This window comes from Triturus cristatus, chromosome 6, assembly GCF_964204655.1.
Source record: "Triturus cristatus chromosome 6, aTriCri1.1, whole genome shotgun sequence".
NCBI classification, from domain to species: domain Eukaryota; kingdom Metazoa; phylum Chordata; class Amphibia; order Caudata; family Salamandridae; genus Triturus; species Triturus cristatus.
In genome coordinates, this window is record NC_140589.1 from 1,936,155,318 (window position 1) to 1,937,179,252 (window position 1,023,935).

Here is a 1,023,935-nt window from a genome sequence, read left to right on the forward strand (position 1 = left end):
GCTCGACAGGGCCCGAACTCCGGCCCACCTGGCATATCCCCGCGACAAGCACCTGTACTCCGTCTCCCGACGGACCCTCTACCCTCGGACCCCTACTCATCACGGGGTCCAGCCCCACCGGCTTCCCCGGCCGGGTCAAGCCGCCATCTTGGGCCCTGCACCACGCGGCCGCATGGCCTCCCCTCGACCCTAACCCCGGGCCTGGCCGGCCCCGACATCCCGGCACCACCATCCACCCAGGAGGTGAGCGGACCACTTGGCAGGTCAATGGGAGAACGAAGTGTCAAGGGCTCTCCCCCGCCAGGTGCCGATCGCCCCCAGCTCCCCCAGGCACTGGCTCCACCCCCTGCTGGGTGTCTGGACACCTTCATCCCGGACCCCCCGACCTCCAAGTGCGAGGGTCCGGACATCAAAGGGCACCAGCCCTATAACTGAGGCAGCTCCGGAGCAGGAAGACAGTTGTATCCTGGAGTCGAGAGACACCGAGTGAACTCAACCTTGACGGTCTACTGGCGCTGCCGTAGCCGCTCTTGTGAACCATCGTCCTGCCTGCTGGCGCTGCCGCGGCCTTCTGCAACATTCATCTTCCTGGGACCTGCTGGCGCTGCCGCGGCCCGTTGTAACGACCATCCTCACCGGGACCTGCTGGCGCTGCCGCGGCCTTCTGCAACCTTCATCTTCCTGGGACCTGCTGGCGCTGCCGCGGCCCGTTGTAACGACCATCCGCACCGGGACCTGCTGGCGCTGCCGCGGACCGTACACCTTCCGGGGACCTGCTGGCGCTGCCGCGGCCCGTTGTATCGACCACCCGCACCGGGACCTGCTGGCGCTGCCGCGGTCCGTACCACCTAACCACCAAGCTCGAGGATTGTGAGCTCATCATCATCTCATCCGAACTACCTGATTGGTAAATAGACTGTCCCGCTACCCCCTTCCCTACCTTGCGAGACTCTAATTGAGGGGACCCCTGAGTCCAGACCTCCTTGTACCGTTCAACCGTATCTTAAATAAGTGCTTATAAAGAACACTGACCCTTATCCGTGTGTGATATCTGTCTGTGGGGGGGAAGTTACTTGTCTGTACGACCGCTGGAGACGGCTCTCCCCGGAGACCTCTCCCTCTGACCCCGGCCGGCCCTCCCGGTCCGTCTACCTTTTCTAACACTACCCATCCCTAAAAAGACCCTGAGACTCTTCTGGATCCCTCGATCCGCCTGTAAATATTACCACTGAACCCTGCCGTTAATGCTGATAAAGATTTGTGAGAATCGATACTCTTGTTGAGTCCTGTGTGGTGGGGTTGCTTGGCTGTTACGATTATAGGAGAAGGACCTCGCCTAGGAGGCCTCTCAGCGGCGCTCGGCTACTTCCCTACGGAAAGGAGACTCTCGGGGGCCCCCGGGGGTCACCCTTCCAACAGGTCAAGAGGAACCTCTGCTAAGGAAGAAACAACTGAAGGGACTGCTGGGAAGGACCAACGCTTGCTTCGTGTTCTGCGGCTGGTCTGCAGTTTGCTGTTTTAAACAAGGAAGAGGCTTTTGGGACTGTGCTTTGTGCACCTGGGTCCCCTTGCTTGAAGAAGTCTTTGCTTTGTGCTGTGTCTTGTAACCCCAAGGCCCCGAGGTGAGCTGGCTCCCTGCTTGGAAACACAGGAACATAAAAGTTTCCATAGACGTTTCAAGTGACGCGGTGTGTGCGTGTTGTGGCAGTTTGAGACCCTCAGAAGGTGTGCCCTGTGATCTTGGACACACGAAGGTGAAGTGAGACTCAGACGCGCTGGGTGCATGTCGTGGTGCACAGGAGGTGAAAGTGAAGAGCGCCTGGTCAACATGTACATCAAAGGTGAAATGAGTCTCGGACGCGCAGGGTGCATGTTGTGGTGCACAGGAGGCGTTGGTGAAGAGCGCCTGGTCGACATGTGCATCGGAGGTGACATGTGACTTGGATGCGTAGGGTGCGTGTTGGAGTGCACCGCAGGCATTGGTTAAGAGAGCCTGGTCAGCGTGTGCATCGGAGGTGATGGGAGTCTCGGACGCACAGGGTGCATGTTGTGGTGCACAGGAGGTGTTGGTGAGGAGCGCCTGGTCAATGTGTGCATCGGAAGTGGAGTGAGTCTCGGACGCGGAAGGTGCATGTTGGGGTGCACAGGAGTCATTGGTGAGGAGCGCCTGGTTATCGAGTGTACTGGAGGAGAAGTGAGGCTCGGAAACGGTGAGCGTGTCGAGGTGTGGCCAAAGGCGTTGGTGAAGAGCGCCTGGATCTCGGGGCACCCAGAGTTGGAGTGAGTCTCAGTGAAGAAGCGTGCGTGCTTTGGTGCAACCTGTGGCTGTGGAGGGGATTGGCTGATCATCGTGTGCACCGGAAGAAAGTGAGTCTCTGCAGCGCGGTGTGCGTGTGTCGGTGCTAACTGAGACCGCAAGAAGGAGTGCCCGGTGAGCGTGCACTCGGAGTCAACGGGAAGACTCATCAGCTTTGTGTGTGTGGCTTCGTGCCAGAGGAGACCCGGGAGGGGGGGGGGGCTGTGGCGAGCGTGCACCCGGAGTAAAAGCAATCTCGGAGGCTTAGGGTACGTGTGCTCCACGTCCGCCTTAGACCTTCCTAACAGTTGTGGCCTGGACCGGCAGCCCCGGAGGAGCCGAGCTGCAAGGCCGAGCCGCTGAGGTCCATTGAGAAAGTTCTACACGGGAGGCCCAGTTTGCGGAGGGAAGAGAGGAGAGTAGGGTCGTGCCCCCAGGTAACGTGGAGCATTGCCTGGGTGGGGTGCGGGCTCAGAGGGACACTCTCTCGGCCTCTCAGTCCTTCTGACGACGTGAGCCTTTGCTTCGGCTCAGGTTGGGGCCCATACTGACCAAAGGAGTGGCAGTACTGGGGCCCGAGTGAGAAGCGGTGCTGTATGTCATCTTTGATCTGTGTGGGGGGCAACTGTTATCGAAGAGGCTGACTGTTGTATACACATTGCCAAATATTGCTGCTAACGAACTGCCGAACTGTCTCATGATGCCTGAAATTATTTCTGCATAACGAAGTACACAATTGTAGCGGCCCGCATTGCATTATTCCTTCATTGCAAAGTACATGATTGTAGTGGCCCCATTGCATTATTCCTTCATTGCATAGTACGTGATTGGGGTGTGACGCATTGCATTATTCCTTTATTGCGCAGTACATGATTGTAGCGGCACGCATTGCATTATTTCTTCATTGCAAAGTACATGATTGTAGCGGCACGCGTTGCATTGTTCCTTCATTGCGCAGTACATGATTGCAGTGGTACGCGTTGCATTATTTCTCCCCTTGCAAGGTACCGGGGTGTATCATTACGCATGGCATTATTTCTCCTTTGCCCAGCACAGGAGTGTATCGTTATGCAGTGCACTATTGTTTGTCCATTGGAACATGTGTGATTCTAGCATTGCGACCAGCATAGCATTTGGAAAGCGGTGGTAGGAATTTGAACCTACCAGCCAGCCGGAACGAATATTACCCTGTATTCTATGTTGGCTTTTGTATTGTGTGGTCTGATCGTATATCATATATACTATATAAAGTATACTTGTTTTATCAAACTTGTGTGGAGTCCATTTGTGGTGTCACCAGGGGGTTGCTGTGGGCGTGGTTGCACATACTGTACACTCGTGCCTTGGAGATAGGCCTGGTGCTCGTGCCACGCTACTAAGGGGGTGAGCAGGGCTATCTCAAACAGGGTCCTTACTTGGCCTAACGTTGAGTTGGGAGTCCCGGGTCGCGCACCTGGTGACGGTGGGGCGTGACTGGGACTCCAGCTTCCAACATAGCGAAAACATTATTTCTGAGCAGGCAGTGATCCCACAGACAACTGCCTACTCTTAAAAAATGAAAAGAAAACCTTTCATTTTTCTTTTTTAAACACAACCAGTTTTCCTTTAAGGAAAACGGCTGCATTTAAAAAAACATAGAAAACTGTTTTATATATAAAACAATCACTGACATGGTGGTCTGCCGACCCCAGCAGGCCACCATCTCAGTGAGTGCCGGCCATTCCCAGCGGGCCACCGTCCCTGTGAGTGCCGACCCCAGCGGGCCACCATCTCAGTGAGCGCCGACCCCAGCAGGCCGCCATCCCTGTGAGTGCCGACCCCAGCGGGCCACCATCTCAGTGAGCGCCGACCCCAGCGGGCCGCCATCCCTGTGAGTGCCGACCCCAGCAGGCCACCATCTCAGTGAGCGCCGGCCATTCCCAGCGGGCCGCCGTCCCTGTGAGTGCCGACCCCAGCGGGCCGCCATCTCAGTGAGCACCGGCCATTCCCAGCGGGCCGCCATCTCAGTGAGCGCCGGCCATTCCCAGCGGGCCGCCATCCCTGTGAGCGCCGGCCATTCCCAGTGGGTCGCAACTTGTGACCTGACTCATGAATCTTAATGAGGCAGGTAACTTGTGACCCATTTGGGAATCGCTAAAGGTGTCCCAGGCACATTAGTACATATGATTTTGCGAGTCTCTAATTGCGAGTAGCAAAAAATTGCAATTATAGATTTGCAAAATCAAATGGTTTTACATCTGGCCCCAAACCCTAGCTTTCTCCAGGGTTGAACAGGGAAAGAATACAGGCCTGGGTTACAAAAATGTGGCCCTAAAAGCGAATCCGATAGGTCGAAAAGTGGCTCATTTTGCAATTAGGGGCAGCTTTGGGATGTAGAGACGCCCTGGGTACATGATCCAAAGGGGTGGAAGGCTGCATGGATGTGAGCTTTGTGCAGGCGATGCTTGAGTCTGTATCAGGGAACTCAAATTAAAAACCGACCTAGCTGGCCATAAACCCACCCACACACTGAGCACTGCTACCAGCCCATCAGGCACTGGCTGAGTGTCCTATAGGTCATTCCCACCCTGGCCTATTAGTTCTACTAACCCCACAGCCCCCACCTCCCAAGTGCCCCCCATTCCTTCCTCTCTGCCGCAGCCCAAAGGAGATGGGTTCAGCTCTCTCCCCACAGCTTTCCCTCTTCTCCCCCACTCTTATGTCTTCTCCCCCACAAGAGCTGGGTATAGCTCTCACCCCTCAGCTTTCCTTCTTCTCCCCCACTTGTATGTCTCCCCCACCCCCACAGGAGCTGGATTCAGCTCCCTCCTCTCAGCTTGCCTCCTTCTCCCCCAGTTGTATGTCTCCTCCCCCCACAGGAGCTAGATACAGCTCGCTCCTCTCAGCTTTCTCTCTTCTCCCCCAGTTGTATGTCTCCTCCCCCCACAGGAGCTAGATACAGCTCGCTCCTCTCAGCTTTCTCTCTTCTCCCCCAGTTGTATGTCTCCTCCCCCCACAGGAGCTAGATACAGCTCGCTCCTCTGAGCTTTCTCTCTTCTCCCCCAGTTGTATGTCCCCCCCCCCCCCCCCACAGGAGCTAGATACAGCTCTCACCCCTCAGCTTTCTCTCTTCTCCCCCAGTTGTATGTCTCCTCCCCCACAGGAGCTAGATACAGCTCGCTCCTCTCAGCTTTCTCTCTTCTCCCCCAGTTGTATGTCTCCTCCCCCCACAGGAGCTAGATACAGCTCGCTCCTCTCAGCTTTCTCTCTTCTCCCCCAGTTGTATGTCTCCTCCCCCCACAGGAGCTAGATACAGCTCGCTCCTCTGAGCTTTCTCTCTTCTCCCCCAGTTGTATGTCTCCCCCCCCCCCCCCCCACAGGAGCTAGATACAGCTCGCTCCTCTCAGCTTTCTCTCTTCTCCCCCAGTTGTATGTCTTCTCCCCCACAGGACCTGGGTTCATATCCCTCCCCTCAGCTTTCCGTCTTCTCTCCCAGTTGTATGTCTCCCCCCCCCCACAGGAGCTAGATACAGCTCTCACCCCTCAGCTTTCTCTCTTCTCCCCCAGTTGTATGTCTCCTCCCCCACAGGAGCTAGATACAGCTCGCTCCTCTGAGCTTTCTCTCTTCTCCCCCAGTTGTATGTCTCCTCCCCCCACAGGAGCTAGATACAGCTCGCTCCTCTCAGCTTTCTCTCTTCTCCCCCAGTTGTATGTCTCCTCCCCCCACAGGAGCTAGATACAGCTCGCTCCTCTCAGCTTTCTCTCTTCTCCCCCAGTTGTATGTCTCCTCCCCCACAGGAGCTAGATACAGCTCGCTCCTCTCAGCTTTCTCTCTTCTCCCCCAGTTGTATGTCTCCTCCCCCCACAGGAGCTAGATACAGCTCTCACCCCTCAGCTTTCTCTCTTCTCCCCCAGTTGTATGTCTCCCCCCCCCCCCACAGGAGCTAGATACAGCTCGCTCCTCTCAGCTTTCTCTCTTCTCCCCCAGTTGTATGTCTTCTCCCCCACAGGACCTGGGTTCATATCCCTCCCCTCAGCTTTCCGTCTTCTCTCCCAGTTGTATGTCTCCCCCCCCCCACAGGAGCTAGATACAGCTCTCACCCCTCAGCTTTCTCTCTTCTCCCCCAGTTGTATGTCTCCTCCCCCACAGGAGCTAGATACAGCTCGCTCCTCTGAGCTTTCTCTCTTCTCCCCCAGTTGTATGTCTCCTCCCCCCACAGGAGCTAGATACAGCTCGCTCCTCTCAGCTTTCTCTCTTCTCCCCCAGTTGTATGTCTCCTCCCCCCACAGGAGCTAGATACAGCTCGCTCCTCTCAGCTTTCTCTCTTCTCCCCCAGTTGTATGTCTCCTCCCCCCACAGGAGCTAGATACAGCTCGCTCCTCTCAGCTTTCTCTCTTCTCCCCCAGTTGTATGTCTCCCCCCCCCACAGGAGCTAGATACAGCTCGCTCCTCTCAGCTTTCTCTCTTCTCCCCCAGTTGTATGTCTCCTCCCCCACAGGAGCTAGATACAGCTCTCACCCCTCAGCTTTCTCTCTTCTCCCCCAGTTGTATGTCTCCTCCCCCCACAGGAGCTAGATACAGCTCGCTCCTCTCAGCTTTCTCTCTTCTCCCCCAGTTGTATGTCTCCCCCCCCCCCCCCCACAGGAGCTAGATACAGCTCGCTCCTCTCAGCTTTCTCTCTTCTCCCCCAGTTGTATGTCTCCCCCCCCCCCCCCCCCACAGGAGCTAGATACAGCTCGCTCCTCTCAGCTTTCTCTCTTCTCCCCCAGTTGTATGTCTCCCCCCCCCCCCCCCACAGGAGCTAGATACAGCTCGCTCCTCTCAGCTTTCTCTCTTCTCCCCCAGTTGTATGTCTTCTCCCCCACAGGACCTGGGTTCATATCCCTCCCCTCAGCTTTCCGTCTTCTCTCCCAGTTGTATGTCTTTCCTCCTCGGTGTCGCCCTCTGGTCCCCTGCAGGGTTTAGCTTTACCTTGTCTCTCTTCATTGCTTTCCAAGTGCAGACCGCGGTTCCGAGGGTGTCTCATGCCCATGTCTCTCCCCGGGCACAGCTCTCTCTCACCTGGACGCTGCAGCCCCGCCTGCATCCACCGATGCTGGGAGCACCTGTGGGTGTGGTTAGGGAGGAGGGAGAGCTGTGCAGGTATGACTTCATAGGGAGGAGTGAGCGAGGGACAGGAGTGAGGGCTGTGCAGGTGTAAGTCCTCGTGGAGTTCAGTCCCCTGCATCCCAGCCGGAGGCACACCGCACCGCAGCCACAGGTCAGTGAGGGAGAGCTGTGCAAGTGTGAGTACACTGGGAGGAGTGAGTGAGGGGCAGTGGTAGAGCTGTGCAGGTGTGAGTCCACATGGAGGAGTGAGTGAGGGGCAGGAGTGAGGGCTGTGCAGGTGTGAGAACACTCTGAGGAGTGAGTGAGGGGCAGGGGTAGAGCTGTGCTGCTGTGAGTCCACAGGGAGGAGTGAGTGAGGGGCAGGAGTGAGGGCTGTGCAAGTGTGAGTACACTGGGAGGAGTGAGCGAGGGGCAGGAGTGAGGGCTGTGCAGGTGTGAGTCCTCGTGGAGTTCAGTCCCCTGCATCCCAGCCGGAGGCACACCGCACCGCAGCCACAGGTCAGTGAGGGAGAGCTGTGCAAGTGTGAGTACACTGGGAGGAGTGAGCGAGGGGCAGGAGTGAGGGCTGTGCAGGTGTGAGTCCTCGTGGAGTTCAGTCCCCTGCATCCCAGCCGGAGGCACACCGCACCGCAGCCACAGGTCAGTGAGGGAGAGCTGTGCAGGAGGAGTGAGTCCACTGGGAGGAGTGAGCGAGGGGCAGGAGTGAGGGCTGTGCAGGTGTGAGTACACTTGGAGGAGTGAGTGAGGGGCAGTGGTAGAGCTGTGCAGGTGTGAGTCCACATGGAGGAGTGAGTGAGGGGCAGGAGTGAGGGCTGTGCAGGTGTGAGAACACTCTGAGGAGTGAGTGAGGGGCAGGGGTAGAGCTGTGCTGCTGTGAGTCCACAGGGAGGAGTGAGTGAGGGGCAGGAGTGAGGGCTGTGCAGGTGTGAGAACACTCTGAGGAGTGAGTGAGGGGCAGGGGTAGAGCTGTGCTGCTGTGAGTCCACAGGGAGGAGTGAGTGAGGGGCAGGAGTGAGGGCTGTGCAGGTGTGAGTACACTCTGAGGAGTGAGTGAGGGGCAGGGGTAGAGCTGTGCAGGTGTGAGTCCACAGGGAGGAGTGAGTGAGGCGCAGGAGTGAGGGCTGTGCAGGTGTGAGTACACTTGGAGGAGTGAGTGAGGGGCAGGGGGAGAGCTGTGCATGAGTGAGTCCACTGGGAGGAGTGAGCGAGGGGCAGGGGGGAGAGCTTTGCAGCAGTGAGTCCACTGGGAGGAGTGAGCGAGGGGTAGGGGGAGAGCTGTGCATGAGTGAGTCCACAGGGAGGAGTGAGTGAGGGGCAGGAGTGAGGGCTGTGCAGGTGTGAGTACACTTGGAGGAGTGAGTGAGGGGCAGGGGGAGAGCTGTGCATGAGTGAGTCCACAGGGAGGACTGAGCTAGAGGCAGGAGTGAGGGCTGTGCAGGTGTGAGTTCATAGGGAGGAGTGAGTGAGGGGCAGGAGTGAGGGCTGTGCAGGTGTGAGTTCATAGGGAGGAGTGAGTGAGGGGCAGGAGTGAGGGCTGTGCAGGTGTGAGTTCATAGGGAGGAGTGAGTGAGGGGCAGGAGTGAGGGCTGTGCAGGTGTGAGTTCATACGGAGGAGTGAGTGAGGGGCAGGAGTGAGGGCTGTGCAGGTGTGAGTTCATAGGGAGGAGTGAGTGAGGGGCAGGAGTGAGGGCTGTGCAGGTGTGAGTCCTCGTGGAGTTCAGTCCCCTGCATCCCAGCCGGAGGCACACCGCACCGCAGCTTCAGGTCAGTGGGGGAGAGCTGTGCAGGTGGGAGTACACTTGGAGGAGTGAGTGAGGGGCAGGGGTAGAGCTGTGCATGAGTGAGTCCACAGGGAGGAGTGAGTGAGGGGCAGGAGTGAGGGCTGTGCAGGAGTGAGTCCACTGGGAGGAGTGAGCGAGGGGTATGGGGAGAGCTGTGCAGGTGTGAGTACACTGGGAGGAGTGAGCGAGGGGTAGGGGGAGAGCTGTGCAGGTGTGAGTACACTTGGAGGAGTGAGCGAGGGGCAGGAGTGAGGGCTGTGCAGGAGTGAGTCCTCTGGGAGTTCAGTCCCCTGCATCCCAGCCGGAGGGACACCGCACAGCAGCTTCAGGTCAGTGGGGGAGAGCTGTGCAGGTGTGAGTACACTTGGAGGAGTGAGTGAGGGGCAGGGGTAGAGCTGTGCAGGTGTGAGTGCACTGGGAGGAGTGAGTGAGGGGCAGGGGTAGAGCTGTGCAGGTGTGAGTCCACTGGGAGGAGTGAGCGAGGGGTAGGGGGAGAGCTGTGCATGAGTGAGTCCACAGGGAGGAGTGAGTGAGGGGCAGGAGTGAGGGCTGTGCAGGTGTGAGTCCTCTGGGAGTTCAGTCCCCTGCATCCAAAGCCGGAGGCACACCACACCGCAGCTACAGGTCAGTGAGGGAGAGCTGTGCAGGAGTGAGTCCACGGAGAGGAGTGAGCGAGGGGCAGGGGAAGAGCTATGCAGGAGTGAGTCCACTGGGGGGAGTGAGCTAGAGGCAGGAGTGAGGGCTGTGCAGGTGTGAGTCCTCTGGAAGGAGTGAGCGAGGGACAGGAGTGAGTCCACTGGGAGGAGTGAGTGAGGGGCAGGAGTGAGGGCTGTGCAGGAGTGAGTCCACTGGAAGGAGTGAGCGAGGGGCAGGGGGGACAGATGTGCATGAGTGAGTCCACAGGGAGGAGTGAGTGAGGGGCAGGAGTGAGGGCTGTGCAGGAGTGAGTCCACTTGGAGGAGTGAGCGAGGGACAGGAGTGAGGGCTGTGCAGGAGTGAGTCCACTTGGAGGAGTGAGCGAGGGGCAGGAGTGAGGGCTGTGAAGGTGTGAGTCCTCGTGGAGTTCAGTCCCCTGCATCCCAGCCTGAGGCACACCGCAGCGCAGCTTCAGGTCAGTGGGGGAGAGCTTTGCAGGTGTGAGTACACTTGGAGGAGTGAGTGAGGGGCAGGGGTAGAGCTGTGCAGGTGTGAGTCCACTGGGAGGAGTGAGAGAGGGGTAGGGGGAGAGCTGTGCATGAGTGAGTCCACAGAAAGGAGTGAGTGAGGGGCAAGAGTGAGGGCTTTGCAGGTGTGAGTCCACTGGGAGGAGTGAGTGAGGGGCAGGAGTGAGGGCTGTGCAGGTGTGAGTCCTCTGGGAGTTCAGTCCCCTGCATCCCAGCCGGAGGCACACCGCACCGCTGCTTCAGGTCAGTGGGGGAGAGCTGTGCAGGTGTGAGTACACTTGGAGGAGTGAGTGAGGGGCAGGGGGAGAGCTGTGCATGAGTGAGTCCACAGGGAGGAGTGAGCGAGGGGTAGGGGGAGAGCTGTGCATGAGTGAGTCCACAGGGAGGAGTGAGTGAGGGGCAGGAGTGAGGGCTGTGCAGGTGTGAGTCCTCTGGGAGTTCAGTCCCCTGCATCCAAAGCCGGAGGCACACCACACCGCAGCTACAGGTCAGTGAGGGAGAGCTGTGCAGGAGTGAGTCCACGGAGAGGAGTGAGCGAGGGGCAGGAGTGAGAACTGTGCAGGAGTGAGTCCACTTGGAGGAGTGAGCGAGGGACAGGAGTGAGAGCTGTGCAGGAGTGAGTACTCTGAGAATTCAGTCCGCTGCATCCCAGCCGGAGGCACACCGCACCGCAACTACAGGTCAGTGAGGGAGAGCTGTGCAGGAGTGAGTTCACTGGGAGGAGTGAGCGCGGAGCAGGGGGAGAGCTGTGCAGGAGTGAGTCCACGGGTAGGAGTGAGCGAGGGGCAGGGGGGAGAGCTGTGCAAGTGAGTCCACTGGGAGTTCAGTCCCCTGCATCCAAAGCCAGAGGCACACCACACCGCAGCTACAAGTCAGTGAGGGAGAGCTGTGCTGGTGTGAATCCATAGGATGAGTGAGCGAGGGGCAGGAGTGAGGGCTGTGCAGGAGTGAGTCCACTGGGAGGAGTGAGCGAGGGGCAGGGGGGAGAGCTGTGCAGCAGTGAGTCCACTGGGAGGAGTGAGCGAGGGGTAGGGGGAGAGCTGTGCAGGGGTGAGTCCACTGGGAGGAGTGAGCGAGGGGCAGGGGGGAGAGCTGTGCAGCAGTGAGTCCACTGGGAGGAGTGAGCGAGGGGTAGGGGGAGAGCTGTGCATGAGTGAGTCCACAGGGAGGAGTGAGTGAGGGGCAGGGGCGGAGCTGTGCTGGTGTGAGTCCATAGGGAGGAGTGAGCGAGGGGCAGGAGTGAGTCCACTGGAAGGAGTGAGTGAGGGGCAGGGGGGGAGCTGTGCCTGCCACCTTGTACAGCTATTGGCCTGAAACTCTTTTATTTCAGCACGGTGAGCCACTCAAACGAAGCCGAATTCTCTGCATGTTTCCGCTTTTATAAATAAATGCAGACAGAAACACGATGTTTTCTGTCTGTATTTATCTGTAAAAATCAGTAAAAACGGAAACCGGCCCCCTATTCTGCTTCCCGTTTCTTTCCAGGCCCTGCGGCGTGCTATAGTGCCTAGAATACACATATACAAGCCTTAAATAAATCCAGTAGATGAGGGAACTCAGGACCAGGCCAGAACCAGAGAGGAGCTTAAAGCGCCGAGGACAATCAGAAAGCGCTGCGAGTAAAGCGCCTCCCCAATTCAAGCAGCAGATTCATATTTCAATCAAATATTGTTTTTTATAGAAACGTGTTTTGGGGGCCTCTGGAAGTACTGTGGGGGCGCAGCTCCAATGTCACCCGATGTCTTTCAAATAATGCGGCGATGCCTCCGCCCGGGTTCAAGGAGGGCACCTTTCAAATATATATAGGATGCGCCGTTCTTTCCTCTCTCCCAACCGGGGACAAAGCGCCTCGAGTCCCGGTTTCCACCCGCCCGGCGCGCAGCATCTGCCTTGAACCCTCGGCCGCCCAAGACGGTTCACCCCGAGTTCCTGAATGTATACATTAGGAGTAATAGCCGAGGGGGCTTTGCGGCGGGCGCGGACCCCAGATCTCCAAGCCTTCCCTCTTGCTTCCCAGCTCCAGGAACCCTTGTATCGAAGACTCCCTGTACTTCGAGCCCTGACACCAATGAAGCTCTGAAAAACCAGGGTAAACCTTTGATTTGGACGCCACAGACTTCACCTCCTGGGATAACTGTCGGCAGCACCCTCTGTAGCGCTGCGAGCGATAACAGGAGCGCGTCAAGTGTTCAGCGCTTTAAATGAGTGCAAACAACCTATCGATTAGGACTGCGCTTCGGTGCACGAGGTCAAAGGGCACTCAGCAGTGTACTCCTATAATGTTTATTTAGTGCATTTTTATAAAGCGCGGACATTACCCGAAGGTGTCAGAGCGCTGTACAATAGAGCCAGTTACCTTGCAAGAGAAAAGTGCTACAAAATCGAACATTACAAAGACTAACAAGCATTTACAATGCAACGGTCTCGGCATTGTTAAAGTTAGAGCTATTGGCATTGCTCCTGACATTATTTGTGTTTATGTTTTTGTTTTTAAAACATTTAAAGAAGCAACATTGTTATTTACAATGTCAATAGCATAATCTCTCTCAAATGCGAGACCTATTGCATTTGCACCCACACACAGCCACACACACAAAGCCACCCACACACACAGAGCCACCCACACAGAGCCACCTACACACACACAGTTACCCACACACAGACAGAGCCACCCACGCATAGAGCCACCTACAAAAAAAGCCACCCATACAGAGCCACACACACAGAGGCACACACATACACACACACACACATAGAGCCTCCCACACACAAGCACAGGGCCACACACACTTACACAGAGCCACACACACAAAGCTTGTATATTATTGAAAAAGCTTCCACTTGAAGCCCTGGTGAGACCACAACAGTGTTGCTGCTCCTGAGTTTCAAAAAGAGAAGGGAAATCCAGAGAGAAAATTACTCTCTCACCTGGCGTGATGTTATGCCGTCACTTCTCCACCAGTGAGAAGTGAGCAGTGTGAGCACGCGCACATCGACGTGCAATGCTCACCTGGCATCACGTCATGCCGTCACTTGTCCACCAGTGAGAAGTGAGCAGTGTGAGCAGCGCACATCGACGTGCAATGCTCACCTGGCATCACGTCATGCCGTCACTTGTCCACCAGTGAGAAGTGAGCAGTGTGAGCAGCGCACATCGACGTGCAATGCTCACCTGGCATCACGTCATGCCGTCACTTCTCCACCAGTGAGAAGTGAGCAGTGTGAGCAGCGCACATCGACGTGCAATGCTCACCTGGCATCACGTCATGCCGTCACTTCTCCACCAGTGAGAAGTGAGCAGTGTGAGCAGCGCACATCGACGTGCAATGCTCACCTGGCATCACGTCATGCCGTCACTTCTCCACCAGTGAGAAGTGAGCAGTGTGAGCAGCGCACATCGACGTGCAATGCTCACCTGGCATCACGTCATGCCGTCACTTCTCCACCAGTGAGAAGTGAGCAGTGTGAGCAGCGCACATCGACGTGCAATGCTCACCTGGCATCACGTCATGCCGTCACTTCTCCACCAGTGAGAAGTGAGCAGTGTGAGCACGCGCACATCGACGTGCAATGCTCACCTGGCATGACCTCATGCCGTCACTTCTCCACCAGTGAGAAGTGAGCAGTGTGAGCACGCACATCGACGTGCAAGGCTCACCTGGCGTGACGTCATGCCGTAACTTCTCCACCAGTGAGAAGTGAGCAGTGTGAGCACGCGCACATCGACGTGCAATGCTCACCTGGCATGACCTCATGCCGTCACTTCTCCACCAGTGAGAAGTGAGCAGTGTGAGCACGCGCACATCGACGTGCAATGCTCACCTGGCGTGACGTCATGCCGTCACTTCTCCACCAGTGAGAAGTGAGCAGTGTGAGCACGCGCACATCGATGTGCATTGCTCACCTGGCATGACCTCATGCCGTCACTTCTCCACCAGTGAGAAGTGAGCAGTGTGAGCACGCGCACATCGATGTGCAAGGCTCACCTGGCATGACGTCATGCCGTCACTTCTCCACCAGTGAGAAGTGAGCAGTGTGAGCACGCGCACATCGATGTGCATTGCTCACCTGGCATGACCTCATGCCGTCACTTCTCCACCAGTGAGAAGTGAGCAGTGTGAGCAGCGCACATCGACGTGCCTGCTGTCACTACAGTCCGGAAAAAATGGACCGCCTGTGCCAGGGCAGAAAACAAAGACCGATAGAGACCTGTTTAGAGGTCTCCTTTAAACAAGCATTTGCAATGCAATAGGTCTCGCATTTGCAAGAGTTTGAGCTATTAGCATTGTAAATGACAGTGCCTTTTATTTCTGTTTTACAAAAATCAAACTTAAATAAAAGGCATTGTCATTTACAATGCCAATAACTCAAACTCGTATAAATGCGAGACCTATTGCATTGCAAATGCTTGTTGAGGTTGTGGATTCTGTGTTAAGTGGTGCATTAATAGGATTGTAATCGTAGGTAAAATGTTTTTTTACCACTCAGTGGTCACAATAGAGGGGTGACAACCACCATCACAATTAATCTTATGCCATTGATTTATGATAGTAATTCATGGAATTGTTTATGCGTGTGGGAATGTATGTGTGCTTCTATGCGTGAGCAAGAATGCCTGTGCTTCTGTTGTCAGTGCATGCCTGCATATGCTAGAATGCCTGTGCTTCTGTTGTCAGTGCATGCCTGCATATGGTAGAATGCCTGTGCTTCTGTTGTCAGTGCATGCCTGCATATGCTAGAATGCCTGTGCTTCTGTTGTCAGTGCATGCCTGCCTATGCTAGAATGCCTGTGCTTCTGTTGTCAGTGCATGCCTGCATATGCTAGAATGCCTGTGCTTCTGTTGTCAGTGCATGCCTGCATATGCTAGAATGCCTGTGCTTCTGTTGTCAGTGCATGCCTGCATATGCTAGAATGCCTGTGCTTCTGTTGTCAGTGCATGCCTGCATATGCTAGAATGCCTGTGCCTCTGTTGTCTTTGCATGCCTGCCTATGCTAGAATGCCTGTGCTTCTGTTGTCAGTGCATGCCTGCATATGCTAGAATGCCTGTGCTTCTGTTGTCTTTGCATGCCTGCATATGCTAGAATGCCTGTGCTTCTGTTGTCAGTGCATGCCTGCCTATGCTAGAATGCCTGTGCTTCTGTTGTCAGTGCATGCCTGCATATGCTAGAAGGCCTGTGCTTCTGTTGTCAGTGCATGCCTGCATATGCTAGAATGCCTGTGCTTCTGTTGTCTTTGCATGCCTGCCTATGCTAGAATGCCTGTGCTTCTGTTGTCAGTGCATGCCTGCATATGCTAGAATGCCTGTGCTTCTGTTGTCTTTGCATGCCTGCATATGCTAGAATGCCTGTGCTTCTGTTGTCAGTGCATGCCTGCATATGCTAGAATGCCTGTGCTTCTGTTGTCAGTGCATGCCTGCGTATGCTAGAATGCCTGTGCTTCTGTTGTCAGTGCATGCCTGCATATGCTAGAATGCCTGTGCTTCTGTTGTCAGTGCATGCCTGCCTATGCTAGAATGCCTGTGCTTCTGTTGTCAGTGCATGCCTGCCTATGCTAGTATGCTTGTGCTTCTGTTGTCAGTGCATGCCTGCCTATGCTAGAATGCCTGTGCTTCTGTTGTCTTTGCATGCCTGCATATGCTAGAATGCCTGTGCTTCTGTTGTCAGTGCATGCCTGCATATGCTAGAATGCCTGTGCTTCTGTTGTCTTTGCATGCCTGCCTATGCTAGAATGCCTGTGCTTCTGTTGTCTTTGCATGCCTGCATATGCTAGAATGCCTGTGCTTCTGTTGTCAGTGCATGCCTGCATATGCTAGAATGCCTGTGCTTCTGTTGTCAGTGCATGCCTGCCTATGCTAGAATGCCTGTGCTTCTGTTGTCAGTGCATGCCTGCATATGCTAGAATGCCTGTGCTTCTGTTGTCAGTGCATGCCTGCATATGCTAGAATGCCTGTGCTTCTGTTGTCTTTGCATGCCTGCATATGCTAGAATGCCTGTGCTTCTGTTGTCTTTGCATGCCTGCATATGCTAGAATGCCTGTGCTAGGTCTCGTGGCACAATTTCAGGTCCCTTCACTTTATCAGAGTGTCCTTCGAGTGTAATGGGTTAATCCTGAGGCGAGAGTGTCTGGAAGCCTGGCCTGGTTTCTGGCGCAGAATGCCGCGAGTCACGTGGTATGGGTGACGTCATTAGTGTGAGTGTCCTATCCGTGCCGCTTGGAGTCTCCAGCTGGGGGCTGAGCTGCTCCCATCCTCGCGCCTCATGGGGTTCCGGGTTTTCTTGTAACTTGTTCTTGAACATGGCCGTCTCCTGGGAGTCCTTATCACCGCGCGTCTTAGAAACACAACACTATCTCATTCGCCTACATGATTTTCTTTTAATTTTGGTATCGAATTATCTTTAATAGATCTATTTAGTTAACGTGTTGCAGTTAAGCTTTCAGAAAATGAGTGTGAATCACTTAAAATAAATTGAAATTTCATTCGAAAAAGAAAATAACTCCAAGTTCGAAGAGAAGGATGTGTGTGCTCATCACCCCTCCTCCCTCTCATTATCACTGTCTGCAGTCAGGAGCTGTGTGTAGCTGGGATATTGTGAATAATTGGGCCCTGGGGACATTCTGAAGGAAAAAAAAGCCGCATCTCGCGGGAACGCCCTTTCCACTAACCTAGAAAGGCAACGTAAACATGTTAAACACAAGGTGATCTGCAGGGCCGCGTCCATCGTACTCCTGCATTTTTCGAAGTTAGGTTGCTTGTAATTGCTGTGCTGGAGTCCTAGTTAATTGCAGACGATTTACTGGTGATTTGGAAAGTGTCTGTTAGTTATACATATATATAAATTTGAAATCAGACTGTTCCATTCTATGATTTGTTTATTCCTAACCTAACACTACACGCTGCTGCATTGTCTTCTGATCCGGTGCTTGCAGGCCCTCGATTTAACGCGAATCCCCGAGCTCGGGTTGATATGTGAGCATATATCATAACAGTGTTCTGGTACTTGACGTGTGCTTTTATGATGAACACCCCCCACACTAAACTTTACATGGAAGTATTGCCATCATTCGTGTGATGCCTTAGTCTGCTTTTCAAATGCTAGAAAGTGTTAGCATTGTGAGTGAGCATGGAGTCGGCCCTAACTCGTATAAAAAGTAGTCTAGTCCGGTAATATTGAACCGCACCTGAATGTAGAAAGGTCCTTGGCGTAGTCTTAGCACACAGGGGTGTGCAGCGAGCCATTTCCAGCAGTCAGCCTCTTTGTAGTTTGGCCTCTGAGAGGCCCCGTAATGGAGAACCTGCCTGATGTCACTGCCTCTAATCGTAGGCACCTGAACCCATAAAGTCATCTCACTATGTGCTTGGGGGGATTCGATTATTTTGAAGATAGCTTTGAGAAATACCCGTTAACGCTGGACTCTGGGAGAGGTCGCTTGGAGCCAAAAAGGTCCAGATGACCAACCTTAAATGGACTTCTGTGTAAGAGAGGAAACAAGCATTGGCCGCGCGGCCGTGAAAGTAACGGCCGCGCGGCCGTGAAAGCGAAAGTAATAGCGATGGCGATCAAAGCGAAAGTGATCGCGATCGCTAGGACGGGACGGCATGCGAGTGATGCGCGCGCATCAGTGATTGCCGGCTGCGCGCGTGCACGCTCGCGTGCACTCAAGCTTTAGGCCACAGGCAGCACTTGAAAATTCCCAGATACAAAATGTCTCTCCGAGCCAGCGCAAGCGCTGGGGCTCAGCGAGACCTAAAAACTGCCTGTACTCTGACCCGGTGAGACCCGGCCCACTTAAAGCCCCGACCAGGGGGCACTTTTATTTAAAAAGAAAGACACAGAGGTAAAACGAAACATTTACTGCTTGCTGAATTAGCTTGCTATCCACACGTGGTGAAAACGTGCCTCATAAAAGGTCAATGTTTGAGCAAAAGAAAACAGGGAGGTAAGACTTTAATTTTCTCTGAACAAAAGGATGCTGGTAATCTTTCAAGTTCAGTAAGAGCGCTTGTGAAAAGGCAGTTCAACAAGAAAAGTACGTTGTGCAATTTGTACACTTTGGCGTTTTTTAACCTCCAGAGAACGAAAGTTCCTTCCTCGCAGCAGCAGCATCGCCGAGAGGATGAGCGCATATGCATGTCTCAAAACACTAACGCGGAGGGTTCAAGAGTTAACTCTGAGAACTTAATACCAATGTGGTAAAGGCAAATTGCATACTGGGTCTTTCTCTGACGTTTCAGTTAAGGATAAGATATTGCTAATTATTTTGGAAATGTGAGAATGTAATGGATTGGGAACCATTATTGGTACGTTAAAACCATGACGCAGTGAGGGCCAAAGGAAATCTGTTTAAATGCTGGATGGAAAGTGTCGTGGCTGTGTTCCCCTATGTGTCTCTGAACACTGGAAATATCCGAGGAGGAAGGGAACTGAAAGCGCCTGGATTCTGCATAGCTGGTACAGCACATAGACGAGCACCTGCTGGGAGGGGCTGTACGCTAAAGGAGGGACTATGATATCACCTCAATCAGGTTTCTTTTCACAGTCAGGATAACAAAATTAAAGAGCAGTTTAATTGCTCTGTAGTACCTGAAGATTCCATTATTGGTGTGCTGTTCTTATGCACTCTCTGGCCTGCCGCAGGAAGCCACCACGGTGACCCGCTCTGCTTACGCACAACATGGTCACTGACGCTGTGCGTGAAGCGCAAAAAATTGTCATTACATGACAAATAAAGAAACATTTGTGTTTGTTGTGAAAGTTGAGGCGGGTCTCCCTCTCTTCCTCACAGGGCCTGGAAAGTTTACGAAGGGCTGGGACGTCTCTGGGTCGCAGTAAGCGCTGAGGCCAGTGACCGGGTCCTACCTCAGGGTACGAGGCGAGAAAGAAACTAAAAAACTCGCCCCCGAATCCGAAAAAGACGGGGCTTAAATGGACAGACGCTCCTCTCCTCCAATGGATGGCCTCTGTTTAGGAAGCCAGCCAATGGAGAAGAGGGGCGGGTTCAAGCCCCATACTAGAAAACGTTAAATCTCGCCAAGCGAGACTGCGCAAGCGCAGCCTTCGCTGGCTGAGACCTAAAAATGAAGGGTACACAAACACAAAATCCAACACAGCACACAGGGGTGAGGAATGTACAGGAAAAAATACAAATTTACAACGAAGAGCGAACTTCCAAGAGGGGCCTGAGAATGCAAGAATTAGTTCTGAAAGTGTCTTTGGAAGAGAAGAGATTTGAGGTCAGCTTTGAAGATCCGGATGGTGGTGGTGGCACGGAGCAATGGAGGAAGTGAGTTCCAGATTCTCACCGCATTGCCTGAGAAGGATTGCGCCATCAATCTTTCCCTTTTGAAGACGGGGGGCTCAAGCAGAAGCTTTTCCGCATTGCGAGAGGGTCGAGAGCCTCCGGACAATTTCAATTTATTTGCCAGGTAACAAGGGGAGGACGTGTGCAAGGCTTTGTGGGTGATGCAGGCAGTTTTGTAAATAGATCTGGCCTCGATCGGAAACCATCAAATCAATCAATCAATCACATAATTTGTAAAGCACACTACATACCCGTGAGGGTTTCAAGGCGCTGGGGGGGGGGGGGGAGCTGCTGCTATTGGGCGAAGAGCCAGGTCTTGAGTTGTCTCCTGAAGGTCAGCAGGTCTTCGGTTTGTCGCAGGTAGAGGGGGAGGGTGTTCCAGGTCTTGGCGGCGCGATGGGAGAAGGATCTGCCTTCGGAAGTAGTTCTCCGGATGCGTGGGACCGTGGCCAGGGTGTGGTCAGCGGAGTGGAGTTTCCTGTTGGGTACGTAGAAGGTGAGTCGACTGTTGAGATAGGCTGGGCCAGTTTTGTGGAGTGCCTTGTGTGCGTGGATCAGGAGCTTGAAGGAGATTCTTTTGTCGACGGGGAGCCAGTGCAGGTTCCTCAGGTGGGGGGTGATGTGGTCGCGGCGTGGGACATCGAGGATCAAGCGTGCCGAGGCGTTCTGGATTCTCTGTAGTCTGTTGATGAGCTTGGACGAGGCTCCGGCGTAGAGGGCGTTTCCGTAGTCGAGTCTGTTGCTGACTAGGGCCTGGGTGACTGTTTTCCTCGTGTTTGTCGGGATCCATCTGTAGATCTTGCGGAGCATGCGGAGGGTGTTGAAACAGGTGGAGGAGACTGCGTTGACTTGTTTGGTCATGGAGAGTTTCGAGTCGAGGATGACTCCCAGGTTGCGTGCGTAGTCGGTGGGGCCGGGGGGGACCCCAGTGATGTGGGCCACCAAGAGTCGTCCCATGCGGAGGGGTTGGACCCGAGGATGAGGATTTCCATCTTGTCTGTGTTCAGTTTGAGACGGCTGTCCTCCATCCAGTCTGCGATGGCCTTCATTCCCTGGTGGAGGTTGGATTTGGCGGTGAGGGGGTCCTTGGTGAGGGAGAGGATCAGCTGCGTGTCGTAGGCGTAGGAGATTATGTTGAGGTCGTGCTGTCGGGCGATGCGTGCTAGTGGTGCCATGTAGACGTTGAACAGCATCAGGCTGAGGGAAGATCCTTGAGGGACGCCGCAGATGATCTCGGAGGCATCGGATCGGAATGGGGGGAGTAGGACTCTATGAGTTCTGCCGGAGAGGAAGGAGGTAGTCCAGTCCAGGACCTTGTCTCGGATCCCTGTGTCATGGAGGCGCGTGCGTAGTGTGCAGTGGCAGACGGTGTCGAAGGCGGCGGAGAGGTCCAGGAGGATGAGGGCCGCCGTCTCGCCGTTGTCTAGCAGGATCCTGATGTCATCTGTGGCGGCTATGAGGGCGGTCTCGGTGCTGTGGTTGCTACGGAATCCTGATTGGGACGGGTCCAGGATGTTGTTGTCTTCGAGGTGACGGGTGAGCTGGGTGTTTACTATCTTCTCGATGACCTTTGCTGGGAACGGAAGCAGGGAGATGGGTCGGAAGTTCTTGAGGTCGCTCGGATCCGCCTTGGGTTTCTTCAGTAGGGCATTGATCTCTTCGTGCTTCCAGTTCTCAGGGAAGGTGGCGGTCTCGAAGGAGAGGTTGATGATTTTGTGCAGGTGGGGTGCGATGGAATTGCTGGCTTTATTGAAGATGTGGTGCGGGAGAGGGTCGGACGGGGATCCGGAGTGGATTGTTCCCATGGTCTTGATTGTGTCCTCGATGCTCATGTTGGCCCAGGTTGTCAGTGTGTCGTGGGCGGTGGGGTGCGGTGGGTTCGGTGCGGTGTGGTCGGTAGGGGTCGTCCGGGGTCTGAAGCTGTCATGGATGTCAGTGATTTTCCGGCGAAAGAAGATGGCGAGGGCGTCGCACAGGGCTTGTGATGGTGGGATGTCGTTGACGTTGGAGCTGGGGTTGGAGAGTTCCTTCACGATGGTGAAGAGCTCCTTGCTGTTGTGTGCGTTGTTGTCGAGGCGGTCTGTGAAGCAGGTCCTTTTGGCGGTCCTGATGAGGTGGTGGTGGTGTCGGATGGTGTCTTTGTGGGCAGTGCGGCTGTCTGGTGTCTTGTCGCTGTGCCATATGTTTTCCAGTTTCCAGCAGGTGCGTTTTGAGTCGAGGAGTTCCGGGGTGAACCAGCTGACTCTTCTGCTGGTGTCTCTGCTGGTGGGGTTTTTCAGCGGAGCAATGGTGTTGGCGCAGTCGTTCATCCAGCGTTCGAGGGTGAGTGCACCTTCATCGGGGTTGGTGGGGTTTGTCGGAGGGTTGAGTGCAAGGCTTGTCTGTAGTTGTTCTTGGGAGACTTTGCCCCAGCAGTGGCGGGGGGTCTGTAGTGTGCGGTGGTGTGTGAGGGGTTTCTGGAAGGAGAAGTGGATGCAGTGGTGGTCTGTCCAGGTGAGTTTGGAGGCGTGGCTGAAGGTGACGTGGGGGCTTGAGGAGAAGATGGCATCTAGCGTGTGGCCGGCGATGTGGGTCGGCGTCGTGACGAGCTGTTTCAGTCAGTGTTTGGTGAGATTGTCGGTCAGGGTGGAGGAGTTGCTGTCGTTGTTGTTCTCCAGGTGATAGTTAGATAGTTAGTCGAAGAGAGGACAGGATAGGAGTGATGTGGTCGCTTTGTTTAGACCCTGAAATGAAGCGAGCTGCTGAATGGAGGATAGATTTGAGAGGGGAGAGGTGGGATTTGGGTAGGCCCATCAGAAGAGAATTGCAGTAATCCAGTCTTGAGAGAACCAGCGATTGTACCAAGGTATTTAAGTCTTTCTCTGGGAAGAACCGACGGATCCCCCACAGAAGGCGCAACTGGTACCGTGCGTTCTTGGCAATAGAGTTGATGTGGGAGATTAAGTTGAGTCTTTTGTCAAGAATGACACCTAGAGATTTAGCGCTGTCGACAATGATGGGTTTGTTGTTGAGCAGGTGCAGCTGATCCATCCACGATTGAACAGGAGGAGGTGAGAGAGAGGTCGAAAGGAGGAGGAATTCAGTTTTGGTGGGATTTAGAATGAGTTGGTGAGCTAACATCCAGTTGTGGATGGAGTTTAGAGTAGAGTCGAGTAAAGAGAGATCGTGTACGGAAGACACCTTGAGGTAGATTTGGGTGTCATCTGCATAGAGATGGTAGAGGATTCCAGATTTGCTTAAGAGGTTCCCTAATGGTTCCAGATAGAGATTAAACAAAGTGGGTGCCAGGAGAGAACCTTGAGGGACACCTTGACCTACAGCCAATGGAGACGAAAGACTGTTTGCTATCTTGATCATTTGGGAGAAGTCCAAGAGGAATGAGGCAAACCATTTAAGCACTGTGCCTTCCGCGCCCATTCTCTGTCGAAGAGTGTTAAGGAGGGTGTTGTGATTAACAGTGTCAAAGGCTGCAGATAGGTCAAGAAGAATCAGAAGGCATGATTCCCCCGAATCGAGTATCTGCAGCGCATCATCGATCACTTGCAGCAGGGCTGTTTCAGTGCTGCAATTTTGGATGAAGCCAGATTGGAAAACGTCGAGAAGATTATTGTCCATAAGATGTAGGGAAAGTTGTTTCGCAACACATTTTGCAGTGATTATCGAAAGAAAAGGGAGGATGGTGATAGGGTGGAAGTTGTTGAGGTCAGTTGCATCAGTGGAGGTTTTTTTTAGAAGAGGGGTAACCTGTCCTATTTAAGGGCCACAGGGAGGGAGCCTTGACTGAGGAAGAGATTGACTAGCCCGGTCCAGTAAGAGAGAGTATGGGTGTAGAAATCGATGGCGAAGACGCTAGGGATGGGGTCAGAGGAGTGGTTGGAGGGTTTGGTTTCAAGGATGCATTTGAGGAGGTCATTTTCCGAGATGACGTCAAAGTATTGCCAGGTGACTAAGGATTTCCGCTCCTCAAAGGGGGTGGGGTGGCCGACTTGATCCACCAGTGCTTTGACCTTTTCACCAGGCCACACCTGGCTCCTTTGTATGGAAAGGCGTTCATAGCAACCCGTCACTGACCACGTATTTAACAAGCATTGGCATGGCCAACAGCTCTCAGCTGTGGGACCTTATAAGTGTTTAGGGATGCATGCAGCACACTGTCGTGTATATTGGGCTGCTGGGTATGGAATAGCTATGCAATTACTATATATAGGGCTATGCAGTCTGAGGTATGATGAAATGCTTGGCTCTGCAGCCCTTTTTATTGCTGTGGAATATTATGAAATAAACGTGCATGGTATTATATATTACAGAAAGAAAACCCTTGAAGACATTGGCACAAGCTTCCTAATTGGCCAATTGGGTTGGGATTATTTTGCACAAGCGGCACAAATTAAAAAAACATTAAAAGGAACATTTTGAAAAAACTTGTATGTTATACTTTATTAGGAAAAGAAGGCGGTGTAAGACTTGCACAGAAGCTTCACAATAGGTCACTAGACTTGAGATGATTGCGCATAAACTTCACGAAATTAAGATTGCAAAAAAGGAACGAAAACCGTGCACGCTATGCTATATTAATAAAGAAAGCCGTGGAAGTTATCACGCACAAGCTTCAAAAGAGGCCAGTAGGGTTGGGATTATCACGCATAAACTTCATGAAAAAGGAACATTTATTTAAAAAGTGCATGCTATACTATAATATAGAAATTAAGCCGTAGAAGACCACGCACAAGATTCATGATAGGCCTGTAGAGTTGGAAGTATTGTGTAAAATCTTTTCGAAATAAATAGAAAAAAAAATGATCATTTAGAAAAACGTGTACGCTATACCATATTATAGAAAGAGAGCCGCGTGAGCGTCACGAAAACAGTGGCAATAACATAGGGTTGACTTTCTCCTATATGATACTCTGTTGCAAAATATGCAAAGTGAAATATGACGCGTAGAATGTGGCATTTATTTTGTGCACTTTCCACCGTATGGGAACGCAGTCTGCGAACCAGACATGCCTTTGGTTTCTGGTCCTTAACTTAACAGGGCTGTGGCTTTCCTGGAGCGCCCACAAAGCAGCTTTGCAAGTGGTGTGAACACTTTGCAAGAAACTGCACTTGAGACTAACAAAAGTCTGACTTCCACAGAAGGGTTAATGGCGCCCTCCTGCCTCACCCCTTTCTTCCATTTTCGAAAGCTTTGTGTTTTACAAGTGCAATGTGCGCCTGTTTGTAAAAGTTACCTGGGTGACAATTTACTGTGGTTCAGGAAGTGAAAGGAAGGGCTGTGGGATGTCAGCGCTTTCTAACATACAACATTTAAACACCTGAAAATGAACTTTATATATACATTTAAATATATCAGCAATTAGGAAAGCACAAATGAAGCACGTTTTTGTAATCCTGAAGTGTGATGGAAACAAAGGTTTTAATGGGATTAAACCAAACCGAGATTCTGGTTCTATTTCAACATAAAATTGCTGTCTGTAAATGTTGTGTGCTTCCTCACGGAACACCTGCAGCGACATGCACACCCTCCCCACTCTCCTGCTGAGCAGACGCAGCTCACTTGCTGCACTAGCTCTTTGTGTGACCTTGGTCTTTCACAAGCGCGAGACGATTCCAGCTCGTTGCCCGGACCTCACGATTTCACTGTGGAGTGACTTACCCGTCATCCACGCATCCCAACGGATTTACCCGCCCTTTATCTCTGCCGTATTTGAGCAAGAGACTTCTTGGTGTTCTTACTGCGCTTACGTGCCAATTCCGAAGCTTTCCACTTTCCTGCATACCGCGGCCGTTACGGTGATATCCTCACCTCTTTCCACCCATCGAGACTACCACTTGGCTATCTGCCATCCTTATGTTTTTCAGCCCTGAAGAGTCACGGGTTGTTTCCCGTTGACGAAACACGTGTCGGCTGGTTGTTCTCATGTTCCTTTTTTCATTTGATGATACGCACGATTAAATCTACAAAGACATTTCTGGTGTAGACATCCTTCGTACTTTCGACCTTACCCTTCGGTCCCACCACATTGTGTTTACTTTTAAACGTGTGCGCAGAACCTGTTTCCATTCTTTCACAATCACCACGACTTCAGTGATGAAACATTAATGGCAGCGCCTCACTCTGGAGGCTGTTCCAGGTCCCCTGATGTCCTGCAGGTGGTTCAGGACAGATCAGGAGGATAAGCCTGAGAAGTATTACTAACCGCTGGGTGTTTCTAATACCAGTGAGAGGAATCCTTCGACCGTGTTTCGTGGGGGCTTTGGCTTCGAGACTGCTCCAGGACGCCCTTGTCTCCTTTTTAGGTCTCGGCTAGGCAGCGCATGCGCTGTCTCGTTGAGAGATGCTGTATACAGTATTGTGGGGGAAAGCTCCACCCACTTTCTGGCCATATTTTTGATTGGCTTCAATAATAAATGCTGCATTTTGATTACTTTTTGGCTTGTTAGTCCCTCCTCCTCATGGCCATGTTCTCATTTATATCCTTCCCTGGCTATTGGCCCCATTACTCCAAAACTATTTTTGGCCCTGTGTCCCCCTCCCCGCCCCCTCTGCAGTCCGTGACATTTCGGCCCCCCCTTCACCTTCCCACTCCCATTCGTGCAGTCCTGGACCCCCACCCTCCCATTTCCTATGCAATAGGTCTCGCGTAAGTACGAGTCCTATTGCATTAAGAAATGCTTGTTTGTTGTGGGATTGGCTGGGTGATTGCACTCTTTTTTGGTGTCACGGAAATTTTGCCTGACCAAAGCATGGCAATGTGCACAACACATGCTCAATACAGACGGTTTTGTTTTGATGTCTGTATGCTGTGCTTGGTATTGCCGTGAGTGCTCATTTTGTGGGCTCGTCCTGTTTCATCATTTTTGTTCAGATAGTTGGGCTTCTATCATTACTACACTTGCTGCTAGCTCTGCCCCGGAAATGACAGCGGTGTTGTTGCGGAGTGTTTTGGGGCTGCCTTAGTCTTTCTGCCAAAAGGACATCTAAGAGTGGAAGCACGTGAGTTCAGGCCGATTTCTCCTGCGAGTATTGGGAGATTGTGACGCCGTCCATTACCACTTGACACGGGAGGGGCAAAGTAACATCGTCTGCACCGTGCAGGGTTGCGGGTAAGTGTTCTCTAACCCGCCGACTCTCAATATGCATCTCGTTAAGAGTTGCGGTGTTCAAGTGTGGTGTCTCCATCGGATTACTAGTTTGTGTTCTGCCTCCCCCTTACTACGGAGCATATTAACAAGGGCTTTATCTCCGCTTTTTTGGCCTTAAAAGCCAAAGAAGCGGATATAAAAATATCGCCCTATCAACAACAAGGTGCAACACATAATTATATATAGCATGTCAAAGAAACCGGGCTCCGTATTAATAATGAAGGCCTGAAAGAGAGATACAGAAACCAAAGGTACATTCATTTTAACAATTTTACAAAGTCTATACTACCTATCCAAGAAGTAACCATTGGAAACAAGCTCTTGTGGTCAGTTTGAATCTCTGAGAGCAGGGGCGAGTCATTGGCATTGAAAAGGTCTGCTAAATATGGTGTGATTTTTAGCCCTGAGGCGCAGGGCTTGAAGTCCTTGGAGGGGCGGTACACTTGACTCTTTCATTGCACAACGTGTGTCAAATTGAACCTCTGCTTCACTGTCAGTTTAAGGATCGGCCGCACAATGATTTCCAGACATCTCTTGCCTTCCTCCATCGTAAGATCATTTCATTCATTCCCCTGTGGTGGGAAGGGGGCTCAGCAGTAACAACAAGATGTCAAGTCCCATCTCTCTGCCTCATCCCGCCAGTGTAGCATCCCTGCATCACCCCTCTGAGTGGGATCTCTCGAGTCAGCAGCGCAGGGGGCTGAGGGGCTGTGCTGACAGGTGAGACCACCCTGACCAGTCTTGAAAGAGTACTTTTGACTCTGCGGAGGAGATTTGCTGGCAAGCAGTCGCCTCCCCATCTGTTTGTCTGCACTGTCGGCGAGTCTCCGTTTACCATGGCGCCAGTCCCCAGGCAGAGCACACACAGAGCTCACCTGTGCCGCCTCTCTTCATCTTGGTACCATGTCTAGCCACTTCCTTAATCTCCACTTAAATTCCCCTAGGCTTTGAAACCAGTTCAATGCCTGCACACTTTAACTAGTGATGGGCATCCTTTTCGAAAAGACATCACTCAGCCACCTTTCTCTTGGGTGCTTTGTCTATTTCACTTGTCTTCTTTTGATTTGATGACTTACTTCCCCTACTGTAATACTTAAAAGCATGTTGGTCTCCGTGCAATGATTGGTTCACTTGTGTCCTTTATTACTTACATTGCTTGCATTCAGCGAAAAATATATGTTTTTAATGTAATTTATGCAGTTCAAGGGAGTGCTTGTGTTTTCTTGTTAACTCCGCATTGTGCTGCCCCCTTTGCTTAACTCCCATAACACCATTCCCGGTCCTAATTCTTGTGTTGCTTTTGCAGCCCCACCCATCCCTTCCTTGCTCCCGTGACCCTCTACAACTGTTTTCATTTTTTTGCCTGGTGTCCTACATTCAGACAGCCATCTTAACATGTGGTTTTACCCATTTAAAATTGGGTGCCTGTTAATGCGCAACTGGCACCAAGATAAGGATTTGTAATATCTGAACATACCCATTCACCGATGGCCACTGTCAGTGCACACACATCATCCTCGGCCATCTTTGAATGGGGTTCTTGCTCGCTTGGACCTACATTATTTCTATGCCGCCCAGGCCTTGAACCAAACCCGCTCCCAGGGGAAGTCTGTGTTTAAAGGGACGGGGGGTTGGGTGGGATTAAAGGGCCTGGGGCATCTCTTCCATTGGGAGCCGAGTGTATACCTCCCCTTGTACCCGAGCAGTGGCAGCCAGGCTGTGGCCTTAGAGAAAAGGGAGGGAGAATGATGGCTCCTGGCCCCCCCAGGTGCTGCTCCGCATTTTATTTAAAGCTTAATCTGTTAAAACTATAAACGCAGGGTCCCGGAGCCGTTCTCAAGAGCCTGGCGCTGGTTCTGCCAAATGTCCACATTCACTTACACTGAGACAGCCTCGTCTTAATCCCAACTCGGGGCTCTTTCTTCCACCTGCCCTTCCTGTCTCTCTATCTTACTCACTGCTGGTTCTTTTTCATCCCTGCTTTCTCCCTTTCTCCAAAATTTCTCTTCCTCCTTCTTCCCCCCTTTGCTTCCTTTCTCATTCTTGTTCTGGGTCAAAATCTGAGGGTTAAAAATAGTGCGGGTCACCAACCGTCAGTGCATGCACCTAACCACCAGCACAAATTAAGCAGTGTTTTTATGAACAGACAGCCCACTTCATGCAGTTTCTCACAGCACTTTCAAATAAAGGGCATGCAACGTAAGTGATCTGATTGGCTGCTGAAACCCACCATCCATCCCCCGCCCGTTCCAATTATTAGTAGGGATTTTCAGACCTTCGTGACGGTGCTAGCGCCTCGACACCTCCAGCTATTTGGGCACTTTAATTATTAGTACGGCATTTTAGACCTTTCAAATCCTCACAGCCTGAACATTACCCTAACACCACTAACTACCCAATCCTCACAGTCTGAACATTACCCTAGCACCACTAATTAACCAATCTCCACCCCTGAACATTACCCTAACACCACTAACTAACCAATCCCCACCCCCTGAACATTACCCTAACACCATTAAATCACCAATCCCCACCCCAGAACATTACCTTAACAGCACTAACTAACCAATCCCCACCCGCAGAACATTACCCTAACACCACAAACTAACCAATCCTCAGCCCCTGAACATTACCCTAACACCACCAACTAACCAATCCCCACCCCTGAACATTACCCTAACACCACCAACTAACCAATCCCCACCCCCTGAAAATTACCCCAAAACAACTAACTAACCATTCCCCACCCCCTGAACATTACCCCAACATCACTACCTAACCAATCCCCACCCCTGAACATTACCCTAACACCACTAGCTAACCAATCCCCACCCCTGAACATTACACTAACACCACTAGCTAACCAATCCCCGCCCCCTGAACATTACCCTAACACCACTAACTAACCAATCCCCACCTCTGAACATTACTCTAACCCCACTAACTAACCAATCCCCACCCCAGAACTTTACCCTAACACCACTAACTAACCATTCCCCACCCCCTGAACATTACCCCAACACCACTAACTAACTAATCTCCACCCCTGAACATTACCCTAACACCACTAGCTAACCAATCCCCACCCCCTGAACATTACCCTAACACCACTAACTAACCAATCCCCACCCCCTGAACATTACCCTAACACCACTAACTAACCAATCCCCACCCCTGAACATTACCCTAACACCACTAACTAACCAATCCCCACCCCCTGAACATTACCCCAACACTAACTAACCAATCCCCAACACCTAAACATTACACTAACACCACTAACCAATCCCCACCCCTGAATATTACCCTAACACCACTAACTAACCAATCCCCAACCCCTGAGCATTACCCTAACACTACTAACCAATCCTCACCCCTGAACATTACCCTAGCACCACTAACTAACCAATCCCCATCCCTGAATATTACCCTAACACCACTAACTAACCAATCCCCACCCTTGAACATTATCCTAACACCACTAATTAACCAATCCCCACAGCCTGAACATTACCCCAACACCACTAACTACCCAATCTTACACACATGCTCCCTCTTTAGTTTTCCCACCTCAACATGTTTATCTAAGAACACCTATTTCCTACTGTTGGATCTGGCCCTTTTGGCAGGTTCACCCCTAAACTTTTTGCATTTATCCTGGCCTGTTTCCCTATGTAGTGTTAGTGGTTTTAGGCCTCTAGGCACTTTAGCACTGTATCCCAGTGTAAAGTGCGTGCGCTCTGTGTTACATTTAGTGAGACTGGCCTGCCCTCCCATAGGAATGCATGGGGGATAAGTGTGTCCATGGTAGTTCCTGATGTGAGAGGAGTGCAGGGGCAAGTTTGGTATGTGCGAACTCGAGAGAATAAATGCTGCGCAATGGTGTGCGCAGATGTATTGTGACTGGTGGAGAAGTGCCACTTCTAGAAGTTGGCATTTCTGTGTGCTGTGTGATGTGAATTGCATGTCTGACTTGTGATTGACAGGAGCTGAGAGGGCTGGGGAATTCCAGGAGCCAGGGTGAGTCTGCCCGGTGGTGAATGGAGACATCTGCATGTAGATGGGAGGGAGTTGCACCTGGGACCTGAATGGGGCTGGGCCTTCCCTTCACAATGCTGGCTCCACCTCCTGTGGTGCGTCTGATGTCCCTGGCCTGTCCTGTGAATAGAGAGGGGAGCTGAGCAAAACAAAGTGCTCCTGAACCAGCAGGGCCGGACTGGGAACTGAAATCAGCCCTGGCTAAATTTGGCAGACCAGCCCCCGTCAAATTTGGCAGACCAGCCCCCGTCCAGCGCGTAGCGAGCGAGCGCAGCGAGCGAGCCTGACCGCTATTAGGGGGGTTTGGGGGGGTCCTCCCCCCTAAGAAAATTTTCGAAAACAACCGACCAAAATTGTGAATTTTACAGCACATTTTTCATTACATATTCAATTGTATCAACTTTCAAACCACAGTAAATAGTAGATGATGACCTTCAAGAGCATCAGGTTACCCACCCAGTCATATGTACCCATAGACATTCTTTCAGAGAGCACCAAAAATAGGCACAAGTAGTAAATCAGAGAGAAGTAAAAGTGAGACCAGCCCCCACATGGTGTGTATCGAGCAAGCGCAGTGTGCAACCACTACTAGGGGGTACTATGGTGTACATGGACCTGCTCCTAAAGGGCAAAATGGATCCTTTATCAAGCTTATGAGTGAACAGGAAGTCTGTCTCGTTATCTCCTCCAAGTTTCTCCCCCCAAATTTCCATTATTCCCCCCTTTCCTTTCCCTCCTCTCCAGCATTTCCTGGCTTTAATTGCGTCACTGGGGGATTTCAACATATGACACTGGCCTTGTAACCATAACATATAATTATCTCCTTTATCAGTACAATTTAGTGATCTTGTGCCATGGGGGGGGTCACAGGGGTGGACATTTAGTGTGGTATGGTAAATCTGGTCCCATTCTCAACAGATCAGTATTACAATTATTCAGAGATAGCAGCGAGATTGTTGAGCAGGCAATGCAATGCAAACTCTAATGGGAATGTTTTGAAAAGTTAGGTAGAAACTACAATGCGGAAGGCCGGTGTTATTTCTACGAGACTGCGTGTTTTCTGCTACTGTACGGTACCTGTGCCAATCACTGCCTCTTAAGTGATGAATGTGATCTGGCCTCAGGCTCTCCTCCTTACTGCAGCATGATGTTCTATTATCATTTTGTAGTGGCAGGCCAAATGGAGTGAGTCAGTGTAAAATTGCTATAGATTTCGCGTATTTGTGTGATTACATATTTGATTGCCGGCCTCAGCGAGGTAGCAGTACTTGTGAGATAAAGAAAACAGCGCGGAAATAGAAGCCACTGTTTCGGGGGAGGTTGCATATTATCTTGTTGAATCAATGCGCTGCTTCAGAATGTACAACCGCATAAAAAGCTGCACCGTATAGAAGTGCGCGATCCCGGCTACTTGGAGAAGTGTCCAATAGCAATTGGTTTCATCATGACAAAGAAGTATTACTTCTTTCCTCCCCTTCAACACTGAAGCGACCAATTTCGGCTTTAACTTGCTGGTATAGTCACGCCCTGCCCCCCCAAACCTCCCTCACTGCACCCACCAGCATGTCGCCACCTCCCTGAGTGTGTGTCTGTTTATGTGCGCCAGGGTCAGGAAGTAATTGGGGCCGTTTCGGTTTCCTCACACAGCAAAAGAGCAGGCCCTAGCAGCAGGAGGCGACTTTCAAAAGAGGCACTAGCACTGAACACGCAAGTGCGCATTTTACCAGCGCAAACTCCTTTCTTGTGAAATCGGCCTGAAATCCGGAAAATTAAACAAAATATAGGTCATGATTCAAGAACCAACTGAGCCAGCGCTTTGGGAACGCACCGAGGGCGACCTTCAACAGACGGAACTGATCAAGGGTACAAAGGCCCATTAGAGGTCAAAAGTTACATTGAAGAAGATGGTAGCAGCGCTAAGCCCTTTACTCTATAACCTGCACCATAAGATGTTAAATTACAATCCTATATCAGAATCGCGAATGATCCTGAAGCCCATAAGACACTTTTTGTAGGCTACCTTCAAATTCTGTTCGCATTAGTTGGTGAAAACTTTATTAATAAGAACGTGCACGAGGGGCACACTTTGGAGTGCTTTTATAAAATGCTGCTCTCCCGAAAGATGTGATTTGTCTAGTACTGTTTTTATTAAATGTATCCCCATAATGGTAGCGAGAAGAGAATGTTGCTGCGAGGGTGTGGCCCTAAAATAAACACCATCTTTAAAGAAAAGCAGCTGCCACCTTCGACTTGCCTATGTCTGTGTTTCAATGCAATGCCCTCTTCTATGTTGAGGTCACTCGCCGATATGATGCTGAAATAACTGAGATAAGTAAAGGCATGTAAATATTGTCGCTGTGTGCCTTGAATACGAAGAACACTTACTACCGCGAATACAAAATCAGGCACCGTGTTAGCAGCCGGATAAGATGCGCTGTCTCTCAGCACACAACATCGGTTATTTAGCGTGAATACTGACTGCACAATCACAAAGACATCTAGATACAAGAAAACTCCATGTGCACCACTGTTGGAGGGAGGACCACTGGGCAGTGGTTGCGTTACTTGCTTGTACGATTGCGTCTGGCTCGGATCCCATCGCTGGCCACCAAATGTTGGAGGGAGGACCACTGGGGATTCAGGGGGGCTGCTCCGGGCCACTTCCCTACCGCAGAATCGTAGCCGAGCGCCGCTGAGAAGCCTCCTAGGCGAGGTTCTTCTCCTATGGTCGTACCAAGCCCAGTAACACCACCACACAGGACTCCGGATTAGTTTCTTATCTCGGCACTTTATCAAAGAAAATAGCAAGGTTCAACGTATTTACAAGAGGATCGAGAGATCCAGAAAGAGCCTCAATGTCTTTGTAGGGGCAGGGTAGCGGGACAGTCTTAGTACCAGCCTGGTACGGGTAAGCTCTGCGCCAGACCTTGTGTCAGGCCGAAGGTGGCTCCGTGGATTGGAGCGGCAGGTGCCGGTGTTAAGGCAGCTCGGACGTGGAGAGCCGCAAAGGGGTCTGCAGGGCTCGAGTAGTAGTTCCGCTTAGGTCGAGCCGCGACGGCGTCAGCAGGGCTCCGGTGGTAGGTCCGCTTCGGTCGAGCCGCGACGAGGTCAGCAGGGCTCTGATGGCAAGTTCAACAAGGTCGGGCCGCGACAGCGTCAGCAGGGCCCCAAAGGTTTGTGAAGGTCTTCAAGCACGGTGGAGCCGCGACGTAGTCAGCAGGGCTCAGAGCGTAGTTCCAGGATGAGTTCTTCTCCGTAGGGTCAGCCGCGATCCGATCAGCAGGGCTCTTGACTCCAGGATACAACTGCCGTCCGGTTGCGGGGTTGCCCCAGTTATAGGTCTGGAGCCCTTTGATGTCCGGACCCTTGCGCCCGGGGGGGCGGAGAGGCCGGGTTGGGAGCGGCCAGACGCCCAGCAGGAGAGGCGCCAGGCTCAGGAAAGCTGGAGGGTGATCGCACCTAGGTGTGAGGGGACGGTTGGGGGTCCCATCGATACCGCTCTCGGCCGGGAGCGGGGAAGTGTTCACGTGGTACCCCCTGGTCAGTTCTTGGTGCCTCGATGTCGGGGCTTCGCTGGGGCCGAGGCCGGGTTGAGCGGGGTCACGTAGGCTGGTGTGCAGAGTCACGTACAATCCAAAATGGAGGAGCCCCGAGGTGTAGGGGACCTCGTGCGGCTTGGCGAGGAGGGACAGGACCACGCCACGAGGCCGGCTCCAACACGCGTCTCCCCCCAGCTGAAGGCAGGGAGAGTCACCCATCTCCTTGGGGGTTCTCCTCGCCGATGCGGAAGAATCGGGATAGGCCGTCGGCATTGGCGTGGTCGTTGCCGGGCCGGTGCTCTACAGTGAAGTCCATCCCTTGCAGAGAGATGGACCATCGCAACAGTTTGGGGTTCTCGCCTCGCATCTGCATTAGCCACCGCAGGGGTCGGTGGTCAGTCTGGACCCGGAAGTGGGTGCCCAAAAGGTAGGGCTGGAGCTTCTTGAGGGCCCATACCACGTTTGAAGGCCTCCCGCTCAATGGTGCTCCACCTCTGTTCTCGAGGCAGCAGTCGGCGGCTGATGAAGGCCACAGGTCTGTCGAGGCCCTCGGTGTCCACCTGGGAGAGGACCGCCCCGACCCCGTACTCCGAAGCATCGGTCTGGACCACAAATTCCTTGCCGTAGTCAGGGGCCTGCAGTACAGGGGCAGTGCACATGGCAGCCTTGAGGGTCTCAAACGCGGTCTGACAGCGGGGTGTCCAGTGCACCATCTTGGGCTGCTTTTTGAAAGTGAGCTCTGTGAGGGGGCCCACAATACTGCCATAGTCCTTGATAAATCGCCGGTAGTAGCCGGTGAGGCCTAAGAAGGCCCGGACAGCCGTTTGGGTGGCGGGGGGCTCCCACGCCCAGATGGCATCGACCTTCAACTGGAGGGGCGCCACCTGGCCGCTCCCCACTTGGTGGCCCAGGTAGGTCACTGATCCTTGACCGATCTGGCATTTACTGGCCTTGATCGTGAGCCCGGCCCGTTGGAGGGTGGCCAAGACTTCGTTGAGGTGCCCCAGGTGCGCGGTCCAGTGGTTGCTGAAGACGGCAATGTCATCTAAGTAGGCCGCGCTGAAGGCTTCTAGCCCGGCCAAGACCTTGTTCACTAGTCTCTGGAATGTCGCCGGGGCGTTTTTCATACCGAAGGGCATCACCCGAAAGTGGTAGTGCCCATCGGGGGTTGAGAAGGCGGATCGCTCCTGGGCGCCGGGGGTGAGTCTGATCTGCCAATATCCGGCGGTGAGATCGAAAGTGCTTAGGTAGCGGGCGGCCCCTAAGCGGTCAATCAGCTCGTCTGCCCGTGGCAGGGGATGGGCATCTGTCTTGGTGACTGCGTTCAGGCCCCGGTAGTCCACACTAAATCTGAGTTCCAGGGGGGTGCCGGGGGCGGCGGCCTTCGGCACCAAGACCACAGGGCTGGCCCACGGGCTGTCTGACGGTTCGATGACTCCGAGGGCGAGCATCTTGGAGACCTCTGTTTGGATGCAGGCTCGGACTCGGTCGGGCACTCTGTAGGCGTGGTGTCGTACAGGGGGGCTGTCCCCGGTATCCACGTCGTGGACGCACCAGGGGGTCAACCCGGGCGTGAGAGAGAAGAGGGCGGCGAAGGGTGGCAGCAATTGCCGGCAGTCATGGCGCTGTTCCGTGGTCAGGGTGGTGGAGAGCTTGATGCCCTCCACGGAGCCATCTTGGTCCGAGGACCCCAGGGGGTCGGGTAGGGGCTCGGAGTCGCTTTCGGCCCCATCGTCGGTAGCCAGCAGTAGGCTTAGTTCGGTTCGGGCAAAATGGGGCTTGAGCCGGTTGGCGTGCAGGACCCGGAGGGGGTTCCTTGGGGACTCCATGTCGACCAAGTAGGTGACGGGGCTCTTCTTCTCGACCACCTTGAAGGGCCCGGCCCATTTGTCTTGAAGGGCGCAGGGGTCCACGGGCGACATGACCCAGACTTGCTGGCCCGGCTCGAACTCGATGGTCGAGGCGTTTTCGTCATACCAGCGCTTCATGTCTTCCTGGCTGGCTTCGAGGTTGGCTTCTGCTAGGGCCCGGAACTTCCGAGTCTGGTTCCGCAGGGTCAAGAGGTACTGGTAGACGTTGGGGGGGGGGGGCATCATGGACGTTCACCTCCCAGCCTTCTTTGACCAGGCTGAGGGGCCCTCGGACGGGATGCCCATATAACAGTTCGAAGGGGCTAAAGCCCAAGGATTTCTGCGGAACCTCTCGATATGCGAACAGAAGGCACGGCAGCAGGACATCCCATCTCCTCCTCAGGGGCTCTTCCAGGCCCTTGATCATCCCCTTCAAGGTTCTGTTGAACCGCTCGACCAGTCCGTTCCACTGGGGGTGGTACGGGGTAGTGAACTTGTAGGTGACCCCACATTGTTGCCAGAGAGATCTCATGTATTTCGAGATGAAGTTCGTACCCCGGTGACTCACCACTTCTCGGGGGATCCCTACCCTAGAGAAGATGCCCATCAGGGCCTGGCCCACCACTGGGGCTGTCACAGTTCGGAGGGGGATGGCCTCTGGGTATCGGGTGGCGTGGTCGACCAGTACCAGGATGAAGCGGTGGCCCAGGGCGGTTCGGGGGTCGAGGGGCCCCACGATGTCAATCCCCACTCGCTCGAACGGGGTGTGGACGGCGGGGAATGGTTGGAGGGGGGCCTTGACTCGACCCCCAGTTTTCCCGCTGGCTTGGCAGGTCTGGCAGGACCGACAGTGGTGATCCACGTCTCTCCGCATTCGGGGCCAGTAGAAATGGGTCACCAGGCGGCTGTAGGTTTTGTCTCGCCCGAGGTGTCCGGCGAGGGGCACATCATGCGCCAGGTTCAGTAGGAATTCTCGGAATCGGAGGGGGACCACCAACACGCGGCCGGCTCCCAGTTCTGCGATTTTCTGTTCGCTGTATAACAGGTCATTGTCCCAATAGATCCAGTGGGTTCCCGCGGGGTCCCCCGTAGCCTGGGCGGTCGCTTGCTGTCGGGCCCCTTCGAGGGACGGGCAGGTCTTCTGCTCCTGCTGGAATTGTTCGCGGGTGGGGCCCCCGTCGTGGCGCCACTGTGCCAGCTCGGGGATCTCGCTGAGGGAGGCGGCTTCGTCGGGGGAAAGTTCGGACGGCCCGGCCTCATCGTTAGGTTCCTCCGGCCCGTCGGAGGGTGGCAGTTCTGGGCCCGCAGGCTCGACGGGAGCCGTGGCGGCTACTGGGTGGGTGGTCATGGACCGGGTGGTGGCGCAGGCCCATTCGGGCAGCCCTAGCATCCCCAGATGCTCTCGGCGCTCCACCGGAGCCCAGGGGGAACTCTCCAAGTCGTTCCCCAGAAGGCAGTCCACGGGAGCGTCGTCGCGGACAGTCTATTTCAGGGTGCCCGACACTCCTCCCCATTCGAAGGGTATCTTGGCCATCCGGCACATGCTTTCGGTGTTGTCCGCAGTCCGGACAGGGCATAGGACATGCGGCAGGATCTGTTCGGGAGTCACCAGGTGGCAGCGGACAGCGGTCACACTGGCCCCAGTGTCACGGAGGGCTTCGGCCCGTTGCCCATTGATGGTGACCCACTGTTGGTACTTCTGGGTATTGCTCGGAATGGGAGCTCGGGGCACCATTTCTCGGGTGCCCAGGCATACCAGTGACATGGCAGCTGGCTCCCACTGGGGGGACCCGACGTCGGGGTTTTCCTCCTCTTCTTCTCCTTCCCCCAGGGCTGCAGCGGCTATCTGTCGGGGAGGGGGCCCAGTGGTCCCGTTTCGCCGGTTCACGGGGCAGGCCGGGTCGCTCGCATAGTGGCCGGTCTGCTGGCAGCCGAAGCAGGTCACGGGTGGTCGGGGTCCAGGCCTGGTGATGGGGGTCCCCCTACGGGCCAAGGTCGGGGACATGGGGTTGGTGGCTTTGCCTCGTGGAGGGCTTCGGGGCGGCCCGGCCGGAAGTTCTCGACTGCGGTTGGGCCCTCCCCCTCCGCCCCGCTGGCGAGGAGGTCCGGTGGTACTTCGTTGGTATTCCCCCACGGGATTCCGGGGTACCCGGGTGTTGACCCATCAGTCGGCTTCGGCAGCGAGCTTCCGGGGCTCAGTCAGTTTGCTGTCGAGGAGGTGTTGCCTTAGTTCGACAAAGCAGTTGTTGGCGAGGTGCTCCCAGACAATGAGGTCGAACAGTTCGTTGTAGGAGGTGACCTTGCTCCCTTTTATCCACCCTTCCAAGGCTCTACTGAAGAAGTCCACGTACTCGACCCAGGTGGTACCGGGGAGCTTCTTGCAGTCCCGGAAGCGCTGTCGGTACATCTCGGCGGATAGTCCGTAGCGGGTGAGTCGGGCCTCCTTCATGTGGTCGTACGAGGTCATCACTGCGTCCGGAAGTTGTAGCAGGGTATCCCGGCCCTCGCTGAGGAACCGTCCCCATAGGCCGGCACCCCAATCTTTCCGGGGTACCCGATGGGAGGCCATGGCTACCTCGTATGCTCGGAACCATTGCTGGATGTCATCGTTTTTGTAGTACTCCTTGACGACATCCTTGGGGATATGAACCTTCGGCTCGGTCAGTGGAGGAGCGTCTCTGGGTCCGGGGGTGCCGGTCTCCCCCGTTTTGGCTTTTAGTTCAAGTTCTTTGAGGCCCCTTTCGTGCTCAAGGTTTAGCCGTTTCTCCTCTAGCTCTCGCTGGTGTTTCTTCTCTTCGATCTCCTCCTGCAGCCGTAGTTGCTCCAAGGCCAACTTCTTCTCTGCCAGTAGGAGTTCACCGTCCAGCCGGAGTCGTGCGAGTTCCAATTCGTGCGTTCGGACCCTCTCCCGTTCTCGTACTTCTTCGTGGGATAGGCCGGCTTCCGGAATACTTCATCCCCCATCTGCCGGGGTAATGGTCGGCGGCGGGTTTTCGTCCCGGGCCGAGGTCCCTTCGCCTGAGAGTGGAGTGGCCTCGGATTCCGCCCAGGTTTTCAGGGCTTTCTGCATGTCTTCCTTGGTGCCCAATCCTGTGGTTGGGATCCCTTTGTCTTTGCAGAATTGTTTCAGTTCCTTGTGGGTGTACTCTTCTAGCCTTTCCTGCTGGAAGGTTGTGGCCATGGTTGTTTCTTGGCTGCTCATGGTTCCTTTTCTTTTTCCGTCTGGTTAGGCAGTGGTTGCGTTACTTGCTTGTACGATTGCGTCTGGCTCGGATCCCGTCGCTGGCCACCAAATGTTGGAGGGAGGACCACTGGGGATTCAGGGGGGCTGCTCCGGGCCACTTCCCTACCGCAGAATCGTAGCCGAGCGCCGCTGAGAAGCCTCCTAGGCGAGGTTCTTCTCCTATGGTCGTACCAAGCCCAGTAACACCACCACACAGGACTCCGGATTAGTTTCTTATCTCGGCACTTTATCAAAGAAAATAGCAAGGTTCAACGTATTTACAAGAGGATCGAGAGATCCAGAAAGAGTCTCAATGTCTTTGTAGGGACAGGGTAGCGGGACAGTCTTAGTACCAGCCTGGTACGGGTAAGCTCTGCGCCAGACCTTGTGTCAGGCCGAAGGTGGCTCCGTGGATTGGAGCGGCAGGTGCCGGTGTTAAGGCAGCTCGGACGTGGAGAGCCGCGACGGGGTCTGCAGGGCTCGAGTAGTAGTTCCGCTTAGGTCGAGCCGCGACGGCGTCAGCAGGGCTCCGGTGGTAGGTCCGCTTCGGTCGAGCCGCGACGAGGTCAGCAGGGCTCTGATGGCAAGTTCAACAAGGTCGGGCCACGACAGCGTCAGCAGGGCCCCAAAGGTTCGTGAAGGTCTTCAAGCACGGTGGAGCCGCGACGTAGTCAGCAGGGCTCAGAGCGTAGTTCCAGGATGAGTTCTTCTCTGTAGTGTCAGCTGCGATCCGATCAGCAGGGCTCTTGACTCCAGGATACAACTGCCGTCCGGTTGCGGGGTTGCCCCAGTTATAGGTCTGGAGCCCTTTGATGTCCGGACCCTTGCGCCCGGGAGGGGGCGGAGAGGCCGGGTTGGGAGCGGCCAGACGCCCAGCAGGAGAGGCGCCAGGCTCAGGAAAGCTGGAGGGTGATCGCACCTAGGTGTGAGAGGACGGTTGGGGGTCCCATCGATACCGCTCTCGGCCGGGAGCGGGGAAGTGTTCACGTGGTACCCCCTGGTCAGTTCTTGGTGCCTCGATGTCGGGGCTTCGCTGGGGCCGAGGCCGGGTTGAGCGGGGTCACGTAGGCTGGTGTGCAGAGTCACGTACAATCCAAAATGGAGGAGCCCCGAGGTGTAGGGGACCTCGTGCGGCTTGGCGAGGGGGGACAGGACCACGCCACGAGGCCGGCTCCAACAACCACACAATAATTTGACACCGAATTGAAACATCTAACCTAATTGAGGAAACCATGCGGACTACACTACAACAACCACAACCACCCTGATGTAAGGATTGAACGCGGCCCGACCAGGCTGACTGCCACGTGTTGGCAGTATGTTCTGTTAAACTCGGTAATCCGCATGGCTCGGACTCCGTCCCAAAATCAGACTTCATGTTCAGGACAAAGCCTTTGTCCTGAACATGAGCTAAAAAAGGCCCCTCACGTTAGCCTAAGCGGGGCAAGTGCCAGAGCCCAGTGGCAACACCAGGCAGTGGCCAGTGGAAAACAAAACAAAAAGGACTCAGTCGTGTTAAAGAAATAAAAAAAAAAAAAACACTAGAAAGCCCCGTTGTCTGCTTAAAATATATTTTTCCGCACAAGCCCCAAGTTGGGGCTTGTGCTGAAAAATATATTTTAAGCAGACTTGCTGACCCCAACCTTCGCCCCAGTTACAGCCCCCCAAGAGTCAAGCAGCACAACAGTGCCACCAAAGGGAGCACAGTCACACGTATCCACAGTGCTGCACTAGCATAGCCAGACTCTCGCTGGCAGGGCAGGCAGCCACCCACCCACCACCACCTCGCTCCGGCAGCAGTGGACTCTGCCGGTGGAAGGAGAAACCAAAGGGTTGCCTGCAAAAGAAAGGTGTAGGTAGCAGGCCCGGCTCCAGGAATTTTTGTTTGGGTGGGCCAAGGTACATTCGGGTGGGCCACTGCTGGCCTGATTTATCGCTTATATATCTAGCCAGGCCTGCTTCAGGGCCCTCCTTTTATCTCTCCTTGGTCTTACAAGGTACAGTAAAACACACTCTTTTCCAAGTCTCTTTCTAAATGTTATCAGTCTCAAAAAGTGCTTTTCTTCCATGTAATGTCCCTTTGATGGGAAGAGGAGGTTTCTACGGTGGGAGTATCTAGCAAGTGACTCTACTCGGGCTCCCTCTGTGCGAGCCTTCAGGGAGAAACCCTCTTCATTACTACCTCCACCTGACCCATGACTGTGCAGCGCACTCCCTTACAGACTTGATTATCGACTTTTCTACCACCCCTCTCCATTGCACCTTATCTCACAGCTGACCTTGGGACCCAGCCCCATATCAGGCACCATCGGGCTGCACTTTCATTATTCCCAGTAAAAAACAAAAGTAAAATCACCTTCAAACTTGAAACATTGAATATAGCAGTAAATGTAATCAGCATGCATGTTAAAGTATGCTCAACAGTTGTACTAATCACCTGACTTAATTAAATGAACACAAACAGAAAGGCCATGACAGGGCCGGCTTTAGTGCTGGTACAAAAGCCTTTTTAACCTCTTTTTTGACATCTTTCTCTGTAGATAACTTACCAACCACCCTCCAACAGTGCTCTTCATCTCTCCGTAGCCACTCCCCCTCATGGCCTCTTCCTCACACCCTAACTACCACCCTCCACCAGTACCTCTCATCTCTCTGTAGCTCCCACACCCCATGACCTCCTCCTCAGATTCCCTCACTGCTCCCTCCACCAGCGCCCCTCATCTGTCTGTAGTTCCCCCCAAGCCCCACCCCATGACCAGATGACCTCCTCCTCGGATTACCTCACTGACACCCTCCACCAGTGCCCCTCATCTCTCTGTAGTTTCCCCTCCACCCCGTGACCTCCTCCTCGGATTCCCTCACTGCTCCCTCTACCAGCGCCCCTCATCTCTCTGTATTTTCCTCCCCCACCCCGTGACCACCTCCTCGGATTCCCTCACTGCCACCCTCCACCAGTGCCCCTCATCTCTCTGTAGTTCCCCTCCAGCCTGTGACCCACCTCCTCCTCAGATTCCCTCACTGGCACCCTCCACTAGTGCCCCTCATCTCTCTGTAGTTCCCCCTGCCCCATGACATCCTCCTCGGCTTCCCTCACTGCCACCCTCCATTAGTGCCCCTCATCTCTCTGTAGTTCCCCCACCTCATGACCTCCTCCTCGGCTTCCCTCGCTGCCACTCTCCACTAGTGCCCCTCAGCTGTCTGTAGTTCCCCCCACCCCGTGACCTCCTCCTCTGACTCCCTCACTGCCACCCGCACCCTTCATCTCCCCGTAGCTCCTCCCCACCCCATGACCTCTTCCTGGTATTCCCTCACTGCCACCCTCCACTAGTGCCCCTCATGTCTCCGTTGCCCCTCTCTCATATCCATTCCATTCGTTGTATTGCGCTACTCATATGAGTGTAGGGTAGGGTGTCACAGTACTTTACATAGCACACATTATATAGAGACAATAAATCGGTTTACACGAAATGTCACATAAACTAATGAGGATTACAAGGTGTAGAAATCAATTCATCCATTCTGGTGGGTAATATATTTTATGGGGGTTTGGTCGGGAGAAGCACAAAATCAGGATTTAAAGAGTACTCCAGTGGTCAGGGTCGGCTTTACTAATAAAAATGTATAACTGCCCAAACTCTTTTTAGTAACATTAGAATAATGAAAGAATGGAGAAGTTCTAACTACATCACAACACAAAAAAGCGAAATTTGCATGCAGTTCTTTGATGACCGTTCATAGGTCACTGTCTTATGTTAAGAAAGCAACTTCTGAACTGCAAGTAACACAAGGATCGCTGTGACAAAGGCGTAACCTACTGAGCTATTCCCATACAATTCAGTTTATCTGCATTTAAAAACTACCAACAACAGACAAATGGTTGCTCTGCAGCAGCCAGCAGGATCGTCAAGACAAGAACCGTCCTGGTAGGTAGTCAGGGGCCGGCCCAGGGCGCTAGTGCGCTGCCGCTGCGCAGAACCGGCCGGGCCGGGGGAAAGCCCTACTATACCCTTTGTTAATCCCGGTGGGATTAACAAAGGGTATAGGCCTTTCCCCCGGCCCGGCCGGTTCTGCGCAGCGATTCCCGGCCCCTCGGCCCAGCCCCTCGGCCCGGCCCACAGAAGTGCCAATTTTGCACGTTTGCTGTCTGATAATAAATAACTCAATTGCCTAATAGTAAAGAGTGACACACTGACTCACCTCTGCGTGCGGCGGGCGACGATTCGATGACGGATGGACAGCCTCGCTGTCGCTCTGTACTAGAAATAAATTATGGGGTGCGGCGCCCGTGCGTTCCCTGTCTTCTGGCTGTTTTGGAATGCTCCGTCTCCTCGGTCGGGGTCACGAGTCACGCGCACCTAAACCCCAATGCGCATGTCACCACAAGGTGGGTGAACTGAGACCGCGCACACGCGGGGGCTGGCGCCGGCGGAGATTTCTGCGACTGCACAAAGCGCGCGAGCGCGACCCGACGACCCACCCCCCAATGCAGGTGATTATAATAATAAATGAATTTGCAGGCGAATGCGGCGGCGCTGCCCAGGCAGTGTAGAGAGCCTGAGACTAAGTGTGAACAGTGATGTGTGCGAACAGTGCGATATGATTGTACTTTTTCTGTCTCGCACGGAGAGAGTAGTGAGTGTCAGTGAGTGTCTTATGTTATCCAAATAATTTTCTTACAAACGCTGTCGTCGCGTCCGCGCGTCGGACCAAAAAATCGGCCCCAGGAATGAAACTGGCCCCCTACCAAAAAACCGGCCCCCACCCCTGGCAGCCAACCGGGGGATTGCCCGGTGCCCGACATTGCCAGTCCGGGCCTGTGAACCAGGTGTATCTGGTTCTCCCCTTGCCCTACAGTTGCAGAACAAAGGAAAATGCTGTATAAAATAAGGGGCTGTGACACCATGAAAATGTTCTTGTTTGTGGACTTGAATCTACCAGGGGCGTGCTGCTACTGGGGCCCAGGGGAAGGCTTGCCTCCCTTGGCCCTGCCCTGGCCCTGGATGCCTGGAGGACTTCTTGGGACCCTTCTGCCTTGCTGGGACTCCAGGACTTCTTGGACCTTGTGCTTTGGCCTCTAGCACCCTGTGAGCGCTTTGCTTTTATTTCCCTGAAAGCGCTTTCCCTCGCGCTGTGCTCGCTACAGCTGGGGAGGAGCGCTACGATCACCCTGGAGGGAATCCCCGGTCTTGGGGTTCCCCCCGCATCGCGGCATTTTTATTGCTCCCTAGCGGGTGCCTACCCCGCATTCCTTTCATGCCTCACAGGTGCCCACCCTGAAACTTCGATGCCTTCTATTTCATGCGCCGGTGCCCACCCCGCAACTTTGCTATACCTGATGGATCTGGCGGGGGCCCACCCCGCATTGCCTTTAAAAATACAGCGGGTGCCCCCCCCGCATGACGCCTTGCTCTTCGTATTTCTTTTTTTAAACTTACGAGGGAGCCCACCCCTCAATGCCGCTGAAGAGGAAGCGGCCCAGAAGCCAGGCAGGAGCCGTCCGGACAGGGGCGGGGCCTCGCCGGTAGCAGGAAGTTGCCTCAGGTCCCAGCGGGGCTCCCTTGAGCGGCTGGGAGCCTCGGGAGCCCTGGGGGAAGAGCGAAACTTGCGGCGCTGGCAAAAGCCCCGCTCCCAGAAGAGGGACCGGGTGAAGCGGAGACCGGAGTCCTGCCGCAGAGTCCCGGTGAGTGGGGGCTCCATGTTTTGTGCCCTTCAAGGCACAGGGCCAGTTATATATCTCGAGCGGCCCCGTCTTGCAAGCGGGCCGCTCCAACAGTGGGGCCATGGGTATTTTAAGAGCCCAGTGTGGCTCCAACAGGCTACAGGCTTATTTGTAGAGCCCCAGAGGGGCCCGTGCTGGTCCCCGTGTCTGGGGCCATATCGAGGTGCAGTGTCGGCACATGGGCGGCCCCGGTTGCGAGGGGGCTGCCACAACGACAGGGAACATGCTTCTTTCCAGAGCCAGATGGCTCCAACGTTGGGGACAGTGATTTCAAGGGCCAGTGAGAGCCCATTCCGCATTTTAACTTTTACAGCTGCCCAGCAAGTAGTGGGCAGCTGCATCGTATAGGTCTTTTCATTTTAGGGGACATGTTGAATCCAGGAGTAAGACGCACTCCTTCGCCCCCATCTCTTCCTACACAGCTGAGCAGCACTTAGTGCCAGCTGCTACGTTTAGGCCTGCGCAAAGTGCGCACCCTTGACTGTCGCTGCATTGGCAGCAGCCCTGACTTTTGGACAGAGGGCAGGAGAGCCCCCTTGGGGATGGCCAGTTGGCCAGGGGGATTGTTAGGTTTATAGGGCACCAGGCCCTACTGTGAGTTTGGGTGCTAGGAAATGTGATTCCTATAGAATGATTTACGCACCTGTGTTGATACCTCTAAAATGTGTTTTATGATTATGAGGTTGGTTCGCATATTATGGTTTATGCTAGTGAGAGTTATTCCCCAATGTAGTTATACTTAGGAGGTTAGGGTCCAATGCGTTTAGACTGGTGAGATGATTGCCTCATGTGTTTATGATGGTGAGGTTGGCGCGGAAGGTAATTCGCGCCTGGTGTGATGCTGTGCAGAATGTAGTTTATGTTACAGGCCGATGCTAAGTACAGTGATTACCAGTAGTCACTGGTGGTGTTCTATGTTTATGATAAGTTCTACATTTACTAAGTTCATTTGTGATGGTACTGATAGTGGTCCAGTGGGCCCTGCCAAGTGTAAATAATCCCTTGTAAATATGACCTAGTGCCAGGTGGCACCCTGTATAATATGTGCTTACTATTCTAATGTGTTATGATAATGCAAAGGCTATTTTTATATATAACCTTGTGTGGAGTTCCTTTTGTGGTGGGCCTGGGATGTTGTTGCTGTGTGCGTGCGCAAATGCCTTACACATTGCCATCGGGATAAGCGTGACTGCTCGTGCCAAGCTACCAAGGGGGTGAGCAGGGGTTATCTTTGGCATGTAACTTCCTTGCTCTGACTAGAGTGTGGTTTCTGCCTGGCTTTGGCGCACGCCTTAGCCAGCCAGAAATCCCATTTCTAACACCTTCTGTTTGCTGTGGAATCACCCCCACTTTCGTTCTCTGCATGCCTATAGTAGGGTCAGGATGCCTCCTATACCTTCTACAATCAGATCTTTCCCTGTACATCTCTTCCTCTACCATTTACATATTTCCCCTACCCTTCACCTCTCTTTCACATCTCTTCCTCTACCCTTCACATCTCTTTCACATCTCTTCCCTGACCCTTCACATCTCTTTCGCATCTCTTCCCTGACTTCTCACATCTCTTCCCCTACCCTTCATGTCTTTCCCCTACCCGTCACATCTCTTTCACGTCTCTTCCCCTACACTTTTAATATTTCCCCTACCATTGACATCTTCCCCCTACCCTCTCACATCTCTTCCTGTCACACTTCTCTTCCTCTACCCTTCACATCTCTTCCTCTACCATTCACGTCTTTCCCCTAACCTTCACATTTCTTTCACATCTCTTCCCTGACCCTTCATATCTCTTTCACATCTCTTCCTTGACCCTTCACATCTCTTCCCCTACCGTTCACTGTTTTCCCCTACCCCTCACATCTCTTTCACAGCTCTTCCCCTACTCTTTACATCTTTCCCCTACCCTTGACATCTTCCCCCTACCATCTCACATCTCTTCTCCTCGCATTTCCCTTCCCTTACTTTTCACATCTCTTTCACATCTCTTCCCCTACCCTTCACATCGCTTCCCCTACCCTTCACATCTTCTCCTACCCTTCACCTATCTTCCCCTACTCTTCACATCTCTTTCACATCTCCTACCCTTCACATCACTTCCCCTACCCTTCACATTGTCTCCTACCCTTCACTTCTCCTCCCCTACCCTTCATATCTCTTCCTCTACCCTTCACATCTCTTTCACAACGCTTCCCTGACCCTTCACATCTCTTTTGCATCTCTTCCCTGACTTCTCACATCTCTCCATGTCTTCCCCCTACCCTCTCACATCTCTTCCTGTCACACTTCTCTTCCTCTACCCTTCACATCTCTTTCACATCTCTTCCTCTACCATTCATGTCTTTCCCCTACCCTTCACATTTCTTTCACATCTTTTCCCTAACCCTTCATATCTCTTTCACATCTCTTCCTTGACCCTTCACATCTCTTCCCCTACCGTTCACTGTTTTCCCCTACCCCTCACACCTCTTTCACAGCTCTTCCCCTACTCTTTACATCTTCCCCTACCCTTGACATCTTCCCCATACCATCTCACATCTGTTCTCCTCGCACTTCTCTTCCCCTACTTATCACATCTCTTTCACATCTTTTCCCCTACCCTTCACGTCTTTCCCATACCCTTCACATCTCTTTCATATCTCTTCCCCAACCCTGCACATCTCTTCCCCTACCCTTCACATTGCTTCCCCTACCCTTCACATCTTCTCCTACCCTTCACCGATCTTACCCTACTCTTCACATCTCTTTCACATCTCCTACCCTTCACATCACTTCCCCTCCCTTCACATCACTTCCCCTACCTTTCACATTGTCTCCTACCCTTCACCTCTCTTCCCCTACCCTTCATATCTCTTCCCCTACCCTTCACATCTTTCCCTACCCTTCACATCTTTTCCACCATCCTTCACATCTCCTTCACATCTCTTTCCCTACCCTTCTTAGTTCTTCCCCTACCCTACCCTTCACATCACTTCTCCTCCCCTTCACATATCTTCCCCTACCCTTCACATCTTCTCCTACCCTTCATTTCTCTTCCCCTACCCTTCATATCTCTTCCCCTAACTTGACATCTTCCCCCTACCCTTGACATCTTCCCCTAACCTCCCATATTTCTTCCCCTCGCACATCTCTTTCCCTACCCTTCACATCTATTTCCCTACCCTCTCACATCCCTTTCCCTACCCTCTCACATCTCTTTCCCTACCCTCTCACATCTCTTCCAATACCCTTCACATCTTTCCCCTATCCTTCACATCTCTTTCCCTACCTTCTCACATCTCTTTCCCTACCCTCTCACATCTCTTCCAATACCCTCCACATCTTTCCCCTATCCTTCACATCTCTTTCCCTACCCTTCACATCTCTTTCTCTATTTTATTTTATTTATTTATTTATTTATTTTTAGAGTTTTATATAGCTCTACTGAGACCGGAGGGTATCAGAGCACTTTACATGTTAAGAGATTACGTTATACATTGATTATATGTGGGATTCGTGAGGGAGAAAAAGTCATACAAAGTGTTGAAAACATCCTATTAAAACATAAAAACACCAAATGTCAATACTTTTTACAGCAATAAGGTAACAGCGATGAGAACAGATGAAACATTGGATGGGTCAGACGACTGTCTTGCTGGATCTAGTCAAAGAGAGTTGGAACTTTAAGGATCCTTTATCAGTATGTGTACCTGTTGATGCAGTTGTTGAGCAGAAGAGTTTTGAGGTCCTGCTTGAAACCGGGGAAGGAGGGGTTGCAGCAGAGATGTTTGGGGAGCGAGTTCCAAATCTTTGAGGCATTACCTGAAAAAGAGTGTGTCTGAGATGATTTCTCCATCAGCTTTAGAGGTATAAGAAGAAGAGATTTGGAGCTTCGTAAAGTCTGGCTTCTTCCTGCTCTCAAAAGTTGGGTTTCTAGGTATTCAGGGTTTTTTGTATGAATGGATTTGTGTGCGATACAGGCGGTCTTGAAAACACAGCTTCTTTCAATGGAATGGGAAGCCAATTGAGACTCTTGGAGAGCAGGTGAGATGTCATCAAAGCGTTTAATTCCTGTTTGGAGCGTGGCAGTCGTATTGAGGACTGCTCTTAGGGGGCAAGGTTATTTTTGGATTTCCAGTGATGATGGCGTTGCTGTGGTCAAGTTTTGAGAGGACTGGTAATTGCATTACCATCTTAAGATCGTCAGGGGGAATGAACGGTTTGATTTTCTTGAGGTGTTTTTGTGTGTACAGTGCTCCTTTGGATGAGTTGTTGATGTGCTCCTTCATTGACATGTTTTTGTTCTGGGTCATACCAAAGGACTTTATGGAGTTAGAAAGTGAGAGAGAACAGTTTAGGGCATCCAGATTCTTGAGCTATTTTTGTATTGGTAAAGGTTTGTGTTTTGGGTAGAGGAGTAGCAATTCAGTTTTGCTGGGGTTGGTGGTTGTTGTTGTTTAGCCATGATTGTATTTTGATTAATGCGGTATTCAGATGCCCGATGTCAAAGGGTGCTTTAATTTTGTAGTAGAGTTGAGCGTCTTCAGCGTATGGGTGATACTTGACCCCTGCTTGGTTCAGAATAATTGTGAGGGGTTCCGGGAAGAGATTAAAGATGGCAGGGGAGAGGATTGAGCCTTGGGGTACCCCTTCTTAGCCCTGGGATACCCCTTGTGGAACCGGTGCAGGCTTCAAGACACAGCTGTTGATTTAAATTTGTTGTGTGCAGTGCTGTAAATAGGATGTGAACCCTTTCAGGACTGCGCCATTGATGCCAGTGTGGTTCTTGGGTGTCTCGACTAAAGTAGGGTGGTTTACTGTATCAAATGCCACAGATAAGTTGAGTAGGATTAGAAGGCAGGAGTCGCCTTCATCAAAGGATCTGTGAATGTCATCTATTATGTTGAACATAGCAGTTTCTGTGCTGCAGCCTTTTCTTAAACCTGACTGAAATCTGTTGTGAAGGTTGAATTTGTCAGTGTGTTGGGTGAGTTGCAGCAGAACACACTTTCCATAGCTTTGGCTGCGAAAGGAAGGTTGGGGATAGGTCTGAGGTTACAGAGGCCATTGGGGTCCTCCCCTGGATTTTTGAGAATGGGTGTGGCTTGTCCTAGTTGGAGAGAGTCGGGTACACAGCCACACGAAAGAGAGGCGTTGATGATTTTGGTCCAAAATGGTGAGAGGATGTGGTTGAGGTTCTGTACTAGGTTGGAGGAGAGGGGATCAGCAGTGTGGGACATAGTCTTAATGTGTGTGATTATGTTGAGGACTTCTCCTTCTGTCATTAGTCTAAAGTCTGTCCAGTTCGCATTGTTTTTCAGAGGTAGATGATCATTATTGACGTTGTCTTTTTTTTCGGGGCATTCCAGACCTTACATTGGTTTTGAAGGGGAGTTCAGTGGTGACCTGAGTGACAATGGGGCAGATGGGCTGGGCTGGCCAACTTGTGTCTTGGATAAGAGATTGTTCAATTTTTGCAACTTTTTCGGTTAATAAGTTGGCTATTTCTTCACAGCGTTTGTTGGTGGTGTTATTTTCTGTTTAGGGGCAAGGGTAGTTTGTTGTTTGATTATATTGAAGAGCTCTCGAGGTCTAATCTTTGAGCAGTCAAGTTGGTTGGAAAGAAAGTGGCTTTTCACTAAATGTGTGTTTCTTGTAGGAGAGCCATTCGGATCTTAAAAGTGAGAGGAGTGCTGGAGAGGGGTTCTGTCTCCATAATCTTTTGGTCTTTCCCAGTTGTCTCCTCTCTTAGATCAATATTGTATCAGGATCTAGCTTCGATTTTTCTAGATCGCTTTAGTTTAAGCGGTTCCATTTGATCAAGAACATGTGTCATCCCAGAGCTATAGTGGGCAGTGAGGTCATCTACTGTGAGAGGGAGAGTTTGCGCATGTAAATGGGCATTGATCTTGGATTCCAGCTCTGTTAGTGGGATTTGTTTGCTGTCCATAGTCCAGTGCTTAGGCTTGTTGGATGGGGTTGAGTCAGATATAGGGTGGACCATGAGATTAAACAGTATTAGATGGTGGTCTGACCAGTCGACGGGCATGCTGGATCGAAGGGAGGCCAGTTCGCTTTTGGTAATAATTGCTTCTAAAGTAGAGCCTTTGTTGTGGTTCTGTTTGTTGCAGAGTTGCTTGAAGTTGTTTATTTCCAGAAGGTTTATTAGGTGACGGACTGTGGCGTTTTCATTGTCATTTCAGGGCAGGTAGAAATCACCTAGGAGCAAATCATTGGTGTCACTAATGGAGAACCATGTTATTAGGTTGGTTAATTTTCTTTTGAAGAGCATACGATCGCCAGGTGGGTGATAGATGACGTGGAGTTTGGTAGGCGTGGTTCCTATCATTGTGTGTTCAACTCCGAGGTATTCGAAGGTCGATTAGCTGATGGTCTCAAAGGTGTGTAGCTGAATTTCTTCTCTGTAGATGATAGCTCGCCCACCACCAATTCGACCTGGTCTGTCATGTCCGAAGATGGAGTAGCTTGGTGGAGTGATCAAGTCTAGTGTAGGGGTTGAGTGATCATTAAGCCAGGTTTCCATAAGGAATGCAATGTTGATTCCTCCAGCAAGCAAAGTTCCAGCTAAGTCAGTGCGTGTCTGACTGGTGATCGCCAGCTAAGGGCCTGCAGGTTAAGGAGCTATGGATATTATTTGTGGAGTGTGGAGTCTGTATGGAGGTATACTGAGTGGGTGGTCTGGGTGATGTTTTCTGTCGGGTAGTCTAAGGTCTTGGCCGGCACGCCAGTGGTGGAAATCGGCTTCTTCTCCTCCCCACTGGCCACTTTCCTCGCAGCACCTTTCTTTGGGGCCATCTTGAAGCTGTCGGTTGGCAGTGGCACTTGGCTTCACAAGCTGCAGAGATGCCCATGTTGTGTGGTCAAGCGTCACGCCATGCACAGGCCTTCGGTCTGGCAGTGCTGTCGGTGATGTTGTCTCTTGTGCACCTAAAAGCAAATGAGCAAGAAGAGCATCAGTGGAACTTACCATTGCTGAAGTTGAATTAGTAATATAATTAAGTGTGGTTATTTAAGTTATAAATAATTAACAATACAACATATCCATTCATAAAACACAGCAACATTAACTTCTTTCATGCACACTCAGGAAGGATAAGAAAGAGCAACAACATTCAAATGTAACTGTTTGCTTTATGTGCATTAGGTTGGGATGTGGCACTCAGGGAGGTGTAGGTGACAAAAGAAAACGGACAATGGAATAATCCTTATCAAATGAATGCTGGTGTTGCGGCTGTGCGGCGCTTATAGCACATGGAGTTGATGTCGGATGTTAGGAAAAAAGGGAAAATAAAATTAAAATAGAATAAAAACAAGTAAAAAAAATGTAAACTTTTTTCAAATTGAAAAAATATTTAACAAGAAATTTACAAAATTACAAAATTTGAACAAAAACATTCTAAAAAATGAAAACATTTTAAATAAATTTGAAAAAATTAACAATTAGAAATAAAAACAAAATTCTAAAACAAATAAAATTTACATTTAAAAAACTTTGTGTAAAAATCAGAAAATAAAAAATTAAAAAATATAATTTTACTGATGTACTAGGGGAAGGGGACTACTACTTGCTACCATGACAATTTAATTTGGAACCTACTGGGATTTGGGAGGCAAGGAGTGGTGCAGATGAAAAATATTTTAAAAAGCATGTAATAAGATATATATAAACACTGTTCATACAGTACATTAGTATGAGCATTGAGCTACTAGCCCTCAAGCATAACACGCAAAATGGCTGCCAGCCACATGGTCAAACAGCAAGCAAGGAGGCATGGTCACAAACAAAACACATGCAGGCCAATGGCAAAAGTGCTTTGGCTGGGCTACACAAAATGGACACCGACCACATGGTCAAACAGCAAGCAAGGAGTCATGGCCACAAAAAAAGAACACATGCAGGCCTATGGCAAAAGCACACTAGCTCCCTACGCAAAATGGCCAACAGCCACATGGTCACACTAACAACTTCAAGCAGGAGGCCTGGAAAACAAAGAACACATGCAGGCCTATGGCAAAAGCACACTGGCTGGCTATACAAAATGGCCGCCAGCCACATGGTCACAACAACAACAACTAGCAAAAAAGGCATTGCCACAACAAAAAATACATGCAGCCCGATGGCAAAAGCACACTGGCTGACTACATAAAATGGCCGCCAGCCACATTGTATTGTGTTGTAATTGCATTGATATAGCACTTACTACCCCAGACAAGGCGTCAAAGCGCTTTTTCGGCGAGTAGCATGCTACTCCGGAACCCATAAAGGATTAGTGGTGAATTTCTTTAGTGAAAATATGAAAGTAATTTGAGAGGTGGATATGTTAGTCAGTTATTTGGATCGGGAAGGATTGTGGAGGGATAGAAGAGGGAAGGGTTTTTTGATTTTTGTTTGGAGCTCATAGCAGTAGGAGGAGGTTTGGGATGAGTAAAAGGGAGGTGGAGGGGGTTGAGTAAAAGGGAGGTGGATGGTGAAGAGTCAGATGGAGGGTTTAGAAAGGCTTGTTTTGGGGATCGGAATAGTAAAAAGAGGTATGAGATGATGCAAGGAGGGGTGGAGTAGGGAAGAGTCACGAAAGGTTTTTTCTAGGGATCATGGTGGTGGTATGGGGTTTGGGATGAATAAGAGAGTGGAGGAAATGGATATATTGATAGAGTTATATGGTAAGAAATAGGCTAGTGCATTGGAAAGAGTAGTAGAAAGAGTTTGAGATGAGTCAGAGTTGAGCTAGAGGATATATTGAGAGAGGTATAGGGTGAAAAATAGGGAAGTGCATTGGATATGCTGAATTAGAAGAAAAGTAATAGATAACTAAAAGTTATAAATATATAGATCCAAATGTAATAACAATATAGATCCATAAGTACATGGAAGGTATAGAGATGCATAAAGGAAGGTAGTATATGTAGATTAAAGATGCATTAAAAATACTCTGGCTTTCAAGTGTTGGTGTGCTTTAAATTAATTTTATTTATTTTTATAAATATATATATATATTTTTGCAGCTCATTAGTGAAGTAATTGCAGATAAATAGTTTTGATAAAAAAGATTTTCTTATTTATGCAGTCATATATACATGTTAAACACATAGAATAATGTAACTATCAGTAATATGTACATTTGTTAAGGAGAACTAATGAATATCTATATATATATATTTGTTTTTAAACATAAGTATTCTATACATTTATACCACCCAATACATGTATTAGGTACATATCTATAGTACAAATAAATACTTATATACAGAGAGATATGCTGTATATTTCTATGTTTACGTATGGTGGTTATGTAGGAAAGACCCAATTCTTGAGTAGTTTTCTGAAGATAAGGTGGTTATCCATGAAACTTATGTTGGGGGATAAAGAGTTCCATAGTTTGGCTGATTGAACAGAGAAGGATGTGCCACCCATGTTTTTTTCTTTTAGCTTGGGATTTTTAGGCGAGGTGCCACTCTAGAGCAGCGGTTCCTTTGTTGAATGTGTTTGGTGATTTTATTCCTGATGAAGAGCTGTCCTGTTCAATGTGTTAATTTGTGGTTGATACAAAGCAGCTTGAACATAGATCTTCTGGCAACTAGTAACCAAAGAAGGACTTACAAGGCAGGGGAAATGTGATCTCACAGTTTTTGTTTGTAAGAGTAGTCTGTCAGCCGAGTTCTAAATCCTTTGTAGTCTTTTCACGGTCATTAAAGGTGATCCGTAGTAGAAGCTATTTGGGTAATCGAGTCTGGAAAAACAAGGGGGATGGTAGCCTGGACCTTGTCTGGAAATCCTAAATGGGGGAAGATTTGTTGCCGAGTTTTTATAGTAGCAAAGCTTGATCTTGCTAGTTTGTCCACTTGGGCATTCATTGATAGCTTGGAGTCCATGGTCCTTCTGAGGTTTCTTACTTCCTTCGCTATTTTAGGCAGTGTCCCCAGATCGTCAGGCCAAATGGCGAGTGGGTCATAATGTTCCCAATTGCCACACATGATTATTTCCATTTTGGAAGCATTCAATTTGAGATGGCTCCACGTCATCCATTGATCCACAGCTCTGAGACAACGGAAAATTGGCGAGATTCCAATGTCTTTGGGGCATTGCAGTTGAATGAGTATTTGCGTGTCATCTGCATAGTTATAGCACATGAGGTGAAACTGATTGATCAATGCCAGTAATTACTTCATGTAAATGTTGAAAAACATGGGCGAGATAATAGAGCCTTGAGGGACCCCTGCTTTTGTGAAGTATGGTTTGGACGTGAAAGCTGGGGTATGGATGACATTAGTTCTGTTACAAAGGTAGGACGCAATCCAGTCTAGAGCAGACCCCTCTATGCCGGCTTCGTGGAGTCTTTGTATCAGAGTATCATGGTCAACTGCGGGAAGCAAGTTAAGAGCAACGTTAGACATGGTAATTAGCACATCAGGGTTAATTAGGTACCAGCAGGGATGATTCATGGGACTAGTAGTTTGTTAAATGGTTGCGTTATAAGATTGGCCCGTTTTTGTAGATAGGTGGAGTTACGGTATATAAGGTGAAGAACAACCGGAAGCTAAGTATTTACTTTGACATTAGTGAACATGGAGAGAAGGAGATTATGCCGAGATTTATTGAAGGTACGGGGGATGTTTTCTGATTACGTAGTGGCTGAAATGGTTGTATGATAAGGACGTTCGAACTAAGAGATGGAAAATCAAAGTTGGGTTGTGAATGAGGAATGAGGGTGTATACAGGAAAGGACTGAGGGGCGGGAAAGGTTGCTTCAGGCACATAATTTTTGGCGCGATTTTGCGCATTTAGAGGGAAAACGTCGATTATAAACATGAGTTAGGAACAACATGATGTATTATAACTATGGATGCATAGTGGTCTGAATATAAAAATTAATGTCAATATTTTAAATTTTTAGGGAACCCCTGAAGAAGGGCTATAAATAGCCCGAAATGCATTGGGTGAAATAACGAACTTCTGGATGCCTTATGTATTCATCATGCGCTAGATAAAGGCCCGGATCGGCATATCTGCGCACGAGAAGTTATTGAACACATAAGCGTCGCACATGTAACAGGATGAAAAGCGAAAAAATGTGAACAAAGATGAATTGGAGTACTTGGAATAAAAACGCATTGTTTAAACGTGGAGAAAGTTGAATTGGTGGTTATTAATCACATTCATGGCTGTGCATCCGGCGGTGGAGTGTAAATTTCGCTTCAGCTCTCATTGTGTTTACGTATTCGTGGCACTTGGGCAGGCCGCGCTCCGGTTTGCACGCTCAAACATAAAACTATGATAAATATTGGACAACGAACAAAACTGATGAAAAGTGGTGTGCACTTGGATAATTCGTTTTTTTCAACTGTGTCAAAGGCAGCTGAGAGGTCCAAGAGAAGTAACGCAGCAACCCCGTTGCAGTCAATTGTGTTCTTCTGATCATCCCAGATGACAGGAAGGGCAGATTCTATGCCTCTTACTGGACGGAATCCTGTTTGGAAGTCTGAAAATGTGGCATTCTCTTCAATTAATTGTGACATCGGGGCGAACGCTGCTCTATCAGTTTGCCCAGGAAGGGTCCATCTGAAATCGGTCTGTAGTTATCAGGAAGGCCAGACGGAATCTTCACGGAGGCAGAATGAAGCTGAATTCCCAATGCTCACCTCCCGGAGCTAGCTGCGTTGACTCAACTGCTCCAGGCAGGGGGAAAGGGGAAGTGGACAGAAAAGAGACACTCGTGCAAAACTGGCTCCCTCTTCGTCTTTCAGTAGTTGCCCAGGAAGACCTAATGCACAGAAGGGAACAAAATTCCATTCAACATTCTAACTGGTATTATTAGACAATGTGCTTTCCCCTGGACCTTTACCCTACCAGTTCCTCTGCAGGAGCTATGCCTCTCTTTATTTTTTCCCAGTTCGATGATCACTGGTTTTGTTCTACAGGAAGACCTAATACACACATAAAAGAACTGGTTAGGTCTTATTCATTTCTTCAATTCTTATACTCTTCTTACCCTTGTGCCCTCTTACCAATTCTCCCAGCCTTCCTAGCCACTCTGGTTGACAAACAGACTGGAACAGAAGTTTAGTCTAAGCTGCTTCCTAGATGAAGAATGCTGTTCACTGTGTCCTTCTTGCGTTACTTGGATTACGCGCAAAAAGGGACAGGGTAGGGTAGACAGAGGAAGGTAAGAGTAGGTAAGTCGCAAGGAGGGTTAGGGTAGAGGCAACAGATGAAGAACGGTTTTCATTGACTGAAGTTCAGGTTCGCTCAAGTCTCTCTGCTATCTGCTTACTTGTGTGGTAGTTCTGGTGCTCTCAAATCTCTCCGGTATCGGCTTACTTGTGTGGAGTTATCTTCAAATACTGCAGCCGGTCTCCTTCACTCGACGGTAAGCCTACCGGAGTAAGGAGACCCTGGAATTACCTCAAATATCTTCGGAGACGGCGGTGTCAAGTTACTCTCCCACTCTGGGCTCAATCTCTACTTGACCAAGGATTATATTGGCTCAGACTCATTCAGAATTACACTCTCTCTAATGTCTCTACTACGCCTAGAGACCTGCTATGACCAAAATACATGAAATTGCTGAGGGAAACTTCGAGTCGAGGAGCGAGAACTAAAGCTACCTCACTCGACTGTGACTAAATTGAAGTGCGCGGCAAAACGCGCTCCGTGAGCAAACGAAGTCTCCTCTCTCGCGAGACTTCGTAACTTCATTAGTTAGTAAGGAAAATTGAGCGGCCATCTTAGAACGGAGTCCATAGCCTTTAGACACTAGTCCAGTAATTGCAGAGGGAAGGTTTCACCAACACCCGATGCTGTCCCACTGTCTTAAGCCTTGTGATAATGACATTCAGATCCTTCCTGACAGTACCCCCTCTCAAAGACCGATCTCTCGGTCTTGGTTTCAAAGGATGCTGTGCATGAAATCGTTTTACCAGTCTAGGGGCATGTACATCATCTGCTGGTTCCCATGATCTCTCCTCAGGTCCAAACCCCTTCCAATCGACTAGATAGAATAAGTTTCCTTTTGTCTCCTTTGAATCTAAAACTCCTTTTACTTCGTACTCTAAATGTTTGTCTATCAACAAAGGAGGGGGTGGTTTCTCTAATCTAAGATTAGGAGCTGTCTTCTTTAGGAGTGACACGTGAAACACAGGATGGATGCCTAACTGGGTAGGTAATTTTAACTTAACTGTTACCGGACCCAGCACTTGCTCAATAATAAAGGGGCCTACGTAACGAGGCTGAAACTTCCTATTTCCCTTTAACCTAAGATGCCGTGAAGACAACCAAACCGACTCCCCCACCTGATACTGCTGGGCCTTCCTCCGGTGTTTGTCTGCCTGTTTCTTGTAACCTGCCTTAGCCTTGTGGAGATTGGACTCTGCAGATTTGCGGGCCTGATTTAAGTTAGTTAACAAATTGTTGACTGTTGGAACCCTAAAATCTCCCTGATTACTGAAAGGGTTAGGGTGCTGTCCAAAATTTAAGAAGAATGGAGAATAGCCAGTAGAGACACTCTTGGCGTTATTATGTGCGAATTCCGCCATCCAAAGCAAATCTGACCAGTCACCCCCTTGATCTAAAAGAAACAGATGTAAATACTGTTCTAGCTCTTGATTTACCCTCTCTGTCTGACCATCTGTCTCTGGGTGATAACTGGTGGAAAGCCTGACCTCCGCTCCCATTCCCTTCATGAATGACTTCCAAAAGTGTGACACAAATTGGGGGCCACGGTCTGAAATCACAATCTTGGGAACCCCATGAATCTTTACAATGTTCTCTCTGAATAGCCTGGCCAACTCTGGAGCTGAAGGGACCCCTTTGACAGGAATAAAATGGCTCATCTTGGTGAAGGTGTCTACAATTACCAATATTGTGTTATAACCCTTACTCAGTGGAAGATCTACAATCAAATCTAACGTGACTGTATGCCAAGGATGTGGTGGGGTGGGTAAGGGCCGTAACAATCCCTGTGGAGCTTGCCTACTAGCTTTTCCTCGGGCACAAACCTCACAAGTCTCCACAAATTTCTTAATCTGAGAAATCATATTGGGCCACCAAAAGTACCGTTGAACAAGATCTATAGTTTTCAAGGCACCCTTGTGGCCTGCTAACGGCTGATCATGACAGTCTTTCAGCACTTGTTCTTGCATTTCCTTGGTAGGTAAGTACAGAGCTCCATCTTGGTACGGCAAGGAATCCACTACCTCTCGACCTTCCTGTTGACTAGCCCACTCAGCCATTTCCGTCAAAGACATAATCTTCCTGATTCCTTCTTTGTAGTTGCTTCCAGACATTGCGCACACGATCTTTAATTCAGGAATAATTGGTTGCGGAGCCACAGAATGTTCAGTAACTTCAGTTTGGATCCGGGACAAGGCATCTGCCTTACCATTCTTAATTCCAGGGCGGTATGTAATCACAAAATCAAAATCAGCGAAATAAAGAGACCATCGCAATTGACGTGGAGTTAAGGTTCTTGTTGATTTAAGGAATTGAAGATTTTTATGATCGGTGAACACCGTAACTGTGTGCCGTGCCCCAAGCAAATGGTGTCTCCATTCCACAAAGGCGTCCTTAACCGCCAGCAGTTCCTTTTCGGCGATGGTGTAATTCAATTCCGCTGCATTCAACTTCCGTGAATGGTAAGCCACAGGATGTAACTGCCCGGTGGACTTGTGCCGCTGGGACAAGATTCCCCCAATCGCTTGATCCGAAGCATCTGCTTCTACAAAGAAAGGCTCTGTAGGGTCTGCATGAAGCAAGATGGGTGCCGAAGTGAAACTCTTCTTTAGAAACTCAAATGCTTGTTCTGCTTCTGCCGACCAATGAAACTTAACTCCCTTCTTGAGCAGTCTGGTAATTGGGATGATCTTCTGCGAGAATCCCTGGATGAATCGCCGATAAAAATTGGCGAATCCTAAGAATCTCTGAATCTCCTTAACATCCTTAGGTGATGGCCAATCTACCACTGCTTGTACCTTCTTTGCCTCCATTGTGATCCCTCCTGGAGATAACACAAATCCCAGAAATTCCACTGTATGCACACTGAAGGCACATTTCTCCAATTTTACGTAGAGTTGGTGTTTTCGTAATCTTTCCAAAACTAACTTGACATGATCAGGGTGATCTCTGGGATCTGTGGAATATATCAAGATGTCATCCAAATAAATCACGGCTATCCGATCCACCAAATCTCCCATGATGTCATTGATGAAGTGCTGGAAGGCTGCCGGAGCATTACACAGGCCAAAGGGCATGACCTGATATTCAAATAGCCCGTATTTAGTTCTAAAAGCAGTCTTCCACTCGTGGCCTTCCTTCATTCGAATGAGATGGTACGCCCCTCGGAAGTCCAGTTTAGTAAATACTTGGGCGTCCTTAATCTGATCTAGAAGGACCGAAATCAGAGGCAGGGGGTAACGGTTCTTTACTGTCACCCGGTTGATGGCACGATAATCGATACAAGTCCTCAGTGATCCTTCCTTCTTAGGAATGAAAAAAAGCGGCGACGACACTGGGGACTGTGACGGCCGGATAAATCCGTTCGCCAAGTAACGATCTAGGTATTCCTTCAAATAACTGTTCTCCGCTTCTGTTAGAGCGTAGACCCTACTGCAAGGTAGCGCTGCCCCAGGTTCGAGATCGATGGTACAATCGTAAGAACGATGTGGAGGGAGTTTCTCAGCCTCTTGTTCACTGAAGACATCTTCAAATTCTTTATACTCTGTGGGAATTTCTAAGGTGTTTATGACCCCAATGGATTCTCCACTGAATGACAACAAGGTGGCCACGGATGGTTCATGGGTGTCACAAACCAAAGAGAAGCAGTGTTCCGCACAAAAGGAGGAGTCCATTTTGATGGTTCGATCCTCCCAATTGATGGTTGGATTATGCAGGGTTAGCCAGGGGAGTCCCAAAATTAACTGAAACTGAGGGGCGTCGATCAAGTTGAACTGAAGGACCTCATGATGACCATTAGACTGAATTGATTCCAAAATTTCAGTGTGATGGGTGATCGGACCCGAAGAGAGGTTGGTACCATCTACCGCCCGGACTGATTCCTTCTGCTCCTTGCGCACCGCCTGGATTCCCATCTTCTTGGCAAAATTTATGTCGCAAAAATTGCCAGTGGCACCTGAATCGATCATTATCGCCACTCCTTCAATCTCTTGGCTTCGAAATTTCACTTTCATCTGTAGGGTTACATGTGGTGTCCGAGTCTGAAGGGTATTCGATATTTGATGCAACTTTGGAGTCTGATCTTCCAACTTCGCCATCTGAGCGACTCCGCCTACAGATGGTTTTGAGAGTTTCCCGAACTCGAAAACTTCGGCCTCTTCGGACACTCTCTTACGAAGTGTCCCGATCCCCCACAGTACATACATAACTTCTTCAGCCTCCTTTGCTCCTTCTCCTCCTTGCTTAGTGGTCCCCGGACAGATCCAATCTGCATAGGTTCATTTTCAACAGTTCCACCTGAAGACTTGCCTGCTTCTGTCTTTATCCGATCAAAGCGTGGAAAATTCCAGCGAAGATCCTTTGTCTTCTTTTCACCTCTTCTCTCGGAGCTTCGGAAATCGATCTTCAAAACCAAATCCACCAACTCAGAGAATTCCATAGGTCGTTTTGGAATCTGCGCCAGGGTATCTTTGATGTCATCACGTAATCCTCAATAAAATAAGGCAGATCTCTTCTCTTCCGGCCAATTTGTTTCTACCAACAGTTTATTGAACTGAGTAAGGTAAGAGATTAGATCCCGGTTACCTTGGCGCAATTCTAAGAGCTCATTGTCTGTAGCCTGAGAAACTCTGCGTCTGTCGAAAATCCTAAGGAATTCTGCCTTGAACTGTTCCAAATTATACAAAAAGGGATCATTACGGGTAACTAAAGGCATGGCCCAATTAGCAGCATCCCCACCCAAGTAAGACAAGATGAAGGCCACCCGTGATTGAGCATCTGGGAACAAATTTGCTCGACACATAAAATGCAAAGAACATTGGGTGAGAAAGAGCTGAGCTTTTTGTGGATCACCACAATATCTTTCGGGAGGGGCAAGTGGAATGATGGGGGAAACAGAGTGAACAACCTGAGCTACTGTGTGCGGGTCTTGCTTGGACTGGGTTTCCCTAGGAAAGGTTTGAGCGGGTGTAGCCCCCGAGGATATCTCACTAACCTTCTGAGCTAATAATATTGCCTCCTGTCTGGAGGCCATTACTTCTTGCCTTAAATTCTTATTTTCTTCACTTAAGGTCCCTATTTCTCTTTGAATACCCTCCAACATCTCTCCTAAAGCCTTTAAACTGAAACCCTCTGCCATTCTGCCCAGGTGAAGGAACTACGTGGGCACTTCAATCTATCAGGAAGGCCAGACGGAATCTTCACGGAGGCAGAATGAAGCTGAATTCCCAATGCCCACCTCCCGGAGCTAGCTGTGTTGACTCAACTGCTCCAGGCAGGGGGAAAGGGGAAGTGGACAGAAAAGAGGCACTCGTGCAAAACTGGCTCCCTCTTCGTCTTTCAGTAGTTGCCCAGGAAGACCTAATGCACAGAAGGGAACAAAATTCCATTCAACATTCTAACTGGTATTATTAGACAATGTGCTTTCCCCTGGACCTTTACCCTACCAGTTCCTCTGCAGGAGCTATGCCTCTCTTTATTTTTTCCCAGTTCGATGATCACTGGTTTTGTTCTACAGGAAGACCTAATACACACATAAAAGAACTGGTTAGGTCTTATTCATTTCTTCAATTCTTATACTCTTCTTACCCTTGTGCCCTCTTACCAATTCTCCCAGCCTTCCTAGCCACTCTGGTTGACAAACAGACTGGAACAGAAGTTTAGTCTAAGCTGCTTCCTAGGTGAAGAATGCTGTTCACTGTGTCCTTCTTGCGTTACTTGGATTACGCGCAAAAAGGGACAGGGTAGGGTAGACAGAGGAAGGTAAGAGTAGGTAAGTCGCAAGGAGGGTTAGGGTAGAGGCAACAGATGAAGAACGGTTTTCATTGACTGAAGTTCAGGTTCGCTCAAGTCTCTCTGCTATCTGCTTACTTGTGTGGTAGTTCTGGTGCTCTCAAATCTCTCCGGTATCGGCTTACTTGTGTGGAGTTATCTTCAAATACTGCAGCCGGTCTCCTTCACTCGACGGTAAGCCTACCGGAGTAAGGAGACCCTGGAATTACCTCAAATATCTTCGGAGACGGCGGTGTCAAGTTACTCTCCCACTCTGGGCTCAATCTCTACTTGACCAAGGATTATATTGGCTCAGACTCATTCAGAATTACACTCTCTCTAATGTCTCTACTACGCCTAGAGACCTGCTATGACCAAAATACATGAAATTGCTGAGGGAAACTTCGAGTCGAGGAGCGAGAACTAAAGCTACCTCACTCGACTGTGACTAAATTGAAGTGCGCGGCAAAACGCGCTCCGTGAGCAAGCGAAGTCTCCTCTCTCGCGAGACTTCGTAACTTCATTAGTTAGTAAGGAAAATTGAGCGGCCATCTTAGAACGGAGTCCATAGCCTTTAGACACTAGTCCAGTAATTGCAGAGGGAAGGTTTCACCAACACCCGATGCTGTCCCACTGTCTTAAGCCTTGTGATAATGACATTCAGATCCTTCCTGACAGTAGTTGTCAGGGTTCAGCTGGTCCAAGTTTGTTTTCTTCCGTAATGGGTGGATGCATGACCTTTTTAGTTCTTCTGGAAATATTGAAGTATGTAAGGAGGTGTTGATGATTCTCCTTACTGGAGTGGCAGCAGAGGCTGTTAGAAGAATTGTCTTGAAGGTTTGTGGTGGACACAGGTCAGAAGGGCTGCTGGCAGGCCTGCTTGCTTTGACCAGGTCCATAAATTAATTGTCTGAAATGTGTTGGAAGGAACGGAAAGGCTGGGTTAGAGTATTCTTGGATTGTAGCTTTGTAAAAGCGTTAGTGCTGATGCTTTGTCTCTGTTATAATAATGAGTCCAACATATCTGCTTTGTCCGTGTAATGATTTTCCAGTTAGTCTGTAAACTCTTGACTAATGGAATGAGCTGCTTCTAGGCAATTTGGTTTATGAAATTCATTGAGAATTGTATATGATTCTTTATTTGCACATGCTCACAAAAACAACAACCAGCAAGAAGGCATGGCCATAACAAAGAATAAATGCAGGCCTATGACAAAAGCACACTGGCTGCCTACGCAAAATGGTCACCAGCCACATGGTCACACCAACAAGCAGGAGGCCTTGAGAGCAAAGAAACACATGCAGGCCTATGGCAAAAGCACACTGACTGCCTAAACAAAATGGCCATGACCACATGGTCAAACAGCAAGGAAGAAGGCATGGCCACTACAAAGAACACATGCACTATGGCAAAAGCACACTGGCTGGTTACACTAAATGGCCGCCAGCCAAATGGTCACAACAACATGCAAGAGGCCTGGAGAACAAATAACACATGCAGGCCTATAGACACTGACTATACAAAATGGCCCCTGGTTACATGGCATGGGGAACAAAGACAACGGTGACCTATTGCAAATACACTCAAAAACTGGCCAAACAAATGAGGCATGGTGCCAGAGAGAACACAACATTAATTCACCAATGCCAAAAAAGAAAATTAACAGGGCTATAATGTTTTACAACAACACACACCCTCCAAAGGCATTACCCCACCTATACACTGTTTGCAGGAAGAAAACAAATGTGAAATACCACAAAAAAACACATTTTGTATTTTTATCCAAAGCCATTCATGGCCTAAATGGTGTTTCAATTCAACAGACACCACAGAAACAGTTGTTTCATGCAACCATGATTAGTATTGGGCCTACTGGCTGGAAGGCCCATTGGCAGACTAGGCAACACACAAATTAAAAGACTATTGCAAATTTATTAAAAGACATGGAGAAAATGCACTAAATTGTGCAACATGTTTCCTTCAAAAACAAGAAAAAATACATGCAAAAAACAAATTGGTCCCTATTGAAACTGCAGGCCACCCCCACCACAATACATTTTAAAAATTGGATAAAAATAGAAATAAATCTCATCTCAGTTTATGAAAAAACAGTTTGCTGATATTTAGGAAGCAACAACTTAAGTCTTAGTTGTTCTCGGTACTCCACCAATCAGTGTGAGGACACCTTTATGTAATACTTAAAAAGTACAGTAAATAAATAAATATCCCCCCCATCGCCTCATTCTGTGTGCTGCTTTCAGCAACCGGCAACATGCTAGATTCAGTCAGTGAAAGGAGTCTGCCGTCGCTGCCAAGTGCTTGTTTCCCAATGCCACACCAGAGCCATTTACAGAACACTTTAAGTCCCTCAAGTTACTATTTTATGAGCGCTTGCTCTTTAGTTAGTCATACGTTGAGCTTTTTCACACTGCCCAACAGGGGATTTATGTTCTAATTGCTTATTCAGGATCTACAGAGTCGACTATTTTTGAATTATGACATTTATTCCTGAGGATGGTTTCACGTTTGTTGCCATTTGAGACCAAAACGTCAATAATGTCTTCACGGTGGTCTTCTCAATAGATCTCCACAGTGCCCCTTTCATGAGAAACAAATAGATGTTTTATGGACACTGGGTGGATAAGTGGATGCTTCACTAACTTATGACACCCGCACATTGAGGCTGATTTCAGTGCGTGTGATTGTAATGATCCTTGGTACTTGTACATCACCAATATTGTAAACTTAGTTTTGAAAAGAAACTCATTTAAATAAGTTCTACACATTGTATGCCTTTTTAGGTCAAAAGCCACCAAGTAACACGTCTTTCTGGTTTGCTAACAACATCTTGGGAACATTCAAAAAGCTTCCCTGGGAATGCATTGCGCCCATAGTGTTCCATTGGCTTTATGCTTTGCAAATCATATATTGCTTTCTATTTGCTAACTTTATTTGTTTCAGATTGTACAGCTTGAGTTTTGACCCTTCCGTTGCCCAAATTCTATTTACTGTATTCTTCCACCTGTACTGAATTTCTGTAAACAGACCTTTAAATTATTTTCTTATCTTGTCACATTTGCTCTGCATTCGAAGACAGAGGTCAGATGTCAGGCTTTGTCTTCCAGGGAGCTTGGTGTTTACTTTTCTTTCTCTCACTTCAAAGTAAGAGGATTTCTGTGACAACCATGCTAGCTACTCCGGTTGTGCTGTATGTGGTTATTTTTTTTCTAGGACAAAACAAATCATAAATGTCTGTAAATGGACTGTGCAGATATTTCAGAATATGGAAAGCCCAAATGAAACACATTTTTGGTAATTCTAAAGTGTGGTAGGAACAAATATTTCAAAACAATCAAAACAAATCAATACACATGGTGATGACATTTCCACACATTATCGTTTGTGCGTTGAATAAGTTTATCAGTAAAACTGTACGTCTGTGCAAATGTAATGGTCATTTCAATTGAAGATGTGTTGTCCATTTGGGCAGTGCACCACCACACTACGTATACTCCACTTTACCCCACTCTACTCTACTCTGAACCACTCCACTCCACGCCACTTCACTCGACGCCTCTCTGCTCTACATCACTCTACTCTATGCCAGTGCACTCTTACCCACACTACTCTACTATGCACCACTGATCTCTTCGCCACTGCACTTTATGGCCCCATCAGAAGCGACACAACTCAATGGAGCTCGATGCAGGACCTCGCATCTCAGCCCAAGTACAATCAGGTGCATTGTCCAGTGGACTCAACTTGGTCCTGTACTCAGCCTGCTCTCCATCAATGTTGGCGTGAAATTATGACTTTTTCAGAGACCAGTGCAGCCAGATAACCCCACTTGGGGCTTTGTGCTTTTAGGTGCTATACTTGCCTAAATCTTTGAAATTGGATATCTCCATTTCTATGGATTTGATTTTTGTCACTGGTATAATTTTAGCTATTAAACAAACTTTGCTCTATCTTTCTAAATAGGTGTGGGATTTTTCTTGTATCATGTTTCCACTTTATTGCTTTTTAACTGCTGCATAAATCTTTTACACATTGTCTCTAAATTAAGCTGACTGCTTTTCAGTCAAGCTATCAGAGAGTTAAGCACAGATTAATTTAGTGACTTTTGTGGTTCACCCAGACAAGAATTGTGGTTGTTGCTTGAGAAGGGTTAACACCCCCCCCCCAATGAATAACCTAATTTCTCACAGCATATAAACTGTATTTGATACTGTAGTGTCAAAGGGGATACCACAACCCTCATTCTGCATATTCTTTGGGATTCAGAGGAGTCATTGCTGCCTCTTTAGGCAAGACTGTTTGCTTCTGGGAAGCATTTCACACCTATTAAAGATTAATTACAGGTTCGGAAAAGTTGGAGAGATAATGCAAATTAGCCTTCAGTAACTCCTGCCAAGGAAAGCGTAACTTTCTAAACGTTACTTTTCCTTAATATTTGTTAAAAATCTGACTTTACCATTGGTTTTAATGACTATTAAAATAGTGGTATATTATTGTTTTATCTGGTTCCATTCCAGAGATACAGCATTAATATTTAATCTGTACCCTGGTTTTCCACATAGGACAGCTACGTCTGCCACATTGAAAATAGCTTTTGGGTGCTAGTCACTGTAAGGACAAGTTAACATTAAATGTTTACATGTCCTGCTTATAAATGCTATGTTCCCTGCCTTGCAGGCTGCAAGACTTACATAGGGATGACTTATTAATATTTAAAAGGGAGGTTTGACCTGCCAAAAGGGTTTATTTTGATCAGTCGCATTACAGTTTTTACATTGCTACAGTCAGGATACAATGGGGAGTGTGACGCCATGTTTTCACTGCCACTGTAGTAGATGGCACAATATGTGCTGTAGTTCACTAATGACATGCAACGCACAGTCCCTGGGTTCACCTTGTACTAAATGCTAGAGACCTATAGGTAAGTTAAATATGCCAATTACGGTTACTCCAAGTTAAGCAAGTTCAAAGGTGGAAGCCCAGGAACTTTACTACTTGTTAGCAGGGGTAAAGTGTGCAGATTTCTACAGATAGCAGCAGCAGGACAAAAATCTGGGGGCACACAGCGCAAATGATTGTCACTGCCTACAGATGGCCATTGTGTTCTCTCATTATTTGAAGATCTACCTGGTAGTAAGTGGCTGGTTAAATCTGCTCCGTTCTACCTGGTAGTAAGTGGCTGGTTAAATCTGCTCTGTTCTACTTGGTAGTAAGTGTCTGGTTAAATCCGCTCCGTTCTACCTGGTAGTAAGTGTCTGGTTAAATCTGCTCCGTTCTACCTGGTAGTAAGTGTCTGGTTGAATCCGCTCCGTTCTACCTGGTAGTAAGTGTCTGGTTAAATCTGCTCCGTTCTCCCTGGTAATAAGTGTCTGTTTAAATCTGCTCTGTTCTACCTGGTAGTAAGTGGCTGGTTAAATCTGCTCCGTTCTACCTGGTAGTAAGTGTCTGGTTAAATCTGCTCCGTTCTACCTGGTAATAAGTGTCTGTTTAAATCTGCTTTGTTCTACCTGGTAGTAAGTGTCTGTTTACATCTGCTCCGTTCTACCTGATAGTAAGTGTCTGTTTAAATCTGCTCCATTCTACCTGGTAGTAAGTGTCTGGTTAAATCTGCTCCGTTCTACCTGGTAGTAAGTGTCTGTTTACATCTGCTCCGTTCTACCTGGTAGTAAGTGTCTGTTTACATCTGCTCCGTTGTAGTAAGTGTCTGGTTAAATCTGCTCCGTTCTACCTGGTAGTAAGTGTCTGGTTAAATCTGGTCCGTTCTACCTGGTAGTAAGTGTCTGTTTACATCTGCTCCGTTCTACCTGGTAGTAAGTGTCTGTTTACATCTGCTCCGTTGGAGTAAGTGTCTGGTTAAATCTGCTCCGTTCTACCTGGTAGTAAGTGTCTGTTTCCATCTGCTCTGTTGTAGTAAGTGTCTGGTTAAATCTGCTCCGTTCTACCTGGTAGTAAGTGTCTGTTGACATCTGCTCCGTTCTACCTGGTAGTAAGTGTCTGTTTACATCTGCTCCGTTGTAGTAAGTGTCTGGTTAAATCTGCTCCGTTCTACCTGGTAGTAAGTGTCTGGTTAAATCTGGTCCGTTCTACCTGGTAGTAAGTGTCTGTTTACATCTGCTCCGTTCTACCTGGTAGTAAGTGTCTGTTTACATCTGCTCCGTTGTAGTAAGTGTCTGGTTAAATCTGCTCCGTTCTACCTGGTAGTAAGTGTCTTTTTACATCTGCTCTGTTGTAGTAAGTGTCTGGTTAAATCTGCTCCGTTCTACCTGGTAGTAAGTGTCTGTTTACATCTGCTCCATTCTACCTGGTAGTAAGTGTCTGTTTACATCTGCTCCGTTGTAGTAAGTGTCTGGTTAAATCTGCTCCATTCTACCTGGTAGTAAGTGTCTGTTTACATCTGCTCCGTTGTAGTAAGTGTCTGGTTAAATCTGCTCCGTTCTACCTGCTAGTAAGTGTCTGTTTACATCTGCTCCGTTCTACCTGGTAGTAAGTGTCTGTTTACATCTGCTCCGTTGTAGTAAGTGTCTGGTTAAATCTGCTCCGTTCTACCTGGTAGTAAGTGTCTGTTTACATCTGCTCCGTTGTAGTAAGTGTCTGGTTAAATCTGCTCCGTTCTACCTGCTAGTAAGTGTCTGTTTACATCTGCTCCGTTCTACCTGGTAGTAAGTGTCTGTTTACATCTGCTCCGTTGTAGTAAGTGTCTGGTTAAATCTGCTCCGTTCTACCTGGTAGTAATTGTCTGGTTAAATCTGCTCTGTTCTACCTGGTCGTAAGTGTCTGTTTACATCTGCTCCGTTCTACCTGGTAGTAAGTGTCTGTTTACATCTGCTCCGTTGTAGTAAGTGTCTGGTTAAATCTGCTCCGTTCTACCTGGTAGTAAGTGTCTGTTTACATCTGCTCCGTTGTAGTAAGTGTCTGGTGAAATCTGCTCCGTTCTACCTGGTAGTAAGTGTCTGTTTACATCTGCTCCGTTGTAGTAAGCGTCTGGTTAAATCTGCTCCGTTCTACCTGGTAGTAAGTGTCTGGTTAAATCTGCTCCGTTCTACCTGGTAGTAAGTGTCTGGTTAAATCTGCTCCGTTCTACCTGGTAGTAAGTGTCTGTTTACATCTGCTCCGTTGTAGTAAGTGTCTGGTTAAATCTGCTCCGTTCTACCTGGTAGTAAGTGTCTGTTTACATCTGCTCCGTTGTAGTAAGCGTCTGGTTAAATCTGCTCCGTTCTACCTGGTAGTAAGTGTCTGGTTAAATCTGCTCCATTCTACCTGGTAGTAAGTGTCTGGTTAAATCTGCTCCGTTCTACCTGGTAGTAAGTGTCTGGTTAAATCTGCTCCGTTCTACCTGGTAGTAAGTGTCTGTTTACATCTGCTCCGTTCTACCTGGTAGTAAGTGTCTGGTTAAATCTGCTCCGTTCTACCTGGTAGTAAGTGTCTGGTTAAATCTGCTCCGTTCTACCTGGTAGTAAGTGTCTGGTTAAATCTGCTCCATTCTACCTGGTAGTAATTGTCTGTTTACATCTGCTCTGTTCTACCTGGTAGTAAGTGTCTGGTTAAATCTGCTCCGTTCTACCTGGTAGTAAGTGTCTGGTTAAATCTGCTCCGTTCTACCTGGTAGTAAGTGTCTGGTTAAATCTGCTCCGTTCTACCTGGTAGTAAGTGTCTGTTTACATCTGCTCCGTTGTAGTAAGCGTCTGGTTAAATCTGCTCCGTTCTACCTGGTAGTAAGTGTCTGGTTAAATCTGCTCCGTTCTACCTGGTAGTAAGTGTCTGTTTACATCTGCTCCGTTCTACCTGGTAGTAAGTGTCTGGTTAAATCTGCTCCGTTCTACCTGGTAGTAAGTGTCTGGTTAAATCTGCTCCATTCTACCTGGTAGTAATTGTCTGTTTACATCTGCTCTGTTCTACCTGGTAGTAAGTGTCTGGTTAAATCTGTTCTCTGCAGAATAAGCCATCATGTCAGCTGTTTAGTCATCAGCCGGGTAAATAGTTATATCCACCCTTCTGCTGAGCAGATTGTGCTGCCAGGTGAACAGTGACGTTTCTTAGCTCTTCGCGTGGCTGCTGGTGAAACCGTACATGAGGGCATATTTACAAGCTGGTGATAAAATATTATCGTCGCTTTTGCAGCCGTTTTCGGCTGAAAAGTGGTGATAATTTTATCGCCTAATTAGCAAGGCCACGCTAACGTGTGAAACCTTGCTTTAGTGTCAGGATTCCTAACGCCCAGCTTTGCATCTCTAATGAGATGCAAAGTGGGCGTTCCTGACCTAACATGACAGGAGAAATGTCGCTAAGCGACATCTCTCCTATCATCAAGCCTCACGCTATGAAGCATAGCGTCAGAAAAAGTAGCGATAACCCCTGCTATCGCTACTTTCCTTACGCCTGTACAGTAGGTGACACTTTTATTTATCTGGCAGCAGGGTAAATAGGGAAGCTTCCTGCTATTTGCACAGCTGCAGGCCAAACAGTGATAACTCTCGTCTATTTACTTAGCCAGCGGCCTGGAAAAAAGTGTCGGGCATATCAACAACAACCGGCGATGATTATCTCTAAGCGCACTTAGCGCTAGGATAATTATCGCCGGCTAGCATGAATTTTTATCGCTGAGATAGCGTGCTATTAGCAACGCTTATCTCAATAGCGATAAAAATCCTCACGCTAACAGGCTAACATGAGATTATCACTGGAAACCCATCGATAATCTCACGTTACCTTGTTGATAGGGACAGGCAAACTTAGCCATGATATCCTCCTTCCATAGGATATCATGGCTAAGTCAGAAAAATACCAGACGTAAAAAAGCAGCGTTAACCGCGGTTAGCGCCGCTTTTTTTGTCTCTAACAGGGTTAGCGATATTCTTGATAATAGGAGAAATGTCGCTTAGCGACATTTCTCCTATTATTTTACTCTGGAACGCCCCCTTTGCATCTCATTAGAGATGCAAGGGGAAGCGTAGAGCAAAAGGGTGCTAACATGCGAATTTGCGCGTTAGCACCCTGTTGTTGATAGGGCGCTAGTTTTATCTCTGCTTTTTTGGCTTTTAAGCAGAGATAAAGCCCTTGTTGATATGCCCCGTCGTTTCTCTGCTGTTTCTGCTGTTTGTACAATTTGCCTGGTAAATAGGAGAGAACATTCACTATGCACCTTTCGTCGGCTAAGCAGCCTCTACATTTCAGGATAGCAACATTTTTGATAATTTCACATTTTGCAAATATTGTAGGAACTGTCCCGAAGCAATCCAGAGAATGTTCAGCTGTGGAGTCACTATTATACAGTGATGGGGTAATGTGTATCTGTGGAGTATAGAGATGAGGCCAATATCTGAGTTTCCAAAAAAGTAATACAGCATAGACGGCTGCATGAAGGCTGGTTCCCGGAAGCCCTGGAGACCCCGCGTAGGAGCCATTAGTAATTCGATAGTAATTGCGCTGTTATCCAATCAATAAGAGGCAGATGAGGAGCTGTTCAGGCCACTGCAGCACATTAGTGAAAACTCTCCTTCAACAACCAAAAGGACACATTTTCATCGGTTGTGCTTTTATTACACGTGGCAAATTGTAGGCGCTATCCCTCTCCTGTCCCGGACACCCTTCAAGCTCAGCGGCTCGCACTCTGTAACAGCGCTAGCGCTCGGACCCGTGGGCACAATCTGGTGTCTCATGTTTAACCCCTCGCCCCCTGCACGCGCACTGTCTGCTACTTGAAGGCAGTGAGCCCCAACAGACGCTTGACCCCCGGACCAGGGACACTGGTGAGGGGTGACCCCCTGGCATTGAGGACAATTCCGGACAGGGCTGAGAACCATTCAGGACCAAGGGTCAACATACACGTCCAAAGGTCCGTTTTATGGGCACACGCAAGGAGCGGCCGCCCTGCTCCGCCAGGGCATGAGTTTACTGTTTATTCACTGTGGTCTTCATGTGATTGCCTCTGGGCATGCTACATTCAGGTGGCACGTTACGTCCTTGCTCAATAGTCAATGAATGCCCTTGAGCCCGGTGTGAAGGCCACCACCCCATCTCAAATGGACCCAATCTTTCTTGGAGAGAAAGCGACAGCGCCATGTTGATGAGGCTTCTAAACATTTTACAAACAATTGCAAACAGTTTGGGAAACAGTAAAAAAGTGATCTTCTGCTCGTATAAATGAGTTACACAAAACCATCTGGCTCAGCTCAACCTCCAGTGGACTCTAATCCTAAATGAGGCAGAGCAGATGATGCGGACAACAGTCTCACACCTAATGTCAGGGTGTGAGGTACTCACAACCTGTTTGTAGTCTCACAGCAGTAAAGTGTGTTTACGAGACTCAATGGAAGAACAAGGTGGGTCAATCCCTAATATCAAACACGTGTGTCCGCCATGAGTATCGGCAGCAGTGGCCGGCACAGGTGGGGGGGGGGGGGAGGGAGGTGGGGGGTCAGGGCCCAGCAGGGGGGGAAGCAGACAAGACAGAATAGGTATTATTTATTTATTTTGTGATACCTATTGCGTCGTCTGTCAACTCCCCGATCCTCCTGCCCCGCCCACCCCATGTAACTCTGCCGCCGCTGCAGACTGTTGGAAACTGTTGTGTCCCTGGGACCTTTTCTCAGCAGAGAGGACAGAGGCATAGGGGGCGCTGTGAAGGGGTTGAACAAGCAGCGCCCGCCCACCTCGCCACCCTCTGCTGGTGCAACGGCCGCTAGACCGGCACCTTGGAAGGCTGTAATAGGCAATTTCCCGCTCTCTCCATGTCTTAAAATGGTTTTGCAGTCGAGCTAAGGCCGAACCAGCGATGCGCTCATACATAGGTGCCCAAGTACACGCAGAAGCTTCAACATATTTGGGATGTAAATTACACAAACAAAATGTAGGAACATGATGACGATCTTAAAATGTAAGAACTGTCCTCTTTATATACAATTAGACCCTAGATTGAATTGAGGATCAGTTACCTTTTGATAGACAGGTATTCATACCTAGCAATCCCCCACTGATTTACAAGATGAAATCTGGGAACAGCAGCACAGTCCCTCTGAGCCCAGTTTGGTTTGTGGTTTTCTATTCCGCTTTCAATAATGGGCTGTGGCGCAAGCGAGGAGGGTGGGTCTGCCCTGGTTATTGTATTATTTTGCAAACCCTCTCCTGCTCGTCCCTTGTCCCTTCTTCAGGCTCGTCCCATGTCTGATTTGGTGGCTGGGGTATCTTTCTACTCTAAAGATGCCCGTGACTGCAGATGGATTAGCCCTTCTGGACTTGGAACACTATTATTTAGCTGCACAGTCCGAGTGGGTGGCTCACTGGCTGCCTGGCCGCCCCTGCACGAGACGGGGTTAACACATAAAGACTTCAAGGAGACTTACTGCTCTACTCATTGTTTCCTACTGAATATTTTAACGAACACCACCAGGGACTGTTCCACACAGCTTTCTCTTGCCTTACATGAACCCGTAAACTCACTAACGCAAAAAACCTACACTCCTGCACTACCTTTGCTAGACTCAGAGCATGCTTCGTCAGAGGCATGCTGCAGGCCTCTCACAACGGGGGTATTTATTCGTTGATGGCAAGCTACTCGATTTCCAAACCCTTATGCAGACTGCAATCCTCACCCGGGCAACTCCTTACTTACGAACACCTTAAACAATCATTAAATGCCCTATTGTTGCCCGCCTCCGATCACCAACCCCGCATAAGGTGTGCCAGAAACTCTACACCGTAATGACTAGCGGCAAATGGGTGTACAGAGCTTTCCTGCAACATGGAGACCCCTCCAGGGCTTCTCTCTGTGCTACCAAGGAGACTGACATGGCCAAACGTCAGCGTGATATGGACTGGACTACAATATTGGACTATCCCCACAAAGTATCCCACAGCTGCCATTTTAAGTATGTCCAATTTCATTTTCTGAACTAAGCATACATTAAACCTGCCTGAATTCACAAACTGTACCCAGGAGCCGCACCTTCCAGCCTTCCACCTTCTACCCCCTCCCTTTTGCCATCAATATGGCTCTTGGCTCCACCACAGACCATACTTTTTGGCCCCAGGGAAAATGTTTGTGAGTATCCACGCAATCCAATGAGTTGAATTTGAGATATTGAATTTTAAAGAAATAAATGCAGTAAAATGCATAAAAGCAAGTTGCGCAAAGAAAATAACTTTAGGTCACGCTCAAACATGGCATAGTAACATTTTGGGCCAAGCACGATGGAGCACTGGCCAGCTGCAGGACCCAAGCAGACCCTGGTGAATAATGTACATTTTCTGGTCGCAAGCAGCGAGATGCCTCAATCTTTTTCACACAGTGAAGGCAATGTGTCAATTCTGAAGACGAGTCCCGGAGTCAAGAGGCGTCATGCAATGTCCTATTACTTACCGGTAATCTTCATTACTCCGGGTCCCGTAGTCCTCGACACCGTCATGGACAAGTGAGATCTACTATCTCACTGACAGAAAAAAGAACGAAGGAATGCTGGACCTACCCTCCCCCTCCCACTGGGAGTACTTAAGGAGTACCGTCCCAGCATTCCTCCTGAAATACCAAGCCACAATGAAGGCCGGCAGACAGGGAGGGAGGGAGGGAAGTCATGACGGTGTCGAGGACTACGGGACCCGGAGTAATGAAGATTACCGGTAAGTAATAGGACATTACCCCCAGGTCCCTCCGTCCTCGACACCGTCATGGACAAGTGAGAAATACCAAAGCAAACACCGGCATTCATACCAAAAAATACAACAAACCACCAGGACAGCAAACAAACCCAGAGATTTATTGGAAATAAGCAGAAAAAAACATTTAGGAGCGAACAGAGCTCAACACCCCCAATGCAAAACCTCCATCATCCCCCAAAAGATTGAGGAGACGATAATGCCTGATGAAGGTATTAGAAGAGGCCCACGTGGCAGCCCTGCAAATCTCAGAGAGAGGAACACCCCGAACCTCCGCCCAAGAAGCAGCCACCCCTCTCGTAGAACGACCCTGAACCCCCAAAGGAGGAGGAGAACCAGACAGAGAGTAGGCCAAGGAAATGGCTTGCTTCAGCCAACGGCCGATGGACACAGAAGAAGCCTTACACCCCAGAGAAGCCGCACCAAAGGAGACAAAAAGGGAGTCCGACTTGCAAAATTCCGCAGTCCGGTCAAGATACACGCGCAGAGCCCTGCACACATCCAACAAAGACCACCGGGGACCACCGGGAGAATCCAAGACAGAGCCCAGGGAGGGCAACACCAACTCCTGGCACCTGTGAAATTGCGAAGAAACCTTCGGCACAAAGGAAGAATCCAGGCGGAGAACAACCCCACCCTCCGTGAAAGACAGAAAGGGAGCACGAGCCATCAAGGCCCCCAACTCCCCAAGACGTCGAGCAGAGGTGACAGCCACCAGGAAAACCACCTTGAGGGTGAGAAACTTTAAATCCACCGTCTCCAAGGGCTCAAAAGGAGGACCGACCAAAACCCGCAGGACCAAAGGCAAGTCCCACAGGGGAAAGGAAGGGCGAGGCACAGGCCGGGAAACAGTAAAACTGCGAAGAAGACGAGAAACCAAGTCTTCAACATCCGAAAGATTCCCCCACGGGGAACGAAAAGCCCGAACAGCGGCCCACTGGGCACGCAGCGTAGAAACAGCCAAACCCTTCTCGAAACCTTCCCACAAGAATTGAAGGACAACCGGCACGGAACAGAACAAAGGGGAGACACCCAACGCAGAACACCAGCGATTAAAATTACCCCAATGACGATCATAAGCCTTAAGGGTAGAAGGTCGTCGGGAACGCTGAAGAGCCATCGCTAAATGTTCCGGAAAACCGCGCCGTCGCCAACCCTGCCTTTCAACCTCCACACCGACAACCGCAACCGGAGAAGAGACAGGCACGGGGAAGACCGCAGAGGAGACGGAGACAGGGGAAGAAACCAAGGACCCTGCACCGCCAAAAGCCGCACCGTCGGAAACCAAGACCTCCGAGGCCAAAACGGTAGCACCGCCACCACCTCCCGATCCTCCTGACACAACCGGGCCAGAAACCTGGGAACCAGCGCCAGGGGGGGGAAGGCATAGAGGAGACGCGACGGCCACGGGAGAGACAGAGCGTCCACCCCCCAGCAACCCTCCTGCAGAAACCGGGAGCAAAAACGAGGGAGCTGAGCATTGTGCCGGGAGGCAAAGAGGTCCAGAAAGGGACGCCCAAACTTCCCGCACACAAGCCGAAACGCAACCGGGGTGAGAGACAACTCCAGAGAATCCGGAAAGCACCGACTCAGGGAATCCGCCACAAAGTTGTCCACTCCCCGAAGATGAACCGCCATCAGAGACAGCATATGGCCCTCCGCCCAACAAAATAGGGGCACCACCACCGCATTCAAAGACGCCGAACGAATCCCCCCTTGATGATTCAGATAGGCCACCGTCACCATATTGTCGGACCGCACCAACACGTTCCGATCGAGCAACAGAGCGCGGAAACCCATCACAGCCCGGGACACCGCCGTGAGCTCTCTCCAGTTGGATGACCGGCGGCTCTCCAGGAGGGACCAACGACCTTGAAGGGAGCGAGACCCCAAGGTCGCCCCCCAACCCAAGGCGCTGGCATCCGAAGTCAAGACCAGAGAAGGAGAAGACTGCAGAGGCAGACCTAAAGACAGATGATCCCTCACAGACCACCAAAGAAGAACCGGGAGGACCACTGGAGACACAGGAATGAGAACCTCCAAAGCGAGGGACCGGGGATCCCAAAGAGACAGAAGGTACACCCAAAGGGGGCGCAGATGAAACCGTGCCCAAGCCACTGTAAAAACAGTCGCCGCCATCAGACCCATAAGACGCAACCAAAGGCGCACCGGAAAGGCTCCCCCCAACCAGAAACGATGAGCAAGGGACACCAACGTCGTCACCCGAGGTTCGGGGAGGAACACACGGTTCAGATCCGAACGGAATCGGGCCCCAATAAAAACCATGTCCTGAGACGGAGTCAGTTGACACTTGGGCAAGTTGATCAGGAAACCATGGGCCCGCAACGCCGAGCACACCACCTCCCTGGCCTCCAGTAACAGGACCCGAGATGGAGCATGGATCAACCAGTCGTCTAAATAGGGGTATACCATCACCCCTTGGAGATGAAGCCATGCGACCAAAGGCGCCACCACCTTCGTAAACACCCGTGGCGCCGACCGGAGACCGAACGGCAAGACCATGAACTGGAAATGACGTCCCTGAACACAAAACCTCAGAAACCTGCGGGACCGAGGATGGATCGGTACATGGTAGTACGCATCCTGAAGGTCGAGGGTACACATGAAGTGCCCCGGCAGTACCAACGGAATTATCCTTTGTAAAGTCTCCATGCGGAAAGGAATTCTGGCCACCCATTTGTTCATAACCCGCAGATCCAAAATTAAGCGGAAACCCCCCGTGTTCTTTGGAACCAGAAAGACCAGGGAATAGAAACCCAACCCCGTCTCCAGCGGGGGGACCTCCTGAATGGCACCTTTTCGAAGAAGGTCCAGAAGCCCGAGAGAAAGATGAGACCGCTTTACGCGACTCGAAGGCCAAGGAGTCGGCCGAACACCCGAGTCCGGAGGCGGAGTCGTAAACTCCAGAACATAACCCTGGCGAATGATGTCCAACACCCAGACGTCGGAACAAGACTGAACCCAGGCAGCCAGGAAGAAGCGCAGCCGCCCTCCAACCAACAACCCGGGAAACACCGCCAAAGAGTCAGGAACGTGGCTTGGCAGGAGGAGGGGATTTAGCCTTACGGTCCCGACCACGGCCAGAAGCAAACCTACCCTGGCCTCTCACAAACTGTCTACGAGAAGCAGGGCGAAAGAAAGATTTGGGTTTAGAAGGGACAGGAGCAGTAGTAGAGATTTTAAAGGAAGAGGAATGTTTCTTTTCCTTAAACAATTTGTGTAACTTTGCCTCCAACTCCCCCCCAAACAACATAGTACCCTGAAAGGGCAACCTCAAAGCGCATGCTTTCTGCGCAGAGTCAGTCTTCCAGTCCTTAAGGACAAGACTGCGCCGTGCAGCCACACAAGCTCCCCCGGAAAGAGCCGAAGCCCGCACAACGTCAAAGGAGACATCAGAAAGGAGTTCCACCTGACGCTCAATCTGCTCCAGCAAACCAGAACAGTCCGTGGCATTATCCATAGACTGATAGAGGGACTTCAGGTCAGACAACAGTGACTGCGACACATAAGTCCCGTAGATGCCTGCTCGTAAGGCCAGGTGGGAACCAGAATACACTTTACGGAGCGCCACATCCGCCTTCTTGTCAACCGGATCCTTCAGTACAGCATCCTCAGCAAGGGAAGTACGCCCCACCAAACTAGCCACAAACGAGTCAATAGGAATCGAATCAGGTAGTTCAGTAGCCATATCCTGCAGAGGATAGAGTTTAGTCATGAAGCGCGGAATCAGGATGCGATCCGGATCAGCCCACTCGCGCTTCAAAACATCTCGGATGAAGGGATGGACAGGGACATCGACAGTGGCAGCACTCTGAAATTGTCGCAACAAAGGGCCCCTAGAGGTACTAGGCGCGTCTCCGTCAGGGAAACCCATGTTCTCTTTAACATGCTGCACAATTGCGGACATAGTCTCCTTGTCCACATATTTGCCTTTCAACTCCTCCTCTCCCAAACCCGCAGACTCATCGCCACTAGAGTCCGAAGACACAGGAGCAGGACACCTGCGACGGGATCCAGCATCACCCATCTCAGACAAAGTCTCCCTGATCAGGCGCTTAATATGCGCATCAGCACCAGAATCACGGCGCCTGGATCTGGCAGGAGAGGGAGACCTGGAAGCACTAGAGGAAGAGGACGACCTCTCCCGGTGATGACGTTTCCTGGAATGTTTTCCCATCACAAAAACACACCAACAACAGCAATAGTACCAGAGATAACAACCGCTATGCGGTACTCACCCCAAACGCTCGTTTTTAAACGAGTTTCCCCAAAGCCGGCAATCACGAGGCGCCTGACTTCCGTCCCCACGCTCAAAAACCGGAAGTCAGGCATGACCACATCCGGCCGGGTATTCAGCGCCATCCAATCAGAGGAGCAGCGCGGCCGCGCCCCCCAGCAAGCCCAGCAGGCCGGGAGAGGCGGCCATCGGGCCAGGAGAGAACCAACACGGTATTACACCGCCGCGAGGTCCGGAATGAAGAGGCCCGCGCCACTCCCCCCAAGCCCAGCAGGGAGGGAGAGGCAAACAGCGAAGGGCCGCCGGCATCCAGGTAAGACCCAGCAGCCACAACGCCACATCCAGAAAGAAGGCAGGAGCGCCCACGCTCCTGCCGCGTCCTCACACTGTCAGGATGACAGAAAAAAGAACAGGAGGAATGCTGGGACGGTACTCCTTAAGTACTCCCAGTGGGAGGGGGAGGGTAGGTCCAGCATTCCTTCGTTCTTTTTTCTGTCAGTGAGATAGTAGATCTCACTTGTCCATGACGGTGTCGAGGACGGAGGGACCTGGGGGTAATGCACCACTTTCTACCATGCAGTCGAGGGGAAGCATCGGTCTCACCAAGCTGCAGTGGCACCGATACTCCGCACGATGCATCAGTCTCTGGAGGCAAAGTGCTAGTTGTGAGGCAATGCGTTGATTTTACTCCCACAACAGGGTCGACGCACTGGTTCTGTGGTGCAGGTATTTGGGTCAGTTAACACTGAGGCAGGCACAGGAGCAGGGGTCGCAAGAAACAGGGAGCAGGCCAACAAGCCCTTGAAGATCACCTCGAAGAAAGCCGAGTCCGGCTCTCTTTCATCAGAGTCAGAGCGCGGCCGGCAGAAGGGCAACAAACAAAACATAAATCAGACCTTCCAGGTCAGCAGTCCAGCGGAGCTCTTTGCGCAGCACCGCAGTTCTTCTGACAGAGGTTCAGGTATAGGTTCAAAAGTGTCTGATTTGCTGAGGTCTCAGGCCTATTACTTGTACCTAAATGTGCATTTGAAGTCAGGGAGACTTCAAAAAATGCCTTTGAAGTGCACCAGTATCCCTTTCAACCCAGAGCTTTCTGCCCAGGACATCTGGGGTGTGGGGTTGGGAACGGGGTTAACAGACCTTTCACAACCCTTTGAAGTGTAAGTGTGAGCCCCTTCCTACCTTCCTTCCCAGGAAGGGCAATCAGAATGCAGATGTACGTTGATAGTCACTCAGCCACACCTAGCCATCCTGTGCTGTCTTGAGGGAAAGCACAAAGTATAGCTGTCACCCAACCCAAATGTGTATTGGAGACAGGCTGTAAGGCACAAAAGAGCGAAGAGCAGAGAAATGTCCACTTTCTAAAAGTGACATTTCTACAACAGTAATGCTAAATGCAACTTCACCAGTAAAGAGGATTTAACAAAACCATTCCAAACATATGAAACATGAAAAAGCTAATCATCTCTGAGCAGGAATTACAGCTTGAAAGTGTATTTAGGAATTTCCAGTGCTAGCCTATGAGAGGAGTAGGCCTCGCAGCAGTGAAAAACTAATTTAGCTGTTTGTCACTACCAGGACATATAAAAATTAAAATCACAGGTCCTACCTTTTACTTACATAGCACCCAACCCTTTAGAGTTACCAAGGGCCTTCCTTAGGGGTGACTTATATGTAATAAAAGGGGAGTTTGAGGCTTGGCAAGTGGTTTTAAATGCCAAGTTGAAGTGGCACTAAACTGCACACACGGGCCCTGCTGTGGCAGACCTGAGACATGGTTAGAGGTTTACTTGTGTTGTGCACTTTACTAGGGACTTAGAAGTAAATTAAATATGCCAATTGGGTATGAGTCAATGTTACCATGTTTAGGGACAGATCACATGCACTTTAGGACTGTTGTGGCAAAATGCTCAGAGTCCTGAAGCCATCAAAACAAGGTCAGGAACAGAGGAGGCTGAAGGAAAAAGGTTTGGGGTGACCCTTCTGGGAGGTCCATTTTCCATCATGCCTATCACTGGCACACTCACATGATTTGCCCGCTAGAACGCTTTCCTGTAAGCACCACAGTGTTCATTGCTTTGCTTCCCTATGCTGATAGGAAAGGCAGAGGCAACTGGGCAGGGGTGTGTGGAGGCCCAGTTTATAATAAGTCAGTTTGTTACGCAGAAACCGTTTCATGTTTTGTGCTAACTCTTTATAAATGCATGCAGCCCAGCACTGTTCTTCTGTAAATGTAGTATGGAATCTGTTGCTACACACCTGGCTGCTATCCTGCCATGCAACTGCTTTTGACATGCAAAAATCAAATCTTAAAAAATATATGGTAGTGTTTCAATATAGTACATTAGATCACAACATTGCATTTACATTTATATAGATGTCAAAGTTTCTAAATATGAACTTTGAATCATTCATTAACCCGCCTTCTTGACAACACCAGGGGCCACATTACATACAAAGCACATTTCTATTGTTTGCACATTTCAAAAGGTGTGCCCGGGCCAAACAATGAAAATGCACCCTATTATGGTGAATGCGCTACCCCCAGGACAGCAACGAACTTGCGCTGCCCTGGGGCACCGCATTTGGTGAAAAACGGAGCGGCTGCTTTACAGCCAGTTCGTGTTTTCAAAGTGCAGGCGGCAACTCGCCTGCACTTTTAAAGGTGATTGGAGAACCCTTTGCAGGTGGGTGCAGTCAGTGACTGCACCTGCCTGCAAGGAGATGTCTGGGGGGTCCATGGGCCCCCCTTTTCCCCTGCCAGAGGGCTGCTCTCAGGGGGTGCACTAACAGTGTGCCCCATGAGAGCTTCTTTGCCTCTGTGCCCATGTCTGTAATAAGGAGCGGGCACTGAGGCATAGAGATTCCCTCATTTGCATGGGGCGCACCCCCATGTAAATGAGGGAACACCCCCTGAAGATAGTGCTGGTGCTTTATGTGCACCAGCACTATCTGTAATACTGAAGGGGCTGCACAAGCGTCTGCGGCCCTTCTCTTATACCAAAGTGCCGCCGAGGCCCGCAAGGTGGGAGCAAACACCCGTTGGTCCCTCGGGGCACTTTCTGTAATACGGCCCCAGGAGTGAACACATTATCTTGTGTCCCTTACATCATGTCCAATATTATTGTTATGGATGGTGGAACATTCCAGGCTAATAAAACATGAGTTTTTTGTGCAAAGTCCATCATAAACTGAACTACTTGATAGTGCTCCCAAAGGCCACTATAAAATAAATTAGACACATGAAGTAAATTGATTTGACCAAGATCACACAATTTAGACATACAGGAAATCTGGGATTTGAACTCAGGCTTTCCGGTCACACATACTGCACTTAAGCAACTGACTTTAAAAAAAACCATAAGGCAGTGCTTTCTGTGCAATACTGTAGGATGAACAGTGCACTGTGTTAAATAAATGTAGATTACAGGTTAATCTGACACAGAAACTGAAAAAGAAAAAGTTACCTAATGAAGGTGAGGGAAGGCTGGACACTATATACTAATATTGCTAACTTTTTCAGACATGACATAGCCATTCAATGCAGTGGCTGAAGTGTATTAACAAGCATTTGCAATGCAATAGGTCTCGCATTTATAAGACTTTGAGCTATTGGCATTGCAAATGACAATGCTTTTGATTTAAGTTTGTTTTTTTAAAAACAGAAATAAAAGGCACTGTCATTTACAATGCTAATAGCTCAAACTCTCGCAAATGCGAGACCTATGGCTTGTAGTAATGTGCTGTTGATGTGCACCATTGCCAGTTCCATAATTTCTGCAGTGTAAACAATGCTAAATACAAGATTTAAGGTACACGTATTACAGACAAGTGCAAGCAACACCATAAATAACACTGCATGTAGAATAAAAACAAACCATATCAGCAAGTACCTAATGACAATCTATTCAAACTGTAGTTGGTAAAGCAAAAGAAAAAGTGCAAATACTTTCAAAGTGCAAAATAAAGCAATCACCAGTCCAGCAATATACAAAAATCAAGCATGTTTTGTAAAACAATCTAACTTTCTTCTTGCATCAAGGTGCAAATACTTTCAAAGTGCAAAATAAAGCAATCACCAGTCCAGCAATATACAAAAATCAAGCATGTTTTGTAAAACAATCTAACTTTCTTCTTGCATCAAGGTGCAAATACTTTCAAAGTGCAAAATAAAGCAATCACCAGTCCAGCAATATACAAAAATCAAGCATGTTTTGTAAAACAATCTAACTTTCTTCTTGCATCAAGGTGAAAATACTTTCAAAGTGCATGGTAAAAATAAGTCCAGCAGCTTCCCTCACAAGGACTGACCTGAACCACCAGACTGGGCTTTAGTTCATAACAAACAGAGGCCTCAGACCTCAGTGTGTCAACACTGGCGGTATTTACAATTTACTAAGAGTATAGACACGCCTGCTAAATTACAGATTCACCATTGCCTCCAAATGGCTCTATCGTCACGTGTGACACCGCCAGACAGGCCTGGATTTTAAGCCAACAGCGCCTTGCATTCTGGGAGTTGTGCTGTGACCATCTAAGTAAGGGCTTAGACATTCTGTAGTGAGGAGGTCTACGCAGGAAGGTTGTAATTCAGGATGTTTTGCTGAGCAGGAGGTTGACATACATTGCATTATAAATGCAGGCTACTACACATTCCAGCATGCAAAGTGTTGTTGGATAAAAGCTACGAATGGACACGACATGGTGCCAATGACACTTGGCAGCTATGTTTTATACAAGCACAAGGGGATGTTTAATTTCCTCAACACAAGCTGCAGAAGTCTGGCGTCAAATAGCAAACACGTTGTGCGGAGAACCCAGAAACGTGCTGTGTTTAGCCCCCGTGTATGGACCTGAGGTGTCATTCTCTAGGAGACCCAGTGGTAAAAGCCCACAGTTGTCTCTAATGCATGTTAGTGTCAGGCAGTGGTCGAAGTGGGAGAAAAAAAGTAGAGGAACTGTGGGAGGAGAATCAGAGGGCGGGAATAACCAATGGATTAGGTCAGTGGGCGGAGTCAGAGGTGTGGCAGAAAAAGGAAAATATCCCAATTTTTAGTATTCGCTTCCCATTTCACCAACCAGTTACAACTCATTACATTATTTAATTTAACCAATAGATACACATGTTTATTTAAGGTTAAATATGTGCTATTGACATTAAAATACATTCACAAAGTGGGATACGTTTCCAATCACAGAATGTCCCAAATATCCTTAAAAGTGGAATCGCAAGCCATTTGTCTCCCAGCCGTGGAGTTTCTGTCATCAGCACTTCTCCCTTTTTCCACAAGAGCAGTTCAAACATGAATGGCAACATATCCTAGTTCCCAAATGTTTTCCACATAACTATGGCTTTGCCATATTTGCCACATAATACATCATCTGCTGCATATTCTGACGATTTTAACTAATAAATTGTTTGTAGCTCAAACACATCAAAAGTTACTAAAAAATGTGACTTGTGCTGCTGTGAAGTGGAGGGCACTTTGCAAAGGTTGCCTGGTCACCTTTCTCATTGCTGCAGTTGTATGTTCCACTCGCACTAATAAGGAAAAATCTTTGCAGAGACTGTTAGCATGTGTCAAATTTTCAAAATAATAAATGATCAGAAAATTTACAGCACCACTAATACCAGTGAGGGTGTCAGAGCACTTTACATCACCCATATTACACAGAGACAATCATTCATATGTGTGTAAATCACTGTGTAGGAAATGTTACATAAGACAAAGGACTACAAGGTGTAGGAGTCACATGACAACCATACTAGTAGGCAGCATAGTTTAATAGTGATTGTTCTGCAGAAACACAAACTCAGAATTAAAAACATAATATCATGGTTGGGGGTTCTCTTTAATAATCAGAATTGATTTCTACCCAAATGAACCCTTTTTTGCAACATTAGGATAATCAAAGACTGGGGGGAAAAACCATAACGCTCTAATTTATACCTTGGAGTTTGCATGCAGCTCTTACATGACAGTTAATAGCTCACTGTTCTATGTTAGGATTTTAACTTATTAACTGCAAGTAACAATAGGGTGTCTCTGATAAAAGCAGTAACCCACTGACCTATTCACATTATGTGCACTTTGTGATCTGCATGGCACATGTTCTTAGCTGCAGGCACATTAAACCTCTGTCATTCCTTTTCATGAGTCAAACCTTCCACTAGACAAAACACCATCTCTCTCTACTAAGAAAATTAATCACTGGAGTTATCAAGACATTTTTATTGTTGCCCAAAAATGTTGGAGGCCAGGAAGGAGGCAGCAAGTGCTTTTAAAACCATATTAAACTTACAAACACGACGCCCCCACCTGAAATTAGCGCCCGGTGCGGTCGCACTACCCTAGAGCCACCCTGCTCAAGGGTCCTGTCACCTCAGTGACAGAGTCACTGCCACTCTATGGTGTGCTGCTTCATAGGTCTGTCCCCAAGACTGGAGGTGAACTTAATGGATAGTGGTGGAGAGGCCTTCAAGGTTAATCCACACTTGCCACCGCTAGGGTCCACCTGCTAGTGCTAAGACACCAGGGCTTTTAAGATCTTGCGGCGCCTTCTAAGGTGTAGCACAGGAATGTGCTCCCTCAGGAGAGTAGCCTGGGAGCCTGGTCATTAAGGCTGAACCTGGTTCACCAGTTCCACTTCAGCAGCTCTGACCATAGTGCCACATCCTCTCCCCCACTGAACACCATACTGCCCCACTTAGAGAAATACTGCACTGACCCGCTATAAACACCTGGATGTGACTCAATTCTAATTACGCACTAGACAAGAGCAATATGCTGCCTAAAAAAATTAACAGCATCCTAGAAAAAGCAAACACTCATAGGGAATGCAAGATTAAGTAAAGCATGTGAAATGTAAGCAACCTGTCATCATGCCTCGAGAATATCTTTCAATGGATGTGCGAATCGCGCCTGAAACTAAACGGAGAGAAATCCGAGATCTTTCTTCTGGGAAACCCACGCAAACTCCCCCCATCCCTCTCCTGGCCACTCTGTATGGGATCAACCCCTACCCCCAAGTCCGAAGTCAAAAGCCTAGGTATCTGGTTGGACCAAGACCTCAACTTTAAAGCCCATGCCAGAAAAACCGCCGGCACATGCTTCGGCCTTATTCGGACAGCGCGAAAAATCCTCCACTTAATCCCCTTTCAGTCCCGGAAACTACTCATGCAGGGGCTAGTTAACTCCAGACTGGACTACGGAAATGCCCTCTATTTAGGGGCTCCCGCATCGGTCATCAACAGACTGCAATGCGCCCAAAACGCCGCCGCCAGACTCCTGACCGGGACCAAATCTAGATGCTCTGCCAAACCAGCCCTCAGATCCCTACACTGGCTCCCGATTAAGGAAAGGATCCCCTTTAAGACCCTCTGCATCTCACACAAAATACTACAAGGCAGAGGCCCGCCGATTCTGAGATCTCTCGTCAAATCGCATCATTCGAACAGACAACTCAGATCAGACTCCCTATCCCTGGCCAGCGTCCCCAGAACAAGGAAGACCCGTTCCCGGGGGACAACTGTTTTCTTACAATGCTCCAAAGCTGTGGCACTCCCTCCCACTCTCCATTCGAAGAGAACACAACCTACTTGCCTTTCGTAGGCAACTAAAAACGTGGCTCTTCCCATAACCCATCACTACTACTCCCCGCCCCCCCTGAAAGCTACTGGTTGACTGTCAGCGCTGGGACGCCCTAGGGTAGCTTTGCGCTTTACAAATCTTCATTCAAATTCAAATTCAAATTCAAATAACATGGTTACCTTTTTCCTTTTACACTCATTATTCTGAAATTAGTGAGTGCTTTTGCATGAAAAGGTAAGGCCATGACTATAGGCCCCGGAAGGGACCCATTTCAGTGCCCATTGCTTATATCCTTTGAAAACATAGGCAGTATGGTTTAAAAAGACCATGGGGCCCCATGTATCAAACAAAGAACCGGTCGCAAACGGGCAGATTCTCAGAATCTGCCCCTTTGCGGCCGGTGTTTTTGCATTTGGGATGCATCATCCCAAATGCTAAAATCGCAATTTAAGTAATCTCAAAATTGCGATTACTTAAATTGCGATTATATTTAAGGAATCCCAAATTGAGATTCCTTAAATGCAATGCATTAAAGTAAAAACATTAGCGATTTCGCTAATAGGGTGCGCAAATTACCATGAAGGTGATCTCTATGGTAATTTGCAAAACTTTTGAAAGAAGCACTTTTGTGCATTTTTCAAAGTTTCATGTTGCGCACACACATGCCCTTAGGGCATGTGTGCGCGCAAAATATGTGCACAGGACAATTCCAGGGGTCCAACAGGGTGTCCTTTTGACACCCGTGCACCCTGAAATTGCATGCGCAATTTGCGTGTACCTATTGGTACTCGCAAATTGCGCTTGCAATTTCCTATGGGATGAATGGGAAGTTATTCCTTATTTACGACTCGCAAACACTGGCAAACTCTGTAAAGTGGCGCCAATGTGTTTAGGTGTAAATAAATCAATCTGGTCACCTTGCAACCACTCTGTCTTGCTTTAATTAGTTATTTATTTTTCACATTTGGAATGTTTTATTTCTCTCCACCCCGAGTCTGCACTTGTGTCAGAAAAAGACAACGTTTCCAGCAAAAATGTTTTTCTTTTTTGGATCCATTTCAAAGGGGAGCAAATAAACGAAAGGAGGAAAGAGAGGGTAATACCCGTTTCTTGAAGTCTCGGTTTTCACTAACTGAGGAGCGAGACAGAAAGGAGGCTTAGAGGCCGTCACCGTGGCGTGCGCGCCCAGTTTAATTTATGGGGACTTGGGGGGGGCGTGCGCACAGGAGCACCATTTTATTTGCGAAGACTGAAGAGACTTGCTTGCAGGCGCAGCCATCTCCCTCTGCTGAGAGTGACGGGGCCCCTGAAGCGTGGGGGCCCCCCCACACCGCGGGGGCTGCGGGGGCCTGTGTTACGCCCCTGAGTCAAGACCAAACCCTTTTGGACTCAAGAAGTTCTAGGGCCAGCATCCACGGGAGCACCAGAGTACTCGAGTTATCCACCCAGGGAAGCCGGGTGTATAGGAGTCTTTTGGCGTCGGGTCGCGTCGTCGATTGCAATGGAAGCTGGCAACGAACTGCTGCTGCCGTGAAGAGGAGAAGTGTCCGAAGAGATCCAAGCCTGGATCTAGGATGGAAGGAACCTGAAAGCTGAGAGGACAGAGTCTGGGTCACTAGCCAGTGACCGAGTGTGAGAAAGTGGCTCTGTATATACTGTTCCCAAATAGGTACAGGGTGTACAGAGTTCACAGTCCCCAGAGGTTTGGCAGAGGCTAAAGGTAGATATAACCTTACTCTCTAAAGTGGCAGCTTGGTCGAGCAGTAAGGCAGTATCAGAGGACAGTGTAAAGCATTTGTTGTACACACTCAGTCAGCAAATGGTCTCACACACTCAATAACTGAACTCTAGGCCAATGGTTTATATATAACAAATGTATGCTTGTTTTATTTTAGAACCAACAATAGGTATTAAAATATACTTTCTCAGAATGAGATGCTTTATATAGATACTTTTGCAATATGCAATTGACTTTTGTAGAAAGTTACAAGTGGTTGCAATAGGCAACATAATTTTAAACACAACAATGCATTGAGCTCAATGGAAGTTTCAAGTTATTTGCAACAGATTACTTTTAGGATTACTTTTGGAATTCCATGACTGGATCCTAGATTCAGTCCTGGGTCAGTACTTGGAATCAAGTGATACAAGTTGACTTAATTACTGTGATGATTTTTAGACAGTATTTTGCTATTTTAAAAGTTGACAGAAAATATTTCATAGAAAACAGTCAATGATTCCCTATGGCAGAAAATTCAAGTTGCAGGTATAGTATGTTCTCGTTACTTTTGTAATCCAGTACTGGGTACCTAGACTAAGTACTGGGACCTTTATCCAAAACAGGTAAGTAATTACGTTTTCAGAAATTATACGATTTTTAAAAAATATTTAAAGTTTGCAGAAATTGACACTTAGAAGAAATTTCACAGAGAAACAGTCAATGATTTCCTATGGGAGAAAATTGGGTTACTGGTAAGTACAGTTGTAAGTATTTTTCAGAGTCAGTGCTGGGCACCAAGATCCAGCACTGGGAGCTCACCTAAGAACAGGTGAGTATTTTCGTTTTTGTTACTCGGCTGATTTTTGGGGAATATTTTGAGTTTTGAAAAGTCCACACTTAGAAGAAATTTCAGGAAAAACCAGTCAATGTTACCCTATGGAGAAAATTGAGTTATCGGTTTAAAGGTAAGTACTTGACTGGCAGAGTTAAGCTTCTGGGCATAGACTCTGGGGTCTCCCATGGTCAGGTAGGTACAGTTGTTACACCCTCAGCGGCACAGGGGCAGCCGGGTGCAGAGAGAGTTAGGCCCAATGTTATCCTACGAGAGGTAGGGGGGCCTTGGTTGGTGGCTGCTGACTAGCAGGCCACGCGGCTGTGGAAGCTGGGCTCCTGGTCACTTACTCAGGGCAAGTGGGGAAGTAGATAGGTGTAGAGGTTGCACTGCCAGGGCCACTCGGGCGGCTGGGTGTAGGGTGCTTTTGAGCCTTCGGGCGCTCAATTGATTTCAATGGGAAAGGTCCGGTTTAGAAAAAGACTGCAAGCTCGGGGACGAAGATTCTTCAGGTGCCACCACCACTTCGAGAGGTAAGTTGGGTAGTTGGAGGATAGGTAGGTACCCCGGGATTGGGCACAGGGGGCCGCGGGACGCTGGATGCAGGGGTGCCTTTTTGTGTCGGGAAATCTTACCCTCTGTTGATCGCGGTTGGGGGGGCACCTGATTCTGAGGCTGCAGGTTTCTTCAGGAGTGTCGAGGGAAGTCCTTGGGTGCCGGACTCGGGGTCACAGTAGCCGTGGGGTCGTCCTTGTGGTCTTTGTTCACTCCGGCACAGGCCAGGCTTGGCGGGTGCAGAGTGTGCTGGGTTCGCGGTTCCGGGTTGCTGCCAGGGATCAGAAGTAGATTTTGAGTAGAGCCTCTAGTCATGGGAGTCCCAGGGGCTTAGAGTCAAAAGGTATCCAGGCACTCCGGGGTTTGTGAGATGCCGGGTTGGAGCAGGAGCAGGTTCGAGGGTCAACAGGCCGGTAGGGCTGGGGCCAAAGCAGTTGGTGTCTTCCACTTCTTAGCAGCTGCAGGGCAGGTCTTCTTTCTTCTAGCTCTTCTTCGGATTTCGGAATCTAGAATCTGGGGAAGGAAGGTTCAGGGTGTCCCTAAATACTAGATTAAGGGGTGTTACAGGTAGGTGAAGGGCAGGACCGAGGGTCCCTATCCTGGGGTGGGTACACCCCCTATCCTGCCTCTCTCCTGTGGGAGGGGGGAAGTAGCCTAGTCCTGATTGGGCAGGGCTTCCCATCTTCAAGATGGCGAGAACCCGGAGATGTGCTTCACCTCGCCTCCCCCACCTGAGGGGTGGGGTTGGCAGGCTGGCACATCCCCTGCCCTTATTTGGGGTTTCCGGCCAAGCTTCCCGCAAGAGTGGGGGGTTGCAGTGGCTTGGGGAAGCTCACAGGGGCGGCATGCCTTTGAAGCTTCTCCCTGCCCATCCTGGGGGAGGAGATTCAGCACCTCGCCCAGGATGTGCATTGTTGCAGGCCCAGGAGAGCAGGGGCTCTCCTACCCAGGGGTCCAGCAACATGTCTGCTGTGTGGCAGCCTAGGCAGCCTCAGAACAGACGTGGATTGTAGGTTAGGTTTTAGGGGGCATCTCTAAGATGCCCTCTGGGGTGTTGGTACATTAAATCCCACACTGGCATCAGTGTGGGTTTAATGTGCTGAGAAGTTTGATACCAAACTTCTCAGTCTTCGGTGTTGCCATTATGGTGCTGTGGAGTTCCTGTTTGACAAGCTCTCAGTACCATGTACTCTTAAATGGCAGCACTGCACTTACAGGGATGGACTGACTGCTGGACTGACTGCTGTCGCCAAATGGATGACAGCAAACTGCCTCCAACTTAACGGTGGCAAAACCGAGGTGCTGATAATGGGGAAAAACAGCAACAACTGGAACGATCTCTGGTGGCCCCAATCGCTGGGCCCAGCACCCCCTCCAAAAAATTTAGTAAAAAATCTAGGAGTATGGCTGGACTTGACCCTTAGCTTCCAGTCGCACACCAAAAAAGTTGCCGCAACTTGCATTGGCCTACTGAGAAGTCTCTACCCCATCTTAGGCTACTTCGACTCCAAGACACGACAACTCATCGTACAGTCTACCATCTTGTCCAGACTGGACTACGCGAGTGTCCTGCTGCTAGGAGCAAACAAAGCTGAGATAAAAAGATTCCAACGAATCCAGAATTCGGCGGCAAGAGCTATAGTAGGTCTTCCAAGAAGGTGCTCAGTGAGAGCGACCATTTACAGATTACATTGGCTGCCCATGGAAGCCCGCATCCAGTTCAAGGCCCTCATATTTGCCTTTAAAATCTTGAAGAACGAAGGTCCAGAGCTCCTCCGTTCATTGCTGACCCCCTATAATCCCAAACGGAATCTCCGGTCGATGGGGCAACATCTAGCCTTGATACCCCATACGAAGTTCTGTCGCATCGGAGGGCGCTCTTTCAAACTACTGGGGGCCAAGTTGTGGAACTCCCTCCCTCTCCACATCCGTTGCATGGATAATCTGCTAGCTTTCCGCAGATCGATCAAAACCCATCTCTTTCCCTCCCCGTAGGTCCCTCTTTCGTTGCCAGCTGATTGTGTTACGGTTCTAGCGCCGGGACGCCCCGTCGCTGGGGCAGCTGTTTGCGCTCTACAAAACAGGTAACATAACATAACATAACATAACAGTGCCCAGGAATGGACCTGGGTACTGTAGGGGCGCAGGGCTCCTGCTCCTGTGCCCACACCACTGGCATAGGGCACCCAGCTAGAGGGGTGGCTGATGTATGCCATGGCAGTGGAGGTGGTGGGCATGGCACACAGGAATGTGTGCCATGTCGACTCTTTGTTTTGTCTTGTACCCAGACACCCAGCCTGAAAGGGCAGTGTGTGTGTGTAAGGGTACAGGGCCTCTAAGGGTGGCACAATGAGTGATGCAGCCCTTAGAGGCCTTCCCTGGTCACAAGGCCCTGGGTACCTAGGGTACCATTTACCAGGGGCTGAAATGTGGCCAGGGTTTGCCAATTTGTGTTTTGTGTTTTAGGGAAGGAACATAGGCCCTGGGCACCTGATTGGCAGGAGTCCAGGGCACACTCAGTGAAAGTACATTCAGCAATTCAGCAAAAAGTGGGGGGATAGCATGCAAGAAAGATGGTACTTTCTCACACCGAGGGCAGGATGGACCAATGCCCGCAGATGTCGGGTGCTTCAGGTGAGTTGATGGGTGTCTTGACTCTTCAGCCACGAGGTCCAGGAGGTGTCGACAAAGTCCCTGAGCCGGATTCAAGCTGTCCCACAAAGTCTGTTGAGTGCTGCGGTGTCGGCGACCAGAATGGACCCAACAAGCCTTGGCAACGGCAAGTCACTGGAATTCAGAGAAAGGATTGCAGTGCAGACCAGCAAGGTCTGAGGGACTCACCCAGCAAGGGTACGTCAGGGCACATCTGGAGCAACCAGGAAAGCCCAAGTAGAAGAGGAGTTGCCTTCGTGGGGACCCACTAGCCAATGGGCTAGCGATTGCGAAGGAGCCTTGAGCGGTCGCACTTGAAACTGGCCCACGGGTCACTCATGGAGTGGAGACCAGCATTCTTCGGTGCAGGAGGTGCTCAAGGCTGAGGCTATTTGGAGCCCAAAGCACAACTTCGAGGAAGTCCCAGAAGATAGTGTTGCTGCAAAAGTTCACGGTGTCCAGGGGTCACGGTTCCACGTCACCCACAATAGCCACGGGCCTCAGCTTTGCTGTGGACTCAGGGTAGCCTCGGGGAAGTCTGGAAATACATCTCTGGGGTTGCAGAGACTTCGGCATCTGGTGGGAGCTTCAGAATTGCAGACTGGTCAGTTGATTCTTTGGTGCCTGCCAAGCAGGGGAGTCACTCCTTGACCCCAAGGGAGATTTCTTCAGTCTTTTAGTCAGGATAGAAAGTAGAAGGTCCAGGATATATGTTGCAGAGTTTGATCCAGGGTGATCTAAAGTCACAAGGACTGGGTTCCCATGCTTATACTAAGTTTGGGGGTTGGACATACTCTAGGGACCCACAAGGGCCTCCTGAGCCCCTGCTGCCTCTGTGGTTACTGCTTCCTTTGTGTCCTCTGCTTCCTCTGGGACCGCTGCTGCCTCTAGGGCCACCTCTGCCTCTAGGGCCACTGGTGCAGCGGGAGCCCCTGCTGCCTCTGGAGCCCCTGCCGCCTCTGGGGCTCCTGCTGCCACTGGGGCCACTAGGGCCTCCTGATCCCCTTCTGCCTCTGGGGTTACTGCTTCCTCTGGGGCCTCTGCTGCCTCTGGGACTGCTGCTGCCTCTGGGGTCACGGCTGCCTCTGGGGCCACTGCTACCTCTGGGGTTACTGTTGCCTCTGGGGCGACTCCTGCCTCTGGGGTCATTGCTGCCTCTGGGGCCACTGCTGCCTCTGGGGTCACTGCTGCCTCTGGGGCCACTAGGGCCTCTGGAGGCCCTGCTGCCTCTGGGGCCACTGGTGCATCTGTAACCCCTGCTGCCTCTGGGGCCACTGCTGTATCAGGAGCCCCTGCTGCCTCTGGGGCCACTGCTGCCTCGGGGCTGCTGGTGCCTCTGGGCTGCTGCTGCCTCTGGGGCCACAGCTGCCTCGAGGGCCACTTCTGCCTCTGGGGCCACTGGTGCATCTGGAGCCCCTGCTGCCTCTGTAGCCCCTGCTGCCTCTGGGGCTCCTGCTTCCTCCGTGGCCTCTGCTGCCACTGGGGTCACTGCAGCCTCTGGGGCCACTGCAGCCTCTGGGGTCACTAATGCCTCTGGGGCCACTAGGGCCTCTGGAAGCCCTGCTGCCTCTGGGGCCACTGGTGCATCTGGAGCCCCTGCTGCCTCTCGGGCCACTGCTGCCTCGGGGCTGCTGCAGCCTCTGCGGCCACTGCTGTCTCTGGGACCACTGGTGCATCTACAGCCCCTGCTGCCTCTGGGGCCACTCCTGCCTCGGGGCTGCTGTGGCCTCAGGGGCCACTGCTGCCTCTTGGGTCACTGCTGCCTCTGGGGCAACTGGTTCATCTGGAGCCCCTGCTGCCTCTGGGGCTCCTGCTGCCTCTGGGGTCACTGCTGCCACTGGGGCCACTAGGGCCTTCAGAGCCCCTGCCGCCTCTGAGGTTACTGCTTCCTCTGGGCCTCTGCTGCCTCTGGGACCACTGCAGACTCTGGGGCCACTGCTGCCTCTAGGGCCACTGGTGCATCTGAAGCCCCTGCTGCCTCTGGAGCCCCTGATGCCTCTGGGGCTCCGGCTGCCTCTGGGCTGCTGTGGCCTCTGGGGTCACTGCTTCCTCTGGGACCTTTTCTGTGTCTGGGACCGCTGCTACCTCTTTAGCCCCCGCTGCCTCTGGGGCTCCTGCTGACTCTGGGGTCACTGCTGCCACTGGGGCCACTAGGGCCTCCTGAGCTCCTGCCACCTCTGGGGTTACTGCTTCCTCTGGGCCTCTGCTGCCTCTGGGGCCACTGCTGCCTCTAGGGCCATTGGTGCATCTGGAGCCCCTGCTGCCTCTGGAGCCCCTGCTGCCTCTGGGGCTCCTGCTGCCTCTGGGCCTCTGCTGCCTCTGGCATCACTGCTGCCTCTGGGGCCACTGCTGCCTCTGGGGCCACTAGTGCATCTGCAGCCCCTGCTGCCTCTGGAGCCCCTGGTGCCTCTTGGGTCACTGCTGCCACTGGGGCCACAATGGCCTCCTGAGCCCCTGCTGGCTCTGTGGTTACTGCTTCCTATGGGGCCTCTGCTTCCTCTGGGACCGCTGCTGCCTCTCGGGCCACTACTTCCTCTGGGACCACTGGTGAATCTGGAGCCCCTGCTGCCTCTCGGGTCACTGCTGCCAATAGGGCCACTAGGGCCTCCTGAGCCCCTGCTGCCTCTGTGGTTACTGCTTCCTCTGTGGCCTCTGCTTCCTCTGGGACCCCTTCTGCCTCTAGGGCCACCGCTACCTCTAGGGCCTCTGGTGCATCGGGAACCCCTGCTGCCTCTGGAGCCCCTGCCGCCTCTGGGGCTCCTGCTGCCACTGGGGTCACTAGGGCCTCCTGATCCCCTTGTGCCTCTGGGGTTACTGCTTCCTCTGGGGCCTCTGCTGCCTCTTGGACTGCTGCTGCCTCTGGTGTCACGACTGGCTCTGGGGCCACTGCTGCCTCTGGGGTTACTGCTGCCTCTAGGGCCACTGCTGCCTCTGGGGTCATTGCTGCCTTTGGGGCCACTGCTGCCTCTGGGGTCACTGCTGCCTCTGGGGCCACTAGTGCCTCTGGAGGCCCTGCTGCCTCTGGGGCCACTGGTGCATCTGGAACCCCTGCTGCCTCTGGGGCCACTGCTACCTCGGAGCTGCTGGTGCCTCTGGGGCCACTGCTGCCTCTGGGGCCACTGGTGCATCTGGTGCCCCTGCTGTCTCTGGGGCTCCTGCTGCCCACGGGAGCCACTAGGACCTCCTGAGCCCCTGCTGCTTCTGGGGTTACTGCTTCCTCTGGGCCCTCTGCTGCCTCGGGTGCCCTTGCTGCCTCTGGGGCCACTGATGTCTCTGGGGTCACTGGTTCATCTGGAGCCCCTGATGTCTCTAGAGCCCCTGCTGCCTCTTGAGCCCCTACTGCCTCTGGGGTCACTGCTGCCACTGGGGCCACAAGGGCCTCCTGAGCCCCTGCTGCCTCTGTGGTTATTGCTTCCTCTGTGGCCTCTGCTTCCTCTGGGACTGCTGCTGCCTCTAGGGCCACCGCTGCCTCTAGGGCCACTGGTGCATCGGGAGCCCCTGCTGCCTCTGGAGTCCCTGCCGCCTCTGGGGTTACTGCTTCCTCTGGGGCCTCTGCTGCATCTGGGACTGCTGCTGCCTCTGGGGTCACGGCTGCCTCTGGGGCCACTGCTGCCTCTGGGGTTACTGCTGCCTCTGGGGCCACTGCTACCTCTGGGGTCATTGCTGCCTCTGGGGCCACTGCTGCCTCTGGGGCCACTAGGGCCTCTGGAGGCCCTACTGCCTCTGTGACAACTGGTGCATCTGGAACCCCTGCTGCCTCTGGGGCCACTGCTGTATCAGGAGCCCCTGCTGCCTCTGGGGCCACTGCTGCCTCGGGCTGCTGGTGCCTCTGGGGCCACTGCTGCCTCTGGGGCCACTGGTGCATCTGGTGCCCCTGCTGCCTCTGGGGCTCCTGCTGCCTCTTGGGTCACTGCTGCCCACGGGGGCCACTAGGACCTCCTGAGCCCCTGCTGCTTCTGGGGTTACTGCTTCCTCTGGGGCCTCTGCTGCCTCTGGTACTGCTGCTGCCTCTGGGGTCACAGCTGCCTCTGGGGCCACTGCTGCCTCTGGGGCCTCTGCTGCCTCTGGGGTCACTGCTGCCTCTGGGGCCACTGCTGCCTCTGGAGCCCCTGCTGCCTCTAAAGCCCCTGCTGCCTCTGGGGTTACTGCTTCCTCTGGGCCCTCTGCTGCCTCGGGTGCCCTTGCTGCCTCTGGGGCCACTGATGTCTCTGGGATCACTGGTGCATCTGGAGCCCCTGATGTCTCTGGAGCCCCTGCTGCCTCTGGAGCTCCTGCTGCCTCTGGGGTCACTGCTGCCTCTGGGGTCACTGCTGCCTCGGGTGCCCCTGCTCTCTCCGGGCTGCTGCTGCCTCTAAGGCCACTGCTGCCTCTGGGGCCACTGGTGCACCTGGAGCCCCTGCTGCTTCTAGAGCTCCTGCTGCCTCGGTGCTGCTGCAGCCTCTGGGGTCACTGCTTCCCCTGGGGTCTCTGCTGCCTGTGGGGCTTCTGCTGCTTCTGGGACCGCTGCTGCCTCTGGGGCTACTGCTGCCTTTGGGGCCACCGGTGCATCTGGAGCCCCTGCTGCCTCTTGAGCCCCTGCTGCCTCTGAGGTCACTTCTGCCACTGGGGCCACAAGGGCCTCCTGTGCCCCTGCTGGCTCTGTAGTTACTGCTTCCTCTGGGGCCTCTGCTTCCTCTGGGACCGCTGCTGCCTCTCGGGCCACTACTTCCTCTGGGGCCACTAGGGCCTCTGTCCTGAGCCCCTGCTGCCTCTGTGGTTACTGCTTCCTCTGCGGCCTCTGCTTCCTCTGGGACCGCTGCTGCCTCTATGGCCACTGCTGCCTCTAGGGCCACTGGTGCATCGGGAGCCCCTGCTACCTCTGGAGCCCCTGCCGCCTCTGGGGCTCCTGCTGCCACTGGGGCCACTAGGGCCTCCTGAGCCCCTTCTGCCTCTGGGGTTACTGCTTCCTCTGGGGCCTCTGCTGCCTCTGGTACTGCTGCTGCCTCTGGGGTCACAGCTGCCTCTGGGGCCACTGCTGCCTCTGGGGCCTCTGCTGCCTCTGGGGTCACTGCTGCCTCTGGGGCCACTGCTGCCTCTGGAGCCCCTGCTGCCTCTAAAGCCCCTGCTGCCTCTGGGGTTACTGCTTCCTCCTGTGCCCCTGCTGCCTCTGGGGACACTGCTGCCTCTATGGCCACTGCTGCCTCTAGGGCCACTGGTGCATCGGGAGCCCCTGCTGCCTCTGAAGCCCCTGCTGCTTCTGGGGCTCCTGCTGCCACTGGGGCCACTAGGGCCTCCTGAGCCCCTGCTGCCTCTGGGGTTACTGCTTCCTCTGGGGCATCTGCTGCCTCGGGGATCGCTGCTGCCTCTGGGGCCACTTCTGCCTCTGGGGCCACTAGTGCATCTGGAGCCCCTGCTGCCTCTGGGGCCACTGCTGCCTCTGGGGCCACTGCTGCCTCCGGAGCCCCTGCTACCTCTGGGGCTCCTGTTGCCTCTGGGGTCACTGCTACCTCTGGGGCCTCTGCTGCCTCTGGGGCCACTGGTGCATCTGGATCCCCTGCTGTGTTGGGAGCCCCTGCTGCCTCGTTGCGGGCCAGCTACCAAGTCGGGAAGACCCGCAAAGCAGTACCTTTAGAAATTCAGGGCCTCGGGGAACTTGCGGTGAGCTCAGAATAGCTGGCATTGGCAGGCGTTGGTTTCGGAGGTCGATGCAGGAGTCATCGGTCCCTTGAAGTTACATGCATTGCAGTTTGAACTATGTGCGGTTGAAGGCGGGAGTGCTGGCTTCGGCGGGCGTCGGGCTGTAGTGCGAAGTGCAGTGGTGCGGAGTGCGGTGCCCTCAGGTCGCGATGCAGGCAGCATCTCAGTGAGACCAGGGCTGCGGTGCAAAGTGGGGTGATGCTCGTCACGGTGCTGGCAGGTTGTGGTGCAGGTAGGGGTTTCATTGTTGTTGAAGCGCTGTTGTCAGCTGATGAACTGGAGTCGATGGCACCAATGTCGGAGTGCCAAGGCTGCAGTGTGGGAATGGGCTGTGCTTTGTGTAACTTTACAAGCGGTGCACTCAAATCTTGGTGCAGGCAGTGGCATCGAGGTCAGCTTGGAATGCTATCATCAGTGAGACCCGGACTGCGGTGCGAAGCCAGACGGTGGACCGTGTTCTCCATGAGCAGTGTCCACACGTCACGGTGCAGGCAGCGGCTCTGTGGCGGCAGCAGACAACGTTGTCGGTGAGATAAGGGTTGTAGTGCGAGATGAGGTGGTCCCTCTGCGGTGCCTTCAGGTCACAGAGCCGGCAGCGGTGTTGTTGAAGGTGTCAGATTGCTTTTCCTTCTGTTGTAAATGCAAAAAGAACAATTGATGGACAGAATGCAGAACAATGTCATACATTCACCCCAGTACAGAGATCTGGGCCTAAATCCATCGTTTTTTTGCTCACCATGCCATTCCAGTTTGGAGCCAGCCATATGCAAATCAGTCTTGACCCTGCGCCCAATGGGAACAGTCCAGCACGAACTGCCAGGCCAGGTCCTCCCTGGACTGGAAACAAGCATCCTAGGACCGATTTCTGGCTTTCAGTCCTCATCAGCCAGGATAGCTTGACCCCAGTGGCATGGAGAGCATAGGACCCACGTCTGGGCATGCCCGTCCCACTCGGGTGACAAATGCAAAAAGAATAATTGATGGACAGAATGCAGAACAATGTCGTACATTTACCCCAGCACAGAGATCTAGGCCTAAATCCATCATTTTTTTGCTCACCATGCCATTCCAGTTTGGACCCAGCCATATGCAAATAAGTCTTGACCCTGCACCCAATGGGAACAGTCCAGCCCGAACTGCCAAGCCAGGTCCTCCCTGGACTGGAAACAGGCATCCTAGGACCGGTTTTGGGCTTTCAGCCCTCATCAGCCAGGATAGCTTGACTCCAGTTGTGGAAACTAGTGGCAATGGCTGTTAGCATCAGCTGAAGCCATTTTTTTTTGGCAGCCATTTTAGTTAGCCGTGTGCTCACCATATGCTTTCTCCCTCTTCACTGTTGACTGCCCTCGTATTCTGCTTGTGTCATGTGATATAGTTAACTCCTTCAGCACGGAGCCAGAGCCTTGCACATGCTCAGGAAGACCTGTAGCTGCCAATACACCTATCTTAGTAAATAACTGTCAGGCTGTTTTTACTGATGTAAGGAGAAATGTCTCCCCTCCCACTTTGTTGAGCAAGCAATTTTTGTGTACCCATATTAGTCAATAGCTATTCTTGTATGTGCCAGTACCTCCCCTTGGTCTCATGCTGACTATGCAACAAATGTATATATAAGACCCATGTTGTCAGTACTCTTTAGACTGTCTCATTACAGTGGCCTGAGGGTACCGTATTGACGCAGTCTCCCTCATGTGAGGTTAATAAACTTGTGTTTTACTATTTCAGCTTCCGTGCCAATCTCTTTTTTGTTGGTTTAAGGACCGGGTGCATCAGTGAACCCCTGAAAAGGTTTTATATTCTACACAGTGGCACGGAGAGCACAAATGCAAAAAGAACCCTTGATGGACAGAATGCAGAACAATGTCATACATTCACCCCAGTGCAGAGATCTGGGCCTAAATCCATCGTTTTTTTGCTCAACATGCCATGCACACTAGCAGTTCGGGCTGGACTGTTCCCATTGGGCGCAGGGTCAAGACTGATTTGCATATGGTTGGGTCCAAACTGGATAGCTTGACTCCAGTGGAGTAGTGAGTACGGGACCCACGTCTGGGCATACCCTTCCCACATAGGACGAACAGCAAAACACACAAGATGATGGGCGGAATGTTGCACATTGGCAAAACATTCACCCCTAGTCACAGATCTGGGTTTAATCCATCGTTATTTTGCTCACCACGCCACCCCAGTTCAGACATGGCCATATGCAAATCAGTCTTGACACTGTGCCTCAAGGGAACAGCCCAGCCCGAACTGCCAAGCCATGTCTTACCTGGACCGGAATCAAGCATCCTAGGACCGGTTTCGGGGTTTCACCCCTCTTCAGCCAGGATAGCTTGACTCCAGTGGCGTAGTGAGCACGGGACCCACGTCTGGGCATACCCTTCCCACATAGGGCGAACAGCAAAACACACAAGATGATGGACGGAATGTTGTACATTGGCAAAACATTCACCCCTAGTCACAAATCTGGGTTTAATCCATTGTTATTTTGCTCACCACGCCACCCCAGTTCAGACATGGCCATATGCAAATCAGTCTTGAGCCTGTGCCTCAAGGGAACAGCCCAGCCCGAACTGCCAAGCCATGTCTTCCCTGGACCGGAATCAAGCATCCTAGGACCGGTTTCAGGGTTTCACCCCTCTTCAGCCAGGATAGCTTGACTCCAGTGGCGTAGTGAGCGCGGGACCCACGTCTGGGCATACCCTTCCCACATAGGGCGAACAGCAAAACACACAAGATGATGGACGGAATGTTGCACATTGGCAAAACATTCACCCCCAGTCACAGATCTGGGTTTAATCCATCGTTATTTTGCTCACCACGCCACCCCAGTTCAGACATGGCCATATGTAAATCAGTCTTGACCCTGTGCCTCAAGGGAACAGCCCAGCCCGAACTGCCAAGCATATTTCATAACCATCATTTCCTGTGCCACCTGCAGCTTAAAAGGGTGAAGGACTTGTTTTTTGAACTTGTTGTACTGCAACGTTGACACAGAGTTGGTGAAACCCATGGCAAGGGGGCACATGTTATTAACAACTGTACACGGTGTGGAGCCATTTCTGTCTCTTTTACCTAACGAGAGGTTTAATTTGCTGCACCATCTTTTGGCCTCTTCCAGTGGATGGTCTCATCTGAAAATGTTGGGGCCCTGTGGCTGCGACAATATGTCTCCACAGGATCCCCTACATTTTGTGCTGCTTTGTAAATATTTTAGCATGCCCATGAAGCGGCTTCTTCTCCCATTATTGAAAGTACAGAATTTCTCACAAGCCCACCTGGCGCGTATGTATTTGCAGCTCCTGTCGAACAAACAATCATGCCTCATGCTTTTTCCGTGCAGCTTTGAGATCAAGGCGATGTGACCTGATTAACCCAATGTTGTACACAAGGATTTGCAGTGTAATGCATTGCCAATACTTTTTTTATCTTTTTAACTTTTTATGTTATAACAACGCATGCCTCTTTGTTTTTACAGTTTTATGAAGTGCATGTTTTATATTTTATGCTCTTTTATAGTTATATTTACAACCAAATAAAGATTTATATGAGGATGCCACTATACTGTGTAGTTAACATAGCTCCTACAATGCTTGGTTTGTCTTTCATTTAATGAGGAAATCAAAGATCAAGTAAGAAAGTCCTTTGAAGCATACACTTACACAGATACACAGAGCTCTGACACTCTATCTATTGGTCCATCCATTCATCAATACATCTGTCCTATCTCCCTCCGTGAGTTTCTCTCATGCTCTTTTGCTCACTGTGTCTCTTATTCCCTATTTTTGCTTTTCCGTCTCTCGCTCTGTGTCTTCGTCTTTCACTCTCTTCTTTTTTCTCTTTCTCACTGTTTTTCTTTCTCTGTTCCTCCCTTCATCTTCTTCCTCCATGTCTGTCTATCTCTCTTTTCAGTTACTCTGATGAGGCCTTGCACCCCAATCTTCAGGAATAACACATGTATTTGTAAAGCACACTATCGCCCAAAGGCATCATGGTGCTGAATACCAGATGTTTATTGTTACCCAACTCAATGGAACTCATTTTATTGACTTCAGATGGATGAAAGGTTGAGTGGACCCACCAGGACTTGAACCTGTGACCATGAGGTCAAACACAGGCCCTTGCAGTGGACACATTAGTCCACTGAGCCACCAGGCCCAGTGGGAAAAAAATCTCTGGCACAGGCATTGAATGCACAGAAAAAAGACACATGGCCTCTTTGCACTGGGGTATGCCTGCGCTTGCATGGCTTTGCACAGTGATACTCAAAGTGTGGCCCTCCTGACCTGTACATGCTGCCCCCTAGTTGTTGTTTATTGGATGAGTACTAATGTGGTAGGTTTTGTGCCCGCAGCATGAAGCTTAAAACTCTGGTAATATCTTCCTTAATAGAGTTTTCACTCTCGCCTTCTCTAAGTTTCTTTCTCTGTCATAATGTCTCTTTCTCTTACTCTCCCCCCCTCTCTTGCATTTTCTCTCAAAGGCTGTCATTCTTTCTTGCTCTCCAGCTTTTTCTCTCTCTCTCTAGTAAGTCCAATGAGGCCTTGCCATTCACATCTCATGTTCTTTTTTCTGTTTCCCTCAGCATGAAGCTCCCATCTCTGGCACTACCCCTTGTGGTGCTGCTTATAATTGGACTCTTTATGAGCAGGAAAATGTTGCTGTCAGAAAATGAGGACCCAAGCCCCCAGCCTGTAGAGAGGCTGACCCCATCAAGCCTGAGGCTTCTTCCAGAAGAAACGTATCTGAGCAGCTTCTCCTACAGTGGAATCAGGTAAGAGACCTCTCTCTCTAGAAGATGAAGGGAATGTGGACAAGTAGGGTTCACCCGCTGCGAGGTGAAGGTTAACCTGGTGAGGTGTGATGGGTACAATTGTAGAGTGCACCAAACACCCAAGGCTTCCCTGGCATAGACCGTAGATGATCCAGACTACCAGTGCTTGGCCCCACGCCTAGAGTGGCAAGGAACTAAGGTCCTAATTTAGATCTCAGCGAATGTGTTGCCCCACCATAACAGTGACGGATATGCCGTCCGCCAAAATATAAATGCCATAGGATATAATAGGATTTATATTTCAACAGACGAGATATCTGTCAACGTTGTGACGGAGTAACCCGTCTGCCAAGACCTAAATCATTCGAGACGTGTCAGAAAGCACAAACATGGCAGTCCGCATCCAGTGAGAGCGATGAATGCTTCAGCGCCTCTCCTCATCCACAGCAGGAATACGGTGGTTAGTGGTAGCCCCGGGGGAAAGGGGAATGGAATAAGAGAGACAACAGAGCCACTTGATATCACCACGCTGACCTGCAGACCCTGGTGACAGTTATAACGTATATTGACTGACCAGCAAGAATGAATCATGAGGAAACTTACACTGAGTGCTTTGGAAATGGCCGCTGCCATTTCTAGGAACATTAAAGTTCAGTGGCTTGTGGGAAATGTAGTTTTCATTTGAGCACCAATGCATAGCTCGCCCTCTAAGTGCTGTTGATGTCCCAAGAGTATGGCCTAGATTTACTGCCCAGGAAGAAAGTATGTGCGAGTTTGGAGGAATCCCATCTGTACCCACATCTCTACCCCATTTTCCCACATCTCTATCCTCATTTCTACCCACATCTCTACCCAAATCTCTAGCCACATTTCTACCCACATCTCTACCCACATCTCTACCCCATCTCTACCCCATCTCTATCCCATCTTTACCCACATCTCACCCCATTTCTTCCCATACATCTACCCGCATTTCTACATCATTTCTTCCCACATCTCTACCCAAATTCTATCCACATCTTCACCCACATCTCTACCCGAAACTCTATCCACATCTCTACCCCACCCTTCCCCATTTCTACCCACATATCTACCCCATCTCTTCCCACATCTCTACCCACATCTTTACCCATATCTCTACCCATATCTCTACCCCATCTCTATCCCCATCTCTACCCCCATCTCTAACCCCATCTCTAACCCCATCTCTACCCACATTTCTACCCGCATCTCTATCCACATTTCTACCTGCATCTCTACCCTACCTCTACCCAAACCTCTATCCCATCTCTACCCACATCTCTACCCACAGCTCGACCCCCATCTGTACCAACATCTCTAACCTCATCACTACCCACATCTCTACTCCATCCTCTACCTCTACCTTTACCCCCATCTCTACCCCATCCCTGCCCTATCTCTACGCACATCTCCACCCTCATCTCTACCACCATCTCTACCTGCATCTCTACCCACATCACTACCCCCATCTCTACCCCATCTCTACCCCATCTCTATCCAATCTTTACCCATCTCTCACCCCATTTCTTCCCATACATCTACCCGCATTTCTACATCATTTCTTCCCACATCTCTACCCAAATCTCTATCCACATCTTCACGCACATCTCTACCCGAAACTCTATCCACATCTCTACCCCACCTTACCCCATTTCTACCCACATATCTACCCCATTTCTTCCCACATCTCTACCCACATCTTTACCCATATCTCTACCCATATCTCTACCCCCATCTCTATCCCCATCTCTACCCCCATCTCTAACCCCATCTCTAACCTCATCTCTACCCACATTTCTACCCGCATCTCTATCCACATTTCTACCTGCATCTCTACCCTACCTCTACCCAAATCTCTATCCCATCTCTACCCACATCTCTACCCACAGCTCGACCCCCATCTGTACCAACATCTCTAACCTCATCACTACCCACATCTCTACCCCATCCTCTACCTCTACCTTTACCCCCATCTCTACCCCATCCCTTCCCTATCTCTACGCACATCTCCACCCTCATCTCTACCACCATCTCTACCTGCATCTTTACCCACATCACTACCCCCATCTCTACCCACATCTATACCCCATATCTACCTGCATCTCTACCTCATCTCTGCCCAAATCTCTACCCCATATCTACACCATCTCTACCACATCTCTTCCCACATCTCTCCCCGCATCCCTACCCCATCTCTACCCCTATCTCTACCCAAATTTCTACCCTCATCTCTCCAAACATCTCTACCCCATCTCTACCCACATCTCCACCCACACCACACAAGAGATTGTACTTCCTTACTAATTAGACCATGTATTTGGATCTGGAAAATGTCAAAAACAATATTTCACAAGCTCATGCATCCTTACTTGGAACTAGCAAAGGAGTGGGCAAACTATGAACTGACAATAATATTTGGAGTAGCCTTCTGGAAAGTGCCAATGGGGGCTTACAAACCAAGAAAAAGAGAGAAACAGAAGTAGACATAAGAAAGACAGAGAACAGAAGAAGCACTTGGGAGTGATGAAAAGTGGTGAGAGAAAATGTAAAAAATGGAGATGCGAGAAAGGCACAACCAGGAACCATTAAAAACAGACCTAAAGCCATGAAAATCACAAGGTACTGAGAGACAATCGGAGAGGGGAGAAAAAGCAGAAGCAGAGAAAAGAGAATATTAAATGCAGAGAGGTGTGAAAGAGTGAAGGCAAAGAAGAGAAAAGATTAATGCAGAGAGGGGAGAAATAGCGAAGGCAGAGGAGAGAGAAGATTAGATGCAGAGAAGGGAGATAGAGCAAAGGCAGAGAAGAGAGAAGATTTAATGCAGAGAGGGGAGAAAGAGCAAAGGCAGAGAAGAGAAGAGAGAAGATCAAATGCAGAGAGGGGAGAAAGAGCAAGGGCAGAGAAGAGAAAAGATCAAATGCAGAGAGGGACGATGTGCTTCTCCCAGTCTCAGAACCACTGATCTCTCTACTGGCTATTCAAGAAGAGCTTGTGATGTTTGAGTTGGTAGCAGGATTTAAGATTAATCTGGCTAAATCCTTCTTACTGAATTTAACCCTCTCCAAAGAAGAATGGCGGCGGGTAGAAGGCGCTTCACCTTTTTGCTGCACAACTAAGAAGATCACCTATTTAGGTGTTAAGCTCACCCACCGTACACAAGATTTCTACAAGGCTAACTCCCCCCCCTTCTCCGCCAACTGAAAACTGATCTGGGTAAATGGAGCGTAGCATACATCACCTGGCTCGGCAGGATTAATGCCATCAAGATGAATAAACTCCCTCGCATGCTTTACCTCTTTCAAGGGTTGCCTATTTTGGCGTAGGGTGGTCTCTTTAGGGAGCTGCGACACATGCTTACTAAATTTATCTGCCTGGGGAAGAGGGCGTGCCTGCACTACAGCCTGCTCACAAGACCACGCAAAGAAGGTGGTCTGGCGTTACTGGACTTTCAAGCATATTACCGAGCGGCTCAATAGTGGGTAATCACGGAATGGTCGCTGTGTGCCTGCGAGAATCATTGGCTTCATATAGACAGACAGATAATGGGGCGCACCATCTGGTATCTTTTATGGAAGCCAAAACAGGACAGACCACTCAACACTTACATTAGCATGCCCACGTCCACCACCTTAAGGGTTTGGGATGTCCTCACTAGGAGGTTACACCTTACGACCTTCCCCTCCCCCTACACGCCTTTACATTTTAATGCTGCGTTCCCCCCAGCACATCTATTTGACAACGGTGAGTTCCTCACCTTTCAAGAATGCAAGAAACAATTTGCACTGAGTGCCACAGAAGAATACCACTACTTGCAGCTGAAGCATTGGTTACAGCAACCTCTGGTGCGGCTGGCCGCCACCAGGGATCTGCTCCCCGTTGAAAAGTTTGCCCAGTCTGGGTCCACCTCCAAGGGATGCATCTCCTTCATACAAGCTCTGAGCCCCAGATCCGCCCGCGTTTTAAACGCTTCTGGGATTCACTTTTGGATACCCCCTTAGAGGACAGGCAATGGGAACATTATAAGATTATACATGATTGGTATCTATACCCTCAGAAAGTTCACAAGATTTTCCCCAACTCGTCGGATAAGTGCTGGCGGGGTTGTGGTCTGTTAGGCGACTTCCGACACATCTGGTGGGACTGTCCCTCCATACAGCCTTTCTGGGAGGAAATTATGTCCCAAATTAAACTTATCCTAGGCTATCCTATTCCCAGCTCTCTGGAACATACTTTGCTGGGGGTATGTGACCCATCCTTGAAACGCCAGGCACAGGGTGATAGGTCTGTTATGTGGCTGTGTCTGGGGGAAGCCAAAATGTCAGTTGCTGCTGCATGGAAAAAACAAGAGACACCATCTTTAACCTAATGCCATGCGAGGTTGTGGAGGGCGTTGGCGTTGGAGCGCATGGCCGACATAGTTGACGATGCCAGAAAAGGCTTCAAATATATTTGGTTTCCGCTGGTGAGCTACCTATCGGAGGGGCTTCCATTGATGGCCTGCGCCCCACGGCTTAGGGCCCTCAACCTGTTTCATATCTAATCACACCGCAGCTATAGGGGAACTGTGCAGTGCAAAGGACTCATGAGTAGAGGTCCTGGTAACCCAACCCTCATGATCACCCTATTATCATTTGCACCATGAAATCAGTTTTGTTTGTTTTTAGATATGTTTAAGTTTCCTTTTCATGTTACTCTCTTGGGAGGGTAGATTGAAGCCCAGAAGCGGTGGACTGACTGCAATATTTTATGATTGTACTGATTTATAAAGGTTATTTGCCACAGAACTCGTGAAGAAGCTGTAACCTACATGTGAGACCTGTAACTCTGGGCTGTTTTTTTGACGAATGTTGCATATGTGTAATGCTTTTTGTTTCAATCTCAAAGAAAAATTCTAATAAACAGAATTTGAAATAAATGCAGAGAGTGGAGAAAGAGCAGAGGCATAAAAGATAGAAGATTAAAAGCAGATTAAAGATTAGATAGAAGATTAAATGCAGAGAAGGGAGAAAGAGCAGGGAAGAGAAGATTAAATGCAGAGAGAGAGAAAGAGGAAAGACAGAGACAAAATAAATAAATAAATGGAGACAAGATTAAACGCAGATTAGGGAAAAAGCGCAAAGGAAGTGAAGAGAGAAGATTAAATGCAGAGAGGGGAGAAAGAGTAAAAGCAGAGAGGAGACAAGAATAAACAGAGAGAGAGAGGAGAAAAAGCAAAGGCTGAGAAGAGAGAATATTAAATGCAGATTGGGAAGAAAGAGCAAAGGAAGAGAAGAATGAAAACCAAATGCAGAGAGGGGAGAAAGAGCAACTGCAGAGAAGAGAGAACATTAAACTCAGATTGGGGAGAAAGAGCAAAGGCAGAAAAGAAAGAAGATTACACACAGAGAGGGAAGAAAGAGTAAAGGCAGAGAAGGGAGAAGATTAAATGCAGAGAGGGGAGAAAGAGCAACTGCAGAGAAGAGAGAACATTAAACTCAGAATGGGGAGAAAGAGCAAAGGCAGAAAAGAAAGAAGATTACACACAGAGAGGAAAGAAAGAGCAATGGCAGAGAAGATAGAAGATTAAATGCAGAGAGGGGAGAAAGAGCGAATGCAGGGAAGAGAGAAGATTAAATACAGAGAGGGGAGAAAGAGCCAAGGCAGAAAAGAGAGAAGATTACACGCAGAGAGGGGAAAAAGAGCGAAGGCAAAGAAGAAAAAAGATTAAAGGCAGAGAGGGAAGAAAGAGAAAAGAATAATTGGAGAGAGGAGAGAAAGAGCAAAGGCAGAGAAGAGAGAAGATTAAATGCAGATAGGGGAGAAAGAGCGAAGGCAGAGACGAGAGAAGATTGAACTCAGATTGGGGAGAAAGGGCAGAGGCAGAGAAGAGAGAAGATTAAACGCAGAGAAGGGAGAAAGATCCGAGAAAAGAGAAGAATAAATGCAGAGAGGGGAGAAAGAGCAAAGGCAGAGAAGAGAGAACATTAAACGCAGTTTGGGAGAAAGAGCAAAGCAAGAGAAGAAAGATGATTAAACGCAGAGAGGGAAGAAAGAGCGAAGGCAGAGAAGAGAACATATTAAATGCAGATTAGGGAGAAAGAGCAGAGGCAGAAAAGAGAGAAGATTAAATGCAGAGAGGGAGGAAAGAGCGAAGGCAGAGAAGAGAGTAGATTAAATGCAGATTGAGGAGAAGGAGCCGAGGCAGAGAAGAGAGAAGATCTAACCCAGAGAGGGAAGAAAGAGCGAAGGCAGAGAAGATTAAATGTACAGAGGGGAGAAAGAGGAGAGGCATTAAAAATAGAAGATCAAACACATAAAGAGGAGAAAGAGAAAAGGAAGAGAGACTATTAAATGCAGAGAAGTGAGAGAAAGATTAGAGGCAGAGAAAAGAGAAGAATAAATGCAGAGACGGGAGGAAGAGCGAAGGCAGAGAACAGAAAAGATTAAACGCAGAGAGGGAAGAAAGAGCAAAGGCAGAGAAGAGAGAAGATTATATACAGAGAGGGGAGAAAGAGTGAAGGCAGAAAAGAGAGAAGATTACACGCAGAGAGGGGTAAAATAGCGAAGGCAAAGAAGAGAAAAGATTAAAGGCAGAGAGGGGAAAAAGAGCGAAGGTGGAAAAGAGAGAAGATTACACACAGAGAGTGGAAAAAGAGCAAAGACAAAGAAGAGAAAAGATTCAAGGCAGAGAGGGAAGAAAGAGCAATGGCAGAAAAGAGAGAAGATTACACACAGAGAGGGAAGAAAGAGCAAAGACAGAGAAGGGAGAAGATTAAATGCAGAGAGGGGAGAAAGAGCGAAGGCAGAAAATAGAGAAGATTACACACAAAGAGGGAAGAAAGTGCAAAGACAGAGAAGGGAGAAGATTTAATGCAGAGAAGGGAGAAAGAGCAAAGGCAGAAAAGAGAGAAGATTACACACAGAGAGGGGAAAAAGAGCGAAGGCAAAGAAGAGAAAAGTTTAAAGCAAAGAGGGAAGAAAGAGCAAAGGCAGAGTAGAGAGAACATTAAATGCAGAGAGGGGAGAAAGAGCAAAGGCAGAAAAAAGAGAAGATTACACCTAGAGAGGGGAAAAAGAGCGAAGGCCAAGAAGAGAAAATATTAAAAGCAGAGAGGGAAGAAAGAGCAAAGGCAGAGAAGAGAGAAGATTAAATGCAGAGAGGGGAGAAAGAGCAAAGGCAGAGAAGAGAGAAGATTAAATGCAGAGAGGGGAGAAAGAGCGAAGGCAGAAAAGAGAGAAGATAACACACAGAGAGGGAAGATATAGCAAAGACAGAGAATGGAGAAGATTAAATGCAGAGAGGGGAGAAAGAGCGAAGGCAAAGAAGAGAAAAGATTGTTCGCAGAGAGGGGAGAAAGAGCAAAGGCAGAGAAGAGAGAAGATTAAATGCAGAGAAGGGAGAAAGAGCGAAGGCAGAGATGAGAGAACATTTAATGCAGAGAAGGGAGAAAGAGCGAAGGAAGAGAAGAGAGAAGATTAAAGCAGATTGGGGAGAAAGAGCAAAGGCAGAGAAGAGACAAGATTAAACACAGAGAGAGGAGAACAAGTGAAGGCTGAGAAGAGAGAAGATTGAACTCAGATTGGGGAGAAAGAGCAGAGGCAGAGAAGAGAGAAGATTAAACGCAGAGAAGGGAGAAAGATCAGAGAAAAGAGAAGAATAAATGCAGAGACGGGAGAAAGAGTGAAGGCAGAGAGGAGAGAAGATTAAATGCAGAGAGCGGAGAAAGAGCAAAGCCAGAGAGAAGGGATACAACTAAATGCAGAGGGGAAAAAGAGCAAAGGCAGAAAAACAGGACATCAAAGACCAAGAAAGAAGTCATAGGCACCCAGGACGGAGACAGCAGAAAATGTGTGAGAGAGGAAGCATGATAAGAGAGAGAATGGCTCAACGGATTGAGTTATGTTGGGATGCTAATATCCCTTGCATGGTTTTGCAAGCATGCTCTCTGCCTTGAGCTAACCTAATAGAAGTCTTCAGTGTGTTTCTGCCTCTCCTGGCTCATCACGGGCAGCCCTCACGCGTGCACGCTGAGGACCACTTGGCATCAGTGGTAGTTATAATTAAGGCTCCCTGTTTTCCGTCTTTACTGATTTTTACAGATACAGACAGAAAACCATTTATTTTCCTGTCTGTGTTTATTTTTAAATGTGGATAAAAATGGAAATTGGGTTGTTTTTGAGTGATTCTAAGTGCTGTCAATCATGACAGCCAGGCCAATAGCTGTGCAGTTTGACAGGCAAGGGGATTAAAAAAATATAGGGATTTTAGTAAAGAGCCTTAAACAGCAGTATATTTGCACAACCTGAAGAACCTAGACCTTATGGGCCTGGCGGCGCAGGGTACGCCTTAATCTCCTGAGTTCACCTGCTTTGTCGAACAGAGACACGGGACACTCCGTTAGGCATAGAAGGTTTGGTTTATTAGCTGCAACTAAGTACAGTTGTCCCAGAAGTACACTCGGTATGTTCTTAGGAGACTGCCACTTTACTTCATGGCGCACAATCTTTTATAACACATATATTCACAAAGAACACTCCCAATGCATACAGGGTCAACCAATGAGAAGAATGTGAAAACAAGATATTAAGTAACTCAAATAAGCCTCCCTTCCAACTGTGTTTGTTACCCTTCCCCACAAGTTAATCAGTGGTAGTGTTTATAAGTCGGCTTGCAGGTGACCGGACACATTTGTATGCCCCGCAGGACAGTTGTGAAATGAGAGAATACGAGTAAAGAATAGCGAAGGCCAGAGGATAAGATAAAGTCAGGAAAGAATGGTGCGAACCAACAGATAGTCGAGACAGGGATCAGTCAAACCAGACGAGGATTAGTGGAGTCGGCCAGACCCTGACACCAGCTATAAACAGAGGCAGGAGGTTATTTGACACGTTGCAGTAGGATGAGGGAAAACAACACCTCGTTCCCGCACTGTCTGAGTGAGGGCAACACAAAATGGCGGAAAGACACAAAATGGTGGCTAAATACGAAAACTGAATTACCTCAGACCCTCCTTTTGCCATTACTCAGGCAAGACACACAGACTCATTTTAATCTAAGTCGACGTCAATGGCCATGAGGTCATCAAGCTGTTGCTGCAACATCATTTTAATGCTCTCCGTCTTCCGTGGCACAGGCCTTGGGACACACATAGTGGCACAAAGACCACAGATGGCGGGGCCACACTGCATACAGAGACAACAGGAAAGAATGATGGCCAAAATCACTCCAAGGAATGTTAATACCTTCCATCCCCATTTGGACAGTAATCCCCAAAACCATTCCAATAAAGACCAATCTCCTTCGTCCTGATGAATCGACTCGGAGATCACATGTAATTTGGAGATGGCTTGGTATACCGTAGGGGCGTCATCAGGTATATAAATGCAACAGCTAGATCCGATCACTTTACAAACTCCACCAGGATCCGCAAGAATAACATCCAGAGCAATCCGGTTCTGCAATGTCATGAGACGATCCGCCTGAAGTTCAGCTGTGAGATTACTCAAGGCTCCCACAGTGACATCTATGGTAGTCTCAACAACACAAACCAATTGTCTCATGTTTCTACTGTTGGCCATTGGGCCCCAAAAAGGAAGAAATCCTTTAAGGAAATCACCTCCCTCTTGTCTTGCCGTGTCTTCAGAATCAATAATCCCTCTGCCATATCTGTTTCTGTGATGTCCCGAAGGGGCAGTGTATGTAGGGGGGAGAAGAAAGGCTATATAGCATGCTCCTGAAAAATCCGTCGGTAGCCACATGTACGCTCTATCGTGGCAGACAAAATACGTGCCCTGGGATGGCAATAACGGTGGTGAATTCTGAGATGTGTGAATGTATGTATGGGAACAAACATTCTTTCCTTGTCCAGTGTCAGTAGTCTGGCCATTCATTTGTAAACAAAAGTTACCTCGATGAGGCACAGTCCAAATTGGTGGAGATTTTCCCTGTTTAACTCTATCTGTAAGGCTAGTAGCGTAACGAGTCACATTCCAACAATCTTATGCCCGTTTCTCATCAACCGGAACCCTACTATTCTCCACAATTCTAGCCATAGCCACTATTCCTTTTATCAAAGAACTATGACTAAAATCTTGCCCACTACCATATGAACCAACTGGACGTCTAAATCGGTTCTGATATGCATTTGAAAACATCACAAAATAGGCCCAAGCGGAACCTTCATAAGAAAATGGAAGGGCTAAATATGGCATCCCTTTTTCTGTGGTATGAGGCATAAGTCCACACACCCAACAGTCGGTTGTGTTGACTACCAATTGGTGTTGATGCAACAACTGGACAAATGAATTGTTAAAGTATTCTGTTCTCCTGATTAGTTCATGTTGGGGAAGCGTATGTAATTGATGTGGGGAGATAGTAGAATGAAAAGGCAAGGAAATAGAAGTAGGGACAGATTTGTGCTGCATAGCATGAACAATCCAACCTATACAAGCCAATAAGATACTAGAAAACATAAGAACACACAATGTTATGCCACATTGACTGTACACTAATTTACAATATTTCTTTCTCATCTCTTCCTTCTTACTATTCTTTCCCAATTTGACATCCATCCTCTAAAATTGTTGCTCACGGCAATCTTCCTTACTCACTTGGCTGTGATTATTAGCCGTCCTATGACACTGCAAGTCCTGGGGGCCTAGCCACTATACAGGGCACGAACCAACACTCCTACCGTGACCCTGCAACCTGAACAGATGATACATGTCACGAAAGAGATGAGAATTTCAGGTGTCCTTGACCAGTCTAGGCCTTAAATTATATCGAGTTCTGTTCAGTACAGTTTGGTCCTGAAATAGTGTCTGTGGATCTGTAGTGTTCAATCGGAGATGTGGCGGTACTGCTTCTTGCAAAACTTCGTCATCTTCTTTCTCTGACCGAGCTCCATCTAGGTGTGCACTACTGAAAGGTACAAACCGGGGGACCCTTTCGCCTTCAAAATCACCTACACCCTTACGGACCCACTGGTCAAAAGGCAAGGGCACCTTTCTGCAGTGCACGCCATGGATCCAGTTCTTTTTCCCTTCGACTTTCACTGCTGTACGTGTCACCAGAAGAACCTGTTGAGGCGCCTTCCAACGAGGTTCCAAATTCCTTGTCCTCTGAAAATTTTTCACACAGACCCAGTCTCCCGGTTGGATAGAATGACCTGGGTCTGTGGAGGCCTCTGGTAAAGCGTTTTGAACCTGTTGGTGGAGAACACGTAATTTAGTGGTGAGGTCATGTAAGTAGTCAATCAGCATTGGATACTGTATGTCAGAATAATTTTTAGGGCGAGGGACTCCCCAAATATTATCCGGGCGCCCAAAAACAACCTCGTATGGGCTGAGTCCCAAACGAAAATGCACAGCTGTTCTAGTTGATAGGAGAGCCAAAGGTAAAGCATTGGGCCAGGCAAGTCCCGTGCTAGCCTGTACCTTTGCAAGCTTGAGTTTGAGAGTGCCGTTATAGCACTCTACCAAACCCGCTGATTGGGGATGGTTTGCCGCATGGAATTTCTGCCTGATACCAAGACCGGTACACACCTTTTTCATAATTTGGCCCACAAATTCACTTCCATTGTCACTCCAGACAATGCGTGGCAAACCAAACCTAGGGAAGAACTCTTTTAGAAGAACTTTGGCAGTGGACAAAGCAGTGTTGTCTTTCAGGGGGTAGGCCTCTATCCATCTGGAGAAGGCACACACCACCACCAAAACATATTTGAGATTGTTGCATCATTCCATGTGAATATAATCAATTTGCAACACCTCAAAAGGATATGTTGGGGGAGAAAAATGACCTGCTGGAGTTGGGGTTCCCTTTCCTGGATTATGCATCAAGCAAACGATACAATGCTTCACTAAATTATCTACACATTTTGGAATCCCTTCGTTCAGCCACACTGGAGCCAGAAGCTTACATATTCCTTTCGCACTGATGTGGGCTGGACCATGTGCCATAGCAACTACAGGCAGTACATAGGCATCTGGTAACAGCCAACGCTGATGTTCTGACAATTCTATCCAACATCCCATCGCGTCTAACATTCCTGTACTCTCTTTCCACTTACTCAACTCTTTCTCTGTAGCCTCTCCTTGAATCGATCTCACACTTTCTATTGTATCCTCACACATTCCTTTTTCCTTGAGCCAGTTTGCAGGGCCCGCAACATACATGCGACTCATAGCATCTCTGGCTGTTTCTTTCGCTACCTCGTCCGCAAAAGCATTCCCGCGACCAACATCATCAGTAATCCTCTTATGCGCACTACACTTTATGATTGCTATCTGGGTAGGCAAAGCAAGTGACTCAAGAAGATCAGTTACCAACTGACCATGCTGTATTTTAGTATCGTGGGAGGTAAAGAATCCTCTTTCCTTCCACAAACGACCAAAACTATGTGCCACACCAAACGCATACTGGCTGTCGATATATACATTCACTCTCTTCCCCTTAGATAACACACACGCTCTGGTCAAAGCTATCAGTTCAGCCGCCTGAGCTGAATTATGTCTGATGCGTGCTGTCTCCACGATTGTATGCAAGGTGGTAACAGCATAAGCTGAAGTTGTTTCACCATTAGGGAGTTTAAAACAAGAACCATCCACCCATAGGATCCCATCCGGGTCCATTAGTGGTGTATCTTTCAAATCAATCCTACCTTTTGTCTCCTCCTTAGTACGGAGAAAACAATCATGTTGTTCCTGAATACCTTTCTCTTCTGGAAGAGGTAACAATGTGGCTGGATTTAAAGTGTTACATCGTTTTATGTGCACATGACTAGCCAGGAGCGTCAGTTCATACCCAGACAAGCGAGCACTTGTAAGATGCTGCGTTTTTGTCCTATTTAGCAAGGTATCCACTGCATGTGGTACCATAACAACAAGAGTGTTATCTAGCACCACTCCAGCAGATTGACGAATAGAAATTGCTGCTGCTGCTGTAGCTTTAAGACAACTAGGCAATGCCTTGGCTACTGGATCTAATGTAGCCGAAAAGTAGGCACATGGCCGCTGCTTGTCTCCAAATCGTTGTGTTAAGACTGACTGAATGGTAGGATGCCAAGCGATCGTGAGGGTGCCTGCACATTTAACAACGGGCTGAGCAGGAGTCAAATTGATTACATTTTGGCTGATATGAAATTATGGCACTCCCTCGTTGATATGGAAATAGTGTCCCTTCCAGAGAGTGATCATAACCCTCTCTGTTTATCACATAAATGGTGGAAGGTGGACGGTGGTCCTGTTGAGGCAAGGGAATCGCCCCCTCCCACGGTGGTGTCATCTAACGACATGCGCCGTTTGAGATGGTCCGGACTTATGGGGAACCCTACCACCTTATCAAAGATTATAGAGGAGGTGGATGGTTCCATCATTGCTATTGAGTCAGTTTTAGCCTCTGAGGGGAACCTGAGGGATGTAACATCAGCGCACGATAGTTTATTTGCAAATTTGAAATCTTATTTCTTCACAAAAGCGAGACCAGGACCAAGAGGCGTCAACCAACAAGCCTCTTGGTATAATAAAGAATGCAGGGAGGCAAGGCTATCGCTTGGGTCTGCCCTGAAGGGTGGCGATGTAAGCCTGGTACGACACAGGAGAATCATCTACAAGAGCTGTGTCGCTAAAGCTAAACGCCAATGGGATGGCAAAAAGTGGGAGGATCTCCTTGAAGCAAGTCTTCGGAATGATAGTAGATTATTCTGGAGCATTGTAAAGTGGGGTTCTGGTGCGCAGCCTGAGTGTCCCCAAAACAATGTTTCGCATGAGAAGTGGGTGGAGTATTTCAAACCGCAGTATGCTTCCCCTACTGATCTTTTTGATAGCTATGGGTCCCCCCAGTTGTTTAATCCAGAAGATAATTTTTCTATTTCTGAGGTGGATCTAGCACTGGTGGGAGTGGCATCTGGTAAGGCTCCCGGCCCGGACGGTGTTCCTGCGGATGTCTTTCTGTATGTCAAGCTAAAATGGGGGAGGTATATACAGCTGATTGCTAATGCGATGGCACATGGAGCCCCTATTCCAAGTTCTTGGAAAGCCGCGGAAAAAATTCCGGTGTACAAAAAGGGAGACCGTTCGCTTCCTGAGAATTATCGGCCTATCAGTTTGATTGACGCTATCCAGAAGATCACTGGTAGGCTGATTTTAAATCGTGTCCATCTCTGGATTGCGTCAAATAATATTTTATCCCCATTTCAAGCCGGATTCCGCCAGCACATCAGCACTGTTGACCAAGTCTTCCGTTTTATCCTCCTTTATTGGAAGACTGTGGTCTTGGGTAAGGGAAATTTGTATGCAGTGTTCGTGGACCTAAGGGCAGCCTTTGATTTAGTCCCTCGTTCAAAACTGTGGCAGACTCTAAAAGATTTGGGGCTTCATGGCGGATTGTTGTCCCTAATCCAGAGGCTTCACGCAGATAATTTGGCTAGAATCAGATGGGGTGGCCAGGGCATGTTGACTGAGGATTTTCCGGTCCAGAGAGGTGTCAGGCAAGGTTGTGCAATGGCCCCCACTTTATTTTCCCTATATATTAATGACATAGCGGATCGACTTTTGGAAGCTCACGTTGACGCTCCCATTCTTGGCAACACTAAGGTCCCTATTTTAATGTTCGCTGACGACACGCTTTTAATTGCTAAGACACCTGGCGGTCTCCAGCGTTCATTAAATATTTTTGAGTCCTTTTGTGTTGATCGTGGCCTGGAGGTCAATATTAAAAAAACTAAGCTTATGACATTCAGGCCACATAAATCTTTTAGAAATCAATTTGTTTTGTTCAACAATCCACTAGAACAAGTACAGGCTTTTAATTATCTTGGAGTTAATATCCAAAATAATTTTGCATGGAAGCTACAGAGAGATCTGACTACTCTAAAACATAGGCAGCTTGCTGGAGTATTAGCTGCTGAATTTAAAAAGTCTCCTTCGAAGCCCATTAGACCTGTGTTACAGGTCTATAGTGCTAAAGCAGTGAGCTCGGCTCTTTATGGTGCGGAACTGTGGGGGTACGAGAACCTGTCTTCCTTAACCATCTCGGAAAACAAGTTCTTGCGCAGTATCACCTCTCTCCCGCAGAGCACACCTTTAGTTCCCTTAAGGTATGACCTTGGGAAGAACTCTATAGCTGATGTAGCCAGGCTTCGACCTATCCTTTATTGGCGTCGCCTATGGACCACTCCGGCGTTGGCACAGTATGCAGAGGGTTTTCTTGACATATTGTCGATGGTGGGCTCACGGAAGATTGCTTGGCTTAATGAAACTAGAAAATCCCTTGAGGCTTTGGGGTTGAGCGATCTTTGGGAGAACCCTACGGTAGCTATTTTTCCATCTAAAGCTCTCTTGAAGGAGAAATACTGGGAGTTGATAAACACAAAGGTACTTTCTGCCACTAAACCCCTTTCGCTTTCTGACGAATTTATGAACATCAAATTTGTCCCTAGGCTAGAACATTTTTGGGATCTTGTAACCAAAGCTCTTGATAGGAAATTATTTTTCCAGATGCGGGTGGGAGCGTTGCCCTTAAATTCATTTGTAGCCCAGTGGGAACCTCAGAAAAGTAATTTATGTTCCTTTTGCATATCCCAGGTGGAAACATTAGTGCATATGTTTTTTGTATGCCCTGCCTATTTGGCCCCGAGGCGTGTGTGGTTGAAACCCGTTTGCCAACTATTGGGTACTAGACAGAGTGTTGAAGCAGGAAGGCTCCTTCGCACCTGCACTGACCCGGTAATTGTCGCGGCGGTTGCCAAATTTCTGGGGTGGGCATGGATTATAAGAACTAAGAGTAACAGATAGTAAAGTCAGACATCCGGTATGTTATACCCATATGCTCTTTTAAAACTTGTAAATATTTTAAGCAGTATCGTTTTTACATTGTTTCTTGCTAAATTATCTGTGTATTTTGTACCTGTACTTGTTTTGTCTCGCTTTTATGACTTTTGTCGAATAAAGCTGTTTGGATTGGATTGGATTGGATTGGTTAAGACTGACAACGCACAACCCTCTCTTTTATTGACATAGAGCGTGAAGGGCTTACTGTAATCCGGAGTACCCAACACAAGAGCAGAGCACAGAGCAGCACGTAAATCAGAAAAACTCTTCTGACATTTGTCAGTCCAAGAAAGGGGTTGGGGTGTGTCTTTCAAAGTGAGTGCCAACAAAGGTTTAGCCAACAAAGAAAAATTTGGAATCCACTGTCTACAATAAGAGGTAATGCCCAGAAAGGCACGCGCTTCTCTTTGTGTGGATGGCGCAGACATTTGTGCAATTGCTTGAATACGTTCTAGGGTCAGTCGCCTTCCCTCCTTCGACAAGAGATGACCTAAATAGGTAACCTCTTGGCGGGCATATTGTAGTTTAGAAGGTGAAACCTTATGGTGAAGGTCAGACAAGTGACGCAATAGTGCAATAGTCACATTCTTGCAAATATCCTCTGAATCAGCAGCAATCAATAAATCATCCACATACTGAGTAAGGGTAGCACCTGGCGGCAAAGAAAAAGCATCAAGCTGGCACTTCAGAGCTTGGCTATAGATGGAGGGACTTTCACAATACTTAACAACTAACATGAGATACTCAGTCTATTGAAACTAAACAAGTACCTGATGAAAATAGTGAAATAGAATAGTGAAACTAAAAAACTGAAACCTAATAGATCAGATAGTTTGCTCATAAATCGGTGAGATTACAGAGTCCATCAGCCCACCCTTATTGGCGGAGCCTCGTCATCTGGACCTATAGGAGAACAGGATTCCGGCCACAGTTTTGAGCCACCAAGCCCTGCTGGGAACCTGACCCTGATACTCCTAAAGAAACTCTCAGCCAGATGTATGTTCCAACTATGTGAACTCCAAAAAAATTATATATGTGTGCAGTGCTCTAGTGCATGTGCTAATTAAAAATGACTACTGGGGCAAAAAAATCTATGTTTATTGTCAATATGTCCTAGTGTCATATCTAAAATCACCTAATAGTCTTGAGAAATATAGACTAATTCCTAACTAAGTACAATTGTGGTCGACATGTTTCAGCCGGATGGGTCACTCGACCCGGCTTTCTTCAGGACCTCAAAAAATCAAATCGTGCAAGTGTAAATATAAGGTAGTTCTTATAACAAATACTAATCTATATACTGGTCCGACCAGTTTGTGGCATTAGCCACCCTACCAGATAACCGGACCCAGTGTCAGGAAGGTAGGAATCACCTCTTCTTTCCTAAAAAATATTAATAAGAATCAGACTATCACAACCTTAATAGCTGCAAAGATCACTATCTATAAGAACACTATCACAAAAAGTACCTGTTAATTAATGCCAATTGTGCACTAATATTTGGGAAAAAAAAACCAAAGTGGCCACATTTATCCAATCAAAATTAGATTATATTGGACTTACCCAGCTTTGTGTGGGAGGACCGCCTCACCTCACCCGGCAAACTGCTCGGAGAAAGAGGCACCGCTCTGTTAGTGGGTAGAGTAAAAACAGAAGAGTTTGCCAAAGGCTACCAATCTGACTGCATGCTCCACCCATATATCAAAGACTGTAATGGCCCAAAGAAGGCCTAAGATCAACACAACACCCAGCCCCTGATTGGCGCGCCTGCGCAGGGAGAACCAAAGACGAAACCCCAATGATAAAAAGCCTCTGGATAAGCCTGGTGCTACAGAGTTCCGCAAACTGTAGAACTACCAATGCCCAGAGGAGCCATCTGTATATAACCCTCAATCCTTGTTACTGAAGATAAAAGTTAACGACGAGATAGCGTATTAAAGGGAATTGCCTGGAAACAGTTGTAAAACGCCATCACGCTAGGAGTTTGGCGTTACCAATTATGTCTTTCTACGCCAATCATGGCGGGTTTAAAACGAGCTCTCCATCCGCCTACCGTCACCTCCCAGTCTGTTCGCAGCCTGGCCTGAGGTACTGACGGATAGGTGAGTAAGGAGAGTTTTTCAGTTTTTCATTTTTGATTATATTCTTGAGTCCTTCCCCTGTTCTAACGCCAAACTCCTAGCGTGATGGCGTTTTGCAACTGTTTCCAGGCAATTCCCTTTAATACGCTATCTCGTCGTTAACTTTTATCTTCAGTAACAAGGATTGAGGGTTATATACAGATGGCTCCTCTGGGCATTGGTAGTTCTACAGTTTGCGGAACTCTGTAGCACCAGGCTTATCCAGAGGCTTTTTATCATTGGGGTTTCGTCTTTGGTTCTCCCTGCACAGGCACGCCAATCAGGGGCTGGGTGTTGTGTTGATCTTAGGCCTTCTTTGGGCCATTACAGTCTTTGATATATGGGTGGAGCATGTAGTCAGATTGGTAGCCTTTGGCAAACTTTTCTGTTTTTACTCTACCCACTAACAGAGCGGTGCCTCTTTCTCCGAGCAGTTTGCCGGGTGAGGTGAGGCGGTCCTCCCACACAAAGCTGGGTAAGTCCAATATAATCTAATTTTGATTGGATAAATGTGGCCACTTTGGGGGTTTTTTCCCAAATATTAGTGCACAATTGGCATTAATTAACAGGTACTTTTTGTGATAGTGTTCTTATAGATAGTGATCTTTGCAGCTATTAAGGTTGTGATAGTCTGATTCTTATTATTATTTTTTAGGAAAGAAGAGGTGATTCCTACCTTCCTGACACTGGGTCCGGTTATCTGGTAGGGTGGCTAATGCCACAAACTGGTCGGACCAGTATATAGATGATTATTTGTTATAAGAACTGCCTTATATTTACACTTGCACGATTTGATTTTTTGAGGTCCTGAAGAAAGCCGGGTCGAGTGACCCATCCGGCTGAAACATGTCGACCACAATTGTACTTAGTTAGGAATTAGTCTATATTTCTCAAGACTATTAGGTGATTTTAGATATGACACTAGGACATATTGACAATAAACATAGATTTTTTTGCCCCATTAGTCATTTTTAATTAGCACATGCACTAGAGCACTGCACACATATATAATTTTTTTGGAGTTCACATAGTTGGAACATACATCTGGCTGAGAGTTTCTTTAGGAGTATCAGGGTCAGGTTCCCAGCAGGGCTTGGTGGCTCAAAACTGTGGCCGGAATCCTGTTCTCCTATAGGTCCAGATGACGAGGCTCCGCCAATAAGGGTGGGCTGATGGACTCTGTAATCTCACCGATTTATGAGCAAACTATCTGATCTATTAGGTTTCAGTTTTTTAGTTTCACTATTCTATTTCACTATTTTCATCAGGTACTTGTTTAGTTTCAATAGACTGAGTATCTCATGTTAGTTGTTAAGTCTTTGAACGCGGATTGGAGATTGCTCAGTCTTTAATTATTTTCCCTATGACCCTTATGTACATATGTTTATTGGGGACTTTCACAATAGGCTTGGGGTGCGCGCTTGAACCAGAAACTTCGGCCTCCTAAAGAGAAGCCAAAAATATCCCTACTCTCTTCAGCAATGGAGATGCTGAAGAAAGCATTTTTCAGATCAATAACAGAAAACCAAGCTGCCGAGGCAGGTATCATAGTTAACAGGGCAGTGATATCTGGAACAACAGGAAACTGCGGTACAACAATTTTATTAACCTCCCGGAGATCAATAACAAAACGATAAACAGGAGGCTGAGAAGGATCAGTGCGTTTAAGAACCGGGAGAACAGGACTATTGCATACATTTCCCCTCGTCTCCTCAACCACACCCTTCTGAACCAAATCATAAATAATAGCAAAAAGTGCTCTTTCACCATCATTGGGAATTTTGTATTGAGGGATGCGTGGCAATTTAGCATTGGGCTTGAGAGTAACGACATAGGGTGGGATTTCAAGACAACCAACATCATTTGGACCCGTAGCCCAAAGTGTCGCAGGGAGAGAGAGCAATTCAGGTGGAAATTTATCTTTAGACAAATAGATTGGAGTTTTCGCCCCAAAACGAGATGTACACCAGAAGGAGAACAATATCTCGTTGCATGCAATCTTTTCAATAAATCCAAACCCAACAGTTTTTCGCCGCAACAAGTCGTTAAAAGAAGCGGAGCTTCCAAATCACAAGAACCAATTGAAATAGGCAGAGGACAAGGTGTCTTTTGGTGTCGGGTCGCGTCGTCGATTTCAATGGGAGCCTGCAAAGAACTGCTGCTGCCGCGAAGAGAAGTGTTCAAAGAGATCCAAGCCTGGGTCTGGGATGGAAGAAACCTGAAAGCAGAGGGAACAGAGTCTGGGTCACTAGCCAGTGACCAAGGGCAGGATGGACAAATGCCCACAGATGTCGGGTGCTTCAGGTGAGTTGATGGGTGTCTTGACTCTTCAGCCACGAGGTCCAGGAGGCATCGACGAAGCCGGATTCGAGCTGTCCCGTGAAGTCTGTTGAGTGCTGCGGCGTCTGGAGCAACCAGTAAAGCCCAAGTGGAAGAGGAGTTGCCTTCGTGGGGACCTGCTAGCCAACGGGCTAGTGATCGCGAAGGAGCCTCGAGCGGTCGGACTTGAAACTAGCCCACGGGTCACTCATGGAGTGGAGGCCAACAATCTTCGGTGCAGGAGGTGCACAGGGCTGGGGCTACTCAGAGCCCAAAGCACAACTTCGAGGAGGACCAGAAAGATAGTGTTCCTGCAAAAGTTCACGGTGTCCAAGGGCCACGGTTCCACATCACCCACGATAGCCACGGGCCTCGGCTTTGCTGTGGACTCAGGTAGCCTCAGGGAAGCCTGGAAATCCACCTCTAATGATGCAAAGACTTCGGCGTCCGGCGGGAGCTTCAGCGATGTCAGTTGCTTTTTTGGTGCCTGCCAAGCAGGGGAGTCACTCCTTGACCCCAAGGGAGATTTCTTCAGTCTTCTAGTCGGGATAGAACGTCGAACGTCCAGGATATATGTTGCAGAGTTTCATCCAGGGTAATCTAAAGTCATGAGGACTGGGTTCCCATACTTATACAAAGTTTAGGGGATGGACTAACTCTAAGGCCCCACCTATGGGTGGGTTTGGAAAGAGGGATGGTTACACCCATTTCCTTTGTCCAGTTTCACGCCAGAGCAGGGGCAGGTAGCCCCTGCAACCGGTTTGAACTGGACTATGCACAGGGACACCAAGTGTGCCCCCAGTGCAGGACTTCAAAGCACCAGAGAGTGCTTCCGCCCAGCCCCAATACACAACTGCCTGTCTGGGGAGGTGGTTACACCTCCCGTCGACAGGAAACCGATTGTCCAGGCCTCCCCTGCCGGAGTTTCGGTCAGCAGCAGGAGGCCAGACCCGTGTCTGTGGCAGAGGCATCAATTTTGTGATGCAAGGGCTCAGGAAAGTCATACCGGGTTAGACCAGTGTGAACATGTCTCTCCCTCTAGAAAGGTGGAATGCTACCGCCGCCGCCAGAACTGGCGGGGGGAGGTAGTATTCCAAAGCGTTTGACACCAAACACGACATGTTTTGATGCAGCCATTCCAAAGTTAGCATTTACCACGAGGTTATAATGCACTTAAGAGTATATGGTATGGCTGTGGATATAGGTAGCCTATACCACTGTAAGGGGTGCAAGCACACCCTTACCCAGGCTGCAGTAGCAGACCTGTGGTGCCATTTTGGAGTGCTTCCCAGGGGTGGCATAATACATGCTTCAGCCCCTGGTAGGCCTCTGAGGTACCTATGCCCTAGGTACATAGTATACCATATACTAGGGGCTTATAAGGCACTCCAGAATCCAATTAGATATGTACCTAATGTACATGGAAACCATTTTAGAGAGGAAGCAGCTATGCTGTGGTCCTGATTAGCAGGGCCACAGCCATACTATGGTCGAAAAACAGTGACACACCAGCAAAAAGTGGGGGTACCCATGTGAAGCAGATCCTACTCTCCTACAGAGGCATCAACCTGGACTGGTGAGAGCGGGGTGCAGGAGCTATCCCTGCAGGAGTCCACCCGGCCTAGTGAGAGAGGGGTGCAGGAGCTATCCCTGCAGGAGGAACGGTGGCCACAGTTGCAGCATAGATCTGACCTGTACTCAAGCAGGGTGTGGCATCAGATGCATATGAGGAATCACTGCCTGGCTCCTCCCTGGAACCAGATGCTAGCACAGGGATGTGTGTGCTGTACTGCTGTCCCATCCCTCCCTCAGCGAGCGCTGGGGATTCTCGAGTGTGGGTTCCTGGGATCACCTGGTATTTTGCAGCAAGATCCGTGGGTGAACCTGCACCTCCGGGCATCCATTGAACCCTGTCCTGCATCTTCTCACCCTTGTTACTTGGACCCTGGAGAATCCTGTGTGCAGGAGGTGCCCTCTCCCAGAGTTTGAGATGTGACCCCATTCCTGCTAGCAGTAACTGTCTTACTGTAGAACCTAGTTCTGGTTGAGGGAGGTTTTCAAAAGATGAAGAAGCTATCAATGTCAATGTAGGAGTATTATGAAGCGCTCTGTTACCAAACGGTGTCCTGGCACTAACCAATGATTGGACAGGAGTCCGATATCTTACCAAAAGCCAGGTTTTCAACTCACGTCTGAAATCGAGAAGGGAAATGGCAGATCGAATGGATAACGGAAGCTTATTCCAGATTGTTGTAGTTCCAAGATAAAAACTTCTGCCACCCCAGTTCATTCTATTGAATCTTGGTACCACCATAGTCCTCAAATTGGACGATCTAATTGGTTCTATTAGGCGAGTACTATCTGAATTTCTGGCCTAGATATTGCGGTCCTTGTTTATGAAAGGCTTTGTACTCAAAGCGGAAAGCCTTAAATTGAATCCTCTCCTTCACTGGCAGCCAGTGCACTGCTTGATGGTTATCCTGACTGAGACATGTTTAGGAGTACGAGTGAGGACTGTAGCTGCTGAGTTCTGCAGTACCTGAAGTTTCCTAAGATGTTGGGCCCGGAGGTTATGTTATAGGCCAACACAATTGTCTAATCTAGCTAAAACCAACGCCGATATGACCAGTTTTTGAACATTTTCTAGGATAAATGCTCAAATCTTTCAGATTTTTCTTAAGATGAAAAAAAAAAGGAGGATGTCAAAGCATTGATCTGGTTGGCAAAGGAGAGCCTGTTTTCTATAATTATCCCAAGATTTTTGGCTTTTTCGATTGGCTACGGCAGGTCGCCTAGATTCGCTGGCCACCAGCTGGGGTACCAAAAGAGGGATCGTTACCTAAAAGCACAACCTCAGTTTTGTTCGAGTTCAGATTTAAACAGTTAAAACTCACCCATAAACTTACTGCTGACATGCAATCATTGAATTGCTTGCTGATGATGTAAGGTTGTTTCATGTCTGCTACGACAATTTGTGTATCGTCAGCATAAGCGGTTAAGGCAAAACCGAAAAATTTTACAGCTTTGGCAAGGGCAGCGATGTAAACATTAAAAAGGGTAGGCTTAATGGAGGAGCCCGGTGGTACTGCACATGGGAGCTAAGGCTTAAAGGAGGAGCCCGGTGGTACTGCACATGGGAGCTGAGGCTTAAAGGAGGAGCCCGGTGGTACTGCACATGGGAGCTGAGGCTTAATGGAGGAGCCCGGTGGTACTGCACATGGGAGCTGAGGCTTAATGGAGGAGCCCGGTGGTACTGCACATGGGAGCTGAGGCTTAAAGGAGGAGCCCGGTAGTACTGCACATGGGAGCTGAGGCTTAAAGGAGGAGCCCGGTGGTACTGCACATGGGAGCTGAGGCTTAATGGAGGAGCCCGGTGGTACTGCACATGGGAGCTGAGGCTTAAATGAGGAGCCCGTTGGTACTGCACATGGGAGCTGAGGCTTAAAGGAGGAGCCCGGTGGTACTGCACATGGGAGCTGAGGCTTAATGGAGGAGCCTGGTGGTACTGCACTTGGGAGCTGAGGCTTAAAGGAGGAGTCCGGTGGTACTGCACATGGGAGCTGAGGCTTAAAGGAGGAGCCCGGTGGTACTGCACATGGGAGCTGAGGCTTAATGGAGGAGCCCGGTTGGGAGCTGAGGCTTAATGGAGGAGCCCGGTGGTACTGCACATGGGAGCTGAGGCTTAAAGGAGGAGCCCGGTGGTACTGCACATGGGAGCTGAGGCTTAATGGAGGAGCCCGGTGGTACTGCACATGGGAGCTGAGGCTTAATGGAGGAGCCCGGTGGTACTGCACATGGGAGCTGAGGCTTAAAGGAGGAGCCCGGTGGTACTGCACATGGGAGCTGAGGCTTAAAGGAGGAGCCCGGTGGTACTGCACATGGGAGCTGAGGCTTAATGGAGGAGCCCGGTGGTACTGCACATGGGAGCTGAGGCATAAAGGAGGAGCCCGGTGGTACTGCACATGGGAGCGGAGGCTTAAAGGAGGAGCCCGGTGGTACTGCACATGGGAGCTGAGGCTTAATGGAGGAGCCCGGTGGTACTGCACATGGGAGCTGAGGCTTAAAGGAGGAGCCCGGTGGTACTGCACATGGGAGCTGAGGCTTAAAGGAGGAGCCCGGTGGTACTGCACATGGGAGCTGAGGCTTAATGGAGGAGCCCGGTTGGGAGCTGAGGCTTAATGGAGGAGCCCGGTGGTACTGCACATGGGAGCTGAGGCTTAAAGGAGGAGCCCGGTGGTACTGCACATGGGAGCTGAGGCTTAATGGAGGAGCCCGGTGGTACTGCACATGGGAGCTGAGGCTTAATGGAGGAGCCCGGTGGTACTGCACATGGGAGCTGAGGCTTAAAGGAGGAGCCCGGTAGTACTGCACATGGGAGCTGAGGCTTAAAGGAGGAGCCCGGTGGTACTGCACATGGGAGCTGAGGCTTAATGGAGGAGCCCGGTGGTACTGCACATGGGAGCTGAGGCTTAAATGAGGAGCCCGTTGGTACTGCACATGGGAGCTGAGGCTTAAAGGAGGAGCCCGGTGGTACTGCACATGGGAGCTGAGGCTTAATGGAGGAGCCTGGTGGTACTGCACTTGGGAGCTGAGGCTTAAAGGAGGAGTCCGGTGGTACTGCACATGGGAGCTGAGGCTTAAAGGAGGAGCCCGGTGGTACTGCACATGGGAGCTGAGGCTTAATGGAGGAGCCCGGTGGTACTGCACATGGGAGCTGAGGCTTAAAGGAGGAGCCCGGTGGTACTGCACATGGGAGCTGAGGCTTAATGGAGGAGCCCGGTGGTACTGCACATGGGAGCTGAGGCTTAATGGAGGAGCCCGGTGGTACTGCACATGGGAGCTGAGGCTTAAAGGAGGAGCCCGGTGGTACTGCACATGGGAGCTGAGGCTTAAAGGAGGAGCCCGGTGGTACTGCACATGGGAGCTGAGGCTTAATGGAGGAGCCCGGTGGTACTGCACATGGGAGCTGAGGCATAAAGGAGGAGCCCGTGGTACTGCACATGGGAGCTGAGGCTTAAAGGAGGAGCCCGGTGGTACTGCACATGGGAGCTGAGGCTTAATGGAGGAGCCCGGTGGTACTGCACATGGGAGCTGAGGCTTAAAGGAGGAGCCCGGTGGTACTGCACATGGGAGCTGAGGCTTAAAGGAGGAGCCCGGTGGTACTGCACATGGGAGCTGAGGCTTAATGGAGGAGCCCGGTTGGGAGCTGAGGCTTAATGGAGGAGCCCGGTGGTACTGCACATGGGAGCTGAGGCTTAAAGGAGGAGCCCGGTGGTACTGCACATGGGAGCTGAGGCTTAAAGGAGGAACCCGGTGGTACTGCACATGGGAGCTGAGGCTTAATGGAGGAGCCCGGTGGTACTGCACATGGGAGCTGAGGCTTAATGGAGGAGCCCGGTGGTACTGCACATGGGAGCTGAGGCTTAAAGGAGGAGCCCGGTGGTACTGCACATGGGAGCTGAGGCTTAAAGGAGGAGCCCGGTGGTACTGCACATGGGAGCTGAGGCTTAATGGAGGAGCCCGGTGGTACTGCACATGGGAGCTGAGGCTTAAAGGAGGAGCCCGGTGGTACTGCACATGGGAGCTGAGGCTTAAAGGAGGAGCCCGGTGGTACTGCACATGGGAGCTGAGGCTTAATGGAGGAGCCTGGTGGTACTGCACATGGGAGCTGAGGCTTAAAGGAGGAGCCCGGTGGTACTGCACATGGGAGCTGAGGCTTAAAGGAGGAGCCCGGTGGTACTGCACATGGGAGCTGAGGCTTAATGGAGGAGCCCGGTTGGGAGCTGAGGCTTAATGGAGGAGCCCGGTGGTACTGCACATGGGAGCTGAGGCTTAATGGAGGAGCCCGGTGGTACTTCACATGGGAGCTGAGGCTTAATGGAGGAGCCCGGTGGTACTGCACATGGGAGCTGAGGCTTAATGGAGGAGCCCGGTGGTACTGCACATGGGAGCTGAGGCTTAAAGGAGGAGCCCGGTGGTACTGCACATGGGAGCTGAGGCTTAATGGAGGAGCCCGGTGGTACTGCACATGGGAGCTGAGGCTTAAAGGAGGAGCCCGGTGGTACTGCACATGGGAGCTGAGGCTTAAAGGAGGAGCCCGGTGGTACTGCACATGGGAGCTGAGGCTTAATGGAGGAGCCCGGTGGTACTGCACATGGGAGCTGAGGCTTAATGGAGGAGCCCGGTGGTACTGCACATGGGAGCTGAGGCTTAATGGAGGAGCCCGGTGGTACTGCACATGGGAGCTGAGGCTTAAAGGAGGAGCCCGGTGGTACTGCACATGGGAGCTGAGGCTTAAAGGAGGAGCCCGGTGGTACTGCACATGGGAGCTGAGGCTTAATGGAGGAGCCTGGTGGTACTGCACATGGGAGCTGAGGCTTAAAGGAGGAGCCCGGTGGTACTGCACATGGGAGCTGAGGCTTAAAGGAGGAGCCCGGTGGTACTGCACATGGGAGCTGAGGCTTAATGGAGGAGCCCGGTTGGGAGCTGAGGCTTAATGGAGGAGCCCGGTGGTACTGCACATGGGAGCTGAGGCTTAATGGAGGAGCCCGGTGGTACTTCACATGGGAGCTGAGGCTTAATGGAGGAGCCCGGTGGTACTGCACATGGGAGCTGAGGCTTAATGGAGGAGCCCGGTGGTACTGCACATGGGAGCTGAGGCTTAAAGGAGGAGCCCGGTGGTACTGCACATGGGAGCTGAGGCTTAATGGAGGAGCCCGGTGGTACTGCACATGGGAGCTGAGGCTTAAAGGAGGAGCCCGGTGGTACTGCACATGGGAGCTGAGGCTTAAAGGAGGAGCCCGGTGGTACTGCACATGGGAGCTGAGGCTTAATGGAGGAGCCCGGTGGTACTGCACATGGGAGCTGAGGCTTAATGGAGGAGCCCGGTGGTACTGCACATGGGAGCTGAGGCTTAAAGGAGGAGCCCGGTGGTACTGCACATGAGAGCTGAAAAGGGTTCGATGTGAACGGATCCATTGCTACAAATTGCGTCCTATCTTCCAGAAAAGATTTAAGCAAATGAAGTGCTGATCCCCGCACTCCTATCGCTGCGACCCTCTCCACCAGGATGGTGTGGTGGACAGTGGCGAGGGCCGCTGACAGATATGTTAAAAGGAGGGGGGCCCTACCACCGTTTTCCAGAGCTTCCTTAATATCCTCGACTGATTTGATTAGAGGCGATTCAGTGCTGTGTCCGGCTCTAAAGCCGTGTTGTGTTTCATCGAACCAGCTCTGTAAGTCAATATATTCCATAGACTGTTTATTCGTGGCCCTCCCTAGGAGTTTGGCGGGAAAAGGCAGACTTGATATGGGGCGATATTAGTTAATGTCCTCTTGATTTAGGTTAGATTTTTTTAAGATCGACCGAATTGATGTCGTTTTCCACATCTTGAGGAAGACTTCAGTCTTAAAGATAGGATTAAACACTTTTGACAGGTTGTCCACTACTATCTCATGTGCCAATGTTACCACCTCCACTGGGCAGGGGTCAGTCGACGAGCATGATTTAGGTTTTGCAATTAGATCTGCAACTTGCGCCTAGTCCAACTCTGCAAACTTATCAAAGCTAGGCTCTCCAGCAGACTTATCCGCTGTGGCCCAGTGTCGGAAATGAACGATTTCTTCTTTGTTCTAAGTCTGCCTACTTCATTGAAGGTACTTTCCACTTTATGCGCAAAGTGCATGGTGATCTTGTCACACAGAGATTGAGTTGGCACCATCTCGGGAGTGTGTGGTTACAGTACACAGTACTAAAAAGTTCCTTGGAGGAGTTTTTAGCGCTCTCTATTTTTTGTGAAAAATATGTTTTTTTCGCTCCTTATCATTTCTTTCTATTTACTCTGGATATGTATATATTTTTGCCTCTCTACAGGGTCATAGGCTGACCTCAGATACGTTCCTGTTTTTTGCAACCTAGTTTGCACTCATAAAGCCTATCTGAGTACCAGAGGGCCCTCGGGCAACTGCGCCACGAGCATAGGGAGGCCAAGGGAGCTAATAATGAGACATTTGTTTCCAACCAATGATGGTAATAACTGGCATGTTTTTCTACTTCTACCCCATACTCTAGTTGATAACTGGCTAGGTTTTCTTGCAGTTTCTGCTTATTAACCCTGTGCGAAGCTCTCACTGATCGGCTCCTATCTACACCACCAGTTGGGGGGCGGTTTCTGATCGTCCGATATTGAGTAGCCCTGGGCGGACAACTACGCTACGCTCGCGATGTTTGCATAGTTTGTGCTACTTCGCGCTACGCAAATTGCACGTAGCACAGTGCAAAATCACGTAGCATAGCGTAGTTGGCATTTTTTGCTCGCTCGAGGTCCTCAACGTCAAGTTGGCGAATGCGAGAGAGCAAAATGACATCCCGGCGAGACTTTTTCCTCGTTCGCGATCAGCAACATCAAGTTGCCGATCGCGAGTGTGGAAAATAAACCTCCCGGCGAGATTCTCAACGCGGGGAGGTCAGGTTTCTCATTGCGAGTGGTCGCGTATGCTCGCGACCGCTCATGATGAGAAACTACCAGTCCACGTTGAGAAAGCTACTCCAGCGGCAGCAAATGACCGCTTGCACTATGCAAGATGCCGTTTGCAATGATTGCACAGTGCGGACAAGCATTCGTCACTGTGCAATCATCGCGAACAGCGAACTATGCAGTTTTCATAGCGATAAGCGTAGCGATACGCATATCTTGCGAAATGCACTTTGTGTAGCTACGCGTAGCGCTACTACTCAAACTATGCCCAGGGTTAATATTGAGCAGGATAGCCGAGTGATCTCACCAAATGAGCGCTAGGGCGTCCTTTACTAAGAGGTGTGGATTGTTGGAAAGGTCCCATCATGCGTGTGACCAGCGCCATGGGTGGGCTTCTTCACCAACTGTGAAAGCCCAAAACTTCCATAAGATCGAGGGGGCCTGCTGTATCCGCTTCTGTAGTGGTTTCCAGATGGAAGTTAAAATCCCCCAACACTGTTAGGTTGGAGGCAGCCAACACATCTTCTAAAAGGTTGTGGAGATTATCGGTAAAGGGACCTCTCGGGTCTGGCGGCCAGTAGACTAAAGTGCCTTTAAAATGTTGTTGGGCGTTTAGTTGAAATCTAAAAGATAGAGCTTCACAGACCGGCCAGGATGAGGAGGAGAAGGTACCAGCAGACGGCTCTGGGTAGAGAATGGCCAGGCCTCCGCCTTTCCTGCTTTCCTATCTAGTGTGGAAATCCCATAACCTGTCGTTGTGACTTCCACAAGGCTGGAAGCAGATGCCACCTCAGTCCATGTCTCTGGAATGAAGATTCGGTTGCATCCTTGACTTTCAGTACATTTGGCGCATTTGCAGCTCTGTTTAACTAGAGTTCTAGCTTTAAATAAGGTGCAGCATAAGGTCTCAGACCAGGGGTACTCATAGTACGGCCCGCGGCGATTCTTTTAAAAGCCAAGTCACTTGTTAATGAGGCTTCGTTGTATTTCACCTCTTCTTAGCGCCCCTGCAGCTCCCCTCTGAATGAGAGGAGATGCAGGGGCGCTGAGAAGAGGTGAAATACACCAAAGCCTCATTAACAAGTGACTTGGACTTTGAAAGACCCGTGAAGTACTTGGGTGCGTCGGCTGTTTGCAGAGGGAGGGGGGGGGGGGGGTTGCGGGCAGCAGCTAGTGAGAGCAGCCGGTGAGTTTAAAGCGGGAGGAAGACAGAGTGCGACAGAGGGAGGGAGAGAGGGAGAGGGGGAAGACAGAGCAGGAGACAGGGAGGGAGAGACAGCGAGAGAGAGACAGACAAGTTGGGAGAGGGAGGGATACAGAGGGAAGGAGGGGGACTGAGGGAGAACAGATGGAGAGGGAGGGAGACAGAGAGGGACGGAGTCAGAGAAAAAGGGAGACAAACAAGGAAGGAGAGAGAGGGAGGGAAGGAGAGAGAGGGAGGGAGACAGAGAGGGAGGGAGAGAGAGGAAGGAGGGAGACAGGGAGAGGGAGGGAGACAGAAAGGGAGACAGAGAGGGAGGGAGACAAACACAGTGAGTGAGGCAGAGGGAGAGAGAGAGAGAGGAAGAGAGAGAGAGAGGGAGACAGGGAGAGGGAGGGAGACAGGGAGAGGGAGGGAGAGAGAGGGAGACAGAGGGAGGGAGACAGAGAGAGAGGGAGACACAGAGGGAGGGAGAGAGAGGGAGGGAGATAGAGGGAGGGAGACAAGAGGGAGGGAGAGGGAGGGATGGAGGGAGGGACTGATACAGAGAGAGGGAGGGAGACAGAGTGAGTGAGGCAGAGGGAGACAGAGACTGAGGGAGGGAGAGAGAGAGAAAGGGAGACAGAGGGAGAGAGAGAGAGAGAAATAGATAGAGATAGAGGGAGACAGAGAGAGGGAGAGTGATAGAGGGAGGGAGGGAGGGAGACAGAGCTAGATAGATAGATAGATAGATAGATAGATAGATAGATAGATCGATAGATAGATAGATAGATAGATAGATAGATAGATAGATAGATAGATAGATAGATAGATAGATAGATAGATAGATAGATAGATAGATAGATAGATAGATAGATAGATAGATAGATAGATAGATAGATAGATAGATAGATAGATAGATAGATAGATAGATAGATAGAGATGTGTGAATGCCGGGTCTGGTGGCTCAGTGGACGAAGGCGTCTGCTGCAGGGGCCTGTGTTCAACCTCATGGTCACAGTTTTTTTTTTTGCTCTAGCCCCGCCCCCTCCCACACTGCCCCCGCCCCCACCGGTGCGGCCCTCGGCCACAAACCACACTGTAAATTTAGCCCCCGAGAGAAAGTTTGTGAGTACCCCTGTCTCAGACTCTATCCTGTCCACGGCTACTTTGGTTTTAAGTTCCCCTGACTGTCTGACGCCTTGTCTAAAGAATGTAGGAAGGGTGAACTTACATGCCGGACATAAGAGGCAATGTTCTCTCCCTTCCCATCCCATTTCTGGGTTTTAGCTCCAGTAATTCCTTTCTTGAATAATGAAACGGCTGCAAGGGGGGTTGCTATGAAACGGGCAGAATGCCTGGCCCTGAGCACGGGCGAGCACGGACGGGAGCAGACGGGCTTGCCTTTGGTGCACCGCCAGTGCGCCCGCTGCGCGGACGGGAGCAGACGGGCTTGCCTTTGGTGCGCCGCCGGTGCGCCCGATGCACGGACGGGAGCAGACGGGCTTGCCTTTGGTGCGCCACCGGCGTGCCCGCGCTTGCCTTTGGTGCGCCACCGGCGCGCCCGCTGCACGGACGGGAGCAGACGGGCTTGCCTTAGGTGCGCCGCCAGCGCGCACACTGCGCGGACGCAATGAGGCCGTGATTATGTAGTCTCCCATGTGGGAGTGGGCGTGTCCCCAGGCCAAGCCCTGTTTGGGAACAGGTAACGCTGGAGATTAGGATGCAGCTACGCGCTCAGCAGACTCCCCTGCTGTCGCGCTGTTTAAAAGTGATATTAAAAGCTAGTAACAAAGAAGAAAAAGAAAAAGTAAAAACACAAACCAGTGAGGGGACCGGTTGAAAATGGCGCCCACGTTGCAGGAGCCAGGCACCTCCTGAGTGCACTATATGTGCATTACGAGGAAATAAACAAGGTAACTAAGAGGCCAGTGCTGAAGTCCCATCCATCTCTGTCACAAGACCCCCCGGACGTAGATGTTTTCTCATCCGGGGTGCTCACACCACATCCCACCACTCATCTGCATCTACTGGTCCACCTAAGTCCAGCTCGTAGAGTAGGAAGTATGGCAAAATATCAGCAAAAGAGCCCTCTGGTCCGGCTTGTGAGGCGGTTTGAGCCTGAAGTGGCCTCCTAGAGGGAGCTCCGCCCTCCTGCCCCAGTCCATGGTTTCAATAAAGTGCTGATCCCCTGGTGGGCAGCTTGAGTTCACCGAGAAGTTTGAAACGTCAGCTGAGTGAGGACGCAAACCAAACCCAGGGCGCTGTGAGTGTCTCAAGCAAACCTAGGATGAGACCAGGAGCTGCAGGAAACCCAAGGTCGCTGCGATCTGCCCAAGAGCTTGTCAGCCATCAGCCACCATGACAGCTGCCCCCTAGGGACTAACAGCCACCTGTCAGCCATCAGCCACCATGACAGCTGCCCTCTAGGGACTAACAGCCCCTTGTCAGCCATCAGCCACCATGACAGCTGCCCCCTAGGGACTAACAGCACCTTGTCAGCCATCAGCCACTATGACAGCTGCCCCCTAGGGACTAACAGCCCATCGGAACTGCCTCTTGGTGGAGGATCGACCCTGCCTTGTGAGCTGCTCACCCACATCTCTCCTTGGAGAAATCCTGCACGACCACCGTACCTGTGAGCGGCAGTGTGCCTGGGGGCGTGACCTCTTGCCTGCGGACGTGAGCTCTGCCAAGCCCCCCCCTGGCACGAGTGACATATAGAAATCATGCTGGGGGCTGGATCTCCCTGGTGACCCCTTCCAGCCTGTGGCCTGCTTCATCCCCCTCAAGAGCTCCCCCTCCTGCCGCACCACCCTCCAGAACCCCCCCCTCCTGCCCCACCACCCTCCACACCTCTCCCTCCTGCCCACCACCCTCCTGAGCTAACCCTCCTGCCTCACCACCCTTTATGTGGTGCGGCCGCCACTGACTCTGTGGCCGGTGGTTGTGTCCCTTAAAGCAGGTGAGCATGTGAGCCCCCTCCCCCACCGCACCAGGACAGCAGGAGCACAGCCAGCCATTCCAGGTGCTGAGTACACACTGGTGCACGCCTCGTGGCACCCCTCAAACGTCCTTAGAGACCTGGGAGTCCGTCGGCAGGACGCAACCCGCTCTGGGAACTGGATGAACCCACCTTGAACCAGTGTCGGCCCTCCTTCAGGGGCCAGCAGGGCCGGCTGTAGCGTTGGGGGTGCCCGGTGCAGCAGTGTTTCTTGGTGCCAACCTCCTACATGGATACCCTCACCACCACCCTTCAACAGCGCCCCTCAAGTCTCCATAGCCACTCTCTCAATCAATCAATCAAGCTTTATTCGACAGTTGAGTCATAAAAGCACATTACAATCATAACATAAAACAGTTAATAAATTATCTAAAAAGAATTAAAATTACAATTAAATCTCTAAGCAACCCTCGAATACACTTTTTAAAACCAATCCAATTACTCTAGATTAGCGTAACACAATTCAATGGACATACTGTTTTTGTTACCAACCTGGGTGTAGGAGAGTAGGGTCTGCTTTCTATGTTCACCCCCACTTTTTGCTTTTGCTTTACTGGTTTACGACTTAGATGTGGCTGTGGGCCTGCTAATCAGACCCACAGCCCTGCTGTTCTCTCTCTAAATTAACACTATGTACTTTAGGTGCATAACCCATTTGGATAGGATCACCTTATTGGCCCCTGTACAGTGTACCCTAGGTACCCAGGGCATAGGTGTACCCTAGGCCTACCAGGGGCTGCAGCATGTATTGTGCCACCCCTGGCCTGGCCTTCCATTTTGACACAACTGGCTGATCACTCAGCTGGGGCGAGGTCGTGTAATCACCCCTTGCTTAGGTGTAGTATTCCTATACCTAACTTACATATAGACACATGTGTACCTATCAGTCACTCCTATGGCAGGCCTTGACAATCCTGGAGGCAGAGTGCTTGGTAACATGTGAGATGGTGCTCTAGCATGAGCTGAGCCTGTCTGCAGCTTTCGGAACCATGTCCTTATAGCTGTTCTATGATATAGCCTACCATATACTCTTAAAGTACCTTATAATCTTAGACGGTTATGGTAACTATGGTTTGGCTTTATCAAAACATGTCGTGTAAGGTGTCTAACACTCGGGAATAATACCCCCATGCCATTTCTGGGCATGAGAATATTATTCCCCCCTTCTAGAGGGAAAGACATGTTAAAATCATACTTCAACTGTTAGCCTCTGACCAAAGCCTCAGCATCACAAAATGGATGCTGCTGCCACGACACAAGTCTGACCTCCTGCAGCTGGGAGTGATCCCAGCCAGGGAGGCCTGGACAATAGGTTTCCTGCTTGGGGAGGTGCTAGCACCTCCCCAGACAGCCTTTAGTGTATTGGGGCAGGGTGGGCTGAAAGGAATGAGACATGCCTGGGGCACACAAGGTGTTCCTTGCATAGTCCAGTTCAAACCGGCGCTGGGGCACTCCAGCCCCAGCTCTGGCGCGAAACTGGACAAAGGGAAGTGGGTGTAACCACCCCCTCCCAGGTCCCACCCATAAGGCGTGACCTAGCAGGTATCCCAGCCCCCCAGATTAGTATAAGAGTGGGAGTTGGGCCTCAAGACTTTAGATTATCCTGAACCTGCAAAACTGAACAGAAACTCTGGACCTTCGACATTCGACGAAAGAAGAAGACTGAAGAATCTCCCTTGTAGCCAAGGAGTGGCTACCCTGTGCAAACAGGCACCATCAAGTGACTACCCTTTGCTTTGTGAAACGTTCGACGAGGAACCGACTGCAGAGCCCGACCAGAGCCTTGATTTCCAGACTTCTCCGACCCTCATCCACATCTGCAGCAGAGCTGAGATCCGTGGAGGCGACGAGCGACGTGGGACCGGCTACCTGGGAAAAGTGGCTAGTAACTTACAGCGCAGCTTCTGAGGTACCCTCGAAGTTGTGCACCGGGGATTGAGAAGCCCCAACCCCAAGCACCATCTGCACCGAAGACCAGCCCCCCACACTCCACGAGTCCTGCGTGGGGCCCTTCAGCATTTTCCTGCTTGCCGCGTCTGTCCGGTTGCTTGCCCGCTGGCTAGTGGCTTTTGTGACGACGCTCCCTGAAATCTTCTGCGCTGGTTTGGCTCCTCCAGACTGGCTCCCGCTTCTCTGCAAAGAAGAAACACCCCAGACCTTCCTGGTCTGCACCAGAAGCAAGTCCCTTGTTCTTCGTGGGTTCCGCTTGCCAAGGCTTGGTGAGTCCTAGTCCAACTTCGACGCCGCCGACAGCAAGAGCCTTCGTGGGACAGCTCGCCTCCTGGTCCTGGTCGTCCTCGACGCTTCCTGGTCCTCCTGGCTGCAGCGACAAGCTTCACCTTCACCTGCAACTCTTCACGACATCGCCTGGTTCCTTCCTGGTTCCACGTGGTCACTGGCTAGTGACCTTGACTCTGTCCCCTCTGCTTGCAGGTTTCTTCTCTTCTTGATCCCAGCCTTGGGATCCACCGGACACTCTCCCCTGACTGCCTGTCAGCATCTTTCTTCAGGCATCCATAGGAGTCGACGACGAAAACGACGCATCTTCACCCCTATGCACCCGCAGCCTGTGGGCTAGGTAACTTGGGTACTCCGGTGCCCATCAGGATAGTGACTATCCTAGTGTCTAGTTTTCAAGTCTCAACTTCCTAGCTACTCCGGAAGTGTCCTAAATCTATCTATTTCTAAACTGTAACATTGCTATTGACTTTTACGCATTACGCGTGAGTGTTTCCACTCTGCACACGAATCCCGTGGGCCTCCCACTTCCTAACTAACGCTAGTGTAGTGTAGCCCCAGCGATTCCCTATGCCTAGGCCTATTCTATTTCGGTGGCAGTGGTTCTTATACCACTTATTTAGTATATGGTTTGCGTGGCCCCTAGGGCCTAACTGTATTACTTACCTGTGTGACTTACTGTATGCATTAATAAGACTGTGTTGTACTTACCTCTAAACTCATAAAGAGTGCTGAGGGTTTGCTTAGAATAAATACACTTTATTTTATATATATATCTGTTGTGGTGTCCTTTCATTTGGTATTCAAGGGATTATATATGGTATCACAGCTGGCTTCACATGCCATTCAGAGTTTAGCCTAAGACTGCTCTTGTCCATGCTACCACTAGGATAGCTGGTCTATAAGGTTGACTTTACAACCAATCACCATAAGGGTATTTGGACTGATATAAGGTGTACACTATAACTAGTGACATCATACATCAGGCCAACTTCTCACATTGGTGGCAGTGGTGGGATCTGAGCTTGCTGTTGTAATACCATTGTAATCTTGAGATACTAAATTGAAAGATCACACAGATATTGTCTAGGTACATATAACATAGATTATTATACTTAAGTCCTACTGGACTTTGTAGTTGTAGGTTGAAGGGAATAACACACCCTGACTACAACTACTAGAAAGGTTTAGTAGATACAACTAGTGTAGGTAGGTGCACACACCACACCCTCACTAGATCATGCCTCTGGGAGGAGATCAAGTAGATGCTCTCTCAGGAGGGGCAGGTCTGCAGAAGACCCCCTCTAGGTATGATACCTTAACCCCTTCCATGCTCATGACGGAACGGTTCCGTCATGAGCCACGGTTGAGCTGTGCTCATGACGGAACCGTTCCGTCATGAGCCCGCCCGCGCTCGAACCCTTCAGCACCGCGGCGGAATTCGCCCAGCGCTGAAGGGGTTAACATTCCAGGAGATGAGACACTTGTGTACCTCCAGAGGAATAAAACAGGGTGCAAACCCTACCCTCCTTCAGTTAAGACAACTCCTAGAGGAGTATGATGCTCAGAGGGCATCTCAGGAAGGTGCCCTAGGCACAGAGGAGGGTCTACCCACCACAGAGGAGTCAGATGGGGCTTCAGATGGGGAGGTAGACAGCCAGAGCCAAGTAAAGAGACTTAGCCAGGCTAACTTAAGTTTACATGGGAGTTTGCATGGGGTCCCCCCATACAGACCCACAAGTAGACATTCACAGAGAAACAGGAGGGACAGATCCCCTTCAAGGGAATCCATCCACTCCCATGTCTCTAACATCTCTAATGCTTCCTCTCACAGGGGAATGACTTCACCTGAGAGAAAGGAGCATGCAGCCAGAATGAGGGAGGCTAATCTGAGGATTCAGAGGGAAGAACTTGCCCTTGCCAAAGAAAAGCTTGCTCTGGCTAGAGAACAAAAGTTAAGTGGGTTAGAACCCACTGGTGACAGCAGGTACCCCAAAGTCAGTGGGCAGCTATCTTGTGGCTCTCCTTCTCTGAGAAAGGAAGAGACAAGCTCCTCACAGTTAGTGATGAGGATGCAGATAATTACACTGTCCTGAAGAGTGCTCTGATTGATGGGTTTGGCCTAACCACTGAACAATACAGGTTGTTGTTCAGGGATACCCAGAAGACACAGACTCAGGACTGGACTGACTTTGTAGATTGTGCCACTAAGGCTCTGGAAGGCTGGCTATTGGGAAGTAAGGTTAAGGACTATACAGGATTGTATAATTTGATCATGAGAGAACAAATACTTAACAACTGTCAAAACCAGCTATTGCATCAACACCTGATTGATTCTGATCTGACTTCTCCCCAAGAATTGGGAAAGAAGGCAGATAGATGGGTCAGGACTAGCGTTAAGCAGAAAAACCAGAACCAGGGCGGTGATCAGAAAAAGGCAGACCAGAAGGGTAATGAGCAGAAACAAAAAGACCAGAAGTCTTCACCAGGCCCCCAAAAGGCTCAGGGGGAGGGTGGTTCCAAAAAGGATAAGAAGAAAGATGGCCAAAAGAAACCATGGTGCAACTATTGTAAGTCTACCTCACATTGGTTTAGTGAGTGCACCAAAAAGGATAAGCCCCCAGCCACCATTGCCCCTAAGGCAACTGTACCCCCTAGTTCAGCTGTAAGTGGTGGTTCCCAGCAAAAGGGTGTAGTAGGGTTAACCCTGGGAACTGAGGAGGATTCTGGCCTAGTCAGAATACCTACTCAGGCTGTCCTGATCTGTGATGGGGACTTAGCTTTGTCCTCTACTGTAGGCCCCAGTAACCTGGGCAAGTACAGACAGACACCTTTTATCAACCAAAGAATGGCTCAGGCCTACAGGGACACTGGGGCTAGTGTCACAATGGTGACACCTGCTTTTGTGGACCCTGGACAGATCATACTAGGTGAGAATTACCTAGTGACCAACGCTAGCAATGCCACTACCTCCCATAGTGTGGCTATTGTTAACTTCTCCTGGGGAGGGGTAACTGGCCTCAAGAAAGTTGTTGTTAGTTCAGACCTTCCTGTAGAGTGTTTACTGGGCAATGATCTTGAAACTTCAGTTTGGTCTGAAGTGGAGTATAGGACCCATGCAGAAATGCTGGGGATAGATGCACATGTCCTTGCTGTGACCAGGTCACAGGCCAAAAAGTGCAACACTGAACAAGTGCTGGATCCTGAAACTATGGACCAGTCACAATCCAAGAGAAAGAGCAGTAGGGTTAAGGCTGTGCCTTCCCCCCTGCCTCAGGTGGTGGATCAGCCCTCCCAGGAGGATGATTCTGCGAGCCCTGAAGGAACTGTCCTAGAAGAACTTGAGCCTGATCAGGTTGAGTTTCTTGGGACAGGGGGACCTTCAAGGGCAGATCTGAGGCAGGCTCAATTAGACTGCCCCTCTCTTGAACCCCTCAGACAGCTGGCTGCTGCTGAGGCTGCAGGGAATGCTCAAGGTACCCATAGAGTGTATTGGGATGAAGGGCTACTGTACTCAGAGGCTAGAGACCCCAAGCCTGGTGCATCCAGGAGGTTGGTCATACCACTGAAGTTCAGAGGCTTCCTTCTAACCTTGGCCCATGATATTCCCCTTGCAGGACATTTAGGCCAGAACAAGACTTGGGACAGGCTTGTCCCTCACTTTCACTGGCCCCATATGTCAGAAGATACTAAGGAGTTTTGTCGCTCCTGTGTCACCTGCCAAGCCAGTGGCAAATCAGGTGGCACCACAAAGGCCCCCCTCATACCACTACCTGTGGTGGGGGTCCCCTTTGAAAGAGTGGGCATAGATATTGTAGGACCAATGGACCCACAAACAGCATCTGGGCACAGATTCATACTGGTGATAGTGGACCATGCCACCAGGTACCCAGAAGCGATTCCCCTGAGGACCACAACAGCCCCTGTTGTGGCAAGGGCCCTGCTTGGAGTATTCTCCAGAGTGGGCTTTCCAAAGGAGGTCATTTCTGACAGAGGTGCCAACTTTATGTCAGGATACTTGACTGCAATGTGGAAGGAGTGTGGTGTTAACTATAAGTTCACCACACCCTATCACCCACAGTGCAATGGGCTTGTTGAGAGATTCAACAAGACCCTAAAGGGAATGATAAAAGGATTACCAGACAAGCTTAGGCGAAGATGGGACATCCTTTTACCCTGCCTTCTGTTTGCTTACAGAGAGGTCCCACAAAAGGGGGTTGGCTACAGCCCTTTTGAGCTTTTGTTTGGGCATCCTGTAAGAGGACCCCTGTGTTTGGTGAAGGAAGGATGGGAGAGACCTCTCAGACAACCCAAACTAGACATAGTGGATTATGTACTTGGTCTCCGCTCCAGGATGGCAGAGTATATGAAGAAGGCTTCTAAAAACCTTGAGGCAAGCCAAGAACTCCAAAAAGCTTGGCATGACCAAAAGGCTGTACTGACTGTTTACCAGCCAGGGCAGAAAGTGTGGGTGTTGGAGCCAGTGGCCCCAGCAGCACTCCAAGACAAATGGTCTGGACCCCACACTATTGTTGAGAAAAAGGGAGAAGTCACCTACTTGGTGGACCTTGGGACTCCCAGAAGCCCCCACAGGGTGCTTCATGTCAACATATTGAAGGCATATGTTGACAGGGCAGACATGGGGCTACTCATGGCTACAGATGAGGGGCAGGAGGAAGAGAGTGACCCTCTCCCAGACCTGTTGACTCAGAACCCTGATGATGGCTCAGTTGATGGTGTGGTCTTTTCTGACAGCCTCACTGTCCATCAGCAACAGGACTGCAGACAAGTTCTGCAGGCCTACAGACATATGTTCTCTCTGACCCCAAGTCAGACAAACTGGTGCACCCATGAGGTGGACACTGGTGACAGTCTGCCTGTGAAGAGTAAAATCTACAGGCAACCTGACCATGTCAGGGACTGCATAAAAGTTGAGGTACAAAAGATGTTGGAGCTGGGAGTCATTGAACCTTCAGAGAGCCCTTGGGCTAGTCCTGTAGTCCTTGTGCCAAAACCTCACACCCAAGATGGTAGGAGAGAGATGAGGTTTTGCGTGGATTACAGAGGTCTCAATGCTGTCACTAGGACAGATGCCCACCCAATACCTAGGGCAGATGAGCTCATTGACAGACTGGCAGCTGCTAAGTTTTTGAGCACATTTGACCTAACAGCAGGCTACTGGCAAATCAGACTAGCTGAGAGTGCAAAGGCCAAAACTGCTTTCTCGACCCCAGGAGGACATTATCAATTTGTGGTAATGCCCTTTGGTTTGAAGAATGCACCTGCCACTTTCCAAAGGCTGGTGAATCAAGTCCTTACTGGGTTGGATGATTATTGTGCAGCTTATCTTGATGATATTGCTGTCTTTAGCTCCACCTGGGAGGATCACCTGGTCCACCTGAGGAATGTTTTAGAGGCCCTGCAAAAGGCAGGCCTCACTATCAAGGCCACTAAGTGCCAGATAGGGCAGAGCAAGGTTGTATACCTGGGCCACCTAGTTGGTGGGGGTCAGGTTCAACCACCGGAGAGCAAGATCCAGACCATAAAGGACTGGGCTCCTCCAACTACCCAGACTCAGGTCAGAGCTTTCTTGGGCCTGTCTGGGTACTACAGAAAGTTTGTTAAGAACTATGGGTCCATAGTGACACCACTTAATGACTTGACCTCCAAGAAGATGCCAAAGAAAGTTCAGTGGACAGCAAGCTGTCAAAAAGCATTTGATGACCTGAAGCAGGCCATGTGCAGTGCACCTATTCTGAAAAGTCCAGACTACTCCAAAGAGTTCATTGTCCAGACAGATGCTTCTGAGTTAGGTGTGGGAGCTGTTCTTTCACAACTGAATGTAGATGGTCAAGACCAGCCCATTGCTTTTATAAGTAGAAGGCTGACCCCTAGAGAGAAACGTTGGTCAGCTATTGAGAGGGAGGCCTTTGCTGTGGTTTGGGCCCTGAAGAAGCTGAGGCCATACTTGTTTGGCACTCACTTCAAGATTCAGACAGACCATAAGCCCCTCTTGTGGCTAAATCAGATGAAGGGTGAAAATCCCAAACTTCTTAGGTGGTCCATTTCCCTACAGGGGATGGACTTCACAGTGGAACATAGACCTGGGACTGACCATGCCAATGCAGATGGACTCTCCAGATATTTCCACTTAGAACATGAAGACTCAACTGGTCAAGGTTAGTTTAATGTCCCTAAGTTTGGGGGGGGGTTGTGTAGGAGAGTAGGGTCTGCTTTCTATGTTCACCCCCACTTTTTGCTTTTGCTTTACTGGTTTACGACTTAGATGTGGCTGTGGGCCTGCTAATCAGACCCACAGCCCTGCTGTTCTCTCTCTAAATTAACACTATGTACTTTAGGTGCATAACCCATTTGGATAGGATCACCTTATTGGCCCCTGTACAGTGTACCCTAGGTACCCAGGGCATAGGTGTACCCTAGGCCTACCAGGGGCTGCAGCATGTATTGTGCCACCCCTGGCCTGGCCTTCCATTTTGACACAACTGGCTGATCACTCAGCTGGGGCGAGGTCGTGTAATCACCCCTTGCTTAGGTGTAGTATTCCTATACCTAACTTACATATAGACACATGTGTACCTATCAGTCACTCCTATGGCAGGCCTTGACAATCCTGGAGGCAGAGTGCTTGGTAACATGTGAGATGGTGCTCTAGCATGAGCTGAGCCTGTCTGCAGCTTTCGGAACCATGTCCTTATAGCTGTTCTATGATATAGCCTACCATATACTCTTAAAGTACCTTATAATCTTAGACGGTTATGGTAACTATGGTTTGGCTTTATCAAAACATGTCGTGTAAGGTGTCTAACACTCGGGAATAATACCCCCATGCCATTTCTGGGCATGAGAATATTATTCCCCCCTTCTAGAGGGAAAGACATGTTAAAATCATACTTCAACTGTTAGCCTCTGACCAAAGCCTCAGCATCACAAAATGGATGCTGCTGCCACGACACAAGTCTGACCTCCTGCAGCTGGGAGTGATCCCAGCCAGGGAGGCCTGGACAATAGGTTTCCTGCTTGGGGAGGTGCTAGCACCTCCCCAGACAGCCTTTAGTGTATTGGGGCAGGGTGGGCTGAAAGGAATGAGACATGCCTGGGGCACACAAGGTGTTCCTTGCATAGTCCAGTTCAAACCGGCGCTGGGGCACTCCAGCCCCAGCTCTGGCGCGAAACTGGACAAAGGGAAGTGGGTGTAACCACCCCCTCCCAGGTCCCACCCATAAGGCGTGACCTAGCAGGTATCCCAGCCCCCCAGATTAGTATAAGAGTGGGAGTTGGGCCTCAAGACTTTAGATTATCCTGAACCTGCAAAACTGAACAGAAACTCTGGACCTTCGACATTCGACGAAAGAAGAAGACTGAAGAATCTCCCTTGTAGCCAAGGAGTGGCTACCCTGTGCAAACAGGCACCATCAAGTGACTACCCTTTGCTTTGTGAAACGTTCGACGAGGAACCGACTGCAGAGCCCGACCAGAGCCTTGATTTCCAGACTTCTCCGACCCTCATCCACATCTGCAGCAGAGCTGAGATCCGTGGAGGCGACGAGCGACGTGGGACCGGCTACCTGGGAAAAGTGGCTAGTAACTTACAGCGCAGCTTCTGAGGTACCCTCGAAGTTGTGCACCGGGGATTGAGAAGCCCCAACCCCAAGCACCATCTGCACCGAAGACCAGCCCCCCACACTCCACGAGTCCTGCGTGGGGCCCTTCAGCATTTTCCTGCTTGCCGCATCTGTCCGGTTGCTTGCCCGCTGGCTAGTGGCCTTTGTGACGACGCTCCCTGAAATCTTCTGCGCTGGTTTGGCTCCTCCAGACTGGCTCCCGCTTCTCTGCAAAGAAGAAACACCCCAGACCTTCCTGGTCTGCACCAGAAGCAAGTCCCTTGTTCTTCGTGGGTTCCGCTTGCCAAGGCTTGGTGAGTCCTAGTCCAACTTCGACACCGCCGACAGCAAGAGCCTTCGTGGGACAGCTCGCCTCCTGGTCCTGGTCGTCCTCGACGCTTCCTGGTCCTCCTGGCTGCAGCGACAAGCTTCACCTTCACCTGCAACTCTTCACGACATCGCCTGGTTCCTTCCTGGTTCCACGTGGTCACTGGCTAGTGACCTTGACTCTGTCCCCTCTGCTTGCAGGTTTCTTCTCTTCTTGATCCCAGCCTTGGGATCCACCGGACACTCTCCCCTGACTGCCTGTCAGCATCTTTCTTCAGGCATCCATAGGAGTCGACGACGAAAACGACGCATCTTCACCCCTATGCACCCGCAGCCTGTGGGCTAGGTAACTTGGGTACTCCGGTGCCCATCAGGATAGTGACTATCCTAGTGTCTAGTTTTCAAGTCTCAACTTCCTAGCTACTCCGGAAGTGTCCTAAATCTATCTATTTCTAAACTGTAACATTGCTATTGACTTTTACGCATTACGCGTGAGTGTTTCCACTCTGCACACGAATCCCGTGGGCCTCCCACTTCCTAACTAACGCTAGTGTAGTGTAGCCCCAGCGATTCCCTAGGCCTAGGCCTATTCTATTTCCGTGGCAGTGGTTCTTATACCACTTATTTAGTATATGGTTTGCGTGGCCCCTAGGGCCTAACTGTATTACTTACCTGTGTGACTTACTGTATGCATTAATAAGACTGTGTTGTACTTACCTCTAAACTCATAAAGAGTGCTGAGGGTTTGCTTAGAATAAATACACTTTATTTTATATATATATCTGTTGTGGTGTCCTTTCATTTGGTATTCAAGGGATTATATATGGTATCACAGCTGGCTTCACATGCCATTCAGAGTTTAGCCTAAGACTGCTCTTGTCCATGCTACCACTAGGATAGCTGGTCTATAAGGTTGACTTTACAACCAATCACCATAAGGGTATTTGGACTGATATAAGGTGTACACTATAACTAGTGACATCATACATCAGGCCAACTTCTCACACTGGGTTTACGAAATACAGATGTTTTAAGAGGAATTAACATCATGCCTCAAGGCTTTTGACCGTATACCCCAGGCCCACCCTAAAAACTTAGCCACAGCTATACAAATTGGGGGAGCAGTGTCTGTGCACAAAATACGTAGGGCAATCTCATATCTCCTAGTGCCCAAAGATCTGCAAATGGGCTTTATCCAAATTTTTCGGGGTGCTGCATACATGGGACAAAAAAACAATAGATGTCCTATAGATTCACATTCCTCAACACATCTATAACACTTGTCATTTTTGTTTTGATGGCCCCCCCATCCAGAGGTAAATTCAGCAACGGGTAGGGTACCCACCCGCAGCTGAAAATACAACATACGATCAAGGGTCTTTTCGATTATGTCCCAATACCTCTCTAGGGATGGGCGAACTTTTAAATCGAGAAAACGACTTGTTAGATGGGTAGAGAGTCCTTGTGTAATTTCTACCTTGAAAGCCCATTCCCAGTACATTGTTTTCAGCTTTTCCTTTGAAGGGAAAACAGCATTTAATGGGTCATTCCAAAGATCAATCAAGCCTATACTACCCAGAAGAGATTTAATCCCACGCAGCCAATGTATTTTGTGAAACGAATCTGATTTTGTTACATCCGTAAAGCCACTCCTATAATGGACAAGTTCTTCTGTGCACCAGAGCCGACGCTAATAAAGTATTGGACGAAGCTTCACAAGATATTCAAGTGGCTTTTTACCAAGGTCCAATAATAAAGGTCGCAGTGGTGTGCTTGAACGGAGACTTGTAATCTTGCGTAAAAACGCATTTTCAAGCACCGTCAGGCTGTTCAGATTGCCAAAACCCCAGAGCTCACCCCCATATAGGCATGAACTCAGAACCGATGTCCCATAAACTTCTAATACTGGTGAAATTGGCTTTGTGAAAGAGGTTTTAAATCTTGAAAGAAGCGCACCTGATTTTTGTTTGTGTATTAATGCGGTACGGTCTAGTTGGGAGCCCCAACGCATATCTTTCTGCAATGTAATGCCCAAGTAGGTAAATGAGGAGACCTCCTCCAAGGGTAAATTATTCATGTAGATCCTTCCATTATGTGATTTATGTACATTAAAGGACATGAACTTGGTTTTTTCAGTATTAACTACCAGGCCCCTCACTTTGCAGAACTCTTCAAAACACCCAAGTGCCTTTTGTAGACCACTTGGGGTCTTGGAGATAATCAACGTATCATCCGCGAACATGAGAATGGGGATACGTGATCCTGCCAATACTGGCGCGTCGGTGGGGGTCAGCGAGAGGAAGTCGGCCACCCCATTGACAAAGAGCGAGAACAGGGTCGGCGCCAAAACGCACCCCTGCCGCACGCCCCTGCCAACCGGGAAGTCCTCCGTCACCTCTCCCACACACCCCCAACGAACCCGAGCAACATTCCCCACATGTAAGCGGATAACTACGGAAAGAAGTTCAGGTGCAAGTCCCAATTCACTCAGGACCTGCCAGAGTTTACTACGTGGGACCAGATCGAAAGCCGCTTTTAGGTCCACAAACACCGCATATAAGGCACCCTTACCTAAGATCACCGTCTTCCAATATAAAATGACAAAACGGAAGACTTTGTCGATTGTGCTTGTCCGGCGTCGGAAGCCAGCCTGCATTGGGCTTAGGATTTCCCGATCTTCTATCCATGTTAGAATCTCATGTAGAAACATTCGGCCAATAATCTTCTGTATCGAGTCTATTAGACTGATTGGCCTGTAATTACCTGCAACAGACTTGTCCCCCTTTTTAAATACCGGGACTATTTCTTCTCCCTTCCACAAGAAGGGGATATCAGCTCCCTGGGCAATTGCATTATCAAGACGCATAATGTATCTACACCATAGGTGTCTATCACTGGTGAACACGTCTGCTGGAATTCCATCCATACCAGGTGCTTTGCCCCCAGTCACTTTATCTAAAGCCCTCTCTACATCTATTATTAAAAATATTTCTTTATCATAATAGACATGGCTAAAAGTGTCACTGGAATTTTCTTCCCGGGATGCAGCATACTGGGGTTTAAAATGATCAACCCATGCATTCTGGGCCACATTATTCTGTGGGCGCTCTGGTATCCCACCCCTATCCCATTTATATATGTCCCAGAACTGCTTACTGTTCTTGCGCCTGCAAGCGTCAAGGAGATCTTTCCACATTTCATTGTCCCACATTTCCTTTGCCTCTTTCAAAATCTTCCTATAGTATAACCTGGCAGATCTTATCAGTATTGGATCTTTCATTTTGAGGGCGCTGCCGAGTTTAGCCCGGGCTTTCCTACATTCAAAATTATACCATCCCTCTTTATTGTGGTGCATAAAAGGTCTTTTTGAGATAGGTTTAACAAAATATTTCCTCAAACCCTCAAAAAGCTTGTTATGAACTTCCACCACAGTCTGGCAGGAGCCCCAGCCCTCTGCAGCTATACCAGGTACTTGTAATGCACCAGTTACTTCTTCATTAATCACTGTCATAATTTTTGGGTCTTCTACAATCCTGTCCCATTTTAAATAGCGCAAGTTATTGGACACAGATTATTCGGGCTCTGGGTTATCTTGCTGGGCTGGTAGATTACCAGAAAAAGACAAATTAAATAATGAGGCAAGAGGGTGATGGTCGCTCTCAGTTCGGTTAATAACCTTCATATCTCTAAAATAGGGCCAGAGCTTCACGTGAACAAGCAGATAGTCTATTCGACTCGCCCTACGGCCATTGTCAAAGGTGTTCATTCCCAGTTTGTCTGACACACTTCTACCATTAGCTGCCCTCAGGTGGCTGCCTATGCACAATCCTTTTAGCTGAATTGCTGCCTCTGTCCACCTTTTTACAGGAGCAATCTCGAGGGCTGGAATTCCCCAACTAGCGTCCTCCTCAGCTGTAAACTGTGATATATCATGGCCCAAGGGCTCGAAGGAGGTATTAAAGTCACCTGCTACTAGGGGTAAAATATTCAAGGGCAAGGAGTCTAATATCTCTTCCAGTTCTTTAACAACTGGAGACTTTTTGCCCCCCGGTAGACCACGTGCGTACACATTAAAGATTTCCAATTTATTCCCGGACTTTGAGGTAATCCTGATTGATAAAATATCGTCACTGATTCTTGGGCCTTGGTTTACTCGACACCCCAAATCCTGCCTTAACCATATGGTTAGTCCGCCAGACGGGCGGCCTCTTATACTTTTTAATGCAGGAACGTAAAAATTGAGGAAGCCATTGCAAAACACAGGATCTACTGACCAAGTCTCTTGGAAAAGAAATACATCGTATTTTGTTATGAAACCCATCCATTCGGGATGGCCAATTTTGGGGGATAGACCTGCGATGTTCCAAGATATTATGGACAGTGGGCCCTTCTCTCTATTTTTCCCCTTGTTGGTGTCGGGACTCCATAATGAAGTACTTAAACTATCCCTCTCTGGGTGAGTCAGGTTGTCCTTACTACTGATTCCCAAATTGGATTTGGTGCAGTACTCATTATCTCTTCCTGCACCACTTGGAGAATATAACAGGCATCTCACCTCTTTCCGCAGAATTATTGGGTTTGCCGCTCCTATCTGAATCAGGTCGGTTGATATTGACCCAACTAGCGGGTTTAACTCATTACCAGATCTATCGGCCTCAATTATATTTGAGTTTAAGTTTGAGTGGTCATCCCCTTTCTTGAAGAGGATTTGACTTGGTGTTATTACTATATTCCTAGCATCTAGATGGGCTGGTCGTCAATCATAATCTTCCAGCCCGGAGGACCTAGCTATCCCATACAGTACTTTGGATCCTCTGTTAATCTCGGCACAGTTGTCAAAACCTTTTTGACCACGATCATCTGGGAAGAGCTGTTGATGTTCACAGTAGAAGAAGGACAGAGGCAAAGAAAGAATGGGGGTGCGCAAGTTTGATTTCTGCCAGTTACAGATATGTTCCACTGCCTTTTTATTCCCTAAAATTAATTATAATGCAGTCTCCCGCTATAGTTTTACTCTTCGGGCCTACCCAATCAACTCGTCTAGCAAAAAGAATTTCAGCTGAAACGTGCTGGGGTAGAGGGCGGTTTGAGTTGAGCCAAAAAACGCACTTATTTTTCAATTCCCCATAAGCCTCCCTTTTATCTAGGCCCAGTGGTCTAACCCCTGCCAGAATCACCACATAAGGTGTGGACTCTGGTGGAAGGTGTATACTTGGGGATTTTCTTACTACTATAGGGCTAGGGACTTCCCTCCCCGATAGCATACCTACTGGGCTTCCATTAGCTGTTACCCTCCCTGCGCTCACTGTGTTACATGCAATATTCTTCTTAATGAGCCGGGATTCCTGCCCTGGTAATGGGGGGTTGGGTTTAGCTACAGCGGGAGTAGAAATTGGAGCAACATTAACAGATGTAGTGCATTTATCAGGCAACATGCCAGGCGATATAACAGGCAACTGACAGTTGCTAACGTTTTTTTGACGAGTCAGTGCTGATGCGTGTGACAACTCCAAACAGACCAATCTATTTTCTATTGCATCCAATCTGTCATAGATTGGAAGACATGTTTTATAAAAGATTGATTCTATCTTTCCCCGAAAATCAACTCCTAGATCTTGCGACAAGTCTTTGGATGGAATCGAGGAGGGAAATGTGGTTCCTCCATCTCCGTCTCCAGGGCCAGGAGTAGATTTTCCAGAAGTGGCCGAAATTATTTCACAAGCATCTTCGGGGATAGTTCGCCTTGCCTTAGCGTTTTGCCCACCGATTGCCAATTCACCGCGTTTTCTTTTAGGTCTCTGGCTCTTCATGTTCCCCCTGTTGTTTAAGGTTGATGTTTTCCCCTTAGCATTCGTGGCGGAACGTGTCTTAACACTCTGGGACGCAATATCCGTTTGAATGGGGTTTGCTTGTCCCACTCTAGGTCTAGTATTAAGATTCGCACCTTCGGATTCAGGAATGCAATGAGGGGACCCTTCGCGAGGAGGGGGGATGTTTTCTACCTCATATACCGCCAAGCTTACGTCATTATCAATTCTCGGTGTGTTACTATGCACTGGGGAATTAACATGGGTCAGGTGACCCAATGAAGAACGTTTCTCTACCAGGGATCCCAAGGAGAGTCGTTTCTCAGTCTGAACAATTTCCTTTTCCAGGATTGATGAAACTCTCACCAAAAATTGGTCTAATGTACCAGCCATGGATTTCCGGCCCCTATCAGAAGCAGACGTCATTATACAGCCAGGTGTTAAGACTGAATTGCGTCCTTTAAAACAACCGTGTACAATACGGCGATAATGTTATTTGGAGCACCAGGGTGCAGATACAATTTGACTAACCTTGTCTGATGGATAAAGAGAGATGTCCCATTCCGTCCTCAATTGGCCTCTAACGGGCTCAACGGGCCCGCCCTTGGCCCGGGCTTCCGCGCCGCGCCGCGGAGATGGGGGAAGAGCTTTAAAGGTCAAGGTGGGATCCGGCTGCCAAGCCCCCTGGGCCACGTGGTCCTGGTCCCGCTACTCTCCAAAACACAAAAGCGATGCAGCTCTTTCACTCTTCCGCTCCTTTGCGGTGTCGTTTGATGATTGCCTGCTGTGCTCACAGCTTTCGCGCCTTTCCGCGGCGTCCAGCGTCTAGCGTCTTGCGCCCTCAGGCTTGCTGCGGTCCCAGTGGAGTCCTTCATGCTCTATTCTGCGCACAGTCTTATGTGCCTCTCTGGCGAAATGGCGTGGCCCCAACCGCCAGCGAAAGTGACAGGGATAATTGCAGCGTCCCCTCTCACCCCTCTTGCTGGCTGGAAAATCGGCTGAGTCCAAGTCGCGACAAAGCGGCAATGAGTACGGCAGTAAGGGCGGCAATGCGGGCAAAAGTGGCGGCAATGCTGTTTGAAAGGGAAATTCTAAACGAGTAGAACCTTGGAGAGTGGCACAGTGTTAAATGGTAGCGGCAGTCGTAGTCGATAACCTTTCAAGTATTGCCCGGCGGTAATCGCCTCTTATACCATTCGATGCTAAACCAATAAAGAGGCAGGCGCCGGAGACTGGAAGGCAGGAAACAAAGTTTTATTCCGTCGGAGTGGAACACATCAGATCAGACAGCGAGGTATCGTCACGAGGTGCTCTAACTGCATCTCTGAGGCCTGGCCTCTTATACACAGGTTTTTGACTTTATTGCAGGTTTATCATACATGGCACATTTTTGAGAACGCTTTGATACATGAAAGAACATCCTCAGAATCCCCACTTCAACCTCGTTCCCACACATATCTACAGTGGAAGTCCCCACCCCACCCACAGTAGGAGATGGCTATCACACAGCTGGACATTCCGCCAATTCCCGGGGGTGTGTGCGACCGGTCGGGTCTCAGGGGGTGGGGGGCCTTGATCTACTGTAATCCCTTTGATGTGGGGTGTTTCCCTTACAGTAGGGGCAATAAACTGCATCCGCAGGGCTAGGTGATGGCCTGGGATCGGTTCGGACAATGGGGCGCAGAGGAAGGGGGGTTATCAAAGAGATGCATGACCATGTATGGGATGTCGGTCAGGCGTGGGATGTGGTTCCATGGCAGGGTCACGCAGAAGGAGAGGGTTTATGGCCCGTGTATGAGAGAGCGGGGGTGGCCGGCGCGCGGGGGAATGCTCGCAGCGCCAGGGGGACGCGCTGGCGATCGGCAATGAGCATGGAGAGACCAGGGTGCCTAAAATGGCTGCCATGCGCTTTCCTGTGTGTCGCACTGGGGAGAGACAAGATGGCGCAGATAATGTTCAGTTCGCAAGCTAAATTTCCACAGTCCTCCCTTTTAACATATCTCGCCAGCTTGTTTAGTTCAGATCTATCCCCATAATACTACGAACTTCCACCTCATACAAAGCTTTCATTCGCTCCGCTTCAAAGTTCAAAGTCTTAGGGCAGATGCAGTTCATAAGAAGCGAACATAAAGGTGGCAGACACTGAATCCCCAAGCAACATCCACATAGTATCACAATTGGTATTAGGATAAATGAAAACAGCCTCCATCCCCAACTTCTAATAGTGTCCCAAAACCAACTTCCCAGTGACCATTCTTCTTGCTCCTGATGAACCTCTGCGGAAAGTCTGTGGAGGTGTTCAATTGCTTTGTAGACTGAGGGAGAGTTATCCGGTACGTAGGTACAACAGCTGGACCCAATGATGCGGCATGCTCCTCCACGATCAGCCAGAACCACATCTAGAACGAGGCGGTTCTGAAGAGCCACCAGGCGGACGGCCTGAAGCTCGGCGGTGTTGTTGGCGAGGATGCCAGCCGTAATGTTCATCGCCGTTTCGACTGCCTGAGTTAAGTGGCGGATGGCGCGGCTGTTTGCCATTGGACCCCAGAGTGGAACAAGTCCTTTTACTGCGTCCATGAACTGTGCTCCGGTGGAGTCGGCTTGCGCAATGTCTTTGGCACGTTTCTGTCGGTGATGGTTTGCTGGAGCCACATATGTCGGAGGAAGGACAAAAGCGATGTAGCAGGTGCCTCCCCAACCTTTCGGAAGCCAGGTGTAGGCCTTAGTACCACAGACGAAGTACATATTCGGGGAGGCAACAAAGGAGGGTGGATCAACTGAGTCCAAAGTTCGGGTGATGAGGCAGGAGCTGTGGCCCACCAGCTGCGCCCCCAGGCCTTCGAGGCACACAAGTCCAGTGATGTTGATGACGGATAGGGCCACTGTTAGGGTGGCGGCCGTTCGTTTCCGGAGGTAAGAGAAGGTGGGTCTGGCTGGGTTGTTAAACACCTGCATTTCAACTCGTTCTTTGGCAGGGATGTCCATGTGAAAGGAAGTGTTTGATCTCAGAGGACAGAAGGGGGCAGAAGTTTTTCCAGTTTTGTTCAGCCAGAACCCATGGTAGAAGTGTGACACAGTTTTGCCGGAAGTGGCATTGTCCTTGTAGCTTTCCTGCAGGGGGATTAGCCAGGCGAGGCAGGAACTGTGGACCGAAAAAGGTGAAGGGATGAAAGGGATAGAGTGTCCGGTGGCATGTGGTAGCAATCCACAGATCCAGCAATTAGTGGCATTGGAGGCAAGATTGTGTTGGTGGAGCAACTGCACAAAAGAGTTATTCCAGAACTCCTTACGCCTTTCTCGGAGTTGGGGTGAAAGTGAGATCAGATGGTGTTCTTTCATGGTGGTAGGTGGAACGGTGGTCAGCAATGTCTTATGGGCGGGTACGCTCTCCTCCATGATCCAGAAGGTGACCATGAGGAGAAGGCAAAAGAGAAGGGTAATGAAAAGTGCAATAGTCTTTGAGCTGTGCATTTTGTCAGTCTTTGGGATTTTGTAGTGGATCTTTGGGCGTCCGGTTGCTTCTATCATCTTCATGTCGGATGCTTCCATCACCTTCAAGGGACTCGGTAGCGGGCAGAACCACAGACTTTGTTTTAGTTTCTCTCCTGGTGGCCTTTGAGGTGGCTAGGCAACCGCTCTTGAGATTTCAACTTAGTTTGTGGTCTGCTTAGCCGAAGTTCCCTCCTTTCGTCGTAGGTTATACCCTTCCTTGGATGGCACAGTGGGATCGGGATATTTCGTTAATTCAAGTGTCTCTGTATCCGGGCAGTGGCTCAGGGATGGTCGGTCTTTGTCCAGTAGTTCCTCTTGGGCGGTGATGTTGTCCGTGGTCGTCAGGGTCGATGATACCTTCTTGCAGTGGTGTGCATGCAGCCAATTGCGCTTCCCCTCCACTCGAAGAGCTGTTCGGGTGGTGATCAGGACTTGCAGAGGGCCCGTCCACCGGGGCTCCAGACTCTTGGTGCGCTGGAAGTTACGCACTAAGACAAAGTCACCCGGTTGGATGTCGTGCCCGGGGCCTCTGGAAACGTCGGGAATGGCTTGCAGCACCTGCTGATGGATAACAGACAACGTTTTAGTTAGGTTGTACAAATAGTCAGACATGAGGATGTCCAGGGCGTCGTGGATGGATGTCGGTTTCGGTGCAGTCCAAAGGTTCATGGGCCGCCCGAAGACGACCTCGTAAGGGGTTAAGTGGTGTTTGGTGGGGGTGGAACGCATTGATAGCAATGCTAGCGGGAGAGCGTCTGGCCATTTCAGTCCTGTGGTGGCAACTATTTTTGCTATCTTAAGCTTCAATGTGGCATTATGTCGCTCAACCAAGCCTGCAGATTGGGGATGGAAGACCGCATGGAACTTCTGTTTTACACCCAGCCCCTTTAAGATGAGTTGGATAACCTCGGCTACAAAGTGGGGGCCGTTGTCGCTCCACAAAATTCGACAAAGGCCGTACCGGGGGAAGAATTCTTTCAGTAGTACCTTTGCGGTAGTCATAGCGGTGTTGTCGCGGGTTGGGTAGGCTTCCACCCACTTGCTGAAGGCGCACACAACGACAAGTACGTACTTCAAACCTTGGCACCTTTCTAACTGGACGTAGTTCATTTGTAGGACTTCAAAGGGGTGATTGGGAACCCCAAACCCTCCCCGGGGTACAGCAGTTCCTTTCCCAGGGTTGTGTTGGAGGCAGACCAGGCATTGTTGGACCAGACGTTTGGCTGAGTCTGAGATTTTGTCGTTGTGCCAGACTTTGGAGATGAGTTCGATCATGGGAGCAGACCCTATGTGTGCGTGGGAGTGTGCCATGGTCAGCATGGGGATCAAGTATGAGTCAGGTAGCAACCATTTGTTCGAGTCTTTAGTTCGCCAGCAACCGTCATCGTCCTTCAATCCCACCTGTGCCCATTCAGTTAATTCGTGTGGTGAGCTGGCTAATTGGATGTCCCTAATCGTTTCCCTAGCATCCTTCCATTTCTCAGTTTGTGACCTGGTTACTTACATACGGGTCGTGGACCTATTCTCGGCTGTGGTTCGGGCAGTAATGTCAGCTAGTGCATTTCCCTGTCCTATAATGTCTGTCACTTTCTTGTGTGCCTGGCATTTGATCACGGCCAGCCGTGTGGGGAGGAGGACTGCTTCGGTCAGGGCAGAGACTAGATCTCCATCCAGGATGGGTGTGCCATGGGAAGTCAAGAATCCCCTCTCCTTCCAAAGGAGCCCAAAGTGGTGAACTACCCCGAAGGCGTATTGGCTGTCTGTGTAAATGTTTGCGGTTGTCCCTGCTGCCAGGATGCATGCTCGTGTGAGAGCAATCAGTTCAGCCGCCTGTGCGGATCGCTGTGTGATGCGGGCTGTCTCAACAACTGTTCGGGCTGTGGTGACTGCATAGGCAGCGGAAGTGGTGCCATCGGGGAGCTTGATGCATGAGCCATCCACCCATAGTTCTCCGTCAGGGTCCGGGAAGGCAGTATCTCGAAGGTCAACCCTACTCTTGGTCTGTTCGTCGGTGAGAGTCACGCAGTCATGTATGGGGGGCGCATTGGGGTCAGTGTCAGGGAGAGGTAGTAGAGTGGCTGGATTCAGAGTGGTGCATCGTTTCAATGTGATGTGGGGTGCAAGCAGAGTCAGTTCATAGCCAGTCAGTCGTGCGCTAGTCAGGTGTTGAGTCTTGGTCTGGTTCAGGAGGGTATCAACCGCATGGGGTACCAATACAGTGAGGGGGTTCGAGAGCACGATCCCCTCACTTTGCCGGATAGAGACAGCAGCGGCGGCTACTGCTCGAAGGCAGGCGGGCAAAGCTCTGGCTACAGGCTCAAGAGTGGCAGAGAAGTAGGCACAAGGGCGTTGTTTAGGACCTATGGACTGGGTTAGGACAGACAACGCGCATCCCTCCCTTTCGTGGGTGTAGAGGGAGAAAGGTTTAGTGTAGTCTGGGGTTCCTAGGACTGGGGCCGAGCAGAGGGCGTCTCGTAATTCTTTGAAGGAGGATTGGCATTCGGGTGTCCAGGGGAGGGGGAAGGGGACATCTTTAGCCAACAGGGAAAGCAGAGGTTTTACAATAAGACTGAAGTTTGGCAACCACTGTCGACAAAAGGAGGTGAGGCCTACTAGAGACCGCACTTGCTTCTGAGTTTTGGGAACAGGGGTTTCTAGGATGGTCTGAATTCGGTCAGGGGTAAGTTTCCTCCCATCCTTGGATAGGAGGTGGCCTAGGTATGTCACTTGGGGTTGGCAGAACTGTAACTGCTTCCTGGAGACCTTGTGACCGTTCTCCGCGAGGAAGTGGAGGAGGTGAAGGGCGGCCGTGACAGCAAGTGGGGTGGTGTCGGCCACCAAAAGAATGTCGTCGACGTACTGTATTAACACCACTCCATCGTGTAATTGGACTGCATCTAGTTGTCTCTTGAGGGCTTGGCTATAAATGCTGGGATTCTCAGTGTAGCCTTGGGGTGCCCTACAGAATCTGTACGACCAGGCTTTTAAAGTGAAGCCAAACAGGTAGCGGCTGTCTGGGTGGATGGGGATGGAGAAGAATGCGTTCTTGAGATCAATAACAGTAAAGGTGGTGGCAGTGGACGGAATTAGGGTGAGGATGGTGGTGATGTCTGAGACCACGGGGTACTGAGGTATGACTACTTTGTTAACTTCTCGTAAGTCAACAATGAAGCGGTATTCTTTCTCATCTCCCTCGCCTTGCTTCTTTACAATGGGTAGGATAGGGCTGTTGCAAACATTACTGACTACTTCTTCTACTACTCCTGCATTGACAAGGGACTGGATGATTTCCACCAATGCCTTCTCACCTTCGGGCGATATTCGATACTGTGGAAGCTTTGGTAGCACTGCGTCCGGTCGGACGGTTATGTGTACTGGGTCGATCACCATGCGCCCTACATCTGAGTCGGTTTTAGCCCATATATGTGAGGGTAACGTGTCGAGTAGGGACAGGTCAGCATCAGTTATAGAGAGCATACGTCGTGTGTGACAAGGTCTGAACAGATCTGGGTTATCGTGCAGGATGACTCGAACTCCGTCTGGGGAACATCTGATGGTAGCTCGGAAATGTTTTAGCAAATCGAGTCCCATAATAGCATCGGGGGTGTTGGAGGAGAGCAGAAAGGTCGTGTCAGTGGCGTTATCTTGTAAGTCAAAGGAGATTGGTGCTGATAAGGGGTTAGTGGAGGGCGTTCCATCGAAGCCTATTGAGGTTACGTGTGAGCCAGACAAGGGTGCCCTAGCAATCAGTCGTTTAGATAACGCACTACGTGTCGCCCCAGTATCTACCAGGAATGGAGACTTTGTGCCCAAGACCTTAGCAGTGACGTAAGGACCTTGCTGGTCAACACGGAGTTCGACTGGATCCCTCCCTTGCCCCTGGCGGTCCTATGCGAAGTCATGGGTGCTTTCGTAGTCGGACTGCTGACACTGGTTTTGTCGGGGGCGATCAAAGGTGTTTGGTCTGCCTGGCCTGTCGTTGATGGCGTCGTTCGTGTACCCTCGTCCCTGTCCTCTATTTCTGGGGTCATATGCTATGTCTCTGGGGTCCCTATTTTTGTTCATTTCCAGAAGGACCGGGCACTGGGATTTCCAGTGTCCGAACCCTCTACAGAACGCACATTGGTTCCCATCTAAGTCTCTCCATCCGTTGTAGGGTGCAGGTGTATGGTCTCTAGGGGGTAGCTTTCTAGGGGCGGTTGGTTGGTAAATCCCTTTTGGGGGTTCCCTTCCTATGGTCACCCCTTGCAACTGTGCTATCATTACCCTCTCCTTCAGTTCCTTTTTCTTCCTCTCTGACGCCCTATCGTTCTCATTCTTTTGGTTTTCGTAGTATTGGGCCATCTGGAGGATTGCTGCGGGTTTGGAGGCTGCCCAACTACTCTCGCTGGTCTGTAGCTTCTGGGAGACTTCTTGTGACAGACCCTTCACATAATTCTGGACAAAGAGGTGATGTCCGGTTGCAGTGGTCATGTCCTGGCCACTATAATCGGAAAACACGGTCTCGAATCGAGAGAAGTATTCTGACACATCCTCCTGGGGTTTCTGGCGACAAGCCGTCACTATCGACCAGTCTACCTTTCTTTCTGGGATTAGAGTCTTCAACTTCTGTACAATCTTGTCTGGGAGCTCCAATATGGCTTTCGGGGGTTTCTGTCCCAGTTCTCGCTGTTTGTCTATGGTATCAAGTTGTACCCAAGTATATCCGAACGGCTCTGCGTGGTCAACTTTCCGGATTTGCTTCCACACATCAGCCGGCAGACATAACCCGAAGAACAAGTCGATATCTGCTAAGGTCATTATTGTTGAACCTAAGGCTGTACCTAGTTCGGTGTAGAAGGCAGTCGGGTTCTTTCTTAAGTCGGGTAGGGTTTTTCTAAAGGTCAAAATGTCTTGTCGGTCCCATGGCTGGTAGACCCAATTATATACAACCCTTCCCTTCACATCTTGGTGGTTGATGTCGTCATGTGTTCCCTGACCTTGTGGGGGGACCCAGTAGGGGGCGGCCTCTTTGATGGGCATCATGGTATCAGCCCTTCCTGCCTGGGGCTTAGTCGCTATGGGGGTTTCTGCTTTGGTTGTCTGTCTGTGCTCTTTAAGGTGCCGGTAGACCTCGAGTGTACGAGTGAAGAGGTCCGTCACATCGCCCTCTCCTTCTTCCCCAATGTCTACCTTCCTATATAGGGCCGCTAAGCCTTCAGGACCTTTATCGTGGTACCTATCCTCATATGTATTCAGGGCGTGATAACAAAGTCGTACGACAAAGTGTCGTCTGCGGTTGTCGGCATACGAGTTATACACGTCTGTTATATACTCCTCACTTTCCTTTCGCTCCACCAGTGTCCTTACTATCTTGTCGATTCCTGCTCGTTCATCCTTTGTTAGTCGATTCATTCTGGTGGAATCTTTCTTTCTCGTCTCAGGGTCATCCAACGTTATCGCCAACGTTGTGTTCAGTACAAGAGGCTCGGCCGGCGCAGAGGCCGTGAGGACCGAGGCTCCTGTACTGCTTTTGCTTGTGTTTGGGGGTTGTGGGTGTTGCACTACCGGTTGGGAGGGTGCGTATTGAGGGGGCATGTAAATGATCGGGGGACCTAATAGCAATTCGTCATTCGTTCGTTGCTTAGAAGACAACTCAGGGTAGAGCATAGAGGGGGTCCTAACAGGGTACTGGCCTGATGTTTCAGGCTCCTGTCTTAGTTTAGCTTCCCTTCTCTCCTTTATTTCTTCTTCTAACTTTCTAGCGGCAAGGTGAGCTGCCTTTCGTAATTCCTTTTCTGCTTTTACTTCTTCCCTCTTTTTCCGTTGTGTTGCTTCTTTGCGCCACATGCCGATACTGTCAAGCATAGTAGGCGTCGTTTTATTACTACGCAGAGCTATTTCTAGCATTTCTATTTTATGGTCGTCGAAGGATCCCATCAGTGGCCACTGACTCTCGGGGTCCTTCTTTGTATATTTATGCCATAGCTTGCTATAAGCTACGGCGACTAGTCCATATTTAGTGAACATGTCCTTATTAGGGGTGCCCTCCAGTGGAGCCGGGTGGTCCACCTCTAATAAGCGGTCCGGGCAGAACCAACTACCAATCAGTGGGGAGAAGATAGGCATGACGGGTTACAACGGGGACAAAAGTCAGCACTACCTATCTTTTCACTGCTTGCAAAGACTAGATAGAATATCTCTATTCCTCGTTATTTGAAAGCAGAGAATACCTCCAAAGAACCAATATCGAACAACTAGTGTTCGGACAATCAATCAATCAATGGTGAGAAAGAGATAGGCACGACGGGTTACAATGGGGACAAAAGTCTGCGTTACCTACCCTTCACTATTTGCAAAGACTAGACAGAATATTTCTATTCTACGTTATTTGCAAACAGAGAATATCTCAAAGAGCACTATCCTTCAAAACAATCAATATTCGGACAATCAATCAGTGGGGAGATAAAAATAGGCACGACGGGTTACAATGGGGACAAAAGTCTGCGTTACCTACCCTTCACTATCTGCAAAGGGAGAGAGAGAGTATTTCTACTCCTCCCCGTTTGTAGACAGCGAATATCTCAAAGAGAACAATCAATAAGCAATACTAGTATTTTCAATCAATCAATCAATCGTTTCTCAATTTGTCGTGTTTCACGACCTTACCCGGACCGCATGGACAGTTTCTCGTCTTCCGCCTCCAGCGCCCGATCGTCCTCTACTCTCCGTATTTGCCGCGGCACTCCTGATGGTTCCTAGTCAGGACCGTAGATCACTCGAGAGAGGTCTGCTCGGAACCGGTGAAGTTCGGATGATCGGCTGCCAGACGAGGGTCTATCGGGCAGGAGCTCTCCCGATCGTTGCAGTCGTTCACTCTATCGTCGGGACCTCTCCCACTGGATCCACGTGTCGCTGATGGACCCCACGTTGGGCGCCAATTGTTAAATGGTAGCGGCAGTCGTAGTCGATAACCTTTCAAGTATTGCCCGGCGGTAATCGCCTCTTATACCATTCGATGCTAAACCAATAAAGAGGCAGGCGCCGGAGACTGGAAGGCAGGAAACAAAGTTTTATTCCGTCGGAGTGGAACACATCAGATCAGACAGCGAGGTATTGTCACGAGGTGCTCTAACTGCATCTCTGAGGCCTGGCCTCTTATACACAGGTTTATGACTTTATTGCAGGTTTATCATACATGGCACATTTTTGAGAACGCTTTGATACATGAAAGAACATCCTCAGAATCCCCACTTGTTAGACGGACCGGGAGGGCCGGCCGAGGACAAGGGGAGAGGTCTCCGGGGAGAGCCGTCTCCAGCGATCGTACAGATGCGTAACTTCCCCCCCACCGATATACACCACACAAGGATAGGATTTAACGTTCTTTATAAGCGATTTCTTAAGGTACGATGGAATGGTACAAGGAGGTCTGGACTCAGGGGTCCCCTCGATTCTAGTCTCTTGGTTTGGGAAAGGGGGTAGCGGGACAGTCTGGTTACCAATCTGGTAGCTGAGATGGTCTGATGGGTAGCTCACAATCCTCGAGCTCGATGTTCTAGCTTTGGACGGGCCGCAGCAGCGCCAGCAGGTCCCGGTGAAGGTGGTCGTTACACGGTCCGCGGCAGCGCCAGCAGGTCCCGGTGAAGGTGGTCGTTACACGGTCCGCGGCAGCGCCAGCAGGTCCCGATGAAGGTGGTCGTTACACGGTCCACGGCAGCGCCAGCAGGTCCCGACGAGGATGGAGGATGCAGAAGGCCGCGGCAGCGCCAGCAGGCAGGACGATAGTTCACAAGGCAGGGCTACGGCAGCGCCGGTAGTCCGTCAAGGCTGAGTTCTTCTCGGTGTCTCTCGACTCCAGGATACAACTGCCTTCCTGCTCTGGAGCTGCCCTAGTTATAGGTCTGGCGCCCTTTGATGTCCGGACCCTCGCGCTTGGAGGTCGGAAGGTCCGGGATGAGGGAGTCCAGACACCCAGCAGGGGGGTGGAGCCAGCGCCCGGGGGAGCTGGGGGGTGATCGGCACCTGGCGGGGGAGAGCCATCGACATCTCTTTCTCCCATTGACCTGCCAAGTGGTCCGTTCACCTCCTGGGTGGATGGTGGTGCCGGGATGTCGGGGCCTGGCCAGGCCCAGGGTTAGGGTCGAGCTGAGGCCACGCGGCCTCGTGGTGCAGTGTCCAAGATGGTGGCTGATCCGGCCGGGGGAGCCGGTAGGGGTTCGGCCCCATGATACATGGATGTCCGGGGGCAGGAGTTCCGTCGGGAGACGGGGTGCGGGTTGCTCTTGTGGGTAACACCTGGGGGTCCGGGGCTTGGGCCCTGTCATGCGGGGAGGGAGCAAGCCCTTCATGTGGCCTGTCCAACATGCGTCCCCCCCAGCTGAAGGCGGGGAGAGTCACCCATCCTCTTGGGGACTCTCCTCGTCGAGGCGGAAAAAGCGTGACAGGCCATCTGCGTTGGCGTGGTCTTGGCCTGGTCGATGTTCCACAGTGAAGTCCATCCCCTGCAGGGAGATGGACCAGCGCAATAGTTTTGGGTTTTCCCCCGCATCTGCATTAGCCACTGCAGGGGTCGATGATCGGTTTGCACCCGGAAGTGGGTACCGAAGAGATAGGGCCGGAGCTTTTTGAGGGCCCACACCACTGCGAAGGCCTCCCTCTCGATTGTGCTCCAGCGCTGTTCTCGGGCCAGGAGGCGTCTGCTGATGAAGGCCACCGGCTGGTCAAGACCCTCGGGGTTCAGCTGGGAGAGAACCGCCCCGATGCCGTGGTCGGAGGCGTCCGTTTGCACAATGAATTCCCGACTGTAATCGGGGGCCTGGAGCACAGGGGCAGTGCACAGGGCGGCTTTCAGCTTCTCGAAGGCCGCTTGACAGTCGGGGGTCCAGTTAATCTTCTTCGGGTGGTTTTTGGACGTGAGACCCGTGAGGGGCCCCACAATGCTGCCATAGTCCCTCACGAACCGCCGGTAGTAGTGGTGAGTCCCAAGAAGGCTCGGACCTCGGTCTGCGTGACTGGGGGTTGCCAGGACTGGATGGCAGCGATTTTGAGTTGCAGAGGGGCCACCAGACCGCTTCCCACCTGGTGTCTGAGGTAGGTCACGGACCCCTGACCAATTTGGCACTTGCCGGCCTTGATTGTGAGGCCGGCCCGCTGGAGGGCCTGCAGGACCTCTCGGAGGTGGTGGAGGTGGTCGGACCAGTGGCGGCTGTACACAGCGATATCGTCCAGGTAGGTGGCGCTGAACTCTTCGAGCCCCGCCAAGACCTGGTTCACTAGTCGCTGAAAAGTAGCTGGGGTATTCTTCATGCCGAAGGGCATGACCTTGAAGTGGTAGTGGCCATCGGGGGTAGAAAAGGCGGACCGTTCTTGGGCTCGGGATGTGAGACCGATCTGCCAGTAGCCCGCTGTCAGGTCGAAGATGCTGAGGTAGCGGGCAGCCCCCATGCGGTCGATCAATTCATCCGCTCGGGGGATGGGATGAGCGTCGGTCCTGGTGACAGCATTCAAGCCCCGATAGTCGACGCAGAATCGGAGTTCAGGAGTGGTGCTGGGGGCAGCAGCTTTGGGGACCACCACGACCGGGCTGGCCCAGGGGCTGTCCGAGGGCTCGATGACCCCGAGCGTGAGCATCTTGGACACTTCCTCTTGGATGTAGGCCCGCAACCGATCTGGTACGCGGTATGCCTGGTGTCTGATAGGGGGACTGTCCCCAGTGTCCATGTCGTGCAAGCACCAGGGGGTGACCCCTGGGGTGAGGGAAAACAAGGTAGCAAACTGCAGCAGGAGGTCCCGGCAGCCTTGGCGCTGCTCTGGGGTGAGGGCCTCGGAGAGCCGGACCCCGTCCACGGAACCATCTTTCTCCTGAGTCTTCAGGAGATCAGGGAGAGGCTCGGAGTCTTCTTCCGCCCCACTGTCTGTAGCCATCAGGAGGCTGAGTTCCGAGCGCACAAAGTGGGGTTTGAGTCTGTTGGTGTGGAGGACCCGGAGGGGGTTCCGGGGAGACTCCATATCGATGAGATAGGTGATGGGGCTCTTGCGTTCGACCACTTTGAAGGGCCCCGTGCACTTGTCCTGCAAGGCACATGGTTCGGTGGGGGACATCACCCACACTTGTTGACCAGGTTCGAATTCGACGGAGGAGGCATTTTGATCGTACCATTTTTTCATGTCCTCCTGACTGGCCTCAAGATTCGCTTTTGCCATTTCCCTGAATCGCCGGGTCTGATTGCGTAGTGCCAGGAGGTACTTGAAGACGTCTGCGGGGTCTTTAGGGGGGCCATCTCCCAACCTTCTTTGACTAGGCTGAGGGGCCCTCGCACAGGGTGCCCGTACAAGAGTTCGAAAGGGCTAAAACCGAGGGACTTCTGGGGAACTTCTCGATAGGCGAAGAGGAGGCACGGAAGTAGTACATCCCACTGGCGACGGAGGGGCTCCTCCAATCCCCCAATCATTCCCTTGAGCGTGTGGTTGAATCGCTCAACTAGTCCGTTTCCTTGAGGATGATAGGGGGTCGTGAATCGGTAGGTGACCCCGCACTGTTGCCAGAGGGACTTCATATATTTCGAAATAAAGTTTGTGCCTCGGTCGCTGACGACTTCTCGGGGGAAGCCCACCCGGGAGAAGATCCCCATTAAGGCCCGGCCGACCACCGGAGCTGTTACAGTTCGCAGGGGCACAGCCTCGGGGTAGCGGGTGGCGTGGTCCACCAGTACCAGGATGAACCGATGTCCTTGTGCTGTGCGGGGGTCCAGGGGCCCCACAATGTCTATTCCCACCCTCTCGAACGGGGTGGTGACAACTGGGAAGGGTTGCAGAGGTGCTTTGAGCTTGCGGCCGCTCTTCCCGCTGGCCTGGCACGTGGGGCAGGACCGGCAGTGGTTGAGGACGTCGTTTCGCATCCTCGGCCAGAAAAAGTGGGTCACCAGGCGACTGTAGGTTTTGTCCTGGCCCAGGTGTCCAGCCAGAGGGACATCGTGGGCCAAATTTAGCAGGAAGTCTCTGAAACGGAGGGGCACCACCAGCACTCGACTGGCCCCTAACTCCGCGATTCTCTGTTCACTGTATAACAGGTCGTTATCCCAATAGACCCAATGGGCTCCGGTGGAGTCCCCTGCGCTCTGGGCGATGGCTTGCTGGCGGAGTCCCTCGAGGGAGGGACAGGTCTTCTGCTCTTGGCGGAACTGTTCCTGGGTGGGCCCCCCTTCTTGACGCCACTGAGCCAGGCCGGGAAGGTCCTGGGGCTGGGCGACCCCTTCGGGGGTTTGCTCTGGGGGGTCGGTATAGTCGGTGTCCTCTACTGGAGCGATCGGGGGAGGAGGTGCTGGCCATTCTGGTTCTTCTGGTCGGGGGATGGCACGGGCGGCCATGGACCGGGTGGTTACGCACGCCCAGTCCGGGAGGCCCAGCATCCCCAGGTGCTCTCTCCTTTCGACGGCGGCCCACGGGGAACTCTCAAGATCATTCCCCAGGAGACAGTCCACGGGGGCATCATCCCGGACCGTCACCTTCAACATGCCGGAGACCCCTCCCCATTCGAAGGGGACGCAGGCCATCCGACATAGACTCTCGGAATTGTCGGCTGAGCGGACGGGGCAGAGAATGTTCGGCAGGATCTGCTCTGGTTTTACCAGGTGACAGCGGACGGCCGTCACACTGGCCCCTGTGTCATGTAGGGCTTCGGCCCGGCGCCCATTAATGTTCACCCACTGGCTATATTTTCTGGTGTTGGCGGGTAGGGGGGCCCGCGGGACCATGTCTTTTCCCCCTAGGCACGCTAGAACCATGGCGGCCGGTTCCCACTCTTGTTGTGCCTGCTCGTATTCTTCTTGTTCTTCGGAGATTTGTTCTCCCCCCAGGGCGGCGGCAGCTACCTGGCGGGGTTTTGGAGTTTGGTTCTGTGGACAGTTCGGGTCATTGGCGTAGTGGCCGACTCGCTGGCATCGGTGACACGTGACGTTGGCTCGGAACCCCGGGCGCATCGGGGGGTTCCCCCGGCTGGCCGGGGGCGGGGTGCTGGCAGTGGGAGCGGCCGGGACGGTGTCTCTCCCTCGCCCCTGGCCTCCTCCTCCTCCTCGGGGACGGTGCTGACCTTGGTTGTTCCGGTTCTGCTCGTGTGGCCCTCTCCGGCCCACTCGGGTGCTTCCCACCGGTCAGCTTCGGCGGCGAGTTGCCGAGGGTCAGTCAATTTACTGTCGAGGAGGTGCTGCCTGAGCTCGACGAAGCAGTTGTTAGATAGGTGCTCCCACACCATGAGATTAAAAAGTTGCTCGTAGGTCGTTACGTGGCTTCCCTTGATCCAACCCTCGAAGGCTCGGCTGAAATAGTTGACATATTCCACCCAAGTTGTACCCGGGATCCGGGTGCAGTCCCGAAACCTCTGGCGGTACATTTCGGGTGTGAGCCCATATCGGGTGAGGAGGGCAGCCTTCATGTGGTCATAGGATGACATCTGGTGGTCTGGGAGCTGTAGCAGGGCATCGCGGCCTTCGTTGACGAACCTCCCCCATAGGCCGGCTCCCCAGTCACTTCAATCGATCCGGTGGGAGGTCATGGCGATCTCGTAGGCCTTGAACCACTGTTGTATGTCGTCCTCTCGGACATACTCTCGGACGACATCCTTGGGGATGTGGACTTTCTTTTCTGTCGCTCCCGGGGTGCGCGGTCGCTCGGGCAGCTCCGGTTCTTTGTTCTGCTTCCGTAGTTCTATTTCTGCCAGTTTGCGCTCGTGTTCGTATGTTAATCTTTTTTCTTCGAGCTCCCTCTGCCTCTGTTTTTCTTCCCGTTCTTCTCGGAGCCGCAGATGTTCTAGGTTCAGTTTTTGCTCGGCTAATTTTAGTTCACCGTCCATTTTGAGTCGTGCCATTTCTAACTCATGTAGTCTGTTTTTTTCTCTTTCTTGGATCTCTTCCTGCGAGAGGCCCGTTCCTCGCTCCTCGGGAGCCATGGCGTTCCTCTCCGATGCTGCACCGTTTCGGTCTGGGGATCTGGCGACCCCGGTTTCTGCCCATGACTTAATGGCGTGCTTAAAATCGTCTTTGGTACTCAGGCCGGTGGCAGCAATGCCTAGTTCCATGCAGAATTGTTTCAATTCACGATGGCTGTACTCTTCCAATTTATCCATCTGGAATTTCTCGGTGGATCCGCTCTCTTTGGTTGACATCGTGGTTTTTGTCGTGGGGTGAGCTACTCTCTGTACGATTACGCGTTGATTCGGATCGCGCCGCTGGCCACCAATGTTAGACGGACCGGGAGGGCTGGCCGAGGACAAGGGGAGAGGTCTCCGGGGAGAGCCGTCTCCAGCGATCGTACAGATGCGTAACTTCCCCCCCACCGATATACACCACACAAGGATAGGATTTAACGTTCTTTATAAGCGATTTCTTAAGGTACGATGGAATGGTACAAGGAGGTCTGGACTCAGGGGTCCCCTCGATTCTAGTCTCTTGGTTTGGGAAAGGGGGTAGCGGGACAGTCTGGTTACCAATCTGGTAGCTGAGATGGTCTGATGGGTAGCTCACAATCCTCGAGCTCAATGTTCTAGCTTTGGACGGGCCGCGGCAGCGCCAGCAGGTCCCGGTGAAGGTGGTCGTTACACGGTCCGCGGCAGCGCCAGCAGGTCCCGGTGAAGGTGGTCGTTACACGGTCCGCGGCAGCGCCAGCAGGTCCCGATGAAGGTGGTCGTTACACGGTCCGCGGCAGCGCCAGCAGGTCCCGACGAGGATGGAGGATGCAGAAGGCCGCGGCAGCGCCAGCAGGCAGGACGATAGTTCACAAGGCAGTGCTACGGCAGCGCCGGTAGTCCGTCAAGGCTGAGTTCTTCTCGGTGTCTCTCGACTCCAGGATACAACTGCCTTCCTGCTCTGGAGCTGCCCTAGTTATAGGTCTGGCGCCCTTTGATGTCCGGACCCTCGCGCTTGGAGGTCGGAAGGTCCGGGATGAGGGAGTCCAGACACCCAGCAGGGGGGTGGAGCCAGCGCCCGGGGGAGCTGGGGGGCGATCGGCACCTGGCGGGGGAGAGCCATCGACATCTCTTTCTCCCATTGACCTGCCAAGTGGTCCGTTCACCTCCTGGGTGGATGGGGGTGCCGGGATGTCGGGGCCTGGCCAGGCCCAGGGTTAGGGTCGAGCTGAGGCCACGCGGCCTCGTGGTGCAGTGTCCAAGATGGTGGCTGATCCGGCCGGGGGAGCCGGTAGGGGTTCGGCCCCATGATACATGGATGTCCGGGGGCAGGAGTTCCGTCGGGAGACGGGGTGCGGGTTGCTCTTGTGGGTAACACCTGGGGGTCCGGGGCTTGGGCCCTGTCATGCGGGGAGGGAGCAAGCCCTTCATGTGGCCTGTCCAACACCACTTCAAGTTCGTTCCCACACATATCTACAGTGGCAGTCCCCACCCCACCCACAGTAGGAGATGGCTATCACACAGCTGGAAATTCCGCCAATTCCCGGGGGTGTGTGCGACCGGTCGGGTCTCAGGGGGTGGGGGGCCTTGATCTACTGTAATCCCTTTGATGTGGGGTGTTTCCCTTACAGTAGTGGCAATAAACTGCATCTGCAGGGCTAGGTGATGGCCTGGGATCGGTTCGGACAATGGGGCGCAGAGGAAGGGGGGTTATCAAAGAGATGCATGACCATGTATGGGATGTCGGTCAGGCGTGGGATGTGGTTCCATGGCAGGGTCGCGCAGAAGGAGAGGGTTTATGGCCCGTGTATGAGAGAGCGGGGGTGGCCGGCGCGCGGGGGAATGCTCGCAGCGCCAGGGGGACGCGCTGGCGATCGGCAATGAGCAGGGAGAGACCAGGGTGCCTAAAATGGCTGCCATGCGCTTTCCTGTGTGTCGCGCTGGGGAGAGACAAGATGGCGCAGATAATGTTCAGTTCGCAAGCTAAATTTCCACACACAGTACACGCCAGACCTAAGTGCATAGAGTGGACCACAGAATCCGGACCCCCGCAGAGCAAGCCACTCTCTCTCAGATGCATTGAATTAGTTATATAGCGCCACTCAAACCAGTATAGGGTGTCGGAGCACTTTGCATCACACACACATTACACAGAGACAATCAATCATAGGTGTGCAAAGCAGCATATAGGGAACGCTACATAAGTCAGAGGACTACAAGGTGTAGTTGTGACGTCATCCACACTGGTAGGCAGGATACTTTAAGAGTGCTCGGTCTGGAGAAGCACAAACTCAGAAAAGAAAATGGAACTCCATACTGTGGGACACTCTAAAATTATAAGAATCGATTTCTACCCAAATAAACCCTTTTTGCAACATTAATCTATGGTCAAATCTAATCTATACTTTGCAGTGCGCACGCAGTTCTTTGATGACATTTAATAATTCAGTGTTCTATAATAGGATTCTAACTTTAAAACTGCAAGAAACAAAAGGATGTCTCTTAGAAAAGGAGTAACCCACTGACCTATTTACATTATACACACTTTGTGATCTGCATGGTACACCTTCTTTGCAGCAGGCACATTAACCCTCTGTGCTATTTTATGATCAGTCAAAACCCCAACTAGACAGAACTCCATCTCTTTCCAGGAAGAACAATAATCACCAGAGTAATCTTCATATTTGTACTGTTGTTGTCTAGAAAATGCTGGAAGCAAAGAACAGGGCTGCAGGTGCTCTTAAAATAAAAATAAACTTGCAGACATATCACGTCCTGACGTCCGCACCCGATGCACCGCCCTAGAGCCGGCACTGCGTGCCAGAACCCCCCCGGGGTAGGGTGGGGTGGCTGCTTTTCCAGTTCTACCTCATATTGTTCATCAAGAAAAAATCTGGACAAATCTGCTACCAGGACGTGGAGCCAGTATGCCGCCCAATGTCTGTGACCATTGGGTCCCTCTCTAGCTGTGGGTCCGCTCTCTCATTGTATCACCCTCTGGGTCCACTCTCAGGCTGGGGGTCCGCTCTCTCATTGTGTCCTCCTGTGGGTCCTTTGCTTCGAAGGCAGGGGGTCCCCTCTCTCATTGTATCATCCTCTGGGTCCTTTGCTTCTCTGGCTGGGGGTCCGCTCCCTCATTGTGTCATCCTCTGGGTCCTTTGCCTCTCTGGCTGGGGGTCCGCTCTCTCATTGTGTCATCCTCTCTGTCCTTTGCTCTTCTGGCTGGGGGTCCGCTCTTTCATTGTGACATACTCTGAGTCCTTTGCTTCTCTGGCTGGGGGTCCGCTCTCTTATTGTGTCATCCTCTGGGTCCTTTGCTTTTCTGGCTGGGGGTCCGCTCTCTCATTGTGTCATCCTCTGGGTCCTTTGCTTCTCTGGCTGGGGGTCCGCTCTCTCATTGTGTCATCCTCTGGTTCCTTTGCCTCTCTAGATGGGGGTCCGCTCTCTCATTGTGTCATCCTCTGGTTCCTTTGCTTTTCTGGCTGGGGGTCCGCTCTCTCATTGTGTCATCCTCTGGGTCTCCTCTCTCTGGCTGGAGGTCCGCTCTCTCATTGTGTCATCCTCTGGGTCCTTTGCTTCTCTGGCTGGGGGTCCGCTCTCTTATTGTGTCATCCTCTGGGTCCTTTGCTTCTCTGGCTGGGGGTCCGCTCTCTTATTGTGTCATCCTCTGGGTCCTTTGCTTTTCTGGCTGGGGGTCCGCTCTCTCATTGTGTCATCCTCTGGGTCTCCTCTCTCTGGCTGGAGGTCCGCTCTCTCATTGTGTCATCCTCTGGGTCCTTTGCTTCTCTGGCTGGGGGTCCGCTCTCTTATTGTGTCATCCTCTGGGTCCTTTGCTTCTCCGGCTGGGGGTCCGCTCTCTTATTGTGTCATCCTCTGGGTCCTTTGCTTTTCTGGCTGGGGGTCCGCTCTCTCATTGTGTCATCCTCTGGGTCCTTTGCTTCTCTGGCTGGGGGTCCGCTCTCTCATTGTGTCATCCTCTGGTTCCTTTGCCTCTCTAGATGGGGGTCCGCTCTCTCATTGTGTCATCCTCTGGTTCCTTTGCTTTTCTGGCTGGGGGTCCGCTCTCTCATTGTGTCATCCTCTGGGTCTCCTCTCTCTGGCTGGAGGTCCGCTCTCTCATTGTGTCATCCTCTGGGTCCTTTGCTTCTCTGGCTGGGGGTCCGCTCTCTTATTGTGTCATCCTCTGGGTCCTTTGCTTCTCTGGCTGGGGGTCCGCTCTCTTATTGTGTCATCCTCTGGGTCCTTTGCTTTTCTGGCTGGGGGTCCGCTCTCTCATTGTGTCATCCTCTGGGTCCTTTGCTTCTCTGGCTGGGGGTCCGCTCTCTCATTGTGTCATCCTCTGGTTCCTTTGCCTCTCTAGATGGGGGTCCGCTCTCTCATTGTGTCATCCTCTGGGTCTCCTCTCTCTGGCTGGAGGTCCGCTCTCTCATTGTGTCATCCTCTGGGTCCTTTGCTTCTCTGGCTCGGCGTCCACTCTCTCATTGTGTCATCCTCTGGGTCCTTTGCTTCTCTGGCTGGGGGTCCGCTCTCTCATTGTGTCATCCTCTGGGTCCTTTGCCTCTCTAGCTGGGGGTCCGCTCTCTCATTGTGTCATCCTCTGGGTCCTTTGCTTCTCTGGCTGGGGGTCCGCTCTCTCATTGTGTCATCCTCTGGGTCCTTTGCTTCTCTGGCTGGGGGTCTGCTCTCTCATTGTGACATCCTCTGGGTCCTTAGCCTCTCTGGCCGGGGGTCCGCTCTCTCATTGTGTCCTCATCTGGGTCCTTTGCTTCTCTGGCTGGGGGTCCGCTCTCTCATTTTGTCCTCCTCTGAGTCCTTTGCCTCTCTGGCTGGGGGTCCGCTCTCTCATTGTGTCATCCTCTGAGTCCTTTGCTTCTCTGGCTGGGGGTCCGCTCTCTCATTGTGTCATCCTCTCTGTCCTTTGCTCTTCTGGCTGGGGGTCCGCTCTTTCATTGTGACATTCTCTGAGTCCTTTGCCTCTCTAGCTGGGGGTCCGCTCTCTCAGTGTGTCATCCTCTGGTTCCTTTGCCTCTCTAGCTGGGGGTCCGCTCTCTCATTGTGTCATCCTCTGGGTCTCCTCTCTCTGGCTGGAGGTCCGCTCTCTCATTGTGTCATCCTCTGGGTCCTTTGCTTCTCTGGCTCGGCGTCCACTCTCTCATTGTGTCATCCTCTGGGTCCTTTGCTTCTCTGGCTGGGGGTCTGCTCTCTCATTGTGTCATCCACTGGGTCCTTTGCCTCTCTAGCTGGGGGTCCGCTCTCTCATTGTGTCATCCTCTGGGTCCTTTGCTTCTCTGGCTGGGGGTCCGCTCTCTCATTGTGTCATCCTCTGGGTCCTTTGCTTCTCTGGCTGGGGGTCCGCTCTCTCATTGTGACATCCTCTGGGTCCTTTGCCTCTCTGGCTGGGGGTCCGCTCTCTCATTGTGTCCTCCTCTGGGTCCTTTGCTTCTCTGGCTGGGGGTCCGCTCTCTCATTGAGTCATCCTCTGAGTCCTTTGCCTCTCTGGCTGGGAGTCCGCTCTCTCATTGTGTCATCCTCTGAGTCCTTTGCTTCTCTGGGCGGGGGTCCGCTCTCTCATTGTGTCCTCCTCTGGGTCCTTTGCTTCTCTGGCTGGGGGTCCGCTCTCTCATTGTGTCATCCTCTGGGTCCTTTGCTTCTCTGGCCGGGGGTCCGCTCTCTCATTGTGTCATTCTCTGGGTCCTTTGCTTCTCTGGCCGGGGGTCCGCTTTCTCATTGTGTCATCCTCCGGGTCCTTTGCTTCTCTGGCTCGGGGTCCGCTCTCTCATTGAGTCACCCTCTGGGTCCACTCTGTCTGGCTGGGGGTCCGCTCTCTCATTGTGTCATCCTCTCTGTCCTTTGCTCTTCTGGCTGGGGGTCCGCTCTCTCATTGAGTCACCCTCTGGGTCCACTCTCTCTGGCTCGGGGTCCGCTCTCTCATTGAGTCACCCTCTGGGTCCACTCTCTCTGGCTGGGGGTCCGCTCTTTCATTGTGTCATCCTATGGGGCCTTTGTTTCTCTGGCTGGGGGTCCGCTCTCTCATTGTGTCATTGTTAGAAATGAGGGGGCTCTGGTTGACGCAGGTGTGAACCCACAACAAGCAGGGACCCTTTACTTCTTGTCAGGGCGAAGGATGACTCCCCAGAATAACCCCTGCTCACCCTCTAGGTGCGTGGCGCGAGCAGTCTAGGCTAAGTCTCAGGCGTACACGGTTAAGCAAATGCAATTACACATACAGTAAACCCCTTGCATGCACCACAAACGGACACCAATCAGGAAGTATATAAAAATAAGCTTTTATGTAGTCTCAGCAGAGTTAAATACAAGGCCCAGTAATGTTGAACTGATGGGGCCACAATTCTTGGAAATACGGTCAAGTTCTCTTGGTTTTACGGAAAGTTCTTTAGGCGGGCACAAGGTAAATGTAGGCCTCAGCGCACTTCGTGCTGAGGCAGCGCCCGGGGAGCACACAGCAGATGACAGGGAAATAAGAACGTTGCGGACCCTGGATCCGATGCGAGCTCGCGGTCGAGTTCGTAAGTACAGTACCTTGCTTCTTGACGCAAAGGCGGGTGCGGGATTTCAGCGGCTCTTCGACAGAAGAGCGAGGCGGCGTCCGGGGCTCCCACACTTCACGAGGGTGTCTGATCTTCAGGCTCACGACAAGAGCGGGGTGTTGCAGGTGGCGGGTGAACAAAGCGGGGCAGCCGGGCACGCCGATGCGTCCGGGCCGTCCGAGGCTTGGAGATGCTCACAAACGCCGATTCCGGCGGGAGGGTGAAGGTGCACAGCGAGCCTCCAACGAGCGAGGTGACGGGGCAGCCCAGCACAGCGTAGGGGGAGCGGCTCCGATCGAGCGAGGCTCTTCCCAAGGCGGGGGCGGCTAAGCAGACCTGGTCACGGCTCAAGGAGGGACTGGGGCACGAGGGTCACAGCTCCGGCGAGGGAAAGGACACCACAGTCCAGCAGCAGGCGAGTGAAGATCAGGTAGAGCCCAATGGTCCTGGGGCTCAGTTCAGGGGGCAAGCTCAGTTCCAAGCCCTTGGAGATCGTTTTGGAAAAGCACAAGTCTTGAATAGTAAAAGTAAAGTGAAAGTCTTCAGCAACGGTTTCTCTTCTCTCCTTTGGCAGCAAGGTCACCACTGCAGGCCAATCCCCCAGGATAGGGACAGTCTTCCTCCTACAGCTTTCCCGGTGCCTCCTCCTCAGGCAGAGAGTCTTCTTGGTCAAAAGCGGATCTAGTTTCTTAGGAGCAGGGCTCCTCCATTTATACCACAAATCTTTTGTTCTCCCAGGCCAGGGGGGCCCTTGCCTAGTTCAGTCCGGTTTCTGAGCACTTTGTTTACGTGATGCAGGCTTCTTCTTTCAGAGTGCAGGGCAGAGTCATCAGACGCTCCACAGGGGGTGGAGCCGGCATCGAGGTAGCGGAGCACTGTCCTATTCAGAACCTAGGAGCACTCCTCCCACCCATCTACCTGTCGATCGTCCTATTCATACCAGGCTACCTGGCCCTGCCCATCTGGGTTCCCCCAGCCCTGTCACTCACACCAGCCAGACATCAGATACACATCACGCAGAGGCGGCTGAAATGTTTAGGCAAGCAAAGGCCGACTTTCTAAAAGCGGCATTTGGAAACCCGGAATATTAAAATAAACCTTGCGAAAAGATGTACCTTATTATTCCGAGTTCAGGCATACTAAACTCGATCTTCTACCATGTTCCCTGGGTCGGTTAGGATCATAGGGTGTAATAATCCAGGCCGCCCATACTGGCCTATGAGAACAGGGTAGCCTTGCAGTAGTGAACAACAAGATGGCGGTAATTCACTACTAGGACATGCCACGCATCCGGGCTTGTCCTACCTTAGGCTTACAACGCACCCTGCCCGTGGGCCTACCAGAGGGGTGACTAACACGCAGCTAAGGGAAGGTTTTAGGGACTGGCAAGTGTGGGCACTTGCCGGTCAGCATGTCAGTACCAGACTGCACGCAGGTTCTGCGGTGGCAGACCTCAGACATATTTTACCGGCCGCTCCTGTGGGTGGCACAACCAGTGCTGCAAGCCCACCAGCGGTGTTCGCATTTACATGCCCTGGCGCCCCTGGCGCACTTTACTGGGGTCTGACAGTAAATCAAACAATCCAATCATGGAATCCAACCAACATATACAATTTACATAGGGAGCACTCGCACCGCGACACTGGTTGGCAGTGGCACAGCGCGCTGAGCGGCCAACACCATAAAAACACATGAGGCACAGCGACAAAAAGAGGAAGGGAGACTCAAGCCAAGGTGCCAGGTCTAACACGTGTCCCCTCCAGCTGAAAAGTGGGGAGAACTACCCTACCCCAGGGAGTTCCTCATCACTAAGGCGGAAAAATCTGGACAGACCGTCAGCATTGGCGTGATCTGTACCAGGGCGATGTTCCACCGTGAAATCCATACCCTGTAGGGAAATGGACCACCTCAACAGCTTTGGATTCTCACCCCTCATATGCATCAACCATCTGAGGGGCCTGTGGTCCGTCTGAACCCGGAAGTGAGACCCAAACAAGTAGGGTCTTAGCTTCTTCAGCGCCCAGACCACAGCAAATGCCTCACGCTCAATAGCACTCCACCTTTGTTCCCGTGGAAGTAACCTCCTGCTAAGAAAGGCTACGGGTTGATCTAGGCCCTCCTCATTAATCTGTGAAAGAACAGCCCCCACACCATGCTCTGAAGCGTCTGTCTGAACGATAAACTCTTTGGAGAAGTTGGGGGCCAAGAGCACGGGCGCCGTGCACATAGCAGTTTTCAAGGCCTCAAAAGCTTTCTGACAGGTGTCAGTCCAGATCACTTTCCTGGGCTGCTTCTTCGAAGTCAGCGCTGTCAAGGGGGCAACCATGTCGCCATACCCCTTGACAAACCTCCTGTAGTACCCGGTGAGACCTAGGAAGGCTCTCACCTCCGTCTGGGTTTTGGGCGCCTCCCAATTCAGGATGGTTTCTATCTTGGGCTGAAGGGGTGCCACCTGGCCACTCCCAACTTGGTGTCCCAAGTACACCACGGAACCCTGCCCGATCTGGCACTTACTCGCCTTGATCGTGAGGCCTGCCTTGCGCAGCGCCATCAACACTTCCCAGAGGTGACGCAAGTGTTCCTCCCAAGTGGAGCTGAACACGGCGATGTCATCCAGGTAGGCTGCACTGAACGAATCCAGCCCAGCCAACACCTGGTTGACCAATCTCTGGAAGGTGGCAGGGGCATTCTTCATCCCAAATGGCATGACCCGGAACTGGTAGTGCCCATCTGGGGTGGAAAATGCTGACCTCTCTTTGGCCCCCTCGGTCAAGGCGATCTGCCAATACCCAGACGTTAAATCAAACGTGCTGAGGTAGTTGGCAGCCCCTAGCCGATCGACGAGCTCATCAGCTCTGGGGATGGGGTGTGCGTCGGTCTTAGTGACCGAATTGAGTCCTCTGTAGTCCACACAGAACCGGAGTTCGGGTGTGGCTCCCGGCGCTGCAGCCTTTGGGACCAAGACCACGGGGCTGGCCCAAGGACTGCTAGAAGACTCAATTACCCCGAGGGCAAACATCTTGGAGACCTCCTCCTTGATGCATGTCCTCACCCTGTCAGTCACCCTGTAGGCCTTGTGCCGCACAGGTGGACTATCCCCAGTGTCCACATCATGGACGCACCAATCAGTGACACCAGGGACCAGGGAAAACAGGTCAGAAAACTGTCCCAGCAACTGGCGACAATCATTCTGTTGCTCAGGGGTCAGGGTGGAAGAGAGGATGACACCATCCACTGACCCATCTTGCTCCTTGGCTGACAGGAGGTCCGGAAGAGGTTCTGTCTCCTCCTCCATTCCAGCATCTGTTGCCAAGAGCATGCCCACTTGGGACCTCTCCAAGTGGGGCTTGAGGCGGTTGACGTGTAGGACCCTTAAGGGGTTCCTAGGAGACTTCAGGTCCACCACGTAGGTAACAGGACTCTTGCGCTCCACCACCTCAAAGGGACCGGTCCACTTATCCTGGAGCGCACACGGCTCCACGGGGGCCAAGACCCACACTTTCTGTCCAGGCTGAAGCTCTACCAGAGTGGCATTCTGGTCGTACCACCGCTTCATCTCCTCCTGGCTGGCTTCCAGATTTGCCTCAGCAAGTTGCCTGAATCGCCTAGTCTGATTCCTGAAGGCCAGCATGTAACTATATACATTCTGGGGAGGTTTCCTGGGAGATTGCTCCCAGCCTTCTTTGACCAAACTTAGAGGTCCTCTGACCGGGTGACCATACAGAAGCTCGAAGGGACTGAACCCCAGAGACTTCTGTGGCACCTCACGGTAAGCGAAGAGAAGGCATGGTAAGAGGACGTCCCACTTACGCCTCATGGCTCCTTCTAGGCCCATTATCATGCCTTTGAGGGTTCGGTTGAATCTCTCAACCAACCCGTTTCCTTGGGGGTGGTAAGGGGTGGTGAACTTGTAGGTTACACCACACTCTTGCCAAAGAGATTTCATGTATTTGGACATGAAATTGGTACCTCGGTCAGACACCACTTCTAGAGGGAATCCCACTCGGGAGAAAATTCCCATCAGTGCCCGTCCCACCACGGGGGCCGTCACTGTCCTTAGAGGAATGGCTTCCGGGTACCGGGTGGCATGGTCCACCAGGACCAGGATGAACCTATTGCCCATCGCTGTCCTGGGGTCCAGTGGCCCTACAATGTCAATCCCCACTCGCTGGAATGGGGTACCGACCACAGGGAATGGCTGGAGTGGAGCCTTCTGCTTCCTTCCACTCTTTCCACTTGCCTGGCAAGTCTGGCATGTCCTGCAGTGAGTATCTGAACTCCTGCGCATTTGAGGCCAATAAAAGTGGGTGACAAGCCTTTCAAAGGTCTTGTCCTGCCCCAAATGCCCTGCCAATGGCACATCGTGAGCCAGCCCCAGTAGGAAGGCTCTGAAGTCCTGGGGTACCACCAGCGCACGGGCTGACCCAGGCTCAGCAACCTTAGGCTCTGTATACAGGAGGTCGTTCTCCCAGTAAACGAAATGCGATCCTGACTGATCACCTGCGGCCTGGTCTGCAGCCTGCTGCCGCATACCCACGAGAGAAGGGCACTCCTTCTGTGCCTTGCAAAAGTCCTCCCTGGTGGGACCCCCTTCCTGCTGCCAATGGGTCAGCTCCGGCAGGTCTCCCAGTTCAGCTATCTGCTCCCCTGTAGGCTCCAGGGCATCCCCCTCAAGGTCTGCTCCCTCCTGGACCGTGGGAACTTCAGGGGCCGGCTTCCCGCGCCCCTTGCTCCTTCTCTCGGAGGCCGGTTCCTGGGCCTCCCTCTCAGGCTCCAGGACCTCTTGAGTACCTCTACTGGCTGCCATGGACCGTGTGGTGACACACGCCCAATCCGGCATACCCAACATCTCCAGGTGAGCACTCCGCTCCACCTTAGCCCAAGGTGAGCTCTCCAAATCGTTCCCTAACAAACAGTCTACAGGCATGGCGGGCCTCACAGCTACCTGAAGAGTACCAGAGACCCCCCCCCCACTCAAAGGGAACCTGAGCCACCTTGCAGTGTCTCTCTGTGTTGTCAGCGGCAACAACGGGATAGAATGCATTGGGGACCACCTGCTCCTGAGACACCAGGTGACACCTGACAGCTGTCACACTGGCTCCTGTATCCCTAAGAGCTTCCACTCTATGGCCATTTATGGTCACCCACTGCCTGTACTTCTTAGTGTTCTCAGGCAGCTGGGTTGGAGGGACCACTTCACGGACTCCTAGCGAGACCAGGGACATCTCTGCGGGACCCCACCCACCTTGGACATCCCTCTCCTCCCCCAAGGCTACACTAGTCACCTGCCGGGATGGAGCACCAGTGGGTGCTGGTTTACCAAACAATGGACACTTTACATCAGAGGCAAAATGCCCCAAATTGTTACACCTGTAACATCTTACGGGCCCCTTTTGAACAGGAGGACCTGTCGGGGCCCCGGTCGGTTTCTGGGGTGGGGGAGGCTGAGAACCCTTCCCTTGGTTCCCTTGGGGACTATTTTGGGGCCCTTTTTGGAACTGCTTCTGTTTACCCCTGTCCCCCCCACTCTTCTGCTGGGGACCCTGCCCACCTTTGGCGGAATCTCCCACGGTACCCTTGTGGACCCTGGTACTGACCCAGCGGTCCGCCTCCTCAGCAAGCTTCCTCGGGTTAGTCAGCTTACTATCTATCAGGTGCTGGCGTAGCTCAGGAAAACAATTACTGGACAAGTGCTCCCATGCCATCAGATCAAGAAGCCCTTGATAATCATTCACCTTACTACCCTTTACCCAACCATCCAGCGCTCTGCAAAAGAAAGTCACATACTCCACATACGTACTATTGGGAATCTTAGTGCAACCCCTGAACCTCTGTCTATATAACTCAGGGGTCAACCCATACCTAGCCATCAATGCTTCCTTCATATGGGCATAAGAATTACGAACATCAACAGGTAAATCTAACAGTGTGTCCCGCCCTTCACTCAGGAACCTTCCCCACAACCCCGCTCCCCAATCTTTCTCAGGGACCCGGTGGGAAGACATGGCTACCTCGTAGGCTCTGAACCACTGCCCGATGTCGTCATTCCTGAAGAACTCCTTCACTACATCCTTGGGAATATAAACTCTCGGTTCCGCCGGTACTGGCGGTGTGCTGCCACCAGAGGGATTAAGCTCCAAACTTTTTGCTTTCAGCTCCAGCTCCCTCAGCTTCATGTCATGCTCTTATTGTAGTTTCTTTTCTTCCATGGCTAATCTTTGTTTTTCCATATCCATCTGCCCATGAAGTTTTGCCATTTCCACCTCGTGTGCCCGGGTTGCGGCCCTGTCTGCCAACTCTTCTGGCGACAGGCACCTGCCAAACTCATGGACACTTTCTGGTGGAACCACTTCCACCTGATTCTCTGGTGCCTTTGACTCATACCAGGCCCTCAGCGCCTTCACAAATTGGGTCTTGTTTTTCAATCCAGTTTGGGCAATCCTGAACTTGGAGCAAAGACCTTTCAAGTCTTCATTGGTACGATTCTGAAGTGCGTCTTCCTCCCAATCTATGTCTTCAAATCCAGAGATTATGGAAGCCGCCCTTCCGGCTGAAAGTGAACCAGGCATGGCTCTAGCAACGGAGACTCTTGGCAAAACAAAAACAAATGCTAGCCTTGTGGCTGTGTTACTGGTCTGCTCTCACTACGTGGTGATCAGTGATTCACTATACGCAAACCACAAATGCAAATCCGTAAATCCCACCGCTGCTACCAATGTTAGAAATGAGGGGGCTCTGGTTGACGCAGGTGTGAACCCACAACAAGCAGGGACCCTTTACTTCTTGTCAGGGCGAAGGATGACTCCCCAGAATAACCCCTGCTCACCCTCTAGGTGCGTGGCGCGAGCAGTCTAGGCTAAGTCTCAGGCGTACACGGTTAAGCAAATGCAATTACACATACAGTAAACCCCTTGCATGCACCACAAACGGACACCAATCAGGAAGTATATAAAAATAAGCTTTTATGTAGTCTCAGCAGAGTTAAATACAAGGCCCAGTAATGTTGAACTGATGGGGCCACAATTCTTGGAAATACGGTCAAGTTCTCTTGGTTTTACGGAAAGTTCTTTAGGCGGGCACAAGGTAAATGTAGGCCTCAGCGCACTTCGTGCTGAGGCAGCGCCCGGGGAGCACACAGCAGATGACAGGGAAATAAGAACGTTGCGGACCCTGGATCCGATGCGAGCTCGCGGTCGAGTTCGTAAGTACAGTACCTTGCTTCTTGACGCAAAGGCGGGTGCGGGATTTCAGCGGCTCTTCGACAGAAGAGCGAGGCGGCGTCCGGGGCTCCCACACTTCACGAGGGTGTCTGATCTTCAGGCTCACGACAAGAGCGGGGTGTTGCAGGTGGCGGGTGAACAAAGCGGGGCAGCCGGGCACGCCGATGCGTCCGGGCCGTCCGAGGCTTGGAGATGCTCACAAACGCCGATTCCGGCGGGAGGGTGAAGGTGCACAGCGAGCCTCCAACGAGCGAGGTGACGGGGCAGCCCAGCACAGCGTAGGGGGAGCGGCTCCGATCGAGCGAGGCTCTTCCCAAGGCGGGGGCGGCTAAGCAGACCTGGTCACGGCTCAAGGAGGGACTGGGGCACGAGGGTCACAGCTCCGGCGAGGGAAAGGACACCACAGTCCAGCAGCAGGCGAGTGAAGATCAGGTAGAGCCCAATGGTCCTGGGGCTCAGTTCAGGGGGCAAGCTCAGTTCCAAGCCCTTGGAGATCGTTTTGGAAAAGCACAAGTCTTGAATAGTAAAAGTAAAGTGAAAGTCTTCAGCAACGGTTTCTCTTCTCTCCTTTGGCAGCAAGGTCACCACTGCAGGCCAATCCCCCAGGATAGGGACAGTCTTCCTCCTACAGCTTTCCCGGTGCCTCCTCCTCAGGCAGAGAGTCTTCTTGGTCAAAAGCGGATCTAGTTTCTTAGGAGCAGGGCTCCTCCATTTATACCACAAATCTTTTGTTCTCCCAGGCCAGGGGGGCCCTTGCCTAGTTCAGTCCGGTTTCTGAGCACTTTGTTTACGTGATGCAGGCTTCTTCTTTCAGAGTGCAGGGCAGAGTCATCAGACGCTCCACAGGGGGTGGAGCCGGCATCGAGGTAGCGGAGCACTGTCCTATTCAGAACCTAGGAGCACTCCTCCCACCCATCTACCTGTCGATCGTCCTATTCATACCAGGCTACCTGGCCCTGCCCATCTGGGTTCCCCCAGCCCTGTCACTCACACCAGCCAGACATCAGATACACATCACGCAGAGGCGGCTGAAATGTTTAGGCAAGCAAAGGCCGACTTTCTAAAAGCGGCATTTGGAAACCCGGAATATTAAAATAAACCTTGCGAAAAGATGTACCTTATTATTCCGAGTTCAGGCATACTAAACTCGATCTTCTACCATGTTCCCTGGGTCGGTTAGGATCATAGGGTGTAATAATCCAGGCCGCCCATACTGGCCTATGAGAACAGGGTAGCCTTGCAGTAGTGAACAACAAGATGGCGGTAATTCACTACTAGGACATGCCACGCATCCGGGCTTGTCCTACCTTAGGCTTACAACGCACCCTGCCCGTGGGCCTACCAGAGGGGTGACTAACACGCAGCTAAGGGAAGGTTTTAGGGACTGGCAAGTGTGGGCACTTGCCGGTCAGCATGTCAGTACCAGACTGCACGCAGGTTCTGCGGTGGCAGACCTCAGACATATTTTACCGGCCGCTCCTGTGGGTGGCACAACCAGTGCTGCAAGCCCACCAGCGGTGTTCGCATTTACATGCCCTGGCGCCCCTGGCGCACTTTACTGGGGTCTGACAGTAAATCAAACAATCCAATCATGGAATCCAACCAACATATACAATTTACATAGGGAGCACTCGCACCGCGACACTGGTTGGCAGTGGCACAGCGCGCTGAGCGGCCAACACCATAAAAACACATGAGGCACAGCGACAAAAAGAGGAAGGGAGACTCACGCCAAGGTGCCAGGTCTAACAGTCATCCTCTGAGTCCTTTGCCTCTCTAGCTGGGGGTCCGCTCTCTCATTGTGTCATCCTCTGGGTCCTTTGCCTCTCTAGCTGGGGGTCCGCTCTCTCATTGTGTCATCCTCTGGGTCCTTTGCCTCTCTAGCTGGGGGTCCGCTCTCTCATTGTGTCATCCTCTGGGTCTCCTCTCTCTGGCTGGGGGTCCACTCTCTCATTGTGACATCCTCTGGGTCCTTTGCTTCTCTGGCTCGGGGTCCGCTCTCTCATTGTGTCATCCTCTGGGTCTCCTCTCTCTGGCTGGGGGTCCACTCTCTCATTGTGACATCCTCTGGGTCCTTTGCTTCCCTGGCTGAGGGTCCACTCTCTCATTGAGTCACTCTCTGGGTCCACTCTCTCTGGCTGGGGGGTCCGCTCTTTCATTGTGTCATCCTATGGGGCCTTTGTTTCTCTGGCTGGGGGTCCGCTCTCTCATTGTGACATCCTCTGGGTCCTTTGCTTCTCTGGCTCGGGGTCCGCTCTCTCATTGTGTCATCCTCTGGGTCCTTTGCTTCTCTGGCTGGGGGTCCGCTCTCTCATTGTGTCATCCTATGGGTCCTTCGCCTCTCTAGCTGGGGGTCCGCTCTCTCATTGTGTCATCCTCTGGGTCTCCTCTCTCTGGCTGGGGGTCCACTCTCTCATTGTGACATCCTCTGGGTCCTTTGCTTCTCTAGCTGGGGGTCCGCTCTCTCATTGTGTCATCCTCTGGGTCCTTTGCTTCGCTGGCTGGGGGTCCACTCTCTCATTGAGTCACCCTCTGGGTCCACTCTCTCTGGCTGGGGGTCCGCTCTCTCATTGTGTCATCCTCTAGGACCACTCTCTCTGGCTGGGGGTCCGCTCTCTCATTGTGTCATCCTGTGGGTCCTTTGTTTCTCTGGCTGGGGGTCCGCTCTCTCATTGTGTCATCCTCTGAGTCCTTTGCTTCTCTGGCTGGGGGTCCGCTCTCTCATTTTCTTATCCTCTGGGTGTCCTCTCTCTGGCTGGGGGTCCGCTCTCTCATTGTATCATCCTCTGGGTCCTTTGCCTCCCTGGCTGGGGTTCCGCTCTCTCATTGTGTCATCCTCTGGATCCTTTGCTCCTCTGGCTTGGGGTCCACTCTTTCATTATGTGATCCTCTGGGTCTCCTCTCTCTGGCTGGGGGTCCACTCTCTCATTGTGACTTCCTCTGGGTCTCCTCTCTCTGGCTGGGGGTCCACTCTCTCATTGTGACATCCTCTGGGTCCTTTGCTTCGCTGGCTGGGGGTCCACTCTCTCATTGAGTCACCCTCTGGGTCCACTCTCTCTGGCTGGGGGTCCGCTCTCTCATTGTGTCATCCTCTAGGACCACTCTCTCTGGCTGGGGGTCCGCTCTCTCATTGTGTCATCCTGTGGGTCCTTTGTTTCTCTGGCTGGGGGTCCGCTCTCTCATTGTGTCATCCTCTGAGTCCTTTGCTTCTCTGGCTGGGGGTCCGCTCTCTCATTTTCTTATCCTCTGGGTGTCCTCTCTCTGGCTGGGGGTCCGCTCTCTCATTGTATCATCCTCTGGGTCCTTTGCCTCCCTGGCTGGGGTTCCGCTCTCTCATTGTGTCATCCTCTGGATCCTTTGCTCCTCTGGCTTGGGGTCCACTCTTTCATTATGTGATCCTCTGGGTCCACTCTCTCAGGCTGGGAGTCCACTCTTTCATTGTGTCATCCTCTGGGTCCACTCACTCAGGCTTAGGGTCCTCTCTCTCATTGTGTCATCCTCTCGGTCCTTTGTTTCTCTGGATGGGGGTCCACTCTCTCATTTTGTCATCTTCCGGGTCCTTTTCTTCTCTGGCTGGGGGCCCGCTTTCTCATGGTGTCATCCTCTGGGTCCTTTGCTTCTCTGGATGGGGGTCCGCTCTCTCCTTCTGTCCTCCTCTGGGTCCTTTGCTTCTCTGGCTGGGGGTCCGCTCTCTCATTGTGTCATCCTCTGGGTTCACTCTCTCTGGCTGGGGGTCCGCTCTCTCATTGTGTCATCCTCTCGGTCCTTTGTTTCTCTGGATGGGGGTCCGCTCTCTCATTTTGTCATCTTCCGGGTCCTTTGCTTCTCCGGCTGGGGGTCCGCTTTTTCGTTGTGCCATCCTCTCCGTCCTTTGCTTCTCCGACTGGGGGTCCGCTCTCTCATTGTGTCATCCTCTGGGTCCTTTGCTTCTCCGACTGGGGGTCCGCTCACTCATTGAATCATCCTCTGGGTCCTTTGTTTCTCTGGGTGGGGCACCGCTCTCTCATTGTGTCATCCTCTGGGTCCTTTGCTTTCTCTGGCTGGGGGTCCGCTCTCTTATTGTGTCATCCTCTTGGTCCTTTGCTTTTCTGGCTGGGGGTCCGCTCTCTCATTGTGTCATCCTCTGAGTCCTTTGCTTCTCTGGCTGGGGGTCCTCTCTCTCATTGTGTCATCCTCTGTGTCATTTGCTCCTCTGGCTGGGGGTCTGCTCTCTCAATGTGTCATCCTCTGGGTCCACTCTCTCAAGCTGGGGGTCCGCTAACTCATTGTGTCATCCTCTGGGTCCGCTCTTTCATTGTGTTATCCTCTGGGTCCTTTGCTTCTCTGGCTAAGGGTCCTCTCTCCCATTGTGTCATCCTCTGGGTCCTTTGCTTCTCCGGCAGGGGGTCCGCTCTCTCATTGTGTCATCCTCTGGGTCCACTCTCTCTGGCTGGGGGTCCGCTCTCTAATTGTGTCATCCTCTGGGTCCTTTGCTTCTCTGGCTGGGAGTCCGCTCTCTCATTGTGTCATCCTCTGGGTCCACTCTCTCTGCCTGGTGGTCCGCTCTCTCATTGTGTCATCCTCTGGGTCCACTCTCTCTGGCTGGGGGTCTGCTCTCTCATTGTGTCACCCTCAGGGTCCGTTGCTTCTCTGACTTGGGGTCCGCTCTCTCATTGTGTCACCCTCAGGGTCCTTTGCTTCTCTGACTTGGGGTCCGCTCTCTCATTGTGTCATTCTCTGGGTCCTTTGCCTCTCTGGCTGGGGGTCCGCTCTCTCATTGTGTCATCCTCTGGATCTCCTCTCTCTGGCTGGGGGTCCACTCTCTCATTGTGACATCCTCTGGGTCCTTTGCTTCGCTGGCTGGGGGTCCACTCTCTCATTGAGTCACCCTCTGGGTCCACTCTCTCTGGCTGGGGGTCCGCTCTCTCATTGTGTCATCCTCTGGGACCACTCTCTCTGGCTGGGGGTCCGCTCTCTCATTGTGTCATCCTGTGGGTCCTTTGTTTCTCTGGCTGGGGGTCCGCTCTCTCATTGTGTCATCCTCTAAGTCCTTTGCTTCTCTGGCTGGGGGTCCACTCTCTCATTTTCTTATCCTTTGGGTGTCCTCTCTCTGGCTGGGGGTCCGCTCTCTCATTGTATCATCCTCTGTGTCCTTTGCTTCTCTGGCTGGGGGTCTGCTCTCTCATTGTGTCATTCTCTGGGTCCTTTGCCTCCCTGGCTGGGGGTCCGCTCTCTCATTTTGTCATCCTCTGGGTCCTTTGCCTCTCTAGCTGGGGGTCCGCTCTCTCATTGTGTCATCCTCTGGGTCCTTTGCTTCTCTGGCTGGGGATCCGCTCTCTCATTGTGTCATCCTCTGGGTCCTTTGCTTCTCTGGCTGGGGGTCCGCTCTCTCATTGTGACATCCTCTGGTTCCTTTGCCTCTCTGGCCGGGGGTCCGCTCTCTCATTGTGTCCTCCTCTGGGTCCTTTGCTTCTCTGGCTGGGGGTCCGCTCTCTCATTGTGTCATCCTCTGAGTCCTTTGCCTCTCTGGCTGGGGGTCCGCTCTCTCATTGTGTCATCCTCTGAGTCCTTTGCTTCTCTGGGCGGGGGTCCGCTCTCTCATTGTGTCCTCCTCTGGGTCCTTTGCTTCTCTGGCTGGGGGTCCGCTCTCTCATTGTGTCATCCTCTGGGTCCTTTGCTTCTCTGGCTGGGGGTCCGCTCTCTCATTGTGTCATCCTCTGAGTCCTTTGCTTCTCTGGCCGGGGGTCCACTCTCTCATTGTGTCATCCTCTGAGTCCTTTGCTTCTCTGGCCGGGGGTCCGCTCTCTCATTGTGTCATTCTCTGGGTCCTTTGCTTCTCTGGCCGGGGGTCCGCTTTCTCATTGTGTCATCCTCCGGGTCCTTTGCTTCTCTGGCTCGGGGTCCGCTCTCTCATTGAGTCACCCTCTGGGTCCACTCTGTCTGGCTGGGAGTCCGCTCTCTCATTGTGTCATCCTCTGGGTCCACTCTCTCTGCCTGGTGGTCCGCTCTCTCATTGTGTCATCCTCTGGGTCCACTCTCTCTGGCTGGGGGTCTGCTCTCTCATTGTGTCACCCTCAGGTTCCTTTGCTTCTCTGACTTGGGGTCCGCTCTCTCATTGTGTCACCCTCAGGGTCTTTTGCTTCTCTGACTTGGGGTCCGCTCTCTCATTGTGTCATTCTCTGGGTCCTTTGCCTCTCTGGCTGGGGGTCCGCTCTCTCATTGTGTCATCCTCTGGATCTCCTCTCTCTGGCTGGGGGTCCACTCTCTCATTGTGACATCCTCTGGGTCCTTTGCTTTGCTGGCTGGGGGTCCACTCTCTCATTGAGTCACCCTCTGGGTCCACTCTCTCTGGCTGGGGGTCCGCTCTCTCATTGTGTCATCCTCTGGGACCACTCTCTCTGGCTGGGGGTCCGCTCTCTCATTGTGTCATCCTCTGAGTCCTTTGCTTCTCTGGCTGGGGGTCCACTCTCTCATTTTCTTATCCTTTGGGTGTCCTCTCTCTGGCTGGGGGTCCGCTCTCTCATTGTATCATCCTCTGTGTCCTTTGCTTCTCTGGCTGGGGGTCTGCTCTCTCATTGTGTCATTCTCTGGGTCCTTTGCCTCCCTGGCTGGGGGTCCGCTCTCTCATTTTGTCATCCTCTGGGTCCTTTGCCTCTCTAGCTGGGGGTCCGCTCTCTCATTGTGTCATCCTCTGGGTCCTTTGCTTCTCTGGCTGGGGGTCCGCTCTCTCATTGTGTCATCCTCTGGGTCCTTTGCTTCTCTGGCTGGGGCTCCGCTCTCTCATTGTGACATCCTCTGGTTCCTTTGCCTCTCTGGCCGGGGGTCCGCTCTCTCATTGTGTCCTCCTCTGGGTCCTTTGCTTCTCTGGCTGGGGGTCCGCTCTCTCATTGTGTCATCCTCTGAGTCCTTTGCCTCTCTGGCTGGGGGTCCGCTCTCTCATTGTGTCCTCCTCTGGGTCCTTTGCTTCTCTGGCTGGGGGTCCGCTCTCTCATTGTGTCATCCTCTGGGTCTCCTCTCTCTGGCTGGGGGTCCACTCTCTCATTGTGACATCCTCTGGGTCCTTTGCTTCTCTGGCTGGGGGTCCGCTCTCTCATTGTGTCATCCTCTGGGTCCTTTACTTCTCTGGCTGGGGGTCCGCTCTCTCATTGTGTCATCCTCTGGGTCCTTTGCCTCTCTAGCTGGGGGTCCGCTCTCTCATTGTGTCATCCTCTGGGTCTCCTCTCTCTGGCTGGGGGTCCGCTCTCTCATTGTGACATCCTCTGGGTCCTTTGCTTCTCTAGCTGGGGGTCCGCTCTCTCATTGTGTCATCCTCTGGGTCTCCTCTCTCTGGCTGGGGGTCCACTCTCTCATTGTGACATCCTCTGGGTCCTTTGCTTCCCTGGCTGGGGGTCCACTCTCTCATTGAGTCACTCTCTGGGTCCACTCTCTCTGGCTGGGGGGTCCGCTCTTTCATTGTGTCATCCTATGGGGCCTTTGTTTCTCTGGCTGGGGGTCCGCTCTCTCATTGTGTCATCCTCTGAGTCCCTTGCCTCTCTAGCTAGGGGTCCACTCTCTCATTGTGTCATCCTCTGGGTCCTTTGCCTCTCTAGCTGGGGGTCTGCTCTCTCATTGTGTCATCCTCTGGGTCCTTTGCCTCTCTAGCTGGGGGTCCGCTCTCTCATTGTGTCATCCTCTGGGTCTCCTCTCTCTGGCTGGGGGTCCACTCTCTCATTGTGACATCCTCTGGGTCCTTTGCTTCTCTGGCTCGGGGTCCGCTCTCTCATTGTGTCATCCTCTGGGTCCTTTGCTTCTCTGGCTGGGGGTCCGCTCTCTCATTGTGTCATCCTCTGGGTCCTTTGCTTCTCTAGCTGGGGGTCCGCTCTCTCATTGTGTCATCCTCTGGGTCTCCTCTCTCTGGCTGGGGGTCCACTCTCTCATTGTGACATCCTCTGGGTCCTTTGCTTCGCTGGCTGGGGGTCCACTCTCTCATTGAGTCACCCTCTGGGTCCACTTTCTCTGGCTGGGGGTCCGCTCTCTCATTGTGTCATCCTCTGGGACCACTCTCTCTGGCTGGGGGCCCGCTCTCTCATTGTGTCATCCTGTGGGTCCTTTGTTTCTCTGGCTGGGGGTCCGCTCATTCATTGTGTCATCCTCTGAGTCCTTTGCTTCTCTGGCTGGGGGTCCGCTCTCTCATTTTCTTATCCTCTGGGTCTCCTCTCTCTGGCTGGGGGTCCGCTCTCTCATTGTATCATCCTCTGGGTCCTTTGCCTCCCTGGCTGGGGTTCCGCTCTCTCATTGTGTCATCCTCTGGATCCTTTGCTCCTCTGGCTTGGGGTCCACTCTTTCATTATGTCATCCTCTGGGTCCACTCTCTCAGGCTGGGAGTCCACTCTTTCATTGTGTCATCCTCTGGGTCCACTCACTCAGGCTTAGGGTCCTCTCTCTCATTGTGTCATCCTCTCGGTCCTTTGTTTCTCTGGATGGGGGTCCACTCTCTCATTTTGTCATCTTCCGGGTCCTTTTCTTCTCTGGCTGGGGGCCCGCTTTCTCATCGTGTCATCCTCTGGGTCCTTTGCTTCTCTGGCTGGGGGTCCGCTCTCTCATTCTGTCCTCCTCTGGGTCCCTTACTTCTCTGGCTGGGGGTCCGCTCTCTCATTGTGTCATCCTCTGGGTTCACTCTCTCTGGCTGGGGGTCCGCTCTCTCATTGTGTCATCCTCTCGGTCCTTTGTTTCTCTGGATGGGGGTCCGCTCTCTCATTTTGTCATCTTCCGGGTCCTTTGCTTCTCCGGCTGGGGGTCCGCTTTTTCGTTGTGTCATCCTCTCGGTCCTTTGCTTCTCCGACTGGGGGTCCGCTCTCTCATTGTGTCATCCTCTGGGTCCTTTGCTTCTCCGACTGGGGGTCCGCTCACTCATTGAATCATCCTCTGGGTCCTTTGTTTCTCTGGGTGGGGCACTGCTCTCTCATTGTTTCATCCTCTGGGTCCTTTGCTTTTCTGGCTGGGGGTCCGCTCTCTCATTGTGTCATCCTCTGAGTCCTTTGCTTCTCTGGCTGGGGGTCCTCTCTCTCATTGTGTCATCCTCTGTGTCATTTGCTCCTCTGGCTGGGGGTCTGCTCTCTCAATGTGTCATCCTCTGGGTCCACTCTCTCAAGCTGGGGGTCCGCTAACTCATTGTGTCATCCTCTGGGTCCGCTCTTTCATTGTGTCATCCTCTGGGTCCTTTGCTTCTCTGGCTAGGGGTCCTCTCTCCCATTGTGTCATCCTCTGGGTCCTTTGCTTCTCCGGCAGGGGGTCCGCTCTCTCATTGTGTCATCCTCTGGGTCCACTCTCTCTGGCTGGGGGTCCGCTCTCTAATTGTGTCATCCTCTGGGTCCTTTGCTTCTCTGGCTGGGAGTCCGCTCTCTCATTGTGTCATCCTCTGGGTCCACTCTCTCTGCCTGGTGGTCCGCTCTCTCATTGTGTCATCCTCTGGGTCCACTCTCTCTGGCTGGGGGTCTGCTCTCTCATTGTGTCACCCTCAGGGTCCTTTGCTTCTCTGACTTGGGGTCCGCTCTCTCATTGTGTCACCCTCAGGGTCCTTTGCTTCTCTGACTTGGGGTCCGCTCTCTCATTGTGTCATTCTCTGGGTCCTTTGCCTCTCTGGCTGGGGGTCCGCTCTCTCATTGTGTCATCCTCTGGATCTCCTCTCTCTGACTGGGGGTCCACTCTCTCATTGTGACATCCTCTGGGTCCTTTGCTTCGCTGGCTGGGGGTCCACTCTCTCATTGAGTCACCCTCTGGGTCCACTCTCTCTGGCTGGGGGTCCGCTCTCTCATTGTGTCATCCTCTGGGACCACTCTCTCTGGCTGGGGGTCCGCTCTCTCATTGTGTCATCCTGTGGGTCCTTTGTTTCTCTGGCTGGGGGTCCGCTCTCTCATTGTGTCATCCTCTGAGTCCTTTGCTTCTCTGGCTGGGGGTCCTCTCTCTCATTGTGTCATCCTCTGTGTCATTTGCTCCTCTGGCTGGGGGTCTGCTCTCTCAATGTGTCATCCTCTGGGTCCACTCTCTCAAGCTGGGGGTCCGCTAACTCATTGTGTCATCCTCTGGGTCCGCTCTTTCATTGTGTCATCCTCTGGGTCCTTTGCTTCTCTGGCTAGGGGTCCTCTCTCCCATTGTGTCATCCTCTGGGTCCTTTGCTTCTCCGGCAGGGGGTCCGCTCTCTCATTGTGTCATCCTCTGGGTCCACTCTCTCTGGCTGGGGGTCCGCTCTCTAATTGTGTCATCCTCTGGGTCCTTTGCTTCTCTGGCTGGGAGTCCGCTCTCTCATTGTGTCATCCTCTGGGTCCACTCTCTCTGCCTGGTGGTCCGCTCTCTCATTGTGTCATCCTCTGGGTCCACTCTCTCTGGCTGGGGGTCTGCTCTCTCATTGTGTCACCCTCAGGGTCCTTTGCTTCTCTGACTTGGGGTCCGCTCTCTCATTGTGTCACCCTCAGGGTCCTTTGCTTCTCTGACTTGGGGTCCGCTCTCTCATTGTGTCATTCTCTGGGTCCTTTGCCTCTCTGGCTGGGGGTCCGCTCTCTCATTGTGTCATCCTCTGGATCTCCTCTCTCTGACTGGGGGTCCACTCTCTCATTGTGACATCCTCTGGGTCCTTTGCTTCGCTGGCTGGGGGTCCACTCTCTCATTGAGTCACCCTCTGGGTCCACTCTCTCTGGCTGGGGGTCCGCTCTCTCATTGTGTCATCCTCTGGGACCACTCTCTCTGGCTGGGGGTCCGCTCTCTCATTGTGTCATCCTGTGGGTCCTTTGTTTCTCTGGCTGGGGGTCCGCTCTCTCATTGTGTCATCCTCTGAGTCCTTTGCTTCTCTGGCTGGGGGTCCTCTCTCTCATTGTGTCATCCTCTGTGTCATTTGCTCCTCTGGCTGGGGGTCTGCTCTCTCAATGTGTCATCCTCTGGGTCCACTCTCTCAAGCTGGGGGTCCGCTAACTCATTGTGTCATCCTCTGGGTCCGCTCTTTCATTGTGTCATCCTCTGGGTCCTTTGCTTCTCTGGCTAGGGGTCCTCTCTCCCATTGTGTCATCCTCTGGGTCCTTTGCTTCTCCGGCAGGGGGTCCGCTCTCTCATTGTGTCATCCTCTGGGTCCACTCTCTCTGGCTGGGGGTCCGCTCTCTAATTGTGTCATCCTCTGGGTCCTTTGCTTCTCTGGCTGGGAGTCCGCTCTCTCATTGTGTCATCCTCTGGGTCCACTCTCTCTGCCTGGTGGTCCGCTCTCTCATTGTGTCATCCTCTGGGTCCACTCTCTCTGGCTGGGGGTCTGCTCTCTCATTGTGTCACCCTCAGGGTCCTTTGCTTCTCTGACTTGGGGTCCGCTCTCTCATTGTGTCACCCTCAGGGTCCTTTGCTTCTCTGACTTGGGGTCCGCTCTCTCATTGTGTCATTCTCTGGGTCCTTTGCCTCTCTGGCTGGGGGTCCGCTCTCTCATTGTGTCATCCTCTGGATCTCCTCTCTCTGACTGGGGGTCCACTCTCTCATTGTGACATCCTCTGGGTCCTTTGCTTCGCTGGCTGGGGGTCCACTCTCTCATTGAGTCACCCTCTGGGTCCACTCTCTCTGGCTGGGGGTCCGCTCTCTCATTGTGTCATCCTCTGGGACCACTCTCTCTGGCTGGGGGTCCGCTCTCTCATTGTGTCATCCTGTGGGTCCTTTGTTTCTCTGGCTGGGGGTCCGCTCTCTCATTGTGTCATCCTCTGAGTCCTTTGCTTCTCTGGCTGGGGGTCCACTCTCTCATTTTCTTATCCTTTGGGTGTCCTCTCTCTGGCTGGGGGTCCGCTCTCTCATTGTATCATCCTCTGTGTCCTTTGCTTCTCTGGCTGGGGGTCTGCTCTCTCATTGTGTCATTCTCTGGGTCCTTTGCCTCCCTGGCTGGGGGTCCGCTCTCTCATTTTGTCATCCTCTGGATCCTTTGCTCCTCTGGCTTGGGGTCCACTCTTTCATTATGTCATCCTCTGGGTCCACTCTCTCAGGCTGGGAGTCCACTCTTTCATTGTGTCATCCTCTGGGTCCACTCACTCAGGCTTAGGGTCCTCTCTCTCATTGTGTCATCCTCTCGGTCCTTTGTTTCTCTGGATGGGGGTCCGCTCTCTCATTTTGTCATCTTCCGGGTCCTTTGCTTCTCTGGCTGGGGGCCCGCTTTCTCATTGTGTCATCCTCTGGGTCCTTTGCTTCTCTGGCTGGGGGTCCGCTCTTTCATTCTGTCCTCCTCTGGGTCCTTTGTGTCAGAGCCCCACACTGCTTACCGTTAGTTACTGTTAGCGGCGTGGGATGATTCCGCAGGGACGACGTAGACAACCCCCTCCAGTACCCCTAGCCCCCCCAGATAGGGTGAGTACTACCTAGGACCACCAGGGAACCGGGGGAGGTAGCCAGAGGCCTTGAGGACGGCTGGGGAAGAGTGCTTGGACTCACACCGGAATATGGTGATGGACGTAACCTGGAAGAGGAAGCACAGGGATATCAGACACGCCTCACACATAGACAATCCAGACAAACAGAACAAATAGCGGGAGATGGATAAACACCTGTGGTATAGTGCTTTTGTAAGTCTCTGGCAACGAGGGGACTGTAAGAAGGTCCAGGCAACACTGCTCTTTTCCCGGACTGACAAAAGTCCTGTCAGCTTCCGAGTGGAGGGCGTGTGGTGCAAAGACGTGAGGAGGTGGAGGAGGTGGGTTTGTTCTGGAACCCAACAAACTAGAGGTAGCGCTCCGGCGCCGAGATACCCTGAGACAGGTCTGCCTCGCGCTTGAGCTGAGGGAGAAAGCGACCCCGTGAGTCACACGGGTCGCGGAAGTCTCAAAATGCGCTCCGGCGCAATGGAGAAGGAAACGGAGGAATGCGCGTGTAGCGGGAAGTCTTACTTGGAGCTTCGACAGATCCAGCGGTTGTTGGCGCCCTTGCGCGGTCCGGACGAGAGTCCGGTTGCAGATCGAGCCACGCTCCTGCGTAGGCTCGGGACGTTAATACGAAGACCAGAGTTCTGTGGCTTCGCGGGTAAAATAGCCGTGCTCCCGGAAGTACTCGCTCATTGGTTCAAAGCGGGTCACGTCGAACCACTAGACCGCTGACCCTCCTTGATGGGTCCTCGGTGGTTTAGGCGCGCGCATGGGCAGTCCATTCAGCACGCCAGACACAACAGCCGGGGGAAGGACGTGACAGTACCCACCCCTAAAACAGACCCCCCCCCTCCTGGCTAGACTGGGGTGGCAGGACGCGGCTTCTGGGGATGCTGTAGGTGAAAAGCGCGGACTAGGCGAGGCGCGTTACGGACATTGGACAAGGGTTCCCAGGATCGCTCTTCGGGGCCATAACTTTTCCAATCGACTAGGTAGAATAGTCTGCCTCGGGTTCTACGGGAATCAAGGATAGCTTGGACCTCATACTCTTCGTGATTGTCTCTGAGAACTGGGGGTGGTGGTGTGGTACTGGAACACTCGGGGTGAGTGGGTCGCAGGAGGGACACATGAAAGACAGGATGCATTCTCATTGATACAGGTAGTGTTAGTTTCATGGCCACTCGGTTGATGACCTGTGCTATGGGGAAGGGACCTACATAACGGGGTAACAGTTTTTTGGGTCCATGGGTGTTGAGATTTTTGATGGACACCCATACCCTGTCTCCCACCTTGTACTCAGGTTCGAGTAACCGGTGCTTGTCCGTATTGTTTTTGTAGGTCTCTTTTGTTTTGGCTAGCTCGAAGCGGGCTTGTTGCCATATAGAACGGAGCAAGGTGTGATAGGCTTGTACGGTGGGTACATCGCTGGTGCGGTTGTCTTCCCATGGTGTTGTTCTAGGGTGATGGCCTTGGAGACAAAAGAACGGTGAGAGCCCCGTTGCTGTGTGTTTGTTATTGTTGTAAGCATATTCCACCAACCATAGCACCTCTGACCATTCCTTGTCAATGATGAGTAGCAGGCAACGTAGGTATTGTTCCATGGATTGGTTGGTCCTCTCCGCCTGTCCATCTGTTTGAGGATGGTAGGCGGAGGACAGGCGTATTTCCAGGTCTAGAAGGTTGCATATTTCCTTCCAGAATCGGGATACAAACTGAGGCCCTCGGTCTGTAATCAGAACCGACGGAATGCCGTGAAGCCGGATCACGTTGTGCACGAAAATCCCTGCTAGTTCCGCAGCGGAGGGGAGTTTTTTGAGAGGCACGAAATGTGCCATCTTGGTGAGGTGATCCACAATGGTGAGGATGGTGGTGTCACCCGACTTGGTTTATGGTAGTTCCACGATGAAGTCCATCGAAACAGTGTGCCACGGGTAGGGGGGAACCGGTATGGGATGTAACAATCCCACTGTAGGTTGGGAGGTACTTTTTCCTTGTGCGCACACGGGACAGCGGGCGATGTGGGCCTGCGTGTCAGAGGCTAGAGTCGGCCACCAGAAATGTCTTTGTATCAGTTCTTTGGTTTTGTGGTATCCGGGATGCCCAGACAAGGGATGATCGTGGCACAGGAACAAGGCCTGTTGTTGATGGCGTATTAACGGAAGGTAATAGTTTTTTCCTTTGTACAGTAACCCGTCATGTTCTGTAATGCCCTGGATGTTGTGAGTCCAGTCTTCTGGTGTCTTCTGTTCCAGGTCTCCTCGTAATTGTGAGAGAAAGGAGGAGGTGATCATTGCTCCTTGGAAACGGGTTTCTGGGATAATGGGTACTGGTTCCGAAGGGAGTTGGTTGTTGTCGGTTTCCTCTAACCTAGACAAGGCGTCGGCCTTGGCGTTCTCTCTTCCTGGCCGGTAGGTGATCCTGAAGTCGTATTCTTTGAAGAAGAGAGTCCACCGTAACTGTCTAGCGGTTAGAGCCCTTGCTGAACGGAGGAACTGTAGGTTTCTATGGTCTGTGAATATGGTCACCGTGTGTTTGGCGTCTTTCAGGTAATGGCGCCATTCCCCGAAGGCTGCTTTAATGGCCAACAGCTCTTTGTCTGAGATCGGATAGTTGCATTCAGCTGGTTGGAGCTTTCTGGAATAGTAGGCTACGGGATGGAGTAGGCCGGTGTCGCGGTCCCGTTGTGACAAGACTCCTCCTAATGCGTTTTGTGAGGCGTCTGCCTCCACTATGAATGGCTGATTGGGATCCGGATGTTTTAGTACAGGTGCTGAGGTAAAACACGCCTTCAAGACTCTAAATGCTTTTTCGGCTTCTTGGTTCCAGCAAAACCGTGTTCCTTTGCGTAACAGGCAAGTGATGGGGCTCACTATTTTGGAGAAACCAGCGATAAAGCGACGATAATAGTTCGCAAAACCCAGGAACCTCTGGACTTGTTTTACGGAGTCTGGGGACGGCCATTGTAAGATAGTGTTCACTTTTCTGGAGTCCATCTCGACGCCGGTTGGGGTTAGGATGTGTCCTAAAAATTCTACTGTGGTGGTATGAAACACACTTTTTTCCAGTTTAACGTACAGGCCGTGTTGTTGTAGCTTCTGGAGAATGGCTCGTACGTGTGGTACATGGTCTGACATAGTAGCCGAATAGATCAGTATGTCGTCTATGTAGACTATACAAAAGCGGTCGATGAACTCCCGTAACACTTCATCAATGAAGAATTGGAAAGCAGCAGGGGCGTTGCAGAGTCCGAAGGGCATTACGCGATATTCGAAGAGACCGTACCGTGTTCTGAAGGCGGTCTTCCACTCGTCACCCTCGCGGACTCTGACCAGGTGGTAAGCCCCGCGCAAATCCAATTTCGTGTACACTGCTGCGTCCTTCACTTGGTCCAACAAGTCCGGGATCAGGGATAGCGGGTACCGGTTCTTTATGGTGATGGCATTGATCGCTCTAAAGTCAATGCACGTGCGCAGATCCCCTTCTTTCTTTGCCACGAAGAAAAGAGGGGAAGAGACGGGAGACCGCGAATGGCAGATGAAGCCGTTCTGTAGATATTCGTTGAGGTAGTTGCGGAGGTGATCGTTCTCCTTCTCTGTGAGGGAATAAACCCGGCTGCAGGGAAGTGTGGAACCAGGAATGATGTCAATTCTACAGTCAAAGGTGCGATGTGGGGGTAACGTGTTTGCGCCTTTCTTATCAAATACTTGGGCCAGGTCCAAATATTCGACGGGGATGCCCCCAGGTGCTATGGTCCCGATTTCATGGAGTGGTAGGGTGCAGGCCTGCACCGTTCGATGGATCTGGTGTTCTGTTGAGGGGTAACACGGTTTACAACGGGTGGATGATAATGTGAGCACCTTGTTCACCCAATCTATGTGGGGATTATGTTGTGTCAACCAGGGGATACCCAGAATCAATTTGAACTGTGGGGCGTCAATCACGTCGAAGGCAATGAGCTCTGTATGGGTGTTCTCCAGTTTCATTTCTAGATCTTCGGTTTGATACCGGATGAGCCCCGAAGTGAGGTCTGTGCCATCCACCGCCTTCACGGTTTCTGGTTTTTTCTTCTCTTTACGGGACATACCCAGGCCGGCCAAGACCTGGGTGTCTATGAAATTGCCTGTTGCTCCTGAGTCAATTAGAGCCGTGACGTGCCAGGATAGCCCCGATGAGGACCGGAGGAGTACTGGTAGACCCAGGTGTCGGGGTATATGGTGGACGATAGGGGCCTGTTTTTTCTCTTCAGACAACCCCAGTAGACAGACCCTGTTAACTACTGGGTTGCCCCGTTTCCCAACCCTTCTCCACGGGCTATGGGAAGAACAAACGGCATCTTTTCCTTAGGTTTGCGGGGTTTAGCCGGGCATTCTTTGACGAAATGCCCGCTCTTGCCGCAATAAAGGCATTGGTTTTGGTTTCTCCTTTTCTCCTTTTCTTCTTTGGTTAAGGGACCCCAAATGCCGCCGATCTGCATGGGTTCCGTGGTGTCTTGGTTTTTTGGTGTTTCCTTATAGACAGGGAATCGGCTTTCCCCCCTCTTAATTCTTTCTGTCCGTCGTTCTTGGAGTCTGTAATTTTGTTTGACGACCATGTCAATGAATGGGCCTATTTCCTCCGGTGGTTTGCTTATCTGAGAGATAAGGTCTTTCAGCTCGTCCCGCAAGCCCCGATAAAAAACTGACACCTGTTTATTTTCTGGCCATCGAGCTTCCACCACTAGGCGATTGAAAGTGGTTATGTAATGGAGTAGGTCAGCGTTACCCTGTTTCAAATTGAGCAGCTCATTATCTGCTGCTTGAACAAACGTATGCCGAGCAAACATACGTCGCATGGTTTCCTTAAACACAGGGAAATTGTAGAGAAGAGGTTCATCATTTTCCACTAAAGGTATCGACCATTGAGCGGCATCGCCTCCCAGATAGGAAAGGACAAAGGCTACCTTCGAGGCGTCGTCTGGGAAAGCAGCGGCACGGGCCATGAAGTGGAGGTGACAGTGATTAAGGAAGATGCTATACTTTGAGCTGTCGCCATAATAGCGTTCTGGTGGGGCTAATTGTGCAAGATGCGGGGCTATGACCTGTATGGGGGGACCAGTCGCAGAGGAAGAAGCCCCAGGACTCCCATAGGTGAACACAGGGGTTCTCAGTATCCCTTCTTGTCTGGGCCTGTCCGTCGGGGCTCTCCCTCATGGCCCGGTACCCACTTGACCCTGTAGAGTAGTGAGATCTTGTCTCAAGCTGCGATTGTCTGCTTGTATGGCAGTCAGCATGGCGGCTATGTCCTGTAACGTAACCATAGGGTTATCCATGTCGCCCAGGCGGAATGTGCAACGTGGGCTTCGTATTCTGTCAGAGCCCCACACTGCTTACCGTTAGTTACTGTTAGCGCCGTGGGATGATTCCGCAGGGACGACGTGGACAACCCCCTCCAGTACCCCTAGCCTCCCCAGATAGGGTGAGTACTACCTAGGACCACCAGGGAACCGGGGGAGGTAGCCAGAGGAGCCAGAGGCCTTGAGGATGGCTGGGGAAGAGAGCTTGGGCTCACACCGGAATATGGTGATGGACGTAACCTGGAAGAGGAAGCACAGGGATATCAGACACTCCTCACACATAGACAATCCAGACTGTTGGACCCGGCCTCGTGGCGTGGTCCTTAACCCCCTGGATTGTGGCCGTTCCCCGCCCCGGCCGTCACAGGCCACCCGTCTGAACTGCACCAAGGCCCTTCACCCGGAGCTGCACGTGGTCGCATACTCCTCGTGGCTCCGCCATCTTGTTGGCATCCACGTCACACCGTGCACCAGCCGGCGCGACCCCGCTCAACCCGGCCTCGACCCCAGCGAAGCCCCGACATCGAGGCACCACGAACTAGCCAGGGGGTGCCGCAGGAACCATTCATCGCCCCCGGCGGAGGACAGTATCGATGGGACCCCCAACTGTCCTCCCCTCTCGAGGTGTGATCGCCCTGCAACTCCCATGGGCCTGGCGCCTCTCCTGCTGGGCGTCTGGCCACCTCCACCCGGCCACTCCGCCCCCTCGGGCGCATAGGTCCGGACATCAAAGGGCTCCAGGCCTATATCTGGGGCGACCCCACCACAGCTCGGCAGTTGTATCCCGGAGTCGAGAGCCCTGCTGATTGAATCGCGGCTGACCCTACGGAGAAGAACTCTTGTCGGAACCATCACGAGCCCTGCTGACTGCGTCGCGGCTCCTTCTTGTGCACCCTTTCTGAACCACCTGGAACATCGGAGCCCTGCTGACGCTGTCGCGGCCCAACCTCGCTGAAACCTTCCTCGGAGCCCTGCTGACGACGTCGCGGCTCGAGCTGAGCAGAAACCATCTTGAGAGCCCTGCTGATTGAATCGCGGCTCTCCCCGAACTGTACGCCAGAGCCCTGCTGACGCCGTCGCGGCTCGACCCATCCGAGATCCGGAGGTCCTCCAGCTTGAGGATAAGAACTGGGCCCCAGGTACCCTCGTACCGCACTCCTGCCAAAGACTGTCCCGCTACCCCTACCCTTCCAAAGAGACACTGAGACTTTTGGTGGATCCCTCGATCCCTTCGTGTAAATATTGACCTCGTAACCTTTTGATTGCTGATAAAGAATTGCTTGTCACCAGACAACCTCCTTGAGTCCTGTGTGGTGGTGTTACTGTGCTAGTACGTGATAGGAGAAGGATCTCACAGGAGACTTCTCGGCAGCGCTCGGCTACTTCGTGCAGTGAGAGGGCCCCCCCTTGGTGGTCTCACCGACTCCTCGGGGTCCGCCTTCCAACATTTGGTGGCCAGCGACGGGATCCGAGCCGAACGCAGTACGTACCAGCCAGTACCCACTAGCTACCCATCCAAATGAATAGCATCATGAGCAGCCAGGAAAACAACGCGACAATGGAGTTCCGGCCCGAACGGCTGGAAGAATATACGCACAAAGAATTAAAACAGTTCTGCAAAGACAAAGGCATTGCAACCACCAGCCTAGGTACCAAAGAAGAGATGCAGAAAGCTCTGAGGGCATGGTTGGAGGACGGGGCAGGCCCCTCCCAGGAAGAAGGGCCCTTGCCCCTGACGGAGACCACAGCAACCGCACTGACTCCGGCAACCGGAGGAAGAAAGAGCCTAGAAACCGGCCTCTCCGAAGAAGAAATACGAGAGCGGGAAAAGGTCCGGAGCCACGAGCTAGAGCTCGCCCGACTGCGGCTGGACGGCGAACTCCAGCTGGCAGAAAAGAAACTGGCCCTCGAGCAGCTACGCCTTCAAGAAGAGATAGAAGAGAAGAGACGACACTGAGAGTTGGAGGAAAAGAAACTAACTCTTGAGCACGAGCGCAGTCTCAAGGAACTCGAGATCAAGGCCAAGAACGGAGGGACCGACACCCCCAGTACTAGAGACAGTCTACCGCCTTCCGAGGCCAAGGTACACATCCCGAAAGAGGTCGTCAAGGAGTATTACAAGAATGACGACATCCAACAATGGTTTAAGGCCTACGAGGTCGCCATGACCTCCCATCGGGTGCCCCGAAAAGACTGGGGCGCAGGCCTGTGGGGGCGACTCCTGAGTGAAGGACGGGACACGCTGCTCCAGCTACCAGAGGAGGTGATGACCTCCTACGATCACATGAAGGAGGCCCTGCTCACCCGCTACGGGCTAGCAGCGGAAATGTACCGCCAGCGGTTCAGAGACTGCAAGAAAATCCCGGGTACCACATGGGTGGAATATGTGGACTTTTTCAGTCGGGCCCTAGAAGGGTGGATCAAAGGAAGCAAAGTAACAACCTACGGGCAGCTGGTCGACCTCATCGTGTGGGAACATCTTTCCAACAATTGCTTCGTGGAATTGAGACAGCACCTCCTCGACAGCAAAATGACCGACCCGCGAAAACTTGCCGTCGAGGCCGATCGATGGGTCAACTCCCGGGTCCCCCGGAGCTCAATGGGGGAGTACCAGAGGAACCCCAGCGGACCCCCACGCCAGCGCGGTGGGGGGGGAGGGCCGAACAGGAACCGAGACCCTCCCGCCGGGGCCCCCAGGAGCCCCCCTCGAGGGCCACCGCAGCCACATCTCTCCCCGAGCCTAGCTCGAAGGGTGGGCCCGGCCCGACCCGGACCACGGCCACCAGTGACCTGCTATGGCTGCCAACAAACCGGACACTTTGCCAGCGATCCGGCCTGCCCTCTGAACCGAAGAAACGGGGCCGGCGGGCCTCCGCCCCGGCAGCTGACAGCCGCCGCCTTGGGGGGAGGAGAAGAGGAAGAGGAGGCCCTCGACCGAGAGAACACTGAGTGGGAGCCGGCAGCCATGTCCCTGGTCTGCCTGGGTAGCCGCGAGATGGTACCCTGCGCCCCCATCCCAACCAACACCCAGAAGTACCGGCAGCAGGTCACGGTCAACGGACAACGGGCCGAAGCCCTTCGCGACACGGGCGCCAGTATCACCGCTGTCCGCTGCCACCTGGTGACCCCTGAACAGATTCTACCGAATGTGCTGTGCCCCGTACGGACGGCCGACAACAGTGAAAGCTTATGCCAGATGGCCCTGGTCCCCTTCGAGTGGGGAGGGGTGACGGGCCTGCTGAAGGTGACAGTGCGCGACGACGCCCCGGTCGACTGTCTCCTGGGGAACGACTTGGAAAGTTCCCCCTGGGCTCAAGTAGAGCGGCGAGAGCACCTCCGAATGTTGGGACTGACTGATTGGGCCTGCGCCATCACCCGGTCCATGACCGCCCAGGCCCCCCGCTCATCCTCGACCTCCGGGACCGCCCAACCCGAGGGGCTCACACCCCCTCCCACCAGCGGCGAGGAGGAGGCGGACACCGACCCTGGGCCCAGCGCATCCTCCCCCGAAGAGAGGGCTTCTCCGAGCGCCCTACCAGAGCTGACGCAATGGCAACACGAGGGGGGCCCCACCCGAGAACAGTTCCAGCAAGAGCAACAGTCCTGTCCCTCTCTCGAAGGGGTCCGACAACAGGCGACCGCGCAAGCCAACGGTGACCAGACCGGCACCCACTGGATCTACTGGGCCGAGGGCCTGTTGTACAGTGAACAGAAAGTAGCAGAACTCGGGGCCAGCCGCGTGTTGGTGGTCCCCCTCCGCTTCCGGGAGTTCCTTCTTAACCTGGCCCATGATGTGCCCCTCGCCGGACACTTGGGGCAAGACAAAACGTACAGTCGTCTGGTGACCCACTTCTACTGGCCCCGGATGCGGAGAGATGTGGACAACCACTGCCGGTCCTGCCAGACCTGCCAAGCCAGCGGAAAGACGGGGGGTCGGGTCAAGGCCCCCCTCCAGCCCTTCCCCGCCGTCAGCACCCCGTTCGAACGGGTCGGAATCGATATTGTGGGACCCCTGGACCCCCAAACCGCCCTGGGCCACCGCTTCATCCTGGTCCTCGTGGACCACGCCACCAGGTACCCGGAGGCGGTCCCGCTAAGAACTATAACGGCCCCTGTGGTAGGCCGGGCCTTGATGGGGATCTTCTCCCGAGTGGGATTCCCCAGCGAAGTGGTGAGCGACCGCGGCACGAACTTTATCTCCAGGTACATGCGGTCCCTGTGGCAACAGTGCGGGGTCACATACAAGTTCACGACCCCCTATCACCCTCAGGGGAACGGACTGGTTGAGCGGTTCAACCCAACATTAAAAGGGATGATCCAGGGCCTGGAAGAGCCCCTCAGGCGGAAATGGGATGTCCTGCTGCCCTGCCTCCTGTTTGCCTATCGAGAGGTCCCGCAGAAGTCCCTGGGGTTCAGCCCGTTTGAACTACTGTATGGACACCCGGTCCGCGGACCGCTCAGCCTGGTCAAGGAGGGCTGGGAGATGAAGCCCCGAGGCACCCCTCCTGACGTCTACCGATACCTCCTGACCCTCCGAAACCAGACCCGCAAGTTCCGAGCCATGGCCGAAGCCAACCTCGAGGCCAGCCAGGAGGACATGAAGCGGTGGTACGATCGCAACACCTCTACTGTAGAATTTGAGCCAGGTCAGAAAGTATGGGTCATGGCCCCGGTCGAGCCCGGCGCCCTCCAGGACAAGTGGACCAGGCCCTTCAAGGTGGTGGAGAAGAAAAGTCCCGTCACCTACCTGGTCGATCTGGAGTCCCCCCGGAACCCCCGCCGGGTCCTACATGCTAACAGGCTAAAACCCCACTTCGCCCGGACCGAACTGAGCCTGCTGCTGGCGACCGACGAGGGGTGCGAGGACGACTCCGAGCCCTTGCCCGACCTCTTGCAATCCGACATTCACGATGGATCGATCGAAGGGGTCCAACTCGCCTCGTCCCTGACCCCGGAACAGCGCAACGACTGCCAGCAATTACTGCGGGACTACGCAGCCCTCTTCTCTCTCACCCCGGGGGTGACCCACTGGTGCGTCCACGACGTCGACACCGGGGAGAGCCCCCCCATACGACACAGAGCCTACCGGGTGCCTGACCGAGTGCGGGCCTGCATCCAGGCCGAAGTAGCGAAGATGCTGGCCCTGGGGGTCATCGAGCCTTCCGACAGCCCGTGGGCCAGCCCTGTCGTCCTGGTGCCCAAGGCCGCAGCTCCCGGTCACCCCCCGGAGTTGCGATTCTGCGTGGACTACCGAGCCCTGAATACAGTAACCAAGACAGACGCACACCCGATACCCCGGGCCGACGAACTCATCGACCGCCTAGGGGCCGCTCGCTACTTGAGCACGCTGGACCTCACCGCCGGGTACTGGCAAATCCAGCTCACCCCCGGCGCCCAAGAAAGATCCGCCTTTTCGACTCCGGATGGGCATTACCACTTTCGGGTGATGCCCTTCGGAATGAAGAACGCCCCGGCCACCTTCCAAAGACTGGTGAACAAGGTTTTGGCCGGGCTTGAGGGCTTCAGCGCGGCCTACTTAGATGACATTGCCGTGTACAGCAACCACTGGGCCGAGCACCTCCTCCACCTGAAGGCCGTCCTGGCCGCCCTCCAGCAGGCCGGGCTCACAATCAAGGCCAGCAAATGTCAAATCGGCCACGGATCCGTGACCTACCTGGGCCATCAAGTGGGGAGCGGGCGGGTGGCCCCCCTCCAAGCGAAGATAGATGCCATCCAGACCTGGGAACCCCCCACTACCCAGACCGCTGTCCGGGCCTTCCTGGGCCTCACCGGATACTACCGGCGGTTTATCCGGGACTATGGGAGCATTGTTGGCCCCCTCACAGAGTTAACGTCCAAAAAGCAGCCCAAGAAGGTACACTGGACACCCCGCTGCCAAACAGCCTTCGACACCCTAAAAACAGCCATGTGTACTGCTCCGGTGCTGCAGGCCCCGGACTACCAGAAGGAGTTTGTGGTACAGACGGACGCCTCCGAGTATGGGATCGGGGCCGTCCTATCCCAAGCCGACAAAAAGGGGCTCGACCGACCAGTGGCCTTCATCAGCCGACGACTACTGCCCCGAGAGCAACGCTGGAGCACGATTGAGCGCGAGGCCTTCGCTGTGGTGTGGGCCCTCAAGAAGCTCCGGCCCTACCTCTTTGGCGCCCACTTCCGGGTCCAGACCGACCACCGGCCCTTGCAATGGTTAATGCGAATGCGGGGCGAGAACCCCAAGCTGCTGCGATGGTCCATCTCGCTACAAGGGATGGACTTTGACGTCGAACACCGGCCCGGCAATGACCACGCCAACGCCGACGGCCTGTCCCGCTTCTTCCGCCTTGACGAGGAGAATCCCCAAGGAGATGGGTGACTCTCCATGCCTTCGGCTGGGGGGGACGCCTGTTGGACCCGGCCTCGTGGCGTGGTCCTTAACCCCCTGGATTGTGGCCGTTCCCCGCCCCGGCCGTCACAGGCCACCCGTCTGAACTGCACCAAGGCCCTTCACCCGGAGCTGCACGTGGTCGCATACTCCTCGTGGCTCCGCCATCTTGTTGGCATCCACGTCACACCGTGCACCAGCCGGCGCGACCCCGCTCAACCCGGCCTCGACCCCAGCGAAGCCCCGACATCGAGGCACCACGAACTGGCCAGGGGGTGCCGCAGGAACCATTCATCGCCCCCGGCGGAGGACAGTATCGATGGGACCCCCAACTGTCCTCCCCTCTCGAGGTGTGATCGCCCTGCAACTCCCATGGGCCTGGCGCCTCTCCTGCTGGGCGTCTGGCCACCTCCACCCGGCCACTCCGCCCCCTCGGGCGCATAGGTCCGGACATCAAAGGGCTCCAGGCCTATATCTGGGGCGACCCCACCACAGCTCGGCAGTTGTATCCCGGAGTCGAGAGCCCTGCTGATTGAATCGCGGCTGACCCTACGGAGAAGAACTCTTGTCGTAACCATCACGAGCCCTGCTGACTGCGTCGCGGCTCCTTCTTGTGCACCCTTTCTGAACCACCTGGAACATCGGAGCCCTGCTGACGCTGTCGCGGCCCAACCTCGCTGAAACCTTCCTCGGAGCCCTGCTGACGACGTCGCGGCTCGAGCTGAGCAGAAACCATCTTGAGAGCCCTGCTGATTGAATCGCGGCTCTCCCCGAACTGTACGCCAGAGCCCTGCTGACGCCGTCGCGGCTCGACCCATCCGAGATCCGGAGGTCCTCCAGCTTGAGGATAAGAACTGGGCCCCAGGTACCCTCGTACCGCACTCCTGCCAAAGACTGTCCCGCTACCCCTACCCTTCCAAAGAGACACTGAGACTTTTGGTGGATCCCTCGATCCCTTCGTGTAAATATTGACCTCGTAACCTTTTGATTGCTGATAAAGAATTGCTTGTCACCAGACAACCTCCTTGAGTCCTGTGTGGTGGTGTTACTGTGCTAGTACGTGATAGGAGAAGGATCTCACAGGAGACTTCTCGGCAGCGCTCGGCTACTTCGTGCAGTGAGAGGGCCCCCCCTTGGTGGTCTCACCGACTCCTCGGGGTCCGCCTTCCAACACAGACAAACAGAACAAATAGCGGGAGATGGATAAACACCTGTGGTATAGTGCTTTTGTAAGTCTCTGGCAACGAGGGGACTGTAAGAAGGTCCAGGCAACACTGCTCTTTTCCCGGACTGACAAAAGTCCTGTCAGCTTCCGAGTGGAGGGCGTGTGGTGCAAAGACGTGAGGAGGTGGAGGAGGTGGGTTTGTTCTGGAACCCAACGAACTAGAGGTAGCGCTCCGGCGCCGAGATACCCTGAGACAGGTCTGCCTCGTGCTTGAGCTGAGGGAGAAAGCGACCCCGTGAGTCACACGGGTCGCGGAAGTCTCAAAATGCGCTCCGGCGCAATGGAGAAGGAAACGGAGGAATGCGCGTGTAGCGGGAAGTCTTACTTGGAGCTTCGACAGATCCAGCGGTTGTTGGCGCCCTTGCGCGGTCCGGACGAGAGTACGGTTGCAGATCGAGCCACGCTCCTGCGTAGGCTCGGGACGTTAATACGAAGCCCAGAGTTCTGTGGCTTCGCGGGTAAAATAGCCGTGCTCCCGGAAGTACTCGCTCATTGGTTCAAAGCGGGTCACGTCGAACCACTAGACCGCTGACCCTCCTTGATGGGTCCTCGGTGGTTTAGGCGCGCGCATGGGCAGTCCATTCAGCACGCCAGACACAACAGCCGGGGGAAGGACGTGACACTTTGCTTCTCTGGCTGGGGGTCCGCTCTCTCATTGTGTCATCCTCTGGGTTCACTCTCTCTGGCTGGGGATCCGCTCTCTCATTGTGTCATTCTCTGGATCCTTTGCCTCTCTAGCTGGGGGTCCGCTCTCTCATTGTGTCATCCTCTGGGTCCTTTGTTTCTCCGGCTGGGGGTCCACTCTCTCATTGTGTCATCCTCTGGGTCCTTTGCTTCTCGGGCTTGGGGTCCGCTTTTTCGTTGTGTCATCCTCTCGGTCCTTTGCTTCTCCGACTGGGGGTCCGCTCTCTCATTGTGTCATCCTCTGGGTCCTTTGCTTCTCCGACTGGGGGTCCGCTCACTCATTGAATCATCCTCTGGGTCCTTTGTTTCTCTGGGTGGGGCACCGCTCTCTTATTGTGTCATCCTCTGGGTCCTTTGCTTCTCTGGCTGGGGGTCCGCTCTCTTATTTTGTCATCCTCTGGGTCCTTTGCTTTTCTGGCTGGGGGTCCGCTCTCTCATTGTGTCATCCTCTGAGTCCTTTGCTTCTCTGGCTGGGGGTCCTCTCTCTCATTGTGTCATCCTCTGTGTCATTTTCTCCTCTGGCTGGGGGTCTGCTCTCTCAATGTGTCATCCTCTGGGTCCACTCTCTCAAGCTGGGGGTCCGCTAACTCATTGTGTCATCCTCTGGGTCCGCTCTTTCATTGTGTTATCCTCTGGGTCCTTTGCTTCTCTGGCTAGGGGTCCTCTCTCCCATTGTGTCATCCTCTGGGTCCTTTGCTTCTCCGGCAGGGGGTCCGCTCTCTCATTGTGTCATCCTCTGGGTCCACTCTCTCTGGCTGGGGGTCCGCTCTCTAATTGTGTCATCCTCTGGGTCCTTTGCTTCTCTGGCTGGGAGTCCACTCTCTCATTGTGTCATCCTCTGGGTCCACTCTCTCTGCCTGGTGGTCCGCTCTCTCATTGTGTCATCCTCTGGGTCCACTCTCTCTGGCTGGGGGTCTGCTCTCTCATTGTGTCACCCTCAGGGTCCTTTGCTTCTCTGACTTGGGGTCCGCTCTCTCATTGTGTCACCCTCAGGGTCCTTTGCTTCTCTGACTTGGGGTCCGCTCTCTCATTGTGTCATTCTCTGGGTCCTTTGCCTCTCTGGCTGGGGGTCCGCTCTCTCATTGTGTCATCCTCTGGGTCTCCTCTCTCTGGCTGGGGGTCCACTCTCTCATTGTGACATCCTCTGGGTCCTTTGCTTCGCTGGCTGGGGGTCCACTCTCTCATTGAGTCACCCTCTAGGTCCACTCTCTCTGGCTGGGGGTCCGCTCTCTCATTGTGTCATCCTCTGGGACCACTCTCTCTGGCTGGGGGTCCGCTCTCTCATTGTGTCATCCTGTGGGTCCTTTGTTTCTCTGGCTGGGGGTCTTCTCTCTCATTGTGTCATCCTCTGAGTCCTTTGCTTCTCTGGCTGGGGGTCCACTCTCTCATTTTCTTATCCTTTGGGTGTCCTCTCTCTGGCTGGGGGTCCGCTCTCTCATTGTATCATCCTCTGTGTCCTTTGCTTCTCTGGCTGGGGGTCTGCTCTCTCATTGTGTCATTCTCTGGGTCCTTTGCCTCCCTGGCTGGGGGTCCGCTCTCTCATTTTGTCATCCTCTGGATCCTTTGCTCCTCTGGCTTGGGGTCCACTCTTTCATTATGTCATCCTCTGGGTCCACTCTCTCAGGCTGGGGGTCCACTCTTTCATTGTGTCATCCTCTGGGTCCACTCACTCAGGCTTAGGGTCCTCTCTCTCATTGTGTCATCCTCTCGGTCCTTTGTTTCTCTGGATGGGGGTCCGCTCTCTCATTTTGTCATCTTCCGGGTCCTTTGCTTCTCTGGCTGGGGGCCCGCTTTCTCATTGTGTCATCCTCTGGGTCCTTTGCTTCTCTGGCTGGGGGTCCGCTCTTTCATTCTGTCCTCCTCTGGGTCCTTTGCTTCTCTGGCTGGGGGTCCGCTCTCTCATTGTGTCATCCTCTGGGTTCACTCTCTCTGGCTGGGGGTCCGCTCTCTCATTGTGTCATTCTCTGGATCCTTTGCCTCTCTAGCTGGGGGTCCGCTCTCTCATTGTGTCATCCTCTGGGTCCTTTGTTTCTCCGGCTGGGGGTCCACTCTCTCATTGTGTCATCCTCTGGGTCCTTTGCTTCTCGGGCTTGGGGTCCGCTTTTTCGTTGTGTCATCCTCTCGGTCCTTTGCTTCTCCGACTGGGGGTCCGCTCTCTCATTGTGTCATCCTCTGGGTCCTTTGCTTCTCCGACTGGGGGTCCGCTCACTCATTGAATCATCCTCTGGGTCCTTTGTTTCTCTGGGTGGGGCACCGCTCTCTTATTGTGTCATCCTCTAGGTCCTTTGCTTCTCTGGCTGGGGGTCCGCTCTCTTATTTTGTCATCCTCTGGGTCCTTTGCTTTTCTGGCTGGGGGTCCGCTCTCTCATTGTGTCATCCTCTGAGTCCTTTGCTTCTCTGGCTGGGGGTCCTCTCTCTCATTGTGTCATCCTCTGTGTCATTTGCTCCTCTGGCTGGGGGTCCGCTCTCTCAATGTGTCATCCTCTGGGTCCACTCTCTCAAACTGGGGGTCCGCTAACTCATTGTGTCATTCTCTGGGTCCGCTCTTTCATTGTGTTATCCTCTGGGTCCTTTGCTTCTCTGGCTAGGGGTCCTCTCTCCCATTGTGTCATCCTCTGGGTCCTTTGCTTCTCCGGCAGGGGGTCCGCTCTCTCATTGTGTCATCCTCTGGGTCCACTCTCTCTGGCTGGGGGTCCGCTCTCTAATTGTGTCATCCTCTGGGTTCTTTGCTTCTCTGGCTGGGAGTCCGCTCTCTCATAGTGTCATCCTCTGGGTCCACTCTCTCTGCCTGGTGGTCCGCTCACTCATTGTGTCATCCTCTGGGTCCACTCTCTCTGGCTGGGGGTCTGCTCTCTCATTGTGTCACCCTCAGGGTCCTTTGCTTCTCTGACTTGGGGTCCGCTCTCTCATTGTGTCATTCTCTGGGTCATTTGCCTCTCTGGCGTGGGGTCCGCTCCCTCATTGTGTCATCCTCTGCATCCTTTGCTTCTCTGACTTGGGGTCCGCTCTCTTATTGTGTCATTCTCTGGGTCCTTTGCTTCTCTGGCTGGGGGTCCGCTCTCTCATTGTGTCATCCTCTGGGTCCTTTGCTTCGAAGGCAGGGGGTCCGCTATCTCATTGTGTCATCCTCTGGGTCCACTCTCTCTGGCTGGGGTTCCCCTCTCTCATTGTGTCACCTCTGAGTACTTTGCTTCTCTGGCTGGGGGTCCGCTCTCTCATTGTGTCATCCTCTGGGTCCTTTGCTTCTCTGGTTGGGGGTCCGCTCTCTCATTGTGTTATCCTCTGAGTCCTTTGCTTCTCAGGCTGGATGTCCGCTCTCTCATTGTGTCATCCTCTGGGTCCTTTGCTTCTCTGGCTGGGAGTCCGCTCTCTCATTGTGTCATCCTCTGGGTCCACTCTCTCTGCATGGTGGTCTGCTCTCTCATTGTGTCATCCTCTGGGTCCACTCTCTCTGCCTGGGGGTCCGCTCTCTCATTGTGTCATCTTCTGGGTCCTTTGCCTCCCTGGCTGGGGGTCCGCTCTCTCATTGTGTCATCCTCTGGGTCCTTTGCCTTTCTGGCTCGGGGTCCGCTCTCTCATTGTGTCATCCTCCGGGTCCTTTGCTTCTCTGGCTGGGGGTCTGCTCTCTCATTGTGTCACCCTCCGGGTCCTTTGCTTCTCTGACTGGGGGTCCGCTCTATCATTGTGTCATCCTCTGGGTCCTTTGCTTCTCTGGCTGGGGGTCTGCTCTCTCATTGTGTCATCCTCTGGGTCCACTCTCTCTGGCTGGGGGTCCCCTCTCTTATTGTGTCACCTCTGAGTCCTTTGCTTCTCTGGCTGGGGGTCCGCTCTCTCATTGTGTCATCCTCTGGGTCCTTTGCTTCTCTGGCTGGGGGTCCGCTCTCTCATTGTGTCATCCTCTGGGTCCACTCTCTCTGCATGTTGGTCTGCTCTCTCATTGTGTCATCCTCTGGGTCCACTCTCTCTGCCTGGGGGTCCGCTCTCTCATTGTGTCATCCTCTGGGTCCTTTGCCTCCCTGGCTGGGGGTCCGCTCTCTCATTGTGTCATCCTCTGGGTCCTTTGCTTCTCTGGCTGGGGGTCCGCTCTCTCATTGTGTCACCCTCCGGGTCCTTTGCTTCTCTGACTGGGGGTCCGCTCTATCATTGTGTCATCCTCTGGGTCCTTTGCTTCTCTGGCTGGGGGTCCGCTCTCTCATTGTGTCATCCTCTGGGTCCACTCTCTCTGGCTGGGGGTCCGCTCTCTCATTGTGTCATCCTCTGGGTCCTTTGCTTCTCTGGCTGGGGGTCAGCTCTCTCATTGTTTCATCGTCTGGGTCCACTCTCTCTGGCTGGGTGTAGGAGAGTAGGATATGCACTTATGTTGCCCCCACTTTTTTTCTGATGTTTACACTGGTTTCTGGCTATAGTCTGGGTGGGTCCCTGCTAATCAGGGCCCCAGCCTCTCTGCTCTCTCTAAACAACTTGGAGTGCATATTAGATGCACTAGTGATTGGATACTGTGGTACCTTATGATCCCCTAGTATATGGTACCTTAGGTACCAAGTGCATAGGTACTTCACAGGCCTTCCAGGGGCTGAAGCATGTATTATGCCACCCCTGGGAAGCAGACTAAATCTGACACCACAGGCCTGCTACTGCAGCCTGGGTGAGGGAGTGTTAGCACTCCTCACTGAGATATAGGTTCCTATATCTCACCTTACACACACATATAAACCTATCAGTCACCCCTAAGGCAGGCCCTATCAATCCATCCTGAGGCAGAGTGCTTGGTTTAGATGTGAGGGGGTGCCTCTGCCTGAGCAGGGCCCCTCTGCAGCCCTCAGAGTCTATTCTCTATAGCTGTTTGTGGATGTGGTTAAACCATATACTCTAAAGTGCATTATAACCTAGCAGTAAAGGCTGACTTTGGGATGGCTGCATCAAAGCATGTCGTCTTGGTGTCAAACGCTTTGGAATCATACCCCACACCAGTAACTGGTGTGGGAGTATGATCCCACCCTTCTAGAGGGATAGACATGTACCTACTGTGGAAACACGGTAGAATCCCGAAAGAGCCCTGGCATCACACAATGGATGCCACCAACACAGACACTGGGCTGCCCTCTTGCTGCTGACTGAAACTCGCAGTGGAGGAGGCCCAACAATAGGCACCCTGTCACAGGGAGGTGTCACCACCTTCCAGACAGGATTTAGTGTGTTGGGGCTGGGTGGGTGCACTCCTAGAGTGCTTTGAAGTCCTGCACTGGGGGAGCAGTAGGCTCCTCTGTGCATATGCCAGCTCAAACCGGTTCAGGGGCTACCAGCCCCTGCTCTGGCTCAAAACTGGACAAAGGGAAGTGGGTGTAGCCACCCACTCCCCTGACCCTCCCATAGGAGTGGTCATAGAGCTAGTCCCTCCCTTTCCTTTAGTATAAGATAGGGAAACCTTGCCATTGCAAACTAGATTTCTCTGGATGACGCTCTACGAGAAGAATCGTGGACCTTCGACGTTCCACTACCTCTGGAAGACTAAAGAATCTCCCTTGGAGTCAAGGAGTGAGTTCCCTGTCTAGGAGGCACCAAAACTTTCAATGGTCGCAAACATTCCCGCTCCCGCCTGAGTCCGAAGTCCAAAGTCCCTGCAGCCCTGGAAGTAGATTTCCTGCTTTCTCGACGGCCATTGTGAGTCCCCAGCAAAACTGAGGCGAGTGGACCCCATGAGTGACGAGGAACAGCAATACCTGGGTACCGTGAACTATTGTGGAGTGCAACCCCTTCACGACGTTCTACGAACTTGTGCATTGGGCCACGTGTGGTCCAAGCCTCCAGCAGGATTTCTACAGAGAATCAGTGGCCTACCTCGCAGCGTCCAGGTAATAAAAGAAGACTCTCACTGTACTTGCAGGCTCACTCTGCCCAGCGTCCATATAATGAAAGAAGAGTCTCACTGTACTTGCAGGCTCACTCTGCCCAGCGTCCATGTAATAAAAGAAGAGTCTCACTGTACTTGCAGGCTCACTCTGCGCAGCCTCCAGGTAATAAAAGAAGAGTCTCACTGTACTTTAAGGCTCACTCTGCCCAGCGTCCATGAAATAAAAGAAGACCCTCACTGTACTTGAAGGCTCACTCTGCCCAGCGTCCATGTAATAAAAGGAGAGCCTCACTGTACTTGAAGGCTCACTCTGCCCAGCGTCCATGTAATAAAAGGAGAGCCTCACTGTACTTGAAGGCTCACTCTGCCCAGCGTCCATGTAATAAAAGAAGAGTCTCACTGTACTTGAATGCTCACTCTGCCCAGCGTCCATGTAATAAAAGAAGTCTCACTGTACTTGCAGGCTCACTCTGCCCAGCATCCAGGTAATAAAAGAAGAGTCTCACTGTACTTGAAGGCTCACTCTGCCCAGCGTCCATGTAATAAAAGAAGAGTCTCACTGTACTTGAATGCTCACTCTGCCCAGCGTCCATGTAATAAAAGGAGAGCCTCACTGTACTTGAAGGCTCACTCTGCCCAGCGTCCATGTAATAAAAGAAGAGTCTCACTGTACTTGAATGCTCACTCTGCCCAGCGTCCATGTAATAAAAGAAGTCTCACTGTACTTGCAGGCTCACTCTGCCCAGCATCCAGGTAATAAAAGAAGAGTCTCACTGTACTTGCAGGCTCACTCTGCGCAGCGTCCATGTAATAAAAGAAGAGTCTCACTGTACTTGAATACTCACTCTGCGCAGCGTCCATGTAATAAAAGAAGAGTCTCACTGTACTTGCAGACTCACTCTGCCCAGCGTCCAGGTAATAAAAGAAGAGTCTCACTGTATTTGCAGGCTCACTCTGCGCAGTGTCCATGTAATAAAAGAAGAGTCTCACTGTACTTGCAGGCTCACTCTGCGCAGCGTCCAGGTAATAAAAGAAGAGTCTCACTGTACTTGCAGGCTCACTCTGCGCAGCGTCCAGGTAATAAAAGAAGCCTCACTGTACTTGCAGGCTCACTCTGCGCAGCGTCCAGGTAATAAAAGAAGAGTCTCACTGTACTTGCAGGCTCACTCTGCCCAGCGTCCATGTAATAAAAGAAGAGTCTCACTGTATTTGCAGGCTCAGTCTGCGCAGCGTCCATGTAATAAAAGAAGAGTCTCACTGTACTTGCAGGCTCACTCTGCGCAGCGTCCAGGTAATAAAAGAAGAGTCTCACTGTACTTGCAGGCTCACTCTGCGCAGCGTCCAGGTAATAAGAGAAGTCTCACTGTACTTGCAGACTCACTCTGCGCAGCGTCCATGTAATAAAAGAAGAGTCTCACTGTACTTGAAGGCTCACACTGCGCAGCGTCCATGTAATAAAAGAAGAGTCTCACTGTACTTGCAGGCTCACTCTGCGCAGCGTCCAGGTAATAAAAGAAGAGTCTCACTGTACTTGCAGGCTCACTCTGCGCAGCGTCCAGGTAATAAAAGAAGAGTCTCACTGTACTTGAAGGCTCACTCTGCGCAGCATCCATGTAATAAAAGAAGAGTCTCACTGTACTTGCAGGCTCACTCTGCACAGCGTCCAGGTAATAAGAGAAGTCTCACTGTACTTGCAGACTCACTCTGCGCAGCGTCCATGTAATAAAAGAAGAGTCTCACTGTACTTGAAGGCTCACACTGCGCAGCGTCCATGTAATAAAAGAAGAGTCTCACTGTACTTGCAGGCTCACTCTGCGCAGCGTCCAGGTAATAAAAGAAGAGTCTCACTGTACTTGAAGGCTCACTCTGCCCAGCGTCCATGTAATAAAAGAAGAGTCTCACTGTACTTGAATGCTCACTCTGCCCAGCGTCCACGTAATAAAAGGAGAGCCTCACTGTACTTGAAGGCTCACTCTGCCCAGCGTCCATGTAATAAAAGAAGAGTCTCACTGTACTTGAATGCTCACTCTGCCCAGCGTCCATGTAATAAAAGAAGTCTCACTGTACTTGCAGGCTCACTCTGCCCAGCATCCAGGTAATAAAAGAAGAGTCTCACTGTACTTGCAGGCTCACTCTGCGCAGCGTCCATGTAATAAAAGAAGAGTCTCACTGTACTGGAATACTCACTCTGCGCAGCGTCCATGTAATAAAAGAAGAGTCTCACTGTACTTGCAGACTCACTCTGCCGAGCGTCCAGGTAATAAAAGAAGAGTCTCACTGTATTTGCAGGCTCACTTTGCGCAGTGTCCATGTAATAAAAGAAGAGTCTCACTGTACTTGCAGGCTCACTCTGCGCAGCGTCCAGGTAATAAAAGAAGCCTCACTGTACTTGCAGGCTCACTCTGCGCAGCGTCCAGGTAATAAAAGAAGAGTCTCACTGTACTTGCAGGCTCACTCTGCCCAGCGTCCATGTAATAAAAGAAGAGACTCACTGTATTTGCAGGCTCAGTCTGCGCAGCGTCCATGTAATAAAAGAGGAGTCTCACTGTACTTGCAGGCTCACTCTGCGCAGCGTCCAGGTAATAAAAGAAGAGTCTCACTGTACTTGAAGGCTCACTCTGCGCAGCGTCCAGGTAATAAGAGAAATCTCACTGTACTTGCAGACTCACTCTGCGCAGCGTCCATGTAATAAAAGAAGAGTCTCACTGTACTTGAAGGCTCACACTGCGCAGCGTCCATGTAATAAAAGAAGAGTCTCACTGTACTTGCAGGCTCACTCTGCGCAGCATCCAGGTAATAAAAGAAGAGTCTCACTGTACTTGCAGGCTCACTCTGCGCAGCGTCCAGGTAATAAGAGAAGTCTCACTGTACTTGCAGACTCACTCTGCGCAGCGTCCATGTAATAAAAGAAGAGTCTCACTGTACTTGAAGGCTCACACTGCGCAGCGTCCATGTAATAAAAGAAGAGTCTCACTGTACTTGCAGGCTCACTCTGCGCAGCGTCCAGGTAATAAAAGAAGAGTCTCACTGTACTTGCAGGCTCACTCTGCGCAGCGTCCAGGTAATAAAAGAAGAGTCTCACTGTACTTGAAGGCTCACTCTGCGCAGCATCCATGTAATAAAAGAAGAGTCTCACTGTACTTGCAGGCTCACTCTGCACAGCGTCCAGGTAATAAGAGAAGTCTCACTGTACTTGCAGACTCACTCTGCGCAGCGTCCATGTAATAAAAGAAGAGTCTCACTGTACTTGAAGGCTCACACTGCGCAGCGTCCATGTAATAAAAGAAGAGTCTCACTGTACTTGCAGGCTCACTCTGCGCAGCGTCCAGGTAATAAAAGAAGAGTCTCACTGTACTTGAAGGCTCACTCTGCCCAGCGTCCATGTAATAAAAGAAGAGTCTCACTGTACTTGAATGCTCACTCTGCCCAGCGTCCACGTAATAAAAGGAGAGCCTCACTGTACTTGAAGGCTCACTCTGCCCAGCGTCCATGTAATAAAAGAAGAGTCTCACTGTACTTGAATGCTCACTCTGCCCAGCGTCCATGTAATAAAAGAAGTCTCACTGTACTTGCAGGCTCACTCTGCCCAGCATCCAGGTAATAAAAGAAGAGTCTCACTGTACTTGCAGGCTCACTCTGCGCAGCGTCCATGTAATAAAAGAAGAGTCTCACTGTACTGGAATACTCACTCTGCGCAGCGTCCATGTAATAAAAGAAGAGTCTCACTGTACTTGCAGACTCACTCTGCCGAGCGTCCAGGTAATAAAAGAAGAGTCTCACTGTATTTGCAGGCTCACTTTGCGCAGTGTCCATGTAATAAAAGAAGAGTCTCACTGTACTTGCAGGCTCACTCTGCGCAGCGTCCAGGTAATAAAAGAAGCCTCACTGTACTTGCAGGCTCACTCTGCGCAGCGTCCAGGTAATAAAAGAAGAGTCTCACTGTACTTGCAGGCTCACTCTGCCCAGCGTCCATGTAATAAAAGAAGAGACTCACTGTATTTGCAGGCTCAGTCTGCGCAGCGTCCATGTAATAAAAGAGGAGTCTCACTGTACTTGCAGGCTCACTCTGCGCAGCGTCCAGGTAATAAAAGAAGAGTCTCACTGTACTTGAAGGCTCACTCTGCGCAGCGTCCAGGTAATAAGAGAAATCTCACTGTACTTGCAGACTCACTCTGCGCAGCGTCCATGTAATAAAAGAAGAGTCTCACTGTACTTGAAGGCTCACACTGCGCAGCGTCCATGTAATAAAAGAAGAGTCTCACTGTACTTGCAGGCTCACTCTGCGCAGCATCCAGGTAATAAAAGAAGAGTCTCACTGTACTTGCAGGCTCACTCTGCGCAGCGTCCATGTAATAAAAGAAGAGTCTCACTGTACTGGAATACTCACTCTGCGCAGCGTCCATGTAATAAAAGAAGAGTCTCACTGTACTTGAATGCTCACTCTGCCCAGCGTCCATGTAATAAAAGAAGTCTCACTGTACTTGCAGGCTCACTCTGCCCAGCATCCAGGTAATAAAAGAAGAGTCTCACTGTACTTGCAGGCTCACTCTGCGCAGTGTCCATGTAATAAAAGAAGAGTCTCACTGTACTTGAATGCTCACTCTGCGCAGCGTCCATGTAATAAAAGAAGAGTCTCACTGTACTTGCAGACTCACTCTGCCCAGGGTCCAGGTAATAAAAGAAGAGTCTCACTGTATTTGCAGGCTTACTCTGCGCAGTGTCCATGTAATAAAAGAAGAGTCTCACTGTACTTGCAGGCTCACTCTGCGCAGCGTCCAGGTAATAAAAGAAGAGTCTCACTGTACTTGCAGGCTCACTCTGCGCAGCGTCCAGGTAATAAAAGAAGTTTCACTGTACTTGCAGGCTCACTCTGCGCAGCGTCCATGTAATAAAAGAAGAGTCTCACTGTACTTGAAGGCTCACACTGCGCAGCGTCCATGTAATAAAAGAAGAGTCTCACTGTACTTGCAGGCTCACTCTGCGCAGAGTCCAGGTAATAAAAGAAGTCTCACTGTACTTGCAGGCTCACTCTGCGCAGCGTCCATGTAATAAAAGAAGAGTCTCACTGTACTTGAAGGCTCACACTGCGCAGCGTCCATGTAATAAAAGAAGAGTCTCACTGTACTTGCCGGCTCACTCTGCCCAGCGTCCATGTAATAAAAGAAGAGTCTCACTGTACTTGAAGGCTCACTCTGCCCAGCGTCCATGTAATAAAAGAAGAGTCTCACTGTACTTGAAGGCTCACTCTGCGCAGCGTCCAGGTAATAAAAGAAGCCTCACTGTACTTGCAGGCTCACTCTGCGCAGCGTCCATGTAATAAAAGAAGAGTCTCACTGTACTTGCAGGCTCACTCTGCGCAGCGTCCAGGTAAAAAAAGAAGAGTCTCACTGTACTTGCAGGCTCACTCTGCGCAGCGTCCAGGTAATAAAAGAAGAGTCTCACTGTACTTGCAGGCTCACTCTGCGCAGCGTCCATGTAATAAAAGAAGAGTCTCACTGTACTTGAAGGCTCACTCTGTGCAGCGTCCATGTAATAAAAGAAGAGTCTCACTGTACTTGAAGGCTCACTCTGCGCAGCGTCCAGGTAATAAAAGAAGAGTCTCACTGTACTTGCAGGCTCACTCTGCGCAGCGTCCAGGTAATAAAAGAAGACGCTCACTGTACTTGAAGGCTCACTCTGCGCAGCATCCATGTAATAAAAGAAGAGTCTCACTGTACTTGCAGGCTCACTCTGCGCAGCGTCTATGTAATAAAAGAAGAGTCTCACTGTACTTGCAGGCTCACTCTGCGCAGCGTCCGTGTAATAAAAGAAGAGTCTCACTGTACTTGCAGGCTCACTCTGCGCAGCGTCCATGTAATAAAAGAAGAGTCTCACTCTACTTGCAGGCTCACTCTGCGCAGCGTCCATGTAATAAAAGAAGAGTCTCACTGTACTTGCAGGCTCACTCTGCGCAGCGTCCAGGTAAGAAAAGAAGTCTCACTGTACTTGAAGGCTCACTCTGCCCAGCGTCCATGTAATAAAAGAAGAGTCTCACTGTACTTGAATGCTCACTCTGCCCAGCGTCCAGGTAATAAAAGAAGTCTCACTGTACTTGCAGGCTCACTCTGCGCAGCGTCCATGTAATAAAAGAAGTCTCACTGTACTTGAAGGCTCACTCTGCCCAGCGTCCATGTAATAAAAGAAGAGTCTCACTGTACTTGAAGGCTCACTCTGCGCAGCGTCCAGGTAATAAAAGAAGAGTCTCACTGTACTTGCAGGCTCACTCTGCGCAGCGTCTATGTAATAACAGAAGAGTCTCACTGTACTTGCAGGCTCACTCTGCGCAGCGTCCAGGTAATAAAAGAAGAGTCTCACTGTACTTGCAGGCTCACTCTGCGCAGCGTCCAGGTAATAAAAGAAGCCTCACTGTACTTGCAGGCTCACTCTGCGCAGCGTCCATGTAATAATAGAAGAGTCTCACTGTACTTGAATGCTCACTCTGCCCAGCGTCCAGGTAATAAAAGAAGTCTCACTGTACTTGCAGGCTCACTCTGCGCAGCGTCCAGGTAATAAAAGAAGAGTCTCACTGTACTTGAAGGCTCACTCTGCGCAGCGTCCAGGTAATAAAAGAAGAGTTTCACTGTACTTGAAGGCTCACTCTGCGCAGCGTCCTGGTAATAAAAGAAGAGTCTCACTGTACTTGCAGGCTCACTCTGCCCAGCGTCCATGTAATAAAAGAAGAGTCTCAGTGTACTTGAAGGCTCACTCTGCGCAGCGTCCAGGTAATAAAAGAAGAGTCTCACTGTACTTGCAGGCTCACTCTGCCCAGCGTCCAGGTAATAAAAGAAGAGTCTCACTGTACTTGAAGGCTCACTCTGCGCAGCGTCCATGTAATAAAAGAAGAGTCTCACTGTACTTGAAGGCTCACTCTGCGCAGCGTCCAGGTAATAAAAGAAGAGTGTCACTGTACTTGCAGGCTCACTCTGCGCAGCGTCCATGTAATAAAAGAAGAGTCTCACTGTACTTGAAGGCTCACACTGCGCAGCGTCCATGTAATAAAAGAAGAGTCTCACTGTACTTGCAGACTCACTCGGCCCAGCGTCCAGGTAATAAAAGAAGAGTCTCACTGTATTTGCAGGCTCACTCTGCGCAGCGTCCATGTAATAAAAGAAGTCTCACTGTACTTGAAGGCTCACTCTGCGCAGCGTCCAGGTAATAAAAGAAGAGTCTCACTGTACTTGCAGGCTCACTCTGCCCAGCGTCCAGGTAATAAAAGAAGAGTCTCACTGTACTTGAAGGCTCACTCTGCGCAGCGTCCATGTAATAAAAGAAGAGTCTCACTGTACTTGAAGGCTCACACTGCGCAGCGTCCATGTAATAAAAGAAGAGTCTCACTGTACTTGCAGGCTCACTCTGCGCAGCGTCCATGTAATAAAAGAAGAGTCTCACTGTACTTGAAGGCTCACACTGCGCAGCGTCCATGTAATAAAAGAAGAATCTCACTGTACTTGCAGGCTCACTCTGCGCAGCGTCCAGGTAATAAAAGAAGAGTCTCACTGTACTTGCAGGCTCACTCTGCGCAGCGTCCAGGTAATAAAAGAAGTCTCACTGTACTTGGAGGCTGACTCTGCGCAGCATCCAGGTAATAAAAGAAGAGTCTCACTGTACTTGCAGACTCACTCTGCCCAGCGTCCATGTAATAAAAGAAGAGTCTCACTGTACTTGCAGGCTCACTCTGCGCAGCGTCCATGTAATAAAAGAAGAGTTTCATTGTACTTGAATGCTCACTCTGCGCAGCGTCCATAGAGTAAATGAAGTGGCTCACTGTACTTGAAGTTTCAAATCTTATTGTTGTGTGCTCTTGAGACGGGGTACAGCACGCTTGAGTAAGGGCCTGCCGATGTGATGGACACTCGTGGGGCTGCAAGGCATGCTGCAGTATTTTCCTTTGTTTCCCCTGTTGCTTCATGTGTTTCAGATTGTCATCTTCTATTGCCTCATGTGACTCTGACTTTTTGGGTCTTTTACGTGTTCTCTGCGCTTGTAGAACTCGTAGTTTCCTCCCAACATTTTGTCTGTTTGTAAAAGTCATCTTGAGCTTTCTTCAGTCCACTTGTACCAACCGTAGAGCGTGGGGACATCTCCATTTCGACGCCAAAATGTATGTAGTAACTTAGTCCACGCTGGTATGATGTAATTCAAGTAGGTTTATTCAGGTAAGTAAACAGGTAGCATAAATCCTCACTAGCAGGTGTATAAGTGCTGTAGGGCAGCCCCACCAGGAGCAGCCTGCTAGCTGCTCAGCCCACATCCACCAACTGTCATCACTCATCCGGTCGACCAAACATTCACTCATGGCCCATTCACCAACATTCCATACAGAACACACACACACAGGCTGAGCAGCTAGGGACAGGATAACACAGGGCATGAATCATAAAGCAGGAATACTTCAAGGTCTGTGCAGGCCACGCAGCGCAGCTTAAACACAGGAAGAAAGCAGGCTTGTGGTATGATCAAACCAGGAAACGGTACTTCGTGAAGCAAGGGGACCCAAAATCGGGGAAAGAAGAGCATTGGCTGGAATGGACCCACGACCAGCCGCTCGCCTACAAGTGCTGCATAGGCGACGGGAGGTTGTGGCACGGGAAGTGTCCTACGAGGTTGTCACGCGGAAAAAGAAGGGGGTGCCTCCCGTGTTGATCGCTGAGATGTACCAGCAATGCTCGATGTAATGCTTGACTTCTGAAGTCATCACGCGCAGTTGTACATTGCATGTGATTCAAGTAGAGGATGTTTTTCTTTTTCAATGGCTGAGTACTGACTTAACAAGAAATGGCATAACGTTGAATTATTCACTTGTATGTTATGTTATGTTAACATTATTTGCTACAGCGCACGTTTCACCGTGGGGCATCTCGGCGCTGTTGCGGATCCTGACAGGAGGTGCAGACCAGGGAAGATTAGTATAGGTAGGCTTTTAGTAATTTCCTAAATTTACTGTATGTGGGAGTCTCTCGGAGGGTTATAGGTAAATTATTCCAGTACCTTGGGGCGAGATAGGAGAAGACTTTTCTCCCCAGTGCGGATTTGATGTATTCAGCACATGCACAGAAGGGCTTGGGTACTGGATCTGAGATTGCGGCTGGGGACGTAAGTCGTCAGTTTATTTTGGAGATAGCGTGGGCCTTTGCCTCTGAGGGTATTGTACGTGAAGCAACAGATTTTGAAACGGGAGCGCTTCTTCACAGGTAACCAATGCAGTACTTTCAGCAGAGGCACAGAAGGCGTGCCTGCAGGACGGTTCAGTATAAGTCTGGCCGTGGTGTTCCAGACCACGTGGAGCTTGGAGAGCAAAGCTTTGCTAACTTCAGCCAGGAGAGCATTCCCATAGTCCAGTCTGCTTATCCCCATTGCCTGAAACAGAATTCTACGGACATTTGTGGGAAGGAGAGGGAAAATTCTGCACAAAAGGCGCATATTGTAGTAGCAGGAGCAAGTAGTGGCTGCAATCTGAATTGTCATTGTTGAGGGTTGATCTAGTTTTATCCCTAGATTTTTTACCGTTTGTTTGGGCACAGGGATAGCACACAGTTGGTGAGGCCACCAGTCATCCGACCAGATGGCTGGGGCTTTTCCAAGCAGCATAATCTTCGTTCTCGGTCATCCAATTGGAGATTGCTAGCATTCCTGACAAAATATTTTTTTCTCCAGATCTAAATCTTGGCCCATAGTAAACATCAGCTGGGTGTCATCGGCGTATGATGTGAGCTCAAAGCTGAAATGCTCAGCGATCTTTGCTAGTCCCCCATATAAATATTGAACAAAGTGAGACTCAGGCATGAGCCCTGCAGTCGGCCCTTGTCCCTGAGGAATATGGCCCTAGGATGATCCTCTGCTGTCTATCTAACAGGAAATGCTGCAGCCATTTTAGTGCTGTCCCCTCGACCCGATTGCCTGCAGTCTTTTCACGAGCCTTGAGCGAGAGATGGTATCAAAGGCTGTAGAGAGTTGCGCATTAACAGGCACATGCATCATCATAGGGTTTTGCGATTCCTTAATAGCGATTATTAAGGAATCGCAATTAAGGAATCGCAAAACCCTATGCATGTAGGAATCGCTAAAGAAATAGCGATTCCCACAAATTCCTAATTGCGACTAGCAAATTGTGAGTCGCAATTAAGGAATGTCTTCCCATTCATTCCCGCAATTTCGATGGTGCAAGGGTGTCAAAATGACACCCTATTGCACCCATGTATGTTCGGTCTGCACAAATGTTGCATACACACATGCTCTAAGGGCATGTGTGTGGGCAACATGAAACTTAGAAAAATGCAAATAAGTTTTCGCAAATTACCATGAGGTCCAGCCTCATGGTAATTTGCTCACGCTAATAGCGAAATCGCTATTTTGGAAACTGTAATGCATTGCATTTAAGGAATCTCAATTAGGGATTCCTTAAATGCGATAGCTATTTAAGGAATCACAATAATTTGCGATTTCTTAAATTGCGAGTGGCAAGTTGTTTCATGCATCGCAAAAGCTATTTTTGCGATCGCAAACGGCCGATTTTTGCGATTCGCGCCGTTTGCGATCGCAAATAGCTTTGATGCATGTGCCTGTTAGTTTTTTCTACTTTTAGTTGTGGCATGAACCATGGCTCTCATGGTCGCCGATATGTGGAGCCAGGATTTTTAAAGGGAATCGTTGCGTCCAGCGCCATCGTGAGGGCAGAGTTGAAGCTTTTCAGCAATTCAGACACCTCAGGGTTTTCGTTTGGTATCTTGGGGTGAAAGGCGTCGCTGAAGGCTTCAGGGGTAAGTTTGTGCCAGGGTCTGCGTGCTTGATGTCGCCGTCCTTTGTTTGTGGTAAAACCCTTGGCGTACGGCAATTGGATGTTCAACGGGATTACAAAATGATCAGTCCAGGTTAGGTGGAAGGGGGGGGGGCTTGCAAACTGGTCTATGTTAGGGTATATTAGGTCCAACGTATTTCTGGCCAAGTGTGTCGGGCTGTTATCTCTTTGAACATGGCCTAATTGTTCTAAATTGGTTAGGAGTTTCCCGACTTCTGGGCTAGTGTGTTCAAACCCCCTAGCAGAAGAAATGTGTTCGATGCTAGGACATGCGTGGCTATTTGTTCTGTCAGTAGTGGTCCTGGGGGCGATAGATCAATGCTCCGTTCCGGCTGTCTGTAACAGATATGCTTTTCTTAAAAATACCTAACTCTATAGAGTTATTGTTTATAGTTGTGACCTATGTCACATTTAAGGTGGTTTTAAAAGCTATAGCAATGCCACCGCCCGGTTTCCCTCCTCTATCGAGGTGGATTCGTTTGTAGCGGTCAGGGATCGCTAACTCGATAGCAGGGTGATTGGCGGGGTTTGGACAAGTTTCTGTAAAAAAGGAGATATCTGGAGACTGGGAGGTAATCATGTCCCATATCTGGATCGAGTGCTTGGCTAATGACCTAACGTTGCAGAGAAGACCGTTTAGGCCTCGAATTGATAAGTTGGGTCTGCTTGCTTTCGCTTGTAATGATGTCATTTCGGGGTCAAATTGAAACTGTCAGTTGTAGCTGGCCACGGGCCTTCTGGGGTATGTGAGTACTGGTTGGGACAGGTAAGCTGTGGTGGGTGGGTGACATGATTCTGTGTTCTGAACTGGGGCAGAGATTCTGCTGAGTAATACAAACGGTGGGGGCTTGGGGTTTTTACCCAAAAGAAAACAAGTTTCCTGGCTCCTGGTGACGGTCGGGCGCAGACAGGCGCAGACGGGCTTGCCTTTGGTGCGCCTTTGGACCGCCAGTGGCATGCCAGCGGCGCACCCGCAGCGTGTCCATCCCGGCATCAGTTAGTTTATAAATTTCTGAGTTTCTATCAGCTCATCTCCTCCCTGAGACAGTCTTGAATGCTTGCGGTCTCTTCTCAGAGGGTCGAGTGGGGCTCAAATTTGTACTCAAGAGTGAGGTGAAGCCCCAGACAGAGTGGTCAAAGGCTCTGCTGCTCACAGTCTGAGCCCAGTAGCCCACCCTCCTAGGAGTCCTGAAGTGGCCCCACACATGTGCAGATGCACAAACACACGCAAAGGATGTTCGCTCTCATGCCTGAGGTGTTCTTCATTGTAGATAATGGGGTAACCCAGTAACCCTCAGAACCTGGGTGATGAAATAGAACTAGAACAGTGGTTCTGTTGGGAATGAAGTAATTTCAGTACACTGCACTAAATGCATATGATCAATATTCAAGTGTTCATTAAATACAGAAGTATATACAAATATGTATACACACACACATATATAACAATTTGAAAGACGCAAAAAACAATTTTCTTTTTGCTATATTTGAATCCAACAAATATTCCTTAGAAAATCATTATGTACAGGACTAACCAACATAAAACCAAAATGACATTAGACAATTAGTGACTGAACGTGCTTAGTGACACAATGTTTGAACATAAATTGACATGTATAGCATACATTTACAATGACGAATACAGTTGAATAAAAATAGTCCAAACTCAGAGGCATAAACCACAACAACACATGTTATTCAGTGTTTCTGATGGTGGAATTGCACGGCCAGATTGAACAGGCAACGTCGACGTTTCGACCCTATGAAGAGGTGCAGCTTTGTACACATCTAAAGCGGGTCTTCATCAGGACAAAGAAGAAAATACGGCAGCCTGTAAGTGTGAAAATAGATCAGAACTATGTGTGTGTGATATAATTTAAGCCAAACTAAAAACTTTTTGTCAGTGGCAAAAATGCTCACCTGGAAAATAGGAAATGTACGATTTACGAGCCTAAGGGCACCTATACGGAGATGTCAGCCGACATCCCTATCAATCAGCTCTATCTGTTCTGCAACAAATAAGGGAGATTAAAATAATATCAAGTCTTTCCTATAAGGCTGCCCAGTATGATATAAAGCAGGGGAAACACGTACCTTGGAGGTTAGCTATTTCAGTCAGACATGTGGTGCCGTCGTAACGATCACCCAATCCTGTAAAAGGAACAACATTTTTATCCTGTTAAACCGTTGAATATGATTATTATACATACTGCGTCTATTGTAGACAGCAATTAAATCATTGAATACACCCAAAATCTTATGTGCGAAATATTAAAACTCGAGACAGACACTAGATGTAATAAAATAAAGAGCCCATGACAAACGAGTTAATAAAGCATCCGTTGTGAAGGCGATTGTTTAAATATTACGCAAGTGGCGGATTTGTATCCGATGATACGGTTATTTAATCATGCGGCGTGACTCGTAAAGCTTTTTTTTTAAAATGAGCACGTACTGGGACATTTCAAGTCCGGGCGGTACAGATCGCAAGTAAAGTAAAACATTAAACTAAACTCGGGAAAAGTTTAGCGCTGCATGGAACACTTATTTGTTCGTATAATTGAAAAATGTCCTCGGAGTCAGTGTACCATTAATGGTTGATATAGTCAGTGCAGCGAAGCATAACGCGGTTGTCTGATGGAGATTAGCAACAACACTTACTAGGTACACTCTCGAGGGACGTCCGAATCCGTCAACCGCTCGGCAAATAATGGCGACGCGCGGGTAGTGAGACCCGCTATTTCACATAATCCCGTGAGGTCTGTGAGTGCGTCAACTAGTCACGCCCTCTATTGGTACAACACACAGTGTGGATTCTCCGTAGTCATGGATACCTGAGGCGGGCTCATGGCAAAGAATCCTTGTGAACACAGTATATAGCGGAAGTGTCTATCGACATTACCTGTTCATATCCATCATTACATCAATTTGTACATAGACAGTGTGCTTTTAAATTAACCCTACTCATATGTTGTTATGTTGTACATTCGCAAGTATTGAACCCTTAATTTCTCATACAAAAATATAAATATAACAAAATAATGCATAAATTACGCAAACCAACGCCACGATGTCGTTTACAAAAACATTTTTGCTCTTCCTTGTCAGCATCGCGATGGTATGACTAAACCCAGCAATATAAGTATATTTATACTGCGATAGTATACAGCTGGCAAGATCATAATGATTGTTATACACATTGTAGGAGCAAAAGGTTGATCAATACAACTCCAGCAAAAAGATACCCTGAAACTAAAAGCCTAGTCGAAAATGTACAGACCTCCCAATCAAATAATTACAATTGACTCATTTGAATGTAGGTCTCTTCATGTTCATTGAGGCCATGACTAACAGCCTCAAGGGTATGGATCCAACGACATTCTCTGTAGTTCAGGGAGGTAGCAACATTACCACCCCTCTGATGTAATATGATGTTTTCTATGACCCACCATTCAAGGTGTTCATGGGTATGTCCTGCCCTTCTGTAGTGTTCTACTAGGGCTGCTCCCTGCGTCTTACATTTTAATCTACTCTGGGGCTGTAGTATCCTGTTCTTCACTTTCTGGGTCGTCTGGCCGACATAAATCAGTTGACATGGACATCTAATAGCATAGACAACATTTTGGCTATTACAATTAGTAAACTGATTCAGGCCATATGTCTTCCCCCGATGTATAAATGTACTACCAGATATGGTATACTGGCATGCTTTACAGTGACTGCACCTATGATGTCCAATTATAGGTGGCAAACTGAGTTGTGATCTAATATCAGGTAAGGGAGATGGTTCTAAATACGAGGACACTACATAATCTTTGATATTCTTTGCACGTTTAAATGAAAACATAGGTGCCTCAGTCATACAAATTTCAGGTCCCACCAAGTTCCAATATTTTTTAATAACCTTTTTGATATCATTGCTTCGGGTATTGAAAGTTGTTACACATACCAATTTTTCCATTTTTTGGTGGTCTCTTGGTTGTACTTCAAGTAAGGTTTCACGAGGTCTATACCAGGCTCTTTTTCTGGCTCTGTTGAGCAATCCCTTAGGGTACCCCCTGTCCCTCAGTTTGATGATAAGTACATCTGTTTCCTTAAAATAATCCTTTCTTCTAGTACAATTGCGGCGTAATTGCAAAAACTGTCCATATGGTAAATTGTCCCTAAGATTCCTAGGGTGATGGGAATTATACTGCAACAAGGTGTTTCTGTCCATAGGTTTTTTTATACAAAAACCTGCGGGAAGACCAATTGTGTCCGGATGTGGATCAGTGTTGGAACCCTTGAATCAATATTTGGACAGCTTTTTACAGCCAATTTTGTCAGGTGGGGCTGCTGCACTGACGCTGAGGTGAAAGGACGCTGAGGACGAGAAGCTGATCCTGGAGATTAAAAAGTTTGGAGTTTGCCAAGGTCTGTTGACACAATATTACTCATTTCAAATCTGCACTTGAGGCTCGTGCACAAAAGATGCAAGATTACTTGAGCTCATGTACAGACCACGTGAGGAGCTTTGGAAAACTGTGCAGGGGGCGTGTAGTAAGATAGTGGGTGGAAGCGGGGGCATGTGGAGAGAGCGCAAGAGAGCATGGGGTGTGTGCAGTGTGAGGAGGCCATGCAAAGGCTGTGCACGTGAGAGGAGCTATGGTCACTCAGACAGACCGTGTCACAAGGGAGCTTATGTACAGTGTTAGGAGCCCGCAATGTCATGACAGCTTTTAGCCTCCGGACCGCAAACACCATCATAGTTTGTTGCTACGAGGGCCCAAGCGCAAAGAAGCATATGTGTTCATAGAGTGTCTACGCTCTGTTACTCTGATTTGTGTTCTCCTAACCTAGATAGATCCGTGACACCACTAATTGCTATTGACGCCGTGTAATGAAATAAACCTCGCTTATATGAAATAAACAGTTTGTCATCACAAAACTACATTTGAGGGCTTTGTTGCAGCATAAATGTGGCAAGGACATAGACGTGTATTAGGGATGTGTACGTGCGGTGGGAGCTACAGGGATGGGGGGATGTGTGCGTACGGTGGGAGCTGCAGGGATGGGGGGATGTGTGCGTGCGGTGGGAGCTACAGGGATGGGGGGATGTGTGCGTACAGTGGGAGCTGCAGGTATGGGGGATGTGTGCGTACGGTGGGAGCTGCAGGGATGTGGGGATGTGTGCGTGCGGTGGGAGCTACAGGGATGGGGGGATGTGTGCGTACGGTGGGAGCTGCAGGGATGGGGAGGTGTGTGCGTACGGTGGGAGCTGCAGGGATGTGGGATGTGTGCGTACAGTGGGAGCTGCAGGGATGGGGGGATGTGTGCGTACGGTGGGAGCTGCAGGGATGTGGGGGGGTGTGCGTACGGTGGGAGCTGCAGGGATGGGGGATGTGTGCGTACGGTGGGAGCTACAGGGATGGGGGGATGTGTGTGTACGGTGGGAGCTGCAGGGATGGGGGGATGTGCGTACGGTGGGAGCTGCAGGGATGGGGGATGTGTGCGTGCAGTGGGAGCTGCAGGGATGGGGGGATGTGTGCGTACGGTGGGAGCTACAGGGATGTGGGGATGTGTGCGTACGGTGGGAGCTGCAGGGATGGGGGGATGTGTGCGTACGGTGGGAGCTGCAGGGATGGGGGATGTGTGCGTGCAGTGGGAGCTGCAGGGATGGGGGGATGTGTGCGTACGGTGGGAGCTGCAGGGATGGGGATGTGTGCGTACGGTGGGAGCTGCAGGGATGGGGGGATGTGTGCGTACGGTGGGAGCTGCAGGGATGGGGGGATGTGTGCGTACGGTGGGAGCTGCAGGGATGGGGGGATGTGTGCGTGCGGTGGGAGCTACAGGGATGGGGTTGTGTGCGTACGGTGGGAGCTGCAGGGATGGGGATGTGTGTGTACGGTGGGAGCTGCAGGGATGGGGGGATGTGTGCGTACGGTGGGAGCTGCAGGGATGGAGGGATGTGTGCGTACGGTGGGAGCTGCAGGTATGGGGATGTGTGCGTGCAGTGGGAGCTGCAGGGATGGGGGGATGTGTGCGTACGGTGGGAGCTACAGGGATGTGGGGATGTGTGCGTACGGTGGGAGCTGCAGGGATGGGGGGATGTGTGCGTACGGTGGGAGCTGCAGGGATGGGGGATGTGTGCGTGCAGTGGGAGCTGCAGGGATGGGGGATGTGTGCGTACGGTGGGAGCTGCAGGGATGGGGATGTGTGCGTATGGTGGGAGCTGCAGGGATGGGGGGATGTGTGCGTACGGTGGGAGCTGCAGGGATGGGGGGATGTGTGCGTACGGTGGGAGCTGCAGGGATGGGGGGATGTGTGCGTGCGGTGGGAGCTACAGGGATGGGGTTGTGTGCGTACGGTGGGAGCTGCAGGGATGGGGATGTGTGTGTACGGTGGGAGCTGCAGAGATGGGGGGATGTGTGCGTACGGTGGGAGCTGCAGGGATGGAGGGATGTGTGCGTACGGTGGGAGCTGCAGGGATGGGGATGTGTGCGTGCAGTGGGAGCTGCAGGGATGGGGGATGTGTGCGTGCAGTGGGAGCTACAGGGATGGGGGGATGTGTGCGTATGGTGGGAGCTGCAGGGATGGGGGGATGTGTGCGTACGGTGGGAGCTGCAGGGATGGGGGATGTGTGCGTACGGTGGGAGCTGCAGGGATGGGGGATGTTAATTTGTGAATGACAGGAAATTCCAGAAGCAAACAAGATGTGGAAGAGCTGTGGGTTTCCACTGTAACCACTGACAATAATCCACTGTACATGTGCACATACAATGTACCACTAAGAAACGATTTTACAGTGTGTGTGTAAGCAGCGAGGGGGTTCTGCTGCCTGTCTCTGTGCATGTACCCTCGTGCCAGATCCCCACATCCGGTGTGCATGCAAACAGGGGTGAGCACGCAGAGGGACGCCGCTGTTGGGAGTCTGTGCATATGTCCACGTGAAAGGTGCCAAGAATTCCTAACTTTGCAGCAAGGGGGAGGGTGCCAGAGGGCTTCGATGCCAGCCTGCGTACATAAACCAAAGGAGGGTGCTACCGAACTTGTATCCCACAAACTTATGTGCATGCAAATGGGAGGGTCAGGGCTTTAAGTGGGATGAAAAAAGTGGAGGTTTCTAAAAAGCGTGTGACAAGCCTGTGTGCTGTATATAAATATCTCTTGTGTTTGTTTTAATAGTCTCTGAAAGAGTTTATTAAATACAAACATGATGTTTGTGGCACACTGCACTGAGTAAACATCGTCCCTGGAGGACACAAATGCACGGACCCAGGTGGCAAAAGGGCGTCCCAGGGGAAGCTTTCCAAGCCATGTATTGCTTTCAACCCTGGCATTTCTTTAACATCATGTGTAAGTACTTAAATGGCACGCAAGCGTTAGTGTGCTGTGTGTTTTGAAGGGAAGCCTACATGTTATTGTTGAGCGTGCGTTGGGGCGCGTGCCACATTACACGCTCACCTGCCCTCCTTTGAGCAGCGGCAGGGGCCATGAAGACGACATGTTACCAACGAATGCCCACGGACGCGTCTGTCCTCCACCATACCACATCAATTGATATACCACATAATTGAAACTTAAAGAACCCTGGCTCGCGCATTTCATAACTTGTTTTCTTTCATGTAAATGTGGCGCAGTTTAAAAGTCGCCTTGGCGCGGCTCTGGCTTCAGCGCGGAGGCTGAACAGCTGCCGTGTTGGGGTTACTTTAGCCCCAGAGGTGAGTGCCCCCAGCACCAACATAGCCAGCTGCAGCCATCTAAGAATCCTGCGCCTGCAGCTCAGAAAGCGACCAGGCCTTGTGGCGCTATAGAGTGACATTACATAGCCATATCTGGACCTGATGAAGGCTTTGGGGTGTTCATATGTGTCTCATTTTTAAAAAAGAAAGCTACAAAGAGTGCTTAACTTGTACCCGGGGTCACACAATGACCACACCTTCAAAGCCCACGGAAGTGTCTAAAAGACAGTCACAATTCCTGATGAATGATCGATATATTGTCGGATGCTTTAGGCTTCCTTTGGGTGCAGGCCCGACGGCCAGAGACCATTTTTACCAAATCCTTGTTAAAAAATAAATTCCCTTATTTGGTGTAAACTGGTGGTCAAATTCTTCTATTTTGTCAGCAATGAGTGTGAATTCAGAGGGGCCCGTGGTGCGAACTGCGGGGGTGGGGGGGGGGGGGTAATGTTAATTCCATAGCTACTCTGGCGACCTTACCTCGTAGGTGACACATAAGCAGAGCCGTAAGGGCACCTGCCTTTGTTTCACTCTATTGTATGCACAGCGCTCTAAAGCGGCGGGAAGGCGACATCCTAAAACAGAAACCCCGGGAAACCAAGGGAACGCAGGGGGGTCTCCGTCATCTGGCCCCGCCCAGCTCCTGCAGAGTGACGCCCTGCCGCCTACGACCAGTGCAGAATGAAAAACATGGCAAGCTGTCGAGATGTGTGCCCAGGCAGCCTTCCTGCTGGACACCAGAGCTGGCACGCTTGCTGTTTAGTCAGTAAACACGAAGCCTGCGCTGCTGTGTTTTCGTTGGGAGCGTAGAGGGGGCCCGGAGAACCCCCACATTCAATGGACTTTCCATCACCAGAGTGCCTCCAGCGACCACCCAGCCTGGTGTATAGAGCGATAGGGTACTGGTGGCACCGAATGTGCCAGCGGCAGTGCCCTTGAACCCTCAGGGTTTTAGCGTGGCTTTGGCAGGGAGGCACAGACAGTTCAAGGTGCAGGCTGCCAGAGCCACCCCCGGCTGCTCCGGGCTGCTTCAGCGCCAGAGGCTGGGGCCGAAGGGTGCCAGGCCTGGCAGGCTGCCCCCTAACCCCACTGGCAGCGCGAAGAAGCGTGGGCTGTCTCCGCATCTGCCGCCTCTGACTCTTGCTGCCTCCACAGTTGAGACACACTGGGCGTCTTGTAGCAGCGTGTAACAAGCCATCGGCGCAGCATGGGTGAACTAGCAGGACAAAAGGAAACAAGCATTGGCATAGCCAATAGGTCTCGCCTTTGGGACCTTATAAGTATTTAGTTATGCAGCACAATATCCTTGGTGCAACAACATCAACTGTTGCATGGCGAAACCCTTATAAGGTCCCAAAGGGGAGACCTATTGGCTGTGCCAATGCTTGCTCCACAGGTTATCACTGTCTCACCTCATTACCAGTTTAACATCCAAATGCAGCCATAAGCATCTGAAAGATGACCAGTCAATCGTAACATAGGGCCTTCCACTGCAGGGCACACAGATCACCGCGATTTTATTAATGTTTGTTCCGTTTGAGTTGGAAACATTTTTGTTGTTGTTAAAATCTGTAGATTGTATAGCAGATGACGAATTATGGCGATAAAGTCCCACAAATCCATAATTATGCAGAAAACACGGCGGCCAAAAATCTGCATAATTGCGGTGGCTCCGACTGTAACAGAAAGAAGTAGATTAAAGTATTGCAGGGGGGGAGGGGCAGGATGGAGGTTAGGGCAATGGAGGGGGCACTCGGAGGGGGGAAGAGGAAAGAGACAGTTTCAGCAATTGGGATGCAGACAGAGCCCTCCAGGGCAGCCCACTGTCACACTCCGAGCGGTCACCGGGCCCAGCGCTTCTACACAATTGTTGTGCTGTAAACTGGCTGCGTGATTGTTTGTGGGAGACTTTGTACTTCAAGCAGACCACGCTGCCAAAGTAAATAAATAAAGAAGCGCGCCGCTATAATTAAAGCAAACCGCAATTACTAGTTAAAGTGTAAAAGAGGGCGGTGTGCTGCCTTGTAGGAAAGCACGTCGTGGGTTGAATAGGGGAAAATCATTAAAGAAAACAGTGCTCATAGACTAGATAAAGCAGACCGTGTAACGCAGGTAAAAAACCTTGTTGAATAATTTGGTAATCTATTGCGGAAAATCCTAGCAGCCCATACAATGCTATACCTCTGGAAGAGTGGTGTGGGCGCTCTCATTAATATGAAATCCGCATTTCACAGGGAACTGTAAACCATGTCCGTTGTTCACTGTGAAATATGTTTTTTTCAATACCACTGCATTTTGCGCTGTAAAAGTATACAAGCACATATACGAGTGTGTGTGGGAGTACATAAAAAAAATATATATATAGACTTAAAATATATGTAGCTGTACATTTTTTATATGTAAAAAAACTTTTATTATAATCAAAAGCTCTTGGCTAATGCCAGATATAAAAGTTAATTTGAAGTTCCATATGTGGGCATGCTCTCCTTTCGTAGTGCGACATCATAGAATTATTAGCTGGATCATGCGAACCAAACCTCTCAAGCTGCTGTCTTAAGATCTCGTTCTTTGATTTTTTTCTCCCCTTCCACTGAAAAGGCCAGTGTCACCTCAGTGCATAAGAGGTGTGCAGCACCAGCGAGCTTTGTTGCAGCGGGAGGAGCACTGCTCCGTAGAGCAAAGGACTCCACAGTAATTCTGTCAGGATGGGCAAATGCTTGCCAGGGCACATGTTTCCCACATCAGGCGACATATAAATTATGATTGGATTCCCGCCCGAAACTAGGCTTGACTTGTGCATTCCGGATAGATACCAAGTATAAAAGGTTTAGCCACTTGACATTTTCACAAACTATCGAAACATTCAAAATCCATTTTATTGTTTTGAGTTTCACCGAGGCAAATGAACAGTGAGCTGTGTTGGAAAGAACAAAAAACACGGGTTACATAATGGGGTAGATGGGATTTCACACACAATCATTAAATTGTAGTACAGTGAGGTGAACGCTAGCTGCGGACATCCGCAAGTCACAAGTCCAAATCCCAGTAAGGACAACTGAGTCCTCTATCAATCTAACACTGGTAACCGTAGGACCGTTCAATTAACGAAGAACTACCCCGGTTAGTTACACACCTCTTAGCAGCAAAAGAGTGAATGAAGAACTATATTAAAGAAAAAAAAAGGATTATATATTGCACTCCCTTGGTTTTTAAATGCTGAGCTGCCTTTCATACAGTTCTCGCCTTAGAGTGATGGTTGGAGGATGGACGTCTAAGCACACGGTGATGGGATTTCTATCCCTGAAGTATGTGGGATGTTAGATTATAGCGGGATTGAAGTTCCCAGAGTGGCAATGAGGCACCTTTAGAGGACAAACCTAAATTAAAAGTAAGATATGTATTCTGCTGGAATTTTGAAATACACCGCCATGAATAGCAGAAACCAATTTCAAGAAATGCAAATATAAGCCAGCATGCAAAACGCGATACAGACTTGTTTTATGCCTTAATTTGAATAGATGCAGTAAGAAATCAGATTAATAAAACACCAAGAACAGCAAGACTGTCAAAACCCAAGAAAAGACGAGACAAATGAACCTATAAGGTTTTATGGGGAGGCCTTGGGGCCGCAAAAGTGATCGCGATCGTGATCAAACATCAAAGCGGCCCTGCGGCCGCGAAAGTGAAAGTAATCTCGGAAAAGTGCGGCGCGCGCGCCCGCGCACATGCACTGTAGCTCTAGGCTGGCCTGGTAGCACTTTTTGGAGCCCTCTCAATAAGTTTCGCCAGACCAGCGCATGCGCTGGGTCAGACGAGACCTAAAAACTACATGGCTTTGTAGACCCCTGATATTCACCTGTAGTGGCCTTTTAGGAACCCCCTCTGGCATCTGTATTGATCCTTCTCTTCTGACGTCCTACACACCCTCTTTTCCCGGTATAAGACACTAAGAGCTCCATACAGATGAGCCATCCCAGACACCAGCCAGATTTGCAGTGAAGAGCGGAGACCTGGCGATGATGATGCCACACCAGTGGGTGAGGATTTAGCATCCCTCTAACAAAAATTGTCAGAAAGAACCGCAGGTCTGCTAAATTAGCTTCCATGCCTCTTTAAAGGGCAGATCTGGGCCACCTTCTTGTTGCTGGCAAATGTTCAGGATAGCCATACAATGCATATGTAACAGATCTAAATTACAATAATTTACCTTGCAGGGACTATTGTACACATTTGCTATGGGACCCGTCCTCCTGGATCAATTTGAGCTAATACGGCTTGAAACATATGGAACATATTTTCTTTTGAATGCAGGGGCGTGGCTGGCATTGGTGCAGAAGGTGAAGTGACACCGGCCACAGAGGCCCGAGGGGCCCACTGATCATTGCTGTAGTTCTCATCTCCCACAGTGGCCAGGAGCACGTTTCAATCCTAGCACCAGAGCCCAGGACACGCTGGCTAGCTACCGCTTGAACGCACCCACCCTCCTGCGTTAAATGCAACTTGACATTGGCGAGTTCACAGGTGTCATCAAATCCAATCACGTGACTATGTTAAAGTGTACATAACGTCGTGGCCTGTCGGATCTCCCTTTCCCCATCAGCAGTATCGCGCACTCATGTGAAGCCAAGGCTCTGGCTATGTATTGCCTCAGCGCTAGGCATCTGTCTGCATCCTCCACGCGGCGTGTGGCAAGGGAGTGCGTGGATGCGGCACGTGCTCCCATCAGCCCCTGTTGGACCCGGCCTCGTGGCGTGGTCCTGACTTCCCGGGGAATGGGCCCGTTCCCCGCCCTAGCCTCCACGAGCTACCCGTGCGGGCCGCACGAGGTCACCTGCGCCTCGAGGTTCCGCCATTTTGTCACCTGCCACGTGACCCTGCACGCCAGCCCTCAGGACTCCGCTCAACCCGGCCTCTGCCCCAGCAAGGCCCAGACATTGAGGCACCAAGAACTGGCCAGGGGGTGTCACGGGAACACCTCATCGCCTTGGCGGAGGGCGGTATCGATGGGACCCCCAACCGCCCCCACACACCGAGGTGCGATCGTACCGAGCTCCTGCCAAAGACTGTCCCGCTACCCCCTACCCTTCTAAAGAGACACTGAGACTTTTTGTGGATCCCTCGATCCCTTTCGTGTAAATATTGATCCCGTAACCTTTAAGTGCTGGTAAAGAATTGCTCGTCTTGAGACAACCTCCTTGAGTCCTGTGTGGTGGTGTTACTGTGCTAGTACTTGATAGGAGAAGGATCTCTCAGGAGGCTTCTCTGCAGCGCTCGGCTACTTCGTGCAGTGTGGGGGCCCCCCCTGAGTGGTCTCGCCGACTCCTCGGGGTCCGCCTTCCAACAGCCCCGCTTCTGTTTGCACTGAAATAACAAAACACTCCAGGAGAGAACTTGTCAACCAGTGCCCCAGGGTCACCGAGGATCAAATCAGGGCTCCCAAAAAGAGGAGAGGATGTGGCCCGTCGGCTAGACTGGCGACTCTGGTGCTGGAAACCAGGGTTCGAGCCTCGGGGCGCGTCCACATCCTGTGATTCTGGGCAAATCACTTCATCTCCCCGTACCTGAATGTGTAATGTAAATACGGTGCTCATGTACAGCGCTCCAATACATTCGGGTTGAGTTCGCGCCATATAAAATACGCCCAAAAAAAAAAATAATGCTCTGGCGCGCGCCTCCTTCATTAAGGTCCGCTGCTTGCTTCATTATGACAAATCAGTCTCAGAATAAATGCTACCAGGAAAAAGAAGCGCCGAAGGGGCGGGGGCGCTCTATTCCCTCGGGGAACGGAAAGTGGGTTATGCATTGCTTGATGTGCAGGCAGACTTCAAGCGCAGAGGCCAATGGCTCTCAGCGCGCTCCAAACACGGAAGGTCAATCTCTGTTATTTACAGCTTCCAGTGCTTGAAATGGAAAAATAGAAGTGGCGGTACTCCGTACCGGACAGTACCGGCCCATTTAAAGCACTGACAGCTTCTACAAACGGTAAAAGAGTTGCAAGAAGCGCTATGTTAAAAAAAACAAGCACGCGCCGGGCAGCAAGGGGGTGCGATTCCCTTGCGGGAGCGATTATTGCTACCATATGGTGGCGCTCGCTCCCACAAGACAATCGCCACACGAGCACGCGTTCCCATTGACGGCAATGGAACGCGTGCAAGTTTTTGGCTGAAAAGCCTAAGCGATTCCAAAAGGTCTTTTTGCCTATACAGCGCATGCGCGCTGCGTAGGTGAGACCTAATGAATGTGTCCCTCTGTAACGCAACTGTTGCTTGTATAAAGTGCTCTGATACCTGATATCCTCAGGTCTAGTTTGTGGTATGTAAAACTCTCTAAGAAAAAAATGCATATGAACATAAAGAAAAAAATGTATCTGAACATATCTGGAGTTCCTGCACCAGGGAGAGCTAAAGGAGTAATGATCCGCCCACCCGCCTTCATGTAGGATGAGTGTCTCCCCCTCTTTAATCCCCCCCACTGGTTGCCTTCTTGTAGGATGAGTGTCAACCTCTCTTTAGAGCCCCCCGGTTGCCTTCTTGTAGGATGAGTGTCAACCTCTCTTTAGAGCCCCCCGGTTGCCTTCTTGTAGGGTGAGTGTCAACCTCTCTTTAGGGCCCCCCCGTTGCCTTCTTGTTGGATGAGTGTCAACCTCTCTTTAGAGCCCCCCTGGTTGCCTTCTTGTACGATGAGTGTCTCCCCCTCTTTAGGGCCACCCGTTGCCTTCTTGTAGGATGAGTATCTCCCCCTCCTTAGCCCCCCCTTCCCTTCTTGTACAATGAGTGTCTCCCCCTCTTTAGGGTCCCCCTTGCCATCTTGTAGGATGAGTATCTCCCCCTCCTTAGCCCCCCCTTCTTGTACGATGAGTGTCTCCCCCTCTTTAGGCCCCCGTTGCCTTCTTGTAGGGTGAGTGTCAACCTCTCTTTAGGGTCCCCCTTGCCATCTTGTAGGATGAGTATCTCCCCCTCCTTAGCCCCCCCTTCCCTTCTTGTACGATGAGTGTCTCCCCCTCCTTAGCCCCCCCTTGCCTTCTTGTAGGATGAGTGTCTCCCCCTCTTTAGGCCCCCCCAGCCTTTTTGTAGGGTGAGTGTCTCCCCCTCTTTAGGGCCACCCGTTGCCTTCTTGTAGGGTGAGTGTCCCCCCCTCTTTAATGTCACCCCTTGCCTTCTTGTAAGATGAGTGTCTCCCACTCTTTAGCCCCCTGCTGCCTTTTTGAAGGATGAGTGTGTCCCCCTCTGTAGGGCCCCCATTGCCTTCGAGTGTCTCCCACCTTTAAGGGCCCCCCGTTGCCTTCTTGTAGGATGAGAGTCTCCTCCTCTTTAGGGCCCCTCAGTGCTTGCTGCCGGTGAGGGAGGAGACGATGCTAACACTGGACGCTAATACAGAGAGTGAAGCTCCTTCACAAGGGAGCTCCTGCGGCTGCAGACCGGCGCTGCTCAGTGCAGGGATTGAAGCTCCTTCACAAGGGAGCTCCTGCAGACGCAGACCTGTGCTGCTCAGTGCAGGGAGTGAAGCTCCTTAATAAGGGAGCTCCTGCGGCTGCAGACCAGCACTGCTCAGTGCTGGGAGTGAAGCTCCTTCACAAGGGAGCTCCTGCAGCTGGGACCGGCGCTGCTCAGTGCTGGGTGTGAAGCTCCTTCACAAGGGAGCTCCTGCGGCTGCAGACCGGCGCTGCTCAGTGCAGGGAGTGAAGCTCCTTAATAAGGGAGCTCCTGCGGCTGCAGACCAGCACTGCTCAGTGCTGGGAGTGAAGCTCCTTCACAAGGGAGCTCCTGCAGCTGGGACCGGCGCTGCTCAGTGCTGGGAGTGAAGCTCCTTCACAAGGGAGCTCCCGCAGACGCAGACCTGTGCTGCTCAGTGCAGGGAGTGAAGCTCCTTCACAAGGGAGCTCCTGCGGCTGCAGACCGGCACTGCTCAGTGCTGGGAGTGAAGCTCCTTCACAAGGGAGCTCCTGCGGCTGCAGACCGGCGCTGCTCAGTTCTGGGAGTGAAGCTCCTTCACAAGGGAGCTCCCACAGTCGCAGACCGGTGCTGCTCAGTGCAGTGACTGAAGCTCCTTCACAAGGGAGCTCCTGCAGCTGCAGACCGGCGCTGCTCAGTGCAGTGAGTGAAGCTCCTTCCCAAGGGAGCTCCTGCGGCTGCAGACCGGCGCTGCTCAGTGCAGGGATTGAAGCTCCTTAATAAGGGAGCTCCTGCGGCTGCAGACCGGTGCTGCTCAGTGCAGGGAGTGAAGCTACTTCACAAGGGAGCTCCTGCGGCTGCAGACCGGCGCTGCTCAGTGCAGGGAGTGAAGCTCCTTAATAAGGGAGCTCCTGCGGCTGCAGACCGGCGCTGCTCAGTGCAGGGAGTGAAGCTCCTTCACAAGGTAGCTCCTGCGGCTGCAGACCGGCGCTGCTCAGTGCAGGGAAGGAAGCTCCTTCACCATAGAGCTCCCACAGTCGCAGACCGGCGCTGCTCAGTGCTGGGAGTGAAGCTCCTTCGCAAGGGAGCTCTCACAGCCGCAGAACGGCACTGCTCAGTGCAGGGAGTGAAGCTCCTTCACAAGGGAGCTCTCACCGCCGCAGAACGGCACTGCTCAGTGCTGGAAGTGAAGCTCCTTCACAAGGGAGCTCCAGCTGAGGTTCTGGACTTTTAAGAGTCCAGAGGTGTCAGGGAAACAACACCCGAAGACCCCTGAGTTCCTCCTGTCTCGGTGCACAAATAAACAGAGACACGGGCTTCTCGATGGCGGCGTCAAAGACCAAGGTTTATTTACTGCAGGGACACAGAAATCATAGGAACCACACAGAGGCAGAATCTACGAGACTGTTCGAATTGCATTAAGTGGGTCACTCTTTAAATACACGCAAATTGTCTTTAGGCAACATTACACGAATATTTCTCATGCCCAACCCGGTATCCCAAACAAACAGTAAATTTGACATCAAACAATAATTAGTCGTAGGTTTTCGGTATTCGATCAGGTCCTCTCGACAGTTTTCCATTCTTTGCCCGATCCTCCCCATCATAAAAATCGTAACCTCCCCATTGTAAAAGCCCAGAAGGAAAGGAACAGAGCCAGGTGCAAAGGATTGAAATGTAGGATAAGAGGTGTTTATGGATCATAAACGGGCATGGCTACCGTCTTCGGCCTTTCAGTCAGGACAACGGACACGAGAACCAGTACAGCAGGACTGGCCTCAGGCAAGGGAGGCAGCTTGATTCTGCCTAGTCATGTAGCGTCAGCCTTTCTCGGGGCTCGAGCTTACGTGTCCTTAACAAGGTGACTCTGCCGGGGTCATCGTCCGTTCATTGACTATGTGAGGGCAAGAAACAAGATGGATGCCGTAACTAAAATGGATACCGTGACTTTTAGAGAGAATGCCCTAGTTTCCAGTGAATTCGTGCTAGTTGCGCAGCGAAAACACTGTCACGTATACAATGGATCGTTTGCGGTTCATTGGTACCAAAATCGTGTCAGTACTACGATACCGAATTCACGGGTTCGGATCGCTACAGAACCTCAGACCGTCCTTTTGCCCTTACATAGGCAATAACTCACTCTATGTCAGAGTCCATTTCTATGTTCATGAGGTCACTGATGTGTTGTTGCAGCATTACTCTATCTCGTGGCGTATCTCCAAAAACAGGTGGTCTTCTTACGCATGTAGAAATGCAGAGATTACATAAGGCAGGACCACACTGAACAATGAGACAGCACGAAAATAAAAATACTAATGCAACACCAGTGACTATCAGAACCTTCCATCCCCACGCGGACAACAGGCTCCAGAACCATCCCATTAATGACCAGTCACCTTCCTCTACATGAATAGAGTCAGAAATCTTATGTAACTTAGAGATGGCCTTGTATACTGTTGGCGCATTATCTGGAATAAAAACGCAGCAACTTGATTGGATCATCTTACATACTCCACCTCGATCTGCAAGTAACACATCAAGAACCATACGGTTCTGTAACGTCATGAGGCGATCCGCTTGAAGCTCAGCTGTCAGGTTACTAAGGGCACCCGCAGTTTCAGTGATGGTGGATTCAACTACCCGTGTTAGTTGACTTAAGTTTCTACTTTTGGCCATAGGCCCCCAGAATGGGAGGAAACCCTTGAAAAAGTCTCCTGCCTCTTGGCCAGCAGTATCTTCTTTACTGAAAACACCTCTCACAACTCTAGTTTTGTGATAGTCCGGTGCAGCAGTATATGTCGGAGGTAACAGTTGAGCGATATAACATGAGCCTGAGAAGTCAGCATGCAGCCATGTGTATGCTCTGTCTTGGCAAACAAAATAGGTACCCTTAGCAGCTAAGAATGCAGGGGAAGACTGTGACGGGAAAACATATGTTTCGATACAGTCACTTTTCCCTAGTCGAGCTTTCGGATTCCTCCCATTTCCTTGCAAACAGACTTGACCTTGGTGGGGTACGACCCAGATCGGAGTTGAGCTCTTACGTTTGTTCTCAAGCAGAAGAATGCCGTATTCCGTAACATTCCAGCCCATGTAAACTCGCAATTCATCCTTGGGAATGTACGGAGTATTATTGACATCTCTCACCATGTCAGTGATTCCTTTTACCAAGACTCTATTAGAAGAGTTATACCGGGTGGAACGCGGAGGTCGTGGGGGATAGGTCTCTAGGGCATAAGCGAACATGGTCTGAAATGCCCAGAATGATCCATTATAACTAAAAGGCAGAACCAAATAAGGGATGCCCTTGTCCATGGTATGTGGTATCAAGCCACACACCCAGCAGTTTGTTGTGTTGACCACTAGTTGATGTTGGTGCAAGAGCTGAATGAAAGTGTTATTTATAAACTCAGAGCGTCGAGCTTGCTCGTGGGCAGGAAAAGGATGGAAAGAATGAAGAGAAACAACAGTCGGAGAAACAGGAGCATGGGGAGATACTGTAGATGCAACAGGTGTAAAGATCACCTGAATACCAAAAATAATTCCGCCTACCAAGGTTATTAAGACAATCAGAAGTGTCAGAGTACATTGCATTAGGAAACATTTACTGTACAATATGTCATATAATTTTGTCTTGTGCACATTTATGACATTAACCCGTTGTAATTCAGGAAGCTCCATCTTCTACAACCGTTCGCAACGGATGGTTTGTACCTGTTAAAAACTTGCCTCTGTTTATCCTGGGAGTTCCCAAGACAAACAGAAGAAACCGACCTAGTGTCTGATTCCCTGCAAATTAAAACAAGGCACACGTTACGACCCTACGGTAACCCAGATGGTAAGGTGAGAGAAACAGAAAAAATAAAAAGATAAAAATTCTAGCAAACTTCCTGACTGAATGGAATGCAATACGGTCAAAACAGTTTTACAGTTTTTCAAACAGAAAGGTAATAATGCAATGTCATTAGTTCATAACATGAGAACGTAGATTATATCTGTACTTTCCGGACTTGTCTGGTCTTGGAATAGTTGGTCTACAGGTGCGGAAATGTTCGATTCCACAGGTGACAAGTGTTCACTTTGTACAATACTCGGTTCAGGATTCAAGGGAGCGGTTCCTGTTGAGGTGTCAAAGTTCTGTGTTTCCGTTCGTGGGTGGTCCGTTAGGTACTCTGCATAACTGAAAGGGATGTGCCTAGGAACAGGTTCTGTCTCGGATACACCAATTCCCTGTCTAACCCAGTTGTCATAGGGGAGTGGAAGAGGGACACGCTTCGTATGGCTGGCGTGCACCCAATTTTTCCTGCCAGCTAGGCGTACTGCAGTTCTGGTTGCAAGGAGGACCTGAAACGGGCCCACGAATCTTGGCTGAAGGTTCCGAGTACGTTCAAAGTTCCGAACTACAACCTGGTCGCCGGGTTTCAACGTGTGGCCTGGACTCTCCGGCAGTTTAGGCAAGGATTCGAATACCTGTTAATGAATAAGGCTCAATTTAGCAGTCAGATCATGAAGGTAATCAATCAACATTGGGTATTCAATCTGTTTGAATTCCTTTGGCCTAGGGACTCCCCAAACATTAGCAGGGCGGCCGAACACAATCTCATATGGGCTAAGCCCTACTCGAGAGTGTACAGTCGCTCTGGTGGACAGTAAAGCTAAAGGCAGTGCGTCTGGCCAAGAGAGACCAGTGGAAGCTTGAATTTTCGCAAGTTTCAGCTTCAGGGTGCCATTGTACCCTTCAACCAAACCCGCTGACTGTGGGTGATTCGCACTGTGGAATTTCTGGGAAATACCCAGACCCGCACACACACTCTTCATAACTTTCCCTACAAACTCACTTCCATTGTCCGACCAAACAATCCGTGGCATACCATACCTAGGGAAGTATTCTTTGAGGAGGATTTTGGCAGTGGACATAGCAGTGTTATCCTTTAACGGATATGCCTCAATCCATCTTGAGAAGGCACAGACTACCACTAGGACGTATTTGAGATTGTTTCACCTGTCCATGTGGATAAAATCCAACTGAATCTCTTCAAAGGGACAAGAAGGGGGAGCAAAATGGCCAGATGGGGTTGGGGTTCCCTTGCCAGGATTATGCATCAGGCATATCATGCAATTTTTCACCACTCTTTCTGCACACTTAGTAATTCCATCGTTCTTCCATACTGGAGCTAACATTTTACAGATCCCTTTCGAACTGATGTGCGCCGCTCCATGCGCCATCGTGACTACTGCAAGTACATACGCATCAGGTAACATCCAACGTTGCTGCTCAGACAAATCGACCCAACATCCACTTGAATCCATTTTACCCGTTTTTTCCTTCCATTCATTCTTCTCATTTTCAGTTGCTTCATTCTGGATTGCTTTCACACTTTCAATCGTATTCTCACACATTCCTGATTCCGCAATCCATCTTGCAGACGTTGCAACGTACATTCGGCTCGTCATGTTCTTGGCCGTTTCTTTAGCGACCTCATCAGCAAACGCATTCCCACGGCCAACATCATCTGTAATCTTCCGATGTGCACTGCACTTCACAATTGCAACTTCATTCGGTAGGGTCAGGGATTCCAATAGATCGCTGACTAATTGTGCATGTTGGATCTTAGTCCCATGGGACGTGAGAAAACCTCTTTCTCTCCAGAGACGCCCAAAATTGTGTGCAACGCCGAAGGCGTACTGGCTATCAGTAAACACATTCACTCTCTTTCCCTCAGCTAAAACACACGCTCTTGTTAATGCAATTAATTCTGCAGCTTGGGCAGAATTCTGACTCACTCTTGCAGTCTCAACAATCGTACTCAAAGTCGTAACTGCATACGCGGCCGTCACATCACCATTCTGTAACTTAAAACAAGACCCATCGACATATAAAGTGCCGTCTGGGTCTAGTAACGGAGTGTCTTTTAAATCAATCCGACCTTTTGTCTCTTCCTCAGTTCTAAAACAACAATTATGAGGCTCTGAATCACTCGACTCTTGAGTAGTCGGCAACAGCGTTGCTGGATTCAATATGTTGCATCGCTTGATCTGAATGTGACTTGCCAAAAGCGTCAGCTCATAGCCTGATAGTCTAGCACTGGTGAGGTGCTGAGTTTTCGTTCGATTCATGAGTGTATCCACAGCATGTGGAACCATGACTACTAACATGTTGTTCATGACTAGTCCAGCAGACTGTCGAATAGACACTGCAGCTGCTGCTGTAGCTCTCAAACAACTTGGCAATGCTCTGGCTACCGGATCTAATGTGGATGAGAAATATGCACAAGGCCGCTGTTTGTCACCAAATTGTTGCGTTAATACACTCAATGCACAACCTTCTCTTTCATGGACATATAGAGTAAACGGCTTACTGTAGTCAGGAGTACCCAACACAGGAGCTGAACACAGCGCATCACGTAAGTCAGAGAAGCTCTGTTGACATTCATCAGACCATGGCAAAGGGCTCGGAACACCTTTTCCAGTCAGGGCTACCAACGGTTTCGCCATGAGAGAAAAATTTGGGATCCATTGCCTACAGTATGACGTAATACCCAAAAACGCACGTACTTCTCTTTGTGTGCTTGGTACAGTCATCTGCGAAATTGCTTTGATTCTCTCTGGGGTCAACCTTCTTCCCTCCTTTGACAAAAGATGACCTAAGTAGGTCACTTCTTGGCAACAATATTGCAGTTTAGAAGGTGACACCTTGTGATGTAAGTCTGACAAATGATGCAACAAAGAAATTGTAGCTGCTTTGCAAGTTTCCTTGTCATCAGCGGCTAGTAAAAGATCGTCTACATATTGGATCAGAGCAACACCATGAGGAAGTACAAGGGCATCTAATTGACTCTTTAATGCTTGACTGTAAATTGAAGGGCTCTCACAATAACCTTGTGGAGCGCGTTTGAATCTGAAACTGCGACCTCCTAAGGAGAAACCAAAAATGTCTCTACTTTCTTCGGCTATGGGAATGCTGAAGAAGGCATTTTTCAAGTCGATCACTGTAAACCATGAAGCTGAGGCAGGAATCAACGTCAGTAATGCAGTGATATCTGGTACCACAGGAAACTGTGGAATCACTATTTTGTTAACTTCTCTGAGGTCAATCACAAATCTGTAAATTGGAGGTTTAGAAGGGTCAGTGCGTTTCAAAATCGGCAGAACAGGACTATTGCAGACGTTTCCTCTAGTTTCCTCAATCACATCTTTCTGTATTAAGTCTTTCACAATCAGCAAGAGTGCTCGTTCACCTTCATTCGAAATCCGATACTGTGGGATTCGTGGAAATTTAACATTAGCTTTCAGACTTACCACATAAGGGGGAATTTCCAAGAGGCCTACATCGTTAGGACCAGTTGCCCAAAGAGTATCAGGGAGAGAACGCAGCTCCGGTGGGAGCTTATCCATCGACATATACATTGGAGAGATGACTCGTTTGCCTAATGTGAGCTGTACTCCCGAAGGAGAACAGTACAGTGTCGCGTGCAGGCGTTTCAACAGATCTAAACCAAGCAGATTCTCATTACAACCGGTTGTTAGGATAAGGGGTGCTTCTAGTTCGCATGGCCCAACAGAAATTGACAAAGGACTAGAAACAGGATTGTGAACAGGGGCGCCTGAAAATCCTACCGAAGTGTTCGTTAAGCCAGACAAAGGTGCGCCAGGGAGTTTCGCATGCATAATTGAACTTTTTGCCGCACCAGTATCCAACAGAAACGGTTCGACCACGCCTGAGGTAACTACTGCGACATAAGGTCCACTCTGATCAACTGGAACTGATACTACTCCCTCTCTCTGCCTGCGGCTGTCCTATTGCTCGCTTCTTTGGATCTCTTCATTATGATCATAGTAATCTTCAACATGATACTGTGGAGATCTACCTGGTTGCGTAGGTTGTACATTTCGCTGATCGAAATAATTCGATTGGCGATCAGTCTGTGGTGTCATCGTACCACGCCCTCTACCTCTAGGAGCTTGCATAAACCCAACATTACCTCTCTGAGCTGGGACACCACTAGTTTGTGGGTGCAGAACTGGACACTCATTCTTATAATGACCCTCCTTTTTACAATAAGCACACTGATTCCATGCTAACTGTTGCCGGGGAAAACCATAATTAAATCTTTGGGCCGTCCCTTGCTGGAATTGTGGCTGCTGCTGATACTGGGGTCGCTGCTGTGAATCTGACTGATTTGAACGAGGCGGATACGCCTGTTGCAAAAGAACTTTGGTCTTTAAATCTTTCGTTTTCTTTTCTGATTTTTCCTTCTCTTCTTTCTCTCTATTCTCGTAATACTGAGCAGTTGCAAGTATCTGTGCTGTCGTCGACACTGCCCATGCACTTTCAGAATCCTTTAACTTGTTACTAAGCTCAGGTAGTAAATTATACACAAACTTGTCGACAAACAATCTCTGGCCTCCCTCAGTACTCATATCTTGCCCACTGTGATCTACGAAGGTCTCTTCAAATCTAGTGAAGAAGTCAGAGACGCTTTCGTCCTTCTTTTGCTTGCATGCCGATAATTTATCCCAATTGACTCGTAACGCTGGCATCAGCGTTTTCATCAGAGTAATTATTCTGCCAGGTAAGGCAGCAATCAGAGGTTCTGGTTTAGCACCGCCAACTTGTTGCGCATCTGCCGCTATAATAGCTGCCCAATCACCTCCTAAGGCGACTGGGTGGTTCTCTTGCCGAATTTTGGCCCATATAGGCTGTGGCACCACATTACCAAACAACATTTCAATGTCTGCCAAATTCATGATACACGCTTGAACTGTCTGCGTTAACTCTTTGTAATAACCAGCAGGATTTTTACGTGGGTCTGGTAATGCTTGTTTTACTGCTAATACTTCAGCCCGTTTCCAAGGGAAGTGTATCCACACTCTCTGGAAATGTGCCGGAGCAGCTAAAATACCCAAGTTCCCATCAGCTTGAACTGCATCACGCCATATCGGTGGAACTTCCCTCATCGGATATTGACCTCGTCTTTTCCTAGTAGTAATCGGTGAACCATCAGGGTCTCTTGTCGCTCGAAGAGGGGACTCATCCCTATAAGCTAAAATCAGTTCTATCGCTCCCCTTACTTCTGGACCTATCACCATTCCTGCCGCAAATTTCTGTTGAATATTTATCAGGTCAGTGGGGACGGAGTCTAAATCATCATCTTCCCATTCTTCACGCACAAGAGAACACATCACGTCAAAAACATAACGTTGAGTCGGTTCATTCCATTGCATAAATGTCTCTAACACTCTTCGTGCATCATACTTCGCAGCTTTCGACATCCACCTAAGAGCTGTCGAATCTAAATTGTCTCGTTCTTGGGAACCAGGAAGCTGGCTACGTCTCTGTATAGAGTCAGAAACGGGGGTCCCAATTAAGGACCTGTAGAGAGGAGTTAAGATATTAGTTACAGAGTCGGTTATTTTCAGACGAACGGAAAGCGGAGTCAGAATGTTCACAGGGTTCGGGGACAAGGCAGCTGGAGCAGATGAAATAGTAAGGGTGGGAGTAGCAGGTAAAGCAGTTTGCGAAACGAAAGGCAAAGGCGGAACGGGCAACCCAGGAAGAGGGGGTGCCGAAGGAACATTAACCACGGGAAGGATAGGAGCTGCAATCAAAGGAAGTGGAGCAACTATTCCAGGCTGACCAGCAGCTGGCTGTACAACAGGTAGTAATTGTGGTACTGTAATACCCTGTGCATACGGTGGAGGTGAATTCAACAGGTAAGACAACAGAGGATCCTTTTCATGATCCTCCATCGGCTTAGCAGGACATGATGGCAATACAGGGTAACATTTATCAATTGCCAAATTATATTTTCTATTCGCCATCTCCATTGCTTTCTCAGTCTCGTTGACATGCAACTGCCTAGCAGACTCCATTAAAGTCAACCCTTTCTCTTTCTGTTCTTTCTTTGTTTTCCTAATTTCTCTCTGTTTGGCTTCTTTGCGCCATACGCGAAAAGAATCAAACATTGCCGGCCGGGCTTTTCTCTTGAACAACTTCATTTCTAGATTATCTAGTATTTCCGTTTCGAAGCTACCATGTGGTGGCCAACTAAGGACACCATCTTTTTTGGTATAACGGACCCATACTTCATTATACGTAATAGGACCCACACCATGTTTACAATAGAGCTCATATGTAGGAGTTCCAATCGGAGGAACCGAACACGAATCCTCCAACCGGGAATCCCCGTTGCAACGTAACCAGGACAAGAAACAATTACTACTGGTAGTCATGACAACAAAAACAAATTCCAACCAAAATGCGCAGAGAACTTAGGCCTACCAAAATGAACCAATACCAAAACAAAGATTATCTAAACAAGAGCAACCAATGATAATCTACGAATCAAACCAGAGCAACAAGGAACAACCAAATCGAGCGTAACTAAATACTTAACTGAATTGTGGAAGACGTCACCAAGGAGAACCCGTCTACGTCTCGCCGTACTAAGGTCTGCACCTCGGGTCCAAGACAGGGCGACAGTCAGGGCAGCGGTCCTCTGTAGCCGTCTGGGAACGGGAACCCTCGTGGAAGAGATCGTCGGGCCACTTTTACGACATGCAGGGATCGATGAAGCGGGGTACCTCCCTCCGGAATCTTCACACGAAACTTCTCGAACTTTTCAGGCTTTGGACCGGTACCGGATGACGTCGCCCCACGTTGGGCGCCAATTTGAGGTTCTGGACTTTTAAGAGTCCAGAGGTGTCAGGGAAACAACACCCGAAGACCCCTGAGTTCCTCCTGTCTCGGTGCACAAATAAACAGAGACACGGGCTTCTCGATGGCGGCGTCAAAGACCAAGGTTTATTTACTGCAGGGACACAGAAATCATAGGAACCACACAGAGGCAGAATCTACGAGACTGTTCGAATTGCATTAAGTGGGTCACTCTTTAAATACACGCAAATTGTCTTTAGGCAACATTACACAAATATTTCTCATGCCCAACCCGGTATCCCAAACAAACAGCAAATTTGACATTAAACAATAATTAGTTGTAGGTTTTCAGTATTCGATCAGGTCCTCTCGACAGTTTTCCATTCTTCGCCCGATCCTCCCCATCATAAAAATCGTAACCTCCCCATTGTAAAAGCCCAGAAGGAAAGGAACAGAGCCAGGTGCAAAGGATTGAAATGTAGGATAAGAGGTGTTTATGGATCATAAACGGGCATGGCTACCGTCTTCGGCCTTTCAGTCAGGACAACGGACACGAGAACCAGTATAGCAGGACTGGCCTCAGGCAAGGGAGGCAGCTTGATTCTGCCTAGTCATGCAGCGTCAGCCTTTCTCGCGCTCGAGCTTACGTGTCCTTAACAAGGTGACTCTGCCGGGGTCATCGTCCGTTCATTGACTATGTGAGGGCAAGAAACAAGATGGATGCCGTAACTAAAATGGATGCCATGACTTTTACGACAGAATGCCCTATTTTCCAGTGAATTCATGCTAGTTGCACAGCGAAAACACTGTCATGTATACAATGGATCATTTGCGGTTCATTGGTACCGAAATCGTGTCAGTACTACGATACCGAATTCACGGGTTCGGATCGCTACAGAACCTCACAGCGACTGCAGACCGGCACTGCTCAGTGCTGGGAGTGAAGCTCCTTCGCAAGGGAGCGCCTGCGGCTGCAGACCGGCGCTGCTCAGTGCTGGGAGTGAAGCTCCTTCGCAAGGGAGCTCTCACAGCCGCAGAACGGCACTGCTCAGTGCTGGGAGTGAAGCTCCTTCACAAGGGAGCTCCAGCGATTGCAGACCGGCGCTGCTCAGTGCTGGGAGTGAAGCTCCTTCACAAGGGAGCTCCTGCGGCTGCAGACCGGCGCTGCTCAGTGCTGGGAGTGAAGCTCCTTCACAAGGGAGCTCCCACAGCCGCAGACCGGCGCTGCTCACTGCTGGGAGTGAAGCTCCTTCACAAGGGAGCTCCTACTGCTGCAGACCGGCGCTGCTCAGTGCAGGGAGTGAAGCTCCTTCACAAGGGAGCTCCTGCAGCTACAGACCGGCGCTGCTCAGTGCAGGGAGTGAAGCTCCTTACGAGACAGCTCCTTGGCAGACCAATGCTGATCAGTGCTGAGAGTGAAGCTCCTTATGAGACAGCTCCTAGGCAGACCGATGCTGATCAGTGTTGAGAGTAAAGCTCCTTACGAGACAGCTCCTAGGCAGACCAATGCTGATCAGTGCTGAGAGTGAAGACCCCTTACGAGTCAGCTCCTAGGCAGACCAATGCTGATCAGTGCTGAGAGTGAAGACCCTTTACGAGACAGCTCCTAGGCAGACCAATGCTGATCAGTGCTGAGAGTGAAGACCCCTTACGAGACAGCTCCTAGGCAGACCAATGCTGATCAGTGCTGAGAATGAAGACTCCTTACAAGACAGCTCCTAGGCAGACCAATGCTGATCAGTGCTGAGAGTGAAGACCCCTTAAGAGACAGCTCCAAGGCAGACCAATGCTGATCAGTGCTGAGAGTGAAGCTCCTTATGAGACAGCTCCTGGCAGACCAATGCTGATCAGTGCTGAGAGTGAAGCTCCTTATGAGACAGCTCCTGGCAGACCAATGCTGATCAGTGCTGAGAGTGAAACTCCTTATGAGACCGCTCCTGGCAGACCAATGCTGATCAGTGCTGAGAGTGAAACTCCTTATGAGACAGCTCGAAGCTCCTTACAGGACAGCTCCTGGCAGACCAATGCTGATCCGTGCTGAGAGTGAAGCTCCTTATGAGACAGCTCGAAGCTCCTTACAGGACAGCTCCTGGCAGACCAATGCTGATCCGTGCTGAGAGTGAAGCTCCTTATGAGACAGCTCGAAGCTCCTTACAGGACAGCTCCTGGCAGACCAATGCTGATCCGTGCTGAGAGTGAAGCTCCTTATGAGACAGCTCGAAGCTCCTTACGAGACAGCTCTTGAGCAGACCAATGCTGATCAGTGCTGAGAGTGAAGACCCTTTGCGAGACAGCTCCTAGGCAGACCAATGCTGATCAGTGCTGAGAGTGAAACTCCTTATGAGACAGCTCCTGGCAGACCAATACTGATCAGTGCTGAGAGTGAAACTCCTTATGAGACAGCTCCTGGCAGACCAATGCTGATCAGTGCTGAGAGTGAAACTCCTTATGAGACAGCTCCTGGCAGACCAATGCTGATCAGTGCTGAGAGTGAAACTCCTTATGAGACAGCTCGAAGCTCCTTACGAGACAGCTCCTGGCAGACCAATGCTGATCAGTGCTGAGAGTGAAGCTCCTTATGAGACAGCTCGAAGCTCCTTACGAGACAGCTCTTGAGCAGACCAATGCTGATCAGTGCTGAGACTGAAGACCCCTTACGAGACAGCTCCTAGGCAGACCAATGCTGATAAGTGCTGAGAGTGAAGACCCCTTACGAGACAGCTCCTGGGCAGACCAATGCTGATCAGTGCTGAGAGTGAAGACCCTTTACGACACAGCTCCTACGCAGACCAATGCTGATCAGTGCTGAGAGTGAAGACACCTTTCGAGACAGCTCCTAGGCAGACCAATGCTGAACAGTGCTGAGAGTGAAGACACCTTATGAGACAGCTCCTAGGCAGACCAATGCTGATCAGTGCTGAGAGTGAAGACCCCTTACGAGACAGCTCCTAGGCAGACCAATGCTGATCAGTGCTGAGAGTGAAGACCCCTTACGAGACAGCTCCTGGGCAGACCAATGCTGATCAGTGCTGAGAGTGAAGACCCCTTACGAGACAGCTCCTAGGCAGACCAATGCTAATCAGTGCTGAGAGTGAAGACCCTTTACGAGACAGCTCCTAGGCAGACCAATGCTGATCAGTGCTGAGAGTGAAGACCCCTTACGAGACAGCTCCTAGGCAGACCAATGCTGATCCGTGCTGAGAGTGAAGACCCTTTACGAGACAGCTCCTAGGCAGACCAATGCTGATCAGTGCTGAGAGTGAAGACCCCTTACGAGACAGCTCCTAGGCAGACCAATGCTGATCAGTGCTGAGAATGAAGACTCCTTACGAGACAGCTCCTGGGCAGACCAATGCTTATCAGTGCTGAGAGTGAAGACACCTCATGAGACAGCTCCTAGGCAGACCGATGCTGATCAGTGTTGAGAGTAAAGCTCCTTACGAGACAGCTCCTAGGCAGACCAATGCTGATCAGTTATGAGAGTGAAGCTCCTTATGAGACAGCTCCTGGCAGACCAATGCTGATCAGTGCTGAGAGTGAAGACCCTTTATGAGACAGCTCCTGAGCAGACCAATGCTGATCCGTGCTGAGAATGAAGACACCTTACGAGACAGCTCCTAGGCAGACCAATGCTGATCAGTTATGAGAGCGAAGCTCCTTACGAGACAGCTCCTAGGCAGACATATTCTGCTCATGTTCACCTGAGCAGTCCTGGGACTATGTCTGCTGTTACTGCTATGAGGTGCTCCCAAGCTTACTTCCGGATCTTTCTTTCCAGGATGTTTCCTAAGAAGCCTTGTGAGTGTGAGGACCCGAAGGTGCAGCATGTCGACCGCTTCCAGGACGCTCTTCAGCCAGATGAACTCGAGTCTGTAAAGCAGAGGCGGAAAAAGGAGTTTGAACACTTCAAAAAGAGGTAAACCCCAGATCTCATTTGTGGCATTATGCTTCTTCCTGATCCATGGAGTGCTATGTTAGCTTCTCTTGGAGCTGCCCTTCTGCCCCTCTGAGCTGCCCTTCTGCCCCTCTGAGCTCCCCTTAGCCCCTCTGAGCTCCCCTTCTGACCCTCTGAGCTCCCCTTCTGACCCTCTGAGCTCCCCTTCTGCCCCTCTGAGCTCCTCTTCTGCCCCTCTGAACTCCCCTTCGATCCCTCTGAACTCCCCTTCTGTCTTTCAATGCTCTCTGAGCTCCCTTTCCCCTCTCATTGCCTTGGGAGCTACCTTTCTACCCTCTGAGCTCTCCCCTCCTCTCACTCCTCTGAGCTCTCCTCCTGCCTCACACTCCTCCGAGCTCCCCTTCTGCCATCTGAGCTCTCCTTCACCCTTTCACTGCTCTCCGAGCTCCCTTTCCCTTCGCACTCCTTTGAGCTCCCATTCAGCCTCTCACTCCTCTGAGCTCCCCTTCGGCCTCTTTCTCCTCTGAGCTCTACTTCCCACCTCACTCCTCTGAGCTCACCTCCTGCCTATCACTCCTCTGAGCTCTTCTTCTGCGTCTTACTCCTCGAGCTCCCCTCCTGCCTATCACTCCTCTGAGCTCTTCTTCTCCGTCTCACTCCTCTGAGCTCCCCTTTTCCTCTCACTCCTCTGAGCTCTCCTTTTGTGTCTCACTGCTCTGAGCCCCCATTCTCCTCTCACTCCTCTGAGCTCTCCTTTTGTGTCTCACTCCTCTGAGCTCCCCTTCTCCTCTCACACCTCAGAGCTCCCCTTCTCCTCTCACTTCTCTGAGCTCCCTTCCCCTCTCTTTCCTCCGAGTTCCCCTTATGTGTCCCACTCCTCTGATCTCTCCTTCTGCCTCTCACTCCTCTGTGCTCTCCTTCTTCATCTCACTCATCTGACCTCCCCCTTCTCCCACTCATCTGAGCTCCCATTCAGCCCCTCCCTCCTCAGAGCTTCATTTCTGCCTCTCACTCCTCTTAGAACCCCTTTGGGCGCTCACTCCTCTGAGCTCCATTTCTGCCTCTCACTCTTCTGAGCCCTCTTCTCCTGTCACTCCTCTGAGCTCTCCTTCTGCCTCTCACTCCTCTGAGCTCCCTTCTCCTCTCACTCCTCTGAGCTCCTACTGCACTTTCACTCCTCCGAGCTCCCTTGCGGCTGCTTACTCCTCTGAGCTCCCCTTCTGCCTCTCACTCCTCTCTGAACTCCACTTCTGCCCCTCACCCATCTGAGCTTCCCTTTTGCTCTCACTCCTCTGAGCTTCATTTCTGCCTTTCACGTATCTGAGCTCGCCTTCTCCTCTCACTCTTCTGAGCTCACCTCTGCCTCTCACTCTTCTGAGCTCTCCTTCTCCTCTCACTCCTCTGAGCTCCCCTTCTGCCTCACACTCCTCTAAGCTCCATATCTGCATCTAACTCCCCTGAGCTCTTCTTCTACCTTACTCCTCTGGGATCTCCTTCTACCTCCCACTCACATGAGCTTCCTTTCTGCCTCTCACTACTCTGAGCTCCCCTTCTTCTTCCTGCTCTTCGGTGAGCTCTCCTTCTCCCTTCACTCCTCTGAGCTCTCCTTTTGCCTTTCACTCCTCTGAGCTACCCTTCTCCACTCATTCCGCTGAGCTCTCCATCTGTCTCTCACTCCTCTGAACTCCCCTTTGGCCGCTCACTCCTCTGAGCTCTGCTTCTGCCTCTCACTCATGTGATCTCCCTTTCTCCTCTCACTCCTCAGAACTCCATTTCTGCCTCACTCTCATTAGAGCTCCATTTCTTCCTCTCGTTCCTCAGAGCTCCTTTCTGCCTCTCACTCCGCTAAGCTCCCCTTCGCCTCTCACTTGTCAGAGCTCCATTTCTGCCTCTCACTTCCCTGAGCTCCATTTCTGCTTCTCACTCCTCAGAGCTCCATTTCTGCCTCTCACTTCCCTGAGCTCCATTTCTGCCTCTCACTCCTCAGAGCTCCATTTCTGCCTCTCACTTCCCTGAGCTCCATTTCTGCCTCTCACTCCTCAGAGCTCCATTTCTGCCTCTCACTTCCCTGAGCTCCATTTCTGCCTCTCACTCCTCAGAGCTCCAATTCTGCCTCAGAGCTCCATTTCTGCCTCTCACTCCTCAGATCTCCATTTCTGCCTCTCAGAGGGGCATATTATCAAGGACCGGCGATACAATTATCGCCGCTTTAGCGGTAGAAAACTGCCGCTAAAGCGGCGATAATGGGCTCGATAATATGCTCTATGGAATTCCAATGGAAGCCCAGGTTAGACGCCCTTCACATCTAACCTGGGTTTTCATTGGAATTCCATAGAGCATTTTATCAAGCCCATTATCGCTGCTTTAACGGCAGTTTTCTGCCGCTAAAGCGGCGATAATTTTAACGCAGTGCTTGACAATATGCCCCTCAGTTCTTAACTGCTGCCTGCTACTGCAGTCATAGACATACAGTCAGACATACAACATTTTATCGCCTGGCTTGATAATATGCCCCAGAGAATTCCCATAGAAGCCCATGTTCTGGTGTCAACATGGGCTTCTATCGGAATTCTCAAGGGCATATTATCGCTCCTTTAGCGGCAGTTTTCTGCCGCTGAAGCGGCGATAATGTTAACGCCGTGCTTGATAATATGCCCCTTAATTCGCTCTCAAAACTCAGCTTTTCGCACATGTCAATTCAAGATAAAGGATGACCATACACTGGCCTTGTCCCATGCCCCCAGAGAATACTGTCCCATGCGCCCAGAGAATACTGTCCCATGCGCCCAGAGAATACTGTCCCATGCCCCCAGAGAATACTGTCCCATGCGCCCAGAGAATACTGTCCCATGCGCCCAGAGAATACTGTCCCATGCCCCCAGAGAATACTGTTCCATGCCCCCATTGACTGTTGCTCCATGCCCCCAGAGAATACTGTCCCATGCCCCCAGAGAATACTGTCCCATGCCCCAAGAGAATACTGTCCCATGCCCCCATTGACTGTTGTTCCATGCCCCCAGAGAGTACTATTCCATGCCCCCAGAAAAAACTGTCCCATGCGCCCAGAGAATACTGTTCCATGCCCCCAGAAAATACTGTTCCATGCCCCCATTGACTGTTGCTCCATGCCCCCAGAGAATACTGTCCCATACCCCCAGAGAATACTGTCCCATGCCCCCATTGACTGTTGTTCCATGCCCCCAGAGAGTACTGACCCATGCCCCCAGAGAATACTGTTCCATGCCCCCATTGACTGTTGTTCCATGCCCCCAGAGAGTACTGTCCCATGCCCCCAGAGAATACTGTCCCATGCCCCCAGAGAATACTGTCCCATGCTCCCAGAAAGTGCTGTCCCATGCCCCCAGAGAATACTGTCCCATGCGCCCAGAGAATACTGTCCCATGCCCCCAGAGAATACTGTTCCATGCCCCCATTGACTGTTGCTCCATGCCCCCAGAGAATACTGTCCCATGCCCCCAGAGAATACTGTCCCATGCCCCAAGAGAATACTGTCCCATGCCCCCATTGACTGTTGTTCCATGCCCCCAGAGAGTACTATTCCATGCCCCCAGAAAAAACTGTCCCATGCGCCCAGAGAATACTGTTCCATGCCCCCAGAAAATACTGTTCCATGCCCCCATTGACTGTTGCTCCATGCCCCCAGAGAATACTGTCCCATACCCCCAGAGAATACTGTCCCATGCCCCCATTGACTGTTGTTCCATGCCCCCAGAGAGTACTGACCCATGCCCCCAGAGAATACTGTTCCATGCCCCCATTGACTGTTGTTCCATGCCCCCAGAGAGTACTGTCCCATGCCCCCAGAGAATACTGTCCCATGCCCCCAGAGAATACTGTCCCATGCTCCCAGAAAGTGCTGTCCCATGCCCTCAGAGAGAACTGTTCTGAGAGTACTGTCCTATGCCCTCAGTAAGTACTGTCCCATGCCCTCAGATAATACTGTCCCTTGCCCTCAGAGAGTGCGGTCCCATGCCCCCAGAGAGTGCTGTCCCATGCCCTCAGAGAATAATATCCAATGCCCCCAGTGAATACTGTCCCATGCTCCCAGAGAATACCGTCCCATGCCTCCTGAGTGTGCTGTCCCATGCCCTCAGACAGTGCTGGCACATGCCCTCAGAGAGAACTGTTCCAGAGAGTAGTGTCCAATGCCCTCAGTGAGTACTGTCCAATGCTCTCAGTGAGTACTGTCCACTGCCCTCAGTGAGTACTGTCCCTTGCCCTCAGTGAGTACTGTTGTTAATCAGTGGTCACTGATTACTGCCCCATGCCCTCAGGGGGTACTGTTGTTAATCAGTGGTCACTGGTTACTGTCCCATGCCCTCAGCGGGTACTGTTGTTAATCTGTGGTCACTGGTTACTGTTCCATGCCATCAGCGATTACTGTTTATCAGTGGTCACTGATTAGCATGCCATGCCCTCAGCGGGCTACTGTTGGTAGTTAGTGGTCACTCATTACCATGCCATGCCCTCAGGAGTTACTATTGTTAATCAACGGTCACTGATTACCGTGCCATGCCTTTAGCCTGTACAGTTGTTAATCAGTGGTCACTGATTTTCATGCCATACTGTTGTTAATCCGTGGTCACCGATTACCAACCATGTCCTCAGTGGGTATGTTCGTTGATGAGTGGTCACTGATTACTGTGCCATGCCTTTAGCCTGTACTGTTGTTAATCAGGGGTCACTGATTTTCATGCCATACTGTTGTTAATCAGTGGTCACTGATTACCGTGCCATGCCCTCAGCGGGTACTGTTGTTAATCAGTGGTCAATGATTACTGTGCCAGACTGTTGTTAATCAGTGGTCAATGTTTACCATGCCACGCCCTCAGCCGGTACTGTTGTTAATCAGTGATCAATGATTACTGTGCCATGCCCTCAGTGGGTACTGTTGTTAATCAGTGGTCAATGATTACTGTGCCATGCCCTCAGCGGGTACTGTTGTTAATCAGTGGTCAATGATTACTGTGCCATGCCCTCAGCGGGTACTGTTGTTAATCAGTGGTCAATGATAACTGTGCCATGCCCTCAGTGGGTACTGTTGTTAATCAGTGGTCAATGATTACTGTGCCATGCCCTCAGCGGGTAATGTTATTAATCAGTGGGCAATGATTACTGTGCCATACTGTTGTTAATCAGTGGTCACTGATTTTCATGCCATACTGTTGTTAATCAGTGGTCACTGATTACCGTGCCACGCCCTCAGCGAGTATTGTTGTTGACAAGTGGTCACTAATTACTGTGCCATGCCCTCAGTGGAGACTGTTGTTAATCAGTGGTCACTGTTTACCGTGCTACACCCTCTGCAGGTACTGTTGTTAATCAGTGGTCACTGTTTACCGTGCCATACTGTTGTTAATCAGTGGTCAATGATTACTGTGGCATACTGTTGTTAATCAGTTGTTATTAATTACTGTGCCATGCCCTCAGTGGAGACTGTTGTTAATCAGTTGTCAATGTTTACTGTGCCACACCCTCAGCGGGTACTGTAGTTAATCAGTGGTCACTAATTACTGTGCCATGCCCTCAGTGGGTACTGTTGTTAATGTCATGTTATGTTAACTGGGATTCATAGTGCGCATAATCCCCAACCGGTCTCTTAGCGCTGCAAGAGAATAGTTAACACCCCTCCAAAGGTCGAATGTACATGCTCCCGGCCAGGGCCTATGATGTACCCAAAGCCTCTATAAATAGTAGAGTCTTGAGTCTTTTCCTAAATGGGAGAAGGGTGGATTCCTTACGTTGGCACTCTGGCAGACTATTCCAAAGTTGGGGGATCAATACAGAAAAGGCTCTGCCACCTTTTGAGGTTGTTTTGAACCGTGGGCAGGCTCGTAGGCCTGCCTCAGACAAACTAAGGGAACGTCCTGGCACATAGTTCTCTAGGCGCTCCTTGATGTATACTGGGGCCTAGCCATGTAGGGCTTTGTGGGCGATGCAGCCGCCTTTGAACCTGGCTCTCTGTTTAAGTGGGAGCCAGTGCAGCTGCTGCAGTAAATGAGTAGCATGCACCCGTCTTGGGAGCCTGAAGATCAGCCTCGCTGCGTCATTCACGGCCACTTATAGTTTAGTAAGCAGTTTATCAGGAAGACCAATGTACAGGGCATTGCCATCGTCCAACCGTGACAAAATCATTGCTGACACAACCATCTGTAGAGTGGTGAATCAGAGGAGGGGAGCAAGTTTCCGCAGTTGTCACAGTAAGCCCACGCAGGTCCTGACCACTGTGGACACTTGGTTCGACATGGTGAGCTTCGCATCTATTTTGATGCCTGGGCTTTTTACAACCAGGACTGGCATAGGGGTGGTACCCAGATCTTGTGGCCAGAAGAGGTCATTCCAGGAGTTGTTTCCAGGAGTGATGGCTAAAACCTCTGTTTTGTCGGAAATGGTTTTAAGCGAGTTGGCTGTCATCAAGTTGACCATGTACCTAAGAATGTTTTGAACGCACGCGCGTGTGGGCGTGGGAGGAGTTGTCAATCTGGAGGATTATTTGTGTATCGTCTACATAGTTGAACACCTGACAGTCCATGCGGGCCAGAGCGGCCACATGTGGCCGGAGATAGATGTTGAAGAGAAGGGGGGACAGCACCGAACCCTGGGGGACTCCGCATGTTAGTGCCCCGATGCTAGACACCTGGTAAACCAGTTGGACCCTTTGTGACTGACCCGTCAGAAAGGACGCAATCCATTGATGTGCCAACCCACAGAAACCAACTCTGAGATCCTGGACAGTAGTTGGTAGGTTGTCAATGTTTACTGTGCTGCACCCTCAGGGGTACTGTTGTTAATCAGTTGTCACTGATTAGCGTGCCATGCCTCAGCGGGAACTGTTGTTAATCAGTGGTCAATGGTTACTGCTCATGCCCTCAGGGGGTACTGTTGTTAATCAGTGGTCACTAATTACCGTACATGGCCAGAGCGCTGAAACTTTTCAGACACTCCCCCCCCCCCCCAGTCACAGATCTGGGTTGAATCCATTATTGTTCTTTAGCTCACTTCGCCACCTCAGTTCAGACACAGCTATATGCAAATCAGTCTTGACCCTGTGCCTCATGGGAACAGTCCAGCCCGAACTGCCAAGCCTGGTCTTCCCTGAACCGGAAACAAGCATCCTGGGACCGGTTTGGGGGTAATACCCCTCATCAGCCAGGCTAGCTTGAATCCAGTGGCAAAGTGAACAAGGGACCAACGTCTGGGCATACCCTGCCAACTTAGGGTGAACAAAGCAAACACAAGGAGAAACTGGTCCCAGGATGCTTGTGATTAACTTTGACTCTTGAGACCTGTTATGGAGATAGGAGGTGAACCCGTTAAGGACTGATCCTGATACGGTATTCCAAAAGGACTATTCGGTTGTCATGCTTAACCATACCAAATGTTGACAATAGGTCAAGGAGAATTTAAGGGCAGGATTAGTGCTGATCCAGAATTTTTAGGGTATCATTCACTATGTGTGTCACAGCCGATTCGGTGCTGTGCTCTGGAAGGAAACCAGATTGAAATTAGTCTAATAATCGGAAGTGATCAATGTGGTAACAGAGTTGGATGTGACCACATTTTTCAAGGAGCTTTGCCAAGGTAGAAATATTGGAGATAGGTTGTTTAAGTCTGTGTGATCTGCTTTTGGTGTTTGGTAGGATGAGGGAAACAGGACTGGACGGCGAACGACCTTTACAATGCGGTCGTTACACCGTGATAGGTTTACAACCCGGTCATTAAAACCCAAGTCGTTACAACGACTTGTGCTGGATGGCGCTCTAATCTAAAGAATAGTATGATTTACTATTGCAACACCTTCCAACAAATCATACTATTCCTAAGTCCAGCGCCCTCCAGCGCAAGTCGTTGACTTGCGTTGTAACGAACGTGATGTAAAATACCTCATTGTGAATGTATGTGATGTAACATCGTACATTCTGACTGGACTTTAGGCAGTCGGGGATAGTGCCTTGAAGGAAGGAGGCATTAGAAATATTGGTCCATAGTAGGAGTAATACTTGTATGATCTGCTTGAGGTAGTTGGGAGGTACAGGGTCATTGAAGTGGTTTAAGGGTTCGATTGTTGTTAGAATATTATGAATGGTACTTTCCTCCACGCTTTGAAAGAGTTGCATAAGGCATTGATTTGGGGGAAGTGCACCGGGGGACACAAAGGAACAGTAGTCCGAGAGGCGGAGAGGATGGTTTTGAGTGCGAGAGGACATCGTTCCTCTGTAGTCTGTCAAGCTTTCTATCTTCTGGAGAAAGAAGAAGGCAAATTTCTCAGAGTTTGGATGCAGAATAAGTCCAGCCTTGGATGGATTCAATGCGCAGTTTGATTGTTATGACTTCAAAAAGTTTTTGGGGTTGGTTGTTGGCTTGATCCAGCTGGTTTATGAAATAATTTGTTTTCAAGGTTCTAATGCTTTTGTAGCAACTGTTCCTCAGTGATCTCAAGTGCTTGAGGGGTTCAAGAGTCGGGGTTGATCTTCACTGATGTTCAGCTAGCCTCAAGTTGCATCCTTCTGTGTTGAGGCTACCACTGTACCATGGTTTGGAATCTTTTGCGCACAATCTTTTTAGTTGTAATGGAGAGACCGTGACAAGGACAGTCACCATGGAGCGAGTGTAATGATTTGTAAGATCAAGGACATCTGACATCCCTCCAGTAGGAGGAAGGATGTTGTGGCTGTGAGAGGTCCGTTCATTACGGTTGATTTTGTTTGGTGTTTAACTGAGAGGTTGATGCTGTGTACGCAAGCGATGCCTCCACTTGGTGTACTGGGTCTTTCCAATCTAGTAATGCCATGGTTAGGAGGGACTAGTATGCCAAGGATAGGAGCAGAGGAGTCATTTAACCAGGTTCAGCAGTTGAAGATCATGTGTGAGGATAAGGTCAGTAATATCTCCTGAATATCTTGAAGCTGATCTGTAGTTAATTGATTAGCATGCTGCATATATTGAAGCTGATCTGTAGATAATTGATTAGCATGCATTTCAATTGGGGTTTGTGGTGTCTTGGGATGGAATGTGTGAGGGTAATTTGCTTGAAGTTGTGCTTGTTGACCGCTCTATGGTTGAGCCTAGGATCACTATATGGGTTTGCTGGGATGGGATGGATTCCACCCTGATTATCAGTGATATTAGGAAGTGAAGAGTTATATGACAAGAGAAGGGTTTGGATATCATTATCAGATAAAGGGACTTTCCGTCTAATCTGTCGTGTGGGTGGATTGGGATAAGGTCTAGTTCTCCAACTCAACTGCATAGCCATCGTGGGAGAAAATATCTGGTTGGAAGGGAGGGGTGCTGAAGATATGGTGGGGCGGTTGAAGTGTTGGTCATGGTTGAGTGTCTTCGCCCTATGGTCCTTAATAGGACACTGAATCCTGGTCATCTCTGTGGTGATGTGAATGAGTCTATGTAAGTCTGCTTTGAGCTCTTGCAGGTTTTTGTAATCTCATCCAGTCTGGAACATAGTAAGGTATGGGGCTGGGTTGTCGTCCTTGAAGCAGTGGACAGGAGGGCAACCGGGTGATAACGTCGCTGAGGATAGGATGCTGATGTATAGAGGGAGAGAGCATGCGTTGTTGGGGCTAGGGTGCTGATGTATAGAGGGTGAGAACATGGGTTGTTGGGGCTAGGATGCTGATGTATAGAGGGAGAGAGCATGCGTTGTTGGGGCTAGGGAGCTGATGTATAGAGGGAGAGAACATGGGTTGTTGGGGCTAGGGTGCTGATGTATAGAGGGTGAGAACATGGGTTGTTGGGGCTAGGGTGCTGATGTATAGAGGGTGAGAACATGGGTTGTTGGGGCTAGGGTGCTGATGTATAGAGGGTGAGAACATGGGTTGTTGGGGCTAGGGTGCTGATGTATAGAGGGAGAGAACATGGGTTGTTGGGGCTAGGGTGCTGATGTATAGAGGAAGAGAACATGCGTTGTTAGGGTTAGGGTGCTGATGTATAGAGGGAGAGAACATGCGTTGTTGGGGCTAGGGTGCTGATGTATAGAGGGAGAGAACATGCGTTGTTAGGGCTAGGGTGCTGATGTATAGAGGAAGAGAACATGGGTTGTTGGGGCTAGGGTGCTGATGTACAGAGGGAGAGAACATGGGTTGTTGGGGCTAGGGTGCTGATGTATAGAGGGAGAGAACATGGGTTGTTGGGGCTAGGGTGCTGATGTATAGAGGAAGAGAACATGGGTTGTTGGGGCTAGGGTGCTGATGTATAGAGGAAGAGAACATGCGTTGTTGGGGCTAGGGTGCTGATGTATAGAGGGTGAGAACATGGGTTGTTGGGGCTAGGGTGCTGATGTATAGAGGGAGAGAACATGCGTTGTTGGGGCTAGGATGCTGATGTATAGAGGGAGAGAGCATGCGTTGTTGGGGCTAGGGAGCTGATGTATAGAGGGAGAGAACATGGGTTGTTGGGGCTAGGGTGCTGATGTATAGAGGGTGAGAACATGGGTTGTTGGGGCTAGGGTGCTGATGTATAGAGGGTGAGAACATGGGTTGTTGGGGCTAGGGTGCTGATGTATAGAGGGTGAGAACATGGGTTGTTGGGTCTAGGGTGCTGATGTATAGAGGGAGAGAACATGGGTTGTTGGGGCTAGGGTGCTGATGTATAGAGGAAGAGAACATGCGTTGTTAGGGTTAGGGTGCTGATGTATAGAGGGAGAGAACATGCGTTGTTGGGGCTAGGGTGCTGATGTATAGAGGGAGAGAACATGCGTTGTTAGGGCTAGGGTGCTGATGTATAGAGGAAGAGAACATGGGTTGTTGGGGCTAGGGTGCTGATGTACAGAGGGAGAGAACATGGGTTGTTGGGGCTAGGGTGCTGATGTATAGAGGGAGAGAACATGGGTTGTTGGGGCTAGGGTGCTGATGTATAGAGGAAGAGAACATGGGTTGTTGGGGCTAGGGTGCTGATGTATAGAGGAAGAGAACATGCGTTGTTGGGGCTAGGGTGCTGATGTATAGAGGGTGAGAACATGGGTTGTTGGGGCTAGGGTGCTGATGTATAGAGGAAGAGAACATGCGTTGTTGGGGCTAGGGTGCTGATGTATAGAGGGAGAGAACATGCGTTGTTGGGGCTAGGGTGCTGATGTATAGAGGGAGAGAACATGCGTTGTTAGGGCTAGGGTGCTGATGTATAGAGGAAGAGAACATGCGTTGTTAGGGTTAGGGTGCTGATGTATAGAGGGAGAGAACATGCTTTGTTGGGGCTAGGGGGCTGATGTATAGAGGAAGAGAACATGCGTTGTTGGGGCTAGGGTGCTGATGTATAGAGGAAGAGAACATGGGTTGTTGGGGCTAGGGTGCTGATGTACAGAGGGTGAGAACATGGGTTGTTGGGGCTAGGGTGCTGATGTATAGAGGGTGAGAACATGGGTTGTTGGGGCTAGGGTGCTGATGTATAGAGGAAGAGAACATGCGTTGTTGGGGCTAGGGTGCTGATGTATAGAGGAAGAGAACATGCGTTGTTGGGGCTAGGGTGCTGATGTATAGAGGGAGAGAACATGCGTTGTTGGGGCTAGGGTGCTGATGTATAGAGGAAGAGAACATGCGTTGTTAGGGTTAGGGTGCTGATGTATAGAGGGAGAGAACATGCGTTGTTAGGGCTAGGGTGCTGATGTATAGAGGAAGAGAACATGCGTTGTTGGGGCTAGGGGGCTGATGTATAGAGGAAGAGAACATGCGTTGTTGGGGCTAGGGTGCTGATGTATAGAGGGAGAGAACATGCATTGCTGGGGCTAGGGTGCTGATGTATAGAGAAAGAGAACATGCGTTGTTGGGGCTAGGGTGCTGATGTATAGAGGAAGAGAACATGGGTTGTTGGGGCTAGGGTGCTGATGTATAGAGGGTGAGAACATGGGTTGTTGGGGCTAGGGTGCTGATGTATAGAGGGAGAGAACATGCGTTGTTGGGGCTAGGGTGCTGATGTATAGAGGAAGAGAACATGCGTTGTTAGGGTTAGGGTGCTGATGTATAGAGGGAGAGAACATGCGTTGTTGGGGCTAGGGGGCTGATGTATAGAGGAAGAGAACATGCGTTGTTGGGGCTAGGGTGCTGATGTATAGAGGGAGAGAACATGCATTGCTGGGGCTAGGGTCCTGATGTATAGAGGGAGAGAGCATAGGGTTGTTGGGGATAGGCTGCTGATGTATTGGGGGAGAGAGCATAAGGGAGGGTGGACTGAGGTAAAGGTAAGATTGATGTTAGGAGGGGGTGAGCACAGTGGATGGGTGAGAGGCAGCGCTAATGGTGTGATATTGGATGAGACTGGGGATCAGCATTCTGGGGCGAAAGTGGTTGAGGCAGGTGGGAGGTAAGATGTGTAATCGAGGCGAGAGTGTTGGTAACTTGGTTATGTATATCTAAATTAATTGCACTGGCTGTGAGGTGAGGCTGCAATCTACTGTGGCGGGCAGTGGTTTCTGTTCCACAGGTTGATGTAAGAGAGTTAGTGATGTTTGCAACGTTAGGTGGAAGTGAGGAGAATCACGGCTAAATACCGTTTTCTTGATGAGAGTGAAAAATTCCTCAAATAATTTAAGGTGCTGATCTGATGAAAGGATGAGGATAATACCAATGTTGTAGATGGTGATGGTGACTGCTGCCCTGCATGACGAAGAAGGTGATACCGACCGCTTGAGACCATGGGGCGTTTTTCTGTTTGTGGAGATCACTAGTAGTGGGAGCCTCGCTTTCCTCCAACATGCCAGTCTTTTAGTATAAAAAGGAGGTCACTAATTATAGCTCCTTTATTCGTACAAAAATAGGGGTCAGAGACCAGAGTTTCTGGATGAGATTTGAGGAGTCTGTGTCTTAAGGACTTAGCTGCTTTTTGTGACAGATTTGAGGGTAGCTAAATGTATAAGTGTAACGTCCAGCTGGCTCCAGAGTGGTGGTGTTTTTTCTTTGTGGATCCATGCCAGAGGCAAGCTCTGCATTGGGTGGTGGAGGAGTAAGGAGGAAGTGTGCAGAGGGCATGGGGGTGCAGGAATTAGGGTAGAAAATGCAACTGAAAGCTAGATATAGACAAAGGTAGGTCGGATGATGATGTAGCCAGCAGAGGGGTAGGCAGCAAGGGCTGGTGAGCAACGAGGGGTGTGCTTCGCCTGAGATTGTGGACGGGTGAGTAGCTTGATTGATCCTTTCTTAAAGAATACGCATCCAGAAGGTAGAGTTATTTGATCGTTGAAAGGATGTAAGTTAAAATAGAGGCAAAATAGAGTCCTTATGGTGGAGTGGGGACAGTTCATTGAAGAACTGGGGATGATAGTCCTTGATGACGTTCAGTTATACATTGTGTGTGTCTATATTTGATCTTTCAGGTTGGGAGGGTAGTTCATTGAAAACAAATCATTTCTCGTTGGGGATAGTAGCGAGTTCAGATTTCCGGCCTCTGAATAATCCATGTTGGTGGTGGGGGAAAGGGAAATAATGGGAAAGTATGTTAGGGCCGATACAGGGGTTATGTCCTTGCATCCACAAGTGGTGGGGGGAGGCATCCCAGGAGGGCAGGTGGGTAAGCAGGACACGTGACAGCTTACAGTTTAGTCAAGAATGGGGCATAACAGAAAACAATAAGTTCCAACATATTATCAATTCCAAAAGCATGTTAGAGATTTGCATTAAGTAATTAAGTAATTCTTGGAATGTATTTTAAAGTGCCTAGTATTGTTGATTGGTCTATATGAACATAGGATAGGTAGTATGCCTGATGCATGAACTGCAGCCAGCACCACTTTGACATTGAGTAGTCTTAGGGAATTAGGATCCATATTGTAGGAGAGTAGGATCTGCTTCACATGGGTACCCCCACCTTTTTGCTGGTGTTTCACTGTTTTTCGATCTTAGTCTGGCTGTGGCCCTGCATATCAGGACAACAGCGGTAAATGCTAACTTTGGAATGGCTGCATCAAAACATGTCGAGTTTGGTGTCAAACGCTTTGGAATACTACCCCCCCCCCCCCGCCAGTTCTGGCGGCGGGGGTAGCATTCCACCCTTCTAGAGGAAGAGACATGTTCAAACTGGCTAAACCCGGAAGGACTTTCCTGAGCCCTGGCGTCACAAAATGGATGCCTCTGCCACAGACACGGGTCTGGCCTCCTGCTGCTGACCGAAACTCCAGCAGGGGACGCCTGGACACTAGGTTTCCTGTCGAAGGGAGGTGAAACCACCTCCCCAGACAGGCAGATGTGTATTGGGGCTGGGCGGGAGCACTCTCTGGTGCTTTGAAGTCCTGCACTGGGGGCACATTTGGTGTCCCTGTGCATAGTCCAGTTCAAACCGGTTGCAGAGGCAACCAGCCCCTGCTCTGGCGCAAAAATGGATAAAGGAAATGGTTGTAACCACCCCTCTTTCCAGACCCACCCGTAGGTGGGGCCTTAGAGTTAATCCATCCCCTAAACTTGGTATAAGTATAGGAATCCAGTCCCTAGGACTTTAGATTACCCTGGACGAAACTCTGCAACATATATCCTGGACCTTCGACGTTCTATCCTGACTAGAAGACTGAAGAAATCTCCCTTGGGGTCAAGGAGTGACTCCCCTGCTTGGCAGGCACCAAAGAAGCAACTGACCAGTCTGCATCGCTGAAGCTCCCTCCGGACGCCGAAGTCTTTGCATCACCAGAGGGCAATTTCCAGACTTCCCCGAGGCTACCCTGAGTCCACAGCAAAGCTGAGGCCCATGGCTAACGTGGGTGACGTGGAACCATGATCCCTGGACACCGTGAACTTTTGCAGCAACACTATCTTCCTGGTCCTCCTCAAAGTTGTGCTTTTTGTTATACATGGCCCCAGCCTTGAGCACCTCCTGCACCAAAGATTGTTGGCCTCCACTCCACGAGTGACCCGTGGGCCAGCTCCAAGTGCGACTGCTTGAGGCTCCTCTGCGATCACTAGCCCGTTGGCAAGCAGGTCTCCACAAATGAAACTCCTTTTCTAATTGGTCTTCTCTGGTTGCTCCAGACATGCCCTGACTTACCCTTGTTGGGTGAGTCTCTCAGAACTTGCTGGTCTGCATTGCAGTCCTTTCTCTGAATTCCAGTGACTTGCCATTGCCAAGGCTTGTTTTGTCCATTCTGGTCGCCGACACTGCAGCACTCGACAGACTTCGTGGTAAAGCTCGAATCTGCTTGTGTACTTCATTGACACCTCCTGGACCTCGTGGTTGAAGAGTCAAGACACCCATCAACTCACCTGAAGCACCCGACATCTGTGGGCATTGGTCCATCCTGCCCTTGGTCACTGGCTAGTGACCCAGACTCTGTCCCCTCTGCTTTCATGTTCCTTCCATCCTATATCCAGGCTTGGATCTCTTCGGACACTTCTCCTCTTCATGGCAGCAGCAGTTCTTTGCAGGCTTCCATTAAAATCGACAACGCGACCCGACCCGACACCAAAATACACCTATGCACCCGACTTCCCTGGGTGAGGTAACTCGAGTACTCCGGTGCTCTTGTTGGTACCAGCCCTAGAACTTCTTAAGTCCAAAAGGTTTTGGTCCTGACTCGATTAGAAGTGTCCCTAATCTTTAAATTTCCAACCGCAACATTGCCCATAGAAGCCAACGGGAACCCGCGGTTGTGTTTACACACTGCATACAGTCCCCGTGGGTCCCCAGTGTCACTACCTTGGGTGGTTCCTTGGGGTCCCAGCGATTCTACAGGCTCTAGGCCTTGTGTCTAGTTCAGTCGTGGTTCTAATACCACTTTTTTGGTATATGGTTTGGTACGCCCCTAGGGCCCAAACGTGTATTTGTGCTATTACGGATTCTTGCTAACTTGTAAACAAAGTACTTCGAACTCCAGTCTCACAAAGAGACTAGAGGGGTGTGTTTTATCCTAAATACATATATTTTGAATATATACCTGGTGTGGTTGTCCTTTCATTTGATCATTCAACAGATTATAGACTGGTAAAACAAGCTGCTTTCCATTCCTTTAAGACTTAGCCTGAAGGCTGCTCTCCATAGCTACCACTAGGATAGATTTCACATAAGGTTGTCTTTAACCTATCACCATAAGGGGTTGTTTTGGACTGATACAAGGTGCCCACTAGAACTAGTGGACAGCATACATCAGGCCACCCTCTCACACATATCTGATAATGTTAAATACTGTAGGGCTTAAACAAGAGCCTTGCGGGACCCTCATGTCAACCAGCATGGTGCATGACCTAAAGGAGCCAAGGGAAATCGTTTGTGTTCAATTTTCCAGGAAGTCTCCGAACCATTTAAGAGCTTTCCCAAAGATGCCTATCTTATAAATCCTGTGAATCAGCCTGGTATGGGAGACAGTGTCAAAGGCTGCTAACAGGTCAAGCAGCACCAGCATTGAATGTGTACCAGCGTGTAGTGAAAGTCTCATGGAGTCTTTGACTGCAACAAATGTGGCCTCCGTGCTGTAGAAGGCTCTGAACCCTATTTCTGAAGGTCCCAGATCTTATTCTCCTCTAGTTAAGCTGTGACGTAACAATGGGTGCCATTGATGGAGCAAGGACTCGTAAGAAAGAGACTTGCTCGGAAGCAATCCACTTGTTTAACTTACTAACAAGTTATTAATCATGTTTTGTGAATAACTAATATGCACCACATGAACACGTGGGTTAGTGAAGCTTGCGTATGTGTGTACTAATGCGGATAACAATGAAGATGGACTAATACCGCTTTAAACGGGGAACTGTTGTGCACATGCGTCAACTGCATCTACGCAGTATGACGAACTAACGCTTGGAGGAAAATTCTGGCGCATGAGCAGAAGACACTGAAATGGAGTCTTGAAGACTCTCGTGCATGGCATCTGCTTAGCTGAAACGAAAACGAGCTATTTTACTAACGCTAAAGCGGGGAAAGTATTAATAAGTAAAGGGGAATAGAGTAGACGTGGGTGGTAAACAGTGCGACCACTTTATTTGTGAAACTAATATTTGTTTTTCTGACTTTATTACTAGTGCGCATTTGGGCCTCTCTCGTATAACTGAAGTAAGCTGAGTAAAAGGAAGACTGCGCATGTCCCCTGAAAGGGAGCCCGGAACGATGACTGATTGATTGAATGCGAGCCAAAGTAAAAGTGTTACACCCTGGGAACGGATGGTGAAGAGTTCAACAATGAGGACTCGCATTCAGAATATTATTAAAATGTTTCAAAGTAAAATGTGAATGCGTGTGAGAACTAATTTTGTGACTAAAATTTATGGGGACGTGTTTGTGAACAATGGTTGAACTGGTTTTAATGACATGTCAGCATGGTGTGATGGAGCTTCCCCCTTGCCTGACCAATTAGATTTCGTATTTTTATTGAAACTTTAGAGGGTGGAACATGAAGAACAGAAGGTACAATTAAGACAGCTTTAGTTAGTTAGTTAGTCGAGATGCTTATGGTGGATGTTGTATTTGATTATCAGCTGTTGTCATTCAAATGTTTTTACAAATCCATTTTCATTGTATCTTCTACGTGTTTTCTTTACAGGTGCCACTTCATTCACAATTCTTCACGTGAGGAAGTCTTTTGATTGATGGGTCTTAACATCTTTGTATACTTAGCACACTCCTTTCTTATTGTTTTCTGGAAACTATGGTTTCTCTGTTTGTCTGCTTGAGTTTTGTTGTGTGTCACTTTGACACTGTGACATGTTAAGGTATATTATTTTTTGTTGTTGTACACTTGTCTGGGATTTGGTCCAAGCTTCACAGCGACTGCCTTTTCATTCTAGGTTCTGTTGTTACGCTCAGGGTAACTATGCAACGGTTTTAGTCCGTTTGCATTTTCTTTTGTGCTTCTCTTTCCCAAGAGATTAGTCATGGGTTCCCACCCTTACAGTCACAGTCCAGTTCACCCCACACAGCGTGTACGTTATGGGCCTTGTCCCATCTGTTTGTTGTACTTTTATACAATTTTCACATGTGCACTATTCTGTTTTCCTCTCACAGAGGCCGCATGCAAAGGTTACAGTCCTATTGCATTAGTGTGGGTTGTTACCCAAACAGTTTCTGTTCTTACCATATGGGTTCCTACCCATATCTGTTTATTTTTTTTGTCATCACTCATTCTCACTTAGTTTTTTTTGTAGATGTCAACTTTACAAGGACTATGTTCCTATGGGTTTTAGCCCCATTTGTTACTGCTTTTTTGCCTTATATTTCTAGGGCGTGTTTTCGGGTTACAGTCCTCCCGAACCTCACATATAGTTAAGAATTATTATTATGCACTGTTGTCTTTACATTATATTTTACATTTTGTATTGATGATGGTGTTTTTTGTAGGTGAGGATTACCCTTATACTTTTCCTCATCTTCCTTGTTTTCTTTCTTCTCTGTTTTTTTTTGTGATGTTCTCCTGTGATGTCTCGTGTGGATTCTAGGCTTTACTCTGCTTTTCTGTCATGTTTTTTTTTTCTTTTCCCATTTTCAGCCTCAATTCATTCCTGTTCTGGCCAGTGTGTGTGCTTTGGGGCAGTCTTTTGTGTTTCTTTTTCTTTTCTCTCTGAAGCTGTTGGTTTTCCTTCTTTTCTGTTGTGTATACAAGGGAGGATGGTTTCTATGTGTGATTTCCTTTCTTCTCGTTGTTCTCTCATTTGCTTTTCTCTTAACGGTTGTTCTCTCATTGTTGTTCTTCTTTTTGCTTTTGTTTAATTTTTTTTGCTTTCATTTTCTCAGGTTTTTCTCTTCTTTTTCTAGCGTTTTGTTTTCCCGTATAAGAAAGGGGGATATGTTATATCCTGCTAATGCTAATGCAATGCCATTCTACCACCAGTGGAATATTAATGTGATGTTGTCAGAATGTTGAGAATCTGCAGTGAGTAATGACAGTTGACTGGGCTGAGCTGCCTGCTGGCTGCTCCTGGTGGGGTCTCCCTATGGTCCTGACCTGATCTTGATCCGGTCTTGTTCTAATCTTACTGTGATCTTGTACCATCTTCTAATAAACCTCCTTAAATCATCTGAACTGAGTGGACTTGATCACTACAGAATTTTGTGGTTTGCAGTGGCATTAAAAATGCTTACTGATAAGTGATTACTCCTAAAATAAAAATAAAAATATTATTTTGAGAAATCGAAAATAACTAAATATTTTTTTTACAGTCAGAACACAATGGTGTGTGAATCACCGTGAATTGAATCACACATTTTGAGAAAAGTAAACTTGTCCGTGGAAAAGGTGTGTGAGTCACCGTTGTCTATGTTTTTTTTAAAATCACCAGTGTTTATTTAATGGAGGTGTGTGAATCACCGTAGGCTAGATCACACACAACGAAGTAATTTGACGTAGGAGTTCAGCTGAGAACAATCACTTCATGAATGATGAAATCCTTCGCATATATATACACTGAGATAGAACCCGGAAAAACACTTGTGCTGATGTGCGCAGCGTTGCTAGGATGCTATTGTTTGACGTAGGAGGTGCGTACATGCAATGTAGGCCGCGTTAGGCTTTAATTTCCGTGCAAATGACGCGGTTGCCAAGCAACAGACGTGGGCCGAGCTGCGCATGCATATCACAGTGGTTTACCATTGCTTGCCATTGTATGCTGTGGAATGATATGTTGCCTAGCTACCATGGATAGAATTGTGGGGTTTGAAATGAGCGAGGAGAGTGGTTGGTATTGGAGGTTGCTGACCCTTGCTCTCGTCTGCTGTGTAGCTTTTATTCAATAAACTTGAATTCAACTTTACTCACCCTACGAGTCGGTCACTACTAATGGTCCATCGACCAGAGGATAGAACTTCTTGATCAGTGAAGGGTTAGTTTGAAATGAACAGAGGTACCAAATAACTAATCCTGATTATTGTGGAAAATATAAAACATTGACAAACCAGCGGTTTATTCAAAAGTGAGTTCATGTGCCCAGGGGAGTATATGGTAGCAGAGTGCCTGTTGTTGGTACACCCCTGGATCAGTTTTCTGGTAGCAGAGTTATGGTTATTATTGACTAGTTTAGTGATAAATATTGATTATTGATTTGTGTTTAACAAAAGAGTTAGCGCCTTGTTTTATGTTGTCTAGAATCCTGGTAAAAATTAATAGCGGGTGGTGACAGAAGCCACACTGCAGTGAGGTTACTCGTCTGTTGGAATAATACTGAGAAGCTTCGTAGGGCTGGCAGTGTTAAACTAGGGACTATTTCGTATAAAAGAGTGTGAGTGAGAGCAGAGGGTTCGCTGGTGAAACTTTGGTCATATTTCCCAATAGGGGTAACACTGAAGGAGTAACAGTTTCTCCCAATCTTGAATGAAGAGTAAACAGGGATTTACTTGTAGTGAAAAGGAGCGAAATTGAAATCAATCCTTTGTTTAGTGGAACAGACAGAGTAGCAATGTTTTTATGTTAATATTAACAAAGAACTTAATGAAAAACATTAAGAAATAAGTTGTTGTATTACCTTGTGAAGAGGGGGTCAGTCTCGGGAGTTGTACGGACGTCATAGAGAGCCGCGCAGGGATTGGTTGAAACAGCGGGCGTGAGACGGAAGCAGATTATAAAGGAGGGGTCAGTAGTAAGGAGCAATATTGAAGTCACAAAAGGCCGCTCTGACATTGGTCAGACCACGAGTGCAAGTCAGAGTCTGATTGATTGATAGATAGAAGCCGCTCTAGGATTGTACGAAAAAAATTGTATGTTGAGTCCTGATTTGACTGCGGGTGTGAGTCATGATGATATAGGACGAGACGTAGGTAATAGAGCTAGAAGATATACAGAAGACTCTATCCTATATCGTCCGTCTGAGATGTTTGGTGAAAGAAAGAAAATGACGTTAATAAAGAAAATCAAGAATTTCTTTAAGAAAGACAAGCCTGTGTTGACTAGAGAGGGAATTCCTATTCCGCCACCTAAATCGCCTGCTTCATTTATGATGATGGAGAAAGGATATCACACGTGTCTATGGTTGGAGAATTGGGTGGAATATACAAAAGGTGATGGTGTTTTGGCTTTACCAGATCATGGTACTTTTAATTTAAAGATACTTCAGAATTTGAGAGATAGAATGAATATGTTGGAAGCAAGTCCTGGAATGACACAGTGTGAAGCTTTGGAAGAATGGGGGATTGAGGCATTTGATCGTGAAATGTTCAGAAGTGGTCGGAGATTCAGAGAATTTTTGCCTAGACATCCGTATGAGTCAAGTAGAGATCAAATGAAGCGTTGGAGAAGAGCTGTAGTGACAGAGGGTTTATATCCAGTGTTAATGACTGAAGAACAGTCGGGAAGCAAGTGTACAGAGATAACGAAACAAATGAATGTGACAAGATATGGTGAATCAGATGACGAATTGTTGGAAGAAATTTTAACTAGAAATCCTCCACTGTACCAAGAAGGACCCAGTAGAGTCACCCCAAGTGCACCGGTAATGGGAACACCCTTAATTCCTCAAATTTTACATGATACATCAGTCAATAGGGTGCTTCAAGATAATGAGAGAGAAGCATTGAACAGAACTAGGGAGGAAGTAGTACAGAAAATAAGTCAATTGAATTTAAATACTGAAGCTTTGACAGTACCAGTGACTATAGGTCCTGTTATCCCATTATATGGAGATAAAGTGAGTTGCCCAAAACCTCAAGCTGTAACAATTCCTTTAAGTAATCCCAGAAAAGAGGTATTAATATCTGATGATCAGGCCAGCGAGTGTGATTCAGTCATTTCATTAATGGAACTTCCAATAAGGGAACCTTTAACTGAAACTCCGAAAAGAGTCACACACGAAAATTTGGAAGAATGAGGGTCTATGGTACCTTTAGGAACTGGAGGCTCAATAGCGGTCACTCCAGAAGATTTAGAAAGATGGGCACAGGGAATAGAAAAACAAAGCTCAACACCAAAGATCTTAGATATTTACTGATTAAAAGTGGAGTTGGAAGAGATGATAGCTGGAAATGTGGGAATCAAAAGGTTGAACCTTTATAATGATGAGGAGTTGTTGTTTATATGTAGGAGTATAACCAGAAATGCAAAATTGTTTCATGAGAAGCAGGTATTCTACGTGCAGAAATCTTTTACTATCTGCCTTATGTCCGAGCGCTTTTTAAATTGTGTTTTTTAATTGTCATGTACTATATACTGTTGGGGAGACTTTAAATTGCTGGAATCTCACCTGAGTAATTCGTTTTAGCCTTTTGAAACTCTCCGGTTCACCGCAATCGGGTCAGTCAATTGATTGATTGGAGAGAGGATGCAGATTACATTCCTGTAAGGGTTCTGGGCGCCATTTGCAGCGGTTAGCGCTCTAATGGTTTGGCCCTTCTGGGGCATAAAATGACCGCGTTTGCGAGCGTGCAGAAGAGAAGCAGGTATTCTACGTGCAGAAATCTCTTAATATCTGCTTATGTACGAGCGCTTTTTAAATTGTGTTTTTTAATTGTCATGTAGTATATACTGTTGGGGAGACTTTAAATTGCTGGAATCTCACCTGAGTCATTCGTTTTAGCCTTTTACAACTCTCCGGTCCACCGCAATCGGGTCAGTCGATTGATTGAGTGGAGAGAGGACGCTGATTACATTCCTTTAAGGGTTCTGGGCGGCATTTGCAGCGGTTAGCTCTCTAGTGGTTTGGCCCTACTGGGGCATAAAATTACTGCATTTGCGGGCGCACAGGGGACGCATTGCTGGCGCGCCAAAGGCGTGCCTAAGGCAAGCCAGTCTGCGCCCATCCACACCTGAATGCTGCCTGCTGCCAGAAGATGCTGCCCGACGTCCCACAGGTATCCCCTTTGACCAGGTTGAGTTACTCTAGAGAGGAGTTGTTAAGGTTGGGGGATCTGGCCCCCTGCACGAGGTGCAGGGACAACCTATGAGAAGAGAACGCCATCTCTCTGGGGAAATGCCCACAGTGTGGCCAGTCCGTGGCGGAACTACAGCAAACATTTTGCCGCGCACACCCCCTTTCCTTGAACAATCAAATATGTAAGGAGCAGTTTGGTGCAGAGAAGCATATTAAGGGTGGGCAAGCAGTTCCCTTTCAGGGGCTGTATCTTAATGCACGATCTATCCCTAAACATGTGGCAGAAATCTGGGACCTGTTAGATGACTTAAAACCAGATATATGTCCCTTTACTGCGACCTGGCTGCACATGGATGCAACCCCATCATTGGCAATTGCATTCCCTGCCGAATATGTGGTTGTACGTCTGGATAGATCAGGTAGGAGGTGTGGAGGTCTAGCCATTGCTGTGCGTTTACCTTATTATATTAAGACATTGGACACTGTGTCCTCCCCCAATTTAGAACTGTTGATCGCAGGCGATTGAATAGACGGGAGCTTTAGTCTATTATCCACCGGGAGGAAATAAGAAAGAGTTTTGTACCTCATTATTAGAAAGGTTGGCTCCTTACACACTGCTAACTGATAAGTTCCCACTGGTAGCGGACTTTAACCATCACTTGGATGTTCCGTCCAATGCAGAGTCTGCCTGTTTAGTTGCAGCTATGGAGTCACTTGATCTCTCTTCTAGAGTCTTTAGCACCACTCATGCTGCTAGTCATGCGTTGGATACTATTTTCACCAACATTCCGGAATTAATAGTAGAACCCACCCAGATATTAGGCTGGACTGGCCATTTGGCACAAAGGTTTTCCTGGGCGCCCACAAAACCAGCCGGCCTCCCGCAAGTGCGCAGGGACCTCTGCAGATCATGGAGAAAGGTGATATCCTCCGCCTTTAGGTGGGTATACACCTCCCCTTTGTTTACGAACTGCGAAGATGGCAATACAGCCGTAGAAAGGTTTGAGGCCTCAGTAACTGAGGCCCTTGATGCCGTTGCTCCGCTGAAGAGTGTAAAAATTCAGCACTGTACAGGGCAGCTCCAGCCCCTTGGTACTCAGATACTCTCAAGAGAGAAAAGACCTTATGTTGGATCAAGGAGAGGAAATGGAGGAAATCAAAATCTGAGCCAGATAAAACATTCTATCAGGTGGCACATAGAGCGTATTTAAAAAGCTGTAACACAGCTAGAAGAGCTTACCTTGGTTCATGGATCACGGAAGCGAAGAACTCCTCGAAGGTGCTTTTTAAGATTTTGAAGGAGTTCACTAACCCGAAGGCCAATAACCCGCTACCTCTGCCTACCCAGGAGTTATGCGAGGATCTAGCCAGTCATTTTACACAAAAGATTGATACAATCTATTGCTCCTTTGGGCCAGAGGAGGTAGATCACGAGGGAGTCTTCCTCAGGGGATACTTTTGCCCCCCTAGCCTAAAATCCTTCCCTGTTATCACTGGTGAGCAAGTGGGCTCCTTATTATTGCACACAAAATCTGGTTCCCCATTAGACCCGGCTCCTCCTGCCATTATGTCAGAACTTACCCCAGTCGTAGCTGATGTGCTTGCTGAAGTTTGTAACATCTCGCTAGCTACAGCCACGTTTCTCCATAAGTGGAAACATGCACACATTAAACCACTGATCTACAAAACTACAGGCCGATTTCTCTCCTCCCTTGCAGCTTGAAGATCATGGAGACAGTAATCTATCGGCATCTCTCTGTTTATTTGGAGCAGAATAACCTACTGGATCCATCCCAGTCGGGTTTTCGGGCTCTTTTATTCCACCGAGGCCGCACCGCTGGAAGTCATTGACACTATAAGGATGTCACTGGACAATGGGACCCCGGCGATGCTTGTTCTTCTGGATCTATCGGCTGCCTTTGACACCATCTCTCTTTGTATCCTTCTGGATAAGCTTCGAGAGATTGGTGTCAGAGGCATGGCCTTTAAATGGATTCAAATTTATCTGACCGACAGATCACAATGTGTCCAGTTGGACTCCTTTATGTCACAGACTACTCTGGTGGATAAGGGGGTCCCACAGGGATCCATCTTAAGTCCCACAGGGATCCATCTTAAGGCCCCCTTAGCCTCAATTATCAGGAGTTGCGGGTTTGAAACCATATCGTACGCAGATGACACGCAGGTGATAGTTCCTATATAGGTGGGCCCGGCAGCGACCAAAGAAAAGTTTAAAAACTGTATGTCTAATATAGCCCTATGGATGAGGAAGAACTTTCTCCAGCTTAACTCTATCAAAACAGAGATACTGTTGTTTGGTAAAGCGGAGGAACTGTGGACCCCAGAATGGTGGCCAGTAAAACTAGGAGAGGCGCCCTCCCCGAAAAGATGCGCCAAGAACTTAGGCATTAGAATTGATAATAAACTTTCCATGGAGGAACAGGTGAAGACGTTGTAGGGCACCTGCTTTGGAATAATGTGGATGCTTAGAAAGATCTTCCCGTGGATACCGCTCACGGCAAGAAAAACCCTTATACAGTCACTCCTGGTTAGTCGACTGGACTATGGCAACTCTCTCCTGGGCGGAATAAGCAAAGATGTATTATCTAAATTGTCGGTGGTTCAAAACACTGCAGCCCGCCGTGCCCATAATAAAACTGCACACACCCCATCTCTACCCCTTCTACGTCAACTACACTGGCTTCCTATTCGAAAACGAGCAATCTTCAAGCTTCTATGTACTGTGTTTAAATTGCTCCACGGGACGGGCCCTACTTACCTTAAGAAGAAACTTGAACTGTATCTACCCGTGCGTCAGCTGAGATCTAGCAATTGCAAGCTGCTCTGCACGCGGAGAATCAGGAAAGCCAAAATGGGCAGTCGGGCTTTTTCTCTTCTAGCGCCCGTTCATTGGAACAGTCTCTCTGATGAGATCCGTGCATGCTCCAATCTGTCTTGATTTAAAACTTTGCATAAGACCTGGCTGTTTTAGGATTCGTCTGCTCATTAGGTGACCTCTTCTCAGGCGCCGAGAGATCCCCCTGGGGATGGTTCGCAGCGCAATAGAAATGAGTAAATAAAATAAATAAATGAGAGATTGACAGAGGTTGCTTCAGAAATTGGAGTAGATATAGGAAGATCAAAATTATTACAGAAACAATACGGAGTGGAAGTTACTGACAAGGATTTGGAGCATATGAATGTGTCTGGTAAAAGACTACAGATAAAAAGAGTTAATGAACATTTTGCAAAAATGGGGAGACATTGACAAGTGGATGACTAGGTGGACAAGAAAGAAGGAGGAAGCACAAGCAAAGGAAGCATCATCTGCATTCTTACTAAGAGAATCAGAAAAGGCAGAGAGACTGTGTCCCATGAGAGAGGTTCCCGGTGCTGGATATGTTCATGTTCCATGGAGCAAACAGGATATTGTGTCATTTACAAACTAGTTGAGAGAGAAACCTGTTGAATGGTACAAACAGGTTGAAAGATTTGTGAAAGTTTTGAAGGTTCTGTTGAAGGATCTGGATGGTATGTTTGATATTGTGGTACCTGCTGATTTATGGACAGAGTGTAAGATCACAGTTGATTGGCCAAGTGAGGAGTATGCTAGAGACCCGAAAACAGGAGCACCCTCAGAGGAGGTGATGAAGAAATATCACCAAGTAATTACTTTTCTGAAAGGGAAAATCCCTCCTAAAGAAACAGATTGAGTAAAGATAGATAGAACAACTCAAGAGCCAAATGAGTCTGTACACTCATACTATGAGCGGTTACTGCAGGTGTTGAAGCAGTATAGTGGGTTTGAGAACATTGGTGATACGGAAATGGGACATTTTGTGTATTGGTTTGTGTATGGTCTGAAACCAGAGATTAGTCAGATGATTCAACAGCACATGTTGTGCTGGCAGAGTAAAATGATCGATGACATTTTTAAGTATGCAAGGTATTGTGGAGAAGACATTGAGGCAAGGCGTGGAAAGCTAAAAGAGAAAATGATGTGGGCACAAGTAAAATTAGTAGAACAGCAGGAAAATAAATTAAATACCCAGACTGATAATCAGGTGAAAGAGCAGAATCAGAATGATCAAGCGGTGAATGGTGATAAAGTAAGACGACAAATGAATAGAGAGGAAGCGAAGAAGAAATTTCCTTGTCATGCGTGCGGAAAGCTTGGACATTGGAAGAACGAGTGTAAGAATGTTCAGAGTAATAATGGGCCAAACCAAAATTGTAATCCACAGATGCAGAATGAAGGGATTATGAATCAACCGCAGCAGGTAGTTACTCCACAGTATCAGGTGCCACCAGCTACTCTGCCAAACTTTGTGAACACTCAAAAATACAGTGCGAACGTCGGATTTCACTGAGAAAGTGGTAAGAAAAATTCTGTGGTTACACAATATTTTTTACAGAACGATAATGACGAAATGGACTTTGCGCAATGACGGTGCCTGAGGGGGAAGGAAGAGGAGTGCGTGCTTGGTGCATCCTTGCCGGTAGATCAGTCAGGTCCATTTATTGATGGGAAAGTGGAAGGAAGTGATATCACTTTTCTATTGGATACTGGTGCTAGCCGGTCTACTGTAAGAACAGCAGACATCCCAAACCTACCCCTCCAGGGAGAATCTATCTAAGTAGCAAGAGGGTTGAATCAACAGATTAGAACCCCAATCAAAAAACCAATGGAGGTACATATTGGAAATTTTAAAGACATGCATCGGTTTGTAGTTTGCAATTCCAGAACACCATATGTTGTTGCTTTCCAAACCCTTGATGAGGATGTTGTGTACAAGATGATGCTAGCTAAGTAAGGTACTGAAGTAGATGAGATGTTTTCATTGATAACTGAAAGTAAATTGCCGGAAGAGTTGAGAACCACAGTGAATCCAGAAGTGTGGGATTTTACCGGAAAAGATATTGGGCTGATGTCAAATGTATATCCAGTGAAAGTGACGGTGAAAGAAGGTGCAGTTTATCCAAACACACAACAGTATAAAATGAGTCCAGGAGAGAAAGCAGGAGTTGCTCCAGAAATTGACCGAATGATAAAACAAGGCATTTTAAAAGAAATAATGGATAGTCCTTGTAATTATCCAATAATGGGACTTAAGAAGCACAGCGGAAAATACAGGATAGTGCAGGATTTGAGAAAGATCAACAAAATTGTAGTGCCTTGTTGCCCAGTAGTGCCAAATCCAGCAGTGATCCTTTATCAGATACCCTGGAATGCAGGCTGGTTTACAGTAATTGATTTATGCCAAGCCTTCTTCTCTATTCCTTTACACCCAGACAGCCAATATTTGTTCGCCTTTAGGTTCGAAGACCGTGTCTTGGCATGGTGCCGAGTCCCTCAAGGGTATAAAGAGAGTCCCTCAATTTTTAATCAAATCCTGAAAATGTCTGGAGACATTGGTCATGCCCGAATGTATGATGTTTCTATGCGTGCTATTACCACGCGGTAGGTTACAACGCAGTCGTTACAACGACCGCGTTGTTACCATGCGTGGCTTTACATCGCAAGTTGTTTCTACGACTTGCGCTAGATGGCGTGCTGGATTTAGGAATAGTATAAATTACTATTCCTACTCCAGTTAGCGCAACAGCAGGGAATGTGTTGGACTTAAAATCCAACACAATCCCTGATGCTGCACGCCACCTAGCGTAAGTCTAGAAACGACTTGCAATGTAAAGCCATGCGTGGTATTAATGCGGTCGTTGTAATGACTGCGTTGTTACCTACCTGTATGGTAACAACAGCATTGTAAACACTGTTTCCCTTCATGCCCAGAAATTCAGTTCTGGTTCAGTACATTGATGACTCACTGGTGGCATCAAAAACATGAGTAGATTGTGTCACTGACACAATTGCATTACTGAACTATTTGGCCGAAGGAGAACTCAAGTTGTCCCCAGAGAAATTGCAGTTTTATCAGCAAGAAGTTAAATATTTAGGCCACAAAATAGAAAGAGGAGATAGAAAAGTGACCCCAGAGAGAATAAAGATAATTAAGCAAATGCAACTATCTCAGGCACAGAAGGAGATGAAAATGTTTCTCGGGCAAGTTGGGTACTGTAGGCAGTGGATAATTGGGTTTTCCCTGCTGGCAAACCCATTGATTCAGTTGACTCGGAAAAGAGCAAAAGATCCGATTGTTTGGAAAGATGAGTGCGTGGAAGCATTTGCGAAATTGCGAAATTGTCTGTGTGAGGCCCCTGCCTTCGGCATGCCTGATTATACGAAAGAATTTGCACTGTTCTGTTGTGAGAAAGAAAGTTGTGCATTTTCAGTTTTGACTGAAAGGCATGGATTAAGCAGACGTCCAGTAGCATATGTCTCTGTTACTCTGGATCCTGTGGCTTCAGCTTTACCGGGCTGCTTAAAAGCAATAGCTTCTACTTGTATGAGTCTGGAACAAAGTGAATCGATTGTGATGGGACATCCAGTTAAAGTTTACATCCCATATTCAGTTGATATTCTTTTAACAAGTACTCCAACACAGCACCTTACCCCTAGTCGAGTGACTATGTATGAAAGAGTGATTCTGGGAGCGGAAAATGTGACAGTAATAAGATGTGCAATAATGAATCCTGCCACACTATTGCCCGACCCACGATGTGAAGAAGTGAAAGATGAAGTGGATCATGATTGTCTGGATGTGACTGAGATGTGTAACAAGCCCCGTCCAGATATAAAAGAAGTGCCCTTGAAAGAGCCAGATCATGAATTATTTGTAGATGGGTCTTGCATGAGAACAGAGGGAGGAGGACTCAATGCAGCCTACGCTGTATGTAAAATATCAGAGGTCATTGAAGCATCCTGTTTACCGGAAGTCAAATCTGCACAAGTAGCCGAATTGGTGGCCTTATCAAAGGCATGCAAAATTGGGAAAAATTGGAAGCTAACCATATTCACGGACAGTCAATATGGTTTCGGGTTGTGCATGATTGTGGCCAGCTCTGGATGCAGAGGGGATTTCTGACTTCTTCAGGATCTCCTATAAGAAATGGCAAAAATGTGAAAGAATTGTTGGAAGCAATGCAATTGCCAATAGAAATAGCAGTGATCAAGTGTGCTGCTCACCAGTTAGGAAATGACTATGTGGCAGCAGGTAACAGATATGCAGACCAAATTGCTCAATACTGTGCAAGAAATAACATGGCACTTAACAGAAAGATTGAAACAAGTGAAATCACCTGCCAACTTATGTTTTTCTCAGCTCTAGAAACATGGGGTGAGGTTAAACAGTTGCAGGATTAAGTAGAGACGAAAGAAAAGGAAACCTGCATAAAGTCAGGTTGTGAAAAAAGGACAGAAGATGATGTATGGACATACACCGATGGCAGACCCGTCATGCCAGATTGTTTGCTTGCTCAAATGGCAAGGGTGTTTCATGGGGACACACATGTTGGTAGGGACGCCATGATTAGACTATTCAGACAAAACTGGTACAATCCAAAGTTCAGGCTAGTTGCAGAAAGCCTCTGCCAAAGATGCTTGACCTGTCAGCAGTTAAATCCAGGCAGAAAGACAGTGGTCAGTTGGGGAAACATTTGAAAGGCAGAAGGACCATTCACGAGACTTCAGCCTGACTTCATAGAGTTGCCTCCAAGCAACGGAATGAATTACGTCCTTGTCTTAGTGTGTTTGTTTTCACGATGGGTGGAGGTATATCCCACTAGGAGAAATAACAGTCTAACAGTTGCTAAATTGCTCTTAAGAGAGTTGATACCTCAGTTCCGTTTCACAGTCACTTCGGAATCAGATAGAGGACCTCATTTTAATAATGAAATAATTCGATTAATCTGTGAAGCATTCAAAATTGAACAATAACAGCACTGTGCATACTGTCCCAAGGCTTCTGGAGTGGTTGAACAACTAAATAGCACAATCAAGTCAAGGTTAGGGAAGGTGTGTGCATCCATATCACTGAAATGGCCAGATGCATTGCATCTTGTGTTGATGGGACTCCGAAGTATTCCTGACAGAAAAACAGGATTGAGATACTCATGGGAAGGGCAATGAGACAATCATTTATTCCTGGACATAAATTGATGAGTATAACTGATGATCTGGTATTGGACTATTGCAAAGGATTGGCTGACCTGGTACGTTCTGTCTCTCACCAGGTTGGAGAAGACGCAGTTGCCAGGCAGCCAACACAGGCGCATGATTTGAATCCTGGAGACTGGGTGGTAGTGAAGAAACACGCCAGAAAGTTGTGCTTAGCACCCAGGTCGGATAAACCACGTCAAGTCATACTGGTCACTACCACAGCAGTGAAGTGTGCAGGTTTACCCAATTGTATTCATGCAAGCCATACCAAGAGAGTTCCAGGCCCCACTGAAGAAGAACAGCAACTGATTGAACCAGTTGAAACAGCTGAAGGTTGTGAAGTCGAAGAATCTAGGGGCATATTATCATGTTTATTATGTGAAGAAGAGAAAGTGTTTTTGAATTTAGTTGAGGGAAGGAGACAGGATTTAAAAACGAAAGTTGCTGAACAGAAAACCCATGTACCACCAAGGGCTGGGAAAAGGGGAATTTATACAACTGGCAAGGCTCATGCTGCAATGTCCCTGGTCTTTGAGAAGAAAGGGAAACCCTGCCTCCATAGGTTAAAGACAGATTATAATAACGTATTTATTGGTTCCATTGAATGTGAACATAACTTCCTAATTTTGGGAGGACGGGGACTAAAAGGGGGAACTGATCCAGTATTTCCTGGGGTTTACTACGTGTGTGGGAATAATGCTTATTATAAGTTGCCTGCACGGTGGTACGGAAGCTGCTACTTTGGGATAGTATTTCGGAAAATTTATCATGTAGAGAGAATCACTGGAAACAATGAAAACACTAATGGAATAACATGGAGAAAGAGGGCTAGTTTTTCAGAAATAGTAGGTGATATATTTGGTACATTGATACCTTTAGTGGGAGTCATTCTGAATTCACATTGAATTTGTAAATTGTCAACAGTAGTTGATCGTCTATCGACTGACACTGCTGGGGGTTTCTTGATGATAAATACAGAAAGGGTTGCAAATAGGTCTATGGTTTTACAAAATCAACTTGCGCTTGATATTTTATTAGCAAAAGAGGGCGGAGTCTGTAGAATGCTGAAAGTTCAACATTGTTGTACTTACATTACTGATAAAAGTAAGGAAATCAGAGGGTATATTAAGAATATTACAAAACTTCATGAAGATTTGAAACCACTGGAGGTTGACAGTGTATGGGAGAGACTAACAAAGAGTATTTCTTCAATAGGGACTTGGTTTTCTGATTTAGGGAAAAGTATTTTAGGTCAAATAATTTTTCCAGTAGATGGTATAATGATAATAGTTTTAGCAATAATGATTTGGTGTAAATGTTGCAGAAATAAAGGAAAAGGAAGAAAATATTAAGTGAATGGGAAAGGAAAGAAAAGAAAGAGGGAATACGAGGAGATACAAATGGAAGAAATGAAAGGGAGGATATGCAAAAAGATGAAAGATTTAGAAAACAAAGATGAAAATAAGAAAGAAAAAGAGGAGAATGAGAAATACTGATGGTTGGCATCTGAGAAGGGATGGGTAATTTTATGATGGCTCAAAATACCATCAGAGATGGAGTTTAACTTACTAACAATTTATTAATCATGTTTTGTGAATAACTAATATGCACCACATGAACACATGGGTTAGTGAAGCTTGCGTATGTGTGTACTAATGCAGATAACAATGAAGACGGACTAACACCGCCTTAAACGGGGAACTGTTGTGCGCATGTGTCAACTGCATCTACGCAGTATGACAAACTAACGCTTGGAGGGAAATTCTGACCCATGAGCAGAAGACACTAAAATGGAGTCTTGAAGACTCGCGTGCATGGCATCTGCTTAGCTGAAACAAAAACGAGCTATTTTACTAACGCTAATGCTGGAAAAGTGTTAATAAGTAAAGGGGAATAGAGTAGAGGTGGGTGGTAAACAGTGCGACCACTTTATTTGTGAAACTAATATTTGTATTTCTGACTTTATTACTAGTGCGCATTTGGGCCTCTCTCGTATAACTGAAGTAATCTGAGTAAAGGGAAGACTGCACATGTCCACTGAAAGGGAGCCCAGAACGATGACTGATTGATTGAATGCGAGCCAAAGTAAAAGTGTTACACCCTGGGAACGGATGGTGAAGAGTTCAACAATGAGGACTCGCATTCAGAATATTATTAAAATGTTTCAAAGTAAAATGTGAATACGTGTGAGAACTAATTTTGTGACTAAAATTTATGGGGACGTGTTTGTGAACAATAATTACAACAGGGTTCAGCACTATTAAGAAAAATTCCACTATATTGAAAGGAATGTCCAAGACGTAGATGTAATTTTCCAAAAGAAATTCTTTTCTTTATTTCATATTTTCACAGGCATGGAGTATCAAAGCCTCATTGACATGAAAAAGCCATAGCCGACGCGTTTTGTCTCTTATAAAGAGACTTCTTCAGGGCTCTAAATCCTCCTGTGCAGTGTGTTTCCCAGTGACCCCTTTCGTTGTAGCGCACCAGGTACCGACATCTTCAGCACCCTGTTCCTGGCCGAATTCGGGACGCTCCCAATTTACTGCTGCTGGAGCTTTGGACCTGGTCCTGTTAGGGATCTGCTGAACTGCAGCCCAACTCCTGAAGTCCCGAGTTCACAGGTCGTACTGTCCTAGTACTCCAGACAGCAACCAGTGCTGTGTTTGTGAACAATGGTTGAACTGATTTTAATGACATGTCAGCATGGTGTGATGGAGCTTCCCCCTTGCCTGACCAATTAGATTTCGTATTTTTCATTGAAACTTTAGAGGGTGGAACATGAAGAACAGAAGGTATAATTAAGACAGCTTTAGTTAGTTAGTTAGTCGAGATGCTGAGAGACTTGGAGAACAAGATGCTGAGAGTCGAGGATTCGGTCTTTGCTGCGGGAGATGCTGTTGCTGAGAGAGATGCTGTGAGATGCTGATGAAGAGCCGAATGCAGAACCTGAAACAGAACTTTCTATCCTAATTCAATCGGGCTAGATCAGAAGATCTCGAGGAGGAAGAGAGTGTCCGAATGGGGTGGGGTGCAATTGTCTGTATTCTAGAGAGGTCATCTATCCTGTCCTGAATCCTGTCCTGAAGTCTTTGTCGCCTGACCTATCACGGGGGACCCTCACCTGCCCTTTGGCCAGGGAGTTGGTTTTTACACCATTCTTTGTAAATATATTTCTCTCGTAATTTAGCTATATTCCCTTTTCTCTTTATCCTCTCTTTTCTTTAGACATTGTTCATTGAGTAAGTCCATGTTATATTTGTTTGATGATTTAAATGATTTTTCTCCACTGAATGATGGTGATTGCACTGTGTATTTGAGATGGTTCACATGCGCTTGAAATTTAGATAAAGATTTAAACCTTCCGGAGTCTGTGATTATTTACTTTAAAGTATAAAAAAGTTAGTTACGTTAATTATCACCATCAACTAGTTCAACTAATGGTCCGTCGACCAGAGGATAGAACTTCTTGATCAGTGAAGGGTTAGTTTGAGATGAACAGAGGTACCAAATAACTAATCCTGATTATTGTGGAAAATATAAAACGTTGACAAACCAGCGGTTTACTCAAAAGTGAGTTTATAGGCCCAGGGGAGTATATGGCAGTAGAGAATCTGTTGTTGGTACACCGCTGGATCACAATAAGGTTGAAAAGCCTGGCTGTTACCCTTGGAGGGTACGGGTCCGAAGGAGAGCCTGATCTGGCTTTCTTTGGTGTCCTCTGGATTTGCTCAAAAGAAAATGGTTTGAACTTTCCATACTGCTGACACTGTTAAGGGGGGAGGAATTGTAGTTTGGTGTATCTCAGACTGGTCAGAGGCATCTAGGAAGTTCTGAAATCTTTATTTGCGTTTTTCTTCAAAGAAGTCTGCAAGGGAGTTGCATAGTTCTTGAGAAGTCAGGATGGCATGGGAGCAGGCCTCAGGCTTAACAAATTTATGGAGGGCTTTAAATAATTATTTGGTTGAATTACCTTATTGATCAATTTTCTTAATAATGTGGTGTTAGAAATTAGGGTCTCTAGTTGGCAATGGTTTGCACCTTTGTCCAAATAGGGACCCATCTTCCTAGTCAGGGTAAGGGGGATACACTTCTAAAATAACCCCTGCTCACCCTCTTGGTAGCTTGGCACGAGCAGTCAGGCTTTTCTCAGAGGCAGTGTGTAAAGTATATGTGCATGCGTAAAGCAACACAGTGAAAACACTATAAATGGACTCCACACCAGTTGGGAAAAATAAACAAATCTTTATCTAAACCAACAAGACCAAAAATAAAAAAAATCCAACATACAATACTGAAAAATAGGTACTTTGCTTGATAACCTTTAAATTGCAGAAATATGTCAAAATCACAGTTCTTCCGAGTCTGTAGCTTCATTGGGGCTAGCGCAATGCTGAAAACGACCGAGTCTAACAGTTCCAGCCGACAGTGTCAGTAATGGTCAGCTGTAGTGTCGACAGACTCGTAGACAGTACCTTTCTCGTTGCAGCCAATACCATAGGTACAAGTCGGTCAGGGCAACCGTTGCAGTGTGAAGTGGAAGCGGTGCAGCATGCGGTGTCCTCACGGCATGGTGCAGGTAGCGGCTCGGTGATGGTCGTCCAACGGCATCGGTGAGGCCAAGGCTTACAATGCAGAGTGAGGCAGTTCTCGATGCGGTGCTGGCAAGTCACAGTGCAGGTGACTGAGCCGGTTGATGTTTGGGCACCCAGCGATGGTGGCGGTGAAGTCCAGGCAGAGTGAAGCGAGGCGGTGCAGAGTGCGGTACCCACAGGACACGGTGCAAGCAACGGCTCGGTGACGGTCCCCCAGCGGTGGCAGAGAAACCAAGGATGCAGTGCGAATTGCAGAGGTGCCTTCTGTGGTGCCTTCAGGACACAGAACCAGCAACGGACTCGGTGATAGAATCAGCTGCTCTTCTCTTCTGCAGCAATTGAAACCAGCGGTTCCAGAGACGGAGCCCAAAAAGATGAACAGGCGGCAAAATAGCCTCAAGCCCTTGGAGATACTTTGTCAAACAGGATACACACAGAGTTACTCTCCTTGATAGAAGCAGCTGCTACAGGCCAATGCCAGACTGCACGCAGCAAAGGGGCAGTATTTCTTCTCCAGCTTCTTCCAGCTCTTCTCCGTGGCAGAGGTCCCTCTTGAATTCCAAAAGTGATCTAAAAGTCTGGGGTCTGGGCCCCACTTTTTATAGTACAAATTCCTTTGTTTTCTGGCAGAGAGTGTTTGTGCTCAGCAAAAGCCAGTTCTGTCCTCTCTGGCCCAGCTTTCTGGCAGGAGGTGGAGACAGCATTGTCCAAGGCAGACCAGGCCCATTCAGGTGTGAAAGAAATCTTCTCCCCCTGCTCTGAATGCAGCCCAGGTCTATTCATCCCTGACTCACCCTGGAAAAGCAGGACCCACCTCACCCCCCCAAGTTGCTGTTTGAACAGAATGCACATCCCCATCCCTGTCACTCCAAAGCCAGACAATCAATGCACCACCCTAGCAGAGGCACACCAGATGGCTGAGCAAGAAAATACCTACTTTCTAAAAGTGGTATTTTCAAACTAAGAAGGTAAAAATGATACTTACTAAAAGATGCATCTTTATATTCTGAGTTCAGGTATACTAAACTCCATTCTCCCATCTTTTTCCCCTGGGCAGTTATACTTATAAGATGTTATAAGTAAACTCCCCATTCCATCCTATGGAACAGATAGCCTTTCAATAGTGAAAAACTAAATTGGCAGTATTTCACTATCAGGAAATGCCACACAGATCAAGACATGTCCTACCTTTCACATACACTGTACCCTGACCACAGGGGTACCTTGGGCCTACCTTAAGGGTGACTCACATGTAAGAAAAGGGAAGGTTAGGGCCTGGAAAGTGGGTGCACTTGCCAGGTCGACATGGCAGTATGAACTGCACACAGGCACTGCACTGGCAGACCTGAGACACTTTTGCAAGGTGACTTGTGTGGGTGGCACAATCAAAAAGGCTCTCTCCTCTGTCTGGGTCTTGGGGGGTGCCCAAGCCAGAATGGTATCAATCTTCAGTTATATGGCTGCCACCTGGCCGCTTCCTACCTGGTGTCCCAAGTACACCACTTTTGGGGAGGCAAGTTTTGGAGAGGCAAGATGGCGTCCGCCCTGTCGGCAGAGTAGCTCGTAGCTGATCGCCCCCCCCTCATCTGAGCACGGTGGTTTCTGTTCAGTTGCCAGCCTCCATGATAGAGTACAATATCTGATTCCCCCATGATGGAGTAAGGAATGCTGTGGGATATACTCACTTCTCGTTGGCCTGCGGTCATGTTTGCCCAGCTGGTGTCAAGCCTCCCTCGAGGTTTCTGTCAATTCCTGGCTGAAAATCAGCATGCAGCAACCGGAACAGCCATGCTACCAAAGAATACCCGAGGGTCCAAGACACGCATGGTCGTAGACTCTTCCGGGTTATGGAAAGCCCCGAAAGAGAAACTGGAGAAGCAATGACATAGAGCAGATGCAGCCAGCGATAATTGGCCGGGTCACGAGAGCGTTTGAAGTGCCGGGCCGGCGAAGAAAATCACTCCAGTGATTTTTTTCCCATCCATGTAAGAGAAGAGCACTAAGCAGGAGGGCTCGACTGAAGGAAGAGGCCGCCCTGGCTTCCCAACTGGATGAGGTGAGCTTTGAGAACCAAGGTGGCTCTGGACTTGTTGTGGGTGTCGGTGCTGATATGAGTATCATAGGTGCATCTCACACTGATATTGGGCTGCAGATGGTGCAGGGGGCAAGAATCCTCCTCAAGTAATCCCTCAGTGCTCACCCCAGGGGAGACTGCCGTGCCGGGGGGGCGAGTACATCGGGCACAGACAGTGCCCAGGAAGAACACCCAGGAGTCAGTTGCTGCCAGTTTAAAGACAGAGGTTACAAAATCAGATGGGAGCAAGCAGCAATCAATGGATGGGAATGATATCAATCCCATGGACCAGACTGAGGCAGATGTTGGCGAGCATTTCTTTTCTCTATCAGACCACTCTAATTCATCGGGAGATGACTTACTCCAGATGTTGGAATTACCCTCCGGGGAGGATCACCAAATGGCCAGTTGAGTGAGACCAGTAGCACACACCACAATGAGGAGGGGCCTGGAAATCCAACCATGGCATCTGGTACGGGCACAATATGGAAAAAGATACCAACATCTGTGCCCGGGGAGCTAGGGGATTTAACTGCGGCACCTGTATGGGGCTATTCTTTTTCCTCCAATCTGGGAATAGAACTAGGGGATACAGTGAGACAAGGTGAGCATAATCCATCAGAGTACCTGGACGATATCTACCTTGCTGTTATTTATGAGACCATTCTGACACACACAGACAAAACCCGTGCTGAGAGCCAAAAAACATAGGGCACTTGCCACAAGCTCCAAAACTCACTTTGTCAAGTAGCTAAATCCTGTTTGGAATTTACCAAAAGGATATCTGAAGTGGAGAGCAGGATTTCCACACTAGAGGATGAGATGGTCACCCAGAAAGCTGCCATAGATACCTTGGCACTCCAGAAGAATGATATTGTGTGGAAGCTCAGGACATGGAAAATTGCCTCTTTCACAATAATCTAAGAGTCCTTGGTTTACCGGAGAATGCGGAAGGCTCTAATCCTCAGAAGTTCATTGTGGAACTCTTCACTGAAGCCTTCCCTGAACTGACGCAATGGACCTGGGATACAGCGGTGCAACAGGCTCACTGGTTCCCTTTTGGCAGAATACTCACTCAGGGCCCAGTCACTCTGCCCCTCAACCCAGGGTGATTTTGTCTGTCCAATTTTCTGTCTAGGCAGGCATTGTATGATCTGGTGGGGACAGACAGGAAGAGAAAGGGAAAAGAGTTTGAGTTTTTTGTTTTGCCAGATTATTGTCATACGACTGTAGAAAAAAGTGGCAGCTTCAACAGTTAATCACTCCATTTCAGATCAAAGGAGCTCAAGCGTTTCTTCTTAATCCGACCAAACTTAAGATAGTATACAAAGATAAAACCCAATTCTTCACCTCCAAAGCCAAGGCTAAAGAATTCTTACAGGGCATTAAGTCCTAGGAAAGGGAACAGCATTAAACAGGATCAGGGTGGGCATTGGTAGTATAAGATGAGGCTGGCTGTATATTCTTATTATACACGCTGGGTTGGGTGAGTCTGGGAGGAAGGGGGGACGATTGGTTGGGGATACGAGGTTTTCTATCACTCAAGGTCTATGGGTCTTTTAGCCTCTATGTTCGGGGTGGTAGGGGGGCCTTCCGCCAGCAGAAGAAGCGTTGGGGTGTGTTTTTAAGGGTGCTTCTGGGAGGGGGGGCTGCTGTGGGTTCACGGAGGGTGAAAATCGAAAATAAGCCAATAAATGATTTGGATCAAACAGGAGTAAAGGGTGTGACATTGTGGGGGAGAGTGTACTGTCAGAGCAACTTAAGATGGGTCAATGAGGAATAGATTGTCTTTCTGCTCGTTTAATGTATGTGGTCTTAACAACAGGGCCAAGCAGCGAAGACTGACACAGGAAATCAGAAAGATATGCCCTGATGTGGTGTGCCTCCAAGAGACACATATACCTTGGGGGAAGCACAAGGTGATAACTTAGCTAGGGTATACGCTCCTGGTATGCGCATTGCAAGAGTCTGCTATGAGAGGTGTGGCTATTCTCGCTAAGTCTAATACTCTTTCTCCTCGCTGACAAATATGGCCGGTGGGCGATAGTTGAATGCCTAGCTGGTAATAGGAAATTCACAATATGCTGCGTGTACGGATCGAATTTTGAAGAAGTTCAGATATTAGATTATTTGAATACAGAGCTGGCTTTCTGGGTATCCCATCTGATACCATGCGGGGATTTTAATTTTCAATTGGAGGAAGTTAATTTATGTACCGGTTGTGATAAATATATTGGTGGGAAACCTAAGTTTTTAAGGCCCTGCAGCAGCTTATATATGATCAAGGTTTAGTTGATGTCTGGCCTAAACTAAAACATCCTGATCCGGCCTACACACACTATTCTTGCCCACATCAAATCTCGCTAGACTAGATTACTTTTTTTGTAAACAAAACATACCTAGCAGAGGCACAGATACTGGTGTTCCCCAGGGTTACCTCAGATCATAATCCATTGCTACTAAAACTTGTAATGCATGGTCTGGTGCGACCCTGTGGGTCTTTTTCATTTGACAGGAAGCTACTGCTTAGCAAACTGTTTATTTGTCATAATCTGCAGTGGCTAACCCAATTCCTTTCCATCAATCGTAACTCCACCACTCATGGTATAGTCTGGGATGCTATAAAGCAGGGCTCCGGGGGGAAATTCTTAGTTTTGGCCTAAACGCTCAAAAACAACAGAGGCAGTTTATACAGAGGTTATATGAGGACCTTCAGAATGCAGAATATAGCCTTATGCAAGCTCTGCAGGGAAATTTAGGTATAATTCAGGCACAAACTGAGGTGGCCCGCTGCAAGGCCAGGATAAATGCGCAGTGGACTAAGGATAATGCTAACAAATGTCAACTTTTTAGGCAGGAATGCTATGGGGAGGCAACTGGCAGGTGCCTGGCAAAGAAGATTAGATGTAAGGAGACAAAATGCGCAATCACTGTGATTGAAGATCCAGCTGGGAGACTATTTGAAACGCCTGCGGAAATCTATGAAGAATTATGTATGGTGGTCCAAAGTAGTCAGGAGAGAAGCGAGCCCTTTTATAAAGATCCATATAGGAAGATGTATAACATCAGAAGAGCTTGTGGAGGCTGTTGTCTCTTTAGCAGCAGGTAGTGCTGCCGGGCCTGATAAACTCCCACTAGAATTTTATAAAACCTTCTTATCGGAGGTAAAATCAGATATGCTTATTACGTTTCAGGAAGCACAGAAGGGGGATGCCCCGGCCTCGTGGGATGTAGCTAACATTATCATCTTCAAAAAGGAAAATAAGCCTCCCACACTACCTGAGTTGTATAGACCAATTTCTCTTTTAAACTGTGATGGGAAAATATACGCAAAATTCCTAGCTACACGACTCTCCCGAGTGATTACCCCCTTGTTTCTGCCCGTCAACATGGCTTTATTCCAGAAAGAGGCACGGTCAACCATATCAGCAGGGTAGTTACCCTGCTGGACTCTGCTAATTTCCAACAAGCCCCATGTGTAGTAGTGCTACTCGATGCTGAGAAGGCATTTGACTCTGTCTCTAGGGAATCTTTATGGGCAATTATGGAGTGGCAAGGTTTTGGGCCTGGCTTTGTTAGGGTAATTAGAACATTGTATAATTCACCCACGGCTCGAATATGTGCGCTTGGGCTTGAATCTGACCTAGTGCCAATATCAAGATGGACCGGACAAGGCTGTCCATGCTCCCCTTTACTTTTTTCTCTTTACATTAATCCATTTCTGAACCTATTGGAGAACAGCTTAAGCATTCAACCAGTGAGGCTTGGACACGAGCAGGTTAAAGTCTTAGCATATGCAGATGACATTGCTGTAGTCTATCCGGATCCAGCCGAGGCCCTGTCAGAGATTGAAAAGTTAGCAACTCTATTCGGGCAAAACTCTGGCTACAAATTAAATATAGCTAAGATGCAAATAATATGCACAAACCAAGCATTTTTCATTGATTCTAGTGTTACAGAAGAGGCAACATATTTGGGGGTCCGTATAAGTGCATGCCTGGATAAAATGGTGCTCGCTAATTGGGATCCAGGGTGTGGAAAATTGAAAGGGAGCTGGACGGAATAGGAGGTCTACGGGCCCGATTCACAGAACTAACTTAAGACAAAATCCTAAACTTACTACCATTTTGGCATTCACAGAATGCACTTACTGCTTTTGGTATTCACAGAATGCACTTACTACTTTTGGTATTCACAGAATGGATTTACGACTACTAACTTTACGTCCGCACTCGGGCCGGAAATTCCGGCCCGGAGGCGGAGCTTCTGGCCCAGAGGCGGGGCTTCCGGGCCGGAGGCGGAGCTTCCGGCCCAGAGGTGGAGATTTTGGCCATGGCCGGAATCCCCACCTCCTGGCCGGAAGCTCCGCCTCCGGCCCGGAAGCCCCACCTCCGGGCCGGAAGCTCCGCCTCCGGGCCGGACGTAAAGTTAGTAGTCGTAAATCCATTCTGTGAATACCAAAAGTAGTAAGTGCATTCTGTGAATATCAAAAGTAGTAAGTGCATTCTGTGAATACCAAAAGTAGTAAGTTTAGGATTTTGTCTTAAGTTAATTCTGTGAATCGGCCCTACATCTCTCACTGGTGGGAAGATGTAATGTCTTAAAGATGAATATTTTGCCCAAGGTCCTGTATTACTTTAGGTCTGTACCCCTGAAACTTACAAGGAAGCAACTCTAGAAATTACAATCCATATGCAGCGGTTTCATGTGGGCTCAAGGTAAACCTCGCCGAACAATTAAATATATGAATTTATCACGATCACAAGGGGGCTGGGCAGTACCTAACTTTGGGCCAGATGTAGATGGCCAAATAGCGATCGGTAACACTGAAATTAGCAGAATTCCAGCGTTACCGATCGCTATTTGGCTGCGAGCAATGTAGGTGAGTTTAAACCTACTAGCAAAATAAGAAATCGCAAAATAGCGATTCCTTATTTTGCTCTTGCATTTAAGGAATCGGTAATTGCGATTCCTTAAATGCAATGTAAGTAGCACAAAAGTAAGTGCACTTTAGCCTTAAGGAATCACTAACTACCACCAACTTCAAGTTGGTGGTAATTAGCAATTTCCTTTAAAAAAGCACTTTTTTGCTTTTTTTAAAGTGCCATGTGGCACACATTCATGGCCTTAGAGCATGTATGTGCGCCACATGTGCACACATGCACATTTCAGGGGTGCAACAGGGTGTCCTTTTGACACCCTGGCACCCTTGAAATAGCGCCCGCCATTTGCCATTCTTTAATACCGAATCGCTAATAGTGAATATCTTCCCATTCATTCCTATGGGCCTTCTAGCCCATAGGAATGAATGGGTAGGTATTCCTTATTAGCTAATCTCAATTTGGGATTCGTTATTAAGGAATTAAGGAATCGCTAATATTTTAGCGATTCCTACCTACATTCAATTTTGTGAGTCCTTAATAGCGAATCAGTAAAATTCGCTATTAAGGACTCGATATTTCAGTTTTACCTACATCGGGCCGTTTATGTTTTATTACTGGGCATGTCTACTCCAGCATATGGGAATCTTACTGATTGGTGAAGGCGAAGTTGGGGTAGCCGAATGTAGGAAGCTGGCTCTGTATATACTATACCAAAGTGAAGTATATTGTGCACAGAGTCCAGTGGAACCCCAGAGGTAGGCAGAGGTAAAGTTAGATAGCACCTCACTCTCTATTTGTGGTAGCTTGGTCGAGCAGTAAGGCAGTATAAGAGGACAGTGTTAAGCATTTGTTGTACACACTCAGTCAGCAAATGAATTCACACACTCAAAGACTGAACTTCAGACCAATTGTATTTGTATACAAATATTCTTTTAGTTATTTTATTTCCTAGAACCAAGCAAGCCTGGGACAGGTAAGTGATAAGTACCTGCAGTAAATATACAGATTGTAACACAGTTTGGTTTGCAATTGTAAATGTACTTTGATTTGATTACAGTAGTGCTACTGATAATGCAATGTTTTTCAGAATATAGTACATATATTCTGAATGGGACTTTCAGTGAGATTACAGGTAAGATACTTTTGGATTACTTTTCTTACTCAGAGTAGAATACCTGGATAATACAATGGGACATTTCCTGTAACCAGGTAAGTAAACTCGTTTTTGTTAAACAGTACAATTTTAAAGAATTTCTTTAGGTTTTCAAACTCAATACTTTAGGAAACTTTTTACAGAAAAACAGTCAATGTTATCCTATGGAGAAAAATAGTGTTATCGGTTTTGTAAGTATTTGGCAGTGGAAGTTGAGTTTCTGGGGGTCGACTCAGGGGTCCCCCAGGGTCAAGGATGCACTCTAGTTACATCCTCAGTGTCACTAGGGCAGCCGGGTGCAGAGTGCTGAGGCCCAATGTTTTCCAATGGGGGATAGGGGGCCTCCGGTTGGTGGCTGCTGACAAGAAGGCCACTTGGTTGTGGGAGCAAAGCTCCTGGACTTTAGCTCAGGGCTAATGGGGAAACAAACTTGCACCCTCAGCGGTACTAGGGCGGCTGGGTGCAGGGTGTTGTTTTGACATCGGGCGCACCTGCTGTTTTCAATGGGGAACCTCCGGTTTGCAAAGGCACTGCAGGCTTATGGAGGAAGGTCTTCTGGGTGAGACTACCACTTCGAGAGGTAAGTTTGGAAGTTAGGGGTTGGTTAAGCACCATCAGTTTGGGCACCCAAGGCCGTGGGGCATTGGGTGCATGGTTGCCTTTTGGGTCGGATCTTCTTACCAGCTCCTGGTTGCGGTTGGGGGGATCTTCCGGATTTAGGCTTCAGGCGTCGGCTGCAGGCTTGAAGCATATCAGGGGTCACGATCTCGGGTCAGGATCGCCGGGGTTACCTCCTTGTGGTGTTTGGCAACTCAAACTCGGCCAGAGGACGGCAGGTGCAGAGTGGGGTGGATTTGCGGTGTCCGGCCGGAGCCAGAGGTTGCTCTTGAACAAATCCGGGGTTCACAGGAGACAAAGGCTTTTTGGTTGAAGGCAAGCAGGTCCTCCGGGGTTTTTGAGGTTGCTGGCTGCAGGACACACCAGGAGAAGGTTCAAGGTGGAGACAGGTCGGTAGGGCTGGGGCCAAGTCAGTGGGCGTCTTCCTCTTGTTAGCTGCTGCACGGCTGTTCAGTCCTTCTTCCTCTTCTCCTTGTAGTTTCTTCTTGTCTGAGGAATCAAGGTTCAGGGGTGCCCCTAAATACTAGATTTAGGGGCATTACAGGAAGGTAAAAGGCAGGGACCAATGGGTTCCTTCCCTGGGGTGGGTACGCCCCCTATTATGCCACCATCTAGTGAGAGGGGGCCATGAGCCTGTCCCTGGTTGGCTGAGTCCCCCCATCCACAAGATGGCGGGGACAGAGTTTTGCTTCACCTTGCATCGCCCACCTGAGGGGTTGAGTTAGCAGAGGTGGGCACACCTCTCTTCCTCACTTGTTTTTTCCACCAGTTCTCCCACCCAAAGTGGGGGTCAGAACCAGTGGAGACCAGTTGATGAAATCAACAAGTGGCCTGGGGAAGCTCATAAAGGAGGCATGCCTTTGAAGCTTCTCCTTCATAAACCCTTCCCTTCCTGGGGGAGGAGGCTTGGCACCTCATCCCAGGATGTGCATTGTTTCAGGTCCCAGAGAGCAGCCAGCTCTCGACCCAGTGGTCCAGAAACATGTCTGGTGGTGGCAACTGAAAGCAGCCACTCAGCCTGGACACTAGAGGTAGGTTAGTTTTCAGAGGGCATCTCTAAGATGCTGTAGGAGAGTAGGATCTGCTTCACATGAGTACCACCACTTTTTGCTGGTGTTTCACTGTTTCGACCTTAGTCTGGCTGTGGCCCTGCTAATCAGGACCCCAGCCTAGCTGCTTCCTCTCTAAAATGGTTTCCATGTACATTAGGTACATATCTAATTGGATTCTGGAGTGCCTTATAAGCCCCTAGTATATGGTATACTATTTACCTAGGGCATAGGTACCTCAGAGGCCCACCAGGGGCTGAAACATGTATTATGCCACCCCTGGGAAGCGCCCCAAAATGATACCACAGGCCTGCTACTGCAACCTGGGTAAGGGTGTACTTGCACCCCTTACTGTGGTATAGGCTACCTATATCACTACCATTGCACACACATATAAAACCTATAAGTCACTCCTATGGCAGCCCTTACTTGTATGTTGATGATATCTATCTCACAGATGATGAATTATGGCCGCATCTGTGTCGCGTTGACCGCATCATTGTCATGTTTGCGGACTTCGGTTACAAATTCAACTTTGCAAAGTCACACATTGCAGAGTATACAGTGTTGTTTTTGGGCTATGAACTCAATAACGAAGGTCAAGGATTAGCACCTCACTTCCTGGAAAGTGCGCATGTTTGCGTGCTCTGACAACACTGAAGAAACTACAATCTTTGCTGGGTTTTTAAAATTTTGGGCGTACTTACATTCCCGATTATGCCCAGCGTATCAAGCCGCTATATGCCTTGGTACAACCTACTTTTCTAAATCGAACTGGCTGCCAGAACATTCAGCTATCTTGCAATCTTTGCAAGCTGATCTTCTTGCTTTGAAATACTTACTGACACGTGATAACCACACTAACCTGGTGATAAGAATTGTGCCTGGCGCAGTGGGTTTCACGTACTTAACGTTCAATGAGGGCGACACAGTCCCCATTGCTTACAATTTGCACACTTCGGCTGAAATGCGCTTTTCCACTGTCGAGAAAGTTTTAACAGCAGTGCAGATGGCGATTCTGTAGGAGGGAGCGCTGTCGCAGGGGAAACGCATGTTGGTTGTCACACTGTATCCTGCTTTAGAGGCAGTAACGAAAGCCAGTGTACCTAATTCTAAAGCTTTGCATCCACGTTGGATACAATGGGCCACTTCCTTGACGTTGCCAAATGTCACTTACATCTTTGATGTCTCATTGCAGACTCAGGAGTATTTACAGTATGAATTCGTTCATCCAGCTCCTCTGTCCTTGCGCCCCCTTGATGATTACCATTGTGTCATTTACACTGACGGTTCGGCGCAACCGGCAACGGAATCGAAGCATGCTTATTCAGCGGCCTGCACAATAGTGGCTGGTACTTTTGTGAACGGTGAATTCAAGTCTGATGTCGTGCACACGCATTCATTGGGTGATTGTACCACCCAGTTGGCAGAGCTACGTGCTCTGGTGCTTGCACTGGAGTTTGCTAATCCTCAAGTTACTACTCTTATAGTGAGTGACTCTTTTTACTGTGTTCAGTCTTTCAATGACAATTTATTCTTTTGGTCTCAAAATGAGTATCGTTATTCCAAAGGTAGCACAATCAAGCATAAGATGCCTTGTGTTCGAGTCGCAGAACTTAAACAGCATCTGCCGCTCGTGAATGTAATTCATACTCTTGGACACCAACGAGTAGGTGTCCACGCTGTCGGAAACAGCTTAGCTGACGATGCAGCTAAAACAGTAGTGGCAACATACCTAGTAGCAGCAGTTACAAGATCCAAAAGTAAGATTGATGATGACATCTTGGCAGCTATTGCTGCAACAGAGAAGGGAAGTAATTACCATAGAGGTTTCCCTTCTAAATTCTCTTATCATTTAAGTCCTGATAAAGTTCCCTATGTGAGAATTAACGACGTTGGTGACAGATTGATTCCCAACGCGGACTGCAGACTTTCCTTGATAACAGCGGCTCATGAAGGTATGGCTTCTGCACATGCCGGCGTTTCAGCAAATGTTACTCTATTACAACAACGTTACTGGTGGCGAGTATTGTATAAACAGACTCGAGCTTATGTTCTTAATTGTGACTTCTGCCAGCAGATTAATCCTTCGACTGCTGCGCGTCCACCACACAGTTGTACATATCTAATAAACCGCATGGTTGTGTTTATTTAGATCACTGCAGTCCTTTCTCCTCTGGTACTGCTTATAAGTACATCTTAGTTGCAGTGGATTCGTGCACACGTTTTCTTTGGGTCTGGCCACAACGGAGCGCTGATGCTCAAACTGTCATCTGTCATCAGGGATTTGCGTGTCTTTGTGGGAATTTTCGCATGCAGTACCCTTCGTTCTGACCAAGGTCCTGCGTTCGCCTCTAAGGCATACAAAGAAGCCAAGAGTTCTTTGGGGGTCCAAGTCAAATTTTCAGCTCCATACCGGCCTGAGGGCAATAGTGTTTTGGAGCGAATGAACCGTGACTTAAAGCAATCCCTGACAGCTAGGGTTTTAGGGACTGGCAGAAACTGGTTGGCCCATCTGTATAGCGTTCAACGTGCACTTAATAATCTCCCTAGAAGGTCTCTGGGTGGGCAGACCCCATACAAAATGCTCTTTGGCATAAAGATGTTTGTCCCGGACCTTGATGGTCTAGACATGGCGGCACCTTTTGATGTAGATGATCACTGTGCTGTATTACAGAATCTACAAGAGACCAGAGACAGTCTTGCAAAGGAACACTTGCCCTCCACAACTGATGCTGCGCTTCAGATTCCGGTAGTTGGCTGGCTACCTCGAGTTGGTGACCTGGTTTGTGAGAAGGTGGAGAACCAGAAGGAGTTCGGCCCCTCTTATCGTGCTCCAGTACCAGTGCTTGGCATGCAGGGTACAAGAACAGTCATTTTACCTCCACTTCCTGGTCGCAGGGATAACCGGTACATCTCCATTGACAATGTCAAGCTACAGCGAGTGGCCGATTCTTCTTAGTATGACTCCAGCGGTCTCTTGTCCAGCAATGCTGAGAAATTCTGTTTTGGCTCTGGCAACTGCCACCAGGCCTGACATTGCCATCGAGATGCATACAGTTACTAATCCTTTATTAAAAGTATAATAGAAAGGAGCGGAGTAATGTTAAATGTTATAAACAAATAAATGTTGTAGTACAAAATGAATTTGAGTTATTTGTTTTTATTCCTTATTCTTTATAATTATTTGTGTATTTCCTTCCTAATTGTTTCAATTATTCAAAAGTATTCCAATAAACCTATACATTGGTTTCCATCTTAACCATCACATGTAGAACTGATGCATTGATTCATTTATACCAGCAATATACAAAATTATACACTTTGTAATAAATTAATTCAAATAAATGATGCTTAGTATATACAGTTGTACAGCTTAATGCTCAATACAATGCTCAATATGTACAATTATACAGCCAACGCGTTTCGTCCTATCTAGGACATCATCAGGGCTGTAAAAAAAGAAAAGAAAAACATCATATCAATATACATTGTTCGATATATAAATCCTATCACGATACCTATACAAGGAAGAAATATATCCACAATATACAGAATATACCTATTTGACAGTACAAACTTGTTGATCATAATCAAAAATATCCATGTATAGAACAGTGTTAACAGCTGCTTGCAATACTGAAAACAATATAATAGTTGCTTCATTCCTTAATTATCGAAATTATGTCCATAATCCCATCCAAGGCCTGTCACCCATTCAGTATATTTTTATTCAGGAGGATAACCCATAGTCCCCTTTATATTTCAAACATGAAAGTATAATCTTTAAATTAAATTAGTATTTCCTAATAGTCCATCCCTACTGCTTGTTTCTCACCTCAATGTTACTTGAAACAATCCTTGCAAATCTATGCTCTCTTTTCCTTCCGTACTCTCTCCAATTCTTCGTTTCCTAGCACTTGCCAATAATTTCAGTATCGCATTCCATACCTCTGTATATCAGTTAGTTAATCTAAAGACAAAAGACAAGTCAATGATACCAATCCTACATTCTTTACCATTAATGGGCTAACGCATCCTACTACCATGACGTACCTTGGAATAATATATCTCCATATATTCCACAACAGATCCGATAATCCAGCTCAATAGCTAGAAACCACCATCTTTTTTCCAGACACTTCCACATCCATTATTATTCCCGTAATTTCAGTTTGTTGATTAACCTCCTCTTAGCTAATAATTAAACTGAAAATAAAACCAAATGGCACCCAATTAGTATCGCTCTCACTGGTCCCCCAAAAATAAAGTAAACGCTCTTATTCTAAACGCATACCTTGCTTCAGCATATCCTCGTTCCACACAGCCGGTCCGATAGCCCTGCTCTGTAGCATAAGCCCGCTGAAGTCCCCTTTTAAAGGATTCAAACACCAATCATAAACTCCGATTTCAAGGCCTCATTGCCATAACACTAAAACTGTTTCCTATCTGGTCCACCTATTCAAGCCTCCAATCAAATACCATTTTACTATCCCGAGTTTTAAACAGAGTCAGGATACCATTTCATGTGATCCTCAACCAATCCGCGTGCCCCACTTCAATGCTTAATTAACATGAAGACTCAAGCAGCTCCCTATCTGGTCCGCCTAAGTTCTCTTAACTACCGTGGAGAACAGACTTGAAGAAACGGGTATTCCTATTCGTTGGTTGCCCCACCAATGTGATTATCTTTTATTCTATGTACTGAATCGGGCGTAATGCAATGATTATTACATCCGTAAAAAACGAACATAAACATGAAGACTCAAGCAGCTCCCTATCTGGTCCGCCTAAGTTCTCTTAACTTCCGTGGAGAACAGACTTAAAGAAACGGTTATTCCTATTCGTTGGTTGCCCCACCAATGTGATTATCTTTTATTCTATGAATTGAATCGGGCGTAATGCAATGATTATTACATCCGTGAAAAACTAACATAAAGAAACGGCTATTCCTATTCACTGGTTACCTAACCAATGTGATTTCCTATAACTCTATGTGCTAAAATCAAACGTAGTGAGATAATATTTACACCCACCGATCGTCATTTACCAACACAAACACTAATCCCTAATCTATTTAATTTGTATTCTAATCAAAGCAAAAAGCTAATATCTCTATCATACCTCTAGCGTAACACTCCGTTCACAATGTCCCAAAGGCAAAATCAATTAATAATTATGTTCCTTACTTATTCTCTTTCCACATATAAAGTATGATTTTCCCGAAACATTCATTCGCACAAAACGTGTACGGAATAGCCCAAACTTAAAATATACAAAGACCATAGTACAGCGGAAGACCAGTCTTGGTACCTTCTATTAACACTGAAGAATCACCGATAACAACCCCCATTAATCACCAACACCACCGTCCATCCATTCCAGTTCCTGTAAAAAATTTCTTGTACTTAGTGTACCGATACCAATCACAGCTCCATTCACAACCCATCAAATAATGTTGCAGAGGATACCAATCATTTGACTTTATTCCAAGAAATAGTGGAGCTCAGAGTCACTATTCAAACCTAGCTCAACTGTTCTACATCTACTTATCCAACGTGCCTCTTCCTGCCTGATCTTTAATTCCCAGTTTCCTCCTCTACGTCCTAATTCTATTTTCTGTATCCCATGAAATCTTACTTCTCTTCTCAGAGGATGTGCTTCCTTGATGTGTTGAAATAGTGGTGATCTAATATCCTCATTATTGATGGAACGTTTGTGCTCTTGTATTCGCAATTTCAAATAACGCTTAGTGCTGACTATATAGACTTTTTGGCATGTACACACTATAACATAAATGACCCCAGTTCTGTTACAATTTATAAATTCCCTAACAGGGTATTTTTTGTTTGTGTTATATGTAAACTCCTTGATCGTATTGATGCCAATATTACAGACACTACAATTACCACACGTATAAAAACCTTTCGGAGGAGGTACCAAGACTGGTCTTCCGCTGTACTATGGTCTTTGTATATTTTAAGTTTGGGCTATTCCGTTCACGTTTTGTGCGAATGAATGTTTCGGGGAAATCATTTAGTTTTATTTTCAGATTAATTATTAGCTAAGGGGAGGTTAATCAACAAACTGAAATTACGGGAATAATAATGGATGTGGAAGTGTCTGGAAAAAAGATGGTGGTTTCTAGCTATTGAGCTGGATTATCGATTAGCTGGTTTCTAGCTATTGAGCTGGATTATCGGATCTGTTGTGGAATATATGGGGATATATTATTCCAAGGTACGTCATGGTAGTAGGATGCGTTAGCCCATTAATGGTAAAGAATGTAGGATTGGTATCATTGACTTGTCTTTTGTCTTTAGATTAACTAACTGATATACAGAGGTATGGAATGAGATACTGAAATTATTGGCAAGTGCTAGGAAACGAAGAATTGGAGAGAGTACGGAAGGAAAAGAGAGCATAGATTTGCAAGGATTGTTTCAAGTAACATTGAGGTGAGAAACAAGCAGTAGGGATGGACTATTAGGACATACTAATTTAATTTAAAGATTATACTTTCATGTTTGAAATATAAAGAGGACTATGGGTTATCCTCCTGAATAAAAATATACTGAATGGGTGACAGGCCTTGGATGGGATTATGGACATAATTTCGATAATTAAGGAATGAAGCAACTATTATATTGTTTTTTCAGTATTGCAAGCAGCTGTTAACACTGTTCTATACATGGATATTTTTGATTATGATCAACAAGTTTGTACTGTCAAATAGGTATATTCTGTATATTGTGGATATATTTCTTCCTTGTATAGGTATCGTGATAGGATTTATATATCGAACAATGTATATTGATATGATGTTTTTCTTTTCTTTTTTTACAGCCTTGATGATGTCCTAGATAGGACAAAACGTGTTGGCTGTATAATTGTACATATTGAGCATTGTATTGAGCATTAAGCTGTACAACTGTATATACTAAGCATCATTTATTTGGATTAATTTATTACAAAGTGTATAATTTTGAATATTGCTGGTATAAATGAATCAATGCATCAGTTCTACATGTGATGGTTAAGATGGAAACCAATGTATAGGTTTATTGGAATACTTTTGAATAATTGAAACAATTAGGAAGGAAATACACAAATAATTATAAAGAATAAGGAATTAAAACAAATAACTCAAATTCATTTTGTACTACAACATTTATTTGTTTATAACATGTAACATTACTCCGCTCCTTTCTATTATACTTTTGATGTTCTTTATTTAAGTGGCTTTAACGGTGGGCCACTAGGAGTGAGCAGGAGACCGTTAATTGCAAGTACGGATATTATTACACTAGATTATACTCTCTGGTGCACACATAGCAGCAACCCTCATCGTTGTTTCTATAAATACTAATCCTTTATTGCCTCTACCGCTGGTGGTCCAACTGAAGATACTGAGTATACTTTTCCCACAGATGTGTCGTTGCCTGGTTTACAATCAACTGCAGTTGACCAGTCTCGTTTTTCATTTGACACTAACTCTATGACTTCCGATGCCCCATCGAAAATTTCTATTCTTGCTGCTTGGTTTAAAAGACATTTTTTAATTCCCCCTTGGACTTACATTTGGCTGGCACTCATAACTATTTTTTTGTATATGTCGACTGGGTTTGTGGTCGTATTTTTTCATCTAGTAAATGGACACTATCTGACCGAGAGGTCTACAATTAGATTAATTGATGAAACTTTGGCACCCCATTCCTCTTCACACATCATGAAAAGGGACCAAACTTTTGTGAATATTACTGCCTGGCCTGTGTTAGATGGGATTGTATGGGATGCTGTTAAATTTCAAATTCATGGTCCCACGGAAGTGATAAATGTCCTCAATGTACTTCGTGTTTCTATGGGGGATGTTGTTAAACAAAAGATCAGTTCTGACGATTGGGATGTCCAAGCCGTAGAGGCTCTTTTTCTGATTTGAAATATTATGCTGCTTTTGATGCTGAAGATTTGTATTTAGACACTGCTAATTATGGGGAGTTGTTTTGCTACCAACACTATGGCAATTATTTCCTGCATAAAGCGAATACATTTAGAAATGTTGTCAATTAGACGCAATGGGAACATTGCCCAGCGCCCATTGTAGGCAGCTCCAAAACTCTAGTGAACAAATTTACTTATTTTACTGGTTTCAGTGTATCTGTACCTGAGGCCTTTTATTTTAAAATGGCTGCTGAGTCAGCTTCCAAAGTTAGGCTGACCCACACTAAATTATTATATTCCAAGTCCTTTATGGATGAATTGGCAATAGGGGGCTATGAGCTGTGGAAAGATACAATTGATCTTAAATCTGTTTGGGGTTCTAAAGCGTGGCAGGTATCCCAAACCACATTTTGTTTTTTAATTCTACCATTTTTCAAACCACCTGCTTTGGATTGGCTACTTCTAAAAAGATGAATTCCCCCTCTGTTCCTGATCTGGGCGCTTATCCAAAATGGAATAATCACACAGATCTGTCCCTTGATGCTTTGCAGTCATTCATTACTAATACATCCTTCAACATTTCCTACCTAGACCCTGAATGGTGGTTAATATGGCAGAAAAGCTCAGACTCCTGTCAACATCGTTTTCTAGGTCTATACCTGGCTATACACAGGTTAGAGTGGACACCCGATTTGAATCTTCCCATTCTGTTACTACCTATTCTGTCGGAAAGTTATGTCGGAACTGGCTGCAGCATTTCACCTTGGCATCTGTTAAACTCAATTTATCCAAATTAAATGACAAAGTAGATTTGAATGATTTTGTTAAGGGCCCTGGGGGAGGCAGGTCCAAAAGATGGGTGTATGCTATCTATAACGAAGTTTGGAAATTATCTCAAATTGAACCTGCTTCCAGGTTAAGAGCTATTGATCAAGCAAATTTGGAAAAAGTGCTAGCTGTCATCGATAATAGCATTAATACCCTTTCTTCCAGAATTTATACATTGGATAATATTGTTTCATCTGTTGTGGATATTGTACAGGACGATATGTCTGTTTTATATCATGGTCAAAATCAATTGCATTGTATTATGCAGTTTGTGGCCGAATCGAACTCAGCTGTGTGGCTTATCCACGGTTTAATCACCTTGACGTTTCCATTGTTTAAGTTTAGTTCATGTATGAAACATTATGCCCTAGGCAGATATAAACCATTGGGTACTGATTTCCTGCATGAAGTTAGGTCACTCCCATTTACATACAGATGCATGAGAGAGGGTAAGGAAGTTTATTTGAAAGGAGAGGAATGCACTTCCACACCTGAATATGCCGTAGTCTGTAGGCACATCTAAGTGCATGGCGCCTGCAATGTTCAGGCGCGGAATTTAGCTTGCATTCTGAAGGGAAATCCTGTGCCAGTAATTACGCCCACTTTTACATTATTAGCTAACGGTACCTATTTGCTTTTAAATAATGAGGCATGCTGCGGGATGCTAGTGGGTATTCCATACATTGTAACTGTCTCACAACGCGTAGTCTGCTGTAAAAATGTCCTTTTCCCTCCCCCGCATGGGAGACTGGATGTATCCATCTTGCCTTCCATCCCAACCTTGCAAGCAGAGTACAACAAGATGAGCAGAATAAGGGCTCTATTGTCTCAAAAAGAAGTCGCATTGACTTCCTCCTGTGATACATTCATCCTTCACGTGGCAAACACCCGCACCAAGGTGCATGCGCTTTTGAATACTGATCTCCCCCTTCATTTCGGGGCTCTGATTCATACTATATTGAATGCCTCGACAACAACTGGCTTAGTGCATTTTTTCAAAGTTGTGGGCTCCGGCCTTGTGCCCTCCTTCCAAACAATATTTGGTGTGATACCGGCATTTTTTCATTCTATTTTTTCCAGCGTCTTCGGCGGGCTTCCGTTGATTCTCGCCCTCACTGCTGGTCTGCTTGCTGCGCAATGGCTGCTCGATATGTATCACACGACAGCCTCCCCGGCTGCTTCAACTGCGTAACCGGATGCTAGAATACTATGGAACATTATCACTGGCCACTTTAAGCGTAGCCTATGGATTATCCTTCCGACGTCAATGCAGTTTTAGGGAAAAAACATAGGCCCTGGGAACCTGATTAGCAGGAGCCCAAGGCACACACAGTCAAAGTACATCAGCAATTCAGCAAAATGGGGGGACAACCATGCCGAAAGAGGGCACTTTCTCACACTGAGTTTCCGCGTATTTTTCAAATGCTGCTGGGCTCTGAAGCGGAGAGGGTTTTTTTTCCAAACTCTAGAATGTGAGAAGTTGGCCTGGCATATGCAGGTCACTAGTTATAGTGGCCACCTTGTACCAGTCCAATTCGACTCTTGGTAGATAGGTCTAAGACAACCTTTTAAAGAAAGCTATCCTAGTGGTAGCTGTGGAGAGCAGCCTTCAGGCTAAGTCTCTGAGGAATGTAAAGCAGCTTGTTTTACCTTATAATCTCTTGAATTACCAAATGAAAAGACACCACACAGGTATATATATCAAATATATATGTATTTATTTCTAAATATACTCTACTAATCTCTTTATGAGATTAGAGCCAGGTAAACATTCAAAAGATCAACAGTTCTCAATAAATTAAGCACAAATATGGCTGTAGCCCTAGGGGCGTACCAGACCATATACTAAAAAAATGGGTTAACAAACTCGACTTGCAAAATGAAAAGGCCTAGGGCCTTGGGAATCGCTGGGGCTTCACTTCTGCAGTGTTAACAGGTAAGTAATCAGCCCACAGGAGATGCATGCAGTGTCTAAATACACACGCGGGTTTCCTATACGTTTCAATGGCAAATGTCGCGGTTTGTAATTTACAGTTTTAGGGCACTTCGCAAAAGTCAACAAGCAACCCACTTACAGGGTAAGTATTTCGAGGGCCAACACACACTTGGGCACCGAGGTGCACGAGTTACCTCACCCAGGGAAGCCGGGTGCATAGGTGTGCTTTGGTGTCGGGTCGCGATGCTGTTTTCAATGGAGATCACTGAAGACGTGCTGCTTGTGACGACTGGAGAGGTGTCCGCTGGAATCCGAAGATGGATTGGAGTTGCAGAAGACCTAGAAATTGAGGGGACAGAGTTCAAAGTCACTTGCCAGTGACCGGTGGCCAGCAAGATGGATGACCACAGCTGTCGCGTCTCTTCAGGTCAATGATGGTGTTTTGTCTCTTCACTCACGAGGTCCAGGAGAGATCGACGATGACCAGCAGCTGGATTCAGAGGTTCCCGCAATGTCTGCAGCTGATGACGGGGTCGGCACCCAGATTGGAGCCAACAAGCCTTGGCAACTGCAAGTCTCCTGTGGAGTAAAGATTGGCAATGGTGCAGACCACCAAGGTCTGATGGACTTACCCAGCAAGGGTAAGTGAGGGCAGGCCCAGAGCAATCAGGCGAGCCCTTGAAGTTGAGGCAGAAGTCTTCAGGTGAGTTACTAGCCAACGGGCAAGCAACCGCGAAGACGCCTTTGCAGGAAAAGTTTCACAGGAGCCCACGGTCACTCGGGACGGGGTAGGCCGCTGATTTTTAGTACTAGACCTGCTAGGGACTTGGACAGTAATTGGACCAAAGCACAAGTTCGTAGAATGAAGATTAGGGCTTGCACTGTTCCTCGTCACTCGTGGGGTCCAGATGCCACAGCTTCACTGGGGACTCAAAATGGCCGTCAAGAGGTCAGGAAATCTGCTTCAGGGGATGCAGGGACTTCGGACTCCGGCGGGAGCGGTGAAGTTTGCAACCGTAGTTGAAGAGTTTTGGTGCCTGCCAAGCAGGGGAGTCACTCCTTGACTCCAAGGGAGATTCTTCAGTCTTCCAGAGATAGTGGAACGTCGAAGGGCCAGGATTCTTCTTTGTAGTGCCTCGTCCAGGTGTAATCTGAATTGCATTGGCAATGCTTGGTATCTTATAGTGAAGATAGGGGAGGGACTAGCTCTATGACCACTCTTCTAGGAGGGTCAGGGTAGTGGGTGGTTACACCCACTTCCCTTTGTCCAGTTTCACGCCAGAGCAGGGGCAGGTAGCCCCTGAACCGGTTTCAGCTGGCATATGCACAGAGGAGCCTACTGCTCCCCCAGTGCAGGACTTCAAAGCACTCTAAGAGTGCACCTACCCAGCTCCAATAAACTAAATCCTGTCTGGGAGGTGGTGACACCTCCCTGTGACAGGAAACCTTTTGTTGGGCTCCCTCCACTGCGAGTTTCGGTCAGCAGCAGGAGGGCAGCCCGGTGTCTGTGCTGGTGGCATCCATTTTGTGATGCCAGGGCTCTAGAAGATTTCTACCGTGTAGTACAGTGGGTACATGTCATCCCCACTAGAAGGGTGGGATCATATTCCCACACCAGTTACTGGTGTGGGGGTAGAATTCCAAGTTGTTTGACACCAAACACGACATGTTTTGATGCAGTCATTCCAAAGTTAGCATTTACCGTGAGGTTATAATGCACTTAAGAGTATATGGTTTAACCGCATCCACAAACAGCAGTAGAGAATAGACTCTGCTAGCTGCAGAGGGGTCCTGCTCAGGCAGAAGCACCCCCTCACATAGTAAACCAAGCACCCTGCCCTCAGGATTGTTAGGGCCTGCTAGAGGGGTGACTGATAGGTTTATATGTGTGTGTATGGTGAGATATAGGAACCTATACCTCAGTGAGGAGTGCTAACACTACCTCACACAGGCTGCAGTAGCAGGCCTGTGGTGTCAGATGGTGAATGCTTCCCAGGGGTGGCGTAATACATGCTGCAGCCCCTGGTAGTCCTGTGAAGTACCAATGCCCTAGGTACCTAAGGTACCATATACTAGGGGCTCACAAGGCACCACAGTATCCAATCCCTAGTGCATCTAATATGCACACCAAGTTGTTTAGAGAGATCAGTGAGACTGGGGTCCTGATTAGCAGGGACCCAGCCAGACTATAGTCAGAAACCAGTGTATACATCAGAAAAAAAGTGGGGGAAACATAAGTGCAGATCCTACTCTCCTACACAACCCCCCCCCCAAACGCAGGGACATTAAACTAACCTTGACCAGTTGAGTCTTCATGTTCTAAGTAGAAATACCTCGAGAGTCCATCTGCATTGGCATGTTGGGTCCCAGGTCTATGTTCCACTGTATAGTCCATCCCCTGTAGGGAAATGGACCACCCGAGCAGTTTAGGATTTTCACCTTTCATCTGTTTGAGCCATAGGAGGGGCTTATGGTCAGTCTGAACTATGAAGTGAGTGCCAAACAAGTATGGCCTCAGGTTCTTCAGGGCCCACACCACAGCAAAGGCCTCCCTCTCTATAGCTGACCAATGCTTCTCTCTAGGGGTCAGCCTTCTGCTTATGAAAGCTACTGGCTGGCCTTGACCTTCATCATTAAGTTGAGACAGTACAGCTCCCACACCCAGCTCTGAAGCATCTGTTTGGACAATGAACTTCTTTTTGTAATCTGGACTCTGTAAGATGGGGGCAGGGCACATTGCCTGCTTGAGGTCATCAAATGCCTTTTGACAGCTAGCTGTCCACTGAACCTTTTTTGGCATTTTCTTGGAGGTCAGATCATTTAAGGGGGTCACTATAGATCCATATCCCTTAACAAACCTCCTGTAATACCCAGTCAGGCCCAAGAAGGCTCCTGTGTCTGGGTGGTTGGGGCTACCCAGTCCATTATGGTCTGGATCTTGCTCTGCAAGGGTTGAACCTGGCCTCCACCTACAAGGTGGCCCAGGTACACAACCTTTCTCTGCCCTATCTGGCACTTAGTGTCCTTGATAGTGAGGCCTGCTTTCTGCAGGGCCTCCAGTACATTCCTGCGGTGGACCAGGTGATCCTGCCAGGTGGAACTAAAGACAGCAATATCATCAAGATATGCTGAGCAATAGGTTTCCATACCAGTCAGAACTTTATTCACCAACGTCTGAAATGTGGCAGGTGCATTCTTCAAACCAAAGGGCATTAACACAAAGTGATAGTGCCCACCAGGGGTCGAAAATGCTGTTTTAGCCTTGGCATCATCAGCTAACTTGATTTGCCAATAGCCTGCTGTACGGTCAAATGTACTGAGATACTTGGCTGAGGCCAATGTGTCTATTAGTTCATCTGCCCTTGGGATTGGGTAGGCATCAGTCCTGGTGGCTGCATTGAGGCCCCTGTAGTCACCGCAAAACCTCATCTCTTTCTTACCGCCCTGGGTGTGAGGTTTTGGGACAAGGACTACTGGGCTAGCCCAAGGGCGACCTGAGGGCTCAATAACACCTAGTTCCAACATTTTCTGGACTTCAGTCCTGATACAGTCCCTGACATGGTCAGGTTGCCTGTAGATTTTACTCTTTACAGGCAGACCGTCTCCAGTGTCCACCTCATGGGTGCACCAGGAAGTCTGACTTGGGGTCAGGCTAAACATATGTCTAAACTGGTGTAGCACTTGTCTACATTCAGTTTGTTGATGCTCAGTGAGGCTGCTTGCCAAAGCAACACCATCCACTGACCCATCAGCAGGGTTCTGTGAGAGCAGGTCAGGGAGAGGGTCACTCTCCTCCTCCTGGTCCTCATCAGTTGCCATGAGCAAGCTCATGTCAGCCCTGTCCACATATGCCTTAAGTCTGTTGACATGGAGCACCCTAAGGGGGCTCCTGGGAGTGCCAAGATCTACCAAGTAGGTGACCTCTCCCTTCTTTTCAACAATTGTATGGAGGCCACTCCATTTGTCCTGGAGAGCTGCTGGGGCAACAGGCTCCAAAACCCACACTTTCTGGCCTGGCTGGTAAACAGTCAAGACAGCCTTTTGGTCATGCCAAGCTTTTTGGAGTTCTTGGCTTGCCTCAAGGTTTTTACTGGCTTTCTTCATGTACTCTGCCATCCTGGAGCGGAGACCAAGTACATAATCCACTACATCTTGTTTGGGAGGTTTGAGAGGTAACTCCCATCCCTCCTTCACCAGACATAATGGTCCTCTAACAGGGTGCCCAAACAGAAGTTCAAAAGGGCTGTAGCCAACCCCCTTCTGAGGAACCTCCCTGTATGCAAACAGAAGGCAGGGAAGTAAAAGGTCCCATTTTCGCCTAAGCTTCTCTGGGAGTCCTTTAATCATTCCTTTTAGGGTTTTGTTGAATCTCCTAACTAACCCATTGCATTGTGGGTGATAGGGAGTAGTGAATTTGTAGTTTACACCACACTCCTTCCACATTGCAGTTAGATATCCTAACATAAAGTTGGAACCTCTGTCAGAGATAACCTCCTTAGGGAAACCCACTCTGGAGAAAACTCCAATGAGGGCTCTTGCTACCACAGGAGCTGTGGTAGTCCTTAGGGGTATAGCTTCTGGATACCTGGTGGCATGATCCACTACCACCAGTATACATCTGTGCCCAGATGCTGTTGGTGGGTCAAGGGGACCAACAATGTCAATCCCTACCCTTTCAAAGGGAACCCCCACCACAGGTAGTGGTATCAGGGGGGGCCTTTGTGGTGCCACCTGTCTTGCCACTGGCTTGACAAGTGACACAGGAGCGACAAAACTCCTTTGTGTCTTCAGACATGTGTGGCCAATGAAAATGTGGTACAAGCCTGTCCCAGGTCTTGTTTTGGCCCAAGTGTCCTGTTAATGGGATATCATGTGCTAGGGTCAAGAGGAACCCCCTAAACTTCTGAGGAATTACCAACCTCCTGGTGGCTCCAGCGGTAGGATCTCTAGCCTCAGAATATAGGAGCCCCTCATCCCAATAAACCTTATGGGACCCACTAGCACTCCCAGCAGCCTCAGCAGCAGCCAGCTGGCTGAGGGGTTCAAGAGTGGGGCAGCACTGTTGCTCTTTGCTCAGATCTTCCCTGGAAGGTCCCCCTGCCCCCAAGAACTCAACCTGACCAGGCTCAAGTTCCTCTGGGGCAGTTCCTTCTTCAGGCTCTGCTTCTCCTCCCTCAGGAGGGGAATCTGAGATCTGAGACAGAGGAGAAGGCCCAGCCTTAACCCTACTGCTCCTCCTCTTGGGTAGCACCTGGTCCATAGTTTCAGGATCCAGAGCTGGTTCAGCTTTATGCATTTTGGCTTGTGACCTGGTCACAGCAAATACCTCTGCAGGTATTCCCAACATCTCAGCATGAGTCCATAATTCTACTTCAGACCAGGCTGAAGTCTCCAGATCATTGCCCAACAAACATTCGACAGGGAGGTCTGCACTGCCTACTACCTTTTTGAGGCCAGTTACCCCTCCCCAGGAGAAATTCACAACTGCCAGGCTATAGTTGGTCCTGGTGTTGCTTGCATTGGTTACCTGGTACATTTCACCCAGGATGATCTGTGTAGGGTCCACTAGGTCCTCTGCCACCATGGTGACACTAGCACCTGTGTCCCTAAATGCCAAAGCCTGTTTGCCATTTATGATAGGCTGCTGTTTGTATTTGCCCAGATTACTGGGGCTCACTAGGAAGGACATATCAAGGTCTCCCTCACAAACTAGCAATGCATGTGTTGGTTCTCTGACTAGGGCAGAGTCCACATCAGAACCCAGGGTCAACCCTACTACACCCTTATTCTGAGTATTACCTCCACCACTGGCTGCACTAGGGGGAACAGTTGCCTTAGGGGCTGGAGTGGTGGTGGTTTGGTCTTTGGACTTTGTACAGTCAGAAGTCCAGTGCCCTTTCTGTTTACAGAATTTGCACCAGGGCTTCTTTTGGCCTTTTCCCTTTGCAGATTGTGACTCCCCACCAGTTGCAGATTTTTGGGGCCCTTGTGAAGACTTCTGATCTTTAGATTTATCCCCACCTTTCTCTGAGCCTTTAGGATCTTGCTTCTTAGTGTCACCACCTTGGTTCTGGTTTTTCTGCCTCACCCTGGTTCTGACCCATTTGTCTGCCTTCTTTCCCAATTCTTGGGGAGATGTCAGATCAGAGTCCACCAGGTACTGATGCAACAACTGGTTCTGGCAATTATTAAGGATCTGTTCTCTCATTATAAGATTGTACAATCCCTTAAAATCAGTTACTCTACTACCCACCAGCCAATCTTCTAGAGCCTTGGTTGCACAATCAACAAAGTCAGTCCAATCCTGAGTCTGTGCTTTCTGGGTGTCTCTGAACTTCAACCTGTACTGTTCAGTGGTTAAGCCAAACCCATCTATCAAAGCACTCTTCAGGGCTTCATAATCATTAGCATCCTCTTCTCTAACAGTGAGGAGCTTGTCTCTACCTTTATCTGAAAAGGAGAGCCACAAGATTGCTGCCCACTGTTTCTGGGGGACCTGTTGAACTTTACAGGCCCTCTCCATAGCAGTTATCCATTTGTGGATATCATCCCCACTCTGGTAGGGAGGAACAACCTTGGACAGGTTCCTATGGTCTGGAATGTAATCCCTGCCTCTAGGGACACTGTTGCTGCCACCAGGGGTATCTAACCCCTCCTTCTTAGAAGCTCTTTGGAGCTTGAAGGCTTCCCTATCTAAGGCCAATTGCTTGGTTCTGAGGGCAAGCCTAGCTTCCTCATACTGGAGCATCTTGAACCTTCTTTCAGAGGAGGACTCCCTGGGAAATTTGGAGTTCCTCTGGTGAACAGATTCTCTTCCAGAGTGGTATGAATGGTCAGAGTCCCCTGAAAGGGACCTAGGCCTTTCCCCACTTTGTCAGTTCTCTTAGGGAGAATTCCTCTGTTCTTTTCAGACCCTTCTGGGTCTGGCCCTTCAACCACAGACTCCAGGTCATCTTGATTTTCATCATCAGACCCAGAGACTATGTTTGACCCACTCCCTGATGCAGACCCACTTGCTCCTAGAGCTTGTCTCAGGTCATCTGCTACTAACAGATCTATCAGGTGTTGTGATGAGGGACTCCTGCCCACCCTCAGTTGTCTTTCAAAGCATAAGGCCTTCAGTTCAGTGTAGGCTATATCTTTGTACTGAGATGGGGTGGACCTGAGGTTCTGGACTTTTAAGAGTCCAGAGGTGTCAGGGAAACAACACCCGAAGACCCCTGAGTTCCTCCTGTCTCGGTGCACAAATAAACAGAGACACGGGCTTCTCGATGGTGGCGTCAAAGACCAAGGTTTATTTACTGCAGGGACACAGAAATCATAGGAACCACACAGAGGCAGAATCTACGAGACTGTTCGAATTGCATTAAGTGGGTTACTCTTTAAATACACGCAAATTGTCTTTAGGCAACATTACACGAATATTTCTCATGCCCAACCCGGCATCCCAAACAAACAGTAAAGTTTGACATCAAACAATAATTAGTTGTAGGCTTTCAGTATTCGATCAGGTCCTCTCGACAGTTTTCCATTCTTCGCCCGATCCTCCCCATCATAAAAATCGTAACCTCCCCATTGTAAAAGCCCAGAAGGAAAGGAACAGAGCCAGGTGCAAAGGATTGAAATGTAGGATAAGAGGTGTTTATGGATCATAAACGGGCATGGCTACCGTCTTCGGCCTTTCAGTCAGGACAACGGACACGAGAACCAGTATAGCAGGACTGGCCTCAGGCAAGGGAGGCAGCTTGATTCTGCCCAGTCATGCAGCGTCAGCCTTTCTCGGGCTCGAGCTTACGTGTCCTTAACAAGGTGACTCTGCGGGGGTCATCGTCCGTTCATTGACTATGTGAGGGCAAGAAACAAGATGGATGCCGTAACTAAAATGGATGCCATGACTTTTACGACAGAATGCCCTATTTTCCAGTGAATTCATGCTAGTTGCGCAGCGAAAACACTGTCATGTATACAATGGATCATTTGCGGCTCATTGGTACCGAAATCGTGTCAGTACTACGATACCGAATTCACGGGTTTGGATCGCTACAGAACCTCAGACCGTCCTTTTGCCCTTACATAGGCAATAACTCACTCTATGTCAGAGTCCATTTCTATGTTCATCAGGCCACTGATGTGTTGTTGCAGCATTACTCTATCTCGTGGCGTATCTCTAAAAACAGGTGGTCTTCTTACGCATGTAGAAATGCAGAGATTACATAAGGCAGGACCACACTGAACAATGAGACAGCACGAAAATAAAAATACTAATGCAACACCAGTGGCTATCAGAACCTTCCATCCCCACGCGGACAACAGGCTCCAGAACCATCCCATTAATGACCAGTCACCTTCCTCTACATGAATAGAGTCAGAAATCTTATGTAACTTAGAGATGGCCTTGTATACTGTTGGCGCATTATCTGGAATAAAAACGCAGCAACTTGATTGGATCATCTTACATACTCCACCTCGATCTGCAAGTAACACATCAAGAACCATACGGTTCTGTAACGTCATGAGGCGATCCGCTTGAAGCTCAGCTGTCAGGTTACTAAGGGCACCCGCAGTTTCAGTGATGGTGGATTCAACTACCCGTGTTAACTTGACGTAAGTTTCTACTGTTGGCCATAGGCCCCCAGAATGGGAGGAAACCCTTGAAAAAGTCTCCTGCCTCTTGGCCAGCAGTATCTTCTTTACTGAAAACACCTCTCACAACTCTAGTTTTGTGATAGTCCGGTGCAGCAGTGTATGTCGGAGCTAACAGTTGAGCGATGTAACATGAGCCTGAGAAGTCAGCAGGCAGCCATGTGTATGCTCTGTCTTGGAATAGGTACCCTTAGCAGCTAAGAATGCAGGGGAAGACTGTGACGGGAAAACATATGTTTCGATACAGTCACTTTTCCCTAGTCGAGCTTTCGGATTCCTCCCATTTCCTTGCAAACAGACTTGACCTTGGTGGGGTACGACCCAGATCGGAGTTGAGCTCTTACGTTTGTTCTCACCCAGAGTAATGCCGTATTCCGTAACATTCCAACCCATGTAAACTCGCAATTCATCCTTGGGAATGTACGGAGTATTATTGACATCTCTCACCATGTCAGTGATTCCTTATACCAAGGCTCTATTAGCAGAGTTATACCGGGTGGAACGCGGAGGTCGTGGGGGATAGGTCTCTAGGGCATAAGCGAACATGGTCTGAAATGCCCAGAATGATCCATTATAACTAAAAGGCAGAACCAAATAAGGGATGCCCTTGTCCATGGTATGTGGTATCAAGCCACACACCCAGCAGTTTGTTGTGTTAACCACTAGTTGATGTTGGTGCAAGAGCTGAATGAAAGTGTTATTTATAAACTCAGAGCGTCGAGCTTGCTCGTGGGCAGGAAAAGGATGGAAAGAATGAAGAGAAACAACAGTCGGAGAAACAGGAGCATGGGGAGATACTGTAGATGCAACAGGTGTAAAGATCAACTGAATACCAAAAATAATTCCGCCTACCAAAGTTATTAAGACAATCAGAAGTGTCAGAGTACATTGCATTAGGAAACATTTACTGTACAATATGTCGTATAATTTTGTCTTGTGCACATTTATGACATTAACCCGTCGTAATTCAGGAAGCTCCATCTTCTACAACCGTTCGCAACGAATGGTTTGTACCTGTTAAAAACTTGCCTCTGTTTATCCTGGGAGTTCCCAAGACAAACAGAAGAACCCGACCTAGTGTCTGATTCCCTGCAAATTAAAACAAGGCACACGTTACGACCCTACGGTAACCCAGATGGTAAGGTGAGAGAAACAGAAAAAAATAAAAAGATAAAAATTCTAGCAAACTTCCTGACTGAATGGAATGCAATACGATCAAAACAGTTTTACAGTTTTCAAACAGAAAGGTAATAATGCAATGTCATTAGTTCATCACATGAGAACGTAGAGAACGTAGGTTATATCTGTACTTCCCGGGTCTTGTCTGGTCTTGGAATAGCTGGTCTACAGGTGCGGAAATGTTCGACTCCACAGGTGACAAGTGTTCACTTTGTACAATACTCGGTTCAGGATTCAAAGGAGCGGTTCCTGCTGAGGTGTCAAAGTTCTGTGTTTCCGTTCGTGGGTGGTCCGTTAGGTACTCTGCATCACTGAAAGGGATGTGCCTAGGAACAGGTTCTGTCTCGGATACACCAATTCCCTGTCTAACCCAGTTGTCATAGGGGAGTGGAAGAGGGACACGCTTCGTATGGCTGGCGTGCACCCAATTTTTCCTTCCAGCTAGGCGTACTGCAGTTCTGGTTGTAAGGAGGACCTGAAACGGGCCCACGAATCTTGGCTGAAGGTTCCGAGTACGTTCAAAGTTCCGAACTACGACTTGGTCGCCTGGTTTCAACGTGTGGCCTGGACTCTCCGGCAGTTTAGGCAAGGATTCGAATACCTGTTGATGAATAAGGCTCAATTTAGCAGTCAGATCATGAAGGTAGTCAATCAACATTGGGTATTCAATCTGTTTGAATTCCTTTGGCCTAGGGACTCCCCAAACATTAGCAGGGCGGCCGAACACAATCTCATATGGGCTAAGCCCTACTCGAGAGTGTACAGTCGCTCTGGTGGACAGTAAAGCTAAAGGCAGTGCGTCTGGCCAAGAGAGACCAGTGGAAGCTTGAATTTTCGCAAGTTTCAGCTTCAGGGTGCCATTGTACCCTTCAACCAAACCCGCTGACTGTGGGTGATTCGCACTGTGAAATTTCTGGGAAATACCCAGACCCGCACACACACTCTTCATAACTTTCCCTACAAACTCACTTCCATTGTCCGACCAAACAATCCGTGGCATACCATACCTAGGGAAGTATTCTTTGAGGAGGATTTTGGCAGTGGACATAGCAGTGTTATCCTTTAACGGATATGCCTCAATCCATCTTGAGAAGGCACAGACTACCACTAGAACGTATTTGAGATTGTTACACCTGTCCATGTGGATAAAATCCAACTGAATCACTTCAAAGGGACAAGAAGGGGGGGCAAAATGGCCAGTTGGGGTTGGGGTTCCCTTGCCAGGATTATGCATCAGGCATATCATGCAATTTTTCACCACTCTTTCTGCACACTTAGTAATTCCATCGTTCTTCCATACTGGAGCTAACATTTTACAGATCCCTTTCGAACTGATGTGCGCCGCTCCATGCGCCATCGTGACTACTGCAAGTACATACGCATCAGGTAACATCCAACGTTGCTGCTCAGACAAATCGACCCAACATCCACTTGAATCCATTTTACCCGTTTTCTCCTTCCATTCATTCTTCTCATTTTCAGTTGCTTCATTCTGGATTGCTTTCACACTTTCAATCGTATTCTCACACATTCCTGATTCCGCAATCCATCTTGCAGACGTTGCAACGTACATTCGGCTCGTCATGTTCTTGGCCGTTTCTTTAGCGACCTCATCAGCAAACGCATTCCCACGGCCAACATCATCCGTAATCTTCCGATGTGCACTGCACTTCACAATTGCAACTTCATTCGGTAGGGTCAGGGATTCCAATAGATCGCTGACTAACTGTCCATGTTGGATCTTAGTCCCATGGGACGTGAGAAAACCTCTTTCTCTCCAGAGACGCCCAAAATTGTGTGCAACGCCGAAGGCGTACTGGCTATCAGTAAACACATTCACTCTCTTTCCCTCAGCTAAAACACATGCTCTTGTTAATGCAATTAATTCTGCAGCTTGGGCAGAATTCTGACTCACTCTTGCAGTCTCAACAATCGTACTCAAAGTCGTAACTGCATACGCGGCCGTCACATCACCATTCTGTAGTTTAAAACAAGACCCATCGACATATAACGTGCCGTCTGGGTCTAATAACGGAGTATCTTTTAAATCAATCCTACCTTTTGTCTCTTCCTCAGTTCTGAAACAACAATCATGGGGCTCTGAATCACTCGACTCCTGAGTAGTCGGCAACAGTGTTGCTGGATTCAATATGTTGCATCGCTTGATCTGAATGTGACTTGCCAAAAGTGTCAGCTCATAGCCTGATAGTCTAGCACTGGTGAGGTGCTGAGTTTTCGTTCGATTCATGAGTGTATCCACAGCATGTGGAACCATGACTACTAACATGTTGTTCATGACTAGTCCGGCAGACTGTCGAATAGACACTGCAGCTGCTGCTGTAGCTCTCAAACAACTTGGCAATGCTCTGGCTACCGGATCTAATGTGGATGAGAAATATGCACAAGGCCGCTGTTTGTCACCAAATTGTTGCGTTAATACACTCAATGCACAACCTTCTCTTTCATGGACATATAGAGTAAATGGCTTACTGTAGTCAGGAGTACCCAACACAGGAGCTGAACACAGCGCATCACGTAAGTCGGAGAAGCTCTGTTGACATTCATCAGACCATGGCAAAGGGCTCGGAACACCTTTTCCAGTCAGGGCTACCAATGGTTTTGCCATGAGAGAAAAATTTGGGATCCATTGCCTACAGTATGAGGTAATACCCAAAAACGCACATGCTTCTCTCTGTGTGCTTGGTACAGTCATCTGCGAAATTGCTTTGATTCTCTCTGGGGTCAACCTTCTTCCCTCCTTTGACAAAAGATGACCTAAGTAGGTCACTTCTTGGCAACAATATTGCAGTTTAGAAGGTGACACCTTGTGATGTAAGTCTGACAAATGACGCAACAAAGAAATTGTAGCTGCTTTGCAAGTTTCTTTGTCATCAGCTGCCAGTAAAAGATCGTCTACGTATTGGATCAGAGCAACACCATGAGGAAGTACAAGGGCATCTAATTGACTCTTTAATGCTTGGCTGTAAATTGAAGGGCTTTCACAATAACCTTGTGGAGCGCGTTTAAATCTGAAACTGCGACCTCCTAAGGAGAAACCGAAAATGTCTCTACTTTCTTCGGCTATGGGAATGCTGAAAAAGGCATTTTTCAAGTCGATCACTGTAAACCATGAAGCTGAGGCAGGAATCAACGTCAGTAATGCAGTGATATCTGGTACCACAGGAAACTGTGGAATCACTATTTTGTTAACCTCTCTGAGGTCAATCACAAATCTGTAAATTGGAGGTTTGGAAGGGTCAGTACGTTTCAAAATCGGCAGAACAGGACTATTGCAGACGTTTCCTCTAGTTTCCTCAATTACATCTTTCTGTATTAAGTCTTTCACAATCAGCAAGAGTGCTCGTTCACCTTCATTCGAAATCCGATACTGTGGGATTCGTGGAAATTTAACATTCGCTTTCAGACTTACCACATAAGGGGGAATTTCCAAGAGGCCTACATCGTTAGGACCAGTCGCCCAAAGAGTATCAGGGAGAGAACGCAGCTCCGGTGGGAGCTTGTCCATCGACATATACATTGGAGAGATGACTCGTTTGCCTAATGTGAGCTGTACTCCCGAAGGAGAACAGTACAGTGTCGCATGCAGGCGTTTCAACAGATCTAAACCAAGCAGATTCTCATTACAACCGAACCGGTTGTTAGGATAAGAGGTGCTTCTAGTTCGCATGGCCCAACAGATATTGACAAAGGACTAGAAACAGGATTGTGAACAGGGGCGCCTGAAAATCCTACCGAAGTGTTCGTTAAGCCAGACAAAGGTGCGCCAGGGAGTTTCGCATGCATAATTGAACTTTTTGCCGCACCAGTATCCAACAGAAACGGTTCGACCATGCCTGAGGTAGCTACTGCGACATAAGGTCCACTCTGATCAACTGGAACTGATACTACTCCCTCTCTCTGCCTGCGGCTGTCCTATTGCTCGCTTCTTTGAATCTCTTCATTATGATCATAGTAATCTTCAACATGATACTGTGGAGATCTACCTGGTTGCGTAGGTTGTATATTTCGCTGATCGAAATAATTCGATTGGCGATCAGTCTGTGGTGTCATCGTACCACGCCCTCTACCTCTAGGAGCTTGCATAAACCCAACATTACCTCTCTGAGCTGGGACACCACTAGTTTGTGGGTGCAGAACTGGACACTCATTCTTATAATGACCCTCCTTTTTACAATAAGCACACAGATTCCATGCTAATTGTTGTCGGGGAAAACTATAATTAAATCTTTGGGCCGTCCCTTGCTGGAATTGTGGCTGCTGCTGAAACTGGGGTCGCTGCTGTGAATCTGACTGATTCGAACGAGGCGGATATGCCTGTTGCAAAAGAACTTTGGTCTTTAAATCTTTCGTTTTCTTTTCTGATTTTTCCTTCTCTTCTTTCTCTCTATTCTCGTAATACTGAGCAGTTGCAAGTATCTGTGCTGTCGTCGATACTGCCCATGCACTTTCAGAATCCTTTAACTTGTTACTAAGCTCAGGTAGTAAATTAAACACAAACTTGTCGACAAACAATCTCTGGCCTCCCTCAGTACTCATATCTTGCCCACTGTGATCTATGAAGGTCTCTTCAAATCTAGTGAAGAAGTCAGAGACGCTTTCGTCCTTATTTTGCTTGCATGCTGATAATTTATCCCAATTGACTCGTAACGCTGGCATCAGCGTTTTCATCAGAGTAATTATTCTGCCAGGTAAGGCAGCAATCAGAGGTTCTGGTTTAGCACCGCCAACTTGTTGCGCATCTGCCGCTATAATAGCTGCCCAATCACCTCCTAAGGCGACTGGGTGGTTCTCTTGCCGAATTTTGGCCCATATAGGCTGTGGCACCACATTACCAAACAACATTTCAATGTCTGCCAAATTCATGACACACGCTTGAACTGTCTGCGTTAACTCTTTGTAATAACCAGCAGGATTTTTACGTGGGTCTGGTAATGCTTGTTTTACTGCTAATACTTCAGCCCGTTTCCAAGGGATGTGTATCCACACTCTCTGGAAATGTGCCGGGGCAGCTAAAATACCCAAGTTCCCATCAGCTTGAACTGCATCACGCCATATCGGTGGAACTTCCCTCATTGGATATTGTCCTCGTCGTTTCCTAGTAGTAATCGGTGAACCATCAGGGTCTCTTGTCGCTCGAAGAGGGGACTCATCCCTATAAGCTAAAATCAGTTCTATCGCTCCCCTTACTTCTGGACCTATCACCATTCCTGCGGCAAATTTCTGTTGAATATTTATCAGGTCAGAGGGGACGGAGTCTAAATCATCATCTTCCCATTCTTCACGCACAAGAGAACACATCACGTCAAAAACATAACGTTGAGTTGGTTCATTCCATTGCATAAATGTATCTAACACTCTTCGTGCATCATACTTCACAGCTTTCGACATCCACCTAAGAGCTGTCGAATCTAAATTGTCTCGTTCTTGGGAACCAGGAAGCTGGCTACGTCTCTGTATAGAGTCAGAAACGGGGGTCCCAATTAAAGACCCGTAGAGAGGAGTTAAGATATTAGTTACAGAGTCGGTTATTTTCCGACGAACGGAAAGCGGAGTCAGAATATTCACAGGGTTCGGGAGCAGGGCAGCTGGAGCAGATGAAATAGTAAGGGTGGGAGTAGCAGGTAAAGCAGTTTGCGAAACGACAGGCAAAGGCAGAACGGGCAACCCAGGAAGAGGGGGTGCCGAAGGAACATTAACCACGGGAAGGATAGGAGCTGTAATCAAAGGAAGTGGAGCAACTATTCCAGGCTGCCAGCAGCTGGCTGTACAACAGGTATTGTAATACCCTGTGCATACGGTGGAGGTGAATTCAACAGGTAAGACAACAGAGGATCCTTTTCATGATCCTCCATCGGCTTAGCAGGACATGATGGCAATACAGGGTAACATTTATCAATTGCCAAATTATATTTTCTATTCGCCATCTCCATTGCTTTCTCAGTCTCGTTGACATGCAACTGCCTAGCAGACTCCATTAAAGTCAACCCTTTCTCTTTCTGTTCTTTCTTCGTTTTCCTAATTTCTCTCTGTTTGGCTTCTTTGCGCCATACGCGAAAAGAATCAAACATTGCCGGCCGGGCTTTTTTCTTGAACAACTTCATTTCTAGATTATCTAGTATTTCCGTTTCGAAGCTACCATGCGGTGGCCAACTAAGGACACCATCTTTTTTGGTATAACGGACCCATACTTCATTATACGTAATAGGACCCACACCATGTTTACAATAGAGCTCATATGTAGGAGTTCCAATCGGAGGAACCGAACACGAATCCTCCAACCGGGAATCCCCGTTGCAACGTAACCAGGACAAGAAACAATTACTACTGGTAGTCATGACAACAAAAACAAATTCCAACAAAAATGCGCAGAGAACTTAGGCCTACCAAAATGAACCAATACCAAAACAAAGATTATCTAAACAAGAGCAACCAATGATAATCTACGAATCAAACCAGAGCAACAAGGAACAACCAAATCGAGCGTAACTAAATACTTAACTGAAATGTGGAAGACGTCACCAAGGAGAACCCGTCTACGTCTCGCCGTACTAAGGTCTGCACCTCGGGTCCAAGACAGGGCGACAGTCAGGGCAGCGGTCCTCTGTAGCCGTCTGGGAACGGGAACCCTCGTGGAAGAGATCGTCGGTCCACTTTTACGACATGCAGGGATCGATGAAGCGGGGTACCTCCCTCCGGAATCTTCACACGAAACCTCTCGAACTTTTCAGGCTTTGGACCGGTACCGGATGACGCCGCCCCACGTTGGGCGCCACTTTGAGGTTCGGGACTTTTAAGAGTCCAGAGGTGTCAGGGAAACAACACCCGAAGACCCCTGAGTTCCTCCTGTCTCGGTGCACAAATAAACAGAGACACGGGCTTCTCGATGGTGGCGTCAAAGACCAAGGTTTATTTACTGCAGGGACACAGAAATCATAGGAACCACACAGAGGCAGAATCTACGAGACTGTTCGAATTGCATTTAGTGGGTTACTCTTTAAATACATGCAAATTGTCTTTAGGCAACATTACACGAATATTTCTCATGCCCAACCCGGCATCCCAAACAAACAGTAAAGTTTGACATCAAACAATAATTAGTTGTAGGTTTTCAGTATTCGATCAGGTCCTCTCGACAGTTTTCCATTCTTCGCCCGATCCTCCCCATCATAAAAATCGTAACCTCCCCATTGTAAAAGCCCAGAAGGAAAGGAACAGAGCCAGGTGCAAAGGATTGAAATGTATGATAAGAGGTGTTTATGGATCATAAACGGGCATGGCTACCGTCTTCGGCCTTTCAGTCAGGACAACGGACACGAGAACCAGTATAGCAGGACTGGCCTCAGGCAAGGGAGGCAGCTTGATTCTGCCTAGTCATGCAGCGTCAGCCTTTCTCGGGCTCGAGCTTACGTGTCCTTAACAAGGTGACTCTGCCGGGGTCATCGTCCGTTCATTGACTATGTGAGGGCAAGAAACAAGATGGATGCCGTAACTAAAATGGATGCCATGACTTTTACGACAGAATGCCCTATTTTCCAGTGAATTCGTGCTAGTTGCGCAGCGAAAACACTGTCATGTATACAATGGATCATTTGCGGCTCATTGGTACCGAAATCGTGTCAGTACTACGATACCGAATTCACGGGTTCGGATCACTACAGAACCTCAGACCCACTGGCTCTACCATGGTGAGACATACTAGTGTTGTGCAGTGTTGTACTACCTACACTAGTTGAGGCCTACTGGACCTAGCTTGAGCTGTAGCAAGGGTGTGCTTATCCCTTCACAAACAGCTCTAAGTTCAGTAGACCTTATTGATACTACCTTGACTTTATATGTACCTTGAGTACCTTTAGTGGTTTTCAGTTAGTAATTCAAATAGAGATTTTCTGGTAAAACAATGGCAAGCTGGAATCCCACACGCTGCCCACCATTGTGAGAAGTTGGCCTGGCATATGCTGGTCACTTGTTATAGTGGCCACCTTGCACCAGTCCAATTCGACTCTTGGTAGATAGGTTTAAGACAACCTTTTAAAGAAAGCTATCCTAGTGGTAGCTGTGGAGAGCAGCCTTCAGGCTAAGTCTCTGAGGAATGTAAAGCAGCTTGTTTTACCTTATAATCTCTTGAATTACCAAATGAAAAGACACCACATAGGTATATATATCAAATATATATGTATTTATTTCTAAATATACTCTACTAATCTCTTTATGTTTAAACTTTATTTCGGCTAATATAGCCTTAAAAGCCAAAGTACAAGAAATAAACGACAAAACACATATATAATACATGACCATAATTATCAATAAAATTAATGCATGCAATTGGCAAGAAATATTTTGGTTGTCTCCATGATTGAGCAATACCGCTAATAAAAATATAAATAACAATTTAAATTAATTAAAAGCCAGAAACTAACAGCAATTAGGACTAAAGGGGACAGTGCATCATGTTTCTATACAGAAGGAGAAAGTAAAGGGCTCCCATCCGTACATTACAGTTTATGACCTGACCGTTTCCTGATGAGGTACACATCAAATAAGAATCTACTTGTGCCAAACACCACAAGTTGTGAGGTATTGGACTTGATTATGCGCTCTGCTTCTCTGTAGGATCTGGCCCCCACGTGTTTGCATAGGGGTTTGATCCAACGAACCCTCGGTTTCTTATATGCCGGGCAAAAGAAGAGTAGATGAGCATCGTCTTCCTTAGCCCCTAGAGAGCAGAGAGTGCACAAATCAGTACCATTTCCCCCCCCACCTACACGTGTATGCACTAATCTGTAAGACCCCATACCTAAATTGCAAATATTATGTTTTTGCTAGTGGTGGACCAATCTCATCCATGAATTGTTCGAAGTTGGGCATGTCTTTTATATTCAGGAATTTCTGGGTCAATATGCCAATCGTAGAACTATGCACTAGCTCACCGTTGACATAGGACCAGAAGGTATCCTTTACAAGTTTTTTAGAAGACAATGTCATGTTCTGGGGAACCTCCCATAAATGGGAAAGCCCTAGTCTCTCATACCACCTAAATATATACTTTAACCATGGGGTTTTCATGTGCCCATCAATCTGGATTATTTCAGTCAATCCACTCTTATAATCACTCAACTCCGGGGTTGTCCATAACCTAACCCAATACAACAATGGTCTTAGTGTGGCTTGATAATCTGTTCTTTTAAGGTTAATATCAAGAAATACTGGGACTAGAGGGGTTCTAGTCGGTATTTTGAGCAGCATACGTACAAAGTGGTTTTCCACCTTTCCAAAATTGCTTTTACAGCAGTAACCCCAAACCTCAGCACCGTAAAGAGCCGCCGATTGAGCCTTCGCTTTAAATACCTCAAGTGCCGGCGAGATTGCTTTAGAATAGCTAGCGCTGTGCACTTTTAAAATAGGCATTGAGTTTTGTTTAAGGGATAAAGTGCTTTTTTCCAGCTGCCCTTTCCAAGTAAGATTGTTATCCAACATTAATCCTAAATAGTTGAAACTCCCTACATGTTCCAGTTTTTGGTTCTCTAAAAACAGGTTTTTCCTAAAGGATTTCTTGGGGTTTATGGACATATATTTGGTTTTGGTTGGATTTAGTTCTAACCCCTTCCCCACACAGTACTTTTGGAAGGAGTCAACCAAGTTTTGTAAACCCCTCGGAGTCTGAGAAATGAGAATGGTATCATCAGCAAATAATAATGCCGTGATCGTCTCACCACCTAACTTCGGGGAATCGTGTGCACAATTCCTTAAATAGCTCGGGATATCGTTAACATATAGCGAGAAGAGTGTGGGTGCTAACACGCAACCTTGGCGCACACCACGGTCCACAGGTATGGCCCTCGAAGTTTCACCACCCTTCCCCCATCTAATTTTAGCATAGTTCCCTGTGTGTAGCTTGATAAGTTCTTTAAGTAGCTCGCCTGGGACCGCCATGTTCCTTAGTGTAATCCACAACGAGTTGCGCGGAACAAAGTCGAAGGCGGCCCTTAAATCCACGCCACATAGAGGCTACCCTTTCTTATGTTAATATACTTCCAACAGATACACATAAACCTAAACACCTGGTCGACCGTACTAATTTTTGATCTAAATCCTGCTTGGTATTTGGTTAGTATCTTAGTCTCCTCAATCCAATCTAAAAGCCTATTTAAAATATGTCTGGCAAAAATCTTTTGTAAAATATCTATTAAACTTATTGGGCGGTAATTACTCGGATCATAGCGATCACCTTTTTTAAAAATTGTTATAATTTCTGCCCCTTTCCATGATTCGGGGATCGGTGTACCTGCCACAATCAAATTACTCAGGAAATGTATATATGGCCCCCACACTTCCACATCATCTTTTGGTAAATCGCCGGGAATTTTGTCAAGGCCTGGGGCTTTACCCATTTTGACAGCTTGTAATGCCTGGATGGTTTCTTCTAGGCTGAAATGTAGAGGAGCAATTCTCATTTCTAAATTAATCTCATTGTCCCCGGGGGTCAAACCCTCCTTGTTATTGGCGTGAAGCTTAGAAAAGTGATCACACCATGTGTTTTCATCTAGGAAGATATCCTTTGGCGATCTACCCTTCTTATTTCCCGTGGCGATTAAATTCCAAAACGTGCTCTGATCACATAACTTGACCGCACTCAGGAGGTCCTCCCATATAGTTACATCCCAAGCTTTTTTTGCTTGGGCCATAGTATTATTATAAGCCTGTCTACCATTTTTTATGTCCAGTTGATTCCTGGATTTTACTGCCTGGATCAACCTGGACTTGGCTATTCGACAATCTTTGTTGTACCATGGGTTCGCTGACTCAAGGTAATTCCCTTTCCGATTTCCATCTTTTTTATGTATTTTACTCAAAAGGGGAGTTAGTGCATCTACCAACTTGTAATGTAGATCCAGAACGCCCTGTGTACCCAATAGGGGCAACTGGGATGCTCCAACAGTTTCAGTAAATGTATTGTAGATGTTTATCAACGCCTTTTCTGTTCCCAAGATATATGGTCATCTTAAAGCACGCCTGTTATTTGTTATCTGTAACTCCCCAACTGAATTATTTAATAGGGCCTCTCCATCTGGTCTAGTAATAAAAGGTTGGGGGTCTAGCCATAGTTGGAGAGGGAAATGGTCACTCTCTGTCCTGGGGTCTATCTTGAAGTCAATTATTAGATCCCATAGGTTCCGGGAGACCATTACAAAATCTATGTGTGACCTACAATTTCCCTTGGAATAAGTTGGAACTGGAGGTCTATCAGATCGAAAGCGGCCATTGCATGCCCTTAAGTCATGCGACACAGTCAACTGTAAAATCTGTGTGGCGGCTATAGTACTTTTAACTGATCCTGTGAAATCTAAGGGCAAGATATCGTTGGCAGCGTCTTGCTCATCAAATAGTGTTTCCAGGCCCTGGACTGGTTCATATTTACAATTAAAATCCCTGCCGACTACCACCTGTACATTTTGTCCTAATGCATCTAAAATGGAATCCAAGAGTTCTACCACCTTTGATTCCTTGTTTGATGGATACGGTCTATTGTATGTATTTATTAAGTATATCACTTCTTTTCCTCTTGCCACAATTGTGAGGCCTAATAGATCAGGAGAGGGAATAGATAACTGGGTGACATCTATTTCCAAAGTGACTTTAACCCAAATGACCAGCCCCCCTGATGCTCTTCCTCTAATTGACGGAGTTGCATCAGAGCTAAATGTTTTATACCCCAGCCTATGGGGAGTTTCTACCAACCAAGTTTCCTGTAAGAGTATAATATCGTAGTTTTCAATATAAGAACACCATACCGCATCCTTTAAGTTCCAAGATAAACCAGCTATATTCCAGGATATCAGTCTGCTGCTTGAGTTTTCCTCTACGCATGGTAAAGATGTTCCTATTAATATATCGTCACTATCTATGTCATCCTCAAGTGTGAATAAAGAATTTATCTCTTCCACTTGGTTGTCATCTTTATTATTTTCCTTTACCTCCAGACTCACTGTATGACACTTAACACCCACGCCCAATCCGGCTACCTCGCTCAACTGAGCACTCGGTGTTAATAAGAGTTTGGAATCAAAATCTTCAATGCTCTGGTTAGGCCCCCACACCTGGGTATCTGCTGGTATCTCTGTAATATTTTTCCCAACCTGTGGAAGTCAATCATTTTGGTCCAGTGAGCTCAATGCCGAATATCTATTTTCAATTGGGATATGAAAAATTGGGCTTCTACTGGTACTCAGGGGCCTGCTTTTTTTGGTGAATTGTGATGTCCTATCTAGATGGCTATAAAAATAACCCAAAGGGTGCACACCCACATCGTTCTCCCCCAAGACCAGTGATGCTGCTCTAAGTAGGACGGTTGCGACATGTTGGGGGTGTCTAAAATGTATAATCACACAGTCCCCCTTACATGTTTTCCTTGTATTGCCAATCCAAGAGACCCGTCTAGTAGACAATATTTGATCAGAAAAATTTGTAGGGAATCCACAATTTTTGTTCAACCAAGCGACTGATTTCCGTTTGAGTGAGTCTTGTGGTTCCTCACGGAAATTAGGTGCTACAGTGTCTAGGAGTGGAACATTTGAAAGGACAATAACATAGGGTTCACAGTCTGGCGGAAGATTAATATGATATGGTTTTCTCGCAAGGGCAGTAGACCTCGCACTACTAGATGGGGCCACTTTGGTCTGGATAGTACTGCCAACTTTTCGCGGTAACTCCCTGAGTTTAGGGGAACTTACTCCCTCTATTACGGCCGACTGTGCAGGGTGACCAGGTTGTACCAGTATCTCTGGCGGTTTTATAATCTGTTCCTTATTAATCTTGGCTAGAAGACCACCCAGCCTAGATACCTCAGTAGATAACAAATCAATTTTTTCCACAAGTGGTTTGATCATGAGTTATAATTTTGACTCAAATAACTTGGCAATATGACCCAAGAAAGCAGAGTTCACAGCATCATTAATAGTCAAGGTCTCGTTGTGAACCACAGCACTTCTCTGACCTTGTTCCAACGTTGGCTTATGGTGTGCAGTCCCCCGCTTGTTCTGAATTTTCCTACATTTCCTAACAGCTCTCTTAGGAGGAGAGTGGAGTAATACAGACTCACTAGGGATCTCCAATGAAGCTTGGCTTAGTACAGGGGAACAACCTTTACAACGCAACTTTTACAACGCACTACACTTACAACGCAATTTTTACAACGCAACATCCACTACAACGCATTCCATTACATCGCATGACACTACAACGCATTTTTAAAAACTACCTTTACAACGCATTACATTACATCGCATACTACCTTTACAACGCATACCATTACAACGCATACTATTATACTACACTATCCAACACTTACCCTACTGTTGCACCCCCTGGAGTTAGAATAGTAATTTTTACCCCTATACTATCCAACACTTACCCTACTGTTGCACCCCCTGGAGTTAGAATAGTAATTTTTACCCCTATACTATCCAACACTTACCCTACTGTTGCACCCCCTGGAGTTAGAATAGTAATTTTTACCCCTATACTATCCAACACTTACCCTACTGTTGCACCCCCTGGAGTTAGAATAGTAATTTTTACCCCTATACTATCCAACACTTACCCCACTGTTGCACCCCCTGGAGTTAGAATAGTAATTTTTACCCCTATACTATCCAACACTTACCCTACTGTTGCACCCCCTGGAGTTAGAATAGTAATTTTTACTCCTATACTATCCAACACTTACCCTACTGTTGCACCCCCTGGAGTTAGAATAGTAATTTTTACCCCTATACTATCCAACACTTACCCTACTGTTGCACCCCCTGGAGTTAGAATAGTAATTTTTACCCCTATACTATCCAACACTTACCCTACTGTTGCACCCCCTGGAGTTAGAATAGTAATGTTTACCCCTATACTATCCAACACTTACCCTACTGTTGCACCCCCTGGAGTTAGAATAGTAATTTTTACCCCTATACTATCCAACACTTACCCTACTGTTGCACCCCCTGGAGTTAGAATAGTAATTTTTACCCCTATACTATTCAATACTTACCTTAAATGCAATGTAATATTATGCGTTGTAATGGTATGCGTTGTAAAGGTAGTATGCGATGTAATGGAATGCGTTGTAAAGGTAGTTTTTAAAAATGCGTTGTAGTGTCATGCGATGTAATGGAATGCGTTGTAGTGGATGTTGCGTTGTAAAAATTGTGTTGTAAGTGCATGCGTTGTAAAAGTATGCGTTGTAACGTCATACATCCCTTAGTACATCATGATCTAAAGGTAAAGTTACTGAGTTCTCCAATAGGGGGGCTTCAATGCTAGGAAGTTCCACCATAATAGGACCACTACCAACATCTGTGGGTGAAGGCAAGATTTCTGAGAAAGACTCCTTTCCTAGTGATTTTCTTCTTTCATTATTGATCTTGCTCACCATTTTAACCAGGTAGTTATCCATGGTTGTATTATTTTTGGCCATATTATGCTAAAAATCACGTATTTATCGATCACAGGAAAATGATAGGGGTAACCGATGATGCTAGCTAGTAATAATGGCCCAACACAGGGCTAGTAGAGCACAAGAGAATATTTAGAATTTACCAGCCTCACATATACTCCCAATAAAATAAACAAACAATATCACAATTTAAACAAGAGTATACAACCTAGATGCGTAGTTAACACAACTAGTATGTAAAACCAAGAATTATCTACCAAAGTCGTTATAAAAGGACTTGCTGCTTGGATTATCTCCTCACGACTTAGGGGGGTGGCCCGACCCGACCTCTACCGACCCCCTAACGGCCACACAACGGCCCGCCCTTTGCCCGGGCTTAGCCCGGCGTCGCCCGCGCGCGTCCCGCGACACGGAGGGAGCCTCTCCTCTTTAAGCGCCTCCGGACGCACTGGTGGGCGAAAGACAGGAAGTGTCGCTATGCACCCTGGGAGCTGTAGTCTCCCCCAACAGCGGCCAACGATGTCAATGGCAGCAGGGGAGACCCACAGCGTCGCCGTCCCAGGGGAGATGTGCAGAGCCAGGTAAGTGGCAGTCCTCCCGTCCGCTGCACTCGGTCGAAGAAAATGCCCCCGCTCCACCGAGGGAGCCTCTCCTCTTTAAGTGCCTCCGGGCGCACTGGTGGGCGGAAGACAGGAAGTGTCGCTATGCACCCTGGGAGCTGTAGTCTCCCCCAACAGCGGGCCAACGATGTCAATGGCAGCAGGGGAGACCCACAGCGTCGCCGTCCCAGGGGAGATGTGCAGAGCCAGGTAAGTGGTAGTCCTCCCGTCCGCTGCACTCGGTCGAAGAAAATGCCCCCCTTTATGAGATTAGAGCCAGGTAAACATTCAAAAGATCAACAGTTCTCAAGAAATTAAGCACAAATATGGCTGTAGCCCTAGGGGCGTACCAGACCATATACTAAAACAAGCATTTGCAATGCAATAGGTCTCGCATTTGCGAGAGCTGGAGCTATTACCATTGTAAATGAAAATGCCTTTTATTTATGTGTTTGGAAAAGCTGCATGCGGTGCATAAACACGCGCTTTGTACTTAAGTCCTTGCTTACGAAAAGGAAGGCTGGCAGTAAAAGAGGCCTAGTTACTGCCAGCGTTGCTTCTCGTAAGCAACGACTGCAAGTACAAAGTGCATGTTTACGCACCTCTTGCAGGTTTTTTAAAATACAGAAATAAAAGGCATTGGTATTTACAATGCCAATAGCTCAAACTCTCACAAATGCGAGACCTATTGCTTTGCAAATGCTCGTTTTCTTACTGCATAGTAGAACCACCCTTTGTGGAAAACAGCAATCATGTCATGCCAGCTAGTCTTACAGGCATTCACAGATGTACAAAACTGCAACGTTTCCTATATTGAGGTTTTATAATGTTCCGTTTTTAAAAGAACAATAAATATGGGGGGGTGTTGGTGGGGGTTGGTAGTTGGTAGTTATACGCTGGTAAAGGAAGCCCGCCAGTCATCTATACCTAAATATTCCCTCCACTGCCTCATATCCCAAACCGTTGGCTCATGCAGCTCACCTCCCCCTACCTGACTGAAGGACTCTGGCAGAGCCTCGTCCTGACCAGACTAAGCATTCTTGAACTTTCTGAAACAGGCCAAGCCAGCAAAAGATGAGGACCCAAGCAGGAGATCCAACAGACAACCATAATCCCATTTCAGACAAAACAAGCATTTACAATGCAATAGGTCTCGCAACTGCGAGTTTTAGAGCTATTGGTATTGTAAAGGGCAATGCCTTTTGAAAAATTAAAAAGGTATTGTAATTTATAACAGTAATTTTCCACCTGTATCATAACTACCACTATTATTATTACTATCACCACAGAGTAGTAATAGCAATAATTGTAGTGGTGGTTATGGTACTTATGGTGGTTGTAGCAGTGGTGGTAGTGGTGGTGGTGGTGGTGGTACTGGTGCTGTTAGTGGTGGTGGTACTGGTGGTATTGTTTGTAGTGGTGGTGGTACTAGTTTTGTTAGTGGTGGTGGTATTGGTGGTTGTAGTGGTGGTTGTAGTGGTGGTGTTATTGGTGGTGGTGTTACTGTTGGTGGTAGTGGTACTGGTGGTAATGGTGGTGGTGGAGATGTTGTTATTGGTGGTGTTGGTACTGCTGGTGGTGGTAGTGGTGGTGGTGATACTGGTGTTTGTTGAACTGGTGGTGGTGGTATTGGTGGTGTTATTGTTAGTGGTGGTGGTGGTAGTTTTTGTTGTTGGTAGTGGTGGTTTTACTGGTGGTGGTTATGGTACTGGTGTTGTTGGTGCTGTTGGTGGTACTGGTGGTGGTGGAAGTGATGCTGGTGGTATTTGCGGTGGTACTGGTGGCAGTGTTGGTGGTGATGGTATTAGTGGTACTGGTGGTGGTGGTATTGGTGGTCGTGGTGGTAGCGGTGGTGGTAGTGGTGGTGGAATTGGTCGTATTGGTGTTGGTATTTGTTGTGATAGTGGTGGTCAGACTGGTGGTTGTAGTGGTAGTGGTACTGGTGGTACTAGTGGGGGTGGTGGTGGTGGTATTGGTGGTGGGTGGTGTTACTGGTGGTGGTGGTACTGGTGGTGGTGGTGGTAGTGGTGGTGGTATTGGTGGTTGTTGTACTGGTGGTGGCGGTACTGGTGGTGGTGGTACTGGTAGTGGTGGTGGTATTGTTGGTGGTACTGTTATTGGTGGTGGTGGTAATGATTGTTGGTGGTACTGATGCTACTGGTTGTGGTGGTGTTATTGACTAAAGAGGGACATAGTCAAACTTTACACAAACCCTAAGAATGTATGGAAGAGGGCAACCGAGATAGATTTATGGAGTGCTAGAAAATGAGCAAATAGGAAGGGATTTGAGAACAATATTGAGGAAGAAAAGTGTAAAGAAAATCGCAAATGAGGGGAGATGTAAAAAGGAAGACGTGAGACGGAAGTCGGAGAGGTGGGAGGCGAGAAAGAAAACAAGAAAAGCACGATGGACCGTAAGTAATGATGAAAAGAGGGTTGATCTGCTGGAGTAAGCAGCGGAGGAGAAGGAACGCAATGCATAGAGGGTGAAAGACAATAAACAGAGGTGGAGAGGAATGAGAGAAGGAAAACAATGGGACACGGGGGATTGTTGAGTAAAGAGAAGTGAAGAGAATTGTGCCCTGGATGGAAGCACGTCTGGCGGGAGATAAGGATCAGTGCAAGCACACACCCAGAAAACAATGTAAATGAGCATAAGGGACTGAGCAAGGAGGGATTCAGGGACTGTGGACACACTCCGAGAACATGGTAGGAAGAGACATGGCTTTACAACACGGAGAAATGCAGCACAGTGCGTGTTAATTACCATTTACACATACAAATCTCACCCCCTGGCCAATCAAACGCCTCTTTGTGCTTAGTAATTCATCGCACTAGCCCCCTCCTTGGAATTCGCGCCCCTCCCTGCTCAGGCACATGTAAATGGTTATTGTCTGTGGAGCTACCGCCCATGAATGAACTCCCCACTGAAGTAAACGTTTCCCTCAGGCTTGAGAGGTCTCCAGGGTCGGTGCACCATCTCCCTGGTGAAGAATTGTGGTCCGAAAACACCTGACGCGAGTACATAATGAAAGTGAGTTTAAACACTGATAACACTGGATATTGTTATAGCATTCACCGCCCCCTTGGGGCTAGAATAATGCGCGTGATTCGCGTCCGCTGGTATGGCCCTTGCAGTGATTCTAGAAGGATGAAAGCCGAGTTCGGTTCTGAGGGAGTCGACCCAACAGCACCTCTGCAGCAGGCACTCCGGACTACCGAAATATCTTCCAGCTTCTCGGGTTGCCAGTATGACTCCCGTAAGACCATGGGCTGTGCTTCTAAAAACCAGGGCCCAGGGCTGCAAGTCACGGCTTCGAGGCGCGTTGCCTTGTATGAAACCGATCCGCAGCTTTGACAATAACAATTTTGGACAACTGTTTTCAGCTGAATCGGTCCCCGTTATTGCCTTTGGTATACACAGAGTGTGCTGCACATTTAACTGTTTTTCGGACATCCTTAACAAATGCAGGCGATCAGAATAGGATTATTTAAAATATGTGGAGCTACGGAACGGATGGTGCTGGACTGGTGTGCTTCTGAAAATGAAAAATATGAAAGGAAGGAATGTATTGAATGCAATAAAATTGACTGAAAGGTATGCATTAGATAATCAAATACCAACTTATGCGACTGAACTGCAATGTCTTCTAAAACACAATATGTTCCCCCTCCACAGTATCCACGAGTAAGCTCCGACCTCAACACCTGAATGTAGAAACATTCTGTGAGACCACAAGCCAGGACAGGTGAGAGATAGAGAAATTCAATTCTCCAGCACTATGGGAAATCCCGCAATCACGCATGCAGTACGAGACGTGCACATATTGGTATAAAGGCCACCCAATATTATTGTAAGCACAGTATAAGAAGCATACATGCAAGAAAACAGGAAGGTCCGCATCAACACCAGAAATGCTGCTGTGGATAATATTTCCTGTGAGCACGTGCCCCCCTCTCTTCAGCCCCCTGTCACCATGCCAGAGTTCTACCCGTCAGCATACTCATCACTCAGCTGCCTCTTTAACCATCCCAAATGCCTTTAACACACAGTGATGCCCACGCCAAAATTTGCTAGACCACAAACGTGTTGAAATCCCAGCATCACACCCCACGCACCTAATGCTCCTTGCTCAAAAATAGCGTACATTACATTTTTACAACACCGAAATCGATCAGCCACAGCAACAGATGCAGGATGGGGACAGGCAAAATATGTGCACGCTTCCCCTTATTGTTTTAACCTCATGTGTGCCAGCGGTCCTCTAGCCCGGGCGGTCGGACCCTGCTCGCTGTGAAGTGGAGGGGATGCATTCTGGCGAGGTACACCCTGGACCGCAGTCAGTGCCTGTCCCGGAGACGTTCGCTGCCCGGGAGATGGGATGCATGTGGGAGATCACTCCCCGCACACAGCCCTGGAGAGAGTTGAGGAAAGAATGGCTGAGGCGGGAGCAGGTATTCAAGCAATAATTAATAAATTAATGAAACTAGAAGTGCTTACGCCGAGGCTGCGCGTGGGGCCACTGCCACCCCCACCGATAGTGGCGCAAAATTAGTAGCCCGCTTCTCTTAGCGGCAGGACAACATCAGCATTGACTGATGCCACCCCAGATGGATTGCTAGGGCCCTGCGGTGTGCTCAGGTGCGGGGAAAGAGGCTTACGCGAAGGATGCACACGAGATCCCTGTACCACCCCTCTCGTCCCATCTATTCTAGTGCTTAAAAACCTGGTGCCACCCTGACCCGGGAGAAGCGGAGCAGCAGTACGGATTGATGCCCTCTGGACAAACGTCTGAGTGGGGAGAGGTGAAGGGGCTGGAGAGGAGGTGAGCACCCCGGGTCAGCGGCTGAAATAAGCTACCGCAACATGATGCACAGCGCCACATGTTGTAAGCGCACAGCCCAGCGCTTACCGTAATGGAGTCCCATTCAAAACACGACGTGAAACAGTGGAAATGAATGTACATAGCAGGATTGCAGACGGGGTTGGAGCAATTTAAAGAAACAAGTGACGCAGCCATGATAAAGCTGTGTTCGCCGCACAGCGCCATTTTATTGAAAACGAGGAAATAGTCCCTAAATAAAAACATAAGAGCCCAGCAGCGGAACGTAACTGTAGTTAGTCGATGCTGCTTCCTCCTAAAACGGAAGAAAACGGAAGTGACGCATCGGACCACCAGCCAATAATGAGCGAGATGAAAAGAGCAATGCCAGATTTAAACCAATGGCAAGGGACAAAACAAAAAAAATGCAATGGGTGGAGTTTCACCTCTAATACTAATTACTTGATGCCTCGTAGAGGCAGCGCATGCGCTGCTCTATACGAGACCTAAAAACGAATTGGCAAACTTGTATTAAGGTGGGAGGATGAAGGAAGAGGGTATGGCCAGATGTTGCCTTAATACGAAGACAAAGAAGGTCCACAATAGTATTCAAAGATGAGTGCAAACATCCTTTTGTGTGAATATTAATCCAAAATGAGGGATGAATGCTATCCACTACAAAATAAAAATATCTGTCCATCCCCTATTTCTCCTTGCTATTTTCCAGATGTGGTCTGGATGAGATGCCCATAGATTCACCCAAGCAGCCTGAAGTGCACATCTGTTTGGTGGTGTGCCCCGAAGTGAATCTCTGTGCATGTTTGAAACATAGAAAACCTAATCTATTTAGCGATACCTACTCCCTATAAGAGTACACCAATCCAGCTATAAGAGAGTGGAGGGGATCTCAAACGATGTGATTATACTAACTCTACAAGGCTCCTATTCAGACTGGCAAAGCTCCACTCAAGCCTGTGAAGAGCAACATTGTGGCGAGACCCGAGTGAACCCTGACTTGCTGCTTCCTGAAGGCCTGCAGGTGCCTAGTGTCTATTTCCTCAATGCCGGCACTAAGCATTGAAGCGGTCCACGTGGCTAGCAGCCGGTGCTGCTGCTGCTGAGACTTTCTGCATGGCTTCTGCAGGTTGGTTCACCAGGAGTGATGTTGTGCATTCATTTTGCCACGAGGTCCCAGCTTGCTGAAAGCACTGTAAATATGCAACTCATTATTTTAATATTCTATTACACACAGTATTAGATAGGTTGCCACAAAATGTGTGAAGAGCTTTTTGGCCGGATGTACAATGCCGTTGAGCACTGTCCACCGAGGCACAAAACACCCTACTTAAAAGGTGGAGCAGCAACAAACAAGAAATGAAGCAAAGTGCCAGCGAGGCTTCCTGGGAGCCTGTGCACGCTGGCCTCTCCAACACGTTTGTTTTCTTTATGTGGACACCCCCAACTAGCCCAATCTTCAGCACCCATCATTCAAGCTTTTTCTGCAGTTTTGCATAGTGCAAACTCGACCCGTAGGTATTGGAGCAATATACATGCGCACCAGTTACGTTACACAAGGACACATTCATTATGGAAGGCGCGGGGACATTAAATGATTTGCCCGGAACCACATGATGTTGAGCCAACCTGGTTCTTCAGCTCCAAAGTCGGCAGCTCTGGCCTTTACGCCACATTGCTGCTGTGATGAGAAAGCAGACCTATCGCCACACACGTGGCTTGCTGCTAGAAGTAGTGTCACTGGGCCACAATTGCTGGTCATGCACACGAACCGTGGTTCCCTCGCTTGTTTTCTGTCCCCGAGGGTTCACTCCTAAAGTTACCAGAGTTTAAAAATGGAAATCGGGGACAACTGTAAGTCTCTTGACATCATTTACTTTTTAGTGTTAAATCGGGCGGTACAGCTTTGTGGCACAATGTCAACTGTGCTGACATTTCATACATGGAAAGTCTGATTTTAAAATGAACACAATTACGTGCACTAATTTCGCAGTCGGTAAAATTACACATGGTAAATGCTGGCTCAGTGTGTGCGGTATTTACCAGATGAGGTGTTACTTCATCAGATTGAATTTGGTGCCTCTGAGTGTTAGATAATACAGTAATATTCTGAGATCTCCTCAAAGGACAAAAGCTTGAATAACGCATTTTTACTATTGCTATAGTATTCTAGATTTACAAATTGCTCCTTCCATCTCACTGAGACACCATATAGCAGACCTTGTATGAACACCCAAGTGCCTTCTGGGAGCTGTAGTCCTGATCCACCTCAATTATTAAAACTGCACCGAAGCTCGACTTTACAATGATTTGCATATTGAAACCCCAAGGGCGGTCCAGGTAGCATGGAGTCGGCTGGTATCCGTCTGTTTATATCAGGTGATCGTGTGAGGGCATGTGTTTAAAGAGGATCCAACTAAGTCAGTTTTTCTTTTAGCGTGGATCAGAAGTACAGAGTGGATTCAGGTAACAGACCTTTGTTTTAATTTAGAGGCTTTCGCCCTGCTTATCTCATGGCAGCGCCTTCGCGTACGGAGTGTCCCAACCCTGCATTCGGATAACATCACAAGGAATCGTCTGAAACTGCGCATCTCACAGATCTAAATACTCTAAAGATCTCTGTGTGCATTGTCATAATGTAAAACCACTAAATAAAAGAAATCAGAGGTAGTAAGCCTATATAAATGCAATGACGTTGAGTGAGGGGGTCACACAATTTGCGGATGCTCGCCGTGGATTATGGCAGAGCCCCGGTTACGCCCCTGAATCACGTGGTTAAAGGGACCACTGCATAGCCTGGATCAGAAGTGTAGATGGGATTCAGGGTGCAGACCGTTGTTTACAAAGTTTAAGACACAATAGCCCTGCTTATTTCATGTGGAGCGTCCCAACTCGTTATTCGGAAAGCATCAGGGGGCAGATCTATATTGGAGATGCGCCACTTTTACGCCGCCGTTGCGTCACTTTTGTGACGCAGCGGCGGTGTAAACCCTGCGCCACGTTGCGCCATATTTACATCGTGACGCATCTATGGAGATGCGTCACGATGTAAAGCCCTGCGCCACGTAAAACCTGCGTCAGGTTTCACGTGGGCGTGTCAACAGAGGGGGGGGCATTCCCTCGCAGGAACGCCCCTGAAAAGTGACTCAGTCAAATCTATAAGATTTGACTGAGTCACTTTCCCAACGCTGATGCGCCAAAACCCTGCGCCTGCTTGAAGCAGGCGTAAGGCTTGACGCACCATGTTAGGGATAGGGTAGGTTGGAACAGTGCTGGAGTTGCGTCGCGCTTGCGACGCAACTGAAGCACTGCGCCAACCTTACGCCATCGGATGCGTCACGCATCTGTTTATTCCTGCGCCATGATGCGCCGCATTGTAAATGCGGCGCATCATGTGTGGCGCAAGGGTAAACTTGCGTGACGCATCATTCCTGGCGCATCCTTGCTGATTTGCAGGGATGCGCCAGGAAACATAAATCTGCCCCCAGGTATTTAGAGTAAAACAAGGAATCGTCTGAAAATGTGCAACTCACATATCTAAATACTATAAAGATCTCTGTGTGCCTTGTTCGTCATAGTATAATACCGCAAAAAGAAAGGAATTATCTTGGATTCGCTGAAAAGCGCTCCTACGCCTCGCCAGAGGTAGTAAGCCTCTGTAAATAAAATACAACTGCCTTGAGTGACGGGGCGGGGAAGGAAGATGAGCTCACAAACATTGTGGGTGCTCGCCTTGGATTGTGGCAGAGCCGAGATTACGCATCTGAATCCCATGTTTAAAGGGCTCGCTGCAGCCCTCAGCCTGCCACGGTAACGCCTATGGCCAATTAACAGCTTTAATGTGAGAGACTGACCAGGAGCGGGGTCTGCCTCCCTGGTGCAGTGCGCAAACAGAAGGCTCCGGGCTGCTGCTGGACCTGGCAGGCACAGCATTTAGACGGCAACAAGTGTTTACCATTATGGGCAGAGTTAATTCAGGCATCTCCCTTAAAGGCAGTCAAAAAAGGATCAGTGAGAGAAGGCGGGAGGCGAAGAGGGCGCACGGGGAACACGTATACATGTGAAAGAAGGCTGCGGACAATGATGAAAGCAGGCGCCGCGCTAAACTATAAAGCGCAGCGCCGGTTCATATTTAAGATATGTGCATGGCGGCCCATTAAGCGGGTGCCATGTTCAGAGATAAAAAAAAAAAAGAAAGCATCAAACCGGGTGCAGGGCTTGGCACCGCTCTGATAAAATATGCCTAGCACAAAGCAGAATAAGTAGTCCCAAACGAAAGAGCTAAACACTTCACTGCGTAACAAAGCCGTAGTTGGTCGGTGCTGCTTCCGATACAACGGAAGTGATGTATCGGAAGAGCCAACCAATACAGAGCCAAGAAAGAAGCACAACGGAGGAGTTAGCCAATGGAAAGCAGCAGGCGGGATTACACTCGTATATGCTGCTTACTCCAGGTCTTGCAGACAGCGCATGCGCTGCATAGGCTCGACCTAAAAATGGGTTAACAAACTCGACTTGCAAAATGAAAAGGCCTAGGGCCTTGGGAATCGCTGGGGCTTCACTTCTGCAGTGTTAATAGGTAAGTAATCAGCCCACAGGAGACGCGTGCAGTGTCTAAACACACACGCGGGTTTCCTTTACGTTTCAATGGCAAATGTCGCGGTTTGTAATTTACAGTTTTAGGGCACTTCGCAAGTCAACAAGCAACCCACTTACAGGGTAAGTATTTCGAGGGCCAACACACACTTGGGCACCGACGTGCACGAGTTACCTCACCCAGGGAAGCAATGGAGATCACTGAAGACGTGCTGCTTGTGACGACTGGAGAGGTGTCCGCTGGAATCAGAAGATGGATTGGAGTTGCAGAAGACCTAGAAATTGAGGGGACAGAGTTCAAAGTCACTTGCCAGTGACCGGTGGCCAGCAAGATGGATGACCACAGCTGTCGCGTCTCTTCAGGTCGATGATGGTGTTTTCTCTTCACTCACGCGGTCCAGGAGAGATCGACGATGACCAGCAGCTGGATTCGGAGGTTCCCACAACGTTTGCAGCTGATGACGGTGTCGGCACCCGGATTGGAGCCAACAAGCCTTGGCAACTGCAAGTCTCGCGTGGAGTAAAGATTGGCAATGGTGCAGACCAGCAAGGTCTGATGGACTTACCCAGCAAGGGTAAGTGAGGGCAGGCCCAGAGCAACCAGGCGAGCCCTTGAAGTCGAGGCGGAAGTCTTCAGGTGAGTTACTAGCCAACGGGCATGCAACTGCGAAGATGCCTTTGCAGGAAAAGTTTCACAAGAGCCCACGGTTACTCGGGACAGGGTAGGCCGCTGATTTTTAGTACTAGACCTGCTAGGGACTTGGACAACAATTGGTCCAAAGCACAAGTTCGTAGAACGAAGATTAGGGCTTGCACTCGAAATCAGTGCACGGTTCCCTAGTATTGCTGTTCCTCTTCACTCGTGGGGTCCAGATGCCACAGCTTCGCTGGGGACTCAAAATGGCCGTCGAGAGGTCAGGAAATCGGCTTCAGGGGACGCAGGGACTTCGGACTCCGGCAGGAACGGTAAAGTTTGCAACTGTAGTTGAAGAGTTTTGGTGCCTGCCAAGCAGGGGAGTCACTCCTTGACTCCAAGGTAAATTCTTCAGTCTTCCAGAGATAGTGGAACGTCGAAGGGCCAGGATTCTTCTTTGTAGAGCATCGTCCAGGTGTAATCTGAATTGCATTGGCAATGCTTGGTATCTTATAGTGAAGATAGGGAAGGGACTAGCTCTATGACCACTCCTCTAGGAGGGTCAGGGTAGTGGGTGGTTACACCCACTTCCCTTTGTCCAGTTTCGCACCAGAGCAGGGGCAGGTAGCAGCTGAACCGGTTTGAGCTGGCATATGCACAGAGGAGCATACTGCTCCCCCAGTGCAGGACTTCAAAGCACTCTAAGAGTGCACCCACCCAGCTCCAATAAACTAAATCCTGTCTGGGAGGTGGTGACACCTCCCTGTGACAGGAAACCTTTTGTTGGGCTCCCTCCACTGCGAGTTTCGGTCAGCAGCAGGAGGGCAGCCCGGTGTCTGTGCTGGTGGCATCCATTTTGTGATGCCAGGGCTCTAGAAGATTTCTACCGTGTAGTACAGTGGGTACATGTCGTCCCCTCTAGAAGGGTGGGATCCTACTCCCACACCAGTTACTGGTGTGGGGGTATGATTCCAAGTTGTTTGACACCAAACACGACATATTTTGATGCAGTCATTCCAAAGTTAGCATTTACCGCGAGGTTATAATGCACATAAGAGTATATGGTTTAACCGCATCCACAAACAGCAGTAGAGAATAGACTCTACTAGCTGCAGAGGGGTCCTGCTCAGGCAGAAGCACCCCCTCACATAGTAAACCAAGCACCCTGCCCTCAGGATTGTTAGGGCCTGCTAGAGGGGTGACTGATAGATTTATATGTGTGTGTATGGTGAGATATAGGAACCTATACCTCAGTGAGGAGTGCTAACACTACCTCACACAGGCTGCAGTAGCAGGCCTGTGGTGTCAGATGGTGAATGCTTCCCAGGGGTGGCATAATACATGCTGCAGCCCCTGGTAGGCCTGTGAAGTACCAATGCCCTAGGTACCTAAGGTACCATATACTAGGGGCTTACAAGGCACCACAGTATCCAATCACTAGTGCATCTAATATGCACACCAAGTTTTTTAGAGAGATCAGTGAGACGGGGGCCCTGATTAGCAGGGACCCAGCCAGACTATAAACCAGAAACCAGTGTATACATCAGAAAAAAAGTGGGGGCAACATAAGTGCAGATCCTACTCTCCTACATAGAACCTAGCTATTACAAGAAAACATGCTTCAAGGTGGTCCATGCTGCTCATAAGGTATACCAAAGGGGATGATGGACGGAGCGTTTGAGCAAATCAAACACTCACCCACAGTCAACTGATCTGGGTTTAATCCATCATCATTCTTTAGCTCACTCCACCATACCATTTCAGACATGGCCATATGCAAATCAGTCTGACCCTGTGCCTCATGGGAACAGTCCAGCCCGAACTGCCAAGCCATGTCTTCCCTGGACCAGAAACAATCATCCTGGGACCGGTTTCGGGTTCGGGTTCATAAGCCTCATCAGCCAGGCTATCTTGAATCCAGTGGCAAAGTGAGCAAGGGACCCACGACTGGGCATACCCTGCCAACTTAGGGAGAACAAAGCGATACCAAAGGGGATGATGGACGGAGCATTTGAGAAAATCAAACACTCACCCCCAGTCAACTGATCTGGGTTTAATCCATCATCATTCTTTAGCTCACTCCACCACCCCAGTTCAGACATGGCCATATGCAAATCAGTCTGACCCTGTGCCTCATGGGAACAGTCCAGCCCGAACTGCCAAGCCATGTCTTCCCTGGACCGGAAACAAGCATCCTGGGACCGGTTTCGGGTTCATAACCCTCATCAGCCAGGCTATCTTGAATTCAGTGGCAAAGTGAGCAAGGGACCCACGTCTGGGCATACCCTGCCAACTTATGGCAAACAAAGCGATACCAAAGGGGATGATGGACGGAGAATTTGAGCAAATCAAACACTCACCCCCAGTCAACTGATCTGGGTTTAATCCATCATCATTCTGGCAGTTCGGGCTGGACTGTTCCCATTGGGCACAGGGTCAAGACTGATTTGCATATGGCTGGGTCCAAACTGGAATAGCATGGTGAGCAAAAAAATGATGAATTTAGGCCCAGATCTCTGTACTGGGGTGAATGTATGACTATGTTCTGCATTCTGTACATCAATAGTTCTTTTTGCTCATAAGCTATGGCTGCAGGTTCGGAGGCGCCTGAAGATTGGCAGGATTAATTATTATACGCCTACCTCTTCTTCAGCACTATTGCCATTCATTTTCTTGGATACCACAATGGCAAGATGGAGAAGAAAGGGTAGTGCGAGACTTAGTTGATAATAGTGGTATCCGGTCTTATTCCTCTCTGATTTCAGAATTTGATTTGCCCAAAAATGATTTTTTTAAATATTTGCAGATCCAGAATTATTTATTAAAGAATGTAGATGTAGAACACTTGGCCCCCCAAAAAATCTGACAGAAGCAGTTAGGGGGCGTGGAAAGATTGGTGCCCTACATCAAACTCTCATCAAAGCACAACTTGATGACCTTGCTGCACAGAATCTTAAATGGAACTCCAGATTATCTCATGGAGGGGACATTTTACAAGATCCCATTTATCTGGGTGAAAAGATCTTGCTATCCTCCAGCCTTAAAACACAGCACTATAAGAGTACTTTTAACCTATACTACACCTCTGCTAAAATCGCACAATGGGGTGGGCCAAATGATGGCAAATGCACACGATGTGGGATGGATCAGGCTGATAGTCTACATAAGCTCTTTGCATGCTTAGAGTTGAGGCATCTGATTAGTTGGGTCTTCTTGACAGAGGTTACAGGGGCCCAGATAACAATTACACCGAGGGTTATGTTACTTGGAGTTCTGGAATATTCAATGATTAATCATGAGTTGTACAAATTCCGGTATTTAACTTCATAGCAGTGGCTGTGGCCCGATTTATGTATAGTGTCATTGTGGCGGCAGCAAAAGTCTCACACTCAATCGCACTCTGTTCCCGGAGAAGTAACCTCCTACTAATAGAGCTTACGGGTTGGTCTAGGACCTCTTCATTTGGATGTGAGAGCACTGCTCCCACACCATGCTCTGAAGCATCTGTCTGTACTACAAATTCCTGCAAGAAATTGGGTGCCTTGTGCACGGGTGCCGTGCACATTGTAGTCTTCAGGGCATGAAAGGCTTTCTGACAGGCGTCAGTCCAGTTCACCTTCTTGGGCTGCTTCCTGGATGTCAGCTCAGTCAAGGGGCAGCAATGGTGCCATACCCCATGACAAGCCTCCTGTCTGGGACTTGGGGGTGCCCAAGCCAGAATGGTATCAATCTTCGGTTATTGGGGCACCACCAGGCCGCTCCCTACTTGGTGTCCCAAATACACCACAGAACCCTGCCCGATCTGGCACTTACTCGCCTTGGTCGTGAGGCCTGCTCTCCGCAGCACCATCAACACTTCCCAGAGGTAACTCAGGTGTTCCTCCCAATTGGCGCTGAACACTGCAATGTCATCCAGGTAGGCGGCACTGGAATCCCTGAGCTAGCCAACACCTGGTTGACCAACCTCTGAAAGGTGGCAGGGGCATTCTTCATCCAAAAGGGCATAACCCGGAAAAGGTAGTGCCCTTCTGGTGTTAGAAATGCAGACCTCTCCTTTGCCCTATCAGTTAAGGCAATCTGCCAGTACCCAGACGTTCAGTCAAACGTACTTAGGTACTGGGCAGCTCCCAACCGATCTATAAAATCATCAGCTCTGGGGATGGGGTGCACGTCAGTCCTGGTGACTGAATTGAGCCCTCGGTAGTCCACACAGAACTGGAGTTCTGGCGTGGCACCAGGTGCAGCAACCTTTGGGACCAAGACCTCTGGGCTGGTCCCAGGGCTGTTGGAGGACTCAATCACCCCTAGAGCCAACATCTTGGAGACGTCCTCCTTGATGCTAGCTTTGACATTGTCGGCCAACCTGTGAATTTGTGCTTTACAGGCTGACTGTCCCCAGTGCCCACATCATGGACACACCACTGATTGATACCAGGTGTCAGGCAGAACAGAGCAGCAAACTGTCCCAACAGTTGGCGGCAGTCACTCTGCTGTTCAGGAGTCAGGGCGGGGGAGAGTGATACACCGTTCACTGACCCATTGAGCTCTTTAGCAGATAGGAGGTCAGGGAGAGGCTCAGTCTCTTCATCCAGTCCATCATCTCTCGCTAGGAGCATGCCCACTTCGGACCTTTCCAAGTAGGGCTTGAGGCGGTTCACATGTAGGACCTGCAAATGGTTCCTGGGAGACCGCAAGTCCACCAAGTAGGTGACTTTACTCTTGCGCTCCGCCACCTCAAAAGGCCCAGTCCAGTTGTTTTGGAGCACCCAAGGCTGCACTAGGGCCATGACCCAAACTTTCTGGTCAGGCAGAAACTCGATCAGAGTGGCATTCTGATCATACTACAGTTTTATCTTCTGTTGACTAGCTTCCAGATTCACCTGGGCAAGTTGTCTGAAGCGCTTAGTCTGGTTCCCGAAGGCCTGCATGTAGCTATATACATCCTGGGGAGGTTTGCTGGGAGCTTTCTTCCAGCCTTCTTTGACCTGGCTTAGAGGTCCTCTTACAGGGTGCCCATACAGAAGTTCAAAGGGACTGAACCCTAAGGACTTCTGCGATACCCCTCTGTAGGCAAACAAAAGGCATGGCAAGAGGACATCCTACTTATGCCTCATGGGCTCACCAAGGCCCATAATCATGCCCTTCAGGGTCCAGTTGAATCTCTCAACCAGCCTATTTCCTAGGGGGGGGTAAGGGGTGGTGAACTTATAGGTGACACCGCACGCCTGCTACAGGGACTTCATATATCTAGATATGAAGTTGGTTCCCTGGTCAGACAACACCTCTCCGGGGAATCCCACACACGAGAAGATCCCCATCAATGCCCGACTCACCACACGGGCCATCACAGTCCAGAGGGGTTGGCCTCGGGGTACTCAGTGGCATGGTCCACCAAGACTAGGATAAACCGGTCGCCCGTGGCTGTCTTGGAATCCTCAGGCCCCACTATGTCAATGCCCACCCTCTCAAAGGGGTTGCTGACGACAGGGACATTTTAGAGAGGAGTCTTGCACTCCCTCCCGCTCTTCCCACTTGCCTGGGAAGTCTGGCACGTCCTATAATGGGTGTCAAAATCCTTGTGCAGCCGGGGCCAGTAAAAGTGGGTGACCAGCCTTTCAAAGGTCTTGTTTTGCCCCAGATGCCCTGCCGAAGGCATATCATGAGCCAGACCCAGTAGAAAGTGCTGGGGTACCACCAGAATACCGGCTGACCCAGGCTCCGCAACCTTAGGCTCTCTACACAGGAGATCATTCTCCCAGTAAATCCAGTGTGGCCCAGACTGATCACCTGCTACATGGCTTGTAGCTTCTGCTGCAATCCAACAAGAGAGGGACATTCCTTGCAGAATTCCTCCATGGAGGAGTCCGCTTCCTACTGCCAATGGGTCAGCTCAGGTCGGTCCCTCAGTTAGGGCACATGCACCCCTGTAGGCTCTAGGGCATCCCCCTCAAGGTCTGCCTCCTCCTGGACTGTTGGAACTTCAGGGGCCAGTTTTCCGCACCCCCTGGGCCATTCCTCCAGGCTCTAGGTTCTCTTGATTGCCCTAACCGGCTGCCATTGACCAAGTGGTCACACACTCCCACATAGGCAGAACCAACATCTCTGATTGAGACCTACGTTCCACCTTCTCTCAAGGGGAATTCTCCAGATCTTTACTTAGCAGACATTCAACAGGCATAGCTGGCCTCACAGCTACTTTCAAGGATCCTGAGACCCCCCCACTCATTGGGAACCTGTGCCACTTTCCAGAAGCACTCTGATTTGCCAGTTGCAACTAATGAATAGAGCATGTTGGGGACCACCTGCTCTTCAGACACTAGCCGACAACTGACAGCTGTCACACTGGCTCCAGTGTCTCTCAGGGCCTGCACGCTATGGCCATTGATGTTATGGTATGTTATAACGACTTATAGAGCGCACGGCTGCCCCAGCAAAGGGGCGTCCCGGTGCTGAAAACAAAAAACTGCACAGCTTGTAGCAAAAAGACAGCTTACAACGGAGGGAAGAGGAATGTTTTAACAGCTTTACGCAAAGGAAGATAGGTCTTTATACTACAGATGGAAGTGGGGAGCGCATTCCAGAGTTTCGAGGCCAGCAAACGCAAGGAGCGCCCTCCAGCACGGACCCTCCTCACCCTAGGGACAGCCACAAGATTCTCTCCCATAGATCGAAGTTGGAGAGAGGGGATGTAAAAAGTATGCAGATTGGCCAGAATACATGGAGATGGAAAATTCAGGATTTTAAAAGTAATGCAGAGGGCCTTGAACTCTATGGGCCCGATTCACAGAACAAACTTAAGACAAAATCCTAAACTTACTACCATTTTGGTATTCACAGAAGGCACTTACTCATTTTGGTATTCACAGAAGGCACTTACTCATTTTGGGATTCCCAGAAGTTAGGAGTCCTAACTTTAGGACTCCTAAATGCCTTCTGTGAATACCGAAAGTCTTAAAGTTAGGATTTTTCTCCGTTTAGGAGTCCTAAAGTTAGGAGTCCTAACTTTACTACTCCTAAACTTTGAAAAATCCTAACTTTAAGACTTTCGGTATTCACAGAAGGCATTTAGGAGTACTAAATTAGGACATGCAATACACAACAGGGCATGTACTACCTCTCACATACACTGCACCCTGCCCACAAAGTTACCTTGGGCCTACCTTAGGGGTGACTAACATGTAAGAACAGGGAAGGTTGGGGCCTGGTAAGTGGGTGCACTTGCCAGGTCAACATGGCAGAACTAGACTGCACACATACACTGCAATGACAAGCCTGAGTCCCTTTTCAAGGCTGCTTGTGTGGATGGCACAATCTGTGCTGCAAGACCACTAGCAGCATTTGGTTTACAGGCACTGGGCACACATGGTGCACTGTACTAGGGACTTAACAATAAACCAAATAAGCCAATTCTGGATACACTTATCCATGACAACAATTTAAAGAGGGAGCACTTGCACTTTGGCACTGAACAGCAGTGGCGAAGTGCCCAAAGCATTTAGACCAGCAAAAACGAAGTCCATCACACAGTAAAGCACAGGAGGCAAAGGCAAAAAATACAGTGGAAACCCACGCACAGGATGCCAGGTCTAACATGTCGGTTTTCTGAACTAGCTTGATTTTCTTATAAAATATGGAAAGTGCAGTTTTGTATGTGTCTTTATCCTCTTGATTTTTAGTCTGACACCATCCTCTTTCAAGCTTTATACAGGACAATTTTTCCTTCCTCAGCTCGGTAGAGAATCATAGTCTGTGTGATCTAAGTTAGGTTTTAAATGCTTGTTTAAGAGAAGAGATACTATCATATGCTGAATTAAAGGAACAATGAAATTTTACTAATGCTTGGTTGTGAAAAGATGGCCTGGTATATGCTGTCCACTAATTAAAGTGGGCACCTACCACCAGTCCAAACAACCCTTATTGATGATTAGGTTAAAGACAACCTTTATTGAAAGCTATCCTAGTGGTAGCTGTGGAGAGCAGCCTTCAGGCTAAGTCTCGAAGGAATGTAAAGCAGCTTGTTTCGCAAGTCTATAATCTCTTGAAAGATCAAATGAAAGGAAAACCACACCAGGTATACTTAAAATATATGTATTTAAGATAAAACACACCCCTCTAGTCTCTTTATGAGACTGGAGTTCGAAGTACTTAATTTACAAGTTAGCAATCAACAGTAATAGCACAAATACACGTTTAGGCCCTAGGGGCGTACCAAACCATATACCAATAAAGTGGTATAAGAACCATGACTGAACAAGACACAAGGCCTAGAGCCTGTAGAATCGCTGGGACCCCAAGGAACCACCCAAGGTTGTGACACAGGGGACCCACGGGGGCCATGTGCAGTGTGTAAACACAACCGCGGGTTCCCGTTAGCTTCTATGGGCAATGTCGCGGTTGGAAAATTAAAGATTAGGGACACTTAGAATAGAGTCAGGACCAAACCCTTTTGGACTTAAGAAGTTCTAGGGCTAGCACCCACGGGAGCACTGGAGTACTCTTGTTACCTCTCCCAGGGAAGCCGGGTGCATAGGTGTCTTTTGGTGTCGGGTCCCGTCGTTGATTACAATGGAAGCTGGCGAAGATCTGCTGCTGCCGTGAAGAGGGGAAGTGTTCGAAGAGATCCAAGCCTGGATCTAGGATAGAAGGAACCTGAAAACAGAGGGGAAAGAGTCTGGGTCACTTGCCAGTGACCGTGGGCAGGATTTACCAATGCCCACAGATGTCGGGTGCTTCAGGTGACTTGACGGGTGTCTTGACTCTTCAGCCATGACGTCCAGGAGGCGTCAACAAACTCCACAAGCCGGATTCGAGCTGTCCCACGAAGCGTGTTGAGTGCTGCAGTGTCGGCGACCAGATTGGACCAAAGAAAGCCTTGGCACCGGCAAGCCTCGTTGAAAGAGAAGAAGGACGTCGGTGCAGACCAGCAAGGTCTGAGGGCCTCACCTAGCAAGGGTAAGTCAGGACACGTCTGGAGCAACCAGGGAAGCCCAAGCAGAAGAGGAGTTGCCTTCGTGGGGACCCACTAGCTAACGGGTACTAGCGATCACGAAGGAGCCTCGAGCGGTCGCACTGGAACCCAGCCCACGAGTCACTCCTGGAGTGGAGGACAGAGATCTTCGGTGCAGTTAGTGCTCAAGGCTGGGGCTACTCGGAGCCCAAAGCAGAACTTCAAGGATAAACAGGATGTCGATGTACCAGCAATAGTACGCGTGTCCAGGGGTCACGGTTCCTCGTCACCCACGATAGCCACGGGCCTCAGCTTTGCTGTGGACTCAGGGTAGCCTGGGGAAGTCAGGAAATCCACCTCTGGTGATACAGAGAATTCAGCGTCCAACGGGAGCTTCGGAATTGCAGACCGAACAGTTGCTTCTTTGGTGCCTGCCAAGCAGGGGAGTCACTCCTTGAATCCAAGGGAGATTTCTTCAGTCTTCTAGTCAGGATAGAACGTCGAGAGTCCAGGATATATATTGCAGAGTTTTGTTCAGGGTAATCTAAAGTCGCAAGGACTGGGTTCCCATATTTATACTAAGTTTGGGGGTTGGACATACTCTAGGGACCCACATATGGGAGGGTTTGGAAAGAGGGGTGGTTACACCCATTTCATTTGTCCAGTTGTGCGCCAGAGCAGGGGCAGGTAGCCCCTGCAACCGGTTTGAACTGGACTATGCACAGGGACACCAAGTGTGCCCCCAGTGCAGGACTTCAAAGCACCAGAGAGTGCTCCCGCCCAGCCCCAATACACATCAGCCTGTCTGGGGAGGTGGTCACACCTCCCTGGGACAGGAAACCTATTGTCCAGGCCTCCCCTGCCTGAGTTTCGGTCAGTAGCAGGAGGCCAGACCCGTGTCTGTGGCAGAGTGTTAGACCTGTCAGCCCTAGCGTGGTCTTTCCCTGTATTTTTGCCCTTGCCTCATTTTTTTCCACCCTCTTTTTCGTTGGCCTTAGGTCTCCGAGCGCCTTTCCACTGCTAATCAGTGTTAAGGTGCAGGTGCTCTCTTCCCCCAATATGGCTGCCTCATGCCCCTGCTACTGCGGAGTGGCCTTTTTAGTAGCACCCTAGTTGCCAGGAGCTGGCTGGGACCCTACAACATTTTTGCGACACCAGCCCGCCTTTTTCTTCTATAGCTAGAGTGGGGAAGCTCCTGGAACTTGCTGAAGAAGGGTGGGGTTTACTTTTGCCGCCTTAGAGGGTGGTCACCTGACCTAAGGATACTTAAGGAAAGGAGGGAACATTTTTAGTCAGTTGGGGCGATGCAGACCTGGGGGAACCTACGCAGGAGTTTTAGGCGGTAGGGCCTAGTCAGGGACCTATGCCACTGAAAGTGACAGGGCTTAGGTGCTGCCTTTTAAGTTAAGTGAGGGATCCTGAACTAGCCCACTGATCTGGCCCAGCGGGAGGGGAACCCAGGGACAACCTACCAAGCCTGACTGAGACCTCCCTCCAGTCACCAACTCAACCTACCCCCCCCCCCAATGTACAAAACTACTAAGGGCGCCAGAACCAGCAGCGCCAAAAGGACAACAGAAACTTACCACAGAAACCTACAACTGAGACTTACCACAGAAACCTATGACAGAACTGCTGGGGGATCGACCAGATATCTGCGCTGTACCACTCCTGCGCTCCCTGACTTCACTTGGGCCCCCTCCCTAGCTGTTCTGCCACTGGTGTGTTGCCTGCCACCTCTCCACCTACCTGCCCCGAGCTGGGGCGTCACTGTGAGGAAAAAGGGGGCGCCGGGTGCCAAATCAATCGCCACCCCCCACACTGCAGGCCAACCCTTAACTTCTACAATCCCCCCCCCCCCCCCCCCCGCTGAGGGGACCTGAAGAGCACTCACCGCCGCTGCTCAGGGCCGGAAAGATTGTCCCCTGACCTCTACGGGGCCCGCGGGGAAGACCGGGGCCCGGTTGCGACCGAAGACGTCCACGCGACGCAGGCCGTGACTGGGAGAAGGCCGCGCTAGGCCTTGAAGCTGTCATCCACCGTCACGTGACGGGGGCGGACTGCGCAATGACGCCCCCGCTGTCTGGGAAAAGGAAGTAGAGGCCGCACTCCCGCAGGCCGCGCTGCCAACTACCTCGCTGGTTCCTCGCTGCTGGGGAGGCCCTCGGCCCTCGACCCGGACATCGCCAGGAGGCCGGAGGGACCCGCCAGGGCCCCTAGGAGAGGCTGAAGTTCAAGGTAACCCCCCAGGGGAAGAGGGCGGGAGGCCCTCGTGGAGCCCGGAGCTCGCCCCTCCCCCAGGGGGAATTCCCCGTCACGTCGGTTGGCCCCACATCCCTCTTGAGGCATTTGAGGGAAGAAGGTGAGACTGCGTACCCCCCACCCGGCCGGCGGCCGTGCCAGACACTGGTCGAACATTGGACTTCCACCCAGGGGGAATGCTCGGAAAGACATACCCCGCTTTAGTGTTTGGAACCCTTGCCCTATTTAGCGCTTCGACTACTGGATTGAATGCCATGATTAATTGCCATGAGTGGCGCGTTGATCAAGTAGATGTGAAGGAGTAGCGCTTTGACTCTTACCAGGGGTAGCGCTTGAGTTCCATGCCAGTGGAGCGCTGTAAAGACTTGTAATGATTAAAGCTCTGATGAGATTACCCGTTGAGCGCCTCAGGGAACTGTGATGTTTAGCGCTCCAGGGATAGAATGATTAGCACTGCAGTGATCTAGTAGGTCTAGCGCCTCAGTGATTTTCAATGTCTAGCGCTTCAATGACCTGCAAGGTTTAGTGCTCTATGCGAAAATGCCATATTTAAAGCGCGATTGATTGGCTATGTGCAGCGCTATGTTAAAATGCCATATTTAAAGCGCTATTGATTTGCTATGTGCAGCGCTATGCTTAATTGCCATGTTTTGAAGCGCTATTGAGTTGCTATGTGCAGCGCTTTGCGTGAATGCTGTGTTTGACGCTCCCCAGGATCACCAGGTGTCGCGCTTTGATTCAATGCCAAGTTTTGATGTTTTAATGAACTGCCAATCTATTCCTAATGAAATGCTTTTGATCCTAATGGTGATCTAGATAAAAATGATTGGTTTTATTCAACCTACTGGTGTGGTGTCAATTATTGCGTGCGTTTCCTGTCTCAGTGGATGTGTGTGCTGTATGGTCACTTTACACGTAAGCCTTTGGATGCCTACCTGCTCGAGTCACGCTACCCCCATAGGGCCTGGTGACCCCCGGTCCTACATTGGTGGCAGCGGTAGGATAAGGACCTGTGACTATACAGCACCCTCCAGTGAGACGGAGGGCGCCGCAATTAGACGCCTATTGTGTATTGTATTGCTGCATTAATTGACCCCCACTGTCTAGACTAAGTGTGTGGAGTCCTGGTTAGCCCAACACTGTTACTCACATCCTAGTGTTTTTGCCTTGATGTCTGGGTCCCCACCTGTCACAATGGAGTTCCGGTTAGCCAACCTTGAGGGGTATACAGTAAGGCAGCTGAGAGAATTCGAGCAGGGGATGGGGGTGCCGGGTGTGCGGAGAGCCAAAGGACCGGAACTCCGTGCAGCCTTGAGGGCATGGGTAGATGCCCACCCAGAGGGTAGAGGGGATGGGGGACAGGAGGGGCCGGGTGCACCTCAGGAGGAGAGCGCGCAGGAGGAGCTAGACCTGCTCAATGTTGATATATCTGAAAACTTGCCACCAGGGAGACGTTCCGGGGCAAGCAGTAGTGCAGGGTCTAGGTGGAGTGCGTCGCCAGAAGAGTATGAGGACAGGAGGGAGGAAAGGCAGTTGAAGTGGGAGCTGGCCAAGCTAGAACACGAAAGGGAAAATAAAAGATTAGCGATGGAAGAGAAGAAGCTGGCGCACGAGCTTCAGCTTAAAGAGTTGGAGCTGCGAGCTCTACAGTTGAATGCGTCAGGTAATGATAATGGTGGCAGCGTACCAAAGGCTCATCAGGAGCCAACATTTTATCTACCCAAGGATGGATGTGATTGCCAGTTACACGGTGGGGGATGACATCGTCAAGTGGCTGGAGGCGTATGAAGTGGCCTTGACAGCCCATGGGGTACCTGAAAGCAACTGGGGGGGGGGGGTGGCCTGTATCGCTACATACCTCCGAATGTCAGGGACACCCTTTTGTACCTAACAAAGGCAGATCAGGTCAGGTATGCCCCCATGAAAGAGGCGTTACTTAAGAAATTTGGCCTCACTCCTGAAAGGTATCGGTAGAAGTTCCGTGGTAGCCATAAGCTGCCCACGCAAAATTGGGTGGATTTTTTTGATTATGCCCGTAAGGCGCTAGATGGTTGGGTGCGTGGCAGCGAGGTGCAGGATTACGAGGGCTTGTATAATCTGTTTTTAAGAGAGCACCTCTTGGATAAGTGTTTTCCGGAGCTGCGCCAACAACTCGTGGACCGCAAGTTGACTGATCCCCGTGAGCTTGCGGAGGAGGCGGACATTTGGGTTAGCACCCGGGTGTCTCACAAGGGCCCCGGGGGAGATGGCCCGAAAGGCGGACAGGGTTTCCCCCAGAAGAAAGAGGGGGAAGATAAAAGGGTGGAGTTCTCACGAGGCCCACAAACTAGACAGTTTGGGAAAGGAATAGGGACCCCACCTCAGTCCAATTCCCCAAAGCCCACCTACCCTGACAAGAGTCAGCAGCCAAGGATTGTGCGGTGTTATGAATGTGGGGAGATTGGACACAACAAGGGCACTCCTAAGTGTCGCAAGTGACCCCCAGCCCCAACGGGCGGGAAGAGCCCCGGGGTGGCTAGTGTAGCGCTTGGGGTGGAGCTGCCCCTAGATAGGGAAGGGGAGTGGACAGGCCTGACCCTGGTTTCACTCGGGGATAGAGAGATGGTCCCAGTGGTGTCCCTACCCCCGAACACTGCTAAATACCAGCAGAGGGTGATAGTTAACGGGGAGGAGGTGGAGGCTCTGAGGGACACAGGTGCCAGCATGACCACCATAGTGAGGCGGCTGGTGTCCCCAGAGCAGGTAGTCCCCGATGAGTTCCATCCGGCAGTGTTGGCTGACGGCAGTGTGAGTCACTATCCAGTGGCTCAAGTTCCCTTTAAGTGGGGAGGAGTCAAAGGCCTATTGAGAGTTGCGGTGAGCTCTGCCTTGCCTGTGGGGTGCTTACTAGGGAACGATCTAGAGCACACCGACTGGAAAGATGTGGAATTTCGAGCCCATACTGAGATGCTGGGGTTACCAGGATGGGCTTGCGTAGTCACGTGGTCCATGGCTGCCCGGCATGGAAGGCAACCCGGGTTGGAGCCTGGGATAATGGCCCAACCCAACGCCGATTTTGGAGAGGAGAATGTGGTGGAGGACACGCCCCGTGTGATGGATGGGGAGCCCGTGGAGGTACCCCTGGAGTCCGCGGAGGTGGATGTCGTTCCCGTGGGGGACTTGCCGACCCTTGCCGACTGGCATGTGGAAGGAGGGCCTACCCGGGAGGAATTTTGTCAGGTGCAGAGGGAGTGCCCCACGCTTGATAGCATGCGGCGGCAGGCCGAAGCCCAAGCGGCCAATCAGGAGACTGGCGGTTATCACGTGTATTGGGAGGATGGCCTCCTTTACAGTGAGCCTAAGGTTCCGGTGCATGGATCTTCGAGGGCCTTAGTGGTCCCCCAATGCTACCAGGCCTTCCTGTTGGAGTTGGCGCATGAGATACCCTTAGCCGGACACCTGGGCCAGGACAAAACCTTTGCGCGGTTGGTCCCACATTTTTATTGGCCCAGGATGAGAGTTGCCTCTGACACCTACTGTAAGACCTGTAAGTCTTGCCAGGCGAGTGGCAAGACTGGGACTAATCTGAAGGTCCCTTTGGAACCGCTCCCGGTGGTCGGGACCCCTTTTGAGCGGGTCGGAATCAACATTGTTGGGCCGTTGGACCCTCCGACCTCAGCGGGACACCGGTTCATTTTGGTATTAGTGGACCACGCCACTCGGTACCCGGAGGCTATTCCTCTGAGGACCATCACTGCACCGGTGGTGGCGCGGGCCCTGTTGGGGATTTTTACCCGAGTGGGATTCCCCAAGGTCGTGGTGTCAGACAGGGGCACGAATTTCATGTCGGCCTACATGCAGGCCATGTGGAAGGAGTGTGGGGTGACCTATCGGTTCTCCACTCCTTACCACCCCCAGACTAACGGGCTCGTAGAGCGCTTTAACAAAACCTTAAAGGGGATGATCCGGAGCCTGCCAGAGGACTTGAGGCGGAAGTGGGACGTCCTCCTCCCTTGCCTACTGTTCTCCTACCGTGAGGTGCCGCAGAAGGGAGTCCGGTTCAGCCCTTTTGAGCTGCTCTATGGCCATCCCGTTAGGGGGCCCCTCAGCCTAGTGAAGGAGGGGTGGGAGAAGACTTCGAAGAAGCTTCCCCGTGATGTTGTCAGCTACATTCCGCAGCCAAATGGCCAAGCTGTGGAAGGCAGCCTCAATCTGGAGGCTAGCCAAGCCATCATGAAGGAGTGGTATGACTGCAACGCTCGGACGGTAGAGTTGGACAGAAGGTGTGGGTCATGGAACCTGGGGAGCTTTGTGCCCTCCAGGACCGGTGGACTGGTCCGTACGAAATTGTGGAGCGACGAGGCCAGACTACCTATGTCGTTGACTTGAAGACCCCCCGTCAGCACCATCGGGTGCTCCACGTCAACCGCCTGAAGCCGCACCATGAGCGATCTGAGCTTGCTCTCCTCATGGTGACGGATGGGAGCGAGGAGGAAGAGAGGGAGACTCTTCCTGACCTTCTGGCGGCCCAGGAGGAGGATGGATTGGTGGAGGGTGTGATCCTCTCCCTATCCTTGACCCCAGAGCAACAGAGGGACTGCCGACAGGTGTTGGGGCAGTACGCCTCGTTGTTCTCCCTCACGCCTGGAATCACTCATTTGTTTACCCATGATGTGGACACAAGAGACAGCCCACCGGTAAAGAACAAGTCTTACCGGCTATCTGACCGAGTGAAGAACAGCATCCAGAGTGAGGTGGCAAAAATGCTGGAGCTGGGGGTGATCGAACCTTCCAGCAGCCCGTGGGCTAGTCCGGTGGTGTTTGTGCCGAAAGCGGCCCCACCGGGCACCACACCAGAACTGCGGTTCTGTGTGGACTACAGGGGATTGAACTCTGTCACGAAGACAGACGCTCACCCAATCCCACGAGCAGAGGAGCTGGAGGACCGGCTGGGAGCAGCCCGGTACCTCAGCACCATCGATTTGACGTCTGGGTACTGGCAAATTGCCATGGCCGATGGAGCGAGGGAGAAAACAGCGTTCTCCACCCCCGAGGGTCACTTACAATTCAGAGTGATGCCCTTCGGGCTCAAGAATGCTCCAGCCACTTTCCAGCGGTTGGTGAACCAGGTGCTATCTGGCCTGGAGTCCTTCTCAGCGGCATATCTGGATGACATAGCTGTCTTCAGTAGCACCTGGGAGGACCATCTGCAGCACCTCCAACGTGCTGGTCTGACTATCAAGGCCAGCAAGTGCCAGATTGGACAGGGATCTGTCGTTTACCTGGGACACCTGGTGGGCGGGGGTAAGGTGCAACCCCTCCAGACCAAAATTGACACCATCTTGGCCTGGGAGCCACCCAAGACCCAAACTGAGGTCCGAGCTTTCCTCTGCCTCACTGGGTATTACCGCCGGTTTGTAAAGGGATATGGCACCATCGTAGCCCCCTTGACAGAATTGACGTCCCAGAAGCAGCCACGAAAAGTAATCTGGACGGCTGCTTGCCAAGAGGCATTCGAAACTCTGAAACACGCGATGTGTACCGCTCCGGTGCTTGCGACACCAGACTTCGTAAAAGAATTCATAGTACAGACGGACGCCTCGGAGCACGGCATAGGTGCGGTGCTCTCGCAACTCAACACCGAAGGCCAAGATCAACTTGTGGCCTTTATCTCCAGAAGACTCCTCCCTCGGGAACAACGATGGAGCACCATCGAGCGAGAAGCCTTCGCGGTGGTCTGGGCTCTGAAGAAGTTGAGGCCATACCTCTTTGGCTCTCACTTCCTGATTCAGACGGACCACCGCCCCCTTTACTGGCTCATGCAGATGAGAGGCAAAAATCCCAAGCTGCTAAGGTGGTCCATTTCCCTACAGGGGTGGAACATCGGCCCGGAGTTGACCACGCCAATGCTGACGGTCTCTCCCGGTTTTTCCGCCTTAGCGATGAGAACTCCCTAGAGGTTGGGTAGCTCTCCCCTCTTTCGGCTGGGGGGGACGCGTGTTAGACCTGTCAGCCCTAGGGTGGTCTTTCCCTGTATTTTTGCCCTTGCCTCATTTTTTTCCACCCTCTTTTTCGTTGGCCTTGGGTCTCCGAGCGCCTTTCCACTGCTAATCAGTGTTAAGGTGCAGGTGCTCTCTTCCCCCAATATGGCTGCCACAGGCCCCTGCTACTGCGGAGTGGCCTTTTTAGTAGCACCCTAGTTGCCAGGAGCTGGCTGGGACCCTACAACATTGTTGCGACACCAGCCTGCCTTTTTCTCCTATAGCTAGAGTGGGGAAGCTCCTGGAACTTGCTGGAACCTTCTAGAAGAAGGGTGGGGTTTACTTTTGCCGCCTTAGAGGGTGGTCACCTGACCTAGGGATACTTAAGGAAAGGAGGGAACATTTTTAGTCAGTTGGGGCGACGCAGACCTGGGGGAACCTATGCAGGAGTTTTAGGCGGTAGGGCCTAGTCAGGGACCTATGCCACTGAAAGTGACAGGGCTTAGGTGCTGCCTTTTATGTTGAGTGAGGGATCCTGAACTAGCCCACTGATCTGGCCCAGCGGGAGGGGAACCCAGGGACAACCTACCAAGCCTGACTGAGACCTCCCTCCAGTCACCAACTCAACCTACCCCCCCCCCCGCCCCCCAAGGTACAAAACTACTAAGGGCGCCAGAACCAGCAGCGCCAAAAGGTCACCAGAAACTTACTACAGAAACCTACAACTGAGACTTACCACAGAAACTTACCACAGAACTGCTGGGGGATCGACCAGGTATCTGCGCTGTACCACTCCTGCGCTCCCTGATTTCACCTGGGCCCCTTCCCTAGCTGTTCTGCCACTGGTGTGTTGCCTGCCACCTCTCCACCTACCTGCCCCGAGCTGGGGCGTCACTGTGAGGAAAAAGGGGGCGCCGGGCGCCAAATTAATCGCCACCCCCCACACTGCAGGCCAACCCTTAATTTCAACCCCCCCCACTGAAGGGACCTGAAGAGCACTCACCGCCGCGGCCCAGGGCCGGAAAGATTGTCCCCTGACCTCTACGGGGACCCGCGGGGAAGACCGGGGCCCCGTCGCGACCAAAGACGTCCGCGCGACGCAGGCCGTGACTTGGAGAAGGCCGCGCTAGGCCTTGAAGCTGTCATCCACGTCACGTGACGGGGGCGGACTGCGCAACGCCGCCCCCGCTGTCTGGGAAAAGGAAGTAGAGGCCGCGCCCCCGCAGGCCGCGCTGCCAACTACCTCGCTGGTTCCTCGCTGCTGGGGAGGCCCTCGACCCGGACATCGCCGGGAGGCCGGAGGACCCCCGCCAGGGTCCCTAGGAGAGGCTGAAGTTCAAGGTAAGCCCCCAGGGGAAGAGGGCGGGAGGCCCTCGTGGAGCCCGGAGCTCGCCCCTCCCCCAGGGGGAATTCCCCGTCACGTTGGTTGGCCCCACATCCCTCTTGAGGCATTTGAGGGAAGAAGGTGAGACTGCGTACCTCCCACCCGCCCGGTGGCCGTGCCAGACACTGGTCGAACATCGGACTTCCACCCATGGGGAATGCTCGGAAAGACATACCCCGCTTAGTGTTTGGAACCCTTGCCCTATTTAGCGCTTCGACTACTGGATTGAATGCCATGATTAATTGCCATGAGTGGCGCGTTGATCAAGTAGATGTGAAGGAGTAGCGCTTTGACTCTTACCAGGGGTAGCGCTTGAGTTCCATGCCAGTGGAGCGCTGTAAAGACTTGTAATGATTAAAGCTCTGATGAGATTACCCGTTGAGCGCCTCAGGGAACTGTGATGTTTAGCGCTCCAGGGATAGAATGATTAGCACTGCAGTGATCTAGTAGGTCTAGCGCCTCAGTGATTTCCAATGTCTAGCGCTTCAATGACCTGCAAGGTTTAGTGCTCTATGCTAAAATGCATATTTAAAGCGCGATTGATTGGCTATGTGCAGCGCTATGTTAAAATGCCATATTTAAAGCGCTATTGATTTGCTATGTGCAGCGCTATGTTAAAATGCCATATTTAAAGCGCTATTGATTTGCTATGTGCAGCGCTCTGCTTAATTGCCATGTTTTGAAGCGCTATTGAGTTGCTATGTGCAGCGCTTTGCGTGAATGCTGTGTTTGACGCTCCCCAGGATCACCAGGTGTCGCACTTTGATTCAATGCCAGGTTTTGATGTTTTAATGAACTGCCAATCTATTCCTAATGAAATGCTTTTGATCCTAATAGTGATCTAGATAAAACTGATTGGTTTTATTCAACCTACTGGGTGGTGTCAATTATTGCATGCGTTTCCTGTCTCAGTGGATGTGTGTGCTGTATGGTCACTTTACACGTAAGCCTTTGGATGCCTACCTGCTCGAGTCACGCTACCCCCATAGGGCCTGGTGACCCCCGGTCCTACACAGAGGCATCCATTTTGTGATGACAGGGCTCTAGAAAGTCCTATCGGGTTAGACCAGTGAGATCATGTCTCTCTCTCTAGAAGGGTGGAATGCTACCCCTGCTGCCAGAACTGGCGAGGGGGTAGTATTCCAAAGCGTTTGACACCAAACACGACATGTTTCCGTGCAGCCATCCCAAAGTTAGCATTTACCGCGAGGTTATAATGCACTTAAGAGTATATGGTCAGGCTGCCCCAAAACAGCATCAGAGGAGGTACTCCGAACGCTGCAGAGTGCTCAAGCAGGGGTGCCCTCTCACATAAAAACCAAGCACTCTGCCTTCAGGATTGTTAAGGCCTGTCATAGGAGTGACTTATAGATTTTATGTGTGTGTGTGCAATGGTAGGGATATAGGTAGCCTGTACCACAGTAAGGGGACCAAGCACACCCGTACCCAAGTTGCAGTAGCAGACCTGTGGTGTCATTTTGGAGTGCTTCCCAGGGGTGGCATAATACATGCTGCAGCCCCTGGTAGGTCTCTGAGGTACCTATGCCTTGGGTACATAGTATACCATATACTAGGGACTTATAAGGCACTCCATAATCCAATTAGAGATGTACCTAATGTACATGGAAACCATTTTAGAGAGGAAGCAGCTAGGCTGTGGTCCTGATTAGCAGGGCCACAGCCAGACTAAGGTGGAAAAACAGTGAAACACCAGCAAAAAGTGGGGGTACCCATGTGAAGCAGATCTTACTCTCCTACACCCTTCTAGACTCTTCCCTCTCTATCCCTCCTTTGACTCATCACAAACCTCATGTAACTGCTGGGATCTCCCATATCAAACTTTCTAAACCCTTCCTCTATCCCTCCTTTATCCTACTCCGTCTAACTAACAGACTCACATGTCCACCGGCCCAATTACCAACTTCTATTTCACTCTAATAATCTACCTCTAATCCACATTGGCTTCCACAGTAGCGTGCATTTTGCCAAAAAGCGCTCCATGCCTTTCTTGGGTAGTAAGTGCTGTATAACTACAATTACAATTTCATTCCTTTGACTACCATAGTTGTTCACTTTCTAAAACTTTCTCCCAAAATTTGCATTAGCAAACGGTCAAAGCTTACTGCAGGAGGTGGTAAAGGTATTCGAACTCAAACACTGGATGAACAGTAATCACGTTCAATAAGATCAATCTCCAGTCAAGTTATCTTTTAAGATGGTCTAATTTAGAGGAGGGTGATTTAGAATGAAACACCACTAATGCACCATTTGGCTTAAAGCCCCCCGCTTCCCAACAAGCATCTTCGATGTCTCTACACACACATGTCCTCTGACGTGATATTGGAAAGTTGTCCACCTTACCTGGGTCTCACAGAGCTAGACCATGGATGTGAAGCCAGGGGCAGTAGAGCCCTTTCCCATGGGCCCCTGGGTATCTCAGCCATGGTCCAGTGCTGCGGCCCCTCAATCCCTGGGTCTCTCAGCTGTGGTCCAGTGCTACAGGGTCCGTCAATCCCTGGGTTCTGTCAGCTTTGGTCCAGTGCTGCGAGGCCCCTCAACCACTGGGTCTCTTAGCTGTGCTCTAGAGCTGTGGGGCCTCTCAACCCCTGGGTCTCTCAGCTGTGGCCCTGTGCTGCTGGTCCATCAACTCCTGGGTCCCTCAGCTGTGGTTCAGTGCTACGGGGTCCATCAACCCCTGGGTCTCTCAGCCGTGGTCCAGTGCTGCGGGCTCCTCAACCCCTGGGTCTATCCGCTGTGGTCCAGTGCTGCGGCCCCTCAATCCCTGGGTCTCTCAGCTGTGGTCCAGTGCTGTGCGGCCACTCAACCCCGTGGCTTGCAGCTGTGGTCCAGTGCTGCGGGGCCCCTCAACCCCTGGGTCTCTCAGCTGTGGTCCAGTGCTGTGGGGCCACTCAACCCCTGGGTCTCTCAGCTGTGGTCCAGTGATGCGGCCCCTCAATCCCTGGGTCTCTCAGCTGTGGTCCAGTGCTGTGGGGCCACTCAACCCCTGGGTCTTGCAGCTGTGGTCCATTGCTGCGGGGCCCCTCAACCCATGGGTCTCTCAGCTGTGCTCCAGTGCTGTGGGGCCCCTCAACCCCTGGGTCTCTCAGCTGTGGTTCAGTGCTGCGAGGTCCATCAACCACTGGGTCTCTCAGCCGTGGTTCAGTGGTGCAGGGCCCCTCAACCCCTGAGTCTCTCAGCTGTGGTCCAATGGTGCGGGCCCCTCAACCCCTGGGTCTCTCAGCCGTGGTTCAGTACTGCGACCCCTCAACCCTTGAGTCTCTCAGCTGTGCTCCAGTGCTGCTGGCTCCTCAACCCCTGAGTCTCTCAGCTGTGGTCCAGTGCTGCGGGTCCCCTCAACCCATGGGTCTCTCCGCTGTGGTCCAGTGCTGCAAGGCCCCTCAACCCCTGGGTCTCTCAGCTGTGGTCCGGTGCTGCGAGTCCCACCAACCCCTGGGTCTCTCAGCTGTGGTCCAGTGCTGCAGGCCCCTCAACCCCTGGGTCTCTCAGCCGTAGTCCAGTGCTGCGGGCCCCTCACCCCTTGGGTCTCTCAGCTGTGCTCCAGTGCTGCTGACTCCTCAACCCCTGGGTCTCTCACCTGTGGTCCAGTGCTGCGGGGCCCCTCAACCCATGGGTCTCTCCGCTGTGGTCCAGTGCTGCAAGGCCCCTCAACCCCTGGGTCTCTCAGCTGTGGTCCGGTGCTGCGAGGCCCACCAACCCCTGGGTCTCTCAGCTGTGGTCCAGTGCTGCGAGGCCCCTCAACCCCTGGGCCTCTCAGACGTAGTCCAGTGCTGCGGGCCCCTCAACGCCTGGGTCTCTCACCTTTGGTTCGGTGCTGCGAGGCCCAAGTGAGGGAACGTTCTTCCCTGGACCTCATAGGACTGGACATTGGCTGTGAAGCCAAGGGGAAGAGCCCCTCTGAGGTTCGTAGCTATCGATAGTGTAGTAGGTGCAGTGGCACCATGGTCCTGATGGTTTATGGGTCCAATGCACCCATATTATGGCTGTGTTACACTTTCCATTCAATGACCGGTGTTCAGATGACCAACAATAAACCTTGCTTGCATCAGTGCCCGTTGCACCATTGATGCACCACTGCCATGTTCTTCTCTGGGCATCACACTGTATATAAATTAGAGGGGCGTTGCACATTCCCTTTCTGCCCAGGGCCTCACAAATCCTAGAACCGTCCCTGGCTAGAGTGATGCTGAAACACATGCGATTGTGGGCCTCTGAGAACCTGATGGAGTGTTACCTCAAAGTCCACTCAGTTCTCATCAGAGTCCATGAAAGAGGCTTTAATGGCATTCAGGGTATGGCAGACAGGAGGCGGGCATATTGCTTTCAGCAACAGTCAGACGGATAGGTGAACCTGCCCTTCCCCATTCCATGCTTCCCTTTCAATCTCACTCCAGTGCCTTGTATCCCACCCTGCCCTTCCCCACTCCGTACTTCCCTTTCACTCTCACCTTCCAGTGCCTTGTATCCCAACCTGCCCTTCCCCCACGCCATGCTGCCCTTTCACTTACACCCTCTAGTGCCTTGTATCCAACCTGCCCTTCCCACTCTCCATGCTTCCCTTTCACTCTCACTCAAGTGCCTTGTATCCCAACCTTTCCTTTCCCCACTCCACCCTTCCCTTTCACTCTCACCCCAGTAGCTTGTATCCGAGCCTACCCTTCCCCCACTCCACACTTCCCTTTCACTCTCACCCTCCAGTGCCTTGTATCTCACCTGCCCTTCCCCCATTCCACGCTTCCCTTTCACTATCACCCTCCAGTGCCTTGTATCTCACCTGCCCATCCCCCACTCCACACTTCCCCTCACTCTCACCCCAGTAGCTTGTATCTGAGCCTGCCCTTCCCCCACTCCACACCTCCTTTTCACTCTCACCCCAGTAGCTTGTATCTGAGCCTGCCCTTCACCCACTCCACACTTCCCTTTCACTCTCACCCTCCAGTGCGTTACATCACAACCTTCCCTTCCCCCACTCCACACTTCCCTTTCACTCTCACCCTCCAGTGCCTTGTATCCCAACATACCATTCCCCCTCTCCATGCTTCCCTTTCACTTTCACCCTCTAGTGCCTTGTATCCAAACTGCCCTTCCCCCTCTCCATGCTTCCCTTTCACTCTCACTCCAGTGCCTTGTATCCCAGCCTGCCCTTCCTCCGCTCCACACTTCCCTTTCACTCTCACTCCAGTGCCTTGTATCTCACCTGCCCTTTACCCACTCCATGCTTCCCTTTCACTCTCACTCCAGTGCCTTGTATCTCACCTGCCCTTTCCCCCTCCACGCTTCCCTTTCACTCTCACCCTCCAGTGCCTTGCATCTCACCTGCCCTTCCCCCACTCCACACTTCCCTTTCACTCTCACCCCAGTATCTTGTATCCGAGCCTGCCCTTCCCCCACTCCACGCTTCCCTTTCACTCTCACTCCAGTGACTTGCATCTCACCTTTCCTTTCCCCACTTCACGCTTCCATTTCACTCTCACCCTCCAGTGCCTTGTATCTCACCTGCCCATCCCCCACTCCACACTTCCCTTTCACTCTCACCCCAATAGCTTGTATCCAAGCCTGCCCTTCCCCCACTCCACGCTTCCCTTTCACTCTTACTCCAGTGCCTTATATCTCTCCTGTCCTTCCCCCACTCCACACTTCCCTTTCACTCTCACCCTCCAGTGCCTTGTATCTCACCTGGCATTCCCCCACTCCAAACTTCCCTTTCACTCTCACCCTCCAGGGCCTTGTATCCCAACCTCTCCTGCCCCACTCCATGCTACCCTTTCACTCTCACACTCTAGTGCATTTTATCTCACCTGCCCTTCCCCCACTCCACACTTCCCTTTCACTCTCACCCTCCAGGGCCTTGTATCCCAACCTCTCCTGCCCCCACTCCATGCTATCCTTTCACTCTCACCCTCCAGTGTCTTGTATCCCAACCTGCCCATCCCCCCTCCATGCTTCCCTTTCACTCACCCTCCAGTGCCTTGTGTCTCACCTGCCCTTCCCCCATGCCATGCTTCCCTTTCACACAACCTCCAGTGCCTTGTATACCAACCTGCCCTTCCCCCACTCCACGCTTCCTTTTCACTCTCACTCCAGTGCCTTGTATCTCACCTTCCCTTCCCCCACTCCACACTTCCCTTTCACTCTCAACCCAGTAGCTTGTAGCCGAGCCTGCCCTTCCCCCACTCCATGCTTCCCTTTCACTCTCAACCTCCAGTGCCTTGTATCTCACCTTCCCTTTCCCCACTCCATGCTTCCCTTTCACTCCAGTGCCTTGTATCTCACCTGCCCTTTCCCCACTCCATGCTCCCCTTTCACTCTCACCCTCCAGCGCCTTGTATCTCACCTGCCCTCCCCCCACTCCACACCTCCCTTTCAATCTCACCCTCCAGTGCCTTGTATCCCAACCTGTCCTTCACCCACTCCATGCTTCCCTTTCACTCTCACCCTCCAGTGCCTTGTATCTCACCTGCCCTTCCCCCACTCCATGCTTCCCTTTCACTCTCACCCTCCAGTGCCTTGTATCCCAACCTGCCCTTCCCCCACTCCATGCTTCCCTTTCACTCTCACCCTACAGTGCCTTGTATCTCACCTGCCCTTCCCCCACTCCACACTTCCCTTTCACTCTCACCCCAGTAGCGTGTATCCAAGCCTGCCCTTCCCCCACTCCACATTACCCTTTCACTCTCACTCCAGTGCCTTGTATCCAACCTACCCTTTCCCCACTCCACACTTCCCTTTCACTCTCACTCTCACCCTCCAGTACCTTGTATCCCAACATCTCCTGCCCCCACTTCATGCTTCCCTTTCACTCACACCCTCCAGTGCCTTGTATCTCACCTTCCCTTTCCCCACTCCATGCTTCCCTTTCACTCTCACCCTCCAGGGCCTTGTATCCCAACCTCTCCTGCCCCCACTCCATGCTACCCTTTCACTCTCACCCTCCAGTGTCTTGTATCCCAACCTGCCCATCCCCCCTCCATGCTTCCCTTTTACTCACCCTCCAGTGCCTTGTGTCTCACCTGCCCTTCCCCATGCCATGCTTCCCTTTCACTCAACCTCCAGTGCCTTTTATCCCAACCTGCCCTTCCCCCACTCCACGCTTCCCTTTCACTCTCACTCCAGTGCCTTGTATCTCACCTTCCCTTTCCCCGCTTCACGCTTCCCTTTCACTCTCACCCTCACGTGCCTTGTATCTCACCTGCCCTTCCCCCACTCCACACTTCCCTTTCACTCTCAACCCAGTAGCTTGTATCCGAGCCTGCCCTTCCCCCACTCCATGCTTCCCTTTCACTCTCACCCTCCAGTGCCTTGTATCTCACCTTCCCTTTCCCCACTCCATGCTTCCCTTTCACTCTCACCCTACAGTGCCTTGTATCTCACCTGTCCTTTCCCCACTCCACACTTCCCTTTCACTCTCACCCCAGTAGCTTGTATCCAAGCCTGCCCTTCCCCCACTCCACATTACCCTTTCACTCTCACTCCAGTGCCTTGTATCCCACCTGCCCTTTCCCCACTCCACACTTCCCTTTCACTCTCACCCTCCAGTACCTTGTCTCTCACCTGCCCTTCCCCCACTCCAAACTTCCCTTTCACTCTCACCCTCCAGGGCCTTGTATCCCAACCTCTCCTGCCCCCACTTCATGCTACCCTTTCACTCTCACACTCCAGTGCCTTTTATCTCACCTGCCCTTTCCACACTCCACACTTCCCTTTCACTCTCACCCTCCAGGGCCTTGTATCCCAACCTCTCCTGCCCCCACTCCATGCTACCCTTTCACTTTCACCCTCCAGTGTCTTGTATCCCAACCTGCCCATCCCCCCTCCATGCTTCCCTTTCACTCACCCTCCAGTGCCTTGTGTCTCACCTGCCCTTCCCCATTCCATGCTTCCCTTTCACTCAACCTCCAGTGCCTTGTATCCCAACCTGCCCTTCCCTCACTCCACGCTTCCCTTTCACTCTCACTCCAGTGCCTTGTATCTCACCTTCCCTCTCCCCGCTTCACGCTTCCCTTTCACTCTCACCCTCACGTGCCTTGTATCTCACCTGCCCTTCCCCCACTCCACACTTCCCTTTCACTCTCAACCCAGTAGCTTGTATCCAAGCCTGCCCTTTTCCCACTCCATGCTTCCCTTTCACTCTCACCCTCCAGTGCCTTGTATCTCACCTTCCCTTTCCCCACTCCATACTTCCCTTCCACTCTCACTCCAGTGCCTTGCATCTCACCTGCCCTTTCCCCACTCCACGCTCCCCTTTCACTCTCACCCTCCAGTGCCTTGTATCTCACCTGACCTACCCCCACTCCACACCTCCCTTTCAATCTCACCCTCCAGTGCCTTGTATCCCAACCTGTCCTTCCCCCACTCCATGCTTCCCTTTCACTCTCATCCCCAGTGCCTTGTATCTCGCCTGCCCTACTCCCACTCCACGCTTCCCTTTCACTCTCACCCTCCAGTGCCTTGTATCCCAACCTGTCCTTCTCCCACTCCATGCTTCCCTTTCAATCTCACCCTACAGTGCCTTGTATCTCACCTGCCCTTCCCCCACTCCACACTTCCCTTTCACTCTCACCCCAGTAGCTTGTATCCAAGCCTGCCCTTCCCCCACTCCACATTACCCTTTCACTCTCACTCCAGTGCCTTGTATCCCACCTGCCCTTTCCCCACTCCACGGTTACCTTTCACTCTCACCCTCCAGTGCCTTGTATCTCACCTGCCCTTCCCCACTCCACACTTCCCTTCCACTGTCACCCCAGTAGCTTGTATCCAAGCCTGCCCTTCCCCCATTCCACGCTTCCCTTTCACTCTCACTCCAGTGCCTTGTATCTTACCTGCCCTTTACCCACTCCACGCTTCCCTTTCACTCTCACCCTCCAGTGCCTTGTATCTCACCTGCCCTTCCCCACTCCACACTTCCCTTTCACTCTCACCCCAGTAGCTTGTAACCGAGCCTGCCCTTCCTCCATTCCACGCTTCCCTTTCACTCTCACTCCAGTGCCTTGTATCTCACCTGCCCTTTACCCACTCCACACTTCCCTTTCACTCTCACCCCAGTAGCTTGTATCCGAGCCTGCCCTTCCCCCACTCCACGCTTCCCTTTCACTCTTACTCCAGTGCCTTGTATCTCACCTTCTCTTTCCCCACTTCATGCTTCCCTTTCACTCTCACCCTCCAGTGCCTTGTATCTCACCTGCCCTTCCCCCACTCCACACTTCCCTTTCACTTTCACCCTCCAGGGCCTTGTATCTAAACCTCTCCTTCCCCCACTCCATGCTACCCTTTCACTCTCACCCTTCAGTGCCTTTTATCTCACCTGCCCTTCCCCCACTCCACACTTCCCTTTCACTCTCACCCTCCAGGGCATTGTATCCCAACCTGCCCATCCCCCACTCCATGCTTCCCATTCACTCACCCTCCAGTGCCTTGTATCTGACCTGCCCTTCCCCCACGCCATGCTTCCCTTTCACTAACCCTACAGTGCCTTGTATCCCAACCTTCCCTTCCCGCTCTCCACGCTTCCCTTTCACTCTCACTCCAGTGCCGTGTATCCCAACCTCCCCTTCTCTCACTCCATGCTTCCTTTTCACTCTCACCCCAGTGCATTGTATCCCAACCTCCCCTTCCGCCACGCCATGCATCCCTTTCACTCTCACCCCAGTGCCTTGTATCTCACCTGTCCTTCCCCCACTCCACACTTCCCAATACTCTCACCTTCCAGAGCCTTGCATCTCACCTGCCCTTCCCCTACTCCATGCTTCCCTTTCACTCTCACCCTCCCGTGCCTTGTATCCCAACCTGCCCTTCCTCCACTCCACGCTTTCCTTTCACTCTCACCCTCCAGTGCCTTGTATCACACCTGCCCTTCCCCCACTCCACACTTCCCTTTCACTCTCACCCTCCAGTGCCTTGCATCCCAACCTGCCCTTCCCCCACTCCACGCTTCCCTTTCACTCTCACCCTCCAGTGCCTTGCATCCCACCCTGCCCTTCCCCCACTCCACGCTTCCCTTTCACTCTCACCCTCCAGTACCCTGTATCTCACCCGCCGTTCCCCCACTCCATGCTGCCCTTTCTCTCTCACCCTCCAGTGCCTTGTATTCCAACATCCCCTTCCCTCACTCCACTCTTCCCTTTCACTCTCACCCCAGTGCCTTGTATCCCAACCTGCCCTTCCCCCACGCCAAGCTTCCCTTTCACTCTCACACCAGTACTTTGTATCCCAACCTGCCCTTAAGCATCTTCAGGTCTGTTTGAGTTTTGGGGCATATTCACTGCAGAATGTCGGAGCGCGGTGTTATGCCACAATTGGTAACGCCGCACTCTGCCATTCAGAAAATGCAGAGATGTGCAGTATTTACAATGATACTCGCACCCCAGCATTAATCTAGCACTGGTCCCAAATTTAGCTGCCTAGCAGCAACGCAGGCACCCTTGCACCACAGTGCAAGGGTGCCTGCCTTGCAGAAAGGATTGTTCATGTGCAGGAAGGTCCCCCTCCCTTCACATGTACAGTCCCTAATAGGAAATTGTAACTTCTATGTGTGCTGCTTTGTGCAGGACACATAAGAAGAAGCAAATCACCATCATTTAATGATCATTTATGTGCAGGAATGGACACCTTCCTGCACATAAACAATTTTTTCAGTCATTTTGCTGTTTCCATTTATGCTGCACAATGCAGCGCACATAAAACAGCAAAAACAAGGAGAAATAAAACATTTCTCCTTGTTGCGCCAGGGTAAGACCAGGTTTTCCCTGGCGGTATTTTTGACTCTACCCATATTTACGTAACCATTGTAAATATGGGGCAGCGTGAAAATCAATGGGTGTTGCGGAGGAACGCCCACAGCAACATCCATGGTCTGGCCCTTCCACGCTAAGTGTAGCATGTAAATAAGGTGAGTGGTTACCACCACCAGACCGTCAAAAAAGTGACTTTCTGGGGCAGATAACCATGTGCAAGTATGCCCCTTACTGCGTCCTTGTGGATGCATTTGCTTCAGGGATTATTTACAAGCCCCTAGTGCTGTCCATTCGTGCGTCACTTTTCCCATATAAAAAGTGACGCACCTGCTGCGCAAGGGGCTTGTAAATAAGCCCTGGAGTATTTTTAAGTGATTCACAGCGCATAGAAACCTGCTAAAACCAAGGACTCATTTACAAGCCCCTTGTGCCGCCGGTGCACCACTTTTACACTGGGAAACAGTGACGCACCGACGGCGCAAGAGGCTTGTAAACGAGCCCCCAAGGTCTACAGATCCCAAAGGAGTCCTGTGGGAGTCTGAGAGCCTGTGGTCAGGTCCTCGGTGGCTGTGCCAGTGAGACACTATTGGGCAGATTTACAAGCCCCCTGCGCAAACATTACGTCACTTTTAGTGACGTACTGGTGGCGTATTTCACTGCTCCATATTTTCCTGTCCTTGTAAATACGGCCCCTTTACACGCAGCACTTTGCATGAAAGGGGCGTTCCATGGGTGTTGCTGTGGGTGTTCCCACGCGACACCCATGGAACCAGACACAGTTCCAGTTTCACGAGGAATTGTAAATGTGGAAATGCATCAGTATTCTACGGCAGCGGCGTAGCGAAGTGCAACGAGGAGAATTGTTTTCATTTCTACTAGTTTTTTCCTCTTTCAATGCGTGCTGCATTCTACAGCACACATTGAGAGAGATAAATGCAGGTAGTGATTGTTTTCATGAAGGAAGGTGTCCCTTCCTGCACAAAAACAATCTCCCCATGACGCAGGCATCCTTGCATTATGGTGCAAGGGTTCCTGCACCGGCCCATGGCAGCTGTTTGTGTTGCAGCGCAGGGGAGAGCAGAGGAATGCGACATATTATTATAAATATGCTGCATTCCTGTGCTTTGGAGGTGCCGCAGCATGGTGCAGTCAAAGGGCTTACGTTGCCGCACTGCGGCAATTCCTCGTACATCTGCCCCGTAGTATCTTGTATCGGAAGGGTCTCCTTTATTTATTTAGTTTTTTTTATTTGAAAAGTTTTAGATAGCACTAGCTAGACCCAGAGGTATCAGAGCGCTTTACATGAGTTACAGCGAGTTGCAGGTTACAGAGTTACATCACTTAAATCAAAGAGTCACGGGGGAGGAGGAGGGGGAAGGAGGGAATACGAGGAAAACAATGTCAGATGTCCAGCTGGGTAGGTGACGGCCGAGGGGGTGAAACCAGGGCCAGACTCCTCTTTAGCTGCATGTGACAGCCCCACCGGGCATCAGCCAAGGTTGCTTGTGCATCGAGGTGAGTACAAACCGTTTTCACGCCCATGGGTCATCATCAAAGGTCCAGCAGAAGTTCAAAGGAATGTTATTTATGAGTTATATATAGTGCTGGCTAGACCCGTAGGTATCAGAGCACTTTACATTAAGCTACACAGTGTTACACAAAATGAAAACAAATACACATTACGTCAAAAATCAAGCAACACATTGGGAGAGGAAAGAAAGGTGAGACAAATAGAGAGGAGGGGGAAGGGGGAGATGTGAAGGGGGATGAGGGAAAAGACGGCAGGAGAGGGGATAAGAGGGCAGGAGAGACGAAAAGACAGCAGGAGAGATGAAAGGAAGTCTGACCAAAGACTGACTGGGTAGGTGATGTCCGAGGAGGGAATCCACAGCCCATCACCCCAAAAGCTAAACAGGTAGCTCCATCGGGCGTCAGGGAAAGTTCACAGAAGAAAGTCCAGTGGATAGACAGGGTGGAAACTATGAGTAAGGTGAGGGCAAAGGTCAATAGCAGGAAAGAGGAGAAGAGTAGAGAGGAGGGGGGTAGGGGGTATGGTGAAGAGGAGAAGGGAGAAAAGTCCAGTAGAGAGACGCAGGAGAGTTTGCCCAAACACCGGCTGGGTAGGTGATGGTCAAGGAGGGAAATCCATAGCTCATCTCCCCTTTAGCTCGTGAGGTAGCTCCACCGGGCATCAGTCAAAATGTCTCCTTCCAGTACAAAACCTATGCTAGCCTCACGCAGACACTCTTACACCATGGCACAAAGGTGTGAGTGTGGTACAGTATGAGGGAAACTATCACAAGGGGCATGAAAGACAAGGAAAAGTTTCTCTAAATAAAACGGGAAAAAGAAATGAGAAGTTCAGGGGATACTCCCCATGAAAAAAATCAGAAAGCAAAATAAATACCGATGTTTCATCAAGAGAGCCTTTCACAATGTTGGATTTGTCAACCCAGTGATACCAAACCATGATGAAAACAATCTTCCCATGACGCAGGCATCCTTGCACCATGGTGCAAGGGTGCCTGCGCCGGCGCAGGGGAGAACACAGGAATGCGACATATTATTGTAACTATGTAGCATTCCTGTGCTCTGAAAGTGACGCAGTGTGACACAGCCACGTGGCTTGCGGAATGCACTGAGTCACTGTTCGACCTGGCACCATTGGCGTGAGTCTCCCTTCCACTTTCTCGCTGTGCCTCCTCTGTTTTTTCTGGTGATAGATGCTCTGGGCGCTGCGCCACTGCCATTCAGTGCCGCAGCGCGGATGCTCCCTGTGTAAAGATGACATATGAATTGGTATATCCATGACTGGCTTATTTGGTTTTCCTGTTAGTCCCTAGTAATGTGGCCTGTGTGTGCCCAGGGCTGGTAAACCAAATGCTGCTGGTGGGACGGCAGCGCTGGTTTGCGCCACCCACAGAAGCAGCTGGTAAAGTGTGTCTCAGACCTGCCACTGCAGTGTCTGTGTGCAGTTCAGAACTGCCATCTTGGCTATGAAGTGCACCCACTTCCCAGCCCCTGAACCTTCCCTTGGCATCATGTAAGTCACCCCTATGGTAGGGTGCATTGTGTGTGTAAGGTAGGACATGCTCTGATGCGTGTAGCATGTCCTGGCAGTGAATTACACCCAATGTCGTTTTTCACTACTGTAAGGCTACCTGTTCTCCATAGGCCAGAATGGGAGGTTTGGCTATTACCTGCTATAGTCCTAACTGACCCATAGAACATGGTAGAAAAACGAATTTAGTATGCCTGAGCTCAGAATATTAAAATACATCTTTTAGTGAAGTTTATTTTTATATTCTGTGTTTGAAAATACCACTTTTAGAAAGTAGCTATTTTCTTGCCTAAGCCTTCCAGTGTGCTCTGCTGTTATGTGTATTAGCTGTCTGGTTTTGGAGGAACAGGGCAGGCTGAGTCAGACCTAGGTTGAATAGAGAGATCTGCCTTGGAGTGAGGGGAGGGGTAGCACCTGCTGTGCCTGGCAAGGTGAATGCTGGCTCCACCTCCCACTGTGCGTCTGATGGCAGACCCCCTCTTTCTGAAAGAAAGGATGCAGCCTGGTAAACAAAGTGCTCCAGGGCTGGGCAGAACTGGTTCTGGCTGGGTTCAGTGACCTGTAGCTTCTGAGAACAAAGACTTTTGGGGTATAAATATCTGTGCTGAAACCCCTACAATTTGTATTGCCCCTGGATCTCAAGACCAACCTCTGTCCGTGGAACTGAAGGAAGCTGCAGGAGAGGACTGTCCTTGTGCTGTGTGCTGTTCCCTGGATTGGCCTGCAGTAGTTGTCATTGGACTGGAAAGAAGAGGGAAAAGGAGCTGTAAGAGAACTTTTTAATCTTGAACCTGCAATCACCCAAGGGCTAGAGAGAGAACTAGCCTCCTGACTGAAGTCTCAGGCCCAGTAGACTTCATTTAGTTGCTATAGCCTGTTAGCGAGCCGCCGCAGCCGAGGAGCGTCAAGAAATCCGTCGCACGGCTGCCGCTGAGTGCTCGCTGACCAAATCATCGCCCCGCACGTTTGCGGGCCTCGAATTCATCGCTATCGCCCATTTGCGAGCCGCCGCAGCCGAGGAGCGTCAAGAAATCCGCTGCACGGCTGCCGCTGAGTGCTCGCTGACCAAATCATCTCCCCGCATGTTTGCGGCCTTGAAATCATCGCTATCGCCCGTTTGCGAGCCGCCGCAGCCAAAGAGCACTCAAAAATCCATCGCGCTGCTGCCGCTGAGTGCTCGCTGACCTGATCATCGCCCCGCGCGTTTGCGGGCCTCAAAATCATCGCTATCGCCCGTTTGCGAGCCGCCACAGCCAAAGAGCGCTCATAAAACCATTGCGCTGCTACAATATGTTTGTAGTTTGCATATAAAGTATGTGAACAAATATTATTTACCAATATTAATCTTATGATATTTAGGTATTGCAACATTTTTGTTCCCGATAGTATGTTGTGCAACTGTAAGAGCTGTGACTTACGGAGTGTAAAAACCATTCTTTGTCCGAGGCCTCACCTCCGAGCATGGCTTCCAGCTCCATCCGTTCAGTGAGACAAGAGACAGGCCCCACCTGCCAGGGGGGCAGAGCACCCTTCTCAACAGTAGAATCAAACCTGCCCTAGGGAGGCCTCTATTGCCACATACGTGTGCTTCATTCGCTTTGTCATACACCACTTATCGCATGCATGCTGTTACGTTACCAAATCTTATATAGCGCATGGCGACCCAGACAAGGGCTTCCCAGCGCATGCCACTTCCACTGAAACCAGTACCGCAACAATATAGAAAAAACCAACAAGGTTTTAATAGTGTGTTCACAAGTATGTCAATTACACATCAATACAGTATATAATACAACAATGTCATCATCATCCTATCACCACCACAATTTTTTTTTTAAACCTTATTTAAAACAAAATGTAGATTGTTGAATAAAAAACCTTTTGATTCGGCACAAAGACACAAATAAAAAAAAAAAGATCACATTTCCTAACAGGGAGAGAAAAGGAAACACAGCTACAAATTGTCTATTTCCATATTACCGATATGTTCAATAATGTATACATAGTACATGATATAGCGCGAAGATCTGCGTCTATTGTACCAAGATCATATCCAGTTTTAAGGTTCTTAATTCCGTTGATTGGATGTCGCTGCCTCTAATTTGTTAACAATAAACGCTAAGAAGATGGGGCTGCTGGGCGCGTGCCCTCACCCCCAGCCTGGGCCTCGGCTGGAAGACCCAAGGTAAGGGGTGAGTGCATTGGCCCATGAAACAGGCTGACACTCAGGCCTTCTGTCTCGTTCAGGCTGAAGGTGCATAGAAAGAGGCTCCCGGCTCTGCACCGCGCAAGCGCAGCTCAGCATGAGGCAGCCCTGATAGTTGGGGGCTTATTTACAAGCCCCCTGCACTGCAGATTACAAAATCATATCTACGAGGCCTCGCAAAGCCACGCTGCAGAGCTTTGAATGGCCTCACAGGTATGGCGTAAGGCGAGGCAGCGGAAAGCCCCTTACCTTGTGCTCGGGAGGCGTTCCATGGGAGGTGCAGTGGGTTTTCCCATGAAACACCCTTGGTTTTTGACTCTGCCCCAGATTTACAAGCTCTTGTAAACCTGGGAAGAGCAAAATCCTCCCAAGGTGAAGAATAACGAGGAGAAACCGTGTTTATCTCTCTTCATTTTTCATTCTGCAGCACACATCGAAAGAGTAAAACAGTCTTAGAATGTGCAGGAAGGTGCCCCTCCTGCACAAAAACAATCCTGCAGACAATACAGGTGCAACGGTGCCTGTGTTGGTGCTAGGCGCCGGCGCAGGTAGAAAGGAGGGACATGCAGTGTATTGCATAACTACGGTGCTTTCCTGCTCTTTCGCTTGGGGCAGCGCAGTAAGGTGCCTTGCTCCCGTTAATGAGTGCCTTGGTGTGTCCAGAATGTCTTCGGCTCGGGCGCTCCTGATATATTGTCTTCTACAGTGGCATTCTTGGCTTCACCCTCTGCCTTTGTGTCTAAAGCAAGCCCTGCCCTCGTTGTAACAAAGGACAAGGGATTTTAAAGCCCTCACTGCTGGAGCGTGAGGCGCTGGGTCAGGGCGCCCTTGGCAGCCGCTCACTCAATACATTGAAACCCATAAATCTCCTTTTCTCAGAGCTGCCTCCGTCTTGCCCCGCCCCCACCCCGGCTCATAAGCAGTAAAGCCCTCCTCCCCCCTCCGAGGGAAGACCTGTGTGTACTGTGGGGGCTCCCGGAAGTTGTCAGCCGAAGGTGAGGGTACAACGGACTGGAGCCGAGCTCAAAGGGACTGAAGTACAGAAGTGCTCCAGAAAACAAACTTAGATGGCAGAAGTGCTTGACTGATCCCAGCGCACCCCCTGCTCCACCGTCTGCCCCTGCGCTGCTCAGGAGCAGCTGTTCGATTCCACTCTGCTAGGATCATGTGTTCACCTCATTTTAAAACAAGCATTGGCATAGCCAATAGGTCTCGCCTTTACCTTATAAGTGTTTCGTTTTCCAGCACAATATCCTGGGTGCAACAACATCAACTGTTGCATGGCTAAACACTTAAAAGGTCCCTAAGGCGAGACCTATTGGCAATGCCAATGCTTGTTATTTCCTTGCCCTAGACCTGCAAAGTTGGGTCAGGGCGTGCGTGCACGTCACGACGTCGTGCATGTTACTGTGCCGTATTACATTCTTCCCAAACCTTCAACACAGAACAAAGAGCCGGAGCCATTGAAAGTAGAGTTCATTGAGGGTGCAAGCTGGGGCGGGTGCCGCCAGGCAATGCTCTCAGTCGCAGTCCTGCAGTCTTTTTGGGCCTTGTGATGGCGGGTCTCAACCAGTAAGGATGACCCCAAGTAGTCAGGGTTTGGCGGGAGGTTCAGGTATCTCTGATGACCTGGCTATTTCAGGGCTGAGGGGCATTGCTGCTTGTGGTGATGGGGTACACCTGGGGGTACCTGTAGTCTGAGCAAGGCCGTCTTCTTCTTCTCCTTGTTGGGGTGTCTGTGTGGTTTGCTCGTTCGGCCCAGTTGCTCATTGGGACTGCTAAATGGATACCTTTGAATATGGCAAACTAGCCCTGTACTCGGCAACAATGGAAGCGATGCAGAATGGAGGCGCCAGGATACCTTTGAGGTGAAAGATAAGCTGAACAAATATAAATAATAATAATAACTGGTGTGTTGGACCTGGCCTCGTAGCATGGCTCTACTTGTCCCCGCACCACCTAACCTGGTACCTGCAGCCCCAAGCACACGGCCTAGCCGATCCTTCCCACCAGAACACACGTACCCGACCCGGACATCCCCGTCCATGGCCTCTCTCCTTTCGGCCACACCGGGCCCGCGTGCCCACTTCATGCACCAAGATGGCCGCCCGGCCCCAGCGCGACCCGGGCCTAGAGGCGCCACTCCGGCTGGAGGACATCACGCTTCCAGGGGATGAGAGAGGGAGGAGCAGTTTCTATCGCACCTCTGAACTCCCCTGGGACGATGGGTTTCGATCGGCCCTCCGGCCTCCCTGAGGGCTGGCTCCACGCCTGCTGGGTGTCTGGGACTCCTCCCGACCCGGCCCTGAAAGGATCAAAAGACAATGGCAGGAAACCCCGACAAGCGACCCCCAGGTGACAAGACCCCTGCCTGCACAGACTCCGGACATCAAAGAGGGGTCGACCTATAACAAGGGGTGCTCTGGGACTGTCCGGCAGATTCGACGCTGGAACAACGAGAGCCCTGCTGACGTGGTCGCGGCTCCTGGACCTTGGAACCACCTGAGCCCTGCTGAGTGACTCGCGGCTCCCTGAAGATCGTAAGACCTCCGAACTTGTACCTGAGCCCTGCTGAGTGACTCGCGGCTCCCTGAAGCTCGTAAGACCTCCGAACTTGTACCTGAGCCCTGCTGAGTGACTCGCGGCTCCCTGAAGATCGCAAGACCTCCGAACTCGTACCAGAGCCCTGCTGAGTGACTCGCGGCTCCTGGAAGATTGCAAGACCTCCGAACTTGTCCCAGAGCCCTGCTGAGTGACTCGCGGCTCCCACAGACTCTCACGGTCCCGCCGGACCCCAACTACAACAAGCGTATCCCCCAGCTCGAGGATTGTGAGCTGTGCGCCGGGTACGTCCCTGCCTTGAACCTTTGTCAGAGACTGTCCCGCTACCCCCTATCCCTTCCGAGACTCATTGAGCCCGCGCTCTCCTTGTACATATTTGCAGTGCTAATCTGATTGATAAAGATTGATTCCTAAGAACGCACGGTGTGGTGTCTCTGTGTCGTGTGGTGCCAGGGGTACGATCCTAGATACGAGATTCCTCCCCCTGAGGAGTCTCCCGCCAGTGCCCGGCTACGATACTTCGAGGGTGGGTCTCAGGGTAGTCAGGACCCCCTTTCCGGGCTCCTCTGAGGTCGCCGTCTAACATTGGTGGCAAGCGACGGGATTCGGGCCCATAACCTAGAGATCGTACCGTGAACGACGGACGCACTACCGACAAAGATGGCAGAAGGAAGCGCCATGAGCCCCGCAGAAACCAACGCCAACAGGGTGTTCCAGGTGGAACAACTAGAAGAATACACGCACAAAGAACTAAAGCAATTCTGCAAAGAACTTAAAATCGCTACCACCGGTCTCAACACCAAAGAAGATTTGCAGAAAGCACTGAAAGCTTGGGTGGATGCCGGGGCCTCCCGCCCAGAAGGCACGGGGGAGCGCCCCGACGAAGCCGAACCCCCCCAAGGCGAAAGCAGCAGCAATCAGGTGCGAGGCATCGTACCAGACGGGGGCCTATCCCCGGAAGAACTCGCGGACAGAGAGAGAAGTCGCAATCACGAACTCGAGTTAGCCAAACTCAAAATCGAAGGCGAATTGAAGTTAGCGGAAAAAAAGCTAGCAGTAGAGCAAATGCGCGTACAAGGCGAACTAGAAGAGAAGAAGCTCCAACGGGAGCACGAAGGAAGGAAGCTCCAACTAGAGCACGAACGCAGCTTGAAGGAAATCGAGCTCAAGGCCAGAAACGAGGAAGGGAGGCCCCCGGGAAACCGAGAGGCGGCCTCCCCAGCGGAGCAGAAGGTCCACATCCCCAAGGACTTGGTCAAAGAATATTATAAAAACGATGACATTCAACAATGGTTCAGGGCCTACGAGGTTGCCATGACCTCCCATCGGGTCCCGCAGAAGGACTGGGGGGCAGGGTTGTGGGGACGGTTTCTGAGCGAAGGAAGAGACACCCTGCTCGACCTACCCATCTCCCTGCAGACCTCCTACAGCCACATGAAAGAGGCTCTACTCACAAGGTACGGCCTCACCCCCGAGATGTACCGTCAGCGATTCCGGGACTGCAGGAAGATCCCGGGCACCACCTGGGTGGAGTATGTAAACGTTTTCAGTCGGGCCTTCGATGGGTGGATCAAGGGCAGCAAAGTCACCACCCTTGAGGAACTCACCGACCTCATGTTGTGGGAACACCTGGCTGCGAACTGCTTTGTGGAACTACGCCAGCATCTGCTCGACAGCAAACTCACCGATCCCAGGAAGCTGGCTGTGGAAGCAGACCGCTGGACCAACACCCGGGTCCCCCGGGGCATGGTAGGAGAATACCCCCGAGCCAGTCAGGGACCAGGGAGGGCAGAGAGAGTCCCAGCCTAGCCCCCCAAAGACCCAACCTCCACCTTTCCCAGCGCCCCCCCCACCAGTATCCGGACCCCCCGGGAGACGGGGACACCGGGTAACCGTCACTTGTTTCCGTTGCCAGAAGCCCCGGCACTACGCCAATGACCCGGAGTGCCCCATGGCCACCCAAGTCCCCCCTGCGGCAACCCCTGCTAGACAGATAGCCAACGTAGCCCTGGGGGAGGAGGTTGAGGAAACCGGGGAGTGGGAACCCGCAGCTATGGCCCTAGTATCCCTGGGAGATAGAGAGATGGTCCCTGGTAGCCTCCTGCCCTCCAACACGAAGAAATACGGGCAGCTCGTCAAGATCAATGGCCACCAAATAGAGGCCCTGCGGGACACCGGGGCCAGCATCACCGGTGTCCTCAGGCACTTAGTCCCCGAGGAGCAGATCCTCCCCAACGTCTTTTGCCCGGTAATTTCCGCAGATAATAGAGAGAGTATGTGTCAGGTAGCCCTGGTGCCGTTTGAGTGGGGAGGGGTGATAGGTAAACTAAGGGTTGCCGTAAGAACCTCCCAGCCGGTCGACTGCCTCTTAGGGAACGACCTGGAGAGTTCTCCCTGGAAGCACGTCGAGCGCAAGGCCCACCTAGGGATGATGGGACTCCCCGAGTGGGTGTGCGCCACCACCCGATCTATGTCAGCCCGACTCACCCCCCTGGGAGAAGTCGAAGACGCCCCGACCGAAGAAGTCAGAACAGTCCCCGCCGAGGGTCCTCCCGTCCCCCCATCGGAAGGGTCAGTCGCCAGCGACAAACCCTCACCGTCCGACACCACCCCGGTCCCCGAGTTAGGCGATCTACCCGAATTGGCCCAATGGCGCCACGAGGGCGGGCCCACCCGGGAGGAATTTTGCCGGGAGCAAGCCACCTGTCCTTCCCTGGTCGGACTGCGGCGCCAGGCCGAGGGCCAAGCCGCAGGCGACCAAACCGGAACGCACCGAGTTTATTGGGAGAATAACATTTTGTACAGTGAGCAGAAGTCGGTGGAGCTGGGAACCGGCCGGGTGCTGGTGGTACCCCTACGCTTCCGAGACTTCCTCCTGGGCTTAGCCCACGACGTCCCCCTCGCCGGCCACCTGGGTCAGGACAAGACCTACAGCCGTCTCGTGACCCACTTTTACTGGCCTAGAATGAGAGCAGCTGTAGAAGCCCACTGCAAGTCCTGTCCCACGTGCCAAGCTAGTGGGAAGAGTGGGGGGAAGCGCAAGGCTCCCCTCCAACCCTTCCCGGTCGTCAGTACCCCATTCGAACGAGTCGGGATCGACATCGTGGGGCCCCTGGATCCCCCCACCTCACAAGGTCACCGTTTCATCCTGGTCCTAGTGGATCACGCCACCCGATACCCTGAGGCTATCCCCCTACGCACCGTCACGGCCCCCGTGGTGGGCCGGGCCCTGATGGGGATCTTTTCCCAGGTGGGTTTTCCGTGCGAGGTCGTGAGCGATCGCGGCACTAATTTTATCTCGAAATACATGACGTCCCTGTGGCAACAATGTGGAGTGTCCTATAAGTTCACCACCCCGTACCATCCCCAAGGGAACGGCCTAGTAGAGAGGTTTAACAGGACTCTGAAAGGGATGATCAGCGGCCTAGAAGAGCCCCTCCGGCGTAAGTGGGACGTCCTGCTCCCCTGCCTCTTGTTCGCTTAGCGGGAAGTCCCCCAGGAGTCCCTAGGGTTCAGCCCGTTTGAGTTACTCTATGGACACCCCGTCCGAGGTCCCCTCAGTTTGGTTAAGGAAGGGTGGGAGGCGGCACCCCAGACCACCCCACGAGATGTGTTCCAATACGTTCTGACCCTCCGGAACCAGACCAGGAAGTTCCGAGAACTGGCCGAGGCCAACCTGGAGACAAGCCAAGAAGAGATGAAGCGCTGGTACGACCAGAATGCCACTCTGGTCGAGTTCCAGCCGGGCCAGCAGGTATGGGTCATGGCCCCCGTGAAGCCTGGCGCCCTCCAGGACAGATGGACCGGGCCCTACAAAGTGATTGAGCGGAAGAGTCAAGTCACATACTTGGTGGACGTCCAGTCGCCTCGGGATCCCCTTTGGGTCCTTCACGTGAACCGCCTCAAGCCTCACTTCGTGCGGACAGAACTGAGCCTCCTGCTGGCCACCGATGACGGGGCCGAAGATGAGTCCGATCCCCTCCCAGGACCTCCTGTGTGTCAAGGAGCAGGATGGCTCCGTGGAAGGAGTGAACCTCTCCCCAGCCCTCACTGCCCAGCAACAAGAGGACTGCCGCCAGCTCCTAGGACAATTTTCCGACCTCTTCTCCCTGATCCCCCGAGTCACCGACTGGTGTGTCCATGACGTGGACACCGGGGACAGCCCGCCGGTGAGACACCGAGCATACCGAGTCCCTGACCGGGTCCGGTCCTGCATTCAAGCTGAAGTCTCGAAGATGTTGACCCTGGGGGTGATCGAGCCATCTGATAGTCCCTGGGCCAGCCCCGTGGTCCTAGTCCCGAAGGCAGCGGCCCCCGGTGTCGCCCCCGAGCTCCGATTCTGCGTGGACTACCGGGGACTCAATAACGTCACCCGAGCCGATGCCCACCCCATTCCACGAGCCGACGAGCTCATTGACCGACTCGGGGCAGCCCGGTTCCTCAGCACATTCGACCTCACCTGCGGATACTGGCACATTGCGCTCACCGAGGGAGCCAAGGAGCGGTCCGCCTTCTCCACCCCGGATGGGCACTACCGCTTCCGCGTAATGCCCTTCGGAATGAAAAATGCCCCGGCCACCTTCCAGCGACTGGTGAATAGAGTCCTGGCCGGGCTGGAACAGTTCAGCACGGCCTATCTAGACGACATCGCCGTTTTCAGTTCCGAATGGAGTGAGCACCTCCAGCACCTCCGGAGGGTGCTAACCGCCCTGCGCCAGGCAGGCCTCACAATAAAAGCCAGCAAGTGCCAGATTGGGCAAGGATCAGTAGTCTACCTGGGGCACCAGGTCGGGAGCGGCCAGGTCGCCCCTCTACAGCCGAAGATCGACGCCATCTTAGCCTGGGAACCACCCACCACCCAAACGGAGGTCCGAGCCTTTCTGGCCCTCACTGGCTACTACCGAAGATTCATCCGGGGGTATGGCAGCCGTGTCGGCCCCCTCACAGAACTCACGTCCAAAAAACAGCCAAAGAAGGTGCAGTGGACGACTGCCTGCCAGGAGGCGTTCGATGCCCTAAAGAAGGCCATGTGTACTGCCCCCGTCCTCCAGGCTCCCGACTACTCCAAGGAGTTTGTAGTCCAAACCGATGCCTCCGAGCATGGCATTGGGGCCGTCCTGTCCCAGATGAATGACCAAGGCCTAGACCAGCCCATTGCCTTCCTCAGCCGGCGGCTGTTGCCCAGAGAACAGAGATGGAGCACCATTGAGCGCGAAGCCTTTGCCGTGGTCTGGGCACTCAAGAAGCTACGCCCCTACCTGTTCGGCACCCATTTCAAAGTCCCAACCGACCATCGGCCCTTGCGATGGCTCATGCAGATGCAAGGAGAAAACCCCAAGCTACTGCGGTGGTCAATCTCCCTCCAGGGGATGGATTTCACCGTAGAACATCGCCCTGGTACGGACCACGCCAACGCTGACGGCCTCTCCCGGTTCTTCCGCCTCAGCGAAGAGAACCCCCCAAGATGATGGGCAGTTCTCTCCGGCTTTCAGCTGGGGGGACGCGTGTTGGACCCGGCCTCGTAGCATGGCTCTACTTGTCCCCGCACCACCTAACCTGGTACCTGCAGCCCCAAGCACACGGCCTAGCCGATCCTTCCCACCAGAACACACGCACCCGACCCGGACATCCCCGTCCATGGCCTCTCTCCTTTCGGCCACACCGGGCCCGCGTGCCCACTTCATGCACCAAGATGGCCGCCTGGCCCCAGCGCGACCCGGGCCTAGAGGCGCCACTCCGGCTGGAGGACATCACGCTTCCAGGGGATGAGAGAGGGAGGAGCAGTTTCTATCGCACCTCTGAACTCCCCTGGGACGATGGGTTTCGATCGGCCCTCCGGCCTCCCTGAGGGCTGGCTCCACGCCTGCTGGGTGTCTGGGACTCCTCCCGACCCGGCCCTGAAAGGATCAAAAGACAATGGCAGGAAACCCCGACAAGCGACCCCCAGGTGACAAGACCCCTGCCTGCACAGACTCCGGACATCAAAGAGGGGTCGACCTATAACAAGGGGTGCTCTGGGACTGTCCGGCAGATTCGACGCTGGAACAACGAGAGCCCTGCTGACGTGGTCGCGGCTCCTGGACCTTGGAACCACCTGAGCCCTGCTGAGTGACTCGCGGCTCCCTGAAGATCGTAAGACCTCCGAACTTGTACCTGAGCCCTGCTGAGTGACTCGCGGCTCCCTGAAGCTCGTAAGACCTCCGAACTTGTACCTGAGCCCTGCTGAGTGACTCGCGGCTCCCTGAAGATCGTAAGACCTCCGAACTCGTACCAGAGCCCTGCTGAGTGACTCGCGGCTCCTGGAAGATTGCAAGACCTCCGAACTTGTCCCAGAGCCCTGCTGAGTGACTCGCGGCTCCCACAGACTCTCACGGTCCCGCCGGACCCCAACTACAACAAGCGTATCCCCCAGCTCGAGGATTGTGAGCTGTGCGCCGGGTACGTCCCTGCCTTGAACCTTTGTCAGAGACTGTCCCGCTACCCCCTATCCCTTCCGAGACTCATTGAGCCCGCGCTCTCCTTGTACATATTTGCAGTGCTAATCTGATTGATAAAGATTGATTCCTAAGAACGCACGGTGTGGTGTCTCTGTGTCGTGTGGTGCCAGGGGTACGATCCTAGATACGAGATTCCTCCCCCTGAGGAGTCTCCCGCCAGTGCCCGGCTACGATACTTCGAGGGTGGGTCTCAGGGTAGTCAGGACCCCCTTTCCGGGCTCCTCTGAGGTCGCCGTCTAACATGGTGAAGGTGGATACGTTTCTCTAAACACATTCGGAGTTGTTCTTGGCTGTAGCCATCCTACCCTCTACTCTTTCTGGCAAAGAATTGGAGGGCTACTGACAGCCATTGTCCTTTACTATACAATAGTTTTCACCCCAAGGCACTTAAAGACAATCTCCCCTATGGGCAGTTCTTACGTATCCGAAGGAACTGTAGCCAGATAGAGGACTACAAAAAACAAGCATCTGAACTTAGCAGTAATCTAGTTCTGAGACAATATCCTGCTCGCATCATTAATAACGCACAAAAACGAGCATGTAACACTAACAGATCGACTCTTCTTGAATCACAGACAAAACCAGAATCAGACCTTATTACATGTGTGACCACTTTCACCTCAGAGTCGAATATGCTAAAAAGGGTCATTAACAAACACTGGCGAATATTAGACTCGGGCGATCTGTCCCTACAAAAACCGAGATTTGCTTTCAAACGCACAGCCAACATCAAGGATCTCCTCATTAACACCAGACCAAAAAAATCAGCCCCTGCAGTCTCGACCACCTTATGGAACTTATCTCCGGTCAGCGGGCATTACCCCTGTGGCCAATGCGTGGTTTGCCCACTGACCCGAGCTACCAAAACAGTCCAACTAACTACCAACTGGATTTGGACCCAGAAAAAACATACGAACTGTAACACACGCAACTGTATCTACCTTATCACGTGTCCTTGTTCTTTACAATACATTGGGATGACCACACGCCCAGCAAAAACCAGATTAACCGAACACAGAAGCAATGTACGTTGTAAAAAAACTAATACCAAAATGTGTTCACACTATGCGGAACACAATCACACGCCAAATGACCTAAATTGGACTATTCTAGAGGCCTTCCCTGCCATCACAAAAGAAGCCCTGTTTAGGAAGGAACAATGCTGGGTGTTCAAGCTGGGGTCACATTCAAGGGGTTTGAACGATGACATACCTTGGGCTGAACTGAATCATTAAATCTAGCCCACCCATGTCAATTCAGTATGTTGTCAACCTTGTCTTCTTAGAGTCTCCTCCTTATAATTCCCTTCACAGCTGATACAGTCTGCCTCCTCTCTAATAATTACATTCGGCCGCTCCCTTGTGGTTTTTTCACTATCCACATCGGAAATACCACGAGGTACCACATACAAAAGAAAAGAAAACATTTTTTCTACTAATGTATCTCTACAATATCATCCTTGGCCAGCTGTTTTAACCTACACGTGTTTTAACCTACACGTGATTAAGATTACACTTCTCCCTCCCCATTTTGATTAACCTCAATATTTCCAAACTCATTTTTAATCGCTTGCCCGTTACAATAAGGCCGCCACGACCAATCCCTTTGGTCACACCCCCTTCCCGGATGTCACCTGACAGTAGCGCCAAGGTAGCCCTATCCAAAATGGCCACCACGTTCAGGGACGTCTTTCAACAACGCTACTAAAGGATCACCCGGGAAGTGTTCCCTACGGGGCCCAGAGTGAGGGTAGGACACCAGAAAGTTGCTCGTCTACCTCCGTGAGTACCTTATCGTAAGACTGGATCTCGACGGTAAGCCTTTTCGCAATTCAGATTTGGCGATCGTGTTGGTGTAATTTTGACCACCCTTCCCCTTTTTCCCTTTCGAATGTGTTCTCATAGATATCGGAGCAACTATTGTGCTCTGTTCTCATCCCCGTCAGCCGGAACTAGGTCATGAGGGGTGAGTCTTTTACCGCGTGACCCGCACAGTACATCTTTGACACTAGCGCGTTGTTTGCATGCCTCTATATCAGTCGCAAATAGTTCACCATTAGTCTCCGCCTTCTTCCTCTTTAAGCTGGCTGGACTTTTACCAATAGTCATTATTTCCGCCCCATGGTTCGTCACGTTACCGGTTTTCAATGATTTCACAAAAAACCCTTTTTTTTAAAACTTTATTGGTCGACACGCATGTGCACAGTGACGGATAATTTTAGAGAACTGCACCACCGACCACGACTGATTAGAACATACAAATTGTCCTTCTACTTAGTCACTCGAGATCGACTGTAGTCCGATCACGCTGCACAGGGTCGTCGGTTATGTAACCACCCCTGACACTCTGTCGTTAAAATTATCAAGACGTACCGACCCCGTCCACCTACTACCCACTGGCCGTAACTTGAGACTATACAGTGAGTACACTTTTTTACTTCACTTATGCGCACCACCCTCCAGTGCATGCATCGTATGCCTATGGCTGGTCTAACCGCTGGTTATGTCTCTCTTCCCCCCCCCCCCCTTTTTTGTTATTTCCCTTCTCCCACAGGTCTATCCACATCCCAGTACCAGTTCCTAATTTAATCACCCCCTACCGTTCCTAGCAACTAGTGCTAAACGGTAGTGCACTTACCTCACACTTTCTATTTGGTCCTGACGAAGTGCCATTGACCCCTTCTGGGGCAGCTGGGGCACGAAACATGTTGACCACATCCACGCTTGACTAGCCCTCACGGAACATTACTCCTAAATAGGGCTTCTACATAATTTTAATAAGGCTGGAGCTACCTCAGTAATAAAAACTTGAATTAAGTAGGACAGCTCTATACCTTTTTTATATACCTCACTCCCTGTGCACTACCCAGCCCTCACACCTACAGGCACCCATACGGCTTCTTCAAAAGATCCCCGATAAAGAGCCCCGGTTTCGGGAGCCCGACAGGCATTGCAGCGCCAGCCTGACGAGGGGCAAATGCCCAAATGATGAAGCATGACATCCCTTGGGGTGTGTGAGGGCATTTTGAAGAAAGACCTGTTCTTCCCTTTTTCCCCCCTCCCTAGTCAGTAACTCCCAGGAACTGCTCATTCCTTATACAGTACTCCATTGGTGCCTTACGAGCAGGACCTCATAAACTTGGCTCCGTGTCCCTCCTTGGTTAAAAAATAATTGGAGGGGCCATGATTCAAAGGGGAGCCGGAACTTCCTTCCGGGGCATCGGTATCCGGACTTGGATCCAGTCCTCCACCTCAATGTCGGGCTCTGGCTCTGCGGGCTTGGTTGGCTTTGTTATTATTCTCCTCCGCGGCATGGCTACAGCGCCCACATGTTTCAAGAGTCCAGACTGCATCATGTTATCCCGTACGGCTCTCCCAAACAGCACATCTGCCTGTACTCTTTGCATTGCGTCTGTACGCTCCCAGAGTCTTGTGGATGGCCTTTTGTACCTCGGTTTGCTGCACGCAATCCAGATTATCCTATTGAACGTGGGCATCAGTTTCTCAACCTCGCCGTTGGCTTGGGGCCAGTGTGGCATGATGTTTCTGTGGGTGATTGTGAGGTACTGTAGGTATTGTTTGAACTCCTGGCCAAGAAAGGGGGCGTCCATTGTCGCTCGAGAGCGTTTGGGATTACAAATGTCGGAAATATCTTGTTGAGGCACCTCTTGGTGTGTTTGAACATTGGCCAGTTCAAGTGTATCTAGTGTGAGAAATTTCGAGAAGGCATCTGAGACAAAGAGCATGTGGCGTCCATTGGGCAAAGCACTAAAATCTATACTGATGGCACACCAAGGGCCATCACTAGGGCGGTCTTTAGCGGCCGGAGGTTGCTGACTTAACACCAGTGGCATGTGGTGAACATGTCGTCAACCTTGGCATTTAGTGCAGGGAACCAGACTTTTCGCTGCAGACAGGCCTTTGTCTTGGTGGCACCTTTGTGACCTGCTTGCAGTAAGCGAGGGGTGACAATTCTGGTGGCGTCATAGGAGGAGGCGGGCCTGAATTGTTCTAAGCTTATGGCGGACATTCCAGCGCGATGAAAGGTCACGCTGGGTGATGTCTTCATATTTTGTGTTGTCTCTGAGAGAGTCCTTCCACTTCCCAGATGCAGCTGCATCCCAGGCTTTGTGGAAACACAGGTATGAGGCGGTGGCATTGGCGATGTCCTGTAAAGAGAGAGTCTTGTGGCACTCTAGCTCTGTGACCCACATCAGACTGGGGGCTGGAGGAGCTGCCGCTGGCAGGTGGGGGTGTTGTGTCGTGAGAGATAGCCACAGACTGGCGTGAATCCCACTGACATCTGATATTTTTGAAGCAGCAGGACCCACTTGTCCCTGTAGATTGGTGGATGGGGTGCGGTGCCTGAAAAGTTGGGTTTCAATGGTGTGTGTTATGTGAGGACTTGGAAGGGACGTCCATAGAGATTAAGATGAAAATGGTGACAGCCCTACTTGATCGCAAGAGCCTTATTTTCAGTTTGGGCATAGCATTCTTCAGTGTGTATGAGGGAACTGCTGGCAAATGCAATGGGTACCCAACAGTCATTTCCTGCAGGATGCATGGGGAAGGCTCAAGACCGATGCGGTTGGCGTTGACAACCAGTTCAGAGTCCTTTGCAGGGTCAAAATAGGCCATCACAGTGGTGCAGTAAAGTGCCTTTTTGATGAATGGCAGCATCTTCTGGGGTCCCCAACACCAAAGGCATCAATGCTTTTGTGAGGGGTCTCAACAGGTCTGACAGCGTAGTTAGGATGGGGATTAACCACCACCAGTATGTTGTGAGGCCGAGGAAGCTCCAGACCTCAGCCACGGAGGAAAGAGTAGCCGCTTTCACAACAAATGACGGACGGAATGCTGAATAAATCAAACATTCACCCCCAGTCTAGAGATCTGGGTTAAATTCATCGTTCTTTTGCTCACAACCCCACCCCAGTTTGGACCCAGGCATATAAAATAAGTCTTGACCCTGCTCCCCGTAAAAACAGTCCAGCCCAAAATGCCAAACCGGGTCCCCCGTGGACCGGAAGCAAGCACCCCCAATGTCAGCGCACTTGGAGGGGTCACCTTTGATGCCGGCATCAGAGAGAATATATCCGAAAAACTATCTTTTGGGGAAAGAATTGGAATTTTGCACGATTGAGAGTGAGAGCGGCCATATCAATTCTCGCAAGGGTGGCATGCAGGTGGCGACGAGGGCTTCCAAGAGTGGGCGAATGGATGATGCCGATGACCCCCTCGAGGCCTGCATCCCCTCACCGACTGCACATTGGACCACAATATTCCAACGTTGAGCCTCTTGTAGGGACGGAGGGTGGCCAGCGCTCTGCTGTATAGACTGTCCTCGGTGACTTCAAGCCAATGGTATCCTGAGATCAGATATAGCTTTGAGAATCACGTGGAGCCACTCATGTCAGCAGTGAGGTCATCAATTGAGGAGGATGTGCGTCACTCTCTGTTTATGGCCTGATTGGGAAGGTGCAGGTCTGTGCAGATTTGAACGCACCTCGGCCGCTTTGGTTTGAAGATGAGCACGGGGTCGGGCCGGATACTTTTTCGATGACACCGGTGAATTTCAGCTTCTGGATTTCCGCTCCCACCGCAGGAAGGAGGAGACATGGCATTCTGTATATAGAAAAGTCAGCAGCCTGAGCTGTGTTGAGGCAAGTTGTAGGCCTGGGTTTGTGTGTCATACACAACATCTTGAAGGTATTTTGTGAGTTCCACGCTTAAGTTAAGAGATGCGGCTGCCTTTCATCTTTAGCCTTGCTATTCGGAAACAGCTGGTGTGATATTTTCTGCAACTCAGTCATAGTGGCAGCTTAGTCTATACAGGAAAGGCTGCAGCCTGAGCTGTTTTGAGACATGCGGAAGGCCTGGGTTTGTCTATCATACTTAACATCTTTGAGGTTATTCTCCCTGTTCCACAGGGAGGCCGGTGAAAGCACAGAGTGACAGGGTTTACCGAGACTTAGCCTGGCTTGCCGCTCCTGCGACCTTGTGAGGTTTGTTTATGTATTGTATGAAGGTGGCAGAGGCTGTCACTGTTGTTTGATAGGCACCAGGACCAGATGGCATTTAAGTGCATTGTGTGCTGGAAGCTTAGGAGCGGGTCCAGTCAGTAAGCACAAGGAGCACGGGGTGCGTTTCTAACTCTAAAAGGAACGTTGAGACAACCCAGTTATGTTTCATATCAAGGCCACATTTGGTGGGGCAATTCCAGGCGTAAAGCATTAAGCCAGACAGCCCTGGGAATTAGGCTGGCGTACGATTAGCTAAGATTTTGTTCAAACTGAGGGAGAGCATATCGACCACAATTAATTGTGGAACCAAAAAAAAGCTTTACAAAGCAATGCTGTAGATTTCCGGTAGAATGCTGTATGGATAGGCTTCAGGGATAAGGCCATGACCTTTCTGGAAGGGGCATTCTTCTTTGACCTGTGTCGAACTGCGAAAGGAAGTAAGGAGGGCTGGATAACTACCTCTTGCCAGGAGTGATTTACCTTCAGCCAGCCTAGGTTAACACCCATCCACTCCAAGCTAATTGTTCATGGTGATATTGGGCCGCATTTACACAGCCCAGTATTTGGCCCCTGGGGTTGTCAGTGTCGTGAATTACTAAATTTCACTGAACTGGAGGTGTGGCCGGGTTTTTACACTAGCAGAAGTTTGGGAGTGCAAGCCTCCACCTAGGGGGTGGCTGGCTGAATTTGATGAACTACTTCAAACGTTTCACAGAACTGCACGTGGGAATTAGTGTCGATTACCTGTGCATACTTCAACCAGACACCCGTGAATGGCATGCCCTCATCTACATGGTAATAATTGAGAGAGCAGAGAGCGACCATACCTCTTGAATTTTGCACTTAAACTTTCTAGTAATGGAAAGGGCTTAACACCTTCTGACATAAGCATGACCAGAGATGTGCTGCTCTCCACTGACATTTGACAGGTTAATGGGCAAGGCTAGCGGAAAAGCCAGATGTATTGTCATCATTTAAGGCGGACGTGACCCGGGTATTGGCAAGATAGAGACACTGCCAACTATGAGGATATGAACGAAATCATAACTGGGGCTCCAGGTTACTTCGGAAGGGCTAGGCCTTCAGATGCTGAAAGGATGTCCGTTGTTATTTACTCGATTGTTAAACGATGGGTTATTTCCTGGGTCATCCAGGGGTGTAGAGCATTAGGCGCTTGTCTTTCCATCGGGTCGGTTTGATGCAGGATGGTGGTTTTTGGGGCAGGTCACAGGCTGCTTCCTCTAGCTGTGTTTGTACTTCTAGGTGTGGTCGGGTCAAGTGACGGAAGAGAGCAATCATCACATGGTATAGCTGGGCATGAAGGAATGCCAGGCAAGATTGTAGCATAGGCAGATAGTGGTACTTATCGGGGACTGGATGTTGCTCTCAATGGCATGCCGCCATGGAAGGGGACCATGTACCTAGGTCACGTACATCAGGCAGTGACAGGTGAACTGGGACCATGTGTACCAGAATATACAGGAGTGGTTCCCACCACGGTCAGTCAGATGGGAAGCTGTCATCTTGATCCTCACTGGATACCCTCACTCCATCACGCCTATGGTAAGCTGAGGATGCCTGGAGACGCTGTTAGACCTGCTATTAGTTAGTACACTCTCTGTTGTGCCTGGTCCGGTTTGTCTCGCATCAGGGCCAGTTTGGGGGTACTGGCAAGTTGTTTGCTCTACGGCTGAAGCGGGCGCTTCTAGAACAGGGCAAGATTGATTAGGCCAGGCAGCATGACAAAGGTCTTTTCGGCACTGGCAGAATGGTGCAGGCTGCAAAGTAGTGCCATTACAGAACATGGATTTGTCAACATTCAGCTAGGAAATGATTAGCAGCAGGAAGGTATTAAACCATGGTGAGCAATTGGTTTTGGGTTCGTGCTCAACAGGAGCAAGGGAATTGCATTCTGTTCCATCAGGGTACGGGGAACGTCTATAGCACCAGATACTGTAAAGCTGCCATCTTCGCCCTGGGCTGGGGGATCAATGTCTTCCAACTTTGCAGCCAGACTCTGAGAAGGCAAAAGGCATACTTGCGATGGTGCAACGGGCACTCAGCAGTAGCGTTAGATGGGTCATCATACCCCGGTATGACGCAGTGATGAAACATAGGTTGTGGCCACACACGACCAGGCACTCGAGGGCAGCTGGGGGCGGGGGTGTGCCAGTGCCAAGAGGGTGCGGGTTGCCTGAGTAGGGCTGCTGGCCTGGAGGGAGCACTACTCGGATCGCCACAAAGGCACGTTTTGTTTCATAGGAGGCTGAATTGTTACTCTTATGGCATGGTGCCAGTTGCTTTAGTTATGCGCATGTTTCTTGCAGTGTCAGAAACATTCAGAACGCAATGCTGGTGGTTAGCCTGTTATCAGGCTGTTCAGAGGTATTTTTAGCTCAGGCATGGCCAAGCATGGGTTATAGGCCGGTGGTCTGCCCTGGGATTCGTGTTAACAGGCAGGTGAAGCACAGTTCAAACTGAGGGAGAGCATATCAACCATAATTAATTGTGGAACCAGAAAAAGCTTTACAAAGCATGCTGTAGATTTCCGGTAGAATGCTGTATGGATAGGCTTCAGGGATAAGGCCATGACCTTTCTGGAAGGGGCATCTTCTGCGACCTGTGTCAGACTGGGAAAGGAAGTAAGGCGGGCTTGATACTCTTTATTCTACCTGCGTTGGCACGTCTTGTCAGGAGTGATTGTCAAAGGTTTTGCCTTCAGCCAGTCTAGGTTAACACCCATCCACGCCTACAGATGGATTGAAGTCAATTCGCTCCTTGTAGAAATCTCCTCGTGAGCCTGCCCTCTGCTTCTGAGTAAGTTGCAAATTATTGCTGTGATTTACGGGTTACAGAACAGAACCCATAACTTAGCCCACTAAAGCAAGCTCGCAGGGGCGGGGCACCTACAACAGTGAAGGGAGGAAGGGGGTGCTCTGGCAGAGCAAAACCTTCGTGCTAGGATATGAAGGGAATCGATGGATTGAGGAATTCAGCTATGGTTCAGTTCTGGCTCCATGTGCAGGTGCTAGATCCTCCCATAATTACGTTAGGATGATCTGCTGCTGCTTCGCTTAGAAGGTTAGGAACACCAGTCACGTCTAAGCTCACGGCAGTGGGGCCAAAAGACATCCTTTGTTCGTCTGCCCTGGGCGTTTGAGTAATGTTGCAAATTAATGCCGTCGTTTACGGGTTACAGAACAGGACCCTAATTTAGCCCATTAAGCTGGCTCGCAGGGGCAGGGCACATATAACAGCGAAGGGAGGAAGGGGGGGCTCTGGCAGCGACGGTTGCCTCCCCAGAGCTGTGGCGGAGTTACAGGGCGATCTGGATGCAGACGGTTACAGTAAGGGTACCTCTGCGACAGGCGGTACAGTAAGGGTACCCCTGTCCGGCACAGTAAGGGTGCCCGAGCCAAGGTCCAGGAGCCGAAGGGGGTTCTGGGAAGACCGCGACGGCGCCCCGTTAGTCCTTCGGGCGGTTGGGGGGCCTGACCAACTGGGGGTGTGCCACAACACGCTCCGCCCCTGTCAGAAGGGGCGGGAGTAGGAGACAGATCACGTGACCCAGTGGATGATCTGAAAATAATTATGTGCCACACTGCCGGGCATCGACCCACCGTGTGTGCTGGCTCACCAGGCGGGCGGAGCAGCTAGGGGCTGCTTGCCCTGGATCGCCCGTAAGATAACCCATTTTTATTGTCATACTTATGTTGTATGAAATAAACCTGCAGCAGTTCTTCACCCACAAAGAAAGTGTCAGTGTAATCCTTGGGTGACGTCTGTGCATGCGTGTTGAATGAAGCGGATGACGGTGTGGTCACTAGGAGGAGACATGGCATTCTGCGTGTCGGAGGGCAACGGGGAGGACCATTAGGTCGACGTGGATGGAGAGTGTAGGCTCTTTAAAGCGGCCCAGGCCAGAGAAGAGGGGAGGGAACTCAGGGGAGGATGCGATCCACATCGCATGAGAAGTCTCCAGTGGCCGCTGCAATAGATGAGGTGCGGGTGTCCCCAGTATTGCAGCGGGGGAGGGTCTCAGAGATTGATGCGGCAACAAAGAACCTCGCGGGCAAGAGAAGCAGCCATCGAACTCTGAGCAGGAGAAGCAGCCATAGAACTCTGAGCAGGAGAAGCAGCCATCGAACTCTGAGCAGGAGAAGCAGCCATAGAACTCTGAGCAGGAGAAGCAGCCATAGAACTCTGAGCAGGAGAAGCAGCCATAGAACTCTGAGCAGGAGAAGCAGCCATAGAACTCTGAGCAGGAGAAGCAGCCATAGAACTCTGAGCAAGAGAAGCAGCCATAGAACTCTGAACAGGAGAAGCAGCCATCGAACTCTTGAGCAGGAGAAGCAGCCATCGAACTCTGAGCAAGAGAAGCAGCCATAGAACTCTGAGCAAGAGAAGCAGCCATAGAACTCTGAGCAAGAGAAGCAGCCATAGAACTCTGAGCAAGAGAAGCAGCCATAGAACTCTGAGCAGGAGAAGCAGCCATAGAACTCTGAGCAAGAGAAGCAGCCATAGAACTCTGAGCAGGAGAAGCAGCCATAGAACTCTGAGCAGGAGAAGCAGCCATAGAACTCTGAGCAAGAGAAGACGCCATAGAACTCTGAGCAAGAGAAGACGCCATAGAACTCTGAGCAAGAGAAGCAGCCATAGAACTCTGAGCAGGAGAAGCAGCCATAGAACTCTGAGCAGGAGAAGCAGCCATCGAACTCTGAGCAGGAGAAGCAGCCATAGAACTCTGAGCAGGAGAAGACGCCATAGAACTCTGAGCAAGAGAAGCAGCCATAGAACTCTGAGCAGGAGAAGCAGCCATAGAACTCTGAGCAGGAGAAGCAGCCATCGAACTCTTGAGCAGGAGAAGCAGCCATCGAACTCTGAGCAAGAGAAGACGCCATAGAACTCTGAGCAAGAGAAGCAGCCATAGAACTCTGAGCAGGAGAAGCAGCCATAGAACTCTGAGCAGGAGAAGCAGCCATCGAACTCTGAGCAGGAGAAGCAGCCATCGAACTCTGAGCAGGAGAAGCAGCCATAGAACTCTGAGCAAGAGAAGCAGCCATAGAACTCTGAGCAGGAGAAGCAGCCATAGAACTCTGAGCAGGAGAAGCAGCCATAGAACTCTGAGCAGGAGAAGCAGCCATAGAACTCTGAGCAGGAGAAGCAGCCATAGAACTCTGAGCAGGAGAAGCAGCCATAGAACTCTGAGCAGGAGAAGCAGCCATAGAACTCTGAGCAAGAGAAGCAGCCATAGAACTCTGAGCAGGAGAAGCAGCCATCGAACTCTGAGCAGGAGAAGCAGCCATCGAACTCTGAGCAAGAGAAGCAGCCATAGAACTCTGAGCAAGAGAAGCAGCCATAGAACTCTGAGCAAGAGAAGCAGCCATAGAACTCTGAGCAAGAGAAGCAGCCATAGAACTCTGAGCAAGAGAAGCAGCCATAGAACTCTGAGCAAGAGAAGCAGCCATAGAACTCTGAGCAGGAGAAGCAGCCAAAGAACTCTGAGCAAGAGAAGCAGCCATAGAACTCTGAGCAAGAGAAGCAGCCATAGAACTCTGAGCAAGAGAAGCAGCCATAGAACTCTGAGCAGGAGAAGCAGCCATAGAACTCTGAGCAGGAGAAGCAGCCATCGAACTCTGAGCAGGAGAAGCAGCCATAGAACTCTGAGCAAGAGAAGCAGCCATAGAACTCTGAGCAAGAGAAGCAGCCATAGAACTCTGAGCAGGAGAAGACGCCAGCGAGCGAGATGGATGAGACCTTTCGTCAGCCACAACAGGGGCTGTGGAGCCAGGGTCAGGTGTGGCATGTGCCAGGCGGGTGACGTTCACCTGTGCTCCTGCGTTGCTGGCAGGTGGGGGGTGCATGCCATGCTGGCTGCTCTGGGTGTGGCGTGCAGGCGATCAAGATTTCCTCATCATCTCCTTCTCCTTTGGCGCCCCCAGAGCTGGGGCTGGCTGCCATGTTTTCCAGGTCTGAAGCTGCGTCGTGATCAGCAGCTTTCGCTCCTTGGCATCTGGGCACACAACGGCCTGGGCACATTTGTGTTCGACGCCCACCGCAACAGACTTTGGCACAGTGGCTGGGCCAAACACAGGCAGGGCAGCTCTTGCCTCAGAGCAGGCTGCTAGAAGGGGGGTGCGGGGAACCCCAATGAAAGACTGCGCGGGATGGAGCTTGCTGCAGGAATTCTTCATTCATTTCAGGGAAATCAGCAGTAAAAGTCTGCCCAGCAGACCATGGAACAGGCCCACAAACAGCCACAAACAAAGCAGCTCACACGCCTGACAGACCAATCCATCGGGCGCCGCCTGGCGGCCCTTTAGGCAAGTCCGACCCTGCACGCAATCCTTAAATACCGTATCAGATCCACATTTGGAAACTTGCCCACGAGCCGTCTGCGCCAACATCTCAAATGTCCCCTTGGAGGCGAATCTTTACTGTTCCCACCCCAGCCCTTCAAGGTTGGCAGGAAACGAAAGCACAGGCTTTTTGAGGCCTAACAATGGACTGCCAAGGGAGCAGGCAGGAGGAAAGCGGGCTCGACGACATATGCAAAGCGCCTCCACCCTGCAGAGTAAACAAGCAAGCTGTGTTGACGCCACAGCCACCGCACAGCAAGCAGGGCCTGCAGGCCGCCAGCTGCAGGCAGCCACTTCCAAACAATAGCGAGGGGCAGGGACGCGTTAGGCAATGCGCGCCCACTTTAGAACTTTCATTTTACTTAGAAATGCCCCCGAGGCAATCAACATGAGGCTCTCATTGCTCCGTGATCTCTTTTGAACTAACTTAGCTTCTGTGCACCGCTCCTGCCGCTGAGAGTCGCACGAGATAGATGGAAAAGGGAGTCACGGGGAAGAGGTCTTTGCCTACAAGAGTCCTCCATCTTGTGGAGTGTTTCTTTTTCTTTGTGGGCCTCAGATGCCACTGGAGCAGAGCGAGGCAGCAGGAAAAGGGACAAAGTATAGGGTTTGCGACCCGTCGGACATGCACGAGGACTGGTGCCCGGCGCAGCTGCCCCAGGCGCACTGAGGAAGCCTCTGGCATCAGTGACTCCGGGTCACTGCCATCACTTCTGCAGCAGGAATAAACCGGTGTCCGGGCCTCTCAAAGCCGCCGAATCGCCGAAGACCTTTGTCAGCTGTATCTCTAGAACATCGGCAGAGTCGATATATGCAAAACCCACATTTCAGCTTCTCATCAGTGCGCCTGGGGCAGCTGCGCCGGGCATTAGTCCTCATGCATGTCCGACGGGTCGCAAACCCTATACTTTGTCCCTTTAACTTCTCATCAGTAGTCTTACGTTTCCTAGGAGCACTGAGATCATGTGGAGTCATGGCCCTCTATAGACTTCAATGTATATATAAAAGAGTCGGGCTCCTCAATGGCACGTGCATGTAGGTACTGGCACGTGAAAGAGCTGCCCCCGTTTCCACCAGCTGCTGCTGGCTGAAGAGACCCCAACACTTGCAAAGACAAGAGCAGGCTTTAAAAAAGAGTAAACACAGACCTCAGCAAGGCGTCAGGACGGTCCTACCACATGGCACGGAATACAATCACCGAAAGTCAGATGTTTTGTCATTTCTCATGCTCCAGGCAAAAAATTCAGTGCACAACACACATGAAACAAGCTTTGGCCACGCAGCCGCGAAAGTGACGTGGCCGGGATAGTGAAAGTGATCGCGATTGCGATCGCGCGCTGCGAGCGCGGCAGTGGAAAGACACATGGCGCTGTGCGCGTGCACGCTCGCATGCATGCAAGCTTTAGGCCACAGGCAGCACTTTGAAAAGCCGTATACAAAATGTCTCGGCCAGACAAGCGCATGCGCTGGATCAGGCGAGAACTAAAGCACCGCGCCTGGTGTGTTACATACAGTACATGTGAGCCTGGTGCTGTTAAATGCCACTCTTCTGGGATCATGTCTTCACTTCATGTTAAAAAGCACCGCGCCTGGTGTGTTACATACAGTACATGTGAGCCTGGTGCTGTTCGATTCCACTGTGCTGGGATCATGTCTTCACTTCATTTTAAAAAGCACCGCGCCTGGTGTGTTACATGTGATGTACATGTGAGCCTGGTGCTGTTCGATTCCACTGTGCTGGGATCATGTCTTCACTTCATTTTAAAAAGCACCGCGCCTGGTGTGTTACATGTGGTGTACATGTGAGCCTGGTGCTGCTCGATTCCACTGTGCTGGGATCATGTCTTCACTTCATGTAAAAAAGCACCGCGCCTGGTGTGTTACATACAGTACATGTGAGCCTGGTGCTGTTAAATGCCACTCTTCTGGGATCATGTCTTCACTTCATGTTAAAAAGCACCGCGCCTGGTGTGTTACATACAGTACATGTGAGCCTGGTGCAGTTCGATTCCACTGTGCTGGGATCATGTCTTCACTTCATTTTAAAAAGCACCGCGCCTGGTGTGTTACATGTGATGTACATGTGAGCCTGGTGCTGTTCGATTCCACTGTGCTGGGATCATGTCTTCACTTCATTTTAAAAAGCACCGCGCCTGGTGTGTTACATGTGGTGTACATGTGAGCCTGGTGCTGCTCGATTCCACTGTGCTGGGATCATGTCTTCACTTCATGTAAAAAAGCACCGCGCCTGGTGTGTTACATACAGTACATGTGAGCCTGGTGCTGTTAAATGCCACTCTTCTGGGATCATGTCTTCACTTCATGTTAAAAAGCACCGCGCCTGGTGTGTTACATACAGTACATGTGAGCCTGGTGCAGTTCGATTCCACTGTGCTGGGATCATGTCTTCACTTCATTTTAAAAAGCACCGCGCCTGGTGTGTTAAATGTGATGTACATGTGAGCCTGGTGCAGTTCGATTCCACTGTGCTGGGTTCATGTCTTCACTTCATGTAAAAAAGCACCGCGCCTGGTGTGTTACATACAGTACATGTGAGCCTGGTGCAGTTCGATTCCACTGTGCTGGGATCATGTCTTCACTTCATTTGAAAAAGCACCGCGCCTGGTGTGTTACATGTGGTGTACATGTGAGCCTGATGCTGTTCGATTCCACTGTGCTGGGATCATGTCTTCACTTCATTTTAAAAAGCACCGCGCCTGGTGTGTTACATGTGGTGTACATGTGAGCCTGGTGCTGTTCGATTCCACTGTGCTGGGACCATGTCTTCAATTCATTTTAAAAAGCACTGCGCCTGGTGTGTTACATACAGTACATGTGAGCCTGGTGCAGTTCGATTCCACTGTGCTGGGATCATGTCTTCACGTCATTTTAAAAAGCACCGCACCTGGTGTGTTACATGTGGTGTACATGTGAGCATGGTGCTGTTCGATTCCACTGTGCTGGGATCATGTCTTCACTTCATTTTAAAAAGCACCGCGCCTGGTGTGTTACATGTGGTGTACATGTGAGCCTGGTGCTGTTCGATTCCACTCTGCTAAGATCATGTCTCCTCTTCATTTTAAAAAGCACCGTTACAAGCCAAAGATAACCCCTGCTCACCCCCTTGGTAGCTTGGCACGAGCAGTCAGGCTTATCTCTGAGGCGATGTGTAAAGCGTTTGCGCGCGCACCCAGCAACAACACCCAAGGCCCACCACAAAAGAAACTCCACACAAGGTATTATATAAAAAAATAACCTTTGTATTATACCAAACACATTAGATAAAAACACACACTTTACAATGTGCCAACAGGCACGGGTAGAATTTACAAGGGATTATATGTACAGGGGACAGGGCCACATGGACCACTGTCAGGAATTAGCACTTTGTAGAAATTAGCACTTAGAACATAGGAATAAAATTACTGTAGCACAAAATAACATATATAGCACACAACCAGTACTTACTGGTATCAGGTAAGTACCACCTACGCAACCCTAACCACCTTAGGAGAATGTCACGCAGGGAACTAGGACCTCACTAGCACCACCTGTACTAGGAGTAAACAAACAACCACCTAAGTATCACAATACCTGTAGGGGTAATAGCACGTTACACATGATGCATCACATTCAGAGGTGTAGAACAAGGGAAACACATGATGCATAAAATACATTCAGCGGTGTAAAACAATGGCACATGACGCATATCAATACATTCAGAGGTACAGGTTAGCAACCATAGCGGGAAACTCACATGAGCCACCACCTGTGGCAGTCCCTAGGCCAACTGGCCTTGAAGGGGCTAGGACGCCCTGTGTCTCAATGTCAGGGCAAGGCTGCGCAGCCCAAGCGTGGAGGGGCACAACCTAAACGGTGCAGCTGCCCACTAAGTGCTGGGCAGCTGGAGAAAACGAGCGTGGGCACCACTGTGCCTTCTTAGGACAAGTAGGGCAGTTGTTGGAGCCTCCCTGGGCTCTAAACAAACGAATATGGCCCCCAATAACGTGGAGCGCACCAGCGCTCGAAGAAAACAATGCGGGATGTTGGAGCCCCCACGAGCGCTCTAAAATAATATGCCCCACGATGGAGTCCCTCTGGACTCTTGAAACAATGCCCCCTTGGACGTTGGAGTCCCGCTCGGGGGACTCAGCAGGATAACGAAGGCCCCCTGAGCCTTGCTGGCTCTGAAACAACTGGGGGGCGGGGGGGCGCGTTGCAGGCTCGTCAGAGTGTGAGCCCCGTTGGAGCGCACCAGCACTCAGTTACACACAGGCTGTCCCGTGCACCCTCGCGCACTCACCGGGCTCTTTGTCGTGCACGATGCTCCTCCTCAACTTCTCGCGGGGGAAACGGCTGCCGGGCTGCACACAGGGCCTCTTCCCTTGCGGCAGGGGCAGGCACCGGCAATGTGCCTCGAGCCCCCCTCTGCTTCACTGGCACCTGCGGGACTCTCCGTACGGAGGGGAGTCCCCTGCTGCAGCACGCCTCACCTCACCCGTGGCCTACGCAGGAGCGCGGGGTAGGCTCCCGCCTGCTTCCTGCTTTCTGCACAGCTTCCGTCGCACGGCCTGCCCCCAGGGGGTGCCTGACTTCCGGTCCGGGCTGCAGCGCTGATTTTCCTCCGGCTTTCACCGAAGCGCGGGGTGGGCTCCCGCCTTCGTCTTAGGGTTAAAATCTGCAGCAGCAAGCGGGGTAGGCACCCGCTATCGGGCACACTAATGCGGGGTGGGCTCCCGCTATGGAGAAATTTAAAATAAGCGGGGTAGGCACCCGCGAGGATCGCAATGCGGGGGAATCCCTAGAATGCAGCTTCGTGCTGCCGGCCACAAATAAAGCGCTCCTCGCGCTATCAATGATAAAAGCGCTCCCAGGCGCTGCAAGTAAAATTCCAGCAACCAAAAAGTCTTCAAAAGCAGGGGGGCACAGACTGGGCCCAGGGGCCAGCTCACAGGGCCCTCCAGCAGGGAGGCAGTCCCCAGTGGCGGTCTCTCCTGGCTCCCAGCAGCAGCAGGCCCCCCTCAAGTTGGATCAGCAAGAGAACAGTTTCTGTGGGGACACAGCCCCATTTTTATACAGTAAAACCCTTTGTTCTTGGTTCAGGGTGAGGGGGAAAACCAGTCGCAGCTGGTTGGGGAGCACCCTTGATGTGCTCAGCCCCTCACTCTATTCACTGGCAGGGCTAGGGTCGTCAGTCGCACCACAGGGGGCGGAGCCAGCATTGTGTGGGGAAAGCCCTGCCCTATTCAGGTCCAAGGTGCACTCCTCCCCAGCCATCAGCATGCTAATCTCACACTCACCACTGGGGCAGACCCAACCAGACTCCTGGAGCCAGGCTCACCAGCCAGCTCCAGCCTATCACACGCCAGACACACTGCACACAGAAGTGCCCACTTCTAGAAGTGGCACTTCCACACTAGGTACATGCACGCCGCACACATCATCGCGCAGCATTCAATCACACGAGTCCGCACATACCAAACTCGAGCCTGCACACCCCACGCATCAGGAACTACCAGGGACACATACATTCCCCATGCATTCCTATGGGAGGGCAGGCCTATCTCACCACATGCACTCAGAATGCGCACGCACTTTACTCTGGGACACAGGGAAAGTGCGCAGAAACCAAAAATCACTACACCAGGTCACCAATAAAGAGCAAAAAGTTTCGGGGGTGAACCTGCCAGAAGGGCCAAGTCCATCAGAGTCGATTTGCCTTCCTTGCCCCTAAGGTGTGGAATTCTTTCCCCTGTCGCTCAGGAATTGCACCAATCTCATGGAGTTTCGGGGAGCCTTGAAGACTTGGTTATTCAAGCAATCTCTGAGATAGGTTACTGCCTCTCACTCTCTCCTCATTTTAGCGCCATGAAACCTCTGGGTGCCCATGCGCTTAATAAATCCTGAATAACATAACATAACATAACATAACATGGTTGTGGAGAGGGTGTAAGGTCCAGCCGTCCTGGGAGGGTCACCTGACCATTGACACCTGTGTTGGATGGGTGAGGAGAGGGTGTAAGGGCCAGCCCTCCTAGTAGGGTCACCTGATTGGTGACCTCTGTGTTGGATGGGTGTGGAGAGGATGTAAGGGCCAGCCCTCCTAGGAGGGTCACCTGACCGTTGACACATGTGTTGGATGGGTGTGGAGAGGGTGTAAGGGCGACACCTGTGTTGGATGGGTGAGGGGTGGGTGTAAGAGCCAGCCCACTTGGGGGAGGCTGGTTAAACCCTAGACTGTGTCCAGCAGGACACAACCCTGATATCACACCTGCCCCTGGGGCCTTAAACTTCCAAGAGGCCTTTCTTTTAGGCCGGGAGTGCTCCTGCACCACCAGAAGCAGAACACAAAAGAACAAATATGGCTTCCCTCCTTTGAGAGGGCTCGGGTGGGCAGGGGATCACCTTACAGATGTGGGAGGGGGTGGTTGGAACCCGGGCCCCACCCTCTCTCATACTGAGCCTGGTGGAGTGTGACATAATACCAAACTGCTTGTCAGTGCTATCATCTTAGAAGCAGCTGGGACCCCCAGAGCAGGACCCCCCACCAGCTGTAACTGGTGTCTCACAAACGCTCTGTCCTTTTCTGCTCTTTCACTTGATGCCGCCTGCTGATAACTTGCAACCTCTTCATCCACTTTGGAAATGAGATCTGTTTCTCGTGCTTGTGGGTCCAAGTACCTTCCCTGCAGCCCTAACGTCTCTTTTCTTGGCAGGTACAGGACCGTTCCCCGAGGGGTGCTCACCGCTCAGCCGAACTCCCCACTGAGTTACCCACTCTATGGCGTGGAGCTGCTTCCTCTCTCCACCACCCTGCTTCCAGGTAACCCTCACTTGTGTATGTTTGGGATCTCCTCATTTCTGAGCTGGACAAGCCAAGGGCCTCCCTGACCCCAGATAATGCAGCTGTACCCTGAGGCTACGCAGGCGCACTACGCACGTGCACGCATCTGCTGTATTGGAGTGCTTGCACTGTTCTTGACAACACTGGTGTTTTTGCTTTGCGTGGTGCTATCTTGATGCAGACTCCATGCTGGATTTGTGTGTTGTGGTGGATGTGAAACACTTGATGCTTCGAATATTATACACACGTGTGCTAATTTAGGCCATTGTTGCATGACACGTACTGTTTATGGTTTCTTATTGTGGTTTATCTGGATGCTTGATTTCGCCTTAACATGCCAGGACCCATTGAAAACAGGCTGCTATCATGCCAACATGCTCCCGCTCCACATGGAGTCTTTGCCGGTAGATACTGACGCCATGTCCGGTTGTGTTTACCTGGAGTCTTTGCCAGTAGATGCTGACGACATGTCAGGTTGTGTTTACCTAGAGTCTTTGTCAGTAGATCCTCACGCCATGTCAGGCTGTCTTTACCTGGAGTCTTTGCCCGTAGATGCTGATGCCATGTCAGGTTGTGTTTACCTGGAGTCTTTGCCAGTAGATGTTGACGCCATGTCAGACTGTCTTTACCTGGAGTCTTTGCCAGTATATGCTGACGTCATGTCAGGCTGCCTTCACCTGGAGTCTTTGCCAGTAGATATTGATGCATGTCAGGCAGTCTTTACCTGGAGTCTTTCCAGTCGATGCTGATGACAAGTCAGGCTGCCTTTACCTGGAGTCTTTGCCAGTAGTTGCTGACGCCATGTCAGGCTGTCTGTACCTGGAGTCTTTGCCAGTAGATGCTGATGCCATATAAAGTTGACTTTACCTGGAGCCTTGGCCAGTAGATGCTGGTGCCATGTCAGGCTGTCTTCACCTGTGGAGTCTTTGCCAGTAAATGCAGATGCCATGTCAGGCTGCCTTTACCTGGAGTCTTTGCCAGTAGATATTGATGCATGTCAGGCAGTCTTTACCCGGAGTCTTTCTAGTCGATGCTGATGCCAAGTCATGTTGTGTTTACCTGGAGTCTTTGCCAGTAGATGCTGACACCATGTCAGGTTGTGTTTACCTGGAGTCTTTGCCAGTAGATGCTGACGCCATGTCAGATTGGGTTTACCTGGAGTCTTTGCCAGTAGATGCTGACACCATGTCAGGTTGTGTTTACCTGGAGTCTTTGCCAGTAGATGTCTGACGCCATGTCAGGCTGTCTTTACCTGGAGTCTTTGCCAGTAGATGCTGATGGCATGTCAGGCTCTCTTTATCTTGGGTCTTTGCCAGTAGATGCTGACGCCGCATCATATCAGGCTGTCTTTACCTTGGGTCTTTGCCAGTTGATGCTTTTGCCACGTCAAGTCAGGCTGTCTTTACCATGGGTCTGTACCAGTAGGTGCTTTCGCCACGTCAGGCTGTCTTTACCTGGAGTCTTTGCCAGTAGATGCTGATGTCATGTCAGGTTGTGTTTACCTGGAGTCTTTGCCAGTAGATGCTGACGCCAAGTCAGGTTGTCTACCTAGGGTTTTTGCCAGCAGATGCTGATGCCATGTCAGTCAGTCTTTAACTTCAGTCTTTGCCAGTAGATAGTAGATGCTGATACCTTGTCAGTCAGTCTTTACCTGGAGTTTTTGCCAGGAGATGCTGAAGTCATGTCAGGCTGTATTTACCTGGAGTCTCTGCCAGTTCACGCTGATGCCATGTCAGTCAGTCTTTACCTTCAGTCTTTGCCAGTAGATAGTAGATGCTGATGCCTTGTTATGCTGTGTTTACCTGAAGCCTTTCCCAGTAGATGCTGACGCCACGTCATGTCAGGCTATCTTTACCTGGAGTCCTTGCCAGTCGATGCTGATGCCATGTCAGGCTATCTTCACCTGGAGTCTTTGCCAGTAGATGCTGATCTTGCGTCCATGGCATTAATTTCTAACTGGAACCTCTGGCAAGTCATGCTTCAGTTATGTCAGGTACTCTGGCTCCCCTGGAGTCCTTGCCTGATGTCAGCCGCACCAGGAGCCTTTGCCAAAACACGTGGTTTCATGCCAGACACTTCACCACCACCTGGAGCGAGTGTCAATCATCTGATCTAGCTGACAATGGTTCAAGCTGGAACTCACCTATGACCTTTGTCTTTTTTGCTCAATAGTAGCCCAGGGATTGGACAGGATAAGTAAACACACTTAAATGTGCAGTTTTTTTGCCTTTTTTGCACATGGTGAACCTGGGCCACAGAGGGTCTAAAAGGAAGGTGTCTGTGAGGGCTGCTGGTGAGTGAGATAACACGACTTTAGAGGCTAACATGCTCTTGTTAATTTTTTTTCCTAGGACTTGGAGTCCACGTGGAGAAGGCAGAGCTCTTTCAGGTACAGTGATATGACATGTCCAGACGTCCTGTGCACTTTGCTTCTAGCTTGCTAGATGCTGCCTCCAAAGGTCAATTTTTCAACTATCAGCCACTGATCTGCTGAAATGTGTGCTACCTGTTTTTTTGCAGGCGTTATGGAATGGTGTTGTTGTATTCCGCTTTAGGTGTCCGTGTATAGGTTTTCCTGAAAGATGTCCTTATATAGGCACAATTTGCATTGCCCTTATATAGGCATAAGATCCCAGTCCTTATTTAGGCATTAGCCATGCTATCCATATACAGGCATGGTCACCTACATCCTTCCACCCCAACGTCACAACGAGTTCTTAGAAACCAGACCCTTAAGCTCTTGGGAGTTTCCCTAGCACATGATTATTGATTTCTCCAAGAACTCATTTATTATGCATGAACCGCTATTCCTTAAGTGTTCTTTCCTGACGTCTTCCTCTGCCCGACTTTACATCAATACTAACATTCCAAGGCACCTACCAGGTATATATATACCTTCCCGTGCCCAAGCAAGTAGGAAGAGACCTCGACTTTAGAGGAGCCCGTTTCCCGGCCTGACGCACTGACAAGAGACGCTGTTGTGCCTGCTCGCAGAGAATCCAGCTTCCAGTGTTCTGACTCCCTTCGCGGGGTGTTAGAGTTCGAGTCCGGAAAGAGATTCCCACCTCTCTGATTCTTAAGGTATGGAGCTGACTAGAACCTAGAGGGACTCTTGGCATACCAGACTTGGCATACCATACTATAGCCTACCATACTACGGAATAGATAACCTACTTCTTACATTTTACTACACTTAGGTTAGGTACACTGGGGTAGAACTAGTTAGAGAAGCATCTCACGAGTACTCGCGTTTTTAGCTTATTTTATTTATGTATATGTATATATGTGTCATAGCTAAAAGATAATGCTAGCGCAGTATTATTTCTTTCTACTGCTCACGCTATACATAATATATCTTGCATACTGTCTTATGATTATAACAGCTCATATCTCTTACACTAGAAAGAAAACTGTTCAATAAATCCTTTTATTGAAACGCCTGTCTATCTATTTCTGTGTAACTCTGAAGAAACTAAGCATGCACGATTGACTGAGTGAAACTGTTATCTGTTTCCACGATTCTGAGACATGTTCCGATTCTAAAGGGAAACAAAGTTGTCATGTTTATGGGGTTGCCAGAAACTACTCCCTTCTTGTTTACAAGGAGTTTCTAGTGGCCTCTGAGTTAGCTGGCACAAAGTAATTACGTTTAATGTACTCAATAGGGGCATACTGACCTCAGTCCTATGCCAAATCTATAGGGTATATTATTCCAATGCGCAGAGCCTATTAGGGAAATAGGAACCACACTACAGTGTGTGGGCTGGAGGGTTCAAGTGTGTCGGTGTGTTGGACTGAGTTCCTACACCACCCTTGTATAGGAGAATATAGGACAAGCAATTGGAAACTCTCTGGGCATGATTCACAAAGGTAAAATTAGACCAAAATTCTAAGTTTAGACTTGAAGTCTAAGTTTAGACCAAAAGTCTGACTTAGACCAAAAGTCTAACTTTACCTTTTTTTGGTATCACAAAAGTAAGTTACTACTAGTAAGTTCACTACTAGTCAAGGTACTAGTAGTAAAGTTACTTACTACTAGTAAACTTGCTAGTAGCAAAGTTACTTGTAGTGACTTACCTTTGTGAATACCGAAAAGTAGTAAAGTTAGACTTTTGGTCTAAACTTGGACTTCAAGTGTAAAGTTAAACTACAGGTTTAAAGTTGTACTTTAGGTGTAAGTTACACCTAAGGTCTAAACTTAGATTTCAGGTCTAAACTTAGACTTTTGGTCTAACTTTGCCTTTCTGAATCGGGCCCTCAGGCTATCTCCAATAGTTGAAAATGTGATGTTTACCTAAGTTAGTGCCTTTCACCCCAACGTACAGGCTCCGGATATTTGACACAGACATAAGCTGTGCATGCTGGGAGCACAAGTTCTAGTTATTTGACTAAATTACAGCTGGTGTACTTCAGTGTTTTTTTTCATTAGTTCTTGTCTCATTTCAACACAGATGCATCACTTTAACCTTTGTTCTTTTCAGTGAAATTGCGGGCTTGTTTGATCATATTCTAAATTGGCCCAGTGCCCGACCCACCTCATATGCCCCACCCCCGCTGCGCAAGGCTTTAGGCCGTGGCAGCAGGGCGTGGCCGCAGGGCCTTCCTATTGGCAAGACCCTATGCCCAACCCTGCACTGGCAACCAGCCCTCACTGCACACACCCTTTGGCCATGAGCTGCGCAGGTTGTCCGTTGGGCCTGCAACCATTCCTCCACAGGTGGCCCTCTGTGGGCACCCAACAACCACTCCGCACAAAGTGCGTTGGCAAGGGTCGCTGGCAGGGCTTTCCCTGACACCCAGGTCCAGAGGGTAAGTATGGGTGGCCAACCCTTATTAAACACAAAGGGGCAGATTTACAAGAACTGACGCATCTCTGCATCAAAGCAGAGATGTGTCAGTTAATTTGCATCAAGCAAAAAAACCTTTGCGCCATAATGGATGCGTCGCATTTACAGTGCGGCACACCGTGTCACAAGGATTGACAGAAGCGTGACGCATCTCTTGGTGTAAAGGCAACGCATTGCTGGAGTCGTGTCAGAACCCCCCCGTCGTGTGTGTCAGCCCGTGGTGAGACAGCTTCCCCGGACACACACACAGCTGCACCCGAGCACTTCACAGATCTTTAAAAGACCATCTACTTGTTAAGGAGGCTTTTTTGTGTTTTCACGCCTTCTTAGAGCCCCTGCATCTCAATTCTGCCGATTGCTTTAAGAATTAGCCCTCCCCCCCCCGAATATTTTTCTTAGCCCCTCACAAAATTTGGCTCTAGTTGCGCCTGGCTGTATATAATCATTGCTTGTCGTGTGTTTCTGTAACGTATTTCTTTTTTTGGCCAGTTTTATACGAACTCGACCCGGAGGCTTGAGAATGCTTTCCATGAGTGCCAGTTACATTACAGACAGGACAGATTCATTTTGTGTAGGCGCAGTGAGATTCAGTGATTTGCCCAGAATCACAGGATGTTGAGCCGCTGCTGAGATTCAAAACCGGTTCCCCAGTCCAGTTTCAATGTCGGCAGCTCTGGCGGTTACAGTTTCTTCATGCTCACAATGAAAACGATGTTGATGTAAACACACAAGGACTTCCTTACAGAGAGGAATGGGGAGACTTCTTGACATGTCTGTGCAACTGGAGTCCCGGTGAGTGTTCTCCGTCCACAGACTGGCTCGTGAATATCTTTGCCTTAGTCCCACAGGGTTTTCAAGTCACCCTCCCGACACACTTAACATGCTGCCTACTCTTTCTTACCTTTATGTCTCTAAGATTAAGGGTATTGCTCAGAAATCTGTCATAAAGGAAGGTCTCGCAAAGGTATGTTAGCAGGGATAACTTGGCCTTTCATGCTTCTGATAAACTGTGTGTTTCTTGAGTTCACTGTCTCCAAGGACCACGTCCTCTACAAACCGCTTAATTTGAAAAGGTGTTGGCCTTTTATATAATTCACAAAAACAACTGTTACCAGGAAATCTTGAAAATCCTCATGAATAAATGGCGCAGGTGTTCCTATGCACGAGTGATATTTTTTCTGGTCTGGGAGGATGTTTTTCTCTTCATTAATTGCTATTTTCTGTGCACAGTTCTCTTTTACTTCCCAGGTACTTTCCTTTTCTTGTGACTGTTTTCTTATACTTCTCAAGCAGGCCCCTTTATTCGTGTATACAGCTGATTTTTTTTAAACTTCCGGGGTATGTCTCCTTATTTCAACGGCGTCACTCTTTTACTGCCATAGGCAGGTCAGTTTATCCTGCATAAAGCTGTTCTATTACTTCAGCTATATCCCCTAGGCAGACCCCATTGCTGCTGTGTAAATCTCTATTTTACTTCACAAGTAGGGCCCCTCATGCCTTTCTGCATGTTTTTTTACTTGGTTTTTTCAGCCTCTATTTATTTTGAAAGTAAAACAACACGTCCCATAATGGTGTTGCCTATGAAGCCAATTCTGACAACAAGTGTCCTTCATGACAAAAGACCACAGAGTGGCAAACCGAGTCACAAAGTAGTTGTGACCTACATCAGGAGGTTTTACACACATTAGCAGCACATATGTAAAGCCCAGCTATAAACATACAACCATCGACTAAAGAACACTTAACTTCTCTAGCATCAAAAATCAGAATTGGCTGAGCTGCCTACACCTTACTTGTAGTGACTTGAGATCTTTGGCAGCAAATCTAAAATGTTCCAATGTTGACATGCAGAACAGCCGTCAATAGAGTAGGGCAGCCTTATTGTGCACACAAAGGGCCTCTCCTTGCCTCTGCTGTAGGTGAACCCCTGCCCTTCCCATGTGCCCTGGTCTGAACTCAGCCACAGTTTGCTTGGGCCCTTGTTTGATGGTCAATGTTGAGAGGGCCTTTTCACAGATAAAAGTTTACATGGGAAGTAAAGAGCGAGCGCGCAAGACCAAATACTCACTGAACAAGTATTGTATGCTGTACTACAATAAGTTTAATTTGTAAAAAATGTATTTGGCCCTCATATACACTGTACGTTCATTGTCTATATACCATGCTCTATCAGTGCAGAAACGGCCCATAAACACCAGAAAAACACTGTTTCTGTTGTTTTTTATGGTGCGAAAATTTGTAACCACTGAAAATCACTGTTTTTTTAAGGTATTGAAATTACTGGAAAACACTGAAAAAACCCCACCAGAATTTGCCAAAAATAGAAACTGAAAACAGGAAAGCCTAGGTATTAGGCATCCCTCTGTCATTAATATATTCATCCTCCAGGAACGGTGCTAGGGTATTAGGCATCTGTCTGTCATTAATGTATTCATCCTCCAGGAACGGTGCTAGGGTATTAGGCATTCCTCTGTCATTAATACATTCAACCTCCAGGAACGGTGCTAGGGTATTAGGCATCCCTCTGTCATTAATACATTCAACCTCCAGGAACGGTGCTAGGGTATTAGGCATCCCTCTGTCATTAATGTATTCATCCTCCAGGAACGGTGCTAGGGTATTAGGCATCCCTCTGTCATTAATGCGCTCATCCTCCAGGAACGGTGCTAGGGTATTAGGCATCCCTCTGTCATTAATGTATTCATCCTCCAGGAACGGTGCAAGGGTATAAGGCATCCCTCTGTCATTAATGCATTCACACTCCAGGAACGGTGCTAGGGTATTAGGCATCCCTCTGTCATTAATACATTCAATCTCCAGGAACGGTGCTAGGGTATTAGGCATCCCTCTGTCATTAATGCGCTCACCCTCCAGGAACGGTGCAAGGGTATTAGACATCCCTCTGTCATTAATGTATTCATCCTCCAGGAATAGTGCTAGGGTGTTAGGCATCCGTCTGTCATTAATGTATTCATCCTCCAGGAACGGTGCTGGGGTATTAGACATCCCTCTGTCATTATTGTATTCATCCTCCAGGAACGGTGCTAGGGTATTAGGCATCCGTCTGTCATTAATGTATTCATCCTCCAGGAACGGTGCTAGGGTTTTAGGCATCCGTCTGTCATTAATGTAATCATCCTCCAGGAACGGTGCAAGGGTATTAGACATCCCTCTGTCATTAATGTGTTCATCCTCCAGGAACGGTGCTAGGGTATTAGGCATCCGTCTGTCATTAATGTATTCATCCTCCAGGAACGGTGCTGGGGTATTAGACATCCCTCTGTCATTATTGTATTCATCCTCCAGGAACGGTGCTAGGGTATTAGGCATCCCTCTGTCATTAATGTATTCATCCTCCAGTAACGATGCTAGGGTATTAGACATCCCTCTGTCATTAATGCATTCACCCTCCAGGAACGGTGCTAGGGTATTAGACATCCCTCTGTCATTAATGCATTCACCCTCCAGGAACGGTGCTAGGGTATTAGGCATCCCTCTGTCATTAATGCGTTCATCCTCCAGGAACGGTGCGAGGGTATTAGGCACCCATCTGTCAATAATGCGTTCATCCTCCAGGAACGGTGCTGGGGTATTAGGCATCCCTCAGTCATTAATGCGTTCGTCCTCCAGGAACGGTGCTGGGGTATTAGGCATCCCTCTGTCATTAATGCATTCATCCTCCAGGAACGGTGCTGGGGTATTAGGCATCCTCCTGTCATTAATATATTCATCCTCCAGGAACGGTGCTAGGGTATTAGACATCCCTCTGTCATTAATGCATTCATCCTCCAGGAACGGTGATAGGGTATTAGGCATCTGTCTGTCATTAATGCATTCATCCTCCAGCAACGGTGCTAGGGTATTAGGCATCCGTCTGTCATTAATGTATTCATCCTCCAGGACCGGTGCTAGGGTATTAGACATCCCTCTGTCATTAATGTATTCATCCTCCAGGAACGGTGCTAGGGTATTAGGCATACCTCTGTCATTAATGCGTTCATCCTCCAGGAACGGTGCTAGGGTATTAGGCATACCTCTGTCATTAATGCGTTCGTCCTCCAGGAACGGTGCTAGGGTATTAGGCATCCCTCTGTCATTAATGCGTTCATCCTCCAGGAACGGTGCTAGGGTATTAGGCACCCATCTGTCAATAATGCGTTCATCCTCCAGGAACGGTGCTGGGGTATTAGGCATCCCTCAGTCATTAATGCGTTCGTCCTCCAGGAACGGTGCTGGGGTATTAGGCATCCCTCTGTCATTAATGCATTCATCCTCCAGGAACGGTGCTGGGGTATTAGGCATCCCTCTGTCATTAATATATTCATCCTCCAGGAACGGTGCTAGGGTATTAGACATCCCTCTGTCATTAATGCATTCATCCTCCAGGAACGGTGATAGGGTATTAGGCATCGGTCTGTCATTAATGTATTCATCCTCCAGGAACGGTGCTCGGGTATTAAACATCCCTCTGTCATTAATGTATTCATCCTCCAGGAACGGTGCTAGGGTATTAGACATCCCTCTGTCATTAATGCGCTCACCCTCCAGGAACGGTGCTAGGGTAATAGACATCCCTCTTTCATTAATGCATTCACCCTCCAGGAATGGTGCTAGGGTATTAGACATCCCTCTGTCATTAATGTATTCATCCTCCAGGAACGGTGCTAGGGTATTAGGCATCCCTCTGTCATTGATGCGCTCACCCTCCAGGAACGGTGCTAGAGTATTAGGCATCCCTCTTTCATTAATGCATTCATCCTCCAGGAATGGTGCTAGGGTATTAGACATCCCTCTGTCATTAATGTATTCATCCTCCAGGAACGGTGCTAGAGTATTAGGCATCCCTCTTTCATTAATGCATTCACCCTCCAGGAATGGTGCTAAGGTATTAGGCATCCGTCTGTCATTAATGCATTCATCCTCCAGGAACGGTGCTAGGGTATTAGGCATCCGTCTGTCATTAATGCATTCATCCTCCAGGAACGGTGCTAGGGTATTAGGCATCCCTCTGTCATTAATGCGCTCATCCTCCAGGAACGGTGCTAGGGTATTAGACATCCCTCTGTCATTAATGTATTCATCCTCCAGGAACGGTGCTAGGGTATTAGGCATACCACTGTCATTAATGCGTTCATCCTCCAGGAACGGTGCTAGGGTATTAGGCATACCTCTGTCATTAATGCGTTCATCCTCCAGGAACGGTGCTAGCGTATTAGGCATACCTCTGTTATTAATACGTTCACCCTTCAGGAACGGTGCTAGGGTATTAGGCATCCCTCTGTCATTAATGCGTTCATCCTCCAGGAACGGTGCTAGGGTATTAGGCATCCCTCTGTCATTAATGCATTCATCCTCCAGGAACGGTGCTAGGGTATTAGGCATCCCTCTGTCATTAATGCGTTCATCCTCCAGGAACGGTGCTAGGGTATTAGGCATCTGTCTGTCATTAATGCATTTATCCTCCAGCAACGGTGCTAGGGTATTAGGCATCCCTCTGTCATTAATGTATTCATCCTCCAGGATTGGTGCTAGGGTATTAGGCATCCATCTGTCATTAATGTATTCATCCTCCAGGAACAGTGCTCGGGTATTAAACATCCCTCTGTCATTAATGTATTTTTCCTCCAGGAACGGTGCTAGGGTATTAGACATCCCTCTGTCATTAATGCGCTCACCCTCCAGGAACGGTGCTAGGGTAATAGACATCCCTCTTTCATTAATGCATTCACCCTCCAGGAATGGTGCTAGGGTATTAGACATCCATCTGTCATTAATGCATTCACACTCCAGGAACGGTGCTAGGGTATTAGGCATCCCTCTGTCATTAATGCGTTCATCCTCCAGGAATGGTGCTAGGGTATTAGGCATCCGTCTGTCAATAATGCGTTCATCCTCCAGGAACGGTGCTAGGGTATTAGACATCCCTCTGTCATTAATGCGTTCGTCCTCCAGGAACGGTGCTGGGGTATTAGGCATCCCTCTGTCATTAATGCATTCATCCTCCAGGAACGGCGCTGGGGTATTAGGCATCCCTCTGTCATTAATATATTCATCCTCCAGGAACGGTGCTAGGGTATTAGACATCCCTCTGTCATTAATGCATTCATCCTCCAGGAACGGTAATAGGGTATTAGGCATCCGTCTGTCATTAATGCATTCATCCTCCAGGAACGGTGCTAGGGTATTAGGCATCCATCTGTCATTAATGTATTCATCCTCCAGGACCGGTGCTAGGGTATTTGACATCCCTCTTTCATTAATGTATTCATCCTCCAGGAACGGTGCTATGGTATTAGGCATCCCTCTGTCATTAATGCATTCACACTCCAGGAAGGGTGCTAGGGTATTAGGCATCCGTCTGTCATTAATGCGCTCATCCTTCAGGAACGGTGCTAGGGTATTAGACATCCCTCTGTCAATAATGTATTCATCCTCCAGGAACGGTGCTAGGGTATTAGGCATCCCTCTGTCATTAATGCGCTCATCCTTCAGGAACGGTGCTAGGGTATTAGACATCCCTCTGTCAATAATGTATTCATCCTCCAGGAACGGTGCTAGGGTATTAGGCATCCGTCTGTCATTAATGTATTCATCCTCCAGGAACGGTGCTGGGGTATTAGACATCCCTCTGTCATTATTGTATTCATCCTCCAGGAACGGTGCTAGGGTATTAGGCATCCGTCTGTCATTAATGTATTCATCCTCCAGGAACGGTGCTAGGGTATTAGGCATCCGTCTGTCATTAATGTATTCATCCTCCAGGAACGGTGCTAGGGTTTTAGGCATCCGTCTGTCATTAATGTATTCATCCTCCAGGAACGGTGCTAGGGTATTAGGCATCCGTCTGTCATTAATGCATTCATCCTCCAGGAACGGTGCTAGGGTATTAGACATCCATCTGTCATTAATGTATTCATCCTCCAGGGACGGGGCTAGGGTATTAGGCATCTGTCTGTCATTAATGCGCTCATCCTCCAGGAAGGGTGCTAGGGTATTAGGCATACCTCTGTCATTAATGCGTTCATCCTCCAGGAACAGTGCTAGGGTATTAGGCATCCCTCTGTCATTAATGCATTCATCCTCCAGGAACTTTGCTAGGGTATTGGGCATCCCTCTGTCATTAATGCGTTCATCCTCAAGGAACAGTGCTAGACTATTTGGCATCCCTCTGTCATTAATGCGTTCACCCTCCAGGAACGGTGCTAGGGTATTAGGCATCCCTCTGTCATTAATGCGTTCACCCTCCAGGAACGGTGCTAGGGTATTAGGCATCCCTCTGTCATTAACGCGTTCACCCTCCAGGAACGGTGCTAGGGTATTAGGCATCCCTCTGTCATTAATGCATTCATCCTCCAGGAACGGTGCTAGGGTATTAGGCATCCCTCTGTCATTAATGCATTCATCCTCCAGGATCGGTGCTAGGGTATTAGGCATCCGTCTGTCATTAATGTATTCATCCTCCAGGAACGGTGCTCGGGTATTAAACATCCCTCTGTCATTAATGTATTCATCCTCCAGGAACGGTGCTAGGGTATTAGAAATCCCTCTGTCATTAATGCATTCACCCTCCAGGAATGGTGCTAAGGTATTAGACATCCCTCTGTCATTAATGCATTCACCCTCCAGGAACGGTGCTAGGGTATTAGACATCCCTCTGTCATTAATGCATTCACCCTCCAGGAATGGTGCTAGGGTATTAGGCATCCCTCTGTTAATAATGCGTTCATCCTCCAGGAACGGTGCGAGGGTATTAGGCATCCATCTGTCAATAATGCGTTCATCCTCCAGGAACGGTGCTGGGGTATTAGGCATCCCTCTATCATTAATGCGTTCGTCCTCCAGGAACGGTGCTGGGGTATGAGGCATCCCTCTGTCATTAATGCATTCATCCTCCAGGAATGGTGCTGGGGTATTAGAAATCCCTCTGTCATTAATATATTCATCCTCCAGGAACGGTGCTAGGGTATTAGACATCCCTCTGTCATTAATGCATTCATCCTCCAGGAACGGTGCTAGGGTATTAGGCATCCGTCTGTCATTAATGTATTCATCCTCCAGGACCGGTGCTAGGGTATAGGGCATCCGTCTGTCATTAATGTATTCATCCTCCAGGAACGGTGCTAGGGTATTAGACATCCCTCTGTCATTAATGTATTCATCCTCCAGGAACGGTGCTAGGGTATTAGGCATCCCTCTGTCATTAATACATTCAACCTCCAGGAACGGTGCTAGGGTATTAGGCATCCCTCTGTCATTAATGCGCTCATCCTCCAGGAAAGGTGCTAGGGTATTAGACATCCCTCTGTCATTAATGTATTCATCCTCCAGGAACGGTGCTAGGGTATTAGACATACCTCTGTCATAAATGCGTTCATCCTCCAGGAACGGTGCTAGGGTATTAGGCATACCTCTGTCATTAATATATTCATCCTCCAGGAACGGTGCTAGGGTATTAGACATCCCTCTGTCATTAATGCATTCATCCTCCAGGAACGGTAATAGGGTATTAGGCATCCGTCTGTCATTAATGCATTCATCCTCCAGGACCGGTGCTAGGGTATTTGACATCCCTCTTTCATTAATGTATTCATCCTCCAGGAACGGTGCTATGGTATTAGGCATCCCTCTGTCATTAATGCATTCACACTCCAGGAAGGGTGCTAGGGTATTAGGCATCCCTCTGTCATTAATACATTCAACCTCCAGGAACGGTGCTAGGGTATTAGGCATCCCTCTGTCATTAATGCGCTCATCCTTTAGGAACGGTGCTAGGGTATTAGACATCCCTCTGTCAATAATGTATTCATCCTCCAGGAACGGTGCTAGGGTATTAGGCATCCGTCTGTCATTAATGTATTCATCCTCCAGGAACGGTGCTGGGGTATTAGACATCCCTCTGTCATTATTGTATTCATCCTCAAGGAACGGTGCGAGGGTATTAGGCATCCGTCTGTCATTAATGTATTCATCCTCCAGGATCGGTGCTAGGGTATTAGGCATCCGTCTGTCATTAATGTATTCATCCTCCAGGAACGGTGCTAGGGTTTTAGGCATCCGTCTATCATTAATGTATTCATCCTCCAGGAACGGTGCTAGGGTATTAGGCATCCGTCTGTCATTAATGCATTCATCCTCCAGGAACGGTGCTACGGTATTAGACATCCATCTGTCATTAATGTATTCATCCTCCAGGGACGGTGCTAGGGTATTAGGCATCTGTCTGTCATTAATGCGCTCATCCTCCAGGAACGGTGCTAGGGTATTAGACATCCCTCTGTCATTAATGCGTTCACCCTCCAGGAACAGTGCTAGGGTATTAGACATCCCTCTGTCATTAATGCGTTCATCCTCCAGGAAGGGTGCTAGGGTATTAGGCATACCTCTGTCATTAATGCGTTCATCCTCCAGGAACAGTGCTAGGGTATTAGGCATACCTTTGTCATTAATGCGTTCATCCTCCAGGAACTGTGCTAGCATATTAGGCATCCCTCTGTCATTAATGCGTTCACCCTCCAGGAACGGTGCTAGGGTATTAGGCATCCCTCTGTCATTAATGCGTTCATCCTCCAGGAACGGTGCTAGGGTATTAGGCATCCCTCTGTCATTAACGCGTTCACCCTCCAGGAACGGTGCTAGGGTATTAGGCATCCCTCTGTCATTAATGCATTCATCCTCCAGGAACGGTGCTAGGGTATTAGGCATCCCTCTGTCATTAATGCATTCATCCTCCAGGATCGGTGCTAGGGTATTAGGAATCCGTCTGTCATTAATGTATTCATCCTCCAGGAACGGTGCTCGGGTATTAAACAAACCTCTGTCATTAATGTATTCATCCTCCAGGAACGGTGCTAGGGTATTAGAAATCCCTCTGTCATTAATGCGCTCACCCTCCAGGAACGGTGCTAGGGTATTAGACATCCCTCTGTCATTAATGCATTCACCCTCCAGGAATGGTGCTAGGGTATTAGACATCCCTCTGTCATTAATGCATTCACCCTCCAGGAACGGTGCTAGGGTATTAGACATCCCTCTGTCATTAATGCATTCACCCTCCAGGAACGGTGCTAGGGTATTAGACATCCCTCTGTCATTAATGCATTCACCCTCCAGGAATGGTGCTAGGCTATTAGGCATCCCTCTGTTAATAATGCGTTCATCCTCCAGGAACGGTGCGAGGGTATTAGGCATCCATCTGTCAATAATGCGTTCATCCTCCAGGAACGGTGCTGGGGTATTAGGCATCCCTCTATCATTAATGCGTTCGTCCTCCAGGAACGGTGCTGGGGTATTAGGCATCCCTCTGTCATTAATGCATTCATCCTCCAGGAATGGTGCTGGGGTATTAGGCATCCCTCTGTCACTAATATATTCATCCTCCAGGAACGGTGCTAGGGTATTAGACATCCCTCTGTCATTAATGCATTCATCCTCCGGGAACGGTGCTAGGGTATTAGGCATCTGTCTGTCATTAATGCATTTATCCTCCAGCAACGGTGCTAGGGTATTAGGCATCCGTCTGTCATTAATGTATTCATCCTCCAGGACCGGTGCTAGGGTATTAGACATCCCTCTGTCATTAATGTATTCATCCTCCAGGAACGGTGCTAGGGTATTAGGCATCCCTCTGTCATTAATGCATTCACACTCCAGGAACGGTGCTAGGGTATTAGGCATCCCTCTGTCATTAATACATTCAACCTCCAGGAACGGTGCTAGGGTATTAGGCATCCCTCTGTCATTAATGCGCTCATCCTCCAGGAAAGGTGCTAGGGTATTAGACATACCTCTGTCATTAATGCGTTCATCCTCCAGGAACGGTGCTAGGGTATTAGGCATACCTCTGTCATTAATGCGTTCATCCTCCAGGAACGGTGCTAGGGTATTAGGCATACCTCTGTCATTAATGTATTCATCCTCCAGGAACGGTGCTAGAGTATTAGGCATCCCGCTGTCATTAATGCGTTCATCCTCCAGGAACGGTGCTAGGGTATTAGGCATTCCTCTGTCATTAATGCATTCATCCTCCAGGAACGGTGCTAGGGTATTAGGCATCCCTCTGTCATTAATGTATTCATCCTCCAGGATCGGTGCTAGGTTATTAGGCATCCATCTGTCATTAATGTATTCATCCTCCAGGAACGGTGCTAGGGTATTAGACATCCCTCTGTCATTAATGCGTTCATCCTCCAGGAACGGTGCTGAGGTATTAGGCATCCCTCTGTCATTAATGCGTTCGTCCTCCAGGAACGGTGCTGGGGTATTAGGCATCCCTCTGTCATTAATGCATTCATCCTCCAGGAACGGTGCTGGGGTATTAGGCATCCCTCTGTCATTAATATATTCATCCTCCAGGAACGGTGCTAGGGTATTAGGCATCCGTCTGTCATTAATGTATTCATCCTCCAGGAACGGTGCTGGGGTATTAGGCATCCGTCTGTCATTAATGTATTCATCCTCCAGGAACGGTGCTAGGGTATTAGACTTCCCTCTGTCATTAATGTATTCATCCTCCAGGAACGGTGCTAGGGTATTAGGCATCCGTCTGTCATTAATGTATTCATCCTCAAGGAACGGTGCTAGGGTATTAGGCATCCCTCTGTCATTAATGCGTTCATCCTCCAGAAACATTGCTAGGGTATTAGCCATCTCTCTGTCATTAATGCGCTCATCCTCCAGGAACGGTGCTGGGGTATTAGACATCCTCCAGGAACGGTGCTAGGGTATTAGGCATCCCTCTGTCATTAATGCATTCACACTCCAGGAACGGTGCTAGGGTATTAGGCATCCGTCTGTCATTAATACATTCAATCTCCAGGAACGGTGCTAGGGTATTAGGTATCCCTCTGTCATTAATGCGCTCATCCTCCAGGAACGGTGCTAGGGTATTAGACATCCCTCTGTCATTAATGTATTCATCCTCCAGGAACGGTGCTAGGGTATTAGGCATCCGTCTGTCATTAATGTATTCATCCTCCAGGAACGGTGCTGGGGTATTAGACATCCCTCTGTCATTAATGCATTCACACTCCAGGAACGGTGCTAGGGTATTAGGCATCCCTCTGTCATTAATACATTCAACCTCCAGGAACGGTGCTAGGGTTTTAGGCATCCGTCTGTCATTAATATATTCATCGTCCAGGAACGGTGCTAGGGTATTAGGCATCCGTCTGTCATTAATGTATTCATCCTCCAGGAACGGTGCTAGGGTTTTAGGCATCCGTCTGTCATTAATGTATTCATCCTCCAGGAACGGTGCTAGGGTATAGGGCATCCGTCTGTCATTAATGTATTCATCCTCCAGGAACGGTGCTAGGGCATTAGACATCCATCTGGCATTAATGTATTCATCCTCCAGGAACGGTGCTAGGGTATTAGGCATCCGTCTGTCATTAATGCGCTCATCCTCCAGGAACGGTGCTAGGGTATTAGACATCCCTCTGTCATTAATGTATTCATCCTCCAGGAACGGTGCTAGGGTATTAGGCATCCGTCTGTCATTAATGTATTCATCCTCCAGGAACGGTGCTAGGGTATTAGGCATCCCTCTGTCATTAATGCGTTCATCCTCCAGGAACGTTGCTAGGGTATTAGGCATCCCTCTGTCATTAATGCGCTCATTCTCCAGGAACAGTGCTGGGGTATTAGACATCCTCCAGAAACGGTGCTAGGGTATTAGGCATCCGTCTGTCATTAATGAATTCATCCTCCAGGAACGGTGCTAGGGCATTAGGCATCCCTCTGTCATTAATGCGTTCATCCTCCAGGAACGGTGCTAGGGCATTAGGCATCCCTCTGTCATTAATCTATTCATCCTCCAGGAACGGTGCTAAGGCATTAGGCATCCCTCTGTCATTAATGCATTCATCCTCCAGGAACGGTGCTAGGGCATTAGGCATCCCTCTGTCATTAATGCATTCATCCTCCAGGAACGGTGCTAGGGTATTAGGCATCCCTCTGTCATTAATGCATTCATCCTCGAGGAACGGTGCTAGGGTATTAGGCATCCCTCTGTCATTAATGCATTCATCCTCCAGGAACGGTGCTAGGGTATTAGGCATCCCTCTGTCATTAATGCATTCATCCTCCAGGAACGATGCTAGGGTATTAGGCATCCCTCTGTCATTAATGCATTCATCCTCCAGGAACGGTGCTGGGGTATTAGGCATCCCTCTGTCATTAATGCATTCATCCTCCAGGAACGGTGCTGGGGTATTAGGCATCCCTCTGTCATTAATATATTCATCCTCCAGGAACGGTGCTAGGGTATTAGACATCCCTCTGTCATTAATGCATTCATCCTCCAGAAACGGTGCTAGGTTTTAGGCATCCCTCTGTCATTAATGCGCTCACCCTCCAGGAACGGTGCTAGGGTAATAGACATCCCTCTTTCATTAATGCATTCACCCTCCAGGAATGGTGCTAGGGTATTAGGCATCCCTCTGTCATTAATGCGTTCATCCTCCAGGAACGGTGCTAGGGTATTAGGCATCCGTCTGTCAATAATGCGTTCATCCTCCAGGAACGGTGCTGAGGTATTAGGCATCCCTCTGTCATTAATGCGTTCGTCCTCCAGGAACGGTGCTGGGGTATTAGGCATCCCTCTGTCATTCATATATTCATCCTCCAGGAACGGTGCTAGGGTATTAGGCATCCCTCTGTCATTAATGCATTAATCCTCCAGGAACGGTGCTGGGGTATTAGGCATCCCTCTGTCATTCATATATTCATCCTCCAGGAACGGTGCTAGGGTATTAGACATCCCTCTGTCATTAATGCATTCATCCTCCAGGAACGGTGCTAGGGTATTAGGCTTCCCTCTGTCATTAATGCGCTCATCCTCCAGGAACGGTGCTAGGGTATTAGACATCCCTCTGTCATTAATGTATTCATCCTCCAGGAACGGTGCTAGGGTATTAGGCATACCTCTGTCATTAATGCGTTCATCCCCCAGGAACGGTGCTAGGGTATTAGGCATACCTCTGTCATTAATGCGTTCATCCTCCAGGAACGGTGCTAGGGTATTAGGCATCCCTCTGTCATTAATGCGCTCATCCTCCAGGAACGGTGCTAGGGTATTAGACATCCCTCTGTCATTAATGTATTCATCCTCCAGGAACGGTGCTAGGGTATTAGGCATACCTCTGTCATTAATGCGTTCATCCTCCAGGAACGGTGCTACGGTATTAGGCATACCTCTGTCATTAATGCGTTCATCCTCCAGGAACGGTGCTAGGGTATTAGGCATCCCTCTGTCATTAATGCGCTCACCCTCCAGGAACGGTGCAAGGGTATTAGACATCCCTCTGTCATTAATGTATTCATCCTCCAGGAACGGTGCTAGGGTATTAGGCATCCGTCTGTCATTAATGTATTCATCCTCCAGTAACGATGCTAGGGTATTAGACATCCGTCTGTCATTAATGCATTCATCCTCCAGGAACGGTGCTAGGGTATTAGGCATCCGTCTGTCATTAATGTATTCATCCTCCAGGAACGGTGCTGGGGTATTAGACATCCCTCTGTCATTATTGTATTCATCCTCCAGGAACGGTGCTAGGGTATTAGGCATCCCTCTGTCATTAATGTATTCATCCTCCAGTAACGATGCTAGGGTATTAGACATCCCTCTGTCATTAATGCATTCACCCTCCAGGAATGGTGCTAGGGTATTAGACATCCCTCTGTCATTAATGTATTCACCCTCCAGGAACGATGCTAGGGTATTAGACATCCCTCTGTCATTAATGCATTCACCCTCCAGGAACGGTGCTAGGGTATTAGACATCCCTCTGTCATAAATGCATTCACCCTCCAGGAACGGTGCTAGGGTATTAGGCATCCCTCTGTCATTAATGCGTTCATCCTCCAGGAATGGTGCGAGGGTATTAGGCATCCATCTGTCAATAATGCGTTCATCCTCCAGGAATGGTGCTGGGGTATTAGGCATCCCTCAGTCATTAATGCGTTCGTCCTCCAGGGACGGTGCTGGGGTATTAGGCATCCCTCTGTTATTAATGCATTCATCCTCCAGGAACGGTGCTGGGGTATTAGGCATCCCTCTGTCATTAATATATTCATCCTCCAGGAACGATGCTAGGGTATTAGACATCCCTCTGTCATTAATGCATTCATCCTCCAGGAATGGTGATAGGGTATTAGGCATCTGTCTGTCATTAATGCATTCATCCTCCAGCAACGGTGCTAGGGTATTAGGCATCCGTCTGTCATTAATGTATTCATCCTCCAGGACCGGTGCTAGGGTATTAGACATCCCTCTGTCATTAATGTATTCATCCTCCAGGAACGGTGCTAGGGTATTAGGCATCCCTCTGTCATTAATACATTCAACCTCCAGGAACGGTGCTAGGGTATTAGGTATCCCTCTGTCATTAATGCATTCACACGCCAGGAACGGTGCTAGGGTATTAGGCATCCCTCTGTCATTAATGTATTCATCCTCCAGGAACGGTGCTAGGGTATTAGGCATACCACTGTCATTAATGCGCTCATCCTCCAGGAACGGTGCTAGGGTATTAGACATCCCTCTGTCATTAATGTATTCATCCTCCAGGAACGGTGCTAGGGTATTAGGCATACCACTGTCATTAATGCGTTCATCCTCCAGGAACGGTGCTCGGGTATTAGGCATACCTCTGTCATTAATGTATTCATCCTCCAGGATCGGTGCTAGGGTATTAGGCATCCGTCTGTCATTAATGTATTCATCCTCCAGGAACGGTGCTCGGGTATTAAACATCCCTCTGTCATTAATGTATTTTTCCTCCAGGAATGGTGCTAGGGTATTAGGCATCCCTCTGTCATTAATGCATTCATCCTCCAGGAACGGTGCTGGGGTATTAGGCATCCCTCTGTCATTAATATATTCATCCTCCAGGAACGGTGCTAGGGTATTAGACATCCCTCTGTCATTAATGCATTCATCCTCCAGGAACGGTGCTAGGGTATTAGGCATCCGTCTGTCATTAATGCATTCATCCTCCAGGAACGGTGCTAGGGTATTAGGCATCCGTCTGTCATTGGGAAAGGTGCCTGCATGCGCTATACTAGTCGCATTTAAGCGCGCTGCGCTTATTATTGATTTTAAAGCTCGTTTCTGACATTTTCACTATTTTTGTTTGGAGCCTCGTTTTATTTGTATAACTGTTTCTGGCCTCATACCTGCATTTTAAATTGTGCCCCCACCGCGTTTTTTCGCGGAATTTCACCGGTTTTGTAGTTTCTTCGTGGCGCTTGGCCGCCATCTTGGGGTGGTCTCTGCCTCCTGTGCCACTTGCTGCAGCGCTCTAGCGCTTCATGTAGCCCAGGTGAGCTGGTATTTAAGGCGAGCTCTCCCACTGTCCTCCCTTGGGAAAGGTGCCTGCATGCGCTATACTAGTCGCATTTAAGCGCGCTGCGCTTATTATTGATTTTAAAGCTCGTTTCTGACATTTTCACTATTTTTGTTTGGAGCCTCGTTTTATTTGTATAACTGTTTCTGGCCTCATACCTGCATTTTAAATTGTGCCCCCACCGCGTTTTTTCGCGGAATTTCACCGGTTTTGTAGTTTCTTCGTGGCGCTTGGCCGCCATCTTGGGGTGGTCTCTGCCTCCTGTGCCACTTGCTGCAGCGCTCTAGCGCTTCATGTAGCCCAGGTGAGCTGGTATTTAAGGCGAGCTCTCCCACTGTCCTCCCTTGGGAAAGGTGCCTGCATGCGCTATACTAGTCGCATTTAAGCGCGCTGCGCTTATTATTGATTTTAAAGCTCGTTTCTGACATTTTCACTATTTTTGTTTGGAGCCTCGTTTTATTTGTATAACTGTTTCTGGCCTCATACCTGCATTTTAAATTGTGCCCCCACCGCGTTTTTTCGCGGAATTTCACCGGTTTTGTAGTTTCTTCGTGGCGCTTGGCCGCCATCTTGGGGTGGTCTCTGCCTCCTGTGCCACTTGCTGCAGCGCTCTAGCGCTTCATGTAGCCCAGGTGAGCTGGTATTTAAGGCGAGCTCTCCCACTGTCCTCCCTTGGGAAAGGTGCCTGCATGCGCTATACTAGTCGCATTTAAGCGCGCTGCGCTTATTATTGATTTTAAAGCTCGTTTCTGACATTTTCACTATTTTTGTTTGGAGCCTCGTTTTATTTGTATAACTGTTTCTGGCCTCATACCTGCATTTTAAATTGTGCCCCCACCGCGTTTTTTCGCGGAATTTCACCGGTTTTGTAGTTCTTCGTGGCGCTTGGCCGCCATCTTGGGGTGGTCTCTGCCTCCTGTGCCACTTGCTGCAGCGCTCTAGCGCTTCATGTAGCCCAGGTGAGCTGGTATTTAAGGCGAGCTCTCCCACTGTCCTCCCTTGGGAAAGGTGCCTGCATGCGCTATACTAGTCGCATTTAAGCGCGCTGCGCTTATTATTGATTTTAAAGCTCGTTTCTGACATTTTCACTATTTTTGTTTGGAGCCTCGTTTTATTTGTATAACTGTTTCTGGCCTCATACCTGCATTTTAAATTGTGCCCCCACCGCGTTTTTTCGCGGAATTTCACCGGTTTTGTAGTTTCTTCGTGGCGCTTGGCCGCCATCTTGGGGTGGTCTCTGCCTCCTGTGCCACTTGCTGCAGCGATCTAGCGCTTCATGTAGCCCAGGTGAGCTGGTATTTAAAGTTCACTCTGCTAGCGCAGCGGTGACGCGCAGCGGTAGCGCCTGACTCGCGCCGGAGTCGAGCTAGAGTCTGCCCGTCTGCGCCCGTCCGCGCTAAGTACGCGCGGTACGCGGGGGACTTTATCTTTTATCTTTACTTTGTGTATATTTGTGTGCCCGTAGCTGTCGCCCTGTCAGGATGATTATGTATTCCGGTGCCTCGCTTCTTGCCATCAGAGATACTCTCCCACGCTGCTCTGCCACACCCCACCATCCGCTGTGTGGCCCGTTTCAGTGTGCTTGCAACAGATGGTCATTGGACCAGCCTGTAGGTATTCGCGAGCTCGCCACTTCTCCCACCCCACGAGCTCCTCCTGGTCTCTCTCCGTTGCCTGGTAGCTTGGGATCTGGTCTACGATTTTTAAATCTGAACACCAGATCTCTAGTGAAACACCATCTGTCTGTGGCTGATCTCATTTTGGATAAGACACCAGATCTGTTGGCTGTAACTGAAACCTGGCTACAAGATACTGATGACGCCATAGTCAATCTTGCCTGTCCTCCGGGCTATTCATGCTTCAGATCTAACCGCCATTCTAGAGGTGGAGGGATCGCCTTATTTATCAGATCCGCCTTTACATGTACCTGGACGGTCTTGCAGATTGCTGGATGTGAGAGTGCGCTGTTTAAGGTTTCTATCAGCCCTCAGTTCTCGCTGTCAGGGATGGTTGTCTATCGCCCTCCAGACAGCGATGTAGCTTTCAGAGGTGCCTTTCCGGAGGCTGTGAGCCTATTGGCTAGCGGCTGTGCAAACTTTTCTATCTTGGGCGACCTAAATCTCCACTTTGATAGGTTAGAGTCTCTGGCCATCAGTGGTTTTTTGGCCGATTTAGAGGCTTTGCAGTTGACCCAGCTTATTTCTCAGCCTACACACGTGGCCGGCCACACCCTTGATCCGTTTTTTACCACTCTCTCTGATGTTCGGATTGTGGCGGTTGATCCTGTGATATGGTCTGACCACTATCTGGTGTCTGCTTGGCTTCCCCTCCCTGCCAATCCCACTATACCGCCTCCTTTGCGGATACCCCGGCGCCACTGGAACAAACTTAGGTTAGAGGACCTTCACCGCATTATGGGTGCTGAGCCATTAGGTCCCCTGCTGAATGCCACCTCGGGCTATGACCGGTTCTGTAACTGGATTACCAGGGCGCTGGACAGCCTGGTACCTATCATCACCAGCAAGTCCAGTCCCCGGCAGGCCAGCCCCTGGTATGACAGCGCGCTGCGTGCACTGAAGTCCTCTTGCAGACGGGCGGAAAGGGTGTGGCGTAAGTCGTACGATGCCGACAAGAAATCCATCTACCTGGCCTTAGTTAAGCTTTACCATCGAGCTATATGCAGGGCCCGGGCGGCGTTTTACGCAGCCGAATTCCGAAATAGCCTTAACCCGACTAAAACCATCTTTAAAACCATAAAAGACTTAATGGCAAAGAGAGTTCCCCCACAGTTGGACAGTTCCACCGCCCACTGTGAAGCCCTAGCCACCTTCTTTTTGGATAAAGTCAGGAAGATCTATCTGGCGTTTCCAAGCACACTGTCTCCTGTGATTCCCTGGAGCGGCTCTAGCAGCTGTCCATCGCTGCACTCCCTTCCTACCATCTCCAATGAGGAGTTCGCAAAGTGGGCCCTGCGAGTTAAGTCTGGATCGCCTGCAGACCCGGTAAGATCTGCTCTTTTCAGGGACGTTGCTTTTCAGGGACGCACAGCAGTGTGCTCCCTGATTAACCTTTCCCTAACCTCTGGCCTGGTCCCTGCCAAATGGAAGCAAGCGGTGGTTTCCCCGATCCTAAAAAAAACATCTTTGGATCCATCGAGACCTGAAAACTACCGCCCTATATCTTTGCTCCCTTGGCCGGCCAAGGTTATGGAGGCCCATGTAAATCGGGCCCTCACGGAGCATATGACCCTTGTGAATGTCCTGGATCCCACGCAGAATGGGTTTCGTGCTGGCCACAGCACTGAGACGGCCCTTCTGGCAATGGTTGAGCATTTGCGAAGTGTGCTCGATGCAGGTCAAACGGCAGCGCTTATTTTATTAGACCTGAGCGCTGCCTTTGACACTGTCTCCCATCGCATCTTGCTACACCGCCTGCAGGATATTGGCATTTGTGGTTCAGCTCTGCAGTGGTTCCGCTCCTTCCTCAGTGATCGCTCCTTCTGCGTTGCCACCCCTCCTTTTCAGTCCAAGTACCATCCTTTGGACCTGGGGGTCCCTCAGGGCTCCTCGCTGAGTCCCACGCTTTTTAATCTGTACGTGCAGCCGCTGGCTGAGGTCGTCAGGCAATGGGGCCTTACCATGGTCTCCTATGCTGACGACACTCAGTTGGCGGTTACGATCAGCGGGGATGCCAAGCAGGAGCCCCAGCTGGATGAATAACAACTGTCTCCAGCTGAACGCGTCAAAAACAGAGGTGATGATCGTTGGAAGGGAAGCGGACCACTGGGGGGACGAATGGTGGCCTCCAGAGCTGGGATCAGTGCCGGCCCCTGTCCTGGAACTCAGGAATCTCGGAGTATGGCTTGACCACACGCTAAGCTTTGTGACTCATACAAAGAGAGTGGCGGCCTGCTGTTTTGGAGTACTACGCGGGCTAAGACCCCTGCTGCGATTCTTCGATGCTCCTACAAGACAGCTGGTCATTCAAGCAATGATCATCTCGCGGTTGGATTACGCCAGTTCTCTCCTACTAGGAGCGAACCAAGCCGAGATTCTTCGTTTACAACGAGTCCAGAATGCGGCGGCTAGGGCGGTGGTTGGTCTGCCTCGAACCTGCCCTACCTCTAACACCCTGCGGTCCTTGCACTGGCTCCCGATATGCAAGCGTATCCAATTCAAGGCTCTCTGCCTGGTTTTTAAAATTCTGAGAGAGTTGGCACCCGGAATACTCAATACACTGATCTCTCCCTATGTTCCTACCCGCTCACTACGATCCCTTGGACAGTCCTTGGTGGTCGTCCCCCGTTTCAGACTTAGCCGGATGGGGGGTCGCTCCTTCCGCGTGAAAGCCGCAACCCTCTGGAATGCGCTCCCCTTGGAAATCCGCCTTTCGAATGACCTAATATCTTTCCGCAGGGCCCTGAAAACCTTCCTGTTTTAATTGTTTCTAGCTTTTATTGTTTGCTTTTTGTTACCGGACCCAGTGTTGTGTTGTGTTTACCTTTCCCTGCGCCAGGACGCTCCTTCGCTGGAGCAGCTGTGCGCATTAAAATGCAACTAACATAACATAACATTAATGTATTCATCCTCCAGGACAGGTGCTAGGGTATTTGACATCCCTCTTTCATTAATGTATTCATCCTCCAGGAACGGTGCTATGGTATTAGGCATCCCTCTGTCATTAATGCATTCACACTCCAGGAAGGGTGCTAGGGTATTAGGCATCCCTCTGTCATTAATGCGCTCATCCTTCAGGAACGGTGCTAGGGTATTAGACATCCCTCTGTCAATAATGTATTCATCCTCCAGGAACGGTAATAGGGTATTGGGCATCCCTCTGTCATTAATGCATTCATCCTCCAGGAACGGTGCTAGGGTATTAGGCATCCGTCTGTCATTAATGTATTCATCCTCCAGGAACGGTGCTGGGGTATTAGACATCCCTCTGTCATTATTGTATTCATCCTCCAGGAACGGTGCTAGGGTATTAGGCATCCGTCTGTCATTAATGTATTCATCCTCCAGGAACGGTGCTAGGGTATTAGGCATCCGTCTGTCATTAATGCGCTCATCCTCCAGGAACGGTGCTAGGTTATTAGGCATCCGTCTGTCATTAATGTATTCATCCTCCAGGAACGGTGCTAGGGTATTAGGCATCCGTCTGTCATTAATGCATTCATCCTCCAGGAACGGTGCTAGGGTATTAGACATCCATCTGTCATTAATGTATTCATCCTCCAGGGACGGTGCTAGGGTATTAGGCATCTGTCTGTCATTAATGCGCTCATCCTCCAGGAACGGTGCTAGGGTATTAGACATCCCTCTGTCATTAATGCGTTCACCCTCCAGGAACAGTGCTAGGGTATTAGGCATACCTCTGTCATTAATGCGTTCATCCTCCAGGAACGGTGCTAGGGTATTAGGCATACCTTTGTCATTAATGCGTTCATCCTCCAGGAACGGTGCTAGCGTATTAGGCATACCTCTGTTATTAATTTGTTCACCCTCCAGGAACGGTGCGAGGGTATTAGGCATCCCTCTGTCATTAACGCGTTCACCCTCCAGGAACGGTGCTAGGGTATTAGGCATCCCTCTGTCATTAATGCATTCATCCTCCAGGATCGGTGCTAGGGTATTAGGCATCCCTCTGTCATTAATGCATTCATCCTCCAGGAACGGTGCTAGGGTATTAGGCATACCTCTGTCATTAATGCATTCATCCTCCAGGATCGGTGCTAGGGTATTAGGCATCCGTCTGTCATTTATGTATTCATCCTCCAGGAACGGTGCTTGGGTATTAAACATCCCTCTGTCATTAATGTATTCATCCTCAAGGAACGGTGCTAGGGTATTAGAAATCCCTCTGTCATTAATGCGCTCACCCTCCAGGAATGGTGCTAGGGTATTAGACATCCCTCTGTCATTAATGCATTCACCCTCCAGGAATGGTGCTAGGGTATTAGACATCCCTCTGTCATTAATGCATTCACCCTCCAGGAACGGTGCTAGGGTATTAGACATCCCTCTGTCATTAATGCATTCACCCTCCAGGAACGGTGCTAGGGTATTAGACATCCCTCTGTCATTAATGCATTCACCCTCCAGGAATGGTGCTAGGGTATTAGACATCCCTCTGTCATTAATGCATTCACCCTCCAGGAACGGTGCTATGGTATTAGGCATCCCTCTGTTAATAATGCGTTCATCCTCCAGGAACGGTGCGAGGGTATTAGGCATCCATCTGTCAATAATGCGTTCATCCTCCAGGAACGGTGCTGGGGTATTAGGCATCCCTCTGTCATTAATGCGTTCGTCCTCCAGGAACGGTGCTGGGGTATTAGGCATCCCTCTGTCATTAATGCATTCATCCTCCAGAAACGGTGCTGGGATATTAGGCATCCCTCTGTCATTAATATATTCATCCTCCAGGAACGGTGCTAGGGTATTAGACATCCCTCTGTCATTAATGCATTCATCCTCCAGGAACGGTGCTAGGGTATTAGGCATCTGTCTGTCATTAATGCATTCATCCTCCAGGAACGGCGCTGAGGTATTAGGCATCCGTCTGTCATTAATGTATTCATCCTCCAGGACCGGTGCTAGGGTATTAGGCATCCCTCTGTCATTAATGCATTCACACTCCAGGAACGGTGCTAGGGTATTAGGCATCCCTCTGTCATTAATACATTCAACCTCCAGGAACGGTGCTAGGGTATTAGGCATCCCTCTGTCATTAATGTATTCATCCTCCAGGAACGGTGCTAGGGTATTAGGCATCCCTCTGTCATTAATGCATTCACACTCCAGGAACGGTGCTAGGGTATTAGGCATCCCTCTGTCATTAATACATTCAACCTCCAGGAACGGTGCTAGGGTATTAGGCATCCCTCTGTCATTAATGCGCTCATCCTCCAGGAAAGGTGCTAGGGTATTAGACATCCCTCTGTCATTAATGTATTCATTCTCCAGGAACGGTGCTAGGGTATTAGACATCCCTCTGTCATTAATGCGCTCACCCTCCAGGAACAGTGCTAGGGTAATAGACATCCCTCTTTCATTAATGCATTCACCCTCCAGGAATGGTGCTAGGGTATTAGACATCCCTCTGTCATTAATGCATTCACACTCCAGGAACGGTGCAAGGGTATTAGGCATCCGTCTGTCATTAATGCATTCATCCTCCATGAACGGTGCTAGGGTATTAGGCATCCCTCTGTCATTAATGCATTCACACTCCAGGAACGGTGCTAGGGTATTAGGCATCCCTCTGTCATTAATACATTCAATCTCCAGGAACGGTGCTAGGGTATTAGGCATCCCTCTGTCATGAATGCGCTCATCCTCCAGGAACGGTGCTAGGGTATTAGACATCCCTTTGTCATTAATGTATTCATCCTCCAGGAACGGTGCTAGGGTATTAGGCATCCGTCTGTCATTAATGTATTCATCCTCCAGGAACGGTGCTGGGGTATTAGACATCCCTCTGTCATTAATGCATTCACTCTCCAGGAACGGTGCTAGGGTATTAGGCATCCCTCTGTCATTAATACATTCAACCTCCAGGAACGGTGCCAGGGTTTTAGGCATCCCTCTGTCATTATTGTATTCATCCTCCAGGAACGGTGCTAGGGTATTAGGCATCCGTCTGTCATTAATGAATTCATCCTCCAGGAACGGTGCTAGGGTATTAGACATCCCTCTGTCATTAATGCATTCACCCTCCAGGAACGGTGCTAGGGTATTAGACATCCCTCTGTCATTAATGCATTCACCCTCCAGGAATGGTGCTAGGCTATTAGGCATCCCTCTGTTAATAATGCGTTCATCCTCCAGGAACGGTGCGAGGGTATTAGGCATCCATCTGTCAATAATGCGTTCATCCTCCAGGAACGGTGCTGGGGTATTAGGCATCCCTCTATCATTAATGCGTTCGTCCTCCAGGAACGGTGCTGGGGTATTAGGCATCCCTCTGTCATTAATGCATTCATCCTCCAGGAATGGTGCTGGGGTATTAGGCATCCCTCTGTCACTAATATATTCATCCTCCAGGAACGGTGCTAGGGTATTAGACATCCCTCTGTCATTAATGCATTCATCCTCCGGGAACGGTGCTAGGGTATTAGGCATCTGTCTGTCATTAATGCATTTATCCTCCAGCAACGGTGCTAGGGTATTAGGCATCCGTCTGTCATTAATGTATTCATCCTCCAGGACCGGTGCTAGGGTATTAGACATCCCTCTGTCATTAATGTATTCATCCTCCAGGAACGGTGCTAGGGTATTAGGCATCCCTCTGTCATTAATGCATTCACACTCCAGGAACGGTGCTAGGGTATTAGGCATCCCTCTGTCATTAATACATTCAACCTCCAGGAACGGTGCTAGGGTATTAGGCATCCCTCTGTCATTAATGCGCTCATCCTCCAGGAAAGGTGCTAGGGTATTAGACATACCTCTGTCATTAATGCGTTCATCCTCCAGGAACGGTGCTAGGGTATTAGGCATACCTCTGTCATTAATGCGTTCATCCTCCAGGAACGGTGCTAGGGTATTAGGCATACCTCTGTCATTAATGTATTCATCCTCCAGGAACGGTGCTAGAGTATTAGGCATCCCGCTGTCATTAATGCGTTCATCCTCCAGGAACGGTGCTAGGGTATTAGGCATTCCTCTGTCATTAATGCATTCATCCTCCAGGAACGGTGCTAGGGTATTAGGCATCCCTCTGTCATTAATGTATTCATCCTCCAGGATCGGTGCTAGGTTATTAGGCATCCATCTGTCATTAATGTATTCATCCTCCAGGAACGGTGCTAGGGTATTAGACATCCCTCTGTCATTAATGCGTTCATCCTCCAGGAACGGTGCTGAGGTATTAGGCATCCCTCTGTCATTAATGCGTTCGTCCTCCAGGAACGGTGCTGGGGTATTAGGCATCCCTCTGTCATTAATGCATTCATCCTCCAGGAACGGTGCTGGGGTATTAGGCATCCCTCTGTCATTAATATATTCATCCTCCAGGAACGGTGCTAGGGTATTAGGCATCCGTCTGTCATTAATGTATTCATCCTCCAGGAACGGTGCTGGGGTATTAGGCATCCGTCTGTCATTAATGTATTCATCCTCCAGGAACGGTGCTAGGGTATTAGACTTCCCTCTGTCATTAATGTATTCATCCTCCAGGAACGGTGCTAGGGTATTAGGCATCCGTCTGTCATTAATGTATTCATCCTCAAGGAACGGTGCTAGGGTATTAGGCATCCCTCTGTCATTAATGCGTTCATCCTCCAGAAACATTGCTAGGGTATTAGCCATCTCTCTGTCATTAATGCGCTCATCCTCCAGGAACGGTGCTGGGGTATTAGACATCCTCCAGGAACGGTGCTAGGGTATTAGGCATCCCTCTGTCATTAATGCATTCACACTCCAGGAACGGTGCTAGGGTATTAGGCATCCGTCTGTCATTAATACATTCAATCTCCAGGAACGGTGCTAGGGTATTAGGTATCCCTCTGTCATTAATGCGCTCATCCTCCAGGAACGGTGCTAGGGTATTAGACATCCCTCTGTCATTAATGTATTCATCCTCCAGGAACGGTGCTAGGGTATTAGGCATCCGTCTGTCATTAATGTATTCATCCTCCAGGAACGGTGCTGGGGTATTAGACATCCCTCTGTCATTAATGCATTCACACTCCAGGAACGGTGCTAGGGTATTAGGCATCCCTCTGTCATTAATACATTCAACCTCCAGGAACGGTGCTAGGGTTTTAGGCATCCGTCTGTCATTAATATATTCATCGTCCAGGAACGGTGCTAGGGTATTAGGCATCCGTCTGTCATTAATGTATTCATCCTCCAGGAACGGTGCTAGGGTTTTAGGCATCCGTCTGTCATTAATGTATTCATCCTCCAGGAACGGTGCTAGGGTATAGGGCATCCGTCTGTCATTAATGTATTCATCCTCCAGGAACGGTGCTAGGGCATTAGACATCCATCTGGCATTAATGTATTCATCCTCCAGGAACGGTGCTAGGGTATTAGGCATCCGTCTGTCATTAATGCGCTCATCCTCCAGGAACGGTGCTAGGGTATTAGACATCCCTCTGTCATTAATGTATTCATCCTCCAGGAACGGTGCTAGGGTATTAGGCATCCGTCTGTCATTAATGTATTCATCCTCCAGGAACGGTGCTAGGGTATTAGGCATCCCTCTGTCATTAATGCGTTCATCCTCCAGGAACGTTGCTAGGGTATTAGGCATCCCTCTGTCATTAATGCGCTCATTCTCCAGGAACAGTGCTGGGGTATTAGACATCCTCCAGAAACGGTGCTAGGGTATTAGGCATCCGTCTGTCATTAATGAATTCATCCTCCAGGAACGGTGCTAGGGCATTAGGCATCCCTCTGTCATTAATGCGTTCATCCTCCAGGAACGGTGCTAGGGCATTAGGCATCCCTCTGTCATTAATCTATTCATCCTCCAGGAACGGTGCTAAGGCATTAGGCATCCCTCTGTCATTAATGCATTCATCCTCCAGGAACGGTGCTAGGGCATTAGGCATCCCTCTGTCATTAATGCATTCATCCTCCAGGAACGGTGCTAGGGTATTAGGCATCCCTCTGTCATTAATGCATTCATCCTCGAGGAACGGTGCTAGGGTATTAGGCATCCCTCTGTCATTAATGCATTCATCCTCCAGGAACGGTGCTAGGGTATTAGGCATCCCTCTGTCATTAATGCATTCATCCTCCAGGAACGATGCTAGGGTATTAGGCATCCCTCTGTCATTAATGCATTCATCCTCCAGGAACGGTGCTGGGGTATTAGGCATCCCTCTGTCATTAATGCATTCATCCTCCAGGAACGGTGCTGGGGTATTAGGCATCCCTCTGTCATTAATATATTCATCCTCCAGGAACGGTGCTAGGGTATTAGACATCCCTCTGTCATTAATGCATTCATCCTCCAGAAACGGTGCTAGGTTTTAGGCATCCCTCTGTCATTAATGCGCTCACCCTCCAGGAACGGTGCTAGGGTAATAGACATCCCTCTTTCATTAATGCATTCACCCTCCAGGAATGGTGCTAGGGTATTAGGCATCCCTCTGTCATTAATGCGTTCATCCTCCAGGAACGGTGCTAGGGTATTAGGCATCCGTCTGTCAATAATGCGTTCATCCTCCAGGAACGGTGCTGAGGTATTAGGCATCCCTCTGTCATTAATGCGTTCGTCCTCCAGGAACGGTGCTGGGGTATTAGGCATCCCTCTGTCATTCATATATTCATCCTCCAGGAACGGTGCTAGGGTATTAGGCATCCCTCTGTCATTAATGCATTAATCCTCCAGGAACGGTGCTGGGGTATTAGGCATCCCTCTGTCATTCATATATTCATCCTCCAGGAACGGTGCTAGGGTATTAGACATCCCTCTGTCATTAATGCATTCATCCTCCAGGAACGGTGCTAGGGTATTAGGCTTCCCTCTGTCATTAATGCGCTCATCCTCCAGGAACGGTGCTAGGGTATTAGACATCCCTCTGTCATTAATGTATTCATCCTCCAGGAACGGTGCTAGGGTATTAGGCATACCTCTGTCATTAATGCGTTCATCCCCCAGGAACGGTGCTAGGGTATTAGGCATACCTCTGTCATTAATGCGTTCATCCTCCAGGAACGGTGCTAGGGTATTAGGCATCCCTCTGTCATTAATGCGCTCATCCTCCAGGAACGGTGCTAGGGTATTAGACATCCCTCTGTCATTAATGTATTCATCCTCCAGGAACGGTGCTAGGGTATTAGGCATACCTCTGTCATTAATGCGTTCATCCTCCAGGAACGGTGCTACGGTATTAGGCATACCTCTGTCATTAATGCGTTCATCCTCCAGGAACGGTGCTAGGGTATTAGGCATCCCTCTGTCATTAATGCGCTCACCCTCCAGGAACGGTGCAAGGGTATTAGACATCCCTCTGTCATTAATGTATTCATCCTCCAGGAACGGTGCTAGGGTATTAGGCATCCGTCTGTCATTAATGTATTCATCCTCCAGTAACGATGCTAGGGTATTAGACATCCGTCTGTCATTAATGCATTCATCCTCCAGGAACGGTGCTAGGGTATTAGGCATCCGTCTGTCATTAATGTATTCATCCTCCAGGAACGGTGCTGGGGTATTAGACATCCCTCTGTCATTATTGTATTCATCCTCCAGGAACGGTGCTAGGGTATTAGGCATCCCTCTGTCATTAATGTATTCATCCTCCAGTAACGATGCTAGGGTATTAGACATCCCTCTGTCATTAATGCATTCACCCTCCAGGAATGGTGCTAGGGTATTAGACATCCCTCTGTCATTAATGTATTCACCCTCCAGGAACGATGCTAGGGTATTAGACATCCCTCTGTCATTAATGCATTCACCCTCCAGGAACGGTGCTAGGGTATTAGACATCCCTCTGTCATAAATGCATTCACCCTCCAGGAACGGTGCTAGGGTATTAGGCATCCCTCTGTCATTAATGCGTTCATCCTCCAGGAATGGTGCGAGGGTATTAGGCATCCATCTGTCAATAATGCGTTCATCCTCCAGGAATGGTGCTGGGGTATTAGGCATCCCTCAGTCATTAATGCGTTCGTCCTCCAGGGACGGTGCTGGGGTATTAGGCATCCCTCTGTTATTAATGCATTCATCCTCCAGGAACGGTGCTGGGGTATTAGGCATCCCTCTGTCATTAATATATTCATCCTCCAGGAACGATGCTAGGGTATTAGACATCCCTCTGTCATTAATGCATTCATCCTCCAGGAATGGTGATAGGGTATTAGGCATCTGTCTGTCATTAATGCATTCATCCTCCAGCAACGGTGCTAGGGTATTAGGCATCCGTCTGTCATTAATGTATTCATCCTCCAGGACCGGTGCTAGGGTATTAGACATCCCTCTGTCATTAATGTATTCATCCTCCAGGAACGGTGCTAGGGTATTAGGCATCCCTCTGTCATTAATACATTCAACCTCCAGGAACGGTGCTAGGGTATTAGGTATCCCTCTGTCATTAATGCATTCACACGCCAGGAACGGTGCTAGGGTATTAGGCATCCCTCTGTCATTAATGTATTCATCCTCCAGGAACGGTGCTAGGGTATTAGGCATACCACTGTCATTAATGCGCTCATCCTCCAGGAACGGTGCTAGGGTATTAGACATCCCTCTGTCATTAATGTATTCATCCTCCAGGAACGGTGCTAGGGTATTAGGCATACCACTGTCATTAATGCGTTCATCCTCCAGGAACGGTGCTCGGGTATTAGGCATACCTCTGTCATTAATGTATTCATCCTCCAGGATCGGTGCTAGGGTATTAGGCATCCGTCTGTCATTAATGTATTCATCCTCCAGGAACGGTGCTCGGGTATTAAACATCCCTCTGTCATTAATGTATTTTTCCTCCAGGAATGGTGCTAGGGTATTAGGCATCCCTCTGTCATTAATGCATTCATCCTCCAGGAACGGTGCTGGGGTATTAGGCATCCCTCTGTCATTAATATATTCATCCTCCAGGAACGGTGCTAGGGTATTAGACATCCCTCTGTCATTAATGCATTCATCCTCCAGGAACGGTGCTAGGGTATTAGGCATCCGTCTGTCATTAATGCATTCATCCTCCAGGAACGGTGCTAGGGTATTAGGCATCCGTCTGTCATTGGGAAAGGTGCCTGCATGCGCTATACTAGTCGCATTTAAGCGCGCTGCGCTTATTATTGATTTTAAAGCTCGTTTCTGACATTTTCACTATTTTTGTTTGGAGCCTCGTTTTATTTGTATAACTGTTTCTGGCCTCATACCTGCATTTTAAATTGTGCCCCCACCGCGTTTTTTCGCGGAATTTCACCGGTTTTGTAGTTTCTTCGTGGCGCTTGGCCGCCATCTTGGGGTGGTCTCTGCCTCCTGTGCCACTTGCTGCAGCGCTCTAGCGCTTCATGTAGCCCAGGTGAGCTGGTATTTAAGGCGAGCTCTCCCACTGTCCTCCCTTGGGAAAGGTGCCTGCATGCGCTATACTAGTCGCATTTAAGCGCGCTGCGCTTATTATTGATTTTAAAGCTCGTTTCTGACATTTTCACTATTTTTGTTTGGAGCCTCGTTTTATTTGTATAACTGTTTCTGGCCTCATACCTGCATTTTAAATTGTGCCCCCACCGCGTTTTTTCGCGGAATTTCACCGGTTTTGTAGTTTCTTCGTGGCGCTTGGCCGCCATCTTGGGGTGGTCTCTGCCTCCTGTGCCACTTGCTGCAGCGCTCTAGCGCTTCATGTAGCCCAGGTGAGCTGGTATTTAAGGCGAGCTCTCCCACTGTCCTCCCTTGGGAAAGGTGCCTGCATGCGCTATACTAGTCGCATTTAAGCGCGCTGCGCTTATTATTGATTTTAAAGCTCGTTTCTGACATTTTCACTATTTTTGTTTGGAGCCTCGTTTTATTTGTATAACTGTTTCTGGCCTCATACCTGCATTTTAAATTGTGCCCCCACCGCGTTTTTTCGCGGAATTTCACCGGTTTTGTAGTTTCTTCGTGGCGCTTGGCCGCCATCTTGGGGTGGTCTCTGCCTCCTGTGCCACTTGCTGCAGCGCTCTAGCGCTTCATGTAGCCCAGGTGAGCTGGTATTTAAGGCGAGCTCTCCCACTGTCCTCCCTTGGGAAAGGTGCCTGCATGCGCTATACTAGTCGCATTTAAGCGCGCTGCGCTTATTATTGATTTTAAAGCTCGTTTCTGACATTTTCACTATTTTTGTTTGGAGCCTCGTTTTATTTGTATAACTGTTTCTGGCCTCATACCTGCATTTTAAATTGTGCCCCCACCGCGTTTTTTCGCGGAATTTCACCGGTTTTGTAGTTCTTCGTGGCGCTTGGCCGCCATCTTGGGGTGGTCTCTGCCTCCTGTGCCACTTGCTGCAGCGCTCTAGCGCTTCATGTAGCCCAGGTGAGCTGGTATTTAAGGCGAGCTCTCCCACTGTCCTCCCTTGGGAAAGGTGCCTGCATGCGCTATACTAGTCGCATTTAAGCGCGCTGCGCTTATTATTGATTTTAAAGCTCGTTTCTGACATTTTCACTATTTTTGTTTGGAGCCTCGTTTTATTTGTATAACTGTTTCTGGCCTCATACCTGCATTTTAAATTGTGCCCCCACCGCGTTTTTTCGCGGAATTTCACCGGTTTTGTAGTTTCTTCGTGGCGCTTGGCCGCCATCTTGGGGTGGTCTCTGCCTCCTGTGCCACTTGCTGCAGCGATCTAGCGCTTCATGTAGCCCAGGTGAGCTGGTATTTAAAGTTCACTCTGCTAGCGCAGCGGTGACGCGCAGCGGTAGCGCCTGACTCGCGCCGGAGTCGAGCTAGAGTCTGCCCGTCTGCGCCCGTCCGCGCTAAGTACGCGCGGTACGCGGGGGACTTTATCTTTTATCTTTACTTTGTGTATATTTGTGTGCCCGTAGCTGTCGCCCTGTCAGGATGATTATGTATTCCGGTGCCTCGCTTCTTGCCATCAGAGATACTCTCCCACGCTGCTCTGCCACACCCCACCATCCGCTGTGTGGCCCGTTTCAGTGTGCTTGCAACAGATGGTCATTGGACCAGCCTGTAGGTATTCGCGAGCTCGCCACTTCTCCCACCCCACGAGCTCCTCCTGGTCTCTCTCCGTTGCCTGGTAGCTTGGGATCTGGTCTACGATTTTTAAATCTGAACACCAGATCTCTAGTGAAACACCATCTGTCTGTGGCTGATCTCATTTTGGATAAGACACCAGATCTGTTGGCTGTAACTGAAACCTGGCTACAAGATACTGATGACGCCATAGTCAATCTTGCCTGTCCTCCGGGCTATTCATGCTTCAGATCTAACCGCCATTCTAGAGGTGGAGGGATCGCCTTATTTATCAGATCCGCCTTTACATGTACCTGGACGGTCTTGCAGATTGCTGGATGTGAGAGTGCGCTGTTTAAGGTTTCTATCAGCCCTCAGTTCTCGCTGTCAGGGATGGTTGTCTATCGCCCTCCAGACAGCGATGTAGCTTTCAGAGGTGCCTTTCCGGAGGCTGTGAGCCTATTGGCTAGCGGCTGTGCAAACTTTTCTATCTTGGGCGACCTAAATCTCCACTTTGATAGGTTAGAGTCTCTGGCCATCAGTGGTTTTTTGGCCGATTTAGAGGCTTTGCAGTTGACCCAGCTTATTTCTCAGCCTACACACGTGGCCGGCCACACCCTTGATCCGTTTTTTACCACTCTCTCTGATGTTCGGATTGTGGCGGTTGATCCTGTGATATGGTCTGACCACTATCTGGTGTCTGCTTGGCTTCCCCTCCCTGCCAATCCCACTATACCGCCTCCTTTGCGGATACCCCGGCGCCACTGGAACAAACTTAGGTTAGAGGACCTTCACCGCATTATGGGTGCTGAGCCATTAGGTCCCCTGCTGAATGCCACCTCGGGCTATGACCGGTTCTGTAACTGGATTACCAGGGCGCTGGACAGCCTGGTACCTATCATCACCAGCAAGTCCAGTCCCCGGCAGGCCAGCCCCTGGTATGACAGCGCGCTGCGTGCACTGAAGTCCTCTTGCAGACGGGCGGAAAGGGTGTGGCGTAAGTCGTACGATGCCGACAAGAAATCCATCTACCTGGCCTTAGTTAAGCTTTACCATCGAGCTATATGCAGGGCCCGGGCGGCGTTTTACGCAGCCGAATTCCGAAATAGCCTTAACCCGACTAAAACCATCTTTAAAACCATAAAAGACTTAATGGCAAAGAGAGTTCCCCCACAGTTGGACAGTTCCACCGCCCACTGTGAAGCCCTAGCCACCTTCTTTTTGGATAAAGTCAGGAAGATCTATCTGGCGTTTCCAAGCACACTGTCTCCTGTGATTCCCTGGAGCGGCTCTAGCAGCTGTCCATCGCTGCACTCCCTTCCTACCATCTCCAATGAGGAGTTCGCAAAGTGGGCCCTGCGAGTTAAGTCTGGATCGCCTGCAGACCCGGTAAGATCTGCTCTTTTCAGGGACGTTGCTTTTCAGGGACGCACAGCAGTGTGCTCCCTGATTAACCTTTCCCTAACCTCTGGCCTGGTCCCTGCCAAATGGAAGCAAGCGGTGGTTTCCCCGATCCTAAAAAAAACATCTTTGGATCCATCGAGACCTGAAAACTACCGCCCTATATCTTTGCTCCCTTGGCCGGCCAAGGTTATGGAGGCCCATGTAAATCGGGCCCTCACGGAGCATATGACCCTTGTGAATGTCCTGGATCCCACGCAGAATGGGTTTCGTGCTGGCCACAGCACTGAGACGGCCCTTCTGGCAATGGTTGAGCATTTGCGAAGTGTGCTCGATGCAGGTCAAACGGCAGCGCTTATTTTATTAGACCTGAGCGCTGCCTTTGACACTGTCTCCCATCGCATCTTGCTACACCGCCTGCAGGATATTGGCATTTGTGGTTCAGCTCTGCAGTGGTTCCGCTCCTTCCTCAGTGATCGCTCCTTCTGCGTTGCCACCCCTCCTTTTCAGTCCAAGTACCATCCTTTGGACCTGGGGGTCCCTCAGGGCTCCTCGCTGAGTCCCACGCTTTTTAATCTGTACGTGCAGCCGCTGGCTGAGGTCGTCAGGCAATGGGGCCTTACCATGGTCTCCTATGCTGACGACACTCAGTTGGCGGTTACGATCAGCGGGGATGCCAAGCAGGATGCCTTCAGGTTCCGAAGTGGACTGAGAGAGGTGGCCAGCTGGATGAATAACAACTGTCTCCAGCTGAACGCGTCAAAAACAGAGGTGATGATCGTTGGAAGGGAAGCGGACCACTGGGGGGACGAATGGTGGCCTCCAGAGCTGGGATCAGTGCCGGCCCCTGTCCTGGAACTCAGGAATCTCGGAGTATGGCTTGACCACACGCTAAGCTTTGTGACTCATACAAAGAGAGTGGCGGCCTGCTGTTTTGGAGTACTACGCGGGCTAAGACCCCTGCTGCGATTCTTCGATGCTCCTACAAGACAGCTGGTCATTCAAGCAATGATCATCTCGCGGTTGGATTACGCCAGTTCTCTCCTACTAGGAGCGAACCAAGCCGAGATTCTTCGTTTACAACGAGTCCAGAATGCGGCGGCTAGGGCGGTGGTTGGTCTGCCTCGAACCTGCCCTACCTCTAACACCCTGCGGTCCTTGCACTGGCTCCCGATATGCAAGCGTATCCAATTCAAGGCTCTCTGCCTGGTTTTTAAAATTCTGAGAGAGTTGGCACCCGGAATACTCAATACACTGATCTCTCCCTATGTTCCTACCCGCTCACTACGATCCCTTGGACAGTCCTTGGTGGTCGTCCCCCGTTTCAGACTTAGCCGGATGGGGGGTCGCTCCTTCCGCGTGAAAGCCGCAACCCTCTGGAATGCGCTCCCCTTGGAAATCCGCCTTTCGAATGACCTAATATCTTTCCGCAGGGCCCTGAAAACCTTCCTGTTTTAATTGTTTCTAGCTTTTATTGTTTGCTTTTTGTTACCGGACCCAGTGTTGTGTTGTGTTTACCTTTCCCTGCGCCAGGACGCTCCTTCGCTGGAGCAGCTGTGCGCATTAAAATGCAACTAACATAACATAACATTAATGTATTCATCCTCCAGGACAGGTGCTAGGGTATTTGACATCCCTCTTTCATTAATGTATTCATCCTCCAGGAACGGTGCTATGGTATTAGGCATCCCTCTGTCATTAATGCATTCACACTCCAGGAAGGGTGCTAGGGTATTAGGCATCCCTCTGTCATTAATGCGCTCATCCTTCAGGAACGGTGCTAGGGTATTAGACATCCCTCTGTCAATAATGTATTCATCCTCCAGGAACGGTAATAGGGTATTGGGCATCCCTCTGTCATTAATGCATTCATCCTCCAGGAACGGTGCTAGGGTATTAGGCATCCGTCTGTCATTAATGTATTCATCCTCCAGGAACGGTGCTGGGGTATTAGACATCCCTCTGTCATTATTGTATTCATCCTCCAGGAACGGTGCTAGGGTATTAGGCATCCGTCTGTCATTATTGTATTCATCCTCCAGGAACGGTGCTAGGGTATTAGGCATCCGTCTGTCATTAATGCGCTCATCCTCCAGGAACGGTGCTAGGTTATTAGGCATCCGTCTGTCATTAATGTATTCATCCTCCAGGAACGGTGCTAGGGTATTAGGCATCCGTCTGTCATTAATGCATTCATCCTCCAGGAACGGTGCTAGGGTATTAGACATCCATCTGTCATTAATGTATTCATCCTCCAGGGACGGTGCTAGGGTATTAGGCATCTGTCTGTCATTAATGCGCTCATCCTCCAGGAACGGTGCTAGGGTATTAGACATCCCTCTGTCATTAATGCGTTCACCCTCCAGGAACAGTGCTAGGGTATTAGGCATACCTCTGTCATTAATGCGTTCATCCTCCAGGAACGGTGCTAGGGTATTAGGCATACCTTTGTCATTAATGCGTTCATCCTCCAGGAACGGTGCTAGCGTATTAGGCATACCTCTGTTATTAATTTGTTCACCCTCCAGGAACGGTGCGAGGGTATTAGGCATCCCTCTGTCATTAACGCGTTCACCCTCCAGGAACGGTGCTAGGGTATTAGGCATCCCTCTGTCATTAATGCATTCATCCTCCAGGATCGGTGCTAGGGTATTAGGCATCCCTCTGTCATTAATGCATTCATCCTCCAGGAACGGTGCTAGGGTATTAGGCATACCTCTGTCATTAATGCATTCATCCTCCAGGATCGGTGCTAGGGTATTAGGCATCCGTCTGTCATTTATGTATTCATCCTCCAGGAACGGTGCTTGGGTATTAAACATCCCTCTGTCATTAATGTATTCATCCTCAAGGAACGGTGCTAGGGTATTAGAAATCCCTCTGTCATTAATGCGCTCACCCTCCAGGAATGGTGCTAGGGTATTAGACATCCCTCTGTCATTAATGCATTCACCCTCCAGGAATGGTGCTAGGGTATTAGACATCCCTCTGTCATTAATGCATTCACCCTCCAGGAACGGTGCTAGGGTATTAGACATCCCTCTGTCATTAATGCATTCACCCTCCAGGAACGGTGCTAGGGTATTAGACATCCCTCTGTCATTAATGCATTCACCCTCCAGGAATGGTGCTAGGGTATTAGACATCCCTCTGTCATTAATGCATTCACCCTCCAGGAACGGTGCTATGGTATTAGGCATCCCTCTGTTAATAATGCGTTCATCCTCCAGGAACGGTGCGAGGGTATTAGGCATCCATCTGTCAATAATGCGTTCATCCTCCAGGAACGGTGCTGGGGTATTAGGCATCCCTCTGTCATTAATGCGTTCGTCCTCCAGGAACGGTGCTGGGGTATTAGGCATCCCTCTGTCATTAATGCATTCATCCTCCAGAAACGGTGCTGGGATATTAGGCATCCCTCTGTCATTAATATATTCATCCTCCAGGAACGGTGCTAGGGTATTAGACATCCCTCTGTCATTAATGCATTCATCCTCCAGGAACGGTGCTAGGGTATTAGGCATCTGTCTGTCATTAATGCATTCATCCTCCAGGAACGGCGCTGAGGTATTAGGCATCCGTCTGTCATTAATGTATTCATCCTCCAGGACCGGTGCTAGGGTATTAGGCATCCCTCTGTCATTAATGCATTCACACTCCAGGAACGGTGCTAGGGTATTAGGCATCCCTCTGTCATTAATACATTCAACCTCCAGGAACGGTGCTAGGGTATTAGGCATCCCTCTGTCATTAATGTATTCATCCTCCAGGAACGGTGCTAGGGTATTAGGCATCCCTCTGTCATTAATGCATTCACACTCCAGGAACGGTGCTAGGGTATTAGGCATCCCTCTGTCATTAATACATTCAACCTCCAGGAACGGTGCTAGGGTATTAGGCATCCCTCTGTCATTAATGCGCTCATCCTCCAGGAAAGGTGCTAGGGTATTAGACATCCCTCTGTCATTAATGTATTCATTCTCCAGGAACGGTGCTAGGGTATTAGACATCCCTCTGTCATTAATGCGCTCACCCTCCAGGAACAGTGCTAGGGTAATAGACATCCCTCTTTCATTAATGCATTCACCCTCCAGGAATGGTGCTAGGGTATTAGACATCCCTCTGTCATTAATGCATTCACACTCCAGGAACGGTGCAAGGGTATTAGGCATCCGTCTGTCATTAATGCATTCATCCTCCATGAACGGTGCTAGGGTATTAGGCATCCCTCTGTCATTAATGCATTCACACTCCAGGAACGGTGCTAGGGTATTAGGCATCCCTCTGTCATTAATACATTCAATCTCCAGGAACGGTGCTAGGGTATTAGGCATCCCTCTGTCATGAATGCGCTCATCCTCCAGGAACGGTGCTAGGGTATTAGACATCCCTTTGTCATTAATGTATTCATCCTCCAGGAACGGTGCTAGGGTATTAGGCATCCGTCTGTCATTAATGTATTCATCCTCCAGGAACGGTGCTGGGGTATTAGACATCCCTCTGTCATTAATGCATTCACTCTCCAGGAACGGTGCTAGGGTATTAGGCATCCCTCTGTCATTAATACATTCAACCTCCAGGAACGGTGCCAGGGTTTTAGGCATCCCTCTGTCATTATTGTATTCATCCTCCAGGAACGGTGCTAGGGTATTAGGCATCCGTCTGTCATTAATGAATTCATCCTCCAGGAACGGTGCTAGGGCATTAGGCATCCCTCTGTCATTAATGTATTCATCCTCCAGGAACGGTGCTAGGGTATTAGGCATCCCTCTGTCATTAATGCATTCACACTCCAGGAACGGTGCTAGGGTATTAGGCATCCCTCTGTCATTAATACATTCAACCTCCAGGAACGGTGCTAGGGTATTAGGCATCCCTCTGTCATTAATGCGCTCATCCTCCAGGAAAGGTGCTAGGGTATTAGACATCCCTCTGTCATTAATGTATTCATTCTCCAGGAACGGTGCTAGGGTATTAGACATCCCTCTGTCATTAATGCGCTCACCCTCCAGGAACAGTGCTAGGGTAATAGACATCCCTCTTTCATTAATGCATTCACCCTCCAGGAATGGTGCTAGGGTATTAGACATCCCTCTGTCATTAATGCATTCACACTCCAGGAACGGTGCAAGGGTATTAGGCATCCGTCTGTCATTAATGCATTCATCCTCCAGGAACGGTGCTAGGGTATTAGGCATCCCTCTGTCATTAATGCATTCATCCTCCAGGAAAGGTGCTAGGGTATTAGGCATCCGTCTGTCATGAATGCGTTCATCCTCCAGGAACATTGCTAGGGTATTAGCCATCCCTCTGTCATTAATGCGCTCATTCTCCAGGAACGGTGCTGGGGTATTAGACATCCTCCATGAACGGTGCTAGGGTATTAGGCATCCCTCTGTCATTAATGCATTCACACTCCAGGAACGGTGCTAGGGTATTAGGCATCCCTCTGTCATTAATACATTCAATCTCCAGGAACGGTGCTAGGGTATTAGGCATCCCTCTGTCATGAATGCGCTCATCCTCCAGGAACGGTGCTAGGGTATTAGACATCCCTTTGTCATTAATGTATTCATCCTCCAGGAACGGTGCTAGGGTATTAGGCATCCGTCTGTCATTAATGTATTCATCCTCCAGGAACGGTGCTGGGGTATTAGACATCCCTCTGTCATTAATGCATTCACTCTCCAGGAACGGTGCTAGGGTATTAGGCATCCCTCTGTCATTAATACATTCAACCTCCAGGAACGGTGCCAGGGTTTTAGGCATCCCTCTGTCATTATTGTATTCATCCTCCAGGAACGGTGCTAGGGTATTAGGCATCCGTCTGTCATTAATATATTCATCCTCCAGGAACGGTGCTAGGGTATTAGGCATCCGTCTGTCATTAATGTATTCATCCTCCAGGAACGGTGCTAGGGTTTTAGGCATCCGTCTGTCATTAATGTATTCATCCTCCAGGAACGGTGCTAGGGTATAGGGCATCCGTCTGTCATTAATGTATTCATCCTACAGGAACGGTGCTAGGGTATTAGACATCCATCTGGCATTAATGTATTCATCCTCCAGGAACGGTGCTAGGGTATTAGGCATCCGTCTGTCATTAATGTATTCATCCTCCAGGAACGGTGCTAGGGTATTAGGCATCCCTCTGTCATTAATGCGTTCATCCTCCAGGAACGTTGCTAGGATATTAGGCATCCCTCTGTCATTAATGCGCTCATTCTCCAGGAACAGTGCTGGGGTATTAGACATCCTCCAGGAACGGTGCTAGGGTATTAGGCATCCGTCTGTCATTAATGAATTCATCCTCCAGGAACGGTGCTAGGGCATTAGGCATCCCTCTTTCATTAATGCATTCATTCTCCAGGAACAGTGCTGGGGTATTAGACATCCTCCAGGAACGGTGCTAGGGTATTAGGCATCCCTCTGTCATTAATGTATTCATCCTCCAGGAACGGTGCTAGGGTATTAGGCATACCTCTGTCATTAATGCGTTCATCCTCCAGGAACGGTGCTAGGGTATTAGGCATCCCTCTGTCATTAATGCATTCATCCTCCAGGAACGGTGCTAGGGTATTAGGCATCCCTCTGTCATTAATGCATTCATCCTCCAGGAACGGTGCTAGGGTATTAGGCATCCCTCTGTCATAAATGCATTCATCCTCCAGGAACGGTGCTAGGTTTTAGGCATCCCTCTGTCATTAATGCGCTCACCTCCAGGAACGGTGCTAGGGTAATAGACATCCCTCTTTCATTAATGCATTCACCCTCCAGGAATGGTGCTAGGGTATTAGACATCCCTCTGTCATTAATGCATTTACACTCCAGGAACGGTGCTAGGGTATTAGGCATCCCTCTGTCATTAATGCGTTCATCCTCCAGGAACGGTGCTAGGGTATTAGGCATCCCTCTGTCATTAATGCGTTCGTCCTCCAGGAACGGTGCTGGGGTATTAGGCATCCCTCTGTCATTAATGCATTAATCCTCCAGGAACGGTGCTGGGGTATTAGGCATCCCTCTGTCATTAATATATTCATCCTCCAGGAACGGTGCTAGGGTATTAGACATCCCTCTGTCATTAATGCATTCATCCTCCAGGAACGGTGCTAGGGTATTAGGCTTCCCTCTGTCATTAATGCGCTCATCCTCCAGGAACGGTGCTAGGGTATTAGACATCCCTCTGTCATTAATGTATTCATCCTCCAGGAACGGTGCTAGGTTTTAGGCATCCCTCTGTCATTGATGCGCTCACCCTCCAGGAACGGTGCTAGGGTAATAGACATCCCTCTTTCATTAATGCATTCACCCTCCAGGTATGGTGCTAGGGTATTAGACATCCCTCTGTCATTAATGCATTCACACTCCAGGAACGGTGCTAGGGTATTAGGCATCCCTCTGTCATTAATGCGTTCATCCTCCAGGAACGGTGCTAGGGTATTCGGCATCCGTCTGTCATTAATGTATTCATCCTCCAGGAACGGTGCTCGGGTATTAAACATCCCTCTGTCATTAATGTATTCAGCCTCCAGGAACGGTGCTAGGGTATTAGAAATCCCTCTGTCATTAATGCGTTCATCCTCCAGGAATGGTGCTAGGGTATTAGGCATCCATCTGTCATTAATGCATTCACCCTCCAGGAATGGTGCTAGGGTATTAGACATCCCTCTGTCATTAATGCATTCACCCTCCAGGAACGATGCTAGGGTATTAGACATCCCTCTGTCATTAATGCATTCACCCTCCAGGAACGGTGCTAGGGTATTAGACATCCCTCTGTCATTAATGCATTCACCCTCCAGGAACGGTGCTAGGGTATTAGGCATCCCTCTGTCATTAATGCGTTCATCCTCCAGGAACGGTGCGAGGGTATTAGGCATCCATCTGTCAATAATGCGTTCATCCTCCAGGAATGGTGCTGGGGTATTATGCATCCCTCAGTCATTAATGCGTTCGTCCTCCAGGAACGGTGCTGGGGTATTAGGCATCCCTCTGTCATTAATGCATTCATCCTCCAGGAATGGTGCTGGGGTATTAGGCATCCCTCTGTCATTAATATATTCATCCTCCAGGAACGGTGCTAGGGTATTAGACATCCCTCTGTCATTAATGCATTCATCCTCCAGGAACGGTGATAGGGTATTAGGCATCTGTCTGTCATTAATGCATTCATCCTCCAGCAACGGTGCTAGGGTATTAGGCATCCGTCTGTCATTAATGTATTCATCCTCCAGGACCGGTGCTCGGGTATTAAACATCCCTCTGTCATTAATGTATTCATCCTCCAGGAACGGTGCTAGGGTATTAGACATCCCTCTGTCATTAATGCGCTCACCCTCCAGGAACGGTGCTAGGGTAATAGACATCCCTCTTTCAATAATGCATTCACCCTCCAGGAATGGTGCTAGGGTATTAGACATCCCTCTGTCATTAATGCATTCACACTCCAGGAACGGTGCTAGGGTATTAGGCATTCCTCTGTCATTAATGGGTTCATCCTCCAGGAACGGTGCTAGGGTATTAGGCATCCGTCTGTCAATAATGCGTTCATCCTCCAGGAACGGTGCTGAGGTATTAGGCATCCCTCTGTCATTAATGCATTCATCCTCCAGGAACGGTGCTGGGGTAATAGACATCCCTCTTTCATTAATGCATTCACCCTCCAGGAATGGTGCTAGGGCATTAGGCATCCCTCTGTCATTAATGCGTTCGCCCTCCTGGAACGGTGCTGGGGTATTAGGCATCCCTCTGTCATTAATGCATTCATCCTCCAGGAACGGTGCTGGGGTATTAGGCATCCCTCTGTCATTAATATATTCATCCTCCAGGAGCGGTGCTAGGGTATTAGACATCCCTCTGTCATTAATGCATTCATCCTCCAGGAACGGTGCTAGGGTATTAGGCATCCCTCTGTCATTAATGCGCTCATCCTCCAGGAACGGTGCTAGGGTATTAGACATCCCTCTGTCATTAATGTATTCATCCTCCAGGAACGGTGCTAGGGTATTAGGCATACCACTGTCATTAATGCGTTCATCCTCCAGGAACGGTGCTAGGGTATTAGGCATACCTCTGTCATTAATGCGTTCATCCTCCAGGAACGGTGCTAGCGTATTAGGCATACCTCTCTTATTAATGCGTTCACCCTCCAGGAACGGTGCTAGAGTATTAGGCATCCCTCTGTCATTAATACGTTCACCCTTCAGGAACGGTGCTAGGGTATTAGGCATCCCTCTGTCATTAATGCGTTCATCCTCCAGGAACGGTACTAGGGTATTAGGCATTCCTCTGTCATTAATGCATTCATCCTCCAGGAACGGTGCTAGGGTATTAGGCATCCCTCTGTCATTAATGTATTCATCCTCCAGGATCGGTGCTAAGGTATTAGGCATCCGTCTGTCATTAATGTATTCATCCTCCAGGAACGGTGCTCGGGTATTAAACATCCCTCTGTCATTAATGTATTCATCCTCCAGGAACGGTGCTATGGTATTAGGCATCCCTCTGTCATTAATGCGCTCACCCTCCAGGAACGGTGCTAGGGTAATAGACATCCCTCTTTCAATAATGCATTCACCCTCCAGGAATGGTGCTAGGGTATTAGACATCCCTCTGTCATTAATGCATTCACACTCCAGGAACGGTGCTAGGGTATTAGGCATCCCTCTGTCATTAATGGGTTAATCCTCCAGGAACGGTGCTAGGGTATTAGGCATCCGTCTGTCAATAATGCGTTCATCCTCCAGGAACGGTGCTGAGGTATTAGGCATCCCTCTGTCATTAATGCGTTCGCCCTCCAGGAACGGTGCTGGGGTAGTAGACATCCCTCTGTCATTAATGCATTCATCCTCCAGGAACGGTGCTGGGATATTAGGCATCCCTCTGTCATTAATATATTCATCCTCCAGGGACGGTGCTAGGGTATTAGGCATCCCTCTGTCATTAATGCGCTCATCCTCCAGGAACGGTGCTAGGGTATTAGACATCCCTCTGTCATTAATGTATTCATCCTCCAGGAACGGTGCTAGGGTATTAGGCATACCACTGTCATTAATGCGTTCATCCTCCAGGAACGGTGCTCGGGTATTAGGCATACCTCTGTCATTAATGTATTCATCCTCCAGGATCGGTGCTAGGGTATTAGGCATCCGTCTGTCATTAATGTATTCATCCTCCAGGAAGGGTGCTCGGGTATTAAACATCCCTCTGTCATTAATGTTTTTTTCCTCCAGGAACGGTGCTAGGGTATTAGACATCCCTCTGTCATTAATGCGTTCATCCTCCAGGAATGGTGCTAGGGTATTAGGCATCCGTCTGTCAATACTGTGTTCATCCTCCAGGAACGGTGCTGAGGTATTAGACATCCCTCTGTCATTAATGCGTTCGTCCTCCAGGAACGGTGCTGGGGTATTAGGCATCCCTCTGTCATTAATGCATTCATCCTCCAGGAACGGCGCTGGGGTATTAGGCATCCCTCTGTCATTAATATATTCATCCTCCAGGAACGGTGCTAGGGTATTAGACATCCCTCTGTCATTAATGCATTCATCCTCCAGGAACGGTGCTAGGGTATTAGGCATCCGTCTGTCATTAATGCATTCATCCTCCCGGAACGGTGCTAGGGTATTAGGCATCCGTCTGTCATTAATGTATTCATCCTCCAGGACCGGTGCTAGGGTATTTGACATCCCTCTTTCATTAATGTATTCATCCTCCAGGAACGGTGCTATGGTATTAGGCATCCCTCTGTCATTAATGCATTCACACTCCAGGAAGGGTGCTAGGGTATTAGACATCCCTCTGTCAATAATGTATTCATCCTCCAGGAACGGTGCTAGGGTATTAGGCATCCGTCTGTCATTAATGTATTCATCCTCCAGGAACGGTGCTAGGGTTTTAGGCATCCGTCTGTAATTAATGTATTCATCCTCCAGGAACGGTGCTAGGGTATTAGGCATCCGTCTGTCATTAATGCATTCATCCTCCAGGAACGGTGCTAGGGTATTAGACATCCATCTGTCATTAATGTATTCATCCTCCAGGGACGGTGCTAGGGTATTAGGCATCTGTCTGTCATTAATGCGCTCATCCTCCAGGAAGGGTGCTTGGGTATTAGGCATACCTCTGTCATTAATGCGTTCATCCTCCAGGAACGGTGCTAGGGTATTAGGCATACCTTTGTCATTAATGCGTTCATCCTCCAGGAACGGTGCTAGCGTATTAGGCATACCTCTGTTATTAATTTGTTCACCCTCCAGGAACGGTGCTAGACTATTAGGCATCCCTCTGTCATTAATGCGTTCACCCTCCAGGAACGGTGCTAGGGTATTAGGCATCCCTCTGTCATTAATGCATTCATCCTCCAGGATCGGTGCTAGGGTATTAGGCATCCGTCTGTCATCAATGTATTCATCCTCCAGGAACGGTGCTTGGGTATTAGGCATCCGTCTGTCATTAATGTATTCATCCTCCAGGACCGGTGCTAGGGTATTAGACATCCCTCTGTCATTAATGTATTCATCCTCCAGGAACGGTGCTAGGGTATTAGGCAACCCTCTGTCATTAATGCATTCACACTCCAGGAACGGTGCTAGGGTATTAGGCATCCCTCTGTCATTAATACATTCAACCTCCAGGAACGGTGCTAGGGTATTAGGCATCCCTCTGTCATTAATGCGCTCATCCTCCAGGAAAGGTGCTAGGGTATTAGACATCCCTCTGTCATTAATGTATTCATCCTCCAGGAACGGTGCTAGGGTATTAGACATACCTCTGTCATTAATACGTTCATCCTCCAGGAACGGTGCTAGGGTATTAGGCATACCTCTGTCATTAATGCGTTCATCCTCCAGGAACTTTGCTAGCGTATTAGGCATACCTCTGTTATTAATGCGTTAACCCTCCAGGAACGGTGCTAGGGTATTAGACATCCCTCTGTCATTAATGCATTCACACTCCAGGAAGGGTGCTAGGGTATTAGGCATCCCGCTGTCATTAATGCGTTCATCCTCCAGGAACGGTGCTAGGGTATTAGGCATCCCACTGTCATTAATGCATTCATCCTCCAGGAACGGTGCTAGGGTATTAGGCATCCCTCTGTCATTAATGTATTCATCCTCCAGGATCGGTGCTAGGGTATTAGGCATCCGTCTGTCATTAATGTATTCATCCTCCAGGAACGGTGCTCGGGTATTAAACATCCCTCTGTCATTAATGTATTCATCCTCCAGGATCGGTGCTAGGGTATTAGGCATCCGTCTGTCATTAATGTATTCATCCTCCAGGAACGGTGCTAGGGTATTAGGCATCCGTCTGTCATTAATGTATTCATCCTCCAGGAACGGTGCTAGGGTATTAGACATCCCTCTGTCATTAATGCGCTCACCCTCCAGGAACGGTGCTAGGGTAATAGACATCCCTCTGTCATTAATGCATTCACCCTCCAGGAATGGTGCTAGGGTATTAGGCATCCCTCTGTCATTAATGCGTTCATCCTCCAGGAACGGTGCTAAGGTATTAGGTATCCGTCTGTCAATAATGCGTTCATCCTCCAGGAACGGTGCTGGGGTATTAGGCATCCCTCTGTCATTAATGCATTCATCCTCCAGGAACGGTGCTGGGGTATTAGGCATCCCTCTGTCATTAATATATTCATCCTCCAGGAACGGTGCTAGGGTATTAGACATCCCTCTGTCATTAATGCATTCATCCTCCAGGAACGGTGCTAAGGTATTAGGCATCCGTCTGTCATTAATGCATTCATCCTCCAGGAACGGTGCTAGGGTATTAGGCATCCGTCTGTCATTAATGTATTCATCCTCCAGGACCGGTGCTAGGGTATTAGACATCCCTCTGTCAATAATGTATTCATCCTCCAGGAACGGTGCTAGGGTATTAGACATCCATCTGGCATTAATGTATTCATCCTCCAGGAACGGTGCTAGGGTATTAGGCATCCGTCTGTCATTAATGCACTCATCCTCCAGGAACGGTGCTAGGGTATTAGACATCCCTCTGTCATTAATGTATTCATCCTCCAGGAACGGTGCTAGGGTATTAGGCATCCGTCTGTCATTAATGTATTCATCCTCCAGGAACGGTGCTAGGGTATTAGGCATCCCTCTGTCATTAATGCGTTCATCCTCCAGGAACGTTGCTAGGGTATTAGGCATCCCTCTGTCATTAATGCGCTCATTCTCCAGGAACAGTGCTGGGGTATTAGACGTCCTCCAGGAACGGTGCTAGGCTATTAGGCATCCCTCTGTCATTAATGCGCTCATCCTCCAGGAACGGTGCTAGGGTATTAGACATCCCTCTGTCAATAATGTATTCATCCTCCAGGAACGGTGCTAGGGTATTAGGCATCCGTCTGTCATTAATGTATTCATCCTCCAGGAACGGTGCTGGGGTATTAGACATCCCTCTGTCATTATTGTATTCATCCTCCAGGAACGGTGCTAGGGTATTAGACATCCGTCTGTCATTAATGTATTCATCCTCCAGGAACGGTGCTAGGGTATTAGACATCCCTCTGTCATTAATAAAGGTGCTAGGGTATTAGGCATCCGTCTGTCATTAATGTATTCATCCTCAAGGAACGGTGCTAGGGTATTAGGCATCCCTCTGTCATTAATGCGTTCATCCTCCAGAAACATTGCTAGGGTATTAGCCATCCCTCTGTCATTAATGCGCTCATTCTCCAGGAACGGTGCTGGGGTATTAGACATCCTCCAGGAACGGTGCTAGGGTATTAGGCATCCCTCTGTCATTAATGCATTCACACTCCAGGAACGGTGCTAGGGTGTTAGGCATCCCTCTGTCATTAATACATTCAATCTCCAGGAACGGTGCTAGGGTATTAGGCATCCCTCTGTCATTAATGCGCTCATTCTCCAGGAACGGTGCTAGGGTATTAGACATCCCTCTGTCATTAATGTATTCATCCTCCAGGAACGGTGCTAGGGTATTAGGCATCCGTCTGTCATTAATGTATTCATCCTCCAGGAACGGTGCTGGGGTATTAGACATCCCTCTGTCATTAATGCATTCACACTCCAGGAACGGTGCTAGGGTATTAGGCATCCCTCTGTCATTAATACATTCAACCTCCAGGAACGCTGCTAGGGTTTTAGGCATCCGTCTGTCATTAATATATTCATCCTCCAGGAACGGTGCTAGGGTATTAGGCATCCGTCTGTCATTAATGTATTCATCCTCCAGGAACGGTGCTAGGGTATTAGGCATCCCTCTGTCATTAATGCGTTCATCCTCCAGGAACGGTGCGAGGGTATTAGGCATCCATCTGTCATTAATGCGCTCATCCTCCAGGAACGGTGCTAGGGTATTAGACATCCCTCTGTCATTAATGTATTCATCCTCCAGGAACGGTGCTAGTGTATTAGGCATCCGTCTGTCATTAATGTATTCATCCTCCAGGAACGGTGCTAGGGTATTAGGCATCCCTCTGTCATTAATGCGTTCATCCTCCAGGAACGTTGCTAGGGTATTAGGCATCCCTCTGTCATTAATGCGCTCATTCTCCAGGAACAGTGCTGGGGTATTAGACATCCTCCAGGAACGGTGCTAGGGTATTAGGCATCCGTCTGTCATTAATGAATTCATCCTCCAGGAACGGTGCTAGGGCATTAGGCATCCCTCTGTCATCAATGCGTTCATCCTCCAGGAACGGTGCTAGGGCATTAGGCATCCCTCTGTCATTAATGCATTCATCCTCCAGGAACGGTGCTAGGGCATTAGGCATCCCTCTGTCATTAATGCATTCATCCTCCAGGAACGGTGCTAGGGTATTAGGCATCCATCTGGCATTAATGTATTCATCCTCCAGGAACGGTGCTAGGGTATTAGGCATCCATCTGTCATTAATGCACTCATCCTCCAGGAACGGTGCTAGGGTATTAGACATCCCTCTGTCATTAATGTATTCATCCTCCAGGAACGGTGCCAGGGTATTAGGCATCCGTCTGTCATTAATGTATTCATCCTCCAGGAACGGTGCTAGGGTATTAGGCATCCCTCTGTCATTAATGCGTTCATCCTCCAGGAACGTTGCTAGGGTATTAGGCATCCCTCTGTCATTAATGCGCTCATTCTCCAGGAACAGTGCTGGGGTATTAGACATCCTCCAGGAACGGTGCTAGGCTATTAGGCATCCCTCTGTCATTAATGCGCTCATCCTCCAGGAACGGTGCTAGGGTATTAGACATCCCTCTGTCAATAATGTATTCATCCTCCAGGAACGGTGCTAGGGTATTAGGCATCCGTCTGTCATTAATGTATTCATCCTCCAGGAACGGTGCTGGGGTATTAGACATCCCTCTGTCATTATTGTATTCATCCTCCAGGAACGGTGCTAGGGTATTAGGCATCCGTCTGTCATTAATGTATTCATCCTCCAGGAACGGTGCTAGGGTATTAGACATCCCTCTGTCATTAATGTATTCATCCTCCAGGAAAGGTGCTAGGGTATTAGGCATCCGTCTGTCATTAATGTATTCATCCTCAAGGAACGGTGCTAGGGTATTAGGCATCCCTCTGTCATTAATGCATTCACACTCCAGGAACGGTGCTAGGGTGTTAGGCATCCCTCTGTCATTAATACATTCAATCTCCAGGAACGGTGCTAGGGTATTAGGCATCCCTCTGTCATTAATGCGCTCATTCTCCAGGAACGGTGCTAGGGTATTAGACATCCCTCTGTCATTAATGTATTCATCCTCCAGGAACGGTGCTAGGGTATTAGGCATCCGTCTGTCATTAATGTATTCATCCTCCAGGAACGGTGCTGGGGTATTAGACATCCCTCTGTCATTAATGCATTCACACTCCAGGAACGGTGCTAGGGTATTAGGCATCCCTCTGTCATTAATACATTCAACCTCCAGGAACGGTGCTAGGGCATTAGGCATCCCTCTGTCATTAATGCGTTCATCCTCCAGGAACGGTGCTAGGGCATTAGGCATCCCTCTGTCATTAATGCATTCATCCTCCAGGAACGGTGCTAGGGCATTAGGCATCCCTCTGTCATTAATGCATTCATCCTCCAGGAACGGTGCTAGGGTATTAGGCATCCATCTGGCATTAATGTATTCATCCTCCAGGAACGGTGCTAGGGTATTAGGCATCCGTCTGTCATTAATGCACTCATCCTCCAGGAACGGTGCTAGGGTATTAGACATCCCTCTGTCATTAATGTATTCATCCTCCAGGAACGGTGCTAGGGTATTAGGCATCCGTCTGTCATTAATGTATTCATCCTCCAGGAACGGTGCTAGGGTATTAGGCATCCCTCTGTCATTAATGCGTTCATCCTCCAGGAACGTTGCTAGGGTATTAGGCATCCCTCTGTCATTAATGCGCTCATTCTCCAGGAACAGTGCTGGGGTATTAGACATCCTCCAGGAACGGTGCTAGGCTATTAGGCATCCCTCTGTCATTAATGCGCTCATCCTCCAGGAACGGTGCTAGGGTATTAGACATCCCTCTGTCAATAATGTATTCATCCTCCAGGAACGGTGCTAGGGTATTAGGCATCCGTCTGTCATTAATGTATTCATCCTCCAGGAACGGTGCTGGGGTATTAGACATCCCTCTGTCATTATTGTATTCATCCTCCAGGAACGGTGCTAGGGTATTAGACATCCCTCTGTCATTAATGTATTCATCCTCCAGGAAAGGTGCTAGGGTATTAGGCATCCGTCTGTCATTAATGTATTCATCCTCAAGGAACGGTGCTAGGGTATTAGGCATCCCTCTGTCATTAATGCGTTCATCCTCCAGAAACATTGCTAGGGTATTAGCCATCCCTCTGTCATTAATGCGCTCATTCTCCAGGAAAGGTGCTAGGGTATTAGGCATCCGTCTGTCATTAATGTATTCATCCTCAAGGAACGGTGCTAGGGTATTAGGCATCCCTCTGTCATTAATGCATTCACACTCCAGGAACGGTGCTAGGGTGTTAGGCATCCCTCTGTCATTAATACATTCAATCTCCAGGAACGGTGCTAGGGTATTAGGCATCCCTCTGTCATTAATGCGCTCATTCTCCAGGAACGGTGCTAGGGTATTAGACATCCCTCTGTCATTAATGTATTCATCCTCCAGGAACGGTGCTAGGGTATTAGGCATCCGTCTGTCATTAATGTATTCATCCTCCAGGAACGGTGCTGGGGTATTAGACATCCCTCTGTCATTAATGCATTCACACTCCAGGAACGGTGCTAGGGTATTAGGCATCCCTCTGTCATTAATACATTCAACCTCCAGGAACGGTGCTAGGGCATTAGGCATCCCTCTGTCATTAATGCGTTCATCCTCCAGGAACGGTGCTAGGGCATTAGGCATCCCTCTGTCATTAATGCATTCATCCTCCAGGAACGGTGCTAGGGCATTAGGCATCCCTCTGTCATTAATGCATTCATCCTCCAGGAACGGTGCTAGGGTATTAGGCATCCATCTGGCATTAATGTATTCATCCTCCAGGAACGGTGCTAGGGTATTAGGCATCCGTCTGTCATTAATGCACTCATCCTCCAGGAACGGTGCTAGGGTATTAGACATCCCTCTGTCATTAATGTATTCATCCTCCAGGAACGGTGCTAGGGTATTAGGCATCCGTCTGTCATTAATGTATTCATCCTCCAGGAACGGTGCTAGGGTATTAGGCATCCCTCTGTCATTAATGCGTTCATCCTCCAGGAACGTTGCTAGGGTATTAGGCATCCCTCTGTCATTAATGCGCTCATTCTCCAGGAACAGTGCTGGGGTATTAGACATCCTCCAGGAACGGTGCTAGGCTATTAGGCATCCCTCTGTCATTAATGCGCTCATCCTCCAGGAACGGTGCTAGGGTATTAGACATCCCTCTGTCAATAATGTATTCATCCTCCAGGAACGGTGCTAGGGTATTAGGCATCCGTCTGTCATTAATGTATTCATCCTCCAGGAACGGTGCTGGGGTATTAGACATCCCTCTGTCATTATTGTATTCATCCTCCAGGAACGGTGCTAGGGTATTAGACATCCCTCTGTCATTAATGTATTCATCCTCCAGGAAAGGTGCTAGGGTATTAGGCATCCGTCTGTCATTAATGTATTCATCCTCAAGGAACGGTGCTAGGGTATTAGGCATCCCTCTGTCATTAATGCGTTCATCCTCCAGAAACATTTCTAGGGTATTAGCCATCCCTCTGTCATTAATGCGCTCATTCTCCAGGAACGGTGCTGGGGTATTAGACATCCTCCAGGAACGGTGCTAGGGTATTAGGCATCCCTCTGTCATTAATGCATTCACACTCCAGGAACGGTGCTAGGGTGTTAGGCATCCCTCTGTCATTAATACATTCAATCTCCAGGAACGGTGCTAGGGTATTAGGCATCCCTCTGTCATTAATGCGCTCATTCTCCAGGAACGGTGCTAGGGTATTAGACATCCCTCTGTCATTAATGTATTCATCCTCCAGGAACGGTGCTAGGGTATTAGGCATCCGTCTGTCATTAATGTATTCATCCTCCAGGAACGGTGCTGGGGTATTAGACATCCCTCTGTCATTAATGCATTCACACTCCAGGAACGGTGCTAGGGTATTAGGCATCCGTCTGTCATTAATATATTCATCCTCCAGGAACGGTGCTAGGGTATTAGGCATCCGTCTGTCATTAATGTATTCATCCTCCAGCAACGGTGCTAGGGTATTAGGCATCCCTCTGTCATTAATGCGTTCATCCTCCAGGAACGGTGCGAGGGTATTAGGCATCCATCTGTCATTAATGCGCTCATCCTCCAGGAACGGTGCTAGGGTATTAGACATCCCTCTGTCATTAATGTATTCATCCTCCAGGAACGGTGCTAGGGTATTAGGCATCCGTCTGTCATTAATGTATTCATCCTCCAGGAACGGTGCTAGGGTATTAGGCATCCCTCTGTCATTAATGCGTTCATCCTCCAGGAACGTTGCTAGGGTATTAGGCATCCCTCTGTCATTAATGCGCTCATTCTCCAGGAACAGTGCTGGGGTATTAGACATCCTCCAGGAACGGTGCTAGGGTATTAGGCATCCGTCTGTCATTAATGAATTCATCCTCCAGGAACGGTGCTAGGGCATTAGGCATCCCTCTGTCATTAATGCGTTCATCCTCCAGGAACGGTGCTAGGGCATTAGGCATCCCTCTGTCATTAATGCATTCATCCTCCAGGAACGGTGCTAGGGCATTAGGCATCCCTCTGTCATTAATGCATTCATCCTCCAGGAACGGTGCTAGGGTATTAGGCATCCCTCTGTCATTAATGCATTCATCCTCCAGGAACGGTGCTAGGGTATTAGGCATCCCTCTGTCATTAATGCATTCATCCTCCAGGAACGGTGCTAGGGTATTAGGCATCCCTCTGTCAATAATGTATTCATCCTCCAGGAACGGTGCTAGGGTATTAGGCATCCCTCTGTCATTAATGCGCTCACCCTCCAGGAACGGTGCTAGGGTAATAGACATCCCTCTTTCATTAATGCATTCACCCTCCAGGAATGGTGCTAGGGAATTAGACATCCCTCTGTCATTAATGCATTCACACTCCAGGAACGGTGCTAGGGTATTAGACATCCCTCTGTCATTAATGCATTCATCCTCTAGGAACGGTGCTAGGGTATAAGACATCCCTCTGTCAATAATGTATTCATCCTCCAGGAACGGTGCTGAGGTATTAGGCATCCCTCTGTCATTAATGCGTTCGTCCTCCAGGAACGGTGCTGGGGTATTAGGCATCCCTCTGTCATTAATGCATTAATCCTCCAGGAACGGTGCTGGGGTATTAGGCATCCCTCTGTCATTAATATATTCATCCTCCAGGAACGGTGCTAGGGTATTAGACATCCCTCTGTCATTAATGCATTCACACTCCAGGAACGGTGCTAGGGTATTAGGCATCCGTCTGTCATTAATGCATTCACCCTCCAGGAATGGTGCTAGGTTATTAGGCATCCATCTGTCATTAATGTATTCATCCTCCAGGAACGGTGCTAGGGTATTAGACATCCCTCTGTCATTAATGCATTCACACTCCAGGAACGGTGCTAGGGTATTAGGCATCCCTCTGTCATTAATACGTTCACCCTCCAGGAACGGTGCTAGAGTATTAGGCATCCCTCTGTCATTAATGCGTTCATCCTCCAGGAACGGTGCTAGGGTATTAGGCATCCCTCTGTCATTAATGCATTCATCCTCCAGGAACGATGCTAGGGTATTAGGCATCCGTCTGTCATTAATGTATTCATCCTCCAGGAACGGTGCTCGGGTATTAAACATCCCTCTGTCATTAATGTATTCATCCTCCAGGAACGATGCTAGGGTATTAGGCATCCCTCTGTCATTAATGTATTCATCCTCCAGGATCGGTGCTAGGGTATTAGGCATCCGTCTGTCATTAATGTATTCATCCTCCAGGAACGGTGCTCGGGTATTAAACATCCCTCTGTCATTAATGTATTCATCCTCCAGGAACGATGCTAGGGTATTAGGCATCCCTCTGTCATTAATGTATTCATCCTCCAGGATCGGTGCTAGGGTATTAGGCATCCCTCTGTCATTAATGCATTCATCCTCCAGGAACGATGCTAGGGTATTAGGCATCCCTCTGTCATTAATGTATTCATCCTCCAGGATCGGTGCTAGGGTATTAGGCATCCGTCTGTCATTAATGTATTCATCCTCCAGGAACGGTGCTCGGGTATTAAACATCCCTCTGTCATTAATGTATTCATTCTCCAGGAACGGTGCTAGGGTATTAGACATCCCTCTGTCATTAATGCGCTCACCCTCCAGGAACAGTGCTAGGGTAATAGACATCCCTCTTTCATTAATGCATTCACCCTCCAGGAATGGTGCTAGGGTATTAGACATCCCTCTGTCATTAATGCATTCACACTCCAGGAACGGTGCTAGGGTATTAGGCATCCCTCTGTCATTAATGCGTTCATCCTCCAGGAATGGTGCTAGGGTATTAGACATCCCTCTGTCATTAATGCATTCACCCTCCAGGAACGGTGCTAGGGTATTAGGCATCCCTCTGTCATTAATGCATTCATCCTCCAGGAACGATGCTGGGGTATTAGGCATCCCTCTGTCATTAATATATTAATCCTCCAGGAACGGTGCTAGGGTATTAGACATCCCTCTGTCATTAATGCATTCATCCTCCAGGAACGGTGCTAGGGTATTAGGCATCCGTCTGTCATTAATGCATTCATCCTCCAGGAACGGTGCTAGGGTATTTGACATCCCTCTGTCATTAATGTATTCATCCTCCAGGAACGGTGCTATGGTATTAGGCATCCCTCTGTCATTAATGCATTCACACTCCAGGAAGGGTGCTAGGGTATTAGGCATCCCTCTGTCATTAATGCGCTCATCCTTCAGGAACGGTGCTAGGGTATTAGACATCCCTCTGTCAATAATGTATTCATCCTCCAGGAACAGTGCTAGGGTATTAGGCATCCGTCTGTCATTAATGTATTCATCCTCCAGGAACGGTGCTGGGGTATTAGACATCCCTCTGTCATTATTGTAGTCATCCTCCAGGAACGGTGCTAGGGTATTAGGCATCCGTCTGTCATTAATGTATTCATCCTCCAGGAACGGTGCTAGGGTATTAGGCATCCGTCTGTCATTAATGTATTCATCCTCCAGGAACGGTGCTAGGGTTTTAGGCATCCGTCTGTCATTAATGTATTCATCCTCCAGGAACGGTGCTAGGGTATTAGGCATCCGTCTGTCATTAATGTATTCATCCTCCAGGAACGGTGCTAGGGTATTAGACATCCATCTGTCATTAATGTATTCATCCTCCAGGGACGGTGCTAGGGTATTAGGCATCCGTCTGTCATTAATACGCTCATCCTCCAGGAACGGTGCTAGGGTATTAGATATCCCTCTGTCATTAATGCGTTCACCCTCCAGGAACAGTGCTAGGGTATGAGACATCCCTCTGTCATTAATGCGTTCATCCTCCAGGAACGGTGCTAGGGTATTAGGCATCCCTCTGTCATTAATGCGTTCACCCTCCAGGAACGGTGCTAGGGTATTAGGCATCCCTCTGTCATTAATGCATTCATCCTCCAGGAAAGGTGCTAGGGTATTAGGCATCCGTCTGTCATGAATGTATTCATCCTCAAGGAACGGGGCTAGGGTATTAGGCATCCCTCTGTCATTAATGCGTTCATCCTCCAGGAACATTGCTAGGGTATTAGCCATCCCTCTGTCATTAATGCGCTCATTCTCCAGGAACGGTGCTGGGGTATTAGACATCCTCCATGAACGGTGCTAGGGTATTAGGCATCCCTCTGTCATTAATGCATTCACACTCCAGGAACGGTGCTAGGGTATTAGGCATCCCTCTGTCATTAATACATTCAATCTCCAGGAACGGTGCTAGGGTATTAGGCATCCCTCTGTCATGAATGCGCTCATCCTCCAGGAACGGTGCTAGGGTATTAGACATCCCTTTGTCATTAATGTATTCATCCTCCAGGAACGGTGCTAGGGTATTAGGCATCCGTCTGTCATTAATGTATTCATCCTCCAGGAACGGTGCTGGGGTATTAGACATCCCTCTGTCATTAATGCATTCACTCTCCAGGAACGGTGCTAGGGTATTAGGCATCCCTCTGTCATTAATACATTCAACCTCCAGGAACGGTGCCAGGGTTTTAGGCATCCCTCTGTCATTATTGTATTCATCCTCCAGGAACGGTGCTAGGGTATTAGGCATCCGTCTGTCATTAATATATTCATCCTCCAGGAACGGTGCTAGGGTATTAGGCATCCGTCTGTCATTAATGTATTCATCCTCCAGGAACGGTGCTAGGGTTTTAGGCATCCGTCTGTCATTAATGTATTCATCCTCCAGGAACGGTGCTAGGGTATAGGGCATCCGTCTGTCATTAATGTATTCATCCTCCAGGAACGGTGCTAGGGTATTAGACATCCATCTGGCATTAATGTATTCATCCTCCAGGAACGGTGCTAGGGTATTAGGCATCCGTCTGTCATTAATGTATTCATCCTCCAGGAACGGTGCTAGGGTATTAGGCATCCCTCTGTCATTAATGCGTTCATCCTCCAGGAACGTTGCTAGGGTATTAGGCATCCCTCTGTCATTAATGCGCTCATTCTCCAGGAACAGTGCTGGGGTATTAGACATCCTCCAGGAACGGTGCTAGGGTATTAGGCATCCGTCTGTCATTAATGAATTCATCCTCCAGGAACGGTGCTAGGGCATTAGGCATCCCTCTGTCATTAATGCGTTCATCCTCCAGGAACGGTGCTAGGGCATTAGGCATCCCTCTTTCATTAATGCATTCATCCTCCAGGAACGGTGCTAGGGTATTAGGCATCCCTCTGTCATTAATGCATTCATCCTCCAGGAACGGTGCTAGGGTATTAGGCATCCCTCTGTCATTAATGCATTCATCCTCCAGGAACGGTGCTAGGGTATTAGGCATCCCTCTGTCATTAATGCATTCATCCTCCAGGAACGGTGCTAGGGTATTAAGCATCCCTCTCTCATTAATGTATTCATCCTCCAGGAACGGTGCTAGGTTTTAGGCATCCCTCTGTCATTAATGCGCTCACCCTCCAGGAACGGTGCTAGGGTAATAGACATCCCTCTTTCATTAATGCATTCACCCTCCAGGAATGGTGCTAGGGTATTAGACATCCCTCTGTCATTAATGCATTTACACTCCAGGAACGGTGCTAGGGTATTAGGCATCCCTCTGTCATTAATGCGTTCATCCTCCAGGAACGGTGCTAGGGTATTAGGCATCCCTCTGTCATTAATGCGTTCGTCCTCCAGGAACGGTGCTGGGGTATTAGGCATCCCTCTGTCATTAATGCATTAATCCTCCAGGAACGGTGCTGGGGTATTAGGCATCCCTCTGTCATTAATATATTCATCCTCCAGGAACGGTGCTAGGGTATTAGACATCCCTCTGTCATTAATGCATTCATCCTCCAGGAACGGTGCTAGGGTATTAGGCTTCCCTCTGTCATTAATGCGCTCATCCTCCAGGAACGGTGCTAGGGTATTAGACATCCCTCTGTCATTAATGTATTCATCCTCCAGGAACGGTGCTAGGTTTTAGGCATCCCTCTGTCATTGATGCGCTCACCCTCCAGGAACGGTGCTAGGGTAATAGACATCCCTCTTTCATTAATGCATTCACCCTCCAGGTATGGTGCTAGGGTATTAGACATCCCTCTGTCATTAATGCATTCACACTCCAGGAACGGTGCTAGGGTATTAGGCATCCCTCTGTCATTAATGCGTTCATCCTCCAGGAACGGTGCTAGGGTATTCGGCATCCGTCTGTCATTAATGTATTCATCCTCCAGGAACGGTGCTCGGGTATTAAACATCCCTCTGTCATTAATGTATTCAGCCTCCAGGAACGGTGCTAGGGTATTAGAAATCCCTCTGTCATTAATGCGTTCATCCTCCAGGAATGGTGCTAGGGTATTAGGCATCCATCTGTCATTAATGCATTCATCCTCCAGGAATGGTGCTGATGTATTAGGCATCCCTCTGTCATTAATGCGTTAGTCCTCCAGGAACGGTGCTGGGGTATTAGACATCCCTCTGTCATTAATGCATTCATCCTCGAGGAACGGTGCTAGGGTATTAGGCATCCGTCTGTCATTAAAGCATTCATCCTCCAGGAACGGTGCTAGGGTATTAGGCATCCGTCTGTCATTAATGTATTCATCCTCCAGGACCGGTGCTAGGGTATTTGACATCCCTCTGTCATTAATGTATTCATCCTCCAGGAACGGTGCTATGGTATTAGGCATCCCTCTGTCATTAATGCATTCACACTCCAGGAAGGGTGCTAGGGTATTAGGCATCCCTCTGTCATTAATGCGCTCATCCTTCAGGAACGGTGCTAGGGTATTAGACATCCCTCTGTCAATAATGTATTCATCCTCCAGGAACAGTGCTAGGGTATTAGGCATCCGTCTGTCATTAATGAATTCATCCTCCAGGAACGGTGCTGGGGTATTAGACATCCATCTGTCATTATTGTATTCATCCTCCAGGAACGGTGCTAGGGTATTAGGCATCCGTCTGTCATTAATGTATTCATCGTCCAGGAACGGTGCTAGGGTATTAGGCATCCGTCTGTCATTAATGTATTCATCCTCCAGGAACGGTGCTAGGGTATTAGACATCCCTCTGTCAATAATGTATTCATCCTCCAGGAACGGTGCTAGGGTATTAGGCATCCGTCTGTCATTAATGTATTCATCCTCCAGGAACGGTGCTGGGGTATTAGACATCCCTCTGTCATTATTGTATTCATCCTCCAGGAACGGTGCTAGGGTATTAGGCATCCGTCTGTCATTAATGTATTCATCCTCCAGGAACGGTGCTAGGGTATTAGGCATCCGTCTGTCATTAATGTATTCATGCTCCAGGAACGGTGCTAGGGTTTTAGGCATCCGTCTGTCATTAATGTATTCATCCTCCAGGAACGGTGCTAGGGTATTAGACATCCATCTGTCATTAATGTATTCATCCTACAGGAACGGTGCTAGGGTATTAGGCATACCTCTGTCATTAATGCGTTCATCCTCCAGGAACGGTGCTAGCGTATTAGGCATACCTCTGTCATTAATGCGTTCACCCTCCAGGAACGGTGCTAGGGTATTAGGCATCCCTCTGTCATTAATGCGTTCACCCTCCAGGAACGGTGCTAGGGTATTAGGCATCCCTCTGTCATTAATGCATTCATCCTCCAGGAACGGTGCTAGGGTATTAGGCATCCGTCTGTCATTAATGTATTCATCCTCCAGGAACGGTGCTCGGGTATTAAACATCCCTCTGTCATTAATGTATTCATCCTCCAGGAACGGTGCTAGGGTATTAGAAATCCCTCTGTCATTAATGCGCTCACCCTCCAGGAACGGTGCTAGGGTATTAGACATCCCTCTGTCATTAATGCATTCACCCTCCAGGAATGGTGCAAGGGTATTAGACATCCCTCTGTCATTAATGCATTCACCCTCCAGGAACGGTGCTAGTGTATTAGACATCCCTCTGTCATTAATGCATTCACCCTCCAGGAACGGTGCTAGGGTATTAGACATCCCTCTGTCATTAATGCATTCACCCTCCAGGAACGGTGCTAGGGTATTAGGCATCCCTCTGTCATTAATGCGTTCATCCTCCAGGAACGGTGCAAGGGTATTAGGCATCCATCTGTCAATAATGCGTTCATCCTCCAGAAACGGTGCTAGGGTATTAGGCATCCCTCTGTCATTAATGCGTTTGTCCTCCAGGAATGGTGCTGGGGTATTAGGCATCCCTCTGTCATTAATATATTCATCCTCCAGGAACGGTGCTAGGGTATTAGACATCCCTCTGTCATTAATGCATTCATCCTCCAGGAACGGTGCTAGGGTATTAGGCATCTGTCTGTCATTAATGCATTCATCCTCCAGCAACGGTGCTAGGGTATTAGACATCCCTCTGTCATTAATGTATTCATCCTCCAGGAACGGTGCTAGGGTATTAGGCATCCCTCTGTCATTAATGCATTCACACTCCAGGAACGGTGCTAGGGTATTAGGCATCCCTCTGTCATTAATACATTCAACCTCCAGGAACGGTGCTAGGGTATTAGGCATCCCTCTGTCATTAATGCGCTCATCCTCCAGGAACGGTGCTAGGGTATTAGACATCCCTCTGTCATTAATGTATTCATCCTCCAGGAACGGTGCTAGGGTATTAGGCATACCTCTGTCATTAATACGTTCACCCTTCAGGAACGGTGCTAGGGTATTAGGCATCCCGCTGTCATTAATGCGTTCATCGTCCAGGAACGGTGCTAGGGTATTAGTCATCCCTCTGTCATTAATGCATTCATCCTCCAGGAACGGTGCTTGGGTATTAGGCATCCCTCTGTCATTAATGTGTTCATCCTCCAGGATCGGTGCTAGGGTATTAGGCATCCGTCTGTCATTAATGTATTCATCCTCCAGGAACGGTGCTCGGGTATTAAACATCCCTCTGTCATTAATGTATTCATCCTCCAGGAACGGTGCTAGGGTATTAGACATCCCTCTGTCATTAATGCGCCCACCCTCCAGGAACGGTGCTAGGGTAATAGACATCCCTCTGTCATTAATGCATTCACCCTCCAGGAATGGTGCTAGGGTATTAGACATCCCTCTGTCATTAATGCATTCACACTCCAGGAACGGTACTAGGGTATTAGGCATCCCTCTGTCATTAATGCGTTCATCCTCCAGGAACGGTGCTAGGGTATTAGGCATCCGTCTGTCAATAATGCGTTCATCCTCCAGGAACGGTGCTGAGGTATTAGGAATCCCTCTGACATTAATGCGTTTGTCCTCCAGGAACGGTGCTGGGGTATTAGGCATCCCTCTGTCATTAATGCATTCATCCTCCAGGAACGGTGCTGGGGTATTAGGCATCCCTCTGTCATTAATATATTCATCCTCCAGGAACGGTGCTAGGGTATTAGACATCCCTCTGTCATTAATGCATTCATCCTCCAGGAACGGTGCTAGGGTATTAGGCATCCGTATGTCATTAATGCATTCATCCTCCAGGAATGGTGCTAGGGTATTAGGCATCCGTCTGTCATTAATGTATTCATCCTCCAGGACCGGTGCTAGGGTATTAGACATCCCTCTGTCATTAATGTATTCATCCTCCAGGAACGGTGCTAGGGTATTAGGCATCCCTCTGTCATTAATGCATTCACACTCCAGGAAGGGTGCTAGGCTATTAGGCATCCCTCTGTCATTAATGCGCTCATCCTTCAGGAACGGTGCTAGGGTATAAGACATCCCTCTGTCAATAATGTATTCATCCTCCAGGAACGGTGCTAGGGTATTAGGCATCCGTCTGTCATTAATGTATTCATCCTCCAGGAACGGTGCTGGGGTATTAGACATCCCTCTGTCATTATTGTATTCATCCTCCAGGAACGGTGCTAGGGTATTAGGCATCCGTCTGTCATTAATGTATTCATCCTCCAGGAACGGTGCTAGGGTATTAGGCATCCGTCTGTCATTAATGTATTCATCCTCCAGGAACGGTGCTAGGGTTTTAGGCATCCGTCTGTCATTAATGTATTCATCCTCCAGGAACGGTGCTAGGGTATTAGGCATCCGTCTGTCATTAATGTATTCATCCTCCAGGAACGGTGCTAGGGTATTAGACATCCATCTGTCATTAATGTATTCATCCTCCAAGAACGGTGCTAGGGTATTAGGCATCCGTCTGTCATTAATGCGCTCATCCTCCAGGAATGGTGCTAGGGTATTAGACATCCCTCTGTCATTAATGTATTCATCCTCCAGGAACGGTGCTAGGGTATTAGGCATCCGTCTGTCATTAATGTAGTCATCCTCAAGGAACGGTGCTAGGGTATTAGGCATCCCTCTGTCATTAATGCGCTCATTCTCCAGGAACGGTGCTTGGGTATTAGACATCCTCCAGGAACGGTGCTAGGGTATTAGGCATCCCTCTGTCATTAATGCGCTCATCCTCCAGGAACGGTGCTAGGGTATTAGACATCCCTCTGTCATTAATGTATTTATCCTCCAGGAACGGTGCTAGGGTATTAGGCATCCGTCTGTCATTAATGTATTCATCCTCCAGGAACGGTGCTGGGGTATTAGACATCCCTCTGTCATTAATGCATTCACACTCCAGGAACGGTGCTAGGGTATTAGGCATCCCTCTGTCATTAATACATTCAACCTCCAGGAACGGTGCTAGGGTTTTAGGCATCCCTCTGTCATAATTGTATTCATCCTCCAGGAACAGTGCTAGGGTATTAGGCATCCGTCTGTCATTAATATATTCATCCTCCAGGAACGGTGCTAGGGTATTAGGCATCCGTCTGTCATTAATGTATTCATCCTCCAGGAACGGTGCTAGGGTTTTAGGCATCCGTCTGTCATTAATGTATTCATCCTCCAGGAACGGTGCTAGGGTATAGGGCATCCGTCTGTCATTAATGTATTCATCCTCCAGGAACGGTGCTAGGGTATTAGGCACTCGTCTGTCATTAATGTATTCATCCTCCAGGAACGGTGCTAGGGTATTAGGCATCCCTCTGTCATTAATGCGTTCATCCTCCAGGAACGTTGCTAGGGTATTAGGCATCCCTCTGTCATTAATGTGCTCATTCTCCAGGAACGGTGCTGGGGTATTAGACATTCTCCAGGAACGGTGCTAGGGTATTAGGCATCCGTCTGTCATTAATGAATTCATCCTCCAGGAACGGTGCTAGGGCATTAGGCATCCCTCTGTCATTAATGCGTTCATCCTCCAGGAACGGTGCTAGGGCATTAGGCATCCCTCTGTCATTAATGCATTCATCCTCCAGGAACGGTGCTAGGGCATTAGGCATCCCTCTGTCATTAATGCATTCATCCTCCAGGAACGGTGCTAGGGCATTAGGCATCCCTCTGTCATTAATGCATTCATTCTCCAGGAACGGTGCTAGGGTATTAGGCATCCCTCTGTCATTAATGCATTCATCCTCCAGGAACGGGCTAGGGTATTAGGCATCCCTCTGTCATTAATGCATTCATCCTCCAGGAACGGTGCTAGGGTATTAGACATCCATCTGTCATTAATGTATTCATCCTCCAGGAACGGTGCTAGGGTATTAGGCATCCGTCTGTCATTAATGTATTCATCCTCCAGGAACGGTGCTAGGTTTTAGGCATCCCTCTGTCATTAATGTATTCATCCTCCAGGAACGGTGCTAGGGTATTAGGCATCCCTCTGTCATTAATGTATTCATCCTCCAGGAACGGTGCTAGGGTATTAGGCACTCGTCTGTCATTAATGTATTCATCCTCCAGGAACGGTGCTAGGGTATTAGGCATCCCTCTGTCATTAATGCGTTCATCCTCCAGGAACGTTGCTAGGGTATTAGGCATCCCTCTGTCATTAATGTGCTCATTCTCCAGGAACGGTGCTGGGGTATTAGACATTCTCCAGGAACGGTGCTAGGGTATTAGGCATCCGTCTGTCATTAATGAATTCATCCTCCAGGAACGGTGCTAGGGCATTAGGCATCCCTCTGTCATTAATGCGTTCATCCTCCAGGAACGGTGCTAGGGCATTAGGCATCCCTCTGTCATTAATGCATTCATCCTCCAGGAACGGTGCTAGGGCATTAGGCATCCCTCTGTCATTAATGCATTCATCCTCCAGGAACGGTGCTAGGGCATTAGGCATCCCTCTGTCATTAATGAATTCATTCTCCAGGAACGGTGCTAGGGTATTAGGCATCCCTCTGTCATTAATGCATTCATCCTCCAGGAACGGGGCTAGGGTATTAGGCATCCCTCTGTCATTAATGCATTCATCCTCCAGGAACGGTGCTAGGGTATTAGACATCCATCTGTCATTAATGTATTCATCCTCCAGGAACGGTGCTAGGGTATTAGGCATCCGTCTGTCATTAATGTATTCATCCTCCAGGAACGGTGCTAGGTTTTAGGCATCCCTCTGTCATTAATGTATTCATCCTCCAGGAACGGTGCTAGGGTATTAGGCATCCCTCTGTCATTAATGTATTCATCCTCCAGGAACGGTGCTAGGGTATTAGGCATCCGTCTGTCATTAATGTATTCATCCTCCAGGAACGGTGCTAGGGTATTAGGCATCCGTCTGTCATTAATGTATTCATCCTCCAGGAACGGTGCTAGGGTATTAGACATCCATCTGTCATTAATGTATTCATCCTCCAGGAACGGTGCCAAGGTATTAGGCATCCGTCTGTCATTAATGCGCTCATCCTCCAGGAATGGTGCTAGGGTATTAGACATCCCTCTGTCATTAATGTATTCATCCTCCAGGAACGGTGCTAGGGTATTAGGCATCCGTCTGTCATTAATGTATTCATCCTCAAGGAACGGTGCTAGGGTATTAGGCATCCCTCTGTCATTAATGCGTTCATCCTCCAGGAACGTTGCTAGGGTATTAGGCATCCCTCTGTCATTAATGTGCTCATTCTCCAGGAACGGTGCTGGGGTATTAGACATTCTCCAGGAACGGTGCTAGGGTATTAGGCATCCGTCTGTCATTAATGAATTCATCCTCCAGGAACGGTGCTAGGGCATTAGGCATCCCTCTGTCATTAATGCGTTCATCCTCCAGGAACGGTGCTAGGGCATTAGGCATCCCTCTGTCATTAATGCATTCATCCTCCAGGAACGGTGCTAGGGCATTAGGCATCCCTCTGTCATTAATGCATTCATCCTCCAGGAACGGTGCTAGGGCATTAGGCATCCCTCTGTCATTAATGCATTCATTCTCCAGGAACGGTGCTAGGGTATTAGGCATCCCTCTGTCATTAATGCATTCATCCTCCAGGAACGGGGCTAGGGTATTAGGCATCCCTCTGTCATTAATGCATTCATCCTCCAGGAACGGTGCTAGGGTATTAGACATCCATCTGTCATTAATGTATTCATCCTCCAGGAACGGTGCTAGGGTATTAGGCATCCGTCTGTCATTAATGTATTCATCCTCCAGGAACGGTGCTAGGTTTTAGGCATCCCTCTGTCATTAATGTATTCATCCTCCAGGAACGGTGCTAGGGTATTAGGCATCCCTCTGTCATTAATGTATTCATCCTCCAGGAACGGTGCTAGGGTATTAGGCATCCGTCTGTCATTAATGTATTCATCCTCCAGGAACGGTGCTAGGGTATTAGGCATCCGTCTGTCATTAATGTATTCATCCTCCAGGAACGGTGCTAGGGTATTAGACATCCATCTGTCATTAATGTATTCATCCTCCAGGAACGGTGCTAGGGTATTAGGCATCCGTCTGTCATTAATGCGCTCATCCTCCAGGAATGGTGCTAGGGTATTAGACATCCCTCTGTCATTAATGTATTCATCCTCCAGGAACGGTGCTAGGGTATTAGGCATCCGTCTGTCATTAATGTATTCATCCTCAAGGAACGGTGCTAGGGTATTAGGCATCCCTCTGTCATTAATGCGTTCATCCTCCAGGAACATTGCTAGGGTATTAGGCATCCCTCTGTCATTAATGCGCTCATTCTCCAGGAACGGTGCTTGGGTATTAGACATCCTCCAGGAACGGTGCTAGGGTATTAGGCATCCCTCTGTCATTAATGCATTCACACTCCAGGAACGGTGCTAGGGTATTAGGCATCCCTCTGTCATTAATACATTCAATCTCCAGGAACGGTGCTAGGGTATTAGGCATCCCTCTGTCATTAATGCGCTCATCCTCCAGGAACGGTGCTAGGGTATTAGACATCCCTCTGTCATTAATGTATATATCCTCCAGGAACGGTGCTAGGGTATTAGGCATCCGTCTGTCATTAATGTATTCATCCTCCAGGAACGGTGCTGGGGTATTAGACATCCCTCTGTCATTAATGCATTCACACTCCAGGAACGGTGCTAGGGTATTAGGCATCCCTCTGTCATTAATACATTCAACCTCCAGGAACGGTGCTAGGGTTTTAGGCATCCCTCTGTCATAATTGTATTCATCCTCCAGGAACAGTGCTAGGGTTTTAGGCATCCGTCTGTCATTAATGTATTCATCCTCCAGGAACGGTGCTAGGGTATAGGGCATCCGTCTGTCATTAATGTATTCATCCTCCAGGAACGGTGCTGGGGTATTATACATCCATCTGGCATTAATGTATTCATCCTCCAGGAACGGTGCTAGGGTATTAGGCATCCGTCTGTCATTAATGCGCTCATCCTCCAGGAACGGTGCTAGGGTATTAGACATCCCTCTGTCATTAATGTATTCATCCTCCAGGAACGGTGCTAGGGTATTAGGCACTCGTCTGTCATTAATGTATTCATCCTCCAGGAACGATGCTAGGGTATTAGACATCCCTCTGTCATTAATGCATTCATCCTCCAGGAATGGTGATAGGGTATTAGGCATCTGTCTGTCATTAATGCATTCATCCTCCAGCAACGGTGCTAGGGTATTAGGCATCCGTCTGTCATTAATGTATTCATCCTCCAGGAACGGTGCTAGGGTATTAGGCATCCCTCTGTCATTAATGCGTTCATCCTCCAGGAACGTTGCTAGGGTATTAGGCATCCCTCTGTCATTAATGTGCTCATTCTCCAGGAACGGTGCTGGGGTATTAGACATTCTCCAGGAACGGTGCTAGGGTATTAGGCATCCGTCTGTCATTAATGAATTCATCATCCAGGAACGGTGCTAGGGCATTAGGCATCCCTCTGTCATTAATGCGTTCATCCTCCAGGAACGGTGCTAGGGCATTAGGCATCCCTCTGTCATTAATGCATTCATCCTCCAGGAACGGTGCTAGGGCATTAGGCATCCCTCTGTCATTAATGCATTCATCCTCCAGGAACGGTGCTAGGGCATTAGGCATCCCTCTGTCATTAATGCATTCATTCTCCAGGAACGGTGCTAGGGTATTAGGCATCCCTCTGTCATTAATGCATTCATCCTCCAGGAACGGGGCTAGGGTATTAGGCATCCCTCTGTCATTATTGCATTCATCCTCCAGGAACGGTGCTAGGGTATTAGACATCCATCTGTCATTAATGTATTCATCCTCCAGGAACGGTGCTAGGGTATTAGGCATCCGTCTGTCATTAATGTATTCATCCTCCAGGAACGGTGCTAGGGTATTAGGCATCCGTCTGTCATTAATGTATTCATCCTCCAGGAACGGTGCTAGGTTTTAGGCATCCCTCTGTCATTAATGTATTCATCCTCCAGGAACGGTGCTAGGGTATTAGGCATCCCTCTGTCATTAATGTATTCATCCTCCAGGAACGGTGCTAGGGTATTAGGCATCCCTCTGTTATTAATGTATTCATCCTCCAGGAACGGTGCTAGGGTATTAGGCATCCCTCTGTCATTAATGTATTCATCCTCCAGGAACGGTGCTAGGGTATTAGGCATCCCTCTGTCATTAATGTATTCATCCTCCAGGAACGGTGCTAGGGTATTAGGCATCCCTCTGTCATTAATGCGTTCATCCTCCAGGATCGTTGCTAGGGTATTAGACATCCTCCAGGAACGGTGCTAGGGTATTAGGCATCCGTCTGTCATTAATGAATTCATCCTCCAGGAACGGTGCTAGGGCATTAGGCATCCCCCTGTCATTAATGCATTCATCCGCCAGGAACGGTGCTAGGGCATTAGGCATCCCCCTGTCATTAATGCATTCATCCTCCAGGAACGGTGCTAGGGTATTAGGCATCTCTCTGTCATTAATGTATTCATCCTCCAGGAACGGTGCTAGGGTATTAGGCATCCCTCTGTCATTAATGTATTCATCCTCCAGGAACGGTGCTAGGGTATTAGGCATCCCTCTGTCATTAATGCATTCATCCTCCAGGAACTTTGCTAGGGTATTGGGCATCCCTCTGTCATTAATGCATTCATCCTCCAGGAACGGTGCTAGGGTATTGGGCATCCCTCTGTCATTAATGCATTCATCCTCCAGGAACGGTGCTCGGGTATTGGGCATCCCTCTGTCATTAATGCATTCATCCTCCAGGAACGGTGCTCGGGTATTGGGCATTCCTCAGTCATTAATGCATTCATCCTCCGGGAACGGTGCTAGGGTATTAGACATCCATCTGTCATTAATGTATTCATCCTCCAGGGACGGTGCTAGGGTATTAGGCATCCGTCTGTCATTAATACGCTCATCCTCCAGGAATGGTGCTAGGGTATTAGACATCCCTCTGTCATTAATGCGTTCACCCTCCAGGAACAGTGCTAGGGTATTAGACATCCCTCTGTCATTAATGCGTTCATCCTCCAGGAACGGTGCTAGGGTATTAGGCATACCTCTGTCATTAATGCGTTCATCCTCCAGGAACGGTGCTAGCGTATTAGGCATACCTCTGTTATTAATTTGTCCACCCTCCAGGAACGGTGCTAGACTATTGACTATTAGGCATCCCTCTGTCATTAATGCGTTCACCCTCCAGGAAGGGTGCTAGGGTTTTAGGCATCCCTCTGTCATTAATACATTCACCCTCCAGGAACGATGCTAGGGAATTAGGCATCCCTTTGTCATTAATGCGTTCACCCTCCAGGAACGGTGCTAGGGTATTAGGCATCCCTCTGTCATTAATGCATTCATCCTCCAGGAACGGTGCTAGGGTATTAGGCATCCCTCTGTCATTAATGCATTCATCCTCCAGGATCGGTGCTAGGGTATTAGGCATCCGTCTGTCATTAATGTATTCATCCTCCAGGAACGGTGCTCGGGTATTAAACATCCCTCTGTCATTAATGTATTCATCCTCCAGGAACGGTGCTAGGGTATTAGAAATCCCTCTGTCATTAATGCGCTCACCCTCCAGGAACGGTGCTAGGGTATTAGACATCCCTCTGTCATTAATGCATTCACCCTCCAGGAATGGTGCTAGGGTATTAGACATCCCTCTGTCATTAATGCATTCACCCTCCAGGACCGGTGCTAGGGTATTAGACATCCCTCTGTCATTAATGCATTCACCCTCCAGGAACGGTGCTAGGGTATTAGGCATCCCTTTGTCATTAATGCGTTCACCCTCCAGGAACGGTGCTAGGGTATTAGGCATCCCTTTGTCATTAATGCGTTCACCCTCCAGGAACGGTGCTAGGGTATTAGGCATCCCTCTGTCATTAATGCATTCATCCTCCAGGAACGGTGCTAGGGTATTAGGCATCCCTCTGTCATTAATGCATTCATCCTCCAGGATCGGTGCTAGGGTATTAGGCATCCGTCTGTCATTAATGTATTCATCCTCCAGGAACGGTGCTCGGGTATTAAACATCCCTCTGTCATTAATGTATTCATCCTCCAGGAACGGCGCTAGGGTATTAGAAATCCCTCTGTCATTAATGCGCTCACCCTCCAGGAACGGTGCTAGGGTATTAGACATCCCTCTGTCATTAATGCATTCACCCTCCAGGACCGGTGCTAGGGTATTAGACATCCCTCTGTCATTAATGTATTCACCCTCCAGGAACGGTGCTAGGGTATTAGACATCCCTCTGTCATTAATGCATTCACCCTCCAGGAACGGTGCTAGGGTATTAGGCATCCCTCTGTCATTAATGCGTTCATCCTCCAGGAACGGTGCTAGGGTATTAGGCATCCATCTGTCAATAATGCGTTCATCCTCCAGGAACGGTGCTGGGGTATTAGGCATCCCTCTGTCATTAATGCGTTCGTCCTCCAGGAACGGTGCTGGGGTATTAGGCATCCCTCTGTCATTAATGCATTCATCCTCCAGGAATGGTGCTGGGGTATTAGGCATCCCACTGTCATTAATATATTCATCCTCCAGGAATGGTGCTAGGGTATTAGACATCCCTCTGTCATTAATGCATTCATCCTCCAGGAACGGTGCTAGGGTATTAGGCATCTGTCTGTCATTAATGCATTCATCCTCCAGCAACGGTGCTAGGGTATTAGGCATCCGTCTTTCATTAATGTATTCATCCTCCAGGACCGGTGCTAGGGTATTAGACATCCCTCTGTCATTAATGTATTCATCCTCCAGGAACGGTGCTAGGGTATTAGGCATCCCTCTGTCATTAATGCATTCACACTCCAGGAACGGGGCTAGGGTATTAGGCATCCCTCTGTCATTAATACATTCAACCTCCAGGAACGGTGCTAGGGTATTAGGCATCCCTCTGTCATTAATGCGCTCATCCTCCAGGAACGGTGCTAGGGTATTAGACATCCCTCTGTCATTAATGTATTCATCCTCCAGGAACGGTGCTAGGGTATTAGGCATACCTCTGTCATTAATGCGTTCATCCTCCAGGAACGGTGCTAGGGTATTAGGCACCCCTCTGTCATTAATACGTTCACCCTTCAGGAACGGTGCTAGGGTATTAGGCATCCCTCTGTCATTAATGCGTTCATCCTCCAGGAACGGTGCGAGGGTATTAGGCATCCATCTGTCAATAATGCGTTCATCCTCCAGGAACGGTGCTGGGGTATTAGGCATCCCTCTGTCATTAATGCGTTCGTCCTCCAGGAACGGTGCTGGGGTATTAGGCATCCCTCTGTCATTAATGCATTCATCCTCCAGGAATGGTGCTGGGTATTAGGCATCCCTCTGTCATTAATATATTCATCCTCCAGGAACGGTGCTAGGGTATTAGACATCCCTCTGTCATTAATGCATTCATCCTCCAGGAACGGTGCTAGGGTATTAGGCATCTGTCTGTCATTAATGCATTCATCCTCCAGCAACGGTGCTAGGGTATTAGGCATCCGTCTGTCATTAATGTATTCATCCTCCAGGACCGGTGCTAGGGTATTTGACATCCCTCTGTCATTAATGTATTCATCCTCCAGGAACGGTGCTATGGTATTAGGCATCCCTCTGTCATTAATGCATTCACACTCCAGGAAGGGTGCTAGGGTGTTAGGCATCCCTCTGTCATTAATGCGCTCATCCTCCAGGAACGGTGCTAGGGTATTAGGCATCCCTCTGTCATTAATGCATTCATCCTCCAGGAACGGTGCTGGGATATTAGGCATCCGTCTGTCATTAATGTATTCATCCTCCAGGACCGGTGCTAGGGTATTAGACAGCCCTCTGTCATTAATGTATTCATCCTCCAGGAACGGTGCTAGGGTATTAGGCATCCCTCTGTCATTAATGCATTCACACTCCAGGAAGGGTGCTAGGCTATTAGGCATCCCTCTGTCATTAATGCGCTCATCCTTCAGGAACGGTGCTAGGGTATAAGACATCCCTCTGTCAATAATGTATTCATCCTCCAGGAACGGTGCTAGGGTATTAGGCATCCGTCTGTCATTAATGTATTCATCCTCCAGGAACGGTGCTGGGGTATTAGACATCCCTCTGTCATTATTGTATTCATCCTCCAGGAACGGTGCTAGGGTATTAGGCATCCGTCTGTCATTAATGTATTCATCCTCCAGGAACGGTGCTAGGGTATTAGGCATCCGTCTGTCATTAATGTATTCATCCTCCAGGAACGGTGCTAGGGTTTTAGGCATCCGTCTGTCATTAATGTATTCATCCTCCAGGAACGGTGCTAGGGTATTAGGCATCCGTCTGTCATTAATGTATTCATCCTCCAGGAACGGTGCTAGGGTATTAGACATCCATCTGTCATTAATGTATTCATCCTCCAGGAACGGTGCTAGGGTATTAGGCATCCGTCTGTCATTAATGCGCTCATCCTCCAGGAATGGTGCTAGGGTATTAGACATCCCTCTGTCATTAATGTATTCATCCTCCAGGAACGGTGCTAGGCTATTAGGCATCCGTCTGTCATTAATGTATTCATCCTCAAGGAACGGTGCTAGGGTATTAGGCATCCCTCTGTCATTAATGCGTTCATCCTCCAGGAACATTGCTAGGGTATTAGGCATCCCTCTGTCATTAATGCGCTCATTCTCCAGGAACGGTGCTGGGGTATTAGACATCCTCCAGGAACGGTGCTAGGGTATTAGGCATCCCTCTGTCATTAATGCATTCACACTCCAGGAACGGTGCTAGGGTATTAGGCATCCCTCTGTCATTAATACATTCAATCTCCAGGAACGGTGCAAGGGTATTAGGCATCCCTCTGTCATTAATGCGCTCATCCTCCAGGAACGGTGCTAGGGTATTAGACATCCCTCTGTCATTAATGTATTCATCCTCCAGGAACGGTGCTAGGGTATTAGACATCCGTCTGTCATTAATGTATTCATCCTCCAGGAACGGTGCTGGGGTATTAGACATCCCTCTGTCATTAATGCATTCACACTCCAGGAACGGTGCTAGGGTATTAGGCATCCCTCTGTCATTAATACATTCAACCTCCAGGAACGGTGCTAGGGTTTTAGGCATCCCTCTGTCATTATTGTATTCATCCTCCAGGAACGGTGCTAGGGTATTAGGCATCCGTCTGTCATTAATATATTCATCCTCCAGGAACGGTGCTAGGGTATTAGGCATCCCTCTGTCATTAATGCATTCATCCTCCAGGAACGGTGCTAGGGTATTAGGCATCCGTCTGTCATTAATGTATTCATCCTCCAGGAACGGTGCTCGGGTATTAAACATCCCTCTGTCATTAATGTATTCATCCTCCAGGAACGGTGCTAGGGTATTAGAAATCCCTCTGTCATTATTGCGCTCACCCTCCAGGAACGGTGCTAGGGTATTAGACATCCCTCTGTCATTAATGCATTCACCCTCCAGTAATGGTGCAAGGGTATTAGACATCCCTCTGTGATTAATGCATTCACCCTCCAGGAACGGTGCTAGTGTATTAGACATCCCTCTGTCATTAATGCATTCACCCTCCAGGAACGGTGCTAGGGTATTAGACATCCCTCTGTCATTAATGCATTCACCCTCCAGGAACGGTGCTAGGGTATTAGGCATCCCTCTGTCATTAATGCGTTCATCCTCCAGGAACGGTGCGAGGGTATTAGGCATCCATCTGTCAATAATGCGTTCATCCTCCAGGAACGGTGCTGGGGTATTAGGCATCCCTCTGTCATTAATGCGTTCGTCCTCCAGGAACGGTGCTGGGGTATTAGGCATCCCTCTGTCATTAATGCATTCATCCTCCAGGAATGGTGCTGGGGTATTAGGCATCCCTCTGTCATTAATATATTCATCCTCCAGGAACGGTGCTAGGGTATTAGACATCCCTCTGTCATTAATGCATTCATCCTCCAGGAACAGTGCTAGGGTATTAGGCATCTGTCTGTCATTAATGCATTCATCCTCCAGCAACGGTGCTAGGGTATTAGGCATCCGTCTGTCATTAATGTATTCATCCTCCAGGACCGGTGCTAGGGTATTAGACATCCCTCTGTCATTAATGTATTCATCCTCCAGGAACGGTGCTAGGGTATTAGGCATCCCTCTGTCATTAATGCATTCACACTCCAGGAACGGTGCTAGGGTATTAGGCATCCCTCTGTCATTAATACATTCAACCTCCAGGAACGGTGCTAGGGTATTAGGCATCCCTCTGTCATTAATGCGCTCATCCTCCAGGAACGGTGCTAGGGTATTAGACATCCCTCTGTCATTAAAGTATTCATCCTCCAGGAACGGTGCTAGGGTATTAGGCATACCTCTTTCATTAATGCGTTCATCCTCCAGGAACGGTGCTAGGGTATTAGGCATACCTCTGTCATTAATGCGTTCATCCTCCAGGAACGGTGCTAGCGTATTAGGCATACCTCTGTTATTAATGCCTTCACCCCCCAGGAACGGTGCTAGAGTATTAGGCATCCCTCTGTCATTAATGCGTTCACCCTTCAGGAACGGTGCTAGGGTATTAGGCATCCCGCTGTCATTAATGCGTTCATCCTCCAGGAACGGTGCTAGGGTATTAGTCATCCCTCTGTCATTAATGCATTCATCCTCCAGGAACGGTGCTTGGGTATTAGGCATCCCTCTGTCATTAATGTGTTCATCCTCCAGGATCGGTGCTGGGGTATTCGGCATCCGTCTGTCATTAATGTATTCATCCTCCAGGAACGGTGCTCGGGTATTAAACATCCCTCTGTCATTAATGTATTCATCCTCCAGGAACGGTGCTAGGGTATTAGACATCCCTCTGTCATTAATGCGCTTACCCTCCAGGAACGGTGCTAGGGTAATAGACATCCCTCTGTCATTAATGCATTCACCCTCCAGGAATGGTGCTAGGGTATTAGACATCCCTCTGTCATTAATGCATTCACACTCCAGGAACGGTACTAGGGTATTAGGCATCCCTCTGTCATTAATGCGTTCATCCTCCAGGAACGGTGCTAGGGTATTAGGCATCCGTCTGTCAATAATGCGTTCATCCTCCAGGAACGGTGCTCGGGTATTAGGCATCCGTATGTCATTAATGCATTCATCCTCCAGGAACGGTGCTAGGGTATTAGGCATCCGTATGTCATTAATGCATTCATCCTCCAGGAACGGTGCTAGGGTATTAGACATCCCTCTGTCATTAATGCATTCATCCTCCAGGAACGGTGCTGGGGTATTAGGCATCCCTCTGTCATTAATATATTCATCCTCCAGGAACGGTGCTAGGGTATTAGACATCCCTCTGTCATTAATGCATTCATCCTCCAGGAACGGTGCTAGGGTATTAGGCATCCGTATGTCATTAATGCATTCATCCTCCAGGAACGGTGCTAGGGTATTAGGCATCCGTATGTCATTAATGCATTCATCCTCCAGGAACGGTGCTAGGGTATTAGACATCCCTCTGTCATTAATGCATTCACCCTCCAGGAACGGTGCTAGGGTATTAGGCATCCCTCTGTCATTAATGCGTTCATCCTCCAGGAACGGTGCGAGGGTATTAGGCATCCATCTGTCAATAATGCGTTCATCCTCCAGGAACGGTGCTGGGATATTAGGCATCCCTCTGTCATTAATGCGTTCGTCCTCCAGGAACGGTGCTGGGGTATTAGGCATCCCTCTGTCATTAATGCATTCATCCTCCAGGAATGGTGCTGGGGTATTAGGCATCCCTCTGTCATTAATATATTCATCCTCCAGGAACGGTGCTAGGGTATTAGACATCCCTCTGTCATTAATGCATTCATCTTCCAGGAACGGTGCTAGGTTATGAAGCATCTGTCTGTCATTATTGCATTCATCCTCCAGCAACGGTGCTAGGGTATTAGGCATCCGTCTGTCATTAATGTATTCATCCTCCAGGACCGGTGCTAGGGTATTAGACATCCCTCTGTCATTAATGTATTCATCCTCCAGGAACGGTGCTAGGGTATTAGGCATCCCTCTGTCATTAATGCATTCACACTCCAGGAACGGTGCTAGGGTATTAGGCATCCCTCTATCATTAATACATTCAACCTCCAGGAACGGTGCTAGGGTATTAGGCATCCCTCTGTCATTAATGCGCTCATCCTCCAGGAACGGTGCTAGGGTATTAGACATCCCTCTGTCATTAATGTATTCATCCTCCAGGAACGGTGCTAGGGTATTAGGCATACCTCTGTCATTAATGCGTTCATCCTCCAGGAACGGTGCTAGGGTATTAGGCATACCTCTGTCATTAATGCATTCATCCTCCAGGAACGGTGCTAGGGTATTAGGCATACCTCTGTTATTAATGCCTTCACCCTCCAGGAACGGTGCTAGAGTATTAGGCATCCCTCTGTCATTAATGCGTTCACCCTTCAGGAACGGTGCTAGGGTATTAGGCATCCCGCTGTCATTAATGCGTTCATCCTCCAGGAACGGTGCTAGGGTATTAGTCATCCCTCTGTCATTAATGCATTCATCCTCCAGGAACGGTGCTTGGGTATTAGGCATCCCTCTGTCATTAATGTGTTCATCCTCCAGGATCGGTGCTAGGGTATTAGGCATCCGTCTGTCATTAATGTATTCATCCTCCAGGAACGGTGCTCGGGTATTAAACATCCCTCTGTCATTAATGTATTCATCCTCCAGGAACGGTGCTAGGGTATTAGACATCCCTCTGTCATTAATGCGCTTACCCTCCAGGAACGGTGCTAGGGTATTAGACATCCCTCTGTCATTAATGCATTCACACTCCAGGAACGGTACTAGGGTATTAGGCATCCGTCTGTCAATAATGCGTTCATCCTCCAGGAACGGTGCTGAGGTATTAGGCATCCCTCTGTCATTAATGCATTCATCCTCCAGGAACGGTGCTGGGGTATTAGGCATCCCTCTGTCATTAATGCATTCATCCTCCAGGAACGGTGCTGGGGTATTAGGCATCCCTCTGTCATTAATATATTCATCCTCCAGGAACGGTGCTAGGGTACTAGACATCCCTCTGTCATTAATGCATTCATCCTCCAGGAACGGTGCTAGGGTATTAGGCATCCGTATGTCATTAATGCATTCATCCTCCAGGAATGGTGCTAGGGTATTAGGCATCCGTCTGTCATTAATGTATTCATCCTCCAGGACCGGTGCTAGGGTATTAGGCATCCCTCTGTCATTAATGCATTCACACTCCAGGAACGGTGCTAGGCTATTAGGCATCCCTCTGTCATTAATGCGCTCATCCTTCAGGAACGGTGCTAGGGTATAAGACATCCCTCTGTCAATAATGTATTCATTCTCCAGGAACGGTGCTAGGGTATTAGGCATCCGTCTGTCATTAATGTATTCATCCTCCAGGAACGGTGCTGGGGTATTAGACATCCCTCTGTCATTATTGTATTCATCCTCCAGGAACGGTGCTAGGGTATTAGGCATCCGTCTGTCATTAATGTATTCATCCTCCAGGAACGGTGCTAGGGTATTAGGCATCCGTCTGTCATTAATGTATTCATCCTCCAGGAACGGTGCTAGGGTTTTAGGCATCCGTCTGTCATTAATGTATTCATCCTCCAGGAACGGTGCTAGGGTATTAGGCATCCGTCTGTCATTAATGTATTCATCCTCCAGGAACGGTGCTAGGGTATTAGACATCCATCTGTCATTAATGTATTCATCCTCCAGGAACGGTGCTAGGGTATTAGGCATCCGTCTGTCATTAATGCGCTCATCCTCCAGGAATGGTGCTAGGGTATTAGACATCCCTCTGTCATTAATGTATTCATCCTCCAGGAACGGTGCTAGGGTATTAGGCATCCGTCTGTCATTAATGTATTCATCCTCTAGGAACGGTGCTAGGGTATTAGGCATCCCTCTGTCATTAATGCGTTCATCCTCCAGGAACATTGCTAGGGTATTAGGCATCCCTCTGTCATTAATGCGCTCATTCTCCAGGAACGGTGCTGGGGTATTAGACATCCTCCAGGAACGGTGCTAGGGTATTAGGCATCCCTCTGTCATTAATGCATTCACACTCCAGGAACGGTGCTAGGGTATTAGGCATCCCTCTGTCATTAATACATTCAATCTCCAGGAACGGTGCTAGGGTATTAGGCATCCCTCTGTCATTAATGCGCTCATCCTCCAGGAACAGTGCTAGGGTATTAGACATCCCTCTGTCATTAATGCGCTCATTCTCCAGGAACGGTGCTAGGGTATTAGGCATCCGTCTGTCATTAATGTATTCATCCTCCAGGAACGGTGCTGGGGTATTAGACATCCCTCTGTCATTAATGCATTCACACTCCAGGAACGGTGCTAGGGTATTAGGCATCCCTCTGTCATTAATACATTCAACCTCCAGGAACGGTGCTAGGGTTTTAGGCATCCCTCTGTCATTATTGTATTCATCCTCCAGGAACAGTGCTAGGGTATCAGGCATCCGTCTGTCATTAATATATTCATCCTCCAGGAACGGTGCTAGGGTATTAGGCATCCGTCTGTCATTAATGTATTCATCCTCCAGGAACGGTGCTAGGGTATTAGACATCCATCTGTCATTAATGTATTCATCCTCCAGGAACGGTGCCAAGGTATTAGGCATCCGTCTGTCATTAATGCGCTCATCCTCCAGGAATGGTGCTAGGGTATTAGACATCCCTCTGTCATTAATGTATTCATCCTCCAGGAACGGTGCTAGGGTATTAGGCATCCGTCTGTCATTAATGTATTCATCCTCCAGGAACGGTGCTAGGGTATTAGGCATCCCTCTGTCATTAATGCGTTCATCCTCCAGGAACGTTGCTAGGGTATTAGGCATCCCTCTGTCATTAATGTGCTCATTCTCCAGGAACGGTGCTAGGGTATTAGGCACTCGTCTGTCATTAATGTATTCATCCTCCAGGAACGGTGCTAGGGTATTAGACATTCTCCAGGAACGGTGCTAGGGTATTAGGCATCCGTCTGTCATTAATGAATTCATCCTCCAGGAACGGTGCTAGGGCATTAGGCATCCCTCTGTCATTAATGCGTTCATCCTCCAGGAACGGTGCTAGGGCATTAGGCATCCCTCTGTCATTAATGCATTCATCCTCCAGGAACGGTGCTAGGGCATTAGGCATCCCTCTGTCATTAATGCATTCATTCTCCAGGAACGGTGCTAGGGTATTAGGCATCCCTCTGTCATTAATGCATTCATCCTCCAGGAACGGGGCTAGGGTATTAGGCATCCCTCTGTCATTAATGCATTCATCCTCCAGGAACGGTGCTAGGGTATTAGACATCCATCTGTCATTAATGTATTCATCCTCCAGGAACGGTGCTAGGGTATTAGGCATCCGTCTGTCATTAATGTATTCATCCTCCAGGAACGGTGCTAGGTTTTAGGCATCCCTCTGTCATTAATGTATTCATCCTCCAGGAACGGTGCTAGGGTATTAGGCATCCCTCTGTCATTAATGTATTCATCCTCCAGGAACGGTGCTAGGGTATTAGGCATCCGTCTGTCATTAATGTATTCATCCTCCAGGAACGGTGCTAGGGTATTAGGCATCCGTCTGTCATTAATGTATTCATCCTCCAGGAACGGTGCTAGGGTATTAGACATCCATCTGTCATTAATGTATTCATCCTCCAGGAACGGTGCTAGGGTATTAGGCATCCGTCTGTCATTAATGCGCTCATCCTCCAGGAATGGTGCTAGGGTATTAGACATCCCTCTGTCATTAATGTATTCATCCTCCAGGAACGGTGCTAGGGTATTAGGCATCCGTCTGTCATTAATGTATTCATCCTCAAGGAACGGTGCTAGGGTATTAGGCATCCCTCTGTCATTAATGCGTTCATCCTCCAGGAACATTGCTAGGGTATTAGGCATCCCTCTGTCATTAATGCGCTCATTCTCCAGGAACGGTGCTTGGGTATTAGACATCCTCCAGGAACGGTGCTAGGGTATTAGGCATCCCTCTGTCATTAATGCATTCACACTCCAGGAACGGTGCTAGGGTATTAGGCATCCCTCTGTCATTAATACATTCAATCTCCAGGAACGGTGCTAGGGTATTAGGCATCCCTCTGTCATTAATGCATTCACACTCCAGGAACGGTGCTAGGGTATTAGGCATCCCTCTGTCATTAATGCGCTCATTCTCCAGGAACGGTGCTTGGGTATTAGACATCCTCCAGGAACGGTGCTAGGGTATTAGGCATCCCTCTGTCATTAATGCATTCACACTCCAGGAACGGTGCTAGGGTATTAGGCATCCCTCTGTCATTAATGCGCTCATCCTCCAGGAACGGTGCTAGGGTATTAGACATCCGTCTGTCATTAATGTATTCATCCTCCAGGAACGGTGCTGGGGTATTAGGCATCCGTCTGTCATTAATGTATTCATCCTCCAGGAACGGTGCTGGGGTATTAGACATCCCTCTGTCATTAATGCATTCACACTCCAGGAACGGTGCTAGGGTATTAGGCATCCCTCTGTCATTAATGTATTCATCCTCCAGGAACGGTGCTGGGGTATTAGACATCCCTCTGTCATTAATGCATTCACACTCCAGGAACGGTGCTAGGGTATTAGGCATCCCTCTGTCATTAATACATTCAACCTCCAGGAACGGTGCTAGGGTTTTAGGCATCCCTCTGTCATAATTGTATTCATCCTCCAGGAACAGTGCTAGGGTATTAGGCATCCGTCTGTCATTAATATATTCATCCTCCAGGAACGGTGCTAGGGTATTAGGCATCCGTCTGTCATTAATGTATTCATCCTCCAGGAACGGTGCTAGGGTATAGGGCATCCGTCTGTCATTAATGTATTCATCCTCCAGGAACGGTGCTGGGGTATTATACATCCATCTGGCATTAATGTATTCATCCTCCAGGAACGGTGCTAGGGTATTAGGCATCCGTCTGTCATTAATGCGCTCATCCTCCAGGAACGGTGCTAGGGTATTAGACATCCCTCTGTCATTAATGTATTCATCCTCCAGGAACGGTGCTAGGGTATTAGGCATCCCTCTGTCATTAATGTATTCATCCTCCAGGAACGGTGCTAGGGTATTAGGCATCCCTCTGTCATTAATGCATTCATCCTCCAGGAACGGGGCTAGGGTATTAGGCATCCCTCTGTCATTATTGCATTCATCCTCCAGGAACGGTGCTAGGGTATTAGACATCCATCTGTCATTAATGTATTCATCCTCCAGGAACGGTGCTAGGGTATTAGGCATCCGTCTGTCATTAATGTATTCATCCTCCAGGAACGGTGCTAGGGTATTAGGCATCCGTCTGTCATTAATGTATTCATCCTCCAGGAACGGTGCTAGGTTTTAGGCATCCCTCTGTCATTAATGTATTCATCCTCCAGGAACGGTGCTAGGGTATTAGGCATCCCTCTGTCATTAATGTATTCATCCTCCAGGAACGGTGCTAGGGTATTAGGCATCCCTCTGTTATTAATGTATTCATCCTCCAGGAACGGTGCTAGGGTATTAGGCATCCCTCTGTCATTAATGTATTCATCCTCCAGGAACGGTGCTAGGGTATTAGGCATCCCTCTGTCATTAATGTATTCATCCTCCAGGAACGGTGCTAGGGTATTAGGCATCCCTCTGTCATTAATGCGTTCATCCTCCAGGATCGTTGCTAGGGTATTAGACATCCTCCAGGAACGGTGCTAGGGTATTAGGCATCCGTCTGTCATTAATGAATTCATCCTCCAGGAACGGTGCTAGGGCATTAGGCATCCCCCTGTCATTAATGCATTCATCCGCCAGGAACGGTGCTAGGGCATTAGGCATCCCCCTGTCATTAATGCATTCATCCTCCAGGAACGGTGCTAGGGTATTAGGCATCTCTCTGTCATTAATGTATTCATCCTCCAGGAACGGTGCTAGGGTATTAGGCATCCCTCTGTCATTAATGTATTCATCCTCCAGGAACGGTGCTAGGGTATTAGGCATCCCTCTGTCATTAATGCATTCATCCTCCAGGAACTTTGCTAGGGTATTGGGCATCCCTCTGTCATTAATGCATTCATCCTCCAGGAACGGTGCTAGGGTATTGGGCATCCCTCTGTCATTAATGCATTCATCCTCCAGGAACGGTGCTCGGGTATTGGGCATCCCTCTGTCATTAATGCATTCATCCTCCAGGAACGGTGCTCGGGTATTGGGCATTCCTCAGTCATTAATGCATTCATCCTCCGGGAACGGTGCTAGGGTATTAGACATCCATCTGTCATTAATGTATTCATCCTCCAGGGACGGTGCTAGGGTATTAGGCATCCGTCTGTCATTAATACGCTCATCCTCCAGGAATGGTGCTAGGGTATTAGACATCCCTCTGTCATTAATGCGTTCACCCTCCAGGAACAGTGCTAGGGTATTAGACATCCCTCTGTCATTAATGCGTTCATCCTCCAGGAACGGTGCTAGGGTATTAGGCATACCTCTGTCATTAATGCGTTCATCCTCCAGGAACGGTGCTAGCGTATTAGGCATACCTCTGTTATTAATTTGTCCACCCTCCAGGAACGGTGCTAGACTATTGACTATTAGGCATCCCTCTGTCATTAATGCGTTCACCCTCCAGGAAGGGTGCTAGGGTATTAGGCATCCCTTTGTCATTAATGCGTTCACCCTCCAGGAACGGTGCTAGGGTATTAGGCATCCCTCTGTCATTAATGCATTCATCCTCCAGGAACGGTGCTAGGGTATTAGGCATCCCTCTGTCATTAATGCATTCATCCTCCAGGATCGGTGCTAGGGTATTAGGCATCCGTCTGTCATTAATGTATTCATCCTCCAGGAACGGTGCTCGGGTATTAAACATCCCTCTGTCATTAATGTATTCATCCTCCAGGAACGGTGCTAGGGTATTAGAAATCCCTCTGTCATTAATGCGCTCACCCTCCAGGAACGGTGCTAGGGTATTAGACATCCCTCTGTCATTAATGCATTCACCCTCCAGGAATGGTGCTAGGGTATTAGACATCCCTCTGTCATTAATGCATTCACCCTCCAGGACCGGTGCTAGGGTATTAGACATCCCTCTGTCATTAATGTATTCACCCTCCAGGAACGGTGCTAGGGTATTAGACATCCCTCTGTCATTAATGCATTCACCCTCCAGGAACGGTGCTAGGGTATTAGGCATCCCTTTGTCATTAATGCGTTCACCCTCCAGGAACGGTGCTAGGGTATTAGGCATCCCTTTGTCATTAATGCGTTCACCCTCCAGGAACGGTGCTAGGGTATTAGGCATCCCTCTGTCATTAATGCATTCATCCTCCAGGAACGGTGCTAGGGTATTAGGCATCCCTCTGTCATTAATGCATTCATCCTCCAGGATCGGTGCTAGGGTATTAGGCATCCGTCTGTCATTAATGTATTCATCCTCCAGGAACGGTGCTCGGGTATTAAACATCCCTCTGTCATTAATGTATTCATCCTCCAGGAACGGCGCTAGGGTATTAGAAATCCCTCTGTCATTAATGCGCTCACCCTCCAGGAACGGTGCTAGGGTATTAGACATCCCTCTGTCATTAATGCATTCACCCTCCAGGAATGGTGCTAGGGTATTAGACATCCCTCTGTCATTAATGCATTCACCCTCCAGGACCGGTGCTAGGGTATTAGACATCCCTCTGTCATTAATGTATTCACCCTCCAGGAACGGTGCTAGGGTATTAGACATCCCTCTGTCATTAATGCATTCACCCTCCAGGAACGGTGCTAGGGTATTAGGCATCCCTCTGTCATTAATGCGTTCATCCTCCAGGAACGGTGCTAGGGTATTAGGCATCCATCTGTCAATAATGCGTTCATCCTCCAGGAACGGTGCTGGGGTATTAGGCATCCCTCTGTCATTAATGCGTTCGTCCTCCAGGAACGGTGCTGGGGTATTAGGCATCCCTCTGTCATTAATGCATTCATCCTCCAGGAATGGTGCTGGGGTATTAGGCATCCCTCTGTCATTAATATATTCATCCTCCAGGAATGGTGCTAGGGTATTAGACATCCCTCTGTCATTAATGCATTCATCCTCCAGGAACGGTGCTAGGGTATTAGGCATCTGTCTGTCATTAATGCATTCATCCTCCAGCAACGGTGCTAGGGTATTAGGCATCCGTCTGTCATTAATGTATTCATCCTCCAGGACCGGTGCTAGGGTATTAGACATCCCTCTGTCATTAATGTATTCATCCTCCAGGAACGGTGCTAGGGTATTAGGCATCCCTCTGTCATTAATGCATTCACACTCCAGGAACGGGGCTAGGGTATTAGGCATCCCTCTGTCATTAATACATTCAACCTCCAGGAACGGTGCTAGGGTATTAGGCATCCCTCTGTCATTAATGCGCTCATCCTCCAGGAACGGTGCTAGGGTATTAGACATCCCTCTGTCATTAATGTATTCATCCTCCAGGAACGGTGCTAGGGTATTAGGCATACCTCTGTCATTAATGCGTTCATCCTCCAGGAACGGTGCTAGGGTATTAGGCACCCGTCTGTCATTAATACGTTCACCCTTCAGGAACGGTGCTAGGGTATTAGGCATCCCTCTGTCATTAATGCGTTCATCCTCCAGGAACGGTGCGAGGGTATTAGGCATCCATCTGTCAATAATGCGTTCATCCTCCAGGAACGGTGCTGGGGTATTAGGCATCCCTCTGTCATTAATGCGTTCGTCCTCCAGGAACGGTGCTGGGGTATTAGGCATCCCTCTGTCATTAATGCATTCATCCTCCAGGAATGGTGCTGGGTATTAGGCATCCCTCTGTCATTAATATATTCATCCTCCAGGAACGGTGCTAGGGTATTAGACATCCCTCTGTCATTAATGCATTCATCCTCCAGGAACGGTGCTAGGGTATTAGGCATCTGTCTGTCATTAATGCATTCATCCTCCAGCAACGGTGCTAGGGTATTAGGCATCCGTCTGTCATTAATGTATTCATCCTCCAGGACCGGTGCTAGGGTATTTGACATCCCTCTGTCATTAATGTATTCATCCTCCAGGAACGGTGCTATGGTATTAGGCATCCCTCTGTCATTAATGCATTCACACTCCAGGAAGGGTGCTAGGGTGTTAGGCATCCCTCTGTCATTAATGCGCTCATCCTCCAGGAACGGTGCTAGGGTATTAGGCATCCCTCTGTCATTAATGCATTCACACTCCAGGAAGGGTGCTAGGGTATTAGGCATCCGTCTGTCATTAATGCATTCATCCTCCAGGAACGGTGCTAGGGTATTAGGCATCCGTCTGTCATTAATGTATTCATCCTCCAGGACCGGTGCTAGGGTATTAGACATCCCTCTGTCATTAATGTATTCATCCTCCAGGAACGGTGCTATGGTATTAGGCATCCCTCTGTCATTAATGCATTCACACTCCAGGAAGGGTGCTAGGGTATTAGACATCCCTCTGTCAATAATGTATTCATCCTCCAGGAACGGTGCTAGGGTATTAGGCATCCGTCTGTCATTAATGTATTCATCCTCCAGGAACGGTGCTGGGGTATTAGACATCCCTCTGTCATTATTGTATTCATCCTCCAGGAACGGTGCTAGGGTATTAGGCATCCGTCTGTCATTAATGTATTCATCCTCCAGGAACGGTGCTAGGGTATTAGACATCCCTCTGTCAATAATGTATTCATCCTCCAGGAACGGTGCTAGGGTATTAGGCATCCGTCTGTCATTAATGTATTCATCCTCCAGGAACGGTGCTGGGGTATTAGACATCCCTCTGTCATTATTGTATTCATCCTCCAGGAACGGTGCTAGGGTATTAGGCATCCGTCTCTCATTAATGTATTCATCATCCAGGAACGGTGCTAGGGTATTAGGCATCCGTCTCTCATTAATGTATTCATGCTCCAGGAACGGTGCTAGGGTTTTAGGCATCCGTCTGTCATTAATGTATTCATCCTCCAGGAACGGTGCTAGGGTATTAGACATCCATCTGTAATTAATGTATTCATCCTCCAGGGATGGTGCTAGGGTATTAGGCATCCATCTGTCATTAATACGCTCATCCTCCAGGAACGGTGCTAGGGTATTAGACATCCCTCTGTCATTAATGCGTTCACCCTCCAGGAACAGTGCTAGGGTATTAGACATCCCTCTGTCATTAATGCGTTCATCCTCCAGGAACGGTGCTAGGGTATTAGGCATACCTCTGTCATTAATGCGTTCATCCTCCAGGAACGGTGCTAGCGTATTAGGCATACCTCTTTTATTAATTTGTTCACCCTCCAGGAACGGTGCTAGACTATTAGGCATCCCTCTGTCATTAATGCGTTCACCCTCCAGGAACGGTGCTAGGGTATTAGGCATCCCTCTGTCATTAATGCATTCATCCTCCAGGAACGGTGCTAGGGTATTAGGCATCCGTCTGTCATTAATGTATTCATCCTCCAGGAACGGTGCTCGGGTATTAAACATCCCTCTGTCATTAATGTATTCATCCTCCAGGAACGGTGCTAGGGTATTAGAAATCCCTCTGTCATTAATGCGCTCACCCTCCAGGAACGGTGCTAGGGTATTAGACATCCCTCTGTCATTAATGCATTCACCCTCCAGGAATGGTGCAAGGGAATTAGACATCCCTCTGTCATTAATGCGCTCACCCTCCAGGAACGGTGCTAGGGTATTAGACATCCCTCTGTCATTAATGCATTCACCCTCCAGGAATGGTGCAAGGGTATTAGACATCCCTCTGTCATTAATGCATTCACCCTCCAGGAACGGTGCTAGTGTATTAGACATCCCTCTGTCATTAATGCATTCACCCTCCAGGAACGGTGCTAGGGTATTAGACATCCCTCTGTCATTAATGCATTCACCCTCCAGGAACGGTGCTAGGGTATTAGGCATCCCTCTGTCATTAATGCGTTCATCCTCCAGGAACGGTGCGAGGGTATTAGGCATCCATCTGTCAATAATGCGTTCATCCTCCAGGAACGGTGCTGGGGTATTAGGCATCCCTCTGTCATTAATGCGTTCGTCCTCCAGGAACGGTGCTGGGGTATTAGGCATCCCTCTGTCATTAATGCATTCATCCTCCAGGAATGGTGCTGGGGTATTAGGCATCCCTCTGTCATTAATATATTCATCCTCCAGGAACGGTGCTAGGGTATTAGACATCCCTCTGTCATTAATGCATTCATCCTCCAGGAACGGTGCTAGGGTATTAGGCATCTGTCTGTCATTAATGCATTCATCCTCCAGCAACGGTGCTAGGGTATTAGGCATCCGTCTGTCATTAATGTATTCATCCTCCAGGACCGGTGCTGGGGTATTAGACATCCCTCTGTCATTAATGTATTCATCCTCCAGGAACGGTGCTAGGGTATTAGGCATCCCTCTGTCATTAATGCATTCACACTCCAGGAACGGTGCTAGGGTATTAGGCATCCCTCTGTCATTAATACATTCAACCTCCAGGAACGGTGCTAGGGTATTAGGCATCCCTCTGTCATTAATGCGCTCATCCTCCAGGAACGGTGCTAGGGTATTAGACATCCCTCTGTCATTAATGTATTCATCCTCCAGGAACGGTGCTAGGGTATTAGGCATACCTCTGTCATTAATGCGTTCATCCTCCAGGAACGGTGCTAGGGTATTAGGCATACCTCTGTCATTAATGCGTTCATCCTCCAGGAACGGTGCTAGCGTATTAGGCATACCTCTGTTATTAATGCCTTCACCCTCCAGGAACGGTGCTAGAGTATTAGGCATCCCTCTGTCATTAATGCGTTCACCCTTCAGGAACGGTGCTAGGGTATTAGGCATCCCGCTGTCATTAATGCGTTCATCCTCCAGGAACGGTGCTAGGGTATTAGTCATCCCTCTGTCATTAATGCATTCATCCTCCAGGAACGGTGCTTGGGTATTAGGCATCCCTCTGTCATTAATGTGTTCATCCTCCAGGATCGGTGCTAGGGTATTAGGCATCCGTCTGTCATTAATGTATTCATCCTCCAGGAACGGTGCTCGGGTATTAAACATCCCTCTGTCATTAATGTATTCATCCTCCAGGAACGGTGCTAGGGTATTAGACATCCCTCTGTCATTAATGCGCTTACCCTCCAGGAACGGTGCTAGGGTAATAGACATCCCTCTGTCATTAATGCATTCACCCTCCAGGAATGGTGCTAGGGTATTAGACATCCCTCTGTCATTAATGCATTCACCCTCCAGGAACGGTGCTAGGGTATTAGGCATCCCTCTGTCATTAATGCGTTCATCCTCCAGGAACGGTGCGAGGGTATTAGGCATCCATCTGTCAATAATGCGTTCATCCTCCAGGAACGGTGCTGGGGTATTAGGCATCCCTCTGTCATTAATGCGTTCGTCCTCCAGGAACGGTGCTGGGGTATTAGTCATCCCTCTGTCATTAATGCATTCATCCTCCAGGAACGGTGCTGAGGTATTAGGCATCCCTCTATCATTAATGCGTTTGTCCTCCAGGAACGGTGCTGGGGTATTAGTCATCCCTCTGTCATTAATGCATTCATCCTCCAGGAACGGTGCTGGGATATTAGGCATCCGTCTGTCATTAATGTATTCATCCTCCAGGACCGGTGCTAGGGTATTAGACAGCCCTCTGTCATTAATGTATTCATCCTCCAGGAACGGTGCTAGGGTATTAGGCATCCCTCTGTCATTAATGCATTCACACTCCAGGAAGGGTGCTAGGCTATTAGGCATCCCTCTGTCATTAATGCGCTCATCCTTCAGGAACGGTGCTAGGGTATAAGACATCCCTCTGTCAATAATGTATTCATCCTCCAGGAACGGTGCTAGGGTATTAGGCATCCGTCTGTCATTAATGTATTCATCCTCCAGGAACGGTGCTGGGGTATTAGACATCCCTCTGTCATTATTGTATTCATCCTCCAGGAACGGTGCTAGGGTATTAGGCATCCGTCTGTCATTAATGTATTCATCCTCCAGGAACGGTGCTAGGGTATTAGGCATCCGTCTGTCATTAATGTATTCATCCTCCAGGAACGGTGCTAGGGTTTTAGGCATCCGTCTGTCATTAATGTATTCATCCTCCAGGAACGGTGCTAGGGTATTAGGCATCCGTCTGTCATTAATGTATTCATCCTCCAGGAACGGTGCTAGGGTATTAGACATCCATCTGTCATTAATGTATTCATCCTCCAGGAACGGTGCTAGGGTATTAGGCATCCGTCTGTCATTAATGCGCTCATCCTCCAGGAATGGTGCTAGGGTATTAGACATCCCTCTGTCATTAATGTATTCATCCTCCAGGAACGGTGCTAGGCTATTAGGCATCCGTCTGTCATTAATGTATTCATCCTCAAGGAACGGTGCTAGGGTATTAGGCATCCCTCTGTCATTAATGCGTTCATCCTCCAGGAACATTGCTAGGGTATTAGGCATCCCTCTGTCATTAATGCGCTCATTCTCCAGGAACGGTGCTGGGGTATTAGACATCCTCCAGGAACGGTGCTAGGGTATTAGGCATCCCTCTGTCATTAATGCATTCACACTCCAGGAACGGTGCTAGGGTATTAGGCATCCCTCTGTCATTAATACATTCAATCTCCAGGAACGGTGCAAGGGTATTAGGCATCCCTCTGTCATTAATGCGCTCATCCTCCAGGAACGGTGCTAGGGTATTAGACATCCCTCTGTCATTAATGTATTCATCCTCCAGGAACGGTGCTAGGGTATTAGACATCCGTCTGTCATTAATGTATTCATCCTCCAGGAACGGTGCTGGGGTATTAGACATCCCTCTGTCATTAATGCATTCACACTCCAGGAACGGTGCTAGGGTATTAGGCATCCCTCTGTCATTAATACATTCAACCTCCAGGAACGGTGCTAGGGTTTTAGGCATCCCTCTGTCATTATTGTATTCATCCTCCAGGAACGGTGCTAGGGTATTAGGCATCCGTCTGTCATTAATATATTCATCCTCCAGGAACGGTGCTAGGGTATTAGGCATCCCTCTGTCATTAATGCATTCATCCTCCAGGAACGGTGCTAGGGTATTAGGCATCCGTCTGTCATTAATGTATTCATCCTCCAGGAACGGTGCTCGGGTATTAAACATCCCTCTGTCATTAATGTATTCATCCTCCAGGAACGGTGCTAGGGTATTAGAAATCCCTCTGTCATTATTGCGCTCACCCTCCAGGAACGGTGCTAGGGTATTAGACATCCCTCTGTCATTAATGCATTCACCCTCCAGTAATGGTGCAAGGGTATTAGACATCCCTCTGTGATTAATGCATTCACCCTCCAGGAACGGTGCTAGTGTATTAGACATCCCTCTGTCATTAATGCATTCACCCTCCAGGAACGGTGCTAGGGTATTAGACATCCCTCTGTCATTAATGCATTCACCCTCCAGGAACGGTGCTAGGGTATTAGGCATCCCTCTGTCATTAATGCGTTCATCCTCCAGGAACGGTGCGAGGGTATTAGGCATCCATCTGTCAATAATGCGTTCATCCTCCAGGAACGGTGCTGGGGTATTAGGCATCCCTCTGTCATTAATGCGTTCGTCCTCCAGGAACGGTGCTGGGGTATTAGGCATCCCTCTGTCATTAATGCATTCATCCTCCAGGAATGGTGCTGGGGTATTAGGCATCCCTCTGTCATTAATATATTCATCCTCCAGGAACGGTGCTAGGGTATTAGACATCCCTCTGTCATTAATGCATTCATCCTCCAGGAACAGTGCTAGGGTATTAGGCATCTGTCTGTCATTAATGCATTCATCCTCCAGCAACGGTGCTAGGGTATTAGGCATCCGTCTGTCATTAATGTATTCATCCTCCAGGACCGGTGCTAGGGTATTAGACATCCCTCTGTCATTAATGTATTCATCCTCCAGGAACGGTGCTAGGGTATTAGGCATCCCTCTGTCATTAATGCATTCACACTCCAGGAACGGTGCTAGGGTATTAGGCATCCCTCTGTCATTAATACATTCAACCTCCAGGAACGGTGCTAGGGTATTAGGCATCCCTCTGTCATTAATGCGCTCATCCTCCAGGAACGGTGCTAGGGTATTAGACATCCCTCTGTCATTAAAGTATTCATCCTCCAGGAACGGTGCTAGGGTATTAGGCATACCTCTTTCATTAATGCGTTCATCCTCCAGGAACGGTGCTAGGGTATTAGGCATACCTCTGTCATTAATGCGTTCATCCTCCAGGAACGGTGCTAGCGTATTAGGCATACCTCTGTTATTAATGCCTTCACCCCCCAGGAACGGTGCTAGAGTATTAGGCATCCCTCTGTCATTAATGCGTTCACCCTTCAGGAACGGTGCTAGGGTATTAGGCATCCCGCTGTCATTAATGCGTTCATCCTCCAGGAACGGTGCTAGGGTATTAGTCATCCCTCTGTCATTAATGCATTCATCCTCCAGGAACGGTGCTTGGGTATTAGGCATCCCTCTGTCATTAATGTGTTCATCCTCCAGGATCGGTGCTGGGGTATTAGGCATCCGTCTGTCATTAATGTATTCATCCTCCAGGAACGGTGCTCGGGTATTAAACATCCCTCTGTCATTAATGTATTCATCCTCCAGGAACGGTGCTAGGGTATTAGACATCCCTCTGTCATTAATGCGCTTACCCTCCAGGAACGGTGCTAGGGTAATAGACATCCCTCTGTCATTAATGCATTCACCCTCCAGGAATGGTGCTAGGGTATTAGACATCCCTCTGTCATTAATGCATTCACACTCCAGGAACGGTACTAGGGTATTAGGCATCCCTCTGTCATTAATGCGTTCATCCTCCAGGAACGGTGCTAGGGTATTAGGCATCCGTCTGTCAATAATGCGTTCATCCTCCAGGAACGGTGCTCGGGTATTAGGCATCCGTATGTCATTAATGCATTCATCCTCCAGGAACAGTGCTAGGGTATTAGGCATCCGTATGTCATTAATGCATTCATCCTCCAGGAACGGTGCTAGGGTATTAGACATCCCTCTGTCATTAATGCATTCATCCTCCAGGAACGGTGCTGGGGTATTAGGCATCCCTCTGTCATTAATATATTCATCCTCCAGGAACGGTGCTAGGGTATTAGACATCCCTCTGTCATTAATGCATTCATCCTCCAGGAACGGTGCTAGGGTATTAGGCATCCGTATGTCATTAATGCATTCATCCTCCAGGAACGGTGCTAGGGTATTAGGCATCCGTATGTCATTAATGCATTCATCCTCCAGGAACGGTGCTAGGGTATTAGACATCCCTCTGTCATTAATGCATTCACCCTCCAGGAACGGTGCTAGGGTATTAGGCATCCCTCTGTCATTAATGCGTTCATCCTCCAGGAACGGTGCGAGGGTATTAGGCATCCATCTGTCAATAATGCGTTCATCCTCCAGGAACGGTGCTGGGATATTAGGCATCCCTCTGTCATTAATGCGTTCGTCCTCCAGGAACGGTGCTGGGGTATTAGGCATCCCTCTGTCATTAATGCATTCATCCTCCAGGAATGGTGCTGGGGTATTAGGCATCCCTCTGTCATTAATATATTCATCCTCCAGGAACGGTGCTAGGGTATTAGACATCCCTCTGTCATTAATGCATTCATCTTCCAGGAACGGTGCTAGGGTATGAGGCATCTGTCTGTCATTAATGCATTCATCCTCCAGCAACGGTGCTAGGGTATTAGGCATCCGTCTGTCATTAATGTATTCATCCTCCAGGACCGGTGCTAGGGTATTAGACATCCCTCTGTCATTAATGTATTCATCCTCCAGGAACGGTGCTAGGGTATTAGGCATCCCTCTGTCATTAATGCATTCACACTCCAGGAACGGTGCTAGGGTATTAGGCATCCCTCTATCATTAATACATTCAACCTCCAGGAACGGTGCTAGGGTATTAGGCATCCCTCTGTCATTAATGCGCTCATCCTCCAGGAACGGTGCTAGGGTATTAGACATCCCTCTGTCATTAATGTATTCATCCTCCAGGAACGGTGCTAGGGTATTAGGCATACCTCTGTCATTAATGCGTTCATCCTCCAGGAACGGTGCTAGGGTATTAGGCATACCTCTGTCATTAATGCGTTCATCCTCCAGGAACGGTGCTAGGGTATTAGGCATACCTCTGTTATTAATGCCTTCACCCTCCAGGAACGGTGCTAGAGTATTAGGCATCCCTCTGTCATTAATGCGTTCACCCTTCAGGAACGGTGCTAGGGTATTAGGCATCCCGCTGTCATTAATGCGTTCATCCTCCAGGAACGGTGCTAGGGTATTAGTCATCCCTCTGTCATTAATGCATTCATCCTCCAGGAACGGTGCTTGGGTATTAGGCATCCCTCTGTCATTAATGTGTTCATCCTCCAGGATCGGTGCTAGGGTATTAGGCATCCGTCTGTCATTAATGTATTCATCCTCCAGGAACGGTGCTCGGGTATTAAACATCCCTCTGTCATTAATGTATTCATCCTCCAGGAACGGTGCTAGGGTATTAGACATCCCTCTGTCATTAATGCGCTTACCCTCCAGGAACGGTGCTAGGGTATTAGACATCCCTCTGTCATTAATGCATTCACACTCCAGGAACGGTACTAGGGTATTAGGCATCCGTCTGTCAATAATGCGTTCATCCTCCAGGAACGGTGCTGAGGTATTAGGCATCCCTCTGTCATTAATGCATTCATCCTCCAGGAACGGTGCTGGGGTATTAGGCATCCCTCTGTCATTAATGCATTCATCCTCCAGGAACGGTGCTGGGGTATTAGGCATCCCTCTGTCATTAATATATTCATCCTCCAGGAACGGTGCTAGGGTATTAGACATCCCTCTGTCATTAATGCATTCATCCTCCAGGAACGGTGCTAGGGTATTAGGCATCCGTATGTCATTAATGCATTCATCCTCCAGGAATGGTGCTAGGGTATTAGGCATCCGTCTGTCATTAATGTATTCATCCTCCAGGACCGGTGCTAGGGTATTAGGCATCCCTCTGTCATTAATGCATTCACACTCCAGGAACGGTGCTAGGCTATTAGGCATCCCTCTGTCATTAATGCGCTCATCCTTCAGGAACGGTGCTAGGGTATAAGACATCCCTCTGTCAATAATGTATTCATCCTCCAGGAACGGTGCTAGGGTATTAGGCATCCGTCTGTCATTAATGTATTCATCCTCCAGGAACGGTGCTGGGGTATTAGACATCCCTCTGTCATTATTGTATTCATCCTCCAGGAACGGTGCTAGGGTATTAGGCATCCGTCTGTCATTAATGTATTCATCCTCCAGGAACGGTGCTAGGGTATTAGGCATCCGTCTGTCATTAATGTATTCATCCTCCAGGAACGGTGCTAGGGTTTTAGGCATCCGTCTGTCATTAATGTATTCATCCTCCAGGAACGGTGCTAGGGTATTAGGCATCCGTCTGTCATTAATGTATTCATCCTCCAGGAACGGTGCTAGGGTATTAGACATCCATCTGTCATTAATGTATTCATCCTCCAGGAACGGTGCTAGGGTATTAGGCATCCGTCTGTCATTAATGCGCTCATCCTCCAGGAATGGTGCTAGGGTATTAGACATCCCTCTGTCATTAATGTATTCATCCTCCAGGAACGGTGCTAGGGTATTAGGCATCCGTCTGTCATTAATGTATTCATCCTCTAGGAACGGTGCTAGGGTATTAGGCATCCCTCTGTCATTAATGCGTTCATCCTCCAGGAACATTGCTAGGGTATTAGGCATCCCTCTGTCATTAATACATTCAACCTCCAGGAACGGTGCTAGGGTATTAGGCATCCCTCTGTCATTAATGCGCTCATCCTCCAGGAACGGTGCTAGGGTATTAGACATCCCTCTGTCATTAAAGTATTCATCCTCCAGGAACGGTGCTAGGGTATTAGGCATACCTCTTTCATTAATGCGTTCATCCTCCAGGAACGGTGCTAGGGTATTAGGCATACCTCTGTCATTAATGCGTTCATCCTCCAGGAACGGTGCTAGCGTATTAGGCATACCTCTGTTATTAATGCCTTCACCCCCCAGGAACGGTGCTAGAGTATTAGGCATCCCTCTGTCATTAATGCGTTCACCCTTCAGGAACGGTGCTAGGGTATTAGGCATCCCGCTGTCATTAATGCGTTCATCCTCCAGGAACGGTGCTAGGGTATTAGTCATCCCTCTGTCATTAATGCATTCATCCTCCAGGAACGGTGCTTGGGTATTAGGCATCCCTCTGTCATTAATGTGTTCATCCTCCAGGATCGGTGCTGGGGTATTAGGCATCCGTCTGTCATTAATGTATTCATCCTCCAGGAACGGTGCTCGGGTATTAAACATCCCTCTGTCATTAATGTATTCATCCTCCAGGAACGGTGCTAGGGTATTAGACATCCCTCTGTCATTAATGCGCTTACCCTCCAGGAACGGTGCTAGGGTAATAGACATCCCTCTGTCATTAATGCATTCACCCTCCAGGAATGGTGCTAGGGTATTAGACATCCCTCTGTCATTAATGCATTCACACTCCAGGAACGGTACTAGGGTATTAGGCATCCCTCTGTCATTAATGCGTTCATCCTCCAGGAACGGTGCTAGGGTATTAGGCATCCGTCTGTCAATAATGCGTTCATCCTCCAGGAACGGTGCTCGGGTATTAGGCATCCGTATGTCATTAATGCATTCATCCTCCAGGAACGGTGCTAGGGTATTAGGCATCCGTATGTCATTAATGCATTCATCCTCCAGGAACGGTGCTAGGGTATTAGACATCCCTCTGTCATTAATGCATTCATCCTCCAGGAACGGTGCTGGGGTATTAGGCATCCCTCTGTCATTAATATATTCATCCTCCAGGAACGGTGCTAGGGTATTAGACATCCCTCTGTCATTAATGCATTCATCCTCCAGGAACGGTGCTAGGGTATTAGGCATCCGTATGTCATTAATGCATTCATCCTCCAGGAACGGTGCTAGGGTATTAGGCATCCGTATGTCATTAATGCATTCATCCTCCAGGAACGGTGCTAGGGTATTAGACATCCCTCTGTCATTAATGCATTCACCCTCCAGGAACGGTGCTAGGGTATTAGGCATCCCTCTGTCATTAATGCGTTCATCCTCCAGGAACGGTGCGAGGGTATTAGGCATCCATCTGTCAATAATGCGTTCATCCTCCAGGAACGGTGCTGGGATATTAGGCATCCCTCTGTCATTAATGCGTTCGTCCTCCAGGAACGGTGCTGGGGTATTAGGCATCCCTCTGTCATTAATGCATTCATCCTCCAGGAATGGTGCTGGGGTATTAGGCATCCCTCTGTCATTAATATATTCATCCTCCAGGAACGGTGCTAGGGTATTAGACATCCCTCTGTCATTAATGCATTCATCTTCCAGGAACGGTGCTAGGGTATGAGGCATCTGTCTGTCATTAATGCATTCATCCTCCAGCAACGGTGCTAGGGTATTAGGCATCCGTCTGTCATTAATGTATTCATCCTCCAGGACCGGTGCTAGGGTATTAGACATCCCTCTGTCATTAATGTATTCATCCTCCAGGAACGGTGCTAGGGTATTAGGCATCCCTCTGTCATTAATGCATTCACACTCCAGGAACGGTGCTAGGGTATTAGGCATCCCTCTATCATTAATACATTCAACCTCCAGGAACGGTGCTAGGGTATTAGGCATCCCTCTGTCATTAATGCGCTCATCCTCCAGGAACGGTGCTAGGGTATTAGACATCCCTCTGTCATTAATGTATTCATCCTCCAGGAACGGTGCTAGGGTATTAGGCATACCTCTGTCATTAATGCGTTCATCCTCCAGGAACGGTGCTAGGGTATTAGGCATACCTCTGTCATTAATGCGTTCATCCTCCAGGAACGGTGCTAGGGTATTAGGCATACCTCTGTTATTAATGCCTTCACCCTCCAGGAACGGTGCTAGAGTATTAGGCATCCCTCTGTCATTAATGCGTTCACCCTTCAGGAACGGTGCTAGGGTATTAGGCATCCCGCTGTCATTAATGCGTTCATCCTCCAGGAACGGTGCTAGGGTATTAGTCATCCCTCTGTCATTAATGCATTCATCCTCCAGGAACGGTGCTTGGGTATTAGGCATCCCTCTGTCATTAATGTGTTCATCCTCCAGGATCGGTGCTAGGGTATTAGGCATCCGTCTGTCATTAATGTATTCATCCTCCAGGAACGGTGCTCGGGTATTAAACATCCCTCTGTCATTAATGTATTCATCCTCCAGGAACGGTGCTAGGGTATTAGACATCCCTCTGTCATTAATGCGCTTACCCTCCAGGAACGGTGCTAGGGTATTAGACATCCCTCTGTCATTAATGCATTCACACTCCAGGAACGGTACTAGGGTATTAGGCATCCGTCTGTCAATAATGCGTTCATCCTCCAGGAACGGTGCTGAGGTATTAGGCATCCCTCTGTCATTAATGCATTCATCCTCCAGGAACGGTGCTGGGGTATTAGGCATCCCTCTGTCATTAATGCATTCATCCTCCAGGAACGGTGCTGGGGTATTAGGCATCCCTCTGTCATTAATATATTCATCCTCCAGGAACGGTGCTAGGGTATTAGACATCCCTCTGTCATTAATGCATTCATCCTCCAGGAACGGTGCTAGGGTATTAGGCATCCGTATGTCATTAATGCATTCATCCTCCAGGAATGGTGCTAGGGTATTAGGCATCCGTCTGTCATTAATGTATTTATCCTCCAGGACCGGTGCTAGGGTATTAGGCATCCCTCTGTCATTAATGCATTCACACTCCAGGAACGGTGCTAGGCTATTAGGCATCCCTCTGTCATTAATGCGCTCATCCTTCAGGAACGGTGCTAGGGTATAAGACATCCCTCTGTCAATAATGTATTCATCCTCCAGGAACGGTGCTAGGGTATTAGGCATCCGTCTGTCATTAATGTATTCATCCTCCAGGAACGGTGCTGGGGTATTAGACATCCCTCTGTCATTATTGTATTCATCCTCCAGGAACGGTGCTAGGGTATTAGGCATCCGTCTGTCATTAATGTATTCATCCTCCAGGAACGGTGCTAGGGTATTAGGCATCCGTCTGTCATTAATGTATTCATCCTCCAGGAACGGTGCTAGGGTTTTAGGCATCCGTCTGTCATTAATGTATTCATCCTCCAGGAACGGTGCTAGGGTATTAGGCATCCGTCTGTCATTAATGTATTCATCCTCCAGGAACGGTGCTAGGGTATTAGACATCCATCTGTCATTAATGTATTCATCCTCCAGGAACGGTGCTAGGGTATTAGGCATCCGTCTGTCATTAATGCGCTCATCCTCCAGGAATGGTGCTAGGGTATTAGACATCCCTCTGTCATTAATGTATTCATCCTCCAGGAACGGTGCTAGGGTATTAGGCATCCGTCTGTCATTAATGTATTCATCCTCTAGGAACGGTGCTAGGGTATTAGGCATCCCTCTGTCATTAATGCGTTCATCCTCCAGGAACATTGCTAGGGTATTAGGCATCCCTCTGTCATTAATGCGCTCATTCTCCAGGAACGGTGCTGGGGTATTAGACATCCTCCAGGAACGGTGCTAGGGTATTAGGCATCCCTCTGTCATTAATGCATTCACACTCCAGGAACGGTGCTAGGGTATTAGGCATCCCTCTGTCATTAATACATTCAATCTCCAGGAACGGTGCTAGGGTATTAGGCATCCCTCTGTCATTAATGCGCTCATCCTCCAGGAACAGTGCTAGGGTATTAGACATCCCTCTGTCATTAATGCGCTCATTCTCCAGGAACGGTGCTAGGGTATTAGGCATCCGTCTGTCATTAATGTATTCATCCTCCAGGAACGGTGCTGGGGTATTAGACATCCCTCTGTCATTAATGCATTCACACTCCAGGAACGGTGCTAGGGTATTAGGCATCCCTCTGTCATTAATACATTCAACCTCCAGGAACGGTGCTAGGGTTTTAGGCATCCCTCTGTCATTATTGTATTCATCCTCCAGGAACAGTGCTAGGGTATCAGGCATCCGTCTGTCATTAATATATTCATCCTCCAGGAACGGTGCTAGGGTATTAGGCATCCGTCTGTCATTAATGTATTCATCCTCCAGGAACGGTGCTAGGGTATAGGGCATCCGTCTGTCATTAATGTATTCATCCTCCAGGAACGGTGCTAGGGTATTAGACATCCATCTGGCATTAATGTATTCATCCTCCAGGAACGGTGCTAGGGTATTAGGCATCCCTCTGTCATTAATGCGTTCATCCTCCAGGAACGTTGCTAGGGTATTAGGCATCCCTCTGTCATTAATGTGCTCATTCTCCAGGAACGGTGCTGGGGTATTAGACATTCTCCAGGAACGGTGCTAGGGTATTAGGCATCCGTCTGTCATTAATGAATTCATCCTCCAGGAACGGTGCTAGGGCATTAGGCATCCCTCTGTCATTAATGCATTCATCCTCCAGGAACGGTGCTAGGGCATTAGGCATCCCTCTGTCATTAATGCATTCATCCTCCAGGAACGGTGCTAGGGTATTAGGCATCCCTCTGTCATTAATGCATTCATCCTCCAGGAACGGGGCTAGGGTATTAGGCATCCCTCTGTCATTAATGCATTCATCCTCCAGGAACGGTGCTAGGGTATTAGGCATCCCTCTGTCATTAATGCATTCATCCTCCAGGAACGGTGCTAGGGTATTAAGCATCCCTCTGTCATTAATGTATTCATCCTCCAGGAACGGTGCTAGGTTTTAGGCATCCCTCTGTCATTAATGTATTCATCCTCCAGGAACAGTGCTAGGGTATTAGGCATCCCTCTGTCATTAATGTATTCATCCTCCAGGAACGGTGCTAGGGTATTAGGCATCCCTCTGTCATTAATGTATTCATCCTCCAGGAACGGTGCTAGGGTATTAGGCATCCCTCTGTCATTAATGCGTTCATCCTCCAGGATCGTTGCTAGGGTATTAGACATCCTCCAGGAACGGTGCTAGGGCATTAGGCATCCCCCTGTCATTAATGCATTCATCCGCCAGGAACGGTGCTAGGGCATTAGGCATCCCCCTGTCATTAATGCATTCATCCTCCAGGAACGGTGCTAGGGTATTAGGCATCCCTCTGTCATTAATGTATTCATCCTCCAGGAACGGTGCTAGGGTATTAGGCATCCCTCTGTCATTAATGCATTCATCCTCCAGGAACTTTGCTAGGGTATTGGGCATCCCTCTGTCATTAATGCATTCATCCTCCAGGAACGGTGCTAGGGTATTGGGCATCCCTCTGTCATTAATGCATTCATCCTCCAGGAACGGTGCTAGGGTATTAGGCATCCGTCTGTCATTAATGTATTCATCCTCCAGGAACGGTGCTAGGGTATTAGGCATCCGTCTGTCATTAATGTATTCATCCTCCAGGAACGGTGCTAGGGTTTTAGGCATCCGTCTGTCATTAATGTATTCATCCTCCAGGAACGGTGCTAGGGTATTAGGCATCCGTCTGTCATTAATGTATTCATCCTCCAGGAACGGTGCTAGGGTATTAGACATCCATCTGTCATTAATGTATTCATCCTCCAGGAACGGTGCTAGGGTATTAGGCATCCGTCTGTCATTAATGCGCTCATCCTCCAGGAATGATGCTAGGGTATTAGACATCCCTCTGACATTAATGTATTCATCCTCCAGGAACGGTGCTAGGGTATTAGGCATCCGTCTGTCATTAATGTATTCATCCTCTAGGAACGGTGCTAGGGTATTAGGCATCCGTCTGTCATTAATGCGCTCATTCTCCAGGAACGGTGCTGGGGTATTAGACATCCTCCAGGAACGGTGCTAGGGTATTAGACATCCCTCTGTCATTAATGCATTCACACTCCAGGAACGGTGCTAGGGTATTAGGCATCCCTCTGTCATTAATACATTCAATCTCCAGGAACGGTGCTAGGGTATTAGGCATCCCTCTGTCATTAATGCGCTCATCCTCCAGGAACGGTGCTAGGGTATTAGGCATCCGTCTGTCATTAATGTATTCATCCTCCAGGAACGGTGCTAGGGTATTAGGCATCCCTCTGTCATTAATGCGTTCATCCTCCAGGAACGTTGCTAGGGTATTAGGCATCCCTCTGTCATTAATGCGCTCATTCTCCAGGAACAGTGCTGGGGTATTAGACATCCCTCTGTCATTAATGCATTCACACTCCAGGAACGGTGCTAGGGTATTAGGCATCCCTCTGTCATTAATACATTCAACCTCCAGGAACGGTGCTAGGGTTTTAGGCATCCCTCTGTCATTAATGTATTCATCCTCCAGGAACAGTGCTAGGTTATTAGGCATCCCTCTGTCATTAATGTATTCATCCGCCAGGAACGGTGCTAGGGTATTAGGCATCCCTCTGTCATTAATGTATTCATCCTCCAGGAACGGTGCTAGGGTATTAGGCATCCCTCTGTCATTAATGCGTTCATCCTCCAGGATCGTTGCTAGGGTATTAGACATCCTCCAGGAACGGTGCTAGGGTATTAGGCATCCGTCTGTCATTAATGAATTCATCCTCCAGGAACGGTGCTAGGGCATTAGGCATCCCCCTGTCATTAATGCATTCATCCTCCAGGAACGGTGCTAGGGTATTAGGCATCCCTCTGTCATTAATGCATTCATCCTCCAGGAACTTTGCTAGGGTATTGGGCATCCCTCTGTCATTAATGCATTCATCCTCCAGAAACGGTGCTAGGGTATTGGGCATCCCTCTGTCATTAATGCATTCATCCTCCAGGAACGGTGCTCGGGTATTGGGCATCCCTCTGTCATTAATGCATTCATCCTCCAGGAACGGTGCTCGGGTATTGGGCATTCCTCAGTCATTAATGCATTCATCCTCCGGGAACGGTGCTAGGGTATTAGGCATCCGTCTGTCATTAATACGCTCATCCTCCAGGAACGGTGCTAGGGTATTAGATATCCCTCTGTCATTAATGTATTCATCCTCCAGGAACGGTACTAGGGCATTAGACATCCCTCTATCATTAATGTATTCATTCTGGAGAGAAGTGCTCCACACCATCACACTCTAGTGAGAAAGAGAGCGCGCAGCCAGAGCCTGCAGGAAAATTTCCAGTACTGCTGAGGTGCACATTGGTGGCTGCTAGAGGCATGCGTGCTAAGCACAATATAGAAAGAAAAGCATTTGCAAAGCCAATAGGTCTCACTTTTTGGACCGTATAAGTATTTAGTTATGCAGCAGAATATCCTTGGTGCAACAACATAAACTGTTGCATGGCTAAACACTTATAAGGTCCCAAAGGCGAGACCTATTAGCCATACCAATGCTTGTTAAAATTGGAATCTGTTAAGCATCTGAGAAAATGGGTAGGGAAGGTAAACGGAGGTAGAAAAGGGATGCTGCACGTGTCTTTCTGTACTGTTTCGAAATGATTTATACCTAAAATGACTGAAAACGCATACCTCCCCTCATATAGTCAATCCTCTGGTTTTATGCCTGTATTAACATCTCAACGCTCATTTAGTACAGCTTTCTTTTCAGGAAAGGCTTTAAATCCAACCCAGTTTTAAAGGTTGCTATAATTGTAATTGAAGTCGAGGATGCCATAAAACAAAGTACAGGGAATAAAGCCCCGGGCTCGGATGGGCTACCAATCGACCTTATAAAATATGAACCATATTTTTGGGCTCCCCTTTTATGCAATGTTTTTACGAACCTGACCAATACGGCTATCCCGAGCACTTGGTCGACCAGTATCATTGTGCCCATTTTTAAAAAAGGTGACAGATCCAATCCCAGCTGTTACCGACCAATTTCCTTGATAGACAATACTTTGAAGATCTTGGGCAGGGTTGTCTTTAATAAGATCAGGAAATGGGCTGAAGAGAACCAAATTTTAAATTGTTGTCAGCTGGGCTTTAGAAGCAATGTCGGAACTGTCGAACAGTGTTTGAACTTAAATCTTATTCTGGGCAAATATACGATCGCTCAAAAAGTTCCACTTTATTTGGGTTTTATGGATTTATCCTCAGCCTTTGATTTTGTTAGTATATCGCGTTTATGGGAGAGCCTTTTAAATTATGGGTTGGATGAGGCTTTGGTCCATTTTTTGGCGTATTTGCACAGGGATTTGAAGGCACGGGTGAGGATAAGCAATGATGCAGAGGTTTCTGGGGATATTGTCATTGGTAGAGGGGTTAGACAAGGTTGTGTTCTAGCCCCTCTACTTTTTATCCTTTATATAAATGAATTACATAACTCCCTGTCTAAATTGACCAATGATGTACCGAAAATTAATGGCAAATTATTCCCCGTGCTTTGATATGCAGACGATGCGGTCCTCATGGGCCGCACCCCCAACGCACTTCGCACTTTAGTTACGGGGTTCGTGTCTTTTATGGCCGAACTGGACCTTTGCACTAATTTAAAAAAATCTTATATAATGACGTGTGGGCCGAAAAAACACTGTATTAATTCTATAACATCGGGCAGCGAATCCCTAACACGCACAAGCACTTTTCCTTATCTGGGCCTAGTTTTCTCAGAATCAGGCTCTTGGCAAGTCCATGTAGCCCACAGCAGAAGCAAACTTTCCAAAGCGGTTAATTCTATAATTAGCCTTCGGCAGCCAAAACAAGCAAAAGTGGTGTTACCTTTAATCCAGATATATAAATCGCAATGTGTATCGACGGCCACCTATGGTGTTGAAGTCTGGGGGTATGTAAATTGTAGCGGGATCCAAATTGAAGAGAATAGATTTTGTAGAAAAATTCTGGGGGCTCAAATTACATCTCCAACTTACATATGCCACAAGGAATTATTATGTGGAGGATTTTATTAGGTCTCGTCCAGCTATATTCTGGCTAAAAATATGGCAGAACCCCGCTGCGATTTTAACACGAGAGATAATTATAGATTGCCTTAAGTGCGATAAGGGTGGTAGTATACTCTGGCTTGCCGCAGTTAAAAACAGTTTAGCCAGTGTGAAGTTGGAGCATATTTTCTTATGTCCATCAGCATTGGAAGGCATAAGCACAAAATCACTCAGGGGGGCGCTGTATGATCTGTATCATAAAGAAAGACAGAACATCGAGCATCATAAATCATCGATTGTTAGGTATATGCAGTGCTTAATTTGTAAAAAATGAAGTACAGGTGCTCAATTGTTTGTCAGAGGTCACACCCACGTTCCTCGGCTCCACCCACTTCCTCTGGGCCACTGGAATTTTGTGTGAAGAGAGGGCCAAATTATGCGGCACAGTTGAGCAAATTATGTGGGAAGAAAAGGCAAATTATGCAGCATAATGAGGGACATTTCATAATACTTCATTATTTTGTCAGTTTGACACTTGTTCACACTTCTTGGGCATTGACACAAAAATATAGCAATAAGCAAAAGAAAGGTGGCCAGTCAAACTTTGCAAAGCGCCTTCAACTGCTCAGCAACGTGTTGCTTGCATGTTTAATAACTTGTGAACCAATTGCGCTATGAATATTGTTTTGTGGAAATAGGCAAATTATGAAGCAGATGACCAATACATTATGTGGCAAAGGCAGCAAATCTATACATATGTGAAAAACGCTGCTTCCTCACAATTTCATAATTCCAGTGGCCCTGCCCGCAGGTAGGTTAATATGTAGTAAACAGTACTGTAATTGGAAGGCTTCCCAAAGTCAACCTGGGAAACTGTTATTATATTTCAATTTAAACCACACCATGACCTTTTGGAAGTTGCCTAGTAGACACTCTTTGTCCGTGATAAATACAGAAACTAAGATAATGAGCAGAATGTCAGCAAGATGTCTAGGTGTATTTTTGCTGACTTTGTGACACTTGTTACACCAACATTAGAACGGTTTTAATCACTCGCTGAGCCTCAGACACCGCTTCAGGATTCTTGAAGGAAATATGCAAATGCACCCGCACCGGGCGGCCCTGGCCGAGTCAGTAGAACCACAGAAAGAATTTGATCATCTGAATTTGCCATACATGCTTGCAATATTCCGGCACATTGGATACGGTGAGGGGATGTCACAGGATCCCCCTATTTAACGCTGCACCATCAGCAAGAGTTCAGACAGGTAAAATAATATGATCACTTTTGCAGTGTCCAGTGGCACCGTTGTGCCAGTTACCAACCATGCTCATTGCACTCTTGTCTGGAACCCCCTGTCAACATGCTGAGAAACAAAGGGGCAGTGAGAGGGTTACAATACTCAGGAGGGCACACAGATCACCTGCTTTATTTTAGGAGAGACGTGCAAGCAGGCCTAGGCTCCACTGTGAAACACGCTCATTTAGGTATGTGTCGGTATGTATGCATTCACAATAACATCCAGCGAAGAATACGAACCGAAAAAACGGGGAGTAACACTGCTCTGCACTCACTGAAAACGTGTTTTAAGTGCAGGAACAAAACAAAAGGGTGACGTGACAGTCACCTTCCGGAGTGCTTTGCCAGGATGAACGTATAAATTAGATGGCTTCCTGGTATATCTGAACTGGGGAACGTGAAGACATCGAGGGCCCGATTCACAGAACTAACTTAAGACAAAATCATAAACTTACTACCATTTTGGTATTTACAGAAGACACTTACTCATTTCGGTATTCACAGAAGTTAGGACTCCTAACTTTAGGACTCCTAAATGCCTTCTGTGAATACTGAAAGCCTTAAAATTAGGATTTTTCTCAGTTTAGTAGTAGTAAAGTTAGGAGTCCTAACTTTAGGACTCCCAAACTGCGAAAAATCCTAATTTTAAGACTTTCGGTATTCACAGAAGGCATTTAGGAGTCCTAAAGTTAGGACTCCTAACTTCTGTGAATACCGAAGTGAGTAAGTGCCTTCTGTGAATACCAAAATGAGTAAGTGCCTTCTGTGAATGCGAAAATGGTAGTAAGTTTAGGATTTTGTTTTAAGTTAGTGAAGTACTTAACAAAAATCCCAAGGGCCACACTTACCGATGGCCCGCAATAGTCTTTCCAAATAACAGTCGGTTGGCAACGGAGAAGGTTCAAACGTTTTATTGGCCAAAGCAAAACTCTACATAGAGGAGCCTCGTCGATCCTCACCCATCAGGTGCGCCGAGGAAGACTGCTGGCTCCTTGACAAAACCACACTTATATACATAACAGATTCAGCATACAAAGCCATACAAGTGGAAAAACACCAGTTGGTCCCTGGGCTCCTGGATGAGCTCATACAGTGTTAAGTTTCAGCCTTACACAAAGGGTTGCTATCTATACAGAGGAGGTCGGCAGGGTGACTCCCTTTTCGTCCCAGGGCCTGAAGGACTTTGCTTGATACTCCCTACAGCAGATGTGACCTTGGACCTCGGCCGTAAATACAACTAACCTGTCTCGGGGCTGGTACGAACTAAATGCATGAAGACGGTAGGCAAAGAAAACCACGTGATCTGAAACGTGGTCTATCACAGACCAAGATGGCTACAGTATGGTTTTTCTGCCCTTTTGTCGTGCAGTGAGAAACGAAAGAAATAGGCTTCTTCTAGAACCTATCAATAGCTGTTTATGCGATCAGAATACTGTCATAGATACATTGTGCTAACTTTACATGGTGTGAATAAACAGAAGAAATGATTTTTATCCTTCATTAGTTCTGTGAATCGGGCCCCGAATCTTCCTTAATAAACTGACATTTTTGGTCACGCAAGGGCCTAGGGGGATTTATTCATCAAGATTTTGAACACTTTTAAGCAGCAGCACTGTAACATTGGACGTCTGATTTTGTTACTGTTGGCCGATTTTGGTTAATAAAAAAAATAGGCCCAGTAACAAAACCAGCCCAGCTCCCGCCCTCCAGGCACCCGGGGTTGGTAACGGGTTACTACTTACTCAGTTTTATAACGTTACTGCAGTTACAGACCGGTCACTGCCTTAGTGGAGGCCTGCTGCTCTGCTGCACACTGCATACTACACAACGACATGTAGTGCATTCGCTCCCAACTGCAGTGTGCTCATGATGATAAGGCGGGCGGGGGCCAGTGTGGATTCTAGAAAGGTTACGGCTTTACGCACGCTATCACGGCAGCCCCAGAGGGCCAAATCCACGCAAATCAGCGTCCCGCCCACCAACAACACTGACTGAAAGCATGGATTTTATTTGTAATTGGCGAAGCACACTTCACCGGGGAGACAGAGTGTGAGTGAACAACAGGTGATTAAATTTGTGTGTCACAGTGACACACGTGCAGTCAGTCAGTCGTTGATGTGAGTTGGCAGTGGCAGGCACTTAGGTCTAGACCCGACCCTGATAAATATGTGCCGGTGCTAAGCACCGGAAAGCACCGGCACAAATTAAGCACTGGGTATATGCCACTTTTGGAGGTACCGAGCACTCAACATCATATGCCACAGAAATATCTCAGGAAGAATATAGGGAGATGGAAAAGGAGCTTACTTTTCCGCCTTAGGGCTGGTAGTATAAAATATTCACTCTGCTTCCCGATAGGATTTAATAGCAGTCTTGAGCAGTTGTGTTGCCCATGCGGTATTGGTAGTAAACAAACATTGTTACATTTTTGACTTTTTTGTAAATTTTATGTCAGATATACAAAACAGTATTTAACTTCCTATTTTAAGGCATGGGCTATCTTTGATTTCAAATTAGCATATTTTGAAATTTTACGGCTAGGAAGTGATGATTTGATTTTCCGAGTAAGCACGTTTTTACAAGCTGCGGTACGCTCACGTGCTTCCATAAACGAACCCTAATGTGCCACAAATTTTTTAACACTGCCTAGTGAAATTCACCTTTTATCTTTGCTCTTATAATAGTCATTAATATTGCCCGTAACTAAATATTCTGATAAAGCTGCTAGTATTGGTAGAATTGAAAATGGGGTTTTAGTTAAATTATATCTGTACCTTGATGCCCATCATTGTCTGATTTATTGCGCGTTGTCGCACTTTATCTGTAACGCACTGCTGACTTTGCACATTGGTCTAAACCTCATACTTTGTTATTAATGCTGCAGATTCTGCAGGTCCGTCCAACCTTTTGACTGTGATTTTACTGCTGTAACCTTGCATTTGTATCGGATGATATTGTATATTTACATGTTTTAAAACGTGTATTGTATTTGCCATTGGTAGTGATGAATTGTGCTTTTATGGATATTTTTATCCGAATAAAGATTATTTGACTTGACTTGACTTTAATCCAACAGCTTCTAGTCCAACTAATTGGCATTCAGGACTGCTCACTTTTGTCTTGAGTCCTGCATGTTAGCGCTCTAGTTGTTCATTAAAGCTCCATGGTGAAGCTGCGTTGATCACTGTGGAGTTAAGTGACAGACTGCTGGTGCAGTGGGAGTTCACTCCGTCTGTCAGAAGGTTTTACTGGCACGGCTGAGGAGAATATTGGAGAACTCTAAGAAAATGTGTCCTGATTTATGCTTTTTTGTGCTCTAAACATAGTTTCAATGACAAAAACGAACTCTCTCATTTCTTCTTTTACAATAGTATATCCTCCATAGGAAATGCCTTCAGTTTTACAGCTATGATTCATTCTCAATGGTGTTCAGGTGTGCCATGCTTTTGTCATAAGTAAGGCTGTTAGCGCTCTAGTCGTTCTCTAGAATCAGCTGACAGATGCCGCTGCTGGAAGTACATGTTTTACTGAGAATGTCAGACTTTATAATAGTTCCCGCTAACATACGTGAGCGCACATGTCCTTTCTGCAGCATGCGCAAACTGTCCCAAAGCGCGCATCACTAGGACAGCCGCAGACTTAAATATAACACGAGCGGCCCAAACTACGGCCCAGTCTGATGGCTCTGGGTGTGGCGCTGGAGTAGCTGCTCCGGTGCTGTGATTGGCTGTTTCTCAGTTCAAGTTTAGAAACACTAGGGGGCATATCAACAAGGAACAGGGAAAATGAATGCTAAGGGCACTTAGCGTTAATTTTTTTAACGCCCGCTATCGCTGGATAATATCGCCTGGTTATCACGTTATTAACAACGCTAACCGCCTAGGCGATAAAAAATCCAGCGATGGCAGCATTTTGGGAGGTTATCGCTGGTAATGCAGCGATAAAACTACAAGGATAGGGATATCCTTGTTGATAGCCCATGGCGGATTTAGCCATGTAATCCACCTCCCATTGTATTACATGGCTAACTCTGAACATTAGCAGACGTAAAAAAGCAGCGTTAACCATGGTTAGCGCTGCTTTTTTTGTCTCTAACAGGGTTAGCGCGAAGCTTGATAGGAGAAATGTCGCTTAGCGACATTTCTCCTTTTATTTTGCTCTGGAACGCCCACTTTGCATCTCATTAGAGATGCAAAGGGAAGCATGGTGAAAAAGGGTGCTAACATGTGATTTTGCATGTTAGCACCCTGTTGTTGATAGGGCGATATTTTTATCTCCGCTTCTTTGAAAGCCAAAGAAGCGGAGATGAAGCCCTTGTTAATATGCCCCTATATTTTCTAAATCATCTGATGTACTGAATACACTTTCTTTTGAAGGCAGGCTTATCCTAGTCTATCTACAGATGTTTGCTGAGAGGTTTCCATCCCAAAGATGCTCAAAGCTCGTCGGGCTCTCAGAGCTGAAGCCCCTCCCTCCCCAGGCGCTCCTCGGCTACACTGCTTGATTCATATCCACATGTATGAAAACTGAAGGCTGGGCAGAAACACACATAGGAGAGGGAACTTTCCAAGTCATGCTGGTTACCGTCGGAGCGAGGGGAACGAAGGGCTCGGTTAGGCTGTCATCCTGCAGGTGCTGATCGTACCCCAGCATGTATTTCTCTGCGAATTCACCATACAACCCCCACAAAAAACTAATTGATGTGTGACATTCAGTGCAGGAATTAGTAAAACACTTAAATTGGTAGCCAAGGCGTGTCAAAAGAAAGGGGGTGCAGTCAACTTATACATTGACTTTGTTTAAACTCTGCTGCAAAGAAGTTAGCAACAAGAACACATGTGACAGTTAATCTGTAGAGCTGAACAGGTCCTCAAAGCTGCATTATAAAGGATCTTATGCGGTTCAGGCGCCTTCTGCAGAGATATTTACCAGCCCAACAAATCTCAGGCATAATAATAATGGTAAGGTTACTCTGGGGGTTAATGCAGTTGCTGGAGAGATCTGAGTTTTGTCTCATTACAGTTTTGACTCAATGTTGCATAGATTGTTAGTGTGTCTCCTGCAAAGCACATTGTGTAACGTTTAGATCACAGATTTTTTATGTTAGGGACATAGCTATATTGTTTTTTCTTTAAACGAAAATGCTTTCATTCTTTGAAGTTCATATATTGCAATCCTTCTAATATAGCACAGTGAGCTATAAACCAGCAGCAATCAAACAGCTTGCAAACTGCAAGTCAAAGGTCTAGATTAGAACCCTATTACTATCTCCATAAATCTTTCATACAAGGCTGCTAAAAGAACAAGTTACTTACCTTCGGTAACGATGTATCTGTAAGAAACATTAGTTAGTTAGATTCCTCACCTTAGAATATCCCCAGGCATCAGGCTGGATCCGGAAAGATTTTTGTAGCAATACCCCTTGCGCGTCGCTAGGCGTCGTGCGCCGGAATGACGTCGTCGGAGTACTTAGACGCCGCCCTCGCGCGCTGACGTCAGTTCTTATACATAGCTTTCCGCGCCAGGGACGCTGAGCCATGCAAAAGACCGACACTGGTGCCAAAAAATCTAGGGACCTGAAAGGGAGAACCTTAACCCTAGATGTCGGTTCGCAGAACGGGGAGGCTGGGTGGGTCGGTGAGGAATCTAACTAACTAATGTTTCTTACAGATACATCATTACCGAAGGTAAGTAACTTGTTCATCTGAAAGAAACACGTTAGTTAGATTCCTCACCTTAGAATAGATACCCCAGCAATACCAACCCCGGAGGTGGGCCTGCGAACCAAGATCACACCAGAAAGTCCTGGAGAACAGAACGGCCAAAGTGGCCATCTCTCCGGACTTGGCTGTCCAGGCAATAGTGCTTGGCGAACGTGTGCAGTGAAGCCCGCCACCTGACAGATGTCCTGCAAGGGGACTCCCCGTCCCAGGGCAGTTGTTGCCGCTGTGGCCCGGGTGGAATGGGCTCGCAGCCCAACAGGAGGGTCCTTTTTCGCCAAAGAATAGCAGAGTTTAATACACAACACGACCCAGCGCGAGATGGTCCGCTTGTGCACAGCTTTACCCTTCTTCGCACCTACATATCCAACAAAAAGTTGGTCGTCCACCCGGAACTGTTTTGTGCGGTCCAAATAAAATGACAGCGCACGTTTTGGGTCCAGACGGTGGAGCCTCTCTTCATCTTTTGAAGGATGCGGAGGCGGAAAGAAGGTGGGCAGCATGACAGATTGCCCGATGTGAAAGGGAGTCACGACTTTAGGAAGGAAAGAAGGACGGGTCCGGAGGACAACCTTATCCGGATGAACCGAAAGGAAGGGAGGCTTAGCTGACAGAGCCAGGAGCTCAGTCACCCGCCTAGCGGAGGTGATAGCCACCAGGAAGGCAGTTTTCAGAGTCAGTAGATGAAGTGGACAGTTGTGAAGGGGCTCAAAGGGAGCGCACATCAGAAAAGTAAGAACAAGGTTCAAGTCCCACTGAGGCATTACGAATGGAACAGGAGGGAACATATGAGTAATGCCCTTGAGAAAACGGGAGACTACAGGGGACTTGAAAAGAGAAGGCTGATCAGGAAGCCTTAAGAAAGCAGAGACTGCAGCAAGATAACCTTTCAAGGTGCCCAGAGCAGAGCCCTGCTGGGCCAGAGAAAGAAGAAAGAGGAGAACCTCAGAAAGAGGGGCAGAAAGGGGATCCACAGCCTTTGCTGTGCACCATGCCACAAATTTGTTCCACCGGCAGGCGTATACCGTCTTTGTGGAGGGACGTCTGGCTGCCAGAATGACATCACAGACTTCAGGAGGCAAGTCAAATGGCATCAACTGCCGCCGCTCAATCTCCACGCATGGAGGTGGAGGCTGGACAGGTTCGGGTGGAGGACCGTCCCCTGCTGCTGCGACAGAAGGTCCTCCTGAAGAGGCAGTCGTATCGGGGGATCGATGGACATACTGAGTAGCTCGGGATACCAGTACCTTCGTGCCCAATCTGGAGCCACCAAGATGACTTGGGCCCGGTCGCGCCTGATCTTCTTCAGCACTCTGGGCAGAAGTGGTATAGGCGGAAAGGCGTACAACAGACCGCAACTCCACTCGCAACGAAAAGCGTCTCCGAGCGAGTGCCGCCTTGGAAATTTCAACGTGCTGAACTGCTGACATTGCGCGTTCTCTTCGGTGGCGAATAGATCTAACCAAGGCTCTCCCCACTGCAGAAAGAGACCTTGCGCCACGTCCGAGTTCAGACGCCATTCGTGATCCATAATGCGCCAGATGTTGAACCACCAGGGTGATGCCCTGATGTTCCAGCCATGTCCAGAGGCGCAGAGCCTCCTGACAAAGGGTCCACGACCCCACCCCACCCTGTTTGTTGCAATACCACATGGCAGTGGTGTTGTCCGTGAACACCTGCACGACATTTCCCCGGACAGAGGGAAGGTAGGCTTGCAGTGCAAGTCGGATCGCCCTCAGCTCCAATAGGTTGATATGGAGCCGAGTCTCCGCCGGAGACCAGAGTCCTCTGATCTCCGCCTCTCCCATATGGCCCCCCATCCCAGGAGGGATGCATCCGTCACTACGACATGCTCTGTTTGGGGTAGGGAGAGGGATCTGCCGCTGACCCAATCGCGATTCGTGAGCCATCACTGCAGCTGGTTCGCAGTGCCCTCCGAGATCAGGACATGGTCGGACAGGTTGCCTCGATGCTGGTTCCACTGAAACTTCAGGTCCCACTGCAGAGCCTGCATCCGCCACCTGGCGTGAGGTACCAACAGGATGCAGGAGGCCATCAGCCCCAGAAGCCGCAGCAACAACCTGACCGAAACCCAGGACAGAGGCCGGAAGATGGGAATCAGGGCCTGAATGTCCCGGACCCGCTGTTCCGGTGGATAGACCCGGAACTGCACCGAATCGAGAACCGCTCCAATGAAAATGAGCTTCTGGGAGGGACTCAGGTGCGACTTCGGCACATTGATGGAGAACCCCAGCGAGTGCAGGAGGTCGGCCGTAGTCTGGAGGTGGGAGACGACTTGCTGGGGCGAGCCCGCCTTCAACAGCCAGTCGTCGAGATAGGGGAAGACTGGAATGCCTGATCTGCGCAGATGAGCTGCGACCACCGCCATCACTTTCGTGAACACCCGAGGGGCACTGGTGAGGCCGAAGGGGAGAACGGTGAACTGAAAGTGCTCCTGACCCACCGTGAACCGCAGGTAACGCCGGTGGGCCGGCAGGACGGGGATGTGGAAATAAGCGTCCTGCAAGTCCAACGCTACCATCCAGTCTCCGGGGTCTAGGGCAGCCCGAACCTGAGCTAAAGTGAGCATCTTGAACCGGTCCTTCCGGAGGAAGGCGTTGACGCTCCTGAAGTCCAAGATCGGGCGTAGGCCCCCTTTGCCCTTCTTGGGAACCAGAAAGTAGTGGGAATAACAACCACGACCTACTTCTGGACCAGGAACGCGCTCGACGGCCTCTTTGGCCAAGAGGGCCGAAACTTCCTCTCGTAGAAGATGCAAATGATCCCCCGACTTACGGTGGTTCAGCAGTGGCATGGCTGGAGGGGCCGTCTCGGAGGGGAGGGAGTAGCCCCTTCGGAGGATTTGCAGCACCCACCTGTCCGGCGTGATGGAGCGCCAGTGGAGCAGGTGATGGCGAACTCTGCCGCCCACTGGCGTTGAATGGGCCTGAAAGCTCAGACTAGGAGGGCTTTGAGGTGGATGCTGCCGGGGTGGATGTGGACTGACCGTCACGTTGACCTCCAGTACCGCCTCGGCGGAATCCACATCCGCAACCGTGTGCAGGTTGGTTCTGCGGCCGGTGGCTGGGCGGACGTGAGGAGGCGCCCCTTCCTTGGCCACGAAAGGGACGAAAGGCGGAACTTTGCGGCCGCAGGGCCGAAAGACCCAAGGACTTGGCCGTGGCCCGGGAGTCCTTGAACCGAGCCAGCGCACTGTCCGCCTTCTCACCAAAAAGGCGAGTGCCATCAAAAGGCATGTCCATGAGGGAACTCTGGACATCCCCCGAAAATGACGTGGACCTCAGCCAGGCGTGACGCCGAAGCGCCACCGTGGTGGAAATCGCCCGACCCAGCGAGTCCGTGGTGTCAAGTCCACACCGTATGGCATGCCGTGCTGCATCTCGACCGTCAGCAAGTGCTTGAGTGAGTCGTGTCCGGGCCTCCACCGGGCACAAGGGCAGCACGTCCTTCACCGTATCCCACAGAGAGTGGGAATAACGGTCCAAAAGGCAAGCGGTATTTAAAGACCGCAGCCCCAAACTCAGGGACGAGAACAGTTTCTTGCCAAACTGTTCCAACCTCTTGGATTCCCGATCCGGAGGAGCGGACGGGAAGGAGGATTGGGAGGTTGAGGCCTGGATAACCAGACTCTCGGGGGTGGGGTGTTGGGAGAGGAAACTGGGGTCACCCGGAGCAGGGCGGTGGCGCCGGGCAACGTTCCGGTCCACAGGAGGGACTGTGGAGGGCTTGGATCAAGTGCCCTGCAGAACGTCAATGAGGGCCTCATTAAACTGCAGCAGAGGCTCAGTGGAGCTTGCTGTCGGTTGAAGGACCTCTGTGAGGAACGGCCACAGCAGGCAACTTGAGCCCTAGGGCTTCGGCCGCCTTGCGCAGCACCACTGAGAAGGCAGCACCCTCCTCCGAGGCCACAGTCGGAGGAGAGATGAAACCAGCGTCCGGGGAGGTATCCAACCGCTGGCATCCCCCAATTCCTCTGCCCAGTCCTGAGAAAGTTGGGCCTGAGCGGCCATAGGGTCTTCAGACCCCTCCCAGTCGCCCTCATCATCCGATTCCCGATAAACAGGAGGAATGATCGGAGCCGGGCGTAGATGAAGCGTTCACCAATCGGCGCCGCGCCGGCGTCGGGCCCGGACCGGGGCTAAACTGGGGAACGACGTCGTCTGGGGACGGCGACGGAGGTGGAACCGGTGTCGGCGGAGGAGGCGTCGTGAGGTCGACCGGCGCCGACCGAGATCCAGGCCTGGATCCCTCGGGGACCTGCGGCGTCGGGGCCGGAGCCGCCGGCACGCGAGGTCGCCCAGTCGAACCTGCGGGGCCCGAAGGCGTGCCTACAGGTGTCGACGGCGGAGCCAGGCCCCTCATGGCCGAGAGGAAAGCACTGACTTCCGCCGGAGTCGCGTCAGTCCCAGGGACCGGCGGGTATGGGGTCGGACGCGGCTCCTGCGGCTCCGAGGGAGCCGCGGTGGTGGGACCACCCTGACCCTCGGCCGAGTCGCGCGACCAGCGAGGGGAGTCCGAAGAGCGATGTCGTCTCTTGGACTTCTTGGAGTGCTTCGACTTACCCGAAGACCCCGACGAGCGATGACGATGGCTGCGGCTCCGCGATCGGTCCTTGGACCTCCTCCTGGACCGGGACCGAGAGCGGCGCGGAGCCGAGTGCCGAAGCTCGAGAAGCTTACTGGACCGCTCCCGCCTAGCTCTCGATGTCAAGGCCTGGCAATCGAGGCACGACTCCGTGTCATGGTCTGCCCCCAGGCAATAACGGCACCGGAGATGGTGATCCGTCACCAACATCAGGCGATGACAGGCGTCACAGGCTTTGAAACCAGGCATCCTACCGGCACCAGAGTCGAGTCGATAGACCAAAAAGAGTCAAAAAAAGTTAATCAAAAAATGACTAGGGGTAAGCTCTTCCCGGATCGGCGCTTACTGGCGCGGAAAAAAGAAGAACTGACGTCAGCGCGCGAGGGTGGCATCTAAGTACTCCGACGACGTCATTCCGGCGCACGACGCCGACGACGGACGCGGAGCCGCAGACGACACCTAGCGACGCACAAGTGGTATTGCTACAAAAATCTTTCCGGATCCAGCCTGACGCCTGGGGAAATTCTAAGGTGAGGAATCTAACTAACGTGTTTCTTTCAGATATGGTTTATTTGTGTAGTAATAAACTCTTATAAATTCAGACAACCCCATGCACTGTGTTACATTTTAAATCCTGAATTTTCGTTTCTCTCAGCTATGTATTCTTAAAGCACAATGTCTACCTTCTTACAGTACATGCATATAGGTTATATAGGGGTAAACAGAGTAAAAAACAGCCTCAAATGTTTCTTTTAAGTACTTGACTTGTAAAGTGATACGCTGTGTGAATTTATTTCTCATCTGTTGAATTGGCATCTTGGTATTAGGCTCTGGGTGGCTCCCATCCAGGATCCTTCTTAAACAAAAGGAGCGCTGATGGCTCTTTAAATGAGGCTTTTAGTATGGCCCTAGCTGGAATTGTACATGAGAAGACCCCTTCACCGCCTGCTGATTCTGGCTCAGAAAGGAGAACAGACAACCTGTGGGCTCTGCTCAATGTGTCCCAGAGTCGGCATATTTCACTGGGTCCAGCCAGGTTCCCGGTTCTGTCCTAATAATGGCTGTCTCATTCTTCTGGGTGCTTAGATTAACCCTGCTGTCTAACAGAAGTTTATAACTGTACATGCTTCTGAGTCCTGCTCTTTTTCGAATCTGGGATTGAGCTGCCACAAGAGTAAACAACTCATGTCGTGATGGCTTTTGTCTACATTGAAAACTGTGCAAGACCCTACCTTCGCTCTGTAGTAAATGCCACAGGGTTGCATAGGTGAGCACAGCGCTTCAAAGCACATTCAGCTCCTTGGCGCACACAGCCCTGACCGCAACGCACAGAGATCTTGCACCGCCGCACACAGAAGACTAAAACTAGAGGGAGCATTGAACTTTACTCCCACATGGATGAGGAAGTCAGTCTGAGAAAATCATGAGAGGAAACATCAACTCCCAGCAGCGGATCAACATTTGACACAGGGTGAAATCACCTCAAAACACACCACAGGCCCTAAAATGTGTATGGTAGCACCAACAAACAGTGTATATTGTGATTCATAGAGGTGAATTTCTTTGACCCTTCAAACCTGGCTTTCACTACCCTCAATCTGCAGGGTCCATGTCCCCGGGTGCTGTCATGGATGCCACAGTCTCTTGTCCAAACTGAGGCCAGCCAATGAAGGGGGTCTTTTTGGGCACCTCCCCCACATGCTCACCCTGCCCTCATGTATTGTTTATAATGAATATTCATAATGCCGAGTCCATGTCCCTGAGTTTTGCATTGGCTGTGACAAAATATTGTTGATGCTGTGGTGAGCCAATCAGGACTGCTCAATCCCTAGGTAGCCAATCATAAAATATCTGGACACCAACTGTCCTGATATAGATAACTGTTTCTGGTGGTTAGCCGCGCCATGCACACCCAAGCTTCTTAAATGATAACTTCACAAAAACTAGTGAACCGATTTACACCAAGCACATATAGCTCTCCAGACAGAAGAATGGAATATTCCTCTTTGCTACTTTCGGTAGTTTTATCAGCGCAACTAATATCGACCTTCTACTAAAATATGGCTCTCCTGGAGACTCTGCGAGCTGTCTTCACCATTCAGAGCCTTGGGGGCATATCAGCAAGGAACGGCGATGAATAACGCAAAGCGCGCTTAGTGCTTTGTTATTCATCGCCGTCTATCTCTGGAATTTATCTATATGGTAGCGCATTATCAACAACGCGTTGCTCCAGGGCGATAAAAATTCCAGAGATAGCGGGGGAAATCACCATTTTGCAGGGAACATCGCTGGCGTTCCAGCGATGTTCCCTGCAAAAGGGCGATTACCATGCTGATACGACCCTGTGGTCGTAGCAGCATAATCCACCCCCTATGTTAGGGATGGGTAAGTCAGGATTTTAGCAGACGTTAGATTTTGGAGAAAACAGCAGTTTTCTCCAAAAACTAACGTCTGCTAAAATGCTGGGGCAGCCTTGTAAATATCGCGATGTGCACATCAGCGATATTTGCAAGGCTGTACTGCCCAGTGACACCCACTTTGCATCTCATTAGAGATGCAAAGGGAGGCGTCGGGAAAAAGGGTGCTAACATGCGATTATGCATTTTAGCTCCCTCTTGTAAATAGGGCGATAGTTTTATCTCCGCTTTTTTGGCTTTTAAAGCAAAAAAAGCGGAGATAAAGCCCTTGTTAATATGCCCCTTGGGGGCATATCAACAACAACCGGCGATAATTATCGCTAAGCGCACTTAGCGCTAGGATAATTATCGCCGGCTAGCGTTGATTTTTATCGCTGAGATAGCGTGCTATTAGCAACGCTTATCTCAATAGCGATAAAAATCCTCACGCTAAGTGGCTAACTTGAGATTATCGCTGGAAACCCAGCGATAATCTCACGTTAGCTTGTTGATAGGGACAGACAAACTTAGCCATGATATCCTCCTTCCATAGGATATCATGGCTAAGTCAGAAAAATACCAGACGTAAAAAAGCAGCGTTAACCGCGGTTAGCGCTGCTTTTTTTGTCTCTAACAGGGTTAGCGATATTCTTGATAATAGGAGAAATGTCGCTTAGCGACATTTCTCCTATTATTTTACTCTGGAACGCCCCCTTTGCATCTCATTAGAGATGCAAGGGGAAGCGTAGAGTAAATGGGTGCTAACATGCAAATTTGCATGTTAGCACCCTGTTGTTGATAGGGTGCTAGTTTTATCTCTGCTTTTTTGGCTTTTAAAGCCAAAAAAGCAGAGATAAAGCCCTTGTTGATATGCCCCTTAGTTCTCTAGTCCTTCACACATACACACACATACACTCCTCCCACACACACACACTCTTAAGAGTTGGTGTGTCTTACGTTTGCCATACAATTAGACCTGATTTTTTTTGTAACATGTATATGATGTCAGGAAAGCCCTGCCACATACGTCAGTCCACTAGGGCAGAAAGGAAAAGGTTCCGTTGTAAATGGTCTACCTATTTTCTTCCACGCAGGTCGCAATGTTCTCTGTATACAGGATCGCCTGCATTCCCCGCCGCCGGAGAGAAGCTAGGCAGGGGTCCTGGATCCGGTTTCTGGACCCAAAGATGCCAGTCTCCAGTCCTATGTCCGTCAGGCAGGAATTTTTCACAGCAAGCGGGACGTCTCCCCTTCTTTATTTGTTTCGGGCATTTCTGTCCTGGGAACGGGTCAACCTGGGCAAATCGAAGGATAAGATCAAGGGTCTGATTACAATCTAGGAGGATGGGATACTCCATCACCAGGGCCGGACTGGCCGTAGTGGGCACCGAGCGTTTCCGCGGTGGGCCACCAGCGTAGGGGCAGGTATTAGACCCCTGGGGGCCATTTTTGTTACCGGGGGCCAGTTTTGCAGCTTAGCTGTAATATCAGTTCCCAGCAACAAAGGCGGGGCAAAGCTTTCCACTAGCCCCCCCCCTTTCCCCTTGGGGCCGGCCGAGCTCTTTGCCAAGGCCAGTTTTGGTTCCCAGTCCAGCTCTGTCCATCACAAACTTGACAAATCCCCCATCCGCCGAATTACAATCCCATTATATCCTAAGGAACTTGTAATATGGCGGGCAGGATATCGGTCACATTTCTGGTGGAGTATCCCATCTGCCAAGATGGTAATCAGCCCCTGAGTAGCATTTGGCGATGGCCCCAGGTTTCACCTACCTATGTTCTGTAGTAGCATGGCTCAGTTCTTGCTATGAAGATACACTTTCAGGTAAAAAGCTATCCTTTATTCCCTTTTAGCACAAAAATGTCATGGTTCTGCTGCGATGAGCGAATCCAGCCTGCAACCCCCGATAGTCGCCGTAATCAAGCATCGAAAAGGGAAGATCCGCCCCCTGGTCCTACCTGCTCCCCTTCCCTCCATCCACTGTTCAGGGTGAGCCCGATACCCTGTCTCAGTTTCAGAAATTCAGCAGAAAAGCTTACAAGTGTCTAAAGAGACAAAGAGGACTGCCATTGATTCAACAGGGTTCAAGGCTTCTCCCTGAAGCAGGCCATAAAGAATCGTTCGAGCAGATTTTGATTCTCTTTCACCAGAAATGAAGGGCCACTACCATTGTATGCGCCATAAACCAAGCATGCAGCTTGAAATGTATTCCGCTTCTGGACTGGATGCCAAGAAAGCTGGTGCATCTAAGCAGTGGCATTTTCATATCCATGGAAGTTAAAAAGCAGGTGTGTTTTGTGTTGGGAGGGGAATGTCCCCTGCTTGGTGAACAGCTTGTTCCCCTGCCAGAGTGTTGGACTGCATGTCTCTAGTATCCTGACTTTTTATTTTGGCCTAGCATCACACTAATGTAAGCATATGTGCAGAGGCCTAGGTCTGCCCTTGACTTTGACAGCCTGTGACCTCCGCAGAGGCTCATGTGTATTTAGTGCGCAGAGCAGTAGCGGCAGCATACTGAGTTTAGTTAATCTATTGTCTGAATCACTAAAGTAGAGGCCGACAGGCCCACTTGTGTAAAGTTATGCTTGTGTGCACTTGCCTGGTCATTTGCAATAATTTTCTGCATGTTTAATAAGTATAGTTGTGTTTAGCTTGCGTGGCACATGCTTGCTGTGCATAAGTAAGCCTGCCAAATGCCTGTTAGCTGGATCTTTTTGGGATGACCCTGCTTGGCTTGACACACCATGAAGGGTGAGGACTGTGTCCCTTGACGGTAGAGCTGTATCGGGCACATTGGCGCTGTCGGAGGGAGGAGCTCTAGACACTGAAAACAAGGCATTAGATTTGGTGCTGGAGCTTGTAGGAGAGTAGGGTCTGCTTTCTATGTTCACCCCCACTTTTTGCTTTTGCTTCACTGGTTTTCGACTTAGATGTGGCGGTGGGCCTGCTAATCAGACCCACAGCCCAGCTTTTCTCTCTCTAAATTCACTATACACTTTAGGTGCATAACCCAATTGGTAAGGATCACCTTTTTGGACCCTGTACAGTGTACCTTAGGTACCCAGGGCATAGGTGTACCCTAGGCCTACCAGGGGCTGCAGCATGTATTATGCCACCCCTGGCTGGCCTTCCATTATGACACAACTGGCTGATCACTCAGCTGGGGCAAGGTTGTGAAATCACCCCTTGCTTAGGTATAGTATTCCTATACCTACCTTATATATAGACACATGGGTAACCTATCAGTCACTCCTATGGCAGGCCTTTACAATCCTGAAGGCAGAGTGCTTGGAAACATGTGAGATGGTGCTCTAGCATGAGCTGAGCCTGTCTGCAGCTTTCGGAACCATGTCCTTATAGCTGTTCTATGATATCGCCTACCATATACTCTTAAAGTGCCTTATAATCCTCGCGGTTATGGTAACTATGGTTTGGCTTTATCAAAACATGTCGTGTAAGGTGTCTAACACTTTGGAATAATACCCCCACACCATTTCTGGCAGTGAGGATAGTATTCCTCCCTTCTAGAGGGAGAAGACATGTTGAGGACCTACTACCCGGTTAAAATTAACCAGAGCCCCAGCGTCGCAAAATGGATGCTGCTGCCACAGACACGAGTCTGACCTCCTGCTGCTGGGAGTGATCCCAGCCAGGGAGGCCTGGACAATAGGTTTCCTGCCTTGGGAGGTGCTAGCACCACCCTAGACAGGCCTTAGTGTATTGGGGTAGGGTGGGCTGAAAGGAATGAGACATGCCTGGGGCACACAAGGTGTCCCATGCATAGTCCAGTTCAAACCAGTGCTGGGGCACTCCAGCCCCAGCTCTGGCGCGAAACTGGACAAAGGGAAGTGGGTGTAACCACCCCCTCCCAGGTCCCACCCATAGGAGGGACCTAGCAGGTAACCCAGGCCCCCAGATTAGTATAAGAGTGGGAGCTGAGTCCCTAGGACTTTAGATTATCCTGAACCTGCATCTTGAACAGAAACTCTGGACCTTCGACATTCGACTACGGAAGAAGACTGAAGAATCTCCCTTGTGGCCAAGGAGTGACCACCCTGGGCAACCAGGCACCATCCAGCGACCGCTGCTTGCTTTGCGACTAATCCTACGAGGGACGACTGCAGAGACCAACCAGCGCCATGACTTCCAGACACCTCTGAACCAGATCCACATCTACAGCCAAGCTGAGACCCGTGGAGGCGACGAGGGACGTGGGACCGGCGACTTGGGAAAAGTGGCTAGTAACTGACTAGCGCAACTTCTGAGGCTTCCTCGAGGCTGTGCTTGGGGAATTGAGAAGCCCCAACCCCGAGCACCATCTGCAAAGAAGATCAGCTCCCCACACTTCACGCGTTCTGCGTGGGGCCCTTCTGCACCTGAGTTGCTCGACGTGTTGTCCGATTGTTGGCCCGTTGGCTAGCGACCTCTGTGACGACGAACATTCAACTTTGCTTTGCTGGTCCGGCTCCTCCAGACTGGCACTCGCTCCCCTGTGAAAGGGAAGCACCCCAGACCTCCCTGGTCTGCGACAGAAGCAAGTCCTCCATCCTGCGTGGGTTACGCTTGCCAAGGCTTGTTGGGTCCTAACTCGACATCGATGCCGCCGACAGCAAGAGCCTTCGTGGGACAGCTCGCCTCCTGGTCCTGGTCGTCCTTGACGCCTCCTGGTACCCGTGGCTGCTGCGACAAGCTTCACCTCTTCACCTGCAACTTCACGACATCTCCTGGTTCCTTCCTGATTCCTTCCCGGCTCCTGGCTGGTGACCTAGACTCTGTCCCCTCTGCTTGCAGGTATCCTCCTTCCTGATTCCATCCTTGGAATCTACCTGACACTCTTCACTGACTGCCTGTCAGCAACTTTCTTCAGGCATCCATAGGAGTCGACGACGAAACCCGACGCAAGTTCACACCTATGCACCCGCAGCCCGTGGGCTAGGTAACTTGAGTACTCCGGTGCTCACAAGGGCATTGACTATCCAAGTGTCTAGTTTCCAAGTCTCTAACTCCTAGTTCCTTCTGAAGTGTCCTAAAACTCTTAATTACTAATTACTACTATTTCTATCGACTTTAACGCATTACGCGTGAGTGTTTCCACTCTGCACCTGAATCCCGTGGGCCTCCCACTGCCTAGCAACTGATAGGATAGTGTAGCCCCAGCGATTCCCTAGGCCTAGGCCTATTCTATTTCCGTGACAGTGGTTCTTATACCACTTACTTAGTATATGGTTTGCGTGGCCCCTAGGGCCTAACTGTATTACTTACCTGTGAGACTTATGTATGCTTGATTAAGACTGTGTTGTACTTACCTCGAATCTCATAAAGAGTGCTGAGGGTGTTTTGACTTAGAATAAATACATTCTATTTTTATAATATCTGTTGTGGTGTCCTTTCATTTGGTATTCAAGGGGTTGCAAATGGTATAACAGCTGGCTTCACATGCCATTCAGAGTTTAGCCTAAGACTGCTCTTGTCCATGCTACCACTAGGATAACTGGTCTATAAGGTTGACTTTACAACCAATCACCATAAGGGTTGTTTGGACTGATACAAGGTGTACACTAGAACTAGTGACATCATACATCAGGCCAACTTCTCACAGAGCTGTTGACTGGTCATCCTGATTACCTCAGTTTGATAGACGGTAGTGGTGAAGACCGTGCCATGCCCACATACACTGCATGAGGTATAGATAAGTCACCCCTACTGCAGGCTTTACAGCCCTAAGGCAGGGTGCCCTATATCCCATGTGTGGACATATCTGCATGAGCAGATATGACCCTAAAATATCAAGTCCGTGCCGGGATATTGTAAGTGCACAGGGAAGCCTTAGAGAGTACACCGGCTGGATACTTGTCATTACGGGTCTCCTAGCTCCATGATGGCTTCACTGTACCCTTCGATGTTTGGTACCAAACATCTTGTCTTAATAAATCCTCCCTGATGCCAGTTTTGAATTTATTAATAAATACACATAGGCGATCCTTTGGAGCGTCCCTTTAAAATCTACCAAGCACTGGTGTGGCCTCTGACTAGCTTCAGCCAGCCTGCCACCACGAGACATGTTTATGACTTCATGGGCTGAGAGCCAGCACTCTCAGAGGCCAGGAACAAAGCCTGCTCTGGGCCGAGGTGCTTTTCAACTCCTCCAGAAAAGGATGGCCTTCTAAGGCAGGGACCTTCAAAGGTGATACCGCCTTTGAAATGCATCCCAGGCAGCTCTAGCTGGTGGAGGTTGCCAACCCCCCTTCCCTGCTCCACCTTTGACAGGAGGACAGGCAAGAAAATTAATTAGATTACTAGGTGGGTCCCCATTCAGCCAGCACCACACCTAAGGTGAGGCAGGTGATGTTGAGCCCACTTTTCATTTCCCTCCATCTTGGCTTGAGGGAAAATTAGCCAATTAGGTTCATGGTAGTGCTCCTTCCCACAGGAAGTGGTCACTTAGATGGTGCAGACACCCTAAAGGTGGGTAGCTCATAAGCTACTACCTGTCACTCCCTTTAATGCCCTTAAATTCAGTATTCAGATTCAATGCACACAGAGAAGAATAGGACCAAGAAGAGCCGCTGACCCAATAACTGAAGCCCTGCTGTAGAAAATTGGTACCAAACCCTGCCTGCTGCCGTAAGGACTCTACCATGGTGGCCTGCTGTCTCGTCCTCCCACTGTGAGGCCTTCAAGAACCCCAGAGTTCCTCCTGCCTTCCGAAAATTGCCAAAGAACTCAGGCACTAAACTCACAAAGTCCAGTTGTTGGCTTGCTGCTCCCTAGCAACTCCGATGCAGCACATGAACCAGAACATGGTACACCATCTACAGGCAATCAAATCAGTCTCCTCACCAAGTTTGGAGTCACCAGGATCTACCAGAGCCATGCCGCAACAATACCTGGGGTACCAAACCCCCAGCTGCATACAGCCAGACCAAGAGTCCAATCTGGACTCCAACTGCCCAGGAAGCAAGCACCCATCGAAGGACATTGAGACCCTGTGACCAACTTCGTGAGTGGCCCAGAATCGCCTCTATAAGCTGCCGGTTCCTGACCGTGAGGACATCTTGATGCGCGCTGCCTGGCTGACGTATCTGCTCTGCACCCGGCACGCCCGGCCTTGATAACGATGATCGAGCTGTGTTCCTACAGTCCTGAGGCCCTTGCTACATGCTCCTTGAGTTGGGACCCCTCGGACTTTCCTTTAAGTCCCTTTGTGCAGTGTGTTTTCAAGTGGCTCCCTTCATCGTAGCGCACCAGCTACCATTGACCTCAGCACCCTGCTCCCGGCGATTCTGCGACTCTCCCAATAATCTGTTGGTGGAAGATTGGTCCTGGCTTTGCTGCTAATTTAAATCCCGAAGGTGAACCTTGAAATCCAACTGTAGGGTTTTATTTGTATTTTATAGTTTCTTCCCATTGACTTCAATGGTGCATAATTGCGCAAAAAAGTAAATATTTTTGCGCACTTTGAATAATCCTCTCTCTTAAAATGCTTACTATAGAATGAAATTCATGGCCTGAAAAATTACATAAAAAATTGATATTATTTTCATAAATTGATCTCAGATGTATTCTTGACTGTGTGTCAGATTTGTTGCCTCTGTGAGTACAACACATTCTTAGCACCACCCTCTGATAATCCTAACTGCTCGCCCACACTAGCTCAAAGACAGAGCCTTAGTATTATCTACTTTTACCTATCCGGGTCTCGCTGGACTCTCTGCGCAGTGTACTCCGTTTTAGTGCACTATCTAGATTGCCAGCAAACTACATTGTAGATGAGCGGTGGGGTCCTACGCATGCAAATGAGAAAACGCACACTTGAGACGCTACATGTGCTTCGCAATCAAAGAAGCCATCGACAGAAGCAGAAGGCTGTTCAAGAGAATCAAGCACTGCATCACCCCCCTGCCAGACCCAGCTATTCCTCACTCCGCAGAAGAGTGCGATGTCATCAACCTCTTTTACAGTGGAAAAAATACAGAAGACCCACAGCACTTCGACGATATCAAACCTGCTTCATCTCTCGCACTTGACCCTTCCCGATGCATCCTGCAATGGTCATCCTTCAAAGCCCTATTTCTCCTTTTTTTAGCTGAAACACTCAACTCACTCAAAGCCACTGAAGATTATGTCTTGCCATCGTCCTTCTTCAAAGCTCCCTCTGGGGGTGCTCTCTCACCCCTATCTACCATTTTTAATGCCTCCCTAATTCAAGGTATCTTCCCCGAAGCTCTCAAAACTGTCCAAATCTTCACACTCCGAAAGAAACCTACACACAGACCCTGATGACATTGCAACTGCAGGCCCATCACTCACGCACCATTCATTGGAAGACCAATGAGAAAGGAGTCTCTGTTCAACTCCCGGACCCTCAAAGCTAACCATCTCCTGCACGGCTGCCAGTCTGGCTCCAGGCCACCATCCTGCATGGAGACCGCCACCTTACGCATCGTAGATGATGTCCCTTTCACCACAGAGGAAGATGGCCCTGCCGCCTGATATTGCTGGATGTCTCAGCTGCCTTCGAAACAGTCATCCTTCCCACTCTTGAGTCGAGAATGGGATTTATGTCCTTCACTGGTTCTCCTCCTTTCTCTCCAGCAACACTAGTTTGTTCATATGGACACCTCCAGGTCCCAAAAGATCCCTATTACCTGTGGAGTCCCCCAGTGTGACATTCTGTCTCCTGTCATTCTCCCCTCTACATACAACCGCTTGCTGTTCTACTTGCAGAAAATAGCATCACGATTCACCCATCTGCCGATGGTATAGACCTCTGCTCGAAGGTCATCGTTTCTTCAGATGTCCAGTGTCTCAGACGCTGCTTGCACATTGCCCAGGCCTGGATGTGCAGCACCTACCTGGAGCGTTCTGCGGCAGGGTAAATTATTCATCATTACACCTTGCATGGAAACGTTGAGGCAAAGCCCTGGAAGGGAGACTAACCCAGACGCGCTTACTGATGTGCAAAGGTGACTTCATTCGGGAGTGATATGAGCTTGCATTGAACAACACTTTGGCTTTGCCCACATGCTAACATAACCCAGCAATGATCTAAAAATGAAGAACTGCTCCTCCCATAAACAATTCCCACCTCCTGAATTACCCTATGCCCTTCTTAATATCTGCAAACTCAAGTTACCTTTTGGCCTGTGAGCCTGTGTGCCCTCCCACCTGCATCTAACACTTCATACACAATGTCCGCATGCCCCACCCCCTCTGTCCCTTATGCATTGCCCAGCACCTACCTCTTGATCACATGTGGCGTCGCAGCGCTTGCCATACCCTTCTGGGCAGGATATGGTCCAGAATAAGAACAGCTTCTCCCACCTGTCTCATTTTGATCAATTCCATCCCTTTCCCTACACAAAGTCATTTTCTGTCAGGTTGCCCGGGCGTGGTCAAATGTCTCACAGTTCCAACAATATTGGTATTAAGTGACTGTGCCCCAGGCCACCTAGATGATACCATTGTAAGGCAACGCTGTCTCAAGCCAGAGCCAGTGGCTCCCCAGTCTAAAACTAGACCCAGTGGCTCCCCAGTCTCAATCCAGATTCAGGGACTCCCGGCAATCAATCCAGAGCCGGTGGCTCCCCAGTCTCAATCCAGATTCAGGGACTCCCGACTCTCAATCCAGAGCCGGTGGCTCCCTAGTTTCAATCAAGAGCCAAGGACTCCCCAGCCGCAATGCAAACCCAGTGGCTGCCCAGTCTCAATCCAGACCCAGGGAATCCCCTGTCTCAACCAGATGCAGGGACTCCCCAGTCTGAAATCAGAGCCAGGGACTCTCAAGTCTCAATCCAGACCCAGTGGCTCCCCAGTCTCAATCCAGATTCAGGGACTCCCGACAATCAATCCAGAGCCGGTGGCTCCCTAGTTTCAATCAAGAGCCAAGGACTCCCCAGCCTCAATGCAAACCCAGTGGCTGCCCAGTCCCAATCCAGACTTAAGGACTCCCCAGTCTCAATTCAGACCAAGGACTCCCCAGTCTCAATCCAGAGCCAGTGACTCCCCAGTCTCAATCCAGACCCAGGGACTCCCCTGTCTCAACCAGATCCAGGGACTCCCCAGTCTCAATCCAGAGTCAGTGACTCCCCAGTCTCAATTCAGAGCCAGTGCCTCTCAAGTCTCAACCCAGCACCAGTGGCTCCCAAGCCTCAATCCAGACCAAGGGACTCCCGTGTCTCACTCCAAACCCAGTGTCTCCCCAGTCTCAATCCAAACCAAGTGGCTCCCCAGTCTTACTCCAGAGCCAGTGGCTCTCCAGTCTCAATCCAGAGCCAGTGCCTCTCAAGTCTCAACCCAGCACCAGTGGCTCCCAAGCCTCAATCCAGACCAAGGGACTCCCGAGTCTCACTCCAAACCCAGTGTCTCCCCAGTCTCAATCCAAACCAAGTGGCTCCCCAGTCTTACTCCAGAGCCAGTGGCTCTCCAGTCTCAATCCAGAGCCAGTGACCCCATTGTCTCAATCCAGAGCCAGTGATTCCCCAGTTTCAATCCAGACCCAGTCCCTCACCAGTCTCAATCCAGAGCCAAGGACAACCAGTCTCAATCCAAACCCAGTGCCTCCCCAGGCTCAATCCAGAGCCAGGGACTCCACAGCTTTTATCCAGAGCCAGTGACTCCTCAGTCTCTATCCAGATCCTGTGGCCCCGCAGTCTCAATCCAGAGCCAGTGGCTCACCAGCCCCAATCCAGAACCAGTGACTCCCCAGTCTCAATCCAGAGTCAGGGGCTCCCCAGTCTCAATCCAGACCCAGGGACTCCCCAGTCTCAATCAAGAGTCAGGGGCTCCCCAGTCTCAATCCAGACCCAGGGAATCCCCAGTCTCAATCTGTGAGAAGTTGGCCTGATGTATGATGTCACTAGTTCTAGTGTACACCTTATATCAGTCCAAATACCCTTATGGTGATTGGCTGTAAAGTCAACCTTATAGACCAGCTATCCTAGTGGTAGCATGGACAAGAGCAGTCTTAGGTTAAACTCTGAATGGCATGTGAAGCCAGCTGTGATACCATATATAATCCCTTGAATACCAAATGAAAGGACACCACAACAGATATATATATAAAATAAAGTGTATTTATTCTAGTCAAACCCTCAGCACTCTTTATGAGATTAGAGGTAAGTACAACACAGTCTTATTTAAGCATACATTAAGTCACACAGGTAAGTGATACAGTTAGGCCCTAGGGGCCACGCAAACCATATACTAAGTAAGTGGTATAAGGACCACTGTCACGGAAATAGAATAGGTCTAGGCCTAGGGAATCGCTGGGGCTACACTACACTAGCGTTAGTTAGGAAGTGGGAGGCCCACGGGATTCGTGTGCAGAGTGGAAACACTCACGCGTAATGCGTAAAAGTCGTTAGCAATAGTACAGTTTAGAAAATGGTAGATTTAGGACACTTCCGGAGTAGCTAGGAAGTTGAGACTTGAAAACTAGACACTAGGATAGTCACTATCCTGATGAGCACCGGAGTACACAAGTTACCTAGCCCACAGGCTGCGGGTGCATAGGGGTGAAGATGCGTCGTTTTCGTCGTCGACTCCTATGGATGCCTGAAGAAAGATGCTGACAGGCAGTCAGTGAAGAGTGTCCGGTGGATCCCAAGGCTGGGATCAAGAAGAGAAGAAACCTGCAAGCAGAAGGGACAGAGTCAAGGTCACTAGCCAGTGACCACGTGGAACCAGGAAGGAACCAGGCGATGTCGTGAAGATTGCAGGTGAAGGTGAAGCTTGTCGCTGCAGCCAGGAGGACCAGGAAGCGTCGAGGATGACCAGGACCAGGAGGCGAGCTGTCCCACGAAGGCTCTTGCTGTCGGCGGCGTCGAAGTTGGACTAGGACTCACCAAGCCTTGGCAAGCGGAACCCACGAAGAACGGAGGACTTGCTTCTGGTGCAGACCAGGAAGGTCTGGGGTGCTTCTTCTTTGCAGAGAAGCGGGAGCCAGTCTGGAGGAGCTAAACCAGCGCAGAAGATTTCAGGAAGCGTCGTCACAAAGGCCACTAGCCAGCGGGCAAGCAACCGGACAGACGCGGCAAGCAGGAAAATGCTGAAGGGCCCCACGCAGGACTCGTGGAGTGTGGGGGGCTGATCTTCGGTGCAGATGGTGCTTGGGGGTGGGGCTTCTCAATCCCCGGTGCACAACTTCGAGGGTACCTCAGAAGCTGCGCTGTAAGTTACTAGCCACTTTTTCCAGGTAGCCGGTCCCACGTCGCTCGTCGCCTCCACGGATCTCAGCTCTGCTGTAGATGTGGATCAGGGTCGGAGAAGTCTGGAAGTCAAGGCTCTGGTCAGGCTCTGCAGTCGGTTCCTCGTAGAACGTGGGCAAAGCAAAGGGTAGTCTCTTGATGGTGCCTGTTTGCACAGGGTAGCCACTCCTTGGCTACAAGGGAGATTCTTCAGTCTTCTTCTTTCGTCGAATGTCGAAGGTCCAGAGTTTCTGTTCAGTTTTGCAGGTTCAGGATAATCTAAAGTCTTGAGGCCCAACTCCCACTCTTATACTAATCTGGGGGGCTGGGATACCTGCTAGGTCACGCCTTATGGGTGGGACCTGGGAGGGGGTGGTTACACCCACTTCCCTTTGTCCAGTTTCGCGCCAGAGCTGGGGCTGGAGTGCCCCAGCGCCGGTTTGAACTGGACTATGCAAGGAACACCTTGTGTGCCCCAGGCATGTCTCATTCCTTTCAGCCCACCCTGCCCCAATACACTAAAGGCTGTCTGGGGAGGTGCTAGCACCTCCCCAAGCAGGAAACCTGTTGTCCAGGCCTCCCTGGCTTGGATCACTCCCAGCAGTAGGAGGTCAGACTTGTGTCTGTGGCAGCAGCATCCATTTTGTGATGCTGAGGCTTTGGTTAGAGTTAAACAGCAAAGTAGGATTTTAACATGTCTCTCCCTCTAGAAGGGAGGAATAATATCCTCATCACCAGAAATGGTATGGGGGTATTATTCCAAAGTGTTAGACACCTTACACGACATGTCTTGATAAAGCCAAACCATAGTTACCATAACCGTTTAAGATTATAAGGCACTTTAAGAGTATATGGTAGGCTATATCATAGAACAGCTATAAGGACATGGTTCCGAAAGCTGCAGACAGGCTCAGCTCATGCTAGAGCACCATCTCACATGTTACCAAGCACTCTGCCTCCAGGATTGTTAAGGCCTGCCATAGGAGTGACTGATAGGTACACATGTGTCTATATATAAGGGTAGATATAGGCATACTATATCTAAGCAAGGGGTGATTACACGACCTTGCCCCAGCTGAGTGATCAGCCAGTTGTGTCTGATTGGAAGGCCAGACCAGGGGTGGCATAATACATGCTGCAGCCCCTGGGAGGCCTAGGGTACACCTATGCCCTGGGTACCTAGGGTACACTGTACAGGGTCCAATAAGGTGATCCTTACCAATTGGTTATGTACCTAGGGTACATGGAGTCCATTTTAAAGAGAGAGCAGACAGCCTGAGACCCTGAATGGCAGGATCTCAGGCCAACTAAGTCGAAAAACCAGCTAGACACTAGGCAAAAAGTTGGGGGTAATCATAGTCAGATATCCACCTTCCTACACAACCCCCCCCCCCAAACGAAAGGAGATAAGGCTGGCCTTGACAAGGTAAGCCTCTATTGCCTAAGTGGCCATATAAGGAAGAACCAGCACTGGCATGGTTACCCCCTGTCTCATGGTCCACTAAGCAATCCCTCATCCTAAAGGTATCATAGGGTCTCCACCATAGGGAATCTCTACCTTGGGTGTGTCTTTGCAAAGTAAAAGGCTGGTGTTGAGATGGAGTACTGAAGTGAGTGTCCTCAAAGTGAGGCCTCAGCTTCCTCCAGTCACCCTCCACCATGGATGCCTTTCTTTCTTTCACTGAGTTGCACTGTGCTCTCAGGGTCAGCCTCTGGCTACCTAAAGCTGGAGGCTGGGTCCCTTTTGTGGGCTTACTGGAGGGACAGGTCAGGTTTGGGGCCCTCAGGTCCCAGGTTTGCCTGTGCCCAACAGAATCCCTCTGGGGGAGGTCCCTAACTACCTGTAAAGGGGATCCCTCAGGAATGTTTTTACCCATCACCTGGCTAGGGCTACTAGCCAGGCAATCCTCATTCTTTTGATTGGGGGGTTCTTGTGGACAGGGGCCCTCTTGGGGTCCACTGGCCTCCCTGACCTCTGCAGCCCTGGGCTGACTGAGGCAGGGTAGAGAGAGGCAGGCTACCTGCACCAGACTGGGTCCCACCTTGGAAGGGGCCACTGACATCAGAGGCTCTGCCAGGCCAGGCCTGGCTACCTCTGGGGCAGTTCCTTCACAAGGGGTGAGGTCAGATCCCTGAGGAGGCTGACCTTTTCCTAATGTCTGGGGAGAGGGAGACTTTTCTTCCTCCCCACTACTCTCTGTTTGTGTGGAGTGATCCATAGTTTCAGGCTTCACTACACCTATGTCAGTCTGAGTATGGGCTGAGACCATTACAGCCTTGCCAACCTTTTCAGGAAGGCACTCAGTTTGTGTTTGAGCTGTGACTGTCACAGCTCTGCCAATCTCTACAGGGAAGTCTGTCTTTGCCTGGGCTGTGGCTACCACTGCCCTTCCAACCTTTTCAGGGAGGAAATCTACTTGGACAGGGGTTGTGACTGGCACAACCCCACTACCCTTTTGTGAAAGGCCTACCATTTTAGAATGGGTGTCTTGTTCAACTCCAGCCCAAGCTGAGAGTTCTAAGTCATTCCCCAGTAAGCAGTCCACAGGCAAGGTTGGAGACACTGCCACCCTTTTGGGGCCAGTGACACCTCCCCAGCTGAGACATACCTCTGCCATGGGATGACTGTTCTGGTTGCCATCAATGTTAGTTACCTGGTATGAGAAACCAGGCAAAAGCTGCTCAGAGGGAACTAGCCTTTGGGCCACCATAGTGATGCTAGCTCCAGTGTCTCTGTAGGCCTCAGTTTTTCTACCATTGATGTAGGGTTCCTGTCTGTACCTACCCAAAGTGTTGGGACAGGCAGTGAAGTTGGCAAACCCCATGCCACCATCACAGACAAGAGTGGCTGCTGTAGGAGAATTGGCTAAGCCAGAGTCCCCCTGTGTTCCCCAAGAAAACCCAACCAAATTTTTGGGGGCACTCCCACCACCTGGGGGATTACTGCTGACAGTAATAGGTGGTGTGACAGGAGTAGTTGGAGGAACAGTTTTGTTTTTAGCCTGTGGGCAACTGCTGTCAGTTTTCCAATGCCCAGGTGTTTTACACACATGGCAGTAAGGCTTTTTAACTGTGGTAGAGGAGGGAGTTTGGGACCCACCACCCTGTGTGGAGTTTTGGGGCCCTGAGGAAGATTTCTCTTTTGTTTTATCCCCACCCTTCTCTTGAGGCTTGGTGGTATCTTTCTTTTGGTCACCACCCTGATTTTTAGGCCTAATCCTGGTCCTGACCCATTTATCTGCCCTCTTTCCCAATTCTTGGGGAGAGGTCAAATCTGAGTCTACCAGGTGTTGATGGAGAAGCTGGTTCTGACAATTACTAAGGATCTGCTCCCTCATAATCAAGTTGTACAATCCTGTATAGTCCTGCACCTTGCTGCCATTTAACCAACCTTCCAAAGCCTTAGTGGCACAATCCACAAAATCAGACCAGTCCTGTGTCTGTGTCTTCTGGGTGTCTCTGAACAACAACCTATATTGCTCAGTGGTTAAGCCAAACCCATCTATCAGAGCACTCTTCAGGACTTTGTAATTGTTTGCATCCTCATCACTGACTGTGAGGAGCTTGTCTCTACCTTTGTCAGAAAAGGAGAGCCACAAGATAGCTGCCCACTGACTCTGGGGAACCTGCTGCACTTTGCAGGCCCTCTCCAAAGCAGTCATCCACTTGTGGATGTCATCCCCATTCTGATATGGGGGGACTATCTTGCTTAGGTTTCTATGGTCATAAGACCTATCCCTATCTCTAGGAATGTTGCTGCCACCAGTGGGTTCTAACCCACTTAACTTTTGTTCTCTAGCCAGAGCAAGCTTCTCTTTGGCAAGGGCAAGTTCTTCCCTCTGAATCCTCAGATTAGCTTCCCTCATTCTGGCTTCATGCTCCTTTCTCTCAGGGGAAGTCATTCCCCTGTGAGAGGAAGCATTAGAGATGTTAGAGACATGGGAGTGGATGGATTCCCTTGAAGGGGATCTGTCCCTCCTGCTTCTCTGGTTAAGCCTACTTGGGGGTCTATATGGGGGGACCCCATGCAAACTCCCATGCAAACTTAGGTTAGCCTGGCTAAGTCTTCCTACTTGGCCCTGGCTGTCTACCTCCCCATCTGAAGCCCCATCTGACTCCTCTGTGGTGGGTAGACCCTCCTCTGTACCTAGGGTACCTGCCTGAGATGCCCTAAGAGTATCATACTCCTCTAGGAGTTGTCTTAACTGAAGGAGGGTAGGGTTTGCACCCTGTTTTATTCCTCTGGAGGTACACAAGTGTCTCATCTCCTGGAATGTTAAGGTATCATATCTAGAGGGGGTCTTCTGCAGACCTGCCCCTCCTGAGAGAGCATCTACTTGATCTCCTCTCAGAGACATGATCTAGTGAGGGTGTGGTGTGTGCACCTACCTACACTAGTTGTTTCTACTAAACCTCTCTAGTAGTTGTAGTCAGGGTGTGTTACTCCCTTCAACCTACAACTACTAAGTCCAGTAGGACTTAAGTATTATAAACTATGTTATATGTACCTAGACAATATCTGTGTGATCTTTCAATTTAGTATCTCAAGATTACAATGGTATTACAACAGCAAGCTCAGATCCCAACCGCTGCTCACCAATGTGAGAAGTTGGCCTGATGTATGATGTCACTAGTTCTAGTGTACACCTTATATCAGTCCAAATACCCTTATGGTGATTGGTTGTAAAGTCAACCTTATAGACCAGCTATCCTAGTGGTAGCATGGACAAGAGCAGTCTTAGGCTAAACTCTGAATGGCATGTGAAGCCAGCTGTGATACCATATATAATCCCTTGAATACCAAATGAAAGGACACCACAACAGATATATATATAAAATAAAGTGTATTTATTCTAGTCAAACCCTCAGCACTCTTTATGAGATTAGAGGTAAGTACAACACAGTCTTATTTAAGCATACATTAAGTCACACAGGTAAGTGATACAGTTAGGCCCTAGGGGCCACGCAAACCATATACTAAGTAAGTGGTATAAGGACCACTGTCACGGAAATAGAATAGGCCTAGGCCTAGGGAATCCCTGGGGCTACGCTACACTAGCGTTAGTTAGGAAGTGGGAAGCCCACGGGATTCGTGTGCAGAGTGGAAACACTCACGCGTAATGCGTAAAAGTCATTAGCAATAGTACAGTTTAGAAAATGGTAGATTTAGGACACTTCCGGAGTAGCTAGGAAGTTGAGACTTGAAAACTAGACACTAGGATAGTCACTATCCTGATGAGCACCGGAGTACCCAAGTTACCTAGCCCACAGGCTGCGGGTGCATAGGGGTGAAGATGCGTCGTTTTCGTCGTCGACTCCTATGGATGCCTGAAGAAAGATGCTGACAGGCAGTCAGTGAAGAGTGTCCGGTGGATCCCAAGGCTGGGATCAAGAAGAGAAGAAACCTGCAAGCAGAAGGGACAGAGTCAAGGTCACTAGCCAGTGACCACGTGGAACCAGGAAGGAACCAGGCGATGTCGTGAAGATTGCAGGTGAAGGTGAAGCTTGTCGCTGCAGCCAGGAGGACCAGGAAGCGTCGAGGACGACCAGGACCAGGAGGCGAGCTGTCCCACGAAGGCTCTTGCTGTGGGCGGCGTCGAAGTTGGACTAGGACTCACCAAGCCTTGGCAAGCGGAACCCACGAAGAACGGAGGACTTGCTTCTGGTGCAGACCAGGAAGGTCTGGGGTGCTTCTTCTTTGCAGAGAAGCGGGAGCCAGTCTGGAGGAGCCAAACCAGTGCAGAAGATTTCAGGAAGCGTCGTCACAAAGGCCACTAGCCAGCGGGCAAGCAACCGGACAGACGCGGCAAGCAGGAAAATGCTGAAGGGCCCCACGCAGGACTCGTGGAGTGTGGGGGGCTGATCTTCGGTGCAGATGGTGCTTGGGGGTGGGGCTTCTCAATCCCCGGTGCACAACTTCGAGGGTACCTCAGAAGCTGCGCTGTAAGTTACTAGCCACTTTTTCCAGGTAGCCGGTCCCACGTCGCTCGTCGCCTCCACGGATCTCAGCTCTGCTGTAGATGTGGATCAGGGTCGGAGAAGTCTGGAAGTCAAGGCTCTGGTCAGGCTCTGCAGTCGGTTCCTCGTAGAACGTGGGCAAAGCAAAGGGTAGTCTCTTGATGGTGCCTGTTTGCACAGGGTAGCCACTCCTTGGCTACAAGGGAGATTCTTCAGTCTTCTTCTTTCGTCGAATGTCGAAGGTCCAGTGTTTCTGTTCAGTTTTGCAGGTTCAGGATAATCTAAAGTCTTGAGGCCCAACTCCCACTCTTATACTAATCTGGGGGGCTGGGATACCTGCTAGGTCACGCCTTATGGGTGGGACCTGGGAGGGGGTGGTTACACCCACTTCCCTTTGTCCAGTTTCGCGCCAGAGCTGGGGCTGGAGTGCCCCAGCGCCGGTTTGAACTGGACTATGCAAGGAACACCTTGTGTGCCCCAGGCATGTCTCATTCCTTTCAGCCCACCCTGCCCCAATAAACTAAAGGCTGTCTGGGGAGGTGCTAGCACCTCCCCAAGCAGGAAACCTATTGTCCAGGCCTCCCTGGCTGGGATCACTCCCAGCAGCAGGAGGTCAGACTTGTGTCTGTGGCAGCAGCATCCATTTTGTGATGCTGAGGCTTTGGTTAGAGTTAAACAGCAAAGTAGGATTTTAACATGTCTCTCCCTCTAGAAGGGAGGAATAATATCCTCATCACCAGAAATGGTATGGGGGTATTATTCCAAAGTGTTAGACACCTTACACGACATGTCTTGATAAAGCCAATCCATAGTTACCATAACCGTTTAAGATTATAAGGCACTTTAAGAGTATATGGTAGGCTATATCATAGAACAGCTATAAGGACATGGTTCCGAAAGCTGCAGACAGGCTCAGCTCATGCTAGAGCACCATCTCACATGTTACCAAGCACTCTGCCTCCAGGATTGTTAAGGCCTGCCATAGGAGTGACTGATAGGTACACATGTGTCTATATATAAGGGTAGATATAGGCATACTATATCTAAGCAAGGGGTGATTACACGACCTTGCCCCAGCTGAGTGATCAGCCAGTTGTGTCATAATACATGCTGCAGCCCCTGGGAGGCCTAGGGTACACCTATGCCCTGGGTACCTAGGGTACACTGTACAGGGTCCAATAAGGTGATCCTTACCAATTGGTTATGTACCTAGGGTACATGGAGTCCATTTTAAAGAGAGAGCAGACAGCCTGAGACCCTGAATGGCAGGATCTCAGGCCAACTAAGTCGAAAAACCAGCTAGACACTAGGCAAAAAGTTGGGGGTAACCATAGTCAGATATCCACCTTCCTACACAATCCAGTGCCAGTGACTCCCCAGTCTCAATCCAGACCCAGGGACTCCCCAGTCTCAATCCAGACACTGGGACTCCATAGTCTCAATCCAGAGCCAGAGGCTCTCCAGTCTCAATCCTGAGCCAGTGGCTGCCCAGTCTCAACTCAGACCCAGGGACTCTCCAGTCTCAATCCAGACCCAGTGACTACCCACTTTGAATCCAGAACCAAGGACTTCCCGGTTACAATCCAGACCCAGTGACTCCCCAGTCTCAATCTAGTGCCAGGGACCCCCCAGTTTCAATCCAGAGCAAGTCACTCTCCAGTACCGACCCAGAGCCAGTGACTCCTCAGTCTCAATCCAGAGCCAGTGGCTCCCCAGTCTCAATCCAGTGCCAGGTACTTCCCAGTCTCAATCCAGTGCCAGGTACTCCCCAGTCTCAATCCAGAGCCAGTGGCTCTCCAGTCTCAATCCAGCACCAGTGACTCCCCAGTCCTAATCCAGAGACAATGGCTCCCCAGACTAAACCAGAGCTGGGGACGTCCCAGTCTCAATCCAGAACCAGTGACTCCCCAGTCTCAGTCCACACCCACAGACTCCCAAACCTCAATCCAGAGCCAGTGACTCACCAGTCTCAATCCAGACCCTGGGGCTCCCTAGTCTCAATCCAGACCCAGGGGCTCCCCAGTCTCAATCCAGACCCAGGGACTCCCCAGTCTTAATCCAGACCCAGCGACCCTCCAGTCATCCAGAGCCAGTGGCTCCCCAGTCTCAATCCAGACCCAGGGACTCCCCAGACTCAATCCAGAGCCAGTGACTCCCCAGACTCAATCCAGAGCCAGTGATTCCCCAGTCTCAGTCCAGACCCAGGGACTCCCCAGTCTCAATCCAGACCCAGGGACTCCCCAGTCTCAATCCAGAGCCAGTGGCTCTCAAGTCTCAATCCAGTGCCAGGGACTCCCCAGTCTCAATCCAGACCCATGGACTCTCCAGTCATCCAGAGCCAGTGGCTCCCCAGTCTCAAACCAGACCCAGGGACTCCCCAGACTCAATCCTGAGCCAGTGACTCCCCAGACTCAATCCAGAGCCAGTGACTCCCCAGTCTCAATCCAGACCCAAGGACTCCCCAGTCTCAATCCAGAGCCAGTTGCTCTCCAGTCTCAATCCAGTGCCAGGGACTCCCCAGTCTCAATCCAGACCCAGGGACTCCCCAGTCTCAATCCAGAGCCAGTGGCTCTCAAGTCTCAATCCAGTGCCAGGGACTCCCCAGTCTCAATCCAGACCCAGGGACTCTCCAGTCATCCAGAGCCAGTGGCTCCCCAGTCTCAAACCAGACCCAGGGACTCCCCTGACTCAATCCAGAACCAGTGACTCCCCAGACTCAATCCAGAGCCAGTGACTCCCCAGTCTCAATCCTGTGCCAGGGACTACCCAGTCTCAATCTAGACCTAGGGACTCTCCAGTCATCCAGAGCCAGTGGCTCCCCAGTCTAAAACTAGACCCAGTGGCTCCCCAGTCTCAATCCAGATTCAGGGACTCCCGACTCTCAATCCAGAGCCGGTGGCTCCCTAGTTTCAATCAAGAGCCAAGGACTCCCCAGCCTCAATGCAAACCCAGTGGCTGCCCAGTCTCAATCCAGACCCAGGGACTCCCCTGTCTCAACCAGATCCAGGGACTCCCCAGTCTCAAATCAGAGCCAGGGACTCTCAAGTCTCAATCCAGACCCAGTGGCTCCCCAGTCTCAATCCAGATTCAGGGACTCCCAACTCTCAATCCAGAGCCAAGGACTCCCCACCCTCAATGCAAACCCAGTGGCTGCCCAGTCCCAATCCAGACTTAAGGACTCCCCAGTCTCAATTCGGACCAAGGACTCCCCAGTCTCAATCCAGAGCCAGTGACTCCCCAGTCTCAATCCAGACCCAGGGACTCCCCTGTCTCAACCAGATCCAGGGACTCCCCAGTCTCAATCCAGAGTCAGTGACTCCCCAGTCTCAATTCAGAGCCAGTGCCTCTCAAGTCTCAATCCAGCACCAGAGGCTCCCAAGCCTCAATCCAGACCAAGGGACTCCCGAGTCTCACTCCAAACCCAGTGTCTCCCCAGTCTCAATCCAAACCAAGTGGCTCCCCAGTCTTACTCCAGAGCCAGGGGCTCTCCAGTCTCAATCCAGAGCCAGTGCCTCTAAAGTCTCAACCCAGCACCAGTGGCTCCAAAGCCTCAATCCAGACCAAGGGACTCCCGAGTCTCACTCCAAACCCAGTGTCTCCCCAGTCTCAATCCAAACCAAGTGGCTCCCCAGTCTTACTCCAGAGCCAGTGGCTCTCCAGTCTCAATCCAGAGCCAGTGACCCCATTGTCTCAATCCAGAGCCAGTGATTCCCCAGTTTCAATCCAGACCCAGTCCCTCACCAGTCTCAATCCAGAGCCAAGGACAACCAGTCTCAATCCAAACCCAGTGCCTCCCCAGGCTCAATCCAGAGCCAGGGACTCCACAGCTTTTATCCAGAGCCAGTGACTCCTCAGTCTCAATCCAGATCCTGTGGCCCCGCAGTCTCAATCCAGAGCCAGTGGCTCACCAGCCTCAATCCAGAACCAGTGACTCCCCAGTCTCAATCCAGAGTCAGGGGCTCCCCAGTCTCAATCCAGACCCAGGGACTCCCCAGTCTCAATCCAGAGTCAGGGGCTCCCCAGTCTCAATCCAGACCCAGGGAATCCCCAGTCTCAATCCAGTGCCAGTGACTCCCCAGTCTCAATCCAGAGTCAGGGGCTCCCCAGTCTCAATCCAGACCCAGGGAATCCCCAGTCTCAATCCAGTGCCAGTGACTCCCCAGTCTCAATCCAGACCCAGGGACTCCCCAGTCTCAATCCAGACACTGGGACTCCATAGTCTCAATCCAGAGCCAGAGGCTCTCCAGTCTCAATCCTGAGCCAGTGGCTGCCCAGTCTCAACTCAGACCCAGGGAATCTCCAGTCTCAATCCAGACCCAGTGACTACCCACTTTGAATCCAGAACCAAGGACTTCCCGGTTACAATCCAGACCCAGTGACTCCCCAGTCTCAATCTAGTGCCAGGGACCCCCCAGTTTCAATCCAGAGCAAGTGACTCTCCAGTACCGACCCAGAGCCAGTGACTCCTCAGTCTCAATCCAGAGCCAGTGGCTCCCCAGTCTCAATCCAGTGCCAGGTACTTCCCAGTCTCAATCCAGTGTCAGGTACTCCCCAGTCTCAATCCAGAGCCAGTGGCTCTCCAGTCTCAATCCAGCACCAGTGACTCCCCAGTCTTAATCCAGAGACAATGGCTCCCCAGACTAAACCAGAGCTGGGGACGTCCCAGTCTCAATCCAGAACCAGTGACTCCCCAGTCTCTTCAACAAAGGGGGGAACCCAAATAACCCTCCGGCATCTGGGTATATAAATGATATATAGAAAAAGATAATGCCTCGGGACTGATACTCTCACATAAGTTTAGGCGAAGAGATAGATAAATTATCTCTCCCCTGGAGTAATATTTATTTTTCCAACAGAACCTGTATTATTGAATTTTGTGACCAAGTCAACGGCGATTCCAATGAAAACCAAAAGTATATAAATTAACTTTTTATAAGTGTAAGGATATTTATTTTATACCACACTTTTTTTGAAATTCTTTTGTAATTCTTTTGTTTTTAGACATATATATACAAACAAATACAATATTTACAATACTTACATATAGCAAAACCACTGAACATATACATATCAACAAACGCCCTTTTTAATATACCAGGATGCTCATGGGCTTTTTTTGAAACAGCATTCCTATATATCGAAGATCACTACTACAGACGCACTACGAGATTTTGTCGTTTACAATCTCCTAATTAATTTGAGTGCTCTTTCACAAATCAGTCAGAACATAAATCATAATCCAGCGAGTGTCTTCAAAATAAATGTCGACGCGTTTCAGCCAAATAACTCTTTTGGCCTCATCAGGAATGCAATTTATTGCATAAAGTGCCCTTGTAATAAATATTACATAGGCCAGACAACACAGCATGTAAAGAAACGTATATTGCAACACAAATCAAGAATTAAATGTAAAGTTCAGGGGGCCCCATTGGTGCAACATTTTCAGAACCATCAGCATTCAGAAAACGACTTAAAATGGTCAGTAATGTGTTTAGTCGGTAACTTTGAAAAAACTGAGTTACAAACAAAATTTAACAGATTAGAGGCCAGACTAATAGCGAAATATCATACCACAACGCTAGGCCTGAATGATAAAGATGAGATCTGGGCTCTGTTACAATAAGGGAGCTATATCCCCAGTCTCAGTCCACACCCACAGACTCCCAAACCTCAATCCAGAGCCAGTGACTCACCAGTCTCAATCCAGACCCTGGGGCTCCCTAGTCTCAATCCAGACCCAGGGGCTCCCCAGTCTCAATCCAGACCCAGGGACTCCCCAGTCTTAATCCAGACCCAGCGACCCTCCAGTCATCCAGAGCCAGTGGCTCCCCAGTCTCAATCCAGACCCAGGGACTCCCCAGACTCAATCCAGAGCCAGTGACTCCCCAGACTCAATCCAGAGCCAGTGATTCCCCAGTCTCAGTCCAGACCCAGGGACTCCCCAGTCTCAATCCAGACCCAGGGACTCCCCAGTCTCAATCCAGAGCCAGTGGCTCTCAAGTCTCAATCCAGTGCCAGGGACTCCCCAGTCTCAATCCAGACCCAGGGACTCTCCAGTCATCCAGAGCCAGTGGCTCCCCAGTCTCAAACCAGACCCAGGGACTCCCCAGACTCAATCCCGAGCCAGTGACTCCCCAGACTCAATCCAGAGCCAGTGACTCCCCAGTCTCAATCCAGACCCAAGGACTCCCCAGTCTCAATCCAGAGCCAGTTGCTCTCCAGTCTCAATCCAGTGCCAGGGACTCCCCAGTCTCAATCCAGACCCAGGGACTCCCCAGTCTCAATCCAGAGCCAGTGGCTCTCAAGTCTCAATCCAGTGCCAGGGACTCCCCAGTCTCAATCCAGACCCAGGGACTCTCCAGTCATCCAGAGCCAGTGGCTCCCCAGTCTCAAACCAGACCCAGGGACTCCCCTGACTCAATCCAGAGCCAGTGACTCCCCAGACTCAATCCAGAGCCAGTGACTCCCCAGTCTCAATCCTGTGCCAGGGACTACCCAGTCTCAATCCAGACCCAGGGACTCTCCAGTCATCCAGAGCCAGTGGCTCCCCAGTCTCAAACCAGATCCAGGGACTCCCCAGACTCAATCCCGAGCCAGTGACTCCCCAGACTCAATCCAGAGCCAGTGACTCCCGAGTCTCAATCCAGACCCAAGGACTCCCCAGTCTCAATCCAGAGCCAGTTGCTCTCCAGTCTCAATCCAGTGCCTGGGACTTCCCAGTCTCAATCCAGAGCCAGTGACACCTCAGGCTCAATCCAGACCCATGGACTCCCCAGTCTCAATGCAGGGCCTGGGGCTCCACAGTCTCAATCCTGAACCAGTGGCTCCCCAGTCTCAATCCAGAGCCAGTGGCTCTCCACTCTCAATCCAAAACCAGGGACTCCCCAGTCTCAATCCAGACCAAGAGGCTCCCCAGTCTCAACCCAGAGCCAGTGACACCCCAGTCTCAATCCAGAGCCAGTAGCTCCCCAGTCTCAATTCAGACCAAGTGGCTTCCCAGTCTCAATCCCGAGCCAGTGACTCCCCAGTCTCAATCCAGACCCAGTGGCTATCCAGTCTCAATCCAGACAAAGGGACTCCCCTGTCACAACCAGATCCAGGGACACCCCAGTCTCAATCCAGAGTCAGTGACTCCCCAGTCTCAAATCAGAGCCAGTGACTCTCAAGTCTCAACCCAGAGCCAGTGGCTCCCCAGCCTCAATCCAGACCAAGGGACTCCCTAGTCTCACTCCAAACCCAGTGTCTCCACAGTCTCAATCCAGACCAAGGGACTCCCCAGTCTGAATTCAGAGCCAGCAACACCCCAGTCTCAATCCAAACCAAGTGGCGCCCCAGTCTTAATCCAGAGCCAGTGGCTCTCCAGTCTCAATCCAGAGCCAGTGACCCCATAGTCTCAATCCAGAGCCAGTTACTCCCCATTCTCAATCCAAACCCAGGGACTCCCCAGTCTCAATCCAGACCCAGGGACTCCCCAGTCTCAATCCAGAGCCTGTGATTCCCCAGTTTCAATCCAGACCCAGGGCCTCCCCAGTCTCAATCCAGAGCCAGGGACAACCAGTCTCAATACAAACCCAGTGCCTCCCCAGTCTCAATCCAGAGCCAGGGACTCCACAGCTTTTATCCAGAGCCAGTGTCTCCTCAGTCTCAATCCAGATCCTGTGGCCCCGCAGTCTCAATCCAGAGCCAGTGGCTCCCCAGTCTCAATCCAGAACCAGTGACTCCCCAGTCTCAATCCAGAGTCAGCGGCTCCCCAGTCTCAATCCAGACCCAGGGACTCCCCAGTCTCAATACAGTGCCAGTGACTCCCAGTCTCAATCCAGACCCAGGGACTCCCTAGTCTCAATCCAGACACTGGGACTCCATAGTCTCAATCCAGACCCAGAGGCTCTCCAGTCTCAATCCTGAGCCAGTGGCTGCCCAGTCTCAACTCAGATGTAGAGACTCCCCAGTCTCAATCCAGATCCAGGGACACCCCAGTCTCAATCCAGACCCAGGGACTACCCACTTTGAATCCAGAACCAAGGACTTCCCGGTTTCAATCCAGACCCAGTGACTCCCCAGTCTCAATCTAGTGCCAGGGACCCCCCAGTCTCAATCCAGAGCAAGTGACTCCCCAGTCTTAATCCAGAGCCAGTGGCTCCCCAGACTAAACCAGAGCTGGGGACGTCCCAGTCTCAATCCAGAACCAGTGACTCCCCAGTCTCAGTCCACACCCACAGACTCCCACACCTCAATCCAGAGCCAGTGACTCACCAGTCTCAATCCAGTGCCAGGTACTTCTCAGTCTCAATCCAGTTCCAGGTACTCCCCAGTCTCAATCCAGATTCCAGAGCCAGTGGCTCTCCAGTCTCAATCCAGCGCCAGTGACTCCCCAGTCTTAATCCAGAGCCAGTGGCTCCCCAGACTAAACCAGAGCTGGGGACGTCCCAGTCTCAATCCAGAACCAGTGACTCCCCAGTCTCAGTCCACACCCACAGACTCCCACACCTCAATCCAGAGCCAGTGACTCACCAGTCTCAATCCAGACCCAGGGACTCCCTAGTCTCAATCCAGACCCAGGGACTCCCCAGTCTCAATCCAGACCCAGGGACTCCCCAGTCTCAATCCAGACACAGGGACTCTCCATCATCCAGAGCCAGTGGCTCCCCAGTCTCAATCCAGAGCCAGTGACTCCCCAGACTCAATCCAGAGCCAGTGACTCCCCAGACTCAATCCAGAGCCAGTGACTCCCCAGTCTCAGTCCAGACCCAGGGACTCCCCAGTCTCAATCCAGACCCAGTGGCTCCCCAGTCTCAAACCAGACCCAGGGACTCCCAGGTCTCAATCCAGAGCCAGTGGCTCTCCAGTCTCAATCCAGTGCCAGGGATTCCCCAGTCTCAATCCAGACCCATGAACTCTCCAGTCATCCAGAGCCAGTTGCTCCCCAGTCTCAAACCAGACCCAGGGACTCCCCAGTCTCAATCCAGAGCCAGTGACTCCCCAGTTTCAATCCAGACCCAGGGACTCCCAAGTCTCAATCCAGACCCAGGGACTCCCCAGTCTCAATCCAGACCCAGGGACTCCCCAGTCTCAATCCAGACCCAGGGACTCACCAGTCTCAATCCAGAGCCTGTGGCTCTCCAGTCTCAATCCAGTGCCAGGGACTTCCCAGTCTCAATCCAGAGTCAGTGACACCCCAGGCTCAATCCAGACCCATGGACTCCCCAGGCTCAATCCAGTGCCACGGGCTCCACAGTCTCAATCCTGAACCAGTGGCTCCCCAGTCTCAATCCAAACCAGTGGCTCCCCACTCTCAATCCAAACCCAGGGACTCCCCAGTCTCAATCCAGACCAAGAGGGTCCCCAGTCTCAACCCAGACCCAGTGACACCCCAGTCTCAATCCAGACCCAGTGGCTCCCCAGTCTCAATCCAGACCCAGGGCCTCCCCAGTTTTCAACCAGACCCAGGGATTCCCCAGTCTCTATCCAGAGCAAGTGGCTGCCCAGTCTCAATCCAGACCCAGTGACTCCCCAGTCTTAATCCAGAGCCAGTCGCTACCCAGTCTCAACTCAGACCCAGTGACTCCTCAGTCTCAACTCAGACCCAGGGACTCCCTAGTCTCAATCCAGACCCAAGGACTCCCCAGTCTCAATCCAGAGCCAGTGGCTCCCCAGTCTCAATCCAGACCCAGGGACTCCCCAGTCTCAATTCATACCCACGGACTCCCCAGTCTCAATGCAGAGCCAGTGGCTTCAAAAGTCTCAGTCCAGAGCCAGTGACTTCCCAGTCTCAATTCAGTGCCAGGGGCTCCCCAGTCTCAATCCTTACTCAGGGACTCCCCAGTCTCAATCCAGACCCTGGGACTCTCCTGTCTCAATCCAGAGCCAGAGGCTCTCCAGTCTCAATCCAATGCCAGGGACTACCTATCCTCTGCCCCTTTGTAAGGGCCCCGGACCATTTCCCACTGAACTAGTTGCAGACCAAGTACTGCTCCTTTCTACTGGATCTGGCAATAAGAGATACCACATTAGTTGTGACGGGCATGTCCCGACTTTGAAGTTGATGCATTTCTCCTCTAGGAGTTCCCAGATAGCATCAATATGGTGTCTTGGTAAACTTCAAGCTAACCTTAGAAGGTGCTCAGAGACCAAGGCCTGTGCTGACTGTGCAAAGTCCTGGACCTGTCCAGTGAGCTTGAGTGTTGCACCACACATGCCCTCACAGTGGCCAGAGGATTACTGTTCCTGTCCTGGGTTAGCATCCTAAGGTGGCTGTGGCAGTACCATGTTTCTGAGATTGACAGTGTGACCAGACGCTTTCACTTCTGCCACTGATAGTGTGGCCTGCAGGTCCCTCTTGTGTAAAGTTCTGCTGTTATGTGTGTGCCCAGAACTTTGCGTTGGCACTGTGTGTCTGTCAGTGTGTGGATGTCTGCAGGGTTTGTAGCCCATGTACAGTGGAGGACCATGTGTGTGAGTGGGCCTGAGTGCTGAGGCCAGTGTGATCCATTGTGGATCCCCCCGGCCTGGCACCGCCCGAGAGATGAGGACAGTCAGGGGCTCGTGCTTCTCGTGAACTGCGCAATGCGCTTCGAGTGTCCTCCTTCAGACGCTTCTGCCTCTGTGGGTTATATTGACTCATAGATGTTGAAAGGCCTGCTGAAGGGATGAGGGAAAGGGGCTGCCAGGAGGGATGTCTGAAAGAAAGCAAAGAACTACTGAACCAGAGGCTGTTAGTGAGTAGAGCCTTGCCTGGCCAATGGCATTAAGGGGTTTTCATCAAGGAACTTTAATGACTCTGGAAATGAGAGGTAAAGGAAGTTACACCAGCAATCTTCAAACGATACTACTTTGGCCATAGCTGTCCTACTCTTGAAGCTTGTGAACACCACTCCTTGGAACACGTGCCGGTGTCTCTGCTCCTGAAAGTTCCTGTCCTCGGTCTAGTGAGTGACTCCTCAAATCTTCATATTCTCTTTCACGATCGTTAGGGGCATATCAACAAGGCGGCGATAACAAATTATCGCCGCTTTTGCGTCCGTTTTCGGACGAAGAGCCGCGATAATTTTATCGCTTTATTAGCAAGGTCATGCTATCGCGTAAATCCTTGCCTTATCACCCTTTCCCGTAACGCCCACCTTTGCATCTCTAATGAGATGCAAAGTGGGCGTTCCGTCCCAAAATAACTGGAGAAATGTCGCTAACCGACATTTCTCCAATTATCAATGGGCACGCTAACAAGCATAGCGATAAGAGAAGTAGCGCTAACCGTGGTTAGCGCTTCTTTCCTTACACCTGCTTTTCCTTTGACTAAACAATGTTAGTCAATGGGTGGTGGATTATAGGGCTGAGACCACCCAGCCCTATCAACAAGGATATCGCCGTTTTCCATGGAACATCCCTGGAAAACCAGCGATGTTCCATGGAAAACATCGCTATCACAGGAATAATTATCGCCATTGCGCTATGCGTTGGTAATACAGCGCTAGCATGGCGATAATAATCTGCGATAGCCGGCGATGAAATTCCTCACGTTAAGGGCGGCCAGCATACAGCTCCCGTGGGTCCCATGTGTCACTACCCTTGGGGTCCCAGCAATTCTAGAGGCAAGAGGCACACTGCCTATTACAATCGTGGTTCTTATATTACTTTTTTAGTATATGGTTTGGTACGCCCCTAGGGCCCAAACGTGTATTTGTGCTTTTACTGATGCTTAAACACTTGTAACTAAAGTGCTTCAAACTCCAGTCTCTTAAAGAGACTAGAGGGGTGTGTATTATCTTAAATACATATATTTTGAATATATACCTGGTGTGGTTGTCTTTTCATTTGGTCATTCAAGAGATTATAGACTGGTAAAACAAGCTGCTTTACATTTCTTCAAGACTTAGCCTGAAGGCTGCTCTCCATAGCTACCACAAGGATAGCGTTCACATAAGGTTGTCTTTAACCTATCACCATAAGGGTTTGTTTGGACTGATACAAGGTGCCCACTAGAACTAGTTGACAGCATATATCAGGCCACCTTCTCACACCATGAGACCTCCTTTTGTTCGACTATGGTGCTGGCTGGAAGCTATCTCCATCTGTAGTGTAACACCAAGGAACCAGAGCAAAGGAGGGGAACAAAGGCACACCACTTGTGATCACTTCACACGCACTTAGGAGAAGCTGTGATTTGGAAGCAGGTTTTTAGGTCTGGTCTTAGCCAAGATCTTTTCTTTTTAAATCTTTATATAATGCATGTGTTGAGAAGGGCTCTGTCAGCTCTCTTCATTCATTGGCCTAGTTCATTGTCATTCACATTTTGCTCCCGCCTACCCCAGCAGACAAGATCTCAGAATGGCTCCACCCACTTCGCTTATTGGCTTCCCTTATTGTTAGTGACGGGCACAGTGTGCACTAGTGCCTTAAAAGACGCCGATGTCAGCATGGCTCACAACGTGTCCTTCGTTAACCTGTCCAGGAAGTCAGCGGACTTCGCTGCAGTGTTTAAAAGCTCCCTGAGATCCGCTGCAGACCCAGGAGGCGAGAGGCGAGTGCAGCACATTGACTCACCGGCCAGCCTCGACCCCGGAAGAGGACAGCAAGATGGACTCACCGAGGAGCCTTGACCCTGGAGAAGGACAGCAAGAATGACTCACCTACCAGCTTTGACCCCGGAGGAGGACAGCAAGATGGACTCACCGAGGAGCCTCGACCCTGGAGGAGGACCGCAAGATGGACTCACCGAGGAGCCTTGTCCCTGGAGGAGGACCGCAAGATGGACTCACCGAAAAGCCTCAACCCTAGAGGAGGACCGCAAGATGGACTCATGAGGAGCCTTAACCCTGGAGGAATACAGCAAGATGGACTCACCGACCAGCCTCGACGCAGGGAAGGACAGCAAGATGGGCTCACTGACCAGCCTCGAACCCGGAGGCGGACCGCAAGATGGACTAACCGACCAACCTCGACCCCGGAGGAGGACAGTGTGAGAAGTTGGCCTGGTATATGCTGTCCACTAGTTATAGTGGGCATCTTGTACCAGTCCAAACAACCCCTGAATAGGTTTAAAGACAACCTTTATTGAAAGCTATCCTAGTGGTAGCTATGGAGAGCAGCCTTCAGGCTAAGTCTTGACAGAGTGTAAAGCAGCTTGGTTTACCAGATTGAATCACTAAATGAAAGGAGAACCACACAAGGTATATATAAAATATATGTATTTATTTCTAAACACTCACTACTAACCTCTTTATGAGATTAGAGTCCAAGATACACAATAATACAGTTCTAAAACAACAATATATAGCACAATATACAATGGGCCCGAGGGGGGGGGGGACCAAACCATATATTAAGAAAGTGGTATAAGAACCGCGACTTGATTAGACACAGTGCCTAGAGCATGTAGAATCGCTGGGACCCCAAGGAACCACCCAAGTTAGTAACACAGGAGACCCACGGGGGACGCTTGCAGTGTGAGAACACAGCCGTGAGCCTGGTATATTCTATGGGAAAAGTCGTGGTTGGAATTTGAAAAGTCAAGGACACTTAGAAGAGGACTTTGATCAAACCCCTCTCGACTTAGGGGGTTCTAGGGTCAACACCCACGGGAGCACCGGAGTACTCGAGTTACCTCACCCAGGGAAGCCGGGTGCATAGGTGTCAAATGGTGTCGGGAATCGTCGTTGATTTCAATGGCGAGCTGCTGCAAAGTGCTGCTGCCGGGAAGAAGAAAAGTGTCCGGTGAGATCCAAGCCTGGATCGAAGAGCAGAAGAACCTGAAAGCAGAGGGAACGGAGTCTGGGTCACTTGCCAGTGACCAGGGACACAATAGACGAATGCCCACCGATATCGGGTGCTTCAGGTGCGAAGAGGTGAAGCTTGACTCTGCAGCCACGAGGACCAGGAGGCATTGATGATGACCAGGAGCTGGATTCGAGCTGTCCCACGAAGGATGTCGAGTGCTCGGATTGAACCCAACAAGCCGTGGCAATAGCAGCCCACGCAGGAAGAATAAAGATGCTTCGGTGCGGACCAGCAAGGTCCTGGGGACTCCCCAAGCGATGGAGAGTCAGGGCACGTCTGGAGCAACCAGGTAAGCCCAATCAGAGTTAGAGTTGCCTTCACAGGGACCCACCAGTCGACGGACCAGGGATCGCGAAGGGACCTCGAGAGGAATCGCACAATACCAGCCCACGGGACACTCGGTGAGTGTAGGCCAGTAATCTTTGGTGGAAACGCTGCTCGGGGTATGGACCACACGTATCCCAAAGCTCAGCCTATATGATCGCTAAGAAGCATATGCACTTGCAAATGTGCATGGTGTCCAGGGATTCCAGTTCCACGGTCCCCACGAGGGCTACGGGTCTCAGCTTTGCTGGGAGCTTGGGCCAGTCTCTGGGAAGTCTGGGAACCCACCTCCTGTGTTGCAAATTTTTCGGAGTCCGGCGGGAGCTTCGGAGATGCAAACCGGTCAGATGCGTCTTACGTGCCTGCCTTGCAGGGGAGTATCTCCTTTACTCCAAGGGAGGTTCTTCAGTCATCTAGCGCCTTGAAGATAGTCGAAGTTCCAGGATTATGTATCAGAGTTTCGTCCAGGTAAATCTAAAGGGCCTGTAGCCAGGGGTTCCTACTTTATACCCAAGGAAGGGGTGGGACAAACTCTGGGGCCCCACCCATGGGAGGGTCAGGAAAGAGGGATGGCTACACCTATTTCCTTTGTCCAGTTTTGTGCCAGAGCAGGGGCTGGTAGCCCCTGCAACTGGTTTGAGCTGGACTATGCACAGGGACACCAAATGTGCCCACAGTACAGACTTCAAAGCACTCTTGAAGTGCACCCATCCAGCCCCAATACACTAAAGCCTGTCTGGGAGGTGGTCACACCTCCCTGTGATAGGAAACCTATTCTCCAGGCCTCCCCTGCCGGAGTTTCATCCAGCAGCAGGAGGGCAGACTCGTGTCTGTGGCTGGCAGCATCCATTTTGTGATGCCAGGGCTCTGTCAAGCTGGTACCCGGTACACCTGTTCTGTCATGGTTCTCCCTCTAGAAGGGTGGGATCATACTCCCACACCAGTTACTGGTGTGGGGGTATGATTCCAAGGTGTTTGACACCAAATACGGCATGTTTCCATGCAGCCATCCCAAAGTTAGCATTTAACGTTTGGTTATAATGCACTTAAGAATATATGGTTTGGCTGCATCACAAACAACCCCGGAGTAAAGGTTCCGAAGGCTACAGAGGGGATCTGCTCATGCATGGGCACCCTCTCACATAAAACCCAGCACCCTGCCTTCAGGATTGATAAGGCCTGCCATACGGGTGATATGGAGAGATAAGGTGAACCTATATCTCAGTAAGGGGTGCATGCATCACCTTACACAGGCTGCTATAGCAGTCCTGTTGTGTCATTTTGGAAGGCTTCCCAGGGGTGGCATAATACATGCTGCAGCCCCTGGTAGGCCTCTGGGGTACCTATTCCCTGGGTACATAGTATACCATATACTAGGGACTTATAAGTGTACCCCAGAATCCAATCTGGAGTGTACCTACAGTACATGGAATCAATTTATGGGGAAAGCAGATAGGCTGGGGTCCTGAATAGTAGGGCGCCAGCCAAACTAAGTCGAAAATCAGCAAAACACCAGGAAAAAAGTGGGGGCAACCATGCAGTCAGATTACACCTTCCTACAGACAGAAAGAAATACTCACCGACCAGCATTGACCCCGGAGGAGGACAGAAAGATGGACTCACCGACCAGCATCGACCCCGGAGGAGGACAGCAAGATGGACTCACTGAGGAGCCTCGACCACAGAGGAGGCCATCAAGATGGACTCACCGACCAGCTTCGACACCAGAGGAGGACAGCAAGATCTCCTGTTCTTTGACAGACATATGTTTTGCCTACATGGACCGGTATTTTTATTTTAATACACAACATGCCAGGTTCACTTTGGAATGAATATCCATAATGCATCTCAAATGTGACCTCTTACAAGGCAGCCAGTGCATAGGCGACAGAGGCTGGACATATATTCTGCTCTTTTGTTATGCAAAATATGGATTCCTTGCAACGAAATAGACATCAATATATATTTGTTTGAAAATGCTTTATTGAAAGAAAAACTGGTACAAATGCACTATAACAACCTGTTGAGGACCATTATCTCTATCCAAGAAGACATGCATATAGTCAAACAATAAACAGAAACAAACTGTGGTAGAAACATGATATATTGGAAATAAAAAGTGGTTAATGCGTCAGTTAGCATTTTTAAAGAGTTTTTGTTTTAGGTAAAAAGATATAGGAAGAAAAAGAGAGCAGGAAGAGAATTAAAGAATAGCCTCTAAACAGGTGAAATACAAATGAATAATTGATGAATTGAAGCCAATAAGGAAACAACCTGCACAGATTTAAAAATCAGTCTTGGTGGTTTAACTGAGGCATTGGAAGCAGAGGGAGTGCTCGGTTCTCTCGATAGGAGGATGTACAAGGAAACGAAGGCAAATCTCTCTCAATAAGAAGCTGAGTCGAATGTATATTGCGCTGCCTGATCTCGGAGTCTGACATAACATATTCCACCATCTGATAAAGGTTATACTTGTAGTGTCCGTCCAGTATCCAGAAAACTGAATGGAGGACAGATTGTTTTCTAAACAAACAAGCATTGGCTTAGCCAATAGGTCTTGCCTTTGGGACCTTATAAGTGTTTGACCATGCAACAGTTAATGTTGTTGCACCAAGGATATTGTGCTGCATAACTAAATACTTATAAGGTCCCAAAAGCGAGACCTATTGGCTATGCCAATGCTTGTTGTGTGTTTGTCATGGGATCCGCAACATGGCCTGGAATGACCACAGAAAGTTGTTTATGCAGCTTGTGCCCTACCACAGTACCTCAAATGAACTGGGGAGTTCTTGATGAATTTATATCGTGTGATTTATGTATTGCACTTGAATATGTATCTTTCATGGATTTGTTAACCAAATAAAGAATGATTGACTGATCGATTGAAGGAAGGAGCGTTATTCTGATCTGTTGTTTACTGAAGAGACATTCATTGGAGATGAGAGCAGGTTTCATCCACCCTAAGAGGCTAAGATAGAGTTTGTGATATGTGACTCTCCTTTCAAAATCTGCAGGCGTAATTGCTGTAGAGAGGTGGAAATGGGGTGCAATCCATCCTCACATAGTAGAAACTAACCTGTCACCTGGCACTCTCTGGACCACATGAGTCGTAAGTACCCCTGGGTCTCACCCTTGTATCCAAGGGAGGTTTGTGCTATACAATACCTTTACTTACTTTGCATCTGTCTACCTAAGGCTTCCGACCTGCATGGCTTTCTACAGCACAGACCCTAGTTTCTAACAAAGAGCCTTAGACATTGAATGGACGCCACATTTCGATAAACTGTGCTCCTACAGATTGCGGGTAAGACTGGATGACAGACCCTTTGAGATACAATCAGTGTGATTGTGGGACTGGCGATCACCGTCATTATGGGTCTTGGCGGATGAAAGGCGGATTTAAGCACAGGTTTTTAAGACAATAAACAGACCGCACTTTGTAAGCCTTTCAGCTTTCTCCGTAGCCACAACGGCGCAGTACAAGACCCGCTTATGGCTACTGGGAAAACTGCTTTAAAGTAACATTGAGGTCCACCGGGAGATGGTGTTCAAATAAGACATGGGAGTGGGCCTTTTCACCTGCTCCCTTCATTTTGTGAAAACCCTCCACCACATGCTTCCTGCCCGGCCCCTCCACAGCCAGAACAAGCGTGCGCGCCTCGCACAAGTAGGGGGTGGGGGGGAGTGCAGCCGAGAGCAGGCAGCGTTTCCCTTGCGAGCGCAATAATTGCTACCATATGGTGCCGCTCGCTCCTGCAAGGGAATCGCCAGACGTGCACGCGTTGCCATTGGAAGCAATGCAACGCGTGCACGTTTTTGCCCGCAAAGCTGTGCCAATGACTAAAGGTCTCATTCCTAGCAGCGCATGTTCGCGGCGTAGGCGAGACCTAAAAATGCTCTAAAGCAAGTATTCAAAGTTAATGGGCATATCTAGAGATAAGGATTTATGCAAAAGTATTATTAGACTATTTTTGTTACGTTGCGTGGGGGAACAAAACACTTTACCAACCCAACTTTTTTGCAATATCCTTTTCTTTGAGGTGGGTATCTGATAATAGGGCATTCTGTCATTTTAGCTTGGGTCAATGAGTGAGAAACAATGCATGAATTACTCTTATTAAATAATCAAGAAAGAGGTAGAACATATGATACTACAAAGAAATAAACAATTTTGAAACATATTGGGGACAATGTAAAGGTATACCATTTTTGCAAGTAATAAGGCTACAGCTATAGTAAAATGAGAGTGTGAAGAGAAAGTCAAAATATAACAAAAGATGAGAAAGTAAATGGAAGACAAGAGAGAAGGAAGAAAAAAGAAAGAAAATGAAAGAAATAAAGAAGAGAAGGGGGAAAAATAAATTCTCCATGACAAAGAAAGAAAAGATGCAAAAAAACCTAAAGATTTTTCGGATTTCTGCCATCTTTTCACTCTTCAGCATGGGAAATTTTGAGAGCGAATGATAAGAAAGAGTAAGTGACTCAGAAATCCCGAAGAAACTAAGTTTACTTGTTATTCATATCGTTTTTCAACGGCATCTCGAATAGATTTTCATCTTATATCAAGATCCTTCTGAATTCTAAAAATTGATTGTGGTTGTAATCCTTTTTCTGATCACGCCAGAATTGAACTTAAGATTGCATTTGATGGCGGGAAAGGGGAGCGGCCGAGGTGGCAGCTAGACCGCACTCTACTCCAAAATCAGGACTGGGTAAAGGATTTTAGGGAATGGATCTCAGAATTTTTAAAGATAAATGAAAACACCGCTGATGTGTTTTCGGTATGGGGTGGGTTTAAAGCGGCAGTCCGTGGCCAGATTATCGCCTATACGGCGGCCCAGGCAAGAGCAAGATCGCTTAAAATAACTCAACTTCATGCTGCAGTCGAAAAAGAATATGTCCTTCGGGACCGGCAATGACCCAATGAATTTGAACAGGCAAAAACTGCCTTGCGGGACTTTTTCGTCTTAGAAGAAATTTGTGGCTCCAAAATGTACCAGCAAAAGGTTTACGAAGAAAATCAGTTAATAGGTAAATTGCTGGCAAATATAACAAGGAAAAAACAGGAGTCAGCTTTTATTTTAAAGATACAAGACCCTCAGTCTGGCCGAAATGAAGTCGATAGGGAAAGGATCTCACAGATTTTTGTCGAACATTATCACTGCATTTATTCAACAGAATACTCAACAAGGGACGATATGATTCTTCACTATTTCTCTAATGTGGTTATGCCCAAACTTTCAGAGAGTCGGACCTCCCAATTAGAATTAGAGATAGAAACAGTAGAAATATCAACTTCTGTAAAAGAAACAGATGGGGGGAAAGCATGCGGGCAAGATGGATTTCCCATCGAATTTTATCAATTATTTTTAAATGAATTGCTGACACCTTTGAAACAACTATGTAATCACATTGAAGAGGGAGGTTTTATACCGGAAACTTTTAAAGAGGCGATAATTGTGTCATTCGTAAAGAAAGATAAAAATCCCGAAGATATTAATTCTTACCGGCCCATAAGTCTTTTAAACTCAGACTACAAGATTTTAATGAAAATATGGGCCAAACGTTTTACATTCGCGGCTCAAGAGGTGATTCATACTGACCAGACTGGATTCATAGCCGGAAGATCTATGGCAGCAAACACCGAGTTTTTAATACAAGCTTTAGATTATTTTAATATAAACTTAACTCCGGCATGTATTGTTATGGTAGATGCCGAAAAAGCTTTTGACTTAGTTAATTGGAATACCCTGTTTTTTACTTTAGGAAAATTTGGATTCCCTGCCCAGATTGTTGATATGTTACGCAACATTTATCAAGGGGCCTCGGCCCAGGTTTTTATTAACACAAAAACAGCTTTGTGAGCGTGGGGGAAGGGCGGGCCGGATACACAGACGCAGAGGCTGGATGTAATGAGCAATCTTTAGAGTTTTTATTCAACTCAACAGATTCATGGGGTGAATTATCTACAGTGGGCTCCGTTCTTCCGCACGTGACTTGTCTCTTCCTTCTGCTTCTTTGGGGTTGTTCTTCGCGATGACACTCTTCTCCGTGGTAGCGGTTCCTGTCAGAAGGGTGGGCTTGCGGAGGTTCGCGCAGTGGGGAGAGATAAGAAGAGGAGCCGTCAGCTATTTCCTTTATGATTTAGTTATACCAGTCACCTCACCCGGTTTGTGCACACAACAGCAGGATACGTGAGGCTGAGCGCAGGACGCAAAGAGGGGCTTTTTGGGGAGGAGGGATGTAAGACCTAGAGGTCGTTGAGGACTTAGGTATATGGGGCTGTGAGTACCCGGACGATATATAAAGAAAACCAAAGGGAGGTGGTGCAAGAGGGTGGGGAGTGTGATTCCGGGTTTGTCGTGATCTGTGCCCTCGTGCTTAGACAACGTCCCCGCTCCCTACCTCACCCCCGGTGCCCTACAACCACCCGCCGCCCCTTTCCCCCTTTTCTCCCTGTAGTGTTGGACTCACCGGCTCTGCCACACCCCTCCAGGGATGCGGCCACTCTCCAGCGTCCTCTGGTGGGCTCCACCAATCCTCACTCCACTCGTCATCGGCTTCAGGTCCGTCCGCGTCCTCCTCTCGGTCGTGGTTTTCTTCCGCTTCTCTCTCGCTTCGTCTTGTCGGCTCCTTTTCCTTCGTCTCTTCTCCAGCAGTGTCGCGCTCTTCCTCAGGTGTCCTCGGCGCTTTTCTCTGGTCTCCGGCTTCCTGTTCCGAGGTCAGTGGTGACGACTTCCGCTGTACTCTGCCTCTGGACTGGCTCCTAGAGAGACACATGATACGGGGGCGGGGTTATCGGGGTCAGAGGTGGTTCGCACTGTTTCGGTAGGGAGTGTGGATAATCCCCCGGCTGGTACCCTTGACATACAGGTATCGTACCGTCGCGCCTATGCGCCGTCTCACATCCCCTTTCCCTAGCTGTCTCTCTTGTAAGGGTGGCGTCCATAGGGTACCGTGACAAGAAGTCCACGTTTGTTTGTTCTGTGCCCTTTCAGTGTTTTGTACTAAATTTGTAGGGTTGTAGGGACAAGAACCAGCGTAGTACCCTTTCATTGTGGCCTTTGTTGCGGGCTAACCACTCCAATGGGGCATGATCGGTAAATAGGGTAAACTCCCGTCCTTCCAAGTAATAACATAGGGACTCGATAGCCCATTTGATTGCGAGCGCCTCTTTTTGAATGACTGCATAGTTTTTCTCGCGCAGGTATAATTTCCTGCTGATATACAGGATGGGTTTCTCTTCACCCTGGGCGGTATGCTGAGACAGGACAGCGCCCAGACCGTGGTCTGACGCATCAGTTTGTAATAAAAAGGGGAGGGAGTAGTCCGGACTGACAAGTACCGTATCCGTCGTTAAAGAGGCTTTCAGGGTTTCGAAGGCTTTGGTCAATTGAGAGGTGGGTTGGCGTAGTTGGGCTTCGGTTTTTACGTTTTTCTGCAATAGGTCTGTGAGAGGAGTAGTGTTGGACTTGGCCCTTTTTCCCTGAATTTTTTCGTTTTTTAATGCATGTTAGATCAAATAACCAGTGTTTAGGTGCAGGTGCTCCCTTCTCCCAAGTTGGCTGCCACAGGCCCCTGCTACTGCAGAGTGGCTTTTCTAGTAGCACCCTAGCTGCCAGGAGCTGGCTGGAACTCCACAACAATGTTGCGACACCAGCCCGCCTTTTTTGTCCCATAGGTAGAATGGGGAAGCTCCTGGAATGTGCTGGAACCTTCTAGAAGGGAGGTGTGGTTTACTTTTGCCGCCTGGGATAGTGGTCACCTGACCTAGGGCTACTTAACAGAGGGAGGGAACTTTTTCTAGTTAGTTGGCCAGTGGGAGTAAAGCAGACCTGGGGAAAATCCACGCAGGAGTGTAGGCGGTAGGGCCTAGCCCGGGACTTATGCCTCTGAAAGTGACAGGACTTAGGTACTGCCTTTTAAGTGAGTGAGGGATCCTGTACAGCCCACTGATCTAGCCCAGCGGTAGGAGAACCCAGGGGCCATCTGCTAAGCTTGACTAGGAAGGAACTAGTCACCAACTCAATCCCTAACCCCAAGGAACAGAACCCCCCAAGGGCGCCAGTGACATCTGCGCCGCAAGAACAGAATGCTGAAACTTCACGCAAGAACTGAATGCTGAAACTTCACGCAAGAACTGAATGCTGAAACTTCATGCCAGAGCTGAATGCTGAAACTTCATGCCAGAACTGAATGCTGAAACTGCATGACCAAACTGAATGCTGAAACTTCACGTTGCGATTGAATGCTGAACTGCTGGGGATCAACCAGGTATTAGCGCTGTGACCCCTGCGCTCCCTGACCTGGCCTGAGATTCCCTGCATCAATCCGCGGTGAGCGCTGAGCGCTCCCGCTTAATTTGACCCACCCCCCTGACGCGGGGACCAGAGCGCGCTCACCGCCGCGGCCCGGAGACCGGAAGCTTGCACCATTACCACGTCGAGGCCCGCGGAGAAGCCCGGGGCCCCATCGCTGCCGTCGCAGCTGCAGGCGGAGGTGTGAGAGGCCGTGACCGGCCCCCGTCGCTGAGGGATCGACTGCGGAGTCCGAAGCGGCGAAGAACGCCTGCCGCCGTGAAGACTCCTCGGACGCCGAGATCAAGGTAACCCCTGGGGGCTGGGAGGTAGCGTGGCCGTGCGGAGGCCTGGGACTCACCCCCCTGCTCCCCGGGAGGCTTAGGAAGGACCCGGTGTGCCCCCTGTCGAGCGGGAGCGGCACCGCACTCTGAGACTCGGGATCCCCTCCGCGGGACTCCCTCTGCGCATCGGAGACTCTGATTCCCCTCCGTGGGATTGCCCCCTCTTGTTGCTAGACTGCCGCGTAAAAAGGGACCAAGTGCCTACGGCCTGGTTATTACGAGTAGCGCTGTATTCCTAAGCTCTGCTCACCAATGCTTAATGTTTGATTATTACGAGTAGCGCTGTATTCCTAAGCTCTGCTCACCAATGCTTAATGTGTGATTATTACGAGTAGCGCTGTATTCCTAAGCTCTGCTCACCAATGCTTAATGTTTGATTATTACGAGTAGCGCTGTATTCCTAAGCTCTGCTCATCAATGCTTGATGCCTGATTATTACGAGTAGTGCTTGTAATGAGGACGACAAAGGAACCCGGAAGTGGGAATGGACGGGACATCCAAATGCCGAGCCGGAAGCAGGCAGCGGTCTAGGCTCAGACTCTGCTGGAGGGGCGGAGCGACGGACGGAAGAGACCGCACCGATTCAAAAGGAAGAAGGATATGAGGTGGCCCCGTTCACAACCGGAGAGGAGAAGGAGAGAAGGCAGGAGGACGACGAAAAGAACCAGGAGAAAGGCGAGCTGCAACGATGAAGAACGACTGGAGGAAGGAGACGATACGAGAGGCGGAGATCCACCGACGGTGAAACAAATATTCAAGGCGACCAAACCCGGCGGGCTGAAAGGAGGAGAAGACGCCCCGGGTCCCAGCGCCGCGGTCCGTGTAACGGGCCGTGGCTTGAGGCAAGTGACCCTTCAGGGGCCTTTCGGGTGGGGGCGGTGGAGGTACTAGGGAGGGGAACGCACTAGAACGGGGTGACACCCTATCGTATTTCCTCACTACCCTACCCACACATAGGTTTTCCGGTGATGGTAGCACGAAATACTGTACGTTGCTTCAAGACCTAATTCAGGCCCATGTTTTTGTTTTGTTTTCCGATCCTTTCACCCCTTACCGAGTGCATCAAGAAGAGGGAACAGAAACCTGACCGACCAGGATCCTTCAGGGACAAGCCGGCTGTTCAACGAAGACTTGGATGACTGTGAAAGGACTTTATGTTTATCAGTACTGGTTTATCGGCCCCATCCGTCCTTCTGGACCTCAACTGGCGTGTTAATGAAATAAAGTAGACCAAAAGCTCAAACTGACCGAAGAGAGTTTCCTTTGGGTAGGCCCCCATTCCCGCTAGGGACTCACACGCTCACAGATTGGTGTCAGAAGTGGGATCTCAAGAGTGTTGACAATGACACAGCCCGTGCCTATGACAGTGGAAAGCATCATCAACCAGCTGGCCGAGGGACAGAGACACCTCCAACTGGCTCTAGAGGAACAAGCACAAGCCGCCCGGACAGACAGGGAAGTCTTACATAGCGCCTTAAGGGATCAGGCAGTAATACTCACCTCCAACCAACAAGTGCAAGACACAGCGATACTGAGACTAACAGACGCTATAGTCAGTACAAGAGTGCGACCAAACGTGCCTGGGTCGGTCTTACAAAAATTTCAAGAAGGAGATGACCCTGATTATTTTTTTGTTAATTTCGAGAGGGTAGCCACTACTGCAGCATGGCCACAGGAACGGTGGAGCCAATATATTGCTCCTCTCCTGGCGGGGGAATTGCAAGCCGCTTATCAGGCAGCCAACCCCGCCGGAACAACAGCGTATGAGGACGTGAAAAAAGCCATTTTGGAACGACTAGGCTGTGATCAGGAATATTATAGAGCCAAATTTAGGAAAGAAAGGTGGAGTGCCGGAGATAATCCACGGGCTCTATATTACAGAGTCAGAGACATGGGAAGCCGATGGTTAACACCCCACTTATCCACGGTAGAAGAAGTGGCAGAAAAAGTGTACCTAGAACAGTTTCTCGATGCCCTTCCCATAACCACCCGCACATGGGTAAAACAACATCCACACCTTACAACAGACATAGCAGTCGACCTAGCCTGTGCTTTTCATCGATCACCGGAGTTTAAAAGCGGGGTAGCTAAACCCGCCTCTTTACCACCAAGACCTAGTCCCAGACCCGAGTTAAAACCTCGTACACAGCTTAGGCCGACACCACCCATTCCAAGCACAAGTAGTCAAGGTCCCCAGTGCTATCATTGCTCTGAATGGGGGCATATAGCACGACAATGCCCCCATAAAACCCCAACTGCGGAGCCCATGGAGGTTGGGTATTCTAGGGGAAGGATATATGTGTGTGGTCAGGGACCTCCTCGATACACGAAAGACATACTACTGAATGGGAAAAAACGACAAGCACTGTTTGATACAGGGTGTCATGTTTCAGTAGTTGATAGATCGCTAGTTCCCCAAACCCAAATACAAGGAACAGAACAGGTACAAGTTACGTGTGTACATGGGGATACGAAAGCATATCCAGTCGCGGAGGTGCTACTAGATGTAACCAATGATCCTCAAATAAGGAGAGTAGGGGTCATTCCAGATTTACCTGAGGCCATTATTATCGGTACAGACCACCCCAAATTTGAACAGTACCTAAATGAGACAAAACAAAGCGCCACAGCTTGGTTAAAAGAGGCGCCGTTTCGAGAAAGCGACCTGGAGAATGGGTCCGGTAAAGAGCGGAAAAGCAAAATGGAAAGAAGGAAAGCAAAACATTTGTACATAGAGACACACAACGCACAACATGTTTTTCCTGTCTCCAGTCCAGACTCCATGGAGGTCAACCCGATTAGCTTCCGCTCAGCACAGAGGGATGACAACACCCTGGTACATGCCTGGAAACAGGTACAAGAGCAAGACACGGATAAGGTAGGACCGTATTTCACTCTTACAAAAGGGTTGCTGTATCGTGTTGTAAAGGAGGGGGACCAGGTTAAAACACAGCTCTTAGTGCCTCTCTCTTTTCGTACACATGTCCTGCAGTTGGCTCACAATCACATAGGGGGTGGTCACTACGGGAAAGAGAACACACTGAAATATCTTTTGAGCAGATTCTACTGGCCAGGGGTGTATAGGGACGTGGCGAAGCATTGTACCTCTTGTGTAAGGTGTCAATATTCCAACCCCGAAGGGGTCAAAAAAGCCCCTCTGTGTCCCTTACCAATAATCGATGTTCCCTTTAAGCGCGTTGGCATGGATTTGGTAGGCCCACTCACCCCCTCAGCTAGAGGACATAGATATATCTTAGTCATCATAGACTATGCCAGCAGATATCCAGAGGCTTTTCCTCTGTCCTCAATGACATCCCCTGCTGTGGCTAGAGCCATGATTTCCTTCTTTTCTCGGGTAGGTTTTCCTTCCGAAATATTGACGGACCAAGGTACTCCTTTTATGTCACGTCTAATGTCTCAAGTATGTAAGGTACTGGGTATTCATCAAATCCGCACATCGGTATACCACCCACAAACGGATGGCCTTGTGGAACGCTATAATAAAACTATCAAAAGTATGCTCCGCAAGGCCATCTCAGAAACGGGGAGGGACTGGGACCAACAATTACCCCTGGTTCTCTTTGCGATTAGAACACATGAGCAAAAATCTACAGGGTTCTCCCCATATGAGGTGTTATTCGGAAGAAAACCTCGAACCCTCTTAGACATGGCTGCAGAACAGTGGGAGGCAGAGGATGAAGAGGGTCAACCCCTACCCAAGTACGCAGCCGATCTAAAATCTGCTGTAACCAAAATCTGGGGTTTGGTACACGAGAACATGGAAAAAGCCCAAGACTCTCAAAAGGCGTATTATGACAGACATAGCCGATTAAGAGAGTTCGCTCCCGGAGACAAAGTTCTTCTATTGCTCCCAACTACCGTGAACAAGTTGCTATCCAAGTGGCAGGGGCCCTACATCATAGAGAGGAAGGTTACCCCAGTTACCTACAGCATTCTACAACCCCTCAGGGTTGGGGGTAAACAGATCTACCATGTTAATTTGCTTAAACAATGGGTAGAACCCACAGAGCCCGATAAGCCAGGACCATCGATACTCACGATAAACACAGAGAGACCCCTAGAAATTTCCACGGCTAATACACAGAAAGATCTAAGAGAGAAAGCTCCTGTGGGTCATATTCTATCCGCTGTCCAGCAGACACACTTAGACTCCCTGCTTGACGATTTCCCTGATCTTTTTTCTTCCACCCCTGGACTGACGTCTTTAACCCACCATGACATAGTATCATTGGATAATAGCGTTGTAAAGTTGAAACCTTATCGAATCCCTGAGGCGAGAAGAGAAGCCGTAGAAAAAGAAGTTAAAGACATGTTACAGGCCAAAATCATAGAACCTTCCACAAGCAACTGGTGTTCACCTATAGTTTTAGTACCAAAGCCAGACGGAAGCCTGCGTTTCTGTATGGACTTCCGTCAAGTAAACAGTGTCACTAAATTCGACTCCTATCCAATGCCCCGCATTGATGAATTAATAGAGAAAGTAGGAAATGCCCGGTTTTTAACAACTCTTGACCTGACGAAGGGTTACTGGCAGATTCCCCTAACACCTCAAGCCAAAGAGAAAACTGCTTTTGCCACCCCTTCTGGGCTCTATCAATTCAGGGTGCTCCCTTTCGGCCTCCATGGGGCCCCAGCGACGTTTCAACGTCTTATGGACCGACTACTGAAACCCCATACCACATATGCAGCTGCATATCTGGACGACATTGTCGTTTTCAGCCATACCTGGGAAGACCATCTTAAACACCTCGCAGCCGTCTTCTTAGCCATTCAAGAAGCTGGTCTCAAAATCAACCCCAAAAAATCCCTTCTAGTCACAGACACCATACAATACCTAGGATACACTCTAAAAGGGGGACATCTAAAACCACAGCTGACGAAAATAGAAGCCATAAAATCCCTACCGACTCCCGAAACCAAACGAGACATTCGATCCTTTCTTGGGTTCATAGGGTACTATAGGAGATTCGTGCCCAATTTCTCTTCCCTAGCAAGCCCGCTCACAGATTTACTTACCAAAACATATTCATCTCGGATACGATCCTGGACTGAAAAGCACGAACACAGCTTTCAAGCACTTAAAGACGCCATCTGCAGAGCTCCGGTGTTACATTGCCCGGACTTCCATAAGCCCTTTGTCCTCCAGACAGATGCTTCCGGTCTGGGGCTGGGTGCTGTATTACAGCAACCTGACTCTGAGGGGGAGCTTAAACCTATCCTCTACATCAGCAGAAAATTGTTTCCTAGAGAAGTACACTATTCCACGATAGAAAAAGAGTGCCTGGCTATAAAATGGGCCATTGAAGCACTCCAATACTATCTGTTGGGACGCCGTTTCACAATACTCACTGATCATGCCCCGTTAACATGGCTCGTAAAACATAAGGACTCAAATCAACGCATACTCAGATGGTTCATGTCCCTACAACCTTTCTCTTTTCAGACATTGCATATTCCGGGGGCCCGACAAGGATGTGCAGACTACTTATCCAGGAATTCCTCAACTGAATGGCCCCATCGTCCATTCCTAGAGGGAGAGATATGTAATGAGGACGACGAAGGAACCCGGAAGTGGGAATGGACGGGACATCCAAATGCCGAGCCGGAAGCAGGCAGCGGTCTAGGCTCAGACTCTGCTGGAGGGGCGGAGCGACGGACGGAAGAGACCGCACCGATTCAAAAGGAAGAAGGATATGAGGTGGCCCCGTTCACAACCGGAGAGGAGAAGGAGAGAAGGCAGGAGGACGACGAAAAGAACCAGGAGAAAGGCGAGCTGCAACGGGAAGAACGACTGGAGGAAGGAGACGATACGAGAGGCGGAGATCCACCGACGGTGAAACAAATATTCAAGGCGACCAAACCCGGCGGGCTGAAAGGAGGAGAAGACGCCCCGGGTCCCAGCGCCGCGGTCCGTGTAACGGGCCGTGGCTTGAGGCAAGTGACCCTTCAGGGGCCTTTCGGGTGGGGGCGGTGGAGGTACTAGGGAGGGGAACGCACTAGAACGGGGTGACACCCTATCGTATTTCCTCACTACCCTACCCACACATAGGTTTTCCGGTGATGGTAGCACGAAATACTGTACGTTGCTTCAAGACCTAATTCAGGCCCATGTTTTTGTTTTGTTTTCCGATCCTTTCACCCCTTACCGAGTGCATCGAGAAGAGGGAACAGAAACCTGACCGACCAGGATCCTTCAGGGACAAGCCGGCTGTTCAACGAAGACTTGGATGACTGTGAAAGGACTTTATGTTTATCAGTACTGGTTTATCGGCCCCATCCGTCCTTCTGGACCTCAACGGGCGTGTTGAAATAAAGTAGACCAAAAGCTCAAACTGACCGAAGAGAGTTTCCTTTGGGTAGGCCCCCATTCCCGCTAGGGACTCACACGCTCACAGTGCTGTATTCTTAAGTTCTGCTCAACAATGGTTAATGTTTGATTATAACGAGTAGCGCTGGATCCTCAAGTTCTGCGCTTAAGCGCTAGTAGTCTTCCATGTGTGGCACTACGTTCTCCAGCCCCATTTCAAACTGCTGATAATCGCTAGATACCGCGCAAGGTACCCACGGCAGATTGAAACGCCAGTGGTGGGAGGGGCGCAGCGCGCTGGTTAACCGCTGTGTTCACCGTTTCCCCAGGCTCGCCAGGTATTGCCCATGGAACTATGATGAGTTGCTGATGAATCTGACGCTAATGTATTCAGGTACTGCATATTGCATCATAATGAACTGCTGGTGAATCTGACGCTAATATATTCAGGTACTGCCTAGGGCACCATAATGAAATGCTGGTGAATCTACTGTTAATTTATTCAAGTAATGCCCATTGCCATCTCATGAACTGCATTTGCATATAACTGCTTGGATAAACTTGTTTGATTTTCACTGAACCTACGGTGGGGCGTCCATTATTGTGTGCGTTTCCTGCTTCAGGGGATGTGTGTGTTGTATGGTCGCTTTACACTTAAGCCTTTGGGTGCCCAGCCGCTCGAGTCACGTTACCCCCTAGGGCTTGGTGACCCCAGGTCTTACAAGTAGCGATTTGGGAAAAGTCAGGGATGAACCTCCGGTAGTAGCCTAGCAGGCCTAGAAATGCACGGAGATCCTTTTTTGTCTGGGGGAATGGTACCTGAGTGATAGCTTCTATTTTCTTGCTCTGGGGCCTTATGAGTCCCTCTCCCAGAAGGAAACCTAGATATTTCACTGTGTGGGCTGCCAGGTGGCTCTTGGCCGGGTTGATCTTAAGGTTATGGCAGCCCAAAGCGTGAATTACGTTACGGAGGTGTAGGAGGTGTTGTTCCCAAGTGTCACTGTAAACGATAATGTCATCCAAATAGGCCCCCGCGTACTGCTCATGTGGTTGTAACACTAAGTTCATGGCTCGCTGAAAAGACGCGGGGGCGCCGTGTAACCCGAAGGGCAATACAGTAAAGTGGTACAACCCGTCAGGAGTGGAAAAAGCAGTTTTTTCCTTGTCTTGTTCCCGTAAAGGGATTTGCCAGTACCCTTTACAAAGGTAAAGGGTGCTGATGTACTTGGCCTTCCCTATGCGCTCTATCATTTCGTCGACCCCAGGGAGGGGATAAGAATCGAAGTCAGAAATCTTGTTGACTTCGCGAAAGTCTATACAAAAACGGACTGAGCCGTCGGGTTTGGGGACTAGGACGATAGGGGAGTTCCAGTCACTCTTGTCATACTGTTTTTTCTGGGCCGTCTGGGCGTCGTCCATATTTTGGCGGACTATCGCACGGACTTGGCCCAGGTGGGTTTTCAGCTTGTCTACGTACTCGAGTAGGGGCTTCGCATGGTGTGACTCGGCCTCTTTGGCCATATCTAGAAAGGAACGGGGTTGATGCCCATATAAAAGTTCAAACGGTGAGTAACCCGTGCTCCGTTGGACTTTACACCTGATGGTGAACAGAGCGAGGGGCAACATGTCTTCCCACCTCCGTGTTAGAGAGGAGTTTCTTAAGCGTCATTTTGAGGGTTGCGTTGTACCGCTCCACTAACCCGTCGGTCTGTGGATGGTACGCCGCGGTGCGTATTTGTTTTATGCCCAACTGGTCACACACCTGTTTCATGAGCTTTGAGACAAAAGGGGTCCCCTGGTCTGTGAGGACCTCCTTGGGGAACCCCACTCAGGAAAACACAGTGATCATAGCTCTGGCTATGTTAGGGGCGTCTGGCTGTCTTAGGGGAATCGCCTCTGGGAAACGGGTGGTGTAGTCCACTAAGACAAGGACATACCGGCACCCGCTTTTGGACGGTAATAATGGCCCTATGATATCCATCCCTATTCGGTGGAAGGGTTCATCAATAATGGGAAGGGGATGTAGGGGAACATGGGAGGGTTTGTATCTGCTGTTCTTCTGACATATGGGGCAACGTCGACAATAAGTACGGACCTGCTGATATATGCCCGGCCAATAGAACTTTTCCAGAATGGCCCGTTCGGTTTTTTTATCACTGAAATGACCCCCCAAGAGGTGACTGTGGGCGAGGTATAGCACCTTCTCGCGAAAGGGCCCGGGAACCAATAATTGTGCAGGCTGAGTTGGACCCCCTTTTCTATACAATAACCCGTTTTTCTTAAAGAAGAAGGGACCTACTTGAAGAGGGTCGTTGTTTTCTAGTGCTTTGCTCCAGGCTTCTTGTAGGACAGGGTCCTCTCTTTTGTGGCATAAAAGTCTCGGGCTGTTTCCCAGGGGTGTTCTTTGATCCGGATCGGGAAGACCCCTTTTTCTTTTCTCCTCTGTTTACGGCTCTTCCTTTCCTTGGAAGGGGGCCATCCAGGATTCTCTTCCTGGGAGAAGGGAGCTTCGGTCCACCAGTCCATTCCTTTAGGGGTTGTTCCATTTATCAAATTACCCAACAGGGAATAATCATTCCCGAGAATGAGCTGTTCGGGTAGGCGGGGGATTAGACCTACTTTCAGGGAGGACCCCGAGTCAGTTGGGTGTTGGATGCGAACCTGGGAGTAGGGTAGTGTTTGGTATCACCATGGACACATTGTATAGCTACGGACCCGTCAATGGTCTCGGGTGTTTGTTTCAGATCTTGTGGTCATAGAACACTCTGCATACACCCTGTATCTGCAAGGGCGGTTACAGTTTCTCCGTTTACCTGTACCTTACAACGATATGGTGGTACCGGCTTCCCTTGTTGCGAGCAGTAGAGGTTCCGGGTGAAGCCAACTTCCATAGGCTCCTCTTTCTGCGGACAGAAACGGGCTATGTGTCCCAGTCCTCCACAGTGGTAACATTGAGGGCCAGGTACAGGGGTTCTGAGGAGAGGAGGTCCAGGTACTATAGTGATAGGGTCCGGTCTCCGGGATACGGACGTTGGGGTTCGGCTGGGTCGGTGGGTTCTGCTGGTTCCAGGTTTCCAGGGGGTGTCGTCACGTCCCTTCTGCAGCTCGTGCGCTCGACTAAAGGCGCTGGCAATCTCCACCGCGGTCTCTAATGTGAGGTGGGCATGTTGACGTACCCACCTCTGTATGGGGGGATGTAAGGAGGCTAGATACTGTTCGAGGTATATTTTAGACATAATCTCCTCCTTAGTGGAGGTGGACGGTTTGAGCCAACGGTCGGTTAAGTCTCGTACTCGAAAGTACAGGGCCCTTGGTGTTTCTTGGGAGCCTTGTTTTGCCTGTCGCAATCTCATGCGGTAGGTTTCTTCGTCTACCCCTAGGCGTTCGAGAATACATCGTTTTATGTCCTCATACGGGGTGAGGCCTTGTATATTGACGGCCTGATAGGCGGCTTGCAAGTCTCCTGAGAGGAGAGGTCCGAGGTACTGTCCCCACTTATCGGCGGGCCAGGCAGCGGCCAGTGCCATTCTTTCAAAGTTATTAAAAAAATAGTCGGGGTCTTCTCCACTCACATATTTCTGTAGTACGAGGAGGGGAGCGTGGTGGTCCCTCTCTGTTGACTGATGGCGTCGGCGAGCTTTCCTAGAGCTGTTTCCTGCATCTGCCCTTGACCGGCTATTGTCTGTTGTAGTCGGTCCCGACTCCCGATCCTCTTCGACCACCGTGAGGAACCTCTCAATGGCCTTTCCTAAACTCTCCTGGCTTTCCGCCATTTGTCTGATCACAGCCTCCATGTCTCCGGCGGATCCCACTTCTGACACCACCTGTGAGCGTGGGGGAAGGGCGGGCCGGATAGACAGACGCGGAGGCTGGATGTAATGAGCAATCTTTAGGGTTTTTATTCAAGTCAACAGATTCATGGGGTGAATTCTCTACGGTGGGCTCCTTTCTTCCTCTCGTGACTTCTCTCTTCCTTCTGCTTCTTTGGGGTTGTTCTTCACGATGACACTCTTCTCCATGGTAGCGGTTCCTGTCAGAAGGGTGGGCTTGCGGAGGTTCGCGCAGTGGGGAGAGATAAGAAGAGGAGCCGTCAGCTATTTCCTTTATGATTTAGTTATACCAGTCACCTCACCCGGTTTGTGCACACAACAGCAGGATACGTGAGGCTGAGCGCAGGACGCAAAGAGGGCCTTTTTGGGGAGGAGGGATGTAAGACCTAGAGGTCGCTAAGGGCTTAGGTATATGGGGCTGTGAGTACCCTGACGATATATAAAGAAAACCAAAGGGAGGTGGTGCAAGAGGGTGGGGAGTGTGATTCCGGGTTTGTCGTGATCTGTGCCCTCGTGCTTAGACAACGTCCCCGCTCCCTACCTCACCCCCGGTGCCCTACAACCACCCGCCGCCCCTTTCCCCCTTTTCTCCCTGTAGTGTTGGACTCACCGGCTCTGCCACACCCCTCCAGGGATGCGGCCACTCTCCAGCGTCCTCCGGTGGGCTCCACCAATCCTCACTCCACTCGTCCTCGGCTTCAGGTCCGTCCGCGTCCTCCTCTCGGTCGTGGTTTTCTTCCGCTTCTCTCTCGCTTCATCTTGTCGGCTACTTTTCCTTCGTCTCTCCTCCGGCAGTGTCGCGCTGTTCCTCAGGTGTCCTCGGCATTTTCTCTGGTCTCCGGCTTCCTGTTCCGAGGTCAGTGGTGACGACTTCCGCTGTACTCTGCCTCGGGACTGGCTCCTGGAGAGACACATGATACAGGGCGGAGTTATCGGGGTTGGAGGTGGTTCGCACTGTTTCGGTAGGGAGTGTGGATAATCCCCCGGCTGGTACCCTCGACATACAGGTATCGTACCGTCGCGCCTATGCACCGTCTCACAAGCTGGTTCAATAAAAATAAATAGAGGGACTAGGCAGGGATGTCCTCTTTCGCCGTTGCTTTTTACCTTCTTTATTGAACCTTTAGTAATTATGATAAGAAACAATGCTGCTATTCGATCCCCTGTCCCCCGAATGTCCAAACTAAAATTGTTTGCAGACGACATTTTTTTATATTTGATGCCTAATAAAGAAAATATAGAGAGTGTGTTGAGAGAATTTAGAGAATTTGAGCAAATCGGTGGCTACAAAATAAATTCTAATAAAACAGAAATACTGGCATTGAATATCGATTTAAATTGTCTTCCATCTGGTTTGAGGACACAAGCAGCCAACAAAGATCCGATTAGGTTTCTAGGAATTTACATCAACTCTCAATACCACCAGTATGAACTAAATTATACCAGAATGAAAGATAAAATTAAGAAACTTTTTGATCTATGGCTCTTATTACCCCTTTCAATAGTGGGCAGGGTATCTTTAATTAAAATGTCAATACTACCGTTGCTCATATTTCTATTTAGCAATATTCCTATAAAAATTAATCTCTCCTTTTTTAAAGAAATGGAGATGATGTTTAGAAGTTTTGTTTGGGGGAGAAAACTGTCTAGGGTTAAACTGCCAATAGTACAATTATGTACTGCACAGGGAGGTTTAGCCCTACCAGATGTGAAAATATATTATGAGGCCGCCTTTTTAGACATAGTGGCGGGTCTGATGGGTTCGACATAAAAGCGAGATAGCTTTTTTTTAGATAAAATGTTACAGGAAAATGGCTCCCAACTACAAGTGTTTTTAAAATCTTCCAAATATCCCAAAAAAAAACGATATAAGACTTTAAGGGAATATTCTTTTAGACTTCAATTTTTTTTTTTAAAACAGACTCCTCCGGCATGCAATATCTGAGCTTGAGGGAATGCTTTGATCTCGGTCTCCAATTGAATAAAAACCATCTAATTAAGTGGGAAAAATGTGGGCTAAAAGAATTAAGACACTTTTTTATTCTGAATAGAATGATCACGTGGCAAGAGGTGATGATCAGGGCAAATAGCCCGAACAGACCTACATTTTTTGAATATATACAAATCGTATATTTCATAAGGAATATGCATGGCCTTTTTAATTCTCCATCTGAACTAGCGTAGCCCTTTATGGGGTCAAAACGAAGGGCATAGGGAATTGGTATAGGTTGCTACACCGACAGAAACAAATGCCACTGGTTGAAAGCCACCTAAGAAAAATAGACCACGTGACACAATGCAGCTTTTCATGCAAAGACTGGGAAACGATTTGTCATCTAGGTAATAAACCATTACGTGCGGCTAACTTCAAAAGGATGGCTTTTTTATCACGCTGGTTAGCCTATTTAACTTTAACTCCGGAGGCCCTGGGGAAAAGATACCCGGAAGTTGAAAATAAGTGTTTTAGATGTCTTGCTAATGGTCATGGTGGTTGGCATCATATTTTCTTTTCTTGCCCGAAACTAGAATCATTCTGGAAAGCAATTTTTGCGGACCTAGGAAGGGCAATGGGCAAGAATATTCAGCCCGAGGCCGAATCGGCTTTGTTCGGCATCTCTAAAAATAGAACAATATTGAGTAGGGTCGAAGAGACCTTTGTATTTATCTCTTGTACGGTTGCCCGCTCCTTAATCCTACAGAATTGGAAGTCTACTGATGCTCCCTCTCATTTGAAGTGGTGGAGGAAAATGAGAAGAACTTGAAATTTTGAAAAAGCATATGCAAGCCGGGTGGGGGCCATTAAGAAATTTGAAAAAAATTGGAAGTATTTTAGAGATTTGGAAAAAGCAAAAGGGAATTGAACAATGCTTTGGTGGTGTTGTTGAAATTGTAGTAGCTTCTACAATTAAGAGCACTATCACTTTTTCTGGGATCATATTTGTGAAATATCAACACTTTTGTTTAGTTTTTTGCGATTTTTGCACATTATTAAAAGATACTATATGTATTACTGTGGCATTTTATGGTAAAGTATAGGAAATTGAATCATATCTCGTTGAAAATTGTAGCAGTTTTTGCAAATAGACGCGCCAGCACTTTTCTCAAGTGATTATACTTGAGAAGCACTAGCACTTTCTTTTTTGCAATTGCTGCACACTATTATAGATATTATATCTTTTGCGATAGCACTTTATTGTAGTTGTTTTGCACATTATGTCCCTTCTTAAATATGGTTGAGATCATTGATTATTATAATATTTAGTAAGATGAAGGAAGGAAAGAAGGAGCATAGAAGGGAAGGTGGGGGAAAAGGCTATTCAATATATATATATATTTTTTATTTTTTGTGTGTAATTTTATGTCAACATAAATTGTATATTGTATATGGATGTTATGTTTATGCTCTGCTCTATTCAATAAAAAGAATTAAAAAGAAAAAGTAAGTGAAAATTAAAACTGCAGATCGCATCAACAAAGACACATCATAAAAGGGATGTAAACACTTACAGACATTGGGCGGGACATTATACACATGCTGAAATTAGGGAAAAGAAACAGAAGGACATGGAAACACGGAACACAGCGATCCAATTGTCTTGGACAAACAAGGTACTGTTGCAGGGATTCTACCCATGCACAGAACTATGCGCAGGAAACCAGGACCTCAGTGAATTGCGTGGTACCAAAAACTCACCTCAGTACCCAAAACCCCTATCCGACTAGCATCAGTGTCTCATTCGCTCTTCGAATCATCTCGAAGCTACGAATGATTAGACAACCCAGAACATGCGACTTAGAGTACTCTGAAAAGAAAGGAGCAAAAAAATGTAAAACTCCAAAACTCTTGGATTGTTCCACATAATCAGAGAGAGTCAATCCATTAACGTGTAAGCGCAATATGTAGCAACAGCCTCCAAAAGGAAATCATTATAATGTTCTGTAAACGATTCCGCCATCCAGTCTAGCAAAGTAAAGTAACAGACATGTTCTTCGATAACAGGAGCCTCTAGCACAATCAGAGGACAACTCGCGTGTTCTTCCAGATAACTTCCAGCCAAGAAGTCATAAGCTGCCCTATAGATATCCCAATTCCCTAGGACTCCATGTGCCGCGCCATAGGCCATAATCCCGATACCAGAACAGTCCAACTCATGAGCCACTAAGGGACCCATCAGTCGATCATAATCCGGGGCAGGAGACTACGAGTTCGACAGGCACAAATCCAGAGCCCATTCGAATGGGCAATCTAGGCAATGAAAAACAGGTTGCACGTAAGTAAAGTAGGAAAATCGAAAGGATAAACCATAGGCTACGCTTAAAGTGGCGAATGGCAATGTTCCATAGTATTCCAGCATCCGGTTACGCAGTTGAAGCAGCCGGGGCAGGCTGTCATGTGATACAAATCATGCAGCCATTGCGCAGCAAGCAGCCCAACAGGAGCATACCAGCCGTGAGGGCGAGAATCAATGGAAGCCCGCCGAAGACGCTGGAAAAAATAGAATGAAAAAATGCCAGTATCACACCAAAGATTGTTTGGAAGGAGGTCACGAGGCCGGAGCCCACAACTTTGAAAAAATGCGCCAAGCCATTTGTTGACGAGGCATTGAATATAGTGTGAATCAGAGCACCGAAATGAAGGGGGAGATCAGTATTTAAAAGCGCATGCACCTCGGTGCGGGTGTTAGCTACGTGAAGGACAAACATTTCATGGGAGGAAGTCAGAGCGACTTCTTTTTGAGACAATAGAGCCCTTAGTCTGCTCATCTTATTGAACTCTGCTTTCAAGGTCAGAATGGAAGGCCAGATGGATATATCCAGCCTCCCATGCGGGGGTGGGAAAAGGACATTTTTACAGCAGACTACTCGTTGTGAGACAGTCACAATGTAGGGAATTCCTACTAGCATTATTTAAAAGCAAATAACTACCGTTAGCTAACAACGTAAAAGAGGGCGTAATAGCTGGCACTGGAATCCCTTTCAGGACGCAAGCTAAATTTGGTGCCTGAATGTTACATGCACCATGCAATTGGATGTTCCTACAGAATACTGAGTGATCAGGTGTGGAAGTGCATTCCTCTCCTTTTAAATAAACCTCTTTACCTTCTCTCATGCATCTGTATGTAAAGGGGAGTGACCAAACTTCATGCAGAAAAGCAGTACCCAATGGTTCATATCTGCCTAGGGCAAAATGCTTCATACAGGAACTGAATTTAAACAAAGGAAATGGCAAGGTGATTAACCCGTGGATAAGCCACACAGAGGAGTTCAATTCGGCCACAGAGAAAGGCAAAGGTTCTAACTTTTCAATATGCAGTAATGAATATGTTGCATCTTTCATGGACATGAACTGTTGTTTTGCAGTCAGATTAAATGGAAGGAATAAAGACGATGTATTCATGTAGTCCCATAGAACTTTCCCAGCCTTCAATGTCTGCAAAGTCCATGCAAACTGTATTATAGAATGCAATTGATTTTGACCATGATATAACACAGACAGATCATCCTGCACAATATCTACAACAGATGAAACAATATTATCTAATGTGTAAATTCTGGAAGAAAGGGTGTTAATGCTATTATCGATAACAGCTAGGACTTTTTCCAAATTGGCTTGATCAATGGCTCTCAATCTGGAAACAGCTTCAATTTGCGATAATTTCCAAACTTCGTTATAGATAGCATACACCCACCTTTTGGACCTGCCCCCCACAGGACCCTTAACAAAATCATTCAAATCTACTTTGTCATTTAATTTGGATAAATTGAAAAATAGTAGAATTCAAAAACAACATGTGGTTTGGGCTAAGACAAGCACAATGCAGAGCTTCAGTCCCTTGCACCTGCCAATTCTTAGAACCCCAACCAGATTTAAGATCAATAGTATCTTTCCACAGCTCATAACCCCCGATAGCCAATTCATCCATAAAGAACTTGCAATACAATAATTTAGTGTGGGTCAGCCTAACCTTCGAAGCTGACAGGATGCCCGTAGGGTTGCAGTGCGCTCTATAAATATTTTATACATACATACATACATACTCCGCCGCCACTTTAAAATAAAAGGCTTCAGGTTTAGAAACATTGAAATCAGTAAAATATGTAAATTTGTTCACTAAAGTTCTGGAGCTGCCTTCCATTGGTGCCGGACAATGTTCCCATCGCGTATAATTAACAACATTTCTAAATGTATTGGCTTTATGTAGGAAATGATTGCCATAGTGTTGGTAGCAAAATAGTTCCCCATAATTTGCTGTGTCTAAATACAAATCTTCAGCATCAAAGGCAGCATAATATTTAAAATCAGAAAACAGTGCCTCTATGGCCTGGACGCCCCAATCATCAGAGCGGATGTTTTGTGTCACAACATCTCCCATAGAAACTAGGCCTGGGCTAAAATTTCGTTCCGTTCGCGGAAATTGCGATAATTTGACATTTTCGCGTTCCGCGGAAAGCGCGAAAATGTCAAAATTTCCGCATTCCGCAGCTTAGCGATAATTTGGTTCTTGCTCGCGCTGTAAAATAATACATTCTCGCGCGCGCGATCGCCGTACCTGAATCCCTGCGTTCGCCGACAAGTTTTCTTGATCCGGTCACGTTCTCCATGAGATGTTGTATTGTTTTTAGCCATTTGCGCTGTCTCGCGACAGTTCGCGCCCGCAGTGTTGTCATGCGTCGCGCAATCACGTCTTTCTTCTCGCGATCATGCACCGCGAGACAACTGAAAACAAGATGGCCGCGCCCGCGAGCAACCACATGGGTAAGTTGGCGAGCCGCAACCATGCAGAAAATCTCGCGAACATGCCGGAAAAAACTTCCGCATCTTCGCGATATTTCCGCGTGTTTGCGATAATTTTTAACATGGAGTGGATTTTGCAAATTCCGCCCACCCCTAATAGAAACTCGAAGTACATTGGGGACATTAATCACCTCTGTGGGACCATGAATTTGAAATTTTACAGCATCCCACACAATCCCATCTAACATGGGCCAGGCAGCAATATTCACAAAAGTCTGGTCCCTTTTCATGATGTGTGATGAGGAGTGGGGGGCCAAAGTTCCATCAATTAGTCTAATTGTAGATTTTTCGGTGAGATAGTGTCCATTTACAAGACGAAAAAATACCACCACAAATCCAATGGACATAAACAAAAAAAGTACTTATGAGCAACAGCCAAATGTAAGTCCAAGGGGCTATTAGAAAATGTCTCTTAAACCAAGTAGCAAAAATAGAAACTTTCGATGGGGGATTGGAAGTCATAGAGTTAGTGTCAAATGAAAAACGTGACCGGTCAACTGCAGCAGATTGTAAACCAGGCAACGACACATCTGTGGGATAAGCATACTCTGTATCTTCAGATTGACCACCAGCCGGTGGAGGCAACAAAGGATTAGTAACTGTATGCATCTCAATGGCAATGTCAGGCCTGGTTGTAGATGCCGGAGCCAAAACAGAATTTCTCAGCATTGCTGGACAAGATACCGCTGGAGTCATACTAAGAAGAATCGGCCACTCGCTGTAGTTTGACATTGTCAATGGAGATGTACCTGTTATCCTTGCGACCAGGAAGTGGAGGTAAAATAACTGTTCTTGTACCCTGAACGCCAAGCACTGGTATTGGTGCACGATAAGAGGGGCCAAACTCCTTCTTGTTCTCCACCTTCTCACGGACCAGGTCACCAACTCGAGGTAGCCAGCCGACTACCGGAATCTGAAGCGCAGCATCAGATGTGGAGGGCAAGTGTTCTTTTGCGAGACTGTCTCTGGTCTCTTGTAGACTCTGTAATACAGCACAGTGATCATCTACGTCAATGGGTGCGGCTGACGCCGCCATGTCTAGACCATCAAGGTCCGGGGCAAAAATGTTTATGCCAAAGAGCATTTCGTATGGGCTCCGCCCACCCAGAGACCTTCTAGGGAGATTATTAAGTGCACGTTGTACGTTATACAGATGGGCTAACCAGTTCCTGCCAGTGCCTAAAACTCTAGCTGTCAGGGATTGCTTTAAGTCACGGTTCATTCGCTCCACAACACTATTGCCCTCAGGCCTGTATGGAGACGAAAATTTGACTTGGACCCCCAAAGATCTCATGGCTTCTTTGTACGCCTTAGAGGCGAATGCCGGGCCTTGGTCAGAATGAAGGGTACCACATGCAAAAATTTCCACAAAGACACGCAAATCCCTGATGACAGTTCGAGCATCAGCACTCCTTTGTGGCCATACTCAAAGAAAACATGTGCACGAATCCACTGCAACTAAGATGTACTTATACGCAGTATCAGAGGAGAAAGGACCGCAGTGATCTAGATAAACACACCCAAGTGGTTTATTAGATATGTACAACTAAGTTTGTGGTGGACGCGCAGCAGTAAAAGGTTTAATCTGCTGGCAAATGTCACAATCAAGAACATAAGCACGAGTCTGTTTATACAACCCGCGCCACCAGTAACGTTGTTGTAAGAGAGTAACAGTCGCTGAAACGCCGGCATGGGCAGAGGCCATACCTTTGTGAGTCGCTGTTATCAAGGAAAGTCTGCAGTTCGTGTTGGGAGTCAATCTGTCACCAACGTCGTTAATTCTCACATAGGGAACTTTATCAGGACTTAAATGATAAGAGTACCGAGAAGGGAAACCTCTAAGGTAATTACCTCCCTTCTCTGTTGCAGCAATAGCTGCCAAGATGTCATCATCAATCTTACTTTTGGATCTTGTAACTGCTACTACTAGATATGTTGCCACTGTTGTTTTCGCTGCTTCGTCAGCTAAGCTGTTACCGACAGCGTGGACACCAACTCGCTGATGCCCAAGAGTGTGAATTACATTCACAAGAGACAGATTCTGTTTAAGTTCTGCCACTCGAACCCAAAGCATTTTATGCTTGAATGTGCTACCTTTGGAATCGCGATATTCATTCTGAGACCAAAAGAATAAATTGTCATTAAAAGACTGAACACAGTAAAACGAGTCACTCACTTTAAGAGTTGTAACTCGTGGATCAGCAAACTCCAGTGCAAGCACAAGAGCACGTAGCTCCGCCAACTGTGCGGTACAATCACCCAATGACTGCGTATGCACAACATCAGACTTGAATTCACCATTCACGAAAGTACCCACTACAACTGCACAGGCGGTTGAATAAGCATGCTTTGATTCCGTCGCCGGTTGCTCCGAACCGTCAGTGTAAATGACACTATGGTAATCTTCAAGCGGGTGCAAAGACAGAGGAGCTGGATGGACAAATTCATACTACAAGTACTCCTGAGTCTGTAATGAGGCATCGAAGATATAGGTGACATCTGGTGATGTCAAGGAAGTGACACATTGTATCGAACACGGATGCAAAGCTTTAGTATAAGGTACACTGGCTTTCGTCACTGCCTCTAGAGCAGGATAAGGTGTAACAAGCAACATGCGTTTCCCTTGCGACAGTGCTCGCTCTTTAAGAATAGCCATCTGCACTGCAGTCAAAACGTTTTCGACCGTGGAAAAGCGCATTTCAACCGAAGTGTACAGGTGTGACTTGTAGGCAATGGGGACTGTGTCACCCTCATTGAACGTTAAGTACGTGAAACCCACTGCGCCAGGCACAATTCTTATCACCAGGTTAGTGTGGTTATGACGTGTCAGGAAGTATTTCGAAGTAAGAAGATCAGCCTGCAAAGATTGTAAGATAGCTGAATGCTGTGGCAGCCAGCTCGATTTGGAAAAATTAGGTTGTACCAAGGCATATAGCGACTTGATACGCTGGGCATAATCGGGAATGTAAGTACGCCCGAAATTCAGAAAACCCAGCAAAGACTGTCATTTTTTCAGCGTTGTCGGAGCACGCAAACATGCGCACTTCTCCAAGAAGTGAGGGGCTAATCCTCGACCTTCATTGTTGAGCTCGTAGCCCAAGAATAACACTGTATACTCTGCAATGTGAGACTTCGCAAAATTGAATTTATAACCGAAGTCGGCAAACATGACAATGATGAGGTCAACGCGACACTGATGCGGCCCTAATTCGTCATCTGTGAGATAAATATCATCAACATACGAGTACGTATCAGGGTCTATGCTTTCTAACAGAGAGACAACACGTGCGGCAAAGACTCCTGGACTGTTTTTGTAGCCCATGGCCAATCTTTTAAACTGTTTCTGTTTGCAGTAAAAGCTGTCCATTGACTACTAATAGAGGACAGATTATGGCTATAAAAGCCATTGGATATGTCAAGTGTGGTCTTAAACCTTTTTCTCACGAGACTATCAACGAGGGCAGAACTGTGGGTATTCTGTACAGCACAAGTCCGACAATGAGAGTTCAAATGCCGGTAATCCAAAACTAGGCGGTACGACCCATCAGGTTTAGTTACAGTAAATAGAGGATTATTCATTGGTGACACACAGGTTTCAATAACACCTTGATATTCCAATTGTTCAAGGATTTCTGCAACGTGAGATCTAGCTTCGAGGCGCATGGGATATTGGGGTTGCGGCTGGGGCATAGACCGTAAAGGAATCTCATGGCTTGGCGACAATTTATCCCACCCAAGCTGAGCACGGTACAGAGCCGGAGCAAGCACCTGGGCCCACTCTTCTGCAAATATTTGAGTGTGATCCTTTGGCACTGTGTGCGCAAAGGACGGGAGGATTACTTCCTCCCCTCTAGGAGCAGCCAAAAGGAAAGCTGGGGGCCAGTCCGCCTCTGCTAATAGAATATCATATGTAGAGGTCAGATTATCCCAAAAAATCCCTTGTATTGTACGTTGTATGTCACCTTCAATTAAAAGGACTATGTCATATAGTCTGTCAGGGGGAGCCACTCTAGTATCGGCAGTTTCTACAGTAATGAATGTGTCAGTTGCTGTCGCCTCCAGAAATAGATGCAGTGCTTGCCGCACTACTGTAACCTCCGCTGCGCTGTCGAGCAGTGTTAGTGCCCATGTCAGGTTCCGAAGCAGCATTCTCACTATCTGTGGCATACCTCGCTGTTAGCGCAGCAACCTTCTTCTTCTGAAACGGGGGACGTTGACGTGCAAACTCATCCTGCTTGCCCTTACCGTCAGGCTGACGGGGTTGCTCACGCCGTTGTTGGGCACCCCAACCTTTGCCACGTTCCCCGCCACCGGACTGTGAGGCCGATGTTTCCTGTGAAGAACGAGGAGAACGTTGTTCAGTAACCTGAAATCTGTCAGGTGATCTAATTCTAGTACGATCGCGCAAATCATATGTGCGTTCACTAGTCGCCTGTACCGGTGACGCCGGACGAGACCCCTGTTTCTGTTGCTGCTTTCCTTGTTTCTTAGTTCTCCAATTTTGTTTAGGAAAATTTGGACGATCGTCTTTGAAAGACGAACTCGCCTTAGTTTGCTGTTGTACATCTGGAATGACAATAGTAGGCTTAATCCCCAAACTACTGCTGCCAATGGTTCTATAAGCCTCCGCAATAATTTTAGGCAACTCCCGGGGCTTATCGAGTTCGTCAACGAGGGCTAAACCATTCGCCACTTGGAAGTGTACCGCATCTCCCTTGAGGTTACCAAGGATGAGAGAGGCCACTACGTCGAACACACCGACAAGCCTCATTCCCAACTCGACCACTGCCTCCGGACCGTGTTGATCTTGAACACGTTTAATGACGGATGGAAGCACGGCCATAGACGGAGTGCCGAAACACTTTGAGTACACCGCTGCAAAAACTTTACCCCAGTTGTCACACTCGGCCACCTCTGGGACTAAGTCCGTCTGCAAACTAATGGTGAGTATTCTGTGTTTCTCCACAGCAGTTGAGTGCGGAAATACTGCTTCCAGCTGGTCAAATTTCTCAGCAAGCCAATAAGGTAAATCGTCCTTATTTTGGGGACGCTTGCCCATTACCGAATTAACCATGACGGGACTAATGACAATCCTGGCCGGGCCAGCTGGCTGCCCCGCAACACCAGGTGCCCCCACCTGCACGTTGCGTGAAACGTATTGCACTAGAGCCCGATGTACCGTAATCAGGGCTGTATGGAGGACACGTAACTCATCCACCGTAGCATTTAAATAACGTGGATGAGGTGTAAATCCGGCCAGTACCGGCCAAGTGGCCCCTGGAATTGACAAAGAGCCCAAACGAACCGGTGTAACCATATGGGGAAGGGCGCCATTGAACCAAATGCGATGCTGCCAAGCCGAAATAGGAATCTCCTGTGTCCTATATGGCGTATAATTCGCTAGGACCTGCGTGGGAGTATAGGAGTGAAACGTACTGTCGTCCGCATTCACCGCCGGCATGGTAACCCAAGAGTAAAAGCACTCGTAGGGATAGGATGCATCGGCACTCACCACAAAAATCACAGCCATCCCATCGTCTGGTACCCCAAACTGCGTCAAATGTCGCCGGAGAGGTGCACGGCTATGCGCCGCAATAGCGACCGTAGCCAAGAGGACACAGAGAAGAAAAACAATCTAATATAACCGTAGCACAATAAAGGGTCTAAAAATATAAAAACCTTTTTAATTGACAAGCTTGATTGAACCTATTGAAACTAATAGGTAGGTTAAAACCGTCACTCCCGCTATCCGGAAACAAGAGTGACGGCGTTGTGGACTAATATAAGCACTCCTAAGGTGGGGACAAGGGTAAAGACCAGAAGTCTTCTCAAGGGCCCCAAAAACCTTCTTCAGGTGGGGATTCACAGTCAGGAAAGGGTAAAGGCCAAATGAAACCTTGGTGCAAAATCTGTAAACAGAAAACTCACTGGACTAGTGACTGCACCAAGGCAAAAGAAAATACTCCAGCCGCCAGCAATGCCCCTATGGCACCTGCTCCCCCTAGTGCAGTTACAATTGGTGGTGGGAATACACAGAATAAGGGTGTAGTAGGGTTGATCCTGGGTTCTTAGATGGACTCTGACCTAGTCAGAGTACCAACTCAGGCTGTGCTTGTCAGTGATGGAGGTATGGATATGTCCCCCTTTGTGAGTCCCAGTAACTTGGGCAAATACAGACAGCAGCCTTTAATTAATGGAGTAGAAGCTTGGGCGTTCAGGGACACTGGAGCAAGTGTCACAATGGTGACAAAAGATCTTGTGGATCCTGGGCAGATTATACTTGGTGAAATATACCAAGTGTCCAATGCTAGCAATGTCAGAACAGACCATTCTCTGGCAGTTCTTAACTTCTCCTGGGGAGGGGTAACTGGCCTTAAGAAGGTTGTGGTAAGTGCGGACCTACCAGTACAGTGCTTGCTTGGCAATGATCTAGAGACTTCAGCTTGGGCTGAAATGGAGCTCAGGACACATGCAGAAATGTTAGGGATCCCTTCACATGTCTTTGCTGTGACCAGGCCACAGGCAAACATGTCAAAAGCTGGACAGGCCCTGGATTCTGGAATAATTGACCAGGTGCCTCACAAGAGGAGGAGCAGTAGGGTTACGGCAGAGCCTTCCCACCTGTCTCAGGATACTGATCAGTCTCCTCAGGGAGATGATCTTGAGCCTGCAGAAGGAACTGTCCCAGAGGAGCTTGAACCGGACCAGGTTGAGTTCTTGGGGACAGGGGGCCCTTCCAGGTCTGATCTGAGCCAGGAGCAGAAAACCTGCCCCTCTCTTGAAACCCTCAGACAGCAAGCTGCTGGTGAGGCTGCTGGGAATGCTAGTGGCACCCATAAAGTTTATTGGGATGATGGAATCCTTTACTCAGAGAGTAGAGACCCCAAGCCTGGTGCTTCCAGGAGGTTGGTTATACCTCTGAAGTTTAGGGGTTTCCCATTGACACTAGCCCATGATATTCCCCTAGCAGGACACTCAGGCCAGAACAAGACTTGGGACAGAATTGTTCCTCACTTTCACTGGCCCCACATGTCTGAAGACACAAAGGAGTTTTGTCGCTCCTGTGTAACCTGCCAAGCCAGTGGCAAAGCAGGTGGCACTACAAAGGCCCCCCTGATACCACTACCTGTGGTGGGGGTGCCCTTTGAAAGGGTAGGGATTGACATTGTTGGTCCCATGGATCCCCAAACAGCATCTGGGCACAGTTTTATACTGGTGGTAGTGGATCATGCCACCAGGTATCCAGAAGCAATTGCCCTAAGGACCACTACAGCATCTGTAGTGGCAAGAGCTCTCTTGAGTGAGTTCTCAAGAGTAGGCTTTCCAAAGGAGGTAGTATCTGACAGGGGTGCAAACTTCATGTCTAGTTACTTGACTGCTATGTGGAAGGGTGTGGAGTGAACTACAAGTTCACCACACCCTTTCACCCACAATGCAATGGTTTAGTTGAGAGATTCATCAAAACCTTAAAGGGCATGATCAAAGGACTCCCAGAGAAGCTTAGGCAAAAATGGGACCTTCTCTTGCCCTGCCTTTTATTTGCATACAGGGAGGTGCCTCAGAAGGGGGTTGGCTACAGCCCATATGAACTTCTGTTTGGTCACCCTGCCAGGGGTCCGTTGTGTTTGGTGAAGGAAGGATGGGAGTTACCTCTCAAGCCCCAAAAGCAAGAAATAGTGGACTGTGTACTTGGTCTCCGCTCCATGATGGCTGAGTATATGAAAAAGGCAAACAAAAACCTTGAGGCTAGCCAGGAACTGCAAAAAGCCTGGCCTGACCAAAAGGCTGTACTGGCCTGTGGCCCCAACAGCTCTCCAGGACAAGTGGAGTGGACCCCACACTATTGTTGAACAGAAGGGAGAGGTTACTTATTTAGTAGACCTAGGAACTCCCAGGAGTCCCCATGGGTTCTCCATGTCAACAGGCTAAAACCATATGTGGACAGGGCTGACATGGGCTTGCTCATGGCAACTGATGAGGGACAGGAGGAAGAGATTCGCCTACTCCCTGACCTCCTCTCACAGAACCCTGATGATGGGTCAGTTGATGGTGTAGCCTTGGCAGGCAGCCTCACTGCCGAGCAGCACACTGATTGCAGACAGGTTCTCAATCAGTTCAGACACATGTTCTCACGGACTCCAAGTCAGACTACCTGGTGCACTCATGAAGTGGACACTGGGGACAGTCTGCCTATTAAAAATAAGATGTATAGGCAACCTGACCATGTCAGGGACTGTATCAAGACAGAAGTCCAGAAAATGTTGGATTTAGGTGTTATTGAACCCTCAGATAGCCCTTGGGCTAGTCCAGTGGTCCTTGTGCCATAACTTCACACCAGTGGTGGAAAAAGAGAGATGAAGTTTTGTGTGGACTACAGGGGTCTCAATGCAGTCACTAGGACTGATGCCCATCCAATACCAAGGGCACATGAGCTTATAGATACTTTGGCCTCAGCCAAGTACCTTAGCACATTTGACTTGACAGCTGGCTACTGGCAGATCAGACTAGCTGATGATGCAAAGCCAAAGACAGCATTTTCTACCCCTAGTGGGCACTATCAATTTGTGGTAATGCCCTTTGGTTTGAAGAATGCACCTGCCACTTTCCAAATGTTGGTGAATACAGTTCTCACAGGTCTGTAAGCCTTTAGTGCAGCATATCTAGATGATATTGCTGTCTTTAGCTCCACCTAGGAGGATCACCTGGTCCACCTAAGGAATGTTTTGGAGGCCCTGCAAAAAGCAGGCCTAACTATCAAGGCTGCTAAGTGCCAGATAGGAGGGAAGAGTCAGGTTGTGTACCTGGGCCACTTTGTAGGTGGAGGCCAGGTTCAACCATTGCAGACCAAATCCAGGCCATAATGGACTGGGTTGCTCCCACTACCCAGACTCAGGTGAGAGCCTTCTTAGGCCTGACTGGGTACTATAGGAGATTTGTCAAAGGGTATGGATCAATAGTGACACCCTTGAATGACTTAACTTCTAGAAAATGCCCCAAAAGGTTCAGTGGACAGCTAGCTGTCAAAAGGCATTTGATGACCTGAAGCAGGCCATGTGTACTGCTCCCATTCTGCAGAGTCCTGACTACTCCAAAAAGATCATTGTTGAAACTGATGCATCTGAAGTGGGGGTTGGGGCTGTACTGTCACAATTGAATGAAGAAGGTCAGGATCAGCCAGTAGCTTTAATAAGCAGAAGGCTGACCCCTTGAGAGAAACGTTGGTCAGCCATTGAGAGGGAGGCCTTTGCTGTGGTTTGGGCTCTGAAGAAGTTGAGGCCATACTTGTTTGGTACTCAGATCCTTGTTCAGACAGACCAAAAGCCCCTCTTATGGCTAAAACAAATGAAGGGTGAAAACCCCAAACGGCTTAGGTGGTCCATTTCCCTAAAGGGGATGGGCTTTACAGTGGAACATAGACCTGGGAGTAACCATGCCAAAGCAGATGGACTCTCTAGGTATTTCCACTTAGAACATGAAGACTCAACTGGTCAAGGTTAGTTTAATGTCACTGCGCTAGGGGGGGGGGGTTGTGTAGGAGAGTAGGATCTGCTTCACATGGGTACCCCCACTTTTTGCTGGTGTTTCACTGTTTTTCGATTTTAGTCTGGCTGTGGCCCTGCTAATCAGGACCACAGCCTAGCTGCTACCTCTCTAAAATGGTTTCCATGTACATTAGGTACATATCTAATTGGATTCTGGAGTGCCTTATAACCCCCTCAGAGGCCTACCAGGGGCTGCAGCATATATTATGCCACCCCTGGGAAGCACTCCAAAATGGCACCACAGGTCTGCTACTGCAGCTTGGGTAAGGGTGTACTTGCACCCCTTACTGTGGTATAGGCTACCTATATCACTACCCTATACAGACACATATAAACCTATAAGCCACTGCTATGGCAGGCCTTGACAATCCTGAAGGCAGAGTGCTTGGTTTTATGTGAGAGGGTGCCCAAGCATGAGCTGAGCCCCTCTGCTGCTTTCGTTAATACTTCCTTATGGCTGTTCTGTGATACAGCCATACCATATACTCTTGTAAGTGCATTATAACCTCGCAGTAAATGCTAACTTTGGAATGGCTGCATCAAAACATGTCGTGTTTGGTGTCAAACGCTTTGGAATACTACCCCCCCTCCCCCCCCGCCAGTTCTGGCGGCGGGGGTAGCATTCCACCCTTCGAGAGGGATAGACATGTTCACACTGGCTAAACCCAGTAGGACATTCCTGAGCCCTGGCATCACAAAATGGATGCCTCTGCCACAGACACAGGTCTGGCCTCCTGCTGCTGACCGAAACTCCAGCAGGGGAGGCCTGGACAATAGGTTTCCTGTCGAAGGGAGGTGTGACCACCTCCCCAGACAGGCTGATGTGTATTGGGGCTGGGCGGGAGCACTCTCTGTTGCTTTGAAGTCCTGCACTGGGGGCATATTTGCTGTCCCTGTGCATAGCCCAGTTCAAACCGGTTGCAGGGGCTACCTGCCCCTCGTCTGGCGTGAAACTGGACTAAGAAAATGGGTGTAACCACCCCTCTTTCCAAGCCCACCCATAGGTGGGGCCTTAGAGTTAGCCCATCCCCTAAACTCACTATAAGTATAGGAATCCAGTCCCTAGGACTTTAGATTACCCTGGACGAAATTCTGCAACATATATCCTGGACCTTCGATGTTCTACTTTAACTAGGAGATTGAAGAAATCTCCCTTGGGGTCAAGGAGTGACTCCCCTGCTTGGCATGCACCAAAGAAGCAACTGACTGGTCCTGGTCTGCATCGCTGAATCTCCCGTCGGAAACTGAAGTCTTTTCATCACCAGAGGTAGATTTCCAGACTTCCCCGAGGGTACCCTGAGTCCACAGTAAACCTGAGGCCCGTGGCTATCCTGGGTGATGTGGAACCGTGACCCCTGGACACCGTGAACTTTTGCAGCAACCCTATCTTCCTGGTCCTCTTCAAAGATGTGCTTTGGGCTCCGAGTAGCCCCAGCCTTGAGCACCTCTTGCACCAAAGATTGTTGGCCTCCACTCCACGAGTGACCCGTGGGCCAGCTTCAAGTGCGACCGCTTGAGGCTCCTTTTCAATCACTAGCCCTTTGGCTAGCAGGTCCCCACGAAGGCAACTCCTTTTCTACTTGGGCTTTCCTGGTTACTCCAGATGTGCCCTGACTTACCCTTGCTGGGTGAGTCCCTCAGACCTTGCGGGTCTGCACCGCAGTCCTTTCTCTGCTTTCCAGTGACTTGCCGTTGCCAAGGTTTGTTGGGTCCAATCTGGTTGCCGACATGGCAGCACTCAACAGACTTTGTGGGACAGCTCGAATCCGGCTCGTGGACTTCATCGACGCCTCCTGGACCTCGTAGCTGAAGAGTCAAGACACACATCAACTCACCTGAAGCACCCGACATCTGTGGGCATTGGTCCATCCTGCCCTCGGACTGGCAAGTGACCCAGACTCTGTCCCCTCTGCTTTCAGGTTCCTTCCATCGTAGATCCAGGCTTGGATCTCTTCGGACACTTCTCCTCTTCACGGCAGCAGCAGTTCTTTGCCAGCTTCCATTGTAATCGACGATGCGACCCGACACCAAAAGACACCTATGCACCTGGCTTCCCTGGGTGAGATAACTCGAGTACTGCGGTGCTCCCGTGGGTGCTAGCCCTAGAACTTCTTAAGTCCAAAAGGGTTTGGTCCTGACTCGATTCTAAGTGTCCCCAATCTTTAAATTTCCAACCGTGACATTGCCCATAGAAGCTAACGGGAACCCCCGGTTGTGTTTACACACTGCATACAGTCCCCGTGGGTCCCCTGTGTCACCACCTTGGGTGGTTCCTTGGGGTTCCAGCGATTCTACAGGCTCTAGGCCTTGTGTCTATTCCAGTCGTGGTTCTTATACCACTTTTTTGGAATATGGTTTGGTACGCCCCAAGGGCCCAAACGTATATTTGTGCTATTACGGTTGATTGCTAACTTGTAAATTTAGTACTTCAAACTCCAGTCTCATAAAGAGACTAGAGGGGTCAGGCTCCCTCGGTGGAGCGGGAGCCCTAATTTCTCGTTGTCACAGCGCCCTGACAAGCTTACCTGGACCCTGGAGGACACCTAGTTGCTGGGCGTGGGCATTGGTGCATCTTCGTTGTGCTTCGTGTGAGGGCGGCAGCTGCGATCTTCCGTGATTGCGGAGACGGAAGACTACAGCCCCCAGAAGCCCCTACTCTGGCCCAACCCCCAACACGCACGCTTCCGCGCCCGGAGGCGCTCTTAAGCGTCAGGCTCCCGTCCCGCGACGCGGGCGGCGCCGGGCTAAGCCCGGGCAAAGGGCGGGCCCTCTGTGGCCCTCAGAGGACCGATTGAGGCCGGGACGGGCCACGTCACTAACTTGTAAGATTATTATAAGTGAGCACCCGGTGTGGGTGACCTGCCTATCCCTTGGTCTATAGATTGTGTTGTACTGGTTTTAACTTGTTCATTTTTGGCTAATTGGTATCATCACATGTGTTGGTGCTACCATATTGTACGATAGTTTGATTTAAGTTTTAGGAACTCCCAGAGGTGTGCATATCATGGCTAAAGCTTTAACGAGCAGTAAATCTTTGACTGCGTCAACATTAGATAACTACTTAGTCAAAGTAGTCACCAAAATCAATAGCGATAGGCGCAAATCCTTAGGCCAGGGGCCCAATTCAACGACTACCAGCCCTCTTTTAGATGACATAGTTACTATATCCTCTCCTCCATCTCATGGTATGAACAGCTCAAATGAGAATAATGATTCGGTAACTCTGGGCGATCAAGTTCTTGTTGAACAAGAACCGACAGAAGTAATTAGGGATTTAGTAATTGACGTAAATGAGGCCTCAGAAGATTCCCCGGACCTGTCTACTCAGAGAGTGCTAAGATCCCGTAAACGCACTCAATTGAAACAGGGGGGCGCACTCAGCACTCACAAAAAGACGGGTTCTGTATCTTCAAACCGGGTCACCAAGGAGTTAGCCACTCCTAATAACCCCACAGCTAAGATAGATTCTTACCAATTAGATTCTTTGGTAGGTCTCTTGGAGGCAAATATTTTGAAAATAGTTGAACCCCTAGTAACTAAGATCGACGAACTATCCGTAGAGATTGAAGGCTTACGCAATCTCTTGGCACTTAACGATAATTCCTCTGGGAAATCGTGTAGTGTAGCTGAGGGTTTATGTGTTTCTGCCGATCCCCCTAAGTCCTCAAAGGTAATTCCAAACTGTGTAGAACCCCTGGCTGTTGAACCCACGACAAATGTGAACAATATTTTACCTCTAGAAAGCTGTTCAGGGAGAAATAATGTAATGGGAAGTATGCATGAAGGAGGAGTGAAACCAGATTTACCCCCTGATTGCGCCCCATTTGTTGTAGTGTTAACAAACGTACCCCCCTTGAAGGATGGTGCCCAAAAAATTAACTCAGAAACCCACGAATCTCTTAAAAATAAAACAGTTTCGTGGTTAAATAAGCACTGTGGATTTCCAGTGCACTTAGCCCATCAGATAATAACAACTAGAAGAGTCTCCTGGGTAGGGCGTTCCCGTAAGACCATAAAGGGGGACTGTGTTGTAATAAATTTTAGAAATCCTTTCATAGTTAATAACATCTTATTAAAAGCTACCTTGCTCCCTTATATTGACGAGGGTATTACCCTCCGCTCACTGGGTTATTTCTACAAAAAACAGACAAATCTACCCATTAGTGTTCCGTTGGAGGGCAGAGTACGTTACCCTGAAGGTCAGTTTCCTCAAGGTCTTGTCACCTCCAACCGCTTTCAAGCTTTGAGTGACTTAGATTCCAATGACTGACTGCACTATGATTGGGTCACTTCCAGATCTACTAGGGAAAGCGTAATTTCTACACGGGAGGAGGACCAGGGTTCTAGTGGAATTGTGCTAGGCACAAGTGTAGAGGGCACCCCAAATGCTGTGACTGTAGTGAGCAATGTCATCGTTGAAAGAGTGGATAATATTGTTGTTGCTCCTCGGCTGCCCTTAGGTACAAGTGTCCTTAGCTGGAACATAGCTGGCCTTAACAGCAAAGTACATGATCCCATATGGAGGGATTGTTTATCAGGCCACGAAATTATTGGTTTACAAGAAACTTGGAACACTGAAAGTACCTTTATGTTGGATGGGTTTTCCGCTTTTTGGTCACCAGTGGTGGTCTCTTGCAGGGGGAGGGCAAAAGGCGGACTTCTAACTCTCATCTCATTGACAGTTGATGGCAAATACAGTAAAGTGGAGTCAGCTTCGCCTTATTGTCTAGCAGTAGAAATCCAATCCAACTCTAATGGGAATTGGCTTATTGTAAACTTTTATAATTCATTTACTAAGAGTACGCCAAATGAACATTTAGTCAGTCTATATGATTTTTTGCAAATGTATAATGAAACTAGCAAATACCCTTAGTCGGTTATAGTGCTTGGTGATTTTAATGTGCACTGTTGTTTTAACAATTGTTTTATATGGGACAGTTTAGGTCCACCAAATCAAGGCTATACCCATTTTGAACATACACCACAGGGGATGTTTTTAGATGAGCTCCTTGCTGGGAATACCTTGGTCCATCCCGTCAATCATATCAATGACATCCCAACCTACAAAGGAAGTGGCTTAGGCTCCACCATTGACTACATTTTTGTTAGCTCTAATTTAGTAGATAATGTAAGTCAATACAAGGTAAATTGGTCTATCTATAGCGACCACAATCCTGTCCAGTTAACTCTGACAGATGATCTTAAGAAAAGAGAATCTGATAATCCCACTGTCAGAACTCTGGACATAAGGCCAACTGACCAAACACGTCGCCTGAAATGGTGTCAGCTGGTCCCAAAGGATTTTAATGAGAACTTGTGGGGAACGGTTGGGGATGAAATACACTTGTGTCTGCAAGATGGGATCCTTGGTGAAGCAGTCCTGACAGCTTATGATAAAATTTGCTGTCAGGTAAATAGTGATCTTAAAAAAGTATGCAAGGCTAAACCCACGAATGGGGAGAAATGGTTTGATCACAGCTGCTCATCAGCCCAACGGAAGTTAATGAGAGCTCTGAAAGCGGTCCCACTAGATAGAGCAGAAATTGCTATATGTAGGAAGGCCTATAAAATGGCTCAGAATAAGCGTAAAAATGAAATTAGGGAAGAGGCATGGAATGAACTCCTGTCCATTGATGTTATCAAAAATAGTGCTAAATTTTGGTCTATCGTAAACAAGCCTTTTTTTAACGGTAAAAGTAATAATGAGCTTGACTGCGGTATCCAAGAAGATAAGTGGTTTACCCATTTTAAACAGGTGTACGATGGAGATGGCCCGAGGGTGACGTCCTCACTTAACCTGGAGAGTTATACCCTGTCCTTCACAGAACTAGAGGTCACAAATGCCATCATGCAAATGACAAGCAACAAGGCGCCGGGACCTGACGGAGTCCCGGCAGATCTTTTTAAATCAGATATAAAAATCTGGTCCAAAATCTTATTTAATGTTTTTACAAACGCATGTCAACTGGGCCTACCGTCGACGTGGGCGAAATCTGTCATCATTCCCATTTTTAAAAAGGGTGATAGAGGCGACCCGAGCTGCTACCGTCCAATCTCCCTTATAGATTCTTCCGTGAAAGTACTGGGGAGGGTGGTCCTTGCCCAACTGAACGGTTGGCTAGAGGAATCAGGTAAACTCTCTAAGGTCCAGTACGGATTTAGAAAAGGGATGGGTACCATAGACCAATGTTTAAATCTACAACTATTAATTGGCAAGTACACCGTGGCCAAGAAGGGAACCTTGTTGGTTGCCTTCATGGATTTGTCATCGGCCTTTGACCGTGTAAATAGGTCAAAACTGTGGTCCCTGCTCCTATCCCTTGGAGTAGACAAAGACATCGTCTACTTCTTAGCGGATCTACATAGAGAGTTATCGGCAACAGTTCGCTATGACCAAAGGGGTAATTGTACAAAAGATATACCCATATCTAATGGGGTCAGACAGGGGTGCATCTTGGCACCTCTTCTTTTTACGCTGTACATAAATGAACTAGACAATACCCTAATCGCCTCATGTAACGATATACCACGTGCAGGGAAATGTTTAATCCCTGCCCTTTTATATGCTGATGATGCCGCCCTAGTCGCAAGAACGGGAGTGGGCCTTCAGCTACTGCTCGATTCATTTGCTGATTTTATGAAGGCTTTGGATTTATCTGTTAATTTTGCTAAATCACATGTCATGGTTATTGGCCCTAAATCCGCCAAATCTAAAGCTTTTAAATGCGGGGGTCACCAATTATCCAGGGTATCTTCTTTTCCTTATTTGGGCGTTCTTTTTGACGACCAAGATTCTTGGGTAACCCAAATAACAGCAAAAAAGATTGTTTTTTCAAGAGCAACTGTGGGTGTTCTGGGTTTTGCCAGAAAGCTAGGTGCCAGACCAATGAGGGCCCTTATCCAGGTTTATAAAGCCAAGTGTCTCTCTATAGCTTTATACGGAGCTGAGATATGGGGCATTAAAAATGCCAAAAGCATTCAGACTGTCGAGGATAGGTTCTTAAAAAACCTCCTTTCAGTCCCGATCTCAACTGCTAACTATAATGTCCACCAGGAACTTGGAATCGGTTTTCTAGAAGATAGTATTGCCCTGGCCCCGCTATTGAAATGGATTAGCATCTGGCTTAACCCGGATTTACACCTGAATCATACAATTTTGAGAGACTGCACATTGCTAGACTATGGGTTGCGTATACCCTGGCTGAAATATATTCGGAACCTGGCTATTAAGCTTGGTAGACCTGAATTATTTCAATCTCCAGAGACCCTGGTGAAAGGTGACATTAAATGGTGTAAAGAAACATTTATGTACATTTCTACCATGGACAGGGAAGGGAATGAGCTGGTTAAGGGCACCGTTAGGGCCCACCAGCTCTGTAAAACAACACCCTCCATGGAACCATATTTAGGATTTTTCACAAATGCAAATCACCGTTTTCTTTTAACTAGATTTAGATTTAATCAATTACATCTCCTGTTTGGAGATAAGAAAGGTTGGAAAAGGGCCCTGGACCTTGGCCCTTGTTCTTGTGATAATTTCTCCCTTCAGGATATGACACACTTTTTCTTCTTTTGTGAGCACTTTATTGATATTAGGAAACGCTTTTTATTTCCTATATTAAGAAACAAAGGCTTTGTTCAAGTGAGACCTGCTTTTTTATTTCTTCAGATGTTAAATGATGTATGGGAAACTTTTAACATTGCGAATTTTTTAACTGTGGTAATTCGCTCCTTGAAGAAATGAACTGTACCCTTTTTAATGCTTTTAACTGGACACGTTGCCCTGTTAAATTTATTTGTGTCAATGTGTTTTTTAGGTGTAGTAATCTTTTATAATGAATTTTTTATTTTTAAGTGTATTTATTGTAGTATGCTTTTATGGTTTGCACTTAAACCGAATAAAGACTTTTTGACTGACTGACTGACTAGAGGGGTGTGTTTTATCCTAAATACATATATTTTGAATATATACCTGGTGTGGTTCTCCTTTCATTTGATCATTCAGGAGATTATAGACTGGTAAAACAAGCTGCTTTACATTCCTTCAAGACTTAGCCTGAAGGCTGCTCTCAATAGCTACCACTAGGATATCTTTCAATAAAGGTTGTCTTTAACCTATCACCATAAGGGGTTGTTTGGACTGATACAAGGTGCCCACTAGAACTAGTGGACAGCATATATCAGGCCAACTTCTCACACACCCCGCCAAACAACGCCCTCTGAAGGCTGCCTGGTTCACCACTGAGCTCCAAGAAGCCAGACACTCCTGCAGACACCTAGAGAAAACCTGGTGAAACCAGAAAAACGCGGAAGCACGAAACAACCACAGGAGTGCCCCGAAGGAATACCACCAGCGCATAAGAGACACCAAACAGATCTTCATAAGAGACAAAGTCCAGACCAACGCGACCAATGCCAAGGAACTGTTCAACGTCATACAGCAGTTCACAAAACCCACCAGTTAAGCCATGGACGTCACACCTTCCCAGGAACTCTGCAACAAGCTCAGCTCCTACTTCCATTTGAAGATCAAGGTCCACTACAACAATTTCAGTGAACCAATGCCGGACACCACCCCCCTCTCCACCTCCGCCGACAAGTCAACCATCATGATCTGGGATTCCCCCACTGTCGAGCACATCACCGCGACCATGAAGAAAACCCACTCAGAAGCCCGAACGGACCCCTGCCTACTGCACATATTCCATAGGGCCGTCGCCCCCATCGCACACGAACTAGGACGGACCATCAACGCCTCCTTCAGATCCGGCATCTGCCCAGACGATTGGAAGCGGGCGGAGGTTAAACCCCTCCTCAAGAAACCAACGGCCGACCCAACGGACCTGAAAAACTACCGCCCCATCTCTCTCCTCCCCTTCGCGACCAAAGTCACTGAGAGAATCGTGAATGCCCAGCTGACCGCCTTCATCGAAGAGAACTCCATCCTAGACACCTCCCAGTCTGGATTCCGCAGCAACCACAGCACCAAGACCACCCTCCTCGCCGCCACTGACAACATCTGCATGCTACTCAACCAGGGACACACAGTGGCCCTCATCCTCCTAGACCTCTCCGCAGCCTTCAACACGGTTTCACATCGCACGCTCGCAGACAGACTTCACGACGCAGGGATACAAGGAGCCGCCCTCGACTGGACCCAATCCTTTTTCTCCGGCCGAACCCACTGATATCAACTGCAGAGTACCCCAAGGATCATCGCTCAGCCCCACGCTCTCCAACATCTACATGGCCCCCCTCGCCGCCATTGTCAGACAGCATGGGCTAAGCATTTTGTCCTACGCCGACATCACCCAGCTCATCCTCTCACTCACGAAGAATCCCGAAGACATCAGACTCTGCTTCCAGAAAGTAATGAAGAACGTGGCAGCCTGGATCAAAGACAGCTGCTTGAAGCTCAACTCTGAAAACACCGAGGTCCTCATCCTCAGACCCTGCACCTCTGCCTGGGACAACACCTGGTGAACCTCCACCCACAGGAATGCACCCACCCCTACAGACCACACACGAAACCTCGACATCATCCTTGACTGCTTCATCTCAATGAACAGCCAGATCAACGCCGTCACATTCAGTAGTTTCAATGGCCTGCGCATCCTCCGTAAGACCTTCAAATGGATCCCCCCCGACTGCAGAAGGACCGTCACCCACACGCTCATAACTAGCAGACTGGACTACGGCAAAGCCCTATATGCCGGAATCAACAAAACTCTTCTACACAAACTCCAAACCATCCAGAATGCCACACCGCGTCTCGAACACATGACCCAACACCTACAAGGACTCCACTGGCTCCCCCTCGAGAAGAGGGTCATCTTCAAACTCCTCACCCACGCCAACAAATCCCTCAACAACATCGGACCCAAATACTTTAACGAGAGAGTATCCTTTCACGTACCCAAGAGGAACCTCTGCTCCACCGACTTCGCCCTGGCAGAGATCCCCTTCATCCGCAGAAACAGAACAGGCGGGAGAGCCTTCTCCTACATCTCAGCCAAGACCTGGAACAAGCTCCCTGTGAACATCAGACGCTCCCCAACCCTGAACATGTTCAGGATGGACCTCAAGACCTGGCTCTTCGACTGATCCGGAACCGCCCCCCCAGCACATTGAGACCCTCACAGGTGAGTAGCACGCTTTATAAACCCCTGACTGATTGATTGATTGACACATGAAAGCCTTCTTGAAGGAATCAAAGCAGTAAAACTGAAATCATTTCCTACAGACGATGTAGTAAATTAAGAAATGAGGGAGCTTTATATTAAACTCGCAGAGTATTGCAACCAGAGAACAAACAAGCCCAAATGTAGTTCAACTATTACCCCTCCCCACAAATATAGCTCAATGACAGAATTGTGCAATGCATTTAAGTAACTCATACAAAAAATAATCAAGTAATCAATTGCATAAAAATAGCAAACAGTTTAAAAGCCCTTTGGTGCTAATGAGGAGCTCAGAACATGAACTCACTTCTAATTTCTAGAGCATGAGACTAAGAACCCCCCCCCTTATTTTGTTCATTGCAAAAGAAAATGCTTTTGCTTTAACAGTTTTGATTCCATCAAGATGAGTTCAGGTGTGCCACATTTTTGTCATAAATACAGCAGACTATTGGGTGACGGGGGACGACAGCACGCTTACTATGTAGAACAGGTCAGAGGGGCAGTCACTGCACATCCTTACATTCCAGCATTTTAAAACTGGAAAGTGGGAGATTTAAAAATATATATATTTTCCCCATTGTTTTATATTGAAGCAGAGGCAACTATAGGTTGGAGAATACTATAATGAGGCATTTTGTCATAAAAAATCTGGTGTCTCCTGCCTGAATCTGGTCTGTTGGCATTAGGGGTGGGCATAACTTGTGTAATTTGCTATTGTGTAATTACAGAATTACGTGAGGGTGTGACCCAGCTTTTAAAACTATTTTCTTAGCACAAAAAGTAGCCTTCATGTCCAATAATGACCTGAGGATGCATTTTGAGCTAAGAAAATAGTACTAAATCCAACAAAACACGAACAGCAGCAGCCAGCAGCTGTTCGCACATGCTAACTTTGTTGTTTTTATTCCCCCAGACAGATTTTGTGTCTATAGTGTCGCTCCAAATGTCAAAACCCTGTAAAGACAGTTGGGAAATAAAGGAAGCAGAGTATATCAGCTTAGTGTTAGTGAGCATATTTTTCTTCGCAGGTGTAGGCACAAGCCTATAGTAATACGAGGCAGGGTCTGCAGTGTTAAACCCAGACAAATAAGCAAATTTCTGTGCAAACGTTGTTGAACTACCTTTCGGTGGTGTTGATGGTAAATGAAAACATTATGTGGGATACTTGCTTTGTGAAAAATATGGTGACCATAGTGTTGGTAACAGAAAATTTCACCAAAATCAGGCGTATCATCATACAATTCATCATTTGAAAATGCTGTGGATTGTTCTAAATCAGAAAGCATAGTATGCCTAGTTTCAATGCCCCAATCATCAGAGAGAGTACTAGAAATTTTGAACATATAAGGTATTCCTAAAAGTTCAGTAGGACCACACACATCATAGGAAACTGTGTCCCAAACTATTCCTTCAGAAACTGGAACTGCTGTAATGTTCACTAAGGACAGGTCCCTCTGTTCATGGTGTGAAGATGCGTGCGGTTTTAGGACCAAGTTCACATGTTGTACTGCAGAGCGTTCTGAGAAGTAATGTCCATTCAGGAGCAAGAAAAAGACCGTAACTATACCAATCCAAAGGACTAGGAACAGTCGACTAATTGCAATACAGATCTTTAGCCAGGGAAGAACAAAGTAAATCTTTTTTAGCCAAAGGTAGAACTCAGGAATCTTTTTTTGTGGGGAACAGGTGGTGGCAGTAACTCGGGTTCACCTGAGTCCAATGAGAAATCGTCAAAATCAAGGAAGTAGCCAGACGCAGTCCGATCTCTCTTTGGTAGCTCAGCCGGTTTTGTGGAACTGGCAGATGTCTCCTTTAGAGACATAGGGCCATATGTAGGTAGCTAAATACCGGTCGGTAACGTCCGAAATTCGGTAAATATGTCGTTACCGACCGGTATTTAGTCAAGTGAGATGTAGGAGGCCAAAAACCAGTTTTCGGTAAATATGAAGCGGTAAATACCGATTCATATTTACCGAATACAGATTTACCGAATCGGTAAATATGAAGTGGTAAATATGAAGTGGTAAATATGAAGTGGTAAAACTGAAAAAGACATGTAGGTAAATTCGGTAATTAAGAAATCCATGAAATTCGGTAATTAAGAGTCGGTAATTAACACGGATTGAAAGCAGGTGGTAAGCATCAACAGTGCATATAAGCAATCCCAAAATGCAACAGCGTGGACAACATGGCCGCTCTGTATGTCATTGCAAGGTGCCTACGTCTACAGGCAGCAGGTCTGAGGATTTGGAGACGGGAGGAACGCATCTACAGACAGCGCATCACACTCTTTCAACAGACTGACGCAGAGATACATGAAAGGTACAGGCTACACCCACAAACCATCATGGACCTGATCAGGGACCTGCCCCCACTCCTGGACCAGCCAACACGAAGGGCGCATGCCATACCACCACATGTGCAGGTGCTCTGCAGCCTACATCCACTCGCATCTGGCAGTTACCAGGGGGTGATAGCTGCGGTGGGCGGTGTATCCCAGAGTTGCCTGTCCCGTTTCTTCAGGAAGTTCCTGGATGCCATGATGCAGAGAATGCACCACTACATCAGCTTCCCAAACACACAGGCTGAACTGCAGAAAACTAAAACTGACTTTTATCACATGGCACAGTTCCCCCATGTCATTGGCTGTATTGATGGCACACACATCCCAATCTGCCCACCAGCTGCCACTGAGCACATCTACAGGAACAGAAAGTCCACCCACTCCATCAATGTGCAGGTAATCTGCGATGCAGGGAACATCATCACTGATATTGTTGCGAAGTTTCCTGGGAGCACCCACGACTCCTACATCTTCCAGAACAGTGGGATCTACACACGACTGCTTGCCGGAGAATTTGGAGAGGGATACCTGCTAGGTAAGTAACAGTGACGCCCCATGAAACTTGCAAATCATAGTGTATTGAGGCATGTGACTGATGGTTCCCTTTTACTCACCTAGGCGACAGTGCATATGCCGTGCGGTCATTCATCCTCACTCCCTACCTACACCCAACAACCCAGAGTGAGAGACGATATAATGTGGCACACAAATCTACACGCAACGTGGTGGAGCGCACGTTTGGACTATTGAAAAGCAGGTTCCGCTGCCTCCACAAGAGCGGAGGCGCACGCCAGTACACACCCATCATCTGTTGCAAGATCATTGCCACTTGTGCAATGCTGCACAACCTTGCCACGAAGAGAGGTACAGAGGTGGAACTAACAGATTTTGAGGACAATGAGGATGATTCAGGTCAGCCAGAGGCCAACGCTGCTGGAGTGCCAACAGCAACAGATGGGAGAGAGAGACGGTCAGAGATCACATGCAACTATTTCTGAGTAAGTAAGGGGACACAGCCAGTTGTTGTATGTCATGACGTAGTTTTAATGCGGCACTACGCCACAACACCAAATATATGCCATTCTGGAAACATTGCGTAAGTACAAGGAGTAAGTCCAGGGTTACGTCACCCAATAGTCTTTGGCTATGCGGTGCTGCATTAATGCTTGCGTCCACGCACTACAGTGTGGGATGGCACGGAGTGAGCCTCCTCACTACTGCCAACCCCAAGCCGCCTGCTGCTCCTGCGGGTATCTGGGACCGGGGGTGTTATGCTGCTCCTGCTGCTGGTGTTGATGCTTTCTGCAGCATCCCCTGCACCAGTTGTGGCCGCCTGACTAGTCAATAGCACCTCAAGTGCACTTGTGACCTGCACCATCCCCCGAGACACGTCGCTGCTGCAGTGTGTCAGGCCCTCCTGCATAGACACAGAGCGCCGGCAGAGTAGTGATGTGGCAGTTGCCAGCCGGTTGAGTGCCCTGGTGTGACTGTCCCTCCTCTGCCGTTCCCGGCGCCGTGCAGCTCTGTCAGCATCATATTTGCTGCACAACAGCTTGATGGACTGGGAGATGTCCTGAATGCCCGCTGCCATGTCACCCATCCCCACCGCCATTGTGCTGATGTTCCTGTCCATGTTGGCAAAAGTGGTTTTCAGTCCACGCATATGTCGCTGCACTGACATAACTGCCTTTGTTTGCAGGCGCTGTTGCTTCAGCATGTTGCCCTCGAGCCCCGAGAAGACCCCATGGCTGTCGACGTCTGCTGGTGGACTCTGCACCCGCGACCTGCGGCGCCGTCTTGCACCCGTGTGTTCTCCCTGTGAGGTGGAGGGCACAGTGGCATGGCTCCCATCCTGGGGCATAGTGTTTGGCTCCGGGCCCCCGCTGTCGTCAGATGTGGTGTCTAACGCTCGCAACCTGGCAGCAGCACGCCTCCTCGACCACACAAAGGCAGGCGGTGATGTGGCCGGTGACTCAAACATGAGTGGCGATGCTGGCTGAGGTAGAGGTGACGCTGGCTGTGGTTGAGGTGATGCTGGCTGTGGTAGTGGTGATGCTGGCTGTGGTAGTGGTGATGCGGGCTGTGGTGGTGGTGATGCTGACTGTGGTAGTGGTGATGGTGGCTGTGGCAATGCTCCCTGGGCGGAACTTGTGCTGGCCAGAGCTGACCTGTCTTGCCGGTGTGCCCTCTCTCCTGTAGCATGTGCAGTCCTGCGCGATGTTACATCTGTGGACAGAAATGCAACATCAGCTCAGTGTACCTGAAGCCCTGCATTGCTAGCATCACAATAAATTTATGTAACACTCTCACATTGTCCCCTGCATCCTTTTGGCTAATGTGTGTACCATGCATTGTTGTTCTGTGCTATTCAGTTCACGGTTGGGGTTTCCCTGACTACATCTCCCATAATGCATTGCCTGTCTGCACTAACACATGGACTGGAGTGGGATACTCATTTCACTATGAGGGATGTGGGATAGGGGTAGGGGGGGCTACATTGCTGTGCCTTCGTCTTACCTTGTTGGGTGGCGGCTCTGGCAGAGCTGTCGGCATCCCCAAGGCCCACGACGCTCTCGTGCTCTATTGTGGCCTCCACCAGCTCCTCCAGTTCGGTGAGGGCAGGTGCCCTGTTACTTCCACCTCCTGTCCGGCTGGCCTCCTTCTGTATTTCCCCCATCTTCCTCTTTGTGACGATCCTCAGGTCGTACCAGCACTTTTTCAGGACATCAATGTCCCTGGGGGTCACTCCAACCGCATTGACCTGCGCCTGTATTCCCAGCCATATATTGCGCTTCTCAGACTCTGGCACTTGCAGGGACTGCCTCCCAAACAGCTTCTGGTGCTGCTTCACCACCTTCTCCACTAGCACCTGGAGTTCCCTGGGGCTGAATTTCTGCTTCCTCCTCCTTTCCCCGCCATCTCTCTGTGTCCTTTGGCTGGACATGGTGGTTTTGAGCTGCACAATCAGGCACTGGCTCCCTGCCTCTCCTCTGCACTCCCAGCCTCTCCAGGGTCTGTTAATTGTGTGCACCTGCCTGGGTGTGGCCACTTCCTGGTTGGGTGGGGTGTGGTTGCACAGGATTGGCTGTTTCATCCAGTCATGTGCTTTCGTTTTTCCGATTCGGTAAATACCGATTCGGTATTTACCGATTCGGTAAATACCACCTCGGTATTTACCGATTCGGTAAATTCCGATTCTTTAATACCGAATGTTACCGAATCGGTAATTATTACCGAATTAATACCTACATATAACTTTCCGATTCATAAATACCGATTCGGTAAAGTTCGGTATTTAAGAATCGGTAAATTATATTTACCTACATGAGGCCCATATTCACATAGATGTCGGTATTAGGCCAAATTGAGATCTGTGTGCCATTTATAGTTTGATGTTAATCAGTTTCAACTAAGCCTGGGCAAAGCACTATGCTCCGCTCGCGTAGTTTGCGAAGTTTGCGCTACTTCGCACTACGCGAATTGCATGTAGCACAGTTCAAACACGTGGAGCGTAGCGCAGCGGTCATTTTTTGCTTGCTCGCGGTCCTCAACGTCAAGTTGGTGACCGCGAGCAAGCAAAATGACATCCTGGCGAGACTTTTTCCTCGTTCGCGGTCAGCAACATCAAGTTGCCGATCGTGAGCGTGGAAAATAAACCTCCCAGCGAGATTCTCAACGCGGGGAGGTCAGGTTTCTCATTGCGAGTGGTCGCGAAGTGCTACGCGTAGTGCGAAGAGCACTTTGTGTAACTACGCATAGCGCTGCTTCGCGAACTACGCCCAGGGTTAGTTTCAACAGGTACAAGTTGCATACCATTGTTAGTAACTTCTTCACTTCACGGAATGGGGTCTTCAAAAGTTATTAATATTTCGATCTGAACTTCCTGTATGGTAGCGAAAGGAGATTGGTGGCTACCCAGGAGCTCACAAGGCCTACTGTAGAGTACTGGCCAAATAGTGTGGTTTGATCAGATCAATTGAGACAAATCTCTTGTCTTTGCAGCCCTCAAGAGGTGGAAGAAGTATACTGTTCTTGTTCCTTCGACCGTCAGGACAGGTATAGATGTTCTGTAAGGTGGCCCAAATTCTTTTTTGTCCACTATCTTTTCTCTGACTGGGTCCCCAATGTTCTGTACAGCTTTCACTTCTCCAGTGGCAGTGCGTTTTATTTGGATGTAGCTTTGCAATGCCCAGAATTCACTGAGTTCCTGTAAAACAGCCAAACGATCATTGATGTCAAATGGTTTTTCATCCGCCACTGTACCGCCACAATCAAGGTCTGGTACCCACATTCTTATCCCGAACAGGATATGGAGTACGGCCCCCACAGGGATTTTCTTGGCATGTTGTTAAGTGCTTTATGGACCCCTTATAGGTGATTGACCCAACTGCCACCCGAGCCTATTACCCTAGCTGTTAAGGATTGCTTTAAGTCCCGGTTTTTACTCTCCATGATCAAATTTCCCTTGGGATGATACGGTGAGGAGTACCGCAACGCTACCCCCAAACTTCCCATGGCTTCTTTTTAAGCCCGTGAGCTATGCAGGGCCATTGTCGAAATGTAATGTGCCAATTGCCTATGTTCCTATGAAGTGTAGCAAATCCTTTATAACAGTTTGGGTGTCAGCCCAGCACTGAGGCCACCTTGCACCGTCTCTGGGTGGTCAGTCATCAGATGTTGCCTCGAGTGTTTCTAGGTAGCTATGCAAGTGTGCAAACCCCGCACCATCTCTGGGTTGTTTTTGGTCGGGTTTTGCCTCGATTGGTTCTAGGTTTTCAGTCCCAGAGTGCAAACCTTGTTCCCATATTCCCCAAAAGTATGAGGTGGGATAACATGTCCAAGTGAGCATGCGCCCACTCAAGCACGTCACGCAAGCGTCCCCTACGCTTTGCGGGAAGGCTGCTTCCCAGAACAGGGCCATGCTCCCTTGTGCGAGTACCAATAGTAAATCAATGAATTTACAAGTGCACTTTGTTGTTTTAATGCTGCATCGAACCCGGCAGGCAGAGGGGGGCCTCTGTGGAGCCGTCTATCACTTACACAAACCAGCACCTTGTGCACTGAAGGACACTGGCGTTTCTGCCTGTGTGCACCCGGGACAGTTAGGCGTTGCTCCAGTGGACATGTGCCCGACCCGTCTCAGGGTGTGTGGTGTAAGTGACTGAATACCTGGACAGGCCCTTCGATGTTCTCAAGCATTGGCCCCAGTCTTTCGCTGTTAGTTCATGGTTCAGTCGAGCCGCCATCACTGCTCCAGGCTTTCCATGTAGTAGGGCAGTCTATAAACCCCTGCTCGCCTGTACATGGCAGCTGTGTGTTAGGAGACCCTCAATGGTGGGGGCACCTTTGTTTCAAACTGTTGGGTAGCACATGTGAGTGCCGGCTGATGAGTGAGCGTAGCGTGCAAGAAACAGTTACCAGAGCCCAAGTCATATGATTTCATAGGAGTGGGAAATGCATCTTGTCATTAAACTGCTTCCCCTATAATGTGAGTCCCCCTACATCCAGGAATCATTGTTATGTGTCCTCTGAAGTTCATTACAGCCAGGCATGGCCACAGGACAGCTCCGGATCAGACGGAATCAGATGGGCCCTGGCCTGTACATACACCCTCCTCTCGCAAACGGTTGTGACTACAGAAATAATATCCATTTTAGATCTGCAGGACCCACCCCCCATCTGCCGGAGAACCACCAATAAGTGCAGTACCCTAGAGTGTCAAATGCCTTTTCTATATCAAGAGAGGCCACTCCACCTGACCCAATCCATAACCCGTAACAGTCTGTGTAGATTCAGGAAGGTGTTCCTACCCCGGATTAACCCGTATTGATCCTGAGCCACAGCCGTTTGCACATCGATAGCAGGCATTTCAGCAGCACCTTCCTCAACCCTTTACAGTCGAGATTCAAGAGTGATAGCAGCCAACACTCAATAGGTCTCTATTACGTTTGCGAAGGACGACCAGTAATCCTCACACATGGATTCTGGAAGGGACACCTGCTCCCTTGTAGCTTTGTACATTTGTAATAGCCGAGGCGATAACTCACTGGGTAGCCCATCTGTTCTGGGAGCTTTACCTCATGGTATTTGCTTAATTGCCCTCTGTATCTCTTCGAGTGGTAAGGGGCTGTAGCTCTTTGCGCTGTATGGTGTTAATGGAGGGCACCTGGACGGCAGATAAACAGGTATCCAGAGCCTCAGGTGGTTCCCCAGTGGGGGCGTTGTACAGACCCTCATAGTATCTTTTAAAAGTTGCATTGGCATCAGATTGGGCATAATGATCACATACTGTTGGGTACGTATGGCCCAAATTGGGGTTATGGGGTCATTTGACCTCAGGAGCCTGGCCACCATTTTACCGGCTTTATGCCCTTGAGTGTGCTGGTGGGTAATGTTCTCATTGTAGTATAATTTCCGCATTGTGTGTGCAAGTGTGTCAATTCTGGAGCAATAGTATGATCTTGTGTGTGTCTGCTTTCCATCCCTTTTATGTCATATTCTTTCAATTGGAGGTCTTTAATTAATATGTGCTTAACCCCAAATGCTATCTTAATAGTATGGCCCTTTATGACTGCCGAGAGGGAATCCCATTCAATCATGGTATCAGATGATGTAACTTCAGTGTTGGTCAACGTGATCACCAATGCCCGAGTAGAACTGACTTTCCCCGAGAGCCTCCACCGGAAGTGCCATGTCGGTATCGCAGCCCGTGAACTCCCCAGTTCAGGATCATTTTAACCCCTTCGATGCTGCGCAGATTCCGCCGCTGTGCTGACGGAATCTTGCGCGGGCGTGGTCATGACGGAATGGTTCCGTCATGAGCACAGCTCAACCGTGGGTCATGACGGAACCATTCCGTCATGAGCACCGAAGGGGTTAAGGAATTGTGATCCGACAGCGTGCACCCAAACTACTCAATGTCTTGAACCTGTGCCCCTATTTCATTAGAGCCGTAATGGAAATTGATTCTTGTATGTAAGGCATGGCCTGCTGTTTATGTTTATGTTTATGGATTTGTAGAGCGCGTAGCTGCCCATAGGCTTCCCAGCACTGAGGGGAAACATGACATTCAGAGAGCTAATGGACTTCCGAGAGCGGGGGGTTTATGGAAAGAGCCATGTTTTGAGTTTTTTTCTGAATGCCCTGGGCAGGGAGTTCCATATTTTGGGGACCAGGTGCGTAAAGGATCTACCTCCCCATGTCGCTTTTTTTATTCTAGTCTGTTGCACGAGTAAATCCGATGAGGATCTTAGGTTTCTTCTTGGGTTATAGTGAGAAACAAGCTTTTTGATTAAGGCAGGACCTTTGTCATGCATGGCTCTGTGGGCAATACATAAAGCCTTAAATTCAATCCTGGCCTGGGAGCCAATGCAACGTCCTCAGTGCTGCCCAGGCCGAATGTTGTCTAGGTATTTGGAGGAAAATCCTGGCTGCGGCATTCTGAACCACTTGCAACCTATTTATGAGGTATTTGGGTGCGCAAGGTACAGAGAGTTGCCGTAGTCCAGCTGCGACATAACTAGAGCCTGGACCACAGTTCTGCTGGAAAGTTCAGGTATGATAGGGAGAATATTCCGGAGCATATGCAATGATCCGAAGCATTTACCTCAGAGACTCCGAGCTTGTGTTTACATATTTAAGCTTTCGTCTAGCCAGATTGCCAAGTTTTTAATAGCGTTCTTAGGAGTTGGGGGTTCTCCTAGTTCGGTCGGACAGCTAATTATATTTTTTGGGACTGCCTTATTGCCCAGGAACATAAGCTCCGTTTGATCTCCATTTAGTTTTAGGAAGCCCTTACACATCCAGTCCACTACCCGTGTCATGCATGGTCCCAGGATGTTGTGTATGGAATGTGGGCCTTCTGTCACTGATAGTATCAGCTGCGTGTCATCAGCATACGATACTATAGTTAGTCGGTTGTACAGATTAAAAAGTGTCAAGCTTAGTGCAGATCCCTGTGGGACTCCGCACGCTATTTGGAGAGTGTCAGATAGATGCTCCCCTTCCATCAGTTGGAAAGACCTGTCTTCCAAAAATGAAGTCAGCCATTTTAGCGCAGAGCCTGTGATACCTGCATCTTTCAGTCTACGGATTATTGTGCTGTGATCCAACGTGTCAAATGCAGCGCTGAGATCTAGGAGCAGGATGGCTGCTGTGTATCCCTGATCTAAAACTCCCTTTAATTCCTCCGTCACCACTAACAGGGCTGACTCCGTGTTGTGTTGGGGTTGGAATCCCATTTGTGTGTTATGTAGCACCTGATTTTCTTCTAGGTATTGGGTCAGGGTTTGATTCACATGTTTTTCAGCAATTTTGCCTAACAGTGGTAGGAGTGAAATAGGTCGATAATTACCAGGCTCTGCCGGATCCAGCTGGGGTTTCTTTAGCAATGGCCGTATTATCGCATGTTTCCAGGATCTGGGAGTCACACTGTTGAGTATCACTGCACGCCTGCCATGCTGTATAACAAGCACCATCACGTGTAACGTGCACCAATACAGTGCATCATATTCACACAGACTATACTGGTGAGTATCACTGCACGACTGCCATGCTGTGTAACAAACACCATCACCTATAACATGCACCAATACGGTGCATCATATTCACACAGACTATACTGGTGAGTATCACTGCACGACTGCCATGCTGCGTAACAAATACCATCACCTATAACGTGCACCAATACGGTGCATCATATTCACACAGACTATACTGGTGAGTACCACTGCACGCCTGCCATGCTATGTAACAAGCACCATCACGTGTAACGTGCACCAATACGGTGCATCATATTCACACAGACTATACTGGTGAGTACCACTGCACGCCTGCCATGCTGTGTTACAAGCACCATCACGTGTAACGTGCACCAATACGGTGCATCATATTCACACAGACTATACTGGTGAGTATCACTGCACGACTGCCATGCTGTGTAACAAACACCATCACCTATAACGTGCACCAATACGGTGCATCAAAGTCCTACAGACTATACTGGTGAGTATCACTGCACAAATATATACACACACACAAAAGGGGAGGGACTATAGAGTGTGCCTCGTTCTCCCAACTAAACTATCAACCTCACTACACGAGAAGGACAAAACCCTACTCTTAAGTACAAGAGCTAGGAAATATAAAAAGCCAAAAAGGGGAAAAGGAGAAGAAATGGAAAGTATATTTAAGATGTCATGAATTGTGTAACATGTGCGGTCATAAGCAGTGCATTCTGGGAGTGCAAGTTATATTTAGTTAGCTTGCTGAACTATAACTGGCTAATATCAATTTGATTTATTTTTTTCCATTTTTAACTCATTTCAACATCTTACTATAATGTTACTTTAACCTTTGTTTTTTTTTTGTGGTATATATGAATTTACTACTTGTGTAACAAACAAATGTACTGTAGGTGTACCGTGATGCGGGTGTGGAGGAGAGGTGTTATCATGAAACCATCTACATGTCATCACAATGACCGCTTCTCCTTCAGGTGACCTTGACTGCTGCCCTGGGGACCTTCAATACTCTAGCCGATGTCTCAGCAGAAGTGGTGCAGGGGAGGGGTGAAAAGGAAATGACCATTTCTACCCCCCACCTGGAGCTGGTGAACTTCATCCTTCAGCACACCACCTACACCAGCATTGTGTATCATATTCATGATGTGGATACTGGTGAGTATTACTGCACGCCTGCCATGCTGTGTAACAAGCACCATCCTGTGTAACCTGCACCACTACGGTGCATCATATTCACACATATTACACTGGTGAGTATCACTGCACGCCTGCCATTCTGTGTAACAAACACCATCCTGTGTAACCTGCACCACTATGGTGCATCATATTCACACCATCGATACTGGTGATAATTACTGCACGCCTGCCGTGCTGTGTAACAAACCTGCATCACTATGGTGCATCATATTCACACCATCGATACTGGTGAGTATCACTGCACGCCTGCCATTCTGTGTAAGAAACACCATCCTGTGTAACCTGCACCACTATGGTGCATCATATTCATGCAGACTATACTGGTGATTATTACTGCACGTCTGCCATGCTGTGTAACAAATACCCTCCTGTGTAACCTGCACCACTGTGGTGCATCATATTCACACCATCAATACTGGTGAGTGTCACTGCACGCCTGCCATGCTGTGTAACAAACACCATCCTGTGTAACGTGCACCAATACGGTGCATCATATTCACACAGACTATACTGGTGAGTATCACTGCACGCCTGCCATGCTGTGTAACAAGCACCATCCTGTGTAACCTGCACCACTACGGTGCATCATATTCACACATATTACACTGGTGAGTATCACTGCACGCCTGTCATTCTGTGTAACAAACACCATCCTGTGTAACCTGCACCACTATGGTGCATCATATTCACACCATCGATACTGGTGATAATTACTGCACGCCTGCCGTGCTGTGTAACAAACCTGCATCACTATGGTGCATCATATTCACACCATCGGTACTGGTGAGTATCACTGCACGCCTGCCATTCTGTGTAAGAAACACCATCCTGTGTAACCTGCACCACTATGGTGCATCATATTCACACAGACTATACTGGTGAGTATTACTGCACGTCAGCCATGCTGTGTAACAAACACCATCCTGTGTAACCTGCACCACTACGGTGCATCATATTCACACCATCGATACTGGTGAGTATCACTGCACCCCTGCCATTCTGTGTAACAAACACCATCCCGTGTAACCTGCACCACTATGGTGCATCATATTCACACCATCGATACTGGTGATAATTACTGCACGCCTGCCGTGCTGTGTAACAAACCTGCATCACTATGGTGCATCATATTCACACCATCGGTACTGGTGAGTATTACTGCACGTCTGCCATTCTGTGTAACAAACACCATCCTGTGTAACGTGCACCAATGCAGTGCCTCAAATTCACAGATATTACACTGGTGAGTATCACTGCACGCCTGCCATGCTGTGTAACAAACACCATCCTGTGTAATGTGCACCACTATGGTGCATCATATTCACACCATCGATACTGGTGAGTATCACTGCACGCCTACCATGCTGTGTAACAAACACCATCACGTGTAATGTGCACCAACACAGGGCATCATATTCACACCATCGATACTGGTAAATATCACTGTACGCCTGCCATTCTGTGTAACAAACACCATCTGTGTAACCTGCACCACTTGGTGCATCATATTCACACCATCGATAATGGTGAGTTTCACTGCACATCTGCCATGCTGTGTAACAAACACCATCTTTGTAACCTGCACCACTGTGGTGCATCATATTCACACCATCGATACTGGTGAGTACCACTGCATGCCTGCCATGCTGTGTAACAAACACCATCACGTATAATGTGCACCAATACGGTGCATCATATTCACACAGACTATACTGGTGAGTATCACTGCACGACTGCCATGCTGTGTAACAAACACCATCACGTATAATGTGCACCAATACGGTGCATCATATTCACACAGACTATACTGGTGAGTATCACTGCACGACTGCCATGCTGTGTAACAAAAACCATCACGTATAACATGCACCAATACGGTGCATCATAGTCCTACAGACTGCCTCGTTCTCCCAACTAAACTATCAACCTCACTACACGAGAAGGACAAAACCCTTCTCTTAAGTACAAGAGCTAGGAAATATAAAAAGCCAAAAAAGGGGAAAAGGAGAAGAAATGGAAAGTATGAAAGAATCTGTTGAGAAAATTTGTTCTGGAAAACACAAGAAATGTTTTTGATTGCCCCACTATACAGTGACATGCTTCATCATAGGGTCGCCGTCACTCCCTGGTGCAGACCAACCCTCAGGGCGGAGCGCATATTTTTTTAATATAAATTCAGAGAAAAAACAAATATTTTTCTTGTGAGGGATCCCTATTGCAGAAAGAATATTATGTAAACCTGTCTAAGCGGGACCCTAAATCTTTATTTATTGTTGACTCTCCTTGACAGGATTAAAAGTTTAAGAATGGGTATATAGATTTTGAAGGAATAATTGTCTTCCATAACTGCCTCTCTACAAAGAGCTATACAAGTGTCCATTCCTTTAACGGAAAAAATAGTTCTATTACATAATGTTACTGATCTCACAAATCTCACAAACCATACAAGACGATTGATAGCTATTGCACTTACTGTAGGGAAAATGTGTATATTAAGACATTGGAGAACAACACAATGCCCTACACATGATGAATGACTGATTGAAATGTATAAAATAGCATCATATGAAAAACTCATTTATAGATTGCATGACAATGTTGGAACTTTCATCCAAATTTTGAACCCCTTTCTAGCTAATAAATGTTCTATTTCTGGTAATATTTCAGATTTTTCTTCTAATTAGGAATTACAATAAGGGAACTACTTCTGTTTTCATTTCCTTATTAATTCATTACCATCATTATTTATATTCATGCTGTTGATGTTATCATTAGGACTGTTGATGCTGTAGCCAGTAACACTGTTATTTGAATTAGGACCTACTGTTCACCTATTGGAAATTGTTGAGTTAGTGGGAATATCTTCACTTGAAATATTATATTTTTATGATATTATCGCTACTATCTTCCAACCATCTATAACATATGGTTTACTACATATCGCATACTATCTGTATCATCTCCTCCCCAGTCCACCTTTCCTATTTCTTCCTTTCCAGGTTTCATGAGTACCTCAACTATTGTATCTTTTGATATCTGTATTATCCTTTTCATATTTAAAAATCTGAGAAGTTAACATTTCATAGTAATTTATTGTGTGGCCATAATTTGATTTGTTTATACTCCTTTTTAAATGTATTGTTTATAAACTGACAAGAGCTTCTCAATAAACATATACCCCCCCCCAAAAAAAGAATGGGTATATAGGAGGAGTTACATTTCTATTACCCCATCTGCCTGTACCGACATGTTTTAGCCATCTATTAATGCCCAAACAGGTCACTGGCCTTCCTCAGGATTTTGATCCCTCATTATAATCCTAGTTCCTCTATGCTTTCCTAACTGGGAACTCAGAACAAATATATGGCTTTATTTGCCTTTACGTAGACACACTTCTGCTGCGTACCTACTGGGGGGGGGGGGGGGGGGGGGGAGGAGGACATAGTCATCTCTTCCCTTGATTTGATTACTTCTCATTCCTTACATAGTCAAATCTTTCTTCCTATCCTTATTGATATACATCGAAATGACAAAAAACTTTTCTTTTGATAAAATCACTCACCCAACACCCAGTGGACAGTAGGACACTCTTAGAAAGTACCATTGTTCTCTGTATGTGCAAAAAGGTAAATAAAATAACGTTTCTAACCGGAGTCTCATTATAGCCTCTCCAACCACAGTTCCGAGTAGGAACACCGCCCTATAGTCACACTCCAAAACCAGAAGCAGAAGTGGTGCACACAGAAAAAAAAAATTCACGCTGTGTCAAATTATCAACATACCTTAATGATTTAATATACTAGTAATGAATTTAAAAACGCGTCAGAATATGAACTTGAAGTGTAATTTATATGCACAGAGGATTCCATGTTGTAGGAAGGTGGATATCTGACTATGGTTACCCCCAACTTTTTGCCTAGTGTCTAGCTGGTTTTTCGACTTAGTTGGCCTGAGATCCTGCCATTCAGGGTCTCAGGCTGTCTGCTCTCTCTTTAAAGTGGACTCCATGTACCCTAGGTACATTCCCAATTGGTAAGGATCACCTTATTGGACCCTGTACAGTGTACCCTAGGTACCCAGGGCATAGGTGTACCCTAGGCCTCCCAGGGGCTGCAGCATGTATTATGCCACCCCTGGTCTGGCCTTCCAATCAGACACAACTGGCTGATCACTCAGCTGGGGCAAGGTCGTGTAATCACCCCTTGCTTAGATATAGTATGCCTATATCTACCCTTATATATAGACACATGTGTACCTATCAGTCACTCCTATGGCAGGCCTTAACAATCCTGGAGGCAGAGTGCTTGGTAACATGTGAGATGGTGCTCTAGCATGAGCTGAGCCTGTCTGCAGCTTTCGGAACCATGTCCTTATAGCTGTTCTATGATATAGCCTACCATATACTCTTAAAGTGCCTTATAATCTTAAACGGTTATGGTAACTATGGTTTGGCTTTATCAAAACATGTCGTGTAAGGTGTCTAACACTTTGGAATAATACCCCCATACCATTTCTGGTGATGAGGATATTATTCCTGCCTTCTAGAGGGAGAGACATGTTAAAATCCTACTTTGCTGTTTAACTCTAACCAAAGCCTCAGCATCACAAAATGGATGCTGCTGCCACAGACACAAGTCTGACCTCCTGCAGCTGGGAGTGATCTCAGCCAGGGAGGCCTGGACAATAGGGTTCCTGCTTGGGGAGGTGCTAGCACCTCCCCAGACAGCCTTTAGTGTATTGGGGCAGGATGGGCTGAAAGGAATGAGACATGCCTGGGGCACACAAGGTGTTCCTTGCATAGTCCAGTTCAAACCGGCGCTGGGGCACTCCAGCACCAGCTCTGGCACGAAACTGGACAAAGGGAAGTGGGTGTAACCACCCCCCTCCCAGGTCCCACCCATAAGGCGTGACCTAGCAGGTATCCCAGCCCCCCAGATTAGTATAAGAGTGGGAGTTGGGCCTCAAGACTTTAGATTATCCTGAATCTGCAAAACTGAACAGAAACTCTGGACCTTCGACATTCGACGAAAGAAGAAGACTGAAGAATCTCCCTTGTAGCCAAGGAGTGGCTACCCTGTGCAAACAGGCACCATCAAGAGACTACCCTTTGCTTTGGCCACGTTCTACGAGGAACCGACTGCAGAGCCTGACCAGAGCCTTGACTCCCAGACTTCTCCGACCCTGATCCACATCTGCAGCAGAGCTGAGATCCGTGGAGGCGACGAGCGACGTGGGACCGGCTACCTGGAAAAAGTGGCTAGTAACTTAAAGCGCAGCTTCTGAGGTACCCTCGAAGTTGTGCACCGGGGATTGAGAAGCCCCAACCCCAAGCACCATCTGCACCGAAGATCAGCCCCCCACACTCCACGAGTCCTGCGTGGGGCCCTTCAGCATTTTCCTGCTTGCCGCGTCTGTCCGGTTGCTTGCCCGCTGGCTAGTGGCCTTTGTGATGACGCACCCTGAAATCTTCTGCGCTGGTTTGGCTCCTCCAGACTGGCTCCCGCTTCTCTGCAAAGAAGAAGCACCCCAGACCTTCCTGGTCTGCACCAGAAGCAAGTCCTTCGTTCTTCGTGGGTTCCGCTTGCCAAGGCTTGGTGAGTCCTAGTCCAGCTTCGACGCCGCCGACAGCAAGAGCCTTCGTGGGACAGCTCGCCTCCTGGTCCTGGTCGTCCTCGACGCTTCCTGGTCCTTCTGGCTGCAGCGACAAGCTTCACCTTCACCTGCAATCTTCACGACATCGCCTGGTTCCTTCCTGGTTCCACGTGGTCACTGGCTAGTGACCTTGACTCTGTCCCTTCTGCTTGCAGGTTTCTTCTCTCCTTAATCCCAGCCTTGGGATCCACCGGACACTCTTCACTGACTGCCTGTCAGCATCTTTCTTCAGGCATCCATAGGAGTCGACGACGAAAACGACGCATCTTCACCCCTATGCACCCGCAGCCTGTGGGTTAGGTAACTTGGGTACTCCGGTGCTCATCAGGATAGTGACTATCCTAGTGTCTAGTTTTCAAGTCTCAACTTCCTAGCTACTCCGGAAGTGTCCTAAATCTACCGGTTTCTAAACTGTACTATTGCTATTGACTTTTACGCATTACGCGTGAGTGTTTCCACTCTGCACACGAATCCCGTGGGCCTCCCACTTCCTAACTAACGCTAGTGTAGTGTAGCCCCAGCGATTCCCTAGGCCTAGGCCTATTCTATTTCCGTGACAGTGGTTCTTATACCACTTACTTAGTATATGGTTTGCGTGGCCCCTAGGGCCTAACTGTATTACTTACCTGTGTGACTTAATGTATGCTTAAATAAGACTGTGTTGTACTTACCTCTAATCTCATAAAGAGTGCTGAGGGTTTGACTAGAATAAATACACTTTATTTTATATATATATCTGTTGTGGTGTCCTTTCATTTGGTATTCAAGGGATTATATATGGTATCACAGCTGGCTTCACATGCCATTCAGAGTTTAGCCTAAGACTGCTCTTGTCCATGCTACCACTAGGATAGCTGGTCTATAAGGTTGACTTTACAACCAATCACCATAAGGGTATTTGGACTGATATAAGGTGTACACTAGAACTAGTGACATCATACATCAGGCCAACTTCTCACATTGGTGAGCAGCGGTTGGGATCTGAGCTTGCTGTTGTAATACCATTGTAATCTTGAGATACTAAATTGAAAGATCACACAGATATTGTCTAGGTACATATAACATAGATTATAATACTTAAGTCCTACTGGACTTAGTAGTTGTAGGTTGAAGGGAGTAACACACCCTGACTACAACTACTAGAGAGGTTTAGTAGATACAACTAGTGTAGGTAGGTGCACACACCACACCCTCACTAGAATCATGTCCCTGAATGGAGATCACACTGATGCTCCCTCAGGAGAGGAGAATCCTAGACAGGTTCCCTCTAGATATGATGCATTCACTTTCCAGGAGATGAGACAACTGTGTATCTCCAGGAGATTAAAACAGGGATCCAACCCTACCCTTAGACAGCTAGTGGAGCTTCTGGAGGCCTATGATGCTGAAAGAGCTACCAAGTATGGTGCCATAGCTGTAGATAAGGGTCTACCCACCACAGAGGAGTCAGATGGGACTTCAGATGAAGAGGTAGACAGCCAGGGCCAAGTAGGAAGACTTAGCCAGGCTAAGCTTACATGGGAGTTTGCATGGGGTCCCCCCATACAGACCCCCAAGTAGGCTTACACAGAGAAGCAGGAGGGACAGATCCCCTTCAAGGGAATCCATCCACTCCCATGTCTCTAGCATCTCTAATGCTTTCTCTCACAGGGGAATGACTTCCCCTGAGAGAAAGGAGCATGAAGCCAGAATGAGGGAAGATAATCTGAGGATTCAGAGGGAAGAACTTGCCCTTGCCAAGGAGAAGCTTGCTCTGGCTAGGGAGCAAAAATTGTGTGGGTCAGAACCCACTGGTGGCAGCAACATTCCTAGAGATAGGGATAGGTCTTATGACCATAGAAACCTAAGCAAGATAGTCCCCCCATATCAGAATGGGGATGACATCCACAAGTGGATGACTGCTTTGGAGAGGGCCTGCAAAGTACAGCAGGTACCCCAGAGTCAGTGGGCAGCTATCTTGTGGCTCTCCTTTTCTGACAAAGGTAGAGACAAGCTCCTCACAGTCAGTGATGAGGATGCTAACAATTACAAAGTCCTGAAGAGTGCTCTGATAGATGGGTTTGGCTTAACCACTGAGCAATATAGGTTGTTGTTCAGAGACACCCAGAAGACACAGACACAGGACTGGTCTGATTTTGTGGATTGTGCCACTAAGGCTTTGGAAGGTTGGTTAACTGGCAGCAAGGTGCAGGACTATACAGGGTTGTACAACTTGATTATGAGGGAGCAGATCCTTAGTAATTGTCAGAACCAGCTTCTCCATCAACACCTGGTAGACTCAGATTTGACCTCTCCCCAAGAATTGGGAAAGAGGGCAGATAAATGGGTCAGGACCAGGATTAGGCCTAAAAATCAGGGCGGTGACCAAAAGAAAGATACCACCAAGCCTCAAGAGAAGGGCGGGGATAAAGCAAAAGAAAAATCTTCCTCAGGGCCCCAAAACTCCACACAGGGTGGTGGGTCCCAAGCTCCCTCCTCTACCACAGTTAAAAAGCCTTACTGCCATGAGTGTAAAACTCCTGGGCATTGGAAAACTGACAGCAGTTGCCCAAGGGCTAAAAACAAAACTGTTCCTCCAACTACTCCTGTCACACCACCTATTACTGTCAGCAGTAATCCCCCAGGTGGTGGGAGTGCCCCCAAAAATTTGGTTGGGTTTTCTTGGGGAACACAGGGGGACTCTGGCTTAGCCAATTCCCCTACAGCAGCTACTCTTGTCTGTGATGGTGGCATGGGGTTTGCCAACTTCACTGCCTGTCCCAACACTTTGGGTAGGTACAGACAGGAACCCTACATCAATGGTAGAAAAGCTGAGGCCTACAGAGACACTGGAGCTAGCATCACTATGGTGGCCCATAGGCTAGTTCCCTCTGAGCAGCTTTTGCCTGGTTTCTCATACCAGGTAACTAACATTGATGGCAAACAGAACAGTCATCCCATGGCAGAGGTATGTCTCAGCTGGGGAGGTGTCACTGGCCCTAAAAGGGTGGCAGTGTCTCCAACCTTGCCTGTGGACTGCTTACTGGGGAATGACTTAGAACTCTCAGCTTGGGCTGGAGTTGAACAAGACACCCATTCCAAAATGGTAGGCCTTTCAAAAAAGGGTAGTGGGGTTGTGCCAGCCACAACCCCTGTCCAAGTAGATTTCCTCCCTGAAAAGGTTGGAAGGGCAGTGGTAGCCACAGCCCAGGCACAGACAGACTTCCCTGTAGAGATTGGCAGAGCTGTGACAGTCACAGCTCAAACCCAAACTGAGTGCCTCCCTGAAAAGGTTGGCAAGGCTGTAATGGTCTCAGCCCATACTCAGGCTGACATAGGTGTAGTGAAGCCTGAAACTATGGGTCACTCCACACAAACCGAGAGTAGTGGGGAGGAAGAAAAGTCTCCCTCTCCCCAGACATTAGGAAAAGGTCAGCCTCCTCAGGGATCTGACCTCACCCCTTGTGAAGGAACTGCCCCAGAGGTAGCCAGGCCTGGCCTGGCAGAGCCTCTGATGTCAGTGGCCCCTTCCAAGGTGGGACCCAGTCTGGTGCAGGTAGCCTGCCTCTCTCTACCCTGCCTCAGTCAGCCCAGGGCTGCAGAGGTCAGGGAGGCCAGTGGACCCCAAGAGGGCCCCTGTCCACAAGAACCCCCCCATCAAAAGAATGAGGATTGCCTGGCTAGTAGCCCTAGCCAGGTGATGGGTAAAAACATTCCTGAGGGATCCCCTTTACAGGTAGTTAGGGACCTCCCCCAGAGGGATTCTGTTGGGCACAGGCAAACCTGGGACCTTAGGGCCCCAAACCTGACCTGTCCCTCCAGTAAGCCCACAAAAGGGACCCAGCCTCCAGCTTTAGGTAGCCAGAGGCTGACCCTGAGAGCACAGTGCAACTCAGTGAAAGAAAGAAAGGCATCCATGGTGGAGGATGATTGGAGGAAGCTGAGGCCTCACTTTGAGGACACTCACTTCAGTACTCCATCTCAACACCAGCCTTTTACTTTGCAAAGACACACCCAAGGTAGAGATTCCCTATGGTGGAGACCCTATGATACCTTTAGGATGAGGGATTGCTTAGTGGACCATGAGACAGGGGGTAACCATGCCAGTGCTGGTTCTTCCTTATATGGCCACTTAGGCAATAGAGGCTTACCTTGTCAAGGCCAGCCTTATCTCCTTTTGTTTGGGGGGGGTTGTGTAGGAAGGTGGATATCTGACTATGGTTACCCCCAACTTTTTGCCTAGTGTCTAGCTGGTTTTTCGACTTAGTTGGCCTGAGATCCTGCCATTCAGGGTCTCAGGCTGTCTGCTCTCTCTTTAAAGTGGACTCCATGTACCCTAGGTACATTCCCAATTGGTAAGGATCACCTTATTGGACCCTGTACAGTGTACCCTAGGTACCCAGGGCATAGGTGTACCCTAGGCCTCCCAGGGGCTGCAGCATGTATTATGCCACCCCTGGTCTGGCCTTCCAATCAGACACAACTGGCTGATCACTCAGCTGGGGCAAGGTCGTGTAATCACCCCTTGCTTAGATATAGTATGCCTATATCTACCCTTATATATAGACACATGTGTACCTATCAGTCACTCCTATGGCAGGCCTTAACAATCCTGGAGGCAGAGTGCTTGGTAACATGTGAGATGGTGCTCTAGCATGAGCTGAGCCTGTCTGGAGCTTTCGGAACCATGTCCTTATAGCTGTTCTATGATATAGCCTACCATATACTCTTAAAGTGCCTTATAATCTTAAACGGTTATGGTAACTATGGTTTGGCTTTATCAAAACATGTCGTGTAAGGTGTCTAACACTTTGGAATAATACCCCCATACCATTTCTGGTGATGAGGATATTATTCCTCCCTTCTAGAGGGAGAGACATGTTAAAATCCTACTTTGCTGTTTAACTCTAACCAAAGCCTCAGCATCACAAAATGGATGCTGCTGCCACAGACACAAGTCTGACCTCCTGCAGCTGGGAGTGATCTCAGCCAGGGAGGCCTGGACAATAGGGTTCCTGCTTGGGGAGGTGCTAGCACCTCCCCAGACAGCATTTAGTGTATTGGGGCAGGGTGGGCTGAAAGGAATGAGACATGCCTGGGGCACACAAGGTGTTCCTTGCATAGTCCAGTTCAAACCGGCGCTGGGGCACTCCAGCCCCAGCTCTGGCGCGAAACTGGACAAAGGGAAGTGGGTGTAACCACCCCCCTCCCAGGTCCCACCCATAAGGCGTGACCTAGCAGGTATCCCAGCCCCCCAGATTGGTATAAGAGTGGGAGTTGGGCCTCAAGACTTTAGATTATCCTGAACCTGCAAAACTGAACAGAAACTCTGGACCTTCGACATTCGACGAAAGAAGGAGACTGAAGAATCTCCCTTGTAGCCAAGGAGTGGCTACCCTGTGCAAACAGGCACCATCAAGAGACTACCCTTTGCTTTGCCCACGTTCTACGAGGAACCGACTGCAGAGCCTGACCAGAGCCTTGACTCCCAGACTTCTCCGACCCTGATCCACATCTGCAGCAGAGCTGAGATCCGCGGAGGCGACGAGCGACGTGGGACCGGCTACCTGGAAAAAGTGGCTAGTAACTTAAAGCGCAGCTTCTGAGGTACCCTCGAAGTTGTGCACCGAGGATTGAGAAGCCCCAACCCCAAGCACCATCTGCACCGAAGATCAGCCCCCCACACTCCACGAGTCCTGCGTGGGGCCCTTCAGCATTTTCCTGCTTGCCGCGTCTGTCCGGTTGCTTGCCCGCTGGCTAGTGGCCTTTGTGACGACGCTCCCTGAAATCTTCTGCGCTGGTTTGGCTCCTCCAGACTGGCTCCCGCTTCTCTGCAAAGAAGAAGCACCCCAGACCTTCCTGGTCTGCACCAGAAGCAAGTCCTTTGTTCTTCGTGGGTTCCGCTTGCCAAGGCTTGGTGAGTCCTAGTCCAACTTCGACGCCGCCGACAGCAAGAGCCTTCGTGGGACAGCTCGCCTCCTGGTCCTGGTCGTCCTCGACGCTTCCTGGTCCTCCTGGCTGCAGCGACAAGCTTCACCTTCACCTGCAACTCTTCACGACATCGCCTGGTTCCTTCCTGGTTCCACGTGGTCACTGGCTAGTGACCTTGACTCTGTCCCTTCTGCTTGCAGGTTTCTTCTCTCCTTGATCCCAGCCTTGGGATCCACCGGACACTCTTCACTGACTGCCTGTCAGCATCTTTCTTCAGGCATCCATAGGAGTCGACGACGAAAACGACGCATCTTCACCCCTATGCACCCGCAGCCTGTGGGCTAGGTAACTTGGGTACTCCGGTGCTCATCAGGATAGTGACTATCCTAGTGTCTAGTTTTCAAGTCTCAACCTCCTAGCTACTCCGGAAGTGTCCTAAATCTATCTATTTCTAAACTGTAACATTGCTATTGACTTTTACGCATTACGCGTGAGTGTTTCCACTCTGCACACGAATCCCGTGGGCCTCCCACTTCCTAACTAACGCTAGTGTAGTGTAGCCCCAGCGATTCCCTAGGCCTAGGCCTATTCTATTTCCCTGACAGTGGTCCTTATACCACTTACTTAGTATATGGTTTGCGTGGCCCCTAGGGCCTAACTGTATTACTTACCTGTGTGACTTAATGTATGCATAAATAAGACTGTGTTGTACTTACCTCTAATCTCATAAAGAGTGCTGAGGGTTTGCTTAGAATAAATACACTTTATTTTATATATATATCTGTTGTGGTGTCCTTTCATTTGGTATTCAAGGGGTTACATATGGTATAACAGCTGGCTTCACATGCCATTCAGAGTTTAGCCTAAGACTGCTCTTGTCCATGCTACCACTAGGATAGCTGGTCTATAAGGTTGACTTTACAACCAATCACCATAAGGGGATTTGGACTGATATAAGGTGTACACTATAACTAGTGACATCATACATCAGGCCAACTTCTCACACATGTCCACTACACTAGTGAGTAGATTCCACCTCCAATCGCTGCTTCACAACAAGTCTCAGGCTCGGACTGTCTACAGTCCTAACTCCCCTTCATATCCTCTCCTCCCCCAGAATCCCTCATCATCTCTCTAACCTTCTCTCTCTTCCTCCTCCATTTTATAACTTGTTCTCTCGATAACTCTGCCATAGCTCCCCTTCAACCCCTCCCACCCTTCTTTCCTCTCTCTAAACCTTTTTCACCCTCTCGCTCTCCTCATCACACCTTAATTTTCCCCTTTCGCAACAGAACCTGGTGTCCAGTGTGGATACCCAGCTTCACCAGTAGTGCCTCCTTCACTCCAGACAGTGGAGGACAGGGCTGCGTCAGTAAACCACACTCGTCCTCTGGGAGCCCTGGCATGGCTCTGCTCCATGGAGTGAGCGGCCCGAAGCTCTGCAGGAGTGTGCCCATCCCAGGGCCTGCGGGGCTGGGCTGTGTCAGTAAACCACACTCCTCTGCAGGAGTGTCCCCATGCTAGGGCCTGTGGGGCTGGGCTGTGTCAGTAAACCACACTCGTCCTCTGGGAGCCCTGGCATGGCTCTGCTCCATGGAGTGAGCGGCCCGAAGCTCTGCAGGAGTGTGCCCATCCCAGGGCCTGCGGGGCTGGGCTGTGTCAGTAAACCACACTCCTTTGCAGGAGTGTCCCCATGTTAGGGCCTGCGGGGCTGGGCTGTGTCAGTAAACCACAATCCTCCTCTGGGAGCCCTGGCGTAGCTCTGAACCCTGGAGTGAGCAGTGCAAAGCTCTGCAGGAGTGTGCCCATCCCAGGGCCTGCGGGGCTGGGCTGTGTCAGTAAACCACACTCGTCCTCTGGGAGCCCTGGCATGGCTCTGAACCCTGGAGTGAGCGGCTCAAAGCTCTGCAGGAGTGTGCCCATCCCAGGGCCTGCGGGGCTGGGCTGTGTCAGTAAACCACACTCCTTTGCAGGAGTGTCCCCATGCTAGGGCCTGTGGGGCTGGGCTGTGTCAGTAAACCACAATCCTCCTCTGGGAGCCCTGGCGTAGCTCTGAACCCTGGAGTGAGCAGTGCAAAGCTCTGCAGGAGTGTGCCCATCCCAGGGCCTGCGGGGCTGGGCTGTGTCAGTAAACCACACTCCTCTGCAGGAGTGTGCCCATGCTAGGGCCTGCGGGGCTGGGCTCTGTGAGTAAACCACACTCCTCTCTGGGGTGGGACTGATCCCTGGAGTGAGCGGCCCAAAGCTCTGCAGGAGTGTGCCCATCCCAGAGCCTGCGGGGCTGGGCTGTGTCAGTAAACCACACTTGTCCTCTGGGAGCCCTGGCGCTAGGACTGATCCCTGGAGTGAGCGGCTCAAAGCTCTGCAGGAGTGTGCCCATGTTAGGGCCTGCGGGTCTGGGCTGTGTCAGTAAACCACACTCCGAAGCTCTGCAGGAGTGTGCCTGTGAGAAGTTGGCCTGATATATGCTGTCCACTAGTTAAAGTGGGCACCTTGCACCAGTCCAAATGACCCTTATTGATGATAGGTTAAAGACAACCTTTATGAAAGCTATCCTAGTGGTAGCTATGGAGAGCAGCCTTCAGGCTAAGTCTTGAAGGAGTGTAAAGCAGCTTGTTTTACCAGTATAAATCTCTTGAATGACCAAATGAAAGGAGAGCCACACCAGGTATATATATAAAATATATGTATTTTTTACAAACACTCCCTACTAATCTCTTTATGAGGCTAGAGGTTAAAGCACATATGTTACAATAAAAATATCAACAGTAAATAGCACAATATACAATGGGCCCCAGGGGGGGACCGAACCATATACTAAGTAAGTGGTATAAGAACCACAACTGGAATAGATACAAGGCCTAGAGCCTGTAGAATCACTGGGACCCCAAGGAACCACCCAAGGTAGTGACACAGGGGACCCATGGGGGCCGCGTGCAGTGTGTGAATACAGCCACGAGCTCCCGTTAACGTCTATGGGGAAAGTCGCGGTTAGATTTTTAAAGATTAGGGACACTTAGAATTGAGTCAGGACCAAACCCCTTGGGACTTTGAAGGTTCTAGGGCCAACACCCACGGGAGCACTGGAGTACTCGTGTTACCTCACCCAGGGAAGCCGGGTGCATAGGTGTCAAATGATGTCGAGAATCTTCGTCATTTTCTATGGTGAGATGCTGCAAAGTGCTGCTGCGGTGAAGACAAGTGTCCGGTGTGATCCAAGCCTGGATCGAAGATCAGAAGAACCTGAAAGCAGAGGGGACAGAGTCTGGGTCACTCGCCAGTGACCAGGGGCACGATAGACGAATGCCCACAGATGTCGGGTGCTTCAGGTGTGAAGAGGTGAAGTTTGACTCCGCTGCCACGGGGACCAGGAGACATCGACGATGACCAGGATCCGCAGGCGAGCTGTCCCACTAAGGATGTTGCACGCTGGGGTGTCAGTTTCCAGATTGGAACTAACAAGCCTTGGCTGCTGCAACCCACGTGGTGAGAGTAAAAAGGCTTCGGTGTGGACCAGCGAGGCCCAGGGGACTCCCCAAGCGATGGAGAGTCAGGGCACCTCTGGAGCAACCAGGAAAGCCTGCTGAAAGTACAAGTACCCTTCTCAGGGACCCACAAGTTGAAAGACAAGGGATCGCGAAGGAACCTCGAGAGGAAACACTTGGAACCAGGCCACGGAACACTCGGGGAGTGTAGGCCGGTTATCTTCTGTGGAATCACTGTTGGGGGTCTGGACTACAAGTAGCCCAAAGCACAGCCTCGGGGGATGCTGGAAAGCATGTGCAGCTGCAAATGGTCACAGTGTCCAGGGGTTCAGGTTGCACGGTCCCTACGAGGGCTACGGGTCTCAGGGTTGTTGAGAACTCGAGTCAGCCTCGGTGATGCTTGGAAACCCACCTCCTGTGTGACAAAAGTCTTCGGAGTCCTCAGGAGCTTCAGAGATGCCAACCGGACAGTTGTGTCTTTGGTGCCTGCCAAGCAGGGGAGTAACTCCTTTATCCAAGGGAGAATCTTCAGTCATCTAGCGCTGTGTAGATTGTCGAAGGTCCAGGATCATGTATCAGAGTTTCGTCCAGGTAAATCTAAAGTCCTGTAGCCATGTGTTCCTACTTTACACCCAAGGAAGGGGTGGGACAAATTTGGGGACCCACCTATGGGAGGGTCAGGAAAGAGGGGTGGCTACACCCATTTCCTTTGTCCAGTTTTGAGCCAGAGCAGGGGCTGGTAGCCCCTGTAGGAGAGTAGGATCTGCTTCACATGGATACCCCCACTTTTTGCTGGTGTTCCACTGTTTTTCGACCTTAGTCTGGCTGTGGCCCTGCTAATCAGGACCACAGCCTAGCTGCTTCCTCTCTAAAATGGTTTGCATGTACATTAGGTACATATCTAATTGGATTCTGGAGTGCCTTATAAGCCCCTAGTATATGGTATACTATGTACCTAGGGCATAGGTACCTCAGACGCCTACCAGGGGCTGAAGCATCTATTATGCAACCCCTGGGAAGCACTCCAAAATGGCACCACAGGCCTGCTACTGCAACCTGGGTAAGGGTGTGCTTGCACCCCTTACAGTGGTATAGGCTACCTATATCCACATATATAAACATACACATATAAACCTATAAGTCACTCCTATGGCAGACCTTGACAATCCTGAAGGCACAGTGCTTGGTTTTGTGTGAGAGGGTGCCCAAGCATGAGCTGAGCCCCTCTGCAGCTTTCGGAAATACTTCCTTATGGCTGTTCTGTGATACAGAAGACACACAATTGATGGACGGAATGCAGAACAAATCAAAACATTCCCCCCAGTCAAGAGATCTGGGTTAAATCCATCATTCTTTTGCTCACCATGCCACGCCAGTTTAGACCTGACCATATGCAAATCAGTCTTCACCCTGTGCCTCATGGGAACAGTCCAGCCCGAACTGCCAAGCCAGGTCCTCCCTGGACCGGAAACAAGCATCCTAGGACCGGTTTCGGGGTTTCACCCCTCTTCAGCCAGGATAGCCTGAATCCAGTGGCACAGTGAGCCCAGAACTCACGTCTGAGCATACCTGGCACACTTAGGGCGAGAAAGCAAAAGACACACAATTGATGGACGGAATGCAGAACAAATCAAAACATTCACCCCAGTCAAGAGATCTGGGTTAAATCCATCATTCTTTTGCTCACCATGCCACCCCAGTTTAGACCTCGCCATATGCAAATCAGTCTTGACTCTGTGCCTCATGGGAACAGTCCAGCCCGAACTGCCAAGCCAGGTCCTCCCTGGACCGGAAACAAGCATCCTAGGACCGGTTTCAGGGTTTCACCCCTCGTCAGCCAGGATAGCTTGATTCCAGTGGCACAGTGAGCCCAGGACATTGTTCTGCATTCTGTCCATCAATAGTTATTTTTGCATTTGTCACCCCGAGTGGGACGGGTATGCTCAGACGTGAGTCTCGTGCTCTCCATGCCATTGGAATCAAGCTATCCTGGCTGAAGAGGGATGAAACCCCGAAACCGGTCCTAGGATGCTTGTTTCCAGTCCAGTGAAGACCTGGCCTGGCAGTTCGGGCTGGACTGATCCCATTGGGCACAGGGTCAAGACTGATTTGCATATGGCTGGGTCTAAACTGGAACGGCATAGTGAGCAAAAAAACCATGGTGAGCAAAAAAACGATGGATTTAGGCCCAGATCTCTGTACTAGGGTGAATGTATGACATTGTTCTGCATTCTGTCCATCAATAGTTCTTTTTGCATTTGTCACCCCGAGTAGGACGGATATGCTTAGACGTGAGTCCTGTGCTCTCCATGCCACTTGAATCAAGCTATCCTGGTTGAAGAGGGGTGAAACCCCGAAACCGGTCCTAGGATGCTTGTTTCCAGTCCAGTGAGGACCTGGCCTGGCAGTTCGGGCGGGTCTGTTCCCATTGGGCACAGGGTCAAGACTGATTTGCATATGGCTGGGTCTAAACTGGAATGGCATGGTGAGCAAAAAAACATGGATTTAGGCCCAGATCTCTGTACTGGGGTGAATGTATGACATTGTTCTGCATTCTGTCCATCAGTAGTTCTTTTTGCATTTGTCACCCCGATTGGGACGGGTATGCTCAGACGTGAGTCCCGTGCTCTCCATGTCACTGGAGTCAAGCTATCCTGGCTGAAGAGGGGTGAAACCCCGAAACCGGTTCTAGGATGCTTTTTTCCAGTCCAGTGAGGACCTGGCCTGGCAGTTCGGGCTGGACTGTTTCCATTGGGCACAGGGTCAAGACTGATTTGCATATATGGCTGGGTCTAAACTGGAACGGCATGGTGAGCAAATAAAACGATGGATTTAGGCCCATATCTCTGTACTGGGGTGACTGTATGACATTGTTCTGCATCCTGTCCATCAATAGTTCTTTTTGCATTTGTTCTGCGATACAGCCATACCATATACTCTTAAGTGCATTATAACCTCGCGGTAAATGCTAACTTTGGGATGGCTCCACAGAAACGTGTTGTGTTTGGTGTCAAACGCTTTGTAAAACTACCCCCCCGCCAGTTCTGGCAGCGGGGATAGCACTCCACCCTTCTGAGGGAGAGACATGTTCACACTGGTCTAATCCGGTAGGTAGGACTTTCCTGAGCCCTGGCATCACAAAATGGATGCCTCTGCCACAGACACGGGTCTGGTCTCCTGCTGCTGACCAAAACTCCGACAGGGGATGCCTGGATAATAGGTTTCCTGTGAAGGGGAGGTGTGTTGGGGCTGGGCGGGAGCACTCTCTGGTGCTTTGAAGTCCTGCACCGGGGACACGTTTGCTGTCCCTGTGCATAGCCCAGTTCAAACCGGTTGCAGGGGCTACCTGCCCCTGCTCTGGCATGAAACTGGACAAAGGAAATGCGTGTAACCACTCCTCTTTCCAGACCCACCCATAGGTGGGGCCTTAGAGTTAGTCCATCCCCTAAACTTGGTATAAGTATAGGAATCCAGTCCCTAGGACTTTAGATTACCCTGGACGAAACTCTGCAACATATATCCTGGCCCTTCAATGTTCTATCCTGAATAGAAGACTGAAGAAATCTCCCTTGGGGTCAAGGAGTGACTCCCCTGCTTGGCAGCCACCAAAGAAGCAAATGACCAGTCTGCATCGCAGATGCTCCTGCCGGACTCCGAAGTCTTTGCATCACCAGAGGTGGATTTCCAGACTTCCCCGAGGCTACCCTGAGTCCACAGCAAAGCTGAGGCCTGTGGCTATCGTGGGTGGCATGGAACCGTGACTACTGGACACCGTGAACTTCTAGTAGCTCCAGCCTTGAGCACCTCTTGCACTGAAGATTGTTGGCCTCCACTCCACGAGAGACCTGTGGGCCAGCTTCACGTGAGACTGCTCAAGGCTCCTTCGCGATCTCTAACCCGTTGGCTAGCAGGTCTCCATGAAGCCAACTCCTCTTCTTTTTGGGTTTTCCTGGTTGCTCCAGACGTGCCTTGACTTACCCTTGCTGGGTGAGTCCCTCAGACCTTGCTGGTCTGCACCGCAGTCCTTTCTCTGAATTCTAGTGACTTGCAGTTGCCAAGGCTTGTTGGGTCCATTCCGGTCGCCGACACCGCAGCACTCGACAGACTTTGAGGGACAGTTCGAATCTGGCTCGTGGCTGAAGAGTCAAGACACCCATCAGCTCACCTGAAGCACCCGACATCTGTGGGCATTGGGACATTCTTCCCTTGGTCACTGGCTAGTGACGCAGACTCTGTCCCCTCTGCTTTCAGGTTCCTTCCATCCTAGATGCAGGCTTGGATCTCTTCGGACACTTCTCCTCTTCATGGCAGCAGCAGTTCTTTGCAGGCTTCCATTGAAATCGACGACGCGACCCGACACCAAAAGACACCTATGCAACCGGCTTCCCTGGGTGAGGTAACTCGAGTACTCCAGTGCTCCCGTGGGTGCTAGCCCTAGAACTTCATAAGTCCAAAAGGGTTTGGTCCTGACTCGATTCTAAGTGTTCCTAATCTTTAAATTTGTTTCACACTGCATACAGTCCCCACGGGTCCCCTGTGTCACTACCTTGGGTGGTTCCTTGGGGTCCCAGCGATTCTACAGGCTCTAGGCCTTGTGTCTATTCCAGTCGTGGTTCTTATACCACTTTTTTGGTATATGGTTTGGTACGCCCCTAGGGCCCAAACATGTATTTGTGCTATTACAGATAATTGCTAACTTGTAAACAAAGTACTTCGAACTCCAGTCTCATAAAGAGACTAGAGGGGTGTGTTTTAACCTAAAAACATATATTTTGAATATATACCTAGTGTGGTTGTCCTTTCATTTGATCATTCAAGAGATTATATACCGGTAAAACAAGCTGCTTTACATTCCTTGAAGACTAAGCCTGAAGGCTGCTCTCCATAGCTACCACTAGGATAGCTTTCAATAAAGGTTGTCTTTAACCTATTCACTATAAGGGGTTGTTTGGACTGATACAAGGTGCCCACTAGAACTAGTGGACAGCATATATCAGGCCACCTTCTCACAGCCCCTGTAACCGGTTTCAACTGGGCTATGCACAGGTACACCAAATGTCCCCCCAGTGCAGACTTCAAATCACTCTTGGAGTGCACCCACACAGCCCCAATACACTTAAGCCTGTCTGGGAGGTGGTCACACCTCCCTGTGACAAGTAACCTATTATCAGGCCTTCCTCAGCCGGAGTTTCGTCCAGCAGCAGAAGGGCAGACTTGTGTCTGTGGCTGGCAGCATCCATTTTGTGGTGCCCAGGTTCTGTTTAAGCTGGTACCGGTGTACCGGTGTTGTCATGTTTCTCCCTCTAGTAGGGTGAAATCATACCTCCCACGCCAGTTACTGGTGGGGAGGTATGATTCCAAAGTGTTTGACACCAAACACCATAGGTTTCTGTGCAGCCGTTTAAAAGTTAGCATTTACCGCGAGGTTATAATGCACTTAAGAGTATATGGTCAGGCTGCACCACAAACAGCATCAAAGGAGGCCCTCCCAACGCTGCAGAGGGGCTCTGCTCATGCAGGGGCACCCTCTCACATAAAAACCAAGCACCCTGCCTTCAGGATTGATAAGGCCTGCCATATGGGTGACTGATAGGTTTATATGTGTAGTGATCAGAAGTGATATAGGTAACCTATACCACTGTAAGGGGTGCAAGCACCACCTTACCCAGGCTGCAGTAGCAGACCTGTCGTGTCATTTTGGAGTGCTGCCCAGGGGTGGCATAGTACATGCTGCAGCCCCTGGTAGGCCTCTGGGGTACCTATGCCCTGGGTACATAATGTACCATCTACTAGGCACTCATAAGGGTACCGCAGTATTCAATATGGAGTGTACCTAAAGTACATGGAATCAATTTAGAGTGAAAGCAGATAAGCTGGGGTCCTGAATAGCAGGATCCCATGCAAACTAAGTCAAAAACCAGGAAAAAAGTGGGGGCAACCATGCAATCAGATTCCACCTTCCTACATAACCCCCCCCCCCCCCCCCCAATGAAAGGAGATAAGGCTATCCTTGGCCAGTTGAGCCTTTATTGACTAAGTGGCCATATAAGGAAGTACCTGCAGCAGCATGGTTACCCCCTGTCTTATGGTCCACTAAACAATCCCTAACCCCAAGGGTATGGTATATTCTCCACCATGGGGAATTACTACCTGTGGTGTGTTTTGGTAAACTAAAATGCTGGTGAGGGAGGAGCCAAGATGGCGGACGGACAGGACGTCTGAGCTCCCGGCTCCGCAGCCCGTCTGCTGTTTATATGACATCCTGATCTTTAATCCTGCCTACGGTGCGAGCAACTGTAACCACGAATGCGCTGATACTTTCCGCGTTCCTCCGATGTCCCCGCCGGCTTTTTTGGTCGAGGATTCATAGAGTTTGCCGACTTCGGACCTTGCCCACGCACCCTGGCCCGACCACCGTCACCGGACACCGCTTATCACGTACGGTGAGACGACCTGGGGCTGGACCGGCGCCTGGGGAAATGTGACCGGAGGTGGAGTGGGCGGCTTGGCGGAGCCTTCTTCGCGACGGAGAGAATTCCTGTAGGATTGGGCCCGGGCTGGCGAGCCTTCCTTTGTCCTGCTACCAGCGGTCAGAGCGGTATCCGTTTTAGAGCGCCCACCACCCGCATTGCAATACAGCCGAGGGCTCTCCCATCGAGTGAGCCCCGTATAGCAGCAGTAACTTTTCTTGCCTTAACTACTATTCCTCCGCCCTATGGAGTCGCCCTCACCCCTCCGCTGTGGGCTAACTGCCAAAATGGTGGCGGTGCCGGTCTACCTCGCCGGAAAGACGGAAGCCCCCATACCCCTGACGCAAGCTTCCCTGCCTACTGTCGAGCTGGAGGGTGTCCTGGTGGCGCCTTTACATACTGCCGACATGCGGAAGCGAGGAGCTGACCTGACCTATGGTGATATCCTTCTAGCCCTGGAAGACTTGAGGGCGACATGGTGCCAACACACTCGAGAACTGGAGCGGAAGATCGATGCTGCTATGCCATCCAGGGAACTACTGCGGTTGTCTGACCCCCCAATGCCTCTCATTCCCTTCGAGGTGGATACAATGTGGCGACAGGGGGATACTGTGGAACGTCCTCTCCCTGGCTACAGTGTCGAGTGTTCTTTTAATGACAAAGTTGCGGATACAAAGCTCCCTTCCACTTTACAAGCTGAGACTCTGCCTCTGCAAGTGTTGCCACGGCTTCCTCAACATCGCCGGAGTGTGTGCCGTTCTGTGGGGAAAACTGTGTTGGTTACTATCGCTGTGGTGATGGTTTATGATTGGGAACTCTCGCTTCCTCTCCCTCTGCGTCTTCTAAGCCGGGAGCGGCCATCTTGCTCCTTTGTTCTGCCTGAGGTACACTCCCAGCGGTGGCCATGCTTGGTGGGGTCTCCGCGTTCTGGCCAGGGTTGATGTTGTCTCCCTTGATGATCCTGCCTGACCGCCTGGCATGACCCGGACTAGAATATTTGTCCATGTATTTGCTGTGCCGCATGTGTGTAACTTGCTATTGTTGATTGCGGGGGTGGATCTGTGGGGCCACTTAGGATCGGGCCAGGGCTGGGCGATTCCCTTTAGTTTGCTGTACGTATTGGCGGGCGGGTACTAGGACGGGACTGTTAATTATCGGATTTATTTGCACATTTGGAATGGAGTCTCCCCACCTGCTGCTTTGCTTGCTACTTCAGTTGTGCTGATGATACTCAGGGTGGGGGATGCTTATGGGGCTGTGGTGACCGGGAGTATGTAAAATTTCCTCCTCCTGCCTTCTCTGGGAGTCGGAGACTGGGATGTTCTTTCCCACTCTCCGGACTCTCTTCCTACTTGGGGTTCATTTGGGGCGACAGGCATGCCTATTGGGGGGGGGTGGGCCGTGGCCTTCCGCTGGTATGCAGGGTGGGGGGATGGGATGTGTTCCATGTCTTTTCTTTGTCTCTATGGCCCTCTTTCTCTTTCTTTCGCTCTTCTTCTTCGGTTTCCTTTTCTTTTATGTTTCTTTGTTTCTTCGGGGTCGGGGTTCAGTGTTAGTTGGGAGTTTATTGTGTTCTATCATTCTGTGGTATAGTGTTTGCTCTTAGTTCCCGGATGGTGGCTACCTGTTTCCTTGCAAATGCTTTCCTATATAACGCCTCCTTCTGGGAGCTTCGTGAATGGTTATGTCTCTCCTGGTCAATGTTAGCTTCGACTCCTCTCGTAGTTCACTACATTGTACTCGACAAAATCATAAAATTAAACCTTTTCTTATCCTGACATTATTGTTCTATGTTCTACAATGTCATAGCGGCCGGCCCCGAGGGGTTGTAGGCAGACGCTGTGTATTGTGCATTTACCGCAATAAAGGTTTAAAAAAAAATAAAAATAAAAAAAAATAAATAAAATGCTGGTGAGGTGTCTGAGTAGGGACGTGAGGCTCTAATAAAGTTGGTCTCAGCTTCCTCAGATCACTGGTTACCATGGGTGCCTTTCATTCCATGACTGAGTTGCCTCTTGTTCTAAGGGTCAACGTTTGGCTGCCTACAGCTGGGGATTGGGTCCCTTTGGTTGGAACCCTGGAGAAACATGGTAGGTTTGGGACCTTTTGGTCCCAGGTTTGCCTTTGCCCAACAGGGTCCTTCTGGGGGAGGTCCCTACACAAGGGTAAGGGGGATCCCTCAGTGTGTTGAGTAATTTTCACCTGGCTAGGGCTACTAGACTGGGTGCCCCTAATCTGCTGATGGGGGGTTCCTCTGGACAGTGGGCCCTGTGGGGTCCACTGACCTCCGTGACCTCTGTAGCCCTGGGCTGACTGAGAAAGGGTAGAGAGGGGCAGGTTACCTGCTCCAGACTGGGTACCACCTTGGAAGGTTCCCCTACCGTCAGGGGTGCTGCCAGGCCAGGCCTGACTACCTCTGGGGCAGTTCCTTCACAAGGGGTAGGATCAATTCCCTGAGGAAGCTGACCCTTACCTAGAGTCTGGGGGGAAGAAGACTTTTCTTCAATCCCTTTGCTCTCTGGTGGTGTGGAGTGGGCCATTCTTTCAGCCTCCACTTCTCCAAAATTTCCCATGGGGTTGGACTGTGGCCCTCACAGCCCCACTAACTCTCTCAGGGCGGCCCAACATTCTCAGACGGGCCTGGTATTCAACCTCAACCCAGGCTGAAGCCTTCAGATCATTGCCCATCAGGCAATCTACAGGCAAGTTTGAGGACACTGCCACTCTCTTTGGGCCAGTGACCCCTCCGCAGCTGAGATTGACTATGGTCATGCCGTGATCTGTTCTGCTTCCATCAATATTGGTCACCTGGTATTTGAACTCAGGTAAAAGCTTTTGAGAGGGACTAGGTCCCTGTCACCATGATGACACTAGCCCCTGTGTCCCTGAATGCCACATCCTTCTGACCATTGATTAAGGGCTCTTGTCTGTACTTGCCCAAAGTATTGGGACTCATAGTAAAAGTGGCAAATCCCATGCCACCATCACAGACTCAGGAGGCCTGTGAGGGGGACCTTTCTAAACCAGGGTCCACCTCAGTTCCCCATGAGAATGTACCTAACTGTTTGGGTGCATTACTACCACCTGGGAGATTACTACTAGTAGTACCAGGAGGAGTGGTAGTATTGCTTGGAGCAACATTTTCTTTATTGCTGACCTTAGGGCAAATGGGGTCATTTTTCCAGTGGCCAGGCTTCTTGCACACATGGCAATAGGGTTTTTTTTCAGGGGAGTCTGGGACCCACCCCCAGAAGAGGACTTTTGGGGCCTTGTAGGGAACTTGTCTTTTGATTTGTCCCTACATTTCTCTTGGAACTTGGTAGAATCTTTCTTCTGGCCACCACCCTGATTCTTTGGCCTTACCCAGGTTCTGACCCATTTGTCTGCCTTCTTTCCCAACTCTTGGGGAGAGGTCAGATCAGAGTCCACCAGGTAATGGTGTAGAAGCTGGTTTTGACAATTATTAAGGATCTGCTCCCTCACAATCAAATTGTACAATCCTAAAAAGTCATGCACCTTGCTGCCATGTATCCAACCTCCCAGAGTCTTAATAGCACCATCTACAAAGTCCACCCAGTCTTGATTCTGTGCCTTTTGGGTATCTCTGAACTTCAGCCTGTATTGTTCAGTGGTTAGGCCAAACCCTTCAATCAGTGCACTCTTCAAGACCTTGTAATTATCAGCATCCTCTTCTCTAACAGTGCGGAGCATGTCTCTACTTTTGTCTGCCACAAGATTGCTGCCCACTGCTCTTGAGGGACCCTCTGTACCTTACAGGCCCTCTCAAGTGCAGTTATCCATTTGTAGATGTCATCCCCATTCTGGTAGGGAGAGACAATCTTATACAGGTTCCTATGGTCATGAATACACTCTCTACCTCTAGGGACACTGTTGCTGCCACCATGGGGCTCTAGCCCCAATAGTGTTGAAGCTTTCTGAAGCTCCAGGGATTCCTTATCCAATGCCAACTGCTATCTCTTTATCCTAAGCTTAGCTTCCTCAAACTTAAGCAGTCTGCATTTTCTCTCATAGGAGGACTCCCTCCTCTGGGAGGTAGGGTTCCTATGAGAGACAGAGTTCTCCACAGAGGTATCAGAATGAACAGATTCCTGAGAAGGAGATCTTGATCTTCTGGGCCCTCTGCTAACTCTTCCAGGTGGGGTAAAGAGAGGACACTGAGGTCTTCTCCCTCACCTTCAGGAACAGTTCCATTCTCCAGGTTGGAATCATTTTGATCTTCCTAGCCAGTATCAGATTCAGGGTCAGTAGTGTTCACTACCTAGTCTTTCCTCATTTGCTGCCCCACCCATCTTGCCTACCTCATCAGACCCTGGGGTCTTTCTAAGGTCATCAGCAAGCAACTTCTATATGAGGTATTATGCTGTTGTGCTTTTTCCAGTCTTCAGTTTCTTTGAGGAACACATGGTCCTCAACTCTTGGTATGTCAAATGATCATACTTAGAGGGGAGAGGCCCACTGGCTTCTGCCCTTGAAGACATGACTAGTGTGATGTGGTGTATGCACCTGTGAGAAGGTAGCCTGATATATGCTGTCCACTAGTTCTAGTGGGCACCTTGTATCAGTCCAAACAACCCCTTATGGTGATAGTTAAAGACAACCTTATGTGAAAGCTATCCTAGTGGTAGCTATGGAGAGCAGCCTTCAGGCTAAGTCTTGAAGGAATGTAAAGCAGCTTGTTTTACCAGTCTATAATCTCTTGAATGCTCAAATGAAAAGACAACCACACCAGGTATATATTCAAAATACATGTATTTAAGGCTAAACACACCCCTCTAGTCTCTTTATGAGACTGGAGTTCGAAGTGATGTACCATAAAAATAAACTAAAGGACTATACCTACCAATAGTCCCAATACCATTACCAAATAATCAGTCAGTTGGCAGTGAAGAAAGTTCAATCGTTTATTCAACAAAATACTCTATAGAGGAGCCTCTCCGAACCTCACCCATCAGGTGCGCCGAGAAGACTGTTGGCTCGTATTCAAACATGAGGTTATATACTTTTCGGTTCAACACATACAATCACTGTAAATGGAAAAACACCAGTTGGCCCTCGAGCTCCAGGAAAGGACCATATATGGCACACATCAGACCAGTACAAAGACTTGACTATCTATTACTGATGAGGTCAGGAGGGGTGACTCCCTTTCGTCTTGGTGCCTGGGAGTGTAGACACGGCACCTCCAGGAATGCGCTTATCACCCCCAAAGCCAGATGCGACCTTGAGTCAAAGAACAGAGGAGTGAAAAGCCTACCTTCAGCTGCTACCAGTAACTCAGATGAGCTGGGGCCTGACAACTGCGCGTAATCAACACGTGATCACGGCCTGTGCTCGAGCAAATGAAAAGAAGATGGCATCTGTATGGTTCTCGGCCTACTCTTTTAGCAATAGATATACAAGGAGGAAATGAACGAGTTTCCTCCAAGCAAAATCATATATATCAAACAGAAAGTGTTTGTATAGATGCATCATGCTGACATAATATAAGTCCGATACTCCTTATAACGGAAAATCTATCTTTTCATCCCTCAGAACGGCCCTTTTAGCATGATGTAGCTAACTAAAACTGTTCAATCTTCAAATATTCCCTCATCAATCTGCATTAGGTCTTTGAGCTCCTGCTGAACTAGCTGAGCTTTTACCGCTGTTGGGGATGGACCAGTCAAAGAGGAAGTGAGTTTTGTCACACAATAAGAGCAACATGCAGGTCCACATTGTACACAAACACAACACGTAAATATGATACCGGCTATACATGCCAGCACCATCAAAATTTTTCATCCCCAAGTAGGCAGCAAACCCCAAAACCAACCAGAGAGAGACTACGTACCAGTTTCGACATGTATCTCGGAAGCTAAACGATGTAGCTTCTGTATAGCCAAATGAATGGAGGGGGCGGAGTCAGGAATATAACACAGCAAGAGCTGCTGATCACACGGCATGCTCCTCCTTGATCTGCCAAGATAACGTCCAAAACCATACGGTTGTGAAGCGAAACGAGTCTGGTCGCCTGTAGCTCTACTGTTATATTGGTCAGTATTTCTGCAGTAGTATTAATTACCCCTTCAACTACTCTAGCCAAACGTCGTACTTCTTGGCTAGTAATTACAGGTCCCCAAAAGGGTAACACTCCCTTCATAATGTCGGTGAAATACTGCAATGGAGTATCGGTCTGATCTATATCGGTGGTATCTATCACCCTTTTATTTCTCCTAATAAGCACGCTACGTTTATCTAGTCTGTGATCCTGGTGATAATTAGAAGGGGAAATATAGACTGGAGGGTACAGGAAGGACAAGTAGCAACGTACAGCCCAACCTCGTGGAAGCCAAGTATAGGCACTTCCTCCACAGACAAAATATACATTAGGAGGGGTTAACAACAGAGGGCTGCTAAAGGTACGCAATCGATAAGTGTAAATACATCGGCTTTCTCCTACTGGTATGTACCCTGCTCCTTGAACACAAAACGTAGAGGTACTGTTTAATACAGGCACTGGAATAGTCCTATCTTCAGTAACATTACGGTCCTGAAAATGTCGCGAATATTGAGTGAAATTGAATTCAACATAGTCCAAAATTTCATTTTTCAACCAAGTGGTATTTTCGTGCGTTATATACATATTCATACAGGCATTCGGATCTAAGGTTCCCTCTCCATTATTCCCATCGGGGTTGAATCCTTGATGAACCTCAATATATGCTAAAATCATTTCATAATCTTTCTCTGAAAACCTTTTAGTGTCCACAGTGTAATGCATATACATCATAGAAAACAATTTGAACCAAGCCTCACAACTTCCCAGATGAGACAAAGGTAGGGATATAAATAAGTCGTGCTTGTGCATAACAGAGGGTAAAAGACCACAAACCCAACAATTTGTAGTATTGGTGGCACTGTGTGATTGATGAAGCATTTCAATGAACGCGTTTTTCACATGGGTCTGACGATGCCTTTCCTTATGAGGGGCTAAAGTATGAAACACATGTTCCGGGGGTGGGGTAGTCGTTCCTAAAACAGTATGCATAGAGTGGCGAAATTCTAAATATATGAATACTCCCATCAATATAATTAGCAATATTGCTATGGTAGCTATATATGCAATTTTAACAAGATTGGTCCAACTAAAAAAACAGGCAAATATGTAGGAAAATGGTGTGGTACAAAAGGACCTTCCTCTTCAGGAACGAAACGAGCAAAGGGATACATGCTAACTAAAAGTCCGACAATAAACTAGGGCAATGCAGTCCAACCTGCCAGAGGGTACTTCTTTCCTGTGTCCTTTAGCGCATCACAGGCAGGCTCCTATCGTTCATCACAGATAATACCAAAACAAACTTCTCACATTGGAGTTATGTTCTCACACAACCCGTGAAGGAAACACAACCTGGGCCCCTTTTAACATGAAATTCAATCTTTCATTCTGAACAGAGCGAACAAATGTTCAAGGCTCTCAGCGCGTTCAGTCTAGTGTATCGTTCAGTACACCAGAAGCGTATCTAACAGACATTCATAGCACAGGTCTGTACCCTATCACTCAAGTCTCTCTCTATCTCCTACCATGTTCACCTGGTGTACCGTGCTGTTTTCTGGGCCGCAGGTTGTATCGAGTATGGCCAGGCACCTTTTGATCAGAGAACTAAACAGAGGATGATGAATCCGGTGAAACAGGGGTACTGCGAGCCTCGGGGTTAGCTGTAGGAACAACAGAATCTGGGGCGATCAATTGTGCTGATGACAGAACCCCTTCCGAGCCTGGTGCATCTTCTCCTTGCCCTTCTCCAATTACCTGGGTGTCAGAAAAAGGAATGAATCGAGGGACTCACTCACTTTCCTGAGTCAGAACTCCATCCTCGATTCGCTGATCATATGGAAGCGGGAGGGGTAGTTTCTTCAAATGTGACACATGAAACCAGTGTCGCTTGCCATTCACTTTTACCGCCGTCCGCGTGGCCAACAAGACTTGAAATGGTTCAGACCAACGAGGATCCAAACTGGATTTCCGCTGATAGTTACGGACCAGAACCCACTGTCCTGGTTCCAAGCGATGTCCGGGACCCTCCGGCAGGGGCTGCAGAACTGCTGAGACCTGTTGATGAATGGAACGAAGATCTTTAGTCAAAGCATACAAATAGTCTGCCAGCATAGGATACTCTATATCACGAAACGTTCTGGGTCTCGGGACGCCCCAAACATTAGCAGGGCACCCAAAAATGACCTCATACGGAGACAAACCAGAACGAGAATGTGGGGTAGCTCGTATTGACATTAATGCCAGTGGCAGAGCATCTGGCCACCTTAATCCAGTACTTTCTTGAATTTTATCTAATTTGAGCTTTAATATCCCATTATACTTCTCGACCAACCCGGCAGACTGGGGGTGTCGAGCCGCATGGAATTTCTATTTAATCTGTAGTCCATTACACACATGTGTGATGAGTTCTGCATTAAAATGTCTTCCGTTATCACTCCAGATCACATGAGGCAATCCGTAGCGAGGGAAATACTCCTTTACCAACGCCTTTGCCGTTGCCAAGGCAGTATTTTCTTTTGTCGGGTAAACTTCCACCTATTTACTGAAAGCGCATACCACGACCAGGACATACTTCAAATTGTTAACATGCTCCAGTTGGATATAATCCATTTGAAGCACCTCAAAAGGCAAAGATGGTGGTGCAAAGTTTCCACTCAGAACAGACTCCCTGCCCCCTGGATTATGTCGTAAGCAAACCATGCAATATTGTACCAAATGAGCAGCGGTCCTAGAAATATTAGGATTGTACCATACAGGATCTAATAATGCACAAATACCTTTCACCCCAATATGAGCTGAACCATGTGCCATTGTCACCACCGCATTCACTAATGCATTGGGCAACAGCCACCGCTGCTTTTCTGTCAGATCAATCCAACAACCATATGCATCTAATCTCCCAATTCGCTCTTTCCAGTGAGCCAATTCAATAGGGGTAGCTTCTTTCTGTATTTCTTGGACACTCTCTATGGTATTATCAAACATCTCTGTTTCAGCCACCCACCTAGCAGAGCTGGTCACAAACATTGAGGTTAATTTGGATTTCGCAGTTTCCTTAGCTACTTGATCGGCAAAAGCATTACCCTCCCCCACTGCATCAACCACTGCCTAGTGTGCACTACATTTGACCACAGCCACTATTTCTGGTAACGGCAATGCTGTCAGTAATCTCAAAATCAAGGGACCATGCTGTATTCGCTGACCATGAGAAGTAAGAAAACCTCTTTCTGCCCAAAGTCGGCCAAAACTATGAGCCACGCCGAAGGCGTACTGGCTGTCGGTGTAAATATTTCCTCTCTGTCTTTCACTTAACTCACAGGCCCGAAACAATGCCACTAATTCAGCCACCTGTGCTGACTGATAGGGTACTCGAGAAGCCTCAACTATAGTGTGAAGAGTAGTTATCGCATATGCAGCAGTTGTCGTGCCATCTGGTAACTTGAAACAAGAGCCATCGACGTACAACTCCCCTTGAGGGTCAGATAGAGGAGTGTCAGTCAGGTCTACTCGTCCCTTCGTTTCTTCCTCAGTCTGAAATATACAATCATGAACATCATTGTTCTTTTCATTCGAAGGGAGGGGTAGTAACGTAGCAGGGTTCAGAGTGGCACATTGTTTAATCGTAATGTGTGGAGCAAACAAAGTCAATTCATATCCATAAGACGCGCACTCGTAAGGTGCTGGGTCCTTGTTTTGTTCAATAATGTATCCACAACGTGCGGTACCATCACTGTGAGGTCAGTGTTCAGAACGAGCCCTTCCGACTGTCGAATAGCCATCGCAACCGCAGCAGTAGCTCTTAAACAGCTAGGGAGTGCTCTGGCGACGTTATCCAACACCGCCGAGAAATAGACACAAGGTCTTTGCTTACCACCAAATCCTTGTGTTAATACAGAAAGCGAGCAACCCTCCACCTCGTGTACGTAAAGCACAAAAGGTTTCCGGTAGTCAGGAGTACCAAGAACAGGTGCAGAACAAAGCGCAGATTTCAAAGAGTCAAATGCATCTTGACAAGCATCAGTCCAGGGTAAAGGTTCATGCACATCTTTAGTGGTTAAGTACAAAAGAGGTTTAGTAAGAAGGGAAAAATTAGGGATCCATTGGCGACAGTAAGAAGTTATGCCAAGAAATGCACAAACATCACGCTGAGTACGAGGTACAGACATATTAAAAATGATAGTCACACGCTCAGGGGTTAGTCTCCTTCCCTCCTTCGACAGTAGATGACCGAGATAGGTCACCTCCAGTCGACAATATTGCAATTTTGAAAGTGATACTTTATTGCCATTAGCAGCCAAATGAGACAATAATTGTACAGTGGCCTTCTTACAACCTTCCTCGGTATCAGAGGCCACTAACAAATCATCTACGTACTGCAAAAGCACATTACCCGGGGGCAAGACCATATCATCCAGCAATGTTTTCAAAGCTTGACTATATATACTAGGACTCTCCGTGTACCCCTGGGGAGCGCGGCAGAACCGGAAGCTGCGACCAGATAATGAGAAGCCAAAAATATGGCGGCTATCAGGATGAATCGGAATGCTAAAGAAAGCATGTTTTAAATCAATCACAGAGAAATATTTAGCAGTAGGAGGAATCATAGTGAGAATAGTAGTGATGTCTGAAACCACAGGGTATTGGGGCACCACTATTTTATTAATTTCGCACAAATCAATCGCAAAACCATAGGTATCAGCATAGTCAGAATCGCTTCTAACAGGGGCTCTCTTTAACATAGGCAAAATGGGGCTGTTGCATACATTAGCAGCTGTCTCTTCCACCACACCCCTTTTTACCAAATCTTGAAGGATGGAGAGCAAAGCCTTCTCGCCAGCCGGAGAGATTTTGTACTGAGGTATACAAGGAAGCCGAGCATTTTGCTTCAAAGTAATGGAAACGGGCAGAATCTTTAATAATCCTACATCTGTGTCACCAGTGGCCCACAATGTTGCTGGAATAGCAGCAAACTCAGGAGGGAGGGGTTCATTTTTAGTGAAACACTGCAAAGTATGCTTCCCAAGGGAATTAATAGTCAAGTAAACACCATCAGGTGAACAATGAATCTTAGCATGTAATTTCTTTAACAAATCCAAGCCCAACAAATGTTCGCCACAATGGGAAGTCAAAAGAAACGGGGAGTCTATCGTAACAGGACCAATTGTAAAAGGAATAGGTTTGGAGATGGGGATCACCACCGGAATTCCCGAGAATCCTACCGAAACATTACTGTGCCCGGACAGAGCAGCCCCTGGCACAGAGAAATAGAACTATTCATTGCACCCGTATCAACCCAAAACTTTTCAGATGTCCCCATCAAATGTGCCTCTACATAAGGTTCTTGCTGATCAACGGGTACTGACACCTGGCCCTCACTCTGTCCATGGCTATCCTCTGTATAAGCATACCCTTCGGTCGCGTCCATTGCACACTCCTCATTATAATACTGCCTACCTCTTGGATTATCAAAATAATTATTTTCTTGTCCAACTTGCGTCGCCTCTTCTTGTTGCATATCACTGCGATCCACACTTCCCCGACCTCCGCCTCTACCTCTCATAGCCCCGTTCTGGGCCAGCAACAACGGACACTGAAATCGCCAATGCCCGTTCTCCTTACAATAAGCACACTGATTGATTCCCAAAACAACAGACGGCCCTCTGCCTCGTCCAGTTCCTGCCCCCCTCGGGACAAACCCTCTACTGCCTCTCTCTCTGCCTCGTCCTCGAACAACTTGTTGCAACAACACCCGTGTTTTGAGATCCTTTGTTTTCTTTTCCATCTTATCCTTACTCTCATTTTCTCTATGTTCGTAATATTGGGCCATACTCAATATTACCGAGGGCGTGGAAGTGGTCCAGGTACTTCAGCGGCTTGTAGCCGTGCAGAGACTTCTGGTAACAAATTAGTCACAAAACGATTAACAAACAATCGTATTCCGCCTTCCAACGATAAATCCTGTCCACTGAAATCAATGAATTCGCCCTCGAATCTGGTGAAAAATCAGAAACACTTTCATCTTTCTTCTGTTTACATGCGGTCAATTTGTCCCAATCCACCTTACGGGGCGGAATTAAGGAATGCATGTAAGTGATAATGCGGCTAGGTAATGCCAACAATTCAGGTTTCGGCTTCTCTCCAGGGTTACGGTCCTTGTCCCAATCTTTTATCTGCTCCCATGTTCCGCCTAATTCTTGAGCATGGTCCTGATCATGCACCTGACGCCATACGTCAACGGGAACTAACAATGCAAAAAATAGCTCTATGACAGCTAAGGTCATGACGGCAGAGGAGGCCACTTCTGTGAGCTCTTTATAATAAGCCGTGGTATTCTTACGAGGGTCGGGTAATTGTGATTTTAGCGAGAGGACTTCACTCCTCTTCCAGGGTGTGTAAACCCATTGCTCCTGCACTTGGGCCTCTACACGAGGTCTAGTCACCACGCCATGGTCATCCTTTAGTTCCAGTATTTCAGGATGAAAGATAGGATGAACTTCTCGCATAGGATGCTGAGTGTCCCACGAGGGACACTTTTGATGCATCCGCCCGCGATAATTTAATAAAATTTCCACATCTTTATACACTTCATCTGGGCTAAGTTCAGACTTATGAGCCCTGTCCCGGATGTCATACATCACTTGGGGGGCCAACCCTCCTGGGAAACACTGTTTCCAAAGGGTAATAATACGTGCAGCCATGTGTTTCAAGGCATGTTGCTGCATAACAGGCTCATAGTCTCGAAGCGTGTTCCATATATCAGTTATAGTGTAAATAGGCTGTCGCATCCACTGGGATGACTGATTCTCAATCATCTGTTTCTCAGTCTGTCCTACAGCTGAACGGGTAAACAACTTCCGTGCATCGAGATCCCCCGGAGCACGAAATGGAGTCGAAACAGCTGGAGATGTGGTCGAGCTCGCAGAAAAAGGGAGGCCCACACAACAGCTGTGGACACAACGGAAGACGGCAGTGTAAAAGGCCCTAAAATAGCCGTCTCAGACACTGAGGGAGACAAAACAGAGGATGTTTCCGGAGAGGCAAGGGAAGAGGAATCGACAGGGGCGGAAGCTGAAGGGACCTGTTCTAGAGTCGGGGGAACAACGGGATATATACGCTGCGGAGCAAAAGGTGAAGGTGGACGAGTATCCAATAAATCCTCCATCTCATCTTCCGCTTCAGTCCTAGCCACATAGGTCTTATCCACTTGCAATCCAAATTGTCTGTCTGCACGATCAATCCCTTGTTCAGTTCGTGCTTTATCATAAGCCATAGCTTTCTGCGTAATCGTCTGATTTCCTTTCATCCTACATACTTTTTCCTCCCGCATACGTCTACGCTTTGCTTCCTTCTGCCACAGGTTTAGGGAGTCAAACATTGACTGTCGACTACGTTTAGAAAGTAATCGATCCTGCAGAAAATACATCTTTTTCTCATCAAAAGACCCGGTTAGGGGCCATTGTGATTCCACATTATCTTTAGTATATTTATGCCATAGTGTATTAAACAAGAGAGGTGTAATACCATGCTTTACATACATATCATAACTTGGGCTGTCTTCAGGTGGGGCAGGTTGACTTTCAGCCAAAGGCGTATCATTAGGGCGGCGACAACATCCAAAACAACTCAATTTAATAAAACACGGCATGGTTATTATCGTCACGCGTTCCTCATTCGATCATAAAAATAAACTTTCAAACATGGCCATGTTCAAACGTTCACAAAACATACAACCTCACACTCATTCAAACATACACAGGACAATAATATATATATATACATACAAAGATATTAAAAAATGACGTCTTTTCAAACAAAGAACAGAACCCGTCGACTCCTGTTCGTGGAGAATCAATCAAATTCAGATTCCAAGACCGACAAATACCAAAACCAAGCAGTCCAAATACTACCAAGAGACCGTCAGACATGTATAACCACAGACCAACCTACAGACCATCCTGCAGCCTTCCTGGTTCACTCTTGGGACTATTCTGACTAAGCCTGCTTCATTAGCACCACTTCAGATGTGTTCCCAAGGTTACCCAGGTACAGCCACAGGCTTTTCCAAGAGCAGTCCGGCCGGGCACGCACCACACGTGCCACACCGGGCGTCCGATCGGCGTCTCTATTATTCACAAAAGGTCCGTGGAGCATCTATACGTGCAGCCACCACGATGCTGCCCCGTCAGACCCCCAAGATTCTCTGTGGTACACTGACCACCAAATACTTACACAGTTAACTGCTTCAAAAGCACTGCTCAACAGTGCATGCCAAGAACATCAAAACAATTCCACTCACCTGGTGCACACAGGTACAATGACGTGTTCTCCACTGCCAACTCCTGAAGACCAACACGGTCAGCTCCTGGGTTACGCCCGTAGGACTCAGGTGAAGGGTCACTAGCAGCTGGGGATACTCTGATTGTGAGAGCGGAGTAAGTTCATACCAAAGATGGCTAATTTTCAAAGGATCCTTTTTCCATCCACCCGCTCGATCAGAATTACCCCTTGCCCTTACCACCCGTTTACGGGGAGGACGACCCAGTCACGGAGTCCCGGCGGAGTCGCCAACTGATGTATCATAAACATAAACTAAGGGAATATACCTACCAATAGTCCCAATACCATTACCAAATAATCAGTCAGTTGGCAGTGAAGAAAGTTCAATCATTTATTCAACAAAATACTCTATAGAGGAGCCTCTCCGAACCTCACCCATCAGGTGCGCCGAGAAGACTGTTGGCTCGTATTCAAACATGAGGTTATATACTTTTCGGTTCAACACATACAATCACTGTAAATGGAAAAATACCAGTTGGCCCTCGAGCTCCAGGAAAGGACCATATATGGCACACATCAGACCAGTACAAAGGCTTGACTATCTATTACTGATGAGGTCATGAGGGGTGTCTCCCTTTCGTCTTGGTGCCTGGGAGTGTAGACACGGCGCCTCCAGGAATGCGCTTATCACCCCCAAAGCCAGATGCGACCTTGAGTCTTAGAACAGAGGAGTGAACAGCCTACCTTCAGCTGCTACCAGTAACTCAGATGAGCTGGGGCCTGACAACTGCGCGTGATCAACGCGTGATCACAGCCTGTGCTCGAGCAAATGAAAAGAAGATGGCGTCTGTATGGTTCTCGGCCTATTCTTTTAGCAATACATATACAAGGAGGAAATGAACGAGTTTCCTCCAAGCAAAAGCATATATATCAAACAGAAAGTGTATGTATAGATGCATCATGTGAACATAATATAAGTCCGATACTCCTTATATACGGGAAATCTACCTTTTTATCCCTCAGAAGAACCAAAGTTACAAGTGATTAAGCATCAGTAAAAGCACAAATACACGTTTGGGCCCTAGGGGCGTACCAAACCATATACCAAAAAACTGGCATAAGAACCACGACTGGAATAGGCACTAGGCCTATTGCCTCTAGAATTGCTGGGACCCCAAGGAACCAAAAAACAAATAGTGAACTGGTGGTCGTGAAAAAATGAGGAAATGAATGCAAAGAACAGATGAAATATAGAAACAACTATTCTAAGTGTGGTTGACAGAAATAGAACAATGTACTCTTGATGCGGATTCCCATCAACTGCCAAGGGAGGCCAGTGTCATCACTTGGTAATCCTTCCTTCCTGTCACTACTCCTCTTAGCAAAGAGGCAGGTGTAGTAGGCAAGATCAGAGCAGAGTACAAGTTCCAAGGAGAAATCGACCAAGAGTGGCCATATGTATTCCTGTTGAAGGGTACTATGTGTAGTGAGTGCAGTGCAAGTGAAAAACTTTTAAAAAGGGAGTTGGACAGGGAAAACTATGTTTATTAAATATCTCTGTTCCAATCCTATTAAAAAGATATGTAGCGGCAACTTTTAGCAAATAGGTTGCATCATATAAGGGTCAACTAGTTTCAGCCAGATGGGACTATTTTCCCGGCTTTCTTCAGGACCAATACATAATTGCTACTGCAAGTGAAAAAAAAGAAGAAAAAGTGGCAAGTTGTTCAGTAATACAACCTGGTACCTATCGACCTCACGGCAAGTAGGGTGTATTTCACTCCTGTTGAAAGAGAATAAAATACAGACGGTAGGTAGTGTTCTATTTCAGTATTCCTCAGTACATGCAAAGTTAGAAATAGGTTATCAAAAATGGTAACAACGGGATTGTCATTTATGAGACAGAGCACAACAACTCACCTGACTTGTGTGAGCGTCAGACCTCACCTCACCCGGTAACAACTCAGGTAATTGAGACCCCGCCCTGTAAGTGTGAATCAAATTAGGGCGGATTATTCAACAGACTAAAAATTAGTGTTGAGAATATAAGAAAAGCGGTTAAAGGACAAGTATCCAAGCTCATGTCCAGTAGGAATAAAACATCAGGAGACTGCTGTGTATGCTACTAAAGTGTAGAGATGCAGTTTCTCAAGTAAATAGAGAGAGGCCGAGCACCGGTGAAAGGTGGCGCCCTCGCATCTTATTCAGCAGAACCCAAAGAAAGTTTACAAACAGTTGATACTACGGCATAGTGTAACGATATGCACAAAATTGTCGCAATATTGCGGTCACAGAGACAGTATCAAACGGATCAAGTTGAAGAACTATCTGGTCATAGTATAGCTAGACAATGGGGATTCGTCAAATACTTAGATGTGTCTCTAAAGGTGGAAAACAGACTATTACAACTAGTCGCGATATCTCTCGCGTTCGTTAGTGGAAACCCGTAGGCGTAGCTGTAAGATAGCTAGGAGTGGATAGTTTGGCCGTAATGATTCAGGAATCACACCTCGATTAGGACAAACTCAGAAACAAGCCAAAGATAGACACGCATGAGGACAAACTCACCTCTCCGTCGGTGCCTCGGTCCTTCCTGTGTTTGTGGGAGGTGCCGAGGCAACGTGTGACGGGAGTTTAAGGGCGTGAGTAGGTCATGTGACACTCCACGCTGAGCACTGCAATTGACTCAGGGGAGTGGCGGTGCAGGACTACAGGATGACATCACTATATCCGGAAGTGGTAGTTCGTTTAGAAAAATGTGAATCTGTCGGTGAATAAACGGAGGGCTGGTCATTTGAGGGACAGACATTGTGTATGCAGCGCTTAGTGGATGTAACGCTGAGTATTCCTGAGGCCAAAACAAGAATCTCCAAGCTATCTGTATTGTATACACATGATAGAGAGTTTAGTCAGTGGATGTAATGAACAACTAAATATGGCTATCAAGGCATAGGTTTCAGAATATGACCTTTTATAGCAGAGTCCATGGAATGGAGTCATTCAGGCCTTTTGTATCACTTTGGAGTTTAAAAACCCAACGTTGCTCTTTAGTGAACAAAAATTTGGCCTTATCACTCTGGTGGGACGGTATGAATGGTTTCTCCAAGACAGTCCAAGAGAAATCATCTGCCTGGTGGTTCAGATCCAAGAAGTGTCTGGTGAGTCTCGTATTGTCCTTCTTGCATCTGAAGGTGCTTTTGTGTTCTAGCATCCTAGTTTTAACCTTACGCGTCGTCATACCAACATATTGCAGATGGCATGGACATTGTATCAGATAGATAAGGTTATCACTATTGCAGTTAGTGTAGTTCTTCTGTATCCAAGACCTGGTTAAACCAAGAGCTAGAGTTTTGGTATGTTTGGTTTGTGGGCATACTGTACAATTTCCGCACGGGAAATGACCCTGGACAGGTGGGAGGTTCCAAAGGGTGCCTACTCTCCTAGGTTCTTGTTCCCTAGTGCGTGTATGTACTAGTCTATCCCTCAGGTTGGATCCCCGTTTGAAGGCAAAGAGTGGAAGTGGAATCTTCGTTTTCGTGGTGTTCAAAAAGCGCCAGTTTCTCCGAATGCACTTCTGAATACCATTGGACAGAGTACTGAAGGTGTTCACAAAGGTGAGGCGACCTGATGGTGGTTTTTCTATCTTGTTCTCTAGCAAAGCCTCTCGGTGGTTGTTGAGAGCCCGTTTGCGGGCATTCTTAACCAGCCTCTTAGGATAGAGTCTAGCTGAAAGTTGATCCGTGAGGGCATTGGCATGAAGATTGTAGAGATCAATCGATGAACAATTACGTCGCAAGCGTAAAAATTGTCCATATGGCAGATTGTCGCGCAATGCCTTTGGATGCTGACTATCGTAGCGAAGCAGCGAATTGCGAGCCATGGGTTTACGATAAAGCTCGCTGCCCAATCCAGTGCATGTTGAAAAAATGGACAGATCGAGAAAGGCTATCGTAGAAGGATGCATCTCTAGAGTGAACTTCAAAAATGCATTCTGTGTGTTGAGCCACTCTTGAAATTGTTTGACCGATTCTTGATTACCCCGCCAAATCACGAGGATATCATCGATATACCTCTTCCAGAGTCTGATAGACTCATGGAAGGGGTTTGCTTCGTTGAGGACGTGGTTCTGCTCAAATTTATGCATGTATAGATTCGCTAGAGATGGTGCAAAAATACTCCCCATGCTCGTACCTGACACTTGTAAGAAGATCTTGTCCTCAAATTTGAAGAAATTCTCCTTCATAGCCAGACGCGCTAGGTCCATGATGAAGTTGACCGGAGTGATAGAGTTGAGTTCTGTTTCTCTAAAGATTGAGGCAATTGTATCCAAAGTTTCATCTTGTGGAATCGAGGTGTAGAGTGATTCTACATCAAATGAAACAAGTAGATCTAGACTGGGATTGAAATCTACAGTGGGAAGCAGACGTAGGACGTCTTTGGTGTCCTGGAGGTAAGTTGGCATCAAACGTACCAGTGGTCTCAGGAAGAAATCTACAAATGTAGACAGGGGTTCAAGCAGGGAGCCAATGCCGGAAATGATGGGTCTTCCGGGAGGTGGTCGCTGCAACTTGTGGATCTTTGGAAGTATATAAAAGTATGGCATGACCGGATGAGCGGTCTGCAGAAATTCCTTTTCATGGGATGTAATCCATCCTTCATTGAAGCCTTCCTCTACCTTGTTAGTTATGATCTTACTGATTCTTTCCGTTGGATCTTCCTTCAGTAATCGGTAGAACCTCTTATCATCAAGTTGTCTCAAGCACTCAGTACGATAAACTGATGTATCTAAAATCACTATGGCACCGCCTTTATCAGCTGGTTTTATAGTGATTTCTCTGTCCTCTGTAAGTGCATGGAGTGCCAGCTGTTCATTTCTGGGTAGGTTGCTATAGCACCCTCTGTTATTTTGACAAAGGGTATTGATTTCTTCGAGAACTGCTCTTTCAAAAGCAAGGACCTGAGGTGGAATGGCATGTGTCGGTGGATTAAAAGTTGAGCGTTTTTTCAGGCCTGTGTTGATGTTGTCTGTGGAGGGCTCAATTGTTTCTTTATTTTTGAAGAAATGATGAAGGCGAACCTTCCGGAAAAATTTAGCTAGTTCGCATTGAACCTGGAAGTTGTCGCCTGTTGACGTTGTCACGAAACCGAGCCCTTTATTCAGAACTGTAATTTCAGCCTGTGTGAGAATCTTGGTACTCAAGTTCTCAATCAAGTCTCCTGTGGGTTCTGTTCGGGTGTTGAAAGGTTCTGTTTGGCCCTGCTCCGGGTGTTCATTTGAGGGGCAGTTGGGGTCTTTTGGTCGTTCCAGTGAACTTGAGCTTGTCGGTTTCTCCTCCTGCCTCTTGATCTGCCTGGGCCTACCCCTAAAAAAGACTGGTTGTTGAAGTCTTGGGGGTACATCTGATAGGGCGCATTGGGTGCTTGAAACTGCTGTGGGGGTTCATCATGGACCTAGCGCGTCTGGCTATGAAGGAGAATTTCTTCAAATTTGAGGACAAGATCTTCTTACAAGTGTCAGGTACGAGCATGGGGAGTATTTTTGCACCATCTCTAGCGAATCTATACATGCATAAATTTGAGCAGAACCACGTCCTCAACGAAGCAAACCCCTTCCATGAGTCTATCAGACTCTGGAAGAGGTATATCGATGATATCCTCGTGATTTGGCGGGGTAATCAAGAATCGGTCAAACAATTTCAAGAGTGGCTCAACACACAGAATGCATTTTTGAAGTTCACTCTAGAGATGCATCCTTCTACGATAGCCTTTCTCGATCTGTCCATTTTTTCAACATGCACTGGATTGGGCAGCGAGCTTTATCGTAAACCCATGGCTCGCAATTCGCTGCTTCGCTACGATAGTCAGCATCCAAAGGCATTGCGCGACAATCTGCCATATGGACAATTTTTACGCTTGCGACGTAATTGTTCATCGATTGATCTCTACAATCTTCATGCCAATGCCCTCACGGATCAACTTTCAGCTAGACTCTATCCTAAGAGGCTGGTTAAGAATGCCCGCAAACGGGCTCTCAACAACCACCGAGAGGCTTTGCTAGAGAACAAGATAGAAAAACCACCATCAGGTCGCCTCACCTTTGTGAACACCTTCAGTACTCTGTCCAATGGTATTCAGAAGTGCATTCGGAGAAACTGGCGCTTTTTGAACACCACGAAAACGAAGATTCCACTTCCACTCTTTGCCTTCAAACGGGGATCCAACCTGAGGGATAGACTAGTACATACACGCACTAGGGAACAAGAACCTAGGAGAGTAGGCACCCTTTGGAACCTCCCACCTGTCCAGGGTCATTTCCCGTGCGGAAATTGTACAGTATGCCCACAAACCAAACATACCAAAACTCTAGATCTTGGTTTAACCAGGTCTTGGATACAGAAGAACTACACTAACTGCAATAGTGATAACCTTATCTATCTGATACAATGTCCATGCCATCTGCAATATGTTGGTATGACGACGCGTAAGGTTAAAACTAGGATGCTAGAACACAAAAGCACCTTCAGATGCAAGAAGGACAATACGAGACTCACCAGACACTTCTTGGATCTGAACCACCAGGCAGATGATTTCTCTTGGACTGTCTTGGAGAAACCATTCATACAGTCCCACCAGAGTGATAAGGCCAAATTTTTGTTCACTAAAGAGCAACGTTGGGTTTTTAAACTCCAAAGTGATACAAAAGGCCTGAATGACTCCATTCCATGGACTCTGCTATAAAAGGTCATATTCTGAAACCTATGCCTTGATAGCCATATTTAGTTGTTCATTACATCCACTGACTAAACTCTCTATCATGTGTATACAATACAGATAGCTTGGCGATTCTTGTTTTGGCCTCAGGAATACTCAGCGTTACATCCACTAAGCGCTGCATACACAATGTCTGTCCCTCAAATGACCAGCCCTCCGTTTATTCACCGACAGATTCACATTTTTCTAAACGAACTACCACTTCCGGATATAGTGATGTCATCCTGTAGTCCTGCACCGCCACTCCCCTGAGTCAATTGCAGTGCTCAGCGTGGAGTGTCACATGACCTACTCACGCCCTTAAACTCCCGTCACACGTTGCCTCGGCACCTCCCACAAACACAGGAAGGACCGAGGCACCGACGGAGAGGTGAGTTTGTCCTCATGCGTGTCTATCTTTGGCTTGTTTCTGAGTTTGTCCTAATCGAGGTGTGATTCCTGAATCATTACGGCCAAACTATCCACTCCTAGCTATCTTACAGCTACGCCTACGGGTTTCCACTAACGAACGCGAGAGATATCGCGACTAGTTGTAATAGTCTGTTTTCCACCTTTAGAGACACATCTAAGTATTTGACGAATCCCCATTGTCTAGCTATACTATGACCAGATAGTTCTTCAACTTGATCCGTTTGATACTGTCTCTGTGACCGCAATATTGCGACAATTTTGTGCATATCGTTACACTATGCCGTAGTATCAACTGTTTGTAAACTTTCTTTGGGTTCTGCTGAATAAGATGCGAGGGCGCCACCTTTCACCGGTGCTCGGCCTCTCTCTATTTACTTGAGAAACTGCATCTCTACACTTTAGTAGCATACACAGCAGTCTCCTGATGTTTTATTCCTACTGGACATGAGCTTGGATACTTGTCCTTTAACCGCTTTTCTTATATTCTCAACACTAATTTTTAGTCTGTTGAATAATCCGCCCTAATTTGATTCACACTTACAGGGCGGGGTCTCAATTACCTGAGTTGTTACCGGGTGAGGTGAGGTCTGACGCTCACACAAGTCAGGTGAGTTGTTGTGCTCTGTCTCATAAATGACAATCCGGTTGTTACCATTTTTGATAACCTATTTCTAACTTTGCATGTACTGAGGAATACTGAAATAGAACACTACCTACCGTCTGTATTTTATTCTCTTTCAACAGGAGTGAAATACACCCTACTTGCCGTGAGGTCGATAGGTACCAGGTTGTATTACTGAACAACTTGCCACTTTTTCTTCTTTTTTTTCACTTGCAGTAGCAATTATGTATTGGTCCTGAAGAAAGCCGGGAAAATAGTCCCATCTGGCTGAAACTAGTTGACCCTTATATGATGCAACCTATTTGCTAAAAGTTGCCGCTACATATCTTTTTAATAGAATTGGAACAGAGATATTTAATAAACATAGTTTTCCCTGTCCAACTCCCTTTTTAAAAGTTTTTCACTTGCACTGCACTCACTACACATAGTACCCTTCAACAGGAATACATATGGCCACTCTTGGTCGATTTCTCCTTGGAACTTGTACTCTGCTCTGATCTTGCCTACTACACCTGCCTCTTGGCTAAGAGGAGTAGTGACAGGAAGGAAGGATTACCAAGTGATGACACTGGCCTCCCTTGGCAGTTGATGGGAATCCGCATCAAGAGTACATTGTTCTATTTCTGTCAACCACACTTAGAATAGTTGTTTCTATATTTCATCTGTTCTTTGCATTCATTTCCTCATTTTTTCACGACCACCAGTTCACTATTTGTTTTTTGTATGTAAGGATAGGGGACTTGAACTGTTGTTTTGGTTATTAAACTTTTCCCTTAGACCCTTTCTTCCCCTTTGGGGATTCATCTTGAAGACCCCAAGGAACCACGCAAGATAGTGACACAGGGGACCCACGGGAACTGTATGCAGTGTGGAAACACAACCGCGTGTTCCTATTATCTTCTATGGGGAAAGTTTCCACACTGCAAACAGTTCCCTTGGGTCCCCTGTATCACTACCTTGGGTGGTTACTTGGGGTCCCAGCGATTCTAGAGGCAATAGGCCTAGTGCCTATTACAGTCGTGGTTCTTATACTACTTTTTTAGTATATCGTTTGGTACGCCCCTAGGGCTTAAACATGTATTTGTGCTTTTACTGATGCTTGATCACTTGTAACTTTAGTACTTCGAACTCCAGTCTCATAAAGAGACTAGAGGGGTGTGTTTAACCTTAAATACATATATTTTGAATATATACCGGGTGTGGTTGTCTTTTCATTTGATCATTCAAGAGATTATAGACTGGTAAAACAAGCTGCTTTACAAGACTTAGCCTGAAGGCTGCTCTCCATAGCTCCCACTAGGATAGCTTTCACATAAGGTTGTCTTTAACCATTCACCATAAGGAGTTGTTTGGACTGATACAAGGTGCCCACTAGAACTAGTGGACAGCATATATCAGGCCACCTTCTCACATTGGTGTGCAGCGTGTGGGATTCCAGCTTGCTATTGTTTTACCAGATAATCTCAATTGAATTGATCAACTGAAAACCACTAAAGGTACCTGAGGTACATACAATATCAAGTTTAGCTACAGTAAGTTCTACTGAACTTAGAGTTGTGAGTTAAGGGATAGCACACCCTTTCTACAACTCAAGAGAGTTTAGTAGACCACACTAGTGTAGGTAGTGCAATACACCACACCACATTAGTAATGTCTAACCAGCCAGGAACCACTGAGTCCCTACCTGGAACCAGTGAGCTCCTTCCCTATAAGTATGAGGATCTCACCATTGTTCAGCTTAGGTCCCTGTGTACACTTAGGAAGCTGAAGACAGGCAAAAGCCCATCCACCCAGCATCTCATAAAGATACTGAAACTGGATGATATCACAAGTCCTAGTGGGCATGTAGATGGAGACAGTGTGGGTGGAGCAGCACCTGAGGGTGGGTCCAGGGATGGAAACTCCCCTGACCCTAACTCTAATGCTGACCAGACTGGTGACAATCACCAGACTCTGGTAGACACAGACCATCAGGATGAGGATGAGGACAATAATGCTCCTTCCTTCATTCCTCCTGGTAGGCCTGAACACAGGGCTGGAAGGGATAGATCTCTGTCAAGGGGATCTATTCAGTCTAACTCCTCTATTGGAACCTCTGTTTCTTCTCACAGAGGGAGGTAAACCTCCCAGAAGAGAGAGACTGCTGAAGTATGAGCAAGACAAGTTCAACCTCAGAAAGCAGCAGATGACCTTAGATAGGTAAGCCCTGGAGCTCTACAGAGCTAGTAAAAAGGAGGGACTAGAGTCCCTTGGTGGCAGCAATTTCCCTAGAGATAGGGAGAGGTCTTATGACCATAGAAACCTAAGTAAGATTGTCCTTCCCTACCAGAGTGGGGATGACATCCACAAATGGATAACTGCCTTGGAGAGGGCCTGTAAAGTACAGAAGGTCCCTCAAGGTCAGTGGGCAGCAATCATATGGCTCTCCTTTGCAGACAAAGGTAGAGACAAGCTCCTCACTGTAAGGGAAGAGGATGCTGATGATTAAAAAGTCTTGAAAAGTGCTCTGATAGATGGGTTTGGCCTAACCACTGAACAATACAGGTTAAAGTTCAGAGACACCCAAAAAGTACAAAATCAAGACTGGGTTGACTTTGTTGACTGTGCTGCTAAGGCTCTGGAAGGTTGGTTACTGGGCAGTAAAGTGTGTGACTTCATAGGATTGTACAATCTGATAATGAGGGAGCCGATTCTTAATAACTGACAAAATCAGCTGTTGCACCAGTACCTGGTAGACTCTGATCTGACCTCTCCCCAAGAATTGGGAAAGAAGGCAGACAAATGGGTCAGAACAAGGGTGAGGCAGAAAGTACAGAACCAAGGTGGTGACCCTAAGAAGCAAGATTCTAAAAACTCTGATAAGGGTGGGGACAAGGGTAAATACCAGAAGTCTTCACAAGGGCCCCACAAATCTTCTTCAGGGGGGGATTCCCAGTCAGGAAAGGGAAAAGGCCAAAAGAAGCCCTGATGCAAAATCTGTAAGCAGAAAACTCACTGGACTAGGGACTGAACCAAGGCTAAAGAAAATACTCCAACCACCACCAATGGCCCTAAGATACCTGTTCCCCCTAGTACAGTTACAATTGGTGGTGGAAATACACAGAATAAGGGTGTTGTAGGGTTGACCCTGGGTTTTGAGGTGGACTCTGGCCTAGTCAGAGTACCAACTCAGGCTGTGCTTGTCAGTGATGGTGGCATGGATATGTCCCCCTTTGTGAGCCCCAGTAACCTGGGCAAATATAGACAGCAGCCGTTAATTAATGGAGTAGAAGCTTGGGCATTCAGGGACACAGGAGCAAGTGTCACAATGGTGACAAAAGATCTTGTGGATCCTGGGAAGATTATACTTGGTGAAATTTACCAAGTGACCAATGCTAGCAAAGTCAGAACAGACCATTCTCTGGCAATTGTTAACTTCTCCTGGGGAGGGGTTACTGGCCGTAAGAAGGTTGTGGTAAGTGCGGACCTACCAGTGCAGTGCTTGCTTGACAAACATCTGGAAACTTCAGCTTGGGCTGAAGGGGAGCTCAGGACACATGCAGAAATGTTAGGGATCCCTGCACATGTCTTTGCTGTGACTAGGTCACAGGCAAAAATGTCAAAAGCTGGACAGGCCCTGGATTCTGGAATAATGGACCAGGTGCCTCACAAGAGGAGGAGCAGTAGGGTTGAGGCAGAGCCTTCCCACCTGTCTCATGAAATTGATCAGCCTCCTCAGGGAGATGATCTTGAGCCTGAAGAAGGAACTGTCCCAGAGGAGCTTGGGAATCCCTGGTAGAAAAGTTCAATAGACACCACACCAATTATGGTAAATATAAACAGCAGCCCATATGTTAGAACATGTACAATATCAAGTTAAACTGAGACAGTATTAAAATGATTAAAAAAGAATTTTATTTTTATTTTGTATAAAATGACAGAAAAAATGTTTTAGTTTTTGTTGGCTCAAAAACAGATATCGTCTCACAGTTACAATTGCAGTATACAGTTCTATAAAGTTAAAAACAATTTTTATGTACAAGACATGCCAATAGAGAGTATAAAAATCTCAATAAAAACAATTTCATCTAATTACTATTCTAAACCCATACACTTAACAGAGAGACAAAGACAGACAGTTAATTTTGTCATTATTGTAACACATCCGTTTTTTGAAATTTCAAGATACTATTCTTGGGAACCATCAGATCATAATATGTCTCAAAGAAAAGCTATTCATGCGGATCTTAAAATGGCACAGTTCTAGTCAAAATAGGCTTCTTTGGGGTATTGTGCGCTTTGTAGCGCCTCAGGTACGCTTCGTACCGCTGTCTGGGCGCGTCGTGCCGTTTCTCACGCTTCTCGCGTGAGTACGCGTATGCCGGACGTGAACCGTACGGACCGTACCCTCGTTGGTACGCGTCGTACACGTTCGGGACGCCTCTTGCCAATCCTCACGCTTCCCGCGTGAGCGCCGGCAATGGTTTGGATGCTGTACGGACCGTACAGAGGCAGGGACGCGCCGTACATGGACGGCAGAGCAGGTACGGCTCGTACAAAGGCAAGTACGGGTCGTACCAAGGCGCACAGATCACAGTACCTTGGTTCTTCGAGGGAAAGGTTCGCTGCGGCCTCAGGAGTCCACAAGGAGGTTTCCCACGTCGCGTTGTCGTCCCTTGCAGTCAGAGGGCGGCGGTGCTTCGTGGGGCACTCGAGGACAGTCCCCCGTGCACAACGAGGTTGGCAGAAGGAGGGGCAGCTCGGGGGTGATTTCTAGCGCGTCGCAGCACTGTCGGCTTCGTCCAGGTGACGAACAGGTGCTTGGGGTCCTTACAGTGATCTCAGCGGCGCAGGGTCGCAGAGGCTTGGTGCTTGGACGTCCAGGGTCTCTTCCTTGCGTTGCGAGCTACGGCTCGGGGGGCAGTTGCTTGCGGTGCTTGGGCCAGGCAGGCAGGCCTTTGCGGTGCTTACGGTAGCCCCGGTGGCAGACGTTGCGGTGCTCGGAGAGAGAGAGGAGCACACAGGTTCACTGGGGGTCAGCGTTACAGGGTCACCTCCAGCAGCTTCTCTTCTTCTTAGGGAAAGGTAGCGCCCACTGTTCCTGGGGCGCAGTTCAGGGGGCAAGTTCACCAGCAAGCCCTTGGAGATTGTTCAGCACAAGTTGAATTTCAAAGTCTTTTCTCAGTCTTTTCCTCCTCTCCTTCAGCAGCAAGGCACCCACCACAGGCCAGTCTCACAGGTCAGAGACAGTAGTCCTCCATGCAGCTTTCCCAGGTCCTTCTCTTCGGGCAGAGTTTCTTCTTGGCGCAAACAGGATCTGATTTCTTAGGAGCAGGGCTCCTTCTTTTATAGCACCATTCTTTTGTTCTTTGTCGCCAGGGGTCCTGGGCCTGGCTCAGTCCAGTTCTGGAGCACTTTGTTGTGGTGACTCTGCTCTTTCCTTTCAGCAGCAGGGCAGAGACATCAGCTGCTCCACAGGGGGCGGAGCCAGCATTGTGGTGGCAGAGCACAGGTCTATTCAGAGTCAAAGGTGTACTCCTCCCACCCATCCTGGTGTAATCTCTCTACCCACCACCTGGCAGCCAGCCTGTCTCCTGGAATTCCCCAGCCCTGCTCCTTTACTGTTGCTAGGCAGAACACACACACACACAGCAGAGGCGGACTGAAATGGCCAGGTCAGTAAATACTAACTTTCTAAAAGTAGTATTTACAAACACAGGATATTAAAATAAACTTTACTAAAAGAAGTATTTTATTATTCTGAGTTCAGGCATACTAAACTTGACTTTCTACCATGCTCTCTGAGTCCACTGGGATTACAGCGTGTAGTAATTCCAGCAGCCCATTCTGGCCTATGGAGAGCAGGTAGCCTTCCATAGTGAAAAACGAAAATGGCTGTAATTCACTATTAGGACATGCCACACACATCAGGGCATGTCCTACCTTATACCTACAATGCACCCTGCCCTTGGGCCTACCAGAGGGTTGACTAATATGTAGTTAAGTGAAGGTTTAGGGACTGGCAAGTGGGTGCACTTGTGCAGTCAGCGCGACAGTACCAGACCGTGCGCATGTTCTGCAGTGGCAGACCCTAGACACATTTTACTAGGCCGCTTCTGTGGGTGGCACAACCAGTGCTGCAAGCCCACCAGCAGCATTTGTATTTGCAAGCCCTGGACTGGGCTGGACTGTACCCATGAGGCACAGGGTCAAGACTGATTTGCATATGGCCATGTCTAAACTGGGGTGGTGTAGTGGGCAAAAGAACGATGGATTTAACCCAGATCTCTTGACTGGGGGAGAATGTATGCATTGTCAGCATTCCGTCCATCATTTGTTTGTTGTAACGCTTTTCGCCCTAAGTGGGATGGGTATTCCCAGACGTGGGACCCGTGCTCACTACGCCACTGGAGTCAAGCTATCCTGGCTGATGACGGCTGATAGTCAGAAACCGGTCCTAGGATGCTTGATTCCAGTCCAGGGAAGACATGGCTTGGCAGTTCGGGCTGGACTGTACCCATGAGGCACAGGGTCAAGACTGATTTGCATATGGCCATGTCTAAACTGGGGTGGTGTAGTGGGCAAAAGAACGATGGATTTAACCCAGATCTCTTGACTGGGGGAGAATGTATGCATTGTCAGCATTCCGTCCATCATTTGTTTGTTGTAACGCTTTTCGCCCTAAGTGGGATGGGTATTCCCAGACGTGGGACCCGTGCTCACTACGCCACTGGAGTCAAGCTATCCTGGCTGATGACGGCTGATAGTCAGAAACCGGTCCTAGGATGCTTGATTCCAGTCCAGGGAAGACATGGCTTGGCAGTTCGGGCTGGACTGTACCCATGAGGCACAGGGTCAAGACTGATTTGCATATGGCCATGTCTAAACTGGGGTGGTGTAGTGGGCAAAAGAACGATGGATTTAACCCAGATCTCTTGACTGGGGGAGAATGTATGCATTGTCAGCATTCCGTCCATCATTTGTTAGTTGTAACGCTTTTCGCCCTAAGTGGGATGGGTATTCCCAGACGTGGGACCCGTGCTCACTACGCCACTGGAGTCAAGCTATCCTGGCTGATGACGGCTGATAGCCAGAAACCGGTCCTAGGATGCTTGATTCCAGTCCAGGGAAGACATGGCTTGGCAGTTCGGGCTGGACTGTACCCAAGAGGCACAGGGTCAAGACTGATTTGCATATGGCCATGTCTAAACTGGGGTGGTGTAGTGGGCAAAAGAACAATGGATTTAACCCAGATCTCTTGACTGGGGGAGAATGTATGCATTGTCAGCATTCCGTCCATCATGTGTTTGTTGTAACGCTTTTCGCCCTAAGTGGGATGGGTATTCCCAGACGTGGGACCCGTGCTCACTACGCCACTGGAGTCAAGCTATCCTGGCTGATGACGGCTGATAGCCAGAAACCGGTCCTAGGATGCTTGATTCCAGTCCAGGGAAGACATGGCTTGGCAGTTCGGGCTGGACTGTACCCAAGAGGCACAGGGTCAAGACTGATTTGCATATGGCCATGTCTAAACTGGGGTGGTGTAGTGGGCAAAAGAACAATGGATTTAACCCAGATCTCTTGACTGGGGGAGAATGTATGCATTGTCAGCATTCCGTCCATCATTTGTTTGTTGTAACGCTTTTCGCCCTAAGTGGGATGGGTATTCCCAGACGTGGGACCCGTGCTCACTACGCCACTGGAGTCAAGCTATCCTGGCTGATGAAGGCTGATAGCCAGAAACCGGTCCTAGGATGCTTGATTCCGGTCCAGGGAAGACATGGCTTGGCAGTTCGGGCTGGACTGTACCCATGAGGCACAGGGTCAAGACTGATTTGCATATGGCCATGTCTAAACTGGGGTGGTGTAGTGGGCAAAAGACCGATGGATTTAACCCAGATCTCTTGACTGGGGGAGAATGTATGCATTGTCAGCATTCCGTCCATCATTTGTTTGTTGTAACGCTTTTCGCCCTAAGTGGGATGGGTATTCCCAGACGTGGGACCCGTGCTCACTACGCCACTGGAGTCAAGCTATCCTGGCTAATGACGGCTGATGGCCAGAAACCGGTCCTAGGATGCTTGATTCCGGTCCAGGGAAGACATGGCTTGGCAGTTCGGGCTGGACTGTACCCATGAGGCACAGGGTCAAGACTGATTTGCATATGGCCATGTCTAAACTGGGGTGGTGTAGTGGGCAAAAGAACGATGGATTTAACCCAGATCTCTTGACTGGGGCAGAATGTATGCATTGTCAGCATTCCGTCCATCATTTGTTTGTTGTAACGCTTTTCACCGTAAGTGGGATGGGTATTCCCAGACGTGGGACCCGTGCTCACTACGCCACTGGAGTCAAGCTATCCTGGCTGATGACGGCTGATAGCCAGAAACCGGTCCTAGGATGCTTGATTCCGCTCCAGGGAAGACATGGCTTGGCAGTTCAGGCTGGACTGTACCCATGAGGCACAGGGTCAAGACTGATTTGCATATGGCCATGTCTAAACTGGGGTGGTGCAGTGGGCAAAAGAACGATGGATTTAACCCAGATCTCTTGACTGGGGGAGAATGTATGCATTGTCAGCATTCCGTCCATCATTTGTTTGTTGTAACGCTTTTCACCCTAAGTGGGGTGGGTATTCCCAGACGTGGGACCCGTGCTCACTACGCCACTGGAGTCAAGCTATCCTGGCTGATGACGGCTGATAGCCAGAAACCGGTCCTAGGATGCTTGATTCCGGTCCAGGGAAGACATGGCTTGGCAGTTCGGGCTGGACTGTACCCATGAGGCACAGGGTCAAGACTGATTTGCATATGGCCATGTCTAAACTGGGGTGGTGTAGTGGGCAAAAGAACGATGGATTTAACCCAGATCTCTTGACTGGGAGAGAATGTATGCATTTTCAGCATTCCGTCCATCATTTGTTTGTTGTAACGCAAACCCACCACCAGCATTTGTATTTGCAATCCCTGGCACTCCTGGTGCAATTTACTAGGGGCTGATAGTACACCAAATAAGCTAAACATGGACACTAATCAATGTATACACTTTTCCAAAGGGAGCACTTGCACTGTGGCACTGATTAGCAGTGGCACAGTGCCCTGAGCAGCTAACACCGACAAAACACAATGAGGCACATCAGCAAAAAGTGGAAGGAAAACTCACGCCAAGGTGCCAGGTCTAACAATATGGCTAAAGCGAGACCCATAGATTGAAAGATTATCCTATGGTCCATACCGTGTAACGATTTCTCGGTGATAAAAGGCTTCGCGCATTCTCCCGATTTCGATGTGACTGAGAACCCCTACTCTACCTGTTTAAATATTGCTCTACACATCACCGGATTGGTCAGTGTTTCAAAACTTAAAATTTAAGTCAGCTGTGCGCTCTGAGAAAAGTGCGCGCTACGTCTGTTCACTCCGGAAGTAATGTGGTCCATGTGTAGAGGACCGGTCCACCAGACAGCACGTATATTGCCTGCGTTACCCGGAACTGAAAACACTAACAGCTCGAGGGGTAACTAGATGCGGCTTCGGGCTCCTTAGTTACGTATACACATGTTTCCCTCATTAACCCGGAGGTTTTTGGACTAACAATCCAGGTTAGCCTCTACTCTATCTTACTTGCCCCGGAAGTAAACGCAAAAGCGCCATGGATCGGCAAAAGCCGATCTTACTAATTTGGACGGGGCAATATCGATCTTATATGAATATTTTAGTTTTTTTTCTTTTCAAATTTAAATCTTTGGATTTACCTTAGATGATTGTTGGATATAGACCTAAAAAGTTCCTTATTATCTCATTGTTGTATAGAGCCCATTGTTGTACTCGGCAGATCACACGAAACCTGTTCATGGTTCTTACTCATATTTATCTCAAACGGTTTTCTACTATATGTCGGCCGCATAAAATAAATAAAAAACACCAAAAATGGCACTTGTTCTAATATTGATGTCCTACCTAATAATGGTTAACCAAATACGGTAGAAGAACCAGGAAGTCTGTTCTTGTTATAGGACAGAGTTCGGAATAACATTTTAATACACATTAGCCTGAATGTTCTGGAGATTACATTGAAGAAACCAATTTATTCTACACAACACCTCTCACTGTAAATAGGTAAGTGTATCTCTATTGATTTGCCACAAGTTTCATCCAGTCTTCTCTAGTGTTTAAACCCTTATCTATAGTGTTAAGGTAACACATTTACCATTGTTCCCTCATTTTTCTAAGTGCGTCCAGGTTGCCACCTCTCCTGTTTATAGTCACTGTTAGAAATGGGATTTCTGGTTGCCTAGGGCTTGCGCCAAAGCCAGGCAGAAACCACCACTCTAGTCAGGGCTGGGGAGTTACACGCCAAAGATAACCCCTGCTCACCCCCTTGGTAGCTTGGCACGAGCAGTCAGGCTTATCCTGGAGGCAATGTGTAAAGCGTTTGCGCGCGCACCCAGCAACAACACCCAAGGCCCACCACAAAAGAAACTCCACACAAGGTTATATATAAAAAATAGCCTTTGTATTATACCAAAACACATTAGATAATATTCACACAATTTACACTGTGCCAACTGGCACTCTGCAGAATTTTACAAGGGACTATTTACACGGGACAGGGCCACATGGGCCACTGTCAGAATTAGCACAAATCACCAAGTGTACATGTAGAACATAACACAAATTAGCACTGTAGAACACAACCAGTAACTACTGGCGCAATAATGACCTCAGCGTCATCACACTAGCATCAGGTATAAAACCTATCCTGTATCCATCACAGGGGCATAACTACATTATGCAATTTCCCATAAGTCTAACGCATTAGACCTTACCTCCTAAGTATACCTACACTAGGGGCGTATATCGCACAGGGAAGTACAATCTCCCTAACACCAACCTAAACAGGTAAAACAACCTCCTGGGCAGAAATGACCACATTTAGAGGTATCAAACACAGGGTGCGCAAAACATGCTATACACAGTACATTTCCTAGCACCCAATCACATTAGCATGAATCGCAATAACACCTCAATCACATTAGGGTCCAGGTCGCACCAGAACCTAAACGTAGCAGCTGCCCACTACTCGCTGGGCAGCTGGGGACAAGAACAGGGCCTAAACGCTGCAGCTGGCACTAAGTGCTGCGCAGCTGGGAAGGCAAATAGTAGGCATGGGCTCTCAATAGCCCCTGAAACAATGTCACAACGTTGGAGCCACCTAGGCTCAAAGACAACATGTCCCCAAGAACTACAGTGGCCCGCTACGGCGGCGCCACTGGCAAGACTGGCCCCCTCGTTGGAGCCTCCCCAGGCTCTGAACAAATGAGGGGGGGCCAACGTTGGAGTCCCTTGCTAGGACTCAGCAAGATAAAATGCCCCCGTTGTTGGAGCCTTTCTCGGGGCTCTAAACAAAGGATGCCCCCTTCGTTGGAGCGCACTAGCGCTCTAAAATAAACATTGCCCCAACCGTTGGAGCCATCTGTGGCTCGAGACAACTGCGCCCCATGTGGGAGCCACGGGGCTCTTAAAATACCCATGCGGTCCCGTTGGAGCGGCCCGCTCTGACCGGGGAACTACCTTTACAACGCAACTTTTACAACGCTATGCTATTACAACGCATTTTTTACAACGCAAAAGCTTTTACAACGCATGCTTTTACAACGCATGCTATTATATGGTAAGTACTTTTACAACGCATATACCATTACAACGCATTCTTTGAAAATGCCTTTACAACGCATGTATTTACAACGCATGCATTTACAACGCATGATGTTATATGGTAAGTACTTTTACAACGCATATACTATTACAACGCATTTTTTAATTTTGGGATTTTAACTTAAATAAATATATATCGTATAATTTAATGTTTTTTAAAAAAAAAAATTTTAAAAATGTGAGTAGTTTAACAAAATATTAATACTTGAGTATTTATCTAATATAAAAGAGTATTTTTTAAGTTAAATTAATACTTGAGTATTTTTCAAAATACAAAGAGTATATTTTAATTTAAATTTAAAAATATAAGTGTGAGTAGTTTAACAAAATATTAATACTTGAGTATTTTTCTAATATAAAAGAGTATTTTTTAAGGTAAATTAATACTTGAGTATTTTTCAAAATACAAAGAGTATATTTTAATTTAAATTTAAAAATATAAGTGTGAGTAGTTTAATAAAATATTAATGCTTGAGTATTTTTCTAATATAAAAGAGTATTTTTTAAGTTAAATTAATACTTGAGTATTTTTCAAAATACAAAGAGTATATTTTAATTTAAATTTAAAAATATAAGATTTAAAAATGAGTATTTTAGTAATATGAAAGAGTATTATTAAAGTTTAATAAAATAAATATAGTTTAAAAAATAAAATGATTTGGCTTATGACAAATAAATAATTGAGTACTTTTATTTTAATTATAATTTGTTAATAATTTAAATAAAGATTTATTAATAATTATTTTTACTAGAGCTTTCTGAAAAATATATTTAAAAATTTATTTAAAAATTAGTCTTAAGAAAGAATTATACTTGAGTTTTTTAAAAAAATTACAGAGTATTTTTTAAGTAAATTTAAAAAAAAAAATATTAATAATAAAAGAATTGTATTATGAGAAATTAATAATTGAGTAATTTTAATTTAAATAAAATATGTAATTAAAAGTTAAATAAGGATTATTATTAAATATTAATACTAGACCAATTATTTAAAATTAATAACAGTAAATAAAAATAAAAATTAGTATTAAGAAAGATTAATACTAGAGTATTTTTAAGTTTCTTATATAAAGTTTAATGTTTGTCAAAAAAAAGGAAGAGTACTTTTGGAGTATTATAATAAAAAATTAGAGAAATGTTAAAAAAAAAGAAAAAAAAAGTAAAAATATTTTTAATATTAAAAGAGTAATAAGAAATGCATTTCAGAAATAATAATACCTAAAGAAAATAGAGCAGGAAAAAAAGAACTTACTTTAAAAAAAAATTCCCACGCTTTTGCATTGAAGTCTATGAGCTTATTTGTCCTTCATTTATTTTGGCAGCTTCAGAATATACAACCCGCGGAACAAGAAAAGAAGGATCAGAAAGAGAAGAAAGAGAAAGTTTTGAAGAAAAAAGACAATAGAGTCGAGGTAAGGAACACATTTAGTAAATTTACATTAAAAAAGTTACATTTTAAAAGAATAAATTACAATTTAAAAAATAATAACAGTAAACAAATAATGTTTTCAAAATATTTATTTATTGAAAAACCTTAAAAAATAAACCATATTTTTATTTATTTTTGCAAAGCAAGTAACATTTTTTAGAAAACATATAAATATTTTAATTACATTTTTAAACATTTATTTACAGATTAGTTAAATAAAGTAGTCCGTTATAAATATTGATGCACGCGATGACGTAATGACGTGAGCGTCGACGTAATGCGCCATTTTGAAGAGCATCGGAGGAGGAAGCAGCAGGAAGCTGATCTGCGTCCAGGTAGGAAATATTTTCACTTTAAATTATAGATTAAACCTTTAATAGTGATACATATATAGTGAGGAAAGAATAAGGAGAGGTTGCGGGAAAACTAATTGATGTTTTAAATGTTTTTAAACATGTCCACAATAATGTCATTAATGTATGCCTATGTCGGGTCGCGAAAAGTTATTTGTTTATTTAAAAAATGTATGTAACTGTTAAAAAATTTAAAGTTACTGTTCACAAAGTTTAATACTTTACTTCGGAACAAAATAAAGTGATTTTGATCTTCATTTCTAAGTGAAAAAAAATAGCGTACTCGTAAATTTTGGGAATTAATGATTGTATACAAATTGGTGTTTATGCAGCAATGTGCATTTTGGATTATGGCTTGACATGTACAATTTAGATTGGTTTGAGTTTTGGTGATTTTTTAGGTCGGAAATAAAAAACGAAGTTTTCTGTAATTAAATTAATGGCGTTCGGATGTTGAAAAATTGGTCCAATACTATGGGACAGTAAATTTGATGACATTGGTAGTTTTGCTAGAAATGAAGATTTGAAAAAAAAAAAAAGGACCCGACTTGTTTGTTTGAAAACTTTTTTAGAAAAAACATTGTATGCCAATTGTAATTTGAAAAATATTTAAATTTGAAGCAAAGCAAGAAAGTAAGTAAAAAACTAATTTTAGAAAGAAAGAATGTTAGAAAGATTTTCCAGGTAGTCTATAGCCACACACAACGAAAATTGTTGTACAATAGCCAATAGTCTCTCAGACATTTCCCTTGTTTTGACTGTTACTCGTGGGTTTAGACTACCTGCGAGTGTTTGGGCTATTCTCATTTCTTGAAAACTTTGCTCCTTCTTCAAAGTTTCCAAAAAAGAGTAGAAGTTTGGATGAGGTTTGCCAATTGTGTGGTTGAAGGAGTTATGCCATCCCTCAATGGCATTGTTTGTTTTTGCTTCTCCCTCTAAACAACTCGTGTAGCAGTTCCACCACTCCACATGGAATCGTGGCTTCCTCCTGCGACCCGATCTGCTTAGGTGTCCAATCCATGTGTCCTCGAAATAATTTAGAATGGGTGCCAATTTTTCTTCGTTACTCGTATAATAAACAGATTCTATAATTGCAGTGTAGTACTCGTCCACACTATCGGGAGCAACAAAACAAAGTGCTGTTAATTTTTTTAGTTCAAATTGTAGTTTGCTATCACGAGAATATTCTGCAACTAGGGATGTTTTTTGTAATTTACGCCAAAATGCCTGGGACAAATGAAAAAAACATCCCTGAATTTGGGTATCCGTGTACGTTTTAGTGATCACATTGATCATGCTCAATTCAAAATTAATAATTATTTTCCTAGGACTTTGAGATGTTTTACTTTTAATCACTGATAAAAGTTCAGTGTATGTTGCAGAAGTCTTATCAGGTAGCAAACTATATACTAAGGGAATTACACTATTGTTAATTTTGGCATGTATAGTGTAAATTTGAGTGAAAGGATGGGGTGTACTTTTAAACGTCCCATCCATCATCCAAATTTCACTACTTTCTAACTTAGCAAGGTTACGTGGGGTACTAAAAATGAGAATTCGTTTCTGAGGGTTTTCGTTGTCATGCAGAAGGAAAGGTTCATCAGAAAAAGAAATAGAAAGATCATGTGGAATTCTAATGTCAGAGAAAGAATGTGGTGTAGATAATTGAATGTTACTTGCCTGCTTTTGTCTTTGAATAATTCTTCTCAAATTAGGAATTATAGGCATGTTACTAGCAACATGACTGGGGACATGCTGTGCAACCTCTCTTAAAATGGATCCTGTAGAATCATTGGAGGTGCTTGCAATAGCTTTCATTTCGTTCACTGTTTCTCTAATTTCTACCTCCATTGCAGAGGCAGAGTGGTTATGTTCTGTGGTTTTCACAACTAAATTATCAACAGTAACCGCTCTGCCACTGCAATGGGTAGTGTAGTATTGCACACACCTCCAATGATTTCTAGTTAAACTTATTCTTTCCTTACTATATATGTATCCTCCATGGTTTAATAAATTTTTGCCCTTCCTGGATTTAATATACTTCGCAGCTTCCAGACTAGACATTATCTGAAAAGAGAAGAGATGAAAAACAAATTAGCCTGAAAAATTAAATGAAATACCTAAAATGTAACAGTTACACCATCCAACAATTTCCCTACTGCTGCACCTTCCTGGAGTTGGAATAGTAAATTGCACCCCTACACCATCCAACACTTTCCCTACTGCTGCACCTTCCTGGAGTTGGAATAGTAAATTGCACCCCTACACCATCCAACACTTTCCCTACTGCTGCACCTTCCTGGAGTTGGAATAGTAAATTGCACCCCTACACCATCCAACACTTTCCCTACTGCTGCACCTTCCTGGAGTTGGAATAGTAAATTACACCCCTACACCATCCAACACTTTCCCTACTGCTGCACCTTCCTGGAGTTGGAATAGTAAATTGCACCCCTACACCATCCAACACTTTCCCTACTGCTGCACCTTCCTGGAGTTGGAATAGTAAATTACACCCCTACACCATCCAACACTTTCCCTACTGCTGCACCTTCCTAGAGTTGGAATAGTAAATTGCACCCCTACACCATCCAACACTTTCCCTACTGCTGCACCTTCCTGGAGTTGGAATAGTAAATTGCACCCCTACACCATCCAACACTTTCCCTACTGCTGCACCTTCCAGGAGTTGGAATAGTAAATTGCACCCCTACACCATCCAACACTTTCCCTACTGCTGCACCTTCCTGCAGTTGGAATAGTAAATTGCACCCCTACACCATCCAACACTTTCCCTACTGCTGCACCTTCCTGGAGTTGGAATAGTAAATTGCACCCCTACACCATCCAACACTTTCCCTACTGCTGCACCTTCCTGGAGTTGGAATAGTAAATTGCACCCCTACACCATCCAACACTTTCCCTACTGCTGCACCTTCCTGGAGTTGGAATAGTAAATTGCACCCCTACACCATCCAACACTTTCCCTACTGCTGCACCTTCCTGGATTTGGAATAGTAAATTACACCCCTACACCATCCAACACTTTCCCTACTGCTGCACCTTCCTGGAGTTGGAATAGTAAATTGCACCCCTACACCATCCAACACTTTCCCTACTGCTGCACCTTCCTGGAGTTGGAATAGTACATTCCACCCCTACACCAACCAACACTTTCACTACTGCTGCACCTTCCTGGAGTTGGAATAGTAAATTGCACCCCTACACCATCCAACACTTTCCATACTGCTGCACCTTATAATGTTGTATTAAAATACCTTGTTTTTTTGGAATTGGTTTTCTTGGTGAGTCTTCTGATGTGGGAATGGCCTGCAGGCTGGAGTAGACACTTATGTGTTGATTGGAATCGTAAAACAAAAACAATTGTCTGCAAAAGTGATAAAAGGATAAAATGAAAAAACTGAACGTTGTAGAGAAATGCGAATTTACAATAACTTTTTGCAAAAATGATATTCATTTTAACTTATAGTACATAACACTTTCCCTACTGTTGCATCTTCCTGGAGTTGGAATAGAAAATTGCACCCCTACACCATCCAACACTTTCCCTACTGTTGCACCTTCCTGGAGTTGGAATAGTAAATTGCACCCCTACACCATCCAACACTTTCCCTACTGTTGCACCTTCCTGGAGTTGGAATAGTAAATTGCACCCCTACACCATCCAACACTTTCCCTACTGCTGCACCTTCCTGGAGTTGGAATAGTAAATTGCACCCCTACACCATCCAACATTTTCCTTACTGCTGCACCTTCCTGGAGTTGGAATAGTAAATTGCACCCCAACACCATCCAACACTTTCCCTACTGCTGCACTTTCCTGGAGTTGGAATAGTAAATTGCACCCCTACACCATCCAACACTTTCCCTACTGCTGCACCTTCCTGGAGTTGGAATAGAAAATTGCACCCCAACACCATCCAACACTTTCCCTACTGCTGCACTTTCCTGGAGTTGGATTAGTAAATTGCACCCCTACACCATCCAACACTTTCCCTACTGCTGCACCAACCTGGAGTTATGAAAAAAAAATCTTCAAACTGCAACTCTTTTTTTAATTATTTTGGGATTATATTTACATTAACAATTAAATGGTTAGTCTAACATATTGAAGGTTTAAAAACAATGCTGTATAACAATACCTTGTTTTTTTGAAATTGCTTTTCTTGGTGAGGCTTCTTAAGTTGAATTGGCCTGTTGGCTGGAGTGGTAACGTATGTGATGTACTGAATTTTTCAGTAACGAAACAAACAATTGTCTTTTGAAAAAAAAGAGGAAATAAAATAACTTAACGTTGTTTAAAAATGTAAATTCTGATTAACTTTTATAAATTATGACATAGAATATAACTAATACTACATAACACTTTCCTAACTACTGCACCTTTCTGGAGTTAAAATAGAGAAATGTACCCCTACACCATCCAACACTTTCCCTACTGCTGCACCTTTCTGGAGTTAGAATACTTAATTGTACCCCTACACTATCCATCAGTTATCCTATTTCTGCACTTTACTGGAGTAACAATAGCAAAAGGAATGACTATTAAATTGTGGAAATTATAACACTGAAAATGTAAAATACCTTTTTCAGTTGTTGTTTGTTCTCGTGCCTTTAAGGTAATGCTGGCTGCAGGATAAAGTTATTTTTTATATTAAATTAATCCTGAAACTTGTAACCGATTTACTCTGGAAATAAAAAAAAGTTTTATAAATTAATGTTACTTAGCCAACGTTGGTTAAAACAAAATAACCAATTTTTGAAAAATATGATATTTGACAAATGAGTATGAGTAACAATTGGTTAAGCAAAACATAATACACATTGAATGCATTTTAAAATAAGAGTAATAATGGATACACCTACACTATCACTCAATTACTCTACTGCTGAACATTCTGGGAGTTAGAATACTAATAGTTACCCCAGTAACATGAAACGCTTTTTCAAATGTAGTACCTAACTGAAGTCTTATTAGTAATTGTTAGCCCTGCACCATGGTATAATTTCGTTTATGATGTAGTGAGAATGAGGAAAAAAAAAAAAAATCACCTTTGCCATACAACACTTTAGCTAATGCTAAAAATATATTTTTACAGTAAAATAATTAAAATTAAATAACATTTACCTTCACAATAGTAAAGGTGAGTCGATTACGTGGAGGTAATGCAAAATTAGGTACACCAATTCTTGATTCTCAATATATTGCAAGTTTCTGTTTTTGGAAAAGAAAGTAGTTGTTTTAACTTGGTATATATTTTTAGTGATAACAAATTAGAAACAGTACATTTTAAAAGTTAATATTAAAAATTTTAAAATATATTTTGTATGGAAAGCAAACATATTTTACGCTAAAGCAAGGTGTAAAAATATTTTACTGACTTACTAGTAGTTGTAAACTAATAATGCTTTTCCGAACGAATTCAGTGCTCTCTCTGAGGAGGTCGCAGTGGAGGTGACAGAGGGTCAGGTTTTGACGTCTGGTCTCTCTGGTAGTTGATAATCAACTGATTGCAAAATGGTGTCTTCCTGGTATTTATAAGTTTTACTCTGTGTCACTATTAATTTTTTTTAAAACTGCGTTCGTTGTGTTTTTTTTTATACTTTATTTTAATGTGGAAAATGAGAATTTAAAAAAGCATTTAAAAATATATTGTTTTCATTCATTTGCTCCGTTTTGGCATCCATTTTGGAACATGTCTTTTGGTATTGTTTTCATAGAAAGTGTTGTAGGACAAGTTTTACAAGTGAGATGGATAAAATGGCGCCTATGTGTATGTGTCTTCTGTTTTACTCTGTTTACTTACTTTCCGATGTAATCATGATAAAAATGTGTATGTACTGTTGTTAAATTTTTCGTTCTTTTTGTAAAACTTTGAAATGTGTGAAAACGGAATTTTAGGGGGGTCTTTGAGTATTAATTTTAATACTCGAGTATTAATTTTAATACTCGAGTATTAATTTGGTAATGCATTTCAGTAGATTTACGCACAGTTTTTCTCCACATTTTAATACACTTCCCCACCCTAAAACCCCTAATTTCCCTGCATCCCGTGCCAGATTTTATTGTACTTTTAAATAAAAAAAAAAAAAAATTTGCGTTGTAATGGTATGCGTTGCTTGTAATAGATTTCGTTGTAACAGCACTTTTCAGTATTTTAATAGGTTTTGCGTTGTAAAAGTATTCGTTGTAAAGTAATGCGTTGTAGTAGTATTTGCGTTGTAAAAAATGCGTTGTAATGGTATGCGTTGTAATAGCATGCGTTGTAACGTCATACATCCGCTCTGACCCTGCTTCTCTCCACCCGGATTTACTAGGCCCACTCACCGGCTGGGAAGGGGGCGGAGGCAGGACTCGGACCGGCGATGTCTTCACCCGGGCCCCCTCCTCGGACCCGGGACTTTACCCCATCGGCTCGCGGAGGTGGGGTGGGCTCCCACCCTCCGTGAAGGAGGCAGGCACATTGCACTACGCGTCACCCGGTCCCCCATCTCGGGACCGGGACTTTGCAGGGGGAGCCTGCGAGGCTCCGGGATCTCTGCCAGCGGGGAAGATGGCCACACTTCCGCTTCCGTCCCGCGGCCCCGCCCACAACCAGGCGGGCCGCGGACTCAGCGGCAATTTTTGACTGCGGCTCGGGCCGCGGCGGTGAAACGCGGGGTGGGCTCCCGCTTAATTAAAGATTAATAGGCGGCATACACAATGGGGTGGGCACCCGCAAAGGAATATAAAGTGGGGTGGGCACCCGCAAATTAAAATATAATGCGGGGTAGGCACCCGCGACAAAAAGCAACAAAATAAGCGGGGTGGGCTCCCGCGATCAAGACACAACAGGCGGCCATGCGGGGTGGGCACCCGCCAAAGGACACGATGCGGGGGAATCCCTATGCTGGGGATTCCTTCCAAGGAGATACAGCCCTGCGCTGCCAAGGCCCACATGTTCCTCCTTCTGGGGAGGAAAGATAGCGCTTCCCAGGTACTAGGGGCAATAGGAAGTCCTGGACAAAAGAAATGGAGCACCAAGCTCCCAGCAAAGGAAAAGGTCCAGTAAGTCCATCAGGCATCCAGGGGCTGGGCAGGGCCCAGGGAGGCAAGCCTTCCCCTGCGCCCCAGCAGCAGCACGCCCCTGGTAGATTCGAGTTAAGCACAAGAACATTTTCATGGGGTCACAGCCCCTCTTTTATACACCAAATCCTTTGTTCTCAAAGGTGCAGGGAAGGGGCGAACCAAATACAACTGGTACCTGAGCACTTTGTTTTGCTCAGCCCCTCTCCCTATTCTCAGAACAGGCCAGGGTCATCAGTCGCACCACAGGGGGCGGAGCCAGCATTGTGTGGGGAAAGCCCAGCCCTATTCAGGTCCCAGGTATACTCCTCCCACCCATCTGGCTGCTGATCTCCCTATTCACCACTGGGCGACTCCTCCTGACTCTGGGTATTCCCTAGCCCATCACCTGACCTCAGCCAGCCAATCATGCGCCAGGCAGTCACTGCACATTTATGCCAGCGTCTAGAAGGGGCACTTCTACACTAGCTACATTGATGCCGCACACATCATCGCGCAGCATTTCGTCACACGAGTCCGCACATACCAAACTCGCACCTGCACTCCCCACGCATCAGGAACTACCAGGGACACATACATTCCCCCATGCATTCCTATGGGAGGGCAGGTCAGTCTCACCAAACCATACACAGAGCGCACGCGCTTTCTACTGGGACACAGTGTGAAAGCGCCTAGAGGCCTAAAACCACTAGTACAACACAGGAAAAAGGCTAGGATAATGCAAAAAGTCCAACAGTCACTTTCTCCAATATGAACCACTTGAACTGATTGTGTTGATGCATTTTCTTTCCTGATCTATGTTCTAGGAGTCTAATGCGCAACTCTCGGCTGGTCTCACCCACGTATCCCAGTCCACACGGGCAGACCAGCAAATAAATCACGCCTTTGCTCCGGCAGTTGTTTAGTGTTTTGGCAACCAAGGTTTTACCATTAAATTTAAACTCTTTGCCCTCAATACAGTTCGGACAAATGGAGCAAGTGCCACATGTGTAGTTACCTATTGCTCTTTGGTTCTGCAAGGTAGTTTGAATATTGTTGTCAGTTTTTTTATAACTTGCCACAAGGGAATTTTTAATAGTTTTGTTTCGCCTAAATGTGAAAAGAGGGGTTTGGATACAGCTTGATAAAAATGTTGAACTCTTTGAAAGAGTTGTGGAGATTTGAGATCCAAAAAAGTCTAGTAACTCCGTATAATCAGAATAATAACCTTTCTCTGAACCAAAGAAAAGCCCTGAAATCACTACAGGAATGTGATCTAATCACCATTAAACCCGCCGACAAGGGCGGAGGGGTGGTTATTTTAGACACTGTAGATTATGAGAATAGGATGCGGTCATTACTCAATGTGACAGATCATTATGTACGTGTCCCCTTCTCTGTGATTGATGCTCTTAAGAAGGAAGTAGCACAACTTTTAAATTTAGGTAGAGAGGAAGATTGGATATGTGAGAATGAATATAAATTTCTCTTTAATAATAAACCTATCATCCCTGCAATCTACGGTCTACCTAAAATACACAAAGATATGGCCAATCCACCAATGAGACCAATAGTGAGTAGTTTGGGTTCACTCTTGGAGCCACTTAGCAAGTATGCTGACTTTTTCTTGAGACCAATTGTCCAAAAACAAAAATCTTATCTAAAAGATACAGCACATACTATTTCAATCTTTGAAGGTCTAAGCTTCGACAGGGAAACCCAGCTGCTGGTTACCCTGGACATCGAAGCATTATATACTTACATCCCCCAAGACGACACCATACGAGTAATGCTGTCCATTCTAGAGCAAGAAAATCTGAATGGCTGGTGCTGCCAGTTCATTTTGAGCTGCATTAGAATGGTGTTGAAGAATAACATCTTTTTATTCAAGGAGGAACTCTACAAACAAATCAAAGGGACCAGCATGGGGGCCACATGTGCACCAAGTCTGGCCTGCCTCTATGTGAAACGAACGTAAACAAAAAGAGAGCGAGGAAAGCAAGGTAACTTGTCCTTTTCCCCAGTGAATTTTCAGAAACAAAATGGACAAGTACTTGGGAAGGTAACTTGGAGCAAAAGTTTTTCGCCGTCACCTGTTGTAAATTGATGAAGGAGAATAAACAACTGTTGTAAGAAACCCCTCACCCACCTACCTAGTAGGTGGCATGCTTCATCATCGGGGCCCAACTGGAGCGCCTAATGCAACCCAGCTGTGCTATGACGCCTGAGTTGCAGCGGAGCAGGTTGTTGAGTGAAAAGAGAGTGACTTAATATGTGAAGCGAAACTATGAGTTAAAAATGTCTCTGAGAAATGCCCTTTTGACAACAGTTATTTATTACAAGGGTCCCAGGACATGAATAAAAAATATAATCGGGATCTCTACAAAGGTTTGTTATTTGCCTTGGTATCCCTTATAAATAAGGTCTACTAGTTTCAGCCTTCAGATGGTTCTTGAGGCTTTCTTCCGGACCAAAAATTAGTGAGTGGCCTAAAAATAGGGGAGGCCACATGTGGTGTAAATATCAGCACACACCCTAAAGTGTGCTGTGAGTGTAGTGGTTAACGGTGATTACTCAGCAAACCCTTTGTTGGGAGTACCTGTAAATGAAAAAGTTAATCAGTACAAATATACAGTTGTTTATTCGTGCATCTATTTCTTTAAATGCATGCTCCTATATCTTTGTAGCAAGTGGTAACATGCTTGTGGCATGGTGAGCATGCATGTCCACTAGAAAAGGCTTGCGTGGCTACAATGTGCCCCAGTGGTGTTGGTATACTCGGGGAATCGTGTAATAGTAAGTGAAAAAAGATTCGCGCAGCAAAATAGGGCCCATGGTGCTCATAAACAGTATCATCTACAGAAAATGTATACGTGTTTTTATGCACTTTGACTCTAAATACGAGACATTTCTGCTTCATTGTGGCGTATGGTGATATTAAGCATACTTGAGACATACAAGTTGACAATCTACAACATGGATTATATTGTGGCGCGTAAAATCGTGCTATGGGAATCACGTGAAGACTGACATGACACCAACAACACTTAAGACTGACAACATGGAAGATTGATAAATCGAGCTCACTGAGGTGGTTATGCCTCTGGTATCCAATCGGTTAGTAACGTCCCCTCTGGACCCTATCAAAAATGGAGAGGTCATGGGGATCGGCAACCTGGTGTGGAACTATCCCGTTTATGCAGCAGGTGTAGGCTTAATGAAATTCAAAACTATGCGAATATTGAGGCAAAAGCCGTATTGGAGCCTTGTACTAGCGATTATTTAGGGCAAACTGGTGTAGAGCTATCCCGTTTATGTAGCAGATGTAGGTTTAATGAAATTCAAAAACTTTGCGAATATTGAGGCAAAAGCCGTATTAGAACCTCGTACTAGCGAATATTAAGGGCTTGCTGAGAGATGAAGCTAAGCGAACATCGCGGCGTTAGTCTCATACTCACGTTTTTCTAGGGTAGCTCAAAAGACTAGAATTTTACGTGTGTAGCGGAGTAAGCCGTATCGCAGCCTCTTACTCACGTTTGTCCGGGGGGGTAGGTCCGCTATACCTATACACAACCGATCGGGTCCGCTTGATTAGCCCTCTACTGATGGATCGGGTGGTGCTAAATAGGAAGCGGAAGGAGGAAGGTCACGTGTAGCAACTCAAAACACTAGAGCGTATTGAATTTTACTGAGGATTGGCTGCGCATGCGTGAGCGCGATGAGGAATACTCCGCGAACACGTAGACAAGGGATAAGAGCTAACACTATTACAAGCTGCATTAAAATTTGAAAATTAAAGATAATACTCGCAGTATATGCATGGTGGTTCATTGACGAGGAGTTCAACCTTGAGAAGTGGAGCAGGCGAACAATGATCTGCCTTGAGGCTAAATATCAGTGTGTGCATTTGGTGTCTCAATAAAGTTAATAAAAATAGCGCCGGGCTATATGGAATTTACTGGGTGCTAGCCTTATCCAGGTAGTCATGTGCAAAATTGTAGTGTCTCGATGTAGCGCTATATAAAGGAGTCAGGACATGAATTGTAACCGTGTCCTGTAAAGCACCATCTAATGTTGTAGTCTGACAATAGTGGGCACAAACCTGTGCTGTAACTCACAGGTAACACAGGGAAAATCAAATATCTGGGAATAGGTATTAGGGAACGTAAAAAAACTAACCAAAGAATTAGTTAGTGAAACGTGTGTGGGATTATATGATTAGAGATCTATTGTCCTAATACGGCTCATAAATACTAAATGGACGAATACCAAAAGTATGAATAGGGGGTATATAGCTGAGTGTCAATCTGGTTCTGAGATGTCATCATGGGCAGTATATGCTGTTCCACGGGACGTTGTCATTCAGCCCTGAAATGTGGGTTGAGAGTCTGTATACCCACCGTTGTTCTTTTTCAAACAACCGTTCCTGGATATTGGTCTGGTTTGACTCAAGTTGTTCAATTATAACCTAGGACATGTCGTTAGTGGTGTGTCCCTTAGTCAGGTAATGTTCTGTGAGTTTCGTGGTAATGCGTTTACATCGGATGTTGCTGTGATGTTCACATATTCTTGTTTTGATTTTTCTACTGGTCATACGGATGTAACGTAATTTGCAAGGACATGTTATCAAATAGATTACGTTTGCAGAGTTACAGTTTGTGTGTTTTTTGATGGTCTAGATTTTGCCTTCTTCTAGATGTAGGGTTTTGGTTGCCTGTGTGAGATGGCAGATGCTGCAGTTACCACATGGGAAATGGTCGGTCACTTCTGGTAGACCCCATGCATGTCGTACAGTGTTAGGGGCGTCCGTTGCTTTTTTTGGTCTGGTAGATACAAGGCTGTCTCTCAGGTTGTGAGATCTTTTGTAGGAGAACAGTGGTTTTTCCCATTGGAGTTTTCCAGAGGTTACCATTTTCCAATTGCTTTGGATTAGTCTGGTCACTTTATTTGAGATGGAGTTGAAAGTGGTCACACAGGTAAGTGGTATGGTTGTAGTCATGTTGAATTTGGGTTCTAATAGACTGTCTCGGTTTTGGTTCCTTGCTCTTTTTCTGGCTTTTTGGATGATTTTGTTGGGGTAGCCTCGGTTCTTCAATTTTTCTGTCAATTCTTCTGATTGGACTTTGAATTCTGTTATTTCACTGCAATTCCGGCGCAATCTTAAGTATTGACCGAACGGTAAATTGTCCCTCAATGGTCTTGGGTGAAAACTCTGGAAATGTAGGAGGGAGTTCTTAGCCGTGGGTTTAAAATGTGTTTTTGTCATCAGTACCCCATTTCGTGCTTCAATCTCCAGGTCCAGGAAAGTGATGTTTGTGCGGCTTGTGGTATGTGTGAATCGTTAGTACAAGGCTCCAATACGGCTTTTGCCTCAATATTCGCATAGTTTTGAATTTCATTAAGCCTACACCTTCTGCATAAACGGGATAGTTCCACACCAGGTTGCCGATCCCCATTACCTCTCCATTTTTGATAGGGTCCAGAGGGGACGTTACTAACCGATTGGATACCAGAGGCATAACCACCTCATTTGAACTTCTGTTTGGTCACCCTGTCAGGGGTCCATTCTGTTTGGTGAAGGAAGGATGGGAGTTACCTCTCAATCCTCCAAAACAAGACATAGTGGACTATGTACTTGGTCTCTGCTCCAGGATGGCTGAGTACATGAAAAAGGCAAACAAAAACCTTGAGGCTACTAAGGAACTGCAAATAGTCTGGCATGACCAAAAGGCTGTACTGACTGTTTATCAGCCAGGACAGAAAGTGTGGGTGTTGGAGCCTGTGGCCCCAGCAGCTCTCCACGACAAATGGAGTGGACCCGACAATATTGTTGAACAGAAAGGGGACTCTCGAGAGCCTTTCACATAAGGTTGTCTTTAACCATTCACCATAAGGGGTTGTTTGGACTGATACAAGGTGCCCACTAGAACTAGTGGACAGCATATATCAGGCCACCTTCAGTTACACCCCTTCCCCTTTGTACAGTTTCGCGCCAAAGCAGGGGCTGAGTGCCCCGGCAACCAGTTTGAACCGGGCTATGCACAGGGACACCTTGTGTGCCCCAGGCAGTGTCTCAAAAGCATTCTCAGAATGCACCCACCCTGCCCCAATACACATCTGCCTGTCTGCGGAGGTGGTTACACCTTCCTGTGACAGGAAACCTATTGGCCAGGCCTCCCCTGCCGGAGATTTCCCCAGCAGCAGGAGGCCAGACCCGTGTCTGTGGCAGTGGCATCCATTTTGTGATGCCAGGGCTTTGAAAGGATTTAACCGAGTTAAGCCACTGTGAACATGTCTCTCCCTCTAGAAGGGTGGAATGCTTCCCCCCCGCCAGGACTGGCGGGGGGGGGGGGGTACTATTCCAAAGCGTTTGACACCAAACACAACATTTTTTGATGCAGCCATTCCAAAGTTAGCATTTACGGCGAGGTTATAATGCACTTAAGAGTATATGGTATGGCTGTATCACAGAACAGCCATAAGGAAGTATTTCCGAAAGCTGCAGAGGGGCTCAGCTCATGCTTGGGCTCCCTCACACATAAAACCAAGCACTCTGCCTTCAGGATTGTCAAGGCCTGCCATAGGAGTGGCTTATAGGTATAAATGTGTCTGTATAAGATAGTGATATAGGTAGCCTATACCACAGTAAGGGTTGCAAGCACACCCTTACCCAGGTTGCAGTAGTAGACCTGTGGTGTCATTTTGGAGTGCTTCCCAGGGGTGGCATAATACATGCTGCAGCCCCTGGTAGGCCTTTGAGGAACCTATGCCCTAGGTACATAGTATACCATATACTAGGGGCTTATAAGGCACTCCAGAATCCAATTAGATATGTACCTAATGTACATGGAAACCATTTTAGAGAGGAAGCAGCTAGGCTGTGGTCCTGATTAGCAGGGCAACAGCCAGACCAGGGTCGAAAAACAGTGAAACACCAGCAAAAAGTGGGGGTACCCATGAGAAGCAGATTCAACTCTCCTACACAATCCCCCCTCCCCCAAACGCAGGGACATTAAACGAACCTTGACCAGTTGAGTCTTCATGTTCTAAGTGGAAATACATAGAGAGTCCATCTGCATTGGCATGGTTACTCCCAGGTCTATGTTCCACTGTAAAGTCCATTCCCTGTAGGGAAATGGACCACCTAAGCAGTTTGGGGTTTTCACCCTTCATTTGTTTTAGCCATAAGAGGGGCTTATGGTCTGTCTGAACAAGGAAGTGAGTACCAAACAAGTATGGCCTCAACTTCTTCAGAGCCCAAACCACAGCAAAGGCCTCCCTCTCAATGGCTGACCAACGTTTCTCTCTGGGGGTCAGCCTTCTGCTTATGAAAGCTACTGGCTGATCCTGACCTTCTTCATTCAATTGTGACAGTACAGACCCAACCCCCAATTCAGATGCATCAGTTTGAACAATGAACTTTTTGGAGTAGTCAGGACTCTGCAGAATGGGAGCAGTCCACATGGCCTGCTTCAGGTCATCAAATGCCTTTTGACAGCTAGCTGTCCACTGAACCTTTTTGGGCATTTTCTTGGAAGTTAAGTCATTCAAGGGTGTCACTATTGATTCATACCCTTTGACCAATCTCCTATAGTGTCCAGTCAGGCCTAAGAAGGCTCTCACCTGAGTCTGGTTAGTTGGAGCAGTTCATTCCATTATGGTCTGGATCTTGCTCTGCAATGGTTGAACCTGGCCTCCTCCTATAAGGTGGCCCAGGTACACAACCTGACTCTGCCCTATCTGGCACTTAGTAGCCTTGATAGTTAGGCCTGCTTTTTGCAGGGCCTCCAAAACATTCCTTAGGTGGACCAGGTGATCCTCCCAGGTGGAGCTAAAGACAGCAATATCATCTATATATGCTGCACTAAAGGCTTCCAGGCCTGTGAGAACTGTATTCACCAACCTTTGGAAAGTGGCAGGTGCATTCTTCAAACCAAACGGCATTACCACAAATTGATAGTGCCCACCAGGGGTAGAAAATGCTGTTTTTGGCTTTGCATCATCAGCTAGTCTGATCTGTCAGTAGCCAGCTGTCAAGTCAAATGTGCTGAGGTACTTGGCTGATGCCAAAGTATCTATAAACTCATCTGCCCTTGGTATTGAATGGGCATCAGTCCTAGTGACTGCATTGAGACCCCTGTAGTCCACACAAAACCTCATCTCTCGTTTTCCACCACTGGTGTGAGGTTTTGGCACAAGGACCACTGGACTAGCCCAAGGGCTATCTGAGGGCTCAATCACACCCAGATCCAACATTTTCTGGACGCCTGTCCTGATACAGTCCCTGACATGGTCAGGTTGCCTATAAATCTTTTTTTTTAATAGGCAGACTGTCCCCAGTGTCCACTTCATGAGTGCACCAGATAGTCTGACTTGGAGTCAGTGAAAACATGTGTCTGAACTGATTGAGAACCTGCCTGCAATCAGTTTGCTGCTGGGCAGTGAGGCTGCCTGCCAAGGCTACACCATCAACAGAACCTTCATCAGGGTTCTGTGAGAAGAGGTCAGGGAGTGGGTCACTCTCTTCCTCCTGTCACTCATCAGTTGCCATGAGCAAGCCCATGTCAGCCCTGTCCACATATGGCTTTAGCCTGTTGACATGGAGAACCCTATGGGGACTCCTAGGGGTTCCAAGGTCTACCAAGTAGGTAACCTCCCCTTTCTGTTCAACAATATTGTGGGGTCCACTCCACTTGTCGTGGAGAGCTGCTGGGGCCACAGGCTCCAACACCCATACTTTCTGTCCTGGCTGATAAACAGTCAGTACAGCCTTTTAGTCATGCCAGGCTTTTTGCAGTTCCTGGCTAGCCTCAAGGTTTTTGTTTGACTTTTTCATGTACTCAGCCATCCGGGAGCAGAGACCAAGTACATAGTCCACTATGTCTTATTTTGGGGGATTGAGAGATAACTCCCGTCCTTCCTTCACCAAACAGAATGGACCCCTGACAGGGTGACCAAACAGAAGTTCAAATGGGCTGTAGCCAACCCCCTTCTGAGGCACCTCCCTGTATGCAAATAAAAGGCAGGGCAAGAGAAGGTCCCATTTTCGCCTAAACTTCTCTGGGAGTCCTTTGATCATGCCCTTTAAGGTTTTGTTGAACCTTTCAAATAAACCATTGCATTGTGGGTGATGGGGTGTGGTGAATTTGTAATTCACTCCACACTCCTTCCACATTGCAGTTAAGTAACTTGACATAAAATTTGCATCTCTGTCAGATACTACCTCCTTTGGAAAACCTACTCTTGAGAGCACACTCAAGCGAGCTCTTGTCTCTACAGGTGCTGTCGTGGTCCTTAGGGGAATAGCTTCTGGATATCTGGTGGCATGATCCACTACCAGCAGTATAAACCTATGCCCAGATGCTGTTTGAGGATCCATGGGACCAACAATGTCAATTCCAACCCTCTCAAAGGGAACCCCCACCACAGGTAGTGGTATCAGGGGGCCGTTGTTGTTACTCCTGCTTTGCCACTGGTTTGGCAGGTCACACAGGAGCGACAAAACTCCTTTGTGTCTTCAGACATGTGTGGCCAGTGAAAGTGATGAACAATTCTGTCCCAAGTCTTGTTCTGGCCTAAGTGCCCTGCTATGGGAATATCATGGTCTCTGCCTTAACCCTACTGCTCCTCCTCTTGTGAGGCACCTGGTCCATTATTCCAGAATCCAGGGCCTGTCCAGCTTTTGACATTTGTGCCTGTGACCTAGTCACAGCAAAGACATGTGCATGGATCCCTAACATTTCTGCATGTGTCCTGAGCTCCACTTCAGCCCAAGCTGAAGTTTCCAGATGATTGCCAAGCAAGCATTGTACTGGTAGGTCCGCACTTACCACAACCTTCTTACGGCCAGTTACCCCTCCCCAGGAGAAGTTAACAATTGCCAGAGAATGGTCTGATCTGACGTTGCTAGCATTGGTCACTTGGTACATTTCACCAAGTATAATCTGCCCAGGATCCACAAGATCTTTTGTCACCATTGTGACACTTGCTCCTGTGTCCCTGAATGCCCAAGCTTCTACTCCATTAATTAAATTCTGCTGTCTATATTTTCCCAGGTACTGGGGCTCACAAAGGGAGACATATCCATGCCCCCATCACTGACAAGCACAGCCTGAGTTGGTACTCTAACTAGGCCAGAGTCCATCTCAGAAACCAGGGTCAATCCTACTACACCCTGGGAATCCGCCCCTGAAGAAGATTTTTGGGGCCCTTGTGAAGACTTCTGGTCTTTACCCTTGTCCCCACCCTTATCAGAGTTCTTAGAATCTTGCTTCTTTGGGTCACCACCTTGGTTCTGTACTTACTGCCTCACCCTGGTTCTGACACATTTGTCTGCCTTCTTTCCTGAGACAGGTGGGAAGGCTCTTGAAGTACTGGGTTTTTCAGAACCCAGCGGTGCCAGGGAACACACCCTAAGACTTCGAGTCCTTCCTGTTTCAGACTACAGAAACACAGAGTCTTCTTGGTGAAGTCAAAGATCGTATTTATTGGCTGCAACCAGTAACAGGTATCCTAGAAGTACAACACGGTGTATATTCTCAGGAGACTGCTCAAATTTACAAAGCCAGCCTTCTCCTTTTATACAAAATATTGTGCTTTAGGCAAACATTCCTTATTTTACAGTTGACCATTCACATATTTTCACTACAAAGAAAAAGCAGAGTCATGATGACAAGCCCATATTTCAGTTTGTCCAGCCCTCAATCAATTACCCGGCAAGGCCCGGTACTTTCATCAGATATCGACGGACCCCCAATAAAAACGGGCACCTCCTCCTCGTAAAGCAAGTCATAAAGTAAGAAACAGGGACAGGTGTGTGTAAGATTAGGCATGGTTTGTGTGTGATGAAAGGTTTTATGATATGTTGTGCCTTGATACTAATCTCATTCGGCCACTGGGAAAGGAACTGGCTGAACAGGTTTGGCTTCAGGCAGTGGAGTCAGCTTGCCCAGGTCACAGAGGAGTCAGCAAAGGTGTATGTGTCCTTCAGACTTGATTTTTGGCCTAGTCATTGGCCTATGTGAGGACAATCACAAAATGGCTGCCGTTCAATGGAAACCGAGGGATCAGAACAGAAACTATGATTTCAGGGTGATTTCTTCACCCGAATATGGCGAAAATGCTTGTGCATAGTATCCTAATCATTTGCGGTCTGCTGATACCAAAATCGTCATGATACAGCGATGTTTATAACACGGGTCCAGAATTTAAAGTACCACACTCTGTCTTAACCCTACTGCTCCTCCTCTTGTGAGGCACCTGGTCCATTATTCCAGAATCCAGGGCCAGTCCAGCTTATGACATTTTAGCCTTTGACCTAGTCACAGCAAAGACATGAGCAGGGATCCCTAACATTTCTGCATGAGTCCTGAGTTCCACTTCAGCCCAAGATGAAGTTTCCAGATCATTGCCAAGCAAGCACTGTACTGGTAGGTCTGCACTTACCACAACCTTCTTAAGGCCAGTTACCCCTCCCCAGGAGAAGTTAACAACTGCCAGAGAATGGTCTGTTCTGACGTTGCTAGCATTGGTCACTTGGTACATTTCACCAAGTATAATCTGCCCAGGATCCACAAGATCTTTTGTCACCATTGTGACACTTGCTCCTGTGTCCCTGAATGCCCAAGCTTCTTCTCCATTAATTAAAGGCTGCTGTCTGCTTTTGCCCAGGTTACTGGGGCTCCCAAAGGGGGACATATCCATGCCCCCATCACTGACAAGCACAGCCTGAGTTGGTACTCTGACTAGGCCAGAGTCCATCCCAGAAACCAGGGTCAACCCTACTACACCCTTATTCTGTGTATTCCCACCACCAATTGTAACTGTACTAGGGGGAACAGGTGCCTTAGGGGCATTGGTGGGGGCTGGAGTATTGTCTTTAGCCTTGGTGCAGTCACTAGTCCAGTGAGTTTTCTGCTTACAGATTTTGCATCAGGGTTTCCTTTGGCCTTTAACCTTTCCTGACTGGGAATAACCCCCTGAAGAAGATTTTTGGGGCCCTTGTGAAGACTTCTGGTCTTTACCCTTGTCCCCACCCTTATCAGAGTTTTTAGAATCTTGCTTCTTAGGGTCACCACCTTGGTTCTGTACTTTCTGCCTCACCCTGGTTCTGACCCATTTGTCTGCCTTCTTTCCCAATTCTTGGGGAGAGGTCAGATCAGAGTCTACCAGGTACCGGTACAACAGCTGATTTTGACAGTTATTAAGAATCTGCTCCCTCATTATCAGATTGTACAATCCTATGAAGTCCCACACTTTACTGCCCAATAACCAACCTTCCAGAGCCTTAGCAGCACAGTCAACAAAGTCAACCCAGTCCTGATTCTGTGCCTTTTGAGTATCTCTGAATTTTAACCTGTATTGTTCAGTTTTTAGGCCAGACCCATCTATCAGAGCACTTTTCAAGACTTTAATCATCAGCATCCTCTTCTCTTACAGTGAGGAGCTTGACTCTACCTTTGTCTGCAAAGGAGAGCCATAAGATTGCTGCCCACTGACCTTGAGGGACCTTATGTACTTTACAGGCCCTCTCCAAGGCAGTTATCCATTTGTGGCTGTCATCCCCACTCTGGTAGGGAGGGAAAATCTAACTTAGGTTTCTATGGTCATAAGACCTCTCCCTAGCTCTAGGGAAATTGCTGCCACCAAGGGACTCTCGTCCCTCCGTTTTACTAGCTCTGTAGAGCTCCAGGGCTTCCCTATCTAAGGCCATCTGCTGCCTTCTGAGGTTGAACTTGTCTTGCTCATACTTCAGCAGTCTCTCTCTCCTCTCCTGGGAGGTTTCCCTCCCTCTGTGAGGAACAGAGGTTCCAATAGAGGAGTTAGACTGAATAGATCCCCTTGACAGAGATCTATCCCTTCCAGCCCTGTGTTCAGGCCTACCAAGAGGAATGAAGGAAGTGGCATTGTTGTCCTCATCCTCATCCTCATCCTGATGGTCTGTGTCCACCAGAGACTGGTCATTGATCACCAGTCTGGTCAGCATCAGAGTTAGGGTCAGGGGAGTTTCCACCCAGGGACCCCCCCTCAGGTGCTGCCCCACCCACACTGTCTCCATCCACAGGCCCACTAGGACTTGTGATATCATCCAGTTTCAGTATCTTTATGAGACGCTGGGTGGATGGGCTTTTGCCTGTCTTCAGCTTCCTAAGTGTACATAGAGACCGAAGCTGAACAAAGGTGAGATCCTCATACTTATAGGGAAGGAGCTCACTGGTTCCAGGTAGGGACTCAGTGTTTCCTGGCTGGTAAGACATTACTAATATGGTGTGGTGTATTGTACTACCTACACTAGTGTGGCCTACTAAACTCTCTTGAGTTGTAGAAAGGGTGTGCTATCCCTTAACACACAACTCTAAGTTCAGTAGAACTTACTGTAGCTAAACTTGATATTATATGTACCTCAGGTACCTTTAGTGGTTTTCAGTTGATCAATTCAATTGAGATTATCTGGTAAAACAATAGCAAGCTGGAATCCCACACGCTGCACACCAATGTGAGAAGATGGCCTGATATATGATGTCCACTAATTCTAGTGGGCACCTTGTATCAGTCCATACAACCCCTTATGGTGAATGGTTAAAGACAACAAACGTCTGGTGGACTGCCACCAGTATACTAGATGCACAGCACTGTATAACGTATTAATGTTTCAACGAGTTGGTCTGAAAATCTGAAACAGTTTCAATTGACAATATTTATCTGAAAATAATTGATATCATGTCCAGCAGATTGTTGTTAATCATAAACTAAAAGCACTATAGAAGTTGTGCATACATGTTACAATGAAAGAATCAATGACATTTGAATGTTGAAATACATCGATAAATCCAAACCATACAATACAGCTAACAGAAAACATAATACACAAGGTATCAAAGTTCTGCCCAATGCATTTCGGGATTGAAATAAATCCCTTCTTCAGGGGCCTCTGAAAAGACAAATGAAACAACATTTTGAAAGATGTCATCAATAATAAACTAAATTGTGGACAAACAGTAACAATACTCAAGGTGCAGGGTCCGTAGCCAGAGAGTGAAATGGTTCCTGTACGCTTTCAGCCCATAGCAATAATCATCGCAAAATGAAAAGAAGTGAGAAAGGAAAACAAAACTGGTGCACAAATTAAAATGGACGGGACGTGGAAATCAAAAGTGTGCTTGACAAATAAAACCAAGTGACTGCATGCCAAATATCGTGGCTAGTGTAGAACGCTCTTGTGGTAAAAATCTGTGATGACTGCTTTAAAGGTGCTTACTGATGGAAAAGAGCTTAAATAGTTCCTGTTAGCTCTAGACTCTCTATGTGAGAGGAAACATGTACGCTGGCTGCGTCTCTGCCATCAAAGATAGAGAAGTTAGATTAACTGGATGCAAGAAGTGAAAAGACTTACAAAGAAAGCTGTGACTAGTGTGGAAAAAAACGTACTGGCGGTGAGTAAACTGCAGGAAAAAACTCGGGAGCAACAAGGCGTGAAACAATCGAAGAAGACGCTGCTCGAAAAGAAAGGGAGTATCAGTAGTGCCCAAAAGTGACCAAGAACTGCTGTGAAAGCCGTATTACTGATGTAAGGTACCTGAAGCGTGTGAGCACACTCGTTAACTCTCCAATGCGAATGAAACTTCCAACACGCGTGGACAGAAAATGAGGAAATGGCCAGATGCTTGTGTGAAACTGGCGTATGTTGTGACACATCAGACTTCTGTGAAAAAAAAGAGAAGAAAAAAGGGGGAAATGGTGTGCGGTAAATATTACCGTTCACCAAAACTCTGATGTGACCTGAAACGCGGTATTGATTATTAAGACTAACCAGTCCCTCGTACATTTCCAAGCTATTAGGGACCATTCCTTCTTAAAGGTGGCGTCCTCTAGAAATAGTCTTGGAAAATTGTTGACAATTAGGCCTGAGGGTGCTATGTTAGCCCGCAGGTATTCTGTCATAAGTGCCCCATGAAGGGTTATCTTGAGCCACTCCCTCTTCAGCTGTGTCAGGGCGGTCCAGTCATCAGACTGTGAGCCTGTAGCCGCGTTCCCATCGGCTCCTAACAAAGAAGGTGTCCTATCTAAAATGTCCATTACTACATCATCGCCAAAACTCAAACCCTGGTGGGAATCCATCGTGGGTGAGTATCGTAATCAAGATAAGAAGGAGAGACAATCTTTCCAGAAATGGGCCAGTGAGAATTATACAATTTATAATCAGCTGGTAACCTGAAAGTCCCACGGGTGTGGCCCGTGCAAATGTGTCAGCAAAAAAGGGGACAAGAGGGTAGGATTAATGAGGTCCAGTGTACATACCCTATCAACTAGTACAACAAAAAAGGTACACAGTTCCTCTGGTCGGAGAGAGAAGGAAGAGTTAGATTATCATGTGTAAGGGGAGACCCTTAGTTGGAACTAGGGCTCTCACACACCCAGCAAGCTAGGTGTCATGCTTCATCATTTGAGCCTGCCCCTCGTCAGGTCGGCGCTGCAATTCCTGACGGGCTCCCACGAATGGGGCTCTTTGGCGGGGATCTTTTGTTCCTGCCGTAGGGTGCTGTGGGGGTAAGGGGCCCTAGAAAATGTAGATGTGAAGAAAATGTGTAAAATAGGTACTGTTGGTCCACAGATAAGGTTTATTTACGTGGTGAACAGCCTAATTAAAACCAAAATAAATTGAGGTGGGTATAAGCACTAGTGATTATGCAACTAGTTATGTATGCCCTACACTCACAAAGATCAACATGTTTCGTACCTTGGTAGCCAAAACAATGGTCATGGCACTTCTTCAGGATCAAGAAATAGAACTATCTACAAAAAAAGTTAGTGTAAATATCACATACCTAACAGGTGCTTGAAAGTAACCTATGAAAAGGGAAGGAAAAAAGAAAAGAAAACACATGACAATATACAATACAATGGAGTGCACTCACAAGATGAAATCGACTCAGATCATGAAGAGGCAGCCAGTATCGTTCACTCGAGTGGGTGGACGAAGATCATGCATAATGGGAGTTAAAATGGCGGTGATGTAGTCAAAGGAACGAAATAAAAAAGTGAAAAAGTGGAAGACTCACCTATCCTGCTAACAAGAGATTCTTGCAGTAGTGACCGGCGGAGAAAAGACTCCAATATGGGTCCTAAGAATAAAAAAATGATTTGAGTGTCAAGGACCGCGTAACTGGAAGCTGGAACGGCATGGTGAGCAAAAAAACGATGGATTTGGGTCCAGATCTCTGTACTGGGGTGAATGTATGACATTGTTCTGCATTCTGTTCATCAATTGTTGTTTTTGCAATTGTCACCCCGAGTGGGAAGGGTATGCCCAGACGTGGGTCCCGTGCTCTCCATGCCACTGGAATCAAGCTATCCTGGCTGAAGAGCGGTGAAACCCTGAACCCGGTCCTAGGATGCTTGTTTCCAGTCCAGGGAGGACCTGGCTTGGCAGTTCGGGCTGGACTGTTCCCATTGGGCACAGGGTCAAGACTGATTTGCATATGGCTGGATTCAAACTGGAAAGGCATGGTGAGCAAAAAAACGATGGATTTTGGCCCAGATCTCTGTACTGGGGTGAATGTATGACATTGTTCTGCATTCTGTCCATCAATTGTTGTTTTTGCATTTGTCACCCCTAGTGGGAAGGGTATGCCCAGACGTGCATCCCGTGCTCTCCATGCCACTGGAATCAAGCTATCCTGGCTGAAGAGGGGTGAAACCCCGAAGCCGGTCCTAGGATGCTTGTTTCCAGTCCAGGGAGGACCTGGCTTGGCAGTTCGGGCTGGACTGTACCCATGAGGCACAGGGTCAAGACTGATTTGCATATGGCTGGGTTCAAAGTGGAACGGCATGGTGAGCAAAAAAACGATGGATTTAGGCCCAGATCTCTGTACTGGGGTGAATGTATGACATTGTTCTGCATTCTGTCCATCAATTGTTGTTTTTGCAATTGTCACCCCGAGTGGGAAGGGTATGCCCAGACGTGGGTCTCGTGCTCTCCATGCCACTGGAATCAAGCTATCCTGGCTGAAGAGCGGTGAAACCCTGAAACCGGTCCTAGGATGCTTGTTTCCAGTCCAGGGAGGACCTGGCTTGGCAGTTCGGGCTGGACTGTTCCCATTGGGCACAGGGTCAAGACTGATTTGCATATGGCTGGGTTCAAACTGGAACGGCATGGTGAGCAAAAAAAAGATGGATTTATGCCCAGATCTCTGTACTGGGGTGAATGTATGACATTGTTCTGCATTCTGTCCATCAATTGTTGTTTTTGCCTGTGTCAGAAAACCACACTCCTCTTCTGGGAGCTCTGGGGTGGGGCTAATCTCTGGAGTGAGCGCCCAGAAGGCCTGCAGGAGTGTCCACATGCTACGGCCTGCGGGGCTGGGCTGTGTCAGTAAACCACACTGTACTCTATGAGAGCTCTGGCGTGGCTCTGCTCCCTGGAGTGAGCGTTGGCAGAGCTAGTTCCTGCAGGGCTGGGCTGGGCTGTGTGAGTAAACCACATGTAGAAAGGTGGAATCTGACTGCATGGTTGCCCCCACTTTTGTTCCTGGTGTTTTGATGGTTTTTGACTTAGTTTGGCTGGGATCCTGCTGTTCAGGACCCCAGCCTATCGGCTTTCTCTTTTAAATTGATTCCATGTACTTTAGGCACACTCCAGTTTGGATACTGGGGAACAATTTTGAGTCCCTAGTGTGAGAAGGTGGCCTGATATATGCTGTCCACTAGTTCTAGTGAGCACCTTGTATCAGTCCAAACAACCCCTTATGGTAAATGGTTAAAGACGACCTTTATTGAAAGCTATCCTAGTGGTAGCTATGGAGAGCAGCCTTCAGGCTAAGTCTTGAAGGAATGTAAAGCAGCTTGTTTTACCAGTCTATAATCTCTTGAATGATCACATGAAAAGACAACCACACCAGGTATATATTCAAAATATGTGTATTTAAGGTTAAACACACCCCTCTAGTCTCTTTATGAGACTGGAGTTCGAAGTACTAAAGTTACAAGTGATTAAGCATCAGTAAAAGCACAAATACACAGGGCGTACCAAACTATATACTAAAAAAGTGGTATAAGAACCATGACTGGAATAGGCACTAGGCCTATTGCCTCTATAATCGTTGGGACCCCAAGGAACCACCCAAGGTAGGAACACAGGGGACCCACAGCAACTGTATGCAGTGTGGAGACACAACCGCGGGTTCCTATTACTTTCTATAGGGAATGTCGTGGTTGGAATTTTAAAGATTAGGGACACTTCAATTCGAACTAGGACCAAACCCTTTTGGACTTAGACAGTTCTAGGGCTAGCACCCTCGAGAGTACCGGAGTACTTGAGTTACCTCACCCAGGAAAGCCGGTTGCACAGGTGTCTTTTGCTGTCGGGTCGCGTCGTCGATTTCAATGGAGGCCTGCAAAGAACTGCTGCTGAGGTGAAGAGGAGAGGTGTCCGGAGAGATCCAAGCCTGGATCTAGGATGTAAGGAACCTGAAAGTAGAGGGGACAGAGTCTGGGTCACTTGCCAGTGACCTAGGGCAGGATGGACCAATGCCCACAGAAGTCGGATGCTTCAGGTGAGTTGATGGGTGTCTTGACTCTTCAGCCACGAGATCCAGGAGGCGTCGACGAAGTCCACGAGCCGGATTCGAGCTGTACCACGAAGTCTGTCGAGTGCTGCAGTGTTGGCAACCAGGAAGGACCTAACAACCCTTGGCAACGGCAAGTCTCAGGAAATCAGAGAAAGGACTGTGGTGCAGACCAGCAAGGTCTGACGGACTCACCCAGCAAGGGTAAGTAAGAGCAAGTCTTGAGCAATCAGAAAAGCACAGGTAGAAGTGGAGTTGCCTTCGTGGGGCCCTGCTAGCCAATGGGCAAGTGATCGCGTTGGAGCCTCAAACGGTCGCACTTGGAGCTGGCCCACGGGTCACTCGTGGAGTGGAGGCCAACAATCTTCGGTGCAGGAGGTGCTCAAGGCTGGGGCTACTCGGAGCCCAAAGCACAACTTCGAGGATGACCAGGAAGGTGTTGTTGCTGCAAAAGTTCAAGGTGTCCAGGGGTCATGGTTCCACGTTACCCACAATAGCCACGGGCCTCATCTTTGCTGTGGACTCGAGGTAGCCTTGGGAAAGTGTGGAAATCCAACTCTGGGGATGCAGAGCCTTCGGCGTCCATCGAGAGCTTCAGTAATGCAGACCGGTCCGTTGCTTCTTTGGTGCCTGCCAAGCAGGGGAGTCACTCCTTGACCCCAAGGGAGATTTCTTCCATCTTCTAGTCGTGATAGAAAGCCAAAGGTCCAGGATATATGTTTCAGAGGTTCGTCCAGGCTAATTTAAAGTCCTAGGGACTGTATTACTATACTTATACTAAGTTTAGGGGATGGACTAACTCTAAGGCTCCACCTATGGGTGGGCCTGGGGTGGGGTGGTTACACCCCTTCCTCTTTGTCCAGTTTCGCACCAGAGCAAGGGCTGAGTGCCCCTGCAACCAGTTTGAACCGGGCTATGCACAGGGACATCTTGTGTGCCCCAGGCAGTGTCTCAAAAGCATTCTCTGAATTCACCCACCCTGACCCAATACACATCTGCTTGTCTGGGGAGGTGGTTAAACCTCCCTGTGATAGGAAACCTATTGTCCAGGCCTCCCCTGCTGGAGTTTCCCACAGCAGCAGGAGGCCGGACCCGTGTCTGTGGCAGTGGCATTCATTTTGTGATGCCAGGGCTGTGAAAGGATTTAACCGGGTTAAGCCAGTGTGAACATGTCTCTCCCTCTAGAAGGGTGGAATGCTACCCCTGCCGCCAGGACTGGCGGGGGGGGGTAGTATTCCAAAGTGTTTGACACCAAACATGTCATGTTTTGATGCAGCCATTCCAAAGTTAGCATTTACCGCAAGGTTATAATGCACTTAAGAGTATATGGTATGGCTGTATCACAGAACAGGCATAAGGAAGTATTTCTAAATGCTGCAGAGGGGCTCAGTTCTTGCTTGGGCACCCTCTCACATAAAACCAAGCACTCTGCCTTCAGGATTGTCAAGGCCTGCCATAGGAATGGCTTATAGGTTTATTTGTGTCTGTATAAGGTAGTGATATAGGTAGCCTATACCACAGTAAGGGGTGCAAGCACACCCTTACCCAGGTTGCAGTAGCAGACCTGTGGTGTCATTTTGGTGTGCTTCCCTGAGGTGGCATAATACATGCTGCAGCCCCTGGTAGGCCTCTGAGGTACCTATGCCCTAGGTACATAGTATACCATATACTAAGGGCTTATAAGGCACTCCAGAATCCGATCAGATATGTACCTAATGTACATGTAAACAATTTTAGAGAGGAAGCAGCTAGGCTGTGGTCCTGATTAGCAGGGCCACAGCCAGACTAAATTCGAAAAACAGTGAAACACCAGCAAAAAGTCGGGGTAGCCATGTGAAGCAGATCCTACTCTCCTACACCTAGTATATGGTACACTATGTACCAAGGGCATAGGTACCAGAGGCCTACCAGGGGCTGTAGTGTGTAGCGTGTATTATGCCACCCCTGGGCAGCCTTCCAAAATGACAACCCAGGACTGCTACTGCAGCCTGGGTAAGGTGGTGCATGCACCCCTTAGTGTGGTATAGGTTACCTATATCACTTTTGATCACTACACATATAAACCTATCAGTCACCCCTATGGCAGGCCCTAACAATCCCGAAGGCAGTGTGCTAGGTTTTCATGTGAGAGGGTGCCCATGCATGAGCAGAGCCCCTCTGCAGCCTTCGGAATCTATTCTCCGGGGTTGTATGTGATGCAGCCATACCATATACTCTTAAGTGCATTATAACCTCGCAGTAAATGCTAACTTTTAAACGGCTGCACAGAAACATGTTGTGTTTGGTGTCAAACACTTTGAAATCATACCTCCCCGCCAGTAACTGGTGCGGGAGGTATGATTCCACCCTACTAGAGGGAGAAACATGACAACAACGGTACACCGGTACCAGCTTAAACAGAACCCGGGCACCACAAAATGGATACTGCCAGCCACAGACACAAGTCTGCGCTCCTACTGCAAGGCCTGACAACAGGTTTCCTGTCACAGGGTGGTGTGACCACCTCCCAGACAGTCTTTAGTCTATTGGGGCTGGGTGGGTGCACTCCAAGAGTGCTTTGAAGTCTGCACTGGGGGCACATTTGGTGTCCCTGTGCATAGTTCAGTTCAATCCGATTACAGGGGCTACCAGCCTCTGCTCTGGCGCAAAACTGGAGAAAGAAAATGGGTATAGCCACCCCTCTTTCCTGACCCTCCCATAGGTGGGTCCCTAGAGTTTGTCCCACCCCTTCCTTGGGTATAAAGTAGGACCCCTGGCTACAGGACTTTATATTTACCTGAACGAAACTCTGATACATTATCCTGGACCTTCGACAATCTACCCAGCGCTAGATGACTGAAGAATCTCCCTTGGAGTAAAGGAGTTACTCCCCTGCTTGGCAGGCACCAAAGACGCAACTGTCTGGCTGGCATCTCCGAAGTTCCTGAGGACTCCGAAGACTTTTGCCCCACAGGAGGTGGGTTTCCAAGTGTCCCCGAGGCTGAACCAAGCTCTCAGCAAACCTGAGACCCATAGCCCTCATGGGGACCGTACAACCCGAAACCCTGGACACCGTGACCATTTGCAGCTGCACACGCTTCCCGGAATCCCCCGAGGCTGGGCTTTGGGCTACTTGTAGTCCAGATCCCGAGCAGTGATTCCACAGAAGATAACCAGCCTACACTCTCCGAGTGTTCCGTGGGCTGGTTCCAAGTGTTTCCTCTCGAGGTCCCTTTGTGATCCCTTGTCCGTCGACTTGTGGGTCCCTGAGAAGGGTACTTGTACTTTCTGCGGGCTTTCCCGGTTGCTCCAGAGGTGCCCTGACTTTCCATCACTTGGGGAGTCCCCTGGACCTCGTTAGTCCACACCGAAGCCTTTTTACTCTCACCGCGTGGGTTGCAGTAGCCAAGGCTTGTTGGTTCCAATCCGGGAACTGACACCCCAGCGCTCGACATCCTTCGTGGGACAGCTCACCTGCGGATCCTGGTTGACGTCTCCTGCTCCCCGTGGCAGCGGAGTTAAGCTTCACCTCTTCACGCCTGAAGCACCCGACATCGGTGGGCATTCATATATCGTGCCTCTGGTCACTGGCTAGTGACCCAGACTCTGTCCCCTCTGCTTTCAGGTTCTTCCTGTAGGAGAGTAGGATATGCTTCTTATGGTTACCCCCACTTTTTGCTGATGTTTCACTGTTTGTCGACTTTAGTCTGGCTGGGGCCCTTCTATCCAAGACCCCAGCCTAGCTGCTTCCTCTCTAAATTGATTACCAGTACTTTAGGTACACTACAGATTGAATTCTGTGGTACCCTTATAAAGTATATTATGTACCCAGGGCATAGGTACCCCAGAGGCCTACCAGGGGCTGCAGCATGTATTACGCCACACCTGGGAAGCCATCCGAAATGACACCACAGGTCTGCTACAGCAGCCTGAGTAATGGTGCTTGCACCCTTTAATGAGATATAGGTTCACTATATCTCACCCTATCACTGCATATCTAAATCTATCAGTCACCCCTATAAAGTGAAAATGAAATGAAAATTGGTTTTTGTAGAGCGCGTGTTTGGCTTGGCGTCTTAGCGCTATGACAGGCCTTATCAATCCTGAAGGCAGGGTGCTTGGTTTTATGTGAGAGGGTGCCCTTGCATGAGCAGAGCCCCTCTACAACCTTCGGAATATATACTCCGGGGTTGTCTGTGATGCAGCCAGACCATATACTCTTAAGTGCATTATAACCTCGCTTTAAATGCTAACTTTGGGATGGCTGCGCGTAAACATGTTGGAATCATACCCCCACACCAGTAAATGGTGTGGGAGTATGATCCCACCCTTCTAGAGGGAGAGACATGACAGCACCGGTATACCCGGTACCAGCTCACAAAATGGATGCTGCCAGCCACATACACGAGTCTGCCCTCCTGCTGCTGGATGAAAATCAGGAAGTGGAGGCCTGGACAATGGGTTTCCTGTCACAGGGAGATGTTATCACCTCCCAGACAAGCTTTAGTAGATTGGGGCTGGGTGGGTGCACTCCAAGAGTGCTTTGAAGTCTGAACTGGGGGCACATTTGTTGTCCCTGTGCATAGTCCTGCTCAAACTGGTTGCAGGGGCTACCACCCCTGCTCTGGTGCGAAACTGGACAAAGGAAATGGGTATAGCCACCCATCTTTCCTGACCCTCCCATAGGTGGGTCCCCAGAGTATGTCCAACCCCTTCCTTGGGTATAAAGAAGGAACCCCTGACTACAGAACTTTAGATATACCTGGACGAAACTCTGATACTGAATCCTGGAACTTAGACGATCTGCACGACGCCAGATGACTGAAGAATCTCCCTTGGAGTAAAAGAGTTACTACTCTGCTTGGCAGGCACCAAAGACGCAACAGTCCGGTTTGCATCTCCAAAGCTCCTGAGGACTCCGAAGAATTTTGCAACACAGGAGGTGGGTTTCCGTGGTCTCTGAGGTCGATCTGTGCCCTCAGCAACTCTGAGGCCTGTATCTCTCGTGGAGACCATGCAACCCGAACCCCTGGACACCATGACGAATTGCAGAAGCACCAGCTTAGAGGCGACCTCTGCAGCTGAGCTTTGGGTGACTTGTATCCCTGACCCTGGGCAGCATTTGCAGTGAAGATTACCCGCCTACACTCCACAAGTTTTCTTTGAGCTGGCCCTCTGTGTTGTCTCTCGAGGTCCCTTCGCGATCCCTAGTCTGTCGACTAGTGGGTCCCTGTGAAGGCAACTTTAACTCAAATTGGGCTTCCCTGGTTGCTCCAGATGTGCCCTGCCTCTCCATCACTTGGGGAGTCCCCAGGACCTTGCTTGTTCGCACCAAAGCATCTTTTCTCTTCCTACATGGGTTGCTGTTGCTAAGGCTTGTTGTGTCCAATCCGGGCACCGATGCTGCAGCACTCAACATCCTCCGTAGGGCAGCCCGAATCCAGCTCCTGGTTATCCTCGATGCCTCCTGGTCCTCGTGGCTGTAGAGTCAAGCTTCACTTCTTCGCACCTGAAGCACCCGACATCGGTGGGCATTCGTCTATCATGCCCCTAGTCAATGGCCAGTGACCCAGAATCTGTCCCCTCTGCTTTCAGGTTCTTCACATCTTCGATACAGGTTTGGATCTCTTCGGACACTTCTCCTCTTCACTGCAGCAGCACTTTGCAGCATCTCGCCATTGTAATCGACGAAGACGCCCGACACCATTTGACACCTGTGCACCTGGCTTCCCTTGGTTAGGTAACACGAGTACTCCGGTACTCCCGTGGGTTTTGGCCCTAGAACCATCTATGTCTAAAAGGGTTTGTTCCTAGTTCACCTCTAAGTGTCCTTAAACTCTAATTTTCCAACCACTACTTTCCCATAGCATTGTACGGGGCTCGCCCCTGTGTTCATACACTGCACGCATTCCCCGTGGGTCTCCTGTGTCACTACCTTGGGTGGTTCTGTGGGGTCCCAGCAATTCTACGTGCCCTAGGCACTGTGTCTAGACAAGTTGTGGTTCTTATACCACTTTCTTAGTATATGGTTCGGTCCCCCCCCCCCCCCCGGGGCCTATCGAATATTGTGCTAATTTACTGTGATATTTTGATTGTAACATATGTGCTTTAACCTCTAGCCTCATAAAGAGACTAATAGGGTGTGTGTAGGAATAAATACATATATTTTGAATATATACCTGATGTGGTTCTCCTTTCATTTGGTCATTCAAGAGATTATAGACTGATAAGACAAGCTGCTTTACATTCCTTCAAGACTTAGCCTGAAGGCTGCTCTCCATAGCTACCACTAGGATAGCTTTCAATAAGGGATGTCTTTAAACCTATCATCAACAAGGTTGTTTGGACTGGTACCAGGTGCCCACTATAACTAGTCGATAGCATATATCAGGCCAACTTCTCACATTGGTGTGCAGTGGTGGGATTCAAGCTTGCTATTGTTTTATCAGATAATCTCAATTGAGTGACCAACTGAAAACCACTAAAAGGTACTTAAGGTACATATAATCAAGATTAGAATACCGTAAGTTCTTCTGAACTTAGAGTTGTGTGACAAGGGCTTAGCACACCCTTTCTACAACTCTAGAGAGTTTAGTAGGCCTCACTATTCAATTTTATTATTATGTTTTGGCACTCCGAAGAGGTCCACATAAAACAAGATACACAAATACAAATACACATTCTCAAAGTAAAAAATGACAACTACAACATTTTCCACTGAACAAGATAATCAGCGACACATACCTCCATATTTCATCAATAAATAGCTAAAAAACCTTTTAAAAAGTTAAAAATATTGAAGCAAAACATTTCATTTGGAGGAGTATATAAAGCCTGCTAAAAAGAATTCACATTAAGGATACCCAATTGCAAGCATATTGATCTTAGCCACTTCAAACGAAGAGGACGCAATGCAGGACATATACACAGTACATGAGAACGATCCTGAGCAGACATATCACAAAAGTTACATGTGGGAGAGGACCCATGCCATTTTGCCAAAAGAGTATTTAGGGGCAGCAAGTCCTGCCTTAGGAGGAACCAAAATCTCCGAACACCATGTGGTAGATTCCAGGTGACATAGGGTTGGGCAAGCTTCATTGAGTATGTATTAGCAAGGAGATCACCTCCCCTCTTTACTAGCATGGACTTCTTGTCCAACGTGAAGCAAAGAGCCCAAGAAGCCTGTTTCAAAAGAGATTTTAGCTGGGAAGGAGAAATAGTAAAAAGGGTACTCTCTTCCAATTCAAGAAGTGACACAGCCTTTCTAAAGTTCTTAACAATTTGGGAGTACTCTCTTAAACTACCCAACAATTCCCCCTTGAGAAGGGATCTCAAAGTCCCCATTTCTCCTCTAGCCAGGCTGGCAACCCATCGTACTAGAGCGGACAGGCCCTGTGCCCAACTACTACGGAGACCGAATTCAAGACTAGAGGCAGCCACAGAACAGGCGGGGTTGAGAGAAGTTATAGACCTTAATCATTTTCCTTCTACCGTCTGTAGAAAACCCCAGTGATTTAAGTCAACCAGTTCCATTCCGTACAGGAGGGTTGATGGAATTTTTGCCCTATAGCCCTCCAGCAAACAAGCAAAGTGTCTTCTCCCTGTGGCGGAATAAAGGGCGCTCAGACTTTTGCCTTGGGACAGGGCTTTACGAGAATTATTATCAATATGAGGCTTCTCACTCAGGTTGGCAGAAATTATTTTTCCTAAGAAGGTATATGTCTTAACCACCTCCAATTTCTGACCACCAACTGACCAACCAAAATTCTCTGATTTAGATTTTTTCTTCCCTGTAATGCACATCATTTTGCTTTTTGTGGCATTTATCCTCATGTAGTGGGTCTCTGCAAAAAGATGTAAAGCCTGCAGACGATTAGCTAATCCCTTAGGTGTTAAATCTAGGATAAGAATGTCGTCTGCATATAGGAGGCAGGAAATAGAAGATCCCCCCACTACCGGGGCTATGCCAACACAAGATGAAAGCAAAGCTGGAAGGTCAGCAATGTACAGGGAGAACAGTTATGGGGCCAGTAGACAACCCTGTTTTAATCCATTAATGGAGGGAATAACCCGCGATAAACCCCTTTCTCCACCTTGTAACACTCGGCACCAAGTGTCCGTGTGTAAAGACCGCACCAGATCTAATAGAAGAGGGGGCATGCCCAAGTCAGATCGCTTTCTCCACAGCAAGGGACGATCAACTTTGTCGAATGCTGTGGAGAAATCAATGAAAGCCGCATACACTCCTCCTCCCCGAACTCTTATATATTTGTCCGAAATAACCCGAAGGGCTGTGAGGTTATCCAATGTACCATGCCCCTTACGGAAGCCGGTTTGTTCAAGGGGTAATATCTGATTCGCATCAACCCAATCAGTAATTAGCGATAGGAGACATTTGGAAAAGACTTTTCCAATGGCATCAAGAAGGGCTATCTGGCGATAATTCATTGGCTTATTCCTATCGCCCTTCTTGAATAATGGAACCAATATGCTCCCCTTCCAAGAAGAGGGCACAGTTTTACTAATGAAGCAAGATCTAAATAATGGAAAAAGAATCTTGCTCCATAAAACAGGGTCCTGCTTCAATACCGATATGGGAAGTTCATCAGGCCCCATTGCTCCAGAGGAACGCATGTCCTTAATGGCCATTTCAATGGTTTTCTCCGAAGGGGCGTCAATAGAAAACTCATCTTCTTTAGTAGTCCCCTTACATTCTACCCTTACGCCGTTTCCAGCATACAGGTTGGAAATGAAAGTGACCCATGACAATTCAGCAATGGGAATAGGGAGGGGGCTAACTCTTACTCCACAACCCTCCACAATGAGTGACCAGAATTGTCTAACTTTGCCATGAACTGCAGCCTCCCGTAGACTTATCCAGAGTGAATCTTCTTTTTCTTTTTTAAGTTTCTTCCTAATTCTGCTTCTCCTTCTTTTTAACAGATACATTTTATTATTTATTTCAATAGATCTACACAAAAATTGCTCCCGCACTAATTTATTTATTTCCTTATTTAGGAGGGTAATCGGTCTAGAAACATAAATCTTTTTTTACAGAAGAGCTAGACCTTTTGGCAACACGAATGACCTCCTTCATAAAATTCTCAAAGTGAATTATTTCAGAACCCTGCCAATCATTCAGTTCTAGAATTGTTTTACCTAGAATACACTCCAGGCCCTTCTTGGCTTTAAAATTCCAAAAACATCTTCCAGAGTCCTTATGAAAGTTAACTACATCACTGTTAAGGGACCATGAATCGGAATTAGGAGGTTGTAATGAGAGGCTTATAGTAATCACATTGTGGTCACTAAATGATGTCGGAGAGACCACCAGATCCTTCACTAAGGAGAAAATACAATAGTCGGTGATTACATAGTCCAGAATTGACTCACTTTGGGAGGATCTATGAGTATATTTCGCGGGGACATCAGAGGGAAGCCTACCGTTCACTATTAGCCCCTCCGCCGCTGAAAGTTCTTCTAGCAACAGCTTCCCTCTCTTATTAGTTTTAATTTTATTAGGGAAGAGAGAATGAGGAATAAGATAGGCTTCTTCTTTAAACTTGTTTCTAAATAGCTCTAAGCTAGAGTTAGAAACTTTACAATTAAAATCACCTACTAACAACACATAGGGGGGAGGTTCTAACTCTTTGATCTGTTTAATGTACAAAAAGACTTGCTTCAATAGAATTTTAAAACATTCATCCGGGGGGATGTATGCGTTTATTATTACCAGAGAATTATTGTTTCCCATACTGGTTAGACTACAAAGGGTCACCGCCTGAAAGAGGTTGGTTGGGTCAACATAATGGGTGAAGTTCCACTTTAATCTATTGGACAAAAGGCACGCAATTCCCCCTTTTGCATGCCCTTTCTTCGAAGGAGAGGCCATTGCCTCAAGGACAAAATAATCTCTCCCTGCACACAGTCTACTAGCACACCAGGTCTCTTGGATGCAAATCACACTAGCGTTCAAAGAGAACAAGTACTGTAATTTCTCGGGACTATTATTTATCCCGGCAGCGTTCCAAGAGAGAACTTTTAAATTACTGCTAAAGATGTTGAAAAAGTTTGGGGTTGTCTATGGATTTACGAGACAAAGCACCGGGCAGCCAATTCCACAGCTGGTTATCTTCCATTGGGAGGGTGTTCTGAATTAACGGGGCAGGCCTTACATGCGTCACCAAACGTGTGCTTTTCGAAACCCAAATCTTTAAAACATCAAATGAGGGAGGGGGACCATCTTGGCCAGTGCCCTGCTGAGAGAGTCTATTATGAGGGAAACTATCTCTTCCAGAAGACAAAACAGGTAATACATCAATTCCCCTACACTGGAAGTTCTCAGCCTGTTGCAATATAAGATTTACTATAAGTTTGGAATAGAACTTTACCCTGACATAGGGCGCGGCAACTGTTCCTGATATAGAGACTAGATCAGTATCGTTAGATTGGATTAACTTTAGACTATCTATGTCTTTGAAATACTTAAGTAACCAAGCTCTATTTAAAGGCAGATCAGAATCAAGTAACAATAGAAAATCCACAGTCAATGTATCTACAAAATCTTCTGGTACTTTGATAGGACGATGATGAGGCCAGACAACGCCGTCACCTGAGGCATGAAAAGTAGGAGCAGAAGGATTAAGAGTCACAGATACAATAGGGACTGACCTGGTCATCTCTGCTACGGGGAGAGGGATCGTCAATCCTCCTACATCTAATAGGGGGCCTCCCCCGGGAGAGATTGAACAATTGGAAGAAATTTTAATGCCTAGTGCAGAGGGATTCAAATTATCGGAAGCATGAGTGGCCGCTTCCTGACTCAAGGACCCATTCACAGATTCTCCAGCGATAGGTTCATTGATATCAGGGACTTGGGAATCCTCAAAATGGATTTGTCTCTGCCTTTTCTTCCTGTATCTGCGGATTGGTTTCCTCTTTTTTCCTTTATTCTTTCTTTGTTTTCCAGTTTTTTCTTTTTCTTCCCCCCCCCTATCCCCTTCATTTCAGGCATAAAAATTGGAAATAGCTCTTTTTCAGATTTTGGAGCGGTAACATCAACACTTTCTTCTTCAATTTCGAGGTCAGAATTCCTTACACAGTTAGATACGGGAAGTGTGGGTACTAAAGATGGCTCATTTTTAGGTCTCGCTGAGACAGCGAAGCTGTCTCTTTGAGACATTTTGTAAGTGAGTTTTAAAAGTGCTTCCCCTGGCATAGAGCTACAGTGCACGAGGCGTGCACACGCGCAAAGCAGCCATATGGCTTTACGTCGCTCTCCCTCAAAGCTCCTCTCCGCCCCCTTCCCTGCTGCTATTTCACACCAGTTTATCAGAACTCCCGCTTCTCTCCCCCACCATCGCGTCTCGCGCGTCCAATGCTTGTGTTTTTTACCATCGCGTCTCGCGCGTCCAATGCTTGTGTTTTTCTTCTTTTTATGTATCGAGCACAATGGCACAGGATACGTTGCCCTTCATCGCTAGTGTGTCCCATTGCACCGTGGGTTCTTCACCATGTGAGGCCGCTCCTGCGTCCTCACCCTCGTCTAGACTGCAGATAAAATGAAACCTACTGCCGTCCTGCCCGTAGGTGCAGTTCAGCCCTGCTGCTACTTCTGTCCTGTACACTTCACAAGGCAAAATGCAATATTGGGTGACATTATTAGAAAAAAATAAGGACACCAAAACACTTTTCAGCTGAAAATACACGTACTTTGAATTCAGCAGAAAATACACATACTTTGAAATACAGCGTTTTATTATGCTCTGCAAAGTAGAGCTTATCGACTCTGCAGGTACAGATCAACGCGGGGTTATTTTAAGAGAGTTTTGAAAATGTGTTTAGTGCACAGCGTCGACTCCGGACGAATCAAGTTTTCCCAGCTGCCTTTTAATAAAACACCTTGGCGTTTGAGCCTTCTGCTGTGTTTCCAGCAGGGATGACTGGCACGTGATAGCAGCTGGGCAGAGCTGGCGGAATCTGGGGCAAATCTAGGTCACATTTGTTGACGGGCTCATCACACGTTTGGATGTCATAACCAAGTTAAGGTGCGCTCATACGGCGTGGCGGTCTGTCAGTAACTTATTATAACTTGCTGGCGCCCGTTCTGCTGCCCAGGGCCGGTGTAATTAAGAAGGGTGTTAGCGGCTGTTGCACATTCTGTCACACACTGTCGGGCTGTGTGGGGGGAGTTTGAGAAAAGATTAACACCGCTGACCTTTAACGCTCACAGACTCCATCTGTCAGCATGTCCCGGGGGTGCACGTTTTTAAATGAAGTAGAGAAAAAAAGACATACCGAGTCAACCTGGTTTCTGCGTGCCTAAAGTGGCGAACAAAACATGAGCCATAAATAATGCTGTGTGTGTTGCCTCGACTATATATTTCATAGGTATTTCTTCCACTTCATTTTGTAGTTCAGGCAAAGGGCTGTATTGTTGTTTTTTTTTGTCTTTGGATTCTTTATATTCTCTGAAGTATAAAACTTTAAACCTCCCTTCCTTTGTCACATTGTACCCAAGCTACCTAACTTTGGCTATTTTAACACGCATAGGCCCGTTTGGCTTTGTATAGAGTACAGCATTAGAGTGTAAGGTGTGGCTGACTGGTGTTTAATGGTAACATTTTGTGGGACAAGATAGCTAGAGTATCAGCAGTGAGCGAGACAATCAAGAGGGTGTTGCTGCTTACCTTTAAATTTATCCTTTCGCATACTCTTTCGCTTAGTGTGTATAGGTGTATGTGGGGCGTCTGTATCCCTAAAGGCTGGGGAGGGGCTCGCGCATCCCCCTCCCCGCTAACAATAATACGGCACCAGAGGATGGGGTACTCGGGACCTGTAACGGCTCGATGAGGGGTCTGCACTCCTCCCTCGCCAATAATTATTAAACAAGCATTTGCAATGCAATAGGTCTCGCATTTACGCAAGTTTAAGCTATTGGCATTGTAAATGGCAACGCCTTTTATTTATGTTTTAAAAACGAAAACAAAAATAAAAGGCATTGTTATTTGCAATGTCAATAGCTCAAACTCGCGTAAATGCGAGACCTATTGCATTGCAAATGCTTGTTTTAAATCCCGGCGTGTCTCAGCGTCAAGGCATCTTTGTACTAATTCGACCCGCCACCAGGCTGCAAAAGGCATGGAATGGGCTCGCCGTACTTTATGTTATGTTATCACCAGCCGACATTTTGGGGACGTTTCACGACTGCAAACCGAGTGTCATTTAATTCCAGCAGACCTTTGTTTTTTAGCAATTGTCGTAAGGCGTGGATCCCTGGTATTTAGATTCAGGTGATAAAGTCTCCTGACATCCTGCAGGACAGTTAACATACACTGGAACCGAGCGGGGGGGGGGGTGTTCTGCCCCGTGGGAGAAGATCTTCGCATGGGTATTTATATAGCGCCTTCTACCACTGATGAGGCGCTGAGGTGTTTAGTGCAGATATTTTCACGGTTATATCTCCGAGGAAAATAGTGGACTGGACAAAAACATTCAAAGCGATCTTGAGAAATATAAGAATATCATAACATCTTATTTGAATGCATTCAATGTGTTAATTTTACGAGAATATACATTTTATTTTACAATTTAATTTAGAACCGCAGTGAAACTATAGAATTGTTGCAAAATGTTTAAGATGCGATTGTGAGATATTCCTTTTTATGACGGGCGCATGCTGATGAGCTTAGCGGGGGTCAATAGGGGGTAAATGACATTGTCATTACAACGCCATTATTTGATTAATGCTTCACGAAGGGGGAAAAAAACCCAATAACATTTTCAATGCCAATAGCTCAAAACATTGTCATTGCGAGACCTATTGCATTGTAAATGCTTGTTAAGAATAGCCACAGGTTTATTTTGAACTGAATTAACATTTCCAGCTAGATGGTCACTACCCGACTCAGGCCCCTGCAATCCTGCCTTAGGAACTAAGTCAGGAACCTTTTCCGGGAGCTTTAACAGTAAGACATTTAGTATCTGAGTGACTGATTCCAAAATACAATTAGAACTTCCCACAAATTTACCCAATAACTGTAAAATAGATGCCAGCAAATGTTCCAATGCAATCAGGGATTCAGAAATCGGTTTTTCCGATTTATCAAAACCTGGAGGACCCATGGGACCAATGCCAGATATATTAAGCAATGGGCTCTTTGAGATGTTATACTGTGAGAAAATATATAGCGATTTTAAGGAGGGGGTACTGCTATAGAGCAGAAGACCAGATGGAGTAGCGCCGATCGGGGACTTAATAGTTTCAGATGATTTCAGAGTACCATCAGCTAGGTATCGACCACAAAGCTCCAGGTCAATACTCGACAACTGTGAGTCCCCCTTACCGTCCACCTTTGGCTGTAAACCTCCCATGGGATCATTAGATAGAAACACTTTATGGTTTGCAGACACATTATTTTGTTGCCCACCCTCAGAATTGGAAGCGGAACACTTAATGTCACCAGTCATTTCAGGGGGCGCTGGGCAAGATTCCTCAGTAGTCAGGGAGCCCGAATATTCTTCATTCACCCAAGGAGGGACCTTCTTGAGCACCATGAGGGCTGTGCCCGATGGGGAAGCTATGTCAAAGGCTTTATTTGCAACATTTAACAATTCCTTATCCTTGGGTTTTTCCCACAATTGCAGCAGCTGGCATTGACCCTTTAATAACAAATTACTGGTAGCCTTGTTTCTAAGGGGGTTGGATCTAGTCTTCATGCAAGACCTTCCACCCAATTGTCTCCCTGAACGTAACTTTTTAGCCGTCATCCTTATACGTGGAGAGCAGGGGAGACCGAAACCCCGATGAATACAATTAATCAATAAAAGATTGAAATATTTGGAGGTAAGTTACGGTGAGTTCCTGGTCAGAGAGACAATGTTTACACCGTCATAATACAACGCGAAATATATAACACTAAGCAAATAAAGAAGTTCAATACAAATAAAATAAAAATATAAATAAGTAGGCCCAGCCCAGCCTACTTCAGCCTCTGAGGGCCACAGAGGGCCCACCCTTTGCCCGGGCTTAACCCCCGCGCGCGATCCCGCGTCGCGGGAGAAGTGCCGCTCCTTTTCTGGACCTCCGGGCGCGGGCGCTGGTGTCAGGGGGGGCGGAGCCACAAAGGATTGTGGGGCCTGTAGTCCCCCCACTCTGCGGCCTCACTAGAAAAGGTAGGTGCATACACCACACCACACTAGCCATATCTTCAAGGGCAGAACCCAGTGGGTCTCTCCCCTCTAAGTATGATCATATGACATACTAATAGTTGAGGACAATGTGTTCCTTGAGGAAATTGAAGACAGGGAAAAGCCCAATAGCCCAACATTTCATACAGATGTTGCTTGCAGATGACCTTAGAAAGACTCCAGGGTCTGATGAGACAGGCAAGGTGGGTGGGGCAGCAGAAGGTAGTGAACACTACTATGACCCTGAATCTGATGCTGGCCAGCAGGATCAAAATGATTCCAACCTGGACAATGCAACTGTTCCTGAAGGTGAGGGAGAAGACCTCAGTGGTCCTCTCTTTACCCCACCTGGAAGAGTTAGCAGAGGGCCCAGAAGAGCAAGATCTCCTTCTCAGGAATCTAATCATTCTGATACCTCTGTAGGGACCTCTGTTTCTCATAGGAGCTCTACCTCCCAGCGGAGGGACTCCTCGTATGAGAGAAAATGCAGACTGCTTAAGTTTGAGGAAGCTAAGCTTAGGATCAAGAGAGGGCGGTTGGCATTGGATAGGGAATCCCTGGAGCTTCAGAAAGCTTCAAAAAGATTGGGGCTAGAGCCCCATGGTGGCAGCAACAGTGTCCCTAGAGGTAGAGAGTGTATTCATGACCATAGGAACCTGAGCAAGATTGTCCCTCCCTGCCAGAGTGGGGATGACATCCACAAATGGATAACTGCATTTGAGAGGGCCTGTACGGTACAGAGGGTCCCTCAGGAGCATTGCGCAGCAGTCTTGTGGCTCTCCTTTGCAGGCAAAGGTAGAGACAAGCTCCTCACTGTTAGAGAAGAGGATGCTGATAATTACAAGGTCTTGAAGAGTGCACTGATTGAAGGGTTTGGCCTAACCACTGAACAATACAGGCTTAAGTTCAGAGATACCCAAAAGGCACAGAATCAAGACTGGGTGGACTTTGTAGATTGTGCTTCCAAGGCTCTGGAGGGCTGGTTCCTGGGCAGTAAGGTGTGTGATTTTAAAGCATTGTACAACCTAATTATGAGGGAGCAGATTCTTAATAATTGTCAAAATCAGCTGTTGCACCAGTACCTGGTGGACTCTGATCTGACCTCTCCCCAAGAATTGGGAAAGAAGGCAGACAAATGGGTCAGAACCAGGGTGAGGCAGAAGGTTCAGAACCAAGGTGGTGACCCCAAGAAGCAAGATTCTAAGAACTCTGATAAGGGTGGGGAGAAGGGTAAAGATCAGAAGTCTTTCCAAGGGCCCCAAAAATATGCAACTGGGGGGGAGTCCCAATCTAACAAAGGAAAGGGCCAAAAGAAACAAATGGTGTAAAATCTGTAAGCAGAAAACCCATTGGACCAGTGGTTGTACAAAGTCCAAAGACTCAACTCCAGCCACCATTGCCCCTAAGGCAACTGTTCCCCCTAGTTCAGCTCCAAGTGGTGGTACTCAGAATAAGGCTGTAGTAGGATTAACCCTGGGTTCTGAGGTGGACTCTGGCCTAGTCAGAATTATAACTCAAGATGTACAGATCTGTGATGGAGGCATGGATATGTCCTCCTTTGTGAGTCCCAGTAACTTGGGCAAATACAGACAGCAGCCTTTGATCAATAGAAAAGAGGCTTTGGCATTCAGGGACACAAGAGCAAGTGTCACAATGGTGACAAAAGATCTTGAGGCTCCTGAGCAGATAATACTTGGTGAAATGTACCAAGTGACCAATGCTACCAATGTCAGGCACAGACCATTCGTTGGCAGTTGTTAATTTCTCCTTGGGAGGGGTAACTGGCCTTAAGAAGGTTGTGGTAAGTGAAGACCTCCCTGTTGAATGCTTGCTTGGCAATTGTAGGAGAGTAGGATCTGCACTTATGTTGCCCCCACTTTTTTTCTGATGTATACACTGGTTTCTGGCTATAGTCTGGCTGGGTCCCTGCTAATCAGGGCCCCAGTCTCTCTGTTCTCTCTAAACAACTTGGTGTGCATATTAGATGCACTAGTGATTGGATACTGTGGTACCTTATGAGCCCCTAGTATATGGTACCTTAGGTACCTAGGGCATAGTTACTTCACAGGCCTACCAGGGGCTGCAGCATGTATTATGCCACCCCTGGGAAGTAGACTCAATCTGGCACCACAGGCCTGCTACTGCAGCCTGGGTGAGGTAGTGTTAGCACTCCTCACTGAGGTATAGGTTCCTATATCTCACCATACACACACATATTGTTAGAAGGGCGACCTCCGGGGAGTTAGATGGTGTCGGACTGACCACCCCGAGAGGCACCGTTCCGCTTAGGAAGTAGCCGAGCGCCGCTGAGAAGCCTCCTGGGCGAGGTCCTTCTCCTAGGATCGTACAGCCAAGTAATCCCCCCCACCACAAAGGGACACAACAAGGGTATCAAATCTTACAAGTCTTTATCGGTTGCAAAAGGCAGGTTTCTGTGGCAATATTTACAGGCGGATCGAGGGATCCCAAAAAGTCTCGGGGTCGTTCAGGGATGGGGTAGCGGGACAGTCTCAGTACAAGCCTGGTGCGGGAACACCCTGCGCTCAGCTCTCAATCCTCGAGCTGGGGGGGTTCCGGGAGCCGGGACGTCGTTCGCAGGGCTCGGAGGGTTGCCTCGATGAGGTCGAGCCGCGACGGGGTCAGCAGGGCTCCGATGCTTACTTCTGCGAAGTCGAGCCGCGACGAGGTCAGCAGGGCTCCGATGGTTACTTCTGCGAGGTCGAGGCAGCTGCTTGCTGTCGGGTCCCTTCGAGGGAGGGGCAGGTTTTCTGTTCTTGGCGGAACTGCTCCCTGGTGGGGCCACCTTCTTGGCGCCATTGGGCGAGTTCGGGTAGGTCGCCGAGCGCGGCAACCTCGTCTGGGGGGACTTCTGGCGGCCCGGACTGAGCGTCGGCTTCTTCTTCAACGGAGGGGGGTGGCGGTTCAGCCCACTCCGGCTCTTAGGGGGGAGCAGGTGTGCCCGGCTGGATGGCCCGGGCGGTCGTGGACCGGGTGGTTGCGCAAACCCACTCGGGCAGTCCCAGCATTCCCAGATGCTCTCGGCGCTCGACTTGGGCCCAGGGGGAGATTTCCAGGTCGTTCCCCAGGAGGCAGTCTACGGGGGCGTCATCGCGGACGGTCACCTTCAGCATGCCCGACACTCCCCCCCACTCGAAGGGAATCCGGGCCATCTGGCACAAGCTCTCGGTGTTGTCTGCCGACCGGACGGGGCACAGTACATTAGGCATGATCTGTTCGGGGGTCACCAAGTGGCAGCGGACGGCTGTCACGCTGGCTCCGGTGTCGCGGAGGGCTTCGGCCCGGCGTCCATTAATGGTGACCCACTGTTGATACTTCTGAGTGCTGCTCGGGATGGGAGCCCGGGGCACCATTTCCCGGCTGCCCAGGCATACCAAAGTCATGGCGGCGGGTTCCCATTCGGTTGGCTCTGCGTCGTCGTTCTCCTCATCCTCTCCCCCTTCTCCCAGGGCCGCGGCCGCCAACTGGCGGGGGGGTGGCCCGGTGGTCCCAGCTCGTCGGTTCACGGGGCAGGTCGGGTCACTGGCGGAGTGCCCTGGCTGTTGGCAGTTGTAGCACGTTACTGTCGGTCGAGGCCCTGGTCGGGCTAGGGGGGCCCCTCTCCGGGCGAGGGACGGGGACGTGCGGTTCGGGGGCGGTCCCCGGGGAGGACTCCGGGGCGGCCCGGCTGGAAAGTCTCTGTTCCGGTTCGCTCCCCCTCCCCCGCCGCGCTGGCGGGGGGGCCCCGTGGGGTTCCGTTGGTACTCCCCCATCGAGTTCCGAGGGACCCGGGTGTTCACCCATCGATCGGCCTCGGCGGCGAGCTTCCGCGGCTCGGTCAGCTTGCTGTCGAGGAGGTGCTGTCTCAGCTCGATAAAGCAGTTGTTGGAGAGGTGCTCCCATACAATGAGGTCGAACAGCTGTTCGTATGAGGTGACTTTGCTGCCCTTGATCCACCCTTCCAGGGCTCTGCTGAAAAAGTCCACGTATTCCACCCAGGTGGTACCGGGGAGCTTCCTGCAGTCCCGGAAGCGCTGGCGGTACATCTCTGAGGTGAGACCATAGCGGGTGAGCAGGTTCTCCTTCATATGGTCATAAGAGGTCATCACTGCGTCTGGGAGCTGTAGCAGGGTGTCTCTGCCTTCGCTGAGGAACCGTCCCCATAGGCCGGCACCCCAATCTTTCCGGGGTACCCGATGGGCGGTCATGGCTACCTCGTAGGCCTTGAACCATTGTTGGATGTCGTCGTTCTTGTAGTACTCTTTGACGACATCCTTGGGGATATGTACTTTCGCCTCGGCCGTCGGAGGGTTGTCCCTGTTTCCGGGGGCGCCGGTCTCTCTATTTTTGGACTTAATTTCAAGTTCTTTAACGACCCGCTCATGCTCGAGGGTTAGCCTCCTCTCTTCCAGTTCTCGGTGCCGCTTTTTCTCCTCTATTTCTTCTTGCAACCGCAGTTGCTCTAGGGCCAATTTCTTTTCTGCTAGTAGGAGTTCGCCGTCCAGGCGGAGTCGGGCGAGCTCTAACTCGTGGGTCTGGACCCTCTCCCGTTCTCGCATCTCTTCCGGGGAGAGGCCGGTCTCCATGCTAGTTCTTCTCCCATCTGCTGGGGCTGCGGCTGGTTGCTGGCGCACGCTTGGCACCGGGTTTTCTTCGGTTTAGGGGGAAGCCGCTTCGGCCTCTACCCAGGCCCTTAGGGCTTTTTGCAGGTCTTCCTTTGTGTTTAATCCGGTGGTCGCGATGCCTTTGTCTTTACAAAACAGTTTTAGTTCCTTATGGGTATATTCCTCCAACCGTTCTTGTTGGAACTCCGCGGTTGGGGTTGTCTCTTGGTTGCTCATAGTTACTCTGTGTCTGGGTAGGTAGTGGGCGAATTACTCGCTGTACGATTTGCGTCGGGCTCGGATCCCACCGCTGCCACCAATGTTAGAAGGGCGACCTCCGGGGAGTTAGATGGTGTCAGGCTGACCACCCCGAGAGGCACCGTTCCCCTTAGGAAGTAGCCGAGCGCCACTGAGAAGCCTCCTGGGCGAGGTCCTTCTCCTAGGATCGTACAGCCAAGTAATCCCCCCCACCACAAAGGGACACAACAAGGGTATCAAATCTTACAAGTCTTTATCGGTTGCAAAAGGCAGATTTCTGTGGCAATATTTACAGGCGGATCGAGGGATCCCAAAGAGTCTCGGGGTCGTTCAGGGACGGGGTAGCGGGACAGTCTCAGTACCAGCCTGGTGCGGGAACACCCTGCGCTCATCTCTCAATCCTCGAGCTGGGGGGGGTTCCGGGAGCCGGGACATCGTCCGCAGGGCTCGGAGGGTTGCCTCGATGAGGTCGAGCCGCGACGGGGTCAGCAGGGCTCCGATGCTTACTTCTGCGAGGTCGAGCCGCGACGAGGTCAGCAGGGCTCCGATGCTTACTTCTTCGGGGTCGAGCCGCGACGAGGTCAGCAGGGCTCGAGTTCCAAGTTCCAGGCAATGAGTCTCTCTCCGTAGGGTCAGCCGCGATCCGATCAGCAGGGCTCTCGACTCCAGGATACAACTACTGTCCTGGTTGTGGGTTGCCCCAGATATATGGCTGGAGCCCTTTGATGTCCGGACCCTCGCGCCGGGGGGACCGGAGGGGCCGGGATGAGAGCGTCCAGACACCCAGCGGGGGGGTGGAGCCATCGCCCAGGGAGGCCGGAGGGCGATCGGACCCAAGCGTCGGGGGCCGGCAGGAGGCCCCATCGAAACTCCCCTCCTCCGGGATCTGTGGAGTGGCCACTCGACCCCCTTGGGTCGGGTCTTGGCGCCTCAATGTTGGGGCTTCGCGGGGACCGAGGCCCGGGCGGGCCGCGTCGCGAAGGCTGATGCGGGTAGCGGGGTACAATCTCGGGGGGCTTCGAAGGGTTGGGGTTGCCCCCGTTTGGTCTGGTAGGAGGGTTCGGGACCACGCCACGAGGCCGGGTCCAACACATATAAACCTATCAGTCACCCCTATTGCAGGCCCTGTGAATCCTGAGGGCAGGGGGCTTAGTTTACAATGTGAAGGGGTGACTCTGCATGAGCAGGACCCCTCTGCAGCGGGCAGAGTCTATTCTCTGTGGCTGTTTGTGAATGCGGTTAAACCATATACTCTTAAGTGCATTATAACCCAACGGTAAATGCTAACTTTGCTTTGGAATGACTGCATCAAAACATGTTGTGTTTGGTGTCAAACAACTTGGAATCATACCCCCACACCAGTAACTGGTGTGGGAGTATGATCCCACCCTTCTATAGGAGACGACATGTACCTACTGTGGTAACACGGTAGAAATATGAAAGAGCCTTGGCATCACAAAATGGATGCCTCCAGCACAGTCACTGCCCTCCAGCTGCTGACCGAAACTCGCAGTGGAGGAGGCCCAACAATAGACATCCTGTCACAGGGAGGTGTCACTACCTTCCAGACAGGATTTAGTGTATTGGGGCTGGGTGGGTGCACTTCTAGAGTGCTTTGAAGTCCTGCACTGGGGGAGCAGTAAGCTCCTCTGTGCATATGCCAGCCCAAACCGGTTCAGGGGATACCTGTCCCTGCTCTGGCATGAAACTGGACAAAGGGAAGTGGGTGTAACCACCCCCTACCCTGACCCTGCCAGAGGAGTGGTCATAGAGCTAGTCCCTCCCCTATCTCCAGTATAAGATAGCCAATCTTGCCATTGCAAAGTAGATAATCCTGGACGACGCTCTACAAAGAAGAATCCTGGCCCTTCGACGTTCCACTACCTTTGGAAGACAGAAGAATCTTCCTTGGAGTCAAGGAGTGACTCCCCTGCTTGGCAGGCACCAGAAACTCTAATCAACGGTCGCAAACTTTCCCGCTCCCGCCAGAGTTCGAAGTGCCTGCAGCCCCAGAAGTGGATTTCATGACTTCTCGATGGCCATTGTGAGTCCCCAGCAGAGCTGAGGCAAGTGGACCCCACGAGTGATGAGGAACAGCAATACCCGGGTACCGTGCACTATTGTCGAGTGCAACCCCTTCACGACGTTCTACGAACTTGTGCATTAGACCATTTGTGGCCCAAGCCTCCAGCAGGTTTTGCAGTGAAAATAAGAGGCCTACCCCGTCCCGAGTGACCTTGGGCTCCTGTGAAGCATTTCCTCAAGAGGCATCTTCGCGATCCCTTGCCCGTTGGCTTCTGGGTCCCCTGAAGGCTTTCTTATCAACTCAAAGGGCTCCCCGATTGCTCCAGGCCTGCCCTCATTCACCCTTGCTGGGTGAGTCCCTCAGACCTTCCTGGTTTGCAACGCTGACCTTCTTCGATTTCCACAAGTCTTGCTGTTGCCAAGGCTTGTTGGCGCCAATCCGGTTGCCGACACCTCAGTAAGCTGCAGACCTCATGAGCGAAGAGTCGAAAAACCCTTGATCACCTGAAATCACCCAACTTCCGTGGGCATCCATTTTCCTGGCCCCCGGTCACTGGCAAGTGACTGTGAACACTGTCCCTTCAATTTTCAGGTCATCTGCATCTTGAATCCACCCTTGGATTCCACTGGGCACTTCTTCAGTCGACGCAAGCAGCAAGTCTTCTTTGGTCTCCATAGAAAACAGCGACGCGACCCGACACCAAAAGACACCTATGCACCCGGCTTCCCTGGGTGAGGTAACTCGTGCACTCCAGTGCCCTAGTGTGTGTTGGCCCTCGAAGTACTTACCTTGTAAGTGGCTTGCTTGTAGTCTTCCTCGAAGTACCCTAGAACTTTAAAAATCAAACCGTGACTTGCACCATTATAATCAATAGGGAACCCGCGGCTGTGTTCACACACTGTACGCGTCTCCAGTGGGTCCTTTACTTACCTGCCTTGGGTGGATTAGTGAAGCCCCAGCGATTCTACAGGCCCTAGGCCTTGTCCCCTTGCAAGTCGACGTTCCTAAACCTCTTTTTTAATATATGGTCTGGTACGCCCCTAGGGCCCCAGCCATATTTGTGCTTAACTTATTGTGAAACGTTGATATTTGAATGTGTTCCTGACTTCTAATCTCATAACGAGATTAGTAGAGTGTGTCTAGTAATAAATACATATACATTTGATATATATACCTGTGTGCTGTCCTTTCATTTGGTAATTCAAGAGATTATAAGGTAAAACAAGCTGCTTTACATTCCTCTGAGGCCCAGGAAATATCAAACAACAGCTAATCCTGGTAAATACTTACTTGCACCCAAAATGGAAAAAAACGGCGCAAAATCCCTGGTGTCAAAACCTTACCAAATTAATCACGGAAGTTGAAACACTGAATTGCATCATATCAGGAGATTTTAACATGTTCCTCTCAAGGAGCCCCGGAAATGATCAGCCTGCAGACGACCAATTGCTTGAAAGGGGGGTCCCACCTCAGGAAGAGAGTATGTGGGGAAAACAAACTAAGCTATCCAAAGATCTACTAATGGGCTCAACAAGTTTGGGCCTGATTTCACTAAATGGGCGATCTCCTGGCGACCGGCCCCAAGCGGCAACCTACCATAACTCCACGTCCAGTACTGCGATACACTACACTTTCTTATCTTACCCACTTTTTGAATTAGTAAGCGATTTTAAGATTGGTATGTCAGATTGTAGCGACCATCTACCACAAGAGCTGACCCTGATGGCACAGGGAACAGCACTAACTTTCCCAATCGAATCGCAAAACTTAATGGTCACTTCAAATTGCAAAAGAATCAAATGTAAAACGAGTGACCCGGACAATCTTGTGAAAGAGGCCAAAATCTGCTGGGAAGAAATTAAATCACAGAATGACAATAGTATAAATGTCTGGGAGGTCTTATTGAAAAACTTCGGACCAGCTAACTCCAAATCAAAATCATCAAAAGCAATTAATGGAACAAACAATCAAAAGGAATTACTTACCAGGCCCATAAACAATCAAAAAATACACTCACTGACAACCCAAACCAGCAAATTAAGGCAAATAAAAAGTGACATTAACAGAGCACTCCGCAGACTCCGCAAAAAGGGTCCCAACAGCAGCTTACAGATGGAGCTGAGGAAGCTAAAAAGCAGCAAGAACAAGATCCTGTGGCGAATAAAACAGGAAAACACAGAAAATACATGGGCTAAATTGCTTTACGACGCAAAAACTAACAGCACAAGATTCTGGCTCACAGTAAATAACATAGAGAATCCTAAGGCCCCTGGAATCAATTCCCACATAACTGAGGAGGCCTTGGTAAAACACTTAGAGTACCACTTCAATAAAGAAGCTGACGGAAAAAAACAAGACACTGTGGTCCGGCAGCTACGCCCGAAGGACCCAAAGCTTCCAGTCGAGGAGACCAACTTCCCAGGCACAATAAAACAGATTAAGACAAGAATCATGAAAGGCAGGAAAGAGGGGGCCCTAGGGCCAAACGGAATTGCCCCAATTCTTTCTAAGCAGGACCCAAACTATTGGGCAGAGCAATTGCACGCCCTCTTCAAGAATACCTGGGTGGCAGAACGCATCCCCAACTCTTGGAAGGGATCAATCATTGCCCTGATTTATAAAAAAGGCAACAGGAGCCAAGCAAAGAACTATAGGCTCATCGCTCTAATAGATATAGACGCCAAATACTTTGCGGGCCTTATATTGGAAGAACTCACCGAATGGGCATCAATGAAAAGTCTAATCCCCATTAACCAGACAGGCTTTCAAAAATGCACAGGGACAACAACACACATTCTCGCTCTCTCTCTTCTAATAGGTGCCACCATAAAACTAAAAAAAGCACCATTTGTCTGTTTTATTGATTACTCATCCGCATTTGACAGTACAGATAGAAGGAAACTCTGGGCTAAACTATTGGGCTGGGATATAGACCCAAAACTTCTGAATCTATTAATTTTACTCCACTCAGAGACATGGATTCAAATAAAGCTGGGGACAGGCAATTGTCTATCGAGGGAAATACCAACTACTAAGGGGCTGAAGCAGGGTTGCGTCCTTGCCCCGTCCCTGTTCAATCTCTTCATGTCAGACCTCTCTGCAGAGCTTGATAATTGCAACCACCACGCCCCAAATCTAGGGGGCCTTACACTGTCTCATCTTCTGTACGCGGACAACTTAATACTAATCAGCCGAACCTCAGTAGGCCTTCAACACCTTATAAACACGACAAGCAACTTTTCCGAAAGGAGCGGGCTAAGCATAAACCTAGAAAAATCAAAGGTGATGATATTAAATCAAAAATGCAAAAAACAACAACTTCAGTGGTCTCTACGGGACCAGAGGATGGAGGTCGTTAAAGAATATAAATACTTGGGTATAATCTTCGACAGGAATGGGACGTTTGTGAAACAAAAACCGGCGATCAGAAATAGAGGGATATCTCTGGCGGTCGCATTAAAGAGTATCAAGCACAAAATAACGGGCCCACATTGAATCCCTTTGCTAGAAGTATTCCAAGCAGGATTATTACCATCGATAACTTCGGCAGTGAATGCATGAGAGGGAGAGACGAGACCCGCTCAGATAAGGTGGTGTCCAAAGGAATGCGAATACTATTCATCCTCCCACAGTACACTTCGCCAGCGCAACTAAGACTTGAGTTCGGCCTCCACAAACAACAAATAGCACGCAAGGGTGCCTACGCCCAATGTTGGCACAAAATAAAGGGAGCTGAGACAGGCACGTTGAACTCACATCTATGGAAAGAGCTGGAAAGGAATAAAGGCTGCCCAGCAATGGTCTATCTCCAGGCAGCAATAAACTCTCTTGCACTATAAGAACTCTGGGTAGCAAATGGGTCTCTCAAATGTTTCAAGCAGCTCGTAAACAAAACAGTGAAGACACTATCCCTGGAAGAAGATAATTCCACACTTACCAGGAGGGCCCATGGGTAGTTTGTCATCCAGAGCCATACCAGGTTTCTACCACAAGCATACCTGGGAACAGGGTTTTCACGGGCTGTGAAGGAATCCTTCTTGCAGTTGAGGATGGGAGTTGTACCAGCAAAAGAACATCTCCCCCCATGGACACGCTCGGAAACTACTACAAACTGCAGACTTTGCGGTGACCAAAAAGAGGATGTTTTGCATTTACTGTGTAGCTGCAAAAGTCTAGAGAAAGAGCGAAGGCTTTTATTAAAACAACTGTGGAACCAAAGACGCCTGCGAACTCGCCGACAAGCATTAATAGCATGCTTTGCAGGAGGAGATATTCAATTAGCTTGCAGACTGGTACGTTTCATGAAAACAACAAACATCGCGCTAACTCCTCCTGCCAGTACATGAATTGACTAAAAACGCCAAAATTAAAAATGTAAACCCTGGAATCGTAATCTTTATCTGTTAAGCAGTCTTCTTGTCAGACTTGTTGTGAACTTTTAGGGTATTGTAAGCAGAAAAAGTACAAACTGACGTCCGTTAAATGGAAACTCCTGACTTTCAATTTTTAATCTAGGTTCGCTTAAAGAGATTTTACAATTTACATTTGTAGTAAATAGTACTAACATAAAAGTAAAAACACATTGTAACTTTTAAATGGTTTTTAAACTAACTTCATTGTAATGAAATGAGTTGTTTTTATGTGCTTTGCAAAGGTGCTTTCTTCTGTATTCTTAGCTCAAATTGCAAAGATTTTTATTAATCGCGCAATACAGAATTTCAATGATTTGTGGGTCACAATATTGGAGGCAAATACAAGGCCTCTATTTATTCACAGTGTCTTATTTCCTATTTCCCTCAGACAGCAAGTTGCTGCTGAGGCTGCTGGGAATGCTAGTGTTACCCATAGAGTCTATTGGGATGATGGACTCCTATACTCAGAGTGTAGAGACCCCAAGCCTGGTGCCACCAGGAGGTTTATTTATTTATTTATTTTTTGAAAAGTTTTATATAGCGCTGGCTAGACCCGGAGGTATCAGAGCGCTTTACATGAGGACGAGCATTGTTTCAGAGCATAGTTACAAGTTACATAGTTACAAGTTACACAGTTTCAGAGCATAGTTACAAGTTGCTGGAGCGTAGTTGCATGCGTTAAAAACATATATGTAAGGGAAAAAGCAGGCATGGGGAGAGATTCAGGGGAGAGGGGATAGACAAAGAATGAAAGAGGGAAAGAGGTGGGGTAGGGTGAAAGAAACACAACCGGGAGACAAGGAATAATAGTGCCCAACATCTGGTGTGCTGTGATCACAGTGGAAATGGTGTAATTCCCACACATCCCCTGTGTGTGGCTCCCTTTACGCTGTGGACTCTCTCAGAGGAGTCTCTGACACTCCAGGGCATACATACTGGATCCCTCCCCAACAAGAGGAGAGGAAGTGCTTTGGCAAGGGGTGCCATTCCCACACCTCCGCTGTGTGTGGCTCCCTTGACGCTGTGGACTCTCTCAGAGGGTCCCTGAGACTCCAGGGTATGAAGGCTGGATCCCTCCCCAACAAGGGAAGAAGGAGTGCTTTGGTAAAGGACACATGGTTACAATAGTTACAGTTGCAAAAGTCCAATACAGAAGAAACAAGTCCCCAGTAAAGGGAAGGGGGGAAGGGGGCTGGGAAGCGGGTCAGATCTGTAAGATCAGCAGTGGGAGAGAAAAACCTCGTGGGGGCCAAGGAAGGTAGAGTAAACGGGCCCAGCGCTTAGATGGGGTCTCAGTCATAAATTGAAGTCTGGGCGCCATTTTAGAGTGAGGCAAGTCCCAGGTAAGGAGTGATGCTTAAGGGGGGGACTGTTGAACCCCGTGACTCAGCAGGTTGTCTTGTCTTTTGTACTGAGATTCTTTATTCCGTAATGCTTTTTGACCAGTTAAAACCTCAGGATCCTCCCTCACCGAAGGTATTTCCCTGGCGGGCGCCATTTTGGAGTCAGGCAAGACTTGGGGTCATTCTTTGGTGAGAGCCATGGCAGTCGTGGGATCACCGTGTGCAGGTGGCTGTCTTTTGTCTGTGGGGGGGGGTAAAAAAAGATTGGTGACCTTAAAGTCGCCTTCTTTGGCGGCATAGGTGTGAGCTCCGCACCGCCCTTTGCGTGGCAGGTGGTGTTGCTGGTCACGGAAGGCAGGAGCCTCATTACTCCTCGAATGTAGCACCGTCAATGGAGGCTAGCGACGACAAAGCTCTTCACTTCTGTCACCCTCCCCTTGGCAGCGCAGCGTTTCAGGCACAGGATGGGAGACCACCGAAAGGAGGGATATGGGTGCTGCTTGGCCGTGTCAGTGGGCTTGCACATACCACGAAGGTGCAGGATTTTACATTCCTCCTTGCTTTGAGGGCGCTAGCTGGTAGTAAGTGTCCCGGATGGAAAGCATGGAATCAGGACAGACCTCAGTTAACTGCTCGACGAGATGCGAGCCGTCATCTTAAGGTCAGGCAGAGTCATCGGGCACTCAAATGCCGCACGAGTGCCCACCGGACCACTCACAGGTAATACCTCTGAAGTTTAGGGGCTTCCTATTGACACTAGCCCATGTTATTTCCCTAGAAGGACACCTAGACCAAACCAAGACCTGGGACAGAATTGTCCCTCACTTTCATTGGCCATATATGTCTGAAGACACCAAGGAGTTTTGTCGCTCCTGTGTCACCTGTCAAGCCAGTGGTAAGGCAGGTGGTACAACAAGGGCCCCCCTGATACCACTACCTGTGGTGGGGGTTCCCTTTGAGAGGGTTAGGATTGATATAGTTGGTCCCATGAACCCGAAGATTGAAGAACCAGAACCTTTTTGGCCTGGCGGCGCAGGGTACGCCTTAATCTCCTGGGTTTCTCCTGCTCAGCTACACAGAGACACGGGACACTCTGTCGGCGTTAGACGATCGGATTTATTAGCTGCAGCTAGTACAGTTATCCCAGAAGTACACAAGGTAGGTTCTCAGGAGACTGCCACTTAACTCCGTGGCGCACAATCTTATATACCACATAGGTGAAATATACATTAACCAAATACACACCCAGAGCATATAGAAAAGAGCCAATAAGGAAAGTTGGAAAACAGGACAGCACCAATAGGAAAGGTTTGAAAACAAAGTATCAGATGACTCGAAGAAGCCTTTCCTTCAACTGTGTTTGTCACCCCTCCCTCAGACTAATTCATTAACAGATCCGCAACTGACTTGCAGGTGGCGAGATATGTTTGTGTGTGTTGGAGGACAGTTGTGAAACGAGAGAATGCTAGCAGAGGACAGTGAAGGCCAGACGATAAGATAGAGTCAGAAAAGAATAGTGTGAACCAACAGATAGTTGAGACGGGGATTAGAAAGACCAGACAGGGATTAGTGTACTCAGCCAGTCCTAACACCAGCTTTGCAAATAGAGGTAGAAGGGTTATTTCGACACGAAGCTGCAGAAAAAGCAGAATAGACTTTGTTCGCCGTGCTGCCTGAGTGAAGGCAACACAAAATGGCGGGTTTATTCGATCACGATCAAAAATCGAAGTTCCTCAGACCCTCCTTTTGCCAGAACTCAGGCAAGATAGACTCATGTTAATCTGAGACAATGTCGATGGCCATGAGGTCATCGAGCTGTTGCTGTAACATCATTCTTATGTTCTCTGCTCTTTGTGATTTGGGTTTAGGGATGCACATAGTAGCACAAAGGTCACAGATGGCGTCCACAGTGCATACAAAGGCAACAAGAGAATATAATGGTCAAAACTATTCCAAGGAATGTCAACGCTTTCCAACCCCATTTGGACAGTAGTCCCCAAAACCACTCCGAAAAGGACCAATCTCCTTCGTCCTGATGAATCGACTCAGAGATTATATGCAATTTAGAGATAGCTTGGTGTCCTGTCGGAGCGTCATTAGGTATGAAAATACAGCAACTTGACTCGATCAATTTGCACACTCCACCACGATCTGCAAGAACAAAATCTAAGGCAACTCGATTTTGTAAGGTCATAAGACGGTCCGCCTGTAGTTCTGCCGTGATATTGAAGTACTGGGTTTTTCAGAACCCAGTGGTGCCAGGGAACACACCCTAAGACTTCGAGTTCTTCCTGTTTCAGACTACAGAAACACAGAGTCTTCTTGGTGAAGTTAAAGATCGTATTTATTGGCTGCAACCAGTAACAGGTATCCTAGAAGTACAACACGGTGTATATTCTCAGGAGACTGCTCCAATTTACAAAGCCAGCCTTCTCCTTTTATACAAAATATTGTGATTTAGGCAAACATTCCTTATTTTACAGTTGACCATTCACATATTTTCACTACAAAGAAAAAGCAGAGTCATGATGACAAGCCCATATTTCAGTTTGTCCAGCCCTCAATCAATTACTCGGCGAGGCTCAGTACTTTCATCAGATATCGACGAACCCCCAATAAAAACGGGCACCTCCTCCTCGTAAAGCAAGCCATAAAGTAAGAAACAGGAGCAGGTGTGTGTATGATTAGGCATGGTTTGAGTGTGATGGAAAGGTTTTACGATATGCCTTCCTTGATACTAATCTCATTCGGCCACTGGGAAAGTAACTGGCCGAACAGGTTTGGCTTCAGGCAGTGGAGTCAGCTTGCCCAGGTCACAGAGGAGTCAGCAAAGGTGTATGTGTCCTTCAGACTCGATTTTTGGCCTAGTCATTGGCCTATGTGAGGGCAACCACAAAATGGCTGCCGTTCAAATGGAAACCGAGGGATCAGAACGGAAACTATGATTTCAGGGTGATTTCTTCACCCGAATATGGCGTAAATGCTCATGCATAGTATCCTAATCATTTGCGGTCTGCTGATACCAAAATCGTCACGATACGATGATGTTTATAACACGGGTCCAGAATTTTCAGTACCACAATATTACTTAAGGCTCCTACAGTGATATCTATTGTAGTTTCTACAACACGAACCAGTTGCCTTATATTTCTGCTGTTGGCCATTGGATTGGACCCCAAAACCAGTTGGCAACCACGTGTAAGCCCTATTGTGGCAGATAAAATACGTGCCCTGAGACGGCACTAGAGGAGGCGAGTTCTGAGAGGAGTAGACGTATGTGTGGGAACAGTTGTTTCTTTGTATGGTGTCAGAAGACCTATCATTTATTTGCAGACAGAAATTTCCCTGATGATGAATAGTCCAAATTGGTGGAGATTTTCTTTGTTTAAGCTTATCACTAAGGCTAGTGACATAATGGGTGACGTTCCAGTTTGTATACGCTTTCTTTTCGTCAATGGAAATCTTACTATTTTCCATGATTTTAGCCATAGCTACCATTCCCTTTATCAATGAGCCATGACTAAAATCTGGACCATCAATATATGAACTAACGGATCGTTTGAATATGCTTTGATAGGCATTGGAAAAGATGACAAAATAAGCCCAAGCAGAACCCTCATAAGAAAACGGGAGAACTAGATATGGCATTCCTTTTTCTGTGGTATGTGGCATAAGTCCACACACCCAACAGTCAGTTGTGTAGACCACTAATTGGTGTTGATGTAATAACTGGACAAATGAATTGTTGTAATATTCGGTTCTTCTAATGAGTTCATATTGAGTAAGTGTATGAAATAGATGTGGAGAGACAGTAGAAGAAGATGAAGAGGAAGAAGGAGAGACAACTTTTTGCTGCAGAGCATAAATAATACAACTTATAAACGCCAAGAGAATACACAATAATATAATAATACATAAGGTTATATTAAAACGATTATACATTAATTTACAGGATTCTTTCTTCATTTCATCCTTTCTCTCTCTTTTGCCTAGTGTAGTTTCCATCTTTCTAATGGATGCTCACGGCAATCTTCCTCAATCACTTAATTATGATTATCTGCCGTCCTATGACACTGCAAGTCCTGCAGGCCTATTGCCACTACTCAGGTCACAATCAAGACTCCTACCGTGACCCTGCAACCGGGATAGAATACTACACAAGAGAGACAAAAATCTTAAGTGTTCTTTGGTCTAGGTCTCAGATTATAATGTTCTTTATCAGGTACGGTTTGTTCTCGGAACAATGTTCGTGGATTGGTCGTATTCAAGCGACGATGTGGTGGTATTGCTTCCTGAAGAATGTCGTCGTCCTCTTTCTCAGACAATGTTCCATTCAGGCGTGCATCACTAAAAGGTACGAATCGTGGAACCTTCTCGCTCTCAGAGTCTCTAATACCCCTACGGACCCACTGATCGAAGGGCAAAGGCAAAGGAACCTTCTTACAATGCACACCGTGAATCCAATTCTTCTTTCCTTCGACTTTGACTGCTGTTCTAGTTGTGAGCAAAACCATTTGGGGCTCTCTCCACCTGGGTTCCAAATTTTTCGTCCTTTGGAAGTTCTTTGTGCAGACCCAGTCACCTGGCCGAATGGAATGACCTGGGTCTGTGGAAACCTCCGGCAAAACACTCTGAACCTGTTGGCGGAGAACACGCAATTTAGTCGTAAGGTCATGCAAGTAGTCAATCAACATTGGATATGGCAAGTCTGAGTATTTCTTAGGGCGAGGGTCTCCCCATACGCTAGCCGGGCGTCCAAAAACCACTTTGTAAGGGCTAAGTCCCAAACGAGAGTGTACTGCAGTTCTGGTGGACAGAAGAGCCAACGGTAAAGTATCGGGCCAATTGAGTCCTGTACTAGCCTGAACTTTCGCTAGTTTTAACTTAGGGTTCCGTTGTAGCATTCTACTAAACCCGCTGACTGTGGATGATTTGCCGCATGGAACTTTTGCTTGATTACAAGACCCGCACAAACTTTTTGCATGACTTGGCCAACAAATTCGCTCCCATTGTCACTCCAGACAATGTGCGGCAAACCAAACCTAGGGAAAAATTCTTTCAGTAAAATTTTGGCTGTGGATAAGGCTGTATTGTCTTTTAGAGGGTATGCTTCTATCCACCTTGAGAAGGCGCATACTACCACCAGAACATATTTGAGATTGTTGTATCGTTCCATGTGAATGTAATCGATCTGCAACACCTCAAAGGGATACGTCGGAGGAGCAAAGTGACCTGCTGGAGTTGGGGTTCCCTTTCCCGGATTGTACATTAAACAAACAATACAATGTTTCACTACATTGTCTGCGCATTTTGGGATTCCTTCATTTTGCCACACTGGAGCCAAACGCTTGCATATACCTTTCGCACTTAAGTGGGCTGGACCATGCGCCATGGTAACCACTGGGAGTACATAGGCATCTGGTAACAGCCAACGTTGGTGTTCAGATAATTCCACCCAACAACCCATCTCATCTAACATTCCCATACTTTCTTTCCACTTACTTAATTCTTTCTCTGTAGCCTCTTTCTGAATCGCTCTTACACTTTCCACTGTATCCTTATACATTCCTCTCTCTCTAACCCAATTCGCAGGACCCGTCACATACATTCGACTTGTAGCGTCTCTCGCTGTCTTTTTCGCTACTTCATCTGCAAATGCATTTCCTCGGCCAACATCATCTGTAATCTTTTTGTGTGCACTACACTTCACAATTGCTATGTGGGCAGGCAAAGAAAGTGACTCAAGAAGATCAATCACTAATTGACCATGTTGTATTTTAGTGCCATGAGAGGTAAAGAAACCCCTTTCTTTCCAAAGACGTCCAAAATTGAACGCTACACCAAAGGAGTATTGACTGTCGGTGTACACGTTCACTTTCTTTCCTTTTGATAACACACATGCTCTCGTCAAAGCAATCAATTCTGCTGCTTGAGCTGAATTGTGTCTGATACGTGCGGTTTCTACAACTGTATGTAAAGTAGTAACAGCATAGCCTGAAACTGTATCTCCATTAGGAAGCTTGAAGCAAGAACCATCCACCCATAAAATTCCATCTGGATTCACTAGTGGCGTATCTTTCAAGTCAATTCTTCCTTTTGTCTCTTTCTCGGTACGGAGGAAACAATCATGTTGTTCTTGGTCATCTTTGTCTACTGGAAGAGGCAACAAAGTAGCTGGATTTAGAGTATTACATTGTTTAATGTGCACGTGACTAGCCAAAAGCGTCTACTCATATCCAGACAAACGAGCACTCGTAAGATGCTGCGTTTTTGTTCGGTTTAGTACGGCATCCACTGAATGTGGCACCATAACAATAAGTGTCTTATCTAGCACTATTCCAGCAGACTGTCGAATAGAAATTGCTGCTGCTGCTGTTGCTTTGAGACAACTAGGCAATGCTTTAGCTATTGGGTCTAACGTAGCCGAAAAATATGCACATGGCCGCTGTTTGTCTCCAAACCGTTGCGTTAAAACTGACAACGCACAACCTTCTTTTTCATAAACGTAGAGCGTGAAGGGCTTACTGTAATCGGGAGTACCCAATACAGGAGCAGAACATAGCGCAGTACGCAAGTCAGTGAAACTCTTCTGACATTCGTCAGTCCATGGAAGGGGCTGAGGTGTATCTTTCAAAGTGAGTGCCAACAGAGGCTTGGCCAACAGAGAGAAGTTAGGAATCCACTGCCTACAATAAGAAGTAATACCCAGAAATGCACGTACCTCCCTTTGTGTGGATGGCACAGACATTTGAGCAATCGCCTTAATTCGTTCTGGGGTTAATCGTCGTCCCTCCTTTGATAGGAGATGACCCAAGTATGTAACCTCTCGACGAACATATTGTAGTTTGGAAGGTGAAACCTTATGATTCAGATCAAACAGATGGAGTAACAATGCAACAGTGACATTTTTGCAAATATCTTCTGAATCAGCAGCAATCAACAAGTCATCCATGTATTGGATAAGAGCAGCACCAGACGGCAAATGAAAAGCATCAAGATGACATTTTAAAGCTTGACTGTAAATCGAGGCTGTAGTGCGCTTGAGATCAAGATTACGGAACCAATGTCACCAACTACAAACGAATTCCAAGATAACAATGTTTTGAATATGTAAAGGTGTTCCATTGGTTTCTGTCTTAGGAATGTTATCTTAACGTCTTGTTCAGAATCACATACCAAACTTTTTTGATGAAATTAAAAATATTTATACTTTCGCATAAAAACCTCTCTGTGTTGAATTAGTACGAGATGAGAATGAAATTCTGTGCATAACACTGTTTTTCTCACTATTTAAGAATATTACATATGAGTGCCGGGGTACGTGTATTGTTCACATTTTTGCAAATATCTTCTGAATCAGCAGCAATCAACAAGTCATCCATGTATTGGATAAGAGCAGCACCAGACGGCAAATGAAAAGCATCAAGATGACATTTTAAAGCTTGACTGTAAATCGAGGGACTTTCACAATAGCCCTGAGGTGCGCGCTTAAATCGGAAGCTTCGGCCCCCAAGAGAAAAGCCAAAAATATCCCTACTCTCTTCTGCATGGGAATACTAAAGAAGGCATTCTTTAGATCGATAACAGAAAACCAAGTCGCTGTGGAAGGTATCATCGTCAACAAAGCAGTGATATCTGGGACTACAGGAAATTGTGGTACAACAATTTTGTTTACCTCCCGGAGATCAATTACGAAACGATATACAGGAGGCTGAGAAGGATCAGTGCGTTTAAGAACAGGAAGAATAGGACTGTTGCATATGTTACCTCTCGTTTCCTCAACCACACCCTTCTGAATCAAATCATAAATGATTTCCAAAAGCGCTTTTTCACCTTCACTAGAAATTCTATACTGCGGAATACGTGGCAATTCAACATTAGGCTTAAGAGTGACAACATAAGGTGGAATTTTAAGACAACCCACATCGTTCGGACCCGTGGCCCAAAGCGTTGCCGGGAGAGAAAGCAATTCAGGTGGAAACTGATCTTTGGATAAATACATTGGAGAGATCAGTTTTTGTCCTAAAGTAAGATATACACCAGAAGGAGAACAATATATCGTAGCATGCATCCTTTTCAACAAGTCCAAACCCAACAGATTCTCACCGCAACCATTCGTCAAGAGAAGTGGAGCTTCCAAATCATGAGGACCAATTGAGATAGGCAAAGGGCGAGAAACCGGGTTACGAACAGGGGCGCCAGAAAATCCTACAGAAACATTCGTTAAGCCAGACAAAGGTGCCCCAGGGAGTTTGGAATGAATGATAGAACTTCTCATCGCCCCAGTATCTAGAAGAAAGGGCTCTAAAACACCCATTGTAGTGACGTTAACATAAGGTCCATTCTGATCTACTGGAACCGACACAACTCCCTTACTTTGTCCCTGGCTGTCCTAGTTAGCATGAAGACTTTCATTCTCGCCTCCTACATAACAATCCTCATTGTAATACTGTGTAGTCTTAACATTTTGCTGATCAAAATAATTCACAGAATTGGGAGGAGGAAGGGAACGTTGTTCTTGAGTTGACATACCTCGACCTCTACCTCTGTTTGCGGACTGGAAGCCAGCACGACCTCGTGGAGCAGACAATGCACCATTGCGCTGCAATAAAATCAGACAACTATTCTTAAAATGACCTTCCTCTCTACAATAGGCACATTGATTAGGTCCAAACAAAGGTCGCGGAATATATGGCTGCTGAGCTGAGCCTTTAACAAGGCGAGGTCGCCCCCACGCACTGCTGCTTCTGCCGTCCAAGCCTCGCTGATTTTGCCGCCTTTTGCTCCACGGACGACCCAGCCACCGCTGAGCCGCTCTCCTCCAGTCTCCTCTTCCCGCCGCTGCCTCCCTGCGGCCCCGCCCCCCTCCTGCCCATTCGCTGCCCGCTCCCGCCACCCAGCTGCTCCTCCCTCCCGGCTCCCTACTTATGACGCCCACGCGTACGCGCAGCGGACTCGCGCAGCAGGCGCGCCGATTGTGCGCCGAAGGCGCGTCAAAGGCAAGCCCGTCTGCGCCCGTCCGCGCCTGGACCGGGCCCAGCACCAGACCCCCTGGCCCCCGCAGATGCCAGCCCACCCGCAGGGCCTACGACGCCGCCTCCCTCTACGAACTCAACACCGGCCGAGTCCCCAGCTGCCACCGAGCCACCCCTGGACGCACCCACGGACCCTTCACCTGCCAATCCTGCAAGTTCTCTTGCATCCGGACCTGCACCGCACCCGCCAAGCCGACCCCCAGCAGCAACCACCTCAAGTGCATCCTGCTCAACACCCGCTCCGTCCACAGACACGCCGTGGAGCTCTGGAACCTCCTCGACTCGACATCTCCAGACGTCGCCTTCCTCACGGAAACATGGATGAACGCCTCCTCAGCGCCCGACATCGCCATCGCCATCCCGGACGGATACAAGATCACCCGGAGGGACAGCGTCAACCAGACGGGAGGAGGCATCGCCATCGTCCACAAGAACACCATCCGCATCACGACTAACTCCGACGACACCCTCACAGCCGCCGAACACCTGCACTTCCAGATCCACACTGACCCCAAGACCACCCTCAGAGGCACCCTCATCTACAGACCCCCGGGACCACGCACACAATTCAGCGAAGACATCGCAGACTTCATCAGCCCGCACGCCCTCCCCTCCGCTGACTACATCCTCCTCGGGGACCTCAACTTCCACCTGGAGAACAACAATGACAGAAACACCACCAACCTGCTGGACAACCTCGCCAACCTCGGACTCAAGCAACTGGTGACCACCCCCACCCACTACGCCGGCCACACGCTTGACCCCGTCTTCTCCTCCAGCAAGGACATCTCCTTCAGCCACGCCACTGGACTCCACTGGACGGACCACAGCTGCGTCCACTTCAGCTTCAGAAAGACCACGCTCCACCACCACCAGCAACAGGTTCCCCGCAGAAGCTGGAACAAGATCACAGCCGACCAGCTCGCCGCATCCCTGAGCCAGAACCCTCCCGCCAGCTCAGCGAACCCCAACCAAGCCGCCAACAACCTCACGAGGTGGATCAGCAACTGCGCAGACGACCTCGCTCCACTGAGGACCCCTCCCAGCAGACCCGGCAGCATGAAAGCATCCTGGTTCACCGACGAACTCAAGAGCTCCAAGAAGAACTGCCGAGCCCTCGAGAAGGCCTGGCGCAGAGACCCGACACCAGACAACATGACCACCCTCAAGCTCGCCACTCGAAAACACCACCAACTGATCCACGCCACCAAGAAGACCGCCTTCAAGGAACGGCTAGACAACAACGCCCACAACAGCAAGGAACTCTTCAACATCGTCAAAGAGCTCTCCAACCCCAGCACCGGAAACAACGACATCACCCCATCGCAAGACCTCTGCAACTCGCTCGCCTTGTTCTTCCACAGCAAGATCGCAGACATACACAACAGCTTCAGCACACAGCCGACGCACCCTACGACCGCACCAATGCCCCCCACCACCACCCTCCGCGCCTGGACCCCGATCAACACCGAAGACACCATCCGCACGATGAACTCCATCCACTCCGGATCACCAACCGACCCCTGCCCTCACCACGTCTTCAACAAGGCCGACTCCATCATCGCACCCCATCTACGGGACATCATCAACTCCTCCTTCAACACCGCCACCTTCCCAGAGAGCTGGAAGCACGCCGAACTCAGCGCCCTACTGAAGAAACCATCAGCAGACCCCACCGACCTCAAAAACTACCGCCCCATCTCGCTCCTCCCGTTTCCTGCCAAAGTCATCGAGAAGACCGTCAACAGACAGCTGGCCGCCTTCCTCGAGACAAATGGATCCCTCGACCACTCGCAGTCCGGCTTCCGGGCCAACCACAGTACCGAGACCGCCCTCATCGCAGCCACCGATGACATCCGCACCCTGCTCGACAACGGGGAAACAACGGCCCTCATCCTCCTGGACCTCTCCACGGCATTCGACACGGTCTGCCACCGCACCCTAGTACAGCGCCTCAACAACATCGGAATCCAGGAGAAGGCACTGGAATGGATCATCTCCTTCCTCGCCGGAAGGACACAGAGAGTCCGCCTCCCCCCGTTCAGATCAGAAGCCACCAAAGTCATCTGCGGCGTACCACAGGGATCATCACTCAGCCACACGCTGTTCAACATCTACATGAGCCCCCTCGCAGCCATCGCACGCCAAACACAACCTCAACATCATCTCCTACGCCGACGACACCCAGCTGATCCTCTCCCTCACCAACGACTCCGCCACCGCCAGAACCAACCTACACGAAGGGATGAAAGACGTAGCCGAGTGGATGATGAACAGCCGCCTGAAACTGAACTCCGATAAGACGGAAGTCCTCATCCTGGGATCGTCGCCCTCCGCCTGGGATGACTCCTGGTGGCCCCCTGCACTGGGCAGCGCACCCAAACCAACAGACCACGCACGCAACCTGGGCTTCATCCTGGACTCCTCCCTCTCCATGACCAGACAAGTCAAAGCCATCTCCTCGTCATGCTTCAACATCCTACGCATGCTACGCAAGATCTTCCGGTGGATCCCCACCGAAACCAGGAAGATGGTCACCCAGGCCCTCGTCACCAGCCGACTGGAGTACGGCAACTCCCTCTACGCCGGAACCACTGCAAAACTCCAGAAAAGGCTCCAGCGCATTCAGAACGCCTCAGCACGACTCATCCTGGACATCCCCCGACACAGCCACATCTCCGCACATCTGAGAAACCTGCACTGGCTCCCCGTCAACAAGAGAATCACGTTCCGACTCCTCACCCACGCACACAAAGCTCTCCATAACCAAGGCCCAAGATACCTCAACGACCGCCTGAACTTCTACACTCCCACCCGCCAGCTTCGATCGACCAGCCATGCCCTCACCGCCGTCCCCCGCATCCGAAGAGCCACAACAGGAGGAAGATCCTTCTCCTACCTGGCCGCCAAGACGTGGAACTCCCTCCCCACCCACCTCCGCCTGACCCAAGACCACCTCGCCTTCAGGAAGCAACTCAAGACCTGGCTGTTCGAGCAGTAGCGGACCCCCCCTCCCCAAGCGCCTTGAGACCCTCCGGGTGAGTAGTGCGCTATACAAATGCCTTGATTGATTGATTGATTGATTATGGCTCAGGTTTTTGATACAACCTCTGAAACTGCGGAGGCTGTTGGAACTGAGGCTGAACATAACGAGGAGGATAAGCTTGTTGCAAGAGAACCTTTGTTTTCAGTTCTTTCGTCTTTTTCTCTTGCTTTTCTTTTTCTTCTTTATCTCTGTTTTCATAATATTGTGCAGTAGCCAATATCTGGGCAGAAGAAGAAACAGCCCATGAGCTTTCAGAATCTTTCAATTTGTGTGACAGCTCGGGAAGCAAATTAAATACGAATTTGTCCACAAATAATCGCTGACCACCCTCTGTAGCCATATCTTGACCACTGTGGTCAATAAATGTCTCCTCAAAATGAGTGAAGAAATCAGAGACACTCTCATCTTTCTTCTGTTTGCATGCTGCTAATTTATCCCAATTAACTCTCAATGCAGGCATCATCGTTTTCATTAATGTAATAATCCTACCAGGGAGTTCTGAAATCAAAGCGTCAGGCTTTGCACCACCCACTTGGTCTCGATCTGTGGCAGTTATAACATCCCAATTAGCACCTAATTCCTGTGCGTGATTCTCTTTACGAATCCTAGCCCATATTGTCTGTGGAACTATATTTCCCATCAACATATCGATATCAGCTAGATTCATGATGCAAGCATCAACTGTCTGTGATAATTCTTTATAATAACCCGCAGGGTTTTTACGAGGATCCGGTAGAGTCTGTTTAAGGGCCAAAACTTCAGATCTCTTCCAGGGTACATGTACCCATATACGTTGAAAATGAGCGGGAATAACTGGATTATTACCTACTGCTGCAACCTCTTTCTTCCATACTGGAGGAACCTCTCTCATGGGGTAATTTTTCAGTGACAGTTTAACTGACGGATCAGAATTAAGGAAAGTCTGAGAGGATAATAAGTTTCTAAAAGAAATAAGTGTCCTTACAGCATTTTCAACTTTGGGACCCACAATAAGTCCTTTATCAAAGTCAGCCTGAACATCTAACCGACCCTGTGGAACTGAATTTAAATTCACATCCTCCCATTCTTTAATGAGAGTATCACACATTACATCGAAAACATATCTTTGCGTGGGTGCATTACATTGTGAGAAGGTAGACATAATATCAGGCACACTATACTGAGGACCCTTCTTGATCCATTTACGAGCGAGAGAGTCCAACCTTTCCAGTTCTTCAGAATCTGGGAACTGACTATGGGATTGTCTTCGAGCAAAAGCCGGAGACACATTTAAAGCTTCAAAGAAAGGAGATAGAATACCAGTGACAGTGTCCGTGAGTCGCTTACGCATGGACGGAGAATTAGACATGAGAATAGGGGACAAGGTATTAGGCGAACTAGTGGAAGGAGAACCGGTAATTGCAGGAGGAGCAGAAGGCAAAGGAGATTGAAGATCAGGAGATGAGGGCAGAGAAGTTGAAGTTAAAGGTAAAACTGGCAGAGGCGGTAATACTGGAGGAGGCAAATGCGGAAGAGCCGGAACAGGCGGAGGTACTGCTGGCAGCTGAACAGGCTGTAACAACTGGGGTGCTTTAGCACCTTGTACATAGGGCGGAGGCAACCTCAATAAATGGGACATTAGAATCCAGCTTCTGGTCATCCTCGACGCCTCCTGGTCCTCGTGGCTGTAGAGTCAAGCTTCACCTCTTCGCACCACTTGTGGGACACCCCCGCGCCGCACGGCCACCAGCTGCTGCGTGTGCCCCTTGCATCCCTGTGCCTCGCTGCTGCCTCGTTCCTGATTGCCGCCGCTGCGGTTGTTTTGCCCTTTGTTTTCACGTGAATTTGTGCCTGCTTGTCATTAACCTGTTTTTTCCCTTGTTTTGACGAATCTTTGTGCCTGTTTTGTCTGAATTTCGTTTTCCCCGTGTTTTGCCTTCCTTCCTTGTTGCCCGCCGCCCTCCGCCCTCCCTTCCCGCCAAACGCCGCTTTTCCCCGCCCTTTTTTGTATTCTGTACCCTCCCCGCTCCCGCCTCCCAGCTGCTCCGCCCACCCGCGCACTTGGCCTTAAATGGCGACCGTGCGACGCAGGTGAGTGTGACCCACTTGTGGGACACCCCCGCGCCGCACGGCCACCAGCTGCTGCGTGTGCCCCTTGCATCCCTGTGCCTCGCTGCTGCCTCGTTCCTGATTGCCGCCGCTGCGGTTGTTTTGCCCTTTGTTTTCACGTGAATTTGTGCCTGCTTGTCATTAACCCGTTTTTTCCCTTGTTTTGACGAATCTTTGTGCCTGTTTTGTCTGAATTTCGTTTTCCCCGTGTTTTGCCTTCCTTCCTTGTTGCCCGCCGCCCTCCGCCCTCCCTTCCCGCCAAACGCCGCTTTTCCCCGCCCTTTTTTGTATTCTGTACCCTCCCCGCTCCCGCCTCCCAGCTGCTCCGCCCACCCGCGCACTTGGCCTTAAATGGCGACCGTGCGACGCAGGTGAGTGTGACCCACTTGTGGGACACCCCCGCGCCGCACGGCCACCAGCTGCTGCGTGTGCCCCTTGCATCCCTGTGCCTCGCTGCTGCCTCGTTCCTGATTGCCGCCGCTGCGGTTGTTTTGCCCTTTGTTTTCACGTGAATTTGTGCCTGCTTGTCATTAACCCGTTTTTTCCCTTGTTTTGACGAATCTTTGTGCCTGTTTTGTCTGAATTTCGTTTTCCCGTGTTTTGCCTTCCTTCCTTGTTGCCCGCCGCCCTCCGCCCTCCCTTCCCGCCAAACGCCGCTTTTCCCCGCCCTTTTTTGTATTCTGTACCCTCCCCGCTCCCGCCTCCCAGCTGCTCCGCCCACCCGCGCACTTGGCCTTAAATGGCGACCGTGCGACGCAGGTGAGTGTGACCCACTTGTGGGACACCCCCGCGCCGCACGGCCACCAGCTGCTGCGTGTGCCCCTTGCATCCCTGTGCCTCGCTGCTGCCTCGTTCCTGATTGCCGCCGCTGCGGTTGTTTTGCCCTTTGTTTTCACGTGAATTTGTGCCTGCTTGTCATTAACCCGTTTTTTCCCTTGTTTTGACGAATCTTTGTGCCTGTTTTGTCTGAATTTCGTTTTCCCCGTGTTTTGCCTTCCTTCCTTGTTGCCCGCCGCCCTCCGCCCTCCCTTCCCGCCAAACGCCGCTTTTCCCCGCCCTTTTTTTGTATTCTGTACCCTCCCCGCTCCCGCCTCCCAGCTGCTCCGCCCACCCGCGCACTTGGCCTTAAATGGCGACCGTGCGACGCAGGTGAGTGTGACCCACTTGTGGGACACCCCCGCGCCGCACGGCCACCAGCTGCTGCGTGTGCCCCTTGCATCCCTGTGCCTCGCTGCTGCCTCGTTCCTGATTGCCGCCGCTGCGGTTGTTTTGCCCTTTGTTTTCACGTGAATTTGTGCCTGCTTGTCATTAACCAGTTTTTTCCCTTGTTTTGACGAATCTTTGTGCCTGTTTTGTCTGAATTTCGTTTTCCCCGTGTTTTGCCTTCCTTCCTTGTTGCCCGCCGCCCTCCGCCCTCCCTTCCCGCCAAACGCCGCTTTTCCCCGCCCTTTTTTGTATTCTGTACCCTCCCCGCTCCCGCCTCCCAGCTGCTCCGCCCACCCGCGCACTTCGCCTTAAATGGCGACCGTGCGAACGCGCAGCGTTGACGCGCAGCGGGCGCGCCGATTGTGCGCCGAAGGCGCGCCAAAGGTAAGCCCGTCTGCGCCCGTCCGCGCCTGGACCGCGCCCAGTGCCAGGAACCCTGAACCTCGACGTTCCCGACCGACCCGCCGGACGTACGCCGCCGCCACCCTCACCGCTCTCAACACCGGCCGACTTCCAGACTGCCACCAAGCCACTCCACGACGTACCCACGGACCTTTCAGCTGCCACGCCTGCAAGTTCACCTGCACCCGGACCTGCCTCGCACCAGCACCCACCAAGTCAAACGCCAGCAGCACCCACCTCAAGTGCATCCTGATCAACACCCGCTCCGTCCACAGACACGCCATCGAACTCTGGAACCTCCTAGACGCCACAGCCCCTGACGTTGCCTTCCTCACGGAGACCTGGATGAACGCATCCTCAGCTCCCGACATCGCCATCGCCATCCCAGAGGGCTACAAGATCGTCCGGAGGGACCGAAACGCCAACCAGATGGGAGGAGGCATCGCCATCATCCACAGGAACACCATCCGTCTCACGACCAGCACCGACGACACCCTGACAACCGCCGAACACCTGCATTTCCAGATCCACACCAACCCGAACACCACCCTCAGAGGCACCCTGATCTACCGACCCCCGGGACCACGCACACAATTCAGCGAGGACATCGCCGACTTCGTCAGCCCGCATGCCCTCCCCTCCGCTGACTACATCCTCCTGGGAGACCTCAACTTCCATCTGGAAAACAACAACGACCGCAACACCACCACCCTGCTCGACAACCTCGCCAACCTTGGACTCAAGCAACTGGTGTCCACCCCCACCCACCTCGCCGGACACACACTCGACGCAGTCTTCTCTTCCAGCACAGACATCGAGTTCAGCCACGCCACAGAGCTTCAATGGACGGACCACAGCTGCGTCCACTTCACTTTCAAGAGAACGACGACCCACCACCACCAGCAACAGGCCGCCCACAGAAGCTGGAACAAGATCACAGCAGACCAGCTCGCCACCTCCCTGAGTCAGCACCCCCCTGCCAGCTCAGCGAACCCCAGCCAGGCCGCCGACAACCTCACGAAGTGGATCAGCAACTGCGCGGACGAACTCGCCCCTCTGAGGACCCCGCCTAGCAGACCCGGCAGCAAGAAGGCCCCATGGTTCACCGACGAACTCAAGAGCTCCAAGAAGAACTGCCGAGCCCTCGAGAAAGTCTGGAGAAGGGAACCGACACCGGACAACAGGACCTCCTACAAACTGGCCACCCGGAAACACCACCAGCTGATCCGCGCCGCCAAGAAAACAGCATTTAAGGACCGGTTGGACAACAACGCACACAACTACAAGGAACTCTTTAACATCGTGAAAGAACTTTCCAACCCCAGCGCAGGAAACAACGACATCACCCCATCGCAAGACCTCTGCAACTCCCTCGCTTCATACTTCCACAACAAGATCACGGACATACACAGCAGCTTCAACAACCAACCAACGCACACCGCGACCGAACAACCACCCCCCACCACCATCCTTCACGCCTGGACCCCGATCAGCACCGAAGACACCATCCGCACAATGAACTCCATCCACTCCGGATCACCGACCGACCCTTGCCCTCACCACGTCTTCAACAAGGCCGACGCTGTCATCGCACCCCACCTGCGAGACATCATCAACACATCCTTCGACACCACCATCTTCCCGGAGAGCTGGAAGCACGCCGAACTCAGCGCTCTACTCAAGAAACCAACAGCGGACCCCACCGACCTCAAGAATTACCGCCCCATCTCGCTTCTCCCGTTTCCAGCCAAAGTCATCGAGAAGACCGTCAACAAGCAGATGGCCGCCTTCCTCGAGACGAACGGATCCCTCGACCCCTCACAGTCCGGCTTCCGAGCCAACCACAGCACCGAGACCGCCCTCATCGCCGCCACCGATGACATCCGAGCCCTGATGGACAATGGAGAAACAGCGGCCCTCATCCTCCTGGACCTCTCCGCGGCATTCGACACTGTCTGCCACCGCACCCTAGTACAGCGCCTCAGCAACGTCGGAATCCAGGACAAGGCGCTGGAATGGATCATCTCCTTCCTCGACGGAAGAACACAGAGAGTCCGCCTACCACCGCACAAGTCAGAGGCCTCCGAAGTCATCTGCGGCGTCCCCCAAGGATCATCTCTGAGTCCCACCCTCTTCAACGTCTACATGAGCCCCCTCGCGGCCATCGTACGCAAACACAACCTCAGCATAATCTCCTACGCCGACGACACCCAGCTGATCCTCTCCCTGACCAACAACCCCGCCGCCGCCAGAGCCAACCTGCACGACGGGATGAAAGAGGTAGCCGAGTGGATGACGATCAGCCGCCTGAAACTGAACTCGGACAAGACGGAGATCCTCATCCTGGGCTCCTCACCCTCCGCCTGGGACGACTCCTGGTGGCCTCCCGCCCTGGGCACCGCACCCAAACCGACAGACCACGCACGCAACCTGGGCTTCGTCCTGGACTCCTCCCTCTCCATGACCAGGCAAGTTAACAAAGTCTCCTCGACATGCTTCAACATCCTACGCATGCTACGGAAGATCTTCTGGTGGATCCCCACCGAGACCAGGAAGACCGTCACCCAGGCCCTCGTCACCAGCCGTCTGGACTACGGCAACGCCCTCTACGCCGGTACCACCGCCAAGCTCCAGAAGAGACTCCAGCGGATCCAGAACGCCTCAGCCAGACTCATCCTCGACATCCCACGAACCAGCCACATCTCCGGACCTCTGAGAGACCTTCACTGGCTCCCCGTCAACAAAAGAATCACCTTCCGCCTCCTCACCCACGCACACAAAGCTCTACACGACCGTGGCCCGAGTTACCTCAACAGCCGAGTCAACTTCTACGCCCCCAAACGCCACCTCCGCTCAGCCAACCACGCCCTCGCCGCCGTCCCCCGCATCCGAAGAGCTACTACAGGAGGAAGGTCCTTCTCCTACCTGGCCGCCAAGACCTGGAACTCCCTCCCCCCCGACCTGCGCCTGACCCAAGACCACCTCTCCTTCAGGAAGAAGCTGAAGACCTGGCTGTTCGAGCAGTAGCGGCACCCCCCCCCCCCCCAGCGCCTTGAGACCCTACGGGTATGTAGCGCGCTCTACAAGTGTCATTGATTGATTGATTGATTGATTGATTGAAGCACCCGACATCGGTGGGCATTCGTCTATCGTGCCCCTGGTCACTGGCCAGTGACCCGGACTCTGTCCCCTCTGCTTTCAGGTTCTTCACATCTTCGATCCAGGCTTGTATCTCTTCAGACACTTCTCCTCTTCATGGCAGCAGCACTTTGCAGCATCTCGCCATTGTAATCGACGAAGACGCCCAACACCATTTAACACCTATGCACCTGGCTTCCCTGGGTTAGGTAATACAAGTACTCCGGTGCTCCCGTGGGTGTTTGCCCTAGCACCATCTAAGTCCAAAAGGGTTTGTTCCTAGTCCAACTCTAAGTGCCCTTAAACTCGAATTTTCCAACCGCGAGTTTCCCATAGCATTGTACGGGGCTTGCGCCTGTGTTCATACACTGCACGCGTCCCCCGTGGGTCTCCTGTGTCACTATTTTGGGTGGTTCAGTGGGGTCCCAGCAATTCTACGTGCCCTAGGCACTGTGTCTAGACAAGTTGTGGTTCTTATACCACTTTCTTAGTATATGGTTTGGTCCCCCCTGGGGCCTATCGTATATTGTGTTAATTTACTGTGATATTTTGATTGTAACATATGTGCTTTAACCTCTAGCCTCATAAAGAGACTAATAGGGTGTGTGTAGGGAATAAATACATATATTTTATATATATACCTGATGTGGTTCTCCTTTCATTTGGCCATTCAAGAAATTATGATAAGACAAGCTGATTTACACTCCTTCAAGACTTAGCCTGAAGGCTGCTCTCCATAGCTACCACTAGGATAGATTTCAATAAAGGTTGTCTTTAACCTATCACCATAGGGGGTTGTTTGGACTGGTACAGGGTGCCCACTTTAATTAGTGGACAGCAAATACCAGGTCAACTTCTCACACTTCACAGATACAGATGCCTAGAGCACTTCATGAGCAGGGGGCTGAGCACAGATTAAGAGGTCTGGAGCACTTCATGAGCGGGGGGCCGAGGACACTTCACAGATACAGAGGTCTGGAGCACTTCATGAGCAGGGGGGCTGAGGACACTATACAGATACACAGGTCTAAAGCACTCCACGAGCGGAGGGGCTGAGGACAATTCACAGATACAGAGGTCTGAAGTACTCCATGAGTGGGGGGCTGAGGACACATCACAGATACAGAGGTCTGGTGCACTCCACGAGCGGGGGGCCAAGGATACTTCACAGATACAGAGGTCTTAAGCACTCCACAAGCGGGGGGGTTGAGGACACTTCACAGATACAGAGGTCTGGAGCACTTCATGAGCAGGGGGGCTGAGGACACTATACAGATACAAAGGTCTAAAGCACTCCACGAGCGGGGGGGGTTGAGGACACTTCAGAGATACAGAGGTCTGGAGCACTTCATGAGCAAGGGGGTCTGAGGATACTTCACAGATTCAGAGGCCTGAAGCACTTCACAAGCGGGGGGCCGAGGACACTTCACAGATACAGAAGTCTGGAGCACTCCACGAGCGGGGGGCTGAGGATACTTCACAGATACAGACGTCTGGAGCACTTCATGAGTTGGGGGGCTGAGGACACTGCACAGATACAGAGGTCTGAAGCACTTCACAAGCGGCAGGCTGAGGACTCTTCACAGATACGGAGGCCTGAAGCACTTCAGAAGCAGGTGGGGTGAAAACACTTCACAGATACAGAGGTCTGGAGCACTCCAGAAGCAGGGGCTGAGGTCACTTCACAGACACAGAGGTCTGAAGCACTTGATGAGCGGGGGCTGAGGACACTTCACAGATACAGAGGACTAGAGCACTTCATGTGCGGGGGCTGAGGATACTTCACAGATACAGAGTTCTGGAGCACTTTATGAGAGGGGCCTGAGAGCACTTCACAGATACAGAAGCCTGGAGCACTTTACAAGTGGGGACCGAGGACACTTCACAGATACAGAGGCCTAGAGCACTTTACAAGCTGAGGACACTTCACAGATACAGAGGTGTGGAGCACTCCAGAAGCAGGGGCTGAGGACACTTCACAGACACAGAGGTCTGAAGCACTTCATGAGCCGGGGGCCGAGGACACTTCACAAATACAGAGGTCTGGAGCACTTCACAAGCGTGGGGCTGAGGATACTTCACAGATACAGAGGTCTGGAGCACTCCACATGCGGGAGGCTGAGGGCACTTCACAGACACAGAGGCCTGGAGCACTCTACAAGCAAATGGGCTGGGGACACTTCACAAATACAGAGCCTAGAGCACACCACGAGCAGGGGGGAGAGAACACTTCACAGACAGAGAGGTCTGCAGCACTCCATGAGTGGGGGCTGAGGACACTTCACAGATACAGAGGTCTGGAGCACTTCATGAGCGAGGGGCGAGGACACTTCAGAGATACAGAGGTCTGGAGCACTTCAGAAGCAGGGGGGGCCGAGGACACTTCACAGATACAGAGGTCTGGAGCACTCCACAAGCAAGGGGACCAAGGACACTTCACAGATACAGAGGTCTTCAGCACTTCATGAGCAGGGATCTGAGGACACTTCACAGATGCAGAGGCCTGGAGCACTTCATGAGCGGGGGGCTGAGGACACTTCACAGATACTGAGGACTGAAGCACTCCATGACTGGGGGCTGAGGACACTTCACAGGTACAGAGGTCTTTAGCACTTCATGAGCAGGGATCTGAGGACACTTCACAGATGCAGAGGCCTGGAGCACTTCATGAGCGGGGGGCTGAGGACACTTCACAGATACAGAGGACTGAAACACTCCATGTGTGGGGGCTGAGGACACTTCACAGATACAGAGGACTGGAGCACTCCACAAGCGTGGGCTGAAGACACTTCACAGATACAGAGGTCTGGAGCACATCCCACATCCGAGTCCACCGACATCCCTCCCTCACAAGACCTCTGCGACAAACTCAGCACCTTTTTCCACCACAAAATCAAGAGCATCTACGACAACTTCAACAAGACAACCAACACACTGAACCCTCAACAACCACCCCCGATCCAGGCTTGTATCTCTTCAGACACTTCTCCTCTTCATGGCAGCAGCACTTTGCAGCATCTCGCCATTGTAATCGACGAAGACGCCCAACATCATTTAACACCTATGCACCTGGCTTCCCTGGGTTAGGTAATACAAGTACTCCGGTGCTCCCGTGGGTGTTTGCCCTAGCACCATCTAAGTCCAAAAGGGTTTGTTCCTAGTCCAACTCTAAGTGCCCTTAAACTCGAATTTTCCAACCGCGAGTTTCCCATAGCATTGTACGGGGCTTGCGCCTGTGTTCATACACTGCACGCGTCCCCCGTGGGTCTCCTGTGTCACTATTTTGGGTGGTTCAGTGGGGTCCCAGCAATTCTACGTGCCCTAGGCACTGTGTCTAGACAAGTTGTGGTTCTTATACCACTTTCTTAGTATATGGTTTGGTCCCCCCTGGGGCCTATCGTATATTGTGCTAATTTACTGTGATATTTTGATTGTAACATATGTGCTTTAACCTCTAGCCTCATAAAGAGACTAATAGGGTGTGTGTAGGGAATAAATACATATATTTTATATATATACCTGATGTGGTTCTCCTTTCATTTGGCCATTCAAGAAATTATGGTAAGACAAGCTGATTTACACTCCTTCAAGACTTAGCCTGAAGGCTGCTCTCCATAGCTACCACTAGGATAGATTTCAAAAAAGGTTGTCTTTAACCTATCACCATAGGGGGTTGTTTGGACTGGTACAGGGTGCCCACTTTAATTAGTGGACAGCAAATACCAGGTCAACTTCTCACACTTCACAGATACAGATGCCTAGAGCACTTCATGAGCAGGGGGCTGAGCACAGATTAAGAGGTCTGGAGCACTTCATGAGCGGGGGGCCGAGGACACTTCACAGATACAGAGGTCTGGAGCACTTCATGAGCAGGGGGGCTGAGGACACTATACAGATACACAGGTCTAAAGCACTCCACGAGCTGAGGGGCTGAGGACAATTCACAGATACAGAGGTCTGAAGTACTCCATGAGTGGGGGGCTGAGGACACATCACAGATACAGAGGTCTGGTGCACTCCACGAGCGTGGGGCCAAGGATACTTCACAGATACAGAGGTCTTAAGCACTCCACAAGCGGGGGGGTTGAGGACACTTCACAGATACAGAGGTCTGGAGCACTTCATGAGCAGGGGGGCTGAGGACACTATACAGATACAAAGGTCTAAAGCACTCCACGAGCGGGGGGGGTTGAGGACACTTCAGAGATACAGAGGTCTGGAGCACTTCATGAGCAAGGGGGTCTGAGGATACTTCACAGATTCAGAGGCCTGAAGCACTTCACAAGCGGGGGGCCGAGGACACTTCACAGATACAGAAGTCTGGAGCACTCCACGAGCGGGGGGCTGAGGATACTTCACAGATACAGACGTCTGGAGCACTTCATGAGTTGGGGGGCTGAGGACACTGCACAGATACAGAGGTCTGAAGCACTTCACAAGCGGGAGGCTGAGGACTCTTCACAGATACGGAGGCCTGAAGCACTTCAGAAGCAGGTGGGGTGAGAACACTTCACAGATACAGAGGTCTGGAGCACTCCAGAAGCAGGGGCTGAGGTCACTTCACAGACACAGAGGTCTGAAGCACTTGATGAGCGGGGGCTGAGGACACTTCACAGATACAGAGGACTAGAGCACTTCATGTGCGGGGGCTGAGGATACTTCACAGATACAGAGTTCTGGAGCACTTTATGAGAGGGGCCTGAGAGCACTTCACAGATACAGAAGCCTGGAGCACTTTACAAGTGGGGACCGAGGACACTTCACAGATACAGAGGCCTAGAGCACTTTACAAGCTGAGGACACTTCACAGATACAGAGGTGTGGAGCACTCCAGAAGCAGGGGCTGAGGACACTTCACAGACACAGAGGTCTGAAGCACTTCATGAGCCGGGGGCCGAGGACACTTCACAAATACAGAGGTCTGGAGCACTTCACAAGCGTGGGGCTGAGGATACTTCACAGATACAGAGGTCTGGAGCACTCCACATGCGGGAGGCTGAGGGCACTTCACAGACACAGAGGCCTGGAGCACTCTACAAGCAAATGGGCTGGGGACACTTCACAAATACAGAGCCTAGAGCACACCACGAGCAGGGGGGAGAGAACACTTCACAGACAGAGAGGTCTGCAGCACTCCATGAGTGGGGGCTGAGGACACTTCACAGATACAGAGGCCTAGAGCACTTTACAAGCTGAGGACACTTCACAGACACAGAGGTCTGAAGCACTTCATGAGCCGGGGGCCGAGGACACTGCACAGATACAGAGGTGTGGAGCACTCCAGAAGCAGGGGCTGAGGACACTTCACAGACACAGAGGTCTGAAGCACTTCATGAGCGAGGGGCGAGGACACTTCAGAGATACAGAGGTCTGGAGCACTTCAGAAGCAGGGGGGGCCGAGGACACTTCACAGATACAGAGGTCTGGAGCACTCCACAAGCAAGGGGACCAAGGACACTTCACAGATACAGAGGTCTTCAGCACTTCATGAGCAGGGATCTGAGGACACTTCACAGATGCAGAGGCCTGGAGCACTTCATGAGCGGGGGGCTGAGGACACTTCACAGATACAGAGGACTGAAGCACTCCATGACTGGGGGCTGAGGACACTTCACAGGTACAGAGGTCTTTAGCACTTCATGAGCAGGGATCTGAGGACACTTCACAGATGCAGAGGCCTGGAGCACTTCATGAGCGGGGGGCTGAGGACACTTCACAGATACAGAGGACTGAAACACTCCATGTGTGGGGGCTGAGGACACTTCACAGATACAGAGGACTGGAGCACTCCACAAGCGTGGGCTGAAGACACTTCACAGATACAGAGGTCTGGAGCACATCCCACATCCGAGTCCACCGACATCCCTCCCTCACAAGACCTCTGCGACAAACTCAGCACCTTTTTCCACCACAAAATCAAGAGCATCTACGACAACTTCAACAAGACAACCAACACACTGAACCCTCAACAACCACCCCGACACCCTGAAGCCAGCGATCGACAACGGGACAGCCCTCAGCACCGAAGACACACTGAAGACTATGAAGTCATTCCACTCTGGGGCCCCCACGGACCCCTGCCCCCACCACATTTTCAACAGAGCCGCCAACACCATCGCACCCATGCTCTGCCACACCATCAACCGTTCCCTGGCAACCGCCTCATTGCCCGATGACTGGAAACACACTGAGATCAACCCCCTCCTGACGAAACCCTTGGCGGACCCGACCTCAAAAACTACAGACCCATCTCCCTGCTCCCGTTCCCAGCTAAAGTCATCGAGAAAGCCATCAACAGCCAACTCGCCACATTCATCGAAGAGCACAACATCCTCGACTCCTCCCAATCCGGCTTCAGAAAAAACCACAGTACGGAAACCGCCCTCCTCTCCGCAACAGATGACATCTGAACATTACTGGACAAAGGAGAAACAGCAGCCCTCATCCTCCCCGACCTCTCAGCAGCGTTCAACATAGTCTCTCACCGCACCCTAATATGCAGACTCCACGATGCAGGGATCCAAGACAAGGCCCTGGACTGGATCCACTCCTTCCTCTCCGGCAGAACGCAGCGGATCAGACTCCCCCCTTTCCTCTCGGACCCTACACTTACCAACTGCGGAGTCCCGCAGGGGTCCTCCCTCAGCCTCTACGCTCTTCAAAGTCTACATGGCTCCGCTCGCCCCCATCGTCAGAACCTACAGACTCAACAATGTGTCATACGCTGATGACACCCAACTCATCCTCTCCCTATTCAACAAACCCAACACCGCCAGACACAACTTTCGAGAAGGCATGGAAGCGTCGCCAAATGGATGAAAAACAGCTGCCTACAACTAAACACCAACAAAACATAAGTACTCTTCATGGGCCCAAACCCCGATGCCTGGAACAACACCTGGTGGCCCCCCGCCCTCAGAAGCCCGCCCACTCCCACGGACCACACACGCAACCTGGGAATCATCCTGGACTCAGAGCTCAAAATGAACCGCCAGATCAACTCCGTCTCGTCCTCCTGCTTCCACACCCTCCGCCTCCTATGTAAGACCATCAAATGGATCCCCCTCGAACACAGAAAGACCATCACTCACGCCCTGGTCACCAGCAGGCTCAACTACGGCAGCGCCCTCTATGCTGGAATAAACAAAAACCTCACCCGCAAGCTACAGAACATCCAAAATGCCGCCGCAAGACTGGTCCTCAACCTGCCAAGACACTGCCACATCTCCCAGCAGCTGCGCATACTCCACTGGCTCCCCATCGAAGTTAGAGTCACCTTCAAGATGCTCACCCACGCTCACAAGGCCCTCCACGACACCGGACCAGCATACCTGAACAGCCGACTCAAATTCCACGCACCCTAAAGGACCCTACGATCAGCCCAGCTCTCCTACGCTGTGGTCCCCCGCACCAGAAAGACCAGATCAGGTGGCCGCTCCTTCTCCTTCGTCGCGGCCAGAGCCTGGAACACCCTCCCTCTCCACCTCACACAGACAACATCTCTCCCCATCTTCACAAGAAACCTCAAAACCTGGCTCATCGACAGACCCCCTCCTTGATGGACTGGAACCTGCGAAACCCCCCTCCCCCAGCACCTTGAGAACCTCAAGGGTGAGTAGTCACGCTTAACAAACACCTGATTGATTGATTCACAAGCGGGGGGCTGAGGGCACTTCACAGACACAGAGGCCTGGAGCATTCTACAAGCGGGGGGCTGGGGACACTTAACTGACACAGAGTCCTGGAGCACTCTACAATCGGGGGGCTGAGGACACTTCACAGATACAGAGGCCTGGAGCACTCCACAAGCAGGGGGCAGAGGACACTTCACAGATACAGAGGTCTGAAGCACTCCAGAAGCGGGGGGCCGAGGACTCTTCACAGATACAGAGACCTGGAGCACTCCAGAAGCAGGGGTCCAAGGACACTTCACAGATACAGAGGCCTGGAGCACTTTACAAGCGGGGGCCAAGGACACTTCATAGATACAGAGGCCTAGAGCACTTCACGGGCTGGAGGGCAGAGGACACTTCACAGATACAGGGGCCTAGAGCACTTCATGAGCAGGGGGCCGAGTACACTTCACAGATACAGAGGTCTTAAGCACTCCATGAGGGGGGCCAAGGACAATTCACAGATACAGAGGTCTGAAGCTCTCCAGAAGCAGGGGGCCGAGGACACTTCACAGATAAAGAGACCTGGAGCACTTTACAAGCGGGGCCGAGGACACTTCACAGATACAGAGGCCTAAAGCACTTCACGAGCGGGGGCCGAGGACACTTCACAGATACAGTCGCCTGGAGTACTTTACAAGCGGGCCGAGGACACTTCACAGATACAGAGGCCTAGAGCCCTTCACGAGCGGAGGCCGAGGACAATTCACAGATACAGAGCTCTGGAGCACTCCAGAAGTGGGGGGCTGAGGACACTTCATAGATACAGATGTCTGAGGCACTCCACAAGTGTGGGGCTGAGGACACTTCACAGATACAGAGGTCTGGAGCACTTTACAAGTGGGGGGCTGAGGACACTTCACAGATACAGAGGCCTGGAGCACTTCATGAGTGGGGGGCCGAGGAGGCTCACAGATACAGAGGCCTGGAGCACTTCACAAGCGGGGGGCCGAGGACACTTCTCAGATACAGAGATCTGAAGCACTTCACAAGCGGGGGGGCGAGGACACTTCACAAATACAGAGCCTAGAGCACTTCACGAGCGGGGGCTGAGGACACTTCACAGATACAGAGGCCTAGAGAACTTCATGAGTGGGGGGCTGAGGACACTTCACAGATACAGAGGCATGGAGCAATCTACAAGCGGGGGGCTGGTGACACTTCACAGATACAGAGCCTAGAGCACTTCATGAGCGGGGGCTGGGAACACTTCACAGATACAGAGGCCTGAAGCATTCCAAACTTTAGAGATACAAAGGTCTAGAGCACTCCAAAAGCCCTAGTTCCCCTCATTCCCTCTATCTCCTGTCTAGCTTCTGTCATTCCCTCTAGCTCCTGTCATTCCCGCTAGCTCCTGGTATTCCCTCTAGCTCCTCTCATTCACTTTAGCTCCTAGCTCCTTTCATTCCATCTAGCTCCTGGTATTCCCTCTAGCTCCTGTCATTCTCTTCAGCTCCTGATATTCCCTCTAGCTCCTGTCACGTCCTCTAGCTCCTCTCATTCCCTCTAGCTCCTCTCATTCCCTCTAGCTCCCTCCTGTCATTCCCTCTAGTTCCTTATAGTTCCTCTAACTCCTGGTATTCTCTCTAGCTCCTGTCATTCCATCTAGCTCTTTTCTTTCCCTCAGGCTCCTGGCATTCCCTCTAGCTCATGTCATTCCCTCTATCTCATGTTATTCCCTCTAGCTCCTGGTATTTCTCTGGCTCCTCGTATTCCGTCTAGCTCCTGGTAGTCTCTCTAGCTCCCGTAGTTCCCGCTAGCTCCCGCTATTCCCTTTAGCTCTGTCATTCCCTCTAGCTCTTGTCATTCCCTCTAGCTCCTGTCATTCCCTCTAGCTCCTGGTATTCGCTCTAGCTCCTGGTAGTCCCTGTAGATCCTGATGGTCCCTGTAGCTCCTGGTATTCCCTCTAGCTCCTCTCCTTTAGCTCCTCTCATTCCCTCTAGCTCTTGGTATTCCCTGTAGCTTCTGTTATTCCCTATATCTCCTGTTATTCCCTCAATCTCCTGTTATTCCCTCTAGCTACTGTCATTCCCTCTAGCTCCTAGTAGTCTCTCTAGCTCCAGTCATTCCCTCTAGTTCCTGTTATTCCCTCTGGCTCCTGTTATTCACTCTAGCTCTGTTGTTCCCTCTAGCTCCTGGTATTCCCTCTAGCTCTGATGTTCCCTCAAGCTCCTGGTAGTCTCTCTAGCTTCTGGTATTCCTTCTAGCTCCTGTCATTCCCTCTAACTCCTGTCATTCCCTCTAGCTCCTGTAATTCCCTCTGGCTCCCGGCATTCCCTCTAGCTCCTGGCATTCCCTTAAGCTCCATGTAGTCCCTCTAGCTCCTGGTATTCCTTATAGCTCCTGTCATTCCCTGTAGCTCCTCTAGCTCCTGTCATTCCCTGTAGCTCCTCTAGCTCCTGTCATTCCCTCTAGCTCCTGATATTGTCTCCAGCTCCTGCTATTCCTTCTACCTCCTGGTAGATCTCTAGCTCCTGGTAGTCCCTCTAGCTCCAGGCGGTCTCTCTAGCTCCTGGTATTCGCTCTAGCTCCTGGTAGCTCCTCTAGCTCTTGGTATTCCCTGTATTTCCTGTCATTCTCTCTAGCTACTGTCATTCCCTCTAGCTCCTACCATTCCCTCTAACTTCTGGTAGTCCCTCTAGCTTGTATTACTCCCTCTAGCGCCACTCATTCCATCTTGCTCCTGCTATTCTCTCTAGCTCCCGTCATTCCTTCTAGCTCCTGTCATTCCCTCTAGCTCCCGTCATTCCCTCTAGCTCTTGTCATTCTCTCTAGCTCTTGTCATTCCCTCTAGCTGCTGGTATTCCCTTGGCTCCTGGTATTCTGCGTAGCTCTTGATATTCTGTCTAGCTCCTGTCATTCCCTCTAGTGTCCGTTATTCCCTCTAGATCCTGGTATTCCCTCAAGCTCCTGGCATTCCCTCAATCTCCTCTCATTCCTTCTAGCTCCCCTCATTCACTCTAGCTCCTGGTAGTCGCTCTAGCTTCTGTCATTGCCTCTAGCTCCTGTCATTTCCTCTATATGCTGGTATTTCCTCTAGCTCTTGGCAGTCCATCTAGCTCCTGTCATTCCCTCTAGCTCCTGGTATTCTCCCTATTTCCTGGTATTCCGTCTTGCTCCTGACTGTCATTCCCTCTAGCTCCTGGTATTCCCTCTAGCTCCTGTTAGTCCCTGTAGCTCCTGATGGTCCCTGTGGCTCCTGGTATTCCCTCTAGCTCCTCTCATCCCCTGTAGCTCCTCTCATTCCCTCTAGCTCTTGGTATTCCCTTTACCTTCTGTTATTCTCTCTACCCCCTGTTATTCCCTCTATCTCCTGTTATTCCCTCTAGCTACTGTTATCCCCTCTAGCCCCTAGAAGTCTCTCTAGCTCCAGTCATTCCCTCTAGTTCTTGTTATTCCCTCTGGCTCCTGGTATTCACTCTAGCTCTGTTGTTCCCTCTAGCTCCTGGTATTCCCTCTGGCTCCTGTCATTCCCTCTAACTCCTGGCATTCCCTCTTGCTCCGGGCATTACCTTAAGCTCCTTGTAGTCCCTCTATCTCCTGGTATTCCTTATAGCTCCTGTCATTCCCTGTAGCTCCTCTAGCTCCTGTCATTCCCTGTAGCTCCTCTAGCTCCTGTCATTCCCTCTAGCTCCTGATATTCTCTCTAGCCCCTGCTATTCCTTCTACCTCCTGGTAGATCTCTAGCTCCTCGTAGTCCCTCTAGCTCCAGGTAGTCTCACTAGCTCCTGGTATTCACTCTAGCTCCTGGTAGCTCCTCTAGCTCTTGGTATTACCTGTAGCTCCTGTCATTCCCTCCAGCTCCTGTCATTCCCTCTAGCGCCTGCCATTCCCTCTAGCTTCTGGTAGTCCCTCTAGCTTGCATTACTCCCTCTAGCGCTTCTCATTCCATCTTGCTCCTGCTATTCTCTCTAGCTCCCGTCATTCCCTCTAGCTCCCGTCATTCCCTCTAGCTCTTGTCATTCTCTCTAGGTCTTGTCATTCCCTCTAGCTTCTAGAATTCCCCTGGTTCCTGGTATTCTGCAAAGCTTCTGATATTCTGTCTAGCTCCTGTCATTCCCTCTAGCTTCTGTTAATAGCTCTAGATCCTGGTATTCCCTCAAGCTCCTGTCATTCCCTCAATCTCCTCTTATTCCTTCTAGCTCCTCTCCTTCACTCTAGCTCCTGGTAGTCGCTCTAGCTTCTGTCATTGCCTCTAACTCCTGTCATTCCCTCTATATCCTGGTATTTCCTCTAGCTCCTGTCATTCCCTCAAGCTCCTGGTATTTTCTCTAGCTCTTGGCAGTCCATCTAGCTCCTGTCATTCCCTCTAGCTCCTGGTATTCTCTCTATCTCCTGGTATTCCGTCTTGCTCCTGACTGTCATTCCCTCTAGCTCCTGGTATTCGCTCTAGCTCCTGTTAGTCCCTGTAGCTCCTGGTGGTCCCTTTAGCTTCTGTTATTCCCTCTATCTCCTGTTATTCCCTCTATCTCCTGTTATTACCTCTAGCTACTGTTATCCCCTCTAGCTCCTAGTAGTCTCTCTAGCTCAAGTCATTCCCTCTCGTTCCTGTTATTCCCTCTGGCTGCTGGTATTCACTCTAGCTCTGTTGTTCCCTCTAGCTCCTGGTATTCCCTCTAGCTCTGTTGTTCCCTCTAGCTCCTGGTAGTCTCTCTAGCTCCTGGTATTCCCTCTAGCTCCTGTCATTCCCTCTAGCTCCTGTCATTCCCTCTAGCTCCTCTCATTCCCTCTAGCTCCTCTCATTCTCTCTAGCTCCTGGCATTTCCTCTAGCTCCTCTCATTCATTCTAGCTCTTGTCATTTCCTCAAGTTCTTGGTATTCCCTCTAGCTCCTGGTATTCTCTCTAGCTCCTCATATTCCCTCTAGCTCCTGGTATTCTCTCTAGCAATCATTCCCTCTAGCTCATGGTATTCCCTCTAGCTCCTGTATTATCTCTAGCTCCTCTCATTCCCTCTAGCTCCTCTCAGTCTTTCTAGCTCCTGGTACCCCTTTTGTTTCTGGTATTCCCTCTAGCTCCTGATGCTTCCTCTACCTCCTGGTATTCCCTCTAGCTCCTTTCATTCCCTCTAGATCATGTCATTTCCTTTTGCACCTGGTTTTCTTTCTAGCTCATGGTATCCCCTCTAGCTCCTGTCATTCCCTCTGGCTCCTGGTATTACCTCTAGCTCCTGTTATTCCTTCTAGCTCCTGGTATTCCCTCAAGCTCCTCTCATTCCCTCTAGCTCCTGTCATTCCTTCTAGGTCCTCTCATTCCCTCTAGCCTAGCTCCTGTCATTCCCTCTAGGTCCTCTCATTCAATCTAGCTCCTGGTATCCCCTATAGCTCCTCATAGTCCCTCTAGCTCTTGGTTTTCTGTCCTAATGGCTTCAAAGTCTGGGATGTATCGAGCACAGTAACTGGTTAGTCCAGAAGAGTGAAGAGCCCAGATATTTCCAGGCCCGGCCTACTGTGGAGCAGAGACCTCATCAAGACCAGGTCACGTGCCAGCTTGTGAGAAGGTGAGGACATGGAATCTTAAAGAGGTGTTTCCAAAATGGGACTTGCCTTACTGACAGTGAGATGGTCTTTGTCAAGATTTTACTAACCTTCAGCAATGTCCTCTTGGAGTCTTCTCTAGACTTCACAGAGACTTGGATGATGTCACAGTACTTTAGGCAGTTAAGTGTTCCTTGAGTAAGGCAATGACTCTCCTGGTACAATACGTTGCTGTGTGAAGATACACTGAAGCTGAGGCACCTGTGTCTGTAAGGTCCACAATGAGTGGCAGACATAGTGGTGCAGTGGCCCTTCCTCTAATCCAAGATCTGAGTTTGAGAAAGGAGCCCCTTCATCTGGTGAGAGCTGTCTTGACCTCTTTGTTGGTTCATGTCAACACATTTGCAGATTCCCCCATGATCTTGACATCTGGAATGTAGGAGAGTAGGATCTGCTTCACATGGGTACCCCCACTTTTTGCTGGTGTTTCACTGTTTTTCGACCTTAGTCTGGCTGTGGCCCTGCTAATTAGGACCACAGTCTAGCTGCTTCCTCTCTAAAATGGTTTCCATGTACATTAGGTACATATCTAATTGAATTCTGGAGTGCCTTATAAGCCCCTTGTATATGGTATACTATGTACCTAGGGCATAGGTACCTCAGAGGCCTACCAGGGGCTGCAGCATATATTATGCCACCCCTGGGAAGCACTCTAAAATGGCACCACTGGTCTGCTACTGTAGCCTGGGTAAGGGTGTGCTTGCACCCCTTACAGTGGTATGGGCTACCTATATCCACACCTATATACAGACACATATAAACCTATAAGCCACTCCTATGGCAGGCCTTGACAATCCTGAAGGCAGAGTGCTTGGTTTTATGTGAGAGGGTGCCCAAGCATGAGCTGAGCCCCTCTGCAGATTTCAGAAATACGTCCTTACGGCTGTTCTGTGATACAGCCATACCATATACTCTTAAGTGCATTATAACCTTGCCGTAAATGCGAACTTTGGAATGGCTGCATCAAAACATGTCGTGTTTGGTGTCAAATGCTTTGGAATACTACCCCCGCCAGTTCTGGGGGCAGGGGTAGCATTCCACCCTTCTAGAGGGAGAGACATGTTCACACTGGCTAAACCCGGTTGGACTTTCCTGAACCCTGGCATCACAAAATGGATGCCTCTGCCACAGACACAGGTCTGGCCTCCTGCTGCTGACTGAAACTCCAGCAGGGGAGGCCTGGACAATAGGTTTCCTGTCGAAGGGAGGTGTCACCACCTCCCCAGACAGGCAGATGTGTATTGGGGCTGGGCGGGAGCACTCTCTGGTGCTTTGAAGTCCTGCACTGGGGCACGTTTGCTGTCCCTGTGCATAGCCCAGTTCAAACCGGTTGCAGGGGCTACCTGCCCCTGCTCTGACGTGAAACTGGACAAAGGAAATGGGTGTAACCACCCCTCTTTCCAGGCCCACCCATCGGTGGGGCCTTAGAGTTAGTCCATCCCCAGAGGTGTCCCAATGATGAAGCATGACACCACTAGGGTGTGTGAGGGAATATAAAACAAAAGGAGTTGCCTCCTTCCCCACACAATAGTGGTGGTCCTTTTTGACTTCGCGTAGGGACCTTCATACCTTTAGAGCTCTAGGATTGTTCAAATGCATTCAGCAACTCTGTTGCGAGTTGACAGTGGGGAGTACTTTTGGTAAAACAGTGTTCTGTGATACAGCCAAACCATATACTCTTAAGTGCATTATAACCTTGCCGTAAATGCTAACTTTGGAATGGCTGCATCAAAACATGTTGTGTTTGGTGTCAAACGCTTTGGAATACTACCCCCACACCAGTTCTGGCGGCGGGGGTAGCATTCCACCCTTCTAGAGGGAGAGACATGTTCACACTGGCTAAACCCGGTAGGACTTTCCTGAGCCCTGGCATCACAAAATGGATGCCTCTGCCACAGACACGGGTCTGGCCTCCTGCTGCTGACCAAAACTCCAGCAGGGGAGGCCTGGACAATAGGTTTCCTGTCGAAGGGAGGTGTCACCACCTCCCCAGACAGGCAGATGTGTATTGGGGCTGGGCGGGAGCACTCTCTGGTGCTTTGAAGTCCTGCACTGGGGCACGTTTGCTGTCCCTGTGCATAGCCCAGTTCAAACCGGTTGCAGGGGCTACCTGCCCCTGCTCTGACGTGAAACTGGACAAAGGAAATGGGTGTAACCACCCCTCTTTCCAGGCCCACCCATAGGTGGGGCCTTAGAGTTAGTCCATCCCCTAAACTTACTATAAGTATAGAAATCCAGTCCCTCAGACTTTAGATTACCCTGGACGAAACTCTGCAACATATATCCTGGACCTTCGACGTTCTATCCTGACTAGAAGACTGAAGAAATCTCCCTTGAGAAGCAACTGACCGGTCTGCATCGCTGATGCTCCTGCCGGACGCCGAAGTCTTTGCATCACCAGAGGTGGATTTCCAGACTTCCCCGAGGCAACCTGAGTCAACAGCAAATCTGGGGCCCGTGGCTATCGTGGGTGACGTGGAACCATGACCCCTGGACACCAAGAACATTTGCAGCAACACTATCTTCCTGGTCCTCCTTGAAGTTGTGCTTTGGGCTTCAACTAGCCCCAGCCTTGAGCGCCTCCTGCAGCGAAGATTGTTGGCCTCCACTCCACAAGTGACCCGTGGGCCAGCTTCAAGTGCGATCGCTTGAGGCTCCTTCGCGATCACTAGCCCGTTAGCTAGCAGGTCCCCATGAAGGCAACTCCTTTTCTGCTGGGGCTTTCCTGGTTGCTCCACATGTGCCCTGACTTAACCTCACTGAGTGAGTCCCTCAGACATTGCTGGTCTGTACCACAGTCCTTTCTCTGAATTCCAGTGACTTGCCGTTGCCAAGGCTTGTTGGGTCCATTCTGGTCAGCAACACCGCAGCAATCAAAAGACTTTGTGGGACAGCTCAAATCCGGCTCGTGGACTTTGTCGATGCCTCCTGGACCTCATGGCTGAAGAGTCAAGACACCCATCAACCCACCTGAAGCACCCGACATCTGTGGGCATTGGTCCATCCTACCCTTGGTCACTGGCTAGTAACCCAGACTCTGTCCCCTCTTCTTTCAGGTTCCTTCCATCCCAGATCCAGGCTTGGATCTCTTCTGACACTTCTCCTCTTCACGGCAGCAGCAGTTCTTTGCAGGCTCCCATTGAAATCGAAGACGCGACCCGACACCAAAAGACACCTATGCACCCGGCTTCCCTGGGTGAGGTAACGCGAGTATTCCAGAGCTCTCGTGGGTGCTAGCCCTAGAACTTCTTAAGTTCAAAAGGGTTTGGTCCTGACTCGATTAGAAGTGTCCCTAATCTTTAAATTTCCAACCGCGACATTGCCCATAGAAGATAACGGGAACCCGCGGTTGTGTTTACACACTGCATACAGTCCCCGTGGGTCCCCTGTGTCACTACCTTGGGTGGTTCCTTGGGGTCCCAGCGATTCTACAGGCTATAGGCCTAGTGTCTATTCCAGTCGTGGTTCTTATACCACTTTTTTGGTATATGGTTTGGTACGCCCCTAGGGCCCAAACGTGTATTTGTGCTATTACTGATAATTGCTGACTTGTAAACTAAGTACTTCGAACTCCAGTCTCATAATGAGACTAGAGGGGTGTGTTTTATCCTAAATACATATATTTTGAATATATACCTGGTGTGGTTGTCTTTTCATTTGATCATTCAAGAGATTATAGACTGGTAAAACAAGCTGCTTTACATTCCTTCAATACTTAGCCTGAAGGCTGCTCTCCATAGCGACCACTAGGATAGCTTTCAATAAAGGTTGTCTTTAACCATTCACCATAAGGGGCTGTTTGGACTGATACAAGGTGCCCACTAGAACTAGTGGACAGCATATATCAGGCCACCTTCTCACATGGAACTCAAGCTCTGGGGGAACCCAGGGACCAGGGCCATCCAGGGCTCAGTGATGTCTTGTGGGATATGAATCCTGATCTCTTCTTCAGGTTGTTTCCGGATGATGGAAGGCATGGCGTGGACGTGTTGAGCGACAGGCCTGTGTTTGCGCTTGCCAATGCCCTGGGACATCTCCAGGAACATATTCTGAGTCTTGATGCTTTCTTCTGCTGTCACGCTGCCTATGAGCCACACAGGCCTTCCAGCAGCCCAGGAGGATGGCTGACCTGAAGCTGTAAAGATGATCACTGTGAGCTTCAACCACATGGATATCCGTGTTCAGAGAATTTGATGCATGTGTGAGCTGACAGGAGAAGCTCTGTGGGGTTTACATGATCCATATGGGTGGTCGGGCACTGTGGTGGTCTGTAAAGTGGGCCCCTCAGGCCGCTTTGCAGAGTCAGTGTCAGTCATAACATTGAGTGACACCAGCGTCTACCAGAGAAGAGGTCTTCACTCTGTCGATGCAAATGGCAAGTACTAGTCCATCAGGCTTATCGTCTTCATGAGCGAGGACCCTTCGCCGTTCTTTTAGATTCTGGGTCTGTCGCTGCAGACCACGAAGGTGCGGATGAGCTGGACTGCGCTTGTCTTCAGTTCTCCTACCAATGGTAGGGGGCATTTAGTGAGAAGGGCCTTCTTGCAGATGGTTTCTGGTGCCGGCGGCTTCTGCATACATTCTGAAAGTGTCCCATCTTGCCTCACCCATGGTACGCGTCTGTGATCCTGGGCAGGCAGCAGAGGGTGGTAGACTGAAACCACAGCCATAACCCATGCCCTTGGAGTCGCTCTTCTAGAGTTGGGTGTCCTCACATGGACAATGGACTCCTCATTCTCAGCCTTTCATTGATGGCAGTAAGGAGTCGCCATCTGGTATCCAGCTGTGCGCGATGCGTGACGTGCAGCCACGGTCAGGACCTCTCACTGCATCCTTGACCTCTGCAGCACCTTCCAGTGACCCTTGTGCATTCACACCTTGTGATGATTTGGGAACGCAGACCCTCTTCAGAGTTGTTTTGTCAGAAGGACCCTCTTGAGAGCATCCCTCTAGACATGTCACACATGGGGCTATTGTCGCACTAGGGTCTAGTCTTTGGAAGGAGACGTGACTCAGTATGGCATGGACCATCTCTCGACATCCTCAAAGTGAAGAAGCATTGGTCTGGCTTTAAAGGCATGTTGTATGGTATTGTAAAGCATTACATGTAGATACCATGGGAATGGGTTTGTATTGGTGTGGAACTAAAGACTCGTAGAATAACATTTGTGAAGGTTCAAAGGTCGAGTGACAGTTTCACTCTCAAGCCAGACCACAATATCCATGTAGGGTATGACTGCCCTCTTATCATCTATGCACCATCAATGATCTAGTTATCCAGGACAATCAATAGCATTACAATGGCAGGTATTTGCCCCAGAAAATTCATGTTTAGGCAGCGCGACAAACTACAAAATGATCACAACTGCGTAGAGGGCAGCGCGACAAACTACAAAATGATCACAACTGCGTAGAGGGCAGCGCGACAAACTACAAAATGATCACAACTGCGTAGAGGGCAGCGCGACAAACTACAAAATGATCACAACTGCGTAGAGGGCAGCGCGACAAACTACAAAATGATCACAACTGCGTAGAGGGCAGCGCGACAAACTACAAAATGATCACAGCTGCGTAGAGGGCAAGCACGTTTTTTGCGGAAGCACACAACTTCTGCCCAATCAAAGCCTGTACTCCTGGCTCCGAAATGTGGGCGGAGCCAAAGGCCCTCTCTAATGATGTTCACATAATTGTCTGGTGACAGCTGCACTATAAAAGCAGACCATAAAAATGATGCCATGTGTGCATGAGGAGCAGCTGTGCAACGGCCATTGGGCAGAACGGGCTTCAGCCCCCCGTCCCCTGGGCTGTCTGGGCTGGGGTTGGTGCCTGCCAGCCTGGCCTTCATGTAGGGTGACCAACCGTCGATACATTTCATGGACCTTCCCTAATGATCCCTTTTACGGACGCCTTTTGTCAGTAATTTTGGGCATTGGGGAAGGACTGTTCCCCTGCAAGAAGCCTCAGCTCCCTGAGGGGCCGCCTCGCCCTCCTCCTCGGAGCGCAAGAGCCGCCCACCCGCCCATTGCGGCCGCTTGCCACATACAGAATGACAATGGGCCAGTCTGGGCTGCAAAGCATGTGGTGGCTCCTCCTGCCTCGGACTAGGGCAGGGCACTCTGTTTGAACAGCACATAAAGTTAAATGTTGCACCTCCCAAAATGAAAGAAATGTACAGAATCCACTTCATGCGAAGAAGCCAGCGAAAGAAGATAAAAAGAAGGGGCTAGAGTTCTTTCACAGTCTCATCATTTTAGAACTGGTGCATTTTCAATATTATATACAACGAAGCCATAGTTGCTGCTTTTTAATCTTATGCAACTAACCATTGACAAAGCCAATAGTCCTGGCTTGTTGTAGGTGTGATGTATTATATATCTGGATGCAATAACTGAAGTAACAGAATACCAGTCAGGCAGCACACTATGTTAAGCACAGATGTTTAGCTACTATGTTTTAAGTCATGCCCTTAATTACATTGGACACGCCCTCTGCAGAGACCCCCAAGTTATTTCAACCCACATAAAGCCCTGGAAACAGCACCATGTCCCAGCCACCTCAGGCCCCGGCACTGGGCATCATGCATGACTTCAACGTTTTCAGATTGCCTGTGTGCAGGGGCGCAGTGAACCTTCCCCTGCAGCAGCCTTGCTTTGGGAACTACTGCAGGGGTGAAGTTCTTGATGGGCCTCTTCTGTCTGCAACTCTTCAAACAAAGGCTCAGCTCAAAATGTCTGTGAAATGGTGGGTGAGTAAGTGAAGGAATGGGTGAATTGTTCTATGAATGGATGTGTGAAAGGGTGAATAGAAGGATCATGAGAGAAAGGATAGCTGGATGAGTGGGTGGAAGGATGCACGAGAGAAAGGGTAAATGAATAGATGTATGGGTGGAATGGTGGATGTATGAGTGGAATGGTGGATGTATGGGTAACAGGGTGGATGGATGGGCAAAAGGGTGGATGATGGGTAAAGGGGTGGATGAATGGGTAAAAGGGTGGATGGATGAGTGAAAGGATGGCTAGATAAGTGAAAGGGTGGATGATGGGCGGGTGAATGGGCAGATGGATGAGTGAAATGATGGATGGATTGATGAATTGATAAGTGAAAGGGTAAATGGATGGATGGATTAGTGAGAGGGTGGATGAAAGGATGGATGAGTGAGTCAAAGGGAGGGTAGCTGGGCAAAAGGATGGATGTATGAGTTAAAGGGTGGATGAATGAGAAAAAGGATGGATGGATGTTGATAGGGTCAATGGATGGATACATGAGTGGAAGCCTGGATTGATTGTTGGGTGGATGGATGGGTGAAAGGATGGCTAAGTGAAAGGGGGATGGAGAGAGAAAGGGACAATGGATGAGTGAACATATGGATGGATGATTGACAGGATGGATGGGGGAATGGGTGTATGGATGAGAGAAAAGAAGGCTGTATGGATCAATGATTGAAAGAATGCATAGATGAGTGAAAGGGAGGGTGAAGAGCTGGAAGAAAGGATGGATGGATGAATGAAATAGTGAATGGATGAACAAATGGACGGATGACTTACTGGGTGAATGGATGGCTAGATGAGTAAGTGAAAGGATGGCCAGATGGGTGAGAGGGTAAATGGTTGGATGTATGAGTGAATGGATGGATGGGTGAAAAGATGGATGGATGATGGATGAATGACTGAAAGGGTGGATAGAGGGATAGATGAGTGAAATGATGGATGGAAGCATAGATGGTGGATGGGTTTGGAAATGGTTGAATAGGTTTGGATATGGATGGGCACACAGATGGAAGGACAACATGAATGGGGAAAGACTGAATAATGGATGAAAGAATGACTGGATGAATGGATGCCACACCCCCGGGTGACTCAACCCACCATCCCAAACCGACACATGACGTCAGGCAGCAAGCGCGGAACTCGGGCTTGAAATGCTCCTTCTGCCTGCCAAAATGCAGAAACAGATTCCTTGTATGGCGCCATGGTACCACAAGAGACGTTCCACTGTTGTGCCAGTGTGCAGTGCTGCTCTCATGCCACTAAGAAACAGCAGAAGGAAATACCACCCGCCCTGAGACCATGAGAGATGCATGAGGGCACAGCTCAGTGCAGCCATTCTGCAGGGAAAGGGGGGCAGCACAACACAACCTGCACTTGCAGACAACACCACCACTGGCGCGACTCGAGTTCCTTTCACCACAAATGTTTTTTTCTTTTAAAATTTTGCAACTCTAAAAATATTGCGCCCGGGAAAACCACTCCTGTGGCCACGACAACGCTATGCCACGACGTACTATTTTGGATGACATCTGACTCTTACACCTTGTAGCCCTCAGTGTCTTAAGTAACATTCCCTATACATTGACTTTCACATTTATGAGTCATTGTCTCTATATAATATGTTTGTGATGTAATGCACTCAGACACCCTGCCATACATACTTCGGATGAATAGCTGTTATTTCGACTTAGATGCCATGCAAAGCCACCTTGCTTGGCTTTGAGAGGCCTCATAAATCATGACTAAGGCGATGCGGCGCTAATCGCTGCATTGCCTTACTCTGCGCCCCGGAGGCGTTCTATGGGCATTGCAGTGGATTTTTACCACGCAACACCAATGAAATATGATGCGGCCTCAGATTTACAAAGTCATGTACACCTGGGGAAGCGCCAAATCCGTAGACTTCACAAGATGAAGTGTAACGAGGAGAAATATATTCATTTCTCCTCATTGTTTTCTCTTTGTGTGTGTGCTGCATTCTGCAGTACGCATAGAGACAGGAAAACCCCTATTAGCATTGTTTTTGTGCAGGAAGTTGCCCCTTCCTGCACAAAAACAATCCTGCATGCAGTGGAGGCACCCTTGCACCGTGGTGTAAGGGTGCCTACTTTGGCGCCAGGCTGCAGAAACGGCACCAGCGCTGGGTGAAAGGACACGAATGCACCATATTGCAAAAGTATGGCGCATCCCTGCCCTTTCACTCTGGCATAGGGCAGCACAGCAAGGTGCCTTGTTGCACTGCCCTGTGCCAAAACCCCATAAAAAGCCACTAAGAGGCAAGAGAGTTGTCATGTGCACCCTAAATGAGGCCTAGATGTTTATTGTACATGTAGGAGCATTATAGACTATTACATCGAATGCAAGACGGTTATGTACAGTGCTCACATATTTCAAGGTGCTGCCATGTGCAATAGCAGAAGGACATAAGGTGAAATTAACTATTGCCGAGGATCACACCATTTAGTGAAGCCAGGAAGCTGGGATTGAACCCTGGTCCCTGGCCGATTCTCTGCTTACGGGTCTGCCGCCTCTAACCAGTGAGCCACACCTCTTCAAGGTGCTGCCAGGTGCAATAGCAGAAGGACATAAGGTGAAATTAACTATTGCCGAGGATCACACCATTTAGTGAAGCCAGGAAGCTGGGATTGAACCCTGGTCCCTGGCCGATTCTCTGCTTACGGGTCTGCCGCCTCTAACCAGTGAGCCACACCTCTTCAAGGTGCTGCCAGGTGCAATAGCAGAAGGACATAAGGTGAAATTAACTATTGCCGAGGATCACACCATTTAGTGAAGCCAGGAAGCTGGGATTGAACTCTGGTTACTCATTCTGAATTTCAGACACCAGATGACTTTTACTGTCCCCTGTTTTACATCACAGGTCAATGCTTTGTTTTTAATTCTTGCTGCATGAGGTTAGAGTGTGAGTGGCAGTGAAAAGCCTCAAGCAAACTTGGCTCCTTGTGTCTTAAGGGTCTAAGAGGACCTCACGGTGAGCCAGAGCCAGGCATCTGTCTCGAGCCCGGCTTGAACCTTCAGTCCCCAACCAACTCTAAAGCCCGACGGATATGGATTTGAATGTAAAGTCCAATGAAGGCAGCTTACTTTTTCATCCTTCTCAGATTGATAAAATAGCTAACCCACTCATGCAAAACTATCAAATATCCTGGAGCCTGTGTAATGTAGAACACAAGTGTATATATTTAACGTGAAGCAATGCTAAGTTTAGTATGTGTTGTGTTCTAGACCCCTATAAATAAAAGTCTCAAAAGGACAGAAGGGCGTCAGGTATGTTGTTTTTTAATCACCGCGCCTGCAGACATCTTTATTATGTGGTGTGCCATGGAGTGATGGTTCGTCTTTCAGAGCGAGGAACAGCTTTAAAAGGACAATGATGCCTCTCAGAAACATTTGAGATATATTTTGTACGTGTTGTAGTTTGTAGTGCGCACCTTTGTACCATGCTTAAAACTTTCTGTTATATGAAGTCAAGTGGTTAAAGCCACCGATTATCTTTGGCCTAGTTCATTTCGAAATGTACGGTAGGTCCTGGTACAGCACATATCCACATCGCAAGCCTCACAACCACAACATTTTTCCCAGGTAAATTTCAACAGCGTTCCCTGCACCTGGGAAAAGCTTTGCTCTGGGATAAGTGCCGTGTAAATAACAGAGCGTGCAGGTTGTGGTGCAGAGAATACTAACATCTGTATCTTGCGTCCCATTTTCAGACAATACTCACAATTGATGCTATTTGTCGCACCGGATAAATTGAGACCCCCTCTTAGTATCTAACTTAACATGTGCCATAGATATCACACCCTCCTCCAAGGCAGTTGTAATCAGGGACTAAGTAGAATTATGTAGTTCACAGTACAGAATTGTTCCGTCCTAATGGGCATAATTTTCAATGAGTTTTTGGGAAAAGAAATATGCATGCAATATTGCTCGGTACACTTACGCTTGGATGGAGCCAAGAGGAGTGAGGGATGCAAACACCTACCACCAGTACATAGGTGATGGACTCACCTTTGTGAGGTTGTTAGAATTTGGGACTGCTTTGCAGTAGGGGAGTCACTGTTTACGTAATAGCCAGGTCTTCACTGCATCCCTGTATCTGAGGTGGTTTGCGATGTTTCTTATCTTTGCAGGGAGTCAGTTTTAAAAAACTTTTGTGGACAGAGAAGGAAGTTCCATCAGTGTGTCGCTTCCTGAAGGAAATGAATGAGGGCTGGGATGCCAGTTTAGAGGCCAGAGTTCTAGTCGGTGTGCATGAGTGAAGCTTTGTTTAGATTCCCCTGTTGGTAATGAAAAGTGATTTAAAACTGCATGTATAACTCTATTGTTTTTATCTATGTGTATGCACTTTTTAGGACATTTTGTCCGAAATAAAGTTTTTTTGACTTGACTTGACTTGATTTAAAAGAGGAACATCTGACCAAGTATTTTGGGAGGGCAGGCCAAGAAGAGCCCCTTGGAAGCAGGAGCTGCCCACCTTCTACATAGGGCCTCGAGGCGGACCTCTCTTGACCAGGAGATACTAGGGCAGGCCAAGAAGAGCCCCTTGGAAGCAGGAGCTGCCCACCTTCTACATAGGGCCTCGAGGCAGACCTCTCTTGACCAGTAGATACTAGGGCAGGCCAAGAAGAGCCCCTTGGAAGCAGGAGCTGCCCACCTTCTACATAGGTCCTCAAGTCAGACGTCTCATGATCCTCGCTGCAATAGTTACATTTAGCTGAGGAGACAGCAGGAGGGACTATGGAAGGGGGAGATGATTTATTTGAGGACAGAGACTGCATGGTTGTCGTGTCTTCTGCAACAGTTTATAGGGCAGGAGGCTATGTCAGCAGGAAGGGCAGTGCCTAAAATGGATAATACTTTGAGAAGGGATTTTCGGTCTCTGCGGTAATTGCTTCCTGCTCAGATGAGCCAATATGTTACCTCAAATGAGGTCGGGATTACGTGTGCCGGGCCTGGCGATTATGCCTAATTTCCTCCCTGCCACAACAAAGCAGAGACAAGTTTGTCTGCATTCCAGTCTTGTTCTCACAGTATGATGACTCCAAAATGTTATGCAACTGTTTTAATTTAGCCCCATCATTCTTATTAGATGACAGACTCCTGCAGCCAAAGTTCTTGCTGGGATTACTTCCTCATACTGCTACCAAGCATCCACCCCAAGAAGTCTTATTTCATACGATATTCGCTTCACACAATAATTCAATCGAAATCTGCAAACATTGTTATCAGTAAATACATTCTCATCCTTCGAGCACTGTTGCAAATTATTTTCACGAATGTTTTTGCTATTTAATAACCTGCTCCCATCTGTGTGCAGGGGTGCGTTGCAGGTTTGAATATCAGCCCTGAGCTGCCGTGGCATTTATTCAATAAACTGCCAGCAATCCCTGTAGTGGCATGAAAGGTTGATCCCTTCACCCATGCTTAGCTCCACAACAGCTACTTATCTGCTGCCAGGGGGCAGGCAGAGGGACTGGAATGTAAAAAAAAAACAGACTTTTAAAGCTCTGTTTTTTTCTGATCCTTTCACTCAGGCAAGGGGTACTGAGTGCAGTGCGATGAGAGCCAAATACAAAACTAGGCCGCCCTCTCTGACCCATGGTGATCCTGGATGGACGCCCATCTGGGATGTGGGGGCATCATCTATAATCAAGCCTGTGTGCTCAGTTTCTATCCTTAATGGATTTTATTAGAGCAAATCTCTTCAAACAGGGGTTGTGTTTCTTGCTAAATGACTACCCAAGCATTTCAAATTAAAACAAATTTGGTGGTAGTTGTCACAAAGTACCAAATAATAGATATTCAGCATTCCTTCTGCTGTAGAGCCTGGACATGTGGCCGCTTCCCCCTAACAGCTACAGAGCTGTTTACCACACTAACATCATCTTCAGAAAATGACATAAAAGGATTGTGTGCAGGTCAACGAACCATGAACGGAGCAGCGATTGAATAAATGTGCTGAAACTGGATTATCAGCTTCCAATTTTCAAAACCTTCCTTCGGCGGGAGGATGGTAAAATATTGTGTGAAATATTTTTTTTAAGAATAGTTAGGTTGACACAACTGGCCCAGGGAGGTTGGAGTGTACAATCTGCAGGAGATTGTGATGCAAAATAGAATCTGGGGTTTCACATCGCACCAGGTGTACCGGCCTAATGTGTCTTAAAATAGAACATTTGTCATTCACTGTGCTGACATTCCTTGAGATCCCCCAAATCATGTAGCGCCAAGAAACGTTTTTCTGACCCTGTGTGCTTGAAAATGTACTATTTGCTACATGTAGTCTCAAAGAATGACTCCATGGAAAAAGCAAAAAGAGCCCCCCACAAGTAATTTTGATTCGGTTCTTACGATGTCTCCGTCTCCGCTAATCCATGTGTTAGCCCCCCTCCCCTCCCCCCCCCCCCCCATGTTTGAGTCTAGTTGCTCCCCTGATGAGGAGACAAACCAGCTACTTTTCATTCTTGATGTCCAAAGCCCCTCCACAAATGTCTACGGGCCTGTGACAGACCTCGGCGGACAGGTTACTCCATCAGAACCCTGACGGATATCCCGTCCGCCAAAATATCAATCCCATTATATCCTATGGGATTGATATTTCGGCGGATGGGATATCCGTCACTGTTGTGAGGGAGTAACCCGTCCGCCGAGATCTAAATCAACCCTAAAGACTTTAGTCCAATTGCACCATCTAGGCCTAGGGCCAACGCTGTCGATAGCAGCAGGGGGCAGAGCAGGCTGGCACCGGAGCCAGGTCTGCATGAACTTGACCCAAAGGTATCAGAGCGCTGCACATTGCACCAGTTGTGTTACACGAGGACGCATTCATTTCTGTTACGGAAGGGGAGATTCAGTGATTTGCCCAGAATCACAGGATGTTCCGCGTCATCGCCGAGACTCGAACCGGTTCCCCAGATTGGAGGTCGACCGCTCTAGCCGTTAGGCCAACTCCTCTCACCGTTCACCAATAAACTGCTCCAAACGCGGATCTATTTACTGACGGATTCTTTGTCTTTCCCAAAGTATTTCTCCGAGAAGCAGCTTGCCTTCTGCACCCCCATATCGGCAGGAGTTTCCAAGAGAGCAGTGCATTGTGGGCGGGACCTGCTGTGTGCGGTCCTGATGCGAACGCTTTGCATCGGAAGGATGCTTTGTGGGGGTCTCAGTGGGACATTAAAGGGCACTTTAGCATAAGAGAGGTCTGTCTGTGGGATACACGTCATCCACGGAGCACTCATCATCACAACAGGCCCTGGCAACAGAGGTGTCTGCAGTGAGTGACACTCTGTAGGAGGGACTGACACACCCACAATACATCTCCGCCCGAGGCCTCCAAGGACAGCGCCCACTCCCTGCAGGTTCACACCACCCCACCTCGAATGAAAATCCAGACAAACTGCTTATTACTAATGCTGGCTCGGGGAGCAAAAACAAGAACGGCATCTCTGACCTTCAAACAAGTCCCAGCCTCGCCCACTCTGCATAACTGAAGCCTGGCTGACAAAACCGGTCAGCGGCCTGCCTGCCCCTGCCCCCAGGCCACCAACCCACAGGAGGTGGCAGGCGAGGAGGCCGCTCTGTTTAAGGACAGCAGTCACATGAAGCAAGGCTGCGAGGCCTCCTTATCAGGCTCCCCTGGCCCAGCCTTTTCCTGCACCCCCCTCCCCCCCCAGGCCACCCCCTGACATGGAACAGTCCACACATCTTTCTATAGACAGCATCAGACCTGTTTACCAGATGTTCAACCCAGAAAGTCTTGGTTATATGAACATCTGCTCGACCAACCAAAGATGTCCTACCCGAGAACAATCCTTACAAGTAATGGCTTGGTTGCCTTCCAGCACAGACGTCACAAATGACGTCAGCTAAGCACAACCTACCCACAGCTACCTTCAGAACCAGGAACACGCGGAACCTGGAAGACCTGGAACCCTAATGCAACCCTAAGAACAACATGGGGACCATAAACCTATAGAGAAATGGAACGGAAACCACGTGATAGGAAAAACCCAAGCTTGAATGAATGCAGAACGAACACAGGTAAAGTGACCAATGACAAGGCTTCATTGGGCGTGGCTTGACTCCAACAGCACAGAAGACCAAGCCCAGCTGCACTGACGTGATAGGGTGCACACGTCAGTAATACAAAAGACAACAATTACTGCAACTCTTGCAGAACCTGCACCTGAGAAGGCCCCAGGATAAAACGTCTAAAAATACTCTCAGGATTTCCCAAGCCAAAAACCATCCAAGCACCCCCTCCTTATCCTCAGGCCTTCCGGAACTACCTGCACCTGGTAACAAGCCAAAGCAGACATGCTGGAGTCATGCCTAATGTTGGACCCGGCCTCGTAGCGTGGCTCTACTTGTCCCCGCACCACCTAACCTGGTACCTGCAGCCCCAAGCACACGGCCTAGCCGATCCTTCCCACCAGAACACACGCACCCGACCCGGACATCCTCGTCCATGGCCTCTCTCCTTTCGGCCACCCCGGGCCCGCGTGCCCACTTCATGCACCAAGATGGCCGCCCGGCCCCAGCGCGACCCGGGCCTAGAGGCGCCACTCCGGCTGGAGGACATCACGCTTCCAGGGGATGAGAGAGGGAGGAGCAGTTTCTATCGCACCTCTGAACTCCCCTGGGACGATGGGTTTCGATCGGCCCTCCGGCCTGCCTGAGGGCTGGCTCCACGCCTGCTGGGTGTCTGGGACTCCTCCCGACCCGGCCCTGAAAGGATCAAAAGACAATGGCAGGAAACCCCGACAAGCGACCCCCAGGTGACAAGACCCCTGCCTGCACAGACACACGACAAAAATTATTTGAAATTAGTTTGATATCTGTGTTGGCCTGGTTTGTACAAAATTCTGTCTTCTGTGTTCATGATACTCACGCACCAAACGGGTAATGAAATGAATTTGCTCCGTTTTAAGTACAAACAAATTCGAGGCTTATTCAATTGGGGAAAAGTGACGTAGCGGCAGCGCAATGGGCTTGTAAATAAGCCCCGAATTGTTTCGGTTTGTTAGCTCCTGTGGGAGTGAGGTACATACATACACCCTGTTCCCATCCAATCAGATTACCCGTATGCGGTAATTTATGGATTTTGGGATGTGCTACTCAACATACTTAGGGGCATATCAGCAACAACCGGCGATAATGATCGATAAGCGCACTTAGCGCTAGGATAATTATCGCCGGCTAGCGTGGATTTTTATCGCTGAGATAGCGTGCTATTAGCAACGCTTATCTCAATAGCGATAAAAATCCTCACGCTAACAGGCTAACGTGAGATTATCGCTGGAAACCCAGTGATAATCACACGTTACCTTGTTGATAGGGGGGTGTTTAATTTTCTGGCTACTCCCTTGCATCACATCTATATGTATGTCTGAGTATGTTAATCTTGTATGATTATGAATGCACATGTGTGTGTACATGGGGATATCTATGTTAAAGAAAACCAATTCTGCTCCAATCACTATATTTACTACTAATGACTCACATCTTATTTGAATTAATTTGCCTCTCTCTAATCTACCTCTACCATCAGTCGGGAGACAATGCATGGGATCTGTGGAGCATGAGCTTAACACTTTACTATACAAAGAACAAGAAGCAAAACATGGATCTACTGCTGACTACCCCTAACCTTGCGTTCAGAAGTAGCATGCTACTCGCTGTGAAGTGCTTCAATGCCTCGACAGGGATAGTAAGCACTATATAAATGAAGTATGTGAACTCTATGCTGAGACGTTTCACAGGAGACTTTGGCATACCTTATATCTGCTCGAAAGGAGGCACCACATAAATTATTGTCACAAGTGAAATCTGCTCTGTGTGAGTCTATGTTGGACTTATTGACGTGAGATCTGTTCTGAGTGAGTCAATACAGGAGATAATGACGTGAGCAAAATCTGTTCTAAGTAAAGTAATGCAGGACTTATTGACATGAGTGAAATCTGTTCTAAGTGAGGCGTTGCAGGAGATAGTGGCGTGAGGGACGTCTCTTCCAAGTGAGGCGTTGCAGGATACATTGATGTGAGTGAAATCTGTTCTAAGTGAGGCGTTGAAGGAGATAGTGGCATGACTGACATCTCTTCTAAGTGAGGCATTGCAGGAGACACTGACTTGAGTGAAATCTGTTCCAAGTGAGACGTTGCAGGAGATAGTGGCGTGAGGGACGTCTCTTCCAAGTGAGGCGTTGCAGGAGACATTGATGTGAGTGAAATCTTTTCTAAGTGAGGTGTTGAAGGAGATAGTGGCATGAGTGACATCTCTTCTAAGTGAGGCATTGCAGGAGACACTGACTTGAGTGAAATCTGTTCCAAGTTAGGCGTTGCAGGAGATAGTGGCATGAGTGACATCTCTTCTAAGTGAGGCATTGCAGGAGACACTGACTTGAGTGACATCTCTTCTATGTGAGGCGTTGCAGGAGATAGTGACGTGGGTGCAATCTCTTCTAAGTGAGGCATAGCAGCAGATAGTGACATGAGTGAAATCTCCTAAGTGAGGCGCAGTGAGTGAAATCTCTTCTAGGTGACATGTTGCATGACATATTGACATACAGCCTCTGCTTCCTTTGCAGTAACGCTGACGATGGGACCCTATATCGCTCGCTTTCCAGTGCTGATCCGCCAGCCCAGGCTGCCCTGGTTACACGACCCTGGAGCAGGTAAATATTCTGCTGTCAACGAACGAGTGACATACAATAGATTTATGAAGTTGCTTTCGACTGATGTGTTTGCACAAACCCCACGCACTTAGTGCATCCCTGCAGGAGCGCGTTCCCTTAGTTCAATGCAGCGCTGCTCTAAATGCATCGGATTCCCTTTATTTTGTTGATTGTGGGCGGAGTCTAGGCTCACAAGGGGTGGTGTCGAAGCATTTAAAGCATCGGTTTTGAAACACAGAATGCATTTTAATAAGTAAAAGCCAGTAAGGTATAAATGCAACGAGAAAGTGTTAATAATGAGGAGAGAGAATCTAGGTGGAGAAGGGCGAGTCATGTCAGAGATAAAGTGTGTTTTGGGATAAAAGTTGAGAAGAGAATTTGAAGTAGGAAAATCTAAAAGGGAGCTCTAGAGACAAAGGGGCATATCAGCAAGGGCCGGCGATAATTATCTCTCAGCGCTCTTTGGGGCATATCAACAGGTGCTTTATCTCTGCTTTTTTGGCTTTAAAAGCTAAAAAAGCAGAGATGAAACTAGCGCCCCATCAGCAACAGGGTGCTAACACGCAAATTCGCATGTTAGCACCCTTTTACTCTACGCTTCCCCTTGCATCTCAAAGGGAGCGTTCCAGAGTAAAATAATAGGAGAAATGCCGCTAATTTGTTTTTACACACTGCTAGGCAGTGTGAGAACCGCACACTGCCTTTAGCCTCAACTCCAGAGCCCTTAATCATGGCCTTTTATAATCACTGTTCATGATGGGCCACGATGAAGAGCTAGATCTGACCGCGATGATGTCACTCTGGGTACTGTTGACAACAGCACACCCACTGTGGACGCAGATCGTCCACATCTCATATGTAGGGCCTCATGTATGTACCTCAATACCGGTCGGTAACGGCCGAAATTCGGTAAATATCCCGTTACCGACCGGTATTGAGGCACTTGAGATGTAGGTGGCTGATTTCTGGATTCGGTATTTACCGAATCAGAATTTTAAGAAATCGTTAAAATACCGTTTCGGTAAATTACCGAATCCAGAAATGCTATGTAGGGGGCACTCAAGTGAGTGCATTATTGGTGTCTGGATTCATTATTTACCACCAACTACAAGTTGATGGTAAATGACGAATACCTTTAAAAAAGCATTTTTGTACTATTTTTAAAGTGCCATGTGGCAGACATACATGCCCTTAGGGCATGTATGTGCGCCACATGTGCACACATGCACGAATCAGGGGTGCAACAGGGTGTCAATGTGACACCCTGCCACCCATGATAATGCCTCCCCTATTACCGATTCGGTATTTACCGAATCGGTAATAGTAACTGGCTTCGCATTCATTCCTATGGGCCTCCAGGCCCATAGGAATGAATGGGAAGGGATGCATTATTACCGATTCGGTAAATACCGAATCAGTAATACCGATATTTACCGAATTGGTAATAATGACCGATTATTTACCTACATACTATTTACAGATTCATAAATACCGAATCGGTAAAATTCGGTATTTATGAATCGGTAAATAGTATGTTACCTACATGAGGCCCATAGTGAGCTTATTCTAGATCTGACCATGATGATGTCACTCTGGGTAATGTTTACAACAGCACACCCCCTGTGGACGCAGGTCTTCCACATAGTGCATGTAGTGAGCGGGTTCTAGCTCTGACCACAATGATGTCACTCTGAGCACTGTTTGCGGCATCACGCCCTCTGTGGTTGCAGGCCTCCCACATCTTGTGACGGGGATTGTGTTCAGAGCTGTGTTCAATGCTTCAGGTTTTTTTTTTACTGTTTGAAAAAGACTTTAATTGCGACTTTGCACAGTTCTCTTTTGACCTGGGATCACTTTATTAGGGGGTCAGCGCTCTAGTTTTGACGCTGCCTCGTCTGCGCAGGTCACGTTTATTTCAGCTTCATAGGCCCCGATGACGCGACCGTGCAGCGGGCGCGCCGCTGGCCCGCCAAAGGCGCGCCTTTGGCAAGCCCATCTGCGCCCATCAGCGCCCGCTCGGGACCAGGGGCCACAACCCTTGTTGGTGCAGCTAGGAACATTTTTAATTATTCCAGCAATGAACTTAAGAGCTTCAGAACAGCTTTCACTAGTAAGTGCTTACACTCTATGCCCCCTGATGGCCTTACTAAAGAATGCCACCTCTGCCAGTTTAAACTATGTCCTGTATTCAAAGCCTATGCTGGCCCCCCTGGCATAAACACCGTCACGATGCTGCTTCTTAATTGTTGTTCATTGGCTAAGCACGCGGAGGAAATGTACCTATTGTTAGAAGAAGAAAGTCCTGACATCCTTTTCTTGACGGAGACATGGTTGAACGTAGATGGGGGCCCGCCATCGTTCAAGCCCTGTCCCCTGGATATGCCATACAGAGGCTCGACAGGGGAACAGGGAGAGAAGGTGGATTAGCCATCATCTATAAAGACAAATTTAGTTGTCGTACTACATGGAACCCCTTACAAGATTGCGAAAGCCTTTTTTTACGATAAGCATATCTCACGTCAGTACGTTCTCTGGCATTTCAGTTTATCGCCCTTCAGCCAGGTTTTGTAAATCACTCCCTGATACTGTTGCCGGTCTGGCTAGCCCCCTCCCCAACTTTACTCTTCTTGGGATTTTAATTTACATTTTGATGAGGTTTTACTCTCATCTGTGGTGGAAGTTACTGATGGCCTTGAAATGCTTGAACTCAGACAATTAATCAATAAGCCATACTCTCGACCCCATCTTTTCTAACGCCCCCAGCCTCTTGGTGAATGATCCCACCCCTCTTCCATGGTGCGATCATTACCTTATTCCTTTTATCTGGACAGTACAAGAGGCTCTCCCACTGGTTGAGAAAAGCATCAGGCTCGTACGCCCCTGGGCAAAATTGTCGTCTGATTTATGGACTATTGTTTTGGAAGATACGGTCCCTACTGTAGACTCTAACCCAGTAACTGCGAATGATGAATTTAATGAATGGCTAAAATCATCACTTGATACGATTTTGCCCAAGAAATGCACGTGTAACAAAATAGGAGCCCACCATAATTTATGGTATACGCCCAAACTACGAGCTCTCCGGCAGGCTACCAAGAAGCTAGAGAAAAGCTGGAGGAAAGATCCTACAGTTGATAATAAAATGAAATATAGAACCGGAATAAGGACTTATAAGGTTGAAATAAAATTGGCTAAATCTGCCTACTTTGAGAATGACTTCAGCAGCAAATCGCCCACGTGAAATTTTTAAAATTGCTAAAGTGCTTTTTACTCCACTTCCCCCCCCCCCCTATTGTTATTACTGACATTCCTCTACGGTGCAATTTAATTGCAATTTTTTTTAATGATAAAATACAATCTATTCATAAATCTTTCCCCGCAGCTTCTGATCCACAGATAGTACCCCCCATATGCTCCGCCACTTATCTGTTGGAATCAATTCCCCCTTTAAATCTCACGTCTCTTCAGGGGATCTTGAACCAACTGAAATCTGGAGCACCTTCCGATGTTGCCCCCCCATGTATTTTAAATCGAGTCTCTGAGACTGTAGCGCCAGTGATTTTAGAAGTAATTAACGCTTCTCTAGAAAAGGGAATAGTACCTCCCCTCTGGAAACAGGCTATGGTCAGAGCTCTTTAAAAAAAAAAACACCATGACCCAGAGATATTAGCCAACTATCGCCCTATTTCGTTGCTCCCAGGAATAGGGAAATTGGCGGAGAAGCATGTAAACACCACTATTTCAACATTTCTGGAAAATAACAATTGCTTTCACCCAACTCAAACAGGATTTAGAGCCCAACAGAGTACTTAGACCGCACTTGTGGTAGTGGTGGAAAATTTAAGGAAAATTCTGGACAGCGGGGGCTGCGCTGCACTTATTCTGCTCGATCTCAGCGCAGTCTTTGACACGGTTAACCACCAGCTACTAATTCAAAGGCTTAGGAAGGCTGAAATCACCGAATCCGCACTGAAATGGCTACACTCCTTTGTAGTCTCTGAAGAAAATTTTATCTCAAAGCCAATGCCTCTTAGATGTGGGGTTCCTCAGGGCTCGTCCCTGAGCCCCACTCTTTTTAACGTGTACATGAGCTCCTTGGCGGAAATAGTAATACCTTTCGGCATCCAGATTGTCACGTATGCGGATGATACCCAGTTAGTGGTATCACTTAGTCAAGAGGATAACTCAGCCCCAAATCTGGCTCTATGAAGGCAAAAAGTCTCCGGATGGATGGACAATTCTTATTTGAAACTCAACGGAGAAAAGACGGAATTAATGCTTTTGGGAAATTATACTTCTCGAACAATAGCCCCTTCTTGGCCCAACTGTCTCGGCCCTCCGCCCTCTCCCAAAGCCGAAATTAAGAGTCTTGGATTGTGGGTGGATCATAACCTGGACTTCAAAAAGCAGGCAGGCAAGGTAGCAGCCTGCTGCTATGGAATACTAAGAATGCTCAGAAAGATCCTCCCCCTGCTCCCACTGATTGTAAGAAGAGCGCTGGTCCAGGCACTCATCCTGTCTCGCCTGGACTATGCTAACGCTCTCTATCTAGGAGTTCCTCTCTCTACTATTAAAAAGTTTCAGGTTGTGCAAAATTGTGTAGCACGTTTACTCACCAACTCTTCTAAGCGTACGTCAGCTAAACCCTCGCTCTCCGCGCTTCACTGGCTGTTTATTTCAAGGCATTGTGCATTACTCACAAAGCCCTTTCTGATAAAGGTCCACCCATCATCAGATCCCTCATTCAGTCCTACCGTCCTTCCGGGTCACTTAGATCTGACAATAAGCAGCTAGCAACAGTTCCAATGATAATGAAAGCACGAAGCGGAGGACGCCGCTTTGTGTACAATGCTGCTAAACTGTGGAACAACTTGCCTTTGTCGATCCGCTGTGAATAGAATTATCTCACCTTCCGTAAGCTCTTAAAGACCTTTTTATTTCCTTAATCTTTTTCCTGCTTAAGGGTTCGCACTAGCCCTGGGATGCCTTCCGGTAGCCATGCGCTTTAGAAATGCCTTTTCAATTCAATTCATCAATTCAATTCAATCTTGCAAATAGTGAGCGTGGTCTAGGTCTGGTTGTGTGTGGAAGAGCACTTCTCTGCCTTTAAAAGCCTGTAGATCAAAAGAGACTCATGTTCACCTGACCTTGACGCATCAGGGTTATGTATGGAGACTTGTCCTCTGTTACAGAAGTCCTCATCCTGCAGGAGTGTCTAGATAGAGTGAGCCTTCTCTCCACACAGCTGTGGTGCTTCAGATTGTTGCAGGTGGAAGCAAGGCAAGGTTCTCCCAGGTGATCTTCATCAACCTTGCGGATCTCCAGCAGGCGCGAGGTGTTGAGTTGTGAGTGTAGTGATTCATGCAGGAGTAGGAGTCCCTTGGCACAGTTGCTGAACTCCCACACACATCCCAGATGCATCATGGTGAATCAGGAAGAGCCTCACTATATCTGGAAGTGGTCTCCCCGTCTCCACAGGCATGAACTTCCAGATATAGTGAGGCTCTTCCTGATTCACCATGATGCATCTGGGATGTGTGTGGGAGTTCAGCAACTGGGCCTAGGGACACCTACTCCTGCATGAATCACCGGACACTGCCGCTGAGCATGAGGCTTTGAAGCATTGTGTGGAAGGAGGCATAGCATCTGTGAACCTTGCTTCACCAACGTTGCTGAACCTCGAGAGAAAGTGATCCTTCCGTTTAGCTGGCCATGATGTGTTTGTGGGTTTGTGTGGAAGAACAATATCTGCTGTCACAGGCCTTCCTTCTTCCCCAACTTTGTGAAGCTCCAAACATGGTGAAGCTGTTCACACCTGGTTTGAAGCACCAGATATGGGTTATGGAAGCTCTGACCAGAGAGTACCACTCTTTGGGGTAAGTTTGCTCTCAGCAAGGCTCCAGCTGGCCTTGACCAGAACATGTTGAGATGCAATCTCTGGATCTTTGGTACCCTGCAGCAAACACGGTGGGCATGTACTTTGATTTTCACCAGTAGTCCTTTTGTGCTGGCTCCAGTGCCAATGGAATCGAGCTTTCCTGGCTGATGAGGAGTGAAACCCCAAAACTGGTCCTAGGATGCTTGTTTCCTGTCCAAGGAGGACCTGGCTTGGCAGTTCGGGCTAGACTGTTTCCACGATGCACAGGGTCCAGACCTATTTGCATATGGCCAGGTCTAAACTGGGGTGGCATGGTGAGCAAAAGAATGATGGATTTGACCCAGATCTCTTGACTGGGGGTGAATGTTTTGATCCGTTCTGTATTCCGTCCATCAATTGTGTGTCTTTTGCTACGGCACGTTTGAGCCTCCGCTGCTTGCCCAGGAAGTTCCTCACATTTGGGATACAGATTCTTGGACCAGTGGTAAAACCTTTCCCTTGAACACTGAGGCCTTTCTGAACTGAACAAGAGACGCCTCAACCTTTCCCTTTCAAGATTGGGTGAGAGCCTTCTTTATCGTGGCTCGTGGGATTCTGGATTACTGTGAGCTTTGGACAGCTCTACAGGGTTCTCAGATCCCCACCACCCCGTGTTGATGGTTCATGAAGGACTCACTAATGCTGCTTTTTGACTATAAAACAGAAAGTGTGGTTACTCTGGAAATTAACAAGGAACATTTCTGAGATTGTCAAGCGCAAGGACAGACGGGCATATTTACAGGCCCGTATCGCCACGGAACGTCACTTCTAGTGACGTTCCTGTGACGATACAGGCTTTGCCTTATTTACAAGGCAGTGTTAAGCCACTTAACGTGGCATAACGCTGCCTTGTAAATAAGGCCCCCTTTCACTCTACACTTAGCGTGAAAGGGGTGGGCAATGGATGTTCTGGTGGGCATTCCACCGCAACACCCATTATTTTGACCCTGCCCCATATTCACAAGTGTTACATAAATATGAGGCAGCGCTAAAATTAGGAGCAGGTAAAACCTGGTCTTAACAGGAAACAAAAAGGAGAAATGCTTTATTTCTCCTCGTTTTAGCAGTTTTTATGTGTGCTGTGTTGTGCAGCACACATATAACCATTAAAACGCCATGCATGATTGTTTATGCGCAGGAAGGTGTCCCTTCCTGCACAAAAACAATCATTTTTTTAAAATGACGATTTGCAGCTCCTATGTGTGCTGCACAAAGCAGCACGCGTAGAAGTTACAAAACGTCATTTCAGATTATTTATGTGCAGGAGGGGACACCTTCCTGCACAGAAACAATCTTTCAACTCAACGCAGACACGCTGCACTCTGGTGCAAGGGTGCCTGCGTTGGTGCTAGGCAGCTAAATTTAGCGCCAGCGCAGGGGGAAACAAAGGGCTGCCCAGTATTGTTGTAAATACGGTGCAGCGATGCGTTTCAGAAGTGGGGGAGCGCAGCGTTAAGCCAAGAAGACTAACGACGTGCTCTGCTACTTCTTTTGTAAATATGCCCCACAGTGTTGAGATATAGAGCAGCTGGGACAAGATTAGGGGGGCTAACAGGGTCTTCACCATCAAAGCAAAGAAATAAAAATAAAAGGCAGATTGACCGAGCTGTCGGTACAGAACGGACTTACACCCTCGCACAAAGGTTCACTAGTGGCATATTTACAAGGATTTAACCCCACCGTAGCGTCAATTTTTTGACAATACAGCGGCTTTTCCTTTATCGCCGTATTTACAAGTTGCTGAAAAGTCCAGTTAGCAGCATTTTTTATGTGTTAATATGATTTTTTCATAGCAGCAGTTCTGTTAGCGTGACTTACCGAAAATGAGATGCAAGGTAGGCGTTCCAGTTTAACCCCTTCAGTGCCCATGACGAGCTGGACTCGTCATGGGCTGCGGTGGCGCTGTGCCCATGACGAGTCCAGCTCGTCATGAACTCCGCCCGCTAATACAAAGCGCGGCACTGGGCGGGGAAAGGGGCGGGCATGCAAGGGGTTAAAAACTTCTTCAAAACACACAACACAATATTTACAAGGGTTTCCTTGTACCTCGGAAAAAACAGAAAAACTGCCAATAAGTCCCATTAAAGGCAGTACTGTAACGTCTGAAAAAGCTGATCTTAAAAATGGTGCAAAGACACTTGGGTCTCATTTAAGAGGTTTTGGTGCAGGACAGCGCTGCAAGGAATCTTGCTGCGCTGCACTGCGACAAAACAAAAGGGCAGAAATGAGCCCTATCTATAAGATAGGGCGCATTCCTGTCTTTTTCCCCTACGTGCTATGGTGCAAGGGTGCCTGCTTTGCGGAGCTGATTGACACCTTCCTGCACAAAATCAATCAATCTAGGTGATTGTCTCTTTCTATGTGTGCCGAAGAATGCTGCACGTTACAGTCACCTGAACAACTGCTCCGTTCCCTTTGGACGACAACTGGACCTGATCCCCTCTGAGTGCTGACCTCAGTAGACCGGAACTTCAGCAACCAGAAGCTGGAGACCGGAAACCGCCAAAAGCCAGAGACTCTCCAGAGCCATCTGGAACTGAGAGACGCCCAACCAGTCAACCTTAAATTAGGTCATCTGCATTTCAAGGAGTTACATCTGGGGGCTGCTCGAACTCTGCACCGGATGGTCACGTTGCAGTGGAGTCATTGTCACTGGGAGAGCGGTCAGGGGAAGTGTCGGGATCCTGTCTCTGAGTGCAATCGCACATCGTCACCACCGCATTCAGCGCCTTTCACCTCTCTTGTATAACCTGCTCTCGATAAGGGGTGCCTTGTAGTTGTGGCGGGGGATGCCTGCTCTGCCTACTCCTCCCACTAAAACTGGCTCAGTCGCATGACAGTTTATTGTGCAAACCCTTCACTCTATGTCCACAGCACCTGGCGACCAGTAGATTCCAGCCAGGTCCACACCTGTTCAGCGGCATCAAAGAATCACGTGTTACCATCTGAGACCACTCGCAGCCTTGCCAGGAAGAGTAGGGAGTATTTGATACCCAAATGGCGACCCCTGACCCTCCTGGTATGTGGCCACCCCCTCCGCACAGCTCTGCCTGTGTGCCCCTGCCCCAGCTGCCGCTGCTAAGGACTCGCCCGTAAGTGTGCTCATCCTCTGTTTCTGTGCCCCGTTTTTTCACTTCTGTGCCACTGTTTTCCCCCTCTTTTGTGCCCCGTTTTTTTACTTCTGTGCCACTGTTTTCCCCCTCTTTGTGCCCCGGTTTTTGCTTCTGTGCCACTGTTTCCCCCTCTTTTGTGCCCCGTTTTTTGCCTTCTGTGCCACTGCATTCCCTCTCTTGTGTGCCCCGTTTTTTGCCTTCTGTGCCACTGCATTCCCTCTCTTTTGTGCCCCGTTTTTTTGCCTTCTGGGCCACTGTTTTCCCCCTCATTTGTGCCCCATTTTGCTTTCTGTGCTCTCGTCTCCCCCGCCGCTGCGCACCCTGCGGCCCGCCCCCCTGACTGTCCACTGCCCATTCGCTCCTCCTGCCTTCCGCCTCCCGGCTGCTCCTCCCTCCCACCTCCCCGTATATGCCAGATGCTGCGTGGTGAGGAGAGCGACCCCTGACCCTCCTGGTAGGTCGCTCCCCCCCTCCCCCCAGCCCCTGCCCCAGCTGCCGCTGCTAAGGACTCGCCCGCAAGTGTGCTCATCCTCCGTTTCTGTGCCCCGTTTTTTCACTTCTGTGCCACTGTTTTCCCCCTCTTTTGTGCCCCGTTTTTTTTACTTCTGTGCCACTGTTTTCCCCCTCTGTGTGCCCCGTTTTTTGCTTCTGTGCCACTATTTCCCCCTCTTTTGTGCCCCGTTTTTTGCCTTCTGTGCCACTGTTTTCCCCCTCTTTGTGCCCCGTTTTTTTGCTTCTGTGCCACTTTCCCCCTCTTTTGTGCCCTGTTTTTTGCCTCCTGTGCCACTGTTTTCCCACTCGTAGTGCCCCGTTTTTTGCCTTCTGTGCCACTGTTTTCCCCCTCTTTTGTGCCCCATTTTGCTTTCTGTGCCCTCGTCTCCCCAGCCGCTGTGCACCCTGTGGCCCCACCCCCCTGAATGCACACTGCCCATTCGCTGCTCCCGCCTCCCAGCTGCTCCTCCCTCCCACCTCCCCATATATGCCTGACGCTGCGCGGCCGCGGCGCTGGCACGCCTAAGGCAAGCCCGTCCGCACCCTTCCGTGCCTGGACTGCACCCAGCGCCAGGAACCCTGGCCCCCGCACGCACCACGATGCCTGTCTCCACTACGGCTCCAGCACCCTCCACGCACTCAACGCCGGACGATCACGCACCTGCTGCCTGGCCGTCCCGAAGCGCAACCACGGACCCTTCTCCTGCCGGAACTGCAGCTTCACCAGCATCCGGCCTGCCAAATCGCCCAACATGGAAACCAACTTCCTCAGATGTATCCTGCTCAACACCCGCTCCGCCCGCAAACACGACGTCGAACTCTGGGACTTATTCGACACCAACGCCCCAGACGTTGCCTTCCTCACAGAGACCTGGCTGACCCCCTCCTTGGCACCTGACATCGCCATAGCCATCCCGGAAAGCTACAAGATCACCCGCAAGGACCGCACCAACAGAATAGGAGGAGGAGTTGCCATCGTCCACAGAAACACTCTCAAAATCTCGACACACGCCGATGACACCCTCAGCACTGCCGAACACCTGCACTTCCAGATACACACCAACCCCAACACCACCCTCAGAGGTACCCTCATCTACAGACCACCTGGACCCCGACCGCCGTTCAGCGACTCCATCACCGACCTCATCAGCACACACGACCATGCCTCCACGGACTACATCCTCCTCGGGGACCTGAACTTCCACCTCGAGAACGACAACGACCCCAACTCCTCCACCCTGATCGACAATCTCGGCAACCTTGGATTTAGACAACTCGTCACAGCACCCACACACTCCGCCGGCCACATGCTTGACCCCATCTTCTCAGCGAGCTCCCACGTCTTCTTCGACCGCACCACCGAACTCCACTGGACCGACCACCGCTGCATCAACTTCACCTTCCGGAAACCCACCACACACCACCGCACCCAGCAGATGCCTCGCCGCAGCTGGGGCAAGATCACCGAGGACCAGCTAACCGCCGCCCTCGCCTAGAACCCACCCACAGACCCAACTGACCCGACGCCACAGCCCGCAACCTCAAACAATGGATCAACGACTACGCCAACACCCTCGCCCCGCTCAAGAAACCCCCCAACACCCACACCAGCAAGAGAGCCAGCTGGTTCACCGAAGACCTCCAGGCCTCCAAGCAAACCTGCAGAAAACTAGAAAAAAACTGGACCCTCGAAAGAAAACCGGAAAGCTACACAGCCCACAGGAACGCCACCCGCCGACATCGCCAACTCATCAGATCCGCCAAAAGGACCACCTTCAGAAACCGCCTCGACAACAACGCACACAACAGCAAAGAGCTCTTCAGCATCGTGAAGGAACTCTCCAACCCAAGCTCCAACCCCAATGACATCCCACCGTCACAAGACCTGTGTGACTCGCTGGCCACCTTCTTCCATTGCAAGATCGCAGACATCCACGACAGCTTCGATGCCGTCACCACCCTAACAACAGCCGACACCCCCGCTCCCAGGACCACCACGCACACCAACCGCCTGCTCGCCTGGACCAACACCAACAATGACGACACCATCAAGATCATGAACACCGTCCACTCCGGATCCCCGGAACACCCCTGCCCACACCACATTTTCAACAAAGTCAGTAGGACCATTGCACCCCACCTTCGGAAAACCAACAACATCTCCTTCGAGACAGCGACCTTCCCGGAGACCTGGAAGCACGCAGAGATCAACGCCTTACATAAAAATCCCAAGGCGGACCCTAAGGACCTCAAGAACTTCCGACCCATCTCCCTGCTCCCGTTCCCGGCGAAGGTCATCGAAAAGGCCGTCAACAAACAACTGACCAGCTTCCTCGAAGAGAACAACATCCTGGACTCATCCCAGTCAGGGTTCCGCAGCAACCACAGCAGCGAAAGTGCTCTCATCGCCGCCACCGACGACATCAGGATCATGCTCGACAACGGAGAAACCGCGGCCCTGATCCTCCTGGACCTGTCAGCCGCCTTCAACACAGTCTGCCACCGCACACTAAGAGCACGCCTCCATGATGCCGGAATCCAAGAGAAGGCCCTGGACTGGACCACCTTCTTCATCTCCGGGAGAACCCAGAGTGTCCGCCTGCCCCCCTTCCACTCCAAAGCCACCGAGATCATCTGCGGCATACCCCAAGGCTCATCTCTCAGCCCAACGTTATTCAACGTCTACATGGCACCACTCGCCCACGTCGCCCGACTGCATGACCTAAACATCATCTCCTACATCGATGACAACCAGCTGATCCTCTCGCTCACTAAGGACCCCCACACAGCCTAAACCAACCTCCACGAAGGAATGAAGGCCGTCGCCAACTGGATGAGGAACAGCCGACTGAAGCTGAACTCGGACAAAACGGAGGTCCTCATCCTCGGCTCCACCCCCTCGGCCTGGGACGACTCCTGGTGGCCTACGGCACTAGGAGCACCCCCTACACCCACCAACCACGCACGAAACCTAGGGGTCATCCTCGACTCCACACTCTCCATGACAAAGCAGGTTAACGCCGTCTCCTCCTCCTGCTTCAACACCCTCCGCATGCTTCGCAGGATCTTCAAGTGGATCCCTACTGAAACTAGGACGGTCACCTAGGCCCTCGTCAGCAGCAGACTGGACTACGGCAACGCACTCTACGCAGGAGCACCGGCCAAACTCCTGAAACGACTACAACGCATCCAGAACACCTCCGCTCGCCTGATCCTGGACAACCCCCAATGCAGCCACATCACATCCCACCTGAAAGACCTGCACTGGCTCCCCATCAACATGAGGATAACCTTCAAGCTCCTCACCCACGCACACAAGGCACTCCACGACACCGGAACAGCATACCTCAACAGACGACTCAGCCTCTACACCCCCGCCCGCCAGCTCCGCACCGCAGACCATGCCCTCGCCACCATTCCCCGCATCCGAAGAGTGACAGCAGATCATTCTCCTACCTCGCCGCCAAGACGTGGAACACCCTCCCCATCAGCAGACCGAAAACCTTCTATCCTTCAGGAGATTCCTCAAGACCTGGCTCTTCGAACAGTAGCAGCATCCCCCCCCCCCCCCCAGTGCCTTGAGACCCTCACGGATATGTAGTGCGCTTTACAAATGCTATGATTGATTGATTGATTGAACTCTCTGAGGCATCGCTTAACCACTAGAAATGACCCCTTCTGTCTCTGAACCCCCGTTGCATAGTCAGGGAAGAAAAGTACTGTGGCGTTATCCTCTTTCACCTCCTCCAGCTTGCGTACCTCTCTAAGACAGCGTCACAATACCTGTGGCAGGCAGAAGAGAAAGGGTCTAGAACCTGTCCCTAGCAGTGGATGGCTCACCGGCGCTTGATGGGCCCGCTCCACAACAAAGAATGGGGAGAGTGCACCTGCTGGCAGTAGATCACGCAACCATGTCTCAATATATGCCACTGCATCAGCTCCTTCTGCTTCCTTGGGCAGACCCGCCACCCGCACGTTGTTCTGCTGGGAGAGGCCCTCCGCATGTCTCTCCAATGGGTAATAGGGTTAAATTCCGTCAGTTCTAGATCATTGTTGTGTACATTGTCAGTCATCTTGCGATGATCTGCGCACTGCAGGGTGAAGTCGACTGATTTTGTCGATGTGCCCATCAAGGGAAGTGCACGTTTGTTTGAAGGAGGTACCTATTTTCTCCACAGCCAAGAGCACAGAGTCTAGTTTGGAGTGGTCAGGTGTCCAGGCTGCCCCAGTTTGCATGCGGCCCATTGTAGCACCAGATGCCCAGGCCCTATGGATGTCTGGGCAGGTGACAGCGGACAACCTGGACTCCAAACACTTGGGGAAGTGGGTTCAATCCCTAACACTGATTGGAGAGATTGCAAGATGGCGAACACTCAAGAGTGGGCTTCACCTTGGCCGTCACCTACCCAGCCGGTCATCTGACATTGTTTTTCTCATTTCCCCGTTGTGTTCCCTTCCCTCCCCTTCCTCCTCCCTCCGTGATTTATTGATTTAATTGATGTAGCTATGTAACATGTAACTCTGGGCGGATACCAAAACTGTTTGTACTTAACTCGGTGCACGAGCAACCTTGGCCGATGCCGGTTGGAGCTGTCAAATGCAGCTATAGAGGAGTGTGGCCTGGTTTCTCCCCTTCGGCCATCACGTACCCAGCTGGTCATCTGACATTGTTTTTCCTTGTTTCCCCTTGGGTTTCCTTCCCTCCCCCTCCTCCTCCCTCCATGATTCTTTGATTTAATTGATGTAACTATGTAACCTGTAACTCGCTGATCCTCATGTAAAGCGCTCTGATACCTCCGGGTCTAGCCAGTGCTATATTAAACTTTTCAAATAAATAAACAAACCTCACCTCCTCCACATGAGGGGTGGGATTGGCAGAGGTGGGCACACCTTCTGGGCTGTTCTAATTTTTCCAGCCTGTCTTCCCGTTGAAAGGGGGGTGAGACAGGAAGGGGGCCTGCTCCTGATAACAGGAGAGGCTGGGGGTCGCATTATAATGGCTGCCAGGCCTTTGAAGCTCCCCTGCCACAGATATGACCTGAGAGAGGTTTGACAACCTCCGACCCAAGAAAGGCTTTGTTTCTGGGCCCAGGGAGTGAAGGCTCCCACCCTAGGGGTCCAGAAACATGTCTTGTGGTGGCAGTCTGGTGTTTACCAGTCAGGGAACCAACCAGAGGCTGTTCGTTTTTCAGGGTGCATCTCTAGGATGCCCTCTGAGTGCAATGCATAATAAATCCCACACTGGCATCGGTGTGGGTTTATTATGCTGAGAAGTTTGCTATCAAACTTCCCAGAATTCAAATCCTTTATGGTGCTGTGGAGTTCGTAATGACAAACTCCCAGCACCATGTAGTCTTTTATGGCTTTGCTATACGTACAATGTCTAAGGATGAACTTAGACACTTTAGGGGTACAGGGGTCATGTCACTGTACCCTCACCACTGGTATAGTGCACCCAGCTAGAGGGGTGACTGATCTATGCCAGGGCAGTGGGTTGTAGGCATGGCACACAAGGATGTGTGCCATGTCGAGTCTTCACTTTGTTCTGCACCAAAACATTCAGCCAGTAATGGCAGTGTATGAGTGTCAGGGTTCAGGGCCTCTAAGGGTGGCACAATACGTGCTGCAGCCCTTCAATGCCTTCCCTGGTCACAGTGCCCTTGGTACCCATGGTACCTTTTCTACAAGACTCACATGTGGCCAGAGAGGTGCCAATTGTGGGTACAAAGGTATCGTTTTGGGAAAGAACACAGACATTGGGAACTTGATTGGCAGGAACCCAGGACACATCAAGTCAAAGAGTCTCAAACATCTGGCAAAAATGTGGGGTATTACTGCAGCAGAAACCCACTTTCCTACACAAGTCCCCCCGACCCCCAAGCCCAAAGGACAGGAGACTCAGCCAAACCTGGGAGAGCCTTCCTAGTCTTTCAGGCAAGGAAGAGTAGAGGAAATGGTTTGAAAGTTGCAGGGCCTACTCTGCCTTAAATCCTTCGGTCCAGGTCAGTCCCTTTGTGTATCTGGTCTACCTAACAGTTTCAGGACTTAATCCAAATGCTCTTTTCCTAGCTCTTTAGTGTATTTACTCCATCTTTTTAGTTTGGTTTCAGAGGTGCCTACCTCTGCACCGGCGGTGACCTGCTCAGGGGTGTCAAAGCTGTCGTAGATCTTGCTAATCTTGTGGTGGAAGAAGGTGCCGAGTTTGTTGTAGAGGTCTTGGGACGGGGGCATATCGGTGGTCTCGCTGTTGGGCCTGGCGAACTCCTTGATGATGGCGAAGAGTTCCTTTTTTATTGTATGCGTTGGTGTTGATTCTGTCTTAGAGGGCATTTTTCTTAGTGGTTTTCAGGAGGAGGTGGTGTGCGTTGACGGCGAATCAAAATGTTGCATGAGTTACCAGGGTTTTGGTGTGCCTCCATCTCATCTCAAGACGTCTGCAGGTGCGTCTGAACTCGTGGAGGGTATGCTTGGTGTGTTGTTTGCCTGGTCTTTTCTTGAGGGGTGCCAGGGTGTCGATGCAGTTGGAAATCCATCGGTGGAGGTTGCGCGCTGTGGTGTTGGCATCCGGTGGCATTGGGGGAGTGGTGGTGCTGAGGGAGTTGATAAGAAGCTCTTCGGTGGTCTTGGTCCAGCTGAAACAGGAGGCAATGATGGCGGTGGTGTACGGTGGTCATGGTGAAGGCGAGATGTATGCAATGATGGTCGGTCCATGAGAGTTCTGTGGTGTGGCTGTAGTTGAAGTTCCAGCTGGCAGAGAAGACGGGGTCAAGCCTGTGTCCGGCTACGTGGGTTGGTGCTGTGTCTAACTGCTTGAGTCCGATGTTGGCGAGGTTTTCCAGGTAGGAGGTGGTGTTCTGGTCACTGAGGTTGTCTAGGTGGAAGTTGATGTCTTGAGTAGGTATAGTTGGTGGATGTGAGAGCCTGTGGTGCGATGAGGTGTATGATTGTGTCGATGAAGGGGGTCAGGGGCCAGGGAGTCCGTAGACAAGGGTGATGCTAGATGGCAGGTGGTGTGGCATTCAGGGTTGAGGGCGAGGAGGGTGCTGGTGTTGTAGCAGTAGAGTGTCTGTGAGGCAGGGTCCCTGGCACTGGGCGATGTCCAGACTCGGACAGACACAGATGGGCTTGCCTTTGGTGTGCCAGCAGCATGCCTGCAGAGCGCAGCGGCCATTCAGTAGTGCTGCAAGGGGGGCTGGACAGCAAGGAGGTGGGTAACGCGAGAGCAGGAAAGGACACTGGAGGGCTGCAGGGCCACGTGGGATTGCAGTGGCAACAAGTTAGAGGACAGAGAAAAAGGAACTGAAAAAAGCACAGAAAAAACAAAGCTAAACAAAGCAAAGAAAAAAATCAAAGCCAAACGCAGAGACAGAAAAGCAACAAAGAAGAGCAGAAAAACAAACAGAAACATCAGAAAAGAGGGACGGGGGTATTCAAGCAGCAGAGCAGTGATGCTCTACCCCTGGACCACCAGAGATGAGGCGCAGGCAAGAGCCTGTGGGTGGAGGAGGGACTCAAACTCCTGACCTCCGGGTCAGAGGAACCAGAGGCAGCAAATGGGGACAGCAGCAGCAGCTACCAGACGGTGCTGCACTGTGGAAGGAGCAAGTGCACTAAGGGATAGTCCCCCATTCATCCAAAAACTCACTAAGAGGGGGTGGAGAAAGGCAGAACCACCCAGTCACCTCCTCCAATCTAACAGGGACAACCAGATTCCATGTTCCCCAGTAAGTAACTGCAGATCAAGCTGCGTGCCCAAGGGCCTGGGCCTGAACCGACCCTGTTCCCCTGGCTCCCGCTGCCCCCTATGGCCGATATCAATGACTTGAGTCAGTTAGTGGAGTCCCCCACCAAGCTTGTGCGGTGTCCTCGGCAAAGTCGATACTCCGCAGTGCAGGGATTGCTCAGGGCACAGTGTGCGCCACTCACAGACACCAGGCCTGGGTATGACATGACCCCCCAGGCTTCCTCCTCTCCCTATCCCACCTTATCCTCACCTGGACATTGACACTGGTGCTCAATCCACCACACTCTCTCAGAATCTGTCACTCAGCCAGCATGAGCCTCAGCCAGGCTGGATTTCACAAGGCTGGATACAGCAGTTGTTGCCGAGTCCGCAGGGGAACCCCCATGCAGGTGATGCAACAGGGCCCCCTTAGATGCGAAGTTATGGCGCTCCCGCACCACCTCTTTCGGCCTTTGATGCACAGAGGCGCAGCCCACAATTGGCAATCTCCTCCGTGCACCCTGGTGTAGTGGTGGCACGTGTTTTGCAATGCAGACCTCACCACATCGGTATACAGGAGTGCCTCTACCCATCATTGCTCCACGGGGGCACCAGGCAGTCTATTCAGGCAGGTGAGCAAAGTGTCTCCATGCGACCTGCCAGACTTCAGAACCTGGTAAGGGTGATCGCCGATGCCTCAATGTATACTGCTGCTGCCCACAGGCTCCAGCCAGATGTGGCCTGCCTCCACCGTCAGGCCACAGTAACTCAACAGCACCGGCACCTCCCACTTCGGGCCTCAGACACAGGCCCAGCAAGGCCTCCAGGCCCAGGGACTGTCCGCCCTTCCAGGCATCAGCCACAATGGTGTCACAAGGAGGGTGACATGAAGAGTGCTGCATCACTGTTTTTCCCCAGCGGTGCGCCACTTTTCATAAATGAGGCGCTGATTCTTCTTTTCCACTTCCCCTGGGACTCTGGCTTGCCATCCTGGGTGTTCGGGGGATTTGGGGGGCTTGTTGACCTGTGCTGAACTTGGTAACTTGGTCCTGGCTGCTCCATTCTACATTCAGTAGCTTTTTTTCCTTAGAGATGTATTTGTCAGCTCTTTTTGACTCTAGAGGCTGAAAAGTGACTGTTGGAAGGGCGTTCTCTGGGGGGCTTCAGAATACGTTCCTGACCACCCTTTGACCCACCTCTCCCAGAGTTAGGCCGAGCAATGGCGGGGAGGCCCTTCCTGGAAGGGTCTCGTTCCTAGGCTCGTACACGCTGAGCTTACACTCTTGGACAGAGGGACACCACACAGTAGTTCTTAGTAAGACAGTATACTTTATCGATAGTTTCAGGGGATCTTTATGATCCGTGATACCGCTGTTGGGTCAATGCCACCAGCGGCGGTGGTTTCGTGATGGGGGTATGGGGGTAGCGGGACAGTCTTTAAGTTCAGTGTCTCTGCGGAGTATCCTGCGCACAGCTCTCAATCCTCGAGCTGGGGGATGTGGGTTCACTCGGCAACCTCCGCCGGTCCTTCTGGGTAGGAGTGCCGCGAGTCTCTCAGCAGGCACAGGTGGTTACAGATTCTCGGGAGCCGCGACGGCGTCAGCTGGGCTCAGATGGTTCAGGGTTCGGGGAGCCACGACAGCGTCAGCAGGGCTCAGATGGTTCAGGGTTCGGGGAGCCGCGACAGCGTCAGCAGGGCTCAGATGGTTCAGGGTTCGGGGAGCCACGACAGCGTCAGCAGGGCTCAGATGGTTCAGGGTTCGGGGAGCCGCGACAGCGTCAGCAGGGCTCTCGTAGGTCCAGGTCTTCTCTGCCGCCTGTCCCTTCAGCACCCCTTGTTATACTCCACCTCCTCTTTGAAGTCGGGAGTCCTCGCAGAGAGGGGTCTTGGTGCCTGGGGGCGGTGTGTTGGGATTTCCTGCCGCTCTGCCCCTTTGATCTGTTCAGGTTGGTCTGGGCGGGACTCCAGACGCCCAGCATGCGAGGCGCCTGCTCACCGGGGGCCTGGTGGCCGATCGAAACACTCCTTGGGGAGGAGATCAGAGGTGTGACAGGGACGGCGTCTCCCTTTCTCGCTTGGGGGTTTCTCTCTCCCTCGGCCGGGCATGCGTGGTAATGTCTTGGGTTTTGCTGGGGCCGCGGCCGGCCATCGGGTTTACTGGGCCATGGTGGCCGGAAGTCTGGGATACCGGGGATCAGGTGTGGTTGCAGGGTTGCTTACTGGTCGGGAGGGTCCACGCCATAAGGCCGGTCTCACAGTGACGTTAGGCTGACTGAAGTGAATTTTTTTGCCATTAATTGCCGCCATTACTTTTTTCATGCTAGCGTCAAGATGTTAACGCCATGATGCTAGAGTTCGCAGCAATTTTCGTAGCAGCTAGCTGATCCCAATGCCATGAAACAAGATATTGGAAATACGCCGCTAACATGGCGATGGATTTCGGCGATAGACAGTGGTAAAAACAATTCTGCTAAGCGGCAATTCTTGTAAATATACCACTAAGCTCCACCTAAGTTGAGTGCTTAGGGCGGGTTCTGGTCTGCTACTGAACCCAGATACCAGTAGATGAATGCCTTCAGGTGTCTGAGCTTCCCGCAGACATTGTGTTCACTAGGGTGCTGCTTCGGGGAAGCAAGGGGCATATCTCTGCTGGCACACCTTTGATCAGAAGCCAAAGAAGCTGGCTCTTGAATGGCCCTCACTACCCACTGACTAACGTTAGGGCCCTAGCATAAGCCACCATAGCTAATCATTGCCTGCCGTCTCTGGGACCTCTTATAATATCCCCCACTCCCACAGAAAGCACCTTACTCCTTGTCTTTCCCCTCCTGTCCTATGTGTGAAACATGAAGTGCCATGCTCACCCTGGATCTACTTTGTGATCATGGCAGAGATGATCCATACTAGTGCCTGGCTCCCAGGATGGCAGAACCTGAGTTATTCCTGCTCCAGCTGGAACATGAAGTACCCTTTTTCTGGATGGATGGACCATGCGGCAGCTCGGCGTTCAAAAGCAGAGGTTCTGTTTGCTCTCACTTGGAGTCCCCACCTTTGAGTTCACCTAGGGACACTGGTCTCACCAAATCAAACTTCTTGGCTATTTCCCATGGATCCATCAATTTGGAATCTACAAAAAATTGGTGAGCAGCAACAAGAATTGAAAGACCTTCAAAAGTTTCAACTTGTTTTCCATTGGCCAACCCACGATAAATCCACCACAATACAGACACGGTGGGTGGCAGTGCAGCCACCTTTTTAATACAATTTTAATTGTTGCCCTGGGGTTGTAGTTCACTCTTTGGGGCTGTCAGAGGGGCAGTCAACACATTAGAACAACACTCAACATTTCTGGACAACTTGTACAAGGTCAAGGTAGCTCAGGCTGCGGTGTCCATTGCCATATTGAATTGCACAATCAACAAGTGCCAAGCTGCTTCATGGGGCATCAGTGCACTGTTTAAATGTGATTCATTCAACTAGAGGATACACTCATGGTCTGAGAACGGTTGGCATTTGTTGGCATCTTTCAAAGATTGCCATGATAATTTGTTAGAGTGGCAATTCCTGCCTCCTGCTTGGCGTCCAGACCCCTTCCTGGGTTATTCATGGGCAATGCTTCAGCAGTTTCCTTCTCCATCCCTGGCGCCTTCATGGCTTTTTCATCAGCCAATATTTCATCATGTGTTCCCAAGATATAAGTAGGCAAGGATAAGCTGCTCCAGCATAGAGGGGCATTGGTCGGGATCTGGAGCCTTCACTTGTCTTCTGCGTGGACATCCTAGACAGGTTCTGCTGCTCCAGCTCAGAGGGGCATTGGTCAGGATCTGGAGCCTCCACTTGTCTTCTGCATGGGTTCCAGGCCAGTATCAGCTGCTCAAGCACAGAGGGGCATTGGTCAGGATCTGGAGCCTCCACTTGTCTTCTGCATGGGCTTCCAGGCCAGGATCAGCTCTTCAAGCACAGAGGGGCATTGGTCAGGATCTGGAGCCTCCACTTGTCTTCTGCGTGGGCTTCCAGGCCAGGATCAGCTGCTCAAGCACAGAGGGGCATTGGTCAGGATCTGGAGCCTCCACTTGTCTTCTGCATGGGCTTCCAGACCAGGATCAGCTGTTTAAGCACAGAGGGGCATTGGTCAGGATCTGGAGCCCCCACTTACCTTCTGCGTGGACATCCAGGACAGGATCTGATGCTCCAGCACAGACTGGCATCGGTCAAGATCTGGAGTCTCCACTTGTCTTCTGCGTGGGCTTCCAGGCCAGGATCAGCTGCTCTAGCACAGAGGGGCATTGGTCAGGATCTGGAGCCTCCACTTGTCTTCTGTTTAGGCTTCCAGGCCAGGATCAGATGCTCAAGCACAGAGGGGTATTGGTCAGGATCTGGAGCCTCCACTTGTCTTCTGCGTGGACATCCAGGACAGGATCGGATGCTCCAACACAGACTGGCATCGGTCAGGATCTGGAGCCTAAACTTGTCTTCTGCATGGGCTTCCAGGCCAGGATCAGCTGCTCAAGCACAGAGGGGCATTGGTCAGGATCTGGAGCCTCCACTTGTCTTCTGCGTGGGCTTCCAGGCCAGGATCAGCTGCTCCAGCACAAAGGGGCATTGGTCAGGATCTGGAGCCTCCACTTGTCTTCTGTGTGGACATCCAGGACAGGGTCTGATGCTCCAGCACAGACTGGCGTCGGTCAGGTTCTGGAGCCTCCACTTGTCTTCTGCGTGGACTTCCAGGCCAGGATCAGCTGCTCAAGCACAGAGGGGCATTGGTCAGGATCTGGAGCCTCCACTTGTCTTCTGCGTGGGCATCCAGGCCAGGATCAGCTACTCCAGCACAAAGGAGCATTGGTCAGGACCTGGAGCCTTCACTTGTCTTCTGTGTGGGCTTCCAGGACAGGATCTGATGCTCCAGCACAGAGGGGCATTGGTCAGGATCTGGAGCCTCCACTTGTCTTCTGCGTGGGCTTCCAGGCCAGGATCAGCTGCTCCAGCACAGAGGGGCATTGGTCAGGATCTGGAGCCTCCACTTGTCTTCTGTGTGGACATCCAGGACAGGATCTGATGCTCCAGCACAGACTGGCATCGGTCAGGATCTGGAGCCTCCACTTGTCTTCTGCGTGGGCTTCCAGACCAGGATCAGCTGCTCAAGCACAGAGGGGCATTGGTCAAGATCTGGAGCCTCCAATTGTCTTCTGCATGGGCTTCCAGGCCAGGATCAGCTGCTCCAGCACAGACTGGCATCGGTCAAGATCTGGAGCCTCCAATTGTCTTCTGCATGGGCTTCCAGGCCAGGATCAGCCGCTCCAGCACAGACTGGCATCGGTCAGGATCTGGAGCCTAAACTTGTCTTCTGCATGGGCTTCCAGGCCAGGATCAGCTGCTCAAGCACAGAGGGGCATTGGTCAGGATCTGGACCCTCCACTTGTCTTTTGCGTGGGCTTCCAGGCCAGGATCAGCTGCTCCAGCACAAAGGGGCATTGGTCAGGATCTGGAGCCTCCACTTGTTTTCTGTGTGGACATCCAGGACAGGATCTGATGCTCCAGCACAGACTGGCATCGCTCAGGATCTGGAGCCTCCACTTGTCTTCTGCGTGGACTTCCAGGCCAGGATCAGCTGCTCAAGCACAGAGGGACATTGGTCAGGATCTGGAGCCTCCACTTGTCTTCTGCGTGGGCTTCCAGGCCAGGATCAGCTGCTCCAGCACAAAGGGGCATTGGTCAGGATCTGGAGCCTCCACTTGTCTTCTGTGTGGGCTTCCAGGACAGGATCTGATGCTCCAGCACAAAGGGGCATTGGTCAGGATCTGGAGCCTCCACTTGTCTTCTGTGTGGGCTTCAAGGCCAGGATCAGCTGCTCCAGCACAGAGGGGCATTGGTCAGGATATGGAGCCTCCACTTGTCTTCTGGGTGGACATCCAGGACAGGATCTGATGCTCCAGCACGGACTGGCATCGGTCAGGATCTGGAGCCTCCACTTGTCTTCTGCGTGGGCTTCCAGACCAGGATCAGCTGCTCAAGCACAGAGGGGCATTGGTCAATATCTGGAGCCTCCAATTGTCTTCTGCATGGGCTTCCAGGCCAGGATCAGCTGCTCCAGCACAGACTGGCATCGGTCAAGATCTGGAGCCCCCAATTGTCTTCTGCATGGGCTTCCAGGCCAGGATCAGCTGATCCAGCACAGACTGGCATCGGTCAGGATCTGGAGCCTAAACTTGTCTTCTGCATGGGCTTCCAGGCCAGGATCAGCTGCTCAAGCACAGAGGGGCATTGGTCAGGATCTGGAGCCTCCACTTGTCTTCTGCGTGGGCTTCCAGGCCAGGATCAGCTGCTCCAGCACAAAGGGGCATTGGTCAGGATCTGGAGCCTCCACTTGTTTTCTGTGTGGACATCCAGGACAGGATCTGATGCTCCAGCACAGACTGGCATCGCTCAGGATCTGGAGCCTCCACTTGTCTTCTGCGTGGACTTCCAGGCCAGGATCAGCTGCTCAAGCACAGAGGGACATTGGTCAGGATCTGGAGCCTCCACTTGTCTTCTGTGTGGGCTTCAAGGCCAGGATCAGCTGCTCCAGCACAGAGGGGCATTGGTCAGGATCTGGAGCCTCCACTTGTCTTCTGTGTGGACATCCAGGACAGGATCTGATGCTCCAGCACAGACTGGCATCGGTCAGGATCTGGAGCCTCCACTTGTCTTCTGCGTGGGCTTCCAGACCAGGATCAGCTGCTCAAGCACAGAGGGGCATTAGTCAAGATCTGGAGCCTCCAATTGTCTTCTGCATGGGCTTCCAGTCCAGGATCAGCTGCTCCAGCACAGACTGGCATCGGTCAGGATGTGGAGCCTCCACTTGTCTTCTTCATAGGCTTCCAGGCCAGGATCTGATGCTCCAGGACAGACGGGCAGTGGTCAGGATCTGGAGCCTGCACATCACTATTTGCTTCAATTTGTCAAATGCAGGGCCACCCATAATGTGAAATGTGTAAGACAAATGCATCAAATACAACGGTTCATCTGTGGTTGTTTCAATCTTCTTTTGAACTCTCACAAAAGGGTTGCCAGAAAATCAGGCTAATGTTTAATTTTAATGTTTATAACTGAATTTATTAGCATAACAAAAAAATTCACAAAAGAATGAGGTGCAAAAATATCAGTGTTAAAATTCCTCATATACTTTGTCCCTGCATAGCGCCGGCTGCCTCTCGGCTAGGTTCATGAGAAAGAAATAATGCATACATACAGACAAATATCGCTTGACAAATGATTGCTGCACTTTTCTCAAATGCTCATGTGTACTGTGAACAGGATAAGTGAAGTGAACAGTAGTTCTCAAAACATGACTGAAATAACGTATCCTTCATAACTTTGCACACTTGACTTCTTTGGTGACATTCGACTGCTCATGTGTACACTTGAATTAAGTCCACGTTTCAACCATTGATGGCAGCGATAGGCCAAGGGTCATGATCATGACATGAATTAAAGAGCATGACTGCAGGATAGAGTGGAATTCTGGGGAAAACTCTAATGTTGCCATTTTAACTCCTGCAGACCGGAACATCAATTCCCTGGTTACCATCGTTACTAAAACCTTTTTGCGCTACCAAAAATTAAATATTTTGATAAAGAGTATCCACAAGTATTACCCGAACATCACCATAATTGTTGCCGATGATAATGACCAACCCGAAAAAATCCTGGAGCCAAACGTCGAGCAGTACTTCATGCCATTCGCCAAGGTATTAAAACGTTGATGTAGCCATGCACCCAGTGCATGCCAGATGTCAATATGCAGGGTTAAGGGTCTCAATTCTCTTGGTGGGGGTTTTGGGGACCAATCAGAAGCTGTTGGGCTTTCTGGGATCCAACTGTGTTTCTGCAATTGCTTTTCTGCTTCTTGTCTCGTACATCTCGGGTGGGTAAGCTAATCCTTTCCAACAGGACATTGATTTTGCTTGCATTTCTGCTCCAGGGTGTGATTTGCACTATTTGAGACTGACATGCTGTCTCTTACTCCTGCAAGAAGTTCTGGTATTCAGGTTGAATCCTAAAGTTGCACATTTAAAGCTTCCATCTTGTCTTTTCAGGGTTGGTTTGCCGGGAGGAATCTTGCAGTGTCTCAAGTTACAACAAAATATTTCCTTTGGGTGGATGACGACTTTATATTTAATGAAAAGACGAAGCTTGAGAAGCTGGTCGATGTTCTGGAGGCGACAAACCTGGATCTGGTAAGAGTTGCAGGGCTATGAATGTAGAGGGAGGGCACCTCCCGGATCCTACAGTAGAGGGTGTGTGAGGGATGGAGAGAAGCATGGGTGGAGGTTTGACACAGTGAACTAGAATCAGCAGTATTCTTGAACATCTATATCCATTTATGTGATTGCACCAAAGAATGAGCAGACGATCTCTCTGAGCACAAGAATCTGACTCAATACGACGATAGGCGCACAGGATCGCCACCTGGATCCTATGGTAGGGGGTCGATGAGGGATGGAGAGAAGTAGGAAAGGAGGTCTGACACAGAGAACTAGAATCAGCAGCACTCTTCAACATCTACATCCCCCTGCACCAAAGAATGAACAGAAGATCTCTCTGAGCATAAGAATCTAACTCAATGTGATGATAGGCACACAGGGTTACCTCCTGGATCCTAGGATAGATGGTGGGTGAGGGATGGAGAGAAGCAGGGATTGAGGTTTGACACAAAGAACTAGAATCAGCAGGACTCCCGAACATCTACATCCCTTTATGTGATTGCACCAAAGAATGAGCAGACAATCTTTATGAGCACAAGAATCTGACTCAATGTGATGATAGGTGCACAGGATCGCCTCTCAGATCCTACAGTAGGGAGTGGGTGAGAGATGGAGAGAAGCAGGGATGGAGGTTTGACACAGAGAGCTAGAATCAGCAAGACTCTTGATCATCTACACCCCTTTATGTGATTGCACCAAAGAATGAGCAGAACATCTCTCTGAGCACCAGAATCTGACTCAATGTGATGATAGGTGCACAGGATCGCCTCCCGGATCCTAGAGTGGGGGGGGGGTGAGGAATGGAGAGAAGCAGGGATGGAGGTTTGACACAGAGAACTAGAATCAGCAGTACTCTTGAACATCTACATCCCTTTATGTGATTGTACCAAAGAATCAGCAGAAGATATGTCTGAGCACAAGAATCTCAATGCGATGAAAGGCACACAGGTTGGCCTCAAAAAGAGCTCCTCGGTTACCGGATGGATCGGGGCTATCAAGTGTGATGCAATATCCCAGAATGCAATGCAAAAGTGTTGCTTTTTGAACTCAGAGGGCTCACACTTGGCTCACTCACTAAGCAGGCACAGCACAGCAAGCACACTCAGCAAGAACACTCAGTAGGCACACACAGCTCAGCTTCCACTACACTGTGACCCTCCATGCAAGTGACCCGGTGTTTTTACGCTGATACTTATCAGGACAGAAAAAAAAAAAAACGATTGAAAATGATTTGTTAATCCCCCCAAAAAGGAATAACGTGGAGATTTTAGTGCTAAAGGCACCACAATCCACATGTCTTATACATTATCAGGTTTTTTCACCCACTAACTTTTGTCAGGTTTGATCTGCTGAAGTTTATCAGGTGAAAACTGTGGAGTGCAGCTTTAGCCCCCAAACCCCTAATTGTGATATGATGATGATGATTGATGATTTAAGTCTTATAGTGCGCAAAACTTAGCCCAATGGGCGTCAAGGCGCCTAAATCAAATAATCCAAATAATCCAGCTCGTCACTCGGAACAGCGAACTTTTATTAATATGCTTTGGTAAAGTACCAGGTTTTAAGGGCCTTTTTAAACAAATCCAAAGAGGGAAGAGTTTTAATCTCAATTGGAAGAGAATTCCAAAGCTTAGGGGCAACCACGGAAAAAGCTCTTGCTCCCCATCTGGCTAATCTCGTGCGTGGGACTACCAATTGAAACAAACCAGCAGACCGAAGAGTTCTGGACGGGCAATAACGAGTAAGCAAGGATCCAAGTGCATAGGTGGAAGAATGCTGTTTCTACACTCCTTCAAGGTTTTTAAGGGTATAGGATCCATAGGAGAAGAGGATTTAATCTTATCTAGTAGGAGGCTCAATCCTTCCAGAGATAATAAAGGAAATTCCCTCAGTAGCTTGAGAGGCTCTTTGCCCAGCGCATCTAACTTGGCTACAGCAGCAGGAGTATCCTTATCCAAGGACTTGCATTGGGCTTCAAGAGCTAGATGAATGTCCAGGATTTTGTTGTGGAAGAAGTCCGAGATGTTATCGCAGAGATCCTGGGAGCTCACTACAGGATCAGGAAGTTGGAGAGAGCATAGGGAATCAGCAATTTTAAAAAGCTCCCTAGATGACGTTAGGGAACCGGTAAGATTGGAAAAATACTCTTGCTTTTCCACTATGACTCTCTGTTTATAGTCCCGCAAAGCGGACTTGTGAGCTGCTCGGTCTTCCGGATCCCAGGACTTCCTCCATCTTCTTTCACTACTTCTGCAGCCCTGCCTTAAGAGTCTAAGATGTTCGGAAAACCAGGGAGCAGTAGGTTTCTGACGAGCTACATATCGCAAGGAGGCGGGGGCAAGTTCTTCCACAGCACTGGAAATGGAATACATAAGTTCATGTGCTGCGTCATTCGCGGTTTTCGAGGAGAAAGATTCAGAGAGTTGGATATAGGGAGCAATAGTATCATCAGTAATGTTTCTGTAATTTCTCCTAAGGGTATGTGAAGTAACAGTCTGATTAATTAGAGGCTGGGCAGGGAGGGCAAATTCAAGAGGTATTGCAAAATGATCAGTCCAAACTAACGGCAAAGGTAAGTCCGTAGATAACCTGGAATCACTGGAGAAAACCCCGTCAAGGATTTGACCAGCCTTATGTGTAGGGCTGCTCACCAGCTGAACAAGGTCACAGGCACCGAGTGACTCAGTTAAAGTTAGGGTATCCTTAGAATTGACATCATTGAGATGAAAATTAAAGTCACCCAAGATGGAAAGAAAGGGTTTTCCGATATAGGGTTCCAGGATTCTAAGAAGGTCAGAAGGAAAACTCGCCCTAGGGCCAGGAGGTCTGTAGATAAGTATTCCAGTAAAAGAAACAGATGGAGCACACAGGATACAAAAATAAAGTGCCTCAAAACTATCTCCAGGCAAAGACAGAGATTTAATAGAGCAAGAGAGGGAGGATTTAACAAGAACAGCAATTCCTCCGCCTCTGCGCAAGAGTCTATCCTGCCTATGAAGAGAATAGCCATCAGGGATGGCCAAAAGAAGATCGTGACCGGAGGTATTCGAAGCCCACGTCTCCGTAATAAAGACCCAATCTGGCTGTCTTTCGTCGACGAAATCATGGAAAGCGACATTATGCTTAATCAGCGATCGCGCATTAATTAAAAAGCCAGTTTTATGTGACGAAGCAGGGAGACATCCCGTGCGTGAGTGAGATCTAATAAAGCTTGGGACAGCGTAACCAAAAGAAGCCTTACATGAGACACATCGCTGAGAATACAGGCACTCATCAGGTGGAAGGCGATGAAAACATTGTAGAACTGGGGGTCTAAGGGCCATGAGTTCCGCCGGAGAGTAACGCCTAGGTAACTCATGGAGTTGTGAGAAGGAGTCAGCCGAGTCCAGCCCGCCCTGCAGCACGTCCTCAGCGCGGACGGGCGCAGACGGGCTGAACTCAGGCGTAACTCCGGCGGAAGTCCGGCGATCACGCTGCGCGATGACGCTGCGCGAAGGCGTGGCTGCCATTTATGCTGGTCGAGCCTCCTGAATGAGGACTAGACCGCAGTGTGGCTCACCCCTCACTCAATATGGCCGCCAACAAGACAGGGGCGAGGGACCCGCGAAATGCGGTGAATTCCAAATTACTGTGCGGGTGAGATGACAGCGTGCAGGTAAGCGGGCCAGCCGTATTTAAAAACAGGGGAAAAATCCAACATAAAATAACTGAGGCGACAAGAACAGGGATTTAAAATATGCAAAAGCGGCAGAATAACAGCGCGCTGCACGCAGGTATGCCAAAGCTGAATGTAAGCTCACCTCTGCTTAGCCTGCCCTTTATGCTGGTCGAGCCTCCTGAATGAGGACTAGACCGCAGTGTGGCTCACCCCTCACTCAATATGGCCGCCAACAAGACAGGGGCGAGGGACCCGCGAAATGCGGTGAATTCCAAATTACTGTGCGGGTGAGATGACAGCGTGCAGGTAAGCGGGCCAGCCGTATTTAAAAACAGGGGAAAAATCCAACATAAAATAACTGAGGCGACAAGAACAGGGATTTAAAATATGCAAATGCGGCAGAATAACAGCGAGCTGCACGCAGGTATGCCAAAGCTGAATATGTGCAATAATAAGGGTTACTGTCCATATCGTAGTAAAACGGATTACCTGTAATAAGTGCCCAAGCAAGCAGTTTCCTCTTTTCTTGCTGCACTATGTACCGAAAATAGATCAGAAAGGAAGTAAGCAAGAAACTGTCAAACTTTATGAACGATAACTCGCTTTTCGATGGTGCACAACTTGGTTCTAGCCACTTTGGGGTCCTAAAATTTCCCCGGTTACTATGCGTCATGAGCTGCACATAACATTAGACCATGGAGGGTCAGCTGCTCTTGTCCTAGTAGACTCCTCTGCAATCTTCATCGCTGTGTCTCATGATATTCCACTCTCCAGGCTGTGGTAGGCGGGTGTCCAAGGCAAAGCCATGGTTAGCTATCTTCATTCGCACATGCAGATCTCAGACTGGGTTCCTTTAGGTCTATCTCTTGCGGGATGCATCCAGGATCCTGGCTGAGCCCCACTCGTTGTAATCTCTATGTTGCCCCTCTACCATAACCACTATAGGTAGGAGGTGGTTAGGATCTGAGCTTGCCATCTTTTCAAAGCACAGCTAGGCCCTGAGCCTTAATCCCAGTCCCTCATTTTCAAGTGGAAATTAGCAGATGTCTAAGTTCAATTGTTCCCTGCTACCCAGTAACAGATGCCTCTATGGTTTGGCGTTTCTCTGAGATCCACTGCAGGGGTTGGTCCCTCTCCAGCACAAGTGACTCGCCATTTGAGCCCTAGATTTGGAGACCAGTAAAAGCCGTTACTTATCTCCCTTTGAAGTATATGTACACCAAGTAACCCATGCCACAGAGCCTCGGTGACTCAGTTAACTGACACCAAACTTTTTACTTGGCACCCTAGAATCATCTTTAGGTCTTGCCACAGACAGCTTTAGCTGTCTGTTGCATGATTACTTGTCAACAATACATCACAAAGAAGTTTAAAGAACTACAAAGAAGTATAAGCAAGAGTGGGCAATGACTCAACCATGGACTTTCATGTTTTACAAGGCTGTGCTGAGCAGTGTGAAGACCATGGCATTTTTATGTTTTCTTTAAAAAATATATTAGACTGCAGATGGAGCTAGACTTGAAACTGAGGCCTAGATTGGGTTTTTCAATATTTACTTTACCGGCAAAATCACTTTTAAGTTCAGCTTTATAGCTTTACTGTTTGCTGCTTCGATGCCTGAGCCAGTCCTAAAATGAAGGATCAGTGTTTTCCAGTAACCACCCCTGACCTTCATTTGTTTCACTTTGTGGACATGAAAACATGTGGTTGGGTGTACAGCATTCTTTGTTCACAAAGTAACAACATACAAGCTTTGAGGCTTTCTTTAAGTAACAATGTGCAAGCTTAAGGCTTTCTTAAAGTAACAATGTGCAAGCTTAGAGGCTTTGTGAAAGTAATGATGGGCGAGTTTTGAAGCTTTCTTAAAGTAATGATATGCAATGCTTAGAGGCTTTCTTAAAGTAACAATGTGCAAGCTTAGAGGCTTTTTTAAAGTAACAATGTGCAAGCTTAGAGGTTTTCTTAAAGTAACGCTGTGCGAGCTTAGAGGCTTTCTTAAAGTAATGATGTGCGAGCTTGGAGGCTTTCTTAAAGTAATAATGTGTGAACTTAAAGGCTTTCTCAAAGTAACAATGTGCAAGCTTAGAGGCTTTCTGAAAGTAATGATGTGCGAGCTTAGAGGCTTCCTTAAGGTAACGATGTGCGAGCTTAGAGGCTTTCTTAAAGTAACAATGTGCGAACTGAGAAGCTTTTTTAAAGTTACAATGTGCATGCTTAGAGGCTTTCTTAAAGTAACAATGTGCGAGCTTAGAGGCTTTTTTAAAGTTACAATGTGCAAGCTTAGAGGCTTTCTTAAAGTAACGCTGTGCGAGCTTAGAGGTTTTCCTAAAGTAACAATGTGCGAGCTAAGAAGCTTTCTCAAAGTAACAATGTGTGAGCTTAGAGGCTTTCTTAAAGTAATGATGTGCGAGCTTGGAGGCTTTCTTAAAGTAATAATGTGTGAACTTAAAGGCTTTCTCAAAGTAACAATGTGCAAGCTTAGAGGCTTTCTGAAAGTAATGATGTGCGAGCTTAGAGGCTTCCTTAAGGTAACGATGTGCGAGCTTAGAGGCTTTCTTAAAGTAACAATGTGCGAACTAAGAAGCTTTTTCAAAGTAACAATGTGCAAGCTTAGAGGCTTTCTGAAAGTAATGATGTGCGAGCTTAGAGGCTTCCTTAAGGTAACGATGTGCGAGCTTAGAGGCTTTCTTAAAGTAACAATGTGTGAGCTAAGAAGCTTTCTCAAAGTAACGATGTGCAAGCTTAGAGGCTTTCTCAAAGTAACGATGTGCGAGCTTAGAGGCTTTCTTACAGTAACAATGTGGCAGCTTAGAGGCTTTCTCAAAGTAACGATGTGCGAGTTTAGAGGCTTTCTTAAAGTAACGATGTGCGAGCTTGGAGGCTTTCTTAAAGTAACGATGTGCGAGCTTAGAGGCATTCTTAAAGTAAGATGTGCAAGCTGGGAGGCTTTCTTAAAGTAACTGTATGCAAGCTTAGAGGCTCTCTTAAAGTAACAATGTGCAAGCTTAGAGGTTTTCTTAAAGTAACGGTGTGCGAGCTTAGAGGTTTTCTGAAAAGTAACGGTGTGCGAGCTTAGAGGTTTTCTTAAAGTAACGATGTGTGAACTAAGAAGCTTTCTCAAAATAAGGATTTGCAAGTTTAGAGGCTTTCTTAAAGTGACGAAGTGCGAGCTTAGAGGCTATCTTAAAGTAACGATGTGCAAGCTTCGAGGCTTTCTTAAAGTAACCATGTGCGAGCTTAGAGGCTCTCTTAAAGTAACGATGTGCAAGCTTAGAGGCTTTCTTAAAGTAACGGTGTGCGAGCTTAGAGGTTTTCTTAAAGTAACGATGTGCGAGCTTAGAGGCTTTCTTAAAGTAACGATGTGCGAGCTTAGAGGCTTTCTTCAAGTAACGATGTGCAAGCTTGGAGGCTTTCTTAAAGTAACAATGTGCAAGCTTAGAGGCTTTCTTAAAGTAACTATGTGCAAGCTTGGAGGCTTTCTTAAAGTAACAATGTGCGAGCTTAGAGGCTTTCTTAAAGTAACAATGTGCAAACTTGGAGGCTTTCTTAAAGTAACGATGTGCGAGCTTGGAGGCTTTGTTAAAGTAATAATGGGCAAGCTTAGAGGCTTTCTTAAAGTAACGATGTGCAAGCTTGGAGGCTTTCTTAAAGTAACAATGTGCGAGCTTGGAGGCTTTGTTAAAGTAATAATGTGCTAGCTTAGAGGCTTTCTTAAAGTAACAACATGCAAGTTTAGAGCCTTTATTAAAGAAACTACGTGTGAGCTTAGAGGCTTTCTTAAAGTAAAGTAACGATGTGCGAGCTTGGAGGCTTTCTTAAAGTAACAATGTGCAAGGTTAGAGGTTTTCTTAAAATAACGGTGTGTGAGCTTAGAGGTTTTCTTAAAGTAACGATGTGTAAGCTAAGAAGCTTTCTCAAAGTAACGATGTGCGAGTTTAGAGGCTTTCTCAAAGTAAGAATGTGCGAGCTTAGAGGCTTTCTTAAAGTAACAATGTGGGAGCTTAGAGGCTTTCTCAAAGTAACGATGTTCGAGTTTAGAGGCTTTCTCAAAGTAAGAATGTGCGAGCTTAGAGGCTTTCTTAAAGTAACAATGTGGGAGCTTAGAGGCTTTCTCAAAGTAACGATGTTCGAGTTTAGAGGCTTTCTTAACGTAATGATGTGCGAGCTTGGAGGCTTTCTTAAAGTAACAATGTGCAAGGTTAGAGGTTTTCTTAAAATAACGGTGTGTGAGCTTAGAGGCTCTCTTAAAGTAACAATGTGCAAGGTTAGAGGTTTTCTTAAAATAACGGTGTGTGAGCTTAGAGGTTTTCTTAAAGTAACGATGTGTGAGCTAAGAAGCTTTCTCAAAGTAACGATGTGCGAGTTTAGAGGCATTCTTAAAGTAAGATGTGCAAGCTTGGAGGCTTTCTTAAAGTAACTGTATGCAAGCTTAGAGGTTTTCTTAAAGTAACGGTGTGCGAGCTTAGAGGTTTTCTTAAAGTAACGGTGTGCGAGCTTAGAGGTTTTCTTAAAGTAACGATGTGTGAACTAAGAAGCTTTCTCAAAGTAAGGATTTGCAAGTTTAGAGGCTTTCTTAAAGTAACGAAGTGCGAGCTTAGAGGCTATCTTAAAGTAACGATGTGCAAGCTTCGAGGCTTTCTTAAAGTAACAATGTGCGAGCTTAGAGGCTCTCTTAAAGTAACGATGTGCAAGCTTAGAGGCTTTCTTAAAGTAACGGTGTGCGAGCTTAGAGGTTTTCTTAAAGTAACGATGTGCGAGCTTAGAGGCTTTCTTAAAGTAACGATGTGCGAGCTTAGAGGCTTTCTTCAAGTAACGATGTGCAAGCTTGGAGGCTTTCTTAAAGTAACAATGTGCAAGCTTAGAGGCTTTCTTAAAGTAACTATGTGCAAGCTTGGAGGCTTTCTTAAAGTAACAATGTGCGAGCTTAGAGGCTTTCTTAAAGCAACAATGTGCAAACTTGGAGGCTTTCTTAAAGTAACGATGTGCGAGCTTGGAGGCTTTGTTAAAGTAATAATGGGCAAGCTTAGAGGCTTTCTTAAAGTAACGATGTGCAAGCTTGGAGGCTTTCTTAAAGTAACAATGTGCGAGCTTGGAGGCTTTGTTAAAGTAATAATGTGCTAGCTTAGAGGCTTTCTTAAAGTAACAACATGCAAGTTTAGAGGCTTTATTAAAGAAACAACGTGTGAGCTTAGAGGCTTTCTTAAAGTAAAGTAACGATGTGCGAGCTTGGAGGCTTTCTTAAAGTAACAATGTGCAAGGTTAGAGGTTTTCTTAAAATAACGGTGTGTGAGCTTAGAGGTTTTCTTAAAGTAACGATATGTAAGCTAAGAAGCTTTCTCAAAGTAACGATGTAAGAGTTTAGAGGCTTTCTCAAAGTAAGAATGTGCGAGCTTAGAGGCTTTCTTAACGTAATGATGTGCGAGCTTGGAGGCTTTCTTAAAGTAACAATGTGCAAGGTTAGAGGTTTTCTTAAAATAACGGTGCCTGAGCTTAGAGGTTTTCTTAAAGTAACGATGTGTGAGCTAAGAAGCTTTCTGAAAGTAACGATGTGCGAGTTTAGAGGCTTTCTTAAAGTAATGAAGTGCGAGCTTAGAGGCTTTCTTAAAGTAACGATGTGCAAGCTTGGAGGCTTTCTTACAGTAACTATATGCGAGCTTAGAGGCTCTCTTAAAGTAACAATGTGCAAGGTTAGAGGTTTTCTTAAAATAACGGTGTGTGAGCTTAGAGGTTTTCTCAAAGTAACGATGTGTAAGCTAAGAAGCTTTCTCAAAGTAACGATGTGCGAGTTTAGAGGCTTTCTCAAAGTAAGAATGTGCGAGCTTAGAGGCTTTCTTAAAGTAACAATGTGGGAGCTTAGAGGCTTTCTCAAAGTAACGATGTTCGAGTTTAGAGGCTTTCTTAACGTAATGATGTGCGAGCTTGGAGGCTTTCTTAAAGTAACGATGTGCAAGCTTGGAGGCTTTCTTACAGTAACTATATGCAAGGTTAGAGGCTCTCTTAAAGTAACAATGTGCAAGGTTAGAGGTTTTCTTAAAATAACGGTGTGTGGGCTAAGAAGCTTTCTCAAAGTAACGATGTGCGAGTTTAGAGGCTTGCTTAAAGTAAGGATTTGCAAGTTTAGAGGCTTTCTTAAAGTAACGAAGTGCGAGCTTAGAGGCTATCTTAAAGTAACGATGTGCAAGCTTCGAGGCTTTCTTAAAGTAACAATGTGCGAGCTTAGAGGCTCTCTTAAAGTAACGATGTGCAAGCTTAGAGGCTTTCTTAAAGTAACGGTGTGCGAGCTTAGAGGTTTTCTTAAAGTAACGATGTGCGAGCTTAGAGGCTTTCTTAAAGTAACGATGTGCGAGCTTAGAGGCTTTCTTCAAGTAACGATGTGCAAGCTTGGAGGCTTTCTTAAAGTAACAATGTGCAAGCTTAGAGGCTTTCTTAAAGTAACTATGTGCAAGCTTGGAGGCTTTCTTAAAGTAACAATGTGCGAGCTTAGAGGCTTTCTTAAAGCAACAATGTGCAAACTTGGAGGCTTTCTTAAAGTAACGATGTGCGAGCTTGGAGGCTTTGTTAAAGTAATAATGGGCAAGCTTAGAGGCTTTCTTAAAGTAACGATGTGCAAGCTTGGAGGCTTTCTTAAAGTAACAATGTGCGAGCTTGGAGGCTTTGTTAAAGTAATAATGTGCTAGCTTAGAGGCTTTCTTAAAGTAACAACATGCAAGTTTAGAGGCTTTATTAAAGAAACAACGTGTGAGCTTAGAGGCTTTCTTAAAGTAAAGTAACGATGTGCGAGCTTGGAGGCTTTCTTAAAGTAACAATGTGCAAGGTTAGAGGTTTTCTTAAAATAACGGTGTGTGAGCTTAGAGGTTTTCTTAAAGTAACGATATGTAAGCTAAGAAGCTTTCTCAAAGTAACGATGTAAGAGTTTAGAGGCTTTCTCAAAGTAAGAATGTGCGAGCTTAGAGGCTTTCTTAACGTAATGATGTGCGAGCTTGGAGGCTTTCTTAAAGTAACAATGTGCAAGGTTAGAGGTTTTCTTAAAATAACGGTGCCTGAGCTTAGAGGTTTTCTTAAAGTAACGATGTGTGAGCTAAGAAGCTTTCTGAAAGTAACGATGTGCGAGTTTAGAGGCTTTCTTAAAGTAATGAAGTGCGAGCTTAGAGGCTTTCTTAAAGTAACGATGTGCAAGCTTGGAGGCTTTCTTACAGTAACTATATGCGAGCTTAGAGGCTCTCTTAAAGTAACAATGTGCAAGGTTAGAGGTTTTCTTAAAATAACGGTGTGTGAGCTTAGAGGTTTTCTCAAAGTAACGATGTGTAAGCTAAGAAGCTTTCTCAAAGTAACGATGTGCGAGTTTAGAGGCTTTCTCAAAGTAAGAATGTGCGAGCTTAGAGGCTTTCTTAAAGTAACAATGTGGGAGCTTAGAGGCTTTCTCAAAGTAACGATGTTCGAGTTTAGAGGCTTTCTTAACGTAATGATGTGCGAGCTTGGAGGCTTTCTTAAAGTAACGATGTGCAAGCTTGGAGGCTTTCTTACAGTAACTATATGCAAGGTTAGAGGCTCTCTTAAAGTAACAATGTGCAAGGTTAGAGGTTTTCTTAAAATAACGGTGTGTGGGCTAAGAAGCTTTCTCAAAGTAACGATGTGCGAGTTTAGAGGCTTGCTTAAAGTAATGAAGTGCGAGTTTAGAGGCTTTCTTAAAGTAACAATGTGCGAGCTTAGAGGCTTTCTTAAAGTAACGATGTGCAAGCTTCGAGGCTTTCTTAAAGTAACAATGTGCGAGCTTAGAGGCTCTCTTAAAGTAACGATGTGCAAGGTTAGAGGTTTTCTTAAAATAACGGTGTGTGAGCTTAGAGGTTTTCTTAAAGTAATGATGTGTGAGCTTAGAATCTTTCTTAAAGTAACACAGAGCACGGTGGACACACAGCAGCTGTGCACACAGCAGGTGTACACACAGCAGGTGTGGATACAGATGTGCACACAGTAGGTGTGCACACAGCACGGTGGACACAGAACAGGAATGCACACAGCAATGTGTTATAAAAGACGATTTTCCACAAATTGAAACTCCCAAACATCTCTGCGCTCAGAAGGAAATGCTTCATGTCTGGCTAGCAGAAACACGGATGGCTATCGCCATGAGCAAACTCCTAGAAAAGAGATCCCCAGTACCTAGTGAAATACAAAGCATGCCCACAACATATTTAAATCCTTATTGCAATCACTTTTTGTGGCACATGGCCCTGTTTGGGCACTGCTGGTCCGGCGTCAGAGGCCTTTATTCACAAGAATGATAAAGGCCCGCTTGAGCCAGGGAATCGGTGCCCGATTTGTTAACTTGATACAGAAGGAAAACGATTGAAAGATGTTTGCCCCCAGACCCAAGGACATGTCACTGCCATTGATGGTTTGATGCGGACCTGGTGTCTGGAAGTAGGACTTTCAAGAGACAATCCCAGATGTATTCTACTCTTTACAGACAGATGAGGTCAGCCGCAGCCTGTCTGGGAGTCATGGCCTCCCTTCCCCATCGGCTCACGTGATCCGGGGGTGTTTGCATTGATGGACAGTTCTGTGGAGATCTGTCATAGCCCAGAGGCTTCTAGTGAGACGAATGGGCTGCAATAGGGACTCTTCGCGTTAAGGTAAGGAACAAGGCAAGGGTTTCTCCTGCCCCTCCTATAGGGCTTATTTACAAGTCCCTTGCACCGCCAGTGCGCCCCTTTAAAAATGCAGACAAAGTGACGCACCGATGGTGCAAGCGGCTTGTAAATAAGCCCCCATGTCTTGTAGTTGTTTTACAGCTTCTTAGAGAAGAATTAAAACACATAGAGGCATGTATTTACAAGGCAAAAATAGCGCCACATGAGCATCACTTTTTGCGATGCTGCGGTAGCGCTATGTCCTGCTCCATATTTACAAGACGGCGCTAAGCCACTTCACGTGGCTTAACGTCACCTTGTAAACATGGCCCTCAACGCAGTTTTCTGTGGTGAAGGGGAGGGCAGTGGGTGTTGCTGTGGGTGTTCCACCGCAACACCCATTGCTTTTTGACACAGCCCCAGATTTACAAGGATCTTTAAAATCTGAAACAGCATCCCCCAGTGGAGGCGTAAGAGTGGTGCAACGAGGAGAAATACTTTTATTTCTCATTGTTTTTTGCTCTTTCAATGTGTGCTGCATTCTGCAGCAAACATATAAGGAGCAACACACCATTAATGAGTGCTTTGGTGCAGGAGGGATTGCCATCCTGCACAAACATAATGATCCATGCAACGCAGGCCCCTTTGCATCACGGTGCAAGGGTGCCTGCGTTTTTAGTGCTGACGCAGGGGAGAGCACAGGGGTGTGCTGTGTTCTTGTAAATATAGCACATCCCTGAGTTTTTAAAATGACGAAGCTCGGTGCAGCAACATTATTTGCCGTGTTGCACTGCGCCATTTCATTATAAACATGCCCCATAAGATTTACGGGGTATTGAGATTGACAACCATTATTATAATCGGCCTTCTTATGCTGATGATACAAATCTCTCTGGTTAATAGATTGAAGCTGGTCCAGTGAGATCAAAGGTCATTGATGACTCTTCACATATCTCTGGTGATTAACTGAAGAAGAATAAATTAGAATGTGTACCTTAAATGTACACTCTACATAAGGTGTAACAAGACTTGGGTATATCCTAAATTAATAATACAAACGATTCACTGGCTCTCAACTTCAGTAAAACAACTGACAAGATCACCAAACTTGATAGAACAGGGTCCCCAAAATACACCGCCTGGTGAGGACACCAGAAGCTACAATGATCCTGGACCAATCAACAATTATTTGGTGTCTTTCTGGCCTCAAGATTCACCTGGTAAATTCTTCAAACCTGTTGATACATTGCCAAATAGGGGCCAACAAACCAAGGGGCATATTATCAAGAAATGGCATTAAATTTATCGCTGCTTTAGTGGCAGAAAACTGCTGCTAAACCGGCGATAATGGGCTTGATGATATGCCCTTGAGAATTCCCATAGAAGCCCATGTTCTGGTGTCAACATGGGCTTCTATTGGAATTCTCTGCGGCATATTATCAAGCCCATTATCGCCGCTATAGCGGCAGCTTTCTGCAGCTAAAGCAGCGATAATTTTAACACTGTGCTTAATAATATGCCCCCAAGATGTGTATTGTGCAAATGAGCCTGTTGCAATGATGGGTTGTAGTCAATGAGGTAAATCAAAGTAGATGTTTATTTGTAGATTATAAGATGGTAGTTACAAATGGATGAGTTAGTTCAAGTTGATATAAGGTCCCACCAGGAACTGCATCTCTGCTGCTCAGCCCACTCTCTCCAACTGTCATACCTCCAGTCAGCCAGGCAGACCAACATTCCATACAGTCATCAGGCATTCCATCATTCCATTCACATACCCATGCATACTGGCTAAGCAGCAAGAAATGTAAATACAACACATCCTCTTTCTTTACGAAATCAAAAGACAAAAATAATAGACACAAGCCTAAATGAGAGTAGCATCAATATGCAGAAGGCTTGTTGAAACATTGCATTCAAAATATACATCTTAGGTAAAGAAATGATGTATAATGACAAAAGATAGTGAGGATGCAAAATGAGTGAAGATATATAGAAAGAAATAAAGTGCAAAAGAGAAGATAAGAATTTTACGCAGCACACATCCCCTTTCCTTGGAAAGAATAACCTAAAGAAGAATACAGAAAATTAGAAAAAGCAAGAATGGAAAAATATGACACAAAGAATTGAACTGCATCTCTGCTGATCAGCCCACTCTCTCCAACTGTCATACCTCCAGTCAGCCAGGCACACCAACATTCCATACAGTCATCAGGCATTCCATCATTCCATTCACATACCCATGCATACTGGCTAAGCAGCAAGAAATGTAAATACAACAGAGCCTCTGAATAAAGAAAACCAAAACAAACAAGGGTGAAGGAGGAATGCTAATTCTTATGATGATGTCAAGACTGGAAGCAACAAAGGTCTCCCAAGTGTCCTTATAGATTGCCCAAGAAAGCGCAACTCCTGGCGATGGTGCCGCTCCACACTTAGTCTACACGCAAACAGTGCAAGAGTCTCCTTCAGATGGCCTCGATTAGGGAAGAAAGGTAAACATGGGCAGAAAATACCTACTTGGCAATATTGCTGATTCTTGATTGTGGTTGTAGATGATGCAAGGGTCGATAGGCAAGCACCAGAACCACCCGGGATCAGGTTGTGAAGGAGTCCGGTGTAAGGTCTTTCAGAAAACAAGAATCTCAAGGGATCATGTGGCCAAAAAAGAGCAAAGATAAGAGACACAATGGCGACTGAGTGGGCAATGAATGCAACAGCAAATATGGGAAAGAATGGATGGTGATGCATCCTTCTGTGACAAAAGCATCCTTGTATGTGCTCTGAGCCGGAAATGACATCACAGAAAAGGGTTGACACCATTTTGGATATAAGGCTAGTCATGTCTGCTCTTCAGGGGAATACCATTTCCAAAAACAGCAGACGGGCCAGGAGGAACCCCTTGTTTGACATCCTTCAGCCCTCAGAGTCTTGCTGTCAACTTGTCCACCCACCGGCGTGGATGCATCCGCTGAGCAGCCATGGCCATGGAAGGACCAGCTCTGCCTTGATGACGCGGAGGAAGGGTCCTTGCTGCACGCGGAGCCTGCGAATCAAAGAGCGCCTTCTTACCATTGGAAGGCGTGCGGGTGAGGGACACGTCATTGCCACAGGTGAGGAGAGGGACAAGCCATTGCCACAGGTGAGGAGATGTAATAAAGTATGGGACAGCATTCGTGCAGCCATAAGGATCCTGGTGATAACTAGAACACTACACGTGTGTCTCGCTTCTGGCTAACACTAAAGCAGCCAGCTCTAGAACTAGTAGAATCCTTATCTGTAATGAAGTACCATGAGACCTTGGTGATGAAAGTATAATACTCTTCTTTATTTCAAGAGTAAAGAGATAAGCGTCCTAGCCACGAGCAATCCAGCAGCAACTGCTCACAGGGAACTCTCGTAGCCAGGCACCCAATACATTCTAATTCTAGATCTACACAGAAGGCTTAAGAAATACAATTTAACTACTTTACGTGGAACAGAGAATTTATTTCCTCCAGTTTTTTGTGGGGAGCGAACTCTCACACAATCGCCTACATTAACAATTGTATGAGCAACAGCATGTCTTGTATCAAAAATGGCTTTCATCTTTTCAGACTTAGTATTCTGATGAAGTTTCCACTGAGGATCCTCAGGAATACTAATCTCAGCTCCATACCCTCTCATCCAGGCTTGAAATAATTGAGTATTAGGTGTATGTCCCCTGAATAACTCAAAGGGAACTTTCTCAGTTGTACAATGAGGGGTCAAACAATAGGCCATAACTCTCTCTAGAATCGCATTCTGTAAATGTAATGTAAATTGATACTTGTATAGCGCACTACTCACCCGCAAGGGTCTCAAGGCGCTTGTACGAATACCGCTGTGGAACCCATCCTGGCTTTCCCTGTGAGACGTCCACTCCTGGGCACCCACCAAGGTGGAGGCCAGGCATCCTTAGCATAGTGGGGGCCGTTGTGGAGATTAAGCAAGCTATTGCCCAGAGTTGCAGAGTGGGACTCCATGATTGGAATAGGCACCGAGGCGAGAATTATCAGGTCTGTGGAATTTTTGAGCCCAAGACCCGCCGAGGCGGGGAATTGAACCCTGGTCCCGGGCTAGACCTCTGCATCATGGTCTGCCACTCTAATCATTGAGCCACACTTCTCCACTTCTTCCAGTCGCGACCTTGTTCCTTGGCTGATTTAACAGATTCTTTCAACACATGGTTGAATCTCTCAACCAACCCATTGCATCCTGGGTGGTAAAGAGAGCATTTTTTGTGAACAATTCCTCTTTTAGACAGAAAGTCTTCCATCTCCTTTGAGACCAATTGCACTCCAGTGTCGGTTAAAATGGTCTCAGGAAGACCTTCTCTGTAAAAAACATTCTCTAAAAATCTTATTACATCTCTGGTTTCAATACCCTGAGTGACCTTGACCTCAGGCCATCTAGAATACATGTCAATGAGTACTAATACATAAAACCGACCAGATTTGGAATAAATTGGTCCTAAGAGAGCAAGTGTAACATTCTGCCAACATCTAGTAGGAGAATCACGAATGATCATTGGCTGAGTCCTAGTCTTACACACTTTATCAGACATCCTGCATTCAGAGCAATCTCTGACCAACCGTTCAACCAAAATATCTACGCCTGCCCACCAGAAGCGTACACAAACTCTTTTGATATGCCCTGATGACCATCATGTGCAAGGCGGACAATCTTCTCCTGGAGTGCAAGTGGTGGAACCAGACGTGAACCTCTCCACAACAAATCCTTGTGCAAAGAGAGTTCATGTCTTACATTCCAAATTTATTTTGCATCATCGGAAAGAGACCTAATACCTGTCCATCCACCAGACACAAACTTGCAGACTTCAAGTAATATCTTATCATTCTTTATGGATTCGCGCCTTTCTACTTCCGACACAACGCCTTCAACAATCTCACAAACCTTGAAGCTGTCTATCTCCCAAGAGTCATCGGAGTCAAGAACATCAGAACTTACAGGTATTAATCGTGACAGGCAATCAGCAACTTTATTATCAACACCTGGGATATATTTGACAAGAAAATCAAAATCTTGTAGTGCGATAATCCACTTACAGATCCTGGAGGAAACGGCATTTAGATCTTTCTTGCCAAACAGATCCTTAAGAGGTTTATGATCAGAATGTAACAGAAAAGAAGAACCCCACAAAAAGTTCTTGAGCTTCGTGAGGGCCCAATAAATGCAAAGAGCTTCTTTTTCTATCACAGAATATTGCAATTCTGGTAGCACAAGAGCTCTAGAAAGGAACAAAATAGTTTCTTCTTTGCCAGCTTTGAATTGTTTTAGGACAGCTCCTAAGCCTTTAGAGCTTGCATCCGTAACCAGAACAGAGTCTACAGAGGTGTCACAGCTCTGCAAGGATGGTGCTGACCTAACCAGAACAGAGTCTACAGAGGTGTCAAAGCTCTGCAAGGATGGTGCTGACCTAAGAGCCTTTTTGACTTCATCAAATTCCAATTGACACTGAGAAGTTCAGAGAAATGTTATCCCTTTTTTAAAAAGAGACCTGAGAAGATGAGTGCGGCTGGCGAAATGAGGCACAAACTTATTAAAGTACTCTGCCATACCTAAGAATGTTACAAATTCATCACGAGATTGAGGAACCAGTAGCTCATCAATGGTTCATTCCGGATCCCCATCCGACCCTCTACCGCACCACATCTTCAACAAAGCCAGCAATTCCATCGCACTCCACCTGCACAAAATCATCAACCTCTCCTTCGAGACTGCCACCTTCCCTGAGAACTGGAAGCACGCAGAGATCAAAGCCCTACTGAAGAAACCCAAGGCGGATCCGAGCGACCTCAAGAACTTCCGACCCATCTCCCTGCTTCCGTTCCCAGCAAAGGTCATCGAAAAGATAGTTAACACCCAGCTCACCTGTCACCTCGAAGACAATAACATCCTGGACCCGTCTCAGGATTCCGCAGCAACCACAGCACCGAGACCGCCCTCATCGCCGCCACAGACAACATCAGGATCCTGCTAGACAACGGCGAGACAGCGGCCCTCATCCTCCTGGACCTCTCCGCTGACTTCGACACCGTCTGCCACCGCACACTACGCACGCGCCTCCACGACGCAGGGATCCGAGACAAGGCCCTAGACTGGACCACCTCCTTCCTCTCTGGCAGAACTCAGAGAGTCTGCCTCCCCCCGTTCCGATCCGATGCCTCCGAGATCATCTGCGGCGTCCCTCAAGGATCTTCCCTCAGCCCGACGCTGTTCAACGTCTACATGGAACCACTAGCACGCATCGCCCGACAGCACGACCTCAACATAATCTCCTACGCTGGCGACACTCCGCTGATCCTCTCCCTCACCAAGGACCCCCTCACCGCCAAATCCAACCTCCATCAGGGAATGAAGGCCGTCGCAGACCGGATGGAGGACAGCCGCCTCAAACTGAACACAGACAAGACGGAAATCCTCATCCTCGGGTCCAACCCCTCCGCATGGGACGACTCTTGGTGGCCCACGTCACTGGGGTCCCCCCCAGACCCCACCGACCATGCACGCAACCTGGGAGTCATCCTCGACCAAACAAGTGAACGCAGTCTCCTCCACCTGTTTCAACACCCTCCGCATGCTCCGCAAGATCTACAGATGGATGCCGAGAAACACGAGGAAAACAGTCACCCAGGCCCTAGTCAGCAGCAGACTCAACTACGGAAACGCCCTCTATGCCAGAGCCTCGTCCAAGCTCATCAGCACACCACAGAGAATCCAGAATGCCTCTGCACGCCTGATCCTTGACGTCCCGTGCCGCGACCACATCACCCCCCACCTGAGGAACCTGCACTGGATCTCCGTCGACAAAAGAATCTCCTTCAAGCTCCTGATCCACGCACACAAGGCACTCCATAATACCGGCCCAGCCTATCTCAACAGTCGACTCTCCTTCTACGTCCCCAACAGGAAACTCAGCTCCGCCGACCACGCCCTGGCCACAGTCCCACGCATCCGGAGAACTACTTCCAGAGGCAGATCCTTCTCCCATCGCGCGGCCAGGACCTGAAACACCCTCCCCCTCTACCTGCGACAGACTGAAGACCTGCTGACCTTCAGGAGACAACTCAAGACCTGGCTCTTCGACCAATAGCAGCAGCTCCCACCCCCCCAGCGCCTTGAAACCCTCATGGGTATGTAGTGCACTTTACAAATTATGTGATTGATTGGTTCTCACTAAACATTCTTTGGGTTTATTTCCATCACACGTTAAATGATGACCAAGATAATCTATTTCTTTGAGATTGAATTTGAGCTTGTTTTCGGGAAGAGTCAAACCTCTGTTGCGAAATTGTTTTAGAACACTCCTCAATCTTGAATCATGTTCGGCTTGCGAAGAGCCATGGATCAATACATCGTCCTGGTAGGATCTTGACTCCCTCTATGCCCTTCAACACATCTTCCATGACTCTCTGAAAAGCAGAGGCAGCGGAGACTAAACCAAAAGGGAGTCGAGTGAATTTGAAAGTCCCAAAAACGGTAATAAAGGCAGTCAGATCCATGGAGTCTGTATCTTTCTTTACCTGATGATAGGCAGAACGTAAGTCGAGTGTTTTCAGAGATGTTGGGAAGCGGATATTTGTCCGCGACAACAGAACGGTTAAGTGCGCGCAAGTCCACACACAAACGCACCTCACCTGAGGCCTTGCGCGCAAGAACAACCGGAGCCAACCACTGGCTTGCCTCAGTCTCATCAATAATACCATCATGTTTTAATTTTTCAAGTTCCAAACGCATGGAATCTTTCATTGCTAGGGGAACATTCCATACTTTGCACGAAACTGGAACTGAATCGGGTTTCAAAATAATGTTATCAACATAGTCGGAAAGACAACCTAACCTTTTATTAAAATCGTCCTTGAATTCAGTTTGTAACTTTGAATCAAAATCATTCTTGCATGTAACTCCTTCCATACACATATCTACACTTCTAATATTTTTAGCGGAGGAGGATTGTGACAAGTCCCTTCGTACAATACAGGGGTCAGTTCCTGGAACTAATGAGACACCTAGGTCAGCCTGGCGAAACCAGCTGATAATGCTGTCACCTCTACATGATATGTAAATTTTCCCGGCAGTTAGTCTTTGTTTATATTCTATACTACCAACGAAATACCCAAAGAGCTTTATGGGTTGACCTCCATATGCTAAAGGTTTGATATCAGGCTTGTATACTTTGACTTTGCCTAGTAATTTTAGATCAAAGAAATCTTTAGGTATAAGAGAAATCTTGGCACCTGAATCAAAGAGCATTCTAATATTACAGTCATTTACAAGAACAGAGTCTACAGGCCCCTTACACTTGTTAAACACACAATAAACTCCCCGCAATGTAGATTCCCTTGATCATCATCAGAGTCATCGGTTTCAAAAAACACGTCTTTGACACGTTTGCTTGATTTAGGCTTCCTAGCTCTACATGCTTTGGAAATATGACCAGTTTTTCCACAGTTGTAACATTTTGATGAAAGAGCAGGACTGGATTTGTCATTAGCAAGATGACCATAGAGATCACAATGAAAACATTTGACCTTAGTATCTTCCTTCCATCTAGAAGTAGAAGAGAAATAATTAGAAGAACGACCCTTCCTAGTTGAATCATGGTCTTTTAAGGAAGATTTGAGAGAGTTTTTGTCGATGGTCTGGACATTTTCTTGATGTTTCAGTGGATTTTAAACAATAAAAGTTTTAGAAAGATTGAAAAAGAAAATTGTTTCAATAGTGCAATAGTGCTGTGTTTGTCAGCGAAGAAATAGTGCTGTGTTTGTCAGCGCTGTGTGACAAACAAGGATTTTGCTGTGTTTGTCAGCGTATTACAAGCAGCAAGCAAATTGAAAGCAGGAACTTTAAATAAATGTAGCAGCGTAGAAGCTGCTCTCGGTGAAAATGACGTCGTAGCATAGCTATGACACTATCCACACAGACGTAAGAACAGTGGAGCCGGAGAAGCGCCTACGCGTTGTCAAGGAGACCAGGATATCGCACGCACAGACGTAGAGGCGCTTGCGTCCGAGAGGAAGCGTCTAAGCATTGTCAAGGAGACCAGTATGATGACGTGTAGACGCGCTGATGCGACGTGACGTAAAGGAACTCCAGGAGAAGCTCAGCGCGTGAGAATTCAAAAGACGCAAGGTGAGCGTGCGTTTAAAGGTCTTTTAAATCACAAGAGTTATGATTTAAATATATCTCTACGAGTGTAGAAAAACGCTGACCAAAGTTCAATTGTTGAGTAAGCGCAGAGTAATGTTAAGCTGCTGGGAGAATTGGCAGGAAATCGTAATAAAAAAAAATATGTCCGTAGTGTAAGTCTTGTTTAAAATGTAAAACTACACAGCATAGTCCCTTATTTCTTCGTAGGGCTTTTCCACAGCTGTAATTGTGTTAGGGCGCTTGAAAAGATAAGTCTCACCAGGTAGAAGTGAAGAGAATATGAAGATTTAAAATGATTCTCCAAGATTTTCCGCAGCTTACGGAGGTGTCTTCAGAGTCTCCACAGCTTACAGAGGTGTCTTCATGAGGACTTTCCACATCCCGGTCATCGTCGCCAGTGTAATGAAGTACCATGAGGCGTTGGTGATGAAAGTATAATACTCTTCTTTATTTCAAGAGTAAAGAGATAAGTGTCCTAGCTACAAGCAATCCAGCAGCAACTGCTCACTGAAGAACTCTGTAGCCAGGCACCCAATACATTCTAATTCTAGATCTACACACAAGGCTTAAGAAATACACAAATGTCATTTAAAGGCATAGTAGACATGACAGTGTAAGAGAATACCACATTATCCCTATGGGAGAAGGGTCCAGGGTGCATGAAAAGCCTTAGAACTATCTCGGCCCAGGGCCGGTGTGGGTGGTCTCTGGCTGCTTCACGGAGGAGCATTTTATAGACTAATTAATACGCCTAACCCTTCATTATTGCAAACGACACAATAAGATAGGCCTACCGATTTGGGTTCACCTCCATCTCAACACGCCTGAAGAGAAGTTATGGGTGAGTATTTTCATCTCTCCAGTCATGTCAAGGATTTCTGCCCCAGAGAGATCTGTCGCTCACAGAACACCAGGGACTCTAGTAACAGCTCTAAGAGGAGGGTTCATGGAGTGATCCCACGGGCACTGGAACAAGAGAGCAGGTCTTTGCATCAGATGTCCTATGACTGCTGGGAGATCAAACCCTTCGGAGAAGCTTTTGTGAGCGAGAGAAATGACATCTTTATGGTGAATAACATCTCAAAGCAAGAGTGGGTTAGAGTAGGTGTTTTTGCACACCCACAGACAAATACAGCGATCATGCGTCCGGACTTTTACTATAGGGCAATCTAAACTGCTCTCTGTCTTTGGTAAAAGGAGAGTGGACTTTCACTCCATGTGGCTTGGTTTGGCAATAATCAAAGGTGGAATCAGAAATGATTGGCAAGTCTCACTAACATAAGAGGACTCATTTAACCTTTATATTCAACATACAAGAACTTCATAAAAAGATGTCAATGTACATACAATCTCACTGATTTCTATTTATTTGAGTAGCCCTGGGCGGTAAACTCCGCTCACTGAGTTTGAAGATTTTTCCCTACTCCGCATAGAGTGCAGAGTTCAGAAAAACTCCACGTAGAGGCACAGAGCAGAGTTTTTCCTCTCTCGCGGGTCGCCAACAATAAGTTGCTGAGAGCGAGCAAGAATAATCCGATGCTAGACCATCTCCGGGCGACATTTCTCAAAGCGGGAGGTTTTGGCAGGTTACTACTGCTCACACTGAGAAATCTGCCGCTCGTGTTGAGGAAGTTGCCAATGTTCTACTCAAACAGCAGAAGGAAGCTGCATCCTCTTGCACTGTGTGTGGTGGCATTCATGCTGATTTTACAACGCGGGACAAACACCCGGCGCTAAACATCAGCGTAAGCCGTGCAACCTACCTCACTCCGCTGCTTATCGAACTCGCGGAGGTCTGCATAGTGCAACTACAAGAACTCCGCCCAGGCCTATATTTAAGATACTCATTGGTAACTATAGACTTTTGTGTTCTGGATGACAACATGTATGTAACAATTATCTGACTCTCTAGGGCTGTGGTCTCGGCCGGTCATCGCTTGCCCTTCACCTGAATCTACCTTACTTTGTTGGTCTTCATCCCTCCCCTTCTTTTGTTCTTCTTCTGTTCTCTCCAATGACCCAGGAATGTGTTGCATAAGGAAGCAAGGGCAGGGCTCCAGCTGAGAGGGTACATACTGAGAAAGTAAAAAAGAAGGGAGGAGAAAATGTTAATTTAAGGCAATGTCAGAGGAGCCTAATATACTCCACAAAAAAATCCCAATGTATCTACACAGTTGAAGAGAAGTAGAGTTGGCTGTTAACTAATGTTTGTGCCCTGCTTCTGGAAGATTGACTGCTAGATGTTCTGTGAAAGTGCATTCGATATACAACCACGTATACCTTTGTGAACCAAGACACCTCCTTGCTGTAGTAACTATTTCACCTATGCAGCAATGTCTAACGCAAGACCACATTCAGGCTTGTTTCTCTTGTGTGTTTCTTTTGATATAAAAAAAGAGCTGCTAATAAAAAAGATACAACCTTAGCATCCTGTCCGGCTTGATAGAAGCTGGTGCTATGGAAGGCGGAGCGTGTTCCTGTATGGTTAGGACAGGTGAGCGAGGGTCGCCAGGCTAGGATAGATTAAGAAATCTCACATAAGAACCTTCTTCCCATTGTGATGTCTTAACCAGTGTCACGGACTGAGACGCTGAAGAACCAAGACCTTAGGGGCCCGGCGGCGCAGGGTACGCCTTAATCTCCTGAGTTCACCTGCTTTGTCGTACAGAGACACGGGACACTCCGTTAGGCATAGAAGATAAGGTTTATTAGCTGCAGCTAAGTACAGTTGTCCCAGAAGTACACTCGGTATGTTCTTAGGAGACTGCCACTTTACTTCGTGGCGCACAATCTTTTATATTCACAAAGAACACTCCCAATGCATACGGGGTCAACCAATAACAAGAATGTGAAAACAAGATATTGAGTAACTCAAATAAGCCCCTCTCCCAACAGTGTTTGTCACCCTTCCCCACAAGTTAATCAGTGGTAGTGTTTGTAAGTCGACTTGCAGGTGGCAGGACACATTTGTATGGCCTAGAGGACAGTTGTGAAATGAGAGAATACGAGTAAAGAATAGCGAAGGCCAGAGGATAAGATAAAGTCAGGAAAGAATGGTGCGAACCAACGGATAGTCGAGACAGGGATCAGTCAAACCAGACGAGGATTGGTGGAGTCAGCCATACCCTGACACCAGCTATAAACAGAGGCAGGAGGTTATTTGACACGTTGCAGTAGGATGAGGGAAAACAACACCTCGTTCCCGCACTGCCTGAGTGAGGGCAACACAAAATGGCGGAAAGACACAAAATGGTGGCTAAATACGAACGAGATCGGAAACTGAATTACCTCAACGTGCATGACCCACAGGGCCGCCCTATAGACGGGGTCATGCAGTTAGTCAGGTAAAAGAAGAGGGGAGTGGTTCAAGCTCTGGGGTTGGGGTTAAGATCCTCCAAGACCCTTTCTGTACATGAACAGAAACAACAATTGTTCTTGTTAGTGCTCTGTAACAGACCAACCCCAAAACATCTGGATCTTTAGTACAGAGCTCTGGTCATATTGTATGTTGTCCTCCTGGTGATTTCTTGTAAGGAGGCACAGGGACATCTTAAGGATTTTGGGGACCAGGGCCAAAGGGATTTTGGGGTCCCTGTTTGGAACAGCTTTGAATTTATGATCCAGTTTCAGCTCTTTCATGCCCTCTTTGGCCACTGCGCAGCCACACTGGTCAAACTTCTAAATCTGTTTGCATTTAATGTTCAGGGATAGTGATGTGTTTTTGTCAATATTATTAATATGCAGCAGCTCACTAATATTATCGCAAATAATCTTTGTGACCCCGTCGTATTTTTCATATGCAAGGACCTGTTTTGATCTGAAACAAGCTTTGTTGATGGATATTGCATGGTCACATCACTCACATTATTATTAGTATTCCAAACAATCTGTTTAAGAACTGTGCAAGGTCATCAGGGCCAGACTCTCTACAGAACAGAGCTGGCTCTATCAGTGGACCTTCTTAACAATACGAAAATCCTTGGGTGCAAAGAAAAACTCAACTAGCATGTAGCGTGATGTGCAAAATCACACAGGAATACCTGTGAGATAATCCCTTTCAGGACGAAAATCCCTCACCCTCCATAGGTGGCATACTTCATCATTTGGGTTCTCGCTCACAGCTCATGTACTGACATGGGGTACCGACACAGGGTACCGACGGAGAGAGCGGTGCATCCTTCCCTAAGCTGTCACCAGGTAGAGATGAGCTATTTATCCGTGCACTGCAGGCACAACCAGTAGTATTCTGGACCCAAGATTGGCAGGATTACTGTTTTGATATTCAAATAGATTAACTTGTATAATCTTACACTATTACACTTTTTTCTAAGCAGCAACACTCTTTATTTTGTTTCTTTTGATATAAAAAAAGAGCTGCTAATAAAAAAGATACAACCTTAGCATCCTGTCCGGCTTGATAGAAGCTGGTGCTATGGAAGGCGGAGCTTGTTCCTGTATGGTTAGGACAGGTGAGCGAGGGTCGCCAGGCTAGGATAGATTAAGAAATCTCATATAAGAACCTTCTTCCCATCGTGATGTCTTAACCAGTGTCACGGACTGAGACGCGCATGACCCAAAGGGCCGCCCTACAGACGGGGTCATGCTGTTAGTCAGATGAAAGAAAAGGGGAGTGGTTCAAGCTCTGGGGTTGAGGTTAAGATCCTCAAAGGCACTTTCTGTGGATGAACAGAAACAACAACTGTTCCCATTAGTGTGCGGTAACTGTCCAACCCCAAAATATGTGTGTGACCCCCAAGGGAGTGCACATCTGGATCAGTAGTACATAGCTCTGGACATATTGTATGTTCTCCTCCTGGTGATATCTTGAAAGGTAGGCACAGGGACATCTTAAGGATTTGGGGGGACCTGGGCCAAAGGTATTTTGGGGTCCCTGTTCTAAACAGCTTTGACTTTATGATCCAGTTTGAGCTCTTTCATGCCCTCTTTGGCCAGTGCGCAGCCACACTGGTCCAACTTCTAAATCTGTTTGCATTTAATGTTCAGGGATAGTGATGTGTTTTTGTCAATATTATTAATATGCAGCAGCTCACTAATATTATCGCAAATAATCTTTGTGACCCGTCCTATTTTTCATATGCAAGGTCCTGTTTTGATCTGAAACAAGCTTTGTTTATGGATATTGCATGGTCACATCACTCACATTAAAAACAAATGAAAGGAAAACAGTATTCCAAACAATGTGTTTAAGAACTGTGCAAGGCCATCAGGGCAAGACTCTCTACAGAACAGAGCTGGCTCTATCAGTAGACCCCTGAAAGGCTAGGGCCCTGAGCCGGGCCGGGCCACTTTGCCCATGCCTTAAAACATCTCTGGGTAGGCAGCTCCCAGTCCAGTGAAGGATAGACTTTGCTAAATTCCATGGGATACTTCCCAAAGAGGGTCCTTAAGAAACCTCCAAGGACAGACTATGTTAAATTCCATGGGATACTGCCCAAAGAGGGTATTTAGGAAACCTCCAAGGACAGACTGCGTTGAATTCCATGGGATGCTGCCCAAAGAGGGTCCTTAAGTAACCTCCATGGACAGACTGCGTTGAATTCCATGGGATACTGCCCAAAGAGGGTCCTTAAGTAACCTCCAAGGACAGCCTGTGCTGAAGTCCATGGGATACTGCCCATAGAGGGTCTTTAAGAAACCTCCAAGGACAGACTGTGTTGAAACCTCCAAGGACAGACTGCGTTGAATTCCATGGGATACTGCCCAAAGAGGCGTTGAATTCCATGAGATACTGCCCAAAGAGGGTCCTTAAGTAACCTCCAAGAACAGAAGGGGGATGGGAGCACACTGCTACCTCCCAGCACAGTTCGCCCCTTTGCATCCTGGTACATGCAGTTCAATTTAAATGCTTACTTGAAATTTTGCAGAGTGTCTCACCAAAGTTGGTGCAGGTTAGTGCTGTTAATCTCTAGACACATGTGTTTCTGGATTTCATCCTTCTTCAGTAGAGATAAAACGAAATTATTCTGGGGTTTGCTGAGAAAGCTGCCACAATCCTTTCAGGTCTCTGTACCTCTCCCTGGCGCACAGGTGCCTCCCATGAGCTCGTCAGCCCAGTGGCTCAAGGGAGCCTTTTTGAAACAGAAGGGGAATGGGAGCACACTGCTACCTCCCAGCACAGTTCGCCCCTTTGCATCCTGGTACATGCAGTTCAATTTAAATGCTTACTTGAAATTTTGCAGAGTGTCTCACCAAAGTTGGTGCAGGTTAGTGCTGTTAATCTCTAGACATATGTGTTTCTGGATTTCATCCTTCTTCCGTAGAGATAAAACAAAATTATTCTGGGGTTTGCTGAGAAAGCTGCCACAATCCTCTCAGGTCTCTGTACCTCTCCCTGGCGCACAGGTGCCTCCCATGAGCTCGTCAGCCCAGTGGCTCAAGGGAGCCTTTTTGAAACAGAAGGGGGATGGGAGCACACTGCTACCTCCCAGCACAGTTCGCCCCTTTGCATCCTGGTACATGCAGTTCAATTTAAATGCTTACTTGAAATTTTGCAGAGTGTCTCACCAAAGTTGGTGCAGGTTAGTGCTGTTAATCTCTAGACACATGTGTTTCTGGAGGAGCTAGCGGTGTGCGCTCCATTGCGGATGTTTATATAAATAGCTCCCTTGAGCTTTGAGCTGACGAGCTCCTGGACGACGCACCTGCGTGCCTGTGCGGGCACTGAGGCCCTTGACGGTTGCTTGGCGGCACTCTCTTCCACCCTTGACTATTTTCTCTACTGAGGAGGGAAGTTATCCCGAAACCCGAGCCATGTCTCGGGTGATATTTTAAAACCCAGGACATGTATCGGGTCTAGAGATTATCTGTCTAAACAAGTACTTACTTGCACCCACTGGGGTGAACCACTCAAGAACTTCATGTACCAGCTTCCCATGGGGCAACCCAGAGGAGGAGCTAGCGGTGTGCACTCCATTGCGGATGTTTATAACCTACAAGAACAGACTGTGTTGATTTCCATGTGATACTGCCCATAGAGGGTCCTTAAGTAACCTCCAAGGACAGACTGCGTTGAATTCCATGGGATACTGCCCAAAGAGGGTCCTTAAGTAACCTCTAAGGACAGACTGCATTGAATTCCATGGGATACTGCCCATAGAGGGTCTTTAAGAAACCTCCAAGGACAGACTGTGTTAAATTCCATGGGATACTGCCCCACCAGGGTGAAAACATGTGGCAGCTGTATGCTGTACGAGCACTGCTGGTAGGAGTTCCAGACGCGATGGCAGTGGATGGAGCAGAGGGGTTTGAACATATATATAAATGAGAAGTGTAAGAGGGGACGACTCACTAGTCAGTGCAAGCTTTCATTGAGGTTCAGAGGAACTACCTGACAATGAGTGCAAGACAGAAAAGCATGAGGGGAGCAGAGGGTGGACCCCAGAGCTCTCCACGTTTGTGTTTATTGTCTTTTTATGGTGTTGACTCTGACATAGACTTTCCTTCCCCTCAGGTTGGTGGGAACGTGGATGGAAACTTTTTCAGCTTCAGGCTTCTGTATGAAGAAGGTGATGAGGACGGGGACTGCGTGCACTGGAGAGGAGGCTCATATGGGCCAGTTGAAGGATTTCCAAATTGTGTCTTCACTGGAGGAGTCGTCAACTTCTTCATGGCGCACACAGTCAGGGTACAGAGTGTTGGCTTTGACCCCAAGCTGGCAAGAGTTGCACACACAGGTAAGATGATGCATGCCTCCTCACTCCCTGTCCCCTGATGCCCTTTCCCTTCTCTGTTGGGACCTCCTCTGTGTACAGTATTTGGGCCCAGCTCCAGTGCCCGACTGACTGCGTCAGATTAACCACACAGAAGCCATCTTGTTTTCAGAAGACCGTCCACTTTTGAAGCTTCTAGGCCGCTCCCTCACTGCATCATGAAAAACATGGCAGGAATGCACTTCCATTAGGTGAACCTTATGCAACAATGTTGTCTCATTTCAAGGCTCCTTGTACTCATCATGCACTGCTTGTGACCTCACACATTACTTTGGTAACTGTGGTACGAAGTAGTAAGTTCAACAATATTGTTCTTTAAATGTAATGGGTGATGTCATTATTTATGTCATTTAACATGTCACGAGAAATGTAATATACAAAGTTATAAGCAGTGCATGATGGGGCCGCAAGTTATAGTTAACTGACTTACCTATAACGTAATTAAACAAAGGTTGGCCCAGAACTCAAATAAGTGAAATATGAGTGATGATTTATAATAAACCTTATTCACAATATAACAAGACGCAGTCCATCAAGATCTTCCCAATCAAAGAAAAGCGCTGGTAGAATTTGATTGTAGATACAACAATTATTTTATTCTTTATTGGAATACAAGTTCATAATATTCACGATCGCCGACGCGTTTCGTCCTCATGCGGACCTCTTCAGGGCTTGCTGTTGTCAACAATTTCTTGAGATGAGATATTTTAAAAATTCAATCAGCTCAGAATTGTACCTATTATGTATTTCAGTGGTTTGGAGTTTTTTTTTAACTTTATCTCATTTTAACACCTAACTATAATGTCACTTTACTCTTTGTGTTTGTTCGGTACATTTTGGGGGTATTTCTGATCATATTCTAAATTGGCCCAGCGCCCAACCCCCTGCGAGCCCCAACCCCTCCTGCTCAAGGCCTTATATTGTGCGCAGGAGGGATGGACCGCTGCGCCTGGCTTCATGGTCAGGCCCGGTGCCCAAGCCTATGCCGGCTCCCAGTCCCGGCTGTGCATAACATGTCCATGAGCACTGGGGGTGGCCACAGGGCCTGTCCCTGCACCCAACCTTCAAGAGGCCGCCAACCCCTGCTGCGCACAATCACTGGCCATGTGCAGCTGGGACGGCCACTGAGCGTGTGCCTAATACTCCCTGGGCGTCCCTCTGCGGGTGCCCAACCAAACTGCACACAAAGTTTGTCTATCAAATTGTTAACCTTTTTAACCCCTTGAATGCTCATGAGGAGCTGGACTCGTCATGGCACACAGTGCTCGTGTGCTCATGAAGAGTCCAGCTCGTCATGAAACATCGCACTGTAAATCCCTCACCAGAGGGATTCCCTTTTTGCCAAAAGAGCCTCAGGAGCTGGGGAAAAGCTTCTCCAGCTCCTGAGGCCCCCCCCCCCCTGGTTTCCCTGAAATGAGGATCGGCGCGCACGTCGCTTTGACGTAATTTCAGTGAAACCGAAACTGAAATGATGGATCCCTGCTTGGGGATCGAAGCAGGGATCCACCCACTAGACACCAGGGAGGGGGGAGCGGCCCCTTGGGTAAGGGCATTTGCTCCCCCCAATTCATTTTGGCATAATTTTGTCTTTTTGCCCCCCCCTGGGGGGCAGGTGGGGTCAGTAGCCCCAAATCTGCCTCCCGGGGAGGGGGGGCAAAAACCCCACTAGACACCAGGGATTTTTTGGGAAATAAAAATAAGGGTGGGGGCTGCCCAAAATAGGCATGTCCATGCCCCCCCGCAATCACTACAGTCTTTCTGCCCCCCCTGGGGGGCAGATGGGGCATTGGCCTCTAATCTGTTTCTTCGGGGGCAGAAAGCCCACTAAACACCAGGGATTTGTTTTTGAAGTTTTTTTTAGGGTGGGGGCTGCCCAAAACGGGCATGCCAATGCCCCCACCCACCTGCCACCTGCCACCATTACAGCCTTTCTGCTGACAGTAGCCCCCAATCTGGCCCCCCCCCCCGGGCGGGCATAAAACACACTAAATGCCAGGGATTTTATTTTGAACAATTTGTTTTAGGGAGGCAATGTTGATGTCGCATCACTACGTTTTGGGCCCTTGTCTGTCGCGGGCACCTGTGCCTCCCACATGTGTGAGGCACCGTTTTTATTGGGAGACCCAGGGGACCGCTGGGTGGTAGGAAATTTGTGTCAGCCCGGTGATGCCACAACTTTCCTACATGAAAATGTGTGAAAAAAGTGATTTCTTTCAGCTAAAATTGAGGTTTGCAGGGGATTCTGGGTAAGGAAACGTAGGGGGATCCATGCAAGCCATACCTCACTGGAATTCCCCGGGTGTCTAGTTTTCAGAAATGTGTGGGTTTGGTAGGTTTCCCTAGGTGGCCGCCGAGCACCAGGCCAAAAACCCAGGGTACCCCCTTTGCAAAACCAGGTTGTTTTGTTATAGACAATTTTGAAGTTGCCTCACTACGTTTTGGGCCCTTGCCTGTCGTGGGTACTTGTGCCACCCACACGTGTGAGGAACATTTTTATCGGGAGACCTGGGGGAATGCTGGGTGGTAGGAAATTTGTGTCAGCCCGGGGATGCCACAACTTTCCCACACAAAAATGTGTGAAAAAAGTGCATTTTTCAGCAAAATTGAGGTTTGCAGGGGATTCTGGGTAAGGAAACGTTGGGGGCTCCACGCAAGTCATACCTCCCTAGAATCCCATGGGTGTCTAGTTTTCAGAAATGTGTGGGTTTGGTAGGTTTCCCAAGGTGCCGGCAGAGCTAGGGTTAAAAAACTACAGCTAGGCACTTTGCCAAAAAAGGGTCATTTTTCACTGCGAAATTGAGGTGTATCCACGTTGCGTTTTGCGCCATTTTCTGTCGTGGGCACTAGGCCGACCCACACAAGTGAGGTACCATTTTTCTTGGAAGACTTTGGGAAACGCGGGTGGAAATTTGTGGATCCACGCAGATTCCAGAACTTTCCATCACAGAAATGTGGGGAAAATTTGGTTTTATTGACAGTTTTTAAGGTTGGCAAGGGATTCTGGGTAACAGAACCTGGTGGGAGGCAGTCAAGTCACCCCATCCTGGATTCCCCTGGGTGCCTAGTTTTCAAAAATATATAGGTTTGCTGGGTTTCCCTAGGTGTCAGCAGAGCTAGGGTTCAAAAACTACAGCTAGGCACTTTGCCAAAAAAGGGTCATTTTTCACTGCAAAATTGAGGTGTGACCACGTTGCGTTTTGCGTCGTTTCCTGTCGCGGGCACTAGGCAGACCCACACAAGTGAAGTACCATTTTTATCGAGAGACTTAGGGTAATTCAGATTTGTAAAGGAACTGTTATTACCTATTGACTTTCGATGCATTTCTGCCTTCCAATTGAAAGACATTGTGTAAAAATGAAGTAATGTTGAAGAATGATCGATAATTCTCATGCTAGTATGAGTATTCCCAATTTCGAAAATGTGCAAATATCCACTGTTTCTAAACTCTATAATTTGCTCCATTTCAGAAATACATAGGTGTCTTTCATACCGATTTTTCCATGTATACATTTTCCCACAATAATTGAATTATACCCGGTACATAATAAAAAGCCATTGCAAATTGCTGCTCAGTTTTTTACTCTGGGTTTGTCGGGTTCTTGGTGAACCTACAAGTCCTATATATCCCCACAACCAGAAAGGTCGAGCAGATGTAACGGTATATTGCTTTTAAACAGCTGTCCTAATTAGAAGAAGTTATAAGTGAAAACGTTGACACAAAAGTCTGTCTTTTTCAACTAATTTTCAATTTTTCCTATATTTAACTGTTAGTTTCTATAAAGAAACCTTGATGGATCTACACAAATGACCCCTTACTGAATTCAGAGTGTTGTCTACCTTTCCAAAATGTATAGCTTTCCAGGATCCATTATTCCTTTCATACCCATTTCTCCCATTAACTGAAAGGAGGTTGAAAGCACAAAAAATAGCAAAAATAGGCTATGTCCCAGAAAATTGCCAAAACTGTGTAAAAAATACTCTTTTTCTGACAAAAGTCTGACATTCCCTGAAAGCTGGGAAAATAGTGATTTCAGCCCCACAAACCCTTTTTTGATACCATTTGCAGGGAAAAACCCAGACGCTTTCATTTGCAGCCCTTTTTTCCCAAAAAAAACAAAATTGTGCTGTATTTTGGCTAATTTCAGGGACCCTTCCAGGGGAATCCACAAACCCTGGGTACCTTTACAATCCCCATGATGTTGGAAGAAAAGGACACAAATTTGGCGTGGATACCTTATGTGGTCAAAAAGTTACAGGGGCCTAAGTGCGCACTAGCCAAATAGCCAAAAAAAGGCTTAGCACAGGGGCCGAGGGGGAAGGCCTAGCAGCGAAGGGGCTAGAATTCAGAAGTAACTGAGATGATGGGGAGGGTGAGTACACAGATGCAGAAAGAGGAGGCTGTACTTATGCAGACGTCTCCCTCCTTAAAAGTTTTGGGCTTCTTTAACAATACATTATGCCTCAAATTACTCAAAACCCATATCTCCTTTCAGATCTGTAACCAGCTGGTTTCAAGCTTGCGTTCAGATCTCAATCCCCATTTACTTCAGCCCGCTCCTCAAGAATGGCTTTAAATTCAACAGCTCCTATTCCAGCAAAATGGCATTGAGGGGTGCCTCACTTTTGTTTTGAATACCAAATATTAGAACTGTAATTGTTCATTAGAACTCTGTAGTTTATTAAAACTTAGTAATGAGTTAACTTACAGACTGCTGCTTGTATCGAAAGTGCATGTTTCAATCGGCATGTCATAATATTTTACTGACATGGATGAGGAAGAAATTGGAGAACTCATAAAAAATATGTCCGGACTTTAGCTTCCAAAACCATTAAGACAAACTAAATCCCTCATTTTGTTCATTTCTAAAGGAAATGCTTTACATTCTACATCTTTGATTCCATAAAGATGTGTTCAGGTGTGCCATACTTTAGTCATAAGCAAGACAGTTAGCGCTCTAGTTGTTCTTTATAACACTCAGGGAGGCTGCAGTAGAATACAGTGGAATCAGCTGACAGACGCTGCTGCTGGAAGTACATGTTTTACTGAGAATGTCAGACTTTATTCTCACATGACTGAAGAACCTATTTTAGCTTCTGGAGTACCTTCCACAGCCTCTATGAAACTAGACATGAATCTGCCAATCATCTAGTTTAGAAGTGTCACTGAATGTACATAGCCCCAGCTGTGAGTGGCCATATGGTAAGCGAAGCCGCCTTGGCTGGGTCATGACTCGGTCCAATACATCAATAAAAAAAGCACAGAATATTTTGTTAAAGGAATGCTATGGTTTCCTTTGATAATATAAACATTTCTTTATGTCAACCTCAGAAATTCCATTAAAAGCCCAATTACAGTCCCATTAGAGTTATACTGGACAAATTGCAAAACCTAAGAAACACTAAAAGTCCCCAGTAAACTTAGCAAACCATAGCTCATGCACCCCCCATGACCAGCTCACAACATGACACTGTATGAACAAGGACAGTGTGTAATGCAAAGTGGATAAATGAGAAGTGAGCACAAGGGAGAGCTGTGCACCACACACCAAGACACAGAGTGCGACCTGACATTATCTGAAAGTGATGCTGTTGAAAAAGAATGAAACCCAGATATAACAGCCCCAAAATGATGAGACCACACATTTCTTTGCACATGACCTTCAACCTAGTGCAGTGGGAACTGGCAGTGTTTGACTGGCCTTTCAGGCCATCTAGCTATGTCAAATGGCCTGGCCTCAAACGGCCAGTGTCACAGAACCAAAACACTAACCATTTAAAGTTGGCCCATCGGGAAGTACCCGACTGGCAGACTGCCTAAGAAGCCAGTCCAAAACTAGGAACTGCAATCTGAAGCTTTCAACCACACTCAGCACCCAAACCCCACCTGAGTCTCTAGCCCAACCCTCATCCCGGAGAGGGCCTTAACTGTTCTTTCTCCCTTGAGATTCAACGCCCTAGCGTGGGGACTCCTATAGATAGTGTGCTCTGTTCCTGTCACGGGCACTAGGATCAACCACACAAGTGGGGCAGGGTTTTTATCAGCACAAGTTGAGTAATATTCGGTGGTACACATTTTTTGTGGAATCCTGCCGATTACTACCTTTCCATCATAGAAATGTAAGGAAAATGCATGATTTCAGGTAAACTTTGAGGTTTGCATGGCATTTGGGGTAAGAAAACCTTGCAGGATTTACACAAGGCAGAAGATGTGACCTAACGGCTAGGGCGGTCGACCTGAAATCTGCGGAACCGGGTTCGAGTCTCGGCAACGATGCTCAACCTCCGGTGATTCTGGGCAATTCACTTAATATCCCCATGCATAACAAAAAAAATGAATGTGTCATCGTGCAACGCAACCTGGTGTTCGTGTAAAGCACTCTTATACCCGATACCTTCGGGTCAAGTTCGCGCTATATAAAACTCTGACAACAACAAAAAGGTCCACCACCTTGGATTCCTTGTTTGTCTACTTTTAAAGAATGTCTGTGGTTGGTAGGTGTCCGAAGGTGGTGGCCGAGCATGGCCCCAAATCCCGCAGCTGCCCTTATTGCTGATCTCTCCACGTAGCGCTTTAGAACCTTTTGTGTCAAGGTCTCTTGGCCCACCCACACAAGTGAGGTATCATTTTTATTAGGAGACTTGGGGGACTGCTGTGTGGTAGGAAATGTGTTTCTCCCAAGAGATTTCAGGAATTTTCCTCACATAAATATGAGAAAAATGTGTGTTTTTAGTCTACATTGGAGGTTTGCAGGGCCTTGTGGGTAAGAAAATGAAATGGTGTGGGAAGCATGCAGAGCACACCACCCTGCCCCCTCCCCCCTAGATGTCTAGTTTTCAGAACTATCTGGGTCTGGTAGGTTCTTCCAGGTGGCAGCCTACCCAAGCCCAAATAGTGCAGTCGTTGACTGACTGACTGACTGAATTATTTATTAAGCACACTTTTGCCGAGGCGTCTTGGCGCTGTATGAGGGTAGAGATTAGCTACAGCCAGTCTAGGATTTAGTGAATAGCCAGGTTTTTAAGGCCTTTCTGAACAGAGTCTTATTTGTTCCTAGTCGTAGCTCTGTAGGTAGAGAATTCCACAATTTTGCTGCTTGAAATGAAAAAGCCTTGCCACCCCGTCGGGCCCTCTTGATCTTTGGTAGGCAAACCAGACCTAGACTACCAGATCTTAATGTACGAGGCGGTACATAACGAGGAAAAAGAGATTTCATGTCCTCTGCACCTCCTCCGTTTACAGCTTTATGTACTAGGCATAAAGCCTTGAACTGCACTATTCTACGTACAGGGAGCCAGTGAAGAAGCCTTATGCTGTTGACGTCGGATGGTGTTTCGGAAGATCTAGCAGCACTCTTACAGCAGCATTCTGCAACGACTGGAGTTTGGAGAGCTGTCTTTCTCCAATTCCAGCGTACAATGCGTTGCAATAATCGATACGAGATAAAACTAAGGCTCCTACTACTGTTTTCCTTAAAGAAAAAGGTATGAACGGCAACGTTCTCCTCCACGCCTCCATTCGCCTTCGCCGCCTCTGCTGTCCTCCGTCTCTTTTTCTCCTCCTCTACGACATTAGCCTCCCGTATGTGGAACTGACTAGACCGTATCCTTCTTTTCCGGGTTGGTTCGGGATTGCCACCATATTGGATTTGTTGCAATGCTCAGGACGGTCACGGACGGACTCCTCACAGAGTCTTCCCTGGGTTGTGATTGCCTGAGCAAGGAAACCTTCAGGTCGGCCAGGAACAGAGAAAACCCATCCTCTGTGAAGCCCAGAACGAGGTCATTGTGAGAATGTGCCTATTTTTGTATGGTCACCCACATTTTTTGTGGACTAATGTTGCGATGTATTCACACTATCCACTGAGGGGCTGCTAACCAGGCCCCACTGCATGTGGCTCTCAGTCTGGCCCTAAAACATTGTGAAATTGTCTTAATCCTAAATGGCATATTTACTTTCATATAAGGCCATAGTAATTGGCATTCCAAAATACACCCATGGTGTCGAAAGTTAAATGCCACGTATAGACTGCAGTGCTACTGTGGCATCCACTAGTGTGACAAGACAAAATATTTCAGGCCTTCCACTGTAGCCTGGCTGCACAGTTTTAAAACTACAACCCAACCTGTCAAAATGACTCTTTTTGACAAGAGAAAACCTCCCTGATGAATATTACTGTCACACCTATGTAGGCCTGGGGGCCCATAGGGCAGGCTGCATGGTATTTTAAAGTAGGACATGTACATCACTTAAGTTAATGTTAGAAATGAGGGGGCTCTGGTTGGCGCAGGTAAGTACCAGTGACAAGCAGGGACCCTGTACTTCTAGTCAGGGCAAAGGATGGCTCTTTAGAATAACCCCTGCTCACCCTCTAGGTGCGTGGCGCGAGCAGTCAAGGCTAAACTTCAGGGCGTACACAGTTAAGCACTTGCAATTATACACACAGCAAATACCTTGTATGCACCACAAACGGACAACAGGCAGGTTGTATACAAAAATAAGGCTTTTATTTATTTTAAGCAGATTTAGTACAAGACCCAGTAACGGTGAAAAGGTGAGGCCACGATCTCTATTATTACGGAAAGTTCTTTTATACGGAAAGTTCTTTTATACGGAAAGTTCTTTTATGCGGGGCAACAAGGTAAACTGTGGGTCTTAGCGCGCTTCGCGCTGAGACGGTGACCTGGTGGAACACGTAACACGGCAGGGAAAACAAACGTTGCGGACCCTGGATCCGATGCGAGCTCGCGGTCGAGTTCGTATGTTACAGTACCTTGTTTCTTTTAGTAAAGGCGGTTGCGGGGCGTCCAGCGACCCTTCAGAAGATCGAGGCGGCATCCGGGGCTCCCACGCTTTACGGGGGAATCTGGGCCTTCAGGTTCACAGGAGGAGTGGTGTGTTCAGGTTGGGCAGGTGAGCGGAGCGGGGCAGCCGGGTACGTATTCCACGTCCGGGCCGTCCAAGGCTTTTGAGATGCTCACAGCGCCGATTCCGGCGGGAGGGGTGTAGGTGCGCAGTGGGCCTGCAGCGAGCGAGGTGACGGAGGCAGCCCAGCACGGCGTAGAGAGAGCGGCTCGGATCGAGCGAGGCTCTTCCCAAGGCAGTCCGGTCACAGCTCAAGGAGGGGCTGATGGGCACAGGAGTCACGGCTCCGGCGATGGAAGGAAAACCACAGTCCAGCGGCGGGCGAGTGAAGGTCAGGATGAGCCCAATGGTCCTGGGGCTCAGTTCAGGGGGCAAGCTCGCTTCCAGGCCCTTGGAGATCGTTTTTGAAAGCACAAGGTTCTTGAAATACAAATGAAGCAAATCTTTAGTAAAGGGTTTCTCTTCTCTCCTTTGGCAGCAAGGTCACCACTGCAGGCCAGTCCCCCAGGATAGGGACAGTCTTCCTCCGTACAGCTTTCCTGGCGCCTCCTCCTCAGGCAGAGATTCTTCTTGGTTCAAAGCGGATCTGATTTCTTAGGAGCAGGGCTCCTTCTTTTATACACCCTTTCTTTTGTTCTTCCGGGCCAGGGAGGGCCTTGCCTAGTTCAGTCCAGTTCTGGTGCACTTTGTTGACGCGATGCAGGCTTCTTCTTTCAGGGTGCAGGGCAGAGTCATCAGACGCTCCACAGGGGGCGGAGCCGGCATTGTGATGGCAGAGCACAGCCCTATTCAGAGTCCAGGGGTACTCCTCCCACCCATCTATCTGTCAATCTCTCCATTCACCACCAGGCTACCTAGCCCTGCCCATCTGGTTTTCCCCAGCCCTGTCACTCACACAAGCCAGACAGCAAGATACACATCACGCAGAGGCGGGCTGAAATGGTTAGGCAAGCAAAGGCCAACTTTCGAAAAGTGGCATTTGCAAACGCAGAATATTAAAATAAACCTTACGAAAAGATGTACCTTATTATTCTGAGTTCAGGCATATTAAACTCGATTTTCTACCATGTTCCCTGGGTCGGTTAGGATCATAGGATGTAACAATCTTAACCGCCCATTCTGGCCTATGAGAACAGGGTAGCCTTACAATCGTGAAAAACGAAAATGGCTGTAATTCACTATTAGGACATGCCACACACATCAGGGCTTGTCCTACCTTAGGCTACAATGCACTCTGCCCTTGGGCCTACCATAGGTGTGACTAACATGAAGTTAAGGGAAGGTTTAGGGACTGGCAAGTGGGTGCACTTGCCAGTCAGCATGTCAGTACCAGACTGCACGCAGGTTCTGCAATGGCAGACCTAGACACATTTTACCAGGCCGCTTCTGTGGGTGGCACAACCAGTGCGGCAAGCCCACCAGCGGCATTCGTATTTACACGCCCTGGCACTCCCGGTGCACTTTACTGGGGTCTGACAAGTAAACCAAATAAGCCAATCATGGAATCCAACCAACATATACATTTTACATTGGGAGCACTTGCACTGTGGCACTGGTTGGCAGTGGCACAGTGCGCTGAGCGGCCAACACAATAAAAACACATGAGGCACAGCGACAAAAAGTGGAAGGGAGACTCACGCCAAGGTGCCAGGTCTAACAGTTAATATGTCCTTATGGTGACTAGCACACTAAATCTATTTCCACTGTAGGAAGGTTGACTGGCCCATAAAGAAAAATTGGGGAGCATTATTGAATATTAATTATGCTATCTCAGGGTAGGGTCCAGCTAGAAAAATGACTAAACAGCTATTTTTAAAATGTATTAAAAGTCAAACTTAATCTTGTAGTCAAATTTTGTATGGCAACTAAGGAAAGGGGACATTTAGAACATTATCTTTTCTATGCCTGAAGCTCCAACTGTCACCCAGCTGATGAATAGCACTGGTTTGGTGTGAAAACTGCTCCCAGAACAGAGGAAAAGGCTTGGGTATGGGGAGGCATTTTTGTTCCAGTGGCAGGAAGATTAGTTGGGCTCTTAATTTACTTCAGGGGGCTTACCCTGTCACATGGGGATGTCAGATGACACCTAAAGAGGACCCTTCCTCCCAGTCAGACAGATACAAAACCCAGTGAGGGAAAACTGCCCCCAGAACTGGTTTGGAGTGGCCACAGAGGAGGGGCTTCTCATTGGCCTGCCAATACATCTGGGTGGGCACACAGGCTCTGCACAATGGGGAGACAGATTTCTCCATCTTGTGTTTAGTGAGTGGGGGCACAGGAGGATTGTTTGCAGTAGGGCACAGGAGCTCATGCAAAGTGAGTAGGGTTACCACTGGGAACATTTACCCAATTGGTTAGGGAGGGGCCAGGGTCACCCCCCAACCATGAGCTAGTGCCAAGCATAAAGGTGGCACCCCACAAGACACCTTCTTTGGAATACTCCGGACCTGTGAAAGAAGAGAAGAAGGACTGAGCCTGTCAATGAGACCTGTGAGAAGACCTGAAGGGATGGACCTTCTGCCATTTGTGCCCATGAGAGGGAGGTGTACTCCAAGGGTCAGTTGGCTGAACTCCTGTACAAGCTACAGGGCCACATCAAGCTCCAAGTGGCCTTTTCCTGAAATGCCCAATTGACCAGTAGCTTACGGGCCTCGACCTTGCTGGTGGCCTCTGCTTGAGTGAGTCTTGACCCCCTCCCCAAAATGCTGTTCTTGAGGTTCTGGGACCCTTGACTCTGTCTATCACCCCTGAAAACCTGGGACTTTGAAATGTTGGACTTCAAGAACTCCAGAGAACCGAGACAAACCTGCCGAGTCAATCCACCCAAGGCTTGACCTTGCTGGGCTGAAGAAACAGGTTTCCCTGCTCAGAACTTCTCCACAGCAGAAAGTTAGTCTCAGATGGAACTCAGTGAAAAGGTAGCCAGGGGTTTGGAGTCCTTTTTGGACACAGCCTGTAGCCTTGCCCCACAGGAGGCTTCTGAGCTCCAAAACAGACTAAGGGTCTGATTTATATCTTTGCCGCCAACCTGTGGTGGCGGCAGTCCCAAGTACTCCGTCGAGCTGACGGCGGTCCACCCTCCCTATTTAAATGCTGTGGCTATAGACAGGAGACCGCCGCCACTGTGGCGTTCTTCTCTGCTGGCAACCAGTACTCTGCCGCCGTCAGTCCGCAGGGATTGCGCTGAGCCAATTTAGATGGCCCTGTTGTGCTGGCGGTGTCCTGGCGGCGGAGCCCTTATGGAGTGAGGTTCATGGAGATGTGGAGACAGGTAAGTACAATGTACTGAAGTGTCAATACACATGTGTCATGCTTGCATGTTAACCATATGTAAGCAATGGGATATGCCCCTTTGTGTTACAGTTTGTATGCCATTAGCACAACACCCCAAGCACCACAACAACAGGTGTGTTCAATTAACCTTGAGTACTAGGAAACTGAACACTACTGCATTACACCTCAGGAAAATATTGCATGTAAGAGCAATGCAGACATACACGAGGCTACAGCAAATGTCAGCACACGATATATAGAACAATACAAGTACCTTACCTTGGCTCTCTGCGACAACTGGGTCATTTGGCATCATGGTGGAGTCGGTGAAGCGAAGGAGGGACCTGGACGATGGGGTAAAAGATAGAAACGGAAGCAGGAAAAAAGGTATGTTTTTGACTCATTTCCTTTGATTCCGCCACGTAGTAGTAGATTGTATTCCCACCACAGTTGCCGCAGAGGAAAGGCATATTGTAATCTGGATGGCAGGAACCTGGGGTGTAATCCCGCTGATGGCTCATTCTGCCTCTACTGCCATTGACGCAGTTGAAAACTCCTGACAGAGTCAGCGGGCCCGTGGCAGTCTTCCCTCAACAGGCCTGCCAACATCTAAATGCGGCGGTTGGACAACCAAGTCTGCGGGTGGGATAATCATCGGAAAATGCGCCGGTGGGACCCGATCAGCCAAGGTCTAAATCAGGCCCTAAGTCTCAAGGTAAACCTCTAACTGGGTCAATCCTAGTTGGTGTATGTGACCCAACCTCCGTTGCATTCGATCCTGAAAACACTCCTAGGTCTTTGTTTACCACAACCAGTTGAGCCGCGTTGGTGCTCAGTGTCGTTTGGCCTATTTTTACGTAAATCTCGTGATAATTCATATCTCCAGTTCCACTTGTTGGATTTTTTGTTGCTTTGGTGTTATTTTGTTTAAAAAAAAGTATCTATTTGTATTAAATGAAGTGTAATTGTTATAGTGTTGATATTTTTTTACTTTTTACCTGTTTTGGTAGTTCTAAATGCTTACACATTTTCTCTAAGTTAAGCCTGTCTGCTCTGTGCTGCAGCTACTCGGGGTTGACTCAGGCTTACATTTAAGAACCCTTAGACTGCACCTAAAACGAAAGACCTTTTTTACTTGTGTTGGACCTCAATCCACCAAAACTAACCGACCACTTTCTCACAGTCATCAGCTCTTCCCGAGGAGTCTAAAAGACACAGCCCACAGGAGTCTGTTGTGTGGCCATGACCCAAATGGAGTGTAACTACCACATTGCGGGCGGCCACCGGGCCTTTCTTACCAGCATGATTAGTATTTTAATATCCCAGCCGGGACAAAAATTAGCAAAATCGCCAAAAGTCAGTATTTTTCTCCTGATCAGTACATACTTAAGCGAACAATATAAGAAGAAAGCACTTTGAAATGTGTCTTCGAGCTGCCTTAATGATCTCTGGATGATAATAAAAGTAAATAAAGACAGAAAAGCCATGGTGAACATGAATACAGCTTGGGGTTGAATCACGCGAGCCCCGGGGATGCGCTGACGGACGGGCGCTGCACTGGGCCTGGTGTGCCGCGACGTCCCCCCCCCCCCCCCCCTACAGTGAGAACAGCCAAGCCCTCGCCACCGGTGCATGCCAAGCCCTCGCCACCGGTGCATGCCAAGCCCTCGCCACCGGTGCATGCCAAGCCCTCGCCACCGGTGCATGCCAAGCCCTCGCCACCGGTGCATACCAAGCCCTCGCCACCGGTGCATGCCAAGCCCTCGCCACCGGCGCATACCAAGCCCTCGCCACCGGTGCATGCCAAGCCCTCGCCACAGGTGCATGCCAAGCCCTCGCCACCGGTGCATGCCAAGCCCTCGCCACCGGTGCATGCCAAGCCCTCGCCACCGGTGCATGCCAAGCCCTCGCCACCGGTGCATGCCAAGCCCTCGCCACCGGTGCATGCCAAGCCCTCGCCACCGGTGCATACCTTTGCTCGCCGGGGCAGGCGGCGCCTGGGACTGCAGAGCGCTAGCACCCAAGGACTGAATATCGTCTGCGCCATTGACTTGGGCCTAACCTAGAGGGCCCGCCTACTGGAATCTCGGACTGGGGCTGGCCCGGACAGGAGTTGCTCTGCCACGGAGGTCTGGTGGAGACAGCACAGGCGGGAGTGTCGTGACCCGGCGACTGTTACCAACGTGGATGCGGCCGGACCGGTAAATAACAGCTGTGCACGGTGGAGAGGCCCTTGGGACAGACTCACGCAAATCCTTGGGTGACAATTGTGGTCTGGGGAAAACGCGCTGGGGGCGGGTGCAGCTCGGTGGGCTGGTGTGCTGCGGCGGTGCCCCCCCACCTAATGCGACGATTGTTCCACTGGCGATACAAGATCCCCCTCCCCCCCAAGGGGGGAGCACACTGTGCAGCGATTCCGGTGCAGATCTAGAGGACGCCACTGAAATGAACTACCCTGGGAACCCCTGCTGGGGCTGAGATGGCGGTGAGTTGAGCCTAATACTTGTGGTGCATATATGCACAAAACAGTAGAGACCCACTGCATGCTTGACTGAGACACGCTAGGCCCCTGATTGCTGTGACTCCTGGAACGCCTGCAAATTACTCCGGGTGGGGCACATACAAATGCTACACGACGAGGGTGTCCAGGGGGCCTGCGGAGCCCGGATCCAAGGACACTTAGGGGCAACCCTGTCGCTGTTACTACACGGGGCCTTACTGGTGGTGTGTGCCCCCCTGAGATCACACGATCCCTCCTGCTGAACTGTAACGGGGTTGGATCTTGGCGTGCCCCTCCCCTGTGCCAGCGAGCTCCTGCAAACTACCCGGAGGTAATGGGCCGCAACAGAGGGAAACAACAAGACACCAGACCCAGCGCGGACCCCACCATGGCGCGAGTAGACCTTAGTGGGGTATCACAATTGCCCAGCTGCATCCCGCCTACTGCCGAGCAGGCACCTGTGGACAAACTGGACCTTATTTTGCAGGAGGTCAGAGACTCGAGGAAGGCCATTGAACAACAAATTGGTGCTCTTGCTACAGGCCTCACACTACTCAAGGCGGACCACGCAAAACTGGCGGACAGGGTGAAAGATAATACCATGGCGCTGGCAGACCTCTCCCGCAACTAACTCAGACCGCGACAAAGGTGCAGCAGTTACAACAAGTCAGCAGTCTATTAGACCGAGTGGAAGATGCGGAAGGGCGAACAAGACAGAACAACGTCCGTGTCATTGACCTGCCATCGAGATGCGAGGGGCGGGATCCGGCGACATACATGGAGCAGTGGTTCCGTGACCACATTACCCTAGAGGGGCTCTCCACCCAATACTGCGTGAAACGTGCGCACAGAATACCCACTGGCCCACCTAACCCGGGCGACCCCCACGGCCACTCATCGGCCGGCTATTAAATTATAGAGACAGAGACGCACTTCTACAAAAAGCGCGCGAACTGGGCCAAATGAACTTGAAAACGCGCGAATATCACTGTACCCGGACTACATGCTCATCATTCATGGCCGTAAAGAAGAAGCTGAGAGCTCTGAACCTCACATATGCCCATCTCTTCCCTGCCCGTTCAAAAGTCATCTCTGCACATAAGACATATTTCTTTGAAAGCCCGGAGGACGTCGAAGAATGGTTGGAGGTAACAGACCCCTCAGAGAATGGTGAAAGCGCTTCCCAGAGTACTCAGGGCAGTTGCAGTCAAGCGGATCGGACTGGCATACGTCGCAGCAGACGGATACGTGAGAACTCCCGACAGCCTCACTTGTCATCGCAACAACAGCGTCAAGACAAGGAGCAGGCACTCATAGCGGCTGCCACCTTTCGACAGTCTGCACCTGAGGAAGACTCGGCCTCTTCTGAAGAAGATCTGAACAAATCGGACTCTGAGGGTAGCGTGGCTCTCTTCCCCTCTGTAACCCCACAAACGGCAGATGGACTGTTTGCCTGAAACTGGTATGGTGGGGTAATTCATTACTTGACTTTGACCACTGGTATGATAACCTTGATGTCTACCGATATAACACATGTAAGGTGCAGCGTTCTGTTCTGTTATGATATGTACTGTGACCACACTTTATTGAGCCCGGGTTCCGTGAGGTTCGGAACTCGTGAATACGATGGAGCGTGACTGTTAGAATCCGGGGTCTCTGGTTGGCGCAGGTATGCACCTGCGACAAGCAGGGACCCTTTCCTCTATGTCAGGGCAAAGGATTACTCGTGAAAAATAACCCCTGCTCACCCTCTAGGTAACGTGGCGCGAGCAGTCCGGCTAGATTACAGAGGGCATGAGGTTTAGCATTTAGGTTATCCCACAATAACCACCAACCCACCACACAGAGACTCAAGACTGTATTTATAAAAATAAAGCTCTTTATATAAAGACTCTTCAAGCAGGCTTCAAAATACAGTTCTTATCTTTCAAAGAGGGTTCCAGTTACTTGTATTCAATGTTCCAGGAGGCCACAGTTCTTAAAAGGCAATTTGAGGTGTATTTTCTCTATTTTGGGGTCCATGCGCACCGTAGCGCTGTTTGTACGCTTCGTACCAGCGTCGGTACGCGTCGTACCCCACACGTACAATTCCTTCTTTGCCTCACGCTTCCCGCGTGAGCAAGCGTACAGAGGCTGAGACCGTACGGGCCGTACAGGCGCAAGTATGCTCCGTACGAGCTTGATACGTGTCCTCAGGACTTCACGGCACACTTCAAAGTGGAAGGAGGGGCGGCTCGGGGGTGATTTCAGCGGCGCAACGCTGTCGGCATCGTCCAGACGTGGCGAACTTGCGTGGCGTCGATCCTCACGGTGATCTCTACTGCTCGGGGCCACAGAGGCTCGGGGCTTGGAATCCGACAGTCTCTTTGCGCTGCGAGCTCCGGCTCGAGGGGGCAGCAGTTCACTTTGTTCAGGCCAGGCGGGGCAGGCCGTCACGGTGCTCACAGCAACACAGTCGGGCAGAGGTCACGTTGCTCGGCGAGATGGGGCACACAGGTTCTCTTGGGTCAGCGTTCGCAAATCACCAGCAGCAGCTTCCTTTCTTCCAGGGAGGGGTAGCGCCCACTGTTCCTGGGGCGCAGTTCAGGGGGCAAGTTCACCAGCAAGCCCTTGGAGATTGTTCACAAAGCACAAGTTGATTTAAAGTCTTTTCTCAGTCTTTTCCTCTCCTTCTTGCAGCAAGGCACCCACCACAGGCCAGTCTCTCAGGCTTAGAGACAGTAGTCTTCCATGCAGCTTTCCCAGGTCCTTCTCTTCGGGCAGAGGTTCTTCTTGGCGTAAACAGGATCTAATTTCTTAGGAGCAGGGCTCCTTCTTTTATACACAGTTTCTTGTGTTCTTTGTGGCCAGGGGGCCTGTGCCTGGCTCAGTCCGGTTTTGGAGCACTTTGTTGTGGTGACTCTGCTCTTTCCTTTCAGTGCACAGGGCAGAGACATCAGCCGCTCCACAGGGGGCGGAGCCAGCATTGTGGTGGCAGAGCACAGGTCTATTCAGAGTCAAGGTGTACTCCACCCATCCTGGTGTAATCTCTCTACCCACCACCTGGCAGCCAGCCTGTCTCCTGGAATTCCCCAGCCCTGCCCCTCACTGAAACTAGGCAGCACACACACACACACAAAGCAGAGGCGGACTGAAATGGCTAAGCAAGTAAATACTAACTTTCTAAAAGTAGTATTTACAAACACAGGATATTAAAATAAACTTTACTAAAAGAAGTATTTTATTATTCTGAGTTCAGGCATACTAAACTTGACTTTCTACCATGCTCTCTGAGTCCGCTGGGATTATAGAGTGTAATAATTCCAGCAGCCCATTCTGGCCTATGGGGAGCAGGTAGCCTTTCAATAGTGAAAAACGAAAATGGCTGTAATTCACTATTAGGACATGCCACACACATCAGGGCATTTCCTACCTTATTCCTACAATGCACCCTGCCCTTGGGCCTACCAGAGGGGTGACTAATATGTAGTTAAGGGAAGGTTTAGGGACTCGCAAGTAAATGTAAATGTAAATGTTGTAGACTTGTAAAGCGCACAGCTGCCCCAGCAACGGGGCGTCCCGGCGCTGTAGACCGCTGGGGAACCCGTCCTGGCTATCCCTGTGAGATGGTCCCTTTCTGGGTATCTCCAAGGTGAAACCAGGCATCCCCGTCGTCTGTGGGGGGCCGTTGTAGAGATGAGGCAAGCTTAATGCCCAGAGTTGCCGAGTGTGTTCCTGGTTAGAGTAGGTACAGAGGCGAGAATTATCGAGTCCGTTTTGACCCTTGTAGGTGCACTTGCGCAGTCAGCATGACAGTACCAGACTGCACGCAGGTTCTGCAATGGCAGACCTTAGACACATTTTTACTAGGCCGCTTCTGTGGGTGGCACAACCAGTGCTGCAAGCCCATCAGCAGCATTTGTATTTACAAGCCCTGGCACTCCTGGTGCACTTTACTAGGGGCTGATAGTAAACCAAATAAGCCAAACATGGAAACCAATGAACATCAACATTTTACCATAGGGAGAGCATATGCACCTTAGCACTGATCAACAGAGGTAAGGTGCCCAGAGTCATAAAACAGCCAACAACAGGTCAGAAAAAATACAGGAGGAAGGCAAAAGGTTTAGGGATGACCCTGGAAAAAGTGCCAAGTCCAACACAACCCCCTTCCAGCCAAAACGCAGGGCAGACCAATCACCACCGTGATGGTCTTCCCTGCTTGGGGCGATAGAACAAGGACCTGGCCCGCAACTGCAGGGGCAGACTCCAGTTCTACGCCAATCTGAACCTATTGGAATCCCTCTGTCCATACTCTCAGGGCCCACCAAGCCAATCCATGGGGAACCCTTCTCCTCACCTGTGGACACCACCTGTGCAGCACCTAACCTTAACTGGCCCACAGGTGTGTCCCAACAGGCAGACAGCAAAATGTTACAGTGGCCACTGACAGTAGTCAGGGATGAGACCCAGGCCGTATGCCTCTCAGGGCTCTCAATCCTCTGTGGCGCCAGGGAGCGGGGGGCAGTAGCCCCAGGTGCTTGGCACCCTTTGTCCATTCTCCCTCCTGTCATGTCAGGTATGACATCCTGGCACTGACCCACCAGCCCCAGGCCTGTATCCTGCGGCTGGACCAAAGACCGGGGTGGCCTCTCCCACACCCGGTCCTCCTCCTTGGGGCTCTGTACCCTCCCACTTGGAGTGGTACCCCCTTCCAGAATTGCCAGGGGCACCTAGGGCAGGTGTCCTGCGCAATTCGCCCACCAGTTCAGGGGTTCTATCATGCAACTGGGCGTCCAGGTCAGGGGGGACACCCTGAACCTGGCCCTCCAACCTAGGGTCTAAACCCTTCAGTTGAGCGGGGGTCAGAGGCGAGGACTCCCTCCCTCTGCACCCCCTTCGAGATGGCTGTACCCTCCCACCTGGGGTGGTACACCAAGAAGACAGACTGGTAGGGACACTGATTACAGATGTCCCTCCCTCCAGGTCAGACAACACCTGAACCTGGCTCTCCAGCCTAGGGTCTAAACCCTCAGGCTGCACCGGGGTCAAAGGCGAGGACTCCCTCCCTCTGCACCCCCTTCCAGAGTACTGCACACTCCCAACTGGAGTGGTACCCCTAGAAGCAACCTGGGTCAGGACACTGATTACAGTTGTCCCACCCTCCAGGTCAGACGACACCGGACCCTGGCTTCCCAACCCTGGGACCAACCCATGCGGTTGAACGGTCGCCTGGCGCACCAGGACTTCCCGGGGAGCATGCATGCCACCCCTGAGGGTGACACATAACTCAGGTGTCGTGTGACAGTCTGCCTGGCGCTGATCTCCCAACCCCTGTCCATCTGACAGTGCCTGAAGATCCCCCAGGACAGAAGTGGTGTCACCATGGTCATTCTCTGGTGACGCAGCCCTTCGGGCTGGCCCCTGACCTACTGGTTTTTCCACTGGGGACTCTTTCCCCCTCTCACCCCTTAATATGGACCTCTGCACCCTCCTAACTGGAGTGGTACTGCCAGACACCAGAACTGAGGGAGGCTTGCCTACAGACACTCCCCGTTCACCAGACACTAGGGGATCCCGCACAACGGGCAGCCCCTCAGGACAGACTAGGCTCCCCACCTGGTGTTCCCTCAAAGAACCATCCAAGCTCTGAGACTGAGGTTGGGCACTACCGGGACATAACCCATTCTCACTCCTTCCTCTTAAAGACAGGACGTGAGGCCCTACACCCCTCTCACTATTACAGGACCTAGCTGGGCTACTCTGAGCCACTTCCACCACACTGGGTTTGAAGATACCTGAACCACTCCTCTTGGGATCACTCCCCAATGCCTTTCCAGACCCTCTGGACTCCACTAAAAGGTCTGCCTCCAATGTGAGCTCCCGGCGTTCAGAGTACTCACTCTCCCACAGGTGTTGGCATAGCTCTGGAAAACAGGGACTTACCATATGCTCTCTCACAATTGGATCACACAGCCCCTTAGCAGGGTTAACCAAACTATCCTTCACCTCACTATCCAGTGCCTCACACACGTACTCCACACCACTCTCCTGTGACAGGCAAGACAGTATCTGACTGTCTCTGTCACACAACCCACACTCTTCTGGGCGGTCTTCACACTCACACACCAGGATCTCAACCATGGGGGAATCCCTCCCACCACTAGGACTATGAGCCCCTGTGCCAGTTTCCCAATTTACCTCAGAAACACTGCGCACCACTGGAGCTACCTCATATCCTTGAACCTCCTGGTGTAACTTAACCCCCTCCTTCAAGTCAGGCGCCACATCTCTGGGTGTGTGTACTACTCTCTCAGCACTAGAAAATTCAATATTGCTGCCACCATCTGAGCTGGATTCCTTCTTCCACTCAGCAAAGCTCAATCTCTGAGCTACACACATTTCTTGTTGCTGGGTTGAGACACTCATGGTCTCAAGCCTCTCGATCTCTAAGTTACGCTTCCTCATTATCAAGTCATGCTCCATTTGCATTTTCTTTTCTTCAAGAGCCAGCTTCTTGGTTTCTAGCTCCAATTGGCCATTGTTGGAAAGGCGTTCGCCGGAGGGGGGTTCGATGCCCGTCTTGCCCACCCCTTTGACCCACCTCTCCCACGTAGGCCGAACCAGGCGCGCACACCCTGAGCTACACTACGAACAGAGTGACACCACACGTATTCTTTGTAGGACGATAGGTTCTTTTATCGATGATTTCAAGGGATCTTTATGATCCAAGGTGCAAGCAGTACAGCAGTGGCACAAAGTACCACAAATCGGTCGTGGGGAATGGGGGTAGCGGGACAGTCTTTCAAGATAGTGTCTCTGCGAAATACCCTGCGGATAGCTCACAATCCTCGAGCTGGAGGGTGTCGTGTCTCTGGGCGATCTCTTACCGAGTCGTCCTCAAGGGGAGCGCCGCGAGTCTCTCAGCAGGCACAGGTGGTCGTAGTTCGGGAGCCGCGATTCCGTCAGCAAGGCTCAGATGGTTCAATAGCTGGGGGCCGCGAGTCACTCAGCAGGCCCAGGTGGTTCAGTGTTCGGGAGCCGCGACCTCGTCAGCAGGGCTCAGATGGTTCAATAGCGAGAGGCCGCGAGTCACGCAGCAGGCCCAGGTGACTTCAGCGTTCAGGAGCCGCGACAGCGTCAGCAGGCTCGGATGGTTCCAGGTCTTCTCTGCATTCGTTTCTCCGGCACCCCTTGTTATACTCCGCTTGCTCTTTGAAGTCCGGAGTCCTCGCAGAGGGGGGACTGGGGTGACGGAGGGGGTTCGGCGGGATTTCCTGCCGCTCACTTCTTTGGTCTTTTCAGGTGGGTCTGGGAGGGACCCCAGACGCTCGGCAGGGGAGGCGCCTGCTCCCCAGGGGCCTAGTGGCCGATCGAGTCTTCCCGGGGAAGGCGACCCAAGGTGTGACTGGGCTGGCGCCTCTGGGTCTGGCTCGAGGGTTCCCGCTCCCTCGGTCGGACATGCGTGGTAGGGTGTCGAGTCTGTCAGGGCTCTGGCCGGCCCTCGGATCTGGGTGGCTGGGGCGGCCGGAGTCGGAGATGTCGTGTCTTGAGGGTGGTTGCAGGTTGGCTGGATGATTGGGAGGGCAACGCCGTGAGGCCGGTCTCACACGCGTCCCCCCCAGCTGAAAGGCGTGGAGAACTACCCATCCACTGGGGGGTTCTCCTCGCCGAAGCGGAAGAACCGGGACAGGCCGTCGGCGTTGGCATGATCCGTCCCGGGGCGATGTTCGACAGTGAAATCCATCCCTTGGAGAGAGATGGACCATCGTAGTAGCTTGGGGTTCTCCCCCCTCATCTGCATTAGCCACCGCAAGGGCCGGTGGTCCATCTGTACTCGGAAATGGGTTCCGAACAAGTAGGGCCGTAGTTTCTTGAGGGCCCAGACTACGGCAAAGGTCTCTCGTTCTATAGTACTCCAACGCTGCTCTCGCGGCAGCAGCCTTCGGCTGATGAAGGCTATGGGCTGATCGATGCCCTTGTCGTCGAACTGCGAGAGGACGGCCCCGATGCCGTGTTCGGATGCGTCGGTCTGGACCACAAACTCTTGGGAGTAGTCGGGGGCCTTGAGTACGGGGGCGGTGCACATGGCGGTTTTCAAGGCGTCGAACGCCTGCTGGCACGGGGTGGTCCACTGCACCTTCTTCGGGAGCTTTTTGGAGGTCAACTCCGTGAGGGGCCCCACGATACTACCATAGTTTTTAATGAACCTCCGGTAGTACCCTGTAAGGCCCAGGAAGGCCCGGACCTCCGTCTGCGTGGTGGGGGGCTCCCAGGACTTGATGGCGTCGATCTTCGGTTGGAGGGGGGCGACCTGGCCGCTGCCCACCTGATGCCCCAGGTAGACCACGGAGCCTTGCCCGAGCTGGCATTTGCTGGCTTTCACTGTTAGGCCGGCTTGGCGCAGGGCCATTAGTACTTGTCGGAGGTGCTGGAGATGCTCGTGCCATTGAGAGCTGAATACAGCGATGTCGTCAAGGTACGCTGCGCTGAACTCCTCGAGCCCGGCCAGGACCTTGTTCACCAACCGCTGGAACGTGGCTGGGGTGTTCTTCATCCCGAACGGCATGACCCTGAAGCGGTAGTGGCCATCTGGTGTGGAGAAGGCAGAGCGTTCTTTCGCTCCCTCCGTGAGAGCAATCTGCCAGTATCCGCAGGTCAGGTCGAAAGTGCTGAGGAACCGGGCGGCCCCCAGGCGGTCGATGAGCTCGTCGGTGCGGGGAATAGGGTGAGCGTCTGCTCGGGTGACCGCATTGAGCCCCCGGTAGTCCACACAGAATCTTAGCTCGGGGGCGACCCCAGGGGAAGCCGCCTTCGGGACCAGGACCACCGGGCTGGCCCAGGGGCTGTCGGAGGGTTCGATTACTCCAAGGGTGAGCATCTTCTGTACCTCGGTCTTGATGCAGGTGCGGACCCGGTCAGGCACCCGGTAGGCTCGGTGTCTCACAGGCGGGCTGTCGCCGGTGTCCATGTCGTGGACACACCAGTCGGTGACCCTTGGAATGAGGGAGAAGAGGTCTGCGAATTGTCTGAGCAGCTGGCGGCAGTCGTCGGACTGTTGGGGAGTGAGGGTGGCTGAAAGTCTCACTCCCTCCACGGAACCATCCAGGTCTTTAGCGCACAGGGGGTCAGGCAGGGGTTCGGTGTCTTCTTCCGCCCCATAATCGGTGGCCAGTAGCAAACTTAATTCCGTTCTCACAAAGTGGGGCTTGAGACGGTTCACGTGGAGGACCCGGAGGGGGTTCCGTGGGGACTGTACATCGACCAGGTACGTGACCTAGCTCTTCCGCTTGATCACCTTGAAGGGACCAGTCCATTTGTCTTGTAGGGCGCAGGGCTTCACCGGGGCCATGACCCAAACCTGCTGGCCCGGCTGGAACTCGACCAGGGTTGCGTTCTGGTCATACCAGCGCTTCATTTCTTCTTGGCTGGCCTCGAGGTTAGCCTCTGCGAGTTCTCTGAACTTCCTCGTCTGGTTGCGGAGCGCCAGGATGTAGCGGAACACATCAGGGGGTGTCCCCCGGGGGCTTGTCTCCCAGCCCTCTTTGACCAGGCTCAGGGGCCGTCGGACGGGATGTCCGTATAGCAGTTCGAAGGGGCTGAACCCCAGAGACTTTTGGGGAACTTCTCGGTATGCGAACAGGAGGCAAGGGAGGAGGACGTCCCATTTCCGGCGCAGGGGCTCTTCGAGGCCCAGGATCATTCCCTTCAGGGTTCGGTTGAAGCGTTCCACTAGGCCGTTGCCCTGGGGGTGGTAGGGGGTCGTGAACTTATACGTGACTCCGCACTGCTGCCACAGGGACTTCATGTAGCGGGATATAAAGTTAGTGCCGCGATCACTCACAACCTCGCGGGTAAATCCGACACGGGAGAAGATCCCCATGAGAGCCCGGCCCACCACGGGAGCCGTCACGGTGCGGAGGGGGATGGCCTCGGGTTAGCGGGTGGCATGGTCCACCAGGACAAGGATGAATCTGTGGCCCTGGGCGGTCTTCGGATCCAGGGGTCCCACGATGTCGATGCCGACCCGCTCGAACGGGGTACTCACAACGGGGAACGGTTGTAAGGGAGCTTTGCGTTTTCCGCCACTCTTCCCACTGCCCTGGCACGTGAGGCAGGATTTGCAGTGTACTTCTACATTCGCTCGCATCTTGGGCCAATAGAAGTGGGTGACCAATCGCTGATATGTTTTGTCTTGGCCTAAGTGTCCTGCCAAGGGTACATCGTGGGCCAGGCCCAGGAGGAGGCTCCGGAAACGCAGGGGTACCACCAGTACCCGGGCTGCGCCTAGCTCGGCGGACTTTTGCTCGCTGTATAGGAGGCCATTGTCCCAATAGATCCAATGGGTTCCGGTTCGGTCACCGGCGGCCTGGGCTTCGGCTTGTTGTCTGAGTCCCACGAGGGAGGGGCAGGTGGCCTGTTCCTGGCAGAACTCTTCACGGGAGGGCCCCCCCTCACAGCGCCACTGGGCCATCTCGGGCAGTTCTCCGAGCTCAGTCAGGGCCTCCGGGGCGGAAGGTTCCGGCCCTTCTCCCGGGTTAGTGTCTTCTTCTCCCTCCGAAGGAGGGTTGTCCGCTTCTGGTAGGGTGTCCCGGTTCTCGGGGATAGTGTTCGGTAGGAGGGCCTCACCGCCCTCGGAGAGAGGCAATCGCGCGGTCATGGAGCGCGTGGTGGCGCAGACCCATTCTGGTAGGCCCATCATCTCGAGATGGGCTCTTCGTTCTACTTGCCCCCACGGGGAACTCTCCAGGTCGTTGCCCAGGAGGCAGTCTACGGGCTGTGATGTCCGGACCACTACCTTCAGTTCTCCTGAGACCCCTCCCCACTCGAAGGGCACCAGCGCCATCTGGCAGAGGCTCTCAGAATTGTCGGAGGATACGACCGGACAGAGGGCACCGGTTAGTATCTGGTCTTCTGAAATTAGGCTGCGGTGGACCGCGGTGACACTCGCCCCGGTGTCGCGGAGGCCCTCGACTCGGTGGCCGTTGATGGTCACCTGCTGTCGGTATTTCTTTGTGTTGGCGGGCAAGGGTGTCCCGGGGACCATTTCTCGATCACCAAGGGAGACCAGGGCCATGGCCGCTGGTTCCCATTCTTCGGAGTCCTCCATCTCTTCCCCCAGAGCCACGGAGGCCATCTGCCGGGCCGGGGGGTTGGTCGTTGTGGTTCGCTGATACTGGGGACACTGGGGGTCATTGGCGTAGTGTCCGGGCTGTTGGCAGCGGAAGCAGGTGATCCTAGCTCGTGGACCTAGCCGTCCTGGGGCTCCGGTGCTTGCTGGGGACGGGGCTGAACCCGCCGCTGGTGGGCTGCTGGGGGGCTGGTTGAGGACCCCCCGGGGAAGTCTCTTGGTCGCCCCTGGTTTCCTCCGCACCTCTGGCGGGGGGGGGGCCTTGACTGTGGGGCCGTAGTCCCCCACGGGGCCCCGGGTGGCTCGGGTATTCACCCAACGATCAGCTTCAGCGGCCAGCTTCCGAGGGTCGGTGAGTTTACTGTCCAGGAGATGCTGGCGCAGTTCTACAAAGCAATTGGCTGCTAAATGTTCCCAGGCAATCAGATCAAACAGTTCTTCGAAGGTGGAGACCTTGCTGCCCTTGATCCACCCGTCCAAGGCTCGGCTGTAAAAGTTCACGTATTCTACCCACGTGGTGCCCGGTATCTTCTTGCAATCTCGGAACCGTTGTCGGTACATTTCGGGGGTGAGTCCATACCGGCCCACGAGGGCTTCCTTCATGTGGCTGTAGGAGTTCATGACCGTGGAGGGCAGATCTAGCAGGGTGTCTCTTCCTTCGCTTAAGAACCGGCCCCATAGGCCAGCCCCCCAATCCTTCTGCGGGACTCGGTGAGAGGTCATGGCGGCTTCGTAGGCCTTAAACCACTGCTGGATATCGTCGTTCTTGTAATACTCCTTTACCACATCCTTGGGGATGTGGACTTTGGTTTCCCCGGTGGGAGCGGACGGTGAATTCCCGGGTGGCTGTGACTTTTCGTTTTTAGCCCGCCACTCGATCTCCTTCAGGCTGCGTTCATGTTCTAGCTGGAGTTTCTTTTCGTCGTGCTCTCTTTGGCGTCTCTTCTCTTCGAGTTCCCCTTGTAGCCGTAACTGCTCGACGGCCAACTTTTTCTCTGCCAGTTTTATTTCTCCCTCGATTTTTAGTTTTGCCAGTTCAAGTTCGTGGTTGCGGCTTCTCTCTCGGTCCGCTAGCTCCTCGGGGGACAGGTTCCCCTCTGGCCCGTTGTTTCTCGCCGGGATGCTTGGTGGTTCATGGGCAGAGTCTCCTTCCGTTTGGGTCGGGGGCGCCCCCGTGTCGACCCAGGTTTTCAGTACTTTCTGGAAGTCTTCCTTTGTGCTTAATCCGGTGGTAGCGATGCCAAGGTCTTTGCAAAACTGTTTAAATTCTCTATGTGTGTAATAGTCCAATTGATCCTCTCGGAACGGTGAGCTTATTTCGGTACCTGCGGCACCCAGGGAGGTTTCTCCTTCCATCTCTGTTTGGTAGTGCGTCAGTCGTTCACTGCACGCTCTCTTTCGGTGTCGGCTCGGATCCCGTCGTCTGCCACCAAATGTTGGAAAGGCGTTCGCCGGAGGGGGGTTCGATGCCCGTCTTGCCCACCCCTTTGACCCACCTCTCCCACGTAGGCCGAACCAGGCGCGCACACCCTGAGCTACACTACGAACAGAGTGACACCACACGTATTCTTTGTAGGACGATAGGTTCTTTTATCGATGATTTCAAGGGATCTTTATGATCCAAGGTGCAAGCAGTACAGCAGTGGCACAAAGTACCACAAATCGGTCGTGGGGAATGGGGGTAGCGGGACAGTCTTTCAAGATAGTGTCTCTGCGAAATACCCTGCGGATAGCTCACAATCCTCGAGCTGGAGGGTGTCGTGTCTCTGGGCGATCTCTTACCGAGTCGTCCTCAAGGGGAGCGCCGCGAGTCTCTCAGCAGGCACAGGTGGTCGGAGTTCGGGAGCCGCGATTCCGTCAGCAAGGCTCAGATGGTTCAATAGCTGGGGGCCGCGAGTCACTCAGCAGGCCCAGGTGGTTCAGTGTTCGGGAGCCGCGACCTCGTCAGCAGGGCTCAGATGGTTCAATAGCGAGAGGCCGCGAGTCACTCAGCAGGCCCAGGTGACTTCAGCGTTCAGGAGCCGCGACAGCGTCAGCAGGCTCGGATGGTTCCAGGTCTTCTCTGCATTCGTTTCTCCGGCACCCCTTGTTATACTCCGCTTGCTCTTTGAAGTCCGGAGTCCTCGCAGAGGGGGGACTGGGGTGACGGAGGGGGTTCGGCGGGATTTCCTGCCGCTCACTTCTTTGGTCTTTTCAGGTGGGTCTGGGAGGGACCCCAGACGCTCGGCAGGGGAGGCGCCTGCTCCCCAGGGGCCTGGTGGCCGATCGAGTCTTCCCGGGGAAGGCGACCCGAGGTGTGACTGGGCTGGCGCCTCTGGGTCTGGCTCGAGGGTTCCCGCTCCCTCGGTCGGACATGCGTGGTAGGGTGTCGAGTCTGTCAGGGCTCTGGCCGGCCCTCGGATCTGGGTGGCTGGGGCGGCCGGAGTCGGAGATGTCGTGTCTTGAGGGTGGTTGCAGGTTGGCTGGATGATTGGGAGGGCAACGCCGTGAGGCCGGTCTCACAGCCATTTAATTTCAGCTCTGCCAACTTCATTTCATGATCCCTGGTGGCCTGTCTGTCTGCCAGCTCCTCTGGCGACAGGCCTCTGCCAAAACTATGGACGCTCTCCGCTGGTTCCACTGGCACAATCTCCTCAGTTGCATTCCTTGATTCAATCCAGGCTTTCAGTGCCTTGTAGAGGTGTGCTTTGACCCTGCATCCCACATGTGGAACCTTGAGCTTCTTGCAAAAGTACTTGAGTTGTTTTTTTGTGTAGCTGTCCAGTTTTGACTCATCCCATTCCATCTCTCCTACCTCAGAGGTTTCAGATGCTGTTTTCTCTATGCTGTTTGGGCCCGGCATGACTCCAAACACAAGGGATATTCGTTCTTGGCAAGCAAAAATTAAAAGTCTGTGGCTCAAGCTACTGGACTGTCCTCACTGTGCAATGGCTAGTAATCACTGCGCAGACACCGAAAATGCAAATCCGTAGATCCTCACCGCTGCCACCAATGTTAGAATCCGGGGTCTCTGGTTGGCGCAGGTATGCACTTGCGACAAGCAGGGACCCTTTCCTTTAAGTCAGGGCAAAGGATTACTCGTGAAAAATAACCCCTGCTCACCCTCTAGGTAACGTGGCGCGAGCAGACAGGCTAGATTCCAGAGGGCATGAGGTTAAGCATTTAGGGTATCCCACAATAACCACCAACCCACCACACAGAGACTCAAGACTGTATTTATAAAAATAAAGCTCTTTATATAAAGACTCTTCAAGCAGGCTTCAAAATACAGTTCTTATCTTTCAAAGAGGGTTCCAGTTACTTGTATTCAATGTTCCAGGAGGCCACAGTTCTTAAAAGGCAATTTGAGGTGTATTTTCTCTATTTTGGGGTCCGTGCGCACCGTAGCGCTGTTTGTACGCTTCGTACCAGCGTCGGTACGTGTCGTACTCCACACATACGATTCCTTCTTCGCCTCACGCTTCCCGCGTGAGCAAGCGTACAGAGGCTGAGACCGTATGGGCCGTACAGGCGCAAGTACGCTCCGTACGAGCTTGATACGGGCCCTGCTCCGCCTCACGCTTCCCGCGTGTGCAGGCGTCCGGAGACCCAGGCAGTACGGGCCGTACAGTCGGATGTACGCGTCGTACAGGGGCGCACAGTACCTTATTCTTTTACGGGGAGCTCGCGGCGGCCTTGGCAGTCTTCAGAAGGGCGTCCCATGTCGCGTTGCAGTCCCGCTTGGTCAGAGGACGGCGATGCTTCGTGGGGCGCCTCAGGACTTCACGGCACACTTCGAAGTGGAAGGAGGGGCGGCTCGGGGGGTTTTCAGCGGCGCAGCACTGTCGGCATCGTCCAGACGTGGCGAACTTGCGTGGCGTCGATCCTCACGGTGATCTCTACTGCTCGGGGCCACAGAGGCTCGGGGCTTGGAATCCGACAGTCTCTTTGCGCTGCGAGCTCCGGCTCGAGGGGGCAGCAGCTCACTTTGTTCAGGCCAGGCGGGGCAGGCCGTCACGGTGCTCACAGCAGCACAGTCGGGCAGAGGTCACATTGCTTTGCGAGATGGGGGCACACAGGTTCTCTGGGGTCAGCGTTCGCAATTCACCAGCTGCAGCTTCCTTTCTTCCAGGGAGGGGTAGCGCCCACTGTTCCTGGGGCGCAGTTCAGGGGGCAAGTTCACCAGCAAGCCCTTGGAGATTGTTCAAGAAGCACAAGTTGATTGCAAAGTCTTTCTCAGTCTTTTCCTCTCCTTCTTGCAGCAAGGCACCCACCACAGGCCAGTCTCTCAGGCTTAGAGACAGTACTCCTCCATGCAGCTTTCCCAGGTCCTTCTCTTCGGGCAGAGGTTCTTCTTGGCGTAAACAGGATCTGATTTCTTAGGAGCAGGGCTCCTTCTTTTATACACAGTTTCTTTTGTTCTTTGTGGCCACGGGGCCTGTGCCTGGCTCAGTCCGGTTTTGGAGCACTTTGTTGTGGTGACTCTGCTCTTTCCTTTCAGTGCACAGGGCAGAGACATCAGCCGCTCCACAGGGGGCGGAGCCAGCATTGTGGTGGCAGAGCACAGGTCTATTCAGAGTCAAGGTGTACTCCTCCCACCCATCCTGGTGTAATCTCTCTACCCACCACCTGGCAGCCAGCCTGTCTCCTGGAATTCCCCAGCCCTGCCCCTCACTGAAACTAGGCAGCACACACACACAGCAGAGGCGGACTGAAATGGCTAAGCAAGTAAATACTGACTTTCTAAAAGTAGTATTTACAAACACAGGATATTAAAATAAACTTTACTAAAATAAGTATTTTATTATTCTGAGTTCAGGCATACTAAACTTGACTTTCTACCATGCTCTCTGAGTCCGCTGGGATCATAGAGTGTAATAATTCCAGCATCCCATTCTGGCCTATGGGGAGCAGGTAGCCTTTTAATAGTGAAAAACGAAAATGGCTGTAATTCACTATTAGGACATGCCACACACATCAGGGCATGTCCTACCTTATTCCTACAATGCACCCTGCCCTTGGGCCTACCAGAGGGGTGACTAATATAGGGACTGGCAAGTAGGTGCACTTGCGCAGTCAGCATAACAGTACCAGACTGCACGCAGGTTCTGCAATGGCAGACCTTAGACACATTTTTAATAGGCCGCTTCTGTGGGTGGCACAACCAGTGCTGCAAGCCCACCAGCAGCATGTGTATTTACAAGCCCTGGCACTCCTGGTGCACTTTACTAGGGGCTGATAGTAAACCAAATAAGCCAAACATGGAAACCAATGAACATCAACATTTTACCATAGGGAGAGCATATGCACCTTAGCACTGGTCAGCAGTGGTAAGGTGCCCAGAGTCATAAAACAGCCAACAACAGGTCAGAAAAAATACAGGAGGAAGGCAAAAAGTTTAGGGATGACCCTGCAAAAAGGGCCAAGTCCAACACAGACCCACGCTCTGTGGACGGCGTTGGCGATGTCCCCCAATCTGCGAATGCTGTTGTAGTACGGAGTGTAGTTTTGTTTACTGAGTTTAGTTTAGTGGTCCGGTATAGTTTCTCGACCGGACCGAGTATTGGGAGTTCTGGGGAGGGATGCGGTCCTATATGTCTGATGGCCCTGAGAGCACTGTACACAGGCACGACTATGACATGGTCTGATCGCAAGACCAATGAGATATCCCAATGCATACACTCAGTCAGTATAACATTGTATCGTGGAACGTTAGGGGACTGGGCTCCTTACAGAAGCGCCATAGAATACACGCCCAGCTATTACGAAGGAAAGCGCAAATAGTATATTTACAAAAATCCCACATGTTGCAGCAAGAGGCAGTGAAACTCCGCAAGAAATAGAGAGGGCAGGTGTTCACCACTGGCTACTCAGGGTATGCCCGTGGGTCACGATTTGGATTCATCATGGGGTACCCTTTACACCACCACAACACCGAATTGAGAAACAGGGGCGCTATATATTTACACGTGGGTCCCTGGATGGCCAGATGGTGGTACTAGGTAGCATATATGCGCCAAACACCGATCAGGAACAATTCCTTACCACCCTGAACCTGGCACTGACTGGTTGGGAAGTACACCCATGGATTGTAGGTGGGGACTGCAACACGATTATGGACATCTCCTTGGATAGATCACATCCCCCTTTAAATGGGGCGGGTGTCACTAAACAAGCAAAGGCACTGTGTGGCTGGGCAGCCAGGTGGGCCCTGTGTGATGTGTGGAGGATGCGGCACCCAACGCACAGAGAATACTCATTTTATTCTCCGGTTCACATGCTGCACACCAGGAGAGATAGGATCTATTGTTCGAATAGTATTGCAATGCAAGTTACACACACTACTTGCCTCACCAAAACTTTTTAGGACCACAACCCGTTGGAGATAATGATTACATGGGGCAGGGTACCTACCCCTGTGCCCACCTGGAGATTATGGCCACAATTATTAGAGGACACAGTGTTCCGTACCGCCATGGCCGACACTATTACAAATTACTTTTTTGAGAACAGCAACACTGCTTCTAATACCTTGATTGAATGGGACGCCTTTAAGGCGGTAATACGCAGAAGGGCCATCAGTACGACTGTGGGTGCTTGACAGGAGGTTAATAACTCCCTCATAGAAACAGAACACAAGATGGATCGCTTAGAACAAGAGGCGGCGCGCGAAAAGGAGAAACAGGTGCCACTCCAGGAACTCCTTATACAACATGCGGAGTTACTTGAATCACTTTGCAACATGGACGATCAGCGGTACACACAGAGAGCCCATACTGACGCAGACAAATCGGGGGCGCTGTTGGCTAAATTAATAAATGGTGACCCCCCGGCCACGGTGATAAGTGAGGTCACCACCTTGGAGGGTGATATGGTGGACACACAACATGACACATTAACACAGCCTTCTATCACTACTATGCCATGCTTTACGACAATCACAGACAGGTGACTTCTTAACTACACTGATGTACCCACGACCGACCCCAGATGCACTCAAAGATTTATCAGGCCCGATTACTGAAGCTGAAATAAAGACGGCGCTCAAAGGGCTTCCCCGAAATAAAACCCCTGGATTAGACGGGTTGCCTGCAGAATTTTATGACACCTTTGGGGATTTGCTCATCCCCCATTTGGAACTCCGGTATAAAACGGCATTAGAGAAAGGTGAATTGCCACTTACCAAGGCTCAAGCACTGACAGCCACACTCCCAAAACCGGGCAGGGATCCCACGGACATGGCGGGCTACCACCCACTGTGGCTTCTGACAACGGAATATAAAATACTTAGCAAAATACTGGCAGATAGGCTCCTACCACTCCTGCATAGGTTAATACATATAGATCAGACAGGATTTTTACCGGCCCGCAGCACGTCTTTAAACACCAGAAGATTGCACTCCCTAATGTCGGCTACCCCACCACACTACACTCACGCTGGATGCGTGTCACTAGACCTCCGCCAAGCATTTGACGCGCTGAATTGGGACTATTTGTTTGCAGGACTGGGTAAATTCGGGCTGCCGGATGGTTATCTAAAATGGCTCCGTCTGCTATACCAAGCCCCTACGGCTCAGGTCCGCATGGGGTGTCATATCTCAGCAGCGTGTCCGATTTTTCGAGGGACGAGGCAAGGGTGCCCATTATCATCACTTTTATTTATACTGGCACTGGAGCCCTGGCTATTAAACTGCGAGCGGGGGTACAGGACCTGGGTATTCCGATCGGCCCCACTGTACATCTTTTCTCGGCTTACGCGGAAGACATAATTCTATATGTCAAAGATCTCCGATCAGACTTAACGCCTCTGGCGGAGATATTCGCTGCCTTTGAGACCATATTGGGACTGGCCATTAATCCGGTGAAATCTCATGCCTTTTTCTTCTGAGAGCAGTTGATCCCCATGATAATTCCGTTCGGACCAGTGATGATAACCGCTGCACCGCAGACATTTAAGTACCTGGGAATACAGGTGTACTGGACTCCCACTGATCTATTGGACGGTAATTTGCACAAGGCAATTAGGGCTCTCCACGCATGTATTGCCTCTTGGATTACGTTACTGCTATCGGTGATAGGTAGGATAGCAATTACAAAAATAGTGGTCCTCCCGAGACTACTCTACTACTTTATAAATCTGCCGATACTGCTCCCACAATGTACTTTCAAACTTATAAACACTTTACTAATCGATCTAATCTGGGGGACCGGCAGACGGAGGATTAGCCTCAAGAAGCTCCAACTTGGCACAGACAAAGGGGGACTCTGGGTTCCTGACCTTAGGGCCTACTATTACGCCTGTCAGTTACAGTGGCTCTCCTTTTGGACTGCCTGACGTAACCTCCAGGAGATAGGTTAAACCGAGCGACGGGGACCTTGCACACGTTGTTGCTACCACGTTGTAACCTCCCCCAGCAGCCCCCTACAATGCTGCGCACAGCACTCCAATGCTGGAAAGCGGCACTCTTATACACAAACGCACTCCCTGCCTATGCAGGTAACACTCCCCTAGTGGGTATACCACTGGCAACTGGACGTATAACTCACCGAACCATTGCCCCTTGGACTGACGCAGGGGTTAGCACAATATCAGACCTATTCCATGAGGGACACTTGTTAGATTACGATAACTTTATCAGGAATACGGGAGTACCAGATCATCTGTACATCCTGCATGTGGCTGTGACGCAGCATGTGAAATTACAGGGGGCCCCGCTTAGACAAGAACCAGATACACGTGAATTAGTCAAAATGTTATATTACATGGGACGGGGCAGACACTTGGTGAAATGGTTGTTTATAGGGATTCGGGCGCTGGCTGGAATACCCCTCACCTAATTGCAAGACGCTTGGTCGGTAGATATTGGATGGGTCTTAGAAGGGAAGGAGTGGGGGTACATCATAGAGTACCATAGGAAAATTACCAGAAACGCTAAATTTATATTTATCCAAACCATGGTACTCCACAGGGCCTACCTCACCCCACATCGCTTAGACAAAATGTTTCCGCAAACTCAGCACCACTGCCCTAGATGCTATGCGGATGGGGCCGGTATAGCACATATGTTGTGGACCTGCCCTCACCTAAGGGTTTTTTGGGACTCGGTCAGACGGCTCATTTCTGTAGCTATAAGGAGGGATCAGGCCAATACTATGGAGGACTGTATCCTAGGTCTACATAAGTCCCCCTTGAAACACAAAGTACAGTACAGGTTTGTAAACCTGTCATTAATTCTAGCAATACGGGCCATCACAATGCAATGGAAGTCCAAAAAACCACCCACCCCTTCATGTGTGGCATGGCAAAGTGATCAGGTGGGGCAACGCAGAGAGTGCGGCACTAAGGCATGAGGAGACCAGAGGCCTCCATAAAATCCCGATAGCGCTGGAGTGGGATACAGTGTTATAATCCTTCAAAACACAAGAGGTGGACGTGGTGGAATCTCACAATGACTCACAGTAAAGCGTATGTACCCCAGAAACCTATGTAGTACACGCTACAAAAAAAAACTATGTGTGTTTCTATTTTACTGCCTGAACCCGTATAACAAAATCAAAGTGAGGGATGTGTGTTTTCGATTGTTCATGCTGTTGTTGGGATTAGACTGTATATGTCAGCTGGCTCGGTACAGACGACCTCTTTTTTTATGTTACTTACATATGTTCGAAGGACTGGAGGGTGGGGGGTGGTAATTTTCGTTGGGGAAGTTCTGTTTTATTAATGCAGGCAATGTTATTGTGTGCTGGAACATACAAGCCCGTCTAAGTAGTCATGGATAATCGGACACTGACATGCGTATATTGAGCGTTGTTACCACGACTTATCCTTACCCAGTTGCCGGAGTGGATAGAAGTATCGCAAACACTAGTGTACGACGCATGACAACCTTCTTCAAAATACAAAAGAAAAATATATACGCACATGCTATAGCCACGGGTACCACCCTGTATGTCTGAATTGAATAGTAATTGTATTGTGTTGTATAACATGAAAAAAATGCTAATAAAACTTTGTTTAAAAAAAATATGAATACATCTTATGTTATGTAAGATTCTGTGTAAGTGTTCTGTTGCCGCAATCTTGGGTCCAAAACTGGAGTTAGAGTCAATAACTACTTTTGGTCACCAGCACAGTGTGACCAGTGCCACAGCTATTGTTGTTTTGGCCACCCTCACTCTGGCCACCAGTGATGCTATGTTCTTTTGGCCTCCCTCGCTTTGACCACCTCTATTTTGTTTTCCAGAGTTCTTTATCGATGGAATGGGATCCTTACTCGTTGGATCCTGCAAGGATGTGACCGTCGGCCATCAGAGAAGGGATGATCCGGTAGATCCTTCTCGCGTTGAAAACATGAAGCGATATGGAGGTTTCCGCACTAACACCAGGGAGCAAGTGACTTTCAAAATGCAGCTACACTATTTCAAAAATAGACTGAAGTGTTACACCAAGAAATAATTCCAGCTTTGATCTATGGTGGGACAGTCCTTGAAATCCCATCTCCATCCATCTGGCTCATGCAAAGATTCTGTGATCTGCAAATCCCATTCATCTGGAGATCCCGTAGAGCGGGAGAGAATGCTTTCTGCTCTGCACAGGTAGCAAAGACCTAAGAAGTCATACAAGCATGAAGGACAGACTCCCTCTTTGAGTGTTGTTTATATTGCCCTAAAAGTAGTGCTGCTTCGATGAGTTATCTTAGGTCTTTCTGTGAACAAATTCTATGACCTCCCTCCCTGAAAACTCCTGCCTCTTGGAGGACTGAGGTTAAGCCTTGCTGTACAAGAATGCTGCAAATATCTCCTAATCCAAAGGGTTCTATCTCTTCGAAGACCTTGACCAGGTCTTAATCTAGTAGGCTGTTGCGGGTACTACATCCTCTTTAATAGTAGTACCTCTTAGAGGACTGACATCAAGCTCCTGATTACGAGTGCCCTAGAGGGACGGTCAGAAATGATTACAACAAATAAATTCTAATACCACAGGGATTGCAACTTATAAAGTGATAAATTCCACCTACTTCGAGTTTTGGAGGAATAACTTGCGGGGATCTCTTGGAGTGGGATTATAGGGGGGAGGTGATGGGGGGGGCAGATGCAGGCTGCTGCCTGATTGTTTAAAGAATCTGATCCTTTCAGAGCACAAAGACGTTTTGCAGCACCTCCTGAAGTGTACCCCACAGTGCAACCACGTCCAAGTCCATGTCTGGGACAGGAGTGTTCAACATGTATATTTTTGTGAAAGTTTACAAACTTTGGAGAATATTCACAAAATGATATATCCTTCTGCATAAAATTGGGCTTGCAGGACCTGTCTTGAATTGTTCTCTGTGATCTATTTTCTGCTCTAACAGTCTACCATGGGTGAAAGTTAAGCAGCCCCCCCTAATGCTAAATGTTGAGGAATTTTTTTAATTTCCCTCAACACACACTTTGAAAATTGCATGCATTTTGCCAATATAATTGACATTTGTCCCTGATTTAGTCTGGAGCTCACTCTTTTGGGGGGTTACTGATCATTCTGTGGCCACACATTCTGGAGGGTCACTGGTAACCGGTCATACATTCAAAATGTGATTGTCTTTCAAAGCTGTTTTTCTGTGTTTATGAAAAACTATGTATAACTGTTTATCAACTCATGCTAATCTAATATATTCAATACATTTCACACATGGGTCTAATGATTCCCAACATGTTGATTCAGTAGTGATGACCTGCTGAGGCTTATTGTTATTATTAAGGAGTTTTATATAGCGCTAGCCTGACCCGAGGGTATCGGAGAGCTTCACAACAGTTTCTGAGCAGGATTCATACAATGAAGCAGTATTCTACATATAGGTTTGGAAGTCCAAGTGTGCTGCGCAGCATTGAGCTATCCGTGAGTCCTGAGATAACATCATAGAGTGCACGTTGTCTTGGAGTTGAACCACTTAGGGGGGGGGAGCAGTTAAGGGTCAAATAGCAGGGAGGAGGTGAGTCTTTGAGCTACAATCTCTGAGAGAGACGACGAGCAGGGACTTGCGTTTAGATGGCGGCTATCCATTAGGAAGGGAGCGGTTGAGGAAAAGGACTTTTAGGTGTTTTTTGAAATTTTGGAAGGACGAGATAGTCCTGATACCAACTAGGATGGCTTTCCAGATTTTGGGTGCGTTTCCGGTGCAGGACCGTGCAGCTGCTTTTTGTTTGCGTGTTTTCATTCTAGCTGCTGCGTTGAGAGTAGTTTTGAGGGGAGCTAGGTGAGATTTTGTTGTACCAGTGAGGGTGGCATTCCCATAGTCAAGTCTGGATAGCACCAGTGATTGGGTGGCTTGTTTGAGGTCGTTGGTTTAGATGAATGGTTTTATTTTGTTAAGTAGCTTCAGGTTGACAAAGGCACTCTTTGCGGAGTTATTCCAACAAAAGCAACAGGTCCAGGGGTCCTGGGTCTAGATAATGATTCCTAGGAAATTGGAGGAACTGTGCTCAAAGCTCTGGACCGAGATAGCTTCGCAAAGTCAAGTAGGGTTATATATAGAGCCTATGTTCCTTCCTTTCAAGCAGATAATTGATCAGCAAGTCTTTAAATGAGAGAGAGCGGAGTGCGTCTCAAAGGAAAGGAGCCCGAGGATGCCATGAGCAAACCTTGATCATAGAGAGGCAGAGGCAGGTCTTTAGTAGAGAGAGAGCGGAGTGCGTCTCAAAGGAAAGGAGCCCGAGGACGTCACGACCCACCCTTGATCATAGAGAGGCAGAGGCAGGTCTTTAGTAGAGAGAGAGCGGAGTGCGTCTCAAAGGAAAGGAGCCCGAGGACGCCATGAGCAAACCTTGATGCCGGAGAGGCATAGGCAGGTCTTTAGTAGAGAGAGAGCAGCGTGTGTGTAAAAGGAAAGGAGACCGAGGACTCAATGAGCCACCCTTGATCCCGGAGAGGCAGAGGCAGGTCTTTAGTAGAGAGAGAGCAGAGTGCGTCTCAAAGGAAAGGAGCCCGAGGACACCACGACCCACCCTTGATCCCGGAGAGGCAGAGGCAGGTCTTTAGTAGAGAGAGAGCAGCGTGTGTGTAAAAGGAAAGGAGCCCGAGGACTCAATGAGCCACCCTTGATCCCAGAGAGGCAGAGGCAGGTGTTTAGTAGAGAGAGAGCGGAGTGCGTCTCAAAGGAAAGGAGCCCGAGGATGCCATGAGCCACCCTTGATGCCGGAGAGGCAGAGGCAGGTCTTTAGTAGAGAGAGAGCAGAGTGTGTCTCAAAGGAAAGGAGCCCGAGGACTCAATGAGCCACCCTTGATCCCAGAGAGGCAGAGGCAGGTCTTTAGTAGAGAGAGAGCGGAGTGCGTCTCAAAGGAAAGGAGCCCGAGGACGCCATGAGCCATCTTTGATCCCAGAGAGGCAGAGGCAGGTCTTTAGTAGAGAGAGTGGTTCTTAAGTAGAGAGAGAGCGGAGTGCATCTCAAAGGAAAGGAGCCTGAGGACACCATGAGGAAACCTTGATCATAGAGAGGCAGAGGCAGAACCTTAGTAGAGAGAGAGAGTGCGGAGTGCATCTCAAAGGAAAGGAGCCCGAGGACGTCACGACCCACACCTTGATCCCGGAGAGGCAGAGGCAGAGGCAGGTCTTTAGTAGAGAGAGAGCGGAGTGCGTCTCAAAGGAAAGGAGCCTGAGGACGCCATGAGGAAACCTATATCCCAGAGAGGCAGAGGCGGGTCTTTAGTAGAGAGAGAGCGGAGTGTGTGTAAAAGGAAAGGAGCCCGAGGACGCCATGAGCAAACCTACATCCCGGAGAGGCAGTGGCGGGTCTTCAGTAGAGAGAGAGCGGAGTGCGTCTCAAAGGAAAGGAGCCCGAGGACGCCATGAGCCATCTTTGATCCCAGAGAGGCAGAGGCAGGACTTTAGGAGAGAGAGTGGAGTGCGTCTCAAAGGAAAGGAGCCCGAGGACACCATGAGCAAACCTTGATCATAGAGAGGCAGAGACAGGTCTTTAGTAGAGAGAGAGCGGAGTGCGTCTCAAAGGAAAGGAGCCCGAGGATGCCATAAGCCATCTTTGATCCCAGAGAGGCAGAGACAGGTCTTTAGTAGAGAGAGAGCGGAGTGCGTCTCAAAGGAAAGGAGCCCGAGGACGCCATGAGCAAACCTTGATCATAGAGAGGCAGAGGCAGGTCTTTAGTAGAGAGAGAGCGGAGTGCGTCTCAAAGGAAAGGAGCCCGAGGACACCATGAGCCACCCTTGATCATAGAGAGTTAGAGGCAGAGGCAGGTCTTTAGTAGAGAGAGAGCGGAGTGCGTCTCAAAGGAAAGGAGCCCGGGACGCCATGAGGAAACCTTGATCCCGGAGAGACAGAGGCAAGTCTTTAAATGAGAGAGAGCAGCGTGTGTATAAAAGGAAAGGAGCCCCAGGACGCCATGAGCCACCCTTGATCCCGGAGAGGCAGAGGCAGGTATTTAGTAGAGAGAGAGCGGAGTGCATCTCAAAGGAAAGGAGCCCGAGGACGCCAGGAGCCACCCTTGATCCCGGAGAGGCAGAGGCAGGTATTTAGTATTGCAGGAACAGAGTTTGTGTAAGAGGAAATGAGCCCGAGGGAACCGAGGAGGGATACATGTCGGCTGCCTTTGGCTAGGTTCTCACTGTATATATACCATTTACGGACATACACATACAGAGCTGGTGCAAGCATGAAACATTGCCAGTCACTGACCAAAGGGGAAACAATGATTCTTTTAATGTCACTACCTTCCTTAACCTGGTAGTGACCCCTCAAAATGAAAGTAGAACTTCAACTACTAGTACGTATCCTTAGTCTCATCCTTGCCAGGCTTCCGTCCATCCATGCACCATGAGCCTCTATCCTGTTTGAAGTTTGCTGTGTGCCAATCTTCTTTCTCAGAAACTGTGTAAAACCTCTTATCTTGTTGTTCATAGAGGAAACCCTAACAGGCAAAGACAGGAAAATTAAGACTGGGAGAAGTGACTTAAGGCAAAGAGCACTAAGGTAAATCTGTGAGAGTTGAGTGGAGGATGGAATAGGTGATACCAAGAGAAGTGAGGCTGGACAAGATGGGGTGAGGTCAGAAGGGGTGAAGAGGTGGGGACTGAGGTTGAAGGAAGTGAGACTACGAGACATGAGGTTTGGAGCGATGCGATGAGGCTTCAACTGAGGTTGGGAAAGAGGATGCAAGTCCTATGGAAGTGATGCTGGAGGAAGTAAGGCTGAGGGAACCAAGGTGGGAGTGGTGTGGCTGACGGACCAACGCATGGCGGGAGTGAATTTATGAGAAGAGGTGCTGAGAGAAGTGAGACTACAAGAAGTGAGCTGGAAAAGAAGAGATTTGGAGATTTGAGTTTGAGAGGAAATGAGGTAGAAAGAAGTGTTTGAGGGAGAAGTGAGGCTGGGAGAAATGTAATTGCGAGAGGTTTAGCTCTTTAATGCCGTACACAGCCGAACACTCCATCAGGTCATTGATGCTCACACTGATATCCTACATTTGACACAATTGGTCAATCTATCGCCTCTATCTTATTTGAAAGCAGCGCTCCTTGATGACCTCATCAATATGTGCTTTGTGTCCACATCCCAGCCCAGGTCTTTGACTCAATCTGCAAACTGGAACAGAATATTTTTCACTGGTAGGTGGTAGGTGAGAACTGAGAAAAAGGGAAATGCAGGCCATGGAGAAATACTTAGAGCATCTCCTTGAAAGGAAATGTGTCAGTGAAAATGGCCACCCAAAGATGTTGTCCACATAGGACTGAAACATTAGGCATTGATGAATCGCAGTTGAAGGAAAGGTTTGTTATACATATTAAGCAATGAAGGGGTGAGTGGACTAACTCAGGAGACTATACTGTTGATTGCATGAAACGTCAGAGTTGAACCGCCATAATGTTATAGCAGATGCTGCATACTCTGTTTCCAAGCTATCCAAAATAAGAGCAAGGACCGAGATTAAAAAGGGTCTAATACCATATAACCCAAGTGGGCCTGAAGCTGTCCTGCTCCTCTCCCACTGGGGTTGGTGCCTGACTGACTAGTAGGACAATAGAAGGGGCAGTCCCAGGTGTGAGCTACATCCGGGTGTGACAGGGTAGACAACCTTTGAAGTTAAATAGATTACTGGGCACCGCCAAGATGGTCATACCAATCAGGGGAAGGTCAAGCCCTCTCCCATTTTCTCAGCTCTGGGATACGCATCACATTGAATGAAGGAGGCATCAAAGTTCAGGCAAAACTGGCAGGAAAATGAGAATGTTCTAAAAGTGTCATTTTCAAAAGAATAATATAAAAGACCATTACGTTGAATTTTAAATTACTAATAAAATGAGTCATTGAATAATTTTTCTATCTACTCCCAGGTGAAGTTATGCATTATAGAGGGTTATGCTGTAAACCAGTTCTTTTCTATGGGAGAGCCAACCTTGCCATAGTGAAACATTACTTTGGAGGTTTTTCATAGCTAGGAGATATGAAACATAAAATATACATGTCCAACTTTTTGAATATTAGGCACCCTGCCATATGTGCATGTAGGGCCCACCTGGGGGTGACTTAGAGGTATTGAAAGGGAAGGGTTAGGACTGGCAAGGTTTTCATGTTGGTGGGGCCAAAACTGCATACACAGGCTGCAGGGGAGGCCTGGAGACATGCTTTACATCGCCACTTTAGTGGCGGCACAATAGGTGCTGCAGCCACGACTGACGTTTAACTGGCAGTCCCTGGGTACACTGCAGTATGTATACCAGGGACTTTGGGTACGGTAAACATGCCAATCAGGTATATGCCACTTTGGCACGCTTTAGGGGTGGGAGTGCACACACCCGGCACTTGACAGCAGCGTCCCAGGGCGCCGAGTCTGAAAACAGCAACACATATAGCAATATAGGGGCGGAGATGCAAAAAGGTGCATATTTCTACCATCAATGGTTGGGAGAAGTTATCATTGATAATCTTTTTGATGGATAAAGAGGGCAATGCATCAGCCGGTTCGTGGTATACTGCTGGAGCATCCAAAGGAACCGCCGGAGCCGGGACATTTTGAGCACTCAGGACAAGTATTTCAGGGTTTATTAACCACAGTGAGGAGCGAGCTGGACAAGATGCTCTTCTGGCTTCATGAATAATCTGAGAAAGGTGAAATCAGTTATTTAATTTGTCGATGATGTAAATCACCGTCATGAAAGGGGTCTTTTTGATCAGAATGTTAACCAACTTCAGTGAAACATATTGTAAATTTGAATTACATAACATACACCATCACTGGCAAAGCCAACAAAGCTAATATATTTTCACAGACTGTCGTGTGTGTGTGTGTGTGTGTGTGTGTGGGTGGTTGTGTGTGTGTGTGGTTGTATGTGTGGTTGTGTGTGTGGCTGTGTGTGTGGCTGTGTGTGTGGTTGTGTGTGTGTGGTTGTGTGTGTGGTTGTGGGTGGGTGTGGTTGTGGGTGGGTGTGGTTGTGTGTGGTTGTGTGTGTGGTTGTGTGTGTGGTTGTGTGTGTGGTTTTGGTTGTGTGTGGTTGTGTGTGTGGTTGTGTGTGTTGTTGTGTGTGTGGTTGTGGTTGTGTGTGTGGTTGTGTGTGAGTGGTTGTGTGTGTGTGTGGTTGTGGTTGTGTGTGTGGTTGTGTGTGTGTGGTTGTGTGTGTGTGGTTGTGTGTGTGTGGTTGTGTGTGTGGTTGTGGGTGGGTGTGGTTGTGGGTGGGTGTGGTTGTGTGTGCTTGTGTGTGTGCTTGTGTGTGTGGTTTTGGTTGTGTGTGGTTGTGTGTGTGGTTGTGTGTGTGGTTGTGTGTGTTGTGTGGTTGTGTGGTCGTGTGTGTGGTTGTGTGTGTGTGGTTGTGGGTGTGGTTGTGTGTGGTTGTGTGTGTGGTTGTGTGCGTGGTTGTGTGTGTGGTTGTGTGTGTGTGGTTGTGGGTGGGGTTGTGGGTGGGTGTGGTTGTGGGTGGGTGTGGTTGTGTGTGTGGTTGTGTGTGGTTGTGTGTGTGGTTGTGTGTGTGGTTTTGGTTGTGTGTGGTTGTGTGTGTGGTTGTGTGTGTGGTTGTGTGTGTTGTTGTGTGTGTGGTTGTGGTTGTGTGTGTGGTTGTGTGTGAGTGGTTGTGGTTGTGTGTGTGTGGTTGTGGTTGTGTGTGTGGTTGTGGTTGTGTGTGTGGTTGTGTGTGTGTTGTGTGTGTGGTTGTGTATGTGCGGTTGTGTGTGGTTGTGTGTGTGTGGTTGTGTGTGTGTGGTTGTGTGTGTGTGGTTGTGTGGTTGGGTGTGGTGTGGTTGGGTGTGGTTGTGTGTGTGTGGTTGTTGGTGTGGTTGTGTGGTTGTGCGTGTGGTTGTGGTGTGTGTGTGGGGGGTTGTGTGTGTGGTTGTGTGTGGTTGGTTGTGTGATTGAGTGTGGTTGTGTGTGTGGTTGTGTGGTTGTGTGTGTGTGTGTGTGTGTGTGGTTGTGTGGTTGTGGTTGTGTGTGTGGTTGTGTGTGTGACAGTAATACTAAAAGCATCTCAAAATAAAGGAACACAAACATCGAGTTTGTGGAAAGAGAAAGCACGTTGTAAGTCAAACGGGTGCAGCAAAGCATTAACACAACAACAAAACAAACAAGATCACTTAGCGAAGACTGAGTGCTGATAATGGATACACACAGCCCATCATCTTAAGAGTTCGATTGCAGCCAATGTGCACTCAAACCTGCCCCCTCCTTGTGAGTTGCACCCTATATTTCATGAGTTGTAACTGTTGCACCCACCATAGCGCTTTGAGATCTAAAGCGCTACATAGGTCTAATCGATTAACCAGTCGCCAACATGCTGTGCTTTTAAAGAGAATGTGCCAAAAGTTTCCAGCTTCCTCATCATGTCCTCATGAAAGCGCCAAAGGACTCTCTGAATGCTGCAACGGACATGAAGCAGCCGCTGCGATCAGAAATAAACACTGTGAACGTTGTCCAGTTTCACGGTAACATTTCCTTAATGTTCTTTAAGTCACAAAACAGTAATACTAAAAGCATCTCAAAATAAAGGAACACAAACATCGAGTTTGTGGAAAGAGAAAGCACATTGCAAGTCAATCGGGCGCAGCAAAGCATTAACACAACAACATGTTATTGGATGCTTGATGTTCTTTGAACGAGAACATCAAAGGGGCGCCGCGAAAGTGATCGTGGGCGAAAGTGAAAGTGATTGCGGGCGTTAATGAGCATGACGAGGTTTGCCAGCCTCTGTTCCTAAGCGCGCGCCCGCGCACATGCACTGTAGCGCTAGGCTGGCCGTGGTAGCATTTTTTGAGCCCTCACAAAAAGTCTCGCGAGACTAGCGCATGCGCAGGGTCAGGCGAGACCTAAAAAGTGTGTAGTTAGTAGATCGTGAAGGCAGGAGGAAGGGGTGGTCTGTGCAGGAACACAACAGTAGTTGAGTGGTACGGAAGCCCAAAGGTTGCGGCCCAGATAGAGCCTGCCTTTTTTTTTCAAAGCAGGTAGTGGGGGGTAGTTGTTTTGCTTGCTTTGGGGCCCTTGGCACCCTTACCACGTCACTGCTTTACAGACATATGATCTCTACCTGCCCTTTATGTTATGTTATAGTATTTGTACAGCGCATAGCTGACCCAACAATGGAGCATGCAATTCCACACTTGGGACAGGCAGCCGAATGTGCAAAAGCAAATGTATTTATTTTTCTCTGCGAGGAAAACATTTTCTCCGCCAACCGCCCCCCCCAACCCTGCAAATCTGGGAGTGATCTGATACTCTCTGTATTCCGGAATGTGAGCTACCCTTGGCTGGGGTCACTTTCTGAAACATTTCTAGGGCGGAATCCGCGTCCTAGAGAGGTACTTCTTTGTGCGCATTCACAACTTCAAAGCCAAAAGATAATTTGCACCGCAGCTAGTGTGACACTCAGGGCAGACGAATCTGCAGTAGTAAATCCATTTACACCTTCCAGTCCTTTATGTGAATTCATGGCAGGCAAAAGGGAGATATTTTCAGCCGTAAAGGTATGTCTAAGGGTGAAAATCCCTTTGTGAATTGGGCCCTAGACATTTACCATCCTCATCCCTTAATGAACAGGAGAGACAGAGAGGTTTGCCAATCACAGCCTCCTAGGCGGGGTTTTTCAAGTGTCCATTGGCACCAATAGAATGTTAATTCTCAAAACTGCTCTTTTAACTTTCATTTTTAGGTCTCGCGAGCCAAAGGCTCGAAGAGACATTTTGTATGTGGGATTTTCAAAGTGCTACCCACAGTTTTGGCTGGCCTAAACCTTGAGTGCATGATCACATGCACGTGCACAGCTGCTCCCACTCCCCCCTCCCTTCTCTATAGCTTTCTTTCACTTTAGCCGCTTTGACCCTTGCATTCCCCCCTCCCTTCTCACCCAGCCCTTTGATGCTCTGCTCGATTACTTTCGCCGCTACAAACTTTTCAAGCCTTTTACCGCCTTTGATTTTCTTTTATTTTGCTGAGCCTTGATTCATACGCGCTTGTTCCGATTTCAAGGGAAGTCTTACCCATCTTCAACTAACAGCATGCAGCCAAGCGTGAAGGATTATCGCTTGTACTTTCATTTCATATCATCTACAGCGCGTGTCCTCTAACGCATGTAAATAAATGTAAAGGCACGATCAGACAAACGGTAAGGATAATCGCTTGTGCTTCCATTCAACTTTGTCTTCAGCACGTGTGTTTGTCAGCGCGCAGCAGATTTTCATGTTTCCTCGCTCATGACTATACATCCACGCTTGCATCATGTTTCTCCATCTCTCCCTTCCTCCTATGTTGTCCTTAGTTAACTTTACATCACTCTCTGCTCCTTTGCCACACACTCATTTGTCCTCAGTGTATCTATCGCCTTCACGCTTTGCCTCCACTGATAGCATAACATAGTATAGCATAACAAAAAAAAGCATAGCATTACAAAACATAACAAAACATAGCATAGCACCACAAAACATAGCATAGCATAACAAAACAAAGCCTAGCATAGCAAAACACAACAAAACATAGCATAGCATAACAAAAAATAGTATAGCATAAAAAACACAACAAAAAATAGCATAGCATAACAAAAAATATCAAAACAAATCATAGCATAGCATAACAAAGCATAGCATAACAAAACAAAGCATAGCATAGCATAACAAAACATAGCATAGCATTAGAAAAAATAGCACAGCATTACAAAACTCAACAACATATAGCATAACAAAACATAGCAAAACAAAGCAAAGCATTGCATACCAAAACACAACAAAACGTAGCATAGCATAACAAAACATAGCATAGCATAACAAAACATAGCATAGCATAGCAAAACAAAACATAGCATAACAAAAGACAAAACATAGCATAGCATCACAAAACATAGCATAACAAAACATAGCATAACAAAGCAGCATAGCATAACAAAACACAACAAAACAGCATAGCATGAAACATAGCATAGCATAACACAACATAGCATAGCATAACAAAATATAGCATAACAAAACATAGCATAACATAACAAAACACAACAAAACGTAGCATAACTAAACACAGACACAGGGCAAAATGCAAAGTACTGTGGTGGGGGAGGGAGGGGAGCGCGCACAAGCCCAAAGACGTGCAAACCCGCTCCATTCATCAGCTTTTGAATGTTATAAAATCCACAGTAGTTTAATACACCATAACATAACATAACAAAACATAGCCTAGCCTAACATAAAATAACAGCATAACATAACAGAACATAGCCTAACATAACAAAACATACCATTACATAACTTAATAAAACATAGCCTAGCGTTGCATACCATTGCATAGCATACCATAACTTAACAAAACATAACATAACATAACAAAACATAGCCTCGCCTAACATAACATAACATAACTAATCATAACATAGCATAACAAAACATAACATAGTATAGCATAACATAACATAGTATACCATAACAAAACAAAGCATAGCATAACAAAAAATAACAAAACATAGCATAGCATCACAAAACATAGCATAGCATAACAAAACAAAGCCTAGCATAGCAAAACACAACTATTGCATAGCATACCATAACTTAACAAAACATAAAAAAACATAGCCTCGCCTAACATAACATAACATAACAAATCATAACATAGCATAACAAAACATAACATAGTATAGCATAACATAACATAGTATAGCATAACAAAACATAGCATAGCATCACAAAACATAGCATAGCATAACAAAACAAACCCTAGCATAGCAAAACACAACAAAACATAGCATAGCATAACAAAACAGTATAGCATAAAAAACACAACAAAAAATAGCATAACATAACAAAAGTATCAAAACAAAACATAGCATAGCATAACAAAACAAAGCATAGCATAGCATAACAAAACATAGCATAGCATAGCATAAGAAAAAATAGCATAGCATAACAAAACTCAACAACACATAGCATAACAAAACATAGCAAAGCAAAGCATTGCATAACAAAACACAACAAAACGTAGCGTAGCATAACAAAACATAGCATACCAAAACATAGCATAATAAAACAAAGCATAGCATAACAAAACACAACAAAACAGCATAGCATAAAACATAGCATAGCATGTCAAAACACAACATAGCATAACAAAATATAGCATAACAAAACATAGCATAACAAAATATAGCATAACAAAACACAACAAAACGTAGCATAACTAAACACAAAAATGCATAGCATAACAAAACAGAACAAAACAGCATTGCATAACAAAAAATGGCATAACAAAACAAAACATAGCATAGCATAACAAAACATAGCATAGCATACCAAAACATAGCATAACAAAACAAAGCATAGCATAACAAAACACAACAAAACAGCATAGCATAACAAAACAGCATAGCATAACAAAACACAACATAGCATAACAAAATATAGCATAACAAAACATAGCATAACATAACAAAACAAAACGTAGCATAACTAAACCCAAAATAGCATAGCAGAACAAATCACAACAAAACAGCATAGCATAACAAAAAATGGCATAACAAAACAATACATAGCCTAGCATAACAAAACATAACATAGCATAACAAAACATAGCATAACAAAACATAGCATAGCATAACAAAAAACAACAAAACACAACAAAACATAGCATAGCATAACTAAACAAAACACAGCATAGCATAAAAAAACATAGAATAGCATAGCATATCAAAACAAAACATAGCATAACAAAGCATAGCATAACAAAACATAGCATAGCATAACAAAGCATAGCATAGCAAAACACAACAAAGCATAGCATAACACAACACAACAAATCACAGCATAGCATAACAAAACATAGCATAGCAAAACAAAACATAGCGTAACAAAACAAAGCATAGTATAACAAAACACAATAAAACATAGCATAGAATCGCAAACATAGCATAGCATAACAAAACAAAGCATAGCATAGCAAAACACAACAAAACATAGCATAGCATAACAAAACATAGCATAGCATAACAAAACATAGCATAACAAAACACAACAAAACATAGCATAGCATAACAAAACACAACAAAACATAGCATAGCTAAACAAAACATAGCTTAGCATAAAAAACATAGAATATCAAAACAAAACATAGCATAAAAAGGCATAGCATAGCATAACAAAACATAGCATAGCATAGAAAAACACAACAAAACATAGCATAGCATAACAAAGCATAGCATAACAAAACAAAGCATAGCATAACAAAAAACAACAAAACATAGCATAGCATCGCAAAACATAGCATAGCATAGCAAAACATAGCATAGCAAAACATAGCATAACAAAACATAGCATAGCATAGCATAACAAAACACAACAAAACATAGCATAGCATAACTAAACAAAACATAGCATAGCATAAAAACATGGAATAGCATAGCATATCAAAACAAAACAGCATAAAAAAGCATGGCATAGCATAAGAAAACATAGCATAGCATAACAAAACATAGCATAGCATAGCAAAACACAACACAACATAGCAAAGCTTAACAGAACACAACAAATCACAGCATAGCATAACAAAGCATAGCATAACAAAACACAACAAAACAGCATAGCAAAACAAAACATAGTATAACAAAACAAAGCATAGCATAACAAAACACAACAAAACATAGCATAGCAAAACAAAACATAGTATAACAAAACAAAGCATAGCATAACAAAACACAACAAAACATAGCATAGCATCACAAAACATAGCATAGCATAACAAAACACAACATAGCATAGCATAACAAAAAATAACATAACAAAACATAGCATAACAAAGCATAGCATAACAAAACACAACAAAACATAGCATAGCATAACTAAACAAAACATAGCATAGCATAACAAAACATAGCATAGCATAACAAAACATAGCATAACGACGCATAGCATAACAAAACATAGCATAACAAAACATAGCATAACAAAACACAACAAAACATAGCATAGCATAACAAAACAGCATAGCATAACAAAGCATAGCTAAACAAAACATAGCCTAACAAAACACAACAAAACATAGCATAGCATAACAAAGCATAGCTAAACAAAACATAGCATAACAAAACACAACAAAACATAGCATAGCATAACAGAACATAACAAAACATAGCAAAGCATAGCATAGCAAAACAAAACATAGCATAACAAAGCATAGCATAACAAAACACAACAAAACATAGCATAGCATAACAGAACATAACAAAAAATAGCAAAGCATAGCAAAACAAAACAGCATAACAAAGCATAGCATAACAAAACATAGCATAGCCTAACAAAACATAGCATAGCCTAACAAAACATAGCATAGCCTAACAAAACAACACATAGCATAGCATAACAAAACATAGCATAACAAAACATAGCTTAGCAAACACAACAAAACATAGCATAACAAAACAAAACATAGCATAACAAAACAAAGCATAGCATAACAAAACATAGCATAACAAAACAAAGCATAGCATAACAAAAAACAACAAAACATAGCATAGCATCGCAAAACATAGCATAGCATAGCAAAACATAGCATAGCATAGCAAAACATAGCATAGCATAACAAAACACAACAAAACATAGCATAGCATAGCATAACAAAACACAACAAAACATAGCATAACAAAACACAACAAAACATAGCATAGCATAACTAAACAAAACATAGCATAGCATAAAAACATGGAATAGCATAGCATATCAAAACAAAACATAGCATAAAAAAGCATGGCATAGCATAAGAAAACATAGCATAGCATAACAAAACATAGCATAGCATAGCAAAACACAACACAACATAGCATAGCTTAACAGAACACAACAAATCACAGCATAGCATAACAAAGCATAGCATAACAAAACACAACAAAACAGCATAGCAAAACAAAACATAGTATAACAAAACAAAGCATAGCATAACAAAACACAACAAAACATAGCATAGCAAAACAAAACATAGTATAACAAAACAAAGCATAGCATAACAAAACACAACAAAACATAGCATAGCATCACAAAACATAGCATAGCATAACAAAACACAACATAGCATAGCATAACAAAAAATAACATAACAAAACATAGCATAACAAAGCATAGCATAACAAAACACAACAAAACATAGCATAGCATAACTAAACAAAACATAGCATAGCATAACATAGCATAGCATAACAAAACATAGCATAACGACGCATAGCATAACAAAACATAGCATAACAAAACATAGCATAACAAAACATAGCATAACAAAACACAACAAAACATAGCATAGCATAACAAAACAGCATAGCATAACAAAGCATAGCTAAACAAAACATAGCCTAACAAAACACAACAAAACATAGCATAGCATAACAAAGCATAGCTAAACAAAACATAGCATAACAAAACACAACAAAACATAGCATAGCATAACAGAACAGAACAAAACATAGCAAAGCATAGCATAGCAAAACAAAACATAGCATAACAAAGCATAGCATAACAAAACACAACAAAACATAGCATAGCATAACAGAACATAACAAAACATAGCAAAGCATAGCAAAACAAAACAGCATAACAAAGCATAGCATAACAAAACATAGCATAGCCTAACAAAACATAGCATAGCCTAACAAAACATAGCATAGCCTAACAAAACAACACATAGCATAGCATAACAAAACATAGCATAACAAAACATAGCTTAGCAAACACAACAAAACATAGCATAACAAAACAAAACATAGCATAACAAAACAAAGCATAGCATAACAAAACATAGCATAACAAAACAAAGCATAGCATAACAAAAAACAACAAAACATAGCATAGCATCGCAAAACATAGCATAGCATAGCAAAACATAGCATAGCATAGCAAAACATAGCATAGCATAACAAAACATAGCATAGCCTAACAAAACATAGCATAGCCTAACAAAACAACACATAGCATAGCATAACAAAACATAGCATAACAAAACATAGCTTAGCAAACACAACAAAACATAGCATAACAAAACAAAACATAGCATAACAAAACAAAGCATAGCATAACAAAACATAGCATAACAAAACAAAGCATAGCATAACAAAAAACAACAAAACATAGCATAGCATCGCAAAACATAGCATAGCATAGCAAAACATAGCATAGCATAGCAAAACATAGCATAGCATAACAAAACACAACAAAACATAGCATAGCATAGCATAACAAAACACAACAAAACATAGCATAGCATAACTAAACAAAACATAGCATAGCATAAAAACATGGAATAGCATAGCATATCAAAACAAAACATAGCATAAAAAAGCATAGCATAGCATAAGAAAACATAGCATAGCATAACAAAACATAGCATAGCATAGCAAAACACAACACAACATAGCATAGCTTAACACAACACAACAAATCACAGCATAGCATAACAAAGCATAGCATAACAAAACACAACAAAACAGCATAGCAAAACAAAACATAGTATAACAAAACAAAGCATAGCATAACAAAACAAAACATAGCATAACAAAACATAGCATAGCAAAACACAACAAAACATAGCATAACAAAACAAAGCATAGCATAACAAAACATAGCATAACAAAACAAAGCATAGCATAACAAAAAACAACAAAACATAGCATAGCATCGCAAAACATAGCATAGCATAGCAAAACATAGCATAGCATAGCAAAACATAGCATAGCATAACAAAACACAACAAAACATAGCATAGCATAGCATAACAAAACACAACAAAACATAGCATAACAAAACACAACAAAACATAGCATAGCATAACTAAACAAAACATAGCATAGCATAAAAACATGGAATAGCATAGCATATCAAAACATAGCATAAAAAAGCATAGCATAGCATAAGAAAACATAGCATAGCATAACAAAACATAGCATAGCATAGCAAAACACAACACAACATAGCATAGCTTAACACAACACAACAAATCGCAGCATAGCATAACAAAGCATAGCATAACAAAACACAACAAAACAGAATAGCAAAACAAAACATAGTACAACAAAACAAAGCATAGCATAACAAAACACAACAAAACATAGCATAGCAAAACAAAACATAGTATAACAAAACAAAGCATAGCATAACAAAACACAACAAAACATAGCATAGCATCACAAAACATAGCATAACATAACAAAACACAACATAGCATAGCATAACAAAAAATAACATAACAAAACATAGCATAACAAAGCATAGCATAACAAAACACAACAGAACATAGCATAGCATAACTAAACAAAACATAGCATAGCATAACAAAACATAGCATAACGACGCATAGCATAACAAAACATAGCATAACAAAACATAGCATAACAAAACATAGCATAACAAAACACAACAAAACATAGCATAGCATAACAAAACAGCATAGCATAACAAAGCATAGCTAAACAAAACATAGCATAACAAAACACAACAAAACATAGCATAGCATAACAAAGCATAGCTAAACAAAACATAGCATAACAAAACACAACAAAACATAGCATAGCATAACAGAACATAACAAAACATAGCAAAGCATAGCATAGCAAAACAAAACATTGCATAACAAAGCATAGCATAACAAAACACAACAAAACATAGCATAGCATAGCATAACAGAACATAACAAAACATAGCAAAGCATAGCAAAACAAAACATAGCATAGCCTAACAAAACATAGCATAGCCTAACAAAACAACACATAGCATAGCAAAACATAGCATAACGAAACAAAACATAGCATAACAAAACATAGCATAGCAAAACACAACAAAACATAGCATAACAAAACAAAACATAGCATAACAAAACATAGCAAAGCCTAACAAAACATAGCATAGCCTAACAAAACAACACATAGCATAGCAAAACACAACAAAACATAGCATAACAAAACAAAACATAGCATAACAAAACATAGCATAGCAAAACACAACAAAACATAGCATAACAAAACAAAACATAGCATAACAAAACATAGCATAGCCTAACAAAACATAGCATAGCCTAACAAAACAAAACATAGCATAGCAAAACACAACAAAACATAGCATAACAAAACATAGCATAGCATAACAAAACAAAGCATAGCATAACAAAACATAGCATAGCATACACAAAACATAGCATAGCATAACAAAACATAGCATAGCATAGCATAACATAACATAAGAAAACATAGCATTAAGTTTGATAAACTCATAGTAGCGGGCTAGCTAGCTTTAACGGGCAGTGAGTGTAAGCAACTCCGTAAACCCAGAAGCAGTCACTCGGTCACCTTTGCTCTTGTATTGCAGTGGCTTCGTTTATTAAACAGTGCCCATATTTATACTGTTAGCACTTTACTTGTGCAAATTTCAGGGCTCGCAAAACTTTGATGAATCGAAATTCACAACAGAGGCTGTTAAGTTTGTGCTATATAAAACCCTAAGGATAAATAAAAAACATTGCCATTTACAATGTGAATAGCTCCAACAAACACAAGACCTTTTTCAAAGTACAAAACATTGCCATTTACAATACCAATAGCTCCAGCTCCAACAAATGCGAGACCTATTGCATTTCCAATGCTTGTTATTATAACAGCAAAATCAGTGCTTCATCTGAGCCGGTGGTCGCAGATGGTGTCCACTTGCTCTCATTTTTGGGGACCGGAACTTCTTTTTAGTCATCAGAGTGTGATTCTGAATGATAAGAGAGAAAAGGGTGAAAGTAGGAGAAAGAGAAAGACGGAAAAACACAAAGGGAGAAAGAAGGAGGAAGGGAAGACAAAAAAACACAAAGTGAGAAAGGAGGAGGAAGGAATGACGGAAAAACACAAAGGGAGAAAGAAGGAGGAAGGAAAGAAGGAAAAATCAAAGGGAGAAAGAAGGAGGAAGGAAAGATGGAGAAATCAAAGGGAGAAAGAAGGAGGAAGGAAAGACAGAAAAATCAAAGGGAGAAAGAAGTAGGAAGGAAAGACGGAAAAACGCAAAGGGAGAAAGAAGGAGGAAGGAAAGACGGAAAAACACAAAGGGAGAAAGAAGGAGGAAGGAAAGACAGAAAAATCAAAGGGAGAAAGAAGGAGGAAGGAAAGACGGAAAAATCAAAGGGAGAAAGAAGGAGGAAGGGAAGATGGAAAAACACAAAGGGAGAAAGAAGGAGGAAGGAAAGACGGAAAAACACAAAGGGAGAAAGAAGGAGGAAGGAAAGACAGAAAAATCAAAGGGAGAAAGAAGGAGGAAGGAAAGACGGAAAAATCAAAGGGAGAAAGAAGGAGGAAGAAAAGACGGAAAAACACAAAGGGAGAAAGAAGGATGAAGGAAAGACGGAAAAATCAAAGGGAGAAAGAAGGAGGGAGGAAAGATGGAAAAACACAAAGGGACAAAGAAGGATGAAGGAAAGACAGAAAAACACAAAGGGAGAAAGAAGGATGAAGGAAAGAAGGAAAAATCAAAGGGAGAAAGAAGGATGAAGGAAAGACGGAAAAACAGAAAGGGAGAAAGAAGGATGAAGGAAAGATGGAAAAACACAAAGGGAGAAAGAAGGAGGAAGGAAAGACGGAAAAACACAAAGGGAGAAAGAAGGCTGAAGGAAAGACAGAAAAACACAAAGGGAGAAAGAAGGATGAAGGAAAGATGGAAAAATCAAAGGGAGAAAGAAGGAGGAAGGAAAGACGGAAAAACACAAAGGGAGAAAGAAGGCTGAAGGAAAGACAGAAAAACACAAAGGGAGAAAGATGGAGGAAGGAAAGATGGAAAAATCAAACTGAGAAAGAAGGAGGAAGGAAAGATGGAAAAACACAAAGGGAGAAAGAAGGATGATGGAAAGATGGAAAAACACAAAGGGAGAAAGAAGGATGATGGAAAGACGGAAAAACACAAAGGGAGAAAGAAGGATGAAGGAAAGATGGGAAAACACAAAGGGAGAAAGAAGGATGAAGGAAAGATGGAAAAATCAAAGGGAGAAAGAAGGAGGAAGGAAAGACAGAAAAACACAAAGGGAGAAAGAAGGAGGAAGGAAAGACAGAAAAACACAAAGGGAGAAAGAAGGATGAAGGGAAGATGGAAAAACACAAAGGGAGAAAGGAGGAAGGAAAGATGGAAAAATCAAAGGGAGAAAGAAGGAGGAAGGAAAGACAGAAAAACACAAAGGGAGAAAGAAGGATGAAGGAAAGAGGGAAAACACAAAGGGAGAAAGAAGGAGGAAGGAAAGAGGGAAAACACAAAGGGAGAAAGAACAAAGGGAGAATGAAGGAGGAAGGAAAGACGGAAAAGCACAAAGGGAGGAAGGAAAGACGGAAAAACACAAAGGGAGAAAGAAGGAGGAAGGAAAGTCTGCGAAACAGAGAAAGGGGAACACGAAGATGAGACACTGCAAGAGTCATAGAGAGGTGCAGGGAGTGTCTGGTGGTGGATGCAAAAGGCATGAGGTGGAAGCGAGGCATCTTCGGGCCCCAGCTGCATGGCGGCGGCTTTGCAGACAAACTTTGGGTCCAGGCACTTACTCGTTTACAAATGAATCACTGTCCAAAACATGTACCTTTTATGATTAATTTTCCTTCCTAGGATCACAAAAAGTGTATTTATTTCATGCCATTTACCATAAGAACATATACAGTTTGACTTGTAAAAACTGCACTTTTTAGGGTTTCTTCTAGGGAATGCAAACGGTATGTTTCCGGTGCATAGTTTGTATCTTAGGACCCTCGGGGGCATGCTATAACCTCCCTTGGGGGTCAGAGAAATTCAGTGTAACCAGCGGCCCCCAGAATTAAGCAACTCTGCAACCTTTTCTGCATAATTATGGATTTCTTGCCATCATCTGCATAGTTTGTAGATTTCAACAAAAAAAAAGTTTGTGGCTTGGTCTGTTTAAAAGTGACTAAAAACGACCCCCCCCCCAACCCCCCCGCCCCCCCCGTGTTGCGGACCGTGATAGACCATTTATCACGGAAGGGAAGGTCACCTTTTATTTGATGAATACTGTATTAAGGTGTTAAACTGACATTAATGACCTTAAACTGATATTTATGCGGTGAAACCTTTGCCCATACAATTCTATTAAATAGAAATAGTTGACTAATCAGGGCTTCCAAATGTGCTGCATTACATTGCATAATCTGCCTTTTATTGATGCATAATTTGGCAACCCTGCTGGACCTTTTGTTTTCCACTGCTGCATAATTCCGCCGGCCCAGTTTTAACCTCAGCTGTAGTCCAGGGTAACCGCATAATATCATTCTCTATTGCCATCAAGAGATCCTGGTGGCATCATAAACCACAACAATGAAGCCCCAGTGAGTTGTAAATGTTACCAGAATCCCAAGGGTTCTATTCCATGCTACTTATTATCATGGCCACTGGAATTATGCGGTGGGGGGGCACCAAAATATGCAAGACGGTTACCTAAATTATGTGGGAAGAAAAGGCAAATTATATGGTATATTGCAACACTTTTTTTACTTCATTATTTTGTCATTTTTAAACATGGTAATATTGTCTGTGCAAAGATTTTAGCTTATTAGTACCATTTAAGGAACGAATACATAAATAAGCAACTGCAAGGTGACCAGCTGATCTTTGCAAAGGGCCTTTCCCTGCGTAACAATACTCATCGCCACGTTTTGAGTAACTTTGGATCTCTTTGAGCTAGAAACTTTTTTTTTTATTTAAAATCTATTGATTATGCAGCAGATGATGGACTGTGTGACAAATGCGGAAAATCCTCAATTATGTGGAAAAATCTGCAGCCCCAAATTCGCAGAATTCTAGTGCCCCTGCTTATAAGTATTTTTATAGTGCATGTTTATTTTGGGGCAATTAGTTTCAAAAGAATGTTGTTGTTTTTCAAACGGGAATATTTATTGAACTCACTAAGTGAAATACTCAACTATAATGTTTAACTGTCTGTCTGAAATAAATAGAAGGGGAACAAATGTATTTAAGAACCTAGAGTGGAATATTTGGAGCTGGCCAGCCAATCAGAATGCTCCCTTTGGTGGCTAGATCTAATGTTACAGGGCGGCTTCCAGTGTGCTCCCTGTGCTGCTGGTCCAATCAGGGAACGCCTCTCACCTGAATCAGCTGCTTCGTTTCCTGCAGCGCCCCCTAGCCAGGCCTCTTCCCAAACAGCCGGTTTCCATACAGCTGCCCACACTCCTGCCTTTCTTTGGGGAGAGGGAATCCCAGTCAGCCAAAAAACAATTAGAAAAAGTTCGTTTACATTTTTCTCCTTTTCTTTGGCTGGTTTGACTTCCCTCTCTCCGGCTGTTTTCTGCAAGGAGCAGCGAATGGGATCGGACTGGAATTAGAATTTGCAGGTTTAGTTTACTTTTTGTGACTATAACGTTGGTTAAACAATTGACAACAGTAAAGCACTGTGGAGGGCTGGTTTATGTCTCTCATGACAATGAGTCCCATATTCCACCACGACCCATGAAATATGAAATATTTCCCAATTTCACATGGACACACCAGATGTTTTCTATATGTATCAGGGGGCTATGTAAAGCGTGTGTTTATACCAATGCATTCTGCACAGTAGCAGCACCCAGACACACGTGTAAGAAACATGTGTATGTATGGAACAAAAAGTGAGAAGTTTCAACAATAATCTACGGAAGTGGTAAACCAGCATCTAAGCGCGATATGAAGACGACCACGAAAGAGCACGGGTGGGATAGAATAAGTGGATTGGTCATTGTGAATAATCTGGAAGTTAAAAAGTTCAAAATAGTTTCCAAATTTGCCTTTGGTGCCCCAACAGACACAGGAGTGCACTTCAAAGGCCCCCATCACCTCTGGGTAAGGCACTTCGAGACACTCAGGCTGACAGGCAGAGGTCAACAGCAAAATCCAGTCCAAGTCCAGTTGCCTCTGGTCAGCAGGCACCTTAGGCAGCAGACCTCTTGAAGCTTGTTGTGTCCCTGTAGCCACACTAGAGGTCAGCTAACTGACCCTAGGAGTTCACTTCTTTTCTACTGGGTGCATGGGGGGCCGGTCCTGTCCTTCAGGGTTCATCTCAGGTTACACACAGCAGGAGAAGTCCAATTTTGTTCTTCTGCAGGTCCAGAAAGTGTTCTGAGAAGGGTTCCTGAGGATATCACATCTATGCCTGGCACTGACTAGTGGGTGGGGGAGACTCATGGGCACTCCTTAACTGTAAAGGGGCAAAAGTCCCCAGTGAAACTGTACCCACATTTTCAGTAGTTCTCCCACACCTAACACTAATATTCAATTTAAAGCAGGACCTGTACCCACAACAAACCAGGAGAAAGACATCTGGTAGCGGAAAAACTGGGTCCTGCGGCACACAGACAGGGGATACACAAGAATTGTCCTGGCAGCCAGTCTGCTAACTTTCAAGTGCGCCATAGTTTTACATCTGCCTCAGATAGATGAGTCAAGCAGAATTTGACACTGTTGTGCCAACAGAAAGCCCACAGTCCCCACTCTGAATAGCCCGCCGAGCTCAGAGGACTTATCCATGTCCATCAACCTGTCAATCAAGTTGACCTATGGTGTAGCTCCTGTGAAGAATTAAAAACCTCATTCAGGCCAAGGGCAGGCTGGGAGCTGGCAGAAGCTAAGGGGTAAAGGCAACCGTGTAAAATGTGCTTTTCCTTAATATATATATAAATAAAATGCAGCTTCATAATTGAAATCTGTTTTTAACAGCTTTTTAAAATATTGATTTAATTATTTTTCTAGTTGGTTCTATTCCTGAGATAAAAGCATTACTATTTTAATCTCTACTCTGGTTTTCTACTTAAGACAGCAAGGCCTGCCACATGGAAAATATCTTTTTGTACCATGTTACTGTAGGGACATAGGGACATGGTAGTATTTATTTTTTACGTGTCCTATATTTTAAAATACCATGCACCGTGCGTGCTACAAGCACTATGTAGGGGTAACTTTCCCAAATTTAAAAGGGAAATTTACCTGTCAAAAGGGGTTATCTTGACAGGTTAGACTGCAGGTTTTACACTGCAGCAATCAGGCCACACATGGTAGGCCTGTAGCCATGTTGGCATTGCCACCACGGCATAAGGCAGTCCACAATAGGTGCTGCGGCTCACAAGCGGCATTTAACTTCCAGGTGCTGGGAGTATTTTCTATACCATATACCAGGGATTTAAAGTCAAGGTAAATGTGCCACCCAGGAATAAGCCAATTCAACCATGTTTAATGGGGAGCATAGGCACTCTACTCCTGGTTAGCACGGGTAACATGTACAGAGTTCTAATGTCATCAAGTATAGAGTCCGAAATAGGTGATACACCCGGGGTGGCCATGCAGATAAGACACATTTCCTACAAGTTATCACTTTGCAAGGTGAGCCAGGGCTGGTGGGAGGAAAGGTCATAGCACCTAGGTATGGGCATGATCCTGGCTAATAATTGTGCAGTTGGTGCTTGCATAACATGCAGGTGGCATGGCGTTGGCTGATGCCCTAGACTGGGGCATCTGCGCGACTGGAGTGCCATGGCAACCAAGAGCATTCAAAATAGTGCATTTGAGCTTGGGGTTTCTTGCAGGTTATTTGGATGCTCAGTCTCTGGCCCCAGTGGCCTTGATGTGTGTCTTCATCTTCTGCTGCAGCTGACCTAGCCAAGATGGAGGTCCTCTATGTCCATGTCGCTGCTTTGCCTTATTTTGATTCGTCCGTGTAAGAGAGCATGGAATGGAAACATGACACACCCCAATGCTTCATCTAAGATGCTCCGCAGGCTTGTGCCACCTCGGCCTGAAACTAGGAGAAGTCCTTCTGCCACAGACAAACCTGTCATAAGCAGAAACTGCAGTGCCAATATCTAACAGGGGAGGCACAAACCAGAGTGAAGAAGAAACGCAGCTCAGCCTAGTGCCATGAACTGAGCTGTGGAGAGTACTATGGCTAAAACTGTAAATGAACAGCAGCATGGGGGTGGCCTCATTGAGTCCCAGGTGTGACCTGGTGCATAAAGATGAAGAGAGTTTGCAAATCAGGTGAAAGGGAAAGAGGCAGATCACAAAATGCTTGCGCAATCTGATTAGAGGGATCCAAGTGAGAACTTAAGACAAGAAATGTTCACTTTGAAGACATGCAATAACTTCAAAGCACTCTCCAAGGGCTGCATTTACTGAAATCATAACTTCATCCAGACATGGGAAGAAAGTGAGCCCTGGAGGGTGACCAAACACATCTGAGCAGTCCAGCCAAAGCCAGTTCACCTCTGGTCTCCAGACTGTATCTGCCCATTGTGTGCTGGGAAGACCTCTTTAAAGCAGTGGCCCGCGGCAACATGTTTCAATTCTTGCATTCGAGTTACCGGACACCCTGTCCGGGTACCAGCGTGCCTTATAAAAGTTACAATAAATGACCAAATCTATCAACCAATAAACCAATCAATGAATCCATCCTTTTCTACAAGGAGAGAGCACTGCATGTCACGAACACTCACCGGACCTCTGCCCCCTCGACCTCCCTCATGGAAGACACGGGCCGTTGGTATCGGGCCGCGAACCAGTTCCGCGAGATGCGGGTCAAATGGGGGACTACCGCAGCAGCCACGGAACTTCAAATCCCATCAGCCTATGGGCCGGCGACGCGCGCGCACAGGAAGTGACGCGGCGCAAAGAGCCAGGAACCCATTTAGCCCGGAAAGCGAGGAGATACGCTCGCAGATTATCCTGGAGCCTGACCTGAACCTCGTTGCTGAATCGTGGTGTTCCCCGGGTGCGGTAACGGTGTCAGTGACACCGCCAAGAGTCCTTTCGTGCACACGTTCGTGCTTTCCTCGAACTGGTAAACTGTAACTGCCAAACCAAACTGCTTGTTCGTGAGACTTTGTCAGGGAAATACTTATCCTACCTGAGTGAGTGCGTGGAGCGCTCGGAAACTAGTGACATTTACCAGGTGGTATGACTTAATACCACGCTGTGGATTTCATTGCTCAACATTGTTCTGCCTTATCAGATGTCAAAGCTCAACGCCTAATGTTATACGTGAAGCCTACCATGTACCGCTGATATGTGTGTGTGTGTTTGTGTTGTCTTCTAGCTGGGGGCTTGTAGAGTGGCTGCTAGGCTGCAGCATAAGACCTTCTTTCCCCAGTGAGGCCTACCAGCACACCCTTTCTGGTGGGTACATGTTTTACGCCCTATAAAAGAAACTAAGGTATATTCCTCTGCTGTACAAACAAGGGGGGGGGTTTATGTGTTGTTTCTTTATCAACAGTTGTGCCCTTTGGGTAACGTATACAGACCTGAGGCGTCCTTGAGCACCCTGCATCTAGCTGGCCTTGAAGAGGCTTTGACAAATCTTAATCGCCCTTCTTCTGGCAAAGCTAGCTTTGGTTCTTTTCCTTTACAGGTAGACCTAATCGTTTATGAGAGACAAGTGGGTGATATGGTTGTTTACGGTAAAGGTGGTATTGCTAACCAAACCCTGTGCTTCCTTTACAGATCTCCCTCCCCGCTGTTCCCTTCCTTTCCTTCCACCCGATTGATCCCCTTAAGCCTTTACGGCAACTCGGAATTAGGGTTGTCAATAGGGGGGCCCCCATTGAGCAACGAACCGATCCTGAGAGGCCTTCGCGGGACCTGACACTGCATGACCAAACCTGTTGGGACTGGAAAGTCTCAAGAGATGTGGCAGTGGCCTCAAGTCGAACTTTAAATTATGTTGCGGGAAAAGAAAGAAGTATGAAGTGAATGAGAAATATACGGAAAGAAAATTAGATGAAATACAACTTGAGGAGATGAAAGGAAATATTTACAAAAGAATGAGGGGATTACAATACAAAGAGGATAAGGGAAGAAATGAAAGAGTTGAAGAAATTGAAATGATAGACTGCTAAATTTGGCATCTGATTTAGTAACAGAAGTTAGTGATTGCATAATATGCCATCAGAGAGGGGATTGATGGAGCAAGGTTTCGTATAAAAGAAGCTTGCTTGTATGCAATCCTATCGAATAACATATAATAATGTAACCAATCTGTTCGTAAATACTAATTTTGCATTACATTCATTATATTGTATCCAGGGAATGCTTGCCTATGTGTATTACTAACCAGTAACCCAGGTGTCATTAAAATGGCTGACAAACGCGGGATTTCTACTGCGCATGTGTCTATTACATCTACGTAATATGATGTCTTCTTTCGCTTGGGGGGGAAAACTTTGCAGCTGCGCAATAGCTTTCAACACGGCCGCTTGAAACTCACATGTTAATGCGCATGCTAAGCCACAACTAAACCTTGCAAGTTTAACTAAATTGCTAATGCGAAAGATATATCTAAATAAATGGGAGGGTGACTGTGATCCTTACCCCACCTACTGGATGCGCAGCGAAAACCCATCATGAACTCTGATGGCATAACTGGACCTAAGCCAAGGTCATGCTTACCAGCAGCCCATGAGAAACTCAACTCTTGAACCTGCAAGAGGATATATGAGAAAAATGTGTTGCTTAAATGTATTGATCCACATGTGAAAAGCGGGTGGGAATAAAGCTTGGGGAAGTAAAATTAGGAGGCTGGAAATTAGACAAAGAAACTAAAGAAAATATTACGGTGTGATGACCTCTCCCCATTGTATGGCCCAATCAGAATTAGGGGTTTTCATGATATTGAAACATTTGGGGGGTGGAACATACACAAGAATAGTATAACAAAGGTAGTTTAGTTAGTTAGACACACTTCTTGATGCAGGGATGCTGTCAGAGCATGCTGAGATGCTGTCCGTGAGCTGATCGAAGAATCCAACACTTAGGAAAATTCGCGGAATCAGAACCGAGGAGGCACATCCAGGAAGGGGTTTCTGGACGAACCTGAGCCGGAGAGAGTAGTACCAGAGAGGGGTGCGACACTGGCGTTGCACTAGAAGAGGTCACCTATCCTGTCCTGAACCTGTCCTGAATCTTTGGCTCCCTTTGGCCCGGTCCTCACACCATTCTAGGTAAATATAAATATGTGTAGTATGTCCTCGTACTGCTCTCTATTTCTTCCCCTTCAGGTGCTGTCATCACAAGAATTTTAACTGTGAATTGATTTAAGCTAACTGTACTTTCTTTCCTGATGGGAAATTGGTGTATTAACGTGTATTTTGACTTGACTCACAAATTATTTGATCAGATAAATCTTTAAAAATCCTTCGAGTCTCTGGTCATTTGAAATAAAGTTAATGTTATTTCTTGCCTATTCTAATCTACAATCAGATCTATCGACAAGAGGAAAATCTTACCCAAATGAGACAGGGTTGGTATGAGTTGGTGAAACAATTTTCACGCAGGTACATCTAAATTGATCCCATCGGATATGTATTAGCTCATTGTATAAATGTATATGGGCCCAAGTGAGTGTTGTGGTGTGTATGTAACCAGAGCTGGTAAACTTCGCTGCATCACCATGAAGCTTTGTTCGGGCATGTTAATTTTCAGGGGACTGTGTTTGTTTCCACTGGGTATCTCCCTTTTCAGATCCCTTCGTTGTGCCAGCAGCATCTAATTGCAAACAAACATACTTACACGAGCGATGCCTAAAAAACGCTTTACATATGGAAATTTAGATACAAAATACGTCGTGCCGGCAAAGAGTGTTTGCGCTATCAAGGCGACCAGCGCCAAACTCCAGATGAACTGTGCGTGCTAAACAGGAAAACAATAATGCAAACTTTATTTTAAAATAGCCGAGAGGAAATGAGCCAGAGAGGCCGGCCTGTGTTGGCTATTGTGGTGCACTTAGTGCACAAGCACTGATGGGCACAGATGGCTTTTAAGAGAGAAGCCGAAAACAACAAGTTTACTCAAACATCTATTTGGCGCTGAGCAAGACCAGTGATTTCCTTCCGCTTTCTAAGCATTTATCTATTCATTCATGTATTCACTCTTCCACATAGCTATACTTTATCCCCTCTGTCTTTTCAAGCATCCATCCATCCATCCTTCCATTCATCCATCTGTTCACCCAACCATCCATCCACCATTCATTCCTAATCTGTCTTCCCACAATTTCAAATCCAGAAGCGTAAACTACACCCTCCGTTCTACTGAGGTCAGTATATTATGTACGAGTAACAACTTATTATTTACAGTGCCCCAAGGAGCTAAAATTGTCATAAAAAGCGCTATATAATAACAAATTATTGTCTTTAAACCGTGGATTAGCAATTACATTTTGAATGTCTCAGCCCTTCTAGTGCATCTGGTCTGTAATTTATTTAATTTGGCAGTATCAGAACTTCTAAGCAGAGGTGATGTACTTTTACTAGTGCAATACTGATAGCTGATTGAAGTCTCACCAAAGATGCTCATATTTGAATGGGCGAGGGATGTTTATTCCTTGTAAACTTCAGCACCTGTTGATGTGTTATGGTACTGTGTTCACAAGAGAGCTGACTGTAAGCTTCTCTCATGACAGATCAGTTACAGCTCAGGTTGCAGCCATGCAAGCTTCTCCGACATACACAAAGCTGCCTGAGCCCACTGTGTCGTAACAAAGCATGCTACTCAATGTATTGCACCTGCTTTGTGTATGTCGGAGAAGCTTGCATGGCTGCTAACTAACCTGCAACTCATCCCTCACGAGAGAAGCATGCTGTATACATGTTGAAGAACAGTATATGTTTCAGCACCCAGGCTAAGGTGCTGCATAGCTAAATACATATAAGGTCGCAAAGGCGAGACCGTTTGCATTGCAAATGCTTGTTTAATCTGATTTTGGTGTCAGCTGGATCAGGTCCCATGGTTATTATCAACTGGGTGTCTTCTGCATACGGAATTGCGTTGAACCCATAGGATCTAATTATTCCTGCCAGTGGTGTGACATAAATATTAAATAGCATCGGGCTGAGTGCAGATCCCTGGGGGACTGCTTTGTTGACAATTATATTACGAGAGACATGAGATTCCAGATGCACAGAGGTGGTCCGTCTCTTCAATTAATTTCTCAGCCAATTGAGGACTTTTCCTCCGACTCCTATCTCCTCTAGCCTCTGTATTAGAATTGTGTGAGAAATGGTGTTGAAAGTGGCCGATAAATCTAATAGGACCAGCACTGATGCCTGACCATCACTAGAGACAGTCTTATGTTATCTACTACCTCTATCAGAGTTCTTTCAGGGCTATGACCAGCCTGAAAACCTGACCGAGATGGGTCAAACAGTTGACAACTTTCTCAATATGTTGTAAATTGTTTATTGACCAATGATTCCATTACCATCCCGAGGTATAGAAGCAGGGAGAAAATTACCAAACTCGTTTAGATTTCCGTTGTTTTTTTGAGAAATGGTTTAACCCTTGCGGTTCTCCATTTTGTTGGATCCGTCTCCACATTCAAAGACAGCTTAAAAAGGTCAGTGAGACTGTTGTGTAGGGCTGGGGATAGAGTTGACAGAATTTTGGGTGGAACTAGATCTTCTGGTGAACCGGATTTGGTTCTATTTAATGCAGTTCTAACTTCCTCCTGGGTTAGTATGGTGAACTCATCTAGCTGTGCACTGCAAGTTCTTTTCATTATGTCGATCCCTATGTTTACTACGTCTGTCGTACATTTGGGAAAGGTATTATAGATTGTATCAATTTTTTCCTCAAAGAAAATGGACAGTTTATCTACCATGTCTTGTGAGGCGTAGATGGCAGTCTGACAGGATGAGGGGTTTATTAAATTATTTTAGGATTCAGTGTAGTTCCTTGTGTGAATTTGCTGCCTTTTTGATCCTGTTAATGATATGAGTTTTCTTGGCTTCCTTAATAATATTTAAATAATGCCTGTGAGTGCTTTTCAAGACTGTCCTCCATGGTTTTCATTGCTCTCCAATTGCGTTCTGCTTTCCTGCTTGCCAATTTGTCTATTTTCAGTCAGTAACACAGGGAGAGGTTTTGGCTTTATGGTTAACTTTACTGCTGACGTTAGAGACTGGTGCAATCTCGTCCAGGGCCTGTATGATTGATTTCTCGAGGACGTTTAGGCCTGCTAGTGTAGGTGGACTGAAATGTGAGGAGAAAGAGGCGTGATTTCTTTTTCCCCAGAAGCTAGTCAGCTTCTGCCCTGGAATTCTGCTTCCATGGGATGTTGCTACCTGTATGTGGAACTTTAATTGTGGTCTGACCAGATCAGAGGTATGGGAGGGTTCACCCTGACATTAGCTTAATTTGTGAATAGAAGTTCTAACATGTGCCCAGTAGTGTGTGTGGGTCCGCTCACCCTTTAAACTAGCTCTAAAGTATTACGATTTGTGATTAATTGACTGGAATCCACGTCTGAAGAAGGTTCTGCATGATAGTTAAAGTCTCCAATGAGAAGAAAATGATCTATGGCCAGTATATGTGGGGCGATGAGTTCCATCAGACTATTACTGAAGTTTGTCTTAGGCCCTGGGGGTCTATATACAAGAGCACCTCTCCAGGATGCCTTGCCACGTTTTTCTATTCCAAAAATACATTGTTCAATCCAGTCAGAGGTGAAGGTTCCACTGTGCTGATCTTTAGTCTCTCGCCGTGGGCTAGTGCGGGACCGCCCCTCTTTTCTTATTTCTATCTGATCTTGTTCATTGCTAGTCAGGGGGAACGGCGGTTGCCACCTCCGGGAGGACTGTGGAGGGTTGCCCCTGTAACTCTCCGTTCTCTTCACTATATGCATTCCCCACGTGCCGGTGGAAAGTGGCCTTTGAGGGAGGATGAACTTACATGGGCTGCAAAGATGGGAGTCACAGTTTGGGGTGAGATGGATTGTCTGTGCTGAATGTACATTTAACATTGCCTCGCTCCTTCGTTTGTTTAAGATCCCTACTCGAACAGCGGTGGGATCCATTGTATGGATGAAGTCTGTGGATACCAGGGGCAGGGGTTCTGGCGCGGTCATGCGCAGACGGGCTCCACGCGCTCGTGCGCGCCCTCTCCGGCCCTAGATAGGCCCCGCCTATCGGAAGTGCGTAAGAAAGTGGCCGCGCGAGCCTAACGGAAGTGCGCAGAAAGGTGGCCGCGCGAGCCTAAGGGAAGTGCGTAGGAAGGTGGCCGCGCGAGCCTAACGGAAGTGCGTAGGAAGGTGTCCGCGCGAGCCTAACGGAAGTGCGTAGGAAGGTGTCCGCGCGAGCCAAGACTTTGGCATTGGCAATGCTCGACCCCCGGGTATGTGTGCGAAGTCCCCCCGCTCAAACGGCACCAGCTGCGACGGGACAGAGACTGTTAGGCGGGACCAGAGGGAGGTGAGTAAGAATGCATTAAACCTATTTAAATGTGTACTAAAAATGTCATGTGTCTAAAAGATGCCGCCTTAGATAAGGTTAGAACCCTTGTACTGGCAATGCAAAAATCGACTTCGAGCTTCGATGGTAGGGAGCGCTTTTACCATTACCGTTGATTCTGCTCTAAAGGGATGTCTAAAATTCCGCTGCATTCCCGTTTCCTGCCCTAAATAAGCAGCAGGGCGCCAGGGAAGTGAGTAGGAAGGTGTCTAACCTCCAGCCTGAGAGTTTGGAAACGCGCTCCACCTCCGGTCACTTGTGCAACGTCCCTCCACTCAAGGGAGGGACACAGAATATGGAAAAGGTCAAACCAGAGCACCCACAGGAGAATGTCTGGAACAAAATGGAGGAGATCAGAGGAACAAAATGGAGGCGGTCAGAGGAAAAACAAGCATTGGCATAGCCAATAGGTCTCGCTGTTGGGACCTTTATAAGTGTTTAGTTATAGTTGTTTACTTGTTAGTTGTTTAGTGACTATAAAGTAAGTTGGGCACCACATAAAAAAAAAAAGTCAGAAAATTGAGCTCACATGCTGAAACATTGAGAGCTTATGGGCAACATCATCATAGCTCTCTAACGGTAAGTGCACAATTTGTGGTAAACTTCCTGAAAGAGAATGTATTTTGTGGAATAAAGCTGCTGACATAGGTTATTTCACTTCCTGCCGCAGCGTTCACTTCAGCGTGTACTAACACCTTTGTGTCGGTGTCTTCCATCATTAAATATATTTTTTAATATGTTGGATTTGTTCGGTGGGCAATTTCTAAAGGGCAATTCTAGAGCGGTTCTTAAAACTCGAGCGAGGAGTCGCCTGCTGGTGCAACGCATTTTAATGTCACATTACCCAGAACTCTGGTGTACTGGTGAGATTTTTTCCAACAGCTTTTTTGATACAATTGTGCCACACTAGTAAGACTATCTCTTGAACTAAAGCGCACACACGCGGAGGAATCCTTTTAATTTCTTTTTTAAAATAGAGCCTGGTTGTAACAAAATATTTGACTATTACTCTGTTTCATGCAGATATTTTCAATGCTAACGCTTTAAATTTGTTGATACTAACAGCCCTTATTTACACCGCTAAAAACAACACTGCAGTGGCAATATCATTACTATCAGGGCCAGAACCCTGCTGAGTAACTTGACGTTGCATAAGAATACATGTTCAGTACACTGTCTCCTGCACTGCGGATGGTACAGGGAAAGACACAGAGAGGCAGTATTTCCTGTACTGTGAAGGTACGGGGAAGGCACCGGGAAACACTGTCGCGGCAGACACAAACATAAAAATACTCTTTTCAGCATTGTGAAGGGTACAGAAACAAGGACACACTTTCTCCTGGTCTGTGGAAGGGAGAATGAGACAAACTACAAGCTACTGTCTCACCTCCTGCACTATCAAGGAACAGACAAAGATACTCAAAGACACTGCATAATAGGCTGTGAAGGTACAGAGATACAAACCTGAAGACCCTGCCTACTGGACTGTGAAGGTGCAGAGATACAAACTAGAGACACCGCCTATTGGACTGTGAAGGTCCAGGGATACAAACCTGAAGAGACTGCCTACTGAGCTGTGGAAAGTACAGATACAAACTGTAGTATCCTGGTTTGTTATGGTTCATGATGTGCCAGTGGAATGCTGCCTGAATGATGCAAGATGGAATGTTAGGAGTGGGAACTCACAGTTGGGGATGTATGTCATTACAACGCACACTTTTACAACGCATGCACTTACAACGCATTTTTTACAACGCAACATCAACTACAACGCATTCCATTACATAGCATGACACTACAACGCATTTTTAAAAACTACCTTTACAACGCATTCCATTACAACGCATACTACCTTTACAACGCATACCATTACAACGCATAATATTAAATTGCATTTAAGGTAAGTATTAGATAGTATAGGGGTAAAAATGACTATTCTAACTCCAGGGGGGGCAACAGTAGGGTAAGTGTTGGATAGTATAGGGGTAAAAATTGCTATTCTAACTCCAGGGGGTGCAACAGTAGGGTAAGTGTTGGATAGTATAGGGGTAAAAATTGCTATTCTAACTCCAGGGGGTGCAACAGTAGGGTAAGTGTTGGATAGTATAGGGGTAAAAATTGCTATTCTAACTCCAGGGGGTGCAACAGTAGGGTAAGTGTTGGATAGTATAGGGGTAAAAATTACTATTCTAACTCCAGGGGGTGCAACAGTAGGGTAAGTGTTGGATAGTATAGGGGTACAAATTACTATTCTAACTCCAGGGGGTGCAACAGTAGGGTAAGTGTTGGATAGTATAGGGGTAAAAATTACTATTCTAACTCCAGGGGGTGCAACAGTAGGGTAAGTGTTGGATAGTATAGGGGTAAAAATTACCATTCTAACTCCAGGGGGTGCAACAGTAGGGTAAGTGTTGGATAGTATAGGGGTAAAAATTACTTTTCTAACTCCAGGGGGTGCAACAGTAGGGTAAGTGTTGGATAGTATAGGGGTAAAAATTACTATTCTAACTCCAGGGGGTGCAACAGTAGGGTAAGTGTTGGATAGTATAGGGGTAAAAATTACTATTCTAACTCCAGGGGGTGCAACAGTAGGGTAAGTGTTGGATAGTATAGGGGTAAAAATTACTATTCTAACTCCAGGGGGTGCAACAGTAGGGTAAGTGTTGGATAGTGTAGTGTAATATTATGCGTTGTAATGGTATGCGTTGTAAAGGTAGTATGCGATGTAATGGAATGCGTTGTAAAGGTAGGTTTTAAAAATGCGTTGTAGTGTCATGCTATGTAATGGAATGCGTTGTAGTGGATGTTGCGTTGTAAAAAATGCGTTGTAAGTGTAGTGCGTTGTAAAAGTTGCGTTGTAAAGGTTGTTCCCCCACAGTTGGAGATGGGCTGAGCGCCTGGCTGGCTGCTCCTGGTGGGGCTTATTTACAACTAACCTACATCTTGTAACCTACTTCAATAAATCTACTTGAAACTACTTCCTGGATGTGGGCTTGATTACTACAATTTATTGGCGACGAGTTGAACCAAAGAACCTGCGTCTGCTACCTCTGAGACCTTCATCTTCAGGTCTGGAGTACCTACTCTCAAGCTAATGCAACACTTGTAACTACAGCTGCGGTTACTCAACTTCTGTCAAACATCAGCCCCACCAGTGACCTCTACAACGGTCACCCTTTACGCTACAGTGCAAGCTCCCGTCTCAACTGCAGCTCAAGTCTCTGTTTGCTGTCCCTACAGCGTCTGTTCAGTTGCAGCCCAATCCTGACACTCTACAACGCCTTTGTCAGGTGCTGTGCCCTCAAGAGAGGGTAAGCCTGTGCTGTGCCCTCAAGAGAGGGTAAGCCTGACACTCTACAACGCCTTGTTCCTGTGCTGTGCCTTCAGAGGGTAAGCCTACCTACATCTACAACTGTCTGAAATACATCAAAAACTGTTTTTTTTGCGCAACAAGTATGATGGTAATCTAAAGCTATTAGTGCTTTTCAATCTCCAGAGCAAAGTGCGCTGTTACATAAGACGGTCAACATGGAGTTCATTCTTTTTGAATGTGTGACATTTTATTAGTGCTGCATCTGCGTTATCTCCACATGAACCGGCGTTATGTTTTCTCATTTGGCAACAGTGAATGGCAAGCAACAGTGATTGGCATTAGGTGAAAACCGGCACCCTTCCTGAGCACTGGAGTCTCTGTAAGCCTGGAAGTGTCCCAAAATTTACATGTGCTGCGTTATCCAAGTGCTCAATTGTTTGTTCGACATTTTTTAACTGTTTGCGGATGGTTTTCTTTGTCATTTTAAAGTCTCCCTGTTTGCTGCTGAAGAAGGGAATGTCATCTTTGGCTTGGTAAAGTATTATTTTATTTGAAAGGCATGTTTTTTTTTTTCTTTCTCTGAGGCCTGAAAAACATGGCAGTTGCGCTGTATCTTAAAATTAAATTTGTGCTTGCGCACCTTACCTGATCCAGGGTGTCGCGTGGTTCAGCTCACGAGCCTCCTGTGACGTTCTTGGAAGCTCCGTGTTTGTCCATCGGCGTTTGGAGGCACTGGCGTGCCGTGAACCACCCTGCACGACGTGGGATAGCGTGGCGCCATCTTGGGGTTGGAATCATCTACGTGATTTGCTGTTACACGGAGTGTCATTCTGCCAACCACGTTTTTTTTTTTTTCAAACTTTCTCTGGCTTGCCAACCATGTTTTAAATAAAGTTAATTCAAGTTTACTCGGTCAGCGGAGCCGTCGTGGGAGCAAGAATTACACACTCTCTCGTTATCGTTTGCCTGCTCGTGGATTTTCGTGAACATTGAGCCTTATCCGGTGACTGAGTGTATTTGTTTTTTTTTGTTCCACGTTAGCGTTTTAAACAACTGCAACTTGCTGGTATTTCTTTCTTCTAATGGGCAATACATACGTGAAAGGTTTATCGGAGCACAAGTGTCTTTTAAATAACAGTGTCTTGTTTTTATTGGGGGTGGCATTCTTTTCTCGAGTGGAATGTAATTTTGTTAAAAATTGTGAAAACTTGTTTCCGTACATTTTCACTGCTCTGTGCCATCTAGTGACATTTTCTCTTTACGAGTTTCAAGTGCCATGGTCAATATGTTACCTTTCAGAGTTTGTATTTAATTTTGAGGGTTTGAATGTATTCCAGTTAAAATATTTCGTTCCATTTACTTATTATTTTGTCTAACCCTATTTCTTCTATGCACAATGTCTTTGACCTATCTGTGAGGTGTGTCTCACCTCTTTGTGAGGTGTTTATGTTGGGTCTCTTTCTTTTTGTATGTGCATACACATTGACCTCCAGCGGAGGTGCAACTTCTTAGGTTTTCATTTCCATAGGGTGTCGTAACGTTGTCGGTCACAGCGTGGAGTACACACGGTCACAGTGTGGGGTATACAGTGTTATTACCTCCTTACTAGGTGCCTGTAGTCTTTGTTTTACTTACCTCACTACTGCACAACGTTTCTTTCCTCACAAAGGTGTGTATTTGGTTTGTTTACACTATTATTACAGTGTACAGTAACACAAGGTTGTTACACATGATTTTGCGTGGACTACTGTCTTACTCGCACATGCACATCTAATGACCTCTCCGCGAGGTGTGTTTTGGGTTGTGTCCCACTTTCATGTGCACATCAGTTGACCTCCAGTCGAGGTGTGTCGCGGGGATGCTTGTCCCGCATTTTCTATGCACAATCTCTTGACCTCTCTGGAGGTGTGTTGTGGGGTCTTTCCCCATTATCCTGTGCAAAGCATTTTTATCTCCAGTCGAGGTGCGTCCGTAGGTGGACATCACATTATATGTCTATTGCCTTCACTGCAGTGCACGTTTTACCTTTCTTAAGGTGTTTAGTGTTGGTCATGTTCTGTTTTCAACAGTGCACATATCTATACCTCCACTCGAGGTTGCCCATGCAGAAGCAAATGTCTTTACCTTTGGCGGGTGTTTGGTTTTTGTCGCCATAGTGCATGGGTTATGTTATGTTGGGCGTTTCAATTGTTCTAGTTTTGTAGCCCAGTTGTATTTTTCTATTTGTAATTTCTTTCTTCATGCTTTTGACAGGGAAGAATGAGTATTTGCATTCCTTTCTCCTCTGTCGTCTTGTGTCCTCCTGATGTGAGCTGCCTTCTTGTATCTCTACCTGGCCAGTGGGTATGCAGAGGACAGTCATTAATGGTTTCTTTTTCTATTCTTCATTCGTCTCTTTTTCTGTTTCATTCTTCTCTTTGTGTATGGAAAGGAGGATGGGTAATGGTTTTGAGTTTACTTTGCCAACCACGTTTTTTATTTCTTTCACTGCCTTTCTTGTCTCCTTTTGGTTCTCTCTTTTGTGCATCTAGTTTCTCCATCTTGTTCCTGCTTTTCTCCTTTACTCTTCACCTGTTACAGTTTTTTTTTCTGTTTTTCTTTGGAAGAAAGGAGGATATGTAGTATCCTGGTTTGTTATGGTTCATGATGTGCCAGTGGAATGCTGCCTGAATGATGCAAGATGGAATGTTGGGAGTGGGAACTCACAGTTGGAGATGGGCTGAGCGCCTGGCTGGCTGCTCCTGGTGGGGCTTATTTACAACTAACCTACATCTTGTAACCTACTTCAATAAATCTACTTGAAACTACTTCCTGGATGTGGGCTTGATTACTACACAAACCTGAAGACAGTGCCTTCTGGACTGTGGGAAGGACAGAGAAAGAAACCCAACAAAACTGCGTCCTGCACCTTGGACGTAAAGAAACAGAAACCTGGACACTTCCTACTGCGCTGTGGATGGTACCAAGATAGAAACCCGAGCCGTCTCCTGCTCTTACAAAGATATCAGAGGAACACGTCCTTACTGGGGGGAACAACCTTTACAACGCAACTTTTACAACACACTACCATTACAACGCATTTTTTACAACGCATAATCCATTACAACGCATGATATTACAACGCATGACACTACAACGCATTTTTAAAAACTACCTTTACAACGCATTCCATTACAACGCATACTACCATTACAAGGCATACCATTACAACGCATAATATTACACTATACTATCCAACACTTACCCTACTGATGCACCCCCTGGAGTTAGAATAGTAATTTTTACCCCTATACTATCCACCACTTACCCTACTGATGCACCCCCTGGAGTTAGAATAGTAATTTTTACCCCTATACTATCCAACACTTACCCTACCGATGCACCCCCTGGAGTTAGAATAGTAATTTTTACCCCTATACTATCCAACGCTTACCCTACTGATGCACCCCCTGGAGTTAGAATAGTAATTTTTACCCCTATACTATCCAACACTTACCCTACTGATGCACCCCCTGGAGTTAGAATAGTAATTTTTACCCCTATACTATCCAACACTTACCCTACTGATGCACCCCCTGGAGTTAGAATAGTAATTTTTACCCCTATACTATCCAACACTTACCCTACTGATGCACCCCCTGGAGTTAGAATAGTAATTTTTACCCCTATACTATCCAACACTTACCCTACTGTTGCACCCCCTGGAGTTAGAATAGTAATTTTTACCCCTATACTATCCAACACTTTCCCTACTGTTGCACCCCCTGGAGTTAGAATAGTAATTTTTACCCCTACACTATCCAACACTTTCCCTACTGTTGCACCCCCTGGAGTTAGAATAGTAATTTTTACCCCTACACTATCCAACACTTACCCTACTGTTGCACCCCCTGGAGTTAGAATAGTAATTTTTACCCCTACACTATCCAACACTTACCCTACTGTTGCTCCCCCTGGAGTTAGAATAGTAATTTTTACCCCTATACTATCTAATACTTACCTTAAATGTAATTTAATATTATGCGTTGTAATGGTATGCGTTGTAAAGGTAGTATGCGTTGTAATGGTAGTGCGTTGTAAAGGTATTTTTTAAAAATGCGTTGTAGTGTCATGCGTTGTAATGTCATGCGTTGTAATGGATTATGCGTTGTAAAAAATGCGTTGTAAGTGCATGCGTTGTAATAGTGTGCGTTGTAACGTCATACATCCCCTTACTGGAGCTGTCAGAGAAAGAAAACAGACTCCCAAGAAACCGCGAAGAGCTGATGTAATTGAAAAACAAGCGCTGGTCACACGCAGCTCCCGGCACCCCGAGCTCCATGCTAATTAACAATGGCCTTTCGAATTAGCGTGGTGAAAGCGACCGCACGAATTCAAGCTTTTCAAGCACTTGTGCTCCACCTTGCGGAAGCGAGCAGCGGCGGCGCGAGAGCCATATGTTTTCAATTGGCACGCGCGCCGCTGCTCAGTCCCGCAAGGTGGATGCCAGCATAAGCACGAGTGTGCTTGAAAAGGAGCAGACCGATTTCTAAAGGTCATGCTGCCTAGGCAAGACCTAAAAAGAGGTCAGAGGTCAAAAAATCATGAAGGCACCAAGGTTGGCTTCTTCAGCGACGATCACATGGACAATCACCGATGAAGTTGGACGGTTCTGCTCTAGTTGTAGTAAAACAATTCTTTCTGCAGAAATGGGAATCCAAGCGGGACGTCTTGGCAGCGTTTGAGAACTTTGTGAACGCTCTTGTTTCTAAGGCTGAAACACACATTCCATATGTCCCATGCATGGCATGCTGCCAAACCTCTCAGAAGAACGAGACCTTGGAAGAATGACTGCTCAGAGGAGGAGTGAGCTCAAAAAGCTTCCTTATCTAAATCCATATGTGGCCTGTTGCCGGACCCAACCAGACAAACTACATGTGGGAAAAGTGACTGCTCAGAAGAGGAGTGAGCACAGCAGGTTCTGGATCTAAATCTATTCATAGCTTGCTGCCGGACCCAACAGAAGAGTGACACCTGTCAAGAGGGTCTGCTCAGAATATGTGGATGGCTGCCGGACCCAACAGAGGAAGAAGTCCTGGGAAGACTGATTTTTCAGTAGAATCAATCAATAAATCAGACATTTGTAGAGCGCACTACTCACCCGTGAAGGTCTCAAGGTGCTAAGGAGGGGGTGCTGCTACTGCTCGAACAGCCAGGTCTTGAGAAGTCCCCTAATGGTCATCAGGTCCTGGGTCTGTCGCAAGTGGATGGGGAGGGTGTTCCATGTCGACTGCGAGGTGGGAGAATGATCTGCCGCCAGTGGTCGTTCGGTGGAACGGTGGTGAGGGAGAGGTCGGTGGAGCGAAGCTGGCGGTTCGGGGTGTAGAAGGCGAGTCGTTTGTTGAGGTATGTTGGTCCGGCTGTAGGAGAGTAGGATCTGCTTCACATGGGTACCCCCACTTTTTGTTGGTGTTTCACTGTTTTTCGACCTTAATCTGGCTGTGGCCCTGCTAATCAGGACCCCAGCCTAGCTGCTTCCTCTCTAAAATGGTTTCCATGTACATTAGGTACATTTCTAATTGGATTCTGGAGTGCCTTATAAGCCCCTAGTATATGATATACTATGTACCTAGGGCATAGGTACCTCAGAGGCCTACCATGGGCTGAAGCATGTATTATGCCACCCCTGGGTAGCACTCCAAAATGACACCACAGGTCTGCTACTGCAGCCTGGGTAAGGGTGTGCTTGCACCCCTTACAGTGGTATGGGCTACCTATATCACTACCATTGCACACACTTATAAAACCTATAAGTCACTCCTATGGCAGGCCTTAACAATCCTGAAGGCAGAGTGCTTGGTTTTTATGTGAGAGGGTGGCCCTGCTTGAGCAGAGCCCCTCTGCAGCGTTCGGAGTACCTCCACTGATGCTTTTTGTGGTGCAGCCTGACCATATACTCTTAAGTGCATTATAACCTTGCGGTAAATGCTAACTTTGGGATGGCTGCACGGAAACATGTCGTGTTTGGTGTCAAATCCTTTGGAATACCCCCCCCCCCCCGCTAGTTCTGGCGGCTGGGGTAGCATTCCACCCTTCTTGAGGGAGAGACATGTTCACACTGGTCTAACCCGGTAGGACTTTCTAAAGCCCTGGCATCGCAAAACGGATGCCTCTGCCACAGACACGGGTCTGGCCTCCTGCTGCTGACCGAAACAGGGGAGGCCTGGACAATAGGTTTCCTGTCCCAGGGAGGTGTAACCACCTCCCCAGACAGGCAGATGTGTATTGGGGCTGGGCGGGAGCACTCTCTGGTGCTTTGAAGTCCTGCACTGGGGGCACACTTGATGTCCCTGTGCATAGTCCAGTTCAAACCAGTTGTAGGGGCTACCTGCCCCTGCTCTGGCGCGAAACTGGACAAAGGAAATGGGTGTAACCACCCCTCTTTCCAAACCCTCCCATAGGTGGGTCCCTAGAGTATGTCCAAGCCCCAAACTTAGTATAAGTATGGGAACCCAGTCCTTGCAACTTCAGATTACCCTGGACGAAACTCTGCAACATATATCCTCGACCTTTGACGTTCTACTTTGCTTAGAAGACTGAAGAAATCTCCCTTGGGGGTCAAGGAGTGACTCCCCGGCTTAGCAGGCACCAAAGAAGCCACTGAGCGGTCTGCATCGCTGAAGCTCCTGCCGGACGCCGAAGTCTTAGCATCACCAGAGGTGGATTTCCAGACTTCCCTGAGTCCACAGCAAAGCTGAGGCCCGTGGCTATCGTGGGTGACGTGGAACCGTGACCCCTGGATACCGTGAACGTTTGCAGCAACAGCATCTTCCAGGACTTCCTCGAAGTTGTGCTTTGGGCTCCGTGTAGCCCCAGGCTTGAGCCCCTCCTGCACCGAAGATTGCTGGCCTCCACTCCATGAGTGACCTGTGGGCCAGTTTCGAGGCTCCTTCGCGATCGCTAGCCCGTTGGCTAGTAGGTGCCCACAAAGGCACAAAGGCAACTCCCCTTCTGATTGAGCTTTCCTGGTTGCTCCAGACGTGCCCTGACTTACCCTCACTGGGTGAGTGCCACAGACCTTGCTGGTCTGCACCGCAGTCCTTCCTCTGATTCCAAGAGACTTGCCGTTGCCAAGGCTTGTTGGGTCCAATCTGGTCGCCAACATCACAGCACTCGACACACTTCATGGGACAGCTCGAATCCAGCTCCTGGTCGTCATCGGCGCCTCCTGGACCTCGTGGCTGAAGAATCAAGACACCCGTCAACTCACCTGAAGCACCCGACATCTGTGGGCATTGGTCCATCGTGCCCCTGGTCACTGGCAAGTGACCCAGACTCTGTCCCCTCTGCTTTCAGGTTCCTTCCATCCTAGATCCAGGCTTGGATCGCTTCGGATACTTCTCCTGTTCACGGCAGCAGCACTTCTTCGCCAGCTTCCATTAAAATCGCCGATGGGACCCGACACCAAAAGACACCTATGCACTCGACTTCCCAGTGTGAGGTAACACGAGTACTCGGGTACTCCCGTGGGTGCTAGCCCTAAGTCCAAAAGGGTTTGGTCCTGACTCAATTCTAAGTGTCCTTAATCTTTAAATTTCCAACCCCGACATTGCCCATAGAAGCTAACCGGAACCCGTGGCTGTGTTTACACACTGCACAAGGTCCCCGTCGGTCCCCTGTGTTCCTACCTTGGGTGGTTCCTTGGGTTCCCAGCGATGCTCTAGTCCTTGTGTCTAGTTCAGTCGTGGTTCTTATACCACTTTATTGGTATATGGTTTGGTACGTCCCTAAGGCCCAAACGTGTATTTGTGCTATTACTGTTGATTGCTAACTTGTAAATTAAGTACTTCGAACTCCAGTCTCCTAAAGAGACTAGAGGGGTGTGTTTTATCTTAAATACATACATTTTAAATCTATACCTGGTGTGGTTGTCCTTTCATTTGATCATTCAAGAGTTTATAGACTGGTAAAACAAGCTTCTTTACATTCCTTCAAGACTTAGCCTGAAGGCTGCTCTCCATAGCTACCACTAGGATAGCTTTCAATAAAGGTTCTTTAACCTATTCACCATAAGGGGTTGTTTGGACTGATACAAGGTGCCCACTATAATTAGTGGACAGCATATATCAGGCCAACTTCTCACATTGGTGTGCAGCGTGTGGGATTCCAGCTTGCTTTTGTTTTACCAGATAATCTCAATTGAATTGAAAAACTGAAAACCACTAAAGGTACCTTAGGTACATATTATATCAAGCTTAGTATACAGTAAGTTCTACTGAACTTAGAGTTGTGTGTTAAGGGATAGCACACCCTTTCTACAACTCAAGAGAATTTAGTAGGCCACACTAGTGTAGGTAGTGCAATACACCACACCACATTAGCAATGTCTAATCAGCCAGGAACCAGTGGGTCCCTGCCAGAAGCCAGTGAGCTTCTCCCCTATAGATATGAGGATCTCTCCTTTGCACAGCTTAGGGCCTTATGTTCCATTAGGAAGCTGAAGACAGGCAAAAGCCCAACCACCCAGCATCTCATAAAGATACTCAAGCTGGATGATCTCCCAGGACCTAGTGGTTCTGGTGGGGTAGGCAGAGTGGGTGGGGCAGCAGCTGAGGGTGGGCCTAGGGGTGGAAACTCCCCTGACCCTACTTCTAATGCTGACCAGACTGACAATGATCAGGATCTAGTGAACCCAGCTCCCCTGGATGAGGATGAGGAGGATGACAACAATGCTCCCCTCTTTGTTCCTCCAGGAAGAGTTGAAAGTAGGGCTAGAAGGGATAGATCTCTCTCAAGGGGATCGGTCCAGTCTAACTCATCTGTAGGGACCTCTGTTTTTTCTCATAGAGGGAAGGAAACCTCCCAGGAGAGGAGAGAGAGACTGCTGAAGTAGGAACAAGATAAGTTCAACCTCAGAAAGCAGCAGATGGCCCTAGATAGGGAAGCCCTAGAGCTCTACAGAGCTAGTAAAAAGGAGGGACTAGAGTCCCTTGGTGGCAGCAATTTCCCTAGAGATAGGGAGATGTCTTATGACCATAGAAACCTAAGTAAGATTGTCCCTCTCTACCAGAGTGGGGATGACATCCACAAATGGATAACTACCTTGGAGAGGGTCTGTAAAGTACAGAAGGTCCCTCATGGTCAGTGGGCAGCAATCTTATGGCTCTACTTTGCAGACAAAGTTAGAGATAAGCTCCTCACTGTAAGAGAAGAGGATGCTGAAGATTACCAGGTCTTGAAAAGTGCACTGATAGATGGCTTTGGCCTAACCAGTGAGCAATATAGGTTAAAGTTCAGAGATACACAAAAAGCACAACATCAAGACTTGGTGGACCTTGTTGACTGTGCTGCTAAGGCTCTGGAAGGTTGGTTATTGGGTAGTAAAGTGTGTGACTTAATAGGATTGTACAATCTGATAATGAGGGTGCAGATTCTTAATAACTGTCAACATCAGCTATTGCACCAGTACCTGGTAGACTGATCTGACCTCTCCCCAAGAATTGGGAAAGAAGGCAGACAAATGGGTCAGAACCAGGGTGAGGCAGAAGGTACAGAACCAAGGTGGTGACCCAAAGAAGCAGGATTCTAAGAACTCTGACAAGGGTGGGGACAAGGGTAAAGACCAAAAATCTTCTCAAGGGCCCCAAAAATATTCTTCTAATGGGGAGTTACAGTCTAACAAGGGTAAAGGCCAAAAGAAACCTTGGTGCAAAATCTGTAAACAGAAAACTCACTGAACCAATGACTTCACCAAGTCCAAAGTATCTACTCCAGCCACCATTGCCCCTAAGGCAACTGTTCCCCCTAGTACAGCTCCAATAGGTGGTGACAATGTCTAGAATAAGGGTGTAGTAGGGTCGATCCTGGGTTCTGAGATGGACTCTGGCCTAGTCAGGGTTCCAACTCAGGCTGTGTTTGTCTGTAATGGGGGCATGGATATGTCCCCCTGCGTGAGTGCCAGTAATCTGGGCAAATACAGACAACAGCCTTTAATAAATGGAGTAGAGCCTTGGGCATTCAGGGACAGAGGACCAAGTGTCACAATGGTGGCAAAAGATCTTGTGGATCCTGAGCAGATTATACTTAGTGAAATGTACCAAGGGACCAATGCTAGCAATGTCAGAACAGACCATTTTCTGGCACTTGTTAACTTCTCCTGGGAAGGGGTAACTGGCCTTATTAAGAAGGTTGTGTTATATAGGTACAATTCATATTGCCCTTATTTAGGCATAGAAAATCTCGCCCTTATTTAGGCATTGTCCATGCTAACCAAATACAGGCATGGTCAACTACATCTGTCCATCCACGTCAAAACGAGTTCTTGGAAAACCAGAGTCTTAAGCCTCTAGGAATTTCCCTTGCTTGGATATTGATTTCTCCAAGAACTCATTATTATGCATGAACATCTATTCCTTAGGGGTTCATTCATGACGTTCCTCTGCCTGACTTTTACGTCAATACTGGTATTCCTAAACACCTTCAAGGTATAAATATACCTGCACTTGCCCTGGCAAACCACGGTCCTCAGCCCTCAGTCTGATCCAGTCTGAACCAGTACGACTGCTACGCGGTTCGCCACGGCAAGTTCGGAAGGAGATCGAGTCCCAGCCTGACGCACTGACCAGATGCTGTCATCCTCCTCGCAGAGAATCTAGCGCCAGTGTTTCTGACTCCCCTTGCGGGGTGTTAGATATCGAGTCCCGGAAAGCGATTCAGATTCCAACCTCTCTCCTTCTATGATATGGAGCAGGCTAGAACCTAGAGAAACTTTTGGCAACTCTTGGCTCATCTAAAATATAGCTAGCTATACTTTAGAGCACAGCACCTACTTCATACCTCATACTACACTTAGATTAGGTACACTGGGGTAGAACAATTTAGAAGCACCAGATGAGTATCACATTTTAGCTTGTGTTATTTATTTATGTATTTTAATTAATATATGTCATAGCTACAAACCATGCTATTGCAGTATTATTTTATCTTACTGCTAACTCTGTACGTACTATACTTCGCAGCCTGTCTTACGATTGTAGCAGTTCATATCTCTTTCATGAGAAATAAGACTGTTCAATAAACCCTCTTATTGAAACACCCGTCTCTCTATTTCTATGCAACTCTGTAGAAACGAAGCATGCACAATTGACTGAGTGAAACTGTTATCTATTGTTTCCACGATTCTGAGATTGTTCCGATTCTAAGGGAAACAAAGTTGTCATGTTTATGTGGTTGTCAGAGACTAATCCCTTCTTGTTCATTCGAGAAGTTTCTAGTGACCTCTGAGTTAGCTGGCACACACAAACAATTAAGTTTAATATACTCGATAGAGACATACTGACCTCAGTCCTATGTCAAATCTATAGTGTATGTTATTCCAATGCGCAGAGCATATCAGGGATTTAGGAACTACACTACAAGGGAGCCATAAGAGCATATAATTAGAGGCACAACCTCGTCCCCCCCGACATATCAATGTTAGATTGAGCGCAGTGCGTGACATTACAACCCAGACATGTATACCGTAAACCTCCTTGAAAACCAAAAAGAACAGATAAAGCAGTTTGAATACCTGCAACTCCCCCCTCCCGCTGGGCAGAGATACAGAACTATACCTCCCACCATCATGTCTAGTGAACCATGCCATCCTCCGCCCTAAACCCCCTGCTGAACTTTCAAACAACATTTTCATGCCCTGCAGCATTACCCAATGTCGAATGACATAGCGTACCAATACCATATTGAGGCGTTGAACAGGGCCTCCGATATAAGTGCTATGCAAGTGACTGGAAACTTTACGGGGGAAGACGGAAGCCTCCATTTTCTTGGACAGGTCCAAGCCGCTGTTGAGGGGCTTGTCCCATCCCAACCACGACATATACATGTAATGCAGTCCTCACCCATTACTAATAAGTGAAAAAAGGAGAACTACAATAATTTTGGATCACTTTTGTAGTCACTTATCTGAGTGTTCAAAACCCCAAACCAGTTCCCACCAATCTCCTTCGGGACTCAGTCCGGATTTGTGTCCGGAATAACCTCCGATGAGGCTAGGTCAGAGTCCGGCGCTCCTGCCACCACCTGCAGAGTACCATCCTCACATAATCTGAGTCTTCCAGAGCTGTTTGTATCGTCATGTTGTGTTCTCCTGGAAATTTTGTACCGCCTCCCCGCTGATTCCGGGTTGGATTGCGGTTTCCGGCAAGGTTCAAGGCCTCCCGTAACAACATTCCAGTCTGATGAATCTGCAGCTGATTCAAAGAACAGAGCCCTGCCCTTGTTCTTGTTTCGAAGCTTGGCTGGATAGAGGAGGCTGTACTTCACCCCAGCCTCCCTCATGCGCCTCTTGACTGCCAAGAAGTTGCGTCATTGATCCTGCACTCTGTGTTTAGTCTGGAAAAATCGCAATGCGATGTCCTTCATATTGCAAGTCATTTCTGGCACGTGTGTATTGCAAGATCATATCTCGATCCCTATAATTGAAGAATCGGGCTATGATGGCCCTCGGCCGGGCCCCCGGCAGTGGAGGCGGTACCAAAGCCCTGTGCGCGCTCTCGATGTTAAAGAACTTAGAGGGTTTTAAGGTGCCAATACTTTTGTCATCCAGTCTTCCAGGAACAACTCCGCAGAAGGATCCTCCGCCCGTTCCAGGAACCTCACGAATCTAAGTTATTTTCCAAGAGCGCCCTTCCTGGGCTTCGGCGCGCTCATCTAATTTGACGGTCTTTTCTCGCAGTTCCATGACTGTCTCCCGCAGGGATTTAACCTCCGTTTAAAGTACGTCAACATTTTGTTTGGTCGTGTTGACCCTGTCCGAGACTTTGCGCAGGTCACATCGGATGAGGTTGACATCAATCGCCACTGCGTCGATCCTGGTCACCATCTCATCTCTCACATTCTGGACCACTGTCAGTATATCATGTAATGAAGAATGCCCCTGTTCTCCCCCACGCGCCGCCTCAGTGTCATCTTCTCCTTGTGCATCTCGCAGATCAGGACCCTGTGGGAGAGGCTGCATGTAGTTTCATATTTTGTTGGATTGCTCTCTGGTGCCTTTATCCTTGCCCATATTAAACAATAACATCTCACGTTGCAGCGCCTAACAGTGCATTCTCTTTACTGCCACTTGGCACGTAATTCACTCCGTGCTCTTGCCGGGAATTGGGCGTCTCCCAGCCCTCCGCTCTGGACTGCTGTTTTCCCCACTCAGACCTGCGTTCCACCTGGTAGGCCTGTACCACGATATTAACTATGGCGTCAAGGCAGACAGTATCTTACGTTTTGCCCCCTCCCCGGACGCAACCAGCCGCACTCCGGGGGTCTACAATTGCTGCTCCTCCACGACCCAAACAGCTGCCGACTTCGAGTGTAGGCCCTTCCAAAGCTCACTTTTGCTCCACCAGGATCAGGGAGATCAGACTTCTGTGCCTGCCAGGGCCCTGCTTCTCGTGTCCCATCCAACAGCAGGCCTCGCAAGAGTTAGACATTGATCACTTCTTGGGGGCAGTGGTAATCTTCTTAATTCTGTTCCCTCATTACCAGCCTGCTGCTCTCTGCATGTCAACCGCTAGTCCAGTAAGTGCAGGCACGTTACTTTACTGCAGCCGGCGTGATCCACAAGGGTCTGCCTACTTTAGTGTGCCTTCTCCTTTATATGGGGGACCCGCTGTTAGTTTCTGCCCCCGTTTCATAAGATTGGCGTCAGAGCCGGAGAGCCAGATTCCCCTGTGTCCTGGACGGGGCCCTCTACACTAAAGTCTGTCCATTGGGAAACCCGTCCCTCCAATACCGTGGGCCTACCTGCCCGGGCGGGTCCTGGTCTATGCTGCATCGCCTCTAATGCATTCCCAGGTCTCACACGGGAAGATCAGCTGGTCCGGGAATCATCCACACCTCCAGCGTAGACGTGTCCCTGATCCCGAAACTGGTGGGACCTCTATTAGGCAAATCTTCGTTTTGTGGCCTCCACAGCTCACCGTAGGCTCCTCCGCAGCCTCCAAAATGGTGCCCCGGGCCCGGAGACACACTGCTTTCGGTCCCTTTTATGTTCGTTCAGCAGCCTCCCATAACCCGGTTCTTGGCCCAGGCACCTCTCCTGGTCGGGCTGATGTGCGAGGTGAGGTCGGTTCTTACCAAGCACCGCAGGATATTATTGGATGTTGGCGCGGTGAGATCGAGCCCCAAGCAACAAGTCTTACTCGGCCAGCTTGTAGGCCACACCCCAATTGTAGATAGTTTTGACAGTGGTTCCCAAACTTTTTCGACCCGTGGCTCCCTTTATCTATTGGCAGTTGTCCGCGGCTCCCCATTATGTCATTTTATTTTTCGGGTGGCGTGGATGTAAGCCCAGCCTCTGGAGTACTTCCATTTTTCTCCACTTTTGTCCGGTGGTTGGTCACTTACTTACCAGACATCCAATGGTTGTTCAAAAAACACAGGGGGTTCTGCATCACAGACTGTGCTAAAGTGGCATGTACACAAAATCCCCAACAGTAAATAAACGAGCCATTTACGGTTGCCACCTGACCAGTTTTCTACCAGCACCACCGGTATTTTATGTCCCAGCTGGTCCAAAAAATAAAACACCACCACCAAAATTGGTATTTTTATAACCGTTCTGATCTGTTAATGCTTCAAACAGCAAATATCATTTGAGATCACATTTAAATGTATTCTCGAGCTGTGTTGATGATAAGTGACTAATAAGTAAAGTAGCCATTACAAAAATGGGGTGACCCATGGTTGAAGGACCTGGGTGTAATCTTGATACCAAAAACAATGGTCCTAGACCAATTATTGATACATCAGAGCAATATGCTTCACTTAGTTAAATAATTTTCTAATCATGAGCACGAAAACAGAAATCTTTTAAGGAACGGAGCTCACAATATTCAATATACAATTCAATCTAACAAAGAACAACATCCCAAAAATTTGTAAGTTACTATACATACGTTTATTATTTTGCCAATTTGAAATATTGATAAGGCAGTACGAGGTTGCTCCAGAGGGAACGTGCATCAAACGAAAGTGATTAAAGGGTGAGTGAGTGAGACAAGGAATTGTAAATACATAGTAATACGGACAATCAATTGAGTTAAACAGTGGGGATCGGTTATAATTTACCGTCCAAAATCCAAAAACCTGGTCACATTTATCAATTACAAAATTATATTGTTATGCTTCAAATAAGCGACCCAGTGAGTGGTCTAGCACGGAGAACTGTTATGTGTCCCAGGTGGTAAAGGGAGGGCGTCGACGTTTCGACCCGTCTTGATGGCCTTAGGGGATTTTAAGCCTTGGCCGTGCGGGTCTTCATCAGGACCAAAGGGGGCAACCTGACTGGATGGTAGTATTAATCAGGCACCTAGAACATTAAAACAAGGAGGTATAAGGATGTTGTCCTAATTAAAACAATGATTAAAACGCAAGATCAGTCTCATGGATCATGTACCTGATCGGGTTCAGAAAAAATTAATTAATTCAAAGGAGGTGTCCCGACTTCCAATAGATGGAGGACTGATTGTCACGGGTAAAGGATTCCGTGATATTCAATTCAAGCTGTTTAGAGAGAACAATAATGAATTAAAATCAAGGTATGCGCGATACAACCTACGAGTAATTAACTAAAGTCAGGGGATCACCTTGGAGGAGTACAACATGAAGGGGTGACCAACGACGCGTGGGGGTTGTTTGGTCTTAATGGAACTGAGTTCGTGGCGTATAGTTCAATCCGGGCTGTAAGTTAAAAAGCAGATTTACAATAAGGGAATGAATGGAATGACATGATTCAGAAGGAATATAATAAGAGCGGAGCATCTTACCGCGTCGGGCGCTAGTGTATGAGTTCGCCTGTCGGTGAGCCGTCCTCGTTGGATCGACCACTAATTAGATAGGTTCGCCGAGACGCGTGATTTAGTCAGGGCTATAACCGGAAAGGACATAGTGAAATTAGAGTGAAGCTCGGAGAACGGATCAGAGTGTGCGCTTTGGGACTGAAGGCGGAGGTTATCTTACCAAGAGAGCCACAATACATGTGCTTAGTCGAGGGCCATCCGTCTCCGTTGAGTCTCCAGCTCTGTGTGAGCTCAACCGCGTGTGCCTGCGATTACCGGGGCAACCGTCTACGTATTAATGACGGTTCCCGGAGCATGGGCAGAGTTGAAAGACTATTGTGAACTGCAGAGGTCCCGAGGGGCCTAAATTGCGTTACGTTATCAGATTCAATCATGATGTCAAATTGTTTGGGACAATAACGGTTAACAATAGATTACAAGGTTAAAGTACTTAATCAGGACAATACAGCCAATATGACATACTTAATAAAGGACAAAAAGGGGTACATACCACAGTCAAGGACAAACAATTACATCTATTAGAAGACAAATTAAATTGACAAAACCATGTTACCATATAAATCGACACAATGCACAAACATAAATATACATTAATGAACAGTTCATATAGAAATTCACATTTGGCAGGAACACTTGGGAGTCCATAGAAGCAGTTATATCTATAGAACAATGCTCAATCCAAGTGTGAGAAGACTAAGATCTGAGCCAATATATAGTACCTATTTGAATAGGACTGAGCGGCCGGTCTAATTAAAAGCCTTGGCATAGACGATCTAACTAAGGCCTACTACAATGTGAGTGGGGGCTGCAAGGAGAGGGCCAGTGTGAGAGATGGCTTTATCTACAACTCATGATGGAAACTTGTTTATTAATTTCCTCAAGTTCGTTCAGACCTCTCGTGACAGTGTCTAAAGAATGGATCTGTTAGACCCGGCCCTCGTAACATAGCTAGACCTGACCCCTGCACCTCACACCAGCCCCCAAACCCACGGCCTAGCCGATCCTTCCCACCAGAACTCACACGCACCCAACCCAGACTTCCCCGTCCGTGGCCTTCCTCCTGTCGGCCACACCGGGCCCGCGTGCCCACTTCATGCACCAAGATGGCCGCCCGGCCCCAGCGCGACCCTGGCCTAGAGGCGCCACTCAGGCTGGAGGACATCGCGCTCCCCTTGGGATGAGAGAGGGAGGAGCAGTTTCTATCACACCTCTGCGCTTCCCTGGGAAGGTGGGTTTCGATCGACCTGCCGGCCTCCCCGAGGGCTGGCTCCACGCCTGCTGGGTGTCTGGGACTCCTCCCGACCCGGCCCTGGAAGGATCAAAGGACAATGGCAGGAAACCCCAGCAAGCGACCCCCAGGTGACAAGACCCCTGCCTGCACAGACTCCGGACATCAAAGAGGAGTCGCCCTATAACAAGGGGTGCTCTGGGACTGTCCGGCAGATTCGCCTTGGAAACACCTGAGCCCTGCTGAGTGACTCGCGGCTCCCTGAAGATCGTAAGACCTCCGAACTTGTGCTTGAGCCCTGCTGAGTGACTCGCGGCTCCCTGAAGATCGTAAGACCTCCGAACTTGTGCTTGAGCCCTGCTGAGTGACTCGCGGCTCCCCGAAGATCGTAAGACCACCGAACTTGTACCTGAGCCCTGCTGAGAGACTCGCGGCTCCCACCGACTCTCTTGGTCCCGCCGGACCCCACGACGACAAGCGTATCCCCCAGCTCGAGGATTGTGAGCTGTGCGCCGGGTACTCTCCTGCATTTGATCCATATCCCCAAAGACTGTCCCGCTACCTCCTACCCCCCTCCAAGACTCTGTGAGCCCACGCTCTACTTGTATATATTTGCCTTGCTGATCATAAAGATCCTACCACTCCGATCTGACTTCATCTGGAACATGAACGCAGCTTGAAGGAAATAGAGCTAAAAGCAAGAAGCGAAGAAGCGCGGCCCCCGGGGAACCGAGAGGCGGCCGCCCCGGCGGAGCAGAAGGTCCACATCCCCAAGGATGTGGTCAAAGAATATTACAAAAATGATGACATTCAACAGTGGTTCCGGGCCTACGAGGTCGCCATGACCTCCCATCGGGTCCCGCAGAAGGATTGGGGGCTGGGTTGTGGGGACGATTCCTGAGCGAAGGGAGAGACACCCTGCTCGACCTACCCACCTCCATGCAGACCTCCTATGACCACATGAAAGCGGCCCTCCTCACAAGGTACGGCCTCACCCCGGAGATGTACCGCCAGCGGTTCCGGGACTGCAGGAAGATCCCGGGTACCACCTGGGTGGAATATGTGAATTTCTTCAGCCGCGCCTTCGATGGGTGGATCAAGGGCAGCAAGGTAACCACCCTGGAAGAACTAACAGACCTTATGTTGTGGGAACACCTGGCTGCGAACTGCTTTGTGGAACTACGCCAGCATCTGCTCGACAGCAAGCTCACGGATCCGAGAAAGCTGGCTGTCGAAGCGGATCGCTGGACCAACACCCGGGTCTCCCGGGGCCCTGTAGGAGAGTACCCCCAAGCCAGTCAGGGACCACCCCGCCAGAGAGGGGGGGGAAACCAGGGAGGGCCGAGAGAGTCCCAGGCTAGTCCCCCGAAGTCCCAACCTCCACCTTTCCCGGCACCCCCACCAGCTGTATCCGGCCCCCCCCTGAGACGGGGGCACCGGGTAACCATCACTTGTTTCCGTTGCCAGAAGCCCGGGCATTACGCCAACGACCCTGAATGCCCCATGGCCCCACGCACCACCCAGGCAGCACCCCCCGCTAGACAGATAGCCAATGTAGCGCTGGGGGAGGAGGTTGAGGAGGCCGAGGAGTGGGAACCCGCAGCCATGGCCCTAGTATCCTTAGGAGATAGAGAGATGGTCCCTGGGAGCCTCCTGCCCTCTAACACAAAGAAATATGGGCAGCTCGTAACGATCAATGGCCACTAAGTAGAAGCCCTCCGTGACACTGGGGCCAGCATCACCGGTGTCCTCAGCCATTTAGTCCACGAAGACCAGGTCCTCCCCAACGTATTTTGCCCTGTCATTTCCGCCGACAACACAGAAAGCCTATGTAAGGTAGCCCTGGTGCCCTTTGAGTGGGGAGGGGTGGTCGGTAAACTGAAGGTCGCAGTGAGAACCTCCCAACCAGTCTACTGTCTCCTGGGGAACGACCTGGAAAGTTCCCCCTGGAGACAAGTCGAGCGCAAGACCCACCTAGGGATGATGGGCCTCCCTGAGTGGGTGTGCGCCACCACTCGATCCATGGCGGCTCGACTGACCCCCCTGAGGGAAGTCGACGACGCCCCGACCCCTGAAGATAGGATGGTCCCGGCCGAGGGTCCCCACATCCCCCCCACCAGAAGGGTCGATCGCCAGTGACGAACCCCCGCCTTCCGACTCCACCCAAGTCACCGAGTTAGGCGATCTGCCCGAATTAGCCCAGTGGCGCCACGAGGGGGGCCCCTCCCGAGAGGAGTTCTGCCGAGAGCAGGCTACCTGTCCCTCCCTGGTCGGGCCCCGGCAACAGGCAGAGGCCCAGGCCGCAGGCGACCAGACGGGGACGCACCGGGTGTATTGGGAGAATGACCTTTTGTACAGCGAACAGAAGTCGGTGGAGCTAGGGTCCGGCCGGGTGCTGGTGGTACCCCTACGCTTCCGAAACCTCCTCCTGGGCTTGGCCCACGACGTTCCCCTTGCAGGCCACTTGGGCCAGGACAAAACGTACAGTCGCCTCGTGACTCACTTCTACTGGCCCAGAATGAAAGCAGATGTAGAAGCCCACTGCAAGTCCTGTCCCACGTGCCAGGCCAGTGGGAAGAGCGGAGGGAAGCGCAAGGCTCCCCTCCAACCCTTCCCTGTCGCCAGTACCCCTTTTGAGCGGGTCGGGATCGACATTGTAGGACCTCTGGACCCCCCAACTTCCCAAGGGCACCGGTTCATCCTCGTCCTGGTGGACCATGCCACCCGTTACCCTGAGGCCATCCCCCTGCGCACCGTCACAGCCCCCGTGGTGGGCCGGGCGTTGATGGGAATCTTCTCCCGCATGGGTTTTCCCCGCGAGGTCGTGAGCGATCGCGGTACCAACTTTATCTCCCGATACATGAAGTCCTTATGGCAACAATGCGGGGTGTCCTATAAGTTCACCACCCCGTACCACCCCCAAGGAAACGGCCTGGTAGAGCGGTTTAACCGGACTCTGAAGGGGATGATCGCGGGCCTGGAAGAGCCCCTCCGGCGTAAGTGGGACATCCTGCACCCCTGCCTCCTATTCGCATACCGCGAAGTTCCCCAGAAATCCTTGGGGTTCAGCCCCTTTGAGTTACTCTACGGGCACCCCGTCAGGGGGCCCCTCAGCCTGGTCAAGGAAGGCTGGGAGGCGGCGCCCCGAGGCCCCCCCCCCGAGATGTGTTCCGTTACGTCCTGACCCTCCGAAATCAGACTAGGAGGTTCCGAGAGATGGCCGAGGCCAACCTGGAGGCGAGTCAGGAGGAGATGAAGCTCTGGTACGACCAGAACGCCACTCTGGTCGAGTTTCAGCCGGGCCAGCAGGTATGGGTCATGGCCCCCGTGAAACCCTGCGCCCTCCAGGATAAATGGACCGGGCCCTTCAAAGTGGTTGAGTGGAAGAGCCAGGTCACGTACTTGGTGGACGTCCAGTCCCCCCGGGACCCCCTCCGAGTCTTCCACGTGAACCGCCCCAAGCCCCACTTTGTGCGGACGGAGCTGAGCCTCCTACTGGCCACTGATGACGGGTCTGAGGAGGAGTCAGATCCTCTGCCTGATCTCCTGTGCACCAAGGAGAAGGACGGCTCCGTAGAGGGAGTGAACCTCTCCCCGTCTCTCACTCCCCAGCAACGTGAGGATTGCCGCCAGCTCCTAGGGCAGTTTTCGGACCTCTTCTCCCTGGTCCCTAAGGTCACCGACTGGTGTGTCCATGATGTGGATACCGGGGACAGCCCGCCAGTGAGACACCGGGCCTTCCGAGTCCCTAATCGGGTCCGGTCCTGTATCCAAGCCGAAGTCTCGAAAATGTTGACCCTAGGCGTGATCGAACCCTCAGACAGCCCCTGGGCCAGCCCCGTGGTCCTGGTCCCAAAAGCAGCTGCCCCCGGGGTCGCACCAGAACTCCGCTTCTGCGTGGACTACCGGGGACTCAATGAAGTCACCCGAGCCGATGCCCACCCCATTCCCCGAGCCGACGAGCTCATTGACCGGCTCGGGGCTGCTCGGTTCCTCAGCACCTTCGATCTCACCTGCGGCTACTGGCAAATTGTGCTCACAGAAGGAGCCAAGGAGCGGTCCGCCTTCTCCACCCCGGATGGGCACTATCGCTTTCGCGTGATGCCCTTCGGGATGAAAAATGCCCCGGCCACCTTCCAGCGACTGGTAAATAGAGTCCTGGCCGGGCTGGAAAAATTCAGTGCTGCATATCTCGACGATATCGCAGTTTTTAGCTCTGAGTGGAGTGAGCACCTCCAGCACCTTCGGAGGGTGCTGACCGCCCTGCACCAGGCAGGCCTCACCGTGAAAGCCAGCAAGTGCCAGATTGGGCAAGGTTCGGTAACCTACCTGGGGCACCAGGTCGGAAGCGGGCAGGTCGCCCCTCTACAGCCCAAAATCGACGCCATCCTAGCCTGGGAACCCCCCACTACCCAAACGGAGGTCCGAGCCTTTCTGGGCCTCACGGGCTACTACCGGAGATTCATCCGGAATTACGGCAGCCTGGTCGGTCCCCTCACGGGACTCACGTCCAAAAAGCAGCCCAAGAAGGTGCAGTGGTCCCCTGCCTGCCAAGAGGCGTTCGAGGCCCTGAAAGCGGCCATGTGTACTGCCCCCGTCCTCCAGGCCCCCGACTACTCCAAAGAGTTTGTGGTACAAACTGATGCCTCCGAGCATGGCATCGGGGCAGTCCTCTCCCAGGTAAATGACCAAGGCCTAGACCAGCCCGTAGCCTTCCTCAGCCGAAGGCTATTGCCCAGGGAACAGAGATGGAGCACCATCGAGCGCGAGGCGTTCGCCGTAGTCTGGGCCCTCAAGAAACTACGCCCTTACCTGTTCGGCACCCATTTCAAGGTCCAAACCGACCATCGCCCCTTGCGATGGCTCATGCAGATGCGAGGAGAAAACCCCAAGCTACTGCGGTGGTCAATCTCCCTCCAGGGGATGGATTTCACCGTGGAACATCGCCCTGGGACTGACCACGCCAACGCCGATGGCCTCTCCCGGTTCTTCCGCCTCAGCGAAGAGAACCCCCAAGAGGATGGGTAGTTCTCTCCGGCTTTCAGCTGGGGGGGACGCGTGTTAGACCCGGCCCTCGTAATATAGCTAGACCTGACCCCTGCACCTCACACCAGCCCCCAAACCCACGGCCTAGCCGATCCTTCCCACCAGAACTCACACGCACCCAACCCGGACTTCCCCGTCCGTGGCCTTCCTCCTTTCGGCCACACCGGGCCCGCGTGCCCACTTCATGCACCAAGATGGCCGCCCGGCCCCAGCGCGACCCTGGCCTAGAGGCGCCACTCCGGCTGGAGGACATCGCGCTCCCCTTGGGATGAGAGAGGGAGGAGCAGTTTCTATCACACCTCTGCGCTTCCCTGGGAAGGTGGGTTTCGATCGACCTGCCGGCCTCCCCGAGGGCTGGCTCCACGCCTGCTGGGTGTCTGGGACTCCTCCCGACCCGGCCCTGGAAGGATCAAAGGACAATGGCAGGAAACCCCAACAAGCGACCCCCAGGTGACAAGACTCCTGCCTGCACAGACTCCGGACATCAAAGAGGAGTCGCCCTATAACAAGGGGTGCTCTGGGACCGTCCGGCAGATTCGCCTTGGAAACACCTGAGCCCTGCTGAGTGACTCGCGGCTCCCTGAAGATCGTAAGACCTCCGAACTTGTGCTTGAGCCCTGCTGAGTGACTCGCGGCTCCCTGAAGATCGTAAGACCTCCGAACTTGTGCTTGAGCCCTGCTGAGTGACTCGCGGCTCCCCGAAGATCGTAAGACCACCGAACTTGTACCTGAGCCCTGCTGAGTGACTCACGGCTCCCACCGACTCTCTTGGTCCCGCCGGACCCCACGACGACAAGCGTATCCCCCAGCTCGAGGATTGTGAGCTGTGCGCCGGGTACGCTCCTGCATTTGATCCATATCCACAAAGACTGTCCCGCTACCTCCTACCCCCCTCCAAGACTCTGTGAGCCCACGCTCTACTTGTATATATTTGCCTTGCTGATCATAAAGATCCTACCACTCCGATCTGATAAAGATTTGCTCTTAAGAACTCCCTGTGTGGTGTCCCTCTGTCGTGTGGTGCCGAGTGTACGATCCTAGATTCGAGAGTCCTCTCCTGAGGAGTCTCCCGCCAGTGGCCGGCTACGATACCTCGAGGGTGGGTCTCAGGACAGTCAGGGCCCCCTCCAGGCCCCTCTGAGGTCGCCTTCTAACAGGATCCATCTACACTCTCGCTTATTTAGTATATCAGTAAAGTCACCTCCTCTAGGGTTAGGTTTTACCTTTTCCAGAACCCACCACCTCAGGCTATCTGCATTGTGTTCAAAACTGGTGAAATGTTCCACCAAAGGGGCCCCGGGTGTCCTGCAACGAATACGACTGCAGTGTTGCAGTATCCGGCACTTCACTTTCTGGATAGTTTGACCCACATATAAAAATTCACATGGGCAGGCGATCAGATAAATAACCCCAGATGTATTGCAGTTGCTGTGTTCCTTTAGTGTGTAAGTATGATTATTGTGTGTGAATTCATTGATAGTTCTAGTCAGAGCACACGCTTTACACGAGCCACATTTGTGGTGTCCCATGATGGGGGTACCCCATAGGGTGGTCTGTCCTGACGTCTGACTGGTAGGTAGTAGGGATTTGATCAAATAATCCCTAATGTTCTTACCTTCTCTAAAAGCGTATAGTGGAGTTGGTATATTACCTAGTTCGTCAGCCACTAAGTGCCAGTGCTGGTTAATGGCCTTCTAGTAAGTAAAGTAAGCACCTTCATGCTAAATGCTGCGGTCTGTTGAGTCCTGTAGCTGACACTAGAGCAGGCCTTGGTCACCAACATTCCCAGTGTGAACAGTGGAACTATCAGTGCTGTGAACTCCCCTCCAAATGGACTTGTGCTTATTCGTGAGTCACACGTGTAAGCGTATTTTACTATAGATGAGTAGGTGTTTATGAGCACACGTGTGCTACCACGTTCCAAAAGTTTTACATAGTGGTGAATATTTGAAAGAGTGGGGAGGGAGCGTAAGACGGTTGTCTTAATTTTTGAAGCTAAGCAAACTGACCACATGGTATTTTGTTTTTATTGGCAGGAAAGATAGCGCACACAACCAGGGCCGGACTGGGAACCAAAACTGGTCCCGGCAAAGTGCTCGGCGGCCGCCGAGCTCTTTGCCAGGGCCGGTTTTCGGCCGATTTTGTTACAGGGCCGATTTTGCAGATATGCTGCAAAAACGGCCCTGTAACAAAAACGGCTCCCAGGGGCAGAAAACCGTCCCCGACCCGTGCGGCGTACCGGGGGATTGCCCGGTGCCCACTACGGCCAGTCCGGCCCTGCACACAACATAGTCATCTCAAACACCCACATACCTTCACAAACACTCACAGCTGAGCGTGATAAAACCCCAATAGTTTTGATTAGGAAAATTTCTAATTTCGCAGCCATGCCAGCTCAAGGCTTCTCGAAGCGCTCCTAGCTTTCAAGTGAAAAAGAGAAACAGCTGTAAGGACTTGGAAATGTTACCCAAATATCTTGAATTATAATGGTTTTTGTGCGCAAGTAAAAAAGAATATACAGTACACACGTGATGTACTTCCCTATCTGCTAAGCACCACCATCATTTTTGTTTAGTTTATTTTATTGTTGAGCTGATTACTGGATCCAAACGATAGAAAATGGGCGTTATTCTCTGGCTGTCAGAGCAGGGAGTTAATTAACATGTGTGTGTTGTTTCTTTCTTGGCAGAAAGTGGCAGGTCCGGTGCTCGATTGCATGCCTTGAACCTGAATTAACAGCACTGCGTTCAGTGATCTGCATATCAGCAGCACACATGAATAGGATATTATCTTGTATTCAGACGAATGTTTCCTAAGAATTTGCAACGGCATTCTTTGCACACGAGTCACCTTCCCTCACTGGATGTTTTCGGATACTCATGGACACGTGGGAGTGGAGGGGCGATGAAGACATTAGCTAAGCTGGTAAATATACAAAAAGTTGTAATTAAACAAGACCCCTTGAAAGTGAGGTTGCACTGCCCTCTTATGGCCCAGGGCAACCACAGCAGGCCTGATTACATGGAGCAGTGTTCGAACTCAGATGCACAGAAGTAAAACATACTATTTATTACTGATTCCCAAACTGTGTGCTCATCTGTTCGTGGCGCCCCTGGCTAGTTTTCACGGCACACCAGGGAGCCGCTGCGAACAGTTTGGGAACTGCTGAGTTATGATAATTAAGATATACTTATTTATGCAGTCACAAATACATGCTAAAAACATAGAATAATGTAACTGTCAGTAATATGTACATTTGTGAAGCAGAACTACATAAGTATTCTATACATTTATACCAAGCAATACACGTTTATAGGTACATATCTATAGTACAAATAAATGCTTATATACAGAGAGATATGCTGCATATTTCTATGTTTGCGTATGGTGGTTTTGTGGGGAAGAGCCATGGGTAGTTTTCTGAAGATTAGGTGGTTATCCGTCGAACTTATTTTGGGGGGTAAAGAGTTCCATAGTTTGGCTGTTTGAACAGAGAATGATATGCAACCCATTGGCACTGGGTTTGTGCTAATTTATTGTAACTATTCACATTTCTTTTTTTCTATAAACTGATTGTTTTTTTTTATTTTTTTTAAATGTTGTATGATATTAACAATTATTGTATGTATTGCTTTTATGAGAAATTCTCGAATAAAGTTTTTCGATTCGATTCGCAACCCATTGTTTTTTTCTTGTTTCTTGGGATTTTGAGGCTAGGTGCCACTCTAGAGCGGAGGTTCCTTTGTTACATGTGTTTGGTGATTTTATTCCTGATGAAGAGCAGTCCCATTCCTTGTGTCACTTTGTGGGTGATTCAAAGCAGCTTGAATGTGAATCTTCTAGCAACTGGTAACCATTGCAGGGCTTTCAAGGCAGGGGAGATGTGGTCTCACGGTTTTATATGTAATAGTAGTCTGGCAGCCGAGTTCTGAATCCGTTGTAGTCTTTTCATGGTCATTAAAGGTGATCCATGGTGGAGGCTTTTTGCGTAATCGAGTTTGGAGACAACAAGGGAGATGGTAGCCTGGACCTTGTCTGGAAATCCCAAATGGGAGAAGATGTGTCGCAGAGTTTTTATAGTAGCAAAGCTTGATCTTGCTAGTTTGTCTTGGGCATTCATTGATAGCTTGGAGTCCATGTTCATTCCGAGGTTTCTTACTTCCTTCGCTATTTTAGGCGGTGTTCCCAGATCGTCAGGCCACAAGACGAGTGGGTCATAATTAGGGCTCCCGGTTTTCCGTATTTACGGATTTATACATATAAATACAGACGGAAATCGATATTTCCTTTGTCTGTATTTATATTTATAAACGGTAAAATACGAGTAAATGTTGCCGCGCTGCCTTGCCTTGTGGTCGGCAGAACTGCTGAGTCAGGGAGGGAGCTGGGAGCCTCGACAGGCAGACTGTCCCGTCCCCTGAGGACTGATAACACAGCCACGCAGATTCTTATCAGTGCAATCGTTGATGCTGCCAAATGTTATCCATGCACACACACACACAGAGGCGCAACTAGAGCCAAATTTCGGGGGGGCTAAGCAAAAATGTCGGGGGGGGGGGGCTGAATCTTTAAACTGTAGGCAGAGTGGCGCTGATTTCGGGGGTGGGGGGGCTGAATCTAGGCAGAGTGGAGCTGCAGGGGCTGTTAGAAGGGGTGAAACAACAGCGAGGCCTCATTAACATGCAAATGGTCTTTTTAAAGACCTGTGAAGTGCTCGGTGCGGCTTTGTGTCTGCCCGGGATCTGTCTCATCCCGGGATTCCACACATGAGGGGGGGGGGGTGGGGGCTGAAGCCCTTCGAGTCCAATGGGTGTTGCGCGCCTGCGACGCACACATACACAACATTTCGCCATGCCCCCCAGCACTAAACACGAACAATGGAACACGCAGAAGCCCCCAATCACAAAGCCCACAGCTGCACTCCCGCCTCAGCCTTTGCAGGGCAGGCTGACAATGATAATGTGTAACCCCATCTCTGCTCTCAGCTCTGCATAATTTATTTATAGATGCAATATCTATTGCTTGCATCTATTTAGGAATGCCCTTTTTTAAATAAAATGCTAGGAAGTGAAACGCTATACGTGCTGCCTTAAAGATTAATTAATAAGCCCTACATAGAAAAGCTGCAGCGGGCTCAAACAAAACGTAATAGGCGAAAGATGGTTAATTGCTTATTTCTGCTCTGGGAGAATTAATTCTGTCATCAAGTTTGTTATTACTGCCAAGTCATAAGTGGCAACCGCACAGTGTAAACACTGTAATTTAACTGTATATCATAGAGGTCTTGCGGAGGCCATGTAGGTGAGAAGAGAATGTTTCAGAATTAAATTACTTCCTTGGTCTTTTTGAAGCCAGTTTAATTTACTTAAAGAAATGCTGCCCGTTTACTTGCATTTCTAATTTTTGTGTCTCAGAGTATCCTCGCTGAGGCTTTGGCAGTGACTATAGCTCTTTTAAATGAAGTGTGCCTTAGTTGTCAATGCTTCAACATAATTTCAGAGTGCAGCACATGGGCAGGAGTCGGGTAACGAATTGTACAAATGCTGGTGAATGTTCTTTGCTGAAAGTTGAGGTCAATGAATTTTCCCGTTTGTTTAGACCCCATGAGGCTAAAAATGTGAGGGGTTTATTACATGGTTTTGTTAAGGCCTCTGGGGCAGGTTTCAGAGGGGTGAAGCTCTAACAGAATATTGTGGCCATTCCGGTATCATCAGCAAATATTGAACGGGTTTTCAGTGGTCTTCACTTCATTAACAAACCAGAAAGAGCCTCAATGCCCTCAAAGTCTCTTGAAATGCACATGTGCTTGTACTACAATGGCAAAGTTTTCAGCTGAATGTATTGTGTTGCCCAATAACAACCGGGCGCAGGTGTGCCTTGTCAATGTAAATAAATGTGGAAAAATACTAGCTGTAGCGTCGCCTTTTGCTTGTGGCAAAAATAAATATGGATAAATACAGAAAAAAAGCCCAAAAAATAAATATGGATAAATACAGACGGAAATGGCAAAAAAATAAATACCATAAAACCGGGAGCCCTAGTCATAATGTTTCCAATAGCCACACATGATTATTTCTGTTTTGGAAGCATTCAATTTGAGATGACTCCACGTCATCCATTGATCCACAGCTCTGAAATAATGGAAAATTGGCGCGATTCCAATGTCTTTGGGGCATTGCAATTGAATTAGTATTTGCATGTCATCTGCATAGTTATTATAGCACATGAGGTGAAACTGATTGATCTGAAAGAAACACGTAGTGATAGATTCCTTACCCTAGAATTACCCCCAGGCGTCAGACTGGATCCGGAAAGTTTTTCGGTCAGCAGTACCCCTGTGCGTCGGTAGGTGTTGTCGTGCGGCTCCGCGTGCGTCATTGGCACCGGGATGACGTCGCTGGAGCTACGTAGACGCGCCCACGCGCGCTGACGTCAGTCCTTTCTTTTTCCAACACCAGCAAGCGCAGATCCGGGAAGAGCTAGTACCCCCAGTCAATTTTTGACTGAGTTTTTCGAGGCCGTTTACCTCATCGATCGACTCCTGGTGTCATAGGGAAGAACTGTGGGGGACTGTCATTGCATGATGTCGGTGAGGGACCCCCACCGCGTGTGCTGCCTGGGGTGCGACCACGACCCCAAGTCGTTCCCCGACTGCCGGGCCATGGCGCTGAAGACTTCGCGGGCGCGGTCCCGAAAGTAGCTTGAAGTCCGGCGTTCGGCTCCGCCCTGCTCGAGGTCCCGGTCCCGTGGGAGGTCGAGGGACCGGTCGCGCAGTCTTCATTACCATTCTTCTGGATCAAAGCCTGCTCAGGTGCCATGGCCCGACTCTTTGGGCCGTCTGGCCCTGCCTGCGGCCCCGACGGGGGTCCTGCTTTCTCATCACCGGTGGCTCCGGCCCCGACGCCGCAGGCCCCCCAGGGATTCGTGATCGGACCCTGATCGACACCAGTTGACCTCGTGACACCTCCCCCGGTGCCGATCTCCATGGCACCGCTTCTGACATTGCGCGTTCCTCGGGACGACGTCGTCCCCAGGTTCAGCCTGGACACGGTGCCGTATCAACGTCTCCCGACGCCGATACTGATGCAGATGGTGCCTTTTGTGCCCTATGTCCGTCCTCCTTATTTTCAGCCTGTTCCACAGATTTCGGAGGAAGGGGTGGCCTGAGAGGGGTCTGAGGACCCTCTAGCACAGGATTGTGCTTATGGTGCGGACTGGGCAGAGGATTTGGGGGAAGCCAGTGGTCTTGACACCTCACCTGACCGTTGCAAGCCGTGGCTACGGAGGAGGGAGCCAGTTACGCAGTGGTGTTGTGTAGGGCAGCCAAGGCTCGAACTCCCTACAGTGGCCGTCAGGACTAACATCCTGACAGAAGTGCTCCAACCGGCGGCTACCTCTATAGAGCCCTTGCTGCCTTTTAACGAAGCATTTTCCGACGTTCTTTTGGGCACCTGGTCCAGGCCCAACACAGGGGCTCCTGTGGATAGGAACGTGGCCAGACGCCATCGCCCGGCTCCGGGCGACCCCCTTCTTCCTTACCCAACACCCCACCCCTGAGAGCTTGGTTGTCCAAGCCTCAACTTCCCAGAGCGCGTTCCCTCCGGGTAGGGAATCCAAGAAGCTGGATCAGCTTGGCAAAAAGCTGTTTTCATCTGCCAGCTTAGGGCTGTGGTCGGTGAACACCGCATGCCTCTTGGGCCATCATACCCACGCTCTGTGGGACACGGTTGCGCAGGTGCTGCCCAACTGCCGGAGGAGGCCCAGGCAGTTCTTTCCCAAGCGATGCAGTGAAGTTCACCATACGTTGTGGGCTGGATACCGCCGACTGACTGGGCAGGTCGATTTCCAGGACGGTGGCGCTTCGGCGCCACCCCTAGTTGAGGACAACTGGCTTCTCAGGGGATGTCCAGAACACCTATATGAACATGCCCTTTGATGGCATTCGCCTTTTTGGCAACCAGGCAGAAAGTGCGTTGAAGCGCTTCAAGGACTCCCGGGCTACGGCCAAGTCCTTGGGCCTGTCGGCCACTCTGCCTCCTCCGCCTTCTGCTTTTAACTTGCTTGTGAAATCTGAAATACAAAGTCCTTATATCCAGTGGTATATATACAGCAGACACAGCGATTGACACTTCCACCGCCAAATCCAAATGAAAAGTTGGAAAGTGACCAGGAGATGGGTAAAGTACTGGGAGGAGCCTGCTGGACAGAATCAGGAAGATGGAGACTCTGGGGCACTTCTTTCCTGTTGGAAAAAGAAAGTTTAAAAATGGACCCCTCGCACAAAAAAACTATGAGAACGGTTCATTTGATAAGGTTTTTTTTACTCCAAGTTGACATTTTGAGAAGATTTAGATGATTTTTGAGGAGAGAATCTTCCCCAGGTTGCAGCAGCAGTTGATCGCGCTCACTCGTGATCACGTACATCACAAAACAAGTGCCAGAAGTCGCTGGCGTGGCCTAAAAGCATGTTAGCGGGTGCAACATCTCACGGGAGCTCGTGGGCGGCCTGCAAATCTCATGGCGCTCACAAATGGCTAGAAAATCTCGTTGCCGCAAAATGACATATAGATCGCACCAACTAAAAAAAATTTGCTCCATTGCGAAGTTTATCGGTAACTCTGCAGTCTCCACAGAACGCAGAGTTGCTGAATTCGCTAACAGAGCAGAGTTTTACTCCCACGCCTAGTCTCCACAGGGAGCATTACACTCCTTGTCTGCTTATTTACTGCAGGTTAGCAAAATGAGAAAAACCGACAACGAGGCAGATCTTTTGCTTCTCAGTGGAACTCTCCTCATCTCAGTTTATGAAAAAACAGTTTGCTGATATTTAGGAAGCAACAACTTAAGTCTTAGTTGTTCTCGGTACTCCACCAATCAGTGTGAGGACACCTTTATGTAATACTTAAAAAGTACAGTAAATAAATAAATATTGCCCCCATCGCCTCATTCTGTGTGCTAGATTCAGTCAGTGAAAGGAGTCTGCCGTTGCTGCCAAGTGCTTGTTTCCCAATGCCACACCAGAGCCATTTACAGAACTCTTTAAGTCCCTCAAGTTACTATTTTATGAGCGCTTGCTCTTTAGTTAGTCATACGTTGAGCTTTTTCACACTGCCCAACAGGGGATTTATGTTCTAATTGCTTATTCAGGATCTACAGAGTCGACTATTTTTGAATTATGACATTTATTCCTGAGGATGGTTTCACGTTTGTTGCCATTTGAGACCAAAACGTCAATAATGTCTTCACGGTGGTCTTCTCAATAGATCTCCACAGTGCCCCTTTCATGAGAAACAAATAGATGTTTGATGGACACTGGGTGGATAAGTGGATGCTTCACTAACTTATGACACCCGCACATTGAGGCTGATTTCAGTGCGTGTGATTGTAATGATCCTTGGTACTTGTACATCACCAATATTGTAAACTTAGTTTTGAAAAGAAACTCATTTAAATAAGTTCTTCTGATCAATTGCAGGCGTACACATTGTATGCCTTTTTAGGTCAAAGGCCACCAAGTAACACGTCTTTCTGGTTTGCTAACAACATCTTGGGAACATTCAAAAAGCTTCCCTGGGAATGCATTGCGCCCATAGTGTTCCATTGGCTTTGTGCTTTGCAAATCATATATTGCTTTCTATTTGCTAACTTTATTTGTTTCAGATTGTACAGCTTGAGGTTTGACCCTTCCGTTGCCCAAATTCTATTTACTGTATTCTTCCACCTGTACTGAATTTCTGTAAACAGACCTTAAAATTATTTTCTTATCTTGTCACATTTGCTCTGCATTCGAAGACAGAGGTCAGATGTCAGGCTTTGTCTTCCAGGGAGCTTGGTGTTTACTTTTCTTTCTCTCACTTCAAAGTAAGAGGATTTCTGTGACAACCATGCAAACTACTCTGGTGTGCTGTCCAAGGTTATTTTTTTTTCTAGGACAAAACAAAATGTAAACGTCTGTAAATGGACTGTGCAGATATTTCAGAATATGGAAAGCACAAATGAAACACATTTTTGGTAATTCTAAAGTGTGGTAGGAACAAATATTTCAAAACAAATCAATACACATGGTGATGACATTTCCACACATTATCGTTTGTGCGTTGAATAAGTTTTATCAGTAAAACTGTATGTCTGTGCAAATGTAATGGTCATTTCAATTGAAGATGTGTTGTCCATTTGGGCAGTGCACCACCACACTACGTATACTCCACTTTACCCCACTCTACTCTACTCTGAACCACTCCACTCCACGCCACTTCACTCGACGCCTCTCTGCTCTACATCACTCTACTCTATGCCAGTGCACTCTTACCCACACTACTCTACTATGCTCCACTGATCTCTTCGCCACTGCACTTTATGGCCCCATCAGAACCGATACAACTCAATGGACCCATCTTGTACCATATGCTAGAGACCTATAGGTAAGGTAAATATGCCAATTACAGTTACTCCAATTTAAGCAAGTTCAAAGGAGGGAGTCCAGGCACTTTACTACTTGTTAGCAGGGGTAAAGTTCACAGATTTCTACAGCTAGCAACAGCAGGTCAAAAATCTGGGGGTACACAGCGCAAACGAATGTCAGTGCCTACAGGTGGCAATTGTGTTTCCTGATTGTTTGCCGTTCTACCTGGTAGTAAGTGTCTGGTTAAATCTGCTCTCTGCAGAATAAGCCATCATGTCAGCTGCTTAGTCATCAGCCGGGTAAATAGTTATATCTACCCTTCTGCTGACCAGTTTGTGCTGCCAGGTGAACAGTGACGTTTCTTAGCTCTTTGCATGGCTGCTGGTGAAACCGTACATGGTTTCTTCTGCATTGCAAGCAGCTAAATGGTACAAAATGTCTGCTATTTTGCCATCTGCTGTGTAAAGCATGGCCATTCTGAGCAGATTAACTGGCCATTGGGCTTATAATACATAATTTTTGCTATTAAACCATTGACGGGTGAATATTGAAGTTTCAGTTAAGTGCTAGACCCTGGGTAACCAGTAGGTGACCATTGTTATTTATCCGGCAGCAGGGTAAATAGGGAAGCTTCCTGCTATTTGCACATCTGCAGGCCAAACAGTGCTAACTCTTGTCTATTTACTTAGCCAGTGGCCTGGAAAATAGTGTCGTTTCTCTGCTATTTATATAGCAGCGGTCAAAAACTGCAGACTCTCTACTACGTACCCAGGAACTGGGCAAATAGTAACTGTTTCTGCTGTTTGTACAATTTGCCTGGTAATTAGGAGAGAACATTCACTATGTACCTTTCGTCGGCTAAGCAGCCTCTACATTTCAGGATAGCAACATTTTTGATAATTTAACATTTTCTTTGCCAAATATTGTAGGAACTGTCCCAAAGCAATTCAGAGAATGTTCAGCTGTGGAGTCACCATTATACAGTGATGGGGTAATGTTTATCTGAGGAGTATAGAGATGAGGCCAATATCTGAGTTTCCAAAAAAGTAATACAGCATAGACGGCTGCATGAAGGCTGGTTACCGGAAGCCCTGGAAACCCCGCGTAGGAGCCATTTGTAATTCTATAATAATTGCACTGTTATCCAATCAATAAGAGACAGATGAGGAGCTGTTCAGGCCACTGCAGCATATTAGAGAAAACCCTCCTTCAACAACCAACAGGACCCATTTTCATCGGTTGTTAAGCGGCCTTATTTGTGGTTTTATTACACGTGGCAAATTGTAGACGTTATACCTCTTCTGTCCCCGGACACCCTTCAAGCTCAGCGGATTGCAATCAGTAACAACGTTAGTGCTCGGACCCGTGGGCACAATCTGGTTACTCATGTTTAACCCCTTGTCCCCTGCACGCCACTGTCTGGTACTTGAAGGCAGTCGGCCACAACAGACCCTTGACCCCCGGACCAGGGACACTGGTGTAGGGTGACCACCTGGCATTGAGGACAATTCCGGACAGGACTGAAAACCATTCAGGACCAAAGGTCAAAATACATGTCAAAAAGTCAGGACAAAAGGTCAGTTTTATGGGCACATTCAAGGAGCGCCCTTGCCCTACTCTGTCAGGGCATGTATTTACTATTTTCTACATAGTACTATGTAGTAATGAAGCAGGAAGCTGAAGTTGTCTTGAGTAAGTTAGTTTATTGGTTACATGGATGAGGAGCCAGCCTGAGAGCAGCCAGCCCCAACAGACTCCAAACTCAAGAATCACAACACATTCTACTGTATCTAAGCAACACTTTAGCTTGTTAAAGAAACATGGCAATACCATGCGAGTTGATATTAACATCATAATATAGGAGAACCTAAACAAGTTACTACATTTACCTTCCCTTCTTCTAACAACAACAAAAAACTAAGAAAAAGAGAAGTAATAAAACAAATAAAAAATAAAAAAAAATAAAAACACACAATGAAAATTCATTCCCTGAATCTCGCTGTTTTGTGATAATCCGGGAAGATCTCCTAATTTTGGTGGATACAAAATGTTCTCAAGTGTGTGTCTTGCTATCAGAATTGGGAGACAAGACTCCAGTAGAACATTGAACTTTGGCTACTTTGCTCAAGTTCCACCAGCATCCGCCTTCAACTTGAACAATATTACCGACAATCTTAATCACCTTAACAGGTGGGCCATATTTACTCTCACCTTTGTTAATGTGCAATGATTTCCTAATCTTAACAGTGTCACCAACCTTCAAAAGAGAAAACTTTGAACCTATTTTTTAAGTCAAAATTATCTTTTTGTTTAGCCTGTGTAAGAGTGACATTCTCTTTTACAAGGGAAATCAATTTGTTAACATCTGACTCACTATTAATCCACTTGGACATCCACCCAGGACGAAACGAGGTATTAGGTTTCCTTCCCCTCATTAACTTAAAGGGGAGACACTTTAGTGGATGAATGTGGGGTGGTTCTATAAAACCAAATCATACTGTGAAGTGATTTGACAACATCCTGATGGTTGGCTTTAGCCCATTTCACACAGTCCCCAATAACCCGATTCATCCTCTCCACAAGACCATTTCCTTGAGGGTGATAAAGAGAACTCTTAATATCTTTTACACCAGAAGTGGACAAAAACAATTCAAACTCCTTACTTATGAACTGTTTCCCATTGTCGGAAACGAGAATTTCAGGGAAACCTTCTCTCGCCCAGCTATCACTTAGAAAAGAGATAATAGACTTGGTGTCAGCCTCTCTAACTAATTTGTATTCAGGCCATTTTGATGCATAATCCACTGAAACTAAGATAAATCTAGAGTTTCCACTGAGAGTCAAGTATGGTCCCATGACATCTACACCAACTTTGACCACGTGCAATCAGGACACTCAACAGGCATAAGAGGAGGAACAAAGGTCTTAAGGGACTTATCAGAAGCTTTACAAATACAACAATCCATTACAAATTCTTCAATTTCAGAATCCATACCAGGCCACCAAAATGTGTTGCGAATGCGAAGCTTGGTGAAAGAAGCTCCTAGATGACCATCATGAGCCCTAATAAGAAAACCTTTCCTGAACTTATGTGGCAGAATTAGTTTGTCATTCCGCAACAAAATTCCATCCTCCAGAGAAATTTCATCTTCAATTTTAGCAAAAGGTTGGAGAGCAGGAGAAAGAACCTTTTCTCTAGGCCATCCACTCCTTACAAATTTACATACATCCTGGAGAACACAATCATTTGCAAAGCATTCCCTCCATTCATCCTCCGAACAAAATTTCAATTCCGGAATATCTACTCCGGCCACAAGTCAGTCTTCGCAATCTTCATCAATCAGTTCCGAAAAAGAAAACTCATCATCATAGTGGGAATCTGCGCTAGGAAAACGAGAAAGGAAATCTGCTCTCCCGTTTTTCCCACCTGCGATGTGTTTGATGTCAAAATGATATTGGAGCAATTTGATAACCATTTTCATTATTCTGGGAGTGCAACATTTAGTGAGACAACCTCCCAAAATATTGACTAGGGGCTTATGATCTGTTTGAAGTAAAAATCGTTTTTCCCACACATATGGTCTGAACTTCTCAATGGCACAAGCTAATAATTCCCTTTCAATGACTGAGTATTGGAATTCTGGAGTTCTTAGCACCCTAGAAGCGAACCCAATTGTCCTTTCAACTTCATCCTCAATCTGTGTCAAAGTAGCACCTAAACCTACTTGACTTGCGTCAACTGTCAAACAACATGGTAGGCTTGGGTCAAAAGGTTTAAGAACAGATCCCTTTCCTAAAAGATTTTTGACCTCCTGGAAAGCCAGCTCACATTCGTCGCTCCATACAAATGTAGTCCCCTTTCTGAGAAGATTGCTAATAGGGCGGACAATCGTGGCATAATGAGGAATAAACCTTGAATAATACTCACAAAGTCCCAACAATTTGACTCCTGTTTTATCAGTGGGAACAGTAGCATTGGAAATAGCTTCCAAAAGCCCAGGTCTTGGTTTGACACCATCTTGGTTAAGGATATGACCTAAATATTCAACCTCTGTGCAAAAGCACTTGTATTTTTCTAATTTTAGAACCACACCATGCTCTTGAAACAAACCTAAAACTTTGTTTAATATATGTTCATGGGAAGAGGAATCCTTAGCAAAGATGAGCACATCGTCTTGGAAAACCAACACTCCATCCATTCCTCTGAGAATGTTACTCATCACTCGCTGGAATACCGACACAGCCGAAGCTAAACCAAAGGGCATGCATCCATATTGAAACGTGCCTAGAAGAGAGACGAACGCCGTTAGATGACGTGATTCAGGATGTAACTCCACCTGGTGATACCCGCTCGCCAGATCAAGTTTGGTGAAAATGTTTGCTCCTTTGGAAGACGCAAACAAATCATTGATCTTTGGAAGAGGGTGTGAGTCAACCCAGATCTCTTTATTAAGAGATCTCAAGTCAACACATACTCTGAGTTGACCACACCTCTTCCTGGCGACGACCAAAGGCGAAAGCCAAAGAGAAGAATCTATTGGCTCGATGACTCCCTTCTCACATAGTTGCAACAACTCTTTTTCTAATCCTCTCTAACACTGTAGGGTACACCCCAGAGTTTGTGTTTCACAGGTGAGGACCTCTCTTTCACTATAATTCTGTGTTTGAAACCCTTAATTTTCCCTAGGGAAGAGCTGAAAACAGATGGAAATTTGTCCTTCAGGATTTGTACTTCGTCAGGGCACCCAACAACAAGAACCTGTTCTTTTACTCCCAGTTTAAGGATCATTCAAAAAAGTCCTTGATGGAACCAACCTAAGATATTGAGCCCCTTAACAGCAACATATATCTTTCCTCTTATCCTTCTACCTTTGAAGGACATTTCCTCTTCAAAGAAACCCAAAAGATCAATTTTTCGTCCTTCATAAGATACCGGTGAACGATCTGGAGGAAGAAGCGGCAAGGTACCTTCCCACGTCTCATCAAACAGTTTCTGGGTGATCATAGTTATTTTAGCACTCGAGTCATCTAAAAGTTTGATCCATTTACTACCCACATAAATATCAACGATAGGATCTATACAACATTTCGGATCACCTTCTATGACATCAGAACTGTTGGAATCAGTGACAACTGAGACAACTTCAGAATCCGAAGAAGATTCTGAATCGATCATGCATACTGTGGGTTTCTTAAATTTCTTCTGATTTTTCAATTTCAAGCAAATATTTGCAAAATGCCCTATTTTCTTGCAATAATTGCAGGTAACATTTGAAGCAGGACAACGTGAACCTTTTGGGTGAAGAGAATACCCACATCTCATACATGACGCATAATCTGTTTTAATTGACCCATTGTGTTTAGAAGATTTTCCTGAATTATTAGTGCTACTTTTGGAAAATTTCGATTACTTCACAGATGAATTGTTAGAATTTAAATTAATAGCATTGATGGGTTCTACAACCTTTTCTTCTAATTCCTTTAGAGATACCATCGAAATTTCAATGCTTTTGGCTAATTTTATGGTTTCATCCAAAGACGGGTCACCCATAGTTAGTAACTTCTGTCTGATATTTTTATCCTTACAGTGACACACAAATTGATCCCTGATAAATTGGTCCGTGAAGTTCTCAAATCGACAGTCAGCAGCTAGCCTACGTAGAACAGAGATATATGAATCAATGTCTTCAGATTCTGATTGCTTACTTTTGGAAAACTTGTGCCTGAGAACCATTAGGCTTGGTTGTTTATCAAAGCGAAGTTTCAGTCTTTGAACACTTTCTTGATATGGATCATTCAGAGCTGGATCATCTAGAGGCAGGTCTGGGAGATGTTTAAAAATTGATCTTCCTTCAAAACCCAAGGAATGCAAAAGAAGGTATTTCTTCCTATCGGCATTAAATCTGGATGCCCCTATAGCACCCAGATAGGTTTCAAAGGCATCATGCCAAACTTCCCATCTAATTGTTGGCTCACCTGGTGTATCAAGAAAGGCTGGAGGAGGATTTACAGATTGTAAAGTACACATTTTTGACAACAAACTGTAAAAGGAAACAACTATAGTTAAGCTTTACATAAAAATGTGGATTAGTATTAAATATAAACAAAGAGTTCACTAATTATAATTCAATTTTAATCTAATGTTCCAGAACTGTACTGGATGTAGTAAGAAACAAAAATATAAGTTGACTTAAAACTGTGTGTTGATTTGATGAAAGAAAAAAAATAAACCAGTGTTATGGTTGATCAACATCAGCGTCTTACAATTTGTGCTAACTTGTAATCAAAGGTCAATTAGCTGTGTGTATCAGCGTGATCAGTGAACATTGCGAGATACATATGACGATTTAGGATATTATGCTGTGTGTATCAGCGTAGATGAACGAGTTGAAACGCGTAAAGCTGTGTGCATCAGCGTAGCAGATCAGGAAAATGAAGACACAGACGCGCTGAAATAATGGAAGCCGTGTGGTTGCTAGGCGATAGACATGCGAGTAGCTGTGCGCGTCAGCGAAGGGCGCTTGATAAACTTGCAGCGGTAAACACTCTGTGGATGTAGCTAGGCAACGTTGACAGTACTAGAGCATGCACAGACAGTAGACGCTCTGTGAGTGACGTTGTGCAACGCAGAGAGCGATGACAGACGCTAGGCAACGTTGACAGTAGAAAAGCATGCGCAGACAGTAGACGCTCTGTGAGTGACGTTGTGCAACGTAGATAACGTGATGACAGGAACGGCTCGAGACAGTGCCGGACAGCAACCGCGAGAACGTCCAAGAGAGCGTGTGGTGCGTTAGTGAATTTTCAAAAGATGCCTTAACGCGCAGGGGAAATTAGAGGTAAATAATAGTAGGTTCATCGGAGCAATATTAAAGTTATGCTTAGATAGTGCCCCAAAGCGATTAATTCTGCGCTGAATTCGCCCTACCGTGTCCAGAAGAATAGGAGTCCCATTCACGTTGGTTACCACAGAGGCAGAAATGTTAAAATGCGTCCAAGTTCAATGAGCCATTTCTTCCAAAAGATTGCAGATTCTGTAGGCAGGGTGGGCAGGATAAAGCACATGAATGTTGATTAATGTTGATTGAAGAATCTACTTCAAATGATGCACGCAGGGTTGTCCATGTAACCAAGCTCGTCGCCAGTAAAATGTAGTAATGAAACAGGAAGCTGAAGTTGACTTGAGTAAGTTAGTTTATTGGTTACATGGATGAGGAGCCAGCCTGAGAGCAGCCAGCCCCAACAGACTCCGAACTCAAGAATCACAACACATTCTACTGTATCTAAGCAACACTTTAGCTTGTTAAAGAAACATGGCAATACCATGCGAGTTGATATTAACATCATAATATAGGAGAACCTAAACAAGTTACTGTCTTCCTGTGATTGCCTCTAGGCTGCTACATTCAGGTGGCACATTACGTCCTTGCTCAATAGTAAATGAATGCCCTTGAGCCCGTTGTGAAGGCCATCACCCCTACTCAAATGTATCCAATCTTTCTTGGAGAGAAAGCAACAGCAACATTTTGATTATGCTTCAAAACATTTTAGAAACAATTCCAAACAGTTTGGGAAACAGTAAAAAAGTGATCTTCTGCTCGTATAAATAAGTTAGACAAAACCATCTGGCTCAGCTCAACCTCCAATGGACTATAATCCTAAATGAGGCAGAGCAGATGATATGGACAACAGTCTCACACCTAATGCCAGGATGTGAGGTACCCACAACTTGTCTGTAGGCTCACAGCAGTAAAGTGTGTTTACGAGACTCAATGGAAGAACAAGGTGGGACAATCCCGAATATCAAACACGTGTCCGCCATGAGTATCGGCAGCAGTGGCCGGCACAGGTAAGAGCGGTGGAGGGGGGGGGGGAACAGCAGGGAGGGATGCAGACAAGACGGAATAGGTATTATTTTTTTATTTTGTGATCACTTTGAAGAAAGCAGAGTCCTGCTCTCCTTCAGCAGAGTCAGAGAGCAGCAGGCAGAAGGGCAGCAAACAAAAAATAAATAAATCAGACCTTCTGGATCCACAGTCCAGTTGAGTTCTTTGAGCAGCACAGCAGTTCTTCTGACAGAGGTTCAGGTATATGTTCAAAAGTGTCTGATTTGCTACAACCAAACAGATTGGCTTTTAGGAGAGCCTTGAAAACTTGGCTATTTGCGATAACATAGGTGTATGTGACAGGCTATTGGTCTTACTAGGTTCTCTCCTCCTTAGCGCCAAGACGCCACGACATACGAGCGCTCTACAAACATATATCCTATCCTATCCTACAACCCTTTGAAGTGTAAGTGTGAGCCCCTCCCTACCTTCCTTCCCAGGAAGTGCGATCAGAATGCAGATGTATGTTGATGGGTATTCAGCCACACCTAGCCATCCTGTGCCTGTCTTGAGGGAAAGCACAAAGAGTAGCTGTCACCTAACCCAGACGTGTAACTGGGCAGGGGTGTGAGGAGGACCAATTTATTATAAGTCAGTTTGTTAAGCAGAAAACAATTTAATGTTTTGTGTTGACTCTTCATATATGTATGTAGCCCAGCACTGTTCTTCTGTAAATGGATGGAATCTGTTGCTACACACCTGGCTGCTATCCTGCTATGTAATTGCTTTTGACATGCAAAAATAAAATCTTTAAAAAAATATGGTAGCGTTTCAATTTAGTACATTAGATCACAACATTGCATTTACATTTATATAGATGTCAAAGTTTCTAAATTTTAACTTATTCATTAACCTGCCTCCTTGACCACACCAGGGCCGCCTTACATACAAGGCGCATTTTCATTGTTTGCACCAGGCGCACCTTTTAAAAGTTGTGCCCGGGTCAAACAATGAAAATGCACCCTAATATGGTGAATGCGCTACCCCCAGGGCAACCACGAACTCGCGCTGCTCTGGGGCAGCACATTTGGTGGAAAAACAGAGCGGCTGCTTTACAGCCAATCCGTGTTTTCAAAGTGCAGGCGACAACCCGCCTTCACTTTTAAGGGTGATTGGAGATCCCTTTGCAGGCGGGTACAGTTAGTGACTGCACCCACCTGCAAGGGGATGTCTGGGGGTCCATGGGACCCCCTCTACCCCTGCCAGAGGGCTACTTTCAGGGGCTGCACTAACAGTATGCCCCATGAGAGCTTCTGTGCATCTGTGCCCATGTCTGTAATAAGGTGCAAGCGCTGAGGCATAGAGATTCCCTCATTTTCATGGGGCGCACCACCATGAAAATGAGGGAACTCCCCCTGAAGACAGCGCTGGCGCTTTATGTGCACCAGCACTATCTGTAATACTGAAGGGGCTGCACAAGCGTCTGCGGCCCTTCTGTAATACCAAAGTGCCACGGGGGCCCGCAAGGTGGGCGCAAACGCCCATTGGTCCCTCGGGGCACTTTCGGTAATACGGCCCCAGGAGTGAACAAAGTGAAAAAATTATCTTGTGTCCCTTACATCATGTCTAATATTATTGTTATGGATGGTGGAACATTCCAGGCTAATAAAACATGAGTTTTTTGTGCAAAGTCCATCATAAACTGAACTACTTGATAGTGCTCCCAAATTCCACTATAAAATAAATTAGACACATGAAGTAAATTGATTTGACCAAGATCACACAATTTAGTCATACAGGAAATCAGGGATTTGAATTCAGGCTTTGCGGTCAACCATACTGCACTTAAGCAACTGACTTTAAAAAAAACATAAGGTAGTGCTTTCTGTGCAATACTGTAGGATGAACAGTACACTGTGTTAAATAAATGTAGATTACAGGTTAATCTACACAGTACCTAAAAAGAAAAAGTTACCTAATGAAGGTGAGGGAAGGCTGGATACTATATACTAATATTGCTAACTTTTTCAGACATTACATAGCCATTCAATGCAGTGGTTGAAGTGTATTAAAAATGTATGGATACTGCAGTATGGGGACAGGGGCAGAGTGCGAAGAGATAAAATGAAAAGAAAAAAAATTTCGATAACCTTTTTGTTGATCTTTTGCCATCAAGTAGCTACATATAAAATGACACATGCCTTAAATGGAAAATAAATGAAAGTTAAACTAATAAGTGGAAAATGCACTATTTTATGTTATGAAACCTTTATTGGTTAATGAGTTCACTACTGGTGTCTATGTGTGCAATGAGAGGCCCATGGAATTCAGGCGTGTTTGGTGCAGCAGGGAAAAGTGACTTGTGTATTTTTAGTGCTATGAGGTCCCTGAAAGCACTTTGATTGTGTAAGTCATCATTTTAAAGGTGCATTACACACAGTATAATATAGGCTGCTATAAAATGCACATATAGGTTAAAGAGGAATAGTGCTTGTAAAGTATAGATTTCAATAATAAGCAGACTATACCTAGTAAAAACTTGTTTTATAAGTGTCCATTAAAAGCGAGCACTCTACGGCTCAGCTTGGAAAACCCTTAATGTGCCTCTCAAATACAAATATCCTTGCCATCAGGAAGCTTTAAGTGCCTCCATCAATGAATACCTATGTCGGCTCCCAAGCATCCTTTGCATTTGCAGATGTACCAGTTGCGTACACTTGCATTACTTTCGGGAAGCAGGCACCCTGGCAAGAAGGCTTGCTTCTTGAGCACCTGCCCCTCCATCTGGATCACAACCCAGGGGACGCCCTCCTTTCCACTCCAGCTCGGGAATCGGAATTGTCGCAATTAACTTTTGTCTTGAAGCTGAAAGGCTAAAATGACTTTAAAATGCCATCTGTTTCTAGGACAATAGACATTAAAGCACTCCAATTCAACAATCAAGTTACTTTGTTTGCACACTTGACTCACCAAAGGTAGCGCTAGCAAACAGAGAAGGCGCACCTCAGGGTGCAGTAGAGGGAGAGCAGCTCAGATACCGCGTAACACAGTATTATCAAACATATGACTCTTTTAGAGATTAGGGGCTTAATGCAGAGGGCAGTGTGAAATGAATCCTTCAAAATACCACCACAACTCATTTTGCACTCTCTATACATGCTTCACTACCCAACTGCTCACCTTCCCACCGTCCACCCTCTACCCCCTTCCCTCTGGCATCAATGCGACCCTTGGTCCAACCACAGACCATACTTTTTGGCCCCTTGTAAAATGTTTGTTAGTACCCACGCATTAGCACATTACTGCCGGACCCACTTCCTTGCGTGGATTGTAGTAATGTGCTGTTGATGTGCACCATTGACAGTTCTATAAGTAGTCCTGATCCTGGTGGTTTCAGATGTTTGAGCCCTGGGTTCTTGTAATATGGCGTCTCTCAGCTTCAAATAGTAGAAGTCCAGATGTTTTGGGCTTGCTTGTGTGTCTCGGAGCTGGTGACTGTGCACTGTGCATGTGCTGGCAAATTCCATTAATCAGACATGGAAGGGATTGAGGTTTCCAGATTGAGGGTTGCTTGGCATCCTAACAGTAGGATGGATAAACCATAATCTCATCCTTCTGTGGCACATGTGGCTTGTCACTGATAGGGGAGAGTTGCAAACATGTCAATTTCTCTGGGGCTGGAGCAGTGCTAAAATAGTGAACTTATTTCAGCCCTTTACATCTCTTGCTCATAGACAGGTAAACAATGAAGTATGCCCACCTGAGCTACCACAGGGAGCCGTGCAGAAGAAGTGCGAAGTACACCCAGGACATTGTACCGCCACAAGCGGAATCCACGTCGGACAGTGGATGGTGTCCAGATGAAGGTCAATGCTAGGTCACCGTTAGTTACCACCTCTTGCTCTAGCCTGGTTGCTCAGTGATGAGGGAAGGTTGTGCCGTCCATATTTAAATCAGGTTCCTCTGGTCCCATTGCTGGCCTTCTTGCACCTCTGTCTTCTGACGATCGCCATCATTTCAAGAACTGTAACAATATGGTGGCCAAGCTGGTCGGATGAGGGACAGAAGACTCTTTCCACTTTGCTGGGAGAGAATCAAAGCTTATTGCCACAGTGGGGCTCAGGAGGTCCAGGCAGCTTCTTGGAAGAGTGGGAGGAAGCCCACACAGTCCACTCTCTGCGTCAGAGGACCTTGTGGTGCTGCGTGAGGGGACCTCCTCCAGGATGGAGCCCCAGGTTATCTGTGGGGGCCAGAGCTGGAATTTGTTTATTTGTATTGATCTTGCTAAAGGTAGAGCCTTTGGTCTAAGAGCCCTGCTGCCTCTGGGCCGCTGCTGCCTCCGGGCTGCTGCTGCATCTGGTGCCACTGCTGTCTCGGGTGCCTCTACTGCCTCCGGGCCACTGCTGCCTCTGGGACCACTGCTGCCTCGGGTGCTCCTGCTGCGTCTGGGGCCACTGCTGCATCTGAGCCGCTGCTGCCTCTGGGGCCACTGCTGCTTCGAGTGCCCCTGCTGCCTCCGGGCTGCTACTGCCTCTGGGGCCACATATGGGGCCACTGCTGCCTCTGGTGCCACTGCTGCCTCTGGTACCACTGGTGCCTCAGGGACCACTGCTGCCTCTGGGACCACTGCTGCCTCTGGGACCACTGCTGCCTCGGGTGCTCCTGCTGCCTCCGGCTGCTGCTGCGTCTGGGACCACTGGTGCATCTGGATCTCCTGCTGCCTCTGGGGCCACTGCTGCCTCTGGGGCCACTGCTTCCTCTGGGACTGCTGCTGCCTCTGGGTCCACTGCTGCCTCTGGGGCCACTGGTGCATCTGGAGCCCATGCTGCCTCTGGGGCTCCTGCTGCCTCTGGGACCGCTGCTGCCTCTGGGGCCACTAGGGCCTCCTGAGCCCTAGCTTCCTCTGGGGCCACTGCTGCCTCTGGGGCCACTGCTTCCTCTGGGACCGCTGCTGCCTCTGGGGCCACTGCTGACTCTAGAACCCCTGCTGCCTCTGGGACCACTGCTGCCTCTGGGGCCACTGCTACATCTGGGGCCACTGCTTCCTCTGGGGCCACTGCTACCCCCGAACCACTAGTGCATCTGGAGCCCCTGCTGCCTCTGGAGCCACTAGTGTATCTGGAGCCCCTGCTGCCTCTGGGGCCACTGCTGCCTCTGAGGCCACTGCTGTCTCTGGGGCCACTCCTGCCTCCGGGAACACTGGTGTATCTGGAGCCCCTGCTGCCTCTGGGGCCACTGCTACCTCTGGGGCCACTGCTTCCTCTGGGACAGTTGCTGCCTCTGAGGCCACTGCTGACTATGGGGCCACTGCTTCCCGTGGAGCCCCTGCTGCCTCTGGGGCCACTGCTGCCTCTAGGGCCACTGCTGCATCTGGAGCCCCTGTTGCCTCTGGGGCCACTGCTTCCTCTGGGACCGCTGCTGCCTCTGGGGCCACTGCTGCCTCTGGGGCCACTGATGCATCTGGAGCCCATGCTGCCTCTGGAGCCCATGCTGCCTCTGGGGCTCCTGCTGCCTCTGGGACCGCTGCTGCCTCTGGGGCCACTAGGGCCTCCTGAGCCTCTGCTGCCACTGTGGTTACTGCTTCCTCTGGGGCCTTTGCTGCCTCTGGGGCCTTTGCTGCCTCTGGGACTGCTGCTGCCTCTGGGGCCACTGCTGCCTCTGGGGCCACTTGTGCATCTGGAGCCCCTGCTGTGTCTGGAGCCCCTGCTGCCTCTTTGCGGGTCAGCTACCATGTCAGGAAGACCCACTAAACAGTACCTTTAGAAATGCAGGGCGTCGGGGACCTTGCAGTGAGCCTAGAATAGCTGGCGTCGGTTCTGGAGGTGGGTGCAGGAGTCGTCGGGCCTTTGAAGTTACATGCATTGCAGTTTGAACTCTGTGTGGTTGAAGGTGGGAGTGCCGGCATCGGTGGGCGTCGGGCTGTGGTGCGAAGTGCAGCGGTGCGGTGTGCAGTGCCCTCAGGTCGCAATGCAGGCAGCAGCATCGGTGAGACCTGGGCTGTGGTGCCAAGTGGGCGGTGCTCGTCACGGAGCTGGCAGGTTCTGGTTCAGGCAGCGGCGTCATTGTTGTTGAAACTCTGTTGTCAGCTGACGAACTGGAGTTGATGGCACCAATGTTGGAGTGCAAAGGCTGCAGTGTGGGAATGGACAGTGCTTTGTTTAACTTTATGAGCGGTGCCCTCAAAGCATGGTGCAGGCACTGGCATCAAGGTCAACTTGGAGTGCCATCGTCAGTTAGACCAGGACTGTGGTGCGAAGTGGGATGGTGCTTTGTGTTCTCCACGAGTAGTATCCACATGTCACGGGGCAGGCAGCGACGTCAGTGACGGCTTTGCATCGTTGTTGGGGATACCAGCTTGGTGGTGTGAAGCGAGGTGGTGCGGAGTGCGGTGCCCACAGGTCACGGTGCAAGCAGCGACTCGGTGGCGGCAGTGGACAGCATTGTCGGTGAGACCATGGTTGCAGTGCAAGATGAGGCGGTCCCTCTGCGGTGCCTTCAGGTCACGGAGCCGGCAGCGGCATTGTTAATGGCGTCAGGTTGCTTTTTCTTCTGTTGTGGCATAACACACACAGTTCCTAGTGCTGCTAGCAGATGAACTTGAAGTCTTTGCTGTTCCTGAGACTTCTTGAACAGGGGGCAAGCCATTGTAGAAAATCAAGCAAATAGGATGCAGAAAGTCCAGTCCAGTCTTTTCACTCCCCAAGACAGAAGCAGCCACTGCAGGCCAACACAGCAAAGAACGTAGCAAAGTGGTTGTCTATCCTCACAGCTTCTCCAGCTATTGTTCTTGACAAGTTTCTTGATCCAAAAGAGTTCTAAAGGCCTAGGGTCTGAGCCCCAATATTTATACCACATTTCCCTTTGAAGTTCTGTGGTGTTGGCACAAACAAAGTTCTCCTGGCATACATAAACTAGTTCATACTGGTTCAGGCCAGGTTCACTACAGGAGGTGGAGACAGCATTGTGGAAGGCAGTCACAGCCCATTCAGGTGCAAGTGACAACCCCTCCCACTACTGTAAATTCAGCCAAGTCTATTCAGCCTGGCAATGAGCCATGAAAGAAAGGCAGGGCACACCTCAACCATAGCCCACTTTGTGTCTGTCCAGTGTGAATGCACATCCCTGCCCCTGTCACACTGAACCCAGACGGTGAACACAAATGGCAGAGGCACACACGATGGTTAAGGAAGAAAATTCCCACTTTCTAAAAGTGGCATTTTCAACCACACAACATAAAAATCATCTTCACTTCAAGATGTATTTTTAAATGCTGAGTTCAGGAAGCCTAAACTCCATTTCTCCATCTTCTCCCAATGGAAAGTTATGCTTGTAAAATGTTACAAAGCAACTCCTAGGTTAGCCTGTGGGAGATATAGCCTTTCAATAGTGAAAACAAGATTGGCAGTATTTCACTATCGGGACATGTCACACACAACTGTATATGTCCTATCTTGCACCTACACTGCACCCTGTCCATCGGGGTACCTCGGGCCTACTTGAGGGGTGTCTTACATTTAAGACAAGGGAAGGTTTGGGCCTGGCAAGTGGGAGCACTTGCCAGGTCGACATGGCAGTGGAAACTGCGTGCAGACACTGCAGTGGCAGGTCTGAGAACCCTTTGAAAGGCTGCTGTTGTGGGGGGCACAATCAGTGCTGCAAACCCACTCGCAGCATTTGGTCTACATGCCCTTTGCACACACAGTGCACTGTACTAGGGACTTGGGAGTAAATGTAATAAGCTAATCATAGAAACCAATCCATAAACACAATTTACAGTAGCAGCACTTGCACTTTAATACTGATCAGCAGTATTAAAGTGCACAAAAATGCCCAGAAATACTAAACCAGCAAAAACAAGATTAAATGAATTGAATGAAATGAAAAAAAGATTTATAAAGCGCGGTACAATTACCCGAGGGTGTCAAGGCGCTAGCGCATCTAGAGGAAAATGCCGGTGGGTTTAATTACAAAGTCAGAGATTGAACAGCCATGTTTTTAGCGCTTTCCTAAACGCCAGCAGGTGAGTTATGTTTTTTAACCTCGGGGGGAGAGAGTTCCAGAGTCTGGCCGTTCCGACCAGAAGGCTTCTCCCACCCCAGGCACTTTTCCTGAACCTAGGGATCACCAAATTAAAGGACTCAGTGTAAGTGGCGCGTGGGTATGTACCGACGGAGGTGCTGCTTAAAAAAGGCTGGGCCTGTACCATGCATAGCTTTAAAAGCTATACAAAGATCCTTGAACTCGATACGTCTCTTTACTGGTAGCCAGTGTAATTCTTTCAGCGCTGACGAAACAGATTTGTGTTTAGGAATATCAAGCAGAAAGCGAGCAGTGGCATTCTGCACAATCTGTCGCTTATTCAAACATTTGGTTCTGAGGTTGATGAAAAGACCGTTACAATAATCGGCTCTGGGCAACACCAATGCAGTAATCACCAACTTAGGTAGATTGATAGGAATAATTTGAAAGAATTTTCAAAGTAGTTTCAAATTATAAAAATATACAGAGGTGACCTGATTTACATGTAAGTTTTGAGTCAAAGATGACACCCAGGTTTTTTACTTTGGTTGTAGGGATTGTTAAAGAGCCCAGTTCTGAAGGCCAAAAAGCTGGGGACCAAAATGTAGTGTTGCTGCCAAAGAGCAGGACTTCCGTTTTGTTGGAGCTCAATTTCAGGCAGTTGATGTCCATCCAGTCACCTACTTGATAAAGGCACGTAAGGAACTGTGGTGATGTGTCCGAAGGTGTGCATGTCACGGATACCACAATTTGGGTATCATCAGCATAGGAAATTACTGAAACGCCCAAGGACCCAATAGGCTGTGCCAGAGGCACGACGTAAATGTTAAAAAGGGTCAGGCTCGACAATGAGCTTTGAGGTACCCCACACGGTAATGTAAAATTGGGTGACTTGAATTCAGAGTTACCAACTGTTCTCTGTCAGACAGAAATGACCTGAGTAAGGTGAGAGCTTTTCCTTTTATGCCTGTCCTCTCCAGACATTCCAGTAGTTTTGTATGGCTTACTGTATCGAATGCTGCAGAGAGGTCAAGCAGCACCAGTGCTGCATTACCCCCTACATCGACTGTCTGGCTGATCTGTTCTGATGCTGAGATCAGTGCCAGTTCTGTACTATGGTACTTTTCTAAAGCCGTACTGGGAGGCATCCAGAAAGGCATGTTTTTCAATGTCATCCGGTAATGTTACATTCATGGCCTTCTCGATCATTTTGGTGGGCAGGGGGAGTCTGGAGATAGGACGGTCCACCCCGGGTTGAGACGCTGAGTACCACAAAAACCAGGAGGTAAAAAGCAAAAAGACAGGAGGACAACACCAAAAGATCCCAGGTCTAACAGGGCCCCGTCTGCCTCTGGGACCCCTGCCGCCTCTGGGACCACTACTGCCTCTGGAGCCACTGCTGCCTCTGGGGTCATTAGGGCCTCTTGAGTGCCTGCTGACTCTGTGGCCACTGGTGCATCTGGAGCCCCGACTACCTCTGAAGGCCCTGTTGCCTCTGGGGCCACTGCTGCCTCTGGGGCCATTGGGGCATCTCAAGTACCCGCTGTCTCTTGAACCCCTGCTGCTTCCGGGGCTCAAGCTGCCTCTGAGGTCCCTGCTGCCTCTGCTCTGCTGACTGAGATCTTAATGACCCTGCTTTGTCTGGTATTCTATGATAGTTCATCTGAACCTGTACTTTCATGTTTAGTAGGTTTTGTGTGGCGCTCACTTGTTTGAAGAATATTATTCTTGAATTTAGGAATACATAGCCTACTTTTGTAAAAGGTACATGTTTCTACATTACTTGGTGAACTGATTAATGTTTTAAGTCCTGGCACAGATAATCCTCTGGGAAGTTCAATTTAAGGATGTAGACTGTGGCCTATAGAGAGGTGACGCACACCCACCCAGTCAATGGCATTCACAGGGGCCACTCAACCAGGTGGAGGGTCTTGAAGCATGTGGTGAGCAGGTGATGGGGCATTTAGATCTATTATTGTTTTAAGTTACCCTGTGGCTGAACTGTGTCCGGGTCCGGAAGTACCCACAGAATAACAGGAAGTGCCAAGACACTGTAGCTAAACAAGGGGATTTCTGCCCTCATGGTCGTGGGGGACACTTGTGACCGATTCTGCCCCATATTGACTCTTGTGGTTGCCTCTTGTATGGTTTGCAGTGCTCAGTGGAACCAGGAGGAACTGTGACTTATTGATTGAGGGCTTTAGGCTTGAACACTGGACATTTTTCACCAGGCCTCCATATTGCTGAACAGTCAAATACTTACCTGGATTTAGCTGGGAAGGTGACCATACTCTTGCTACTTTCAGGGGACGTTCGTCAGCTTCCTGTGATAACCCCCTGACTTTAGCACCGTCACCAAAAGATGGAGAAAAAAAAGGTTGTCACTCCCATTTCAAGGTCCCCCCAGGGTGTTCCTCCAGCTACTACCATTGATTGTTTTCTGTCTCGGGTGGGGTGTGTGGTATTAAAAGAGATGACCTGGCTGGGAGAAGGGTATCTTTCACAAGGGATGTCTCCTTCTTAGTCATGCCTTATGCTCCTAGTCTCCCTCAGGCTCCAAATACATCTTCTGATTGTGTCTTGCCAGTAGTATGTCCACGGGGGACGTCCAGGAGTCTTTTTCCTCATCATTGAGGTGGACATTATGGAGGGTGATATCCAGGAAGAAAACATACAGCCAAGTCCCATTGTAAGTCCCAGGTGTACGCGTAGGAGATGTGTGGCTGTCCGTAAGCAGAAAAGTAATTCAGTTAAAATGGGTGTACAGAATGAGCCACTGCTGCATTGTTCCCTGCTTGCTGGTCAGTTTGGTTTTTCGCCAGATGTTTGGCCCTAGTAGCTCAATGGGAACATGAACACCGGGTTAGATCCAATCATCTCAAGGTTAGCATCGATTGTAGAGCATGTCTTGCAGATCATGGACCAATTGAAAAACTTAGTTGCCCCACATAAGGATCAGCGTGTCTCGCAGGGTGTGGAGCCTATCAATACTGGCTTAGCCCAGCTACAGAGTGCTTCAAAAAATCCCATTGAGTTAGTCCCTTTACCTCCTCAGCCATCCAGGATCTCCCCACCATCTCACATGTTACCCGAGCCCCATAATCCCCCCAGCTGGTCCATGTCCCTCTGTAGCGATCCATCCTCTCTCCTCGGCCACGGTTAGTGATTGACCTGCAGCAACTCTGTATATGGTAGTCCTAGAGAATGTACCTCCACATAATTCCACACCAAATACCTTTGGGGAGCTTAAGAACAAGGTAGTACACTGGTTTAAATCTCATTCTAACATAGTTATGGAGATTTATGACTCCATTATTATGGGGACATTCAGAATTCGGGAAGTGAGGTCTGGTCTGGAGGTGCCTGGGGAGGCTGCTCCAGGTCTTTGCTGTGATGTGGGAGAAGGAGCGTCTTCTACTTCTGTTTTGGTAGATGTAGGAAGTATGGGCAAGTGAAAGAGAAACTGAGCGTAGCCTTCTCAATGGTTAGTGGAAGTTCAGGCGGTGGTAAATGTATGCGGGTCCTTAGATGTGTAGAGCCTTGTGTGCCTTGGGAGCCAGCCGAGTTTCCTGAGGAAGATTGTGATGTGGGTTCATCGGGGAAGGCCGAGAATGAGTCTAGATGCTTCGTACTGTATGGTCTGGGGTCTCTGTAGAAGGTGTGTGGCAATTCCTATGTAGAAGGCATTGCCGAAGTCCAGTTGACTGATGATGAGGGCTTGTGTCTCGTGTGGAGGGGTAGACACTTTAAGATCATACATAGCATGTACAGAGTGGGGAAGCAGGCAGAGGATATGGCGTTGATCTGTGATTTCATGGTGAGCTTGTCAATCATGATTTCAAGGTTTCTGGTGTGGTTGGTGGGAGTGGGTGCATTTCCTAGGTCTGATGGCCTCCAGGAGTCATTCCATGTGTTGCTGCTGTTGCCGAAGATGTGTAGTTCTGTCTTGTCAGTTTTCAGCTGTAGGCAGTTGTTCATGATCCAGTCGAAAGCATTTGCCATACATCTGTGGAAGTTGGTTCTTGTGGTGGTCGGGTCGTCTGTGAGTGAGAGAATGAGTTGGGTGTTGTCTGCGTAGGAAATTATGTTGAGACCATGGGATCTGGCGATGTTGGCCAGCGGCGTCATATATGCGTTGAAGGGTGTGGGGCTGAGGGATGAGCCCTGGGGGACACGGCAGGTGATCTTCTTGGGTTCAAAGGTGGGGGGTGAATCCTCTGGGTTCCTCCGGTGAGGAAGGAGGTGATCCATCTGAGAGAGTCCCCTTCCATGACAATTTTGTGGAGTTTTTCGATCAGTGTGTGGTGGGATACGGTTTTGAAGGCTGCCGATAGGTTGAGGAGGATCAAAGCTGCTGTTTCCCCTCGGTTAAGGAGGGTTCTGATGCCGTTGGTGGCTGCGATCAGGGTGGTTTCAGTGCTGTGATTCCTGTGACAGCCAGATTGGCAAGTGTCGAGTAGGTGGTTCTGATCCATGTGTGTCATGAGTTGATTGTTGCTCTTTTCCAGTGCCTTCGCCACCCCCTTTTGTACCGCTTCGCTGGGAATGAGAGCAGGGAGATTGGCTGATAGTTTTGACTTCACTGGGTGGGTGGAGGCTTTTTGAGTAGTGGTCTGACTTCCGCATGACATGTTGTGGTGGTGATAGAGGTCTTGAGTAAGGTGGTGAGTTCCTAGCTTATCCTTTGGTATCTGAGGTTGGAGATGTGGTACTGGCATGGTTCTGTGAGATATCTTGAGTGGATGGATTTCATGATGGAGGTGGAGTCCTGGGTGGAGAGGATGTTTCAGGGGGTCACTGTGTGGCTCGTGTTGGTTATTACAGTGGTGGCATATCTGTTGAGGAAGTTCGTAGATATGAGTTGGGGTTCAAAGTTTATGTATATGGTTGCGATCTTGTCAAGGAAGAAGTGGGTGAGGTTGTCACATAGCTCCTGTGAGGGTGTGATGTTGTTTTCGCTGGCAGATGGATTTGAGAATTCCTTAATAATGCTGAAAAGTTCCTTGGTGTTGTTGGTGCTGGTTTTGATGCTTGTGACAAGGGAAGTCTTCTTTGTTGCCCTCAGTAGGAGGTGGTAGAGGTTGAGGGAGATCTTGAAGGCTCCCCGGTCAGAGGTGTCTTTGTTGGTGCGCCATCTCCTCTCCAAGTGTTTGCTGTCTCGTTTCGCTGTTTCTGGTGTACCAGCTGGCCTTTTTGGATGATTTTCTCTCGATGTTGCTCTTGATTGGGACGATGTTGTCTGAGCAATTGATGATCCAGGCGTTTAAGTTTTTCACTCCTTGTTCGAGGTTGGTGGTGGTAGTAGGATTGGAGGTGTTGAGAGCGTTCACCCAGCAGGTCACCTCCTGTGGGGGGCGTTGGTCATCTTGGGGGTGGGTGTGCAGGGGCTTGAGATGCTTTAGTGGACGATGGAATAATCGGTCCATGCAAATTCTGTGACATGGCTGTATTTGAAGCAGTTGCTAGAGGTGGAAATTGGGTCTACCATGTGTCCAACGGGGTGTGTAGGGTCATGGATGATATGGGTCAATCCGAGGCTGCTCCTACTGTTGGTGAGGTGTGTAATGTTTTTTGTCATTGGGGTCATCGATGTGGAAACTTAAGTCACAGAGGAAGATGTAGTGCTTGGAGTCTAAGGCTAGAGGCGCAATGAAGTCTGCGATGGTGTTGCAGAAGCGGTAGCTCGGGCCTGTGGGTCAGTCTGCAAGGGTGCCTCTGATTATCTTGTTGTCCGTGTGGAGCATGAAAATGAGATGATCCTTGGGGGTGGTGGTGTTGCCGGTAGTGGTAGTCCCTATGTGATCTCTTTGTGGATGATGGCAGTTCCTCCTCCCGGCTTGTTTGTGTGGTCCTGGTGAGTGATTTTATATCCATCATAGATTGCTGTGACAATCTCTGGGGCGGATGTGGGGTTGAGCCAGGTCTCTGTGAGGAAGACGATGTTGGGTGCGAGGGTGCCGATGAGATCGCATCGTTTATTGAAATGCTTGCCAAGTGAACTTGTGTTGAGAAGTGTACATTCAAGTTGGTGGTTTTGTTCAGGTGGTGTTTGTGTTGTGTTCGGGGTGGGGCTTGTCAGTGGGCTGATGTGTGTGCATTGGCAGGTGAAGTGGCATTGGGTGTAGGAGAAAGGTCCTACCTTGGAGTGTAGGTCGGCGTGGTGTCAGTCTTTGTTGACACATCTGCGTCAATGGTGTAGAGCTCGGTGATGATGTATCTTCGGGGACAGGAGGACCACAGGTTATGGCATTGGGTGCGGTCGAAGTGTGGATGGGCTTGCCATTGTTGCGCTGCGGCCTGCATTAAGTAGGGGTGGGAGGGGCATTTAAGGGCGGGAGGGACAGTGAGTGGGAAAACCCAGTAGGGAAGACCCCAGTGGAAAACTCCGGGCAGTTCAGTGTCACTGGAACAAGCAGGAACTGGAGGCCACCGGCAAGTGGCAAGCTAGGTGTCCAAGAATGGCCATGTAACAGATTTGCGCCCCTGAGTAATCTTGAGGCCTGTGATTGACTCGCTGCTCCTGAGACACTCCAGCCGTCGGTCCTGCCTTTGACTTCTTCCTTGAATATTCCAGCTGGGAACCGGGATGAGTTGAAGCTGTTATCCTGGAATATCAAGGATCTGTCTGCTAAGGTTAGTGACAGTAAATGGATGCCATTTGTCAGGAGATATCATGTCATCTGTCTGCAGGAAATATGGGAAGTAACTAACCATTTTTTTCCTAGAAGGATACAAAACATATTTTCTCCTGCAGTGGCATCATTGTCTTGTGGGCTTAAGGGGGGTTTGTCATTTTTGTGGCACTATGTGGTTATATCAAATTCCTCAAGTGAGATTCAACATCTGTTTCAGGCTCTGAAACTGCATGTCCCTGGCTCTACATCTAAAGTACTGATTAATCAGGGTCACATGGGGCCTCCAACCTCCCCAGTCAGTGCTCTGCTATTAACTCCCTGGTGGGGCGTGGTGTTGGTCGGGATAAGCTTATATCTGATAGAGACGTCTAGCCGGAGATTCCTTAACTTAGAATATCCCCATGCGTCAGACTGGAACCGGAAAATTATGCGCAGCAGCACCTCTGCGCGCCAGGGGGTGGCGCCGTATGGCTCCGCCCTGATGTCGTCATGGACGTGACGTCAGTGGAGCCATATATGCCCCGCCCCGGCGCGCCGACATCAGTTTTCTTCTTTTCTGCGTCACGGTGCGGATCTTGAAACCAGCAGGTCCTGACCTAGTTTTGGGCCTTCTCGACACTGCTGGTGTCGTACCGGAACAGTGTGCAATGCACTCCGGGTTCAAAGCCTATGAGGCCTGTGCGCATCAGATGTCTGGCACTGACCCGCACCTTATTTGTATGTGGTGCCTTGATGTACACCACCACGACCCCAAACAATGCGGCGACTGTCAACAGATGAAGCCGAAGTCCCTACGGGAACGCCGAATGAAGCTGTTGGCCGCACGGCTGTCCGGCCCAGCCTCTACTCGTCGACGCTCTCCGTCTCCAGAGGGGGCCCGTTCCCGAGGCCGCTCCTGCGACCGGTGCCTTAAAAAAGGTAAGCGTCCACTGAGGTCCACCTCCCGTAGGCGTGATGCTGGTGCCCACTCCTCTCGTTAGGGGTCAGCTAAGGGTGCCCGGAAGTCACCTCCTCCATACCCTCCTTTTCCAGGAGTTGGAGCGACGCGCGCCCAAATGAAGGCCTACTCCCGGGCTCTTCAGGCCTACTTCGAGTCCCCCTATCTCCCTCGTGCGCCTTCGGGCCCCACAGATGTGGAGGGTAATCAGGCCGGGCCCTCGTCAGCAGATTCTTCCCCGACCAGGGCCGTGTGCACCGACTCCGGACCATCCTGGTCGCTCTAGCAATCACCGCCAGTCAACGCATAGCCCTGTGCGGCTTCCTGCGCGGACGGTAGAAGCGGCATCAGCGACGCCGGGCTCAAAGCCAGGCTCACACCGCCAGTCAACGCATAGCCCTGTGCGGCTTCCTTCCCGGACGGCAGGAGCGGCGTCGGCGATGCGGGCCTCGGCGTCGGCAACGCCGGGCTCACAGCCAGGCTCCACGTCGGACCCAAAGCCGGGCTCCACATCCAAGACCACACCCAGCCCGATCCCACGTCTGGGGCAACGCTTGATCCAACGCTGGTTGAAGTCAAAGTAGTGTGTCCAGTGAAGGCCGTCGACGTCCGGTCGACTCCGACACGGTACCCACCGACGACACTGTCGACGCATCCATCGCGGCGACACCGGTATCCGCTGCCACCCTCTCGGAAGCTGCTACTTCACCTGGCCAGGGGCCGTTAGTGCAGGTCCCTAGTGTGGCAGGGCCCCACTCTTTATGGCAACTGGGAGGATTATGTTATGTTATGTTAACTGCTGCTTCTATAGCGCATAATCACCATCAGGTCTCTTAGCGCTTTGAGAGAGGGGTCTACTACCCAAAAACAACTGCAGTCCCCAAGAGCATGCGTAACAGATGATTTAGCGGGAATCTAGCGCCTCCCTGAACAGGTGTGTTTTGAGGCGTTTCCTGAAAGGGAGGAGAGCGCATTCCTTACAGAGGTCATCGGGTAGTTTTTTCCAAAGCTGCGGGAGCAGGACAGAGGGGGCTCTACCTCCCTTGGATTTTGTATTAAACCGGGGAACTGCCAGCCGGCAGCTCTCGGCAGACCGGAGTTTACGGCCTGGGACGTAGGTTTGGAGGCGCTCTTTGATGTTGGTCGGGCCTGGCCGTAGATTGCTTTGTGGGCAATACAAAGGCCCTTGCATTTGTCCCTCTACTTGATGGGGAGCCAATGAAGCTTGCCCAAGAGAGTGGTTACATGTGCCCTCTGGGGAGCCTGAAGATCAGCCTAGCTGCATCATTCATGGGTACCTGTAGTTTGTTGGTTAGTTTTTCCGGAAGGCGAATAAATAGGGCATTCCCGTAGTCTAATCTGGACAGGATGGTAGCTGATACTATCATTTGCAGGGCTGCCGTCGAGAGGAGAGGGGCAAGTCTCCGCATCTGTCTCAGGAGGCAGTCACAGATGCAACTTGGTTGGACATAGAGAGGTCTGCATCTATCTTGATGCCCAAGCTTTTTACAGCTGTGGCTGGCGTAGGGGTTGTGCCCAGCTCTTGGGGCCAGAAACGGTCACTCCAGGGGGTTTTCTTCCCGGGGATGACTAGGACCTCAGTTTTGTCTGGGTTGACCTTTAGAGAGTTTTTGGTCATCCAGTTCACGGTGTATCTCAGAATATTTTGAACCACAGAGGGGGCCTGCTGGGAGTTCTCGATCTGGAGGATGAGCTGCGTGTCGTCCGCATAATTAAAGACTTGGCAATCCATACGTGCCAAGGCAGTTATTAGTGGCTGTAGGTAAGTGTTGAAGAGGAGCGGGGACAGTGCTGAGCCCTAGGGGACGCCACAGCCTTCAACTGTCTCCTACGGATGGCCTCTGGTCCCCTCCTAGGGTGATTACAGAGTTAGGGGCCGCCTATGCGCGGACTATCACCAGGGCAGCTGCTATCCTCGGCTTTCAGCCTCCTGTGGTACCCCTCATTTCCGATCCTTTAATGGATCTGCTTCATCTCGAGCCCACTACCATAGAGCTCTTGCTACCCCTTGGGGATGCTTTATTAGAAGTCCTGCTTGGCACATGGGCAAGGCCCATTCCGGAGCCCCAGTTGATCGGGCCATTGCTGGTTGGCACCGTCCTGCCCCGGGGGATCCATTTTGTCTGTCCCTCCATCCTACTGCTCAGGGCCTGTTAATTCAGGTGGCTTTTGGGTTACTCCTCCACTTTGCCTTTGTTTCCTCCCACCCGGGAATCCCGGTGGCTGCATGCATGTGGAAGACAGTTTTTTGCTTCTCTAGCGTGGCCATCCGCGCTTTAAACACTACATGTGTGTTTTGCACATGCGTCCTCCGGCACTCTGGGACTCCGTGGCTAACCTTCTTCCTTCCCTTCCGGAGGAATTGCGCCCGGAGTTACTCCGTCTTGTTCTTTGCGGCAAGGAAATGGCTCATTTTACAATACGCTCCTCCCTGGATACCACAGATTCTGTGGCAGGAATCGGGGGGACGGCCCTGAAATAGATGACCAGCTTTCTCCCCAGCGCTCCCAGACTATCAACCTCGACCCTTTCCGGTCTAAACCTCAAGACCTCACCAAGGGGGTACCACAGGGTTCATGCTTAAGCCAGACTATGTTTAACATCTACATAGCTCCCCTGGCCACCTTACTAAGACACTATGGATTTATCCCAATATCCTACGCGGACGACACACAGCTTACTTTCTCCTTTAACAAAACCTCTCAGACAGCTCAATCCACATTCTCCTCCGGCATGCTGGCTTTATCTCGCTGGATGGAAAGCAATTTCCTCCAGCTGAATGCCGGAAAGACGGAAGTTTTGCTCTTCGGAGATGCTCCTCTCCTGTGGACTCCTCAATGGTGGCCCCCAGAACTAGGCACCCCCCCACCCCGGCGACCACTGTCAAGAACCTCGGAGTTCACCTCGAACAGACCCTCTCTATGAAGAAACACGTCTCACACACAGTGGGCTCATGCTTCCACATCCTGGGCCTTCTAAGGAAAGCATTCCCCTATCTCCCCGACTCTACTAGAAAGACCCTGACCCAGACCCTGGTACTGAGTAAGCTAGATTACTGCAATGCCCTCCTGATCGCAGCCAATGAGTCCTCATTGGACCGCTTGCAGTTGATACAGAACACCGCCGCTCGCCTGGTCCTAAATGCGCCCTACAGATCAGCCTCTCTCCCTCTCCTTCACCAACTACACTGGCTGCCCATTCGACAATGCGTGAAATTCAAGATATGTTGCCTTACACATAAAGCAATTTGGGGTAATGGCCCCTCCTATCTGGTGGAGAGACTCCATCATTACACCCCTCACCGGACTCTGCGCTCCAGCTCCAAATCGCTCCTAAAAATCCCCAAGATAAAAAAAGCAAGAACGGGACGAAAAAGCTTCTCTTACCAGGCTCCTCTCATCTGGAATCAACTCCCTCTCGCCTTAAGACAATGCCCTGACCACTGGAAGTTCAGGATAATCCTGAAAACTGCCCCGTTTCTTGCCTGAAACCCCGATCAATGCTTCATTACAAATCCAGAGCGCTGAGATACCCTCCTGAGGGTGATTCAGTGCGCTATATAGACATATAAATCAAATCAAATCTGTGGGCCGTGCTCTTGCATGGTCGGTGGCTTTGCGCCGTCATGCCTGGATGCGTGACAGTGGCTTTCCTGATAATATTCGGGAGAGCCTCCAAGACATGCCATTTAACAGAATAGACCTTTTTCGGTCCCACGCTAACTCGACGATCTCCAGGCTTATGTCAGGGCTACCGTAATTCTGCCGTGCCACTGACTGACTGACTTTTCTTCTTAGTTGCGGTCTTCCTTTACGGACCAGTTTTTTTCAGAGGCAGGTTAGTGCCTCTGTATTGACTGTATAGCCATATGGCTGGGTTATTTTTGATTTCAAGTCCTCTGACTGTCTATTTTGCCAAAAGGACCGCCTTCTTGCCAGGGTTTGACCCTTGTTCTATGTGGGGTATTGGCTGGTGGCAGGTGTCTGCCTTTGCCTTCGTACGTTCCTGTGGAGTTTTCATTGTGGGTATCCCTCTGGTACTCATATACCTTTTTTTACTGCGTTCCGCAGGGTCGCATCTCTCTATTGTCTGTAGTGCTTAGACTCCAGTTCTAGGTCTATGCTGTGTGGTATCTACCTTGCATGGCCTGGCATCTTGCTTTTGTCCTATGGTCCGTTTTTTGGTGCCAGCCCCTTCTGTAGTAGGGGATCTCTGTGTATAGTCATAATCTAGTGAATAGTCCCGCCCATGTGCGGGGACCCCGGAGCAATAAAAAATAATCTCTTAAGGTGTCAAATCATGCAGACCTGCATCTACCTTTAAGAGAGAATTTAATTTAAAGACAGATAATGCAGCCTATACCCACAGGCTACACTGTCCAGTACTTCAACTAGAATTCCACCAACATCCACAAACAGCACTGCTTGTCCAGCTTTTCTCCACAAGGGAAAAAACACCCTGCCTCTCCCAGCAAAAGCCTCTGGAATGATAGAGAGGAAGGAATGGACAGACAAGCCACATAGGCTGCCATTATGTGGCTCAGAACAGGATACTGTGCCTTTAAGAAAACTTTCCCAGTATCCCAGAATGCACAGCAGGTCCCTTTTACTTTCAGTTCTTGCTAGCAGGACCCTGGAGCATTGAGCTCTCCCTTTTCAAGGGTTTATTGGTTACTTTTCAAGTAATGGTAGTTAGTAAAGTCCTTTCCTTCTGGTGTTGTCAGCATGCCTGGCTTGTTTGACAAGTGTCCTGATTGTGAAAGGGAAAAGGCTAAGTAAGACCCACACAGGGTGTGCATCGTCTGCCTTCCCCAGTCCCACGTGCCGGAGGAGTGTGAGATTTGCCGCTCTTTTTCAGCCAGGACCCTGAGAGAGAGGATGAAAATCAGGCTCCAGGTCCTGGAGGACAGAAGACTGAAGGCACGAGGTGGGTCTGGAGGGGCTGATTCTGCCCATGCTGAGGCCTCTGGGGGGCTCCCCAGGGGCAGGAAGTCCAGCAAGCGTCCCCACTCCCCGTCGAGGGCGTCGACGGCGGCGTCGAGGGGGATGACTACAGTCTGTTCGCCATCTCCCCAGGGAGAAGCGGCGTCGACGATCGACGTCAAAGGAGCTGAACAGACCGCCGTCGACGGCATCTGCATCGCCATCGGCGTCAGGATCGGACCCGGCGTCGGCGCTCGCCGTCGAGGGGAGGTCGCCGATCTCCGTCGGCGAAGAGAAGGAGGTCGCCGTCGAGGGGCTCCTCGACGTCGCGAGCCAGCCAACACCCGGCGTCGACGTCAGGAGATCGACGTCACGGAGGAGATCGACGTCACGGAGGAGATCGACGTCACGGAGGAGATCGACATCACGGAGGAGATCGCCGTCGAGGAGATCGCCGTCGAGGAGGTCGCCGTCGAGGAGGTTGCCGTCGAGGAGGTCGCCGTCGAGGAGGTCGCTGTCGAGGAGGTCGCCGTTGAGGAGGTCGCCGTTGAGGAGGTCGACGTCGAGACGGCGCAGGGGGAGCCCTGACGCCAGGAGTAAGAGAGGAACGGAGTCGCCGGGATCGGTGTACTCCGTGGTGTATACACCTCCTCCGCCTCTGCCAACACCGCCTCCGCCACCGACTCCTCCTCCTCCATCACCACCGCCAACACCACCACCACCACTGCCGCCGGTGTCACCGCCTCCACCGCCGCCTATACCACCTCGCACGCCGTTGGGGCCACCTGCGGTTCCGCCACGGTCGGTCTCCCTGCTTAGGTATCCGACTCCACCGCAGGGGACGCCAAGGCCGCGACACCCACGGTCGCCGGGCCCGGCTAGACCGGCGGACAGGCCAAAGCCGAGGAGGTCGCGCTCCCGCTCCTTCAGGAGGAGAAGGTCGCGGAGTCGTGGACGGTCGTCGTCGTCGACATCGGGACGACGCCATAGGAGGCACAGGTCCAGGTCGCGCACAAGGTCCTCGGCCAGGGATTTCTCACCGACGCTGTCGGACTCACCGGGGACTAGGGTGTCTCCGGTGGATGATCTGGTCTCCTTCCAGGTGGTGCTGCTGCGGGGGGCAGCCAAGTTGGGCATCACGGTGACGGTACCGACACCCACGACGTCCGTGATATTCGAGACTCTACACAAAAAACACCTGTCTCGCCCCCTGCTACCTCTAGTGCCGGGACTGGTGGAACCCGCGTTGGAGTTGTTCCTCACCCCCGCGGTGACGAAATCCGCTCCCTCGCGGCTCATGAAAAAGTATCGGGCCCCGGACTCGGACCCTATTTTTTTACGGATGGACCCGAAGCCGGACTCTGTCATCGTGACGGCAGCGAGGAAACAGCATGCGACTGCACCTTCATCGACGGTCCCGCCTGACAAGGAAAGCCGCTGGCTGGACTCGGCGGGCAGGAAGGTGTGTGGGACCGCGTCTACCACCATGAAGGCGGCAAGTGCGGGGGCGCTGTTGGGACGTTACGACCGGGCCCTGTGGGAGTCCCTCCAACAGTATGCGGACCTGCTGCCCCGGGACAGGAAGGAGGACTTCCTGGAAACAGTGCGAGAGGGCATGCTGGTTGTAGGAGAGTAGGGTCTGCTTTCTATGTTCACCCCCACTTTTTGCTTTTGCTTTACTGGTTTTCGACTTGGATGTGGCTGTGGGCCTGCTAATCAGACCCACAGCCCTGCTGTTCTCTCTCTAAATTGATACTATGTACTTTAGGTGCATAACACATTTGGATAGTATCACCTTATTGGCCCCTGTACAGTGTACCTTAGGTACCCAGGGCATAGGTGTACCCTAGGCCTACCAGGGGCTGCAGCATGTATTATGCCACCCCTGGCCTGGCCTTCCATTATGACACAACTGGCTGATCACTCAGCTGGGGCAAGGTCGTGTAATCACTCCTTGCTTAGGTGTAGTATTCCTATACCTAACTTACATATAGACACATGTGTACCTATCAGCCACTCCTATGGCAGGCCTTAACAATCCTGGAGGCAGAGTGCTTGGTAACATGTGAGATGGTGCTCTAGCATGAGCTGAGCCTGTCTGCAGCTTTCGGAACCATGTCCTTATAGCTGTTCTATGATATAGCCTACCATATACTCTTAAAGTGCCTTATAATCTTAAACGGTTATGGTAACTATGGTTTGGCTTTATCAAAACATGTCGTGTAAGGTGTCTAACACTTTGGAATAATACTCCCATCCCATTTCAGGGGATGAGGATATTATCCCTCCCTTCTAGAGGGAGAAGACATGTTGTAACCTACTTACCCGGTTAAAGTTAACCAGAGCCCCAGCATCACAAAATGGATGCTGCTGCCACAGACACGAGTCTGACCTCCTGCTGCTGGGGGTGATCCCGGCAAGGGAGGCTTGGACAATAGGTTTCCTGCTTGGGGAGGTGCTAGCACCTCCCCAGACAGACTTTAGTGTATTGGGGCAGGGAGGGCTGAAAGGAATGAGACATGCCTGGGGCACACAAGGTGTCCCATGCATAGTCCAGTTCAAACCGGTGCTGGGGCACTCCAGCCCCAGTCCTGGCGTGAAACTGGACAAAGGGAAGGGGGTGTAACCACCCCCCTCCCAGGTCCCACCCATAAGGCGTGACCTAGCAGGTAACCCAGCCCCCCAGATTAGTATAAGAGTGGTAGCTGGGCCCCAGGGGATTGGATTATCCTGAACATGCAACTTGAACAGAAACTCTGGACCTTCGACATTCGACGAAAGAAGAAGACTGAAGAATCTCCCTTGTGGCCAAGGAGTGGCTACCCTGTGCAAACAGGCACCATCAAGAGACTACCCTTTGCTTTGCTGAAGTTCTACGAGGGACCGACTGCAGAGCCCGACCAGAGCCTTGACTTCCAGACTTCTCCGACCCTGATCCACATCCACAGCCGAGCTGAGATCCGTGGAGGCGACGAGAGACGTGCGACCGGCTACCTGGTAAAAGTGGCGAGTATCTTCCCGCGCAGCTCCTGAGGCACCCTCGAAGTTGTGCACCGGGGATTGAGAAGCCCCAACCCCAAGCACCATCTGCACCGAAGATCAGCCCCCCACACTCCACGAGTCCTGCGTGGGGCCCTTCTGCATTTTCCTGCTTGCCGTGTCTGTCCGGTTGCTTGCCCGTTGGCTAGTGACCTTTGTGACGACACACCTTGAAATCTTCACTGCTGGTTTGGCTCCTCCAGACTGGCTCCCGCTTCTTTGCAAAAGAGAAGCACCCCAGACCTCCCTGGTCTGCACCAGAAGCAAGTCCTCCATTCTTCGTGGGTTCCGCTTGCCAAGGCTTGGTAAGTCCTAGTTCGACTTCGACGCCGCCGACAGCAAGAGCCTTCGTGGGACAGCTCGCCTCCTGGTCCTGGTCGTCCTCGACGTCTCCTGGTACCCGTGGCTGCAGCGACAAGCTTCACCTTTCACCTGCAATCTTCACGACATCGCCTGGTTCCTTCCTGGTTCCATGTGGTCACTGGCTAGTGACCTTGACTCTGTCCCTTCTGCTTGCAGGTATCCTCTCTTCTTTATCCCTGCCTTGGGATCCACCGGACACTCTTCACTGACTGCCTGTCAGCAACTTTCCTTCAGGCATCCATCGAAGTCCACGACGAAACCCGACGCAAGTTCACACCTATGCACCCGCAGCCCGTGGGCTAAGTAACTTGGGTACTTCGATGCTCACAAGGGTAGTGACTATCCTAGGGTCTAGTTTCCGAGTCTCAACTCTCTAGCTGCTTCAGAAGTGTCCTTAAACTGTTAATTTCTAACTGCTAGTAATTCTATCGACTTTTACGCATTACACGTGAGTGTTTCCACTCTGCACCTGAATCCCGTGGGCCTCCCACTTCCTAACTGTTGCTAGTGTAGTGTAGCCCCAGCGATTCCCTAGGCCTAGGCCTATCCTATTTCCGTGACAGTGGTCCTTATACCACTTCTTTAGTATATGGTTTGCGTGGCCCCTAGGGCCTAACTGTATTACTTACCTGTGTGACTTAATGTATGCTTGAATAAGACTGTGTTGTACTTACCTCGAATCACATAAAGAGTGCTGAGGGTTTGACTAGAATAAATACACTTTATTTTATATATATATATATCTGTTGTGGTGTCCTTTCATTTGGTATTCAAGGGATTATATATGGTATCACAGCTGGCTTCACATGCCATTCAGAGTTTAGCCTGACTGCTCTTGTCCATGCTACCACTAGGATAGCTGGTCTATAAGGTTGACTTTACAACCAATCACCATAAGGGTTGGTTGGACTGATATAAGGTGTACACTAGAACTAGTGACATCATACATCAGGCCAACTTCTCACATTGGTGAGCAGTGGTTGGGATCTGAGCTTGCTGTTGTAATACCATTGTAATCTTGAGATACTAAGTTGAAAGATCACACAGATATTGTTTAGGTACATATAACATAGATTATAATACTTAAGTCCTACTGGACTTAGTGGTTGTAGGTTGAAGGGAGTAACACACCCTGACTAGAACTACCAGAGAGGTTTAGTAGAAACAACTAGTGTAGGTAGGTGCACACACCACACCCTCACTAGATCATGTCTCTGGGAGGATGCTCTCTCAGGAGGGGCAGGTCTGAAGAAGACCCCCTCTAGATATGATACCCTAACTTTTCAGGAGATGAGACAATTGTGTACCTCCAGAAAGTTAAAACAGGGTGCAAACCCTACCCTCCTTCAGCTAGTACAACTCCTAGAGGAGTATGATACTTTTAGGGCCTCACAGGCCAGTACCCTAGGTACAAAGGAGGGTCTACCCACCACAGATGAGTCAGATGGGACTTCAGATGAAGAGGTAGACAGCCAGAGCCAAGTAGGAAGACTTAGCCAGGCTAACCTAAGCTTAGGAGTTTGCATGGGGTCCCCCCATACAGACCCCCAAGTGGGCTTAACCAGAGAAGCAGGAGAGACAGATCCCCTTCAAGGGAATCCATCCACTCCCATGTCTCTAGCATCTCTAATGCCTCTTCTCACAGGGGAATGACTTCCCCTGAGAGAAAGGAGCATGAAGCCAGAATGAGGGAAGCTAATCTGAGGATTCAGAGGGAAGAACTCGCCCTTGCCAAAGAGAAGCTTGCTCTGGCTAGAGAGCAATAGTTAAGTGGGTCAGAACCCACTGGTGGCAGCAATATCCCTAAGGATAGAGACAGGCACTATGATAATAGAAACCTGAGCAAGATTGTCCCTCCCTACAAGTGTGGGGATGACATCCACAAATGGATAACTGCTTTGGAGAGAGCTTGCAAAGTACAGCAGGTACCCCCAAGTCAGTGGGCAGCTATCTTGTGGCTCTCCTTCTCTGAGAAGGGTAGAGACAAGCTCCTCACAGTTAGTGACGAGGATGCAGACAATTACACTGTCCTGAAGAGTGCTCTAATTGATGGGTTTGGCCTAACCACTGAACAATACAGGTTGTTGTTCAGGGGTACCCAGAAGACACAGACTCAGGACTGGACTGACTTTGTAGATTGTGCCACTAAGGCTCTGGAAGGCTGGCTAGTGGGAAGTAAGGTTAAGGACTATACAGGATTGTATAATTTCATCATGAGAGAACAAATCCTTAACAACTGTCAAAACCAGCTACTGCATCAACACCTGATTGATTCTGATCTGACTTCTCCCCAAGAATTGGGAAAGAAGGCAGATAGATGGGTCAGGACTAGAGTTAAGCAGAAAAACCAGAACCAGGGCGGTGATCAGAAAAAGGCAGACCAGAAGGGTAATGATCAGAAACAAAAAGACCAGAAGTCTTCACCAGGCCCCCAAAAGGCTCAGGGGGAGGGTGGTCCCAAAAAGGATAAAAAGAAAGATGGCCAAAAGAAACCATGGTGCAACTATTGTAAGTCAAACTCACATTGGTTTAGTGAGTGCACCAAAAAGGATACGCCCCCAGCCACCATTGCCCCTAAGGCAACTGTACCCCCTAGTCCACTGTAAGTGGTGTTTCCCAGCAAAAGGGTGTAGTAGGGTTAACCCTGGGAACTGAGGAGGATTCTGGCCTAGTCAGAATACCTACTCGGGCTGTTCTGATCTGTGATGGGGACTTGGCTTTGTCCTCTACTGTAGGCCCCAGTAACCTGGGCAAGTACAGACAGACTCCTTTTATCAACCAAAGAATGGCTCAGGCCTTCAGGGACACTGGGGCTAGTGTCACAATGGTGACACCTGCCTTTGTGGACCCTGGACAGATCATACTAGGTGGGAATTACCTAGTGACCAACGCTAGCAATGCCACTACCTCCCATAGTGTGGCTATTGTTAACTTCTCCTGGGGAGGGGTAACTGGCCTCAAGAAAGTTGTTGTTAGTTCAGACCTTCCTGTAGAGTATTTACTGGGCAATGATCTTGAAACTTCAGTTTGGTCTGAAGTGGAGTATAGGACCCATGCAGAAATGCTGGGGATAGGTGCACATGTCCTTGCTGTGACCAGGTCACAGGCCCAAAAGTGCACCACTGAACTTGGATCCTGAAACTATGGACCAGTCACAACCCAAGAGAAAGAGCAGTAGGGTTAAGGCTGTGCCTTCCCCCCTGCCTCAGGTGGTGGATCAGCCCTCCCAGCAGGATGATTCTGAGAGCCCTGAAGGAACTGTCCTGGAAGAACTTGAACCTGATCAGGTTGAGTTTCTTGGGACAGGGGGACCTTCAAGGGCAGATCTGAGGCAGGCTCAATTAGACTGCCCCTCTCTCGAACCCCTCAGACAGCAGGCTGCTCCTGAGGCTGCAGGGAATGCTCAAGGTACCCATAGAGTGTATTGGGATGAAGGGCTACTGTATTCAGAGGCTAGAGACCCCAAGCCTGGTGCATCCAGGAGGTTGGTCATACCACTGAAGTTCAGAGGCTTCCTTCTTACCTTGGCCCATGATATTCCCCTTGCAGGACACTTAGGCCAGAACACGACTTGGGACAGGCTTGTCCCTCACTTTCACTGGCCCCATATGTCAGAAGATACCAAGGAGTTTTGTCGCTCCTGTGTCACCTGCCAAGCCAGTGGCAAATCAGGTGGCACCACAAAGCCTCCCCTCATACCACTACCTGTGTTGGGGGTTCCCTTTGAAAGAGTGGGCATAGATATTGTAGGACCAATGGACCCACAAACAGCATCTGGGCACAGATTTATACTGGTGATAGTGGACCATGTCACCAGGTATCCAGAAGCTATTCCCCTGAGGACCACAACAGCTCTTGTTGTGGCAAGGGCCCTACTTGGAGTATTCTCCAGAGTGGGCTTTCCAAAGGAGGTCATTTCTGACAGAGGTGCCAACTTCATGTCAGGATACTTGACTGCAATGTGGAAGGAGTGTGGTGTGAACTACAAGTTCACCACACCCCATCACCCACAGTGCAATGGGCTTGTTGAGAGATTCAACAAGACCCTAAAGGGAATGATAAAAGGTTTACCAGACAAGCTTAGGCGAAGATGGGACATCCTTTTACCCTGCCTTCTGTTTGCTTACAGAGAGGTCCCACAAAAGGGGTTGGCTACAGCCCTTTTGAGCTTTTGTTTGGGCATCCTGTAAGAGGACCCCTATGTTTAGTAAGGGAAGGATGGGAGAGACCTCTCAGACAACCCAAACTTGATATAGTGGATTATGTACTTGGTCTCCGCTCCAGGATGGCAGAGTATATGAAGAAGGCTTCTAAAAACCTTGAGGCAAGCCAAGAACTCCAAAAAGCTTGGCATGACCAAAAGGCTGTGCTGACTGTTTACCAGCCAGGGCAGAAAGTGTGGGTGTTGGAGCCAGTGGCCCCAGCAGCACTCCAAGACAAATGGTCTGGACCCCACACTATTGTTGAGAAAAAGGGAGAAGTCACCTACTTGGTGGACCTTGGGACTCCCAGAAGCCCCCACAGGGTGCTTCATGTCAACAGATTAAAGGCATATGTTGACAGGGCAGACATGGGCTTACTCATGGCTACAGATGAGGGGCAGGAGGAAAAGAGTGACCCTCTTCCAGACCTGTTGACTCATGGCTCAGTTGATGGTGTGGTCTTTTCTGACAGCCTCACTGTCCATCAGCAACAGGACTGCAGGCAGGTTCTGCAATCCTACAGACATATGTTCTCTCTGACCCCAAGTCAGACAAACTGGTGCACCCATGAGGTGGACACTGGAGACAGTCTACCTGTGAAGAGTAAAATCTACAGGCAACCTGACCATGTCAGGGACTGCATAAAAGTTGAGGTACAAAAGATGTTGGAGCTGGGAGTCATTGAACCTTCATAGAGCCCTTGGGCTAGTCCTGTAGTCCTTGTGCCAAAACCTCACACCCAAGATGGTAAGAGAGAGATGAGGTTTTGCGTGGATTACAGAGGTCTCAATGCTGTCACTAGGACAGATGCCCACCCAATACCTAGGGCAGATGAGCTCATTGACAGACTGGCAGCTGCTAAGTTTTTGGGCACATTTGACCTGACAGCAGGCTACTGGCAAATCAGACTAGCTGAGAATGCAAAGGCCAAAGCTGCTTTCTCGACCCCAGGAGGACATTATCAATTTGTGGTAATGCCCTTTGGTTTGAAGAATGCTCCTGCCACTTTCCAAAGGTTGGTGAATCAAGTCCTTACTGGGTTGGATGATTATTGTGCAGCTTATCTTGATGATATTGCTATCTTTAGCTCCACCTGGGAGGATCACCTGGTCCACCTGAGGAATGTTTTAGAGGCCCTGCAAAAGGCAGGCCTCACTATCAAGGCCACTAAGTGCCAAATAGGGCAGAGCAAGGTTGTATACCTGGGCCACCTAGTTGATGGGGGTCAGGTTCAACCACTGGAGAGCAAGATCCAGACCATAAAGGACTGGACTCCTCCAACTACCCAGACTCAGGTCAGAAATTTCTTGGGCCTGACTGGGTACTACAGAAAGTTTGTTAAGAACTATGGGTCCATTGTGACACCACTTAATGACTTGACCTCCAAGAAAATGCCAAAGAATGTTCAGTGGACAGTAAGCTGTCAAAAAGCATTTGATGACCTGAAGCAGGCCATGTGCAGTGCACCTATTCTGAAAAGTCCAGACTACTCCAAATAGTTCATTGTCCAGACAGATTCTTCTGAGTTAGGTGTGGGAGCTGTTCTTTCACAACTTAATATAGATGGTCAAGACCAGCCCATTGCTTTTATAAGTAGAAGGCTTACCCCTAGAGAGAAACGTTGGTCAGCTATTGAGAGGGAGGCCTTTGCTGTGGTTTGGGCCCTGAAGAAGCTGAGGCCATACTTGTTTGGCACTCACTTCAAGATTCAGACAGACCATAAGCCCCTCTTGTGGCTAAATCAGATGAAGGGTGAAAATCCCAAACTTCTTAGGTGGTCCATTTCCCTACAGGGGATGGACTTCACAGTGGAACATAGACCTGGGACTGACCATGCCAATTCAGATGGACTCTCCAGATATTTCCACTTAGAACATGAAGACTCAACTGGTCAAGGTTAGTTTAATGTCCCTAAGTTTGGGGGGGGGGGGGTTGTGTAGGAGAGTAGGGTCTGCTTTCTATGTTCACCCCCACTTTTTGCTTTTGCTTTACTGGTTTTCGACTTAGATGTGGCTGTGGGCCTGCTGATCAGACCCACAGCCCTGCTGTTCTCTCTCTAAATTGATACTATGTACTTTAGGTGCATAACCCATTTGGATAGGATCACCTTATTGGCCCCTGTACAGTGTACCTTAGGTACCCAGGGCATAGGTGTACCCTAGGCCTACCAGGGGCTGCAGCATGTATTATGCCACCCCTGGCCTGGCCTTCCATTATGACACAACTGGCTGATCACTCAGCTGGGGCAAGGTCGTGTAATCACTCCTTGCTTAGGTGTAGTATTCCTATACCTAACTTACATATAGACACATGTGTACCTATCAGCCACTCCTATGGCAGGCCTTAACAATCCTGGAGGCAGAGTGCTTGGTAACATGTGAGATGGTGCTCTAGCATGAGCTGAGCCTGTCTGCAGCTTTCGGAACCATGTCCTTATAGCTGTTCTATGATATAGCCTACCATATACTCTTAAAGTGCCTTATAATCTTAAACGGTTATGGTAACTATGGTTTGGCTTTATCAAAACATGTTGTGTAAGGTGTCTAACACTTTGGAATAATACCCCCATCCCATTTCTGGGGATGAGGATATTATCCCTCCCTTCTAGAGGGAGAAGACATGTTGTAACCTACTTACCCGGTTAAAGTTAACCAGAGCCCCAGCATCACAAAATGGATGCTGCTGCCACAGACACGAGTCTGACCTCCTGCTGCTGGGAGTGATCCCGGCAAGGGAGTCTTTGACAATAGGTTTCCTGCCTTGGGAGGTGCGAGCACCACCCCAGACAGGCCTTAGTGTATTGGGGCAGGGAGGGATGAAAAGAATGAGACATGCCTGGGGCACACAAGGTGTCCCGTGCATAGTCCAGTTCAAACCGGTGCTGGGGCACTCCAGCCCCAGTCCTGGCGCGAAACTGGACAAAGGGAAGGGGGTGTAACCACCCCCCTCCCAGGTCCCACCCATAAGGCGTGACCTAGCAGGCAACCCAGCCCCCCAGATTAGTATAAGAGTGGTAGCTGGGCCCCAGGAGATTAGATTATCTTGAACCTGCAACTTGAACAGAAACTCTGGACCTTCGACATTCGACGAAAGAAGAAGACTGAAGAATCTCCCTTGTGGCCAAGGAGTGGCTACCCTGTGCAAACAGGCACCATCAAGAGACTACCCTTTGCTTTGCTGAAGTTCTACGAGGGACCGACTGCAGAGCCCGACCAGAGCCTTGACTTCCAGACTTCTCCGACCCTGATCCACATCCACAGCCGAGCTGAGATCCGTGGAGGCGACGAGAGACTGGGGACCGGCTACCTGGGAAAAGTGGCGAGTATCTTCCAGCGCAGCTCCTGAGGCACCCTCGAAGTTGTGCACCGGGGATTGAGAAGCCCCAACCCCAAGCACCATCTGCACCGAAGATCAGCCCCCCACACTCCACGAGTCCTGCGTGGGGCCCTTCTGCATTTTCCTGCTTGCCGCGTCTGTCCGGTTGCTTGCCCGTTGGCTAGTGACCTTTGTGACGACACACCTTGAAATCTTCACTGCTGGTTTGGCTCTTCCAGACTGGCTCCCGCTTCTTTGCAAAAGAGAAGCACCCCAGACCTCCCTGGTCTGCACCAGAAGCAAGTCCTCCGTTCTTCGTGGGTTCCGCTTGCCAAGGCTTGGTGAGTCCTAGTTCGACTTCGACGCCGCCGACAGCAAGAGCCTTCGTGGGACAGCTCGCCTCCTGGTCCTTGTCGTCCTCGACGTCTCCTGGTACCCGTGGCTGCAGCGACAAGCTTCACCTTTCACCTGCAATCTTCACGACATCGCCTGGTTCCTTCCTGGTTCCACGTGGTCACTGGCTAGTGACCTTGACTCTGTCCCTTCTGCTTGCAGGTATCCTCTCTTCTTTATCCCTGCCTTGGGATCCACCGGACACTCTTCACTGACTGCCTGTCAGCAACTTTCCTTCAGGCATCCATCGAAGTCCACGACGAAACCCGACGCAAGTTCACACCTATGCACCCGCAGCCCGTGGGCTAGGTAACTTGGGTACTTCGGTGCTCACAAGGGTAGTGACTATCCTAGGGTCTAGTTTCCGAGTCTTGACTCTCTAGCTGCTTCAGAAGTGTCCTTAAACTGTTAATTTCTAACTGCTAGTAATTCTTTCGACTTTTACGCATTACGCGTGAGTGTTTCCACTCTGCACCTGAATCCCGTGGGCCTCCCACTTCGTAACTGTTGCTAGTGTAGTGTAGCCCCAGCGATTCCCTAGGCCTAGGCCTATCCTATTTCCGTGACAGTGGTCCTTATACCACTTCTTTAGTATATGGTTTGCGTGGCCCCTAGGGCCTAACTGTATTACTTACCTGTGTGACTTAATGTATGCTTGAATAAGACTGTGTTGTACTTACTTCTAATCTCATAAAGAGTGCTGAGGGTTTGACTAGAATAAATACACTTTGTTTTATATATATATCTGTTGTGGTGTTCTTTCATTTGGTATTCAAGGGATTATATATGGTATCACAGCTGGCTTCACATGCCATTCAGAGTTTAGCCTAAGACTGCTCTTGTCCATGCTACCACGAGTTCAGGCCCATTCTGAATTTGCGACAGGCAAACAAATGGATTCGCAGAGAGAAGTTTCGCATGCTATCGTTGCATCAGATTTACCCTCAGCTGCAACGGGGAGACTGGCTCTGTGCCATAGATCTACAGGATGCGTACTTCCATGTGCCCATCGCACGGAAGCACAGGAAGTTCCTGCGATTCCAAGTCGGCGCCAATCACTATCAATACACAGTACTGCCATTCGGGCTAAAGTCTGCGCCCAGGACCTTCTCGAAGTGCATGGCGGTGGTGGCGGCACACCTGCGGAGGAACAAGGTGTTTGTCTACCCGTATCTGGACGATTGGCTGATCAAGGCCTCATCCTTCTCGGAACACTTCCGGTGGACGTGCGCTCTCTTGCACAAGCAGGGGGTTACACCTCAACATGTCCAAATCGGTCCCGACTCCGGTCCAGTGCATACAGTACCTGGGAGCCTCCATTGATACGCGGTCAGCAAGCGTGTCTCCTTCGGAGGAGAGACGGTTATCACTCCTTCGGAAGGCTCAGGACCTCAGGACTGCTCCATCGACGACAGTGAGGAAGGTGTCTTCGCTGCTGGGATCGATGGCCTCCTGTATCTTCCTCACGCACGGCTGCACATGAGACCACTGCAGGAGTGCTTGGAGGATCAGTGGGATCAGGTTCTTGGGACGACAAGATACGGCTGTCTCTACATGCTCTTCAGTCTCTGAAGTGGTGGTGTTCGGGGGAAAACCTCCTCAGGGGGGTTCCCTTCCACAAGGACATTCCCACGAAGAGTGTCGTGACGGATGCGTCTCTCCAAGGCTGGGGAGCACATTCCGGGGACTTGCAGATTCAAGGAAAGTGGTCCCCGTTGGAATCGACGTACCACATCAATTTCCTGGAACTCAGAGCCATCTTCCTGGCACTGAAGGCCTTCCTTCCGTCCTTCCAGACCAACTCGCTGCTGATACAGACGGACAATACAACCACTATGTATTACCTCAACAAGCAGGGGGGGTCGAGATCGCGCACTCTGTCGCAGGAGGTGCAGGCGATCTGGCACTGGCTTCTGGCCCGAGGACTGACGATTACGGCCACGCATCTGCCAGGGGTACAGAATGCTCAGGTGGACGCACTGAGCAGGCTGATTCAGGAAAACCACGAATGGGTCATAAACGACGAAGTACTAGGAGAAGTCTTCGCAAGGTGGGGGACTCCAGACGTCGATCTGTTCGCCACCGCCGAAAACAGCAAATGCCGAGACTTCGCATCCAGGTACTACCAGCGGGGGACGCTGGGGAATGCGTTATGGATCGATTGGTCGAACAGCTTTCTGTACGCTTTTCCACCCATTCCCCTGATTCCGGCAGTGCTCATCAAGCTGTCCCAGTCCAGGGCGCGGATGATCCTGATCGCCCCGGAATGGCCCAGACAGTGGTGGTCCATGGACCTACTTCACCGGTCTCTCCTCCCGCACATACGGTTGCCGTGCAGGCCGGACCTTCTCACGAAGTTCGGGGGGCGGATGGTGCACCCCAACCTCTCGTCTTTGAGTTTGGCGGCATGGCTCCTGAAATAGTGCAATATGGCCATCTGAATCTACCAGAAGATTGTATGGACATACTGAAGGAGTCTAAACGGCCTTCCACTAGGACGTCCTATGCCTATAAGTGGAAGAGGTTCTGTATCTGGTGTAAGTCCAAGAACTGTGATCCTACGACATGTAAGGAAGATGTCATCCTTCCGTACCATTTGCATTTGGCGCAGTCTGGCCTTAATTTCCATTCCATTAAGGTTCATCTGGCTGCTTTGACTGCTTACAGGAAATGCCCTTCACAGACTTCCTTCTTTCAGATCCCTGTGGTCAAGGATTTTTTGGAAGGCTTGAAGAAAGTGTTTCCTCCTGTCAGACTTCCCTCGCCTTCCTGGGACTTGAATGTGGTGCTGTCCAGACTGATGAAGGAGCATTTTGAACCCATTCACAAGGCTTCATTGCAGCACCTATCCTGGAAGGCGGCGTTCCTAGTGGCCATTACATCGGCCCGCAGGGTGAGTGAACTTCAGGCATTATGTTGTCAAGAACCTTATACTGTATTTCATGCTGCTAAGGTTGTGATGCGTACTCACCCTGGATGTTCGGAGGGTGTTGAAATTTTATCTGGATAAGACCAAGGATATTCGTAGGTCAGACCAATTGTTTGTTAATTATGGATCAGTCAGGACCGGTCTCGCGACCTCTAAGCAGTCCATTTCTCGGTGGATTGTGTCCTGCATACAATTGTGTTATCAAAAGGCTATTAAGACCTTAGGGGGTAAACCTAAGGCTCATTCCACCAGGGGCAAAGCTGCCACGACGGCTTTGCTGCGTAATGTTCCGATTGCGGAAATCTGCAAGACGGCCACTTGGAAGTCGGTCCATACCTTTGCTGCGCATTACTGTCTGGACACGGATGCCAGGGCAGATTCTCAGGTTGGGCAGGCTTTGCTGCGAAATTTGTTTGCACAGTAGTGGTATTGTCTTGTGTGTTCTCCACCGCCGTTGTTGTGTGGGGATGGGCTTGCCATTCTATTCACTAGATTATGACTATACACAGAGATCCCCTACTACAGAAGGAGTAGTTTCTTTTCTGTAACTCCAGTTCTGTAGTAGGGGTATCCCTGTGATAGTCATAAGCGCCCGCCCTCCTCCACGGTGGAGAGATGAATATTCATGTAAGGAATGCTACAGGTCTGGCGTGCTACGCCTTCAAAAAGAACTGAAAGTAAAAGGGACCTGCTGTGCATTCTGGGATACTGGGAAAGTTTTCTTAAAGGCACAGTATCCTGTTCTGAGCCACATAATGGCAGCCTATGGGGCTTGTCTGTCCATTCCTTCCTCTCTATCATTCCAGAGGCTTTTGCTGGGAGAGGCAGGGTGTTTTTTCCCTTGTGGAGAAAAGCTGGACAAGCAGTGCTGTTTGTGGATGTTGGTGGAATTCTAGTTGAAGTACTGGACAGTGTAGCCTGTGGGTATAGGCTGCATTATCTGTTTTAAATTAAATTCTCTCTTAAAGGTGGATGCAGGTCTGCATGATTTGACACCTTAAGAGATTATTTTTTATTGCTCCGGGGTCCCCGCACATGGGCGGGACTATTCACTGGATTATGACTATCACAGAGATACCCCTACTACAGAACTGGGGTTACAGAAAAGAAACTACTCCTTCTGGGTTGTTCTCCCAAGTAGGGAGTTGCCGTGGACCTCTCTGTTGTAGGTTGTTATGGCCTTTTGGCTTATTCCCCAGCAGTTTTTTTCCACATCCCCGCTGCTTTCGCGCAGGGAATTCTACATTTCACTGGCATTCTTAAATGTGGTGGACTCGCGGAGCCGGTTCACCTTGGACTCCGCTCTTCCTGACGTCTAGGATCCATGAGTTGGTCCTAAGTACTCCCTTGTTAGGCTCGTCTTTTCTTCTAAATTGTCCCGCGAGGGGACTGTTCTCTCTCTTCCGGACTGACGGCAGATGCTGCTTATAGCCTGGAATAGTTCCACTTCCTGTATAACTGCGGGTACTTTTGAGCGTACCCTAGTGTTTGGGTTTGGCCGGGTTTCAGCATGTTCTTGAGGCTGTTTCTGTACCATGTTCTTCCCCATGGCTTGTGCGGCCTGTTGCCTTCTTGCTATTGGGTGCATCTCAGCTGTTCCAGCTGTCTTGCTTCCTGGTGAAGTACTGGGTTTTTCAGAACCAACCCAGCGGTGCCAGGGGACACACCCAAAGACTTCGAGTTCTTCCTGTTTCAGACCACAGAAACACAGAGTCTTCTAGATGAAGTCAAAGATCGTATTTATTGGCTGCAGACCAATGACAGGTATCCGAGAAGTACAACACGGTGTATGTTCTCAGGAGACTGCTCCCAACCAAAAACCAGTCTTTTCTTATATACAAAATGTTACGCTCTGGGCAACACCGCCCCTACTTTACAAGTGGTCGTTCACATATTTTCGCTTCAAAGAAACCGCATAGTCATGATGATAATCCCACATTTCAGCTCGGTTAGCACATAATTATTTACCCAACGAGGCTCAGAACCCTCATCAGATATCAGCAGACCCCAATAAAACGGATACCTCCTACTCGTAAAATAAGCCATAAAGTGGGAAACCGAGTCCGGTGTGAAAGAGATTGGTCAAGGTTCGTGTGGGAAAGACGACTTTATGGTGTGTCAAGCCCTGGTGCTAATCCCATTTGGCCGCAGTAAAAGGAACCGGCCGAACAGGACTGACCTCGGGCAGTGGAGTCAGTTTGCACAGGTCACAAAGAAGTCACAGAAGGTGTGCGTGTCCTTTAGGCCTAGGCATGTCCTTAATTCGCTGCCTATGTGAGGGCAACCACAGAACGGTTACCGTTCTAAAATGGAACCCGAGGGTTCGATATGTAGTGTCGTATACACGGTGCATTCATCGGTGAAATATGACGAAAACACTCATAAATACCGCATTAGTCATTTGCGGTTCGCTGATACCAAAATCGGCATGGTGGGACCATGCCTCCAACATGGTTCCGAAATTTACAGTACCACAGACCCTCCTTTTGCCCTTACATAGGCAATAACTATACTCATACTAATCAGAGTCCAGGTCTATATTCATAAGGCCATGGAGATGTTGCTGTAGCATCATCCTATTGCTCAGCTCGTCCCTTGATACAGGTCTCCTTACACATGATGTAATACAGAGGCTACACATTACAGGAGCACACTGTACACATAGACAGAACAGGAAAAGAATGGCTAAGATCGTCCCAGTGACTATTAGGATCTTCCATCCCCAAGCTGATATCAGTCCCCAGAACCACCCCATCATCGACCAATCTCCTTTATCCACGTGAATGGATTCGGAAACCTTATGCAGTTTGGAGATGGCTTGATAGACTGTCGGAGCGTTATCTTTTATGAAAATACAACAGCTTGATTGGATAACCTTACATACCCCACCACGGTCTGCAAGTATGACATCTAGAACCATACAGTTCTGCAACGTCATGAGGCGATCCGCTTGGAGCTCAGCTGTCAAGTTACCAAGGGCACCAGCTGTTACATTAACAGTGGTTTCAACTACACGAGTCAGTTGTCTCAGGTTCCTACTATTGACCATTGGTCCCCAAAACGGCAGGAAACCCAGGAAAAAGTCTCCCGCTTCCTGACCGGCAGTGTCCTCCTTACTAACAACTCCTCTCACAACTCTGGTCTTGTGATAATCAGAGGCGGCAGTAAATGTCGGCGGTAGCAAATTTGCAACATAACACGTGCCCGAGAAATCAGGGGGCAACCATGTATATGCTCGATCATTACAAACAAAGTATGTACCCTTGGCAGCCAGAAACGCAGGGGAAAACTGTGATGGGAAAGTGTACGTTTCAGCACAGTCACTCTTCCCTAATTGAGCTCTTGGATTCTGACCATTACCTTGTAAACAGAACCGACCTATGTGGGGTACGACCCAAAGCGGGGATGAACTTTTACGCTGTTTCTCGCCCAAACTAATGCTATACCCCGTCGCGTTCCAACCCACATAAGCTCGCAACTCATCCTTGGGAATAGATAAATAAGCATCGATATCTCTGCTCATATCAGCAACTCCTTTCATCAAGGCCTTATTGTTCGTGCTAGGTCTACTGGAACGCGGTGGTCGCGGGGAGTAGGTTTCAAGCGCAAAAAGAAACATAGTCTGGAATGCCCATGATGACCCATTATAGCTAAACTGCAGCACTAGATATGGGATACCCTTATTAATGGTATGCGGCATCAAACCACACACCCAGCAATTTGTCGTATTCATAACTAGTTGGTGCTGGTGCAGAAGTTGAATAAACGAATTGTTTACGAACTCAAAACGTCTAGCTTGTTCGTGTTCAGGCAGAAGGTGGAAAGAGTGTGAGGAAACAGTAGGAGGAGGTATGGGCTGTATAGTGGGTGCAAACGGCACTTGAAAAGACAATAATACATAACCTACGGAAAACATCATCATGCTAAATAGGACAAACAGACATAATATTACAAAACGTTTGCTATTCATTACTTTACATATTCTGCTCTTCAAATTTATTTCCTCAGCGGGTCTCTTCATCTCGAAAAACTCCATCCTCTAATCGTGCTGTCCGCGGCGGATGAGTGTCTTCTGCTAAGGAGTACACCTGTCAGTCCAGGGAACGCCCTAGACCAACCAGACCGTTGACCTAACGTCTCCGGCTTGTACCCCAAAGTCTTGGCACCGCGACCCTGCAGCTGAACCCGGATGGCGGTCCGAAAAAGCAAAAATGAGAAAGTTTCTCAGATGGAAGAGAGAGCTGCATTTCTCAAAAAATATCAAAGAAAAAGGATTTTTATTTGTCCATAGTTCTCGGCCTAAGATTGTAACGACTTCTTGTAGGTACTGTTTGGTCTTGAAACAAGAGTTCAGGCTCTGTAGTGTCCATTTGAATTGACGGTGGCACAGTTTCTTGCAAGATGTCATCGCTTTCCTTCTCGGAAAGCGTTCCTTTTACTCGTGCATCGCTAAACGGCAGAAAATGAGGCACAGTCTCAGTCTCTGAGTCAGCGATCCGTTTCTGGACCCACTGGTCGTAAGGCAAAGGCAAAGGGACTCTCTTACAGTGAATGCCGTGCACCCAGTTCTTTTTCCCTTTCACTCGAACAGCTGATCTCGTCGAGAGAAGGACGAGATGGGGGCCGGTCCAACGGGGCTCGTCATTTTTCGTCTGCTAAAAGTTTTTGACCAGCACCCATGACCCAGGATTAATGGGATGTCCTGGAGCTTCAGAGACCTGAGGCAGGGCATCATGCACCTGTTGGTGTAAAACACGCAATTTAGCCGTCAATTCATACAAATAATCAAGCAGTACTGGGTGTTCGATCTCACTGAATTTTGTAGGCCTTGGCACTCCCCATATATTGGCCAAGCGGCCAAACACGATTTCATAGGGACTAAGTCCCACTCGTGAATGCACAGTCATTCTTGTTGATAGGAGTGCTAAGGGCAGAGCGTCAGGCCATTTAAGACCAGAACTCGCTCGGATCTTGGCTAATTTGAGCTTCAATGTGCCATTATAGCACTCTACTAGTCCAGCTGATTGGGGGTGATTTGCAGCGTGGAATTTCTGCTTTATACCTAGTCCCTCACATACATTCTTCATCACTCGTCCCACAAATTCACTCCCATTATCACTCCATACCATTCTTGGCATTCCAACCCTAGGGAAAAATTCCTTGACAAGGGCTTTAGCTGTGGATAAGGCAGTATTGTCTTTTAGGGGATATGCTTCTATCCACCTTGAAAAAGCACAAACAACAACGAGTACGTATTTCAAATTATTGCACCTTTCCATGTGGATGAAATCTAGCTGCAAAACCTCAAACGGATACGTTGGAGGCGCAAAATGACCAGCTGGAGTTGGGGTTCCCCTACCAGGATTGTATTTCAAACATACCATGCAATTTTTGACCACATTCTCTGCACACTTGGGAATTCCAGCATTCTGCCATACTGGAGCTAACAACTTACAAATCCCTTTCACACTGATATGCGCCATTCCATGTGCCATCGTGACCACTGGAAGCACATATGCATCAGGTAACAACCATCGCCGGTGCTCTGACAAATCAATCCAACAACCATTTTCATCCAATTTTCCCTTACTTTCTTTCCACATGCTCAATTCTTTCTCTGTGGCTTCAGCTTGAAGGGACTTCACACTCTCTATCGTGTCTTCACACATTCCAACATCACCAACCCATCTTGCAGGGCCTGTAACATACATTCGATTCGTCACATCTTTTGCTGTTTCTTTCGCGATTTCGTCAGCAAACTCATTACCACGACCAACATCATCAATAATTTTCTTGTGTGCACTGCATTTCACAATCGCGACTTGTAATGGTAAGGTCAGTGATTCAAGGAGATCATTCACCAACTGACCATTCTGAATCTTAGTTCCATGCGAAGTCAGGAACCCACGTTCTTTCCACAAGCGCCCAAAACTATGGGCCACGCCAAAGGCATACTGACTGTCAGTATATATGTTCACTTTCATTCCTTTTCGACAACACGCATGCTCTTGTAAGTGCAATTAATTCTGCTGCTTGAGCCGAATTATGTGGTATATGTGCAGTTTCAACAATCGTGTGCAAAGTCGTGACAGCATATGCAGCAGTCGTATCACCATTTGGAAGCTTGAAGCACGAGCTATCCACCCATAAGGTACCATCGCACTCAACCAGGGGAGTATCTTTAAGATCCACTCTCCCTTTTGTTTCTTCTTCTGTTCTGAACAGACAATCATGCTGTTCAATCTCATCTGTGTCTGCTGAAATCGGTAATAATGTAGCTGGATTCAACGTATTGTACCTCTTTATGTGCACATGACTCGCTAGCAGTGTCAACTCGTACCCTGACAATCGAGCACTAGTTAAGTGCTGTGTCTTGGTCCTGTTTAACAATGTGTCCACTGCATGTGGAACCATTACAATCAACGTGTTATTCATTACTAACCCAGCACAATGTCGAATAGACACAGCTGCTGCCGCTGTGGCTCTCAAGCAACTTGGCAATGCCTTAGCTACTGGATCCAAAGTTGACGAAAAATACGCGCATGGACGCTGTCTGTCTCCAAAAGACTGTGTCAGCACTGACAAACGCACAACCTTCTTTCTCGTGAACATACAATGTAAAAGGTTTACCCAACACAGGAGCCGAACATAATGCCTTACGTAATTCCGAAAAACTTTTCTGACACTCTTCAGACCATGGGACGGGATTCGGTGTATCTTTGCATGTTAATGCTATCAAAGGTTTTGCCAGCAAAGAAAAACTCGGGATCCACTGCCTACAGTATGAAGTAATACCCAAGAAAGCACGTACATCTCTGTGTTCTAGGCACGCTCAATTGTGCAATGGCCTGAATTCTTTCTGGGGTCAGTTTCCTTCCCTCTTTCGACAAGAGATGACCTAAGTAGGTCACTTCTTGTCGACAATATTGCAGTTTTGAGAGAGACACTTTGTGATGAAAGGCAGACAAATGACGCAACAATGACAATGTAGCTTCTTTACAAATGTCCTCAGTATCCGCGGAGATTAGTAAATCGTCAACATACTGAATAAGGGTAGCACCACTAGGTAATACAATTGCATCAAGCTGCGCTTTTAAAGCCTGACTGTATATTGATGGACTTTCACAGTAGCCCTGTGGAGCGCGTTTAAAGCGGAAGCTGCGACCTCCTAAACTAAAACCAAAAATATCCCTGCTTTCCTCTGCTATCGGAATGCTAAAGAAGGCATTCTTTAAATCAATCACTGAGAACCAAGCAGCGGAGGCTGGGATCATAGTTAACAAGGCAGTTATATCCGGGACAACTGGAAACTGTGGCACAACTATCTTATTTACCTCTCTAAGATCGATCACAAACCTGTAAACAGGTGGCTGAGAGGGGTCAGTATGTTTTAAAACCGGCAAAACAGGACTATTGCAAACGTTGCCTCTTGTCTCTTCGATTACATCCTTTTCAATCAAGTCATAGATGATCGCTAACAACGCTTTCTCACCTTCATTAGAGATCTTGTACTGGGGAATGCGTGGCAATTTAACATTGGCTTTCAAAGTGACCACATATGGCGGTATTTCCAAGAGACCCACATCGTTAGGACCAGTAGCCCAAAGGACATCCGGGAGAGACGACAATTCAGCTGGCAGTTTATTCTTTGACAAATACATTGGAGAAATCACTTCCCTACCCAGTGTAAGTTGTACTCCCGAGGGGGAACAATATAATGTTGCATGTAATCTCTTTAACAAATCCAATCCTAACAGGTTTTCACCACAACCTGTCGTTAGGCTAAGGGGTGCTTTCAGCTCACAAGGTCCAACAGAAAGGGGCATAGGACTAGAGATCGGGTTCCTAACCGGGGCGCCAGAAAAACCTACTGAAACATTCATTTCGCCAGACAAAGGCGCGCCAGGGAGTTTTGAGTGCATAATTGAACTCTTTGCAGCACCAATATCCAACAGAAAAGGCTCTGACACACCCGCTGTAGTCACCTTAACATACGGTCCACTCTGATCCACTGGCACTGAAACAACTCCCTCTCTTTGTCTACTGCTGTCCTATTAATCATTACCTTCCGCATTTCCATCTTCTGCATAATAGTCGTTATTATAGTACTGAGCTGTCCCACCAGTTACATTGGCCTGCTGATCAAAACTGTTCATCGTATTTTGAGGCGGAAGAGGACGCGTGTTCTGGGGAACATTCCCACGCCCTCTACCCCTAGGAGCTTGCTGACCACCTCTACCTCTCGGGCCATAAGCATTATTCGTGCGCTGCAACAATATAGGACAACTATACTTAAAATAACCTTCTTGTTTGCAATACGAACACTGATTGGGACCCACAGGAACACGCGGTTGGGAATACCTGAACCTTTGCGAGTTAGTCTGAAACTGTTGGGGTTGTTGATAGATACCCTGACCTTGCTTATAGTTATTCTGATCTCCACGTGGCGGGTAAGCCTGCTGTAAAAGAACCTTCGTCTTTAATTCTTTTGTTTTCTTGTCTGCTCTATCCGTCTCATCTTTATCCCTATTTTCGTAATACTGTGCAGTAGCCAGTATTTGCGCTGATGAAGAAATAGCCCAAGAACTCTCTGAATCTTTTAATTTCTTACACAACTCGGGGAGCAAATTATGCACAAATTTATCAACAAATAACCGTTGACCACCTTCCGTACTCATGTCTTGACCACTGTGGTCGATAAATGTTTCTTCAAACCTGGTGAAGAAATCGGACACTGTTTTGTCTTTCTTTTGTTTGCATGTGGATAATTTATCCCAATTCACACGCATCGCCGGCATTAAAGTCTTCATGTAGGTAATAATTCTACCAGGGAGTTCTGCTACTAAGGGCTCAGGTTTCGCACCACCAACTTGTCTAGTGTCTGTAGCAATGATATTAGCCCATGTGCCACCTAGTTCTGCAGCATGATCTGTATTACGAATCAATCCCCACAAAGGCTGCGGAACAACATTCCCGAACAACATATCAATGTCAGCTAAATTCATGACACACGATTCTGCGGTTTGTGATAACTCCTTATAATATCCTGCAGGGTTTTTACGGGGGTCAGGCAATGTCTGCTTAAGCGCTATCACTTCACCTCGCTTCCATGGCACGTGTACCCAAGAACGCTGAAAATGTGGCTGAACAGGTGGATTAGCATTTGCATCACCAGGTCTCCAAACTGGAGGAACCTCACGCATCGGATATTGGCGCGCTTTTACCTTTTTCCCTACAGGGAACTCCAGTTCGAACAACGACTGATGACAATCCCCATTCCTGAAGGACAACAATGTCGTAACTGCTCTATCAACATCGCGTCCCACAATCGTGCCTTTCTCAAAATTGAACCGTACATGACACAACTCCTGCGGGCTTGAATCTAGACCATGATCTTCCAATTCCTCACAGAGGAATACACACATTTTCTCAAAAACGTATCTCTGTTTTGGTGCTTCCCATTGATGAAAAACATTTACAACAGATTCCACATCATATCTTGAAGGAAAAACAACCCATTTATGTGCCATGCGGTCTAATACTTCTTTCTCTTCAGAACCTGGCAGCTGACTACGCAACTGCGTACGTTGTGAACCAGGGGTCGTACTAGATGACCCGAAGAGAGGTGACATAAAACTAGTGACCGCACTAGCTATTCATTGTCGTGTAGAAGGAGAAGTTGAGGCAAGAACAGGGGGAAAGACAGAGGGAAGAAAAACAGGTGCAGATACAGGTACAGGGGTCGTATCAGGAAGAGCGCCGAGGGAGGCAGCTGATGTACTAGGCAAAGTCGCAGGGAGTGCAGAAGAGATAGGCAGCGAAGCCGGCGGCCCTTGAGAGGGCTGCGCCGTAGGGATAGGAGCCGGCTGAGGGGGAGCTGGCGGCTGCGGGAAGGCTTGCGGCAAATTAACTAGAGGCTGTAAATTTAAGGGTTGCGGAGGTGCCTTAGCACTCTGCACATACGGGGGTGGTGAACTCAGCAAATGTGACATTAGGGGATCTTTCTCCTTTTCTCTTGACGCATCTTGCTGAAGGGGCGGCAAAGCTGGGTAGCATTTATCAATCACTAGTTTACGTTGCCTGTGCAGCTGCTCATTCATTTGTTCTTCTTCATTATCTTTAAACTGTAAGGCTGCTTGCATTATCGACATACCTTTCTCTCTTTTATTTTTCTTCGCTAATTTAATTTCTTTCTGTTTGGCTTCCTTTCGCCATAGGCGGAAAGAATCAAACATCGCCGGCCGGGCTTTCTTTTTAAATAATGTAACTTCTAAGTTATCTAGGATTTCTGTGTCGAAACTACCATTTTGGGGCCATTTTAAAACCCCATCTTTCCTGGTGTATCGGATCCATACTTCATTATACGCAATGGGGCCCACGCCATGTTTCACATAAAGCTCATACGTTGGAGTTCCAATTGGAGGAACCGGACACGAATCCTCTAATCGGGAGTCCCTATTACAACACAAACAAAACAAATTTCCAAATATACTAGAACCAGGCATCGTCGCTCACTAGTCTAGTTTCAAACTTCAAAGGATTATCGAATACGATAGTCTCGTGAATACACGAGTCCTTCGGCTTTGGCACTTGCAAGTTCCAAATCAAAAGCGATCCTGAAGGGATACCAAACTAAGAACCAAACTAAGAACTGGGAGACGCTCCACTTATACTTAACTGAGGTATCGATGACGTCACCAGAAGACTCGTTAAATCGTTTCGCTCTACCAAATCATCAAGGGTCCAAAACAGGGCGATAGTCAGGGCAGCAGTCCTTTGTAGCTGTCGGGACGCGGAGAACCTCGCAGTAAAGACTTTCGGACCACGTCGACATGCAGGAGTCGATGAAGTGGCGGCCTTCCTCCAGAATTTTCACACGAAGCTCCCCACGAACCTCTGGCTTGGACCGGTACTGCTGAAATCGTATGTGAACGACCACTTGTAAAGTAGGGGCGGTGTTGCCCAGAGCGTAATATTTTGTATATAAGAAAAGACTGGTATTTGGTTGGGAGCAGTCTCCTGAGAACATACACCGTGTTGTAGTTCTCGGATACCTGTGATTGGTCTGCAGCCAATAAATACGATCTTTGACTTCATCTAGAAGACTCTGTGTTTCTGTGGTCTGAAACAGGAAGAACTCGAAGTCTCTGGCTGCATATGAGCGTCTTTCGGGCTGTGTATGGGCATCCTTTCAATGCTCTCCACATGTCTGACTGGCAAGGGTCTCCGCAGTACTCTTACTCTATGGTACATGTGGGGGCGCTACGCGTTCTCTCCACCATACCACTTAACCAGTCCTTTGGGTTGGCTTTGTCGACTGCCGCATCCTGCGGTTCTTTCACGCCATAAGGTTCAGTTCTACTCCCTGCGAGGTGCTGAACTCTCTTTTCACGCCAGTTTCTTTACTAGGTGTGGTTTTTCTTCCATGTCGGCCCCTGCTGGGCAGGGGTCAGTATCCTGCTGTCTTCGTATCTTTACAGCAGCAGGTTTTAACAGTGTTTTACGCTGTTCGAGTTATTTAGCTGGGGCTAGCTCTGGCTTCTTGTCGACACCTTGTATCCTGTGGATCCTTCATGCCTCTTTGTCTTCTTTCGAAGTTCGGAATTTTTTCAATCAGGCACAAGCGTTCTGGCTTGGTGTTTTCCTTCTCTCATCCCCTCTACATATGGGGGTTTTCGTGTTTCCTGGATGGGCTGTGGTGCCCTAGCCTCCCCTTGATTCCCATTCTCTTCAGGTCAAAGGGGTCTGGTGGTTAGCTGCACTGTCATTTTTGTCCCCACTGTGTTTCGTCCTTTGGTTGACGACACTCTTTTGGTCATGTTTTTGACGGCTAGGTTCTTTCTGGACCTTAGTGGGGTTTAGTCGCAGTCCCGCCTCCTCTATGGGTATGGCTTTGGCATCTATTCTAAGTTAAGTAATCTGCGGCTAGACGTCTCTATCAGATGAACAAGTTACTTACCTTCGGTAACGATGTATCTGAACGCCCGCCCGTCTTCCCCGTCCTGCGACAACCTTTTCAGGTTGGGCTTCTTGCCTTCGCCTCCCTTTAGGTAGCTTTATTCCTCTGCGGGGTGACGTCTGCTCTTCACTCCGACTCACAAGGCTACATTCTGTTTCGTGGCTCTGCTCTGCCCATTCTTGTGATTGGACGGTATGCTCATATGCCATGTGTCCTTTACAACCCTTACCCTGGGTTGTCCGATGTGAGTCTAATTCTTCCCTTCTATCTTCTTCAGCCGCTTGAGGTCTCTTGCCTCCCCTGCACTCTAGCCGTTGCAGTCTCTGACAATGCTGCATTCAGCAGGTCCATTATTTGGATCTGACGTCTCCTTTTGGGTGACGCTTTATGGTACTTTGTCCTTACTCCTGGTTTCTGGACTGGTTGTCCTTCACTGTCATATATTGTGGTTGCAGCCTTTTGCCGGCTGCTGTGATGGTTCACCAAGGAGCTATGGCTCAATGGTGAGTCTTGTGCCTCTGGTGGCGCAGGCTCACACAGGCCAAGTGTTCAATCCTGCCTATGCTCTGCATTTTCTTCTGCCTCCGGGGGAGGTTTTGGACTTGACAATTGAGGGGGTATCTCCCAGAGTGGTGCTCTGTTCTTTCCCTCCCTCAGTTCACAATATACGGTGCCTGGTACTGTCTTTCTATGGTGATTTATTTTTTATTTTTCTGCACACTGTTCCCATATTTAAGCAGTTTTTGGTGGTGGCGCGCGAGAGCGGGGCATATATGGCTCCGCTGATGTCACGTCCATGGACGACGTCAGGGCGGTGCCATACGGCGCCGTCCCCCGGCGCGCAGAAGTGCTGCTGCGCAGAATTTTACGGGTCCAGTCTGACGCCTGGGGATATTCTAAGTTAAGGAATCTGCGGCTAGACTATGTCTCTACCAGATACATCGTTACCGAAGGTAAGTAACTTGTTCATTAGTATGCAACTTTAACTGACATCTGTGTGCCTGCTCCTTAGCTTCAGATATCATCAAGCCCAAGTGTATTACAGCAGAGGGGCTCCACATGGCTCATACACCAGAGGGTAAAAAGTTAAACATATTCTTAAACAACTATAACCTGGTTCTTGCCCTAGAGAAGTTAGTAAATTCAGTTAAGCTGCACATTTTCCCCACGTTTAAAGGGAGGGGTTGTGCATCCATATTACATTTTATCATTGTCTCTACCCCTTTTTTCTTGTTTATTTCAATCTTTAAGAAAATTAATTGCCCTTTTAGTGGCCATAGTCCTTTGTCCCTAGCAATTGGTGGAGACACAGGGAGGGCCCACTCTCTCTGACCAGGGTAGACGACTGAGATGGTCGCAAGTAGATGCAAAGGAAGTCAATCTGTCGTTCTTTACTGAGTGCTGGCAGGAGATATTGACCTGCCTGGATCTGAATTCTTTATGGGTGATCATGACTGCATCTGCAGAAATTACACAAAAGGTGTTGGCACGGCTATTGGTCCCAGTGACATAATCCAGATCAATGAGCCAAAATAGTTTGATCAAGACTGCTTCAAGTCCCTTCGTCTTTTGAAGGTTACCCTAAAATGGGTCGCCAGAAATAGGGAGCATGTTGCCCTTTGCTGGAAGCAATATAAGAAGGCCTTAACTGATTGCAAGCTTCCATTACGTAATTCTGCTTGGGAGGACCTAGCTCAAACGAGCGAAACCAGAGATAGTGCCCTCTTCTGGAAGGTGATAAATAAGCCCTGTTTTTCTGAACTGTCACGGCCCGATCTGTCACCACGTCTCGAAGCAGCAATGGGTGGATCACTTCAAAGATGTGCATATTTTGGATCTGCTGGTGGTGTGGAGGATCAGGCTGGTTCAGTGTTGTGTAGTGCTAATGTTGTTTTTACCCTAGAGGACGTCTCTCAGGGCATCCAGGCACTATCTTGTAATAAGGACCCAACAGTATACCTCTTGACTTGTTTCAGGGTAACATTGCGTACAGGGGGCCGGTTCTGATGCTGATCTTAAATGCGTCAGTGGGGGGGGGGGGGGCACTTTCGTGGTCCACTGCTGTAATTGTCCCGATATTCAAGAAGGGGGATAAGGTGTCATGTAGTTTCGACCCTACGGTAGGAACTGCGCAATTGTGGACTGCATAACCATTGGGATGGCACCAGACTGATTCTATGCACCACTCAGGATATGTTGTCCTATAGGTCAGCTAGCTCACAATGCCACCATGAGCATTCCTAAATCTAGGTGGGTAGCAAATGGTTCTGGCAACCACTGATCATGACAACGTTGATCCCGTAGGAGTCATGGAATCAGATCTAGAACACTTTTCCCCAAACATTTGTGCTCTCTTACTCTCAGAGAAATAAACAAATAAACACAGGAGGGCATTTTTCAATCTTTATTGACTCAACGTGATTCTTGTATAAAATATATGTGCTGCGATGATCAATAGACAGAAGCAGATGAAAGTTATTAGAAGTACCAAGAGTGTGAAGAGAACACAAAGTTACACAATTGAGCTAATACAATGTATATATGCAGGCATATAAAACAATCTAGAAATCTGGTATACTCCTAATATGCAGTATCTAACCGATGTGTCTAAGGTGTGTGTGTGTGTGTGTGTGTGTTCTGCCAAAAATCCCCATACTGGATGATTAAACCCCTGTTACATGAAAGGACGTAAGTCCCTGTCTTCGTCACAAGCTGGACCTCCTTCGCAGAGATATCAGCAAGCTGCTGGGCCAAAGCTTCAGCGTGTAGAGACCTCGCCAATGTCAGCAGAGTGCTCTTCTCCATAAATCTGGAAATGCATGTTTATTTATAATGAAAAGCATACTTGTGAGTCCTGGGCAAGCCAGCATTGGCATGGTCTATAGATAGCTGTATTGCCTCGTGGATGTAAAATAGAACAACATTTGCACAATGCATGTTGAGGCCTTCTACATGGTGTTCAACGAGCCATGATAATAGTCTTGCAAAGTGGAATCTGTAAGCGGAGCAGTTTTAGAGGAACAAATCCAGTATTGTCATACACACAAATGTGCAAAAAAGGCTTTTTTGTGAAAGGGAAAGGCAATGTAAGAAACGTGTACATGATTGAAAATGGCAAAGTTTATTCATGGGCTTAACTAAGACACATGACACCCACTCCTCAGCCAAAGGGACGACCAATAAGCTATCTAAAAATAGAAAATCTGTATAAAAACAGTGGTATCTAAAATGTTAAGATATGAAATTCATCTAAAATTAATTCTAAAAAAAGGCAGTCATGCAATTTGAAATTCAAAGCACACCGAGAACCATTTTCTTGAAAGAATAAAACGTAAAGCTAATAAAAATCAGATTTAAAATCACTTTTAGAAAAAAATTAGGCCAAAAATGATAGTTCCCACCAAACGGAATAGCCAATAGTTTGTGTATGTGTTCCGAGTGATCGACAAAACATTTCTGTTCCCAGCAACCGCATACTATGTTCCCAGAAGCACACCTCAAAGCAGGTTTATGTAACAAATGTGTTCCCATACAGCCTCCACATCAGCCGCTGATGGAGTGACTACAGCCAGTAGTGTGTCCGCAGAGCCAAAGATGCATTTCAATAGGAGCTGAAGCATCCCAGGATAGCTCAAACAATGAGTTCAGTAGCAATAGAATATGCTGGAGACAACTATACAAATGGACCTTTAAGGGGTTCAGTAGTACACCAATGTCAGACGGCTCAACTAATTGCAATCCAAGGCATAACATCAAGACACATTCGAAAGTGCACAGCAGACAGTGGAATACAAATTGCAAGCAATGCAGACAGACAGGCCAAAACGACAAGAAACCATGCTCATATAGTCCCTGAAGCAGAGGTGTACCGAGGCAATGCACCATGATTCCACGGCACAGCAGCACATGTGGCAGTGCTCTTTCCATTTTGTTTCAAACTGGGACATCCATTGCGGAGCAGAAACATGTAAAAGACAGTCTTAGCAACCAGGAGCAGGACAAGCGTAAGACCTCCAAAAATGCTTCTGAGTATGGAGTGGATGAAGGATGGAATTTCTCCGAAAACTGTCTGGAAGGTACTAACCGACCCAGAGCATATAGACTTTAAAAGAGTGCACTATTCCCCTTGTGTCAGACATGTTAAAAATACGATGAGCCAGCTTCCCACAATGCAGTGGGAAGATATCATGGGGTAGCGCCTGTATCTCCAAAAAGGAGATTGCAAATTGGAGATCGAACGTCCCCTTAATGAATGTAAATGCCACATCTCGTTAAAACAGCATGGCTTTCAGTCTGCTCAGAGAACCAAAGTGTATGTTTGAAACATTTATCGAAGGCCACAGCATTGCCTCCCTAACTGTGTGGGCAGGTGGAAAAATAACTTGAGTGCAACAAGTAACTATGGAATTTACCGTCACCAGATATGCGATGCCGGGTTTCATTCCACAACAGCCTTGATTGTTGTTATTATTATTATTATGTGTTCTTATATAGCGCTCAACTTACCCTTGGGCATCTTGGCGCTTGCCTTGGGAACCCGGCCTGGTTTTTTTCCCTGTGAGATAACCCGTACTGGGCATCCCCAAGGTGAAAGCCAGGCATCCCGCCGCGGGGGGGCCGTTGTGGAGATTAAGCGAGCTATTGCCCAGAGTTGCAGCGTGGGACCCATGATTAGAATAGGCACTGAGGCGAGAATATCCAGTCCGCGGAATTTATAGCCCGAGACCCTGCCGCAACGGGAATCGAACCCTGGTCCCGGACCAGTGCTCTGCATCGAGGTCTGCCGCTCTAACCATTGAGCCACACTTCTCCATCATCAAATAGCTTCCATTAGAGAGCATTAGGAAAGCTGGACGCATCATGGTTGCTGGGGAACTTTTCAGGTAACATGACAAGTTTGCCACAGATGCATTGCATTCCCAATGCAACAAAACGTCGTTGCAGACTATGAATCCACGTAAAGTGTTTTCACTGTTGGAACCACTGAGAAAGACTTGGCAAAGTAATATACCCATGGATTATTTAATCCACAGAAGGCATTTCCGCAACGGTGAAAGGTAACTTCTCTAGCTTTTCAATGCGTTACCTGGTGTATTTTGCATCTTTACGTGCCATGAGTATCTCCTGCTCTGTGAGATGATATGGAAAAAATTGTTGCATTAAAATGTCTCCGTGGCCAGAACGTAGAGTTTGAAGTGTCCAGCTCAATAGCATAATAGATCTAAGTTGCGACTATCCATGTTGTAGTGCGGATATGTCCTGCAGTATAATGTCTATTGCAGATGATACTATTTTGTCCAAAGAGTATATTGTAGCGGATAAGGTGGTCATACTGTTGTCAACCGCTGCCAAAGCCTTTTCTAGATTGACATCCTGCTGAGAAACATTCCATAATTCATCGTATATGGCATACAAGAAGTGCTTTAGATGTGGCTTCAGGGGACCTAATAAAAAGTCCCTGAGATCCAGGTCATCGGTCAAAAGGGACAAGTGTTGTTTCACCTGAGACGGTTTGAGGTTTTTAGCAAATCAAGGCACAACTTCCCAACACTGTAAGTTGTCACCACCGCGAATGTTCAGACTGCACATAAAGCATCAGGTCTAATAAACTTGAAACCCTCAGTGTTACCCAGAAATCATGCCTGACGCCCGTTAGTGTCTAGTGGCCAAACTAACCATCCTTTCAAATTGTGGTCATATGAATTGTATATGCTGTTAGGCAGCATGGCATCCAATGTATCCTCTCTGTAGTATGTTTATTGTTGTCAAAGACATTGCTAAAACCAACTGCCCATCCCCTGAAAAGTTTTTGACTCCTGTACCGCCCCTTACTTATAAATCCTCTACAATAACCGACCCAGGTCTAAGCACTGGTCTATCAAAACCAGAGGTGACCATTCAACAGTCTCTTGGGAGGGACAAGTAATGCACCCAGGGGTAATCATATTGAGGAAGTTGCGGGAGCAAGTGAAACACTTAATTTGGCCACTCCCGAAAATCCCCCAAGACCACCCCTGGCTCACATTCATCTACCACCTGAATCCCTCCCTTATGTAGTAGTATTAACTGGTGTTCCTGAATTATCGGGCGGCAAATCTGAATCCTTTCAGGAACTAAAAAACAAAGTGAGTTATTGGTGAAATATGAACAGACCAATCCCTAATAACCTGAATGGGAGGATCTTATTTGTCAGGAGAGTTAATTGGGTGGGCTCAAGATCTAAAGATGTTCCGGGTGACTCCATCATTGTTAATTTTGTGGATAGACGTATACCGAGGTTCATTAGTGACCATGCACCTCGTGGGCTTAGATCAGGGATAGAGGGGCATGATTTACACTATTTTTATAATCTAGATTCTCAGTATTGACCAATGAATAGAGAGCTGAAACTTTCAATTTCCTAAGATGTTACGACAACTGAAAGCGAGCTCTTGGGTGGACCCGACGTTGTTCCCCTGGGTCCAATTGGGACGCCTACTTTGCACCGGGATCCAATGATGGGCTTGCGTAGGGCGAGTGTGAGGTTTAGTGTGGAAAGCTCAACTGTTGCACACCAGGGCGCGTCGAAGGGTTATGGGCCAGGTACATTGATTTCTTGGAATCTTGCTGGCTTAAAGGCCAAGATGGACTCCCCAGAACGGGTTGATTTTGCTAACAAGCATGATGTTTGCCTTTTACAGGAAACATGGTCCACCGAGGCCCAGTTCTTGCTGGGTTACCTGAATTTTTATGTTCCAGCTATTAAGGGACCCAAAGGTCGCCCAATGGGCGGATTAATCATCTGGGCCCGACAGGATTTATTTTCGAGGGCTAGCGAGATACACACGGGATCTCCTGATATCCAACTAGTCAGACTCACCCTAGGCCGCTCGGGCACATTAGATATTTATAACCTATACCTCAGAGGGACCAAGGGGAAAAGGTCACGGGTATTGGACACTTTGGCCAACCTTATAGAAATTAACTCGAGTGACAGGGATCTGATTATTGCGGGTGACTTTAATGTCACGTTTGAACCCCTCTTAGATCCGTACTCCGAATGGGGCCTCGACACCGAGGAAGACCGGCTGTGGGGCATACCCGCCCTGGCACTTGACCCAATCAAAAGATGGTCCGAGGTGGCAGTGCAGGTAAACGCACTCTGCTACGAGAAAGGATTAAGGGCACTGAACGGTAGGACTCTAGGGGACAAGAGTGGCGCAAGCACCTTTGATAATGGTCGCTCCGACAGCAGGATCGATTATGTTCTCTGCTGCATGAGGTTATGGAAGCATTCTATTGATATGGTGGTTGAATCAAGAGTCGAGAGCGACCATAACCCCATCTGTGTTACTCATCGCTGGTGGGGGGACACTCGTATGATAGGTGAGGAATCGAAATTAGCTCCTCCTGATTGCGTCCCTACCAATGATTTGCGTAGAATTAAGTGGATTCAGGTCAAGACCAATGCCAAGGTTATTGCTGGCATTGACACTGAGCTTGCCCGAACTACACTGAAATTGGAGGAAGCATTAGCCATCAAAGAAGGTAGAGACCAAGTTACCAGCTTACACGAGTCCTTTTATGAGGGTTTACGTGGGTCTTTTTTCAAGCCAACGAGCAAGGGCAACAAGTTCCCTCCTTAGCGATTACGGTGGTACGATGGGGACTGTAGACGAGCCAGAGGTAACCTGGCACAGGCCCTCTCTAATGGGCATAAGATATCTATTCAAACAGCCAGACATTCTTATAAGAAATGCATAGCTCAGGCGAAAAAGAGATGGGATGATTTGTATTGGCTAGACTTGAAGGACGCATGTAATGCCCGAGACTCTAGATCGTTCTGGAATGTGATCAAGTGGAACAGAGGTGGCTTGCCAGATAGACCAACAAACCACGTCACCCAAGAGGAATGGTTAAGGTTGTTGCAGGGATTCTGCTTATACACAGAACTATGCGTAGAACCCCAGGACCTCAGTGAGTTGTGGTGTACCAGAAACTCACCTCAGAACCCAGAACCCAGTATCCGGCTAGCATAAGTGTCCCATTCGTTATCCGAGATTTAGCTCGGCAGTCCCAATGAAAAGACAACCCAGAACACGCGACTCAGTACATACTCAGGAATGGTGGGAATCGGAAATACCTGTTCGTATATTATTCTCACATCAGTCCACAACAAGAATCAACAGAGACACGGTGAAAATAAAAAGAGTTTATTTTTATAGACCACGTGTCCTAATATGCAGTACTTTGGCTAATACAAGCAGACAAATGATTAAAATCAAAACCATCAACATAGTTACAATTCCATAGAATATAAAAGGGGTGATCATGTTATAATGACAGTGGATACTACCACTTTCCCTTTACTAAGAAGCTAATATTATTATTAGTCTAACAGAAGGTCTCTTAGGCTTGAATAGGGGACCCCATACCTCAAAGATCAGCTTAGTGAAATCACATCACAGGAGCATCAGGAGTCTTCTCGCAGGAAGGCTCGTCTTCGGTCTGAATAATAAACATGATGTCCGTGATATTAAAAGCACCAACTTTCAGGTATGTGCAGCTGGTCGTGTGTTATGACTAAATAGTGGGTCGATCAACCTAGAGTGGAAAACATGCATTGTCTAACAACTCAGACTGTTTGTCACATCGTGTGCAGACCAAGGTCGCTTCGCAGAGCTCGGGATGGTAACAACAGATTGCTCTCGTGTGAGGCAAAACTCGAGTCAGCAGTTCGTTTAAGCAATAACATGTGAACGCAGTGTCGTGTGCAAAAGCAGCAAGATGGCTTTCTAACTTCTAACGTGGTTATGCTAACTTAACAATGTATGTACGTATTAAGGGAGTCCTTACTACAAGGTATTTTAAACCACAATATGCATGCAATCCCCTATATAAATGCCCGGGCACGATATCCCACGTTTTTTACCCGCAAGGTCCTTTTAGCTCCAAGGATGTTTTAGTCGCCTTGAGTTGTGTAGCCGCAGGGCGGGCACCAGGATTGGATGGGGTTCCATCGGATCTCTTCCTTAACAATAAGATTAGCTGGAGCAAGTATATTGCACTAGTGGCTAACGCTGTGGCCGAAGGGGCCCCAGTGCCCAACTCATGGGGGGGTGCCATTATAATTCCCATCTTTAAAAAGGGTGATAAAACACTCCCAGGAAACTACAGACCCATTAGTTTAATAGATACAATTCAAAAGATCATTGGGAGGATGGTCCTGAATGCGACATTGGATTGGATTGAAGACAACCGGATACTGTCCACTTTTCAAGCTGGCTTCCGCAAATTTACCAGCACTGTGGATCAGGTCTTTCGCTTCGTCCACTTGCATTGGAAGGTAGTTACCTTAGGCAAAGGCAGTCTTTATGTCGCTTTTGTAGACTTAAGAGCTGCCTTTGACCTTGTCCCCCGTGAGCGGTTGTGGTTCGTTCTCGAAAAATTGGGGCTTCCATTGGAACTTTTGACTCTGTTTATGCGGCTCCACAAGTCTAATTTTGCCAAAATCCAGTGGGGCGGACCGGGTGAAGTTACCCCTGAGTTTGCAGTAGAGCGTGGTGTGCGCCAAGGCTGTACCATGGCACCTACGCTCTTTTCCCTGTATATTAATGGAGTAGTAGACTGCATGCTACGTGTCAATACGGACGCTCCCAAGTTGGCTGGAGTTACTACCACCATATTGATGTTCGCTGACGATACTCTAATTGTATCTAAAACACCGAGTGGCCTGCAAAGGGCATTGTCAGTGTTTGAAGATTTTTGTACCGACCACGGTCTGGAGGTAAATGTGACCAAGACCAAACTCATGGTTTTCAATCCGCACTCAAGTTATAGAGCAGGAAAGTTCTCTATGAATGGGCAGCAACTTGAAGAGGTTAATAATTTTGTCTACTTGGGCATGCATGTGACCAACGACAACAAGTGGAATAGGCACATTGAAATGTCCACAATGAAATTTAGGCAGATAACGGGAGCCTTGAGTAGTGAGCACAAAAAATCCTTTACTAAGCCTATTAAACCTGTGCTCCAAGTGTATGAGGCCAAGGCTTTAAGCTCTGCGTTATATGGGGCCGAGCTATGGGGTTTTGATGTAATAACTTCTTTAACTGTTGTTGAAAATACATTTTTCCGTAGCATTACTGGCCTTCCACAGAGCACGCCCCTGGTACCACTGCGATTTGATCTAGGCAGGAAGGCTATCAAGGACTTAGCCAAACTCCGCCCGGTCTCGTACCGGCGGAGGCTCTGGACTACTCCGGAGCTCTCCTCATATGCAATGGGTCTCATGGACGTAATACAAGCTGACACGTTCCATAAGATCGGGTGGCTGAGGAACCTCCGCGTGTCCCTGATAGATTTGGGTTTGGAGGGGCTATGGAGTGACCCGGCGGCTGCTTTGTTTCCTTCTAAGAGACTTCTGAAAATGCTCTACTGGGAAAGGGTTGACTACCGAGTTTGGAGTGATACCAACTCCTCCACGATGACTGGCCGATATTTGGCGGCGAAGGTCACATCAGCTCTAGAACCCTATTGGAATTTGATAACTCTACCTAGAGATAGGAAACTTTATTTCCAACTTAGAGCTGGCTCTCTTCCACTCAGGGCCCTTACAGGTGGGTGGTTTGGAGCAAGTCTAGGAACATGCCCTGCCTGTGGCTCCCACAATGAATCAATTGCCCACTTTCTGTTTGTTTGTCCTGAATATGCCATTCCCAGACGAGTTTGGTTGTCCCCTATGTGTAAAACTTTGGCCACAAGGAGCTGTGCAGTTGCTTTAAGACTTTTATGTACAAGCACTTCCCCGGTTGTCTCAATCGCTTTAGCTCAATACTTGGGTTGGGCTTGGTTCTTAAGGCATAAGGCTCGAAAGAAAACTGTGGGAGTACCCCCGCGAGTTCATGTTTAGTTGGGATGCTGGCTGAATTATTCTCCGTTCCAATGGATGTTTTATTTCTCTCTGTGCATTGTATTTTTATAAACTGTAACTCATCCCTAGTCTAATGATATGTTTAATGCTATTTTAATAGTAATTTTTAGGTATTTATTGAATGATTTTATGTATTGTACAGTGTATGCTATTAGCAATTTTTTTGTATATGTTTGTGTCTTGTATGAATCTTTTTAAATTCGAATAAAGACTATGATGATGATGGTTTATTGTTGTCAATTTTCGAAAAATGCAAATGTGGGAATTTGTGGTTTGTTCAAATCTTTCATCTTGTCTATTCCAAGACATGTTGTTTGTTGCACAATTTGTTTCAGGAAAATCATTTGTTGTGGTATCAGGCATGCTCTAAACAAAGCCTCAGTTCCCTGAACTTGCCAGTCTCTTGTTCCCCAAACAGATTTTATATCTATGGTGTCCCTCCAGAAGTCGGAACCCTGTACAGACAGATGAGAAAGAAAAGAAGCAGAATATATCAGCTTGGTGTCAGTTAGCATATTTTTCTTTGCAGTGGTTGGTGCAAGCCAGTAAAAATATGAGGCTGGATCAGCTGTATCGTAACAAGAAAAAGAAGCAAACTTCTGTGAAAATGTTTTTGAACTACGCCGTGGTGGTGTAGGGAAATGTTCCCAAATAGCACGTGGAAAATAGCCTTACAGAGAAAATGATGACCGTGATGTTGAAAACAGAACATGTCATCTTAATTAAATGTACCATCATACAATTCATCAGAGGTAAGCACATTTGAATGCACTAGATCTTCTTGCAGTATCTTCAGCTGTATTAATGTCCCAATCATCAGAAACAGTACTAGGGGTAAAGATATCATTCAAACCAGTTTTGAACAAATATGGAATGTGTAAACATTTAGTAGGACCATGCACATCTTTTGCTACCCTATCCAACACAATCCCCTTGGGAACTGGAACTGCTGAAATGTTCATCAGCGAAAGGTCTGTTTTGAGGCTCAAGTTCAAAAGTTATACTGCAGAGCATTCTCGAAGATAATGTCCACTTAGAAGTAAAAAGATTGTCACCAAACCAATCCAGAGGACCAGGAAAAGTAACCCAGTTGTAATCCAAAGATGTAACTAAGGAGAAAACCAAATATGTGCTATTTACCCAAAGATAGATAACACACACTTTCAGCCTGAAAGGGAGAGCCGGCGGTGTGATGGCGGATCCGATGCATCAGAAGAGAAGTCAAGAAAGTTGATAAAGTAGCCAGAAGCAGTCCAACAATATTTGGCAGCTTGGTAGGTGCTGTAGAACTGGGAGATGACTCGATCTGTGGAACATTGATGTAGGCCTTATTCTTGTCAGGTTTCCGAATTGAGATCTGTGTTTCTCTACTAGACTGTACAGTTGTCGTAGTTGTAATAGGTCAAAGACATACTTCGCTGTTGTTGATTGCTGTCTCTCGTTGAAGAGACGATGACTCTTCAGTAATCAAAGCTTCCATCTGAGCGAGAGTAGGTTGGTGGCAACCCTGGAGCCCACATGGCTTACTGCTGAGAATTAGCCGCATGGTGTGGTTTGATCAGATCAATGGAGACAAATCTTCTGTTTTTGTGACCGTCAAGGTGCGAAAGAAGTACGGTTCTTTTACCTTCAACAGCCAGGACAGGTATGGGCGCTCTGTAGGATGGCCCAAACTCTTTTCTGTCCACCATTTTTTCCCTGACCAGAGCCCTAGCTTTTGGGATCCAGCCAGGCCTTGCTGTCACTGCCTTCTCTTTTGCATTGGCAGAGCGTTTTACTTGGACATTGATTTGTTCATCCCGGGAATCGTTCAGTTACTGTAAAATAGGGAAACATTCATTGATGTCAAATGGTATTTCTGCCAGCACTGTGCTGGGATTGTCTAGATCTAGGACCCACATCTTTACCCCAAACAGGATTTAATAGGGAGTCCAACCACTCAGGGATTATTTCTGCATGTTGTTCAGTGCCCTCAACCCCATATATAAGTGATGGACCCAACTGCAACCTGAGCCTAGAACCCTTGCTGTTAAAGACTGCTGAGGAGCAACGTAAAGTCACACCCTAACTTCCAATGGTCACTTTGTAAGCCCAAGAGCTAAAAGCCGGACCCTGGTTGGAGTGTAATGTGTCAATTGCATATGTCCCAATAAAGATTTGCAGATCTTTTATAACTTTTCGGGTGTCAGCCGAGCGCTGTGACCATACCCACTGGAATAGAGAGCAGGAATCCTCTGCCAGCAAGATGTATTTGAAAGCCTCATCTGATTGTAAAGGGCCCCAGTGGTCCAAATAGACACAAGTGAGTGGCTTTTTTTAAATCAGTAGAGGTGCCTGTTGTGGATACGTTATGTTGGACCCCTTCATCTGCTGCAGATGCCGCATTTAAGGACAGAGTTCTTCGTCTGTTTGTAAAGACCTGGCCAGACCCTCCTGGGCAGATCGTATCAACCCCAGTCTGTGATCTGTATTTGTTATAACTCTAGCTCCCACTCCAGGAATGTGAGCATACGGTATGTTTTGTGCATCTAACTCATAGGAGTACTTGAGTGGGAAGCCTTCAGGCAGGTGGGTGCCGTCACATTCAATGCTGACAGCCACCATGATGTCTCTGTCTATTCTTGTGGTAGAACGAATGATTGCAGCAACTGCAGCAGTGTGAACTGTTGCTTTACTGGCTTCAACAGCCATGGAATTCCCTGCAACGTGAACGCCAACACGTTGATGACTCAATGTGTGTATCACATGACTCTGTGGCATGCATTCTTTCAGCTTTGCCACCTTTTCCTAAAGCAACTTGTGCTTTATTGTGCAACCTTTTGAAGGATGGAATTCTCCATCAGGCATGCCCCATTTTATGATTGCGCATACAGTTGAGTATTGGTGCTTAGTCATTACGCCAGGCTGGGTAGACCTGCCCATATATATATTATGTAATCAAAGCAATCTAGAGGCTAAATTTCATTCGGCATAGGATATTCTTGTTCATACTGCAGAAAGGCTGTGTTTGTAGTGTAGAATCAAATCAGAGAGAGTCAGCCCATTTTATACATCACAAATGTAAAGCCTTGCTGGAGGATGAACGGCTGACGTGGTCCCACCCACGCTGCCGCCGTGCTTCCTGTTTCCGTAGTCTGTGAGTACGCCCCCATGGACACGGCGCTGCCGCTGCTGCTGCTTCGCTCGGATGTCGGATGACGGACGACGGATGCCGAGCTGAGTTAACCGGTGCACAGGGGGTCTAAGCTGTGGTTCTGTGCTATCGACGGCAGAGATAGCAGTCTTTCCGCCACGCCAGTGACTGCCTCTCTGCTCGGATCCAAACGGAGCAAACGGAACAGCTAAAGCTTGTGGGTGCCTTGTGAGTGCCTTTCGTGGAGCGGAGCCGAGCTATCGGATGGTTGCGAGGTAAGGCGCACTGGGCTTTTACCCAGTCCGCGCTCGCCGTGCTTGTACCCTTCTGAGACTTTACCCTGACACGCTGTCAGTGAAGCTGGCCACAAGTAGGGATCACCAGCGGGCAGCGGCGTTTTTGGCGAATAACCTGTGGCTAATAGAAGCTGTTGTTTTACCTGTGGGGAGAAGAGAGGAGCACCGGATTTCGGATTTCGCGCTCATTCTATCACATTATGCTTTTCTTCTACCTTTTCCTAGCTCTGTCCGGATAGGAGCTGGGAGCGTTGGGAGGTTTGCGCATTATCTTCCGCTGCTATTCCACCACCAGGAGCGTCTGCATACTTAATTACTGTTGACGCCTGTAAAGGGCGAACTACCGGGGATCAAGGGACATTTTCTGCCAGCCCTTAGATCACCCCGCTGAGGCAAGGCATACTGGGCTCATTGGGCATACTGGGTGGTGCTGGTGCTGTAAAAACTGAGGGGGAAAATTTATTATTTTTCTTCCGGAGTTCAGTTTAGCTACAGTTCAGTTATAACCCGCGCTCAGCATTTTAATCGATCTGCTCATGAGGCAAGGTGCCGGGCCCTACTTTGCTGAATTTTGTCAAATGTATTCCTGAGGGCGACTGATAAGAGGTGATAGAACTTAATCTCCCACGAATTCGAGCAGCAGACCGATTCATATCACAAGTCTCAAAAAAGGTTTCAGATGGCGGCAAGAGTGAGGGGCAAACAGACCAAGCCAGAGTTGGGAAAGGACGTTAAGTCGATTGGTTCTCCATCAACTATAAAAGGAGGGAGAAAAAGTAAAAGGAAAAATCAACAAAAGGAAGCCCTAAAACAGAAGGTGCTGGATTCTACCGATTCTACCGATTTACACAAGAAAAATAAGTATAATGCGTTAAGGAATCAGGCCGAGGATGATGACAATGAGGAAAATGATCACGAGGAGGGTGAGGAAGAAGTAGAAGCAGAGAGCCTAACTTTGTCTGAGCTATCTGCAGAACTGAGCTTGCTTGCTGTCGATGACAAAGAAGGGGAAGGTCTGAAAGATAAGAGAGTAAGGATGGACCAGGGAGATAAAAATGCGGAGGAAATGGTTAAAATGGTCTCAATGGCCTCATTTGCTATTACGTCCTCCACCACCTAAATAAAGAAAGGTATGCTGTTCCTACAGAGGCTGTCAAGGGTTATGAAATTTGTATGAGTCAGGAGGTGGTTCCTCCCTAAGGAAAAAGACCCTCACACATCCGGCAGACTCGCTGTCATGTATCGTCAGCAGGTGGCCCAGATGTCAAGTATCATCATCAGGTCTGCTCCGAATCGGGGCGGCGCTGCAATCCCCGATCGGCGACCTGCAAGGCGCCTTTTAGTGGAGATCTTTATTCCATTCTTTGCCGGTTGATGAGTGCAAGTGAGGGCCCTGTAGTGAAGTGCGTGTGAGATTAGGTGTGTTAAAAATAAGTAGTGGAGATCCTAGATAACCAGTTTTAATAAGAACGGTCCCACTCTTAATTAAAAACAAAAACATGCGTAATCATCCAGTGAGGGTGTCTGAGTTACGCTCAAGTGGTCAACATGTTTCTTGCAATGGTCAACTAGACCGCAATTCTTCAGGACCAGAGGAGTACACACACTTATTGGTGGTGGCAGCAACTACTACTTACCACCGGTACAGCACCCTAATAAGTGGTTACTTAAAAATTAGTGATGCCTGTGAAAGAAAAGGTAAAAGGACAAACATACAAATCATATAGATAAATTTGCTTTAAAACACTGTAAAGTCAAATCGCCTCATAAACTGCACCCAAACAAAGTGTCATGCAGAATCAGTGATGTGTAGGTACATAGCATGATACGGAATGTTAATCAAAAATTCTTAGTGACTAGATTGACCTATTAGTTAGGTCTGGCAAGGGCTGTTGCAGAACCGATATCGTAAAAATATGCCAAAATGTGTAAAAACTTGAAGAAAGAAACAACTCACCCTGGAATTCAGGGCGTCTCGTTCCAGCGAGCAGGCGCTAAACAATTACACTGAATAGTACAGTGTTCTGTGGACACAAAAGCACCCGTCCATGGGGTGTATTTAAGCAATGTCATGTATGTACAATCAAGGTTTCTACATCGTCATTAGGGGAAGGCACTGTTACATGGTGTAAATTCAAAAAAGGGGGATAGTCGTATGTATCTCGAAGGGAGATCATGGTATACCACAGATAACTTGAGGTTATACAGAGCTATCTTGGCTACCTTCGAATATCATAGTGATTATGTATACAAACTACCCTCAGTTAAGGATCAAGTAAAACAGGACCGAGTCTCTGGAGCTCCTCCAACGATCGTGTGTTAAAGCAGCCCTCGTATAAAGGACAAAACAGGGGTCTCCAGAGCTCATCCTGGGGAAATAGTCAATACTCACAGCCGTCCTTGATATGGAGAGACTCGGAACCTATCTTCCGTCCGCGCCAGCTCGGTGGACACCCCTGGAAAATGGCGGGGAGAAGACATAGCTAGCGCGAGCCAATCAATGAGGAGAGCTCATTGTTACACGTCAACCGGTTGCGTGTGTAGACGGTAGAGCTACTCTGATAGGCTCCCCTGTGTTTGATCGATTTCGAGTCGACGTATTCTTGACGTTCCGTGTTAGAGACGTCAACCAATAGGTGGTAGTGTATTTGGTTTTGTCTCCTAGTAACGGTAACTACACAATATGAATGTATTTACGGAACTCACGGATCTGGCTGTATACTAGTGTCAAAGTGATCCGGAAAAGAACTTCTTAGCAGTGTAAGCCAAGGAGTCACAAGGAATAGAGAAAATCTACAAACTGAAGGAAAAGGACCCCAGCGTTATCTGTGTGAACCCAGTTCACAGGTAACGTGAACGAATATATTTACACGGCCATCGCGGAAAACAAGAGTGATTAACATGTAATACACGTCATAATAGGTAATGTGAATATACAACTAGATCCAGATATTCACGTGATAGCCGTCGGCTATATCGAGAAAACTGACAAAAAAAGTCCCTATGTTAGGGAAAGATAGTCAGTGATGTTAGACCAATTCAGGTGTATACAGCCCGTTTGAGATTAATCGTGTGTGAGCTGAAGAAGATGCAAAAGTGTGGTCAAATGTTCAATAGGCTAGACCACGGGATGTCTTCATTCAACCCTGCCAGGTGTGAGGAAAGTCTCATAACCCACCTTTGTTCAATGGAGAACAATTTAGCATTGCTAATGGTCTTAAAGGATTGAAGGACTGTCCACTGAAAGGAGTCGGGGGAGTGTTTTTTGTCAAGAAAATGTTTTGTCATTTTTGTGTTATCTCTGTTACACCGAAAGTTGCTCCGATGCTCAATAATTCTGGTTTTTATTGGTCTCGTGGTCATCCCTATATAGGGGAGATTACAAGGGCATCGGATCAGATAAATGCAATTATAGGTGTTGCAATTAGTGTGTGTTCTGTTTTGCCAAACGAACCCATTAGGAAAATCAATATTTTTCGTGACTTTGGTCAGAGGGCATACTACACAGGAGCCACAAGGATAATGGCCCATAACAGGAGGAAGGTTCCATAGGGTGGTCTGTCTGATGTTTATGGGTAGTTTAGGTCTAGTGTGTATAAGCCTGTCCTTCAGATTGGAAGTACGTTTGAACGCAAACCGTGGGGTGTTCAAAGAAAGGACCCCGGTATTCAGGATGTTCCAATGTTTTTTAATGGTGTTTCTAAGTAATGCCGAATTCGGCGTGTAAGACGAAACACAAGTGAGGCAGTCTTCAGTCTTATTAGTCAGAACCGAAGATTCCTTGATGAAGTCAGGTAGTGAACTACAATTCCTCCTAATACGGAGGAACTGGCCGAAAGGGAGGTTTTGCTTAAGAGCTAAAGGGTGGTAGCTCTTAAAATGTAGTAGACTATTCCTGTCAGTGGACTTACGATGGATGGTAGTGCTCATAGTCTGGTCTTTCAGTAGGATTAAGAGGTCCAGAAAGGGGATTTGTTTATCAGAAATAGTGTGAGTAAACCGTAGGTAAGGGTTTAAGGTGTTAACCCAATTGCAAAAATCCTCACAGTGGACTTGGTCACCTTTCCACAGAACCAGAATATCATCAATGAATCTCTTCCACAGAAGGATGTTAGATCTGTAGGGATTTGATTCGTGGTAGATGGCTCTCTCTTCGAAAGCTGCCATGTAGATACAGGCCACACTCGGGGCAAAGGTGCTGCCCATCGATGTGCCCTGTATTTGATGGTATAATTGGCCCTCGTATTCGAAAAAAAATTCCGTGAGAGCTAGAGACGCACATTCTAGGACAAAGGGACGGGGTGTAGCTGACACCCAATCCAGTTCACTAAAAACATCCTCAATCACCTCAAGAGTGGCCCTCTGTGGAATATTGGTGTAGAGGGCCTCAACATCCAGGGTGATGAGGTAATCCACTTGACCCTGGTGTTGAGAACCCTCTAAAAGTCTGAGAATATCCATGGTATCCTTCAGAAAAGAGGGAGTTTTTTGGACCACAGGTTTAAGAAAGTGATCAACAAATTGTGAAAGTGGTTCGAGAAGCGATCCAATTCCGGAGACAATGGGCCGGCCAGGAGGCGGGTTTAACCCCTTGTGTATTTTTGGGAGACAGTAGAAATATGGAGTTTTTGGTTCAGTAGTCACCAGAAAGGTAGCTTCCTTAGTAGTGATCCAACCATGGGTTTCAGCATGAAAGACCATCGTGTTGATCACTGTTCTGAGTCGAGGGGTAGGGTCCTCTGTAATTGGTAGATAGTATTTCCTGTCACTGAGTTGGCGTGCACACTCCGTACGGTAATCAGTAGTTGACATGATTACCGTTGCTCCCCCTTTATCTGCTTGTTTGATAGTGATCAAGGGATCGTTGCTGAGTGACCGTGATGCTAACTCTTCCCCATTGGTAATGTTGTGGAAGGCGTTCACAGGTTTCTTTTGTTTCCAGTCTTTAAGGACTGCCTGCTCAAAGGTTAAGACCTCATTGGGGACCATACCACTGTGTGGTGTAAAAGTAGAAGGTTTATGGAGCCCAGAATCTTCAGTTGGGGTCCCTGGTTCGCCATGGAAATAAGCCTTCAAACGTATTTTGCGAAAAAAGGCTTGTATTTCACACATCTCCCTGAATACGTCAATCCTAGGTGTCGGGACAAATCCCAAACCTTTTTGGAGGACTTGTTTCTCTGTCTCATCCAGTATGCGGGGTGAGAGGTTAACTATTAACGTCTCTTGTTCTTTGTCTGGCTCCTTGTTTCCATTGATGTTGAGGGCTGGTCCTGCCAGTGTACTCTTTCCTCTTCTCCTCTTCTCCGCCCTCTTCCTCTGCCCCAACCTCTGCCTAAAAAAGGGGGGCCCTGTTGGTAAAAAGGGGGAGGTGGGCCCTGTTGAAAACCGGGGAAGTGCCAAAACTGTGGAGTCGGTGGATATTGTCCCTGAAATGGGATCATCGGGTAAGGGGGGTAGTTATGTTGTCCTTGCCTCTTCCTATTGTTCGAGTAGCCTCCGCTGCTCGAATCACTGCTAGTATTGGAGTCACGTCTGGAGTTATTTGAATCCTCATCCGAGGAGTAACTGTTTAGAACCGATGTGTAGTCTGCCTTGAGATATGGGTAAACCTTCTCTTTATCGAATTTCTTGATGTCTTTTTGTAATTTATTTATCTTTTGTTTCATCAAGAATTCCTTGTTCTCCGCTATCTCGTTGTTAATTTCAGCCAATTTAGTTTTGAAGACTACAGTGGTTAGGGAGACTTTAACAACGCCCTCAAGGTTCTGGATTCTGATGAGGAGTGCGTCTGCCAGTCTCTTGGCTGTATTGATAATAAGTATCAACCAGTCCCTGGTGCACTTCCAGGACACCAGGGACCATTCTTTCTTGAAGATCATGTCCTCAAGAAAGAGACGGGGAAAGTTCTTCACGATTAATCCATTAGGGGCGATGTTAGCCCTAAGGTACTCCGTCATCATCGCTCCATGTAACGTGATTTTCAGCCACTCCCGTTTAAGGGTAGTTAAGGTCGTGAGGTCGTCAGATTGGGTTCCAGAAGTGGAGCCAGTATCTGACCCTAGTAAAGATGGTGTTCGTAAAATTTCTGCAGCAGCGTCCTCGCCAAAGCTTAAACCCTGGCAATCATCCATGTTTAGCTGAATCAAAGGATAAAGTTAAAAAGGAAGAAAGAAAAGGGCAGGAAAAATCTCTGTCCTATAGCAATGTAAGTGGGCCAAGGCTTCAAGAATTTGAATGTCCTTGGTATCCTAATCAGTTCCTACGAGGAAGACCCCGTGCTAAATACAATACAAAACAAGGAGGAACAAAGGGGCTATTTAGGAAAGGTCCGGCATACTCAGCCCAGGTATAAATCTAAATAAATCCTCCACCACCTGCCATGAGAGCCACGAGAATCTCTCTACCCCGAAACAATACCCTCTTTTTCTAAAACCCTCTCTCCAGCAGGGTCAGTCTTCAAGCATTCCTACACATGGGGGGTTAAAGCAGGGGGTTGGCACGTCAGAGCATAATGCTCTCAACACTGGAGGTCAAGCATGCAGTCCCACTGTGCAGAAGATACCGACAAGGATAGACGAGGCTACATTACTTACTCCAGTGATTTTTTCTTCTGCCACACTCTCCCATACTTCCCCTTCCCTCCACCCTCTTCTGCCACCAGCTTTAAGTTCAAGCCCAGGTTCAAGCGGCAAGCAAACCATGACAGCTATAAGTCAAATTCCAAGCCAAGCTCCAAGTCTAGAAGCCTCCCCGGAGGTTAACTTGCTCACTCTTCCGAGTACTAAAAAAACAAATACGATAGAGGATATCCTGGTTACCATTCTTCAGGAATTAAGAGATTTTAAATCCTCTCAGGCTCAGGAAATCTCACTTCTACATAGCAGGCTTACGAAGATGGAGGAGTGCTTCGGCAATATCCCTTTAAGGGTCTCTGAAGCCGAAGTTCGGATATCTTCTCTAGAAGACTCCTTAACCATAATTCAGAAAAATCTTGTAGAGACTAATAGAGAGAAATCGCACTTAGAGGAAAAACTACAGGATCTTGAGAACTATAATAGGAGATCCAATTTACGACTTGTAGGTATACCAGAGGGCCTTGAAGATAAAGATGTAGCCAGGTGGTCAGACTCTCTATTGAAAAAAGCTATTCCTGATCTACAAGGTGACCTGACTATTACAAGGGCGCACAGAGTCCCTGCACATAAACCGAATAACTTGAAGTACCCCCGTACAATTTTGCTTAATTTTTCAGACTTCAGGGTAAAAGAGAAAATTTTAAATACCGCTTTTTCTAAAAGAACTTTCAGCGTGGAGGGGGTGAATAATTTCCGAATTTTTGGCGATATGTCGGTAGCTTCTGCCCACAGACGCAGGGACTTTGTGAAATTAATTGACTCCTTTAAGAGCAAGGGTGCCCAAGCAATGATAGTGCAGCAATCGAAACTCAAGGTCTTGGCTAAAGGAAAGTTTGTTATATTTTCGGCCCTTCATGAAGCTCAGACATTCCTTGACGGACTCGAGGGGTAATTAAATTAAATGCTGAGTATTGTTTTAGTTATTATTACTTTAGGGCGTCCACGGGTGGAAACAGGAAGCACACAGGATGCAACGAGATGGCATCCATAAAGAAGACACAACAGAGAAGGACGGAAGTGGGACACTGGGGTTTCCGTCCTCTCAGGGGGGGGGGAAGGGTGGTGAAGGGGGGTGTAGCAAGGGGGGGAAAAGAGAGTTCAAAGGCGACATGGTGTTTTTTTTTACACTTTATTGAATATGGTATGAGTAAGGTTACTCTATGTTTATTCATCTTTTGCACAAACAATATTTTGCACTCGTTTCTTTCATATATCTGGATTATGTTAGGATGACAAGTCTTTATAAGTATATTTGCCTACTTTGCACTAGGGGGGGTTTAAATTTTTTAACCCCGTGCTGCTATTGTACTATTTTGGCTGCTTACCTGCATTTTTGCACAGCTAATGGCAATTTTTTTTTTTTTTTTTGTGGTCTTTACGACGTTATTATATACAGTCAGATTCTACAATGTGCTGATCCTGTGTTGACCATGCTCTCCATCTTGAATCCCACGTTGTGTTGCTTCTTTAGGTCAACACCATTTTTTATTTTTGCTGCTTATTTGCATATTTGCACATTGAAATTTAGACTTTGCATGTTTTGCCTTCTATTGTATAATTATATATTTATATACTATTTATCAGCTATATATGATGTTGCTGCTGCCTGTACATTTTGCACATTTGCTAATTTGCACATTTGCATGTTAGCTGAGGGCTACGTTTACTACCTTGAACGTTAAATAATATGGTAACATTTATTTCTTTAAATGTTAATGGCCTAAATAACGCTCGTAAAAGGAACGCCATTGAGTGTTGGTTGAAAAATCTTTTACCAGATGTTATTTATCTTCAAGAAACCCATTATAAAGATCAGACAGATTCAGCTAAACCCTTCAGAAGCTGGGCGGCCTATAACATATCTGCTCCTGCCGGGATGGCCCAGAGAGGAGTTTCCATATTAATAGGAAGACATGTAGGTTTTACCCTCGAAGGGTCCTCTATAGACCCTAGAGGGAGGTGGGCAGTTGCATACGGTAAATTAAACAACGTTTATGTTATCTTTGCAACAATCTATGCACCAATTTTGGACGATCCTAAAGCTATTTTACAGGTCAAACAGGCATTAACCGGTCTTCCTGGACTGATAATTTGGGGGGGTGATTTTAATTTATTACAAAATCCCCTGTTGGATTCTTCTAAGAAAGACCGCCGACAGAATAAACCTCAAGTTGCTTTAGCTGTCCAAAGTTGCAAAACTGATTTAGATGTTATTGATTTTTGGCGTATCTCAAACCCTACCAAGCGCGAGTATACGTGCCACTCTGCAAAATACAATTCTGCGTCACGGTTGGATTTTTTTCTGTCATCCTATGCTTTAGAATTTTATAAATACGCCTATTTACCTAACGCTTTTTCAGACCATGCAGCTCTCTGCATGGAGGTCAAGTTGGGGAATTGTGAACCAAGAACTATAAGTAGATGGTTTTTTAATAAAATCAACCTTCTTGACCAACAATGGTGCATGGAAATCAATGAAAAGATAGAGCAATTTTTTGCACAGAATAATGGTACTGCCCCATTAAACACAATCTGGGATGCATTTAAAGCCACTTTACGTGGAATAATCACATCTAAAGAAATTCCCAAGCTCAAGGCAAGAAGGGAGGAGAAATCCAAACTTCAAACTGAACTCTCGAAGGATACTTTAGACCACTACAGGGTCAGATCTACGATCTCTGGACATAAATTGTATGAGGCGAAGCGCAGGATGAAGGATTTCTATTATGATTTAGGTGAGATAAATAGTAATTCACAAGCACAAAAGATTTACGAGGAGAGTGAATATACAGGAAAGCTGTTGGCCTGGCAATCTAAAGAAAAGCAGGTGCGTAATAGAATAGATCAGTTAATAGATCCTATCACTAAAATACGAGTTAAGACCACCACTTCCATCGGTAAGCTATTTTTAAATCATTATGAGGGGATATATCAAGTAACTGAGGGCGCTACATCTGACTCTATCATGGAATTCCTACAGCCACTTGAAATACCTAAAATAGATGCTGAGGGTATGATTAACCTTACACAGGATTTTTCACTATTAGAATTAGATGCAGTGATAGAGGCCTTCCCCAATGGCAAGGCCAACGGTGAGGACGGCCTTCCCATTGAATTTTATAAAAAATTTAGGGGAGCATTACGCAAGGAACTTTTGGAATTAATGAATAGCTTACTTCAAGGGAGCCTCCCGCCGGACTCCTTCCATACAGCAGTGGTGGTCAGTATTTTAAAAAAAGGAAAAGATAAGGAAAATATAAACTCATATAGACCGATTAGCCTTCTGAATACCGATTATAAAATTTTTACAAAACTTTTAGCAAATCGATTAAATAAAATAGTAGGATCTCTGGTAGCACACGATCAGTGCGGTTTTATTGCAGGCAGGCATCTTCATTCCAATACCACATTTTTATTGGAGGCACTAGATTATTTTAAAATTAACAAGGTAGAGGCTCAAATCTGGTTTTTAGATGCGGAGAAAGCCTTCGATCTAGTGTCTTGGGATTGCATGTTTGCAATTTTACGCAGTTTTAATTTCCCGAATGTTTTTATTTCTCTTTTACGCCAATTGTATATGAATTCTAGGGCACAAATTATTATCAATAACACTAACATTGGGTCCTGTGAGGTCACTAGAGGCACGCGACAAGGATGCCCCCTGTCGCCAATTTTATTTGCATTATTTATTGAACCCCTAGCGATCGCCATTAGGAATATTAAAGCTGATACTGCCCCAATATTAGGAATGACAAACATAAAATTATATGCGGACGATATTGCCCTTTTCATAGACTCTAAACCCTCAAGTCAATTAAAGATTTTAAAAATTTTCGCCGATTTTCAAAGGCTTGGGGGTTATAAAATTAATGTAAACAAAACGGAAATTATTCTACTCAACTGCACTATAGACACTTTAGCTCCAGAATTTAGACAGATATATAATACGGATCCAAAGAGATATCTCGGATTATTTATATCAGATAACCCAGATGATTTTTTCTCTCTCAATTTTTTACCTCTATTAAAAAAAGTGGGCTCTCTTTTAGATCGATGGAATTTATTACCCCTGTCTCTTATGGGGCGAGCATCGCTAATTCGAATGTCGGTCCTACCCCTTTTCAATTTCCTTTTTAGCGCAATTCCCTGTGCAATCCAGGCCTCTTATTTTAAGAAAATAGAAACCTTGATCTCTTCTTTCTTATGGGCAAAAAAATCACCCAGACTAGCACTGAGCACTTTATATTTATCATCTACCCAAGGAGGGTTGTCCCTCCCAAATATCAAAGAGTATTATTTTGCGTCTTTTGCACATTATAGTCACAGGTTTCTGGTCCTAGACTCCCAAGAGACAGATAATTTCTTCATGAAAAAAATGTTGCTGGAATTGAAAATCTATGATCCGGTCAGAATCACGAAAGATCCCAAAAAAGTTCGATATAAAACCATCCAGTGGATTTTTAAGGTGAAAACTCAGTTTTTTAAATTTTATGAATTATCGGTTTTGAGTAATAGGACGAATCTAAAAAACTTCAGTGTGAGAGATGCTAGTTGTATGGAACAAAATATATTAACTCTCTGGAAGGAGAATGGTTTCGAGAAAATTGAAGACTTTCTGCTGGGAAACAGATGGAAATCTTGGAACGAAATTCATAGTCAGTTAATCCATTCGCACTTAATACTTAACTGGTCCTTTATAAGAATAAATCCAAAACTCAGAGAACTCAATATAGGAAACTTATTCAATAAAGAAAATATTTCGACTATTCTTAATAATAAAATACAAAAGGAAGTGAGTATCTGGATAAAAATATTAAAAGAAAATAAGGACCATGATATTTATAGCAAGATTATTGAAAGATGGGAGAAGAGTGAAGATATTATATTTAATCGACCGGTATGGGACAAAATAAATAAATTCAATAAAACCATCTTTCGTGGTGCGAACTTTAAACGAATGCAATTTTACAACAAATGGTTACTATATAGAACTCCGTCCTTTTTACACAAAATCTTCCCGCAAGTAGCAGATAAATGCTTCCGTTGTGATGGAAAAGGTTCTTGGAAACACATTGTTTGGGAGTGTCCAAAAATCCAGGCTTTATGGAAGGAAATAGAAAAATATCTCTCAATTGTTCTCAAAACTAATATTGTATTTGATGATTTAATTCCCCTTCTAGGTTGTTCTTCTATCCACACTCCACATGATGAGTCCCTCTTTATAGCTTCTTTAATAGCTAAATCCCTCATTCTACAGTCCTGGAAAACAGATCTTGCTCCTTCCTTTCAGGCATGGAAGTCAAAGCTACTTTTAATCCAGGGTAGGGAAAGAAAATATGCTCTTAGATTAGGGGCTCTCAAAAAATATGATAAATATTGGAGTGTGTTTGATTTTTAATTTAATCAGATTTATACTGTTGTCTATTAGTCCACTATAACTGTCCGGATCTCGCACGTTGCACTTCATAAATTGTGAAGACGCTTATTGTATTTAAATGACAAATATTCAATTTCGCTGCATTTTAATGATTTTTTACTGTCTCTTAGTTCTTATATGACCTTGCACTTTATAATTATAATTTTATTACTACAATGACAATTTATACGGTTCTTAATATATTCATTCTCATACTGTATTAATTGAATTCTATTTGTGTTTATTAATATTGTATTGCCATATTTGAACTCTCAATAAAAAAATAAATTAAAAAAAAACAAATGTAAAGCCTTAGCATTCGAAGACTTGCTTTGGAGATAACAATTATGCATGTACCCTGAGCCAGGGCTCGCTCTTTCACCAGAGCAGTCTGTACTGTTGTCAGTATTTTCTGAGTAGGTGCAAAACGCATTTCAGCATTGGTGTACAAATGCAATTTATATGCAATTGGTACTGTGTCACCTTTGTTGAATATGACGGAAGTGTACCCTGATGTTCCCATGATAACGTGGATCATCAGGTTCGTTGTGTTCACATGTGCGTGTAAATGTTTGGAAGCTATCATGCCAGCTTGGATGGAACATAAAATGTTTGTGTGTTCCTTTGTCCAATGTGTACTTAAAAAGTCTGGACTTATCATGTCGTAGAATGGTTTAACCTGTTCTGCGTAATCTGAAATGCACGTTCTGCCAAAATGTAGAAATTCCAATATGGATTGTAGTCTCCTATTTGTTATTTTTTTGTCCTCATTCTGCCAAATCTCTTGCTGGCAATGCTCTTATATCGGTTGCCAATATCTGGAGAAGAGCCATTCCACACAAGAAAACAGCTGTTTCCTTTTCCATCCGCTTCACAGGTTACCCCGAAACAGAGGAAACCAGGGACGACAACTATATTGGCTTATCATCGGACCTCCTTGATCTCTGACTCCACTCCACCAACCAACAGCATCCATACTTTCTCCTGGCTTTTTACACCCCATGCTATATCCAGCAGACTTGTAGAAATTACATTTTTTAAATAGTCAGTAAATCATGATGGACTCCCAGACTTCCATAGCCTGTAAATTTCCCACCTTGCCAAAAGTATTGCATAAAAAATAAACTTAGAAATCACTGTCTGTTAATTGTAGCCCATCTTGATAAAGTCCCAAAAAGATAAGTTTAGGGCTTACCTTAATCTGCTTCCCTGTTACATCCACAAGGAACTTACATATCTCAGTCCAATAACAAAAGATCTTTGGACACGCCATGAACATGTGGGTGTCATCGGCTGATGGAGACTAACATCTTGGGCAGACATATGGGTTTCCGGTAACTCTTGACAACTTGGATGGAGACCAATACACTCTATGAGTGGTAAAGAGATGGTTACGCTTAAGCGAGGCTGGTTTCACCACTGTACGAGATATGTCAAAAGAGAGCTGCCAAACCTCGTTAAGATCTTCACCCTCAAGATCGTCTGCCCAAAGCTTAGAGATATCTGAAACTAAGTTATTCTCAGCCTCCACCAAAGCCCAGTACCATTGAGAGACTTCCTTTTTTAGCGGACCTACTCTCATAGCCTGGTCTAGCCATTCATCCTCACCTTCGTCTGCCCAGGCCTGTGTATTCCACAAGGAACTAAGTTGGTAATATTTGAACCTGGTTAGATGTCCCTAGTTAAATTACTCAGGACTTCCAGGCTCACTAGGCCCAATGCTGTTTCGAGATCTCCCCAAAGGAGTAGGCCCGCACTTTTAAGTGGAAAACTGAGTTGGTCTCTCAAACATTCAGGGGTTCCCGTTGAATCCCAAATCGGAGCTCGGGACGAATAATATGAAACACCGAGCTTTTTCCGAAAAAACACCCAAGTTCTCAGAGCTCCCTGCAAAGTCTTCAATCTGACTTTTTTGAAAAACTTTGGGTCACCGTATTTAAAAAGGAAATGACTCTGCCCTTGCCCAACCACACTCAACATAGCCTCAAAAAGTGAGCCATGGGGTGACCTATCCACCCTCCTAGCTAAAAAACAAATATTTTTTAATTGAAATGCGTAACAATATGCAACCAAATCTGGAAGAGCCAGCCCACCCTGTTCTAACTTCCTTCTCAACTTCTTCCATAATATCCTTGCCCCCTTAGAGGACCAAATAAAACTACCAATCTTCCCCTGAAGCTTTCCTATATCTTCTTTATTGAAGGCAAGGGGTATAGTATTAAAGAAGAAACTCATTTTTGAAGAAATTACCATTTTAATAAGATTAACCCGACCATAGATGTTTAACGATAAATTAGACTACCTAACCAATATACACTTGACTGAGTTTTTTCCAATTAATCTTACAAATATCTTCCAGCTTCTGCATTATTGTAATGCCCAAGTAACGTATTTGGGCCTTAGCCCCTATAATTCCCTTTGCCTGATTCCATTCCATAATTTCAGTTTTATCACTATTCACCTTGTAACCTGAGATTAAACCAAAATATTGTGCCAAGGCCATTAAATTAGGGATTGCCACCTCTGGATTAGTGGTGTACAGAATAAGATCATCTGCATACAATGCCACCTTTGCTTTGAACCCAGCCGCTTTAAAGGGTAAGATAGTGGAATCCATTCTAATCATAGATGCAAGTGGCTCTCTATATAGGTTGAACAAGAGCGGGGAGAGGGGACACCCCTGTCTAGTACCTATAGTAATATCGAACCAGTCAGACAGCTCGCCATTCACCAACACCCTAGCTCTGGGTGATAAAGAGTTTGCATCGCCTTCACGATATTCTGTGGAAACCCATATGACTTAAGAGCCTCCCAGAGATACGGCCAATGTACTTGGTCGAACGCCTTTGCGGCGTCTACCGCTATTACCAACAGAGGGAGGTTCTGGACTCCAGCAAAGTCAATAACCCCAAGCATCAAAACAGTAAGCTCATTGAGCTGTCTCCCAGGGATAAAACCTCTTTGGTCCTGATGGATAACTCCCTTAACAACCTGGGCGACCCTCGAGGCTACTATCCCGAAAAAAAACTTATAGTCGGAATATAGAAGTGATATTGGTCTATAAGATTCCACTGATAAAGGAGCTTTGTTTGGTTTCAAGGTTAGGGATACGGTGGCCTCTGCCCAAGATCGCGGGATAAAATCACCCTCTAAGAATATTTTATTAAATAGGTCTTTCAACACTGGAACAATAATATCCAAAGGTTAAGAGTAGACCTCAACTGGGAGGCTATCTGGACCAGCAACCTTCCCCCTTGCCATCTTCCTGATTTGTGTCCTGACCTCATCCTCCGTAATCTCTGCTTCTAAAAGTCTCCTTTGATCATTGGTTAACCTCTTCTGTGCCCATGACGAGATAGTCTCGTCATGGAGCACGGTTGCGCTGTGCCCATGACGAGACTATCTCGTCATGAACCCCGCCTGCTAATGTAACGCCCGGCACAGGAGGGGGAAAGGGCGTGGCACTGAAGGGGTTAACCGAGGGAGCTCAAT

The 1,023,935-nt window shown here is 48.7% G+C and overlaps 2 protein-coding genes and 1 long non-coding RNA gene across 5 annotated transcripts; 1 reads left to right on the forward strand and 2 right to left on the reverse strand.

Moving 5' to 3' along the window:
• Window positions 1-7,428: 7,428 nt before the first annotated feature.
• On the forward strand, window positions 7,429-872,653 carry LOC146822534 (N-acetylneuraminylgalactosylglucosyl-glucoside beta-1,4-N- acetylgalactosaminyltransferase 2-like). 3 transcript variants are annotated; one of them, XM_085613655.1, is made up of 11 exons: window positions 7,429-7,536; window positions 103,619-103,807; window positions 255,057-255,194; window positions 408,714-408,820; window positions 411,193-411,230; window positions 620,185-620,365; window positions 780,473-780,559; window positions 805,345-805,532; window positions 805,881-806,021; window positions 835,000-835,222; window positions 871,228-872,653. In XM_085613655.1, exons 2-11 carry the CDS (start codon window positions 103,620-103,622, stop codon window positions 871,437-871,439), a joined length of 1,503 nt encoding a protein of 500 aa, XP_085469781.1. In that variant the 5' UTR covers window positions 7,429-7,536; window position 103,619; the 3' UTR covers window positions 871,440-872,653. The 3 variants fall into 3 exon arrangements, with proteins under 3 accessions (XP_085469781.1, XP_085469780.1, XP_085469782.1); XM_085613654.1 differs by lacking the exon at window positions 7,429-7,536 and adding an exon at window positions 7,931-8,024; XM_085613656.1 differs by lacking the exon at window positions 7,429-7,536 and adding an exon at window positions 9,055-9,149.
• Window positions 646,833-688,249, reverse strand: LOC146822535 (uncharacterized). Its single transcript, XR_014963325.1, has 2 exons — window positions 688,136-688,249; window positions 646,833-650,034 (listed from the first exon to the last, which is right to left on the reverse strand). It is a non-coding gene; the product is annotated as an uncharacterized LOC146822535 (long non-coding RNA).
• On the reverse strand, window positions 677,145-687,792 carry LOC146822536 (uncharacterized). The gene is made up of 3 exons (XM_085613657.1): window positions 681,699-687,792; window positions 680,814-680,923; window positions 677,145-679,602 (listed from the first exon to the last, which is right to left on the reverse strand). Exon 3 carries the CDS (start codon window positions 679,597-679,599, stop codon window positions 678,187-678,189), a length of 1,413 nt encoding a protein of 470 aa, XP_085469783.1. The 5' UTR covers window positions 679,600-679,602; window positions 680,814-680,923; window positions 681,699-687,792; the 3' UTR covers window positions 677,145-678,186.
• Window positions 872,654-1,023,935: the final 151,282 nt, after the last annotated feature.

Excerpts from the sequence above, each read along its gene's own strand:
- LOC146822534 (XM_085613655.1), top strand. The coding sequence starts at position 103,620 with ATGAAGCTCCCATCTCTGGCACTACCCCTTGTGGTGCTGCTTATAATT. Across the intron at positions 408,821-411,192 it reads CTCCACCACCCTGCTTCCAG|GACTTGGAGTCCACGTGGAG; the intron begins GTAACCCTCACT and ends TTTTTTTCCTAG. Across the intron at positions 411,231-620,184 it reads AGAAGGCAGAGCTCTTTCAG|GTGACCTTGACTGCTGCCCT; the intron begins GTACAGTGATAT and ends CTTCTCCTTCAG.
- LOC146822536 (XM_085613657.1), bottom strand. The coding sequence starts at position 679,599 with ATGTCTAGTCTGGAAGCTGCGAAGTATATTAAATCCAGGAAGGGCAAA.